This window comes from Lichenostomus cassidix, chromosome 17, assembly GCF_008360975.1.
Source record: "Lichenostomus cassidix isolate B80296 chromosome 17, HeHo_3.0, whole genome shotgun sequence".
NCBI lineage: Eukaryota > Metazoa > Chordata > Aves > Passeriformes > Meliphagidae > Lichenostomus > Lichenostomus cassidix.
This window is the reverse complement of record NC_139497.1, coordinates 6,868,708-8,022,140: the sequence shown is the minus strand read 5'-3', so window position 1 is coordinate 8,022,140 and position 1,153,433 is coordinate 6,868,708. Positions and strand designations below refer to the sequence as shown.

At 47.2% G+C, this 1,153,433-nt stretch overlaps 4 protein-coding genes and 2 long non-coding RNA genes across 15 annotated transcripts; 5 read left to right on the top strand and 1 right to left on the bottom strand.

Moving 5' to 3' along the window:
- The first annotated feature begins 80,747 nt into the window (after positions 1 to 80,747).
- On the top strand, positions 80,748 to 114,294 carry LOC146429973 (uncharacterized). The gene is made up of 3 exons (XR_014855426.1): positions 80,748 to 80,836; positions 112,379 to 112,451; positions 113,608 to 114,294. It is a non-coding gene; the product is annotated as an uncharacterized LOC146429973 (long non-coding RNA).
- Positions 114,295 to 261,116: 146,822 nt separating this feature from the next.
- PAPPA (pappalysin 1) lies at positions 261,117 to 440,149 on the top strand. Of its 2 annotated transcripts, none has more exons than XM_085077215.1 (22): positions 261,117 to 261,990; positions 287,617 to 288,685; positions 312,463 to 312,608; positions 317,049 to 317,342; positions 321,247 to 321,439; positions 327,521 to 327,642; positions 333,572 to 334,079; positions 350,482 to 350,610; positions 352,191 to 352,282; positions 364,655 to 364,851; positions 382,151 to 382,264; positions 382,666 to 382,801; positions 386,345 to 386,558; positions 395,727 to 395,898; positions 402,369 to 402,552; positions 405,188 to 405,398; positions 405,987 to 406,158; positions 409,494 to 409,641; positions 412,226 to 412,335; positions 418,717 to 418,788; positions 423,062 to 423,160; positions 433,757 to 440,149. In XM_085077215.1, exons 1-22 carry the CDS (start codon positions 261,594 to 261,596, stop codon positions 433,862 to 433,864), a joined length of 4,887 nt encoding a protein of 1,628 aa, XP_084933341.1. In that variant the 5' UTR covers positions 261,117 to 261,593; the 3' UTR covers positions 433,865 to 440,149. The 2 variants fall into 2 exon arrangements, with proteins under 2 accessions (XP_084933341.1, XP_084933343.1); XM_085077217.1 differs by lacking the exon at positions 261,117 to 261,990 and adding an exon at positions 262,020 to 262,367.
- Positions 440,150 to 447,311: 7,162 nt separating this feature from the next.
- ASTN2 (astrotactin 2) lies at positions 447,312 to 818,081 on the bottom strand. 5 transcript variants are annotated; one of them, XM_085077208.1, is made up of 24 exons: positions 761,926 to 761,942; positions 753,379 to 753,461; positions 702,414 to 702,601; positions 677,399 to 677,783; positions 661,271 to 661,420; positions 654,231 to 654,338; positions 640,446 to 640,592; positions 628,734 to 628,901; positions 619,667 to 619,751; positions 619,451 to 619,525; positions 618,882 to 619,019; positions 590,375 to 590,525; positions 577,897 to 578,063; positions 575,822 to 576,010; positions 560,078 to 560,202; positions 559,613 to 559,717; positions 557,613 to 557,792; positions 536,189 to 536,454; positions 525,770 to 525,903; positions 524,471 to 524,619; positions 476,428 to 476,569; positions 454,852 to 454,952; positions 453,957 to 454,140; positions 447,312 to 448,225 (listed from the first exon to the last, which is right to left on the bottom strand). In XM_085077208.1, exons 3-24 carry the CDS (start codon positions 702,597 to 702,599, stop codon positions 447,988 to 447,990), a joined length of 3,573 nt encoding a protein of 1,190 aa, XP_084933334.1. In that variant the 5' UTR covers positions 702,600 to 702,601; positions 753,379 to 753,461; positions 761,926 to 761,942; the 3' UTR covers positions 447,312 to 447,987. The 5 variants fall into 5 exon arrangements, with proteins under 5 accessions (XP_084933334.1, XP_084933335.1, XP_084933333.1 ...); XM_085077209.1 differs by lacking the exons at positions 753,379 to 753,461; positions 761,926 to 761,942 and adding an exon at positions 817,155 to 818,081; XM_085077207.1 differs by lacking the exon at positions 753,379 to 753,461 and having other exon boundaries at positions 761,926 to 762,052.
- On the top strand, positions 544,295 to 552,028 carry TRIM32 (tripartite motif containing 32). 4 transcript variants are annotated; one of them, XM_085077212.1, is made up of 3 exons: positions 544,313 to 544,331; positions 544,959 to 545,094; positions 547,123 to 552,028. In XM_085077212.1, the coding sequence occupies exon 3, from the start codon at positions 547,190 to 547,192 to the stop codon at positions 549,131 to 549,133; it is 1,944 nt and encodes a 647-aa protein (XP_084933338.1). In that variant the 5' UTR covers positions 544,313 to 544,331; positions 544,959 to 545,094; positions 547,123 to 547,189; the 3' UTR covers positions 549,134 to 552,028. The 4 variants fall into 4 exon arrangements, with proteins under 4 accessions (XP_084933339.1, XP_084933338.1, XP_084933337.1 ...); XM_085077213.1 differs by lacking the exon at positions 544,959 to 545,094 and having other exon boundaries at positions 544,295 to 544,331; XM_085077211.1 differs by lacking the exon at positions 544,313 to 544,331 and having other exon boundaries at positions 544,486 to 545,094.
- A 16,490-nt stretch (positions 818,082 to 834,571) lies between the features above and the next one.
- TLR4 (toll like receptor 4) lies at positions 834,572 to 840,718 on the top strand. The gene is made up of 3 exons (XM_085077204.1): positions 834,572 to 834,836; positions 835,624 to 835,790; positions 836,887 to 840,718. The coding sequence occupies exons 1-3, from the start codon at positions 834,732 to 834,734 to the stop codon at positions 839,144 to 839,146; spliced, it is 2,532 nt and encodes an 843-aa protein (XP_084933330.1). The 5' UTR covers positions 834,572 to 834,731; the 3' UTR covers positions 839,147 to 840,718.
- A 182,544-nt stretch (positions 840,719 to 1,023,262) lies between these two features.
- LOC146429968 (uncharacterized) lies at positions 1,023,263 to 1,153,220 on the top strand. 2 transcript variants are annotated; one of them, XR_014855425.1, is made up of 4 exons: positions 1,023,263 to 1,023,344; positions 1,088,989 to 1,089,123; positions 1,148,545 to 1,148,645; positions 1,152,132 to 1,153,220. It is a non-coding gene; the product is annotated as an uncharacterized LOC146429968 (long non-coding RNA). The 2 variants fall into 2 exon arrangements; XR_014855424.1 differs by lacking the exons at positions 1,023,263 to 1,023,344; positions 1,088,989 to 1,089,123 and adding an exon at positions 1,147,303 to 1,147,442.
- The last annotated feature ends 213 nt before the right edge of the window (positions 1,153,221 to 1,153,433 follow it).

Here is a 1,153,433-nt window from a genome sequence, read left to right as displayed (position 1 = left end):
TCCCATCACACCCACCACAAACAGCATTGCCCAGGGTGGCCACTGCACAGTTTTAACACTTGCACCCAATCATAAAATATCTGCAGAGTATTTTGTGTATATATATATTATATATATATATATATATATATATATATATATATATATATATATGTTACATATATATATAGGTATAAAATATGCCAGAAAAAAGGCATTTTCTTTCAAGACATTATTGCACTCTGCATCTGGTCAACACCCCATGGCCTGAAATAACTCACAAAGCTGGCTGACTCGAGAAATAAGTTTTCTAAAAAAGCCCTTTATAAAAGCACATGCCTTTGTCAGACTCTTCCTGGTTGCAGTGCACATCTCCCAGGACTGCTCTTTATGAAGACAAAAGCAAATCTAAGGCTGGCAGGAATCCCACCCAGCCTGGATCTGTCCAAATCATCAGCTATGTTTTTGATTTAGCTGCAGTGTAGACAGCCAACTCCAACATTCTGAACAAGGCAGAGTTGTTTTAAAGATGCTCTGCAAGCAGAGGGAGAGAAAGACAAAGCATTCAGAAGCAAGGGCAGCGTGGCCAGAAAAGCTCTCGGGATCTTGATGGAAAAAGAAAGTGTTTGGTGTCTTCAGCATTCACAGATCCAAAACTACTTGGGAAAGTGGGGAAATGAGCAGAGCTTTTCCTGTAAAGCTGGGGGATTTTTCTTCTCTTATTTTGGAACAAACCCCAGCATTTGTCTTTGTATTTGTCCTTGAAACTGTGCAAGACCTCTTTGATCAGTAGTTTCTCTTTGCTTTGTCTCCTTTAGTGTTGTCAAACGCTGTCTTTTATTCATAAAACTGCTTATTTCCACAAGAGCATGCAAGGGGCTCACAGGTCCCTAAGAGCACAGGAAAAGAGGTGGTGTGGAAGCCTAAAGGACGTGGAACAGGCAAGCAAAAGAAGAATGAGGAGGTGAGTGCTACATGTGGATGCTCTTGACTCACCAAAGCTCAGATCTCATCTTCTGTGGAAAGGTTTCAAATTCACATTATGACCAAAGATTAGTGAAATAACTTGCTTTAAAAGGAACTGGGAAAACATTGCTCTGAGCTTGTTTTCCTACTAGATAATATCATAATGTGTAAAGCACAGGAGGAGACTTACACTGCTTGCAAGGTGGGACATTAATGTTGGATGTGAAAGAAAGGCAGCATTGCAAAGTATAGGCGGAGAAAGAGCAATGGATAATGGAATAGTTTGGGTTGGAAGAAGCCTTAAAGACCATCGAGTTCCACCCTTGCCATGGGCAGGGACACCTTCCACTGTCCCAGGTTGCTCCAAGCCCTGTCCAGCCTGGCCTTGGACACTGCCAGGGATTCAGGGGCAGCCACAGCTTCTGGGCAACACCACTTTGCATTCACACAGGTGACCAATCAAATAGGATCCCAAAAGATGATAAGACCTCTCAATCAATTTTAGAAGGGACTGAAAATCAAAAGCAGACAACTGGATGAGTGAGGGAGGAAAATCATGCCTGAGAGAATGGCTGAAGGGCAGGTCAGGCTGGAGATCAGGAAAGGTTCTTCCCCCAGAGGGTGCTGGGCACTGCCCAGGCTGCCCAGGGAATGGGCACAGCCTGAGGCTGCCAGAGCTCCAGGAGTGTTTGGACAATGCTGCCAGGGATGCACAGGGTGGGATTGCTGGGTGTCTGTGCAGGGCCATCCCTGACCAAGTTACTGAGCTGCAAATCCCTAAAGCTCAAACCATCAGCCCAGAGCACCCTGCAATGGCAAGAGATGCACAGATGACAGCAATGATTTAACTGCCCAGGCCCTGCAGAGGAGTGACCAGCACTCATCACAAAGTGATGAATATTAAATACTCCTGTTTTTTCCAAAAGCATTAGGGACTGGCCATGTAATGAAACACAGACATTCCTAGATTTTATCTCATTGCTTTCTCTTCAGTGATCAGTTTCATTTTCCAGTATAGAAGCAACTTAAATGCACCAAAAACTGAAGTACATTTAGGACCTGGAGCAGAGTTTCAGCCACTCCAAAAATGCTTTTAACAAGGAAGATCTTCTTTTTAAGAAAAGCTTCTAAAGCTGGTCTTAATATTTATTGGTTTTAGTAACAGGAAAAGGAGCCAGATGTGTGATTTCCACCCAGAGAACTCAGAGTTTTGGGCCATTTCTGAAGAGGAGCAATGGTCCATCCAACACTATCTGATCTGTAATCAAACCAGGCATCCCCTCCTGGCCCCAGCACCTTTTTAAAGCAATGGGCTCTGTTTGGGCTCAACACAGAGCACAAATCAAGGCAAGTTTATAGATGGTGAAAGATCTGACATCTCCTCAGCCATGGTACCCTTTAATGAGCTGTTAGTTAGGCAAACATCACCCAAAATCTGTGTGTGCAGCCCTGCTGCCCCTCCTGAGCACCCTCTGCTCACAAACCTGCCTGCAACGCCACCTTCTGATCCCAGATTCCAAGGGAAAACAGGCTTTGCTGATAGGACAGACATCCATTCACCATTTCCACCTCGATTTCCTTACTCCCAAGCATCAGTCCTCTCGTACATTTGTCACAGCAGCAGCTGCTCAGCAGAAGCAGCAGCTTTTGGGAGTTCTCACATCTGAGTTTTACAAGCCAGTGTTGCCCAAAATTATCAGGAACAACTATTTGAGCATGGAGTTTGTTCCAAGATAACTCTACACAAGGTAAAAGTCTGACCTTCATTCCTGTCTTTAATCCCCTTGCTCTCCAAAACCCACAAAACCTCTCACACTGCTTCACACCAGAGGCTCATCCAGGCACAGGGAAAACAACACCACCCTGGAAGCATTCCATTCTTCACTGGAATGCAACATCTTATAAAGATATTCAGGGATTCTTTTGCCAGGATCCCATCTGAAGATTCCACACTTAAAAAGGAAATTAATTGACGGGACTGGGCAGGAGAAGGAAAATCTTATCGAATTTTTATGTCCCCAAGCCAGGTGCAAGCAGACCTGGAAGGTTAAAGGTGTCCAGGAGCTAATTTGGATCAATCCAGCAATTCCAGAATGCTCCAAGGCCTGACACAGGAGATACCAGTAAAGCCCCAGGGCTTTCCAGTAGTTTAGCCTTTCAGACTAACCTGGGTGTTGGCCTTTTGGAAAACTTCTCCACTGTTCTGGCACAAAGTTTTACAGGGTTTTCCAGAAATGACTTGCTTTGTTTGAAAAATCCACAGTCAGCCCAAACAAAGTCACTGGGAGCAACATCTTCTTTGTGCAAAGTGATGAGTCAGCCACTGGATTTCGATTGTCAAAAATATTGAGTTTGGTGAGCACTTCTTGAATTTAACACCTGGGTGTGTTCAGAAGAGAAGCATTTTTCTAGAAGAGTGAGTCTGCCAGCCATGACTGATTGGGTACTGCTGGAGCTGATGAAATATTGTTCATCAGGTCAGCTAAAGAGGCAGAAGAGTCACACAAAAGGGAGCCCATGGAAAATAAATGTAAAGAGGTGAGATAAAAAAATCCCCACCTCACTCACAAGTGAGGCCACAAGCACTTAAGGGGAAAAAAGGTAAATCCTTATAGCATTCCTCCCCAATATTCTCTGAAATCCAAACTGTTTCCCCCTCAGGAATTCCCCAGGTTTGCTTTTTGCTGTTCTGTGAGCCAGCTCATACCTCATACCTAACCTGAGCTCTCACTGCTGAGCTATCATGGCTTCTGGTCTGGAAAAAGCTGTTTACAAGGGCAATCGTGTCTGTGAGCCTTTGCATTTCCACAGAACTGTTTTTTATCTCATTCTGCAGCTCCCCTGAATCCAGTGAAGATGTATTTGTAAGCAGGTTATTCCCAGAAGTTGCACACTTTAGGATCTATTTTTTCTTGAAGGTTTCTACGTAAAACCGAGCTAAGATTAAACAGCTTGTTTCTCCCTTTAATTGCTGTTTACTTTCTGTTGGTTAACACATCAGTGTTTCCTTCAGCCTCTCAGGGCAGCATGAGGAATTACTAATTCTGCCATGAGGAGTCACGAGGCTCTTATTTACACTGAGGCACACACACGTCACTCATTTGCAGTTCTCTGGTAAAAAAAAGAGAAATCAAAAAAAGGCCCGTTGAGTAAACAAAGTGTCCAGTAGCATAAATATTTCGCCTCCAGGGCTTCAAAATGTTTGAGTGTGAGATAAGAAGCAGCTGTTCCTGCTTTCCACAGCCTTCACAGGGAGCAAGAGATGTGGATCTTCAGCTCTGGTGGTGTTTCTCTCACAGCCTGGAAATGTTCCACTTGCACAGAGGATGGTTCTCTACTCCTCCCCTGCTCAGGCATCACCAACCACAGTTTTCAGGCACAGAAATGCAGTTTTTAGGTGTACCCATACTGAGACACACCAGGTTTTTGACCTCTAAGGATCAGCGTTCTGAATGACTTCACCACAGGGATAAGTTACTCTTCCCTGTGCCAAACAAATCCGATTTAATGAAATACGTGAGTAACATGCAAGTTAAACAACTGGCACAAGATTTAAGGGCAGTAAGGAAATCCACGAGATAATGCAGCAATTCTTTGCTCAGCTCCCACCATTCCAAAAAAAGGTGCTCAGTTCAGGGAAGAGCAGGATAACACCCCTAAAAACTAGCAGTGTTCTCATAGCCAGTGCAAATCCATAAGGAGAAATAAATTACACTCCTCTCAAAATTAATTTCTCACCAGAAAAATATTCTTAAAAGAAGCCTTGCTCATTTTTATGCATCTCTTCTGCCCGATCCTGCTCTGCTGATGGGGAGCCACATCTGCCTTTCCTGAAGGCAGACAAGTTTTACTCAGTTCTGTTGGAAATAACTTCAGCTATCTCCTTCCTGCCACAGCCATGTCATTTAGTCTGGGGCTGTGACAGCCAACACCTTGGAGCTCTAGCTGGCAATTTGAACCAGACATTTTATGCCTAATTCCATTTGGTCTAATTCCATTTTGTCCCAAGACAAACACACACAGGCTGAATTTTTATTAAAGATTCATCTAGAAAGTGTGACCTAGCCTGGGGCATTTGGATCTCAGCAGCAGGGATGTAGTCTGGCAAATAAATGATAAAATAGTTCTGAAGCTCCAATTCTGCCTCTTCAGACAGCAGCCACTCAGCCAGTGTGCTCACCTCCTGCTCAGGAGAAGTGATCACTGTTTGCCTTGGCACTGAAGTTAGCCAGCAAACTCTCTTTTCTTATTTCTCTTACAGACTTCAAAGGCAAATTGTTCTAGAGCTCTCCAGTTTTCAAATCAGAGAAGCAAAACCAACAAGTATCTTCTCAGCTTCAGCTCGGAACAATTCACTCCCCTTTCCCCTGTTTTCATCCCCAATACACACCTCAAACACACACTGCCTGTTGTGTTCATACCATCCTAGGGGATTCCTGCTAGAGAGTTACAGATCAAACCCTTAATTCTTCACCAGTTGGGTAAAAACTGGTTGTATTGAGGTTTCCACATAGAGTACTTCATAACCATGAAGTAATCAGCAAATCTTGATCCATGTGGGAGGCAGAGGCTGACAGCACATGTAGAACTCAGAACAGAGATCCTTAATGCTTAGAACTGCAAATAATTCAAATTTAGAGCTTGCTTTGGACCACCACCTGGTGATTAGTGTAACAGTTTACATGACTTTTAAGTTTTCCTAAAATCAGCTTTTATGGAAATAGATTCCTTTGACCCATCTACTCACTTGGATTGTCTCAGGGCCAGATCCCAAACGATTTAGTGCCTTAAACCCATCAGGTATTTGCATTGCAGCACTTCCTGATGTGCAGCTGCAGATGGGAACAAGAGGGATGCAAACCTCCAGTTCTGCCAATGCCCACCTGAGCTGTGCCAGCTGTCCTCAGATCCAGATGCTGCTGCCAAGGTTCTTCTGTAGTGACAGATGGTCCAACTCCTAAAAACAAAACTGAATTAGCTGTGAGGAATCCAGGGATGATTTTCCAGCGGCGTGAGAGACACAGAAACACTTTAATCAGTTTGTGAGTTATTATAATATAATTACAGGCGTCCTGCTCCCATGTGACTGAGTCACCAGTGCTTGTGTCCTTGGGAAACTGAAATGGGACAGTGCTGAGGATGTCACCAGCTCCCAGCCAACCCCATTTACACAACCCCCTGCCTAAAATGCAGGAGGGAGGGAAACACAGAGCTCCAGACATCCTTTCATGCTGTTAGAGCTATTCCCACTTTCCCCTCAACAAGAGGAGGGGGATGAATTATTCTCTCCAGCAGAGGAACTCCAATTGCTGACGCTGTGTGCTCCAGGGTCAGAGCACTGGGATGTTTCAGCAGCCCTGCTAAGAGTTCCTGAAAGCTCTAACAGCAGCTAATGGATCTGCCAGACACAGATTCTTAAAAATATCATCAAGTTGGCTGATGGAAACTCCAGCCCTCCTCTCCCTGTTGTTTCATACATATATTGGAAGTATAATTTCACTCCTGTTCAGCTTAAAAACACTGTCCCTTCCCTCACTTCTGATTCACTGCCAGATCTCCAGTGCTACTGCTGGGGCAATAAATTAAGCATTGATCAAGTTGTGTTTTTGTTACTTCCTAAGGAAACATGGGTGAGGAAAACCAGTAACAAAATACAGAGTCTGGTGTCTAAAGCAGAATTATGCCTCCCCCTGGCTTGGAATAATATCTATAAAGCACTGCTTTGGGCATTATTTCACTGGCTGGAGGAGAAGCTTGTTGTTATTATGGCTGATTTTATTAAATACCCAACAGGAGCCTTCACCTGAAAATATCCAGGCAGTTCCTCTTGGCATTCCCTGCATCCATTTTAGGCTCAGACTGGAAACACCAAAAGCTCATTTCTCTGTGGAGATCACCTGAACCACAGCTGATGCAACACAAGGGAAAATGCCTGATAAAACCTGCCCTTCCAAACGCCTCACAACAAATCTCTGCTCTAAAAGGTGTTTCAATCCTACTTCTATAGATTCATATTTAAGTGTGCAAAATTATCAAAACAAATGAGAAAACCCCTGAGTTCACCAAGGAGCCAATAGTGGCACAGCCTGCTCCAGTTGCTGGTCTGCATCACATGGCAAGAAATCAATTTATTGGTACTTTTATTTAAGATTTTCCATTAAGGAGACCTAAGTTTCAAGTAGATGCACTTGCAGCTTGAGTTCCCAACATGATGTGTCAAACATAAAAACTTGAACCCAGCCTCCAAACTGTCAGGTATTCTCAAGGTCAGTTTTTAATTTAAAACTTGTTGCTTTAGATTTTGACTTGAAATCCTCAAGGACAGCCTTTCCCTGAGTTTCCTCTTCCTCCACAGTTGTCTTTATTATTTGACTGAAACATTACAGCTAAACTAAGAACCGTCAATCATGGAATGGTTTGGGTTTGGAAGGGAACTCAAAGCTCATCCAGTGCCACCCCTGCCATGGCAGGGACACCTTCTGCTATCCCAGGCTGCTCCAAGCCCTGTCCAGCCTGGCCTTGGACACTGCCAGGGATCCAGGGGTAGCCACAGCTTCTCTGGGCACCCTGTGCCAGGGCCTCACACCCTCTGAATAAATGATTTCTTCCCAATATCCCATCTAACTCTGCTCTCTTTCAGTTTAAAGCCATTCCCCTTGTTCTGTCACTATTTGTCCATAGCAAAAAGTCCTTCTCCCTCCTTTTTACAGCCCCCTCAAGGCACTGCAAGGTCACAGCAGCCTAGGGCAGGCACCACCTTCACTGAAGGACAGCTTCTCCATCTCAAGGAGGGAAAAAAGCCTCATCAGAAGAGAGAAAACAGAGATTAAGCCTTTCAAAAGTGCGACCTGCCTCACCACATCCAGGAACTCTCCCGTCTTGTGAATACTATCCATGTGCAAACCCTGACAGGTTAGATACATGGAAAAAACAAGTCTTTCAACACTCACTAATCCAGAGTTTATAGTTCAAACCTTTATTTTTTTTTCCACTAACCACCTCTGATTCCTTGCCATGGGTGGAGCCCAGTGAGTCCTTCCTGCTGAGCAGCCTTTGCCCTTGTCCTTTCCATGGCTGCCCTGGCTGGGCACAGAGAGGTGGCAGCAGCAGCCCTGGGCACATCAGGGCCAGAAGGAATCACCTCCTCCAGGCCAGCAAAAAAACAGGGAATACTGAATATCGCTGTGTTGGGGAAGATGAAATAGGAAAGCCTTATAAATATGATTACCTGGCAAAAGATGCTGAGAATATGGAAAATATAAGTGAGATTGAATTGAAGACAAGCTTTGAGTTACCAAACCCCAGTTACTGAACAACTAGAAAACAATGGTAAAGCTGACTGGTGGCAATCCCCCTCTTGATGGAACAATACCTTCTGCCTGCAGACAGGTCCAAGGGTCAGAGCAGACCCTGCCAACTTGGGTCCAAAAAGCAGTTTTTAGGGTTTAAAATATAACCCCGTATGGTAATGGGATGATTCTTATAGGTTGTATGTAAATGTTGTAGGATTTGTAGCTTGTTCTAGATTGGTTAATGAGAATTAGAATATTCAAAATATAACCCCGTATGGTAATGCGATGATTCTTATAGGTTGTGTGTAAATGTTGTAGGATTTGTAGCTTGTTCTAGATTGGTTAAGGAGAATTGGAATATTCAACAGAGAAGATGATTTATTGTATTGTAAACGGCAGCTCGCTCTCTTGGCATCTCTCTCTCTCTCTTTTGCTTCTCTGACTTGCTCTGAGCTGTGTCTGGCAGCCCCTGGCAGCTCTCCTACACCCACACCCTTTCACAACAAACCCCATGCTCTCAGACCTGACTGCAGAGATCTCTCATCTCTGTCCCAACCATCTGAAACCGACAAACAGACCCACAAATCCTACACCACTGCACTGGAATTTTCTTTGGGAAAGCAAGGAGAGCACATGAGAATGTTGTGGATTCAAAAACCGAGCCAAGGGGAGCCCCAGGTGTCTGTGATGTTCCACAATGGCTGTGGAGCTGCATCCTGTGGCTAGCACAGGTCTTTCCCATGAGAATTTTCTCCCGTGTTTTATAAACAAAGATAAAGTTTGGATGTTATTAAAAACAGTGTCTCGAGATTTGGACAGTTCAGGCCTGGCCAATCAGGCCTAGGGGGAGGTTTCTGATCTGACCAATCTGAGTGACCTCTGAAAATTCTATATAAGCTGGAATCAAATAATATAAGCTCTCTTTTTTATGCCACACTGAGAATCCGGGTCTTTTTCTCTGCTAGCGGCTCAACAGCGACAGCATCCCAGCTGGGAGCTGAAAGGGGATGTGAAACCTAAACCAAAATGATTTTGAATCACTCTGAAAACCCAAACTTATCAAAGAGAAGCAGATGGGTGCGCATCTCAGTGTGTTCCACTTTTGCACCTAGGATCCTATTAAACACCAAGGTAAAACCCTTTTACCCCCTTTTTAACTGTGTCTGCACACTTCTACCAGTTGAAGGCAATAATACATATTTGCATATATACATGAGGCAAGGAAAAGCCTAAATTGGTACTGCTCCAGGTGAATGTGGAGGTTTGAGGCTTTTTTATTAATTCAATGGCAGCTGAAAAGCTGATGCTGACAGCAAATCCACTCAGCTCTTCCACACTCACAACAAGCTGCTTCCCACTGAAACTGAAAGCCCAGCTTGCAGGAGGCAGCAGGGTGATGCCCTGGATTTACAAGAAGTCCTGAAAATGTTCTTGTTCATATGAGAGGAACTGCCCAGATCAGCTGTCTGCCTAGAGGAACTGCAGAAATTTCTCAGCTCAAGTTCAGAGAATCTTTTAAAGGTTATTCCAGAAAAAAAAAATGAAACAAAAAACCCCAAACCAAAGCAAATCAAAACAAAAACAACAACCCCCCTGAAAAAAAGTAAATTAAAAAAAAAATAAAATATAAAATACCAAAACCCTCTCCCTGAGCAGAGGGCACATCCTGACACTCATTTTCCTCAAGCTGCATTTCTCCTCTGCTCAATCTCCGCAGATATCCACAGCTCCCCCTGAAATCCATACAACTTTTCCTCACTGAATGCTCTGTCAGGAGCTGACTTGTGATGGGGTAACCTACAGCATGAAACAAAACATGAGCTCCTCACTTCAGAAGAAGAAACAAAGTCCTGTGAGGCCACTGAGGTCACTAGCACAGTTTTAACCTCACATGACAGCAAAACACTTGAGTTCTCTAAATATTCACTTAAGATGTTATTGGTTTCTGGACTACAAATAATTGTAGCCTGAAAACAAACAGAAATTGGACATCTTCAGGTCACAAAGGTTGCAGACTAGAGCAGGGCATTGTAGGGCAGACCCAGCTACTCAAGGAAGATCCCAATCAGTACTCAAGAGGGACAAAGTAAAACAAGGAATCCTCACAGACGACATGAAGGATGGAAAGGAAAATACTTGGAGTCGTTAAGTGGTAAATACATGGAGCTTCTGGAGTGTAGCACTGGCAGAAAAATTAACAAAACCAAAACAAACCTGAGAAAACAAAAAAATACATCTGCCCTTGGTTGCTTTTTTTGGGGTTTTTTTTGTTTTTTTTTTTTAATTTTTTGGGGGGCTTTGTTGTTTTTGTTTTGTTTTGTTTTGGGGTTTTTCGGTTGTGGGTTTGGGGTTTTTTGGGTTTTTTTTGTTAGGTTGGTTTTTTTGTTTGTTTGTTTGTTTCAGGTTTTTTTTCTGGAACAACCTTTAAAAGATTCTCTGATCTTGAGTTGAGAAATTTCTGCAGTTCCTCTGGGCAGACAGCTGATGGGAGTTCCTCTCACATGAACAAGAATATTTTCAGGACTTCTTGTAAATCCAGGGCATCTCCCTGCTGCCTCCTGCAAGTTTGGCTTTCAGTTTCAGTGGGAAGCAGCTTGTTGTGAGTGTGGAAGAGCTGAGTGGATTTGCTGCCATGAAATCAATAAAAAAGCCTCAAACCTCCACATTCACCTGGAGCATCAATTTAGGCTTTTCCTTGCCTCGTGTACATATGCAAATATATATTATTGTCTTTTGGTTGGTAAAAATATGGTGAAGACACAGTTAAAGGGGTAAAAGGGTTTTATCTCAGTATTTATAGGATCCTAGGTGCACAGCTCTGCAAAGGTGGAACACACCGAGATGCACACCCTGTATAATGCATGTACAACTTTATGGACCTTGCAAATTAGCCTATCTACCTAAAATCCCCCAATAAGAAACTTAATAAATGAAGTAATTGTCCCCCTATTCTAATCACCTCACCCCAAAATGAGGCTAGAGCCTATTTTACAAAATATGCTCCAGAGAAAAGGTTTCAACCAATGCTGAAGTCTCTTGTTTTGAGATTGTGTAGAGCTCTTTGGCCTCCTACTGTGGACGTTTGGTCTTTCTGCCTTGCAGAACCCCAAAATTAAGCTAAATATTAGACTACAAAATTATAAACATGCAAGGCTAAGGGCACATAGAGTGTATAAAGCGTCCAAAAAATAGGAAAAGGGTATAAAAATGTATAAAAGGGTATATAAAAGGCAACAAATCAGCAGGCATCAGTACTACCCTAGAGGAATCCCCAATTCTGTAGCAGCAGGAAGCTCTCAAAAGGCAGAGGTGGTAGCAAACCCATCCCCAGCCTTTTTCACACATGGCTGAACCCTCCTGCACTGCAGCCAGCAGCACTGAGGAGCCCAGAGTGTTCTTCCAAGGGCAAGCACTGTCCTTGGATGAGCACGAGAAACCACAACCTGAAAAACAATTGTTTCCACCTCCTCGTGTTTATATAGACGTTAAAACCTCCCGTTGCCTGTGGGTTTTGTTGTGCCAAAACTGCCACCGACGTAATGAAGGAAACCAAGGAAATATCATTAAAAGGAAGGGGCTTCCAACACACGGCCTCAGGTCCCAAAAGAACACTCTGTGCTCCTCCTGGAAAGTTGTAAAATACCACACATGCACCTCCTGAAATCCAAACTGGGGCTTTCCAAGGCACACAAGTGAGCTGTGCACAATATTTGATATAAGATCCTGCAGCCTGTCTAGCTTTTATCACATCTGTGGTTCTGCTCCATAGCATATTCTGCTTAATGAGTTGATTTTAAAGGAATGCATCCAAGCTGTGGTTTCTGCCATACTGCTGGCAGGTTGGAGTACCTTTGGTCTTGCTGTCACTGTCCCTTCACACCAGGCAGCAAGAGCAGTTCCTGCTCAAACCCAAGGAAAGCCTATCTTCTCACTGCAAAAATATAGTTGAATAAAAAACACCTTCAGCAGGATTATCATCTCTGATAGATTTGAATTATCTATCAAAATAAGCAAAAGCAGGCACACAAAGCCAGATTTCATTATCCAGCTCACAGTAATCTGAAGTGCAATGATAGTAAATAAAAAAGACTTGTAAATAGTGGGCATTGTGGAAATATCACAGTAGTAGAAACGACACAGTCAGGAAGTGTAGAGGTAAAAATGGCAGAATGCAGGTTTTTTTTTCCAGCTTTGTAAGAATCAGGCAGTGCTTGTTCCAGTCAGGAGTGTGTGAATGAAGAGCAGCTTCACAAACATCAGGGTTATCTCCTTTGAACCCTGACAGGGCAGCTCAAGCTCATCATGAGCTGCTTTAAAAACAAACCAAACAGAACCCCCAGACAGCCCAGACAGCAAGGCCTTTCCCCTGGTAATGTCTTTTTTGACACCACTGATTTGCTGACAGTAAAGTAGAAAGGCAGCTGTTCTCTTAAATTTTCAGAAGAAGACAATGATTTCTAGGAAAATTTTATAAAAATTATATATATATATATTATTTATAATTATATATATATTTCCTTATATACAGCTGATTCTATCAGCCTCATTAATATCTTTATTTCTCTACTCTTTCTCCAGTCTTCAGTTGCTCTAGTAGGAGGTCCAGCATGAGTTAAAAGAAAGATCCCAAGGCAGAGCTCTCTTTTGAAGACAGATTGGCCATTCCCTGGCCTCTATTGCTGTTCAGTGCCCAACCTAATGGAACCATTTCTTTTTTGGGTAGCTCTGTTTACACAGCTCTGCTCAGCCAGGAATATTAATGACACTCATTGTGGTCCAAGTGACTGTAATCATGCAGGAGAACATTGAAGTTCAGTGCATTTCCAGCACAGATGCTGCAGTCTGTCACCTTGAATCCGTGCTGCCATTTAACTCTCACACCCAATGCTACCAGGCAGAACATTTTGCATCTCCTTCATCCTCCCTTTATAGTGTTATAAAGTTGATGAGGATCCTGCTCTCCCCTGGAATGTCCCCATTACAGTTTTTAGTGCTGCACAATGCTCACAGCAGCGAACATCACTCTCTGCACTGAAAACAAACATCATTCAGAGCTAAAGAGTCATCACCACCTGAACGTGAAAGGCTGATTGGCAACTGCTGGGGCTCTGAAGGTTTAAGTCTAATAGAATATATTTTGGGGAGAAGCACAGGCTGTGTCCCCAGTGAGACTGGAGCAGAGCAGACAAACCCCCCTGGTTCTGCCAGATGAACAGAGCAGAAAAATGAGCCCAGGCAGGAGCACACAGCTCCTCTGTTCCTGTCTGAACTCACCCTGTGATAATAAATCACCCCAGGAGTCACTCAGGCCAGGGCTCAGGACACCAAGATTTTGCAAACAAAACACAAAGCTGCTTTAGGTGGAGCTGCCTGGTGAAATAGCAGCAGGCAGGGAACACGTGGCTCACAGATGCTCTGCAGGATATTAAAGGATTTTCCTGCAACACTTCAGGGTTTATCCTACTGCTCTCCAGTGAAAATGAAAGCTCTGAAAGCAGCAGAGTGAGCTCTGGAAGCTGCTGCTCAGCTCTGGTGTTGGGTGCCTCAAGCTAATTAACTCCATGAGAATGATCATTGGTCCTTATTTAATGTGTTTGTACCTTTAAGTGATGCTGAACACAGAATGAATTTTATACAGTCTGTAAAAATATGGAATCCTACATTTATTCTCCTCCTGCCATAGCTGGGAACACTTCCAGCAGCACAATGATTTCTTGGGGAAGTTCTGACTGAAGAAGTGACCTCAGGTGATAATTCCTGAGAACAAACACAACCTGAACATACTGGGTGATAGACTCCCAAGCAAAGCTGAGACCTGCTGTGCCTTCTGCCATCCCTCCACAGTGCTCCAAAAGGTGAAATGGAATCAAATACTTTGAAAGAGACTTTAGACACCAACCCAGAGGAGTGCTCAGCCCCTCAAAGTACTGCAGTTGAAAGTTAGTGAATCACTCCGAAACCAGCTGCAAATTCATGGTCACTTTGCCTGCTGGATTAATTAATTGGTGTTTAATGTCAGGAGAAAGAGAATCAAACAGCCTGGGGAAAGAAGTTCTTTGAAAGAAAATGTTCATGGATAGTTTCTTGGTTTATTTATTACTAACAATGCTATGGCTTTGGAGGACAAGATATTCATCCCTGAGCCACATTCAGATGCACTAATGCATAATATACTGAATTTCACACAGCAACACCAGAAGCTGAACCACAGACCTGATGGAATATGATTTAGCACAACCAATTCTGGTAAAACTAATTAGGAATAACCAGAATAGCTGTCATTTCAGCTTGGTTGCAAATAATACACTGATATACCCGGGAAAGCAACAGAATGAGAATTTTTCAATATTACAATTCTAGGTTTAACACCTAATTAATGCTCACAACTCATTTTACCCAAGACAAACATAGGAAATAGCAGGCAGAGAAAGCAAAAATAAGGAGAAGAAAAATTTCTACTGTATATCCCCAAAGCAGGAGGAAGAAGGATCACAACCTAAACAAAGGGGAGAAGGGACTTGCTTTGGGGAATGCACAATGCAGAAACTTACACCAATAATTAACATCTAAACAGTTAATTAATCCAGTCTTATCTCAGAAGAGAAAAATACTTCTCCATATGCCATCTTCCAGTATACTCTGCATGTATATTTGCAAGAAATGGAGACGTGGCATTGCCTTCCCCCAAAAAGGCTTCCCAGATCACCAAAGGCAAGGCAAGGACAGAAATGCTAAATTTATAGCCTGAGCTGGAAAGACTTTTGAGCAACTCTGACAGATCAGTAATAAATTACCATTATCTGGCTGCCTGTTCCCACCTACTGTCTCGTGTCATGTGGAAGGAATGGAAAAGAATACAGGCAGAAAGGAGCAGCACAGAAAAACAGCTCCCTGGAGTCCCCAGAGAGGAGAACCGAAATGCCTCCGGAGTTGTTTTGCATCGGCAGCTGCCACGTTCAATGCAGCATCACATCACCCTGATGGACACTGGAAATTTTATAAATATCACCTTCAGCAAGGCTCGAATCCACCTCCAGCATTTCCCTCTCTCTGTCAGGGATCTTTTAGGGTCAGTCAGCCCACAGAGCAGAGCCAGGAGCTAAAGGAAGAGGTCAGGGATGGGTCTGGAGATGAGGATCCAGCACAGGCAGAAAAGGCTTCCAGAGCATGGAGACAAAGCCAGCAGTGGGGACAAAGCATGGCACACTCAGATGAGTCCTTCCAGCAGGTGACCAGCTCTCCATGGGGCACCAAGGAGGCAGGGAGAGAGGAAAAGGGGAGAAAGATTTAAAAAATGCCTTTGGTGTTTTCCCATCAGCTCAAGAAAATTCACTTTGCATCAATCTACAACACTTCTCTCAAGACTTGCATCTGTTTCTTTTAGCTATTTCTTCTTTTGAATGCAAAAAAAAACCCCAACCCCAACAGTGACTTAAAACATTTCTTCTGAGTCAATATATATTTATTTTCAAACCAGAAAATACAGAAAATGCTATTTAGAAAACAAAGGAAAGCAAATCAGGGTGAAAACATCACGTTAGAGTATCTTCATCTTTTCAAAGGTTTTTCCCACATACTCTGGCCCAAACTATCTGTTAAATTCAAAGTGCATTGGCAAAGAGCTTCAGCATCCCCTGAAAATCCTTTTCTTTTTAATATTGGTCCCTTCACTTAACCACTTTCAAAGCCAGCTCCTTATTCCAGCTCAACCCCTGCAAATGGAAATTTTAAACCTTCCCAAAGCTTTTTCCTCCTAAATCACTGATTAGAAAGAAGGGAACACAGTGAAAAACAAAAACTATTGAATTTATGAGCAGCAAAAGATAAAAAGTTTTCTTGTTATCTGCAAAAGCGTTTATAGGAGAGATTATGAAAATGTCATTTGTCCTGGAAGGCTCTCCACACTGAAGCTGTGTCAACATCATTATTCCAGCATTTTCCCATTTGGGGGACCCTTGAAGGTGTTGCCAAGTGTCCTTGTCCCAGCCAGACAGAAACCCTGAGCTGTTTTCCTTGCAGGAGGAGTTGCTGTAACTCTTCCCTCTGTCCTTCACAGCTCTGAAGGATGGGCTGTGGGCAGAATGGGTGTGACAAGTTATTCCTCAAGCACTACAGACGCAGGCAAACTTCTGGAAGCGTGGCAAGGACAGCATTCTGAAGCTCAGAATTTAAGTTATTTTTCCTGAATTTATCTGAGTTCCCAGCTCCCATAATCTATCCCACATTGCCTGTTTGAGTTTCGCCTTCCAGCCCCAACTGTTGGAGCATCTGAACACGAACATCTTGATTTCTTCCCTGATTTTAGGCATTAAAGCTGTAGGAAAAAGTCTTGAACATGGGAATCCTGAAATTTCAGAAGCTAAAATAAAAAAAAAAAAAACAACAAAAAACGGGTGATTAAGGCTGTCTTGTGATGAAGTTGTTTTAACGCTTGGGCAAAGCAACACTGACTCACTGTAGCCATGTCAAATATCCCCAAACACCCCTGACAAGCCTGGCCAAGATCTGTGCTTAAAACTTCCAGCTGTTTACGAGGTATTTGTGTGGGGGAAGGATGTGGCAATAATTGTGTTGCTCCTGATTGAAAAATGGGTGAAAGGATTTTCCTACACATTCCCCAAAACAAGTGAGCGAAACCAACTGCGGGCGGGCAGAAAACCGAGAGCAATTCGCAGCAAAAATAAAATTTAGGAGTGGAATCTTTCAGCACCTTCAGCTGCGGCTGGAGCTCCTTGGGGTATTCCAGGGGTGTCAGATTTTCATCACAAAGCTGCCTCTGTGTGAAATTCACCGTTTTGGTGTTGGGGATTGGTAACACTTGGCTGAATTTGCAATATTAAGGGTAAAACACCAGTGATTGATCTCTGAAGGATGAAGCCTAAAATCGTTCCTGTCTCATCTTATTCCACCTCATCTCTCCTTGTTCTTCAATCCCAGCAGCCTGCAAGGGTGTCTTGGTACTCTGGGGAAAGTCAGGAGGAGAAGCTGTATAGTGAATTGTCCCAAAGTATTTCCATGGTCCAAATGCTCCTGTTTCCTTTTCTTCCAGGTCAGAATAAAATTTGAGCTCAATCCTTCCCCATACAGAAAAGCAGACAAAGAGAAGCACAGTCACTTTAATCATTAAAAATATTGTTTCATCCCCACAACATTTGAGTTCTCCAGAACATGCTCATGGACGTTTTTGCAAAACTCAGTGAGATATCTTTGGAATGTTTTCTAGCTTTGCTCATTTGTGCCTTTGCATGTTCACTTGGTTCACACTTGCTGTGCATCTTCACAAGCTGTGCATCCTCCCTCAGCCCAAAATAGGTTCTCTACAAATGTTTAAACCTTGAGCTGCAGATTTTTGGGGCACAAGAGAGGATTAACCTCAGTTTGTTGTCTAGCAGTCAGGTATTAAGTCCAAGTGGAAAGTCTGGCTTGTATTCCAGGCAGTAAAGAAACAAGTCCATTAAAAGAATGATTTGCTGCACTGAACTCACACTACTACATGAAATAGGAGTGAATAAAAAGCAGTTTTCTGCCACAGATTATCCAGCACTAAGAAATAATGTCACCGTGGTTTAATTTCCAAATGTACAGATAAATATAAACCCTTTTTTTAGGATCACTGTGATCCCACAGGGATCCAGAGCCCACCCTACTGCTGGATGTGCATTTTAAGGCTACATCTGGGTTTAAGAATCCCAGTGTGCAAATAAAGCAGCTTGGCTTGGGACCTGCAGGCAGAAATCCCACAGTATGTTCATGTTCGCAGCAGCAGCTTTTTGGCTCGAATTCCTCTGAAAGGTCTCACTTTTGGTTTAATTAAATTCTGTATAAATCGTGAGTAAAGCTATATTTAAAACTGGAGAGTTCTCCCAATGTAGAACACTTTCAAAGGAACTGCAGTTTGCAGAGAAGGAGCATCCACCAGGCAGGGCAGAGTGAGAAAAACAAAATCTGAGCAATAACTGAGACCTCTGTGCAGTCAAAACTCATTCCAGGTCCTGTTGGCTGCACTACAGGCCCAGAATCAAATACTTTGGAGCTCCCTAAGGAACTGTAAAAGATGATGAAGTCTGTATTTTCTGGAGGTGTATTTCTTGGCTGTAAGATGGGGAAACAAAGAGTCCTTGATTGTTGTATTGTGGAAGCAGAAAGGCAAAAAAGAGGAGTGGGAGAAAGTAGAGCAGGGAGACTTCACAAGGTTTGCTCCTTCTAGAGCTTCCACCTCAGCATTCACACAAAATCACCAAATCACAGAATCATCAAGGCTAGAGAAGACCTCTTTATTACTCTGATTGTTCAGCACCTCATCACTGACAAATTTTTTCTAATGTATTTTTTATAAATATGCACAGAAATAACACCTAATTGGCTTCATTAGTGTAGTACAATTTACTTTTTCCTATGCAATAGAAAGTGCAAATGGATGTGAGACTTTACCACATCAGTGTGTGAGTGTCTGAGATCTAATTTGAGGACCTAAATGCTAATGGTCTAATTGTTCCTTGCATAATACAGAGTGCCCAGAGAAGCTGTGGCTGCCCCTGGATCCCTGGCAGTGTCCAAGGCCAGGTTGGACAGGGCTTGGAGCAGCCTGGGACAGTGGAAGGTGTCTCTGACCATGGCAGGGGGTGGCACTGGATGAGTTTTAAGGTTCTTTCCAACCCCAAACTAATACAAAATATAAATCCCTCACATATCGGTCAGAAAAACCTGAAATGCAACATGTCACTTTGAGAAGCTGAAGGGATAAAAAACTCCCAGCCTGGTACTCAGATAGGCTGGACTTCTTCAGCAGCTCAATCAAACAGAGGCTCAGGAGAAAAGCAAAGCACTTGGAGTGACCTAGCCCTGGCTGGAGGTCATGAACAGGAGCTCAGCAGAACTGGCATGGAGATGGTTAGGAGAAAACCTTGGAAAGAACTGCTCTGGTCAGGGTGCAGGCATGGAAAAGGGATTAAAAAAAGGTGAATCAGTGAGTCAGCTTGAAGGCAAGCTTTGCTCTGCCTCAGAAAAAGAACTGAGTTCTTGAAGTTTAAAGCCAGTTCTTGAAGTTTAGTCAACATATCCATGTTTTGGAAAGAGGGAATGGAAAGTTAGAAATGAGGAGAAAGCAGAGGGAGCTCAGGAGACTCAGGCTGGTGGGGATGGATGAGTTGAGGCTGCCTGGGGAGCTGAGGTGATGGTTGGATTCCCAGAGCCTGCAGCACTGCTTGCATTGATCCCCCCTGCAGGAAACATCCCTGCAGGAGTGTGGATGCACATGGAACTCCACAGAACAGCCACAGGCAGGGTGAAAATTGTTATGTGAGAAAACAATCAAAATTGGTTCTGAGCCTGCGTGTGATGCTTTGAATGTCTCCAGCAGAAAGAAAGCTGAATTTGATGTGCAAAGTATATTTTTCTGTCCCTCTTTCTTCTCTTTCCTGGTTCAAGTTCAGTGTGATTGATTTGATGCTTCAATGTACCAGGGCTTGCTCTCCCTCATGCCCTCCAATTTGACCAATTTTTCTCATTTTCTAATAAGTCTCTGCTGAAAAATGATGCCCACAATTTCCTCACCCCTACACAAGGTCTCCTTTTCCATTGTCTGATCTTTGCCTGCCTCCTTGGCAGAGGAATGGTTTATTTTCAGAAGAGGAACAAATAGGAAATAGTGAGGACAAACCCATTCTGTGGTCAGTGGCCTCCACATGTTGTTTCTTCTCCGAAATCTTCTGATATTTGCTTTAAACATATATAGTGGGGTTTGACCTTGCAGGTTTTCTGCATTGCTTAAATCTCATGAGTAAAAACTGGATGATCATCTCTCTTGCCTTATGCTTGTTCCATGTTTATTGTTTATTTCTATTTTCTCATCTCTTTGTCACTCACTCTCATCCACCTTGCTCATAAATCCTGCTGCTGCTTTGTGCTTTATTTCCTGCCTCTCCTCACCCATTTCTCCCATTATAGCAAAGAAAATCAGTCAAACCTGGTCTTATGTTCTCCTTTCTTAAAGGAAGAGAGATCAGGAAAGATGAATTACATGGTTCAAGCAGCAAAAAGGGAGAGGAAGGGAAATGATAATAGGACAGACTTGCTTCCAAAAGTAAAAGATTGACTCAGCCAGACTGATCTACTGTTGCCTTTAAAGAATTCAAACTCACAGAGCTGAACTCTGCTTAAAGAAGCTTTGCCTCACTGCTGAAAATGTGCAAACATCCAGATAAGATAAGAAAACCCTGAGCTTTTCCTTCACAGTCCTGAGGGTTTGATGTTGAACCAGAAGGAGAAGTGCCGTGAGCAAACATCCTCCTGATGGCACCGTTGTGTTCCCAGGATTTATTTGTCCCATTTGTCCATTGCTCCCTGCCTTCAGATCTCCCACATCCTGGGCTCCTTCCTTCCTGCTGGGCAGCACTTCATGGATGCACTTGAGAGAGGATGAAGAGCAGTCAGAACAACCCTGGAAGAGAAAAACAAGGATGATCAAAGGTTTAAAAACAACCATGACCTTTGCTGGATGAATGGGGTTTCTGAAATGTGGAGAGGAGTAACGAGAGGCACATCATGCTCTGAAAACACTTAAAAGTTAGCGGCAAAAGATGAAAATGTTCTCCATGTGCAGGGTAAATAAGAATAGGAGTGAAAGTTTTACATCACAGCAGAGGAAATGTTGTTACAGAATGTTCTGCCATTGCCATGGGGTGAGTGGCATTGCTGTCACTGCAGAGTTTGAAGAACAGAAGACTCCAACACTCTTTGGAAATGAGGTTAATTAACTCCAGCATCAAATCTCATGGGGAGAAAATGTGACCCTTTGAAATCAGTGGGATATTATGAAGAACATCCTCGTGTGGTTTTCTTTTTCAGTCTTCCCGTCCTAAACAGAAGAATCTACTATAATAAAAACATTTGAATGGCAAAAAGCCCTTTAAAATATTGACATATACTATCCCATGTTTCACAAAGATGGTGTTTCGTGTGTTTCTTCAGCTTTTGGTGAAAATTGAATTGCTTTTTTTCTTTTTTTTCCTCCCTGAAATAGACAATGATCTTACATCCCAATGGGAAGCACATGAACACTTTCTTTCCAGCTCTCTTGGTGTTAAGAACAGCATTGGAATCTACACGAGTCCTGTGTGTTCTTTCGTGCATAAAAATCAATGTTTGACTGAAAAGACACAAAACAGAGATTTTTCTATGACGTTCTGGGCACCTTCTCACAGAAACTCCAGCCTCAGGCCTAAGGGGGCTCAGATTCTGGATGCTGCTCCAAAGGCTGAGGTCTTGATCCTGCAGGATGAGCTCCTGACAGAATTCCACCAGAGTATCCATTGGTTTGGGATGATCTGCAGCTGTCAAGGACCAAGAGAAAAGGAAAAAAAACCTCCTTTTCCTTCCTCCAAAGTTAACTGGCTGTTGGCCAAACCCACCAGCCCAAAGCTCCATCTTCCCTCAGGGTTTAGTGCTCACTCTGATGAAGATGCTGTGGCGAAATCCTTGTCTTCAAGACACCTTTGGGTGCACCTCATACTGGTTTTGGGATCAATGTGTTGTTTCTGCTTGCCCTGGGCAAAGGAGGGATCTTCACCCATCAACAGGAAGCTTGGTGAGCAGCTGGCAGGATCTGGGATGGCTCCTGTCTGCTCCCATAGATCTGGAAAAGCCCAGATGCATTTTATTTTATTTTATTTTATTTTATTTTATTTTATTTTATTTTATTTTATTTCATTTCATTTCATTTCATTTCATTTCATTTCATTTCATTTATGTTATATTTTATTTTATTTTATTTTATTTTATTTTATTTTATTTGCATGTCACTGCGTTGGAAAGTCTGGCTCCTGCCTTAGCCCCAATGTAAATAAATTATATATGTCTGACCAGTGTTTGTGGCACGAGGGATAAACTGCAAGGCACTGCTCAGAGCTGAAATCTGCTGCTCTTCATTAACCCTTTGATGGATTAGCAAAGAAAAAATATATCAACTCTAACTAAAATCTACCCAAGTAAGAGAAAAATTCTCTGCCTGACTGTGGTAAGGACACTCCAGAGAAGAAAGGGTTTTTTTTGTGCATGAGGTACTTAACTTCCACTGGAGTCCTTCTGGGAAATGCTGGAGCCCACAGGGGATGCACATCCAAATTTTACAAATCATCCTCACTTCTGGATGGGCAGGAGCAAGGCTATGAAACCACACAGTTGTGACCTTTGCAGTGGAAAAGGAGCTGTGGAAAGAGTGCAACATCTGCAACTCGGCCCTTGCTGGTGGGGAAACCTTTCCAAAGCATTGCTAAAGTTTGTTTTATGGGAGATTTCAGGCAAAGCTGCTCTGGCTGCTGGATGAGAGGCCTTTAGGTCTTGCATCCAAACATGAAAGAAGGGCTGGTGCATTGCCTGTCAGGATGATTTTGCTCTTTTTTGTTCAGCTGGTGGACATGGAATTGCTTCAGTGTGGGGAGCTGGGGAGAACACAGTGAGCACAGACAGGGACTGATGGGATGCTGTTGGAGGAACGAGGAAAAAGCTCTGGAAAGGTCTTTCAAAAGTCATGTCTAGCCTCTCTGTCAGGCATCCATAGCATAATGGCTCATAAATACCACAGAATTTTCAAATCCAGGCTGAGTTCCACTGCTCCTGGGAGGTTTTTGCTTTCAAATCTTATCTGTGTTGGTTAAAACCTTCCTTATCTCCAGCCTTGCCCTGCTGTTGCCCAGCTCATGGCCATTTATTGCCATTTATTAACGAGAGCTTTGAGCAAGGCTCCCAAACTCCATTTCATCGAGATTAAATTATTGTGCCAACAGCCTTTTTTTCTACCTGGCTCTCACCCTTCCTGACATTTATGCTCATAAATGCCACTCCAAATGTTATTGCCACCAAGTTTCCATTGCCAAACGACATCCCAAGCCAGAGAACTGGATTAACAGGACAACAACCCCCTTCCCTCTGCCTTCCCATCTACAGGAGCTTTTTAACCCTCTCCAAAAATACCTTGTTTCTTCTTCCTCGTTTATTTTATCCCTGTTTTCCTCATCTGTCTGTGGTCTGTTCCAGGCCATCCTTTCCGGGATATGAAGCATCCCCATCCCATTTCACATTCCTTGAGCTCTGCCTGTGCCAGACCCAACTCCCCCTGCTTCTGAGTCACTTGTTTGCCCCTTTTCCTCAGCTCATCTCCAGGACTCCTCTGGGATGAGGAAATTCCTTTCCAATGTAAAATGAGCTCCTGCTCAGTAATTTGTTTTGGTTTTTTTTAATTGGAAATTTTGCTAGAAGGGATGAATTTTTTCAAGGCATCTTTAACAAGTTCTAGCAGATCCTTCCAAACTGTGTGTTTCATTAACGGGAATATTCCTCTGGCACCAAAGGTAGGATTTTCTGATGTTTGCTGCCAGCATCTTGGGAAATTCTGGATTTTTCAGTGTCATGGATTTACTTCTAGAGTCCTTTGCCTCTGTTAAATCAAGCTGGAGGAGTTTACGTGCCTCTAGGCCAGAGTTTCAAATCTTATTTGTAATTCCAAGAATATCCTATGGATATTCTGTAGCTTCACTGGATAAAGTGTCTTCTTGGTTTTGCTGATTTTGTTTGTTTGGTTTGGTTTTGGTTTGGTTTGTTTTTTTGTTTGTTTGTTTGTTTGTTTGTTTTTGGTTTGGGGTTTTTTGGTGGTTTTGTCTATTTTGGTGGGGCTTTTTTGGTTTTTTGGTGGGTTTTTTGTGTGTTTTTATTTTTATTTTTGTTTTTGGTTGGTTGGTTGGGATTTTTTTTGTTTGTTTGTTTTTGAAAAATCCTTTTTTTAATGCACTTTCTCAGTTTTCCTCCAAAGCATTCCCTCCAATATTTGATCACTCACATTAAAGCAAGCAACGTGCTACTGATATCAACCTTTATTCCCAAAGATTTCCCATTAACAAGGACAAACTGCCAACACCAGATCACTTCTCTGCAGCAGAAAATCCCTTTGGATTTTTCCTACACTTTTCATTTTCAGAGAAAACATCCAGAAGCAGTTTGTCCTGCTGGAGTGGCAGAGCTGGGATGCTCCTGCTCTATTTTATTGTCCCACATTGTAGGAGAAGCTTCTCCATCCCACATCTGCCACCTCCTCGGGAAGCTGCAGAGGGAGAGTTCCTTGGGGAAGGAAAAAAAGAGATCTTGGGGAAGGAAAAAAGAGTTCCTTGGGAAAAGAAATGTGGGAGAACATTCCTTCTCTCCAGTGCTGTGGTAGAGAAGGAATGTCCATCAGGATCAGACCCCAAAGGGCCAGCAGGACGTGCTGGTGGAGCACCAGACATGTTTCTGATGCTGGAGTGCTCCTGGCACACAACTGTTGGATGTGGCATTAGCCAGGATCCAGCCTGCTGTGAATCCAGCCTGGAGCTGAGCAGATCCTTGTGCCACTGCTGGCAAACAGCCTGGGAACCAGGATCCCAGGGTTTGGGGCTCAAAATACCAGGATTTGGGGCTCAAAATACCAGGATTTGGGGCTCAAAATACCAGGATTTGGGGATCAAAATACCAGGATTTGGGGCTCAAAATACCAGAATTTTGGGTTCAAAATACCAGGATTTGGGGTTCAAAATACCAGAATTTGGGGATCAAAACACCAGGATTTGGGGATCAAAATACCAGAATTTGGGGTTCAAAATACCAGGATTTGGGGATCGAAATATCAGAATTTGGGGTTCACAATACCAGGATTTGGGGCTCAAAATACCAGGATTTGGGGTCCAAAATACCAGGATTTTGGGATCAAAATACAAGGATTTGGGGTTCAAAATACCAGAATTTTGGGATCAAAATACCAGGATTTGGGGTTCAACCTATCCCTGGCTGCTCCCCAGCCATGCTCCCCTGCACTGCTGGATGGTGCTGTGTGCTTGCTGTGCTCAGATGCAAGGACACACTGTCCCCTTGGCCTGCCTCTGGCCTGCCTTGCTCTGTGCAAATATTACCCTTGGCTTTCCCCTTTTCCAGCCTGGCTCCTTGCAGGGTGAAACACCCCTGGTGTGAGTCGTGTGACAAGAATTTCTTATGGTGGGGCTGGAAAACTTTCCTCCCTTTAGATCCAGAACTGGCTAGAGCCACTTGGGGTTTGGATTTGGCAAAAAGCTCTTCTCATGGGGGGCAGAGGGAAGGGAATCCATGGGCACCAGAGAGCTGCATTTGAGATGATTTCCTTCAAAAACACAATGCATGGGCACCAGAGAGCTGCATTTAAGATTATTTCCTTCAAAAACACAATCCAAGGGCACCGAAGAGCTGCATTTGAAATGATTTCCATCAAAAACAGAATCCGCAGGCACCAGAGAGCTGCATTTGAGATTATTTCCTTAAAAAATACAATCCACAGGCACCAGAGAGCTGCATTTGAAATTATTTCCTTCAAAAACACAATCCAGGGGCACCAGAGAGCTGCATTTGAAATTATTTCCTTCAAAAACACAATCCAGGGGCACCAGAGAAGCTGCATTTGAGATGATTTCCTTCAAAACCACGAGGCACTGGTGCTGCTGAATGAGGTTCTCTCAGTGGGAACTGCTCTGGAGCTCGGTGGGATTCAGGCAGACCCAGGGTGGCTCCTCAGAGATGTCCAAAGGACAGGTGGGAAGAGTCCCCTGCTAAATTGGGAGCCTAAAATTTGTCTGTGGATTTTATCCTGCCTAAAAGGGACTGCCTTGGCCACAGCAGTTAAAAACTTTGCTGGTGAAATGGAAATGAATAAGAACAAAGCTCAGAAAGCATACAAATATTGTATTCAGATACATAGAACAGATCTTGACATCTCATCCTAAATCTAATTGCAGCTCCCTTTTTATAGACTGCCTAGAACTCACTGAAAATGAAATTAAAACAGCTTCAATTTTGGCCCAACCATACAGCTGAAATACTGAAATAGCCTGAAAAGACATTTCTTTCTTATAGTAACTTCTGACCACATGAAAATAAGGAAGAGCTACAAATCTTTCAAGAAAGCCTGACTTTCTGAGGTTTCCAGCATCACTTCCAGATTAAACAGATTTGGCTCCATGTTGGAGTTCAGGCTCATCCCAAGCAGACACATTAGCTGAGATTTATGTCAGTTTGAGCTTCACCCCTTCTGTGAGCCTTACTGCGGTTTTTGGAAAGCTCTACTTATGGGTGTATTTTAGGGGAACTGCAGATGGATCAGCCTGGATCTCAAAAACCTGGAATCAACCTCCAGCAGCAAACCTGGGATCACTGACCAGAGTCTGACAATTTTGGACAAAGTTCCGTGGAGAGGTGGTCCAGGTTGGATTTTAGTTTTGATTTTCCTCTGTTGAGGGAAGAGGGAATATTGAGGAATGGGAATGCTGCTGTAAAGATTCCTTGCTGATTTTGATTTCCAGCTGGCTGTGTGACTTCCACAGGCTCTTTAGGTATCCAGGGGCTGTTGATTTTAATCACAGGTACGGAAAATCTGGGGATGAGGATAATCCTGAGCTGTTGTCAGTGATGATTCCAGGATAATTCCCGAGCCAAAGCTCAGATTTGCAGGGTGAGCCTGCTGGGACCATCCTGCAGAGGTGCTGCATTATCCTTGTCTGCACAGGGATGAGATTCCAGCTGCTCCAGAAGGCTCTGGGGTGGGATAAGGTGTAGGAATGAGGCTGAAAGAACTCCAACCCTAATAAATTCTCACCTTTCACCTTCAGCTCAGCTCCCAGTGGGATGGTGGATCCTACCAGAGCAGTGTTAAAGGCTGTGAGATGCTTCTTTACCACTGGGATTAGTAGGACATTTCAGGATTTTTAGATTGTTTGGAAGAAAAAGCGACTGAATTAAGACCAGCTGTTACAGGGAGATCTTTTTCTTTTATTTGAATATCAGTGATATGCACAATCCTGATGTTTCATCTAGGAAATCAAAATACTGCTTCTTTTGATGTCTGTTGAGGGGTTTTTTTTTTTTTGCTTCTGAGCTCTCTCCAGGTTCATCTGAATGTGAATGCACTGAGGTCACTCTATGGAAAGGCTGCATTTACCTTCCCTAGGCAGAGATCAGCAGCCTTTGGTTCTCAGAGCAACTTTCTGGGCTGCAACAAAGGAGAGGAAAACACTATTTTATTATGACTACTGAACTTTATCAACTTTCTTCCATGCTGCTTTTTACAAGACTCAGATGAAGCTGGACAGGACGTGTTTTTTTTCATTTGGTAGGGGAAAAGATAGAATAACCAAAAGTCTCCAGCAATTTAAAACAGCAAATTAAATTGCCCTAATTCTGGAAAAAGAGACTTTGACCATAGTGCCCACTTGTTAAAAGCAATAATAACATGTACCAGACTGGCATTTTGGGGATTTTGTTTATCATTAAGAGCTAAATAAAGTTTATAAAGGAGGCTCAGCAAAGAAGTTACCCATGACAAAATCAAATCACTTTGGGTATTTTTAGTATAATGAGATCCATGCTTCTTAGAAAAGGCTCCTTGGGCTCCCCATGGGGAGGATGTTTATAGCTCTGGACCTTCCCAACTTTAACTTGATTATTTGCAGGCAACCTCATCTGCCTACTTATATAAGAGCCCAGCAGTTGTGTAACCAGCAGTGTGAGGTGAAAAGTCCCATGATTTGGGGTTTGTTTCAGCTCAGCTGCTTCTGCTTTCTTACTGGGTTGCCACTCTCTTGTCCTCACCCTGGAGGAGAGGGAGTTGGATAATTTGAAGCAGCAATTAATCCTGGCTTTTTTTCCCTGCTTTATGACTTTGTTATGGCTTCCCAAACCTCCCAGCCTGCAGGGAAAGAGCTTCCAGGAGGAGTTCTCTGGGCTAATTGCACACTTGTGCACGGGGCTGCTCTGCTGGTCATGGATCACCAGGAGCTTTCTCAGGAGCTGCCTGCCCTCGTGCATGGACAGCTTCCCAGGGATCAGTTTGCAAAATTCAGCTCCTAACGAGCCCCAGGGGCTTGGAGAGCTCTCAGGAAAACGAGGATGGGAAGGATGGATGATCAGAGGCAGAATTCACCGGCAAACACATGGAGGTGTGAGAGGCAGAAAATGGATTTCCCGCAGAAAACAAATCTGAATGATGTTCCAGAGGGATTGGGAATACAACTCCCAGAGCAGCATCCAAGGATTTGAGCTGAGTGCATGGTGAAGCATTCAGAGCCTGCAGCATTTTAATGCCCATGCTTTGTGCCATGCTGGTTCCTACAAGCTGTTCTTCCAAACTGCAGCTCCTGGAAAGAAAAGAACAGGAGAAGAACATCTAATTTGTCCTGGATAAGAAATGGTTTATTTCCTGTAATGTTCCATCTGATGACTCTTTGTAGCTGTAGTAAAAGCCATTGTCTGAGAGACAAATTGAGAGTGGCAGTAAACACAAAAAGGTTAATGAAAGACATGATTTCTGGCTCACTTGTTGGAACGGGGAAAGCATGAGGGGTTTCAGTGTTTGGAATTCATAACTATTTCCATTATCTACCCTGTGCCTCGTTTTTCTTTCTCTCTTGGCTCTAAGATCTTCTTTTTTCTTTATTGTTTCTTCCTCATCCTCTTTTTTTTCAGTACTCCCACTGCACTCCCCATGGCCTGAGAGCTTCCTTGCCCATATCCCAACTCAAATCCCAGAAAGTCCACTTGGCTTGTTCCTTGTTGCTCAGTCTTGTGCTTCAGTGGCCTTTCTGGTTGATCTGTTAAAACATATTTCAGATTGGTTTCATCTTCAGAACTGTTCAAGGAGAGGTAAATAAGTATGGAAAACTGTCCTAGTCTGACTGTGGAACTGCATGAGTTTCCCTAGGATGTCTGCTGATGGAAAATGAGAGTAGAGGTGATGTCCCAGCACAGCCTTTGTCTCCTGGAAGATGTGGCTCCCCATCTGAAGGGCTGGAAGTTGCTGAGCTTGGCTCTGTTCCTGGAGAGGCTGTGACATGGCATCTCAGCAGGGTGGAAATGCCACCTCCCACAGACTCCTCCTGCCCTTCACTGCAGACTAAAACTACATATATTTTCCAAAGTTCCATTCTCCACATGGCTGCTCCATTCTGTTGGGTGATGCTGATGGCTGTGGCAATGAGCACAATGTCTACTCTTTAACCTCTGTTTTAAGCTGGTTTAGATTTCCCTCAACATAAAGCAAGCACAGAACAATGGGTTGTATTGTGCCTGATTAAATTCTCTGAGCAAAAGCCTCCAAGTCCCCTGTGCACTATCTGAGCCAGGGTTACCTCACTGTAACCACAAGAGAAAGCTGAATCAGCCATGGCTTGAGCCACAGGTAGTGTCTGAATCCAGCTGCTGGTGGGAAAGGCATTTTCCCCCTCTTCTCCAGGCTTTTCCTGTGGCTGTCCATGGGGATGGCTGTGGGGGCAGGATTGCACCACAAGGACATGTGTCTCGTTTTCTGACAGCTCATGACTTCATCACTTGCAGTGTAATAAAGTCAAAAATCACATGTTGCAGCCACTCTTGAAGTGGGCATGACAGCCCAGCCCCTGCCCTGGGCAGCAGGGCAGCACCTCTGACTTTAAAAACCATTTGGAAAAAAAAACCCAGATGATTATTAAGTATTGTTTATGTGGGAAGAAGCAGAGTCACTGTCAAAATGGGGAAAAGCAATCTATGAGTGCAGAAATGCTAAACACAAACTGCTATTTGTTGTATATGCTGGAGAGAGACTTTATCCTTTTATTCTCTGTCTCCAAAGTCTGAGGAATGGTATTTAATGGAACGGGGCAGACAGGGTCAAGCCGAGACATGGATTTAATTCCTTACATCTATAAACAAAACCACATTTCTTGCTGAACTCTGCACGATGAGAGGGAGGCGGTGGGGCCAGGAACTTCAGCATGACACTGTATTTACAGAAAAAGGGAAGGAAAATGCTCCCAAAGGTGATGCTGCTTGCAGGCACTGCTGCCTCTGCCTGGGCACTGTGGAGCTGATGATTATTGGCACTTCTGCACTTGGTTTGCAGCACCACAGAGGGGATTATCCGTGGATCTGCTTCCCCTTGGACACAGCCATGAGCTCTGCAGGCACAGGATAGGAGACAGAGTGGAAAGAGAAGCATGAGGTTGAAGGCAGAGGGGACAGGGAGAGGTGTTGGTGTCCCAGAGAAGCTGTGGCTGCCCCTGGATCCCTGGCAGTGTCCAGGGCCAGGTTGGACAGGGCTTGGAGCAGCCTGGGTCAGTGGAAGGTGTCCCTGCCCATCGCATGGGGTGGGACTGGATTATTTGAAGTCCCTCTCAACCTAAACCATTCTGTGATTCTGTGATTGGGTCAATTACAAAGCTGGGACTCATAAATCACTTCAGACTTGTCCAACCAGTTGCTCTTGACAGAGTGTGATAGCCCTGGGAATAAAAGAGCAAATAATCCACAACCTCACACTTGAGAGAAGGCAGAAATTTGGGGATTTGAATGTTTGTGGACCTGTTGAATCCTCCTATTCCATCAGCCTTGAATTTTGGGGTCCCTTATAGCCAGGGAGGACTGAAGATGCTGCAGAGATTTAGGGTACCTGGGGCTGCTCTCATTAACATACCTGGATTATACACCACAAATCTCAGTGTCTGACAGCATTGTCAGGCATCTTCATGAACAGATTTGGGCCAAACATTCCATGATATCCTAGACCTATACTGGAGAGCAAATGGGAGAGAATTCTGTTTATTATGGCATCTTAATACCAAATAGGGTGTTCAGCTTGGACTGTTGCAGGTTTATCCCCAATAACCCTAAGTGCATCCTTGAATTTTCTACCAGGCTTAGGGGCATGGAAAAGAGACACCATTTTAATGTAGAATAGTCTGTACTGATAGTTATTCCACACCTACCTCCATTTCATCTAACCCTCGACTAACCTCTGAATCCAGACCCATTTCATGCCACACTTTGGGAATTTTGAAGGGCTCCCTGAGAACTGTGGAGCTGATTCCCCTCAGGATTTCCTCAGTGCAGGGAGCTTTCCATCCCAGACCCTTGCTTGCTCTGCTCTGCTCTCTCCAGATAAATTTCAGCTGCTTCCCACTTCTTAGCTGATGCAGGCTCTTGATATTTTCAGAGTTAGCTAAAAGAAGCCAGAAACCCCTTATTCCTTCTGCCTCCCCTTTCCTCACACACACACACACAACTGACAGGAAAATAAGCACCAATATGTCATCTTTAAAATAAGAAGGGGACATGCTTTCCTTATGAAGCAGTGGAAACAGTGACATCATGCTTGGAACAGCTTTTTTCCCCTTTTCCCTTCTAATTGCGCCGAGCTTTTTAAAGCCAGGGAACCAAATCTTCCCCTCTGGAGTGGGGGAAGGTTCCCCATAGGCTGCTGGTTGTCTGGGTTTGGGATGAATCACTCTGCTCCTTTTGCACTTCATTGACAAATTACCAGAACCGGGAGCTGGGAACTGGGGCAGCAAAGGGAGAGAGCAAGGAGTGAATCAATCGGTGAAAGAACACGAGGAGGAAACATTTTTTATGGAAAAATCACCGGCTGGCTCCTTGTTTCTGTGTTATATTCTCCTTTTTTTCCACTTTAAAGGAAATGGCTCCTATAGCAGGAGTGACTCACTGGTGGAAGTGGCCAGTGAGGTGTGTTTGCCAGTTTTCTGATTTTATTAACCTTTTATCACAGCATGGTGCAAGTGCCCCTTCCAGATAAGGCCACAGATGCAACAGCAGGGAAAAGGAACAGCAGGGGGTGGAAAAAACATCATTTTTTTTAGTCAAGCATCAGCCCTGTGTGTCTGCAAGCAAAAGCTGTTCTTTGATGGCTGTTTGAGGTGACCTGAAATAGCACTGAGGGGTTTTTCCTGACTTCCATTTGGTTTGGAGTTCTGTACTCTGACAGAGCAAAGGAAAATCCCCCAGAGCAAAGGAAACTCCTCACACATCTCCAGAGGGTCCCCAGCCCTTCCCTGGGGAGAATTTAGCCTTGTGCTGAACACAAGGGAAGGAGAGAAGCAAGTGATGGAATGAAGTCATCTTTCTAGTTTCTTTTATTTATTTTTTCTCTCCTTCCACTTGATATAAAATGACACTGAAATAGAGGGGAAAACAAGGATCAAGGTCCGGTGTCTGATCATTCAGGCTTTGAGAGAAGCCCAAAAGTAGCAAAAGGAGTCTGATCTCAGCAGAGACAGGAAACAGGGAAAGACTTTAAATCCAGATGATTTTGCAAGTAATACTTGAATTTTCCCCATTCTGAAATACTTGCAGAGAACAGGTTTTAGAGTCAGCAGTAACAAGACTAAGGCTAGAGTTGGACTGCTCTGCATCCAAACAGAGGCATCCCAGGAAGAAGTGATTTGGGATTTATTTGGAGCAATTTGGGATTTATTTGGAGCGATTTGCTCTCTGAAGAAAACAGAGTTGCTCAGGACCCCCTGTGCTTGTTTTGATAACAACCTCAGACACACAGAGGTGGATCAACGCAAAACTGTGGAGTTCAAAGCTTGTCACCTCTCAGATGTGGGAGAAGCTCTCTGGAGTGGATCAGGGAAGTGCTGAGACTTCAAATAAAAGCTATTAAAAAGCTCTTAAACCCAGACAATTTCATTTATTTGCCTGACCTTGAACACGTCTGCAAAGGTCCAAAATGTTTCTTTTGGTGCTTTAGCCTTAATATGATTTACACCACAATCAGAAAGGAGTAGAGCATGTAAGGCCACGATTGCAGTTAAATATCCTACAGAAAAAAAAACCCCTTAATTAACTTTCTCAGCAGGCTCTAGCCCCATTAGCATTAGTTTACAGCTTGGATATTGCACACACGTCAGAACTCTGCACAATCCCCTCGCTTTAGACAAAACAACAGGAGACATGTAAGCAGTGCACAGCTCTAATCCCTGCATCCACTCCTTCCAAAGTTTGGGGCTGTTTTTCTTGCAGCTGATGAAATGGAAATTCAAATGTTACTCTGACGGTGCCATAGGAAAGTCTAAAGCAGGGGCTGTAAATAGAGCTCGAGCTGACATTTCAGCTTGGAAGTTAGGGGAAGGAATGAAGGGAAGCAGCCAGCATGAATACTCACTTGAATCTTGAGGGAAAACTTAACATTTAAGAGACTTTTTCTTTTTCCCTGCTGATATTGTAATTTGTAAAGCCACATCTGAAGGCCATTTCTTTTTGCACTCAAAGATATCAATTCAAAACACACTCTCATTTAACTGAGGGTGAATTGTCACACTCTTTTCACACTCCACCTCCTTCAAGAATTCTCCTGAATTCTTTGCAGTGATTCCTGAAACAGGTTGGAAATGAAGCTGTTTACCAGCCTGGAAAGATGAAAAGGTTTGGTAACAAAGCCGAGCTCGGTGTGTGCAGTTGGGAACTCTCCACATCCCTGCTTTGTGTGCTGGCCTGGAGTTTTTAATTAAATCTGATCTAGTAGCTGCTGCAGCCCTGCCAAGCCAGGCAGGATCCCTTATCCAGGGGCAGCTGCTCTGCTTTTCAGAGCAACATCCTCAACAGCCTCTGCAGGGATGTTTTTCACAGGAACCTGCAAAGCAAAGCTCTCTGAGGTGACTGAGACACAGGGTGAGTGTCAGAGAGCTCAGCAGGACTGGAAATGGGGAGAGCTGCCCCTGGATCTTTTCCTTTGCATCCCTTTCACTTTAGTATTACAAACAACCATTAATGCTTTCAATCTCCTGGTGGTTCTGGGAGATATTATCTTCATTTTGTGGATGATCCATCTGTCTAGAGAGGCACTGGTTTATGCTGGGAAACACTTGACCAAGCCAGGCCAGCAAAGAGGAGCCTTTGGGAAGTTTTCTCAAGCTGGCAGCCACAGCATAGGCAATGTTTCTCACCTGTCTTTAGGAAATCACCCTGTTTTTCTGCTCCTTGTGTTCCAGAGCCCCAGGGGTGATCCCAGCTCAGTGTCTGCTCCAGATTGCTCAGATTGCTGTGGCAAACCCTCTGGGTGCTCCTGCTTGCTTCCTCTGCTCCTGTTCAGCTCTTTTCCTCTTTCAGTTCCTGTTGTAATGAGTCCATTTCCCACAGAAAGAGAAATCTGCACCCAAAGCAGCCTGGGCGGCAGGGCAGGGGGGATTCTGCCCCTCTGCCCCCTCAGGTGAGACCCCAGAGACCTGCAGAGCTGCCCCAGCCCTGGGGAACAACACAGCAAGGAGCTGGAGCTGCTGGAGAGAGTCCAGAGGAGCTCCAGGATGAGCAGAGGATGGAGCAGCTCTGCTGGGAGGAAAGGCTGGGAGAGCTGGGATTGTTCACCTGGAGAGGAGAAGCTTTGGGGTGACTGAATTGTGGCCTTGCAGGGCCTGAAGGAGCTGCAGGAGAGCTGGAGAGAGACTTTGGACAAGGCCTGGAGTGCCAGGACAAGGGGAAATGGCTTCAGACTGACAGAGGGCAGGTTTAGATGGGATACTGGGAAGGAATTGTTCCCTGTGAGGGTGGATCTGCCCTGGCACAGGGTGCCCAGAGAAGCTGTGGCTGCCCCTGGATCCCTGGCAGTGTCCAAGGCCAGGCTGGACAGGGCTTGGAGCAGCCTGGGACAGTGGAAGGTGTCCCTGCCATGGCAGGGGTGGAATGAGATGAGTTTTAAGGTCTCTTCCCACCCAAACCATTCCAGGATTCTAAGAAGCTGTGACAGCAGCAGCCACAACATCCCACCCGTTTTTTCAGGTACATTTTCAGAACTGAAATCTCTTTCACTGTGAGTTTTATTTCCAGTCTGAGCTCTTTTCCCACTCCCAGCTGCCCCTCAGGACAGGCTGTGCTTCTTTTCCAAGCAGCACCTTGAGCAGCCTCTGCAGATTATGTTCATTGTGCTCTGGGTGGCAACATCCTCAAGTCCCAGAGGAATTGTTAACTTCCTAAACAGTGACTAAAGTCTTGTCCTCCTTAATTTAACTCTGTTCTATGTCCTCTCCATGGGAATGCACTTGTCTGTCAGAGCTGAAAAGGAAGTGCATGATTTACATCAGGCTGTAGGACACTGATCATTCACTCTGCTGCCAGTTCTCCCTTTCCATTGGTGATTGCAAACACATTTACCTTGCAAGTGAAATCCCATCTCCAAGGAAAAGACAATGTTCAGAATTCTATTGACATGGGGGGAGCAAGGATTTCAAGTACTTTCACCTCATTTTCATTTATCAAAGACAGGTAGAATCGCAGGAGCTCCCTAAAATCACAGCAGCTAGCCTCATTTAGGCTTGAGAACACCCAAGTCACATCCCTGCTGGTTAAAACCCTCTGTAAAGTTGATGTCAGATACTTCCTTACAGGTTTTTTCCCCCTCAGCTGCCTCCTTCTCATGCCATTTCTTATCCAACACTTTATCGACTATTTTTCTCTTTTGACTCTTTTCCCAGTGAGCTCAAAGCAGCCTTCATTCCCAAGCCTTCATTCCAGTTACCATGACTTTTGGCCTTGCAACTCGAGGCTTTTTAGCCTTCATCAGACACTTGACATTTTCACTCAATGGAAACAAGGACAATGAAAACATCAACACACATTGATGGAGCTTCAAAAGAATGCTGTGACACGATTCCATGTCTGACTGCTTTTTGGAACACACACCTTTATTCCAGGTGATTCTAGACTCTGGAACAAATAGCTCTCTCTCAGGATGTTGTTATTCCATGGATTGATACAACCCATGACTGCTTCCTCTTGAATTTTAATGATGTGCTGTTTGTGAGTCGTGCAGTATCAGAGTTCAGTGCTGTCCTGGCAGCTCATCCATCATAGATCTGTGGATTCTGTGAGGGGTTTGATCTTCCAGCTCATTTCAGCAAACAAATATGTCACTGCATCTTTCATGAGAGAGAAACACACTGAGCACTCTCAGCCCTGTGCAGAGTTGTTTCAATTCTGCCTTAAGCATTCCAGCTTAAAGTAAAACATGTCCAACTGGGATTTTATTTTTTTTTTTGGAGGAGAGTGGGATTACTTCCTTGCACTGCTAGGATGTGTTTCTGCCATCCTGGAAACAAGAAGTTGCTTTCCCAAAGTCCAGGGATTGTTTTGGTAAAGGAATAAGATGTCTTGGTTTTAACTTTTGCCGAATCAATGTGGATGTTGACGTAACGTGGGACTTTACACCCTGACAGAACCCCTCTGGTCACCCCAAATGTCCCTCAGCTCTCCAGGGTTCACCCCAGAGTGGATCTGTGTGAGCACCAGTAACAATTCACCCCCACAGGCCAGCCTGCAGCAGAAAATCCACAATGACCATCCTTTTGCCCTCATTAAAAAACCCCAACAAACATTCTGGTGTTAATTCCTGTGCCTGGGTCACATCCCCAGTCTGGGGAGACCCCGAGGGTTTCCACCTGCAGGGTTGGAGTGTGGGTTGCATCCATGGATTGCTGAGTGGGGATGCTGCAGGATCTGATTCACTGTCTGCAGGCACTCCAGGGGGAGGAAGGAGATCCTGCTGCCTCCTGCCTTTCTGGCTCAGACTCTTTGAAACACACTCAGATGTCCCCTAGGGAAGATCTTCTTTGCTATTAAAACAAACAGATGTCCTGGTGGTTTCTGATCTCATAAGCATCCTTTCCTGTGAACTCATTCCTCTATTAATTGTAGGTTTGTAGCTATTCAAAGAGCTCTTTTATTCCCCTCTCCTCCTTTCATCCCACATCCTTGCTGCTTTCTGGGATCTCTTACACATGTAAAGGACATTGTGGTTATGTCAGCACATGGAGCTGCTCCTAATGGGATTTCAGGGCATCATGTGAGTCTGGGATGTGCCTCCTCAGGGCTGTCATATGTCTCTGTTAGGAGCTCTGCTGACAGCCAGAGGCTGTTGAGGCTCCTGAGTGCAGCTCGAGGCATGAACACATCCAGCAATGGAAATAATAAGGTTAGATTCCAAAACAGAGGTATCAGAAATCATTCCTTGTAAAACCATGGGTGGGCAGAGCTTTTCCTTCTTTCTGTTCCTTTCCCTTTCCCTTCCCCTTTCCTCTTCCCCTTTTCCCTTTTCCCTTTTCCCTTTTCCCTTTCCCTTCCCCTTTCCCTTCCCCAGGGCTGACTTTCCCAGCTGTCCAACCAGCCAGTGTGTTTTGCTTGGGAAAGATGCATTGTGTTGTACAATAAAAAAACACTTGTTGGTCAGGGCTCTGTTAAATTCTTTCTCTCTTCTGTAGTTTCTGAAAACTTCTCTTGTGTATTTTGTCACGACCTTTCTCTACTGAGTCACCTTATTCCCATCTCTCTCCAGCCATATTTTTTCCCTGGGCTGTTCTGTTTTCCAGCTCATGCTCCCAGGCACCATTCCCTCAAGTTGCCCAGCCCTGCTCTCTGCTCCCAGCCCACCCACTGACAAATGAAGCTGCCTTTGGGAGTACCTGCTGCCCTCACCAAGCAGCTTCCTAGCAGACAGACAGTCCCCTGGGGAGCATCAGTGACCCTCTCAGAATGCTGGGAGGAATATCAAATCCTCATGTTCTCCGTCAGGAAATAGCCTCCTGCTAGAAGGAGAAATAAACACTTCCCTTACAGGCAATGTAGTCATTATTTGTGCCTTCTAGGGGTTCATTCTCCCAGCACCTGCCTTTGGGACACATAAATCATTAGTTTAACTTGATATGTGTATTTTCTTGTCTTCCATTTTCAGGGCAGTGAACATGCTGGCATTTATCCAGTCAGCCTCCCCACAGCAGTGCAGGTTTTTTTTTGGTTTCTGCTCTCTTGAATGCAGCATCTGTACATTTGGTCACATATTAGATTATGGCAATGGTGAAATAATTCATTTAACCTCTTTGGAGTCAGGACTCAGAAGAACAGTCCGATTTATCTGCTTCATGGGTGGTACTTCAGGCAGTTAATTAACCCAAGTATAAACTATGTTATTTACCTTGACTGTCTCTTTGTGTTTGCCAATAACATTTAATGATTCAAACTGAATTGGCCAGAGAAATGGAAGAATGTTCTCAGTGGTTTATTATCCTCTAATAGAACATTCTAGGTTTGTATCTTCACAGAAAATCATCTTCCAGTCCTAAACCTGACAATCCTGGCCATGGGATTGAGCCTACAGCTGATATGTTAGAATAAATAATAGAGATGTGGTGCTAAACAGGAGAACTGCTCTGCTCTGACCAGATGGAAACCACCAGAACTGGAGCATCCCTGAGTTTTAGCAGAAGGAATCAAAGCTGTTGAGATGTCAGGAGCATGCAGAGGTCACACTCCCTCCCAGGCTCCTAGAGGGAGGCAGCAGCAGCCTGAAAGATTAAGATGTAATTCCCTGTCTCAGTGAAAATCATGGAAGCAAATCAGACCTTCATTTAGCAAAATGGTGTGAATTTCTTTTCCCATTTTAGCTTGTATCAGCATTAGGGAAAGGAGCAGCTCTGTAAAAAAACAGTGGCTGTTCCTTACAGTGAAGTGCCAAATAAGTGTTTGGGAAGAGAGTCTTTCTTACATGGTAATAAAGTGGAGATCTACTGATGTAATGGGAACTGAACTGAACTGGAACTCTGATCTGCAAGTATCAAAGTTTCCTTTAAAATCCAACTTGTCACAGAGTAGTTCCCATGACTCTCATCCAGATTTAACCCTTCAGAGAAAAAGAAATGGATGCAGATTTCTTCCTGCTTGACTTGACACCAAATCCAAGCTGCAAGGTATCTGCTTCTGATTATTTGTCCTCAGGGTGGGGCTGAAAATATGCCTTCCTTTAAAAATATCCTTTGATCTTGTGCAGCTAAAGAGGCCTCATCCTTCTGACAAGTTTGCTTCACATCATTAGAAAAAGCAACTCTGCCAGCTTCACTCTCAGAAGTTCCAGTGGTCAGTCAGGCTGCCTTAGTGGGGATAATAAAAAGGTCAAACTCCATTTCTTTTAATCCCCAACACTGAACTTCTTAGAACTGAGTAGGAAATAGCCCATGTCATCAGAACAAGGAACAGCTGAAGTGGATGGGAGCTGCACTGCCACCCAGGAGCTCTGCTGGGTTCATGGTTCAGACAGAGACTTCTTGTGCAGCCCTGGCTGGGCAGCTTCACAACAACAGACTTTGTGATTATTATTATTATTATTATTATTATTATTAATTATTGAGAGCACTGGGATTGTTCAGCTGGAGCAGACTGAGGGCAGAGCTGCCCAGGGGCTGCAGCTCTGAGCTCTGCTCTGGGACAGGGACAGGAGCCAGGGAATGGCTGGAGCTGGGCCAGGGCAGGTCAGGCTGGAGATCAGGAAAGGTTCTTCCCCCAGAGGGTGCTGGGCACTGCCCAGGCTCCCCAGGGAATGGGCACAGCCTGAGGCTGCCAGAGCTCCAGGAGTGTTTGGACAATGCTGCCAGGGATGCCCAGGGTGGCATTGTTGGGTGTCTGTGCAGGGACAGGAGCTGGGCTGGGTGATCCTGTGGGTCCTTCCAGCTCAGGATATTCTGTGACTCTACAATTGTCTTCACCATTCAAATTTCTCCCTGACAAAAGTGCTTTGGGAAGAAAATTGTGGTGGTTTATTTGTAGGTGGACCATCTTTTGCTCCTGCAATCCTGAAGTAAAATAAATTTTTATTTATTCAAGACAACCACTAAAAGCAGTGAAGTTCATTATGGAGAGGAACAATTTTGCTGTAACAACGGCCACAGTCCCCTAAGTGACTGAGCCAAAGAGACAGAGCAGTGTTTGCCTGCAGACAGCACAACAACCACCACCCAGCCCCACTTTGGAGGAACCTTCCAAAAAACCTCCTGTTAGAGCTGATCTGTGGAGCAAAACCCCAAACCCAAGGCGTCTGTACAACACTGACTTCATGGTTTGGCAGCCCTGTGGTGTCTGACTGGAGAGAAATCTCCCAGGAGGAGCAAACTGGGTGCCTTGGCTCCAACTCCTTCACCCAGGACATACCATCTCCTCTTTGCTGTCACTTGCACTATCTCAGTCCCAGGAATTCAAAAGGAAGGGAGGAATAAAGGGACACAGAGCAGGGGGAGAGAGAGCCCTTTTCAATTTACAGACCAGCCAGGCACCATGAATTCTACCAGGAAAAGTTCCAAACAAGATCCAAGAGAAGGGAATCATCACCCCAGCATAAACAATTGAATATCCATTTGGAACGTGTCATTTTAACAGGAGAGGATTTGGGATTGCTCTGCACTCAGAGCTTGCCAAGGCCATGGGTGAAAGGACAGCCTGGGAAAAAGGATTGTTTGGGTTTCCTTGCTAGCAACACTTCAGAAATAATGGGCTGTGAGAGATGCAGAAGGTTTGACCAAGCCTGGGGATCATCCATCATCTCATGTGGAGTCTCTACGTGACAAGGTCAAATTAGCACAGAGCCAAATGTTGAAAAGAGCTGAATGTGCCTTGATATCCCCAAAAAATGGGTTAACTGGGTTAATTAAATCCTCTTTTGAAGGCACTTGAAGGTCTGCCTGGGACTTGAGTCGTAATAACACAACTGGCCTGTGGTAAAACTGCTTATAAACCATCATGTGCTATCAGGTACTGCAGAATGAATTTTGCTGGAGTTTGTGGACAGCAAAAGTCAATTTTGAAAATGCAGGAAACCACTCCACCCCCCAAATTTTCAAAGTTTAAGTAGAGTACTTCCCTATAGGTTTCATAATCCTCTTTTCTTGGTTTTGAAACACATTAAGGGAATCCAGCACAGAGCCTGACATCTTAACAAAACTGATTGACCTAACACAGTGGGGCTTTTCAGATGACAAGTTCCAAAAAAATTAATTAGGATTTGTACTTTTCTTTCTAATTTTCAGCGGGAAGAGCATGAAATTCATTTAAGGTTTTGAATGAACAGCAAGGAGAGATCAGGGCAGAAAGACTGAATTTCTCATTCATTTCTGGAACGAGAAAAATAATCACACAGGTCCTCTCCAGCAGCAAAGCTCATTGAGGAGAATTCAAATTCATAGTGCAGTTTGCCTGCTTTTAGTAACACTGAGAAAAGTGTGCACATGGTTTTGAAGGAGAACACAGAAGTGATCTGGCCTGAAAATAACTTCCAGCTTTTAGCCAGGTCAGTGTGTTTGCAAAGCCACATGGGGAATGGGAATGGGAATGGGAATGGGAATGGGAATGGAAAGTGAAATGGAAATGGAAATGGAAATGGAAATGGAAATGGAAATGGAAATGGAAATGGAATGGAAATGGAAATGGAAATGGGATCGGAGCAGCAGAAGGGAACAGCCCGGGTGAACACAAGACTTTCCTCAGCTGTCCAGAAAAAAACACATTTTCTGACAACCCTGGAAACTTCTCATTCTTATGCAACTCTGAGCAAGAGGTTTCTCAGAAACTCATCACAACACAGTGATTGTAGTGGTGATATCTTCATTTCCCTTCTCCTGGAAAGTCATTTCACTCCCCTTTAGTGGTGCTCCCCATCCCTTTGGGAGCAGCTGACACTTCAGAAGGACCACAGGAGCTCTGGGTACCTCTGCCAGCCATGCCCATGACCTTGTGGACACATGGAAAGGTTTCCTTGCAGTAGCAGGGAACAAACCCTGGTATCCCAGGTGATTCTTCCCATTTGGATGCTGCTAAAATTCACATGCAGAGAGGGCAGATGTACTGAAGGCAAATTCTGAATTACCTGGAACATCCTAAAGAAATGCCCAGTGAAATGAGGGCACTGACTACATTGAGACGTACCCCTTTAAAAGTGTGTTTGACAAATTCTTCCTGCTGAGATTATGGGGTTTTGGGGAATAATGGCAAATTCTTCCTGCTGAGATTACGGGGGTTTTTGGGAATAACTCCTCTAGCTTGCTTTGAAAGCAAAAACTCCAGCGAGGGGATTGGCAGGAGCTGCTTTTTCTGTTAGCCTCACTCAGGTTGCTAAGCTGATTAAAGGAGGCTTTGGATAACGTGTGTCACGTCTCAGCCTGGGGGATGAAGTGTTCCATGGCTTTTGGGAGCCAGAGCAGCCTTGCAGTGACATCATAGCAACTCCAATTTCCTTTGAAAGCAGCTCACCTCCTGCTCCTTGCTCTGCCAGCTCTGTCCTCCAGAGTCACTGCTGTGCTCCAAGCTCCAGGAGGGGCTGGGAGTGCAGAGTTAAGGGTTTCTGCTCTGTGGGTTCACTGCCTGGAAAAGCTTTGATGCTTCACAAGTGAGAAAGGGGGGGAAAAGCTCTGAGCAGGGAGTTCTCACCTCCAAAAAGCCAGGAAACCCTGGGGACAGGCTGTGCTTCACATCTCATTCCCTTCAGTATCTTGAAAGAAGGTCTTTTCCAGGGAAAATGAGCTGACATTCATTTTTTTAATCTTTTTTAAATTTTAATTTTTGTTTTTTTAATTCTCTTCTTAAATTATAATGTCAACTACAGAGCTCTGATTTCCTTCTCAGCCTCACCCCCTCATCTGTGTCATCAAAGCACTGCAAATGTCATCTGCAGAGTGAAACACCTTCAAGCGGAGGGAAAGTGAAAATTCCTGGCCTCTCCACTGTGGAGCAGCCTCGTGTTTCAGGCACTGCCCTAAGGAGGGAGAGCTCTGCTGCTCAGACTGCTAAAATGGAATGGAAAATGAAGATTAATGAAATTTGGGAGTAGAAGTGAAATTCAAGTCACTAAGTTTTCGCCTTTCACTGCAGAATACCTCAAGTCTTCATTATTTAGTGTGCAGGAAGGAAGGAGATAAACAATAGATTAGAAATAATAAAAAAAAAAAACCATGGTGGTGTCTTCCCCCAAAAAAGAATAATTATTTTAGATAAGGTGCTTGGCAGAAAGGCCATGCATGACCTAATCTAGGAAGCATGTAATCATTTAGCCACTGTTATCTCCCAAATACTATTTTAAAATATGAACCTCCTGGTAAATTAGGAATTAAGACCAGAGCTGAAGGTCACTGCTGGCCTGGGTGAGAGTCACAGGATTTTCTGTGCAAGAAATCCATCTCTGCTAAGCAGATTTTTACACAGAATGGCTTGTTTTTGCCAGACTGGACTGGCTTTCAGAATCATAACCAAAAACAAAAAGAAAAATCCTGGAATTACATGCCCACACCCCTTTCTGTGTGAGTATTTTGCACATAATCATTGTGCACATTTTATCCACAGAGAAAGCAGATTTCAAACAGGCCACCAAAGCATTGTTGGCTCATTTCGATGTTCATGTGTTGTTTGCCTGTAACAAATTCACTGAGAACGTGCCTCATTCTGTTAATCCTCCTCCTTTCATGTGTTTACAGAGCTCTGTAGTTGGACAGGAAGATTCATAGAAGGCCAAATCAAGATATTTCCCTTTCTTTTTCCAGTGAAAAAGTCAAGGTCTGGTTTTTCTGCTGGTTAATCACTTGTAATGAGCAGAGACTTTCCCTCTGATCCAGGAGTGTCTCACATGCTCTTTGTGCTTCTGACAGAAAAGGCGAATTCACAGCTCACTGCTGGGTTTTGAGAGCTGATTCTCTGCTTAGGCTGACTTCAGTCATTTCACAAGGATTATTCCCGACTTTCTGGGAGAAGAATCAAGATGGGTGATGTTTAGTTAAGCACAGACATGTGGAGGGGGAGAGGAAAAAAGCAGGAAAATAGGCTTAGAGAGGCAAAACTCCCTTAAATACTCGTGATGAGACCACAGAGCAATCACCTCACCTGCCACTGCATCAAACCTCCCGTCAGTCAGACCAAATCACCCCAAAACGAGATTATAATGCTCCCCTCGTCTATTTTTTTTTTTTTTTAAATATTTTTTTTAATACTCTTATCCAAGAAATGCAAAGCTGGAGGAATTCTTTGCTGGAAGAAAACTCCTAATCCCCGGAGCGATCCGCATTGTGTGTATTTCCCCACAATCACTCTCAGATGAGCATCGGAATGCTCCACCAAATCCCTCTGTTTGCCTGCGGGGGGATGTTCCAAAACTCTTCCAGAAAGGCTGAAGTTTCGGGGATTTTCTCGGGATTATTTTGACTTCAGCTGGAACGTGCCTGACTCGACTCCAGACAGAAGAGAAATAAAGTCAGCGCGCTCCTCCGGAAGCCAAACCCGCGTGGGTAAACACTGGGAATTCCACTGGGAATTCGGGGCTCCAGGAGCCTCTTGGTGGACTAGAGAGGCCCCTTTGTCACTCAGGGCAGAAAATCATTAGCATGAGATGGAAAAATTAATAAAAGATGAGGAAATGAGGTTATAGGGCAAGGAATGTCTTTGCCCCAAGGCTGCGTCGGTGGTTTTCCTGCGGATCAGGGTGTCCTTGTCAGAGCTGGGCTACAAAATGGGGAAAAAATGGGAAAGGGGGAAAGATGTGTGGGAGGAATAACCCACAACTGAAAATTTCAGTGCTGGTGAAGTCCAGGATGATGTGTGTGGCAGTTGAGGGACATTCCTGGCCTGCCGAGAGCTGGGAAAGAGATTTTCATGGAAGGTGATGTCAATCCAGTGGTTTGAAGCAATGTAACAAAGGCATCGCTTTATCAAAGTCTTCCCCTGTTAAAAAGGATGAGGCCCAGCCAATGAGCAGGAAAGGGGATGGATTTTCATTTTAGGCAAATTTTATTTAGGTAAATTTTATTTTAAATTAGGTGGATTTTCATTTTTAGGTAAAACTAAAGAGGTTTTTTTTTTCAGCTGCAACTTGCCTGAGTATTCATATATTTAGCCAGAAATTCTTTATAGCTCTCATTTTTTAAATGAATACTCCTCAAGATGAAAGCAGATGAAATTATTTTGAGAATTATCCTATTTCTCTACTGAACAACTGTTAGCCACCCTGCACAGTGAAATGGCATTTTTTCACTGCACCACCAACTGAAACTCATCAAGCAGAAGGTAACACTTAGTGAGTGATCAACAGAAGCAGAGAAATGTCCAAGTGAGCTGTTGGCTCCCCAGTGCAGATGTGTGGCTTTATCTAATTCCCTAAAGAGCTCTCTAAGGCTGTGCTGATTTCTTGAAGGGCAAAGTGGGAAGAATTTTAAAATCCTTCATCACAGAAACAGTCAGGACAAATTATAAAAGCTTAATAAAAAGGCTTTTCAGTCATATATTAAAAAATGACAATTGAAACTTTCTGGAGGAGATTAAAGTCTCTCTTTAAAGTCTCTCTCTTGCAGAATTCCCTGGTCTCAAGAAAAACAGGGAGAGGATATACAGATATGAAGAAAAACACCTCTTTGTTCAGCAGTGGATTATGTTACAAGCCACATTTTGGCAGCCTATTCATATTTCACCTGAATGGCTGCAGCTTTCCCCTCTTAGCCCAAAATATCAGAGCTTCAGTACTTCTAGCTGAGCCATACCTACTCTTTTATTTTTTCTTTTATCATAGACCAAACTACTGAATAAGCTTCTGTCTTTTACCTTTGGTGGTGCTGAATGGCACTGGAGTGATCTCAGTGCAGTTTTGTGGTGATCTGGAAATCTGAGCCTGTCGTGTTTCCAGGTGCTCATGGCAGTGGCAGCAAGTGAGCAAATCAAGTGTCTGTTCCCTGTCCCCCAGTATTCCACGGGCACTGCAGCTGCAGTGGGACTGAGAGGATTTGAGGATGACCTTTGTGCTTTTCTGCATCCTGGGGTTCACCTCTGGGGCTTTGAGCTCCCACAGGCTGTGCCAGAGAGTCCTGAAGGTTCTGTTTAATGCTTTGAAGAAGCTGTGATGTCACAAAGCTGCAAACTCAGACTGAACAGGCAGTGAAGAGCTACTCCCCAAGTGTAGTGGTTTGATTATTTATTTACTTCAAGAGGACTCAGAAAACTTTGGATCTTGGGCATTTTGAAGATTATTTGAAGATTATTTACCAAAGCCACTTGCTTGAAGCCCAGCTGAGACTGAGCTGTGTGTTCATCCCCAGAGCCTGAATGCAGGAAAATTCACTGCAAATTCTCCACACCAGAGGACAGGCAGCCATGGGGAAGGTGGCTCTGAAGGACAGCAGAAAACAGGATTAAGAAGGTCTCATCTGGAAATATTTCACTGCATTATGGGTCCCAACTGGTGTACCCCTTCATCCTGCTCTTGTAAGGATGATGTTTTCTTGTCTGGATAATTGGCATAAACCAGGAATAGCCCAGTCTGCAGGAAAGGGATTGGTATTTACCAGGAGCCAAACACTGATCTCTGTTGGCAGCAGCTTTCCCTGTGCCATCAATGGTGATGGAGAGAGTCTCCTTTATGGAGAAACCTTCAGCTGTAGCCTCTGAACATTTCCCAGCCCTGGAATTTTTCCTGGAATGAGGCAATTGGGGCATGGCTTGTTGCACTTCTCTGCTACACACACTGCTCTTCCTGACATGAGCTTGAAGGAAAACAAACCCAACCAACATTTGTTGGTCTTACTGAATCAACAGCATAACGTCTGCCACAATCCAGAGCTTCCTACAGGTTATTCTGCCAAGTTTAAAATCCTCCTCCTGGATGCACATTTCCAGTGCCTTTCAGAGGGCATTCCTTCCTCCCAACCATTTCACTAATATTGACCAGAGGAAGCAGTGTGTTTTCCACAGAGTGATCCCATGCCTTGCCTGCATAAACCCATGGAAGTCAATGAAATTATGTTGTCAGCAAAGAAAATGGTCTCTTTGTTATTCACAAGGCCGAGAGAAAATTGCCTGCAAGTAGGAGAGTGTGTGAGAAAGATCAGGATGTGACCACTATGGAGATAGTCCAGATCTGCCCAGTTGTTTACTCCCTGTTTCTTTGTTAGCACTTTCTGCCACGTTATTAATGATGTTGTCTTCATACATCTTCATTTCCTCCTTTTGAGTTAATATTTATCTTGTACTGCATTTCTCTGAAGGATGGGAGGATGCTTTTTTTTTTCAGAGTGGCCATCCTTATAATTGTTCTATTCCAAGTTCAGGATTTGGAGCAATTTAAGGCATGCAGGGATTTTGCAAGGATGTGTGAGTAGAGAAATGTGGAGGTTGAGCTAGACTTTCTTCAGGTGCTTCCAAAGCAGTGCTGGCTGTGGCTGAAAGCCTTTTTCTTCACTTTCTCAAGGGCAGCCTCTGGAACCAGTGAGGAAAAGAGTAGACTGGCAAGGAGTGCAAGAATAATCATTAAAATCCACACTCAACATATCATTTTCACTGACAACAACAAGAAACAAAAGAACAGCTAAACTAAACAGAAGGAAATGTTCCCTACACTAAATATTCCAACAGAACACTAAAGGACAAATGACACACAATCTACCCCTAGAACTTCCACTACAATTACAACAAAAGCATTTCACTATCATTTTACTTTAAAAACATAGCTTAATAGCTGTTTTGCCCATTATTTCTCCCAATTAGTATCCTTATCTCAAAGTACTCATGATTGCCACATTCTCCACCAAAAATGTGGTATTTTAGAGCACTGGCCAAATGCCAGCCACCCACAACATCTGGGTGTGTTGGCAACCTGTGAAGATCTGATTCCTGCTGGGGTGAAGCTGCAGCTCTTTTTAAAGATGTTTGTTTGGCTTTTTTTTAATTAACCATCCCAGATAATCAAGGAGGATGATCCATACTTGGTCCAAGTGGCTCTGCACTGTCCCCTGTCACTTGCCTTTGACCCTTGGCTTCTCAATCCCAGCTGCCCCCAGGTGACTCAGGTTCAGTCCCTCAGCCAAACCCCTCTTCCCAAGCCCTGCTGACATCCCAGTTGTCCCTCCTTCCACAGAGGCAAACAAAAGTAGGTCACTCAGCTGCCACCAGCATGAGAAAATCGTTCTGCCAGCATAGAAAATGTTTGCAGTTGGGGTTTTATACTTTGTTCGATTGCTGCGCACAAAACAACAAATCAAAAGTAATTTTAAAAAAACCCAAACAAAGCCCCTAACAAACTGGCAAGTGGTGTGACCAACAGACTTTTTGAGCTTCATTGAGTATTTGAATGAGCTTTCTTTACTCAGAGAGAGGGAAAGCAAAGACGTGTTTCCCCAAGATCTTTAGGGAAAATGCTTCCAGTGGAAAGCACCAACCTAGGAATTGTTCCCTGAGGTGCACTTAGGAAGACTTGCTTGGACTGACATCCTGGAAGTTGTCTGGGAATGCAGAGATCTGAGGTCAGAGGGGCTCCTTTGGGTAAGGAAGTGTTTTGAAATTCTGCTTTTGGGAAACACTAACCACAGCTGGCTGAGTATTAACATCTATTTCAAATGAGGGTGTTATCAGAAATAATTAGGATTAATATCCTTGTCTTCAGGCCATTGCCTTATCTGTTACTGGTGGTTATTCTGGATGCTGGAATTTAAGCCAAGTGATTTGTCAAGCAGAGTTTAGTAAACAGAAGATGGTTTATAACTGTGTTATGAAGGCAGGCCAGGAGCACAAGCACTGTGTGGGTGTGGGGATTGGATTGGTTCTCAGTTTTGCTACAGATTCGTTTTTCACACACTGAAAAGCTTAAAACTCCTCAATTTTGATCCAGGCCTTTATAGACTGTGGGGCAAGGTGTCAGTCTTGCTTCCAGATTCCCTAGAAAAGGAGGAGAGAAAGAAAACCTTATAAATGGGACTGTTTATTGAGCTGCTCCGTGATGGGAAATGGGGATGACACTCCCCAGGCACAGCACTGAGCTCTGGGACATCCTGCAGTTCTCTGACCATTGCCCAGGAGCTATCTGGGCTTCAAATCATCCATCCCAGGGCTCCTTGCCTTGGATTGCCCTGGATGGGGATGGATTGCCAAGGAAAGTCACCAGCCTGAGGCTTCAGGAGAGGAAACCATGGCACTGCTGCTCCATGGGCTGAGCTGAGCAGAGATGAGGAGGATTCTGAGCTTACAGAGCTCAAACCTTGTCACTTGAATCCTTTCTGCCTTTCACAAGGCTGCACATGACATCTGGGATAGAATAGGGAACCAAACCACCCTCCTGGCTTAAAATCCACACAGCTGCCCCCACTCCCCACTCAGCATCTTCTTCTGCCCACTGGGCCTGGAGAAATTTTTGTTTTAAAAAAAGAACTTCATTTCAACAGCTACAAAAGAGAGTTGACATGCATTTCCTCCTTTTCCTAAAATGTTAAAGCCTGAAGCTTTAAGAGTTATCAAGAGATTTAGCTACACTGCAGCTACTATAGCCATCAAAGCACTCTGCCAGCACATGTATTTTCTGAGCTATTTTTGTGTAAGTGCACTAAAAGTTGCAAGGCCAAGCTTTTGCAAGTTGGCAGAAGTGGGAATCAGTTCTTAAGTAACCTGAATTTGGTCTTTTTTATGTTTCTTATATCTTATCTTCCTTCATATCCTAGATAAATCATGTGCTTTATTTAGAACGTTCAAGTCCATTCTGAGTTTTCCTGATTGTTATTTCCCCACTGTGCCCATCACTCCAACCTTTTAGCAAATACAACCTCCTCTTACATTCCTTTCCCTTCCTGCTGGATAAAATGGGACACAGGATGGAATAACCCCTAACTTTTGGGTGCTTTTTGAGTGATCCCCAAGGGCTGTTTTTTTCCCAAGCACTCAGCAGTTCAGAGCATTTATTAATTCCCAGCTCCCACTGAGTTCAGCTGGGGCAGATCAGACTCCTGGGGCCAGGTCAGGCTAGGAACTCACCAAAAGTGACCACCTGGCTGGAATAACTGAGCTCAGCCTGGTGGTGATAAAAGCTGCTCCCAGCCTGAGTCTGTATCCAATTTCCAGAGCTATGAGATCATCTTTTCTTTTCCAGAAAATCCTTCCTCGTGGAACATGTGGGTCTTCCTAGAAATGAAGTAGGAGCCTAAGAGTTTCTATTGTTATGCAGCACTAATTCAGTGCAGGACACGTCTGAGGGTTTTTTAACCCAAATGGAATATTTTGGAATAGGGAGGGATGTGTTGAGCTCATGGCAGAGCGAGATGGAAGTGAGCAGCTTTGAGGAAGGGAAGCTGGTTAGGGACAGGAATTGGATTGATGCGTTTTTGGTAGGATTTGGTAAGAGGAGGGAAGGAAAAACATCTTTAACTCATCTCTTGTGGGTCCCTTCCAACCAAGGATATTCTATGATCTCTGCCTCTTTAATGTTGGGTTTCTTCTAGCATAACTTTGTTAGAAATATATTCCTTCTTCCTGATCTGTAGGGTTTTTTTGGGGATGCTCAGAGATGGAACATTCACTATGGAACATTCACAATGCTCTGGAACATTCCCTAGAACCACAATCACCTTCCCAGACAGAGAAAAGCCAAGGCAAACACAGACCAGCTCTTGCAATTCCCTATTTTCCTGGCTGTGTGGTTCCCACTACCAAAAACTGATGTGAAAGACCTGGAAATGCTTCACTGAGGACAGGGACAGTTGAAGTGACACTGAGAAAATTCACAATGACTCCTGACTTTTCAGGTCCAGAAACTTTCTCAGAGGAAGTGTTTCCCTCATTCCATCTGTAGGACTCTTCAAAACGATTTTGCTCTAGAAAGGATGGAGAGATCCATGGACAGACAGCCACAAGGTGTGGAAAACGAGGGGAGGCAAATTGCTTTCTATGCAAAGGATTTTGGATAGGAAAGGTCCCTACAAAATTTCTCCTCACTGCCTTTGCATGTGCCTGTTTTCTCATGGTTGAATCTTTTTAATTAAACCCAGGACATGGCAATGATACCCAGATGAGCTGAGAAGGCTCTTTTTTGTTTAAGATGACTTAAAAAGACTATTCCCAACCACCAGGCTGAGTTAGAGCTGTTGTAAGAAATCAGATCTGCAGGGTTTTGCTTCAGGTATTACCAGAGTATCCCAAATATTCCTCCTGCAAAGGTGCCAGGAGAACAAAATAAATCTGATGCTTCCTGAGGAAGGACTGGATGTCCTGAAGGGCTTGTGCTCATCACTTGTTTCGAGAACACTCTCAGAAGTTTGAATGAACACTCATTTAAGTGTCTGCTTTCAAGTGGCACATGAACAACCTGCTTTGAGCTTTCTGTCTTATTTTCAACCAGCAAGAGGCACTGTGAGTCATCCCAGTGCTCAGCTTGGACATGAAAACAACACAAACAGGGCAGAAAGGTGAAAATCCTGCCTGTGGTTCCTTGTCTGGGAATGTCTGGTTCCATATCTCCAGTACCAGTCCCACTGTTTATCTCTGATAACACTTTGCTGTCTGTCATTTGGATTTTTTTTATTCCTGAGCCCTTAAACCCATGACTAACCCACCTCTTCAGTGTTTGTCTCCTGCTTTGACTCCTGTCTGGGAAAGCACTGGTGAGTCAAAATGATTTGAAGAGATAGCAGTGGCCATGGCAACAGAGTGAAGTGAAGTGAAAACACGGGAAGGTGGGAGTGCAGAGCCTGAAGGGCTCTTCAGAAAACCTGTGCTTTGTCTGGTTTAAATCCACTGGTCAATAGGAGCCACAGTTAGACAGGACTGGATTAAATACATTGTGCAATGTTCTAGCAATGAAGCAATTAATCTGTTTCATAAATTACCACTGATTGTGGCTGATTTTTAGCACTGATAACCTTAAATCAAACCCAAGTTTGCGACTAACCTGCTTTAACTGAAACAGCAATGGAATTGTGGGCAGATGAGAGATGACAATGAGTGCTTTCAGCTGTGCTTCAGTATTTAGTAGCCTCAGACACTCCCTTAGGCAGTAACTCCAACTCCAGGCAGGGTTTTTGTTGGCTTTGCACTCAGGTAAGATCAAAGGTGTTGGATCAGCCCTGGAGACCCAAAGCTCTGCCTGTTTGCAGCAGGGGGAAATCACTGGATATTAATAAAATACTGCCCAACCCAAGGGGCTCATTCCACGCTGGCCTAGAGCTAACCTCTTCACTGATTAATAAAAAACATTCTGAGACTGTTCCTAAGGCCTTTGAGCTGCTCTGAGCATTTCTTCCCAAAGAGCACAAGAAGACCTTTGGCTCATTCCTGTTCAGCAAATCACTTGTTTTCTAATGCACACTCTGAGCAGTTAGGAGTGGAAGTTGTGTCTTACTGCCTGGCTCTCCTGCAATCTATTCCTTCCACAAACAACATGGATTTGTTGGGATAATCCTGCCATGGAGATCCTTGTCTCCAGAGAGTGCTTTAACCAGCACAGCCTGATTTCTGAATGGCAGCTGTGATGTTTGCAGAGCTGCTTTGTAACCAAGTATTCAACCACATTTCCAGGCAAAACCTTTCTATTTGCTTCAGTTTGTATCTTGATTTTCAAAATGTCCAACTTCACACGTGGTTTGACCTGTGGTGGAACTTCTAGATGCTGATTCAGAGTAGATGAGGGTGTGGTCTGGTAGAATAATTTCTGGTTTCAGTTTAGTGGGGTTGATAACACCCATGAATTAGACAAGGCTTTGTTTTAGCCTCATTTCCATCTTTCCATGCAAAATGGTACTCCTTGAGAATGGAGGGAGGGTGGAATCAGTGTGAAGAGCTGGCTAAAGCTCCTGCCCACTCAGCTGCAGAGTCTGCAAAGGCTGAGTCCATCAATCCTGAGCAATCTGACTGGGCAAACATAGCTAATTCCCCAGCAATTCCTGTCCCCAGGAACCTCAGGACACCTATTTGCAAGATTTCCAACCTATTCTATTTTCTCCACTACCCATGGATGTAAAGAGCTTGAAAAATCAGAATAAAATCCATTTCTAGTCCAAACCAAGTCCCTGGGAGATCTTACCCAACGTGTTCCTCTGCATAGGAGCTTGGATCCATTCCAGGCTTTTGTCAGCCAATATTTATGGTCTTCCAACCTCTTCCCCATGGCAGCTGGCTGAGGTTTGAAAGCAATTACAAGTCCAGGCTGATGTTTGTCGGTTTGTAGGAGGGAGGAACTAAGTGCTAACACTGAAAACAATTCCCTTGCTCTGCCTGAAAGGCTCTGGTGGGAGCAACCCTTTTCTCTGGGTTCAATCCTTCCTCCAGAAGTCCTTTGTGTGCAGCTCTGAGATGGAAAGAAGGTCTTTTGCCCAACTTCTGCCTCATGTTTTCTTCTCCCAGGGTCTTTCACAGAAGATCCATCTCTCCCCTGTAAATTTTTCCTAACCTTAGATTTGCCCTTTTCTGAAATAGTGACCATAACACTGCATTCTGTGATAAGTGTCCAGATAATGGCTTTGCCCAGGATGTCTCACAAATGACCTCCTCACCAGGCACACTGCAGTATTCCTGAGTTTAGAACTTGGTTTCAAAGGGGTTTTTTCTCACCCCTGCATTTTAGAAGCCATTTGGGTGATGTGTTTGACAGCCATAGCTGGGTTTGGAGGGTGAGACAGGTTGAAAATGTGCAGGAAAACAACTAATAACTTTTATTCTATTCACCTTCCCGTGTCACTTTTCAAAATCACCTTTTCTCTGTGTCAATATTTCTTCTCCATGAGCAGAATTTGCTCATAACAGGAAGGAGCTGTTACAGCTTCACTGTGCAAAGCCACATTGATCAATTCATGCCAGAAATGCCTCATTTCAGCAAGTCTTGAGACTGAAGCCCTCTCCTCTGCAAGGCACAGGTCTAGCTCTCATATGAGCAGCAAAACATCTTTTGTTTCTCTCTTATGGCTCTTCATTCAATCAATATCAAATCAATATCAAATCAATAACAGAACTATCCTCTCTCCTATCCTCATTCCCTATGACACCTCCTGCTTATTTCTCACAAGCTTTGGAGTGACTTCTGCAATGGAATCAGTTCCAAACTGTGCATCTGCATTCAGAATTTCATCTTGACTTAATTTTTAGTGTGGAATATGGCAGTGTGAGAGCTGGTGGGTACCACTGCCCTCCCTGGTGAATCAGAAATTGCTCCTTTCTCTGACATCACTGTGCCATGGTCCTGGGAAAGGAGCTCAGCATGATTGCAGGGTAGGAAAAAAAGCCCTGAAGAGAAAATAAAAAATTGCTTTGGTTTGAGGTTAAATCCATTTGTAGTCCAAAGATGCCCTGGGACTGACTGTCCTTTGCAGCAAGATGTGGAGGGGAACAGTCACGCACAAATCTGGCAGACAGAGGGACCTGGAGATGGTTTGTGATAACCAGACTGAGAAATGAGGGAGTGGAGCTGATGGAAGCTGGCCTGGAAACATGCAATCTAAAAATCCCATGTGATCCCAATGAGCTCCTTCTCCTGGCTGCATTCTTGGAATGCCTCTTGGTTCAGGGCTGCATACAGAGCTCCACATGCTCCACACAACTTATCCTGCAGCTGAAATCACCCTGCAAGGGAAAATGAGCCCCCAAAAAACACTTACAGATGTCAAACTGCAGCCTGGAGATTAAGGGCTTAGCACCAAGCTGCTGGGCTAGACCACCTTGCCTGGGAGCTGGGAAGCATTTTGTGATATTCCATGTTGCGTGCATTGCCCTTGTTACATCCCTTTAAGTCACATCTGGACCCCAGAGCACCTCTGGATGCCTCTGTGTGTCCCACTGAAAACCACATTCTTCACAGCTTTATCAAGAACTCCTTCAGTGCACTGGAAGTGAGGAGCTGGTATTTTATGGTGGAGCAGACAAGAACATCACACTTTTTCTGAGATGTTTTTTAGCCCAGGCAGTTTTTTCCTGGTGACTCCTGAATGCTGCAGGGTCTGTCCCAGACCCTGGGGATGGATGGACTGCATGGACTGCAGGTCTGGGAATCCTTGTTATCCCCAACCCTGCCCTCCTACCCAAGGGCTTGACCTGTTCCAGATAGGGAATGGCATGGATCAGGGATGATGTCATGTGTTTCAATCCTTCACAGAGCTTTGAAAGGGCTGGAGGACCAGATGAGTAATGAATTGTTAAAAATGGTTCATGTCAAGAGGTCACTGCTGCTGCTGCTGCTGCTGCAGGATGTGCCAGTGCCTCAAAGAAAAGGAGAAAAGGCTGATTTCTCTGAGTGAGCAGTGACTCACTGACATCTGCCTTTTTCTATTAATCCCTCATTGACTTGCAGATTTTCCTTTCCATTCTCTTTTACAGTAAGGCTCTTACTATGTCAGTCTAATTTGGGTCCTTCTATAGGCAATTTTTTCCATGTCTTCCCTGGGAAGGAGCTGCTGCTGGAACTCCCTCAGAAGGACTCTCTGCAGCCAGCCTGGCTGGGAGCAGTGCTGCTGTGAGATCCTTCAGCACCAAAGTGCAAAGCATTTCACAGAAAGCTTTCCTCAGAGGCTTTTGGGATGTGGGGCTTGTGGGAGAGGTGGATCTGAAGGAGCTTTCCAGCCAGGCTGATGCCTTGAGGGGCTGACCTAAACCAGAGGCTAGACAGAGTTAAGAGAATAAAAGCAGTTATAGTTATTGAAGGCATTCAGGTGCATTTAGGGCAATCACAGCTCACCCAGGGGCTACACCCAAAATGGACAACAGGTCACAGGTTTTCCATACTTTATAAGTTTTGTCCATTTGCATATTTGGAGTTAATCCTCCAATTACAGCTTCAGGTAATGAAGCCAATTACTCCAAGTTTGCTATCCCTAGTTCACTGTTGTTTACATATCCTGGGGGGCCAGAGACAGTAAGGTGTCCTTGAATTTTGGGCTTAGAGAGGAATTGTTTAGTCCACTATTAGTTAGTCCATAACTATTTTAGTTATTAACATATATTTAATTAATAATTTTAAATAAAACAATATTTAATGATTAACAATAACTTTAGTTAGTACACTAAAGAATTACAGGATTACAGATACATGGAAAATATAGAAGCTAAAATCCTCAGCCATCAAGGCTGTCCAACCCTGAGTGCTGCTGATGTTGTCAGTTTGGTCAGATCTATCTTTAGCTTCCTCCTGTGCAGAAATCAGTCGTTTTTTCTTGCTTTATCGAAACACCCTGACTCAAATTCAAGCCTGTGATTTTGGGTTTGTGTCCTTGGCTGCCAGCAGGGTGGATTTCTGTAATGACAGCCCTGGGTAGAGGCAGTTGTGCTGTGGTGTTTTCCCCTTCCAAGAAATGCTGTGTGTAAGTGCTGGCAGTGTCCCAGAGCTGACAGGGCAGTGTCTCTCCTTCCTCTGTGCCCCTGTGGCCCAAATTATGGTGGGCAGTTCTCAGAAATCAGACAATTCAAAGAATTCCAAGTCTGGGCACTGGTGGGGGTCACTCTCCTCAGGGCAGCTCCAAAATCTTTCATTTAGACCTCTTTGGTGCTGTTGTTTGTCGTGAAATGGGCAAAAGGGTTTAAAGGATTGAATTGAAGCTTTAACTCTCAATCTGTAATGTATAAACGATCCCAGTCTGCATCCCCAGCACTTTCTGGCCTCTCAGCTCCATGCAACTCAACTTTTCCAGACTCCTTTACATTCCTTCCTTTTACTCCCTCTTGTCTTGGTTGACTTTGGCCAGGACCTCTCTGTCCTTCCATCATTTCAGACCCAAACCTCAGCCAGAGCTTTAAATGTTTTCTTGGAGATGCTTACATTTGTGACCACAACAAGGAAATCGGGATCTCCATTTAAATCATAAGAATCTGAAAATTCATGTCTATATTTTTAGAGACCACAATGCAGCAAAGGTTTGTGTGGATGGTGGGAAGGAGAGATTGTGGAGAAATGGAAACACGAAAGTCATTGCAAGAGAGGAGTTTAAGCACATGCTATTTAGGTTTGTTTTTTTTTTGTTACTTTCCCAATAAAAAGATTTGTTCATTTTTGATCATGGTTTGGGAATCATTAATGAGTGCAGTTTACCCTCAAAACTGACGTTCTCCTTTTTTCAGGCTCCTCTTGCCTCCTGCTTTCATACACATCCAAATCTCTATAGGGACCACGCTGTGGTTTTGGGAAGAGCAGGACAGCACAATTTACATCAGCCTGGGAGACAGAATCTGACCCATCATTTCCAGGGAAAAGGAATCACTCAAACCGTGGCTCACACTGCCATGATGCCTTCTTTCCTTTCACTGAACGTTCTGGGCATGTTGTAAAATGGTTTCAGAGATGTCACTTGGTGACTCCACACACTTGCAGTGGAATCCAGAAAAGAGAAATGAGAGCACAGCAAAGCCTTGTGATCTACAGGACATATTTTTCACATGTCGTAGAGCCATAGAATTGTTTAGGTTGGAAAAGACCTCCAAGATCATCCAATCCAGCCATTCCCCCAGCGCTGCCAAGTCCACCACTAATCCCTGTCCCCAAGAGCAACAGCTCCATGGCTTTTAAGTACCTCCAGGGATGGTGACTCAAGCGCTTCCCTAGCAGCCTCTTCCGGAGCTGGACACTCCTTTTGGTGAAGGATTTTTTCCTACTCCACTCCTGGATGCAGAGCAGCGATTGGCTGTTGCTTAGTGAGATTTTAGGCTAAAGATGGCATTTGGTTTTATGTAAATGGCAGCACCCAGTGGCTGCAGGGTGGGGACCTCCAGGAAATGCCTCCTGTTGTCCCAGAAAAACATCCATGGCAATGCTGCTGGGCAGGGTAGCTCTTTTTACCAAATTCACCATGGTGCTGCTCGCCCACGTTAACCACACTGTGAAGATGTGTCCATACAGATGAAAATGTTGTCCTATTCCTGATTAAAAAATTATTCTGGAATATACTTAGAGGTCTTTGTCCTGCTCTTTTCATCCTCCTCAGCCTGAGATTTGAGAAGAGAGGATCTTCCCACTGCAAATCTCTGTGGTGGAAGGTGGAATGTGCTCCTTGAAACCTTCACCAGTGCACACAGAATGAAGCAAAGACCAAACAAATTATCCTATACAGCCAGGAATTCATAGAAGTTTAAAAGGGATAGAAAGACTTAACCAACATCCCCGATCTCCAGTGATATTCTGGAACTTAATTCCCACACACTCAAATAAATGTTTGGTCTTAGTGATCCAGGGAGGTCAAGAAATCAGCTCCTGACATTCTGCAGGCATCAGCTGCAGGCCTGTGGAGCACTTTTTTTGTTCCAGAGTGGGGCTGTTATTTACTTGAATGCTCCTGAAACGAGACCCACCTGGTTTTCCTGGACTCCTCCCACGGCCTTGGTACATATGGGAAAATACATCTTCCATCTGCTGACTTCTGCTTCGAGTTTGTCTCTGCTCTTTAAGGCCTCTCTCTCAAACTCACAGAACCCAAGACCTGCTTCACAACAGGATTTCCAGTAAGTGGTGCTGAGGAGGGGAAGATGAAGAAATCCCGAAGAAATCGCTTGGTTGTTCCCAGCAAGGAATGCTGGATGCAGCCACTTCATCCCTGGGCTCACACTGGTGAGCTGCTGCCTCCAAAAACCAGGACTTACATAAAGAGAATTAATTTATCCCCTGCTCTGAACGACTTGTTTTGCTCCAGGAAAGATGACGACATCACCCAGAAATGTTCTCCTCGTTGCCTGTCCCAGGGATGAGCTGCTGGAAGGGATCAAACATTTACAGCTCCAGAGGGACACAGAGGTCTGTGCAGGGTGAGAAGTGCAAACCCTGCAGGCACTGCACACCCCTGACCCCCAGGGCAGGTGGTTTTGAGGGATTAATGGTTTAAACAAGGAGTTGGTGCAGGAAGGATGTGCTGGGCTGAGGTTTTGCCTGGTGTAAGGCAGTGGGGTTGTGCTGGAATTCCTTCCTGATATTTGGGGGGTCCAAGGGGTGAGCAGACCATATCTGTATCTGGGATAGATAATCCAGCTCTCCTTTTACACAAATCATCTGCAAATGTTTCCAAACCTTTCTGAGGAGACAACATGACGCTGGAAAACCCCAATGTTATTCTCTTTTAAATCATTGTTATTTACTTTTTTAAATCTTGGATTTTTCCATGTGCCCAAACACGCTGATTGATTCTCAAAGGTAACATAAACTATTCTAACTGCAGCAGTGGGAAGCACCTGGAATGTCAGAGATACCCACAAGTGAACTAAAAAAAGCCATGATCAGTCAAGGAAGGCAGTTAAAGCAAATTAAACATGGAAAAAGCAACAGATTAATTTAAAAGTCGCTCTGGCTCTGATTTGGAGAATATTTTGTACTTCCCCAGTAAACACTCAAATAGACTTGGACCCAAAGTGTTCCTAGGCACTGGCCAAGCTGCCACAGTCTCTTTTAGTTTCCATGAGCCATCTCCTTTGCAGCTAATCCAGCATGTATTCCTTACTTTCCTGACAGCTCCATCACCTTTGGACTCCGAGTCTGTGGTTGCCATGTGTGCACATTTTCAACTTTCAGCAGAAGCACCAGGATTGGATAGAATGCAGGAGGAGACACTTTTAATGAGATCTTTAATTGAGGCCTGTCCTTGTCAAGGCAACGTGAAAACAGATGCTAAGATTCCTCTGCTCCATTCTAAAATCCTGAATCATGTCATTTCAACCACGAAACATTTTTGCCTCCAAAGGAAAGATAAAAAGAATAAATTAAAAGACAACTTTTTTAGCTGATTGACTGTGAAAACAGACATAGAACCAAGAAACGAAACTTGATGCAACCTTTCAAATATGCACCAAATGTGTAAAATAGGGGTTTATCTTTTCAGTAATCTAAATCCTACAGCTTCTCTGTGTTAATCTAGTCCAAGGTTAAAGGTAGCCAAGCTTGGCTTAGCTCATTATAGATATTTTCTAAAACTTGGCCACACTGCAAATGCCATGTGCAGGCAAATCAAAATCTGACAGCCAAGGCCATGCCAACTGCTTAAAATTAGTCTGATGAAACCTCTCTGCCCATGTCACTCATCTGTCACCCTGTCCCTGGTGTGAATGACATTAAATAACCTGCTTTTTGTTCTGGTGTTGCTGGAATGCTGCGAGTCACATTGTGTTTGCACACATTCCGAGTGGCCAGGGGATCTGAAAAACTCATTTCATGCTTTTCTGTTTGGAAGGCTTCAAAATTGATTTGGTTTTTCTGTTTGGAAGGGTTTTAAGTCACTGTGAACTGAGCAGAGGCTGAGGGACATCACTGCCCTGGGCCTCTCTGGCACTTCTCATGAAAGGTGTTCACCTCTGAGGTCAGGAGAGGTGCTGGACAGAGGTCCTGGGCTTTCTCTGAGACCTGCAGAGGAACCCCAAGTGCTCTTAGAGTAAATCAAATTACACTGATAATGAGGCCTCCTGCCCAGGAGTAACTTCCCAAACCTCTGTATTTAACCCGAGCTCCTTTCTAGCAAATTATCACTGAAAAGTCAGGGGAACTGTGAGGAAATGCATTTTGATGTAGAGTGGAACAGGAACTCAAGGCACAGTGTCCTTCTCTCTGCAGAGAGTGATTCAAAATCCACATTCTCCTCCACTGCTCACAGCTAATGCTGTATCACAGAACCATTTAGGCTGCAAAGGATCTTTAAAATCAACAAATCCAGCTGGTGAGGCTCATCTTAACTCTCAAAATTCTGCTCTCTCCTGGTAAGGCACAGGGCTGGCAAGGCCTGATGGAGCCTGTATAAACTGGAGTCCTGGAGTCTGGATAAACCACAAATTATCTCCCAAAGCCATATAAATCACATCCTTAAACACCAACAGTCATAACCAGACCATAGTTATGACTGTGGAGGAACTGAAATGTGAGGTTCATCCTGCACAGTGCAGCTGCTCACACACAGCTCTCACCTCCCTGGAATGACACAACTGACGCTGAGCTCACGCAGAAGTTGAGGCAGCGTTAAACTTCAGGTCTGGACCTCAAATCCCGCTCAGCCTTTGATGTGCTGTGAAATCCCTGCAGCACCAGGTGCTCTGGGGCTGGATTTAGGCAGCACTTGGAGGAACATGGCCCAGGTGCCTGGTTGTGGTCCCTGGGAGTCCCTGGGCACAGGGTGACAGTGACAATCCATCCTTCAGCCACCACTCCCCCAGCACAGTGCCTTCGATTCACGCCACTGGCGCTGCAGGAAACGCATTCAAACCTCGCCACAATGATTTGTTTTCCTTCATTCAGCTTTGTTTCTACCAGTTTTATCAGTGCCAAGCAGGACCAGCCCTATGAAGGCTTCCTTTAGAAACCCTTTTGGTTGTGAGCGTTGGGTGTCTCCTCCAGAGCTGCCCACGGAGCACCACGCGGGGCCAGCCTGCCAAAACCCTCTGAGAAACTGCTCTTCCCTTCCCTCACTGTCCACTCTGCCTTTTGTGGCTCACTATTTAGGGATCTGGAGGGAAGAACAGATGGAATAAATCGTCTGCTGGTAGCCAAGGGGCTGAAGCACTTCTGGGAAAGGCTGCCTCGCTCTCTGCTGGGTTTGTGTGTTGGATGCCCAGGAGTCGGTCTGGTGTCAGGAGCAATTTGCTTTGCAAGGCACTGTAAATCTCGGGGTCTGCTGGGCTTCCGGGAAGGCTCCCCAGCCTGAATCCTGCTCAGGGGGAGTTTCCAGCCAGCTCTCCTCCACCCCAGCCCCTGTTGGAGCAGCCAGGAACGAGGCCAAGCCCACCATCCATAGATCACCTCTGCGGATGTGGCAAACAAGCAGGGGGGAAAAGGGGGAGCCACACATTAAGTCTCACAAGTACCATTTTGTTTTCCCTTCCTCCTCCTTTTCCACCCTCCTCCCCTCTCCTCCTTCCACCCCCCTGCTTTTTTTTTTTTTTTTTTTTTTTTCGGTAGCTGATGGGGGTGGTAAAATTCCAGGGGGCCAAGACAAACTGTTAAACATTGTGATTTCTAATGGTTCCTCTTGAAAATTGCTGACAGATGCTGGTCCTGAGATCAGAGCAGTAGAGGCTGCCAGTGTGAGGCGTGGGGCCAGCGATTGATTCCTCCTTTAACAGGGAAATCTAAATCCATGCTAACTCTCCAGGCAGACACTCTGTGCCACTTCTCTCAAAGTTTCTCCTTGTCTTCCCTCTTTTTTACCTACTCCCTTTCCTCCTTCCCCAGACTTTACCCTTTGCTTTCCATTTTATAATTTTAGCTCATAACTATCCGTGTCCTCCCCTGGCCCCTCTCTTCCTTCCCTGTTCCTTTTCGCCGTGTCTCTCCCGGACTCTGTGGATGATTGCCCAGCTACGACTTAGAGAAAGAGCAGCGCAGGAATTTGACTGATGCAGCAAGTTTCCCCCTTCTTTTTGGAACCTCCAGCTCCCAAGACAGCTTATTTGTGTCTCAAAATAAGAGCTGGATAAAGCCAAGCAGGGAGATGGGACAGGGCTGGGGTCAGTTGGGGTCTTGCAGGAGGAGAAGGAGGGAAGCTGCCCGCCTAGGGCAGGAATGTGTTCTGATTCCAGCTGTGTTTGTGCACTCAGTGCCCGAACTGCTGCAGGCATGATGTGCCCCAGCACCTGGCACAGCACTCTGAGCTTTTTCCTCACTTCATACCAGCTCCTCCTGACAGAATACCCCCGAGTGGCACTTTAGCAAAGGAGGAGATTAGCCACTCGGTTTCGGTTTTAGATTAGGTTTCAGTTTTGCTGGTAAAGCTTGGAAAAGCACTGACACAGCCTCAGAGGTTGTCAGGAGTTTGAGGAACAACACCAGGCTGTGGAGGCGGGGAGGTATTTGTCCCTGGAAAGGTTCATGGCATTGGGATGGAATAGGAAACGGCTGTTCTGCAAGGCACACATTTCTGGCGTTGTGCAGGGCGAAGTCCCCAATTCACCTCTTCTTTGCTCTGGCTGCTGTGAGTGCAGAAGCTCCAGAGGAGCACCTGGGAAGTTCAAATAAATGTGCCCAGTCAGGGGACTAAATCTGCTTTCTTTGGTTGCCTCAGTGTAAGTTGTGCTGTGAGGTGTCTGTGTTGGGTATGGAGGGAAAAATCCTCCCTGGGAAGATGTTCAGCAGTGAGCAGGTGACAGAGGCTGTGCCACCGCTGTCCCCAGGGCTCTCTGAGCCTGAGTTGGCCCTGGCAATGGTCCCACAGCTGGATGGGATGTTGGATTAAGAACCTTCACAAATGCCTTCCAGCCAGCGCTGCTGTGATGCTCAGCTGCCAGCCAGGCCAGGGGAAACCCCAGAGCTCTTTCCCTGACAAGTGGATGTCACTACTGAGATACCCAGCTGGGGAATCCCTGCTCCAACAGCCTGCTCATAACAATGGCTATTCCTTATCTTAGATCTTCAACAGCACTGTAATAAACCTCCAGGGAGCTTTGGGCTGGAAAGCATCACCCCCTCAGATCTGTGCTGCTCATCCAACCTTTCTCTCCCAGCAATTAAAGCATGAAAAGCCATTTTATCCCTTTTCCTGCAGCATCTCCCCTCCTGAATATCCAACACACAGCTGCTGCAGCCCCAGCTCTGCCAGAGATGGGAATGCCCAGCTCCTCGGCTGGCAGCGTTAATGGTCAAGCCTGGAGTGTTTTCTGTCTCGTTAGCAGCTGTCAGCACCGCTGGGGGAATGCTGAGGGAATGCCTCTCCCTCTGCCCAGAGCCATAGCACATTAATGGGTGTGATCCGAAAGGAATTGTTTCTCCAGGCTGCTGATGGGCCACAATTAGCACCTCCATCTCCTATTAATGCAACGATTGCTGGGGATTTCCTCCCGGAGGGTTGGAGGGAGGCTGTGGTGATGGATGGGCTGAGCAGAGGCACAGCCTGCCAGCCCTGCAGATGTTGCATCCCTCATGTCAGCACTTGGCTCCTGGGCTTGGGCTTTGTGGCACCACAACCATTGGGCTGCAGACAGGGAGCTCTCGGCACCTCCCAGCATGGTGAGAGTTCAGCGCCTCCAGAGGATAGCAGCAAAGCAGCCAGGGAGGTGTTGGAGCAGAAACATCCATAGGATAGGCTCTGCATCCTCTGCCGAGGCTGGAGGATTAGAACCAAGATTGAAAAGAAAACCTCATCTCCAAAATGGAGATGTATGGCACTAATGACCTCTTGTCTCATGGCTCCAAAGCATGAGAGACACCAGATGCTGCCTGTGGAATACAGAATTATCTCATCTTCCTCTTACCCAGACTGGTTAGGGATGCCACATCCCCAAAAGTGTCCAAGGCCAGGCTGGATGGGTCCCTGAGCAGGAGTGACCTCCCTGCCATGGCAGGGGTTGTAAGGTGATTATCTTTATGGATCCTTCCAACCCCAACCCTCCTGTGATTCTGTGATTCACATCTGCACCATCAACAAAAGGAAAGTTCTTCTGCTTTTTTCAAAGAAGTCTGGGAGGAGAAGCAGCTCCCCAGGGGCATCCCCACGAGTGGCTGAACAAAGAAATTCAAGGAACTGCCTCACTGACTTGAGTTTGTTTTCTCTACAGGCTTCCAGCACTGGGCAGAAGGGGACATTCTGCTATTCTGCCATTTCTGGGCTGGGAGTGGAATATAATCCTCTCCCAGCTTGATGGTGTCAGGAAAATTAATCCACAAACACCAGAGGTTCATGTGCAAAAAGGAGACAGAGGAGTCCTGTGACTTTATTAGAATAAAGGGAGACGCCATAGGCATTTCCCATGGGGTCTCAAATTGCTAGAGGACTCAGCCTCTTTTTATCCTGATTTCCCACCCATATTTCCCTCTCTCCTTCCCCATTGGCTGAGGTACTTGAGAAGTACAGAATTCACGAATTTCCTAATACAGACCCCTTCTGATATACATCATCCCCTTCTTCTTTTCCTTGTGTCTCTGTTCTCTTAGCTAAATCCAGGGATTCAGTGCAGCCTTGGGTAAGTCAATTGGTGGAATTCCTAAGGAATTCCTTCCCATTTTTCTTCTATCTCTCAGTATCTGGCTTTATCTACCAGCAGACTCACAGTTTGTTTGCAAAGACACTCCCTTCTCATTCCTTTCAATGGGGACCATGTTCATCCTCTCACATAACACAAAAAAAGCAGGAAAACCACAATGTGTGCTCTGGGTGAGCCTCGTTTGTCCTTCAGTGCTGTGTTACCTGTGGCAGGTGTGGGAACAGTGCTGTTCTCTCCTTTCTGTAGAAAACACAACTTTTTGGGATCGCCCAGACTGTGGCAGTCACAGATATTTCCCTCAAAACCAGAAGGAATTCTGTTGCTTCAGCTCACAGGCTCCCAACCGCAGATGGACAGTTAATACCTAATGACAGAAACATGATTTGAGTCTTCCAGCTCTTAAAATCCAAGTGCTACTCAGAGACTGAAAGCACTTGCCTCGCCTGTTAGACATGATGAAAACATTGCAGTTGAGTAATTTACTTCAGTAGGAACAGCAGTGAAATAGCACAAATATACAAAGAAATTCATTGCACTTTGATATTTTTGGCAGAAGACAGGGCGTGTGTAATTGTGTTTTTCATTGCTGAGTTCACTGGCCGATCATAGCGAATAAATAATGTAAGATGTGAAGTATGCTTATATATTTCTCAAAACGTCTCTGTAGTTGCTATTTATTATTTATAGTGTGGTAACACCTAAAAAATTCCCTCAGAAATTGCAGTTCTGCCGTTTCAGGCACTGTAGCCACCCAAAGTGTGTAACAGAGGCTTTGTCTTAACCCCTTAAATAAGCCTTAAGAACTTGGATTGGGAGAATAATTATTCTCCCTTCACCTCAGGTATCAGGGCAGTGATCTGTCTGCTGGGAATGTTTCCTGTGAGATGCATGAGCTGTTCCTGAACAGTGGCCAGAAACTGCTTTATTTCCTGCATCAGCTGCAGGTGACACAACCACAGATCCTCTTCTGGGGCTGAATTCTCCAGGCACAAACAGGAGGATGAAAACATCAAGAGAAAATAGAACCCTGAAGAGCAACTCCCACAGATGGGGTAGATGTGGAGTCAGTTGGGTTTTTGCTTCCCTACTGCTCTGGTGCTTTGGAAAAAGCTGTGCAGAATTCCCAACGTCCACCTGGGGAGCTCCTGCAGGAGGAGGAACAACAACATCATGGTGTCTTTTCTTTGAAACATTTTGTTTTCTGCCTGGAGATGCTCCCATGCCAAACCAAGCTGTGATGGGAGAGATGGGGAACCAAGACAGGCCCAGAATACATGAGAAAAAAGCCAATAGCAGGGCCTCTAGAGAGCCAAATTACTTTGCACATGGGAAGAACTAAGTGGGGTTAATAAAATCCCTACAGGTTAAACTCCAGGAGATTGCCTGTGCTGAAAGATGGTTCATTATTAACAACACTTGTCAAAAAGAAGTGCTTTCTGCCTCATGCAGCATTGAAAACGCATTGGCTGCTAAAGGAGGTGGAAATGTAGAAAGAAAATGCAGGAGACCCTCGAGCAGGAGATTCCTGGAAAAGAAGAAAGGGAAGGTTCAGCTTTTTCTCGCCCAGCAATCAGGGAATTCTGCAGGTGGGAGGAACCAGACAAGAACTCCTCGCTGGCTTCTGTTGTCAGCCACAAAGGAGAGCCACCGATGTCCCCAGAGCTCACATTCCTGTCATTCACAGACATCTGGGATGGTTTGGGGGAGGAATTCCTTGAGCTGCCTGCCTTGGAGCCATTTCTGCACCTGTAGGAAAGAGCAGGCAGGTCCTTCCCCTGAGCCTGTGCTCATGTGTGTCTAGCCATCCTCCCTCCCTCCCTTGCCCCCCATTTCCCTGGCTAACCCCACTGCCTTTGTTCCCAGCTCCAGATGGAAGTGTGGAAAGGCACCCTGAGGAAGTGGTGTTAATGTCACTCACACCCAATGTGTCCCAGCATGGCAGCATCCCTTTGGTGGCCTGCAAAAAACTGCATTTCTTGTCCTCCTCAGGGGGCTGTAAGGCACAGCCCAGAGCATGCCCAGCCTCAGCTTTGGGTTTCTCCACTTTGAAAGTGAAGCTGGAAGGGCTGAGCAGGGTCGAGGATTGGTTCCATCACAGAGTGGGAGCTTTTCCAGGGTTCACCCTGAGCCAGGAGCACTGCTGGGTCCTGCAGCCTTGCCTGGCTGGTTAATCACAGCCCATCAGCCTGGCTGCATCAAACACCTTCTGAGTTCACACCTGCAGCACGGCCAGGGAATTTAAAATCCAGCTATGAGAAGGATTCCTCAGATTTCTGGGCTGCAGGACAGCTTGGATGAGGCTTGCAAGGATGCACTCTGTGTGGTCCAGCCTGGTCTTGGTGCTGATGAGATTTTTAAAATTCCAATGACATCCTGAAAAACACAACCCCCCCACATATTAAAGGTAAACAAATAACACCAGAAAAAAAAAAAGTTTTACATAAAAATTTAAATAAAATCTAAATTTAAATAAAAATAAATTTTAGCTAATTATTTTAGCAATCTCTTTTAATGGCTGTCTCACATAAGCACTGTGGCTCACGATCTCCACCTTATTTATCAGGTATTTTGATATTTTGCTCAGTAACCTCAGCTCACACAAACACCCTCAGAGTGTTTCCTTTCTTTCCCAGAGCTGGCAGGTGAAGGAGGCTGTTCCACTGGTGCTTGGAAAGAGCTTGTCCAGGTCTAGATTTACCTGGAAACTCAAGTGGCTTCAGGAAATGCTCGGACAGGATTTCAGTGCTGAGCTGTGGTGGATTTCCGTGGGAATGAGGCGCTTAAATTCCTTGCAAGGGAGCAAATTCCAGGATGCTGCCTGGTCTGTGTGCTGAAACATGAGAGTGGCTGAGGAAACCTTTGTGGGTCATCTTCCACTGAGAGCCACAAATCAGCCAACACAGCAATTCCTTGGTGTGTCTGTGCCCTCAGATTGGTTATTTCTCTGTTTCCTTCTGGCAAAACAAAGATTTCCTATTATTTCCTCAGAATTAAGATGAGTACATTTGTGTTCACAGGTTTGGCCTGCATTAAAGAAATCGAGAAATATATAACAAGTGCCACTAATGCAACACCAGAGGGGGTAGATGTGTGATTTATTTTGTGTGACTTGGTGCTAAAAGGTGGGCCCAGATGTTTATCTGGAGAGAAAAGCTTTTCTTGTTCATAATTAGTATTTTTCTAAAGCTTATCAGATTCCCCTGGCACCTTTTAGAGATAGATGGATAGTACGGTGAGAAGACAAGTCATTTATGTTTGCTGTTTCCCTCTTACATCTTGTTCTGTGCTCTGCTGGTAAAGGTTTAGAAAAGTGAGAGATGCCCTTGGGAATCAGCCACAACTCCAGGAAAGGTTCAGCTTTGGGTAGTTCAGCTTTTCCCAAATTCCTGCTCTCAAAGAGCCCCGTGGGGAGCCCCAGAGTTTTCAGGAGGGGCTCTGGGGGTTCCTTACTGCTGCAGCCAGGGAAGGTAAAGCCAAGGAATAACCAAATGCAGAGCTCAGAGGGGCAGAAGGGGAGTGTGGGGTGAAGCAGGCACTGGGGGAGGTTTTGCTTGACATTTTTGGGGCAGCACAGCTCAGACTGGAGAGAAGCCAGGGAGGTGCCTGAGGTGTAGTGGGCAATGATGAGATGCTGCAGGACAGAGGCATGGGGATGGATCAGGTGGGGAATAGAGAATTTCAGATTGACAGACAGTTTGGGTCTTTCTTGCATCACAGGCAGGGCTCAAATCTGCCTGAAACAGGCTTTGCTGAATCAGTGATGAAACCGTGCTAAAATCTTGTGATTGTCTGTGCCAGAGGCAGCCAGGAGCTGCCCCTGGATCCCTGCAAGTGTCCAAGGCCAGGTTGGACAGGGCTTGGAGCAGCCTGGGACAGTGGAAGGTGTCCCTGCCATGGCAGGGGTGGCACTGGGTGATCTTTGACATCAAACCATTCTGTGATTCCACACCTCAGAGCCTTTTAACAACAGCACCTCTGGCTCTTCTCTTCACACTCAATCCCCTCAATCCTCAGGATTCTCCCTTTTGTTGTCTTCCCTGAGAAATCTCCCTGGTTTCCCAGTGTGTCTGCGGCAGAGCTGGGGACCAGGACGCTGTGATGGCTGTGGGGACCACGCCGGCTAGTGCCTGCTCCACGAAATGCACTCCTTCCCTCTCAGCTCCATCCCTTCCCTTCCTCTTTTCCAATTCCCCGCGCTGCTATCCGTGTGCAGTCAGAGAGGAGAAAATTAATGAGTCAATCACGGGAATTAAGGATGTCTCCAGAGCAGATGGATCCTGTTAAGCTGCACTTTGGAGCCTGCAGGAGTTTTCCAGTGCTCAGGACAGAGTGTTGATGTGGCAATTGCACACAGCATGGCAAGTGTCAGGGAAGATCCAGAGCAAGTCCAGGAATGAGAGAAAATATTTTATTTCATTTTCACATTAGGAATAAATCAACCAGTTTAGACAGATCAAAAAATTACTCCCAGATTGAGAGCACAACAAAAAAAACTGATAAAATTCCCCACTCACCTTTTTTTTCTGGCCTCACAGCTTTTTACACTCTCTGTAAAAAAACCCCACATCCTGAGAACCTCTACAATCAGATGTTGCTAAAGTTCTGGATGCCTCTGGGATGATTCTTAGAAGATTCCTTAGTTTTTCAGCTGCCAATCATTTCTCTGAGTCTCCTCAGGGCTCACAGTTTGGGGTCAGTTTGACAGCTTGAACATCCACGCCTCAACGGCACAGTTATATCAGTTTATCTCAGTTTTATAGCAGTTCTATCCTCCTGATAATAATGGGATCCAAAATGTTAATCGAGTGGACAATTCCTTCATTTCATTCTGTGGTTCTTAGCTGGGGAAACCTCTCTTTGAACAAACACCCTGTGAGGGAATGGAAGGAACCCCACGGCTGGGGGTGGAACGAGATGAACTTCAAGGCCCCTTATAATCAAAATTACTCCAAGATTCTATGGAATATCTATTTTCCAACACAAGGCCACGGAGAAAATCACCCAGGGCTGGTGGATGGCCTGTCTGCTCCCAGATTCCCTGCTTGTTTGGATATTTCAGCCCAGCAATGGGATGTGCTCAGCCCTGCACACAGCTCGTCCCAGGCAAGGCACAACCATTTTTAGCCTCAGCTGGAAGACAAGTCCAAGAGCTGAATCAGAAGGAGAAAAGCAATGCTCAGAGAATGACTCCAGGGAATACTGGACATGCCAGAGATCAGAGGGAGCTCCAGGAGAGTTTCAGAAGCGCAGAAGACATGACAGCTCTGGATAGCAGAATTTCAAATAACCTCTCTGGCAAAAAGCAGCTGTCAAAACTCTTCAGCACACGTTTGAAAAGCTTTCACACAGATCTCACTTTTCTGCCAAGACAAACTTTCTCCCTTTGAGAAGCAGAGGGAGTTTTGAAGGATCCTTTCTCCCCTCGTTCAGTCACTGTGATTGATTTCCACCTCACCCAGGGCACAGTGCCCTTGGCTTTTGTTGTGCCAACAGTGCCAGGCAGGGCAGATAAAGGATAATTTTAGCCAGAGGATGTGTCAGTGTCTCCCAGAGTTCATCCTGTTGGTTGTGCACAAGTGGAGCCACAGCAGGGCTAACAGGATGAATCAATTTCTCTGTATGGCACTGGTGGGGAACTTGAGAACTTCAGAAAATCATGTTTATGAAACCTTTTCCTTCTAACTCCAGCTGAGCTGATTAATTACATGATTTCTTCCCACAAAAACTGCCTCGGTGATGTTTTGTGTCATCACATCTCTGAAGCTGTGCTACTGTGACATCATTCTGGCAATGTAGGGAGTACAAAAAGTTGTAAAGGAAAGTACAGAAATTACATGAGGGCTGAGAAAATGCTTCAGAACAAGAACACAGATTGGTTAAATACATTTAATTGGTACAAGAAAAGATTGAGGTGAGGTTAATATGTTATATAAGTACATTACTGGGGGAAAAATAAAATCCTGGTGCTCCTCAGTTCTCCAGCAAAGCAAGACAGAGCAGATAGACCTGAAGATGAATTAATCTGTGTGAGAAATTCTGTGCTGCTGGATGTTTTCATGCAAAACCTTTGCTGCAAGAGACATTTTAGGTGAGCACAAATGGTTTTATTCAGAATAATCAGGTGAAATGCAATGCCTGACCCACGTGGAGTGTGGGAGGAGTTGATCTGGTGATGGACCTTTCTGTAATACCTTCTAACTTCCTGACAGGAAATGTGGGACTTCCCCAGCAGAAAAGAAGGAATGGAGCTGAGAACAGAAGAGTCAGACTTTTACAAGACACTGTGATTGAGGTTTTGGGATTAGTTTGCAGCCAGTTTGTGGATGACTTCAGCCATTTCTATTTTCTCTGCAGCTCTTTCCCATATCTCACAAATGAAAGCTGCCAGATATGGCTGACAAATGAAGTGCCAGTGCCAAATACTATGGGGTAAATAATCACCTCAGCATTAATCCTTCTTTGTTCCCTTTGGCACAAAGGCACTTTCTTTGCCTTGTTTTAAAGTTAATTAATGCTCGAAGTTTTATGTGTTTCAACTTTGCGAAGGACCACTGTCTGTGAAGTCACAGCCCATGGATTTCTGGAATAGAATCATGGAATGGTTTGGATTGGAAGGGACCTTAGAGATCACCCAGCTCCAGGCAGGGACACTTCCCACTATCCCAGGTTGCTCCAAGATCCATCCAATCTGACTTTGGGTGTTTCCAGGGATCCCGGGGCAGCCAGAGCTTCTCTGGGAATCTCTGCCAGAGCCTCACCACCCTCACAGCCAAGATTTTTTCCTCAATATCCGATCTAAACCTATTATTGATATGGGTGTTGATCCCCTCAGGCACCCCCTGGTTTGCCCCACATTTCCACTCTCAATCTCTACAAACGCCCAAGCAAAGCTCAGGATTCCATTCTGGAAATGGGAAGCACTGATGGAGCTCAGCCCTGGTGAACTGGGCTGAAGATTCATCTTTTTGTGGGAGTTTTGCTGCCTGTGCTGGACCAGGGGCTGAGCACTGCCAGCCACATCCCAGCTCCACAGGGTTCTTCTCCTGAATTCCTTAAATCAGATTTTTAATAATGAACAGTTTTGACTCTGTGTCCTGTACAACAATATTCACCAAACAGCTTCTCAAAAGATGCTTCAAAGCCTGACAGGCATCACCAGAGCTGTTGTTTTCTTTCCATTTCTTTCTGTAAACTGACTTTAGGCCAATATCAATATTTATTCAGAGTGAGGGAAGTGTTTTGCTGCCAGGAATTCGAGCACACTGTTTTCTTCTAACTATAAACGAGGCAACTACTAATGAGGATATTTCTAAAATGAATGAGTGGAACATTAATTTCTCCTTAGCCCCAGCCTCGAGTCACCCCAAAAATAACCCTTTATATGTTTTGATCTGATGGCTATGTTGCAGACTCCATTAAAAAAAAAAAAAAAAAAAGATTTTATGAAGATATTTTGGATGTTGCTATCCTTCAGCCATAAGTATGTGGTTGTTTTGTCCATGTTAACTGCTGTTGCTGCATTTGTTTCTTCACTTGGAGCAACAGGAAAATAAATTTTTAATTAGAGATCATAGAAAAATCTGACAGGTACCTTAAGAGATGTTTTAACCAAGCCCAGGGCTTTAATGGCTCTGTGTGAACTGCTCTGTTCAGATAACCTGCCCAGAAACCGCAACCCTGGCAGATCTACAGCTTCCCTAAATTATTCAGGAAACGCTTTATTCCTTTCCTTTTTGCAATTGCCTTCCACATATTTGAGCCCTGTTATCACATCTTCCCCTTCGCCTTCTCCAGGCTCAAATGGACCGAGTCTCTTCAATCTTTCATCACAGGTCACATTCTCCAGAGCTCAGATCACTCCTCTCGCTTTGCTCTGGAGCTTTGCCAGCTGATTTTCCTGCCTTTTTTTGCTGCCTGGTGCTTCCAGCTGGGGAGTTGTGCCAGCTGGAGCGGTGTGAGCAGTCTGGCAGGTGATCCATCAGCTCCCAAAAAACAATCAGGAGATATCAAACAGAGCCTGGTGCCTGCATGTTCCCTCTGGTGGCACATGTCCCATCTGGGACTGTCCCTGTGCCCTCGTGGCCAGGTGACACCGACAGCCCCAGGGAGCCTGCTGTCCCTCTGTATCTCCATTTTGGCCACCTGGGCTGTGATTCATTTCCTACCCAGGGAGGGGAGATGGCTTCCAAACCTGCTCCTTGTAATTCATCCATCACTCTTCACCCACTGGCCAAATCCAAACGTTCTTTGATGATAGCTCACGGCCCCGGGGAGGGGAAGGTTGGAAGCAAAAATGGAGAGGATGAGGCATTTCATTAATTATCCCATAGCAACTTGGTGGGAGGCTGGATATTTTCCTAAACTCCCAAGCTGTTTTGTGCACACATCCTCCCCCACATTTTTGTCTGCTTGGTCCAGAATTTCCATCGTGTTGCCGAGGTAAGATCTTGCAAATTCTCCCTCCCTGTTGCAATCCTGGGTCATTGCTATGAATCACTCGGGCTCTGAGCAGTTATCCCATGCCAGCAGGCTGGAGATGGATCGATTTTAATGGAAGCTGTGACTTCACATATTTACATGTATAGATCAGCCTCCAGCTGGGGAAGGATTCCCTCTCCTCTATCAGCCTGGGCTGTGATCTCACCGCGCTCTGCTTTCTCAGGGAAAACCTCCAAGTCAATCCCAGATTTCTGTGGGAAGCTGTGCTGTAGGATTTGCTCTCCTCCATCCCAGCTCCCAAGCCAGTCTCCTCCTGTAAAGTTTGCATGAGGTCCCTATAAACCACCCTGCTGGTGGCAGGGAATTGGAGCCAAGTCACCAGAATCCCAGATCCTGTCACTTCTGCCCGTAAAGCAGCAACTTAACCCGCAGTTCCACTCTCCTTGTGGAACACCAACCTAAAGCTGCTAAATGAGTTCCTGATTTCCTATAAAAGTTGCTGCATTAAGAGCAAAGCTGGAGCAGCCAGAGCCCATGGAGGCAATGCCAGATTTCTAACATGCTTCACTAGAGCTCACAATAAATCCCTTTTTGAATAACACCCCGAAGGATGGGGATGATCCGGGCAAGAAGGAGTTTGAAGTTCTCTGTTCTCTGCCCTGTGTTGTCTCTGAGCTGCTGTTGGATATGATCTTCCTTCCTTTCCCTTCTCCTTGTGCAGTTTATCAGGCATTTAAAGCAGGGAAAAGGTGCTATTGTTGAGCATTGTTTTTCTTTAGGTCTTTAATATGATGTGGGGTAGGCATTGTGCCCTGGCCAGGTGAGAAACCACCTGCATTGTACCTGAAGGGGCTGACAGGAAACATGGAGAGAGACTATTTAGAAGGGCTTGGAGTGACAGGACGAGGGAAAATGGCTTCAAACTGCCAGAGCCAAATATCCAGAGCTGAAGAAATATTTGAAAACACATATAAATACATTTTTGCACTCTGGTAAAGTCAGCTGCAAGAGTTCCTCTGCCATCCACAGGAGCAGGACTGAACCCTGTCATGGATAAAAAAGGGCTGCCACCTCTTCAAGACTCCCTGGAAGAGCAACAATACAGAAAACAATGTGCATCATCATGGGATTGACCCTCTGAGCTCCCCAGGGTCTCAGGCCTGAATCACTGCATGTGCAAAGGCATTAAGGGGAAAGCGTTTATTGATAATTTAGGAATAGGCTGACCCTTGGCTATGTGCTCACCCCTGGCAGGTTTTTCACACCAGTGGCACATTCAGCCATCCAGCCAGGCCAGTTCCAACGTGTGGCATTACACAGAGGTACCCTGTCTGCTCCCAGAGTGGGAAATAATGCACAGAAATGCACCAGCCTGAGGGAACGGAAATGCAAATAATAATAAATAAACTCATACTGTCACTGCTCCTAAACCCTCACGTGGTGTTTGCTAGCACTGGAAAGTCTTGGAGCTTTCCTGGGGATCAAGCTGGAGCTGTTCCATGCTTTGGCTCCTCTGTGCCCATCACAAACCCTTTGGGAAGTGGGAATTGCTGCAAAAACAGGAGAGCACCCTCTGTGCTTTTTCTGTGGGAGACTGCACTCCACAGCATGACTGACTCCTTTGGAAACTGGGATAAACTGGGGCTGAGCATTGTGGATCAAGCTTACACTGCACTTGCAAGGGTATTTTTTCCCCCATATTAAAGTCTGGATGCATCTCATGGTGACCTGGAGATTTCCTGGAGCAGGTCAGAGCAGAGGTGAGGGCAGGATTCCTTCTTATGCTTTGCTGTTGGCAGAAGAATATTTAAACCACATCGACATTCTTTGGGCTTTCTGTCCTTATTGTATTTTGAATGGTCGAAGATAGGTGAAGGTGTGTATATATATATATATATATATATATGTATAATTGTTGCTGTTTCATTAAAACTTTAAAGAGGAAGGGGTTTACAGGGTGAGTAAAGCCCTGCTCAGAAGCTGTTTCAAAGCTTTAAAAAAATATTATCACTTCCTACTCCAAGTGATCAATGAAGAGTGAGATAAACCCTTCACTATCACACAACAATCACTCTCAAACTCTCTTTCCTTAATGATGTTTTGTTTCACTGGTGACTCTCCCATTTCCATCTCCTCCACTTGGCACCTCTCCTCTGCCTCCCCAGTGCCTCAGGGACTGTGTTATCATGATCAAGTGAGGAGGAAATTACGAAAATGGCATCCTGTAATATTTCATGCAGGAATCAAATGCTGCTTTACCATGAAGCCATGGGGTTTAGTCTATAAAATTCAGTGCACTTCAGCAGTTGATTTCAGCTCCTGGACACCACTTTTATGCTGGCAAATGGATGTGCATGAGCTGAAGTGGATCTGGTCCCACTTTGGAGAGAACTCAGTGGTTTTGTGTCACAGCTGTCAGGAATCCACATTCCTCCAGAGGCCTGGGGTGTGTTTTTCACTCCAAGCAGTGACAGATGTCAGGACTGGGCTCCTCATTCCCTGTTTCACTGTGGCTCTGGGCCCAGCAATGTGCAGGGAGATGCTGACAGCAATCCCTGCCTGTGGAAAGGTGTCCTTGGCACTTTAACTCCATCCTCTTGTTCATGGGACAGGGAAGTTCCCAGCTGAAGGATGGCCAGCAGATCTGGATCTGCACTGCCAAAGGAAAGAGGCAGTGAGGACACCAATGAATTCCCACTGGGATCTCCAGGTAGACTGACCTGAGGGAGTACAGTGAGCCTGGAGCAGACAAGGGTTTGTTTATCTGAGGGGAATCTGGAGCTATTTCCCAGGATTTCCAGGGACTCCCAGGCTGATCTCAGACTGACCTGAGGGAGTACAGTGAGCTGGAGCAGGGATCTCCCCCAGCACAAACACTGGGGTTCATCTGAGGGGAATCCAGGGGCATTTCCCAGGATTTCCAGGGACTCCCAGGCTGATCTCAGGCTGCCCTGCCTGAGCTGTGAGTTTTGGAGTCAGCCAGTGCTGCTGTGCCTGGGCAGATGCTGAGGCAGAGGCAGGTTTGTATCCAGGCTTTCCCAGACCCAGGGGAACCTTCCAGCTGCTGCATTTAAGCCACATATTCAAAGTTCCCCATCTGGCACTGTCCAAATTTTTAATTTGCTATAAATAGGCAGCACTGGCTTCTTCTGGGCAGTCTGGCTGGGCTGGTTTCTCACTGAGGACCTAATTCTGAGGGCAATCACATTTGCTGATATCCCTGATGAGTCTGTCAGTAGCTGATGCTGGTGCTTGGAGCTGTTCCATGTCTGTCAGAAAAGAGCTCAGAGTTCATTTCCCTCGGGCACAGAGCCAACCCTGATGGCACAGGGAAGTGCAGACCTCCCAAGGGATACCAGGGCAGAGTTTCCCCAGCCCCAGTCCCTCAGATCCATCCCAAATTCGGTTATTTGCAGGGAAAAGGCACATCCAGCACCCTGCCTTCTGTGCCAGCTTCCAGATGAACTCCAGCTCTGCTGCTGAGCTTCACCTTGGAATGCAGATGGAAAAGGACAGAGGATGTGTTTAATTCTCTGCTGAATAACATGGGAGAGAAGATTTTTAACAGAGGTTCAAGCCAGGCCAGGCATGCACTCCCCAGCAGTAAGGTTACACGGGCAGTATCTGAATTCAGCTGAAATCTGACTTTGAAACTAAGTGGCCAAAATGAGAAACCAACTTTGTGAAAATCTTTACTTTATTTGTAGCCAAAACTTGAAATGTGCAGCCTGGCAAATGCACATGCCAGGAGCACTGGCTTGGTTGGAGTCATGGCTCTTTCTCTTCTCGTTTCCAGTCCATCGGGGTGAGTGAATGTGAGCAGGGCTGGGAGCAGCCTGAGTTTGTGTCTTTCCTCTGATTCCTGTCAGAGTCACCTGAGGAGAGTTCAGTTTAAAGTTCTTTCAGGTCCACCCACGTATTTAGGCTGCATCTCTCCAGTTCTGGGCTAACTCCTCCTTCTATAGTTTATCTACATGAGAAAGTGAGGACCAACCCAGTGTCAGTGGTGGGACTGCCCAGGGGATGAGATTTTGCTTCCCATCTTCTGCTCTGGATATCCTGGAGCAGAGGAGGGTCTGTGGCACTCACACCCCTGTGTGTGGTAAAAGATGGGAGCACGGAGCCCTCCAGGCACAGGAGGAATGGGAGAGCTGCTGGGAGGCTGCCAGGGCAGCTCCCGAGTGCCTCAAACAATTAACACAACTCGTGTCTCGCTGCCACCAGTAATCCCAGCTCCCCCAGGCTGGGATTGTCAGTAATCCCAGCTCTCCCAGGCTGGGATTGTCAGTAATCCCAGCTCCCCCAGGCTGGGATTGTCAGTAATCCCAGCTCTCCCAAAATGGGATTGTCAGTAATCCCAGCTCCCCCAGGCTGGGATTGTCAGTAATCCCAGCTCTCCCAAAATGGGATTGTCAGTAATCCCAGCTCTCCCAGGCTGGGATTGTCGTTGCAGCTCCGCTGAAAGTTGCCCCACACTGGTTTCTTTCCCAGCAATCCAAAGGGTGATTCCCTGCCTGTTATCAGCTCTTTCTTTCAGTCTGCTCTGCTTATCTCTTCAAATAGTGCATTTAAATCCATTTTGCAGCTGGGAAAGATTTCATGAGGTGACGGGAAGATTTTCAGGGAAAGGATGAGGATCTAAGTGAAATAAATTCTGTGGCTGTGGGAAGGACTCTGCAAAGGGAAGAAGAGCAGCCTGGGCTGCAGGTTTTATAGACCAATTAATTTATGCAATTATACACCCCAGGTGCATACAAAGGTTGTATTAATATTTTCAAGTGTCTCCAGCTCCCCTCCTGTGTTTAGTGATGTCACCAGCAGCTTGCAGGGGGTTAGAGGCAGGAAAAGAAGGGAAATGGCATATTTTTCCCCCCTCATTTTGGATGATGTAGGGAGCAGGATTGTGTAAAAGTGTTTCTTGGCATGGTGTTTTTATTGAGTGTGTGTTTGAGGCAACCTGAGCCACACTCTGTGTGTTTCTTATCAGTCTCTTGAGGTTTAAAAAGACCAAAATAGAGGTGCTGCACCTGGGTCAGGGCAATCTCTGGGATCAATCCAGGCTGGGATGAGCAGCTGGAGCAGCTCTGGTAGAAGGAGCTGGGGGTGCTGGGGGTGAGAGCTGGAGCTGCTCAGCCCTGAACCCCCTGAAGCTGGGCTGAGCCCCAGCCTGGGCAGCAGGGAAGGGGGGATTCTGCTCCTCTGCCTCACTCACACACACCTGAACACAAGATTCCACCCCAGCAACAAGCAGGGCTCCAGAGTCCTTTGCTTCCCGCAAATTCTCGGCTTTGGGGAGAGGAGTGGAAGCAGAGAGCGATGTGAATTGAAAGCTTGCCACCTCCTGGACACTGCGAGCACCGTGCCTGCCTCGGAGAGGAGAGATCAAGCGAGGATGGAAGTGCCCACGTAGGAACTTAAGGGATAAAAAAAGGGGGGAAAAAAAGAAGCCAGGTGGTGATTTGAGCATCCCCTCCTTGCTGGGGTTCCCATTAACCCCCAGCATCATCCCTGCCCATGGCACAGGGACTGCAATTACACTATCCTTGGAGGTCCTTTCCACCCTGCAGGGCTCTGAGAGCAGCTGCAGGAAAGGTTTGTGCTGTGGTTATAACCCATCTAAGGCTCACAGGCATCCTGAATTGGGGAGGAGAATGCAGTTGGCTGTTACTGGACATTTTTACATCAGGTCTAGGTTGTTTTTCCCTTTGGAAGCAGCCAGGAATTGAATATCTGTCTCCCAGAGCTGTTCTCAGTGATAACCAAATTGCTGTCTGCTGTCAGCACAGGCAGCCCCTGTTATCCCTCACCTTTTAGCAGGTGTGTGAAGAAAGATGCAATCAATCCTGGGCAAAGGACTGGCAGCTTTTGGGGTTTATCCCCCAAAATAAGCTTCAGTCTCAGGATACAATCCATGCAAATGCAGCAGTGTAAGAACCTGGACCAACATTGAGGAGGTGTTAGGTCATAGGTTGAACTTTATGATCTCCAAAGTCTTTTTCAACCTAGTTCATTCTGTGAACATCAGCCTTGTGACTCATATTTTAAGTGTCTGCAGTGGCACCAAGGTGTCCCTTTGGCTTATCAGAGCACCACAACACAAACCTGAAGCCAACTTCACACCTCCCAAAACAAAGGTCACTCTAAGCCTGCTGGCACTGCTGCTGAAGCTCTGTGGGGTTGCCTCCATCCCACAGGTGACCCCATGGCCAAAGAACCACCTTGCTTACAACACTGCAGTGATTTCTGCAGCAAAACCCCAGGAGAGCCCTTGGAGCCCCTATGAGGCCATGGCAGAGCAACCTCGCCATTTGCAGTGTTCCCTAATTAGTTCATTGCCCCAGTGGGCAGCAGCTGTGTCCCAGCAGGAGCTGGGATTGCCTGGCATTGGGTGCTCTGGGCCAGGTGATGTCTGGGCTGTTCCAGGCCTTGATTTGCAGACATTAAACTCAACACAACTAAAAACCCCTTGAAATTTTCCACTTGCTGCAGAGGAGACTTCAGTCTAAATCCTTGCAGTTGCATTAATGTCTCTCTTCAGAAGACACCCTAAAATTACCAACGTTAACCCTGTTGGAAACACTTTGTCTCCTACCAACACCAGCTCTGAGTTTTGTGACTTGCAGCTAAAGCTCTGTACCTGGAACCAATCCTTTCCTTGTTCCCAGGATAAGAAAGTAATCTCCAAAGCTCTTGGGATAAGCTTGAGGTGTGGAGGTTTCAGGCTCACACAAGAGCCCTTGCTGATGTACTTGGTGCAAAACTGCAGAGCCAGGTTGTTGCCTGAAATAAAATGTGCTTTTGCAGCAGAAATAGCATATTTACACTGAATAATTCTTGCACATTTATCTTTTATCTTTGACATCCTCTCCACACAGCTCTCTCCAAAATCCTACTACCAAGCACAGTCTCTTAATTACATCCATTTTTCTCATGGCATCTTGCCTTTCTTTTAAAATTCCACAAGCAAGCTTGGCTCTTCCTTTTACACCCTGTTACTCCCCTTAGCCAGGACAACCAGACACATACCTGCAATCATTTGGGTTCCTCTGGTGACATCAGTCAGTTCTGGGGACAAAGATTCATAAAATGGCTTTGGGGGGAAACGACCTTAAAGCTTGTTGAGTCCCACCCCTTCCATGGCAGGGACAGCTTCCACCATCCCAGGCTGCTCCAAGCCCTGTCCAGCCTGGCCTTGGACACTGCCAGGGATCCAGGGGCAGCCACAGCTTCTCTGGGAATTCTATCCCAGGGCCTGCCCACCCTCCCAGGGAACAATTCCTTCCCAATATGCCATCTAGCCCTGCCCTCTGGCAGTGGGAAGCCATTCCCTCTGTCCTGTCACTCCAGGCCCTTCTAAATTGTCTCTCTCTATCTTTCCTGTCGCCTCCCTGAGGTCCTAGAAGGGATCCTTTGTTTTCCCACATTTTAGGAGCAGCACAGTTACCTCCCCTGGTTTTTTTCTTTTTTGTCTTTTTTTAAGTTGCAGCTTTTCCTCTTGCACCTTCTCCTCAGACAATCAGCCTGGGATCACACAGAAACAGAAAGTGAAACCAGAAACAGGGCACAGGAGCAGCGACCTCCATAGGAAATATCAGCCACTGTAGGAACTATTTCTCCACCATTTTCTCGCTATTACCATCAAACCCTGCTGTCTGAACCGCGCAGGTTCCTCACTCCAAGAAGTGTGCGATAAGGATCAGGTGTGGAGATGCCAGCCCAGCCCAGCCCAGCCCAGCTGCACCCAGTCAGGGGTTATTGGTGAGCATGGGGCTGTGATGGTCACACCTGTGGGGCTGGAGAGCTTAACAAACCCGGCGGGGTGAATCCCCCACTCAGTCTGTCCTTCTCCGCTGGAAAGAGAGGTTGGTCGGGATGAAGCTGGAGGGGAGCAGCGCCGGGACACACAGGTAGGACACGCGGTGGGTTTGGGGCCGGTTTGGGGTCTGTCAGACCCACTAGATGGCGGCAGCTCCTTAAACTTGTGCGTTCGGCGTGGAGAAGCGCAGGATGAAGCTTCTCAGGTGGAAGCTGCTGAAGGAGCCGAGCGCGGCGGCTCCGGGGGGAATAGATTCTCACTGATAGAAGGCAGCTTAGATGGGATAGTAGGCGGAAATTTCTCCCTGTGAGGATGGTGAGACCCTGCACAGTTTTTCCAGAGAAGCTGTGGCTGCCCCTGGATCCCTGGCAGTGTCCAAGGCCAGGCTGGACAGGACTTGGAGCAGCCTGGGACAGTGGAAAATGTCCCTGCCCGTGGCTGGGGTGGCACTGGATGAGATTTAAGGTTCCTTCTAACTTAACCATTGTATGCCTCGTGAGTTCTTTTGAAGTAAACATCCAGTGGCAAGAGAGGGGCTTTTGCAGGCGATTTGTAAAATCCTCTGCTGTGTACCAGGCTACTCCAAGGTTAGCTTTACCCTCATTATGCTGCTTGATTAATGGGAGCACTTAAACATGCAAATTTGTCAGAGCTGCCTCCTGCCCTTCCCAGGATTGGCACTTTGTGGCAGAGCATGTCCTGATACTGCTCCAGGGAAAAGCAGCTCCGGTGTGCCTGCTGTAGTGTGAACCCTGGCCGTGCTCACGGTGTGAAATCAGTGCTGCCTAAACCTCTGCAGAGACAGCAGAATTGTCCTGTTGTGCTATTTATAGACAGGGTAGAAATGATGGGATGAAGGTCAGGTGAGACAGTTGTGGCAAAGCTGAGAGCAAAATCAGTACTTGGCTCGTGGGTAGGGAGAAGGAGGATAGTTGTGTTGGCTTAGATATTTCAATTCCCTTCCCACAGCTGTTCCCATTAGATTTGGCTCTCCCTCTGCAGGCTGGTTGGCAGCTCAGGTGTTCTCGTTTGCTGCTGCAGCTGGGATCCATTTCAGGGGAGGGAGAGATTCCCAGAGCTGTGCTGCTCCACTCAGGTGTAACGCTGGGAAGAGAGCAGCATCCTTCATTGCTGATTGGCTCCAGGTTTGCTGGGAAACTCAGGAACTGGGCAGATTCCTCATGCCCTGTGTTCCAGACTGATCTGTGTAGCTTTGCAGCAGAGTGTGGAGTCCCCTGGGCATCTCCAGGAGCTGTAGTGGATTACAGGTACCACAATTCTTGTTTCTGCCATTCCTAAAGGGTGGAATGTGCTTCGTTGCAGCTCCATGACATGGAAACTGCTTTTGCTGTAGTGTTTCCCTGGTGTTGAAGGTGGCAGGTTGTGTCCTACTGAGAGCACAGACATGGCAGCACAGGCTGCAAGTCCCTTACAAGGTGTTCAGTGTGCTGTTTGCTCATCTTGCTGCTGCTTACCAGAGGAAATCTCTCCTGTGCTGCTCATCCCATGGCTGAAGTGCTCACCCAGCCGTGCTTGTTCATCCAGGTTCTGCTTTTCATGGAACACTCCTGCAGAATCAGGGACAACCATTCCCCAGAGTTCATTTGTGTCCAGACTCCTGTCCATCCATGCCCTGGTGCAGTTTAATTGGGGTGAGGATTTTAAACCTTTTTCAGAAATGCCATTTCCTTCCTGCTTCTGCACTCAGAAACGCTGCTGTCCTCTGGCTGCAGTTAGAGAGCCTTTCTGGAAGGCAAAAGGGAGCTTGTTAACAGTTACCTTTGAGCTTAATTAACGATCCAAGGTGCTGGGGGAGGACTGCTCCCTCCTGCCCACAGCAGCTCTGTTGCTGTCCCCAAATCTGTGCTTTCTGCCAGTGTTAAAGTGGTGACTCTGCCTGATTCCGACATAAATGGGACAAATATTGGTGGCTTACATGGAGCTCCTGATTCCCCTCGTGTGTCTGCTCTGTGAAATGTTTGGAGGGCTGAGCAAAGGGAGGGAATATGGGAATTTGAGGCTTTTATTTTTCCTTTCCCATTTGCTGAAGCTGAACGACTGGAATTAAATGTGACCTGTCTGAAAGCCAACCTTGTTTCCAAATAGTGCACGGGGAGCCGAGATCAGAAGACACATTACAAACATTGCAGTAGCATAACTTGAGGCAAGTGCAATCATTTACTTGACTAATGAATCCCCTGGGCTGCTAGCAAGAGAGCAAATCTCTCATTCATCTTCTTAATTTAATAAGCAGAGGGGTTGGCCTTAAGGGTAAATGAAATGAGTAGTGATCCCATGAATGTTTCAGCAAATTGATGTACAATAAGATAAGGGAGATCCAGCGAAGGGCTTGCTTTATTCTGAGAGATTGTCAATGGGCTTTAGGGGAAAGGCAGAGAAGCAGGAGCTGATGGCTCTGTGCAGCTCTCACCGCATTTCTCTCCCAAAATCTCAAGCTGTACAGGCTGGACCACGGGAATTTTGTTAGGATAGCATCAAGTGAGCTTAGCTCAGCAGTCAGGGCTGTTGTGCTTGGTGTTGCATGTAAGGCATCCATCAGAGAGAGCCGGAGAAAAGCTGTGCTCTCTGCTCAGCCTGTGGGAACTACAGCTGTGGCACCTTGGAAAGGTTCGTGGAGGAGCTGGAGGATGCCTGTGCTTGTGGGAGCTAATGAGGCTCATTCCTGTCTTTCATGCTCTTAATTACCCCGGAGAACAAACCGCTGGTGTGAAACAATGAGGTGTTTTAATGGCCAGAATGAGGATTGCTGCTTCTGCCACCACAGCAATTACTGAGGGATCACCTGAGTGCACTGGGGAAACTGAGGCAGAGATGAAATCATAACGTTGCTGTAGATAATAAAAACAGGGGAAGGAAGCTCCTGACACAGGCAATAAACTTGGTAATTTTTTTAAACAAAACCCCCAGAAGGGAACGCAGCTTAAACTCCTATTAAACCATGAACCATATAAAGTGACTTTTGGGAGGCTGACTGAAGTGTAAAGAAGTTGAAAATGGGAATGCTTGTTCTTGGCTTTTGTTGGAGAGCAGATTTTAGGATTAGCTGGTCCATTACTATTGAATGCACCTCGATAAGTACAATCTTCCAAGGCCCTTTATGATGAACACACGGTGGGGAGCAGCAAACTGAGCTCAGTTCTCAAAAAATGAGTGGCTTTTGGAATGTCATGGATCTCAGAGTTCTTGAGAGTAGACTTGGGAGGTCAGAGTTGCTGTTACTTGAAGGAAAACAGTTATAATGAAGTTCATGTATTGCGCTGGAATCTGAAATAATTACATTTGTCAACTCTGCCTAATTTGATGAGATGGAGGCAAAAGAATATGGATTTATGTCTTGAATCCTCATGTATATTCATTAGTGTAGGTCTGTTTTAAGAATGTTTATAACTGAGTGCTTTTGGATTCTGGCCAGTATTTGCCGGGCTGCTCTCCTGGAGCTTGGTGACTTTAAGAATAATGTGTAGAAAATTGCTCCTTTTAATCGAGGGAAATAGTTGTCATCTTGGCATAATGTGAGCAGTATTGTTCTATTTTGGGGTTCAAATTGCAGTTCTGAACATATCAAGGATTAAAAACCTTGGGAAGTCTCAGTATTGCAGCATTTCTAATAGCACAAAGCAGAATTCCTCAAAAACACCATGTTGGTGATTGGGTTTTCTGTGGACACATAGATTCTTGTTGCTCAGAAGCCAAGCCAAGAGCAGCTCTCATGACCTGAGTTCAATGCTGAAACAATGAAAATCTGACTGAACTGGGCTGCTAATGCCCTGTGCCCTTTGCAGTCTCGTGGCTGTGTGAGATGGATGTTGCAGGAAGCATTTTTAGTCCCAGGAGAGAAAACAATAACCAGGTGCTTGGGTTCCTGGGGCAGGGAGGAGCTCCCAAAGGGGAACAGCCTCATTTCCACTGTGATTAAATAAGAGGCTTGACATCAAAATGGTTTGTGCTGTCAGAGCTGTCAGGGAGCTGAAGGTTCAGACAGATATGGTGTGGTTTTGTTGACGGAGCAGATGGCACCAGGGCATGGAACAGCCCCTTGCAGGTGTGTGGTGTCACTCCTAAGGTGCTCCCTGACCTGAAAGGTGACCTTGAACCTGGCAGTGCAAACCAGTCCCACCCCCAGATCAGATTTTGGGAGTTGGCACTGCTGGCACAGGAAGAGGAAAGAGAAATGCCCTGGTGGGCAGGAGCAGAGGAGGATCTGTGCAGATCTGTGCTGCTGTCACTGAGGTGTTCCCACAGCCTGGAGCACTCCAGGGCCCCTTGGCTACTCACTCCTGTTCCAGTTTAGCTGTGTCTCTTCATCCCTTCTTGAGACAGAGAGAGTTTTATCCCAGGAACAGCTTGGGGTGAAGGAAGGGATGTGGCTGAACCTGAAGGAGGCATTGCAGGCAGAGAGGAGCTGAGTAACTCTGTTCTTGCTCCTGCTGCTAAAGTCTCCTCCTTCCCCTTCCTTGAAAGCTTACCAGGTGCATTGGGATGTGAATTTTAACCTTTTGAGGTTTTTTGTTTGTTGAACAAACAAAATTATCCCTCTTGGGGTAGACATACTGGTTCAGGGCATCCCTGGATAAGGGACTTCATTCCTTGAGCCCTTGGTTTTTCTCCTGGTGAGAATTTCACAGCTGCTTCTTGCTGCTGCCTCAGCCAGACTGCTTCATTTTCTTCTGGATTTTTGGTGACAATATCAACCCTTTGATGCCTGAGCCTGTTTTCACCTGAGAATGATTTCTGTGCTGTAGAATGATGAAGTTTTTTGGCTGTACTGGCAGCTGCCATTTCTTTCTGAAGAATGCAGCTTTTATTTAGCTGTGCTGGGAGGGGAGATCAGAGTGGGAACATGAAGCTGGATCAGCTCTGCTCACCATTCCCAGAGAATGGCACAGCTCCTGTGTGACCCTGGGAAGAGAGGCTTGGCTGAGACATGACATTTCCAGGGCAGTTTGGTGTGCACAGCTCAGTCCAGACTGAGAATCTCTTATCCAAACTGATGTCAGGCTCACCAGACACAAACCCTTCTGGCTGCCAGACCCCAAGCTTTGCTCCCCAAGTGTCCCATCTCCCCAACACCTCTGGCTGTGCTGCCTCTCTGCATTGGGAAGATCTGGATCTCTGTGAGCTCCAGAGAAGCTCCCTTGGAATGGAAGAGCTGAGATGGCACATGCAAGTGCTGTGGTACCAGCCAGGGCCTCATTTTGCCCATTCTGGTGTCTCTGAGGGTGGCCAGTGCCAGATGTGTCTGAGAAAGGTGCCAGAAACTCCTCAGTGTGCTCTTTTCAAATGTCAAGCTCTTCTGCCTGTTCCACAGGGCAATGAGATCTTTCATGTCCTCAGCCGAGCCCCTGCAATAAAAATGGCAGTTCTGTGCCTCATTCCAGAACTTTCTGGGTTTTCAGCTGGCCAGGAGTCCAAACCTCTCCTGCACTGCTGCCCCAGGAGATTCAGCATTAATGCCTTTATCTGTGTGTACAAGGAGAAGAGAACATTTCTGTTTTTACAGATGGCCTGGGTTCAGGAAATCCAGTCAGCTGGTGTGGGTCTGGAAACCATTCTGCCCTTATTAACACCCTCCAATGATATAAACAGAGAATCCCCTAAGCAAGGAACAGTCTAAATAAAACTCCAGGCCAAACCAGAACATCTAAGGTGTGCCAGATCTTGCTTCAGGGAAAGAGAGAGGTTGGGAAGTGCCAGGAAAGGGAAGATCTTAATTTCTGAGAGAACAGCCCCGTGATTAAGGGAATTTGGTATTCTTGTGTCTCCCAGAAGGGAGAGAGGAGAGCTGAGGAAGGGATATCCCGGGGAAAAGGCTTTTCTCTGTCACTGCCTTGTCTCTTCTCTTGGAAAAGCCTGGTGAGATCCAAGCCAGGGATTGTCTTAAGACAGAGGTTGGAGGCCAAAAAGCCTTTGTAGATCTGAGCCTATATTTTCTGTCTGCCTCAGTTTCCTGTCTGTAGGACAGGAAAACTAAAAATAGCCAGCAGCAGGGCAGGCTCTGTGCCTGTGGCCCTGAGGTCTCACTGTGTGGAGTGTCCTTCCTGGGTGCTGCAGGGAGGTTCCAGCAGGGCTTGGGGATGTGGCCCTTTCCCCTGGGGAGGATGCTCCAGCTCAGGATGGACATCTCTCCTGTGTCCTCCCATACTGACTGGAATTTGTCATGGGCAGGGGACTGTGGGGCAGAGTGGTATGGATGGGATGTTTAAAGGCTGTTCCTGTGTCATCCCAAATGCAGCAGGATGTTTCTTGCAGGGCTGACATCTCTGATCAAAACAGACATGGTGAAGGGGCTGGAAAAATGTCTTCTGATGTAACTTCAAGAGTGGAATTAAAAAAAAGGACCTTCCTCCCCCTGTTCTTTCACTCTTATCTCTTTCCACTTTCCTTTTATCTTTCCTCCCTTTTTGTTTGTGTATGTTCTTCCCCTGTAATTCCTAATGTAAGTAAGGAAGAGTTTAATATGCTGAGACAGGAGAGAAGTTGCTCCACGCGCTGCAGATGCACAACATGTCTTCATTAACTCCCCATGACATTCAAAATAGCTCGAGATAAAGACAAACTAAATCTGGGAAGACAAATATAAATACGGTTTCCCCCCTCCCTCTCGCCCTGCGCGGCTCTCCCCCCCAGGGCATGCATTCAATTACTGAAGATGAATGGAGCAGAGCGGAGCAGCTTTGGGCTGCAGAGCCTGGCGCTGCCTGCTCCTGCCGTCAGATGGCCCCACACTTCATGGAATGTGCTCCCGGCCCCGGGACAGCCTGGGACATGCTCCGTGGGGTCTGCAATCCCTCCTTGGAGGCTTTGATAGCCTGCGGGCACTCAGCAAAGGTGGCAAAGCCCAGCGTGGGGAGAGCTGCATCTCCCACATCTCTGGCTGCTCTTGTCCTCCAAAGGTGTGTGGATGGGAAGGTATTGGTGTTTAAGGCACCAGATGGGGAGGGAGGAATTGGGCTTGATCTTCACAGAATCAGAACATCCTGAGCTGGAAGGACCCACAGGATCACCCAGCCAGCTCCTGTCCCTGCACAGACACCCAAAAATGCCACCCTGGGCATCCCTGGCAGCATTGTCCAAACCCTCCTGGAGCTCTGGCAGCCTCAGGCTGTGCCCATTCCCTCGGGAGCCTGGGCAGTGCCCAGCACCCTCTGCCAAGCGCCTTTTCCCTGCTGTGGGGCTGTGAGCCAGTGATGGAGCCTCTGCCCCGCAGCAGGGACAGGGGCTGACAGCATTGGGGGGCAGAGGCTGCACCTGTAGTTGCTTCTCTCCAGCAAATCTAGATTCTGTGTGAGGCTTACAGAGCTTGAGGTTAGTTTCTGTTTTGCTGTGTGCAGGCTGGAGGAGCTCTGAGTGCTCAGGTCCAGCGTGGCTGGAGCAACCTGGTCGAGTGGAAGGTGTGTCTGCCCATGGCAGGGGGTGGAATGAGAGGACTTTTAAGGTCTCTTCCCACCCAAACCGGTCTGGGATTCCACAGGAGTGATGTGCAAAGCAGTGCAGGTGCAGAGGCTCTCATTGGGGAATCTGTTTGGCCCAGGTTCTCACCCTGTAAAATGACTGCTGGCACTTCATGGACTCTGTTCACCAGCAGGAAATGTGTCTCTACAGAGCTTCAGAACACCTGCATTCAAGCTCAAGGTGGCTTTTGGGGGAAAGTTTCTCTGCCCTGGTGTTTGCAGCTGGGTACCAGACCCTCTCCACGTTCTCTGATTCTGAGGTGCACAAAGAGCTGCTCGTTCATGGATCCTTTCCTGAACTCCCCAGACTCCAGCTCCATTCAAGCTTTACTCTTGTGGAAGTGTCTCTGTGATCTCACAGAGCTTTGCTGTAGCTGCAGGAGCTGGGGTGAGCAACTTCCCAAGGAAGGACTTGCCATCCCTCCCCATTAAAGTCTTTTCAGTTCCCTGCCTCTCTGTGCACAGCAGATGATTATCTTGCAAAAGCATTCTGTTTTTTTCTTTCCCTGTGTAGTTCAAATTATCCTTTCCTAAGTGCATTACCTGGCATTTGTCTGCGCTGAACTTCATCTGACTTCATGCTGTCCATCCACCTAGCTTTGTTAAATGTAATTGAAATTGAGTTTGGGCTGGGGGAGGCCTGGGGTTGATGGAGCAGAAAAGCAGTGGCCTGTGCTTGCAGGACTAAAGAAACACTGCGAGTTATTGCAGTTGTTGAGTCCTGTTAAATCCAGTTGTGTTCATGTTACAGTGAATTAAGTGAACATCACAAAGGAAAGGCAGGGCAGAACCTCTTCTGTGCCATGCCAGGCTTAAAACCCGAATAGCAGAATAGCCTTCCTTGTGTGGATTTGTGGTTTAGGTGAGGTCAGAATCTGTCCCTTGGAAATTGTCTGGAAATGACAACTCTTTTCTCCAGTAGGAGCAGGCTGGAGTGCAAAGTGGGGATTATCTCCTGTCAGAGGACACAAGCCCTGAGGGCTCAGGGCAGCCTGGGCAGGGATCTGGACACAGTTTTCTCATTAAGAACAGGATCTGCTTCAGAGGACTGCAGCAAGTTCATCTACACAGATGAGCTGGTTACAATTTGCTCTGGTTGTTTTTTGGTTAATTTACTCCAAGTAGTGGGCTGCTCTTAAGTTAACTTTTAATAGGAATAGTGGGGGGGAAAACCCACAAGCTACTGTTCAAATGAAGCTGCTCCTTGAGGATAGAATAACACAGCCCAGTTGAGTGTGGAACTGGGGTTCATTCAGCAGTCCAGGCAGCACCTCACCATCCCTTGCTATTTAAGGTTTTTGTGGTGTGAGGTGACCTGATGTTGAGAAAGGACCATTTGGAGAAGCGAACTCAGTGCTGTTATCTGTGGTTGTATATAGGGTGGATGAAATTATGTGTACACATTTTATTTTGGGGCTTTTTTGTGCAAGGATCCCAGCAGAAATAAATGCACACTTCAAATTCTCCCCACTGCAGTCAGTGGAAGGCGTTTCAAAGGGTGCCTCCTACCATCCCATCCTTTTCCTTATTGGATCAGCAGCCCTAAATCCCCTGCTCAAACGCTGTAATCAGCTTGGTGCTGGAGTTTGGGCAGTGGGATGTTGAACCCCCTTTAGTGTGGGATTTTTAAGCCTTGCAGCCCCAAGGAGGAAAGTGTTGTGCCATTGGACTGAATTTACAGAGTGGACACCTCAGCTGTGGTCAAGGATCAGAGATGAACCAGCAGGGAGATGTTTGCAGCAGTGACAGCCACGTTCTGCTGGACATCTCCCTGCTGTTCCCTGCCCTGTACCTCCCCTTGTGTTGGTGTTTTGAGGATCTGCTCCTCTCTCCCCTCCCTGTGTCCTTTTCATGGTTTATTATTGCCTTAGTGGGGTTTTTCCTTCCTTCAGTGCCTGTGGCTCTCACAAGGAGCAGCTCCAGCATCCCTGTACAGAACCAGCAGCTCCAGGTAATGTTTTAGTGGCAATTAAATGAGATTCTCCTCCCCCACCCTGCCCCTTTGTCAAATGAATCTAAAAAGGCTTTTATGGGGGTGAGATGCAGGGGGGAAATTAAAAGCGTTCATAAAAGTGGGTTTTAAGAAAAGCCTAATGAAGGAAATGAACCTCCTGAGAGATCAAAGCTGAACCTGCTGTGCCAGTGCAGAGAGCTTCAGCTTTTTCTTATGTTTCCACTGGCATGAAAGCAACATGCACAAACATTTCTTCCAACAGCTTTAACTTTTTAAATCCTGTGGGTTTGGCATTAATGGCCTATTTCTGTTTTGTCCAGTGCTGGGGTTCAACTGTTTTGTTAGAAATTGATGTGATGGCTCTTCACTTCTCCAGAAGAGCTGGGCATCCTCCTCAGGATCCATCAGATCCAACAGTACCAGGAGGAACCTCCTTCTCTGAGAGCTAAATCAGCTCTGCTTGGCTTTGTGGGTTGCTCCTGCCTCTTGCTAGGATTGTACTCTGAGAGAAATGATGGAATTTTTTAGGTTGAAAAAGCCCTAAATGCTGGCCCAGGTAGATGTGAAGGCAATACCCCTCTGTTCCCCTGCTCTGCCTCACGAGGAGGTGGTATTTGGAGGGGGAAATGGCCAATCACCTGCTCCCAGCAAGTTATGGAAATGTTACAAAGCCTTAAAATTCCATTTTCCTTAAATTGAAAAAAAAAAAATAGGGGTCTCCCAATAGGCTCTGAGGGGCATGGAAATGTTGACTGAGTTACATGTAGGGGAAGTTCCATTAATCATGGAAAGCAAAACTGAAGGCTCTTAATATTAACCAATTTTTGTAGGCCAGACTCCCCATACCTGTAATTTTTCCATTACACATATAATCTCCTCTCTGGAAAAGGCAAAGTTTGTTTAGCATCAATTTTTTCATTTTTTTTTTTTCGGGGTTTGTTGTGGATTAAAGCCTGGATGGTTCAAATTTGTCAGGGGCTGGCTCTGGTCTCCTCTCCTCATCTCGTCACTTGTCGCCCTCTCCCAGGTCCCAGGGCTCTTACTTTTAAAGTGTTTCCATGTGTCTGAGAGGAGAATGGGATCAGGGCTGCCCGGAGAGCCCTGAGCTCTCACAGCTTCCCCGAGTGCTAATGAGGAACAGATTGGCTCTAAGTGGCTGAGGGGAGCAGTTCAGCAGGAACAACAACTTGCACGCAGCCTTATTTATGGCAGGCCTGTTTCTCTGAGAGAGGGAATGTCAACCTGGATTTGGACTTTCACCTAATCTTGCCTGAAAGTACCCGGAGATATTAAGTGACCACCTACTTGGCTGCTGGACTTGGGTTTAGAAGCAGATCCTGCTCCTACCAAAGCAAATTGCTCTCAGGCGGGGTGGTGGCTGTAGGTCATGGCTGTGGGGTCTGGGTTTGGTATAAAAACCTCCAGACCTGAGCTTTTGGTGTGGAAATGGAGGTGATTTTGCCATGGTTAGAGTGCTGGGTATAAAACCTTCAGACCTGAGCTTTTTGTGTGGAAATGGAGGTGATTTTGGCGTGGTTAGAGTGCTGCTGGTGTTGGATTGACGGCAGGAGCAGGAGGAATTGTGTCACTGGGAGGTGATCCTAAAGCTGCTCCAAGAGAGCTGGCCCAGAGTATTATGGGCTTCCCAGAACCCAGTCCAGGAGGAAACAGAGCTTTCCTCATGTCTGCCTGTCAGGAAACAACCCTGCTGGCTTCCACGGGAGCCTGTCTGAGCTGGGAGGTGGGGAAGGAAACAATAGGGACCCAAGTCCAGGTTCAGTGATGAGTGCCCAGATTGGGGGAACATCATGGACTGGGACACACCCATCAGCAGAGCTGGATTGGAGCCTTGGAGGGCCAGAAGGGAGGGTTTGTCCGTGGCCCAGCACATCCTGCACTGCTCAGGCTCTGCCATGGCTTAGCCCCAGCTGGCAGCTCAGCCCCACAGTCAGTCCTTCTCCCACGGTGGGATGGGGAGAGATCAGAGCAGGGAGGATGAGAACTCATGGGTTGAGCTAGAGAGAGTCTGAGAGATCAAACAAAGCTAGGAATTCTGTCCCCACTTGCCATGGGCAGGTGCTCAGCCATCCCAGGAGAGTTTGGCTCTATCATGAGTGATGGTGACTTGGGAGGACAAACTCCATCCTTCTGCACATCTTTCCCTTCCTCCTTCTCAGCTTTTTTTACTCCTGTGGTGTGGGATATCCTTGGATCAGCTGTGTCCCCCCAGCTCTTTTATCCCTTCAGCCTCTACCCTGGTGGGGTGAGAGGCAGAAATGTCCTGCACTCTGTGTAAGTCCTTTTGAGGAATAAAAACATCCCTGAGTTACCAACACTGCTTCAGCACAAATCCAAACCCAGCCACTGGGAGGAAAACCAGCTGTCCCAGCCCAAACCAGCAGGTTCTCCTTCACCTCCCTGCACTTTTGAGGACAGAGTTCATATCCTGCTTTGGGCTCTCCAGGGTAGTGCTCTCCAGCAATAGTCCTTGCTAACTTCAGAAACCAGGGATAAGTTATTCCTGTCTGCTCTTAAGTATTTGTGGGAAAAGCTGGAGATGTCAGACCATCCCTCCTCTGCCACTGAGGTGCTTCCAGGAATTTACAGCAGTATTGGCTTTGTCCCAGTGAACTTTGTTACATTTTAAAAAGCCAGTTATTGAATCAGTTTTGTAGTTAGTTACCTGATGGGAGTCATGATTATCCATGTACCTCCTAATTGATTAAAATATCTTTGCACTGGGCTTTCTCTGCTTTTTTTCCACCTACCCAGGTTCAATCTCATCCATGATGGAAACACTTTGGCTGTTACAGCAGTGACCAGGTAACAATTAGCTGGCAGTTACTGCAACTTAAAAATAGTATAAGGCTTTAAAAGAGGTTTCTTCAAGGTGAACACAAGAAATTTTTAAGAAGAGTGAATTTTTTTTAAGGCTGACCCAGCTGCTTCAATAGTGCAAAATTGACATTGCTCTGATTTACCCTGGCTGAGAACTTCACCCTCTGCATTAAATTACACAAATTACTCTGAATATTGCAAACTACAGTCAATCCTTTCCTGCCAAGGGATGAGCTCATGATTCCTCACTTCTCTTATGAGGGTTATGATGACCTAACCAGGACTGAAGATGCAAGTTTTTGCAGCATCTTTTGACTGTTGTTCATAGCAGGAATGGTGAGTTCTCTGAAATTTACCACTTCATCAGCAATGATGTGGGAATGGCAATTCCTTTGTTCCTCCTGGAGCTGGAGGAATCTGTGTGAGAGCAGGATGGGCTCTAAAGGCCAAGCCAGTGAGTGTGTGGTGAGGTTATCTGGTTGGCAGAAGGTTATTTCTGATTCTGTGCTCAGCCTGGTAGCTGTTATTGGTTCCACTCTTCCCTGGGCAGGAGTTTGGTCCCTGCACAAACTCATTTATTTGCCTCTCAGACCTTTCCCTGCTCATGCAGGGAATGAGGCAGCCAAGGCAAAGCCATCACCTCACTCGTGCTGAAAAACCTGGGAGTGAGGGAGGAAACAGGCTCAAATTGAAGCAGATGCTATGGTGGGAACAATTACCTGAGAGAAACTCTGGGAGGGAGCGGAAGAGATAATGAAACACCCAGGGATTTGGGAGTCAGCTTTCCAAGGAGCAGAGGGGTTAGCAGCTTGGAGCTGGAGCTTGCAGCTGTGGTGAGAATCAGCTTCCCTTTCTCTCTGCTCCTCATTTTCCTCCACTTTTCTCCCCCTAGGCCTAAGGAATGGAGGAGAAAGTGGCATTTGGAGCACAAGTGGTGTTGGCAGTGCAGAGCCAGGGCTGCAGTGGTGCTGGAAATGCAATGTGCTGAGCTCAGCTGCTGCCTGCTGCACAGGGACATCCCTGGGTCCTTGATGCCTGGGATTTTAGCTTCTATATTTTTGGTGTATCTGTAGTTTTAGTGTGTGGCTCTGGACTCAATACAGAGCACTAAAGCTGCTGTTCCCAGCATCTTTAGACTAAACAATTCCTCTAAGTTGGAAATCCAAGGAGACTTTGCTGCCTCAGAGCCCCAAAAATATGTAAACAACAGTGAATTGAGGGGAGCAAACTTGGAGTAATTGACATCATCACCTGAAGGTGTGATTGGAAGATTAAGGCTCAATATGTTAATGGACAGAACTTATAAAATATGAAAAACTCATGACTTGTTATCTATTTTGGGTGTAGCCTCTGGACTAGTCTTTGTCTGCCCTAAATGCACCTTGAAGGCCTTTGGTGAATCTAACTGCTTTTTATTCTCCTAACTTTGTCTAGCCTCTGTTTTAAGCAAGCCTAGTCAGGTATCATCCTGACCCCAACTCCATCCTTGCCAGAGGGGAGTCACTGCCAGCAGCCCCACAGCAGCCTGAGCTCCCCAGGGATGTGAACTTGATGGCTCAGGGCTGCAGGAGAACCAGAGCAGGATAGGTGCCCAGAAATCATCCAGCTGTGGATTCCCTGAGACCTGGCTGGTTTTCCTCCCCTTCTCCTGCAGGCATTCCCATTCCATCAGCTCCTCAGCTCTGTTTCCAGTTTACCTGCATGGCTTCCAGGGCATAAAAAGGGAATTTAGCACATGTGTTAACAGCAGGCTGAGCTGGGAGCTCCAGGGGCTGGATAACCTTCCCTGGGTTTCTGTACCTGTCCTGCCAAAAGCTCTCTGTGCTGTTTCTGTTCAGCCCAACAACAGAACCAGAGTTTGGATAAATCTCCATCCCTGAAAAACACTCTGCACTGCTCTGCAGGAATGGCTGTGTGGGGTCAGGCACTACCCTTGCAATGCACCTGAAAGGAAAAGTGGACAACTTTTGGCAGCTGAAAGCCCTCAGTAATTCCACTTGCACCTTGGATCCTTCTTCCCAGTTTGGTTTAAGCTCATTTTTTTTTCTTCCACCTTTCTATTCTCTGATTCCTTTCTGTGTCTGAGGGTAGAAATGCCAATTGCCACTGCAGCCTCTCTCCTCTGTCACCTTGCTGTTGAATTTAGATCCTAGTTTGAACGTCTGCTGATATTGAAAAGCTCCTTCTCCCAGGGAAGCAGTGATAGGATGAGGGGAAATGGCCTCAAGTTGTGCCAGGGAGGTTTGGGTTGTGGATATTAGGGAAAAAGAGGGGTTAAACATGGGAAGGGGCTGCCCAGGGAGCTGGTGGAGTCACCATCCTGGAAATGTTCCGAAAATGAGTCGATGTGGTGCTTTGTGATATGGTTTTGTAGGAGTTTTTGGTCAAAGGTTGGATCAGAAATTGGATTTTAGAGATCTTTTCCAAGATTAATGATTCCATCATCCTGTGATGCTGCCTGCAGGTAACACTTTGTATTCCAAATTGTGGATCTTTGGAGCTGCTAAGGAAAAGCTGAAATGCTGAAGGTGGCTGGTGGGTGAGAGATGGGCTGTGGCCCAGAGGTTGGATGGATTAAGACAAAGAAAAGCAGACCAGGAAAGAGCTGAAACCTCTGGATTTCAACCTGTGGTTTGTGGTCACTTCTCAGGAGCTGCTAAGAGATTTTTAGAGGAGCTGTCACCATTGTGCAGAGATCTGCCTTGTGGGGGAGAAACCTGTGCTTGAGCAACTTGAATAATAATAATATTACAAAAAACCCACTTCAATAATTCAGGTCTGCAATATGAGTTTTTATGTAAATCTTGTCAAAGTGTCATGTCTTCAACGTAGAGAGCTTTATCTTGTGTACTGTAAACCCACGTGAAGCAAGGTATTTCTGGTTTGCTGCTGCCTAGGAGTGTTTTTAACCCCTGCCAAGGGTGTCAGAGGCTGCACTGCCTCTCAGCCAATGTGCAATTTGGCCCAAATCATACCTGTTTGCTGTTCTCCCATTTCAAATCCAAGCAGAGGCTATAAAAGCCATATTGGGTGTGTGCTGGAGGAGGTTTGAAATGCTGCTTTGCAGTCCAGGAGATTACAGCCTCATTTTCTCAGCTGTGATTAACTGGGGCTATCAGAGGCTCACCTTGGCTCTGGGTAAAATGTGTCCAGCAGGCACAGGGAGTGCATCAGCGAGGGCTTGAAACATCTCTTTGTTCCTTATTTGTTATTGTTTCACCTGCCTGGAAATGGGAATTGCCAATGCTTTGATTCATGGATCTCAATGTAATTTAGTTCCAGTCGTTCCAAGCCTGTCCTCCAGCCCTGAGCCAGGCTTTGGAAACTTCCCTATCAGCTCTTGGCAAATCCAGGCAGATCCCCTACTCCTGCTGCAGCCACGTCAGGGAGAGATACAGGGAAGGCTATCCTTGTTAAACCAAGGCATTGTGATGATTTTTTTAAAATTTTTTTTATTCCTATTTTTTTTTTTTTTAGCTTTGTTATTAAGTATATTTTCTTTAGATTTCATCCTCAGCAAGGATGGGGCTTTGAGGGAAGTTCTGGCCCTGTGCTGACAGCAGCAGCTGAGGATCCTGCTTGCTAGTTAATCTGTGGATTTAGATACTTCCCTGTACCTGAAATGTTTTTCCATGCTGTGGCAGAAGCAGCTTTAGCTCAGGCTAAAAATTTGCAGTTGAGGCACAGAAATGTTTAGAAATGTTTTGTTTTCCCAGCCATCGGGAGCTGCAAATCAGTGTTACCTCTGGTGTTCCCAGCAGGAGAGAGGCAGTGCTGGGACTGGGGATGTGATTGCCAGAGAACAACTTTGTGATTTAGCTGTTGAACAAGCTCATGCCTGATCCTCTGAAAAACAAACCTTGGTGTTAATCGGAGAGGAACAATTCCAGAGCTGAGCACAACAGCAACAAGCCTGGGAAGGACCTCAAAGTCGTGTAATTCACTCTGCTGCTTGGAGATCTGTTCTGCCCACGTTATCCCTGACAAACCTGCCTAATCTGCTTTTAATTTGCAGTGAGGGACTACTTTAAGAGGCTGATGGAGGAGGTTTTTTTTGTCGTGCTAATATTTCACCTTAATCTCCCACGGATCAAATCAGCCTTGTTATTCCTTGTCCTATCAACCAGGAGCAGGGTGAAAAAATGGGTTTTGTTCCCTCCTGCCTTGTTGAGGGCTGAGGGGAACTCTCTGATCTTTCCTAGGCAGGACAGTCCCTGATGGTTCTCCTTGACTCCCAGGCAGTGTTTTCTCTACATCTTATTCTTTTTCCTTCAAACTTGCTCCTGTTCTTTGCTTTGCTTAAAATGCAGCACAAACACTCAATGTGGCACCTGAGGCAAAGAAATATTCCTCTGCCTTGGCCTCACTGACCAGGAGATGAGATATTCATGTTTTACAGGGATCCTCTTTGTATGCAGGTTTTTAGCTCTTTCCTTTCCCAGAAAAGGGCCAGTTCAGCTGTGGCCAGGCATGTTTGTGGGATGCTGGAACTCCTGAGTGGTTCTACAAAGTTTCTGATGTCATGGAAAGTCCTGAGCTGAGAGAGACTCACCAGGATCGCCCAGCTCCTGTCCCTGCACAGACACCCAACAATGCCACCCTGGGCATCCCTGGCAGCATTGTCCAAACACTCCTGGAGCTCTGGCAGCCTCAGGCTGTGCCCATTCCCTGGGGAGCCTGGGCAGTGCCCAGCACCCTCTGGGGGAAGAACCTTTCCTGATCTCCAGCCTGACCTGCCCTGGCCCAGCTCCAGCCGTTCCCTGGCTCCTGTCCCTGTCCCAGAGCAGAGCTCAGAGCTGCAGCCCCTGGGCAGCTCTGCCCTCAGTCTGCTCCAGCTGAACAATCCCAGTGCCCTCAGCTGCTCCTCATGGGCTCTCCAGACCCTTCCCATCCTTTGGACACTCTGGGACAGCTTTAGGTCTTTCTGCTATTGAGGCACCCAAAACTGCCCCAGCACTGGAGCTGAGGCTGCCCCAGAGCACAGCAGGACAATCCCATCCCTCACCCAGAGGTGATGCTGTCCCTGGTGTCTCCAGGACAGCAACGTCCCTCCTGGCTCCAGGGCACTGCTGACTCAGCTCCAGCGTGCCATTGTCCAACAGAACCCTGAGGTGACACGCAAAATAGAGATCCAGAGGATCCCCAAAAGCCTGGGAGTTGGTAATACTCGTTCTTGCACACAAACCCAGTCCATCACAGCCCCCAACGTGTTGCTGTTACACCACTGCACGTTTTTTTTGAATTTCTGCTGCAGGAGAGCAGATTTGAAGGTCAAGTGCTGCAGAGCAATTCGTTTCCAGCTGAGCCAAAGTAATTCTGACACTGTGGCACAAGAGGGTGCAAGAGGTTTGTGATAAAACCCAGCCACGAGGTGGGTTTGTCCCTTCTGCTGCAACACTGCCAGCAGAGAAGTTTTTCCCTGCTAAGACTTGTCTCACAAACTTAACATCCTGTTAATTGGTGGAGAGTTGGGGCTATGCAAGTTTGCCTCATTATTTTCATGTCCTTTTCACTCTGAGTAGTCCCATAATTATGGTAATTAAACTCCGTGGGTTTTTAATTATTATTTAACAAAAATAATCAGAACTATAGTTGAATTATGAGAGTGCCAAAAAGAGCCTGGCAAATCATAATTTTAGTTTGCTGCGTTATAAATCAAAAGCAGACTTGATTTCCCAGCTTGCTGGATGTTTTGTTAACCAGATCACTGCAGCTCTCCTGAGGCCTCCTGTGCCAAGAGCTGTCCCTGAAGGAACAATCAGGCTTTATAAATAGCAGCCTCAACAAGAGCATCACTGCCAGATGCTGCTGGAATAACTCAGGGAGTTGTGTTTGAGGGAAACTCCCTCATCTGGGGGCAGCTGGGCTCCCAGCCAGCACCTGGGACATCCCCTGCTTGGGAGGTTGGGGAGAAACCACGTTGGGATGCCTGCAGATGGGGTGAGAAACTCATTCCCACACTGCTGGGCTCAGCAGCTCCTCCTGACAGCTCTGAGTTTGCTGCACGAGCTCCAGAGCTGGGCTGGATCCACTCGTGTCTGTGGAGGAGCAGCAGGGACTGCTCTGGGCTGAGCATCCCTTGGCCCCACGAGGGCTGAGCCTGCTTGGAAGGAGCTCTCAATGCTCAGCCACAATCCCAAGGGGTGGTCCAGGCTCCTGCCTCCCCTCAGGCATCAAGTTTCTGGCTCAGAATCCCTTCTTGTGCCTATTAGCAGTTCTTATGGCTGGTAACACTGGCCTTTCTAAGCCATTGAGGTGTGTGAGGGACAACATGCTCCAGTTTTTAGGTAAACACTGATTTTTTAAATTGTAGGACATTTCTGCAAGTCCCCAAAGCAGCATTATTTAGGAAGCACTGGGTACCAAGATCTGTATCAGAATAGAGTCAGAAATGTTGGGTTTTTGGGCATGTGGGTGAGGTGATGAGGACCCATTAATGGTTGAACTCTAGGGTTTCAGCAGTTGGCAGGTGTCTGTTTGACTTTAAAGGACTGAGCAGCTCCTGGATGGTTGGAGAGGGAATTGTCCTTGTCACTGATGTTCCCACACCAGTGTGGCTGACTGTGGCCTGCCCAAAAGTGTGCTCTGGCAGGAAAAGAGGACAGGGAAGAATGACTGAGATGGACTCTAGGGTCAGACAAGTCATTTGGGGTCAGTGTCAGTTTTATCTCAGAGCTGAAGTGTCAGTAGATATTCTGGGTAAGTGTTTTACTCAGGATCTGAGTATCTGCAGTTTCCTCTATCCAAAGATGGTCACTCCTTCCCTGAGGAAATACTCTGGTGCAGGGGATGGAAAGGAAGAGCACCTTATTGTGCAAAAAGTGACTCCATAGCACAAGTGTTCTTCCCAAAATTCCTTCTTAATATACTATAATCTGTACCAGCTGAATGCCTCTTGCTCTGTGTCACCAAAGACATAGAAATACAGGGGTTGGGATGGCAAAATCCATTTAAATTTATACACTTCCCTCTTTGAGCATCCCTGTGCATTGGAATGTATTGGTTGATCCCCATGCTGGGAAAAACAAGCCTATTTTCTTTTCAGAGAACTGAAAGGTTTGAAGTTATTTTGGTAGCTTTTTTTCCTGATTTATTTGAATGTATTCCATATTGTGCAAGCTGTATAATTCCTATTTCCTGACTGTGTGCCTCTGCTAACTTGAGTTTTCAGCTTTCTAGGTAGAGGGGAAAAAGGGACTCATGGGGGAAGTCATCTCTAAAAAGGGAAGATGATGCTCTTTCCCATCTGGAGCAGTTTTTGGCAGTGTTGGAGGCTACCTGATTCCCAGCATGTGAGGTTCCAAACACGAGAGGCACAGTGTGCCCCAAGCAACTGCTGGTCCTGTCCCACAGGGTGTGCAAACACATCACCTCACAGGTGGAAATATTTGGCTAAGGAACACTTCTTTGCATCCTTTAAATAAGTGCAATAAGCACACCTTGTGTTCAGCAGCAGCTTCTGTACAGCTCCTGTCTGCAGGAGGCTATCAAAAGGCTCAGCAAAACAAATCTCATTTGGGTTGAAAGCCTGAAATGAGATTTATAGATGTGTGTATAACATATTTTGGAATCTCTAAAGGCTTTGTTTGTGCTGGGGGTTCTGGGATCATTTCTGTCCCCAGCAGTTCTCCATCCTTGCTGACTCAGAACCACTGGAGCTGGGCTTGTTCTGCTGCTTGGACAAACATGAACAGGAATGCCCAGCTGGGGCTCTCAGAGCATCCTGAACTAACAATCCAAACATTCCCTGCCTTAACCTCACCCTGTGTTCATCATCAGTGCCTCTTGAACAGGCACTGCTTGGCTCTGCTCTGAAATGGGGCATTGAGGTTCTCGGGGTGCCATTTGTCATCCTGCAGGGTGAAAACAGAGATGTGACACTTCTGCCACTGGGCTTGAAGTATTTGCTTCCAATAAAACTTTGCAAACTGCAGGGCTGGGGGAGATCAGCTCAGGGGAATTTAAGTCCTTGCTTAAATTTTTTCCTGGTGTTTTTGCCTGCACAGTTTGCCCACTGTAATAACCTACTCAAACATGTGCCATGAAGTGAAATTCCTGAGTGTAGTGCACAGGGGAGAGGTATTCCATAGGAGGATCCAAGGAAACAGTGCAGGCTGTTGGGAGCTGTTGGAATTCTTAAAAAGAGTTGCACTGAAGAGAGGGAGAAAAGCAGACACTGAACTTGTAGCTGCCACAGGCTGAAGTGGGCACTGCTAAACCTGTGTGTCAGTGTTTCTGCTCCTGGAAAAATGAACAGAGCAATTCCTGGGTTTAGTAAAGAGCAAATGGCAGCCCAGATTGTCTCTCCAAACTCTGCAAGCTTTGTCTGTGTGAGTTTTGAAGGGAATGCACACACATGAATGAGAAATAGGAGAAATGTGTTGGCAGTCTTTAATTTCTCACCATTAAGAATTAAATATTCAAGGAATGATATCTAACTCCTTTTCTGTCTTTGCCTCAGTCCTCACGCTGCTGGGCTTGAGTGATATTAGCTGGAAAGTCGCTAATTGTGTCCCTTAGCTCTCCAGAATTGTTGTCACGGTCTGGGAGATGTGATCACTTTCACAATTTCCTTGTGTTCTACTTTGTCCTGCCCTCTCTTCCTTCAGGCTTGCCCTGCCCTGTCTCTGACTCAGGGGTGATGTTAAGCCTGTCCAGTTTAGTCTCAGCTGGCACTTTTGGGATGGGAGGTGAATGTGGGTGACTGCAGGTATGTGCTGGATGCAGGTCCTGCCTGTGTTTTCAGGGGAGTTCCAGGATGTTTTCACACCACTGTGTGGTACAAGATGCCCCTTTCACCTCTCTCCAACAGCTCAGGGGTGCTGTGACCCAGCTGAGGGACTGTGGAGCTTGGCTGGGCTGCACTTGCCCAGTGAACATCACACTCCACCAGGGACCCAGATGGAAAAGGTGTGCTCCAAGCACCCAGACTGAGCTGCAGTCCTTCTCTTCCCAATGAAATCAATCTCTGAGACAAACTGCCAAAGTCTCAGCAAATCCTGCTGTGTGTGGGGACAGCCTGTGCACCCTGTCCCTGCCCAAGCTCTCTCAGTTATCTCACCAGGCAGCAGCTGTGTTTTCCTTCCTTTCAGCATCCCCAGTTCCTGTCACTCTTGTTCTCCTGCCTCTCACCTTCCCTTTGGTTACAGAATTCACTTCACTGGAAAAAAAGGTTTTTTTTAATATATAAAAAGGCAACACTGAGCTCCTCCTAGCTTAGGGCTCTGATCCAAGTGCCCTCCCAATCCACCTGTGCAGCTGCAGCTCAGACTGTGCTCACCTGCCCTGGACTTTCTGTGCCTTAGGAGCAGAAAGGGTTGGGTAAAAGAAAAAATTTATTTACTAATGCAATCCCCAAGCCCTGCTTTTAAAGGATAAAATCATGGGGATAATAATAAAGGGGTTGTCCAGGTGATGCAAGTTTTGAGCAGCTCATGGTGGTTGTTTTCTGCTTTCTTCAAGCCATCCACCTACTGCTTCTACTGCTCTTTAACCTAAACTGGAGCTTTTCAAAGCTCCCAAAAATCCCTGAAGTGCTGCTGCATGCAGCATTCTTTTGTATACAAAATATTCTTAGCTAAAAATACACTGAGTACTAAAATTATACAGCTCTTTCCAGAGAATCTTCCTAATTTCTGGAGATTTAGTACATGTCAATAAGCAATTTAAAGGTCATCTTATTTCCTCATGTTTGTTTAAAAAGAAGTGCTGAGGGCTAACGTTTTGGCAAATGCTTGCTGTGAGTTGTACAATTTGTCCTTGTTTTTTTTAGATAATGGTGGGTTTCATCTTGTGGAAGGGAGCAAAATGCAGCTTGATTTGAAAAATAAGGGGTATTGCAAGTCTCGTGCAGATAAGTAAATATAATTCCTTGAAAGGCAAGATGTGTTTTGTCAAAGTCTTGAGCTAGTTGGAAAGGATTATGTCTACCAATTTTTGTCTTTCTGCCTTTTTTTTTTTTTTAGTAAATAGATTTTAAAAATCTGTCTAATGGCTTGAATTGCTGTTGCCCAACATCTGGCTGCACAGGTGTGGGAGCAGAGCAGTTGACTCCTGTGGAAGGAGATGTCCATGGGAGGGCATTCCCAAAGTGTGGAATCCTGCCTTGAACTCCTCTTTTCCCTCTGTGTTTGTGATGTACAGATGTTCCATCTGAGCAGCTGAGGTGAGATCTGCCTTGATTTTGAGTTGCAAGACAAATAATGAGGGAATTTGAGCTGATCAAAGCCTTTGCAGTGGGGATGGAGATATGAAGGATTTTTCTGCAAATTCCCTGTGCCAGACCTGGCAGTGGGACAGGACCATGAGCAGCAGGCTGGGGCAGTGATAAGATATTTTTCAACAAAATAATTTGGTGTATTTCAGGGGTGTTAAGCCAAATTCTCCTCTCACAGTTGATCTGGAGCATAATTCCACTTGTCTTAATGGAGATGGATTCCAGATTTACAGTGGTGCTGGAGAGAAGAGGGAAAAGATTATGCACAGAGTGGGTGGGTTGTGGGAAGAAACCCCTCCTTTTCTTTTCTACCTCAGTTTTCAATGAGAAATCATTGTAGACAGCAGCTTCCAGCCTGCCAATGCAAATTGAGGCAAATTAGAGGGCAGATTAACTAATTATTGTAATGTCATGGTAGCCATGCTGCAGTTCAGGTTGCAGAAGGCTTTCAATTACCAGCTTTATTTTTCACAGTTACCTTTTAATTGGGAATGTATTTGGGTGTAAATTAAGGCAGGAAAGCCTCTTGCCTTTTGTTTTATGGTCTTTAAAGAGATGCCTCAGTGGGTTTGGGACTGGGAGGGGAGAGGAACCCTTTCCAGTGATCAGAGCAGACGGCGATTCCCCACCAGGGGCACGTTTGTAAGGATGGAAATTCCTTTTTAGACCTCACAGAGGAATAGGAGTCAGCTCCACATCTGATAAACAGGCTCTTCTCAATCTCTGTTTGGGGAGATGAGAAAGTGAAATGTGCAGCTGGCAAGCTGCAGCTCCTCATGTTTCACTGCTCAGAAGTTCGACAGTCGCCAAACAAAGGGCCTTAGTGCAGTTATTTTAGCAATAACTAATATCCATACCTGGATGTGTATGGATGGCTCCCTTCAGAGCACAGCTGCAGGAAGAAGCTGTGCAACAAAAAAATAATAATAAAAAAAGACAGTTTTGTGTTTGCAGTGTTTGGGATGGAGCTGAAATTTTTCACATCCCAAAAAATTTTGATGTGAGCTATGGGTGTAAACTGAATTTTGACTCCTAATGGATAATCCCCTGTAAATAATTAATTTGTGTTGAATGTTCTGTTTGAGGGGTGCTACGGCCTCAAAGATAGATTTATTTTCTTTTATTTTACTTTTTTTAATGACACTAGAAAACCTGTGCTACAGTTTTGATTCTGTCCATATGTCTTACCTGTGCTCCTTCCTTGCCTTATATAAATGAGATTATTGAGGCAGGTAGGGCCTTTGGAACCTCCCCAGTGTTTGTGTGTATAAATATTCCTACATATCGATGTGTATGGGTGTGGTCATCTTGTGACCATCAGCTTTTCCTGGAAAATTGGTTAAATAACACCAGGATGGGAAAAACTTATGTGGAGAATGAAATTTCCCTTCCAAGTGGACCCTCAGTGTTCTGTTTGGGCTTTCCAAGAGGTTTGCAGTGGCCTTGCACACCCTGCTGGGTGCCTTGGCTGCCCTGGTGACACCTCTGGAGCATCCCTGTGGTGAGTTCCTTTGGGATGGATGGAGCACTGGGGTCTGTTCAAGGTGAAGCAGATTCTAGGAGATGAAACCTCCATTCTCCTCTGGGATTCCTTCACACTCTCAGCCCTTCACATTCCCCTGAGGGCATTGGGTGCTGCCCATGCCACCTCTCTGGGAGGTGGGAATTGTCTTGGCACAGCTCAGTGGACCAACAACTGATGGCCCAGGTGGCCTTGAGGCTGCTCTGAGCACACTTTTGTGCTGTGTGGTGATGAACCACTGATTTTCCCCCAAAAAAAAACAACAAAAAGCCTTTCAGCCCCATGCAGGCTGTGCTTGCACTCCAACTGAAAGCCCTGAGACCCTTTCCTGCTCCGGGGAGCTTTCCCTTTGCTGCAGTAGGAAGGGCTGTTAATTTAAGTATGCAATTGATATATGTCACCCAAATCAAAACATCTTGCACGAATGTGATTAAATGAAATTCCTCAAGTGTGTTCTTGCCATCTGGAACAACTTTCCCATATTTTGTTGTCTCATTGGCTTTTCAAAATTTAACTGGAAATGTATTTTCTTTTTTTTTTTTTTTTCCTTTGGTAATGCTTAGCTTTCCTCACCACTGCACTTCCAGAAAAATCTGCAAATCATTTTGGAATAAGCATTAAGGGGAGGGAGCCCTTCAAAGTCAGAGCACAATGCTGGTGGGTGTTGGAGGCTTCCACTGCACTGTGATCCCATAAGTGCTTTTGGGGGACCTGGAATCCCTCTGATTTTAATTTAGGAGTTCTATCCACCAGCTTATCCTCAGAATTAAATGAGAAGGATGTGGCTGATGTGGAGACCCCAGCCTGGCAGCTGATGCCACTTCAGCCTTGGTCAGGTCAATGTGACCCCAGAGAAGCAGATGAAGTTCTCATTTGGGATCCCAGTTGGATCAATCCTCATGCTGGATCATCCCGTTGGGAACAGAAGCTTTTCTAAATCTGCTGCTGTGGAAATGGGGCTCAAAACACTGTGTAGGAATTCAGAGCATAAAACACAAACGAATTCCTAAATCCATGGTCAACTCCAGGCTCATTAAGACTTTCTTCCAAAAGCTGCTGATGAGATAAAAGCTCAGCTGAGGGGAAATCCCCAAGCAGGATTTTGGGGTTCCAAAGTTACAGATCACAATATTCCTTGCTTTTTTTTTTTTTTAGTGATCTATTTAAGCATGGAAATATGGAGAAAATGTTCCAGACTGCTGAGTGTGAGATGTAAATGTGCTGAATGTGCTTCTTCTCAAGCACCCAGCCTGGGATTTTCAAATTTACCTGCATTGTTTACTTCTCACTTTTCTTTAATGAAATCATCTCATTATCTGACTGACTTGAGAAAATGCAAGATGACAGATTTTCAAGTTTGGAGGTTTCTTTTTGCTAAGTTTTGCTTTGCATTATTTTCAGTAAAAACCAATGTCCTTCCCATTTCCCAAACTTGGTTTCCCTGTGTGAATGCACTCTGGAAATAACAAATAGAGACCCAGCAATCAGTCATTTAACAGCCTTGAAAATATTGAGGGACTCTGGCCTGTAACACAAGCAGCTATTTAAGTACTTTTTTTTGTGACTCCCTCCTCCTGATGTGAATAATTTACAGAAAAAATAATGAGGGAAGACTAAATAAGGAGAAGTACAAGACATGAAAAGGAAGAAGCCAAAAGTTAGGGTCAGCTGGAAGTGGTTGCAGTTTGCAATGTCTATGGGTTTAGGCAACTAAACATTTAAACCACAAAGCAAAGAACTGGCTTGAGAGTACTTTGAACCTAATGTAGCCCAATTAACTCTTGTTTGAATTCTAGTCTTAGCCTAAATCTGATCCTATTGAAGGCAGCAGCAACATCCCCATTGCTTTATGTCTGCATGCTTAAAACTGGGCCAGTGCTGATGGTATAGATTAAAAAAATGTTTATTTTAGTGTGGCAGAGGGAAAAATTAGTCCCAAACCTGCATTAATTTAGTTTTTGGCATTTCACTGATGCTGGTGCCAGTGGCCTTGGGAGAGATCAGAGGCACAAGGGGAGATGTGCACATCCTGAGCCTGGAGAGGACCCTTTGGGAAGAGGTTTTGTCCCTGCAGTGACCCTGTTTGGGGTATAAGGTTTAAATAGGGAGAATGCAGCCCTGTGCTGAGGTGGTTAGAGGCTGAAGGATGGTCTGGAGCTCCTCACTGCCCTGGATGGGATTTCAGAGCTTCCCTTGCCTGCTGAGGAGACATCCTTTGATCATCCCCAGTTTCCTGAGTGCAGAAATTGATACAAACAAGGCAAACTTTTTTTTTTGCAAGTTTTGGCCTCTTCTCCTGCCTCTGACCCCAGTGGGTGTAGGGTGAGCACTTCTGACGTTCCCACTCTCAAAATTCAAGCAACTTCCTTTCTTTTCCCTGGAGCCCTCACCATGGATCTGCTGTGAAGAAAACGATGAGAAAATGTTGCTGCATCCAAATTCTTGGTGGTGGTAAAAGGGCTGGGACTCTGCTGGTTTCCTGGCAGGTCCCACCTTGCATCTGGGAAATCCACTGATGTCTCTTAAACAGAGATGCCCAAGAGTGGTTTAATTAATAGCTCATTTACTGCTTGAAGTCTCGTGGTTTTGGAAAGCTTTAAGCCAGGAGGAGGCTTAAGGAGGAGTAAGTTTTCCAGAAATACTCACCAGGAGGTTTTGTCAGGTTTGAGGCAGTTGTTGGCCTGGGAAGAGATGGATAAAAGGCAATTCCTTGTCTGATTAAAGCAGGTTGAAGCCTCTGTTCTCAGCCATGGCAGTCACTCTCACCTTAATCCCTTGCAGAACTTTTCTCCTGGTACTGCACCAGGGATGTGGAGTGAAGCTGAGTTTCTAAATGCTGGAGGATTTAGGGGAGCAGCATTGCTGTTCTCTAGCCAGTCAAGTGGCTGAATGCTGGGAGACAATCAATTTTCACACACCAATGTCCCTTTGCTCTCTCCTCAAGTCCCCTACTGAAGAACACCATGGAATAGGAAAGCACCATGGAGCATAAAATACTTATTTAAAGACTTTTAAAAAACAGGTTCCATATTACAGTTCCTAAATTTGGATTTAGGTGGCCCATATTAAGCTCTCATCTTTAAATCTCTGGCCTCAATGGACAAGCTGTAGGTTATTTTTGGCTTACTTTTCAAGCTGCAGACAGTTGAAGTGGAATTCTGTTTACCTGCCTGGCAACCTTGCAGAAATAGGATGGCAAAGGCACAAAAGGCAAGGAATGCTCCATCATTTGAAGGGTGACATCACCAATGAATGATTTTCCACCAGGAACTTGCACAAATGCCTGTTAGTGGTTGCTTGGCAGCCCCTGCCAAACAGGCTCTGGATTCATGTGGTCATTGTTCTAGATTTGTTATCCCCTTTGAAAAGGAATGTTCTTCTGTATTCAAGTGGCAATGTTTCTAGTTTTAGATACTTTAATTATTATTTTTTTCTCTAAGGCTCATGTACACTTTCACCTTGACCAAGCTGACCTCCTCTATCAAAATTCCCTGAAAAGTTGGGGAAGTTCTAGTCCAGAACTCGATCTCAGCTTTGCAGCTTCATCCCTTTGCCAGATAATGTTAAGCTTTCTAAGCAGCATAAGTAGCTTGAATTTCCCTGTCAGTTCCTATTATAAGAACCTGATTTTAGTTGATTATAACTTTGCCAGACTTGTTCTGTGGAGCTGACGTTTTCCATACTTGATTTTTCTTTTTTTTTTTTGGTAAGCTGTAGTTAACATGGCTCATCTGTCGGCCTGCAAGGGAGGGAGCTGGAAAATACCTTGTGTTGTGTTGTTCATGTGGTTGATTTTGAGCTGGCAATTTTAGAAGTAGGGATTTTCCTGGTAGGAGGAATTAATTCAGATGTCAAATTTCTCATTTTACGTGGCACTGATGACTTCAAGAGCTGGAAGCTGGGGCTCAGAGTATTTATATATTTCTGGTGTAGAGGCTTAGCCAGTTTCTGAGGTGGCCAAATTCTGGTGGTGTGGCTGCTGCTGTTGTAGAATATCAAATTTTTATCATCCCTAACTAAAGAACTTCAGCCTTATTTGAAGTTTTCACTTGAACGCTGCATTTTAAAGGTTTGGGTAGGAATCTTATCTCTTGATTATTGGGTGTAAAATATGAAAGCTGGATTTTTGGTTTTTTGTGTGTGTTGATGCAGCCAAGTAATAAAGAGTTTATGGCCATAATCAGGATTTTGCTTATAAAATGTGTGTGCGTTTAGATCCTATTTTGGTTTTGAGTACTTTTTGTCTTGTCTACGTGTTTTGGTGGTAGACAAATCCACTTTACATGTCTAGTAAAAACTTGAGAACAGCACCCTGCCTAGAACAATTCTGAAATGGATTTGAACCATATTGTGTTTACTTCTGTCTCTAGGTTTTATTGCTGAATGCAAACACTTGTGAAAAATGCAAAGCAGAAATAAAAAGGAAGTGAACTTACTTGAACTTTGAGGAAAGAACTTAAAGCCCATTTAACTTATGTAAAACGTGAGATGAGTGCCCAGGTCTGTTCTGATGCAGTTTGGATAAATGTTCTTCTCATTAATCACAGCAGAGATCAGCCACCAGTGCTTTGTGTGTAAACTCTGTGCACCAGGGTTTATTGGGGCTTACATTGAGGGTGGACTTGGGGGATGATCTTTGTGGTCATAAAGCAATTAAACTAATATGTCCTGGAAGGGGATGGGGATGTCCTTTGGCTGGCAGTTCCCATTCCAGCTCTGTACATTTTATGAAATGCTGCCTTTGCACCACACAGCTTTGCCCTTCCACTGTCATTCCCCTCTACAGTGCTCTGTAAAAGCTGAGAATAATTTATCTTAGCATATGTAAGTTTATTTTCTATGTAATTACATGTACCATCATGTTAACTTTGTGCAAAGGTTGTGCCTATTGTCCTTAGGAAACCAAAGTGATTATCATTGGTTTGTTTTGTTACACAATTGTTTAAATTATAATAAGTTACCATCATTGTTTCTTGAGTCCAGCTGTGTTTATGGATTAAGATCTACTGACTCAAATATTTACAGTGTTCCAAAAATTATGAGAACATGCAGTGCTGGGGGTTTTCCATATGCTGCTTTATGTGACTTAGAGAGCTCTCCATACAACTGGAAAAGGAGTCTTGGTCCAAAATAGTTTTGTAAGAATCGATACCTCTTGTCTCTGCCTGGGCAGTGCTGTTTGTCACTTTGCTGGTGTGGAGAGGCACTTCCAGGTTTCCAAGGGAGACCAGATTTCTGCTGGGGATGGGGATTGAATCCTATGGAAAACATGGCACAGCGGGGGGCACAGACTGAGCCCTCGAAATCTGGCTGAAGGCACTGATAACCACATCAAATTCTACCCCAGACCACTCCAGTTTAGCCATCTTTTCGTGGGTTACCTCCTCCTGTGAGGAGTGTACATGCAGGGGTGTCCAGTCCTGCACTGGGGCAGCTCCCAGGCACTCTGTGCATCTCTCCACAGCAGATTGGTGTGTCTGAGTCACACCAAGAGCTGCCTTTGCACTTGTGTTGTCATTCTGGCCAGGAATTGGTGTTCTTCACACAAGAGTGGTGTTTCTTGCAGGGAAGGACCAAACCCTCCTGCCCTGAGCTGTGGTTCAGGCTCCGTGCAGGGAAATTCTCTGTTCACTGAAGTCTCTCAGATTTGAGCCCATAAAACCCATGTTTAATGCTGTGTTTGTCTTCAAACACTTCCTCAGGCAGGCTCTGAGCCTGCTGCTCCTGGAGCCACAAACCAATCCCAAACGGCAAGAGAGGATTAGGGAGAACCTTTCCCTCTGGGCTGGCTGTCCTGGAGCTGCTGCAGAGCTGCTGTGCTTGGCCTCTGGAGCACTGAGCACCAGCTCCTGCTGGCAGCAGGGTGTTCAATATGTGTTGGGCCACCAGTCAGTCCCCATGGCAATCCTTTTGCTGACAGGAGGGGACAGAAAGGGATGTGAGAGGTCCTTGTGCTTCTGCTATGTTCCTGTTCTCTCTGTAAATAGAGCAGAGCGAGTTTGGTGGAAGAGTTGAATCATCAGATCTTGTCCTGCTCCTCAAAACCGCCCTGGCCAGGCTGTTCAGGCTGTGGGCTCTGCTCCTTCCATTGCACACAACACATCTCATGTTGGTTTTGGCACCTCCTTTGTATTTTTTCTGTCTGAGCAGTAACAAACTTCCCATCATTTCCTTGTCATTCATAAACACGAGCTGTTGAAGGGCAAAGCTGTTGTGGGAAGCAGATGAGACACTGCCCCAGCATCAGCGTGAGGACTCTGATGGGACCAGAGTCCTTTTTACAGGTGTTTTTTCTATGTCCTGGTTGCACATTAGTTTTCAAATGGCTCTCAGGTGAGCAGGGTGGTCGCTCTTGTGCAAACTTTGTGTGTTCCAAGTCTCTTGAACCAAGTCATACAAGTGTGTGGGGCTTTACCTTCAGGTCTGAAATCACAAATAGCTTCATTACTGTGCTAAATGGGCTTTTTTGGGGTTTTTTCCTTGTGACCCACTCATCTGGTAGCACCCCAGTCATGAGCAAAATGCTCATGAAGCAAAATGCTCTTGCTGTGTTGGTATCCAGAATGTTCTGTGCACAGCCTGGGGATCTCAGCAGATCAGCCCTGGATTGTGCTCTGTTTGCAGATCCATGTGTCCTTCCCAGAGCTGTTTTTCTGCTTTTCCAGGTGGGATTCCATTAGTCAGCCACAGGATCTCCTGCCATGAGTTCTGGGCTCTGTTCCACATGCCCAGCTCGTGCTTGAATTAGGGAAGAGTTAAGTCCTGTCTTCAAAGAAGACTTCTGTGGTATTTTGTTTCACTAATAACCCTGCAAACCCTGGGTTCTGCATGCCTGAGGGTTTTTAAAATCTCATCTCTGTTGCCTGTAGCAGAATAAAAGTTATTCCCCTGTGCATTGGGAATATCACTGATGGAGCTACAGGCACTTTCTGTCCCTGTGTACCTTGCTGAGAAGTCACCTCATTGTGTCTGCCTAATTATAGAGTGAAACACAATCCTCCGTCTGCCTCTATTGTTAATCACTGAGTTTGGATTAAAATATTAACCCAAAGCATCAAGTTGTAGAAGTATGAAAGCAGCATGAAGACAAAGCAAGAAAGCCATCTGTTCTCTCCTTTTCTTGGGCATATGGAGGCTTTTTTTTTTTTTTTTCTAATGCTAAAGTCCACATATTCCCCCTGAGATGTTTGTTTTTGTTTCAGTTACACTTAATTTTTTAATCAGCAGCGTTTGTGTGGCTGTGTAGGTGTGAATATCAATGTAGTGACACAATGGAAGGTGGCTGGTGGAGCTGATGTGCTCAACAGCTGTGCTCAGTCTTTTTTGAAGACCCCAGGCTGAAGTGTCCAAAACATTTTTCCCTTCCTCTGGGGCTTTGTTTTTGGTGAGTCTTTGAAAAACTGCAAGGTTAAACTGAGTAAAAAAAAATAACAACATCAGCTCCTTTAAAGGCTGTTCAATACTGTTGCTGATGATATCTGGTGTTTGGAGGCTAATAAATGTACTGAAGTGGTAGTCATTTAGAGGATATTTTTCAGCAATCTTGAGGCATCTGATCTGTTTGTCATATGGACAGAGAGAAGTGTTTTGCTCCCTATTTAAAATTACATTTTTAACTTTGTGGGTTGCAGTGATGGAAACAAGTAGAAGGCCCTGAAAACTGGTCCTGCAGATGTACAACAAACAAGCACAGCTTCAGTGCAGGTCAGAAACCAATCCCAGCCCTACACAATTTCTTCTTCCAATTTAATTAAATACTCCCAGTGATGGGTATGATTTTCTATCTTGTTGCCCTCTTTGAGTGGGCAGCAGGCCTTTTCCAGGGGTGCAGCAATGTGCAATTTGTGAGCTTTTGCTCACTCAAACGACAATTTCCAGCAGAAAAGGCTGTGATGAAATCAGAGGATGGAGGCTGGCGAGTGTGGAATAGATCAATGGAAGGGGAGAAGTGGAGTTCTGAAGGAGGGGGAGAGGAAGATGTGAATATTGTTAGCCCTGAGCCTGATCCTGGTGACAGCCACTGTGGTCATGTAAAGGAAGAATTTCACAGGGGTGAGCAGGGCTGGAGGTGTGAACAGCCCAGCGTTCATTAACATCAGTAGCTATAATGTCTATTTTTTGCATGTGGTATTAAAAATAAAGACTGTTCTTGTGAAATCTGCTCCTTTCATCTGGGGGATTACAGAGATAAATATCAGCTTAACACTCCAGTAATTATCTAGCACACTTTTATTTTGCTGATTAGAGCTGTGAAACTTTTGAAAGTTTGCATCAAATTGGACTTGTTCATTAAATCTCTGTTGGAACCACGGCACAAGTCAAACCTGAAGGTGACAGATACAGCAGCTCAGCTGTGCTTGCGTAAAACTTGTTTGGCTCACCTGGCTGATATCAAAGAGTATGTATTTGTTAAAAATATGGATATTTTTAACCCTGATGAATGCGTGAGAAACAAACAGCTTTTTTATTTTATTTTTTTAAAAAAAGCTATTTTGGATGATTCACTTAAACCTGAACACTAATGAGCGTTATCGTGCCAACAGTGCAGATGAGATAAAAGAGAGAAAAGAAAATAAGCTATAAATATCTGCGATAATTCTTTAAACCCCTGTTTTTATCAAGTTGTAGTGGATGAACATTTGACCAGCAGCTCTCTGTGAACATAAGACAGAAATAGCATTCACAGAAACCTCAGATGATAACACATCACTGGCTTCATTGTATATTTTCCGTTTCATGGTGACTACAGAGGACCAGAGTCCACAAAACAGTCTGTGCTCATACAAAAGGCACCCCTGTATAGCAAATGAACAAAATGTTCTTGGATCAAACTCCAGTTTTTATTTTATTTCTTTTTTAGGCCAGAAAAAGTTATTTGAATGCTCCCACAGCTTTCCTCTTCACCTCTTGTACTGTTACATCCTCTGACATCATACTGTGCTTCCAAGGAGAAGTTTATGGTGTCATGAAAAGGGGCTCAGGAGTTCAAGACGTTTGTGACACTGAGAGAAAGTGTCTGTATGTTTTCAAACATTATGGAAATTGTAAGCAATGCCTTCCAAAACTGTCAGGAATATATGCTTTGAAAAGATGAATGCCTGTGTGGGATTAACTCCTCACGTTACACGCGGGCTCTGGAGCGCGTTGTTTTCTCCCGCCGCTCTCTGGAGCGCAGTATCTCAGATGGAATCTGACACACCACACCAGATGCTGAACGAGGCCTTTCCAAAGCCAGAGGTGTGTGTGTTTTGTGGGCTGAATGGAATCTCTCCAGACCTGGTTTTGGGGGGAGTCTGAGGGGAGTTGTCCTGCTGTTTTGGAATGATTCACCTGGCTGGGCCACAGCCCATCCTGGTGTGTTGGTGGGGATTGGTCCTTCCTCCCCCTCCATCCCAGTCACCCCAGTTGAAATGTCTCACTGGTGGGGATTGGTCCTTCCTCCCCCTCCATCCCAGTCACCCCAGTTGAAATGTCTCACTGGTGGGAATGAGTCCTTCCTCCCCCTCCATCCCAGTCATCCCAGTTGAAATGTCTCGCTGGTGTGGAGAGCTGGGTGTGCACACAGAGAGTGTTTCTAGGAAATGTTACGTAAAGCAGTTCCAAAAAAGAGACAAGCGTAGGAAAATGATACTCATTTTATCCTGAAAGCAGATAAAATCAATTTCATATGTTATTACTCTTCTTTTTAAGAAAGGAGAAGCGAATAATTCTAGCAGCTGTTTGTGCTATAAAAAGCTGGCGCTGTGTGTTGCTGGTTAACACTGAACAGCAGAGCTGCTGCAGATCCCAGGGCCCTCCAGAAGATCATCCTCAAAGACAGGTTTGCCTGGATAGGAAACAAGAAATGCTTCACTAACATGCTGACTTGGAGGACAAATGGCAAGTCAAGATGAGCTTAACCAGCTCTGACAGACCTGGCCTGGGCAGATGACCCATCCTGGAGAGGAGCAGGAGCTGGAAGTCCCCAGATTTAGGCAAAGGACTGAGCTGGTGGATGGCACAGTGCTGGCAAACCTCCCTCCTTCATGTTTGACACAAAACCTTCTGTGGCTTCTCTGTGCTGAGGTTTTGGGATGAGAAAGGAGCAGGGTGGATGGAGGTGATTTTACTTTATTTTTCCATTATTTTTAGACTGGTGGCTAGGGCTCTCATCAGGCTGAGCTGTGACCCATATTCCATCCAGCCTCTGCCCCCCAGGAACTCCCAAACACTTCCAGTTCCCTGATATTTGAGCAGAGCTGTGTTTCTGCCATGTTTGGTGTGGCACTGCATGAATCTGTCACCTGGTGATGTCGAGCTGTCTGTTAGGCTGTCTTGTAGATAAAGTGCTGTTAACACATCATCTTTTAAAGCCTGAGACTCTCCCATGGCACTGACAGGTAATATATACTTCTTTCCCTGGAAAAAAGAAAGCTCCTTTTCCGTTAGCAATGACTTGCTGATTGCCTATTTATTTTCACAAATCTTCTCGTGTCAAAATATTTTGATAAAAGTCTGGCCCACATTAAATAATCAAGAAAATAATTACTACTTCCAATTTTATTTAATTTTTGACTGTCAAATAATCTAACAAGCTTATTTTTAGATCTCAGGAACGCATCTTGTAAGGTGCTGCAGTGAGTGAGCAAAGATGGTTTGTACTCAGATTGGGGAATGGAGGGAAGGGGATGATTTCCAAGCCAGGTATGGATGAGGAATGAAAGGGAGAGAAGGAAGGAATACTTTGTGTGCAATCTTGACCCAGCAACATTGGGTTAATGATCATAAAGTGGCAGCCAAATTGGTTAATTAGAGAATAAGTGCCTGCTGTTTGCATCTGTCTCATTAAGTCTGAAGAATAAAGCTGCTGAGGAGAGGGACTGAACAGAGCTGGTGGTGGATTTGGGGCCTGAGCTTCTGGAATTGGTCCTTGAGTTGTTGACTGACTTCTGGGGTTGTTGTGTGTCTTGTTGGGTACAGGGTCAAGCATTGACCTCTAAAAGTTATTTATTCTTAGTTTGATATGATGGTCTGAGCCATCACTGTGAAACATCTTCAGCTGAACACACAGCAGGAATTTCCTGGATTTGTGGCATTAATGTTGAAAATACAGGGAAATAGGATGAGGGGAGGGAATTAAGGCAGGGCAGGACAGTGAAATTGCAGGTTAAGGGTTTGATTTTTAAAGGAGAATGTGGGCTATTGAAATAAGGCTTCCCAGGCTGTCCCCAAATGTCTGCCAAGTGTGACATTCAACACCAGCCTGGCACATCTGAGATTGGTAGGACAGATTATGTGAAATGGCCAGGATGAGATTTATAGGGATAGGCCTGAGTGGATGGACTTGAGAAACCAAAGTGCTTCGGATTACTTGTTTTCTTATTTGTTGGGGGGTTTTTTTGTTTGGTTTTTTGTTTGGTTTTTTTCTTACTTGTTTGGGTTTTGTGGTTGGTTTTGGTGTTTTGTGGGTTTTTTTCTTGAAGGTGAAAGCCAGTGAAAGAAGAGTGGGGAATTTCTACCTCGGCAGGGAATTTCTGCCCAGGTAGAAATTCCCTGTAACCTTGCCAGGATGTGGGATGGGCAGGGGATGGAAAAAGGAAAGCAGAAATGGGATGCTGCAGGTAGAGCAGGGTGGGCCAAGAATAAAGTTTTGGGGAATGATTGTTGTGTTTTCCCTGCATACACAGGGGAGGATTCAGGCACTTATTAGATATCCAGAGTCTGGAAAGGTGATGTGGCACTGGGGAATCCAAAACTGGCATCAGGAATGGCAAACTGAGGAAAACTAGTCCAGAGAGCTGTAATGTGGCACTATTCCCCTGGCATCCTTTTCCTTCCAAAGGCTGAGCATTAAGGGTGTTTGGAGGCTTGATGTGGGCAGAATGATATCCTGCTTTAGGAGAAAATGATAATTCAGGGCATTTTCCAGAGCATTCCAAGGCCATCAGGGACCTAATCCAAAGGAGTGCCTCTCTCTGACTTTGAATCAGGTTGTTTCATCCTAGAGCTGAAATTTCCAGCCCCCTCACAAGGATTTTGGACACTTAGTCCCCCATGGAAAATTAAAATGAGATTAGAAGAGCTCAGCCTGCCATTCTAAGTGGATTGAATCAAAAGTAGGAACAGGCTCGGGGTTTTGTTAACAATCAATTGAAACTTAATACTGCAATCCCTTTCAGCATCCACAGGGAGGGAATGCAATATCTCTGGAAAAAGACTGTATTGTATATCACAGAACAGAATATTCTGTATGGAATATTTATTGGAAAATGATTTACATTGCCTTAATTTTCTCCCAACAAATGTCTTGCTCTTTTCTGCCTGGAATTGTCTTCATAGCCACATTCCTGTTTCTAAAGCTGCTAATAGAGCTGATTTAAATTGTTCACAGAAAATGCCTTTTGTGGAGAAAAAGAATTGTTCTTAAAGTGCACCTGACTGAAATATGCTGAGGTTATTAGCGCTTCACATTTTGCAAATGAATTCATATCTTATTTAAAATTTTAATAGAGCATACATGGCTTGCTTTTTTTTTAATAACTTCCCTGAAAAGATGATTCTTTTCCCAATAAAAACCAGACTGTTTTCAGTAAAGAAAAACCTAAGGAAAATTTGAGCTAAATTACCCTTTCCCTCAAAAAAAAAGATGTTTGAAGAAATAAAATAGAAAAATGGGTCTCTTTGGGCCCTTTCAAAATGCAAATATCTCTTAATGGGCAGGTTTTGCTTGGCTGTTAAATAGTTGTAGCTGTTCTTGCTTCATTGGGTTTGCATAAACATGGCCTAAAATTCAAAACTATTTATTCCTCATGTACCTCTTTGTTTCTGCTATCACAGAATGGTTTGGGTAGGAAGAGGACTTAGAGATCATCTTGTTCCAACCCCTCTCCTGTGGGCAGAGACATTTTCCACTGAACCAGGTTGCTCAGAGCTCCATCCAGCCTGTCCTCACTCCAGCTTGTCCCCCTTGCTGTCCCCTCCTCTGCCATGGAATGATTTAGGGTGGAAAAGGCCTTGGAGGTCATCAATCTAACCCTAAAGCTGACATTGCCAGTCAGCACTAAACCAGGTGCTGCACAGAGGTGTTGTCCCTGTAAGGACAAGGGACACAGGGCAGTGACAGGTGACAGAAAGGACACAGAAAGGTGACAGCTCTGTGTGGTGGAGGAGCACAGAGGTCTCAAGAAAAGGGACAGGCTGTGGGGTTTTGTGCTGAATCCTGGGGCACATGGGCACCATGACATGGGATGATGGCTTGGACCTTGCAACTTACCCAAAAAAAGCTCATTTTTGTGTCTGTCACCAGCACTGTGGGGACTGAGCCCACCTTGTGTCAGCTCTTCTGGCACAGCAGTGTTTGAGTCACCTTCACCAGAAAACCCAGCCCCTATTAAAAACCAGAGAGATTAAAGCAGGGAAAGCCCAAAAAAACATTGATGGCAAGAGTAAGTTTGGAGTTTCCAACTGAGAGTTGTTCTGGATTTACTTCTTCCCACACATAAACAAGGACTCCACCAGTTGTGCTTTGGTTTTGGAATGAGCTTGATTGGAAATCAACCAGAACACTTGTCCTGCCAATAGATCACTTTTATCTTTGCATGTGGTTCCATTAGGAAAGGTTTGATAACACTGTCAGGGTAAAATTGCTGATTTCAATCTTGTCTGGTTTTCTTCTTTGCACTTTGGCAAGTAAAGAAATATTTTGCTTTTTCTGTGTAGTTTTCCATTGAATAACTGGGGCATCTCAGTAGTATCCTAAAAAGAAACGACTGCCAGCTGCTGTCTTAATGTTCTCAGAGTGAAGCATCACAAAGGTTTGTTCTCCCTCTGCTGACTTGCAGCTGCTGTGTTCATTTATTAAGGTGGGAGTCTGTAGAATTCAGTTTTTAATTAAATTTGGAGAAATCTATAGCATGGGTGCTGGACACTTTACCAGGATGCACAAGACCTTGCCTTTCTGAGGCTGAACTCCAGCTCTTTGTTCCTGTAAAAATGATAATCTGATATTACAGAAAAGGGCAAACTTTCTGCCCAGGTTGGAGTGAAGAAGGAGCAGGAGGGGTATGAGAAGAGCTGGAGAAAGGTGGTGTGATGGCACTGAAATGTGGGCCCAGCTCAGCACCAGCCCCTCCTTCCTGTAGGACAACATCCCTCTCACACTGCTTTCTCTCCTCCCTCCCACTGAAAAAGGGATTTAATGAAGGCAAGACCCAATTCCTGTGGCATTTGACCACTGCACTGCAGTTGTTCTGCCTGTCCTGAATAACCAAAGCTGCACTTCCTGCCCCCCACAAAAATTATCTGTCCCAGATGAGACCTGAGCATGTTTTCCCCAACTCCCAGGCACAGGAGAACCTCTGGAAGAGCTGGAGAGGGGTCATGTCATGGGAGGCAGTGTCCTGAGTGAAATATTCCAGTGTTGATAATATCTCTGTTAAAATTCTTCAAGCAAATCTACGTGGAATTAGAGTTGGTTTGGATTTACATTTAAAACACAAAACGAAGTTGAACTCTGAATTTCTGATCATCTTCTAGGCAGGCCCTGATGCTTTCTGACTTGGACTTAGCTCTTAATAATGTCCCATTATTATCAGTAATATGTTAAAACTTTACAGCCAAGTACCATATTCCCTGTGATACTGAAATATAGAACATACTTGGAGTTCTTTGCCTTTCTTTCTAATCTTTCAGCAACCTAATACTTTCTGACTTCCCCCTCTCAAACCAGGGACAGCCTTTTTTTCTTTATCTGGGAATTCTGGTTTCAATCAGAAGGTGTCAGCAGCTCAGACTTCAGGGATACAGTCAAGTAGTGTGAGATTATTGATAATTTTGCAAGAATGACCACACCAAAACACTGTAAATGGTTGCAGATACTCTGTGGCAAGCACAGGAATAAGTTTTAACATGCCATGAGGTGCATATGGGAGATGCTTTTATTTAATAAAAAGAAAACTAGAAGCCACAAGACAAGTTATTTCTCTAAACTTTTTTTTTCTTAAAGCCAAGTGCAATATTATGAGGTTTGGATCTAACAGAGACCCTAAATCTTTGTAACTAGGGTGGAAGACTTTCTTGGAGCTGAACATCTTGGGATCCCATTTATTTTCAAGTATTTCAGTCAAGTGTCCATCTCCTGCAGCACTTCTGTGTTGTACAGAATGATTTTTGCAACTCCTCCTTTGAAAATACTGGAATTATTGCTCAGTGCAGGAGCTCCAGACCTGTTTTACACCTGTTCCTCTAAAACACCTGTGATTCCAAGGTCCTCATGGGATAGGCATGATTTACACTGACAGAAGCTGCTTTGCTGATATTCCTTAATAGCCATCCAGTGTATGAGAAGTGCTGATAAATGTGCTTTTCTGGAAAAGCTTTCCCTGACAAAACACCACAAAAGCTGCTCCTGTTCCTCACTGGAGCTGACAGTGATGGCCAGGCTGGCATATTCCCTGTGTGGGTTTAGGATCTGTGCTGGAGTCAGGCATTTCCCAGATTTCCACCAGGGTTTCAGCTCTTAATTATTCGGTGGTTTATTTTTTTCTCGAAAGCCAGAATTGGAGCCTGGTAGGTGCATGTGTGGCAATCCCTTTGCTCGTGCCAAGCAGGTTGGCTGCAGCTCTGCACCTCCCTGGAGGAGCTTTGGTGGGTTTGAATTCAGCTCTTGGAAAATGTTGTGCTGGGGAGTGGAAGAAAAGGAGGAGTTGAGCATTTACAGGGCCTGGAAAACAAAATGCTCCTTTTCACAGGAGGATTTTTTTTTTTTTTTTTAGGATTGGTTAGGGGAGGGTGGCGAAGAACTCGTTGAGAGGTAAAGGGAATATCTCATCAATGATTTACTAATGAGCTGTAAAAGTTCTGACTCTTTATAACTTCTGAGGATGGAAAATGTTTCTTGGAATGCTGCAAGCCCCACAAAGGCTGGGGCAGATCCTGGCTGCCTCTGTGTAGGGTCTTTGATAGAGTCTGACTTACCTCTTTCCTCCAGTCCCTTAGGCCTTAGAAAAGATTAATCACAGTGTGGTGGGAAGCACATGGAAATAGCAGAGAGATGAGAAATGAGAGAGGGAGAGAGGAGGAAAAAAGCCCCAACATGAAACACTGTTTTCTTTCTGGTAGGGCTCGGGCAGGAATAAATTGCCAATGATCTCACTTTGGAGCAATGTCAGTTTATTTGTACTGACTCTGTGCTGACCATTTCACAGGGTCCTCTCTGCTCTGCTGGGCAAGGGAAGAGCCTTGCAATGATGTGGATTTTATGGACAGCAGGCCTTTGGGCTGGGGAGGTTCAGCCCGGGGAAAGGGCTCTGGTTGAAGCCTCTTAGGTTTCCATTGTACATTTTAGATGTAAAAATGCAGTTTCCATGCAATGCAGAGGTGGGCACAGCACACCTTGCCTTGCCTTCTGCAGGAGAAATGGGGCAGAGCAGAGCCTAACTGAATAGAGATAATTAATTGAAACCTGACAGCTCTGAAATAAAACCCCTGGAGTGTTCAACAGCAAGGACTTGGAAAGAGCCCCGGAAGGGCCAGGCCATGTATAGATTTGCCTTTCCTGCAGTTCTAATGCTTCCCTTGGTGTTATGGCTCTAGCTAGGAAGAATGGCAGTGTTTCTCTGCAGCCAGTGGCCTTTATTGCTCCAGCAGTAGCTGAGGAGAGTGCTGGAGTTAGGAAATGAATCTTGAAATTGGTGTGCAGCAATTGAGACCCTGCTGCTGCTGCCTTTGACCTGGGCTGCCATCACTAAAGTCATTTATTCCCTCTGAGAAATGTGGTTAAAGAGCTTTTCTTTGCCTGTTGTCAGGACAGGGATGGGGCCTGAGTGACCTGAGTCCACATGGATCCCCTCTCAGAACCAAGCTGTTGCTTTGTCAAGGCCTGGGGGTGTTTTTCAATAAATATTCCCAATAACACAAGTGGAAACTCCCGCTGGAGTGAGCTGGGAAGCCTCTGTGGCTCCCTGGGAAGCCTCTGTCAAGCAAGAACAGCACACAGAGAGGCTGTGACCTCCCCAAAGCCCTCTGTGCACCTTTCCTTGCAACAGATTTTGCCTGGGGATGGCTCTGACCCCATAAATCCTCCTGCACGAGGCACAACTCCCACCCCTTGCCCGGTGAGGGGGAGAGCAGGGGCTGCACCAAGGTGCTCCACGTTCCCAACCTCGTCCTGCTAGGAGCTGGAAGGTTCCCAAACATCTCTCTGAGCAGTGTTAGCACTTTGTGTTTTCTTGGTCGTAAAGCTCAAGTGTTTAGTTAATGTCTGCACAGGTGGTTAAATACAATGGCTCCCTCTGCCAAGTCACAAATCTGAAATTTACTGGAAAGCGAAAAAAAAAAAAAAAAAGGCAAGTAAAAAAATATCATAAAGTCAGAGTTTATTCACGGTTTTTGCAGGTTGTAAATGTAAGGAAATGAGACCACTCATGCAGATGGACATAATGTATGCCTAGTGTGACACCTAAAAATGTCACTCAATGATTACAAGGCGTGAGGCTCAAAGCAGTGGGCAGGAGTCCCCTGTAACTGTGTGGTTTGACACACAGTTTGTGTTTTACAGACCATGTTCAGGCAGTGTGACTACTTTAAATAAAAATCTATTTTAAATTGAACCTAAATACCGTTCTGAAAACGAGCTGCCATGCAGGGCGGTGAGATTGGTAGGAGAGGATTCTGCATTTGCTGGTTACCTGAGAGGTGGCACCCCAAATCACAGTGCCAGGGACAAGCACCAAAGTAAATCCACTCCCAGTTCTGTGGTCCTGTTGTCTTCATGGTCCTGGGAAGATCTGAGTGACCAACACAAATGTGAATGTCCTTGGAGCAGCAGGCAAATTTTGATCTATTTCTGGATGCAAATATAATTTATTGTGAGTAACCTCAATATTTTTTTTCCATACTGATCACTCTAGGGGAGAGTTCCCTCCCTAGAAAAGAAGGACCTAGAAATTTGTGGGTAATGGAGTCCTGCCCAAAAACAGTTTGAGGAGCTGAGGCAGTCCTGGGACAGCAGAGTGTCACAGGCTGCTGCAGATGTCCCTCGTGCAGGTGGCAGAGAGAGACAGTCAGGCAGCCAGGTTGATGTTCCTCAGTTTAGCACCATGGAAAGAGGAACATGAAGCTGCTGAGGAGGTGTCCTCTCAGGGAATGGTCTGAAAATCCCTCCTCTGAGGCATGGCTGGTATTGCTGCTGGCAATAATCACTACCCTGGCTAGCTAGATAGAAAAAAAACACTGGTTAGGTTTGTTTCTTCATCCCAGTTTTCATGTCATCTGCAGGTTGCTAGGAAAGAGAATTTGAATTCTGTTTCTGCAAGAACCAGACAGAACAATTCTGTTGTGATGTGCATAACCTTCCTGCTACAGAAGTGCACTTGTGTATTCATGAATGCTACACGTGGCTGTCAGACCTTTGGAACTGAGGCTTAATTTGGAAATTCTTGAGGATGGGTGTGAACAGAACACCTTGGCTGCCTGAGCTGCTCGCGGGGATGAGGGCACCTATTGTTGTTGTTGTTACCAGCAGTACCACTGCTATATTTTCTGGAGATCAAGCACTCTGTGGTGACCCCTAAATGCCCAGGGGGGAGGAGTGTGGCCAAACCCCTGTGCTCAGACAACAGCCAGGAGCGTTTTAATGATCCACCTTCCCTCCAGAACTGAGCTGGGAGGCTGAGGTACCTCCTCCACCCTGCTGAACTTGTGTTGTTTGGATATCAGGATGTGTTTGAAACAACCCCGAGGAAAGGATGACTAAAGCAGCCCCCAAGTGACACATGTTCCTCTCTGCTGCTTCACAGCAAAAGGCTCTGTGGTCTGGTGGTGAGATGGAGCTTCCTGCTGAGAGGACAACTCAAGCTGGCTAGAGATTAAATAACACTTTTAACTGCCTGATACTGTGAAGCTTAAAAGAAGGGGAAAAAAGACATGCAGTGTCACCTGGGGAGTAAACCAAAGCTCGCTGAAGCCCATTGAAAGGTTTCCATTGAATTCAGCAGGTATTGGAGCGAGCTGCCAGTATCATGCTGATGTGACCTCAGGTTACAGCTGTGCCACTGCCACCAGAGCAGCTTGTTCAGGTTTGGAGCTCAGCATCCATCCCAGCAAAGGCAGAACAGAGAGGGAAGGGCTGGGATCGAATGTGGAGCTCATTGCTGTGGCGTTCAGTTTATAGAGTGGATTTATCACCGCGAGCTGCAGTGATTTCTCAGCATTAGACACCTGCCCTTCCCCACGGCCAGCTCGTAAACCACACCGCTCTGTAATATAATGGCTTGCAAGGTACAAAGGGTAAGTTGCAGCTGAAGCAATGTTTAATTTGGCTTTTGTGGCTCAGACGGCTCAGGAGCTGCGGGCATGTCAGTTTGAATTTCAGCACCCAGCCCCAGCATGGAGCATGGTGCCCCCAGCCAGGGCCTCGCCGTGCTTCGGGGAGCACTTAACATATGAAAGAATTCGTTCCTGGTTTGAATTTGAGCAGCACCACAGTGCATTGTGCTTTATTACAATGCTTCTGAATTGCTTTCATAATTTGCCCTGTGCCACCACCCCAGTGTGATTCTGGTCCCGTGCTCGGCTCGGCACAGGGCTGGCTGCAGCTTCTCGGGATGCTTTGCATTCTCCATCAGCATCTCTGCACCAGCCTGCAGGAATTTCAATTCACACCAGTCCTGGATGGGGAACTGAGTGTGATTATGTCCTGGAAGTGAGGAAAGATAAGAGGGAGAGGGATGAAGGCTGAGCATGAATTCTCCCCCATGACAAGGGGGAGATGCCATCTCAGCTGCCTACTGGATTTTGGGTTGGTTTGTGATTTAAGTGGATTTCAGGGGGAGAAAAATAATTTTGACTGACTAAAGCTCATGGCCATCCTGGACAGCTTTCAGCAATTACATATGTTCCAGTTTTAATTACACATTTTTTGAGTTTAAGGCTTTCCCTTGAGATGTACTTTTTCTTCTATTTGAACCTCTGGAAAGTGAGGTCAAATGAGAACATGAGTTGTGTTTAAAATAAATATCCTTCTTGCTGTCTTTTCTTGAGCTGCAGAGCCCTTCAAGATGTTAAAACAAAGCTATCAGTACGGTTTGCTCATATCTTGGTCCCATGAACAAGTTGGGATTATTGCATTAGGAAGGTGCTCAGCATCCAGGGAGTTCCATCCTGTGCTGTAACTTCAGAGGAGAAAACTGGATGCAAAGTTCCCTCTTAATAAATGAGTCCTCATTTATCATCACTTGCTGTCTTTGGAAAATGAGAGATTGTTTTTCCAAGTGATCCTGCAGCATTGGGAAGACTTCTGCAGCTTTGACTCATTGTGATTATTCCCAAGTGTTGTCATCAGTTCTTCCTGTATTTATGTGAAATTGCTCTAAGCCTGTGCTTAGTTCCCAAAGCTGATCCCAGTATTTTGAATAGGAAAAAAAACCTCCATCCCCAATCTCTGCTTCTGCTCTAAAACATGATTTGTCTCATTCAGTCTCCTACAGCTGGGAGGTGCCAAACTGAACCTTCTAGAGAGTCCAAATATTCTATTTTTTAATATTTTTGAGGGTATTTCTCATGGTATAGGCTACATCCATTGGTAATAAATAAAGAGGGGCAGAAAAGAAAGTAAGAGATCACTGTACAATTATCATTAAACCTGTACCAATCTGTTCTGTTCTCTGAATGTCTAAACATGCTCCAGCCATGGTTTTCTGCTGCACTGCATGCAGTAGTTGCATCCATCAAAGCAGAAGTGTTTCTAAATTTGCCTGTGGGTAATTAAACTCACTTTAATGCAAATGACTGTGCTGCAGCTCCCAGGGTAAAGATGTGTCACTTCTGCTCCCTATAAACATTAGGGAGAATTGGCCCCACAGAGCAGGTATTGATACAAACTCCTACAATCCCAGACTCAGGACAGTCAAGGATTATGAAGTAAAAGGGTAAATGCTTGTTAGTAAAATCCAGAAATTGTGCCTAATTTAGGCTATGCACACTGAGGAGTCAAAAGATGGAGATGATCAGAGGGATGGAGCAGCTCTGCTAGGAGGAAAGGCTGAGAGAATTGGAATTGTTCAGCCTGGAGAAGCTTTGAGATGACCTTTGTGGCCTCTCAGTATCTGGAGGAGCTAAAAGAACCATGGAGAGAGACCATTTACAAGGGCCTGGAGTAACGGGTCAAGGGGGAATGGCTTCAAACTGCCAGAGGAGATATTTAGATTGGCTATTGGGAAGAAATTCTTGGCTATGAGGGTGTGAGGCCCTGGCACAGGGTGCCCAGAGAAGCTGGGGCTGCCCCTGGATCCCTGGCAGTGTCCAAGGCCAGGTTGGACAGGGCTTGGAGCAGCCTGGGCTAGTGGAAGGTGTCCCTGCCATGGCAGAGGGTTTAGAACTAGATGAACTTTGAGGTCCCTTCCAACCCAAACCGTTCCATAGTTCCATGAAAACAGGAGCTTTTTAACCCCTAGCCTCCCCCATCCCTCCTGCTGCTGGGTGCTGCCATTCCAGGCTCAGGATGCAGCAGGAAGCACAGGCAGTGCTGAGCCAAGAGCTGAAGGTGTGCAAAGCCACACCTGAAAAGCCAAGTTGATTTCTGTCAGCTCAGTTTAGTTTGGAGCCTGAATGTATCTGCCTGGGGCAGCCATAAAGTGAGGATGGCAATAATGACTTTCTGCGTGAATGGGGCATAAAAACTCACTGTATTCTCTTCAGCAAGTAAACACTCTCATTTTATGCCAGGGTTTCCAATAAAGGCTCTTTTCTCTGCTTCCTTCCCCATCCAGATGTTTCTCTGTTACCAGCGAAGCATAGAAATATCTTCAGTTCTTATGGCCACCACCAAAATATTCCCTTACACCGCTGTCTTAATGTCATCTTTTCTGTTCTATTCATTCCATTCCAAGCATGTACTGTATTTTTCTTTTTAGAAAGAGTGCAACTTCTTCTAAGAAACTTTTTCTCCCACACTGAATATCTTTCCCAAAAGCATGAGAACATTCTACCCTTTCATTTTGCTCACCAGACGTCGCACGATTTGCAATGGAAACTGGCAAGAGCATTTAAAATAATAAAAATAAAAATTGTGCTCATCTCAGAACTGGGAGATGAGCGAGTTTGCTGAGAGATGTAGGGGTTTGGAGCCCTGTGATTGAAGTCTCCAGGAATGTTAACTGAATTTGAATTTGTGTTTCACAGAGTGATATGTATGGAGTGAGTGTAGGGGAGGTCAGGGGAGGGTGAGAGAGACTGAGCCACGCCGGGTAAATGCATCACTTAGTGCACATTGAGCAGGTTTTTGGTTACTGCAGTTTTCAGATTTGTGCTCTAATCTTTATTGATTTAACGAGGGCTCTCACACAGTAATTAATGCAGCATTAGTTGTGCCCAGTGCTCTTGGAAAAGCTGTGTATTAGCACTGCTGCTGTGGGCTCTGCTGGGGCTGCAATGGGCAAAAATGTGTGTGGATCCTTGGGCTGGATTACAAGTAGTGGAAGTGTGAGGTAAAGAGATTTTTGTCTCCCCAACTGCCTGCTTTTTTTGTGGGTAAAATCTTGGGCACATTTTGGCGTTTTTTTCCTTGGAATGGTTGTTGACTTGCCTCAGTTTTCCAGGATCCCATATCAGACCTCTGGCCCAGCTTGGTGGAGGAATTTATTTCCCTAAGATCTCATGAATTCTGGTCCAAAAGCAGCTCATAATTTTAGCTCCACTCACATGGAAATAAGGAATTCAAAGGAAGTGTTGGAGGCAGCCCCAAAATGGAGGATTCCTTTAAAAATAATAATAGAAAAGGCTTGATTCCTCTCTTCTTTCGGCCACAAGACTGAGCTGATAACTCCGAACCAATTTTTAAATTTTGAAAACTTTCCAGGGTGAACACATCCTGTGTGTTGTCTGGTGAAAGCAGCACTAATTGTGTGTGAGACACTCAAACCAGTACTGAACTGGTCTTTAGTGGAACTGCGTTTCCCCTAAGCCTGAAGCTGAGCTATATCTGTTCTGCTCTTGTTCTTTAGTAGTATTTCTAAAAAATAGCTATTCTATAAATATAGAAAAAATAGACATAAAAATGACTATTCTTATTAAAAAAAAAAAAAAAAAGAAAAAGATGTTCTTTAGCTGGTCTTGTAGTAGGTTTTTGGTTTATACCAGGATGAGGAGGATGGCAAGCAAGAAGAGTTCTACCTGAGGTCACCACACTGAATCAGGCAGTGGCACTCGAGTTTAGTGTGTTTATGTCATTATTTTGGAGAGGCTCTTTGCTGGGGCAGAACCAGTGGAGCTCTGGGTTGGCTGCTGCAGGTGGGTCAAGGTGAGTGCTCTCTGCAGCTCCTGTGCACAGCATCCTCTGAGATGACATCACTGCTGCTCTCATCTCTGAGAACACCAGGCTGTTTTGGCATTTCTCCTGCTGTTTGGTGCTCCTGGGTGTCTCCTGGCACAGATCTCCAGCTGATGGAGCAGGGAGGAGGAAGGCTCACGTGGCAAGTGTGGATCTGAGCTGATGCACAGAGACCAAGGGGAGCAAAGGTTTTGCTCCACCAGCACTGTCAGATCTTGTTGACATTTCTCACTCAGCCCTTAATTCATAAAGCCAGACTAAAAAAAAACTCCCTAAATGCTGGCAGAGGGTGATTTCAGCATCGTTTGTGAGGTATTCAAGTCCAGATCACTGAAGAATTCCAGCATCTTTTTCCTATTTTAAAATTGCTGAATGAAGCATCGAAATAAATCAATTGCATGGTCTGGGGCTGGCTTTATTTGTGAGAGATTTTTCAGCTTTTGGGTTTGGTAAAACCACAATAAACTCCTTTTGGATGAAGGCCAGCTGTCTCTTTGAAGTCCTGCAAAGCAGCACACGAAGTTATGCTCCTTTTTCCATGTTCCATGGCAATAAGGGAGCAGTGGACTGGGAGCTGTGAGCAGAGTCCAGCTGTTCCCACACAAATCCTTCATTTGGATGAAAGGAGACTGTGGCTGTTAAATTGATAGCAGTGAATGGCATCAGAAATACGAGAGACAGATGGATGTTACTGTAACAGCTGTAAAAGGCCCATATGAGAAAACTGGGATAAAAACTAATTTATTCCACTTCAGCTCTATTGCATTGGGGTTTTTTCTATTCCTGAATGAATGGGGTACTTGGTGATCCAATGGCTACATAATTCCAATTGTAAAATGATAATGCACAATTAGCAAACTGGCAGGTAGAGCCAGCTGGAGGCCTGGCTGCTGGGAATGCTGCATTTGCCCAAATTAAAATTGGGAAATTTGTTAGCGAGACACAGCTTCACAGAGTGGGGGCCTGGTGACGTGAAAGTGTTGTTTCCTTCCTCTTCAAGTTTTCCCTGTCCTTGAAACCAGGGAGCTGCTGTTCTCCACGTGTGAGGGAGAGGATCCAGAGCAAAGCCATCAGGATTATTGGAGACCAAAGGGTTGGGAGGGATGGAGATATCCCAACCAAGCCTGCAGCTACTTGGAGGGTGTTAGTGAGCTGGGGGAGATTTTGCAGTGCCAGGCAGTAAAACAAGGGTGCAGGGGCTGTAAAACAGCTGCTTGGAAACTCCTTAAATTGGATATTAAGAGAGTTTTCCCTAGAAAGGAAGGGCAGGCTGGGATGGGCTGTCTAGACAGGTTGGGAAGCACCATCCTTGGAGGATGTGGAGTCTGGGATGAAGCTGGGCCAGCCTTGGCCAGAGCCCGTGGGGAGCAGGAGAATGACAGAGCCCTCACAGCCAGCAATTCTGTGATAAGAGAGATTGGAAAGGAACAGCTGGAGCTGCAAAAACATTGATTTTAATCCTCGACATCGGACGGACTCAGCTGAGGGAGGGCAGTCCTGAGGAGAGCATTTCTTAGAAATGTGGGAAAAAGAACACTTTAAAAATGTAATAAAACATTGAGACACTCAGATGCTGTATTGTACTTCAGGCTTCTTAAAAAGCCAATTCTGCAGCATCTCAAGTGAAACCCATCCATCTCTGTGCATGTCAAACACCACTGGATCTGTCATGGCTTTTCTTCACTTTGGGACAATTAAGCATAGATTCCGTGGGCTCCTTATTTCCAGCACTGTATAAACAAATTTTGTTTTATTATGTTTACTCATTTGGAAAACAGCTAATACTTTGGGCGTGTATTCTAAGATTTTTTGAACTCACTTCAATATTTTTTCCTGTGTCATAATAGTTGGCTTGTAGCAGCAAAGTGGAGTAATCAGTGGGTTGTGGCTGAAATCAGAACCATATACCAGAGGCTGGTTTGATCTTGTATGTCAGTTGTTACTACAAAAGAAAAAAAAAAAAGACTTCTTGGTTGAATTTGAAGATAAGAGGAAAACTCTCCTGAGAAAAAAATAAAAGGGAATACTTAGAGCCAGTAGCAGTTATTTGGCTTTTAAAATGGTCAGGGTTTTTCAAGGATTTCTCTCTTCTCCCTGCAAGAAGTGTGAGCTGGCCCTGGTTTTGGGGAGTCATGGGAGAGGAAGGTGGGCACAGCCTGGTCACTTCCATGTCTGTGCAGTGTCACTGCAGTGATGTGACACCTTGAAAGGGCAAATCCACAGCACAAAAACCCCTGTCCATGCCGTGGAGGTGATATTTTTCCACACATAAGCCTCCTAAAATCCTCTATTGGATCTTCCCAACCTGCAGAACAGGGAGGAGGATTTCCATGTGGAATGGCAGAACTGCTGGGGCTTCGGTGGCTCAAGAATTTCAGGTATATTCAATAACTCCTGTCCTCCCTCTGAGTTTCCTCACACGAGATCACGTCTCTTGAGGGCATGCTTGTCACGCCTGCCACGGGGAAATTACCTTGAAGGTGCTCTGCCAGAAAGCTCATTCTGGGCTGTTCCACTTTGCTTCCTAATGGCTGAAGGGTTGAGTTATGGTGGGAGCTTAGTCACATCAAGATATTGCTCAGAGCAAGCCCTGATTCATTTAGCTGCATAGGAGGTTTTGGGAGATGATGGCTTCATCATGAGTCAGTTGTTGATTATCACATTCCTCTGACGTTACGCTGCAATATTGGAGCTGCCACGAGCAAAAGCAGATGAATGATCCGAGATTAGATGGACCTTGTCTCTGATAATGGTGAACGTGTCATGCCTCAGACGGTGCAGAGAGCCAAGTGCTGCATCAGGCTGCTCGTGCAAGGCAGGCAGAAGCCTTTCCCAGCCCTGCCTGCGCTCAGCTTAAATTTAGAAATGGGAAAAGTGACTTTGCAGCTTGATTTCAGCTATTCCTAAGCGTGCCTAATCATTCTTTTTGAAAAGCTTGTTAAGGTATTCTCGTCAATTAGCACTTGTTTCAGTGAGCTTCATGGATTAATTAGATGTTGCATTACAAAAATAATTATGCCTTTTAACCATTTTCGGTTATTTACTTCCTTAAATGTTGGGTTTGTGAGGCAGAGGCTGGCGTGGTGCCACAGTCATTTGGGTAGAATCTAACACAGATTAATGAGCGAACTTGAAAAGCAAGCAGTGAGTTCCCCAGTGTTTTGTAATTAAGCAGTTTGATTAAAAACAACTGGAACAACTCTGTGCACTGAGCAACAAAGTGGGAACAGCTCTCTGCACCGAGAGCTCTGTGATGATGAGTATCAAACCCAGGGCTGAAAGCAATTTTGGGAGCTTGGAAGTTTTCTTGGCTACCTACCTGATGGTTTCCTAGGAGAGGGTTTTGAAGAGTAGGCATTGAGGCAGTGCAGATGTTATTCCCCAGCTTTCTACTTCACAAACACGAGAACAGAGGGATGCACTGACTTTTTTTTGAGGCAGGAACTCAAATGCTGCTCCTGACATGCTTGTGCTGGCCTATGGACACAGCTCGTGTAATTCAGAGGGAGGTGGCTTTTGAACACGAGCTGAAAATTTGTCCACTTCAAATTTAATAGTTTTACCTCACTGTGATGCCAGTGAGACCTAAACCAAGCCCTTAAAAGTACCTGTGCACAAAGGGCCTGTGGGCAGAATGGGTTTTGTCACCTGTCTTGGACTAAAGGTTTAAAACTGCTGCTGGGCTAAAACTCCAGCCCTGTTTTAGGGGAAGCTTTGCTAATTTACATCACCTGCCAGGCTGGCTCAGAGTAAAACCAGGCATTAGAAGTGTCCAGACTGTCATTAGCCCATGGCTTCATCCTGCTGCTCCCTGAGCTGTAATTGATGTGAGCAAGGCTGGGCTGAAACAGCTGATACTGCAGCTGGAGGGGGAGGCAGAGCTAAATGTTGTTCACCTTGCATTAAGGGCAAGTCAGGTAGACAGAAAAATACACATGTTGTCTTGCTGGCCTAGCATTACCTGCCTGGCTTACATTTCTCTGGAAATATGGCTGTCTGAGGCCTCACACATCAATTTTCTCTTATTTTCTAGCCTATTTTAGCTCTCTTTCACAGGCAGATCTTGCTTAGAATCAATAGCTCCCCACTATCAGCCCCATTTAGTGTCTATTCATTTATTGGATTTTGAAAATGGAAAGTAAGAAGACTTAAAAAAGAAAATATGGGGTTTTCAGTGTTTGAAATGCAGACCTTTTCTTTCAGCTTTAAGTATTACTGCATTACAAAACACAGCTGAAATGATTCATGCCCCAGCCTGACTTATAAAATCCATAAGCAGATTACAAAGATCTTTTCTTCCAAACCTGAGGCATCAAAAGTTGCTTGGACCAAAATTTTAGTCATCTCCTCACTCAGATTTTTCCCTGAATTTGCAGCAGGCCATAAAATCTTTCCTATCTGACTTTTACCAAGCTGTGGCACAGAATGAATTCTGCTCTTCCTTTCCTTAAGGGTTGTCACCTCCCGTTGTGAAGGCAACTTTGATGGCATCTGTAGGGTTATCAAGGGCTGTCTGGGTTGTAGATTTGTCAGTCCTTCTTGCAGATAAATATTCTGTCTTTTAGAGAGCATGTTTACAATCTGGATGTTTGGAGGAAAAAAATAATTCAGGATTGTTTGTGCCTTCCTCATCCTCAGGACAGCAAGGGTAGGAAAAATACAATGATGAAAATTTGAAAAAAAACCCCTTTTCTCAAAATGAACTCTGTTCAGTTGGCAAAGTGCTTCAGGGAGTTGTGAGGGAATGGGGTAAGAAGGGTATATTTAACCTCCTCACCTGCCTGGGATGAGTCTGGCATGGGAGTGATTCCTTGTGTATGTGATATAGTTACATTCCATTGCACATACCTGCATGGAATATATGAATATTATACAGCAGTCTGAGTTTGGGACAGAGAAATTTGGACACAAAAATAGGTTAATTGAAGGTTAACTAAACCGAGCTTGCAAAATACGTTCAGTGCAGTTATCACAAGTCACTCTCTTTTCCATCTGTGGTGGAAGGGACCTGACTCTGGAATCAAACATAGTGTCTTCAGTCCAGCTAGCTCAAGGGCAGATAAATCTGTGCCTCAGTGGTCCTTAGTGCAGTGCAAGGTGCACAGAGGGAGTCTGAGAGGCTTTGTGCATCTGCAGGATTAATTTTGGCAGCTCCTGCTTTGCTGCTCCCAGTATTCCAGCAAACCAGCTTAAGGATACCTTGTGGATCTCTGCTCTGACACTTTCCCCTTCATTACAACAGATGCACTTCCACAGAGACTTACAGCACTGATTACTGAAGCAAACACTGCCACCTTTTCTTCCTCTTCTGTCTAACACATCCCTTTGTGCTGTTCAACTGTTCAGTTTCTTCGAGCAGGGTTTAATCTCCTTGAATTCTTGGAAAACATCTGGCAAATCATGGATGCAAGTGTGTACAAGCAGTGATAAACCCCACCTGGGCTACACTGCTCTCCTTTCAGCGCTTGCTGCTCGGGATGGCAATCCAAACTGGGCAACATCAAACTTCCCAAAACGTATTTTGCCTCCAAACTGCAGCACAGTGGCCCTGAATTCATAGCTTTCAAACCTCCTGTTCTTTGCAAAGCCCTGGGAGTGCTGGAATGCTGAGTTGCAGCATCTCTTGTGCTTCATTGCTGCTGCTGGTGGCCCCCATAGGTTAAGGGTCAGTGCCTGTGTGCAGAGTCTGAGGCTGCACTGAAGGTTTGCACTGAGGCTATAAACTCCTCTGGTTAGTGCATTATTTTATTTATTTTGTTCACAATCTGACTGTATTCTGCTTTATTTCTACCTTTCTAATGGGTAATATGAGCTATATATTGCTGTTTTTCTAGGGAATGCACTCATGTGCAGCAGAGGTGTGAAAAATGCTGCAGGAATGGCCATAACAAAATTTCTCCCAAAACAGTAGAGTCTGCACAGACCAGCAAAAAGTTCACCTTTTTGCCAAGCACATGAAGCTGCTAAATGTGCAAAGGCTCTGCTCTTAAGCATTCCCTCAAGAGTAAAAAGCCCTTCGTGGGGAGGTTAAAATAATGATACATCCAGGCTTATTCAGAGTTTAAATTTCACCTCCATCTCCCTGCCTAGGCTCTATCAAAATCCAGGCACTACCAAAATCCTCAGGAGACCCAAAGGAAGATCTGAAGACCTGAATCTGAAGCCAGCCAAGAGGCAAAGAGACTCGGGAGAAATCTCAGCAGCCTGGATGTGCTCTTTAGTGCCTATTCACCTCTCACATGTTCCTCAGCCAGCAGCTCACATCCAAGAATGTAATATCCTCCTCCACGCTTTCCCCTCTCGCTGTCCAGTCCTGCAGCCCTGATGTGAACTTTAAGTAATTCCCATCAAAGTCAGCTGGGTTGCTGAATGAAGTTCAAATCTCCTTTGGCTCTGGCTTTGCAGGTTATAAGTCGTGGTAATAAAAGAGGTCGGGGAATCTGCAGATAATTAACAAACCACAGGCCAACTCCATATCCTCCTCCCTGCCTCATCAGCCCTTTTCTGAAGGAAAGGTAACTCTGTCCAGTCTTCCCCAGTCCAGCAGAGAGACCTTAAAATCTGCTACCTTTCAGCTAAAGATCTGTCTGGAGATCTCCTTCCTTAAAGCCTCGGAATAAATTATATTGTTCTTGTCCTAGCAGGGCAGTTAACGAGATGTTCTCAAGATTGACAGTCTCTGACAGCCTTCATTGCCTCCCTTTGATGCTCTCCTGACAATAGTTTCCAAGGCAGTAAATTAGGACTGGACATAAAGCCTTCAGTGAGAAATGAAAGCTCTATTTTCTGCTTACCAACTCCAAATGCAGAATGAGGCAGTTTTAAGCAATACACTTACCAGGCTTAGCTTGAGCAATGATTCAGGCTTCCAAGAAAGATCCTGCTTAAGTGGTTTTATTGCTCTAAATGGGACTAAAATTCACTTTCTATCAGAGCATTGACATCTCTAAACATACCTTCAATGTATACTTCATCTAGAATATTATCCTGTAGCCTAAGTTGTTTTATTCCTAACTTCAGGACAGAGTTTAAGTGAACCTGCTGTGTGCTAAATCCAAAGGGCAAAAGCCTTGGAAACCCATGAGCTGTAGTAGCTGTTTTCCTGGGCCTTGAGTTGCTTTTGAATTGCAGCTGTGCTTTCTCTGCCTTGAATGTTGGTGCTTTTGGGTTTGAAAATACTGAGTTTTAGTGGTTTGACCTTGTGTTGATGGGGTGCATTAGAGATGAACCCACCAGGACTAGGTGAGAAAGCCTTTCTCCCAGAAATGCCAGCCAGGTTTAGAGCAAATCTCTGAATTTCAGTCCTCTTTTACTGATGTGCCTGAACTGCATCACTTCTCCTGACCAGCTTCAGGCTCAGGAGATTGATGGCAACATGAATTCATGTCTAGATCCAATATCTGGGGCTTAACACAAATACAGGCATTGCTGAGAGATGTCGTATCAGGGGCTGAGCACAGGAAATGCCAGCTCTAATGCAGCTTTCTCTTCTCCCTGCTAATTGTTTTAGATGATGAGGGAGAGGAAGCACTCATGATGTTTGAGCCTAGAGGGTTGAATCCCTGCAGAGTTGACTCAGCTGCTCATCGTTGGAAAGCAGATAAGCTCGATGGTCTGCGTAGTAGGAAATTAAAAAAAGCAAACTTTCCATGATGGAAAAAGCCTGAATTTGAACAGTAAATTTAAAAATATCCCTCCCCCAAGAGAAGAAGGGGGAGAATACTGTTAGCAATGATTGCATGCATTTGGAATTGCTATTTTAATGGTTTTGACCAAGCTAAAAAAAAGAAAAAATTATTCCCAGGGTGAGAGAATCCCCACCACAAGGAGAGGAGGCTGATTGGTGTTGTTGCCTCCACTGCAGAGTGAGTGATGCTCTGTGGGCACCGTTGTTGGCTCAGGAACAGCTCCCACTCCAGCTTTTTAATTTCCTAGAGCTGGAGCTGCTGCAGGGGATTACCTTGCATCTTTCAGACGTGCTGCTTCTATTTACTTTGCTAAAATGCTGATCTGCATGTAGCAGGCTCTTGTTTTCTGGGCCCCTGACTGATGTCCCTTTGGTGGTGTCCCCAGTGTCCCCTGTCTCGTGGGGCAGAGGAAGGAGCTGTGGGGTGTAGGGTGACAGGAGGGTGGGATAAAGGTGACATTCCTGTGGGATCTGTCCTGCCAAGAATGAGCTTTTTGAAGTTGCAGAGGAGTTGTAGCAGCACTGATATGAGCAAATAATTGGTGAAATCTGAGTTTTTGTGTGAAATGGGGAATAACTACCACCTACACCACAAGAGGAGGTGGTGCAGGGTGGGCACTGGCACCCTGAGGCTTTCCAGCCTTTATCTGGTTTTATAGTGGTGCAGAGCAGTGATTTTGGCATTTTAGCAAACTGGAGTGTGGAAATGTAGATTATACATAGCTGAACTGAAGGGTCACTGCTCAAGGAGTTGAACTGTGCTTGGCCACACTGTATCCAAGCTCTGGTGTTGAGCTTCTCCCTGATTTGGGAGGGCAGAGATGTGTTCTTTGCCCCTCCTTGCCACCAGGTATTAGTGTGGTTTGCAGCAGCTCTGTGCAGCCTGCAGGGCCTGGGCATCAGCAGCAGGATGGCACCTGGATGCACCAGAAAAATGAGTTTTCTGTTTATACTCAGTCATGCACCCCTCTGCAGAGAATGGGTCAAAGCCTGGAGCTTTCTCCAGGCACCTGGGGGTTATTTTGCTAACTTTTCCTCATGATTTTTCTTTTAAAGCTTTTATGTTTTTCTCTAATTTAATTGTATTTTATTTTGTAGTTGTAACTCCATCTTAGAAAGACTGGGGGACTCTTCCAGCAGGCATCTTTCTCCATGGGATACTGTAGGTCAGAGGGAAAGTCCTTTTCCCTATATATTTCTCTTTATAAATATCCCATTCTGGTTATGTTGCCTTTGCTCCTGAATGCTGACATCTCATGCCTGTTTATTTTTTCCCCCATTTTCTTTGGGGACTCCCAGGAATGTCAGATTTCAATGGGGAGAGGTGCCACTGTAGCACGTGTCATGTTTAGCCTGTGACTCTTGTTTCTGAAAATGGAAGCATTTCCAAAGAAGAGCAGGGATGTCATTTGGGGAATCCACTTGATTTGTCCCTACAGTTTTCATGGTTTTGTGTCCTCTGGGAGGAGGGTTCTCCTTCTAGTCAGTTGAGAAAGCTATTTGTTATTTTTAGCTGCTTTTGAGAAAAGCCAGAAATGGTTTCCATTACTCATTTCCCATGTTGGCCATGCAAAGGCCATGGCAGAGCATGAATCTGACCCTCAGATCTTGCCAGGATCCAGAAATGTGTGGGGGCTCTCCCTGCAGACTGTACATTAAGGGGAATTCCTCTTCTCGTGGGTGAGGGTTCACATTTTTCCTCTGGAGCTGAGGAATTATCCTGTTCCCTCATCCAGAAGTTAAACTATGCTGGGCATCTTCCTCAGGGCTGCTATGTCAGGGGCTCCCAGAATTTAACAGATTTCGTACAGAGCAAAAGAATCATCATGGATATAACAAATACAGAGTTGGGCTACTCCAGAATGGGGATCACTTCCTCTTCTTTTTTCTGTTCTGGTTACTTAATGTTCACAAAACTGTGGTTCATCTTTTCTCTGTTTTATTTTTCCGTGTTGCTTTTCAGCTTCCTGAGAATGGGGCACAGGCAATAAAAGATTAAAGGTTGTTTGTCAGAGTCCTTCTGGCCAAGTTGGCAGACAGGAACGGCTTAAGGTTTGGGTGAATATTCGAGGGTTTTAATTCTGAGAGCCTGATGATCAGTGCTGTGTCATGGAATCATAAACTGCATGGGACATGCACCTTAGCAGAGACTTTATTTGTTCTCTGAAATGCTTTGCATGTTCTGAAGCAATAATTGCATTCATAATGATAAAAAAAAGGTATGTTAAGTCATGGAGATGGTGTATTTAAAGCAGACAATACACTGACTGTGGTAGGGACAGCAGCATTGCCAAGTGGAAGTGTGGTATTGTTTGGTCTTGTGTTACTATCTGTACCTTACAGCTTTGGTTATATTTTTCTTAGTTATTTATTGCTGCCTTAACTTTGTCTAGAATGTGCCAGGACACCTTTTAGACAAGTCACATTATTCCTAGCTTGGCAGAATCCTCACAGTCACTTTCATTTCTTCACACCATCAAGGTTTGCTGGAGCTGAACAGGCAGAAGTGCTTGGCCAGCACTGCTCAGTGACACAGGGCAGATGTTGGAGTCATTTCTGTGTCACAACTGGCAGTGAAGCAGCTCCAGACACCCCTGAGCAGAGCAGCTCTACCTGTGCTGCTCCTTGGGGCTGCTGGCTGCCAGGAGAAAAAGGGAGTTTCTCCCTAAATCTCAGCACTACCAGCAAATCCCTGATTCTTTTGTGTTAAATTGTATATTCAGAGGTCTGGAGCATTTTTACTCTTTAACTGTGTTAAATGTGGGATGTTACAGTTTTTGGGTGGATATTGAGCTGTGGAATAACATAAAACTGAAAGCCATAAAGGGTGGCTTTTGTCCTGGTGCACAATTCTCTGCTAAAAGAAGCATCTTAGCACTGTGCAAAGAATATTTTTTCACTAATTCTAGATTCTACAGAAATTGTAAGGAAATTTCCAGAAAGATATGAAACAAAGGTTGCCAAAAAATCCCTGTACTCAGATAATTTTGAGTGCCTAACAAAGGGGGGGAAAAAATCAATTAAAAATTACCGTGAAGTCTCTGCAGTCAAATATGTGATTTCTACTGCCCATCCAGACCTTTCTTCCTATTAATTTCATTCTTGCTGTCTCTTTCTAATTCCTTTTAATAGCATTATTTACCTGGCCCTGTGGCTTGTTTAACAACTCAGAGCCACAGCAGCTCTTGGGTCTGCTGTTCTCCAGGCTTTTGCTGAAGCAGGGTGAAAACTTATATCCCTTGTTAGAAGTGAAAGCTCCATCACACTGTGAATCTCCTTCAGCCCCTGTAGTTCCAAGTCACCTCTGTGGTGAGCACAGCACATGTGACAACTCCACTGGGTTGTGAATAAGGATATCCAGGGAAAAAGAAAAAAAAAAAAGTGGGACGTGAGGTTTAGCTCAGTGAAAATGCTTCAAATTTTCTGGAAGTGCAGAAGAGAAGAAGTGATGAATATTTTACGTTTTAAAAAAGCCCAGCGTTGGTTCTCTTAATTTAAGTCATTTTTCATGTAGTTAACATTTATCACAGAGAGCAGAGGCTTCAGCTGGTAAAAATTAGTGTATTTCCATAGAAAAACGGATCTGGTCTGGCTTATTCCTGCTCAGCATTTGACTTACTACAAATAATGGAATTGGGAGGTAGGGATGTAAGGAAGAAATTAGCCGAGCTGCAGCTTGGCAGGGATCATGGAGCTGTTTGCAAGAGCCCTCAATGCTCGAGCCCAGAATGGGCCAAACCCCTCATTACAACCAGGATTAACGACTTAATGCCTTTCTGTCGTTATGAGGTCGCAAATCAGGGCTTCTTTGCTTTCAGAGCGTTTGTTGCTGAGCAGTTGCTGGAGGCACTCCTAGGGGTCCCTTTCCAGCTCCAGGCCCCAATGTGTTTCCCATTCCCCTCGCTGACGTGGAATCCTTTTTGCTACCCCATTGGGCAGCCAAAGCATTCCGAGCACAATAATTAGTACCCCACCGCCGCGTCGCGCTAATTGAAGCTGCAGGTGCTTGGCGTTGCTGAAACCTGGACTTCTCTGGGACTTTGAACTTCTGTTGATGTCCCTTGGAGGGACTTTGGCCACGGCTGAGACCCCCGTTGTACTTGGCACGGCGCAAATGCCAGAGAGATGCGCCTTGCTCCAGAGCGTTTACGATCCCAGTGATTTTTAATCCCATTGTTAAGAGTCACAATGCGTCGTGCCTCAGAACTGTAACACAATGTTCGTGGAGCAGAAACAAAGATGCGCCGAGAGAGACGCGGAGCCCGCTTGGAAATCAGGCATCTGTCAGAAAGATTTTGGTCTGCTTTATCCCAGTGACCTTCAGAGGTGCTGTCATGATGACAGCAGTAGGTTTTGGAGGGATTGGGAAAAAGGGATTTGCCTTTTTAGTTTGCTTGTTTGCTGCCTCTGGGATCAGTTTTACATCTGAGCTCTTTGCTTCCCACCCTCATGATGTCCATCAAAGCAAATTCTGAGCAGTGAACTTTGATTCGTGATGAATCTTTTTGAGCCTGATGTTGTGTAAACTGTGATTCCTGCTTGTGTGTCAAATTTGACTGTGTTTTTATAAGAATATGCAACTTTTAACTTCTAATTTATCGCTTTTTTCCTTATCACTCACATTATTTTCTATATGTTTAGGAATTGCTGTAACAAATAGTTCTGCATTGTTTTTTGGGTTGAGTAGACATGAGGATTTCAAATTTCCTCAAGGAAATGTCCTGTTTAGAAGCTTTGGAGAAGCTCCACGGATAAATCACTTTCCCATCCCTTTATTTCTTACAAGTCTGATATATCTAGTTACAGTTTGCACTAAGCTGCTGCTCAAGTGGTACAACCTCAATTTTCCCCTTCTGAGACAGAAACAAAGAACCCCAAATCGAAAAGAAAAAGGTAATTTCAGAAAGATTTCATCTTAGATATTTTTGATTAAAAGACAGACTTAAAGGAGTGTGTGTCAGAAAACTCATGTCTGGTCATCACAATCTTCTGTACTGAAGACACAGATATTCTACTTGTTCCATTTCAAAAAGGTTTTTGGCCTTTTGTATTTTTCACTGAGGCATAGATAATTTCTTCCTTTTTTTACTCCTGCCTTTTGTAAAAAGCTCTCTCTTCCAGAGCTGTGTGTTAGAGACCAGCAAACTGAAGATAGGGACTCTTGAGAGTAACCTGTGGTTGGGAAACTCAAAAGCTTCCTTTAAGAAATATAGTTGTGCTCCTTCATTTAATTAAATGCAGTACTTAAAATGAGGGAATCGGCTCTGTGAAGTATCATTTATCTGTCACGGGTTTGTAAAGAAATGAGACAACTTAAAGGTATGCTAATCTTTCCCATTATTCTGAAGCCAAGCTTTCAGCAAGAAAAACTGCCCTTCATAGGCAAGTGTCATAGTTAACACCTCTTTATAAAAGATAAATGATAATGGAAGAGGAAAACAATTACCATGGTGCTTTCAGCCTCAAGGAAAGCCCTGGTGGATGAAGTAGAGGTTCTTAGTGGAAGATCATAACAGACAATGCATCATAAAACAAACAACCAAGAATGAGGAAAAGCTAAACTTAACAGAAAATTATTTCCTTTTATTTTCATTTCACTTGACTTATTTTCCCGTGGCAGTCGGAATTGATGTCTCTGGTGGAATTAGCATGTTTGTGACTATCTTTTACTGTTGTAAATGTACTTTTAAAAAGAGATTTAAGGGCCCACCAGAGCTCTGAATCACCCCGTGGACAATCTTTTCTCTTTCTCTATTGACTGTAAGGCAGAAATTTCCTCTGGTCCAGGCTGGTTTGATGCCTCTGTTGTGCCCTGCTGTGCAATCTTTGAGCTCAAATTTTCAAGAGACCCAGTGGGGATTCCACATTTTTTTGGCAAAAGTTGGCCATAAAAATACCTTAGGGCCATTTGATGTTTCCAGCCTTTATGTGTTTCATTCTCTGTTATCTCAGCACGCTGCTGCCAATGGCAAGGGTCAGTCAGAAGACCCAGATCCAGCAAAGTGCTCTGGCATTTGATTGCATTTAAATAGTGAATAGCAGTGGTATCAAATCATAGGAATTAGGAAAAGGGATGATGTTGATCCAGGCAATGGATGCCAGTGTCTTGGAGATGGATGGTGGGTCTGCCACAGAATCCCTGACTGACCTTGCAAATGTCCCAACTTTGCTGTGCTCACCTGTTAAGCACTGCTTTCTCTGTATCTTTGTTTCTGAGGGATTCAAATCGAAGTATTCAGTCCCCTGTGAGCGGAAATTAAACCCTAAATTAGGGGTTTGTAACTGCAATAAAACACACAATGGTTGGAAAGTGTCTGCTGGCACAGAACCCTCCTGTTCCCTGGGCTGAGCCCCAGCCTGGGCAGCAGGGCAGGGGGGATTCTGCCCCTCTGCCCCCTCAGGTGAGACCCCAGAGACCTGCAGAGCTGCCCCAGCCCTGGGGAACAGCACAGCAAGGAGCTGGAGCTGGTGGAGAGAGTCCAGAGGAGCTCCAGGATGGGCAGAGGATGGAGCAGCTCTGCTGGGAGGAAAGGCTGGGAGAGCTGGGATTGTTCACCTGGAGAGGAGAAGCTTTGGGGTGACATAAATGTGGCCTTGCAGTGTCTGAAGGAGCTGCAGGAAACATGGAGATGAGCTGTCTACAAGGACATGGAATGACAGGACAAGAGGGAATGGGCAGAGGGCAGGGTTGGATGAGATATTGGGAAGGAATTGTTCCCTGTGAGGGTGGGCAGGGTGCCCAGAGAAGCTGTGGCTGCCCCTGGATCCCTGGCAGTGTCCAAGGCCAGGTCAGACAGGGCTTGGAGCAACCTGGGATAGTGGAAAGGTCTTTAATGTTCCTTTCAATACGAAACATTCTGTGATTCCTCAGTTCTGGACAGATGAGAGATGTATGGAAGTTGGTCTCTACCATAAAATTCATCCAGACAGTGGCAGCTGGAGTTCTACAGCTGTAACTCCCTCACTGTGAGCACCAGGGGTGTGGCAGGTTGAGCTGCAGGTAGAGATCTCACCCAGCAAACTCACCTGAGGTCAAGCCAGGTGTGCTCTTTTGAAAACCCTGCAGCACGTCTGCCTGGATACAGACACCTGCAGAGGGCTGTGCCAGAGGTGAGTGTGGCTCCCAGAGGAGCAGAGATTTACCCAGGAGGGAATCACAGCCCCTCCACTGCTCTGTCTGCCCACCAACCACAGCCACAGGAGGATCTTTCCCCCTCCTTAAGCTCCTGCACAAATCCTACCTTTAGTTTGTGCCAGCTGGGAGGTACAATACAAATAATGTAACAGGTTATGGAAATGCGTAAACACTTGTGATTTCCCCTGAGGTTTTCCTCAGTGCAATTCGATAGAGTGACTGAAATGAAGGAATATTACTTGGTGCCCTAAAGCATGTGAGATCTGACCAATAATACATTACCAAGATAATACTTCCTTATCTCATACGTATGCTGGGAAGATTGATTAGGCTTTGCCTGTAAAATGCTGGGAAACTGGGAAATGTTATTTGCCACAAATGCAAAGTACAGCTCTTACTGTGGCATCTGTGACTCAGTTCCTTAGTTTTAAATAAATAAAAGCCCATGTCATTAACAACAACAAAATAAATGCGTAAGGGCTTACTCAGCTACAGATCTGTAGCTGACAAATTTGAATTGACAAAGCTTAAGTAATTAAAAGCATGAGCTGGAAAAAAGATCCTAAACCTTCTGAATAGGTCTGAGACCTGGAGCTCTGCAATGCTGAGGACTTAACTTTCTACCTCAATGTATGTTTTTCCTCCCATTTCTTTGCAGCCAGGATTAATACCTTGGCTTTAATCTGGTCTCTTATCTAAACAAAGGGATATCCCAAACCATGTGAGCATTGAGGATTTCTAAGGATCCCAAAGCCAGAGATATCTGCAGGAGCCTGTTATCCCATACACAGAGTTTATATTCAGAGCAATGCTATGTTGAACCCTTTCCCAGCATGGCCATCCTGGAGGGGGAATGGGATGGGCTCAGGAAGGAGAAGATTTTATTTGATTTAGGAAGCTCTGGTGAACAGTGAGAGAAATGCCCCCAGGAGGGTTTCTTAGGTGGGGAAGGCTGATGAAGGTGCTCAGTGAAAAACCTGTCCATGGAGGTTTTCCCTCTCTCTAGGCTGAGATTGGCAGAGGGGAATTAGAGCTGGGTGATCAAACTTCATTGCAGATCCTGTGTCTGCTAGGAAATGAGTTCTTCCCAGCTGCTCTGAGTCTCTGAGAACAACTTCCATCCCTGCATTCATTCCACAGGCACCACTTACTGCTTTCTGTTGGCTGCATGGAGTTTTGTGCTCCTCTGCCTCCTGCTTTGTGTCCTTTACTACCACATCCAACTGTTAAGATCTAGTGAGTTGTTTTTCCATTTTAATTCCACAGATGAATCGACAAACAGATTCTCCACACTCTCTCACGAGTTTTTCAAGTGAGGAGATAAGTTCAGCATCTTAATGTGGTATTGATCTGAGCCCTGTGGAATTTGAATTTGCTTGACTTTGTAAAGTTTGCATAGGTAGGATATCTGAACATCAGATACCTGTCAAGCCTGAGACTGGCCTGTTTGATCTGGCTAACTCATAATTAATTGAGCTGTTAATGTGAGTATTTGATAAGAGCACCTGGGGGTGTTTGGCACAAAAGGTGCTGGCGATGTGGAGCTCGACAGATGGATGCTATCCAAATTTAAATCAGGTAGGTCTTAAACAATGATTTATGGCTGGGGAGAGTGGAATGTAAAGTGATGTGATATTTTCCAAGTGAAGCAGTCTGGTCTTTCTTGAAATCAGGATGGAAATGACCTGTGTATTAACAGCCTTCATTTCAGCTGCAACTGGCCTTGCTCTTGTGCCTTTTGTGCTGAGAGTCTCCCTAAATACCACCACAAAACACACAACAGTTCACATATGAGGGCAACAAACAGAGCAGTAATAATGCACAAAGCACCTCAGCACTGTCTATGGGGTACACTTTGACTTGCTGGCAAACATCACCCCCCAGGATATCTGACTGCAAGCCCACAAGGATTTCATGTCCAGTGACAGAGGGAGGGAATATGAAGAACTCTTATTCTACCCGAGTTGCATGCACAGAGATCATCCCTGAGGCACTGCCGGGATTTCTGTAGCAGCCACAGTGATGTGAGCAGCAGCACACTTGCATGTTAACCAGCCCAGCCAGCAGCACCTCTCTGCTGCAGCATAATAAGTGGGACTGGAGAAGAAGCACCACGTTTCATTTAAGAGGCATGGCTGGCTGTGTGAAACTACAGCACACAGGGCCTGGAAATGCAGGGCATGGTGTGTTTGGGTGCCTCCTGATTCCCTGCTGATGAAACAGCTTTGCAGCTCCAAGTGCTCACCTGGTTATTGCTTGCTGCTCCTGGTGTGAGCAGGCAGCCCAGGAGTGCACCCAGACACTGCTGTGGTATCGCAAAGTTCCTTCTTCCTTCCAAGTCTGGACTTGCTGCTGCTGCTTCCTCACCAGCCTTGGCTCTTCTGGCCTAATATGGCAAAATTCAGAGCTGATTCTGGCCCTTGGACCTGAGCTCAGGCTTTGGGAAACCAGAGACAACGACAACCTCCACCCAGACCTTCTCACGAGGTGGGTGGAGGGGAATATACAGTAACAACTTATTATCTTTACATTACATCATTCCCAAATATTTTTAACCTCGGTTGGGCTAAGATTGCACCCAGAGCTGATTGGAACACCTGTTTTAACACATTCTTGGCTTGTTTTGCTCCTTAGACTGGAAAATTCCTCTGGGGAACGAATGCCTTGCTGGAGGAGGAGGGTGCAGGGAGCAGGGGTTGTGCAATGCACCCCAAGAACCACATTCCTTTCTGCACAGGACTTTATATATAACATCAGAGCTCTCTGGGAAAGCTTGCTGTGGGCCAGCCTTGAGGATAGAAGCTTCACTGTTTGCTTTCTGATCAAACTCATCAGCTGCTGAGGCACCAGAAACGTTCATTTACTCAGTAAATGTCCTCCCTTTGTGCTGGTTGCTGTTGAAGTGGAGCCAGTGCCTGCCCATGCAGTTTTGGACTTTGTGCTCTCGCTGTTCAGAGAGGATCTGAACTAACCACTGAGCCATTGTGAGGGAGGCAGATGTGAAAGTTGAGTTTCTCTGCCCATCTCTCCTCAAATTGCTTTTGTTCACCCTGTCTCTATCACCAAACCAAAGGCATCAAATTGCACTAGAAAGAGAATCCTTATTTCACAGGAGGTTCTGTTCAGTGTACTCGCAGTCAGAGGCACTGAGTGACATCAAAGGGCTCGGGGGGGCTGGAGACTCAATTGTGTTGTATTCAAGTCAAGGCATTTTCAAAATTCATTTCTGTTGCTAAAAGACCGACTCCCTCTTCTTTTAGGAAAAGTACTGTCTCAATAGAAGATGAAATAGAGTATAACTAGGTTGGGTGGGAGGGAGGGGGTTTGGTGTTTCTGGTCCAGCCCTCCTGCTCCCAGCAGGACCCCTTGAAGCTCCATGGGGTTGCTTAGGGCTTTGTACAGCTGGGATTGGGTTATCTTTAAGGACAAAGGTTGCAGTCTCTCCAGGCAAATTTGTTCCAATACTTGTTCTTACAGTTGTTTTCCCCCCTTTTCCAGCTGAACTTTCTCTTGCTGCAACCTGTGTGTTTCCTCTTGCTCTTGGTGCATCTCTAGGAAGAGTTGGACTCTGTTTCTCGTTATTCCCCTGTTTAGTGCTTGCAGGGTGGCAAGATGAGCCTTTAGCCCCAGGCAGGGCAAACCCACTGCTCTTTATGCTTCATGTGCTCTCATATTTGGTCTGTAACCATCCTAGAACTTCTCAGAGCTTGGCCCAGCTCAGCCTCAGTTTACTGACCCTCGTTTTCTCTCTTTCTGTGGTTATGCCTTAGACCCATTTTCTAGTTAATATAACTTCAAGCTCTCTTCTTCTTTCCTTTTGCTAATGCTCAGCTCCACTCAGGTTGTTTGAAACCGGCTGTTGCTGGGAGTAGAAACAGGGAAAAGAGTCAAATATAGAGGAAAATGTGTTCAAACTGTTTGTTCTCATAACTCAGTGCAAGCAGCCCAGGGAAGTAGGCATGAGCTTGCAGAAATACTCTGGGGTTTTGCACGTATCCAAACACATCCACTGTTCTAGCTTGCTTGTCAAATTCTTATGTTCAATATCCGAAATATCTCTTAATCTGATCAGATCTCTCCTAAAATGTTGACAGTCTTATTTCCTCAGGCCCAAATGAGGTCAGTAGCCATGTATCCTTCTCGGAGACAATCGGGAAATAATTAAAATCTGGAAATGATCATTCAGACAAGGATGGAAAATATTTTCAATTTCCTAAGTAGCTGTGACACTTTTCACATGAGTGCTCGCTTTCTTCTGAAACCCCTTGCTTTTCTCTCTGGCCTCTCAGTGCTCTTTGTTTCCCCTCAAAAAAACCCTATATCCTGGTGGGAAGCAGAGGCAGGACTGGGGGAAGTGGATCAGTGAGGCAGGAGGCAGCTGCCTTCTGCCCTGAACGTGCTTATCTGTTCTCATCTTCTTTTTTTTTCTGTCTGTAATACCAATGCTGCAGAATCCTGAAGTTTTTCTCATTGTTCTCCATCCATCTCCCACCTTTTGGATGAGGTGGGTTTTTCCCTCAGGTTCTCTCAAGGGTTGGAGTCCAGAGGCTGAAGCCAAGCTTAAGAGCAGATCAGGGACTTGTATTGGGGCATAAATGTGGTAAAATCCAGATTTGTGGGTGTGCACTGCTGCCCCAGCCTCATATATCTGTTGGATAATTTGGCATGGGATTCCTGTGTGCAGCCATCAGCCTTTTCTGGGGTTTCTGCACCACCACGAGACCTGCTCAGGATCCCACCAAAATCATTAAACTCGATTTAGGGACCTGGACCAAATTTCTATCTGTATAACCTTTATTTCTGGCTCTGCTTGTCGAGAAGTGGTGGAAGGTGCTGTTATTTTTGGAAGTGACTTAGGCTGTGCAGAGCTGAAATACAGCTGTCCTTTATTCCAGCTGGAGGCATTTCCATAGAAAACTTCTTTAACTTGTCCCTGTATTGCAAATTTATTTTGGGGCTTTAATATCCCAGTCTGCCCAATGTGGAGTATTAAAGAGACTAAAATGACATGAATGTGAAATGGAGGAATTTAAACAGTCAGAGGGCACTAAATGAATTAACTTTCATTCTCTCACTGAAGGAGCTGTTCTCTGTGTTTCTCCCCAGCATTTTATGCCACACATACATTATAACTTCACACTCAGGCTACTTTAAGTGCATTCAGGCACTGTTTCCAGTTCCTCCTTTCCATCAGCCTGCTTGGCTAAAAATCAATTTGTTATTATATGAATTGCTGCAGGACATAAAACTGTCTATGTAATTAGCCCAATTAATTAATATTTTTGCACTCTACTTTAATCAAACATAATCGCCTGACTTTTAAATATGACCACTCATCAGTATTTTGCCGTGGAGCTTATTTTTTGTGATTAAATTATGATTGCAATCCATCCTTGTGCCATTCCCCTACCTTGATATTTGAAATTAAGTTTTCTCAGCAGCACCAGACAGACTGGGAAGGGATATTAGTGAGGAGATGGTGGAGAGTCTGCATAAATCTTTTGAATGAATGAACCAGTCCCTGGTAAATGTATCAGGTGTAGGTGTCATGTAATTTAATGGAATTCCAGAATGGTTTGGGTTGGAAGAGACTTTAAATCTCATCTCCTTCCCACCCCCTGCCATAGGCAGGGACACCTTCCACTATCCCAGGTTGCTCCAAGCCCTGTCCAACCTGGCCTTGGACACTTCAGGGATCCAGGGGCAGCCACAGCCTCTCTGGGCACCCTGTGCCAGGGCCTCCCCAGGGGCAAATTTCATCCCAGTATCCCATCTAACTCTCCTCTCTGTCAGTTTGAAGCCATTCCTCCTTGTCCTTTCACTCCAGGCCCTTGTAAATAGCTCCTCTCCACCCTTCTTTAAGCTCCCTTCAAGTTCTGGAAGGCTACAATGAGGTCACCCCAAAACCTTCTCTTCTCCAGGCTGCAGAATCCCAATCCCACTGAACTCAAAGGGGCACAATCCTGCTGGAGGCTGTGGCAAAACAACATCTCAACCCTCAGGTCTTTCCATTCCTCGTCTCCTCTCGCTCCTGAGATCAGGGCTGAGGTGGCACAGGCAGAAATGTTCTTGTTCTGTGCAAGCAGAGAAATAGAAAGGGTTTTTTGTGCCCATTTGGTTGTTTTCCTATCCCTGGTGGAGAAGATCTCAGACATAGTAACACGTTCTATAAAAATAACATTTATACCTCTTATTGTGCAAGACAAAGCACTGAGTTGGAAAATACAATCTTTGGGAAGTGAATCTCTTACATCTCAAGGTAAAGAGAAACAGAGCCAAGGCTTCTGCCTGGTGGTGGATGCTGGCAGCTGATTGAAACAAAGGCAAATAGGAGGTAGAAGCAAGTTGCTGGAGACTGTCACAGTGTGAAGTTTGCACTTCAGCCACAGCTCTTAATGACTGTCCCCAGTAACCTGAGTGCTTTTGGATGTGCTAAACCCATGGGCCAGGGAGCTGGAGAAAGTCAGGGCTAGAGAGGGCTTTGGTGGGCTTTGAGCTCAACAGTTCACCCACTATTTTAACTCAAGGACTCTCTGGACTACTTAAAAAAATAGTAAGGTCAATATTAACCAGCTTTGCATCAATTGTTTATTGCTTAAGTCAAGCAAATATTGGGCTAAACTACAAATATTTATGTATTGCTTTTTAATTGTGTGCAAACGTGCACGTACAAGAGGTTTTGACAATTGCTTTTACCTACAGCTTCCAGCACTCTTGAGACACTGACTAAGTTTGGACTTGAAGGATTTCTGTAGTGGTTTCTTATAGTTTTTCTGTTTTCTGTCTTTATTTCTGCCATTTTAGGGGTGGAAAAAGAAGGAAGAGATGTATTGACATAGAGAAAAAAAGGGAGAAAAGAGAAGGAACCTATGCCCAAACTAGTAAATGCCTAGAAGCAAAAAATCCAGTTCAACCAAATCCTCAGTGTGTCCAATGTCTCAATGTGTTCCTTTTGCAAACAAAAAGCAGTTCTGATTTTCAGGAAATTTGACATTGGTGTGTTGAAACTCTGCATAAAAAAAAATTGCTGGGAAATGGAACTTTTTCGGTCAAAAAGCTCCTCTTCTGGAAAGTTCCTGGATGAGAAGTAACTGACTGGTGAGGGATTCACCTGCTGCTTCTCCAGCATCAACTGGTGCAGGAGGCTCCCTGTCCATCCCAGGTTACTCAGTTGGTGGTTCAGCTCCTTGCTGCTCCTCACACCCTCCCCAAACCCAGCTCCAGCTCTCGCCATAATTAAAAAAGCGCCCTTTCTGCTTTCTCCAGAAGTCCCCTCAGTGTGCAAAAGCAGCCTGAGGGATATATTTTTTTTTTCCCCCTCTCCCAGCAAAGATTGCATAAGGATTGCTAGCACGTGGCTGCAGTGCGTGGTGTGCGGCAGCCAAATAATCCTGGATTTAAGAGTCCCTCAGCTCTCATTCACACGCCAGACCGTAACCGCTCTGATTTTCCCCTTTCAGCAGCTGCAATACCCAGGCACAATGGGGTGACTTAAGGTTAAGGATGTCGTTTCAGCTTTAACTTGGAATGTCCTAGCTTTGATGGCCCCCAGCCAAATCCTTAACATTATTTTAATGTCGTTTTTCTTCTTCGTTTTATGTTTGCATACATTTAAAAACAGAGCAGGGGTTACTTATGTCACAGCTGTGCATACTTTCTAAGGCCAGTGGATAAATACAGGCTTTATACTCCAAGAGGAATTTTTTTTTTTTTTTTTGGTAGGACCCAAAATGCAAGTTGGTGGAGAGTCTGGTTTGTGGATGAGATTGGCAGCTGGTGCAATGAGCTGTGTCTGCCTTGATTTTGATGGAACTGGGCTGGTTTATCTCTGCCGAGGATCTGGCCCTCTGCTCCTCTCTGAGCTCAGAACTTTTTTTCTGGCTACTTGACATATATTTTTGTTTGTATAGAAGTATCTATCTCTTTCCACCCACTTCCCTCTTCCTGTCTTTTCGAATTTAGGGTTTAATTTTGCACAGACTGTATCTATTTATCTGATTTTTTTCTTTCCTAAAGAAAAAGAATATTTATTTATTTTTCAGCCAAACAAGTGCTGCGTGTTCTGCATTGGTGCCCAAGTGGCTGGGTTGAAATCTCAGCTGAGTGAAGTTTTCCAGTTTGTTTACTGGAGTCTTCCCCAGCAACTTGTCTAATTTGTCCTTTTCTGATCAGGATTAATGATGTGCTAAAAGGTGTTTTAGTCCATTTTTCTGGTAACAAAGCACTGAGCCAATATCTATAGTATGAAGTGTCAAGGCACAAAAATGCTTCAGGAGAACCTTTGAAACTAATTCCTTAGCCACATACCAGAGAAAATAATTGGTTTATTTTCTTTGGGTTTGTTGGTTTGGAGTTTTTTCTCTGTTTTCTTTGTCACAGAATGGAGATTTTTAGGATTAATGTCTATTTCTTTTTTTTTCTTAGTTTTCTTGTTTTTTATCCTGGGTAAAAGTTTCAACTCTTTGTTTTCCCTGCAACCAGACTGTCTTTGAAGACCGGGAAGCCATTTTTTCCACCTAGACAATTTTGGTTGAGGAAAGTCACGAGAACCCAACAACTACAACTTGAGTTAAGTACACCATGTCTCAATGGCAAAAATAAATGATAGCGATGGTAGTTGAGATTTAGAACATTGTACACCTGGACCAAAACAGAGACATCAGCGGGAGGTTTTCCACTGACCTTAATAAGCTTCAGGTCAAGCCTTGGACTCGTAAGATGAAGCTTATTTCTTTGGCATCCCTCTCCTCACTCTGCAGCCATCTCCTAAGCTTAGGGGCTCAGCCCCAGCACATTTTGGGGCTCTCTCCAGTTTCCTTCAGGTCCCCTTGGAGCAGCAGAGGGGTTTGAAGGCGCTGCTCATTCGCGGAGCTGCCGCACGCGGTTCCTCCTCTCCGGGGCCGCAGGGAGATGAAACATTCATGGCTCTGTGGCTCAGGAGTGCAGCTCGCTGCAGAGCCGGAGGATTTTCTGCAGTCACGCCATCCCTGCCGTGCACAGACTGTTCAGGTGAGCACTAATGCTCAGCCCCAAGGCATAATTGCGGCGTTTCTGGTCAATGTAGTTGTGATTTGCCTCTCCCGGCAGATGGGTTTCCAAAGCGCTCTCCTCCGTGTCGGCGTTAGTGCAGCGGTTGCTGAGTTCCTGGGGGAAAAGGAAATGTTGCATACTCAGTTCTTTAGAAACCTGTATTATTAAAAATACATATTCTCTGTTTCTGAAAGTATGAAAGGGAGGAAGAGAGCACAAAGCATCAAGAGGGGGAAAAGTCTGAGCACCGGGAGGGTTTATTCCTTTTGGATATTTTGTGCACAGTGAATTCTCCCTGAGCCAAGAGTGTGGAGCTGAGGGAAGCTGCAGCCCTGCCTGTGAGCTGGCAGCCACATGCTGGGGGCTGTTAATCCCAATCCCTGCATTTCCTGGTAGTCTGTACATCAGGCAAAGCTTCGAGGGGCAGTTTCCTGCTTTGTTGGAAAGAGCAAGGCAGACTGTATCCTGTCAGGCTGTGTGCCTTTCCTGCTTGAGGTTTCTCCCTCCCCTGGTGCCTGAACTGCTTCTTGCCCACACAAGTGGTGGCCCAGGGGCTGGAGTGTCCCCAAGGTCAGGGCAGGGGTGGCCAGGCAGCCTGGCCTGAGCTGGTTAAACCCAGGCTGGTTTCAGAGCACTGCAGGGTGTTTTCAGTTTAAATATTCCCATTCCTCCCTTGTTTTCCCCAGCAACTGCCCTGTGGAAGGGCAGGGAGCCACCAGGCTGGGTGTGCTGCTTATCCAGAGATGTGCAAGAGCTCTTGGCTCCTGCCACCCTGTTCCTCCTGTGCCCCAGGGACTGTGACCCGAGCAGCAATTCTGACAGCAGCTTTCTCTTCACATGCTTTAGTAAAATGCACCCAAAATGTCGATTTCGAGTGCTGAGAGCTGCACAGTTTGTGTGTGATCTGAAACTGTTCTGGGGGATCATAACCTGAGGCTTATGCCCATTCAAGCAGCCAGACTGGAACATCATCACTTTTTAATGTGTGCATTGGTCATCTTTGAGGCTCCAGTAACTTCAGGAGAGTGACACCAAGGTGATCAGAGGAATGGAGGACCTTCTGTTATGAGGAAGGGCTGGGAGAATTGGGATTGCTCAGCTTGGAGCAGAGAAAGAAGGCTTTGGAAGGATCTAATTGTGGCCTTCCAGTAAATAAATGAGCTGAGAGGAAAAGACAGAAAGAAACTATTAACCAGGGCCTGGAGTGAAAGGACAAGAGGGAATGGCTTTTAACTGATAGAGAGGAAGAAATTCATTCCTAGGAGAGTGGTAAGGCCCTGGCACATCTGTCCTTAGATATTAGTTTTTCCCTCATGCACTTCTGTAGGTACTTCAGCATCTCCCAGCAGTGGTCATAGCTTGAGTGTGGATCTTGTGTCACACTTGCCACGAAACCCAGGGAGGAGTCCAAGCAGGTAAAAGCAAAACAATCCAAAATGAGCAGTGTGAAACCTTGACATAGTTTTGCACTTTGATTTCAAGAATTTGAAGTTGCAATTTTTCTTCCCAATGAAAACATTCGGCAGTGTCAACAATTTTCCGCAAAACAAAACATTTGTGTTTGGAAAAGCATTTTAGGATCACAGAATCATTAAACTTGGAAAAGACCTTTAAGATCATCAAGTCCAACCCAGCACCACCAGCCACAAGAAAACTGGTTAATCTGAGAAATAATTTCAGCCATCTCTGGTATGATACAAACTTCATTCTGCAATAACCTGACTATATTGGGATCTAAAAATACTTATTCTCTCGTCTCTGAGATTACTGCATGTTTGTTGAAAAATAAACAGCAATCTGTTATAGAGTGCAGACAACCAGGACAGAATCTTTGTACAACCCTGAAGCAGGGAGGGTTTTCAATCCTGAAACATTTTTTATCTATTTTAGAACCTTGCTGTTTATCCTGTATAAGCAAAGCCACTGGTGATGTGAGAATCAAACAGAAAAGCCATGGGTGATGTGCAAATGTTACTTGTGAATAGTGGGATTTGGGATCAAAATTGCTGTCATTGCATCCGAATTTAGGAGGTGACTTTAGCTGTTGTGACTGAGTTTTTCCACAGCACATGGTTTGTGGGGGTGGGAAAAGTATGCTGCAGATATTGAAGATATTGCTTCTCTTAGGCAAAAGAAATTAATCCTAATTTACTGAATTCCACAGCAATTCTCTTTCTGCAACAGCCACACTTGTGATGGACACAATTTGAGCTGTTAGTAGAAATTGTAACTCTGTCCAAAAGCTTGAGGCCATAACTGTGAAGGAGAAACTAAAACCGTGAATTACTTGGCTTAAACTAATATCCTTTAGCAGGGAACAGGAATGAAATTGCATTTTCTGGGGGATAGTTTCACTCAGGTAGCTCCTGGAGCAAAGGTGTTTGTGGTAGGAATAATCAGGTTTCAGGAGCAAATCCTGTCCTTAAGTGAACTAAAAAGCACCATCTAAACTCAATCTCCAGTGTCATCTTTAACTGGAGGAAGCAGGACCAAGGACACACTGCAGACATTTTAAACAGGGCAATTTCAAATGTAAATTGTTTTAGTTGCAGTTCTTTGAGGCTGTTGAACTGTATAATGAATTAAATCCAAGTCTGAACAAATGCTGGGAAGGAATAATATGAATATTTCTAAACATGGAGAAGAATTATTATCTCTCAAATAGTAGCACATAAATTGTATAATTACTGTGGCAATACATTTTTTTCCTTAAATTATTTCTTGTAGTGGTGAAAAGTGCCAATCATTCGCTAAACTAGTCAAGCTTTTTTCGCAGAATCTGTTCAGATTTATGGCTATGGAGGGAATATTTGACTTGATGATTGAATAAATAGCACCAGCAAACTTGCTGTCATTACAGTCCTCATCAAAACCTCAACATTTTCCAGGAAGGGAGGCAGATGGACTCACCCAGAGCTCCATTCCTTTGCATCAGAGTTTGAAATGGATCAGAGTCAGAAGTTCAGTGGACAGAGAAATAACTCAACTTCTTTTTTTGACCAACAATAAAGTCATTCAGCCGAAGTGGAGACAAGTCATATCTGATATCATATTTTTATATCCTTTTTGCTTATTATAATTTATTTTTTTTTTCAGATTGGTATTGCACAGAGAAATACGATGCATTCTTCCGAAATTAAATTTGAATCTGTATCAAGGCAATTTAATCCCACTCGGAGTTGGTGGATAAAGGAGCAAGCATAACCTTCAGTAATTCCCTTGCTCATAGTTGGCTTTTTCTCATGCACAACAATTTAAAACAAAATCACTTTCTCTAATGAGAGACTATAAATTACTTCTTTAACGAGACACATGAAGTTTGAAGAGTTGAATTCCCACGTTTCTCTTATCTGTAAGCCTGGGCACCTCCAGGGATGGGAAAAGCTCCATCATGCTGGGTTTCTGTGTTATAATATTGCTCAGTATTGAGATGATTATTACAATATCATTGAGTCCCAGATGGGGATCTGGCCTTTGGTATGCTGAGTATTGTTTTCATCTAATGTTGAGAGTCTTAAAATGCTTCGAATTGAAACAAAAATTGGGAGGGGAACTTGGAACTGCCCAAAACCAGAGAGCAATGTGGTGACATAGTTTCTCACAGTTCCTCCTACGCTGTTCCTGCAAGTGCACTGCTTTGTGTTTCAGTAACTTATTTTTTGTATAGATATTGACATCTGCATTCTCTCTTGCAAAAAAAAAAAAATCTGGAAAGGATTACTTACTTATTTCCTTACATAACTTGCAGGTTGTAATGTGGTATAAAGAAGCAAGGATCAAAACCCCAAAAGTCATAGAATCACAGAAGGTTTGGGTTGGAAGGAATCTTAAAGATCATCTCATCCCACCCCTGCCATGGCAGGGACACCTTCCACCATCCCAGGTTGCTCCAAGCCCTGTCCAGCCTGGCCTTGGACACTGCCAGGGATCCAGGGGCAGCCACAGCTCCTCTGGGCACCCTGTGCCAGGGCCTCACCACCCTCCCAGGGAACAATTCCTTCCCAATATCCCATCTATCCCTGCCCCCTGGCAGTGGGAATCCATTCTCCTTTGTCCTGTCACTTCAGGCCCTTTTAAACAGCCTCTCTCCATTTTTCTTTAGGCTCCCTTCAGGTACTGGAAGTCCACAATTCAGTCACTCCAAAGCCACCTCTTTTCCAGGCTGTTTTTTTTCCAAGAGTGCTCGTTGTGAAGTCAGTCCCATGGATGTTCTACAGCACAGACTGTCAGAGTTCCACAGATAGGATCCTTTCTGCTCAGCCCTTGGGGGAGCAGGAATCCTCTTTTGACTGACAAACTGGTGGAGTTTTGAATAGGCACCACACAGGCCCTGTGGCCAATCTATAAGAAACCAATATTTATGCACAATTATGTATTTATAGGTACATTTGTGTCTGAAAAATGTAGCACTCAATACATTGATTATGCAGATGCTGGGCTGGCTTAGCCCAATGCATCCTTTGCTGTCACTCCTCACTCCAAATGCAATTGGGTTGGGCGGTGATGGCTCAGCCATTCTTCTTTCTCAAGAAAAGGCAGTTTGTTCCATTTATTCTGTGTAATCTGTCCAGCCCCTGCTCTGATAGCAGCACAGTTTAAGATATTAGCATATTTATAAAGCAGCATGTGTTCTCCCACACCATTTCTGCTCGGAGTCACATTTCATACTGGTCCTTTGCCTCTGCCAAGCCCAGCCCAAGGCAGAGCTGGCTCAGCAGACGTCCTGTATTTGTGTTCTTTTCAGAAGATGTGCTCTTTGCGAGGTGGCCTTCCATTTGTTATGGATTTATACATCATGCAAATCCTGATCAGATTGATTTCTAGGACTGGGAGGTGAAGGAAATGTTGTGCAACAACCATCATTGTCTCTCGTTGCCTTTCAGCCACTTGAAATTTTAAGCAGGCTACATTTTTAAAGGAGGGCTAATTAAATCGAGTTGTTCTGCACAGAGAAACAGTGTTTCTCAAATGCTTTCAAAACTGTAAAACAATCTGTGAGTAGCCAACAAAAAGTATGTTAACAATGGCCAAATCAAACAGTGATTCAGAATTTGAATTAAAGGTCATAAAAACCCTGTATGCATTAATCACAGAGCTCTGGTATGAATATTAATAGCAGCTGAGAGCTGTTAAATAGCTGGTTTAGCTTAATTTTAAGCAGTATTTAAACATTTATTAGAACTTAAGTCCATAAATACTTTATAGATAAAAAGCCATAATAAAGGCTAAGCTGGATCAAAGTGTGGGCTATTAGTGTCACTTCTTTTGAGTTAGATGTAGCACCAGGAGCACTCAGATTGGTGTGAAAATATCATTTAGGAAACCAGATTTGAAATATCTCAACCCTATATCTTGCAGGAAGGTCCTTGCAATGCCAGACTTTCAGATACTTGTGAAAAAGTTAACTTTTCAAGCTACTCCTGCTGCAGTTATCTAAATTATTTCTGCACCAAGGTTATATCAGGACATTTTCTGTCTGCCCTAACTCAGCTCTCAAGAAGTATTTTGTGGCCAAGATCTGGTGGAAGAGATAAATGACATCTGCTTAGAATGGATGGTTTAATGGCTAATTTGCTTCTCACCTTTAACGCCATGAAAAATCTAAATGAAATGCCAAAAAATATGAGTCAAACATTGCCCGGTGTTGTTCAGGTTTATGAATCTCCTGAAAACAGAATTCTAACTGGTTTTGCAGACAGTGAATGTTTTTCAATCTGCAGGAACACAGGCCTGAACTCTTCTATAGGAACTCTTATAGTCAAGTGTTGATTATCATCTCTTTATTTCTGCTGTTCTTTGTTAGAGCAAACAATTTTGCTTGATTTTGATATTATGGTTTCATGTTGATATATCAGAAATGGGGACAATGGCAAGTTAGATCAGCTTGGGGAATAGATGGAAAGGACCCAGGAAGTTAAAGAAAATTAACCAGTGGAAACTTTTTTTAAGTGACTGATAGAAAATATTGCCAGAGAGGCTGGGAGCTCTGCAGCCCTTGCCAATGCACCTCTGAATTCAGGTAGCAAAGACCCTTTTCTGGGAGTTGCACTCATTGAGGTTAATGTTCAGATGAAAATCCTTTTTTCCCCTAAATTCCTGTATCAGTTCCTAGCACACTGTGGGGTTCTTTCAGCAGTGTTTCCTAGTGAGCTGGGAGAATGCAAAGGGTGCAAGTGATTCTGAGTTGGCCTCATTGGCCTGAATTCACATTTGCTGGAGACATTGGAGAGGTCAGGCCTCTGTTTCATTTCAGGAACTGCTCAATAACATTTTCAGTAATTCACTGCTGTGAGAAGATGATTTAGTGCTTCAGATAAAAACACCTTGTCCTTAAAATGCATTGGATGCCTCTTTTTTGGACACTGCGTGATTCCAGGGCTCAAAGGCTTGCTTTAGGAAGCAAGGGATTTGGAACATGAGGGATTACATACCCTAAAGTCCTCGTGCATCTTGAAAATCTCAGCTGAAACATCTGCTGGCATATGGCTGGAGCCAGCAGAAAATGTGTTTTGTTTTGCCTAGCTTGCACATGAGGCTGAACCACGGCCAGTGCAGGACTGGGAGAGGAGATGTTTGCAGCATGAGCTATGGATGGGATGAGGGGAGCACAAGTTACTGAGCAGCAAAACAATTTTCCTTCGTGGCTTGATGCTTCGTGGTTTGATCTGGTGGTAGGAGTTACCTTGGAGATCTGTAAAATCAAAATTGTCCCTCTAGGCTGCAGAGAGATCTTGCAAATGTTTTAAGGTTCAGTCCCAGAGTACCTGCTGAGTTCCAGAAGGTAAAAACTGTTTGTACCATGCTTCCCTGGGGCAGTTTGCAGTGGAGATGATGAACTTGATCCATCCTGCTGTACCTGAGAAGCTGCTGCACTTGACCTTTGTAGCAATTACATTTTGATGGAAAGATGCTAAATATGCTCCATGGGGGTCCTCAGAGATGAAAATACCATGGAAATTTATTCTTTGCATTAGATTTACATATATCCCAGCTGACACAATAGCAGAGAAGTGGCTCCTCAGGAGATGGAAATGAGTGAATGCCCATTTCTACCTGCCAAGGATCTGTCCAGGGTGGTTTGGTCACAGTGCTCAAGGTGTAGGCAGGCAGGGACATGGCTCTGGCTTCCTTGTCCAGCACTTGCTTCTTCAGTTAAACCTCTAAATCTGGAAGAGGTTTTTGTGGCTGGCCTAAGTGACAGTTACCTTTAAAATTGCTCATTCTTTCTTTGTTGTTGCTGTCCCCTGGGCTGTTGTAACAGGCAGAGTGGACTCTGTTTTGTGGAGGCTGCAGCATCCTATTGTCAGGAGGCAGCCTGGCAATGTCCTACACAAGGCTGGCTGTCATCCTCCCATGGCAGAAGCAGCAGAAATCAGAATCACAGACTCATTCAGGTTGGGAAAGACCTCCAGGGTGGAATCCAACCTTTGACTGATCCCCACTTTGCAACCAGACCAACCACAGCACCAAACCTGGCAGAGCTCTGGAAGTGTTTGGGCAATGCCCTAGGCACAGGGTGGGATTGTTGGGGTGTCTGTGCAGGGCCAGGAGCTGGACTTTGGATGATCCTCCAGCTCAGGATATTCTGTGATGGCACTCAGTGCCACATCCAGTTATTCCTTGGATACCTCCAGGGATGGGGAAACTCCTCCTGATGTCCAACCTGAATTTCCTCTTGCCCAGCCTGAGGCCATTCCCTCTCCTCCTGTTCCCTGGGAGCACAGCCTGACCCCCCTGGCTGCCTCCTTCTGTCAGGGAGTTGTAGAAATCAAAAAGGTCCCCCCTGATCCCCTTTTCTCCAGGCTGAGCCCCCCAGCTGCTCCTCACAGGGCTCACTCTCCAGAGCATTGTCCAGGGAAGTCCTGCTTGTCTGGAGTTCCCAAGTTCTCCAGATCTGCCTCCCAACCCCTCTGGAGAGGATTTTATTGACAGGCCACTGGTTTACACAGTTTGAATAACTTACTGCAAATAAAAGCCTGAGGAAGTGAAAGGCCATGTGGGCTGCAAAACCCAGCTTATGAAGAGCTCTCCCTCTGCCTAGACAGGCAGGACTGGTTTGGAAAATTTTCAGTAAAAATATTAATATCTCCATGGACAGGAATAATCTGGATTTTTCCAAATTTCTCATGAGAAGGGCTCTGTTTTTTTTATAGATATTCTTTTATCCAACAACAAAGAATTCTAAATTATATAATAGCTGAAATTAAGCTAAATATAGAGAAAGAGACATGAAGTAAAAGTGATCTAAAGCAAAACAGGATATCTTTAAACTTTAAAAGGAGAGCATTCCACTTTAGCCAAACTGCATTTTCTCCCTTTCCTCATCAGCTTTTTGCTCCACAGAAACTTTCTGCAATTTCAACTTTTTTGGGCATGGGGATGGGAGAATCTTCAAAATGCTGACACCCTTTTGTGTCCAGAGCTAAAAGCAAGAGAGAAATCACTCTGGTTTACAGACAGGAGGTAGGTAGGACATGTCCACTGCTGAAAATACTCCACAAAGTCTTGTCTACAGAATTGCAAAGAGAATTAACTTCCCTCTTGGCCCTGGTGCTGGTTCATGGACTGTGTTTGCACCACTGCTGTTTTATTTGCATTTTAGCTCGATGAAGTTCCATTACAACCAATTCTTCAGCTTTCCTGTGCGAGTTCCTTCATTCTGAGGTCAGAAAAGCTTCGCTCTGCTGCAAAGTTTCTGAGGAAAGGGGAGGCAGCAAAGCAGGGAGCTCGTTAGCAAGGCTGGTCTATGCTTTGGATTGATTTTGTTTTCTCTAATGGCTTGATCATAACAGTTGCACTCTAATTTTTGTACAGGGTTGTGCACATTTCAGGCAATGTAAATATATACATTGGCATGCTCATTAGCTCTGCTGTTTAAGTTGGGGATATTTGATAGGGTATAATAAAACCAAGTGGTCCTGTGTACCATTTGTCATGCTGAGCTTGGACTCATCTCTTTGTACTCCCACTCCACCCTCTCCAGCTTCATTATATTCCAAATGCTCCTCCTTGCTTGGAGCAAAATCAATCCTCGTTTTGCATTGGGTGGAAGAGGAGAAATGTGTGCTGGGATTTTCCTCAATGCACAGAGCTGTGTGCAGACTTAATTCTTGGTTAAAGGATAAGTGTGGGGCTTCCCCAGGGTGGGGAGAGCGTTGTAAGACAGCTGAGGTCATGGTCACAGCCTCAGCCCCCGTGTATTCAACTGCAGAAAGGAGGAGAAATATGAGAGGGCCCTTTGCACTTATCAGGAGAGAATACTACTGTGAATGCTGCTTCCCTGAGCCTCCAAAGCTACAGGCAAAATAGTAAATCCCTGTAGCTCTGAGAAGTGATTTTTTTATTTTGTTTCCTCATCCCTTCGTTTCAAAAGTCCAGTTTGTCCCCATTGGCCCAAGCTGTATTTCCCTTGCTGAGGGCTTGGCCTGTGTCACTTGCCAAATGCATCACCTCTGTGTTGGAGTGATGGCACTGGATGGATTTTTCTGAGTATGAAAGTCCCTTGGTGGGATTTAGGGGGTGGGATTTTATTCCACCCCTTTCCTGAATGGCACTGGAACAGGTTGCTCAGGGCAGCAGTGGAGTCACTGTCCCAGGAAGAATCCAAAAGCCATGTGGATGTGGCCCCTGGGGACACGATTTAGTGATGATTACAACAGTCCTGGGGTCACCACTGGACGTGATGATCTTGGAGATCTTTTCTGACCTAAATAATTCTATCATTTATATCCACAGGACCTCAGAGAGGTTAAAAACGTGGCTTTCCAGTTCCCCTGGGAGCTCCCTGCTGATTCACCTGTAGAACCTGCTGAGGGGAGATGCCAGCAGTGAAGTAGAGGTAGGAGAAGCTCTGTATAATTGTCAGAGGGCTTTTGTCCCCAGATGTCCTCTCTGGCAGCTGCCCAGGAGCAAAGATGCCCCAGAGACCATGTCCATGCCATTGTACTCCCAGTTTCGGGTGTTCTTGGGGTGTTTGTCCTCAGGGGTGTCCTTGGCCTTCTCCTCCAAAGACCAATGGCTCAGGCAAACCCTCAGAGTTTTCCTCTAAAGCTCTTGAAGTCATCCAGCATTGCCAAAAGAAAGGATTTGCTGACAGTCAGAATCCTATTGGCAAACCTAGGTGGATTTATGATCTTGGGTGGAAACCAATTTGAACTATAATTTTACGTGAATCTGATCCCTCTCCTGAGCCAGGCAAAACTTCATGATTCTGGCTGATTTTTCACGCTCAGCTTTTGAGCACTTCTGTTCTCTTTTGAGCTGAGGATGAAACTCTAGGCCCGTGATCCTGAACAACCCAAAACTTCCAGCCCATCCCAATGGATTGTTCCCTGTTTCCTGATGTCTCCAGCTGTAGGATGGATGTCTTGACGTGTCCTGCTTGGTTGCCTTTTCCCCCCAGGAGTCCACATCTACTCCCCAATATAACCTGACTTGTGTGTTTAAAGCACCATCTTATGTAATTTTGACAATTGTTACAGTTATTAAAAGCTTTGCAATGTTACCTCCCCTACTCCTCTTAGCTCCTTGCACCATTTGAGGTTTCTGGGTGCAGTTTGTGATGCTTTGAGGGTGTCAGGAGATGGACCAGGCTCTGCTCAGCAGGACAAGAGGCAATTACTGTTCCATTACTGTTGGTGTCATGGGAGCCCACTGGTACCTTGTGGGGTATTATCTCTGTCTGTATCTATTTCTGTCTCTGGAAACTGATGGAAGTTAAGCTCTGGATCACCTGGCTGGGTCCAGAGGATCTGCAGATCACCTGGGCAGGAACTGATGCCCAGGAAGTTCCACCTGAACACGAGGAAGAACTTCTCTGTTCACTGACCAAGCCCTGAGCAGGCTGCCCAAAGAAGCTGTGGAGTCTCCCTCACTGGAAACATTCCAGAACCATCTGGACTCAATCCTGTGCCATGTGCTCTGGGATGGCCCTGCCTGAGTGGGGAGGTTGGACCAGATAACCCATTATGGTCCCTCCAACCTGCCCCATCCTGGGACTCTGCTGCTTGGTGTGAGCATGGAAAATTACTTGAGGCTTGCCCTCATGCAGGAAGAGGAGTTAAGTGGGTGCAGTGCAGTTGCCTGCAGATTTTCTGCATGCTGCAGCCACTGTTTGTAAACAGGAATACACATAATAGGTTGAGAAATCAGCTCCAAAACAACAGGCATTGTTTGTGTGCTGAGTAACTCTAGTGATCTGTTAGGATCTGGAAAAGGCCCCACATGTTGTGTCCAGATGAATGTAAAACCAGAGTCTCCCCTGCCAAAAATTCCCAATTGATACCTTGAGAAGTTCTGTAAAGCTTAGTTGACTTTTTTCCCTATATTTGATTTGACTTTTGAGATTTGGTGTTGTTTTTTGGGTTTTATTGTTTAGGTTTTTTTTAATTTTAAATTTCAGCAAACTAACGAGAAAGGTTATAAAAACAATGGACTATCAAGTGAATGCTGGCTGGGCTCACCTCTCAGTGTCACGACAGGAGAGCACCAGGGTTGTGTTCACACTGCTCAGGGCTAAGCCTGGCGAGCTGCACTGGTTGGATTTTTGTTGGGCAAAGGTGGCTTTAGGCTTGCTGTGTGCTGTGAAAGTGGTGCTGTGACCATCAGAGGGGTTTTGACCATCCTGCCAGTGATGAGAGGGTGTAGAGGGCATTATATGTGCCCTTCTCAGCAGGTGATACCTGTGCTCTGATTTGGTAAGGTGTCAAGAGCCAGAGATAAGCAGTGGTGTCTGTTGGAGTAACGGGAGCCCACTGGTACCTTGTGGGGTATTATCTGTGTCTGTATTTATTTCTGTCTCTGTCTGGACACTGATGGAAATTCAGCTCTGGATCACCTGGCTGGGTCCAGAGGACCTGCAGATCACCTGGAGCAAAGATAGAGATTCATACTCAACTCTCATCTCTCTATTCTCTGCAATATGATGGAACATCTTAAAATTTCTTCCCTGAATACCTGGAGGTATTCAGGCTTTGCCCCCACCTTGCTGAACACCACAGTTGTTTCCTGCCTGAGCTGCAACTACAGCAGCTCCTTCCTCAGCTGCCTTGGTGCCTTCAGAGCCACTCAAGGTCAGTGACCACGCAAGGACAGCAGCAGCATTGTTTGTCAGCTGGGGAAAGCACTTCAGTTGCTAAATGGATTTGAGTTGAGTTTGTTTTTTATCATCCTGAAATAACCACTGCTCAAACAATTGTAATTCTTCTGATGTCTTTCTGGAAAACATTTGGCTTGTTTGGCAGTGCAGTGTTGTGTAAATAAGTATGTACCAAGCATCAAAGTCAAGGAGGGGAGGGTGAGTTCTCAAATAATTATGTAAATAAATCCACATAGCACACTCTGATATTGGCTGCCATGTGCATTTATATTAATCAGTATGGACATTACTGACAAGTGAATCTATCCTGCTTCATTCTGCTGAAGGTTTCAGAATTAATGCTTCATTTTGCTCCGTGTTTTGCTATAAGGGATGCAGCAGAATGCCAAGGCTGGCTTATCTCAGCATCCCCTTCAGGTGTCTCTGGGAGGCTGAGACCAATCAAACTTTGCATAAATAAGTGCACTCGGCATGAGAGAGTTTACAAGGCTGATCCAGCACTTAAAAAAAACCACATTGGGAAAAAGTAAATACGCTCATTTGCTGGACTGGCGTTTATTTGTCGATCTCATCTTGACCTCTTTGGGGAGGCTAAAGGACGTTCAGTGACTGTAAAGTGCAGAGACTTTTGTATATAGCCCCAGATGCACTTTTTCGATGCTTCATTGACAACAGCTGTAATTCAGCCAGTTTGAGTGGCTCTCGATTTTTCTTTATCCAAATAACTCATTTGTTTGTCTAGGATTTGGCATCTCTGCTTAATCACAGAATAAGTGAGAAAAAGCAGTTGCTCTTGCTGCTTCTGTGATCTTTTCCCTCTGAATGGTGAAGCTATTGAAGGAGGCTGTAGGGAGCTGGTAAATCTTTTGGTTTGGTGGTGGACAGGTCACCTGAATTGTGAAGCTGGATCCTCATTCAGAGTTCCACCAAACCTGGGGCTGAGCCCTGTCCTTGAGGAAAAGGAGGGCAAGAAAAACCTGGCAGGAGGTGAAGATAAGGAATCAGGTGTGAGGCTGCTCTTTTAGAAAGCAGGGAAATAATAAAAACAGCAGTTGGAAATGGTTTTCAGTTTGTTAAATTTAAATTATGTGGCAATCACAACCCACTTGTTAAAGCCATGAGGGTCAGAGTGAGGAGTAGGTGGAGGAAGAAAGGGCTGTTGCCATCTTCCCATTCAGAGTCCTGGAAAACAGGAGCTTTATTCACGTCTAGGGCATAAAATCACAGTAAATAAGTGAGCTGAGCTGAATACCTTACTGATTTTTAATTAGAGACAATATGTTGCTCTCTTTGAGAGGAAAATTGCTGCAGCACCAGTGAGGTGAATGCAGGGATGGCTGCAAAGAAAATCAGTGGGGCAGAGGGGCCACCTTGGGACCACAGGAGTCTCTTTAAAACATACTAGAATTTATGCAGCTTTCCTTTTTTTCTTCAGAGGCTCCTGGCAGGTTCCAGGTAACTGAGGGGATTGCTGGTTCCATTACAGACAATGAGATTATTTGCATCTGAGGAGGGCAAGCAGAATAAAGGCTTCAAACTGTAGTGTGGATCCTCATGTTTCAGTTTTGAATTGACGAAGAATAGCTTGAGAAAGACTACGTGTTCTTTTCAATTCTTGGTGTGAGAATATACAGATTTCTTTCACTCCTACTTCTTTTCTGTTTCTGTCTTTTCAGTTTCTGTGGATCTGTGTATACAGCGCACCCTAAATGTGAGCAAATTTCCTTTTAGTAACTGAAAGAGCACAGGAAAACCAGAGAGTGGCTCTACATCGGGAATGGGAGTGACAGGACATGGAGGAATGGCTTCAAACTGACAGAGGGGAAATTGAGGTTAGATATTAGCCAGAAATCCTTCCCTGTGAGGGTGGTCAGGCCCTGGCACAGAGTGCCCAGAGAAGCTGTGGCTGCCCCTGGATCCCTGGCAGTGTCCAAGGCCGGGCTGGACAGGGCTTGGGGCAGCCTGGGGTAGTGGAAGGTGTCCCTGCTATGTCAGGGATTGGAACTGGATAATCTTTAAGGTCCCTTCCAACCCAAACCATTCTGTGATTCTGTGATTTAAATAAGCACTGCGTGCATTGTTAAAATTCACTTCACCTCCAGTTGTTCAGATGCTCAGCAAGAATAACATTGGTAAATTGATTAATTACATCAATTACTCCAGTGGGGTTTTTCCCCCCTCTGTGCTTGCACAGTTTGCTGCAAATAGCAGTATGCAGAATGACACTGCCTGACTTAGAGGTACGACTGATTCCTTCTCTGGGGAGGTTTCTCCTCTGGCCAGAGCACTGCACGCTGTCAGTTTGAAGCTGTTCTGTGTGTGCTGCCTAAGAAATGGCTCTGGCAAACACTGCACTTTTATAATTCCATATATTGGTGAGCTGAAGTGCTCATGTGTTCACAGAATCACCTCTTACTGCTCCTCATCACCGTTCTTTCACTCCTCCTTGTTGAATTTTATTAAGCTTGTATTATATGTCAATAAATGTTTATTGATTCTGTGCCATTTATAGAGACAGTAAAGGCAAAACAGGTGTATTTATATGGTGAAAAATCACAGCAAAACTGAAAAAAATAGCTTTCAGCAACAAAGGGTAACTGGAACACACTGTAAGAATTGGGAGGAAATATCTCCCGAGAGGGTGAGCTAAAGGAAAAGTCAGATAAGAAAAGCTGGCAGAGCCTTAGGGAGCCTTAAGGCCCAAAGTTCCAGTTATCCCATTCAGAAAGTATTGCAGGTGACCAGAGAGGTTTAATCATGAGCTCATTGCTGACCTCAAATGAAAGAAAGAAATATGCAATAAGGAGAAACTAGGTCAGGCTCCCAGAACGAGAACAGAAGTGGAGCAGGAGCATAGACAGAAGCAGAAAGGCCAAAGAACTAAATAAAGACAAAACATTTAAGAGCCATTGGCAGTGAGGAGATCCAGCTCTGTATCAGTTACAGGAGGCTGCTCTGCTCTGCAGCTGGGAAAAGGAGCTATCAACACATCAGCACTGGAGATAATTGTTTAATGTCTTTTCTTCGTATGAGGTTCAACACTAATTAGCTGATTTCTGTAATTAGGACTAGTTAAAAAGCAGTAAGGTCCCAACCTAGGTGTGGGAAAATGGGTTAGGGCCAACCTGGATGATTTAGGTGTTTTCAAATGGGTTGGAATGGTGAATTTAATTTTAGAATACTTAAAAAAAAAAAAGGAGAAAAGATATTTCAGTCCTGCAAGTGGGGTTAACTTGCAAAGGAGAGAATCAGAAGCCTGTGAAAAGACCAGCACAGTGAGTGTTCCTAAAAAAGAAGAAAGAGGAGGAGTTGGGGAGCTAGAAAGCCACCAACTTAACATCAATTTCTGAAAAAGTACATGAACAAGTACTCCAGCAACCTTTTCAAAACCCCAAAAATCTCATCAAAGCCATCCAACATCCTTGCGCGGGGCAGCGCTCGGTCTTGTGCACAGAGGAGCAGCAGAAGATTTATGTATTGAGATTTCTGTGAGGGCTTTGGCAGTGTCTCAGTGACATCATAAGTTACAGAAACATTGTCTTAGTCTGCCTAAGATCTTAATTACTTTCAGGAGGGCTATTGTCTCTTTATTGATTAGAGCAGGGATCTAGGAGGGCTTAGCCCAGGCTTTGCCTCCTGGACCTTCCACTTAAAGGCTTCAGGAAGTGTATAAAGTGAGAAGGGATAAATCTGGGCCAGCATTTAGTGCTGTCACTTAAAAGAAGTCCATTGAATTCCCAGCAGAACCATGAGTGGAGATTTCCTCGTCCTCCATCCTGTGGATAATGTGCTGAATGCTCCCCAGGAGAGAGGAGCCTCCTCTCTGGGTGTTCTGTGCTTGCCCTGCTGACAGGGGGTGAAGGCACCTTGATTGAGTAGATATTGAATTGTCAGTGGAAATAATCTGCAGCAGATTTTCTGCAGGTGCCAACAGCTCCACAGGATACAGGGAGCAGGGAATGAAGGCACTTCTGAATTAGGGATCTGGAGTGACATGGAGGTGTGAGCTCTAATTTGTGCAAATGCCCTGATTTGCACTCTTGCTGAATTTAGCCTTGTGCTGCCTCTTGTGCCCCAGCAACCCCGGGCAATAGCCTGGTTATTCAGTCTTAAAATCAGCCTTAATTGAAAACCAGGCCCAGTGGTCAAAGGACAAGAGTATTCCAAATGCCAAATATTTGTGAGAAGCCAGCTTGTCCCAGGGAGGGACAGCTGCTCCTAATTTTCCTGAGAGAATCATATTTTAAAGCTTAAAAATACAATAATTTTTGTGCATAGCAGGGCAGCTACTCCCTACCCAGAAGGGTTTAGTATTTGTGTGCCTTGGCCTGCCAGGCCGTGAGAGGGGAAGAATACTTGTCTGCTCAAAAGGCAACTCAGAGACATGCTGAATTATTTCAAAATATGCCTCTGAGGCCTTCACAAGAAAAGTGCTGAACTGGAGTCAGTTTTTTAGATACTGGACCCTGCGACAGGTTAGCAGTGTCCAGCTGGGGCTGAGCCAGACCTCTCAGTCCAGAGGGACCCAGGGCTTGTCCCAGCACAGCACAACAAGGACTGGGGATGTTTCACTCAGTCTGGGATTGAAGGAGCCATTAAGGAAGGCACAAACTCCTGAAAAATGAGGTTGTTTTCAGAGAGGAGGAAGGAAGGAAGAGTCCAGCTGGGTTGATAGGACAGCCTGCACCCAGGAGGGCTGGGAATCACAGAATGAGCTAGGTTGGAAAAGACCTTTGAGATCATCAAGTCCAACCTATGAAGCTATGAAGGACTGGAGCTGGAGCTTTCTGTAGCACACAGCTAAAAGCTGTGTCTGGAATTGTTGCTTTTATGGGTGGGATGTCCTTGGGCAGCAGGGCAGGGGGGATTCTGCCCCTCTGCCCCCTCAGGTGAGACCCCAGAGACCTGCAGAGCTGCCCCAGCCCTGGGGAACAGCACAGCAAGGAGCTGGAGCTGCTGGAGAGAGTCCAGAGGAGCTCCAGGATGAGCAGAGGATGGAGCAGCTCTGCTGGGAGGAAAGGCTGGGAGAGCTGGGATTGTTCAGCCTGTAGAGGAGAAGCTTTGGGGTGACTGAATTGTGACCTTGCAGGGCCTGAAGAGGTTCTACATGAAAGCTGGAGAGGGACAACTGACAAGGGATGCAGTGCCAGAACAAGGAGGAATGGCTTCAGACTGACAGACAGCAGAATTAGATTGGATATTGGGGAGAAATTCCTGGCTGTGAGGGTGGGCAGGCCCTGGCACAGGGTGCCCAGAGAAGCTGTGGCTGCCCCTGGATCCCTGGCAGTGTCCAAGGCCAGGTTGGACAGGGCTTGGAGCAGCCTGGGACAGTGCAAGGTGTCCTTGGCCTGGGGGTTGGAATGAGATGATCCTTAAGGTCCTTTCCAATCCAGCTCATTCTGTGACCCTCAGATTCTATGCAAAGGAATCAGTGATCCCAGGATTTATGTTAGGAGCTGCTTTTCTATGTTCTTCTATGAATTTGGGTCACTGAAACCCACACAGAGCAAACAGCAGCATCGATAAAACAGCCATCTGTGGATGACTTTTGTCCCCCTGCATCAGGTGTTTCTCTTGCAGATGTGGTACTTGAGTCTGTGGTCAAAGTGACCTAGAATTTTGTTTCCAGTGTTGGCGTCTTCTCCGTGTTCTCGTTGTTTATAGCCACAAGGTGGCATTGCAGATTAAAGGGAAAACAGCTCTTGTTGTTCAAGAATGCAGGAGGGAGGTGGGAGACTTGGAAAAAAAAAAATCGTACAGCCAGGTTGAAATCCCTTCTAGGTCTTGGAGATGCAAGGAAGAGTTCTGCTCTCAGCTCCCAGTTTTGATGGCTGGAGGTGGGACGTTTGCTGTGTTATGATCATGAAGTGTTTCACTGATTCTGCAAATGCACTGGAGCTGTTCAGAGCTGCTGCTTCTCCCCTGCCTTGGGGAAGTGATGGAGATCTGGAACTGTGGGAAGGGTGATGGTGGCACCTCACAGACTCTGCTGTTTCAGTTTGTGTGTTCAAATCCCGAAGAAAACTCATTTCTTTCTTCCCCATCTTATTCCCGCTCCCCCCTCCTCCAGTCACATTCCCCTTGGTTTCCATGCATGCCCAATTTTGGCTGAAACTGGGGTTCTCTGGAATGATTGACCCATTGCAGCAAGTGAAGGTAAACCCTCTAACAAAGGTTTGGATCTAAACAAAGCTTTAAGGACTATTTATTTGTTTTCTTATGGAGAGAAAGATGAATTGAGCTTGCTCTGCACTTTCCAGGTTTTTCTGTGATCCAAAAAAATTGTGTTCAGATTAAGAAGACTCAAAGCAGGATATCTGAGTCAGGATGAAATAATAAGGCATTTAAGAGATCTGAGTGAATCCATAGGAAGCCTGTTCTGCACCAAAAAACTATACCAAGTTTCTCACTCTGAAATACTGATTTCTTACAATGAGAATGGGCTTCACTGTTTTATTTCCTTGTCTCTTTTTATTCCAAGTTCCTGTCCCAGGGAAAGGACCTGATTTTTCCTCAGTCCCCTCTATGTTGCTGTAATATAAATGCTGTATTGCTGATAGCTCCTTTCTGGTCCCAACTGTTCTTATCAGTGCTTGTTGCCTTTGTCTGTATATACTTTCCATGTAAACCAGGAAAAGTAGCTCTGCTGAAAGATGGATCTTCCCAGCAGTGGAAAAAAGTGCTAAATGGAGTGGGGGAGCACCCAGCCAGCAAAGGAAAATCTTACCTGTTTTGGAAAGACAGTGAAAATAATTTTATTTTTATCTCTGCTTTGGAGAAGGAGCGAAAGGCAGAGGAAATAAAAAAAAGCTTACTCAAAACCCACTAAAAGTGTTTGTTAGGAATTTTGCAGATAAATGGAGGATAATTGATGGTGTTTCACCAGGGAGGAGAAATACCCTGATCTAACTCTTTTCTGAGCAGGAGGAAAGCAGCAAAATTTTTTCATCAACATTAACATGCACACGACAGCAGAGAAAAACATCATGAAGTTTTGCTTGGACAGTTTTCACCTGGTTGAGAAAGCCAGGGCACATAAATACCTAAAAATTCAGATATACACATGTGTGTGCATAGGAGTTTCTTGATATATTTGACAAGTCTGATTCCATTTGCGACCACCTTTTCTCAGAACTGCTTCTGAAAAATACTCCTGGTGTCTTAAAATGTGTTTGCTTTGCCAATTGCCCATAATTTTATCCCAGTTTCCCCTGCCTGTCTGCCTCGAGGTTCCTGCACGGGGTGGGAAGGCTCTTGCCCACACCAGCTGTCCCCAGGCTGGGAAACTGGTCCCAAAGACTGGGCTGAGGTGGCCACAAAAAGTGTCCAAGAATGTAGTTGGTTTAGATGGCGTGGGAAATGCTGTTCTTGACCAGTTTAATGCTCTGTGAACAGCAAATTCTGCCCAGAATGTTCCTCTGCCTCCTTTCTCAGCTGTTCAGGCAGGACAGTTTATTCCTGCTCGAGCAGACACTGTCTCCCACTCTGTGGAAAGCATGGCCAGACTTGGACTGGGAGGCCTGATGCAATATAAACACTTGATGTTTATTAAATAATGTGAATATTCTGCCCTGACATGTAAATAAGTAGTTGGCATTTCGATTTCTAGGACGACTGACCGTGCTAGAAATACGTAAGGCTGATGAGAGAACATCCAATTACGTTAGGATCATTTAAAAAGGTGTATTTGCTCCTTCTGGATTCTGTGGTCTTCTGGGTGGAAGCCAACTCCTAAATGATAGGGGTTAGGATGAGGCTAGCGAGAAACCTCCTCTCACCAAGGTTATTTCATAACTGCCTACTGCAGGGTTTCACATTTACCGCTGGAGCAGCTGGTGCTGGCTCACCTCATCTGTCAGGCCAGGGAGCCGAAGGAGATGTATTGCTGGAATGACCCCAATAGTGAATCCGATGTTCTTGGCATTTTTTTACTCTCCCGACCTGAAGGGAGAAGTGAACCTTTTGAAAAAAAGAAAAGTTATGCATAAAAAATTCTGTGCAGTGCACATTTCCGGATGAATGTTCAGGCCAGCATTACTTAATGCTGAAATCAAAGCTTTGGGGATTCATGGACATTTCCAAGGCTGCTGTGATACTGCAACCCCTGTGTATAACCTCATGCTTAACACAGGGCTTTTATTCACCTTGAAGTTCTCTTTTGTTCTTCAATCAGCTCTGTTCTGGAAGGAGAGGGGGGAAGCAGTAATAAGATTTAGCAGGATCTCTGGAGATGAAGAGATGCAAGCCCAGCTCTCCTGGAACAGAGACCTTTAGCATAGTGTTTGTATTCCAGAGGAGGTGGTCAAAGAAAATTTGGGACAGGATGAAGATTTTCTGCGGAGAAGAGATGCTGTTTAAATACCCATCTGTGTGTAACTTATATTGGAGTAGGAAAACAAAATTTGCTATATATTGGAGGAGATTATGTGAACATGTTTGGTGGAAGTTGCCTAATAATGATGAGATCTCTTGTCTGCTGCCTGGGAGCACCTCAGGGCAGTCTCAGCCTTGCTGAATTCCCAGGGACTGCCCTCTTAATGGGAAAGTTGTGCCTCTGCTCCAGGGGATTGTTGGTCTAGCTGGGTGTTACAGAGGTTCAGAAGTGTTCTGCTGCAGAATGAGATCACAAAGCAGATTTCTTTCTTTTCCATTTTTTTATTTCCAAAGAGGATCTTTACTCTTTTCTCCCACTCCCCAGCCCAACGAGCTCTATGGTAGCTGTCAGGACATTGACATATCATGGTGAACACTTGAATTCAGGTGTTTTCTGCAAACCTGACACATTTCAACCTGCCAAAATTTGAATATTGTAATCACTTGGCTATTGTTGCTTAATTTGAATGAGGAGGCAGGAAGGACTATCTATCTCACTGCTTCTGCAGGACCTTGCGAAAATAGCTTTGTTTTTGACAAATTGGTATTTTCTGTCAGATATTTCTAGTGAATGTTGCAGAGTTCAAACGTTAAGGCCTTCCTCTGGAATGGAAGTTTGAAAGATTTATGTTGGTCTTCAAATCCATAACCTGCTGACACTCTACAAAGGCCTGAGATGGCTGCCAATACCTCAGCACATTTTCAAAGCACAAACAGTGGCTTTTAGTCATCATTAAGTTGCATGAATCAGACCGTTCTTCCTTGGACAGTCCTCCTGCAGAGGAAGTTTGTTTAAATTTCTATTGTGCATCTGCTGTTCATACTTTCATATGGGAACAATCTTTTCATGTGCATCAGAGAGGGGTGAGTAAGGGAACAGCGACACATTGACCTCAGAAGCTCTCAGGGAATTTTCTAGAGCTTTGGCCTGTCTGCATGAGGGGGTTTTGTGGGTTTGGTCTGGTCTGTGCTTGTTCCTCTGGTTCTTCTGTGTGCAGCTCCCACTGATCCACCATCCCTGTGGGGGTTTGGGAACACAGCAAGCCTTCCTTGCACAGTGAAATCCCACAGGTATTTTGAAGGTGAGTAATGAGGAGAAGAGAGTTGATGGGAAGAATTTCATAGTATTACTGGTTTTGTTCCACCTGCTGTGTAGGTGCAGGGGAACAGACTCTCATCAGCTCTTAAATTGGCAATTTCTGTTCTTGGTGGATTCACTTCAAGGTTAAAGGCAGAGAAAGCTTTGCTTCCTTAGCAAGAAACCAGAAGTCTCCAAGGCCCTGCTGATGCCCACTTGAGAAGAAAGTTTCATTTCCATGGCATGAAATGAGGCTCCTGTTGGTGTTTGAGATGTCTCTGCCCATGAACTCTCCTCTCTCTCTCAGGCACCTGTTCAGCTGCTGTTACTGAGCTCCAGCTCAGTCACTTTGGTGAGCAGAACTCATTGTTGTTCATAACTCATATCTCCTCCTTTCTGTGCAAGGTTCAGTTGACTAAAAAGGTTGTTTATTCCCACTTGTTCTTTTGGAAATCAGGGCAGAACCAGACCAGAGGAGATCTGTCTGTGCACAACCAGCTGGCTGGGACAGAATCTGGGACTGGTTTGGGAGGAGCATGGGGAAGCAGCATTCTTTGGGTAGGGGCAGGTGCAGTTCAGGAATCTCAGATGGACAAGAGTTACTTTGAGGTTAATATCTGTTAGGTAGGAGAGCCCTAGGGGAGAAAAATCTACATCTACTTTGGAGCAAAACTGTAGAAATTTGAAATTTTTCATGGAAAACAATTCCTCCCATCTTACTTCCTCCTCCCCATGCATTTAAATATTGGAGTGAAGTGGAAACAAGTTGGAAAGCTCCTGACTGATCCTTTAGAGGCTAAGTAGAAGCTGACAGTATGGAAATTGTGGGGTGATAGCTGAGCTGGAGACTAAATCATTTACTCCTGAGCTTAGAAATCTGAGCTGAGGCATGGGCTCAGCTGTGCAGGAGCATGAAATCTTTTCTTTGATTCTTCCCTTGGTTTTGACCATATAATTTTAGAATTACAATTAGGAAACACATTAACTGTTCGTGCACACTTTACTCAATAATTGCCATTAGTTCAATATCACCGAGTTCTTCTGTATTTTATTCTCCACTCATTTAGAGTGGAGACTTTGGGCTCTCTCCCTCTTTGCTTCCCTCACTCTTTGCAGTGTTCAGGGCTCATCTGGGACAGGCAGAATTGTTGTTGTTTGTAGTCCCAGAGCCCAGGAGGAGGATTTTTCTGGGAGCTAGTCATGACCGCAAACCTTGAGGCCTCTGAGTGACCCCATTTGTAATCCAGTGATGTTCTCAGAACTTCCCAGGCCACAAGACACCCGGACACATCACAGAGCTGATGACTGCCCAGCCAGTGGCTGCTGTTGGATAACTGAGTTCCCCCTCACAGCTCTGCCCCTAGGAATATGGGATTGTTCATACGGATGACTGCTCTTGTGGTGAGAATGCTCTTTTTGGAATGGCCAGTGCATTAGAAGGTCTCCTCTTCTCCCTCTCCCCTCCCACTGACCTTCCCCAATGTGTCCTTGACTAAATATGTAGTGCTTGCACACAAAAGGAAGGAATTTAGGAGTGTGTGAAGTACTTGCAATTAAATGTCACGCAAGCCACATGTGGTTTTGCTGCTCCAAATTCAGCTCAAGTAAGTGGAAAGGATTACAAAATGAGGGAAACAACTTGGGTCAACCTGGAGCATTGAACAAAATATGTTATTCTTCAGTAGCATCCCAGGAGTGTGTGGTGAATTTTGCCAAAGGGAGAAGACAGTGTGGAGTCTAAGTCAGGGGCTCAGGTGAGGTTTAACCTACACAGGCCTAAGTTGCTTCGTGAGCTTTACTACTTCTGGTGCTGGAAATAGTTTCTCCTTGCTTGCTTTGGCCTGTGCTGCTGCAGGGAAGGGAATGTTTTCCATGCCTGCTGTGACAGGACAGGGAGGAATGAAGGTAGGAGTTGGAAGTGAGGTCATGGCTCAGGCTCACGGAGGGGAAATCAGGCAGAGCATTCGTGTTCATGTCGAGCCTTCAGTAAGCCAGGCTTAGGGGGCTCTCAGGTCTTTAAGAATATTTAAGATCATTTTCCCATGCTGGACCATGAGATGTCCCCATATGTGAGGTTTTATTTCCCCCCTCTCCCAGGGAGATGAGTGTAGTTTCTCACTGAAGTTGCTCACATCTCTGACATTCCTGCGATCAAGAAATCAGTTTAATCTCCCGATTAGGAAATTTTCCACTGGTTTTAATTGAGGATTGCTGTGTCCTGGTAGAACTGCTCCACTCTTTTTGTGAGCCAAAAGGCTCCAGCAAACCTGACACAGCCCTGTTGTCTTCTCGCAGGGCTTTGGTGGCATTAACTGATGGAGGAGGGACGTGTGCCTTTTCCTGAAAAGCTAAAGAGAATTATTTTCACTCTGTATCAGCAATGCCATTGCCTTTCCCAGTCAACTACTGCCAGCTGAGGAAGGCACGTTCCCTCCTGCCAGCCACTCATTGTGCTTTTGCACTAGGAAGAGGGGGGATGGAAGAAGGGGGGATCTTAATTGAAAAAATAGGCCTGGGGCTTCAGGGACATAACAAAGTCAGTGGGAGTGTGTGAACAGCAATTTATTTTGTCAGTTCAAGTTACAGTCTTTCTGACATGTGAAAATTGCAGATGCCAGTTTCTCAATGTGTCACTGTGACACACAGCATCCCAAATAAATAATGAAACTCCGGGCTTGGTTTGCAGCGCTTCGGAAAGCCCGAAGAAATGGGATATAAAAATTGGCAGATAAATTGAGAGAGTTTTCTTTGACATAAGGGGCATGATCTTAGTTCAGCCTTTCACAAGATGGCCCTCATACCTTTCATTGCTTCAGCAGAGTGTTCCTTTCCTCAGCGTGGTCTTCATCGGGTTTATGGCCTTCACAGCCTCTTTGGGCTTTGAAAATGGAGCTGTTTTCAAACAAACCTTTCCCCTTGAAACTGCAGAGGGTTGGATAACGTGTGGCTGAAGTGTTGATCTGAGACTGAAGAGACCTCCAAAACAACTTGTTAAGGCTCAGGTCCAATTAGGAAATTATCCTGACTGCCTGCAAGCCTTTTAAATGTTCCTTTTCTATATTGTTCTTCACCTGCTAAATTGGAGTGATGATGATATTTGAATCTCCTGTGTTTTCTGGTTTAGTTTAAATCTTTAAGGAAGGAGCTCTCTCTCCTTTCCATGTATTTCTGCAGCACTTAATATAACTTGGTTCAGCTTTTATTAAGGTGTCCATATATAAAAGCAGTAAAATCTCATTTTGTACAAATCAAGTAGTTTCAATGAATGTTTGTTCATTGGGCTTACAGGAGTAGATAAATGGCCATTAATGATCAGGGGACCAAGTTGGAATCATGAAGAGTTTATTAAAAGTTCAGTTAGAAAGAAACTGCTCTGCAGAGACCTTTAGCAGGAGCCTGAGTGGCAGCAAAGACATTAGAAATCCTTAATAACATGGCAAAGCTATGAATGGTTTCCTATCCCATTTCCCCAGTTAATCTGGTTTAGTCAGCGGGGTGGTCAGACAGAACGTGTGATTTCTGAGGAAATCCTGAAAAATTAGACTCGTTTTATCTAAGGAAAAGAAAAAAAGAAGAAAGGATATGACAAGCCTTCAAATGCATAAAAGGCTTGTACATGCAAGAAAAAAGGTGTTATCTTTAGAGAAGAAGAATAGGTTAAGAAGCAAATTTAAATTGCAAGGAGGACTGTGTCCAGAAGCTGAAGGAAGCATCAGCAAGGCCAGTGAGGGTGAGAAATGCTGCACATGGTCCTGGCTGGCTGGGATGGAAGATACTGTCCAGCTAAGCCTTGCTCTAAACCAGCATCTAAAAGATAAATGTTAATAATTTGGCACAGTATTTCAAGAGGCTGAAAGTCAATGCAGGCAGGAAGGTTCATCTGGGTTCATGACTTTGGAGGAGCTGTTAGGCTGACATTTCTCACCAGCAGGTAGATTGTGCCCAGGAGTGTTGGACTGGTGAAAGAGGATACTCTGCTTGTGGAACAGGACATTACCTTTGGCTTCACTGCTCTCTCTTGTCACGTGAACTTAAAAATAGGGGATGGATCCTCAGGAAGTCAAAGCCAAACTGTCCTTCTTGTGCAGCAGCCAGGACCAAAAGCAGAAATGTGAAAAAAGCTGGAGAGGGATGAACTGGTGACAGATGAGGCAGCTTAGTCTGTACACTTCCCAGGACATAGTTAAATAGGAATTCTTTTCCATGGAAAAGCATCAGTTGCCTTTGCACCAGTGCTCCAAGGGGCAGTGCTGCACTGCCCTCCTCACACTTTGGAGATGACCCTCTCTGTTTCCTTGGGAACTACGCAAAGGAACTGGATTAGGCTGCAAAGACTTTGGATGTTCCTCATCCACAGCCGCCCTGGTCAGCCTCTCCTGAGAGCATCCCTGGCTGTAGAGACGTGGAGAGAGCTGATGCAGTTCCTTGAGAGCCCACTTAGCCTGATCTTAGCTCAGCTTGTCTGTCCTCTCAGAACATGCGTCACTGCACACGGTAATTACAAGGAGAGCTAACTGCCAGGGAAGGATGATTGCATCATTAAGACACTGGAACAGGAATAACTAATTCTGCTCTTAACTCCTCATGGAACCCTGGTTATGACACCAAAGATCAGTTTTGTCATCTAAAAGGAATTTTTTCCCTACCTTATTTATATTATTTTATTGTGTAATGTTTCTGCATCAGTTGTATTTTGAAGAGACTGAGCTGTGAGGAAGTTGTGTCTGTGGCACCACTGATGAGGATCACATTCAAACTGGAATTTGAGCTAAAACTAGAAGTGTCCTGCAGTAAGAATATTAATGTCAATAATGATGTTTGTAATAATAATATCTACAAAAGCCATTAGAAGATTAATCCCAACAGAAACAGCTAAAAGAAAATCTGTAGCATATAACAGAACCTGGTCCATTCTTTGTGTGGATTTGCAACCCTGACATCTCTCACTGAGTATTCTGGCAAACTCACAGCACTTTCAAGGAAAGATTTAACAGCCAAGTTAGAGCACACATCTCATGTTGCTTTTAGTTTATTATTATTGCAAAATGCACTACTGAACACTTACGAGTGCATCACAAAATAAAATGCTGTGGAATTACAAATGAATTTTGCTCTTAAGATGAATGAGTCTGTGATTTAGAAGGTTTGATATCAATATCACTGATGCATAGTAAAGATGATTGCAGATGTCAGGTTTTCCTTTGACTTTGGAAGTTTTGGCACAATTTTTAAAAAGTCTATTTTGGTGAGATTCTTGTTAATCTTTTTCCCAAAAGTTCAGCTAGCTGTGAAATAAGAGTGGCTTTGTACTTTTTCGCCCTGGTTTGCTTCTTTTTCCTCTTCTAGATAATATTTTTTATGAAGTAAACCTTTTTCCACCTCTGCTCTTCCCTCCCATCCCCCTGCTCTCATGAACAAAATTCCCCAGACCCCTGGGACTCTGTTAGCCATCAATTCTCTTGGCAAGAAGCTCCTTTGTCCATGGAATCTCCATTTTTGTGTGTCACACCATAAAAAAAAAAACTATTTGTATTATGCAAAACTGTCACAGCTGGAGAGCCAAGTCATCCCTTTCAAATTCACAGTGCAAAGCAATAGAGGGTGGGTTTTTTTCTTAAATATTTCAGACGATGCTTTTATCAAAATGGGTCATTCTTCTGTCTAATCAGCATGTGCTCCTGGCCATGACCAGTTCTAGGTGCAAGAACTACTGCTGTAGTGGGCAGTAATGGATTAAATATGTCCACTGTGAAAGATTCTTCCTTAATTGCATTAGTTTGAGGTTTATTTTATGCTCTGAAATGTGGCGCTTCGCCAGAGAGACCACAATCCACCTTCCTTTCCAAGGTCCAAGCACCGAAAAGTATCCCTTTACAAGAAGGGTGCTTAAGTGCTTTTCTGAATCAAAGCCTGAGTCAGTGCTTTAATGTACTCTGTTCATGCTTGGAAATGGCTTATATTCCTCTGAGCAAATTTCCTTTAAAGAAGCTAAGCCTGCTACAGTGTCTGAAGAATTCAATGTCACACTGAAAACTTATCCCCCAGATCTGTGTCCGAAGAGATCCTGCTTAATGGATGCTGCCTATTACTTACTGCCATGCAGCATTCCTCTTCCAGCACTGAAACAGCCTGTTCTCTCTTCAGGCAATGTGTCAGATTTTTCTCTGGTCACCTATGGTGTTTTCCATTTATATTCAAGTTTCTGGAGAAGGTCACCCCAGTGCAACACCGGTAGCACTTCCATACCCATCATCTCACACGTAGAGTTGAGGCTGGAGCATGGTAAGGCTAAGAGGATGCAAAGTTTAGGCAGCTGTTTTGTGTAGGAATCATGGAATATCTGGAGTTGGAGGGATTCATCAGGATCATTGAGTCCAATTATCTGCTTCTCCCAGGACTGCTTAAGTGAATAATTTTTGGTTTGGAATCAGTGAATCAGGTTTGGGTTGAAAGGAACCTTGAAGACCATCTGGTTCCACCCCCTGCCATGGCAGGGACACCTTCCACTATCCCAGGTTGCTCCAAGCCCTGTCCAGCCTGGTCTTGGACACTTCCAGGGATCCAGGGGCAGCCACAGCTTCTCTGGGCACCCTGTGCCGGGGCCTCCCCACCCTCACAGGGAGGAATTTCTTCCCAATCTCTGTGTAAATCTCCTTTCTGTCAGTTTGATGCCATTCCCCCTTGTCCCATCACTACATGCTCTCGTCAGTAGCGTTTCTCCATCTTTCTTGTTGGCTGCCTTCAGGTAAGATCATTGTCCCAATGCTCCTTGAACTCTGACAGGGTTAATGGTGTGGGGAGCCTGTTCCAGGCATCAGCCATGCAGTGAAGAGCCTTTCCCTAATGTCTAATCTGAACTTCCCCAAATGCAGCTCCTTTCCTTTTCTCATGTCCTGTTGGTGGTTCCCATCCTGCTCTGCCCTCAAGGGAGGTGTGTGCTGCCCTGAGGACATCCCTTGGCCTTTGTCACTGCTGCTTTCAGTGCCATGGGCCACGTTATCCTTTCACCAAGTCTGAAGCAGGTGCCTGACCTGCCTGGAAATGCTTTTTGTGGTTCATTTCCAGCCTTAACTGCTGACTGCTGCTTTCTTGTCAGCGCTCGAGGAAGATTCATCCCAACCTTGCTGGGCTATTTTAAGGCCAGGTTTCTATGTATCTGCACGAGCCCATGTGCTTCAATTAGCTTTTGTCTGGCCTGAGCTGTTTTTGTTATCACTCTCTTTTTGCTGATAAAGCAGGAACATTTTTAGAGGTGATTTTTTCCCCCTCTGCAGGAGCCCTGGGATGGATGGGAATGAACTTTGTCAGGTGCTCAGAGTAAAAGGAATTGTCAGGATACCTGGCTGCTCTGTCTGTCCTGACAAACCACTCGAGAGCTTTGTGCCTCGGGTTGCTCCCTCTGCAAAGCAAGGCTAATATTTATTTCCATTATATATATTAATAGCACTTAGTAACTTTGAACAAGGTCAGGCCTTCACTGCATCACACACTGTGCTAAGACATGCATATATTAGTGCCTCTCTCTTGCCTCCTGTGAAGAAGTGATGTCAGAATGCAGTGCCTGAGAGGCAAGAAATGATCCATAATGCCTGATGTATTCCAGGGTTCTGTCCTGTCACTCTGGCTCATCCCAAGCAGTGCATTATGGGCAGGAGATAACTTGGGCTGGCCTTTCATAACTTGATTATCCTATTTCAGTGTTAATACCCCAGATAAGGATCTGTGACTAAAAGGAGGCAGTGGCTGAGAAATCTCTGCAAAGTTTTGCTGCTGGAGTCATAAACCAGGGAGAATAAAGCAGCACTGCCAAAGCATGGGCACCTCCAGCACAGCTGACCCAGGTTTTCTCTAGATTTAAACCTCTCATTTTAACCACTGCCTTAGTCACAGGAGTCACTCCTCAGATGATCCCACACTCCTTCAAGTTCAGATCAACAGCTCTCTGAATTGATAGATTACTAGACAACAACTCTGTGAACCTCCAGTATGAATTCATAAATAGTCTGTCTCCAACCGCCATTAATGCATCCCAGATTTAGGGCTGCCTGACAAATAATGTTCTCCCATTGCCACCATGACTTTGTTCTACACTTCAGATTTGAAAACCATGAAAAATAAATAATAGTTTGGAACCTCTGGTTGTTAAATCATCGCAAGCTCCTACTGAGGACGCACAGTGATGCCATGATTGCCAATGTCTATAAAACTGCTTTACAGAGCTCAGTTATTCTGGTGGGACCCAGTTCTGTGTATGTTGGGGCAGCATTGCTGAGGTTTTGGAGACAGCAGTTTGGGTCTGTGATGGGAAATGATTTTTTGGGCTTCTGCAAATGGATGTTGTTGAGAAATGGTGCTTCCTGCTACTACCATGCTCACATGTTCTGGTTTCATACTTGGAGGCAGGAGTTAAGGGTCAGGGTGGGGACTGCTGGTGGTCACATAACTGTTGGTGACAACCAGAGTGCATTTTGTCCAGGGCTGACCTGAACTGGAGTGGGGTGGGCACTTGTCTCTGAAATATTAGAGCAAGAGTTGTTAGCACTTGAGGAAAAAAGTGAAGTCTGAGCAAAACCAGTAAATTCTCATCCTCTCTAAGGGGTAGAGATGGACCTGCAAAACCAGTGCAGCAGCAGAGCTGAAGCCTTGTGTCAGCAGGATTCAGGGAGACTGACACCAACACCAACAGGGTGTTTGTTGTGTGTGGAACTGAAGTGGTTGTCATGGGCAAGCTCTAAAACAAGGAATTGGAGATTAGCTGCACTGTGTGGAGAGTTACAGCTTAATCCTGTGTGAAAAGATATATAAAATCATTCATGAAACAAAGGCCAATTTGTGAGAGGGTAGCCAGTGGGTGAATGGTGACATTCTGAATGTTTGTTTAATGCAGAATTAGTCAGAAGTCTTTAAAATTTCTGGTGATTAAAATATCCTTTTGGCTTTCCATATCTCTTTGTATAATAGAATCCCACTTCATAAAGTTTGAAAGTGAGATATGAATTTATTGAAAGCACTCAGTACAGTTTGAGAGAAGCTGGCTCATCATGCAGGGCAGTACTTGGGAGAAAAAAAAAGGGAAAATCATCCACAGCCTTCATTCCAAGAAATAGTCTAGACATTAAGCCACTGCATGAAAAGCTATTGGAAATTCAAGGATTTCCTTACAAGTACTTGCATCTTTCTTTCCTGGCTTCTTCTGGAAGTTGCAAAGAGGTCCATTGACTTTTTGGAGATTCTTAGTGCCACATAAATTAGGTGGAGAGACTCCATGGGAAGTAGGCCAAAGGGAAAGATAGTTCTTAAATACATTATCTATTTCACTCGTCTCCTTTATACACTTCTCCCCACGGCAACTGTACTTAGTGAAATATGCTTTGAAGTCAGTTGGGTTGCCAAAAAAGTAGGATTAACTGCCAGAAAACAGTTAAGTTATATTTTCATTCTCCATTCTGTGTGAAAATACCACAGCAGAAATAGTAAATATGAGCGTCGTGTTATTTCCAGTGTTGTTGCAGTGGCTTCAAAAGTCACCTCAAATTGTTCAGCCCATCTCTGTAAGTGATGAGGTGATGACAACGCCGAAAGGCAGCGAAGCAGGCAGAAGGTCCTATGGAGGAGCTGGAATACTGGGTCTATTTTAGAGCTGGTGATTGTTTGGGTAAAGGAACTCATGGAAATAAACCCTGGCTGTACAGCTGGTACCTGCTGAAAGTCCTGTGCAACAGAAATAGAGTCACAAGTGAGGTGTCCATGGCTGGTGGCAAGCAGGGACTGTCCATGCCTGGCAGGAATGTCATTGCAAAGGTAATTTTCCCTGTCTCTTGTTTCAGGGTTTAGGGGTGTCGAGTGTGGCTCTGATTGTTCGTGTTGGCCAGCTCCCAGCTGCTTTTTGAAGATATTTATTTTTGTAACTGTTGCATTTATCAGGGTGGATTAGCCAAGTCTGTTGACTTCAGTACTTTGGCACACGCTGTCAGAAATTATTTTAGCAATGCTCTGCCCTGAACAAAGTGCATTTACTTTTCAACCTCTGCTCTTGCTTCCAAGCAATGAGCTACCCAGGGTTTCATTTACAGTCAAACATTCAGTGGAGTTCCTATCCACAGCTCTTTGTTGTACATTGGATTTCTGTTTGTGGAAACCAAAGGGAAGGAGAAAGGAACATCTCCACCTAATGGCTTCTGGCTACCAGTAAATGGTGGCTATTCCACAAGGAGGGATAAAGCACTGGAGGATGTTTTCAGAGAAGTAATAAATTGCTGGGATAGTCACGAGGAGTGCCAACATCACTTGAGAGAGAGGAACTTGTGGCATTTATTTTGTTCCATCTCGGGCATCATCTTCATGAATGCTTGAACACACAGGCCAAATCCTCTGCCCAGCAGATTTATCATTTTCCAGTACTAAAGGGCTGGGCCTTCCCTCTGAAAACTGTTTAGGGTGACACTGTACTTTATTTTCAGTGGTTTAAGGTACTAAAATATCGTCCCTCTTCTTGGGGAAGCTGGTTGACCTTTGAGAGTCCCTTCAGGGCTGTGAAGAAGTGTTAGTGGAACATATTCACCTCATGTTGGACAAGGTAAAGAAGAATTAATTCTGAATTAAAGGCTCATTGTTTAAGAGGCTTTCATTGGAAACTGAACATCCAGCAAAAAGTTCCCTAATTTTCTCTCTCACAACTAGGACCAACCTTTGCATCCATAGCTACCTTTAAAGTAAAGGCAACAACTGACTGCAGAGTGGTTTTACACTCACCTGAATTAGTTTGCTCATTCCCATAATACTCCACTTGAATGTCACTGCAACCTCTGTGCTGCCATCCCCAAAACCTGATCTCGTCACTCACTTCAAAGATGCAATTCCCTGCCAAACGCCTCACCTTCATCCATCTCAATCTAAACTCAGCAAAATGACCTCTCAAAAAGTACTCTACAGAGGCACTCTTTAATCAACATCTGTTTAGAGCTTTCCCCGTTAACTTCACATAGGCAGATTGTTTTCCATAATTAGGCACGGATAGGCTGTGATCTAACCAGCTGACATATAGAATACATATTCATTTCTCCCGCTGACTTCTTGAAGGATCTGAGTAATGCACAAGAAACACCTAGTGCATTTAATACTAGTCTCAAGAGCTTCAGACTTGTCTAAGAGAGTCGCTGAAGCACTTCAGGTAAGACTCATGTCTTGTGAAATGAGAGGCTTAGGACACTGTGATGCTCTTGATGAACTAAGAGGCTGTATTTAGAGAAGAAATGGAGAGCAACTGGGAGCTCATGTCCCCTTATTTTCCTTTGTTGAATGGGCTGTACGGGGCAGAAATGTTCTTTAGGGACAAGAAGATGATGACATTAATAGAGCTGTGCCTGCAAAGAATTTATGGGTTTGCAATTACAGCCCTCAACAGCTACTTGGGGCTCTCTGCTGTGGACTTTGCCTGGTCCGTGTTGTCTTAGGCACTTTGCAGAGACTCTGGTTCAGACAAGCACAGAACCAAGTTTTTCACATGTAAAATATCCATTAAGCTCTTTCTACTAAACATGACCTTGATCTCTTGGTGCTGCAGCTCCCCAGTGAAAAATAGAAATCCGATAACAGCTTTATCAGTCTGAAAACTCCCAGCAGTGCCATGCTACTATTTCTCATGTAACATAACAAAACATATCTATAAACGTGATAGTATTTACTGGCTTGGTTCTGCCCTTTTCTCTTCAGTGAAATTAAATAACAGCCAGCTCCAGGGGCAGCCTGATTGATTTCAGTGAAACTAATGCTACTACTCAACAAGAGCGAGGGCAGAAGGAGCCGAGTCAGGCACCGAGCAGGTTCTGTTATTCCCCTGTCACTGCCACAGAGCTCTGGTTATTTTGAGAGAGCCTGTTCATATTTTCTCTTTCGCTGTCTCCTCCTGATCTTTTCGCCTTTTCTCAGCTTCACACAATAGTCTCAAACCTTATCAATTGACTGTCAGCTTTAAAAATCTCCTGCTTCTGGAATTTTCAAGTTCCCCTCAAGTGAGCATTTAAAGCCACTGTGTCTCCAAACCATCTGCTATTACTGGGGAAAAAAACCACCACTAAACACTTAAAAAACTGACAGCTGACTTTCAGAAGTCTTTAGTAATTGCAGCCCCAGTTGAAATTATTGAGAATAAATAGCCTGAAATGTTTTGGAAAGTCAGGGCACAAGCTGCTTTCTGCTACCTCCAGCCCCATAATTTTCTACTCTTTTCAACGTGTTATTGTTGAAGGTATCAGAGTTTGAAGGTGATTAAAACTCAATAGTTCATTTGGCCCTTAGCATATTGTTTTCAAACATTTCCAACAGAAGTAAGTGCTTAAATCCCATTAAATTGGAGGCTAAATGCCTTAGGTTTCTTTACAAATCCTTCTGGTAGGCATCAGATATCAAACAGACAAAACAAAAAAATTAAGCTGAAGCCAGGGTATTTTTCTTTCCCTATGGGGAAAAGGGCATCTATTATGCAATGAATCTTTTGTAATGGTTTGGTGGCTTTGACAAAATCCATTTTACTTCATTGTCCTTTTACTTTACATAATATCCATAAAATGGCAAAGCAGAAGAAGTTATTGCTGATCAAAACAATTAGGATAAAGCTCTTGAGTTAGAATAATGTTACACAAAAAGTGACCTTCTTTGGCCAGAGCAACTTTCTCAGGGACTGTATTCTCCATGAAGGGGTAATACTTGTCTTGCAGCTCTTTAAAGCAGATTTTGTCTGTTGTCTTTGTATCAGAAAGAAAAAATAAGTAAGAGAAATAAAAAAAAAATGAGCTGGCTTAGTTCCCCTCACATTGTAATTAATGCCCAGCATGTTGCAAAATAGCAGAGTAAATGCTACAAGGCAGGTAAAGCTTAATCCTACCATGATCACAGGGGATGGTGGAAACTCTAGGAAAATAAGATTTCATGAAATTCCAACAATTGAGTAATCTTTTTTGACATCAGGCCAAGTAAGACCTGAAACAGGATCCATTTGGGAGACCCTATGGATTCCTCTGGACGTCAGAGAGGAGTTCCAGCCAGGTACAGGTGTGTACCCAAATGCACCAAGTCACAAGGAGGCTAAAAGATTTTCCAGAGTGCAGAAAAAGCAAATAAATCTGTAGGTCACATAACTGGGTTTCCCTTGCAGTGGACAAGCCTTCCACAAGTGAGTCCCTGTGCTGCAGAGGACACATTTTAGCACAACGAAGCCCATGCCTCAGTTCCCATTGATTTTTACTAGGATCCTGACTCCCCTTTGCCTTTGATTGTTGGCCCCTGGTTTGCAGTGACTGTAACTACCCCTCTTCCCTAAAAATCCGGTGGTTCCCTGCGAGCTGTCCTGTTCCCTGCTGTGTGAGCTGTGGGACAGCAGTGCCAGGAGGGAGCTTTGGCTGCCTGAGTGTGTAAAACTCCAGGAGCAGACAGGAGATGCTGCAATTGCTCTGGGAGGCCTTGCAGTTCTGTAGGTGGTGATTCCATTGGTGAGCAGTCCTTAATTCACCCAGAGCACACGTTCTCATCTCTCCCTTCCCATCCCTCTCCTCTCATAGGTGTCTCTTCTCGTTAATCAAATCACTTTTCTCTCCTGGCCATGCCTTGATCACAGCACTGGATTTTCTGCCAGTTTGTGCCGAGTGAAAGCCAAAGTATTTGGAGTGTGAGAACCACCGAGCTGCGGCACTGCAGCTCCTTCCTGCTCCCCATCCCTCAGCCCTGCTGCCTCTGATCTCATCACTCCCATTTAAACACAGGGGCCAGGCTGAAAGGGCAGAAATCTGTCTGGCTTTGGGCCCCAGTGAGCTCAGGCCTGTCCGGACATGTCCACTGACCACTCGAGAAGAGGGAGGTTCTCTCCCAATGCGGATTTTTCCTGCTCCCCTTCCCGGCACAAAACTCCTTGGCATGAGCTCACCCTCCAGAAGCCTCAGTATTTACACAGCTCCAGGGCTGTGATTTACTCAGGGCCCAGCTGCTGGTGCTTATCTGCAGCTTTCTGAAGCAAAAGGTTGAAATGGAGAATTACAGGAGAGCACTTCTGCTCGTTGTGCAATCCCCCAGCTTCGCTCCAAAGTGGGTCTCCCTAAATCACATCCGGCAGCTTGCGATGGGATAACGTCCTGGAGAGGGAGGGAAAGGTGTTTGGAAAGGTCATCCATGTGCAAACAGGACGTCTCTGTTCCTAGAAAATCTGGGCATGTTATAATTTAAATACTGATCTGAGATACTTTCCCTTAAGATCACACATTCTGCTTGGAGAATGAACGAGCAATAGAGATGTTTGTAAGGTACAGATGGCCCTGGAAAGCATCAAGTGAAGCTCTTTAGCACCAAAGAGCAGTGAGAAATTAACCAATAGCTTTCATTCATATTTCTGGTAGAAATAACAATATCTCTGCTCTAGGCCTGTGATTTTTTTAAGAAGTCGTTAGCTAACTATCACTTTAATCTTGGATATTAAAGGTTTTTTGTGTTTAAGCTTAGGAGAACAAGAAACCTCCTCATCAGAAGTATAATTTTTAGAAGATAGATTCTAGTAGTAGAGTGTTAACCAAAAATATTAGGGCTTTTGTTTAGGACCCTCTAATAACGCTAAAATTCCTGACAAATATGAATTCCTATTTTCTAGTGATACTCTGGAAAAACCCCACTGTATTTTAATTAAGTTAAATCACGATGAAATGCAGAAGACTTAAATAGATTGGCTGCTGGTGTAGCTGCTAATCTGGCCCACATTCAGTTCACCCTGCACAGTCATCATCTATTCTCTGTGTGTTGTTCCAGACCCACTACATCCCAAAATATTTTGTGGACTTAATCAAATAAAACATGAAATTCAAAGAAAAGGAGAACAGTTAAGATGTTCATACAGGAGATGAATGTACCGATTTCATGTACAGCTTGGAAACAGGGAAAAAGCCTCAGATCCATGAGGGAATTCTCTCAGAGCTGCTGCAGCACATCCAGTGCCTCCTGCGAGTGCTCCGAGCTGCAGCAATTCCAGAGGCTCCACTTTGGTTCCTGTATCTGGGGTCTGTGAGTTAATAAAGAGGAGACAGAAGATGTTCCATCATCCTGCTACAGGCCAGCAAAGCTCAGCTGCCAGATTTCTTTCGTGCCTAGGATACAGGCTGTCTGAAGGAATTAGCAGAGCTGCCTTGGAAATCAGCAGGGTCTCTCCTGCCTTCGCTCCAGCAGCGCTCGTCGGCACCACTTTGGAGGAGTTCAGGCTGAAGACCTCCAAAGTGAGGCACCTCGCTCGCTTGGAGAATCTGGGATTTTTTCCCAGATGCTTTTCAGAGCTTTTGTGATTGTCTGACTCTTTCCATTTCTCAAATTCCACGTTTCCCCCCCTGGCCTCCTCTGACCCAGCCTTATCCTTCTTTCCTTTCTCGGTGCCTCTAACCTGCTTCTTGAACCATTTACCTGTTTTTCTGATCAAAGAATGTCTTGGTCTGAGTTTGGGAAGAAATTATTTTTAGTCAGTCTGTATCAGAAACACGTGGCCCTGTGCTACCAGACCACTTCACCATCATCATTCTAAGCCAGGTTTATTCAAATTTGCGCACAAGCTGGTTTAAAGTAGGAAATCAGGCAGAAACAAACCTTCTGTTTCCAGCCAGACACAGTGTTCAGAAGTCCTCAGTTCAAATTTCAGCCATTTCTAATTAAGAGCTCATCAAACCTCATAAAACCCGCAGGGTTTCCAAGGATCTCTTGTTAATGGCTACACTTGGAAGAAAAGTACTTTAAGTTATTTTGCTTTCCAAGTGCACTGTGTACTTTTGTCGTCATCTTCCTTTGCTTTCTGTGACATCTGTGGACAAAATGTGTTTGGAGATGATTTGGTCAGTTAGATGAGAAATTATATATCGAGCACACTAGCGTGTAAATTTGGTTTTCCTAATGCTTTGGGTCATCAGCTCCTACAGAGATGCAAACACACAGGGATTGTGTACAGTGCTAACAGCAGCACGATAAACTTTCTTAAAGGACAGCAAAAACTTTTAATTTTGTATTTATGTTATTTAGATTTCTGTTAATTTCTAAGGAAATGTTATCCTTTTTTTTTTTTTAATTTAAATGACTGTGAGTTAATTTTGAAGCCAAAAATCAGGCATAAACTCATCTGCTCACAGTGTCTGAGTTTCGAGATAATACACATCCTGCTCTTGCATTACATTACCCCCCATAAATCAGTCCCTGAGTCAAAACCCCTTAAAAACATAAATGCAAATATAAAAACCAACAAGAGTTAACGAAGTTAGTCCATGTCTTAAAAAGGAAGGAGAGGAAATAACAAATGCTACAGAGAATGAAGGATTCAATGCCATTTTTGGTTGCTTCTCCAAATAACAAAGAAGGTTGATTGTGGCTGTGTACTAATGCAGTAAGTTTTAACAAGGGGGTCATCTGAAACAGCTAAAGACTATGCTGGCTAAAATTTGGATAATTTAGATGTTCTGCAATTCAGCAGGACCTGATGAAATCGACCCTAGAGTACTACAGGCTCTAGCTGCAACAATCCCAGAGTGATTAGAGATTATCTTTCAGAGTTCAGGATGACCAAGGTAGAGCCAGAGGCCCAGAGAAGGGTAATCACAAGGTCTATTTTTAAATAGGGGGAAAATGAGAACCAGGGGGATTATGGAACAGTAAAACTGACTTCAATACCCAAAAAAGTTTCTAGAATTAGCTGTTACAAGCACTCAGAGAATTAGAAGTTAATAAGAAACAGCAAATACAGATTTGTCAAGAGCAAATCACGTCAAACCAGTACAATTCCTGTGCAGGGGAGATGAACTGGTAAATAAAAACCAAGATGGATATGATGTTTGTATTTTAGTAAGGGTTTGAATTCATGGCATCCTCACAACCCAAGCTGAGGTACTTACTGTGTTTCAAAGTGCCACATTTTGGGGGCACAACCAGGTGTAAATTAAGGCTCAAAAAGGAGTAGTTGTTTCCTGTCAAGGTGGGAGGGCACAACAAAGGGTGTTTGCCCTGGGCTGGGAAGAATTCAGCACTTTAGTGGCATTACAAAGTGCATATTATTAAAATTATCTGAGCTCATGTTGGGTGGCATTTCAGCATTTTGGAAAAGAGAAGCAAAGCTGTGAATAATTTTTATACCTGGTTAAATGAAACTTGCAGCCTGAAATGGGATAAAACAAGATCATAGTTAGTGAAGTAAATAGTAGCTAATGAAATAAATGCGAGTGCAGAATAGGATGCAAACCAGAAAATGCTTTTCAAGAGAAGCAGCGTTTAACAGTGAAGGCAATACAGAATGATGGAACATGCTAAACTGAATATGACATGAAAAACTGCTTCAGAAATGACAATTAATGCAACAGATTTTGAGGGAGGCTTGAGGGTAAAAGATGAGGGGTAAATTTTACTTTTCAGGCAACCTTCATGCAGCCTTGGCTATGCTCCCCTTTGGTTGTGCAGCTCAAGAAAAATCTTGACAAATTGGAGAGGGACTAAAGGAGAGCCATAGGAATGATAAGAGGTTTGGAAAATGCAACCTATGAGGAAAGATTGAAGGAATTGGATTTGTTTAGTCTAGAGAAGGGAAGACTGACAGGACATGATAACATTCCTCCAATATGTAAAACATTGCTAGAAAGAGAATGGTGATGAATTGTTCTTCAGAGCAGCACTGAGGAAGAGACAAATAATTCACATAATTTTCAGCAGAAAGGATTTAGTTTAGATATTAGAAAAAGCTTCCTAGCTTCAAGGCTGTTTCAGCACTAAACTAAGCTGTGTGAGAAGGTTACTGGAGCTGCTTCCTTGGAGGTCTTTAAAAACAAGTTACTCATCTGTCAGGGATGGCCTGGGAGGATTTTGTGTTGCCCTCTCTAGGAGGGAACAGGCTGCAGCTTTGGCTATCTGCTGGCTCATATATCTTTGTTTGTAAATGCATTTAAAGATTAGGCTGAATAAAATATTAGTAACTGACAGGTAGCTGGAGGGTTGCTTGTTTGTGTACTCTGCTTTCCAGGGATCTGATGCTGTACTTGCAGCTGAGTTCATATAATCCTAAAAGGTTTTATTCAACCAACATGTGTGCAAGGGGAATTCTAGACTCCTTACAGCAGGTGAGGAACGAGGCAGAGTAAATGGTTTAATCAAGGTTATTCTGTATTATATCATTTCACTGGTCTGTGTAACTCAGCCAGGAACCTTTTGATTGAGACATCCTCATGTTTGGTGAGAAGCACTCTGCTCTTCATCTCTGTTTTTTTGGACAGTAGAAAATTGGGAAGAGTTGTTCCCTACATTCATAGTCTTCCTTGCCAGTTGTAGTTTTCATGTTTCTCTGCCTTTGTTTTACTTCTTCACATTGCTGTGATTAGTAATTAACATACTTACATTTTTCAATAGCTTAATTTGTTATTTAAAGTTGACTGGGAGATAACTGTGGAGAGTGGAAGTGGTGCAGTGATACAGAAACAGAGACCTACAGCTTCCTGAGATGGATGAACAGCTCATTGCTGAAACAAGAATAATTTAGGATGTAGTTGCATCTCAGAACTGTGCAACTGTGACTAGAAGACTATATGTGTTATTGGATGGGATTTGTTTTTCATGCCCCAGAAGTCTAAAAAGGGCACAAAGGTAATGTCAGCAGTTGTTGCACATGGGTTTGAGTCAATGGGAGCAGCCTCTGGAAAGGTCAAATACCTAAAGCCATCAGCATTTGAAATTCCACGATGCTGTTGAGAAAACAAACAAACAAGAAGACACAGTTGTGCCCTTTCAGCATGAAATGTTTCTGTGGTGTTTCCTCGGGTCTGTGTTCTGCCAGGTGAGGTGCAGCCCAGCAGAGCTGCCAGGCTGGCGCTGTTATCCTGCTCCAAACTGCCTTTCCCCAGGGAGCTCGTGGCCTCTGGGAAGCAGAACCAAAGCTTCCATCCCCACAAAATGCCTGTGGTCGTGCTGGCACAGCACTGGGAGGGTGCTGGATACCTGAATATTGGAATGAAGTTTTTTGTTGAGAGATCACCCTAAGGACAGTTAGGGAGGAGCAGCAGAGCTTGGCAGCTCCTCTTCCTTCACAGCACCCTGTCTTCCCTGCGTGGTGTTATTTGTGTGTCTGAGCAGCAGGGAACAATTGTCTGGGGAACAAGGGCTGAGTGCTCAGCCCTGATGTGTGTGTTTAGCCTTGGGATTGCTGGTTTTGGTGCCTTGGGAGTTTGGGATGCAGCACTAGGTAGGCTGAGGGAGGCTGTGCAGCATTTCTGGCTGGCCCAGTGCATGACCCTCACTGGGGCTGGACCAGCACAGTCCAGGCAGGACCTTTTCCAGCTGTGCTGACCAAATTCCAGTTCTAAACCTGGGACCAGTGATATCCAGAAGGCTCCTAGTGTGGAGGGGCTAGTGCTGTGTGTTCATGTGGGTTGTTTTGCTGCACAGCTGGATCATCCCAGAATAAACTACCCAAACTAGAGACAGACACTGTGCACCAAGGAGATCTCTGGGTTGATGCTCAAAACCTGCAAGACTCTCTGAAATAATCCCACCTCCAGGCTTTGCCTGGGGAACACAACAGGTTAAAAGACAAAGCCATGTGTGATTTTCCTGCAGTGATTTACTGCTTTTTAGATAAAGATAACAGGCGAGATGCTCCCCCTCCCCACATACACCTTTTTTTTTTCCCTCATTCCTCCTTGCTGCTCCCTCCTTCTCACCCTGCTGCTGCACACATCGCTTCTGCTGCACTCCACATTGCAAGTGGGGGAGATTTCTTGAACCAGGGGCCTCCTGCTTAATGCACTGAGGATTCATCCAGGCCAAAAACGCCCGTAGCATATGGGGAAGGGAAGGGCCAGCAGTGAGCAAGCTTGGACAGATGTGCTAGAGAGAGGGAGCGTGGTGTTGGTGGGGGTGGAGAGAGCTCTGCCCCCCTCCCAGCCGGTTCAGGGGGTGGCCAATCGGGAGAAATGGACCCTTTTTAGGACCCCAACAGTTAGGGAGAGCCCCTGAGGCATTTTTGGCCGGGAGGTTGTGTGCACACACACACTCACACACGGAACAGTTCAGCAGCAGTCCAATCCCCAGTGACATGGAGCTTTTTCTTAATTCAGAGCATATTTCAGGCTTCAGTTTAAAGGGAGGGGGGGGAGGGGGGGGGGGAGAAACACCAAAAACCAACCCATAAACCATAAAGAATCTATTGAAACAATTGTAAGGGGAAAAAATAGAATGTGGCTGCAGCCAAGGTTGTTAGGGAGGAGATGTATGGGAGAGATGAAAAATAAAAAGGAACAATTACCATGTTCCTCACCGGCCTCAGATCAGCCTGGCAAAATAGAGACATGGGAAGGCACTTCCCAAAAAATCAAGGTGGAGGTGTCTCTCCCAGCAACATCCCTGCTCTCAGGTGAGCTCCTGGTTGAATGGGGCTTTGTGGTGGAAGTGCCACTGCTCATTCACTCTTTCTCACGTGGCTGCATTTTTGAGCTCCTCAGGGTTGGTTTTCAAACAGACAGTTAAAGCTGGCGAGCAGTAATTTATTTTCTTGTTTGTTTGCTCACACTGAGCACCTTCATTTGGGGATCTCAAAGTACATTGGGAGCAAAAAGCTCCCAAGATTTCCAGTGAGGTGAGGCCACCTGATGAGACTCCACAGAAAAAGCTTCTTCAGGGTGTTCAAGTGATTTTTAAAGGGTGCCTGGCAGGACTGGGAGTGGCACCTCCAAAAGCTCAACCCTCCTGCACAGAATGTCCCCACAATGGGATTTTTTTTTTTTCTGACACCAATTTGTTTGTTTGTTTGCAATTAGGAATTAATGCCTGGACATCAGCATCCTTACACAAAGAGCAATTGAGTCAGTCCCTGCCCCAAATATCTTCCAGTCTTCACTCTCAGGGATAATTTTCCTCTAAAGGCAATTTAGATGCACAAGACTCTTAGCACAGCTTGTTCATTACTGCCAAGGACCTGCAGTGCAGGATGCTTCTCCTCAGTTAACATCTGTTTTTTTGACCAAATTGCCTTAGTTGCTGCATGGGCCCACAGCTGATATAAAATGCTGAGAAATTATGGCTATTTTTGTTGTTTGGGTGTTTGGATTTTATTTATTTATATATTTCCCTAAACCTGCAGTTCATTTTGGCATACCGAGCTGGATTTACTTGCAATTGTACCCAGGCAATTATGATGTTTAAAAAATTACTCCCAGCTTACCCCAGTGCAGGGAGGTGAAAAGCAGGGGAGGGGTTGTGTGTCTCTCTCCTGAGGGGGTTTCTGGCATCAGACCAACAGGAGCAATCGGCATTTGGAGGGAAAAGATGCATGTGCACATTAGGAGGCAACATCTGGTCCTAAGGCCACATGTTCCTGCCACAGCAGAGAAATGCTGCCTCTGCACTGTCCTCCTGCACGTGGGGTTGGGTCTGTGTGAGCACAGAGGGCTCTCTGGGGAGGTTTAGGTACCCTGGCCTGAGTTTGAATTGTTATTCTCTGTCAAATGAGGCAAGAAGAAAGAAGGCAGGCAAACAAACTGCGATTTGGACAGGGAGCTGGGCACCTCAGGTGTTTCTGTCCTCATGTTTTTGAATGTTCCTGATGCACTTGAAGCTTAAGGAACTCTTTGACTGCTGCCTGGGCTCTGATTCCAATTCAAATCAGTGAGAAATCAATAGGAGTGAGATGCCTGGAAATTGCTCTCCTGCTGAGGGCTTGAAGTGGTTTGTGTGCCGTTGACAATGCAGAAGCATTTTGTCACCCAGCATTAATTGTCCCATCGGCCCTACAGCTCTGTTCCAGGCAGCTCCTGGTATGGTTTTTCTGACCACATTTTACTGCTTTGCTCTTCTGGGTCTCTTTCTACTCCTCACCAGGCTTGTCCAAGGCAGACAGGAAGACTTTGAACTGAAAGCAGTAGCAGTAATTTCCTTGGCTTTAGTGGCAGCCTTTGGGGGATCTGACATGGGTTGTTTCATCTGCAGTTAAACTTTGGATCTGAGTGCCCTGGTTTAGGAATTTAGACTCAGCTTTGAGTCACCTAAGGCAATAAAAGGCCTGGAAGACTAACGGTTGAGATTAAAAGGAGACAATGTGGCTTGCTGCCTTTTCCAGGGGATGCAGGACATGCAGCCTCGAACCAAAACATCGTTTATAGTCAGAGTCTCTCCAGTGAATTTGGAAAGCTTGAAGGCAGGACAGGAAGAGAGCAAAGTGCAAGAACAGGGGATCTCTTTTCCTTGCCCCTTATTTGATACCATAGAATGAGCTGTTAATTTTTATACTCTGCATTTCCTCACACCTTTGGGCATATTATGCTGCTTTATGTAACTCCCTTCAGACAAAATCTGAATTACCTGCCAGACCTCCTCAGTTTAAATTTAACTCTCTGTTGTAGCATTAAGCTGAACTCTAACTTTTGTTTTCTTCAGCCCTATCCATTTTTTCACTGTTAAGCACTGAAGTAGGTTGTCCTGGGAGATGGTGGAGTTCCCATCCTTGAAAATGTTCAGGGAAGGCCTGGATGTGGCACTCAGTGCTCTGGGCTGGGTGACAAGGTGGTCTTGGAGGTCTTTTCCAACCTCAGTGATTCTGGGACTCTATGATTTCACCCATACACAGAGATCAGATCATAAAGTGAGCAGTGCTGGCTCCTCCTGGGCTGTGGTGCTGGATGGAAAATTTGGAAGTGCACTGCAGGTGGAGGGGAGGCAACAGAGTGGGGAAAAATAAATGGGAAGATGCCAACATCTTCTAATCCAATCCCATGTGCAATGCAGCCATCCTTGCACTAGCTGGCAGTGGTGAAGACCTGCTAGGAAGGAAATGGTGCTCCTCCTCTCCATAATCCATGGTTTGAGCTCCACACTCCCATCTCCATTGGCAGAAGTCTGCCAGCCTGGCACTGTGGTTATACTGCTCTTTACCAGAGTATCTCCATTTTCTTGGCAAAATATATATATGTGGCTAACTCCATGCTTCATTGCTAAATTCCTCTTGGAGCTTTGTTTTGATTTGTGTCTGTTCCTTGTGTAATATGAAGTTTTACCTTTTCTTGACTAGCACTTGCTGAAAATCCATTTTTCCCCCCCAATGTGGTAAAAGGCTGAGTTTGGAAAGTGAGAGGTTTTGGGAAGGTGTTGCAGAATGCTGCCTTGTTCCCAATGAATTTAATTTTCATCCACTGTCAGGGAAGGGGACGGAGAGCAGAATAAATGGGCCCAGAGGAATTTAGAAAATGCAAAAGAAGCAAAAAAGGCAATACTTGTCCAAGTTAAGGGGTGAATTTGGGTATCCACGTATCAGGATATGCTGGTGAAATCAAAGAGCTGTAAGTTCAAGTGAGTGTTTACAGCTCCCAAATTCGGTTAATTTATGACATGTTTAATATGTTTTCACAAATGTTTGTTGTACTCCAGTAGTGACGATGCTGTATTTGGTCAGTAAAATTCCATCCTGCCTGCAGTACGCAAAGACCTGAATGTCACAAGGATGTTCTGTGTCTCAGGAAAAACATTCACTTTCATTTTAAACAGTCCAAATTCTTCTGCTTCTCCTTTTTTTTTTTTTTTTTTTTTTTTTCCTAAGTAGTAACTTAAACCTGTCACTAAAACCACCAACAGGACTTTCCAATTCTCACTAACATTATGGGATATTTCTGGTTTGTCTGGTTTGCATTCTTACTCTTTGCCTTTTTTCCTTTTTTTTTTTTTTTCCCTTCACCCTCTTTCTTCAGCATAACAAGATTGGAAATTAGTGCTGGCTTGAGGCCATGGCTGCATCTATGAGGCCATTTAAAGTTATTGCTCTCTAGTTCCTCTGGGCCAGTAGGAAGTTCAGCTGTGATCACAGGGAAAGAAACCACCCCAAAATTCTAGAAATGATAATTTAAAAAGAATAAAAAAACCAGAAGAATATGGAATTGCTTTTCTGCATTTCAGTTTTGGGGAGAAAAGACTTGTGAAAACAAGTAGAAATATTGAAAAGAAGCTTTGGAGATTGCTCTGGAGAGATTTGTGGTCAGGGCCAGAAGGGAAAGCCTGTTTTACTCTGGTCTGAATTTAGATTTCTGGCCTTGGACTTTTACATATGCAAAATCAGGGATTGTCCCCTCTGAAGCTGGTGGAGTTCAGCTGCTGAGCAGTTGGAGGGAGGGAAAGCTCTGAGCATCCCAGCAGGTGGGGAAGGATTTGCAGCTTCATTCCCATTCCAGCTCTGAATTTTGCAAATCATCTTATGCAGGAACCTGGTCTGAAACAAACCTTTTAATGCAGCAGCATGGCCTGGGCTGGGATTAAGGAATGTGGATGGATGTGGGATAGGTTCACATGGGCTGGAATTTTAGTGAGAGCAGCTGCCTTCTTAGAAAACATCCTCTTGTACACAGAAGGCTTTTTGCCTGCAATCAGGGGCTGAGGGTGAAGAAATGGCCTGTGTGTGTTGTGTTCACACAAAAAACATTTCTCGTAGCTGTTTTTGTTCACACAAATAACATTTTTCATATACAAATTGCTGGCTTTTCAAACACTTGGTGCACATATCTGAGAGCATCTGACGTGGCCTGGTGGGTATGAAAAAAGCAGATCCTGGGGTACATGAGTGACAAACTCTCACCTTCCTTTTCGTTTTTTGCCTGAAGTTGAATGAGCTGGTCCTGTGAAATCTATCCACACAAACTTTCTTTTCACTTTTGTACAGCAGAAGCTGCTGAGAAATATTTGGATTAGCTCTTCTTGGGATACAAAAGAGAATTTTTTGTCTTTACAGGCAGAAGTTTTCTAGGTGAGAATGAAAGGAAACCTCAGGCAGGTTCACTTTTAGTGAAAGGGTGAAGAAATTTTCAGATTCTATATATGAATAGGGAGACATGTTTTTTAATGGATTTAAACCTTCTCCAAGCACCAAACTATGGCCCAGATCCATGAAACAAATTGTGTAGAAGGAACATGATGAAGGTTTTAAAGAAATGAGCCACTAGAGTACTTTGAATCCTCCTGATGCTTTCCTTTCATTAGCTTTGCATTTCTATTCCTTCTAAAAATTTCAGCTTTCCATTGGGTTCTGAACTGATTAAACCCAGTCATTGATGGAGCTATGGGCTGATGTGACATTGCCTGTCCAAAAGGCTCCACAGCTGAAAAGCAGATCAGGACAGTATTGATTTGGTATTATTTTGGTGTTATTTACCTCCCAGAACTCCCACAGACTTTACCCTGATGACAGTCTCATTCTTGACACTGTGCACATGAATTTGATGTTTCTCCTTGTTCCTCACCCAAATTTACAGTCAATACAGGTAAGGCAAATTTATTACCCATCCTTGGTTAATAGAAAATTCAAGCTGTTGTACTTAAAGACCATTTATCCTAAAGCTCAACTCATTGCCACATCCTACAGCTCGATTTGGTGCCATACCCATTTCTCAGAGTATTTAAAATGAATGCAGGCCCTTTCCTTCACTGAACATGGATATCAACATAATTATTAACATACAGGAGAATCCCTTGAATTTCTACCCTTGGGTTTCCCATTTCTCCTGTGGTCATCCCTTGGCAGACAAATGGGAACAAATGAACATAAGAAACTCTTCCCTGTTTTTCACGAAGGGTTAAAGCACAAACAGCAGCGTTATGTTCTGGGGTGCCAAACTTTTTCTTCTGCTCCGTCTCCTTTTGATTTAAAAGCTTTGTTTATCTCTCTGTAAAGTCACTGGCAGGCCATAAAGAGATATATTGCCTTGGTGCAGACAGCACAGACTCCGCTCCTGGGAAAGCAATGGGCTGTGAAGTTGAGTGTGTGTGTGTGTGTGTGTGTGGGCCCTCATAATTCTCATAATTCAGGAAGGTTCTCTTTTGGGAAGCTCCCAGTGGGCTCTGCCTGCAGCCGCCTGTGGCTCCTTGAAGGAGAACTCTGCATGTATCCAGGAGGCTTGGTCAGGCTCAGTGCTTTTGATGTCCTCATAAAGCCATCACTCCAGAGCTTTGGAATCACAAGGCTATTGAACTCAGTCATAATAGAGTGGGTGAAGTGCTCCCAGTGGTTTTGATTTTATTATATTTTTTATTTTTTTGATAGACAAATAATGTCATGTCGGAGCCCAGCTTGCTGGGGCACTCCCTGTCATTGTATAGTGAGATACAACATCAGAGTTACTGCTGGGTTTTGCAGTCCCTGCCAGGGGTTGAATCTCCAAGTGAACATTCCTTGGTGGAAGCTGTATTTTGTTGAGTGTTTGCAAACTCTGTATCCCCCTGCACATCCCATGGCTGCTCCCAGGAGTGCAGGAAGCAGCACTTCCAGCTGGGATGAAAGGTAGGGCGTTCTAGAGGAAGAAATGGAATAGGGGAATTATTTCTGGCTGGCATTTAGGCTGCAGAAACTGCTGATTTAGCTGAGCTGAGGGTGATTGGGTTGAATCTGCAATGGAATTGACTTGTAATGTCCTTTTTACTTATCACCAGAGGAGGAATCTACTGAAAAAGAGGGCAGAGCACCAAAGTGCTGAACTACTGCCAGCAGAAAGGTTATTGATTCCTGCAAGAGGAGAGAGGAAGCTGCCTCTTTCATAGAATCACAGAATGGTTTGGGTTGGAAGGACCTTAAAGCTCATTTCATCCCACCCCTGCCATGGGCAGGGACACCTTCCACTGTTCCAGGCTGCTCCAAGCCCTGTCCAACCTGGCCTTGGACACTTGCAGGGATCCAGGGGCAGCCACAGCTTCTCTGGGCACCCCTGTGAAGAGCAAATCATGCTTTATGGGAAGCCTTTACCTGGAATCACAGATTTCCAAAGATCTGGGTCTAAACCCTGAGAAATGGAGCTGGGAAGAAGCAGACCCTTCTCTTGGAGCATTTCCTCACAGGGAGGATTGGCATGAGAACCAGAGATAATTGCAATCCCACTGCTCCTCTCAGTGCATTAAGTGACACACAGCCTAGAGCAGGCCCCTGGAAATTAATGCTTTCCACTGATTTATCTTTGGAAGTCCTACCAAAGTGAATGTGTGCCCTCAGCCTGCCACCTCCTCACCCCTGGCAGTGCACCCACCCTGGTTTCCCTCGTGGCTGGCACTGAGTGGATCCAGCCCCCTGTGTCCTGGGCAGTGCTGGGTGGGTGCTCTGAACAGGCTGCTCATGGCAGCCTCTGGGAGAGCAAGAAGTCATTGGTACCTTTTTACAGCGAGGATAAATCTGAGAATGGCCTGAAAATCTGCAGGAAATTACTTTTCAAGTGACCGACGATATGACCTCTAATTTCCTAATGATCTAGGAAGAGTTCAAGCCCAAGTGCTTGTATATGCAGAATGCCAAATTTATATATACAAAGCATCATAATTACTGTCATGGAGATTTACAGCGCTTTACAAATCATTAATAATCATAATAATAATATTTACCATAACTCTTTCTGGCAGATTAATTGCAATTCTCTTTGACCATTCTCGAACTGCTCTTCTCACAACATCTTTCCCATTGGCATGAGAATGAAGTACACAAAACGTAATTTATTGGCATAAAGGGTGGCTTTATTTCCATGTGTTTATTTGAGACAAAAGGAGATATTTGCTATTGAAGGAAAGCATAAGCATTAATGAATCAGCAGATCTCTTAAGACAGTGCTGTGTATTGCTCCACTTCAATCTGGCATTAGCAGGTGATGTGCTGGTGACAGACAAGTGGGATTCTTCCTGCTCAGTTAAGGTACCATTTACAGAATTAAGTGAATAAAAGACAGACATTCCCATTTGCATGAGAATCTTTTAGGTCCTTCACATCTGTTTTAGGAGGGGGGGAATATCCACAGATGAAAAATATCAAGTTTAGGCTACACTGACTGTTGTTTAGCTGATGAGCTGAGGTGATAGAAATTTCTCATTCTTCTAAATACCATCAGAATGATGAGATCTGGAGAAAAGAAAAAGGAAGAAAATGTTTTCCCATTTTCTCTGCTTTCCTACTCAGTATACAAAATTTGTGAGCAGTGTCAGATGGGATAGAAAATGTTGACATGCAATGGCATTTTTTCATTTTAACTTTTGTATGCTGTTGTAATTTCTTATATTTCCTTGTATTTTTATAAGATAACAGTCTTTATAAGCTATATTATTGTAGCAGTTTTATGCATTTTCCTGCCCTTTTTCGACAGCTTGTACTATTCCTGCCAATGCCATGGGTTTCTCTTTCATTAATTGTTCTGTCTAGGTATGATTTTATCCTTTACTAGAAATTTGGGGTTAATAACCCTTTATTCCATGGCAGATTTATAGAATCATAGAATCCTAGAGCGGTTTGGGCTTGAGTGGACCCTAAAGATCATACAGTGCCACCCCTGCCATGGCAGGGACACCTTCCACTATCCCAGGCTGCTCCAAGCCCTGTCCAGCCTGGCCTTGGACACTGCCAGGGATCCAGGGGCAGCCACAGCTTCTCTGGACACCCTGGGTCAGGGCCACCCTCACAGGAAATATTTTTTCCTATTATTTAACCTAAACCTACTCTCTTTGGTTGCTTCATTAATTTGAAAGAATAGTTAAATAATTGTTTATGCTTTTTGACATTGTTCTGTTGTTTATTAAAAAAAAAAAGTCAGGCAATATTAATATTTTGTATCTTAGTTTCATGCTTCTCTTTGTTTATTCCTCCAAAGCACATTTTGGGTATAGAATGACCATTCTGTTTATTGTGTTGGCATGACTGGGGGGTAGAAGAAATGATCTGCTGAGTTGTTCATAAGAATGGCACCCATTGAGGGATGGCTAAAAAAAGTCTGGCTCCAAGACACACCAACCACTCACATCTCTGGTTGAACTCATCGTGAGCTGGGAGCACCATGTGTGAGTCAAAGTCACAAAAACACGTAACCTCATATTGAAATCCTTCCTCAAATGTATTATACAATAATTGAATCATTTGTCAGAACAACACAACCTTTAACTGCATCCAGTGTTGCGGCATCAAGACTCCCCACTGAGATACAACAACCTGGAGATTAAGAAAACTTCCCCAGGATGACAGGCAGAAACCTCAAACACCCCCAGCCTCAGCTCTGTCTCATCAGGCTTTCATCTCTGGGAGACAATTACGAAAACTCATGTGTTATAATATAAAACACTGAACTATTAGTGCTTGCTGACATGGAGAAAAATGGTAATAGTATTTCTCTCCCACCTGCTTGTCCTTCAATTTAGTTTTATAGCGGTTGTCTCATAATTTTTCGAAGTTTCCAAAAAAAAAAGGCTTTAATGAACCTTTTCTAAAAGAAAGTGCCAAGCAAGCTAAATGTAGAAGTTGCTGCCAATTCTGCCTTTTTAATACTTTTAAAACAAATACAGATTTAGAGGCACACTCATAGCAAAGCTGTGTGCCAAAGGCCATCGGAACTGAAGACATGTTTTAGAATATATACATATAAAGTGGGTCTGATGAGTCACATAATTTGTTGCCTGGAGACAGAATACATTTACACGATGTTCTTTAATCTATTTCTAATTTATATGATGTTCCTTGGTCTAATGGGTTGGTTCCCTGTGCCGAGTGTCCAGCAATAGACTCCTAACAAGGACCAGTCTATGTTTATTCATATATTCTCCGTTACGTTCTCCGTCATCCCAGAGAGATAATTACCCACGAACATGTTCTCCTTTCCCAAGTAAATTAAAGGGTTTCCCCTGCAGGGCATCCTCCAGGGACCACAAGGAGTTTTCTGAGGTTCTGTGACGGTTCAGGTACGAGGAGACTCCCAGCTTAGCTGTAACCTTTGAGGTCCTTCCTATTTTCATACCGACACCTATGTCATCATTCCCATTACTGAGAAATTCCTCTAATCTGAAAAACCCCGCTGGTGGAAAACCTGTCCTCATCCCATAAAAAGCAAGAGGTACCATGGGGATGTTTTTGTTGTCAGTGAATCATATCTGGTAGGAGTTGTTTCTTTTCCTTGTGCCACAGCTCCAGCCCCCTCCAGGCTGCCCAGCCAATTGCCTTGGCTGCAGAAGCTTTTGGAAGCTCAGAGTACAGTAATTGCTTCATTGTGTTGCTTTAAGAGGAAAGGAAAATAGTTATTACTGTGAGCAAGTGCTTCTGGTTTTTTTCCCCTATTGCTGTTGTATGTTTTGGTTACGAAACGTCCCCTGTTCTGAAATGGGTGTTTTGAGACTTTCTCCTGTCGAGGTGGAAGGGTGAGAATGGGCATCTGATTATGATGCAGTAGTGAGGGAAAACATTGGCTTGGAGAAATGCTCCTTGTTTATAAAATGGGAGAGAAACTATTGGTGATAAATTTTTGTCCTGTTCTCTTTATGGAAGGTAACAAAAAGCAGCACAGTTGTATTCCTGGAAAGCGTGCAGAGACTTGATACCAAAATACTTCCATCTCATCTTCAGTTACAGAAAACTTAATGGAGATTTGACTTTTCAAATTATTGTACTTGCTTGTTTACTCATTTGGCTATCGGTGTAAATATGGAATTTATGGTCAGTCAGTGGCTGAGATAAAGGTCCCCTAAATTCCTGGGGCTGCCTGTGAAGAAGTTGTTTTTCCATAAGGCCGTTCTGAGAAAAACTAACAGACAAAAGCCCAGCTCCAGTAAACTGAGATAACCCATTATTAGAGATAGCTAGAAATTTATGACTGGAAAAGGTATTAGGTTGTGACCCGATGGTCTCCTGCTTCTGAGGCTCCAGTGGTGATTAGGAAGAAGTGATTTCATCTCCATGGGAAGGCTGCTGCCCTTACCCCTGTTTTATTTCTCATTGAGAAGCTGAACATGGTATTAAGGACTAAGAGGAAAAAATGCCTCCCCACACATCCACACGGAGTGTTATCACTGCCAGCTCCTCTCTTCAAAGACCCCTGACTGAAGCTCTGGGTGACTAAGTCCACTTAATTCCCCCCCTAAGGGGAAAAAAGAGTAGAGTTCAGAAGTTCAAGGAACTCTCCTGCAAACCACACACTTGTGGTTGTCTGGGCTGCAGGGGGAAGAGCTCGGCTGAATGGCTCAGTGTTTGGGACGTGGTCACACTCATGAAACATCTTCATTCCAGGCAAGGAATGGCCAAAAAGGTGGGAAGTGTCACAAGCTACTGGTGGGACTCGAGCAGTCTTGGAAATGCTGCCTTAGATGTCACCTTGGGAGCTGTTTGAGATGAAGGATCTGGAAGCCTCATCCCAAGTTCTGGGAACGTTTAGCGTAAGATTGTACATTCAGGGCCTTGACAGGCTCGTATATAACCCTGAATAGCATCTCCCTTTCCTCCCAGCTTGTGGAGCTGTTAATAGTGGTAGTCTCCTATAAAGCTTAAAGTACAGAGAGCATTTAAAGCTTGTAACATTTATAGATTGCTACAGCAGCAGGAGAATCAAGCTAATGAAAGGATTGGGTGGATGCCCTGAATTAATATGACCATAATCTAATTCATTTTAACTTCTTTTTGCTGCGTATAAAACCTTCCCCTCTCCTCCAGCAGCACAATTAGGACCCGATTCACAGGATGGTGGCAGATAATGGGAGGGTTCCTTCACAGTGGGGCTGAGAGGGTTTGAGCAGCAGGCCCTGGGCAAGGGCAGAGGGATGGTGGTAGAGGTGGCAGAGTCCTCTGTGGAGGATAGCAGGACATTTAGGAAAGAGGGACTCAGAGTTTAAAGAGTCAGTAGGAGAATCAGAGCCAGGAGGGGTAGATAAAATGTTGGGTTTTGAAAGGGGTGCACTGCTGTAACTTAAATTAGAGCTGTTTGGTTTTTTTCCCTGAAAAATATCTGTAGTATTGAGCCTTCCTGCACCCTGATATTGTCTTATAGGCTGTTCCTTTCCATGTATGACCATATGGCATTTTACCCTTTTCTTTTACCCTTACCCTTGCCTTTTCCTGGAGAAACTGTTCGGAGAATACTTGTAGTTTTTAAGTACAGCGAAACACATTTGACTGCGCTGTCTCCTTTTGTTCTTCATTTAATCTCCGTCTCACATCACTTTTGTTTTGTTTCAGCCCAAAAGGAAGGGTTTTGCATGCTCTGCAGCTCATCCCTTGGAAGCTGAGAGGGTGGGGAGGGAGCTCAGGTCCTGCAAGCAGTCAGGTGGAGGAGCTGGAGGGAAAAGCAGGATTTGGAGAGCGAGCAAGGCATTGTGGATTGTTCTGACAGGGTTTGTTGAACTGTGTTACTGGATCACCGAGGCCAAGAAAATATTACAACACACGTCCATGTAACAGCCAGTTCATGCTTGTGACCTTTTCATTGGCTTCTCAGAGGAGAAGTGTGGCACTGGTTTCTATGTACGTGCTCTGACAGCCTTCCCTGTCTGCTAGAGAGTTATGGAAAATAATACAATAACATAATAAAGGACTATCAAATCCTTTTCCTCAAACCTGAACCCATGCTAGGCTTTCAGTAGCTTCTGAGTGCTCCTAAGTTAAGGGATGGGCCTGTTCTAGGATGTGGAAAATTCAGTGAAAAACAAGGCGTTAAAGAAAGCAATAGCTGGACACGATTGAATGGGGAGCACTGTTCTTCATGGACCTGTCCTGAACCCGTGCCCCAGCACAGTTTGAGGACTGGTGTTGTGCTTGGAGTAAACCTAAAACCAAAGCTGAAGCCACTTGCACTCATTAAAGAACTCGTGGCAGCTTTCACTGTGCTGGATGAGCAAACCTTGCCCTGGTCAGACACAAATTCGAGTGAGTGACTCCTACGTGTTGATTGCAGCTATTTATAAAACCTTATTTAGGAGGCTCTCTCCATCACTTTCTTTCTCCATTGAGTCAATGAAGGGAGAGTGCATCTAAATTAAGCTTCTTTTCTTACTTCCCTCCTGGAAGTTGGTGTTTTTTTCCAATCACTAAGTATAGAGTCTCACAATGGAGGCTAAGGTAGGCATCGAAATGTAAGTGGTGTTTACACCCAGGTCTCTAAGGGTGTCCTGCATCCTCATTCAGACAAGATACATCTTGTCCTTTCCTCCTCAATTGCTCTGTGGTGTTAAAGTGTTTCCAAGGTGGCTGCACATCCATCGTGATTCCCTGTGCTTCCATGAATGCCTGGATGTGTATGGGGGTGATAAAATCTGTTTTGTCCGAAGGACCAGGAAAATACTGCCTTAAAAAGAGAAATGCTTGCAGGGATTTGTGTATGTAAGTGGTAAAGAAATAGCTGCAGTTGAGAAAAAATGTGAATTACCCCCAGGTAATACAAGGAGCAGCCAATACCTGTAGATTTAGGGCTGAATTAAAGTTTCAGTGGATGAATGCAGCTGTGCTAGCCAGAGCTCCTGCTCCTATCAAGCCAAGATCTGGATAATGGGCTCTGCAGGGGCAGAGGTGTTTCCCTGCAAACCAGGACACTACAGAATACAGCTCACAGAATAATTTCAGTTGTAGAAGACTCCAAGATCGAGTTCAACCTCTCTGTGCAGCATTTCCAGGCTCCATCTGCTCTGTCCCAGATCCCACTGTGAGGTGCCCATGTCAGATTGTGCCAACATCTCCTGGAGGGTTCTGGGGCTGCTCCCATGCACACCTGCCTGCTCCACCTGCTTGCAAGGGATGTGGTTTAGGATGCAGAAGTGCATCCCACAATTAGCATTTGTCAATTGCTGGTGTAATCCTCCAGATAATGCAGAGACCTCTCTTAGTGCCTGCAGGGGAGGGGAAACCACAGTGCTGAAAAGGGCAGTGGCAGGATTCATGGAAGAGCCTCCATAAAAACTCAATGTGGTGTGGTGAAATACGCTCATACTGGGCTGAAACCTGCTCCCATTCCTTGGGGAAGAGCTGTAGTTCAGAGTCTTCCCTTAAACAAAATATGTGCAGGCAAAGCTGATGAGATCCCATCCCTGAGGAACACCTGCAGGGCCAGGCCTGCCTTCTCCAAGCCACTTCAGGATGCATGGCAGAGCAAAGCTGGGCAGCCTGTAAATACAATTATTTGTTTATTTGCACAGAAACTCCCTCCTGTTCCTTGCATAGCCCTGAAGCTAGAGGCCATCAGGGTCTGTGTGTGCTGGTTTGGGCAGGAAGCATGGCACAGGGGGCACCTGACCTGGTTGAAAGACAGCTCCTCTGACTCATCAGCTGAAAGCAGAATGAGCTGTATGTATTTAAAGCAAAGCTCTATTTTAAAAATTAATGATCTGCAAGGGAGAGAGGAGAAACTGCTTCTCTGTAATGCAGAAAAAGGCCCTGATGACCACAGCCTGGGTCCCTTTCCAGATGATGTCATCATCAGTCTAAATAATAAATTTTTAACGATGTGGGGGAAAAAAAAAAGGAGGAGGAAATAAAAAAAGAGGGGGACTCTGTTTCAATGAGGAGTAAAAGTAGCTGGTGGCAACAGGGTCTAAGGAAAATATATGGTTTAGTGAAGTTTCTGCCATGTGTAATTAGATTATCCCAAGTGTAGGAGTGTGCTGCAAAAGGCACATTGAAATGCCACTAATTGAGTGCTCTGCGTCTTCCTCTGCCACGTGCCCATGTGGAGTGGAAAACTGGGGTACTTGGGATATATATGGCAAAGGGGCATTCTGTAATTGGGTTTGCTAATAATAGGCAGTCAAGATGAGAAGGGAAGGCGCAGGCTCTCATCAGCCCAGAGACTGGGGGAGACTTTCCCCTCGTGTATAAGAGGCCACAAATTTTGGGATGGATTTGTTTTGGATTGACAGATGTGTGCAGTGTGTTACCCATGGAGTGCTCACACGGCCTGTTTAACCCAGTTTGCATTCCTAGCAACGCTTTCATTTGAAATATGCTGTGTTTTTGCCTTGGACCCCCCTGGAAAGGTGCTGCCCGTGGCTCTGGGAGTGCTGTGCAGGTGATTTGGCTCAGGGAGGCACCAGCACGGTGCCTTTGGAGGGGCTGTGGCACCAGTGTGGGCTCAGGGATGATGTTTTTTCACTTCCCGCTGACTCCTCATCGTGGGGAGCCCTCAGGCATTTTCCATGAGACTCCAGCCAGAAATTTCACCAAAAAAAACCCCTGATCCAAACCTTAGCTAACACTGGAATTCTGTGGGATATCAGAATGTGTCTGATGTCATTTCAAGCTGTATTTTAAGTGACCTGACTCCCAGCTCCTCCCCTTCAGGGCTTGGGCTCTGTTGCCTGTGTATTCCTGCAGGGATGACCCTCTCCATGAAAAACTTGGGAGCTGAGGAGACAAGACAGCAGATATTCCAACCTGGCAGACGAGGAGACTCGCTTGGCCAAAAGAAACACAAGTTTCATGCCAAAGCCATGGACCAAAACTGCATTTCTTGAATCTCAGTCTCGTATTTTCCAAATGTATTAACTCAAATTAAGTTTTGCGTGGACCTCAGCGATCCGAAAGTCAGGCCCTGAGAGGAGCAGATGTGTTTCATGAGGTTTGGGGGTCTCTAATGGGAGATTAAAATGCCTTTAATACCCAAATCCACACCTTCTCCTCAGACTGTAAGGGACAGATTTATGCCATGTTTTGTAGTGGGCTGATCCTAATACCCTTGTCGTGAGACAGATTTACTGGAGTTGTCAGGACTGATTTGCTGTAGAAGTCAATACCTCAGCCCGCCAGTGCCTGAAGGAAAAAAGGCCTGGGCGTTTAACGCTGTAAATATTTTATTCTTGCTCTGCCATACAAACCTTGCGTGGCCTTTCAAAAACAACTCACTTCTATTACGCCCCAGTTTCTCACGAGTTAAGTGGGGATAACAACATTTCTGAGAGCAGAGTGAGTAAGGCCGATGAAATCAGGAGACTACTGCCCAGGAAGATGGAAAAAATTGTATTTTCTCTCCTCGGCCCTGTTATTTTGTTTAAATGAATTTGTTCCTTTTTGCTGTTTTCATTGCTCCTGAAATAGTGACTGAATTTCCTTTCAGTTGTGTCCTGGTATGCAAGGGCACACACCTATGAGACACCCTCCAGCTTTGTGGGTTGTTCAGTGTCTCTCTGTGTTGCTGCTGCTATCCCCAAAGTGAGAGAAAAAGGCATCTTGGGTAGTATTTGATGGGGTTGAGGGTGACATTTCTAGGGCCAAGAGGAGGTGCTGAATTTAACAAGTATGATGTGGGTCTTTCTGCAGTTACCTGGTCGTGATGCAGAGGAAGACAACAAATATTCAGTCTTTACTGTCAAGGGGTTTTGTCTGCTCTGGGTCCCTGGTGAGAAGAGCACACACTGCTGGGTTTTCTTTTCTGCTGGCCAAGCAGGAGGTGACCAAGCAGGACTTGAATACTCAGGTCACTTATATGTCCTTTGTATTCCCATATTTCTTCCACTGCTGGGAAGGAGGCATCAAGCATTGCGTGTGTTACAATCTAAACAAAACTCACATTTTACTGGTCTAACACAAGCATTTAGGGGCTCTTTTTTGTTATTAGCTTGCCCATAGTTTGCCATGGATGGACAGCTTGTTAAACTTTGTCTCAGCTTGTGTGTGCTGTGCCTTTTGTCTGGTTTTGTCCCCATCACGGGTACACGTGTCTCTCTTTATACAGGGTGACAGAGTCGGCTGATGAAAAAGATGAGCAATTTGGACAAAAAAAAGGACACCAAGTTGGCACTGAAAGCTGACACTCCAAGCTGCCCCTGTTTGGAGGAAACAAACAATGCTGCTGGAAGGGCTGGAGTCACCTCGCCATTCCTCGTGCGTGTGGCACTGGCTGCAGTGGAGATTTTTTGGCATCACATTGAATGCAGAGCTGGGAGAAAAAAGGAAGGAGCTGCCAGGGGCTGTGTGGAAGGCCTGAGTGCTCAGAGGAAGCGTGAGCCATCACACCCGTCTGCAGGAACCAGACCTGCTCCAAAATGTGAGTTACACCATTTCTCAAAAGTGGATGTAGCAAGAAATGACTGGGAGGCCAGTGATTCATTCTGGGTTAATGTAAAGGTACCGCAGGGGCTAATATTGAGGAGGAAAATTGATACTGGCTTTGCAGTGTTTGTGGTGCAGAAACGTGTACAAATGCTTCCCAGGGAAAGAGTGAAACAATCTGATGCAATATTAAAGCCAAAAAATACCCACCCAACAACAAACAAACAGCCATTGGGACGCAGGGGCTGGTAACAGTGTTTGGATGGCTGTAAATCAGAGCAGACTGCACAGGTATTTGTGCTTAGTGCTGCATTTTGTTGCAGCTGAGAGGAAAGGGCCCTTGTGAGATGGTAGAAATTGTATGGGAAAAATTTTCTTGAATTGTAGCAACATGATTATTGTGTCAAATACACTTTGGTGTGCATCCATTGAGTCACAGGAGGGACGGATTTGACCCTTTGGGATGAATACTCTGGGGAAATTAAAACTGGCTATAAAAGCTATATATAGTTGAAAAGGTAATGGTAACATTTTATATACTATGAGCATGTTCTATTCTTTACAGAAACCCATATCTGTAAAAAAGCAATTAGAAGTGCTTCCCTGAAAAAAAGGGCAATTGAACACAGTGAATGAACTGCAGGAATTGTACAGTTTCCAGAAAATGGTGGTAGTGAAGCATTTGTGGGATCCATAAAGTCACCATAAATTCCTAACTGAATATGGATTCACTCTCCAACTCTAAAACCACAAGATTTATTTCCTGTTGGCAGGGGAGGTGAAGTTCTCAGAGCTGGATCTGCCTGGAGCATGCCAGCAGGTGGGGGAAGCACCAGTCTGCTCCCAAATGTGCAGTGTTCCCAACACCCCTTGATTGGCCACATCCCTTCAAGATGAGAAGGACAGGGCTGGGGTTTGGTTTTGTTTGAAGACCTGTCTGTCTGCAGGTCTTACATATGGGTAGGAAGGTTGCTAGTGCATAACATGTGTTATTGGGAAAGAAGAATGGGGTGATTGGACGCCACTGGTTTCCCTCTGGAAGATCAAGTTTTGGCACAAGCGCTGATTTTGAAGTCACACAAGCTGTGTCTGTGGCTGGGGATCCTCCAAGGTGCTTCCCATGTTTTGTGGCACCAACCCAAGCAGTGTCCTGTTCACAAGGGCGTGGAGGGACAGGACAAGGGGGAATGGCCTTCAGCTGAGGGAGGGCAGGGTTGGATGGCATATTAGGAAGATATTAGGCACAGTTGCCCAGAGCAACCTGGGACAGTGGAAGGTGTCCCTGTCCATGGCAGAGGGGTGGAAGGAGATGATCTTTAAAGTCCCTTCCAGCTCAAACCATTCTGTGATTCCATGAAGGTGGTTTGCTTTGTTTCCTTTCCATGTAATTCCCTTTGTTCTCAAGACTAGATGGTTAATGGATTTAAGCTCTCTGGAGGAGATAGTGGTGTGGATAGTGGAGGGTTTCCTTGGGTTTTTTTTTTTCCTTTCCCTCTCTGCACATTCCCCTGGACTTTAGTTCCAGTTCACTTCAGACTTCTCTTCTAACTGTGCTATGCTTCTACTACAGAAGGTAAGGACACCAGCTGTGACAGGCAGAGCTTTTAGTCACTGACTGCCTGCAATAGTGATGGAAATATGCATATTCCTGTGGATTTTGGGTGGGAAAACTGCAGAATAAGTCACTTCATCCACTTCAGGCTGGGTGAAGTAAAGCAGGGAGATACGGACTAAGAGTTGCTGGACTGCAGTGGAGAATTCTGGGGCTGCAGAAATGTGTAATTATTTGCTCCCTGTCAGAGATGAATGGCTGTGTCTCTCTCTGAAGTCATCTGCATAGTTGGGTGAATGAGATTGCACTGATCTAATGTGTCTTCATGAGTCTTTTTACAACCACGGGAGCCAGAAATGGCTTTTGTTGTTGTTGCTTTTTTTTAATGAAAGCTGACGTTCTGGAGCACAAGTCAGCAGGAAGTGAGGGTAAGTTTATTGGCTGTTTTGGTGGGGCCTGGAGAATAATTTTGCTTTTCTCCTGCCTTTTGTCTATTCAGACTGTAAATTCATTGAAGCAAGGACTGCTTTCTACTGTGTCTTTATAGCACTTGCTGCAATGGATCTGAGCTCTCAGCTAAATCCCCTAAGGCTTAACAAAATATAAATTAGGATAATGGTATAATAAGTTAAATGTTAAATGGTCATGAGGGGTGGTTTATTTACATGAATTATCACCTTAAAAAAACAAACAAATTCCTTCTGAGATCCTGGTGGGAGTTTTAGCTTTGTGGCAAAAAGTGTTCATTATTCTACAGTATTGAGAAGGCAGGGTAGTCTTATAGAGGTTGTGCCCTGTTTTAAGAAAGAGGTTATGGGCTGGTTTCTTATACCTTGGAGCATTTTTCAGTTTTAAAAAGGGCTATAGGAGAGCTGGAAGGGGATGTTTTACAAGGGCACAGAGTGATGGGACAAGGAGGAATGGCTTCAAACTGCCAGAGGGCAGGGTTGGATTGGATTTTGGGAAAGAATTATTCCCTGTGAGGGTGGGCAGGCCCTGGCACAGGGTGCCCAGAGAAGCTGTGGCTGCCCCTGGATCCCTGGCAGTGTCCAAGGCCAGGCTGGACAGGGCTTGGAGCAGCCTGGGACAGTGGAAGGTGTTCCTGCCCATAGCAGGGGGTGGAATAAGATGAATTTTAATGTCCCTTCCAGCCCAAAGCACTCTGTGATTCCATGATGATTTCAGACTTCCTGTACTCCAAATTTCTCTAACCTGAGTTTGCTGTTACTCCTTGCTGTGGGAAATTACTCCTTGCAATTCCTTTCCACAGGCTTGAGTGATTGTTTTGTGTTCAACAGTGCCTCGAGCACAGCTCTGACACTCAGGAATATATCCTGGAGAAATGAAATAATTTTTTCCTCCTTCAGGCTCCTATGCAGAGGAATCTTCCATCTGTTTTATTAAGAGAGAATGCAATGCTCAGCTGGGCAGATGTGACAGAGATGCACAGAGAGATGCAGGAAGTCCCAAAAATCTGGGGCAGATTTGTTCATCTAACTTGTGTGAAAAAATGATAATCCTAATCCTATTCTGCAATCTGCCAAATCTGAGCCCCCACCAGCAGCTTGTTCTCCTGCTGGCAAACCCCCAGTGTGTCACCTGCAGCCCCTCAGGTGCTTTGCTGAGGGCAGGGCTGACACCTGTGGGTCCATCAAGGATCAAGTTCAAGGAAAACTGATCTCCAACTCTTGTTTTTACTGTAGTTAAGGTCTTAAAGAAGATGATTGAGAAGAGATGACTGAGAGGGGACCTCATCAATGTCTGTCATTGATGCAGGGAGGTGTCAGAGCATGGACCAGGCTCTGCTCTGTGGTGCCCAGCAATGGGACAAGAGGGACAGGCAGGAACTGATGCCCAGGAAGTTCCACCTGAACACGAGGAAGAACAACTTCTCTGTTCACTGACCAAGCCCTGAGTAGGCTGCCCAAAGAAGCTATGGAGTCTCCCTCATTGGAGATACTCCAGAACCATCTGGACTCAATCCTGTGCCATGTGCTCTGGGATGGCCCTGCCTGAGTGGGCAGGTTGGACCAGATAACCCATTATGGTCCTCTCCAGACTGCCCCATCCTGGGATTCTGTGATCAATAGCAAACCTTTCTATATGCAGATATTTTATGTCTTTGTCCAAGTCAGTGGTGTGTCTGTCTGTCTGCCACTGCTGCTGGCACTGGCAGCACTGGCAGCTTCGAGGTGACCTCCTCTATTCTTTATAGTGTGAAACAGCCCTAATGCTGGTGAGTTTTCCTACCACAAAGCAGCCCTATTTGCAGCTTGCTCAGTGATGGGGCACACATCCCACATCCCTCCCCACTCCTTGATGGTTCCTGGAGGTCAGAATACCCCAGCTGCTTTCTAGCACTGCTTGATTCCAGTAGTTGTGTACCTGCCTCTCGATAGATCACCCTTGTTTTTCCATTTCCAGAGCAGACAGCACAGCTCAGACATGCCAGAGAGCCTCACTCCAAATATAGACCAGTGTAAGAGAGCCAGACTGAGGCCAGGGGTCTGTCAACAGATAGTCCAGCCTGGGAGAAGGCAGGAACAGGATTTGCTGTCAGCTCCATGCCAGTGACAGCACCACGACGTTCCTTGCTGCAGATTAATGTGGGAGAAGGTCTTTGTCGACAACCCCTGCAAAACAGCTCAGCTTCAAGTGGAATTACAGTGGTCCTTTTAGATCAGTGTACTTTTGCCAGCTGATCCCCAACAGCACTCCCAGCGGTGGGGAAAGCTGAGACTATTACTGTAAATACAAAAGGAAGACATACTTGGCATCCCTTTACATTAGAGCTGGCTCAGAAGAACGTCTGCGTAGCTGCTGCACTGCCAAGATGGATTGTAGTCAGATAGTACACATTGCAAAGGAACCAGAGCACACACTGAGATCTGTTGGGGTTTTTTAACAATAGTTTATTTGTGTTTCAAAGGGACAGTTACAGGAATCCAGATCAATATGCTTGTCCAGAACTGTGCCTTCCTATTTTAGGGCCTGGATGAATAGGAGGTTACTTGAGTTCACATGCATATTGAGGGACCTGTGCCTGCGCTAATGCAGCTTCCCAGGCTCCATACTTTTCCTTTTTGAAAGCAAACGTGAAAGAGCTGCAAGGCTGAAGTTGGCATTGTTCTGGTTCCTGAAGTTTTATTTTTTTTCCCAGCAAAGTCCATGTGGCATTGCATGTTTGAGGCTCTTTATGAACGTGAGGTCGTGTCTCAACAGGAGGTGGTAGGAGCTGAGCTGACTGATTTGGACCAGATCAAACACTGCTGAAAGGGAAGGAAGATGAGGGGTTTCAGTTTAAAGTTCTGATTATTTCTTTTTTTTTTTTTTTTTTTATTTCTTTTTTTTTTTTTAGGGGAAAATTATAAAAGTTCAACTGCTTTGATGAAAATAAGTTTGGCATTTCCCAACCCTAGGTTCTGAAACCATCTGTGTGTTTTCATGGTTTCAGCACTCTATACCATTTGCTGGGACAAGGAAAATGGTTGACTGATGGAGTTGGTTGCATTAGACCAAAAAACCAGAGCTCTGGCTGTTTCTGTTTCTGAAATCTTTTGAAATGCAAACAATGAGTTGTAAGTTCTTGAAATTAGACCTGTAAGAGCTTCAAAAATCTTGGTTTATGCCCTGCTTTTTCTCTTCTGATCTTGATATATTTTTAAGGGACACAGGCAAACCAGGAGTTTTAGTAGACAGAGGCTCTTAGATGCTCAGTGTAAAAGTAAGATATTTTTCTATCTAGAATTTCAAGCCCTGATTTATAGCAGGCAATACATTTCTGACAGTTCTAAGCAAGCGTGTGCTACTGCTGCACCTGGATTTGTGGGGGCAAAAATCACCTCCTTTCCTCGAGCATATGCTGATGATGGATTATTCTCCTTGTGCTTTGAATGGTGCCACTGCATATTTTGTGAAGTGTAGACTCAACAAAGGATATCAGCAGACGGAGCCAGTTTTCTTCTGAATTTCAACCCATGACAACTTTCTCAGCACACACTGAGCTGCGCTGATCCAAGGGACTCTGTCTTGAGGGGTGCTTGCCAGTGCTTCAGAGGTCAAATTCTGGTGTCATCTGGCACATTTGTGATGTCTCTGGCTTTGCTGATGACATCCTGTTACATGAAGAATTTTGGCTGGCGCTCGGTGTTCTCCTTTCAACTGTTTTGCATAGCTGAGGAAGACACCATTCTGACTAAGTGCAGTTGGCAGCAGCGTGTCTGGTCTTTGTGTGAGAAGGGTTTCTTGGCTCCTGACTCACTTTTCTGCATTTTTTCATCCTTCCCCCATGTGTTTGTGCATTGCTGATGGATGATGGGGCAGCCACTGGTGGTGATGCTGTTGGAGGAATAAGAAACACTGTGGCAGTCCCAGAGGAAGGCAAGAGAAAGAAATGAGTTGTAGTTCAACTGCCCTCACTGTTAGTAGCAGTAAAATGTGAATGACTGGGGAACTTAGGAAAAGGATGTGGATTTTCTTCTGCTGTTTGTCACTGATTTTATTGGTTTGTTTTTACCTGAGCTGACAGGATAGGGGGAGTGTGGAAGCCTTCTTAGCCACCCCAGCACTGTGAGGGGTAACAATAGAATTACAGGCTTTAAAAAAGCAAGGGAAGATTTCCAGAAATGCAGGAATTAGGAACCAGGTATAGTTGTGGGAGATTGTTTGAGAGCAGAGCTCTTCCCAGATCCATGTCCCTTTAAAAAGAAACTTGTAACATATTTCTGACCCCAAAGAAATAAGGGACTGGTGCATCAGTGCTGTGATGAGAGGGACAAAGTAAGCATGGTCCAGAGGACTCTTGCACAATCCTTCCTGGCCCTGGCTTAGGACTTGAAGTCCCTTGCTGTCCAGAGTACAGTAGAAAACTTTGTGCACTGACATTGCCTCGCAGATAACTGGCTGGGAAAGGATTTCTTTAGGGCTTATTCTCCACCTCCACCCACACTTGCAGTCCCGGAGTCACCAAAGAAAGTTTAAAAATATTCTGCCAAATGTTTTCTCAGTTAATGTCTTTAGGCCTTTTTGTATTTAACCCCTGTTTTGATTATTGATTTGCTTTGTCCCTTAAGAAAATTTCCATTCTGGGGGCTGATCCTTAGGCACTGGGTGTGTAGGACACTTGTACAGAGTTAGCAGTTAGCAGTTGTCACCTTGCAAGTACTCACAGGCAGTGCTTTTCTCTGTGCACATTTGTGATCTGGGAGTTCTATTTAGCTCTTCTCGATGGGAATCAAATCAGGTTGTATTTCAACACCTCTTTAAGAGAGAGAAGGCATGGCACAGACTGCATTGCAGGCAAAAAACCCAGCACATCATGTGCCTGCTCACTTCTTGTTCCTTACTTTGTTTTTAGTGTTCCTCGAGTCAAAGGACTAATTTCTATCTGCTTCTGTTCAGGAGCAACATCACTGAACCAGAGCAGTGACTAAAAATCAGAGGAGTTCTTGCTTTGGTGCAATAAAAAGCCTTTTGCTTCTACGTTCTTTTGCTTTGCACAACTTTTGGAATAAACTGTGGCTCGAGATCTGTGTGTTGAGTCCACCCGTGCTTTTGGTTAAAGAGTGAAAGAGAGGATGTTGCACCACTTCAGGCTCAGTCCAAGCCACTTAATCAGCCCCTCACCCTCAGAAAATCCTGTCTGGGACCTTCTTCCAGCCCCTCCTGGCTCTTGGATGTAGAGGATCATGTCCCAACCTCAGGGTGATGGAAGTACAATACCTTTGATGCACAGTCAGCAGTTCTCGTAGGAAGTTTACAACAACATGCTCATTTATCAAGATTTCCAAAGTGTGTGTGGCTATAGAGGGACAAACCCAGTGCATTTATTTCTTTAGGAGATGGGTTAATCCTGTTTCAGCAGTTCCTGGGCTGGGGGGGAGCAGGAGAGCTGCTCCTGCACATCCAGGGCAGCGCGCTGTGAGGTGCATTCCGATGAGCTTCACCTCGGCACTGCAAAGCCTTGGCTTCCTCAGCAGCTCTGCTCCTCAGCATCCCAGGAGAACCCCCAAGTAAATTACCAATTACATTTTGTGCCTTAATTAAACAGAAAGGTGGGCATACACTCCAGCTTCACTGGGAGCCACAGCATTAACTAATCTGAATGATGTCAGAGTCAGCAAACTGGGGCATTGCTCACTGCTGTTCTTCTCATAGCAGTGATTTACTTCACAGATCCCTCTGTGAGTGGGGAGTTCAGTGTCCTCCTAACCTGCCCAAGAGAAGTTTTGAGACTTGGGGATGGTTTGAAGAGCCCTGAGCACCTGGTGAAGTCACAAGGAACCCCATGGCTCAGAGATGCTCAGAATCCTACAGCATCTGAGCCCTGTGTCTAAAACCTGATATTAAAGCAAGGAGTAGATCCAAAATTTGCGCCACAGAGGGAAGCATTGGCAACATGACAGGAGCCCAAAGGTTGTGTTTCATTTGCATGTGTATTTGCATAATTGCAAATGCATGAGATGCACGTTAATAATCACTCTTGCATCTTTATCATTCTCAATAAGTACTGAGAAGATTTCTTGCTCCTGGAGTGCATCAGCAATGAAAACCTGCAGTGTCCTCATTCCGTAATCGCAGGGAATTAGGGACACCTTGGGAGGGACATGTTTTATCATTCTGTTGATGTGCTTGCCCTTAAACCTGTAGTCCATAAAATTTAACTCTGGATCCGTTCTGGGTAAGAGAAATTAACTGCGACGGGAAAAGTACACTAGCATTTTTATACTAGAGGGGGTATTTTGAGGAGCCTGAAGAAGCTGGCACCTGGATCTTATTGAATTTTAGTGGAAGTTCCACTATCTCTGTTCAAAGCCTCAGCCAAACCTCATGAGGCATGACCAAGGATGAGTGTATTTCTTTCTAGGTGTGTAATGACACTTTGAGGCTGACTTGGAGTGTCAGGTTGGATGGAGCTGTTTGCTCCAGATGTATGGTCTGACATTGCCCCTGCAACAAAAGCTTTATTTCTCAAGTAGGCAGAACCCAAAAAAGATTGGAGCAGGGAATGCAGAGTCAGAGGGTTTTGCATATTGGAAAAAGCTCTTCTTTACTAGCTTGTCTCTTTTTAACCTTATCAACTAAATTTCTTTCATTCTTGAGCTTGAATTTACTTTGCAATTGTTCCTTCTGGCACCTCTGCTCTGCATTACACTGTGATGGCATCACTCAGCTGCTGAAAATCACAGTGGTTGTTGTTTGGAGAGGGATAGATTTCTGCAGGTGAGTAAATGATGCAGATGATGCAGGAGGGACTGGACTCTGATGGTCTGGATTTGATGGACCAGTGCTGTGTTCCAGCCTGGAAAGTCTGGGCTTTGCTCATGTACTCCTACAATGTTTTTGTTACAGTTGGCCCGAAAATGAGAACTCTGTTCAACAGAAAACATTTTTTGACTTTCTAATGTTTGTTTTCATTTTTTCTCAGATTTAAATCTTTCAACATTTTTCAGGTTGGGGGAGATGGAAGGATCCAATTACATCCATCCAAAACCATCACTGTCCAGTGGCTTGGATTGAGATGACTCAAATTCAGAGTCTTCCTTTTCTTTATCTGGGCCTTGAGTCAAATCTAGGTGGGTACCCTAACCATGTTAGAGGGCATTCTGGAACAGATTTATGAATTCCATCTTGATCTTCTTTTAAAATAATAATGTAGCTGAAACTTATCACTACAGTGTTTGTTTCAAGAAAACAACATTTTCTTTAAAAACAAATAACTATCAACAGGAATCATTGATATTCTTCCTTTATCTTCTCTGCTGTAGATGTTGTAATTATGGAATATCAGCTTAATTGGTAGAGACAGGATAGGTTATGAATTTACTGCTGCAGCATCTCAGTCTAATTTCTCTCTTGGGATATTGGCTCCAGAGTTTTCTCTGTGAAAAAGGAAATCTTCATTAAATTGTCCAAGGAAGCAGCAGCCTGTGCAGAAGGAGACAAGCTGCTCTCAAGCCTTGTTCTGCCTGAGAGGAGTTCCATGATTTTTCAACAAGCAATGCCATGTTTCAAGCACCTGCTTTTCCTGGGGAATGTGAATTTGTTGCTGTCGATTGACTGTTCTACTGCACAGTCTCTCAGGGATCTGGGAAACTGCTGAGCTTTGGCAGAATTGTCTTTACACTTCCATTTCAGATGTCTTCAAATGTTTCTAAACTTAACACATAGGAGACTGAGAAGGCATTGATTGGTTTCACTAAGGCAGAGATCTCACGTTTTCCTTCAACAGGATTTCACTTTACCCTTCAAATAATGTTTGTGCCCTCAGAGTCATTGTGGCTTCTGTGCTTACTTTAAAACTGTATTGATCATGTAATTAAAGTGTCTTCTGCCCACCTCAGGAATCCAGCAAGATTGAGCCCTAGGCTTCCTTGTCTGGTTTCAGAAACCTCAATCTGTCCTTCGTTTTAATCTTAACTCCCAACATGATTCTTGCAGTTCCTTGCGGGTCTTGCAGCCTCCATGCAGAATTTAGTCAGATTTAGCTGGATCTCAGTCTTGCTCTGTGTTCATTCCAGTCTTGCATTGCAACTGCCTCATTTCAGTAGTGGCAGACTGCTGTCCAAGGGATATTTGAAGAATCACTGTGCCACATGCATGGAGATACATTCCCTTGGCCTTCATTCACTATCAGCAGTGCAATGGGAATGATTCTAGTACTTTTTATTTAAAATTATACATCTGATGGAAAGATGAATGCAATAATCATCATTCCCTGTTCCAAACCATCATTGGGTCACTTTATATTGTCTGTGGATGATGCCAAAGGTGTTTGGACAAAAATCCCTATGGAAAGTCTGGTTGATTGACTAAATTAAGTACAAAGTGGACCATTAAAAAAAAAAAAAGGCAAGACAGTCAATCATTCAATCTCTTTTCATCTCTGCAATATCTTTCACAGCTGCTACTTCAAAGCCCTTCACAAAGTTATCAATATTTCTAAAAGCTGTTAGGGATAGATAGCACAATTCCAGATGCAACTAAATTATTTTGGGAAAGAAAGGGTTTAAAAAAGATGTTTTAAGGAATAAATTACACACTAGTAACTAGAGGAGGCAAGTCAAGAGTGAATGTGAGTACACTCTGGCAGAGAGCTGAGGAATATAATGCAAAAACCCTATTGGCCAAAAGTTTTTTGTCCAAGACTTCCAAAGTCCAGCATTGCCTATAATCATGTCCAATCTCTTGCTGATCCAAAAGTCAATTTTTCAACTCAATTCCGAGAGAAATTAGAAACCCATGTAGAGATCTCAGATCGGTGAAAAAAGCCTGTTACCATGCATGCCAGAGATCATTCCTGCTGCCACATTCTGGACCAAGTGCAATTTCTTCTAATAAAAACATTTCTGGCAAAGCTGTGCATTAAGAGTTAGTGTAATCGAATCTGGATGTGAGGAAAGCATGCAAACTTGCTTCCAAGTCAGCAAGAGTTAGGCAGGATTTAATACTCCATGTATTTTTATTATGATATAAAAAGCTGTTATATTGGTATTTTTAATACATTTATCAAAAGGAAACTGCAAATCCAAAGTCACTTCCAAATTTCCCACTGATACAGGAATGAGTAGCTGAGACAATTCTGAAGTGAACTGAGGCAATGGGATTTTGTAATCCATGTTCAGCTGCCAGAAGAGCAGTACTTGGGTTTGACTTTTAACCAGTTCACATTAGACCTGTGCAAACATTTTCCCTGAGCATTTGCTGTAGCGTGAAGCTGATTTTTTTCCCCCGTCTGCTCCGTTCGTGCACATTTTTGTTGTTTTTTTTCTTTTCTCGTGAATGTTTTAGCAACCCAGGAGAACTCCTGGGATGACAAAGCCAGTCACCAGTCATGCACCAGCAGCTCCCACCACAGCCAGCACCACTTACTTAGGGGCCTAAGAATAGGAGGCGGCAGACATTTCTATTAAACCCTCTTTTTTAAAAAGAGCTTGGCTCTCATTTACTCCTCTAAATAAGGTCCAGATTTTCAGAAGAGCTCCGCAGATTGCGTGCTGAACACTTGTGAAAATAGAGTCTCCATTTCACGTCTGCTCTGGGGCTCAAGGCTCGCAGAGAGCTGGCCTCAAATTTCTTGCTCTTGGACAAACGGGAATGTTTGGGGATACCTCGGGGTTGGTTCTGCCTGCCCGTGGCATGGGGTTTCCACCGGTGTGACGCCATCCAGGGAGAGTGGCGGGGCTGGCGTGACGTCCCGCGGGATGCTGTGGGAGGAAGTGGTGAGAGGCCTCCGCCACGGGAGACGGGCATTTCCTTCCCTGCTCCACCACAATGGCCTTTGGGGGCTTTGGCTGGGAGTTTCAGGCTGCTTAATGGATGTTTGAGGGTCAAAAGGAAGAGATTCGGCTTGGAGTCCTAAAAATAAGATGCTCGGAAAGGACCTGGTTTTGAGATCTGCCTCTGCTCTTCGACGTATCTACCAACGAGGTGGGGAGAGTGGAGGCACTTGGGTATTTCTCAGTCACCTTCTCAGTTGGTTTGCTCTGACTTCTTGGTTAGGGGTTGTTTGTTTGCCTTCTAAAATTCTTGCCTCTGAGGAATCTGTGAAGGCAAATGCATTAATGCTATAAATGGTGTTTGGGAACTAAGCTAATAGAGAGTGTAAATCCCATGCACCCACTTTGGAGCAGCAGTGGGGTATCTCCAGTTTTTATTCCTCCTCAGTGCCAATTACTTTTGGGTGCTGAACTACCTGTCCTAAAGCCTGACTGTACTCCAGCAACCTTCATCCTGAAAACCCTAAAACTGCACAGCAAATATATTACATAAACCATAGAGGGATCGTTTTACCCATCTTTAGAAAGCAGCCTTTGTGGGTTTGGAAACTGTGAGCTGAGAACAGCAGCGTTATGCAGGAAGCATCATTTTTAATCAGGATGTTTCATCTACAAAGTGAAAGTCCCTTGCCAAAAGCACTCTCATCTCTGACCCCTTGTGCAGTGATATAATGTAGTTCCTCCTGGGGCATGAGAGATGCTGAGGTCAGCCTTGCCATGTACTCTGAATTACTGATATTAAAGAGGATTAAATGGTATTTCTACCACCTGGTACAGTTAATAAGACAGCATCCAGATCAACTGTCTTGAGCCCTGTAAAATAATCATAAGGAGTATACAGTTCTTTAATGGCAATAAAAGTATAATAAGGTCTTCTAAACAGAGCAACGAAAGTTGAACAAACACTGTATTAAAGCACTATATGTTATTAGATTTTTTTTTAGAAGTCCATAACAAGGAGATCCTTTGGCACACGAGTACAAAATCAAATTTAACAAGCAAGTTAAATAAGCAATTAGGAGTGGGGATTTAAACTCCTTTCCAGTCTCAGTTGCTGTAATTCAGCACGAGTGGAAATCTTGCCTTGTGTTTTTCAAATCCTCCCTGGTGGTGGCTGTATCCAAACTGTTACCAGAGATTGGTACTTTTAGAAAAATTGAAGATCTGATTCTCAGGGTGGGTCAGATTCCCTGAAGTGACCCTTCCTTCCATACCAGCCTAGTGTCTTAGTGCTCACTCATGATGTTGGAGACCTACATTCAGTTTTCTCTTCTGCCTAGAAGAAATAAGACCTAAATCTCCTCCTTTCCAGAAAGATCTGTGCCCAGAGAGCTGTTTCCTCTGTGCTGGGTGAGTTTTCCAGTATGGCAGTTTGTTTTAGTGGTCTCTGAATCAGAATGAAGGAGTCACTGGATAAGGAGGAGGGGAAAAAACCAAAACCTGAGGCCTTGTGAAAGAGTTTTTACCAATGATAGGAGACCTGAGTTCCAGCCGTAATTCCAAGGTTGTTTAAGCATTTTCCATGGCACAGCTGAGCAAGCAAAGAAGCAAAACCTAGAGGAGCTTGGGGAGTTCAAAGGAGCTGAGTGAGGTGCCTTTAGGGTTGGCAGAAACATTTTGAGCACAGGAATCCAAATTCACAATCTAAATTTGAAGATCCAAGTCCTATTTTGGCCTCATCCTGACACATTCCAAAAAAATTACCTTGGTCTTAAAAAATGTGTATACACCGAGACATATTTTCTGTTGGATGAACTCTCCCAGGAAACCATAGTATCTTCCTAGCTCAGCCACTGGGATTTTACTGGCAAATTGCAAGTCAATGTGTGAGGTCCTTAGATGCTGCTCGTTGGAGGAGATCCACGACTGATACTGCTGGTATTTGTATTTGCACCACTGCCATCTGAAGAATTTTGTCACTTGTAGCCATAAAGAAGACGAGCCGTCCTCTCAGCTTTTCTAGCTGATGAATCTGTGGTGGACGTCCTTAAAATAAGGTGGGATTTTTAAGCCATTCTCTTCGTGAGTTGTTACAAGAGGGATTTTAGAGGGATTTTGCAAAGCTGGACTGGTGTGCTGCCATCCCTGGCAATTCTGTGTTGATAATGGACTCCTCCACCTCCAAAGTCTCTGTTTCTGCAATTATTGGAAATGTCATGGATGGCAACTGACAGACAAAGTAAAGACGACCAACTGTTTTGGAGGAGTGTGGTGCTTCAGCCACATTTTGCTTTGCCATTTTCATACAGCATCTGTCTTCCTCAGGAGCAAGTCCTCTTTTAACTCTCTGCTCAACAGCAGCAGAGCAGCAGCTCTGGCCCTGCACTCAGCTCTAGATGTGTCCCTTTTCTCTCTCCTTTGTATGACCGAATATTTCCCTTTAGTTATTTTATTTTTCCCAAAGAAACTTTTATCTGTGGCCACATGTGCAAAACTCTCAAATGGACTGTTTTAAATCTACTCAAGGTCATTGAAAAAAAGATATTTTTAAAGTGGCTAGGGCTCTTAAAAGTCCTTTTGGATTCCCCAGAAGCAAAAAAGCAGCATTTACCCTGTAAGCCTTATAGATCAAGGACTTGAGTATCTTTCAACATCCTAAGGCCCGTGCAGACTTTAAACTGGTATTCCCAGCTCATTTGCCAAAAGAAGAAGAAGAAAATGAAATGAACTGAAAGCTTTTGCCTTGAGGTCTGCTGCAATGGGCCTTCTGAAGTCTGGAGTCGGAATTGTTTCAATCTATGTAAATATCGGGAAATTAAATTCCATATGTCCCATGCCAGATGCTCCCAGCTGCTGCTGCTGTGTGGGGAAGGGTAAGTAGACAGTTTAGCCTCATCAAGGAAGGGGGGAATGAAAAATAAAAGGGGGGGAATTGTTATTTTGGGGTCGGGAGGGTAATGTGCACAAGTGGCTATGCCAGTGAGCTGACAAGCCAAATCACTGGACAGTTGTAAATACCGTGTGAGGCTTAAAACTGGGAGATCCCAGTGAGAACGTTGCAGTTCTTGGCGTGAGAGCTTGGGCCTAATGTATGTTGTTTATTTCGAAGTGTACAGAAATCGTGTGCACGTGGGAAACAATCAGGTTTGGATTGTGAGCAGCTCGAGTGGGTAAATCTGACTTTTAAATCAAACTTACCCACTTAGCAGGGAAAGGTCGATAACTGAACCAACCAGCCATGGCTAGGAACTGCACAGGCCACTCGTCACTGTCACCCTGTCCTTGTGCCAAGCCTTACCCCACTGTTACCCTCATTCTTCACCCCAGCTTCAGCCTTTAGGCCAAGCCTCATCCCTGCCCTACGCTGGGCTCACACATTGATTTAATCGGTTTGTTATTTCTATTCCGAGCCTTGCGCCGTGGAAGGGAAAGAAGTCAAACGGCGCAACCACAACTTGAAACGACCTGTTCTTAAAAAAGCCCCACACACCTTAATGAAACTAGAGATTTAGGAATCCTCGTGGAAACTCCAGCTGCCTAAAAATAGGCAGTGCCCCTCTCGCGTCCACAGGGATCCTTCGCCGCGCTCCTGGCCGGCAGTGCCGCCGTGCCCCATCCCGGCTGGAGGCGTGTGGAAGGGCCGGGCTCCGGCTGGCTGCTCCTGCCTCCCTCCCCCTTTTTGTGTTTTTTCCAACGTGGTGACAAAGTGGAACGGGCTCCAAGAGCGAGCGGCTTTGAGGCTTTGCCCCGCCATGGCTGCAGACGTTCAGTAAACACGAGGGAAGCCGGAGCCCCGCGGCCGGGGCGCGGGAGGGAGCAGGCCAGGAGGGCTGAGCGGTTACTCAGCATTTGCTGTCTGAGGTGAGAGTTACTGTGGAAAAACCCGGCCGTTTTATTGTTCTAACCTTTATTTAAACATAGAATCTATAACCTGTTTTTCCACAGAATTTAAAATAGCGGGTTTTTTCTTTCTGCCTCGCAACCTCCCCGTCCAAATTCTGAGGTATCACATACTCATGTATTATTTTATGGAGGTGACAGAGAGGGAGTCTAGGGGGGAAAAATATCCAAAATAGCCAACAGCAGCATGTGGAATAAACCTGTGTGTGTGCATGGCTCAGGGGGAAGGTCGGCTGCCATGAGCCTGCCAAAGCCTGCGCTGGATTTGACTTCTCCCTCCATCCTTCTCCCAGCATGAGGGGCTCAGACCTTGGGGCTGCCAACAAAAACCAGTTTGCCCACACAGTGCCTGTGAGAAGGGCTTGGGGTGGTCGCTGTCCCACCTGAAAGAATTATTTCTAACCTTCTGCAGCAGAGGAATATCATTAGAAGGGATGGTTTGTAGTGGCATGCCTGGAAAAAGAAATGTGTGTGAACAATAAATGAGGGGGTTTCCTCAGTGCTTCTGGAGCTGATGTGGCTGGGCTGCTCTATGGTGGGATTTGCTGGGATGCAGAACCTCCCCACCACTGCCCTGTCCGAGACAGGCAGCAGAGCTTTGGCTTCTGGCATATCAATGGGAACTGATGTCTTGATGGATAAAGCTGAGGCAGAGGGTTGTTCATATTTTATTATTCATTGACCACTTCTGTTGCGTAGTAAGAAAACAAAATTTCTTCAATTCTCCCAGAGCAAACTTCCCAACTGTTTCAGATTGACCAAGGCAGCAGGTCAATCAATAAATTCTGGTACAGGTTGTTAGATCAACCATAATTTATGAGGGGAATATACAGAAGGGTTAAGAGAGTACTGTGTGCTTTCTGAGGGACAGCAATCAGGTAGTAAATCGAAGGAGATTGCTAAGGGTCTAAACTGAACACAAATAGAGAGATGGGAATGATTTTTGAAGATCCCTACCTCTGTGTTTCCTCTGCTGCTGTCCAGTATGGCATCTAAGGTAGTCACAGGAAAAAGTGACTTTTTTTTAGGTGTCCTTGTGTGAACATAAGTTGCTCCAAATGTGAGTGTCTTTCTGACCAATGTCTCTAAACATGTGGAATGTTAACTGAGCTTTTTTCAACCTCTGTAATCACATGGTATTTAGGTTTCCTTTGAAGTCCTCAGTGAAAGTTCACGTTGGTTTTTATTTACCATAATTTATTTACCTACTTTTAACTGTGAAAAAAGGGCACTACTACCATGATGTCAGGGGCCCAGCCTTCCTCTCTGCTCCCCTCCCACAATGTGACCATTATATCAACATATGGCAAACATTTCTCCTATTCTGTGTTTACTCCCAGCAGTAAAAATTCAGTAAAAAGCCAAGGGCCTTCCATAGAGAGAGGAAAACTCAGCTACAACCTTCAGGACAGGAAAGGCAAATACACTTTTAACAAGAAAGTTATTGGGACGTTGCTAAATATTTCCAAGAAATAAAATAACAAAGGAGCTTGTATCCAAGAGGAGTCACATATCTTCAGAAAGTATAAGCATCATGGAAAAAAAATCCTGAAGGATTATTATTGAAAGGTTAGCTGAAATTAAAAGCACGTTTATGCAGCCAAAGGAGTTTTTGGGCTTTAATTCATTAGCTCAGGTTTCATCTACCAGGATTCCGCCCCCGGCACGTGTAATAAGATTAGTTCATTAATCGTTGAGTCCTTGGGAATTAACATACTAGAGGTGCTTTTCTCCCCCTCTGAAAAGTCCCCCTGGATATATAAACACAGCAGAGATTTTGTTGAATGTGGGATCAGAGTTAGTCGTGCCAGGTTTGGCTCGATGAGAATGACTGAATCCTGTAAACAAGTGAACAGTGGGAGAAATGTATTAAGAAAAAAAAACCTCTTGTTTTGCCTTTTAGAGTTGTACTGTTTGGCTGACGGCAGACAGAAATCCAGTGAATTAACTCTTAAAAAAGGCATGAGGGGAAAGGATGGGGGAAAAAAAAAGGAAGGATAGAGGGCTTTATTTTACTGAATAATTACCCTGGGAACTCAGCTCCCTACCTGCCATCTCAGGAGAAAAGTGAGGATGGAAGGTGGGAAGGGAACCCAGCAGCAGTGGGACAAGTGTGTGGTGTGGGTGTGTTTGGATCCCTAGGGACAGGATGGGGCAGAGCAAACCAGAAGCATTTCTGCCTCCCAAACGAGTCATGGACACTGGTGGAAGGGACAGCAGCAGTCTCAGTGTCATGGGGCAACACTGGCCTCTCTCCAGAGGCAGGACAGAGCCATATCCTACAGCAAACCCCAGGGTAGGTGGCTGCAGCACATGGTCAACAACGTGAACAAAGAGTTTGGGGACTTTTCTTTCCTTCCCTCACTCAGACCCTAAACAAGGTGGAGGCAAGACGTGGTCCAATCCATCTCAGTGACCCAGAGGGAAAGAGCCACCTCTGTAATAAGGCCTTTAAAAAATCCCCTGGGCTGGGCGCCCATTCACACTGTGCCATGTTTTCATGCAATTTAAGCAGATTAAAAACACATTTAACAAAGTGCAAGGAAGGAAGTGCCCTGATCTCAAGTGGCAAGGGTCAGAAGTGACATGAATGATTAGGTGCCTTATTGGGTATTTTGAGACGCCGGGGCTTAGTTCTGAGGTTCTTTAAGGATTTTGAAGCAGAGAACATAAGGCATGAGGCTCTGGGCTCCTGGGAATTTTACCTGCCAGAGGATATTCGGCTTTCTTTTTCTTGTAATTTCTGAATTGATTTTTTTTCTTCTCCCTGCAATCAGATATAAGCTGTTTTGTAACAGGGGCATATTTCTCTTCTGGAACTGTAGGAAAACATTCCTGACATTGGCAAAGGAGACTGGGGAGGGATGATTTATGAGTAGAAGATTAAAAAGAGTTAAATGTTGTTAAATTTGGTTTAAAATGACTAAGTAGGTATATGATAACTATCTTCAAACACATAAATACTAGAGAGAAACAGAAATGTCTCATCTGAGCCAACAGAAGCAAATCTGTAGGCAGCGGAAGGAAAATAAGTAAAACTCAGGCCAAATATCAAGAGAAAATTCCTTGTAGTGAGACCTCTCTAAAAAAATCTCAAGGTACAACAATGCTCCAGTTGTAATAATGTCGTAAAAGTGTCCCAGTGCTACAAATATTGTAAAGAGAGCTGGGGATTTCCCATTTATTATGCCCAGGTGGGATTAAATAACCCAGGCAAAGGAAGGCTTGATTCAGTCATTAGCCCCCACGAGGATCTGGAAGCAGTGCAGGAGCAAACCGGGTAAAACCTCTCAGTGCCAATAAGTGGAGGGAGACGATGACCAAAGGAAAGGTGAATGTGAAATTATCCTATTTGGGCTCCAAGTGCGACGTGAATGGTGAATGCTCTTAATGAAAGCGTGGCTGCTTTAGTAACCCGATCCCTCCATTACTATTTTAGGCTGTAATTGTAGCTAATAGGAGGAAATGGATTTATATTTTGCTGGAATGCATTATTTATCAGTCAGAGTTTGAGGATTCATGCAGCCTTGTGGTGAGAACTGCTTGATGAAGTGCCTGAATTGACTGAGCAAGCTACATCGTGTGCGCTGGGCTTTTGGGTGTGAACTCAAAATCCAGAGCAAAATTTAAAAATTGGAATAGTTTGGGAATGACATGGCGAAAGGAGGCTTTGTAAAGTAAAGGCAGCAAGAAGTACGAGGTGAGGGTGTAATGTCCCTGTGGGATATTGATAAATAGGGAAGAGAGGGCAAAAGCTTCCAACCATTCCTAAAATCGAGGGGGCAAAATGTAGAGTAGGGCTGTAAAAAGCAATTGCAGCAACCTTTTCCAGACCTGTTGAGCTGATGGCCAAACCCTCCTAAGATCATAAAGGTTCAGGGAATGTCTGCATTCCTGGAGCAAAATTTGGTACATATTTCCTTAAAAGAGAAACTTTGTCGCCACGGGATAAAATGCTGCCATCCCAACCTGGTGACTCCTGAAGGATTTTCATTCTATGCCATACCCTTACCAAAGAGGGACAATCAATAAAGGAGTAAAGCAGGGCAGAAACACGATTTTGGTTATTGGGAAATGTTTCCAAGCGCAGGGCTCTGGGCTATGAAGCTGTGAAGCAGTCTCTGCAGCGGTGGTGGAATCCCATTGTTTAGGACTTCTTTCAAGCAGCTGGACAAAATCCTAGAAAACGTCTTGAAAGACAAACCTGCGCTGGCAGGGAAGCGAGCTGGATGCTGTAAGGGGCTTGTCCAGCTGCAGGAGGGGAGCTGAGGCCCTTCTTGCCACAGCCACTCCAGGCTGGGACAAACCCACAGCTCCCCACGTTCCCCTGTGTCTCCTGGCTCTGCCAAGGGGACACAGCTGTGCTGGGAATTCTTCCCTGGGTAAGGAATCGTTGCACAACCTGCCCTCCCATTAGGAAGTGAGCCACCCCCGTGAACAATCAGCCCTGCACACACTGGATGTGATTTCTACACCACCACGGCTGGTTTATCATCCCTACCTACGCGTTTGTGGCTGCTGCTTCTGTCAGAAAGCGAAGGAAACAAAGCGAGCTATTCTATATTTTGTTTTTCTTAGTAATTTATGATTAATGGGGTGAATCTTGGAATCCCTACTCAGGGGTTTTCACAGTGCATTACCCAGGCCTTATGTTTATACATGTTTTGTAACAGAAATAAAAAGTATTTCCTTTTAGCCCAAGGCACCTAATCAGGATTAGGCCTGGAGCAGAATATTTGGCATTCTTGCGTTCCAGGAGTACCTTGATGTGGAGTTATCTTTTGTCAGCTGTAGATTGAATATTCAATTACACTACTGCTTTTTTTTTAAAAGGTGTTTTAGGGCCTATCTGATCAACTGATACTGAATACAGTTATTCTCTGCGCCGCATTTTGTGGATGTGGGTCTTCTCTTGAGTTCTTTAGCTGAAAGTTGATAGTTGTAGAAGAATTCAGTTAGTGAAGCTGCCTCTCTGAGGGACTGAGGGATTTGGTTTGCATACAGCACAAGCTGTGCAGCATTCTGCTCATGTCTGGCACTCAGGTTCTGAGTCTTAATCTACACTGAGCTCAGACTAACAAGTTATGATTTTAGTCCCCAGTTTATACAATATCTGCAGCACAGCAGTGCCTGCATCCCCTCCTACCTGTTGGCACTGACCCCTTCTCTGCAGACCAAAGGGGGCACTAAAATGTTCACAAGAAGCTGTGATTTATGTCCAAAACCAAAGCTCTTTTACCAGCATCCAATTTGCAGTTGCTTGGAATAAGAGTCTTGTTCTTATTCTGAAGGGGCTACAAGGAAGTCAGAGAGGGACTCTAAATCAGGAATTGTAGTGGCAGGAAAAGGTGTAAGGGGCTCAGATTGAAAGAGGGGAAATTGAGGTTAGCTATTAGAAAGAAATTGTTCCCTGTGAGGGTGGGCAGGCCCTGGCACAGGGTGCCCAGAGAAGCTGTGGCTGCCCCTGGAGCCCTGGCAGTGTCCAAGGCCAGGCTGGACAGAGCTTGGAGCAACCTGGGACAGGGGGAGGTGTCCCTGCTCATGGCAGGGGTGGGGTGGGATGGGATGATTTTTACTTCCAACCAAAACCATTTTATGGTTGTATTCTCCAGTGAGTACAGACAAGTGACTGGGAGCAATTGATGTCAAATCAAGGCAGTGTGCCCTGGATGCTTCTCAGGCAGAGCCTCTTTATCAAAGCCAAGCTGAATGGTAGAGCTTTTCTGCAATTACAATAATAAGCAGCTTTATTTAAATCTAATTGCTTTAACTGAAAATATCTTAATGTGGGGTTCTTTGTTCCATCTGGTATTTGGAAAATTCTCCATAGCTTTGAGTCACCTATTTTGAATGTTTAAAAGGTTTATGTCTACTTACAGTACAGACATATTATTACACATCAGATTCTTAGTCATTTTGTTCTGCTCTTGAATCCTGGTGTGCTTATTCACTTTGGTTTATCTGAATAGGCAGGGAGGAAACCTGGAGGGAGTGGGAAGGGTACACAGATTGAAGGAAAGGACCTTATGTTTGGAAACAGTTGGGCTTTACTCTTTTAGGTTTTTATTTTATAGACTTATTTTAAATAGTGATACGACTGGGAAATGACGCAAAGTCCAGAAAAACCCTGTTTTTCCTAAGAAGCTTTCCGAGTTCTACACTGTGCTGGAGGATCACACTGAGTTGTAACATCAGATCTCACCTCTCCAAATAGCTTCTATATTTACAGTGCATTATTTGCTGTTACTTTTACATGAAGGGATTCCTTGTTTCTGTTATATTAATATTGGTTTCCCTTTTGCGTTACCGTGCCTGCAACATCCTCAGAAAGCAGCGTTGTTACAGCAGTGCTTGGCAGACCTCAGCAGGAGCCGAGCAAAACTTCCAATCCCTTGACCTTTGGGTTTCCAAAATTAAAATTTGCAGCAGAATGTGTACATTGGGCTTATCGCCTCAAAACCCAGGCTGGTGCTGCTGGGTCTGGGCTCCTTCTTCTCTGCTCCGTCTCTCCTGCTCCCCACCCTTCCTGTCTGAGCCGTGGGCTGGGCAGCCACGCAGGAGGTTTGGAATCAGGGCTCCTGACCCTCCCTTTGACCCTGCTTGGGACTCACTGTACACCATGAGTCACTTCACCATCAGCAAAGTTTGGCCTCATTTTGTCTGAATATCAGGCAAATGACATCAAATGACATCACCAGGCTCTTGATGGGATCGCTGCGGTCTGTGGGTCTTGCTGGCCTGGTGAGAGGACACAGAGGTGATGCTGGTCAGCACAGCAGTGGCCCTGAGGCAGCCTGTGCACCTCTGTGCTCTCTGCCATGCTGTCTGCAGGCAGTGGCAAAATTGCTAAATGCAAAAAAGATGATTATTAAACAAAGCTCATGTTGTCAGGAGAACAACTTAAGTGCACTGATTGGCCAGGTACAAGGATAGGGCACAGGAAAATGGGGAAGGACACATCTGTAAATTAATATGAAGAAAGGAAGCTGGAATTCCTTTTAGCCTGTCCTGGACAGAGCTCTCTGTTTACTTGTTGTTGCTTTTACCAACAGAGAAGTCAGCCTTTTAAATCTCTCTGCTGTGCAGGTGGCAGTGTAAGTAGAATAAAACAGAACTTGTCAAATCCAGGAATCTGCCTTGTGGAGAGCAGATCCCAGAAAGAGTAAAAAAACCCCAAACCCCTCAACCCCAAAACAAAACAAAAACACAATACCTAAACCAGACTTCCACTTCTGGGATCAGATCAAAACAACAAAAAGCCCAGAAAGATTACACTAAGCTCAACTCAAATTAGTTTATTGTGTTGCATGTTTCTCGAGGCAAAGGAGTTTACTTTGGAATTAAAGCACACCCAGAGAACGCAGCCCTCGACTGGACATTGAGAGCTAATAGCTTGCAGAGGAGTCCAGGCCAGTTGACTCTAAAAAACAGATGGGTGTCGAGAGGCACCGTCGAGGTCTCCGCATTCCTCGCCGCACATCGGCTTGGGGTTGTTGTGCTGAGATGGTCAGAAACTCTGCAGCTGTTTAGTTCCTCTGCCTGAACAGCTCTGACACCCCAAGGGCCCTACAGACCGTGCAGTGCAGCCTCTGCCAGGGCTCATCCCGCTGCAAACGGGGGGAAAGGAAAGGGAGGGCACTGCAGGGGCTGAGGAACTGCTCTGGAGGGGTGTCCACGAGGTGCTTGCTCTGGGTGGCTCTTTTGAACCTTATCTGTCTCCATTGCTCCTTGTGGATGTGGAGTTTTTATGTGAGAATTCCCCCAGAAGATTTCTCTCGTAGCATCGGTTGGTAGTGTTTTGTAACCTCTTGGCAGGCAGGATCCTGGCCACAAGTAATTAGTGGAGAGGTGGCATGAAATTGAAAAATGAATTCTGAAAATATTTGCATTTTAACTTTCAGTGGGAGCCTTGGTGTCATGTTTGGGAATGGTTCCTGGTTTATCCCAGCTGGGCTGAAGTTGCTGTGCTTTTCTGGCTCACTGCTCTTTCGAGGTGAGAGAAGGGCATTTCTTTATGCTGGGGGTGTCCCACAAATCCAGCCCCACATGTGCTTTGTGAACAGGGAATAGGATGCCATGATAAAAAGGATCACTGTGAACTCCCTGTGCACTGATCCTGGGGAGGTTGGTGTGGCACAATGGGGGCTCACAAAACTGGGACAAGTTCCCATGAAATGATGCTTCCAGGTGGATGTGAAGCCAGTGGTAAAACACCTGCAAACTGCTGCCCCAGTGATCCTCTTCTACTGTGTGGAGCCTTCTCTGTGACTCTGAGGACTGGCCAGGGAATGGAGGCATGGCCAGTCTCAGGTTTCCATTTTATTCACTTTTTTGCCAGGCTGCAGTCCTGGCTATAGGAAAATGCCAGTGGCTGTTTGTGCAGGAGCTGCTGAGCTCCCTTCCAGAGCATCTCTGGGCTCTCTGCCCTGGGAAGGGCATTTCTTTCAAGGCCATCTACCGAGGATTGCTGCTTTCAAACGAGGACAATTTCTTGTCTTTCCTCCTCCAAGGCTGCTTGGCCAGAGGCAGTACCCTGAGAGCTTCCCAGTCTGGCTCACTGGGAGCACTGGGACGTGATGGATGTGAACACAAGGACACTTTGTGGAGCTGGAAGAGTGACTGAGATGGAGAACCAGCTCTTCTTTCACACTGTTTCAACTCCAAGCTCCTCCTTTAGCCCCATAACATCACCCAGGACACTGTGTGATCCTTTGGAGAAGGCACAGCTAGGATTACAGGGCTCCCCGTAGTAATTAGAGGCAGCCATGAGGTCTCTGACACCCTTCCCAGTTGCCTACAGCAGCAAATCTCCTCACTGCTCCAGCGTCCCCAGGTCTGGGAGTGCCTTGGCAGCTGTCTGTGCTGGCTGGCAGCTGGAAGGAAGGTAAGAAGCAGGGGGTGAGCGGAGGGTTGCTTGGAGTTGAGTTGCTGAGAAAAGGAGCAGTTTAGAGTCCAAGGACAAGGTGTCAGGGCAGTGGGATGCTTGAGGAAAGGACAGCCTGGTTTTCCTTAGTTTATTTTCACATTTGACCTTTTGGTTAAGGAGTCCAGTCAGTCCAATTTGTTCCAGCATAAAGAAAAGACACTGCATTTAATTGACGACAGGCAGTGGAAAGTCGCATTTTTGGGCTGGGGTTGGAACCTATTCATTAGCTGTCCTAATATTCTGACTGTTAGCTGCTGCTGCTGCTGCTTTCTGATTCTGGTTTCGTGTGAGCAGTGTTTGTGTGAGCTCTGTGCTTTGATGGCACAGGATGTATTCCCCAGGAGCAGCCCCTGAGGTACAGTGAAACAAGGTGGAACAGGCACATGATAAACACCACCACCTGCCTCTGCCCTGGCCTCACATGCCCTCTCCTCTTTGCAGTCAGATGAGGTGTGATGTGGGGTTTCCCTTGCGCTCAATCTTTGTGTCTTTATGCAGAGTTTGAGGTAAGGAGGGGAAACTACTTGCTTGGGTTTGTTTGTGGTTTTTTGGGTTTTCTTTCTAAAGGTCTCTCTCAAAAAAACACGTAAGAGTCGATAGAGCTGTTAGTAGCTGCAGTGAGGATTATTAATCCCACTTTTGCAGAGAGGTGGTGACTGCTAAGGATGGATCCTCTCTAAACTGCAGCTGTGATAATAAAAAATTTCAATTCTCACCAGTGGTTTAGAGGTTTGGTGATTTCTCCATGGTTTTGTTCCTTGCTAGGACTTGGACACGGGAAGGGCTTATGTTCAGCCCCAATGGAAACAGAAAATCTTTAGCAATCACAAGGAATCTATCCAAATCTCATCCATTAAATGGGAATCAAGATAGTGAGGAACAAACCTCACTGATTCTTCCTAATACCACATGACTGCTGGAGAGGTAGTCCCTGAAATCAGCTAGAAGTTGATAGAAACTGGTGGAAATGGGCTTTAGTAGGGCTTCAGGGAATAAGGATGAAATGTTTCTTTCTCTTTTACATATCTGTTTGCTGTATTTTCAAAACATCTCCATGTGCCATAGTGTGGCATCAGGTTTTATTTTAATTCCTCATTGATTTGAGGGAGGATTTCTGTTTGCAAACCTCTGTTTCAGGGTGGTTTGCAAGTAACAGAGAAGGAAAACCCGTTTTGTGTTTGTGTAACATTTGCTAGAATTGGTTAAACAGACACACATCAAAATAAATGCTGTAACCTTTCAATAATGTTTAGTCTCCCAGAGAATGAACATACTGTGAGTATGTGTGTTAAGTACACACCATTAATAGTCTTGGTGACATTTGGGCTGGCTCCACAGGGGAGATGAAGGGCATGCACTGAAAATGGTATCAAAAGGGAAAAATAATCACCTCAAGTCACAGAAATAAAATTTACCAGAGGTTTGAGGAATAAAAATAGGGTTTTTTTGGGTTCCCTTGATTGAATTTGATCTCTGTGATGTCGCCATCAGAGGACATGACTTTGGTCCATTCATAGCTCAGGTTTCTTCTCTGAAGTTGTGAGAGGAATGGGTCCAGAATTTCCTGGAGGAGCATCACAGGTGATGGATAATTTTGGTTTAACTTACTGCCATTACTTAAAGGCACTGATTTATTTATTATTTTTCATTCTGGCTCTCTCTGTTGGTCTGTTCTGTCTCTGTTTGGAATGATATAACTGCAAACAGAAATACCTAAGGGCAAATTCCCACCAAGGTGGTCTTCAGCCCCAAGTCAAAGCAACCCCATGATCTGCCAGTGGAAGGAATCTTCTGTCCTAAAATGAACAACAGCAGGAGGTGAGGCTGGCCTGGGTGCCAATTAGGTAATTCCATGAAGGAAAAGCAGTTTTGATGGAAAGGATGATAAAGTCAGTGAAGGTTCTGTTAACATTGATGGCTCTGAATGCAGTCTTTGTGGAGCATTTTGTTGTGGTTGCTTTTAGTTTAAGAATCAGGCTTTACTGTTCTCTGCAAAACATCCTCAGCTCTGATGGTTTTGGTTTTTATGAACTCAGTGGCACTCAGGTTTATTTTCACTTAGACTGAAGCTAAAGAAAACCATGATTTAACTGAAACTCTGAGCTGTTCCAAGCTTTGCTTAGGCTCCAGAAACCCTGGTTATCCTCTTATTATCTTTTCTTGTCTCCCTTTATCTCCCAGTGATAAGAATGGTTATTATTCCTGGACCATTGAGCTAAGAATATTTCAGTTGTTTATTGGTGTATAAGGGCCGATGTGATTTTCGTGGTGAATCACATCATCCTACAATAAACAGTTAGATAGAGAGAGATGGGATGCCTCAACCTGGTGGGTTACTGGTGAGTTTTAACAGAACAAGAGTTCCATGTGATGTTTTTGGACGGTTTTTGGACAGTTTTTTAGACAGTGTCTAGAGATAAGACCACGAGGGTTTCTCCTCAGAGTGGACATATATTCAATTTGGAGAAAAACTGTTCTTATGGTGCACTGCCCAGCCCTGGGGTGTAGTTTGAATGAATGTAGTTGGTCATCACTTTATATAACTCTCTCATACCTACATCTTGCATCAGCCACAAGGTTCGATTTGCTGTTTTTTTTTTCCTGTGGCTCTTAACATAAACTGAACTGACAAGAGAGGTGCTGCAGGTGAAATCTTAGGGCCTTTCTGGAACACCCCTGGTGACAGCAGGACAGGGGAGTCCAATGCAGATCTATTAATTTTGTATCACCTCTGCATCATCTGTGGCCTTGGGGAATGTTCCAGGGTGGACTGGAATAGGCTGAGATGGGAGCAATCCGGGGCATGGCTCAGACAGACCTCATTTGGCTGTGGCTCTGCCGAGAGACAAAAGTGGTTTTCTAGAAGATTTTATCATTGGTGTGACTCAGCATCATTAAACTTGAAAGCAATAGCCAAACTGGTGATCAGAAAGAATTTGAGGACCATCTCTCAAAGGCTGATGGTCTATAATAAGTCAGAGTGACATCCAGGATGACTCATGTTCTTGCAAGTTTTCAAGCCAATGTTTTTCAAACACAGAAGGGGTTTGGATAAGCTTCTGAACTGGACCCAACCTTCCAATGGTTTGAGGTTCACCTCTTACTATTTTCTGTCTAACTTAGGCAAATGCTTAAATTTAGAAAAAAAAAAAAGAGCTTAGTGTGTAAACATTGAACACTTTGTTTAAATATTAAGCATTAAAGTTGGTTTTTTCACTTGAGCATAGAAATACGTAACTTAATTTGCAAAAGTGTGGAAGCCAAATCAATTTTGGGACTGGAGTGAGCTCAGCTCATTGCTCTTATGATGTGTGTGTTCTTTAGAGCTGTAACTCCAATGTTTGCAATTTCACTCCGTGCCTTGAAATAGTCAATATTTGGGATGAAAGAGAAATTATTTGCAATTGTAATGTTCCACTGGTAGGAAATGAAACTGATAATGTCTGATTGCATTTGAATAAGCACAGAAGAACACAAACCCCCAATCCTGTAAAGGCTTTTGTGTGTAAACAAAGCTCTGCGCCCTGGGACTAGCTGCAAGAATCGTAAGGTACATATTAACAATGTACATACACCTTTGCAAGGCTGGGGATGCAGAAATTCCCTCTGTGAGAGCCAAAAGAGTGTGAAATGAAAGTATAGAATTTGCCACGGCGATGTTTGTTTGGGGAGATTTTGGAAAACAAGGCACTATTGCGTAAACCCTTTCTCCTTGTTGAGGCTTGTGGTTTACCCTCCTCCCTCCTCCAACAATTACAGTTTCTCAAGAGCAACCTAAGAATTGTTGAGTAAAGGTCATTTATCTAGCGTGGCTTTCCCTGGGATTGCTTTTCACCCTGGCTGTCACAAGGATTTTATGCCGGAAACTGCCCTAATTCATTACAGAAATGACTTGCTAACACTGAGCCTGAATGTGGGTGCTTGGAGAGGGGAAAGGCCTTGTCCTCTGTGAAGAAGCAATAGCCTGGTTCAGTTCATCACCTCTTTGCCTGTCATGTTGGTATCCAAATAGGAAAAACATTTCTACAAATGAGAACAGGAACGACAGCAAAATGAAAAATCCCCCTCATTTAGCTGGAATAGCATCCAGATCTACCCAGTTTGCTTAGATGTGCTGCTTTTTTAGTCTGTTTGCTGCATGCTCTGCATGGATTCCGCCTAACTGATTGTATGATTGAGTAGGATTTGCCAAAGCATTTGCTTCCAGCTGCCAGCAGTGAGGGTGAAATTCGTAAAGAGGACTTTTCTGGCTCACTGTATTTTCCAGACATGCCTTTTCTACCTTTCCCCCTTAACCCAAGTACTTTCCCACAAGCTGTCATGTCTCCTGCAGGGTGATATTGTTCTCATGAACCATCCATCTTTCAGTATGTGGGGATGCCTGGGAATGAGAGCTGAATGGGGAGTGAGGTTGTGAGTCAGGGACTTGGACTGCTTTAGCAGCACAGACCATCAGGTTTCCTGTAACCAGTTTGTCATTCAAAGGCATCTTGGGTTGTTGGTGTCTGAAGGTTGTTGCCAGCAGAGGATTGTCCAGGCATCCAGGTGGTTTCAACTCTGGATGTGTCAGAAGCAAACAAATCCTCTGTCATTTGTCTGGCTGCGGTTGTTGCGCTTTTAGGCAGCTTTAACCAATGACTCTTTCCCAATTTGTAGGCAGTTTTGACCAAAAACTTTTCCATGTCTTTGCCCAGTTTCAGCTGCCGGTGTTTCTCAAGGCCTGGGCTTCAAGACTGGTTTGAGGTCATGGCTGTTTGCTTGTGAGCAGTGAAAGGCACCAGAGTTGTCAGTGAGCCACAGAGCCTCCCTGTGAGTCTGAGTGAGCCATGTGGACTGAGCTTTGTGAGCCTGAAGTCCCAAGGCTCCCTCGGTGCTCAAAAGGAGATGGATATGACAAAGCTAGGCTCCTGCTGGCCTTTCTGCAGGGTGAATCATTATATAAACATATACATTTATATATAACTGTCTGCAAAGGAAACCCAAGTAGGTTAACCTGACAAAACCATGGGTGACCTCTGTGAGCACCCGCCACCATCACCCATCAGCAGTGCCTTGCAGCCACCATCCAGTGTCCAAAATGACTCTGCAAGGTGCAGGAACCAGAGCCCCTGGCTGGGAGGGAGCCATGCATGCACTGCAGCTGTCTGGACCATACCTATTATGTGGATAAGCAATCAGCTCCTGTCTCCAGGGCTGTCAATCTGGAACCTTTCACCAGCACTAAATTCACTTTAGAAAAATAAAATAGAGAGACAGCAAGATTAGTCAGACTTCTAAAATGCTTCGAGAAACTTTAATGTTATTATCTAAGCAGAAAGATATCCAGCAATTCCTCAGCTATTTAACATAATAGGCAGTTGCTGACAAACGACGTTATCAAGAATACACTCCTGAGTGAGGAAGAACGATACGATCTTGCCTAAATTGTATTTTAACAAACATGCCTATCTAACAATTAAGCTGGAGCAATTTTACTCTAATAGATGCTTTTGCTGCTTAATATAGAAATTTACATGTTCATTTGTAGCCCCCAGAGATCACACAGCTGCCAGACTCCCAGCTGCCACCACCCCATTCCTCCCCCTCCGACTTCTCTCAGCTTTGGCTACGAGCACTTGATCTAACAAAGCACTTTAAAATACAAATCCCACTGTTTTCTTGGCCGTGGAGCTGAGCTCACTGGGCTGTATTGGAAATCGGCTGCCTGCCAGCCAGACACCCTTACTCACCTAAGCTAATTTTATTCCATCTGATGGCAAAATAGCCATTCCCCCTCCCTCCTTATCAAACCCTGGTGCGTCACACGCAAAGCGACGCAAGCCCAGAAAGGGCAATCCTCCTCCACAGAGCTGTCTCTTCACCCTGTCCCTCCTCCTGTGGGGCTGTGGGGACAGCACTGTCCTGCCTGGGGTCATCTCTGAGGCTGTGGGGGGCAGTTTGGGGCAGGATGGGCACAGAAGGGGCAGAGGCTCGTCAGTTGAAACTCTGCCATGCGATTCCCGAGGCATTTCCCAGATAAGGAGCTTACAGTGGGAGGTGGCAACAGGCAACTTGGGTGCTGGCAGCATTTTTCCATTCTCCAGTTACTCCGTAGTTCAGCCTGGGACAGGCGCGAGCCTGATGTAATACGCTGTGTGCTATTTCAAGGAAACGGAGCCCATGTCCTTCAGGCCAGGCCTCGGAATGTTTGGGAGATAAGAAATCCCTCTCTGAGCGTTTCTTACAGTCTCAGATGAGAGGAGTAGGTAGTGCTTTCTTTTAACTCTGCCTGTGTAATGGGGTTGTTTCATCTAAAGTCCCAGAAGCGAGGTGCCTGTACCATTTTGTGAGCACACACAATTTTTGGGCGTGAATCTAGAAGAAGGTGGCAGGTAGGATGGATGGATGCATGGCAGGTGATGGAGAGTGGGTAGGGAAGCATAGAATCCATTCCCTGTGAATGGTATTCCCATTTTGGCAATACCAAAAGCCACATCATGTGTCAGGTACTTGGGTAATTTTCCTTCTGGGATAAAAAGCTGAGGATTTTGGTTTACCTTTAGTCTCATCTGTTGTTTTGTCACATAGATGAACCTTCTGGTCCTTTTGCTGGAGGGAAGGATCCTGGGTGGACACTGGCTCTGATCATGAGGTTCTCCATATGCAGGAACCAGCAAAACAATCCCAAAGTTACTTGTCCAGCAAGATGAAAAAAACCCCAATTTTGTCTATGAAATGATTTGGCGTGAATAATTCTGTGAGCTACAGACAAAGGGGCATTTTCTGCAGTATAAATCGAGTTATGTTTTCTAGAGATTTGGCCTAGAGCTCTTCTCTGACTTGCATACCATTGTGGCACTTTTGTGAAACATTGTCAGAAATAATTCATTGTGGATTATCTTGTATCATGATCAGCTGTCCATAGCATAACAAGGGGCATCCAAAAATGCTATTTCTTCCCCCTCACCCTTGCTGAGTGATAAACCTCCAACCAAAAGTGCCTGCGAGGGTTGGAAGGCCAGGGAATCTATTCAGTTTGTTTTTCCATTTAAAACAAAACCACTTTTATTTCACTATAATCAAGGAGGGAGGCAACACCGCTCCACTTGGCAAACAAACTTATAGTAAGTGCACTTGCTGGAAAAATTTATAGTTTGTCCTGAAAAAGAGACTGAGTGCATTGATAGTGGAGCACAATCTGCTTCCTGCATGGCAAAGGGAAGGAGAATCCTCCCTCAGTCTGGAGCTGAGGTCTCTACTGCAAGGTGACAGATGCCTTCGTTAATAAATAGCTCAAATTAGAATCAGGATGATGGAGATATTCAAAGAATTTGGGAAATTTCTACCCTCCCAAGGAGGAAAAAATAAAATACCTTCTGATGTAGCTTTTGGAAGTCAAGAAGATACCCCTGAAAGAAAAGAATTCTGGGCTGCTCCAAGGACAGGCCAAACACCACACTGACATGTTTTCAATGAACATCTTTTCCACAGTGTCCTGGAAGCTTCCCAGGGATGAACCAAAATGCCCTTGCAGAGAACAGTCAGTGCTGCAAGTCATGGAATGGTTTGGGTTGGAAGGGACCTTAAAGATCATCTTATTTGGACACATATAATGTGCCATGGGCAGGGACACCTTCCACTGTGGAAGTCAGGAGTGGAAAACTAACTTCCAGAAAGTACCTTGGACCAGCAATTTCGCCAAATATGGAGGTGTTAATGCAGACAGCAGTGACTGCAGGGTTGAGGAGGATGCCTCTGGAAAGCATCTTCCAAACCACACCCAGAGAGGGAAAGCAGAGCCTCAGATAACCAGAGTCTTGGAAATATTTTCCTCTCCCTAACGTGAGTCCAAAAAACTCCTGGAAAGAGGCTCCTGCAGATCTTGAAAAAGATTTCAGCCTGCAGAAGAGTCCTGCTGATGTTAGATGCAATGGCCTCTTGTCCCTGTCACCTCATGAAGTGCCTTTTCCTCAAGATATGGAGGGTATCAAGTTAGACAAAAATTTTTGTGTAGCTCAAAATAAAGCATTGAGTGTAGGTGTTCACTGCTATAAACATAAATCGAGGTAAATTTGGTCTCCAAACTTCATATGGAGGGAAAAACTAATTCCCATCACTGTGAAAAGCTGGAACTGAGATATTGGGACTCTTTCAAAAGCTTTTGTTTCCTCTTAATTCTCATCTCCTTTGGCCAGAACTATTAGTTTAATATTATATAGCTTCAAGAGGAATTGTGAATGGTCCAGAATTCCGGTTATAGTTTAAAACTCCTAACAAAACCAAAGCAAAACCCCAAACTTACATTAAAACAAATGCCCTCAGGTGTAGCTGCTTCTGAGCACAGGCCAGGTGCAGGATAACAGCCAAGGTTATGATTTTCTAGTGCTGTCAATATAAAACTATGACTTTTTTTCAGTTACTCATGCAGGCTGAAATTTTTCCTTCTGCTTCATCTCTTTTAAACATTTGAGCCAAAGTCATCTTCTCTTTCCAGGAACAAATTGGGAGGAAATTATTTTGTATTACCCATTAAAAAAGAGCCCAAACAAACTCACAGCTGTTTGAATGTGAAACTCTCAAACATGCACACAGAAACACTTGACATTTGTTAATAGGATCTGGAGGCCTCACTCTTATGATGTGCATTTCTCTCATCCTAAATCTGCAGCTAATCCTCCAACTGTGCATCGTTGCCTGGTTTTAGAGCTCCTACTTCTGAATTATCAGTGCATGGCAGAGGAAGAGCCTCCTGTCTGTGCTCACGTGCCAAAACCAGCTTTATTTTCTCCCCAGTTCATTCCTGGAGCTGTGAGGGATCTGTGCAGGGAGTGGGACAGCCCTAAGGACTGTGTGATAACAGAGCACGTGATTGTAGCATTGCTGATGTTGCCCTAGTGTGGGGAACAAATTTTGGTCAAGCGTAATTCAGGGATTTCCTAATTGCTGAAATCTTGACTCTGCAGCCTTCTGAATTTTCTCCCATCTGTGGTGGTGTAATTCAGTGCTGTAATTGCAACAGATGGCTGGGCTTTTAAACAGTGATGAGGCAAAAAAATGAAATAGGGGATAAATGGAGAGTCTTGGGGACTGTGACGTTATGCACTGTGGGAAGTGTCAGGCTCTGATGCAAATAGACTTTTGGCATTACCTGGCTGTAAGACGCAGTTTTGCAAATCATTATTGTAAAAATCTCTGCTGATATTTGTTGATAGCTCACCATTCACTGCTTTTTCATGGGTAGTAGCCACTCATTGGTGCAGTAAGTCTTACAGCTCTTCCATGGCAGCTTCATGTGGATCATCATTGTCCTTAACACTGAGGTGACACTGAGCAAGTAGAAAGGTCTAAACTTGTTGATCTTGCAGGCTGCCAGCTGAGGATAAGTAGTACAATTTTGGAAAATGGAAATTTAACTTTTCCCCCAAATCTTTGCTTTCATTTACTTTGTGTTTCAGAGGAGATTCGCATTACCTTTGCAGAAAGCTTCAGTTTCCACAAACCAGTGCAATTCCTTGGCTTCACAGCATCAGGGATGTCAGAACATCAGGGGCTGTTCTGATGATGTCAGAGTTCAACCAGGTTCAAGACATAAATCCTAGGAAAGGTTTTCTGCCTTCCTTTGAATTTTTAAGAATTGTGGAGAGCCCATAGCAGAGAAAGCAAAACACCTGAATTTTGGGGACAGTCCTTTAAATAAAATCCTGGAATTCTGGGGGTTGTCAGTGAGCTAAGAAAAAATGTCATTATTTTCATATCAGGATACACAAACTGGAGAAAACTAAAGGATGAAGCTAGGGACCAACTCCTCATTCCCCAGTGTTAGGAAGAAATGTTCCTGCTCCAAATGATGTCTGCCCATCATAATTATCATTAAAATACACTTTGCAGAAAGGGGCTGCATTTTACCTTTGCAGAACAATTACTGGGAAGTAACAAATTGATTGAATATTGCACTTTTTACTTACCATTAATCAGTCTTCTCCCAGGAAACTAGTGATAGGACAAGGGGAAATGGCCTCAAGTTGCACCAGGGTTGCAGGTTGGATATTAGGGAAATTTTCTTCACTGAAGGAATGGTTAGGCACTGGAATGGACTGCTCAGGGAAGTGGTGGAGTTGCCATCCTTGGAAGTATTCAAAAACTGAGTGGTTGTGGCACTTTGGGATATGGTTTAGTGTGTGTTTGGTCAAAGGTTGGACTTGATATTGGGGTCTTTTCCAACCTTAATGATTCTGTGGTTCTGAGAGAAGCTTTGGGCTGATACACCTTCTGATGTGTGTGTAACACCCTCTTGCTCTCTGCCACAACTGCAGAGAATGATGTTATAAATCCAACCCCATTATATTAAAGAGAGGTTTTTTTCAGTTAATATAATCACTTGAATTTATCATGGAAGCTGCCTGTGACATCCTTTTAATCTAGTAATGGTGTAAGTCTCTAAAAGTCTATTTGGAACGTCAGCGTCAGGGAGGGAGAGAGAGCTGGAAATGTGCTCATCCCTAATGCAATTATTAATACTCCTAAATAACTCATTCAAAAAGAGGGAGAGTCAGTTGCTGAATGGAAGTTCAAAGGTTTTTTCCCGCCTTGGGATACATTTTCATCCCTGGTAGAGGTGTGGAAGAAAGGAAGGCAAAGCAATGACATAACTTGTGCCTTTAGCCCTTTTCTGGGAAAACATCCTGTTACACCTAATATCCCTCCCAGCAATCCCTTCTCTGGCCACAGCCCAGAAAGCTCCTGCTAAGGCCTTGTGCACAGCAGGCACAGAGGTTGGGGACAGCTCCTTGTGAGGTGTGGCTCTGACTCACCCTTGGTGTTTGTGTCACTTCCTCCTGCTCACCATCCCAAAACACGTCCATGCAGCGGTGCCTTTGGCCACCTGCTCCTCAAGCCAAGCCTGGGGGCTGCTCCAGCATTGTCCTCTGTGCTTTCTTGCCTTTTCAGTTTTTTCAGTCCCCTCCACTCCATGATCTCTGGCCAAAAACTGATTGGTGCCACTCCAAGGTGTCCTGGTTGGAGGCAGAGGTTTCACTGGACACCTCTGTGGTGCAGCACAAGGGAACTGGTTGTGTCTGCTCCCTGTTTTGGGCAAGGACTGCTGACCATAATGGATCCAGGAGCTGCCTGCAGGCTCTGGTCTCCCTTCCCCTGTCCTCTTTGGGCACTGCTCTGAAATTTGGGGACAGAGCGCTTCTAATATGTTGATTTTATTTTTTTTTTTTTTAAACCGGTTAAGAAGCACAGGAGGAAATCAGTAATGGGAGGCAGTTGGGATTATTTTTGAACCATGTTTTATTCCCTTAGTCAACTATAATGGGACTGCAGGAGGCTTTATGAGGAGCTGTAAAAACTCACTGCTGAGTGTGGTGGTTTAATGGTCACAGGGACTTTCAAAAAAGAAGATAGTTTATTTTTATGGAGCATCCTTTACAAAAAAAAAAAAAAAAAAAAAAAAGGAAGGGAAGGGAAGGGAAGTCAGGAAAAATTTTATAGGGAGAAGGTAAAATAGACAGGGAGTGCTTCCAGGGGCTGGATGTTGATTTGGAGGGAAAAAGGCAGAATGGTATCTAAAGAAGGACAGGTACCATTTACAGGTGGGAAGGATGAGTGGAGTAGAATGGAAAATGAGAGTAATGGAAGCAGGAAAATGAATGCGGAGGAGTTGGACAATATGAGAGTTGAAGGATGCAATTAGAGAGCGGGAAAGAAGAGGAGAGGTGGATGTTACATTTGGGGCTGGATGTGGAAGAACAGTTTTTGGCAGGCGTGGAGAAGGATGGGGTTAGTGGGAGGTGAATGCTGAGAGGAGAGGGAGAGGGGCTGTGAGAGAAGGGAAGGTGGCTGGGAGAGGTGTTTGCCTGATTGAACTAGTGGGTGTCTCTGCTTCTTCTGAGGTGATGGTTGTACCCTGGTGTGTGATTTATGGGAATTTATGAATACGCAATTCCAATATCAAGTTTATTGGTCATTAGCTTCTGTACCCAGAATGTTCTTTCCAAATATGATTTCTGTATGGGACTCACGTGGGGAGATTGATAAGCAGAAGAAACTCCAGGTAGACTAAGCATCCAGACTCTTCTCTCAGAGATAAGAACACCCATCGTTAGCACTGTCAAAGATAGTCCTTTGTGGGTTTAATTCTAGATGATGAAATGGCTTTTGCAATGTGTCTTGTGATGACAAACCTCAATGAAAGGCAAGAACGCTTTTGAGCAAAGAGATCTTCTTGTATTCAGAATAAACTGGGAAAGTGGCTCTTGTAATCCCATTGAGCACTCAGGCTGGGAATATTCAGACACAAAGACCTGACATGTAGCAGGATTAGAAGGACAGAGAGATGTGGCACCACCTGCTCTTTTTATTGGAAAAGGAATTTTCCCTTCCCTCTGAGGGTGGGGAGGCCCTGGCACAGGATGCCCAGAGAAGCCGTGGCTGCCCCTGGATCCCTGGCAGTGTCCAAGGCCAGGCTGGACAGGGCTTGGAGCAGCCTGGGATAGTGGAAGGTATCCATGGCAGGGCGTTGGAATTGGATTATCTTTAAGGATCCTTTCCAACCCAAACCATTGTAGGATTCCATGAATCTCCCATAATTTTAAAGTCAGCAACCAACGAGAAAGTCCAGCACCAGAGTATTTCAGTTGTAACCTGTATCCACTCCGGTTAGAAGTTGCTGTTGATCCTTGATAATGCAACGCCTGGAGACCCCATAAGCCCTTAAATGATGTAGAGATGGGGAGGTCTGGAGCCACTGGCAGATTGAGACAATAAATAATTTCCCTTCCCATGAAGAATGTGAGTGAATGAATTATATGCAGATTTTATATACTCAGTTTAAAAAAAAAAAAAAACAACACAACCCCCTCAACCAACCAACCAACCCAAATCCCCAAACATGCCCCAGAATGTCTCATGAGTGGGGAAGGAAATAGTGAGAGAAAATACCAAGGAGACTGAAGGCTGAAGAGCTTTTCTTCCTTGCTCTGAAGAAGAGCAGCGTAGGTTTAATGGTCTCAGGAGGAGGGATAAGGAAGCTCCAGGCAGCAGAAGTAATTATAGTAAACTGTTGTGGTTTAACCCCAGCTGGCAGCTCAGCCCCACACAGGCTCTCCCTCCCAGCCCTGTGCTGGGGTGGGGAGAGTGAGGAGAGGAAAAGTGAGAGATCTCGTGGGCTGAGATACAGTCAGTCAATAGGTAAAGCAGCACTGTGCAGACAAGCAAAGCAAACCAAGGAATCCATTCCTGTCCCAAGGACAGCAGAGCCCTGGTGTGTGTAAGGTGAAGGCAAATCTCATCACTGAGTGTTCCTCTCCCTCCTCCTGACCCAGCTTTGCATGCTGAGCATGATGCCATGTGCTCTGGGGTGTCCCTTAGGTCTCTTGGGATGTGTCCCCAACTCTGTGCACCCCCAGCCTTTCCACTGCTGGGGTGAGAGGCAGAAAAGGATGAGAAGGTAAAAGTGCAAAAATGCCTTGCTGTGTAATTGGTGCTCAGTGATAACAAATAACAAAGTTGTTCCTGAGTTATTGACACTGTTTTTAGCACAAATCCAAAACACAGCCCCACACCAGCTACCAGGAGGAAAACTAACCCCAGCCCAAACCAGCACAACTGTGCAGAAAATCAGCTGTCCTGAGAGGAGTTTGTTTGAACAAATCATCAGTGAATATTCTTAATTTTTCCTTTGGATCCTCCGAGCAGAGAGAGTTTCCTACAGAGTGAAACTCTTGACAGCCCAGAGCTGTCCTTGGGGTGCCACAGGTTCCCTGCCAGCTCAGTGCCTCCAGGGACACCCAGCAGGAGCCAGGGGGATGAGGGGATGCTCTTTGTGCAAGCCTTAGAGCTGAGCTGGGGTACAACCATGGAAATGTCTCTGTGGAGTGGCATTTTGCCCAAGATGAACCACTGGGAAAAAAAGAAAAAACAAAAACAAAAACAAAAATAAAAACAAACACCCCCCCAAAAAACGCCAAAACCAAAAAAAAACCCCAAAAAACAGCCCAAAACCCAAAAAAATCCCCCAATCTCCCCCACAAAAAAACCCAACCAAAAAACAAAACCAAAAAAACCCCACCAAAACCAACAAAATCCCCCAAACAAACCAAAACAACAACAACAAACAACAACAAAAAACCAAAACCAAAACAAACAAAAAACCAACAAAAAACACCCCAAAAAGACCCACCAAAAACCTCCCAAAAACCCCTTAAAAAACCCAAAAAACCCCAAAAAAGCAAAAAAAAAAAAAAACCCAACAAAACCCCAAAAAAACCCCAAAACCAAAAAAAACAAACAAACAAAAAAAGAAGAAAATATCCAGGAGAGCAGCAGTGTATCCCTCTGACCTGTTCCCACCCCAGAGTGTGTGTGGTGCTACCGTCGGCATTAAGGCTGTAAAAGCTTATTGTCAAATCAATTCTGCTCCCACTGAGCCCGGGGAGACCAGGAGCGCGCCTTGAAACGCTTCAAACCTCACCCCTCCCCGACGATTTGCAAAGTTTAATTTCTGTAATGGGCTCCGGTGACAGAGGCATTCACTGTTTTTCCAACAGGAATTGCTGAATGTATGAATGAGTCATTCTGGAGGCGGGAGATATAATGGCAGCCTTCGATATCCTGATCTAAGGGTGGGGAGCTGGTGTGGGAGGGGAGGGATGGGGGACTTGAAGTTAAATTATCCACCTTGCTTCCCCTTCATCAGGCAGCTCCTCCTTCCCTCCAAGTCCCTTCCTGGCCTGGGATCAGGATAATGCTGGAAGAAGGAAAGGGAAGGCTGAGGGATCTCCTGTGGGAGATGAAGTTTATAATATATGCATTTGCCTGGAAATGCCATAAGAAATTAATATTACAGAAACAGTGGGACTGCATTAATATTTTAATATTAAATGAATATTTAATTTGAAAGCTTTGATTCGAAAGTGAATGAGACAGCCATGACATGAACAGTCATGCTGTTCCTGTTAAGAAATGTTAATGATTTATTGACAATGTCGGTAGCAATAACTTTACACTGTTTCAGTTACATAATGCCTTTGAAATATTGGTAAAGTGATTACTGAGAACAAAAAGCAGGCTGGCTTCTGCAGCCCTTTTGGGAAGGGCTTGTCGTAGGGAAAAGTTGTATTTCCTGCGGAAAGAGGATCCCACCCTGTTCCTCAGAGCAGGGCTGGCTGGGGCTCTGACCCTTCCTCTCCTCACCACCACCATCCCACACCAGTTTAGGGCATCCCTCTTGCCAACACAGTGCCCTGGCAGTGCTTCCTGAAGATTAAAGCTCATCCTGGAGGAGCTGAGATCTTCCCAGCACCAGATTTCTCAGCCACCTTCCCACAGCCCCTCCTGCCATGGACCTTGGCGCCTCTTGTAGCCAAAAATGCTTTGCTCCAGGGTTTCTGATGGCTGTTCTGGCTGAGCATGACTCAGGGCTATCTGTTAACTTTCATGCACTCAGTGATATTCAGCATCAAAAAACATCTTAATTGCTCAAGCAGGTTTGTTTTGTGCATTTTAAAGGGCTGCTGAAGCTGTACCTGTAGTTTCTGGGAGCTCTCCTAGGGTTTTACTCTGGGAACAGGAATACAAACTGGTCTGGTGTCTCATGAGCATCCTGAATTTCATCTTAATTTTCATCTTAAATTCATTTTTGAGGTGAGAAGTCCTGGGCTGGATGGGGCTGCAGTGAACCTGCAGTAGGTGCCTGCAGGCATTGGTTCTGAGGAGTCTCTGCCTATATTTTTTAAACCCCATGAAAACTCTTAGAAAAGGCTCTCCTCTGCTGAATAAATAGGGATGTGGAATATTTTTGTGACATGGTCTGTTACCCATTAGCTCAGAACAAGGAAAATTCATCTAAAAAATAATTAAAGAGACACTTTGGCATGGTGTCTTGAAAGCTGTACCATGCTGTAGGTTCCCAATTCCAGAAATGTGTTTCTTCTTAAGGCCAATCTTTGCAAAAAATTAAGAGAAAAATGAAACCTAAATTCAGAATTTGACCCAATCTAAACAGACAGAGTGCTTTTTCTTCCTTTTTTTTTTTTCCTTTTTTCCCTCTCCCTCTCTTAATTTCATGCTGTTGTTACAATCAGCATTAGTAAAACTAAGCTGCTGGAATGAGGAAACAAAACCCCAATATAGGATGCGGTTTAAAGAACTGGTTCTTGAGCCTGCTAATCTTTCTCAGTTTTCAATTGCATTTCTCTGGTGGCAGTCTTGGTGAATTTAGTGTTGGCAGAAGATGCTGCACACGGGATGGAGGCTTGAAATTGTGTCATAAATGTCAGCACAGGGTTTTTTTTGTCTGCTGCATCTCTGCCCTGGTCCCTCTAAATCACAGAATGGTTTGGGTTGGAAGGGACCTTAAAGCTCATCCCATCCCACCATGTCCCACCATGGCAGGGACACCTTCCACTGTCCCAGGTTGCTCCAAGCCCTGTCCAGCCTGGCCTTGGACACTGCCAGGGGCAGCCACAGCTTCTCTGGGCACTCTCTGCCAGGGCCTCACTACTCTCTAAATAAATAATTTCTTCCTAATATCCAATTTAAACCTACTCTCGATCAGTTTGAAGCCATTCCCTCTTGTCCTGGCATTCCACCCCTTGTCAAAAGTCCCTCTCCATCTTTCCTGCAGCTCCTTCAGGCACTGCAAGGTCACAATTCAGTCACCCCAAAGCTTCTCCTCTCCAGGTGAACAATCCCAGCTCTCCCAGCCTTTCCTCCCAGCAGAGCTGCTCCATCCTCTGCTCATCCTGGAGCTCCTCTGGACTCTCTCCAGCAGCTCCAGCTCCTTCCCATGTGCAGGTGGATTCCAGGGGATGTTTTAGTAGTGAAGACTCCTGATGTTCTCCAACAAATGGTGTCACACAAGGCAATCAAAAAGGATCAGATCAGCTTGATCACCTTGCCAAGGATAGCCAAGGTTAGCAAAGATCAGCTCTCACAGAGACCTGGTAGAAAATTAGCATGGAATATGTAAATGTCACCTCCTATTTAAATTCTTCAGTTCCACTGACATAACTGGAAAAGTAGGCACCAGCATACCTTGATTTTGGTTGATTTGTCCCAACCTGTGCAGCAGGACTCATCACCTCACTCACCTTTAGCACTAAAGTTCCCCACATTCCCCATGAAGTCATTGCTGTAAATTCCACAGGCAGCTTTTCCTATTAAAAGCTGGCAGTGCACTCCTTGCCACAAAGCATGCACTGAATTGGAGCACATGACATTTTAAGGGCTGAAATAATGTGAATACTCCTAACAAAATTGATTTCATTTGTCAATAAAAAGCCTCCTTGTTTTTCACAGAAACCGCTCAGTAAACTATTCTGACAACAACTCCAGGCTGATCAAATTAAAATCAGCCCAAGCTTTTTTTAGAGATGAACTGATCTGAAAAGGTTTTGGTATCCTAGAAAGAGTCCCTAACCTTTCTGGGCAGGTCCTATAGCATTTAATAACAAAGGGTACCTTCTTGTATAAATATTATGAACTATGGAATTTAATGAGATTTGTACTGCACTATAGAAATGTACTTTGGAGAATTAATTTTGAAGTCTGTAGGTTTAAATGTTTTCTAAAAATAGTATTGAATATATACAGGGCTTTGTGCTTCTATGTCTATTTAGTTGGGGAGAATGTTTTCATGTATTATTTGGTGCACTTTTCATTTTCCTAGGCCTTTTTTAAAGCATTGGTGGCAAAGGAATGAAAGGAGGCTATTTTTTGCTCCGGGATAAATTTTGATATTTCAATTCCAGTTTTTTTGCCTCCTGAGGAATTTTCTATTTTCTTGAGATTCTTAACCAGGTCATTCACTTACTGATGGGTTTAATTACCTGCCTGAGCAGCGGAGCTGAGCTGCCTTTTCAGCAGTGTGTCCAATTCTGCACACAGATGTGCTCGTGCAATAACAAGCAGCTTTAAAAGAAGGATACAGGAGATCTCCTCCAACACAAACAAGGTTGTAGCTCTCTCAGATCCAATCCTCTGCAGCTTTTGTAGCTGTCCATATGATGTTTTCTGGTTTTCTATGCTCGTGGGCAAACAGGGCCTGACACTCACAGTGAGCTGTGCTGCATCAGAGGGATCTGCGACGTCTCACTGGAGACCTGGGTATCACCTCTGAGAGCAAAGGGAATTTTTGAAAATCCTGTTAAATGCATTAACAATGAGCTGGGGATAAAGTCAAAACCCTGCTTAGACATCTCGACTGAGAGTTGCCATACAACTGCAGCCAGTGGTGGGTCTTGGCTGAAAATGTATTTATACATTTAGACAGATAGAGATGGATTTCACTTGTTTAAACTCAGCTTTAGTGCAGACGAAAGCAATAGGGGGTGGCGGGGAAAGCACAGGCTGCCACCACCCTCACATATGGCAATTGTTTCCTATAAAGCTTGCTATATTGTATTTATTTCATCCCCTGACATGTCATAGGAGGCCACTGATGCCAAATTCTTAGCCAAAGAAAACCCCAACCGGCAGCTTTTAGTGAGGGCTGTCCTCCAATTTACTTGTGTTTTGTTGTTGGTTTTCTTTCCCCTTCTGCTTTTCATCTGTCAGGTATCTATTTCCACTCTTTCTGTTCTTCCCTCCCTTCCCCGTTTTGTTTTGTCTTGTTTTGTTTTTTTTGCCATATTTGAGGAATCTCAGTTGCACCGGGAAGCCCGGGAGGTATGAGTGGAATGCTCCGATTTAATACAACCTTTAAAGCCTGAAGTTTCTTTTGACAAATCAATTAATATCTGTGGGTTCTGGGTGAAGAACATTGTGGGGCACAGGAAGATGAAGGAGCTGGGGTGCAAGGATGGAATGAGGCTGGGGGAGCTGGAGAGCAGGGCTGGGATCAGGAGGGAGGACTGGGCAGGGGGTGCTTCAGGTGCGAGGGGATGACACACGGAGTTATGAGATTTTTCAAATTCTGGGGCTGAGCAGAGACTGGATATACCTTCCAGGCAGGCAGGCAGCCACGTCACCCTGCAGTGCTAGATCCTGCCTTGCTCTGATCTCCAGGCCCAAGGGGTGATCCCCAGCTGGCAGAGGTCTGTTCCAATGCCAGGAGTGCTGTTTGGACTGAGGGAGCTCCTGTGCCAGCTTGGGGCAGAAGCTGACCTTTGCTGATTTATGGGGATCTCAGGGTCCTCAGCAGAACACAGCATCAGCTGTGGAGGTTTGGGAGGGTTTGAGTGCAGGACTCCTGCTCTGGGTGCTGTGAATTGAGGACAAGCTGCAGTCAGATGTGCTGCTGAGGGTGGTGGTGGCTGGGCTGGGAGGGTTCCCCGCTTGGCTCCATCCCTGGTGTGCATGGGACTGTGCAGCTGTGTTTTTCAAATGCCATTCAAATGAAAGCAGAGAGGGGAAATCCCATTTTGCTGGGAATAGCTCTCAAATGCAGAGCAGCTTTTCCTCTGAATTCTGTCTTTTGGCTTCCTTGCTGCAGAGTGACACACGGTGTCTTCCTCTTGATCAATTTGTTTATCATTTGCTTGATTATCATCTCCAATAGCAAGACATGGCAAATCTCTTTTGTTAATCCTGTTAGTGTTGGCTTTGGAGAAGAAATCTGGTTTAGGGAAAACATTTGGGTATGTTAAACTTTCTTGAAGATGGTGCCTGTGAATGCCTGTGAATGCCTGTGAATGCATGGCCTGATGGATTTGAATTTTCTAGATTATTCCTGAGACTTGTATTTCCATCTGCTTGAGTCCTGCTCCTTGTCTCTCCCTGTTCATTTGCGCATTCCAGCACCCAACTTCCCTTCTGGCTTTCAGAGCAGCTTGTGTGGCTCTTCTGCCTGCACTTTGAGGGAGCTGGGAGAGCACAGGCAGAGCCCTCTTCTCCATCCCCATCTCCTGGACTCACATCCCCCAGTGATGCCACCCTGGCTTGGGGTGCTGCACAGCCACCCCATTGCCTCTCCTAGGTTCCCCCTCCAGCAGAGCTGCTGCTGACCTCACTCTCTGTAAGGTTTTTAAAGTGATGTATGGCTCGAGGAGGATGTCAGAGCGAAGCACTAGAAGAGTGATGACCCCCCATGCATCTTCTGAGCAGGTACCCAGCCAGCAGAGCCCCCTGTGCCTCTCCAAGGCAGCCCCCCTGCTCTGTCTGCACCCCTGCAAGCTATTTATCTTACGGGGAAAACATTAGGAGCTCTAGGAAGAGAGTTTAGGCTCCAGAGCTCACGCAGTCCTTGACCTCTGGGCTGAGACTTGCTGTGGGGAGGTGACTAATGAGCAGGGACTGCACTGGTGTGGGCTGTGTGGATACACGGGTGGGACATCTGCTAATGACCTCGTGTTTGCAAAGCCATGGGACCCTGGGTGAAAAGGAAACCCTCATTTTTTCAGCTGTAGAGTTATTTCACTGGCTGGTGCTGTCTGATACATCTTTGGTTTAGTGAAATAGTGTTTTCTCTGCCAAATCCTCATGATTTGGTCTTGGCTGCTGTGGGAGCCTCCTGTGCATTCCAGAGGTGGATTTGAGGTGACCCCAGCAGATGTCAGGGTGGGTTTGTGGGTCCTGTCATGGATTGAGCCCTCAAGAGAGCCCAAACACAGCAACAGAGCTCAGGGATGAATAAAGCAGTGGCTCTATCCCTCTCCTGCCAGCCATAAACCAGATACTGGTGCTTGCAAATCACCAGTTTTTTCCTTCTTGGTCTGTTGACTACTTGTATCATTCCCTATTCCTTCCCAACCAGGTCTTACTCTCTTCCAGCTTTTGATCCAACCCCAGAAACACTGGAGGGTTTCTGTGTTTGGGAACCACATTGCAGATCTGGGACAATGGAAAACCAGGGAAACTCCTTATGCACTCCTCCAGAGTTTTACCTGTTTCTTCATGGCCTGTGCAGAATTCCTCATGGGGCAAGCAGTGCAGAAGAGATAAAAACAGTGTTCTGCAGTTCTGGCTTTTACCATCCTGGTTTCATCTGAGAATCTTAAATCTCTAGGTGAACAGGCTGTTAAAACAGGCATCATTTTAGGCTTCTTACTGAGAGGGCAAAGTGAGGCAAAGAGGTTTTGTGCTCTTGTTGGGATTTTAAACCTGTGTGAGAGGGGCAGGTGGCTCTGAGCAGAGCTTTTGAGAGAGAGGCAATGCCAGGAGGGGCTGGGGACAGTGCTGGGAGCTTGTCCCTGCCAAGGGCACACAGGGAGGGATCCCCTGGGCTGGGAGGTCTGGGGCTGGCTGGGCAGCATGCTGTGGGCACTTGCTGAGACCCAGGAGGTCCTTCCTCCTCTCAGCATCTTCCGCTTTAGGCTGTGATTTTGCTGCCCCCAACAGTCTGCTGGTTTTGAACCTGCCTGGTGCTCTCCCACTGGAGAAGTGGGATGTGAAGGGCCTGGCCCCAAACTCACCCTGTGGGACACACTGGGGCTGCTCCCATAAACCTGGAGCATCTTCCTGTGCGTGTTTGGGGTCACAGGGATGTGGCCTTGGAGTGACACCATGTAGGTGAGGTCTGTGGTGGTTCTCTCTCCTCGCCTGAGCAAGGATTTCAGTCAGGGCAGGATTTCAGTGCCAGGATTTCACCTGGACAGCCCATCCTGAGCAGCTAGAATTTCAGTGCACGGTCCAAATCAAAATAGGTCTACTAATTTAATCAGCATTTACATGGTTTAATTGAAGAATGAGCCCCATTTCTTACATCATCCTACTGTGGCTTATCACTCTCACCACAATGTAGAACAGGGGTTGTTGCCCCACCCCCCCAGAATGTATTTCAAGAATGTGGTGAAAAAAATACAAAGAATATGTAACTTTTTTTGGAAATACGATATTTCATGAGGGAAATTTTGAAGGATAAAGTAACCGAATTCCAGGCAAACAGGCATCAGTATTGTTAGGAAATACAGCTCTCTGCAGGGCAAAAAGGAGTGGTATGCCAGGTTTAAATAGGAATTTATAGCCACTGACTGCAAATTACCTTATAAAATTACTGAAACCTTCATGAAGTCATCAATTATGCATTTGGTCTTGATTGTCATTTATTGCACTTCTTAATTGTTCAGTAAACTTTTCTGGATTAAAGGGTTTGTTTCAAACTGACACGGAGCTGTTTTATTGATGTAAATTAACAGAGTATTTTACATAAGGGACAACTGGGGGCTCAGCAGCAGAAGAGTCTCTTATCCACTAATAAAGGCAACCTGGTCTTGTGATTGCAAGTTAGTGGAATTGTATGGAATGATGAGTGTGCAGGCAATAGTTATAAATCCCTAAAATCAGGATTGTTATCAGTACAGAGTGCACAGTGCAGGCAGAACACAGACTTTTAATCATTCTTTTTAAAACAGGAGGAGGAACAGCAGAGAGAGAAAACATTAAAAAAATCTGGTGGGTTTACACCGAGTCTCCATTAGGTCTTTTGTTAAGTCTTTTCCAAGACAGAACGTGTTTCACATGTTTTCACTGTTGGTTTTTTTCAGTTATTAACATTTCATTTATTAGCATTTCCTTGGGCTCATGAGGAGCTCTACCCACATTCCACCCAATGCAACACCTGAACCACCACCATGACACCATGCAAGTGGCTCTATTTCTCCTAAAAGGTGCTGAACTTGATGGGATTCACATCCCAGAATGCCCAAACCCCCTTTTCTTTGAAGCTCCTCTCAGCTCTTTGGGTTTCACTCGGCGCTATTCTGTGCAGGCAGCGCGATTCCAATCATACCATTGCTGATTGCATGAAATATGCCCTGAATCCAGCACGTGGTGTTAAAATCTGGTGTCTGGGCCCTGTCTGATTCTGAGCAGAGTAGTTGTTGGATTGTGTTCCAGCCGTCCTCAAGCCAAGCCAAGTTGGGAGAGACTCGATTGGGATATCGGTGAGGGGTAAAGACCATGAAACCTCCGCTGTGATTGATGGAGTTGTGCACTGTGAGGAACAAATATGCACAAATGCTAACCCTGAATAGTAGGGCCTCAATTCAGCTGGATCTGGCAGACTTCTCAGCTCAACTTTCACGAAATATTGTTTTTAATTGACCTTCATGTGAGTAATTTGAAGAGCCAGCGCCGCTTTGCGCGAGGAGAGTTTCAAGCGTGGAAACTCCCATCGTATGTAAAATTAGTAATTTTACTGTATCATGAGTGATTAAACCTGACCCCCAGGGAGCCAAAAATAATGCTGTGTGACTTCCTTGCCCAATTAACACAGAACAAATGTGAAAATGTGTACATTACAGCAAATTGTGTGCTAATTGGCCTCAGAGAAATACTAACGACGAGGAAGAAATGGGCATGTAATTTCAAACATATTTGAGAGGTTTCGCAGTCTGCTTGCAAATAGGAGGGGAAAACGTCGAAATTTGACAAAACCATTATTTGTTATGATTTATTCACTCAGCTCTAGTCCTGAACCTGGGAGTTATTGGCAGCTTCACCTAAGATTCCTGCTGAGTATTTCTCCTTATAATGACTGCATACAGCATTTAGCTCAATGCTATTTTTTGGCATAGTGTCATAAATATCTATTTTAATTCTTATCTCTATATGTGCATCTGGGGTTAGGTGTTTTTTTTTTTTCCCCTTTTTTTCTCGTGAAAATACCTCTAGATGCAAGACAATCTCCAGCTCCCTTTCCTAAGGAGAATATTCCACTCGAGTGCAGCAGTGGGATTATTCTCCTTGGGCAGGAAGCTCTCTGCCAGGTCTGTACATCACTTCAGTGCTGGCTTAAGCAGCAAATAAATGTCCATCTGTGCAGGGGAGAATTTCATCTGGTATGGGAAGTCAGATCTGACACACAGACTTAAGGAATCCAAGATTGACTCACTATTCCTAAAATCAAATCCCTTCCACTTTGTTTTCTATCTAGTTTAGAGTTTATATATTACATTTTCTCCGCACTTTCACTATGTTTTAGGAATAAAACTGATTGAAGATGTAATTTGTGGGCTAGAGGTAAATCCCATCTTTTCATGCTTTCTTCTGTCTTCCATAAGTTCAGAAAGCAGAGCTCTGGGCTCTTCCTCCGCAGCAAGAATATCCCAGAATTTGTTGCTGAGCTGCAGGCTGATGCACTGAAGTGTCTTTTGGTCCCTTTTGTAAGAGAGGGAAGGTCAAATATGCCCAAAACAAAATGATGTGGTGCCATCAAATTGAGGTGTTTCAGTAGTTTTCTTTGATTATTTCAACCGAATCACAATGTCACTAAGAAACTCCACGATTTCACAGAATTTTTCAACTGCAAAAACTGGAACCAGATTATTTTAGGAGCTTGCCTTTTTCCAGGCTCTACAAGTACAAAGTTCCCAGGGACCTTGGAGGAGTTGTCAAGTGGAGAAAGCAGTGTCCTGGCAGCAGCATTCCTCCTGGTTCAGCTCTTGCTGAAGCTGAACAGGTTCACTTTAAACTTTTGGATTTTTCGGTTGATTTGCAGTGTCCTCTACGTGTTAAATTAGAACAGTGCAGTGCAGCACTTAGCCCTGCTCTTAAATTGTTCCTGCCAAGCAGGCAGAGAGGCAGAAGTGTCTTTTTCACATCCCTGCGAGTTCTTCAGGACATTTATAGGAGTTTGTACCTTTTATTTCCCAGTTAAAGATTTCCTCTTGGTTGTTGAGAGGCTTAATGGCTTGGAGGTCTGGTATTAAAAACTTTGTAGATGCTGCCAGTATTTTTCTGTCTTGCAAGAAGAGCTGTGGTGGAGGGAAGGGCTGGAGAATAGAGAGGGGCTTGGCTGTGGCTCTTGTTGACTTCTGGTGGGAATTTGTGGATAAACCCAGCATCACTGAAAATGCTGTTTTTGTGTTGTGGAGCGTTCAAATGAGTGAGAAACTTAGAAATAGAATCTTTCAGAAGACTTGTGAGTGTGCAACAACTCTTTCTCATTGGAAAAACTGATTTTCACTGATATTATAATGTACGTTTTAAGTGTTAGCTGTCAGAATTAAGTGGTGCTAACAGGGGAATCTGCAGGAGCAGAAAGATGCCAATGTCAGGAAAACTCCTGTGTGTGATTCCTGTTAAAAATGTATAGGAAAATACAACATGACAATCATCAATTTAGAGATGGAAGAAGAGGATGACGTGAGTGGTTGGGTTTGGGACTGAGTTTGCTGTGGTTTAACTTGTTTTTCCTGGATTTCTTCGGAGGGGAGCAGTGGCCCAGACACTCCGTGAGTGCCACTGCCAAGTCACTTCCACCGATTAAAGACTTAGAAAAATCCTTTTTGTTGCCATCAGGGGGAGCTTTTGAGATCTTTCAAGAGTGAAAAAAAAAATATTAAAAAAAAAAAAAAAGAAAGAAAGCAGGAAAAAAAAAGAAACGTCCCAGCTCAGAAACAGAGATCTACAAACCAGCAAGCAGCCAGGAGCTTACCTGTGGCTACAACTAAGCCAAGGAAACCAGAGGAGCTGAATTCCTTAGGCTGAAAAATTAGCAATATTGAGAGAGGATTTTTTTTTTTACTCAATCCACCAATAAAATTAATCATTGATTTTTTTTTTTTTTTAATTCTTATTTCCAAAAATTAACCCAGGAGTCTTTGGAGCACTCAAAAGCCAAATCCTACTCTGTTGCTACAGCTTCTGGAAGGCAAATGCTCTTCAAAAAGCTTCTCTCCTTTTAGCTCCTGATGATTCGATGGGGACCTTTGATGCAACATTTGGATTAGCTGCACACAACTGCACTGAGGGGGACCACAAAAGGGGGAGCCTGGCTGATTGCATAACTTTGAGAAAATAATAAGAGGAAAAGAAGGAATTAGAAAAAGAGAGAGAGAGAGAGTGGAAAAGAGAGAAAGAAAGAAAGCAATTAAAAAAAAAAATATCTGAGACTCAAGTTTCAAGACTCTTTATGTGCTGCAGAGGAGCATAAGGTTTACCAGCAAAGTGCAACGGGGAGTCTGAGAGGAGAAATAGCTTTCTCTTTTGCCAAGAAAAAAAAATAGGAATGTGTGTTTTGGACTGGACTGAGAAAGAAAGCTGGGGAGACTGCAAAAAGGGGGGTGCAGGATTTTTGTCACATTGATCCATTCATCTTGATTGTCTTCTTTAAAAAATAAATAAGAGGGGGGGGAAAGTGATAGGGGGAAAGAGGAAGAGAGGAAAAGAAAGGCGGAAAAGGAAAACAGCAAAAGTGTTTGAACCTCTGGAGCTATCTGCTCCTTCAAGCTGATTGATTAGTCATGATCCCTGCAGTTTTAATGGGAATCATTCAATTGGGAAGGTGGAGCACCCTAGAGTAGATTAGCATATTCTTGTTTACTCATCTTCTGAGGGGCTTTTTCTCTTTTCTTTCATTTTGTGGAGAAGAAGGGAGGGGGGAGGTTGGGGGGAAGGAGGGGGTTGTGGCTTATGTTATAAAGGAGGCCAAAAAAATAAATAGATTAGAGCATCTTTTGGGGGGAGGGAAATCAGTGGGTCTGAGTCTTGGAGAAAGCTGGGGGGTTGTTTTGGTTTTTTGTTTTGTTTTGTGTGTGTGTGAGTGTGTGTGTGTGTTTTTTTTAAGAAGAAAAAAATAAAGGGAAGAAAATCCAGCAGAGAAAAGAAGAGAGAGAGGAATTCCAGCTGTGGAGGAATAGAGGAGAAGAAGACAGAGGAGGAAGAACAGAGAAATACATTTCAACCAAGAAGGAGTTTTGATTTATTTGATTTTTATTTGTTTTAAGGAGAAAAAAAATCTATAAGCAGGAAAAAGAAAGAAAGAAAAAGAAAAAAAGAAAAGAAAAAGCAACTGAGAAGGGTTATAAAAAGAGCAAATACCAAGAAGGGTGAACAAGAGAAGAAAGTCAAGGCAAGGAGGAGCCCAAAGCTGGCAGATCGGGAGGATTTGCAGGGGAGAAGGGGGGGGAAGATTGGAAATGCAGCTCTGGAGTTTGCTGCTGCCTCTTGCGCTTCTCTGTACAGCCCTAGCCAGTGGACCCGAATGTGGGATGGACGAGCGCTCCCGCAGGGCACGAAGGGACACCAGGCACAGCCGCCAGCTCCTCCACACTGCCCCGGGCACCTGTGCCACCAGGTTAGCCCGAGGAAGGCGCTCCACTGCTGGGCTGGAGCCTGGGCATGTCCCCCGCAGGAGGCAACAGCGGGAGGTAAAGGACGAAGAGGAGTCCCTTACCCCGAGCAGGGCGCTCTATTTCAGTGGCCAAGGTGATCAGCTGCGGCTGAAGGCAGACATTGAGCTGCCCCGAGATGCCTTCACTTTGCAAGTGTGGCTGAAAGCCGAAGGAGGACAGAGATCTCCGGCTGTCATTGCAGGTAGGTGGCTGGCCGTGCCTGTGGCTGCGGCAGCATCCCCGCTCCGCTCCGGGAGCCGGCGGAGCAGCCCTGCCGGCGTGCGTGTGTCCGGGAGCGGGCTGAGCACACCCAGCCCCGCGGGATCGCCCCGCGGCTCGCAGCGCCTTCTGCCACCCCGCCGGGCTCGCCTTCGCCCCGCCGCACAGCCCGGCAGATCGCGGAGCTCTGCGCACCGGCTGGAAGTATAGGCTGGCAGGAAAAGTTATGTAAACTTTTGCATAGGGGAGACGGCAGCGCCCTGGGGTGGTTTCTGTCTCTCTGGGTGCGCGGGTTGAGGCGCAGGTAGGAGAGGCAGCTCTTTGCGGTGGGGTTTTGTCTAATTTTCGGGTTGGAAAACTGTAAGTAGAGCGTTCGAAAGTGGCTTGTTTGGATGTATGGGGAGAAATGTATGTGACTGGTGTGTGGCTGCAAAGAAACGCATATCTGAGGTCCCCCTACGCTTTCCTTGGTTTTATTGGCTTTTTAGTGTACTCCACTGTTAGCTCTCTAGATGCAGTGTTAGCATGTGGTTTCCAAACAGCTATAAAGGAACTTTTTGGCTATTGTGAAACCTCAAATGAATCAAATGAGTTTATAAAGTTCCCAACCCCTCGACTCTCAGCTACGGCTGGGACTCGCACTGCACAGCTAGAGGATGTGTGGAGTATTTTTGTCTCCCCTTAGAAACGGCAAGTGTAACATCAATGATTCTAAGGTCAAACAGCCCTATAAAATCATTTAGTACTCAAAGCAGCTACCAGTCTAAGCTGTCTGAGCTGGACAATAACAAGGAGTATTGCACTTTTCTTATTTAAATTTTATGAGCCCATCCTGAATTTGGGTCCCTCTCCCCGCGGTCGCTCCCTCTCCCCCTCCCGCCACCTCCCGCCCTTTCCCCGCTTTAGTGATAAAGTGCAGCGAAGTTGTCGTGAAATCGGATACTTTTCGGAGGGTTACAAACCCTTATAAATGTCGCCACATCCATCTTTGCTCTGAAGGAAGTCATAGAAAATGGAAATGCCCTTAAAAAAAAAAAAAAAAAAAGGAAACAAGTCAGAAAGAGAAACTGGTATTGGGGGGCGGGGGGAAGACATGTTTTACAGTTCTTTTGGCAAGGAGATTCCCTGAAAGTACAAAGTTTCCATGTCCTAGGATGCCTTAAAGAGACAGGGAGGATTTCCCCTTTCCCTTTAAGTGGAGTCATTTCCTAGCAGGAGGCAGCGCTGCCTGTGCCGGTGGCGCGGCTGCCCCGCCAGCCCCGCTCGCTGTCCCCTGCCACCCTCCCGGTGCCACATCTCTGACCGGCGCGGCTGCTGGCTCGCCGGAAAGTTGCTTTGTCTAAGGAAAACAAAAACTGCGATGTATCCAGCCGTGCTTTTCCTCAACTTTGGCCATTCCCGGCTGCTCCGCTGGCTGGACGCGGTTGGTGCGGGGCTGCCGGGGTGGGCAGGAGGAGCCGGGCTGGTCCCGTGTGCCTCTAGAGCGGTGATTTCATAGGTGAGCCGCATTATTCCTTGCTTTATTTCCCCTGCCTTTCTCAGACTCTGCTCTTCTGGTTCCCAATCCCAACTTAAACCCCAGGGCTCGAAGTGCTTCCCTTTGAAGTTAGGAAAGGCAGAATTTGGGTTTGCACAGATCTCGTCGGTACCCAAACAGGGTCAGTGTGTTTTTTAATGTGTTTAATCCAACACCTAGGACCCCGTGGCTGTCTTTGGTGCAAGTGTCTCTAATTCTCACAACAGGGAACCTAGACAAACACACACAAAGATCATTTGTAGTAAAATACTTTAATTGGATGGGGGAGGTTGGGTTGTTGCCTGTATAAAACACTTGACCCATTTTATGCATGGAAATAACATTCCACTGTGAAAAATGAAGAGAAATGCCCCAGTTTTGCACCGGAGAGCTTCAGCTCAGCTCGGGAGGACTTTGTGATTTTTATTTTATTTTTAAGCTCCCCCTGCCCCCCTCACACGCACTCTTGAAGAGGAGCCAGGTTTGGCTCTGTGTGTAAACACCTGGAAGAGGTCCAAGAGGAACTCACTTGGAGTATCCTCTGCACACCACAGCCTCCCAGACCTGCAGCAAGCTTAGGGAGAGATTACGCTTCCCTCAATGAGGAAATCAAGGGTTCTGGCTGCCAAAACTCTTGGCTTTCACATTTTCACTGTTTTGGGATGTGACAGACTGAGGAGCTCAGCTCTGCTGTTGAATTTGCATCTGTAGGACCCCACTGAAATCGAGAGCCCATCTGGGTGTTTGGGGGGGAAGGGTCTGGGGCACATTTGCTGGCAGTGCCAGAAGTGAGTTTCTCCCCAACTTTTGTCCCAGTTGTAAAGTGGGAAGCTGTGTGGTTGTACAGATCTGAGGGAAAGGGCGGGATTGACTGGAATACACCTCTTTTTCAGAGTTGCTCTCGTGTCTTCATCCACTTTCTGCCCCTCTTGACTGCTCCCCTCCCACCCCTCCCTGCTGGCATGTAAGAAATCACAGCAAGCGGTGCAGGAGGAGCCCCATGTGTGCCTACAGGGGAAACCTGTTGTGTCTGTTAAAAATCTCGTGTAGGACCCAAGTTGTTATCAGCTTCTGCGCCTGAGCCCTGACATAACGGAGTTCTTCTGCTAATCCAGGCTACAGGAGTTTCTGTCTGGAGCCAACTCTCCTTACGTCACCCTCTGCTGCAGTATTCAATTTGTTTTCATAAATGGCTAATTTTACAGCGCTGTTAAGTGGGTTCGTCATTGTGCCGGGCCATGCCCTGTCTCTGATGAGAGGCAGCCCTGGTGCCAGGCTCTGCCAATTTTCACGCTGCTTGGCAGCGACGTTATTGCCGCCCTGCTTGACTCCGCTGCTATCTGCTCTGGCATTTGTCAGAGGGAAAGCTGTTGGGAAACTGGAAGTCTGACCCGTTGATCTGCGTTACGCAAAAGCTCAGGAGCCCTGTCGGGGCCGGGCTGCGCTGCTCGGAGCGGCTCCCGGAGCGGCTCCCGGGTCCTGCGCACTTATCCTCCATCCCTCCATCCATCCTTCCCTCCATCCTTCTCTCCCCGGGCCGCAGAGTTGTCAGACAAACCCCGCTCGGATGTGCACACCTAGCCCGCAGCTCGGCACATCCCTCCTGTAAACACACACATGTGCACATGGAATCAATCAGGAGGCTCCGGGCACTTTCCCCCTGCCTGGGGAGCCTGAGGATGCTGGTGCAGGAAAGAGTTAAGGTGGGGCTGTGCTCCCTTAGGTAATGCACACACACCGCGAGGAAAAAGGGGCTTCAAAGCGCTGCTGACCTTGCTGCTGGTGTAATCAAAGATGTTTCGGTGCCACTGTGAAAACGCAACCCCATCCTGAGAAATAGGATCCTCCCGAGTCCCTCTCGGGGTGTTTTCTGGTGGATGGGGTGGCTCATGTTTTCACAGGAGTGAGATGTTGACTCTTTGCTGGCTGGGAGCTGAGAGGAGTGGGATGAATGATCGGAGTAAGAAGGCGTGCCTGCTCTGAAGAGTGAAAGTTATTTGTGTTTTGGTTTGTTTGTTTTCTTTTTTTCTTTTTTTCACTTCTTGGTTTCATTCTCCTCTGTCTCTCTATTCCTCAGCCTGCCAACAGGGAGCATGATCCCAACTTAATAAAGCTTCATATGTAAGGGAGTGCCTATGTTTTCCCAACTTCAGTCCTTGATGAACATAAAACTGCAGCAGAATCCAAAGGGAGGGAAAAGCCAAAATCAGCACGGTGGAGCTCACTTAAAGCCACAGCTTTTGCATGTAAGAGACTGAGAAACACCTGTGTCAGTCCAATAATTAGGTAACTATGAAGAGATGTAATTGACACTGCATAGATCTGGGTCCTCCATAGGGTTAAAAAATATGTTTGCTTTGGGGAGTTATTTTAGTTTCATTCTGAAGTTTTGGAGGTTTAATACACTTCAGGTAGAACTGGTGAGCTGGGTTCTGTCTCCAGAGCTGATCCTCGTGCTGGGTGTGCTGGGAACTTGAGGATGTTGTCAATAGAGAGTTTACTCTGAGTTTCACTGGCATTAAAACAACAGGCAGGTAGATAACGTGGCATTTTCTCATCTTCAACAGCCTGTTGCCTTTTAACTGTATGAATTTTCTAGTTGTGCTCTGTAACGAAGCACTACAGTGAAGGAGCAAGTCAAATATAAAACTCGTAGTTCTGTTGTTTAATTAGTGCTGGCACTGGCCCAGATGGGCAGAGTGAGGTGACAGGAGCTGGAACACCTGCACAGATGTTCCTTCAAGGTGATAAGTCTCTAAAACACCATTGCTGAAAGGTGGGGGAAGCTCTGGGTTTGGTTTCCCTGTGGATGGGTTCAAATGATTATCCACTTCATGACTATGGACCTGGATAGGGCTTGACTCATAGGTCACTGAAAATAATACCTCACAGCTTGTCATTTACTAAATATTTGCATTTGAACAGCACATTTCCTTCAGCCTGTGGAAGCTGGGACAAGAATCAGAAGCTGACTTTTCTTTCCATAACATTTCCAATTTAATCTGGTCTCATTCTTTTGACCAGCTACACTCTAGAGCTGGAACAGCACAGTTAGAAGAAAGCTGATTTTTTTTTATTCACCTTAAAGCACTCACATGTAGGCTGCTCTAATTAATGAAATGGTAACAAAACAGTGAGGGAAATTTGACTCTGTGTGTGAAGGATGGCAAATTTAGGCTCCTAAATGATGTACAGCTGTCTCCTGTAGGCACGGAGTTGTGTCCCAGGCTGAGTTTGCCTCTCCAAGCTTCATTTCAGCCTGATTTATTTCGAGCCAGCCTGCTTCAGTCAGGAAAACTCACGTGAGGCAGAAAGCAAGCGGAGAGGATGGTGTTTGGAGCGAGAGCAGGAGCAGGGCTGTCCTCAGGGACTGGTGGAGATGTCTGGAGGAGCGCAGAGCAGAGCTGGGAAGGGCAGGCTCGGTGCTGAGGGCGAGGGGAAGCCCTTGGAGAGCCTTCGCACGCAAAGCCATCGCCAAAGGCAGCCCTGGGTGGGGCTTGCAGCATCCTGGGGTCAGCTTGAAGCTGCTCTCCAGGTCCCCACTGCCACCCCACATGGTTGTAGGTCGCCAAAGGGTCTCGAGGTTGTGGCTGCACCAAGCAGAGGTATCCCTGTCAGCCCCAGCCCCATCCCAGTGTGGTGAGGGATGAGCTGAAATCCCAAATTCCAGAGGGTCTCACTGCTCCTGGCTCCCTGGGGACCTTAACCCAGACCCTCCACACAGCTAGGTGCCACTTTCCAGGGCAGAACAGGACAGGTCTCTGCTTTCAGAGCTGACCTGAGCTGAGGTGTTTGCTGGGGCAGCTCCATGAGCTTTGAGCCTTCTCACCTTTTCCAAGGATGGGAGAGATCCTTGGCTGGGCAAGCAAAGATCCACCTGCAGCAGGAACCTCCCTGCTCACTGGGGGCTTACCCTGCTCACAGGCAGCCAGCTGGGGGCAAACAGGGACTTTTGGTGGAGAAATTACTTCTTTGGACTGTGGGTCTGGCTCTGCCAGGACACAGGTCTGTCATGAGAGAGGTGAAGCCACAATGCCCCCATGAGCACCTTCAGCACAAAAGTGTTTTGTGCCCTGGCAGCCCAGAAAGCCAGTTGTGTCCTGGGGTGGGTCAGGAGCCCCAGCCTGGGCAGCAGGGCAGGGGGGATTCTGCCCCTCTGCCCCCTCAGGTGAGACCCCAGAGACCTGCAGAGCTGCCCCAGCCCTGGGGAACAGCACAGCAAGGAGCTGGAGCTGCTGGAGAGAGTCCAGAGGAGCTCCAGGATGAGCAGAGGATGGAGCAGCTCTGCTGGGAGGAAAGGCTGGGAGAGCTGGGATTGTTCAGCCTGGAGAGGAGAAGCTTTGGGGTGACTGAATTGTGGCCTTGCAGGGCCTGAAGGAGCTGCAGGAAACATGGAGAGAGACTTTTGAAGAAGTCCTGGAGTGCCAGGACAAGAGGGAATGGCTTGAAACGGACAGACAGCAGGCTTAGATTGGATATTGGGCAGGAATTGTTCCCTGTGAGGGTGGGGAGGCCCTGGCACAGGGTGCCCAGAGAAGCTGTGGCTGCCCCTGGATCCCTGGCACTGTCCAAGGCCAGGTTGGACAGGGCTTGGAGCAACCTGGGATAGTGGAAGGTGTCCTTGCCATGGCAGGGGTGGGATGGGATGACTTTTCAAGGTTCTTTCCAACCCAAACCGTTCTATGAAAAGCATTACATGACCAACAGGGTTTAGGTGCTCTCAAGGATACAGGATTAGCTGACTGCTTTCACCCTGGGTTTTCATGCTGGCCTGAACCAGGAAAAAAAAAAGAGCCAAAGTATAGTGGCTTTTTTCAAAAAGACATATTGAAAAAACAAAAATAAACCCTTCCATGACTGGGGTCAGCTGAAATGCTCCCATAGAATAGTTTTGTTTCTAATTTTATCTGTTGCTTTTTCAGCTCCTCTTTTCTTTTCTCCGATAGAAATTATAGGAGCAGAAGCAGAGAAGGGACCACCTGGGTTGCCAAATTCAGTCCCCTGCAGTGTCAGGGATATAACAGCAGATAATTAGTCCAAACATTCACAGAAAATCCACTTTGTAGGTTCTGATATAGCACAGGCCACAGAAAATTTCCCAGTGCTCTACTATAAACCAAAGCTCTTTAGCTAAGACTGAGAGTCACCACTTTAATGTAAGACAGGAAAAGAGAAGGACGGATCGACAACATCTTAAGTACCTAAAATCCAAAACATTGGTTTAGAAAACTGTTAAGTATGAGAAAGAAAAACATTGGCTGGTAAAAGGTATCAGCTTTCTTATTTTCAGAGAGTTAAAATGAATCAGGTGTTTTGACAGTTATGAAACTTCTATTGAAATTTTAAGTTGGACTATTTGCCAAAACTGATCCTTTCCCACAGATAGTCTGTTTTGATTAATTTCCCCTTTTCCTGAGAAAAATATTTTATCAAACATTTCCCACCCTTCTCTGGTCTTAGCCTGTGTGGCAGTTCCCGTTGTAGCAGGAATGAACGCCTTCACTTGATTGTGTTTTTGCTTCTCCACATCTTATATTCCAGATTATTCAGAAAATGCATCAGGAAAGACTTGTTTGATCACAACCCTCTATGTTTTTTTCTCTCAAGTGTATCAGCAAGTCTAATATAATCTTTTTCTTCATTTACCCTCCTCTCTTGATATTACCAAATTTTTCATCTAGTACTGTTTACATGGTCAGTACATATTAATCTTCCTATTTAATATATGCAGAACATATTGGGCTCTTCTATTTCCTGGGTTCTGGGCATTTGCTTAATGCATTATTCTGGGCACAGTTGCTGTGCTGTCCTTTTTTCCCCTTGTTTTCCCCAAAAAGAGCCTTCTAAAGATGAAGATGTACCTTTCCCCTGACCTCACCCTTCAACTGCTCTGTGCCCATTTCCCTACCTGGGGGTTGCCAACATCTGGATATGATTCCTAGCTTTATTTCACCTTTCTGTGGAGAAGGAATACTTGATTGTTGTGCTATTTTCTCTGTCTCTCCACATTTCTCTTCATTTTCTCTGCTGTGAGCATGCATGCACACACACACACCATTTCCAAAGCACCTTTGATTTTCTTCCCAGATCAATAGAGCATTTAAACTCCAATGATCAAGGAGGAGCAGCTTGTTTATTTCCCCACATATTCTGACACAAGTGGCACATCTTGTAAACTGCTTTGATTTGATGTTAGTGCCTATTATAAAGTTTACTCTCCCCAAAGCCATCCATGAAGTTAAAGTACTCTTACTCTGAGCAGGAGCAGAGCAGAACTCAAAAAGGAGAGTTAAAAAGAGAACAGGTGGGAATATCTTATCAGAGAATTTTCCTTTCTGCTCTCCTTGTTGACAGTGATCAGAACGATTTGAGGACTGTTGAGCATCCACAAGTTTGGCAGTGCCAAGTGAGGGTAAATTGTGTGTCATAGTTAAAAGTGAACAAATATAAATACAGGTCAATTGTCTCTTGGTGAGATTGGGGCTGGATTGTGGTTATGCAGGAAAATGGATTTGATCCCAAACCTGGTCAAGATAATGAAAAATCCCATTGAGCTTGGATGAATTTGGCAAAGGCTCTGATTACAGGGAGTTTTCTGCATCACTCCTCTACAGCCTGGACCTTTCTGTGGTCCTTGCTTCAGTTTCCTTTATTTTGCCGACCTTTTTTGCTTTGGATACAAGAGAAGAAAAGCTGTGAAGCTCTAACATCAGAAGAATTGGGAAGGGGATATGTTTATTTGGTTCTGCTATCCTCCAAATCTCAAATTTACCTCTGACTCTTTCAACCTTCCTCTTTTATTCCTCCCCTATTTTTCTCTGTATTTTTTCCCGTTAAAATTCCGCCTAATTCCTAACCCACTCTCTGCTCTGCAGGGTGATGTAAGTGTCCAACTTCCCTGTCCAATCCCTCCACCCTCTCTTATCACCATCACAGCCTCATTTCTTCCCCTGCTACCCGCTGTCCTCGATTCCCCTGCTTTCCCTCCTTCCTGCTCCGCGGTGTTGCTGCTTTCCTGCTCCTCTCGCGTCGCCTTTGCCGCGGGAGGGAGGGAAGGAGGGAGGGTGATGTCCCCTCCAGGGTGGCCACAGGTTGGTGGCTCCAGCCAGCTGGTGTTGGAAGCGCTGTGGGAACAGAGGGTAAGCAGGCGCTGTGTTTGTGTGCTCAGCCAGGCTCCTGGGCTTGCCTGTTTTCCGGGAATTATTGATATTGTTCTGTTTAATATCCATCCTCGCCGGGCACAAACAAGGAGTGAGAGAGAGGGGAGCGAGGGGGGAAGTGAAACTGAGAAGCATCTGGAATTGGCCTGGTGAAGCAGCAGCTGAGAGATATGATACCAGCTCATGAAAGCAAAAGAATCGCTGTGTTTGAGAAACAAACCACTCTGTTCTCTGCTGGGCACCTCCTGGGGCCTGGTGGGCTCTCCATTCTTCCTTTTGGGTGATATTTAGGGCTTTTTTATCTCTTCTCCTTCCTCCCCTCTGTCGTGTTTTTCCTCCTTTTCCTTATCTAATTTATTGTCTCTCTCTGTTTGCTTTAAATCACTTTCCCATATGGATTTCTCTCCTCTGACCCATCTTCCCCTCCCTCATCTGATTCCCAGGAGTCTTCTGTCGTCATGGAACTGGGAGAAGAGCAGCCCTGTTCCCGACACCGAGCATCAGCTGCAGGCTCCTTTTCCTCCTTCCTTTTCTTCCTTGTCTGTTCTCTGCTGTTAGTGTTGGAAGCAGATTCACAAAGATCATCCATTGGATTGAGGAAACAGATTTTATCACCATTATTTTGTTTGTTTTATTTAAGACAGGGAAAGAAATGGAAAGGAAAGGCCTTTGCTGTTACCAGTGTTACTTAGTTTTGAATGGAGTTTTTTTTTCTCCTGTACTAATGTATTCTAGTGCTGTTATTTTCCTTTATCATTACAGCAAGTTTACGGTTTTATAGTCTTGATATTGCCACAAAACTTCCTGCTGATGGTGATGATAAGTCTTGGGTGTGAGAGAACACATCCCTTAAAATCAGAGAAACTGAGGAACCGAGGGATGCTCTGATTTGTCCTGGATGTGTGGCAGTGTGTTGGTGACAAAGTCAGCAGAAGGCCTTTTGTTGGTTTTTATTATTGTTTTTTAGGGATGATGATGGTTATTCCTCAGCTGAAGTGGTTCTCCATGTGAAGCCACATGCCCCAATTCCTGTAGGATATTTCCTTAGCTGTTGGTGGTTCTTTAGTGGATAATTGCAGGTCTGAGCCAGGGGTGGTGATGGAGGCTGTCACCTGCCAGGTGACATGCTGCTGGTGACACCACAGGGGCTGGGGGAAGAAGGCACTTGGCATTTGTGGCATGAGCTCTGGAATTCGTATCTCTGAACCAGACACACTGATGATGGTTGAATCCACATGAATTATTGTATTTCTCACAGTGTAATGCAGCCCACAGTGTGAGAGAAAAGCAAATACCAGCAAAGCCCCTTGGTTCTGAGTACTCCTATTTAAATTGGAATACTTTCATATTTTCTACACGTGTGCACATTGATTATTGTATTGGCTTGCTGAAACAGCTTGTAAAACATGGAAGTTTTAACTGCTTGTATTCCTAGGAAATGCTGAAAATCTGTCTCTGGATATCTCAGGTTGTGAAATTAAGGACAAAAGCAGCTCATTTACCCCACAGTTAAATCCAGACCAGGTGAGAGGTTGCAGAAGGAGCCCCAGAGGGTTTTGGGGAAGGATCACCACCCAGTGCACACCCTCCTGGCTAAACAACCAGTGTTTCTGTCAGGAGCATCACCAGGGAGCCTGTACATCCTACAATCCACAGGAGTTCATTCTGAATTCAGCAGCATCTGTGCTTGTAAAGTCTGAGGTGCTAAAGTTGAAATCTGGAGCTTGCATTACTACTGTCTTACATGTCATCTGTCTTGTGGATAAACAGAGCAGCCTCTCGGAGGCCAAAACAGCACCTTTCACCAGTGATAATTTAATGAGAATTATTTTCAGCGTAAACTAGACAAGAATTGGAAGCCTCCTGCGCTGTAGCTTGTGAATGGAGATGTTCAGGGAGAAAAGGAGTACTGGGAGAAAAAGCAAATGTTAACTAAATGCATTACACACACGGTTTTGAAACATACTTGGCAGAGGGAAGGGCGAGCAATACAAGCCAGATTCTGCTGTTGAACACACCAATGTAAACCTAGAGTAACTCCTTTGGAGAGGAAATGGCAGGGGGGAGGCTGCTCCAGCCCTGTGAACGTGTAGAGTTTGGGGCAGAGGCAGAGGGCATGCAATGGGGAAAGTGATCAAGCCGTGAAGGGATGTTGTGGAGAACAACCTCCAACCACCGTCACCGCCGCCGGTGGTTTTATTTGGGTGTGTAATGGTTATGGTGATGCAGTGGGAAACATTTGTACAATGTGGGGTTGTTTTTTGCTTTTTGAAGTGTTTTCTGCATATACCTATATCGTAATCCCTGCAGGCTGTGGAATTGGGCCATGCAGCAGTGTTACAGTGAGCCCTTTGTGTTTCCGGCAACAAACACTCCTGAACTCTGCTCTCCAGGCTTGTGGCCTCAACTCCTTCACCCCCGCCTGTACTGTCCCATCTCCAGCAATAATATTCCCTCCTCTGTTTATAAACAAACACCCTCAGAGGAAGTTCACGGGAAGAAAAGTTAGTTAATGAAAATCAACCACGCACCCAGGCCTGGGCTTCGAGATGGAGCCAGCAGGGTTGCTGGATGTTTCCTACTCTGCATCTGCTTGTAGGAGTTTCTTTGATGAGATGTTTGCCTGTCTGTCTAACTCTGTGTCTTCCTCATCTTTTCCCATCATTGTGGAAAATATAAAAGAGGAGGGGAAAAATTGCGGTCTCAGTTTGCTTTGAAATCGGCGTGGATGGTATTTGGGAACCCCGAGCAGGGAGGTTGGCTTCAGTGACCCTGTAGAATTTCTTCTTGGTAAATCCACTGATTTTGCCTGTTTTGTTGTTGTTGTTGCTGTTGTCATTTTTTTAACATCAAAATCTAGATTTTGGCTCCTGGCAAAACTGTTGCTCTTGAGTTGCGCAAAGGCTGTAAAAGGACTAAAATAGCCCAAAGGATAATTGTCCACTATAGTCCGAGCACAGGGCTGATGATACGTCTGGTCTTGCACATCGTTCTCACAGAACCACCCCTCAAGGAGGTAGGAGTGAGCAGGACCCAGGGGAGTGGGTAACACGGGACTGTGGTCACCACAAAGCAGCTGGAAAACACAGAATGTTTTTGACTTGCTCCAGAGATCCCACAAACCTCTCACAGCACAGTGGCAACCAAATAAATAGTCCATTTTCTTGTGGCTGCTCCTGGGTTGTGCCTTTAGCACAGCGCCTTGGTCTCAGATGCAAGGTGAGTGAATTAGGTGTTTGTTTCCTTGCAGGGGACAGCTGGATCCTCTAATAAGTCTTTCTGGCCACTCAAAATGCACAGGAAAATCATCAGATGAAGGAAAGCTCTGAGAGTAAGGGAGGCAGCCTGATGAGGGCTGGGATTCCTCACTTGGGCAGAGGTGTGGTGTCAATGCTGTGCTCATGTCACTATTCCAGGCTCTCTTTCTTCCATAAGGAGTGTTTCTGGAAATTTGGGCTAAGGGAGCTTTTACAGACATAAAAGATGTGGAAGTTGTGGTCCCACTTTTAGTTCTAAGAGCCTTGAAATTTTAGAAGTGTGCCACAAAAGGTCTCCAGTGCTGGCAGAATCTCCATACCTTAAATTGGGATGGTTTAAAATAGTCTTATCTACTATTGCATTTTGTTGAAAGAGCAGCTTCTCTTACTGAACAAATATCTTCTGTCAGGTCTTATCTGTAAGGCTATTCCAGTGTGGTCTCTCCACCTCCCATCCCAGTGGGGGGAAGACAATCAGAAATGAGCATTTTGTATTGCAGCATGGACAGAGTTTATCAGCTGTTGCACAATCCCTTTGCCTGTGAGCAAATTAAATAAAGGAGCAGGGTGGAGTGGTGGTGGAAATGGACCTGCTTTATACTGGTGAGCTTCCTCTGAGAATTTCAGGGTAGCTATCAATAATTTGTCCTAGCAGGAAAGTCCAGCAATTCATTCTTACCCTTTGAGGAGTCCTGAATTAACGAAGAGCAGAGGATCTTCTGCTGGGAAAGGCTGGAATTCCCCGCAGTCCTCTCGCTAGAGATGGTTTAATCAAACACACTGTTTACATTCTGTGTCTCAGCAGAGGCACTTCTCAAACAGCAGTGGTCTTCAAGTGGATGCTGTAGCACTGGGGGTTTATTTTATTTTGTTTTAAACATCGGCATACCACCAGTTTACTGGGAAGTGGCCATGTGCAAACACCTGCAGGCTCTGTGGAGCAGGCCAGGGAGGGAAGCAGCAGCAGCTGCATCTCACAGAGGCAAAATGAGACAGCAAGGGGGCTGTGTTTTTTCTCCAGGGGTTTCTGCAGGGTTGGGATTTGGCAGCAAAGGTGGGCTGGGAGAACTTGCACTCCTGGAGGAAGAGACCTTGCAGCAGGAGGAGGCTGAATGTTGGTCCAAACTCTTCTCTGAGCTTCAAACACTGATGGCAGAGGCAGAGAAGCAAAAGCCTTTTTTGCCAAAACCTCGTGTTTTGCCTCATACTGTAAAGGCCAGACTGTTCCATGAACAGTTTCTGTGCTCTGAGACTTAAGAGGGCTCAGACTGGATGAAGTGGGAATTATGTATTCCATGAGGGAGAGGGAAGAAGGAAATGAGCTTAGGACAGTTCTTCCTACCACCGCCCATCTCTCCCCGCCCTCAGGAGGAACATCTTTTGCACCTATATCAACAAACCAATGCTTTACTGCACTTCTGCATGTCCAAAATTGGCCACAAACCTTGAGTCAAGATTTTAACTTGCGTTCAGACACTTTCTTTTTTTATTCTTCTTTGGTCTCTTCTGGAAGTGATGTATTTCCGCTCCCCATGCGCAGGATCTTCTGTGCATCACCGAGGAGGATGCACGTAAGTAGGCAACGTGGCCAACATTTTTCCAAACCCAAGCAGTCCAACCAGCTGTTCAGCAGAGCTGTTATTTATTGAGAACTGTCAATGTGTTCAACACATGGTGTCCTTTGCCCTGTCGAGCCAACAGCCTGGCTTTTATGGCTTTCTCTGACACTTGTCACACACTGGTGACAGGACAAGCTGGAGCAGGCACAGGGGTTTGTGTGAACATTATTCTAGAAGGGCATTGCAACAAGATGTTCTGTAATGAAAGGAGAGACAGAGACCAGTTGGCAGAGGAGAAAACAGAGGCTGTTGCAGAGGGTAGAGGTTTCTTTTTGGCTGGTGCTTTCGGAAAGAGAACAGAGATTTCCTTCAGCGATAAATTAGATGCTTGGGGAGAAAGAAAGGGTGTTTGTTTCAGCAGTGATGCAACTCCTGTGTGAGAGAAGCAGACTCCCTCTCCTGCTAATTCCAGCTGCTGCTTCTGTGGCAGAGTGGAAGTGCACAGGTTGCTTTGAGGTTTTAGTTGCTGCTCTGCAATTGCTGTAAGGTGCCTTCAGCTCTGTCCTTTCCGTCTCCAAAGGTGGGATGATGGCTCTCGGCAGCCTGCAGAGAGAGGCTGTTTGTAAGGATGAGGAAATGTCATTAGTGCAGCACTTCCTGAATGAAGCAAATGCCACTCTATTGCACCAAGTTGGGATGTTCAGCCAAGGAGCCCTGTTGGCCAGGGTCGTGCTGGGTTCCTGTGCTGCTGTAAAGGGAAGGCTGAGGTTGTGGAATGCCAAAGAGACACAAAGACATCTTGCCAATCTCCTACTTATCTATTTGTCCCATCTTTTTTCTCTTGACTTGTGTAAGCTCGTATTCATGAGTATCACAGGTATTTATTTTCCCCCACTGAAAAACAGAGCCTTTGCCTGAACAGTGTGACTCTGGCCACATTCCCTCCTATTCAGCACAATGCAATCTCGGTCCTTTACTAGTTAATATTTTCTGTCAACAACCTGCAAGAAAACAAAATCACTGCTGATAAAATTTGCAGATGTTGCAGAGTGCAGGGAGTGGTAAACAATGACCAAAACAGGACTCTCAGTTGGGTGTTTTCAAAAGCTGAGAACATGCAAACTATGCATTAGGGTAAAGCCAAATGTGAAGTCATTCACATAGAGAGAGGGGCGGCAGGTCACACACAAAGGATGGATGGGGGGAAGGATCTTTCACCTGGAAGCTGAATGTGGAGCAGCAACTGCTTGTTGGAATAGATAAAGCATGTAAATGTGAGCTGCCAATGTGAGGCTGTGGCCAAAGGGTTGGAGTCATCGTTGGCTGGGTAAACAAGGAGATATTGAGCAGGACTGAGGAGGTTGTGTTACCCCTGTAATGACACTGGAACAGCTGCTGCCAAAGCACCTTGTCCCATTCTGGTGCCTGCAGTTTAAAGGAGGATGTTGTATGGAAGAGGATTTACAGGGAAAACAATTGGTGGTGACAATAATTATATGATTTGTAACAAGTCTTTAAGTGCTGGACTCAAGAAGATTAGGAGGTGACTTGATCACTATGATCTTTAAATATAATTTTGGGGGATGTTAAACTGATAATTGGAGGTTGGAAATGAATAATAGAGGATATGAGTAAATCCAGTGGATGCAGATGGAGACTAAGCAACTTTAGAACAGAGTATTTTAGCAGTGTTTTAGCCTTGAGAGTAGTCAATAATTGAAAAACCTTTCTAGTGGAATATCTGATACCATAGCTTTTAATGTAGAATTAATTGTTCTTCCAAACTGCAAGGACTTTAAAGAGGACTTAATTCAGTGATCACCCATATTGTGTCTAAGAACTGCTAAAGTCAGAGTGTTCTGGGTTTTTCAGCTGTTACTGGAAAAAATGGTTGAAGCAAACAGTAAAGCACAGGAAGCACTAAGATGCTAATTTCAAATCTTTTAATTACTCTCTTTTTAATTTCTATGGGCTCTCCTTGATGCTGCTAGGATACTTCTGAGCACCACAATATTTCCAGCTCATTGCAGGGTTTCCTCACCATCACTGCAGCTGAATTGTGAGGCTCAGTTTCATACGATTTTGTTAACCCTGCTTAGATATTGTCACCTTTAACCAGAAGGATGTGTTGAGCAATGACTTGATTTCTCCCCCTCAAAACAGTCCAGTGCACTGTCTGAAAACCACCTGAATAATAAGATTGAAATATTTTCTCATTGAAGGCAGTAAGAGCTTTACTGTTGACCTCAATGATGCCATGAATTTACCTCCAGAATACAGACTCTGGGGAGCAAAAGCAAGGTTTCCCTCTGGAATCTGGACCATTGACAATGAAATTACTGTGAAGCCAACACTGCAGACAGCCCTCAAAAACAAAGAAGTGGATGAGAAAGCAGAGAATAAGCCTGGGGTGACTTTAGCTTGGCATCCCCTTGCTGGGTGGTCTGTCTCAGTCTCAGGGCAGAACAGCAGTCCAGGAGGGCATGCAGGATGCTGGAATGACCTATTCCTGTGACTCTAGCTGAGTTGCAAACAGAAAATACAGACCAAAACCCTGTCGAAGGTAATTAGTGCTCTGAGATGGGATTTCATTTCATTTGAGCCATCCCCAGCTGGAGACTGTTCCTGAAAACTCAGATTTAAGCCAAGTGCTCCAATGCCCCAGTCTGCTCCCTCCAAGCCATGTGCACATGTATATATAGGCTCCTGCACAGAGAGAATCGTGCATTACATGGTATTTTGTTAGTCTTCATTGCTCTGCTTCCAAATTTAACCAGAAGTAGAAGGGCTGAAATAACATAAGAAAGGTTGGATATATGATATTTCCTGCTGCTCAGCTAAATACAAGAATTGCCAAAAATCTTCCAAGGTAGCTTGTTTCTTTTACATTTTTCTCCCAGTTCTGCAGACTTGAGAAGGTCAATTACTTTCGAGAAGGATTTGGCTTTGGCAACACTTATGGAAAGCGAAGCAGAATTATGACCTTTTGGAGGTTTGCCCATCGCTGTCCCATCTTGTCCTTTAAGAACTAAAGGCTGAATTTTCACAGCTACAGTCTTCGGTTTAATAGGTGTGAATTTGTTTCTGTGCACTTCTAAGACATCATGAGTATCTCTGTGAGAATTTGCTTTTAGATGTCTATTTATTTGTGCTCACAGATCAAGTGATCACTGGTATTTGTAGAGCAGAAATACAGGCTCAGGTATTTCCAGGAGGAAAATCATACCAAAACAAATGAAATTGGATTCAAACCGAGCAGAATAATAAAGCTCTAAAATTATATACTTAGGTTAGTATGTGGTGACTCCAGCCTATCTGGAATGCACACTATAATAGTTATATCATGTTAGACAGGCAGGCTTTTTTTTCAGCAGGACGTTTCCTAGAAAGCAGAAACATCTCTGTGGTTTGTGTATGGGTTTGGAACTCGTGTGCGAGTATGGAGCAGAGAATTTGAGGCATGAAATAGTCAGGATTAGTGAAGGCCCAGATCCCTTTCATAAGCAACAGCAGAAAACAGGCACGATCAGCTCCCTTCTCCCCACTGCTATTGCAGCCTCCTCCTCTGTGGATTGTTTTGGAGTCAGTTCTTTGAAGGCTGATAAATGCCTCAGTTGTTTCTATTAGTACAGCAAAGATGCAGTCATATGGGAAAGCCAGATGCAATAAGATATTTGAGTCTGGATAAGATCTGAGATATTTTTACAATAAGATATTTAATTTTTGCACAGGCAGAGAGCCCTTGCAGGGTATAAATCAGTGTAAACGCACTGGAACTACTCGGTTTTGCACTCACAAAGTGTCTGCCCAAGAATGTTCTCAAAATCCAATTAAATAACTAGAACTGTTTCATGTGGAAATGCCCCTCAATTACAAAGACAAGTCTAAGCTATCATGATGTGATTTTTACAGTCTCCTCGCAGGGTGCCCTAGTTTGCATTCATGGAATTTTTTGTTTTTGTTTTGTTTCTGTAATAATGTGGATGTTGGCCATCTGTCTGATCCTGGAAAGGTTGTAAGGTTGTCCCTGCTCCCCAGGTTCTCTTCCCACTCCCTCATTGATCATAATGTTTGATTTAGGTGCCACTAGATTTGCTCCTTTGTTCTCCAGCCCTAACCTCCCCCCTGCAAACACACATGCATTGTGCAATGGTGTAAAAGCTCTCCTGGCTGCAGCTGGGAGTAGTAACTGCTCAGCTGGTTCCAGCGCTGCCCTAAAGCTGCTGTAAAGGTCAGAGACAAGGGAATTCTAAAAAGCAAAACAAGCTGTGTTGTTGTCCCCCCCTTTAATCCTGGCTGTGTGTTTTGATCAGCACCACAAGCCATCTCATGTGCAGAGCTCCACTTCTCCCAGCCCTGTGTTTGTGGCCATCCAGGGCAGCGTGTTGGGCATTTTTCCAGCCCCACTCCAGGCTCAGGCACTGCCACAGCTGATTGACTTGCACTGCTTGTCAGACACAAAGCACATTTTGAAAGGAAATGCCATATTGAACTCCCTGTGAGCTGATGGGTATTGTGCACGGTCATCTGATGGCACAGATGTGCCCCTAATAATCCTTCCAGAAGAATATTTCCTCCTGGGATGCTCTGGCCATCTGATCTGCTCTGAGGTATGCTGACCTGTCTTGACCCAGTTTATGATCAATTCTCTCTGCTGTTTTCTAAAAGGAGCTCAGAAATATCACTTTATCATTTAGATTGCCTGCAAGTTATGGTACTCCAGTGTGTGTTCTTTCCACAGAAGATATGCTGTGGTTGCTTTCAAGTGTTAACTCCTACAAAAGGTAGGAAAGCCACTCTGTGTAAGTGTGAACAAGAGTAAATTTCCCTGTAGAGCTCTGATACCTAATCAGACTTTGGCAAACAGTGCAGGGAGGAAAAGAAGATGTGGAAGAAGAGGTGACTTGTGTTCCACCAAAATTGCTGGGTAGCTTCATCTGAATGTGTTTAGTGACCCTTCTGGTGCTGTGACTTTATCTGAATGTCCTTGTTGTGAGGTTTCTGTGCAGTTCTGTGTGCTGTGCCTGTGTCTGTGAAAGATGGATGGTTTCCATGCATTCCTCCTGGTGTGTACCCATGTGTTTTGCAACACCTGCTTTTCAAGTGGGAATGGTGCTAATTCTGGCTTTCTCTGGAGGTGAATCAGCTGCCTCAGGTACAATGGGATGGTTAATTTGTAATCTGGTTCTGCTGGGCAGTGAGCAGAGATAAGCTTGGGAGTTCAGAGGTGTGTGAAGATCCCTTTCAGCCAAACCAACAAACTTACTGAGTTTGTTGGCTTTCCATTCCTGATATCTGAAGGACATCTGGGTTTCCACTCAACTCAACTTTTTAATAAATGGGCTACACTAGAGTGTCTAAAATTGGCATCCAAACCCCTGAATTCTTATCTGAATCAAACTGGATGCAAAGTCTCCCATATTTATGACATATAGGAGTGATTCCCTGATGGAACATCAGAGTTTGGCTTTAAGCAGGATCCAAGAGAGGCCTGTCTCTACTATCTTTACTGTCCCTATGCCTGTGTGTGTTACAATCATCTCTAATAACATGGACACATACTGGTTTTCCAAGCTTCATCCAGAATTATTCAGCTGTTTTTAAGAACAAGGCAGGAGAAATAACTGTCTTTGCAGATATTACAAGATCCTTACCCTTGTCTGGAACGTTGCTGTGATCCCAGACTTCACAGCAAAGACTGAAGTTTGACCCTTGTGAAGGATGTGCATTTTTCTATCTCATCAAGGCTGCCTAAATCTGGTTATTAGATCATGAACAGTTTATTCGCCCAGCACCAGTCTCCACTGGTCCTGCAGCTTTATTATGAAATGCTTAAGGAGATCTAGATAAGGAGCAAACCTTCCCACTACCCCTTGTTTGCGCTGAGGCTGTCGATGAAGGAGCCCTTGGAAAAGCCATCCCCAGCCCAAGGCTGGCCCTGTTATAACACTGCAAGGACTCAGCTCCTCCTCTGCCCTGTGGCCACAGTGTTGTGTGTTCACTTACACCTCAAAAGCCTCACAATCTGTAATTTCTCACTAAGCCCAGCCTACCAGATGTATTTGCAGTAAGCTCTTCTATACTGTTAGCGGGTGTATTCTCACAATAGGCTCAGCCAAGTGGCACTAATATGATTGTCCATGCCAGTGGCTGCTCTCTTGCAGCCCACATGATTTTGTTATCAAAAGGGAAGGATTTATGTAATGTTCATAACTAACCAGCCACTATAAATTCATGTCTTGCTGTTGTAGACATTCTCACCTCCCTGTTTTCAAGACTTTGAGGAAACTCATTGAGCAAATGAGTGACTGGGAATTTGAGAAACAGTAGAGAATATATGCTCAATTTGATGCTAAATTACACTGATATAAAGATTTTGATATTAAAGAGCCTTGGGCTAAATTCTCAATGTTAATTAGGCGTAGCTGTATTAAACTCTGTATTTCTACACGGTGAAGTTCTTGTCTTTCATGGCAGAACAAAAAGAACTCCATCCTTCTGTCTCAGATCTGAATCCTCTGGCATAGCTTGTAAATGATAATATCTGGTGTAAATTCAGCATGATTGATAGCAGCAGCAAACATCCCTTTTTTGCTCTTTAAGTAGTACATTGCCACCTGAGCAAGCCTCAGGTGGTTTTCTTGAACCTCTCCTTGTCTCAGGGGGTGACCTCAGGAGGCCTCTTAGCTGTGTTGGAAATGGTATAGACAGGGATGCTGCCTTAAGTACTCTGGACTTTGAATTATTTAAGTATTGTGGAAGGAAGTGGGGGCTGGGGGAAGCACGGCAAAGGAAAGGAGAGATTATTTCTCCCCTTTGTGAAACTGTATTGGGTTCAACGTCATACCATGAAATATCCAGTGCAGAACTCAAGAACTGCTCCAGTGGATCTTCACTGACTTATCCAATTGCATGGAACATGGGGATACTTAACCCAAATCTGTCGGTTTTAATTATTTTCCTCTGGACAGATAAAAGCTTTCTATAGGTTCCTGTAGAATATTTGCTCTTTCAAGCGTTCTTCTGTGCTTTGATACTAAACGATTAAAGCATGCTAAAGAAAAAAACAGCCCCAACCTTTAGCTCCCTGTTCTTGGGCCCCCTGACTGCAGCTTTGATTGTTGACCTAAATTCCCCTTTCATAACTGAGTCCTGTCACCTCTGGTTGGAGTCTCCCAGCAAAACAGGCACGGCCAAGTTTCAGAAGTGCAGGGCGCTGTTTTCCGTTCCGCCTCGCGCGGCTCTGACGGGCTCTGCGGCACCTGATGTGTTCAAAGTCAGACTGACCTCCCTCTTCCCCTTCCCCCACCTCTCTCTCCTGGAAATGAAACCATAACAAGGAGGTTTTTTTTTTTTTTTTTACTTTTACTTTTGCCTTCCCCCCTCTCTCTCACTGCCACTTCCCATTGCTCAGCAAAGCGAGGAAACTTTTCCTGCATGAAGAATGAAATTCTTAGTTCGTTCTATGGCTGGGTTGGTTGTTGGGAAGATTGCTGTTATCCAGACAGAAGAAATGGCCCTGGAGTGAGGGAAGGAGGCCTGGAGTGTGTTATTTGTAACATTACAGTGGGTTACAGCATCTTGAATGGGCCACTCCAACCTCTCTTCTGCCAAATTCTGCCCACAGAGGGCTACTTCTGGCTCCAGCAGCCTCCAGCTGCGATTTCCCATTCCTCTGCTCCCATCCCAGTTGCAGCAATGCCTCCTGTCCCAGGAGTTCTCCCACAAGTTCAGAGGCTCTTGTTCCACGCTGTGCTCATGCTGCCAAATCTTGCCCAATATTCAGGGCCCATGTGAGGATGTGGATCTATTGAAGTCCCCAGGAAAGTCCTGAAAACAAAGTGGGTCATAAATACTGGTGTTGGTTTGGACCTCCTGGAAGAGGTGAGGTGGACAGTGATGATGGAGCTGTTGTGGGTCACTAACCAGAGAACTGAGATTTTGCTTGTCAAAGAAAAGAGGGAGAGTGTGTTTCTCATTTTCCATGCTTGGCTCTTGGCTTTGGGATGTTGGAGTTGAATTTTCCAGCTTTCCCCACTCTTTTGATGCCTAGGAATTTACTTTTCCTATAAGGGACAAACACCATGGGACTGGAAGGAGAATCATGGGCCATTGAATCTGTCTCTGGCCAAACATTAAAGAATGTGGCATCTTCCTCTGTTCATGCACTTCTCCAGAGCCCTCAGAGAAGTGACTCACTCCTTTGTGGGGAAGGCAACTTCCCAGTGCCTCTTGCTGCAAAGCTGAACTAGCACCTCTTCTTCTTCTTTTTTTTTTTTTAATTAAATATAAAATTCCGTTTCAATCCCTTGGGCTTCAGGAACAAGAGCTTTACGAGGAAAAAATCATTCAGTCTAAGGAGTCAGAAGGGCTGTCAGTGTTCTCCTCAGCTGGAGCTCCATCCCTTTCTAGCAATCCAGGGCAAGCAGAAGTGAGGAAAACTGTTTGCTGCTGTATGAAACTTGTACATATTTTTTTAATCTAATTGCTGTGGGGAAAACAAACATCAGTTTTATTTCACACCATTTCTTGGCTCAGAAACTTCAGGCGTATTCGCCAAATTGTGGTTTTTCAGTCATTGGCTTGAATCTCATTTACCATGAGGCCTCTTTGGTTGGTAAAGAGATATTAAGTAGCTAAAAATGTCCTTTACCACATTATTGTAAAGAATTCTCTGTGTAAATGAGAATCTAAACTCTGTATATTTTTCATGTAAATGTTGGTTGTGGTCACAGCTGACTTGAAATTTGGAGTGTCAACCATTACGTGGGATAATTTTGCTCAAAACCAGCCTTGTTTGGGGTAAAAGAGGCCTCTTCTTGTTTAAAATGTTCTTAATTATGTCTGAGAAATAACTCATGGCTATGGAACCTTTTACTAAATTGAAATAAATTGTGAAAACATCAAATTATTCAGTTTTCAGAAGTTCTGGCAATTATTTCACATGTCCCTCTTCCAATGGCTTTGCCCTTATTAGTTGTCATAGAAGAAGTAATAAATTCTTTTTTTATGACATCCAGCATCCCAGCTGAAATTAGTTTCATTGTGCTGGGGACAAAACGGAAAAGTGACACTCCCTTAGCCGGAGGATCCTCAGTCCAAGGCCAAAAGTGAAGGATGGGGAAAATAGGTGAAGCATTCAAGCAAAAGAGGGTCATAAAGAACTGGTACATCTTGCAAGGGAGTTGGGTTTCTTATCCCAGTACAAGGGAGTGTGGGTTTCTTATCCCTTTTTTTACATTTTTTTTTCCTTTCTCTTAAGAATAAAACAACTCTTGCCACTGAAAGGCTTGTGCTCAATCCATCTTTTCATCAAGAGCTGGATGTCTGCAATAGTAAAAGTTTGAGAAAAGAATACTGTATGTGGCATAAGGATTCTGCAATGACCTTTGCCCTAAACTCCAAAATGCAAGGAACTGGAATAGTAGAGTGTTTTAGTTCAGCAGCTTTCATACTGGTGTGTTCAGTGGTGTCCCTATTGTCACTGGATTTTTTTCTTTCTCTGCCCTCCTTTGGCTCCCTGGAAATCTTGAATTGCTGGCAGCTGTTTGAGCCCAACTCAAGACACGTTGCATCACATCAGGGTTTAAAGGCTCAAAGGCAAGGGAGGATTGCTACTATTCTGTAGTATTCCTCCAGCAGCTCCTCATGCTCAGCTGAGGTCAATCACCAGCATCATGCAGCACTTCAGAGAGAGGAAGATGTTCTTTAAATGCTGGCTGGGAAAATGAATTTCCATCCTACAATAATTTATGGGGTCTTCAGGGGAATATTTCTAGCCCTGGTCAGTGCAAAGAGCAAAAAAACTTGATCCTTAAAGACTGCGTGGTGGACTTTCCTGGAACTGGAGACCTGTTCTGGGACTTCCAGCTGTCCATCCAACCATGGGGATCTTGGATGCCTGAAGAGCAGGTGGAGCAGCTTCTGTGTGTGGAGCTGCTTTGTGATCCACAGACGTGGAGGGTTTGCCCACTGTGTGGCAAAGGAGGCAGGAGATGGTGGGAACTGTGGGTTTTAGGGCTTCAAGGATGAGTTGTCCTTCTGTGCCTCAGTCAAAACAGCCCAGGGAGTCCCTGGGGTTCCCCTGGCCATGTTGAAGACATGCAGAATCTCAGAGGGATTTGTTGGGACAAACCCATTTCTGCATCACTTTTTCTTCTCTCACCATGTTGGCATTTCTTGGCAGGCAAAAACTCTCTTACAAAATGCCTGATCAGCTCTAATGGTCTTATTACAATAAGCTGAGATTTTTATGACTTATTTGGGAGAGGGACTTGTCTTGCCAGCTGTCTTCTTATTCATTGCAGTATTATCCGCCCACTATCGTTGGACAATACCTTCATTTGAGATGCATAAAAATACAGACTTTTATGGGCTCTCATCCATCTGAAAATGAATGCTTTGTAGAAGTATTTATTCCATAAAGAAAAACCTTAAAACGCTTCAAAAACAGACTCCAGAAGGTTATGGGTAACTTTGGCTCTCATATCACATGTTCCTTGGGTAAATATCCATCCCAGCAAATGTCTTTTTTTTTTTTTTTTTTTTTTTTTTTTTAGCACATTTGTTTTTTCCTTGCCTGGTTCTCCTCCTCTCCTTTCTCGTGATCAGAAGTAGCAGCATAAACCAGGAGCTCGTCTTGAAAAGGTTTTGAACTGAGTGCGCCCTACAGATGAATAAACACATTACCTTCCGAACCCTGGGATCTCTCTTCCAAAGGAAACAGGAAAAGGGGGAGCTCAGAGTCCCTAGCAAAATACCAGCGTGCAGAAAAAAGGCCCGTTTAAATGTTTTTAACTTTCCCATCAGAAGGGTTTTTTTACAGGGGGAGGAGGTGGAGAGGGGCAGGGTGTGAGGAGAAGGGGGGAAGGTGGGTGCTGGGAAAGGGGAGGAAAAATACAGTGAATGCTCCTGTAACCTTTGCTCTGTTGATACTAGACAAGACTGCACTGTTAATGAGTGATTGTTAACAGATGGCTCTTGAGCAACTTAGTCAGAAGCAGAAGATGTTATTTGGTTGTAGTGAGGGGAGGGTGAGGGTGCAGGGGTGAGGTAAGGGGATATTTAGTCTTTTCACGAGGACTGAACTGTCAGAGATTTATGATTTTCCTTTAGGCTTTTGGAAGTGGAGGCTCTGGGGAAGGATTGTTTTCTATGTGCTGATAGTAGAAAGGCCATTTGGTGCTGAAAGCTCCAATGATTGTGTTTTTGGTTGAGGGAGGTCCCTGCAGCCCTCGGCCTTTGAGGACTGAAGGATGGAAATGTCCATCTTTAGGTCTCTGAGCCCTGTGTCCCAAACTGGGAGGGAGAGGGCTTTGACCACTTCTTGGAGCTGTCTGCAGTTTGGTTGGGAGAGCTCTAAGTATGGATCCACACTTTGTCTAGGACAGAAATCCTTCCATGGTGCACTGAGTTGTTAGGAAGTGTGCGTGTGAGGCAGCAGGAATCTCTCCAAATGTCCATCTTTCTGTGGATCTGTTCATATTTCTTGCCCTCTCCCAGTATGGTGTGTACCAGTGTATGCCATGTCTCTTACTGGTTTCTATGACTTTAAATACTGGGTATGATTTTAAAGGCAGCCTGAACACGTCCCATTCACTCTCTGTAGGATTTGTGTGCTTGAACCTATCAGGATGATAGCTGCCCAGTGTTTCTCAAAGTGTGCAGAATTTAAATTTTCTATTTATTTCTCTTCTAGACCTTATTAGGTACAGGGTTCAGGGGTGTGAGGGATGAGTGACATCAACAGGGATTGCTTCTCAAGATTGTTTTTGTTTTCAACCACTGATGAATGGCTTGAGGGAAGGTAAGAACCAAATGTACAGCCCAATATTTTGCTGATAGGAATTTGCAGAACAGTTCTGGGCTTTGGTCAGGAAAGGGGAATCCCATTTGTACATGCCACCGGCAAACCTTGACCTTTAATAGGAAGTCTTAACATGACCTCCCACAACGGTGCACTAGATGATTTAAAGTCTTCCTTGTGCACTAACTGTCTAACAGATGTAGGTGAGTGTGTGTATATACATTTAGAGAGATATATTTACACAATTTAAAGACTAATGCCTTCGTTCTGTCATCCTTATTTATTCGTATTTCTCTTTTGGGGGCACATAGGACTGTATGACAAATGTTCTTACACCTCCCGTGACCGAGGCTGGGTCCTGGGGATTAACACCGTCAGCGACCAGGGGAACAGAGACCCCCGCTTTTTCTTCTCGCTGAAGACAGACCGTGCTCGCAAAGTCACCACCATTGCAGCACATCGCAGCTACCTCCCCAGCCAGTGGGTGCACCTGGCCGCCACCTACGACGGGCACCTGATGAGACTCTACGTGAACGGTGCCCAGGTGGCCACGAGCGGAGAGCAGGTGGGCAGCATCTTCAGTCTGCTGACCTTGAAGTGCAAGGTGCTCATGCTGGGAGGAAACGCCCTGAACCAGAACTATCGGGGTTACGTGGAGCACTTCAGCCTCTGGAGGACAGCCCGGTCTCAAAAGGAGATCTTGTTGGACATGGAGCAGGTGATTCACAGGCAAGACACGCCCCTACCTCAGCTCGTTCTTCAAGACAGTTTACTGAATGTGAAAAGCACCTGGTCTCCCATGAAGGATGGCAGCAGCCCTCAGACCAAGTTCAGCTACCACCACGGCTATTTGCTGGACACCAGCCTGGACCCTCCTCTCTGCGGCCAGACGGTGTGTGACAACACGGACGTCATCGCCAGCTACAACAAGCTGCCCAGGTTCCGCCGCAACAAAACCGTGCGCTACCGAGTGGTGAATCTGTACGACGACAAGCACCAGAACCCCACCGTCAGCCAGCAGCAGATCGAGTTCCAGCACCAGCACCTGAACGAGGCTTTCAGCCGCTACAACATCACCTGGGAGCTGGAGGTGCTGGAGGTGAAGAACTCCTCCCTTCGCCACCGGCTCATCCTGGCCAACTGCGACATCAGCAAGATTGGGGATGAGAATTGTGACCCCGAGTGCAACCACACGCTGACGGGGTACGACGGCGGGGACTGCCGGCACGTCCGCCACACGCTCTTCAACAAGAAGAAGCAGAACGGCGTGTGCGACATGGATTGTAATTACGAGAGGTACAACTTCGACGGGGGGGAGTGCTGCAACCCGGAGATAACTGAAGTCACCAAGACCTGCTTTGACCCATATTCGCCGTACAGGTAGGCGGTTTCTTTTTATGATCGTATTGATGAATATCTGTCTGGGTATTGATCAGCCTGCTGGCTGTTAGACCCTTTCATTGTTGCTATTATTTGCTTTGGAGTTTAATGTGGTTTTTTTTTTTTTTTTTAGTATTTGGCTCACGTTGTAGTTATCCAAATGCAATCTCAGTAATGGTCTCAGCAGTGTCTTACCCCTGAATTGGTATTCTCCAGCCAGGCTAAAGAAAACGTGTGCTAAAGACTGAAGCAGCCAGTTTTGAGAGACCCCATTAGCTGTTGGCTATGAGCAGCATATTGTAACAGTGCACAGTTTATTTTAACTCCAGACTCTGAGGAGTGGGGATTGGATGTCATAGAAAGCTCATGTGTATTTGGAGAGGGAAAAGGCCCTCAGGCATGAAACAGAACATGAATACTCTTAGGTAGACTTTAATTCTCTAGCACTTCTTTGAAGGTAGGCAGGTAATTCCATACTCTTTCTGCTGTGCACAGCTCTCTGTAGGCACTGCAGTGGAGTCTGGGGGTTGTGAGGAGGGAGGTGGGCGCCGGGTTCCTGTTGCACACACTGGGTGGGTAATGAAATCTTCTGTGCCCCTTTCTACACATAAATGAAAACAGGGGTAATGCCACTTCATTGCAGGGCAACTTTCTGTGGGTGAATGTGAGCTCATAAAATCCTCAGCTCCTCAGCTGGAGTGTCCTGGTGTTGCAGTTTGAGGAGAGGCATCCTTGAACAATGTACCTGCAATTACTCCAGCTTGCTTTTGGTCAACTTCAGATAAATTAGTATGTTTAAGTAACAAAGTGTTACTTGTGAATGAGTTAGAAATATAAGCACAGAAAAGATGGAGGTTAAAGCTGAAATTCTGTTGTCTGCATTCCATGTTACAGCTTTTTTAGGGCAATTCATGCCCTAGACATAGAGGGGGAAACTTCTAAATGGTCAGAACACCCAACACTAAAGTTCAGGTTAAGAAGGAAAGTATGAGCTGTTCAGGAGTCCCTTCCATTGCAGCAATTCAGGCTATATTTATAGCTTCCTTAATAGAGAGAAGTTTTTAAACAACATTATCAGCTCTACTGGAGCTTTAAATACACATAATTAAGTTGGAAAGAAAAGCTTCCTTTCCAATTTTTTTTTTACTCCAGTGAGGTTGTTTTAAAAAATCCTTCTAGCTCAGTTCGACTTCAGTCAGTTAGTAGTGAACAAAGCTCAAATGAGGAAATACTTTAAATGTTAATGCTTGAAAACGTTGAAAGGAAAAATACCAATTTTTAATACTGTTCAAGTGGAGAGGAACTCAACCAAGCAAATATCATCAAAGACATAATGCAAATTGGATTGTTCTAACACTGTAGTTCTGAGAATTTGAGGTGTTAGTTATAGCAACTAGTACAATTTTTAGGGAAAAAAAATACATTATTTTTAATCTGATAGTACCCTTTTATCACTTGTTCTGTGACTAGCATAATCCCCATATAAAATGAAGCAGGAAAAACCCTGTGAATTATAGTTGACAGATTTAAGTCTGTGTTTTAATGTTATTCTGATGTACAGAGATGTTTTTATTTCAAATGAAGCCGTTTTGCTGCACAGACTGTGCTTGCACAAGCCCAAGCAAGAAATTGAGTTCCAAAATTTGAAGTTACCTTAGCAGTGTGTAGCTGCTTCTCACACACAGTTTTATGTCCCTTTTGAAGACAACCACCTGGCTGAGCTTGTCTGGAGGATTCACATCTCATGGCCTTGAGCTCACAGATCTTCTGCAGGTTCATTTTGACTTGAGAAAAACCTTCTCCTGACTTGAAAGAGTGAGGGAGGCCTGAAGATCCTCTTCCACAATCTAGAGCATCAGAAAATCCATAGATGCTCCAAAGTTGGGGTTTTTTGCAACAGATTTCATTTCTTTGTCTCTGCACAGACATTGCAATTCAGCATTGATAATTAGCCACGAAAGCACCTAGGGCAGCAGCAGATATTCCAGCTCTCTGGAGCCTTTATTTGGTGGCTGATTTATTTTGGCTGAGCTCAAAGTCACCACGATGATGGGTGCTTGTACTCAGTAAGGCAAAATAGAGCTGTTGGGTCTGTGGACCTATCACTGAAGTTTGTAAGCCTGACTTACACTGCTTTGGGTATTTAGGTTAACAAATACAGATTTAGGGCAGTGATTGTGTCAGCAAAGCCTCGAATGACTACCAGGGTAAAGATTCAAACCCAATATTTGGCTTTGGTTTTGCTGTCAGCATCATCCCCTGAGAGAGAGATTTCCGTGTCAATTAATGACTAAGTCAAAATCTGGTTGGCACCATCTGGGCCCATTTTGCAACTCCAGCCCCTCTTTTCACCACTTTCCTTGGCCATGAGTCCCCAGTCTCCTCTAGCACAGGCCTTGAACCACATCAGTGAAGACATTGCAGCCATGGAGAGCTCACATCTCATTTCAGGTATTTCCTCTGCCAAAGTTCAGTCCAATGACAGCAGAAGAAAGGGAAAAGATCCTTCAGTCTGGTGAGGAAAGGGAGGGAAGAAAGAAAGGTGAAATGGTACCAATAAAAAGTTTTCTGAGCTTTATTTTGTAAAGACTTTTCAGAGCCTTCCTTGGGCTTTGTTCCTTCCTCAGTGTCAGCAGTTGCAGCCAGCTGTTCACCAGGCAGAGCTTATTCATGAAATACTTCTGTCCTCTGGAATCAACCAAAAAGTGCTAATGCTTGATTAATGCTGTAATAAACAGGAACCCTCCTCAGTGCCTCTTTATCCCCAAAAGATGATGTATCTGTTTCTAGCCTCTTTCCTTCTGACTGTGAGACTCAGTCCATGAATCGCCATCCTGGGACAGAGTTTTGATACAAAAAACCCTGTGGATGCTTCATGACTAAGTGATGTCACTGGAACAATTCCAAGACACCTCTGATCTGTGTTAGGTTTTTCTTGTGATCCTTTTGGGCACCTTGGACAAAGGGCTCAGGGACTTTGATGGTGTCATTCAGTCACTGTGGTGGTACAGCTCTGGTGACTTCAGAGCTGATCCCAGCAGCACAGCTGGTTGGTTTCTTTAATGTTTCCTGCCTGTCTTTGTGGCACCTCTCCAAAAATATTTAACCCCAAAAAGCTGATGTTCTGTGCCATAGTGAGCTAGCAGAGATTTAACCACATTTAAGTTTGTCAGGGGGACAAACTGTCTGTTTGACAGTGAGAAGGGGGACTCTGCTCTCAGAGCTGCTCAGCAGAAAAGCTGTAAACATTGTGGTACCAACTAGATCATCTCTCCTCTTTTTTAATAGCCTGCAGGGAAAAAACAAAGGACTGGTTATCATTAGCCACACAGCAGGCTTTATCCAAGAATATCTGCCTCACTTCTTTTTATTAATTTCATGAGAGTGGGACAAAATGTATTTTGTCCCAGCAGAAGGTTTACAAATATTGTTCTGCTTTTCTGCAATTCCGGGAAATTAGAACATGCTAAGATCATACAGCCTGGCCCAATACAAAAGGAAGGAGCAAGAATAAACACCCTTGCCAGAAAAGACTCATTCCTTGTGTTATTTGGTATATTGCTGGTTACAAAACAGGGAAGACTTTGAGCTCATGACACCTACCATGGCTGCTTTTCAAGAAACTTGAAAGAAGCAGCAAGGGACCATAGGAAATCATGCTCGGTAAATGCCATTTGATGTGGTGAGTTCTTGCACCATCCTATGGCTAACTGAGACGTTCCTTTTATGTAATATTGGGCTTGCACATCAGGCTTCACCACAGGATTTCATGGACAGATAAGGAAGCATTCCCCTCGATGCCTGCTTAGGAAAATGCTGATGAAATTCCTGAAGCAGTAAAAGTACTGGAGTCTCCTAAAATTCCCTCAATCCATATGGCCCACCGAATACTTGCTGGAAATGCCCCCAGAATAACTGACCTGGGGACAGACGTTGTCAACATCCACGTGTGTTCCCTGAAGGCTCCCAGAGCCCTTCAGTCCTGCCTGAATGAGGGGCAGGATGAGCTGTACAAGCTCTGAGCCATTTGCAGAGAACTCAGGGTGCCACCAAACTAAGGAATCAAAGAATCACAGAATGATTTGGGTTAGAAGAAACCTTAAAGATCACCCAGTTCCAGCCCTCCCTGAGAGTTGGATCCCAGTGCCCTGCTGGTCCCACCCACTTCTGTGTTGTTTTCCAACACTGTTATTGGACAGTTCAGCTCTGTTCATATCATGTCACATCGGCTTGCTCAGGGTTAAGGGCACTGGCACATTCCAGGCATACATAAATTAGACCCAAAATACATGTCTGACCCATTTGCAGGAATTTCCACAGTGGTTTTGAGCAGCAATGGGTGTGCCAGAGCTGTGTATGAACACACTGGGCTGTGGCATGTGGGTCACAGCAGTGGCATCAGAAGGAGGAGGTGGTGATTAATCCACAGCCCAGGGCAGCCTCGAGGCTGAGCTGCACTTCAGGGCTCTTCCGTGGACTATCAGATCAGCCTCTTACCTCTTTTCCTTCTCTTCTGCTGGAAATCTCTTCATGAGGTGTGCATGAAAAATATGGTCAGCTTACTCCGGAGGAGGGAGGCACACTGAATGGCCTTTTCCAGGGGCTAGAGTTGTAAGAAATACTCCTTGATTCCCAATAAAGGACTAATTTCCACTTAATCCTAAACACTAAAAAGAACAGAAGAAATTCATCAAAGCTCTTCAGTTCCGGGAGCTTGAGAACTTAATCCCCTGCTTCGAAGAGACCATTGTGCAGCTCTTGACATCAAGGATTCCTGCATTCACACAGGTATCAGACAGACATATAGCAAATACCTGAGTTTTTGTCTAGGGCTTCAGTGTTAAATGTCCAGTTCTTTAATTACCAGCTCCAGGGCTGTTTAGAAGGCAGAGTGACACTGTCAAGGACAGAGCTGCTGTATATTGGTAGTTGTCACCCAAAAGCCAAGTCCCAACAGGAAATCCTCTGTTCTCTCTGTTTATTCTGTCCTCTGTTCCAGATGTCAGGGATGTTAATCAGCTGGGAGGAGTTGCATCTGTTCCCATGCTAGCAACTGACATTTATAAGTCTAGTATTGAATTCTGATACAGACAGGACTGCAGGGCTAAAGAAACTATTTCTATACGATTGCACACCCTAGGAACAGTAGGAGTTTGCTCGAATTAGCTTGACCCACAGTCAACTTTTCCAATAGCTTTTTTCAAGAAACATTTTTTCCCCAAGACTCATAGAACTCATGGTTTCTTTCATGGATGTTATCCATTAAGGAAAAAGATCACTGTCTGGTCAAACTGCAGGATGCTTGGGATGAAGGGAGCCTATAAAATCTATGGAGTAAACTATCAGAGATCATTAAGAATCCTTATTGGAGACAACAGATTAAAGTGTTATTATACCCCCAGTGCTGATGCAGACCCATTTGTCTCTGAAACCTCACGTGGAAGATTTGCAAGTGCAGAGTCTGCAGACTTGACAGGGACTGAGTTTGCCCCTCACTGCTGGGCAGCACCACATCCTCCAGGACCTGCTGCCCCATGGATGCTTCCCAGCAACACCTTGGCAGCCTCTGGTTAAGCAAATGAGGTGGAGCTCATCCCCTCCCACACTGTGCAATGTGGCTGTATAAATGAGCTGGTTTATTCTCTTTGCTGATCAATTCAGATTTTACCATCTCACACGCACAGACCTACAGTCTGATCCTGTCCAACAGGCCTCCTTCAGGTGCTGTGGGGTCCTGCATTAATCCCCCTGCTTTTCTCCCACAGCCATTTGTGTGCAGCCTCTCTCCTGCTGTGGTTGTGGGGTGACCTTTTTGTTTTTAATTAACAGCAGATGAACCTCCTGTGTAAATTCAGGAGGATGCACCTTTCACACTGAAAAAGATGCAGAGTAGAGTTCTGTAGCAAACTAAACCAGATGCAACACTTACTCTTGCAATTCCCATCCTATCTCTCAGATTTCTTTTTTGATAGGGATTTAAGTCCAATTCTTGCAAGCAATAGCTGCCCCTTGGGGAAATACAGAGCAGCCACCTCCACTGTGCTCCATGTGCAGCATCCATGGACAGGAGGCATTTGGCTTTGTCTCTCTCATGGATTGCTGGGCTTGGGCAAACAGTACTTCAGCTGGGCTTTTTGGGGAGGCATGGGGGTGGGAAAACTGAATGGATGTCTCAGTTTATCTGCTCTTACCTGAAGTGAATTAATTGTCCCTCAAACACATCAGGATCAGGACAGCGTGGAGCTGTCCCACCACTTTTATACCTTTTATTATATACACTTTTATTACCACCACTAAGACATGTAGAGCAATAGGAGAGGACAATTTCACACATGGGATGACTTCTCCATTAAATGTATGTCAAGACACCCACTGGAATCATCATATACTCCTGAAACTTTGGGTGATTCGAGAAGGATGGAGGGGCTACAGAGAGATGCTGATTGTCATTTCTGCAGAGCTCTCAGGAGATGCAGTGAAGTAGAGCCTCAAACAGACTCATCAGGGCTCCTGAGATGTGCAGGAACCACTTCAACATTTGCAACACGTCTGTAAAAGCTGTGCTGTAAAAAAGTGTGATGCTGATAGCCACAGTTACGTCTCCTCCTTTCGATCCAGATTCCTTGAGAAGGAGGATGGATATATCCCCACAGCACGGCAGGGTGTTTAGAGCAGGAACACAAACCACTGCTGTCAGAAGCAATCCTGTGATTGCTCCATCGCAGCCCTGGCTGGTGCAGAATTCCAGGACCCACACACTGTGGAGGAAGATTAGGAGCATGTGCTCTGCTGGGGTCAATGAAATCCTGCCCTTCTGTTTGGTTCTGAGCAGATTTGCAATTTTGGAGTTTGTCAGGGTAACTCAACTGAAACTACCTAGTTTGCATGTAATTTCAGCACTCCAAATTAGCATAAATTTGCAAGAAGTTGTTTTCAGGTTCATTAATAATGGATGGGTGGCTACACCATCACAGTGCTTGCTCTCAGCTTTCAAAAGGATCAGGGTGAGTTGCACTGAGGAAACTTCTTGGCGTACTTAAATGTTTGGGGTATGAAACTCTAATAAACCTCCAAAAATCCAGGAAATTTGGACTGAAGGCTGAAACTCCATACCTAGTGCACCCTACTGGGTCTTTGTATTTCAGAACACGTTACGTTTGTTCATTGAAATATCTCCAGTATGGAACTCTTTAGGGTGGAGTTTCACCTTTAACTCTAAATTTCCTGGCATGTGTGAGTTTGAAGTACATGCTTAACTTTTCCCCAGTGCTGTTTTTAATTTTTAATTTCCTTTCTTTTTTAAAGGAGGGACCCTGCTAGAAGGACCCCTACTAAAAAGGGACCCCACTGAAGCCAAAATTAGAGGGTTTGGCCTAATTTGATCTTTCTGAAATTCTTCAGCAATTTTTTTCTACTGCTGTTTTAAAGACTCTGGTGGCCAATCCACCCTGGTGAAAAAAATCAATAAAATCCACACCCTGCAGACCAATTGCTTTAGAAGGTACCCAGATGTTTGAAGACTATATAAGAAAACTTGGAAACATAGAACATCTCCTGTAAATTGCAATTAAAGATCTGGCCATGGCCATTGATATGGGTGAGCTGCTTGTTGTGAAATGCACTATTTCCATTAATTCAGTCATTGCAGAAGCAGCCCCTGTTTGCTGTTGACACTTGTTGGGTTACATCAGTGATGGTAAAATAGTGGAAACAGCAGTGGTTTGGAATGAGAGCAGTGGCAATTACCTGCAATGCTTTTAAAAATAATTTTGGCCCTAGATGTTGAAAAGATGTGTCATCGCTGATTTGTGTGAGGGCAGCTTCAGCAGGCTTGAATTACAAGGCTTTGGAGAGTAAAATTCTTTCTGCTGCCTCAAAATGCATCTTTGGAGCTATGCTGCCAGTAGATAATACGGAATAAATTTGCTTCTCGTGCTATAACCTTGTTGCGTCAATAAATTGAGGACTTCAGTGAGAAGTTGTTGCAGTCGGTTTTCCCAGCTCAAGACTCTGTTGGTTTTTCAAATCACTCCCACTGGCTTTGTAAGGAGAATTTATCTTAGTGAGATGTCTACAGGGAAATTGGAAAACTGCTGAAATTATGTGGCATTGGGCTTGTGAGTTCCTTCTGCCTCAGACCAGTGCTGGGAGTGAGGAGTGAGGAGAGCCCCAGCCTAGCTTCCCTTCCTTTCCCTACTCAACCTTGTGATGGCTGTGGCATTGCCCATTTTGCATAGAAAACCCTGAAACTCAGCAATTCTTGAGGATTTTCAAGAATTTTAATTCATGCAAATGGAGATTCAAATTTAAATCCAGGGACGATTCCTGCCACAGGGAGTTAGGTCCTTTGTCACCCACCAGATACTCTGCGATGGGACTGTTACCCTGCAATTCCCTGCATCCTTTGCTAAGCTGAGTATTTCTCATTCCAACACATTAAAGCACTTTGTCACTTCACCAGGAGACAAAATTCCTCTCCTTTCACCCTCTCCAGTATGGCCCCATCAACATCCTTGTGTTGTATTTCCAACCTCGACTTTGTAACACAGATCACAGCTGGTTGGTTTGAATTTCCCGAGTTACCCAGGATGCTGCTGAAAGCACAGGAAGAGCAGAAATGCTTTAATCAGTTAAATCAATCAAACCAAAAAAGAGGTAGACTAGACCTTAAAATTTACCCTGCGACCTTTGCTACTCGCTGTGATGACGTCTTTGTCCTATTTCTTTAAGTGCAGGATTTTATTGGGACTTGGCAGAAGGGCGAAGCGAGGAAGACACGGGAGGGGGTTCGCCGAGTTAAAAAAGGAAAAAGAAAATGTCAGTGAGAAAATGGAAATACCCTGATGTTCTCCAGCCTAGTGCTGGAGTCAGCCTCCCTCTCTCCCTCTTGCAGGGAAAGGGGCTCCTTTTCCATTAGCTTTCCATGGCCATGTTTAATCGGTTTGCTCTGACACGGAGCCAAGAAAGGGCTTTGCTGTGTGGTGCTGGTCCTGCGTGTGTTCAGGCATCCACAGCTGCTCCCTAGCAAGGGCTGGCTTTTGACTACTGAGGTATTTTTTTATAGCCACAGAGGGCAACTATTAATAGACGAGATTTACCAAAACACAGAGCTACGCAGCGTGGTGTGGAGGGGAAGAGGGAAACCTGTGGGATTTATGTCAGGAAAATTCCATGTCGAAATTATGCTGGAAGACGCGGTAAAAATGAATATGCCAAGAAGGGGATTTAATCTGTTACTTTGGGCCATGCCAGCATTTCTCCTCCATTAAGGATCTTCCCCATCACATGAAACATGTTGCTGAATTATTTCTTGAGCATTAAACAGCACAAAGTGTACAAAGGATGAAGATAAGGCACATAGACACGAAATACCAGCTTTTCTGAGATGTGATTAAATACCAAAAGGAAGCGGAGGCATTCCTGACCCTGGAGACATTTCATTTTGATCAGACATGGGATTAGGGGTAAAATGTGAAGAATTCCATGTTGTGTGGATGGAAGGAGCCGATCAGGAGTTTGTCTCTCTGTTTATTGATTCATTTCTAGTTTCCATGATACCATGTAATGAGACTGGTGGCCTTGTCAGACTCACAAATTATATTCATGTATCGAAGACGACAGGTTTGGGAGCATTGAGCAGAAAGGAGTGAGGCAATTAAAGCTTCTCTTGAAGTCAGAACTCAGACATTGATTAAGTATCATAAAATCCAGATGATATCAATTAATAGACTCATCACTGCAATCATCTGCACATTTTTTGTGCACCTTCCAAAGGCACAACGGGGAGTTGTATTCCCAGGCCAAGAAAAGATACTCTGCTTATCAGGAGAGTGGATATCAAAATCTCCTTTATGCTTTGAAAGGCTTTGTATTAAGTTGTTTTGTGTTTCCTTAATTAATAAATTTGGGGTTTTTAATTGAAAAAGAGACAGGGAGAGATTAACTGGTGACAAATTTCAAGTAAACAAAGAAATGTGCTGCACTCATTTAAAGCATGTGGGTGGAAGTCAAAAATGCCAGAGCTTAGTTTGCTTCACGTGAGTGTCAGAGAAGAATGGAAATATTTGCAAACTATCTGAACTGCTTAGGTTTGCACAACTGGCTGAGAGCAATTACAAAACAACATTTTTCTGCGATCTCCTGTTTTCCACGAGCTTCATGATGCTCTATTCCTGATCTCCATCCCAGAAAAGGGATCTGGAGGCAAACACAGGCATGCCTGAGAAATAGTCATAATTGCATAAACTTATATTATTCAAAACACCTGAATATGTTTGGGCTTGGCATTTCAGGTTCAGGGGTTTTATTTTGCCTTCATGCTGATTCCTCCCAAAATGTGGGGTGTCCCTGTTCCTGCACTGAGGGCTGAGGAGGAGCAGTGGCTATTTGTAGTTGTTGCTCAGTTCCTTAGGGAACAGTTCCTGCCATCTGTTCACTGCAGGTATAGACATGATTGAGAGAATTAAACCTTAAAGTCTTTATAATTGCTGGGAAAAGGTAGGTCCTTCCACTAGGATTTAGAGCACCAAGTTTAGAGCCTGAAAACAGGAATCTAAATTCATTCACAGTTCACATCAGGCCTCCCCATCACACTGTGTTCCTTAACAATCAGTCAACATTTCCTATTTTTAAGGACATAATGTTGCTCCAAATGTATGTTATACTTTCTGCCTGGACTAGGCTGCATATCCCAAGCTCTTTGAAGTCCACAGAAAGATTAAACTCCCAAAGACTTTGGTCTTTGGCTTGGATCTCCCCATCCAGGGCACAAGTGGGGTTGGGAACCTTCCTGAGATGAAGGCTGAAAGCTCAGAGGAAAACTCCTGCAGAGCTGCCCTGCACTGGAGCAAGCAGGAGAAACGTTCTGGGTAAGCATTGATGGCAACAGTTCACAGCATTATGAAAATCACTTCCCTTTTCCCTCCAGCATTTTTACCACGACTGTGTCAGTGCCAAAACCCAGAGCACACTCACTAATTCCCCCAGAATTGATCGGTCATGATAAACTTCCAAACACAGAGTGAAACACTTCCATCAGACACATCAGAGTGTTTCTCCCAGTTTGCCTGGAGAAATCTGCGCTGTTTGATTTCTCTCCCTGCATCCAATTTGATTCAGAAAAGGGCTGGAAGTGCCTGGCTCCCTCCTCATACACTCAGAATTCTTTTGACAGATTTACTTCTGGGGATAGATTTATTCTCATGTTTGTGCTATAAAATGTGCTGTTTATAAAGGGTGATTAGACATTGGAATGGGCTGCCCAAGGAGGTGGTGGAGTCACCACCCCTGGAGGTGTTTAAGGAAAAACTGAAAGTGGCATTCAGGACCATGGTGTAGTTGTCAAAGTGGTGTTGGGTCATGGGTTGGACTTGATGATCTCAGAGGTCTTTTCCAACTCAATTGATTCTGTGATTTTGTCTTAAAAATTCAGTCTCAAACCTTTAACTGTTCTCATCTTGATCAGACATAAAGTTCCTATTTTATCTGCCTGGGAACAATACCTTAGGCATTTCCAGTTTTTGGTCTATAAAACCATCATGAAGAGATAGTCCAATTATGCTTCCAGGCTGCCTTCTCTTGCCCCACAGCTGAATGAGGTGGGATGTCAGGTTTTGCAAAGCTCTTGGCATGTGCTTGAGCTGGCACAGGGTCATGGGAGTGAGGGAATTCATAACAACCCCCTTCTGCCTTTGACAGGGAGCTGCTGCAAGACATGTCATGCTAACAAAGGCTTTGTAAGTGTGGCTTTGTGTAATTCAGGGTCTCTGTGTGGGGACAAAAATGACAACCTGCAGTTTTTGCTGGATCCTTTGCAGAGTTGGTTTTGTAGCAATCGGGATCTTAAGTCCTGTAGTAGTTAGTGACACTTTAATAAATTACAGGAGCAAACCAGAGCAAAAGCTGATGCATGGTTGAGATGAGCAAATACAGTGACAGAGTGCAAAAATTATTTGGTATTTTTGAGGAAATTATGGCCTATCCACAGCGGTCAGGGCAAGAAGTGGTCAAGAAATTTGCCATACAGGAAAATTAGAGTTTTCCCCCTCTTGTGTTTTCATTTGCCAATGGAGAACAGATCTTTGCATTCTCACAGCCCTCTGCAAGAGGTCTGGGTTTGATTCAAGTGGATCCACAGGCTTGTGGTGCCAAAACAGGCAATTTCTGCTCTCATGTCTGAAGGCCAAATATATGGGTATGATTTCCTATAGTTTACAGTTACATGCTGGATCAGAGCTGTGTGTTTCATAAGCTGCCAGTCCAATTTAGTAGGGTCTTGGGAAATGTGTCCCCTGGGGAATGCTTACAATCAGCCTTGTGTTTTGGGCTGATAGTGCCTGTTTTCTGGGATGCACGTTAGCAGATCCATATGTGAGGAAATCCAAATGTCCTTCCATTCAGCTCCTAACCTGGGCTGTGTCTGCTGCCCACTGCTCATTTTCTGCTGGATGCATCCTCCAGCTCAGGAACTGTCCACTCTGGGAAGCACAAATGTACAACAGGGTTCTACCTGTGTGGGAATTGTGGGTCCTGCACAGGTTTAAAAAACAGAAATTCTGGAAGTTCTTGAGTGTTTGGAAAAGGCACATTTGTGTCTTTCCTCCTCCTGCTTGTCTCAGGCTCAGCAGAGAGAAATGAGGGGCAGGAATTTGATGTCAAGGAGTTCATTTTGTTTGTGGTGTCTGTTGCAGACATTGTTGGCATGTTTTGCTTCCCAACAGTCTCCTTGACAAAGGTATGATCTACTACATCTCTCTTCCTGCTCTTTTGTTTCTTTCTGTTTTCCTAGAGAGCAAGAGTAGAAATTAAGGAAAAAAATGTTGGCGTGAGGAAATGCACTGTCCACAATATTTTCTTTTTCAACTCTGGACTGTTTTCACTGCAGGTGTGTTGTTGTTTCTGCCAGATCACCTGGCAATTGACTGTGGATTCTGGGAACTTCAAAGCTAAATGTTCTCATGTAAAATTTCTGTTTCAGGGACTGACATTTTCTATTTCCTTGTAATCTCGTCATGGCTGGGAAAGAACAAGAGCAACCAGCTTTTGTAAATCTCATATTATTTAGTAGTCCTTTGCACCTGACTATTCAATTTTTCTTTTCCCTTAAAAAGTGTGTTCAAGACTTCACAGCTGCAGATAAAGATTTGTTGTTTTGATCCATCAATATTCCCTGAAAAGAAAACCAAGAAACCAAATAGAGATAAATATCATTCTTTTGTTGTGACAGGGAGGGAAAAATATCTCATGAACTTGGAAAATATGAGGCTTCTACTGCCAGGACACTTGATTTCCTTGAACTAAAATCTCCATCACCAGGCTGTGCTCTTTGTGATCTCACTTGGGTGTCTTCTACACTTTTCTCCATAAGATGAAATAAGAGAAAATTTCAACCAATCTCATTTGAATCAGGTTTTCATTTCTTTCTCAGAAGAGAAGAAGATTGGGATTTTCCTGACCATTGATTTTCTGCCCACTGCAGCAGGACCAGCTTCATGCACAACCCTGCCAGGAGGTTAAGAAAGGAGATTTGGAAGTCCATGAGTTGTAAAAATAAAAACAGAAAAGCAGCGGCATCTCCAAAGCAAAAGTGATGTTTTGCAAGCTGCATATTTGGACTGGTTATTTTGGCCCATCAACTGCAGAAGGATCTGCAATAAACATGCTAGGTCCTTTGTGATTTTATGTGATTTGATTTTATTTTGTTGTTGATGTCGGCCTGGCTCCAAGCCACTCTTCATTCCAATCTCAATGTATATCTCCCTTTGTGGCACAGGGTTTATGTGCAGGGAGGATTAGTGTCAAAAAGTGAGATGAAAGCAGTGAAGAATTTGATCTGGTTCCTTTTTCACCCTGCATTTTTTGCGGTGTGTTAATTAGGGAAGATGCTGAAGGACCAGCCCCTTAAAGTGCCAGCAGCAGCCAGCAGGGACAGTGCCACATGTCCCCTTCTGCAGGAGCAGTAATTGCACCATGAGCACCCCATGGCTTCCTGAAAATCCCAAATATTCCCACATAAGTCACCCATCCAGGATGCTGACCCATCCCACCCACCAAAGGTTGGTTCTGCACAGGGCACAGGGAGCTTTAGCCCAGGACAAAGCTGTATCCATGGGGCAATCCCAAGCTTTCCTGGACTCCAAAGAGAAGACAAAAAGCATGTCCCAGTGCTCCAGAACTGCCAAACCAAAGTCACTCCAACTGTGACTCCCACAGGTCCCACCAGCAAGGCAGGTGTTTGGGCAGGTTGTAAGTGTGACATCAAGCTTGACCCAGGATGGAGATGAGGAAGACAGGCTGGAGTTGAGTGTTAGTATTAGAAATTTCTAGACAAATTTAATATAGAAGTTACTCTGAGTTAGTCCTATAATTAAAGAAAATTCTCCCTTAAAGCTGCAAGTTTCCTCTAGATCTCTAATTCCCAGTCTGACAAACAGAGGCTTTACCTAACTCTTGTCTCAGTTCAAGGGAGTTATGTCAGGCTGCATTCCTGGTCTCTGGTGTTTTCATAAAAAAAAATCAGGTTTGTCCTGGTGACTGAAACCAAAATGTCCCTTCCTTGAGTTATTTTGCAGGTTGTTGTGCCCATATCTGTCAGTTGTTCTTGAAAGCTTTGGGATGAGAGGAGTGGTAAATTAGATCAGTGAGGTGGTAAATTTGAGCAAATATTAGAACAGTGGCTGCTCCCTCATTGAAAGCAGAGCCTGGCTCCACAAGAAAATCTGTTTATGAAGTTAATGTGCTGCCTTGTCTTCAGAAATGGTGAAACTGAGGGATTCGGGAAGGACCAGCTTGTTGTAGGGAGTGCTGATGTTCCATCTGCAGAGCACCAGCCCTTCAGGACTGTTTTGGAAATTGTAAAATACAAGCCAAAGATTGTAAAATATGAGTGAAGGCTTGTAAAATATGATTAGTGGCCACCAGCAGAAAACTTCAAGGATCTGCAACACAGGACAGCACTTATTTAAAAGAAAGATGATCCATATTATCAGCAAATCCAGGCTCAAGGGATAGAGGAGCTAATCCTTGCTGTCAGTTTTCCCATTCAGAGGACAAGGAAAAATATTCTGTTCGCCTATTTCATGACTTCTTCACTCATGGTAAAATTTCTTGAGGGGAGGCCCAGCACAAGGGGTTTTGTCCTGCTTCAGCATCACTTCAGCGGGTGGATGGGGTTTGCAGCAGTGCAGGGTTGGTGTCAGGGCTTTGACCAGAATGGAATTTCTCTCTCCATGTTTAGGAAGCTTTCTGAGGCCCAGAGGGGAAGCAGCGTGCAAGTGCCAAGCAGTACAAGTGATAGTTAAAATAAAATTTATACACCTTCCTCTACGGGTTTAAATTCTCCCGTGGATGTGAGTGAGGTTGGCTGCAGCCAAGAGAGGTTTTCATGAAGTGGCAAAGGAAATCTCTTTTAACATAACAGGTTCCTGAAAATATCCTTACACCACTTCTTTCTTTATGGCTTGACTTTGCTCCTTGTTACAATGGTTCAGGCTGGAGAGTCTGGAAAAACATCAGGGTAACCAGGGCAGAGGGAATATCAGATGGAGATGAGGGATAGATAAGAGGCAAATTACAGTACATTTCTCATGGGTCATTTGGCTCTAGTCTTGAAAAGAAGAGAAAAAAAATCCCAGAGTTGTAAAAGAAAGAAAAAGACACAATCAAAACAAATAAACCTGCCAGTGTTGCTGATTTCAAAGGCCTGTGAAATGTGCATATATGCTTCATAATGCTTTGCTGTTTTAAATGAAATGTTCCGTCCTTTAATCCCACTCACTGTCTCAGAAGTTAATTGTACAGTAAGATCACAATTCTCTCTGCCAAGGCTTTCCCTTTGTTTTCTTTTTTTTTTCCCTCCCTGCAAGTTGGCCAGCCAGCATATCTTTTCCTAGTTCCCTGCCGTTGGTTATTTTCTGTAGTATATTATGGAGTTCTGTGTAGCTTAATAATTTTTTATGGTCATGCAAGGAAATGGGGCTTTTCAGTTCTTGCTGCTCGAGGGAGTTCAAACATTGCTCCATTCTTGGACCTTGCAAAGGCAGAAGGCTCAGTGATCAGATATTTATGGTCTGTGCCTCTGCAACTCTTTCTAAACCTATGGAAAGGTTATCTAAAGGTGGGGTGTAAGAAGTGGGTAGTAAAGCCTGGAAGGATGAAGAGAGAGAAGGAGCAAATAATGTTGTGTACATGTACAGCCACCCCAAAATTTTGCCCAGAGCTCAGACAGAACATGTTTGACATTTGAAAATTTTTGCATCATCTTTTTTTCCCCAAGCCTCTGCTCTTTCTTATCCTGGCCAGAACCAGCAGCTAAAGTGCCCGGGGAAAAAAAAATAAAAAAAATAAATCTGTTTTCACTGTATTTCTGAATCTGAGCCCAGGTTTGTGAAGGATTTGGCAAGGATTTACAAACCTTTGAGAGAATCCGTGTGGAGATCTGAGGATACCCGCCTCCCTCCTTTAAAAAGCAAGTTGCCTTGGCCAGAAATTGGGCAAAAATCGGTCACTTCGACTGAAGTTTCCTTTGAGATTTTGGATTTGAACCTGAAACTTCCCTTGGAGAATCAAATTTTGCTCTGACTAACTCAAGATTTACACTGGAGCGAATACATCACAGGCAGTGCTGATATTTGTGTGCAGCCCAGCGAGAGCAGAGGTTGGCTCAGAGTTCAGCCTCACATGAACAAACCAAGGGAGCACCCAGTCTGGAGTAGTCCAGGCATCAGATTTATTCCAACCTGTTGCTGTGGTTTAGCCTGTTGAGTAGATATTGCATTTACAAGCTCCAGAAGTTAAGTGATTGCATGAAATATATTCATCTCTTCTTCATTTATTGGAAGTCTTTTATGAGAAGGTCAGAGAGGGCTGGGCAGGGATGTGCCCTTAGTGTTCTAAGATGATCATACTGATTTTAGAACTTATTAGCAAATAATTTCCTTTATGTATAGGCTGGGTTTTTTCCTCTCAGTCCCATAGATTTATTGTTGCAGTAGAAATTTGTGTATTTCTAGGACTGTCCTGCTGAAAAGCCAGGGTTTCAAAGCAAATGGGATGGAGCTGATCACTTGACAATTGTAAAAATTCCCTACATTCAAGCAAGGAGGTGCTTTTAGTCTCTGTTGCAGGATAAAGAAAACCCAGACTGAGAGGATTCCCATGTTTTTAATAGTATAGCTCTTATTTTCTTTCTATATATTTTTTACATATTTTTTTAATTGGGTGAGTAAAGCCTGAGTCACTATCCTAGTGGTAGAATTAATTCAGTTTGGAAAAGGGCAGCCTGGGATCAATGAACACCCAGAGTTTTATAGCCATGTGGGATTTTATTTTGCAATATTTGTTGCTTAGGGTTGGTCTTAACTGTAAAACCTGTGAGTGATGTAAAAACCCCTGGTTCAGCTTTAACAGGCTCACCTGAACACATTAGCAGTGTCACAGAGAGACACACAGAGTTCAGCAGGGGCTGCAAACCTACCCAAGGAGCTGGATTTATATTTGAACAATTATCCTAAGTGGCTTTTCTTGGATCTTTATCGTTATTATTTTTTTTTTTTTTTGGCCAAAACATTTCTCCTCTCTTGTAACAGGAGATCAGATTCAGGGCCTGTAGAGGACATTTTTCTAAGGCAGATAAACCGAAATTCTTTCAAAGCTGCCAAGCCTGCATGTGCTGACAGTGCTTGCAATTTATGCTTGTGGACATGACCTAGAGACTGCCTGGTTTGGATGTGGCTGGAATTACAGTTCCACACTTGCATTTCAGTGTGAACACAGGCAGTGATCTGGATCTAAAGTGGGACCTGAAGCCTCTCACTTGGAGGATTCTGGTTCCGCTCTGTTTCAGGCTCTGTCCCAATCACTGAGAGATTTATACCTTTATTAATAAATTATCATGACTTTTACTGCACTTGCACCAATGTCTTAAATTAACACAGTGTAGATGAGGCACGCTTCCTGCTGCATGTGATTTATGGCAATCCTTCTGAAATGAGAAGCAAAATTGAATTTGCCAGCAAAAGCAAATCTTTAACATCAGGTCAGACGAAAATTTTATTGCACGTCCACTGCTAAAGAGGGTTTGTAGATTGTCTGTTATTTTAAATACAGGTTTTTTATAGACCTGTAACACTTTAGGCTTTGGAAAAAGAAAAAAAAAAAAAGGAAGCTAGAAATGTTTGGAGGTCTGAAATCTCTTCTGTGTCTTTGTGTCAGGTTGGAGGTGACAGACAGGACAAAGGCAGCAGTTACAGGGCACTGATAAACTCTCAGCTTGAGGGCTGTGTCCCCTTTTGATGACCTGCCTTTGGCAAAGATGTGGAGAGTGCAGATAAGAGCGCCAGAAACAAGCAGAGGTCTTAAAAGCAGTGAGAAAGGCTGAGGAAACAAGGTGGTTTTAGCCTAAAAATGAAATGGTGTACAGGAGCTATAACAGGCTTTCAAATAAGTAATAGGTTTGGTAAAACAGAAGGGAATCCAGTCTCCCTGTCTGGGGGGAATGGCACTAAGAGTCATCTAACAGAGCAAAAAAAGATTCAGGTACACCTTCAGAAAAAAACTTTCTGACCACAAAGGAATTGAAACAAGGGCTGCAGGTTACTGGGGCAGTGACAGAGTCCCTGTCATGTGTGGTTTTATGTGAGCTAAATAAAAATTTGCTTGGTGACATACAGAGATGCCCCAGCTTTGGGGTGAAGGGCTGGCAGCTGTGGGCTCTGGACTTCCTTTCCAGACTCATTTTTCTGTGACTCTACGACAGAGGGCAAAAAGCAGCTCACACACTGGCATCAACACTGCCTCTCCAAAGGGAGAGTTCCCTGTCTAACCACCCAGCACTGAGAAATCACAAGGGGGAAAGCTAAAGCTGTAATTTATCTGTGCACATCTGCCAAATGGCCCCATTTCAAGGTCAGCTTTCAGTGCTGCTGCAGTCATGGCTCTTGCCATTATCTTCCTGAAGAACATCCTTTATCTCAAAACTGTTCCTGCTGTTCAGATTTTGAAAATCTCTAGATGGACACAACACCCTGAAACCTTGGGCACTTTCTGTGGGTTGGACAAGCAGGACAGACACTTCAGTGGATTAGTGTCAATCCTGGGGCCAGGGTGAGAGCTGGAGGGATGCAGGAAGCACCACTGAGACCTTCCAGCCACACCATGTTGGGAATCACACCTGGATGTGTCACAGCCTGATGGAGAGTGTGCCAGGGCTGTCCAAAGAATAGCTTTCTCTTTGTCTAAACTGTGCACTGTGGTTTAGGCTGGGCTGACAGCTCTGAGAGTGGAAACAAGGAGCCTTGGGAAGAAGAGGGAAGCACTCTGTGATTCCAGCAGATTTACTTTGTCCTGCCCTGTGCTGAACCCAGTAGCTAAAGGATAGGACATTGTATGCCAGCATTGAAAATTTTGAGGCTGACTTCCCAATTCAGGAGATGCTGCTGGTTTTGGTTGTTGTTGGTTGGGTTTCTTTTGAGGATGAACTGTAGTGCCTTCCATTCCTCATAAACTCAGCAGGCAGTTGCAGACCATACTCCATAGCAAGCAGAGAGCAAAGTTCCTGCTCTGTGTTTGGGTGAAGTCTGGCAAAGAATCCCGTAAGTGCCCTGTTTGTTTTCTTGCTGTAAAGTGACACGTCTTTGAAGGGAAAAAAACCCCAAACAAAGTCAAATAGAGAATAACTGGGAGCAAACAGTAGGAAACATTTCCTAACAATAAGGGCTTGAAGTCTCTGTGTTTCTTGCAAAAACAACCACCAGCACAAGAGGCTGCAGCACATGGGAATCCACCCTCTGACCTGGAAGAAAACAAGGACGAAGAGTTTCCAACCCAGTTAAAAAACTGCTTGACTCTAGTCACCAAAGCCAGATTTAATATGATTAGACCTGATATCAGGTGAGCTTAAGAGCCATTGCCAAAGGTGTTTGTGTCTCAGTGCAGTTTGTGGTTGGGTTTGGCTGCAGAGCTGAGGTCCAGCAAAGGGAACTCCTCACAGTGGCTCCCACAGGCAGGTGGGGCTGGTGGCCAAGGGCTTCCCCTCATCACCTGGGGAATCACAGCCCAGATGGACAGGAAAGGGGTTTGACAGATGAGACAGGCACGGGGATAATGGCTGGGTGACTGATGGGGCTGTGTGATGGGCAGGCTGCTGAGAGACACTGCTGGGTGAGCTAAAAACCCCATTAGACTGAAACTGGAGCACTGCACGGGATCCATATCCCTGATGGGGCTCACTGGGTAAGGGTGAGCTGCTGCACAGAACAGTTTCAGAAGGAAAAAGCAAACCAAAACTGTGCACTGAACAAATAAGTCAATGAAAAGATCTGGGTGGGAATGTGAGCATCGCCTGATATGATTTGGTGTCCCAAATGGCCTTAAACAGCCCATAGAATTTCTATGTCTAAAACAGATTCCAGCAAAGGAGACCTTTTATGATGCACTAATAGGCTCATTAGGCTCTCTGGAGTGAGGCACACTCACAGCATCGTATGTTTTTTCCATTACAGGAATTACACGTGTTTTGTTTTGCTTTGGGTTTTGTTTTGTTTTCCACATAGACTTGCCCTGACAGTTCCCCCATTCAGGTTTATATTGGAGGTACCATCTCGAGCCAATGAATTTTATGAAATATGTTGCTGGCACTCACAGAGAGATGCATAAAGGAAATATTCTAATGACAGTTGGAAAGGCTTTGATCCCTTTCCAAGACTGCACTCATGTCTTTGAAATGCGAGTTTGGCAGTGCTGGAAAGGCTGGGCTCTTTGGCTCTCTTTGGCACGAGCCCATGTGACAGACATAATGTCCTCTATCAGGGGACCCACATAACCTTGAGAAGTGTAAGCAGCGCTGGCAGATTGCGTTGGGTCAGATAGTCTGGGCTGATAACGAAGCAGGGGGGAGTCAGCCCAGTCCAAAGCAATAACTGAGAGCTGTTTTGACCTGGTAACTGTTGGGTCTGCTGCCTGCGGCTACGGAGTTGGACATGAACTGCAAAAGTAGTTAATTTATGCCTCCTTGAGTGTAGGAATGTGGCGATGATGGATAGGGATGGGAGGTTATTAGAAACATGGGGAGGAAGGAGAGGATGGAATTCCAGCTCGTGTTTTTATCTCTTACACACGCACACGCCGGTTCCTCACATTCCCCTGGCTGCCTCACGTGGCTGCAGTGTCCAAGCCCTCCCTGCCACACTCACACCTCTGCTCCTGCACGCTCACACAGGCACACATTCACACACTTCCCAGGGCTCTGCCTGTGCTCAGGGCATGTTTACATGCTGGGGGTTGCTGGCTGCTTCCATGAAGGAGTTTGCATTCACTGCCTTCCAAGTACGATCTGCTTACACCTACACCTAGGCAGAGCCTTTGCTAAAAATCCTCTTGGCATTCTGTTCTTCCACCACTGAATATGTTCTGCTCGCTCACAGCCTCCCCCTGGCTAGCAGAGACAAGTGGTCAGAGAAATACCATAAACCCAAGTCCAAAGGACTTAGTAGGGTGGATTTACATGAGGCACGAGTCCAGTCTCAGTGAAGCACTGACATCACTGGCCAATTAGTTAAATGCTGTCTGCTCTGGATGTTTTCTGCTGTGATAATTCATGTACAAAACAGCCCTAGATGTTGAAGCACATAGAAGAGAAAGAGCGATTGTGGCCATGCACTGAGGAGATAAATGGGGATTGGATTGTGTAAATGATAAGCAAAGAGACAGCTGAGAATAAAGAAATATTAGTTTAGATTATTTGAAACCATAAGAGAAGAGGAAGGATAAAAATGGTAATCTCAGGAGGGGAGCTGGATTATAGTTACTCCTACAGGGATTTGCATGTGCATAAAGCATCTGAATCCAGAGTCAACAGCCACTGTCTCAGCTGAGGCAGCAGGATCTTCCTTCCCACTGTGCTACAAACACACAAATGTTGTTCTAATCCAACTCAGGGCTTCTGTTCCTGCCCCTCTCTCTTGCACAAAGCATCACATCACTCCCACATTCTCTCTTATGCTTTCTCTCACTGTCAGCCATGCTGCCACAGGTGCACACACTGTCCCCTCCCATGGTCACACTCCCTGTCACATGTTCCCCCGATGCTCTCTCACTGGCATTTGGAAATGCACATCAGTTTTCACGTGTGATTTCAAACAATTGCTCGTGGATGTGCCTAAGTAGGAGCCCATGCTTGGAAAAGATGTTCCCTAAGGCACAAAGAAGATCCTGGGAGTAGATTGTGCAGAAACTCAGAGCCTTGTGCAGATTCAGGCAGGACAAGCTCAAGGAGCTGAGGGGAAGCTCTGTCTATTTTCCATGGATGTGTTGGGAGCACTGGAGAGATGAGAAATGTGTAAAGGGTCACAGCGCTGACCTGTCCTTGAGGATGTCATCCCCATTCGATCGGAAGATAAACACTCCATGGAATGGAAACATCCCCTTCCACTGGTGTCCCCAAAGAGCACATCTTCCTCCATGAGTCAGCCAGGGCCTGGGGACACCCAGCCATGATCTATTTTGGAGGCAATGACTTCAGCAAGTGGCAGGGGAAGCTATTGTGGAAATATGAATGTGTTTTCCATTGGGGAGTCCTCCAGGGAAGGACAAAAAGATCTTGGTGCTGAGCCAACTCCCCTATTTTTTCTTCTCCCTTCTGGGAGCAAAAGCCTTGCAAAGTATGCAGGGAACCCTTCTCAGAGCCTGTGAGGGTGTGTGGTTTGGGAGGGCTACGTGAGCCTTGCACACACCCTACACACACACAAAGAGGGTTCCAGGAAGGAATCAACCTGCTCCAGACCATCGTGGTGTCCTTTCCTTACAGCCTTTGAACTGTGCTTGGCTCGGGGTGATCCTTCTCTTTGGGGTCTCCCCCTGTCACGTGAATATACTACATATTGCCTTTTCTAGTTTTCTCTTATCACAATGCTTCATATCAAAAGCCACTGTAAGCTGGTAACAGAGAAACAATGGGTTTAATCTCAGGTTTTGCTTTCTCCGACTTTACTGTGAGTTAGAGCAGTGTGGCACCCTGGTATCAGCAAGTAGCTCTGTTATTGCAGTATTGACAAAGTCTACTCTTTTAAAGGAGCAAAAAGTGCTTCCAACAGCCATCAAGCTGCAAAGTGATTACTTTGTAATTTCCAGGCATCCCAAAAGTTAAGGAAAAACACTGCTCACCCTGGGAGGACCTAAAGAGCCTTAGGAATTTATGTCATGGTACCACTCCTGAGGAGAGTTCTTGCAAGAAAATCTCTTGGCATAACATTTTTTGTTGGAAACAGCAATTCCCAATCAGCCATGGCACGTCAGGGTTAGGCCACGTGGCATAAATGACTGCCACTGGGGCTAAAGGAGTGACTCGGTGAGCTGGTGTTAGCTGTGGTGCCAGCCTGAGGATGTGAATCTCGTTATTGTGAAGGAAAAATTGAGGGAACAACAACAAACAGCTTAGAGGAAATGTGCAAGGTAACTGCTGGTGTGAAAAGATTTACTGACCGTAATACTTGGTTAATTACATTCATAATAAATAGATTCCTATACTTATCTTGAGAATGTGGACAGCTTTATGTATTTACTTTGGATTTTGTGGGCTTAGTTAATCAATGACCTGAAGTTTTAGATGAGATTCACTACGTGAATGCGAAGTAATCTAAGTTGGGGAGTGGGTTATTAAAACATTTCAGGTGATTGATATGCAGGATATTATAAGACCTTTGCCTGGATTGCAGTACTTCTTCAATATTTTGTTGCTTTTGTGTCACCTTTAGGAAAACAAAAATGCTTTTCTTTTTCTACAGGGCATACTTAGATGTCAATGAACTGAAGAACATACTCAAACTGGATGGATCCACACACCTCAACATCTTCTTTGCCAATTCCTCTGAGGAAGAGCTGGCTGGAGTGGCAACTTGGCCCTGGGACAAAGAAGCCTTGATGCATCTAGGTGAGTGATAAAGATGTCTCTTCTTTGCAAAGCATTCTTTTGAGGCACTAAGAAGGAAAGACAAATATGCGTTAAGCTCTGTTCTGATTTCTTATCATTCCTCTAATATATAGTCAGGGGAAAAAAAGTATTTCACGATTCCCAGATACTGGCTCACAACCAGGAAAATATTAGGTTATAAACCCAAAGCATATTATGGTATTTGTAGATGATGTCAAGCTGAAAGTATTTCACCTTTTCAGTGAAGCTACTTTACAGGGCATTCACTCCATGGGAGTACTTTGCAAAGAAGATTGGGGGATAGGTGTGGGGATGAGACAGAGGTGAATCTTTAACCTTATCCTGTTAGGTTCTGATCCTTAGTTCATTAGCAAGTATTCAATTAACTCACAGACTGTAGCTAAAATCTGCTGCTCTTTTTCTCTACCGATGTGCAAAAGAGCAAACTGCTGAGGGATTGTGTTTCCAATGTTCATTTGAGTGGAACTGGAAAGAGTTCACAGCCCAGCAGATTGCCCGGCGTGTTTCATAACCAGGTTTCTGCTGGAACCCAGGGATCCAGACCAAGCCCTGCAGCCTCCCAAATGACTCACTGCCACCTGCAGTGCCACTGGACCTGTGTTCCCTGCAAAATGCCAGATGAGCCTCAAAAGGTTCAGAAGGCACTGACTGAGTCAGTAGGAGCTTCTCTTAACTTCATAAACCTCCCTCGGGCTGCAAGCCTGGTCTGGCCATCTCCTCTGAGCAGGGGTTCTCCTTGGTTTTCCAGATATTTCTCCAGCTTATCCAGACCTTCCTAGGCCTGAAGTGAAGTCCAGTTTCAGCCAAGTTAAGTCTTTGTGAGAGACTGTTTCAGTCAGTTTTTACATTACCCAGCCCCATGCTGAGCTAAATAAAAAAGATATGGTGAATATAAACCTAAATGAGGAGAACAAGCAGTGTTTATTATCCTAAAAGATACAATGGGAGTTGAGCTGGAGCCATCAGTCATGGGGGCTTTTCCATGGCCAAAAGTACCCCAAAAATGAGATGTTACCATGTCTTTATGGTCACCTGTCTCCATAGCAGAGAGAGGCTCCGTGGTCAGACCAAGTTTAGTAAATGTTTCATTCCAACATCCAGCTCTGCAGCTGCTCTGGAAGGAGTGTGAGCAAACATCCCTTCCCAAGGACCAGCTCTGACACACATCCCATCCCCTGCTGAGCTCAGCTGGAACTGAAGCCACTTCCACTCTGAGTTGCCCGCAGCCCCATCTCTGTGAGCTCTAACTGGTTCTGTAAATGCCCACCAGTGACCACTCCCCAAGGCAACATCTGGCAAAAACAAAGATCCTAACCCCAGCCTTGACCAGCACCCACAGCAGTGGGATTTCCATCCCTTTGGGATGACAACCAGTGTGGATTGCTGGCTGTGGGTTTGGTCCCTGCATGGACCATTCACTGAGGAGTTGGACTTGATTCTTGTGTGTCCTTTCCAGCCCAGAATATTCTGTGATTCTGTGACACATCAGCCCCAGAGTCACTGCCCAAGTGGGCTGTGGCTGCAATATAGCTGCTCCTTCCCTAAATGAGGATTTTCACAGCTTCCCTTGGTGTTGCCATGGGAGGGAGCAGAGAACAAGGGGAGATCTCCAGAGTGCCAAGAAGAACCTTCTGCAAGAGGGCTGGGGCTTGCCCAGAGCCCTGATGAGTTCTTCTGTCACTTCATTAAGCTAATTGTCAGCATCATGTCTGAGCAAAACAATTTAAATTCAGCTCCTACGGAGCATTGACAGAGTTCATTGACCAAAAAAGATCTTGCAAGAAAAAAATAGACATGGGACAACAGATTAAATTTGACTTGCCGAGGAAAAAAAAGTAAAAAATAAATAAATAATGCTCATAATTTCCTGTCATAATAGCCCTCCCAGACCTGTGCTTGGTTTGTAAGAATTCATCTTTAATCTTTTTTACTCTCTTCTATAAATCCAATATGTACTTAATAAAAAATATGAAATATGTCCTGTGGTGCAGATCTAAAGGCTGGGATAGAGATTGTCTGGGTGAGGGAGTTTATCTTTTCTGTAAAACTGCAATTGATTTAGATTCTTGACAGCTATAAAAAATATAAATTTTCAACAAAGGCAAAAATAAAATCTCCCTCTCCAGCTGCCTCAGGGTTCTCCAATGCCAGAAAAATTTAACCAGCCTTTATTGAAGGCACATCCTGCTGAGGAATTTCACCAATATTCCTGCCACTGGGAAACAAACTGTCAATTATTTTTGGGATAGAGAACCCCAAAAAGTATGTCAGGGTACTCTCTGGGTATAAATGGCTCCAGCTGGGTAGAGACCAAGCAGCAGAGGAATCAGAGCTTGAATTTTACAGAGGGGGAGAGAGGAATCATGGGTTTACTGTGGTGCTGCATACTGGTAGGTCTGTGTATGATTAATTGGGAATGTGGAGAACTGGCGTAGGGAAGAGTTCAGTGCTGGGAAAAAGAGGTGCAGATGATACATGTGGCATAATGGACAAGGTTCTGCAGCGTGACAGATTTTAGTTGTGTACATATTCAAATTTCCTGCTATTTTTTTTTTAATACTCTGTAGTATTTCTACTTGTCCATGGGACTCCTCTCCACCCTGTGCATGTTTTCCCACATGCCCCTGCTCAGAGGGGAGTTCTTTTCTCTCCTGTTATTTTTATGTGTGTCCCTTCAGGACATCCAAAGTGCTCCTTCCTCTCTGCACTGACAGTTTCAACTGAAGTGCTGCATTTTGCGTTTTGGACACTTTCCTTGGAGGAAAACGTGAGGCAAGAGGGAAAATCAGAGCAGAACCACAGTCAGGGAGGTCTAGGAAAAGGGTTGAGCTCCAAGGAAAGGCTGAAGGGATTACAGTGATTCAGACTGAAGGGAAAGAGCCTGAAGTGGGGATGATGACAATCTCATAAAAGCTGATGAAAGGGGAGGAGAATCTTCTGTTCTTCACATCCATGTGGGGAAGGACTTGAAGTCATGAACTTAAATTGCCAAAGAATCAATTCAGATTAGATGTGAGTTAAATCCTTGCAGCCGTAGGGATGCTGAGTGCTGACACTGATTGCTGGGGCAGTCATGTCATCAGGGGTGGTGAAGAGGCAGCAGGCCAGAGTGTGTGAGGGATGCTATAGACCTAATTGGTTCTGTGTTGTTTGAGAGTGGAATTTAGATGACTTCTTAAGAACTTCATGGTCTTATTTTCCTCTAATTTCATGGTTGTTACAACCAAGTCTCCATGCAGATGAGGATGAAGAGTCTATGGTGCATCAGAACCCAATGATCTCATCTTCCCTGTGCTACAGCCACTGATAAAATTCCTCCTGCCAAAACCTTTTCTCTCCTCATTGTCACTAAATTATTAGAGGACCACGTCCAAGATTTATATTCCCACTCTAACTTTTATGAAGCAGTCTCCTTATGGTAGGCAGGGCACACGCAGAGAGTTTTAAATAAAAGACTTGGAAAAGTTGAGGTCAACAAGCTAAATAAAGAAAATATCAAGCATGTCTTAAATACAAAGGTGCATCTAAATTAGCTAAAAATATAGTTGATGTCATTAATTCAAGGTGCTGTAAATCCTCACTAATTTGCCATTTGGTTATTTACACATCCCTTAATTCATACAACAAAAAAAACACCATTAGCTTTCTTTGCAAACATTTAACAGTCATGCAGTCCTTTTGGAGTTTTCACATTCCAGGATTTCATATTTTTTGACACAGTAGACTTATGCATATTCATCAGTGGACTGTGCAGCTCAGATCAAGCCAGGCTGGTCTGTGTCCATGAGCATTGTGTTTCTGACAGTCACTTCAAAGCTGCCTCCACTGCACCCTACAAAAACTGCTCCAGCCTTGGCTGTGCTCACTTTGCTTCGTCCAGCTCTTAATTTGAAAATATTGGTGGAACCATCTGCAATTGTCAGGGTGTTTCAGAAGTTAATAGGCTTTTCTCACATCTTTACCCTGTGGAATAATATACACAGAGTGTTCCAGGTGTGTTTTGTTTGACTCTTGGTGTCAAGTATGTTGCTTACACCTATCTGGGCAGAGTCACACTCTTTAAGCACATGAAATAATCTGAAATTGCATAGTAGAAAGTAATTTCATGCAGGATTTTTCTCCAGGTTAACAAAAATAAACAAATTGAGCTTATTCAGTTGAAAAACCGATTGTTGCAGTGTTTTTGTTTTGGGATGTTGAGCTTTGTCCCACAGTTCCTCATCCTTAGAGCCCCAGATTCACGGTGAGATGAAACTTTGCTGTGCAGGCAATGTGTGGTTCTGCAAAAAACTCTCTGTGCTACAGAGGATCCAATGATCTGCCAGTGGATCTGCCCTCAGGAATGTGTTCTTTCCCCTTCTCCTGCTGTCCTGAGGAACACAAGGCAAACCTAGGAGCTGTTCTCTTCTCCCCTTGCAGGTGGCATTGTGCTGAACCCTTCCTTCTACGGCATCCCTGGCCACACACACACCATGATCCACGAGATCGGGCACAGCCTGGGGCTCTACCACGTCTTCCGCGGCATCTCCGAGATCCTCTCCTGCAGCGACCCCTGCATGGAAACAGAGCCCTCCTTCGAGACTGGGGACCTGTGCAGGGACACCAACCCTGCCCCCAAGCACAAGCTCTGTGGGGACCCCGGGCCTGGCAATGACACTTGTGGATTCCACCGTTTCCTGAACACGCCCTTCAGTAACTTCATGAGCTACGCAGGTACTGAGCTTTCCTCAGGTTGCTGATGAGGTTTGTGGTTGGGCAGGAACAAAGAATTGCAGTGCTACCCCTGACTTCTCAGTCCATTTCACCTGGGGCTTTATGCTGATAAAGGTCTAGGACCAGGGTTGATGAGGGATCAGACTTGATAGCCTCAGGAATCCCTTCCAGTTCTCCTTTCCTTTTTTCCCAGTTTCCCCCAGCTTCGTGGAGTTTCGTGTGAAGACCAGGCAGAAGGTTTGGGGGAGGGAAGAAATGAGATAAGCATTAAGAAAACAGCTTCTAAAGGCTCTACAGCAAACCTGACACCCTATTTCTCTGGGATCTGGATGCCTGATCTATGAGGTCTTTGAAAAACTCAAATCCAGATATTGTTTATGCTCTCCCAAGGAGATATAGAATGGCAGATGAATATTGATACCACCGAGGCTGTAGGATAAATTGTGATGAGTGGACAACTAATGAGGCATGGCTTGTGCCTCCAGGTGTCTGTTGAAATGCCATGTTTAGGTTTGATTTGGAATCACTCACATCCCAGATCCATGATTAGAGTGTGAATAGTGGGATTCTGCCTGGTCAAGGCCTCCCAGTGTGCTGTGCTGGTTTGTACTGGGAGTGCAACTACAGAGGCTCCATGGCAGTGTGGTAAAACCACTCCTCAAAGCAAAATCTGAATTTGTGGTTACAACTCTGCAGGCACAGCTTTGCTGCCCAGATGTGCCAGGCTCTGGCATTCCTATCAACAGAGCACATCCCAAAGAGGGCATTTGCTTCTGTGACCCTGTCCCATCAGATGAAGCTGGAGTGGGGTTGTTGATGCACCTCTGGAAGCTCAGGGGGAGTTGAAAGATCCTCTGTTATTTCTTAGAAAGAACAGGAGATACCTTGACTCTTATTTCCCCTTATTTTGGGCTGCAGGATCTCTCCACAGTGACAATCTATGACAGCGAGCTGACAGCATCAACAACATTTTAAAGGCAGCCAATATACTCACAGACACTGAAGGGCACCTTTATACTCCAGGCAAAAACACAGATTGCCCACTCAAAAGGTCACCAGAGTGCTTATTCTGTAATAAAACTGTAGAGAAGCAAAGTGTTTAATGTCATCTGGGGCATGGATTGAAATGATTTATAACAGAAATGCTTTTATGCCCTTTGTGGCACTAGCTAAAAGTGATGCTTTGCTTTCTCTCTATTTTTCTATTTGTTTAGAGGGTGTTTTCAGGGACAAACACAGCAAGTCAGCTCCTCGGTGTGCTCTGTGCTGTGGTGCCTGTGGCCAGGACAGAGCCTGAGCACCAGGTCCAACCTCATGGTAGCATCACCCAGATAAGGCAGGGCCACTTCAGGTGACAAAATCCCCCCACAAAACCTGCTGGTGTGGATGTGACAAGGGGTGGAGCATGCCTGATTCAAACTTCTGGGCTCTCTTCCTCCAGAGAGAACTTGCCTTGCCAGCTGAGTCAGGAGCTGAGGCAGAGGCAGACCACAGACATCCCCATCTGCTCCTGGGAGCTACATGTGTGCTGGAGCTCTGAGCTGAAACCCTTTTTCTTTTCTTTGAAAAACTGAGTGGAGTGATGTGATAGTATCTCTAGAGCTCATGCATGAATCTGTTTGCTTTTCTGTTGTTGCCAGTGGAGTAAAATATATCAGGATATCAAATTGCTGTCAAAATACCTTTGAAACGTGTAGGTTGAGGTCATGTAGTTCTAGGAATTGCCTTTCTTTCCTTTCTGTTTTCCTGCCCATGTACAGCTTGATCATATTGTAATTTTTTTGGTCTGTCCCTGTCACATTCATCTGTCCAGTTTCCCCCAGCCCTGAGCAAAGCACTGACTTTGACTGATAATTTTTATTTTTCCTGGAATAACAAGTTACAACGGCCAAAAGATTAGGTAGTGTGAGAAATAGGACTTGTAAATTAATTTTACAAGTCCAAATAGCTGCGGTGTTCCCAAATAAAAGATAAGTTAGTGTTTTAGATGACTTTTCATGAAATCATTAGGAATTCTGCCTCTGAATTCCGTTGGAATAATCATCCCAGTGAAGTATTGAATTTCTCTAATTATTACTTTATCTGAGGATCTTGAGCCTTTCTCGATATTGAGTGGAACACCTTCCTCCCTCGCCTCTCCACCCTCACCCTCCCCCAGGACACAGCCTGTGCTGATGTTTAAACAGATTGAGAATGCAGGTCATCTTTCTCCTGTGCCATTGTCTCACTGCTTTGTCCTATATATATTTTATTGTTCTTTTATGATGGCTATTAAGGGCCTTTGTCTCCTTCTGTGCTTCCGTGAAGAATATTTATGGCTTTTACAGCATGCTCAGGGGTAGACCATCGATAATTATTGAGGAAATCCAGAGATGTCACATTAAAGCAGCTTTTTGCATACCCACAGGGATTTGTAGATATTATCAAGCGGGTGGTGTGTGTCTATCTGGTGTGCATGTTTGATCAGAGGAGGGTCACTGCTCAGTGGAATGGGGAGAGACAGAGGAAAACACTGAGCTGGCGTGTCCCCACTGCGGGGTGGCTGCAGTCTGAGCAGGATCCCGACTGGAGCTGTCTCTTTTTGCCTGCATCTCCAGGTTTTTAATTAGCCAGCAAATACTCACTTCTCTTTAGAACAAATCCATATTTTTCTGTTCCTCCGGAGTGCCACAGGGCACGGACTTGCAAACATCAGAGCAGCTCCTAACGCTGTCACAATATTGAACTTACACGCGACTCCTGGAGCAGCCTCCCGTGCCCTGCATCTTCCCAGAGAAGTGCAGCACTTGACCTGTGCAGAACTGTCATTGTTGTTAGGATCCCAGCTGGGACCGAGCTCTGCTGGGCTGAGAACTCTGCAGGCACATGTGAAGAAACACTCTGTTTTCAAGAGCTTTTCATCTGATGGGAAGAACACCAGGAAAAATTATTGAAGTGCTCAGCGTCAAGTTCCTCAGCAGAGCTCTGCTGGGTGACTTTGCACAACATATTTATTCCCTCTGGGATCTGCACAATAGAGAAACAGCAATTTTCTGCTTCTCTGGGGCATTGTAGTTGTAAAGCTGTATGGTGTTCAGAGGGCACTGGATGTGTTCTTGTTGCCAAATCATGTTTGAGGAAAACAAGATGAAATGAGAAATGGGTATTTATGGGAAATCATCCAGCATTTCTCCATTTTGAATGAAAAAGAAATATGAAATATCAAGAAATGTTTGTGAAAAGTTCAGAAAGGGGTTAGAATCTAAGTGGAAATGGGTGAGATACTCTATAGAATTTAAGTTATATTTTGCATCAAAAATTTACATTTTTAATCAGTGTTTGTAATGATATTTTGAATTGATCTTTCAGAACATTTTTATTTGTTCATTAGGAAATTTAAGAACTTTTAAAATTATGTATTTTAAAAATTCTTTGGTAATTCAATCTAAGAAATCTGACAGAATCTGTTGCCCACAGTTTGCATGAATCCCAGTCAATGCTTTGTCCTTACACTAGTATCCTTTGCCCTTCCATCCTTTCTCAGAGATATTCTTTTCAAAGTGAAATTCTTTTAGTCACAGAGTCCCACTGGTGGCCCAAATCCTGACCAGATTTGGGTGCTGCACTGAAGCTTTCTGTTTCTTCCCCTCCATGTCTCTGCCTCACCCAGGGATGATCTCTGTGCGCTTCAGGTGTATCCCAGGTCAGGGGGAGGGAACATTTATTGATTTATTTCCTTCCTTTCTAACCATTGTTTCCTTTCACCTGCCTCCACAAGTGATGGCTGCGCTAATTCCTTCACAGACCATTAACTCTGGAGTGCTGTGGGATCCCAGCCCAGCCCTTCCAAGGAGCTGCCATTCACCAGGTCGTAATTCTTCCTCTTGATCCCACGTGGCTGACGTGGCTTCTGTTTGAATTCCAGATGATGACTGCACCAACTCCTTCACGCCCAACCAGGTGGCCAGGATGCACTGCTACCTGGACCTCGTGTACCAGAGCTGGCAGCCCACCAAGAAACCAGCTCCCGTGGCCATCGCCCCCCAGATTGTGGCTCGCACCTCCACCTCGGTCACCCTGGAGTGGTTCCCACCCATCGATGGCCACTTCTTTGAAAGGTGATCATGCTCTGCTCTGTACTCTCATGCTGGAAAAATGGGAAAGGGGAGAACCAGGGGCTGCTCTGGGAGTGCAGCTTGGTGTTGTGCTGTGCTCAGCCTGGGTTAAGGCTCTTTCCTAAATTGGTTCGTACTGAGGAGGTTATTGATCTGTTGTCTGCTCTTCCTTTCTCAGCCTGTAGCACTCAGTTGAAGGCCATTGATTTGCCATGTAAAGGGCAAATCTTTCTCCATATGCTACGGGAGGAATTTGCAATCAAATATTCTGGCCCTGTGATTCCTGCTGTTGTTGCTGCTCGCAAATACCTGTAGGCTTCGGCTCTGCCTGCACATTCTCCCCCCTTGCCTCGCACATTCTCTTTGCTAGGACAAAGTGGATCTTGTTTTTACAACACAGAGCTCACGGGCAAGGAGGTGGCTGGGCTGGGGACAAGGACAAATGGTCCCTCCTCCCCTGAGCTGTAGGTGTGAGATGGGAATTGAGCAAGGCAAAGACCCAAAGCCCTGAATGTGATGTGAATGTAATCCTGTAGGTCAGGGTAGGGGTGTGTGGTCCTGTCTGGCAGGCATGCAGCTGTGGGATATCAATACTGGAAAATGTAGGGCTCTAGGCAGGAGTTGCACCTCATTGCAGCCCATAACTGGAGCAACTCTGCCCCAGTATGACCTGAGCAACTGGGTAGTTCATCCAAATGCTCTTATGCAGCTCTTGGATGAGCTGCAGGAGCTATGGGAGTGCTGGCAGAGAACTTCCCCACGGATTGACCTTCTCGCATTACCATTAACTCACCTCCCCTGTTTGCATTTCTTCCCCACCTCTCGTTTTGTAGTTTTACAGAGAGCAAACTTGGAGTGTCCTTCAGGAGCGCAGCAGTTCAGAGCACAGGAGGCCAAATTTACAAGCGTATTAGCACCCAAAAAGCTGCCTCAGCACTGCTGCTTTGTGCTGGGAGAGCACCTTGAAACCATTGCTTCCATCAGAGATGAAACTCCTTCCAGCACTGCTAGGACACCGTGGCCATTTCAGTGGCCAGCTTGCACTTTATCCCACTAGGCAGAGAGCTGTTATTTTCTGCTCAGATGAGATTTTCCACCCTTATTACAGATTAATATGAGGAAGGTAATCAAATCCTATTAGGAATTGATAGAAGTCTTGTGCTCTGAAGAGTGTTTGCTTTAATTACGGTTTTGTAACCAAATCCTTTTATTCCCCACCTGTGAAAAGGACTTATGCACAGTTCTGAAAATTAATTCAGAATTTTTCAGCCCATAATCATTTTTAGGTAAATTAAGTTTCTCCAATTTAATTTAGATTTCAGAAGATGCTTATTGTGTGTTAAATAAATGCCATCTGCCTCTAAAAAACACATTGATGCAGAGTTAATTGTTATGTAACCAAATATGACTTTATTACATATTTCTCATAACTCAATCAATGTGTTCTTAATAACCTCTAGTTACTTGCTTCTTAAATAACACACAGTGGATAGCCTGCTAAATCTAAAATTTCATAACAGAGTTATCATATGTTAAATAAAGAGTGATTTTCCAGGCAAAAAAAAGTCCTTTGGGTTTTCAAATCTGTGTGCTCAGTATTACTGAAGAGATTTAAAGAGACAGCCTCAAATGCTCTGAGTCCAATTCCTTGTTAAAATGAGATTCCCTCTGCTAACGGATACAGAAATGTTGCCGTGACCATTTAAAAATGTCACGGAAACGTATAAATGATCCTGTCTAAAACATGCCCAAATTTTTGATCTGCTAATCAAAACAAGGATGATAGTATTATTCTAGTGACTAATCCTGGAAAAGCTCACGTGCTGAACTTCCAGAACCGCCGTGTCCAGCGCCACTCGGTCAGAGACTCACGCCTGTATCAATTTGTGAAATTGGGTCACTGTGCAAGACAAGTAGGAGGTAAAATTGGCCAAGTATAATCTTATCTGTGTGTGGGAATACTGTAAATCTTTGCAGATATTTTTACACAAAGTGCACACCATGGCCCAAATTTTACTTGCCTCACTTGAATGAATAAACTCATTCACTTCAATGGGACTATTCATGTAAAAAACAGAAGACTGATACTCAGCTGCTGAGTGCCTTGGGCCTGGTTTCTAATGCACGGAGGCCCCTTCCACGCTGTTTTGACAGTGTAAAAGGGCCTTCAAAGGATGAATGGCTCTGGCTACATTAGCAAGTATTGTGGCCCAATATAAGTAGATCTCCAGCGCAAAACAGTTGTTAATGAAGACCTGACGTCAACACCGCGGGGCTCGGGGGGCTCCCGGTGCCCCACGGCTCCAGAGCTGTGAGCACACCAGGTGTGGTCCTGCAGCACACCTCCACTGCGCTTCCTGATCAAAAACAGAGCGAAACTGGGTCCAGCTTCCCTGCTCCAGGGCTGTTCTGAGTGCTGGAGTGGGGAAGAGGAGGAGTTTCACTCCCAGAGCTCGCTCCTGATCCGAATTACAATGCTGCTGTGGGCCTGCTCGGCGTAACTCAAGTCCCTTTTATGTCTCTTTTATTCTCCAGAGCTGTGCACAGGCAGTGACCTCTGCTTAATGAAAGTCAGGGAGGGAAAATTTAGCCTTCTGTTTAAAAACGTAGCACTGGGCTGGCTGTATCTGTGTGGGAGGTCCTGGCAGGTTGAAGGGAGATGAGGCATGGAAGTACAGACCATGTGTCTTTTCCCTGCTTAGCTGCAGCTCTTACAGGTGCATTAGGGGCTTTCCTCATTAGGGTCTTCAAATTACATGATTAATTACAAAGATTATGGGGCAGGAGCAATGCTAACTCCTAGTTCCTTTTAATTTGGGGGTGGCTGTCCTGTGTTCTCACACTTTGGGAAAAGCAGACACATGAGCAGTAAAATCTTCTCCCTGACAGACCCTCTTTGCCTCTTCAGAGTGTTCGATTGATGTTTGCTAGTTCACTCCAGAGAGTCACTTACCTGCATGTAAATTTGCCAAGATGCTGTGACCCTAAGCTCCAGCAGCTGGTTGAGCTTCCAAACACCTCTAATAATCGAATATATTTCAGAACCAGCATTTCTTCTTGTAGCCACAGGATTAGAATCCTTACTGTTCTCCATTCTCCCTCTCAAAAAAGCATGAAAAAACATTGCATGCACATATAACAATATGTAATAATAAAATAATAATGGAGCCAAGGAAACAAGTGAAAACAAGTAAGAAAAAGAGAAGTCTCTTCATTTCCTGACTGCATCCACTGGACGTGTTCATCTGCTGTCTCTGAGTGTCCATTCATGCACCTCCTGTTTGATTATGCGTGGGAAGATGTAAACAGTTTATTGTCAGAGGGCTCTGCAGCAAATTTGGGCAGAAATCTTTGAATGCATCTACTTCTCCAAGTTTTCATTGAGGTGACAGCATTAATTTCCATGACTCTGATTCTATCTCAGACTTAGCAAGCAAATATTTTGGTAAGTGTAGTGTCCCAGAGATGGCTGGGCTTGATAATCACTCTGTTAAACCGTGCTGGAAAGTTTCAGTGCCTTAGAGGGGAGATCACCAATCCTGAATTTCAAGTACAGCAGCTCCAATTTATTCTGTAAACAGGCACTCTTTACCCAAAGGAATGACAGATTTTTAGTGGTTTTGAGTTGCCTTCTGAACTGGTGCTGGCCCTGAAGGAAATTGTCTGTTTTTCACTAGTAATCTTTAGATTTTGAACCCACTTCACTGAAATATCATGCTGTAGGAATGAATTCCTCCTGTGCTCTGAACTTCAAAAGCTGGAATTTCCCCAGTACTTGGCTTATTAGAAAACAGAGAAGTCCAGATTTTCCATTACCCTGCACTTTGGGGAGTCATGTGCCCCAGTGTATAAGGTGGCAGATATGGCTATCATTCCTAATTAATAGTGTTTTGAACAAATTTATGCTCTTTTTTCTTTTTCCTTGTTGTCCATGGCTTCATAAAGTACAAGGACCTGGCTTAGGTTTTCATAAGCCTGTAAATGCGATTCCATAATTAGGTTTGACATTCATGGCTCTTTATAGGATTTGTGTGCAAGAGCCTGCAGACCAAAAACTTCAACACAGGAGTCATCCCCTGTGTAAGTCCTTTCAGCCAGAGGAGTTACATCAGGGTTGAGTTTGGCTCCCAAACTGGAAAAGTAAAAAGAGAAAGTTTGCTCATAGCCTTTCCCACATGATGCTCCTTGTGATTTCTCTCTCACCTCCAAGTCCTCACTGCTAAAAGGAAATGTTTGTCCATAAGCCTACAGTTTTTTCCACCATGGCAGCCTGTGATGAAATTGTATAGCTGCTAATTTGAGTAAAAAGCAGCCCTAATTGTGGAAACTTGGCTTTCAAAGCCCTCTCCTCATCCAGAACCAAGTGCTAATGCAGGAGTCTCTTTGTAGAGAAACTGAAGGTTTGCTAATGCTGGGACTTCTGTCCTGACTGTTGGTGGAATTGTCTGAAGAACAACTGCACAACAGCAATTCTACATTTTGATTGCTCAGGACCATTTATTCAGGTTTCTTGATTTTTAAAATTTTTTTTGGCATATATTATTCAGGCAAGCTGAGTCAGACACCTAAACCTCTGCTAAATAGGCAGCTGAGAAGTGATATAGGGAGGCAGTGTCACACCAATAGTGCAGGTGGGTGAAGTGAGACACGGAGAGAAGTTACTCACCCCATGCCCAAATTTTTGCATTACCAGAGTTACAGACCATGAAAGGAAGAGGAGGCCACCTTTGCCTCCCTCTTCTTTATTCAATCCCTTTGCCATGTTTTATTTTTCAGGTGTTTTCAGCAGGTGCATCCCTTTCTGCACTGCACAAGCTCAGCCATTTACTGGCTCCTTGTCAGGGTGACTCAACCACTGAGGACCCCAAATAACCTCTGCCTGAGGGTCCCAGTCCTCTCTTCAAAACAGTGCTGAAATAAAACATGCAGTGGTGGTTATGATGGTTAAAATTTGCATAGCTGATTATAATAGTTGATATAAGTTGTTTTAATAATTGACTCAAACCATTCTTGCTAGGGTACCATAGAAAGCACACTGTGTTACAAACAATTGTTTACCTAAAACTTGTGTCCTTTCCTAGGTGCATTTGATCATTAGGATAATTAATTTTTAACTTTCCGTTTCAGCGGGAAGTGTTCCTTACAGCAGAACAATTAATTCTGAATAGTAAGCAGCTTAGTGTGGTGAATAACCACACATTCTGGGTCATACAAGGTTCCAAATTTTGTGACCCCAAGGAACATAGGGCTAAACTGTGTGAATTGCATCCTCAGGTGATATAAATCAGCTTAACCTTATGGAGGATGTTGGAGTTACTCCAGTCTACATCAGCTTAAACCCTGATCTTGTGAATGTATTAACAAAAATATTTAAACTGACAGAGGGTAATTTTGGATTAGATAATAGGAAGAAATCCTTCCCTGTGAGGGTGGGGACAGGGTGGCACAGGGTGCCCAGAGAAGCTGTGGCTGCCTCTGGATCCCTGGAAGTGTCCAAGGCCAGGCTGGACAGAGCTTGGAGTAGCCTGGGCTAGTGGAAGGTGTCCCTGCCATGGCAGGGGTTGGACTGGATGGGCTTTAAGGCCCCTTCCAGCCCAAACCAATCTGTGGTTGTGTGATTTGTGAATTGGTGTTTGACTGGGTTTCCCTGTTCAGCCAATCTTGCTCGAAGGACAAGTTTAAAGATAATACAAGTTCAATCAATAAATAAATCCATGGTGGGAGCAGAAATAGATCTGAAATCTCCTGCGGCCAATTTCTCTGCTCTAACCACTAAGCAACGTGCATTTTCTTTTGTCATGGCTTGGTCCAGTGCAGGGAAAAGAAAAGAAAAACATAGGTGAATGTGATTTCCCAGGTTGCTGTCATTTGGTGTTGGATGGAGAGCTCACAAATGCTTTCTACACAGGCTCTTGACTTAAATCTACAGAAGGTCAGCATCAGAAAACACTCTTGTCAGTGCCTTGAGAAAAGAGGGTTAAGTGGGCCTGAATTCTAAGTCATATTGCTTTTAACATAGTTGAATAAGCAGCTCATTCAGCTGTTACTAAGTTGGTGTGTTTTCCTGTTTTCCTGGCCTCCTAGAGAAGTGGGATCAGCATGTGAGCTGTGTGCGGAAGGAAGAGTCCTGGTGCAATATGCCTTCAGCGCCTCTTCCCCCATGCCCTGCGATCCCTCGGGGCACTGGAGCCCACGGGAGGCAGAAGGTGAGTCACAGCAATGGGGACAAACACAGGCATGGCGGGGGAGAAGGTGGAACAGAGTAAAGGGAGAGCCACAAAGATGGGAGGAAAATCTGGGAGAGAGTGACTGGTGATGATGCCCTGATGGGCTTACCTAAAAGAGAGGCTAGAAAAAGTTAAGAGAATAAAAAGCAGTTCCATTTATTGAGGGCCTTCAGGTGCATTTAGGGCAGGCAAAGCCCACCTGAGGGGCTACACCCAAAATGGACACCGAGTCACGAGTTTTTCATATTTTATAAGTTCTGTCCATTTGCATATTGAGGTTTAATCCTCCAATTACAGCTTCAGGTAATGATGTCAATTACTCCAAATTTGCTCCCCCCAATTCACTTTTGTTTACATATTTTGGGGCCTGAGACAGTAAGGTGTCCTTGGATTCCAAGCTTCAGAGGAATTGTTTTGTCTAAAAATGCTGAGAACAGAAGCTTTAGCACCCTGTGTGGAGTCCAGAGTTATACACTAAAATTACAGATGCACAAAAAATAGAGAAACTAAAATCCTAAGCCAGCAGGGATACCTGCATGTAACGTGAACAAAACTAGTGGGCAAAGAAACACTGTGCCCTGACAGAATACCACTGACCAAAACCTGTGTTTTGGCCCCTGAGTTCTGCCCCTGCCCATGAATTAAGTGAATTCCGGGAGCTGAACATGAATTTCACAAAGCAGCAGAGTGCCAAGAAATGCTGACCATTCACATCTGCCAGACGAACTCCTCAGGGGAGCTGTTTACTCCCTCTACTCCAACTCCAAAAGTGAGGAGTTGTTATTTATTTGGGCCTGATTTGTGCTGCCTTTGCTTGTGGTGAACAGCAGTGGGCTGGAAGGAGGTTGCCCTTTGGGCGAGTGCTCTGCTGCAGGAATGCAGGTGACCACGTCAAGCCCTCTCATTCAGGATGTTTTGCAAGTCATTCTCTGGGACTGTTGGAAGGAGAATGGTCTGCAGGGCTGCTTGTGCAGTGCCATTAGATCTCCATCATTAACTCTCCTCCACATGTCCCTTCCGTTCCGTCCCTGGGTGTTTGTGGTGGAGCATATTTCAGATTGTGCCAGGCAAAGGTCAGCCATCCCAAATCACGGTTTGGAAAGAGCAGAGTGTTATTTCAGCCTGTCCCTCACGAGCTGTTCCTTCCGGAGCAGCACGCCGCAGGTTCAGACCTCACTGTGAGCACACAGGTGAGTTCAGGGAGCCCCAAGGACAATACTGGATTCTGAAAACTCATTATACAAATACCTCCTCATGTTAAGGTTTATTTGTCCTGCAGCTAGAGCACCTGGGAGTTGTTCTGCAAGGAATATTATTTGGGCTGGCACCTTCCTTTATCCTAAGGTCAGCACTCACAATGAGCTGTGTCCCTGCTCCTTGATGGGACACTAGACAAGTGTCCTCTGTCCCACACACCCAGGTCCCAGGGTGGAGACCCAGCAGAAGCTGTTTCACTCCAACTCACCTCCTAAATTTAGGTTGCCCAGAGAAGCTGTGGCTGCTCCTGGATCCCTGGAAGTGTCCAAGGCCAGGCTGGACAGGGCTTGGAGCAGCCTGGGACAGTGGAAGGTGTCCCTGCCCATGGCAGGGGTGGAGCTTTAGGGTCACTTCAAACCCAAACCATTCCATGGTTCTGTGACATCCAAGGCTGCTGGGCACAGCCCAGAGCACACCTGCCCCTCGGGTGGATGCTTCACCCTGGGAAGCAGAACTCTCCCTCCAGGGGTGACTGAATTACCCAGCAAACAACATCAGCAAAGCTTGGATCACTTGCAGTAGTAGTTCTTGGTAGAATTTCCACTTAGCCAAGGATTACAAGACTTTGAAACCTGGTTTCATTTGGAACAAAACTTGAAGCTTTTGAAATTCTCCATGAAGGAAAATTTAAAACAAGAAGTGTTTGAGGCTGGCCAAAATGATTTGTTTAGCTCATGTAATTCCTCATGAACTTTGGTTAAATTAAGACACTTAAAAAAATACCCTTTTAGTATAGAATCTAGGGCAAAAGCAACTTTGAATATCAAAATGGAAAGTGTTTCAAGGTGCAATAGTGAAAAGGTTTCTTCCAAAAATGTCAAAACACAACATTCCCATAGTGTTAGAAATTTCTTGCCATTTTCTCTTCCAGAATAAATTTTTGGCCAAATAAGCCCAATTTTGCAAAGTGTTTTTATTTTGAAAGGACTGCATATTCCATTGAAATATGCAGTTCCATCAAATTTTCTCCACTGAGCTTTGATTTGAAAACTTCTAGATCCCACACATTTTGCCAGAGGCATCATTCCTAGAGAAACTAAGCTACTCTAGGATTTATTACTCAGCAGCATTTTGCATTTAATTTCCTCTTCTTGCTCTGTGTGCCTGCATGTTCTTAACTATGAAAGGTGCAGTCTGATCCTTATCTGTCTCATTCAGTCACTCTTGTGCCATTGCTATGGAACAGAAGTTTGGTAATCCTGTCCTCAGGATTAATGAGTTGTTGCCACTTTAGGATCGAAAATACACTGAAGGTATGGTGTTTCCTTCTCCATGGCTTTCTGTTGTCACTGCCACACTCTCTGACATTCAGGCTCTCTGAATATTTGCACTCAGTCTGAGTTGCAAATAGCGCAGTTAGATCATTGTCTGCCTTCTTTAATTGTCTATCTGTGAGTACTCGAGCATGCAGGCTTTAAATTCACTTTCTGCAGGCGTTCATGGGTGTAAATCTCCAGTGCTTGGATGTCCATGGAAAGTGAAGACAAAGGAGGCACAAGCATGGCCAAAATGAACTTGTTTTAAAATCTGAGATGACACTCGTGGAAAATGTTTTGTAGGACTCATCCAGCTTCTGAGCAGAAAACCACATTGCTCACATGTCTCTGAAGCAGCTCTGCTTGGTCTGATCTCATTTTCCTGAGCTCTCCTACCCCAGGTAGCTGCACCAGAAATGGTCTGGGCTCTGTGTGAGTCATGCCCGTTGCAAAACCCTGCTGTGGGCACTGTGTCCTTCCTAATTTCCTGCTTATTCCTAATTCCCTGAGCATGGTGGGATCCAAGCCCTAGGCTGAGGCATCTCGTGGTTCTTTCTCAGGCAGTTGTGGCCCCTGCACGAGGGGCTGTTTGCTCCTTGGCAGGAAAGGCTCTGCAGATCAGGCAGCTCTGATTTACTCTTTATCTTCACCGTAGAGCCAGAAAGCTCCAACCTACCTGGATTCTCACCAGCAACACCAGCTAGATCAACAAACCTTGCAGCACCTCCATAACTATGTCAAAGGGGTGTTTTATATAAGAAAGGTGATTTTGGCTCAAGCCCAGTGAGTACCTTTGCTTGCTGTGCAATATATGCATATATCAGTCAGTTCCTCCTGCCTGGCTCACTGCTGACTGAGAGAAGTGTGAGAATATTATAAGAAATATTGCTGCCTTGGGCCGTTCTAGAGCTCAGCCTTTTCCTCGGGCTAAAATTTCCCTCAAGAGCAATTCATTCTGTATTTTAATTGTCCTAGCAGGACACTGGGGTTCCACAGGGTGGTTCCTTTATCTTGACCACCTAAGAAATGTGGCAGGTGAGTTGCAGTTGTGACAGCAGTGATGACATCCTGAGTGACTGCTGGTGCCAGATGGCCTCTGAGGCTCTGTCCCTGTGCCAGGGAATTCATCCCAGGCACTGCACAATGAAGGATTCACACACCAGGCTGTGGTTGTGGACAATGTTTTGGGGAAAGACATCATCCTAACCTGCTCTCTAACCAGGACATGGGGTTTGGCTCATCCTCACAGACCTCACATTCCTGTTTTGTGTTAGGCAGGATGTGATGTTGCATGAGATGCTGTTCTGTGTCTGATCTGACTGCCTCAAAAGGCAAAGGATTTTCAGAACCTGAGTGCAGAGGGGAAGAATAACTTCTACACCATTTCTTTTAACATACAGTTATTTGTAATATTCAGAGTAGTTACCCATCTCTAGAAATCCAATTACACGAAACAAGGTTTTCATCCTCTTCCACAATTAAATTAATGTTTCTTACCCAGGTCAAAGTGTTGGATGACATTTAAGAAAAAGTCCCTTTATCTCAACTTCATTGAGGTTTTTAGTCTATGAATGACTACAGTCTGCCTCCCATTTTGGGGTAATGATCTGTATGCTAAAGCTCCCTGGAGGCTGAGTCCAGTTCATGCATCTCCAGGGATCACACCCTGATCTACCAAAACGTAGGTTTGTTTGGAATTTAAGTCTTTACCAAGGCCTTGAACTGACAGAGGTAAATTTTCAGGATCCCAGGTGGGGATGTACTGGGCTGTGAGCCATCAGCTCCATTTTCCTTTCTGCAAGGGGGCAGTGGTAAAATTCACAGACCTTTCCAAAGCCCTCTGAGATAATGGAGTTAAAAACCACCTTTGGGCTGCAGTGAGGAGTTTGCTGTGGGTCTGAGAAAGTCGTCAGAGGGCTCAGCCAAGCACACCCAGCCTGCTCTGAGGGTGAGATAACGTGAGCTGAATGGGGTATTGCTGCTCACAGCGATTATCCACAGGGCTTGCATGCTTGCCAGGGGGGAAACTCGAGCGTGTTAAATGGACCTCTGGCTTTCCTCAATATGTATCACTGCTGTGGTCTCTCCAGATGCTGAGCTTAGTGGCATTCCTGCTGCTCTGTGCCATGGGAGGAGGAGAGAAGGGCTCTGGGATATGGGAGGTGAGGGAGAAGCTCTAAAAGTTGGGCATCTGTAGGACAATAGCGTTGAATCGCAGGAAGGCTGCCAGGAAATCTATTCTGCATCTGGGTTCATTTGGTAGGAACAGGAGAATTCCCTGAGCTGTTTATCCTTGACAAAAGAGGCACATTTCTAACACTTCATTGGATCACAGACAATCAGAATAACCTTCGCACGTTGCCCTTTTCTCTTTAAATTAGTAGTGATGTCCTGTTTGTCCATGTTTGCCCAGTAGTTTATCTTGCTTTCTTCCTCAGTTGCAAACAGCTGTGCTCTCCTTTTTTCCCCCTCTGCCTTCTGCATTTCTCTCCTCTCATTACCTTTCTTTATCTTCTTTTTTCTGTACTTTGCCTTCTCCCTGTCATGCTTGCCTCCCTTTTTGTGTGATTATTTGGGAAGGGAAAGGGAATTTATAGCTCTCACTGGATTCTGTTACCAACTGTTCCACCCGTCTGACCCCTCTGGATCTTGCAGTCCATGACTCCACGCCAAATTGTAATGTTACCATAGTATTTGGGAACCCAGCAAGCATTGTGGCTTTCATTATTTTTTAGTGCTACCTCCCATGTAGTTGAACACAGCCAACGGTGAGAAATGTAAAAGCACAAGTGCCTGTTGTTTCATCACAAGGAGAGCAAGGAGGCAGCTCAGACCTGTGCACCATGTGCCTCCAAAAAAGGGGTCTTGCACAACGTGCTAGATCAGCCTGTAAATGCCACAGGAGTTGCCCCAAACAGTACAACAGCTTCTTGAAACAAACAAAGGCTCTTTTCTTGTCTTTGTTAAAAAGATTGTATTTTCTAGTGAGAGGCAAGGGAATAAGTAGGAGGTGAACTGAAGGCATAGTGACTCTGTTTATCAGGTAAATTACCAAGTGGAAGGGGTAGAAAATATCATTGTTTGGCACAGGCAAAGGCACTAGAAACAGGAAATGCAGGCCCAGTTGCACTGGCATAGTGTGTGTTGTGTGTTCTCCAGTCCAGATGGGCACTTAAACCAGGTTTGTGCCTCTCACCTGGCTGGAGACACTTGTTTATGCTCCTCCTCCCCATGTTGGCCATGTTTCTGTTGAAATAAATAATTAATTTCCTGAACAGATGTGTTCTCCTGCCACCAGTCTGCCTTTTAAACTGATGCCAATGAAAACTCATGCTCTCTAACTTCTTTTGTTAACTTCTTCTTTAACCTCTGTCTGTTTCCTTCTTCCTTCCCAGGGCACCCTGACGTTGAGCAGCCCTGTAAATCCAGCGTCAGGACGTGGAGCCCCAATTCTGCTGTCAACCAGCACACGGTGCCCCCAGCCTGTCCCGAGCCCCAGGGCTGCTACCTGCAGCTGGAATTTCGCTATCCCCTGACTCCAGAGTCCCTCACAGTGTGGGTGACGTTCGTCTCCCCGGACTGGGACTCCAGTGGGGCAGTGAATGACATCAAGCTGCTCACAGTCAGCGGGAAGAACATCTCCCTGGGGCCGCAGAACGTCTTCTGCGACATCCCCCTGACCATAAAGCTGGATGTGGGACAAGTGGGCGAGGAGGTGTATGGGATCCAGATCTACACCTTGGATGAGCACCTGGAAATCGATGCTGCCATGCTGAGCTCTGTCCCCCACAGCACGCTGTGCTCAGGCTGCAAGCCCATCCAGTACAAAGTGGTCCGGGAGCCTCCTTTCCAGTCTGGATCTCCTGTGGTCATCTCAAACCTCAGCAGGAGATTTGTTGACACGTAAGTAGCTGCTTGCCAGAGAGCTGGATAGGCTTGTCCAGATCATAACAGTGCCCTGTTCTTCTCATCCCTCTAATGTCCAAGCACTGCAAGTGATTGTTAAGATGTTGAGCTAGGCAGGCATGCCAAGACAGGATGTTCTCACTGTTTCTCTCTGAAACCAGGAGCATTAAACCCAAAGGAAATAGCCTGTGATTTAATAATTTTTGAGAAACTTCTGGGCTGGTTGTGCAGAGATGTGTAATTCAGGCTTTCTTTAACTACAAAGGATATTGCAATCTACCTAAGGTATGATAAATTAAATGTTTAAGCTAAGCTAAATGAGGACCTCTGGAGTAATATGGTCCTCATTTCCCTGGGAATCTTTTAAAAGTTATATTTTGATGGAGAAGGAGAGAGCAGGGCTCCCAGTGCTGCAGCACCAGTTAACTGCTAAAGAAAGTGTGCAAAGAAATACACTTGCATGTTCAGGTGTGTAAATGTGTTTCAGCCATTTCCATTTTCTGCTTTCATGGATCAGTAAGACAAGTTGTGTTGGTGTGAGATTGTTCTGAAAGGGGAAACATGCCAAGTGCTCTAGTTTGTTGTAGGAACTGAATTTCATTACCCTCATCTAGTGAAGGGATGCATTATTGTTGAGGAAAGTCCAATTTCAAAATATTTACTGATTTCAAGGAGATCCATGATCTACCCCTAAGCATTTGACAGCAAGAAGAACATCTTCTGCATAACGTGATTCACTGGAAATTATTCACTCATCTGTGGGAGCAACATGAAGCACTTTTGAAAAATGAGCACCAGATAAAAGGAAACCTGCTAAGAAAACTGCACTCTAATTTAGAAAATATGATCTAATTAGTACAGCTAATATCAAGGAAGCATACATCATTATGGTCTTCTAAAGCATATTTAAATAGAATAAAAATGATTAATTAACAATTCAGTAATCATGAGCTACCATCCCTTTTCAAGGCCCAATTATGCAGCTCAGAAGATGCAAATTGTCCCTACGGATTTAAAAATTCAAGGTAACTAACAATAGTGAATCTAAAAACAAAAACCCAGGACATCACTAAGATTACTCATGTGCTGAAAGTTAAGCATGTGCTTAAGTGCTTTCTTGGGTTCTAGCCTTGTTCAAACAATTGCTGGCGCTTAGCATGAGGTGAATATTGGCATATTGGAAATGTGGAAAGTGGTGAATTTTCCCAAGATTTTGCTGTGAAAGCATCTTTGCTTGAAACCTGGCCCACTCTCATTGGAAAGTGGGACTGGTTTGGTTTGAAATATTCGCATACCTTAGCACAAGTTCCCACAGAAACAGGTCCAGTTTTGACTTCATAACAATGTGAAAGAAAAAAGAAAAGCCCAAAACATAAGTTGTATCCTGAGTTCTGTTTCTTTGTCTTTTATTATGATTTTGTGGTCACTTCTAGCTCGCAGCTCAAGGGAAAGAGTGCTCTAAGAATTAAATCAGCAGCCAAGAATTAATGACAGTTTTCCTGAGAGTCATTGATTAAATCACATGGGGTAACAGCACTGTCCCTTTCTGTATGTCTCGGGTAGTTAGAAAACCAGCCAGCTGAAAATCAGACAGAACATTTAATTTAGTCTTTCTGGGCTCTACCTGTGATCAGTGTGCAGAAGTGGATGCTCCTGGAAGCTGGCACAGCCAACATCCCAACCAAATCCCATCCAAACCCTCCAGCCTAGCGGGGTTCAGTTCCTCTGTGTCTTACAGGGAAAATCCTGCCAGTCAGCTTTCACAGGATGCTTGGGAAGTGAAGTTTTAGCCACTGGGTGAGGAGGCAAATATACAGATTCTTAAGTACTTGTAGTTGTCTTTAAGACTGTTTTGGTTGATTTACAATGAGGGTGGGCAGGCCCTGGCACAGGGTGCCCAGAGAAGCTGTGGCTGCCCCTGGATCCCTGCAAGTGTCCAAGGCCAGGCTGGACAGGGCTTGGAGCAACCTGGGATGATGGAAGTTGTCCCTGCCCATGGCAGGGGGTTTGGAGATGGTCCTTAAGGTCCTTTCTGACCCAAATCATGCTGTGATTGTGTAACTCGAAACTTCTGCATGTGTTTGGAATTTTGAGACATGAGATGAATGTTTTATCATATCACATGGGCACAGCACTGATCTGTATCCCCTGGTGATGGGGGAGATTCAAAGACTGCTGCTGGGCCATACCTTGAGACACAGCAAACTCCTTGAAACTCTGCATGGGGTTGTGGTTTTCTGGGAGAGGCAAAAGCCATATGAATTTTCCATTGGAACCTTTTGCAAAGTGCAAAGAGCAGCCACAGCCTTTATACTGCCTAAGCATGAAGGAAGGGAAGATGCTCCAGAGCAGTCAGGGACAGAGGCAGTGCTGCCACTTAGAAATGTGTGCAGAGGTGAATGCAGTCTCTCCCCCTGTTCACATCTGCCTGTTTACCTCATTCTGCACCTCTGGAATTCAGCATATCTGTGCAGCCAGGCTTTGCAGCCCCTTTATCTCTCTGTGAGCCCCAAGCCAGTTGCCTCTCCTCAATGCCCTTGCATGTTTTCCATATTAAATAAAACGACACCCCCACATGTTCTATGGAAGGCTATTTTGAAGGCAGTCACATATCTTCACTCTTGCCTCCTCTGACCTTGATCTTCACTTTCTCTTTTTCTCCCAAAGAAAATATTTCCTTGCACTGTTATCTGTGAGCAAGATCCTCTCCCCAGGTATGGCGATGCTGAAAGAAAAATTAATTTCTCCTACCTTCTTCCCGTCAAAGAGAGGGAACTTCCCTTTAAGCTGAGAGGAGGGACAGCCTTTAATGGATAACCCTTGCCTAGTCAGCACTGGGTACTCCACAGAGGAGAGTAAATAACTAGAACAGTGGAAACATTTTATTAAGAAATGAAAAATAATGCCAGACCTTCTGTTCGCAAGCTGAATTTTAATCTCAGCTCTTGGCTCAAGCTGAGGCTTAAACATTCATTTCTGAGGGACAGGACCTTATCCTTGGACCTTACAGGAACCAGGAAAGATACACTCAATTCCACTGAGTGTGATCAGCCAGAATTGCTGGTATCTGTGATACAAAATGAGAGGCAGAGCCTAGGAAGAGAGCAGAAAGCTAAATAAATCAGTGGGGGGAAAAAAAGAGGTCAGGCCAGGTGCAGCAGAGAACTGCTGAGTCTTCACACCACAGCGAGTGATAAGGAAGGAGCCTCATCTGCAAGTCTCAAACTCTCAGCTCACAATTTAATCCACAGTGTGGGCTGTGCACATGCACAGAGGGCTGTGCTCTGGCTGTTCTCTAGAAATAGTGTGTGACATGGTCACAGTGGCAATTGAGGTAGTGGCTCTTTGCCCGTCCTGGAGCATTTTTACACTCATTGTTGTGTTGGAGAGTAATCATTGCTGGTTTTTAAGAGCTCAGTGAAGAGCCTGAGCTCTCTGGATGGTGTCACAGGCTCAGTTAGGTGTCAGACCCACCTGGGCAGTCTGGGGTGGGCAGCCCATATTCCCCATGGCACTCACAATATCCCAGTTTGTGAGCTGGGAGTGCTCACAAGACCTACATGCTCTCCTCTGGCAGACCAAGCCAAGAGACACTGAGGTTGGTTTTGGAAAGTTGTCAGAATAACTGAAAAAGTTTCGAAGAATTGGAAAATTTCCCAACTTTTCTTCCACAGACTTTGTAACAAGCCTCAAAGTGTGGTGGACAGCTCTGGATCAGGTTGTCTTTGTGGTGTTAACCAGTAGGGTTTTTTCAAGACAAAGGCATTGACTGAAATAACCCGAGAAAGAATCTCAGCACGAAGCCCTGGTACAAGGTTTGGGTTTGCAGAGTTGAGCTTTGCTGAGAAGCAAGTTTGCAGTCCTGTGATATGTTATTCTGAGCTATTCCTACCAGAGCTGACACACAAAGATTCTGCCTTCAGACTTCAAAAAAGAAACACTGAGAGAGAAGCTTGCATTTTCTTGTATAGGGAATAGATTTTTCTTCTCAATTTTGGCTATTTTGCACTGACATTCTATGGCTAAACATCTTCTGTTGCTTGATAATAGTTGGAGGGGACCTGTCATCATCTCTGTAAACTACAATTGTTTAAGCAAGTACAATACTTTTAAATACCTTGTTAGAATCAGGACTTCCATTCAGTGCTGAACTTGTAAACTTCATGTCATTTCTTGGGTTTTAACTCTGTTTTAACACCTAAGGTGATGGAGTAAGATCTCACTCAGGCTTGTTGGAGTGCTTGCAGAATGACTGAGAAATTGCCACCCTCAGGATGGCAGGTGGCTGAAGGGCTCCTGTGGCACTGTTTGTGGATCCTTAGCGTTTTATTCTTTGTGGGTCCTTAGCAGTTCATGCGCTTCAGCTCTGTACTTTACCCAACACAACCATTTGTTTCCAAATTTGCCCCATTGATGCTTTTGCTATCTGTATCTGGTCCCCAGCTGGAAGGGGAATATGGTCAGTGACTTGTCAGAAACTCCAGATGAGGAGAAGTTGAGTGAAATGGAAAGTAACTCTTTAGTCTGAAGGTTCCTACAAGCAAGAACAGGCAGGCTGGAGAGCCAGCAGTGGCTGTTCATAATGAGCAAGAACTCCTTACAGACAGCTATTGGTGTGTCTTTTAGCCCCTGAACTCACGAGGAAGAGTGCATTTCCCTGACACAGGCCCAGTGAGCACACTGGGAAATGATGAATATCCCAATGGTGACATCTAAACCCAAGTCTCTGCAGAACGCAACACTAAAATTTCACAGCGACATCTGTCCTTATTATGGCATTCCTTCCTTCACCTCAAAGATCTATTTCTCTGTTTTCTGGAGGTCTACCAGCCAGAGGAATGTATGATCTAAAGCAGCTGAAATGAATTGCCAAATCTATCTGTCATGAAGATAATTAACACCATATTTCCACCCAAACAAGATACAGATCACTGGGTGGTTTTTCTCCCGACACCAAAATCTGAAGCCCATATTATCACCAATCTTCTGCTCATCCCTCCTCCACAATTACTATGCCAAACATCTCTCGATATGCCAGGAAATACTGGGGAGTATCTAAGATAGGACTGAAATGTTAAGAAAACACGTTGCATGCCCAGATTTATCTGCAAGGTTGTCTGTGCAATATCGGTGTGCTGCACATCTGGATTCCCAACTGGCTTTGGAACTGCAGATGGCATTCCTGCTGTCCTTGTTCATGAACACTTACCCATCTGCCTTGGAAGGCCTTGCCTTGATGCATGCAAGGACCTCCTTTGCTTTTTTTGTGAGTATATTGCACTGATGGTTCGTAGTTGCCTTGCAATTGATAAATCACAGAATCATAGAAACACAGAAAACATTGAAAGGGACCTTGAAGAGGATCTCCTTCCAACCCCCTGCCATGGGCAGGGACACCTTCCACTAGACCAGGTTGCTCAGAGTTCCATGCAGCCTGACTTTCCAATTAACTGCTCTCTTCCCCTCTCACTTGCAATGAAGAGTTCCTATTTTATTCTGAGTTCCTTGGTCCTAACATGTAATATTGTCTTATACTAACATAAGAACCATTTCAAGACATCCAGACCTGTAAGTTATTAATTTCTACATTATAACTCCATCTTTCTCTGCATTGACTGAACTTATTTACCCATTCTGGATGTCTGTGGATAGTTGAACTTTTGGGGTTCTGATGTTTATTTCACAAAATGTTTGTTAGTCAGTCTCAAAGTGATAAATGGAAAAAAAATCCATTTTCATTCAAATTTCTCTTTCAATTCCACATAATACAGCTGTAAGATGTAAATGCAAAACATACTCTTGTTGAGCCCCTGAGTATTTAATGCCCACTCTCACACCATGCAGTACCAGGGAACTGCCATTATTAAAAGCATTTTTCACTAGTCCCCATCTATGAGAGTTCTTTCCCATAATTGCACAATTCCCCATATTATTTTTTCTTTAGTAAGATGTTAGAGATCCCAGGCTATCTCCATATGAAATGTTACAGCTCCTCTCCAGCAAAAATACTTTTACCAAGCTTCAGCAAGAACAGATTTACTCTTATTCACACTTTCTTGCTCATTTCTGAGAGCTTCCCTATCATTAGCGTTCCATGCTAGCTTTCCATGGACAAAGCTATTTTAAGCTTTCCCAAGAAACAAAAACCCTTCTGGCCCACTAGCTTTCTCCTACCCCTGTAATTTCCAGTTTCAGATTCAAGAACTTGCCTAGTTCTTCATCCATAGTTGTTTTGTTAAGAAGTGTTTGATTTGCTCCTTGCAGATCCTACTTTCCCAGCAGGAATAGTGACTGTGCTGTCACTGTATGAAAGCCTGGCGAGTTTTGAGTGTGTTGGAGCTGTCTGTGGTCAGTTTTGGCAAAGCTGTGATGTTGAGATGCAGCTGGTGTAGGACAGTGTAGCAACCCTGGTGCTCAGCAAGGTGCTGGTGCTGTCCCTGTGCTGCTCCAAGGCCATGCCTGGCCTTGGCTGTGTCATCAGCTCCTTCCTCATGCAGCCTGTGTGGACTGCCCTGTTCCTGCCTAATGAACCTGTAAATCCCCTATGATCAAGCAACTGAACAATGTGGGACAATTGTCTGTTCTACACCTTTCCCAGCAATGGGAAACTGGTCATAGGTTCACCTGACCCTAGCAGAGGTGACGTGTTGTGGGAAGGAGACTCCTCCACCCAGAAGCAACTCCACTTCCAGCACCCCCTGGAGAAATTCTTTCCTTTCCCAGCAGTGGGGCCTCACCTGTGGCTTGCACAGGTCTGGGCAGGGAGGCACAGGGGTGACTGATGCTGCTCCCTGTGCCAGATAGGAGCAGACAGCTCTCCTCTGCACTGAGGGCGCAGCGAGCCAGGAAGAGGAAAATGATGCAAACTGCTTCTATTCCATCTCCTGTTCCTGCCTCTCTCCCTCACGTGTGTTGTGCTGCTAAATCCTGAGGTGGTAGTTGTTATTATTTATAGCTGCTGGTAGCGTGCTGGGTGTTTCACAGAGGAAATACACCAAGTGCCTTCATCCAAAGAGCTCCCAATGAGGTGTTGTGGGGCAGCAGTGCTGGTGCTCTCAGGGATGATGCATCTCCACTTGGCTGATGTGATTTGACAGCTGGAAGCTACGTTCTGATGGCTTTCCTTCTTCCCTGCTTTCTTCATTAAAGGTGCCAGGTTATCTTTGCGAAAGGAGAAAAGCTGCTTCCTGACCCCACACGCAGAGCAGATAGAGCAATTTTTTCCCTTACCACCCTCTGCCAAATTGCCTTAACCCTGCCCTGGAGAGGAGAAAGAACAATTTGACGCTCTGTGCCCATTCAGGAGGCAGCTTTTCCGCTAAGCCTGTGCAGAGAGGCCGTTTGGTGCCAGCTGTAGTGATAGATTTGTGGTTCCTCGCTGTTGCGGTTTCTTATGTAACGCTGTAACTAAAGCTGGCACTTGACAGAATCCGTAGCTCCTGTTCTGGCTCGGCTGCACATGATGCAAGAATAAAGGTAGTGAGGGCGGGTAAATATCTTTATGGGTTTGTGATCCCAAGACAGGGCAGCACAGAGGAACTTTTCAGCCTGGGTCTATCTTTGAAGGATGGGATGGCTCTGAATGTCCCCCTGCTGGCACCCCTAAATAATTATTCCAAGAAAGAGCGACTGTCCCACGTGGGGAGTGAAACTTGGCTTTGGGATCAACTCTGCTCCAGCCAGAGACTCCCCAAGGACTGCTGCTGCATTGGATTCCCATCTCCAAAGTACCTCTTGGGAAATCCACAGAGGCTTTAGAGACTTCAGACCTGTAGACTACAACTTAGCCATTTGCAAATGTCCCTAAAAGAGTGAACATTAACAGCTGTCCTATTATTATCCAAATAGATACTATTAGAAATTGATATATTTAATCACTCCCAGCCAGGGTGGAATTTGAACTCATGACCTAGAAGTAGTAGCAGAGTTTTCAGCTGCAGGAGAAAAAAAAATATGGAAGGTCAAACAGGACTTTTCCTGCTGGGCAAAATAATTTATTGCAGGTGAAACAGTCTCAGATATGTGGTAAATTAGGCTGTGCATTATCTCATGGATAATAACTTCTCTCTGATGTTTGCCTTCTTGTGTGCATTTATTTTGGGCTCTAAATAAGATAAGAAGCACCAGAAATCTCCCAGGAATAACAAATGCATTTTCTTTGCTTGATTGGGGAAAGAAATATTGGACAGACATGTGTTATGCAACAATTTAAAAATAACTCTCTTGTAAAACTTGGAGTGAGCCTCAAATACCGCAGAAGTAGCAGAAATGTGTTACCTACCTTTTTATCAGTCAGCCAATACGGCTTTTCTCAGCTACTTTTGCTGAACTATTGGCCTGATCATTTCCTGGGCATTTTATTTTAATATATTTTCTTAGGAAATACGTTCCAAGTCTCTGTTAAATTTGAATCTATGCTCAAACAGGCAAGGATTTGGAAAGAACTATACAGTCAGACTGAAATACCTGTGCTATCCTTTGTATCTTGTGGGATCCAGCAACAGATAAGGCAAAAATGTTTGAGGCCAAGCTGGACAGTGCCTGAGCAACCTGGTCTGATGGAAGGGTTGAAATGAGAGGAGTTTTAAGGTGTCTTCCAACCCAAACAATTCTGGAATTCCATTATTTTAGATGTATCACTACATGGCCTAGAACCTGCTGATCCTGCTGCAGGCCCAAGGCACACTTGTGATTATTTCACCCAAACTTCTCTCAGTCCTTTTGGTCAGAATCTCCTTGAATGAATGAATGAATGGTGACACTGGGCATGTCCATGATGATACCCCAATTCCAGCATTTTCCTGGAGTTTTTTGTGACAGGAAAGGCAAAGTAGAAAGAAAGCTCCTTCTTCCCATCAAATTGTACCTCAGAGAGGGTTCCTGGAATTTGATACCCCAAATTATCAGTCCCTGAAAGCCCAGTGCAGTAAACCAGATCATTTATTCACAGTGGTACAGGTTTTTTTAAACTGTAAGACCAGTTGCAGATGTAATGACAATAGAGGAAATTAGCTCATGATGGGGTTTTAGGAAGAGGCTAGTGGAAGTATGTTCAGTAATGTTCAGTTATTAAACCATTAGAGATCCCACTGGAGACCAGCCAGTAGGATTTCTCATAATCTGAAGTGGTTTAAGGCGAAACACAGAGCCCCGAGGAGGGAAATGACAAAATGTTCCTCTGGAAGAGTCACCTCATCTGCTCACCCATCTCTGTGTGCTCTGCTCTGGGTGTGACAGCACATCCCTGTCTCTCAGCTCTCCCTCCTCCTGAGGAGCAGGAGGGCCACAGCCCCACATTTGGACCCTTCAGAACAGGTCTGGGTGAGGTGGGATGGTAGATGTGAAACCAGAGAACACTGCAAACATCTGTGTTCACTTGGGGCTCAATCTAAGCCCTACTGAAAATACACAAAATAACTTCCACTGGCTCCAGGAGTCTTCGGAGCAGCTGCTGAGGGTGTTTGCTCCCATGGCTCTGTTCACCATTCTGGTGGGGTTACAGGGAAACAGAAGGGTATTGAGGTCTGAAGATCAGGTCTTGGCTGAGGCTTGTTGAAAAGAAACCCAAGAGGTCAGGTCTGGATTCAGAGAAGGTGAAGATTATTCTGCCAAGCTGATCACCCTGAACTGGAAAGAGCCTTCTGCCCAAACCCATGGCTGGGCACAGGGCTGAGGGCAGCAGGTGAAATGCTTCCAAGTGCTCCCAGCCCCAGTGATGATCCAGAAGTTGAAGGGGTGGTTGTTGGCTCCCAGGCTGTGCAGGGCAGGGAGCCCAGGGTGTGGTGGGCAGGGTGTGCAGCAGGCACTTCTCCTTTGTGGTGCAAGCAGCGGGGCTGGCGCTGGCTGTCCTGCACGGAGACACGGCGTCACAGCCGGAGCATGGCTGGGGTGTCAGCAGTCAGTGCTCACTGCAGGCACGATGCAACAGGCAGGGCTTCGTCAGTGACAGTGATGGCCTTGACAGCAGCCATCCTGTCCCAGCCTGCCTGCTGGCTCTGGTGCTGTTTGCTCACTGGGACACCAGAGAGCTGTCCTCAGGTGGAGGATACTGGCAGCATTCCCTCGAAATCAGTGCAGAACTGCTGGCTTCCGCCTGGTGGAAATAGGACTTTCTTTCTGCATGTCATATCCCACATCTTTCCTTCCTCCTCTTTACTTTCCAGCCTCCCCTCTTGCAGTGGCCACATCTGAGCCTCACGTTGAGAAGTGCTCCTGTCTCGCTGAGGGTCTGAGCACAGCAGTGAAGAAGAAAACAGATTTTTTTTTCTTCCTTCCCTGCTTCTAATAGCAACCAGGTGCTCTGACACTTAACCTGTGTGCTGCCGTGAAATTGCCTGTCTACTGCAAACACCCATGTGAGGCCCAGGGCCTTGAGGATTTACTTTATCCCAGGATTTGTAACCTAATCGCAGTGAGATTGTCCATTTATATCGGCCATCTTAAAAATTCATATTTTTGTTGTTGTTTAAACATGAGAGGAGAAAATTATCTCTTGACATTGATTTTTTTTTTCATTTTTGAAGAATTATCTGTAAGGCCTTGGCTGCAAACTTTGTTTTTTATTAAACATGCTACTGTGTTTTAAATTGGTAGCAGGGCAAATACTTGGAGGATTATATCAAAGTCTGCTGGAGTTAATCAGTTGCATATATATCTATAGGTTTGCTACTTACAAAACGTAACAGTTCTTGCATGAAAGACAGAGCAGGGCAGTCTGTGTAAAAAAAAATGGTCAAAACCAAATGTGTTTAAGGTCCTAAACAGGACCTGGGTTTCAGAGCAGAGGTGCTAAGGACAGACATGTAATCCTGCCCCAGGGCATCTTGTGCAGGTATGGAGCTGGTGTGAGCAGCAAATTCATGTTTGCACCTCAGAGGAACAGCTGAGTTGCAGTGGGTTAAACCTGGAGTGTTTTGCTGAGTTACTTGAGATTTACACCAGCATAAGCAAGAGCAGAGATGCAGACTAATTGCCTGGTTTGGATTTGTGGTGATTATAAGAGTTGGTGATTGCTTCAATTCCTAGAAATATTCCCAGGATCAAAAGATATTTTCTTTTTCTAATACATTGGATCTTTGAACCTCTGACTTCAATTCCACGTCCGTGGGTTGTTGCATAAGTGGCTAAGGTGGCTGGTTTAGGTGTTAGTTCAACTTTCTGACATAGCCAGAAGCAAAAGTTGAGTCTGGGCTTCAGAGAGCACAGAGTCCTGCTGGTACAGAACATCCCCACTGAGTGTTCAGCTGAGATTATCTGTCCAGGTCATTGGCTGCTCCTCATTCTTCCTCAGAAACACCCAGTTCAGGTTTAGTTGGATTTGGGAGCAGAAATGCACCATCCCAATGATCCAAGAAGTCCTCAGTCTCCCATCCAACCCCTGAATGCTCATTTAGTACTCCAACTACCGTTTTGCTGTGCTTGTAAACAAATAAATCATAAAAAAAGCAAGAGGGCACAGAGCAAACCTGTGGCCCTGTTGGCACCTCTTGCCTCATGGATAGAGAGAAAAGCCTCTCCAAGGCTGTTTCCTTGGCGTTCATGTCTTCTGAATCAGTTCAGTATCTGAGAGAGAGGCAAGAGAGTTGTTTTGAGGCCTTTGCACCTGCCATGTTGCTGGGCTTATCCAAACAGGGAGAGCTCAGACCACAGCTGAAAAAACAGCCCAGCACAAGAGCTCGGGATTTTTGACGTCCTTCTTGTGTTTACAGCATCCCACCCCTCCTCTCTCCTGACTGCAGAGTCAGGCAGGAATTCTCTTCATTATCTTCTGCCGTGCTTCTCATGCCATTTTTATTAAAAAAAGGCAGAGAGAGGGGGAGCGTGTGTGAGAGGGGAGAGGAGGAAGAAAACAGGAGTATTTGTACAGTCAACAGCAACGAAGGGAAAAGGATGGAAGTTGGGGAGCAGATCTGTTTGGGATGTCCTAAAGTGACCTCATCTCCTGGCTTACTGTTTATCAGTTGCTTTTGGAGCACCTGAGGATAGGGAAACTTGTAAAAAACCATGGTGTTAGTGGGTCTTTGGGGTAATTCAGGACCTCTGGAATTGGCACTGGGTATTTTGGAGACTGTGAGCAGCATGTGGGGACAGACTGGACAGCTCCAGCCTGCGGCTGACAGGACAAGGGATGGTGTAGACCTTCCTCTTCTGTTTGTGGTTGTAAACCAGCCCAGCCTGGCAGCTGATCTAAAGCATTGCAGCGATGGAAGTTGCGGGGTTGCTGCTGTTTGCTGCCAGCAGATTTCCTGTTTTGCTCAGCAAGGCTTCCTTGCTAGAGAGGAAGAGCAGAGGTGACAGAGTTAGAGGGAAACAGGGGTGTCACTGGCAGACCAGGGCTTGTTCTGGGCTGCAGAGTGATGGCAAGGAAATGTCATATTTTGGCTCAACAATTTGGTGGCTGTTTAAGGTCAAAGACAGATGGGTCCTTCATGAGGACACTTCAGGTGTAGAATTTGCCTGTTTCACATGACACTGCCTGTGACAGCTGTAATTTAATTGGGGATGCTTAAGACAGTGTCATCTTGTCCTTAAATAGCAGGAACACTGTCTGCTTTCATTGCTGTCTGGCCATTTGTCTTTTCACAGGGCAAAAGCTGGGCTCAGCCTTAAGGATATTTTCAATTTTGTTGGAAACAAGTCTTTGCTGTATAAAAAGCCCTCCTGCTGTTATTTGTAGTAGGAAAAACACACATGCCGTGGTAGTAGGAAGAGAGACATGGGATGTTTGCTTTCCCTCGATGCTTTCCCTGCATCTCCAGTGTGTGTTGTGTCCTCAGATGCTGAAACCCTGCAGTGTGCACAGAGCAGATGTGGTTGGGGCAGCATCAGCCCTTGCAGGTCTGCTGGAACTCAACGGCATGAGTGTTTCTTCTGTAAATTCAATGATCCTTTAAACCTTGGTCTGAGTAGAAAACAACTTCCCACAGGTATAATTTTCCCCATTAAGTTTTCCAGGAACACCCAAACTGGGAGCTGAGGTCCTTCGCCCGGAGGGGAGAGAGCAAGGTTAACCCAACTGCCCACCCTCCCCAGTAAAAACAGGAGAAGAATTAGAGGGTTCTATATTCCTGACCCTGGATCTGTAACTTGCCACAATGGACAGGAAAGTTGCCCTCGTGGTATTTCACACAGCACGTCCTAATTCCCCCTCTAAGCAGAGGGCTTGAGTCATTGCTTTTTAATAAGGCTGCCTCCCCACAGGCGGAAGCTGCAGCGATCAATGCGGCTTACTCAGTTCTCGAAAAGGTCATTAAAAGACCATAGATATAAATTTAAAGAGTGTTTGTTCACATCCTTGATGTTAAAGATGTTCTTCTCTCTCACTTCCTTAAGCAGCATCACAGGGAGCTGCTGTGCACTGCTCCTGCCTGGCAGAAGAGTGGAAAGTGTCCCTTATTGCTGTCACTGTGCCATCAGCTCCCAGGGAAGGTGGGAGAGGAAATAACTGGTCAAAAATCACCCTTTTATCACCACTTGGAGCAGAGATTGTCTTGCTGACATCTCCAGATACAGTCTGTAATGTCGACCTCAGCATCCTATAACTAGAGAGGGAATAAACTCTTCCCCTCCCTGTTGTTGCATTCCTTCCTCCTTCCCTCACTATGGGACTGGATTACTGCCTGAAGTATTGCACATATCATCCCTTTAGTAGCTATATTTTTCCAAAATGTGGGCACTGTGAAGGAATGTTAATTGCTGCCAAGATGATACATTTAACAGTTCAGGGGGGTTGTAAGTATCTCACGTTCCAGTTGTTGAAACGTGAAATGCCACATCCAAGCTCAGTCAGCTTTTTGTCACCCGTTGTGTCAGGCCAGGGTGAGTTGAAAGCATGATGCCTTCAGTTTTGGGTTTCTAAAGTGGCTTTTTGGTGCTCCAGTCCAGCCACATCTCCAGCTCCGCCTGTGTGATGCTGGAGGGCACTTGCAGAGCATACAATTAAAGAAGCCACAGTTCTCCCCACCTAATGGCTTTAATTTCCAATTTTCTGTCTTATTCACCCATGTACACATACATCTCCAACCACCTCATAATTCTTAACCACCATATTCTCTCTCGTGCTTGATTTAGTTCTAGGTTTTCTTCCATTGTGTTCTGCCAACTTCCAAACAAACATGAAATTTTCCTGTTGTCCTTTTACCTACAAGTGCACACAAACACTTCCCCCCAGTAAAACCCATGTGCAGAACACACTCTCTGCTCTTAGCCTGCCCCATCACCTGGAAATGTTGCTGGAAACCACACCAAAAATCAGGATCTGAAAATTCCTATTTTGAACTCAGGACCGCAATCTCAGCGCATCAGAAAGCAGCGTGGCTTTATTTATTTTGTAGCTGCCCCAACTCTTCATTTGTTAACATTTTCAAAAAATTGAATCTTTTTTGTGGTTAGCAGATCCCCAGTGACAAAATCCACATTTCTGCAAGTGCACTTGTTAATCTTAATATTTTACAAATGGTTTTGAGATGGTTTTGAGACAGAACTTGAGAAATAACTGCTCTTCAATAATCAAAGCTTGGCTCTGCTTTGATTTCATCAGTATATATGAGAAACCTCCCATCTTAGTAAGTGGCTTTATCTGGGAGTGAAATCCAGAGGAAACCCCTCATTATTTTACTACAATGTGTATTTGGCAACTTTAGTTACTTCCTATATTTTTTTTCCCTCCACAAAAATAGTTGCTTTAAACAAATCCCAAGGGGCAGAAGTTTGGAAATTTTCCCTTTGATTGAATAAACACTCTTACCAATATCTAGGTAGACATCTCCGCAGCCTGACGGTGAATTAAGATGCTGTTTGTGCAACATGAACTCTCAAATTTAGCTAATAGGAGCCACAGCCTGTTGCTGACAGGAATCAGGTGCAGAAGGAATGAGAAAGCCAGTTCTGTTTTCATTCCACTGAGTTTCACTCCCATTCCACCGCTGTGTGCAGTAACAAAGAGTCAGATCCCAGTGCTGTTGGCAATTCATTCAATGCCAGTTATTTTGCAGGCACAGTATCCATGAGAAACAGCTTTGCTGTAAAATATTATGTGGGATATTGGAGTTTAAGTCATGCTTGTTAATTTAATGAATGTTGTAAGGAGATACTTATTTCGCGAACCTGAAGATTTCAGTAACTCATTGATATCCACTTGAGTGGCTTTGCTACTCTGCGTAGTAGATTTATCTCCTCGTAGTACACACTTCATTAGTAGATGCTTTTTGACCAAGTTCCTGTGACAAAAAACCATGTATATTGCTGTCAGTAACTGGGGCAATGTGAGCACAGTGAGCACAGGCCTGTGGGGTTAGGGAAGAGCTGGGTTGCCTTTCCTGCTCTTCAATTAACCTGATTGATGACTTCAAGCAAATCATTTTGCCTTGGCCACTCCATGGCTTTACAGATCGGCACAATGAGGACAACGGTAATGAGTTTCTTTTCAGAAGGTTTTGAGTTTTGGTAGTGTAAAAGACAGTGTGAAAGGGCTAAACATTTTTATTAGGCTTTTATTATTTCCATATTGCGTGTGAAAAATATTATTCCTCGTTTACAGATGCACAGGATTTAGGTAATTATAGCTTTGCATAAATATGTAACAGTTTGCTAATTCTTTCTGTGAATATTTCAGTTTTAATACCCTGATCCGGTGCTGTGGTGTGAATCCTATTTTTTGCTCTGGAAGAAACCACCTTTTTAACTCTACTGTTTTAATGCCCATATGTGAAGTGGATAACTTATTTGTCCATCACTGAAACATCCCCAGTCCCATTCTGTCTTAAACTAATCATCAAATTCCCACTGGTTGCAGGTGCAGCTGGATTGAGCTCAGAGCTGCTCAGGAAATAATGAGTATTTATAATAATAATGAATAACAGGGTATTTTCAGTTCCTTAAATGAACTGTGGCACAAACTTGCTGGTAACTCTGTCCCTGATGTGGAGCAGAAGTGTGCAACGCTGAACACAGCGAGGCACAGGGCAGATTCCTCAGGTGTTGAAGAACTGCTGAATTTTGGTGATGTTCTCAGTGTTTCCCACTGCTCAGGGTGAGGATTGGCACTGTCACAGTGTCAGTGCAATGCCATCTCTGTAGTGGGTGTAGATGTAAGCAGCAACTCACCAAACGGCATGATTTTCATAAAATGGTTTAGCTGTCAGAGGGTCAAGAGCTGCACCTATTTCAGAGCCATGCATAAACCAAGCATAGACAAAGGTAGCGCTGATTGTGCTCACAAGAAAATGACACCCAACCAAAAATTAATCCCATCAAAACAAGGTAAGAACACTGGGAGGAGCTGATTGAACTAAACCTTGCTTTTTTGGCAGCCAACCCCCTCTTCAGCACCTCCTTCTCTGCCCTTTGCTGCTGCCGCCTTTGTTGTAGGAATCGCTGACTCTTTCCTTTTGTCCGGCAGGGAGCTGAGCGATGGCACCACATACAGATACCAGGTGGTCATTGTGTCCGGGATGGAGGAGAGCGAGCCTTCCCCTGCCCTCGTCTATATCTCTGGGAGTGGCTACTGTGGAGATGGGATTATCCAAATGTAAGTCTTGAGCGAGCAAACAGAGAAATCTGGCCACATCTCAGCCAGAATCTGAGACTAGAGAGGAGCTGCTGACCTCTGATGTCTCCTTAGGTTAGACTGGCTCTCATCTGTAGATAATGACTCACGTGCTTGATGATTACCAGGATGATGACATTTAATTGTAACGTGGGCCCTGCTCTCCTGGCACCATGAGATACAGACAGAGATACAGATAATGGAGTCCAGACAGCAGGATCGATAGGCAAGGACGCTCTGTGCTGTTTATGCTGTTTTCCCCTGTATCCATATCTCTATACATGTATATGACATTTCCTACACGGAGCTGGTGCTGGAAGAATTCATACAACCTCTATTGGTGTTCCACATGTGTGGCAGCTGGGTAAAACCTGCAACGTGCTGGGGCCAGGTTTTTAGTGCAGCCTCTTGTCTGACTGACCACCAGAACTGGGATGTATTTGGAAATGAGAGGTTTGGCCTCTGAGGGAGGATGCTGGGAATTGCATGTTCTCAATCATCTCCCATCTCTCACCAGTCCCCAGGCCACTGGGAATGTAAAACAATACTTCACAACTATGTTAGGGTTTATTCTTTTACTATGTTGGCCCTTAAGGCTGCTGCTTCAAAGCTTCCTGGCATTAGGTAATTTAATTATTTAAACTATGGAAGTAACAACAAGCAAGTGCTTAATCCAGCCAGTATTATTTGCTTGAAATAATGCTGATCAGCAATCACACAGCACAACTCTGTCAGACGATATACCTGGCAGCAAATATTTGCAGGAAGAGGCCCAACAGGCAAGGAAATCAAAGAAAACAATCAAACAACATATGAATCCAGGGCAGTCCTGGAAAGAGACGTGGAGAAAGACAGATTAATTTTGCTTTACATAACTTTTCTGCTACTGTTGTGTTTGCACATTCCTCAAACATCACTTGTGGCTTTGCAGCAAGTGTCAAACAATAGCTGAGCTGCCTCAGGAGCGAGCAGGAACCAGACTGTGTCACAGCTTGGTTGGTTGTGGCCCCACTTGCAGCTGTGGCAGCCCCTTTCTCATCTGGTTGCCACTCTTCTCCCCACACACTCCCACAGCCGTGGGCGCTGGCACGAGGCAGGACTCTGTCCCCAACACCCCCTGCTCCCTGTTGACTGCTCTCCTCCAAGTATTTTCACCTGGAATAGCCCAGCTCCAGGCTTTATGCCTTGTTCTTCCCGTGCTGGGGTCACAGTCTGGCCCTTCCAGATTTAATACAAAGCGTTTCAGAGATTCCTGGTCTCTTTTTCCCCACCTGCTGAGCTGCAGCCACACCAGCTATGAAGGAAGTTGCTCATATCCTCATCAGAGAACAGCAAGTGGTATCCACATGTGCAGGAGGGAACTGGCCAGCCCAGCCTGTGAACCAGGAATGATGAAAGTCCTCCCTTAAGGAGGAAGGGAGAGGTATTTTAGGGGTTCGTACATAAAACTGCTGTACTGAATTTCAGGATTTTGGGGTTCCTCAGGAGGGGTTGCAGAGACCATGGGGTTGATGCTACTTTGCCAGCTGACTGCTTTTTGCATATGTGTGCCCTGCCCACAGAGAACTGGGGGAAGAATGTGATGACATGAACAAGATCAACGGCGATGGCTGTTCGCTCTTCTGCCTGCAGGAGTTGTCCTTTAATTGCATCGGTAAGTCCAGCTCAGAGCCCTTCGACCCACGGTTGGCAACAACCCTGTGCAGAGTGCAAGGGAAAAATCAGCAGCATTTCCAGCTGAAGAGTTGTCATGGAAGAGAGAAAAAAGGTGGAATTTGTAGGTTTGAAAGGCGAACATATCTTCCCAGCTTCTGGTCATTTTGATGGGAAATTGGTTCTGCTGGCTTTGAAACAGCCCAGGACTTAGGGCTAAGTCAGCCATTGTGGGACTGATCCAAAGCCCATTGAAGTCAGTGGGTGGTTTTCCACTGCCTTCAATAGGCTTTAGATCTGACTACGTGAGAAGACATGAACTGATTTTTTCTGGTAAACAGGAGGAGGAGTGAAAGGGGAAGGGACTGAGACCAGAAGCAAGTCCAGCTGAGGTCACACCTCCTTTGAGTTGCAAATCAATATCTAAGGATCAAAGGTCTGGCTAATCCCCTTTTTCAGAGGTGAAAACTACTTAATCAGATTTCATTTGCAAGCCTGGTTTGCTCTGATTAGCAAAACCTGTAAGCACAATGGCCGGAAGATGCTCGAGCTATCGGGGCTGCAGTTGCAAGCTTTACATATTTATTAAACTCTCTAGGAATGCTGGGGACAGAGAAGGGAAATGGAGGCCAATTTACACTGCACCTTCTGTGGGGTAGCCCCACGTTGTGGGGTTGCTTTTCCCACCCAGGGCTCTGGGAGGTCTGGGAAAAGACAAACCTTGCAGAGCTTCAGGAACCAAAGTTAATGTTTATAAAGGGTCGGCTTTTTCTCAAGACATTTTATGAGATTCCTTGTCTGGACTGACCAAGCACACACTCTGTCCCATTTAGTGATCCCATGCATTCAGCTCTTCAATCCTAAGCAGATAATATAATGTTGGCAAGTCTGAAATTTGCTCTTTTTGGCAATCTGATGATTATGTCTTGTGCCTGGAGCAACATAGAATGGACCTCACAGGCACGACGTTTCCCTTGGGTGGTAAACTGGGGACTGCTTGGCTCATCAGAACAGCTACATTTTTACTTTAGCATCCCACCCTGTGAGGCTTGATGCCTGACTGGGTGATGAACTTATTTACATATGTAAATAGTTCTGTTGAAATTGGGCATATTTATGGTCGAGGCTAATTGTGACTATTGGTGGTCCTGAAGTTACATTTGTGTTTCAAGTAACTTGCTGCTTTAGAGCCTCAAGCACTGAGAGATTTTTGTCATAATATTTTGAAAGTGGGATAAACACTTACGCAAATGCTTTGGGTTCTCCAGACGTGGTGTGAGGCTGGTTCCAGCAAGGTTTTGGGCTGGTGCTGGGTGGTTGGATCTGTATCACCCTGCTCAACAGCAGGGCTCAATTCTTTGTTCCAGGTCTGTACTTTGACCACATCCTAGCATTACATTAGGACATGACCCAGGTTCCCCCCTGTGTCCATTGGTTGTCCAGGAAGCCAAAAGGTGTTAGCTGGGTGGGAGCTGTAATATGCTCTAAATAAATCCAAGGACAGGAGTAAGAGTGGGGTGTCCCAAGCCTTGAGCCACACAGTGATATCCTTCCAGGAGTATGCAGGAGTCTGCTTTGTGCCTTTGTACATAAAACCATGGAATTGGTTACATTGGAAAAACCTCTAAGATCATCGAGTCCAATTGTGTCATTCATCCACCATCATCTATCCATCCCTCCATCCATCCATCCATCCATCCATCCATCCACCCATCCATCTTCAACCAACATATTCAGTTCCAGGAATAGCAAGAGGGCTGCTTGAGAGTGTGGGACAAAGCTGTCTGACAGCAGTCTGACTAGAAAATGAAGCAACTAAAACATACAGATTTTTCTACTCCATGACAGAGGAAGTGGGTTTACAGATTTGCTTGTGTTGGAAAGGAGAGGGGAATTCCAGGGGCAAAAAGTTGTTTGTTTGTCACGGGCTTTGGAAGGTTGTGGTTTGCACAGATCCTGGATTACAAAACAAATGATATCAAATTGCATGTGAAATATTGAATATAGGGGCTCGGATGAATCAAATTAGCTGAATCAAAGGGAAGGTGCAGGAACAGAGACCTTACAAACGTCTTGTTGTGTGAGTTTACAGCTGTGCTGGTGTGACTGCTGTGGCGGTGATGTCCCCAGTGTGTGTGCAGGGTCTGTAGGGCAGCCCCACTGCTGTTTTCAGGCAAACAATGCCTGCAGGTCTCTAGGACAGGTTCAGAGGAGGTGATACCTGTGAAACACATCTTTTTGGCTCTTGTAGTAGCTGGACCACCGTGAATTATGACACTAAGAGCTAAAGAGACACTGCCAGTTTGTCTTTCCGACAAATGCACAGTGCTGATTTATATTCTGCTTAGCATATTAAGCATTAAAATCTCACCAGAAAACATAAAGATGTTGGGGAAGTGAGTGGCTGTACATATTACATAATAAATAATAAAGAAAAAGAGCAGAACTTCAGCATTCTCCACAATCTAACAATATTAGACCTGATCCTCTGCCTTAGGCAGAACAAAAGTCTTCTTTGATATTGGTGGGGTGTTTTCCTGGAAAATACAGAATTCTTGGGTCCCTGTTTGGGGAGCATGGAAAAATAAATGTTATTTTATTTTCATGTTTACAAGGCTAACACATGTTATAATCCTGTAGAACAACAAGTAATTATTTCAGAGAGTGTTATTTTTTCAGTGATGTTCTTGTTGTATTATGTAGCTCTTTAGAGCCCCGGGAATCACTCCCCTTCACCAAAGAATTCAGCGAGCCTCAAACACATGTTCAGAGGCTTTGCTGAATCGGGGGCCTCCGGGTTTGATCTTGCAAATGCTTTCTTCCAGGCATGTTTCTGAACTACCACAAGGCATTCTTTAGACTTCAGCAAATCTAACCACAACAGTGAATGCAATGCTTGTCACAAATTGTCTGCAGGATTGGGTCCCACGTGGCTGGAAAGAACCGCTAAACATTTTTGTTTGCTAAAATGGGGCTGAGGAGGCGTTGTGGGGGGGTTCCAGAGGAGGAGGTTTGATAGCAAAGCCCAAGTGGGCTCCTGCCTTCTAAAGCAGAGACCACGCAAGTCACCTCGCTTGGTAGGAGAGAAATACGACAGAGCCCGCAAGCAGCATCAGGCTTTAGATTCAGAGCCATGAATCACAGAATAATTTAGGTTCAGAGGAGTCTCTGGAGGTCTCTGGTCCAAGGAGGGCCAACTTCAAAGTTAGATCCGGCTTCAAAGTTGGAGCATGTTGCTCAGGGTCATGTTCAGCTGCGTTCTGGATATTTCCAGGGATGGAGGCAGCCTGTTTGCAGGTGCCCCTCTGCCTCTCTTGCTCCCTTTGCCTTTTAGGATCATGGGGTTTACGGGCTTTTTTAATTGGTCCAACTTTCCTTTGACTAAATGGCACAAGGCTCTCAAGACAGTTTGCGCTAGTGCCTGTAATAAAATTAAACTCCTTTTTATTTTTTGTCTTGCTTTTGTTTTTCCTCCTTCTTTCCTCTCTAATCAGATAACAGTGGATCAATCTGCTCTGCCAGGGAGGAGGGGTGCGGGGGAAGGAAGGAGGGAGGCAGGGAGAAAACTGTGTGGTCTCACTGTCAGGCTGTCCTGGTCTTCTCTGAGCACAAAGCCGAGTAACAGAAAACAGAAAAGATTAATAGCATTTTCTTCCTGCAACATGCTGAAGAGCGACAGTGAGATTAATTAATTAATTAATGGAAGCATCTGGCAGTGCTCCGTTTTTTAAGTTCTGCAGCACTCTTGCCCTTCCCCATCCTGAAATTTATCATCTCTACCTTTTCCCCCCCTCTGCTTCATATAGCAGATTTTGCATATTTTTATCTTTTCCATACAGAATTCGGTCCCACGGGGAAAGTTTCACTTTGTCTTTTGATTTGTAGGAGACAGGTGATTCAAAGCCATGCCCGTGTGACTGATGCACCCCTCTCCTACCTCTGGGCTGCTTTCCTTTCACCTTGCCCCTGATTACTCCCGGGATAACTGATTTTTGCGGTTACCGCGGATCTCAGCCAAGTCCAACCCGACGTGTCCTGTCTGAAACAGACCCCATTTGTAAGAGTTATGATTCGCAGTGGTGGGAACCTGGGGCTTAGCACTTGATCCATTCCCAGCGGAGTGTTGAGAAATGGGTGTCTGAGGCACAGCTGAGCACCTTGTCCTTGGCGTGCACTCTCCCACACACCAGCACTGCACACCCAGATATATGTGGGACATTGAGAAAGAGAGCCCGGCTTTCATTTGCATTCCTTTTGTGGAGTGGGATGTGCATTATGCATTGATTTAGCTCACCAGTGCTGAAGAAAGAGAAGGATATAATAAAAAAGATGCAGAGATCAATAAAAAGGGAGGGAGGGGGAGAGAAAGTAATATGAAAAGAGATGAGTAAAGACTGATAGACACATTGAAACACAGCTGGGAAGTAGCTCCAGAACTTCTATGTCCCCTTAAGTTTGCCAGGTAATTTATGGGGTTTTCAGTCACATCTTATTGGTGTTATTATTGCTACACTTTATCTCCTTGGCTTATAAGGGACTCCTGGCCAAAGCCTTTTTACAGCAAAACAGGGCAGCCCTTATGCTGACTTCCACATGTGAGTGGTCACCCTGAAGAACAGGAATGTTTCAGGTTAGACACACGTCTCGGTGGTGCGTTGGATCGGGGCCTCAGGGATGTAAAATACAAAGAAAAGGCACAGAGCAGAGGCAAAGAGAAAATAAATACATCTAGCTCTTGAATTTACCACCAATTTCTGGCATGCTTGAAACATTAGTCACCAGTGGTTATTCAGGGAGAAGTATGATTTTAATTTGACAATGATCCTTAAACACCTTTTCTTTTGCTCCTGCTTGGCCCCAAATGTTTTTCTGCTACCTTACAAATCTGGATCTGTCCTCCTCCTCCTCAGAGGCCTCTCCCTCCAGCTGTGAGCCTTACCTTTGTGGGAGCTCTATCCTTTACCTCTCCCATTATCCATAAATTAAGCATAGCACTTTCCCCTAATCTTATTGTTTGGCGGGCTGCATTGCATTCAGGGAAATGATTAATATTCATGAGCTTGCTATCTCTGTTTGGTGCATAATCCTCTGGGGAAATTGCAGTGTTAAATGAGTGACACAAACCTAATTTTATATGTCTTTTCTTTCCTTTCTTTCTTTTCCCTTTTTTCCCTTTCTGACAGAGAAGTAATGTGCTTAAAATAAATTGATGGATGACCATCCATATTCATTGTGGGCATGCTTTGAGAGCGCTCCCATCCTCTCCCCCCTCCCTTCCTCATACTACTGCACAGGAACACAGCTTTGGCTGCCCAAACCGTGGCCCCACGCAGCAGCTAATGGTGATTTTGCCTTCTTTCACCAGAATTAAATAGGCCTTGGCTGACCCTGCCGAGGGCTTTCACTAGAACAACAGCATGGGAGAAACGGAGCCACCTTGCAAGAGAAACTCAGCATCTCCCAGGGCATCAATGAGGTGAAAGCATTGACCAAGGAGCTTGGGAAAGAGTGTTGCTGTTGTTAAAACAGCTGAACTTCTATAGCAGAATTTCATGGCAAATAGTCATGAATTTACTGGCCGGAGTTATTCAGATGATATTTGTGTGACTCCTTCAGCTTAAGGCAAATACTTTGAAGCTGACTGTTTCCTGCAGCTCGCGGGAGTGTGGCTACATGTTCTGAAATGTCTGAGCACTCATTTGGCAAGTTAGTAATCACAGCATCCTCGTAAAGTCTCTTAAAGTGATTTCCAGACTGTCATCATTAATAGTGCAATCCTAGGAGGGCCAGCTGAGCCACAGAGCAGAGAGAGCAGACATCTCGGGCAGAAAAATACAAAGGACAGATGCTTTTTTGTGGGGGAGAATGTGGGCTGGAGTGGTATTTGCCTGCATTTTTCTCTAGGCCAGTGACTCCAGCCCAGCTCAATCCAGCTTCAGTTTTTAGGACACAGCTACAATGAGAGTCCAGCAGGAGAATTACTCCTCTGCTTGTTGCATCCCTCATATTAGTCTCCGTGGATCTGAGAGGCTTCCATGGCTGATCATCCTCCCCTCCTCTGTGACTCAAAAGCAACAGTGCTCAGAGGATGATGCTGAGCACAAAACCTTCCTTTGCAGTAACATCCAACCACATGAACAAAGAAGCACTTTGTCTTCCTTGGGGAATGGCACCTCTGGGTTTTTGCTCTTGGGCACCTTCTCCCAAACAAGTGTGCCAGGTGTCACAAAGGGCCATGCTGGCCACCCTTCTCATGGTCATAATGGTTGCTTCCTTGTGTGACAGAAACCTCAAGACTTTCAGTAGAACAGTTTCCAAGTTAAGCTGATAAATCTGTGTAATATCAAAATCTGTTTGGCATTCCTTTATCCAGCCATCCAGGGAGGGAAACAAAGTGAGGTGGGAAGTGAACATGAGTCATAGTGCTCTTACAACATGCCTGGTTTCCAGGGGTTGGAGGTAGCTGTGTTGGGTCCTGTTGGCCATTCCTGGTTGCCAGGGGTTGGAGGTGGCTGTGTTGGCTCCTGTTGGCCATTCCTGGTTGTCAAGGGTTGGGGATGGCTGTGTTGGCTCCTGTTGGCAATGCCTGGTTGTCAGGGCTTGAAGGTGGCTGTGCTGGGTCCTATTGGCCATTCCTGATTGTCAGGGGTTGGGCATGGCCACCTTGGCAGTGACAAAGCAGACAAAATCTTGCTACCACTGCCAGCCATGGGAAACATCCTTTCTCTTAAGTGACAAAGACCCATGTTCTTGGAGGTGAAATATCAAATTTCAGTGCCGGGCTCTGCGAGGGAATTGTAATTGTATCTGTCTGCAGCAGGCAGATCAATTGCATAATTCTGGTGCTCCGACTGCTATATCATAGCGAGGAGCCGAGTCCCGCCACACAAAGAAAGCCAGTCACGCCCAGGAATGCATTTCCACGAAGCAGCTGAATTACCAGGGAGCCGCACTCCGCAGAGGCATTATCCCTGCCCGCTCTGCTCAGGAGATGCTCAGACATGATTGTCATATTCCACGGAAAAAAAAGCCTCCTGCGAGGCCCCTGGATGTTCCGCAGTCGATTGCGACACCCGCGCCGCCTTCATTTCCAAGGTGTCTGTTTTATTTCATTGGAGGAAGACGTCACCATTTATTGATATGCGACTTTCTTCGGAAAGGTCTGCCCAAGCTCCGTGTAATGGTTTTCCTCCTTTCAAATCAGAACATCCAGGAAGGAAAGTAACTCTTGAATATTTTACTGTAGCAGGAAATATCTCTGTCTCTGCCTCCTTCAATATTAAAGAAGAGATTAGCAGATATCCTGGAAGCAGGCCATGTTATTCACTCTCTTCCCACTGAAGCCAAAGGTGAAACTCCCATAGAAATAAATGGAGCAGGTTCTGCGGTCACTCAGCCGCCAAGTTCATGTGATCTGCAGTGGAATTATTTCCCCTTTTGTGATAGAAACCTCTGGATACATTTCTTCTCCTCTGTGTGAACATAAACACCAGTGCTGGAGATGCCGATTAAGTGACGTGGTGGTAAAACCCTGCTTCTGCAGAAGTTGCTGACTTTGGTGAGCCTGGGGTTTGGCCTTCACTATGTCTGAAGGCCTGCACACCTCTGGACAGACCCTTCAGGGGTTAAAATGCAAATCTTCTTCTGTTACAAGAATTTGTTACTCTAAGACAATGCTTCTACATTTTTGTCCCCCTTTTTTTTCTCCTTTTTTTTTTTTTCCGGACAAATAGTTATATGGCATGAGGCTTGTTATAGTTGGAAACATCCCTAAGTAAACAGCTGAGCTTAAAAATACTCCTTTTTTTTTTTTTTTTTTTTTGTCTGGCCTTTAAAAAAAAAAAGGTAGTTACTGCACAAAAGAAGACTATGCCGATGCCAATCACTGTGTCCTGGCTGAAAACAGGAAGCTGTCCCCTGTGTCTGTCCCCAGCACTTTGCCGACCCTGCTCGGACATTCAAAGCCTCATTTGAGGATGTGCCCTGTGCTATGAATTGGATCTCTTTATCCCTCTTTTCCTTTTTTTCATGGGGTGGAAGGCTGCCTATCACAGATAAGTGTATATCCTGCATGCTTGCAGACTTCATTAATTTTGCTGATGATTTTCTAGCTTCTCTTCAAGCAGGTAGTGGTGATGGGGAGTTACCTGTTCATCCAGACCTGCTCTGCTAGGTGCTTCCCAGTGCTGACTAAATCATCTGTGTTATCTCACACATCCCTTCCTTTCTGAGCCCCAGAGGTGGGGTCTGTATTCCAGTACAAAAAGCTGCCTCTTGCACTGTTTTCAGGCAGCTTAGGAAGCAAGGAGAGATGGAGTTGGCATAATTTTCTGGTGCAACACACAGGAGCCCCAAGATCATTATGGATCTTAAAGCCTGACTTGGAGTGTAAGCAAACCAGGTCTTGCCAATCTGTTTCCTCAAGTCACACCTCTCCAGGTTGATGCTGCCACAGAGCCTCCTTCAGGGATTCCCAGATGTCACAGAAATCTTCACTGAACTGGAGACTGCCTTTTCCCAAAACAGGGGCAAGATAGAAAATTTGGTTTGTCCCCAGTGTTTCTGTGCCTTCAGTAAGATCTTTCTAGGGGAAAAGGAGCTTGGGCTGCCTGAATGAAAATGTGTTCCCTGAGTTCAGCTCAGCATCCTCCAGCATCTGTTGTCAATCCCCCAGAGGTGCTCTCTCCTGCTGCCAGGTGCTATGCCTGCAGACATTTTACTGTTCTAGATTTAAACTGGATTTCCAGGCAACTGCTTTTTAATTTTTTGAAGCAATTTTTTTCCCTTGAAGACAAATCATATTTCCTTTCTGTTCCTTTTCTCCATATCTCCTTCAAATCAAATTCATATTTGAAGTGAGAAGTACGTGGCATTGATGAACACAGTCTGTGGTGCAGGTCATGCATGACCCATACCTCACTGTGACCACCACCAGGTCTGGGGAGCCTCTAGACCTCTGTGGAGACAAAAATTAGTTCATGTTGCCAAGGCCACGGATGCATTTAATGTCACTGTAGTTCAGAAGAGAACAGGAAAAGTATTTTGAATCATTATAGGAGTAAAACCATTAGCTACTTATTCCTAGAAATACACCACTCCTGACACTGTCCTCTCTGGCTCTGAGTCTGTAGGACTCTACGAATATAACTGAGCTGTGTTCACCACTGAGGAAAGGGAAGAAGCCTATTAGTTTTTATTTTGTGAGGGCAGCAGTAGGAAGGAAAAACCTGAATGTTCTTTGCTTCGCTCATGAAAATGTAAAGCTCGACATGTGACCTCCCAGTCATCCAAGACCACCAGGAGAATCTGGAGTCAGAGCTGGTGCTCAACACTTGTGGAGGGAAGAGCCTCTGCTAATTTTTGGCAGTGATGCACCACATTGGGCTGTCAGACATTGGTGCCCTTGTCAGTGTCTGGAAAGGATTCAGCAAGATTCCCCTCTTTGCCATCACTCAGAAATGGGAAGCTCACAGGCAGGAAAGTTCTTCCCCTCTTCTCACCAGCAGTTCCCTCAACGCACAGCTCTGCTCTCTGTATGATGAGCCATTAGTGAGACTTATGGACCTTCCTTAAAGGTGAACCAGGGCTGTAAAGCCACTTTCCCTCACCATTTTTCAAAGCACACAAACGCCAGTGGGTCTGGCCAGGCCTCATCTCTCAGCTTGTGTGCATGGTGTTGTCCCAAGGACGTGGGATGCGGCAGCTCTTGAGTTAGCACAGCTCCAGGGCTCACAACAGTGCAGTTCAGCAGGACTTGGTTAATCACTTAGGCAGCCCCTATTTAATTCAGACATCTCAGGCTCTCCGTTCGGTTCCTCCCTCGGGTTTTGCAGGCTCTGAACAGACAGATTTATTGGGGTCTTAGGCATAATCAGGAACAAATTAGCCTCTGTTAGGATCACACACTGGCCTGGATCACAGCTATTCAAAGGCTGCTTTCCCCTCCATGTGAGTATGAATTAAGTCATCGGGCTGGAGTAGACCTTGAGTATTCTTTTATCCCAAACACATGATCTTATCAGAAGCCCATTACGTTTATCATCGCATTAGGAGGGAACATTTGGAGCCAGCGCAGGAGTATGTTGCTCTATAAATGTTGTGCTTACTTCAGTGCCTGTCGTGAAAAGAAGTCAGTGCTTTGGGAAGGCCGGGAAACACTGTCTAAATGCAAGTGCCTAAAATTAGGCTGTGAGTTTGTGGGTATGTGTTTGCAGCAGGGGTGGCTGAGTCGGGGATGTGTAAATGGAGTGCCCCTGCATTTGTGTGTCAGTGTTTGTGTCGGTGTGGGTGTGCAGCAGGGTGGTGATGTTTCACTGTACGTGTGCATATCTGACTGTGCATCTGTTTATAGGCTGCAGGTCAGGTCTTTTTAATATGGTAGGTATTTTTCTTTCTCCCCCCCCCCCTTTTTTTACAGAAATAAGTCACTTTTCATTAAATGAAAAAGAAACTCTTTTTTCCAAAAATGTGTATTTTCATCTGTTTGGCATTTCGTTTTGAGGGTTATTTGATTGCTGACCACAGTCTTTATAGGGCTGAATATTTCTCAAAGATTTTTTTGGGGCTCTCACTCAAACCAGGACATAGTGGGCAAGCCACTTAATTTTATCCTACTGTCCTGAGACCTGGCCTATGCCTTGATACAAAGGAGGAGCAGAGCAAGAGATGTAGAAGGATAAGATGAGGGAACCAAGAGTTGGTCTCTGTGGCCATCACAGTGAGATTCTCATTCCACCAGTTCCTTGAGCTGGTCAGACACAGGGCATGGCTCTCCCAGGGATGAATGAGCCCTGTGGGGGTAGCACTGCTGGGCTGCCTTAGGGCACATCAGCACATCCACCCGGACACCCCAGGAGCCATTGTCATCTCTTGTCTGGGAAACACTCCCCCAAGCCCTCCTCCTCCAGGCTCTCCGAGGGGTGGGGTGTATGTTTGGTGGCTCCCAGACAAATGAAGATTTTAAGATGTGACATGTAAGGGCAAGAAATTTGGCCACCCTGGGAATATTCGTTCAGGGCTGCACTCATGTAGCTGAAATGTTTCCAGACTTGTGCTCCTTTTCACCAGCTCAGAGCGCTGGCCAAGCAAATCCACAGTTCCCTACGCTTATCCATGTACACAAGCTGTCCACAGAGGTTGTGATGAAATCAAACCATAATGACATTTTTCCCTGATAGGCTTCTCCATTCTTTTGAAGCCGCACTCTCTTAAAGACCTGGAATATTGCACAGGAGGAAAAGGAGTGAAAGTCATTAAATAATTGAATAGCAATAAACTGATTTTTTCTGGCTCGTGATGGTATTTCACTGTGTAAACCAGGAGAAAAAATAAACAGGGGATTTAGTAGTTTGGAAGTAGCTCAAAACTGAGCAGCCATTGGATTTTCTGACACCTAGCTCATGATAGTCCAGTGCTACCGACAGGATTCTCCCTAGGGATCCTTTCCATCAGTCCAGCTAGCAGCTCTGGCTAATTTCCTACCGTTTTTTCAACAGGCTTATTTGCCAGACAAAAATACAACAGGCTGTCAGAACTGGATACCTCTGGGGACTGGCAATGATAATACAATACAAAATAGGATACCAACAGGTCAAAGGTTTCCATTTCACAGAGTACTCTAATGACTGAAAGTCATTATTGCTATGCAGTCAGTTTGAAAAGAGTAGATGGATCTCAGTTCAGTTTTTAATGGGCCAGTGTTACAGAAACAACCTCAAAAATTTGGCATCTTTGTTGGCAGTCTCATTAGAGAAGCCACAGAATAAATGGGCAAGGATAATAAAGTCTCCTGCTGCTTTTGATCCTTTCAGGTCAAATCTGAGTCATGTTGGTTGAAGCCGTGTGTGTATGTGGCAAACTCACCCTCGCACTGTGTGTGCTGTATCTGCCTTGGATAAACAGGTCTGCTTGGCCCTTTGGTCACTACAACTGTGAACTTGGCAGTTTTCACCATCTCTACAGCCACAGTTGCTGTTGTTGTTGTTGATTTGCAGATATGTTTTAAAAACAAAAAGGGAAACATTTTAGGCCAAACCCACCGCTGGCGTTTTTCCATCCCAGCTGGTGGAATTATGCCAACACCCACATTTGCCTCTCTCTGTATTTTCTATCACTGCTTTCTTCTATCTGCAAAAAGGAGATAGATGAAAATAAGCAGAAACCCCCTAACATTAGGAAATATCTTCAGGGAATTGCCCAATACAAAAGTTGGCTATTGTTGCTTGGCTTTTTTTATGTCACCTTGGTATGACCTAGAAGTGACCGATGCTTCCAGCTCCCAGTGACCTGACACAGCAGATAAATGACCACTGATGGTATCAAGTCCTAGGAACTGCAGACACATGTGATTTCTCTTCTCTGTTTCCCCTGGCAGACGAACCCAGCAGGTGCTATTTCCACGATGGTGATGGAGTCTGTGAGGAGTTTGAGCAAATGACCAGCATCAAAGACTGTGGTGTTTACACTCCCAAAGGCTTCCTGGATCAGTGGGCTTCCAACGTCTCTGTCTCACACCACAGTGACCAGCAGTGCCCAGGGTGGGTGGTCATCGGTCAGCCAGCAGCAACCCAGGTAAGGAGAGCACATTCCTTTTCCTCTCCTGGAAGGTGAAGTCCAGCAAGGAGCAATGTTCTCAATGGTCAACGTTCAGGGGTGTTCTCACCCCTGCCTGTTCACTTGCTGCTTCACCAAGGAAGGCTCCTGGCAGCAGTTTCTCTCTTTCTGAGTCTGATTAGCAGTGATGAGTTGAAATTCAGTCCCAGTCACCCAACTCAAACCGGCTGAAGTTGTGGCTGGATTGATTCAATGAGCTGTGCAGGAGTCACCTCTCCCAACCATCATCACCTCAAAGATAGACGGGCTCTTCACAGCAAGCACAGGGGACAAGCTTGTGGCAATGAGTTCTGAAGGCTAATGCCGAATAATACAAAAGAGTGTTCTTTCTTTTTTAATAGTTTTGTGTTTTCTGCCTCCCAGTTCCATAAAAGCGCCCTATTGTTCTATTCTGAGAAAGGTCCTGTCCATTCCCAAAGCCATTCATTAGCTTTAACCCCCTTCTCCCATGTCTCCTTTGTAACATAAATAGCTCCAGTTACCATAACTTTACCTTTTGTCTCTTTGAGAGAATTAGATCCAAATGAGTTCAAAAAAACATTAGATAAATGCCTGGAAAACAGAGCTGTACACGGTGCAGATGCAACAGTTCAGATGCAACCTGATTTGGGAAAGCTCGCATTGCTTGTTGATGATTTTTAGAGGGAGAGGATCTTCATCTGTGAGAGCTGCTTTGTATATTCCTCCTTCAGCCCCCACTGTTGTCCCTTACTAGAGTACTTATAAGCAACTTTGGCTGACTCCTGGTTGGATGCAGAAAAGTTTTTCTAAGAATCTAATTATCCAGGAGGTGTCTTGAGTGGGCAGTGCAGAGAGGAGTGCCGTGTCATAGATATGACAAGAAGATCTCTCTGTGAATTGTAAATGTTAAGCATTTCCAGTTGGCTTGCAAGAGAAAACATCTTTATGCAAGAGACTTGGCCTTGCTCACATTGCTCAAGTCTGTAACAAATTAATGACCAGGTCAGTTCTAAATGCACAAAGCGTGGTTAGCTGGCAGAGTATCAACACAGAATCCCGAGCCCAGTATTGACTTTTTGTCATGGTCTCATTTACTATTTCACACTGTAAAAGGAGCTTTCCTCTGGACCCTTGCTTGTGCTTTCACAGCTTCTTTCTCATTTGATCTCCCTGCACAGACCAAAGGCCAGTGTGTCCAGTTCAGGTGCTGCTTTTTAGCCAAGTCCCCAGGCACTCTGTCCCCCTGCAGCTGCTCCAGAGAGCTGCCCTGGTTTTCTCTGGAGCACTGGTAGGAGCTCAGCCACACCACACAGTAGGTAACATATGGTCCTGTGGTGGAAAAACCACCACCACGCACACACACAACAGAAAACCCTGCTGTGTAGCCACAGCCCAGGCGTGTTTGTTGTACCCAGATGAGATGAAGTTGTCACAGCCTTGTTAAAAAAAAAAAGGCAAAAAAAGCAGTTGTATTTATAGGCAGAGCAGTAGCGTATCACACACTGGCAGAGTGAATGGGAACATGCCTCCTGTTATTGCCTGGCCCCTGGGGAGATAACAGTGTGCTATTTACTTCCAGCAAAAAGAATTTTTGCTTTAGCTCAGCCGGTCCTATTACACCAGTTCATTGACCTTTTTAATCATATAGATGTTGGGAAAGTCTTTGTTTTCCCCGGGAAAAAGACAGTTGGCTTGGGAAAGCACCTGACTTGTCACTCTGGAGAGCTTAGGTGGGGCAGCAGGTCATCAGTCTGTTAGCTCGTGGAGATGAAAATTAACCTGAGATCTCCTCTAATCACTGCATGTAATGATCACCGGTGTGTAAACATGTTTGGCTTCATTATCTGCACAAGCACTGAGCCTTAGGGGTTTTCTGTATCGATGAAAGGAGCACCTTTCCTCACCCAGATACCTTTCAGAGTCAGTTGTGTGCTTGTAGGTCTTGTGCAAACTTTTCGTGTTGTTGCTGGGTAGCTTCCTGACTAATCAGGGTGGTATTTGTGTTGGCTTCTCATCACGAATGCCATGAAAGGTATGTTTGAGTGCAGTGCCCAGCAATATACAGAATACATAAGCTGCCTGTTTGTCAGCCATCCCCGTCCTTCATCGTTGCCCCAGCGTTCTCAAGGTGCTTTAAAACATTTTAAGCATGTCCTGACTTAAAATATTTCTCATCCTTAGATATCTCAACACCAGGTTCTCTGCATGACTGTCATAGTTTTGTTAAGGCTTTTTCTGAGTTTTCTTCCCAGGTTGGTTGGTTGTTTTGGTATCTCTCAGCAATGTCTGCCCATGTGCTCCTGTTTACTGCTGGGGGATTGTTGATAAGCACAAGCTGGAGAGCACTTTCTTGTTATTGCAGGGCTGCTTCTGTGACCTCTTTGCTCAATTCTCTGAAGGTATTGCCAGTGTCTGCAGCTGGCTTTTCCTTAGATACCCACACTCAATTATTAGTTTGAGATGGCTCTTACATCACTTGTCAGTGTGAGGCTGCCGAATGGCAACATAGTAAGTGAGATAAAAAAGAAAGTTCGCAGTATAAGATTTGTTTTGAACAATGAAATGCTTACAAAGAATGACACAGTCTTGGCAAAGAGATACAGATTTGAAAAATGGAAAGGTCAAACAGCCCCCCCCCTTTTAAACAATCGCCCTTTCTGCAGAAGCAAGGCTGAGAGACAGCCACTTCTACTTTCCTGGCAGCCACCCTTCAGTGCTGATTAAGAAATATTCTCAGTACTGACAGCATCATATTCAGAGCCAAAGAAGGCCAGTCAGCAACATTGCACCAGCACAGAAATGCGAACACCAGTGTAGCATAGCTTTGCAGTTTGATTTCTAATCTGTTGTCTTCCAAAGACCTGGGAGCAGATGCTGCTCAGTACTTGTTGTCAGCTGCAGGTGGAATTCAGCAATGGGGGCTTTGTACACTCTGGAGCTGTTTTTCTTTCTCCTGCTTCTGCTGTGAGTTTGCAAACAGCCTCTCCTTACACATCAGTTTTGTTTTGCCACAGCTCACGCTGGGTGAGTGCATTAGCGCATGTTAGTCTCCCTTGATGGAGTAGGTTGTACTGAGCAGGGAGGATTTGGATATTTTGCTGAGGTGGCTGTGCAGATGTGCTCTGGAGGAAGCCTCTGGCAGGCCTATTCCAGGAGGGATGCTCCAGCTGGGGTGAGCAGGGCACAGGCAGGTGAGTGCAGGCTGATCACAAGACACTGGAGATGCCATTTCCCTTTCCTCTTGCTGGTGGCACTTCTGCTTTTGGAAAACTGATTCATCTGCAGTTTTCTTTTTGGCATTTACAATAGAGAATTATAGGAAGGGTCTAATGGATCTTTAGGTGGCTGATTCCTGGCCTTGTTTCTCCTGTCACAGCAATGTGTGCTCAAGACTTGGCTGTTGGTGTGGGTTGGTGATTTAGAGGAACAGTCCCCCAGGAAATGTCTTTTGTTGCATTTCCTCCCAGCTGTGCAGAAGTTGTTTAGACCAAGTAACCATATAGATATAATTTATATAAATATATTATACATATATATTAAAAAGCAACTTATTTTCTCCTTATGTCATTGTTTGAGCTTGGTTTTCTGCTGTATGGAAAAAGCCACACAGCTCAGGCACAGTTAACAGAATGGGGACTCTTTCCCAAGGCTGCTGGACACAGACAGATCCTGGGATTCGTTTTCATTCCCGGACTAAAGAACACACCCTGTTCTCCTCTGGGTACCCCACAGGGGCTTCTGTGGAGTAAGAAGTTGTGGAAGAGGATTCTTATTACATCTTTCCCACAAACAGAGGCCCCCTCCTGCCCCTATTACAGTTCCCACAATTGCACTCATCCAGACTTGCTGCAGCAAACCTTCCACCAGCAGCAAAGATGTCTAGAATTGCAGTATGTCTGGAATAGCCCACAAAGGGGGAAGACAGGAGCACAAAAATATCCTGAATACTAAAAGAAATAACATGGTAGAGCAAGGGCTCCAAGAGTGGTAAGAAAACACCATAAGAAAATTGAAGAGAAAGATGATGAAGTTCTCTGCCATGCAGTTTTATTCTGTCTAATAAATATAATGCTGAAGATAATTCCCCAAAGATCTAGCAGTGCCAGCAAACAGGGTAATCTTGAACAGGAGTGGAAAGAGAGGAAACCTGCAACTTTTAATGGAGAAGCCATTCCTTTCCTTTGGGGTGATCTTGCTGAGAAGAGGGAGGGTGTCTGTCTGTCAGCTCTGCAAGTGGCCCTTTTTGAACTTCCCAATTCACAGCCAAGTCCTGTTGCTCTTCAACGGTAAGAGTTTTGTTGTGGTTGGAGGGATAAAAAAATCCCCATTTTTAATAAGATGATTTGCTTTGCAAATGTCTTTGTTATTTATAGCTGAGCCAGACTTTGAACCACTAAGCTCTGGAGGATGAGGGCAGAATCCCACTAAGAAAAACCATTAATGGAGGAACCATGAGTGATCAGAGACCAGTTCTGGAAAAAGATGAACTGGACATTGTGCACTGGCTGTCACAGGAGGAATGTAGGTTTGCTGTACTCAGCTGAGCTCATTTCCAGTACTGGCTGATCCACCAAAGGGCTTCAGCTTAGGTTACACAGTCTCCAAGTCTAAAGTTAGTTCCAGGGGTCCAAAACTTTGTCTTCATTTCCCCTGGAAACTTCAGACCAGCCAATTTGGTCTTTTGCCTGAAGGCTGGAGAGTTGCGTCACGAGCCTGGCCCTGACTGTCAGGCAAATTCAGGCTGGAATGCTCCTTCCTTGGATTAAGTGATGATATTTTTTGTATTTTTTTTCAATGTACAGTGATTAATTAAGCCTTATCACTGCCACACTGCTTGGTTTCTGGTCCATTTAATAGAGGTGGAAATGGGAGCATGGAAAGGTAAAGCTAGTGTTTGAGGATTAGACCTCAAAATCCTTCAGAGACATTGCAGGCATTGGGCATTACTGAGCCTGAACCTCCCAAGGACTAGGAAGTTCAGGATGTCTTGAAAGGGAAATGTTCCTATCTTGGATAAAAAGAAAACTGTTCAGGGCCTGCTGAGAGTTGCTGCCTGGGAGCAGAGCCCTGGAGGGGTTTGAGGTCATTAAATCTGCATTTTAGCTCTGTCAGCCCCCTCACATCATCCAGTTTGTGAATTAATCAGTCCTGATCCTAGCACAGTTTGGCTGTTCATTCCCAGTACAAAAGGACTGGAAAACTGTCCCACCAACTCCTTCCTTTAGTGGCTGCAAAGCTTGCTTCCCACCTGTCTTGCTGGGACAGCTGGATTTTGCAAACTTTCTGCCAAAGGGTCATCTCTGGTCCTTATTTTCATGTCTGCTTTGCTGCTCTGCCTCGTTGGAGGAGGAGCTCCATGAGAAGGGTCTGAGGTGAGGGATGCTCCAAACATGTGTCTTATGCCATCAGTGCCATGACTGGGGAATGATTTCAGTGTTCTGGGGAGCTAAATAAGAGAAGAAATGGGATTTCTAGGTGGGCTGGCTTGAAAAAGGCTCATTTGCAGAGAGATGGCTGAGGAAGAGCATTACCCTTGAAGTGAGTTCAGAGATGGCTTGAGGATGCTGCCCCTCACCTGCTCCCAGCCAGGATGGACAGGGATCCCCTGCCTCCCAGCCCTCCATCCCCACAGCTTCCAGTGCTCCTCTGCTCCTGGCTGGAGTAAATCTCAGACCCCACGGCTGAAGTTGTAGCCTCTGGCTGATTTGTGTAAGGGGAGGACAGAGAAAACACAATGAGATGTCAGAGGAGATTCCAAGCAATTTTGCCAAACACTCAAGGGATTTTTTTTTTGCCTTTCCACTCCCCTCCCCCCCCGCCCTTGGTTTTTAGAATAATTTTTCAAGAGCACATATGCAAGTCATCTAAGGGAAACAGAACTGTGAGTACCAGGGGCTGGTACACTGTGTTCCCTTTGTGTACTGTAGAGAAAATAGATAAAAGAAACAAAGAATGATGCAGAGAGCAAAGCAGCCAACCGTACTCTCAGAGAGGTTCAATCCGACTTTTCCAGAGATGAAGGTCAAACCAAAAATCCTCAGGTGCCGGAAATTGGTCCCGTCTTCCTAGAACCAGGAGACATTTCCCACTAATGAAACGAGAGCAGAATTCCATGCCATTTGTTGTTTCTAGAAGCAAGAAGAAAGGAGAGAAAGGAATATTGTCATGGGCAGCAATACGGATTATGTGCTCCTTTAGGAAGTAAATTACCATTTTATGATCATATCTGCTGTACACCCAGCCACCCACCCAGATTAGAGGCATCAAGAGAGAACAGCTCAGACCCCCCTGGCATCAGCAAGACCCCCCGACAGCTCATTAACATGCACTCCTCTGAAAGGAGACCCCCCTGCTCGGCCCTTGCCCCTCAACCTGCCACTCTCCCCATCTGCTGCTGCTGCTCACAAGCCTTGGGATGCAGAGCATGTCCAGCCATGAGCGTGGGATTGCTCCCCTGCATCCCATCCGGGCTGTTTGTCTTGGGTGCCTCTCCATTCAGAGCAGAATGATTTTGCATAAATGCATCTTTGCCGCGTCTGCTTTGTTCGTGCATGAAAAGTTCTCGGCGTTTCTCATCCCACCCCCGCCCTCTCCCTGCTCCCTGGCATGTGGCTTCACCAGCTTTTCCATGATTTCCCCGTGCAGCAGCAAACAAACCTGCCTGAAGCACTGCCAGGCAATCCAGCACGGCTGAAAATGCCCAGATAGATCTAAACCAAGCGATGGGAGAAAGGCATGGAAAAGGGTGCAAGAGCAAAGCCATAATGGCTTTTACTCTGTAATTTGGTTTCATGTTCTGCACAAGGAAACATGTCAAATATGTAAACAGAGCTCTCCAGGGTTGTAATGGAGCTACAAAGCCACGGATGCACAGGCAGGCAGGGTGCTGCTCTCCGGCAGAAAGGAATGCCATCCCCAAAACCACACGGTCATTTCTTTAAGCTGAAAGTAAACTTTCTCATGCCAGGAGCAAAGAATTTTTTTTTTTTTCTTGTAAATGAAGGATTGTCTGCACCACTTGTTTGGAGCACTGTAGGCATTTTAGCCCACATTGTCATAAGACACCTCGTATTTTGAATGCCAGTGAATTTCAGGATGTTCTTCTTGAGATGTCTCTAAAAGGCATGGTTTTGGAGAATGGTTTTTACCCAGAACTGTCCTGGAGGTGTCTTGAGTCAATCCCTCTGTCACCACCTGGAAATAAGAATCTGCAATAATAATAATAATAATAATAATAATAATAATAATAACAACAGTAACAACCATAATAATAATAATGATAATAATAGTAATAAATGAGAAAAACCCAAACCAAACAACAAACTGGGGACCCTTTGGATATACAGTTGGGCTTCTCAAGTCTCTCCTGAGCTGTGCTGCCTTTGCTGGAGCTGTAGCTGAGGAGGAACCCCACATCTGTGCTCACTTTTGGAAGTGCTGCCTGCAAAGCTGGAGGATCTCTGTTTCCTCTGAGGTCATTTCAGTAGGGAATCTGATAAGAAGACATGATTCACCCTGGTAATTCAAGCTCACATCTGGTAAGTGGCCCAGCTCTCCTGTGCTATCAGCAGGGTCTCCTGGGGACTGGGTTTCCACCATCACCTCGGGGTCTGGCTCAGAGCTCTAACACGTGCCAGGAAATGGTTATTTGCAGGATCAGTGCTATTATCTGTCCCCACATGTACCTCCTCTCTGGGAGAAGTCCTCAGTTCAGGAGAACATCAAGTTCTGCTTTAGCCATTTTGGTCACTGGGCCAAAATCCTTCCACTTAGCCCTTCTGGGAGTAGATGTCATTTTTCCATTTTTTTTGTAGTTAACCCTTACATCATCACTCTTGGAGAAGACAAGTCATTCTTCGGAGAGGGGAGGGTGAAGCACAGTGTAGAGATGACCTTCTTCCCATCCCAACATCTTTGAAACATCCTCCCTTCCAGCAGAGCTGCTCTGTCCCTGTGCCCAGCACAGCACGCACACTGTGAGCTGGACCAGCTGGAGAGGGAGAGCCTCACTCTGTGGAAATTTACCTCTTTCCCAGTGGTTGTACCTGGTGAAAAAGGCTCAGCTGGGTGTCTCTCCATCCCTTCTTCTCCCAGTCCATCCTCCCAGAGCCTGCTCCTGGAAGGCAGTGAGGCTGAAGGAGCTGTGAGTTTCCTATTTCACACAACACTTTAATTTCCCCAGCAACTTCTTCTGGGAGCAGCTGGCAGTTCTTCTGAACTCCCCTACTAACCTGGGACATCAAGGATTAAATGCTCCAAGTATTTTGTCTTAATTTGTTGGAGCTTTAGGTTTATCAGAGCAACCAGGGTTGTTCCAAAGTTAGAGGGGACTGACAGGCTTCCCCAGAAAAGCCTTATCTTGGGTGGAGATGTGCATGGCTGGAGACAGCAGCTGGTGCTGCTCTGTGGACTCTCCCTGCATGGTCCAGCTCATCCAGAGGAATTTGTTTGCACCATGGTGCTTTCATTGCTCCCCAGTTTTGGTGGGAAAAGCCCAGCAAGGCAAGGACAAACATTTTGATTTGCATACCACAATCCATGCCTTCAGGTATTGAAAAACAAGCCAGAGGGTTTAATCTTGATTAATACCCACTGATGAAGGGCTGATAGTTGGATGAGAACCGAAAGGCTTTGCCAGCTGAGGTGTGACTGCTCCCTGGAGCACAGGGCAGCTCCTCCAAACCCCCCTCCACATTCCCCTGGAGCCTCTCTGCAGCCTTCCCTTTTCCTATTAAATTCAGGGCCTCTTCCCAATGCATCATCTCCCTGGATGTATCCAATTAAGGCCTGTTGACAGCCCAGAGCAGACTTACACCCTTAGGATTAGAGGCATGTGTACGTCTTCATACAGGCAAGGACAGCAACAGGGTGTCTGGCTGGCTCACTGGGAGCACAGCAGGGAAAGCTGAGAGCCTGGAGAGGGAAAAGGAGCCAGGGAGAGAGAGATTTGCACCCCCAATTATCCTTGCATGTGGAAAGGCTGTGTGCTGAGTGTTGTGTGTGGTTTGCACAGCGTGTTTACATGGGCCATAACCCTAAACAAAGCTGAAAAGCATGGCTGTAACTCTGGAAAGAAAAGTCCTGGAAACCCCTGGTTTTCTGCACATGAGAAAGTTTTGTTCTTTAAACACACAGATGTTTTTAAATGAAAAATCACTCTTTTGACCTTTTCTGAGTGTGATCATGTGGTCGGGGCTGACATTAACCACTGCACGGCTGTTTGCCTCCGCCGCAGGCGAAGCTTAGCGAGGGTCTGCAGGGCTCCTGGTGGCACCTGCCTTGTCCCACAGCTCTGGGAAGTGCCTCCTGTGCCCTGGGTGGTTCAGGGAGCTGGGGTGAGGTGTGGCAATATTTAAGGTTTTCTCCTGCTCTACTGGAAACAAAAGCACTGGGTTTTTTTCCTGCTCAACAGCTGAAAAAGTTGTGGCTTAATTTTTTTTTTCTTATCTATCTCCCTTTTAATCAGTAATGTTGCCCAAGAGCTTCTAAGCATCTCTGTCCACCTCAGCCACTGTGGTCTCCTGATGGTGAACTCAAGTTCTTATGGGATTTGTTGTTGTTAATTTTGGGGTTTTTCTACCTAGCTGTATGTTTTCTTCATCCAAACAAATATATGGGACCAGCTCTGGGAAGGAAGGAGAGGATGTTACCAAGTGGATTATACCAAGCCCACTTTGCCTTACAGGAGTATCAAAAGCACAATGAATCTAGTGAGCCAGAACCATGAATATAGCAACAAAAATATATTTAAAATCATCCTAAATTGTGGCACACAATCTGCCTTTGACAGTTTGATTTTCTGGTGCCAGCTGCTCCCGAATGAAACGCTCCAGTCAAACGAAAAACAAAAAAAGAAATTTTGCTTTTTCTCTGCTCCTCAGTGATGAAAGCTGATGGGATGGGATTGTTTTGCTTCGCTGCAGCACCCCACGGCCAGCCTTGGCCAGCAGCTCCACGAAGCTGTGCTGCAGTGGGCCTGGCTGGTTCAACTTAGAGACGGGCAGCTCGGGAACCCGAGTGCTCAGCCAACAATAATGTTCTGGCTCCTGTGTTTGTTTAACCTCACTCTCCAGTGGATGGATATACAGTCTGCTAAAGCACTTATCAGTCTATAATGCCTTCACACTTCTGTGAGCAGTAATGTGGAAGTTGTAGACAGGAGCTTGTGCTGCGGCTTGAAAATGTCTTTTAGCTCTAATGAGGCTGATACTCGCAGAACTGAAGGCATAAGTCCTTGTTTGGGTGCTGCTGCTTGATCCTGTCTGTCTGGGCTGTTCCGTGGGGTGCTGCTGCTGCTGGTGGATGTATTTGTGAATTTGAACATAGGAACAGAATGCAATTCAGGGCTAATTCTAAGAATTATTGCTCTGAGGTGATATCTCAGCAGTGGTGGAGTGGAAAACGCTGTTGTTTGAGAGCAGCATCTTTATGTCCTACTGCTGAGCTGAAGAAATAGCAGAAATCTGACAGGAATAAACAGGAGCACATGGCAAATTGCTGGATTGCACTTCCATGTGCTGCACAGGAGACTGTGCTGTGCACTCAGAGCTATCTCTTGATTCCTCATCCCTTCAGTTTGCATCTCTGACTGGCAAAAGAAGCAGGGGCAAGTGCAAATTGCACCCAGGAGCTCAGAATGCTGGGGTTTATTGTGGGCTGGCAGAAAAGACGAGTTGATTTTTAAATCCCATTAGTGCAATTATTTCTTCTTTTTCTCACTCTATTTTTCCATAGTTTCTGGCCCTGGCTTAACCGATATCCTCGGGGTGATCCTTTGAACCATGCAAAAATCATCTGGTTAGGGTTTTGTTGGAAAATCAAAACTCCATATTGTTTTTTTCCACGGGTCCAGCAAGCATCCTAGATATTTGATTACACCTGGCTGGCTGTCAAAGCCCATGTGAGTTTGGGATAGGGCCAGTCAGAACTGATTTACAATTTTTTCAGGTATGCCATGTGAAGTTTATGGTTTGATGTGATTTTGATTTGAACTCACTGGCTTTAAATGAAGTTTGCTTTGAATCTGGAGATAACAGAAATTCAAAGGAAAGCTCAAAGACTGAAGGTCTGCATGATTTAAAAATGGAAATATATTGTTCAGACCAGCTCTTTGGAAGTGAAATAACTGCATTTTTGAGAAAGCTAAAGTTAATAACACACCTTGAATACACATGCAATCTGGGCCATCATCTAATGGAAATCCCTGTAGCTCCTTTTCGCTTGCCTCAAACTAAACCAACTTATATGACAAAATGAAATAGCCCTTGCATCTCCTGCTCATTTCTGAATTGCAGCCCTGTGTTACATCCAAAATTCTGAGGAAATTTCCCTTTGGAGATGAACACTATCACTGTAAAGCAGAGGAATTTATCATCATGTCACACTGCAGGCGAACTATTGGTGCCCTGTCCGTGGTGTTTTCATACACAGAAAGGTCACTTTCCAATTGCTGAAAAATCCAGCCAAATCTTCAGCTGAAAACTGTGTCTCTGTGCTAAGGAAGCTGTAATAACATGCTAATTGAATACTAAGTCTGCAAGGTCCAGACACTTCAGCTGCTCCGGGTTCAAAGTGGACGTGGCTGTGCTGACACTGGACACAGGGACTGGCAGCAGGGCTTTATTTCATCCTGCAGGAGATGTAAGCTGCTTCCCAATCCCACAGCCAAATCCTGTTCTTCATTACACGGGGAGAATTGACAGATGAGATTTCCTCTGACTTCTGAGCCAACTGAATCTGGGAGTAATATAGCATCAGTGTGTTACCCCAGGAGTTTCATCAGCTTCCAGTTGATAAAGCTTTGCTGTGGATCACCTGCCTTTGTCCTGGAGCAGGACACGCTGCAAGTTTTTCATCTTTTGCCATCAGACCTTTAGGCACCCCAATGAAAACAGGCAAAAGCAGACAAAGAGCATGAAACAGTAAAATTGTGTTATCAGATACAGAGGACAAGGGGAGTTTAGGGGGAGAAGCTGCAGTTGATGAGCATCAGAGATGAGGGGAAGTTGCTGCTGTGGAAGTAGCAATAGACTGTAAGGTAAGGTGGCTGTTGAAAGAGACAGAGGACACAGCTTTCTTCCCTTATTTTATGCTTAGAATCTATGCTGCTGAATATCAGATTTGGTTTCGTTCTTTATTTTATTTTCTACAACAGAAACCCGTTGTTAGTGCACATAAAAATAAGTATGTGTACCAGTTTGGGAAAAGTAGCTGTGAATGTTTTCCTTAAGTTATAGGGGCCAACCTGGAATGACCCAGTGCTGACTTTCATAGTTGGGCAGACAGCTCTGGACTCAGATTTCTGATGAGATAAATCCACATCCCTGATAAAGACACTTGTCCTAAAGCATTTCTGACCAGAATCTAGAAGAAAAACCCAGAGCAAAATTCCTTGTATGCTTTTTGTACAATTTCCATCAGAGCTCTGTGGGCTCCTGAGGTTTGAAATGGCCAGAGAAATTGGCTGGGCTTGGAGGTGTTTGTTGGATCCCAAATGGTGGCCTTTTTAATGGTTCGGTGCTCACTAATGTGGGCAACTTCATTTTTCCCTAACTCCAACCCAATTCCCAGCCTAAATGAGAAAAGCAGTGCAACAGCTTTCAGAACAGATTGGAGTTCTGTGCTGCAGTCGGCAAACTGGGTGGTGTCCATGTGGCAGTCAAGCTGCCTTACAATATTGGGCAATAAACAAGCAGGAACCTTTCTGATATTTAGCAATGGCACCATAGTTTCTCATCCTTGGGTAAGATTAACCTTAGGTCGGCAAGAACAATAACATATTTTAGAATAAAAGGGCTGGGTGACTGCCAGCTCCCTGGTCTGGCCAGGGAGGGAGAAAGTTTTCATCTGTAAGGGATGTGTTAAAATACTGCTTATGTCATGGTTCGGATCCTCTGGCATGTGCTGAGTTAAATACAAATAACATTCTGCAGAGCTGTCAGCTAAATATTGTAGATTAATTAGGTTTCAGTATTACGGTTGAAATCTGTTCTTTAGCTGGATCTTCAAACAACAGAAGATGTTCTGTTTGTGCCTCCATGGGTTTTACATCATCATGGGATTTTCTGTGCACTTGTGCAGCCTCACTCAGGATGTTTTGTGCTCCATAAATAGCTGGTTCTGTGGTTTTACCGAGAGATCCTGTTCCTGCCTGCTCCATGGTTGCTGTTTTGCCAGAAGGACAGGGAATAACCCATTTCACCCCAAAAACACACTGTGCTGTCTGCCTGGGTGCAGAAGTGTCAGCAGCACAGTCCCAGCAGAAAGGAGAAGGGAGAGGCAGCATTTGGAGCTCAATCTCCCCTTCACCCTCCTCTCCAGAAGGATGATGCTCCCCATGGCCTGACCAAGTGCCCACGATGGCTCTTCTCAGCCAGACGGAGCTCAGAGACGCAGTCTGGAGGAAGCCCCGCCATGGGACACCAGATGGGATTTTGGGAGCAGACAGATCTGTGCACTGGAGGTTTGCTCTGCTTCCAGCCGCCCCTGGGCATGCAGACAGGCACGTCTGCGCCAACCACAGTGCCAGAGCTGAGCAGGGCAGCATCCGAGCTTAAATAGCAGCTTTTCTGTCTGCATTTAGGATTATTTTGATGTTACAATGCTGAGAACCACCAGCGTGTGTAAAGCCTGTGGTGTCTGACCGTGCTGGTTCAGTGGGAAGGTCGCAGTGGGATGGGATCTGTGTTCACCCCTCTCCTGTGGGGAGCTGTATCCTCACACCTGCTCTCAGAAACATCTGAGCACCTTTTTGTGGCTCATGGCTTTTATCCTCAGTGGCGTGGGGAAACATCATCCTCATCTTGCAGCCAGGGAGCTCAGGGCTGGAGAAGCCAAGTGCTGCCCAGAGGGTTGTACTGGGTCCATGCACTGGGCACAGCTGGGCTGGGACATCGTGCACAGGATTTGTGATCCTTAACCTGTGGTTCAGCTGCAACAGGAACCCATCAACGAAAATTCACATTGCCTGAAGTCACGGGATGGCTGGGAATCATTCACAAGGGCGCCTTCCAAAATTTGCTCTTCAGCAAATTTTCCCATATTACTTTGAAGGAAATGGAGTTGATTGCAATAGTAAATGTGTTTTTGATGTGGCAGAAAGCTAAGTGCTCCCAATATATCACTTTTCCCTTTCTGCTGACACATTCCTCGGTCCCCCTGAGTAAGAGAAGGAAAACAGGAGAGGCGGTTTGAAGAACATGTTGTGCCTTTGATTGACAAGAGGTTGTATAAATCAGTCAAAGGGAATCCTCCAGGCATTCCCTCTTGTGGGAAGATCCCACAGTGCTCTCTGGCCTTGATCGTTCTGTCTGTCGATGTTTGTGTACAAAATGTGTGGGTGGGAGACGAGCTGGATTTGAACCTCCGAGAGGAACAGACATCAGCTCTTTTAATTGAAAGCAGCTTCCTCGGGCGGGGGATGACATGGGCTTCCAGTAACTAGACACAAATAGTCGCCGCATACTTTGGAGCACACACTAAGCTCCTGTGGATATCCCAGTTGCTGTGTGGGTCTGAGAATCTGGATAAGCCCCAGTGAGTGAAGTTTGGAGCACTGTGTGATGCTGTCATTCTTCAAAGCAAATACTTGAGTGTTTGGTAACACCCTGAAATGAGAAGTCTATCTATGCGTTTTTCCCTCTGCAGCTGTCAGGTGCTTTAGCTGCTGGTTTGCATCACTGTAGGAACTGGAGGACGTTAGGATATAATCTGTTTCTCATAAGTGTGAATTCCTGTGCATAGCCATGGGGAGAGATGATATTCTGTCTTCCAGGCCATTGGAACTTGTAGCTTAAAAACGTTGGTGCAGCAGTAATTGCAGAATCATTTAGGTTAGAAAAGACCTCTTAGTTCATTGAGTCCAACCATTAACCTAAATAATAGGGCCCTTAGGGCTCCTGCCAAGTTCTAGGGATGCCTTAAAAGCAGAGGTGTAAAAGAGTCTCCCAGCAGATGATTGTCAGGTTTGGCAGGTGTGATGTGACACTCAGTGCCTGGGCAGAATTGAAACGGGGATGGGTTTACCATGTGTGTTAGAGCCTGGTGAGATGGTGGGGTCTGTAGGTGACAGGGGCTGTTTATCCAATCCAATCCAGTTGTCTTTAGAGAAACTTAGAGAACTTTTTCTGCCATTAGCTAAGTTTACTGACCAGCAGCTAGTGGAGAGGAGGCTCCTGTCACTCATCTCTGTTGGACTTTTCCCCACACTTCTCGATTAGACTCTCCTAAAAGAACCTTTTAGCCCAGGACCACTTTGAAACACTTGTCTGGGTAGCGATGGATCAGCCTCAGCAGGGGGAAGCTTATCTAACCTGTTCAAACCAGGCCAGTCTGACAGCCCACGTGGCCTGAACACAGGCTCTTTATGCAATGCTCAGATTTTTGCTAATATTCTCAGGCAGAAGCAGAAAGTGCTAGGGTTCACACACGCACACAAATCAAACAAGGCATTTAAAAGTTATCAGAGATTTCCAGCCCACCTCAGCAGGGGTTTATTTTGGGTTGGATTCAAACTTTTGGTGAAGGTCTGGGTGATTTCTTAATACAGGTTTTCACTCATCCATTAAGTGGCACTCAAAAAGCACCGACCGTCAGTACTTGTGTTTCTTTCAGCCACCTTTTTGGACCAGTGGAGCAGGAGGAGAAATAAGAATAAGAGCAAAATCATACAAAAGTAATGAGACCTTTGTTCATGTCAGAGAGCTCTCTGACCATATAAATTGCAGATGTGGGTAAGATAAATTCCCTGGCTGGAGAGGTATTAAAATAAAAACCATGCTCCCAACAAGAGACAGGCTGCTGAAAACGCAAGAAGGGAGAGTTGCGAAACGGTACATGTCGAATTGCTGGCCTGGATTTCAAATGCCAAAGATAGTTTATGTAAAGCCTTGCTCTGCTGTAAAATGTAACACTATCCACTGGCTAGCCTCAATGAAGCTTGGTCCCAGTTGTTTCAAAAAATAAATAAACTAAAAATCTTCTTCCAGCCCATTAAAGCTGATTTATGTTTTGCCCATAGATTCCTCTGTGCTGGATCTTGAGGGACTCGGATTTTGAAGGGGATTACCTCACTTTTAGCCAATCTGGTTTCTCATTTCCAGGCATCCCAGGCTCTCTTTGCAGTGCCCAGACTTTGCCTGCCGCGACCAAGAGGGCATTTCCATGCAGAATTATTGAGTGGGCATAGGATTTTGAATGGCCAAAAGCATCTCTGTTAATTCCCTTGTTTCACTCCAGGGTTTTCTTTTTGGTTTAATAATCAGATTGCTGATGGGAACAGCTTTACTGACAGCACATCAGCACAAGGAATGCCCTCTGTTTCTGTGGTAATGACAGAGAGTTCATCAAAGGGGTGTGAATCCAACAGGTACCTTTCAGATGCTCCAGGAGCCTCAGCTATAAGTATCCTTCTAATGCAGTAGTTACTTTTTCCTTGGTGGACATTTCCTTTCTCCTGTTTGCTGGGAAGGTGAAGGCTGTGGTCCTGCATGTTTCTATTTTCTGTTTTGTTTCTATTTGCAGCTTCACTGGGCAGTGTAAATTCTGGGTAAATTTCAGGGTAAATCCTACCATTTCTTGCAGCTTCATTTTCACATCTGACATCCTGATGGCACTCCAAGGCTCTCTGGTACTTACATTTTGGCATTTTTTTGAGCTTTTCATCCATGACAGCACTTGGGATTCATCTACTTCTTTACTGAAGGGAGCAGTTTGCCTCCAATCTCACTGCTGCCTGCCAGGGAAAGGCATCAGGAGTAGGGAGAAGGTGATTCCACCTGCAGAACTGGCTGGTGAAAGAGGAAACCAGTTTGCCTAAACTGGGTTGGAGAGGCAGGACTTTCCTGGCCGCAGGTGGTTCCAAGTTTCCAGGGCCACCTGTGGCTCCCCTGGGGTCACAGTGACATCAGGTTTAAATAGGGCACTGCTGGAGGTGCCTCCAGACTGTCTGAGCTGGGATGTTCAGATGTGATCCTCACTTGGACTCCAGTGGGAAGAGTCCTGGTCTGCTTGGGTGGGAGCAAAGTTATTCTAAATGCTGTCCAAGACCTGGTACCAAATCCAGAGGAGATTGTTGGCTGCCACCCAGCTGCTGTGAGCCTTCAGCTCCTCTTCATGTTTCAGTATTTCTTACTGAGCTGGAAGACCTGACTTTTGAACAATCTCAGGGTACTTACAAGCATTGTTATTGTGCATTACTTTATCCTAGCAGCACACCTGGACTCTGTTTCCCCACTTTAGGCAGTCACAGTCCTTCCTTGCTGTTGTCTACATCAATTTTGGTGTTTCTTTTTTCCAGATGTGCCGAACCAAGGTGATTGACCTGAACGATGGTGTCTCCCAGTATGCCTGGTACCCCTGCACAGCCAACTTCCAGTATTCCCACATGACACAGACCATTTTCTGGCTGAAGGTAGGAAGTGCACACATCCTTCAGAAGTTTCCTTCTTGCTGTCTCTACAAAGTTTCTCCAGCAGGCAAAATATTGTGGGAAAGCCTTCCCAGGCCCAAGCTGCTCCTTTCTGAAGTGTGTTTAGAGCAAAAGAGCAAAACAATGCCTTTGAGCACTGTCTAAAGAGTCAGTAATGAAGTCCCCTCGTGTGTGACAAGGCTATTGAATTTCTGAGAGGGTTCAGCTTCAGGGCTTTTTGACTTGAGCTTATCTAGTTTGTGTAGGAGAGATTGGAAGAGAAGATTTCTGTGTGACCTGGGATGGGAATTCTTCTTTTAAAAGTCCTGGACTGACTCCTGGGGATTTTTTAAAGCCCACCACAGCTCTCCACCTCAGGCTTTGTGGGGTTTTTGTTTTCCCAGGCTTATTTTTCCCAGCCTATGGTGGCTGCAGCAGTCCTAGTTCACTTGGTCACTGATGGGACCTATTACCTGGACCAGAAGCAGGAGACCATCGGTGTGCAGCTGTTTGACACCAAAGAGCAAAGCCACGACCTTGGTAAGACTGGATTTTATTAAACTCCCTCTTTATTGCTTGCTTAATCTGGTGATGCCCCCATTCAGCAGTACTCCTGCTCAGTTTTTTTCAGAATTACACAAAAATAAGGAGCTTTCTCAATGCTCCAAGCCCTGAGTCTCACTAGAGTTTGTTGAAAATGATGCATTATTTTGTACAGACATTATTTCATAGCTGTTCGCTACGTGATCAGAAGTGATTAGCTCCTCCTCAGTCTCTAAAATCAGCACTATCTCAACACTTCACTCCCAGCACTGCCCTGGAGAGACACTGATGGTGCTACAGATGAACCCCTAGCAGCAGGGAGTGAGGGAACTGCACTAGCAAAGGCTTCTGTTTCACAGGGTGTGCTGGCTGATCTCTAGTCCCGCTCACAGGGAGGTCTCCAGAGCTATTCAGTGGCCAGCATTCCTCAGGTGAAGTATTTCATGTGGTGAAGATGCCACCCCAGGGCCCTGCCAGGCTCCTGGCATGGCCCCAAGGTGTTCCTGACAGAGGCAGGACCTGCACTCGTGCTGGAGTGCCAGGATAGACCAGTTTTGTTCTCCCCTTGGCTCTGGGCCCTGAACTGGGGAAGTTGTGTCTGGTGAATTGATCCAGGCTGTGTTTTAGCTCCAGGACCAAGGAGCTCTCCCTAGCTCCCAACTCTGTGTCAGGGTAGGACTTGCATAATCCCTTTCCAGATGTTCTCAGCCTTTTTCTCACTGGGAAGAAAGCTGGCCAGGTCACCTCAAGAGCAGCTGGTAAGGAAACATAACTCCCATCCCCCAAATTTCTATTTTACCATAACTTTTTGATTTTAACAAGCTGAAACTCAAATGACCTTCTTACTAGTGACAAGAATAAGGGACACACACAGGGACAGGTGTTGGATGAGCATGCAGGATAAAACAGAATTTGGTGGAGTGTGGAGGAAAAAAAAAAGGAAATATGTGTGGTGTCTGTAGTCCAAGAACAAACTGAAATTGGTAGCAAGTTGTGCAGGTTGAGTCAGCATGGCTCCCAGTTTGCCAGAGCCCTTGGATTAATCTTACCCTCCTTTTGCAAAACAGTGGCACATAGCTCTATCCCCCTGAGAAATAAATGCTGGAGACACAAGCATGCCAGCAATACTTAATGTGACATTTTATAGGGACAGGCAGACAGACTGGGAGAGCAACAGAACAAGAAAGAGGAGCAAAGAGGAAACTGAGGGTTAGGTTTTGAAATCTTCAATGAAGTTGCAACACGGGTTTGGCATGGCTCAGCCTGATGTTTGGACTTCCTCCCAGCTGAAATGCTGCTTTCATCATGGAAAAGCCCCTTTGACCTTTCAGAAGAGGCTGCCTGGAGCAGAGCAGAGGTGTAGGTAGGCTCCCCAGCACTTCTCACTCAGGCAGGGCTCCCCATTGCTGTTCTGTCTGAGTTCTGACAGTGACATGAAGTCCTTTTCCTGGATATTGTATTTCATGTGTTTGAACCATCACCATGGCAAGCTGGAAGCTGCAGCTGAGATGGAAATGTTGGCATGCACTGGGTGCAGGACTGACTGAGACACTCAGGGAGCCTTAAGCAAAAATCAGTGGCAAACTACAAGTGCATCCAAAACAAAGCAGCAATAACTTAAAGCTTGATCAGTCCTCCATGTGCTAAAGACACTGCACTGAGCAAAACATAATCCAGACATGCAGTTTTCCACCTTGATCAGAGCAAGTGGACTCCCAGAAAATAATGTGAAGCTTCTTCTAAGTCCTGGTAGGGGATGAAGAGGTTGGGATGCCAAACACCTCAGTGCTGTTGGTTCAGAGCTATAGACAGCAGGGTTCAGCTGCTGAGCATCAAATTGAAGGGTGCAGAGCTACAGAAACAGAGCTGGTCCTGAGACAGCTCTGACTGACCCCAGGGGCACCTGTACCTTCTGCATGAGTTAAGGCAGGGGAATTCAATAACCCTGACTTGTCCAGACCCCACTTACCTGGTCAGGATCAGAAACAGCCAAGCTCTGAAGGTCTGTTCTGTTGTGGACACCACCTGAGTGCAAGGAATGAAATGGAAGTGAATAAACAGCCTCATACCATAAGGTCTTTCTTGGCTTTCCATCAGAGAAGGCAGAAACTTCCAAGGAATTTGGGAACCCGGGATTTTGAGTATTAACTGCACCTGTTTGTAAGTGAGAAACGTGCACCGTTCCACAAGAAGCTGATATCAAAAGACCTGTGGGAGGCAAGTAGACAGGGAGGTTATTTCAGGGTCAGGTGAAGACCAAAACAAAAAGAGGTTTGCTTTTTTATTTTTTTATTTTTTTTTATTACAGGAAGATTTTTTTTTAAGTAGAGGGTGGGAGATAGATGTTTAAAGAGCATGTCTTAATTCACAGGAAATCACTTTCTAAGGAGAAAAATGAAAGCCTTTTTATTCCTTCCCTTTTGAGTCAAGAAATCCGAACTGGGGGAAAAAAATAATAGCAGAAATCCCTGAGCCAGTTAAACATGCAAATAGAATTTATTTTATTCTCAAATTTGTAAGTGTATCAGAGTAGCCAAGGGGCCTGGGCCAAAGCCATTGCTGGGGGAGCTCCAGTGGAGCAAATGGATCTGGAGCCAAGCTGATCCTCGGAGTGATGCCATGGAGCTGTGGAGGCAGAGCCTTGCAGGCAGCCAGCAGGCCATGAATCCCAATTAATGAATTTTGAGGGCAGCCGACAGCTGTCTGTCCTCTGCCTTACCCCTGAGATAGGTTTGGACCATTTGAATTCGGGTTGCTTCTACCTGAAGGTGGGAATCTCTCCCCAGCTGTCACTGAGTGCCTTCTCCGCTGGAGAAAAGGGATTAAGAAATCTCCTTGCCACCTCTCTGGTGTTTCTGTGCACCTCAACCTTGAGATGCTTTTATTTCCCCAAGACACAATTCTATTCTTCTCGAGTGAGATCACCTGTAAAATCCTCAGCAGCTACATTGCCCTTATTTCCATCTCCAGGACCAAACTTGCCCTTTTTAGCAAAAAACAACATACCCTAAGGCCTAAAACTATCAGGAAAAATTCAAATCTGGGCACATTTAGCGGAGAATTGATGCAAACAAGTTTTGCACTGAGTGCTAATGACATGCACAGCTCCAAACGAGCCTGTTTTGCCCTGGCCCCAGTGCACAAAGCCCCCCAGCCTGCCGGCCCCGTTTGATGCTGCCTATAAAGGCTCCAACTGTCCTCCAGGACCCGTTTTACAATAGTGTGACTCCGCTTCCCCCGTGCTGCTTGCTCCTGATTTACCAGAGCACAATAGAAACGTAGCTGTGGTCTAAAGAAGCAGCTCCCAGGGCCTGCCGTGCTCACAGAGAGAATGGCAGCCTTTCTTCAGCTGTCTGGAGGGATCTGCTTCTCTGCTAAGCTCTCCGGAGCGATTTGGGAAGCCCCTCCAGGCAGCTTACCATAACTTTTCAGCTCTATAGGGCCATTCCTCCGGGTGAAATGCCTCTGAAGTGCCCACGGCTTCGGGAAGCAATTGTGTTAAGCCTGACCCTTCCTCTGATCTTGTCTCTCCTCTGGCAGGTGTCCACGTCCTGAGCTGCAGGAACAATCCCCTGATTATCCCCGTCATCCATGACCTCAGTCACCCTTTTTATCACACCCAGGCTGTCCTCATTAGCTTCAGCTCCCAGTTTGTGGCCATCTCCGGGGTGGCCCTGCGTTCCTTCCACAACTTCGACCCCATCACCATCAGCAGCTGCCAGCGAGGACAGACCTACAGCCCCGCGGAGCAGAGGTGAGCGTGTCAGCCCCGCTTCCCTCTGCCTCTCAGCCACCACCCCCAGCGCCAGCCGGGCTGGGGAGGAGGCAGGAGGGGCACAGCAGCTGAACCCTGCTGACCCCTTTGTGTCACGGGGAAAAAACCGGCAGTGTTCTCATTGATCAGGATGGATGGGACATTTAACCCGCATGGGATGCTGTTAGTGAATTATTTCCTCTTCCTTTCTCCTCCCTCCTTAATGCCCAGCCTGGAATTGGGGCCAGTTTGCTGCACACACATTCCCCAGCCCGGCTCTGCTTTCGCCACTCTCACACCAGTTCAACCCGAGCTGCTTTGTGCCACCAAAGTGCCACAGGGACCTCCCAGGGAAGGCACTGCATGGACACAAAGTGATGTCTGTGCCCTGGAGGGGCTGAATCCTGCCAGATGCTCAGCTCTGGGCTGCAGGGCCATGGCCATCAGCATCTGCAGTGCTTTTATGGCTGGACAGGGCTCCTCAGCACCTCTCTGGATTCAGCCCCCGGTCTGAAAAGCTCTGTGGGACCCCCCAGGATGAAAGGTTTATGGCTACCGTTTTATTCTTGTTGTTATTACAGACACATCAATAGATCACCACCAACCCCTCTCAGTCTCTGCTTTACAGCATCCCACTGAGATTGTGACCTTTCATGGCCTCTGGTGCGGCAGCTTCATGGATCCTTTCAGCGAGGCAGTGAAAAGAAGAGGGGAGAATTTAGCAAAACCCCTGAAAGAATAATTTTTTTTTTTCTTCCTTTGTGAATTCAAAGTTGTGAGCAGTTGTTATACCATAGCGGCAGCAATAGTAAAACAAGTTGCATATCCCAGCAAACCTCTGCTCAGCCTCCTAAGCAAGCTGTCAGGTTTTTTGATAATGTTCTGGCTTGTTTTTAGGACCTGCTTTTATTCCAGGAAAGGCGGGAGGGTGAGAAGGGGGAGAGGGGAGGGAAAATAAAATAAAATTTAAAAAAAGGAGCATATCTACAGCTAAATCAATCCAGTCAGTGTGTTCTGACCTAGATTCAAGGCGTCTGATCATTCTGTGCAATAGGTTGTATAAATTCAGAGGCCCAAAGACAGCAGGATCAAGTTTCAGATGAGAAGTCTGGTGGTGGAAGTGTGGCCAAATCCCAGCGCAGGAGCAGGACAGAAAAAAAGTGAGAAAGCCCCAGTGGAAGGAGATGGTGAGAAGCAACAGGGAGCTCAGGAGCTCAGAGACACAGGGCCACATTCCGCTGCCCTCTCAAGTTTTCAGTAGGAATTGAACCATTTGTTCACTTATGGAATTAGAAGTGCTCTGCGATTAGAAAGTTATTTCCTTAATAAAAAATGCATTCCCCTTAGGCAAAGCTTCTGTGAGCCTCTGCAGCCCAGCAATCCAACCTGTAGCAATCTCATGGGGGAAGAATCACCCGCCTTTTGCCTCTTATTTTTCTTCTCATTTTTTTGGCATTGTTTTGGTTTTGGGATGCACTGAACCCTCTCAGCCCTTTGCTCTCAAAAACTTCCATCCAAGCCTCACTCGTTCAAAGTAACATTTTAGGTCCTGCAGGTTCCAGCACTGGATTTGATCATAAAGTCTCTCACGTCTGTCAGGGAACCAGAAACTCTCTGAAGTGAAGCCCTGATCCAAAGGCAGTTGAAATCAGTGGAATTTTTTTCCATTGATGACAATGCTGCAGAGGAGAGTCCCCAGTTTGCCTCGGGATGGGATCATTCGGGGTGACCAGATCTGTTTTCTTCTGTGCAAAATACCCAAGCAATTCAGGTATTGCTGTAGAGAAGATGTGCATTAAGTTGCTCAGCCAGGAAATAGGTGACACCTTTGCTGTCACCTGCTGACTTTTCCATTGGTTATTTTACCCAGTCCAGGAAGAACATAGAAAGATAGATTTTAAAAATGACTTCTGGATGTGGATTTCTGCTTCCCCTGCTCACAGTTTGCCCATTAGACTCCCTTGGAGTGTCAGTTCCACACTGCCCATCTTTCCAGTCTCCTACTTCCCCACATTTGCCTAATATGATTTTTAAAGTATTTATTTAAATTTTAAAGGGACTTGCCTTCCTGTGTGTAAGCACCAATTTTACCACTTTCATTTTCCTTACGTCCACATGGATATTTTTGCCTGCTTTTTGGCTTCTCTCAACAAGGGGTATTATTTTTCTCTTTCAAGGAGAATTATTTTGCTTGGACAGGATTTATAGCCAGATACAGATATTTCTAGGCAAGGGTGCAGATTTTAAAATTGTGAGGGAAAAGAAATGTATTGTCCCTTAAAAGTTAACACAGTTTTTATTTTGAGGGCAAATGGATCCCTCCCATGGGCTAGTGACAACTTAATGACTGAAAATAAAACATGCACTCACTCTTCTTTCTTAAAATATGTATTAAAGTTAATATTTTAGAGAAAAATGAGTTTAAATCTAAAAGTCCCATTGAACTTTATAGGTAGCTGTCCTCAGTCATCATAAGTTGTTTTGAAAATCCATTCCATCCTCCTGAAGACATTTATAAAGAGCTTGAAAATTCCTTCTCTGTACTTTTCCAGTTGTATTCTTCCAGCTGTTTTTTTTTGCTGCCAGTGACTACAGGCTCTTTTTTTTTTTTTTTTGTTTGTTTTCAGCAGAAGTTTACCTCACTGCTGGAGATGTGCTGTAAAAATGACACTCTTTATTTTCACACTCCATCCTTAGACCAGATATAATGTCCCGGTTAGTTCTTCTCTTGCTCTTTATGGCTCAAATTATTATACTTTTACTATTTCCTGTGTCGGTGAAATTGGGTGTGCAGAAGCAGAGGTGTAATTTCCACCCTGCAGTCACTCGAGCAGCAAGAAGACCTGGTGTGCTGGAGCTGCCTTTGTCAGTGGTTCCTCAAAAATCAGGTTTTTGTCTTTTTCACTGTGTAGGGAACATCAGCTGGGGGTCACTCATCCCTGGCAAGGCAGTTTGTGGGAGGTTCTGCTTTTCCTTGGTGGCATTTCCCTGCTGTGGTCACCAGACCTGTCCCCTCCTCCATCCCTCCTGGTGCCACTGCTCCTCTCCTAGAAACTGCAGGCAGGAAAGCCCAGGACACCTCAATTCAGCTGTCAGCATTGTGAATTTCAGAAGTTTCCATCTTTCTAATCCACCATCAACTGTGATTGTACTGAGGACAAGTCCCCCCTGGCTGCTCACAGCTCTCCAGTCTTCTTGCCCCACATTGTCACCACCTTGTGCTTTCTATATGTAGCAAAAAGATTTTCCTTTGCTTTGTTTGGTTAGACCTTGGCACAGCCTCACTGCTACGGCTTCAAAATTGCTTCTGCAGGGGAGATTTCGGGTTTCTTTCCCTTCATAAGGTGCACATCTGGGTGTTTGACACTGTAGGCCAAGAATGACCCCTGGCCACCACACCATCACCTGCTTTGGCCTCCTGGAGAAGTTCCTTTTGAGCCTTTGCTGCCCCAAACAAGCCCCAGGGATTCGTAGCCCACTGCAGCTCTTCTCTTTGTCTTGTTCTCTCCTGCTGTCAGCTTCCCCAACAAGAAATGATGAAGATAAATCTTCAGCAGCAGAACAAATGCAACCGCTCTTTATAACTCTGGTTATTTTTTTCCTTTCTGTAAGGGGGAAAAAAGGGTTTCCTCGTCTCTTTTTGATGTGAATTAATGCAGCTTTCTCTTTCCCAGTTCGGCTGCCTTTCCCCTGCCCTGCATTCTGTCATTAAGCACAATCTCTGTCAGCTTGCTTCGGGTGAAATTAATGAATTTCTCACAGAACTGTTAATCATAGAAGCTTTGGTCCGTGACACGTGTTATAATTCAATGGGTTTTTAACCTTCGCCCCGTTTTGGTAATTGGCAAACAGCATCATTTGGCTTTTATTAAAGTGGAAGGCGATGGGTTTTCTTTGTTTGCCTGGACAGGCTCTGGCAGGGGGACCTGTGGGGCTGCTGGAGCACAGTCCCAGAGACACAGTCCCACTTCCAAGCTGGCAGGGTGATGGGGCTTTGAGAGCTTTATGGGTTCAATATGGACCCCACTGGCAGGAACAGCTCACACCACGAGGTGCAGGCAGGCTGGAGGCAGAGCCTGTCCCCAGGGACAGCTTGCCCTGCCAGTGGTGGGGACAGTGAGGGGGACATGCTGGCTCCTTTCCCCATGGCTTACCTTGGGTTGGAGCAAGGGTTTTCTGTAAAGCTCTGGTTGAGCTGCATTTTGGCCCTTTCAGTTTGAAGCAGGGGTTTGCTGTGATCGCTGTCAGGGTGAAACCCGGCGGTCCTGAGGTGACACCACTGAAGGGACCATAGGTGACACCCCTCGTGTGGTTGCTCTCATGGACCAGATTTGAAGACAAACACCTTTTAAAGAAAGGGCTTGGTCCTTCTTCCTGTGGCACAGTCAGCACAGGTTCACCAGTCCCCATCCAGCCCCATGGATCTGGGTAGATGTTCCAGATTTTGTGTTCACACAAGGAGGCAATGGGATTTAGCTGAAGACTGGAGAAGACAAATTCATTGCCACCTTTTCAGTTATTTATTTATTTATTTATTTATTTATTTATTTATTTATTTCTGCAGCAAGGAATGTGGCTCTGCTTTTCCAAATGCTGCATATATGTTTGGATTACAGAGGGAGAACCTGTTCTTGCCTTTAGAGGAACCTGTAAAGAGGAGAACACAAACCCATTGCATGGATAAATTTGTTGGAAAAAAACCCCAGAAAGCTAACATCTGTGAGTTTTGTGTGTGGTAGCATAGGACAAAACCAAATTGCTTTTTAGATCTGCAGCCCAGGCTGTCCCAGACTGTGGAAAAGGGAGGTTTTTCTATGCCCTTGTCCTAAAAAGTGCCCACCATGAGCTTTTAGGCTCACCTGAGCTTTTAGATACATATCAGAGCCATCAAGAAGGAAACAAATAATTAAGGCACCATGTTAAGATGAGTTCTTGGAAAAGTGCTTGACCTCAGGGTTAGGAAAAGAAAGTTTGGCTGCTGTAAGCTTTTCAAAAGAGGAAGTCCTGGATTGTTTTTATGTGAGGAAGGAAGAGCTCCACTTAATTGTTATAATTTTCTATAAACATGTTAAAATACAAATGTTACTAGGATTGTGTCACTAAGGCCCCAGTTTAGCAAAGCCCTGAGCTATTTGCTTACATCCCCCCGTAGTCAAATCTATCAGTGGGACTTAACTGTGCTTTTGAAGTTAAGCACATATTTAAGTGCCTTGCTGAATTGGGGCCAATATTGGCACAGAGAAATACAGATTTAGAGCCTAATGACTGAGCTCATTTAGATTAGGGATGGGCAGAATGGATTTGAATAAAGTAAGAACTGGCTCAGAACTTCAGCCTACATGTGAAGCTAACTCAGCTTAGGGCTTTCTACATCATTGGAACAGTCTGCCTTGATCTGTTTTGAACATGCAATGGAATGTGTGCAAGAAATCCACTGCTCCTTGCACTCACCTCGGCGTGAAGATGTTGTTTTAGGAAATTGTACACTGCCAGGGCAAGAAAAGGAACAAGTCAGTCCTGAAGGGGACCTAGTAAAATAAACACTTGTCAGGGAATATCCCAGGCACCGACACTTGTTCAAGTAAATTGTTAAAGTGGTCCTTGGGTCCCTTGGGTAGCTTTGCTCCAGATCACTTCATACTTCGGTGAGGAATTTGGCGAGTTAGGATAGACCAGGGATAGTTTGAAATAGGCGCTTTTGATGAAATCACCCGATTTTGACTGCAAGAAAATGGGATAAACTGTCCCATGCCAGGAATCAACATGAGTTAAAGCTGAAGTGATTTCACACTCAGATACTCTTATATTGTTTCTTTCCTGAGGAATGCACATTTTCTGGAACATGTGATGATTGACCACTGCTAAATGGCAGTACCCATGCAAGAGCTTCTGTAATCCACAAATGGATGTGATGTGTTCTTTGTCTAAACTTCCTACTTGGAGATATTAATTTCTTCTTCTTAATTCTGCGTTTGCAGAGCTCAATTCAGGATCGTGACTTCAAAATTCATTGGGATTTATGGCTGACAGTAGCTGATACCAAATTGGAACCAGTAGCTAGAGAACCAGAAATATTTAAATTAGAAACATTTGGTGGCAGTGGTTGTTTTTTTACAAAAAGTGAATGGTTGTATTGTTTGTCACTGAAGTCATTCATATAGAGTTACAGACAGAGAGAGCTGCCCAGATGATCTGCTAACCGAGGCATAATCTGGAGCCTGGAGGGGGTGGCTAAAAATGTTCCCTGGCCATTTCAGAAGACCACAAGGGGACTTGTAAACAGAAAGAAGAACATCACAATAAGTGTTTCTTAATGCCTTTGTCTGTGGCGTTTCAGTTCTGTAGGACTTCTAAGCCCAGCTTGCTCATCTGGTGTCCTGATCTGAACTCCAGAAACCAGATTCTTTTTCTCCTTTACATTGCTGGAAATGAAAAGCGATGCCACTGGCTGCGGTGACGTTGCTTCAGATTTCCCTCTGTGCAAATTGCAGGGGTTTTCTTGGGCTCATCCTTCTCTCTGAAGCTATTCAAGGCTGAATTCAGTGTTATATTAACTCACAGAAGTATTCAATTAAATCAGCCTGCTATTATTTTATTTTTCCAACTTTAGTGGAAGAAGGTTTTTCAGATTTTGAGGGAGTTTTGCAACGGGCAGTCGAGGTTTGCAATCTGTGCTTCTGAGAGTGGCTTGGCAATAGGGCTCCCTTTTTTCCCCAGTGAGTCAACTTCCTCAGCACTGCAGCCCTGGCACAGGAGACACTCGTGCTGCAGAAATGAAGGGGGGAAAAGTGAGAGTTGACCCTCGTGGCCCTCATGGGCCAGAGTGATTGGGCCAGATAACAGAGGGTTCAACAAAACCTTCATCATTTGCACTCTCACTCCACATCCAGCTTCAGATATTCTGGCTGATGGCAACTGAGGATTTGCTCAGCCAGCAGGGCATTGAGGTTAGTAGGGTAAGGAGGAGGTTGGTAAGGTTCTGCTCTGCTGGGGGAGCTGCATGGTGTGAGGCTCATGGTGTGTGAAGGAGTGTGTAAAGCCTGTGGTTCACACCCCTGGCTGATTCCTGTTGGGCATTTGTCTCCTCACCTCGTTTCTCTTCAGTCATGACCACCTGGGCACATGCATGTGCTGCCCACTTGTTCTGCTGTTGCTTCACCCACAGCCTTATCCATCATTACAGAGAGAAACCCATGGCAGTTTAAATCTCTATCTCAGGCTGTGAGATGCAGCAACTGGAAAACATGTGAAATCCTTGGTTGAGTGGGTGGGGATCCTCCTGAAGGCAGAATCACCCTGGATGGGCCAGATCTGGCAAAGGATCACCCATTATGCAGAAGTGATGAACATCAGAGTTGTGATGATGAACAGGGGTATGGAGTTGGCCAACACAGAGGTGGAATTCACCTTCCTCAGCCCTGTCAGCAGCAATGCTTTGTGCACCATGAGGAAATAAGATATCTCTGAATGTAGAAATTGTTTATGGCTCATCACACTCCAGGGAAGGGCCAGCACTGAACAAGAAACCCTAAATTACAAGCAGTGGGCACTTCCCATATAGCACTAGTCTGGGACAGTGAAATGAGTTGTGCAGGTACATAAATACTGTCATTTAATCTGATCTAGAGCTCAGTAGAGACATGTGCAGATGTGCTTCTCTATCAGTAACATGGGGATAACAATTCCAGCCCAGGTGTCTCGCAGGGGTGTCATGAAAATTAATTAGATAATGTCTGCACAGTGCTTTGAACACAGCAAAACACCACCTACATGCTAAGTCAGGGCTTACTAAGCTGAACAGGGCTTTGGTGGTTGTTAACCCTTTTTTCGAGGAGGCAGGAATAGCTAGCTTGTAACCCATTTCAAAATATGTGTATTGGTGCATTGCTTTCCCTTCTTTCTGTAATTTTCTGTTTCAGGTTCCTCCCTACCCAAGCAGATGGTGAAATAAGTCAATGTTTTCCCTCCTCAGAACTAATTTAACTGTATGACAATGAAATTAATTTTCAATTTCAACAGAGACACATCACCTTGTAGGGGTCCTTAACCCAGAAATTTCATATTTAATCCAGGAAAAGTCTTTGCACATAGAATCATGGAATGGTTTGGGTTGGAGAGGTCATCTGCAGTAAACAGGGACATCTTTAATGAGGTCTGGTTGCTCAGAGCTTCTTCCAACCTGGCCTTGAATGTTTCCAGGGATGGAGCATCCACAGCTTCTCTGGGCAACCTCTGCCAGTGTTTTACCAGCCTCACTGTAAAAATATTTCTTCATTCTCTCTAGTCTAAATCTCCCCTTATGCTTTAAGACCCTCAACATTTTCATTTCTGTTTTGTTGAGGGACTACCCCATACTCACATTTGAACATGTGCTGTAATGTTTGACTCAGGTCATCAGAGATGGTGCAAGATTTTGTGTCAACCAGACTCCTCTGTGTGTATAAAAATTAAACAAAAATCTCTTTTTGCAACTTGTGCTACATGTTACAATAATTTTCCAGAGGAAGAACAGGCAGTTTCCATCCGGGGAAAGATTTCATGGATGGCAGGACAGCAACTGGAGAGATCTGAAACGCCAGCATGCTGCTGAGCTTGATAAGAGCTTATCAACACAGCTACACAGCTGATGTTTGGTGCTCCTTGTGAAGTGGAATAAAATGAATGTGATGATTTCAATCGAGCTTCTTGAAGATAAGAGTGTCTATCGCAGAAACCCCTCCTCAAACTTATCACTGCCAATATCAGCACTCCTGGATTCAGCACATTTAAAATTGGATGGGGCATGAGGACTGCTCTTGGAGGGAGAGTGCTTTCACAGGAGGCATGGATGGGTGGGTGGGTGGATGATGGATGGATGGATGGATGGATGGATGATAAAGGGACATTGGTCAGCAGCAGGAAGATCATAGTGTAGCTAAATATTGCAGAACAAAAGGTAGTTCTGCAGAATTGGCAGGCTCTTCCCTTTTGCTGCAAGCCCTGTAATTTGCTGCCATTTTCATCGCTGTGCCCACTGCCCCTGTCCTTCAGGACACACATGTGGAGCCTTTCCCTAGCTGAGCTCAGTACTCTCTGAGCAAAGAGTCTGTCAGTCAGACACTGCTCTTGTGGAACGGATTGAAATAATCAAATAACAAACAACACCACCTCTCCTTGTCTCCCTCCCAGCTGTGTCCACTACTCGTGTGAAGCCACCGACTGCCAGCGGCTGGAGATCGAGAATGCAGTGCTGAACTGCACTGGTGGCACTGGCTGGGACAACGGGGCTCAGTGCAACGTGAGCTGCAGGACTGGCTACATCCTGCAAATCCACAGAGATGATGACCTCGTCAAGAGCCAGGTTTGTCCTGCTGGGGGTGGTTTTTGTGATGCACAATGAGCAAGCAGATGTGGAGAAGTTGAGAAATAACTCAGGCTAAACCCTCAAATCTCAGCTCAGCCTTGGGACAAGGTTTTATCCAAATGCTTGTCATCAGAACAGGAGCCCTTTGACACTGTAGGAAGAGTTACTGGCAATGAGCAAAGCTCAGATGTTCCCCGAATTTAGAAGTTTTCAAACCAAAAAGTTTGTGTTCAGTCCTTCTTTGATCTCACCAGCTCTTCTCAGCCAAACAGTGGGGTTGGTGTTTTGGGAGTAGGGTGTTTGTGTTTTTGCACAACCAATTTCTGGGCAAAATACCTCATTTTCAGTCCTCAGATTGAGGCTAACAATGCCTTAACTCCTTTGCAGTGTTTCAGTCCATCTGCTTCCAACCACACCCTGACATGGAGGGGATGGAGGGGATGGAAAAAGCACCCAAACCTTTTTGCTTCCAGACAAAACACCAAAAACCTCCCTCAGCAGGGCAGGAAGTGCTCCCCATCCTCTCTAATCCACACATTAATAATCCAGTCGTACAAAAGCAGCATGTCTTCATGCAGTGAAGGAAAATTATTGAGGAAAAATGTGTTTAAACATCAAAAAAATGCAGGTCCTTTGTTCTGGGGAAGGTGGGTGAGGTGCATGGCTCTGGGAGCAGGGTGCTGGGGAATGGGGGATGCAGGGCTGACACCCCACTTTGTGCCCTCATCTCCAACGCTGCCAGACCCTGTGGGTGCAATGTGGGGGTGGCTGCCCCCATCAGCACCTCCTCAGTGGCTGTGGGGTCAACACTCACATCTGGGGCAGCCCTCACATCTGGGGCAGCCCTCACATCTGGGCCAGGGGCTGGGGCAGCCGCACTCAGCAGCCTGTCTGTACTTGTGAAATACTGTGTTCTTCATGAGCTCGCAGAGGGGGGGGACAGAGTGGAGGGGAATGAGTCAGCCCTTTCAACTCAATTACAAAACAAATACAGGACCCCGCGAGCTGGGCCTCTTCCATCCTAATTGGCATCAGCACCAGAACCCCAGCTCCAGCTGAGCATTTTTACAGAACAGAAAACAAGTTCTCGAAACGAGCCTGAATGGCTGAACCAGGAAATTGTTGGAAGGGATCTGTACATGGGGTACATGGAGCACGCAGGGATCCCAAACCAAATAAAACAGCCTGAGCATGTTTCACCAGCCCTGTGTTATTTAAATGCAAGAATTACCTTTGGGGAGGCTCAGCCAGCTGGGTATGGTTTTGCTGGAAGAAGTTTGGTTTCAGAGCCTTGATCAGACTCATATGACAGGAGAAGAGGATTTTAGCACCCCTTGCTAACGTGATTCACTGCCTATTACAACACGCTTCCTCTCACCCTGCTCTGCTATTGCACTTCGTTGTCTTTTTCCACCAATAAAACCCCCTGAGGCCAATGGCTTTGTTTTGCTCAGTGCTGTGCATTCACTGTTCAAATCAGGGAAGGAGTGGACCATCTTAAAGATACCCATGACCAGCTAAGCAACATTAAACACGTGCTTTAAACATTTTATTAGAGTGATTCAGAGATCTGCTGAAAAGGAACAGACAGTTTCTTTCACTATCATCTTGTTTTATTTCTTTGTGTCAGGTGCTTCAAACTAGAACTTGTGGAACATGTAGGCAAGGAATGAATTACCTGAGAAAGTTCAGAACACGTGGTCTGGATTTCTCATATCAAATTGCTTTGTTCTCCTTCCACAATTGCTTTCCAGCTCCTCTTCCAGTCACAAGCATTTGGGGGTGAGGAAAGGCATGTTGTTGTCTGTGGTCAGAGGGAATTTCTGCCATGGCTGGAGAACCTTGCCATGAACAGTTCCTTGTTTCACTGTTGTCATTCAGTTATTTCACTTGTTCAATTGATTTGAGGGCCTAGAGATATTTATTTTTTCCTCATTTAACTGTCAGTGTGTGAGGCTGCCTGAGGAAGAGGAGGAAGGAAGTATTATTGACCATACTGGTGTTTCACACACTTGGTTAGGAAGGAGGCTGAGCTGAGGTGTGATGTCTCAAAGAGCAGACTGACCATCACTGGCCCATGGTGAAGGTGATCCACAGACCAGTGGAAACACCTTGGTTTGAGCATCTGAACCACATTTGTCTTCCCTATTTCATTGGAAGGCAGGGCAAAAAAGGGCAAAGAGAGAATTAAAAGCGAAATTTTCAAAAGCACCTCAGTGATGTAGGGGCACAAGTCACATTTCAAATCAATCTTTTACATCTAAAGGGTCTTTGAAAATCTTCTTAACAGTTTCTGCACTTTCTGGTCTCTGTGTCTTCTGAAGCCTCCATTTTAATCAGTCTTCAGGCAAAAACATTCATTCATTCCCTCTCTGAGAAGCTCCCATTCCCAAATTCTGCTAAAACTCCGTAAAATCACCAAACCCTACAACCCGTCAGCACTGTGCAGCAGAAACTGTTTGCTACTTGAAAAGAGAAAGAAAGCTGAGCTGTTTACTGACTATTGGGCTCTCTCTCATCCTCATTTAGGGACTTCAGCAACAACAACAACAACAACAAAGGGGTTTGCATAGTGATGGAGCAAAGTCCTTCATGTATCTTTCTCACAAAGAAGATCTCAGAGATGTTTTCATTCTCCCTCCCCAGTTTCTTCCCACCCCCCTGACAACTCCATCACTCTTTCTTCTTTTCTCTTCTCCCTCTTTCCCCCTTTGTCTTTCACTGCTTTCCTCCCCCTTGTCCTTCACTGAAAGCCCTGCTCATTCAGTTACTTGTTGTCATCTCTCCTTGAAGCTACCACCACTGCTGCTCTGGTCAAGAGGTGTTATTTAAAACCCAGCAGCTCCCTAATGTTGTGCAAAGGCATCATCAATCATGCCAGGAAAAGAAAGCGAGGCTCATGTGGGTTCAATTAGAGGCACAGTAGTGGGCAGAAGTGGAAGAATACTTAGAGGGGAGGGCACAGCTGTTCATTTTTAAGGAGAGGAAACTTCACACGTGAAGCATCGCTTGAAGAAGGAGCCGGCTGGGATCTTGGGCAGCAGGAAGGAGACATGAATTCTCCCAGGCTGTTAAAAGTCCCGAGAAACAAATCTCTCTGGCACCAGATTTGTTTAAGTTTGCATCCTCCTCACTGCACTGCACGCTGTATCTTTGGAAGCCCCTTTTCTCTCCCCCCTCTTTCCTCCTTGCCCACCCTCCCTCCTTGCGTAAGCCTCTTTTGGAAGGCAGGACATGAAGGGAAGCAGTTGCTGTGATGCCAGTCAAAGCAGCACAAAGTGCCCAAAGTGACAGCTAATAAACCAGATGAGAAAGCCAAGTGCTTCGTGTGGGCTGCTGTGAGCCGGGTGACCTTGTCAGATCAGACAGGCGAAACAGGCACGTGCCTGCTCAGCTCCGGGTGGGAGAGCTGCAGAGGCACAGGCAGATGCTGCCACTAAGACCCAGCGCCAGATCCAGGGCCTGAATCCATCAGAAATACCCCCAGGGTGTGGCATGGAGCTGGAGAGAGACAGGATTGTGGTCAGGTGTCCCTGAGCGCTGTGAAGCTCCACCTTCAGGTGTGGCACTGCAAGAGGGGGAAGCCAAAAGCTGCTGGGTGATATCAGCAATAATTCCTGTGGCAGGTTTGTCCTCTGTGCTTCCAATCAAAGCATTTGTCCCCATTGCAGGGAATGCTCTCTGCTATGCCCTGCTCCAGAATTACATGTGATCCTGTTGCTTGAAGTGATGACATGATAGACATGCTTTAAAATGTGCCATTATTACGTCTGACCTTGAAAACCTCAGCTTCCATCATGCCAAACGTGGAACAAATTACTGGGAAAAGCTGAGAAGCCAGGGTCTTACCCCTATGGGCACAGCTTCCCTGCATGGGAATGGCCTTCCCAGTGTGCCAGGAAGAGGAAAAGCCACACAGGGCTGAGGGGATTAGGGTAGGGTTTTGTGGGGAAAGTAGCACAGGGAAGAACCCAGAGGTGAAAATGTGGAGACACTAATTATTATCTTTCTTACATCAAGATCTAGAATAGGGGCACGGATAAAGGGTAGTGGGAGAATGGCTGTGGAGTGGCATCCCTTCCAAAGTGAGGAGATCCCTGGCATGTGGCATTTCCAGCAGGCTCTGGTGTCCTGCAGCTTCCTGCTAACAAAGGCCATGGCTGCAGCTGAAATATCCTCACAAGTAGTAGTTTGGGCAAAACACTCTTTGTAAGGTGTGACTGTCACGCACAGCTATTGCTCCTGTTTAAATTCTTGTGTTATATTCTGGTTTCTGAGTTTGCAGTGTCTATTTGGTGCTCTGCAGAGGTACATCTGATGTGTAACATTGTCGGCAGAGAAACTTCCTCGTGCACCACACTGTGTCTCAGCAGCCAGTATCAGCTAGTAGGAACACTCATTTACTCCTAAACCAGATCACAGCAACACTAATAACTTTATTCCTGGAATTGAATCTCTTATCATTGATAGAGCTTCCTTGCATTCAGCATGGATCCAGTATCCAGCAGGAAGCTATGCAAGACCCAAGTCTTTTCCATAACATTTGGATAGCCCCTGACATCATTAGCTTGAGTTTATTGACATCAATACCTTGGGTTTATGTTTTATGTTCCAGCAGCCACAGTGCTGCTGTGTTATTTGATGATAGCATCTATTAAAGGGAAATGGAAGCTTTGCTGGATGCTGGGGCAGCTCATCCTGGAGTGCTGATAGTTTGTAAAAGATGGGAATACTCTGTATTATCCCTTCTCCTGTGGCCATCACACTGCAACCCCCCTGGAAGCACAGGCATCTTCAGGACAACAACTGCCTACAGTTTATAGACACTTTTTAATGGTACAGATATTCTGATAAGCAACAAAGGCAGAATTTAGCAGCCACTGGGGAGTGAAATGATTGGGAATGAGAACGCACAGTGTCACTTCACCTGGTCACTCTGAGTTTCCCAGAATGTGCTGCTCTGAGTTTGTAGAAAAGACATTTTTTTTCCATCAGCAGTGCTCCCTGTTTAAATAAACTCCACGGTCTAGAAAAGGGGTTTTGTGCCCACTTGGGAAGTGTCCAGTTTCTCAGCTCTGGGACTGCTTTTTCCATTCTGAATGCAGCCATATATCAAAGGGAGACAGGTCTGAACTTCTGTTGAAACCATTAGGGTGTTTTTGCAAAAAGGGAATCCAGGTCCCTTTGATGTGTGCTAGAAAAATTCCCCTTCCTTTTATAAACCCAGATCAATGGTCGGCGGTGCAAATCTCCTGTGAGCATACCAGCCCTGAATAAAATATTCCCTGGAGGCAGAGGAGTGCTGCTGTATGGCTTGGTCAGATTCCTCGCCAGCATCTTCCCCTTCTCATGTTTGGGTTTCTCACATTTCTTAACCTCTGTCCCTCTCTTTATTCTGGTGTGGAGGAAGAGTTAGATTCTTCACTTCTAGCTTGTAATAATTTTCCATTTCTAATTAGAAAGTGGATATGTTGTTTACTCAGCTCTCTTTGCCAACATCTGTTTGTCCTTCGGTCACCCAGTAAATTTGTCTTAGCTTTAGATGGGTGGCTCCTTTACCCCTCCCCTTTTTTCTTCTTTGCCCCTTTGTCCAGGATTCCAGTGTGCTGTGCAGTTTGGATTATTCCTCAGACCCACAGAAGTGTAGTTTCTGTGTAGCTGTGATGGTAGAGTGACTTTGGGGAAGTCAGAGCACAGGCACTGACTCTCTGTACAACCTCTCAAGTTCCAGGTGCCAGTTATGGGCAGGATTCTCTTGGGCCTGTCCATGGCAAATTCCTCCTGGAAAAGCTCTGTCTCTCAGGCATTCAGGGCCAGGGTGTCAGGACAGCAGGGCCCTGATCTTGTGTGGAGCTTTGGGGCATTCTGACAGAGAAGCCACAGCAGCAGCTGTCAGTATTTGCACACAATGCTGATGTGGCCCAAGGCACTTCCCCTGGGATCCCCATCCAAGGGTGACTGACACCTCTCAGGAGAGCCTCAGAAGAGAGTCCTGAAGGGGCTCATGTCAGCTTGGATTTTACTTCAAACCCAAGAGTGAGTCTGACTACTTGGAAGCACAGGGGGATCCCCTTGGAGTGGCTGTGTCACCGTGAAGGTGACAGCGATGGGGGACAGCTGTCAGCTCCAAGCAGCTCAGGCTTGTGCTCCTTTCCAACTGCAGGGCAGAACAGCAGGTTCCCTGCTTGTCTCAGGAGGCCAGACAGGAGTTTGGATTATTTGCAGAGCTCCACTCTTTATATGGAAGCACTTTGGTATCTCACCTGAGGTGACAGAAACACATCCTGCTTTGACACTTTCCTATGAGCCTTGCTTGGTTTGGTAGCTGCTGTCCGAATGATGATGGTAGGGACCAGGCATGGTTTTGCTTAACTTGTGAGGCAAAATAATGGCTGTTATTAGGCTTGAGATGGTTTTGATCTCTCCCTTGCTGGCTGTGGTGGCTGTAGCCGTGTGTGTTTTTCCAGATGGAGTCCAGCGTGACCATGACCTGCATGGATGGGAAGTGGAACAAGCAGGTGACATGTGAGCCTGTGGACTGTGGTGTCCCAGACCAGTACCACGTCTACCCAGCCACCTTCAACTGCAGCGAGGGGACCACCTTTGGCAAGAAATGCTCCTTCACCTGCCGACCTCCTGCTCTTCTGAAAGGTATCAGGGGTGTCTGTGCAGTGACCTGGGCAGAGGCACAGCTAACACAGTCTGCTCCTAGGAATACATGTTGCTGTTGCTGTTGGTTTAGAATTATTCATGATATTTTAAGTATGAAGAATTATGGGACTCTGTGGAAGGTTTATTTATTTTAGAAGTTAAGTTCCTTTGCATCTCTCTATTACCTTCCTTTGACCTTTCCTTGATCATGGCTGGCCAGGCAGTAATGACAGGGAATATTGCTTCCATACAACCAAAACATGGAAAAGTCATGGGGATAAATCAGATTGAACTCTCTCATCTTCTTTCCCATGCTTTGTCTGTTTCCACTGTCTGTCTCCCTCCTATACCTCTTCCATTTATTTGTAAGGGCTGAAGACTGAAAAGCCCTGTGTCCCAATGGCACAAATCCCCATCACTGTTTTTCCTAATCAACCATCACCCTTTTTCTTTTCCACACTCATCTTGCTCTACCTCAGACCTTCCTCTCCTCTTGTTTGAGACTCTTTACTTTTTCCTTTTTTTTTTTTTTTCTTAGAAATAACAAGCTTGCTGCCTCCTTTCGTGTCCTCCTCCATCTTCTTCCCTGCTACTTTTCTGGTAACATCCTCATCCTCTTCTCTGCACCATCAACTCTTCTTCTTGCTGGCACATTTCCCTTTGTGATCTGGTCCTCAGGAAGCAAGAAAAGATACCATTGTTAATTTGAAGGAACATTAGACCCAAATTAACTTGTCCATCTTGCAGTGGAGTAAATTTAACTATTGTTGTCAGCTCAGGTACAAACACTGTGTAAGCTTATTTTATAATCTGTGGTATCTCCTTTTCTGCTGGGATTCATTGCAAACCCTAGAAAAGGAAGGCATGGGAAGTATTCTTCATTTCAGGGAAAGGCTATGTTGATTTCTTCATCAATAAGCAAATTGCTTAATTCTTCTTAATTCTGGTGTGAGATAGCCATAAGCATCCAACACACAGGGAAAGTTAAGACTACTCAAAGGGTAGTTAAAGAAGGTTAAGACTACTTTTTTACAAAAAACTCCCTTTTTCTGTTTATGCACTCAGACAGCCATCTCCAACAAAAGCTGTTTTTTCATTTAAAGTGCTTTAATTTTTTTTTGAGTGGGCAGTGAAAATAATTATACTCATCATGCCCAACAAGAGTCGATGACTCAGGCAGGGGTAGCTGCAGGGATGACAACCAACCCCAGGTCAGGAGTGCAGCTCTGGTGAGCAGCATCACTTCACTTCTGTCCAGAAACTCTGTGAACTGTGAGGTAAAGGCACCGTTTGGTGTAGAGCCATCACTGATGACTAATAAATGTTGCCACTAAGCTTCTGGAGAACAGCATTGGAGTGACTCATGCCTAATTCAATCACTGACGTCATGACAGCCACTGTTGGTAATGCCACAGCTTATCGCTTTGCAGTGGCGAGTATGATATCACCAGGGCTGGCCTGGGAGCTGCTGCATGAGTCAGAGCAGAGGAACATGCTGGTGCTCCAGAAAAGAGCTCCCTTCTGCACAAAATACCTCTGCAATCATCTGCAGTTGGGGAGGGGAGGGAGAAATCCGGGCCTGATTTAATGCGGCTTCTCTTATCTTAGAGGGCAGGGCAGGAGGGCTCCTCCACATACCTTCCTGAGCCCTCCAGAGCCTTTTGTTTTCTTCTTCTTTGAATTCCAGCCTCATGCCCCAGCTCTCTTCCTCCCCTGACAGAGAGATGGCATTGCTCCGGGGTTAGCAGTTTGTCAGTATTATTTCGGATAACTCCGAAGTTGGCTCACTGTTGAAAATATGCCTTGTGGGTTGAGAAGAGTTCCTGCAGCAATGCTTGGGGATTTCAATGGAGTATTAGGGATTTTTGAAGGGTTAGTGGCTCATAGCTGTGCTTTGTTTCTTAGGAAAAGCTTATTCCTTTTCAACATATGGTATAAAATAACAAAGAATGTAAAATACACTGAGACTGGGCTACTTTTAGCTTAACCTTCTGAAGTCAAGTAGGTCATAGCAGAGGCAAATAGATCTATTGTACCTTTTACCTTTGAGGTGTTGGCCAAGAAAGCTTCCTGAGCAAAATGAGTCTCTAATGAGTATTATGAATCGTATTTATCACAGTAGTCCCCAAGGACTGAGAGTCTCCAGCTGAGAATGGCTCCTCATTGTGTTGGAGTAGTGACTCTAATACTAACAGATGCTGCTCCAAAAGGCTCCAAATTGAAATAAAAGGGACAGATTCAGGGAAGAGATATAACACAGAAGCAGAATGAAGAATGTGATGGCACCAAACCCTCTGTTAAAGCCATGGCTTTGGAGGGGAGGGGGTAGGTGTATGAAACAAGTTTCCTTTCAGAGAGGAACAAAATAAGGAAGAGAAATACAAAAGATGACAAAGCTCGTGTGGCTTCCCCTATGCTATAGCATTTCCTGAAATAAGCACTGCCTGCCTGTCACCTGAAAGCAGAGTCCTTAATGATTTAATGACATCATCTAGAGCGAGAAAACGCATAGGACATACACGGCTGAATTTGTCAAACCGGCCGGGGTGACTTTTGATATATTATGGGTGTAACAACATTTCAAAAGAAAATAGTCCTGCTGAATGTTCTCACCTTTGCTGGCTGTTCTTCTCAGGAAACAACAGCAACTTGACCTGCATGGAGGACGGGCTGTGGTCCTTTCCTGAGGCCCTGTGTGAGCTGATGTGTCGAGCACCCTCCATCGTCCCCAACGCGGATCTGCAGACCTCTCGCTGCCGAGAAGACAAGCACAAAGTGGGCTCGTTCTGCAAGTACAAATGCAAACCAGGTTACCACGTCCCTGGATCCTCCAGAAAATCAAGAAAGTAGGTGAAAGACTAAAGCCATGCCATCAGCCTCGTTCAGAAAGACATGAGTTAAAATTATTTTGGGAAGGGGGTGTTTGGCACAGTGCTCTAGGGAATAGCATGGAGCAATTCCTCTATGCAGATAGCTGTGCAGTGTCAGTTTAGGCACCCAGCTCACTTAGGCTTCTTTGAAAATCCTGACCAGTGCTCAAAAAACAGACTTTACCTTAGAAATACCCCTTTGAAATGCAGCCTGGGGAATCCCCTTTGAAACCCTGCAGAAAAGGGTTAGTGCTGTCGTATACTTCTGACTCTGCACAAACCCACTTCAAACCAACCACAGCCCACAAGCCTGGGAAACTGAGTTCTTGAGAGATGTGTCCAAGGCCAAAAGAGGAGTTTAGGCTGGGCAGCTCAATGTTGGTTTTGCAAATAATCGTTATTTTTGCTCAGAGACCTCATGACGCAGATTCACAACTTGTTCCCCAAGTGTTAAAAGCTCGAGCACACCCATCCCCTGCAACCTGCTAGCAGAGCTCAGAGCCTTTAGAGGCTCCCAGCTGACTCAGCCACTCACTAAATGCTGCTTTTTTTCTGCACAAAAAGGCGAGCCTTTAAGATCCAGTGCACACAAGACGGCACGTGGCTGCCAGGCGCCTGTGTCCCTGTCACCTGTGACCCTCCACCTTCCAAGTTCCACGGGCTCTACCAGTGCTCCAACGGCTTCCAGTTCAACAGCGAGTGCCGCATCAAGTGTGAGGATGATGACAGTCAGTCGGTGAGTCTCCCTTACCCAAATTATCTCAGCCAAACGAGTGTGGATTTATCGTATGTTCCATAAGGATGCTGATCTTGGAGAGGCCGAGGGACAGTGAGCTCTTGCAAGACCAGAGAAATGGGGAAGGGAAAAATATAATTAAAGCAGAGGGAGAGCCTGGAAATACTGTTTTTATGACCGTTGTGACAGTATTAACAATTAGAGGACTAGAAGTGACTGGTTTACTGTTTCTGGGCAGTAAGTGGCAGAAAGATCCACCTCAGGGGCTCTATGATCTGGCTGGAAAATAAGGAGAAACAAACGACAGCAAGAAAAATATGAATTATCTGCACTTACCCCATTTGCTCATTCTGTTTTACCTTGCTTTTCTCTCCAATTCTTACCACTCTATGTCTGTGTGCTCTGTGATAATTTAATGCCATGGGGATTACAACTATTCAGGTGAACTCTCTCCAAACTTCCGTGTTTTCCTGGCTGTAAAGGTGTCATTTGGCATCAGAGGTCAGATCCTCATCTGGCACAGATCAGCATGTTGCCTTTGGCTTCCTGGGAGCTGTGCTCACTGATAGGAGAAGGTCTGGCCTCTACTATCTTGTTTGAAATGCCTAGTTTTCCTCACCAGAGGTAATTATAGTATGTGAGATAAGTAACTCCTCCCAGAAGTGCTGCTGCTGCTCCCTATGCTTGGGAAGAGAAAGTGGGAATGTGGGAGCTACAGCTACTGCAGGCACTGCAGGGAGCAGAGAGTGCTCTGACAAGAGCTGTTCAATGTCATTCCAGAATCCCAGGACATTTAAAAAGGTACCAACCCTGCCCTAAGGCCAGTTATGTGAAACACACCTCTGATACCTGCTCCAAATGTTAAAAGTCCCTGTTTCCTGCCCTCTGGCCTGCCCTCTCCATGGGGACCACAGGCAGAGCCCTGGAATTTCACATCAGGGCACCTGAAAAAGTTTTCCTTGTATAAGACTTGGAGTGAGGGTGTGAGCAGCATGAAATGAGAAGTTGCATGTGTGGGTGCAGAGTGGGTGGGAGCTCTGGGGTACAGCAGCTGAGGCTTTGTGCATCCACCCCTTGCTCAGAGTGGTCAGCGTGGCTGGTGCCGCGTTCCAGCAGTGCCAGGGCGGGGAAACTGGGATTTCCAGGGCAATGACAACTGGTGGAACGGGCTTGAGTTTGCTTTTAAACAAGGTGAACATGAAGAGGAGCAAGCAGTGCAGCCAGGGTTGCAACAGTAATGAAGTGAGCTCTGGAAAGGGAGAGATAGAGCTCTGTCTGCTCACTGAGAGAGAGAGGAGTGACTGCTCAGCTGCGAGAGCACCTTGGGCAGAGGAGCAGATAACATCTTGAGAAAGGGATTTACAGTGAAAAGTATTTTCAGATATCCCAGAAAATGGGCTACAGAAGAAGAGCGAGGACCCCTGGCATAAGTCAAAACCACTTGAGAGGTGTTAATTATTTAAGGATTAAACCCCACTAAGTCTCTCTCAGCTATATAAGGTGATAATACACGTTGCATCCAAGCAAGAAACCCAGCAGGGATTTTCACAAGAGATTTTGCAGGTCAGGGAATGATGGACAGTATGTTACTATAGCAATGGATATCCTGGGATCTCTGAGGATGTTGCTGAAACTATACAAGTGTACCCTCAAGCACAGCCAGCTCCAGGAACATAAATCAGGTTTCATGGCTCACCTTTGAGAATCATGTTTGAACCCTGGCATGGAAATTGCAAGGGAAGTGCACCACACTTGCTAAAACAGCAAACTGTGCTCAATTATCATTTAGCAATTTATTCCTGACATTGTCACCACGCTGAAAGATCATTACTTGGCTGCACATCCAGCATCTCTTAATCACCAGGAATATAATGGTCATTTAAGCAGGTACCTCCCCTGGCACCAGGGCAAGGGTCTTCCATTTCTGCATATTGTACACAAATCATATGAACAGTCAGATCTAAATTAATCAATCTCTGCCAAACTGGCCCTTGGGTGAGAGTCACCAAGCTGGATCACACCCTGAGTCCATCTGCTCCATTATCCTTTCATATGATTTCCTTATTACTTCTGGCAATGGCCAGATGTCTGGAGAAGGGGAAGCAAGTCCCACACCGTAGTCTGCTGCTAAGACCACTTTGCATCTCACTAAACATTGTGCTCATCAACGAAGCTGAGCAAAAAAAGGGAAGCATTAGTGCAATAAAGACAAGACTAACACTGAAGGCTGTGCCACCTTCCACGCCAGTACCAGGGGCTTGTGCAGGTCCCTGTGCAAAAATGGGTGTGGGTCATGGGGCAGAGCTCCTCCAAAAAGTTCAGCAGCCCTGCAGGGATCCCAGCACAGACAGCACATTAAAGGATCCCCAAAGATACCCAGCAGGGTGGGTAGATTGCAGGCAACGTGCCTGCCATGGAAAATGGGTGAGGAGAAGCAGAAATCCTGCATGGTTCTCCCACCCAGCAAGGCCCTCACAGGAGGTTTGGAGCCCAACCACACCAGACAACCTCCTGTTGAATGTCCCACATTGCCCCATGGCAGTCGGGCTCGCAGATCCCACAGAACAGCTTGCTTGCACAGAAATCCCCAATGCCGTGAGGATAGATCTGACAAAGATTGCCTGTGCTCTCCTTTGTTGTTTTTAAAGGGCATGATATTTCCCCTTGGACTTTGGTATTCATTCTTCAGTATCATACAGAGAATCTTTACTATAAGAGAAATGTCATATTCTACTCCTCGCCCATTCCCACACCAGAGGATTTTTGCCTCCTTCCCACCTGCCTCTGTGCTTGCCCATCTCAGCCCCTTTGCCTGCTGTCACTCAAGGCAGCCAAGCTCTAAGAGCACGTTCTGCCCTGCTAACCTCGTGTCCTGCTCTCCTTCCTCCTTCAGATGGCCATTGGGGATTCTTTCTTTCTCAAGACAAAGATGATGTAACTGGTTAGAAAATGCAAAGAGGGAAAAGGTTGTCTGCATTCAACACCAACCTGTCTGTAACTAGAAAGAAGGCAAATGGGGTGAAGGCACCTTTATTGCAACTGGAGTGGGGCTGTTGTAAGGTGGAGAACTTGCAAGGGGCTTGTAAAGACCTTGCTTGCACAGAAGAGATGTGTGTGTTTCTCGGTGTGTTTCTGTGTGTCTGCAGTACAGATTTCCTTTTCTTTATTCTTTGGAAGAAAACTCCTTCTTGCCCCTCCAGGCTGGCAGTCCCAACCAGGGCCTTTTCCAGCTCCAGCAGTACTTTGCTCCCACTCAGCTCTCCCCAGTTCTCACCTCTCAGCCTCTCCCTGCTATTTCTGTGTCAATCCTCCTTATCTCCTCCTCTCATTCCCAGGGCCGTGGCAGCAACGTGATCCACTGCCGGAAGGATGGCACCTGGAGCGGCTCTTTCCACCTGTGCAGGGAGATGCAGGGACAGTGTGCTCTGCCCACCCAGCTCAACAGCCACCTGAAGCTGCAGTGCGCCGGCGGCTATGGCATAGGTGGGTCAGCACCCCTGGCACTTGTCCCCAGGTGGGAGAGGGCAGCAGGACACCAGGAAGAGGATGGGAATGGCAGGGAGGAGGCAAGGAGCCTGCAGTCCTTCAAATCACCTTCTGTGGACCTGTTTGCCCGAGTGAGAAGCTGCCACAGGAGAATTTTCGGGGAAATGCTTTTGGGAAATGTGAAGCTCTGAGAGGCCAGGCGTCATGTAACATGCTCTGATTGCAGGCTCCTTGCAGGGCTTCCAGTTTTGTGGTGTCCCTTCTTGGCCAGCTGGTTTTCAGGGGAAGCAGCATGCCAGGCTGAATCAGAGACACATCCAGTCTGCAAAACACAGGGAGATTTTTTGCTGCTTTGCTGTTGTGCTTTTATAATGTCCCACTCCTTCGGCCACATGCACAAATCTGCACTCAAGAGGCGGAAAGGCCAGATGGTGATGGGAATGCAGCACCAGGATAATTCAGGTCTCCCCAGAAAGAGACCAGCTGAACATCCTCTTTAGTATGACAGTTGTTTAGGAGCTGTTGTAAAGGGTCTGTTTTCCTCCTTGTTTCTGGGGTACCTGCTCACTCTGCAAGGGCTGGTGACTCCTGTGCTCAGCTTGGCTTTGTGTCACCCAGGCACAGGGAGGGACAGACACACTGACCTGCACACCTTTTCAGCTCCAGTTTTGGGGCTCTGCCTGCTCTAAGGGCTGCAACAGGAGCTGCACAGGCTGCAGCCCACACAGGTTTGCGAGGCCCCTTCCTGCAGCCCCCCTCCCAGCCCCTGCCATCCCCCTCCTCCCTCCGCCTGTCCCTTTGAACTTGGAGAAATTTCCTCCTTGCGCGGCTCCCTCATTATATCGCAGCCATGCGGAGGACCACGAGCCTCCTTGTGTTCCCTCCCCGGGGAGGAGAACACGACCTGGATGAGATCACCGCTCTGTAATGATGCCAATTACAGATCATATATCAAAACAATCCCAACCCGCTCCTCTCCGTGAGCGTGGTGGAGCGCGGGAGAGCGAGCGGCGAGGAGGCTGCGGCGACTCTTAATGTGGAGAGGCATTTTACCCTTGAGACGAGGTTACCTCCAGGGCCAGACAGGTTTTTGCAAGGAGAGAAACCCCAATTCCTGGTTTGGAGGGGAGCATCTTGGTCCTGGGCTCCTGCCAGCTCTGGCTCCTCTCACAGTGACTATTGGCAGGTGCCAATCCCAGGTGCAGGGACTGGTGAGCCTGACCCCAGGATGGGACCACACAGCATCACAGAGGTGAGGGATGCATGGGGCAGATCCCCCACAAGAGTGTGGCTCTCTCTGGAGAGGAATTCAGAGCTCAGGGAGGGCACAGCGGCAGCTGGCTCTCATCCTCAGCAGATGGAGACATACCACACACTTTGTAGGCTCACAGCACCAACTTTTGGGATCAGATGTTGGGGTTCGCCTCTCTTCTTTGTGTTTTTGAAAGCCTGGTTGATGTCCTTTTGAAAAGGTTCTCTCCTGCCACTCATTCACCATGGGGGTGGTGTCAATGGGCCTCAATGGAGTCCTTGGAGCCACTACCACATGTCCTGGGAAAGCAAAACAATCCCCAAACACTCCCTGCCTTTCCAGCCCAGGTCTGGCTGCTCCCACTGACTCCTCCAAGTGGAGAATGTGGGAAGGCAAGAAGCAGGTGGGAAAAATAATAGCAACCAGTCATGGTCACTATGAATCCCACACACCTTCCGTAATTCCTCAGACACCTAATCTGCCCTTCCAGGCTGAGGCGTGTGTTGAGCCAAAGGTTCAGCTCTCCAAACCAGTGCAGAGATTAATTCCTCCCCCAGCGCTGATTGGAGTGCAGAAATCCTAATGACATGTTTGCAGCAGCTGTGCCATTCAAGAGTGATTTTCCAGGGGGGAAATGGTAATGGTCCAACACACAAGGGCTTACGGTTGTGTCACCACAGGGCTCTGGGATATTGCTGCAGAGTATCGCAGCATGTTTTAATAAAGAAAGGACAGGATTCCCACTGGGCATGACAGTTAATCAGAGAAAAAGCAGGTTTATGTGTGAACAAAGCCATCATTACCTTTCTGCGTACTTCTTATCGACTGTGGGACTTGGGTGATAGCTTGTCTCCAATGTCATCAGGCTTGGTCACCCTCTGGAAGATCGTTATTGGTTGTTTGTAAATTTGACAGATCAAACAATAGGTTTTTGCCATGTCACAGGTGAGATGAGTTCGACAGCCTCTACCTAATCAGCCCCACTTCTTGAAAGAGCAGTTGAAGTGGAAAAACCTTTGCATTTTCTTGATGATCTGAAAGCGCAAAACCTGACCCCCTTCTTGGAGTTAATAGCCGGAGAAATACTTAGATTTGCAGCTCATACAAAAAGGCCCTGGAGTATCTGCCACCCCCACGCTCTCCTGCTGAGCACAGGGTTGTACTCAGCACTTCATGTGTGCCTAGGAGATATGTGATAGTTATGGTTGACTGCTAATTGCAATTTAGGAAAAACGAGCCGTAATCCTGTCCTTCAGCTGGAAGGATGCTGGAAGGGTCAGAAGCTGCCTGCTTTATGTGTTTGCTTTATCCCCTTTGTGTTTTGAGCAGGCACAGAGTGTACCACCTCCTGTCTGGACCACAGTCACGAGCCCATCCTCCTGCGCGTGAACGAGACCGTGCAAGACATCCAGCACTGGATGAACCCTCAGAGAGTGAAGGTCAGTGCCTGGCAACTGCACAACCACGTCCCTTTTTGTATGTTTATGAGCAGTGAGCAATCAGTGTTACCTGTGCTTCATTCCATGAGGGGAAGATGGGGAATTTGGACCTCTGAGAATGAATTCCTGATTTTCCTTGTGTCTGTTCTGGTGGCTTTCTCTCCAAGTTGCTTTCTCTCTGTGTTTTCCAAGTGAAAGTCAGTTCAAGGTAAAGGCCTCACATCAATGGGGTCTGATCTGGAAATGGGATTCATGCCACAGGAAGACGTGACAGACAGCGAGAGAAAGGGCACTGGCCAGGTTTTATTTTCTTCCTCCTGTTCCGTATTTTGCATTCTTTGGGTGGCAGGGCTGGATTTTTGTGCGCCGCTTCTGGATGACAAAAGAAGCTGATACAGAGGGTATTTCATTTCCCGACCCCGCGGAGCTGGCTGAGTGCTCCCCCCGCCCCTCCGCCCGCATGCGAGAGCTGCCTGCTCAGCACAGCCCCTTCCAGAGGTCACCACTCTCCCTCCTGCCTGCTGCAAACGCACAGCCAGCATTAACTGCTCACAGCTCCGCGTCCTGAGCGTCCTCCAGCTCAGGAGGTGATATGTGCCTTGCACACCCACGTGCAGTGCTTTGCACACACACACACTCAGCCCTGCTGGCAGCAAACAGCTCCTGGGTGTTGTGCCCACCCACCTCCTCCTGAAAACCCTCACGTTCCTACAAACAGACCAGGTGTTTGTGGCTGCATGGTGCTTCTGCAGGTGTGGAAGTCTTAACTGGACACGATGGAGCACGTGGTAGAAGAAGGTGGAATATCAGGTGTCACCAGGGTGCAAGTTGCTGGTGATGCTTGAGCAAACAGCTCTGGCTTTTACATACTTGGCCCTGGCTTTTCAGGAGTCCATTTGGCACACCTGAACTCCATTAAGAGGGAGAACGAGCAGCCAACACAGCCCCAGCATGTCCTGAGCAGCTTTGACAGTCTATTTGCTTCTCTACATGCCTAAATGTGCACCCAGGGTTTGGGATTTTTGAAATCTGGCCTTGGCTGTGGGTAGAGAGCGGCTCCAGAACTCTCCACCACTTTAAGCTTCCCTGTTTCACACAAAGCAAGAGAATAAATTCAGGAAAGGAGAAGGAAATCTAAGTCCAGAGAGTATGACAAGCTCATAATGTCCTTCACAGCTTCCCATTCGCTCCAGACGCTGAGGTTCTGTGACTGCCTTAAGCCAAGGCTTTGCCAAGTTTCTGGCATGAAACATAAAGAAAACCCCTATCTCTGTATGAGGGGCGATTTCTCACTGGCCCTTTCCTGAGTGCCAGACTTTAAAGTGGTTTGTAATTCATGGGGAAATAAAGTGACAGCTTCCCTCCCGTTCTCTCTGCACTCCTTCACTTATTGATGCGGGTACGTGGAGGGAGCTGTAACGAGTTTTATACCTGCAGGTCTCTGGAGGGCTCATTAGGCAGCAGGGAAAACACAGAGTAGTAAAGGGGGAGCCGAGGGGAGTGAGGGATGGAGGAGAAATCATGGTTTCCAAGAGCACAGCAGTAAATAAGACCTTTTTTTTTCCCCTGATGGTGAGGATCATCCAAGAGCTTTAGGCACTGAGCAGAGACAAGTTCCACCCCACAAACACTTTTGTAACTAGATGGTGAGATTTGGGCTGGAAAACTTGTGCTGGGAGAGGAAACATGCCGGAGGGTTGTTTTTTTGGTAGCTGTAAAACATCCATCTTCTCCAGCTCTGCAGATAAGGGGATGTCACCTCATGGGGTGCCACCGGGAAAAACACTGCTTCTGGTGGGAGCATGGAGACCCTGGAGAGGTGGGACTGGGATGCCTTGGGGGAAGGTCCCCATGGCAATGTGTTATATATCATTAATAACCTGTGTGTGTGTTTATGGCCAGTGACAGCTTTGCTGCTGTGCCATACGAGCGCAGGGAGCAGCTGGTTGCGTTTACACGGCGAGTCTTTGTGCATCTCAGAGTACTCGAATGACGCAAAGGAAACACTTTCTGTTGCTTAATTTCAGGCACAAGTAAAGTACAAATGAGAGCAGGATGGGAAGAAGATAAAGGCAAGGCTGGTCTGTGGTGCTTACCTTTGAGGGGACAGGGATAGAGAAAACACAGGGAGAGAGGACAAGAAAAAGTAAATTATTTGTCTGTAGCAGCTCAAGCAACATCTGTTATGGAAGCAAAATGGGAAGAAGGAACTATCCTTTCTCTGGGGGTTGTTTAGAGCAGAGCTGTGCAAATCACTTGATTTTTCGGTTCACTCAAAGTTCTGTTAAATGAAAAAAAAATATGTTTTTTCCCTAATCAAACTGACTCTTTTGTTATTGTGATTTTTGGTGAACCAAAAAATTGGAAGAAAAAACATGTTGGTTTGAACATAATGTAGCATTTCATTTCCAAGGAGATTTTGTAAACTTTCTGTTTAGTGAAAATGAAAAAAAAAAACCCCGACAGAAACTTAGAAATTAAATGTCCTCTCAAACGATAAACAACAACAGATATTTCATTTCATAAAATGTCTAAATATTTCTATGTTTTTCAGAATTGGTTTAGGTTGAGTTGCTTTGTTGGGTCTGAAACAGTTTGCTGAAATCAGTATAAGCTGGCAGTGTCTTCCAAATCAGTATTTTCAGCAAGAAAAAAAAAATTGCCTGAAGTCTTCTGTGCCTCTGTTCTGCTGTGGGATATGTTCAGAGCAGCCAGTGCTGTCCCCATGATTTCCCCTTCCCTGTGTGTGACACATGGAGCTGCTGAAGACACCGATGGATAGAGCTGCCAGGACTGACTGTGCAGGCAGTGGGGAGAAAAAAGAGAAATATCTCCAAGAGACAGCTTGAGAGCTCTTTCCCATTGACTGCACAGAAACAGGGCAGACACCTCATTTCTTAGGTTGTCTGAGCTTGGGTTCTTGCCTTTGTGCTGAGTTGGGACAGGCTAAACGGTGTGCAGGTGTGTGCATGCCTGGGAGAGCCTTCTAAGGGTCTGCATGTCCCAGCTCTGCTGGGCTGAGGGTGGCCATGGTCATTCCCATGTGGACTGCAAGCTCTGGGATTATAAATGTCCTGAAGTTGTTGGTGAGAATGCCCCTTAAACACTCCCCTAATCATTTAAGCTTTGCTGTTTCCCTCCTTCCTTTTTTTTTTTTTTTTTTTTTTTTTTGGTGAGTTTGGGGCTCATTTTGCACCAGGGAAACTGAGTCATGGAGTAGTAATGTGACCTACTGTGTGGCAGAAGTTCAGCTCCTGGGAAAGTAGGACATCCCAATCCATCTGTAGCTCCAGGAGGAAGCAGCCCCAAAGCCCCTCTCCTGACAGCAGTGGCTGATCCCCTCACACATTAAGCCCATGGTTAATTGTCGTGTTCATTTAGAGCCCAAAGAGTGAGTTAGCTGAGACCAGGAGATGCCAATCCCTGGGCTCCAGCCTGGGGGGACACTTGACCCATCTAAGGTGGAGGAAAGCTCTCCATTGGCCTCTCTGGGGGAAACCTAATCCCCTCTGCAGCCACAAAGGGTTGACATCATTGTGTTAGTCCCACCACGGGAGGGAAGCGCCGTGACCGGAGGCGCTGGGTCTTCCCTCACAAGGAGAAAATGACAGCTTGATTTGCTTCCTTGGCTCTTTGTTACCTACTGTGGGAGAGCAGCCCAGCTCCCTCTCCCTCTGCAGCAGATGGAGGCCAAGCCACCCACGGCAGATGTGGCAGGGTGGCGTTTGTGGGGTGGGGACAGCGCTGAAGTCACCCTGCGGGGCTGCACAGCTGTGCTGCAGGAGCTGATGCACGAGGGGAGCCACAGCCAGGAGGGCAGCAGATGTCACCATCAGGGTCTGGAGCACGTGGCAGCATGGGGAAGGGATGGGGCTGGCAGGGACAGTGCCAGACAGGCTTTATTCCCTGGAGTGTGGTGGATGTAGTGCTTCCATACACCTCTTCCCACATCCTTTGTTGGCATTCAGAGCCCTGGAGAGGGCACTTTCTGGGCACTGATTCCATCAGATTGTGCTCATGTGCAACCTTTACCCATGCTTGCTTGCTTGCTTTTTACACATTTGTTTGTCTCAGTTGCCCATGCAGCACTCTCTGGCACCTGTATGCCTGCTTGCACTGCAGGAGACAGGAAACACTGCCCAGCAACCCAAATCACCCCAAATTTCTTGGTTTTCTGATCCAGTCTGTCCCTGCACCCACATCCTCTCTCCCAGTGCACTGCACACCACAGCAGCAGCAGCCTGAGGGTACAAACAGGCTGGGTGGGGGGAATTGAGGGCTTGGAAAACCAGCAAAGGGAGCCAGGACTATGGCCTAGGCTCCTTCCCTCTGCTACCAGCTCCAGCAATGTTATCGGGGTGAATTCAGCTCTAATAGTCTCCACTAACAAAGGATCATCCAAGGGGAGGACAAAGTAACTGGTATGAAGCCACTGGCAGGTTCCACTCCAGAGGGATGGGAATGTCCCACTGACCCAGTGGTTAACCTGGCACAAGGTCACCTGGCTTTCCTATGCTGTGCAGAGCAACCTGGGGCTGCATTCCCATTCCCTGGAGGATGCTCAGCCCACGGCTGTGTTTTGGATTGAGGATGACCTTGAGTGAGCATTCAGAGAGCACTGCCTCAGCAGAGACTTCACCTCCCATCCATTCCTCCAAGGGGAGGTGCTGGCGTTTTGATACTTGCAGGGTCAGGAAAGCAGTCAGTGCATCCTCTGTGAGGGATTGCTCTCACTTGGGAAGCTCCTTTCTGAAGAGCCTGGTTCAGGGCTGTTTGGTTTCTTTTGTTCGCCCTGCATGCTCACACACACAGAGCGAGAGGTTTTGTAAATATTGATGCTTCTTACCAGGGGAATGTGAGGTGCTCTTTGGAAGTGCACTTCTTCCACTTATTGTCTGCTGGCCTTGGATACAGGAGACAAATGCCTGAGTTTTTCCACTTTGTTCTAATTCTTGGGTTCAAATGCTCTTGAACTGCTTCCTTTACTCTCCCCGCTCCCGCTCTGTTGACTGGCCTTGTTTATTTTCAAACCTAGAAAAGTTTCCTTTCTTTTCCCTCTGAAGTGCAATAAACAGAAGGGGTGGTGGGGGAAATCCTCACCATTTGTGGCAGGCAGCAGCCTGGAAATCTCCAGCTGTCTGTCAAGAGCGTGCCGGGGGAATGTGTGACACTGCAGGGCCCCCGCACCTTGCAGCCTCCCCCCTCCCAGGGGACAAACAACATCCTCCCCTCCCCAGCCACTTCTCTGCTCACACAGACAGGCCCTGTTGCGAGGCAGGTGGGGCAAGCCAGGCTTGACTAATAGTGGAAAATCCAAGAGCATCGGAAAGATAAACAGCCCGAGTCAGATAGTATAAAAGTCCTTTTCTCTAGCACGCGCCAGGTAAGCCTCAAATGACAGAAACTGTAAAAACAAGCTGAGGTTCCCCTGCAGATGGATTAAATTAGCCCTCAGATGAACAGGGAAAGGATGGCTTGTGTGTTGGGTCTTCCCAAATGTTAATCCCTTCCTTCCCCAGGCCTCCATCCGACCCCAACCCCACACTTTAGGTGAGAGCCTATGGACACTGTAGTGCTTCATCCATGGGCAATAACCCAAAATGAACATTGTGCCTGATGTCCTGCTGGATGGATGGGAGTCCTATCTCCAGAACCTCCTTGGTGTGGAACCACCAATGACCAGCCAAAGTTTTCATCCACTCCAAAAATCTAAGTGTCCATGTCTCTGGCTGCCCTGGCTGTGTCACCACTGAGGAGGGTGGTCATAATTTTTGCCCAAAACCAAGTGTCTACCTTTTTTCTATAGGCAGAGTTGGTACAGAAATTATTACAAAGCTCATAAAATGTAGCATGAAATGATGCTGTGCTGTCTGGGGGTTATTCTGAAGGTGTGTGGTGGGAGGTGCTTTTATTTAAGATGGTGCTAAAATGTATTTGAAAATACACCTTTAGCCACTTCCATCTTCAAGAAGCACAGGTATGATGGGCAGTGAAAGAGAGCAATGCTTTGCATCACCAAAACACTCCCTAAATGAATTCCTAGAATGCCTCCCCCCTACCCAAGAGCAAGAGTGGACCTGTGCCTTTGCTTTTCCCTTCCATGTTCCCCCACCATGAGTGAAATATTGGACATGACATTTTAGGAGAACCTCAAATATTATTTTAATCTCAAATGCTCTGCTATTGCAAGTGTCAAGTCCAACACTTCTTGAAAATACCTGGAGGACAGCCAGGTCCTGAGAACACAAGAGGTGTTAGGAACTGAACTTCATTGGTTAAGTACTGGAGAGCCATAGGAGCCAGCACACTGACTTGCTGTACACTGATTTCTTTGTCTTAACCTGTTGCTTTTTTAAAATTATTTTTATTTCTTCCCTCCAGAGTGTTGTCTGCACGGCAGGACTCAAGTGGTACCCTCACCCTTCCCTGATTCATTGTGTCAAAGGCTGTGAGGTGAGTTTGGCTTTAGCTCAGGTGGTCCATGGTGAGTCTCCTAAATCTTACAGGAACAATCGCTGCAGGCACGTTGGCTGTAAATTCTGGTTTTCAAGTGGGGCAAGCAGGATTTTGCTCTGACCACCCTATCACACAGACTGTAATTGCCTGCATCGGTTCTGACACTCAGTAGGGAAATTGGTGGTTTTCCCAGAGACGATGGTTGGGTGACTCTCATAGGAGTTAAATGATCAAGCAGCTCGAAAACATTGGTAGACCAAAAGAATTTCCCAGAATCTGGGAGCTTCTGGGAAGTTGCAAAAGCCTTCGGTTGTTTTTTCCTTGATCTTGACTTCTTATTAGAGGGACAATTCTTTCCAAGGCCAGCTGAGCTTTGGGCATTGGTGTGGGCAGAGAAAGTTTAGGAAAGCCAGAGATACCACTGGGTGGACAGCACAGCTGGTCAGTGAGCAAATCACACATTCCTCCGCTGGCCACCAGAAAAGAATAAGCAGAAAACCAGAAAAGAAATAATAACCAGATAACCAGAAAAGAATAATCAGAAACATGCAGTTACATTTCAGCTGTGATACACTTTTACAGTCTCACAAGTTACTTGAAAAAAAGCAATTATTTTGAAGTCGTTTCGCTGGTAGCAGTCATTGAAATGTCTGAGAAGACTGAAGATGCTTCCAGTGGTTAAGCAGGGCTGGAGAACCTTTGTCTGGATAATGGCACTCATGTGGTTTCCATCATGCCAGCCCTTGAGTATCTCAACCACATCAAGAAGTCAATCCTTGTGGTACCTCTGGAAGTTTGGAAGCTCCATGCCCATCTTGGAAATGAGATGGCTCACAGACAGATGGACAAATGGTGATGGGCAGTGGCAGAGCTGTCCATCTCCTGACTGTCTGCCACACTGACCAGGCTCTCAGCACCCAGTAACCCAAGAACACTGAAGTTATTTGCCCAAAGTGGCAGAACATGGGACTGAATTCCTAAATGTGACACAAAGCTCCAGACCACACTGCTGGGATGTGATTTGTCTTGAAGTGAAAGACAGGTTTCCTTCGCATACAAATGTTGGGCCCAAGAGGGTAATAACTCTCCAACAATGTAATAGTTTCTGTCTAGCTGTTCCCTAAATGAAAAGCATTCTGCTGTCAGAGCTTTGAATGTCATAAGCTGTCTCACGCATCGCATTCATGCAGGCTGGCTGGGTGCCCCCATTCTCCAAAGAGAGCTGAAATAACATCCAGCCACCATTAAAAACTGCCATTCAGGTGCTGATGCACCACTGGGTATCCATTCTCCTGCTGTTTAAGGATAGTTGTTACTGAGACAAACTTTGCAGTGATGTAATAATTTACCAGAAGCCATTATTACTGACATGCTTCTTCTCAGCATTTTCTTCCCTTCCATCACTGCTAATTGCCAGAGCCCTCTGCATCAATAGGAACTTTCTTCTTTTCAACATTCATTCAGCGGTGTCACTGCATCGCAATCCATCATCTTGGAAGGCTTTGCCCAGACAATTGATAATGGCCTCTAGCATAATTTTCAGAGCACGACGCTTCCAGGATCCACGGATGGGCCAGAGCTTGGCATTAAGATTTCAGAAGAAATGCCATCTTCACCAAGCCTTTTTTTTTTCCCCCATGACTATGGAAAGAGAGACTAATAAGCCAGTAGGTCAATAAAGCTGGGCCATTAAGCTGAAACAATCCCTAATGTATGGACATCCTTAGCATTAGGGAGGCTTCCCTAAACGGGAGGCTGTAAGTGGGGCATTATTTGGCTCTTGGTGATCGCAGTGGGAGCCCCGGCAGCTGCTGCAATGTGATTTTTTGTCGCTCCCTAGTGGCAGGAACAGAGGTTTATGAGTCAGCCCCGGACTTGTCAGCACCTAACTTGGGTGTTTCAGTAGAAAATGAGTCCCTCTGGACTACCTGTAGAGTCCTCCAAAAATACTGGAAGACTAAGACATGCATGAAGAGCTACAGAGACTTCACCCTCCACAATCAGGCTTCCCAAGCGAGGATTTTGGTCCCAAATCATAATAGATGCTTTTTATCTCATTCTTCTCCTCCAAAGGACTGACTTGTCTACTCTATGCCAGAGAAAATTCTGCCACAAGTTTCTGTGTGGATTTTCCAGCATCCATAGGTGTAGGGTACAGGCATAGGCATGGAAATTTAAAGTCAAGCCTTTCTCGTTAAGCAGGCACAGCCAGGCAACACAAGAGAAACACGGAGAAGCTTACAGAATTTCCTGGGGGGTTGAGCAAAGTTCATGGTTTTGAATATGACCAGGTTGGCCTCAAAATATCTCTCTCTCTCTATTTATAAATCATTCCCTTTTAACTTTTAGCATATTAATTAAACTGGATGGGGGTTTGCAAGTCAAAGCCTTTGCCTGCATAAATAAATCAATGTTTGTGGAAATCAGTGGAGTTAAGGCAGTGTGGAGGGACAGGAGCCTCACGCTGTAACTCTGATTTCCTTGTCAACATTTGCAGTATCTGCACGTAATTAAACAAGTGACACTCAACGAGTCTGTCACCTCCTGGTAGTCCTGCTGTGGCCTGATATTGCCATCATTGCCTGGGCTTCCTGTACCTGATAGAAATATTTAAATTTGCAGCACATCAGCAGTAAAACTGTGCATTTGCCCCGCTCCATTGAGTCCATTTCAATTCTGATGAGCGTGGCCATGGCGAGCTCTGGGGAGAGCACGGCGAGCTCTCATGGCTGCTTCTTCAGGTATCCATCATCAGGGACACTCTGGATCAGCAATTGCTGCAAAATCCTCCCAGGGAACCTCCCCAAGCCACCCTGCCTGCTCTGCAATGATGCCTCCTTGCAGGAGACTCCCTGGTGTGTTTTTCTCAGGGCAGAATAAATGAATTTTCCAAAGAGCAGATAAAATGGGAATGGCCTCATGAGCCTGTGTGTGCGAGGAGAGTTACAGAGATATGACTGTGCTCTCTGCTGATCATCCATTTTTCTGAGCTTTCATTGCTGCCTGGGATTCTCATATGTGGCATGGGCTTTTTTTACCCTCAGGCACAGCTTTTACTTTCAAGGAAGACTTCTGTGCTTGCTGATCAAGAGTGCTCCAATGTGTAATGAAAGACTTCTAGCCTTTCCTTTGGAATTGTGGTCATTATTCAGGTCCTGTGCAGCACATGGACTAGTGATCACATTGCCCAGCCTAGTGACCACATTTTCATTTTCAAGGTGATTTATGAATTTCGCTTAACAGCTCTCCCTCTGAATAATTGCCATTATCCCAGCTCTGAGCTGTGGAGTGGAGGAAGATTTTGTGTCATGGCCAAGGTCCCACGCAGTCACTGCTGTTCAGAGAATGGTAGAACATGGTCTCAGTTCTGAGCTCAGACCTCTGCCATCCCCCTTGGTGATTTGTTTTGTGCCCTCGTTGCTGACACGTGTTGCATAGCTGGGAGAACTGTGGTGAAAAGCACAGCTATTAAAAGCAAGCCTGTTTTGCTGCAGTACATAACCTTCTTCTTATCCCACACAGTTTGGGAAGGTTAGCTTAAAATTATCAAAGGTGCCACAATTTTAGATGCCTGGATGCTGTCTCTGGGCCTAGTCAAATTAATATTCCTGAAGCATCCTCTTATGTGGGATGTGAAAAGCCAACAAGGGCTCATTTCCCTTCCATCTACTGTCCCTTTTTTCTGTCTGCTCTGAAGAGAAAGGGGAATAATTATCTCTTGTTTTTTAGGGCAGTTGGTGTGTTACAAACTGTATGGCTCCTTCAAGTCTTTGCATTTTTCTTCTGAAATACTGTTACAGGCTTTAGAATTACAGAATCATAGAATTATTTGGGTTGGAAGGGACCTTAAAGCTCATCCACTTCCAACCCCCTGCCATGGGCAGGACACCTTCCACTGTCCCAGGTTGCTCCAAGCCCTGTCCAACCTGGCCTTGGACACTGCCAGGGATCCAGGGGCAGCCACAACTTCTTCGTGCCAGGGTCTCACCACCCTCACAGGGAAGGATTTCTTCTGGATATCTAACCTAAATTTCCCTACTTTCGGTTTGAAGCCATTGCCCCTTGTCCTGTCACTACAGTTCCTGGTGAAGAGTCCCTCTGCACCTTCCCTCTAGCTCCCCCAGACACTGGAAGGTGCTGTGAGGTCTCCACACAACCTTTTCTTTTCCAGGCTGAACAGCCAAAACTTTCTCAGCCTGTCTCTGTAGGGAAGGTGCTCATTTCATCCATGTCCACACTCTCAGCATTTTCCTCCTTTTTCCTTTTCCAGCCTTTCATGGGGGACAACTACTGTGACTCCATCAACAACAGAGCCTTCTGCAACTATGATGGTGGGGACTGCTGCGCCTCTACAGTCAAGACCAAAAAGGTAGGGATTCCCCTTCCTTTTTTCATGGGAATTCCTTGTTGAGTTCTGCTTTCTGCCTGGAAAAAAATCCTTTTTTCTCAAATAAGGGAGATCACATCCCAGAGTGGGACAGAGAAGGAAGTGGAGCAGGGCAGCAGGGCTGGGTGGAGATGTGAAATATCTTCTGCACAGAGACTACATAGACCAGAGCCTTGCAAAAAGAGACAAGTTAGTGACACAGATCTATAAAATCATTATTTAAGGTAGGAAGGATGCTTAGGAAAGTAAAATCCATTGGTTTTTATCACATAGCAATGAGGGGCTGAAGTGGTAATTTCCTGGAAGCAGGATCCAAACAGATGAAAGAACATCCTTATTGGCACAGTGTGTGTTTGAGTAATAGGATGCATTGCCACAGAGCAGTATTAAGAACAAAAAATATATTTGAAGTCAAAAAAAGAACAGGCCTATTTGTGGAACTTTGCTCCATCAGTTGCTATTAAACACTGTGGTCTGGATGCAGTTTCTGGCTGAGAAATATTTGAACCCTTGACTGCTTGAGCCTGGGGAAGGGTCCCTCCACACACATCCCCCTTTTTTATGCTTCTTTAACACACATTTCTGAGCACTGTTAGAGACAGTGACTGGGGTGATAGAGCTTGTGGCTTGGAGCAGAACAATTGTTTATGGCTTTCTAACCAGGAGAGATTTTGGACCCTTTTCCTCCCAAAAAATAAAGCAAATTTCAGCCTCTGCCAGGTGAATATTCTACCTTATCTTCAGACTTGAGTGTAGAGCAGAATGAAAAATCTAACTACATTAAGTATTTGATATATATTAATAAATAATAAAACCTGAGGGAGTTTGGGTTCAGCATATGACACCATCCATGTCACCCAGCTCAGGAAGAAGGTCCTCTCTGCAGGGCAGCCAGCTTTGGCTGGAGGCTTCTTTTCCTTAGTTCAACATTGTGGGCTGTCTCTGCTCCATCTGGGAACACTGGAGAAGGGGGATGGACATACCCTGGCAAGTGCAAGGAGTTAATTTCTCCGTGGGGGAAAATGCAGGAGAAGAGGTAGTTTCCTTAGCTGTGCTCTATTTGGAAAAACATTCCCCTGTATCATGTTGTTTCTTTTGTCAAAGTACGTGGAGCCACGTGCAGGGAAGTCCAGGCAGGTGAGCTCCTCAGCTCCCCACAGATGAAGTAGGGCACAGAGAGCCCATGAGTGGCTTCCTGCTGAAAAAACACAGCAGAGATGAGCAGGGTGACAGAGAGTGGCTCATTCTGAGCTGTCTCCAAGAAGAGATTCCTATCTCTGGCTGATTTTCCAAGTTCTTGGGAGGAGCAGCCCAACAGCAGCACAGTTTGCTCGCTGACCTCCCACCAGCCGGGAGGGCAGAGCTGGAAGTGCCCGGTAGCTCAGCATGGTGTAGGTCTTCTCCTCCCAAAACAGCCTGCCTGGGAAACTTTATCTCACTGCCTGCAGGCTGGAGAGCAGGCGATGAAAAATCCCAAGCGGTGTCAGAGGAACGAAAGCGAGGTGCCTGCAAGGGGACCAACCCAAACCAGCCCCAGCAAGACAGGAGCTAAGGGCACAACTGAAACACAAGGGATGTGAGAGCTGAACTGGGGGGGGAGGGATGGGATTAAGGTTTGGGAGCAGAATTTATTGCTGGGCAGGGAGTTGAGACAGAGTGGGATCTGCACAGAGTTTTGAACGCTTACCAGCCAGGCGACTCACACTCAAAATATCTGCTGCTGCCCTGCCACCCGGAAACCAAGTGACCTCCCAAGGAGGGGAAGCACTTTGTAGCCCAGTGGGTTACTGTTTTCTGTGCTAAAACTGCTCGATGCAAAGGGCAAATGGTCAGAGATGGGCAGCTGGTCACATGTCTGATGGATTTTCCCCATGGAGCGGGAGGTTTTGTAGCTGTTTGAGATACGTCTGCTTTCACAGACTTCACTGGGAGCTGGATCATTGTGACTGGGGGGATTAGGTTTGCCCTAGTTGGCAATTTAGAAACCCCCATCCTATAGAGATCACACACTGTGAGGGCTGAGCCACAGAGCCCATCACATCCCTGGCATGCATTCAGCTCCCAAACTCTCCTCATCTCTCCCAAAACACCAACAACATCCCAGGAGCTGAACGAGACTCTGGAGAGAAGTGAGAAAAACCACCTTCTCCTTGGACCTTCCACACTAAAAGCAAGATGCTAAGTCCCAGTTTATTACATTTATAGGGTAAAGGGGGGAATAATAACCCAGCTAGGGGGCCTGTGGGGTCAGAGCCGAGGAGGCAGCAGGAGCACCTCGCTCCTGCAAAGTGGCTGCCGACACCTGCGGCAGCAGCCGTGGGGCTGTGGGGCTTGGCTCTCCCAGTTATTTTCCCGTCTGAGGCCTTTGACTGAGACCAGATTTCAGGCCAGGCTGTTCAAATACAGCCCTCCCTTTGAAGAGGTTTATGAGTGGAGCGTTACAGGAGATGTTCCAAAGGGAAAAACAATGAAAGGTGAGAGAAAATGGAGCTGAATAAAAATACTCCGCATACCAAATCCTTCCAGCACAGTTTGCCACCTACTTAAAAAGGCACAGTTTTAAAATACACATTGGGTGTAAAAGCCAAAAACCTGGAGGAGACATAAGGAGGGGCGAGTCCAGCTCTCCTAATTCCAATACCAGATGAGGATGTGTTTTCATACAGTTGTAGAGAGAGCGAGACACATGAAAGAGACTGCTTTGCTCTTTTTCTTTCAGGGTTACATACTATGTGGCAGATGTGTCAGTCTTTTAAAGCCCCTGCAAGTTTGCCCATAAATGTCCAACATTTATGCAACACCTGTTTTTCTCCCAAAACGTCACAGGACATTTTAAAAGCTTTAGATTTATCATCCTTTCCCCGCAGCAGCCATTGCTGAGGTGACACATGGTTCACATTTAACAGAACATAGCAACTCCACACATTATTTTGGGAAAGGGCTGAAGATTAACATTGCACCATGTGAAGATTCAGGAGTTAACAGTCGAGTAAGAGCTGGCCTCAGATCTTTAGTGTCCGCAAACTGTCAAGACTTAAGTTTCACTGCAGTCCCACTACCCTCCCAAACACACTTTGGGCTGCACACAGTGCTGTGAACAGGCTGCCTGAAAGCAAAATGCTTCAACCCAAATTCACTTTAATTCCAAGCCTTCTTACTTAATGTGAGATTTTGCACACTCCCGTTTTGTTGCCCTGAAAATGCACAAGGGACTTCCATGCTTATCCCATGTTTTCCCTCTGCATTTGAGCATTAGCAAGGAATGACCTTGTGGATTCCATCAGCGAGCAGGGAATGGAGCAGTGTGACTTATCTGACCAAGAACCAACTAATCAGCACCGCTGCTTAGATAGGAAATAATGAGTATTTGCCCTGCGCTGTTCACAATCAGGCTGGAGAGCTTAAAAGAAATCATTAAAGGCCTCTTTTGAATGCTACAAGCGGCGACGAATAAATTCAGTCATAATCTGGGCATAAATTCGAGGCAAGTGCAGCCAGCAAGCAGGAAAAAGAGACATTCATCAGCTTAATTATTTGTTGTGTGCTAATTGATGAGCGTCACCCTGCAGCGGGCGAGAAGCCAGGGCTGGCACAGGGATGAGTGCCACCCAAGGAAGCAGGGACACAGGCAGGCTGTGCAGGGGGCTGATGGCATATCTGCTGCTGGGGCAGGGGACAGAGCAGTGCTGCTCACAGCTTGCCCTGTGCGTGACCCAGGAGCTTTGAGAGACAGGAAGGCCATTGCCGGCCAACCTCCAAGGGAGAGAAAGCTTCTGTTGTGTATCTGGAGGGGATAAAGTCTTCCGTGAAGGACAAAGCAAAATCCCATCTCCTTTTAATCTTCCTCCCCTCCTGACCCAGCACAGGTTGCCAGCTCCCTTCTGCCTGGCTGCTCTAGGAAGCCGCTTCTTGCTTTGTATCCTGCCACAGATAAAAGAAGACACTATTTTCTAAAACATTACCTACGTGACACTGCCAAAGTGAGGGAAATAAATAACCTGGGCATAGCTGGCTGTCTCTGGGCTCTTGGCCGCCTGCGAGGAGCTCATGGGGTGTGCAGCACTGCTGGGAGAGGCTCTGGCTGCTTCCTCTGATTCATTTCAGGAAATCTTCTCTCCAGTAACTGTCTCCTCCACTTCTTTTCTTCCCCTTCCTCCCTTTTATAAGTTTTCCCTAGACAAGGCTGTCTAGAAAGGCCTCGCAGAAATCAGAAAAGTCTTTCTTCAGGCTCTGCTTACGTACTTTGTTCCAGACTCAGATGGCAGATTTGCCTAGTTGAAGGTCCTGCAGTCTGGTCCCTGTAGATTTGAATACACTGAATTTGCTGTTTTAAAATTCCCTCAACTTCAACCATTTGCAAGGATGAACTTTCATCTCTTTCCTCTCTGCCTTTCCTTATTGTTGCAGAAGGGGCAAACCTACGACTCCCATGAGAAAAACCTGCCTCACTCAGTTATCACTCAGGTTTTCCTTCAACTGCTTTGCCCCATAGCACTTGGAAAAGAAAGAGAAAAATTGTTCTGTCCCTTCAGCCTCTTGACATTTCTGTCCAACACCTTGGAGAGGAAAACCAGCAAGTGCCTCAGCGGAAAACAAATGAGGACTTGTGGTAGATAGAGGGCCGTGTGGGATTCATCCCAAGCTTTGCTTATCTGAAAGATAGGCGAGTTATCAAAACCTCTTCAGAGACTTTATGGCCAAGAATTCAAGGCCTAAAGAAAGGAGCTTTGAACTGAGAGGCTGCTGCTGGCTCCATCAGGGATTTCCAAAGGCTGCCCCTGTCTCCCCAGGAAGGTGGAAATGTGTCTGTTACACTCCTACCCCTAAGCCCACAGAAATAACCACTTCTTGGTATTTTGGAGAAATAAGCACCTTCTCCCAGCTCTCTGACTGCAACACAGACCTGTCTCAGGGAATCTCAGGTCTTGCTCTGTTGTCACAACACAGTTTTGAGGCAGTTGGTGCTAATAGAAGCTAAAGTGACCACCCCGGCTGAGGAAATGCTGTTTATCCAGAAGAACCGATGCTCCTGCCACCATGCTGCTCCCAACAAGTTGCCTGACCCCAGCTGGGTGTGTTTGTCAGCTCTATAATTAGCCAGGGAGATACAATGAATGGTGGGTGAGCAGGGAGGAAGGCAGGATACAATGCTGAGTGTTGCTTCATGCCTCTGGAAGCGGCTGAGCGCTCCAAGCACGCGGGTTCACCCCAACGTGTGGGTGAACTCACTTCCCCACCAGCCCTTGGTCACAGGCTCAGTGGCTGGAGCTGTTTGCCATGTGAGAGGAGCGTTTCCAGTCAGGCTTGCTGGGATGGGAGCTTATTTTGGGGCTCAGAGCTCGGTTTCATAATCCTTCAGGGAGGCTTTCCAGGCGGCGATAAATTAAAAGCAGTGATGGTAGTAGCACATGTTGCCTATCCTGAGAGAACTGTTCTTGGCTTCAAGGGACATGGGGCTTCCCACAACATACGGCATTCCCAGGGGATGTGCTAGTGGAGGGTGTTTGCTTTGCTATCCGACCTCACTTCATTAGCAAGTGTTACAAAAAACAGCGAACAAACCTTCCCTGCTCCACCGCCAGCTATTTGGCCTCTGGGTGGTCTGGCTCCTATTAAATCTTTGGTGATTATTTAGACTAATTACATTCATGTTTGCACAATCAGTAGCACGAGAGTAGGAAGCACAGCTGATTGCTGAGCAACTGAGCTCCGTGTGGTTTGGCAAACGGGCTCCTCGCTCCGCTCCGCGGGCAGGCGGGGATGCGGGATCCGTGCGGGCTGGGCTTTCCCAGGAATCCCTGCTGGCTTGGGGCCATCCTGCTCCCACTGGTTCTGGTGAGGCTGCTCCCGATTTGCACACGATGGAGAGAGCAGAGCATCTGTTGGGTTCAGCTGTGTCTCAATGCACCACGGTTGCTGGTTTTGCTGGGGGAAAGCTCGGTTTATGACAGGGCAGTTAACAAAAATTCCAGCTTTTGGAACTGCATGTGCTGCATTGGAGAGGTTTCCCACCAGCTCTGTCTTCCCAGGCCCTCTGGAGCAGTGCCCTGGGTGTGAACCCACATACCAGCACCCAGAGTTAAAAGGGGGCTCACTCTTGCTCCGTTATCTCAAACTGGTGACCTCTATGCTGAAAACCACTGGGAAGACCCTCACAAGATGCATTTTTGTACCACAAGGGCCTTGTCAGGGAACAGAATACTCCCTGGTGTTTGAGCTGGGAGGCTCTGGGGAGGCACAGGGCTGTGACACTCAACACAGGCTGCCACACTTATCTCCCAGGCCACACTGCCCACCGAGGCTCTGCCTGTGAGCCCCAGTGAGGCCTGTCTGGGAGATTTCGCAAACACTTCAGGGCTGAAATCTAACAACAGCCTGTTTCCCAACACTTTGCAGCCCTCCTCCCCTGTTTCTCCCTCCCTGGGCCTGATCCTGCCTGTCCTGGTGCTGCTGCAAGCCAGCCCCAGGCACGGGCAGAAGGCACAGCCAGGTCAGCCTGATACCAGACTCCATGAGGGACAAGCTCACAGCCTTTACAGAGCTGTTTTCCATCCCTCCCTGTACCTGTCTGGGATTTCTCTTGTCAACATTCCCACCAGTTCCCTATAGACTGGCCTTTCTCAGCAGGGATCTGCCTTGGGATGTCACCAGCCTCTTCAGATAGGTGCAAGTAGCGAGGAGTTATGACCTCTCACTTGTTCCATGACCTGCATCCTAGTTCTGCACTGCTGTGTTGCATCATTTTCTTTGTTCCCACAGTTGGGAGCACGGCATCCAGGACAAATCCAGCCCTATTTCTAAGAGGCAGCTTGAGTTTTATCCAAAATCTCATCACTTAGTGTGGGAGAGGATGCCTAGCCTGGGTTCATGCACTGTGCAGTGATGGTGCTGAGTTGGTCGAGGCGTTTTGGATCTCATGTGAGTTACAGCTGGGTATCTGTGCCATCCTCCTGCCCAGCCCACACCTGCTGCCCTTGCCTGCTCTAGGTTCAGAGCAGGATGTGCCCTGTCCTGCACACTCCACGTGATGGGAATGATGGAAGTTGTGTCCCTTTTCTCTTGATGGTGGATAGTCTGTGGTCCAGAGTGGTTCTGGTGTGACTCACGTTCCCCTAAACACTGTTGGTCCAGTGCCATGACTGTTCTGGACCATGTCCAAGAGCTCTGTGTGTAGATGTGGGGAGCTGTGTTCTTCAGTTGTGCCTTTTTCCACCTGTTTTAGTTGGTCTGAAGATACAATATCTTGCATTACTTCATCAAAGGTCCAAGACAGGCCCTAAGCTTAATTTTTAGCGTTTTCTTCTCATTCTCCTAGACTTTTTCCAGGCTTTCTACATGGGGAGATGGATGTAGGTGAAAAAAAGGGCTTGATGTTTTGAAGGAAGGGGAGCTGACTCCTTACTCCTGGCTCTACAATGGGTCTCTCTGGAAATTTCAATGCAGGTCGTGTATTCTGGTAATGAGTTGGGCTTTCACAGACCTATTTAAAAAGAAAAGAGGCAGTTAATCTGGGAGTATGTATATCTGAGCTCCACACCTAAATGGGCTATCATTCAGTGAAAGGTTCAGCATTTATTATTTCTAGCACATCCAGCAGCTCTATTTCATGGCTGTGTACTCCAGAGGCTGTCACTGTGTGTGCCCAAGGCAACAGACAGTCCTTCTTCTAAGGGGTTTTGCAGTTTCTCTGAGCTGGGTACTTCAGACAGTCCCAGTAGATTCTGTGTGTGGGTTAGATTCCCTAAATACCTATGGAAATCACGTCCTCAGGGAACTCAAATGTGTATTTGTTGTAAATGTTGCCTAAAGTGGAAAACCCTGTATTACTGCTAAGTTTTTGGAGAATTTTGTCATGTCTAATACGACTGTGGCTGTGCTCATTACCCATGGAAATCTCTGCCTTTTCACATAATAGAAAACTGATCTCTGGAGCTCACTGCCATAAGACAAAACAATTCATCTATCTGGACAATAGCACTGTAAAAATCGAATTGCATAAAAAGCCTCCATAAGGGACATAAAGTGAATAAGACTGATCTGATCAGGAAGAAACCCTCCTCCATCAGGCTACCCACTGCTGGGAACTGCTGCTGAGCCACGAAGCTGTCTGCTCTGGGGGCCACAGCTCTGGCTCAGAGAGAAAACTTCTGCTCTTCTGTCCATGACCACTGTTGGGGTTTCTAGAGGACAATACACAGCCAGACATTTCTTTTCTAGTGGCTCCATCTCCCCAGGAATTGGCTGTAATGCTGCAGCAATCCAGTCTCCTACGTGCACCTTTTCAGGTCGCTCCAGGGCTGAGCACAGCCTGTGAGCAAGCAGAGAGGAAAACACAGGATTCACAAGGAGAAATGGGAGGAGAGGGAATGGAGGAGTAGAGCACTTAAGGCAACATCAAACTCGTGCCAGGTTGGGTGTCTAAGGCTGCTGTTTCAACACAGAGTAGGTGAGGGCAATGTGAGCTGGTGGTTTGGAGACAGAGCCATGCAGGGCTTTCTCTCCTGGCTCTGATGTTCCTGCAGGTGAAATGGGATCATGTTTGGGATCTCTGTGCCTGCAGCACATCCCACTTAAGCCTGGACAGCAGCAGAGACGAAGTGCAGTAGTCTGTCACCACTAATTTCAACCACTTTACTGAAATGCCTGAATTGGTTGTGTGGTTGACCTGTGTTCAATGCAAAGTGTGGATCCATCTTCCCTGTCTCTCCTCTGAACGAAGGGGCCACTTAATCGCCGTTGTCAGGTTGTTACAGGAAAACACAGGGAATTCAGGCCAGGGAGAGGAAAAAGCTTGATCAAGACAAATGAAAGGATCAGGTTCCCAGGTCTCGCCTCCAACCAGTAGCTTCATTGTACAACAGGGAGGATTTTTTAAGTCAAAATCATTGCCAAATCCAGATTGGACTGAATGATTCAGGAAAAAAAAAAAATAGGGGAAAACTCCAGGCATACTTGAATGTTTTGTTTGAGCATTTTCTAAGTGAAGCAAGTTTTTATTTCAAGACATAACTTTTTGCTGTGAAATAGTCTTTTTTATTTGTTTGCCTTGAAGGGAAAGGTCAAACCTGAAATGTAGCAGATAGTCTAAACCAAAATGTTTCCTTCTACACTGAACAGAAAAACTCAGTTTTTATTTTGCATGTATCTTTTATTTTTCCTTTCCAGTATTTTAATTCGGTCATTAAACAATCCCTCCTCAGCCTCCTCCTCAAACCCCATTGTTTGCAGACTTCTCTGTTTTCCTATCTAAGAATATTCATAACACAGTGATACGAGACAGTCCTGCTTGGGCTGGCTTCTGTTGCATCAAGTGACCCTTAAGCTCCTATTGTTTTCTGCAGTTTATAAACTTATTTAGTTGCCAGTTATTTGGATTCATTTGCTTTTAACCTTCTGGACTCTTTCTTCTCTTTGCAATCTCCACATTTGCGCAATTGGAGATTAAGATTATTCACTGGTTATTGAGTTCATAAGCCACCAAGGCCACGGCTGGATGAAGAATCATCACCCTATTCCACCTGGAGGGTCGGAGCTCCTGTGAATGGAGTCAAAAACAAGGGGAGGAGGCTCTCTAAGCCCTGATTTGGTGATGATCGTTGGCTATTTAGTGTCTCTGTCAGCATGTCCCTGCCTCAGGCTCCCCAGTTGTGAAATCAAGCTCCACACCCCTCCTTCCCGAATTGTGTTTGCGTCAGGAGAAAGGCATCCTGCAGAGGGACAGGCAGGGACTCGTGTGGAAGGTCTAGGTGGAGATGACAGCACAGTGCTGGGGCCGCATTCCTAGATGTGCTGTGGGTGATGCACGGGGAACAGACCGACCAGGGCATCTAGCCTGGAGGAAAGTGTTTGTGAAAGGGAGAGTGAGCGTGTGGCAGCAGAGCCAGGGAAGCAGACAGTGTGTGTGCAGCCCTCACTGGGCTGGGAACACTGGGACAGGTTGTGGCACTGCCTTGGAAGGAGTGTTAAGGAAGGGAATGAGGTCATTTGTTCAGTCTGTGCAGATGGGAGAAAATCTCGGGAATTCACTTCAGGGCAAGTGAGACACTTGTCCCACAGCCACCCCCTTTTCTGCAGGTAAATACTGTGATGCAATAGGCCCAAATCAAGTTTCACTAGCCAAGCATTGTTTCAGCTCCTTCCCACGCTTCTCCAGAGCAGTCACGGAGAGATGACAGATGGTGCATGCAGCAGTCCCTCACTGCATTCCTTTGCTGCTCCTCAGTGCCTGCTAGCTGCATCTCCAGACCTCAAACACAAGAGGTGCTCAGAGAAGTCTCTGCTGGACTCCACTGATCTCTGAGACAGTGCTTGGTTCTGCTTCTGAGGAACTGAACCCAAGAACATTCATAATCAAATGCACAAATGTACTTAAGTAGGACAGCAGCACCCAAACCATAGGGCTTTAGGAGCCTCAGTGCAGCACCAGCTCAGCACTAACAGAAATCACTGCAAAAATTAATGTAGCTAATGATTGCAGCTGATCTCTGAAGATGTCACCCTCTGGTTTTTTTTGTTCTCCAGGCTGCTGTAGGTGTGTTCCCTCCTTCATGCCTTTGTGGTTTTGGCTTCCTTCCCCAGGTTACACCGTTTCCCATGTCCTGTGACCTACAAGGAGACTGTGCTTGCCGGGACCCCAACGCCCAAGAGCACAACCAGAAAGACCTCCGTGGCTTCAGTCTCGGGTAACGCCAAGCGACGTGGAAAGGAGGACCACACTGCTCAAGGCAGGCTAGGAGAGACACCACATCCCTTTTGGTATCGTTTTTAACATTTAGCTGCTCAACTGGATGGCATTTCTGCACCAGAGACCCTTAGAATTCAACCAGTCTGCCTTTAATTTTTGTCCGAGGAGAACTCAAAGTAGGGGTTTATGTATTAATTATATCTTAAATAGTGATGACGAGAAACAAACAACCAAGAGTCAAGTCAAGAAGACTTTCATGTATCAAAACAGCATGTTATGCCCAACTAATTTGAACAGTTCTTATCTAGATTCAAGGCGAGAAACAAACTATTTATGTACACATATTTATAGAAATAAGTAGAGTAAGAGAGAGAGAAAGAGTGAGAGATTATGATCAACGCAAAAACACTTTCCCCTCCCCAGCACTCACAACTCAGACCGTTCGTGGAAGAGGCTGAGCTCTTGGAGGACTCCAAGCTGAGCCTTTTCTGATGCTGAATGCCAAGGTATCGCATGCTCTGGGCACTGTGGTTGGGGTGGGATCTCCACAGGGCTGGGGCCTCTTGGCAAGTGGCTTGCCAGGCACCCAGCCAGCTCGAGATGTGGGATGCATCTGCTCCTCACAGGAATGCTACTTCCAGCCAGGGAGCTCAGCAGACTGCAGTGGCCTTTCTGTACAGCTCCTCCTTCTCCCCTCACCCTCAAGGAGCCAACATGAAGCCCCCTTGTAGCCTGCAGAGCTTCTGGGACATTTCTGTGTGGAGCTGGGCAGGTGGTCCTGTGGTGGAGCCAGGGAGTGGGGAGTCTAAGGACTGGCATTGAGGAACATGGATGATTGCTTCTGAGGAGCAGAGAGAGGAACTCACACCCACACTTGTCATTTGAGCATGTCTGCTGCTGCTACTCCTGCTGCTATGTCCCATACAAATAGTTTCCTTACTGTGTCAGGACAGGGTGAAAAACAACCCCATGCAACCAAACAGTCTGCCTTAAAGCTTACCTACAACCTGCCTTTCAAACCCTCTGGTCTCTTCCTCAGCACTGGGGCAAGAAAACAGGACACCAGCCAGCCAAAGGAATCTGCTTTCTGGTCTCCACCCTGCCAAGTGGTTCTCTAGGCCTCCTCACTCTGCTCTTATGATGGTCTGTATCTGATAACAGCTTCATGCTCCTGTTTTCTTGGGAGAGGAGAAGAGGAGGAGGAGACACCTGCCATGGGGAAAGGCCTGCAGGAGACAGTATTAGAATTTTGGCCATATTTGTCAGTATTAAGCTACCAGGCCAGTGGGTTGGACCCTTTGGATAGAGCAGGAGCTTAGCTGTTTGTTATCTTCCAGAAAGAAGGGCATTAGCTGCAGCAGACCTCACACTTCCCTGCCATCCTTCTGCTCCAGCCCAGAGGGAAACATGTTGTGCCAGAGCCTTGGCGATTCCCTTGATCACAGGGTTCATTCTATTTAGTCACTGAGATACCCAGGGCATCCAATGCTGCCCCTGCTGCTGCTACAGCCCATCCCATGGAAATCCCAGAGATCTTTCCAGTGTGGCTTGGGCATGTGTCTGCTGCTTCAAGCTCCTGCTAGGAAGAACACACATCCAAAGGAGCATCCTTCCCAGTGTTAGGTCTGTCTGTTCCTTGGGATTGTCTTGACTTGTACAATGTACTAGGTAAAGACAGAAGGATTTTTTTCTTACTCCTGCTTGGTTGAACATTTAGGCAACTGGAGCAAGGCAGAAGAGTAAGGAGAGGGGTCATTTTGCTCATGGAGATGGATGTAAAAATGATCTGGAGAACTAGAAATGGAAAACTGATAAAATGGTAGGTGCAAGGAGCCAGGTTCTTATCACCCACTGTTGGGGTTGTTTCTATTGGAATAAACCAGAGATGAATCTCAAGAACTAAAATAGAGATGCCTGAGGAGGTGATTGTGGTTATGAAGGTGAGGAGCTCTCTGTTGTGAAGCTACAGCTATTCCTGGAGCAGGCCTGGCCATGGGAGCTGTGTGGATGGCTCTGCCCCCTCTGTGCAGGGGTGTACTGGAAAGGGAGCTGCAGTGGAATCAGGGTTCCTTCCATGGAGTTAGACTGAACCTCCTCCAGCTTAGAGAGCAGTGGCATTAGCTTCCACTTTTGCCCCTTGCCTTCTAACTAGTATGGGAAGTAAATAACTGTGGAAAAGTTGCTGCTTCCTTCTGGTCCCTTTGCCCTGCCCTGTTTGGTTGGCAGTTTGTTCATGTGCCACCCAGCCTGTCAGAAGAGCTCACAACCTCAAAAACCTTTCAGACTGATGACACATCATGTCCTCAATGCCTGAGGCATCTTGGCATGAATTCCCCTCTCCATCCCTCCTGGGTTTCATCCCAGCAGGGAGCCTCAGTTCAGCTCCTGAGTGCATCATGAAAATGCCCTCCCCAGTGCAGAGCTCAGCACGGAGTTGATTCCCCCCTCTTTTTCCCACTTGGGCAGTGCCCAGGAGAGACAGGTCTGTACAAACATTATTGCCACTTGCTGGTGTGGGCTTGCAGGAGCTCAGGGCCAGCTGAGCCCCTCTGGCCAGGTAGGGCCAGACTCTGCTTGCTGAGCTGCAGACCTTCTCAGCTCAGGGGAGATGGTGGCTTCTCACCAGCACAGCCTCACACCTCAGCTTCCCTCCTGCAGTCCTGGAGTGCCCCAAACCCCTTTCCCACGGGCAGGCTTTCCATGCTGCTATTTGATTTTTTTTTTTCTAACTACCGTGTTGGCACTGTCCATCTCCTCCAACAGGGCTGACAGGATCAGGAGTGGAAAAAGGTTCTGGTCTGAGTCACGTTAAATCCAATGGCTATTTTTTCCATTGAGGTAAATCCCCTCTGCATTTCAGGTGCTGTACCAAGCACTCAGAGAGATGCCAAGAGGGGAGCCATGGGGAACAGACACCTCAGCTCTTGTCCCCTGTGCTCCCAACCTTGGGCAAGGTGCTTGCATCTACTGCTCTCTATGGCCTCAAATGCCCAGTAGAGTCCTAGGAAAGACCCTCCCTGGCTGTGGTGGCCATTGGGTGGGAGGTGAGAGGGATATCAGCCACCACCTCCACCCACTGAGTCAGTGGTGTAGAGTAACATCAAGCCAGAAGTTTGGGGGATGAGAAGGAGGGTGCTCATGCTGGTGAAATTTAGCTGCTCATAAAGTCCAGGTCACATTAGTGCCAAGATCTTCTCCATCACACATAGTGAGCCAGGGCTGTACCTTACCTGGGGGCACCAGGCTGTGGGGGATGTCCATGGCCAGCAGGAGGGAAAGCTGGAGCAGAAAGCGGTGAATGGTGCACGGTGGGGTGGGAAACTCCAATCAGCTGCTACCCCTCTCCCTCCCCACCCTCTGGCAGATAGGCTGAGCTGGTGTCCTCCTGCTTTTCTTGCATCTTCTGCTGTCCCCCCCAGGCTGAGAAAGGAGGATGGCACCAGAGGACTCTTGGAATCGGGTTCCAGCTACCTCCCTTCCGGTTTCGGTTTCACTTGGTTGTAACTGTCGGTTTGTTCTAGGTTTTACCTGTGTCTAAGAAAAAAAAAAGGGAAAAAAAAAGAGAGAGAGAGAGAGAGAAAAGAAAGCCCCATAACCAACAAAAGTTTCTTGCTGCAAGTGATTCAAGTGGGGAAAAAAATAATATGTGAGGCTTTACGGAGAGAAAAAAAAAGAAAAACAAAAACCCATAAAAAAGGAGAAAAGTAAAAGAAAACCCGCGTAATCCAAATCCGAGACGAGCAAAGCCTATTTTTGTGCGTTTGAAAAGGAAAACACCGATTCTGCCAGCTGAGTAGAGAGCTAGATACTAAGTGTAGATTTCCCTAGAAGTACCGTGAGGTTTTATAACATTGTCTGGTTTTGTTTTCCTCGTGCGTTGTGATAAGTCCAGGAACTAAGGCTAAGGGGTTTTTCCCCTGATATATTGTTGTTTGTGGGGGGAGGGGGGGAGGAGTTTGTTATTTTTTTTTTTCCAGATTATTTTTTTAAGTGTGTATTTGTGCTTATTTTTACGTTATCCAACTGTACATACGCATTTAACCAGTATTTCACTGTGCTCGAATTACTGCACTCAGAAGAACTGCACAGTCTGAATCCCAGAGAGCTGCGAGAAACTGGGAGTGAAGGGGGAAAGAGAAAGCTGCTACCTGAGCAGACAGGTGATTCCCATTTTGGGGAAGAGGGGTGCTGACCACCCCCTTCCCACACTCCAGCCCGTTGGGTCCATTCAAGGCCGAGCTAGAAGACAGGAGGGGATGGGGTGAAGTCAGCCAAGGCTGGGATGCTCAGAGGGGTTTCAGAGCTGGCAGTTTGAACTGTTTTGGGTGCCATGGAAATTCCCAGCCTTTTGGCAGCATCTTGCCCTCCCCTGCCCAATCCCTGGAGGCCCCAGTGAGAGCTGATGGGCATGTTCACATCACTGGGAGAGAACCACATGCCAGGCAGAGATACGCCCCAGATATCTCTAGATATCCTCATGGTTGTGGGCCCCATTTTGGTCTCAGTGGTGCAGCTGAACTGATTTCTTTTACATTTTTTCCACGTTATCCCATCCTCTGGGGAAAGCCATCTGCTGCCTCCAGGTGACCTTGTCTGCTGGGCACACTGAAGCCCCAAGAACAGTCCCATTTCCCTGGAGGACCTTGACCACTGAGTTCAGTGGGAACATGACCACAATACCAGCAGGAGCAGGTCCAGGTGGCCCAAGATGAATTTGCTTGGAGCTACAGTCAATTTGGGCAATAGGGATTTGGTGTTGGGCTGTTCCTGCCACCTGGGGGGTTCAAACCTCCCCATTTGTTTTAGCAGGAACAAAGTGAGGTTTAATATTCTGTTTCTGTCTTCGTTTGGCAAATTGAGTTTTCCCCTTTTCACCGGATCTACACACCCAAGATTCATTAAGAATGAGAATCACTTCCTCTGAGGCCACACTCAAGAGCTTGGGTTGGCTTCAGGTGTTCAATGAGGAGTCTTGGTGCTACTTGTTGGTGGTTTTAGTCCTGTTGGGTCGAGATGCGGAGCTAACGAGTCCAAGCTGTCTTTGGTTCCCATTCTGGCTTAGTTTTTAGTCTTTTGGTTTTCCCTTCTTTTGGTGAGGCCACATTCAGCCACCAGTTTCCATCTTCTGAGTGCAAAGAACCAGGGCTTTAACGAAACATTTCACCAGCAATTCAAGAGGGAATTGGAACCATTGCGGAGTTTGCATTGTACGGCCTCTGTAATTACGTACCTGTCTGCAGATGAGAGGCTGAATTTTGCTCCCATCAAGTCAACACAGGTTTTTGTTGCTGTTGACTTCACTGGGAGCAGGATTGAGCCGTTCTATATATATAAATATATATATAAATATATATATGATATATATATAATATTATGTGGGTAATATTATATATATATCAGTGTAATATTTACAAATAAAACTGTGATCTCGTCTAGAGAAAAATGTATTCATATTACCAACTGCTCTTCCATATTTATGTATCATATTGTATCTTTTTATTATAATTATGATTATTATGGTTATTATTATTATTGTTATTATTATTATGGAATCTTTCTTGGCACCTTTTGGAAGCCACGTCAACCAATACTCCAATGAAGTGCTGAGGATCTATTTTCACAAGAATTCTACTGGTCTACTGTATAAAAGAGAAAAGAAAAAAAAAAAAAAAAAGAAACAAGCAAAATACAGTTCAACCCTTAATTCTGTACCTCACGCCTGTACGTTTGCTGCTCCAATTTTGGGTTTTATTTTGCGTTCGTTTGTTTTTAACGGATCTAATTTAAGTCTCCAAGCAATATATAAAGATGTAAATAGTAAAGCTTATTTATTAAGATTGTCATCATTTTTAATTTATATTTACACAATTGTTCATCTAATTTATTTTTTTTTTCAATACAGTTTTTAACAGTTGTCCTTTTTTTGGTTCATGATGTTTTTTAAATCATTTTCACAGAATTTCTTTATACAGCTTTTTCTCTTTCTTTTAATAAGCAACAACTTCCTCTGGTCTTTCAACAACAGGTCATGTTTCACTCCAAAAAAAAAAAAAAGTTATGTCAGATTCATCAGAAATATTTTGCCATTGTTGATTCCTATACCCTAAAGTTCTATATTATATAAATATATAATACCTTGTATGCTTAAATATTTAACTGTGTGATTTTGTATATATCTTCATACACATGCTCACACACATATGAGGGTTAATGTCCCCAGATGCTGGGAGAACAGAGAATCAGAAACACAAACAATATAAGCTTGTATTAAAGAGTTCTGAACTGGACCCCTCGCTCTTGCCACGTCTCCTTTGCTTTCGGTCGAGCTGATCCCAATCAGCGCCCATGGGAGCACCCGGCGGGGTCAGTCAGCCTGTGGGGTCCCACATCTGGCTGCACAGCTGCACAGCACCCTGTCCATGTGCTCCAGCTCTTTGCTTTGGGGCAGGGGGGTTGAAAACTGCCGTGTTTTGCCAGAGGGCTGCAGTGGGTGGAGAGGGCAGTGCTGGCCAGGGCTCTGCAATCCCAGTTTGCCTCCTGTGGGTTTGGCTCTGACAAGGTGGTTCAGGTTCTGCTTCTCTCTGGGCTGGCTGGTGGAGACTTTGGTGTGAGAGAGGCTTGAAAATCAAGTTGTCCATACTCTGCTTACCTTCTTCATCACATGCAGAACGTGTTCATCCAGAAAACCATTCCCAGGGGAAACGTGCCTTGGCTCATGGGTATTACCTGGGAGGGAAGAAAGGCTGAAAGCAAACTATGTGTAGCCACAGAGCTGAGCATCCCTATGCACAGAGCCTTTGGGCACATGAGAAAACAGACAGATAAAGATAAATCAGTCTCCAGTGGTCTAGAGAGAGCTGGGCTTGCAGTCTCCCCACCAGACCAAGGCCTTGTGAGGTGTGCACCAATAATTTATGTGTGGTGAGGGCAACAGACTGAGGGATGAGAATAAATACCTTTATTTTCTTTTCCTCTGGCATAAATAAGTGAGAAAAAATATGTTTTGCATTTTACCTCTGAAAAATCAGCATATTGAGCAGGGAGAGACAGAGATCTCATGGGCAAGAATACATCATGTTTTCTATACCATCCTTGTCCATGGTCAATGCATTATTAATGCAGTATAAGTGCATCACACACAGTCCTATCAATAGCACATACTGTAGATAAAAAGGCCCAGGAACGAGGCATTAAATGGGTTGTGTCTACAGCAATACACAAATCAATTGGCTGTGTGTTGAACTATCTATTAGGCATTAATAAAGACCTGAAGATGAGGCAGGAAACAGCGGGCAGCTCTCTCCTGCTGGGCTCTGCTCAGCTCCACTCCTCCTGCACATGCACAGCCACCCCAGGATCAATTGGAATGCACAGTCAGAACAACAGTTTCTATGTCCAGGTTACGTGTCTTGTCTGGAGATCAATCACTACAGAAAGCTGGGGAAATTGCTCTCAATTCATAGGGCAAAATCCTCTCCTGGCTCAAAGCCACAGCTCCTCAGGCAGGCATGGCATTGGTGACTGTGGCAATCACAGAATCACAAAATGGTTTGGGTTGGAAGGGACCTTAAAGATCATCCTGTAATGGGAAAATGAAGCTGTCAGCAGTGGAAAAATTTCATTTTTCTGGACATGGAGGCTTAAAAAACTTCCATAGAAGGGCTGGAATAAAAAGAAAACTCCTCACAGGTATAAAAGAAAACTTTTCACGTAAGCAAGGACATCTGAAAATCAAAGGAATGCTCAGGCTGGTAGATGTGTGCCCATGGGCTCACTTGCTTGCACTCATGCAGACACACAAACCCAGCACACCCTTTCTGGTCCAGCACTACCTTTTCCTGGACTTGTGCATTCCACCTTCTCAGTTTTTCAGTTTCTAAGGAACACACACCTGGAAGGTGAAGAAAAGTGAGCAGTACTGAAGCCAGAATTCTCCTTTGCTGCTCATTAACTACCACAACACTGCGAGGGCTCCAGATTTTTCCCTCTGCCCTGAATTGGAATAACAGCTGCCTACATCATTCAAGTCAACAACTGGCCTAAGTTCTCCAATAAAATGCAGCCAAAGGGCCAGGGTCTTCATTTTTTTTAAGCACAAGTGAGGCAATACTGTGTCAAAATAGTTCTAAAGGTCTTGACAATCTTTTGTCTGATTTCTCTCAGGCCTGGGGAGGATTGTCAGTGGTTAAAAACAGCTTCCATGAAATTACTATTTTTTTTCAGTTAAAAGGTTATTCACAACTTTTTGAGCGTTTTGCTTATGATGAATGAAGAACTAATCCAAACAGCAACATCATCCCTTCTAGCCACCCTCCCTCCTCTGCTTTTAAGTTGTTACATTTTATTTATTTATTTATGAATTTTATAATAGTTTATTTATTTATGAATCACTTCCCCAGTCATATAGCTTTTTTAAGAAGACTAAGAGCCCCAAACCTAAGCTCAGTGCTGCTCCCCTTTATCCTCATCCAGCCCACAGGGATGAACCAACTTATGCTTCAGGTCCATTGGCATTTTTGATGGAAGAGTTGAGACATGGGGATGGTTCTGGCTCAATGTCAAAACCCACTTCTGTCTTAGTGCACTCACCTTGTAACTTGTAATACAGACATATTCTTTTCCAAATGTCACCCTAATAACATGGGCTTTCCCAAGCCCTGGTGCTGCTGTGTTTCCATAAAGCTCCACACCACAGTGTCTTGGAGAGATGGCAGGGTGGACAGGTGCAGGGAAGGGAAAGGGAATTCCATTTATTGCACATTTAATTAATACTGCAATATTCAAACTTTCCACCCAAGTGCTTAAAGCCTCCCAACCCTCATAGCACCATAGGAAATGCCCGAGCTGAAGCACATCATAGTGATTCAAACCATTCCTTGAAGCTTTGGCAGCTCCTGGTGCCCAGGATCAAGAGCCCATGGCAGGTTTTTGTGCCTCCAGCCCCAGCCCAGAGCTGTGAGGGTCAGAGCTACCCAGGGCATGCCCCCTCAACACAGTGGCACTGTGAGCCATGCTCCTGGTTTAACATCACGACCACCAACACTCAGGAAGGCAGTCAGGCCATGTGTTCTCAGGAAACAAAACCAGAAACCTTTTCCTTTGTGCCTCACGGTGCACAGATCAATTCATGTCATGATGCTCAGCTTCTGGACAACTAATCCAGCTTTTGGACAGCTAATCCTGCCTCTGGCCCAGCAGGTACAACATGTGGTTTACATCCTCCCAGGGCAACAAGCCTACAGGCTATTGTGTCATCTGTGGCACCATGAGCACTGCCATGGATAAGCATTAGTGCCACTGCAAGGCTTTGGTACCCCCAGGAACCCCTGGGATGGTGAGGACCTGGGCTGCCCACACAGCACAGCCACTGGCACTCCCTTGGATTCTTCCCCAGCCTCAGCAGAGTCCCATCCAACCGAGGAAAAATTAAAATTAAAAAAAAAACAAAAGGAAAGAAAGAAAAGAGGAAAAGCAGAAACCAAACAAATAAATAAAGGAGCAAACGCAGCACTTGACTCCAGAGGCCTCTGCCGTGGGAAGAAGCTGTCCCAAAGTGGTGTGTCATCAGCAGCACAAAACCCAAACAATCGGCCCCTCTGTGCGCCGTGCCAGCTGCAGCCTGGCCGGGACCAGGGCAGGGGGAACAATGGCCGTGGGGACAATGGGGATTGTTCAGGCTCCTCCGGAGGGAACTGCCTCACACAGCCCTGGGAGGGGACCTGCAGCTGTCACCAGCTCGGAGCTGCCAGACAAGTGGCAGATTTGGGGTGCCCTCAGGAAGGGTGTGTGCCCAGTGGGACACTCATAGGATGCTGGAAGTGGCAGTGAATATGCTTGTTGAAAGCAGAGAAACCTTCTCCTGGTGCTGAGCTGGAGTTTATGGGGTGCTGGGGTGCATGGATGGGGGAAATAGGGCCAGGCTGTGCAGGATGCCGTGGCTGCTCTATCCATGCTGTTACCTGCACACATGCAGTGCAAAGACACATGGAGAAGGATTCTCCTTTTGACCTTAACTCATCCTGATGATGATGACTCCATGCAGGAGCCATTGAAACTGAGTTACCCTTCCCAGCCATGCCATCAGGAAAATTATTTCAGCTTTTCAAATGGATGTAGGTAGTTTATCTATTAAACCTGAATGATGGCATCTTTTTGCCCCTCTCCCCACTCGCTTTTAATGTTTCATCCACCCCTGGGTGCTCTCCCACCCAGGACTGCACCAGCCCTGGTCTGCCAAAGCCCAGGCAGTGGCACAGCAAAGTCAGAGGTTGGGCTGGCAAAAGGAACCAGCTCTTGGGGCTGCAGCAATTTGCTTTGGAGCAGGGATCCCTTTTCCCTGAGGGAGCCAGGGGAATGGCAGGGGTCTGTGTGTGCGTGTGTGTACACTATGGGGCACAGGTCCATCTGCCAGCATTGCTGGGCTATGACTACAACTGTTTATCTTGAAAGCCAGAGGGTTACATTCTCCAAAGTTTCCAGGGAGAAAATACAGACCCTTCCTTTCAGCTGTGTGCTGGAGGATGTGTAACCTCGACGAATTCCTCGGTTTTGTTTGGCTTGGGTGCACTATGCCGGGCAGCATCACCGGCCAAAGGCTCTCCTGGCTTTGATCTGGAAGCTAGGTGTGCTTCACGACAGGTTAATGGCCATCAAACCCCACAGCCCAGAGTCTAGACTCTTCCACCTGCTCTGTACATATTAGCACAGGCTCACACACAACTCACTCTGTCCGTGTACCCAAACGAACAGCCAGTCTCACCATGGATGCAAAGCAAAGCTCCTCAGCAGCCTTCCAAAGTAAGCAAACTAAGCCTCTGCAATGGACACAGCTGCAGTGTGGATACAGGGGACAACCAGCCTGTCCCTGTGCTGCTCCTGCTGTGTTCCCAGTCAGGGCTACCAGAGGTGAAGGTCTCCTTTCCATCACCATCTGCAATAAAACATCACTGTGCTGCAGCTCTGTCCCTTCCCCGGAGCTTTTTGCATCCCAGGTGCGAAAAACACCACTGTGGGGGAGCTCTCAGTGTCAGAGTGAGGAAAACCATGCTGAGGGGCAGCCAGCCAGCTGCCTTGTATTTTGGCTGGCATCTCCTGTCCCTAACACCTAGCACCACACTCACAATGGATATTCCTAATCCCAGGGGCAGCATTATCCCTGTCACACCTCTAGTCCAGTCAGTGACAGAGAACACAGGCAGTTTGTCCCTCAGGTTGGTCAACACTGGTTCTCTCCTGCAGCGAGACCACAGAGCTGCTCCCCATCGCCGTGTGCTGCATGGGGCTTCCAAGAGAAATGAATCATCCCCGAGCCAAGCAAACAAAAACAAAATAAAACTCTGTGTTTATAAAGTACAGGGAAAGGCACAGCTGCAAGCCAGAGCTTTGAGAAAACAAGACAGCTTCAAAGCACCTGGAGCTGCACCCGGTGAGCAGCAGGGACAGCATGGACCAGCCAAGCTCCCTGAGGCTGCTGCTGGTCCTGGCAGCCTTGGCCTGTGCTTTGTCCTGCTGAGTGTCCAGGGGAATCTGTCCTACAGGCAATGGGGCCACTGTGTGCTCTGCAGGTGCCAGGAAGGGATGATCATGGAGGAATAGAGTCATGGAACATCCTGAGATGGAGGGAATCACCAGGATCACCCAGCCCAGCTCCTGTCCCTGCACAGACACCCCAGCAATCCCACCCTGTGCACCCCTGGCAGCATTGTCCAAATGCTCCTGGAGCTCTGGCAGCCTCAGGCTGTGCCCATTCCCTGGGGAGCCTGGGCAGTGCCCAGCAGCCTCTGGGGGAAGAACCTTTCCTGATCTCCAGCCTGACCCTGCTCTGACACATATTCATGCCATTCCCTCAGGAATTGTCACTGGTCACCAGAGCGCAGAGGTCAGTGCCTGCACCTCCACTGGCCCTTGTGAGGAAGCTGCAAAATATCATATCATGTCCTCTCACTCTCCTCTTCTCCAGGTTAAACAAACCAAGTGACCTCAGCTGCTCCTCATATGGCTTCTGCCCTTCTTCACCATCTTCATGTCCCTCTGTTGGACATTCTCCAGTGGCTTTCGATCCTTCTTACATAGTGGCACTCAAAACTGCACATCAGTCCCAGTCACTGCATCTCCAAAGAGACATTTGGGGGTTTTTCACCCCCCTGAAGTGCTCACACTGTGTCCTGGCAGCACATGATATGGGCAGCTCAATCTGACACCAGTCTGGGCACTGGCTGGGCATCACCATGGTGGCATTCCAAGGCTTTCGCTATTTTGTGGCAGCTCCAGCCAGGCAAATGCAAAGTCTTCATTTGAATGCAACAAATCCTGGTCATCTCCTTCATCCTCACCACCAAACTCCATGGCCACCACTCACCCCCAAAGGGCAAAGGGATGGTGAAGATGCAGCAGCAGGGCTGGGCACTCAGATTTTCATACATGGTGGTGTCATAGTCCCTCCTTGCTCTTCGTGTCCAGTGTGGTACGAGACACAGTGACACAGAGGCCATAGCCCAGAGCCCTCAGCATCACTCTCCTCTCTCTCTTCATCACAAAAAGGGATTTAGCTTAAAAATTAAGACCTCAGGCAACCTGCAGTGTTTGGATCGTATCTCACAGGCTGCAATGTCACAGCAAAATTTTTTTGTGAACTCCAGCAGGATTCTGACCAGGTACTGGAGTCCTTCCCAATGAACATCAATGTGGCTCAAATGAAAATCATAACCAAAGAGGTGGGAAAAAAGAGCAACTTGGAAAGAACAATCAGAATTATCTGAGTGGGTGCAAATCAGGCAAATCGGTTTAGCTCAAGAGGAAAAAGGTCTCTGGCTGAACTTCCTCCACATCAAATCCTGCACCTTTGTTTGGTTTCAAAACATTTTTGTTTTGCAACTCACCTCCTGTTTGTTTCCTTTAATGTTAAAGGGTTAACTAACCTGAAAAACTAAACAAAACTATTTGCTTTGGGATGACTAAACCGATTCATTCAACCCACACTCTTGCCTCTCCAGGTTCGTTGTTTTGCTTTAAAAAGGAAAAAGCAACAGCTTTGAGCTGATCTGATTCTTGTATTTTTTCCCCTCTCACCCTCCCTCACTTTTTGGTTTGGCTACCAGGCTGAGAAATCCATTACCCACAGGGAGCCCGAGCCAGCCTAACCCACATCTGACAGTAAAAGAAACCAGATTCTCCATGTCTTTTTGGCCCCTGGCTTTCTTCTTGGGCTTTCCCACACACTTCCAGCTCCCAGTGGGACCAGTGGCTATGCTGGGTGTTGAGGAGGGAGAGGAGCCTGTGCAAAAGGCTGCACTTTTCCCTCCATTCCATTCATCCAGCTCTTGGGATGCCTCATCCCAGCCACATCCCAGGACTGCCATGAGCAATATCCTCCCCAGAAACTAAAACCCCACGAACGCCCAAGCAGAGGTGAGGCTGCGTCAGGAAGAAACACCACAGAGGCAGCGAAGATGGACTTAATATGAACCTTTAATGCACAGAACAAGCTGCCGGGAGCCTTGCGAACGAAGGCTGCGCACGGAGCCACCCCGTCCACCCGGAGTGGTACAAAACCCAGCTTGCCTGCAGCATCCCAGACACCCGCCTGGCTTCCCCCTCCGGGACCCTCGCTGGCAGCGCGGTGTCACCGGCCACCCGCGCCACCTCTCCTGGCATCCTCGGCCACCACGGCCCCTCGGCCCACAGCTCCTGCCCCGTGGCAGGGCAGGCAGGGAGGGGGTCACCCTGTGCCCAGCAGCTCCCCTCTGCCTGGCCCTGGCCTCGAGTGGGTATCTCCTCCTCCCAGGGTTTTGGAGCGTGTAGTCCAGGAAACTCAGTAAGAAAAGATTAAAAAGGAGAGGCTTTTATGCTGAGTCAAATTAGGTAATTTCTTTTTTGTTTTTTTTTCTTCTTCACTCTTGAAAAATTAAAAAAAAAAAAAAAGAAAAGGAAAAGAAATTAAAATCCAACTTGCTCATTTCCTGTTTCTCTGCCATCTGTGTGAGAAAGTCCTGTTTGGCCTCGCTGTCCCATTCCACCCCCTCTGAACATCACCCGACCCCAAACCCCACCAGCCACTCAGCACATCACGAGTCCTCGACTCCTCGGGGTCCCTTTGCCTCCCACAGCTCCAGGCCCGCTCCTTCCCTCACCGCCCCTTGGACTCCCCGTAGGTGTTGCGCAGCATGGAGACCATCTTCTCCTCGCAGGTGACTTTGGTGTCCTTTAGGATGCTGTACCAGACCATGCCGGGCGGCCGGACCTCCTCGCTGCGGCAGAACAGGTAGGGCATGGTCTCGGTGCGGCTCTGGATGTAGGCACTGCGCAGCAGCGTGGAGCAGTGGCTGCTGACCTTCTCCAGCCTCCTCAGGATCAGGTGAGCCTTCCTGGAGTGGACACAGATGGGAACAGGGCAAGGCAGAACACAGAGCAGGAGTCAGGGCTTCTGCATTCTGCCACCAGCTCTGTCTCGTGACAAGACTGGATGAGACCCATTGCCTAAGACATTGTCTTTCCTGTTTCAAGCGGAGAGAAGCTCTCTTCTTCCCAAAGTTCTGGTTCTATCTACCATTTTGCAGCAGCAGGAACTCAGGTCTGACCCACTGGACCAGCTTGTGTGCACCTGGCTAGATTGTCACCACCACCACCACATGATCCTGGTCAGCTCCAGCACCTGTGCTGCCCCTAACTGGCACCCTGGTGAGACCCCCAGCACCTTCCTGCTCCTGACTGATGAGCCCAGCCCTCCCTTTCCCAATTTCCCAAGTCTGCAGGAGGCAGACGGTCCAAAAGGACTGACACTAGCAGAGTGAGAAAAAAAAGCACAACATATTAAGACAAAACAAAATAAACCCGTAAGAAACCAAGAATCCCCTTGTGGGAGTCTGCAAAGTGCTAAATCAAACAAAGGGAGGGAAGAGGGTTTACTTCAGTGGTCTGAAAGTCTCAAGATCACAGATTATTTCCTCTCCCTCTGGTGCCACAGGAAAGCTCTGGATTCGGGAGTTGGGGATTTCACAGCTCCTGCAGGAATGTAAATTCCCGATAATGATATGTCAGGGGCAGCACTGTCAGTCAGCAAGGCATAAACATGGGGATTATTTGATTATGAAAGCTGAGTGGTGTTGCAGCTCAGGCTGTGAGCTCCCAGCCCAGGGGGAGCGTCGGGAGCCTGATGTCCGGGGATGGGACGCCAGGAAGGGCTGGTCAGGGTCACCTCAGCGCCAGAGCAGAGGGCAGAGACAGCAGCAGGGGGTGAGAGGGCATTCTGGCATCCCCAGCCAGCTCAGACCTCTCCCTCTGGAGCGGAAGAGTGGATGAAAGGCTGTAGGAAACCACTGCTCCTCCAGGGCTGCACGTGGAAAACTGTCCCACACCTCCCAGGGGTGATGTGCTCTGGGTCAGCTTTGAGGGCAAAGGAAGAGCAAAGGAAGTTGGCCCTTCTTGGACAACACTCCATGATAGCCATTTTTGGATTTAATCCACGAAGACAAGCCAGACTGGGCAATCTGAGCCTCTCTGGCAATCTAAGCCTCATTAGCTACACACACATCTATAATAATGATGTCACGGGCTGAGCTGTGCCCAGCTCTGACACAACACCTCTGCTCTCCGCAGCAGCCACCTGACCTTCTACAGCATCTGGTGCTCCCACCACACACCAAGGGCTGACACACTGCCAGGAACAGGTCCTGTGCTGCTGGATGTGTGCTCTTGGAGTTACAAATTCCATGATGGCATTAGGTGCTTTCGGTGAAGACTGATTGATTAAAGCTCAGCACAGCAGCAAGCCAAAGTCTGTAGCGACTGTCACTACTGTTGCCAAACTCCAACAAATCATAGTCACTGTAGCTGGAAGGGACCAAAAGTCATCACCTGTGCCACTTCCTGCTGGGATCGACCTGCCTGGATGAATTTCTGTCTGATGTGTTCCTAGAGCCAGGAGCTGGTGATTCTTCCAGTGCTGTCCCATCCCAATGCTGGGAGTTTGTTTCTTAACATCTGCACTGATTCTCCCCTTCAGGGAAGGCTGAACAAGAACAGTGCCCACATCAGCTCATGGGATGGACTTTTATGTGAGCTGGCCATGCTCAGAAGGAGATCACTCTGCCAGAACACCCTTACAAAGGACAACTCTCATCTCTCTAAGGCCACAGCTCCATGATTTATTGTAAAGCAGCTCCAAAAGGGGGTATTGGCCCTTTCCCAGCCCTTTACCACGTGCTTGTGCTGGTGTCTACCTGAACTCTGTGCCAACATGGGGAAGTTGTTATTCAAAGGCCAAACAAGCAACCATTGGATTTTTCCCCCCAAATTGGTTACTATTCCAGCTCACCACAAGGCCTCTCCCAGCCACAGCCAGAGGGGAGCAATGAGGAGTGGCCACGACCACTGGAGGCAAAGCCCCGTGGTGGGCAACCAACATTACAAGGAATGGATGTCTCAGCTGGCCAGTGGCTGTCTGCTGGCCTTCCTCTGCCATTCCTCTGTTCCCTTCTCACCACTTCCCCTGTCCTACCCTCCACAGCTTTCCTCACCCATCTCTCACTCTTCTCCCACACAACCTTTGCCTCCAGCTCCCCGGTCATCTCTACCCTCCTGTTTTCATTACTTGCTCCACCACGCTTTAATGATCTCCTGGATATTGCTAGAACTCACCCTGACATCCTTGCCTCCTGATACATAGTCAGGTCTCTGGCCCAGGCAAATATTCCTATGTGTGAGAAGCAGCCCAAGGATGGCATAAAGGGGTCAAACCACCCCAACCTGCTGATGTCTGCTCTGCCAGAGGCTGTGCTGTTCCTGGAGCTGTCTCCACACACCTGCTGCATCCACAGCTCTCCTGGTGCAGCCAGCCCCAGGGCAACCCCATGTTTAAGGATAGGATGTGGCACATGATGGGTTGGCCCCATGAGAATACTGAAAACACACTGAAGTTTGGTCACAGAGGAGACAGGGTGACGAGGGAGAGGGAATCAGGCCCCTCACTTTTGATGTCCAGTGCCAAAGCTCCAGTTTTGATGGGTTTCACCGCTTTGAGTCATTTATTTTAGCAGGGTAATGAAGTCATGTGTAAATGTTACATTTAGCTTTCGGCTGACAGCTGTTCCCTCTTAAAAAAAAATAAGGAGGAAGAGAGACAGAGAGGGTGAGGGGAGGGGTGAGAAAGAGAGAGAGGCTTTCTGGTGGAGACTGGGTAATAAATTACAGGAGCAGTTCTTGGGCTGCCAATTTAACACCATAAATCAAGCCCTGGGTATTACCCAAGTGCTCCCTATGGAGGGCTGTCGGGTCAGAACGACCACCTTTTCAAATACTGGAAATGAAATCTTCCTAAATGCTGACCAACCTCATCCCCGCCAGAAATGGCAATTTATTGCCTTATTTAAGGGCAGGAATTGGGAGGGGATGGCAGGAGAGTGAGAGGGGAGTCACTCTCCTGGATGCCTGTGGCCAGACCCCAAGCTCTCAGTCCCCAAAGGGATGAAGTGACCCCCTTCCCCCTCACCCCACAGCCCAGATGGGGTGTGCCCATATTGGTGTGGGCCAGCAGTGCCACATGCCCACCACAGGAGCCAGAGACTGGTTCTGGACTCCACTTAGGTGGTGGATTTAGAGGTCACAGCACAGTCACAAATGATGAAGAGGGGGATTTAAAAATAGTGACAGCTCTAAGCAGCCACTTCCCTCTGCGGTGCCTCGTGGGGGTGAGGAAAGGGAGGGGATGGGTGTTTGCTGCCAGGGCACTTTCCAAGGGCTCCTGCATGAAGCAGGAGGGGAGTGCAGTGTGGTGACAGCACAGGGGACAGGGCACTGAGGTCCCTGCTGCCAGACTTAGCTCTGCAAGGAAATGTCCAAGAGTAGGAGCCTCCTGTTGTGCCCAGTGCCAGGGGTGCTCCTGTGGATATTTGTCCCCCAGCTGCACAGGGGACAGCGATCACTCACCTTGAGGGCTGATGTGGGATGAAAACACATCCAGAGCCTGCCAAACCCTGCCCTGCCTCACCTCGGAGGGAGGGACTGAAAGAGAGCAAAGCAGCTTGAAGGAGCCAATAAAAAGTGATACCTGGGCTGGAAGGAAGGATGAGATTCCTGGGACTGGAGGGAGAGGGTGTCTGCCTGGCTGCTCTGTTCCCATATGAGACGATTTTGTCATCAATTCAGATTTTTCCACTCTACCGAGAACTGACCTGGGTCTTTCAGACCCTCGTGTGGGAGGACAATGAGTCCAGGACTTGATGGCCTCTTATCACAGCCTCCCATCAGAACATTACATTCCCCCTTGCACTAGAAGTCAGCTGCTCTGGAGATGCACTTCTTGTCCCTTGGCCAGCCCGGCTGCCTGCCTGGGTGACTGGCTGGAGCAGGGGACAGGTTGTGAGCCCTGGGTTGATGCCACCTACTGACCCCAGTGCTGCTGGTAGTCACAAGTAAGGGCACGGAAAGATTTTAACTTAATTATTTGTTCCTGCCTCCTCCTAAAAGCCAGACCCTGCTTGCAGTGGTCATAAGAATCATCCTGAAAACACTGTAAGGGAAAATAATAGTGAAATCTCCCCATGGCTGTGTCAGGAATAACACTGGCTGCAGGGATCCAGAGGTCTGGATGCACAGTAGCATTAAACCTTCACTGGTTTAGACAGACTCTTCTGTCTTGTTGGAACAAATTAACTGTGTGAGATTCACTCAATGTCTGTGAGAGGAATGGGGGGAGCAGGAAAGGGGCTGTGGTTGCTAGAGGAGACGAGCAGGATGAGGCAAGCCAGGTGCTGAGATGCTGCTGACCACGGAAAGTCCTGGTTTAGGGCCACCTATGAGCTAAGTTTTTAATGTCTCCTTAATGTAAACGGTCTGGTTGGGACATCTGGCTGTCAGTGTGTCTTCTTGCCAGCAGCTGTTTGCAGTAACCTGTGGCTTTCATGGAAACTGGGCTCACGAGGACCTCAGTGTGATGTATTTATTACACAGAGGCAATCGACTCCCCTCTTGTCGCTCCGTTTTATGAGCGAACATTTACTGTGAAGCCGAGGCTCATCTGATAAACATTTCAAGGTACAAAAAATGAATGTCCCCCTGGGAAGGAGAACAGTCTGTCAATTAAAATCCTCTTACGAGATGGCCTCCCTTGGCAAAAAAAGAATCCTTGCTGCCTCCTGCTATGTCAGTGCCTCTGCTGCTGTCCAAGCTCGCTGAGAAGCCAGGCTGGATGGCAAGTCTTTGCTCTTGTCACGAGCCTGGCACTGGCTGCCTTGGCTTTTAGACATTCATCCCCTTGGCTGCAAGTCACACATTTCTCAAGTACAGAATGGGGCAGAGGAGGGCTAAGGAGCTCCCCTGGCTCGGTGAGGACAACAGACAGCAGCCAAATCCACCACGAGCTCCAGATGTAGCTGGGTCCTGAGTATGGCAGTTTGAATGTCACCCTGCTGTCCCATGGCTTGCTGCAGGTATCAGGTTATAAAGCATCCTTCAGTGGGTTGGATCTCAAGTAACAGGGAAATAAGGATGTGTAAGGAGAGGCTGATGGTTCCCAGGGATTCAGAGAAAAAGGAACAATTGCAAAGGACAAACAAGCCTGCAGTGTCATCAAAGGAGAAGGAAGGCAGTGGGAAGGATGAGAATGGCTCTGTGCCAGAGGCCAATGAACTACCAAAGAAACTATGACCAAGGGCATCTCTGGAGGAGGACAAGCCCCAGGCCAGCTTGGATTTATGTCCAGGAGAGATGTAAACGGTGGTAAACTGTCATCCTGGTACTACAGAGAGATCCTCAGCCAAGCAAGTAGGAGCAGGGGGAGAAGGAAAAGCTTTTCCAGGCTGAAATTACACTTTGTCTCCCTCCCCTCAGTGCTTCCAAGCTCCCAGTTCATTCAAAGCATCACCCACTTGGTCCAGGCTGGGTGATACCAACATTCATCCAAAGACCACCCAGCTGCCAGGTGTCCCACCAGCATCATCCCAGGACCAAGCAGGACCTGGTGGTCTAGGGGATGCAGGACAACTTGGGAACACCAAAAGGGGACTTCTCTTAGCTACAAAGAGAAGATGGGTATCACATCCACAGCAGAGGGGTGCTCTGGGCACAGGGCAGGGCAGCACCCAGGGAAGGGACAGATACCTGGGCCCCAGCTCGTCCTCACTGCGCCAGACGAAGTCTCCAAACTTCTCGTAGTGGGAGTTGTAGTGGTGCTGGACTCGGAAAAGCATGGAAGCAGAGACCTCCATGAGGGTGTTGTAGGCTGTCTGCTGCTCCTTCCCGCTCGTGTAGCCATTGTAGAGGTTGTAGATTTTGTCAGCTATCTCTGGAAAGGATCAGGGCATGGGATTAATGCACAAAACTGCATCTCTTTCCTTCCCCTTATTCCCCTGTTTGCTGTTTTTACCTGGGAATGCTTATCTTACTGAACGTGGAACTAAGCACTACCCAAAACTTTCTTCTGTGTGATTTTTGCAATGGAAAGCAAGCAAGAAAGAGAACAGGTAACATGATGGTCACTTAGAGGAATCCTTTTAAACTTGAAGGCAGCCAAGAGCTCTGGGCTGGGTGTAGGAACAAGTGGGATCAGTTTCAAAACTGGACAATGCAAATGTGCAAAAGTAGCTGGGCTTTTATCAACATTTCTATTTCTAAACTGATCCAGCTGCCCCCAGCTGCCTTTCAAACACCCAGAGCCAGTGGTGCCCTGCATGGCCCAGCCAGGGCCAGGTTGGTGAGAAGGGATTGCTCTTTTTCCAGGGGACTTGGGTCAGACACACAGCACAGCTCCCACAGCTGGGCACAGGAAGGATGTCTGTGTGGCATCACAGAGCCACCAACTGCCCAGCCAAGGAGACTCCTTCAATTTGTCACCCCTCCCAGCTGGACATCCCTGTGCCCGTGGGTGAATTTACAGGAGCCTTCCCACTGGGAGAGAAGGGCCTGGGCAGGTTTATGGGAGCACAGTGAAGAGAGGAAAATCAAAATTAGCAGGAAATGTCTCCTGGCATGGAACACGAGGCGCCTGAACACTGACCTTCTGCCTTGCTGTCATCTACCAGCGGGCAGGCTGTCCTCAGGGTGACTGTGCTCAGCTCTGAGTGCCTCCCTCGTGTATCCACTGCATACAGGGTAAATCTGGAAGGCAAGAAGCAAAAGGAAAACAGTGTCTTGATCCCTCAGTCCCATACCACCGGGTTGTTATGGGAACCAGCCTTCAGAAGAGAAAGGGAAAATGTGGTCCAGGCACTATCAGTAAGTTCTGGCATCTCAAGGAGAGGTGAGATGTTCTCTTGGAACAGAGGAGAACCTGGGGACAGGAGTCAGGACTGAGGGGACAGGCCACTTCAACCCTTTGTGGAATATCCAGGGCTCCATTTCCTCTCCTCCATCCCAGGGACCCCCCTGGGGCTGCACCCTGGATCCTCCCAGCTGCAGAGGGACGCAAACACCTCAGGGTTGCTCTGCCATGCACTGGTGTGCCCATTACAACACGGTGGTGTTTGTGAGCTGGGCTCCCCTCTGGCCCTTCTGGGAGCAGAGCAGTAATTCTTGCTGTAAGTGGGCTCTGTGCTGACAAGTGACAGCTCGTACTCATCCTGTGAACGGCCCTTGAGTTGTTTGCTCCCTCATTTCCTCACAAGGGTGGGGTTGGTAAAAGGGTGGGAATGATAATTTCACACTTGAAGCTAATGGAGAGCATCTGACAGTAAAATATGGCTTTTGTGCTGGACTGAGCATTGAATAAACAGCCTGTGGCTGCATGGAATGTCCTGGGATGCTGAGCTCGGAGTCCTGGTCAGAGCATCAAAGCTCCAAAATGAGAATGCTTCTTCGCAGCAGGGGTGACAATCTTCTGTCCACTCTCCCAAAGGCCACCAGTTCATATTTATTCACCCCGAGCCGGGCATGGCAACTCAAGCTGGCTTTGACAAAGTGCAGGGGCTGGTTTGAACCCCTCGGAGGTCTGAGATGCCTGGTGGTGTGGTGGTGGGTTACCCTGCCTGAGAAATAACACACCACCCCTCCTTAGCCTGAGGTAAAACCGAGCAGCTCTTGCAAGTGAGTGCAAGGAGTACCATAAAAGCAGCTGAAGCTTAAATGGGATTGAGACCCTGAGGTATGTTTATTTAAGGAATGGTCCTAAGTCCTTAGCATCCTTGGGGAGGGGACAGAAGCAATGCCTCCCTTTTCCTCACCCCACACACGAGCACTGCCAGCCTCTCTCTCCTCCCTGCAGGCCCTGCACATCCCACATGTGGCTGATAAGAGCTGACATTTGCACGGTAGCAATTCCCAGCACAGGACAGATTCCCTCCGAGCAATTAGCATTAGCTCCCTAACAATGCTGGCTGTCTGAAAGGATGCCAGCAGCCTGCCAAGGAGCCCACTTGTATGCAGGGACAACTCCCATTTCCACAGAGCTGGGGCACACAGGGGATGCACACACTCTGCTCGCCCAAGGAGATGCTATTTAATCCTTTTGGCATGACATCATTTTCCTGAATTTACCAGGAGCGTTGCTCAGTGTGAGAGCATCTCGGGAAGGACACCCACCCTGTGCCACTTCACAAGCACCACACACAGGCTGCTCTCACCGAGGAACAGACAGGGCAATAGGGCAGCACTGCATTCCGTGCAGGAGTCTGACTGCAGGGCTTTGCATCCCATCCCAAAGGTGCCACCGTCCCTCTGCCTCCCTCCAGCAGGGGCACCCAGTGTTGGGCAGGGGGACTCCAGCCCCAGGAGATGAGGAGCTGCAGAGGGAGAACTGGGCAGAGACCCCAGGGGTCCTGCTGCCCACCCAGTGCAGGGCTCTTCTGGCTCATCAGCAGAAGCACAACAAGCAGTGAGAGGGCTTAACACCAGCAACTGCTGGGAGCTGCTCTCCATCCCCATCCTGGGGTCACCTGCCGAGCCACGGTGGCTGTGCTGTTGTGTTTTCTTTTGTAAAAGGGTGAGCAGAGCTAATGTGTAACCTCTGCTCTGCCTGCAGCAGCTCAGGCTGGCTCCATTAGCTCTGAGGCAATCAGTGCCAGAGCACTTTCCTTGAAAAACAGAAGACTTTTATCAAAACACAATTGTAATATTCAGCAATTAGTGCCCATTTCACCTATTCCATCGCCAGTGGGGTCAGAGGATTGGTTGGGTGTTGAAGCACATCCACCCCTTTGGGTGATGCTGAAGACCTGTGTGAGCCTTTTGACTGCACTTCTCTCCAGCTCACACAGGAACAAAGTCACTCAGCTGCCGAGAGCAAGAGCATCTCTCCTGGTCAGGCCTGGGTTAAAAAATAGATGTCAAAAAACAAGCCCTCATTTCATCATTTTTTTCAGATGATGTAAGGAAAAAAAAACCAAACAATGTAAATGGAAAAGCATAGGAATCAAAGTTGTTTTGATCTTGTCAAAAATTTTTTTGAGAACAAACCCAATTGCTTTACCTCACCTGGAGCCAGTCCTCTTTCAAGAACCTAAGAGGAAACTCTTTCATCTCCATTCCCTGTGAATGAAATGTTTCGGACTCAGCACCGATCACCCCAGCTGTGCTGGAGGCTGGCACACAGCCTCTGCACCTCTCCAGCTCCTTGCAGCCAGTGACCTCAGAAGGTTTTAACATTAATTACAGTCCAAAAGATCACCCTGAAGCACTGCAGTATTAATAGCTCTGTTTTATCGACAGTAAACAGAGACATATGGGGTGAAGCATCGTGCCCCGGAGAGGCTCAGTGACATGAACAGTTTGGAAACTCGGGAGATGATGCTTTCCAATCTTGTTCTCAAACCACTTGACCACCCAGCCTCTGCAGCAAAACACATTTATGGCCAGTTAATGGCACTGTGCAGAGTGCTGGGGTTTAGGTTTTTTTCTTTTATTTCCGGAAACAGACAATTAAGAGAAGGGAGTAAAAGACTTGTGTCTCTATATCTCAGTGCAAATCCAGCACTCACACCTTGCTGGAAACTTGCAGCAGATGCAGATGAGGAGCAGCCTGGGACCCAAAGGGACATCAAGGGGGTGGCCAGTGGGAGGAGAGACCCACAGGAGGGATGGAGATGTGGCTTTAAGCTGAAGTGGGGTAGGTTTGGATTGGGTATTAGGAAGAATTTCATTACAGTAAAGGGTGGTGAGGTTACCAGAAGAGGTTGTGGATACCCCATCCCTGGAAGTGCCCAAGGGCAGGCTGGACAGGGCTTGGAGCAGCCTGGGACAGTGGAAGGTGTCCCTGCCCATGGTAGAGGGTTGGAATAGGATGAGCTTTAAGGTCCCTTCCAACCCAAATCATTCCACGATTATGCATCTACATGACAAACCAGAGGAAACCAAAGTGATCCCACTGAGGGAGGAAGCTAAGCCAAGGACAGGATAGGATTTTGCAGCTCCGTGGAGATCCTCCTGCCCCACTTAAATATATTACAGCGTCGTGGGGCAAGGACCAAGCCAGGCACCATCCCTACTGATGAGCATGGAGCTGCACTTGCACAGACCAGCCCTGATAATTTGTAAAAAAATGAGGCCAAAGAGTTGTTCAGAGTGCTTTGCCCAAGGCAGAGATTCTCTGGGGTGAAGTCAAAGCCAGAAACACAAAGGTCCCAGACCTACAGTCAGTGCACAAAACCACACCAGACAACCTGGAATGCCATATGGTCTCTACTATCTGGCAGAGGCTCCTTCATAACCTGGAGGTGTTTTGTTTAATGACAAACTTCCCTCACGACATTTCCTCATCTTCTCCCTGCACTTTCCAAAGCAGCTCCTGGCTTCCTGCTACTGCCTCACAGCTGATCCTCTTTTTCACCCATGCCTTCAATAAAATCCACGAAGATTTGCATTTATTTCACCTGAAGAGGTTCCAAAGGGGACCAAACACAGATGCTCTTGGCAGGGATCAGCCCTCCATGCCTGGAAATGCTGCCACCTCTGCAGCAAATCACACCATACAAAGTCCTAAAAAGTAGTGCTGGTTAAATGTTTACTGCTAAATCAAAACCTATTGGGACCTCAAGGAACTTTCAGGGAGAGATAGAAAGCAGTTAACATTTGGCCTCATGAACTGTCAGTACCTTCCTTGTAGATTCCCCACCCAATGTTGGCTGAAAACTCAATTTTATCACTAGGTTCAAGATGCTTCTTGGGGGAGGAAGAGAGAGCAAGAGGGGCATGTAAAAGCCTCAGTAACTGGAACATAATGATTGTGGGGATTGTCCATTGGGTTTCAAGAGATTTAAAAACCAGAAAAATATGTTTCTATCCTTTCTCAATGCAGAGAAAACAACCCAAAATACAAATTTATAAAAGCACAAAATGCTTAGGACTGAGAATGAACGCTCAAAACATGTTATTTATTTATAGACAACATTTTTTTAACTCCCTCTCACGATGCTCATGATGTTTGAGTGCTTTACTCATGATCCTCATTTGCAGGAAGCGAGATAAGGACTTCCAGTCTGACCTTCCTTTGCTCAGCTGCTGATTTCTTTCTATCCTACAGAGATACCACAGGCATTTCTGCTCTGCCTTGTCTTCCTGAGGCCTTTGGGCTGGTGCAGCTGCTCAGTGAGATGCTGTACCCCAAACGGTCTGCCCAGGCTGCAGAGAAAGGCTCTGATAAGGAACTCAATTAGCACTCCTGGAGATACCAAACCCCCATGCTAATTAAGCATGTGCCAACTGGGAGCTCTGCAGGGACTGTGTGTGGCCAACCCAGGCTCTGAGAGGACCCCCTGGCCCATGTGAGTGGGGGACAGGGCAGAGATGCTGCTCCAGAGCCCCGTGTCACGCAAAAACACGGCATCAAGCTTTCCAAAGTGGTGCAAGCACAAGATGCTCCTGCCAGTAGGGCTTGGCTTGAGCTTGGCTGATGTGCCTGGGCTTGGTGCCGTGTTCCTGCAGCCACGAGGCTCTCGCTGTTAACTCCAGCAGCTCGGCAAGGGCAACCCTGGCCAGTGTCCCATGCAGAGCACAGTGGATTCTCCCTCCCCTGGCAGCATGGCTACCACCACCCGTCATACTGAGCCTGAAAACACAACCCCTGCCTCGGCCGAGGTGTTCCCTGCACGTCCTGCCATCCCTCCCTGGCTGGTCACAGCGTGTCCGTGCCTCCTGCACAGCCCAGGCTGCCCAGACTCGCACGCACCCAGCCCCACGCTCCAGCCTGCTGACACACACACATCACACCCTGCCTTGCCAGCCCGGCTCGCTTCCTGTTCCAGCTGAAAAACAATGCCGAGGCCTCCCTTTAAAAGCCCTCCGTGGAGCAGCTCTTGGCATTCCGTGCTTCCCTGCTGCCCAGTGATCTCAGCACGGAGCCTGGGCACGAGGGAAGGGGGCTGAGCTCGGGCTGTGCCAGCAGTCAGGCGTGTGCGGAGCGGAGCTGCCAGGAGCGATGCCCCAGACACACGTGGCTGTGAGCACAGCCATCAGACCCAGCACTGCGCACGTCCCTGTGCTCATGGGACCCAAACAAACTGCTCTCTGCCATTCTTTTAGTCTGGGAGTGCCCTGAGCTCCCAGGCACCAAGGTGAGGGGCTTGCTGGAGGTTGAGGGTGGCAGTGTATGTTTCCTCGTCCTGATACCCAGAGGTGAGCAGCATCAGATCTTCATCCCAGCATCTCCTGGAGCTAAAAACATCTGTAAATTACGCACACTTTCCCCAAAAGACCCTTCTTGAGCAGTGTGGGAACCTAGGGGTGCTGCAGGGTGGGGCAGAGCCGTGGGTGTTTCACCCCAGCCATTTGCCATGGGCTGTGAGTGATCCAGGAGTCACCCACCCATCTCTGTGCCCCACGGTGGGCTTGTAAATCCCCTGCAGAGCCTCCCAGACACTTCCATTGAGGGCCATGGAGCAGGAGTGCGGCTCTCCTGCCAGCAGCTGCCTGGGCAGCGTGGAAAGGGGTGTGTGTGTTCAGTGCAAGCATTCCCAATTCAGAAACCATTACAATTTAAAAAGAAATCAAATCAAATAAAAAGCAGCCGGTCCACGCAAGCCACAGGAATGCAGCTGAGCTTATTGGCGACTGTGTGATTTACAATAATTAAGAGAGGTAAATGAGAGCAATCCCCCCCAGTCTCTGCAGCAAATGCTGAGCAGACAATTAGCAGGGGGTGGTTTTGGGAAGGAGAGGATTCCTCTGTCTCTCACTCATGCCATGCCCGTGTCCATGGTGTCCTGGCAGGGAGCTGACCAAGCTGCAGCCCTACCAAAGGCCCTGCTGGAGCCTTGGGATTTAGGCAAAGCTTACAGGGCAGTTGTCACTCTCATGCCACCTCCCCAGGGCTGGCACTGCCACAAGCATTGCTGCAATCAGATGCTCCTGTTGGGGCACTGGAAACCTGCAGGAATGCGGGCAGGGCTGGGGACAAGGGACTGTGCTGTGACCTCCAGCTGTGCCAGGGCAGACTGGGCAGCTCCTGGGGGAAGGGACACTTCTGAGCAGCTCAGTGCCTGCTGCATGCTGGGGAGAGGCTCTGAGGGAGGTGACACCAACCTGCCACCACCACCCAGCGAATTGCTGCTTAATTATCCTGCAAGAGGACTGGTGTCTTCTGTTGTGCATTGCCTTTGGTTTTGGCTCTGCCTTTCCAGAGTAGGGAAACAGTGGACAGTGCTTGAAAAAAGAAATCTTTTAAAAAGCTCTTCTCACAGTTTTACCGTCCAAGAAAAGCACCTTTTATAACTGAGCTTCTTTTAACCATCTGTGACAACTGACCTGCTGCCACCAGCGTGATGGAGGAACAGGTTAGCAGCAACTGGTGCCATGCTGAAGCCTTGCCATTACACCAATCCATGGGGCTGTCAGTAAACTGTTCTCACAATTCACACCTTTTTTTTTCTTCCCAGGACAGCAAATGCTGTGAGACTAATCGTTATCCTTCAACAGATGCCTCCCAACAAAAGCAGACCACAGTTGTCAGATGTAGCTGCCACGACATGCCTCAGGTGTCTGATGCCTTTTGGAAGTGGATGAAACAGTGCCCATCAAATGCTGGAGGAAGGAGGCAGGAGGAAGGCACAGGCTGCTCTGCACAGTAAAAAGCTGTTTGGTCAGGGAGATCTGGGAAAAAGGGCAGAAGACTTGGTTTCTGAGACAGTGAGGGCAGGTGGAGACGCTGTGGGGCTGGGGACAGACTTGCACAGCCATGAGTCCATCTTTTCTTGGTCACTCAGGGTTATCCACATTGCAAAGTTACCTGAATTGCAGCTGATACCATGGCCATGCTCGAAAACACTCACTGGAGAGCGCGGTGCTTCTCACAGGGAGGAGGGCAGGGCCACTTATTGCTGCTGAATTAACAGGCTGCAGTGTGGGACAGTGTCACTTGGGTGTCACAGCATCCCTCACTGTGCTGCCCCAGGTCTCCAGGGCTGTGAGACCACAGAGAGCCAAAACCTGGAGCGGGCAGGTTTGAGTTCTTGTCCCCCCAACCCCTCAGCAGCATCTGCTGTGCCTGAGTCAGGCTACAATGCAGATTCACTCAGCTCTGCCTCCTTAGAGCACTTCATCAATCTCTTTTTGTTTCAGATCCCTGTTGAACAAGACCCAAACAAAAGATGAAGGGGAAAGAAAGAAAGAAATTAATTAAAAATCCTGACCACTTCTTGCTACTGCCTGGATCTATTGTCTCCCTGACAAAGAAACGCCCAGCAGGACATTCACCTTCCCAGCTTCAACTGCAGCATCTCAATTTCCCAAGATTTTCCCTCGAAACGCTGTCAATAACCCATCAGAGTAGTGATTCCCATTACTGCCATGGCTGTGAAAGAAGGCCTTGATACACAGGCCACCTTCTGTTCCCTAGAACCCTGCTCCTGAATGATAGCTGTGTTGGACAGCCAAGATTCCACCGGGAGCCCCTCTGCCAGCCGGACACCTTGCGAGCAGCAGTGCCAAGACTGCCTTAGGTGAAAATGTGTTTCACTGGCAATGAGGGGAAAATGCCAGCCAGGCCATGGCTTCATCCAGAAGGTGCAGGAAGGTCACTGCCACCCTCCTGGCTGCTGCAGCCCCAGGGTGTCTTTATCATCAGTCCAGGGCTAAGAGCACCAGCAGTGTCCCTGTCCCCCCTTGCCCTTTTCTCTGCTTTATGATTTCCTCCTTTGTTCCCCCTGATCCTTGCCAGTGGTTGCAAGGAGCAGATAGTGACTCCCTCATCCCTGCCCCTCAGAGTACATCCTTTCAGGAGCAGTTTTACCCCACTGATAAAGGAAGAGCAAAGCAATCTTCTCTGGATCTTCTCTGGTATCTTCTCTTGGAGCTTCTGCTGGAGATGGGATGTGGATGAGAGAGCAGCTCCTTGGCATGGCAGCAGGACAGCACACCCAAAACAGCCACCCTGACACGAGATAGCACAGCTGATGTTGCAACACTGGGGCTTTAGCTCCCAGGCACACTCCAGGGAGCAAGGAGGATTTCATTAGCTTGGAGATGCCCCAGCAGAACTCTATGATGTCCCATAGGGATTGTTCCCAGCTGTGAATGCAGAACCGTGGCAGAAAAATCAGGATCACCATGGAATTACCAGCTTTGGAGAGGATGGATAGAGGGTGCTTGAGGTCCGTATTTCTTGGCAGTCATGTCCCTGCTTTCGTCCTGCTGGCTGTGAGGATGAAGATTTGCAGATGTGCTTCTAGAGGCAATGCAGTGAGAACTGGCCCAGCTATTCACAATCTTCCCTGTCTCAGGGCTTGAGGCAAGGTGTTCCCCCTGCTGCCTGGAAAGGCCACAGAAGGTCCCATGTTACCCAGAATGGGAATTGTAACATCCCTTGATGGAGTGAAGAACCAGAAGGAGGTGATAATGAGGCACTGCAGGCTGGTGCTTTTGTCTCCAGTGAAGCAACAGCAGCTCATTACAGTCTGTGAAGTGCCAGAGTCCCTGTTCTGCTGGGATACCCAACAAAGCCCTTGGACAGAGGTCAGAGGAGTTGCCTCTGCCTCCCTGTGCTGCTGGAACAATTCCCACTGTGCCACAGCTCGGGTTGATGCCCGAGGCTGCCAACTGAGAGGGCTGGTCCTGCTCGGGCTGCAGAGCATCAGAGAGAGCTGCTGATGGATGGAGCTGTCCTGGGCACAGCAAAGGAGGGCTTTCCTCAGGCTCTGCATCCCACACGTCCCCCAAACCCTGCCACAGCCTTCACAAGGGCACTGCAATGCCCATCAATCCCTCCAGCTCCCCAGGGCAGGACATCCCCTGGCAGCACCTGCATCCTCTCTCCTTCCTGTGCAGTACCTGCTGCTGTCCCCATCAGTCTGGGAGACCCCAACCCTGTTCCCTCAGCCACAGACACACCACAGCCTCCAGCCCCAGCTCTGCTCAGGAATTACTCTGAGGAATTACTCTGAGGTTTTGCTTGTCCTTGCACTGATCTGTGGGTGGGAGGACTTCAGCCTCAGCTGACAGCATTAGTCCCCTGTGCCAGGTGGGTGTCCCAAGGGTGACACATGCCTTGAGGACCTTCCTCAGGGGATGGCTGTCATCCTTCTCCATGAAGAGACAGCAGTGCTCAGGGTGGCTGCAGCTGCAGGGGATGAGCAGGAGAGAGGCAATAAATACTCAAAAGGACTGAGAGAATAAATACTCTTCCTCCAGATGTGCCAAGGAGAAAGGAGAGACAAGCAAAGCCCTGGACCCCTGCAGGGAGCTCCACAATGGGAATGTTCACAGCTAACCATCCCCACTGCTCAACCTACCAACACTCTGCAGAGCTTGGCCATCGCCCTCCCGGGGGACATGGGTGAGAGGAAGGTTGTGACCCGTGGCAAATTGGGAAATCTTTGTCCCTCCCAACCTCACAGCCCCTCTAAACAAGAACCAGACACGGCACAGCTTGCTACCCCTGGAGATCCCCTTGGTAGGGCTTGTTCTCATTCTCCTGGGGGCTTGGCTTCCATCTGGGCTGCTGGTTGAAATCCAGCCCAGGCTGGTAGTGACTTCAAAAAGCAGTGTCATCTGAGGAGCAGTGGGTGGTCCATGGCAAGTCGATGGCTGACTGTTCTTATAAAAGCCACCACAGTAGGGCCTCCTGCTTTCAGAAGAAAGGCAAGTAGCTGCTGTGACTGCAGGGAGCAGAGCCTGTCCTCAGCCCGAGGGACAGTCACCTCAGTGAGCTGGCACAGGGAGGTGTGTGTGCAGAGCTTTGATCTGTCCCCATCAGGTTTGTCCCCAGCACTGCTGACCAGCCCCTCCCCAGGCAATCAAAGCTCAGCAATAATGGACATGGGAACAGCTAGGAGAAGGGGACCTTCTGAGCATCCCAGGCTCAGAATCCCAATAAACCAACCTCCAGCTAGGCTCTGGGAGCTCAAGGACAGGCAATAAGGCCCTGCAATGGCCTCAGTGGGGATGGTGGCAGGCAGGGCTGCTCTGTGCCAGCCAGAAGGATGCCAGCCAGGTCTGCAGTGCCCACTGCCCTCGTGCCCCAAGGCCACTGAATTGAGGGGCACAGGGCAAGGGACTGGCAGTGGGCAGGAGATTCTCACAGCTCCAGCAGGCAGACAGGGAGGGTGGAGGGTAGGATGAGGGGGGAGCCCCGAAACAACTAATAAAAACAAAATCCCAGTAAGCACGTTAGAATTCGTTTGAAGTGCAGAGGAGCTTTCAGGCAGGGTTATGCACATCTCCCAGCCCAGCGTGATTTACACATTCCTTGCAAGCAAAGGAATCTTCCCTGATTTGAAGTAAAACAGATGTTTTGGGGTTTTCTTCCCCACCCCCACCCTCTTTTAATCATTTCTTTATTGAAATGATGGCTATACAGCCAACCAGCCTAGAGCCAGAGCCCTGCTACCCCAGAAGCCAGCACTGCAGACCTGCTGTCCTGTGCCATGGGAGAACCCTTTGTCATTGAAGTGCTTGTGAGCTTCCAGAGGTATGGAGCCAGCCCTGCTCTCCTGCAAATGCTGCTCCAGAGGCATTTGTCTTCAGGTTTCTTCCCTTGTTTTTCCCTCTGCAGGGAAGGACTTCAACTCCCTCCAGCTTTTCTTCCTCTGCAATTGCAGCTGATCCTCCATCCCTGCTCCACCAGCCCAGGTCTGGGAGACCTTCTAACCTCCACCACCAGCCCTAAAGATGTGTTTGATGATGGGACTTTCCCTTACTCCCACACCTTATGTCACATCTCACCCACATCACACCCCACTGTGCTCTGTCCCAGCAGTGTGGGTTGGGAAGGGCAGCCTGGCCCATGCCCAGGGATTGGCAGCATCAGCACTGCTCACACCCACCAGGTGAAACAATCCAGCACAAGGAATAGTGTTGGGCAGGCTGGAGCTGGGATATCTCTTGTTTTGAGCACTACATGATCCCAGTCAAGTTACTTTGCCTCTATTTTTGTCCTGTGCTTTTCACCTAGGAAAATCATTTGGGGAAGGAGCAACAGTTTCCCAGAGGGATGCAGAGCACCAAATGCAGTGGGGCTTCTGAGTGCTGGTTGATGCTGCAAACTGCCAGCACAGCCATGCCCTTGAGTTTACACTCAGAACAATAAGTCATGGCCAGTAGCAAATCCATCCAGCTGCCCCATCTTTCTTTTCTTTCTCTTTTATTTTTTTTTTTTCCCTTTTAAACCCTGTTGTTATTTCTCAGTACTTCGTTGGTGGCAGGGTGGGAAGGTTTTTTGTAACACATTCACGTACCAGTGGGACTCACTCCCATTCCCGTCTGGTACAAGAGATTGCACAAGAGAGAGAAACAAACGGGGATGAGGAAATGCGTGTTTATGAGAGGCAGCGCTGTCATCGTGAGCAAGGGACCCCCCGCAGGAGAGCCGGCCTGGGAGCCAATGGATTTCCATTCTCTCCTAACACTCCATTCATGCCTCGTTTCATACCTCCCTGGAGGCCCCGAGACTGGCTGGGGTCCCACGGCCCCGTGCGGGACTCACACGCCCCGTGCGCCGCCTTCCGCGGTGCTTGTCGTTGGGTGGAAAGAGGGAGATGTTGTTGTCTCATAAAAATAATGAGTTGAGAAAGAGCTTTTGCCATTGCATGAGCTCCTTGTTTTCCTCCTGCAGCGGAGGAAGGTCTTCCCTCCTGCATCACCTCTGCTTTGCCACCCTCCTGGTGCTCCCATCCTGGCAGGGCTCCTCACTAACACCACCACGGAGTCTCTCATGGGCCTTCCTGCTCATGCTGTGGCTGCTGCCATGAGCCTTCTCCTGACCTGATCAGGAACCCTCCGTATAATCCAAACCACATTGCTGCCTGATCCGACACAGTCACCAGTAAATAACCTTGACTGCAGCGCTCTGGAAGAGCCAGGGATCTTATATCACTGCTATTAATGATTTAGGATCGTGCATCATTTGCAGATGACAGAGAGTGTCTCATCCCTTGCTACTCCCCACCTCCTCCAGGACACTGCCTACCCCTCTCACTTCAGGTGGCTCTAAGTGAAAGCCACCTTGGGTGACAGTTCTTCCTGCCTGACACTGTGTGCACAAGGAATGGGATGGCTGATCCCTTCACTCCCTCATGCACTGCAGAGCTCCCAGTGATGGGGCTGAGGTCCCCCCGCAAACAGGTGGGGTATTAATAAAACCAAAAGTAATCGCCCAGGCACACATACTACAACCCACTAGGGTCCCTCTCCCGCCTGCTCCTGCAAGCCCCCTGCCTCCCCCTGCTTTCTCCACACACCTCAATTTCATTATCTCTAATCTGGAGCTGCCTATTGCGTGCTTTTTGCCAACATAAATATTTAATCCCGGTGCATTGCACGGAAAGGCCCTTGTGGAGTTAATCTTTCAACTCATGTTTTCACTTGGAAAACAATTCAGCTTGTGGCAGGGCAGCAGGTACGAGGCAGGGACAGAGCTGAGAGCTGGAGGTGGCCTGGAGGAGCTCGGGAGCCATGTGTGGGGTGATGCAGGTGGGCTTCATTCCATGGGGTGGGCTTCATGCTATAGGGTGGGCTTCATTCCATGGGGTGGGCTTCTTACCATGGGGTGGGCTTCATTCCATGGGCTTCATTCCATGGGTTTCATTCCATGGGGTGAGCTTCATGCTATAGGGTGGGTTTCACTGGGTTAGCTGTGCTGGAGGACTGATCAGGTGGGTTTGGATAGGCAATAGGAAAGCCACAGGGGTGTCACTGCAAGCTGCTGCCTGGGGAGCAAGGCATGGGGGGCACTGCCAAAGGGGGCTGGAGGGGCAGCACTTTGCTGGGCTTCAGCAGTGTTTGGGACATCCTGTTCTCTGCAGTGCTCTTGGTTGCAAAAAAAGCCCAGAGAAAAGGTTTTGCTTCACCTGCCAGTGTGGGACTAAGTAGCCACATGATCCCACACTGCTCCACCAAACATCTCCAAATACAGCTGCACACTCACAGGCTACTTACACCAGGATCTGGCCATGGTTTTACCTGTGGGCTATGGAATTAGGGTTATGGGATGGTTGGTTTATGGGGCTAACAGGTAGCACCTGCTGTGTTATGGGACAGACCCTCAGCAAAGTAAGATGTCCCAGTCCCAGGTGCAAAGCCATAAACAGCATGGACAGAAATGCACCCTGGTCCTCATCCATCCATCCATCCATCCATCCATCCATCCATCCATCCATCCATCCACCTCCACACCCTCAGAGGGCAGCACCCATGGAGATGCAACTCCACAAAACACACAGCCACCTAACAAAGCCCCCAAACCCAGAAGGGAGGAGCACAAGAGGCAAAGACTACCCTGCAATGTAGGGCCAAGAGTACAACTTTTTACAGCTGAAACGGCTTGAAATCCTTCCTCTTACATCAGTGCTGACGTGTCAAAACACTGAAGAAGTGCTTTGGTTTTGGTTGCTTTGTCTGAGGTGTGTCCCAGAGACCTACCAGCACTCCCCAGCATCCCCTGCCCCATGTGAGGAACTGGGCTGTGCAAAGCCTCCTGTGTGCAGTGCACATCCCCATAGCCCTGTCCAGAAAGGCTGGAAGACTGGGATGTTGCAATGACACAAACCAGAGAGAAAGAAAACATGAAAGGCCTTTGGTTTGGGGTTGTGCAATGAGATTAGGAGGGGAGGCCACTCCTGTAGCTGCAGGGTGGTGGGAGATGCTCAGAAAGGAGAAAACTGTCATGATCCAGACCTAGCTCAGGTTGCTGCCATGAGCTGCCCTACAGTTTCCCTGGCAGAAATCAAGAGGAGAAAAGATGGAAGACAAGCACCAGACCCTGATGCAGGGGTATGACAGCCCAGAGCTGTGGCAAGGTGCATCCAAGCCCAGCTCTCTGTGCAGGTGTTTGGACAAGCATTCCCAGGGACCCACCCTGAGCTCTCTTCACACCCATGCTGCCGGGCCAGCATCTCCACACCCAACCCCATCAGCACCTCAGTGAAAACAGGACCCCACAGACCCCTTGAACAATCAGCATTCCTCAGACCCTGCTTCTGTTTTTTTAGAAACCTTTACATCATGACATAAGCTTTGGCTTTAAGGTTCCTCAGTGAGAGCCAGGGCATTTTTTTCCCCTACTCGTGACAGAAACCATATTGCTGTATAATCAAATCTCATTCCCAATGAGGGAAGGGAGTGTGTGTGTGAGGTGACCAGGAGCAATGAGGGCACATGTCCCAGGAAATATCCTTGGCAGTCTGAAGTGGCATCAAATGGGGGTGACCAAGCAGAGACCAATGAGCCATAGCTCAGCACAGAGCATCACCCACAGCATGTCCCACCTAACCACACAGATGCATCTCTGCAATCCAGCAGCTGCTCCTCAGCTTTTTCTCCCATTTTATTATGGAACTCCTCAGTGTATGGGAAACCCAGCAAAGGGTGTGGCTCGGTTTTAATACATCTGTTTTACAGGTGGGAAAACTCAGGAAGATGCAGCTACTTTGAGGTTACCTTTTTCATGTCTGTTTTACTCCGTCACAAATTCAGCTGAAGCCAACAGGAGTTGTGGCTCTGCTGGTGAAACCTTGAAGATGATGCTCCCAAAATGGAGATATCTCAATTCACTGACTTCCTTTGCAAACACAGGCAGGGGGGAAACAACCACAAACCCCAAAACTCAAATGGCCAAGGAATAAAGGCCATTTGAGATCTACATCTGAATTCAGCAACCACCCTGGCAGGAGCTCCATTGCCTGCATAGCTTCCAGTGACAAACTCCCTGCAGAAACTCCCTGTTTCTCTGGGAAAGAGCCACAGCCCTGAGGGGGAGAAGGGGTGGCAGAGCTGGAGAGGTCACTGTGTGCTGATAAACTCCAGTTTGGCATGACCACGAGGTGGGTGTTTGCTGATGTAACATTCTGCTCAAGTCAGAGATTAAAAGAGATTGTTGTTTTTTAAATACACACACAAATACAAAAGGACAATGAAGACAACAAAGTGTTCTCCAGGAGACAAGGCTGGTGAAGGACTCTGTGTGCTCTTGTTGTTACAAGAAAAGGATGGGCTAGGATGTGCTGCAGGTGTCCTTATGAAAAATGAAACAAAGAATAGTTTAACTAGTTTTATGGACTTGCAGCCATATGTGAGATAAAAGCACATTTCTGGGCTGAGCTGGGACAGATCTTGTAGCTCATGGCACCCAAACTTTGCTCTAGAGTGTGAAAAAGAGGGGCAGGTAGGACTAGCTTGGTACTTTTCCTTTTATTTGGAAAAGCATCATTGCCAAATACCTCCAGATTTGGGGAGCTGGAGTCCCATCCAGAGTCTGTCTGAGCTGGGCTGTGGAGATGGCTCCAAGTTCAGACAAGACCTGTGGGTGCAGCAGTGACTGAACACCTGGGCACCACAGGTGCTGGTCCTGTCCTTCCTAGGCCATGTCTATAGATAGAGCTGTGCTGCTTTTGGCCACTCCTTAAAACCTGAATAAGTCAAAATCCAGTTTCCCTAGCTAGGACACAGCCAACAAGGACATTTGCCCTTCTTTCCTACAAGATAAAAAAGCAGGGAGTTCTTTGTGTCCTGGAAGGGGAGTGGGCTCAAACCATGCTTTAAAAATCAAACCAACATGGCCCTCAGCTCTGCAGCCTTGAGGACAAGGATGCTCTGTCCCATGGAGATCTGATGAACACAACAAATGGCTCCAAGGCAGTAGCATGATGCAGGTTTGGCTGCTTAGAGCAAATCAAAGCCAGCAATGCCTGTGTTGATATTTATATCACAGCTCTTGTACTCCCTCTCCCCTTAGGTCATGAGATAAGACTTGGATGTGTGGTGGGTTTAGTTTTCTACACGGTCAGGAATAAGAATATTCTCCAAGTCTGTGACTAAAAGGGGTTGGTGATATGGGATTACTGATGGGAAAAAGGTGGAATTGCAAAGGTCCATTTGTCTACCAATAGGCAGAGAGGCCAAAATTTCCCTCTCCACCCCATTACCATTCCCAGAAAGAATCCTATATTGGCACACTCCCCCAGCTTCCATGTCCCACACAACATGACTCTTCCTCCTCCTCTTCCTCACTACCTCACTGCCAGCCTTCCTCCAGCCACCTCCAGAGGGGCAATGTGAATGGGCCCTGACCCAGACAGGCATGGGATTTGGATGCTAGGGGTTTTTAGGAAAAAAACATGAATGTTGATTCAGTCTGGTTGTCCTAAGGAAGGGGTGAGGAGGAGACAGCTGTGGGAGGCAACAGCTCTTCTGTTGCTCTCTGTGCCATGAGGTGTAAGCAGAAGCAGAGAATTTGGGGAGGAAACCCCAAAGTGATCTCCTTTAAATCACTCAGCAGAGCAAATGGTGAGCTTGGAAGAGCCTCCAGCTTTGACCAGCCTTGAAAAGAGCACAAATGTCTTCTCTGTGGTTTTCAGATGTGCATCCTCCTGATGCCGGGACTTCAGCAGGAGCCCGACCTGCCCCATAAACGAGACTTTACTAAAATCAGTGCAGAGAGAGATGACACCCCTCTGCTGAGCCCCTGACCTCCCTGATCAGACCATCTTCCATGGGGCCAAACCCTGTGCAAGGCAGTGATCCCCACACAGCCCAGGTGAGCCCAGAGAGCTCCACACTGGACTCACTTCAGCACAAACAACCATACACCTGAGGCAGCACTTGGGCAGCCTGCCTCTGCCACAGCCCTGCAGTGCTGAGAAAGGACAAGCCTGCCTTTGGAGCACAGGATTTAGCAAATGCTTGTTCAGCTCCTGCCTTGCCTTGTTTGAGCTTCCGCGAGCCAGGAATGCCTGAGGAGAAACTACAGCCATGCACTGCTCGGCCTGGGGAAGCTGGAGAGCACATGGAATGGGAGAGGTGGGTTCAGTGAAGCAGCACAGCTCCTGTGCACACAGGGGACTCAGCCAAGGGCTGTAACAGATGTGTTTTAACCCATGCCATGGAGCTGTTTGGGATCTGTCTCCAATTGCTTCAGCCCTCATTCACGTGTCTTCCTGACGGAAGACCAACAATAACAATTAGCATCATATAAGGAGCAGGGGACTGCTGCCAGCATTAACACACTCTTGAGCACCAAGGGTTTTCCATTCCACTTTTTATCCCAGCTATGCACAAGGCAGAGGTCACTCAGCATTAATCAGCCTTGCTCTGGGCCAGCTCCTTCAGCACATTCAGCCTGTGGGATTGCAGCCTCTGCCTCCCCTGCTCTGATGGGTTCTCCCTGCTACACACCTTTGCCTCTTTCCTTGAGCTCACCAAAAAAAGGATGTTCCATGTGATCCCAGACTGAGCCTGGCCAAGCTATCGATGGCCTGCAGGCCCTACAGAGGGTGACACTGGCTGGGCAGGACTTGGTGGGTCCTGGGTGCTGACAGGAGCTTCATGTTGTCATTCTGAGCTCTGACTGAATCCCTTTCCATCCAACAGCAGTCCTGAATCTTCACCCCCTAGGAAGGGATTTCCACCTTTCCATCACCCCTAAACATGCTCTCCCAGAGCCTTTGGGCTGCTTCATGATCACCCTGGGGAAACCCCAGCTGAGCCAGCAAAGGGAATGTAAAGTCAGGGCTCCTTCACAGCACATGAACACACTCCAAGGAAAGGCTCTGGAAGGAATCCTGATGACTTCCATATTATTTCCAGTAAATTTTGTGCTGATTCTTGGCACAAACACTGGAAATGAATAGGCTAGGTCAGGAATGTAAATAAAGTGAAACACTGGGATTTAATCTAATCTATAATTATAGTATCTGTGGCGCAGGAAAGAGGTTGGTGTGTTTGCACTGCAGCTCCATTGAGGAGCTGGAGGGGGTTTTCATTCCCCTTTCCAGAATTTCCCGTTTTGGCTGAGGGATACTTGGTGTCTCCCCAGGGATCTGGAAAGAACGTGCTGGGCTGGCAAAGCTGCTTTCTGGTAGCCCAGCAGGTACAGCTCAGCCACGAGGCATCCCCAGGCACTCCCTGAGTGATGGGGGGAGAGCTGAGATGGATGAGCTGGGCTGGAGGCTCAGGGAGGCTGTGGGATGCACAAGGGAAGCTCCTGCCTCCTCAGTGAAGAGATTGGGTGGGTTTGTGGGGTGCTCAGTCCTCCAGGCTGAGTTTGATCTCTGAGACAAGGCAGAGCCCTTTCTCCTCACTGCTGTTTGGTGTCTGTCACAGCTCCCAAGGCTCCCAAACCATCCGGCTGAGTGGCACTGGCTGCTGTCCAGGCTGGCTGGTCCATGCAAGGTGAGCACTTCACAGGCACATCAACATCTCTCTCTCTCTGCCCTCCTCACCCCATCCTCTTCCAGACCCACCTGGGAAGGAGCTTGACAGACTGCTCTGGTCTAGCTGACCTCGGGGGAGAGAAATCTCTTCTCCATTTTACAAGAATATAATATTTTTGCTTTTTAAGAACTTAAACCAACCTCGACAGCCTTCAAGAACCATCCTCAGTATCCCTGTGTGGGTCTGCAGGAGTGCATTCCCATGAAAGGGCACCCATGTGTGGCAGAGTGGCAGGAGTGTCCACACGTGTACATGACCCTTTGGAGCACATGTGTCTTGTTGACATGAGCTATTTTCCCTGAAAAACCCGCTATGCAGGGACTGGCATTTCAACCCCAATGTGCTAACAGGCAAGGGGAATAAAAGGGCTGACAGACAACATATTTTCGTCAGACTGAAACTGCAAAGGACAAAGAAATTAGTTCTCCTTTTGTTCACTTATGTTTTGGAATTACAGAAGTCTCAAAAGTAGACGAATCAGTCAGACTTTGTTTATTTGTTTGCTTGTAGAACATTTCTTGGGTTTGTTTTCATACTCCAGCCCAGCTTTGATCTCAGGCTGGTACAACTCCAAATGAATGGTCCACAGCACAGTGTAATTGCTGTAGGTACTGCAGAAGAAAAGGGACAGGATGTTCGACACATTTACAGGGCAAAAGAGACTCCCACGATCTCACAGTCCCCTTGCTGGGGTTATGTGATACCCTCAGACTACTGCAGAAGCAAGTAATTTGTTTTTGAAGAGCTCTGATGCTGCAGACAGTGTGCTCACCTCCCAGCCTGGAGAACAGCACAGGGCCCTGCAAGTGGCTATAATCAGGATTATACCCAGCCCAGAGCTATTACAGATAGCTATTTTTCCACAGAAACAAATGAAACAAGCAGAAGAAATTCAATTTAAGAAATGACCCCGTGCCCGTGTTTGTGTTGTTGTTCTGTCTGTGCGGGCACAGAGCAGCCTTAGCCTCACATTTCACTGCTCTGGCTTTCTTCACGCTGTGTTGCAACCATGTGGACATCTGAGCAGAGGAATATTTCATGGGGGTGCCTGTGCATCTGAGAATGCTCAGTAAACACGCTGGGCAGAGCCCAGGTTGGAGCAAACGTGTTGGGCAGTCAGCAGCCAGGGCAGCTCATGCCAGCGTGGGGCAGGGGTTTGTCAGTCAGTGCCACCTGCTGGGGCAGGCAGCAGCAGCCAGCGAGGAGGAGGTGCTGTGCTGTGCCCATGTGCATTTTTTGGGATGCCCAGGAGCGTGGATCCATGCCCCCTGGGTGCTCAGACCAACATGTGTCCATCCATGTGTGCACCACCCTGCCAGTGGTGAGCCAAGCCTTGTTGAGTGCTAGCTGTGGGACAGAGCCAGCACTGTGCGTCACCCCCGGCCTGTCCCCACACAGGATGAGCTCCAGAGCTCCCTGGTGCCAGGGGACTGCTGCCTGCTGGCTGCCTGCAGCCATGGCTCCCCACAAAAGCTGCTGTCCCTCACCCAGGGGCACCCACAGAGCAGGAGCCACCCCCAGGCACAGGGCACGGCCACCTCCATGGCAGTGTGCCTCAGGGCTGGGAAGCAGCAGCCTGGCTTTGACCACAAAACCCTGGACAAAGCCCTCTGCCTTCCACCCAAGGCTCTCCCAGCCCTCTGCAGACACCAGGAATTAGATCACAGAGCCCCTAGAGCAATGGGCGAGTGCAATTACCCCAGCCTGGCAGATGGGGAAGATGACTTGGCAGCCCAGGCTGCCCAAGAGCCAGACCTGCTGGCTTCCAGCTCTGTGTGCTCACCACGGCAGCAGCCTCCATCAAACCCAGTGGCTCTTCCCTCTCCCAGTGCCCCTGGCAGCCAGGAGCTGAGAGCTCACACCAGGCCAGTTTTATGGGTGTTGGGTTGTTAGCAAGCTCTGCAGTTGCTCCAGCCTCTCCCTGGCACCTTTTCAGAGCAGCCCAGTTCCCTGAGATATTAATAATTATAGTTCTGCATTATAGGTATTTAAGAAGAAAATGTCTGATATTATTAAATGGCAATAGGGATCTCTTGGAGCCCAGTCCTGGAGACAGCCCTGCTCCAGGGATGTGCAATAAAGGCTTTGGAGGCTGTCAACATACTTAACTGGGGGGCGGTGGAGGGAAAGTATTAATCAAGGTCTTAAAAAGTTCTCGCTGACAGACTATTTGCCAGCTCTCGCTTTAAATGCTTTTGTGGTCCCATAAAAAGTTTCATTACTCACTACAAAATGTGTTTTAATTATTGCAGTCGCTCTGACATTAAGCCCTGGGTGTTTCTCTCTTGCTTACTCTGTCTCTCCTATGTCTCCTTGCCTCTTTGCTCTATTTTTCCTCTCTTACTGATCTGACTCCTGATATCCCTCTCAAGACAGAGGATGCCCTGGGTAATGAGCCAGGTTGAAAAGCCCAGACCCTGTCCAAATGATACTAAAGGAGAAGTTAAAATTCAGATCTAGACATTATCCTTTTGCTCTGGAAAGTAATTACTCCCCAGGATTCAAATAGAAAATCCAACCCCCAAAAAGTATCTCAGCAGAGTCAAGTGTCCACAATATCTGGGTGGTGGGCAGAGGGATTTGGTGTCTCTCTGATTTGCTCTTTGTCCTACTAAGAGAGCAGCAACTTACAAAAACACCTGTCACACTCTTGACATCTATTTCATCCCACCAGGCACTTGGCGACTTTCTCCAAGCTGACCACATCAGCTCAGTTCATCAGTGAGAGACAGCCCTGTCCACCAGGTGTGGACCTGGGAATCCACAATACTGAAAATGGGAGCTATCTTGGAGTCCCCCACTGGCTCCCAGTGCCTCCAGCACTGCACTGGCAGACACTGGTTTTCCATTCCACCAGCTGAGTGCCACACCCAAAGCAACAGGAAGAGTCTGACCATTTGCCCTGGGTCTGGTGTAACAGTGCTGACCAAAAGGGCCAACAACAATTAAATAACAGCACTGGAGATCCCTCCTTGCCCCCAGCAGCTCCCCACACGTCTCTCCTTACTTGTACAGACCATCTGGTTCCAGGCACTTGAAAATGACCGAATAGAGGCTGGTTTCAGGGGCATCTCCGTGGCTCCGACCTGCTGCCACACAGGAGGTTGCGAGGCCAGAGAGCAAATCATCCGCAAAGCTCAAGGATTCTCCTGCAGAGCAAAGAGAGGAGCGAGAGCAGGGCATCAATACAGGTGCAAAATTACTGCTGACCATTTAGAAATCACTGTAGGGACGTCTCCACACAGGGCCTTTTGCAAAAATTACCTGCCACAGCAAAATGTGTTTCTGCTATGTTGGATTAACAGAAAAAGAGACATTTTTGGTGCTTGGATGGAATTGCTCTCAATGTGATGGATTTATTTTTTTTTTAATTCAATGACAGTCAGTAGAGCTTTGCATTCCCTTTCATCTGCACTCTGCCAGCTCCTGGAGCTCTGACTGGAGCTCCTTCAGTTGTGCTGAAGAACACTTGCCTCTTTATAAGCATTCGAAGAAGAAAAACACTAATTAAAAATACTGAAAAACCTTTCTTTTTGGTCTTCTGGTTTATAAAGCCTATTAAACACTTAGATCATGACCCAGTTGAAACTGAAAACGCTCCATTTGTTAAGGTTTTTGGGCATGACTATCCACTACTGTGCAGCCTGTCTCCTCGCAGTGGGCAGCCTGTCTATTGGTTAGAGCTCATTGCATTTAATTCCCATTTCACACTGGTGGAACTGAAAGCCCAAGGTACCACAGAGGAAAATAAGACAGAGCAGCTGCCCGGGCTGTGCCCCATTCCCAGTGATGGGAATCGGAGCAAGGGCTGCTGTAGATGATAGAATTATGCTGGTGTAAGCCAAGCTGAGCCCAGATTGCTGTGCCAAGCACCTTGTGCATGTGGAAATGTCAGAACATCACAGCAGAGGGAGGAGGAGAATTCCCTTCTCAACACTCGATCTTTCTAAAAGCAAAAGTGACTGAGGACTACTGAAACGAAGCACCAGCCCAGGTTCTTGGTTCAGACCCTAAGGAACAACCCAGTGGTATAACCAGCCCAGAACATCCCACTGTGAAGCTGGATTATCCAGGTAGAAGGAAAAAAACCCCTTGTCCCCAGCCCCCTAAACCGCATTTGCGTCTTGTCTCAAAATACACAACTCAGTAACAAATGTCCCCCCTGGCTACAGAAAAGAGCAGCAATAAATTCCTTTCCTCCCTGAAGGAATCCAAGCCTTAATTATTCATTTTAATGCTCCCAGCACGACTTGTTCTTTCCAAACTTTTTTCAGGCAGCTCTGTCACTGGCCTCTATAGCTCAACCCAGCTCCCAGCCCCGTGTCCATCCCAAATCCCAAGACAACTCCACAGGCAGGTTGGGTTGGCAGCAGGAAAATCCCTGCCTGGAAGTCACGAGAGCTGCCCAGCCTTGAGCAAGTCCCTCAGCTCTGGGTTTATGGTTTAAGCAAACAAACAAACCCCTATTGCTCATTTCCAACTTTCATTTCCATCCCTTTTCCTACAATGTTGGGCTGGATCGGGGAACTCCCTGTCACCAGGAGTCATTGAGAACAGACTCTGCCGTGACTTACAAACCTGATGAATCACCAGCAAAGAAGCAGGAGCAGAATGTGCTGTTGAAGTAGAACAAGGGGCTTTCAGGCTCGTAAACCCTCAAGCAACCTCCCTTCTGACCAGGAAGAAGCTTCACCAGGGGACAGATCATCCCAAGGATGAATGCTGTGGGATTTCACACCTTCCTGTAAGCAGCTGATGAGGGCTAGGAAAGAAAACAGCTGGGCAGAGAGCTGTGATGGGAGCTGGGCAAGGCCAAGGGGAGATTTGGACTGGGCAGTGCCTGGGTAGGAGCATCAGCCAGGACATCTGTGCCAGGGAGCACAAGAGATGGGATGGGCTGAGACAGGGAGAGGGTGGAACCAGACATGCAGGAGACTGGAAATGAGATGGAAAATGTCATGTACAATCACTGAATCAAAGAGGGTATTAAGGCCAGGTTGGATGGGGCTTGGAGCAACCTGGTCTAGTGGAAGGTGTCCCTGCCCATGGCAGGGTGGTTGGAATGAGATGAGTTTTCAGGTCCTTTCCAACACAGACCATTCTATGATTAAAACTGAACAGCTAACTCTCTCAAAGTCACCCACTAACTTTTGAAAGTTCATCTTCCATGGTCTTTCCAGGGAGTTTTGAGTGAACAGGCTGGCAGAGAGCACTGCTTGGACACTCAGGAGGAGCTGCCTTCCACAGTGGTCTGGTCTGCCATGGCTCAGACCTGTCCAGGCAGTGAAGTGCATTTCTGTCCCCCTGCACAGGAGGAAACAAAGCTCTCAGGGTCTGCCAACAGTGCCTCCACTTGTGTTGAGCCAAAACTCTTGCAATTAAAATCCACAAAGCAAGAGGGTGCTTTTTGCTCAATCTTGAACCTCTGGGGAATTCTCCCCTCTCATCGGCTCTGCTATACCAAAACCAAAGCAAAGAGGTTATGAAAACAGCAAAATAGATGCTAACAAAGATGCTGTAACCTCAGGGCCAAGGCTGGGAGTTTTTCTGTACCTGTATAAGCAGCAGTGAGATCACTGGTGCTGCCAGACTGCACGGACCATGGAGCAAAGACAGGGAAGGGACACCCTGGGGACAAGGCAACTACCCAGAGCTGTCAATCTGCAGCCAGCACAGGGAGCTGCTGTTCTGTGCTCTCCCCTGGGCAAAGCAGAGCACATGGAGGCTGTATTTGTTCATCTCACACAAGAGAAGGCAGAGACTGTTCGGTCCACAGTGCTCTGAGAGCAGCTGGAATGAAATTTCCTTAACGTTCTTTAGGAGCAGAAAACAAGTTATTCCTTAGATTTAGACTGGGACCTTGTCAGTGGAACAGAGCTAAGGCAAGAGCTGCTTTTGCTGGAATGGTGAGAGAATTATCATAAAATCACAGAATGGTTTGGGTTGGAAGGGACATTAAAGGTCATCTCCTTTCACCCCCTCCCAACCACAGGCAGGGACCATCCACTAGACCAGGTTTCTCCAAGCCCTGTCCAACCTGGCTGTGGACACTTGGGCCACTTGATTGACCAGTAATGTTGACCTGCCAAGGAAAAGTGATCCTGGGATCATGTAGCAGCAGGGAAACACTGACCCAGCTGCATGAGGCTATGTGAGAGCTCAGTGCACAGCATCACTCAGCTGTGCTCAAGACCAAGGCACAGGGAAAGCAGGAGAGAAGACTTCACAGGGAAAGAACAAAAAGCCAAATTTGCCAATAAAAACAGGGGAAAAAAAGGCCAAACAGAGACACACGACTGTGAACACATCAGCAGGGCAAGCACTCAGATGGAAAAGAAATAGTTGGGCTAATGGACAGTAATGGCAAGAGGAAATAAATTTGACATGGATAAATGGTTGGTCTCCCCCTGTGAAGGGCAAATAACCCAACCATCTTTTAAGAAGGAGTTTGATCACTTTATAAAAGGGATTACATGGATAAGTAGCTTGTGATGGAAAGCAAAGGGGCTTCTTTTTCCCGTCTGGACTTGTGTTCTCACACACCCCGCCAGCAAATATAAAGAAGGATTTCAGCCTCCCAAAGCAGCCCTGAAGCACAAACCTCCTAGATTGCCTGAGTATCTTTGCTCGCGTTATTAAATTTCAGAAACAATCCAAAGGTTCTCTGCAGAGTAAATGATAGCTAAGTAGATCATCTCTGTGGAGTAGGAGATATTTTATTGACCAGACAGACATCTGTGTCCTTCATTAATAGTAATAAATAATTGATGTCACACTAAATAAAGCAATAAGCTGTTACAGATATCAAGGACAAATAACTGGCTCCTCTGAGGATGCCTCACCTGTGTTCACTTCTCAGTAGTAAAAAACCCAGAGCAGAGCTCAATATCACTATGGGAAATGCTGTGCACAGAGCAAAAAATGTCACTTGCTGCTCACTTGCTGATCACAGATTATGGGGCAATTGTGCTCAGCAATGGGATGCTGACACTCCTAGGTATAAGGAATTAATATCCCTGCAGGGCTTTCTTCCCCCTCATTTCCATGTCTTCCCAGGACTGATCTGCTCCAAACCATCCTCTTCCCCAGGCAGCTTTTCAAAATCCATTTCTGCTCTACTAATAACTGTCAGGAAGATGGAGCTCCCTCCAGGTGGCATTTCCCTTCTCTCTCCAATGCAACCCCTTGCTACTGCCTCGTTCCCATCCACAGGAATGGCTGTGGGGTTTGGAAAATCTCCTCTTTTTGGTTTTCCAAGCATCTTGTACACTGGCTCTGGTGGTGTGGCTCTCCTGGAAACAGAAGGAAACAACAGCACACTTGGAGCTTGCAGAGGGGTCAGCCCCATTCTGGGAAGCTTTGCAAACTTCTCCTGGCCACAGCAGGCATGGCCAGGGGTCAACCCACTGGTGACACCCTGGGATAGCCCCTGAGAACTCAACCCCATGTCTGCAGGAGGAGGAGGAGCAGGAGGAGGAGACCCCCAGCTCAGCTGCCTGTCTGCAAGGCTGAGCTGGCAGAGTGCTCTCCAGCGAGCACATTCCCCGTGGCAGGAGGCTCAGACGGGCAGGAATGGGGGCTGAGGAATGAAAATGGCTGGCAGCAGAGGCTCAGACCGCTCACACAGCATCCAACAGCCTCAGCCTGCCTCAGTCCTTCCACTGCGGCCGTGCCAGCGCCCAGCAGTTGCGGACAGCAGGCTGGATGAATCACCTATCAACCATCCCAGCGAGGACAACGCGAGCTACGGCGCTGAGTTCCACCAGACTAAACAAGAGAGCGAGGCCAAGGAGCCTCCAGGAGGCTCGAGGAGCAAAAGGAAGCTCTGGGACCCTCGCGGGCGTTCCCACACCTTCAGCCCACATCCCCGTGCCAAGAGCAGCACGGAGAAAACCCAGGCGCTGCAGAGCAAAGTGGAAATTAAGACGAGAGGAGACCTCCCTGCTGCCATTCACCTTCAAGATTCCTAGAAAGAGCACAAAGGGGAAAGTAGGAAGGCACCAATGTCTCTGCCTTGACAGCTTCTTTACTGGGCTGGATGAAACCAACCCTGCAACGTTACCAGGCGCTTTCTCCTGATTGTGGTTTTCTCTCCCTGTCTTTCTCCCTTTTGCTTTTTTTCAACCTGTTTTCAATTTACTCTTGTGGCATCTCTGACTGTGACCTCATTCTGGTACTTAAGGAGCGGGGGGGGGGGAAGAGAGAGAGAGTGTCCTTTAAAAAAGAAATGAAAGAAATCATATTTTATTTAGTTTGGTTGGTTTTGAAGCTTTAGCAGAAGAAAGATTAACCTTTTCTGCCTAACTTAATGAAAACAAGGAGAAAGGCTGTATGGATAAATAAATATCTGTGTGGGTATGGAGCAGGCACGATCGTGTTACAGCCCCGGTGGAGCTGTAATGGGGAACAGGCGCGTTCCTGCGCAGCGGCTCCCAATTCCCGATCCATTTTCAAGGAAAGAAAAACAGAGTAGAATGTCAGAGGCCCAAGTGGGCATAAATGAGGGAGCCCAGAGAAGGCAGATGGGGCCCAGCGAGGACCTCCGTCCCCAGCAGTGACCTCCAGAGCAATGCCAGCGCAGCAGATGGAAAAAGAGACCTTACTCCACTTCCCCTTGCCAGGTTTTGGTTCCTGAAATGAGGAAACAAATGGCATGCCTGGCCCTCCAAGTCTGTCACCTTTTGGGGGTCCTTGCCTCACCCTCCTCTTCCCCTGGGGCTTTGCCTCCAAGGAGGGGAGGTTCAGAGTGAGGGCTGTGAGCAGAAGGCTTGGACTGGGTTTTTGGATGAGTGGATGGGGAGCACAGCTTTGTAGGGGGGTTCCTCCACCATGAGGTTGTACCTGGGTTTAATGTGCTTTGGATCTGGCACTCGGTGGGGAAAGGCAGCGAAAGGTGGTTGGTTTGTCTTGGAAATGATGGGCTGATTTAAATTAGTGTAACATAACTTCAGGCGACGGAGCTGTTCCGATTTACATCAGCAGATGGTCTGTCTCGCTGCCTAGATCATTAAAAGCAAACCATCCCTACTGATCCTGGTGGAATGATGTCAAAACCTCCTTCCCTACATGGCTTGCCAGATTATAAAATAACTAAAAATGCCCAGTTATTACTAAAAATTTTCTGCCCACATTCTGGGAGCATCCATGCACATCAGCCTCTCATGTTAGAGGGGAGCCTAAGTCCCATGCCCTAAAACCTCGTGGCCTCAGAAATAATTCCTTTGTCATGGTTTTTCTCAAAGACACATCCATCAGGAATCCCTCTGGCTGGGCCCAGGTTGTCTAGGTGGAGGCAGAAAAGCCAGTGATTATGCTGCAACTTCGGGCACAGCTTGTGCTTCACTTCCCAACTTGTACAAAGGTGCAAATTGCAGTTCCCTGAACAGCTTCACCTTCTTTAAGTTATGAATTTTGGGAAGATTTGCTTCCTATGTGTGCATGTTACCATATATTAATAATGATGAAGAGCTCTCCTCTGGGTCTCCATCTCCTCTAGGTTCCCATCACCAAGTCCCCTGCTGATGGAAGGCAGCTTTTGCAGATGGCTAAATTTAAGAAGCAAGGCTTTAGTTGAGCTAAGAGCAAAAGTTGCATTCCAGTGTCACAGAAGTCCCTTAAATGTCTTCACTGGTGCCCATCAGGGCTGAAACTTGCATGGAGTGACCATGTGGAACTGAGGGATGAGCTGTTCTTATCAAGAGAGGCCAGGAAGTGTTCTTAATTTGGATGAGCTGCAATGTTCTATGATGCACAAGGTTAATCATGAGTGTATTCTTCTCTCAGGGTCATCAACAGGACTCACTGCTCCTTCATCTGAGCTCTCCACAGACTACTTATCACAGGTCTTTCACAGTCAATATCGAAGACCTCAGAAAACAAGCTTCAACTCATGTAAAAACGCATCCCCAAGGCAGTGTGCTGCTGGAGGAGAGGGGAAATTAAAGCATTTCATTCTGTGCTGTGAGCCCTCCAGGATTCCTCAAGGTTCACTGGGTTGCTAAGGGTCAACCCCAGCCAGACACGAGCTGACTCTGCTACGCTCAGAGACATCCAGGCATGAGCCAGTTCCAATCTCAAAGCCACGTATTCACATTAGCACGGTGGAGAGTCCAAGTGAATGTCTCTATTCCCTGGGAGTTTGTCTCGGGCTCTGAAGCATGTTAAAATAATTACTTGATTTCAAGGCAAAGTGGGAACCCATTTGTGCTGGGAGTTGTGCAGGCACGAAGCAAAGCTTTGTCCTCAGATCCTTCTTGTCTGGCAGAAGATTTTGTCCATCACCACGGAGCGAGTTCTCACTCTCATCACCACAGATCTCGTTCCCACCCTCATTCTTGCTTTCCTTTCATATTTAGCTTCTTTAAAAGCAGAGATTTCTAACAATGGTCCTCTTGATGGTCCCCAAGGCCCATAGCTGGCAGCCTGTAGCAGATCCAGGGACTGCATGGAGCCTTACATTCACCAGGAGTCCCACCAGCCCTGCTCCAGCCCCAGAGCCACTCTTCTCCAGCATAAACTGATGTGTCAGACACTGCAGAGATGGCAGCAAAACCTGCATCATAACCTGGATCTCCTTGGATGCACCAGGGCACTCTTGCAGTTCCCGTGGGAATGAGTTACTATCTGAAAATCACTCCCAAATTTTGGATGCAAACACTGTGCCAAGGACCCGAGCTCCACCAGTCCAGAGGGCTGGGATGTTCCATCTTCTGCTGGGATTAGGATGGCTACATTTGAAGGGGAGCAGCTTCACCATGAGCCATGTCTGAGGACAAATGCTGGGAAGCTTCCTAATATACAAATATTGAAATACCAGCAGGAAGGGAAAGGAACAATTCCTGGAATGAAACTCAGTGTGCAATTAATTGCTAAAACCATAATTATCTTGGGTAATTTGTCAAATCAACTTCATGTAAGCCTATGGTGAAAAGCCATCAACTGGTCTGTGCTTCGTATTTCCTTGCACTTACTGGGAAAATAGAATTTTGGGGCTTCTATATTTCCCCTGTTGCCTGACCCTGTTCCCAGTCCCTTCTTACAATTCACAACCCAGTCCTGGAAAGTGGACCAAACCACTGCCTGTAATGGCAACAAATTTAAGGAAAATCTTTAAATATTTTAAATATTTAAATATTTTTGGCCCCATTTATTCTAAATAGAGGTCGTGTGCAGAGATGCTGATGAATTAGTGATAAGACTTTGGACCAGTACATTCTGAAGTGTTCAGCAAACCCAACTGCAGCCAAACCTACAGGCTGTTATCCAACAAAGACTTAAAAAATTGGTCCTTATGGAGGAACCTGCATGGAAGCAGACCTCTTATTTGGCCCTGCTCTGCAGTTTTGGACATTTGAGAATGGAGGGGCAGATCCTCAGCTCATAAAATCTCCTGTAGCTCCCTTGAAGTCAATGGAACAATAACAATTTACACTTGTTGAGTTTCTGCATCCTGGCTGTGAGCTCTTTGGAACAACGACACCATAATGAATATTACAGATATTCCTGATCACTTGTCTGAGGCAGACTGGAGAACAGCACTGTGTAAGAAAATAGAGGCTTGGTTTGCTATGATTTCCAAAGAATTATTGACCCGTATCTTGCAAACATTTACACATGTTTAGCTTTACTCATGTGAGTTGTTCCATTACACTCATGTGCCAGATAAACTAATGTACATGCTTGCAGGACCGAGGTTAAAACTTGAGCAAACACAGCGAGCTCTAAATATTTTTGTAGATACGTTGTTACCTCAGACTCAGAGGAGAAAGCCTTTCACTTGGCTGTGCCTCGTCCCATAATTCTCCATTTATCCAAGCAGGCATCACAAGAAAAGCCAAAGGCAATACCAAGATAAAACTGAAACTATAAGCAATTGTCTGACCCAACTCAGAAGCTAGAAAAGACTCACTTGGTCAGGACTAACATATGCAAGAGTTGACATCAGTTCCTGAACAAGGGATTACCTGAATTATTGGAGTACAACCCATTGTGACCCAAGTCACAACAGCTTTTCTTAACACAGCTCATGAATCATTCACTTACTGATTTTCCAGCAATGAAGTTAACGTTTTTCTTCACAGTTTTGATCCATTAGAAGGCACAAGAAAAGAGGAAAGAGTTGGGAATCTCTTGTTTGTGAGGAGTCTGCTTCAGCACCCATCATCATCTCAGCAATCCCTCCACCTTTTCCACTATGACTGCAAGGTGAGCCAGGATCTCCCACCCCACTGCAGTTCACAGGGACAAAACACAATCTCTGATTTCTTAAATCGAGGTGATTTCGTTTCCTTGGGGACCAAACTCATATCTGACATGCAGAGACTTTGGAGCACCCCATGTTAATAGCTCTGACAGTGTTGTTTACACCCCTCAGTGGAGATGTGAGCTCTGTTGTGGCACACCTGTGTCACAGAGGCTGCAGGGCAGGGACAGACAGCAGGCAAAGGAGCAGGGGTGCAGAGAAAGGGACTTAATTTTCCAAGGTAGCAGGGAAAAGGCAAATCTGAAGCTATAACCCAGAGGCCCAGTCCAGCTCTCTGACCACTAATAGCTGATTTTCATCTCTAAAAGACTATTAACCCTTTCTCACAAGGGTGCAAGCTCCAGGCACTGAGGGCACCTGCCATTGGCACACAGCAGGATGCTGGCATGGCCTGAATGCCTTCTGCCCCCAATTTTAAGCCATCCCAGAAAGAATGGCAAATCAGTCCTGTCATCCACAGCAGAAGGGAGATGTTAGTAGCCAGATCTGATGGATGATGTGCCCTGGGAACCCATGTCACCAAAGGCACTCTGGTGGGAGCAGCCCTTTGACTCCCAGATGTCCTTGGCAAAGTGAGGTATCTGGGCACACTTCCCACCCCAGGATCACTGATCCCTCCAGGATGCCTCATTGGGGACGTGTCATCACCAGCAACTGCGCAACATCTGACCACTCTGATGACAAAAGACAGATTCCCAGAATGAGCAGAGCAGGATTAAGCCAAGTGGTAAATGGATTCCAGGGCTGCTCCAGGATCTGTGCTGACGAGGGAAGCCAGGGCCAGGTACCCAACCCAGAGCTCATACAGTGAGGTTATCACTTCCCTCTTTTCTTCAAATCCCTAAATAGAACCCAAACATCACTTGGGCCATGTTAGAGAGATAAGATGAGTCTCTCCCATCCCTTGCAAAGCCTGAAATAGAAGCCCTGCTACTCCATATCCGAAGCATCAGGAGTAGGATGTTGACATTTAGCAGTAGGGAAAATTACCCAAACAATGAGCCCTCTCAGGTCTCTCTTCTCCCCTCCCTTTCCCCAGTCCCCTGGAAAATGTTCATAAAGTTAAGTGGAAAAAAAAAAACCTAACCAAAACCCCAACAACCCAAATCTAACCTTCTGTGGAAATAACATGTAGAGGGGAGTGAGTCAGGCTCTGTTAACTATGCAAGGATCACCAGTCCTGGAGACAGGGATGATTCACTAAGGCAGCAAGAACTAGAAGGTAGAAGAGACCAAACAGAGGGTGCAGAACCAAAGTTGTATCAAAGAAGAGAAGGAAATAAGAAATCAAATGGTTCCATGTTGTAAGACACCTTGCTCTTTATCAAACATCACTCAACTGACCTAGGATGACTCACTTGATAATGGTGAGATTATTCCCTGTGTGCTTTGTCCAGACTTTCTTTATGAGAAGGAGGGCAAACAGGCTGTAAGACTTCAATCCACCTCCATTTCCTGCTCCTCTCTCTCTTCTCCCCCTTTCTGAGATGCTCACTCACTGAGAGCCTCATCTCCCTGTTGCTTCTTCTTCCACTGCTCCTTTCCCACACCCATTCCCTTTAAATTCGCAGCATTATGAGACTCTGTTTTCCCTATAAAAGATGCCTTCAAGGAGATGAGAAAAGCAGGGCCTGTTCAGGAGCACAGCATGTCATGGGGAGGCCCTCCTGGATGCCACTGGCACAGAAAGTACATTGTCACAAGAGATGGAGAGGAGAATATGGGGCTCAGGTGCCTGGGGCGAATTCTACCACTACAATGATCTCCTGCTATTCCTCCATTCCTCCTTCCTCTTCAGCTGCCCCCCTCACCCTCCTTTTATCTAATAACCATAAAAATTCAAACAGAAAATACTTGCCCTGAAAAAATCCTGAACACCAAAAAAAAAAAAAAAAGAAAAAAAAAAGTCCTCCTTCTGCACTTCACAATGAGAGCTGTAAAACTTTTTCTGCTTGGAAAATTCTCCCGGTCAGTTTTTCCTACTGTTTAATCCCTGCTTTGAGTTACACAGAATGAGTAAACACATTTTATAAGGTTCTAATTCATACCTAACCCATACAGTTTATAGCTTAACATAGTAAAATACACACACACACAGAAACACATGCACTTTTTATACACATACACACACACATATATATATATATATATATATATATATATATATATATACACACAACCACTGACACACAGGGATAAACCAGCCTTGCTCCCACTCCTTGAGCCTTCCAGCAGCAGGTCTGATCTCTGCAGCATGTGCTGTGCCTTGAAAGCAGCCTGAGGTGCTGAGGTGTGAGTTAGCTGGCTTGGGGAGTGATTTCCACCCCAGATTCCTGCAACCTCCTTTGTAACAAATAATTAGTCTTGGTAAGAGAATGGTGGGAAGCACTGCTCCATCCTTGGAGGACTGAGAAATGCCACCACATGATATCCCAGACACAATTTTGCCCACTTTCTGCCCAGCAAGCACCTGGAGTGAAAGCCATAGAGGGGAGCAGCCAAGGCTGGACAGGAGGAGCTGCAGGGGCTGGGATGCCATGTGGCCACAGCCAGGTGCCCAGCCAGGATCATGGAATAAGGGTTAAAAGAGACCTCCAAGATCATTCAACCCAAGCTTTGACCAATCACCACCTAGCCAGCTGGACCAGAGAACTGAGTGCCCCTGAGCAGGCACTGTCACATTCTTGTTTTCCTTCTCTTCATTCCTTCCACCCATCGCCGCTGTTTCAATTTTTCAAGCGCACTGATCAGCTTGAAGACTCAGCCTCTTAATTCTGGGAGCTTTTTAGATGCACAGTTCCTCCCCTGGTGTGGAAAAGCACTGCAGGTCATCCATGGCATCCCATGGGCACCATTCAAGGCCATCCTGGCCACCCTGTGATAAGGCACAGATAAAAGCCATGACTCATGAGAGCGGCTGTTTCCAGCCATCCAAAATGGGAGAGGTGGGCTTCAGACCCCATAATGCCATTTTCATTTTCCTCCTCCTCCCAAGAAAATAAACCAAATGTTTATTTCCTGAATGCACTGGTCTGAGAAAGGGCAAAACTTCCCTGTGAGAGCCAGGTGGCTGGAAAGGGAAGGCAGAGGCAAATATTTGCCGAATTTGTCAATGAGCTCTTATTCCATTTTTGTTATTAATATTTATTTAGATATAATAAGAGAGAAACCTTCACAGACCACAGCAATGTGGGTGATTCCACTGTTATTCTCCTCGTGCCAGCTATTGGGAGGGAAGGAGGAGGGAAGGAAAAGCAGAAGAGTGAAAGAGTGTCAGGGAGTTTGCAGACAATGTGGAGAAAGTCACAAGCTTTCATCTTGGCTTAGCAGGAGATGGGATGCATGGAGAAAGCCAAAGCATCCATGAATGTGTGATGGGCAAAGAGGTTGTATAGCTCAGCCTTCCTTGCTGATATTCAAGGCACAGGTGTGGCTTTGAGACAGAAATTTATCTCATTATAGAGCCCTTTTTTACCCCCTTCTTGTGATGAGATGGAGGCAAGGAGAATAAACTGCAACCCCAGGTTCAGTAAATTGTGTGAGATGAACATGATGCATTTCTTCAGTGAGACAGTTCATTCCCTAGGCAGGAGAACTGTGGTACAATCTAATTTATCTGGGTATCCAGAGGCACCATGATGCGACACAGGTAATTATTAGGTAAGCTTGAAAAGATGGGAATTAGCAGAATTATACAGCAGGTAAGGGACTGAGTATGGACGGATGAAAACAGACAGTGCTGAGAAAAGAGTGATGGGAACTGAGTTATCCCTACCAGAGCTCCTCAATGATCAGCCTTGTAATCAATCTTATTTCTCACTGGAAATACAGCAGTGATTTTAGCACCGATGAACTGGTGCATTATTAGGGCACCAGAGGATCAGTCAAAAGAAATTAAAATAACTCGAGGGCTATAGCAATGAAATTGAATGGATTTTAATATTTAAAAATGCAAATTAAGTTAAAGATGGACATAAAATAGTTCTTTTGTCAGCGGGAACTTCTCCAGACAGAAACAAAGGAGGAGAAGGATGAATTCCTGGATGCACTGGCTGGTCTTAGCAAAACCACAGGAGAACTGGAGGAAAGGAAAGGAAGCTCTTGGATCTTTTAAAAAGGATCTTCCAGGTGAAATTAGGAAGAATCAAATCCTTTGACAGCAAAAGGCTCAGAGTGGTGGCCTATTATCTGCCTCACCAGAAAATCACAGACTCTCCACTCCAACCTCTTCAAAGTGGGACCAAGTGTGGGGACAGAGCATGGCTGATCAGGGTTGAATTTTGGAAAGCTCCAGGGACTCCTCCCTGAGCCACACAGGTGCTGATTAAATCACCACTGCCCAGAAGCTGAAATCCCACTGGACTGTGGCGTCCAGGAGGAAAGTCCAGGGCACTACTGGGTCCCCAAAAGGGCTGGAGGAGACAGCTGGGATCATGTCCCCTGTTGCCCTCCACTGGATAGCAGCAGAATGTCACACTGCTGTGTCACGCCTGGGGACAGCACATCCCCCAAGCATCTCCTCTTTCAGCTGGGGCAATGGGCTGTGCTCTGGGAACACAGCAGCTGAACTCGAGCTCTGTTTTTGCTCTGGCTGTGTGTCTCGTGTAGCAACAGCTGGGGGACATAGGTTTGCTCAAACCACAGCCAGACGATTGGAAATAAAAACGATATTCATATATTAATTAACATCTGGTCGCTCGTCTAATTACACGATACAATGTGCATGAGCTTTTTGTTCCCTCCATATTTTATGCATTGAATGAAAACTAAACAAATGTTGCAAAAGCAGCACTGCAGAAGCAAAAAAACAAACAGTATCCAAGTCTGTACTTGTAACACTTACTGACCCATCAGTTTAATTAACATGCAAAGGAGGACATGACTAAATCATAACCATGAAGCTGGTGGTGACACTGAACTGCAATTAACATCCAGCCTGCTCCAACCTGGCCATTTTCCATTCCCTTTGCATCTATTCTTCATAAAAAAGTAAATAATAATTTGTTAAACTGAGCAGCTCAGGGCCTGATTTAGCAAATTATTACTTAACCATTTTCAAAAGCTACTTTTAATGAAAACAGGCCCTAAAAAATGGCTCTAAAGCACCATCCCAAAGTAAAGGAGCTGATGTCACCCTGCCTGTGCTAACCATCCAACAGTGGCTGATGCTTTCTGCCATGCTTTGGGGATGGAAATAGAAAAGAAGGAGGGGGGAGCAAAGCCAGGTTAATGAAAAAAGTCATCACTCAGCTCATCACATGGCAGCATGTGCATGTGGCTGTCCCCTTGCAGGTGGCAGGTGTGGGTGACCAGACAGCTGGTGGCCCTCAGGGAGGTGATGGGGACCGAGTGCATCTGCACAAGGATGTGGTGGGCAGGGAAGAGAAAAGCTGTGGCTGCCCCTGGATCCCTGGCAGTGTCCAAGGCCAGGTTGGACACTGGGGCTTGGAGCAGCCTGGGATAGTGGAAGGTGTCCCTGCCATGGCAGGGGGTGGAGGACCATGAGATGCCATCTCAAAGGTCCAGTTGCCACCAACTTAGTCTCAGCTACCATGACCAAAATCACAGCCAGCACAAACCAGCAGCACATCTCCTGCAGAGCCACCATGAGAGCTGGAGCCTACAGGCTCAGAGCCCACCACCCCAACCCCTGGGCACCAACCAGGCTGGAAAGCACAGGCAAAGAGCAAGACTCAAGCCAACTTTTCTCTCCAGGGATGTGTGCTTCAACTCTCCCTTCCCTAAATGGCAATCACAAGAGTTCCCTGTCCCAGAGATGGCTGCTCAGAAAAAAAACCAAAACACAACAGATGAAATACAGATGGAATAACACCTCAGAGCAAGAAGTCAGATATTAATCTGCAGGAGTATTCCACTTCCCTCACTCAAATTCTTGATGCCACCTGGAACCAAGAGGGGTTTGCACCTCACTCCCTAAATTGGGACACTTGGTAAGCAAGAGCTTGTTCTCTGTTTGTGTCTGCTCTGTGGTCTTCAAGACAGCTTCAGTCTTCAGGGCTCCTACCCTCTGCTCCTTCACCAGCCTCAGGAAACGTGCCAGGAGGAAGGAACAGGGAGAAATCCGGAGGAGACAACTGTCATGTGAAACCCTGGCACGAATGGCGCAACCGGTTGCATGTCAGGGGGCTTGGGAAGGGGTGGTGGGAGCTGGCAGGGTGGGCAGTTGCTCAAAGGAAACCACAAGGACTGACCAAGCACTTGAAGGATTCCATGCATACCTCCCAGATACGCCGGCAGTTACAAAATCCCTGCCCGAGCAGGGTGGCGGCATGCCCTTGGGGAGGAAAAAAAAAGGAGAAAAGGAAAAAACAAAACCCCAACCAACCATTCATGGGGCAGACAGAGGGCTGCAAGTCCTCTGCTTTCATGAGACGCCGCAGGCATCAAGACATCGCTGGCCTGGAATTTGGGCTATGCTTGCGGTCCGTGAGGCGACTCTGAAGCCTTCGTCCCATTAAGCAACATTACATGATAATGCTGCAGCACTCTCAGGCTGAGGGAGAAGGAAAACAAAACAGATGACTCTGGGTGGAAAGGCATTGCTGTAAACCTGGGAGGGAGAAGAACATTCCTTCGGATACTCTTTTTGGCTGGTCGTGTCCTTCCCTCCCAGCTCCCACCTCTCTCTCCCTTTCCCCCCTCCTCCTCTTGGAGAATTGGTGACAGCAAGGGTTTGTTGGTTTTTTTTTTTTTTTTTTACTAATATTTCCATATTAACTAGAAAAGGAAGAGTGTGAAAGGCCATGCGCAGCGGTGGCAGCTAGACAGTGGAATCTGCAACTGAAGGGTGGAGTTGGAGCACTGGAGAGGTGCCGGTTATTTATAGGGTATGAGAGAACACAAAAAATGTCTGGCCCCTTTAAGGCCCCTTAATCCAAACAACCAATGGAAAGGAAAAAAAAAAAAAAGGGGAAAAAAAGGGAAAAATAAAGGAAAAAAAGGGAAAGAAAAAAAATTAGGAGAAAAGGCACCTCTGTACCAGACTGTTAAGCATGAAGGACAACCAGGGGATGGCCTGGCATGGTCCTGTCCCATCCCTCTGGCCAGACATGCACCCCTGACAGGGCAGCATCCTGCTGGAACAGCAGAACCAGCACTGGGGCACAGAGCCCTGTGCTCCTGAGCAGCCCCGAGGCACAGCTGCCTCAAGGGTGGGACGTGGCAGCTGTTTAATCCACGAGACAGCAGTGCTGGGCTGGACACGAGATGAATGGCGAGTTCAAGAGATAGCAAAAGGGACAAGCAGAGAATGTCGGAAATACGGCCTGGAAATTCCTTCTTCAGTCTCCATTCATGGAGCAACCAGGGAGCTTTGCACTCTGATTTGAGAATAAGTGCTATGAGATGTGGCCAATCACTGCCCTCTCTCATTTTGGGATCCATCAAAGGGAGGATCACCTGTAAGGCCTCCTCATGTCCAGGTATTTCAGTGCAGATGTGAATGCTCTGGGAAAGCTGCAGGCTGGACCCTTGTCATGTCTGGTCTAAGCAGGGTTATTTGGCTCCAGGCCTGGAAGATCAAAACTTCCAGCTCTTTCCTAGGATTTCTGACAGATTTTAGGCCATCTTTCCTCTATAAGATGTCTTTCTTGGAGAGGAGTGAGAGAGACCTCAATGCAAAGAGGTGCCACACAAACCATGGTAGTTTTATGCTCTTAGTAAAACTCCTTTTTTGCTTCTTTCCAAAGAAAATGCATGAGGTTATGCCTATTTTTTCTAAGCAGGCATAAGGGAACTGTGAAGAGGTCCTGGAGGACACTCAGCACTTGGGTGATTTAGTGTCCAACAAAGTGGGTAAGTCATCAGCTTCAATGAATATACACCTGGAACCAGGGAAACTGAAGACAGACCTTTCTGTGGATAGAAAGGGGTCAGCAAAGAGATTCAAAAGCTCGAGCAGATGACAGTGACACTAAATCCTCAGGTCTTTTCACAAGCCCTGCTCTCATTCCCTAGGATCCTGTTGAACCCATGAGCCTCCACTAATAGGTTTCATTCTCCTCTGCTAGTATCAAATAACAAATGTCAGATCTCATATGGGAATCACTAACAACATAAAAATGAGATTTATATGGAAAGATGAAGTTCAAAAGAATAGTTACAAACCCCAGAAAGGTTTTGTTTTGTACCCAAGCACACACAAATAAAGTCAAAGCCAAAACAATGCTGCTCAGGATTGCGATCACCATCACCCATGACCTTTTCCCACCATCACTGTGATTTTGAATGCTGGACATTGGCTTCAAATTAATTTGCTGAAACTGAGGAAAATGCTTCCCTGATGTGTAAATAAGAAAAGGCTGAATATGCATGAGGTAATTTCAAACTTCCTTTGACTCCCTTTAGCTCCAGGAGCTCCAGAGCTCTAGATCTGCTCCCAGCCATCCAACCTTGTGAGAAGAATGACATAAAAGTCCTCAACTGCCAGTGGATGACGCTGGTTGAGCTTTTCTGGTGACCACAGAAATGCCTAAAGCATCACAGATCTGGAACACATGGAGGCACGGGGAGGTGAAAAGACTTGGTCACGGTGGGGCCTGGACAGGAGGGGTCTCAACACAGCTCCTCAGATGTCAGTGCCCCAGGGAGGCTGGACTGACATCAAGGAGAGCAGTGAGGAAGAGGAGGGCTGAGCCTCTTCCTGCTTGTCACAAGGCGAGTCCAGGAAACTCGGCCCTCGGCTCTCCTCCTGCTCTGGACTTCAGCCACTGGCTCCTCCAGCTTGGAGAATCTGTCAGCACACCTCAACCCTCGAAAACTGGGGCTTGAGCCAAGGCCCTCAAAGGGGAGCAAAGGAAGGATGGGAGACAGAGTCCAAAAGTGTCTTTCCGCCCTAAAGGTGAGCCCTTTGGAAGAGGCTGCAGTCCCACATGCTCTGCCTGGGGATGACCTGCCAGTGGCTGTTTGATATGTGGAGTGAATGAAAAAGTTACCCCCACGCACGATGTTCCAGCACCTTTCAGCACCAACTTGTCTTTTCCTTTATCTTTTTTTGTTTTAAACACAGACTCTTGGGAAAGCAACTCAGCAGAGCAGAGACAGAATAGAATTGTCTTTTTTTTTTGGCTTCCAACGCAAGAATGCAAAGCATTGTCTCTCTGGGAGGAGAATTAAGTATGGGCAAGTGTTTTGGCAAGAGAGCCACAAAGGAGAATGGAAGGCGAGGATGAGGCGGGGGAAGAGGAAGGGAGGGAGAGCTGGGGGTCAGATGGATGGTTTTGTCTTTTATAAATCTTGGATGGGGAAGAGGCACACAGATGGCTTTGTGTTTTAAAATGATTCTAATAAATCAACTCCATCATCATAATCAAAATGCCCTTGTCTCTCTCTTTTCCCCCCTCTTCCATGGATCACAGCTGAGCAGCAAGGCTGGAGCAGGAGTCTGGTGAGAGGGAATGGCAAGCACTGGAGGTGAAACCTGACTGTGGCGAGGGAGTGTGCAAACCCCTGCACATGTGTGAGCCACCACAGCACTGGCCATGTCTGAGAAAACAAATGACACAAGCAGGGCAAGGAATGAGCACAGGAGTCTACAGATGGCAAGGGTGGGCATTTCCCAGCAGGAGCCTGGATATTTCTAAGAAAAGTGCCCATACATGCAGCAAGAAGGTCTGAGTGTGAGAGTGAGTCTGAAGCTATCTGCAAAGAGATGAGCTGCCCTGATGGTGGGGAAGGAGTGGGAAAAGGCAGGGTCTTGTCTCTCCCAGGCGGGAGCAGACATGCTGGGGAGGAATGCTGCGTCTCCATTCCAGCACTCCGACTTGGCTGTGAGGAAGGTGCAGCCTCTCCTCCTCCAGCCACAGCCACCAGGCCTGGTCCATGGGGGAGGCTCCTGCAGTTTGGGTTTTCCATTTGGAGCTCCACGTGGCACCAACTCCCATCGGTTTCCTTGCCAGAGGGAGCCAGGTGGAGAGAACAATAAAAAGCAGAAGGCGCGGGGCGGGGCGGCATGGTCCAGAGCGGATGCAGAGGATGGAATTAATCAGCTGTCCGGGAGGAATATTAGAGCTCTTCGGCTTGTCGTCAACGCCTTCTCCTCCTTCCCAAAGACAGACACAATGAGAGACCAAGGAACATTTCCTATTGTTACAGGGGATTTGTCCACAAGGTCCAGCCCCATGTGGAAGTCATTACCGGCTGGGAGTGGTAGGTATCTGCACAGAACATGCAGCGGGATGGGACGGGACGGGATGGGATGGGGGAGGGCAACTGGGAAAAAGTTGAGAGACCAGAGAAGATGTGTCGCTGCCTCACTGATTTAAGCATCTCGAGGGAGGTGGTCACCACAGCAGCCTGGCTCCAAGGCCAGAGATCACTGTGGGCTGAGGTACAAAGTGTTTTGCTTTGTGTCACCCCTTGGGCTGAGCCAAAGTCCTGAGTGCTCCTGTGAGAAGCCATGAAGAGTAGCTCAGCGCCAGTGGGAAGGGATCATGAATTTCACTGCTGCTACTGAACGGGGAAAAGAGGGACAGTTACATCAAGGCTTTCTTTTCCCCTCCTCTGGCCGTCCCTGGACAGAAAATCAGAGTGGCTGCAGCAGCAGCAGCTGGACAAAGCACGAGGTGAAGAGCTGACCACTTCCCACCTGCATGTCCTCTTGCTCCAGCAGAACTTGGCCTTCAGGATCATGCATGGAAGAACGTAATTATCCGTGGGTGAGAGCCCAGGACTGAGTGATCAGAGAGAGTCAACCCCTCCGTGCTCCCAGGGGAAGGCAGATCCTTTTAGGCATGTTAACATCTAAGCTCAGTTTTTTCACATTAAATCATATTTACGACAGCAGCATCTCCAGAAGTGGTGATGTCAACATCCCCAGGACAGCTGGAGGGAAGGGACAGCTCAGAAATCCATGGGAAATTCACATCCCAACTCATTTGCTGCCCTGTCTCAGTCTCCCTGCTCCTGAGCTGTTGGATACTGAACGGGATTGAGTTGAACAGATGTTGCTGTAGGTAAAACAGTCCTGTGTACAACAAAGCTGACCTCCCCAAGTTCTCTCATGTCCTCCCCAGCCATGAGGGAGCAGATAGAAACAAAGTCAGTCATGCAGATTGGGGTAAAAAGTGATTGTATGAAGCCCAGTTGGGCCATTAGGTCTGACAGGAACCTCATGATGCACGGGCAAGAGAAGTGAGAGAAAAAAGGGCAGGAACACAGTCCAGGGCTCTACAGGGACACAGCCTGTGGAACAACCAGTGTCTGGTGGGGTTTTCAGAAGGCTCCAGACACAACTACCACACTTAGGGATGGGTACAGCAACCTGTCCCAAACCACACCTCCCCAAAAGCACGGGGGAAGCAGGAGAGCACAGATGTGGGGAAAGAGGAGGAACTCAGCCACCCCAACATGGTGTAGGACATCCTGGACAGCTGTCCCAGCAACAGTTTCTTGTGCACCACAGATTAGGCAGATTTCTCCAATTTTCTGCCCTCCTGCTCCAGCCCAGCCCCACCACACCACATTTCTCCATCAAACTCACTGCCCACAGGAGCTCTCACCAAGCCATGGGGACACCATGCTGCGCTGCTCCTCTTTAAAAAGTAAAACAAAATAAAACAAGAAAGCTTGTTCTACTTCCATGGAAATTATCAGCGGGAAGCTCGGGATGCTCAGCTCGTTTATCTCCAATGAATTTCACCTCAATTGAGCAGGATGTCCTCCCCACAGGACAGCGTTCAGTTGGGTACTTCTACCAGCATGAGCAGCGCTGCTTTTCCTTGTAAACACTGTGAACATTCTCCTTAATTTATGTCCTACAAGAACTCATTTTTACCAACGTTTATGCATCATAACACATTGCCCTCATCCTGCAAATTCTCAACATGGGCACAGCTTTGTGTATGCCTGAGATCTCCCAGGTTCCAGTGAGCTTTTCAGCAGCAGCTTGCTGAAGAGGCTGGAGCTGTGCTTATGTTTTATGGATCTGGAAAAATTATTACATAGCAATAGGGTTCAAACAGGAGTCCCCAGATCCATCAGATGTTTGACTCGCTTGGTACATGCAGTCTAAAATGGAAACGGGATGGGAAACATAATAAAATGTAATAAAAATGTCTATAAGCATTTCAGGTTATTGAAAATAATCTCTCTTTGTAAGTTCCCTAACTTTTGAAAGCGTGAACATGTATTGTCACAAAGCTAGACTGAGAAGTAGCTCATATTTAATTTAAATTTGCATTGTTCCAATTACACCTACAAAATACACACGACATTTACATGTAAAAATACATTATTACACTGTAAAATATATTTTTATATACTTTAAATTAAATTTGAAATTGAAATCATACTGAAACTAAAAGTATTTGTTTGCCATATGTATTCAGGGGACATGCCATCCTCATCCTGTACTACCAAAGAATATAAAAATAAAGCTAAATATTGAAGCCATGGAGGATTATTTTCTCTTTTAACTGTTTTTTTTCTCTTTTTTTTCAGCATCAGCTGAATTTTTGGACCATCTTTTTAACACAATATCTCCACTGTGGTACTGGAGATGACACCAGCATGGTGTGGATCTGCCCTGTTCAAGGGGGAAACCCATCACCCCTCCAGGAAAACGGCTGTGATGGCTCAGCTGGACAAAGCCACCCCCTGTGACAGCGAAGAGGCCACTGCCACCGTGGGGAAGGCAAACACAGAGTCCCCACTGTCACCAGCCCACAGCATGGTGACCTCCCAGAGCTCCTCTCAGCACCTCTCCCACCTCCTTTCCCTCTCTCCCCCCACTCCCAGCTCTCCTTCCCCTCCCCTCTCACTCTCTTTCACTCTCCCACCACAGCTGGTTAAAATTACGCTGGAATTTTGTTTTTCTGTCAAGTGAATTTGGACCTGGTAAATCCCTCCCAGCCATTCCAGTGGCCTCCCAGCGAACATCCAGGCTGGATGTAATGCACATGATTTAAGGAAGGTGCTGCTGGAGCTATTTCCCAGCACGTTCACAGCACGGGGCTGGGGGCAGCCAAGAGGGGTTCCTGGGCTTCACAGACACCCAGGGAGGGATGTTGGGGTGTCCACATGAGGATGGAGCAGGAGAAGGAGGAAAGGTCTGAAGGCATGGCCTGTCAGCTGGAGCAGCTCACCTTGAGAAGATGATGCAAAACAACCCTAAAAATGACAGCAAAGGAAAACAAAAACATCCCAGGCTTGGAGAAATCTCAGCCCTTTGGTCTGGAGAGACCACAGGAGCAAACACGAAAACCCTCAGGTGAGGGAAGCAAACAGGGAGCTGTGGCACAGGAGAAGAACGTGTTTTTTGCTAACCCAAGGGAGGTGATTACAACATTTTATAACAAACCAAGGCTCCAGGCTCCCAGTTACACCTGGGGGCCACCAGTTCTCAGTGTGTTAGAGTCACCTCTGCCTCGAGCTGGCACAGCTCAGCCCAGGACAGCTCTGAGTGCCAGGGCTGGTGGGTGGTGGCACCTGGGATGGGACATGGCCATGGCCAAGCCTGAGAGCCTCCCCTGCTCTGCAGCTTCACTGGGGAACTCAAACAATCCCAAAATTGGTGTCCCACCTCCAGCGTGATCCCCAAGGAACTCCAGGATCTCCCAAGAGAACAGGCTGAAGTTACAGGCAGGACTAGTTAGGAATGTGAGATCACAACCAGTTTTACAGTAAAAAAGTCCTTCTATTAAAAGTAACAGGTTTAGAAACAGACATACAGGTCAAAGAAATTTTGGGTTGGGGGAAGCAAAGTGAGGCAATCCCTCTGGTAGCATTGAAACTGCCCTGTTGTGACATTTTTGGAATGGAACAATGCTATTCTAGCCTTCAAAATTACTTTTTAAAAGACAATCACCAATGGTTAAAAATACTAAGTTTTTAAAAGGTCAGGAAGAGAAAAAACTTTTCACTTTTGCACAACAAAACCTCTAAATTAGCCCTAAGTGGGTTTTATGAGTGGGCAAGGATGGGAGGTAGGGGCTGTAAAGGGCAGATTTTATTTAATGGAATATTTTGAGTTATTTTAGAAGGCAAGAAGGGGAACTGTTCCTTTTGGCCATAATTAAATACATGCATGTTGTGCATACATACACATGCATATATCCATACACACCTCTTTCCAGACTCAACCTCCAGGCCCTCTCCAGGTTTAATTAACACCTGGTTGTGCTGGGCATGTAGACATGATCCCTGTCCTGGACAGTTCCTGATCCCAAAAGAACAACCAAAGGATGAATTCGGATCCAAGGGGCAAAGCAATATCTTAAACCCCCCCTCCAAAAAGCTCAGCAGCAAACCTGCAAGCACAATCCAAGGAGTTCTGGGTATCACTCAGTGCATTATACACTTGGCCAAGTGCGTGGAGGAAAATCTATTTATAAGGTGATGAGTGAACAGCTGAGCATGGGGTGGGTTGGACGTGAGCATGGAAGAGAGCAGAGAGATGGGCTGTGCACGTGTTTGTGCCCACAGGCACGTCTGCCCACCTCCTGCACAGGGCCAGCAACCACCTCTGAAATCACCCAGAGGAGGTGTAAAGAAAAAGAACAAAATCAAAAGCTGAACTTGGGACCAGTCCATATTCCTCCTCCCCTCACCCCAAACACGGCAATAAAAATGGTAAATTAACTTCGAGGCATTTTTTTTTCCTCTTAGTCTTTTCTGAGATGATATGAGAATGTTTTATATGTAATCTAGATTTATGGCTTTTTTGTTTTCAGTTAAATGCAGGGTTATGAAAGAAAAAGAAGTCATGTTTTGGTCATAAACAGAAAACACACAAACAGAAAATCATTTAGATATTAATATTGCAAACCTGACGCCTGCATTTTTATGTGTATATAAATATATATTCACACACACAAAAAAGATATAGAACCAAACCCCATGCTTACACATCATGTTTATATACTACATCTAAGTGTACTTATAGAGAATTCCCTTACTGGCTCTTTTTTGGTGCTTGAAAACATGCCAGTAAAAAGCCAAAATGTCAGTAAACACAGTGGATGTCGTCACTGTTTTCCCTCTTCAGGTTGGTTTCCCTGGTGTACAAAGGTCAGCCCCAGCTCCAGCATAAATTATTGCTGCCTATTTGACTCATAATAACATATCCAAATAATAACCAACACATGCTGGATGCTTTATGGATGAATAATTCCTACCCCAAAGAACTGGCAATTTAAACAGTTTCGATGTAGCAAAACTGGGAGAAAAGTCACATTGCCCAGGTTGTGTGGTCAGGAGCAGAGTAAATCCTGTGCTCAAGGAAAACCTCCAGCACTGAACCATCACTGCCAGCACCTCCACTGCTGGACCCAAGGCAGGAGAAGCACCTGGGGAACATTCATGGTGGGCAAACCTCTGCTAAAACCCAGGGAACCTTTGGGTGCTTTGACTTGGAGAGGAGCTGTCGCGCTTTGGGACACCCAGGAGGGTGTAGAGGCGCAGAGTGGCTGCCAGTGGATGTGACACTGCCTTTCCCCTGTGGGATGTGACCAGGCTGTCACCTCTGCTGCCCTGCAGGACCTGCTCTGGCTGAACACAAGGCTGACACCCCTCCAGCCTCCAGGGCTCCCCGCACGTGAGGAGCACGAGCACAACGCCGGGCCATCCCCGCAGCACATCCTCAGCCTCCGCTGCTGGCTCCCTCCCTGACATGTAAATAATGACATACCATTTCCAGGGCTTTCCAGCCTATTACGCTGCTCTTTGGACCTTGCCTCCCATCCGAACAGAAAACCTGCGTCCCTGTGTGACCCTCCTGGCGCAGCCAAAGCAAACCAACGTGCTATATTTGTTTTTCAAGCCCTGGCCAGGAACGATTCCCGTAAGGCTCAGCCTGGCTTAATGGAGCTGTGTCTGTGCTCTGCCTCTAAGCCTGCACTTGGCCACGGGGATGGAGCTGCTTTCTTGCTGGCTCAGGTAGGATGCAGAGGGGTTTGCTGAAGGTAAAAGTGAGAAGGAGAGGCGGCAGAAAGTGATGGTGGGGCAGGGGAGGAGGGAAAAAAACAAGAGAGACGAGGGAAAACAAGGAGGAGGGGCAGACAGAGCGTGCTCCCAGCCTTCCCAATGCATTGGGTCTGTTCAAGACAAACTTGGCTGGGCAGCAGGAAGCAGGGAGCATGGTGGAAGGACAGTGGGGCTGCCTGAGCCATCACCAGGACCTCATCACCACCTGTGTCACACCACCACACTCATCCCCTGCCCTCTGTTGCTCCACCACAGCAGCCAGGATGTTTTTCTTGACGCAGATGCTGCTCCCCACTTGTTTCATTCACCCCAAAGAGTGATGTTCTGACACAAGCATGATGAGATAAATCTTTCCCTAAAATAGACACGTAGGATCCTAAGCTTTTCTCCATCATGGTAAAACCCTGTCCTGTGTGTCTTGTGAAGCCTCTTTCCACCCACATGGGTACCTGCTTTATTGTACAAGTATCTACAGTACAAAGAGTCCTGGATGCCACCAGACCACATGCAGAGCCCCACATTCAGACTGCCCTGGCAGCAGGGCACAGTGGGACTTATTTTTCCAGGAGACACCTCTTCCCAGCAGGATTTCCTCACTGGGGGCACTGAGCAGAGGAACAAGAAGGTTTGTCCAACCAAGGATGTTGCAGCCAGACAAGTGCATGGCCACAGCCTGCACTCAGAAAGGAATAAGATGTTATTTAGAGAGGTTCATAGCAAGTCCTGTTAATTGCATTAATGAGGTGAATGTGTCCCATACATTGGTGCTTGTGCAGACACCAGGACACTAGTCCTTTCCACTTTTTTGAGGGGAGGATGAGGGAAGCATGGCTGTTGGACACAGATCTCCTGCTTAGTGTTGAAATCTGTCCAGAGCAAAGCAGGAGAAAGGAGAGACTGGATCTGCAAAGCTTGGCTTAAAAGCCAGAGCAGGAGCTGAGCTCACTCAAAGTTTGGATGTACTCAACTGGGAAAAGATTCAGCTCCTTAGGAAGAGAATGGCCACAAAGTTTGGACCCAGAACTAAACTTCTACTCAGTTTGTGCTGCTGGAGCTTCAGGGTTTTTGTTGGGACCTGTCCTGTGAGGAAGCTCATTGCCACTGGGAGGTTGGACCTCCATACCCACACTGCACCCAAACTGCACCCAAATCAGGACATGGAGAGTCAAAAAATGCTCTCATCCCATGGCCAGCATGGCTTTGCACTCTGTGAACAAGGAACCTCTGAGCCCACCAAACCTCACTAAGGTCAGATATAATCAGGATGAGACACATCTTCCCCTGAACATCCTCAAAACCAGCAAACCAGCTACCCAGAAAGCCACCAAAGGAGCACATCTGGGATGCCTGAGTGTGCCTGCACATCCGAGGCTCCCACACTCAGGCAGGAGGGCAGCTGAGCACTCCAAGGCCATCTCTCCACAGCAGGAATCCTCCATCCCTGGGCAGCACAGGCAGTGGGGGAAGAGGCAGCTGAATGTTTCATGGTAAGTGTAAAGTACTTCTACAAAGCAGAACCTCTGCCCAAAGGGTGTCAAACAATTCAGCTGTGCAAAGGAGCCCCTCAACCCCAGGGATCCTGGGCACATGGGATCACAAGTCACCATTTGGGCCAGGTGTAATTGAGTCACATTCCTGACCATGGTAACAGCAGCCTGTGGGCTGTAGCTATGAGAGAGCCACAGCAGCATCTCAGAAATGCCACCTCAGGCCAGGAGCTCCCCCTGACCCCCCATCAGTGTGGACATCTCCCACAGCCTCACCACAAACACAGGACATCAGTCTCCAGCTGAGATGTTCTGGCATCTTTTCCCAGAGCTAAAATTCCATCCCTGCCCCTAACACCCTCACCAGTCCTGCTCCAAGGAGGTGGGGTTGGCCTGGAAATGATGCTGGAGATGCCAGTCTTGCTTGGAAAGCCTGGATGGGCAGAAACACAGGCAGAGCTGCAGCTCCACCTTGGCCCTGCCTGCTCCTGCCTACCTGCCTTGGGAAGGAGGGAGAGAAGGAGGAAGCGATGATCCTACATGTCCCTTGGGATGCCAGGACAGGGAAAGGCAAGGCAGGACAGGGAAAGGCAAGGCAGGACAGGGAAAGGCAAGGCAGGACAGGGAAAGGCAAGGCAGGACAGGGAAAGGCAAGGCAGGACAGGGAAAGGAAAGGCAAGGCAAGGCAAGGCAAGGCAAGGAGGACATGGTGAATGGCAGTGCTGGGGCTGCCTGAGTGCAGAGCGACCCAGACGGGGCCCCCTCGGCTTCCCGGCCAAGGCAGGATGGAGCAGCCCAGCTGCTCAGGCTTGGCTTCTCCTTGCATGGCAGCTGGGGGGGAGAGCCAAGCTCAGGGAGTGTTTGCAAGCACGGGGGGCTGCAAACACCCTCCCCTCCCACTTTGCCTCGGCTTGGGGGGAAAATGAAAAAGGGGATAAGGCATTAGTAATTAGAAGGTGAAATCAGGACATAAAAGAAGCAGAAAATCGTCTCAAAGGGTGCTTTTTCTTTTTAAAGGTTTCACCAAGATTTTTGCTTTTCCCCAGGGTGTCCTTTGCAAATCAGGCCTCACTGCAAAGGCTATTGGATATGACTCTGACGTCAGCAGGGAAAAGGTCCCCAGACTCTCATTAGAAAGGGGAAGAAAAAAAATCCATCCTTTTTTTTTTTTTCCCCTGACCAATTTAACCTTTTCAGAACAATAAACAGACTGGTTACAGGATGAAACCAAACAAGCAAAAGGGCCCTGGGCTCTGCTGCCCAGGGATGAGGGAAGGTGTGTGGTGGGCAAATGCCAAGGGCTGGAGCTGGCACAGCAGCTGGGCAGCTCTGTGCTCCCCATCCTGCTGGCTCAGCACCCAGGGGCCCCTGGGCAGCAGCACTGTGCCCACAAACAGGGTTTTAACCCTCTGCTAGTCTGGGAACTGAGCATTTCACCACCTGAGTCAGTGTGTTGGCATCAGAAAGGGGTGTTGTGATGTTCCAGGGTACAGGTATGGCTGCTTTGGATGGGGAGTGGGAGCAGCCAGTGGTACCCAAAGGCAGGGATCGGTTTTGCTCCTGGCCCTGCTGCCAACACAGCCACAGTGCCACAGAAACCAGCAAGCAGTGTGAAATGATGCTCTGCCTTGCCCCAACACACAGCCAAACTGATTTATTGTAACCCTGTCCTGCTGAAGCTGCTCCATGGGTGAAGTCCTGCAGCAGCTCTCCAAATAGCCCTTGTAGGCTTCCCACCCTTTTTTGGAGAATGATTGGATGTCAGGGCTTGCATGATCCTCACACATGGGCTCTGCACAGGAGTAGTGTAGGGTTATCAGCAGCTTCACGTGATGCAAAGGGAGCAACTTCTCATTGGAAAAATAAAGTGTTAGTGCTCAGAGCCCTTGGTTGCCATTTCAGGGGAAGACAGAGGTGTGAACAAGGCCCTAAGGGGTCATGCTCAGTCAGGAACTGCCCCAGCCATAAAGATTGTGCCCAAGTCTCTGGAAAATAAGATATTTAAGTTTTCAGATGGTGAAGGGTCACAGCTAAATGAAACAGCCTTTTCCAAATGATAAAGACGAGGCTTGTTGGTGTGCAGCACATGGGACTGTGCTGATGGAGCCTGGGACGCCCAGGCAGTGGCCCAGGGGGGAAATCTGCTCATCCCATGTTATTTTGGGCCTGATTTTCCCAGCTTGGGATGGGCATATCCTGCTGAGCAGATCTGGCAGGGCTGCTCATGAGAGCTGGGCTGCTGCCCTTCTGCAGGAAGTGGAGGAAACATCACTCTGAGGTGGGAAAAAGACTGTGAGTGGCAGATCCAAGTGATGGAGAGGGGAGGACCAAAGGGCTGGGCAGCTATTCCAGCCTTCCTGTTCCACCTGGAGCCATGCTGAACACCCTCACTCCCCACCCCCTGTATGGGTTTGTTGTCCTGGACAATTCTGCATGGTTTCCCTCTCCTACTTCTGGGTGCCTTTGTGCCCTGAGCAGCCCCTTCCCTTGGCCCTGCACCTTTTCCCAGGCTGTCCATAGAGTAAGGAGACAACTCCCCACCTGGCACGGTGGGACTGTGCTTTAAACCCTGCCCTGCACACCCTAAACCCACAGCACCCCATCCTACACGCTCTCCCACCCCACTCAAGGACTTTTCCTTGGCCCCCATCTCACTGTAAGGATGCACAGCTCTCCTCCCTGCTGCCAGGGGCTGGATACCAGTTGCCCCAGTTCAGCTGTGCTGGCGAGAGAGAGGACAGGAGCTTTGGCCAGATCTCCACCCAGCCACGTCCCTGCAGGGCGGGGAGGGAGGAAGCACAGAGGCTCCTCGCTCCCGGCTGGCTGGCCCCAGGCTTGGCTTGCCTGTGCTGGGGTGGGTGTGCACACAGGGCTCTTCCCTCTCCCTCTTCCTTTCCATTCTGCCTTTGCTGACCAGGGCAGGGAATGTGAAGCCCATCAGCCCAGAAAGCTGGGATTGCTTTCCCACTGCTCCCCAGTCGTTCACACTGTCACATCCATCCTGTGGCACTGCCACCAGTGCTCAGGGTGAAGCCTCAGCCCTTCCCTGAGGTTTGATGGGCATGTGCTGGGCTGGACAAGCCCAGGATGGGCAGCAGGGACCTTTCCAGGACAGACAGATGATAAACCCACCTCTACAGGTTGGGTCCAGGACATTTTCTTGACTGCCACCAAATGCAGGAGGGCATGGAGCTCATCAGAAGTGGATAGGGAAAGCAGTTCTGTTATTTTTGGGATCAGGATGCAATCTCCTTAATTGCCTGTCCCTGACACAGTCCCTCCTGCCCTGGCCATGGCTCAAGACTCCCTCAGACCCCACAGAGCATCAAAGGGTGCTGAACCTTGTCAAGGGAGAGGGGGCAGAAAACAACTGGGGATTCCCAGCTCCTTTTGCTCACCCAATCTCAGGCCTTCACCTTTGCAGACATTCATCCCAGCTTCCCCTGAGCTCCATTTTCTCCCCTTTCACTTCCCCACCCTGGCTAAGCCCCCAGCCCAGACCAGCCTGACTCAGACATCACCTTAATTTTACCCCAAGGAGGCTCACAGGGGGAATGCCCACCCGCCAGTGCTGAAATCAGCTTTGTGCTGCACGGGATAATCCTGGGGGGGTGGTGATAAAAATCTCCTCATCCCCATGGAAATTGAGCCATGTTCCTCACATACCTCCACTAATTCAATTTTACACTGTGTGAATAGACCTGCCAAACCTTTATTTTTCTTTCTTCTTGAGAAGTTCGCAGCAGAGGGGTACAGTGGGCAGAGGGGAGGGTGGAGGGCAGAAAGGAGGGGTGGACTCTCTCCTGCCTCTCCTGAACCTGATCTCTGCAATAAATGGTCATGCTTGGTCCTCTTCAGGCATGGTTCATTACTCTCCTCTAAAAAAATGTGTCTGGGAATGAAGGGGAAGAGAAGTCTGGGGTAAATATGTAATTGCTTGCAAATACCTGGGGCAGGAAGCAGTGGATTTTGGATTTAGGTGAGTGTAAGGGATAAAACCCCATGAAGAGCATCCACTACAGCTCTGCTATCATATCAGCCTGGTGTGGACCACAGCTTGTCCCACCTCTGGTCTTCACTTCTAAGATGCTTCAGCTGGGGCTCCCAACCCCACCACACTCCTGATGCCCTCTCCCATGCCAGCACTGCCCCAGCAAACCTTGCAGGCATTGCCAGTGTTTATCCAGGGTTGCACATCAGCATCAGATCAAAGAATCATGGAATGGTTTGGGTTGGAAGGGACCTTAAAGCTCCACTTGTTCCCACCCTCTTCTTGGGACATTTTCCACCATCCCAGGCTGCTCCAAGCCCTGTCCAGCCTGGCCTTGGACACTTCAGGGATCCAGGGACAGCCACAGCTTCTCTGGGCACCCTGTGCCAGGGCCTGCCCACCCTCACAGGGAAGGACTTTTCCAAAGATCTAATCTAAAGCCTCTCCTCAGTGGGGACACTTGTGGCTTTGGAACACACCAGTGCTGTGAGTGCTCACTGTGACAGGAACCTGGATAAGGGCAATGCTTGAGAGCAAAAATATGCTGCAAAAAAAAGCCCTTATGATGTTCTGTATCTCCTTGAAAGCTCCTTGGGTTTGCATCTGCAACAGCAGATGTTTTTGCACCTGCAGCAGCATCTGCAGCTAAATGGCTCTGCAAAACCCTGATGGATCGTGTGACATCTGACACAGCCCAGGGCCTGGGTGCAAGACATCCAAAAAAGGTGCCTTTACATAGGGATCATCTTTCCAAATCCATGCAAGACCCATTCAGACAATATACACAGGGCATTCCTGAGTCTGCCAGGAGATTTCCTGGGTGGGCAAGTAACTGTACAAATCCAAATTTCCTCCTCTTCCTGCCTCTCATCTCTGATGACTGGGATCTCCTCCAGAGGCTTTGCACACCCTCATTAGTAATTTCATCAAAGTGTCTTGAAATTTGTGTTCCTTGCTTCACATCTTTCCAGGTTCAATTGAACAGCTGCATTTGGCACCAGCAGAACTGATCAATCCACATTCCCTTTGGGATAAACCTCTGAAAGGGCTCCAAATCAGACTTCCTTTGGAAACTGAGCACCTGATCTTGGCTCTCCACAATGAGCTGCCCTCTTGTGCTTTTGCCATGCAGGAAATCACACCTGATTGATGGTGATGAATCAGAGAATCATGGAAAGGTTTGGGATGGAAGAGACCTTAGAGATCATCTTGTTCCAACCTCCTTGACATGGGCAGGGACATCTTCCACTACAAAAGTTTACTCACAGTCCCAACTAGCATGGTCCTGAGCACTTCCAGGAACCTGAAGTCTACAGTTTATTAGATAGAAACACATAGAAAGTATGGAATTCAGTAACGCTTGCAGGATTAAAAGAAAAAACTGATATGAAAAACCTGGTAAGATCCAACAGGCACAAAAAGGCTGAACCTGAGGGCATTTTACATTTTATTATTTTACATATTACGGAAGCTTTGATGTATTTCATACTTCCAAACAGCCTACACTAAGTAGTTGTAATATCTACAGCCTCTCATGGCTACTTGAAATGCAAATTAACAACATATTCCAGTCTGATTTAACTTTCACATTCAATAACTCAAGTTTTTTTTTCCCTTCTCTTTGCCTTTTTTTTTTTTTTTTAATTTTGCTGCAAGATTACCCACTACTTTTCTTTTAAACCTTAAATTACTCTTATGCATTCTCTACATTAGTTCCACACTGAAGCTATTTGTTTGGGATTAGTTATACTTACCTAACTGAAGGGGTGCAGGGTGGATTATTGGGAGTTTGCAGAGGGCTCTGGCAGTGGAAAGCACTGTCTAAATGCTAAGTGTTATGAAGTCAGATAAGCTATTTACTGACCCCCATCGGTAATATCCCCCCCTCCAAACTGGAGGCAGAAATTGAAAGAGCAGAATCCTTTCTTTGGAGAGACAAATAGTGACAGAAGGCCAAGGCAAGGTCCACAAATAAAAGAAATCCTAAAACATCACTTAAGGATGTCAAAAAAGGGCTGGGTTTATTGCTGATATGAATAAGCATCGAGGACCCAGAGCAGAGCAGGGAGGCTGCAGAGGGGCAGGAGGCAAACCCACACACTGTGGGATGTTCCTCTAGCCTCTCCCCATCATCCATCACACAAACCAAGCACCCAAACAGCTCCTCTGGCAACAACCTGCAGCCTGGCTCTAAAACAGAGAGGCAGACTGAGCTCCTGTTCTGTCCAAAGAGGAGTTTTACTGATGGAGCGTGACCTTCTTCTGGGCAATGGTATTGATTCTTCCATCCTGCAGGTCCCAAGAGAGATCAGGGTCTTGTTGGGAGAGGTTTTATATGCTTACATATGAGCAGGCAACTCCTGCTTTAGGGAACTGGACTCTGATCCTTACAGGCCCCTTCCAGCTTGAAATACCCTGTGAAATACTGTTGCCATCACAGTTCCACATCAGACACAGAGGGCAAAAAAACCCCACCCAAATCAACCCATGTCTTCAACAAATTCACCACAGCTGTATTTACTGAGGTGGGAGGGTTAAGGGGAGCATTGCCCCTTTCCCCAGCACAGGCCATGCACCTCGAGCTGAATGTCTCCCAGACATAGCCTGGAGAATCCAGAGAGATGGAAGAATGAGGGATAAGGGCAACAGGATGAAGAGAAAGCTGTCAGTGTACACATGGAAGCTTTGGGAGAAAGCTTTGAGAGAACATGATGAGGGCATGAGGAGAGTGAGAGGATCCTTGTTGAGCCTGCTGTGTGGGTGACTGAATTGAAAGTGTTGAGAAGAAACCCAGGGATATTAAAGAGGTCAATGTCAAAGAGGAAAAGGGATGGATCAAAACTTCAGGGCTGAATGGTGGAGCTCTGATCAACCTGGTCTAGCTGAAGACATCCCTGCTCAGTGCAGGAAAACTGGGCTGCATGGTCTGTGAAGGTCGCCTCTAAAATATTCCGTGGTCCTAATACAGGCTCTGGGGTGGGATTCTTCCCCCAGAAAAGAGCCAGTGCAAAGCCCCAAGCTCTCCTGTTCCCAATTCCTCAGCTCCTGCCATGGGCAGAAGGTGGACAGGCAGCAGAGCTCTGACAATGAGAGCCTCCATGGGGAGACAGCACATGGTTGTGTGGGCAGCCAGAGGGCTCTGATCATGTGTGAGACGACAGGCAAAGTGGGCAGAGGTCTCACACCTCCCAAATGAGCCACTGGAGCATGAGGAGAGTAGGGGAATGGTGTTTGGGATCAGCAAATCACTATGTGTCCAAAAGCTGGTCCTTTTTTTCCTGTTTCCTCCTCCAGGTAGATCAGTTGGCTAAGCACGAGCTATTATCTGCCCTAACAAACCACATCTCACTGAGTATTTCTCACTAAGCATTTCTCCAAAATGGAACTCAGCAGGAAAAAGCGAGCACAGGCACCACAAGTGCATCTTCACAGATGCAGCTTCCACCCCATGGCTGGACAGGACAGGAAACCATTATCCACAAGCAGAGGGAAAACAGGAGACAACATCCTCCAGCCCCCACGCTTTGCCCACCAGGGAGCAACACATCTATATTGTCCTTTTCCCCAGCCACAATTATACCATGAATTTGACCTTAAGTTTTGTAACAGTCTGGGGTGACGAACATGCCATTCTTGACATAGCTGCTGTTTGTGAAAGAAACAAATGAGAAAAGGAATAAATAAGCAAAGGGCCGGCCGCAGACTGCGCCGGGTTCCGCTGTGGTTGACATTTGCAGCCTACGGTGGCTGTGGTGAGGATGACAAACTGGGGTGGCCACTGGAGCTGCCAGGCAGGGCACCGTGGGCAGGGCTGTGGGGTCAGAGAGGGGCTGGTGGGCACCACCCTGTGGGGACCCTTCCAGCCCTCAGCATGGCTGCAAACACTCCCAGGCTCTGCACTGGGTACCTTGGCTCTCCAGGTCATCACCGTGCTGGGATGTGCCTGCCCAGAAATCCTTCTGGAAAGGCATGGGGTGAATTTGGGAGGGTAGTGGCTCAGTTCAGCCTTTAATTGCCTCTGGCAGTGGAAAAGTCCTGTTTGCCTGACCTGCCTGACCTCCTGCCTGACCTCAAGCAGGTCCCTCCATCCACTCAGGCCATGGGCAATGAGCTGCCCCACCAACCACCATGCTTGGTCCCAGCAGGGACCATCAGACCCACGACACTGCATGGAGGACTCTTGGGAAGCTCTTTCAATTATCCAGGAATCCAGACAAGCTTCCTAATTGAGAAAAGGAAATCTCTTGCTGATTGCTTCTACGAGAAGAGAGAAGGGGTATGGCTCCTCATTCTCCCTGCAAGCTTTAAGAGCACGCAAAAACCAGCGTTTGCAAGATAATTTGGTGGTCACAGGGGACTGGGTTTTATTCCTCAATCGAAAACTGGCTATTAAACATCATTTAAAGAACAAAATAAAAATAAAACAGCAATTTCTTCTTTTATTCTCTCCCTATCATCATCATTAACCTTCTATCTGCATAATATCCCTTTGCCAAGGATCTTCAACGGAGCAATAAAATTTTAGTACTTAAACCTTATCAGTGCTTTGGAAGGGAGTATTCTCCTCATTTCAGAGAGAGGGAAACCAAGGCACAAAGAACTGAAATGACCTGCTCAAAGTCACACTGAAAATTATTAGCCGAGCCAGGAATAGATTCCCCAAGCCCTGAACCCCGGGAGGCAGCGGCCCACAGGTATGCTGCTCTTACAGGCCAATTAGCTTTTATGGAAACGTTTAAGGAAACATTTCCTTTCACAGACTCTGCCTGCTAATTTACTCCCGAGCTTTGTCATCCGCCAGGGAAAGTGTCTCAGTTTTAGGCTGTCGCGGAGCAACTCGGCCCCTTCCCTCGCCTGAGACAAATGTGCTTTCAGGCAGATCTGACAGCACAGAGCACCCCGCTACACGCTGCTCAGAAAGGGCTGGGAGAGGTTTTTCTGTGGGTCCCTGCCTACTAATTAAGGCTGATTGCAGAGAGCTCGTCAAAGCAGAGGGCTCTGCGCACAGACACGACGCTGGGGATGCAGGGGCTCGGGGTGCCGAGGTGGAATTTGCTTCCCAGCATGCTGCTCTGGGCTGGAGCTGATTTTCCACCCAAATCCTCACTATCCCAGGCCCTGCCTTTACAAAAGGAAGGGAAAGGGAGGCAGAAGAGAGGAGGGCAGAAAGGATGGGAGAGGGCGAGCTGGTGCAGGAGAAAAGCAGCCCCTTGTTTGCTTTCCATGGCTCTCCGCGGAGAAACAGTTAATGGGCTGGGAGGTTTCCACCCTTCCAGGACGGAGCCTTTTCCTCCCCTTTCGAGTGCCCCCTGCCTTCCTCCTCCAGCGACTGGGAAGCTGTGACTGCTCTACACCGCTGACACCTCGGCTGCTCTGGAAACCCATGAACTGTTTGAGAAAGGTCAGCTGGCAGCCGCTGCATCCCTTCTCCTGCCTTCCCGGCCCGGATGGCCTTGGGCAGTGCAGGAGCCCCCTCTGTAGGCAAAGTCCCTCAGTTACCAGCTTCTTCTGCTCCCTGACACGTTTTTTCAGCCCCTTTGTCCACCCCGACCCCTCTTCATCCACCCCAACCCAAGCCCCACCACGGGGCCAGAGGGAGAGTGGGGTTGCAGAGCTTGGTGCCAGCTGGGCATCAGGGCTCTGTAGCCAGTGCCATCACATGTGACATGGACTGGGGCTGGACATCACACAGGACACCAGATTTGCCACCCAAAGAGCTGATATCTTGCCAGCTTGCTGTGGCAGAATAAAATAAGCATGTCCCCTGGACAGCTCTAGGCTTTGGTGTGTCTCCTAGGTCCTCTCTCCACCCTCTCCAAAGCCATCATCTACTTTTCTCTGGTCTCTTGCCAAACCCAGCTCCCCAGCAGTGCACAAGCAATTTCCCAGCCCCTTGGTGCACTTCTTCCCAGTACAACAGAGGGAAGCCAGCCACTCCTGGAGCTTCCCTCTCCTGCACCTCCTCATCCTAGCACGGCACATCACCCAGGTGAGGCTCCCCAGCCCTGCCACACCTACCCCAAACCAATCTTAAACTCAGCTTTGATTCAAAATTACCCCATTTGGTCCATAAACTATGCTGCAAAATCCACCCCCATGGGCCAGCAGTGAGTCAAGGGCAGATGAACACCAGACTGGAAGTAGCAGAAGCAAAATTCCTGCCTGGATGCAAACAAGCTTCCCAAAAGAAGAGCCTTTGTGGGGGTGGGAGGTCAGCTGCTGAGTCAAGGTCTCCAGGCAGTTGTTATCAGCCACTACTCCCACAAAAACCTGACCACAGCCTTTAAGAAAAGTGTGAATTTGCCTGTATTTACTGCTCTCAGTCCCCACCAGTTACAGATCCTCCTCCCTGCAGATGCTCAGCCTGTGTTCACTGCTTCCTTTTCCATCCTGCCAGCCCTGCCACACCCCTACACTCAGCCACACATACCCAAAGTGTTTCCTGCAGCCTCCTAAGGATTTGCTAACCTATAGAATTATAGAATCATGGAATGATATGTGTTGGAGGGACCTTAAAAACCATCTTGTTTCAATTCCCTGCCATGGCAGGGACACCTTCCACTAGCCCAGGTTGCTCCAAGCCCTGTCCAACCTGGCCTTGGACACTGCCAGGGATCCAGCGACAGCCACACCTTCTCTGGGCACCCTGTGCCAGGGCCTCCCCACCCTCATCATAAAGAATTTCTTCCCATTATCCCATCTAACCCTGCCCTCTGGCAGTTTGAAGCCATTCCCCTTTATCCTGTCATTCCCAGCCCATGCCCAAAGTCCCTCTCCAGCTCTCTTGGAGACCCTTTAGGGCTCTCTGGAACTGCCTCTTCTCCAGGCTGAACAACCCCAGCTCTCTGAGCCTGTTTCCACAGCACAGCAAGAACCCTTCATTTTGGATGGTCCCTGTTTGGGAGAAACATCCTCTCACCCACCCCTGGCTCCCTCTGTGTGAAGCCCAAGACATGCTATCACTCACACAGATGTACCCCATGACAAACGGGGGGGCAAAATTAGAAAGGAGGATGATGAAGATCCAAAGCCAATTTGTAGGCACCCTGAAATAACTTGATTTCTCTGGTGTTCTGGGAGCACTTCTCTCCGAGACGTAACATTACTCATTTTCATTTGGAGAAGTTTCAGCATGTAGCAAAAATATCCGAGGCTCAGTAATGAGGCAAGAAATCGTGCTTACGTAGCTGAGCAAGTAACATCACTCAACTTTCCTGTCCTTGTGGTGGATGAAAAATGATTGGAGAATAAATTAATCCTAATAAATGCAGGATTCTGATCAGGCATACAAAACCAGCAATGTGTCTGCAGGATGAGCAATTGATGAAGTCATTGCTTCAAAGGTGCCTTGATGCAATTAGTCACCTGTAAAACATGCAGCAGAGGTGAAAATCCCACTCCTTTTGTTAGGGAGCAGGAAAATGCTCGGCATGTCCGAGTGATTTATGGGATACAGTGCAGCAAAATTAGAGTGTGCAGCAATTAGGGTCTTTCTCTCGGAGATGAAAGGCCAGGGGGAGATGAGTGAAGGGATGGACAGGAAGCAGAAGGGCCAGATGGAGGCACAACGCCAACACTGCATTTCTGTGCTGGTGGTTTTTAACAGGGATTATTTACCCCCCCTCACACAAATTTTTGTGGGGGGGGAAATTGAGCTGCACATGTAAAACTGGTGCCACTGAGGATGAACCAAGTCATTAATCAGCTGCATGAGTATCTGTAATTAGAGCTGCCGGGAGTCACAGGAGCAAGAGTCAAAGGCTCTAACAGGATTATGGACAGATCTGGATTGTTTTATGACTATGTTAGCAGATAAAGGAACCTATCACGTGCTCGAGGATGAGCACAGGGGCAGGGAAGAAGGCATTTCCCATTCCCAACCCCACTGCCCAGCTCTCATGCCCACTGCAGTGTGCCCACCACTGGCCATGCAGAGAGGCAGAATTAATAAATCTCACCACCTCCATTGCTCAGACTGGGACATTGAGGTGCTCAGCAGTAGCAGCCAAAAATCACGTGTGGACTCTAAATCCAGAAGAGCCAGTTAAGAGCGAGGGCTCTAAATTCGTGCACAGTTAACAGTTACTGTGCTGGCTGCTCTCAAGCCCCACAAGTTCACACCTTGGCTGCAGATTATTTCAGATCTCAGTTGTGTGGGGAAGCCCAGGGCAGAGCACCCTCCCTGCAGCAGGCAGGGTGCAGGATGAGCCCAGAGCCAGGAGCTGAGGGGAGCTGGCTGACCCGGAGCAGGGCCAGTCCCAGTGCAGTGTTCCCATGGCCATTCCAGCTGTTTGCAGCTGGAGGATGTGGCAGATGCCGAGCAGCCAACCCTTGCACAGCTGGAGTGCTGGTCCAGCCACCCACCCCGGGCACTATCCCAGCAAACTGGTGGCTTTCCAGTGTCCCCCCCATCACAGGCCATCTCTCTGGCTCACACACTCCTCTCTCCAGTTCCCAACAAACCCTGATGTGCCTCACCCACTCTGGGAACAGAAGGCAGCAGGGAGGCTGGGAGCTGGGGCCAGGCAGAGCAGGCGCCAAAAATCCTCCCAGCTTCCCTGGGAAGGGAATGCACAGCCACTCCTGAGGTCTGAGAGCTGCAGCACCCAATTTTAAGCATCTAATGCTGCTTTGCTGAGCTCATCCTTGAGGACTAGAAAAAGTCTGGGAGATTTTAAAGAAAGCTCCTTAGCTTAAATAAGGAGACAATGGTCTCATGCCTTTATCCCCAGAAAGGAGGATACTGAGATGGGGCTGTGCTTCCAGACACCATCCTGGAGGTGTCCAGCAGAGGAAGCTCCATCAGCTACAAGGCTGTGGGAACCCCCACAGTGCATGCTGAGGAGGAACAGTCCCTGCAGCACTGCACGTTGTCCCCAGAGGGTCTGGCACACCCCAGGGCAGGCAGATGGGGTGGCCACATCCCATCCATGAGAGCTCAGCACCAGGATGGGGCAGACACAATGGTTTCTTTGGTGACTGGGGGTAGGTATGGCTGCTGCTCACTGTGTCCCAGCAGGATGGGCTCATCCACCTGCGTTTGAAACTCTCCATCCACCACAACAACCCCAAGGTTTTTTAAAGAAACTGGCAACTGAGATCTGAAAAGATCTGCAGCCAAGTGTGAACTTGTGGGGCTTGAGAGCAGCCAGCACAGTAACTGTTAACTGTGCACGAATTTAGAGCCCTTGCTCTTAACTGGCTCTTCTGGATTTAGAGTCCACACGTGATTTTTGGCTGCTACTGCTGAGCACCTCAATGTCCCAGTCTGAACAATGGAGGTGGTGAGATTTATTGATTTCCACAGATGACAGAACAGGATAAAGGAAAGCCAGGTATTATCTGTTACAGTGTGCAAGCTCTCCTCTCACAGCACAGCCTGTGCTGCCCTCCTGAGTGTGTCACAAAGTGGGTGATGGGGAATGGGGTCCCTCAGCCACACCTCAACTTTCCCTGACTGCTTCATCACCCCCAGGCAGGTGTTCAGGGCTGGCATGAGGGAAAGAGGGAGTGAGGCTCACCCAGCTACACTGGGTCCATGGGTATCTCTGGAGTTGAAATCCAGCTCTTCCCAGTGGGGGTAATCATCATATTGGGAAGGCCAGCCCTAAGGACAGCCCAGCCAAGGATGGCAGAATGACAATAGGAGCCTGGCTGCTCTGTGAGAAGAGCCATTGCCATACTCCAAGATCCAGTGAGGTACTTCCCATCCCAGCTTCATTCTATTTCATCAGGGTGAGTCATCAGACCACCATGGAAAACCTCAGGATCTTGCTTCTGTAGTCATGATCAGAAATATCCTTTATTAAATTAATGACCATCCCCTATCTGTCATCTCACTGTTAATAAAAAGAAACGAGGGCTGGAAGGAGTGTTGCAGACTGGTGCCTGGAGCCTGGCTTGTCTCAGCAGAACTTGTGTCCAGCAACTTTGCAGAGCTGCTCCCAAACACAGCAGGAGAACATGACAGGATTTTAACCCACATGACAAATGGCTCTGAGCACAAACAGGGTGGGTTTCCCTTCTCCAGGGTACCTCGGGGTGCTGCTTCAGGGTCCCTCACGACTACAGCTCCAAAACACCTATTTGGCCACAGGGACAAGCTCATCTCACTGGCTCTGACTGGGTCAACATCCTTCCTCCAACACACCTCTCACACAGGACACAGGAGCACATGCACTTGAATGCACACTAAATGATCCCCTCTGAGATGCATCAATCCCCTTCCCCACGATTGGCACCACATGGGTGAGCAATTAGGAAGGTCCAAACAATACCAGTTCGGAATATGAAGGTTTTTCTATCCCAAGGATCTTGGGGACACAACACCCATTGCAAAACAGACACCCTCCCCCTGCAAACAAGCCCTAGCAGCAGCAGATCAGCACCACCCACCCCTCCCTTTGCCAAAGGAGGGATCATGGTCCTGTCCTCTGGAAGAGCAGGATTACAGGGGTGGACAGAGTTCAGAGAGAGTCACTCCCAGCAAAGCCCAAGTCAACCTGATGCTGAGATAAGACCATTCCTTGACCCCACCATGCAGGCCCCATCAGTGGGAACCTAGCAGGGGAATGCTGCAGAATATCCACCCTATCCCCCATAACCCAAACTAGTCAGAGCAGTATTTCCTATTATGTCTCCATAACCTAATCTGACCCCCTCTAGGGTCTCCAGATTAATATCTGGGAAACCTCACAAGTCCAATCACCCAATTACAGGGAGGAAAGGTTTATCCTATCTAAACAGCATGAAATGTAACCTAGACCCAGCTGCCCCCTCACTTCTAAGAACCAGATCTCAATCCCTGGCAAGCTGAACAAACTGGGAAGGGGTCACAGGGGAGATGGGGAGGGTCTCCCTTGTATCATATGAAACCTGCAGGAGGAGCAGATATTTTAATTGGCAAATCCCCTGACTCAGGTTTAATCCCTCTCCATTCTGAATTTCCCTCACACTGGAGCAAGATGGGGAATAGAGGGCAGGCCACACCTTGAGCCACTGTCCAACAAGAGGAGGCCCCATCATTTTGGTGAGCAGGAGATGTTGGTTCTCAGGACACCCTGTGTGCCCAGCCCAGCCTGGGAGAGGCAGGGGTGAAGGGCTGGTGCCACCATGTGCCATGGAACAGGGATGTGCCTGAGGAATGGTGAGGGTAGGAGCAGAGTTGATGCTGGCAGGACAGAGCAGGCAGTGACACCATCACAGCCCAGGACAACTGCAATGTCCCCACAGCACCTCCTGGCTGGGGCTGAGAGGTTTCAAACAGGACAGAATAGGCTGTCCCAAGGCAGTCTTTGTGCCTCTTTGGACCTCTTTTCCCTCCCTGTTTCCCTCCAGAGAAGTGTGGAGGGACATTGGCTAACTTTTTGGATTGTATTTCAGCCACCTGACAATGCTGAACGCATGGGAAACCTCAACTGCAGCCAGAGGAGTGGAAAGCAGATTCCCCATCCCATTCAGGATATCAACACAGGCTTTGGCTAGAATGAGAAGAACATGCAAATCTCCAGGAAGATCCTACCCTGGCAGAGGATCCCAGTCTGGGCGTCATTCAGAGCCCATCCAAAGGGAAGACCCAGATTCTTTGCTCAGTGAGATTGCCCAAGTTTCCTCCCAGAGCAGGTTGTGTTGCATCCACAGATGCCCCAGAGCCTGTATTTTCCACACAGCTCAGGGCTGTATTGCCAAGCACCAGCTTTGCAAACACAGACTGAGCTTCCCTCCAAATTCCAGCCACAATTTATTGATTAAAAAAGCCTGTCTAGTCAATAAAGGCTCCCATGAAAACGTTCCACTGCTCTGCACTCACATGCCGTGATCCGTCTGGCTGTGTTAGCAGCCTTGGCTTTTGATGCTTTCTGACAAGATGGATTTGTGGCCTTGACTTTTCCAGATCAGGAGAAACTTAATCCTACAGGATAAAATTACAGACTAGTAAAAAAACTCCACAACCGGCCTCATTAACTGCCATGTAAGAAGTTCAGAGCCTTCTTAGCTAGAAGGCAGCATCTACAGCTGTCCTTGAGGGAGAGGCAGCTCTGAGCAGACAGCACAAAGCCCTTGGCAAACATGATGCTCCTGAAGTGCATGACACACTCGTGGCACCAGCCAGGCTGCTCCATCCTCTGCAGACAGCAGGAAAAGGGCAGACAGTCCCAGGTCTCCACCTATAAAGTGATTTGGGATCACTTTAAGATAATGCCCAGTTCTGGACAAAAGGTGTCTGGGCAGATAAAAATAAAAAACCCTGGAACACCCATATGGAAATGTGAATTAATGAAATTTTTCAGCCACTGACTCAACCCTAACTGAGAGTTGAGAACCCTCCACCCCCCTTCTGCTTTCCAGGATACAAAAATGACACTGGTAGGTGGAAATAACTACAACTGTCCCAGGGAGAGAGAAATCGGAGCTTCACAGCGAGGGCAATGGCCAAAATTAAGCACTTGCTTGGTGCTATTACACAACACATCCCAGGAAGCAGCTTCCAAAAACTTGACCTTCACTTCAAAGGTTTCTTTTTGAATCATCTTTCCTTCTGCTCACAAGTGAAGTGGATTCAGCACTCAAGAAGGGCACTCTGGGTGTTAAAAACATCTTTACCCATGGTTTAGCTGCAGAAGAGGCAGAGGCAATGCTCATGTGTTCACCCAGCTCCTGGCTGGACCTCAAGCTTCTACAGCTTCCTAAGGGCAGTGTCAACTCCCCCTGCTGCTCTCTGTGGTGCCCAGTTTGGCAGCCAGGACTCTTAAAAGATAATTTTAAGCCATGCAATAGAAGTCCAGCGGGGTTGCATAGAGACTGCACTGACTCCTTTCTGACAGGAACAGTATTTGCTCTGGCCAGACAGCTTTTTCTCCTCTCCTCCCAGCCTAGCCCTGGTTTTCACACAGCAGTAGCAGCACAGCTTGCACACAAGAGGGTGTCTGGAAGAGCTGGTTGCCATAGCTATATCCATACATCCCCAGCCACCCAGACACGTCACAGCCACGCTCCACATTGCAGAGTGAAGTTATAAATAAGACACTCCCCAGCCTCAACTCAGAGCACAACTTGCAAGTGTACAAAACACTCAGCCTTCTGGGTTGACCTCTCTCACTTTCTTTCACAGACAGGATGATGTGCAAAGGCTCCTCTGCAGAGCAGAGCAGTCTGCAATGGTGATGTGCACAGGTTTTATATAACCACACCCTCCACTCCTGCACATCTCTCTGCCCAGTCTGTTGTCCAGACAGACTCCCAGGTCACCTGCTGCTTCTCCTCCACACCACAGTGCTCTCTGTCGAGGGTCCCAGCACAGCAGAGGACTCTGAGCAAGCTTCCAGGCTCTGCATTCTCCTGCCCTGAGCTCTCCAACAGGCTCACTCAGCAGGCTGTGTTCCTGTTCTCCTTTCTTTGAGGGTTGCAAGCTGTTCTGGATGAGGGCTACCTCTTTGTATGAAGGAAACAGACCCCAAGGCAGCCAGGATCCCTTGGTGTCATCAGAGGTGATAAAATCTGGGAGTCTTTGCTGAGACCTCACCTGTCCTGCTGGGCTGTGGCATCCCAAACCTGCTAGATAGAAGCAGGTGAGCTGTGTACCTGTTTGTTGTACACTTTGTACAGCCAACACCCCACTGTGTCCCCAGCTGCACTGGCTCAGCTGTCAGCACACACTGAGCTGTGAGGTACCACAGAAAAGGGGGGAGACACCCTGTGAGAGTCTACAGAGAGCAGGACAGAAAGGCTGGGAGAGGGGCAGAGCCTCCCAATCCTGTGACCTGCCACCAGCAGCACAGAGCCAGCAGTGCATTGGGACAACACCTCTTTGACACTCACTGTCACCCTCAGCCACAAGGACAGCAAGAGATGTTCTGTTTCTCTGCATCATTAAGGGAGAGTCCACTCCTGCCTCAGAGTGTGCAATGAGTGTTATCACCAGCAAGGTCCTTTGAGATACCTTCAAACCACCCCCTCCCCAGCCTCCTCACCACACCCTGTGCAGGCACATGGCAGCCTCCCCAAGCCCCCCAAAGATGTGTGTTCAGAGAGCCAGCAGCAACAGAGATGTGGGCAGGAGGGGAAGAAAACTGCATCAGGGAGAGAACTTTGAGAAAGAAACTGAGGAGCTCTCAGAGACACAAAACATCTCAGCAGCAACAAGGCCACCCCACCAGGAATGACACAGCTCAGCCCACAGACCCCAGTCCATCACACAGCCAAACCCAGCACCTCATCCTCCCCCAGACATCCCCCAAAATGTTCTAAAAACACATTCAAAGTACTTTTTCACTTCTAAACCTTGCATTACGCAAGCTCACAGCAGCCTCCCCAAATCCAGGTGGGTCTGACCTCCCAGGTGGGCCCCAGAGGTGGTTCAGGTGGTGTTAAACCAGGTCTGCCTGTTCCCTCCTGAGGATTTCACCCTTCTGCTTTCAGACAAGGCCTCCCAGCTCAGCTCCCAACCCTAAAACCAGGGCAAGGATCCTTCTGTGTTCCAGCATGGGCTGGAAGATGCTGCACTCCCCAAGCAGGGCTGGCTCAAGGGAACCTCAGCTGTTCCAGGGGACCTCCTAAGCCAGGGCCACAACAACAAGAAGTGACACCCCAGGTGCCACATCTGGCACACGCAGGGACACAGCCCGGCTTAGAGAACGGAGACATGAAAAGCACTTTGCGCCACAGCCCCGCTATCCCCTCATCCCTCCCCCTCATCCCCTTCGGAGCTTCTTAACTTCACAAACCTTCCTCCAGAGGAGTGTTGGAGTGACAGAAAACATTTTCCAAGCCTAATATCAGTTCCAGATGTTCACAGCCATTTCAGTTTGTACCTCACCCTGTAAAACACATTTCTCCCTCTCCCTCTCTCAAGTGCAGCGCCTGCTTGGTCCATGACATAATGCGCTGGCTGTGCACACACACACACACACACACGCACGCTCGCGCCCTCTCCGAGAGCCCCACGCTCAAACAAAGAGCATCACTCAACTACAAAGCCGTCGCACACATGGAGTTATGAGTAATTTCCACAAGTTTTAATAAACAGCTCGGGATGTAATTGCTCTCCGTCTTCCCGGCTGGCTCCCGAGCCGCTCGCTCCCCGCGCGCTGGTGTTGAAAGCGTGGTTTGTTTCACACACGAGTTCACCTCCTCTCCGCCTCGGATGGGCCAAGGGCTGTGTTTTTCTAAGCACCAGGAACAAGCCTCTTAAAAAGCCTCGTACAGCCCAGGGCAGCTGAGCCATGCAGGCTGCTGGCTCTCTCCACCCTGTCCCACAGCATCCCTGTCGCTGTCCCAGGGAGCACAGGGGACCCACGTTGGACCAAACTCAAAACTCCCTCCTGACTCTGCTCCAAGAGGAAGAGGAACAAATGTTTTCTGGCTCAAGGGAAAGGTTACATCTTCCAGTTGCAGAGCAAGGGGGAGGCCAAGGAGTTTTGCAAGGGTGAGAGACTGGAGGCTGTCGAGGGGCAGGAGGAAGGCAGAAGGCAGGTGAGGCTGGGGCCAGGTACCATCTAGTGTGCCATGGGGATGAAGAACAGGTTGGCAGAGCTCTAGACCCTGCCAGTGCCAGGAATCCCAATCAGAAATGGCTACAACTGTGACAAATCAAACAAAACCACTGTCCAAGCACAAAGAACCCACTCATTTAAACTCAAGAGTTCCAAGGGATGAGTGGCAGCAGCCTTAAGAGCCCTACAGCCTTGCCAGATCCTCCCAGCACAGAGCCCTGCTCTGGGCTCTGATGCACCTCCCAGAAATGGGAACAACCTTCTCCTCCCTGCCAGCAGCCAGGAGACTGATGGGGAAGGAAGATCTACCCATATTCACCAAAAGCCATCCAAATGCCATACCCCAAACCCCCTCTCCCAAAGATTTCCCCTCTGGGGCTGAGTTATTGTTTTGTGGATGCTGCTCAGATGGGAGGAGCTGTGGTGCAGCAGGATGGGTGGGTGCTGGTGGTCAGGGGATACCCAGGGCAGGATTTTTGGCTGTAGAGAGCTGTAGCAGTCAGCACCTCTGCAAACCTACAAAAGGTATTTGCAGGAATCAAGTCATCTGGCATTAGAGACCTGTAGGGTAAGAAAGGAATGAAGGCAGGAATGTTGTTTGGTTGTAAACAACACAGAAAAAAAAGGAGAGGTTTAGGATTGGATTTTCTCTTTAATTGTTAATAGGGTCATTCTGTCCCAAACAGTCCCCCAGAGCAGGGAGAAGGGAGGGAAGCTCCCCACAATGAATTCAATTGCCTGTCAAACACATGGCAGTCATAAAAGGAAAATAATAATAATAATAATAATAATAATAATAATAATAATAATAATAATAATCTGTATTTCCTACTCAGGCTGCCAGGCAAAGATCCAGCCACTTCAAAGGACAAACCCCACATTTGCCTGGTCTGGCCTCACCTGACTGATGTGTGAGCAATCTGGAATCCCCATCCAAAACAAAGCCCCTCCTTTGGTGGCTTGTTTTCTTTCTCCATTACTGCAAGGTGCCCCTCCAAGATAAAGAACAAACCTCCTTCCACGCTGTGAAACCAGAAACATAACCCAGGGGCCATGGCCACATTGGGCAGCTTTGGGAGTGGATGCTGGCAAGTTTTAGGAGAAAGGTCCTGTGGGATGGGGCTGTGTAACAAACTACACTCAAAACCCTCGAGCAAAAAGCAGTAGGTTCTGCTTGGCTTTCCCTGCAGCACTGCCATCACTCAAGGTCTCAAGTCCTATTTTCTGAAATCCATCATTAACTCACCCAAATCAAGTCCCATCCTTCATGCCCTCCACCTTGTCCAGCAGCTCTTGGAGCATGGATTGAATTGCTGACAAAGCCTTTGCAAGGTACAGAGCACTCAGTACAAGCCTGGGAATTAAAGTCCAACCCAGGAAAGTTTCAGATTCCCCTGGAGAAGTTTTGTGCTCTTTAAATGATCACACCAAACATTGCAGGTTTTGAATCCCTTCGATAGGTGTGCAAGACAACTGAAGATGTCCTTTCAAAGGCAGATCACTGCTCACTCGCTGGGACAGACCAGTAAAATTCTTGAGGGATGACCTTCCCCCTGCACCCACCATCCTGTGGCATTTCAGACTGATCAGAACAACAACCCTTCAGAAACCCCATCTCACAGCTCTTCTGCCCAAAATACGGCAAATAATTTCTTTCTGCCTCACTGCCTTTTTGTAATTCCCCTTTTCCTCAAATACCCTTGTCTGCAGAAGACTCCAGAAACCTCTCCTAAATGGAGTGGGTTTGATACCTGATTTAATACCTTGACTCCATGCACAATTCTCCACCAAAGCAGCAGTTCCCAGCCAGGCAGGGCACAGGAGGCATTGCCAGGAACCCTCTGCAGCACGAGGAGGTTGCCCTCCCTCTCACTCACCTGTGTAGAGGTCTGTGTCAGTGTACTCATCCACCTTCTTGTGCTGCAGGACATAGTCAGACACCTTGGTCCCGATGGCAGGCTGCACATCCAGCCACTCCAGAGACACCACAGTGCTGGAGGGCTCCACGTTGGGGGAGAGCCGCAGGCTGGACAGGAAATAGGAAAGAAAACAAGACATCAGCTCCCTTTCTGGGGAGGAATCCACATCTCCAAGCAGCACAACCCTCAAAAGGGTGCACAGTCACACACGTGGATGTGCCCACAGACCCCCAAGGACAGAGGCACAAGGGCAGAGCAGGCTGGTGAGTACCAAAGAACCTCCAGCTGAAGGTCAGTTGAGTCCAGCCTACTGCAGAGCCTCCCCCTGCTGTGCCCTTGGAGCCTCCCCCTGCTCCTGGAAAAGGCAAGGTCATGCAACCCCAAATATCTCATCTAAAGGGGCCTTAATTGTCTGGGAGAGCTGCTGAACTTCAGCAAGGGAAGCAGGGACCAACACCCCACGAGGAAAACATGAGAGGATTCAGTTTCTTGAAGCCCAGCAGGGCTGAGTCCACAGGAGGGGAGGGTCAGGTCTGCATCTCCAGAGAGCAAAGGCAAGGAAGGGTGGGAGGGGGAGAAGGAAGGGGCAGATGTGGTGTGAATTCACCCAGCTGCAAACCTCTGAGGGGTGTGGGCTAGAGGCAGAGCAGGGCAGCTGTGCAGGAGCTCCTGCCCAGAGCAGGAACAACGTGGGCTGGGATGGAGGCAGAGCAGCTCTGTGCTCCTGGCTGGGCTAGTGCAGAGGCGTCCTCTCCCTCTGCACTGGGGTAGATGACAACACCAAGCACAGGGCTATGGAGAGTCTGGCTCCAAACACACAGCATGTTTGCTGGACTCAGGATGGGAAATGAATCCCCTCCGAGGATATTGGCTCACTAAGAAGGTGTTCTGCTCCTTGTGGCTCGCTGGAGCCAGTCTTCCTGCTTTCTCAGCTAATTCCCCATCAGTTTGCTCCTGATTTGCTCTCGCTCTGACAAGCCACAATGAATTGCACTGTAATTCCATTTCTTTCAGCATTTGAAATCCCATTCTACAAGCCCTGCTAATCAGGTGATGAAAATCTATAAGGAAACCTTCCAGGGCCACAGCCGGAGCCAGGATATCCTAAAGGCATCAGCCACACTTTGAGGAGGGCTGGGCTGCAGCCCCCTGGCCCAAGGGTGCAGAAGGAGGTACCATGGGAAGGGGGCTGGTGCTGGGGGGCTGTGACCCATGGGAAGGGCTGGGGACCCGTGGAGGGCTGGCAGGGATACGTACACAGGAGGAGGGAGAGGGCTGCAGTTCGGGAGTCCGTTCTCGTCGAAGGCGTTGAGGTCACACCTGCACCAGTCCTCGATAACATCACCTTTCCCAGAGCACCAGTATGAGCTCATCAGGGCTCCCTTGAAGGCCTGACGTGAGAACAAAAAGTGTGAACACGTGTGCTAGACTCAGTGAAACCTGGCCAGCGGTGCTGAGCATTGGGGGGAGCGTGCAGAGCCCTGGGATCAGGAAATATGGGATAGGATGGGATAGGATGGGATAGGATGGGGGAATGTGTCCTCCCCAGCTTTGCCACGGCCTCTCTGCATGGCCCTGGGCATGGCTCTTCACCTTGCTGGGTTTAACTCCCATGTTTTGAGGGATGCTGGTTCAACCCTGAATGCTTTTGGAGTAGGGATGGGGAGCATCTGCACAATCCTACAGAGGGGACCTCCTGTGGGGTAGGACTGAGCTGCCTGAAGGAGCACAAACCTAAGTCCCTTGGTGACAGTGGACAGAATATACACAGTGCCTGCACACTGCTGCTGTGTACAATGAAACTTTCACTCTTCCCCATGTCCTTCTGCCCAGCTGTTCCTGTCCTCCTGAGAATACAGTAATTCCTACATTCCCAACAACACAGACCATTTCAATCCTTCTCACAGGTTTGCTATTCATACAAAGTGCCCTCCTGCAAGCAAACTGCTGCATTATTCACTTGCCCAAGGAAGACACGCAAGCAAAACAGCAGTATCTGGAAGGACAAAAGAAAACCTGGAAAATACTTGTAGGATGTCCCCAGGAGCCACCCTGACTGGTCCTAATAATACCAATGAATCCCTGGAATAACAGCTGGGCTCAGAATTCCCAAAGCCCTCCAGGTCTGACCCCTCAGTGCTCATCCCACACCTCGTGGGGGTCAGTGTGAGACCCCAAACTGCAGATGGGGCACCTCTCACTCCACACCCTGCTGTAGTTCAGACCACATGGATTTATGGTGGTTTGTCCCATTGCCCTTTGCCTGTAATTAAACTTCCAGCTTCAAAAAACATCTCTCCTGCACCCACACAGAGCCAACATCCAACCCAACCCCGTGAAGCCGCAACGCCCAGCTAGAATAATCAGAACACCAAAATATCAGCCACTAAAACAAAGCTCTGTAATGCTTTTGACCTTTCAAGAGGCACATTTTGGAGCTGAAACACCTTCACAGGTCCTCATCCACATGGAGCAGCCTTGATTTGTGGCAACACTGTTCCTCCCACGACAAGTTGCCTGCGGAAGCCTGGCCCTGGTGATATGGCCTGGGCTGCCAGGGTACACCTAGAGATAAAACTGTGCCCTTTGGGGAGGATAGGGACAGCTCAGGCTGCAGCATTTAGCAGAAAACTCTAGGAAAAGCGCCATCCTAGGGAGGTTTCTGAAAGGAGGAGGTATAAATAGAGCCTGACGTCAGGGCTCCCATTGTCCAGGGTTTTGTTGCTCTCCCCAAACACCCCCAGCACCTTTAACGAGGCGCCTCGAGGCTCTTGCATCTGCAAAATTTTCTGCTTCCAGGCATTTACAAAATGGGACTGTTCCAGGTGGAAAAAATTGGAAAAAAAAAAAACCCGAAGAAAAACCTAAGGAAGGAACGAACATGTGAAAAGAGAGAAAATGTGACGTTATTTTACTCTGTTGCTTAGAATGTAATTGAAGTGCTGGGCTGGAAAGGGCATCCAAAGTAATTGGAGAGAGGGATGAAGAGAGGAGTTTATCTGACACCTGGATAAATGGATGCAGACACACATCTGCAGGGAGCAGCAGGTCCGTGCAGGAGAGGAACAGCCAAGGATGTGTGCAGATGGATGGGAAAGCTTGTGCTCTCCCTGGGAAGCAAGATAAATACCCTGTGCTGAGGGTACCTGTGCGCACAGACAGGCGCCAGGGGAGAAGACAGATGTGGGTGATCCTGGGAAGAGCTGCCCTGTCACACTCATGCCACTGTTCCACTGTCCCCCAGCCCCAAGCCCTGTCCCTCTGCACACTCCCTCCCTGTCCCTAACCCTGGGAAGAAACCCCACTCACCCCATCCACGCCCTTTAGTAAATCCAGTAGTCAATTCCTTGTTTTCCTTTTTCCTGCTGCTAAGCACGAGCTGGATGAGCAATCCCCTCTGCTCCTCCTGCCCAGCCTCGCAGAGGTTTTAATTAGATCCTGCAGGTACCCAGCTGTCATCTGCCTTGTGTCACCCTTCACACAAATGAGGTTAGGGGATGGATGCTGCGCTCATTAGGGCGAGCACACCTCCACCCCCTAACAGGGTTACCGGGAGCACGGCTGCCCCTGCCAGCTCCTGCCTCCCTCCTGACTCATGCTAGGGCCAGCCTTGGGGGAGACAGGCAGCTAGGACTTGTGCCTGGCTTGTCCCTCTCTGCTGGGCACTGGTGAGGTTACACCTCAGGTGCTGTGTCCAGTTCTAGGCCTGTTCTAGACATTGAGGGGTTGGAGTGTGTCCATGGAAGGGAATGGAGATGGGGAAGGGGCTGGAGAGTGAATCAGTTGAGAAGTGGCTGAGGGAGCTGGGAAAGGAGCTCAGCCTGGAGAAAAGGAGGCTCAGGGGGACCTTGTGGCTCTGCACAACTCCCTGACAGGGAGAGACAGCCAGGGGGGTCAGGCTGTGCTCCTAGGGAACAAGGGACAAGACACCTGTAAACAGAGTCAAGCTGTATCAGGGGAGTTTCAGGCTGGAATTTCTTCACCAAAAGGGTGGTCAGACTTTGGAAGGGGTTGCCCAGGTAGGTGGTAGAGCCCCCATCCCTGGAGGTGTCCAAAGAACAACTGGACGTGGCACTCAGTGCTCTGGGCTGAGTGACAAAGTGGGGACTGGTCACAGGTTGGACTTGATCTTAGAGGTGTTTTCCAACCTAAATGATTCTGTGATTCTATGATTTCCCTTACTTTCCAGTGGGAGTCTGAACTGCTGGCTCTCAGCTGCCATCCAAACAAGAAGCCCAATGGCACAGGAAGACCAAGAGTGATGGACAAGGATGAAGTGAAGGTGCTGAGATCCATCCCAGGTGGAAAGCAGAACCTGTTTCCACCAGCTTCAGGTGGAAACAAATGCACAGGGACCTCCCTGGTCTGTGGTGGCTGAGGACCACCTTCCCCTCCTGCTTGGGTTGTGCTCTCCACATCTCCTGTCCTGCTCAGAAACGTGCAGCAAACACTCTCCTCCCTGCCAGGGACAGCACCTACACAAATCCACCTCCAACATGACCACTTCCATCCTGGATGCTTCATCATGGTGCTCATGTTTTCACAGGTCCAAGAGGGTCTGGAATCATGGAGGGCTTCCCAGGAGCAGATGGATCTGCTGGGAATGGCAGTGGCCCCCAGTGCACTGTCCTGTGCTTGCCAACCACTCCCCGGGACCCCAACACCCCTCTGTGCCCTAAGGCAATTTTATCTTTCATTTAAAAGTATCCAAATTGTATTGTTTCCCTGTGAGTCAGCCTATTTAGTTTATGTCCTTCGGTGCCAGAGGGGAAATTTATGAGATGAGAAACTGGCTCGAAACGTTTATTTTCTAGATGACGAGTCATGCCATTAGATATATAGCTTTATGAATCATAGGAACAGCATCTAATTTGCTCTTAAAGGTATAATAGGTCTGATTCCCCACACCCATGCACACACATATATTGGATTGATAGTTCCCCCCTAGGATGGCTAGTTCATTTGTTTTGACACAAGCAAGACTTACAGGACCATAAAGTCCCATCTTACCATAAGCTAAGCCTATTCATAAAAAAAATATTAGGGAAACGAACGATCAGCTAAGCACATTTATCCCACACTCGATTGCATATGGATCTTTCTCCTGTTGTTATTTGTGCTCAGGGGGAGGCCATTTGGCCCCATTTTATAGCTGAGACTCTCTGCAACAGAATAGAGAAGAACACTTCCTTTGTCCTCTGTTAGACCTCGCTGATGGAGGGGAGAAGCACTAAGTTATTTCTGACCGTAGGTTTTCTGTTGACATCCCAGGAGAGGAAAGTGATAGGACATGAAGGAACCTTCCAGATCAGCATTTGCAGGACCCAGCACACACCACGGGGCTGGTGTTTGCAGACAGGATACTGGAAAGAGCATGTGTTGGGTGCTTATCTGTGAATATCTGGTCTTCTCCATGGCTGACAGAGATATGAAAATCTGGCTCATTGAGTCTAGGATGCACATCTGTTTCTCAAAAAAGTTAAAAAGGAAATACAGGGACATAAAACAACAACCACAGGTGAACATGTAGGCTGGACACAGACGTGCTGCAGATAAAAGAGATGATCTGGCAGCTGGAACTTTGGTTCATTTTTGGTTTTGCACTGATTTCCCCAGTCTTTGTTTTTTCTGTTCTTCTCAATGCAGAAAGAGGAGGAAGAGTGGAAGCAGGCTGGCTCCATCCCATGTCCAGGGATGTGGCAGCAGGGACATCCTGACCCTTCCCATTTGTAGGATGGAGATGGGACCTGCATGCCACCACCACCGTCCCTCAGGCACAGACTGGGGCCACTGGAGGAGTATGTTGGCTCAAGAAGGGATTTCACAGCCTGAACAGGATGCTACCATGATGGCAGGGTGGCTGGATTTTCCATGCCCTTCCAGCTGTTCAGTGCTGTTCATAGGAGACAAATGCTACTCTTTAGTCTAGACATCTCGGGAAGGAGGAAAAAAAAAAAAGAGGAGGAAAGTTAAAGATTTCCCAGGCCAGAGACTCTTTGCAGGGTCATGCAGTTCATGTCTGAAAGGCTGCTCCAGGTTCACAGCAAAGGAGGATGAAGTTTCCCTCCTGCTGCTGGCAGGTGATCTCATCCTGTGTTGTTCACACCCTCCCTGCCTCTGGCTGCCTCTCCCCCAGGAGCAGCATCACCAGCATCTCATCCTGGAAAGGGACAGCAGTGGTCTGCTGGAAAGGTCAGGCTGCTGGAAGAGCCCCAGGGTGGGCAGCATCCTGGATTCTGTTATTTACAGGATCCGAGGGAGAGGACACTGGAGAACCTGGCAGCAGGGGAAATCAAAGCTCTCTGTGCTGCAGTGAGCCCCATCCTGGGGAGCTCCAGTCTCACACCTCAGCACAAAGCTCCCCATTATAGCCCAACCTGGGCACCACAATGTGGCCATTCTTCCCCTGGAAACACGAGCTGGATGTGGGCTGGAGCTGCAGTATGGTGCTCCAGGGCCAGAGGAGGAGGAGGACAGGGGCAAATTGGCAGGTATTAAAACAAAGCAACAACAAATAAAAAGAAACACACCCCAGAGCAAACCAAAAAAGTCACCTCAACCACAAAAACTCTGTCCCCATTCCCCCCCCGGGCTCCCTGTCAGCTTTGGCAGTGGAGACAGAAATCCCTGGCACTGGCTCCCCAGCCCTTCAGGGGCTGCTTCGGGGAAGCTGTGAGTGCAGGAGGGCTACTGCCTTCCAGCAGCTCTGCCACAAGTGCTGGATGGAAGTCAAACTGATGTCCTGGGGCCTTGGGGACACCTTCCACCCTGGCCAAGAACACCCTGCCAGCCTGGGGACACCAAAGTGGACAGCGGTGGCCACGCTCTGCTTGGCAGGAGACATCTCCTTGGCAAAGGGTGTGGAGAAAAGATGGGGCATTTTGCTCCAAGCTCAGCTGCCATCCAAGCTGGTGGCCCCTGGCATGTGAAGAAGGGCTCCTGCTGAGGCCAGTGGGAGCAGCAGCACAGGGCTGTGCCCCCCAGCAAGCCCCCACACCATGGGCTGGGCCACGTGTGCCGCCAGGAGGCCATGGCTGCAGCAAATGCTGAGATTACTCAATTTTCGAATTAAAGCAAGGTCCTAGGGGTCTTCTAAAAATCCAGGCTCCACATCCATTTGTCTCCTTAAATACACACAGCAGGAGTTTGAGTCCATTTCCCAGTAGGAGAGAGATTGATCTCTCCTGCCTCCCTTCTCCACACCCCCCTCAGCACACCACCCTCTAAGCACTTCTGCAGCTGGCTGAGCTGCTCCACAGAAGCTTGTTTCAGGGTTTTTTGGGGGAAAAATGAACAGACCATGAACAGGAGGGACCACACTGCCCAATGTGCTTTCCCTTTCCTCCCCTCCACTGGCCATGGCTGCCCTGTGGCTCTGGACATGTCCAGCTGTATCTCTGTCAAAGATGCTCCTGGGAGGGGATGAGGGAAGCAGGGCATCCCCTGCCTTCCTGCAAGGGACAGGGAGGTTTGCAGATCCTGCAGATCATCCAGATCATGCAGATCCTGCAGACTTGGGCTCTCACTCTCAGTTCCTCTAGGTGCACTCCAGGGCTGTAAGAAAGATGTTGCCCACCTCGTGGGGTGAGGGCTGGCAGGAGGATGTTGCAGGTGGAGGAGGAAGGTCACCACAACCTGGGGGGACTCTAATTGGGGTGATGTGTCCTCTTCTTTGATTCCAGCGTGTTCCCATGAGGGAAAGCACCTGGGGACATCACATCTCTCTTCTCTCCACCACATGCACCCAACAGCATCCAGCCCTCAAGGTGTTGGGACTGTTGCCACAGTCCCCAGCTAGGCTGCAGTGACCAGTGACAGTGCAAGTTCTCTGACCAACATGGTTAAACCACAGAGGGAAACAAAGAAAATCCAAGCAGGAACTCAATCCATAGTTTTCATTGCATACAAGAAGGATAAGAGGGGCCTGATGCTGTTCCTGATACTGAGATTGTTTCCCCTCACTGGTGTGAGCAGGAGCTGTGCTGGTGCTGGGTTGGGAGGACAAATCACACACAGCTGAGAGTTTCCTTGAGGACATTTCCTCTGGACAAATGATCCCTGGGCAGAAAAAGGCAAAATTGAAGCCCTTTAAATTTCAGGCCCTTGCTTCAAAGCAAGAAGAAAACAGCAATTCCCAGTGACATGGAAATAAAGAGTTTTCTAACTCATTTTGCGTGGGCAAAGTAATATATTTTCACCTCATCTCCTGCTTGGAAATGGTCAGTTTTAGCTGAAATCAAACATGCACACAAAGAAAAATCACAAATCAGCCCACAGCAGACACCCAGCATGGAAACTGAAACCCCAGCACTTAAGAGTCTGGCAAGGTCATCAGCAACAGAGAACACGGCCTTGGACCGGGCGGTGGCTGTAAATTTTAAGAAGTGCATAACTCACTGCACTGAGGCAGATGAAAAGACAAACCTATTAAAAAAAATACACATCCTGAAGAGAGCAAAATGTCTTTACCTGTGCTTTGCTCCATCTTTGCTGCTCAGCTTATACAGGAAAACTTTCAGCAAGTTTATAGAAGTCAATGTCCACTTTGTTAATGACCTTGCTCTCTGTCTGTATTTACAGCATTATCTTTGTGGACACATATATAAAGAGAACAGGGTTTACAATTATTATTTTCTTAATTATTTTCTTTCCACTACAGTGGAATTGGGATGAGCCAGCAGCTCCTCTAACATCAGCACTTGTAGTGATTGAGGATCATCCACACGAAGTGAGAAGGGCTCTCAGGCTTGGAGACACTGGACTTGGTTAAGCCCAGGCATGTGAAAATCCTGTTTATGGCACAGGTGAACACAACTCTGCAGTGCTTGGGACACTCCTGGCCTCCTGCTTGGTGCTGAAAATGGGTATTTCATCATCCAGATGGCACATGAGACGCTTCTGGTGGCAGACACCTCTCTCAGTGCACAGAGCATGGTCACAGTTTAAACTGGTGGCATTCTGGCTTTCTGCTGGGTCTTGGTGACAGGCTGATGTCCCCATGGTGGTGGCAGCTCTTTACCACCCCTAAATCCCTTTCCCTTTCATGGTAACCCTCCCTGCTCACAGGGGAAGGCGAGAGCAAGACCATGCCCCTGTCTGCATGAGCGTCCCTCGTGCTCGAGCTCAGGATGCCACAAGAACATGGGGACACCTTCTCACACAGGCAGCTCTAACCCCACACCAAACCATCCTCTCCAGGGCAGGGACATGGCCCCCAGGAGCTCCACTTCCTCCAGAGAGGCAGGTACAGCTCTGCCCAGCCCAGCCTGCCCAGAAAAACCTCCCATGCTGAGAGGCAAGGTTTATGCTGTGGTGGATTTCTGCCCTCAAGCACCAGAACTTGTTCCTTGTAGTGCCAAGGACAGCAAGAGGAGAGGAGAGGAGAGGAGAGAATAAAAATCCTGCAGGACAGAGGCTGGTGGAGAGAAGGGGGAGAAACAAGCTGGGGTGAAGGGATGGAGGGAGCAGGACAGCCCATCAGAAGTGAGCAAGAAGGGGAAAGGAAAGTGCTGGAGTTGATGAAACACAAGGGATTCATGCTGAGGGAATGGGAAAGGCCAGAGAAGAGAAGTAGGGGCAGGAAAGGGAGAAAGCACTCCCTGTGTCCTCCTGCAGCAAGGATGGGGATGGTCTTGGGTGGGTTGTAGAGAGGAAGGGGATAAGAGGACCTGCTGTCAATAGAAGCCCACAGCCAAAAGCACCATCCCCAGCTAGTAGGGGGTGGTCAGAGAAACCAGCATGACCTCACCTGCTACCCACCCCATGACCTGCCTTTGTGGATGGCACCAACTGACCTGTCCTGGCACGTGCTGTCAGTGCCTGCTCCGGCAGCATCCTGCACCCTGCAGCTACCCAAACCCCTCACCCTGTCCCCAACCCCAGCCCTGCCCATGGACAGCTCCCTGGGGTGAGGGGGGAGCAGACTCACACATGGACAGGCTCCCAGGGATGCCTCTCCACCCCTGGGTGAGCAGGTGGAAGGTGGAGGTGGAGGTGGAGGTGGAGGAAGAGGAAGAGGAGGAGGGATGCAGGGAGCACAGCCCCCTGGAAGATTACTGGGGTGTCTCTGGTTTGGTTGCTTTGTTGGGGTTTTGTTTGTTTGCCGGTTTTCCCGGCGCCTCAGCAGAAAGCACAATGCGGGCTGAGCTCCAGCTGCAGCTGACGGGGCCAGCCCTTGGAGCCAGGGGAGCAGGGAAGGGAGGGAAGGGAGGGAAGGAGGGAGGGAGGGAGGCTGCTGGTGGAACAGACTCCAGCTCCCCGGGACAAGGAGGCGCCCCAAGTGAGCCTAGCAATGCTGGCAGGACTGGGGGCACAGGTGAGGAGGAGGATGAGAAGGAGGAGGAAGAAGGGGGGAGCTAGCAGCCAGGACCAGAGAGGCAGGGTGGCATTGCCACCTGAGCACAGGGCACAGGAGAGCTGCTGGTGAGCAGGGTTCATGGAGATCCTTCAGATCCTGCTGGGCTCTTCACTGTTACCCCTCCTCACATCCCCAAAGGAAAGTCTCCTTGCAGATTGCTGCTGGGAAGTGCATCTTTGCTGCTTGAAGGAAACCAGCTTTGCCACTGCTCTCCCTGTGCCTGTAATGCCTCAGCGCAGCACTGCCCTGGACATGCTGAGAACAGCAGGTCAACCTCTGCACAGGAATTGCCTAGGGGGAAGAGCAGGGAGGGGTGGGGAAAGAGTGCAGGAAGAAAACATAGTTGGAGAAAGGGAGGTTGGGGAAAAGACCCAGAAAGAGAGGGGAATTGAAGTATAGAAGTCAGGCATGGCTTCATGCAAGAACCAAGAGGGTTGACAGATGGGAAAGCAGAACCAGATCAATGGGTAGGCAAGGAGGGACAGTCCCCAAAAGAGACTTGGGTTCCAGGAGAAGCATGAGGGCTCTTCTCCCCAGGGATGTGGGAAGGGGACGAAGCATCACTCCTGGTAGTCACACCTCCACGTGCCAGGATTGTTTCCTGACCTGCAGCCCTCTGCATCCCACCCACAGCTGCTGCATGCTGGCTCACTCCAGACATCCTAATCAAGTGCAGGCTCAGTGCTAATAAGTGACTTTAAGCAGGTCTGTCATTTCTGGACTTGAGATTGGGGTCAGAGGGCTGCGGAGGGGGGTGGGAGTGGCAGCAAACCGAGAAAGTGGGAAATCAATCTCCATAGGATTAACACTGAAGCTCTTGCAGGAGCCCAGCCCCAGGGACTGGTGACCTCCAGCCTGGCTGGTCCCTCCTGGAGTAACAGTGACCTCCTGTGGCTGTGGGACTGTCCCAAGGGGATGGTTCTTCCCTCCCTTTGTACCTTTGCAAAGCCACACTGGAGTCCTGGAGGCTCTGGCCATCCCTCACAGGTATGTCTGAGATCCTGGAGCCAGGAGGGAAGGACTGAGCTGACTCATGGCACCTGAGACCTCTCTGGAGGACACATCCTGCACCCCAGCAGGGACACTGGGAATGGCTGTGGCCTCGGCTGCTTATGGCATTGCCTTGACTGATTGAAGGCAGGGAGATGCAGGTCTGGGAGAGCTGTGGGTGGTGGGCAGCAGGACCTGCCAGCTCCATCACTGACACATCCCCCAGCACTCCCCTCAACACCACCTCACCCCAGCGACCTGCAGGGCATCTGAGAGGGGACAGGCTGATGTCACAGAGGTGGGGCTGGCCCCTTCCCAGGCTCACTCACCTCCCTGGTGTCGTTGTCCTGGATCAGAGCGTACAGAGGCACCACCCTGTTGATCTCCAGCAGAACGGGGGTCGGGCTGAGCTGCTCCTTGCCAGGGCGGCGGCACAGGTGGCAGGTGGACGGGCAGCGTCCCTTCTCCTCGCAGCGAATCTCCACCCCCGAGATGAGGTGGTCATCAGACAGCATCTGTGCTGTCAGCAGGCCTGACAGGTACGTGATGAAGGGCATGGATTTCAGCTCCTTCTTGTTCCCAAGCTCGGTTGTTTCTGGGTTAGGGAGAGGGAAGAAACCAAACAGCATTAAACAAATCTCAGCGCAGTCCTCTTGCCAAAGCCTAACTGTGCTGCAGCCAGGATAAATGCAGCTGCTGAAGGTGTAGGCCAGGTGGGAGCAGGAAAACAGAAAGGTCAGGGAGAGAAGGAGAAAAACAGGACTTGCAGGTCACTGCTTGGGAGTGTGAGCATTTCCAGACAAGCACTTCTAAACTGACAGAGCTGATTGCTCTTCTTCCCTTTTCTAACTAATGTTTTTCTTCTTTCTAACTTGCATATCCATTTTCTATGTTCCAAACTGAGACAAAATCATCCCAGTATACCTTCCCTACCAAACAGAAATATTCCCAAAGGGAATAGGCCAAGTGCCCTTATCCCCACCCCAACCCTAGCCCCCTCTAATACCTGTAGTCCTTGAGTGACACATTGTCCAGGGCACTGAAATGGACCCAAAGAGGCTGCAAAAAGACTACACGGAGGGATGGAGCCCTTTGGCAGGTGGGATAAGCAGGTATGAAAACAAAGACACTGCATGGAGAATAGATGGAGGCATTACCAAAGCCAAACTGCCAACACTGTGCTTTCAGGAAGCATTCAGGCCTTTGAAACCCACTGTGAAAGCTCCTGGTGGTCTTAACCACAAGGCAATAAACCTGAAGAGCCTTTAATTTCTTCCATGTTCATCCAAACTCTTGCTAAGGCCATGGGAAGTATCACACCTGAGCAGAGGTGACACAACTCCAATGTCTGTCCCATACACTTTCATTTAAATTCTTTGTCTACAGATTGGCTGATCCAAGAAAACCCAACTTTTATAACCTGGTGACAGACCTACAGAACAAAAGGCTTTCTCCATCTTATGGCTGTTGCCTCCAGCAACAAATTCCCAGTCCCAAGAAGGAGCTGAAGAGGAACGAGGGTTGTCTCAACACGCTTGGCTTGCAGTGACATGCAGCTGGCAAGGCACAAGTCATTTGGAAATACAAGTAAACAGTATTCATTCATGATTCCCGGAGCCCTGGAGGGTAGGGACAGCCCTTCCCTGCTGTCTGGCTGTCAGGGAACACTTCTGTGCACAGGATCAGAACTGTCACGGGAAGAATGAGCAAATTCCAGCCAGCCCATGTTTTAGTGGAATGGAAGGGGGGCAGTTGCTAAGATAAATTAAAACAAGGCTGTAGGGAGATGTTTCAACATCTAGGGAGACACTGGTGTACACAGACATGGGAAACAGGACTTGGAGCTGCTTCTTGGAGAGATTATTTTCTAGAAGATCAGCTCCAGGCAACTTCAAGTCTCATAAGGGAAAGCCATGAAGCCTTGAAAAACAGGGTGGCTCAGAAAGAAGGAATTTCTAGGGGGATACTATGAGCCTCTTCTCACTTGTGAATAAAAGTAATATTTTTTTAACATCCCTACTAAAGTGCACGTAGAAGACAAAGGAGATAATCATACTTCTGGGCTGCAATGCTTCTTCAGCCGAGCTGGAGCAGCTTTAGAGATGCTCCATGGGGAAGGAAGTTTTGGAGCCATGCTTTAAGGGAGGACATGAACATAGAGCTGAAGAGATGGTGGAATCAGTTATCTCATGACTAGCAACAGGATACCAAACCTTCCTTCTGAATTATTGGCTTTATAGCTAAGAATTACAGACCACTATAATCCAAGCAGGGGGAGCAAAGCCATTTCAGGAGCTGCAGCACTCAGGTGAAGCTGCACAAAGTTCTGAAAATGAGGTAAAGTAGAAAAGTGTGAGCAGCACAGCTCTCCATTCCCAGCAGCTCAGTGACAGATTAACCATGGATCTGGGTGACTCAGGGCAGAGCTGTGAGTAGAGCAGACTTCATGGCAAAGTGGAATTGGCTGTATGCAGTTAATCCTCTTTAGAACAGATCCCCACTGCACTGGGGAAAAGGATTCCTTCACAGACTGGCAAAGGATCCATGGTATTCCCTTGTATGATGGCTCTGGGTACAACTCCAGAGGAGGAAAATGAAAGAGGATGTGGCTCAGCAAGGGAAAACTGGCTTCATTGTCAAAGTGCCAACTCTCATGTAGACAAACACTTGGAAGTCATCAGCACTGCATAGCAATTCATGGTAGCTTTTGTGGAATGAGTTTGGGGTGCTTAAGTACAGTCCTGACAAAGTAATCCCCCTGATCCTGCTGTTGGAACACATCTGGGAGCACCAGCCACACACCCTGCCTGTGAGCCAACTCCTCCAGAGCTGGGGAGATGCAGAGAGGAGGAGATGCTGCTGCTCATCTGCTAGCTCAGGTGCCTCATCCCTAGAAAGCAGGAGAATTCCTTGCTGGACACAGTGCTTCCTTCTCATCCCACTCACATCCCCCACCCACCACTCAGGGCATCTCACAGAGGAGCTTTTCAGATCTGAGAGGTATTTTCCCTCCAAAACATATCCCTCTACCTGCCATTGCAACTGCAGCCTGGGAAGATGGGATTGGGGTCCCTCAATCTCCCCCTGCCCTACATTTGAGATGAGTTTTGGTTATCTTTTCAGCTCCTTGCATGCAAGGAGAGGGCTCAACAGTGAACTGGAGAAACCCCACGTATTCTCGTAGGCTCAGCCTGGCTTTTATTACTTATATAGAACAGGATAACCTCCCAGGGCACCCCTGCAAAGCCTCTGCTTCACTCCTGGGGAAGGGCTTTGCAGGTGACCACTGCAGGACTTTGGGAAGAGGAGGAGACTCAGCTGCATCATCGAGGATACAGGGATTCCTTATCAGCCCCTGAATCAGAACATGTTGTCACTAACACTGCTGGCAACTCAGCCGAACCCTGGCAACATCTATTTGGGAGCAGAGAGGCTCTGATGCAGTTGGATGCATCACGGCAACTTGTGGGAGTTACTAGTTTGTTTGTCTGAAACATGGATTTGAACAAAAAAAACAACAAAAAACACCACCACAAAACAAATAACATCCTTGTGCCAGGCAATCAGGCCTTGCACAAACGGGAGGATGAGCAGCACAGCATGTGCAGAGGTACCATTTGCCTGTTGGGGTGCCTGGCTCTGTTTCTGGGCTCCACCAGGATTTTACAATCCCACAGCACGAGGTGAGTGCCTGCACAAAGGGGTTGCTGGTGTGGGAAAATGTTTTCAGCATTACCAGCAGCACCTCCTGGTGCCTGGACAGGGAGGGAGCAGGGTAACACCACTACTATAATAAAAACAAGAGCATAATGCCTAAAGGCTTTGTGCTGGAGTGCTGTCCTGTCTTGAGAGCTCCCAGGAGAAGGTGGGTTTGATAGTGGTCCAGCATTTTATACAAAACCTCTTCCAAAAGATTCCCAAGTCATCCCAAAACTGGGAATCACTCCACTTGCCACAAGAATGCAGCCACATCAGGGATAGGATGTGACATCTCTTCAAGAGCAGAAATGCTTGAAGCAAGGAGAAGGGTCCCCAGCTGGAGCTGTAGAGGGAACAACAGGAACAGACCCAGGTGGGGATTCCTCTAGGTTCAGCAGGTTAACCCCACAAGCTCAGATGGCCTGATTTAGGACCTGGGATTTGCATTTTATGCAAGGAAGAGGGAATTCTGGTCCACCTTCCCTGTACACTACCCTTCACTGGATAGACCTAGTGCCACCACAGGCAGGACAGTGGGGGACTCATGGCCAGGACACATCCACTGACACAGGCTGTCTGTTTATCACCTGGTGGAATAATACCCTTTTGCTGGCAAATCCATCCAAAGGGAGTGAGAAAGGAAATCAATAGTTGTGTTTGCCTGGGAATTTCTCTTGCACTGAGGTATTGTCACTGCAGTGGCCACCAGGTCTGTGAAAAGCTTGGACAGATTGAATGCTGCCTGCTGTTTGTGATGGGCAAACACTGCTGAGGAAGGCTTGGGCTCAGTGTCCAGGGCAGTCAGACTGTCATATCCATCCATGTGTGTGGGAAGGATAGGACAGGACAAGGGGAATGGCTGACTGAGGGCAGATGTAGAATAGATATTGGGATGAAATTCCTCCCTGTGAGGGTGGTGAGGTTCTGGCACAGGTTTCCCAGAGAAGCTGTGGCTGCCCCTGGATCCCTGGAAGTGTCCAAGGTCAGGCTGGATAGGGCTTGGAGCAACCTGGGACAGTAGAAGGTGTCCCTGCCATGGCAGGGGTGGAACAAGATGTGCTTTAAGGTTTCTTCCAACCCAAACCATTCCATGGCTCCAGCCTGGCTGTAGGGAAAACATCACCCCAGCGAAACCACCAACCAACCAACACCCCAATCCCGGAGCTCAGCGTCGGCTGGGCAAGGGAGCACTCCCCAGGAACCACTCCGTGACTTTTGGGACACGCAGCCATCCCGCGTGGGAATGCCATCCCTGGGCGAATGCATGAGCTCGGTGTGAGCAGGGATGCAGGATGGCAGGATGCGAGCGCGGAGTGAGGGATGTGCGCGGCGGGGTTTGCGCGGAGCTGCCCGCCGGACCCTCCGCCCGGCGCGATCCCGGCTCGGAGCGGTCCCGGCCCGGCGGGGCAGTTGCGGCCGCGTCGGTCCGTGGGGCCCTGCTGCCCTCTCGTGGCACCGCGGCAGGACGGCGCTGGGATCCCGGCATGCGGCACAGCCCGGGATCGGCACAGCCCGGGATCGGCACAGCCCGGGATCGGCACAGCTCGGGATCGGCACAGCCCGGGATGCAGCACAGCCCGGGCACAGTCCGGGATGCAGCACAGCCCGGGATACAGCACAGCCCGGGATACAGCACAGCCCGGGATACAGCACAGCCCGGGACACAGCACAGCCCGGGATCGGCACAGCCCGGGATACAGCACAGCCCGGGATACAGCACAGCCCGGGATACAGCACAGCCCGGGACACAGCACAGCCCGGGATCGGCACAGCCCGGGATACAGCACAGCCCGGGATACAGCACAGCCCGGGGTACAGCACAGCCCGGGATACAGCACAGCCCGGGATGCAGCACAGCCCGGGATACAGCACAGCCCGGGATGCAGCCCTCCCCTCCGTGCCACCCGCGGATGTGTGGCATCTCCTGGGTCTCAGGGCTTGATAAACACCCGAGCGTTCGGCTCTGTGAGCCCTTGTAATCTCCTGTTTATTGAACGTTTCAAGGGGTTGGAATGCACCTTAAAGATCATCCGCTGCCATGGGCAGGGATGCTTCCTGCTAGACCAGGTTGCTCCAAGCCCTGTCCAACCCTGCTTTGAACACATCCAGGGATGGATCAGCCACAACCTCCCTGAGCAATCTGTGCCAGCGTCTCACATGCTCACAGTAAAAAAAGTCTTCCTAATATCCAACCTCAATTTCCCCTGTTTCAATTTGTACCCATTACTCCCTGTCCTGTCACCACAGCTCCCAGCAGAGTCCCTTTATGTCCACACTACCTCTGTCCCCTGGACACTGCCATCTCCCTATGCAGTGCCTGTTGCTCCCAGCTGATTAACCAAACTCAATTAAACACAGAACCCTGCACCTTGACATCCAACATCAATGTGTGACCAGAGAGCTGCACCACGGTGCTTGTGACTGGTAGCACGTAAGACCCTCTGCCTGCCACTGACCCTGTGCCCTGGGGATGATCCCAAAGGTACCAGCAGGGACAATCTGGAGGCAGATCACCTCTGCTGCCTGCAGGCTGGACAGACAGCATCTCACCTCAGCTTCAGATGAGACATTTACACACTTGCAAGCCTGAGGTACTAAGATAAAAAAAAGAAAAGGTGACTCTGCGGGTATCCCCTGTGACATTGCTTGTCAAAGGAACTGCCTCTGCAGACCCTGCAGAGACCCCAGTGTCCCCCCCAGTGCCTGCATAGGCTCCCAGGAAGAGCAAACAGAGCCCTGCCCTGCTCATCCCACCCCTGGCAGCATCTCAGTGTTTGCCCCTCTGCCTCCAAAACACTTTGGCCCCACAAGAATGGCCCCATGACCCCCCAAACCACCCCCCACAGCAGCTGGATCCCTCCCTAATCCAACACACCCACAGACCCCTTTCCCATGGGATGGCTGAGACCTTCCCAACCCTCCAGCTGGATGCCTTGCTATCAGCATGGGACAGCCCCTGGGGACATGCCATCCTGTCAGGATCAGGGTGACTGGGGTCCCAAGCTGGACAGCCTTCCCATCCTTCCTTGTCATGTAGGATCCCCATGCTCATACAGGATGGGTAACGTCATCAGCTCATCATTATCACCTCTAATTAAATCCAGACAGCCCTTTGTTTTCTCCCCAGGATGCATTGAAAGATTATTTCCTATTTCTACCATTGTTTTTTCCTCACACTGCTCATTTTCAGGTGTGGGTGGCCTCACAAGATCTGCCAGACCACCCTGGTTTCAATGTTTACATCCATTTTTATTCCCCATATATCAGGGACTGAAAGAGCATTTCCCTGGTGAGGCCAGGAACTGGGAGTGAACCCTGTGTGCCCTCCTTGGGCACAGCAACACCCCCAGGGATTCAGTGGTGCTTGAAACAGGGGACTGTAAATCTCGTTTTCTTTTGCAGTCCTGGGCAGGCTTTGCATCTGCTCTCGCTGCCTCTGAGTGCATCCACTGCCCACACTGCTGATCCCTGCTGCTCCTGGGATGAAGATCCCTCCCAAATGAACTATTCTTTTCTAAATGAAGTGGGGAAACCACCAGGAGCAGAAGGTGGCAAGACTTGCTGCATTATGCAGGCGTTCTCTCCAGCGCAGGTCGGCGGCGGCTGGAGCAGGGAGCAATGGAAAAGCGCTGCAGGCAGAGAGGCCACATGGAGAGATTTTGGGAAATGGTTAAACAGAGGTCTTGCCTCCTCCCCAGGCAGGGAATTCCTTCGAGCCTGAGTCTCCAAACCCCCACCTGCACATCAGCCCTGGGCTGCCCACGAGATGCTGCCTGGATGCTGCTGGTGGCACAGGCGCCATGGCACCGCTGGTGTGTGAAGGACATGTTCCCCTGCACCTGCCCTGGCTTCTCCCTGCTCCCAGAGACAGCCCCAAGCCCTGGCATTGCCCAGTGTGCTGTGCAGCCCCACAGGGTCACAGTATGAGGGTCTCTCTGCCACCTCTGAAGTGGATTCATGACACCTGAGCAAAAACGGGGCTAGAATGTGTGTTCCTGATGGTGTTACTGGCTTCAGAAACACTGGGCACAGCCCAGCCATGGTCCAGTGGCCAAATCCCTGCCTCTGGCTACCACTGCCAGCCTGCAGCTTCTGCTCACAGCTGCAGCTGTACCCCAGAATAGTCCTTTTTGTCCTGGAGTCCATGGGCTGCTCCAACGCAGGGTGTGAAATGAGAAACACACGTTTTCAATAGGTGATGCAAAACCCATCAAATGCTCAGGAACTGCTGGGGGAAGGGAAGGGGAAAGAAAAAGAGGAAAGGGGAGGAGGAAAGGGGAAGGGAAACGAATAGGGTAGGGAAATGAAAAGGGAAGGAAAGCAAGGCAAGGGGAAGGAAAAAGAGTAGAAAAAGGAAAAGAGAAGGGAAAGGGGAAAGGGAAGGTGAAAGAGAAGGGGAAGGAGCTGCTCCCACAGCAGCACTGCCAGATCAGGGAAAGGGCAACGAACAACCCGCGCGAGCCGAAATGACACACCCAATAAAAAACAAACAAAAAAACCACCAAAAAAACCCGTAAAGACCTTCCTGCTTCCCCTTTGTATCTTTTAACCTTTCCCTTCCCAAGGAGCCGCAGCAGCAGCCCGGCAGGGCAGGCTCCATCCCGCGGCCCCTCCCCTCCGCCAGCTCCCCCCGGTCCGGTGTCGCGGTCCCCCCGCTGTCCCCCCGCCGCCAGCCCGCCCGGACTACATCTCCCGGCAGGCCCCGCGGGCGCGCTCACGTGACGCGCGGCGCGCGGCGCACGCCGGGAGCGGCGCGGCCCGGAGCGGCGGCAGGTGAGGAGCGCGCGCGCGGGGCCGCGGCGGCGGCGCCCCCTGCAGGGCGGGGCGGGCACGGCGGGCGGGATGAGGGGATGAGGGGATGAGGGGCTGAGGGGATGCGGTGCGGGGAGTGGGACGGGACGGGATGGGATGAGGAGGGATGGAGGCGATGCGGTGCGATGGGCAGGGGGCGGCCGGGCCGCGCCCCGCGGGGTGGGCGCTCCCCGGCGCGCTGAGCGCTAGCAGCGAGGGTCCGCCTCGCCTCGCTCCCCCCGGCAGCAGCGCGGCGGCCGAGGCTGAGCGGGTCGCACCGGGTGGCACCGGGCCCCGCCCGCCCCGCTGCCGTTGAGCCGCGGTGTGGAGCCCGGGCGGGAGCGGACACGGTGCTCGGACAGCAGCCTGGTCACGCCGTGGCTGCCCCATCCCTGCGATGGTCAAGGCCAGGCCGGACGGGGCTGGGAGCCACCGGGCTGGTGGCAGGAAGGTGTCCCCCTGTCCGTGGCACGGGGTGGAATTAGGTCATCGCTAAGGTCCCTCCAACCCAAACCCTTGGATTTTTCTCTGAAAAACCCCCAAACCCCAGAGGCCGTCCAGCCGGTTTTGTTGTTGTGACAACTCCTGTCAGCGGCGCTTATTTTGCAGCATTACCCCATTATTTTCCCTCGTTAACGACACGAGCTCTGCATTACAAGCGAAGCAAGCCGGCTGTCTCACCGCAGACACTCACTAAAAACTACCGGGTGACAAGAGAAACCACGGCAGGAAATTTCTTTTGAATGTAAGGAAACCAAACTCGCATAATTCACGGTTTTATGGCTTGATCCGCAGCTGAGGCTTTCTGTAATACCCTGCTCTGCGTCAGAGGAACTGCCCCGGGAGGGACAGACACGCAAGAACAACTCGCTGTTAAGGAAACTTCCATGGAGGCACAGCCGAGAGTGAGAGGGAGATAAAAGGGAAAAATAATGTCCCATTACTGAGGGCATGCTGACATTCTGATAAAGGGGGTTATGTATGAAAAGAATGTCATACAAATCAGCTCTCTAAAAGCCCAGCCTGACTTAAAATCCCATCTGCTGTTGTTCTTTAATGAAAATACTTGTTTTAAAGGTAGCTTTTAATGTAACTCTCAGTACCTGGTGCCTGTGCTGCTCCCTCCTCCTTTCCTAAGCGAGTCTTTTGACGTGTTTCCAAGGAAAGTAAGAATAATGAACCTGGCTGGCATCTGTGTTTCATTTTTAAAAATTTTAAATCACAGATCTTTCCTTCCTCAGAGGAAGGTTTCTGTTCTCCATGGCAGTGCCCAGGTTTCTGCTTCCCCAGGGCCAGGGATACTCAACCTGCCACCATCAAGCTGAGGATCAGAGCCCAGCATGATGCCTGGAGATTGTGCCACACCACTGAATCCCATCCTGAAATACGGGCTTTAAAGGACTCTGAACTATAGCTGACAAATTAAAATTAACTTCTTTTTTTTTTCCCATATGAGCGTAAAGAACTTTCCTTCCTTGCAGTTGTTTTTCTGCCCAGAAATACACGGCAAACTGAAATACACAGAATCTTTTCCAAAGAGGAAGGAGGCAAACCCAGCAGGGAAGTGAGAATGCTGTGTGCATGCAGCCATTTCTCAGAGAGAGCTGTCTGTTCACATCCCTCTGCCACCCTCTCTTCATTTCAAAGACTAACTACTTCCTTCTCCTCCTCCTCTTCCCTAGAAGAAAGGTTTTCTTCCCTATTTTTTAGTGGCTAAGCAGTACAATAGCAAAGGATTTGAAACCCAGTCTAGTGAATAATAACTTAATGATGTGAGCCCTGTTCTGTTCCTTTTGAATGGATGGCTGCTTTGGTAGGAGAGCTGCTGGGATCTGCTCCCTGCTGGGAGGGATGTGAGGGTGGAGAAACCTGGATTGAAGCTGAACAGCAACCAGAGTGGTGTAAAACTGAACCAGGAGACGAGAACAAGGTCAACGCTGCGAGATTGTGAAACGAGGAGAAATTAAATGTAGTTAAGCTGAGTTCAGGAGCTAATAGTGAACACTGGGAGTATGTTTGGAGCTTGGATATTTGGAGTTCTCTGTTAACTCCATTATTGCTAATACCTGCCTGAGCTGTGTTTAATTGGCCTGAAGCATGGTGCAGCATGGCAGAGGTTAGTGAGACGCATTGGCACCAAACCTTCTCTGTGTGTTTTCAGTGTGCACAGTCACCCCCAGAACGAGTAGAAGCTGACAGAGCATTCCTGGTACTTTCACTTCCCAGCAAATGTATGAAACCTTGAAAATGTGTTTTGGCTCTCTAGCAAAGCAGAGTGAACCAAGCACATTTATTCGGTTGGTATCTGATGTCACATCTGAATGCAGGTCTCCAGAGGTGATCTATTAATGTCCTAAAGCATCACACCATCTGGTTCTTCCTTTGATGCACAACATTTCGAATGCCTGGTTTAATCTCCCCGGGTTTCAGTAAATTATGTAAACTCTGTGGCTTGGCAGCAGGAGATGGGCACCATGAGGAGATGATTCAGTCATCAATATCTACTGGGCTTCCTTATTGGTGCCATTACACTTCATTCAGTGCTACTTTACAAATTTTGCAAGTGAATAATTCATCGCACTGGGAGCTGCAAGTTAGTTTTCAAATTTGCCCACCCCGAGATTAGCTATGACTAATCCATCCTTCCCAACACGGAAAAGCTAACTGGGTTTCTTTTTCTGCAGGGTTAGGCGATAAGTCAGAAATAAATTGCATGTATACATAACTGCTGGTGGTGACATAAATCACATTTCCCTTTTTTCTTCCTGGACAGAATCGGAGCACCTTGGAATAGATGTGAGCACAAGGCACTGCGCCGGATAAAGCCGCCTCGCAACACCATGGCTGCCGCCCCTCATCTCAACTCGGATGCGCTCCGAGAGGTCCTGGAGTGCCCCATCTGCATGGAGTCCTTCACTGAGGAGCACCTGAGGCCGAAGCTCCTGCACTGTGGGCACACCATCTGCAAGCAGTGCCTGGAGAAGCTCCTGGCCAACACCATCAACGGGATCAGGTGCCCCTTCTGCAGCAAGATCACTCGGATCACCAGCTTGGCTCAGCTCACCGACAACCTCACCGTGCTGAAGATCATCGACACGGCCGGGCTGGGGGAAGTGGTGGGACTCCTCATGTGCAAGGTCTGCGGGAGGAGGCTGCCAAGACACTTTTGCAAGAGCTGTAGCTTGGTTCTCTGTGAGCCATGCAAGGAGGCTTCGCACATGCCCCAAGGACACAGAGTCATTGCTATCAAAGAGGCTGCCGAGGAGCGTAGGAGGGAATTTGGGACTAGGCTTGCCAGGCTTCGGGAGCTCATGGGTGATCTTCAGAAAAGGAAAGCTGCTCTGGAGGATGTTTCCAGAGACCTGCAGTCCAGATACAAAGCAGTTCTGCAGGAGTACAGCAAAGAGGAGCGCAAGATCCAGGAAGAATTAGCGAGGTCACGCAAGTTCTTCACCACGTCTTTGTCTGAAGTGGAGAAGATAAATAACCAGGTGATGGAGGAGCAAGCTTACCTGCTGAACTTAGCGGAAGTGCAAATAATGTCTCGCTGTGACTATTTCCTTGCCAAAATAAAGCAGGGGGATATAGCTCTCCTGGAGGAGGCAGCAGATGAGGAAGAACCAGAACTGACCAACAGTCTCCCGAGGGAGCTGACTCTCCAAGAGGTGGAACTCCTCAAGGTGAGCCATGTGGGACCACTGCAGATCGGGCAGGTGGTGAAGAAACCCCGGACCGTTAACGTGGAGGAGTCGCTCATGGAAACTGCAGCATCCTCTTCAATACCATTTAGGGAGCCTGACCTGGTGCAAGAGGAGCCCAGCTGCACCCCCAATTCCTCACCAGCCAAGCCAAGGATGCCTGAAGCAGCCGCGAGCATCCAGCAGTGTTCCTTCATCAAGAAGATGGGTTCCAAGGGCAGCCTGCCCGGGATGTTCAACCTCCCTGTCAGCCTGCACGTCACCAGCCAAGGCGAGGTGCTCGTGGCAGACCGGGGCAACTTCCGAATCCAGGTTTTTACCCGCAAGGGCTTCCTGAAGGAGATCCGCCGCAGCCCCAGCGGCATCGACAGCTTCGTGCTGAGTTTCCTCGGAGCAGACTTGCCCAACTTGACCCCCCTTTCCGTCACCATGAACTGCCACGGCCTGATCGGTGTGACAGACAGCTACGACAACTCTGTCAAGGTGTACACCATGGATGGTCACTGTGTGGCGTGTCACCGGAGCCAGCTGAGCAAGCCCTGGGGCATCGCCGCGCTGCCCTCGGGCCAGTTTGTCGTCACCGACGTGGAAGGGGGGAAGCTCTGGTGCTTCACCGTGGACCGTGGCGTGGGGGTGGTGAAGTACAGCTGCCTGTGCAGCGCCGTGCGCCCCAAGTTTGTCACCTGCGACGCCGAAGGGACCATTTACTTCACTCAGGGGCTGGGGCTCAACCTGGAGAACAGGCAGTACGAGCACCACTTGGAAGGAGGCTTCTCCATCGGCTCCGTCGGCCCAGATGGGCAGCTGGGACGTCAGATCAGCCACTTCTTCTCCGAGAATGAGGATTTCAGGTGCATTGCTGGGATGTGTGTTGATGCCAGGGGAGACCTGATTGTTGCTGACAGCAGCCGTAAGGAAATCCTGCATTTTCCTAAAGGAGGTGGCTACAACATCTTAATCCGGGAGGGACTCACCTGCCCAGTGGGTATTGCCATTACTCCCAAAGGGCAGCTGCTGGTGCTGGACTGTTGGGATCACTGCATTAAGATCTACAGTTACCACCTGAGAAGATACTCCACCCCTTAAAGGCTTGGCTGCAAGCAAAGCCTGTCTTGGCAGTGGAGATTCTTCCAGCCTCCTTGCAATCCAATGGGAACCAGTGTCAAGCCTTCAGGAAGATTGTGCCATAACTGAAGGGGATTTGGCATAGAGGCCATCATGTTCTGTGTTTAGAAACAAAATAGCTTTTGTGGTAGTGGTGGTGGTGGTCTGCTTTTTCTTCTTTTTTATAAATAAAAATCCATACCAATAAGAACAAGCACGAGGGAGAGGATCCATCCTTTGCCGTCTTGGTTCTTTGCTAAGTGACTGGTCACTCCATAAACCTCCTCACCTCCTTATGCCACATCTCCTACACTTCCAGCTTCAACCATTGTGTCTTTCTTTGTGCCATAAACGCTGACTGACTGCTCTAAATCACCTTCCCTTAGAGAACTAGCAGAGGCAATCCTGTGGTACTTGCAAGGAACTCGGTAGCAGTTGTCTGGGCAACTCCTAGAGAGAGCAATTTGTGCTTGCAGCACTGCATAAAACGAAATGGCCTCTTCAGCCGTGCAGAGATGGAGCTTTGCTTCCACCCTGACGAGGCAGGGTTGTCTCTCCCATTTTTCTGGTGTTCAGGAGATTGCCCCGTTGTGCCATTTGTGAATCGTGTCTGTTCCATGTGAAGTGAGTACTGTGCAATCGTGAGAGACTGGGCTGAGCCAGAAAATTGCCCTCTTTATTCCTGACTTGTAAGAAGACAGGGGTTTTATTACTAATCAAGAGTTCTGCTAGGTAGAAGGGGGTAAAGAGGGAGGGGGCTGGAGGAAAAAAAAAAGAGGGGAAACCTAGGGTTGCTAATTACTGTTGTTTTATTATTAAATGTATCCTGGAAACTGTCTTTGGAAAGTGTTTCTGGTATCTAAAATTCACTGGGGAGGGGGGAAGAGCTGGGGGAATAAGACTGGGAGATAGCAGGAAATGAGATTGAATGCAACGTATTGTATGTTCACCTGCACTTCACTACTCTGCATTCCAGACCATTGCATTTAGCACTCGCTTTCCACTCATCTGCACCTCCTCTGTGCAAGTTACTCACTGCTGAGGTAGCAATGGGGAGGGGGGGACTATTTCACTTTTATTTTTTGAAGACTTGGAAGCACATCCATTTGTGCACTGCCTTTTTGTTCCCTTGCACAGCAAAACACTACATTCCTCCGATCTTATTTTTTTTTTTAAATATAATTCTTTTTTCCACGACACCAGCAGGCACCAGAGTTGCTGCTCATCACGGCTTTGGGCCAAATGAAGCACAAAACTGCAGCTGTGTGAACCAAGGCCCCCACAGTGCTGCTCTCCTGGCTGATAAATGTGTACCTCAGTGTGGTGCTGCTCGCCCAGAATAGTTTATTGAAGGAAAGATGCATTTAAATAGGGCACAGTGGTAGCATGTTAATCTGCCACAGATAATAGTTACACTGCAGTGCATTTATTTGTTGCCATCAACAACGTAGTTGCAAATTTGGGGCCACGACAGACAATATAAAAGCTGATTTTATGGTGGCTGCCGTGCTCCAGCAAATTGTTTGCTACTTGTCCTACAACATGTTTGCAACAGGTGATTTTTTTTTTTTTTAAGCCCATATACTTTTCCCTACTGAAACAGCAAAGTAAAACAGGTTTCTGAGCTGCTTCTGCTGCTCCAGCTGGATGTTTGGCAGTTAAAGGGATTGCAGAAAAAGCGCTGGGAGCAGATTTTGGTGGGTTTGGGGTTTTTTTCCCTCTCTTTGTTGTGCTCAGCCAGAGCTGAAGGAGTGAGCACACAAACACTGTGTGATGGAGCTTCCATAAGGGCAAATTCCAGTTTCTCCCTCTATAATGTGCTGGAAAAAGCTTGTGGAGAAGGGAGTTATGCCATGAGGTGGTTGATGGTACTGAAGGAGCCCAGGGGACTGAATTCCCCTTCCCTCCTGAGCTGCTCTGTGTGTTTGCCAAGGCTACCAACTTCTACATCACTGTTCACATCCTCTGATTCTATTTTTGGGTGAGAGGGGGCAATCGCCCAAGGCATGTGACAGCAACTTGAGGAGTCTTTCTCATCTTGGATGTGTGTTTTGGGGAAGTGATGGTGGTTTTTGGGCTGTGCTGCAATTCATGACATTGTAACTGAAGGCATTTTTCAAGTTTTATGGCAATGGCAGTTCCTCTCCTGATCTCTTTTGAACATTTCTCCTGCTTCCAAGAACTACTCCACACAGGAGGCTACTGTGGACCTGAATAATCAAAGCAATATTATCTGTGATAATATGTACCTCTGTAATTTTCTGTTCCCGTGGACTTTTTTTTTTTGTTTTGCAATAAACAGCACAACTACTAGCAATAACATTTCCTGGAGTGCTTGAAAAAATTTTAAAAATAATTTTAAAAATGTAAAAAAATCTTTAAAAAATGAAAAAAAAAAAAGCTGGTCCAGTAAACTGAGCAGTTGGTTACTCCAGCCTGTTCTTGGTTACAGAGTTCATACCAAGCGTCTGTCATCTGTTTCTCACTCAGAGAATTAAGAACAAATAACACCACCCTATGAGGCACTGGTGGGCCAGGACACTGTGATCAGTGCCTGGGGCTCTGTCTTGCCTGCAGCTCTTCCAGTCAGGGCTTTCAGGGAGAAAAGGGAAAAAGAAAACCTGCTGTCCCTCACCCAGGGTTTGCACATCCCCTGACAAAACTCGACTGTGAGATGATTTTACAGAGCTCTTCTTGCTGTGGTGCTCCCACACAGTGTCATGATCGTCTGCCAAACGAGGTGAAATGGAGTAATTAAGGATTATGTTGAAATAGTTTGGCTCCTGCTCTGTACCTGGGGAAAGAGCTTGTCTGGTCATACGTATGTGTTTGGTTTTTAAAGATTGTGTAATAAAGGAAAAATTGATCCAATTAAAAGTGCATTGCAAACGGCTCATTTTCTTATTAAAACACTTCATCTTCTCCCCTCGGTGGCAGATTGGATTTTACAGCCAGTGGGGATTAGATTGGGAACACATTGGCTACAAGACCCCTTTTATGTGTCAGCTTCTGAGGATAAATCTGATCTTGGCAGGCTCGTGGAACTTCACCTGGCACTTCCCTACCCACCTTATAAACAAATGCTGTGGTTCTGTACCTTAACTCACACTGCCACAAGGGCAGTATCTTCCTTGTCACCTGATTTCAAAGGCCTGGTTAGAGTTCACTGGCTCGGGGTGCTCAGTGGGATGTGGGAGCCTGGCTGAAAGCTCATCCCCTGCATCCCTGGCTCATCCATGGTCTGCCAAAGGGGACCTGTGGTGCAGAGAGGACATCCAGAGACACTTCAGGAGCTGAGGGCTCACCTGGAAGACCTCAGACTTTGGTGCATGTAGACTGTGAGGGTGTAAAACCCCTGGGTTTCCTTTGTTTACAGTCCCCCTCCTTGGAGGCACCAGCTTGGGCTGTTATTCTGCAGTAGCACCATGATTAAATTATTTTAAGGATCAAGATTCTACCCTGGGAAACCTGGGGCTAAGCTGGTGAGGAAACCTGGTGTGACTGAGTGAGGGGGTGTAGCTGTGAAGGTGTTTCAACCCCAGCTCAGCTGGTGACAGTGTGGCTGCCAGAGGGGCTCCTGGATGGCCAGCAGGGACATTCCCTTCACAGGTACATCCACAGCACATGCAGATTCTCCCCCAGCCCAGCCACCTGAAGGGTTTCATCACTTGGGCTCATCTCAGCTCTTTAAACAGGTGTGAATTTATCAAACATTATTCATCCCTTGCAGAACAGCTGCTGTGCAGTGCTCTTAGACCTTCCCTGGTGCTTTATCACAAGTTTTGATTTCTTCGGGCAGAACAGCTAAGCTCTGGGCAATACCAGGGAATGAAGGGATGAGGAGGAGAGCCTATTCCTTAATCAAAGGGGGCAGAGCTACAAAAGTAAAAATAAAGCCAGATGCTTTGAGTCGTTTCTATTGTATAGCTTAAGTGATTTTTCTGGGTCATTACTCAATGCGAGGATTTAAAGTTATTTCATTTTGCACAACTAATTACTCGACTTGCCTGGCAATTCTGGATTACAATGAGCAGTGCATAAGGTCATTTAGCAGACTGAGTCACAGCACATATTTTAGTCTAAACTAAATTTCATGGCAACCAGCTAGATTGTTTTTACCTCCTCCGAACAAAACGTTGAAATCTGAGGGTTTGAAATAATTATAATGACAGAAACCAACCAAGTAAGAGTGTTAAAAAGGTAATAGAGTGCTTGTTTATAGGGACAGATCTCAAAACCAGGGAAATTCTGTGTGTTCTATTTCTGACCTAGCAGATACAAGGCAAACCCATTATCTCCTTTAATAGATGCAAACCTCACTTTACAGCTATCTTAATGCACCTGATTGTATCTAGGAAAGGAAAACTAAAGGTTCCTGTGGACTAGTTCAATCTTAATTGTGTTAATGGCAGTATCAGACCTGAAGGGAGATAAATAAAGCCTTGAAAGGACAGGAGGGAGCCACAGGCCCTACTCAGAGGGATATGGACTGCTATTTTAGCAGAACTCCAGGCTCTAGCCTTAAATTTATGAAGTATATTTATGAAGATAAATGTAATTTATGAAGATCTTTTGTCAAAACTGCTGAATGCACAACAAATCATGAAAACTCACCTCTTACAGGTAAATGAAATCAGTGGAGTGTGGTGCAGAGAACAGAAGCAATACAGGGGAGGGAAGAGGGCAGAAAGGCTTAGGGAATGTGACAGGATCTGCCAGAACACAGCCCCTCCACAGAATATTCCCATAAAGGATCAATTACTGAGAAGGAACATGAACATCTTTCCCATCTGCAGCAGCCACAGGCTGAGCTTGCTGAGCACCCAACGCGGCCAGGGAACCTCAGCCAAGGAAACTCTATCTAGAGATCATAGGAAGTTCAAGAAAAACAAACATTTCCCTCACTGCAGACCTCAGGTAACCTCCCAGCTGGGCAGTGAAACCCTCTGGATCTCCCCCACCCATGCACACATATCCTGAGCCCATCAGCATCCCTTCCTGCTTCCCAGCTGGGCTTCTCCAGTGGGAATAAGCAAGCTGGAACAGCTCTTGCAGAAATCTCACCAGGGCTGTCAGATTTTGCAATCAGAGCAGCTCTTTCCCTTCCCTAACCAAGCTCTCCTCCTCACCAGCCAGAATAAGGAACCACAGAGCAACCAGCTCTCTGATAAACTTTTATCAGTGAAGGAAGCAGCTCCCAGCAGGTGGATTTGCTGGATTTGCTGGGGATCATTCTCTTTCCTCCTGTACATTTTCTGAGTCTCTGAGGTGGGGTTGACTCGCAGACTCCACCTCCAGTTTTATTATCATGGCACTGTGCTGTGTGGAATAACACAATTTGGGTCAGCTGTCCTGGCTGTGTCATCTCCCAACACTTTGTCCACCCCAACCTAGGGACTGTGGGGACAGAAGGGGAAAAAGAGGAAGCCTGGATGCCATGGAGGCACTGCTCAGCAGCAGCCAGCACTCTGAGGCGTTATCCACACTGGTTTTTCCAGAAATCCAAAGCCCAGCAGCACGGGGCCTGTGACAAAGCCAGTTCCCTCCATCCTGCCAGGCCCAGCACATTCTTATACACAGCAGGAGCTGGCTGGGGACATCATGTTTGTCCCAGCTGCCAAACGAAGGTGCTCACACAACCGCTACCAACTTAATGAGGTGCCATCAGCGTTAAAGGCTGGCTCCAGTGGGGAAGAAAACCAGTGTGGGCTCCTGTGGCACAGATCAATGGCTGGGTCGATAGCAAGGGCCCTGCTTGGAGGCCACTCGATGTGTTAAAGCATTGCTTGGCTGCACGGAGCCAGAGGAAGCAGCCCAAAAAATGGGCTCTTAATCACTCTGCATGAAGTAAAATTGGCGTTTGCTGTGGTGTGCTGACGGACTGAGGCTGCTCCTGGGAGGGAGCCTGGGGGATGCTCCCATGCCTGCCCTGAAGAGCACAGTGCTCAGTGTGCCACAGCTGTGCCACCATGCCTGTCTGGCTGTCCCTTTGCAGGATTCACTCTGGCAAATCCTGAGGAACAAGCACAGGCTGCTCTGTCACCTCATTATCCCCCACATACACCTCATCCACCTGCAGGAGGAAGGGGAACACTTGTCACTGCTCCAGGCAGAGCAGGCTGCCCACTTGGTGCTGTCCCTGGCCAGAGCCAGATCCCTTTCCATGCCCTTGGCTGAGGGAAGAGCTCTGCAGTCACTGACCCACATCACAGCTCTGTCAGCATTCGGGTGGCTCCAGCCCCGGCACAGAGCCAAAATCTGCCCTGGCACCAGCGGCGGGAGCTTCTCTTCAAAACCATGTTTTCAATTAGTGCTCGATGCGCAGATTGAGCCTTTATTGTTGGAGGCCTCCTCCTGAGGCCTGCCGATTGATTTATGAAGTTGATTAAAATATTAAAATAATTTCGCGCGATGCTGCGAACACCCCGTAATGTGCATTTTTCTCGGAGTTGGTGTCGTTCCAATTAGCTCGAGACTCTCTTCCCTCCCTCCTCCTGCAACCTGCTTTGTCCACTAACAAATTACAGTTATTCTGGCCCTGCTTTTATATTTATTAGAGCTGATGCATATGTGTGCTCGCTGAGCAGTTCGGAACGGGCTGGTGAGCAGCGGGGAGCCCGGCAGGCCAGAGCTGTTCTGAATGGAGAAGGCATCCAGAGTTGTCTAGCTGGAGCTATTTATTCTGTCTGCCTTATGTCATTGGAAAAATGAGGGTAAATCAGTAGAAAAGCTGGGAATAAAATCCATCTACCATGGACAGCAAGCTCTTTCTCTTGGCTAAATGGGATTTCTCCAAGAGAGCACCCTGGGTTTCCCATGACACTTTCTCTGTCCACAAGCTGATCTCCCCAAGAGCTCTGAACATCCTCAGTGTCCTTCCAAGAGCATTTTCTGGCCATCAAAGAGGTAAAATACAACACTAGCACCTCTGCACTGCTCACAGCCCCAAAGTTCAACCTCCCCGACCCCCCCAGCTACTGAAGCCACTGATGGAGCCACACAAAGCACAAGGTCAGGGACAGTGCCCAGTGCCCAAATGCTGCACAGTCAGGAGTCAAAGGTTTGTGTCCAGGCATTCCATGCAACCCCCCAGGGCATCCCTGGAGTCCCATGAGTGCTTTGGTGCTCCACAGGCAGTGGGGAAGAATGCTCTGGGCGCCCCACAAATGCCAGGGCAGCCTGGCGCAGCTCCAGCAGCATGGGCAGGAGCTGGGTGGGAAGCAAGGGATCCACCTCAGCCAGCTGCATACCATGGACTAAAAAGGAAACTTCTCTGTCAGTGAGACACTGCTTTGCCGTCAGGCCCTTTGTAGCTGAGACACCACTGCCCCTGGCCATGGGGAAGGTGGCACTGAGGGAACAAGAGATACTTCACCAGCAGATCAAGCACTGTTCATGTCCCCTCTGGCCCCAGCACTGTGGAACAGCAGTGATGCTCATGCCAGCCTTGGTCTGCAGCAGCTGCCTCTCATTCCCACCTCTCATTCTCCTGAAAATCCCTTGTCTGAGGGGTGGTGCTGGGACCATGGGGCACTCGGGCTCTGCTCCCCACCAACACATTTGCCCCTGGACTGCAGGGAGTGCTCCTGAATGATTAATAACATCATGAATACATAAACAACCCACCTCCACGTGCCTTCTCCTGCTAAACAGGGGCATTGCTATGGCAAACTTCATTTATCACTATTTAAAACCCAAACAAACGAGTACAGGGTGTTATAAATACGCTTACAAGACGGGCTGCTCTGGGAAAACAAAGAAAATGAGCCAAGAGCAAGGGAGGCAGCGTGTGGGAGGACACCTTTCTCCTCCGGGTTCTAGGGAGTGAGGCTGCTCTTGGCAGTGCCACCAGAGCAGTATGCAAGTGCCCTAAAGATCTCTGGCACCATCAGCCCTAAGATAGGCTCTATGATACACCACAGATGTTTTTCAAATAGGAAAGTATCAGACCTGGGGAATATCCCCAAGTCCCCAGAGGAGAGAGATGAATTGGCAAATGGAAGGCTACAGCGATAAGGGAGTTTTTATAAACATAACCTAATTGTATTACTTCAAAGTCCTGAAGTTTATTGCCCTGTTTAATGATGTGTCTCGTTATTTATGGTGTAGCACAATGAGTCTGCTATTGATTTAATGCACTTCCTTAAAGACCGTCATTGTCACAAGCAATAAAACAAAGCCATTCTGAGACAGCTCATTTGTGTCACATCTCCATCAGCCGACCCCTGGTGTGCAGGGGCCACCCTGGGGAAGGATGAAGGGCAGGAGCAGGCAGGGTGGCTCAGGGATGCTGCCAGTGACATGTGCCACCTGACACTGGGCACTCAGTTTGGGACAAGCCTCCTGCCTGAGCCCTCTGGCCAGCGTGGTGATGGTTGTGCATAGGAAAGGGGGTGATGATGAAAACCAGCACATGACACCTGGTGTTTGTGGCCCTGCCCGCTCCCATCACCCTCCTCACCTTTCTGGTACTGGAGCCAGAGCTGCTGCTGGACCTTCTTGCTGGGGAAGTGGATGGTGCAGCTGAACTCGGAGCCGTACAGAGCCTCTGCGATGTAGTGGGAGCCAAACTGCTGGATGAAGGAGAGCAGCTCCTCCCGGCTGCTGTCCTTGTTCAGGATCTTCAGGATGTTTGAGAAGCCTGTGGGAGGGAGGAGGGGATGGGCAGGCTGGCCAGGCAGGGCTGGCAGCCACTAGCCCAGGGAGGGACCCCAGAGGATCCCTGCTCAGGTCATACAAGGCCCCACATGGGTGAAGTGCCTCCTCTCCTGCCTCCACCTCATCCTTTGGAATCCACAACCTTTTATCACCCTAGGCTGTGGCTCTGACTTCTGTTACTGATAGGTAAGGCTTTGTAAAGGAAAGGGTTTTGTAACATGGCTTCGGCATGTCATTTAAGCTAAGTAGAGGGGAATTATGAGAGAATGATTCAGTTGGAACAGAGGGATGTAAGAACCTAAGAAATTGCTACACACGACTGTGTCCACCTAAAAAACTACTGCGTAACATTTGTGTGTCCACCTCATGGTGTCTGGTAGTTGATTAACTTAGGCTTATCGTGCCTTAAAACTATGTAAACTGATAACCAATTAACTACTTTAAAACCCCAAGCTTTTTCCAATAAAACTCTCCTTTGCACCTGCCTGAAGTCTCTACATCACTCATTAACACCACAAGCAGCAAACAAATGCAACAGACTTCCATCTGTGGTTCCTCTCCCTAAGAGATCCCTCAGATGATTTTACAGGGATGTGCATGTGAACACATGTGAACACACACACACACACACACACACACACACACCCTTGCCAGCTCCAGTCTGTTTATCAGGCTGCTGGCACATCATTAACACTCTCCCCAGAGGACGTGCTTGGCCTTTGCTTGGCTGTACCCACAACCAGAGATGTTCCATCCCTAGTGCAAACACCCAGCACAACTAGGAACTATTTTTAGGAAAGCTGGAGACAGCCCAGAGGGACACACAGGGCAGGGCTGGTGGCAGCTCTGTGGGTGTGCAAAGGTCAGGGCATCACTTGAGCAGCATCCATACAGACAGCAGGGACCTCTGGCATGGGACAAGGACAGGGACCCTTGCTGCTCTGGGGAGGTGAAATATCCTGGAGACATTGGTGACTTCACAGCACCTCAGCATCACTTAGAGCTGGCTGAAAGCACCGTTTTGGTTCAGTGGCGGAACGGAAAACATACTGCAAGAAAATACGTCATAACTGTCACCAAAATGAGATTATTTGGCTGGTTGGTTGGTTGGTTTATTGAAAGAGAAGGCTGGTTTAATAAAAAAAGCCAGAAGAATTCATTTTGAGATGAACCCACGTATTTTTTCAGCTCCGAGCAGGTTATTTCATTTTGGGGCTGTGTAGCCTGTTAGCGCTAAATCTTTTTTTTCTTTCTCGCTCCATTTAAAAACTCGTTGATTTTTAAATAAAAAAATGCTATTTTGAAATGAAAAGGCAAAACATTTCAGGTCGCAACAAAATGTTTCAGCATTTCTGAAGCAAAATGTGTAGCTATAAAAACGTGGCAGTGAAATGTTTTGACATTTGCAGGATCCTCCCACCCACCCCTTCTTCATCTGTGACTCCCTGCTTTATATGACCTGCTTTTCCAAGTGCTTTGGTTGCTTTTGAAACAACCTCTTTTTAAAGAATTTACTGGGTTTTGCACACACACAAATACACAGCCACCCCCCCAAAAAAAAAAAAAATCCTCCCTGCCAGTGTTGCTTATTGGCTTCATTCTGGCTTTGACCTCACCTCCTGCTGCACAAACTCCCTGCCTCAGTTTCCCCCCCAGTAAAAAAGGAGAAGAATCTCCCTGCCTGCCTCTGCAGCAGTGCTGGGAACAGAGCATGGAGGTGGAAAACACCAGTGAGATGCTTGGGGCAGAAAATCCCCACCCACCCATGCAGACACACATCTCCCTGCCCCTGGAGTCACTCACCTGCAGAGAGGATGATGGAGCTGAGCTTCACCCTGTACAGGTTGCTCCTGACCCGCCAGTGCTGCACCATGGGGTAACCCATGGCCTCGTCGTACTTGATGTCCCCTGCAAAGGAAGAGCTGTGAGTGACCAGTGGTGACCACACTGGGGAATGCTTAAAGCTCCCATCCTGCTGTGTGCCCCAGGGGTGAGGAATGGGATGGTGGGAGGGATGCAAACCCCAGTGCTGATGCTGTGGCATCCCCAGATTGCTGCAGGAGCAGCACTGGGATGGCTGTGGCTGCCAGGAGCTCCCAGAGATGGACTCACACATCCCTCAGGTGATTTCTGCCCCAGGCACATGGGAGGGATGGCACAAAGGGGGTGATGATGCCCCTCAGGAGCCACACTGGGATGCAGGGTGGGAGAAGGGGTTGTTACTGCTGCACTCTCCCCAGGGACACTGAATCCAGGGGCAGCTCGTACCAGTGAGGAGCTGGAGGTCAGGAAGGGGCTCCGAGAGGACACCACGGCACTGCTCCTCCACGGGCAGTGGGATCACCAGGAGCCCGTCAGCCAGCTGGGGGAAGTCCTTGATGAAGTTATTCTCCCTGCAGAGAGAAAAAGACAACTGCAAAGCAACGATGCAGGGCACGGCCAGGCAGAGGCGCTGAGCCGCCCTGGTGGCATGGGGACAGGCGGCTTGGGAGGGTAGGGGACATCTCCTCGAGCAGGAGCCCTACCAGGGGATGGGGTTTGCAGCCTCCCCACCAGCCAGCCCTGGCTGTGCAGCCCTCTGAGGTGATGCTTAATGAGCTCCCCAGGGACAGCAGCTCCATTAGCACTCTGGAAATATGAAAACTGCTCTCAGCCTGGGGACCTGGCCACTGGGTTTGGCCCAGATTTTTCAAGTGGGCCACTGGAGAGAGGGTAAGGAGAGAGGAATGGCTGCTACACCCTAAAACTGCCCCTTTCCACATCTGCAGCATCTCTGTCTGGACTGTGACCAAGCCCTGCTGGGGCTCCTCACCCAGACAGCATCATCACCCCCCAGTTTCACCCCCAGTGACTCGCTCTCCGAAAGGCAGAAAAAGTATATTTTACAGACAGGCACAAAAAACCCGACTCTCGTGTACAGCTCACAGTGCAATTTTACCACACATGCAGGATCTTTTCTAACCTTGGCAGGTAGAACATTGTATAATAGGCCCCTAATGAATTGTTTCTAGAACAACGGTACCAGGGAAATTATTTGAAATGGTGAACAGACAGGTCTCTGGGAGACGAGCCTCCCCCGGTAAGCGAAATGCGTCGCGCCTGCGCCGAGGAAACAGGAGGGGGGATTTTAAATATTGATCTTAGAGCCAAAATATAGGCCAGGAGGCTTCGCATCCTCCGGGTGTGGAGACAAAAGGGCAGCAGAGCAGAAGAAAGGGAGGTTCCTGCAAAATCAGGTCAGCCCCAGGGGCTGGGGGGAGGTTCAGACTGGCACTGCCTGCCCCAGCTGCATTTTTTGGAATAGATTTTCCTTTAAACAGCTGCTGATTTTGCTCACCTTCCCTGGTTTTACCCCTCCACAGCCTGTTCCTGGGGGAATGCTCCATCATCCCATGGTCATCCTGCAAGTGGGGACACCCTGGCCACTCCCATGGGTCCCAGTGCAGAGAGATGCTGATTTTGGGGAACACCTCCCTGGGGTCCTCCTGTTGTCTGGGGCCAGGATGTGGCCACTGCAACCTGCACCAGAGGTGAGCAGGAAGCCACAGCCCTCTGCAACCAGCCTGGGGATGTTCCCAGCCCCGAGGCAGGTGAGGAGCACAGAGATGAGCATCTGCAGGTCGGGACACACTAGTGGGGCATGGAAAGTGTTAAAGGCCATGCTGGATGGGTGTTTGAGCAACCTGGTCTAGTGGAAGGTGTCCCTGCCCATGGCAGAAAGGTTGAAACAAGATGATCTTCAAGGTCCCTTCCAACCCAAACCATTCCATGAGTCCCTGGCTGCACAGGCAACCTGCCTCATGCTACACCCCCATTTCAGAGCCACCAGCATCTGATTGTGTCTCAGAAGCTTCACTTTCTGCACTGCCTCAGTGCAAGAAAGTGCTTTATTTGTCTGAGGGGAAAAGCCTCTCACTCACAGCGTACTCACAAATCTTCGATTGATCCCGCTGGGCATGGGATCCCCATGGTGGAGCATTCTGCTGCCCTGAGCCCTTTGCTGTCACAGCAATTCCAAATGGGGAGCTGCAATTACTGCTGGAGCTGGGAGCCGTGTGGGTGGTGGGAAACAGGGCTGCAAAATTAGGCAAGTTGGTAGGGAACAGGGGAAGAAGCATGTTGGTGTCTCTGCTGCTCTGTCTCAGCAGAAAAGGGGAAACAACAGCACTGCCAAATCCCAAAGCCATGGAGAGTGGGATGCTGCCCTGGGAAAGTGAGATGCAGCTGCAAGGAGCCCACCTGACACCGTGGAGCTTGGGGACTGTCCCCTCTCTGCAGATCAGCCCCATACCCTGCACTGGGGTGTGCACAGGGACCAGGAGGGTCCCTGCCTGTCCAGCCCCAAATCCCACCTGTGAGAGGATCAGGAGGGCATGCCCAGGAGGACAATGTCACTGGCTGTCCCACATAACAGGAAAGCCCTGTGGCTGGTGGTCCTTGTGTGGGCAGCTCAGGAGGGAGAAGCTAAGGTATGAGGAGACCCACACATAGCAGCTGCTGCTCAGAGGTGCTGCCTCTGTGACAAGGTATTTACTGAACAGCCACGCTCTGCAGGATCACTCTTGTAATCCATTTGTTCAACTGCTCCACACTTGAAAGGCCAAGGAAAAACCATGGGCAAGTGGAAGCCAAGGAGTGGCCACAGGCATCAGCAGGTGCCCACAATGTGCTTCCATCATGGGAAGGAGCAGCAGTGCAAGGCAGGGCAATTTAGCTCTTCCATGATGCATTTCTGCTACCAAACCCTTCCTGCATCTCTTCCAGCTGTTCCCATCTCCAGCCCCCTGCTCCCTGCCACCCCAAGGCACAGAGGAGCCAAAGCTGTGCAGGGGAACACCTGCTGGGCAGAGGGTCCAGGCATGGCCCAGTCCCTCTGCAGAGTCCTCCATGGTGATGGGGACAGTCAGGCAGGGGACACTGCTGCCGGGATGTGCCCAGGGCACAGCATTCCATGGATCCACAGCCGGCAGAGGGCTGCAGCTCCTCTTCCACGGGGCCTCTTTAACAACCCTGTGGCTTGCATGCTGCTCGCTGTGGAGGCACAAAAAACAGTCCCTGCCAGACTTTTTGCTCTCTGGAAGCTCTGATCAAAGCCACTGGGCTCTGTGCAAGGGACAGGGACACGGAGGAGGGGAGGGATGTGACACATCCCTGTGCACGTGCTGCCACACGTGCCTCCAACTGGGGCACGGCCGAGCCACCGGCACCTCTGCACGGGTGCAGGGCCAGCTGTGGGGTTTTATTCCAGTGGGAAGCCAGGCAAACCTGCTAGCCCCACAACATCCTCCTGGGTCTCCTGTTGTGCCTCCAGCATCTCCCCAGTGGAGCAGCTGCCCAGGACTCAGTGGAGCAGCAAGCACGCTGCTCTCTCCAGCGAGATGCACACGGAATGCACTCCTGGGCACAGCGCTCTCCTGCTGGGGATCTGAGCATCTCCCGAGGCATTGTGCACACACTGAGTCATTACATGAGGAAATGCAGCTTCCCCCAGCAGCATCTGACCCAGAGCACGTGCCTGCCGTGGAGGGAACTGATTCCATATAAATGAGCCTGATGCTGGGAAAGGTCAACTGGCCAAAGGCTTTAGCGAGCTCAGATAGTGGCAGGGTGGGCTGAGGAGGAAAGCAGTCACCTGGATTAAACTGAGTTCAAAAGCCTGGCTTTGATGGACACTTGGTGTATCCTTGGCCGAGTCCTACAAGGCACCCATTGCCTGGGGTGACACAGAGCTGACAGCAGCTCCCACATCTCGGGGTGCTGCTGGGGTGACAGCAATTTGCTGCTCAGGTACCAGGAGCAGGGCTCAGGCAGTGAAAGCCTGCTGTGCCACTGTTCTCCTGTCCTCCTGAAGGCACACAGACAACCCAGCCCTGTTTTCGGGGACTGTGCCCTTTACTAACACACCCAAGGTCACACAGCAGAGCTGTGGTGCAGTGCTGGGCTGCATCGCTGCGCTCTGCAGTGCTGGCAGCAGCTCACACAGCCACCAAAAAGGAGCAGTGTCCCAGAGCAAAATTGGGTTTTGGGGGAGCACAAGAGCCCAGTGCAGGCACTGGGGAGCAGCTGGAGTGCTGTGGTCTTCCAAGATTGGGCCATGGCTTCCAGATCCTGCTCCACAGCACGATTCTGCTGACCCTGGGGCATTGTGTCTCCTTGCTGAGATGCTGAAATCCAGAGCCAAGCTGGCAGTGGGATTTCGGCCTCCAGCAGGGAAAGATCAGCTGGTGGCTGACATACATTTCATTTTCCTGTTAGCATCACCGCTGGGTGAAGGAGCAGCTTCTCCTCCTTAGCTCAACCAGCTGTGGCTTCCTCCCTTGGCACTCTGCTCCCACAGGAATGGCCTTGAGGATGGACTCTGCCCACCAACCCTTTTGGAGACCTTCCTTGCAGCTGTACAACTCCCACTGCACATTCCAAGCACCAGCTGACATGGATCTTCCTGCCTGCACCCATCACTGGCAGTGGATGCACATCTTGCATCACAGCAACTGGGCAAGTATGTTCATTAAGGGGCAAATACATATATATAATATATAAAATGACCCCACAAGTGATTAGCTTATGCCCTGAAGCGTGAGATTTAATTACCCTTATCTGAGCCAGCACAGCTACAAATGTTAATCACATTATCATCCAGCAAGCTTATGTTCAGCAAAGTGCCTATGCCAGGGCTGCCCTTTCTGCTATGCAAGTCTGAGAGGACGCCTGCTCTAGCAAAGAATTAGTTATTAATCTTACTTCTTTCTGTCCCACAATGGCTCGGGGAGAACACGATGGATTTGAGGTTATTTAGTGCCAGCTTTTCACCCAAATTTCCCTTGGAGAAGCTGCCTGCTGGGGTGGCTGCAAGATCAGCAGAGCCCAGCCTGACACGGAGATGTTGAGAAATAGCTTCCTTTTAGCTTGTCATCACCAAAAAAAAAATTGATCTGGAGTCACTGGGAAACAGAAAAGAGGGTGTCCTGTTGCCACAGCCACTTAGGAGAAGGTAAGCACATTGTAAATCTCCCCCTGCATGTCTCCATGACCTCAGGCACTGGTGAATTATAAAGGTTTAATGCAAACCCTCCAAAGCAGCAGTTACTTACTCCAAATTTACTGAGCATTAATTTCAGCAAGGCCCCACTGCTGTAGAAGGAGGCAGGATAAAAGAGAAGAGACCAGTCAGGTTTTGCCAGGTTCTGGAGCCCCTTCAGCTCCCCAGCTCTCAGCCTAAAGCACTGTTTGCAATGATGTGTGTCAGAGCAGGCTGCAGGGAGAGAGGAGAGCACCACCAGCATCCCTCGATGCTGAGGCAGGACCTGTCCCTGTGCTGCTCATCCCTCCGTGTCCCCAGCGAGTCCCACTTCAGTGCCAGCAATAAACAGCCTGACGATAGCCAATAACCACCTTACCCCCTGGTTCAGGGAGAATTAGCATTTAAATTGAGGTGTTTCAGGAGGTAAATCATGCCAGCGCTGGGGCTGCAGTGCCTGCGGGAAGCCCTGGTGCTCCTGGGCTGGTGTGAGGTGTCTGCAGAGCGCTGCTCAGCACCATCCCCTCCTCACACCCTCAGACTGAGCCCCAAAATCCAGTGTGGGGCTGGGAGCTCCCATGCTCACTCCCAGCATTGTGCTCCACCAACACTGAACCATTTCAACCTGATTTTCCCACAGACCATCTCCAAACGTCCCCCAAACACTGAAGCCCTTCTCTGGGCCACACAGTCCCAGCAGTGCCACCAAGCACTGAAGGAATCTCAGCCAGAGGTGTCCACCACTGCAGCACTGAGAGTGAACACGAGGTTTGTGATGTTCACCATCATGGAGAAAAACTGCATCTTTTCCTGAAGCCATTTCTAAAGGAAACACAAAGGAATTTGCTCTGAGAGGAGAGATGGAGAAGCTGTGAGCAAAAATGAGAAACACCCATGGCTGGAGAAAAGGGAAATAATCAGGATCACAGATTTGTGATTCCAACAGGGTTGGAATGGACTTAGAAGTTCATCTCATCCCACCCCCTGCCATGGGCAGGGACACCTTCCACTATCCCAGGTTGCTCCAAGCCCTGTCCAATCTGGCCTTGGACACTGCCAGGGATCCAGGGGCAGCCACAGCTTCTCTAGGTACTCTGTGCCAGGGCCTCACCACCCTCAGCAGCCTTTTCCTGAGCCTAGAACCTGGTGGCAAGGCCACCATGACACCTCTGAGCCATGTGCCATCCCTCCTTGACTGGGGAATGCCCAACACCTGTGGATGGAGAGAAATGTGCCCATCTGCAAAGGGCTGGAGTCTGCCAGGAGGATCCCCGTCTTGCTCCATGTCTCTGCTCTTCAAGGTGTCTCCCTCTATCAGCTTTGCCATCACTGACAGCCAAAGGCTCTGACCTTGTCAGCTTCCATAAGTTCAGCAACTCTTTTACGATTTGATGGAGAAGACGACAGGCAGACCTCCTGGAGCAGCTCACAGAGCTCCTGCCCACCAGGCTGTGGCCACTGCGAGATGACCTGGGCACAGAATGATTTGTCCATGCCTGAGAGAGCCAGAGCCAAGCTGGACAAGTCCTGTGGGTGGTGATTCCAGTGCTGAGCTGAGCCAAGGCTGTGGATCCTCTCCTGTGGGCTATTTGGGTGCTGTTTGCAATTCCTCCTCCAGCAATTCCGTGCTTGGCGCTTTCCTTGGCATTGTTTTGTAATGAGGCAACAAATGCAAAACTCTCACTGACTCCAGAGGAGCCAGGACTGCCTGCTGGAGCTTCCCAAGGAGGCTGGTGCCTGACTTGCACCCATTTCCTCTGGGATTTGGGCACAGCATCCTGCAGATGGTAGCTTCTCCATGCACCAGCAGCTTTTCCAGGGAAACCCACACCCCAGCTGCGGTGCCCTGGGAAGCACAAGCACAGCCCTTTAATATTAATATTTGCCTTTCCAATGTAAATGCAGACCCAGCTCTCCACTCAGCACACACATCCATTCTCTTTAACAATTTGAGATCTTAAACAATTCTTTTTTTTTTTCCCCCTCTCCTAAGCTTCATCGTTAACCTTTAAGATGAAGATAAGGCGTAAGAGTTTGGAAAGGAATCAGGAGGGACCTTGGAAATGAGCCAGGAGCAGTGTTAATACTGGGCTGCACATCATATCTCTTCGGTTCTTCTCTCCCCCCAGGGTGACTCGGACTGCTCTTGACTACCACCATGGTATTACAAACTCTAATGAGGTTTGGAAAATAAGAAACCCACTGCGGCGTGGGAGAAACTAATAGAAATTGTTTTGTCTTCTCTCTATTAGTCATTAGGAGCAGAAGAAAAACAGCCACAGGCAATGGCAGGGCTGCAATCCCACCAAACATTTCATATGCTGGCACTCCGACAATGTCATTTCAGCGCAGTTAATGCTCCCACTTCCCCTCCACACCAGACCTCCCGCATGCCAGCGTGGGCTCCAGCTGTGCCAGCATCCCTGTGCCAGGATCCTGAGCCCAGGGTGACCCCAGTGCCCACCCGAGGTGCCCATGCAGGGTGTTTGGCCAGCCCGTGGCTCTACCAGCATGGACCATGGCCAGCCTGGTGTCCCCGAGGGACAGGGACAGGCAGTGCCCAGGCAGGGGACGTTTCCATAAGCAGCAGCACTGTCAGACAGCCAGAGCATATGGAGAATTAGCTGGGATTTGCGACTGCATCTGCGGAGTTGTGTTTCTGTGTGTGAAGTTAATTACAGAACCACAAAACCATGCACGGGGTGGGGTGACAGCACCTGCAGCGACCTCACCCCTGCCCAAATCCTTGGGAACCGTGGTGCCAGGAGCCAAGCCCCAATCCTGGGCTCAGCGAGGTGCCTCACAGCACTTCCCATGTCCCTTCCCTCCTCCCAGCTCCACGGCCATCGCACCCGCGTTGCCTTATGACAAGTGGCAGAGCTGCCACACCTTCCAGATGTTTGCCTGCTGCCCGTGGGCACAGGCACAGATGGCAAATGGCAGCATTCCCTGGAAAGCCAGGGCCAGGCACGCAGGCTGTTCTGCCTGTGCTGGGCTCCTTCAGCCCGTGCTGGGGGAGAAATGAACCGGCACAAATGCCCCCAGCTTTCATCTCCAGGAAATTGTTATTGAAGGCAGCAGCCCATGGGAAACTCCTGCAGCCCAGGCAGGGGGAGAGCACGGCAGCAAAGAGCATCACTGAGGCACAGGGAGGGGGGTGAGGGATGCTGGGTCTGTCCCCACCACCTGCTCCTGCTTCCCTCTGCACAGAGCCACCAGCATCCAAACCAGGTCACACTGCCCAGGAACATGGTGCAGTGGTAGATTTAGGAGGTCTGGTTTATGCCACAGGGTCAGGAGGGCTCCCAGCACAGCTCGTCCACCACTTTTGGGACACTGGGTTCAACTGATGGTGCCCAAGCCCAAACCCAGCACTTACGTTCATGTTTATGCAGTCACGAGTTACACTGCAACAGGCAGAACAGCAAATCCTCCACCCCTGGAGAGAGCACTTGGGATGGGAAGGAGGAAGACAAGATTTTCTGCTACACTGAGGACTGCATCCAAGCCCTGCTGCTATCTCAGAAGCAGGTATGGCTTGACAGCTGGCATAGCAGTGGAGCTCTCAGATATCCCCACGCTGGTGACTGTTCCTGACTGCATTGCCTGGAGCAAGGATTCGCATTGCTAAGTCAATGTCAAGCTGATTTAGTCCTTGGATGGGGAATCTCCATCAACCAGTGCTGGCACTAGCAAGGAAGAGCAGTGACGGGCTGCTAAATGTCAGCCTTGTCCCTGGAGGTGACACTGAAGCGGCCCCATGGTGTGAGCAGCACAAAGCCACAGCCCAGCTAGTGGTGGCCAGCACAGTGCCCATACCACCGTGGAAAAATGCTGCTATCACATCTGAAAGTTGTGTGATCACAGTTTACTGCCTCAAATCCTCCTGTCTCGCTCTCTTTTCAGCTGAACATAACCCTTATTTTCATGTGTCTCAAGTGGGTGCAGAGCTCCCCTGGCCCAGGAGCAGCTGCAGCCCATGTGAGATGAGGAGGGAAGAAGCAGCAATTCCTCTCTGCAAGGCTGTACACCACTGCAAGGCTATAAAGCCTATAAGGACCCCCTGGGATGAAAGGTACTCCATAAATCTGAGCTGTTATTATAAATCCAATCTCCACCGCATCTCTTAATAACGCAGATTAACTGAGCACTAACACCAGCTATAATTGATATCATAAAAGCCAGAGATGGGAAGGGCCAGCAGGTCAGTGAGGCCATCCTGTGGACTGCTCCCCACAGCACAGGGAAGGGGGAAAACTCCCAGGTGCCATGGGAGCTTGGGAAAATGAAGGTAGGCTTGGCAGCGAAGGGAGCAGTGACAAGGAGCAGGTGGCACATGGATCACACATCTCTGCCAAACCCAGGAGGGGAGCACAGCCCCACTCGCATTCTGCAAGTGTCCAGTGCCAACCCCTCAAACTTCCCCTCCTGTACATTGAATCATTTAGGCTGGGGAAGACCTTTAAGATCACTGAGTTAAACCATTAGCCCAGCACTGCCAAGGCCACCACTAAACCATGTCCCCAGGTGCCACATCCACATGCCTTTTGAATCCCTCCAAGGATGGTATAACTCTACCACAGACTGACAGTAGCAGGGCAGGCTCTTTGCAGGAAGAGCCCATGTCCTGGCCCAAGGGATGAGCAGCCCCCAGATCCTGCACCTCCCATCCCACATGAAGCTCCCAGAGCTGGGAGACACAATCCTCCCATACACACACACCTCAGCAGCATTCCCACACTGGGACCCACCCTGCCCAGGGCCCAGCACTGCCCCTCACTGCTTCCCACCCCAGCCCCAATGCCTGCTGCCTTCCTCCACATCCCTCTCTCATCTTCCTCCTGGCCTCCATGCCATACCTGCACGGCCCTGGCACTGCTCCCTGCCGTCCTCGTGGGCTGGCAGTGTGGCAGTGGGCAGGAGGGACAGCTCCCTGCCTGGGCACAGCCCTGCACTGCCCAATCTGCACTAACAGCTCCATGTGCGCTGCGGGATCAGCTGTGGGAATGCAAATCTGCGCTTCCCCCGCCGCAGCAGCGCTAACAGGATAATGAATATTTTCATCAGCTGCAGAGAATACAAACATCTGTGCAGGCACGGGTGCTGCCGGGGCTGGGGGAGCAGGGGTGTGCAGGGAGGAACAGCTCCATGGCATCCCTCACTGCGGGGGCAGCAGCTCCACTGCCAGGGAAAGGAAAGCTGTGCTCCCTGAGCCCAGCAAAAGCCTGTGGGTGACATTCAGCTCCAGTGGGTGCTGGTGCCATGTCTGACAGCAGTGCCTTGGCTCTGGACTGCACTGCTGTCTGCAAGGACATTCCAACACCCCTGCCATGGGCAGGGACATTTTCCACTATCCCAGGCTGCTCCAAGCCCTGTCCAACCTGGCCTTGGACACTGCCAGGGATCCAGGGGCAGCCACAGCTTCTCTGGGAAACCTGTGCCAGGGCCTGCCCACTCTCTGAGGAACTTCTTCCTAATCTAAATCCCACAATCAAGGATGTACAAGTGGTTTTGGGCTCTGGCAACGGTGGCAGCTTCAACTGTGGCCATCTCTCTTCCTCCTTCTCCTTCTCACTAGGGCTGAGGCATAAGCTGGGAGCACTGAGGCTCTCAGAGGCAATGACCAAACACCAGAGACTGACCCTGTGTGAGGTTATCCTGCTACCTGCACAGACAGGAATGAAATGGAGCAGCTCAGAGGCACATCTGGAGCTGGGATGGGGCAGCAGCAGCAGGAGGTGGCTGTGATGTCCATGTCCACACTCACCACGGATGCAATGGCCCATTCCCTAAATCCTACTTGCACCTGGTGCAGAGCCACTCTGAGAACCTCTAGGATGTAAACAACCTCTATTACAAAGCATCTCTTCCACCCTGGACCCCTGCCTTGTCCTTAGTGTATCACCGACACTATTCTTGCTTTTGTCTTTCTAGAAGAATAAAAAATGCTTGCAACCTGCTGCAGAAGCATGTGTCTGCAGACTGGGCAGCACCAGCTCAAAGCCACACAACCTGTTGTCATTTTTGGTGGGATGAGAACTTTGAAGTTAAATGGGATGTGACAGTGACCTAACTGATGGAATGCTGTGCTAATTGCATTAGTCATTTCTACACTGGATTGGTAAAATCTCACTGCTGAGCTTGGCCAGTGAAGAGGTGCTCAAAAGGGCTCTGAAACATCCCACACATCCCACAACAGATCCCACCTCCACAGGGCTGCTAAACTCCTAACAACCCCTTAGCTGCTACTCAGGACCATGGTGTGAGGCCTTAGCCTGGCTTGGAAAGGCATCATTGCTTCCAACCAGCGTGTCTGAGGCTTCAAAGTTGTGAACAGGTAATAGAAGTGCAGCAACAAACAATAAAAAGATGAATGAAATGGAAGGCAGCCACTGGAAAAGAGATCCATCCATTATCCCGGCCTGAAGGGTAATAGGTAAACAAGGCACTGCTGCGCTGGCTCGCCGGCATGGGAATAATAAACAGCACAATTATAACTCCTGTGCTTGGAGGTTTCCAAGGGAGGGAGAAAAATAGGGGGAAAAAACTGATGGTGTTAATTTAACCAGTTACAGACGTTATATTTGTGTTGCTGGGGGGGAAGCAGGATGTACCTGCCAGGGCTGAGCTCCAAGCAGAGGCACCAACAAAGCACCCCCAGGTGCACATCCAGATGTGATGCTGCACCCAGCTGAGCCCCCCAGCCCAGTCCCAGGCAGCACCCACGGCTGGGAGAGCACCAGGGGCAGCTCACACGAGGTGCAGAGGGGATGATAGGGTGGAAATGTTTCCCAAAACAGCCCTGACAGGGATGGCACTGAGCTGCCAGCTCACCCCGCTGCCACCCTGGTTTGTTAAGGGGTGAGAAGCGTTGAGGGGATGGAGTGACAGGTTTAAAATTAACTTGCCAAACTCCCCATCAATATTATGACAATTCCACACATCAGGGCAGTGGCCTGACAGCAGGAATGGAGCTGTGTGTAGGCAGAGCCTGCTGGAAGCAGTCAGGGCAGCACCCATCCCTCCCTGCAGCACCCCTGACACCTCAGGCTGTGCTCAGCACCACCTCCAGCCTGCCCTTTCCCTTCCCCAAGGCTGGAAAGATGCTGCAGCCCTGTTTTATAGGTGGGAATGGGGGAAACAGCATCCTCCAAGGACTTATTTAAAGAGGGAAGGGTGATTCCAGCTTGCAAGAAGGTTCTCAGCATGGCACAGCACAGCAGCCCTGGATCCTCCAGAGCCATCCTCTCTGGATATAGAGAAGAAAAACCACTTGGTGCTGAGCAGGGAGGGAGCACCAACATGAATCCTCTCCCTCCCTCCAGCCACCAAACCATTCTGGCTCCTTATCTGCCCTCAGCACCTCAAAACCCCCTGGACTCACTGCATCTCTGCAGGGAGGAATCAAACAGGAGCTGTGTGGGTGTTCCTGTGTCCCAAGGCTTTGCCAAGCTGGAGCAAGAGCCAGGATGAGAGCAGAGCCAGAGCTGGGATGACAAGGGACCCAGAGAGCTGCTCCCAGGGAGTGCTCTGCCATGCATTGCTCTGACATCCTGTTTGCCATGCTGCAATAATCCAGCAAGCAAAGCTGGCTCCACGGGCAGTATTTTGGGATTTCTCCATATTAATGGCATAAAAGCAACAGTCTGAGACTGCAAACAGCTTTTAAACAAAAATATCTATTCCCTCATGGCAAAGAGAAGGCACAAAAACAGATAAAGAACGAACAAACAACCCATTTGGAAAATAATTCCTCAGTGATTTGGGAACAGCGCAGAGTTCAGGCTCTGCCCCACCGTGAGGCAACGGGGGGAAAATCACTCTAATCTAGTCTTTAGTGAGCTGCATCCATTGCTGAGCCTCCCAGCTAGACCAGGAGGTGTGACTGGAATAGATCAGCTGCAATCCCATCTACTTATTAACCCCACAGAGCATTTTGCCAACGGGAAGAACTCTTTTTAAAGAAAGGAGAGGGGTGTCCAGAACAAGACAGATCTGAATGTGCTTTTGGCTCAGCAGTGGAAGGAGCAAGGGAGAATTCTGGTGATTGATGGAAGATGCCTCTTCAGTCCCTCCCAAAGTGCCCACGAGGAGCACAGGAGAAGCATCACTGGAGGATAAAATAGCATCTTGGATAAAATTACATCTCTTAAAGGGGAAACCCAAAATGTGAAGCAGCACTGACCAGAACCACACTTTGGACTGAGGTCTGGGAGCTCTCAAGCTGTGCAGCTGTGCTGCATCCTCGCATCCATCTGTGCTCTGCATCCTGAAGGTCCTCACTGCACATCCCCAGCCTCTCCAGCTGGTCAGACACAAAAAAGCCATCAGTGCTACACCCAATACATCCCAGTGATGAGCTGAGCATGGCCAGGAGAGTGCCAAGAGCATGGACCAGGTTCTGCTCGGTGGTGCCCAGCAGTGGGACAAGAGGAACAGGCAGAAACTGATGCCCAGGAAGCTCCATCTGAACACAAGGCAGAACTTCTTCCCTGTTCAGTCACCACACACTGAACAGATTGCTCACAGAGGGTGCAGAGTCTCCCTCACTGGATTATTCAAGAAGTGCCTGGATGCAATCCTGTGCCATGTGCTCCAACTGGACCAGATGACTCAATGTGGTTCCCTCCAAGCTGATCCATCCTGTGATTCTGCAGCCACCAGAACGGCAGAAACTCTGATTAATCAGTGCTGCAGCCCCTTAGGTGGCAAAGACACCTCTCTGACCCCCAGGGGATAGAAATTCTGCAGTAACTGATAAGTGTTGCCCAGGCCAGGGTGTGTGAAGCAGTTTTTCCCAGCACAAAGGCTCCCTCCCAACCCCATGCTGACATGCTTGGCAGATTGAGAATATCCTATTTATTAAAGACACTGAAGATTTGGCGACATGGGAAGCAGACACCATTCAAAAGATTGTCACATCTGCATAGCTAAAGGATCCCAGCAGTCATAAATCCCTCTAAAATACTCAGCCCCTTGTTCTGATAGCAGGTTCTTGCTCCTACTTCGCAGAAACAGGCTTTTAATCCCTAGTATTAGGCAGCTTCCTGCTATGTTTCAAATGCACCAAATTAAGGGCTTCTCTAACAGCTGGTGTCTTAATGCTCAGAGAGGTTCTTGAATATCTATGAAAATCAGAGGCAAATTACATCTTTTAGTTAATAATTTCTTCTCCATTAACCTCCTTCTCTCCCCTTGTTAAGAGATGATGTAATGGTGTTTCTGCACCGTAACCCGCGGGCACCCCTGGCAGCCTGGCCACGGGGGAGGACACCACACTGGGCACTGAGCCCTTCTCATCACTGCCTGGTGCTTCTGGAGCCGACAGCCCACGCTCAGATGGGAAAGGGCAGCTGTGCTGACCTTCCAGCCGGCTGGAAGCGTTTCTGGAGCAAGATGTGCTGCCTCCCTCCAGGCTGAGAGCTCCGCGGAGCCACTTCATCGCACGCTACAGCCACGTGGGCAGCGCTGTGGGCTGCTCTGGTGTCAGACCTGCTTTCTCCTGCCCCTCACAGCTCTTACACCTGGGACCAAAGAGACTGAAAACCCTTTTTGTGGCAGCAGGTTGTGCAAAGAACTTGGCTGTCACTGCACAGCCCCTCACTGGGAAAAGCTTCTCCCCACTGTGTACTCAGCCCTGGGAAGGAGGGTGGATGATTAACAACCCTTTTAACCACAAAACCTGTCAGGCAGAGCCCCAGAGAGAGTGCTTTTTGGTGCCTGGAAGATGCCATCCCAACACCTCCGATATTTTATTCATAACCCAAAGGCAGCCCCCACAGGAGTTGCTCCTAGTCCAGCTCTGGGCTGCCCAAACCTGTCATCCTCAGGATGGCCTCAGAGGGGAAGATTTGGAGAAACCACATGTCCCAGGATAAACCAGCCCCACAGACATCCTTGTGTGCTTCCCAGCTGGAATTTAGCCCTGAGGACATTTGCTACCTGTAAGCAACAAAGCACCCCTAAGACCCACCAGCTCATGGAAAACTTCATCTCTGCAGCCCCAGCTCTGCTCTGATGATGGAACATGAGAGGGAGAGAAAACAAAGAGAAGTCTACTGGGAAAACTGCCTTTGTGTCCTGTCAATTCTCACTTCCAGCAAAAGCTGTAGCTCTGCTGGCTGTGGCTTTCCCAGCACCTCTGTTCTGATGGAGCTTGTAATGCCAATGACATTGAGAAAGCAAAAGGCCAGAGCTCAGCTTGAAGCCAGGGAAGTTTGCACCCAGCTGGGCAAAAACACCTGGAAAAACTCTGTGGGCAGCAGGGATGAGCACCCACAGCTCCAGCTCAAATCAGAGGCAGCAATGAGGTGTTGGTGCCTGATCAGGAATGAAACACTCAGGTGCTGGGCAGGGAAGAGCCAGGTGTGGGCTGATCTGCTCCTGACTGTGCTTAGTGCTGCTTCGAAACTCACAGACCCACCCCGGCTTACACCTGATCAAAACACAGCTGCACTGAGAAGACCTGAAGAAAAATAACTAAATAACTCATTTGCCAGCCCTGAATTCAGCAAGCTCTCCTCTGTGAGCCCTGCAAGGTGAAGGCATTTACCTTCAGCTCGTTTGCATTATTTATCGTGCTACATCCACAGCTCCTCCCAGTGCTGCAATGGGGGCACTGAATAAAACCAGCTGGCACAGGCTGAAAACACAGCAGAGGAAATGCTCTTTCACACTACACACAATCAAAGACAGAAGTCATTGTTGCAGGGTATCGTGGAGATGAAAGACATCAGTGTGCAGAAAGAGATGAGGCAACACTGCAGAGAAAGGCCCATGGAGCACAGTTTGATATGTCCCATCTGACAGGACACACTGGTCCTGTGCTGCTGCCAGAGGGAAAGGTGAGCAGGTAGGAAAGCCATGGGTGTTTGTTTTCCTCTTGCTCTCTTCCCCTCATGAGCAAACCAGAGATGCTGGCTCTGTACCAGTACACCTTGGTCCCATCTCCCCACCCTGATATTCCCAAAACTAGGAGCAGAACCAGGACATACCTGAAGGTCATCTGGAACACCTGCCCTTGGTTGACATGCTGGCTCCTGTTGTTGTAGCCGTGCAGCATCTCCCCAAAAAGGGTGTCATTGAACTTGGCATCTGACTTCAGGCACTTGGGGCCCTCGCAGATGTCAGACAGCATCAGGCAGGACTTCCCATCTGGGGCCAGCTTGTACTCCTCCACACACCTGTGGGGCACCAGAGCCATGTGAGATGGGCCAGGCATGGAGCAACCAACCCCATGATGCTCTGTCCAGCCCAGCCAGGCACCACCAATGCCTGCAGGAGCTGCTTGGGCAGGTGAGGAGCCACAGAGCCCAAATCCTCTGCTCTGGCTGGGTTGGGTGAGCAGTGAAAGGGTGCTTGGCTCCCAACCCCCCTGCAGCAGCACAGCCCACCTGCCTGCAGTGAGGTTGGACAAAGCTTGGAGCACCCTGGTTTGGTGGAAGGTGGCCCAGGGGGTGGAACTTTAAGGTCCCTTCCAACCTAAACCATTCCATGATTCCATGCTCTCCTGCCTGGAGCTGCCCCCATGCTGGAGAGCACAGCTGAGCCCACTGTGCATCTGCTGCTCAGGAACAACCATTCCCCAGGCCACAGCAAAGCAAAATCAGGCTCCTGCCCCTCTTTCCACCCAGCAATACCCTCCTGCAAGGAAGTAGCTCCAGCAGGGCTGTTCCTCTGCTCTCTGATGCCACTTTCAAGCCTTTTCTGGGTAAGACTCACATGCTCATGTTCAACAGCCAAGAAGGGAAACTGAGGCAGGCAGCAGGGACGGGATTAAACTACAAACACTGGAATCCTTGGTGGAATCTTTTGTAAATGTGCTCATCCTGCCTCTCCTCCTTTTCCAACAGCCTTTTCCTCAGCTCCCACCTCACAGGGAAGCCTCTGTTCCTTGCCTGCTCCTTCCTCCCCACAGCCCCAGTGCTCTGCTAACACCAACCCTACCTCCCTGCAGCCTTGCTTCCCTCTCCCCTTCCTCTACTGCATTTCACTGCAAGTAAAACTCCCACCCGTCTGTCACACTTTTTCTTGCCTCTTCCCAAAGCACAGCTCAGCCTTGAAAAGGGATTATGAAAAAAAAAAAGGAAGGAAAAAAAAGAAAAAAGGGAAACAGTCTCTGTCCTTGGGGATGCAAGGCTGAAATGCAGATTCGTGTGGCTGTGGGTGGAGACCATGGAATGTCCCAAGGTTTTCTAGACCCTCCCTACAAAGGATGCTGGTGCCTGTATGAATTTCCAGCCCCTTCTGCAGGCACAGAGCAGAAAATGTGCTCTGTCTTGGTGACTCAGTCAGTGTTGCTAAACAATAATAAAAAAGAAGGTTGTGGGGGAAAAAACAGCAAAAAAGGGATAAATAAAGAAGTTGGCAATGGCAGAGCTCCCTGGGCTGCGTGAGGTCTTTGCTGCACCTGCAGCATTGGGACTTGATGGATGCTGCTCAGAGTTACTGCTAGGAATTCACTCCCCTTCTTGCTTGTGGGCATTTCCTTCCCAAAAGGGATTTTTTTTCCCCTTCTTCCTCCAAATCTGTCACACTGGGACAGGGAGTAGGTTCCTGAGTGTGCCTGAGAGTGTGATGCAGCCGTGGAGCTGGGGCAGGCGATGGATGGCTGCAGCTGTGCAGCATAAAGCCAGATAATCACTGAGCTCCTTTTAGAGCACACTGCAGCCAGGGAGATTTTCCTGGGAGAAAATGCTAAATTGTGTAGGATTATAAGATCCTGGCCAAAATCAGGGATGAATCTCTATTTTTAAGAGAGGCACAGGGGAGGGGAAAAAAAATTTAAAAGTAGTATTTTTTAAACAAATCCTACACCTTCCCCCTCCAACACATAATGTACAATTTTTGGGTCCCTTCACGGTGAGTCACAGATGAAAATGTGGGGGAAAGAAGGAAGGTACATCTGCTCACACTGCTCCTCATACTTCTGCTGGGCAAACCAGGTGCTTCTATTCCCTGCTGGAAGTCAGCTTCATAAACAGCCTTTTTCTTGGACACCCAGGAGGCTCGGCAGGGATGGAAAAGAGGTTGTTTTCCTGCTGGTTGAGGAGCACAGGACAGGACTCACCCACAGAACATGAAGATGGTGCTGGAGGAAGGGTCGTGGGGCAGAGGGAGGGTCTGCTGCAGGCACAGCTGCTCACAGCCACCGTTGAAGCCATCGGAGCAGTCGATCCCTTTGGAGTAGTCGTAGCAGCCAGTGCCATCCTTCATGGGCCTGAGGTCCTCGGGGCACTGCAGAGAGAGAGGACACAGGGCAAGGTCACTGTGGGTTCTCCTCCATCCTGTCCCTCCCAGGACACAGCCCATCCAGCAGCCAGTGCTGCTGATCTCCTTTTCCTGAAGGAGATGAGCTTGTCCTGGGTGATGGATGGGGTAGCCCTGCATGTGGGTGTGGGTGGAGACCATGGAATGTCCCAAGGATTTCTCCCTACAAAGGATGTTGGTGCCTGTATGAATTTCCAGCCCCTTCTGCAGGCACGGAGCAGAAAAATGGGCTCTCTCTTGCTGACTCAGTCACTCTGTGTTGCTAAACAATAATAAAAAAAGAAGGTAATGGGGGGAAAACAATAAACCAGCAAAAAAGGGATAAATAAAGGAGAATCTGGCAAAGGGAGAGTTCCCTGCGCTGCTCTTCCCAGGGACCAGCCAGCAGCCAGAGCTGCATGAGGTCTTTGCTGCACCAGCCCTTGGGGAAGGGGCAAGGGCCATGGATTTGGTCTGCTGCCAAAGGCTCCCTCCTCATCCTCCCCCCAGAGGAGAGTGAAATCCTTAAGGCAGCAAAATTCCACAGCAATGGAGCCTCGAGCCAGTATGGGGCAAAACGTGACAACCCTCTGTGTTTGTTACCTGTTCCTCCAAAATGCAGAGAAATCCAGTGCAAACCAGGAATAAACACCTCAGCACCCTGAGAAACATCTCAGTGCCCAGGAATGACCCAGAAATCCAGCTCAACCCACGCCAGGCAGGGCAGCAAGCATGGCTTTGGCATGGTGTCCTAAAGGATCTTGATACCTGCTGTGGGCAGCACTGGGGGCAGCCAGGATGGCAGCCCAGGCTCATCAGTTTTCTACAGCCAAGGAAACCACGGTTCTACTTTCCAATTCCAGTTCCCCAGCTTGTTTTCCCTGCCCCAAAAGATAAAACCCAGCAGGCGGCAAATGCCACTGATAAATTGTCATCCAGGTTAAAGCACATTTCCACTTGCATTATTTATCCCTTTTCACCAAACACACACACACACCAACAACAACAAAAAGGCCAGTCCTTGAAAAAATAAATAAATCTTGTCTAGGAGCAGCTCCCAATTAAAAATGCATTATGGAATTTCTTGAAGATGAGTTAGACTGGAGATGGCACAGGTAGTGATGGAGGCAAGTTATAAATGGCCTTTGTCAAGCCGAAGAAAAGGTTATAAAACCACTATACTTCGTGCTTAAAAAAGAAAATCAATTTTCCATGTGAGCAAAATGCTGTACATATTAATAAAAGTTCAGGAGACCCTGGACCCTGCACTTGCTAACACCAGCAGGGTCCTGATGGAAGATGGGCTGCAGAGCCTCACTCAATCTTGGCTATGTAAGAAGCAAACAAGGACAGCAGAAAGGGGCTTTAGGGAGTCCTGAGCAATCACAGAACCCCAGAATGTTTGGGTTGGAGGAGAATTTTCAAGACCATTCAGTTCCAACCTCACTGCTATGGGCAGGGATACCTTCCACTACCCCAGGTTGCTCCAAGCCCTGTCCAACCTGGCCTTGGACACTGCCAGGGATCCAGGGGCAGCCACAGCTTCTCTGGGCAACTGTGCCAGGGCCTCCCCACCCTCAGAGGGAAGAATTTCATCCTAATATCTAATCTAAACCTCCCTTCCTTCAGTTTAAAACAATCACACTTATCCTACCCTGCTACAAGGTTTGTCCCCATCTTTCTCTCCATCTCCTAGAAACCCTGTGCCACTTCCATACAGCAGCAGCATCAAAACTGCTTCTGCCCTCTCTGCAGCAACTGGGATGTGCTGATCTCTGTTGTCCCTCAGATCCCTCACTGCCTCCCATGCCCTCAGCTCTGAAGTTTGAAAATCTCAGTACCATCCTTGGGGACACTGGGTAAGGTGAGCAGGGAAGGCACAAGGCTTTTCCATCCAAAGATTTCTGGCAGCAAAGAGCTCTGGAAGAGGATGCTGCCCATCTTTTCAGAGCAGGCAGGATCCCAGAGACACAGCTCTGGAATCACTAGCAGGAAGCAGCAGAAGACATGGGAGCTTTCTAGATGCATATACAGAATAATGAAGGAGGAGAGGACACTGAGAACAATCCATGCTCCTTGCTGCCTGGGAGCTGCCTGGGAAACAGCACCAGGATGAGAGAGTTTGTCAATCTGCAGATCCAGCTCGTATCTGCCGTGGTCTCCTCCTGTCTGCCAGCCCTGCTGTAAGAGCAGAGCTGTGCAAATTGGCAGAGAGGATCTCCCTGGAGGACACAGGGCTGGCTGCAAACAGCATCTCTACTCCGCAGCACTGCATTGCCTCTGCTGCTCTCCCCACATCCACAGGGACATGGGCACCAGGGCTCTGCTCAGGTTCTCTCTAGAGCTCCTGAGGGATCTTCCAGGGTGCTGGAGGCAGCTGGATGGGCCTGTGAGGCAGCAGGAGCTACAGGACCACAGCCGGAGGATCAGTCACGGATTTCTGCGCTGTCACTTGGAATTCTTGCCCTGGCACAGCTCCATGTGCTGAGCTCAGCACCTTCTCCAGCCCACAGAGGAAGAAGATAGCTCTTTCCCCGTGACTGGGTTAGTGGGTCACCAAAGCCCTCCCTCCCTTAGTCCTGCTCTGCTTGAGGCCACCCTTGGGATATTCCTCCAGTTTTGGCTCTTAACCACCACGAAATGTGTTTCCTTTCAGCTCCTAATTATGCATCCTAATACTCATTAATTACAGCAGGCAAATAGCTCAGCACAGCACTTGCAAAAGAAAGCACACCCTCTCCTCACATCCATCCCTGCCCAGAGCAGAGCCAGCTCTCCACTCAGCTGCTGGGCTGCAGCACGGAGCTCTCCAGGGACAGAAAGCTTTGGGAACCAACGTGAAAACACAGGATATGTCCCTGCTCAGGTGAGCCAGGGGAACCAGCAAACTTGGCAATTAGTATTGGCCCACAAAACCACCAGGAGAGGCAATGCCAGCCCCTGCACAGAGGGTTTTGCCGGGATAAATAACTGGATGGAGCAATTAGCAGGCACAATAAATCACAGAATGGTTTGGGTTAGAAGGGACCTCAAAAATCATCTCAGCTCCTCTTCATTGGGCAGGGACACCTCCCACTATCTCAGGCTGCTCCAAGCCACATCCAACCTGGCTCTGGACACTTGGAGCAGCCACAGCTTCTCTGGGCTCATAAATCTTTGTAACACCTCCCTGCCCCTGGAGCAGAGATTTCCCATCAGGATGTCCCACCAATAGATCAGAGTAGGGGAAAACTGAAGTCCATTTGGGTGCAACTATGTTCTTGCCCCCAGCAGTCAGAAATGACCCTGGAAAAAGCCAGTTTGTGCTAATCCTGACTCCCTGATGGGTCACTCTGGGCTTCTGGATGGGTGTGGAAAGCCAGCAGTTGCCCTGTGTTCACTGGGCTCTCACAAAGGAGCACATCTGTTCTTGCTGACATTGATTTGCCTGGCTCGGGCAGCACAGAACCAATAATGATGGTGAGTTTTAATCAATGCCCCATCAATTTAGCTGCAGTTCAATTTGCGATCTGCCTTGGCAGTGACACAGGACGGGGGGCTCTGTTGGAAAATGATTACAAAATCAATGAGCAGCTCGGTCAATAACTCTGTCTGGGCGAGCATGGGTGGCACATCCCACCCTGGTGGGAGGAAAGCTGCTGAGAATTGGTGCCCCAGCAGGTCCTGGTCAAACACCTCTGCACATCCCTCATCCACCCACAGCATGGATTTATTCAGCCAGGGAAGCAAAGGGATCCCACACAATGTTATCCAGCAATTTATAAGGAAAAAGTGTTGGGGTTTACCACGTTAGATTTGCACTGCATGGGTTCACTTCCAGCTCCCAGCTCATCCTTTATCCATGGATCTGACCAGGAAATATAGCTCAGAGCTTGAGAAAAGGGTCTGGTACTTAATCCATGCTATGGAGAGGAAAAGGAGATGTAGAGGGAGACTCCAGCTCATGGTCTGCTCAAAATCCAAGGAGAAGCTCTTACCATACAACATAATTCCATGGCCTTGCACATCCACCCCATCTATGCAGAAGTGAACTCATTGCTCTGTGCCGACAGACAGCCCTGAAAATTGCCCTTGGCATTGGAAAAGAAAACTTCCTTGTCTTGTTGTGTGTTAGCACTGATAACACAGGTCCTGAAGGCTAAATGTGACCTTCAGCTCCAATGCTCTGACCCTGCTGCTGAGGGGTTTGAGGAGAAGGAAGCACCAGCAGCTCCACAGTTGGACACCAGCCCATCCCTCCCATCCCAGAGCACCCAGGTCCTTATTCCTGTGATTGCAGTCAGCAAATGAATTTTGAGTACACACAAGGAATGGATGTGCTGAATAGGAAGTGCTATTTTTATCTGGCTTTTTTTGCAAAACAGGCTTTTTTCCCTTTTAAATGACATCTCCAAAGTGACACGGAGTGGCAGATTTGGCAGGACCTGCTGCCACATGCCCACAGCCACCCCTGGGAATACACCAGGTCCAGCCTTGCTGATGCAGAGAGGCTGTGGTTTGGAACAAAACGGGATGCCTGTGCCCACTGCTGTCACCCTGCACAGCATGTGGCACCCTGTGGCCTCCTGCCACCACCAGGGCTGGGCACAGCTCCTCTGCCAACCACCACCACCCCCAGCATGGCCAGAGCAAACAGAACAGGAGGATCATCAGTGGGGGAAGCAACACAAGCAACACAGCAACACAAACACAAGCAGAACTCGTGCGAGATCATGCCTGAGGAAAATAAATACCTGGACAAGTCCCTGCTAATGTAAGGTAAAAAAGGGGCCTTGCTTTCTCATTTACAAAGCTCATTAGCAGTGAGACGAGCGAGGGGTCACTGGAAGGAAAATCATTCCTGACACAGATCCCCCAGATGGGAGCAAACCCACTCTCCTCCATCTGAGCTGCCTGCCTGAGCTGCTCAGCTCAGCTCCTCTCTTCCATTATTAAGTTTAAAAAACCAGAATACCTAATAAAGTGTTTCTGTGGAGAGTAAACTGCCTTTTTTGTTATTCCACTCTGTTTTCTCAACAACAGCAGCCTTCTAGTCACAGATTTCTGTGTCAGAGTGCTGGAGGTGATGCTCTGGGTACAGACGAGTCTGAATCCTCCTGGCTCTTAAAATATATAAAAAATAGAATGAAGCTGCCGCCCAACCCTGCTCCCAGTGCTGCTCCAGGTGCCATTCCCATGCCTGGGTGCCTCCAGAGGTGAGATCCCAAGCTGCATCCCCAGCACTGCTGGCCTGAGGCTGCACAACCTGGTGGCTCAGTGCCACAGAGCATTTCCAAAGGCCCTAATGACCCCCCTTTGTGCTGAGGCATCCTCACCTCTCACCGAGGAACCTCTTCAGCATGAGACAAAAACATTAATCCCAGGCACTGCTGAGGTACAAGCAAGTGCCAGCATTTTAATGAGCTCCTGACGATGCACTGGCATGTATTTATTTGCTTGTTGGAGCTCAGAAATGATACAAATGCAGTAAACCCCTCTGTGTCCATATATATATATATTTGGACAATTCCAGCTTATTCTGCCTTCATTTTCTTGACCCAGAATGCCCCTGGTGAGCAAAGCTCCTGCAGCAGCAGGACAGAATCTGGCTGTGCACAGCTCAGTCTCTGTGTGTGAGATTTATCCTTCCTCTCCCAATATTTTGATAAAAGAAGGCCAAAATGCTTGTTGCTGAAGTGCTCTCCAGAGCCACCCCTGCTTCACCTCCTCGGGGCAGGGATGTCCTCACCAAGCCCAGCTGTGGCAGAGCCCTTCCTGACACCCCACTGTGGGGGAACATCCTTCCCAGAGGGGAACATTACAACTGTTTTCTGAAATAACAGTCATTATCTTCCCACTCTTCCCCTCCACCTCCTTTTCCCCGACTTCCTTTTCCCTTTAAAGATCATCAATCATTATTTTAGCCTTAGAAAAATCAAACCCATCTGTCTTGCAGGCTCCTGAGAAGATGCTGCTTGTGCTTCTCAGCCTGGTCCCTCTGTGACAGTGGGGTGGAGGAGAGGGAAGTGCCAGGAGATGAGGCAGCATCTCCTCACCTCTGGCCACCTCTCCAGTGAACCTCCTCAGGCAAGTCACTCTGTGCATGTCTGCATCTCAATTCTGAGTGGGAGGGATTTGTTTCTGAATGCTTCTTTCTGCCATGCACACGGAAAGAAGCATTCAGAGCTCCTGGAACAAGGAAATCTGCTTCCCTTCCAGAAGTCACCGACAGCACATTTGGGGTGTGCTGGTATCTCCTGCCTGCCAGGGCATTTCCAGTCACACCAGAGGCTGACACCCCCAAAAACCTTCAGGAAAACAGGAATTCAACCCCTGCCCCATCCTGACACAACACTACACACCAAATCCTATATCCCAAACCAGTCCCAAAGCCCCAGCCCAGCTGTGACCACAACACTAGAAGCATCTCAGTCTGCTGAGGAGCAGAGGGGCATCAGCCAAGCCCTCAAGGAATGATGTTCAAAATGCCAACACTGGAGAAAACAGGCTTTTATCACCCAAACCACTCCTTCCCTGTGCAGCAGAGAGACCTCCAGCTCACCTTGGTGCTTCCTGAGCTGCTCCACTTGCTTTGAAATCAGCCACCCCTTGCCCACGAGGTGCAAACCCGCTTTGAAAGGGGTTTTGAAAGGGGTTTGAAAGGCAGGTGGGTGGTTTGCTCCCACCCACCACCAACACCAACCTCAACAGCCTTTGCCACCCTTTCCTCCTCAAATCCCATTTTTCAGCACAGGTATTTACCTGGATTAATGAGATAAAATCCAAAACCTCAGGCTCCCTGGAGGAGGGCTTGCTGTTGAGCTCAGGGGGCTCCTGCTTCCAGCCACAACGGGCAAAAGGAGTCAGCTCCTGCTCCAGGGAGCCAGCCAGACTTTAAAGGGATTAGGAGAGACTGGTTTCCTCACCTCCCTCCCTGGTGTGTGCATCTCTCCCATAATTAGCTAGGTGCCTCTCAAGGCAGGGACGGGGAAGTTTTTATTTTTCAATGAACAATTGTCTGTCAGAAAAATGCAGATTTGATGAAGCTTAAGTGCTTTGTGGGATTCCATCAATTACATCTCAAAACTCATTGGGAAATTAGGAGAGCATTTAATTTTGACAAGGTTGAAATGTTTTGGTTTCCACCACCTAATTTTGTTTTTATTTCAGGCTGTACGCTGGGATAAAGCAATATAAAACAAAGCTCCAGATGATAACGGTGGAATTAAACATTTCCCTCTCCTTTATAGAAAGGAAATGTCTCGAACCAAAGTATTTTGGAATTGTCACGTGTGTGAGGCATTTCTGTGCAGCATTTTGGTTTGGGCTGAAACTCCCAAACACCCCATTTCTCCCCCAGGAAAATAAGTTCTCAGCATAATCTATGTAATTTCAAAGCATCTCCCCATGGTCCCTAAGCCACCCCTGGGTGACTTGTGCTGGAAGGAGGAGACCAAACCAGTAGCCACTGCCCTGCTCCTGCATTTCTAATCCCATTTCCCCCAGAAATGGTTAGACTCCTAAATTAAGCCATTTCTCTGCCACACTCTGCAGCAGTGAGGAACAGCCTCACTGAGGTGGGAGAGAGCAAAGCAAGGATTAGCCCCACACAAGCTGTGCTAAGGCTTATATGCCTGTGAGGACCATGCCAAATTTCTCTTCCTTCTGTGTCTAAAAAAGCTGGGACCAACACCACACCGGTGTCACCGCAGGCCACAGCTTCATTAAGTGACTCTCTGGTGGATGCTCTCCTTCCTGCATCCTGCTGAGCCAGGCAAATTCCCTCCTCCCTCATGGGCTGACCTCACCAGGGCAGGGAGGAACAGCTCAGATCATCCTTGTAGGCAAACTGTACTTTTTTCTTGCTCCAATTAGAAATTAAATCTCTGCCAGAGGGACCTGAGCCTGAGAGAGGGGAGCCAGTGAGGATCAGCAGGATTTCACAACTGTGCAGAACAGCAGCACCCTCTGCCCAGGCTGGGAAGGCTCTCCAGGCTCTTGCCAACACCTCTCCCAAGGTGGGATGGATCCTAGAGCATGTTTTATCCCTTCCACATCCACCTGCAACATCCTTGGCCCCTGTGGCACTCTAATTTGATTTAAAGAACCAACTCATCAACATCTGCAGGCACACAGATGTTGCAGAACCATCAGATCACACCACCTGCCCTCTCCCATTGCATTAAGGCCACTCACACCTTAAACAAACAAGGAGCTAATTCTGATAACTCTTGGCCCAGGACCCCAAGTTGCCTTCCTCACCCCCAACAGGGCAGCTCAAGCCCTTCTGCTTCTCCAGGTGGTCCTCCCAGTGAGGAGACCCCATCCTGGGAGGCACCAGGGGGCTCAGACACCTTCACTGCACACCTGGACCTGCTGCTGCCTCCTCCTAGAGCAATGCCCAACGTACTCTGGGAGAGAACAGAGCACCTCCTTGCCCAACTCATGTGCTAAGACCAAATCTCCCTTTCCTTTGGGGAAAAAACCTCACCCCTCTGATTTTCCTGGGGCTGTAATCCTGCTTTTCTATGCTCAAAAGTGCTCATGGCATGAGGCAGTAAAGGCAAGCAACCCCCATTCTCCTCAGGTGGAAGACAGGACTGGCATCAGTGAGCAAAGCCAATCTGAGAGACAGCTGGGAAAACCTGAATTTAAGCCACGATGCAGGTGTCTCCTTCGGTCTCTCAGGGCCAATTCACAGGTTTTCATCTCAGATTATAAATCACCAACACAGGAGGGTTAAGCATTTTCCCTCCTTCAGCATCCTCCCTCCAGGCTGTGCAGCTATCACTGTGCCAGTGGAAAGGATCAGAGATATTTCCTTTATAGGATATAGCATGAATTATTCCTCCAGCACACTTTCTCCTGGTTTGCTGTGATCCCTGCAAGATGGTGAGAAACACACACTGGACTCAATGTGCAGAGCCACTGGATTCAGAGAAACTCTCTGGGATTTTATTTTCTTGGGAATTGCCCACAGCTTGACCAGATCCACCAGCAGTTCTAGGATGCAACAATTAAAAACAGCACAGAAGGAGGTTTTCTAGAGCTTGAGGGTGGTTTGGTTATGTTAGGGCTAAAACTCAAGGCTCCAGCTAGTGATGCCAAGGTCTTAGTGAGGTTACAGCTGATAATTCTTAAAATTACCTGAATAAAAAAAGGCCTCCGATAAGAAAAGGACTGCAGAAACCCTTTATGCACTCATGCCATCTACTGGGTACACATAAAACTAACAGAAAACCACGAGGTGAGGGGGAAAAAGGGACCCCATGAGAAGTGGGGGATGGCAGGTGGGGAGCTGCCACTCCTGGGGGTGGTGATGCCGCTGGAGAGGTTTTAGCACCTCCAGGTGATGCCTAAAAAGCAGGATTTTAACCGAGCAAAGGAATATCCTCTTTCCTCTCCATCATCAGCCCAAGGAGACTCAGCCAGACTCCAGCACGAGCTGCAAGCAATCCGCCCTCGACTTTTAACTGAGACCTTTTAAGGCCAAACAGTTAGGTAATGGCAGAGCCCACGCCGCTAAAAACCCGGAGATAAATGCATCCCAGTCCTGCAGAATTACTGGAAGCCGTATTAAGGGCACGAAGGAACTGGTAACAGATGATGATTATATACAAAAGGAATAAGAAATCTTTGAGATTTGTGCTGCTCCCTGGTTGAGCCACTCGGCTCCAGCTCTGTGGTGTATTAATTGCTTACAAGGCTGCATGTATATTTTATGCTCAGTACCTGCCTGGAACATTTGTTGGATTTAGCCTTGATTGATGAACCACTGATTATATACTTCTGTGGTCCTCAGCAAATTAATAAACTGTTGACTGGTAGAGATTAACAACGTCGTGATTTGTGAATCTGTGTCCAGAGTAAAGCTGGAGCAAACCTAGTGCTAAAATTAGTAGGCAAATGCTCCCTGAACTCTATAAAAAGGGGATAGCTTAATTAAATTACATCCCGATATTGCCCATAGCACTTACCAAATTGGCAAATTGAGTTCACGGCAGTTCAGCTTCAAAACTAACTGACATCCCTGAAAATTTGCAGCACATGACCCCATCCCTGCTTGCACTGGAAGCCCAACTCACACCCAGGAGGCTCCAGGACCAGGACTGGGATGGGGAGGGCAGTGCAGGGATGGGCAAAGAAAGCACCAGAATGTCCCAAATCGGGGCTGTGTGAGTGCTGAGACTCCACTCCATCCCCTGTGATCCTTCTCAGCATCACCAGCATGACCCAGCCCACCCATTTGGGTTTTCACCTATGGCTCTCAGGGAGAGGATGCACTCCAGAATGCTTCTGCTGCTCCTCCCTTCTCCCTCCACTCTACATGGTCCATTCTCTTTGCACACAGCCTGTCAGGCATTATAGAAGCTGGGGGATATTTTCCCTAAGTGACACAGTTTTCTGCCTCTCCACATGCCAGCACTAGGCCTGTAATTTATTGACAATTTCTATTTTAATATATCCTGACTTTAAAAAGAGGCATCGCTTCCCAGCGGCGTGGGGCGATCAGAGCCCTGATTGCTTCTGACAGTGCCTGGGGAAGCACGTTGGTATTCAGAGCAAAATAACACCCAAAAAAGGGGGGAAAACACCCCAAAAGACTAGCAAGGCAGCTGCTCCCTGGCAAAGGGAACAAAGGAAAAGAATGACAATGGGAAAAGAAAGGAGGAAGGGGAGAGGAGCGGCAAGGGGGAGATGGCACCAGGCATTGCTGGTGACACGTCAGACTGTCGTGCTAAATGGCCTTAACAAGCAACCTGAGAAGGGGATAATGAAAACGCCTCCCCCCCGGGACAGCACGGCTGCAGCCTGACCTTTCCCAGCTGCCGTGTACAAACATCTTCAATAAATAAAGAGACACTTATCTCCTGCCTCTGCTGAGATGGGAGGGACGGGCAGAAGGGGCTCTGCCTGCAGTGAGATGAGGGGTTTTAGGGGTTTAGGAGCAACGAGGGTGTGGTTGAGGGGCTGGTGGAGCAGGTGATGGCTCTGAACCCCCATGGGGATCACCATGACTTGCTGGCAGGCAGGGGCTTCAACAACAGATAGACAAAAAAGGATGCTCCAGGTTTTCCCCGCTCCCCAGGGCTCTGCCCTGTGTCTCTGCATGTCACACTGGATCCCCACGAGTTCCTCAGCAGGGAAGGGATGGCTTTGCTGTCAAGGTGGGATGGGTCAGAGCTGGGCGAGGTGCTGCTCCCACCGGGAAGTACAGGAAAACCTCTCTGTGCATCAGTGGCTGGGAACAACTCCCTGGAAGTGTTCAAGGCCAGGGTGGAGCAGGCTCTGAGTAACCTGGGCTAGTGGAAGCTGTCCCTGCCCATGGTAAGGGCTTAGAACAAGATGACCTTTAAGGTCCTTTCAAATCCAAACTCTTCTAAGATTCTACAATTCAGAGCCTCTGCCCAAAACTAATGGTTTAGGGTCTAGAAGGTCTTCTGGACTCTGCTAAACCTGGGAGTCAGTAGATTGTCTGGCAAGACATGAACATGCTCAGGAACAAATCAAAACCTGAGGGTGTCAGAGATGCCCAGAGGTGGATAGGATGGGAGATGCTGCATCTTCCACGCTGGGAGGCCCAAAGCAGGAGAAAAATCGAGGCAGCTTTCCACCCCTGCTTCTTGACAAGCAGGAAAATGACTGCCAGCCTCAAGCAGTTTTTCTTTTGCTCATCTGAGCACCTGAGCTGCTTCCCTGCAGTCCTTAGGGCATTTGTGATTTGCCATGAAGGCCCCAGGAGTGTGGGAAGTCCTCCAGCACACACATCCCCTGGGCCAGAAGAAGCAGTTTACAACTCCCTCTGGCTTGTCCCCAAACCACAGACCAGCCTGGGGGACCCCAAAGTCTCAATAGCCACCTCACATGCTCAGAGCCTACTCCAGAGTCCCAATACCTATACCACAGCCCTAATACCTATCCCACAGTCCCAGCACCTATCCCACAGCCCCAATACTTACCCTACCGCCCCAGCACCCACCTCACAGCCCCAATATCTATGCCACAGTCCCAGGACCCACCCCAGAGCCCCAATACCTATACCACAGTCCCAATACCTACCCTACTGGCACAGCACCCACCCTACAGCCCCAAAACTTACCCCACATCACCAGCACCTACCCCACAGCCCAAATACCCACCCCACAGCCCCAGCACCTACCACACAGCCCCAGCACCTACCACACAGCCCCAGCACCTACCCCACAGCCCCAATACTCATCCCACATGCTCAGAACCTACCCCAGAGCCCCAGTTCCTACCCTACTGTCACAGCACGCACCCCCCAGCCCCAGCAGCCACCCCCCAGCCCCAGCACCTACCACACAGCCCGTGGAGTCCACCTTGCGGTCCGACACACACTTGAAGTTGCGGGTGCAGCCGCCGTTGTTGCGGGAGCAATCCCGGACAGGCCCGAAGGAGGAGAGCAAGTCATTGATGGTTTCGAAGTAGGTGGACAGCATCGCTTCTTCCCTTGGAGAGAAAAGGCACAGTTAGGGCTGGCAGGGAGCTGGAGAGCATGGCACGGGCAGGGCAATCCACAGAGAGCTGCTCTGGCAAAATCCCTGCATCCTGATGAGCGACACCGAGCCAAAGGAAGCTGCCCAAGAAAATGAGGGCTTTGTGATTATGCAATGTAATAAATTTGCTGTATAATTCTGGCATCCTTTATAGAATCAACCAGTCATGGGGTTTCAAAGACACCATCCACCAGTTTTATGCAAACCAGCAACTAGGAGATGCTTTATTGGTAGCCTGGAGCTGGGTGCGAATCCAACCCTGCACTAGAGAACAGCAAATCCAAAGCCATAAAACTCTTCCTGAATGTTTCACAGCTGGGTCAAGCCTCCCTGAGCAGCCACACCCTGTCCATCACCAGGGGACACTGCCAAAGCTGGGAAGACGCATGGAACTTGGCTTCCTGCTTGCTGGGATGGGGATGTGGAGCCAATCATGCAGGGATGGGTGCAGGCACAGCTCTGCTGCTCTGCTCCAGCCCATGATGTGCAAAACCCCAGGCACTGCCCATGCTGTGACACCTCTCTCCTATTCATGAACACCCAGGAATAATTCCAGGGCCATGTGAAGCCTTGGGAAGCTCCCAGCCCTGCCTCTCGGAGCTGCACACGCAGCAGATTTCGCCTGTGACAAAGCGTTCAGGCACTTTGCCTTCTGCTGGGTTCCTGCAAAAGGAACACAGATGCTTGTCAAGAGCTTTAAGCATCTCCCAAGATATTTTTTCATCTTCAAAGCACAGTTTATACATTAACCAATACCCACAACCCATCGTGGGCAACAGAACCCATCACCCTCTCACTGACAGGAGAGAGACAAAGTGATCAGAGAGAGAGAAAGGTCACAGAACAAGCCACTGATGGTGACAGGTTTGACCTGCACAGGCTGTTTATTAGATCTTTACACACAGGAGGCTGTGAATTAACCCTGACCCCTCTGACCTCCATACCCCCGAGGCAATGCTGGGAGCCACAGTGTGGTTTATTCTCCTTGAGCATCTCCCCTGCTCAGCCATCAGCACAATGACTCAATGCCCAGCACCAGTGCCCCTTTCTGGGGGGGTTTAATTTGAAAACACCCTGCTCGGCAATGAAACAGCACTAAAGGAATATTCATCAGCCCTGGAGGGCCATGGCAGCGCTGTGTGGAAGCAGCCCTGCGTTCTCCATCAGCAGAGGGCCCCTGAGCTCACACGCTGTCACACTCCTGCACACAGCCAAACCGAGCGCTCAAAAAAGCCATGAGTCAGGCATTCAAAGAGAATATAGTGAAACTGGCACCAAAATGATGAGATTTTAAAAATAAATCAATTGCTGCGCTGTTTTGGGGTTTTGTTTTTGGGGTTTTTTTTTATATTTTCCTCCCTTAAATTTGCCTTCTGCTTTCTGAGCCTTTAGGGTATAACCGAGCTTTTCTCTGCGACTCAAGGGCTTGAAACTCCTCAGAGACCAAACCCAAATAAAGCCCTACGCAGTACTGACATCATGATTCTTTCAGGTTCTGAGTTTCAAGGGAATCACAGGATTGCAGAACTTGGGATTTTCAACAAGGAAAACGCCATTAAAAGCAGCAAGAAATAGTAAATTGGCACGTCCCCATGGGCTGGGGTGGGTGAGTTATCCCAGCACCAGGGCAGCTCTGTGTCCAACGTGGTGCCCCACATAGCAAACTGATGTCTGTGCTGCCTGCTCTCACCCCAATTAATGCTTCCTAATTAACTTTTTACTCCTAGCAATCAAGCTCCTGATATTCTCCCTTTCTTGGCCCACCTCCTAGATTTTCCAGCATATTTGGAGATGAATCTCCCTCTGTCCTTTCTTGGTCATGTTTCAAATATCTTTAGAGGCAGTTTTCTATTAGCACTCTGTTCCCACCAGGATCTGCAGCTCCTCTGAAATGAGGGAATGAGGAAGGCAGGATATATTAGATCAGGGCACACATTTCTGCTGGAGAGATGGGGGGGAGGAAGGGGATATTATTTACTAACCAAACCCACTGTTTATTAATGTAGGGAGAATTATTTTTAAAAAGCCCAAACCAGCAAACCGTGACAGCTCCTCCACCACCCACCCCAACAGCTCAGCCCCATCTGGTCCTCCCAGGGGGTTTCTCATCGTGGGTGGACTGCAAGGAGAACTGTGCTCCCATCCTCCCTCCTGCCTCTTCCATTGGGCCACCAAACAACCCACGTCCCTGGAAGGAGATGTTGAGGAGCTACAGCTCCTTGGGTGGTGGAAAGAAGGTCCTGGGGCTGGGTCCTTGCACAGGATTGCTCCAGAGAGACAGAACTCTGTCAGGAGACACCAGCTCATCCCACATGGCACCAGGCTGGGGCTGGCAAGGGCAACTCATCATGCTTTAATTAAAACTTGGAAGCACAAACTCACCTCTTGCCCTCAGGAGGGCTGAGGATGGGAATGGGAAACTCGCTCTGCAGAGCCTGGCATAATGGATGACCCCTGCCAGAGCCCAGGCAGGGCTGGCGAGCTGCAGTGAGCCATTAAAGGTATTAAAATATTAACCTCGCTAGAAGGTTGGGCAGCAGAGCTGCAGGGAAGTGTTTGAGTGTCACCTGGGAGAGGAGCAGGGTGAGGGCAGACAGGGGAGGCTGCTCAGACAGGTTGGTTCCATGGCAGCCGTTGTTACTTTAGAGCAGCATCACTTCAACACTACCCTGATGGGATGGCAGCTCATGAGAGGTTCATGTGATGCTCAGAGTGAGCTGGGAGCAAACTTCACTTTCATCTGGAGGAGCCTGGCTCAGCACAGGCAGGTGCTGCCCAGCCCCTGGCACTGCCAGCCTTTTAATTTTGGGAGCAAAGAGCAGTCATTAATTACCTGCCTTCTGCAGCCACACGTGGCACAGAGCAGATGACTTTCCACCCACACAGCTCTGGCAGTGACTCCTGCCTGTCCTTCCCTGCCCACTGCATGGGGCTCCTGTTCCCAAACTCCAGTGCCAGCCCTGGAGAGAACACAGTGCTGACAAGGCAGGGGACACTTGAGGAGCGATGGCAGCATTTGGCCACCACTGCAGGGAGCCCAGCAGGGACAGCCATCCCCACCATCGCCCGGGTGCCACACTAGACCAGCCCTGATGGATGAATCACTTCCCCTGCAGTAACAAGCTGCCTGCAAAAGAACAGCTCGTGTTCTCCCTCTCTCTGTGCTGGATTTCAGTGACTCAGCCCCGGATCTGTTGTGACAGGGTGGGGTGGACAAGGACAGGCTCTCAGGTTGTGCCGTGCCCTGGGCACATCAAAGAGAAGGGGAAGCTGCCGTGGCCCTGGCTGGACTCAGGTGCCAAAAGCCCAGGGAGCAGGCAGGGCTCAGCACCTGGTGCTCTGGGATGATGTGGCAATCCATCACTGACCCAAAGCAGATGCCAGGTCCCATTAAAAAGGGCATTTTGGAGCAAGCGACCTAATTTCTAATGTCAGATCCTCTCCCCAAGCACCTGCAGGTCTATGAACACAGGCACATGCTCTTTCTTTGACTCTCCAGCCCTCCCAAAGACACCTGCAGACACCCAAATGATAGAGTTATAAATGAAACACACTCCTCTCTCTACCAGGACCCACTGAACACACACCCAACATCAGTAAAATCCAATTTTCTACCAACTCCTCATGCCACAAATGTCCAGAACAGCAGGGCTCCCCTCCTGACTCTGCTCCCGTGGTGCAGATCATCCTCACACAGCCCCATCCCACCTCCCACCACCTGCACTCGCCTGGCTTCCCTCAAAACCACTTTTCTCCACCCTCCCCCTTTGTTCCAGGTCTCATTAATAAAGCAGATTCACTGACAAATACCGCTGGGGGTTATTTATTCATGAAATACCAACACCATGCAATTCTCAAAGCTTCCAAAGCACTCATCCCAGAATAAGCTCTGGAGCTTTGCAGTGGCTCTTCTCTCCAGCTCATCTTGAAGGGGATTAGTGGGTGTTATCCAACTCTGCTGCCCCTTTTTATTGCCTGCTAATGGGTAAAGACTTCAGTGCCTTACAAAGTTCACCATCGCTGAGAAAAATAAAGAAAAGAATGCAAGCTGGGGACTAAGCCAGTGCCATCTGCTCCCTAAGCTGGGCTTGGAGAGAGATCAGGGTGGGAACTTGAGGTTCAGGAGTTTCTAGAGACAGGGCCCACTAGCAGCACAGGGTGTGATGCTGTGTCACCTGCAGCTTCACCCAAAACCACCCTATCTCTCATGCCCAGCACCTTGCTCTGCTTGCTACTTCCACTGAACAGAGAACTTCAGAGCAGCTGCACTTACAAACCAGGGCAGAGCAATTTACACCCAGATTCTGCATTTTTCAGCCCAGCTGCTGCTTGCCTGAGCAGTTCTGATCAGCTCCCACATGATGCCCAGCAAAACTCATCACAAAATGAAGGCACCAAGGATGATCAAAACATGATCCCAGCTGAGGGTGCACTGCAAAACTCATAATCACATTTTTTATAAATACAAATAAACAGTAAAACCCCCAAGCTGGAGCTGCAAAGCCCAGATTCAGAAGCAAAGCACGTGGGGCTGGGAGCTTGGCTGCAAGCAGAGCCCTGGGGATCCCTCAGTGCCACCACCCCCAGCCCCAGCACCACTCTCAGCATGTGACATCTCTGCCCTCAGCAAAGGCACAGCCACGCCTTTCCCCTCCCAGGACCCCCTGTGTGTCACAAACATTCATTTTTACTCCCAGCTTCTGTGCACTGGATGTGATTTTCCTCACATTTAAGACAGGCAGCCAAGGCAACAGGAAAAAAGGATGGAAAGCTCTCACCGCTGCTGGATGGCCAACTGAAGATGTTTTTCCAAGTTATTTTTAGTACTTTTAGCACTTCCCACACTCACACTACAATTCCAGCTGGGTCTGCTGCACCACAGGCTCGGCTGTTCTGTTCTGAGGGCCATCCAGTTAAATACCCAAATTATAAAGAGCACGCAATAAATGATCACCTGAGAAAAGTGGTCTCCAATTTGAATGCAACACAATATGTTTTTTCTGCGATTTCAACCCTTTTAATTTTTATTCTGCCTGCAGCAAGAGACAGTTCTCTCTACAGCCCCTTCCTGCATCCACTACAACATTTAATCACGGAATCACAGAATGGTTTGGGTTGGAAGGGAACTTAAAGCTCACCTCATTCCACCCCTGCCATGGGCAGTGACACCTCCCACTATCTCAGGCTGCTCCAGCCTGGCCTTGGACACTTCAGGGATCCAGGGGCAGCCACAGCTTCTCTGGGCACCCTGTGCCAGGGCCTCAGCAGCCTTACAGGGAACAATTTTTTCCTAATATCCACATCTGTGGGGAATGAAGCAATTATATCCTACAGCACTGAACCATGAGCCAACGAGGTCTGTCTGCATGCTGACCAAGCTGGGATGCTCTGGAAAAGTTAATCTCCATCCCCAGCACTGAAGGAGCTCATGAGGTGGTGGCAGCTTCTTACTCAGGCACTTCACAGCCTGAAACTTTGGCAAGCTGAAGCTCCCATCTTTAACCAGGTTTCCCAGCACTGTGCCTGCATCAGATTTATTACTTTATGCAGGAAAAAAGTGATTTTCTGCCCAGTACACCGAAAGCCACTTCTCAGCCACTGTAATAGTGCTGGAAGGTTTGAAGAAAAACCACAATCCAGGTCCTCAACTGGGAGAAATCATCCTCACTTGAGTGGTGCTGGAGAAGGCATTTCAACGCTGCTGTGCTGACATTCCACAGCTGATGAGCTGCTTGCTATAAATTTTCCGGCTAGTCTCGCTTCTTGTGGCAATACTATAATAAACACTTGCAAAAACGCTCTCCAAAAAACCTTGAGGTTGAAAGTGTGAAAAATTCCCCACCAAGCTTCAATAATTTGCTGGAGATTCAATAAAACCACCCCTCTGCCGGAGAGTTTTGAAGCTCACTTCTGCAAGCAGAAGGGCCGGGAATTTAATTACAGCAAAGCAAAGCGAAAACAAACACACCGGGATAAAAGGGAAACACATCCCAAGGGATGTTGGGGCTCACAAGGACCCTCCACCCCACTGCAGCCCACTCAGAGCCAGCACAGCTCTGCCAGATGAAGGAGCAGGGCAGCATGGATGAATTAAACAAGGTAGTTTTAATTCTGAGCGTTTTCCCTGTTTCAGGGAAGATCGTGGCTGCAGTTTCAGCCCTGCACGAGCCAACGGAAATGCAGGAGGTGCTGGCTCAGTCTCCCAGGCAACATCAGTGCTGGGAGGGTTAAGAAAAGGCACATGAGCCTTAGGAGGGATGGCAAAGCACGGTCAGGAGGTGTGCTGGGAATTACATGTGTTGATCCCTGCTTCAGTGTGTCTGTAATCCAGCCCAAATCCAGCAGGATGCATTTCCAGTGTGCTGGATGCTCCTGGGTGTCAGGAACCTCGGCAGCAAAACGTGGGATGGGATGGGATGGAATGGGATGGGATGGGATGGGATGGGATGGGATGGTACAGGGGCTTGGAGCACAGCAGGTGCTCTCAGTGGGACAGAAATCCAAGCACCTGGGGACACCATCCAGGAGGAAAAGCAGCACTGCCAAGCACTGTGTCCCCCCTGACCACCTGGCAGATGTGATGGGCACTGCCAGGGAGACACCAAAGTCCATAAGGATTCCCAAGAATGAAGCCATGGTCATGCAATGTGGGTACACACTGGCCTGGGCACACAGAAAAAGTGCAATGCATGGAATTAAAAGGGTTGTGATACCACATACCCAAAACTTACAGAAATGTGAGAATTCAGGTTACCAGGACAACCTTAATGCAGTCTCCAGTAATTCTGCCTGTGATGAGGGTGTTGACTCCAAGACCCCATACAGCAGGGCTATCCCAAGGACCTATCTCTCCCCAAATGCCAAAGGTGATGATGCCAAGCTGCTCCAGGAGCCCCTGGGTGCCTAAAACAGCCTAGAGCTCAGTTTAGGCATCCCAAACCCACCCCTGGGTACCTACAAACATCCACAGCTTCTCAGTGCCCTGCAAATGACTTCATCTGCAGCTTCTCAGTATCCTGTTTTCTCTTCCTTGGAGGACACATAGCTCCTACTTTATGCTACTCTATCCAGGCACTGTTCTGCATGCACAATTACTTAGCTCCTCATGGCTTGCTTATGCTTTACTCAACACCAAGAAGCAGCAGTATTTCACAACAAATAAAGTGATTAAGTTCCCAATCTCCCTGTTATCATCCCCATTTTACAGACAGGGAGCTAAGGCACAGGCACAGTGATGCAAAAAACATCCACTCCGTTACGTGCACCAAATCTGAGACATTTAGATGTGATTTTTCAGAGTGCTTAGCATTAAATGACACTTTCCCTGCTCAAAGTACAGCTCTCATTGACTTCAGCTGAAGTTTTTACGGCTTCACATTAATGCAGATCATTCCCAGAGCAGGTTCATCACTTGTGCTGAGCGAGGCAAAGGTGAAAAACTCGGATATGATCATGCCATTAAAGACGATTCCATAATGCATATGCACAGAGGGGCTGCCTGAAGGCTGCACAGCAAACCGACCCTGGCACCTCCCTGCTCTGGAGTTCTGCAAACTTGATAACATTTGCTGAAGAGGAGCCTGCTGGGGGTTTTATTCTGGGCAGGCAGGAGGAGGTTCAGCCTGGAAAAAGAGGACATTTTCCAGCAGCAGCTGCAGGACGCAGCATCACTCATCCTTTGGTGGGCAGAGGTCTCCTTGGGGCAAAATCACCTGGGTGGGCTTTTCCCTGCCCTCTCACTGCTTGTCCCAGTATAGCTCACTCCTCCCTCCCATTCTCCATTCCCTTTCCCCACCAGCCCCAAATTCAGTGTTTTTAGCCAGCTGCTGTCTCCATGTACAGACGATTGATGCTTCCTCTCACTGCTAAAATCAAACAAGGCTTCACGCTGTGTGCAACAATTCAGGTTTTTCAAAAGCACTACTGAGCTGGACAAATTAAGGCAGTTCTTCGCCTCCAAAAGAAGGACCCTCCTCAAAACGCCTGCCTCAATCCTCTGCAACAGTGTTGCCTGGGGGGAGAAACAGAAATCTCAGAAAAACAAGCAATCAAGCAAAAGCTGAGACAGAAGGCCTGAGATCTCTCACCCTAAATTATTAAAGGCTGAAAGCATCATAAGATGGGTCAGGCCACCCCAATACCAGGCAGTGATTGCAGCCCTGACTAGGCCGGTTGAAATACAGCACAGATTCATGTGGATTCTACGTGGTTTGGCAAAAAAATGTCATTAATAGCAAAACTGCTATTAATTAACTGTTAAGCTCAGTGCTGTGATGAGCTCTGGGCATCTCCTCACCTGTATCCACTCCAACATGGGAGGTCAAATGCCAGACAAAAAAGGGAGCATTCAGCCACCTCCCCTCTGTCTTTGTCTTTCCAAGCCACCAGCAAACCAAGATTTTGGGTCCTGGCTCATTCAGTATTCCCAAGGCATGAGCTGAACGATTTTCCCATTTAAACCAGACATATATTCTAGCCCAAACAAGAACTTGGCTGTGCCAGTTTCCATCTCTCCACCTGGCCTAGAAATTGGGAATTTGCTTGCTGGCAGGGCCAGAAAGACAAGAGAGGAGGTGGAAGGACCCCAGTTCACATGCAGGCTCCATCTCCTGCTCCTGGGGCTGCACAGTGCCCCAGCCCCACACAGATGTCCTACAGTGTCCCATGGGACAGATCCAGTACAGGACCTTTGGTCAACCCAAGCATTTTGCCATGGCAAGCTGGAAAATGCCAGCTTGGGGCTCAGACTTCAGCTTCTGCTTAGGCATAAACGACTCACTGGGGTTTTCTTTCCCTTTCACAGCCTTCAGGGGTATTTTGGACAAGTTTTTTGTCCTAGTGGGCTCTTCGGGATCTGATTTTGGAGCAATTCATGACGGTCACTGGGAAAAGTTGGATTTTGCAGGGAGACAGAGAGGGAGGAGCCACAGCCCAGACTGAACCCCTCCTACTGCCCAGCAACTGGTGGGGTTTCCAATACACACCTAAAGTGCCAAGATGTAGTGCTGATAAACACTTAGAAATGCTGATAGGATTAGATCAGATAAATAGGAAACAGCCAGGGCTGCTGGATCGGATATCCATGTCCTGATTTTTCACAGATGTTCCTATCGATCTGCTGGGAACAGACAGCACTGAGCTCCACAAAAACTGGGTGCCAGAAGCCAGCCATGTCCATACAGGCAGAGCTGAGTGTTGGGAACGCAGATCCCTACGGAATGCTGGCAGGACAGCCCTGGAGCAGAGAGCTCTGAGTGCCACAGCAGCTCCAGGAGCAACACCAATAAACCACGAAGCTCCATCCAGGTGAGCCCCCCTGAGAGTCACACACCTGGGTGACCTTCACCAACCCCTCTGCATCCCAGGGATCTCCAGATCCCAACCTGTGTGGCTCCCAGCCATGGCACAGGGTGAGCAAGGAGCTCACAGCACAGGAGGCTGCACAGAGAGAGGGGTGAGAGCCTATGGGAAGCAAAACTGGAGCTTTTTTTTGGGAAACAAACCTGTCAGCTGAACTACAGAAAACATCACACACCTGGGTCAGTTACTAGGGATACATTTATGCATATATATCCATATATGCATAGCTTTGCTGCTATATATAGCACCTTCCATCAGCAACACTCACTGGCTCAAAAAAAGCCAGATGAATGTCCGCAGACAGAGGAACTGAGGCACAACCAGATTATTTACAGCTCATTTCCAGAAGTACTCTTTGAAGTTAGAATCCAATTAATTTTATACCTGGGGAGAGATTTGCATAGGGTTTTCCATCCGTCTGGGCAGGTTTTTCAAAAGGGCTTGGCTCTTATCTAGGCACCTGAAGCAGAATGTGTTTGCCAAGGTGCCCAGCATCCAGGAGCAGCTCTGTGGAGCACAAGTGGGTTTGTCACAAGGGCAGCACTCTGCTCTGGAAGCCACTTGTCACTGAGCCCTTCTGGGGACACCACCTTCATAGGTATGGTCTCCAGAGGTGAGGAGCATCCTGATCTGCCGCTGGTAGACATCCATCTCACCCTTGCCTGGAGATGTGGGCATCTCAGAGCAAAGAATTTCCTGCCTTGGAGAAAAAGGGGGTTTTGCTGGTTTAAAGCCTTGAATCAGAGAGGCACCACTGCTGGCTCAATGGAGGTGATGGGTGGCTGGGGAAGATCTAGATCACCACCTCTCATAAAATCACATTTTTATGACCTAAAACTGCACCCACAGTGCCAGGAGGGTTCCTCTTCCACATTCCCTGCAAAGCTGTGCCACTGTGGCGCTGCCTGGACAGACCTCAGAGCAGCCACACCTGACCCAACCTCACAAACTCCTTGGGGCAGAGGCTGTGCTCAGTCCTGCACTTGGGGCACTTCTCCAGCTCTCTTTAGTGAGCCTGTCTTGATTTGTAGTGTCACAAATATCCTATCAGAGACACATCACACATCCCACCCCCAGCACAAACAAAGCCCCCGAGCCCACAGCCTGGAAAGCTCTGATCCAGGCAATAGCTGCAAAGCATCACCTTTGGACTTCTGAGGAAGACACAGAGCTCCAAACACACACAAAAGCCCCAGAGGCCAACATTTCCCAAACAAACAGCTCCCACCAGGACGCCAAGGGCAGCCCTGGCTGCAGCATCGCCTGCCTGTAACGAGATGACCCTCAGGCTCCCTCCTGGCTCTGCAGCTCGTGGGGTAATTGCTGCTCATTTTTAGCCTTGCCTGCAGCCATATCGCACAGCAAGCTGTGTCCAGGGCCAGGTGTGTTCAGGAAAAAGAGAATAATCAGCATCTAAAAAAATAAAAAAGAAAAAGAAGGGCAAAAAAAAAAAAAAAAAGGAGAAAAATCTCACACTAAACTCTGCTGCATCCAGGTTTTTTTTTCCGGATGAACCAAATTGGCTGCCATCAAAGCAAATGGCAGATGAAGAAAACATTGACTTTCTGCTTGGGTCAATAAACAAGATAAATTGAGTGGGGAGTTGGACGTGGAACAGGGAACATCATCATTTGCCTGAGGAGGAGAGAGGGTTAAAGGCAGAGAGGCTGAAGCAGGGCATGGTTGTATCTCCTCTAAGGGTATTTCAGCCTGGGAGCTCAACACTGGGAGGCAGGAATTGTGCTGGCTCTGCCAAGCCTTGGGACTATGCTGTAGGATGGGGTCTGATGAGCTTAAAACAGATGACCCCAGACCCAAATCTTGAGATAAGACAACAGGGGATTGCTTTCGTGCTACTGATCATCTAGTGGTGTGTTTGTCCAGTGTGGGTGCACAGCCTGTGCAGAGCTGAGACCTCACTGCTACTGCTCCTGGAGTGGCCAGACCAGCCCTGCCCCAGCTCTGAGGCCAAGGATGGGATTCACCTCACCCATCCCAAAAGTAACCCAAGATATGCATAGGACTGGTCACTTTGGGTTCCTCCAAACTCATCACGAGAAATTGGCTCATTTATGGATGATCTCCCTGCCCTAAGGCAGCGAAAAAGAGCTGCTTCATGCCGTGTGCCCCACAGACAGATCTCCCATGGTTAGAGAAAGCAGCCTTGGGGATTAACTTAGATACAGACCTAGGGATGCTCTAGGCTACTCCAAGTACAGTCCAGACAGTCCAAGACCCTGGAACCACCTGCAGCAGATGCCAGGGAGATGATCCTCCTGAGGAAGAGCAATGTCTTAACATCACCCACAGCATTAGACAGGTAAAACACCACTGGGGAGAGACACCAGAAGAGCTGAATTATGGCAGAGGTGGCAAAGGATGCATCAGGGACCCAATCCCACAGGCAATGATGGGAGCAGGTGTGCATGTGATGGGAACATTCCTCCCCTCAGGCCAACCAGATCTCAGCCATCAGGTTCGTTTCAGTTGCCACAGCATGTCATGGTGAAGCATATTAGGTTTGAACCAGAATTCACAGCAGTGCAGGACGTGGTCGTCACCATTCCTGCCTGATTAGACCTGTCAGAATGCATCAGCGGGAACTTTGCCTAGGAACCCTCTCTCCAGCTGCACATTTAGCAACAGGAGATTGATGACAGGAGATTAAAAAAAGGGTAAAACAGAAAGACAAGAGCAGTGTTTGCACACTGCAGGACCACCCCCCTTCTCCTGCTCATCGTACTTCATTCACAGCCTTTATTTCAGTGTCTGTCTTAATTAAGAAGACTAAACGGAGAAGCTTCTGTGCTAATCCAAGGTCTGCCTCGAGGGGCTGAGGAGGATGCCTAAGATGAAATTTGATTCCTCTGAAAGATATTAGAAACAGCCACGCAGACACAGGGCCTTCCATAGTCCCACCACAGACCATCAGGGAGCAGCAGATGAAGATCTGATGGGTGTCAGGAGCATCCTGCAGAGCTTGGGAAAGCCTCTGGGTAGAGAGGGGAGCTGGGAGCATCAGGAGGGCTCTCAGAGTGGGCAGGGGGGCAAGGGAGGGCTGATTTCCCCCAATATCTGTGGTAGGGTGCACCCCACTCCTCTTCCAGGGGGAATCCCTCAGTCCTTCACACTGCAGTGGCAAGAGAGCAATGCCAGCCCAGCGCTGTGTGTGAGGAGAGGTGAGAATCACCCAAAGCCTCTCCCAAAATACAAGCCAAGACTCCCCTTTGATTATACACAAAAGGGCCAAAACATTGATTTCTCAGCTGCAAGCGGCAGCAGAAGCAAACCACTGCAATTGTGACCCCTGGAAGAAAAGTCAAGCTGGAGGTTTTTGGAGGCAGAGCTCACTGGAGAGGCAAACTTGCGGATTTCTAAGAAGGAAAAGAGTCAGTGGTTATATTTTTAGCGTTTTATCCGAACAGGCTTCTCCAGGCATATTAGCAAAAAGTGGGGATCACAGCAAAGACTGAGCTTTCCATGTTTCTCCAAGTTTTTCTCCCGATGGAAGGAGCACTGCAGAGCTGGAATGCTGCCTGGTCGCTGGCCTGAGGGCAAGGAACTTGCTTTTGGCATTTGGACTAATTCCTATTAGAAGATTCTCATTTGACTTCAGCAATATTCACCTCCATCTATCCAAAACCAAACTGGGTGTAAAGAAATGCAAATGACATCCAAACTCCTGAGGGTCTGCCCTGCCACAGGAGAGCATTCCCAGGAATAAAGCCCTGAGCAGGAGCTGGCATTTTGGGATCATCTGTGTGCTCAGAGGGTGAAATACTGCCTGACTGTGGGCAGACTGCAGGATGTGCCAGCATTCCAGCCTCCTCATCTGTAAAACAGGGACAGCAGCAGCTACCTGCCTCCCACCGTGCCACACAGTTAATTAATGTTCCTTTGAGTTGCGAAGATTAAAAGCGGCGTAAAACCGCAAAATAGCGGTTTGTTATTATTATGAATGAAGCCTCCGCTTGTTCCATCAGTGCCCCTTAAAGCAGGGCTGCTGCAGACACTGTGAATTGCTCCCAGCAGTTCTACTACGGCTGGCATTTGCAGGGGTTTGACTGCAGACTTCCAAGTAAGAGCTTTGAACATATTGGGGAAGAAGAAAGAGAAGGAGAACAAACAGAAATTTCCACCACATTTTGTGCTTCGCACTTGGTGATGATGCTCCCAACAATGCTCCCAGCCCTCCTGGGGGCTGGAGTAAAACAAATCACAGACAACAGCATCTCTTCACCTCCTGTTCTCAGCTGTGCTTCACCTTCACAGGCTGCCATTCCCTGGCATGGGGAATGTCAGGACAGGTCATACTGCAAGGGCACGGAAACACCAAATTGGGGTCACACAGCTGCTTTAGGAAGAGTTTAAGGTATTGTCTGCAACAGGTGGGAGAGGTTTGGCATAAGAAGCAAACCAGGGGCAGAACAATGTGGCCTAACTCTGCAGGGGCATGGACAGACCTCTTGTTCCAGCTGTCGCCAGCTGTTGGCACCACCCAAACCATGTCCTGTCCTGGCAGGAGGGGCCACAGGAGCCCTCATCACTCATCCCCCCACCCTGGGGGCTCTCTGGCCCTACAAACCCTCCTTTACCCCCATCCAATGCCATGAGCATCAAACCTGGAGAAGCAGCTGCCCAGTGCCCATATCAACCCCTGAGCCAAACCCCAGTCCCTGTCCCAGTGCCATTCTCAGCCCCTGTCCTGCTACAGGTGGTTCTGAGTTGGTGACACCAGCTTAACACACAGAAAAAGGAAGTTCAGATCCTGCCTCAAATACGCCAAGCAGGTATTTTCCTACCTACATTTCCTGCATTATTTAACAGAGCACCAGCATTATTATTTCCTTGGCTGCCCCTTGCCCATCTTCAGCCTGCATCTCCCTGAGGCAGAACCTCCTCCTTTGCTGCCTCTGCAGCACCTGGCCCCCTGCTTTCCTGGCCCTGCAGCCAGCCTCTCCCTGCCCTGGCACTGCAATCCCGACCTGCTGGAGCAGCCTGTGGCTCTCCATCCCCAGCACTGCCATTCCCCCTCTCCAGACCCCTCCAGCATGCCTGGTTGAAGGACTCAGATGCCTGCAGCACACGGTGGCCGTGCCGCTCCCGACAGGCACCTTTCATGTTTAATTCAGCGGCTGGTTTAGTTAATCTATTTTTTAATAATTCATCCCTTCCATCTTAATTTTGGTAGTTGTTGAAAATCCCTAATAAAACATTTAGGGGCTCTTTTACTGGAGCAATGGCATGATTTACTTGATGGAATCCAGTCTTTGATGTCCTATCTTAATTCCCTGCCTCCCACCGTGCCTCAATCCTGTTTATCACTGTGCTGGAGGTAAGAGGTTCTTGTTGAGTTTTGTAGCACTTGAGACGCTTGGTCAGCGTTAATAATTCAGCTGCCCCGCACAGCTTAGACAAATCTTGTAGCAAAACAGCCTCTTCCTTTTATTAACAGCTCCCTCTGCCACCATGGACCTGGGCATGGACCAGGATGTGGAGCAGAGGGACCAGGCTGAGCATCCTGACCGAGCAGAAGAGCCAGGAAAACTTCACAGGTGCCAACTGCATTGTTGGGAGAATATACACCCTTTTACAACGCCTGTATTTCATCCTCTACAGCCCGAATGGGGAAACATGCTGGGTTTTTGCATCTGTAATTGGGGAAGAACAGATGGTGGAGGCACAGTTGGAAGTAATACGGCCATTAAAATAATCTATATGGCTTGTAATTCCCCCTCATGTGGAGAAAGAGGAGGGCCTGTCTCTGCCCGAGTGCCCACCTAGGCTGCTGGGAGGGTGGGCACAGGTTTGGGGTGGTTTTCAGTTGTTGGGATGTTTTGGTGGGTTTTGATGGGTTTTACTATTTCCCTTTCCCTGGGATGCTCCTTGTGCTCCTCTTGAGGAGGCAACAGCTAAATCAGAGCCACTTCCAGTGGGTTATTTGACTCCCACGTGCCATGTGGAGAACATTTTCTCCCCATATCACCTAGTTAAAGCCACTTCTAGCTTTATAAATATATTAATGATAGAAAAAGAGCAGCAGAAAGCCCCAAGCGCTTCAGAGAGATCGGGGTGTCTCTGCAGTTAAATTTCAAATGGGGAAGATGTGAGAAAGAATTATGGAAAAAACCTCCTGCTGATTCATGAAAATTGAAACCTCTCAGGGGAACGCACAGGCTTTGCCATCCCCTTTGTCACCTACAGATCCTGAGAGTGAGAAAATGTAAAATCAGAGCAGGAAAGTTGCCCAGAAAAGCCCAAATATTCAGCAAATAAATGGAAATTTATGTCCTTGTTCTGCACAATGTAGGTCATGGTTTCAGAGACCTCTTTGCCCTCCAAACACCCCAACCACCACTTTGCTTGCTACCTCTTGTTGAGTGAGGGTTTTCCAATAGGATTTCATTATTGCTTTGTGGCCAATTGTTTTTCCACACAGCCATACTGTGGAAAAGGTCTTACTTCAACACAAAATTGAGAAAACGGATGAAATCTCAAAAAAACCCCACACTTGAAGGTGAAATTCCTTCCCACTCAGACTCAAAGGCATCCCCATCTTGACTGATGGAGGAGAGAAGGAAAGGGAATCGCAGCAGCCTCCCCTGGTCCTGAACCCAAGCACTCCAGGTCCCTTGGGCACCCTGCCTTCCTCCAGCACCTCCCAAGGCTGGACACAGGGATTTTTTCAGGTAGAAACATCTCAGTTGGGCTCAAAATCTTCCCTGTGTGCAGAAGCAAGTACCTCTCCAAATCCTTACTCTGCACCCGGAACACGAGGGAGCCAGCAGGACGTTACCTTGGCAGCTGGCTTTGCTTTATGGAACTGTAAATATATATTTTTTAATGGGCTGGCGGCAAGAAAGATGTGTTTGCAGGCTCAACAACATCCAAAATTAACTGCAATTCATTCCAGAAGGGGCGAAGGGGTGGAGGAAGGGGGAACGCAAGCCTGAAACCCGCAGAATATAAAAGCCTTGAAAGGAATTGCCAAAAATCCCCTGCATCGCTGCCTTCTGGCTCTGGGAAAGAGATTAAAAACCTGAGCAGCATCAGGCTGAAGCAGACGTCACAGAGGCCACCCCGGGCCATGCTCATGCTCAGATAAGACTCTTTCTCCTTATTATTTTCCCAGAGACAACACAGCCTTTGCCAAGGCAAAGCTCTGTCCCACTCCTCGCATCTCCCAGCACAACTAAAGCAAGGAGAGGAGCTGGGAGATGCCAGTGCCTCGTGTGATATGGGATTCCCACCTTTGTAGGGATTTCTAAGGGACCCTGACCTCAACAGCAGCATCTCCCCCTCCTCCTTGTGCCACAGCATTTCTCCTGACACGCCTTCCTTAGCCCCAATGCTGCTCTCTGACACCTAATTTGAGTGACCCTTTAGTGACTAATTTAATTACCCCAGCCCACAAACTGACAGACAGCTGTTAAAAATGGTTATTGCATTATTAATACGCTCCAGTAATTTCCCATTAAAACTATACTGTTAATAATTTTTTCCCCTGTATTTCTTCCCTCTTAATTAGTCTATTTAAAACTTTGAAGGAATATTCTCTTTATGGTAAATGGGAGCGTCGAGCAAATTACATTTTTGATTGAATACTTCTGTGATAGGCCAGCAAATAAGACCGTTGAGTTGTTAATTATTGTCAGAGTTTCACACGATGCCTGCTAATGAGGCAGTCAATCTTCTCTGCCATTCCTAGAATATTAATGGAAGCTGTTGGTATTGATTTTGTCACCAGGGAAAGGTAGGAACCCCTCCTTCCTGGGGGGCTTCAGGAAGGGCAGGGGGGGCTCTGCACTGGGAGGGGACACTGAGGGGACCAGAGATTTTGGGATGGGGTGAGGCAGGAGGGCTTGGAGCTGGTGGAAGCTTGGGAAACTCTTGGCCAGTGGACCTAGTGAGGGGGTTGGCACATTCCCACAGGGATCAATCCCATCAACAGGCACACCCAGGCAGGACAAGGTGACAAAGGGGTGACATTCCTGCCAGACACGCTGGTCTCTGTCCCCTCCCTCCATGTCTACCTGTTGACTCTGAAGAGTATCAGAGTCACCCCTTATCTTTCTGTGATAAGACAACTTCTATCTTTTTTCCTTTTTTAAGGCAAGGGAAATACCTGATCTGTCTGGACTTCAGCTGATAACTTGATAGAGCAATGCACGGAAATTATGAGCAAAGCAACCATGGATAAGGATCGATATGAAACCACGAGATGGCCCAGAGACTGCACAAAACCAGCCTTTGAGCTGTGCTGGGAGATGTGACAGGGAGCTTTTGGTATCGTTTCTGAAGCCCTTTGGGCACTGATCCTGTTTGATTTTCACACTAATGCTCTCACTGGAGACTGGAGGAGTTTGGCAGCAAAGTCTGTCTGGGTGAAGTCACAGGAATTCTTTTCCCACCCAGGCTCAGGGAGCAAGAGGAGTGTGGGGCCATGCCTGGTGCCACCACCCATGCCAAAGCCATCTCCCTGCAACCAGAGATTGATGTGTCTGTGACTGATGTCCTGGCTGTCCCACTAATTCCATCCCCCTGCGTGGGCAGGGAGCTAGAATTCCCTGAGTTCCCTGGCACATATGTGCCATTGAAGATGTCACTTGTATCCTGCTCCAGCATTCAAAGCCCAATGAGCAGCAAAGGCCCTGCTGCCCTTGAGCCATGCAGGCTGTTGATGTGGCAGAGACAACACAGAGGTTCTGCCTTCTGCAGCCACATCAGCCTGAGAAACCTGGGACTGACTTTGCCAGGATTCTGTGACACCAAGTCTGAGCAGAGCCCTGGATTTCCTAAATAGGTCACCCAGCACTCAGCTCTGGGTTTTATTTCTGTAGCTTTGCTCTGAGGAAGTGCCTGTGGGAATGCTTGACCCAGAGACCTGCAGGACTGATGCTGACTGCACACACCATGCTGGCCCTGCAAACCATCTCAGCTCCCTCTGAACTGCTCCAACCTTCCCAGCCTTAACCTCTCCAAGCCCTGCTCCCCCTGGGAAAGCCAGGACAGATTGGATGAACCCTGAAAAACTCAGAAACCATTATAGCAGGTGACACGCTGACATTCTGTCATTCTGTCTGACATTCTGTCATTCTGTCTGACAGGTCATTCTGTCACAGCTGCTGCAGAGAAGGCAGAGCTCAGGGACTTCAGTTACTCCAGCTGGGCTTTGCACAGTCAAACCCACATCCTCCCCAAAAATGAGATCATTTGGAGTTATTTGGGGAATACTCTGCCTGCCCAGGTGATTCAGGGAAAGATGTATGTGTAGGAGAGGTGGCATCTGTGGGGATGCTCCCAACTGTCTGCATGCCCTGTCACCCACAGCTGCACAGCTGGAATGACACCAAGAGACAGGGACAGATGGAGGACAACGTCCAGCCTCCACAGGAGCAGCCTCCCATCCCTCCCATTCCACAGCAGGAATTTCTGTGGTTTCTTATCCATGCTGGAAAGCAGCAGATTTGCATGGCTGCTCCCCAAATACAGGTGGTGTCCCCCCACCCAGCCACCCCTGCTGCTTCCAAGTCCATCTGCTGCCCACTTGTGCTTTTTAAGCAAGCCAGGTGCTATTTTTACTGCAGTGAAGTTTTCCATAGTAAAAGCTCCTTTTCTTTTCCCTTTGTATAAAGCAGGCTTCAATAAATCCTCGGGGTCCCCTTCCAACCTGGTATTCTATGATTCTGTAAAAAGAGGAGGTTTCCATTTATAATGAATTGCCTGTGATGCAGCATATCCCGATTTTACCAGGAAAAAGGGATTCTGTCACCCTCCCTGAGCTCCCAGTGAGATGCCATGAAAAACCTTCAGGTCAATAGCACTGTCAATGCTATTCCTTTATCAGTATCACTTATCAGCTGTGTTCAGGCACAAATTATGGTTTTTACCCTCCCAAAAAAAGCCATGTCAGCCCCCTGGTCTGGTACTGAGGCAAATCAACACAAACTCAGGAGCACTCCTTCCCCTTGGACCCACCAGCCAGGCAGGAGGGTGGGAGAGGTTGGCTTGGATTTGCCCATGGTCACCTCAGGTGAGGATGATCTGCTACTCGCTGAAGTCCTTGAGATGTTCCTGTGAGGAAAGGAAGCAGCCAGGTCTCCCAACACACCCAGTGCTTTATGGTTCATTCCAACCCAAACCATTCTGAGATTCTATGATTCCATCAGTCAAGAAGCCGTTTATTAAACCAACCACAACTTTATCACAGCCCTTTTAAAACTCCTCAGCTGTGGCCCCAAACTGGCTCCAAACACAGAGCACCCACAGTCCTGAACCAACACCTCCAGCTCTGGCCTGTCTGTGTTTGATACACACTGATTAAAAAAAATAAAAGGAAGGAAATGTGGACTGAAGTGAATGAAGAGACTTCTCCCTGCAAAAGCTCAGTGCATATTTACACAGCATCCTGCCTTAATGCTCAGCTGCTTCATTTGTGTCACTTTAAGCCCTCGGCAGAAGCAGGGAAGTATTAGCTGGGGTTTAATTGTGTGCTGCTGGTTCAGCACAGCTCCCCACGAGCTGCTGCTGGGAGAGAGCCCTGTGGCAGGGCTGGGATGGATGTGGCAAGGCAGTGACAGGGGAAAGCCACCAGCCAGGAGGGAGAGCAGCAGCAGGGGACACTCCCCAGCCTGAGACAGATGGGAAACAGCTCTGCCTTACAGATTAGGTGAAACAACAGCAGTTTGCACAGAGCAACCCAGCCCTGTGGCATTTGGGAGAAACTCTGGTGTGTACCACCCAGACCTTGGGTTTGCAGGAGACAGGAGTAGCTTCTCCCACAAAATCCATGGAGCTGCTGAGCCAGCACTCCTGACAGTGTCCTAGTGCAACTTCATCCACTGAGTGCCTCCCCTACAGTCTGCTCCACACCAGCCACTTGTGTTTCCTCTGCTGGAGGTGAAAGGCACTGGATAGCTAACACATGGGCTGTGTGGTCCATTCCCACCCCTCCTCCCCAGCACTGCCACCCCAGCCTGCATCCAGGTCACCACTGCTGGGCTCCAGCCCCCAGTGTGGCACAGCCTGTGGCACTGGGTCCCCAACTGCACCCAACCAACTTTTGATAAAAGGCACTTGGTAGCAGTCAATAGCATCTCATAATATCAAAAACACCGCAGGAAACATCAAGAGCTGAATTGATTATGGCACAGTAATTCTTCAGGCAGTGAAAGCAGGGCAATTCCCAAGATGGGATTATTTTTTTGCAAGGCTTCACCTAATTTTCTTGATGTTATTTTCCCCCCGCTCACTCCCCAGCCCTCCTTCCAAACCTCTCCAGCTTTGCTCTGCTCTTTGATTTAGTCCCTGAAAACAATATTTTTACTTAACTGTGTTAAGTTTCCCAGCACAGTGCCCGGGAAAGCATCACCACCACCCGGATCACTGGGACTGAAATATGTGCAGCTGGAAAAAGTAAAGGAAGATTTTGCTTTTGGCTCTGGAGTCTGCAACCCACTTTGGGGAGACCAGAAAAAGCCCTGACAAGAACTTGAAATATCTAAATCAGAAAAGGAGACCAAAAGGAGAATAATACAAAACCTGGGAACAGTGGAGGCAAGGGGCAGTGGATTTTCACAGTCTGATGCAGCCTTGACAAAGCACAGAAAGGTTTTCTGAGCCAGTGGGCAAAGCCAGACTGGACAGACCATCCCTGCTCTGTGCAATGTGGACATTGCCTGTAAACCATGCACTGGGCTTCTTGCTGCTTCTAAACTCATTCTGAGCTGATTTTGCTCCTTTGCCTGGAGGTGAAGGGGTGGGGGAGAGTCTGCAGAGAACCTCTCCTGCATCTGGAAACTGTGGAATGAGAGGGAGCAAAGTTACTCTGAGCTGCCTGGAAAGTGCAGCACTAAAGGCACAAAGGGCATTTTTTCCTAATAAATCACCCCAAGAGCTGGGGTGACATCCTAGAATGGATGAAAATCTCTAGAGGGCAGCAGCCAGAGCAGCAGGGCACTGCATGGAGGAGTGGAAACATCATCCTGGCCCTGCTGCCGAGGAGCAGGAGCTGAAACTAATTAACTTCACTTGTCTTCATGCAGCACAGCTGTCCTGGGTCAGTGGTTGTGTCCAGCCCTGGCTGCCCTGGGGTGAAAACCCAACGGGAGCTTTGCCCCTTGGCCTGAGCTGCCATCCCTCATCCCTCCACAGTGAGACCATGCTCCTCTGCAGCAACAGTGCATCTCTCCTTTCCCTTTAGCAATTAATAAAACCCCATAAAAATCAACCTAGAGGTCTCTCTTCCATGGTGTACCATATCCTGGCTTTACCAGAAAAAAGGGAGGCTGGAACATCTCCCTGAGATGTCCTTTCCAAGATGCCTTCCCAAGCCTGCAAGGGACAGTATTTTCTCACAGTGCTCTAAAAGCAGAAGGACAAAGCTGCCCTGTTTGTGTCCATCTCCACTCCTGTTGTCTCCACCAAGGTGGTTTCTCCTCCTGGCTGTGGAGCCTGTCGCAGGTCCCTGGCACAGTCCCAGAAACATTTTGTCTCTGCTGAATTTTATTAGTTTTGTCCTTTGGCTGAAATGATCCAGCAGTAGTTACAGGGGATAAAAATGGGAAAGGAGAAGTGGATCTCCATCCACATCAGGGAAGTTTTAGGCAACTGAAATCTCACCAGAACTGGGTTTTTTGATAGTGCTAGTTCTTTCCACTGAGTTGTTAAGAAATAACTGAAGAAAAGGCATTTCCCAATGTCACTGCCCCACCTGGGCATCATCCCAGCACCCTGTCTGGGCCAAGGGGTGAACCACCTGTCCTTTCTCCTGCAAACCTTCTAGTCCCTTTCCCAGGCAAGAGATGCAGACAAAAGCAAAGGTAATAGAACTCAAATAGGGCTAAAAAAATTGTAATTCAGGAAAAACAGTACAAAGAGGCTGTATAAACAGAGAGGCCAAGGGGCTGTGCTTTGAACAGGCAGCTACAAAGCACACTCCAGCCGCTGGTTAACAGAAAGCAAAGGCAGCGACATAAAAACAAATAACAACATCAAACAGGGAGGGAAAAACACCTTTCAACACAGGAACCCAAGGTCTGGTTTTGCTACCTTGCATCACCCTTTCTGCTAAGCATACAAAGTGAGTTAGAGCCCTGCCTTCCCCTCCAAACCCTGCTTGTGTCAGCCTGGCAGGATCCTGCTCCACACAGATCCCACATGGATGGGTGGATGGACAGCAGATTCAGAATATGGAGAAGCTACAGGGTCCAGTGCCAAACCCCACTCTGTGACAGGAGATCCCAGAGACATCAAAGGGAATCGTTCTGGGTGTGAGACAGAGTTTGCATATTTGGCAAGTGTTGGGTATTTTTAATTGTCTCAATAAACATATAAACAAAATCTGTTCACTCACTAGGGTTTTTTTCCCTCCTGGGCTCTGCAGCACTACGGACGAGAGGAACTGCAATCACTTAGCTGCCAAACTTGTAGCTGGTGCTGGAGCTCCCTGCGATGGATTTGCCTACAAGCCAGACCCAAATTTACATCCCCTGTCCCTAAGAGATCTGATCATTTTCTGTGCAGTTTTACAGCACAGCATTAAGACCTCAAAAATGCCGTGGGTTCACACAGCAGAGCACAGAGAGCGAAGCTCAGCATTACTGCAGCAGGAGTTATTAAAAGCCCAGGATGAGGGAAGGCTGAAATGTTCCCTGGATTCTGGGCAGGAAAGATGACATAGCTGCTGATGGACCAGGAAGAGACAAGTTGAGGGCAGTGAGGTCCCTGCTCCCTCTCAGAGGTGCTGGGTGATGCACATTTCGATTCTGACCCACCCCAGATGCTTTCTGGGTGATTTCACCTCCAGTTTTTGGGGGTTTTCCCCTTTTTCCCCATCACACTGCTCCCCTAATCTCTTATTTCGCTGCTCACACCCTTCGGTGGCTGCTGCAAGATCACATCTCCATTTAGTCACCCCGTGGCGAAGTGAGACGTACCTGACTCTTCTAACCTGCTCTCATAAATCACAGCGGGAGGCAGGGAGGAGGGAAAATCCTGGTAAGCAGCCAGGACAAAGCTCAGTTGACAGCTACAGGGCAGGGGCTGGTGGCTGCCTCTCTGTAAAGCATCTGTCCCTTCTCTCCAGAGGATGAGGCCAAAGGCTGCCTCTATCCTGGTGTTAAGCACTAGAAGCTGCTTCTCCACCACTTTCTGAGAGACAACAGCATCTCGGGGTGATAAGAAGCCCAGGCCAGAGCTTGGGGACGTTATCTGTGGGGATGGCAGTGTCTCTGTGACGTGCACAGTAATGAATTGCCCTCTCTGCAGAAATGAGTAACTTGTGCCTGCTGATGCAATGATCAATTTGCTCCGTCGTGCAGAGCTGTCCATTCATCACAGCATTGACTGCAGCCACTCACACCTTTTTATTGGCCCCAGTGGAGCAGGAGGCTCTGCAGGAGCTCCACAGGCCCTGCTAGGGAACATCCTGGAAAAGTGGCTTCCCCTCTACCCCAGCCTCCTGGCCAAGGGTCCCTGTGGCACTAAGCACCCCGAAATCACAGCCTGCTCTGCTCCAGGAGGGCAGCAGAAAGAAAAGAGGGGTAAAAAGGCCAGGTTCCCATGGCACCTCCTTCACAAACGGCAGGAAGAGCTGGCAGGGTGCTCTGCCTGTATGCCATACCCCATCCCACAGGGACCAGCCCAGCTCACCTCCTGACTTTGAGGGATGCTCCCCTGCAGCTCCACCCATTCATCTGCGCTCCTGCACATCAGGCAAGAGGTTAAGGCATACACAGATGAGTTTTGCTCCTGCAACAGCAGCAGCAAAGCTATTTCCACTCAGCTGGCCCAGATTCCCTTTGCCTTTTCTCATCCACTTCACTTTTCATCCTCCTCCGCTCGCAGGGAGCCTCACGCCACTGACTTGCAAAATCACAAGAGTCCAAATCACTACAAAAACCCTGCAAAATATCACTGCAAAACCCCTGTAAGGCTGGGGCAGCAGTGAGGTTGCAAGAGCACAGCAGGGCTGAGCTGCTGAATGCCATGAGCAGGGAGCAAAAGCCTTGTTCCCATCCTTGACAGAAGACGGGACTCATGAGGGCACAGAGCTGGGGGGCAGCGTGTTCTGCCTCTGAGAGAATTGAAAATAAAAATAACAAACAAATAAAGAAAAAAAACAGAAATAAAAAAAATCCAGTTGATTGTACTTCGGCAAAGAATTCAGAGAGCAAAGGGGCTCACTTGGGAGCAAAACGAAGATGAATCAACAGCGAGTTCAAGAGAATTCATTCTGCTGCCGAACACTTGTGTCTCCATCAGGACATCTCAAAGGCTTGTCAAGCAAAGGCAAGGCTTTTATTTGTTTCTATGGTTGCCATAACGATAGAGCTATATGTCATGTCAGGCAGCAGCTGAGGCTCGTGCCTCTGATTTATAGCTGCTCAACAGAAATTATCAACTTTTCTGCAGAGCGGGTGGCACAGTGAACCGTGGCCACCGGGCGTCTGCCAGAGCCGTGCTCTGCCCCCAGGGTTAGGTCTGCTCTTGGTCCCCCACAGATGACTGTGCCCCAGGGGATGCCTTTATTATCCCCTGCAGGGATATTTTTATTATGCCTTGCAGGGATGTTTTTATTATCCCCTGCAGGAACACTTTTATTATCCCTGCAGGGATGCTCGGTGCTGGGGCAGTGGGACTTGGAGGTCGTGGCTATGGGTTCTCACTATACACTGCCACAATTAGAGCAATTCCTGGTCCCACAGGACCAGCTGTACCTTGCAAAGGGCCACACAGAGATGGCAAGGCGTCCAGGGAAGGCCAGCAGAAGGACTGAACACCTTGCAGTAATTTGTTTAATAAAATTGTGTCGACTACTGTGTTTAACACCAGATTATGGGAGAAATACAGGTAATAGAGAGGGACAGCAAGAGGGAAACAAAGAGAGGGGTTGAAAACAAGCAAGATAAGGTTGGACTGAGATGTATTTCTTGTCCTGGCAGGGGATGTGCTGCACAGACAGTCTGCCCAGCCTGGGACCCAAGGCAGAGGCTGCCCAGCGTGGGGAGAGCCCTGCAGCACTGCTGGCCAACCTCCCCTCAACAAAGAGGTCACTGTGAGCGTGGCTGTTATAGTCCCAGAAGTGTGACTGATACGATCATTGTGCAGAGGATCTGACTCCGGGGTCGGGGCAACGATGCTCAATATGGTCACTGATAAATTATATATGCAAGTTTCATTAATTCTAAGCAATCTCATTCTTAATTTATGATGCACGGCCCTAAAACCTCCAGCACCATGTTTTGCATACTCCTGTGTCCTGTCCCCTGAAGCCCCTGGAGCATCCCCAGTGGGATTTTTGCCTGAAGCCTGTTGGCCCCTGTCTGCAGGGGATTTCTCTAATGCCTTGGCTGCAGAAGTGGAAGGAGGTTTGGGTCCTTCACCCCCACCCACCAAAGTACAGCTCATTGCACTGCCCAGCAGTGAAACACACAAAGAACAGCACTGCAGTCAGCATTTCCCCAGAGAGCTGCTGGAAGGCTGAGCCCCACCTGCCCCTCTGCATCTCAAACATCTTCATAACAACGCACAACCACATTTAAACCTTTAACCCTCTGAGTTGTAAAGACTTCATCACTTGTTTTCTCCAAACCAGGCTTTCTGCAATTTCCCTCCATTAAACCCTTCAAGACAAGCGACCCCAGAGCCAAAGGTGTCAGGCTAATGAAAGGTCTGCAGGAATGCAGCACGCTCTTTATTACAGACACAGAAGAAACAGCACGGAGCCACCATCACAGTGATACAGGACAGCAAACAGGGCATGCTGGCTGCTGAGACAGCCTGGGGCTGGTGTGACACAGCTCAGGGTCTGCCCCGTGGCATGGAGATGTGACTATATCAAAGCCCAAGCACTGCAGCTTCAGCAAGAGTTTCTTCACTGAAAAAGGGTTGTCAAGTGTTGGAAGGGGCTGCCCAGGGGGGTGGTGGAGTCCCCATCCCTGGTAATATTCAAGGAATAACTGGACATGGCACTCAGTGCACTGGTCTGGGTGACAAGGTGGGGACTGGTCACAGGTGGGACTCAACCCTCGAGGTCTTTTCCAACCTAAATGATTCTGTGATTCCCTGCAGGAGGTTCCAGCACAGAGGGGCAGCAGTGCTACCAAGGTCCCAAAGCAGGAAACAGGACCCCTCCAGGCAGAGGGATGGCTGTGCTTGAACCTCACCATGGACAGCAGGTGCTCACCTCTGATGGTTTGTCTGGCATGCTGGGCCACCACCTGAACATCTGAACCACCAAACTGCTCCCTTGAGATGCTGCCAATGCTTGTGCCAGTCCAGAGGGACAAAGCAAAGAGGCTGCAAGATAAGCAGCTCTGAAAGTACCTTTCTCATTGCATGAAAGCACCCAAGAACCTCAGAAGAGGGTTCCACCCACCCCAGGGTGCTGAGGATCCCAAGCTTGCAGCTCCTCCTCATTGGAGAAGTGTTTCAGTTCTAATGCAGAAACAATAGATTGCTTTCCGCTTCTCACTGTATCTGTGAAACCTTCCATAATTCAACATCAAATATTTATTATTGCGTTTATTAAAGTTTTAATAATTTAGCAACTCCTGTGTGTAAGTTACAAGTGCCGTGAACTCGCCCCTCCTTCATTCTACCTGAGCCACTCCAATATTTATACCTGGAATTCTCAGCTCAGGTTCCATTTATGAGGGGAGCAGGCAACAGACTCTGTGCCAGAACCTCCCCTCCTCCTGCCTGGCACTCATCCATCCTGACAGAGACTTTTCCTCAAGGAGCAGTGCCCAGAGACAATTACTGCACTGGAGCAGAAAACAAGCTTCTGAGCCTCTACCTTCACTGAGGTACTTCTAATGAAGATGTGAGGAGGAAAGAAAGAAATAATGTTCTCTTGGCACTTTGGCTTGGAAAACGTTAGCATAAACCAAGGCAACCCTTCCCTTTCTCAAACGAAAAGCAGAAGTTGTTGCAGACAAGGAAAACAACGCTCCTAAAAGAGCCAAACTGTGATAGATATGTACCATCGGTCTCTTTTCACAGGAAAGGAAACAAGCTCTAATTAGCAACAAAAACACAGACTTGGAAGTGAGGACATCTTGGATGGCAGTTCTGGCTCTGCCATAGCTTTTGTTTGCTTCAACCACGGCCCTGCCAAGATGATGGGACAGGAGAATGGAAATCCACCACCTCATCACTCTGGGAAAAGACAAGACAGAGGGGGCTGGGGGACACAAGGATCCTGCTGGTGCCCAGGGAGATGATTCATAACACAACCAAGGATTCTGAAGTCAGGAAATTGTGTCTGGAGTCAACAGGAGAAAGCAGCAAGAAGGGAAGGAGGGAGGGAAGGAGGGACCACAGAGTCTCCCTGGCACCCAACAGTCATATGCTCAATCTTAATTTAATGGGACAGAGTGGAATACACACTAAATACCTTCAGAATTAAACCCTTATAATTTAAAGTTAAACCCTTGTAAAGCAGACCGAGAAGGACAACCACCTCCTCATGGTGATCAGTGAATTATCCAGGCATTTACTAAATACCAAGAAGGTAAAAACCCTCTCTAATTGTATAAAAATTGGATGAAAAGCACAGCCTTTCACCCTTCATGAGCATCCCAGCAGACATCAGTGGCCAGGTGGATGTGATGCAGGTATGAGTTTCAGAAAGATGACTGCACCTCCAACCCAGTAAATGCATCCATTTAAGCACTGCAATCCAATATTACATTTAAGCCACTTCCAAATTGCCTTGCCACAGGTTCCTACCAATTCACCTGTCTGTACTGGCAGACTTCAGCTATACACTCAGGCCTGGCCCAGACCCATCATCCCAAAGAGCCTGGAGAGCAATCACATCAGATTTCTTATTGGAAAGAAATTAATCAAACCTATCATCATAGAAATTACTGCATCCTCAATAACAATTTAAAGAGCGGTGTAGGCACTCAAGCATGAAGAAAACGAGAAATCTGCTTCCTACCTGACATCTGCTGGATCTTCCGTCACCAGAACATCTGTCTTGCAGCTGGCAAGGGGATTGATGGAAAGCTCCACAGGGGGCACCACAAAGCTCTTACTGACTGGCAGCCACAGCCCTTGACCCAAACTGTAGGTGGACCTGGAACAAGGACAAACGTGTCACACAGGAACAGTGTCTGCAGGGAATGGTGGCCCTCCACTTGGAAGTCAGAGTAGTGGTGGCACCATGACATAAATCAGTGACTTGGTCTTGTCCTGAAAGCCAAATGGGAGAGGAATGACTTGAAATGTGAAAGGAGAACACAGGGATAGAAAAACCCCTTCTTTTTATTCTAGGAGGAGTTTCTGTGCCTGCTGTCCTCACGTTTGCTGAGGGGAAAAGAGGGTAACCTTTCCCTTCCTGCTGAATATGGACAAATCTTTCAGGTCTGTCACAGGCAAATAACACTTGGTGGCAAATCCCACCACCAACACAGATGGAACTGGGAATGACCAAGAGGTTGTATCCACTGGGATGTCCTCATGGCTCTCCCTTCCCAAATGTCCCAGCTGAACCCTCCTCAGACTCACCTGAGGATCTTCTCTGGCGCCTGCTCTCCTGTGACCAAGTCATATCCCCTCTCCAGTGTCGTGTAGGGCCAGGGCCTGGGTGGAGAGAGGGGAAAAGCAGCTGAGCACATCACTGGGCAGGGCAAGGGGACACTGAGCACCATATTGGAGGAGAACTGGGCTCCTCATCAATGTGGGAGGCAGGGCAGACCAACCCCAGCCTCGTGTCCCACTCACCCTTCGCTGTGTCCCCAGTCGCTGCGCACACACAGGTGCCGATGGACAGGGTCTGGGGCGTATCCCTCATGGCAGCTGCACTCTCCTGGAAGAAAACAGGAAAAGATGAGATGTCTCTGGCCCAGAGGTACATCAGAGTCAGGCTCCCCTCCCCTGCTGCCCATCTCTGCTTGTTTACAGCCACTTCTGGTCCCTGCAGTGGATCTGGAGCACTTTGGGCCCCAGAAACCTACAGGAGGTATGGAGAAGCAGATGTGGAAAGCTGTAAGAAACCTGTAGTTATTCTCAGGGAGGGGATTCCATGATGCAGCACCCACAGTAGCTGGGGATGGGGTTTCATAGTGCAGAAGGTGTGTCCTTAACCTGTGCAGTCCTACAGCAGGATCCTGACCTCGCGTGAGCAGAGCAGTGGCCACCCTGTGCAATCCCCAAGGTGGACACCACAAACCCATCCCACATCCCTTTCCCACATCCCCTTCCCACCTCTGCTCTGCCATGTGGCACCAGGACAAGAGAGCAGAGTCTCCTGCAGCCCAAACTCCCACTGAAAGATGCAGAATCCCCCAAATTCCACCCTCCACAGGCAGTTCCCATGCTGTGCCCCCATCCCACAGTGAAGGGGCTCTCAGTCCCACCCCCTCCACTCTCCGAGTGCAGCCTCACCCTGCTCCTCTCTTTTGACAGCAGCAGAAGACTTTTCCCACACCAGAAACCTGACCGTGCTTGGCCCAAATTGATTCAGTGTTTGGTAGAAATACATAACCCGGAGCAAGAAACAGCAAAATCAAAAGATTAATTGGATTTGCACGTGGAGTTTCTGCTACAAGCTGCTGCCAATGTTTCCCCCCCATTCCCCTCCTCTCCCCATCGTGCCTGACAGTGCAGGAAAGCTGAGCTGTAAACACTGGTGAGGTGGGGACCTGGGGAGGATGCTGGGGAGCTGGGTACCCCTCACAGTGGCAAGGCAGACTGGCAGCTACCTGCCTGCTCCTCGGGATCCTAAGCAAGTTCTTAAAATGCCTCACAAGGATTACAGTAAAGAGCTTTATTGTCAGGAGGGAGCGAGATGGGGATTCAGCCGCTGAGATTTTTGAGGAAGAGACGCCTGGGAAGGGAAAGGCAGCAAGAAAAGGGAAGAGTGGGGAGGAAAAAAGAGACGGCTAATGATGTGCTAAAATGCAACAGCACCTTCATGAAATATTCACTGCCTCAAACGCGTCTAATATTAAAGATTAAATGTCCTGGGATTTGTCCTAGCGACTTCGAAGCACTGATTTATGATCTGTCAAAAGCTGCTAACCTCATGATTCATAACAGGAGCGGCAGGAACATTGCTGCTCCAAAGGGAAAGAGTTGGGAGAGAGATGGCAGCGCTCGGCCCTGCTCGGGCTCTGCCTTGCCTGGGGGCTGGGGCGGTCTCGGTGCAAGAAAACACAGGTCCTAATGGCTCCATCAGTGATTTTAAAAAAAGAAAAGTTATTTTTTCCTTGGGTGCTTAGTACGCAAGTTTCCCCAGCCGTGCTGTGGATCATTAATTCCTGGCGCTTATTACATAACAAATATATGCTCTGCAAATGAGAGACATCTCAAAGTGCTTGCGAAGCAGAGCTGGGAGTCTTGGGGCACCGGCTTGTGCTCGGCTCCTGCCACAGAAATTAGAGCAAGTAAGGGAAAAACACCTACAGATGGCATCCCATGGCCCAAAGGCCTCCCCCTGTATGGATGGCTGGGGGTGCTGGGTGGTGAACACCCTTCCCATGGTGTAGGAGGGTTTATTTTGTCTGCTGGCTTGTTTACTGCTCTGTCACTTTGGCGTCGGAAGGAGGAACTCTATCAACCTGCAGAAATATTGATTTTATCGACTCCAATCCCGGAGTTTCAGCAGCTACAGCTGGTGCTCAAGGCTTTATTGGGAGGTTTATTGGGAGGTTTATTTCAGTAAGTGAGAGGGCAAGTGGTGGCACCAGCTGGGGAGGAGGAGAGCCAGGGCAGGGTAGAGTGGGGATCAGCTTTCCACAGGTCTCCCCGAGTGATCCATACCCCCTTGGCAGGATTTTGGAAATTGGCTAGGAAGGCTCCTAGCATGGGGTCAGCTGAGTGCTGCAGTCTGCTGGAAGAGTGAGGACTCCATCAACTCAGGACAGATGGTTTAGGGTCTATTCCTCTATCTAGAACCACCAACAGATAAATAGTGGGGCTTCCAAAAACCTCATCAGAACCTGCTGTGCTCTGACAGGTTTTCAAGACCTTTTGCCCTCTCCCCAACAGCATCCACATTCCTTCTTTGGCCCCTCGAACTACTCTGTTATTTTCAGTCTGTCCCCATCCTTCCCAGGCAGGATGCTTAGCCAGGGAGGATGCTGAGCCTGGCCTACCTCTATGGAATGAGAAACACCTCATAAAGTGCCTGGAGTGGTGGGAACAGGGGTCCCCATAACTCCAAGCCCTCTTTGAGGTGTGTTTTTTAACATGATGCCAAAATAAATCAAACCATCAAAAGGCCAAACAAAAGTGTCCTTGTTCAAAGCAACTACATCCGAGATGGGCACAGTTATCCACTCAACCCTGCTGCAGCTAAGTTAGGATTCAAGCTGAGCTCGAAGCCAAAGTCAACCAAAGTAACCAAGTTTGACAAATAACTGCACCTGGAGCTGGATGCAATTTCCACAGGTCCTACACTCTCCTCTGTGCAGCGTTCAGCTGCTGCAGGAGCACAAATGAATCAGAATCTACCAACCCCTGGGACAAGAAGCCTGCTCCCATAGCCATCACCCCACACCCTGTCCTGCAGGGCCATGCAGGTCCTTCCTCTGCCTTCGGGTTCAGAAGGCACAAGCCAGGTTGGATAATCCATGGCAATTTTTCAGCTGTTACAGCCAAAGGAAGGATCATTGCTCACTCAGTATAAATGAGGGCAGGTCTCAGTGCTCAGCTCTGGAGGTCCAGCACTCTATTTCCAGAGTGTTATTAAACACGGGGAGGCTTTAGCTCTCTTTTTTTATAGAAAAGCTGGAAGTTGCTGAGCTATTCCTTCATTATCCTCTCCATACTGTGCTGCTGCTTCTGCTGGAATGGAGAATGGGGGTTTCACACTGCACCCACACCCTCCCTGCCCATCCCCACTCTGTGCCTGGGCGCAGCAGAGCAGGGCTGTGGGATGAACCACCACCATGCCAGGATAATCCCGTTAGTCTCATTATGGAGAGAGCCGATCCGTGGTGATAATGCTGCAAGAATCCCCCTAATCCACCCGCCCAGTGCACAGCATGGAGGCTCCCAGAGTCCCTGTGCTCCCAGGGAAGCTGCTCTGTGCTGTCACTGGCACTTTTATTTAAGGAGCTGGAGGAGCTTTGGCAGTGGTGGAGCAAAGCTGTTGGTCGTCAGCCTTCTCTTGGCACTGCTGGTGTCTGTGATTCACTCCTCCATGGCAGCACCTCCAATGCTGGCACTCACCCTTGTCCTGGAGAGATGCCCTGCTGTGCCTGGGTTGTATCCCAGCTGCACAGGGACATCCTGGGGACACATCCAGACCCCAGAGGGCAGCCTGCTCCCAAAGGCTGTGGGGCTATGAACACCCGTATATATAAAAACCTTTCCACCTTCGTGAGCATTGCACAAACACTCCTGTTTCAGGGCTGCCTCTCCCACCCAAAGGGATACAGAGTCCACAGAGTCCAGCCACAGTTTTTTGTGTCCCCTCTTCTCCTGAACACACATACCCTGCAGGGAACACACCAGTAGAGCATCCTCAGTGCCCCTGAGTCACAAAGCTGCAGCACCACATTCCCAACCTCCCAGTAAAGCTCTCTGAAAAGCTCCTCTTCTACCCCTAGCGCCTGCTGTTCCTGCTCTTCAGGGATAGCACTTTCCAAACCTGAGCCTCTGCTTCATCCTGATGAGAAATGCAACTTCCCTAGAAGCAGTTCAGCACTTGAGGAACAAGACCAAAAAAAGTGCCTCCTGCCCAGCTGACCTGGCCCGGAGCATGGAGGGAAAACCTGGACTCAATTTGACAGTTATCCTTCCTCTCCCACTGCTGCAAGACACCCTCCTCACCCTCATCCATCACAGCACTTAAGTGCAAGCTTAACCTCCAAGGATTGTGCCTGAGTTTAAGCTCTGCACAGATTTAATTCTCATTATCATCTCCTGTACATTCTCATCAGCTCCTGTACTGCACCTCCAAGGAACACATGAGCTGATGCAAGGAAGTAGGGAGAGGTCCCAAGGGTGGCCTGTGTGCCATGGCTGTCACCTCCTGGGCTGGGCACTGACCCAGAGCTGGCCATGGTGGGGTGAGAAGCCCTGGTGGGATTGGCCCAGTCAGGGGGATCGGTTCAGGAGTAGCTCCATACAGCAAAATCCATCCCTCTTCCCTCCTCCCTGTGCTCTTTAGACAAGCACAGAAATGCCATTACAAGAACATTAGCAGCTGCAGGATTAAACACTCTAATGGCAGAAAATGAGAGTGCAAAGACAGCACAGATAACCTTAACTTGGCCCCTTACAGGCACGAGTTTTGATTGCTGTTTATGTATAACACTTCAGCCTGGAGCTAAATTAGCTTGGGAGTTAACTGCCTCCTGCCCTGCTTGGTGCACGAGGCAAGCTGTGCCGCCACAGGAAAAGGAATGGGATATTACATGGGTTTTGACCAAGTTATTAAACTCCATACCTTAGAGAGACAGAACCTCATCCTATAAAAGTCTAAGTCAATAAAGGCACCGGGATCCTCCAGCAGCGAAAATAGCAGAAGTGCACAAGAACAAACAAATATTACTTGATGTGCACAGAACCTGCATGATATTAAACTGAACTATAGGAAGGCATGGCTGTTTTCATAAACACAAATACACCCTTGCCAAGGCTGGTCATTTCCTGATTTACATGCTCGGCTCTGCAACCTCCAAATCCCCTTAACAGGTTGCCTTTAAAAAAATAGCTCTGTGTAAAAACGACTTTCATCTGCCTCCTGCCCACAACACACCCCTGTCCTACCCAGACAGCAGCACCATCTGTGGCTCTGGTGACAAACTGGCCCATTTGGACGATGATGGAAACCCTTTTTTTTTTTTTTAATCTCCTCCTGCCAATTTCCAGAATAGAACCTTTGCTACTACATTTCATCTGGTTCTTTCAAGCTCGTGCCTACTGCTTTGGGGGGGGGCACCAATTGTGGATGCAATGAGAGAATTTTGATGAAGAAACTGATTTATAGATGGAGGAAAAAAAAATTTCCACACATTTGCACCTGCTAATCAAGGTAGCTATCCATCTCATTTATGCCACTGCTCCGGCAAGCCTGACAGCACAAAATCAGAGGCTGTTTCTTCCAGCATTTGGCCCTGAGGGACTGATTCTCCAGCAGGTCTCTTCAGCAATGCCCACAGAATGTGCAAGTGAATCAGTTTTGTGCATACAAAGCAGGTAATTGTGCTCACAAATCAGGATTTGCATATGCTGCTGGAAAGGGATGCTCTCATCAAGGCTGGGAAGGGAGGCCAGCGAGGCAGCAAGCACTCCTGGATTTTACCCAAGAGTATCCCAGTGCGTGGCACGAGCAGCGTCACCGGCAGCGCTCCCCACATCTCTTCAAAATATGGAGAGCGAGGAGAGCTGACAGCAAGTCCCACAAGACAGCAAACCTTCCCTCTTCTCGGCTCAAGCAGCACAGGCAGCACTGCCAAGAGGATGGGGTGTTTTGGCTGAACATCTCCAGCCAAGGAGAACATCCTGCCCCAGAGAGGTGACTGTCCCATCCGGCGTGGCAGCTGGGCATGGTCACCGTGTCACCTCTGCAGGGAGGAGCCCCCAGCAGCATCCATTTGTTCCTGGATTTGCAGTCAGACCGACCAGCTTGGCCGTTTCCAAGGCAGAAGGGATGAGGGAGATGACATTTTGCTCGTGTGCAGATGTCAGTGCTCCCTCTGAAAGGCTTTGATGAGCTGGGGCTTTGCAACACAGGTTTCAAATTTGTCAGGGGGGCAGCAATCATTTAATTAAAGAGTGAGTCACACGACAGAGACGCAAGGGAAGGCAAATTAAGGTCAGGCAACAAAGTGGATTTTGGCATTTCCTAGTGTTTCAGAGCCTCTGTTTTCACTGGGAATTATTCTTCACACTGAAGGAGTACTCGGTGTCTGGAGTCACAAGTCAATATATCGTACAGACAAATCCCATCCAAAACTCCAACCCAAAGAAGTGTTCAGTGCTGAGAAAAGTAAGAGTTCAAGTCTCACCATACAGAGCACATGTGACTCTGGGGCTCTCTGTCCAAAAGTGTGCCAGGTGCCACCAAGGACACATCCTGCCCACAGAGGTCTGTCTACATCTTGGAGCAAGGAAGCTTTGGGACCAAGATGGATTTGCACTGCCATGGAGAGCGGCTCCAAGGGTAAGGCTGAAGTCACATTAGCCATGAATGCACTGCAGGACCTCCATGCTGGCTCTGCTGCTCTTCACAGGGACAACTTTGCAGGCTTTCAACCTCCAGAGAGGACAAACTTCAGTCCATCGTCCTCATGGATGCTCTGCCCAGCCTGAGAAGGCAGAGGACAGGGGAATCCCTGGCACCCAGCACTTGAGATGCTCACAGGGAGGATAAAATCCCTGACCCGAAAAGGTTGAAATCCAGACAGGATTTATGTCCTGCAGTAAAACCACAGGCCTTCCTCTCTCACGGTGATAAAAATAAATCACCCTTAAAAATAGAATGGCATTAATAAATATAAATCTAGAAGTACATGCAGTGTATCATAGGGTTATATGACCATGGCTGGTCAGTGGTGATGAGCAGATGTGGTGCCTGGGGCAATGTCCTGGAATAGAGGGTCAAGAAGGTACTTCCAAAGGCCTAATTACAGTTCTTGTGAAGTTTGAACCTCTTCAGGGAGTCTTAGATTTAAGCTATGAAGATCAGCAGCCCCATCAACCAGTCCTGCTCAATCCATGTGCACCCAACTGGTAGAGACACGAGAAAAATTGTTTTATCCACGTGCACACTCCCAGGCTGGAGAGAGGGGGAAGAAGCCCACAGACAGATTTCAGGTAAGGGACTGAAGGCTGAGATGCAGGCTGCTCTGCCCTCACCACAGGCAAGCAGGGATGAGAGCACCAGGGCTGGGAGTTGCAGAGCAGCTGCCGAGGTTCAGCTCCAGCCCAGTGCCAGGGAAGAGCAACTCCCGGGATAACGAGCATCGCTGCCTTCCCTGCAAACAAGATCTGACACATCCTGCTCAAGCGTGGGGCGTCCAGCAAGAGCGACAAGCTGCTCTGGGAGCTGGGGACGCAGCGGGAGTGGCAGCTGGGCTGGCATGGGAGAGCAGCTGCTCCTCACAGCAGAGGCCATGCCAGGATCCAACCGGCCCTGCTTGCTGCCAAGGATGGGGCTGGCCAGGGGAGCCACGGGGCTCTTCCAGCAGGGAGGTTGTGGTCTGGCTCCATCCGGTCTCCCTGTGGTTTCTGCTGGAGGCAGAGTTGTTTCTCTCCTCCTCTGAGCCAGGGGAAAGCTGAATGCATCTTCCCTTTCCCGCTGACGTGGCTGTGTTTTGCCAGTGCCTGAAACAAAAATCCTTCTGCTGTGCGACATCTGGATGAGAAGAGCCTCCTCCTGTACCATCTCCATCTGTCAGCATGGCTGTTGTCACCTCCCAGCCCTCCTTGGGACTTCAGGTGATGCCCAGGGCTGTCTACACAGGGAATTCATCCAGCATCACCGTTCTGCTGCAGCCATGCCTGCCAGTGCCTCCGTGCAGACAAGCCTTGAGGAACAGGAACACTAAGAAGAGAAGATTGTCTTGACCAGGAAAATGAGTTTGTAAGACCAAGTTCAGTATTTGCATCTCAGCTGAGCGGGGAGGGATGAGAACAGGGTCACCCCCACCATCCCATGGGGTGTTCATGACTCTGAAGGATTTCTTATTCTAATCCGTGTATGAACGACAGTTGGGGGCTTTGGGAGGCTTAGGAGAAGCCTTCTCTGCAGTGAGGCAACCTTTAAACCCTCTGGCAGAGCCAGACACCAACATCCTTACCTGCAGCCATGAATCTCATACACACACATGAGGAGAAGCAGCTCACTGCTGAGAGGGAAGCAGCTCACATGGAGAGCCAGGACCAACCTGGGATGGCACCTCTGCCAGGACACAGGGTTTGGGTGCTCTTCAGATGCTCAGCAGGCCAGGACCACCAGGGACACTTGTCTCCACAGCACCAGGAAGGCATCCCACCCGAGGCTGGTGAGCGACTGAGAGTCACAGCACACCCCAGCACAAAATCCCAGCACAGCCCCCAAGCCACCTTCCTATGCAAGGTCCTGTCACCCACATCAGCTGAGGAAATGTCCCCTCCTGAGGGCCAGCTGTTGGCTGGAGTCTCATTCGCATCTCCCACCCACACAGACCCCCCTGCCCTAATTCACCAGTTGCCTGTTTGCTGTTTTCTGTGTTCTCAGCTCACTGCAGACTCCAGGACCCCCACGTGTCACCCAGTAAGTACAGAAGGGAAGGTGATATTTCCCCTTTGCCCAGCCTCACACATGAGTCCCAGCAGGGCTGGCTGTTCTCTCTTACACTCAACCACAACACGCTCAGCAGAACACTCATTTAGAGATGAGGAAGGATGGCAGTGTTCATAACTGGAAGGGCTGGAGGACAGATCCAACCTAGGTGACCACCAGGCAGGAGCACTAGTGGGAATTGTGGTGCTCTGCAGTGGAATGGCCAGAAAAGAAAAGGGATGGAGATGGGTTAAACACAAGTATGTTTTCCAGACTGGAAATAGCAAAATAGCTCAACTTAGAAGCAGATAGACTCCACGTACCTGCAGCTGCCACACCAAAGAACTGCTAGATTCACCCTTTCAAATCCCCATCTTGTGCTCATCTTCTTTACAATTTGCTGATGGGGGTCACCACTGTGTAGCCCTGCTTGTACCTCTCAGTCCCCCATGCCTACCACCAGGCTAGAGCAGAGGTGAGCCAAGAGGGCATCAAAATATCCAGTGACAAACTTTCTTCATCACATCTCCAAGCTTTCCAAGGTTCCCACTCTCCCCCAGCCTCCCTTACCTGTGTCTTGGTCACACAGCTGCTCACAGGCGTCAGTGGTCCTCTGTCCACAGAGGTCTCTCACCCAGGGGGATGTGGCATTGATCTGATAGTACAGGGACAGCTTGGCTGGGTTAAGCCAGTCAGAGATGTCCAAGTAGCTCCCCTCGCTCACAACGAAGCTGCTGCCTGGGGGGAGTGGGGAAAAAGTGTGTTAGGTGAGTGTGGAAATTGAAAAGAAAAACCCCAAACGTGCATTTTGGACCAATATCAGAACACTGCACTCTTCAGGAGCTGTTGTGATGACAATATCTGCAAAATAATAATGAGTTCACCAACACCTGGACACCAAGAACTTCACTGGATCATTTCTCTCCAGAGGAATGTGTCCCAGCAAATGGTCCACCAGCTCCTCTGCCCAGACACCTCCCTGTCTTTACACTCCTAGGATTTGATTCCCAGGTCTCTGCAGAAACATGTACCAGTGCAATTATTCTGGTCTGTAATCAGAGCATCACTGCCCCAGCTCATGGAGGTGTCCAGGAGGCACCTGGAGCTCAGGGCATGCATGGGCAGTGGCAGCACAGGCTGTTCCCACTTCACCTCTTCAGCTGAAGGTGAGTGAATTGGCCCAACACACAACTTATTGTTTGGGTTGTCTAATACCAGACATTCCCCCACCCTCTCCCTCCTGCGAGTTAGAATTCCTGCCAAAAATATTTTCTTACAAAATCTTATGCTTCTTTATTTTGCGAAATGTATTTTTCCCCACTGGCATCTGGGAATATGCATCATCTAATTAGCCAAATAGATTTTCAGTTCAGCCCAATCATTTCCTTATCTAACATCTGAGGCCCAGCATCGCTTGGGGGATTTTGCAGGCGCAGAGGTCCTCATTAACTCTGATCTTCAATTACATTGATTATAAGACTGCCTCCATAACAGTGCTGCACAGATCAGAGGGGAGCCAAAAAACCTCTGCCTTTAAGTGGTGTTTTGCAAAACTTACCAGGGTAAAAGCCTCTAAAAAGAGGGGAGAAGAAACCTGCAAGGAGCAGGGTGGGCAGAGGGAACTGCCAGGTAAGCCCAGGAACCCACAGCCACCTTTCCACTTAGGGTGAGGACTTGCAACATGGGCAAAATTTGCAACCACTGTCTGCAGATTGGAATTCTTCTCAGAGATTACACCCAAGCATAGCAAATCTATAAATCCAGGGTCTATAGCCATGAAACTTTAAGGCTTATGACCTTTAGTAAAGGACTGGGACATCATTTTTTTAAGCACCAACTTACTTTGATGAAATCCAAGAGATTAAAACAGCAAGACAATAAACCTCCAGCAGCAGCAACCCCACATGAACCTGCCTGAAGACAAACTCTGATTTCCTTTTGAGGAAGATCCCTGATGCTGAGCAAGAGGCAGCCCTCCTCACCCTCACCCTGCAGCACATTATCCATGCAAAGGATAAAACCAGCAAAGCCTCAAGTCAAGCGTCCCATTGAGTGACCTCATTTTCAGGCATCTCAAGAACTCAGCACCATCCAAACCCAAGCCCTAATTTTACATAAACGCAAGTCTTTGACACTCAGAGTGTTTGTATACCATAAACATATTCAGAGGAGCATCTCTGCACTCAAAGCCAACGGAGGCTGCCAAGGCACTGACTGCTCAAGCAAATGAGGATTAGACTCAGGCTCCAGCAGCTCTGGAGACACAGCAAGGCAGGAGCTGCCCCACCAAGGCTGCAGGATACATCTCAATCAGACACGTGGCAGCACTAAATCACTGGGTAAACCCTCCAGCACCACTGGAAAGAGCAAAAACAAAGAAGTTTCTTAGAGCCATGTGGTTTTATCTCTAATTACTCTTTTTGATGAATTTTTAAAGATAGCTTTAAACAACAATAACAACAGTTGCTGGTTTCTTTTACCAAACAGAAATGCACCAAGAACCCTTTGGGAGTGTTTACTATTTACATGTAGGTGTCTATGTAGTAACCTGTCAATTTTGTTTTCCTCCTGATTTTCCCAGCTCCCTAATAAAGAGCAAGGCTTGGGAAGCACGTAAAGTTGTTTTGAGACTCGGCTACAGACAACTCCCTCTGCACCCAAGGACTGAAGAGTGAAACCAGCAGCTCTCGATTAAATCCCTACTTAATGAACCCCACTTCTGGTTAAAATACAGCCTGGAAGTCACAGAAGCAAAGCTGACACAAACCAGACACATTATTGGAATTCAGAAAGATGAATGTGGCTGGAGCTGGCAGAGCATCTTGGCCCAGGAGCTGATGCACCCAGGGGAAGAGCCCATGGTCAGATGGGTGATAAAGGGGTGACCTCTGGAGTATAAAATAATCTAGGTCGGAAAAAACCTCTCAGACCAACAAATCCAACTGTTCTCCCAAGATGGCCAAGATGACCAGACCATGTCCTCATGTGCCACATCCACATGCCTTTTAAATCCACTCCATCTGTGCCAGGGCTGGACAACCCTTTCTGTGAAGAAATTTTTCTTTATATCTGACCTAAACCTCCCCTGGTGGAACTTGAGGCCATTTCCTCCTCTCCTATTTCTTCTTATTTGGGAGGAGAGGCCAAACCCCACCTGGTTCCACCCTCCTGTCAGGGAGTTCTAGAGAGTGAAAAGGTCTCCCTGAGCTTCCTTTTCTCCAGCTCCCTCAGCTGCTCCTCATCAGACTTGTGCTCCAGCCCCTTCCCCAGCTCCAGGTATTTTAAAGATTAATTACTTAATTTGATTTTAGTAAATCTGATGGATAAATCATCCTCATTAGCAAGTTTTCCAGGGGGTTGGTGTGTTTGAAAAGCAGAAGTGAAAACGTTTGAATCCAAAATTCCTGAATTCAGGCTCAGTGTAAAATGGAGGTTTTCCTATGTCAGACTGAAAAAACCCCAAACCTGGGGAAATTAAAGGTTTTAGTTTCCTTCCTTTCCTTTTCCTTTTCCTTTTCCTTTTCCTTTTCCTTTTCCTTTTCCTTTTCCCTTTCCTTTCCTTTCCTTTCCTTTCCTTTCCTTTCCTTTCCTTTCCTTTCCTTTCCTTTCCTTTCCTTTCCTTTCCTTTCCTTTCCTTTCCTTTCCTTTCCTTTCCTTTCCTTTCCTTTCCTTTCCTTTTCTTCTTTCTTCCCTTTCTTTTCTTCCATTTCCTTCCTCCCTTCCTCAGAGGAGGGAGGAGACAACTTCCAGCAAGGGAACTTCTCTCATCTCTGCAGCTGAGTGTGTGGTAAGATTTTGAGAGATGTTCACAGACACTCTCATCACCTTCGCTCCCACTGAAAACACAATCAAACAAACACCACAATCTCGGTCCCTTTATAGCTTACCTGGGAAATAAACAACAGGAAAAGGCATTCTACAAATATTTTGAAAGCTAAAATTGTGATGATTTCAAAGCCTTTTCACAAATTTCTTCTCTTCACTTTCAAAGAATCCACAGGCACAAAACAGTTTTCAAGAGTCTCCATCGCGCACGTATCAAAACCACCTTGAAAAGCTCTGAAAGGGCAGGTCGAGGAACAAATCCTTTCAGAAACTACCGAGAACAAACATTTTCTAAGCAAGAGCTGTTTCAAACACCTTCAGCTTGCTGGGAACATCAGCTGGGTTTGTTTTCCCTAACATGTACCTCTCGATGGAGGGAAGGGGAGTGATGGGGGAGTTCAGGGGGGTAAAACCCACTGCAAACCACCCTCCTAAAACCTTCCTCGAGGACCTCAGACCCTACAAAATCACCCCCACACCCACTTTGAAGCACACCTTCAGCTGCTACCTGCAGTTCCCAGAGCAGATCCCAGCACAGACACTCTCTGAAGACACCTGGAGGGACTGTCCACCCTGCTGTCCTCCACTGCCAACCTCCCAGGTGTCCTCCTAGACACAATTTTTGAGCTTCCCCCTCAAAAGTTTGCTGAAATCCCCCTTCAACACAGACATTTAGGTCTCATGGTAAAGCAATCATCAACCAAAGAGAAAAAACACAACTAAACAACAACTCCCTACCCACAATCACCTCCCATTGCAGGACATGTCTCTCAAATGCTGTTGGCTTTACAAGCCAGGCAATGCCATGGAGCAGCGTGGAGAACACCAGGACACAGCTACAACTCCCTCCCAGCACCACGAGGTCCAGCAGCCCCTCAGGGGATTGATTTGTTTGGGTTTCTCTGTGTGTGTGTTTTCCACTCCCCCTGTTCCTTCCCCAGCGCTGATCAAAGCCAGATGAGTTAAGGCAGCATCAGAAGTTCATGTCTCTCATGCTGGGGTCTCCTTCAAAGTTCAGTGGATTGCTTAAGCCCTGACAAAAGAGGCTTGAAGTTTTGACATTTCAAAAATCATTTTTCAAGAACACAACAGGATAAAACAGCTCAGAAGAGATATCTAACAAGGGAAAAGAACAAAGCACCCAAAAGGCAGCCAAAAGGGTTTGGCTTTTCCATTCTCTTTCTTTTCAAGGGAAAAGATCAAAACATAATTTTTTTTTGAAGAACATCTATTTCTTCCTCCCTCTGCGCTCTTTGTCATCTTTGGTCCATTCAGTGTTTCTTGGCCAACAAAATTCCTTTTCATCTAAAATTAGTATTTTGTGTTGGGAAGCAATGGGAGGTCATACTATAGGTTGCTATTAATGTATCCATCCCTATACTATCATACAATTCTAATCCTGTTACAGATATTTTTTATGATTACTAGAGGAAAGATGATCCCTCTTGCTTCATTCTATAGGCACAAAGAATAACCCTATTTGATTTCTTTAGAGACCCTTTCTTATCCTTGATAAACTTGAAAGGACATTGCCCAAAGAGACAACTCCTCCCCTATCAGCTCTTCCCCTTGATCAGCTCTCCCTCTCCTGTCCTGCTTCCAGGGCATGAAAACTTCTGCTTCCTAAATTTCTCCCAGAAAATTCTGAAGAATCAGACAGACTTTGGATGCCCAGGACACACATGCACTGACCTAAGCAAGGAAATGGGGCTTGGGGCAGGATTGCACCCACAGACTAACACAGTGCTCAGCTTTACCATCCCTGCTCAGCACAAAACCAGGTGATTTGGGAATAATTTAAATGGTTTTCAGTCAAACTCTAAGTTCTATAGTCTAGTTTGAATCCAGGGATAGCATCACACCAGGTTAAAATCCAAGCCAAGCCACTTTGTTTTTCCCCCAGTTATTTCTCTCTTGGAACAAGGGAAAATGCTTAACCAGAAAGTTATGATAAAAAGATTTGAAAACACCACAAGCCTACAGACACACTTTTCATTCAGTCCTCCCTCAGATAAAGTTCACACAGTTTATATCTCACAGTGCTTGACCCCAGGGTGTATTTTCAGCACATGAACTGTACCCATGGGCTCTCACATCACCAACCCAACGATGATCAAACCTGGAGACCTTCATCCCTTCAAAACACCACCAATCCTGCCAGAGTTTTTCCTCCCTGGCAAAGCATAAGTCAATTAGTGATACAACCCCGTGTGTAATTACAGCTCAGACTGGAACCACCTTTCCTGTGGGAGGAGCAGGGTTACAATTTAAGTGTTAAATTGCACTTTCCCGATCATTCTGACAGACTCTTTCTTTGGGTTTTCTTGTCAGTCAGTCTTGATTTCTCCAGGGCTGAGTTTCTGACAAACACCACAACTATTTAACTTTATAAGGCAGGTGATGGCTCAGCCAGCTTTTCCCAAACCCAAACGAGAAGCAATCTGCCCTTCCTGCCTTGTGGTCAAGCTCAGGCTGCAACGAGATCTCCCATGGCAGCATCAGACAAGATAATTGAGGAGTTCTTGGTAAGATCACATCTCTGTCCTCAGAAGGCATCTGGGCCAGCAGCGGCTGAGACAGAAATGAGCCTCCTGAAAAAAAACCTTCTCCTTAATGCTCTGTATCTCCCAACTCCCACGCTGCAGCCTGGGGCTCTTTAGCAGTGATGCTCTCCAGATATCAGAAAAGGGTTCAGGGAAATCCAGCCTGAATCTAATCACATCACAAAGCACAGAGGAGCTATGATAAGCTTGTTGTATGAACACAGAAGTCAGTGTTTGCATCTCTCCATCTCTGGGAGGGAGCAGGTTAGCTGGTCAGAGATGAGCCATCCCTCCAAAAAAAAAAAAAGATAATAAAAGGTGTTGGTAAAGCTCAGCAGGTGCCAGGAGATGCTCTCTCCCCGGGGTGGGCACATCCTGCCTCTGTCAGCATGCAACACCTCCCAGCTCTGAACAAGCTCCTGCTGACACCCTCCAAACACCAACACCAATCCCACTGGCTCTGCTCCAGTCAATCCTGCAAAGGAGAAGGAAGAAGCATTTGGCTTCCCTTGCAAATGGAGCTGCCCCAGGTGCTGGGAATGCCTGTGGCAGGCACAGGGCTGGGGGAGCCGGCCAGCAGCCGAGCAGGTTCACAAGCCTGTCAAAGCCGCGATAAAAACATGATGTACTTCAGCCTCCAGAATCTTATTAGTTCTTCATGCAAAGAGCGTTCACGCCGTAAAACCGCCTTGGAATCCCTTTGATCCACGCTGATACAGTTCATAAATTGATGTTAATATTTAGAGTTCATGTCTGGTAACGCTGCAGCCATTTGCTCACATTTTCTTGCCAGGCAAGCAGACACGGGAGCAGGAGTGAGCTGTAACACAGGCACGGAGGTGACCCTGGTGATTGCGAGCTGATGAAATAAAATGCAATTTGCAAAGCTGCCCCCAAACATGGCCACCTTACACGAAACACTCAGGGTTTGGGGCATCCAGACGTGACACCGAGTGCAACAGGAAAGTGTTGCTTCTGTCAAAGCCCTGACCCAGGTCTCCACACAGCAAAAACCCCGAGGGGAGAAAACAGCGCAAGAAAAGGCTTATTTTAAGCCAGTCAATTCCTTCTGCAGATTTCAGAAGGGAACTTGTGGGGCTGGGAGCAGCTACAGAATGTGGGGGACCGCAGCAGCAGAATCCTCTGAAAGCCTGGAGAGATCATAGAATTGCAGAATCCTTTGGGCTGGAAGAGACCTTAAAGGTCATGTTCCACTGCTCTCCCATGAGCAGGGACACCTTCCACTATCCCAGGCTGCTCAGAGCTCCATCCAGTCTGACCTGAGACAGCTTTGAGATCACATCTTCTCCATCCTTCTGACACAAACCTGGGGAGCTTCACCTGTAAATCAGAGAGTGTCTCCAGCTTCTCCTTGCTGCCAAACAGGATGGGGACACAGCCAGCCCCCACCTCCCATGGCTCATTTCTGTGTGGCCACGCTTGCAGCACATCCTGAGTGCCCTGAGGGCATGAGGTAATGCCTGATCACATCCACGGGCTGAAGAAGACTGAGCAGGAAACGTCAAAAACAAACAATTTAAAGCAACACATTTAATTAAAACCAAAATGAGAAGTTGTTGCGAGTCCCAACAATTGCAGTCTGCAGAGCAATCTTCAGGGAAAATTAACACAGGCTGCTAATAGCAGCATCCAATTCACAGCGTCTTGGAGGAAAGAGGGATGGGGGAAGGTAGGAAATAATCTGCAGATGAAACAATTACTGATCAGCTGCGTGGCAAGGACAGCACGGCATCGCTCAGGCAGGCAGACGCAGATGCATGGAGATTAAAAGAATAAACAAAAAAGAAGCTCCCTCCACCTCTGCCATCTTGTCAGATGCTCCAACACAAAACACGGTTTCAAGCGGAAATTCCACTTCTGCTGCTCTCTTGGCTTTGCAAGGGCGAACCTGGGTTTGCTCTCAGGGCAGTGTTCATCCTGGGAGAGTTCATCCTCACTTGCAGGAGGGACAGAGACAACACATGGCCGGCTCAGCAGGGTGGGGACATCCCACACCAAGCTCTGATCCCACAGCTGAACACTGCCTGCCCACTTTGAGGTCCAAACCCACAGTGAGACCCTGCCTGCCCACACCAAGCTCTGTGCACCACTCTGTACATCCAGCCCACAGCCCAGTGAGGCGCAGAAGGATCACCACATCTCCCTTGGCACACATCTCTGAAGAGGAGGGAAGAAGGTTGTAAATGCCCCAAGATGTCTTTGACAGAAACCTGCTTTATGCCCTTTGCTTTATTTCCACTTATAAAACAAAGCCCTACAAGCCCCTTGCTAAACCCAGCTCTTGCTTCCCCCTCTGCACCACTGGAGGATCTCACCCACCTCTCCCACTAAAGTACAAACATCCACCCACACCGTATATAACCTCTCACAGGCTGTAAAACTGGGAAGCTTTAATTGATACTATATTTCATACTGTTGTGCAGCAAGGACATACTCCAGGCTGAGCCCTCCAGAGTATCTTTCTCCAGCCCTGCCTTCCCCTGCAAGCCGTTCCCATTGCTCCATCTCTACTTTTTGAATTATTACTTACAAGAAAAAAATAAAACCAAAAACCAACTATTGAATGTAGAGCTGAGTGGCTCACATATTCATAAGAGGTTTTATTACCCAGATGGAGGGGCTCTCTTTCCTTTCTTTCCCCCTTTGACACGGCTAAAGGGTCCTCTAAATAATGCCTTGCATTTCCATATCCTCATAAAAGCCACTACGGTTCTTTCCATAAATCTGAGCCACCTCTGAAATCAGAACAATTCCTTCTGCTCAGCACGGGCAGGGGCTGCCTCAAAGCGCAAATCCCTGGAGCAGCAGAAGGGAGGAGAGGATGCTCCAACCACTGCATTCGAAGAGAGGATTTAGAGGCACCAACTTATTTGTGGAAGCAGGAGGTCCCAACCCTCTCTGCCAACCCCAGCAGCTCCTGCCAGGCTCTCCTTGATCCAGCTGCTCCATGAAGTGAAGGCACAGCAGCTGTACAAACCAGGCAATAACTGCTCAGCGGGGAGCGAGGCAGGGGTACCCCATCAAATGAACAAAAGGAAGAAAACAAACCGAGGGAGAAATAAGGGCAATAGAGACAGGCTGGTTATTATAGAACTGCTGCTTGGAATATATCCTCCTAGCTTAGCTGCCAGTTGGCTTCTGGTCCCAGTCCTTCCCCTCCCCTTTCCCACCCTGCCACTCCAGCAGGCTCTGGAGCTGCTTTCTCTAATGCCATTCTTGCTGCAGCAGGAAAAGCTGCTCTCCTCCAAGGCTGGAGACATTTGGGGAGGCTTCCCCCCTCTTCCTTTTCTTGGCTCTGGCTGCTGGCACAGCAGAACTGCCTGGCATCTATTTAAAGTTTCCTTCAAAGCCGAGTTCTCATCGTCTAGGAGAGGGATTTCTTTCAGCCTCTGCCTTTGTTTGGCTTCTCCTGCAGAGGTGCCGGTAGCGGCTCCGCTTTCAGATTTTCCTTGGCTCCTGGCGCCTATTGAAATCCCACATTTGAAAAGGGAATGAGAGGGCACCGCTCCCTCGCAAGGAAACATTTCCCGTGAATGCAGCATCCCTGCCTCCTCGCAGAGCCTGCCTTATCATCCTGTACAACACCAAAGGGAACAGCTTCAGGAACCAGACGATTTCAGCACACGGCGACACTTGCAAGACATGGTGCCACCGACGGGTGCCACGCCAGAAGCTGCTTCAAGACTGATCAAAGCTCCCAGACTCTGCCAGGCCAAACACGTCGGCTCTGTTGTCACCTCGGTGCCACAGGGATGCTCATGCCAACCCCCTGTAAAAAGCAGATTTAAACCCCCACAGGAGATCTCCAGGGAGGAGCAGTTCTTCTCTTCTCCATCAGCATCAGACTCCAGGTGCCGAGCCTTGGCGAGCACATCCAGCCACATTTTTCCTGCATATCATTGAAATGTCTCAACCCAGCTCAGCTCTGCGATGTCTTTAAATGCTTTGTAATATTTTGCTGCCAGTTGGGTGGCGCCTTGGGATTTGTTGTTATTCAGAAAGAAGGGACAACTTTAAGAGCTTTTTCTCTTCCCAGGCAAGGGACTGTCATTGCATAAAATGATGAGATTTCAGGGAAAGTGATAGCCACTGCAAAATGTCTTGGCTGCTTCTATGGGAAGAATTTGACTGTTTCTCATAAAAAATATTAAAAAAGTTTTCGCAGTTTGTAATTATATTTTACAGTTTCATTACAAAGCTCATTTTAATTCTTCTCCAAACCGTTGTTACCAGTCTTCTTGCCACTTTCTCTTCAGAAAAGTCATTAAGTCAGGACTGGAGATCATCCCATTTCCCCCAGTTTCAAGGATATTAATCTGTTTTATTGGTATTTCATTGTCATTTTCATTTGAATGTTCCCTGCATTTGCATAATTTGCATTGCCACCCCTTTCCTGGTGACAAGCACAGGCTCAGCTTTTCACTTTCATTTTACAGAATCTCATTGCATTTTGTTTATTTTCTTTTTCAGGGCACGCTGCCTTCCCAGAGCCAGAACCACAAGCGGGGAGCAGGATGTTTCCATCACTGCCTTCCTGGCTGACCATCAGCAAGCACCAGAACCAGGGTGAACTCCCAGTCCAAGTGCTGAACTGGCCAGTGCCCATCCCAAAGGGACACAAGTTAGCACTGAAGCAACCTCATTCCCCAAATGCAAGAGTTTCTTTCTCCAGCAGCATGGAATGATGACCTGTGAAGATTTCAAATATTCATCTGCAGCTTGGACAATCCTTAAAGCCTTTTAGAAGCAGGTCAAGGTATAGACAAGTCTCTTGTTTCAAATCATCTAATCACACAATGGTTCGGCTTGGAAGGGACCTTAAACATGCTCTCATTCCACCCCCCGCCATGGGCAGGGACACCTTCCACCAGACCAGGTTGCTCAGAGCTCCATCCAAACTGGCCTTGAACACTTTCAGGGATTTGGCATCCACAATTTGATGTTATCTTCATGTCTCCACCACTGATGTTCAGTTCCTCCAATGTGTGAACATAAAGCAAACATTCTCCTCTTTCTCATAAGGGCCAAGTCATGACCATTGGGATAACCCAAATACCCAGAGGTCACTCTTAGCAGGGCTAATCCCTCTTCAAACACACTGCTGACTCCCACTCACCCATGGGGTGCTGATTTCAGCCCCTCTCCATCATCCCCTGCAGCTCTTGTCCGTCTGTGTCTCTTTAACCATCTCCCCCTCCCCAAAAGATTAAACCCCAAGGAGCTGCCCTCCACCCCAAAGCCCCCAAAGCAGGGAGCTGTCCCAGAGCTGGCTTCACCAGGACACCCCAGCAGCTGCTGATGCACTGGCTGCATGCAGCACATTTCTGGCAGAAAGCAAGTGCCCCTCTGCATGCCCCAAGCAGTGAGACGACTGCAGGAGCTGAGGAATTGGAACCGACTGAATAATGGGTCCTGTCTGCTGGAAGAAAATGAAATTTGCCCTCATGTTACTGAAAACTTGCACTTGACGCTCACTGCACATTATAAAGAAAAGGTCAGTGAAACACAACAAATGCAAGGAGCCCAGTTGGAGAAAGCAATAAATAGTGACAGCAGCACTCGTCTAATTTTTCAAAGCATCTCTGCCTTTGCTCAAACCTCAGCAATTTCCCTCTCTGCCGCTGTAAGGGCTGGGATGAGCAGCAGGAGTCCTGTCTGTGCAGCTCCCAGGGCTCCTCAACGAGTTTGGAGGAGAACAGGAATATCCACCAGACACAATTAGCATCAATGATAACAACGATAATATTAATTGACGTGACTGAGATTTTGGTCTCAGGCTCGCAGATGTGCTTCTGAAAAGGGAGATCCCTGCAGTCAAACACAGCTGGGGCATTCCCAAAGAGAGGCACCTCCACGTCCCAAACACACCCGGGGGGCAGCAGGAGGGTCTTACCATCAGCAATGAAGTGCTCGGGGACGTGGAGTGTCACCTTGACGGTCAGCGGGCAGGAGAGCTGGGAGCCACACACCACAGCCAGCACGCAGGAGCTGACCGCGATCAGGGTCAGCGCCGTCTTGTTCACAGGGCTCTTCATGGAACCTGCAAGGCACACAGAGGGTGGACAAAAGGTAAAGCTGGACCCAGGGCTTCGTCAGCAGAGGCAGGAGAGCCCCAGCCTGGGGAAGAAAGGCATTGAAAAGGAGGATGGCAACGCAGCAGGAGTTTGCACATCCTGTGACTCCCATCACACCTCGTTTAGCATGGGGCTTTGTTTTGCCAGAGGAAGGAGAAAACCTGCTCAAAGCTCTGCACAGACCTCTCCCTGGGAACTTCTCCTCCCTGGAATCACTCGGCACACCTGCTGTGCTGCCCTGCTGAAACCAGCATCACTTCTTGTCAACACTGGTTGGCTTGGCAACCCACTGTGAAACCCTCGTGGGGCAGGACAACATTAGGATGGCTGAATCCCTATCAGCTACAGCTGGGTGGGACAGAATGCCCATGTTTCATAGGGAATGGGGTGAACCTGTGCAACACAGAGTCATCCAGAGAGACCTGGCTGCCTGTGAAGATTCGGGTCCTCTTACAGGATGCAGACTGGGAATGTCAGGTGACATTCCCAAATGAAACCCCCTCTGCTGATGGAGATGACAAAGAACTGTCCCATGCCACCACAACCCCCATCACCAGGTATCCACTGCCCAAGCAAGGAGCAGCCCAGCAGCCTGCATCCTTGAGGCACTGATCCCACTTGACCTGGGGGCTGCTCTGGCTGCACTGCATCCCCCACATCATCCAACACCTTGTGACAGTGCCCTGCTTTGCTGCAAGATGACAACAGACACCTTGCAGGACAGCCAGCTCCTTCTCCAAGGCCTGGGATGCCACTTGCAGGGTGAGTCCATGACAAGGAGAGGGCACAGCCCAGCCATGAACCCAGAGGCTGCACAGCCCATTCTGGTGCAGCTGACATGACCAGAGCTGACCACAGCCCTGCTCAAGATTCAGGTGAGGACACCTCTTTATTTTCAGTAGCCCATGCAGCCTCTCCCTGCTTGCCCCCTAGCCCTCAACATCTCATCAGCAAAGCGAGATTTAAAAATGGATTCAACTTAGCATTTGCACACCCTGCAATTTGCCTAAAGCTGCTGCTGGAGGTGCTGGTTCTGGGGCAGGGACCTCATGCTCAGCACAACCTGTCCCTTCCAGGCAGGGCTCTAAGCCCCACCTCAGCACCACCAGGTAGGAGTCTGCCCAGGGGATGCTCCAACCAGGATTTGCAGGACAGGAGAAGTGGCTTATCTGCTGAAAAATACCCCCATCACTGAGGCCTGCAAACTGATTATTTATGAAGCATCTTCTGCTTTCCTTATGCATGGATCATCTGAACAGCCTTCCCACTCTTATTTCACAGCTTTATTGCCAATCCCCTGTGCCCCTCACCTTGCAATCCCCTTTTTTCCTTCCCAATCTTTATTCATATCATCAGCATAAGTTAGCACCTCCATGGGAGGCAAAATCCTCCTCTTGCTGGGCATACTGTGCCTGCCACAACCCCTGCTTGGTTTGAAGTTACATCAGGAATGCAAAAAGAAAAAAGAGGGGGAAAAAAGGAAAAAAGGCAAGAGAAAAAAGCCTCCATCATGATAAGTGGACGAAATCAAATATACAATGGACCAGACAATGTTGGATTTCACCATTATAAATCACCTTTCAATCCAGGGTCTTAAAGTGCTTTGCAAACATTAAATCATAAATCCCTTATGAGTGAGACAAGTATTATCCCCTTTTCACAAAGAGCCTGAATCCCAGGTATGATGGCAGCTTTCACCAACCTGCAGCCGGAGTGGATCTGAAGGAATTAGGATTTCACATCCCCACTGGTCCATGCGGCTTCTTCTCTCCCCATGACTCAGAGGAGAGCTGCACAGGAGCTTGAAACAGCAAAAAGCCTTTCACAGTTCCATGAGTTTGAGCTTGGCTGCCCAAGGAAAGGGACAATTGCTCCAAGTCTCCCGTAACTCCCTTCCCTCCTGCACTCACTCATTTCCAGCACTGCTAATCACTGACCTCTAGAAGTGCCTGACGTTGGTTTTGACCAACTGAACCAAAACAAGGGGGCTTCTGCTTGAGCAGAAATTGGATTTCCAGCTCAGCTCTTTATTGCTCATGACCAGTTTGCTGCCAGGTTTGAAGGGAGACTGCTGGAAAAGTATTTAAAGAGAGGGAGAGGGTGTTTTTTTCTGTCCCCTTCCCTGCTCTTCAGACCACTGACACTCCAGCACTGCTGTGCTGCATTTCAACACCTATCTGGAGATAGTCAGCTTCTCTCCAAGCCTCTAAAACCACAAGCAAATATATTTTCAGCAAGTTCCTGCTAACCAGACCCACCTCAACAGGTTCATCAAGACTTCACCCCAGTCCAGAGGTGAGACAAACTTATCCCTTCCTTTTTCAGCCCTGGGAGGGAATCCAAACCCAGTCTAGTAGCTCAGGCAGCCCCATATAAACCCAATGCCACAAATCAGAGCTTGGCCTGGCTAAGCCTGTGCTTTCCCTCCTCTCCTTGTCACCTCCAGGCTTCCAGGGAAGTGTCTGAAGAGCAGATTTGAAAATCCAGGTGCTCCAAACGAGCTGGTATTAACATCCTTTACCAAGAGGAGTAAGCTGGGTGGGGAATACAAGACCTTCATGGATGGCTGAGAGCCCCAGCACCCAACACAAATCCTGGATTGGGTCTTGTGGGGTCCAAAAAGCCCAGGAGGAAGATGGAGAGCAGGCATGGCTGAGACCAAACTTGCTCCCCAGATCTCTCTGCCCTAATAAATGCTTCATACATTAAGATGAGCTCTCTGTATTTTTAATTGAAGATGTTTGTGTAGTTTTTGAGTGGTTGCAACAAAGTAAGTGGATGTCCAAGTGCTCATCCAGGCAGTTTTAGAGGGAAAAACATGGATTTTTTAGAGGGAGGCAGACCCGGGGAGTTGGCACCCAAGAAGTGGGCTGGGCACACCACCAGGATGGAAAATAACAATAAACTATTTCTATCCAAACAGGGAGAAGTCACCTCTCCCCACAGCCCACAAAATCCAAGGTGAGAGAAGCAGAAAGGAAAGGCAAACTGTTCCATTTCAGGGCAGAATTGTACCTGAGATGCTCCCTGCTAGTGATCCAGGGGAAGCTTAATTAGACTGGAAAACAAGGAGTGGCCAGCACTGTGGTCAGAAGGGCTCTGGCCACCACCACCTTCCCCACCCAGGACTTTTTTGTCTCCCCTCACACCCCAGAGCAAATTATCCTGCTGAGGATGTGGGTCCCTGTGCAGACAGCTCAGGAAATGCTTGCAAAGCACCACAATCCCCCGAAGATTTTGCACCTGCTGCAAGATGAAGATAAATGCAAAGCCAGTGGTGTAAACACTCAGCAAACAGCCCCTCCAAACGCACCGTGTCTCCTTTGAAATATCATTTCCTTGTGCATTTAATTACTCACTGCTTTGTACACTTTCCCTTGCCCGCCCAAAAGACAAGGGGGGGAAAAAAACCCCAACAAAACTCTGGGCTCAATTCTTTTTAATATTGGCAGCGCTGCCTAAATTTAGTGGGGGAAAAGAAAAGAGAAGGTGTGTTCAGAACACGTATGGATTTATGAGCACCACAAATATCCCGTGTTCTCGGTAATATGCTGTTTCTAAATCAAGCTCATAAATACATGCTTGGGAGATTAGTCTATAAAAAAAAATAAACTTTAATTACCCCCTCTTTATCAGCACACAGCCCGTGGTGTTAACCATATGTGGGTGTTAAACGCCAAGTGCTTTGCAATCTTCCCCGCCCCCCCGGGAGATAATAGCATCACACAGAACAGTTCCGTGGCCACTCGGATATGGAAATGTATTCCCAACACCGAGGAAGACAGGGCTGGGGAAGGCGAGCGGGAGAACAGCGAGTGCTGGAAGTGCTTAGCAACCCCCGTGCTGCATGCAGAGCGCCCAGCATGGGGACAGCAGCACCCCCGGGGACACAGCAGCACCCCTGGGGACAGCCAGCCCACCCCTAGCCCAGCTCACAGAGCTCCCAGCCCCGGGATGCTCCCGGAGCACGCCGGAGCTGCTGCCGTGTCGGAGGAATTGGGCTCCTAATGATCTTTCGATATGTTCCAGCAGAGGCTCATTAATAGGATAGAGCAGCGTTTCCAGGACAGCCTCACACACAGACACATCTCGAGGTGTTTTACAAGGGGCAGATCATGTCCAATCAAATCAAATGCCAATTAAGACAAGCAGCGGTGTTGGCAGGCAGCTCTGGACATGGAGCACCCCTGCACGGGGAGAAGCACAGCCTGTCTGCCCTCCTGCCCTGCAGCCTGCCCTTCTACGGCACGATGGTCCCTCTTTCCAGCACTCCAGACACCTGGGATGGCATGGGTTGGGATGGGATGGGATGGGATGGGATGGGATGGGATGGGATGGGATGGGATGGGATGAGAAATCCTCCTTCCAGCCAGACACAGCTCTTCCGCACTCTGACCCTACCAAGCCTCCATGGATTTCTCACAGCCACTTCCTTCTAAAGAGGATGGATGTGGATGCAGTGAACCCCCCAGGCAGGGAGAGCACAGGCAGTGTTTCATCACACACCCTCTACACCACACCTGGCCCCAGCCTCTTCCTGAGGAGCCTTCTCCATGGCAGTCCTGGAGGAATCCCAAATGAAGGTGCCCACAGCTACAGCCTGGATCTGGGTCAGGGCTTGGGCACAGGGCAGTCTCCAGCCTCATCCCAGAGTCAGCAGGACATGGATCAGCTCTGAAGTGTCACCTTTGCTTCCCCTGTGTTGGGGGAGACCCCCAGAGAGACCCTCCAAGGAGGCAGAGGGTGCACAGAGGAAGGGATCGGGGGAAGAGAAGAGGAAAGGCAGCCACATTGTGCAGCAGAAGGGTGAGATCAGTTGCTTCTGGATTTATAGGGGATTTGATCTTGCTAAGCACATGCTGAATCAGATTAATACTATTAACATTTATGAATTATCCTCTAGCAATTAGCTGAGACATCCTCCAGTACAGCACAGAGAACTGCAGAAAAGACAGTCCTGGGGTGTGGGATGAGGAGGAGGATGCCAAGGGGTGGCTGGGCACTGTGGGGAGGTTGGGATTTGGCCACTGGACCCGTGGCAAGGTCAAGGGCTCGTTGGCTGAGCTCCTGTGTGTCCCACTGAGCTCTTGTGTTCCTCCAGCAGCCCGAGCCTCGGCGCTTAAGGTGCTCCTGGAGCTATAAAGCCTTATGTACTGAATAAATGTATTTGCTTCCTAATTATACAGCTGTTGGTGGTGCTCCCCCTTTGCTCTGAGGCATTGTGCCTGCAGCTGGCAGGGAGGCGCCGACAGCAAATTCCAACCAAGAGGAGGGAGGGGGGAGAGATAAAGCCTTGAAGGCTGGGCAAGGAATGGAGTAAGGAAATAGAGATAACCAAAGTGGCACAGGTTGAGATGCTGATCCACCAGCCCCATCACCACCAGGGTCACCCTGGGCAGATTTTCCTGCCCACATCTCTTAGACCTCCCCTGGCACAGCTAAGGGGGGAAGAATTTGTGCAAACACAATCTGCTCTCCTGGCACTGTTACATTTTTTTGCATTTCTCTGGGCATGGACAATTAAAATCAATGAAGTCAGTTTTGCTTTCATGTTCTCGGTGCTGAATTGGTTGAGATAAAATCACATTAAAGAAACAGTTACATATTTAAAGGCAGATATTGCCTGCACTGGAATTTTCTTTCATGAAAATCAATGAAAGCACTTCTCCTGGAATTAAGGCCTGATCTTTTTTTGTTTTACACTCCAAATGAGTCCCAATTTTACAATATACAAGCACAAAGGCAAATCTGAGAGGAAGGCTTCATTTTAAGAAGAAGGGAAAGCAATTTTCAATACAGTGTAGCAAAAACATTATTCCTACAGGAAAAAGGGAAAAAAAAGTAATCATTATCTATGAAATAGTTTGTGTTGAGTCACAGCCCATGGAGGATTGTGCTCAGCAAGCGAAGGGCTGGTCAGACAGACGAATTGATTTTAGAAACCAGGAGAGAGCAGTGATGGAGGCCAGGCTGCCAGAGAGGGCTCAGGACCTGGCAGGAGATGTCCCAGAGGCTGGTGGCAAGAAATGCCCACAGACTCAGCAAACTGTTCATCCTGGCTGGACCTTCACCACACTGCCCATTGTCCCACTGCCATCCTGCAGGCAGAGCTGGGAGCTGGGAATTGGACTGCAATCTCAAAACAGAAAAAAGAGTCCCCAGCCATCTTTTCCCTCCATTCATTATTTTTGGAATAGATGCAAACTGACAGAACAGGATGAGAATACAAATCTCTGCTCTGCAACAGCTCCCTAGGGTTATGCCACATCCCTCCGTGCCTCAGTTTCCCCCAAGAGCCAAGAAACACACAAAACCACGCATGTGACATCCACCACCCTCTGCTTCCCTTCCTGCTCCAGCCAGGAGACAAATCCATCCTGCCACAGGAATCCACAACGAAACGCATCTTCATTTTCCAAGCGGCACCAACCCTCGCCCTCCTCCCGCCTGCATCCAGCTCCGTGTTTATGTTCTGCTTCCTGGGAAACAAGAGGCTCGTTACCATGCGGAGGGCGACAGCAGAGCGATTAGTGAAATTTGTTACCCACATGCTCTGAACAAAATTAAATTAAAAGTGCTGCTTTGCTGTCAAGATAAGGGCCAAGCCGGAGAGATAATTTTTCACTCTCAAACACTCAATTACTCGCTGAGGCTGTATCAGATACAATCGGAAAATAAATAAATAAATAGGAAGACCCGCACTGCCTCCAGGAACAGATGTAAAAGCCTTTATCTCCAGTGCAGTCCGGGGAAGTTAAAGAGCCTGCGGCCACCGCAGCTCCACCACACTTTACCTGCAGACCCTTGTGCTGCCCAGCTCCAGCTTCCAGCAGCAGCTCCTCTCCCAGCAGCTCAGCGCCCCTGGCATGGGCAGGAGCATGTGTGCACTCCCAAATCTACAGCCACCAGCGATTTAGGGAGCAAAGAGGCAGCTGGAGCTACCCCAGCCCAGCTTCCCTGCACAGCCAGAGTCCAGCAGGGATGGCAAGGGACTCAGAGTGGGTTTTATGTGCTGTTGCAGTGCCTCATTGCTCTGCAGGCAAAATAAGCCATCATGCAAAAGCAGCACGTTTGTTTGCTCGCTGGAAAAGCAGCATCCATGACGGAGAGAAGAGAATGGTTGGGAATTAGCAGCATCCCCCACTGTCACACTGCCCTGGGCATCACAGTGGGAGCATGGCTGTGCTGCTAGGGTGAAGCCTGGAGGGAGAGACCTTGGTGCTCTGGGGTGTAAAGACAAGATTTGTATCATGCAGACACCTCATCCCTGAGATTTTTGGATGTGCAGGTCGCACAGGAGCTGGGGTGTCCCCTCTGGGATGCTCTTTCCTGGCCTCACAAAGAGCAGCACAGCTCCACGTGCCTCAAACCAGGTGGGTGTGCACCCAGACTGACCTGTCCATCCATCCCTGCAGGCTCTGTGTCCCTTCCTTAAGAGTAGTAATAGCTCTCTGTCCCCTCCTAAGGAATCCTAACCTGTCCGTGCTGTGGGCTGACCACACGAGGAGGGGATGGACACAGGGCTGCCAGGAAGAGAGAAGCTCCCCAAGCACAGGCAGAACCAGACACAGACAAACGCATCCTTCCCTCATGCCACTGGAAGCAGCCCAAATTGCCATGTTTGCTTTGTCACCTTTTGTCTCCCAGCTGATTCCCAGCAGCATCTCCCCCAGTTTGAAGGTGAGTCAAGCCCGAGGCAGAGCAGGGGGTAATTCCTTGAGGAGAATGGCAGAGTTGGGGTGATGTGCTGCCTGCGGCATTCACTGAGCTCCAGCAAGGCTGGAGGCACCAGCAAAGCATGGAGAGCAGTACCCAAATTTCATTCTGCCCTTCGTTTAGTTCCCCATGAAATAATAAGTGCCTGCTGCCTCTGGAGATGGGAGAGGATCAAAGCGAAGCTTCCTCATATGTAGCAGACTCCGAATACCTAATATTCCCTTATAAAAGGCCTTGTTTTAAACACCAAATACAGAGGGAGATCAAAGCTCAGCTTCTCATTTCTCTAACAGCCCTCAGAAGGCTCCGCCAGCCAGCCCAGCACACACATACACGGGGCTGACACCAATCCAAGGTACATAATTGAACTCTGCTAATTTGTCAAAACCATCACCGCGTGCTACGGAAACAGCCAGGTACCTTGTTCACAGAAACCTCAGCTGAGGAGCATCCCAAAGCCATGCCCTCCCTTCCCTGGGGTGCTGGGGAGATTGAACAACAGCTGTGCATGGAAACAGAGTGGGATATTTTTCCCCCCTTTCTCTTTTCACAGGTGATGTTAATAGAGGTGATGCTGGGAGGGGTGAAACAATCCCAGACCTGAGAGAGGGGGAGCAGGCTCAGGGGGGTCCAGCTCGAGCAGATACCAGAGACAGCTGGAGGAGAAGTAGCTGGCTGAGGACACTCCATGAGACACCCCAGATTGGGTGGACACAGCGTCAGGCACCCTCCAGCACATCTCAACCATCACAGGAACAAAAGAATCCCTTTGCCTTTCCACACCATGCTCTGCTTTATGCCCAGATTTCCAGCAACCCTCTGTACCTGACCCCTGCTTGATGGTAAAGTGACATCAGGCCAAGACTCAGGGGTTTGCCAGCAGTTATGGGGACCTCCCAGCAGGTCCCAGAGGCTCAGACAATCGCTAGGCTGCAAGGGAGGGCAGACAGTCTGTGGGCCTCCAAGACAGAGGGGCTTGGGATGCCTAGGGCTACGCCTAGAGTTAGGATTGAGACATCTAAAGAGCCCGAAGCTCCAGGCACAGTGGGCTGGAAAGGGCCTGCAGGAGCCATGGTGGCAGGGCCCTAACATAGCTGCTCCTGCATCTTTCTGAGCTGGAAAACCCAGGTAGTGTGCTGGGGTAATTAACTAGGGTTAGGGTTAGGGTAACACCTAGGGTTAGGGTTGAGAGATCTAAAGGGCCTGGAGCTGCAGGCACAGTGGGGCTGCAAAGGGCCTGCCAAGGCAAACACGGCAAGGCCCCAACCTTGCTGCTGCCACACCTTTCTGATATGGACCCACCACAGGGGTGAGCACCTCAGCCCCAGCCACAAGCTGAACTGTGGGCTGGGCTGGGGCCCCAGAGAGCTGCGGCGCCTACAGCTGCGGGGACACTGGCAAGGGACAATGTAGAAGCCATTGCAAGGGCCTCCATCATGGCAGGCTGCTGCCAGAGACTGGAGGTTGCCTGTCTCAGAGCATCGTGGAACAGCAGTGCCTGGCTCTGCTGGGAGGACCTGGCCAGGTTTTGCAGAAGTGAGGCCTTTAGCACCTGCTGTGCCCCAGAGCCGCCCCAAGGCCTGGCTGAGCTGTCCGCCTGGCTCCTGACTACAGCCCCTCTCAGGGCATCTGTCTGGTATCATCGCTTTCCCTGCCTCAGTTTCCCCCAACCCAGGAAGCTGAACAGCATCTGCTGCACATTACTCTGTTAGAGAGCAGCTGCTCTTTGGCCTGAGAAAGCAGAGAGAGGTGCGGGAGCCTCACTCGTGCCTCCCCTCCAGCAAGGAGTGGCTTATTAGACTCACAGAATCCTTAATGAGGTGGGCAGGGAGCCTGAAGTGGCCTTGGAGTTTCAATGCTGATTTTTCCCTCACCTTTCACTATTTTGTTTTACCATCAGGTGGGCGCTGCCTGTGACCACAGGAACTCGGTGCTGCACAGTCAGACCTGGAGCTGAATATATTTTGCTGGGCAGAAGGCAAACCCCACCCCAGAGCAAGAAGGATGGAGTAGGAATGGGGTTTGTGCACAGGGCTCTGCCTCCTTGGTTTAGGAGCATTTTTGTTATTAATATTTTCCTCTCAAACTCAGTGGGACCTGACTGAACACCTCCCACCCTGCTCCAGAGAGAGGAACTAAGCATCAAAGCTTTGATACCGCCCTGATGGCCAGCGGGGGATGTGGATTCACATCTTTACAGCACTGTCAGGCTCTCTGTCGCAGAGACTTCAGAGCTGGTGGAAGGTGTGATGACCCACAGCCCTGGAGATGAGAGCCATCTGTGCACCACAGCCAGCATATAAAGAGGTTCCCACATTTCCTGATACTCCCAGAGGAGCGGGAAAGGGGAGAGCCAGCTCCCATGGCAAGCAGAGCCTTGCACTGCACAAAATCTGTCTCAAGCAGGTTGCAAGAAAATATGATTTCTGGAAATCCTTGAGGAGTTAGTATTGAGGGTCAGCCGGAAGGAGCCAAGCTGCCATCCCTGGCCCCAGCTGAGGGTCATGCCAGTCCCTGAGCACAGAGCTGTGTATGGCCTGACAGCCTCCCTCAGGACTTGTTTCATGTGGAAAAGCAGTCCAAATTCCAGCTCCCTTGAGACTGCATGCCACTAGAGCAGAGCTCACACAGATCCATCAAAGAGAGGGAGAGGATGGAGATCTGGTGTGGGCACAGGCAGGGGACTGTGGTGAAGAGAAGGGATGTCTCACTGAAGATTTGGGTATGAATAGAGCACTTCTTGGCATGAGGCAGCTGCCTGGAGACACTGGGGACCAGCAGTGCCTCTCCCTGCTCTAGTCCCACACATGGGGCTTAGCCTAACAGAAGACAAAGACCAAGACTCCACAGGAAGGTCTCCTCTGCTTTATTCCTTACACTCTCCTCCCTTATAATTTCTCTGGAGACTTTCTGAAGACACAGTAACGTCAGTGTAAGGGCATCCCACAGACCTACAAGTTGGGAATGTGAGTGGTGCAGTGTTCTGGGACCACGAAAGGTGCTAGCTCTTACTTCTCCAGGTATTCCTGCACTGAAATCCAGGTTTTCAGGGGATCTGCTACTCCTGAGCTACCAGAACAAGCTCTCCCTTGCTCAGTGTTGTCCTATGGGAATGTCTCTCTAACAGACCTTGCCAAAGTACTACAGAACCTGTTGTCCTCTCCTGCTCCAGGAGACACAGGAGGCCACTTAACCAAGCTCAAATAAAAGCAAACCTGCGTACCTCCTAAGTGGAAACTTCCCATCACATCGTCTGGGATCAATGCCTTGACAGTACAAATAATTAGGCTCAATCCTGCAAAATCTTATCCAAGGAGAGAAACCCCAAGGAATCCCTCTCCTCGGACCTGATAACTATCTGAAGGCACCTGCAACGACACACAAGCCTGGTGAAATCGATAGGGGAACATCATTGTAAGAATTAACTGTATCTGACGACGCATCCTTCTCTATTAGAGTTACGATCCCGTCCAATTATGGATCTTGGCTGAACTTGTAATTATGAGTTTGGTACTCCGACTTCCCACTACGCTATTGCTTTGCTTCCATGAGGGAGAGCAGAGTCAATGAAAGGATAATGGAAAATTCCTTTCAAGGATGCAGTGATGGCCAAATTTATCTAGACAGGAGGGGAAGTACAATGGGGACTTTATGCAAGACAATTCCCTCAGTTAGCCCCCAGTGAACATGAACAAACCAGGTTCTCACAGCATTGCTCAAACACTAAGGCAGATCTAACAGCCAGCCCTGTGCGACGGTGCGAGGCAGCTCTGCCTCCTGAATTCCCTTCAAACCCAGCCATCAAAGCTGCCCAGGTGAACAACAGCTTATTCACAGCGAAAGAAAGGCATTCTTCCCATTCATCTGTTCCTTTATATTTGCCCTACAAGGAAGCTTAAACCAACAACCAAAAACCAACATAGACGTCAATAAAAATATCTTTGTACCCGGCATCCAGTAAGAGCCTTTTTCAAGAGACTGACAGAGCACTTGACCTCAAGGGGAATGGCATCAAGGCAGCCTTGCAAAGATTTATCTGCCTTTCATTAAAATGCAGTTTTCCATACCTTCCCTGTGTGCTATCACCCCTTTCCCTGATGGAAGCTGAAAAAAACCCAAACTTCAGTGACTTTTCCAAAGTACCCAAGGGCTGTAACACCCAGCTCAGTATTTTAGAATAAATTGCTGAAAAAGCTACTCCAGCGCTTGGGCAATTTGATCCCTGCAGCAGCAGTTTTTTGGGGCAGTTTCTTTAGTCCCTGTTTGCAACACAACCAATCTCTCCCTTCTGTCACACAGGCACAAAGATGATCAGAGGGATGGAACACCTTTCCTATGAAGAAAAGCTCAGAGAGTTGGGATTGCTCAGCGTGAAGAGAAGGCTTAGGGGTGCCCTAATTGCAGCCTTCCAGTACCTGAAGGGAGCTGGAGAGGCATGGAATGACATGACAGGACAAGGGGGAATGGCTTCACACTGTCAGAGGGTAGAGGGGGATGGGATATTGGGAATAAATTTTTCTCTGTGAGGGTGGGCAGGCCCTGGCACAGAGTGCCCAGAGAAGCTGTGGCTGCACCTGGATCCCTGGAAGTATCCAAGGCCAGGTTGGACAGGGCTTGGAGCAACCTAGGATGGTGGAAGGTGTCCCTGCTATGGCAGGGGGTGGGACAAGATAATCTTTAAGGTTCCTTCCAACTCAAACCATTCTGTGATTCTGACTATGATTTTCCCCTGAACACAGCTGTGTTTGTACTGCAACAGGTAAGTAACTCACGAATCCTCTCATCCTTTTCATCAAAAGATCATTTTAAACACAGCGATGATTTCTTTTGGTTCTAAAACACACGGAAAAGAAAAAAAAAAACAACCCAAACATATAAAATTGAAGTCCCAGCCTTTGAGCAGGAACAACTGCAGCACACCCCTGTGCATGCGTGAGCTTATTCCCGAGTGCCACCATCGAGTTGATCAGAGCTGTTGAGGCAATTTCACATTCAAATAAACACATAGGAAGCATTTATGGGAATGGCTCATCATGGAAACAAATGGGGCCGTGTGCTGCTGCGGTGGGCACCGGCATCTATCTGGCTGCTGCGCTCTGCCGAGGCCTGGCTTCCTGCACAAAACAAATGGAGGGAGCAGACCCACTGTGCAATTTTTAAATTGCTTCCCAACGGAGTTATTTCCCGACAGTGATTTTTCAAACCCAGCAGCAGCAGCAGCAGCAGCAAAACTCGTCCTCTCCTCCACCAAACAGCTTGGGCTGAGAGTCCCGAACAAAAACCGATCCGGCGTGATGTGACCAGAGGAAATGCGGGCACTAATTTCAAACTGCAGATGATATTTCAGTTTCTCAGCTTCTCTAAGTCACAAAAGAGCCTAAAGGGACTCGGGTCTACAAATCCCTGCCCCAACCCTCATTTTGAATTTGTTCCTTTTAATTGCCTTTGTGCCAAGAGGAAGGCTGGGAAATTTTCATCCAACGGATGCTTTGCATAGGAAACAAAGGGCAGAAAACAGGAGTTTGGAGCAAGGAATTGCCAAGGTAACCATCCCTGACAGCTGCACTGGTGCCAGGATGATGACAGACACAGTCATTCCCCACTGCTGCAGCTTTGGGGAAGTGCCAGGGCATGTGGAGGGTAACTGATATTAGAAACCAGCAAAGAAACCCCAAACCTCAGCAACATCACCGGGAAATGGGATTTATGGTCCTGCAGGGTGCTGCATCACACAAACAGCACATCTTGGGATGTCCTTACCACCACAGACCGGTGTGGCTGTCCTTTAGACTCGGGCAGTATCAAACACCATCACCCACAGGGACAGCCAAGGTGCTCCACCATTTGTTTTCCCCTGAGAAGTGAGGAATCACAGTGTCCTTTTGTACCTTTGCTTCGCCTCCGGCTGCGGTACTGCTCCGTGTAGAAGGTGAGCTGGGTTTCATCGTCCGCCTCTGAGCCAGAGTTGCCTTTGGCACGTCCAAACCCGATCCCACCTGCAGGCAACAGAGAGGAAAAGATCAGCCCTGGCAGCTGGGATACTCAGGAGCAGGTGGAGCCAGGAGCTCCTCAGCAGAGCTGAGGATTTGGCCAGCAGCCACCACTCCTGGCTCAGGGCTCTTTGCTTGAGGTCACCAGTAGTGACCAGGAACTTTTGCCATTCATGATTTCATCAAAAATCAAGACCCCACGGTGCCTATAGTGATGTGAATGCAAGAAGATGATATCTACCCTCAGAAGTATAAAATACAAATGTATTTCAAGGGACTGACAAAGAAAACCCCTGAGCATGGCAGCTGCTCTCCCCAAGGACACCTGCATGGTGCAGTTTGGTGAATTTTAAGTGTTCACTTCAAAGCAAAATCAGCAGGGAATACCAGTACAGAGTGAACACAGCACTCAGAGGGCACCCAGGACCCCCCTGAGGGTCCTTCCTGCCTTGCTCAGGGCCCACTTTGGCCCATCTGCTCTCTCAGCTCGCTGTGACAGCCAGCAGCACATCCCTGCAGGGGTCAGGACCAACAGGAGCAGGGCTGGCCCTTGGATCACCCAGCTTTCTCATCTCTGGAAATGGTGTGGGATGCAGCAGGAGCCCAGCTGGCTTCATCCCCAGACCCACCAAGGAGCGATGGATGCTTAAAAAGCACCACAGGCTCTAATTGGCAGAAGTCCTTCAATCTTTGCAGAGCTTAAAGCAAAGAGGCCTCTGGGGGTTGACAGTGGCCCTTTAAACTGCCATTAAAATATTTTACTGTTTTTAAAAAATCTTTTATTCTAGGCAGCAGCACAATTTCTCCATTTCTTGGCAGGAGAGCAGAAAATGAGCTGTACCTTCTGCCCTCTAAAATCCTTAATCACAGCGATGAGAGGTGGCTGGCAGGAGCCAGCGGGACACCAGGAGTTCAGCACGTGGCTCCTGCCCTGGCCATGCCCTGACCTGGCCAGGCAGTGCCCTCTAGGGCAGTCCCCACAGCACGGTAGGGAGAGGCTCTGCTGGCTCCTTTCCTCCTGGAAGCAGCAGGAAGGGTCAGTGCTTGCCCACAGCAGCGTTTGGTACTTGGGCAGGGGGGCTGGGGGTTTATAGACTCCAAACCATAACCCACCATCAGCCCCTCTTCAGCACAAACACCACAACAAACACCCAGTGCTACGACATACCTGCACCAAGGGGTTTGAAAGGCACAGCAAAGTGGTAAAAAATCTTAATTAACCTGGGCTTCTAACGCAGGCCCTTCGGCAACCAGCCAGGGCTGCAGCCCTGCTGCACATCCCCTCCTCACTGAGCAGGGACTGCCGCAGTGGCCAGGGCTGGGGGACAGCTCTGGGAAGGTCCCCCCTTTCCTCAGAGCTCAGCACAGCCATTGCCCCTGCCTGGGAGAGGGACCTGGATGCTGCCTGCATGGGTAGGACATCCCTGTGTCACCTTCCTGTGCACCAGAGCTGGCCCCTTTCGCACAGGCAGATGGCTGGGTGGACAGAGGCAGCGATGTGGTGCTCTCTGTGCTGTCACACCCCACTGAGGTGACCAGGCAGCTGGCACAGGCAGCAGCTGCTCCGCCAGCCACCGGCCCAGCCCCCTCCGGCCGCTCCGCGTTTGTGTGCCGCCTGCGTCTCCGTGATGGATGGAGCTGACATGTTAAATTACTCAGGCTGGATGTCTTCAGAGAGCTGGTGACAGCGATATTGCATTTTCTGATTACCCAGCACTGAGCAGGATGTATAAATACAGGAGTTGTGAGACCCGGCACAGGTCCCCAGCCCGCAGCGGAAACGTCTCCTCTGACCCAACATGCAGTGCCAGAGGTCAGCCTGGAAACACGAGCCTGGGGCACACACGGCTGCCAGGGATGTGCTTTCACACCTCTGTGCCATCAGTGATGCTGGAACACACCTTGGCTGTGGGTTTGAGGATCTTAGAATCCAGCTGAGGCAACGTGGAGGATGCAGGGATGCTAATCCTCAAGTAATCCTGCCATGAACCTGATTTCATGTTTAACTGGCCCCAAAATCTGGCCAAATCAGCCCTATGAGACATTAACAATTGGTGCAATGCCTCCTGCCCCAGCTCCACAACCAGCCTTGTTGTGGAGCACAACCAGCCTTGTTGTGGAGCACCACAGCCTTGTTGTGGAGCACCAGGCTGCTCTCCAGGGCACAGAGCTGAGGATAATCACGATGGGGCCAAGGATGCTCATGACAGAGAGCACCCACGTGCAGTCGCTGATGAGCAAGGACAGCACCCAGTTAAATCTAAGCAGTCCTGCCCTGTCAGCATTCCCTTTCCTATAAAAGCAGGGAGAAAACCACCAACTGTCACAAGACAAAAAGATCCTAATCACTGCAATCGGTTACAAATTGGAATTAGATGCTTAGGAGACAGAGAACAGAGAAACTGAGACTTCTCAGGGTGGTGTATCTGTAACGCACTGACAACTCTGTCCAGCAGCTCCCACGGGGAGATACACTCTCTTTACACCCAGTTTGCTCCTGGCTTTTTAACTGGGGAACAAACAAAGCTCCCCTTTCTCACCTGGACCCTCATTCCTGCCTGGTTCATTCCCAATGCAGTGGGGCAGGAGGCAGGCAGGGATGGGGAGCTCAAGGAAGATGCTCGTGTTTCAAATCCTGTTTGCAGATTTACAAGCTCGTTAATCCCTTCAAATAGATCTCAGCTCAGCCAGGCGCCAGGGCAGGGCGCTTGTTCTGAGTGCAGCATTAATTTAGCGGGGAGCAAGGCGGGGTGCCAAGGCAAACACCTCGTTAGGGTGTAATTAAAGATGGTCCCGTTAATGCGGAGTGGGGATAATGAAATAAAATTCTGGAATCAGAGGCTCCATTATCCCCAAAGAGTTTTTGACAGCTGAAGCCACGTGTATGTTTTTAAAAGTGAGGTTTTTGTCATTGAAGAGGAAATAAAAAGCAAACATGACATTTTTAATCCTTTCCCTGAAGCCAGGAGGTCACAGAATATCTCAGGGAAAGAACTACAGATGTAAAAGGAATCAAAACGGAGTTAAAATAAAGACAGAGGTAACAGCAACTATTTGGATAACTTCTATCTGAGGCCAAGCTGACCTCAGATACTTAATCCTGCCAAGTTGGATGTTATAATAGAAGTGGAAGCTCGGTTTTTCCCACAGCAGTGCCACCTTGGGTGACATCTTTGTGCATCCCTCTGCCCTGCAGCCGCTATCAAAGGAAAAATGATCTTCTGCATCCTTTTCCTCCACAAAAAGGGCCAAACCCTGTACATAGAATTCAGCACCACAACTCCTCTCATTAACCATGTTGGGTTCACCCCACTCCACACTCATACAATCCTGTCTCCTGGGTGTTCAACAAGGTTCTCTGTTCCCAGACTTCCCAGTAAAAGCTGGATGAGGAACACCCTGCCCAGCATAACAGCAAGGTCCATGCACTAAGAGCTGGCAGGGCAATGCAATTAGCTAAGTGGAGATTTTCAGTTTAATTAATTTAACCCTGAAAAGAGCACCAGCCAACTGAAAGAAAAACCAAACCCAAATTGTGGTCAGAAAAAGGTAAATTAGATGCAGATTTAAGGAGTTAAAAAAAATATATATAATAAATGTATATAAATAAATTAAAAAAACAAACATTTTCTTTTGAAACTTACCCAGTCAACAGAAAGAAAAGGATAAAGAAAACAAACCCTTTAAAATGAAGTGCCCTGTGGCAGGGGTATGTTCACACACACTGGCTTCACTCACAGCTGAGGAAAAGTCTTCCTCATCATTGATCTTTCCTCTTCTGTCTCTACTCAAAACACCCTGCAACAACCAGGTGACAGCCCCATGGCTTGCACTATGAAAAATTGGGATCATGCTGATCCCAGACAGCAGCCCTTGCTCAGCCTGAAGGGTTTTATTTTCATCAAGGGCCAACTCAAAGAGCTGGACATGATGCTTTGAGTCAGATGAGGTGAAAGGTCCCAGCTGAACCCCAGAACAGCCTTACCAGCAAAATGTGATGCTCCACAGGGATCACAGGATGGACAGACAGGGCAAGGAGGCAGCAGAGGTGTCCTGGCAAAAGCACGGACCATGGATGAGCCCAGCTGAGCCTCAGCTCTCCTCCCTCAGGGAGCTTTGGGTAACTCAAGGCACAGCCAAGACCTCCAAACCACAAGTGCAACCCCAATAACAGCACATCGCGATGAACAGCACATCCTGTCTCAGGAGAAGGACCATTATTATGGATTATTTCTTCCCAAATCCAGAGTGTTTTTAAAGCCCTGCCCCAGGAGAGGGCACCAGACCCCCTCTCTGTGCACAGCGGCCACCCCCAGGGCCACCTCCCAGCCCGGGGCTGGGCACACAGCATGGTCCATCAGCCAAACCCACACCCTCAGTCCCTGCCCTGCTGCCTCTCCCCAGGGCATTGCTTCTCAGCCCTAGGGCAGCCAGGCTGGGATGCTCCAGGGCTGCATTTCAGGATCAACAAACCCTCTGGAAAACAGCATCCTTCCCTCCAGTGCTGCCAGCCCTCAGCACAGACCTCTTCCTTCCAGCCCTCCCCTCCCACCCCTCAGCTCTCTCCATCCTCGCTCTCCCTCAATTATTTATAAGCTCTGAATGTGCTTCACTCCATAGAAGTGTTTAGGGAGAAAGGTTGTATGAAAGAGGCATTAGACAAAATAAAGTTATATGGCACTGTAAATAGAGAGGGTGGTGTGGTTTGGTGGTTTTTTTTTTTAAAGTCAATCTACTTGGGAAAACGGCACCTTTCCCAGAGCTGCTGAAACACTCAGGGCACAATAATGAGGAGCAATGGGCAGCAGCTTAAGCACTCTCAGTGCAGGGAAGTGAAGCAAGGCGAAGTTTATCCCAGATTTGTTTCCCTTGGGCTGGGGGTCAGGTTGTTTTTTGGTTTGGATGGTTTATCCCATCATTTTGAAGAAGTAGCACTTGGAAACTCTTTCTGAACCTTTCCATAGAGAGGAGGAAATCCTTCTGCTGTGTGCAGCAGGGAGAACTCTCCAGCTGTAGGGCTTTGATGAGGTTAAACATTAATTAAATCAAACCACAAGAAAATAATTACACACATGCATCCATCAGGCTGACTTGTCACTACCCAGAACCAAAGTTGGATGCAAACTCCATCAGCGGAACTGTCATGCGGCCGTTAGGAGGAAATGAATGTATCCCAAATGGACAATTTCATTTAGGGGGAGGAAAAAAAAACTCTCATGGATTGCAATGGATTAATGAGGCAAAGAGTTTATGTTTGCAATTGGATGGAAAATGTAAACATCCCGAGTTTGGTATCATCTACCCTGAAGGGTGGTTCACACTCCAGCCACTCACCCATCAGAGGGAAAGGTAACCACAGGCTGTAAAAACAAAACCTCTGGCACAGGAGAGACCAAGGAATGAGCAGGGAAAGGCATGGATCAGCTCAGCAAATAGTGCCTGGCCACCACTTCCACCAGTAGAAAAATATTTAAATTAAGAGGGAAAGAGGATGGATGGGATGGGGCTGTGCAGAGTGGGATCTCCACTGGGGATACTGGGACTGGCTGGCTTTTTGGGGCTGCCTGCTGGTTTCTGATGCTTGAGACCTTAAAATCTGTGCTAGTGAGGGATCCCCGTGGCTGGGGACACTGGAATTTAGAGTCCCCGACTGAAGCCCCTGGGGTACATTCTGCCTCAGGCTCCTCATCCCTCACAGACCAACCTCATATTCTCATATTGAGGAGACAAGTGGGGAGAAATGGAGAGAGACCAAAGGCGCTCTTGTCCTGATATCCACTGACTGTTCCTGTGGCCACTAACAGGCAATCCTGGGGAGGTGGGAAATGGGGTGGGGGTGTCCCCAGGGGCACCAGGGGGTGTCCCCAGGGACAAGCCAGGCTGGCTCAGGGTCACCCTCTGCTCCCACACAGCCAGCAGCTCTGCCTGCAGCTGGGCATTGTGTCTCCTGCTAAGCTCAGCTGCAAGGATTAACTGACTTGCTCCATTAGTGACCAAAAAGCCTCTTACCTTTGGGCAGTTCAAAAGTGAAATAAAAACACACACACACAGAAAAAAAAATGAGGCTGGAGCAGGGAATCAGGGAAACTTCCCCTGACAGTCCGTGTGGACCCCAGAGCACCCACACCCACACTAAAATCCAGAGACACGTATTTGAATAACTGCTAGAAAACAAACCAAATAATTTAAACCAGTTAAAGAGTCAGAACATTTTCTTCACACTAAGTAAATAATTTATGGGCAGAGCTATAATAAAAAAAAAGCCCTCTCCAGGCCTGTATCGCAGGAAAATGTATCAGGAATAAAAGATCACATTTCAGACTCATAAATAAATGAAAAACAAAACCAACAGTAAACAGAAAGAGAAGTATTTCCTTCCCTGCTCCCAGTGCTGCCACAAAGACCTTCAGTGCACTGGGCAGACTGTGGCCAAGAGACCTTCATCCCCATCATCCCTGAAGGGATCTGATGTCTCCCTCTCCTCCTCCACAGATGGAAACCTGGACCCAAACCCTTGGCACAGCCTTTTGTGTTGTACAGCTTTACATCCATGAATGCTGCTCCCACCTTCTGCGTACCTCCTCAAAGTAGAGTTCAAAAACCCCTAAGCACTGGGAAAGCAGAAAGAAGAGAGGTCCCAGTGATGTGAATTACAGCCAGAATGAATTTCACCCCTTTGTGAAACAAAAATTTGACAAGAAAGTGTTTCACTCCCATCTCAGTTAGCTGGGGCAGCTGACAGGCACTCTGGGCTTGCAGCAGAACCCCTGGGAGGGGACACGATGTGACACAACTCAAACACCTCCAGAGCCTGCTGCATGGGATTTGCCCCTCTCTCACCCCACCACAGAGAAGCCCTGGCATCCCACACTCACCAGTGAGGATGAGGAAGCTCCCACCTTCCTCCCCAGCCAAGCTCCTTGGCCGTGGGCACCTACCTCGCGGCCGGCTGCGGCGTTTCCGTCTGCCCACCGAGGTGCTGCGCAGCGCGGGCTGCAGCTGCCCGATCTCGATGGGCGTGTTGGTGCGGAAGCTCTCCTTGAACTTCTGCATCAGGGACTCCACTGTCTCCTGCGTCACCTCGGCAGCTGCAACACCAGCAAAGAGGCTGTGGTTAGAAGGGGACAGGGCCATGGGGTCTCCCCTTCCTGTACATACTCTGCCTTGCTTCAAATCCTGGGGCAGGAGCTCTGCCAAGACCCTCTGACATCACCCACAGGGACCTATCCAGCACTTTTCAGATCTTACCAAAGCCGCAGAAATTAGAAAATTGTAAATTTCCAGAAATGACATTTTCTATGCTGCTTTTCAGCCTTTTGGTTTATTCCTTGCCTCTCCCCCAGGTGCACTTGGAAGCGTCATGCCCTCACCACCCAAGTCACACCTGAAAGGTTCAAGTCACACAGGGAATTAAGCTAGCTTTGAGGCTTTAACTCTACACCAGAAGCTCACAATTGAACTGCAACCTTGGCAGTCTTTTAGGCCAGCAGGAACACCCCAGTAGCCAAGTTTGGGATTATGGAGGGATGGGGAAGGCTGAGATGGAGGTGAGGGGAACAATGTGTAGCTGGCCCAGCAATGCTCTGAGCTGCAGCAGGATTCCTTGGAGTCTCTCAGAGGCTGCACTGACGTGCTGGGATGAAGCACCCCAAGGTCAGGAAACAGCTTCCTGCAATGCCCCACAGCACATGTCACACCATGAGGATATTTAGGCAACTCCCCTCCTTGCTCTCGAAAACTCTCAATTCAGAAATGCCAAAAAATCCCCCCAGAACTTTTAATGAAGCTCCCTACCCACCTGCACAATGGGCAGTAACAGGAAATCATGAAACCACTCACAAAAAGCAAAGATGAAATTTGGGATCAAAAGGTTTGTCCTGCAGAACATGGAGGTCTCCTGGGTTCAACACTGGTTTGGCCTCTATCAGCTCCTTGAATAAACTCATTAGCAGGACATAAACTCAATCCTATCTCCATTTCCAGAGTCACAAAGTCCCCTCGATGAGCTCTGGAAGCTCTCCCTGACTGCAGCATGCCTGTATGGAGATGGCAGGGATCCCACATCCTACAGCCACCCCACATCCCACTTGTATAAAGGATAGGTGAGCACCCTGGAGCTCCCAGCCTGCCTGGAGTTATGGGCTGATGCATCATCCCATCACATCTCCTGGATCCAGACAAATCAGATGTCCATGATGCTTCTCAGGCACCTGGCAGGCTCAGGATGCAGAACTGCTCTGCACCAGGGACACCAATTCCCTTCCCAGTGGGGTGCAGGGAATTGAGAGTTCATTTGGAACAGAAGCTGGCCATGCAGGATGAGGCATTTGTAATTCTGGACAGGGATTTCACCTAAACACGGAGTCTGCAGCAGACTTTCCAACATGCAGCCATGCTGCAGGGAGCAGAGAGCTCTCAGCACCCAGTGCCACACCAGCCCATGGAGCAGCTCCCCTTCCTTCTCCCTAAATCCCACAGGTGATGCCCTCAGCCCATCCAGGGTGCTTTCCTGTACCTCTGGGCTGCAGAGATGGCTCTGAAATCTGCAGGGGCCTTTGGGAGAGGTAGAACCAGAGAGCAGAGCAGGAGAGTACAGCAGAGATTCCTCCACCCAGAGCTGCCATACAGAGAGACAGAGTATATATCCAGCCACACCAGGCAACAGAGAAACGAGGATCCAACCCACTGCTTAAGTGCCAATAATGGGAACCATTTCAGGAAAGCTCCAGAAAGACAGGGAGCTAAGGGACCAGCTGTGTTATGTCTCTAAATTTTCCAGTACCAGGCTCCCCCAGGAACCACAGATCAAAGACAGAGCTCCCCAAGGGCCCCAGCATGTAGGGCAGGCACAGCCGATTCCTGCAGTGTGGGATGCCCCAGCAGGCAGCATCACAAGGGAAAAAGTATATCCAGAGCAGGGAAAGGTCTCCAAAGAGCATCCAGTGCCATCCCCACAGCACACATCCCAGCCGAGGTGCCAGGGAAGGATGCTGTGGCAGCACGGGGGTGGCTCAGCCTCCTGCCACTGTGTTCACAGGGGGAAACCTGACCCTGCAGGAGCACACGTGGCAGGGCCTCCCCTGAACAGATGGAGAGTGCTCCAGAGCTTGGGGCTCTGTGATACAGGACATGTGGAGGTGGAACAGGGAGATCTGGAGTGCCTTACACGGCTGAGGCTCACTTACTGAAAGGAGGGCATGAGGAGAGCATGGCAGAGAGGAGGAGGAGGGAGCCATGCCTTCAGTGAGCAACGAGGTCACAGCAGCCTCATGGCTCCTGCCTGGCTGATGGGAGCGTGGTGATTGTGCCCATCTGGCCACCACACTGGCACAGCCAGCCCAAGGCAGCTGCTCCTGTGCCTGGCAGTGGAGAAAACACCAAGGTGGGTGAGTGGGGAGAGGAGGAGGTCCCTCAGATGTCGGCTGTTTGAGATGATGCTACAAATACTGTGGGAATGGGAGCAAAGAGCTGGTGTGTCTCACTGCTCTGCACAGCTCAGGAGTGACAGCACTGTGCCACACACAGTGCACTGGCTTCTCTGTGCCCCTGAGCTCAGGGGTTTGGAGAAATGAAATGGGAAAAGGAAGCAGGAGGGAAGAGAGAAAAGTAAAGCAGGGGAAGAAAGGAAAGGGAAAAAAGGGAGAGGGAAAGGGAAGTCAAAAAAAAAGGGAAAGGGGGGAAAGTAAGAAATGAGAAATTACTCTTGTTGACATGATCTCAGCAAGTGGAGTTTGGCGTGAGTGGGCAGCATGGAGAAAACCATCGGTGACAAATGAAAGATGGCAGAGCTTCAACTGTGTGAGCATGAGGGGTGAAGGATGAAGGGAGAGCCCTTCATGCACTGCCAGCAGTGCCAAAAGGGAGGGAGAAGGGACCACTGCACCATAACGGAATGAGACAGCACTGGCTGGAGCTGCTCATCACATCCATGAGAGAGACAGTCCACTGCAAACCAAACTGCCACCTGAGCCACCCCACAGCAGCCCTCAGAGGTTTTAGCTGGTCAGAAAAGTGGGAAGAAGTGCTGCTGTGGGGGAAAACAGCAACCTTCATAATTTGCTTTAACTACTGGCCAGCCCTGGATGGGTCAGGCAGTTGGATGAGATGATCCCTGCAGATGGATTCCAACTGAACTATTCTCTTCTACACATCCCTGCAAGCCCCCCCTGGACTGCCTGTGCCAAGCACGGGCTCAGCCAGCAGCTCCTGGCACCTCCACAGCACCCACACGCTGTGGAGGCACGTTCTTCTCCCCAGCACGACACAGCCACGTCAGCAGTGCCCAGGCACCAGCGCTGGCCCAACACAACACGTTTCAGAGGCGACAGGACCGTCCTCCCCTCGAGCTGAGCTTGCCAAACGCCTTCTCTCCCCTCCCCGGTTTCCAGGAGATAAATCCACCCGGGCTACTGAGCTCACATCTCCGTCAGCGCGTTAAGAGATTCTCCAGGCTGGCAGAGGGGGTGAGATTAAGATCCACCCCGAGGTTTGGCACAGTGCTATGATCTCCATCTCCCCCCATTCCCCAGCCAAGCCTTCAGCAGCACAACCACCCCAGCAGCAGGCTGGAGCGGGACAATCACGAGGCTCTCCGTCCTCCGCAAAATCAGCTTCCCTCTCTGGCAGCGCTTTAAGGACACAGCTGAAGGTCACCCTACCTTTGCAAAGCACAGCACACATTCCTGACGAACACCTCCCTCCTGTCCACCCCCATATTCTATTTGAAAAGCGGTTTGCTCTCCTTATGGCTCCCCTATTCGTTTGCACGTCTCCCACAAAACAATTCCTACCCAGAGCCGTTCTTCTCCTCCTTCCTTTCTGCTGGCACAAATTGCAGTGGGAAAATATGTTGTTTGGCTTAAAAATTACAACAACAACAACAACAAAAAGTAGTCATCAAACTGAACAATATGAGCAATGTTTGGGTAAAAATACATTGCAATGGAGATGGGAAGCGGCAGCATTCGTTCCAGCCTTTGCAGGACTCCCAGCACAGCCAGGAGAGCTGCACCCTTCCCAGACACACAGGCTGGCTGTGAAGGGCTGTTTTGGGGAGATGCCACAAGTAGGATCTCACCATGCCAGGAGGGATTCTCCAGATCAGAGTCCCAGGCTTGGATCAGTGCAACAAACCCTGTTTGACAGATGAACCAGTTGTGAGCCTCCACCAGTTGCACCTGGATGGCATCTCCATTATTCCAGGGCAGTTCCAAGGGAAAAGGCACTACAAAAACCCCTTTGACTTCCAGCAAAGCCAGACAATTATGGAAATATCTCACAGCTCTTGGAAAATGAGCTCTCAGCTTTGCTGAGGTGTTTTAGTCTTCAGACATGTCCTTGAGGACCCCAGTGGAGCAGCTTCTCCCCAAACCAGGCTCAAACCTTGTGCTGCCATTGGGTGGTGGGAGAGCTGGATGGTCCTACAGCTTGGGTTTTTCATCTTATTAAAACAAAACAGTGATGTTTCCGGTCTGCAAAGGTGCCAGCTTCCCTGAGCCTCCCAAGCTTTGCTGTCTGGATTAAAAGTTCTTTTCCTGGAGCCACAACCAAGACAACACCTGCACTCCCACAGCTGCAGGGAGACAACCAGCAAGGCAACAGCAGCTTCCATCAGATCTTCCCACGCTAGGTATGGACAGAAACATATTTCTATAAAATACAGTTTTTTAAGCATCTGGTTTTCCCATCCCTCTCTTTGATTTCTGGCTGTCAGAAGGCAAGTTATCGATCCCTCAATATTAACAGTGGCTACAGTGCTCCCAGAGTTTTAGGGAGAGGAATAACTCCAGGGCATCTCAAGAGCTGCTTGACTGAGCATTTTGCAACAAGAGAAACTCAACAGGGATTGAATTAAAAAGTCTGGCTGCAATTAGAACCCAGGGTCAGTGGGCCTGACCTGCATGGCCACATGTAGGATGCAGTCTGCTTATCTCACAAACGCTCTTCTCAAATACTCTCCTGCCCTTTCACTGACTGCTTCCAGTATTTTTCAAATAATCTGCTTTTTCTAGGCACAGGGCAGGGCACTCTCCTGGGAACCACTGACGTGAGCTCTAAAGGTCTAATACATCATCGCATCTCTAACACGCCACAGGAACACCAGGCACGTGCAGCACAGTTTAATAATGTTGTAATTGTTTCCTCCAAATCAACCCCCTGATACTCAGCAAGCTCATTTTGATGTTTCTGGATCAATATTTCAGAAATTTCTGTTCTACAAAGAATTTCAAGAAATTGACTTTCCGATCCTATTTGGAACGAGCATAAATTTCACAATACTGGGAGTTTTCCACATGGTGGAAACCCTGATTTCTCACCAGCTCTAAATAATGGGTGTTTGTTGCTTTTCGAAGCATGAAATAACTAATGGTGTTTGTTCTGAGACTGGGATGTGGACTGATTTTCAACAGTGCCACCCTGAAGGTACCGAGCTCCACAAAGCACAGAGTTTTACTAGCATAAAATTAGATAATTACACTGATGCTGATGTGATGACAGTGGGAGAGATTTGTACAACAGCTTCGCATGCACTCGGAGGAAAATACATCTGGAGAGCAACATCCTGCCACAGAGCACAGGAATGTGGCAGAGGCATGGGAAACACTGGGAATTCACCTCTCCACGTGTTTCTCCAGCCACCAAACCTCTCTTGAGCAGGAGAGCCTGTCCCCTTTGGTCCCCTGATCTCCAGCAGTCCATGACAAATGCCACATACAGCCACCGTGTCCAAGAGAAACAGGGAAGCTGCTGGTTGTATTAAACAACCAACTCAGGAGATATATATACTTTTTATTTAAATGCATATATATATCTCCATATATGTTTTTTATTTAAATACATATATATATCTCCATATATATACTTTTATTTAAATGTGTATATCTATATCTCTCTCTATATATGGATATATGTAAAAACATCAGAAGGAAGCAAAAATTACCACACATAACAATACAATGGGGGACCAAGCACCTCCTGCAATGCCTCCATTTCCAAACCATACTCACATGAACCCATCAGGGGAAATGCCACCCATGGCACCGCGTGCTTTGTCACAGCTGATCCCCAGCCCAGCCCTGTCATCGCAGCATGAGGGAGGATCAATCCATCTCCAAAAAGCTCTTTTACAAAGTGGGGCTCTCACACACAGCAACAGAAGGAGAGAGCAACCCAGGAGCATTTTGAAAACAGTCTTGTATTCCACGTCGACTTTTTCTTTCTTCTCTCTCCTGGCCCTTTTTGTTGAGTTTTAAAATAGAGACTGTATACATTTTTTTAGCACAGCTATTAATACATAGCTATTAATACACAGCTATTAATACATTAATAGATTATTATATACATTAATAAATCTCTCGCTGTAAAAATAGATCTTTATACGCAAAAGTCTGATTTCAATTGCAAATTGGAGGGGGAGGGAAGCAGAAGAAGAGATAAAGTTTTATTCAAGATGTCTCCTTTGAAGGAAACTGAACAAATGTACTTTCCTCCTTCATATATTCATGAGATGACGGCTTCCCTACCCCGTTCTCCGCCACCCTCAGCTCTGGGCTCAGAGCCAGCACAGCCCTTATCTGGTACGAGGCAGGGAAAAAAAAGTCCTGATAGGATCAGAAGTTTTCAGTAGTTTAACAAATCTGGGGAAAAGTCTCCATTGGGTTCTAATAAAGCTTTAGGAGCGTGACAGGAAACGGGATGCCGGGAAAGGCTGGTGTGCAGTGGGGAGGGGGATGGAGAGCAGCATCCTGCAGTGGGGGACAGGGATTCCAGGGCACCCTAAAACCCTTCTGGACATCATCCCACTCTTTGCTTTTATTGCAAAGCCTTGCCATTTCATCTAGAGAGAGCAGGAGAGAACATCTGCAGCTCCCATCCTCTCTGCAGCTGGGTGGGCAGGAACTGGCAGGACCCAATGCCACTGGAGAGGGATGGGCAGAGCCAGAGCCCACGGGCAGCACCACCCAGCCCTGGCCCCCCTGACCCTTCTTCATCCTCTCCCCAGTCACGGCGCTCAGTTGCTTCCCAGCTAATTGCCTCCACTCATGTGTGCAAACCAACCGTTTACCGGAAAATGTCACGGAATGTTAATTTCATTCGGAATGCGCTTCCATTTTTTTACGATGGGAAATGAATAAGCATTGTATTAATGGCATAATTTCCAACTCCAGCCGCAGCCGTGGCCCCGCGGATGGAGGTTTGGAGTTGCTCATCACTCTGCACCTCCCCTGCCTCTCTGCCTTCCTCCTTTCCCTCCCCCTGTTCCCCCCACTTCTCCTGTTGGTAATTAAGATAATGCCATGTAATTATAAACATATTAGGAAAGATCAAATGCTGAAGAGCTGCGGTCCGATGGTCCCGCCTCTGCCTCACACCTCTGCCTGGAGAGAACCTCCCAACAGCTGAGGGGTCCCTGCACTCCTGGGGCTGCTCCAGCTTCCCAGGTGCTGGTTCTGGCCAGGAAAACCTCAGCTCTTCCACGGGGCAAAGACCTTTCTAGCACATCCCTCCCCTACCATGTACAGGGTGTTTATTTCTTCATCCCATTTCCCCTGCAAGGAAAAACCTCTGGCCATGGGGTCGTGCCCCATCTCCACCTGCCCCAGCACTGAGGAGATCCAGTCCGACAGACACTCCATTTCCCATTTTCTCAGCTCTAATAAAACCCTTAACTTAGGTCTTTCTATGAGACATCATAACTTTTTTTTGCTTAGGCAGCGAGCAGAGAGGATGAGGGAAGATGGGCAGACCCTTGGTATCAGCTAATGCTCCTCAAGTTATCAAATAATTGAAAAGTTAAATAAGAACACTCTGGAGGAAGCTTCTCGATTTGGTGCTAATGGGCACACGGAACAGTCTAGGCTAATGTTGCGTGGAGAAGAGACACTGGCTGGAGAGCACAGTGCTGACCTCCAGCTCCCTCTCTCCACCACACAGCTCCTGCAGCTCCACAGAGCCAGAGGAGACACTGCCCCACAGAGCCAGAGGGGTCAGAGACACTCTGAGGGCAGGAGAAAGCTCCATCCCACCTGGCTGAGGATCCACTGCTGGAGGAAGAACCTGGAGGCAGCAGCACCTAGGCATCTGTCAAGTGAGTGTGAGCAAGTGTCAGCACCCCAAAGGATGGGCATGGGCAGGGCAGGGCTCCAGGAACAGCCAAAGCTGGCCAATATGGGTAAAAAACGTGGCACAATGGTCCCTTCTGCAGTCTCAACCACTACCCAACTCCTCGCTCAGTGGCACATTGCTGAATGAACTTTTTAGTTGGGAAATACATTTCCTCTGCCCAGCCGACAAGGTGACATTTTTCACAGTAATGACAATGCTGTGCCACGTGCCAGGATGGATGAGGGAGCTATGCCAACTCAGAGGAGAAGGACAAACGACCAAAATCTCTCAGTGTGGCCAGGAGCTGCAGCTCCAAAAAGCAGCACCAAAAGGACCAAACACCTCCCACTCCGGGCAGCACATGGATGGAGGCAGCAGGCAGCACAGAACGAGCTGAGAGCTGGTTTGTTGGCTCAGGAGAAGACCTGGAGTACAGGGAACACCCAGAAAGCCCAGGATATCAAATCCAAACCAATTCCAAGCCATGAAGGTAAAGAAGTGAGGCTGAGAACTGCCAGGCTCTCAGGACCCACTGGGAGAGTCGCAGCAAACGCCGTAACTCAGCGGGGCCGTCAGAAAGGATTGATTTGAAGCACCTTGTTAATAAGTTTCCTCTCCCACTGGTCCTTCAGGGAGGTCAGTGCCTAATGATAAATGGGGCTGGAAGGTGCCTGCAGACCCAGTATCAGCACAGGTGCCCAGCCTCAATCCATCTTCCTTAGGAGCCAGCTGACAAAACCGTCTCGGTGCCGTAGCCAGGTAAAACACGACCGATGGGAAGAGGACACACAAACAGAGTGAAGAGTTGGTGCTGCAGCTGCCCTCCCTGCTCCCTTCTGCATAAAACCCACAAGTCTGGGATGGACCGATGGGGAAAAATCTCCATATGCCGACTGGTGGAGCCACAATGCCACTAAAAACCGAGAAGAAGGGCTGAGTATCATGGATTGAGACAAACCCATCACTCCTGTGCAGGTGACAGGATCCAGGGCAGCCTCAGCTCTGAGCCCCACATCCCAAGGCCTGAGTCCTAACCAGCATCTATACACTTCCAGCAAATGGGGAACATTGTAGGATTGTTCTCCTTCATCCCACATCCTTTTTTTCCTGATCAGTCTGATTGCAGAAACCAGTGGCAGGTTTTTACTCCATGCTGATACCATGAAAGCACCATCCCTGGAAGTGTTCAAGGCCATGTTGGACAGGACTTGGAGCAATCTGGTTTAGTGGAAGATGTCCCTGTCCCTGGTAGGGGGTTGGAAATGGATGGTCTTTTAGGTTCCTTTCAAGCCAAACCATTCCAGGATTCTGTGACAGCTCTGGGCAGAGCTGAAGCTCTCCCAGGTCCTCTGCGTTGCACGCAAGGTGGTTGCAAGATGCAACCCAGCAGAGAAATTCAGGAGAGGCAAGGACACTTGAGATCCCCCAAGGCAAGTAAACAGCCATCATATTATTTTTTTTAGATTTTCCATCAGGGGAAAAGAAAAAAAAAGGAAAAAAAAGTCATCTTGAAGCTAATCTTGGTCAACAACTGTCCCACAGCCCAGCTACGCCTTTAAATAATGCAGTGCTTTATCAAACATTCATAGTGATGCACAAAGTGATGAACAATGTGCGCCTGGCATTTATATAAATATAGTTCCTGATGGCTTATTTTCCTCGGACAGCCAACACTTCACAGCTTATTGTCTGTGAGCTTGTGATTTTGCCTGGATGGAAAACACTTTGGACACCTGGGGAATCAGGACTACTGCACATGAAACTGCCACAACATCCCCACCGGGCATCTGCAGCCCCACAAAACCCAACAGAAATCCTTGCTCAAGAGCTGCTGCTGGCTTGAGGAGCTGTAAGTCACTTGGCTGTGGCTAGGAGAGGAAGCAACCAAGGGTATTTCTTCAAGGTGGGATGCTGTGGAGTGTCAGGGGGGGATCAGCCCACGCCTTGCAAAGCAGCAGGGCTCCACAAATCCAGCATCCCTTCAGGATGCTCAGCAAAATGCTGGCATAATAAACCACCCTGTTTCTGTTCCATTCCCTATGGCACCATTCAAAGCTGTTTTTCCAACTGTTTCTTCCCTCCTCTGTCTCATGAAATTAATGAGTGTGTTATAGCAAAGAGAAGGGAGAAAAACAATAAAACACATCAGGAGCCCACCCCATCAGCCTCTTCTCCACAGCAACACTTGTCATGGGCCAGGAAGAGCCCTGACTGATCAAGGTGTTTAAGCCTTAATTAGTCATTAGGCATTTCAGAAATTTCTTCTCTACAAAGTATTTCAAGAGTTTCAAGTATTTTGGACTTTCCGATCCTATTTGGAACGAGCATAAATTTCACAATACTGGGAGTTTTCCACATGGTGGAAACCCTGATTTCTCACCAGCTCTAAATAATGGGTGTTTGTTGCTTTTCAAAGCATGAAATAACTAACAGTGTTAATTCACAAAACCCATCAGCCAGGGGGCTGCAGGACCAGAGGAAGCCCCCAAACCCCAAGAGCTTCCCTGTCCCTTCTGAGCCACTCCTGGAGGCAGGAGTATGTTGGATATGGCTCTTGTGGGAGAGATGACCTGAGAATATTCCCACACATCCATGATGCTGCTTTGATCCACTTTCTTGGGCGTGTAAGGGACAAGGACAGTGTCCCACAGCACCATCATTTCCTCCCCTCATGTTGAGGAGGACAGCCCAAATTTGGGATGGAGGTAACCAATTCAATGGGATGATCGAAACAAAACCTCCTGCCTGGCAGCTCTCCATTGAGATCTCAAAAGGCAGTTAATATTTTAATATAGTAATTATGGCTGTGTTTATCTCTGCAAAGCACAGCTTTTCCCTGGCAGGTCAGGACATTTTCAAATCAGCACTGAAGCCTGAGCTGGCATCACCACAGAACCAAAGACCCAGTGGCACGTCTGGTGTAACCTCTGTAACTGGGGCCCTTATTCCCTTCCTTAATGCATTCAAATCAGCTACAAATGAACATGCTGGACTTGAAAACATCTTAAACCTCTCTATTAACTAAAGACACCCCCTAAGCCCGTCTGGAAGTGCTTCCTTGAATTAGGAGCCAATTCCTACCCTGCCGAGATTTTTTTGATTTCTTTAAAGCTGAAATTTGAAGCTGGCTTTTTCAGACAGGACCAGAGAACTGAAAAAAAAAAAAAAAATTTCACTGGCAGGCTATGAGAATATACATTTTCCAAGGTCCCTGTAAATTACGGAAGGAGTTGGCGGGGATTAGAGCTGGGAAAAGCTGATCACGTACAAAGAGGGTCATGATCCCATCAGGTCACTGGAAAGAAGAGCCCCAAGACACATCAGATGCCAGCCTGACGCACTGTCCCATTTTAGCCTCCAGCCCCAGCAAACGCTAAGCCATCGTTTTATTTATTAAAGGCTCAGAAAGCCTCTGGTTAATGCTGGGAATCAGGGTGGAACTGCATCTGACTCCCGAGACAGTGGCAGCAGCAGACAGTGGCTCCCAGCCCTGGCATGGGCACCAGGGATGGCACACCCTGGCACAGCCACGAGCCCAGCCAGGCACCAATGTCCCCTCAGGGACACCAGGCTGTCAGCTCAGGGACATCATTACCAGGCCAGACATCTCATTCTTGTGTGCTCTCTCTTCTCCAACATGCAGGGCAACACCATCACCTGCCCATTGCACACCTTGTCTCCAAATCTCACCCCCAACACACTGCAGAGCTCACGGATTTGCAATGAATGGCAACTCCAGGGAACAGCTTAACTGCCTGCCCTCCTCGTGCACAGCTCAGCCCCCAAAATGTCCCTTTCCCCAGCCCAAATGGCTTGCTCTCCAGCCAGAGCACTGCCTTAACTCCCTGGAGGAGTCTCCACAGGAAGGCAAAAATGATACTGAGATGTGGCCACCAGAACAGCTACTCCAGTTCTGGTGGGGGACATTGGAAGCTCCCTCTTGCCATCATGAAGATCCTTCCCCTGCTTTTTGCTGTTATCTCAGAGCTATTTGTCTCCCCTGCCTAAATCCCTTCTCCTGCAGTTCTCCTGGACTGCATTGCCCAGAGCAGTAGGGCTGGGAGGCTGGGGACACCACAAGCCGTGACACCAGCAGTTCTCAGTGTTTCCTGGTGCTGCCCTGCCTGCTGTCTCACTCTGCTCCCTCTCCAACCCACAGACGAGGACGACTGGACCATTAAATGACATAACCAGGGTTACCAGAGACAGTGGAGCTGGATCTCCATCTCCAGGTGCACTCGAGGAGCCAGACCATCTTTCAGGAATGCTCAAAAGCATCTCACTACCACTACAGAGAAAAGCATCCATGGATTAAGTCAGAGAAACTTCAGAGGTTCACCTGAGCCAGCACAGCAGGGGAGAAGAAGGTCCAGGAGAGAGGAATTCAAGATGAGTGCACAACCACACCTTTGATATGCCCATGGTATTAATCATTGGAACCATCAGTAATAAGTCCTGTCTCCTGTCTAGACTTGGAGGCCAAACCCAGACTGCAGAGCCTGTGAAGCCAGCACAAAGGCCTGCTTGAAAAGTTCTCTTTTCAAACATGAAAGAAACTGAGAAATAAAGATGGGTCCTTTGTTGAAGGAGTGGAATTGCAGATAGTCGATTTTCAAGTCTGATTTCTCCTCAGTTTTCACCAGGCAGAAGTTCTGTTTCTCACCGATCCTTAGGAGAATTGGTTTGGCAAAATCTTCTTTCCCAGGAACTAGTGGGTAATCCCATATTGAGGTTTGCTGGATTTTGCCTTCATTTACCAACTCCATCTCTGTGTATCCAGTGCATCCCAGCTGGGGATGCAGCAGTGCCACTGCAATGGACTGGGGGCCAAAGCCCCTGAAACAGGACTTGATGGACAGAAGGCAGGGGCTCCTGCTGCTGTAGGATGAAGCCATGTCAGAGCCAGGTATGTTAAAAGAGAAGAGCAAGTGAGGAGTTCCCAAAGGGATGGAGCTTGAGGCCATCTGCTTGGGAAAAGCAGGAGAGCAGAACTCATCAGGAGTATGGACTGGAAACTCCACAGTGGAGTGAGGACAGAGGTGGTGAGGAAGTGACAACACTTGCACAAGTTTAGCCAAATCCCCATAATCACTGAACCCTGTGTACACACAGGGGCTGAGCTCAGACAGGGAGGGTCTCCCTAGAAAACACCAAGACCCCAGAAACTGCACCCCACACCAGCAGACCCCACTTGGGACCATGCAAACCACAGAGCACAAAACCCTAGAAGCCTTTTAATTGCCAGAGAGAACCCAAACCTGTGAGGAGACAGCATAGCCCCCTCTCCAGCCCAGCTCAAGGGATCTTTCTGGATAATTAGGACAGCCTGGCTATTGCCTCCTGCCTCGCTCCATTTCATTTTATTAATAATAAAAAAAAAAGACTACTTTCCTACTTTTTTCCTAAACTGCCTTGGATTTTTCTTCTGTCTAAATTCATCTGGGCTCTGTGCAATGTCACCAGGTCAGCTTGTGCTCCTGCTGCAATTCTAATTTTGTCAGCTTTACATTTTCTAGGCAGTTGGGAGATTTTTCTTTCTTTCCCTCTTTTTTTTTTTTTTCCCCCAAGTCAAAAATGATTTTGCATAACAGTAATAACGTTAATAGCCCTGCACAGCGCATCCAGATTACAACTGCAGCTAGGGAGAAATAAACATCTCATCTTTGCCCTGCTGTTTATCTCCCCACAGCAGAGCCTGGTATCAGGTCAGAACCTGTAATTTCATTAACTTTATCACCCAGACATGCTTCTTGCTAGATGTCATTATTCAGCACATCACTCCTGTGTTTTGTTTGTGCTGGGATTCACTTCAGATGCTCCGGCACCACACGGGACCATCCCTCCCATCCACATCGCTGCCTGAGCTGGGGAGGAAAGTTTGGCTCGCTGAGCTGTGATCTGCAAAACATTTGTGCTGCTCAGGCCTCCTGGGCAGGGACTGGATGGAGCAGAGCCATCCAGTGCAATTCCCTGCCTGATTCCCTGACCGGATACATCCAGAAGTGGTGAATTAAAAAACCCCAGTCTTCCTCGTGGACAGGATAATTGACCCAACACCCAAGTGTGAGGTGTGCAAACCCCAGTGATGGAAAGCACCTGACTGGCACCACCCAGCACCTGCAGATCAACCAGTGCCCAGCACAGGGGGAAGCTGCACCTCAGGCAGGTGGAGGGTGAGCAGAACAGCTCCATCTCCCCTGGATTTACCATCCCTCGTAATTAATGCTGGGAAGTGACACTTGAAAGAGCCTCTGCTGACAGCCCTGGTGATGATACTGTTTGGAGCCCACTGACAAGTCCCAGTTGATGTCTTATCGCAAGGAAGCACAGCAAGAGCAGCGAGGAGAGCTTTTCCCATGGGAGCTGATGGATTCCTGGGATACATGCACAGCTCACACCCATCCCCAGTGACCAGACTGAAACCTGGCAGTGCCAGCCAGGCACCAGGGAAAGGCTGATCCTATTGTTGCACCACAGCCATGTTCCAGCTGGGTGTCCCTTAATGCATCCACCTTCAATCCAGCTGAAAAGCCATGCCTGAGCAGAACTGACTTCCAGCCCTGGGGATCTGCAGATGTCTGCTCACCCCAGCTGCAGTTTCTCCACCCCACCTGCCCCATCCCCACAGGAATCTGGCTGTGACACCTCCCAAATCACATTTCCCCTGTCTGTGCCACCGGGTACAGAGTGGAAAGCCCACAGCACACGTATTTATATCTCCAGTCTAGAAATCCCAGATCTGAACCACAGCTACCTCGCCCTGGGTGATCCAAGCTCTAAGCAGCTTCAGCAGAGAGGAGTAACTAGCACATTCCATAGCTTGGCTCCTTGAGCAGAGCCTCATGGAAGAGGGAAAGGTGCCCATCTGGGAGGAGACATATGGTGAACTAGCACAGTTTGGAAGGATCAGACTAGGCAAGGCACAAACCTGCCTCGATCCAAGGTGCAAAACCTGGCAGCATCACAAGCAGAGCTGGTGGGAGCATTTGGGAACATCTCTCCCAGCCCAGGTATCCTACAGGCAACCCCAGCTTGGGGCAGGGGGTTCAGCCTGTGTAAGATCTTTGTTACCAATTCCTGAAGCCCTTGGATAGTTTAATATTCTGCTCTAGATCTTGTTTGTTATTTTGTTTTGAAGAGCACTGAAATGCAGTTACTGCTGTCTTCCCCACTCACACAACTCTAAATAATTTATAGAAAAGTGAAACAAAGAAGAGAATATGAAAGAAGAAAGAAGGTAGCTCGGTTACGATGTATGAAGGCTTTCATTTGTTCATTCTCACTGAGCAGAGAGGGCTGAGGAAATATCTCTTAATCCATGGGCTGGAAACAGCCAGACACACACCAAGGGATGCCAACAGGGTGCTCAGAGCAGCACTCGAGGATGGCACATTGACCCCTGGGCACTTCTGAATCTGTTTGAGCAACAATAGCTATCACCATCATCACAGCCTTGTTTGAAAGGGGAAAGAGTAAAGAGCATTTTAAAGGTGGAAGAAACACAACCTCAACCACCACTTACGCCCATCACAAGGGCAGGCAGCTGCTTTCCACACACACTGCATCACCTAAGCTAGCCCTGGCTCCTTCAGGGAGACGAAAAGAGTGCCTGTCCCCATCCCTGACACTGTGGCTGCTCAGTCTTTCTGGGAAGCACACACAGAAAGGGAAGGATGGTTCACCATCACCCCGGGATCCCTTCCTTGCTCCTGCTGGAGTCACTCGCAGCACTCACAATCGGCACTAACGTGCTTTGCTTTTGTTTATTCAAATGCATTTTGCTGTGCATTGCAGGTGAACAATATTAAATGGCTCATAATAACATTTCAATAAGCAGAGGTGGGTGTAGCAGCTTCTGAGAGACAGACTTTAGAAATTCAAGCAATCAAGTGTGCATTAGCCGAAATACCCTGGGGAACACCACCGCTCCCCAGCAGAGGAGAGAGAGAAAAGCCACAAACCTTTCTTCTCATAGTCAGGTTTCTCCTCCCCACCACGTCCCAGGCTCTCCAGCGTCCTCGTCACCTGGCTGCCAAACTCATCCTCCCTGGTGCTGGGCTCTGCCCGCCGCGGCGTCTCCTCCTCCTCCTCGTCCTCGTAGTCATCCAGGATGGGTGTCTCGCGGATGGGCACCCCGATCACCGAGTTGTGCGCCTGCAGGCGCGAGTTGCGGAAGCTCTCGCGGGCCTGGGGGCCCAGCAGCACCGAGGGGATGTAGTGGATCTCGTGGGTGGCCTCGGTGCTGGCGCTCTTCTGCGGGATGCGGCGGCGCTTGTGCCAGCGGCGCTGGGCGTACAGAGCCACCATGAACACCAGCAGCAGCAGCAGCAGCGCGATCAGCCCGCCCTGCGGAGAGCAAAGGGCACGGTCAGCAGGGGCACAGAGTGCAGGGAGGGGTGATGGATGCTGCAGACAGTGTCCACAGAATCCTGGAATAGTTTGGGTTGGAAGGGAACTCAAAAGTTCATCTCATTCCATCCCCCTACCTCGGTGGTGGCTCCCTTTCACCTTCCACTATCACACCTTGCTCAAAGCCTCATCCAACCTGGCCCTGGACACTTCCAGGGGCACCTAAAACTTCCCTGAACAATCTGTTCCAGTGCTTCACCACCCCAGAGCACCCTTCCATCAACACCCCCTGAACCACACACAGGTGGGGTCACAGAGCAGCCAGCTGGGGGCTGGGAGGTCATGGACAGGGAGATCAGGATGCCAGAGGTGGCCTTTAGCTGGGAATAGCACAGTGACCGCAACGGCTCAGCTCTGCCCATTCCACCAGGGACTTTGTTCTTTCTAACCTACACCTTGGGACCCCCAGCCCCCCAGCACATGGGGAAATGGGGAAGGATATAATCACATCCCACCACTCAGGATGAAAAACCTCATTAAAACAACACAGCTGTCACCCAGGAGCAGTAAAGACTTAGCAGAGACACACATTTCCAAAAAATGATGGTGCAACAAACAGCTCCTAACAGGCAATGCTCTCCAGGGCATGGTTACTCCAGCTCCAACAGTTTGGGTCTGATTTCCCTGTGGTTTCAAGACTTCAGCTGCAGACCAGCACAACGTATTCCAGATCAAGACCTTTTCTATTTAAGCTCTCCTATATCCCTTCCTGCAAATTTTATTCAGTACAGCTCTCAACTACGTTAACATTAAAAATAAAAACCTTTTAACAAAAAATTAAACTTCTCAATATCTGTATGCGCATGGAAGCAGCATGTCCTCTCAAGGGAGCCAGGCTAGTACCAAAGGGAGCCAGCCCTGCCTCTGCCTGCTCTGGAAGTTAAATTCATCCCCACACACACAAGAGCTTTGCCTGTGCCTCTTAATCTCTGCAGCATCAGAGCAATTTTATCCTGTGGCAGACAAGCAAAGCAGGGCATGTAAATCAGGAGCAGCACGACAGGAACAGCCAGGGCAGGGCAGGCGTTCCTTGGGCACCTGGGATGCCACGGCCCAGAGCTGCTCCGAGCTCTACAGCAAAGCAGAGGCGTGAAAATATTCCCTGTGCATTCCATACAAGGCGCCAGGCTGCACCCGGAGCACAGCTCTGACTCCTAAACAGGAGCAGCTGTAAGGAGGTGGCATTGAAAAGTGCATTTCACAGGATGAGTTACCTCGGGAGCAGTGCAGAGATGTTTCCCTGCACCACAACCTGCCACAGAGAGGGGCCCAGCCCAGCATCCCCCACATCAGGATCCCCTCCTCTCTCACAAAATGTCCCAAACAGATGCAGGGCTTGGGGATTCAGGACACTGCTCTGCTTGAATTCCCCAGTTTGTGTGAAAGGCACCATCAGGAAAGGTGTTTTACTGCCCAGGAGATGCTCAGGGATCTCTGCCCAGAAGGGCAGGGCTTGGTGAGCAGTCTGGGTTTATGCCCTGCAGTACCAGGGCACTTCATTCAGTGGGATGAGGACTCACCATGGCCTTCCATGCTCAGAAACAGTAACCAGCATGGACACTTCAGCCTGGGAGAGCAGACATGAGTTTCCTTGGATTTGCCTGATGCATGGAGACCTCAGAGCATCACAGGAGCTCCCTGGCATGAGCCACCCACACCCACGGGCATTTCCTTGGAACTCTCATTTGCAGGAGAGAAATCATGGCACACCAAGGGTGACAAGGACACAGCAGGGCCACAAACTTGGAACACAACAAACCCCTCTGCAAATCCAGGTCTGGCTCATGTGCCAGCATTCTTACAGCAAACAGAGGGCTCACGAGGTCCAGGAGGGCTTCAGAAAAACAGTCAGGGATGTGACTGTTTGGAAAAGCCTTCTCCAAGGCCTCACCACCAAATCCCCAAGCTAGACATCACTCACACCTTGGTGCACTGGAAAGTGGGTGCAGGGCAGAGCACTTTGCACCCATGGGCACACAGAAACTCACTCTCCATGAAAAAGCAGACCCAGAGCCATCCCAGATGCTCAGCAAAGGTCAGGATGACAGAGAAAGCCTTGCAGGAGGAGCAGCTGTGCCAGCTGGACCCAAGGAAGGGGGTCAGGCACCTGTGGCAGGTCTGGGAGTGTGGATCTTCCTGGCTGGGCTCACCTTATATCTACCCCTGGAGAAAATAAACCTGTTAGCATATTAAATAAAGATCTCTCTGCTTGGGAGAACCTACAAAGAGGCATAAAGGCTCAGAGGTTACTGGTGTGCCATTCCCCCTCTGACTCAAGAATGACAGGGCTGGCTCAAGGAAGCCAAGGGCTCCCAGCCCAGCCCACATCCTTTGGGGCTGAGCCAGAGGTCTCTGCTCTGCCAGTCACTGAGACAAAGCCCCTCTCTGCCTGGGAAAGGCTGGGGGTGCCCATGCCAGCCCCTGGGTGAGCACTGTGGGCTCATCACAGGCAGCTCAGTTCCAACACACTCCTTTCGTCCCTCACCCTGCGCCGGCAGCTGCTTGTTTAACCACACCACACACGCCGGGAGAGCTTCCTGGGAAAAAGGGAAAAATCAAAAAAAAAAAAAGAGTCAAACTTAGGAGGCATTCAAGCTAGCCTCATTTTAATCTATTTTTCATGTTAAATTATCCAACTGAGGGAGCGGGAGAGAGAAAGGGGAAAGAAGGGATAATATGAGAAATGTTTTATTTGACAACGTGTCATTCGGAAACTGATTATTTCTGTCTCCGAGCTTTTTAATATTCCCAAACAATGGCCGAGCCGCGTGGGGATTTGGTATTCTAAGGCTGGATTTATAATACTCTGTTCTGCAGTGATAAGAACACAGGCCTTTAATCCTCTGAGCTGTGAACATGCATATTCTCCCACGTAATGTCCTTCCCACCATGCTCCTGCTGCCCTGGGCCAGCAGAGAAGGAGCCAAAGGCACCAGAGCGTTGCCAGGACCCACAGGAGAGGAGAAGGAATGGGAGAAAGAAGGTGGGGAAGAAGAGGGATGGTGGGAACAACCCACAGGTGGAAAGGACTGCAGGGTTTGTGGCACCAGAGAGAAGCTGAAGCTGGGGAGCAGCAAGGCTGGGACTTGCTTCAAGCCCAGAAGGAAAATCAGTGGGAGAGGTGACCCTGAAGCCCAAGAGACTGGACCCTCACAGAAATGATGAAGCTCTTGGATTGTAGGGCCATCACTCTTTGGGAATCTTTTAGATGCTGAACGATTTCTGGGCAGCAAGAGGAGGCATTGCTGCTTTGAACCCAACCACCACCCTGCCCTGCCCACCCACTGAAAGACAAGGGAGCCCCACTGCTCCTCTGGGGTCTGGAAAAACTTTCTTGCAACAGCCTCAGGCTGTTCCAGCTCTGCTCCCCACCGTGGGGGGACGTGGTGTGATCCCCTGCAGGAATCCTCCATCCCTGCAGCCTTGCAGTCACAGTGACACAGCCCAGCTGCTCTGAAATCAAACCCTGATGTTCTTCCAGCCACCTCACCAAAAGGGCTGAAGGCACTGAAGAAAGGCCCAGGCTGGAGGGGACAATTTGGGCTGGGCAGACCTCTCACACAACAGCATCCCTTCTGTGGGTCAGAGCAAACCCAGCACAGCACTCAGCCTGTGCTGACCTGGGCTCTTTCCTCCCAACACCAATGCAAGGTTTTGTCCTGAGGCAAAAATATCCTTTTTCTTTCCTAACTTGAAGCTATTCATTGTCCCACATTGTGCTGGCAACCAGCCCATGGCTGCTGGGTGAAGCAGGGCTCTCCCAGCCTGGGACATCACTCCAAGGACAGTCCCCCAGGGTGGCACAAGGACCCCCAAATGTCCCCCAAGGTGGCACAAGGATCCCAAATCCCTTCCTGGGCTCAATAAGCCCCCAGTGCTGGAGCATCACAGCCCCTGCATGGTCCCAGCAGGTGAATTAAGGTGAGCAATCAGGTATCAGCAGTAACCACACAACCCTGGGGGCTCTTCACACTGTGTACTCTTCCTTTCTTTCCTTCTTGGCCGTGAAGGTAATTAAACACTAGGACAATTTACCAAGGGGTGTAGTGGATTATCCATCACTGTCAATTTTTTTTTAATTTTTAAATCAAGCCTGGATGCTTTTTGAAAAGTTATACTTTACTTTAAATGAGAAATAGAGGCTCCAGGGGATTCTTGCACCCTGTGCAGCTCTGAGGACAGAGCAGATGATCCTGTGGTCCCTTCTTGAATTCCAGTCAGCTCAATTTCAGCTTTCCCACATTTCAGCATCTCTTATCTCTCATCTTGGGCACTTCAAACCCTCCCAGGCACCTCAGACACACAAGGCACCACCAGAGCCTGGATGCAAGGAGAGGCCAGGCACAGCCCACCCCCCTCCAAAAATCACAGTCCAAACCCCACACGCTGTGGGGTCAGTGATGAGCCCATGGATGAGTGAGCACTGGGCAGGGAAACTGAGGCATAGCATGGCAAAGGGACCAAGGACAGACAGCAAGCCAGCATGAAGGCTAGAGAGGAAGAGACAAACACCAGGATCAAAATATATCCATTTATGTACCCCAAAGAGACCTGGATCCTGTCCTGATCTCCAGCCCACTCAACCCCACTTCTCTCCATTAGAGACAAGGATGGCACAGGGCAAATCTCCTAAAAATCCAGCATTTTCTCCCTGTACACTTCAAATCCCCATTCAAGCACAGCTTCACCAAGGTGCTTAACCACACACACTCAACTTCAAATATGTGTTTAATTCCCATTACAGTCCATGAGCCAACAGCACACGCCTCAGCGCTTTGCTGAGCAGGGACAGCTCCTTGAATTGCAGCCCAAAGAAAACTGTCTTACATCTCTTTCTTCCCCTCTTTCCACAGCTCACCACCCTGCTGAGCTCCAGAAATGACTGGGGCACTGTCTCCTGGTGGTGTTGTCACCACAACAGTGTCACCTGAGCCTGCCCAGAGGTGACAGCACCCCTGAACCTCCCTGAATGGGTGCAAGGAGCACAGAATGTCCTCCAGGGGTTTAAGAGGAAAGGTTCCCACAGGATGGCTCCGTGCAGACTGTGCAGATCCTCTTGCCATGCTGTACATCCATAAATTTAATAGTATATACAGTCCTCACACACACAAGCAATGAGAGTTACAGTTGCTGTGGGAACCATAACTTTAAAATCTCTGACTCTTCCACGTTAAAAAAAAACAAAAAAAACCAAGTCAGACAACAAGTCACATTTTCGTTGTTTTTTTTTTTTCAACCACACTCAGTTTTGTTTTGCTGTTTCATCCAAGAAGGGAAACAAAAGAAGGAGTGAACCTGCCAATCAGCCTTTCTGTGCTGCTCAGACATGCGATGTGATGTTCCAGAAAATGTTTATTTGAAAGGTCTCCCAGGCACTGGCTGTGTGCAAGCACCAAAACACACAACCCTCAATCACAGCCAACATGCCTGCGTGTCCCGAACAGCACATCTCGCTAGGATAACAATTCAAAATGACTCCTAATCCATTTTTATTATGTAAAAAAAAGGCATTTATTTGCAGCGAGCTGAAAGAGGAGGGCTGGAGGTGATTTTATTAAGCACCTGATTGCTGGCTCTTTTTAAAGCCGGGGCGCAGATTGCATAAATTGTGATTTTAATGCACGCTAAACTGCTCACCTAAATGGGCTGACCTGCTAACCCAGAACCTGCCCTCAGAGAGAGAAGATTTTAAAATTCATAAGGTCTCCTGTGCTTGAGCTTGTGTTTTCCTAATGTAGGCAACGTGGGAGCACAAAGCTGAGACAAAAACAAAAGCTTTTCTTTTCCCCCAAGGAGTTTCAGCTACAGAGCCCCATCCCTGCTCCATGCTAAGCCAACAAGAGAGCTCTGAACATGTTCATCCCACTCCCCTCATTTACACCCTGTGCCTGAATTTTGTGTTATCCATATTCCAAAGGGGAGGAAGAATTCACTCAAATTAAGAAAAAACAACCTGGATTTTAAATAAAAGAAGCCACCTCGTCCACAGTGAGTCTCACCCAGTGCAGGTGAGGTTTCACCAGCCAGGATCACCATGTGCTGCAGGCTGGGAGAGCCAAGGCTGTGCCAGCACAGAAAGCAGCTCCCAGTGACACACAGGACTAAAGGATGATCCCTCAGAGCCACTCTGGCACAATGTCCCTCCCTGCACCATCCTCAGCACACAGCCCAAACCCTGACCTTCCACAGAACCCAGCTCAGGTGAGGATCATCCCCACGCCAGCCACATCCCAGCAGAGGCAGCTCCTGCCAGGGAAAGGGGAATGGCAATCCACCCAAACTGACTGCGTGTGGCCCTAATACCTTCCCAGCTGAGACAGAAAAGCAATGAACTCCCCCAAGGCCTAGTTTCAGCTTTGTTTCACATAAATCACCAGTAACACTTCCAAGGATGGAAGGGACCTCCCAAAATCACAGCCACTGCAGCATCCCTGACCTACCCAGCTGCCCATCACCCCTTCCAAAACAAGGTTGAACAAATGTTAAAGCAAGGTCTCAAATTAGGAGGATTATTACAATATCCGCCAGCACAGCATTTGCTAGCAAGTAATGAAATATAATTAAAAGTAAAGAACACTTGTCAGATAAATGACAAACATGAACTGCTGTTGCAAAAGTACCTTTGCTTGTTGTTTTTTTTTTTAAATAATTGTGTTTATCCGCTTCCTCACTAATTTGCAAAAAATGCAGTTAATTCTCAGTGGATCTCACAACCATTAGTGCGAATTAATGCTGCTCCCACTGTATATTCTGCATATATTAGGGAAAAGATTAATCTAATAAGAGATGCACATCTCCGGGTGAGGGAACACGAACACAATTCACATCGTGCCTGCAGCTCCCAAGCCCCAGAGAGGGACCTGGTACAACACCCATTCTGCTCAATTAACCAGCCCACTTCTGGGGGCTGCCAGGCCTTGGCCACTTGAGCAGAAAATGTGGCAGAGGTGGAGAAATTCACTGCAAGAACAGGGACTTCTTGGAGAGTCAAACACCTCCGAGATCTGTGGATGGACCAGGTCTCCTCTGCACTGCTTGTGCTGCTGCTCCACCCACGGTGAAGATGAGAGAGAGACTGGAAAAGTGGTTTAGCATTTATTCATGGACTTGTCAAACAATTTCTGGAGTGAGATGATGGGAAGGTGCTATTGTGCATGCAGAAATAAAGGAAAAGAGCTTATTTTGTTGGCAGTGGGGTTTTTTTTTTGGGAACAATCCAGCCTATTGTATTTAAAAAAAAAACCAACAAAAAATCACCAAAACAACAACCTATAAAAAACAAGCCCTGCCTTACCATATTTAAAGTGCAAACATTTCAGCATAATGAACATCAACAGCTGAATGAACACAAACCACAGCTTTCCAGAAGGAGAGGGAAGATATTCAAGCACAATATCAGGGATAAAGCCTCTGTGCAGTGTCCACATGGCATCTGAAGGTACTCTAGAATTCTGGCATCATAACTCACACTACAGGAGTTACCCATCCTGAGAGAAGTACCCCCTGGTACCTGGGCATCACGCACCAAAGGGAAAAAACAACCCAAATCTAAAGTTTTATCAATTTTCATTTATAATGTAATGAGAAATTTGAAATCTCTGCTGCTCCCCATGTGTCACAGAGCAGGGAGATCCAAGATTTTGATTTAAAGAAAAGATCCAAGACCTCTGCAACCCCACAAGCCTCCTCTCCCAAAACACCATAGCTATTCCCAGCAGGCTATTAAGAGCCCAGTTAAATACAGCACTTAACCACACACTTAACTCCCATTAACTTCACTGGAACCTCACACGCAGATAAATTTTATCCGATGTTTCAGGGCTTTTTCATCTCCCAGGGCTTTTTCATCTCCCTGACAAGAATGGAGAGTTCCCTCACCCAGCTCTCCATGTGATGCCTCCACACCACCTCAGGGCTCAGCACAGAGGAAAAACAAACCCACAGGGAGATGTTTTCCTGCTGTGCAGCTCTCACACTCACTGCTCACACACAAGTCCACAGAAACCTTTTTGTTGCGCAGCAACATCTTGACAAAACTGCTCCTTTTTCACCCAAGCCCTCTTGCTTGGGAATATAAAAGTATGGGAACGTACCAGATTTTTTTTTTTTCTTGTTCTTTGAAGGGCTCAAGATCAACAAGCCTGAGAGGAGGGAGGACAGGACAGAACAGGACATCCTGGTGCCAGACTGGGAGGGGAAAAGCCAAATCTGCATCTGCCAAAGAGCCCTTTGCACCACCAGCTCTGGGACACTCCACACCCTCAGGGGACAGTTCCCATCCCCAAGCTCCTGCAATTCAAGTACCCTTTTTTTTTCCTCCCTGTATGGATGCAGGACATCAAAGCCAGCAGGAGGAAAGCTGAGGTGGCAGTAAGCATGGCAATGATGCCACCTGGGTGCCACCAGGATGAGCTGCCAAGCTCCCTGGTACACTCCAAGGGGCTGCGACAATCCAGGACTCACAGTCTCCATCCCAGCTGGAAGCACAGGGTTTGGAGTGCATCCAAGGGATGTGTGGATGGAGAAACAAGAATCCCTTCCCAGACAGAGCAAGGATTGCAGTGATGCCTTGATAGACTTACCTAAAACAGAGACTAGACAAAGTTAGGAGAATAAAAGCAGTTATAGTTACTGAAGAGCCTTCAGGTACATTTAGGGCAGATAGAGCCTACCCAGGAGCTACCCCCAAAATGGGCACCAAGTCACAGGTTTTTCATACTTTATAAGTTCTGTCCATTTGCATATCGAGCTTTAATCCTCCAATTACAGCTTCAGGCAATGATGCCAATTATTCCAAATTTGCTCCCCCCAATTCACTGCTGTTTACATATCTTGGGGCCTGAGACAATAAGGTGTCCTTGGATTCTGAACTTAGAGGACTATTTTTGTCTAAAAATGCTGAGAACAGAAGCTTTAGCACCCTGTATGGAGCCCGGAGTTATACACTAAAATTACAGATTCACGAAATATAAAGAAGCTAAAATCCTAAGGCATCAGCAGGGCATGGCTGTTACAGCAGGCTCACCCAGCTCAACTGCACCACACCAAGAGGGTCATGCTGGAAAAGCTGCAGCACCCCTGCCCAGCCAGCAGCAGCTGAGAAAATACCCGTTTGGAAGTGGGAAAGGATTCATTTCAATTAAACATGCCTGGTGCTCCAATCGAAACCAATTAATTCTTCCCATCTGAAAGCTGATTAGCCAGGCTATGTGGGTAAATGGATAATAACAGGCTAATAACCCCCTCCCCGTGCACACGCCGGGGCTGCTGTCAGGTTTTTGACACAGGTTTTTGACACGCTGTCTCCAGCCTCACTGCAGCACCTGTGGAGTTATCCAGCTCCATCCCTGGCAGCAGGCAGAGAGAACAGGGAAGGATGGCACTTCAGAGCTAGCCTGACACCCCAGTACTGCTCTCCCAGGCTTCAGACAGGGCTGTGAGCAGGAAAAGCTGCTCTTCCAACCCCAAAAGCTCCCTCATCCCACTGGAAGCTCTGTGGCTCACTGGGATGGCAGTTCCCAGCTCTCCAGCCCTCTCCCCTCCCCTGTTACTTAACTCCATTGCTTAACTCTCCAGGTTCCACACAAGAGGAAGCAACTGGGCAGGAGTTTTCCATCTCTGTTCTCTAATTTTTTTTCCCCCCATAATTGGGAAGTGTTGATTAGCTAAAACCCACTTTTCCAGTGGTGTATTTTTGGTTAAGAGCAAACACCGAGCCAAATTGCGAACGGAGAAAAACAAAGACCTCAATCCTGATGCCATTTTCTAATCAAATTTCCTTTTGCTAATTTGACAGGCCTGTTTGGGAAATCTAAATTTAAAGCTAAAATGAAGTTAGATTCCACATCTAAATGGGAAGCGAGACAAAATGTTTCAAATGGAGCTAATAAAGCCCTTCTGCCCACACCTTTGGGCTCTCAAAGCTCCTCTCCATTCCTTTTTTATTGAGTGCTAAGCTTTGGTTTACTCACTCCCCCAATCATGCAGAGGCATCCCCCAGCACGTTTTTTTTTTTTTTTAACTGATAAAAACAAGCAGTTTGTAGCTTGTAGGAGGCAGGGAAACAACTTCCACCCAGCTCCATCTCCTAGGTGTGGTGCCTGTCCTGCCAGCTGGCCTGAGCTCACATCTAGTCTAAATTAAACCCAGTTTATGCAATGCTCCCAATCTTCAGAGGAGCCCTGAAGAACAAACAGCTTGGCCTGAGAGGAAAGAATGAATGGGAGATAAGAGTCTCACCTGGGTGGCAAGGAGAGGAGAGAGCTCCTGGGTGGAGAGAAGCATCCTTGGAGAGGCAGCACTGACCTGCATGATATCCTCCACCTTCCCAACCCTCCCCTTGCTCCAAACAAAAAGCTCCCCAGGGGCTCAGCTGTTGTCCTCAGCATCTGACCTTCTTTCAGGCTTTCATGGCACAAGAGGAATTCCCCACAGAACAAAGGAAGCCAAAAAAAGAATGGAATCCCCACTTTGTGCTACAGAAAGAGCCCTGGAAATTTGGTGGTTCAGCCTTTCTGGTCCATGGCTGTGTGATCCTTGGATAAGCCCCTGGAAAAGCTCCTTCAGGGAGCAGCCCTGCCCCTATTTCATGGGATTGGGACTAGAATAAATTCATAAATCTGAGGATAAGGGCAATAGAATGTGCTGGGAAGCGCAGAAGAGCGGCACAGTTACTGATTTAAGACCAGGTGGCCTCACACAAGCTGGACAGGGGGTGGGTTTTAAAACCAGAGGCTGAATGTGTCTTGCACAGACCAAATAGGAGCTGCAGGGACAGAAATCCCAGAACCAAGAGCCTCAGCAATCCATGTCCCTGCAGGGATGAGCTGCTGGACAGAGAGGAACAGACCTGGAATCATTGAGCATGGGTTCACTGGGCAGCTTGAAAAGAAAAATAAAAGTGCTTAGACCCCTCCTTTTCAAAAGCAGCAGCTCTGGTAGCCCTCCAGCCCTGGTGGGATGCCAGCCTGCACCCCTGTGTGCTGCCAGGAGCCAGGGACTTGCAGCAAAACCCTCAGAGCAAAACATTTACAGGAAAAGGGCTGCCATCCATCACCTCAAACTGTCTGCTTATTTAAATCAGTCCAAACATTGCAAGAGTTATCTGAAATCCTTGGCTGTCACAAAGCTGGGCTGGAGGCAGAGCTCTGATGGGGCTGCTTGTCCCTGATCCCTGTCAGACAGGACAGGCTGGAACAGCAGCCCACAAGGACCAGGAATTCTTGCAGAACAGGACAGAGAAACATCCATCAGCAGTGACAAAGGGTTATTGATCCTGCCCGAGGGCAGAGAGGTGGATTCAATGACTGCTCCAAATCCCTTCCACTCCACAGATCCTACAGAAAAGCAAATCTTCCTCCTGCAAAAGCCTTGAGAATGAAGTGCTCCTTTGAGTGTCCCAAAGGATGGGCAATGCCATGTCTGGAAGGGTTGGGGCACTGAACAAACAACCCACCCAATTAAAAAAATAATAGACCAAAACCAATCAATCAAAAAAAGGCAAAACTAAAGCAAAAGAAACAAAACCCACTCTGCAGTCACACCTTCCATGGCCTTCAGCTTTAACCTGAAAAACTTGTTTAAGGGAACAACAAGGAAAAGCTATCAAATACACAGCCTGGGGCATGCAGGTGAACCTTCCATCCTCACCCACAGCCCTGTCTCAGCCACCTCCCAGCCCCAGGGACCGAGGGCAGCATTCCTGGAGGTGCAGTGCAATGAAAGACAAGGAGAGGTGCAAGGAGAGCTGGGGTCATTGGCTCATCCACTCCATGTTCCAGTTTTCAGTATTTGCACTGTCAGGATGTTTTCCAAACACAGATAATCGTTTAAATCCGAAACTTCTTAGGAAAAAAAACTGCACAATTAGCAATTCCACCACTAATTGGGAAAGGAAAAAAGAAGTCCAAAGCAGAATTTGTCTACATTAAACAGAAAAGAGCAATAAACTAACTACATATGAATGTAGTTAAGATGAAAATTAAAATCATGGCTCTTATTTCTGTGCATGAAACCCTTCAGATCCCAGCTCAGTAAAAATATACACATATATAGATAGAGTTTATATTTCATGGATATACATGAACAGAGACATGGAATATCATGGAGGGCTTTGTTCACAGCTGCTGAAGGGTCCTGGTGGGATGCTCAGAGGGGCTGATTGGACTCCACAAGCTGAGATGTTGAACAGGGGAACTCCCATCAGCTGTGCCACAGAGAAGGTCAGGGATGCACATGGCCACACAGGGTGCTGGAAGAGGATAACCTCACCCTCCTCAGCAATTTTTAGGGCTGGTGCATCCTGATCCACGTCTCCAGCTGCCCTTGCTGGAGGGGACAAGAGGCACAAGGGTGTTGTGCTCTGCTATCACACAAGACACAAGGTCATGCACGTCCTCTAATGTGACACAGCTTCAAGGCTACAGGGTCAAGCCTCCAGGGCTTGTCTCAGCTCCCAGAGCTCTTCTCCAAGGTTGCCACACTGCTGTCACCTCACTCAGGCTTTTTCGGTGGCAAGAGATCCACTGAGACATGCAACAATTGGGGAGACAACCCACCTTTCACACTGAGTTAATCCTCCAGAGAGGGTCAAGCTGTTCCCAAAATCAGGAGGGATTTCACTCCCAGCCCTCCAGCTCCTCCATATATCACCTCCTCCTGATGCTCTACTCTTCCCCTGCACCCAGCCTCGTTTCTCTCCTACCTTTACACAAAGCCTGAAATCTTTTCCAAAGCAAGCTCTTGTTTTACTTCAGTATTACCATGATCCATGAGGGGGATCACGAGACTCCCTTCACCTCCCTTCCCTCCAGAAACCCCCTTTGCCTCCACCTCTCCCTTTTCCATCCTCATCCCTCCCCATGTCAAACAAGGATGTTCCACAGCCTTCCCAGTGCATTGGGAAGAGCCTGAAGGACACAAGAACAGCTCCTGAAGAACAGCTCAGTACTGGCTGCTGCATCAGCTGCTCTCCTGACCAGCATCCCAGCCCTGCTGCCTATCAGCTACATGTGGGAAGCCACAAACCCAGAAAAAAAAAAGACAGGAGAAGAAATTATCTATCTATCTATCTATTCATCCATCCATCCATCCATCCATCCATCCATCTCCATCTTTCCAGCCCCAGGAACCAGCAGAATTTGAGGACAGCCACAGCTCCAGCCCTGCACAATCATTTCACAAAAGGGGGAGCAGGGGGTGAGCAGAAGCACCCCAACAGCACAGGAGCTCTCCCAGCTTTTTGAAGACATATGGCTCCTCTCCATACTTCGAGCAGTGACTCCTCCACGCTTCCAAATTACAGCTGCCTAAGCTGTTTCTGCAGATATTTCCTCTTTCTATGCAATCATTTGGCTAATAAGATGAGCAGGTTGGGCTCATTTATTTTGGACACTGTTCGTGGGTCATTAGCAGAAAGGGTAATCATTGCATTGGCAGAAAATATCACTTCTGCTTCAGAGCCAGCTGCGCAGCACAGGGAGAGGGGGAAGAGCAGGAGCCTGACAGAGCCTTTAAAAAAAAAAAAATAATACAAAACCCAAGTTACAGTGCTGTAGAAGTGGAATTTTCCTCTGCTGTTTCCCAAGGTAGCTGCTGTTAGGATGAAGCGGACAGACTTCAGTGCCTGAGGCAGCTCTGCGGAGCTCACACTCCCTTCTCCCACACCCGTGCCACCTCCAAGGGCCATCAGGAGCAGTGCTGGTGGCAGCAGCCTGGCCTCCCCGAGCCACAGGAACACAGAAACATGTCCTGGTGATGCTCAGCCCTCTGGGGGAACACCAGCATCCTCACCCATGGGCAGAGCCAGGCGGGATGCAAGGAGCCCCACGGCACAGGAGCCCTTTCGGGGATGGTTTGGGGTTAGCAGAGCAGATCAGTTGTGATGCCTGCGCTCTGCCCGCAGCACCTGAGCGCTAAAATCCACCCACAGAGACATTTAAAGAGCAATTTGCATTCAGTGTGAAGGCTGGAGTGCCAGGGGGGATGCAGAACCGCAGGGCATTTGAAGCCTGAATTTTCAGGAGACACAGCACAGATGAGCCCTTCCCGTTTCTCTCTTGAGAGGTGACAACAGAAGCAAAGACAAAGTTCTGAGACACAGCCATGCCAAAACAGCAGCACTGAGAGCAGAGCTGCTCCAAAAGACCTCTCTCCAAAGGCCCTGGGAGGAGCTCTGCCCTGCAGAAATTGCACCCAGGCAGAGCACAGGGACACAGAGCTGCTCCTGCTCCCATCTCACTGCAGCTGCTGCCTTCACCCACTGACCTGGCAAGGGCAGAAATGAAGGGCTTGGGGGGAACAGCTGGCCGGGGCACAGGTTGTCCCCTTCCCCAGCAGACACACAGCCAGCACGCCTCCTGCTCCCCTCCTGCAGCTTCAGCTGCCCCAGATGTCCCCATGCAGCCATGTGCTGCCAACGGTGCCGTGACCTCGGCTGCTCTCAGCAGCATCCTTGGGGCAAGCACAGGATGGGCTCCCACCTCCCCTCGAGGCTTTCAGCAGATGTCCATCAGCTCTGTGCTGCCCCTCCTGCCCTCCAGCACCACAGCCAGGAGCCCCAACACACTTCCCAATCTGTTACGGCAGGAGGGAGCTGGGCAGGGGCAATGTTGGGAGGAGGGACAGCAGGAATTCGTCCCTGGAGTGCTCCAGCTTGCCTTGCCATGCCGTGCTGAGGATCTTCCTGCTATCCCCGTGGAGCATCGTGCTGTGCTCTCCAGCCAAGCCTCTCCAGCCCCAGGGCAGAGCCGGCTGCTCCCCAGGGAGCCCCGGACAGCCAAGGCTGGCTCTGCAGGCTCTCCAGCCGGAGAAAGGGAAGAGGATGATTTGGGAGCTAATTTAGAGCTTGGATTTCCTAAGTCTTTTCAGACACCGAGGCTGTTGGCAGGCAGTGTTACAGCCCCTGCCAGTCTCAGCGGCTCTACAATGTCCTTCCCTTGGCAAGGGCAGCAGTGGGGAAAAAATAACACACAAAAAACAAGGGACATGTGATGGAGAGCTTGGCTGAAGGCTCCCTCCCGCCGCTGACCGGCGTGCCAAGGAGGAAGAGCATGGGGAAAAATAAAAAACTTTTAAAAGGAAAGAAAAAAACCCCCACAGTGCTTGTTTTGCTATGTCTGAGCTGTGGGGATGGAGCTGTGGCAGGAGGTGAGGGGACACAACCTGGGGCCATCACTTTGCTCAGGGTCAGGACAAAGCCATCACCCTCCCCACATCCCCCAGCCAGCACAGGCACAGCTCACAGGCTGGAGTGCATGGGGGTGAAACAGGGATTTTGCCTCAAAATTTCATGACTCAAAAAGGATGCTGGGAAACCTCCTCTCTCCAGCACATGCAGCAGACCCCAAGGAGATTACCCCTCTGCTGTGCAGGAAGGAGCTCACCTGCACTCAGAGGGGACTGAGGGTGACAAACCTGCCGCTGGAGTCACAGCATCTCAGGGAAGGACAGGATGAGTGCAGTATTTAATTAACCTTTTTTCCAAAGCAAAAGGGAAGAAAGGAGACAGACTGGGAGAGCATGGGGACAACCTCAGCCATCCAACCCAGCAACAACCTGACTGCAGCACTCACAAACAGAGCCCTTGCCAGGGTGACAGCTGAGCAAGGGGGGATATAAAACCCCCAGCCCACCACTGCAGCAGAACAGGTGATGGGGAAACACTCCAGCATGGAAAGGAAGGAGGCTGGACACCAACAGAGACACACAGACATCAGCAAAGGCATGATCAGGTGAAATGTGATCACTCTGGCAGAAACACACAGCACATGACTGTCATTGACCTGCTCATTGTGCATCCCATCAGCAAGGTGGGCACCAGGCACCTCTGCAGGCTCAGCTGTCCCTGCAGCACCTGGGATGATGGACAGAGCCCTGGGGGCACAGCCTGCTCACCAGTGCTACCCCACGAGGATCTGCTCAGCCTGCAGAGCCAGGATCTGTGCCCAGCCCAGATGATCTGTGCCCAGGTCATCTCCAGCCAGGACATCCTCCTGCCACATGGCACCAGCCAGGCTGGGCACAGGCAGGGACACAGAGCCCTCCAGGGTGCCAAGGTCAGTGTTTTAACCCAGCACACCCGGGCTGGCAAAGGACACTTCCCCACCAGTGAGAATAGCCCCCATCAGGGACAGCCCTGCCCAGCAGTGCCACAGGGTGCTGGGAGTGGTCCCAGATCCAGGGTGGGGTATACAGGGATAGAGGCAGCCAAATCCAAAGCAGTCAGGATCCTAAGGCAGGAGCAGCTTGGTTGAAAAATCTCTCAGTGTCTCTAAGCCCTCCCTGCTGAGCACACCGAGGCTGCCAGGATGCTCACGTGAATTCCCCTCTCCCTGGCACGGTGGGACAGGAGGAACACAAGCCCTGCTCATCCCTCCCTTCCCAGGCACACAGGGCAGAGGGGAGAGAAGAATGAGGTCACCTCACTGCTGTGGTTTGATAAGGCTATTCCCCAGTCCCCAGGACTGAGCAGCAGATCAACAACCACTAGAACAACACCTCGGGCTCCTCCTCCTCCCCTCAGCCCCCAGACAGCCAGAGGAGGAGCTGGGCTGTGTGGCAGAGGCAGTTCAAGTACATGCAGAGGGAGAGGAAACTCACAGCATTCATCCCAGCACAAGCCACGAGTGTCCCAGGCAGATCTGACCAAACCAGCCCTGAGGATGCCTCAAGACAAGGTCAAAGAAGCCCTCAAAGGGGAAGCTAAAATCGAGTCCCACCAGCATGGCCAGTCTCAACATGCCGAGGCAATTGACTCTCAAGATGTTTGGTGCAAACATCAGCAAAAGCTGAAACAGAGCTTGCTCCTCCTCATCCATGGGGATGGAGGAGGTGGAGTGGGAGCAGTGACAGGTAAAAATAACCATTCTTGGCCTGATGTTGCTCCCAATTAAGCCAGTGGGAATTTTGCCCAACTTCCAAAGCAGCAAGACCCAGACACGTACAAAAAGCGTTCTGCTGAATTAGCAGCATTTCCAGAAAAAGTCATGGACAAATCTCCCTTTTTCCTGCTGGTGGGTGTGTGAGCATCTCCTGCCCCAGGCCAGGCACTGCAGAGGCTGCAGACACTCAGGGGGTGATGATCAGACCCACAGCACCACATCTGCTCTGCTTCAGGCACACTTACTCCACAAAGAGCTTGGAAAGGTTTTTTTTTCCAGGAATGGTTTATCTGCTCAGACAGTTTCACATCAGCTGAAACTAAAGTGTAAGTGGTTTTGGGGAGGATATGGAAAGTGTTGAAGAGTAGAAACATTTCATTCTGACACTTCCCTGAACAAAAAGCGCTCTGCCTTTTCACGGCATCGCAGTGTCTTGTGAAACCAAGTCCAATTTATTTTTAAATGGAAAAAAAAAAAGGAAAGCCCAAACTGAGAGCAAATATATTTCTGGGGACAAATATAATATTGCTTTTCATCCTGTCGTTAACACTTACTCCCATCTTCGGGATTCGCCAGTCTAATGAGAATTCAGCCTTTTGTGGAGCTGTAATGTAACATCTTTCAGGAGCACCTTGGAGCTGTTCTGCATGAGGCTGAGCACAGTTCACCTTCACACGAGCCAGCGCCTGACACCAACAACACTTGAACGGCTGCAAACCTTTCCAACTCACATCCAAACACCAGTAACAACTGAGAGGAGCAAGAACTACAGATAACACAAGGTTTGAAGGAGGGGAAAGGCATTTTGCTGCTTGTCTGAAAACCAGTCCAGCTTTCAAACCTGCAGGCATCCTCCTGGGGATGTGAGAGCTGGGTGAGGCTCCTCACCCTGGGTCAGAGCCCATGCTGTACCAACAGAAAGATGGAGATTATAATATTCCTGCTGGGAATAAAGAGTGTCAGGCATCCCCCAGCACAGCACAGGCTCACCAGTAAGGAGACAACACCCTGCCAGCATTCCCAGCAAGGTCTGCATCCCAGAAAAATGCTCTCCACCTTGGAGTCAGGGTCCACCCACACCCAGCCATCGCTGCTGGAGAAGGCAGCATCCACAGGAGTTCTCCTGGAATAACATTTCCTGACAATTTTAATGCCATATGTACTTTGGAGCCTGGCAGTTTGAAGCAATTAGATCCAGGCTGGGAGCTGCAAAGCATTTCTGTGTTTACGTCAATGTTTCAAAGGTACTGATCCAGCGCTCCCAGCATTTTACACACAGGATTAGCACGGGGCTCCCACATGGGATTGCTCTCTCCAGGAGCCCAGCAGCTCAGGGAGAACCAGCCTGTGGAGGAGAGGGATGGAAACCTGCAGCTGAGGCAGTCACCCCACCAAAGCCTGGATTTCCATCTGTTTGTCCCACACTGGGGAAAAAAAAAAAACCACCATCAAAAGGTCAGGCCACCAGCTACACCCCGCAGCACTGTGGATGCATTTTTCCCAGACAGATGGTGTGAAGGGGAAGAGTGAGGAGGAGGAAGGAAGGGAACAAGTTCAAGACAAGCCTCTGAGATCAGCAAACTGATAAAAATACCCTCTCACAGCCGCTGGCAGCTCGGAGGGACCCAGCCTGGGGGCGAAGGCAGGCACGGAGCATGTCCCACCCTGTGCCACAGCTCACACTGCTCAGATGCTCCTCATCCCCTCCCAAAACCTTCCCTCTGGCATTTTTTCCTTCATCTCCTCACGACTTCAGCATTCCCCTTTCCAGCTCTCACACCCCCTGACAGCACTGGCCACTTTTCCAACGGGAGTTTTTACTTTTTCCCTTCAATTCCCAGCACGTCGAGGATGGGGAATTTTCTCAGGCTGCAGATTCCTCCCACTCCTTCGATGCCATCTGCAAAAACCAAACCCCTCCCCAGTGCTTCCCATGTCTGCTTTTCCCCCAGTACCAACTTTGATTGCTCTGGGGATGACATGAGAAAGTTAAGTTTGCTGCTCAGTTTGGATGAACTGAGAGCATTTATTCAGCCTTCAGTTATCAGAGATGCAAATCAAACACTCCAGTTACATATTTTAACACAGTGGGGTGGAAAAAGTCTGATGGAGAGAAAGCCATAAAGGGTCTAATGTATTCACTGGAGTTCAGGTGGAAAACTGAGAGAGATTAGTGAAAAATTAACAGGTGCCATTGTCACAAAAGTGACAATCTAAAGACAAATCCCCCCAAAATTAATTCCCTAAATACCAGAACACATTATTAACTGCATTTAGCCCCTGTTTTATATCATCTCTGCAAAGGAGAGTGGAGAGGAGGGGGAAGGTGAATCAAAGAGGCACTTGCTGTCTGAGACTCCCAGACAGCAAGAAGCTGGTTCATGGCACATCATGGAAATGGAACTTGAAGCCAAAGGATGTCCCATCCTGGGACAGAGCAGATGCCATGACAGCACCAGGGTGAGAGCACTGGGAATTTCTGCCAGCATGGACCAGCAGCAGCTCCTCTGTGTAGCAGTTCCAGTGCTCCTGCATGACTGGTGGCTTCAGCTTCCAGCTGGGCTGAGCTCCAGTCCCAAACCCATGGAGGCACTCAGAGCCTCTGGCCATCCCAGAGCAGCTCAAGAAAGAGCTGAGGGCCACCTTCAGAGTCACTACCAGACTGGTGGCAGTCTGAGGATTGCTTGGTCTGCCACCAGCACAGAGCCTGCAGCTCCCATCCCCATCCCTGGGATTTGGGGATGCTCAGTCCACCTCCACATCAGCTTGGGCAGCTCCTTCTCCTCTCCCCACACACGATTCTCACACACGGATACTCTGAACCCAGGGGTTTTAGAGCTTTTCTTTTTGGGTTTGTTTTCTCATAAAAACAGCTCATTGGAGATCAATTTAGCTTTTTAATACCTTTCAGATAAGAAAATCTGCTGCAGCAGCAATTCTCTCCCTATCTTAATTAATTTCTAAACACATCACAAGCTGGAAGTGCATGTTTGATGAATCTGGTTGACCTCCTGGAGCAGAAATGATGACACAGATGTTGTGCCTTCTTCACTACCTCATTACTCATGTCACACCAGGGCTTTTTGGGTTTTTTTTTTTTCTCCAACTGAGCTGGCTGACAGGAGCTCCAGTGCTGCCATCAGCAAGACAAGCTGCAAGGAGCCAGAGGAAGGCTCAAGCAAGGTTTTGCATCCACTGGAGCAAAGTTCCACTGGTGCTGCCAGCAATCCCACAGGACAGCACCATGTAAGCACAAGGCAGGGAGGGAACTAAACCCACTGGGAAGTTTTGCAACGAGGAGAAAATAGTGTTGGGGAGGGAAAAAGGGCAGCACATGAAGAATAGGCAATTTGAGGGAATGCTTGGGCTGGAGGAGCTGAGTGTGGATGTGTTCAAAGCCCACAGGATCTATGGTGATCCTTCCCAGAGCTGTTTGCTGGGGACAGTGGGAGTCATCCCAGCTCTGAAAAGGGCTTCAGTCTCCTCTCCCCTCCCATACAAGCTGGGATTAGCCCAGTTGCACTGGTGTGATGCCATATCCACCTTTGGGAAGGAGGGCAATCACAGATTGGATGGTTTGGGTTGGAAAGGACTTTAAATTTCTCATTCCACCCCAGCCATGGGCAGGAACATCTTCCACTATCCCAGGCTGCTCTAAGCCCAGTCCAGCTGGCTTTGGGCACTTCCAGGGATCCAGGGGCAGCCACAGCTTCTCTGGGCACCCTGTGCCAGGGCCTGCCCACCCTCACAGGGAAAAAATCCTTCCTAATAGGTGACACCAGCAGCTCCTAAAAACTTGCTTGCTCTTGGAGACTCCTTAAGGAACCAGAGAGCTGCCCCAGCCTGAGGCAGCCCCAGGGATGGGATCTCTCCCCAGTGCCACTTCTGAGCAGGATGTGAGAGCAGAGGAAGAGTTCAACACCACACTTTACACCCAGCTCAGGGGCTGATGGAGCACAGCACCAAGGCTGATCATTAGCGAAACATCAGGATGTATGGGAATGAGAAGAAAAAAGGAAACTCTACAAATATGAGCTAAAAAAAAATCCTCTGGGAGACCTAGAAACCAGCAGATAATTTGTCTGCTGCCAGCACAGCCAGCAGAAAGGAGGCATTAAAATTAAAAAATAGTAATATTTTTTACAAAAGCAGCCTGATGAGGTCTGCTCAGCCTTTTAGTCCAGATGCTTTAATGGTCCCTTGCAAGGTGATGGCATGAGATGCAACAAAGCTTGTCCTTGTGACCACTCTCCAGAAAACCCAGCTGATTTCTGCTGGAGCTGGAGCAGAGGCAGTGCAGAGGGTATTTACAACCCTCCCACCATGGTCCTGCTCTGCTATTCCACAGCCAGGACTTTTCCTGGCATCACTCACAAGATAGGAAAACCCATCCCTCCACCAGCAGGATGGTATGGGCTTTGCATCCTCTTCCCAAAACTGCATCTCAGCACCCACAGGGTGCAGTGGTGATGCCTGATAAAGGGGAAAATGCAAAGACAGAACCTGTCTGTCCCACCCAGACCCCTCTCCACCCCCTCAGAGCCTTACAAGCATCCCCCCTGTATGGCCAAAGCCACTGGACACAGCCCTGGGCGTGGCTTTAGCACCACACAAAGTAATTAAACCAGAACACAAGGCGGTGGGGAACAACAGAAAAATAAATTTCTCTTATGTTTTGTTAAATTCAGCAATTTACAAGGCTGGAATAATTAGTGGTTTAAAATGTTTTGACACAAGCAGCCCCAATAATCATGATAAATCATATCAGGCATATGCCCAGATCCTTGAAGTGACAGATGACAAACAGAGCAGTGACAAGACGCTCCATCACGCGGGGAATCATTGAGTTAATGGAAGAATTATTGCTTCTGAAATCCACTCCAGTCCCATTGTGGGGAACATTCCAATTTATCAAAGCCAAATGAACATTAATTGCTGCAGCCTGGTAAGTTTTCGAGCTGCTGTGACCTTCATTGAATTTTAATCCAAAACAGATAAGATTTACTTCCACACAACAGGAAACAACACAATTAAACCCAAATGACAGCTGAGATTATGGTGAAAAAACACAACAGCCGTAATGACAAAAATATTGATTCCTTTCTACTTGACACTGTGCTAAAAAAAAAAAAAAAGGTAAATAAATAAAATCTTGCATTTGCATATTTGTTTTTCTTTTCCCTTTATCCCTTCTTTTCATTTGGGAGACAAATTTCAGATACTCAAGCCAAGAGGAAATGGGTGGCAGAGAGTAATGGAGACTGAATTCTCTTTAACTGCAGTAATTAATGTTATGTCTCATTGGGGAGAGATTAAGAAAAAACAGTTAGGAAAGGAAAAAAAATAAAAATTAAGTATTATCTTGCTGTCAAAGACGCCCTTGAGCTTGGGAAGGGAGGTGTGAAGAGGATCACAGCCAGTCAGAGCTTTGCAGGGGCAGCTGGTGGCCACAGGGACATGAGCCACACACTGGAAGCAAACCCACCCCAAACCAAAAAGCCATGGACTGACAGCCAGGATCTCTGGAAAGAGGAGCAAAGCCAGGATTTACAGCTCCCTGGAGCCCCCACACAGGACAGAGGGGGTCTCAGCTTTAGAGGCAGAGCAGGAGCTCCCAGCCAAGCCATAAACTGCTGCAGAAATCCAAACTAACATTCCTGGCCTGGAGATGTCTCAGTGCCCAACAAAGCTGTGCCAAGTGCTCCCTAGCAGAGGGATTAACCACATCCCCCAGGCAATCCTTCCCCAGATCCTACAGCTCAGCTGGACAATGAGGAGAGGGAAAAGCAAGTGTTACAGCACTTAAAGGAGAGGAAGGAAGCACTTTGCTCTGTCCCCTCCTGTCCCCTGGGGTGGCATGCTGGGCTGAGGATGGACAGAGTATGCAGAACCTGAATGCCCAAGCAGCACTGGCGTGGGCTGGAATTCTTTCTCCATAGCAGTGATATTGGTTTAGTTTAGAGAACAAGCACAAAGGAGGCACTGGATTTCAGGGTAGCAAGAGGAAGGAAAAGTATTTGGGAAGCTGGAAAGGAAGACACAGGTTGTCCAGTTGTATCCTGAGGCAAAAGGGACAAGGACATAGAGGGTGTAGGGACAGGAGGGGATGCCCAGAGGGAACCCCACTGCTGGGGTAGCTCAGGTGATGAGAGCACTCTGGGATGAGCTCCAGCTGGGGTCAAAAAGGAAAATACAGCAGTGGGAAAGCAGCCCAGGGACCTGGGTGAAATATTCCACCCAAGAAACAAATAGCTGTGCCCATTTTATTTCAGCTACAGAACTCCATGAGGTCTCAAGGAGAGGAAAAATAAAAAAACAACAAACCAACAAAACAGAATCATCTTTGCTGGTAACTCAAAACTTGGCTTGGGTTCACTCAAACCTTCTGAAAAATCTGGGCAAAGTTTCAAGCCTGTGCTGCAATCCTGACCCAGGAAAAGGATCTGCAAAGCTCCTGCCTCCCCAGGGACACATGTGCAGCCCTGACCCCATCCCAGAGCCACAGCCATGGCCAGGACCTTGGCTCCTGCTGCAGGGAATGTCAGGATTTATAAAGACGCTGGAATTACAGCTCATTTTGTGTGGAAGGAACAAATCCTTCCCTCCTGTCCTCTTGCTCTTTTGCAGAAGGGAGGAGAGGCTCAAGGTTCAGAGCAGGAATTCACTCTCACAACAAAGGCATGGATGCTCCCATGCCACTGGCAAAGCAGCTCTTCCTCCATGCAGAGCCTCTCCCCATTCTCACATGCACTCAGGGACCAATCTAAAGCCATGTGACACTGATGACACTCAAAAAACCAGATTTAAGTTGTAAAAGCCAAATAGCTGCTTGTTCAAATGAAGAAAATAAAGGCTTTGTGCAGCCACTGTCTCTGTTCCTCCTTCCAAAACTAAGGACAGAAGTTGTGGAGATGACACAGATTCCAAGAGATGAACAAATTCACCTTTTGCAGAGAGCTGCTATGACAGGATCCCCAATCCCATAACAGGCTTGCTTTGAGCAACCAACCTAACTCATTTTATTCTTTCTCCTAGTCCAATGGGACAATACACTGAGTCCCATTTTACAGATGGAGCTCTAAAGCACAGAGGAACCATGGACCACATCCAAATATGTAGGCAACAACCTCATATGATAGTGAAACTTTAAAAGGCAGCACAGCACTCAGACAGTGCATTAATAAAAGGTCACAAACACCCCAGATGGAGACATTCAAAGCACTGGATCATATTTTTACTTTTAGGTCAGACTTGTCCTTTACAAGACATGCTGCAGCCCTTACTCACTTCAAAGACAAACTTCAGCTTCAGGATGAAGCAGCCAAGCCCAAAATCTTGCCTTTGCACATGCTCATGCCCAAAAGCAAAGCCCAAGCAGAAATGCTCCACAGGCACCTCACCACTTTCCAGCAGAGACAGGAGGAACCCCAAGGATCCTTGTTACCCTTCCAATAGCTTTTCCCCCATACTCTGTTGCTTTATTTTATTTTCTCAGAAGACCAAGCCCTTTTTTCTGTTTGGGTTGTTTTTTTCTTTTCCTGGCCCATTCAAACACATCTCTCCCTTTCTGAGGGAGACCGAGACACAACACAAACGTTTGCAAACCAGGCTCACCACCCTGCTCCTCATCCCCTCCTCCCAGGGGATCCCTCCATCCCCTCCAACACCATGGGCAGCTGGGACTCACCATGACTGAGATGTGCAGGATGTGCATCTGCTCCTCCACGATCTCTGATGGCTCCTGCAGGCTGGGAGGGGTGGCTCTGGAGAGCTGCTCAGCGCTGCTCATGGACACGTGGAAGTACAGGGTGCCATTCTCCAGCCACTGCTGCTTCCAGTGCACCAGCGAGATGTCCGACACTGTCCCCGACATCTCTGCAGGGACACAACACCACACAGCCCGGGGTCAGTTTGCTCATGGACATCTCTGCAGGGACACAACACCACACAGCCCGGGGTCAGTTTGCTCATGGACATCTCTGCAGGGACACAACACCACACAGCCTGGGGTCAGTTTGCTCCCCAACATCTCTGCAGGGACACAACACCACACAGCCTGGGGTCAGTTTGCTCCGTGATGCCCAAAGATGTTCTTCTAAGTGACCCAGGAAATTGGGAGTGTTGAGTCTTGGTGCCAGAACTGCTTTTATCTACTGTTAGCCTCGACCTGTTGCTTCCCCTCTATGTGAACAGTGATGTTTGTCTTCCTTAATAAAAAGCAAGGGGCTGCAGAGTGCCTTGGGATTTCTAGACTAGGATGGCAACAAGAGTAAATCACATTTTACACAGGTTGCCTTGAACCTCCTCTGGCTCTCCCAGGAAGGAGGCTGGAAAGAGCTCCCAGGGAGTGCAGCCAAACCCAGGGGAGTTTAGTGGCTCAGCACAGGAGGACAGTCAGTGCCAGGCAAGCCAGGATGCAGACACCAGTACACACTGCTGGCATTTACACTGGAAACCTTCCAGCTGTGAGGCAGCAGCACAGCTGTATTTAGCAGGGCACCTCTCAGCACAGACTGAGCACCAGCAACAAGAGATGGCCACCAGGCTTGAAAAATACCTATTGACCTTGGGGCTGCATCTGTCAGTCACCTTCTGCTGGTTTTACATCCCACCAGATCCTGATTTACAGCACCCTAGGATCCAGGATTACAGCATCCCAGCACACATATCCACACCACCAGCTTTCCCTGGCTGGAAAGGAATTCTCACACTGAATTAGGGGTTTGGACAACACAAAGGGCATCCCCAGACCTGCAGACCAGAGAAGGCAGCAGCTCCCAGCCTCAGCCTCAGCTCTGAGTGGGCCAGGAGCACTGGCAGCTCCACAGCTGCCCAGCTCATTGCACACAGATCTCTGCAGAGAACGAGTTTGGCAGTTTGGCAGCTGAATCAAAACTGAAAAAAAAATTAAAACTACTAGTACAAAATGAGCCAAAATATTTCTCCTTCCACCACATCTTTTTTTGTGTTTGTTTTTCCATTTGCAATGCAAGCAATGGGAAGCAAGACACATCTTTTTAGTCACTGAGCCCACAGCTTCAGCAGTCACCTGCTTAGAGGGAGACTCAAACTCAATTCCCTGCAGCTGTGCCTGCCCCAGAACAGGCAAAAGCACAAGCTCAGGTACTCCTGGAATCACAGTGGGATCAGGGACAAGGTTCTCCCCTTCTCCACAGAGGGTCAATGGGGAGGACAGCCCTTGTTCCCCTGCAGGCACAGCAGCCAGAAAATGCTGGTGGCATTTTGCATTTCACTATCCTGAGCCCAGGTGGGCAAAAGCACATCCAGTTCCAGCTCCCAGTGGAGAGGAGGAAGGAACAAGCCCAGCTGAGGCTGTCCTGAGGAGCCACCAACACCTTCAGGACAAGATGCTTCAACGAGACACCTGGGTGGTGAGCAGCCACTCCAGCTACACAACCAGGCTCTTCCACTTCTACAAACCCGTGTTCCAACCCAACAAAAAAACTCTCAATCCTTCAGGAACTGTTTTTTTTACCCTTGAAATCAATATTCCAGCAGCAAGCCCCTGGCTTCCCATCATGGATGGAAACAGAGCCAATCAAACTGCCCATGGAGAAGCCTCATCACACCACAGGTCCTGCAGGGCTGAAGGAAGGGAAAAGGTGACCCCATTGCTGCCAGATCCCTGATTCAGCACCTCACTGCTGACGCTCCTGAGCCACCACAGTGTCACCTCACCAGAGGGGTTTGCTCATTGCCTCTGCACCTTCCTCATCCCCAACCCCAGAGCCCATCTGAGCACTCAGAGAAAAACCAAACAGCTCCTGGCCACACAAGGATCCATCAGGAGCTCACACTTGTGCTGGGGAGGGGATGCAGGAGCTCCCTGTCACATCCCTGTCACTGCTGTGACATCCTGCTAACGACCCTTTCCTCCTGTGACATAAAAAGCAGTTTGCTGGAGCAAACCAGCAGCAAGAGGTGCTGCTTGCACTCAGGAACCTGTAAATCAGGTGCAGCCCTGCAGCTCCTTCAAGAAGCTCATGGAATGAATCCTGTGTCTTCCCCCTCCAAACAAGGCTAAAGCAGGAGGCTTCTTATAGCAGGAAAAATGAGAACAAAATGAGAAGGAGTATCAAGGCTGCTTAATTGCAGTCGTCTTCCCAGCAATACTTCAAAGGTCTGTACTGAAAAGCATCTCCTTGTCTAATTAAAATCAAAACAAATGCTACTTTTAGGAGCAAAAGCACTCACTCAGCTTTGCAGCAGAAATCCAAGATCATCCACAGAGGCAAACAGGCCATGGGAGAGCAGAGGAGCAGCAAGGGAGAGACTCTGTCATGCAAAGCCATAATCCTAATTCTGTCCAGAGGGACAGTGACCCACAGGAGGGGATGATTTACAGCATTACACACTCATCACACACATATCCTGCAGCAGACTTTTCCCAAAGAGCTCAGCAAGGAGGTTGTATCACCCAGAAAACAGCAGTGACACCGTGAGTGCCACCAGGACATCACTGCTACAGTTCCAAGGGCTACATCACATTAGGGAAGCAGGGAAAAAACCTCCAGGATCAACCTTTCTCCAAATTTTTTTCCCTTACACACACGTTTTTCGCTTGGGATGTTTAAAAGGATCAGGGAGAACATTCCTCAGGAGTTCTGAAATATAGGCAATTTTTTTGGATTTTAGCCTAGACTGAAGATAAGCCTGTTTCATTTTCAAAAGGTCTCTTCCAAAAGTAGAAACTTCAATTTAACATTCATTTCACAATTTTCAGCAAACCCAGCAGCCAGGCAGTTTGTGACAAACATGGACTTGCCAAGCCTGGGTACTCATTCCCCCACACTTATAAACACTTGTGTGTGTGAGCTTTCATTTTAGGGCACCTGGTTACAACCCCCAGCCTTCCATCAGATTCACTACTCACCACAAAAATAATAAAAAAGTGCTTTTTCAAGCCGTGGAGCTGCTGAATCCCTCAATACCCCAACACAGGGAAGTTTCTTGGCCTCATATACTTGACATAAATATTACACTGCCTGTGTTTCAATGGACACACATTGTCACTCCACTGTCTGCTGTAGTTACAGCAGTGATAGCCCGTCCATCAGACAGAATGGAATAGTGTGCAGCAAGATTGCCTGTTATCAGAGCCCTCAAATGCTTTTTGGAACAAATTAAGGGTATTCCAGCACCAAAACTGAACGAGATACGCTTAAGGTTTTAAATGGGCAGCAATGGAAAAGCACTTGTGGTCTATGGCTGTTTAAAATCTCAGTATCTAGCAGATGGGGAGCTCTCAGCTGGGGTTCAAACAGCCCTTTGTGGGTAAAACACCGAGTAAAACAGCCAAACAGATCATCAAACATCTGCCATGCCATCTTCCTACCTGCTCACTGCGCTCAGCAGAGAGGAGATGAAACAAGGAGGATGCTCATTGCCCACAGCAGCCAGCCAGGCTTCTCCCCTTCTCCCTGTCCAAAGACCCCAGGCCAACACCATCTCCATCCCAGAGCAGAGGATCTCAGCAATCTGCTCTCCCTCCCACCAGCAGCTGTGGCTGGTTTAGTTTTCATGGCTGTGGCTCCTTTCAGCCTCCCCAGGTGTCCCAAACCCATCACACCTGTCCCTCATGTCCCACCACACAGCTCAGCTGAGCCACAGGCAGCCCCACTATCACCTGATGATGGTTTGAAATTAAGGAAAAGGCACAAAGAGTATTTTGTGGCTTTTCTGCTCTGCCTCGAGCTCTGTGCCATGTAAAACTTCTACAGTCTTCAACGTTTTCCTTGGAAATCAAACAAGCAATCCAAACAAAACCCTTCCCAGGGCTCAGCCCCTGGCCTGGGCTTGTGCCATCAGCATGTCACCCATCCAGGATAAGGCAGGGAACAGCAGTGACCACAGCAAATCCCTTTCCAACCAACGCCCTAATTCCATTTTTCCCTTTGCTGTCGCTACAACCCTCACATATAAACATTTCATTGAAGTCTTCAACTTGTATTACAATCAAACCTAAAAGCAAAGGGGCCTAAATGCATTTGGTTGGGAACCAAGACGATTCCCATAAAAGCAGATTATGCTGACATGATGAATACAAAATGAAACAGCAGATATTAAAGTTGGAGGATTGTTACTCCATGCCTTCAGGCTCCTGGCCACCCTACCCACCTCCTCCCTCCTTTCTCCCTTCCCTTCAGTCTCACTGAAGGCAGGGATACCCTTTTTACCTCTGCCTTCTCCAAGGGAGCCTGCCAGGCTGGAAATATTCACCAGCTCTCCCCAGCCCCTCTCTAACCTCATGCAATGCCTCAACATTCATCACTTTCTCGGGAGCTTGCAGCCCTGCCTTATCTGTCATGGCGTTTTACAAAGCCTGTGTTGTATTTAATTGGCTTGTTCTCGCTAATCTGCCATGATTATTGTATTTTTATTTCATTCTTGAAGGTCATTATTAAAATAAGCCGTTTTGCTCTGAGTGGTTCATCCCCACAAGGTTCTCCACCCCCGGATAACCAAACCTTCCCTGCGCTTCCTCCCCTCTCCCCAGACCTGCTGGGCACCTTTCCTGTCAGCACCAAGCCGGCTCTTGGGGTGATGGGTGAGGAGGCAGTGAGTAATTCCCAGTGCATGGATCCAGCTTTTCCAGCCTTTTTCCTCCCCACCTGCTCCATCCCAGCAGGACCTACACCCTGCAGCCAGGCTCACCTGCACAGCTCAGCGGCTTCATCTGGCACAGGAAAACCTGGAGATCTGCTTAGTGATGGAATTTCCTTTTCCAGAGACACAATCCCAGCTTGTGTCCCCTTCCTCCACACCCCTCATCCTGCAGCCCCCTTCCTCCTGCTGCTGTTCCAGGGGCTCTCCTCACTTAACACTCTCCAGAGGCTCCAACCTCCAATAAAGTGTTAGTTTAGAGATTCTTCGGTGCTAGCTACCACTTATGCTAATAAAGCAAATTTATGCAGAAAGTCATAAACAGAGAGCTCTCCCCAGTGCCCTTGCCAGCGCAGGATTGCTCCCTGCGGAATAGATTATCGCGCTCTGTGCAGACTAGCTCCAAAATGACTCCAGTAATGGGGCTTCCCCCATGCTCCCCGGGGGGCTATTCTGCAGTCAAACAGGCCCTGAGAGTTCTAAGAGTTTGGGTCTTTTGGTGGCGATGTGGTGGAGTTTGTTATCCGAATCATTAGCCTGGGTTTTTTTCTTCCCTTCCCCTCCGCTCGTTTTTTAACATGTTCCTTCCCTTACACACCTCCTCCCCTGCTCTCCCCTCACACTACTCCCTGGGGCAGCACACAAATGCAGCTGCAGATCATAAAAAGTAATAGAGAAGCTCAGAAATTTAAGAAAGGGGAAAAAAAGAAAAAAAATATATGATAAGCTCCCTCTGATCATCTCCTTTCAAAGCCCCTGTCTGTGAGAACACAGTGCTGCACCTGCAGGGCATTTCAGGGGTGGCTCTGGTGCTGAGAGTGTCTGCAGGGACACAGAATTATGGAATGGTTTGGGTTAGAAAAATCTCTCCGAGGTCAGAGTCTGTGGGAGTTCAGGCTGGAGCTGCAGGGTTGGAGGGATGCACAAGTCTTTTGTTATCAGTTGATGTGAAACGTTAACAGAGATAAGCTGAATCGCCCCTAGCAGGGGCTGAGACAAAGAGCAAGACAAGTTTGTGTTTACCTTATGAATAAGTAGCTCATACAATAAATTGGACTTTGCATGAACCAGGCTCAGTAGCCTTATCAAGAGTCCATTTGTTAACCCAGCAGTGCCAAATCCAAGGTGTGGTTCCTGTCCAGCCTGGTGCTGGATGGAGGCTCCGGGCAGCCTGGCCTTGGGGTGGTGCAAGGGAGATCCCTCTGGCACTGTGTGCACTCTCTGCATCTCACATCTGACCTTGGACAGGCAAAAGGGGACTGGCAGTGAGGAGGGTTTGGCTGTTTTCAGGCTCTGCTGGAAGGAGAAGAGCGAGCAGCCAGGTTCAGGTGTGCTCCTGGGACAAAGAACCTCCAAGACACAAAGATGTGGCAGGAGCTGAGCCACCACCAAAAAGCTCCTGACAGTCAGAACAGCACAACTGGAGGGCAGATCCCAAGCTCAACAGGAACCCAAAAAGCAAGAAAACCTCCTCAGGGTGGATGGAGAGCTTGCACACTGCATCTCCAGAGGTGTTCCAGGAGATGGGCTGGGGTGAGCAGGGAGGACAGAGTCCTGGCTTCAGCCCCTGGAAGCACTTCCAGACAGCCAGAGGGCTGAGCTGCTCCAACACAGCTCTCCTGCTCTTGCCTCTGGGGCCCTCTGTGCCATCCCCACACCCCTCCAGCCTTTCCAATGCCAGGCTTTAGGGTCCCTGTATGCATCAGGGAGCAGATATTGATTTACCTGTGCTGCCCACAGCTCTCAGTCTGACTCCACACCCCCCAGAGAAGCTCAGTGCGCTCCTGCAGCTGCTTTGATTGCAATCCAGGCTCCAGCACATTACCCTTATTTATAATGCCAGGGCTCCATGTGGCGCCTCAGGCACTCTGAAATTATTACAGGGCCCTCTGACTTTCAATTCCCTTCCATCCAATTCTGTTTCTACCTGTCGGCAGAGGCTCCCCCTGGCCAGAGGTGGGAGCCACAGGCATAGGTTCTGCCAGTCCTGCAGGAATTGCTGGCACATGGATGAGTCACCCCAGTTGGAATGGGAAGCACCAGGTGTGGGAGAGAGGAGACACCCAGGCTCAGAGCAGCACTGGGGATGCTCAGCCACAGCCATGGTGGTGCCATCCTGATGCTGCCATGAGCAGAAATAAGGTGAAGGAATGTGACTTCTAAGCATTAGAGCCCCTCTTTTGTGCATGCTGCAGAGGTGAAGGGCAAGGTGCAGAGGGATAGGTGTGAGGGACGTGCCTTGATGCACAGATTTTGCTCTCTGTTACAAAAGAAGTCATGGAGTTTGCTTTCGTAAAGGGTTAGGAGGTGTTTGTTATGGTTATTTGTTAATGGTTGTGTACATGTTATGGCTACCTCTATAGATTTGTTGGGGCTAACTGTAAATGTTATGGCTACCTCTATAGATTTGTTGGGGCTAACTGTAAATGTTATGGCTACCTCTATAGGTTTGTTATGTCTAATTGTTAATTTGTTGTGGCTAACTCACGTGTTATGGTTAAGAAAGGGGAGAGCTGGGCAAGCAGCTAAGCTATCAGAAGCCCCTAGAAAGGATGAGCCAAGGAGGACTGAAGTAGTGAGAGCCCATTTCTCACACTCTCCACCCCCAATCCCCCCCATTAAGGCATGGGAGTTTCCTGTGGTTTCCTTTAGGGTTTCAGTAAAATACTCAAGCTTTGCCACTTCTCTGGAGCCTTCTGGCTGACCTAAAAGAAGCACAGGGTGAACACGGGTAAACAAAGGGTTTACTTTTGAAAGAGCACCTGAAAGCATGAGGAAGAGGGAAGAGGCAACTCCTTCCTCATGTCTCAGGAGAGAGAGCTGCTGGGCCATGAAAGCTGTTGTTGTGGCAAGCTGGAAAGCATGAGGAAAGCTGGGATAGTCTTCCATTCCCACTTACCCCAAATCCTCAAAACCAACAGAGAGATTTGATAAATGGGGAAAAAAAAGTCTACTTGAAAGGCACGAGCATCATCATTCTTTGATGGTCCAACTATCAATCTCTGTTAAAGAAATCTGTGTCTTTGTTTTTGGGCTGGGGTGGGGATGCCTCTTCTCAGGACAGCCTCAAACACTGCAGAGCAGCCCTGGGAGTCAGGATGGCACAAGATAAGGCTTGTGCAAAGGAAAAACATTTGGAAAACCACCCCTACAGCTTCCTCCTCGTGCAGGTAACAGCAGCAACTGCACCTTTCCCTTTGTCTGTGAGTTGTTGCAGGAGCTGAGAGCTGGGAGCAGGGCAAGGCACAGCAGGGTGGGCATCAGGGCAGTGCAGGATTGTCACAAAGGGACAGAGAGGGGATGTGCTTGTCCTCCCTGCAAGCTGTGACAGGAGCAGAAGGGCAACATGACCTGTTCAGGTGATTTGAAGAGTGTGGCAAAGCCAGGCAGGCTGCAGGACAAAGCAGAGAGGTGCATTTGCTTCACAGCTGCTGAGGAACCAGCGCCAGCCTCGAGGGGTGAGCACAGCTCTGAGCTCCATTAGAACCAGCCAAGAGCTTTTTAAGTCCTCTGCATTTTTAAACCTCTCTTTGGGAAACACAGCTCTTAAAATGATAAGGCAGTTTGATAGCTCAGGGCTCTGCTCAGGCTGTGAAGTGAAGCAATTTTTCTGCAGTGGTTCCCCCACGGAGCTGCCCTCCCCAAGGGGAGGTGGAACAGGCAGAGGAGGAGAAGAAAACAGGGCAGGAGAGAGGAGGTCTGGTCACCTTCTGCAGAGACAAACACTAGGACAGTTCCACCTCCTGAGAGAGGGATGTCCTTTTCCAAGGACAAGGAGCTGGCTGGGCATTTCCAGCAAAAAAACCTTGGGATCTTCTGCCTGTGTGTCACCTGGAGCACCAGGTGGGTGCATCAAAAGGCAAATAGCCTGAGAATTCTGGACATGCCTTGTCCAAAAGGGAAAAAATATCAGTTAGCAGGAATGACCAGTTGGTGGGTGGTGATCAGGGCTCCTACACTGACAGGGTCCCTTCCTTGCTGCCAAGCCAGAAATCCACAGTGGCTACAAAGGATTAATGACGTTGTCTGTCTCTTCTCCAGGAGGGGCTTTTGAGTGCTCACTCCCTGGGAAGCCCCTAGAGCCTGCCAGGTATCCGAGGTACCACCCAAGTACCCAGGGTTTATCTGGGCTTCTCAACAAACACCAAATTCAGCTCTTACTTACAAAATTGAGTTCTTGCAACCTCACAGAAAATTCACTTCTCTCTTAGCCTATTACAGCTTAACCCAGGAGCGACCTTGCACGTTTATCTATCCCAGCATCCAGAGAGATTCCAAAAGTTCAAGACACACAGACAGCCAAGCACCACCAGAGTTCTGCAGGGAAGGAGAGAAACCCAATAAGGACTATGAAGGATGCTATCCCAGACCCCTCCCCGAGCAGGACAAACCTGCCCTCGGAGGCTGCAAACCAGGCTGCCAGAAGCAAAAAGGTTTATTGAGATTAGGTGTGAAAATCCTCACCTCTCCCTGGACTGACTCCCACTGCAGTGAACTGGACTCAAAGCAGCTGATCTAAGAGCACAGTGAAGTTGCTGCAGGGCTCAGAAAGTGGCATCGTGAGACGAGGAGACGTCGAAATCCAAAATAATAAAAGCAACCGAATTTATTATGGCTTCTCGGAGCCTGGGGACAAAATAATTTTTCCCCATTTAAAAGTGGGTAAGGCATAAGAGAAGCTGAGCAATTTGTCAGAGATTGGAAGCAACAAAGTGGCAGAGACCAAAGCCTGGAGCAGACACCACACACAGACACCACCCGACCAGCCCATTCCAGCCCTTCCCCTGCAGCTTCCCATCTCCTTCCCCACTAGGAAAGGCTAATCCCTGTCATTATCTGGTGCTCCCATCATTACCACACCATTAGATCCAACAGCAGCATGGGCTCGTTTGCTATCCTAACAAGAGTCTCAGGGAAAGCTGTGCAGCAGCTGCCCAAAAAGGAACATCTACACCAAGACAGAAGAGACACAGAGCACTTCTCCCCTTGATCTGCATACACAAAGGTCATGGGAAAGTGGCAGAGGGGGATGGATCCTTGCAGCCTCATTAGAGGGAAAGAAACTGTTTCTGCAAATAATTGATTTCTAAATTTATCCCCTAATTAAATAGGTTCCCTGGACGAATCTGCATGCAAGATGCAAGGTGATGATTTAGTGCCTGGCTTCCTCCGGGAACGCATCAACACATGTTTGCAAATTGTCTCTGTGCCAAACTCAAAGGAAGGGTGATCATCTCCCCATGCCAGCGCTCCTGGGCACCTCCTGACCCCAGAGCCTCAGCACACCCAGCAGAGCTCCCTCTGCTCCAGGTCAGAGCCACACTCAGGGAGAGGGCTGTTTGTCACCTGTCACTGCTCCCCGTGCTCCTGTCCACTCTCCAGCCAGCTCACACCAACCCAGCTCACACCCTGCCCTGCTGGGAGGCCAGCCAGAGGGATTTTTGGCAGGCAGCAGCTGTAAAACCGTGGCAGGAGTGGAAATGCACTGCCCAAACTCGGCACGTAGCGCGGCAAGAATGAGAAACATTATCTCCCAAACACGCTCTTGCTTCCTACATCAATTCCACGGCTGTTCCTGTCTAGTCGCTTTGACTTTTTCCTACAGACACCATCAGCTAATAAAACCTCCAGAGACGGATCCTGGGATAAAACCAGGCTACAAGCTCTGCAAAAATTAAGCACATTTATCACTCTTCGGTGGAGAGCTCCTTGTGGAAAGCAGAGAGCCCTGATGCTCTCAGACAAGCATCAAAGGGCTCGGGACGTGGAAACTCCATGTTAGCTTGAAAAGAGGGCGGTGGCAAACGTCCCTGCTGTGATAGAGCCCTGGTAATTAACTCCTGCTGCCCGGGAGGGTGAGCACAGAGCCCACAGCCTGTCCATCCACAGTGCTGGATCAAAGCTCTCCCTTCCCAAAAAGAGAGGCACTCGCCTGCATTACACGCTGTCCTCTCTCTGGCAGCAGCAGCAGCAGCAACACTTTTCATCTCCTCCTCTCTCCTCCAACCCCAAGATCATCTGTGCACTGGGGATCCATGTTCACCCTCCTTCAGCCCTCTGGTGTTGAGGCTCCAGGATGTACAGCTGTAGATTGTTCCCCCTGATGTCCCACATGTTGGGGTTCCTGCTCCTGGCACGTGAGGCTTGCAAGGATGAGCTACAGGTTTAGATTTAGACTAAATATTAGGAATTCTTTGCTGTGAGGGTGGTGAGGTACAGGTAGCCCAGACAAGCTGTGGCTGTCCCTGGATCCCTGGAAGTGTCCATGGGCAGGCTGGACAGGGCTTGGCTCACCCTGGGATAATGGAAGGTGTCCCTGCCCATGACAAGGTGATAAATCAGATGATCTTTAAGGTCCTTTCCAAGCCAATCCATTCTGTGATTCTGTAAGTGCAGCCTAGAGATGCTTTACAGTGCCCAACCCTATCACAGTGAGCAGATGTGGCTTTTTCCCCCCACTTCCCCTGAAAATGTGTTCAAAACTGGAGCATCTCATAGCAGTTTGGATTTCTCAACACTTCTGGATGAAAACTGCCTTATTAAGTGAGCTCTCCATCAAAAAATCACTACCACAGACGGAACCCGGGCCCTAACCTACTTCTGCACTCAAAAATAAAAAGCCATTAGATGGCTAAATACTTTAGGAGCTGTGTCCCTTCATCTCCCTGCTGTGGTTTTCTGTCTGTAGCAGAGCATCCTCCTTTATAAATTGCCTCTGAGAGCCTCTGATCTCTTCTAGAAGAAAACAGTGTTATTCACAGGATGGGAAAGAGATGGAAGAGAGCTAATTAGTCCTTGTACTGAGGAGTTTGCAAGATACAGCGTTTAAATGAAGCCTGATTTTCAGATGGTGGTGCTAAAATCTTCGTGTAAAGTCACTGCCTTTTTCTTCCAGAGGTGCTTTTTCTGCTCACCTTGAGCAGTTTTAAAGGCAAAAAAATTTCCTTTAGGTACCAAAGCAAATTTGTAATCCAGCTCTCCAGCACTTTCCAACTTGAGCAAGTTAAAACCCCACTAAAAGCAGAGTCCTTGAGGCCCTGTTCCCTGAGGATGTGTGCACATAAAGCAAGGAAAATGTGTGGTTATTAGAGTTTAGTTTTATTGTTTCCAAAAAACACACTGAAGATTGTGTTTATGATTCTGAAGAAAATAAAAGCCTCTCTCCAATTGTTAAAATAGCGAACATGAGATACTCCAGTGACTTCTAAACAATCAAACAGCGCAGCACCCTCTACTTGGATTCCAGAAAAGTCTGTACAAGAGTGAAAATGAGCCTGGGTAGGGATAGGAGATAAACCCATACCTCACCTTAGAGCCAAAGGAAGCAGAATTAGTTTATCCAGTCATTTCATGAGGATAAAGTTACAGGGATGAAACAAAAACTCTTCCAAACTCATTGCAAAATTGCTTAAGAGCCAGTTTTGCTGGTTTTCAGAAACATCCCGGCTTCTGAATTATCAAATCCCCTTTGAAAGCCAGATTTGAGCAAGAGGATCATTTAGACACACTCAAAACCAAACAAAAAAGTGAAATCTTAGCTGGAGCTTTCTGTCTGGCCCTCTTGCAAAGCCTTCCCCACCCAGCACGACATTCACACCTTCAGAGGGCTTTTCCTACCTCCCATCCCTGCCATACTGAAGGTCTGAAGGGAAGGATTTGTATCATTGCATCCATCAAACAGCATTGCCCAAAAAACCCAACAGCCTTCAACACCTCTGCCCCTCCACCTTCAGCTTGGAGGAAGGACAATCCAGGATTTTTTGGCTTCCTTCTGAAAAAGGTCATAACCAAAACCAACATGCTAACCCAAAGATATGTGAGTTTTGTCAAATCAATTCTGCTTGGAAAAAGCTGAGAATCAACTTGTCCTGCAAGAGGTTTGCCCCTATGGCCAACATTGACCATCATATCACACACTAGACTGGCTCAGGGTTAAGATCCTCATTTAAACACCAGAAACTGAAATCATTGTGTCTCCAGAGGTTCACACCAGAGCCCTGCTAGGTCCAGTCCTGCCCTTCACCTCCACAAGATCCCCAGCTCATCCCCTGGCTGTGCTGGTGATCGATCTGCTCCCTGCTTGGCTCATCCTGCCCGCTCGCTCTTCTTTTTTCCACTCTGGATATTAAGGGAAGGAAATCTCTGGATCTATTTGAAATGAATTATACTCCAGTAATTGCAGCTGCTATAGGGCAGTATTAGGTCAAACTGCCCTTTTTGTGCTGTGTCTGGAGCCCTGCAGATGATGAATGGGCTCATTTTCCGCAGAGCTGGATGCTCGCGGCTCCAGGTGAAGCCCACGCAAACCACAGATGCTCATTGCTCCAACACCACGGCTCCTGCCAAGCACTTCCTTTAATAAAACACCCAAACTCACACTGGACAAACACAGCTCTGGCTCACATTCCCTGCCACTCGTTGTCATTGTCCCGTGGGTCCTCAGCACACGGTGCTGTCCTCACTGCTGTCCTCTCCAGGCTGCACTTGACTGCTTAAGAAATCTGTGCCACTCTCCCCCCAGAAGGACCTTTGCAGCCCAGAACAGATTCTCCCCTCCCATTCTAACTCAGTGCTAATAATTAAGATAGGGTGGGATTGCAGAGACTAATTACCACTGTAAAGTTACTCTCCTGAAGGCTGATAAGGGAAATAATTAGGATGGACAAGCATGGATTACAGAGCTCTAAATCTCTCTCTCTTGTCAAGATAATGCTGCTGCCCGAGCTCACGGATGACAAGCGAGTCCATAGGTAAACACAAAGCAGTGGTGGACACCAAACAATGGGCTGGACCTCCACAGACCCCACAGTGCACAGACCCTTCATGCTGCAGCACAAAGGGAACCTTCTCCAGCAGCTTCAGACTGGGACCAGCCTCCACCAGGCAACCACAGTGACCTCAGCACAGACACCATGGGAAAAAGGCACAGAGCCTGGCAAATCCCAAGAGGATCAGCCCTGTGCATATCTCCAGTCACCTTCCATCCCACATCCATCAGGTCTGCCCACAGGGAAGATGCCTCACAGGTATAGCTGTGTCAGCTCAGGAGACCTTGGACTGCAGTGTGGACATCCCTGCCCATGGCAGGGGGGTTGGAATGAGATGATCTTTCAGGTCCCTTCCAAACCATTGTGATTCCATGACCTCCACGAGGCTCCATGCTACAGGACCTTGCATGAGCCACTGTGTGCCTCAGCAGAGCACAGACAGCCGCAGGACACATCCCTCTGCTCTGTCCAGACCCTGCAGCTCTCAGCATTTGTGCAAAACACAGCAAAAGCGAGGGTCGAGCTCGGGCAGAGCTGCCAGCTCCATGGAATAAATCTCCATCCAGACAGCAGGGCTGAGCACGAGCTAACTCAGCCCAGCTCCCAGCCCTGCTGTCTCCCAGCTCCCAGGGTCACATTCCCAGCACATCTCACATGCATTCCTCATGCATACACACAGATTATTTCCCTCTAACAATTTCAGGCACCCTGCGCTAGAGCATTTATAACTAATACATATTCTAATGTTCCCGTTCACCTGAGACACTCAAAACTTTCCTGGCTCATTTGTCAGATTTTTTTTTTTTTTTTAAATACCTTCTTCCCCTCAGGCCACTCAAATGAGTCCAGTTAATTTTCATTTCCACGGACACGGAAAGTCATCTCAAGGTCATTTTTGGGTTATTTTACAGTTTCAAGTCTGGAGGGTTTTGCAGGATTCGCAATTGAGGCTTCTGATTATCTGCTGCATATTGAAACAAAAAGGAACCAGCTGAGGAGAGACAGTGATGAAGCACCCCATTGACACCCAGGTAATTAAGGAGAAACAAACATGTTTGTTGGCTGAAACAAGAGGAAAAAATGATGCAAACCACTTTATTCTAGCAAAGGAAGAGAGGAGGGAGGAAAGAAAAAGCAGCAGCTAATGGGTTTCCATCAGAAGGGCACTGCTTTGCTCAAGCCAAAACCTTCCCAGCGTGTTTGCATTTCAGTGGGAAGGTTGTCGGGTGCCACCGGGAGGCTTTTGTCACTTCTGATCAGAAAGGTAGCGGGAAAAAAGAAACCCAGTAAACGGCAAAACACAACCTTTGTGATGCAGGCAGATCAACACAGCCCTGTTCTGAAAGCAAAAAACAAAATATATCCATATGTGTCCCAAGGGCTCAGAAGCATCGAAGCCTGGAGGTTTCCCTTAGTACAGCCCTATTGCCTCCTGGCTGGCTTTAGAATGAAAAGAAATTATTCCCTTGGGAAAGGGGTGACTTCCAGTGTGAGCCCACCTCATGGTCAGGTCCAGATGACGTTGGAACCAAAGGAAGGAACAATTTTCCTAGTAAACTTCAGCCCTGGGCTCCCAAAGCTCGCCCGGCGCAGGCGCACCAGGCTGCCACCAGAAGTGGTTATGTTTTTAATATTGCGGTGGCAGACGGAGAAATGCAATCATGACTGAGCCACACATCTCCCCAGGTCCTCAGGGAGCTCGGGTACAAGCCTGGCTTTGTTTCTTTCCCGAGGAACAATCGAGATATCAGGCTTGCAGCTCTGCTCACACTGCACTCTCCCCGCGGGGGAAGGACATGGTAATTGGTTTGTGTGCACTGGAGGCATTTTGGGCTTCAGGGAACCAGGAATACTCGAGCTCTGAGTGCCCTGGAGAGACCTCGAGCTGGTGGTGGGTGCTGAGCAGGTACAAGATGGCCTCAAGTTCCCCAAAACTACCTTTGTTCCACTAATTGCGATCCAAAAATCACTGGCTTTTTTCCCCATGAACAAGCAACTTCCAGAGAGGAGCAGCTATGAGATATAGGTTATTTCAGTCTCTTTAAAAAAGAACAAATCCTATTATTGTGCAAGTGATTCACCCTGCTCCCCCAGTCCCAGGAGATGATGTTCCCCTTTCCAGGCAGAGCTCAGGTGGTCTGAGGTACCACAACCACCTCCCCAGGCTCACCATAGCCTGGGGGCACTGGGGAAAGGGCAAAGCCACAGCCCCCAGTGGCACCAGGGCTCAGGGGAGGATGAGGAACATCAGTGAGGGCAGTGCTGGAGTGCCAGATCACAGAATCACAGACTGGTTTGGGTGGTGAGGACCTTAAAGATCATCTTGTTCCACCCCTGCCATGGCAGGGACACCTTCCACTGTCCCAGGCTGCTCCCAGCCCTGTCCAGCCTGGCCTTGGACACTGCCAGGGATCCAGGGGCAGCCACAGCTTCTCTGGGCATCCTGTGCCAGGGCCTCAGCACCCTCATGGGAAACAATTTCTTCCTGTAATATCTCATCTCTGTCAGTGTGAAACCATTCCCTGTGTCCTGTCCCTCCATCCCTTGTCCCAAGTCCCTCTCCAGCTCTCCTGGAGCCCCATTAGGCCCTGGCAGGGGCTCTGAGGTCTCCCTGGAGCTTCTCCAGATGAACATCCCCAGCTCTCCCAGCCTGGCTCCAGAGGAGCTCCAGCCCCTGGAGATCTCCATGGCCTCCTCTGAACTCTCTCTAGCAGCTCCATGTCCCTCCTATGCTGAGCCCAGAGCTGGGGCAGCTCTGCAGGTGAGATTCCCCCAGAGCAGAGTGGGACAATATCCTCTCTCAACACTCTAACCAGGCTGCTAAACCCCCAGTTTTAGCTCTGCTCCCACCTAGACTCAGTTCACCTTGAAGAGCTTTAAGGCTGCAGAGCCTTTTTCCCCCAGCTGCTGCTTTCCCTGGAGTGGCAGGGAACCTGGAAGCACAGGCAGCAACAGCCTGCAGCAGTGACCTGACACCTCCAGCTGCTCGGGTCAGGTCCTTGCAAGATGCTAATGCTGTAAGAGTACAGCTGAAGTCAGGACTATTTTCCTGCTGACTGTGAAATTGGTGTAAAAAAAATTAAAAAATGAGAAATGTATTGCCGTGTACACTTGTCCAGCTACAGCAGTACCAAAGGCAAAGTGCACAGCCTTGAGTTTTAGTCGTTTTTCTGGTTGTTGAAAGCACTGAAGAAAACATAAAACATTCAATGTTTTGCCGTGAACTCAGTGTTTGATTTGACAATTAGTTCTGAAATACTGAATGCCCGAAACCAAGCAAAAAAAAAAAAAACCCCCTAAATTTAAAAAAAAAAAATCATTAAATCAATGTTGGGCCAAACCTATTAAAAAAATGCTTTGGTCAGAAAAATCCAAGCTCTGCAGTGGGATCAGCCCAGTGGGAATGACCCATGGGCACCAGAAGGGAAAGAAGCATGGAAACCCATCTGAGTTCAGCCAGTGGGAGGAATGGCACTGCCCTTGCCCTTCCCAGAGCACAACTCCCATCCTGCCAGCACTCCTCTCTCCATATGTCAGCACGGATTTGGCAGCAGCATCCTGCCTGGGAAGGATTTTCCAAGTTCACACATCCAGGGGTTGGGTTGTTTAACTCAGGTCCAAAGCTGCTGTCCCTGTGGGTCAGGGGGATTAGGTGTGCACAGGCACAGAGGGCTCCACAGAGATGCAGTGATTAGCAACCCAAATTAACCACAATCCAAATTAAAACCTGCTGCTGCCAGCCCCTGCCAAACTCCCTGCTCTGAGCCACAAGGAGCCCCTTCTCCACACCTCAGTGCCCACAGGAAAAAGCTGCTGCTTCAGCACCCTGCCCAGGGAGCAGGGAACACTCCAGAGGTTCACCTCACTGCTCCTTCTGAGCTGCCCTTTTGCTCCCAGCCCCTGGGCACCCTCTGCTGTCCCTTTTTAAGGCAAAACTACGAAATAACCCTGAATGAAGAGATGTGGCTTCCCCTTGCAGCAACTCCTGGGCTGCACATCCCTCCACTGCCCAGCTGGGAGCTGCAGGGATGTACCAAGGAGCTGGAGAGGCTCCTGGTTTGGAGAGAGCTGTGCTGCTGGAGGGAAGAGGGAGCAGCCAGGAGATAAGGACTCACTCCTGCACATGGTGCAGGGAAGGATTAGATACTTACAAATATTTTATCCTAGCTAAAGTAATTGCACCACTTGTTCTTATGAGTCAGAGCTATTTATTTTCATGCTTCAGGGCATCGGTTGATCACACCAGCTGAGGTCAGGCAGAAATTCCCACTGCTCCTGTAAGCGTTTTGCATATTGCAGGGATGTGCATTAGCACCAGTGCCTGCAGCCTGGCACTCCCCCATCCTTGTCACCCTCTTCAGTCCCCACCCAGGGCAGAGGACACAGCAGAACCTGAAGGGAGACAGGAAAGATGGGGAGAGGCTTTTTGCAAGGGCATGGAGTGATAGGACAAGGGGGCATGGCTTCACACTGACAGAGAGTAGGGTTAGATTGGATATCAGGAAAAAATTGTTCCCTGTGAGGGTGGATCTGCCCTGGCACAGGGTGCCCAGAGAAGCTGTGGCTGCCCCTGGGTCCCTAGAAGCATCCAAGGCCAGGTTGGACAGGGCTTGGAGCAGCCTGGGACAGTGGAAGGTGTCCCTGCCATGGCAGGGGTGTGATGAGATGAGATTTAAAGTCCATTCCCACCCAAACCACTCCATGATTCTGTGATTCCGTGAAGGTCAACACAACAGTCACTGCTCTCTCCACTTTGATGCCTGTCCGTGGAACAGCACATCCCACACTCCTGCCCTAGGCAGGAACCTCCAGGTACCTCTGGACACCACAGCCACATCCAGCTTCACTCCAGGCAGGAACCAGGCAGAGAGACAGCAGGAAGAGCATCTGAATGAGAAGGGATAGTATTGGTTGTGCAGGAGGCAAAAACTAAAATAACTCCTTTTGACCCTGGAGCACAAGAGCCAAACTAGGGTCACTGAAGCTCATTTTGGTGGCCAGCAATGCCATGGCCTCTGCTGGGAGTAGACATGGATAACTGCTCATTCCTGAGTGCTCATGGACACACAGCTCTAGTTGTGTCACCTCCAAGAACCTTCCCCAAAACAACATTTGGCCAACGTTAATAAATAAAAACTAGGCAGCATGTGCTGGAAGGGGCAGAGGAAGGCAAGAAAACAGCCACAAGCATTGGACTGGGGAAAAAACACCTCCCTGGGCTAACCAACCAGCTCCTGTAGCCCAGAAGCATTTAATAAAGGTCTAGGAAAGAAACAGCTCTTGATCTCCGAGCACTGAGCATGAAATGAAGCAGCAGAGGCCAATGCTCACCAAATAAAAAGTTCCTTCTACACAAACAACAGGCTGGCTGCTCTTGGAGCAAAACACGTGCACATGCTGAGTGGCAGCAGGGACTGCAAGGTGCCTCAGTGTACCTGAGTGCACACACAGAACAGGTCACAGAGTGTCCCCTGCCCTGCATCCAGCCCCAAACACCTCCAGGAGCTGCAGCAGCACAGCACTGCTCCCCTGTCCCCTTCCTGTCATCACAGTCTCAAGGTGCTCCAAGGGAAATTGAAGTTGGATGTTAGGAAAAAGTTTTTTACTGAAAGAATGATAAAGTTCTGGAATCATCTGCCCGGGGAGGTGGTGGAGTTGCCATCCCTGGATGTGTTTAAAAAGAGACTGGATGTGGCACTCAGTGCCAGGGATTAGCTGAGGTGCTGTTAGGGCAAGGGTTGGACTCGGTGATCTTGGAGATCTCTTCCAACCCTGTGATTCTGTGTGATTCTGTGTGATTCTGTGATCCTGCTCGTCCCCTAAATGCACTCCCAGCTGTCCTCCCCAACAGCACAGTGCTGCCTGCTCAGCCCTGCTGCCAGGCTCACCCCAGCCAGGTATCTCCACGTTAGCTCATCTGCGCCTCACTGATCCCCATTAGTAATTACACTGCAGCGGCAGCAGCTCCGTAACTTTAATTATAAGACAATTTCTGTTCTAATCCCTGGTTTTGACTCACTGCTGCAGACCCCCCCTCTCCTCTCCCCCCATCCTCTCATTCGGTCGTTTCAGGAGTGAAATCATGCAGCCAAGGAGGAGTTTGAACAATTAGGGATAATGATCATTCCGACATGGCTTTCATACAGATGCCTGACACTGCTTCAAGGGCAGGACCGCAAAGCCACTTGTGCTCAGAAGCTTTGCCATTCCTCGTGGCATCAGCAACAGCACCAGGATCCTTCCTGGGAGCTTGAAATCGTTTGCTTTTCAAACAGAAAAATGTGTTCATCGTTTCCAAAGCCTTGGGACAGCTTTCAGAGATGGTATCTCACCTTCAGCAGAGCCCACCGTGGAGATGTGCTGCAAACTCAACAATCCCCCCACCCCCAGAGCACCCCACCAGCATCCTCTGGTGACATTCAGCATCAGGAATGTAAAACTCTCCAAATCACAACTCAGAAATCCCAGGTTTCACTTCCAGATCTTCAGCTCAACTCCTTCGACTTCACCTCTCATCCCCCCACCTGTCAGGAGGGATAACATTTTTTTCCCTGACACGCTTTGTTATTCAGAGATAGAAGATTCTGTAAATGCTGAATTATTATCATCAAATTATAATACTCAGAACATTGCCTCCCTTTGGGATTGGTGCTGCAGGAGGAGAGAGCACAGCACAGGCACCCAGAGCTGCAATGTGCCACGTTTAGCTCCCTTAGAGATAGCAGGGAGGGATGCTGCTTTAGTACTTTCTCTCTTCCTCAGCTGTCCTGGAAGAGCTCCTCTGACAGGTCTGCTGGAGAGAACTGAACTATATTTGAAAGGTAATTTTTGAGCAAATGGAAACAGAACTGTCAAGAGTTGTCACGGTGAGACTTTTTGGAATTTCCCTCCCTTTTCAGGGAAGGGAAGTGAGAGAAATCATTGTTTCCAAAATGGGATGGCTCCTGATGCTGCTGGAAGCTTCCCCAGGCTCCCTGCAGGCTGGAGAACTCCACGAAAACCCCCAAAATGGAATCATTCAGCCCCACACGCTTTGTTCTCTCTCATTTTCACTTTCAGAAGTAAAAATAAGGCAGATTCCAGATGGAAACACCTAAGCCCAGCACAAGGAGGGAACCTGCTGAGGTTCCTACAGGGGAATACATCCTCCTGCCTCTCTTCCTGGACCCAGCACTGAGCCTTGGGACACATAAGGAAAAGAAAAGCCAGTCCACATCACTGGGATTTCTCCAAATGACAGCACAGGAGCAGAGCCAGCAGCATCCAATCCCACAGGGTACCCTGCAGATACCCCTGGGCTGGGGAAGCACCTGCAGGAAGAGCCTGGAGAAGGACAAGCACCAAACCACTCATTCCTGCCCGTTTTAAGCCTTCACATTGCCATCTTCAAGCCCCTCAAATGGCACATTTTCAGGAGAAAGAGGGAAAGGCAGCCAAACCTCTGGAGATGGGTGTAGGCTACTGAACTAAGCACTGAGAACTGGGAGAGGGAGACTGCCCAGGAAGAGCCCCAGTCTCGTCACCAACAGCCCCAAAAATATTCCAGACAAGGAATTTCACAGGGAAAACACAAATGCTGCAGGCAGCAGCAGCACTGTGGCATGAAGCCATCAGGCTGGTGAGCTGGAGAGAGGAGAGGCAGGGCTGCAGCTGAGGATGGGAGGTCCTGCTCCTTCTCTGCTGCAGAGCTTGTCAGCAGATTTTCCCTAAATGTTGGGGTTTTTTTCCAGTGAAACTCGCCCTGTTCCCCCTCCCACAAAGAGTTCTGTGCAGCAAAACCCCAGCTCGTGTGGGCACTGGAAATGTCAGCCCCACCAGTTCTGCTGGGGAACTGGGCTTGCTGTTTCCACCCCTGCTCCCTGTGTGTCATCCCAGCTCAGGCACAACATCCCAGCTCATCCCAGAGCCCCCAAAAGAGCCTTCCCACCTCGGAGGGGGGCAGGCACAGCACCCAGCACAGCCTGTCCCCATCTCAAGGAGCAGCCTGGCCCCCTCCTCCCAACACACTCCTGCTGTCACATCCACAGCTTTTCCCCAGCAATGATGACAGCAGATGATACAAGACCTTGAATTTAATTGCAGCAGAGGAAAAAAAATTAAATTATAAAAAAATGTTCAAAGTGATAAAGAACCCCTTTCGTAAACCACATTATTCGTGTCTCTTTTCTTGGTAATTTTAGAGTTTGCTTGGGGGATTGGTTTTTGTTTTGCAATTCAGGACCACGGCTTGCACAGAGAGGGGTGGATGGTTGGGCAGGCTAGGGTTTTCCCAGGAATTTTGGGGCTGTTTCTTCCACAGACCTCATGCTGCCAGAGAAGAATGGGAATGGTCATGCAGTGGTCATTAATAAATGGATTATTTGGGCATTGCAGGGAAGGGTCTTAACAGTGGAGGGGGGAGCTGAGAGGGGAAGAGGCACCATGCCAGCCTCACTGGAGGGCAAACAGTGATTAAATATTTATAGATTTTAATGCATTGATTTGTTAAGTCGGGAAACAGTCCTTTAAGAGTTTCAAGATGCCTTTCAAGGCAATTCTCTAATCAGCAACCCAGGTGCAGCAAAGAGGAGCTCAACAAGAGGCACAAAGCACTCCAGGGGAAAGTGTGGAAAGAGGAGCTCTGCCCTCCTTGCTTTCAGGGATCTCTGTGGCCAGGGTGGGATTTGGGGGCACAAAGAGATTTATGTCCAAGGCTTTCTAATTAAGTTTTGCCTGTAAAGGATTTGTTTTTGGACAGCATTTCCTCAAGAGAAAATTAAATGACATGCTGCTTGAGGGGAAGCAAACTGCAGTGTTTCATGCTGCCTTTCCAAAACGTGCATGATCTGATGGAGGAGAGCTGCTGCTCACACCAGCCTCTGCATCTCCAGACCTACACCACCTCTTCACCTTGCTTTGGGGAAAAAACTCCACTTGAAAAGCATAAAAAGCCCAAAATTGGGGGTGTCAGCAAGTGCTGACCCAGGTAACGCAGCTGATTGCCCCTGGCAGCACTGCTGGGTCTGGCAAAAGGTCCCTGGCATCTACCCCTGCCTGAGCTGGGACAGATCTGGGTGGCACCATTTGTGCTCTGGAAACCGTTCAGTGCCATGATAGCAGAGGGTTCAGGCAGTCATTGCTCCTGAACAAGTGCTGCTTACCCTCCCTGGGCCTCTGCTGGTGGCTAAGCTGCCTCCCCATCCCTGTTTGATGATGGAGCAGAGCTGGCAGCAGGACACCTGCCCAGCAGAACCCTGAACCTCCTGCAATTCAGCCACGAAAAACAGTATGTCAAAATAAAATGCAGTTTTAATTCTAATTCAGCCAACTGGAGGATGCAAATTAAGTGTTTCCCCCCACCCCATGCTCCCTCCCTCTTTTCATTGAAATTATATTTTCTGATGGGAAAGCTGTGAGAAAAGTTTTGGATGCCCCTTTCTGGCTGGGAAACATCAAGAAGCCCCAGGGCTGCAAATGCAACATCCCACAGCCCATTGAATCCATTAGCTTACTTATCAATACGAGATTAATTCTCCCAGTTCACAGGATGTTTGGGCATTTTTTAATGCCCCAACTACGACATCCAGAAGAGCAGAGATGCTCTGCCTTTTATCAGCTGCTCCTCATGGTCACAGCTTTTAAGACACCAAGTGATGCCTCCTCTGGGCTCACAAACAAAATGACAACTAAAACCTCATTTCAGGAGCATCAGCTGATGCCTGGGCTGGTAATATCCTGTAGCCCCATCCCTGGAGGAGAGTGCTACAATCTCACTTGCACTGATGACTCAACAAGTGCAGCAAGTGTGCCTCGAGTTTGGGTTTGTGCTGCCGAATTCTAACAGCAAAAGGGAGGAGTGGGACCGAAGAGGGAGGGAGCACACAAACAGGGGAATACAAGAAACCGCACACATTTTGTTCCCGAATCCTCCAAACGTGACTCACTTTGCTCTATTGTGACAAACTGAAACGCCTCTGAGGAGTTCATTTCACGTCTCATCCATTCTCTGAATAATGGGAAAATCCCTCTTTGTTTCTCTAAGATATCAGCAGGCACCACGTGCACCCTCTGCCATTAGACATAATGGAACCAGATTGTCCCAGAAGTTGTTTTCGATTGCTTGAGTGCATCCTTCATTTAGGGAAACGAGAATATATGAGCTGCTGTGGCCCAGCCGATGTGAGGACGAAATCTTTAAGCTGATGCCAGGGCCATTTGTTTCCCCAGTGTTGGCATGGGAAGAAAGTTGATCATTTCAGGACAGGGTTAACCAAGGTCTTGGCCATCCTGCTGGGAAAAGCCAGGCTGCTGCCAGCACGAGGGTAAAACTTGGAGTCCTGTGCCAAAGGGTGCCCAGGGTTCTCCCATGGAGATGCCATGGTGCTGTGGATGCACCAGGGATGCTGTGGGATGCACCAGGGATGCTGTGGATGCACCAGGGATGCCTCTGCTTCCCTGGCCCTTTCCCAGTCCATCCCATCACACCTAATGGTGACAGCTGCACAATCAGAGCGCTCAGGAATGCTGGAGACCTCAATAAGGAACAAAACCCCTGCTTATCTCCCCCAGGGACACGTGTTCTAGCTGGCTGCCTACAATTTACTTTGACTTCTTGGGACAAAAGAAAGTTTGAAAGCCTTGGAGACAAACCAGGCTGCCTTAGAGCCTCTGCCTGTGATAAAGATGTTGTTAACATTGCTAACATCACTTCTGCATTCAGAGGGAACCGGTGGGGCTTCGTGGGGAGGAGAGTGGTGGATCACAGCAGCCAGGCTTTGAGTTTTGTTATTTTTAATTGACTGCCACCTTGAGAGAGTTCCTCTTCCCAACATGAAAAAAAATATATAAAAAAAAGAAATCCAAACAAAGCAAACGAGTCTGTTGGATCTGTTTCAGCAGAGCATCAGCCTGAAGCCTCAGCAGCAGTGGTGCTGAACACTGAGCACCTGCCCGGGCTGTGCTGCTGAATTAGGACAAGGAAATTCACACCAACTCCTGTCCTGCACCTACAGGACAGCACAGTCATTCCCCCAGCCATGCTGCACTCTGGGGACCTCACACCTTTCAAGTTTAACAAATTTCAGGTTTTCCTCTTGGGTAAAGTATGAGATGCAAGAACAAGCAGAAGGACAAAGTCTATCCCCCTCCCTCACTCAAAGCACCTTCAAGCTCTTCTTTCCCACTAAATACTTATTTTCCTTTCAGATTTACCTCCCCAGCCCTTCAGGGAAGGAACAGAGCAACACCTGACAGCAGCCAGATCAAACCCAGACCAGCAAGCACCACCAGTGAGCACTGGAGACTGTGGGGAGAGGAGTGAGGGTCTCAAAGGGAGGGGATCCCAGGGCTGTGCCACAGCCACTGCCACCTCCCTGCTGTCCCCATGCCCAACAGCTTATCCCAGCCCAATCCTAATTTCCAGACAGATGAGCTCTGGGTCACACTGCATCATATCTTTTCCCCTAGAGCTGGCACCCAGCCCTCCCTTTATAGCTTCTCCTGGCGCGATTTCAACAGCAATAGGTTTTATTATTCTGCCTTGCTGCCCTAATTCTCTCTGCACTCAATTTTCCATTGACCCTCTGCTGCGTTTGCTCGCTCTGGGCAGGCAGCAGGCAGCATTCCCTCACCTGCCCACGTGGAATGGGAATGGAGGGGCAGGAAAAGCACCTCCTGGTCCTGCTGGCATCTGCACAGACACAGCCCTGTGCGACAGAAACACCTGGGAAGCTCCTGAAGGGAGCAGAAAGACACTGAGGGGGAGATGGGGAACAAAAGGAAAGCCGGGGGAATAAAAAATGATGCAGCACAAAGAAAGCGAAGGGTCAGGGGAAGAGAAAGAAGAGCAAGAGCAGCAGAAATCCAGCTGGTGACGTAGGAAGCGCAATGCTTGATAAATGGGTGATAAAAGAGCTGCATGGCACTAGGAGGGAGGCACAGGCAGCACTGCCATGGCCTCGCCTCAGGGCAGCTCTCCTGGCCCCAGGAGACACCAGCTCAGCTCTGCACAGCTCCTGGTCACCTTTTCCCTGGGACATCAGCAGAGCAGCAGGGAAGGACGCAGATGGATTTGCTCCCAGGACAGCAGAGGTTCGTTTCTGCTTTCCCTTCTGGCTTCTGCTCAGTCCCACAGGCTGGGCAGAGGGATGTGGTTGCCTCCTGCTCGTGGCTGGAGTTTCCCCCAAAAATGTGGATTGCTCCTAGGAGAGGGCAATGAAAGCCAGGATTCCAGCTCTGAGTGCATTCCCCTTGGGCTGCACAGGAAGCCGGACAGGAGCCTGGCAGCAACCTCATTTTATCTCTTGCTGGGACTTTCCCCCTTCCACATCAGAGAAGGATGCAGACACACAAGCACAGCATCCCTAACCCACAGCCTCTGTCCCACTGAGCCTGGCTGTCCCCACGAGTCACCCCACCTGCTCCCACTGCCTTTTCCATGCCATCCCAGCCCACTCCATCCCAAGTCTGATTTGCAGAGGTCACACAAACACCCTGCCCTGCCAGGGGTGAGAGCCAGGCGATCGCTGCCAGAGCAGCCCAGGGGGGCTCAGGGGAAGAGGAGAAGGAGGAGAAGGAGGAGGAGGAGAGGCTGGCTCGCAGCTGGCTGCCGAACACAATGCAGAGATGCAGAATGGCCCCTGATTACAATCTGAAGGGCTTCTATGCACTGAAAGGGAACTGATTCAATTGTGCCGCAACTCCTGAGAAGCTGTCGGCAATCAAGGCATTCTCCAGGCTACAATCACCGGAGGCAGCGTGGAGAAAGCAGGAAAGTACAGCTTAGGTGATGGCTTAGGTACAGCCCAGAGGGTCATTCGCAGCTGTGACTTCCCTCCCCATCAGCTCCGTGGCAGGGAGCAGCAGGGACACCGTGGGGACAGAAGAGATGCTGGCTTATGGAATGCCGTGCTGGATAGCCAGGGAGTCACCAGAGCACGACTGGAGGAGTAGGGGATGAATTTGGGGTGAATCTTTTGTGACCTCTGGTTCCTGTGAGCTCCCCTGTGTGCAGCACATCCCCCTGGGCAGAGTGAAGAAAGGCAATCATCCTGCTCACAGCAGCACCTCCAACCCAGGCACATTCTGCATCCCAGCTCCCTTCCCTGGATGCAGGTAATGGGGCAAAATTCCAGCCCAGCCTCTCCTCCCCATGCAGACCACTTGAAATAGCTCCTGCAGCCAAGCCCAGCAGCCATCCTTTCACTCAGAAATCAGAAGGAATGGCCTCGGAGCTGCCAGCTTTCCCTCCACCAACTCCAGATCCAAGTGCCAAAAACCATTTCTAACACCTTGCTGCAAACCTCAGACCAGTACAACACAACTTTTACACAGACAAGAGAGAAACAAACCTCCCCCTGGCCCCTGACCTTCCCAGTACACCTGCTGCTCCCAGAGAGAGTGAATATTCACAGATAGAGTGAATATTCCCAGGGAGAGTGAATATTCCCAGGGAGCACGCCAGGGCAAGGTGACAAAGCAGAAGCTGCAGAGCTGATGGGCACCAAAGCCAATGACAATGACATTGACATGACAATGACAACCTGTGCCCCTGCCCAGAACCAGCTGCCCACAGCCCCCAGAAGCACCAGCAGCTGGAGCTGAGCACTGCTGTTCATGCCCAAAACTCAACATGCAGAGCTGGGAAGCCACTCGGAGAATGTTTCAGGTTTTGGGGCTGCAGGAGCTCAGAGTTCCCTTTAAAAAGGCAGCACCATGCCAGAAACTCTTGCTCTGCCACAAGCTCCACTCAGCCACTAATCCCAAAGCCGAGCCACCACTGGACACATTATTTCAGAGTTTATCCCCTGGCCATGGACAAACTCTTCCCACACAAAAGCAAGCCCTATTACCTTCAGCACCTGGACGTGTGTCCAGCTCTGTTGGGCACTGCCTAGGCTTCCCAGGGAATAATCACAGCCCCAAGGCTGCCAGAGCTCCAGGAGCATTAGGACAACACTCCCAAAGATGCACAGGGTGGGATTGCTGGGGTGTCCCAGGAGTTGGACTCTCTGAACCTGGTGGGTCCCTTCCTACACAGGATATTTTATGGTTCTAGGATTCTCCCTATTCACCCAGCTGAAGGGATTTTCCAGCTTTGCAAAACTACCACTAAAGATAATGCATCTCTCCCAATCTCCCTAAAATCAGCAGAATGCATTACATGCATGTTGGTAGGTAGGAGCTATCCTATTATCCAAGGAGATTATAATTACCTCATTTGCCTATTAAAGGGATACTGTGACAATATTTAAGTTAGAATGCTTTGGTTATTTGCTTAAAAATTATGTGGTGGCAATCAAGTGAAAATTGAGGCTGTAATGCAGCCACAGCAATATTGCCAGTAATTTGTGGAACCAATAACGATTATTTTTAATGTATCAGCTAACATGCCTAAATATGCTTTTTTATATACACACACATATATATGTGCACATATACACACACTGATGGGCAGCATGGGCTCCATTTCCCTCCACTTTCTAAACTGAGACCCATGAAACATCTTTCCTTGAAGCATCACTTTCTGCCAAATGGATGCAGGAGATGAAGTCCCCCAGCAGCTGATGGCAACCTGTATGAGCAGAGCAGAATAATTCCCTGAGTCCCACAGGAATGAAGGTTGGGGGTGGGAGGATGTGGGACAACACAATTTTCCCTTTTCTACAAGCCCATCATGGGATCAGTAGCTCTTCCACCCTGGGATTCCCAGGAAAAATGTCCTGGATTCTTCCTCACAAGGATTCTGTAGCTCTGCTGCAGGTCTTTAACCTCTATTTTTAATGTAGAGCCCACCCTGTGTGCAGGGCACAAGGATTTGTTATTTCTAAACAATAATAAAAAAAAAGGAAATAGACTCATACATTTTCACTTGGCATTGCCCTCGGAAAATGGAAATCTGATTACTTATTCCTTACAATCCCAAATTGGCCCTGCCAGGCCAGACACAGTGAATAAATCCTTGCTTTTAGAGATATCCTCTCCATTACAAGTGCATAATGGGACCAGTATCCCATTGACCCGAGGACACCAGGAGCACCAGCTGCAGCCCCCTGGGTCTGTCATTGCCTCCCAGGCACCAAGCAATCCCAGGAGGGATTAGCAGCAGAGCCCAGAGGGATGATGCATTTCCCCAGCTGAGAGCAGCCTTTGGGAGCACAGACACTGAAACTCAATTTCCTTCTCTGCTGTGGCATTTAACCTTGCAGAGAGGATGGGGGAGAAGGAGGAGGGATGCAGGGCAGGATGGATATTTCCATTCAAAAACATCCCTCCTGTGTCCTGCCTGGGAAGAGTCTTGTTTAATTTGTAGAAAGCATTAAAAAAGAGCAATACTCCAGTCTGTTGAAGCCTCCCAGCAGTCAGAGTCCAGGAGGGAGCTGCACCTGAGCAGCACTTCCAGAATCCAGCTGTTCCCAAGGACAGGATGGATCACAGCAATCCCACAGCACAACTTCCCACCCCACAGCAACCACCTAACTTCATCTGGGGATTTGAGCTTCATTTGCCACCTGAATTTATCCAACTGCAGCTTCCAGGAGCTGGACAGAGCCTGCAAAGTGAGGGCTTTGCTCTGAACAGTCTGATTTTCCTAAATACAGAAAGCTGCTCAATTTGGGTTATTTTCCCCCAAATTTTCACACCAGGAGATGGCTACAGCCGTGTGCCTCGAGAATGGGCTGGTTTTACCCATAAAATAATAATTCCCTACAGCAGTGCTGTGCTATGCTGCAGCCTCCCTGGGCACAGGAGGGCTGACCTGAGGCTGCTGTCTGTGGGCAAACAGCTCACCCACAGCTCTCCCTGTCTTCAGGGGTCAGCATCTCCAGGAGAAAAAGCCCCTCCATGTCAAACAAGGCATAAATTATCAAAAAAAGCTACATCAGAGTCATTGGGCACTCCAAGCAAGGCTGGATGGGGCTTGGAGCAACCTGGAATAGTAGAAGATGTCCCTGCCCATGGCACAGGGTTGAAATGAGATGAGCTTTAAAGTCCCTTCCATCTCAAACCATTCTAGGATTATATCTACTCAGCCAAATTTGTGCATCCTGGCTGCCAAGCTAATTTCACTCCTACACATCTGAAAAGGCTTCTTAGCTCAGGTGCAGAGTTGTATCAAACTCTAATACAATTCCTGCAATAGCCACCAAGCCCTGGATGCTTTTCCTAAAAGCTGTGCAAACAGTGAAACAGCTGCAGCGTTATTTTTAAAAATATTTTTGTTATTTTGTTTTTAAAAAGCAGCAGGCTGTGGCTCCAGGACCAAAGAACGAAACACCAAACTGCAGGAGCCCAAGAACTTCACTCAGAGTCTAATTAGGGGTCAGCCAGTGTAGAAAGCAGCAAAGTGGAATCTGAGCAAGGTCAAGACAACTTCCTCAAGGAACGGTGGAAAAAGAGGTGTGCTAAGCAACCTGGCAGTGTTATCAGCAAAAGCAAGCCTTTAAAATAAATGAAGGTGATTTAGAGGGTCTCATTTCGGCGGATTTTCAGAGAGCTTATGATAAAAGTACTTCATAAAAGATTAAGGAAAATCAACAGCTACCCAGGAAGGGGCACTGCCAGGCAGGGATTACAGCTGGCGAGGCAAAGGGAAACAAAGGCAGAGCTCCCCAGATTGGAAAGAGGTTTGTAGGGGCCAGCTGGGTTATGGGGACACTAAAAGATGCAGAGACCAAGGCACAGTTTGTGGGGAATCTCGAGGATCCTGGGTTTGCTGTGGCCAAAGGGGTTGAGCATCTCCAGCTGGATTCATTACACACCATGGGAGGTGGATGATGAAAATTTCGTTTAGGTGAGTAAATGAACATGTTCTGCCTGCAGAACCACACACCAGGGGCAGGGGGATGTACTGAATAACCACGCTGAGCCTGTGTTTTATTTGATTTACCTCCCATACTGCCAATAAAGGAGGCTCCAGAGGTGGATGATGAAGCTGCATCCCTGTGGTGGGATGTATCAAGAGCCCTGGATGAGAGGGAACGGCTGCAAACTGCCAGAGGGCAAGGTTAGATTGGATATTAGGAAGAAATTCTTCCCTGTGAGGCTGGTGAGGCATTGACACAGAGAAGCTGTGGCTGCCCCTGGATCCCTGGAAGTGTCCAAGGCCAGGCTGGACAGGGCTTGGAGCAACCTGGGACAGTGGAATGGGATGGGCTTTAAGGTTCCTTCCAACCCAAACCATTTTAGGATTCCATGACACATTTTGGGAGGTGTTTGGAAGGGGCTACCAGCTCAGACAAATTAAACTGAAGACAAGCTGGTTCAGTGGTTTCATTAACAACCCTCCGAGGGAGATGGGGAATGTAATTCCCAAGTCTCAGGTAAAACTGATAAAGAAATAACCAACAGTTTTGCTCACGAGATGCTAACACCGAGTGAATCAATCAAACCCTGCACCCCTTGACAGGGGAGGATGCACCACTGAGCCACACTCATCACTCCCCAGTGGTGAGAGACTTCCTGAGAGGTCTCTTCCTGAGAGGTGGCTCCAGGGCCATGCAGGAAATGCAGCTCCCTGTCCCATCCCACAGGCTCCCAGGCATTGCAAAATACTGCGATTTTGCAAAATACCCTGAGTGAGGCACTTCACTGACAGCACCACCAGTCACAAATCAGTCCTCGGGCAATTTCAGACCTTGCCATTTTTCCAGACACCCAGGAGGGTGCCCCATTAGCAGCCTCTGCTCACCTACAGAGAAGCTGTTCAGCTACAACTTGCAGAGAAATCCAGAGACAGAAAGTGTCCAGCTTCCCAGGGGTTTTTCAGTAGGGAGCACTAATGACATCAATCAGGAAGTCAGTTGAGCTTCATCCGTCCATTACCCTGTGGCACTCCTTCATCAGCATCTCGAGCAGCACTTGACAGCAGGAACAGGCTTCCAGCAAATCCCCAGCAAGGCACTTCAATCCTACAGGAAACCACGGGTGCTGAGATGTTTGATGCCCAAGCAGTGACCAAACACATGCCAAGGGCCACCTGCACAACCCCCTGGTGACCTCTATGGTCTGTGCAGCACCAGGGATGTCCTGCTCAAACACCCAGAGCCAGAAAGTTCAGGATTTTGACTGTCCTGCTCAAACACCCAGAGCCAGAAAGTTCAGGATTTTGACTGTCCTGCTCAAACACCCAGAGCCAGAAAATTCAGGATTTTGACAGTCCTGCTCAAACACCCAGAGCCAGAAAGTTTGGGTTTTTAACTGCACACTGGAGACTGAGCAGGTAAAGCCAGCACTGCCTCACCTCTATGTATAAAATCTCTTTGCAAGCAGTTGCAAATAAAGGCAAATCAATTCCTAAGTAACCCCCTCAAATGGGACAAATTGGTGCAGAGACAAGGAAATTTCCCCCCCTGCACTCTCCTTGAGCAGGTGCATCCCCAAGGCTCTGCAACAGAGATGCTTCTAAAAAAAGCACAGAGGTTATAAGGGACAAAAGCATTTGTATTTAGGCTGAGCAGGGACTCGAGGCTCTGCTTTGCACCCCAGGGGTACTGCTGGGTACCAAGCATGGAGCTCTGGGGTGGAGATTGGGAAGAGACACTCACTGGATATAATGGGAAGAGGGAGAAAAAGTCACTGCCACAGGGGCCTCACCCCCAGGAGCATCCCAGGAGTGAGTGTCACTCCCTGATGGCAGCACATCCCAACAGAAACACAACCAAAAGGGAATGTGCCTGACATCTCCCCAAATCCCCCTCTCAGCCAGAGCCTCCAAACTATGGATTGGTCAAATTTACGCCTCCCTGTCTGTGGAAACTCTTCTAGGGAAAACCCCTTCAAATGGGATTTCTCCCCACTGGGGCTTTTTCCTCTGGTACAAATCTATTTGAAAAGAAGATAAAGCATCTACAGTCCGACTGAGGTTTTATTCAGAGAAAGCTCTGGCTCAGAAATAATTGCCGTTTGCTATAATTGGTGAGATGCAGGAAGGGACTAGATACAAGTGGAGTCTGGTGCAATTTTGGGAGATTTGTTACGCTTAGCTCGCTTCTATCAATTTCAGTGGCTCAGACGCTTATGACCTGTTGCTCAGCTTATTGTGAAAATGGCTTTTATTTACTGCACTTCCATTAAAAGATGAAATCCATGCATAGGGCTCACAGGGCAGAAAATCACAGTTTACGTCTCAGCTTATCTCCCTTCAGCGGCCTCAGCTCATTTTTGCCCTGGCTTGCTCCCAGCTGCTATAAAAAACTATTTCCAGGCAGTGTTGGGAGTAGCCAAGACCCCTTCCAGAGCCCATGGGGCAAGAGAAATGTTCAGGCTTCGAGGGAGGGTTGGGTGCTGCAACTGCTGGGTCAGCTGGAATGGGGAGGATGAGGGATGGGGAGAAGGATGAGGGATGGGGAGGAAGATGAGGATGCTGCAGCAGATCCAGGCTCTCAGCTCCCAGGGCACAGGACACTCACAACCACCCTCCAAACCCCATCCAGCACTGCCCTGCTGCCAAGCCATCAGCTCCCTGCACCTGCAAATTAAGGAGGAGGACCATCCACGTGCACACCCCACAGGTTCCTGCTCTCCTGCACGTCCAGAGCTCCTCCTGATGCAGCTCCAATGCCCTGCTCCCTGCAGCACAGGGATCAGCAGCCTCAGCACCTCCTTCTGCACCAGTTCCCTCCCAGTACTGCACCAGCACTTCTCCCCAGAGCTGGCAGGTGGAGTGTCCAGTCTGTGCATCACCAAGAACAGAGCAAGCAGCAAAGGGACATCAGTGCCACCACCTGTGCCACTTGTTCTCCATGGCAGGCACCACCAGCCATGGGAAGGCTCCTGGGCAGGGATGGATGCAGGCATCCCAAGCTCTCCTGTCCTTTGGGAGCCCATCTGAACACCAGACACCATCTCCAGGGGTATCTGGAGCTGGTCCCCAGCACCAGCATGGAGTTGCTAGGGTTACCTCCTCGGCTGCCTAATTAGAGGAGCTGTCAGTGTCTCGCAGAGATCAGGAGACACGAGTGCACGTGGGGGAGCTGTCAATGGCACAGATCATTTTTAGCACATCAAAGCAGTGAGAAAACCCCATCTCCTCATGGGACAGAGTGTCACAGCCATGGGCAGACAGCCACATGCTGCTGTCCTGCTGGCCAGCAGCTTGCTGAGCTGTTGGATGGAGAAGTGCACAGGCAAGCAGCTTCCCCAGGTCGGAGAAGCAGCAGATCTGGGTCTGTTGAGTCCACTCACCCATTCCTTTCACTTCTGGCTTTGCACTTCCCCTGGTCTCCTCTCCTCAGCCCTCTCTGCACCACCTGTCTGCAGGCAGTGTGGCAGGAAGGGAGCTGGGATGGTCTGTCCCTCCCTCCCACCTCCCCGTGGGAATTTTGCACCACCTCAGTAATGTAAAACAGGAGCCCCTCCAGGCTTCTGCAAACAGTGGGAGGGAAAAGGTCCAGGAGCTGTGCTCACTCGGTCAAAGTCATTTCATGAGTAAATAGCAAAGCCAAGAGGAGAATCCCACAACAACTCACAAGTGCTGGAGTTTCCACCAGATGAATCCCGGATGTTTCCTTTAACTGCACCACAAGAAAGATCACAGAGGGAAGCTCTTTCCCCAAACCTCCACCACAGTTAAGTGATTGCTTTCACCTCCTGAAAACTGGAGGGATTTGGAAAACTGTGGGATTTGGATCCCAAATACCACAGAAAAGACCAGGAACCAAGCTGGGAGCACAGAGCAAGACACGACAAGAAATACATCACCTAAAAGAGTGATTCTCCTATTGGTGATTGTCCTTTTGGGAATCACCAAAACATGACACACAAATCCAGTGCACAGCAGCCAGCTCCAAGCACCTTTCTGCCCACCTCCAAGAGCAGGAGGTAAAATCATGCAAAATCATGTAAAATCACTTCCCTCCACAATGCAGAAGAGGTAAAATCATGCCCATCCACAGATCTGGGAGTGCTGGGGGATCAGGGGAAATCCAGGATTGCTCCATCCAGCAACACCCAGTGGCTAGCACCCTTGGGAGAACCCCAGGCCAGGCAGTCCCTGTGACCTGACCTTCGAGGAACGGGAGCAGAGGTATTCCTGGATGGCAGCGCTGCTGGGGCTGACTCTGCTGGTTCAGAAAAGTTGAAGAGCAGCAGGATAAAAAAGGAGATGCAGCCAAAAATGCAAAGAGATCCTGGAACTGAAGCACTTGCCAAGTTTCTCCCTTACACTTCAAGACACCCACTCATCCTCCCCAAGGGCTTGTCAGACTCACATGGCAAAAAATACATGCTCTGCACCTACCCAAGCCCAAAAGAAAAGACCCTGAAATAAACCTGGAATCCAGGGCTGGCAGGGAGACAAAGCTGGGGGCGGAAGAGGAATTTTTGGTGTGTATTTTCTGAGGAAGGAACTGCCTGACAGCTCTGCTGCAGGAGACCAGGGCTCACAGCCCTGCAGCTCACACAGCCCCCTCAGACATGGCAATAGATTGCTTTTAATTACAGGGTACCCACTCAGAGGCCTCTGGGTGCCTAAGGGAGTGCAATGGAAACTGGAGGTTTCTGGGAATCAGAAAAAAAACAACACCATCACAACAAGCTGGTGCATTCAGGTGCTCACAGAAAGGAAAATCCCAAGAAAAGGTGGTTGGTGTGTGACCAGTGCTGCTAATCCTGACATGAGGAACCACAGCAGCTGGCAAAGGGGAGGTGAGGCCAGAACAGCTGCCTCAGACACCTTCTGGTGTGCCACCTCCATGGGCAGGGGGTTGGAAAGAGATGATCTTTAAGGTCCTTTCCAACCCAGGCCATTCTAGGTTTCCAAGAGGTTGCTCAGCTCAGGCAGCATGCTGTGAGAGGCAGCCTGGGTTAGGCTGGGACTGCAGCTGCAGCTGGCAAGAGGCAACACTGGGATGGGGAGAAGTTACTGGATGGAGCCCAAGCTACTGCACATCCCCAGAGCCCTCAGGCCATTCCCTGTCCTGCCAGCAGTGTGCCATGCCAGCCTCCACCCTCAGCTTCTCCAGTGCCACTGGGTGAGCTGGAATAGCATCAACTGTGGCACAGCCAAGGGGCAGGAGCAGCCCAGAGCCCACGGGCAGCTCCAGCCTCCCCTTCACTCTGCACTGATACAGTGATGTTTGGCTGAGCCATTAACAGATTCTTGCTAAACATGGGGAAAATTTGTTTTCACAGATCCAGCTCGAAGTGCAGTGAGTGCTGTGGGGTCAGAAGTGGTGAGGGCATGGCTGGGGCAGCAGGGATGGGATTGGCACTGTCCATACTTCATCCACATCTCATCTCTGTGCCTTCCCCCTGCTGCTCCACTGATCCATCAGCTGCCTGGAGGGAAGCAATCTTAACAGGGTGGGATGTGCTCACTGCTTCCTCATCAGGGCTGTGCAGAGCCCATCCTGCCCAGCACACACCAGTGACACCAATAAAAACCACCCCACCATGCTGGACACAGGGTCACCAATGTGACAGCCACAGCCAGCACCACCTCAAAGTGCCTTCAGGGACAGTCAGATTTGATTCTGGCATGGGAAAGTCTCGTTGAGAGCTGTCTTTCACAAAAACTCTTTCTTTTTCTTTTCTTTTTCTTTTAAAAATGTGTCAGTTTAAGATTGTAAAAATACTTTCATCTTCAAAACAGTGTCACAACTCCCCTTCAGCATTTTCATAACAATGCTGCCATTCTGCCTTCAAAACATCTTCCCAAACTTATTGTTCACACATTCACCGAACTTTAAAGCTCAGAACTGAGGGACTGCGATGAAACTGGAACAAGCTGCTCTTTGAATAAAGACAAGTTTCCCTTTCATCTCGTGCTAATTAACAGAAGCATCCTTCCCTCTGCGCCGGCCCCTGGTCAGCACTCGGCACATCCCTGAGACCTCAAAGAAAAACCTCCCTCTTCCTGCCTCTGCAGGCACAGTGCAGCATCCACGGCATCACAGGGATTTCCCAGAGAGGCCAACGCTGAGGAGATGCAGGAATGAGACGCAGGAGCCCCTCAGGAGCTGCTGTGGGACCCTTTTAACTTAGTCAGGACACACATTATTGCAGCAGGAATGGAGGAACAACCAAAGGGCAGCAGCATCCTTGATGCTGGCAGTACCTCCAGCTCGTGGAGCCTCCATGCAGCCCAAATCCCAGCTCTTGGGGCCACAGGATTTACAGGAACAGCTCCAGGGATGCTCCAGAGACCTGTGCCCCTTTCCTCCCCTTCTGCCACCACAGCAGAGGCTGCTGCACCAGGCAGATCTTGCTGCCCACTGCCAGACCACTCTCCCAGCCCCACCTTTTCCTCTAATTCACCTCATGCCAGCAATAAAAACGTCCCTGGGCAGTCCCCTAACTGCTGCAAATATTTGCAGAGAGTTGGAAGAGCGAGAGACAGAGGAGAGTGGGGAAGCTGCAGGGCCATGAGCAGCCAATTTAAGGCTGCAGTCTGTTCCCAGCCAGGTCCAGCCCTGCTCTCCTCTTGCCAGGTCTCACCTGCCCTCCAGCTGCCACGGCTGAGAGAAGCACCATTCCAGCTTTCCTACCACTGGAATTCTTTCCCCCACCCAACAACAGGCAAAAGGAATAGAATATCAACACCTGCTTCTTTGCCCTTAGGCACTTCCAGAGCAGTTTAGTAAAGAGATGATCAAAACAAGCAGCAATTAAAACCCACGGCCCCGAATCCACAGAAATCCCTTTGCCTTTTGAGCCACAGCAAAAATATCACCTTCCTTCCCAGCCCAGACCCCTCTGCTTCCAGGGGCATGGAGCTGCTGTCCCTCAACATGGCCAGGAGGTGACCACAGACCTGCTGCAGCCTTGGGAAAGCTATCCATGGATAAATCTGCACCCTTTCTGCTGCAGAGAGGCTTTGGAGACCACGGTCTACTCAAAATTTGGGTTTACATGACTTAAAGCACACCTTAAACCGGAGAAGCCTTTGAGCAGCGGGAAACACGGTTTTGGGGAGGGAATGCAGCTGGGAGATGCCACAGGAGAAGCACCAATGGATTGTTGGGCAAATAAGAGGCTCTCAGGAGGCTCAACATTCCTGCAGCATCCCCTACAAACACCCCATATCTCACACCACGGCAGCTCAGCTGGGAGGAGCGTTGCAAACAGGATTTTTTCCTCCTGTTTTGCCTTTAAGTGGCTCATTGCAACACACTGTAAAACCCTCCATCAACCAAGGAGGGAAACGGTTTTACAACAGCCTTTAAAGCAAGCCCGGGCAGCAGAGAAAACTCTCCTCAGCACAAACAGTTTTGGGCAGCACACAGGATTTTGGACAGCAATCTTGGGGAGCAGAATCCAATCCTGGCAGCATCCCTGAGGCTGGCAGCATCCCCCTACCTCCTCACAGAGCCTGCATCCTGCCCAAATCCCAGCTCCTGTCCCTGTCCCCACACCCCACAGGGCCACGGCACGTTCAGGAACAGCTTGTCAGCCACACAGCAAAGGCAGCTGCTATTAAAGCAGAATAAAATCGAGTCCAGCGCGGAGCAGCAGCGTGTCTGCCGCGCAAGCTGCTGCTCCGGCGAGACCCCAAGCTGGCTGCGAGCAGCCCCTACAGGCAGAGCCCCTGACCTCCCTCCCAGCTGCCATTCCCTGGATAATGGATTTTCATCCCCCGACGCAGCAGAAGGCAGGAACACAGTGAGGACAACTGCGCTGCTCGTCTGGGAGAGCGGCGAACACGAGAGGAGACGGAGAGGGCTGCGAGATGTAAAGCAGTGTAATGGAGTTTGTGTCTTCAAGCAGCTCTGGCTTCTTGAATTGCGTTAAAAGGCAAGGCTGTTGCTGTTTAATTAAATGCACTTCCAGCCCTTCTGATCACGCTCAGGAAAATGAAAGCAAGGAACACACAGGGCTGTTGATCCATACAAGGCATGCGACTGCAATGGCTACAGTAAGAACAGCCACGAACTTCTAATGCCTGTTTGAAATTCGACCAATTTTGAGGGTTCTTAACTTCCAGAATCTGTGAATGATGCTGGCAACAGCCCATCCTATTCCTGGTGGCCTCAGGAACCACCTCAACAGGGCTCAGGGAAGGAGGCAAAGCTAATGGAGCAGCAGGAGGCAACACCTGCACTCCTCAGGGATGAGCTTGGGAAGGTTTGGAGCAAGAGCAAGCGGACGAAAGGGCTGGAGTGTCTCTGAGATATCCCTGCTCCATCCCACAGCAATTCCCATCCTCAAACCTGACAAAACAACCTCTCTGTCTGGTGTGTTGCCTCCTCCTGAAGCAGGGACCTGGCAGGCACCACGCACCCTGCCTCTCCCGTGATGCGTTTGATGGGAACACGTAGAGGCTGCTTTTGATTTTACAGTTTGTTTACAGCACACATTTGGGGAGCTACACGGAATGGGAAAATACATCCCATAAACGAACTGCTAAACAAAACAGGCTAAATGTGTACCACTCCAAACCAAAATAGATTCCAGCTACCCGCCGTGCTTCAAGCATATGCCTCTGACAACAGCCTTGCTTGGTGCCCCGGATCCCGTGTTCAATTTTGATTTTTAGGCTCTGTCGCCTTTGGCAGCACTTTCAGATGTCTCCCACAGCTCCAGGTAAGTCAGGAGCAGGTGAAAATACACCCAGCTGAAGGTGGAGACCAGCAAGGGTGATGGAGGCATCAATCTCTCCTGCTCCCACCCCACTGCCAGCGACTGCCCAGATGTTACCCAAGCAGCTGGCTCAGGGACTGTCTCTGCAGGGACAGAAGGGGACATCAGGTGACAGAACACTTGCACACCAAGTATTTCAAGCAGGCATTTAGAGTCTCCCTCCCAAGAACTGCCCTGCCAGCTGAACTCTACCACCCTGCTAATGCCCAGAAGCAATTCCTCAAGCGTTTAAACTCTATCATCCCCTCTGTGGGGCTGCACGGAGGGCACATTCCCCTGCGAATGCCTCTTCTGTCAAGATGCAAAGCTGTTGAAGCTGTGTGAAAGTAATTCCCACCCACTCCTACTGCCCCAGGAAAAATATTTCTTTGGTGGTTTTGCATAACAAACAGCTACACGGTTTGCCTGTTTCTCCTGAGAAACTCGGGCTTAGAGGAAAACACCATTGCAGCGATACTCTGAGACCAGACTTCATAAAGTTCCCCCTGCAAGGGGGGGAAACACTACCACAGAGATTAGACTGCCGCTGCTCCTGATAACATTCAGTCACCCTGGCAGGCTGCAGCACACCGAGTTTGTAAAGCTCCTTGGGAATCCTTCAAGATGAAAGGTACAGTATGATACGGATGTATTATATCCATGGGCTTTGTTACAGCACACATTTCCTAGCATGGTTTTATTGCTGGAACACAAGGTTCAGCCCAAGCCCGGGGGCTCATCAGGTGACAAATGCACCCCTGCAGCCCTGCCTTCCCTCTGTGGGGAGGAAAAATGCCAAAGCCCCTGCTGGGAACACGGCAGCCACCGCCCTGCCAGCAGCAGTGGGTGAGAACCTGCCTGCGCAGATAAGGCCAACGCCACCGCTGCAGGATGTGCTTTCAGCCTGCAGCATGTCTGACTCCCAAATACACCTGCCAGCTTCCCAAAATGCCACTGCTGTGGTTGACAGCACCCCTCCTCTTCTGCTGGACCTACTTCACAGCCTCGTGTCCCAAGGCTGCTCCCAGGAAGGGACAGGAGGCTCCATGAGCTGAGCCGACCTTAAATATGTGGTACCCAGCACTGGTGTCCCCTTGAAGACCCCGAGCTGCCCACCCTGAGCATCTGCTCCAGGCACAAGGTGACAGGAGATGTTTGCCATGGACACAGCTCGACCATGGGCTGCCCAATCTGGATGGCATGGGAGGGAGGGTGGGGAGTATGGATCCCATTTTGGATCACCTTCCCAACACATTGCTCTGCCTGGGCACCTCTCTCTGGCCATATTTCCCAAGATACTACAGGCAGACAAGGAGAATGATGCCAACAAGGAGGCTAGAAGAAATTCCCTTGGCATATTACAGGGCAGGAGAAAAGAGTCTAAACCCCTTTAATTTAAACAGATGTGAGGTTCAAAGGATACAAAAGAAGTGTGATGGGGGTAGAAGGAAAAGGGACATATCAGGATGTCCCAATAAGCCCCAAAGCTCTCCAGGGCCACCACCCAAGCTGAACCCACCACACAGGTGATTGCTCAGGCCCAGCAAGCCAAGGTGAAAGGTTTCCATCACCCTCCACCCCATGGAGCAGCCTGAGTACCAGACTGAGGTGGGAACAACTGACAGCACCTGCTTGAGGGAACCCCATCATCCTGGGAAGCCCATGTGAGTGGGAAACTGTCTGGAAGTGCAGATCTCACTATGGGTGCACCTGCACGAGGAATTCATCACAACTTTCACCCCACCAGGTCCCCTGGTGGCAAAAGCAACTTGCACAGCAAGAGAGAGCTCAGGGAGAGGCTTTCCTGGCCAGGCTGGATGAGCAGCAGATCCTGGCCCAGGGCTGCAGGGAACACACTCTGCTCCAGCCCCCCTTCCCTGCTCACACACACAGACCACCCCAGGCTCCCCATCCCAGCACGGGAGCACTGCATCAGGGAGCTGATGTTACTGAGCAGTTGGCTGGAGGCAACAAAAAAATTCCTATGCTGTTGCCAACTCCTATTTTCTGTCACTTGATCCCATAGTTTAGGGATGTGCTGAGCTCCCTGGAACGCCTGGAGAAGAGCAGCAAGGGAAGGATCCAGGCTGTGAACAGCCTGGGGACAGAAACTCGGGAATGCCAGCTCATGTTAGGCAATGCCTCTGCAGCCAGGAGCCCTGGGGCTGGCCAGGGAGCCCAGCTCTCACAGCACAGCCAGGGCAGGCATCCAGCCACAAATGAGGCCACCCTGCTGCCCTAGAGAGAGAAAAGGAAGGGAAAAAAGGAAAAAGAAGCAAAATCCCAAAGGCACAAACATGGCTGAGGTCTTGTGAGCATGGTCAGGGCTGGGAGCAAAGTCCCCAGACTGCACCCCAGTTATACAGACCTGGGCTGTGGGCTTTTGGGAGGGTGGGTTGGTTCACCTCTGTAGAGAGCCCACAGCAGAGCCAGGGCAGTGTCCCTCTGCAGGCACATCCCATCCCACAGGAAGAAAGGCATCATGCACCAAAACACCCAGCCTGGCCCCAAATCAGGCGTTCCCTCCTCCACTCGAGGATGTGCAAGCACCCAGCCCCGGGGAGCCCCTGAGTGCAGCTGGCAGTGCCATTTCTGTGCCATTCCCCCGCTCTGGGGGAGCAGATAATGGAGCACAGGAAGTGCCCAGCCCCACGGGTCCCCTGTCCCTGCACAGCTGACCTTTACCAGCCCATCTCCCTGCATGTGGCCACCCACAGCATCCCTGGCCTCCCTCTCCTAACAGGATCACTCCCATGCATATGGCTGGGAGCAGCACCATCAGCTCAGTAATCTTCCTAAATACAGCAGTTACCAGGTGACTGGGAAAAAATCTCTTATACTGCTGATGCTGCTAATGGAAAATTTCTCCCCTTTTGCTGCTGCTTTCAAAGCCAGTCGAGGTTTCCTACGGACTTTGTCTTGCACTAAGACAGGAGAGGTGGAAGCACAGAGAAAGGAGTGCAGGACTGGTGAGGGACAGATAATGTGAATTAGAGGGAACTGGTGCTTCCCACTCCCCACCAGCCATCTCCACGCACAGGCAGAGCCCTGGCTCCAAATCTTATCCTCCCCATCTCCTCCCAGGCAGTCACAGCCCAACTTCCCCCTGCAAGGAATCCCTTCTTGCCCCCTGATACTGGAAGAATTCAGGAGCACTGCCCACAGGGAACAATGGGCCAACACGTTTACTCTGCGATTCTTTTCCCCACTTTCCTCCTTCCCAGGAGACAAGCAGCAAGCCTCACCCAGCCGGTGCAGATGCAGGCAGCCAAGATCACTGCTCGTCCCCTCTGCATGCCATTCTGCTTCTTCAATACCATTAAGTGTCTCCAAACTGTCTGGACACTGGAAACCTTAACTGCATTAGCTGAGACCCGAGCAGCAGCAGCACAAGCATTCAATTCTTTTAAGTGGCCCCATTTCTTAAGCTGGTTATGCACAAGAACCATCTCTGCTCGATGCCATCACGCACCCCACAGGCAGTGATGGGGCAGGGCTGGGGAGCAGCATGGGAACACTGGCTGAGTTTCAGCATTCCCCATCTCAAATGGCTGCTACAGGAGGAGGACACTCGGGCACAGGCTGTTCTGTGGGCATTAAAGATGATGAAAAGCATCGATCGAGGCATCTTCTTTTCCTTCAGCTCCAACCCCAGCCTGCCCCACACCCTACGAGGCATTTCAGTGTGATGACAGGTGTTTCTCAAGCCACCTGCACCTGCAAACACATGTCAAAGAAGCATAAGATCAATACCTCATCGTTCCCACACATGGCATCAATCTGTCCTCCCCCTGTCCCAGCCAGTCCTGTGTCTGAGTTCCTGTCACAGCAGCAAAGCCCAAAGGCTCAGCCCTGCTTCACAGCCAGCCAACACCACACATCAGCACCGTGTCACCCAGGCTGCACAAAGGCTCGTCCATCACACAGCTGAGGTTCACACTTTTAGGGCTTAGAAGGGAACAGGCAGCAAGTTTTGGAGAGAACATCCATCTGTGCGGTGGCATTCAGAGGTCACTCACCACCCCATTCCCCACAGAGGAATGCAAGCTCTTTGCATAATTCTGAATAAAAGCTCGTTATTTCTCCCTGGAAAAGAGCAACAAGAGCCTCTGGCATGCAGGCATCATGGAAAATCAGCTGGGAGGAAGGGGAGCAGGGGGCATCCCCAGCCACCAGCCTCCTCCCGCCCGGCAGCTCAGCTGCAGCAACCAGCTCCTCTCTCCCTCCATAGTTAATCTTCTGTTGCCACTAGCTGGTCAACACGGGTACTCTTGGAAAGCAGCCTGCACTCAGCTACACATTCCCAGCTTTAACTGGGATATTCAGCCCAGAAAACAGCCAAGATGAAGGAAAAATCTATGCCAAGTCCACACCGTGCTGTGCTGGACAAGCCATGTTTAACCTCGCCTTTGGGGAGGGAAGTGATGGCCTGAGGAGTGACCCATTTTCATGGGCATTTTGTGCCTTTTCCAGGGCATTTTGTGCCTACAGCCTTTCTGGGGGCTAGAGTGCTTGCAGGCCTGGAGCTCAGCATCCACATCACCAGTACAATCCCACCCTGAGCTGGGTTCTCCCTCCTTCTCTTCCCAACTGTAAAATCTAACCTCTTGGAAAGCTGAAGTAATCACATAGTAATACAAGGAGGGGAAGAAATTGCTACCAGAAGATTTTCCTCTGTTCTACACCTTCCACAGGCAGCCTCCATCAGCAGGGACCTGGCCCAGACCCCACACCACACACAGCTGTGCATGGGAATGGAGGGGAAGGGAAGCAGCCCCACTGCCAGCTGTCCCCACATCTGTCCCTCACCAACCTGTCCCATCCTCACCACACCATCTCACCAATTCCTTCAGGCTCCCTCCACTTGCCTGGTGGAAGATATGACTCTTTACCCACTGGATTAGCTTGGGAACAGAAACAATATAAATACAAAAAAAAACCCAAAAAACCAACACTTGATTAATCAAACCTCTGGGCTGATACTCTGAGCATCTCAAGCCTAGCAGGGCACAGTTACTGCAAAGAGAGGTGCATAAACCAGACTTTGCTCACCAGCTGTTCTGCAGAGACACCCCATTTTTAATTGCCATGCCCTGATCATGGAGTTTCATGCTGGGCACACTCTCTGCCACCCACCCAATGCTGCTCCAAACCCCACAGGCTAACTCAGAGCAGGGAATGGCACTTCTGAGCAGCAGCAGCAGTGAGTTCCAGTCACACTCATGCTCCCCAGGTGACCCCTCAGCCTCTCCACCTGCTCTGCACAAACAGGAGTTGATGACCAAAATGAGGGTGGCAAAACCCTGCCCTAGCATTTCCAGGAACAGCAATAAATACAATCAACCCATAGGGAACTGAGAGCTTTCCCTTATTTCAGTGTACTCGTAGAAACACAGAATGATTAAGGTTGGAAAAGGCCACCAAGCTCATGGGGTCCAGCCTGTGACCAATGCCCACCTTGTCACCAGCCCAGAGCACTGAGTGCCACATCCAGACCTTCCTTGAAGACTCAACACTCTCACCCTAGAGAGGAGAAGTCCAAGTTACAAGATGACTTCAGGAAAAGTTAAGAAAGGAGATACAAGAAGTGGCACTGAAGTGCTGAGGAGCTGGAAGAGCAGGGGACAGTCATCAATCAGCCACAAGCAGGGGCCACAGGGGGACACCAGGAATGCAGACACACGAGCCTGCTGTGTGACAAGCACCAAAACAAAGCACCTTGAAGCACTGCAGACGCCATCAAACAGCATCCATTAAAGCCATTTATGAGAAGTGTGTAGTAAACTGTTCTTATGTAAGCCACTACAGGGTAAGAGCAGTGGTGAAAATTTGTCTGCCTCTTCCCCTCTCTCTCCTCTATATAAATCTGCTCACACTCAGACAGAGCTCATCTAAATTAGCTCGGAAGCAAACTGCCTCATTCCCTGAATTGCACTCGGAGCAGTGGTGGAGCAGCTTTTGTAGGGAACACATGGCTGCTGACTGAATCAAGATCCATACCTTAGAGAGACCTCATTGTGCAAGGATAAAGTCAATGATCGGCTGCACCGTTTGCCACAGTAACTCTAGGAGAATTAGAGGGGGGGAAAAAAAAAGCCACAAAGCATCAGTTGTATCCAAAGTTAAGGAAAGGGCAGGATGCTTTTTCAGGAAAGGGAAGGCACAGCAATTCATAATGCACTGGTGGCAGTTACATTTGTCATTTCCTGCCACCACTGGGCTTTGCTGAGTAATTTTATAGTAACGTAACTGGGGGGTAGTGGGAGAAGCATCCTTCTTTTCTCCAACGCAAGAGGGAAAAAATAAACTGAGGCGTAGGAAATACAGAAGCTGTGACACCCCACTGGAGGAGGGACACCGAGCACAGGGAGCTGCCAGTGGGTGTTTCAGCAGCAGGTTCCTGCTGCAGTCCAGCAGGGATGCACAAGAAATCAAAGTTTTCTATATTTGTTGCGAGAGGATGAAGCCATCGCCACCCTGGGCTCTCCACCTTCCTGCAGGGTGCCCATCGAGGCACAAAGAGCTTCAGCATCCTCTGGCACCCACATGGACATGAAGAGAGGGTGCAGAGCATCCTCTGGCACTCAGCTGGAGCTGCTGTGGAGCATCCCTGGCTACCCTCCTGGGCACACAGAGCAGGAGCTGCTGCGGAGCATCCCCGGGTACCCACCACCCCCTAGTGGGCTCCTGCCTTCCACGAGTGGCTGCTGCTGCTGCTGCTGCTGCTCCTGTTGCTGCTGCTCCTGATGTTGTCAGCGTGCCACGGGCTCAGGGCTGGCTGTGTGGATGTTTCCCAGTGCTGCTCTCTCCTCTATCTCACCCATGCCGTGGCTCCTGCAGACCAGGCAGCCCCGCAGGCAGGGATGCTACACTGGAAGCTCTCGCTTTATGCACTTAAGAAAATAAAATCTCATATTGTCAGGGAACAGATAAAGTTGTTTCCTCCCTAGGAGGAGGAATCCTTTAAAGAAAAGGGACACGGAGCACAAAGCATGTGCTTTGTAGCAGCCACCAACTCAGAGCATCTGTCTGGAGGATGTGGCACCTCGGGACATGGTTTAGAGGTGGACTTGGCAGTGTTAGGTTTACAGTTGGACTTGATGAGCTTAAAGATCTTTTCCAGCCTACATGATTCCATGACTTTAGGTTTCACACTGCTGCAGACATGGCTCTGGCACCTGCCAGCCTTTAGCTACAGATCGCCCACCCTCCCTTAAATGCCAGGGAGTGAGGAGAGGCACAGGAACCACTGCAGCATTGGGAGACTTACTGAGCTGGGAGCTGCTGAGCAGACCCAGGAGTACAGCCCTGCCTGCCTGAACTCATTGCTACTAAGCAAGGCAATGTTTTCTTTCCTGTCTCTGGCCTGGAGAAACTTTTGAGCCCTGCAGAATGGAGTGGCCTCAATTTTTTCTCAACTTATTTCACTTCAGAGTCAGTAGCATCAGCACCAGGACTCAGCTTTGCCAGCTTTATGCTTCCTTTTCTATTTTTTAATCTTTTTTTTTCTTTCAAAAACCCCTCCAGCATGCCAGTCAGGGTGGCTGTCCTGAGCTGTGTGCTTCAGGAGGTCATCCTGCCCCATCCTTACCCTGCTGAGGCCAGAAAGTGATCTCTGCTCGCAGCAAGCTCCTGCACTCAAGACATTCAGGAGTCCTCAACACATTTGCAGCCGGCAGGACGTCAGCTCTTACGTGTCCTCCTGAGCTCATGCCCAGACAGCCACTAAACATGTCCAGCAACACCCATAAAGAGATACAATCATCAGAAATCAGTTGAAGATAAGGACTAGCAAAGGTCCTGCTAAAGAGAAATCTCTGCCCCCACGTCACTGCCAAGCCCTCCCGTGTGTAACGTGATTTTCACCTCCAAGAGTCCATTACAAGGCAGCAGATGCTCTCCGGTTCCCAACCATCAGTGAAGTTAGAAAAGGATGGAGAGGGGAAAAAAACCACCCCAGAAAACTACAGCCTTAATTCCTGCACTGGGAAAACCAGACAGCAGAAATCCTCCACAGCCCTCACCCAGAGAAGAGTTAACTGAGAGTGAGACTCAGTTGCCACACCAGGAGATGGGGAGAAATGCAACAGATTTGAAATATCAGAACATCCACAGCAATTCATGAGCTAGACCTTGGGGAAGGACAAGTGTTTTACCTTCTCTGGAGGCAACAGACTGATTAATTCCAGGACCATGATGAAGCCATCCCACCATGGGCACAGCCTCCATTTATCTTCCCATCTGCCTGATGCCTGTGAGTCCAGGGAAACAGGAGGGGATGGTTTGGGGTCTTCTGTTGATGAAGGGGCAGGAAAACCCCCACAGATTTGCACAAGACATGCTTCATATTCATGAGCACACACATAACCAATATGCCAGGCAAGTAAAAGAAAATTTTAGATGAAGACATGGTCTCTTTGCTGGCAGGCACTCACAGAAATAGGATTTGCTATACGAGATCGTGTCTCTGATCTATCAAGACAAATTTCTCTCCTCCAACTTGAGCTATTATCTAAGCTCACACAGAGGGGTTTCTTTGCTATCTGATATATTTAGATCAGTGCGCAATTCACACCCAGTCCCTGAAGAAACTGCACTCTAATCTGAAAATTAACTCAGCGAACCATGAAACTTCTTGTTACTTTTAACCACCGTACGCTAAACGTCATTCCTACTGCACCAAACCTTTGATTTGTCACTTTTGCTAGGGGAAACAGAGTATCTGGTTTGGTTCGGATTTTTGCAATTGGCCAAACATGTCTAAGGAATCTGCAAAGCTGGAGCCCGAGAGCTTCAGGAAGTACCACCAACTTATTTATTAGGGGTGTTTGCTACACCAAAGCTGCACACAAGGTAAAATGACAGGACTGGGGGACACAGACAGGCATTTCCCTGCTCACTGCACCCAGTGAAAGGCAGGGGAAAGGACTTGGGGTCAGCTGCTCCTGGAGAGCCTGGACATGGGCACACCACGACACACCTGAGGCACACACAAAGATGTGCTGGAAGTCACAACCCAGCCTGTCAGGAGATACCTGAGCCCCGAGTTAAGCAGGCACTCAAATTATCCTAGGTTTGGATGCCGAAAAACAGGAAAGCTGATGGATAACGCAAAGATCAACAAAAATCCCTTCGGTGACCTGGCAGAGTAAACACTGCACTGCCCAGGTGACATTCGGAACAGTTCTCTCGGAGGACCGGCTGATTACGGCACAGAAATGGATAAAAGTGACAAGAGGCAGCTCGGGCACCCCATCCGGGAGCAGCAGGATCCGGCACCAAGATCGAAGTACGACCACAGAATTATTTCCAATCCCATCCCCCTCCCCACGAAGCAGAGAGCGGAGGAAAGTCTGCAGCGTTCGCACAGACCCGGGGCGCCGGAGTTGTGCGTGAAGCGAGAGCGAGCTTCGAGAATTAACACGAAGCCTTGATAAAATCGGGCTCTGGCTAGAAAAACAGCCCCTCCCGCTCCGCCAGGCTCGGCGGCACCTCCTCGGGGCTCGGAGCTCAACTTGGAGCACACGAGGCAGCCCCCATCACTTCCAGCCTGCGCGGGGATGCTCTGCTCTCCTCCTCCCGGGGAATGCTCTCCTCCTCCCGGGGCTGGCAGCGGCGGCAGCCTCAGGCCCTGCTAAAAAATCCCTCCCCGGCAGGAAAGACGAGAAAAATCAACCCAAAACCCAGGATGCAGCACGGGCAGGGTTCGAAAGCCCCCAAAACACATCCAGCTGCCCGCGGAGCGGGGAGGGCGGGCACGGAGCCGGCACGGCGGGTGGCAGATGCTTCGGGGATGCTCCGGGATGGCGGGGCGGGATGCGGGACGGGACGGGACGGGGCGGGAAGCGGCGCGGGCGCCTACCGAGGGTGAAGAAGGGCAGCTCGGTGTTGTCCAGATCGTCCTGCACGGCGACGCGGCCGGGCAGCTCGCTGCGGACGAAGAGCAGCAGGCGGGACTCGGCGGCGGCGGCGGGCGGCGGGGCGCCGCTCCAGCTGATGTCGTTCTCCCGGAGCACCGGCAGCGTGGACACCGTCACCGTCTTCACCCGGCAGGGGCCGGGGGGCTCCCGCGACGCCGCCGCGCCGGGCCCGCCGCCGAGCAGCACGGCGGGCGGCGGCAGCAGCAGCAGCAGCAGCAGCACCGGCGGCAGCACCGGCGGCAGCGGGGGTGGAGCGGCGGCCCGGCGGCGCGGCGGAGCGGCCATGCCGGCCGGAGCCAGGCGCAGGAGCGGGAGGCGAGCGGAGCCGGGCGCTCTGAGCCGCCCCAGCCCCGCCGCCGCCGCCGCCGCCCGGGCCCGCCCCCCGCCCCCCGCCCCGCCCCGGCCCGGCCGACCCTCCGCCCGCCCCGCGCCCGGCACGCCGCTCCCCGCTCCGAGCGAGGCGATGCGCTGCGCTGCGCCCGCCACCGGCCCCGGCCCCGCATCGCCTGCCGCTCCTGACCTCCTGGACAGGGGCTTTGGCAAGGGCGGGGAGTGACAGGGCGAGGGGATGGTTTGGGACTGGGAAGGGAAGGGTTGGATGGGGCATTGAGGAGACATTGCTGCCTGGCAGGGGGCTGAGGCGCTGGCACAGGTGCCCCAGGGGAGCTGCGGATGCCCCTGGATCCCTGGCAGTGTCCAAGGCCAGGTTGGATGGGGCTTGAGGCAACCTGGGATAGCAGAAGCTGTCCCTGCCCATGGAACTGCATGGTTTTTAAGGTCCCTCCAACTCTAACCAGTCTAGAATTCTATGATTTTATGAAAATCCCGCTGTCCCTCCCACCTTTCCCCCATCCAGCTCATTGCTACTCTTTCCTGCAGGCTGTTCCATTCTTTCAGGCAACTGCTGGGGTGCAACAGCACAGGAATGGACTTCCTGAGAGCTTTCACTGATTGTTACCCTCTCCTAAGTGAATAGGCACCTCCAGCATCCAGGGCACGCAGGAACGGCTTACAGAGACAAACCTGGAGACAAATTGATGACCTAGAGCAAAGATTTGAGATTTGGTCTTTACTAGCCAGCATTTCAATGGGAGCCAGCAGGACAAATGACCGTGAGGTCTGATCTCAGATCGCTGCATCCCTCCACGACATGGATGCCTCGGTGCCCCCTGAAGGTTTGTGCTCGAAGACAAAACCAGGTTGAGCTCCACTGGTTCTGCTCACACTCTGCCTTGAGCTGCACTGGAGCCAACTGGTTCTTCCAGCCGGAAGGCTGGGGGTGAATTTGGAGGCAAACCCTGTCCCTGCAGGCAGAATAGACATGTTTGACCGCAGCCCCTGAGCCCCCTGAACTCCTGCCCACGGTCGGGCATGACTAACAAAGGCAAGGAGAGACAGCCTGCAGTAGCTGTGAGTCAGTGACTCACAACAACAATTTCCTAGTGACTGCTAATCTACCTGATTTTATTTGTAGATGTACATATAAAAGAAGATGTCAAAACCCTAACAAAGCACGCTTAATGCTCAGGCTTATATTATTTCCACAAGCTAATTAAGAGCAATTCATCACATGCCTATTGAGGCAAAACAGCCTTCTGAGATACCTAGGTCATCAAATGTTAAAACCACAACAAGGGCAGAATGGCAATGAATATGAAATCCAGCAAACAAACAGCTCAAGCCCCATTCCCAGGGGCCATTCCAGCTCCAGCTTCCAGCCTTAACAAGCTGCAGCCCCGCGGTAGAGTGAGTACAGTGACTGTTTGCAGCTACAGGAAGAGAGAGAAAGCAAAAAAGTGCTCACCAGCAAACGGGCAACTTGTTGCAAAGTGTTAAATGTGGGACCTCAGCTCTGTCTTACTTGGAAGGGTGAAGTTTCTAGGCATGCTGGGAAAAAAAAATCAAAGAAATATGAAGCCCTGTCAGGTGTTTGTCGAGAAAAGTGTAACAGTAAAAAAAAAATCCCTTCCTTCCCTTTTTCTTTCCTTTTTCCCCTTATTTTATTTTTTTTCTCTTTTCATTTTTTTTTCTTTTTTTCTAAGGAGGAAAGGGTGGATTACAGACTGGCTCAGGTTGTTATTGATACATGTGCCCCTTTCTTTTTCCTGTTTTTGAAAATTCGTCTAGTCAAAGCGTGCAAAGAACCAATGCAGCATCAATACACAAAGTGACATGCTAGCAGCCAATATGTATACAAAAGAAGTAAATTTTTGATAGATTTTTAGAACTGAAAATCCTGAAAAAGAAAAGCATCTTTTTCTCTTTAAGGCCCCATCCTTGCTACTTCCATCTCCTTGCAGCCACTTGCTGCACAACTGTATTTGTGTGCCAGAAATGGAGACTTTTTTTTGCTGTCAGGTACCCGCAGATTTTTGGCATTTTGTCCTATTCTATCCTATTTTGCCTTGCTTTTTAGATCCATAAAGTTCTGCTAACAGCTCTCTGCTGAGGAGCACACTGAGATTTTCTCAAGCCCTCCTGGACATGGTGATCAAGGGGAAGGTTCTGCACACCACTGCCTACAAATGGGCACATTCAGCTTCCAGTTACTCTGGATCCCTCCCTGCATAAATGCAAATCTCTGCTCATTTTTTTAGCAGAAAAGGATTCCACCTGCTTTTTCCCTCCCGAAGAATTGAGCTAAAGGCAGAGCTTCACTGTTTGAAAGCCATCAATAATATTTGCAAAGGGGAATGCGTTAATCCTGCTTTACAACCGAGGTGACAGGTTTCTATTATCCCTCCTTCTGCAACACAAAAGTAAATGGCATGAACAGGGTTCTGAGAGTTTCACTTGCTGAAAAAATATTCTAGCAACACTTACAAAAGTTTGCCTGACTTGCTGATTCGGGGATACTTCAAGTCTGCACAAAACTGGATTTTCAAGCCAATTGCATAGCCCATAACCCAGATTGCTATTCCTAAATGAGTCCTATTTTTAATATCTTTTTCTTATGCTTCATGGATCCAGCCTTTCCTCGGGGACTCTGGCTCCTGCCTGACCGTTGATTTCGATAGCACTGGGGCCAAGAACCAGCAAAAACTGCCATTCCCAGCAAAAACACCGGATGAAAATGGAAATCGTCTTACAAGTGAAAACGCATCGCACTGACAAGACCCATCTGGGCAGGGTGAGATTGGGGATCTGACGGGTTGTCAGGAAGCACCAGCTCCATTCTCACCTCGGCTGCTGAGTGTGCAGCTTGGGGGCAAAACCCTTCTTTTTTCCCTAGTCTGGGTTTTTTTTTAATTCTCTCTCACATACTGGAACACAAGGAAAATAATTAGTCGTTGCCATAATGGATAAAAAGAGATACCGAGGGCTGTGGAAATTATATCTGTACCGGTCCCGAGCGTGGGGGTTTCTGCACAGAAAGCAGAAATGTTCTCAGTAAGAGCTGGGAGCTTCTCCACTACTGAGAGGCAATAATGGGCTGTCCCCGGGTGGAGCAGCCTCTAGGAGAAGACAGAGCATATGCTGTGTGTCATGCAAACCAGGAACCTCGGCTGCGCCTAACTGATGCCTCTATCTGCCCACATTCATGCCTGACTTTCACCTGAGTGGATTTTTTTAGCAGCAGCTTTGAGACATTCAATCTATTTTTCAGTCCCAAGCAGAGCAGTTCGGCCCCAGGGCTATTTTCTCCTGTCTGACAATACCCCAAGTGGGACTGAGGCAAACCTGGGATTTTGTGCTTCTGTGGAAAGCTTTGTGGAGACAGTATTGCTGGAAAGTGCTTAAAGTATCTGTATTATCTAAGTTTAAAATGGATGCTGAAAGGGGGGGAAAAAAAAAGTAATTCTCATTTAAAGGGTCACAGATGAAGCATTCTTCGACTTTCAATCCCGTGAGCTGTATTTCTGGACACCCAGAACTAATGCATCTTTTATTGGCTGGCATAGATGAGGAGGTTATTGCAAAGATACCAATAGCAGCTTTCTGAAGTGGTTTTCAATTGGCCCTATTACTAAAGGCATGTACGTACAGCAGGGGTCATTAAAATGCACTATGTATTTACAATACAGAGAGCAATTTATGCCTGTAATGCCTGTATGTCGCAAATCCTGCTGCTTGCAATCAGAGGGGAAAGTCACTGGTAGAGCTCTGATGTAATCAGTGGTTTATGTTTCACCCTGCCAGGGTCACATCAGCATCAATAACTCCGCCGAAGGAGTGAAAAAGATTTTTATTTTTTTATATTGTGAAGTAAATGCCACAAAATTAATTTCATTTTCAAGCTGCAGTGCACAAATGCTGGTCCACAGCCACACCACACCTGACCGTGGTCAGTGACCACAGGGCTCAAGCTGTGCTTTTGCCAGCTCTCACAAGCAGCACAGGAGACAGGCTGGGTCAGCAATTCCAAGAAATACCTCCTGAGAGAGGAGGGGGTGCACAAAGTGCCCTCTGCAACTCAGCTTTTGCTTCTGCGTTAACGGTGAGCCAACAGCCCCCTCGCTGTGCTCAAAGCTGCAGGAGATGCTGCTTTCTGACACGGCATCAAACCGGGAGCTTCCTGACCACTTCCAGAGAAGTGCCCTGAGGGGACACTCTGCCAGCTTCAGCTGCTCTGCTTTTGCAGCCGGGAGAGGCTGAATTTTCTCCTCCCTCCTCACACACAAGTAGTTGGTTCCTACCTTTTACCGGAGAGCTGTGAAACACCAGCTGTGCGCTGAGAAACTGCCCCTGGACTTGGTTCAGAGCAGAGTGGGAGCAGGAGCTCCATCATTTGTACAGCAAGGAAAGGCTGTTCAGCGTTTTGGGTTGAGACTAAACAATTCTGGTATAACCAGCAGCCTCACTGAAGGTTGGGGTCAGCTGCCTGTGGCCATAGCATTTTCTGGATGCCCTCCTCTGCCATCCTGCACTACGTCCCTCTTTATAACCCCCCTGGGGCTCTCTGGGGTTTCAGCCAGACATTTCTGGTGTGTGGTAGCAGCAAGAACCTAGGCATATCCAGGACCAAAGGCACACTGGAAAAGGCCTTTGCACACCCTAAGGCTGGAGCCAGGCAGGTACCAGCTACAATCCCCTCCCAAACACCCCCACCGCCAGGCACAAGCCAGCCTGGCTGACCAGGACACTTCCAGAAGAAGGGAAAACCCGAGGAAAAGTGGAAAGCAGCCTGTTGCTTGAGCCCAAGCCCAAGGAATGAGGCTGGCTGTCCCATCCCCTCCTTCAGAGCCCCACAAGCACTCCATCACTGCCTGCCCTCCGCCACACCTTCCTGAGCAGCACAGCCTCCAGCGTGGCTCCTCTCCTTGCCAAGATGACAGAAACCTTCAATGCATGTAACTCTTGCACTCTACTTAATTAATCAGTTTTTGCATTACAAGTGAAACTTCTTTGATGCATGAAATATTAAGGAGCAGCAAAGGGAGGGGAAGGAGGGGTGGGTATTGGCTTTCAGTGCCTGAGAGATGGATGGGCTGAGGGACCCAGAGGCTGAACTGCAGACAGCACATCTGCAGCAGGACAGCCTGCCCAGAGAGAGAGATGCCAGCCAGGAAAGGCTTTCCCCTGCACTTCTTGCCTCTCCAGCAGATGGTTTTTACTCCATGCTCAAGCCCTACATGCTCATCAAGGTTTGCTCACAGAGTCATAGGAAGGGGACAGTGCCTGATTAAACTTTCATGAAAAATAATCTCTGGTTGATTCATTGTTTTTTACCTCGTGATGGCTGCAAGAAAGTGAAGTGAAATGAGTCTTGGGTGAAGAGAAACAGCTCCATTCTGGAAAAGCCAGACAGGCTTTTAGTCAGATGAGGCTCTCCCCAAGGATGTGTGAGTAGTTATCTGTGTTATGGGTTTGGAAGTGCCATTTCCACGCTGAGCTCTGAAGGAGGGGAGGCAGAAATCCACACATGGCAGTGTGGATGTTCCTGCAGCCCTCCCCAGAGCACAGCAGGGATTCAGTGCCACAGCACCAGGCGTGTTTGACACCAGAGAGCCACCATGCTCTTAAAAAAAAAAAAAAGAACCCAAACCTCCTTTTTCTCCCAAACCATCACGTTTGAGCAAAGTCCCCTGGCAGCTCTGCAAAAGAGCCCAAAGCAGAGCCCTGAGTCTTTGCTTTCCACCCTGCTCCTTCCCAGCTGACTCATTCAGGAGCTGCACTGGCTTTGAAAAAGAATCCATCACTTCAGACCTGCTTGTGCTGAACCATCAGCCCCTCCAGAGCACCACCAAGCAGGCAGGTAACAGTTTCCCCATAAACAAATGGCAATGGTTGGGCCTGCACGAGCTGCATAAAGGGTAATAAATGAATAAATGGGTTAATTATACCCGCCACAGAATTTAATTAGACTGTCTCTGTTCACTCTGCTTCAGCCAGAATCTCAATTATAAATCTTTACTTTCAAGGTTTCACAGCTTGGACATAAAAATTTGCTCTGGGCTTAAACATGACACACAAGGTCTTCTGTTCAGGGACCGCTCCAGTTTTTTTAACCAATCTTTCTTAAAAAGGTCAGGTTGGGAGACCAGATGGCTGGAGGGGAAGGTAATGAAGATGCAGGGCTTTTCTGAAAGAGGTGGCTGGATGAGATTGTGGGCAGCTTAACAGAGCTGAGACATTAATAAGGGCTGCTGGGTGAAACCACGCTCGGCTCTCCCCGATCCCTGACAAACAGGAGTTGCAAAATGCAACTGGGGCTCCTGCTGAGTGGCATCCCCACTCCCAGAGCAGCAGGGGCTGGGGAGAGTGGGGAGAGGGACCCCCAGCCCCCCGGGGCAGGGCCAGGCAGGAGGAGCTCACACACCTGGCTCCTGCACAGGGAATGTGCTCCAGGGCTCTCAGGTGTGTGTGCTGCTCCCCCCAGTGCAGCAAGCACCCCTCTGCCTCCTCCTTCTCCAGGGTGACCTGGAGTAGCTGGAAAAATACAAGGCAAATGAGAAATGATTCCACTTTTTACATTGTTATGATTTTGAAGGTAATTTAGGACCCACCTTTTGCTTTCTGGAGTTGATGGTATTGAAATCCAGTACTTCTGTCTGGTTAAATGTGCTCTGAAATATTCTGATCATTTTAAAATGTCAATAGTGTTACAGGAAAGAGCAGAAAACTTGTTTACCAGCAGCAGAAGCATCTCCAGTCTCAGGTCACATCCTCATCCAATCCAAGGTCTGCTATTCCATATTCCCTCATTGAGTTAATTAGTTGATTTGCTTTTTATGCCCTATTCCAACCCCCACCTCCCTCTGAGGGAAAACAGGGATTGTCAGCTCTACAGCCAGCCCTGCTGAGAGAGGATTTCTCCAAGCACTCCTACTGGTCATCCCATCTATGAGCTCAACATGAATTTTTAGGAGCACTGCCTGTTAATTTACTGCCATGATCACCCTGGCACATTAGGATTTTGACAATATTTTCTCCACATCCCTGACCCTGATTCTCCCAGTGATGCTGTTCTGCACCTCCTACCTGTCCTAAATATTCACCTGCTAAACCAGAACAAATCTATTGAGCAAGCCATACCCCAGAGCTGCTGATTCCATCTTTAACAAGATCACAATGGTTTATATTGTCTGGTGGGTTCACCATAGAAATTAACCCTTTAGGAACACTGGCTGCCTGATCCATACCAAATTCCTGCTCAGGAGGCTTTGATGTATGGCAGGCATTACCGGTAATAAGGAAAAAGATATATGGGACTGATTAATCAAATCATAAATTTCTTAAATCTCTATGGCACTCCATAAATCAAAATTGGCTGGATGTTACAATGTAAAATAGGAAGCAGAAATGACCTGTACATACAGAGAAAGGTATTTTTTGGTGGCCAGTTGGGAAACTCTGGTTAAATGATTAAAGCAAGTGAACACCTTGTCTACAAGGAGCACATTTATGTGTTTCAAGCATCACTATTGAAAATGTATGTAGTTTTTGGAAGGTAAAATGTGTCTACTCCCAGGCCAAGAGTTAAACCAGATCCAGAACAGCTACTGGATGAGGCTGGACAAAGCACAGCTTGGACCAGCTTGAGTTCCATGAGACAGAGGGAGGTCTTTCCCAAGCACTGATGACTATCCTAGGCAAACCTTCCAGCCATCCTGATTCTTTTAGGGTTTTGCCCCATTTTGTGTGCAAAGCAGCTGAAAACCCTGGAACAGAACATGGTTCTGTGAGCCCAATAATCAGCAGTGCCTTAATGAGGTTCAGCTGGATCTCAAAAAGGTCCTGCTCCATCTGGGCTGATTCACAAGAAATACACAACTAAGGACAGCAGAATATCAATCTTATCCTTATTTCCAGTAAGAACTATCACTTGGAATCATCTCTTGGAATCAAGCCCTCACCCAGCTCAGTCTGACCCTTGTTTCTAGCCCACTTGGAGGCAAAGTTCCCAGCTCCTGCAGCCATCATCCCTCTGTTGGTTTTAGGTGTGGCTCCCTCCAACCCTTGCCCAACACTAGTCCTCCTCTCAGAACCTTTGCTGGCCCAGTCAAAACTGGATTCACAGTCTTTTCCCAAAGCCAGGGAGCCCGTCTGGTGACATCTCAGATGTTTTGGTGTGAGGTCTTCACAAAATAAGAGTGAACGTGTCCAGAGTGAGCTACCCCACAGCCCAAACATCAATATGTGTTTACCAGAGGGAGCAGCAGGCATTAGAAGTTCAATTTCTTTTTGGCTGTCCACAAGAGACACGAAACAAGGAGATTAAACACCAGGAATAAGCACCTATAAATAAAACCGGCTATTCAAATCCACCAAAGCCAGGACATTCATTATGAAACATCTCGCTCTCCTCCAACACCAGCACAGCAGTACTTCTGATTTTGTTTACAGCTGCCCAGGACAACAGAGCATCAACCTTCTCATTGAACCTGGCTGCTGCTCTGCCAGGCTGTGAGGAACCCTTAGTCGCTAATTATCAAAGCCCTGCCTTGACCAAGGGACTGCAGCTGTGGATTATTGTTGTTTCCCTTCTCCAATGGAAAAATGAAATCACTCACCGAACAAGCCCATCTACTTAAAAACCTCTGAGTTTTTAAGCAGACAGAGCTGAACCTGAGCCTAAGTGGCAGAGGGTTAAAAAACAGAACAAAAAAAAAAAAAAGGGAAAAAAAAGAAAAAAGAGAGAAACAAAAACCTGAGATGCTCTTTATGTGGAGCCAGGAACGGGGGATGCAGCAGGAATTTTCAGGCTGCGCCTGGCAGCGGATGCCCTCTGTTGGCACCTTTCAGAAACACGATCCGGAGCGCAGGCTGGCAGCTCTCACCCGCGGATTCACCCGCTCGCTCATCCCGCTCCGCACCGAGCAGCCCTCGGGGCTAACCTGCTGTGAGCGCAGCGCAAACAGCATCCCTGCCCTGCTCACCCAGCCCCCGGGGGGAGTATTTGCACACCCTGCAAGGCAAACATGGAGCTCCGAGCCTTCCCCGAGCTGCGGAGATGCTCCGGCTCGCTCGGCACGGCACGGCACGGCACGGCACAGCCAGCAGGATTCCCGCGGGGAGCGGCGCTGGCAGCAGCTCCGGGAAGAGCAGCCGAGCTGCCGAGGAGCACAAGGGTGGGAGGAAGGCGGTGAGGCACGAGCAGGGCTCGCAGCACGCAGAAATACGGAGTTTGCAGCCGGTCATTTCTCCTCTAAAGCCCTTGAATCACAAAAGCCCCAAACATGCATCATCGCCTCTCCCGGCTCTTGCTGGTGCCATGCAGGACAGCAGGTTGGGAAATTGCTGTGCTGTGCTGGAGCTTCTCTCTGCCCCACACAGCCCCCGGAGGAACAAAACCTGCTCATCCCCTCCTGGCAGAGGATCAGCACAGCCAGAGGAGACTGGAGAAATAAACAGTTTTCAGGGAGGACTTGTGGCCCCAGGATGGCCCCATGGGATGTCCTGAGGTGGAAGGGACCCACAAAAGTCATCAAATACAAATCGTGACCCTGCACAGGACACCCCAACAACCCCACCCTGTGCCCAAGCACTGTCCCAATGCTCTGTGAGCTCTGCCAGGCTCAGGGCTGGCATCATTCCCTGGGATAAACCAGCTCAGTGCTTCTAGAGGTCACCATGACACAACCTGAAGGACACATCCCTCCCTGGAGAAAGGCTGGGCATGAAAAAGTGTCCTGGAAGGCTCAGTTCCCCTGTGCAGCATCAAACTGTGACCAAGAGCTCACCTGGGGCCTCCTGCCCTGGCTCAGCCCCACCTCATGGTTTGCAGAACTGCTGGTTTTGCTTTACCTGCTACCCCCCTGCCCACCCAGTCCCCTCTGAGGTGCCCTGGTCACCCATCAGGGATGCAAATAGCACTTCTGGCCCCAATATCCAGGTGCCACAAGGGCTGGTGCTCCCTCAAGACCAGGAGCTGAGGAGCTGCTGAGGCTCCCAGCCCATCCCACCATACCTGAGCAGGTCCTGCTGCTAAGAACCCACAGCACTGGAGAGGTTTGGAGAGACAGGCAGGTCCAACAGCCATCCAGGACGCCACAGCGGAGCAGCACAGCCACAAAAAACATGGAGACAGCTCCAGGGAGGGCCAAGCACTCAGTCTGGGCTTGAATGCAGGCTGTGCTGGTTGGCTCAGGTGGGGCTGGTTAAGCCCTTGAGAGCCCATCAGCTCCCCCAGCTCCACCCGTGCATCGTTGGCAGGGGATGGCTGTAATTCAGCCTGCACTGAGCAAGGAGAACAATCCTTGGGAATAATTGCTCTCCTAACACAGCCTGGTCAGGCTTTGGAAGGGTCAGCTGTGGCTCTGAAAGCCCTGGGGCTCTGGGCACCACTGGATTTGGGGGTCCCACCAATGTGGTGAGATCACTCATTGACATTCACGCCACCAGCAGGGAAAGGTTTTTAAGATGTAGGTGTTGAAACTCTCCCAGGAGCAGGGATTGTCTCCTGAGATGATGTCTCCAGTTGCTGGGCGTTGCCTTAAAACCTGCTAAAAGCAAGAGGCACAGGGAGGGCACCATCTTTAAAATTGCCTTTCCAGGCAGCACAAAGTTGTGATGCCGCTATTCACCCCAGCCTTAACAGTTGTCTTTAAAATAAAGACAATAAAGAACAAGCACAACCATTTTAGTGAATCATTCGTGGCTATTTTATTGCCAAAGAAAGCAAAAGCAAACTCTGGACCAGAGGAAATCATAAACAATAAATGATCATTATTCCAGTTACAGTCTCCTCTGTACTTCTCTCTGAGGACACTTTGAAACAGAGATTATATATGGTAAGAGTGGATTTACCCTTGGAGGGGATCTAAGTACCTCTTTCCTAAAATGAGTTGTAATCTTGTTTTAATGGTAGATAAAAAACAAGGCACAGACATGGCTTGTCTATTTGTAAGCAGGGAGAAACTTGTAAATCCTATTTTGGTATTTTAAGGATAACCTAAATAGCTGATAATGAGAAACACGAATAATCTTAAGTAAACCCTGTGAATCCAGTGCAAATACTTAAGTCACTTATTCAGAAGAAACCATAGAAAGATGCACCTTAAGAAAGGCACATCAAAGAATAAAACAACAGTTATATCTGAATGAAACCACGCCGTCCTGCCCTGTGACAGAAGTTTAGGCAGTGTCTCAATTGCAAGAAAAAATTCTAACCAATTCAGTGTTTACTGGATAAATTCTCTGTACTGTGAATTATAAAAGCATCTGATGTTGCCTTAAAACAGAATAAATGAATGGTTTGGGTTGGAAAGGACCTTAAAGATCTTTTCATTCCAACCCCCTGCCATGGCAGGGACACCTTCCACTATCCCAGGCTGCTCCAGGCCCTGTCCAGCCTGGCCTTGGACACTTCCAGGGATCCAGGGACAGCCACAGCTTCTCTGGGAAATTCTCAGAGCATTTTAAGAATTTTTCATTTAGTCAGTCAATTTGCTGAGTAATTCTTCCAGTTTCACCAGAGGTTAATAGTGACTGAAATTCAGTTTCAAATGAGCCCACACAACCTCACTTTTATGTATAGAAACCTTCCAGCTCTCCAAATAGATTTTAATTTAGTTAATTCTTAAAGAGCGCCTTGAAACTTGAGCAGCCATTAAAGAAGTTATTGTCCTTTTATTTTTTTTTCTTCTTAACAACATTTACCAAGGTGCCTCTTGACAGAGGACTAATTCCCCAATTAATATAAATATTCTTTTCTACATATCAGTAGCAGCAGCACCTGACCTTGCTGTGCTGTGCCTGGAGCTTCTCCCCAGCCATAAATCCAGTGCAGGGTAGAGCTGGTGCTGGGAATGTCTCTCACAGATGCTCAGCACTTGTCATTTCAAGCATTTAAGGAATCACCCAAGCTTTACAGCAACAAGAGAGAACACGAGCTGAACAGGAGTAACAAACACCTTCCACAGCCTGATTTCCTGTCCTCGGTTTGGTTGCCTTTGAAGTCTTGAATTTGTTTACAGGGAAAATTACTTTCAGTGAGAATAATATATATATATATATATCTCACTTTTTTGACTGAATTAAAGTATATATTTTTCCCACACTGAAAAAAGAAAGCAGCCTGATTTTTTATCATATGGATCTGGTAACACATTCCTACACTTTTCCCTAAATTTTCTGGAAGGTTTATTTTTTTTGCAATAAAACTCACGTCTCATCTAAATTACTGTCCTATATGCTGGTTTGTTGGTTTTTTTTCCCCCCTCTTGTTAGTTGTTGTGCATTGACCAAATGGTTTCTGGCTTTACAATCTGTCACCAGTGCTACATTTACAGCTTGCAATTAAGAGCTTCAATTAAATATTTTGCAGAAAGATGCATGTTCCAATAACCAACCCTTATATATTTTCCGAAATACAACCGAAAAAAAATAAGAGTATTGAAAAGCAAACCAAGATTGAAGTTAGAAAAAGGTCCTTTAGGGCCTGGATAAATATTCAGAGTGTTTTCTAGCCATGGATGTTATCTCTTTTGATACTGAGGTTGCCCTTGGGTGACAGAAGGCAGAATCTTTCCTGGATTTCCATAAATGAGACTGAAAGTCTTCTTTGGCAGAGCTGGGCTGATATTCGCGGCAAGCATCCCGGATATTTTTAAAAATGGCATGTTTTTGATGACTTAGCATATGTTAGCATGGCACACATTAACAGTGCTCCGAGGCATTTCCTTCGTCAGCGCAGATCTCATCCCCTTAATTACTGCAGGAACCCCCATGCTCTTCTCTCGTTCCCTCACGGGGGTTCTGAGGCATGCCAGAGATTCCTGCTGCTCCCCAGGTGAGATCAAACTCACCTGGTGCTGGGAGAGGAGCAGGTCCCACTGCCACAAAGCCTTGGTGCCTGTGTCACCACCCCACCCACGGTGGCTTTGGCGGCCGAGTGCCAGCAGCTGGGACAAGGATTGCAGGGCAGAGCAATCTGCTGGGTGGCTGGAGGTGGCCAAGTGCCACCAGGAGGGACTAGCAGAGCTGGCATCTCCGGCACAACCCCGGATGGGAGGGAAGGAGGACACCACGCTGTCCTGGAGCCTCCTGTGACCTGAGCGGAGCAGATGTCACCCAAGCTGGGCTCCTTCCCGTGCCCTGGCCGTGGCAGCAGGGCCTGGCAGCCTCCCAAGGACACAGACAAAGGGAGCTGCCTGTCTGCACACCATTTCCCACTGGCTTGGCGTGCAGCATCCTCCTCTGCCTGGCTCTTGGAAGCAGCAGGGCTGCCTGGCACTGCTCCTGACTGAGGGCTCAGAGCAGGGCAAGGCTGGGCTCTCTCTCTGCTCCCCTCCTTGGCTCCTGCCCATCTCCCAGGAATTGCTGTGAGCTCCTGTTTCTTCATTAACAGTGTTTCACACAGGAAAAAACCGGTTATTTCCTGCAGGCACTCCACAGAGAGTGGCTCCAGGCTGGACTAGCTCTGTGCAGGTCACTTGCAGCCAGAGGGTTCTCTGGTCAGACTTTGGGCTCCATTTGGGATGTCCAACAGGACTTTTCCCTGCTGTCTGCTGCTCTCTGGTGGAGATGCTGCTTTCAGGCTCACTGCCAGACTGTTGAATGCCTTCTCTTGTACCTCTTCACCTCCTGACCCACAAAACCAGGTGCTGGAGGATGTGTTTCCTTCAGAATGAAAAATAAGACCCCTTAAACCAGCAGATGAACCCAAAGGCAGAGGTTCCTCCTTCTGTGCCCAAGTGTCCCTCTGGTGCAGCAGAGCCAGCTGGGATGCTGGCAGGGCTGAGGACTCACATCCCACCCCATAGGGTTGTCACTCTGTCACCTCCCAGGTGACCATGGCTCTGGCACTGCCCCCTCCTGCCAGGCCTGCACAGGCAGCAGGAGCCATTTAACCAAAGGAAAATCATGAAATTAAACATTTTCCCCGTCTGTCTGCAGTGCAGCAGTGGATGCTGGGGCCATGTAGGGCAGTTTCCAGTGATGCAGAGCCTGGCTACATCCTGAGCTTTATCCACACCCACCTATCCTCAGGTCTGTCAGTCTCTTCTCCCAGGTCTCCTCTGAGCTGCCCTTCCCAGACCCTGCCTTTGGCTAAAACATTCAGTCCAATCCAAACCCCAGGCATAAAAGAAATTGCCATGAACTTCTCCCACCAAAACTGGCTCTATAAACAAGCCTTGCATTACCCAAAAGATTTTCCACTTTCTTTCTTTTCCAGACTGCTTTTTTTCCTTGTGAGTAATTTCTTCCAGCTCTCATTCCTGTTGCTTCCCCCAGATTTCTGTGCCATTCTCCACATCTTCCTTCCCATGTGGTAATTCCTCCAGCCTCAGAGCTCTGCTGTGGCATCCCCTGTCCCTGGGGTTAATGAAGTCTCCTGCATCATCTGCCTCCTAACAGAACCTGGGATGATGTTTGTCATTTTTGTACCAGCTTGATATCACTGACTCAGGTTCACTTAGTGGAACAAAATAAACCTTAGATCTTTTTCTGCTCAACTGCAGCCTGAGCTCACCTGTGCACTCCATCAGCCCAGGGCATATTACTTGCTGTCTGTCCCAGCTGAATCCCAACCTCTTATTTTTTCAGTCCATTTCTTCAGTTTATCACAGAGGTGGTTAAGAAGGATGTCCTTGGCAAATCCGTGGTCACCAAGGTTCCTGTCCTTGGCACCTTGCAGATAACTGTAAATAATGCATTCATATCTTTCCATCAGAATTTTTTTTCATGAACTGAAGATAAACTGGTGAGGCTATAAATCCTCATATGCCCAATACTTTATAAAAGTTAGGCATTTTTTGGTCCCTTTTCAATCTTCTGGTGCATGCAGTGATAACCACTAATGACTCTGAGACTGCCATAACCAGTTCTGCAAATATCCACTAGGTTTGGAATATTCTTCCCAGGAAGGTTTTCCTCCCTGCCTCTGTCTGTCAGCAGCTGGCTTATCACCAGGAACAGAAGGGATTATGTCCCTTGTAAACATTTTATCCTCTTATCTGTGGATGTCCATTATCTGTCCATCACTCTGGAGCTCTTGCCCTCCATGGGTTTTTTGTAGTGCCAACTTCTACAAGTCAGACTGTTCCTCACACCCAAATTTCTGTGTAATCAGAGCCAGCAGAGCAGGATGAGTGGCACCAGTAGCAAGTAGCAATAAGGGCATTTCAAATGGATGGGAAGAAAAGCTTTCCCAAGGACAGTTGAATGGAGCTTGAATGAAGTTCCAATACTGGAAGTGTTCAGGACCAGGATGGATGGGGCTTGGAGCATCCTGGGATAGTGGAAGGTGTCCCTGCCCATGGCAAGGGATGGGATGAGATGATCTTTAAGGTCCTTTAAGGTCCCTTCCAACTCCAACCATTCTAGGATGCTACAACCAGGGTGGTTGAACAGAGCTTGGATGAAGCTCCAGCTCTGGAAGAGTTCATGGCTCAACTATTAGATCTGCTTTGGGCAGGACTGGGATCCTTCAGAGGTTCCTTCATTCTGTGATTTTGCAATTCAGTGTTTTCCATCCAGTTTCGTTCTTCCAGCAATGGCTGAGGTTTCTTCTACATCCCTTTTTTTTTTAAATTTATTTTTGGTTTAACCACATATCCCTCCTGGCCAGGCTAAACCATCTTATCAGGGCAGAGGTGTGCTTCAGGAAGGTTTAGGAATTGAGAAATTGGCTTTATTCTAATAAAAAGGGGAGGTGAGTGGGAGAAAGTAAGAGAGAAATGAACCTGTTTTGTTGAAAATTCCAGTCTGGCTGTCACTGCTGGAAAGAAGATCTTAGACAACAGAGCTACTTCAAGCCTGAAGTGAAGGCTTTCAGCTTTTTCAACAATAGGAGATCAAAACCCAAATATAATGCAATTTTTAAGTATTTGAATATCAATTTTTAAGTATCTGAATGGGAAATTCTCTAGAAATTGCTCGTCTACTTTTATCTGCAATTACACATTAACATTGCAGACCAGAATATTTCCTATGTGCAAACAGTACAAGGTCTTGTCACCTAGTTTTGCTATCACAGCTCCCCATTTTACTTTTTTTTCTTTCCTTCCTTATCAGCATCATCCGGGACCTGATGAGGAACACAAGGGGGAGAAATGCCCAGGAAGGGCTGCAAAGGGAGATAATAGGAAGATCTCTGCACTCCTGTGTGCTTGCCTGGCCTCTTATTGACAGAGCCTCCAAGATGCTCACAGATAGCCTTGCTGCAGGTCACAGTTCCCGGAGATTTATTCCAGTGCCATGGAAAAGTGAGGAGGCTGAGGGCAGAGCAGGGGAGGACTGAAAATGTTGCTGTGGGTAAAGTGATTATAAAAAGAATTTCCTTTTTAATGCAAAAAAACCTCGAGCCTGACAAAGGCTCCATCTCTGGGAGAGGCTTTTCACCATCCAGCCCTCCACCCCTTTGCATCAGAGCGCTGCAAAATGTACTTGGAAGAGCAGCGAGTTCGTTTTAACCGATAGCATTCAGTGCTTTTTACTGTGCTATTCATCCACATGACAAAGCTGAGAGGGGAGCCCATACTTCTTCCTGACTTTTTATTGCTTTTCAGCCCAGTGGGAACCAGCAGACATGAAAAAAAAGTGGTTTAACCGCAAAATATGTTTAAGCTCTTTTCTTTTTCTTTTTTTCTATTTTTTTTTTTCTTTTTTGGCATGTCAGGGAAAAGGAGGAGGGGGAGCGAATAGCAGTGGCAGAACAGCCAGGAATGAGCAGTCATGAAATGAAACCAAAACCCAGCCAAAATCCTACTGCTTGTGAGGTTGATCCTACAGATAAATGGTGAGGTTTGCATCTGTGGATTGGTGACATCCTTCAAATGCTGGGATCACCATATTAGCATAGAATCTCAGACTGGTTTGGCTTGGAAAGGACCTTAAAGATCTCTCATTCCACCCCCTGCCATGGCAGGGACACCTTCCACTATCCCAGGTTGCTCCAAGCTCTGTCCAGCCTGGCCTTAGACACTGCCAGGGATCCAGGGGCAGCCACAGCTTCTCTGAGCACCCTGTGCCACGGCCTGCCCACCCTCACAGGGAAGGATTTTTTAATGTATATTTAAAAAATTAATTTTTTTACAAATTAGAGAAAGAGCCCTCTGCTTAGCAGAACTGTTCCTCATGCATATAATACCAGAAAAGTCTAAGAAATAAAACAGCATTTACATGATCCCAGATGTCTCCTTTTGTTTGGTTGATTTGAAACTAAACCCACAGATTGACCCGTAACATCAGCATTTCATTAACCCTTTGAAAAAAATACCTTTACTTTATCAAATAACAGGGGAAAAAAAAAAAAAAAGAGAGAGAAAGAAAAAAAAAAGGCCTTTGATTTGGGAAAGAGTTTTGTGAAGAACAAGATGGTTTTCAGAGGTTCCCCATCAGAACAACATCAAAAGTTGTGCATGGCTGCACAGTGTCCCCTCCATGTCCCCTCCTGCCACCACCCCCAGTCCCCAGCTTTCATGGGGAGCAGGGAGCACCAAAACCTGCCCCTCCAAGAGATCAACAGAGGCTTTCCCAGCACGAGGTCACTCCTGGATCCGAGCAGCACAACTCCCCGCCAGCTCCACGCTCTGCTCCAGACTCTTTTAAGAGTTTCTTTTTCTCATAACCTCTCCTGATAAAGTGATTCTCTCCAGCTGAGCCCAGCCTGGCTTCAATCGGGTTTGTTCCAGGCAAACATATTAACTCCTTCCCTGCCGAGAGCCTGCACAGGGCACCCTGGGGTGCCGGGTAGGGTTTGGAGAGTGCTGTGCTCAGTGCTGTGTGTGCTGGGGTGGAAAGAGCCTTGGCACTGAAGGCACTTTGAATAATTGACAGGGATGTTTTGGGGAAAGATGGGTTATTTCTGAGAGATCAGTTTTTAATGGTAAAGTGTGCTTTGGACAGGAGAGTTGGGAGAACTCATCCAGCGTCTGCGGCTGAGAGGGAATTATTGATTTGCTTATTTTGTACAGACAGTCGTCAGAAGCATTTGTTTCTTGTTAAAGCCCTGTTGTGTTTGTGGGGAGGGGGCTGTGGGCAGTGCCAGGCACGGGCAGGACTGTTCTGTTTTCCATTCCAGAGCTGCATCAGCCCAATTACATGCATTACTCTTGACCCCCGTGTGCAGGGAAGGGCTGCTCTGTTTTAAGTGATGTTGAGTGTCTGGGTCTCTTGCCAACAGCCACAAACATTGTCCTCACCCAACAGGCCATTTGGGATGGAAGGTGTCCCTGCCCCTGGCACTGAGGTTGGAACTGGATGGTCTTTAAGGTTCTTTCCAACTCAAACCATTCCATGAATCTATAATTCTCTGATTGCTGAAAGCCTGGCTTGGTACACAGGAGACAAAATCATCCTGGGGTAGTTTTCTTTGTGGGAAAAAAAAATAGAAATACAAACCCTCCCTTCCCCAAGTTGGACAACAGGAACAAATGAAGAGTAAACTGTTCAGAGATGATCTATTTTGGCTCAGAAATCCGCTCAGGAACTTTCTTCCTAATGTCTTTTTCCCGATCAGGCAGCTCTCTCCCAGCCTCCTTCCTAATGACCAGCATTAGTTTGCATTAGATGGATTTGTGATGATTTCTTTCTGCCTGGCTGCTAAGCCTGCGAGCAATTCAAATGAATTCCTGCTCCCTGTGCCCCATCTGGCAGGAGCAGCTCCCCGTTTGGGTTTGCTGCCTCCTCAGCTGCTCTCCCTCTCTCTCCCATCCCATGGTGGTTGGATCTGCCTGGATTTTGGAGTCCCTGGGTGCTCAGACACCTGCCAGGGCTCAGTGCATCCCAGCCCCAGACATTTCAAACAGCTTTCTCTTGGGTGCAGGATGGTGAGAGAGGGAGAGGGCTGGGGAGAAGGAGGTTGGTGTTCAAGTGCTGCTTTGCAGGAGCAGAGCAGAGCAGGTGCTGTGGTTCCCCACAGATGTTCTACAAGGAAGTGGCACCCATGACACAGAACCACAGAATTATTTCAATTGAAAAAGCCCTCGAGGATCATCAAGTCCAACCATTAACCCAGCACTGCCAAAGCCACCATTAACCACGTCCCCAAGTGCCACATCTGCACAGCTTTTAAATCCCTCCAAGGGACGGTGACTCCACCACTGCCCTGGGCAGCTGTGCCAGTGCTTGGCAACACTGTTTTCTAAAATCCAATCTAAACCTTCCCTGGTGCAACCCGAGGCTATTTCATCTTCTGTTGTTCGTGACTTGGGAGAAGGGACCAACCCCTGCCTGGCTCCTGTCAGGTCCTTGCAGAGAGCATCAGCCCAGGAGAGCAGGGCTGGTCACCTCTTGGGGGTAAGGAGGAAGGTGTAGGAGTGGCACCAGAGAGTGACCCTGAGGTGAAGCCCAAACCTTGCCCCCCACCCTCACTGTCTCCTCTCACACTCTGTTGATGTTATCACCTGGATTAAGAAAGAAGGAAAGGAGGTTTTTGGGAATGTGGCAAGTCATGGTATGGTCTATCCTATCCATTCTCCCAGCCAGCAAAGGGTCACAGTGCCCTCACAGGGTGATGAGAAGTGGAGCCTTTTCTTTACTTACTGAAAAATATCAGAAATAAGGTGAATCAGAACCTACTTCCCCTCTCTCTGGCCTCAGTTCCCACCTGGGGAGGAAGGTATTGGGGAGGAGGGGGAGAGATCCTTTTGTGATGCCAAAACCAGAAGGAACTACACTGGGGGGCAGAAAATGCAGTTTATCCTATTTTCCCACTGGCTGACTCACAGGTTTCAACCCTAATTTAGGCACTGCCTGCTCTCTCCTGAACACATGTGCTAACAGGAGACAACATCAAGGTTCATCCTGACCATCCACCCTGTCACCACAGGGATCTGAAAACATGTCAGGTTATGCATATTTCAAACCACCCTGTATTTTCTGGCAGCAGAGACAAGGCTGGAGGGCCTGGGAGAGAAATGGCATCGGGTTTGTGTCCTTCTCAGTGCTCCTTTGAAAACATTTGGTTTCTGCACCCTTGAGGTGACACTTGGCGGCTGTCAGATATGTCTGATGGCCGAGGACAGCGTGGATGGCTGTAAAGAGGTGTCACATCAGAGCAGCAGTGATCCTTCTCTCTTCCCTTTGCCCCTCCTCGTCCCTGGCACTGGGCTGATGACACCGCCAGGTACCCAGCCACAGGGAATTGAGCCTCTTGTTTTTTCTGTGAAAATGAATGAAAAGTGCCTGCTGGGTCACATAAAACTGTCAAAAGGACAGTCGGGGCTTCCTGCGAGAGGGATAATAGCTAAGAAACCTGAAATTCTGAGAAAAAAGGGATTATGAATCACCAGCAATATTTACAGTGCAAGTCCCTGTTCCCTACATTTCCACTTTATTCTTTCTCCTTTCCAGGGCAGTTATTTCCAGGAATACAGGAGCAGAGCCCCATGGCAGGTAAATAAACCAAAGTGTCTGGCAGAGCTCATGGACACCTTGTCACCTCCTCCACACAAGCAGGGTGAGAACAAACATGGTGTCCCTTGGGGGCTGGCAGGGTGTCCCCTCAGCTGCGCAGGGAAGCTTGCTCATGGCTTGGCAAGGCATCCTACACCAGATCATGTGGGGGTGTGAAGCTGGCAGAACATCTGGGCAGCTGTGCTCAAGCAGTGCACTTCCCAGTGATATTTAGGGTTTATATTCTGGATTTATATAATATATATATATTATGAGTCCTCAGGTGGTGCACAGACCTCCCTGGGCTGTCCCAGCTGGGGTTAAAGGCTGGCTGAGCACTTGCAGCCCAAAGCAAAGCACTGCCCTTCAGGATGCTCATCAGCACTTCTCCCTTGGAGGTGGCCAAAGACAGGGATGGGCAGCTGCCATGGGACAGCAACACATCCCTGGATGAGAGGGGACTGTGAAGTGGGAAATACGCAAAGAGGGCAAAAAAGCAAACGGGAGTTTGCGCTGGGCAGGTGCCAGTTGAAAATGTACGAGCAGATCAAACACAGGCGGGTTAATGAGAGCACCATTCCCAGGCCTCCCCAAGTGGGGAGAGCAGGGCCAGGCTGGACGGCAGGCACGGAGTGATATTCTGTAATTAGCTGGCAAATAGAATCTGAGCTTCGGTGTAATTGCTCGGAATAATGTCTCGCAGCCCCGATCCTGCAAGAGCACTGCATCCCAGCTGCCACAGCAACTTTTCTTCCCTTTGTTTCCCCTCGCCTGTCATTTCTAATCACATCCTTCCCAAATTTGATTGCATCATCTCCGAGCGTTCGTTGCCAGGGTAACCCCACAAAATCATTCCAGGCATGAGATGAATACCTTACCCCCTTTGAGGACAGGTTATCTGGCCATCCCGTTGTGACCCCCAACTCGGGTTCTTTTGTTCCTTTCAAACCAGATGTAAGACCAGGTGAGACGCTCATCCCTGATTTCCACGGGAGCAGGAGCGATGCAGGAATTGTCACTCAAAGTTTGGACAAAAAGGCCTGAAAAAATGGAGCAACTCAACATTAGAAGTGGGGCCACCAGCCAAGCCATGCTCCTTCTCAAAGCACAGGGCTGGAGAGATGGTGGCTGGACAAACTCCTATCCCAGACCTCACCCTGGCCATTCCCTTCCACAAACACAGGGAAAGCTGTGGTCTGTGTGGGATTTGTGCAGCCAAGGTTAATATGTGTGCATCTGGGCATGGGATGGCACACATGGCCTGTCACACACGGCCTGGCACAGCTCTCCTGGCCAGAAAAGCAGCAGAGATTCAAAGCCAGGTTGGATGTGGCTCTGACCAGCCTGGTCTGGTTGAAGATGTTGAAAGGGGTTGGACCAGATAGCGTTTAGAGGTTCCTTCTAACCCAAACCAGTGCAGATGCTGTGACTCTGTGTCATGGCAGAGGCTTCAATGTGGCCACCAGAGCATGCAGGCAGAGCTGGGCAGCAGAGCCACCTCCAGCCCCATCTGTCCTCTCCTCTTTGCCATCAATCCCTGTCTGGGGAACATCCCAGTGCACATTGACATCTGTGCATGCAACATTCAAACTTTGCTCTGGGTGCACAGGGGAGCCTCTGGGCAGGGAAATCCATGGGTGGGAGTTCTGCAAGAGCCCCAGTGACCGAGCTGGGTGGCCTCATGAGTCCTGGACGTGGCAGGGTTTGGCATCACCCTCAGCCCCAACATTTCAAACACTTTGTCTCCCAGCAGACCTTGAGGTACTCCTCATCAGCACTCCCACTCTCCATCCCAGCCCTCAGGTTCTCCAGCACCATCCTTGCAGCAGAGCCAGCTTGTCCCTTTTCCACACCAGCACCTCCCTAAACCTGGATCCAGGACTGGTGTGCTCCCAGCCCCCAACAGAGCAAGGCAGAGAGATGGAAGATATTGTTTTTCAGGTGGAATAGCTTCCAAAACGGTACATTTGCAGTCAAAGTGCTGCTCGGAATGCATATGAACCACTGCCTGCAGCACTGAGAAACAAAGCCATTAAAGTTTAGATAGCAGTGTTTTTATTTTTAACCAAATGAGTCAGTCTCCCCTCCAGCTCTGAGCAGGAGAGGGGAAGAAAGTTGGGCAGGGAGAGTTCAGCAAGCCTTAACCCCAGTGGGACCCTGCTGCAGGGAAGGTTTGAGCAGTCTGCTCTGTTTAATTGTGCCCAGAAAAGGTATTTAAACCAAGGCTGTTTTTGTTTTGATGGTGCCTTGGCACGGTGGAAATTTTATTTGTTTCCCTGAATTATAATTTGAAAAAAAAAAAAAAATTGAGGATACTTAATGGATCTCTCTTCCCTCCCCGCCTCCAGAAGGCTTCATGTTGCCTTTCCTTCTCCTGCATCCTGGACTGAGGGAGGTGAGAACCAACTTGCTCTGGAAGGGAACCCAGGGAACCCACTCTGGAAGGTGGGTTTGGGATACTGCAGGCTTTCCTTCAAGCTTCCTTGTTGACAAAAACCCTCTGAGGGAAGAGGAGGCAGCCTGGTGTGCTGCTGGGTGTCTGTGTGAGGTGGGTGCACTCCCTGCCACAGCAAGGCCAGGCTGCAGCTCCTTGCTGAGCACATCCAGCACCAGGCACCAACTGCATTGCAACAACACCATGGCCCTGGCAGCTCCTCCAGCAGTTTCCCTCTCCATCCCAGCCTGTTTCCAAGGTTCCTATCCCTGTAGCATCTCTAAGAAGATGTATCCAGCTGTTAAAAAAAAGCCTGTGCTCGTGCTGTCATCCTGAGCTGCTGCAGGAGGCTCAGCCCAGCAACCCCAGACACCTCAGCACATCCTTAATTTAAACCTCAGGCCCTTGTGCTCGGCCACTTGCAGGAAAGAAAAACCCAAATCCATGGAAAATTACAAAATTACATTCCTGCCTCTATTTATTGGTTTTCCATGCCATATGGAAATTTATGTAAATACACAAATGAGAAAGAGGCCCTGGAGCTCTGGTGAGTTTGCCAATGAGACACCAGTGCTCCAAACGTTGGCCATTGTTGATGCTCTAGGAGATCAGAGGGAGAGAAATGAATTCTGGCTCCAAGAGTTGTCCAGAGACATGGCTTCTCTTCTTTTTTTCCAACACAATACCTGCTGTTCTCCTGAAAAGCCATCCCAGCCTCCCCCAGCTGCTCCAGTGAGCAATGGCAGTTCAGCCCCATCCCAGTCAGGCTCAGATAATCAGACTCATCATGTGCCTCTGAATGTGGAGCAGATTTTTGGGCAGGCAAAGTCTCTTTTCCAAATTCTGTATGTGGAGGATGTGGATTGGTAGAGGAGCAGCGCATAGGGATGTTAAACTCAAGGAATGTGCCCATCCTAACCCACTGATGGGGATTTGGGGCTGTTCCACTCCCCACAGCAATAAGAATTGATCCCACAGAGGCTTCTCAAATGACTCCAGTGCTTTTCTGGAAGTAGAGATGGCAGCAGGAGGCAGGAGAAGCTTAACAACCCTTATATATTATGACTTTCTCCATGTTTTTTTAATTTATGGGGTGATGAAAGCTGTTCCTTCCTTGATCCCACACCTTGGGAAACAGGAAAAACCACCATGAGCTAAGTACCATTATCTGAGTTTGGCTGGACCAAAGGTTCATACCCAAAGTGTGAGTTTTGAGTAGCTTTTTATACATAAACATGTATATTAAAAATATATGTCTGGCTATGTATGTGACTAATTTGTGTATATCAGTTTTAAAAAGTGGTTCAGTTATAGAATCACATCTTCCCTTCATTTTCCTAATTTTTTTCTAAGACTCAGCTGTCTTTTTTACAGGATGAGGGTTTGTTTTTATTCTTCTTTCTTGACTCAGCTTGGGAGGAAAGCTGGGATCTGCAGAAGACAGGGAGAAGTCTGAGCAAAATCTTCCCAGAAAAAAAACCCAAACAACTGCTTCTGTAAATTAAAGCTGACAAAACACCCCTAACTATGCTATTTCCCTGCTTGTTATTAATTAAGTTCAAGTTCAAATATTTTTGGCATAAACATTACCATTTGTGCTTTGAACATGTATATAATGCCTCATGTGTGCTAGATGCTGTCACCATTTCAAAAGATTTATGTCGTGAGGAAATTATGATTTGGATAATTGCATTCTGTCCACCCCAATCCATCGTGCAGCTTCACTGGAGTGTGGAATCCACCTTCCCTCCCCAGCCTGTGCTGCTCTGTGGTGCTGCCATGTGTGATTAAACATCTGCTGCCCGTTCCCTGGGGGAGCAGGGGTGCCTTTCAGTGGAAGGGTCAGGGTTGGGTAGGTGACACCACTCGACAGAGGTCTGACCACAGCAGGGAGAGGCAGGGGTGTTGAGGCCATCGTTGGTGGAGCAGGTGGAAATGGATTTGCTTGTCCATCATGCTCACAGTTCTGTGTTGGGCTGGGCAAGGAGTTTCTAAGAAGCTCTGGATTTTGTGTGACCAATGTTTGGCTCCTCATCAGGCTTTTCCCTGCCTGGGCTGGAGAACAAACAGGCTGGTGGATGCTCTCTGGGAAGATAAGGGGAGCCCCACCATGGTGGTGGCTTCCCATGATGTGTTGAACAGATGCTGATGTTAGCAGGGGACTCAGACCCTCATGGCATTTCTCTCCAAGCTCCCCATCTCTCCCCATTAAACTCTGCAGTTTTGTGTGGATATATCTGAGCTGGTCACGTTGTGCTGGCCCCAGATTTTGGCTGTGCCCTGGCCAAGCCTCCCCTGTGTTCCACTGGTGAGCTCTGTGCCTCTGCATGTGGATGGAAATCCAGGGGGACATCAGCCCTGCAGGTGCACAGGGAAATAAGCCCAGGGGTTTGTGGTAGGGCACTGAAATGGTTCTGAAATCTGGTTCATATCAAGCTCTGGAGCTCAACTGTTCGGTGGAAACAGAGCCCTTAACCCTTTAAACATTTTGAGCTGAGTCTGTAAAGTCACTTTTCAGCTCCTTTAGGCTTCCCTCAGCTCTGCAGTGGGCACTGGCTCTGACACAGACAGAGCAATGAACGCCCACAGCTCTGTCTGAAGGGTCCCCTGAAGTGCCTCAAAAACTGGTGCATTCGGTGTAAAAAAAGACAGAAAAGCTTCCATCAAGACAGATTTCCTTCCCTGGCGTTATTTCACTTGTGGTATGAGAGGAAACAGCAAGTTCCCACTTCAGTCAACAGCTCTTGGGAGGGGTCTGGTGTTCAGAAATGCTGAGGCTCCTTCAGCTCCTCCAGGGTCTCAGCAGAAACATCAAGTGTTGCTTGGTGCTGTGCTGTGAGCCCCAAGCTCTCCCAAACAGGGAGGGGAAAGGAAGGAGCACAGGGATGTGTTTGTCCTTCAGCTCTGAGTAGGTTGGGAGCAGGAGCAGGTAAATGGAATTTTTTTTTTCCCATTTTTACCACAGTCACTTGGGCCCAGAGCTGCAGCTGTAAGAGGAGAGACATGATTCTACTGATAAAAGCAGGAGAATCAGCCTTCAAGGGCTCTCCAGTGGGATGGGACTAACATGAGTCATCAGTCATGGTGGTGACTGGGGGTATTAACATACTTTTGAGTAAGATTTGCCAGCATGAATGCAAAGTAGAATGAATCTGCAAATCCAGAGTCATCCAGCCTCCCGTGCTCTGGGGAGTTACCAGAATGTAGAACCCAGAATTTCTGCTGGGACACATTTTGAGTTCATCCTCAGAGTATGTGCAGCCCAGAATGTCCTGTACACAGCTGGTTCCCCAGGCAGGATATTTTGCAGAGACAGTTGCTTCACAACTACATGTGTTTTTGGAGGTTCCATCTTTTCCAGCTTGGTGTGGCTGTTACTTCCAACAGGTCTGTGGACACATGCATGCAGCTGGGCAGCACAGATGTGAAAGGGCTGAGGCATCCAGATGTGCAGCACTCACTGACCTGTGCTATGGAGGTCATCTGTGCATTTGGGATTCTGCTGTTGCTCCTCCAAGCAAGTGACCAGACAAAAATAAGTCATCAGAGTCACCCCAGAACAAGCTCTCAGATGGAGAAAGAAGACACTTCTTACCATTCCCAAATATATGGTACAGGTTGCCTAGAGAAGTTGTGGATATTCCATTCCTGGAAGTGTTCAAGGCCAGATGGAGCTCTGAGCAACCTGGTCTAGAAGACAGTATCCCTGCTCATGGTGGAGGGGTTGCAATGAGCTGATCTTTAAAATCCCTTCCAACCCAAACCATTTTAGGATTCCTGGCAGCCCTAAAATCAGCCTGTCTTGGGGTGCAGATTATCTGGCACACCACTGTATCGGGGGATGCTGTTAAAAACCTCTGGAACCAGGAATAACAAAAATAAATGTGGGCAACAGAATGACTCAGAAGCTTCCTCTGCTGAGAGCTGGCTTGTCAGTCCTTGGGATTTGCTGCTTTTCCTGGTAAGTTCAGCAGTTTTTGAGGGTAGGAAACGTGACCTCGCTGTACTCACAGAAATTTGCTATTTTATACGTTACTGCCAGCATGGATCTTAATCAACCAGAAAAACTCAAAATGACAAACAAACAAGAGACAGCTTTGCTATCTGAGGTTCATTAGCTCCTAGCGACCTTTCAAATCCTCAAGAATCTGAAGAGAAATGTTCAGAAAACGGGAGGGCTTTCAAGGCATTTTGCCAGTAATTTCCACCTATTCCCCAGTCCCCCCTCAATAATGAATGGCATTTCTTGATTGTTTTCCCAAGATTTGCTTTTATCTGAGCAAATGTGGACTGGAACTTTGACCCACACCATACGAGCACGGGAGGCAGAGTCTCCCTGGAGGAACGGCACACGTTGCATCTCGCAAAGTTATTGGGAGCTGACTTTCAAGGGCATCGTTGTCTCCATCTGGGAGGCTGCAAATGTGAGCAAAGGGCAGCCTGGCTCATGCTTGGCACAAGCACACACCAGGGAGCCATCAGCACTCTGCGCTGCAGAGGTTACGTGTGGGTTCATGAGGAGCCAGAGCCAGCCTGGGATCTGGAATGCATCCAGCACTGGGAAAGGAAAGAGAAACAGGAGCTGAATGTGGATGATGCATTGTTTGGGGTGCCTCAAGGCCATGGGAGCCAGTGAACAGAAAGCAGAGCCTGAGAGCATTTAGTGGGTACAGACAGGCCAGTTTCAGGGAGCTTCTCCCTGGCAGGGTCCCAGGGCCAGCTCCTCAGCAGGGGTGAACAGACCCCATTGCACCTTTACTGGGAGTTTTCCTTCCTGGGGGACTTTGAATTGTTGAGCTTTCTTGCCCAGCAGAGGCAGCTGATGGATTCCTTCATGGAATCATAGACTCATAAAATAGTTTGGGTGGGAACTGATATGGGCAGGGACACCTTCCACTATCCCAGGCTGCTCCAAGCCCTGTCTAACCTGGCCTTGAACACTTCCAGGGATCCAGGGGCAGCCACAGCTTCTCTGGGCACTCTGTACCAAAGCCTCACCTCCCTCACAGGGAAGATTTTTTCCCTAATATCCAATCTAAACCTGCTCTCTGTCAGTTAGAAGCCATTCCCCCTTGTCCTGTCACTCCAGACCCTTGTAAATAGTCTCTCTCCCTCTTTCTTGCAGGCTCTCTTCAGGTCCTGGAGTGCCACAATTAGGTCACTCCAAAACTTCTTTTCTCCAGGCTGATCAATCCCAATTCTCTCAGCCTTTCTTGAGGCACAGAATCTGTCCTCTCACCAGTCCTTCATCCTGAGACCTTGTCACCTTGTCCAAGCAGAATGATGACAAGAGGATCATCGCTGGGGTGGAAAGAGGAGGAATGATTTAACTATAAGTAAAATCACTTGAGGCCATCTTGTATCTTCTCAGAAAATGCTGCTCTGCTGGGACCACAGCTGAGGAACGAGTGACTGTAGATGGAGAACAGAGAAAGGCAGACAAAGCGTCAGCAGGAGATGAAATGTTCAGAGTAGGCAGAATAAGGGGGCCCTGAGGGCATCTCTGGAAGATGTTTTCTGTGTTTTACTGACTTGTTTTGATGGGGGAAAAAAAGGATTTTTCAAAGAAGAGACATAAGATGTCACACATGTATTTACAAGACTGTAGTCCACCCCGACAACCCCTATGAACTCCTTGCACCCAAGAAAGAAGTTGAAGAACTTCTGAAAAGAGATGAAAAACTAAGGGATGAAAACATAGGCTGGAGGATGGAAACTCCCTTTCCTCCTGCCAAAAGAGAGCTTGTGGTGGAGCCTGTCCTTCCAGCCTGAATGCAGCCCCCACCAAGATCACTGGGAGTTACTGGGATCCAGCAGGACTGGAATCCAGTTCCATCCAGACCACGGCAGCGAGGAGGAACAGGAGCCCATGGCTGAAGAGCGATGAAGCCAGAGAAGGTCTGCGTCACCCAGGAGCAGCTGGGCAGGATAATTTGCCATCTGTGCTGAGTGGTTTCACCCCAGTGCTGCCGGTCACACCAGAGCGCGAATCGCAGAGACACCTCCTATTTATTGTGGGGAGGGGAGGCAGGGCAGGGGGAGAACCCATCTGTGGAAGGGAATCGGGCCAGGATGTGGCCTTGGAGGGTCACATCCAGAGAGGGCTGAGCTAGAAAGCACCTGGCATTTATCTGGCAGTGATCTGGCACCTGTGAGAGCGTGCAGCAGGGATCTGAGAGCAGCTGTGGGGAACACATGGCTGCTGTGAGGGGACAGCAGGGACAGGCTGGTGGTGTCTGGGATGGGGGAAGAGGGAGTGCTGTGCTTTGCTTCTACAGCCAGAGCATCAGGGTTCTCAGCCTGGGGGTCTCCCACCCCACCTGCCCTGCTGCTGCATGGATTGGGACACCACTGTGGGAAGCAGGAGAGAAGGCACTGGGTCTAGGAAAGGAGGGTAAAGGTTGGCTGAAAGGTGTGTAGTGGCTGGGAAGGAGAAGGGACACACTTTAAAGCTGCCTGTAAATTCATATGGAAGCCCTGATGGTCTTTAATTTGCAGGTCCAGCATTCAGCCTGTCTTCATTACCCTCCCAGGCTGGAAGAGCAGAGGATCTGAGCACTGAGGTTAATGCACTGCAGTGCTGAGGGCAGCATCCTTGACAGGATGAGCCACCTTTTGTCTCCCAGGTTTCTGACAGCACTGCAGCCCAATAAGAAACCAAGGAAAAAACAAAGCGTTGATGGGCTTCTCTTCTCCTGGACTGTTAATTCAAATCTGGCTGTAGGCCATTAGTGTTTTCACACTATTACCTTCTAATGGCTTCTTGCTCTTGGCTCAGCTCTTCCTTGGCAAGTCGCAGCTGCGAGCTTTGTTAGCTGTAGGCTCCCAGTTAGCCTCTTGCTGGGAATCTCACTCAAGATTATGACTTGTGTCCGTGTTAGGAAAATAGCCGGTGTGCAGCAGCTGCTGTCAGAGCCTGCTCCTTCCAGCACTCCCTCAACAGGTGTGAGGAGCTGTTTTCCTGCCTCCACGGGTGGATCAGCTGTTCTGACAGAAGGTGCACTTGTAATCCATCCCCCCTCGCTGAGCTGCTGGGGTCACACGGAGCTGCTGCTGAACCCGAGGCAGGTTTTGCTGAGGGAGATGCAGCTTTTACCTCGGGTGCTGAGGACTTGCAGTGCAATGCATTGGTGCTCCATCCAGAGCTGCAGTTTTGCCTCTGGATTTCATCCCTGAGCCCCTGCTCTCTGCTCAGGAGCTGCTGAGGGAGTTGTCATGGCACAGCTACGTGAGATATCTGCTGCAAAGTGTGACTCTTCCCATGCTGCAGGAGACTTCACACTCTCCAGTCCTTGATTTTTCCTTCCTCATCCATCAAGACTGGATTTTCCCCCCCCCCCAAAGTTTATACTCCAGGAAAAATCCCATGGACTCTTACAACAGAGGTCAAACCAGGTTATCCCCTTGGCCTGCAGATCTATGTTTCCATGAGAAGATCACATCAAAGAGCTGTGTAGGGCAGTGTGACCTAACCCTTCCAGATCCCTGAGAATCAATAATCTCCAGTGTTTACATGGCTTCTCCTCTGGGATTCAGGCATAGCTGCTGGACAGGTGGATTAAGAATCAGCCCTGCTATCTCTTCTCCATGCTTATTCTGAGGGTGATACAGGAGACTTCAATGTGCAGGTCCAGCTGACTGGTGTGAAATTAATTTAATACTCAAAAAGTAAATTGAGAAAAAAAAAAAGCCTCTAAGAGTTCCATGGAAAATCAATTATCCATCACACGAAGGTGACAATGAGAACACTGCTCCGCAAAAAGAGCAAAATTCCCTGCAATTCTAATCTCTTCTTCCTGCAATTTCCCTCCCATCCCTTGTGATGCTTTAAGAGACGGATGGCTTTCTTTCTCTAGTTTTAGATATGCTTATTGGGGCTGGAGGGTGGAGAGACCAAGAGAGAAAAGACTGTTCCAAAAAATGTAATTAAGGTGATATTACGATGTGAATTACATATTACATTTTGTTTAGAGCTATTATTGGCTGGAATGGCTCTGAAATTGAATTGTGCTGCAGATTCCTCGCTGATTTTACCCACACTCACTCACGGGCAGGGATTGTATTAAACCTGGGGAAGAGGGAAGTGTGGATGGAGGAGGGGATCCAGCTGGGAAGGAGGGCTCTGTAAGTAATTTCTTCCCATGCAGAAGCTTTCATCAGACACACAAAGAACCGCATTAAAAATTGCTCTTCACCCCATCGCGCCAAACTGAGTCAATGTGTTCACACAAACTGGTATCTAGGGACAGTGAGGACACCTTACTGTCCTTTATCAGATCTTCTCTGCCACAGTGGAGGGGTTCAAGGAGTGTTTGCTCACCACAGACTGTCTGAAGAAGGCAGAGGTGCTGTACAGCCACTAAAAGCTCTGACTTGCCCCTGCTTTCACTCAGGGCTGCTCTGAGATGGGTTTAATGGAGCAAACAGCTCATCAGGCTCATCTCTGCTCACCCCAAGCCCTGATGTCCTTCTGGAGCCAGTGCTGGCCCAAGGAGTGACAGCATCCCCACCCAAGGGGTGCATGAGAAGGGGAGCAGGACAGAAGATCCCAGGTTTCCTGTGGTGCTGTTGATTGTGGTGTTTCCAACGCCTGATAAAGCTCCTATCTCTTTCCTCCACTTGGCCACCTATTTCTTATGCAACCTGTAGGAATGTGATAGCTTTGCATTAGCTCCTCTTAAATTGCTTGACACTGGCATTCAGGTTCAGAAATTATGAGGAAGGGAGGGATGAGAGAGAGAGAGAGAGGGAGAAACACCCTGCCAGCACAGCCACAGTAATTCAGAAAATGAAAAAATTATGAGATGCTGCTGTGCAAGAGAGATCTGCAGCTGAGGGGTGGGGAAAGGCAGATAAGGCGACATAGAGCTGTTGTCAGTTAACATTTGTGTCCTCGTTCCACAATTCTTTGTTCCAGCATTCAGGTTTTTGTGTCTTTGTTCCCTTTGGCACCAAGGCATTGCCCTCTCCCAAGCTGCCCTCTCCGTTGCTGTGCTTTGGTCTCTCTGTTTGGAGACATGAGGATGCTGCTCATGGGGGGTAGAAGTTTTCTGGGTGATCTGAGGTGGTGCTGTGGTTCTGGCAGCTGACAGATGTGTCCTGGGAGGGCTGTGCCAGGCAGAGGCTTTGGACGAGCTGCAGAGGGGGAGAGGGAAACTATTTCTTACCTGCTCCTTCCTTAAACCAGCTCCCATCTGAATAAAGTGGGGGAATTAGAAGGGGATTATCTACCAGCAGGAGAGGTGTAATTCATTTCTGCCACTGTCCGTGTGTCAGGTTTGATTTTAATTTCAGATAATGTCAAAGCCAGATTAAAGCCCTATCATCTAGGTAGGAAAAGAGCCCCATCCTTCCCCCTCACCTCATGGAGCTGCCAGGACAGGGACTGCCATCCCTCCCTCCTCTCCCTCCACTCTTGGGTCAAAGCACAGCATGAAGGGTCCTGCATGGAGGTTGGGTTCTCCTCACGGGTGCTCTCCCTGGACACCAGAGCCCCCTACACTCCATAAATGATGCCTGTGTGGTGTCAGGATGCTTTATCTAGGAATAAGGAAAAGAACCTGGGAGGCAGAGATGTAGTGTCAGCCATGGACACTGGGAAAATGAGGTTCCAGTGCAGAAGAGTGTGAGGAAAGCAGAGAGCTGAGGAATGACTGGGTCAGACAGTAAAGAACAAGGTGAAAACAGCATTTGTGGAGCTCCCCGTTGTGCCTGGCTGCTCCCCAGTGCCCTTCCAGGGGTGCCTGCAGAATAAGAAAGGTTTTTGGTTTGGGAGGTTTACTCCTGGCTCTGCCAGAGACAAACAGAAATTAGGAACACTTAGAATGGCATCATCAAATGAAAAAGACCCCTAAATGAGACACCTCTCTCTGCGCTTGACAGCTAATGAGAAGCAGTGTGCATGGAGGGTGTTTTACCTTTCTGGGAAGTCATTCTTTGGTGGTTTAATGTTATTCCTCCCTCAGCTTCTCCCTTGTGCTGGGTCAGAGTCAGCTCTGCCGAGCTCCAGGAGCCTGCAGGTTTGCACTCCACGTTTGCAGGTTTGGGACTTGCAGAAATGGAGCCTTCTGGCTCAAGGTGAGGATGTTTTTAACTGCCTTGAGATCTCTGTTTGTGGAAGGAGTGGAAGTGCCTGCTTATATCTTCTTCCCTGAGTGAATGCAGACACGTAATTCCTGCTTCTGCTCATACAACATTTAAAGCCAAGTGCTTCTGACAAACAAGAGGGAAGATGGACTTTATTAAAAATAAAAATAAAATCTCTTGAGATCTGATCAGGCACTGATAACTCCTTCTGGGCTTTGCTAGCATTTTGTTCTGTTTCTCAGCTATCACAGGTGGCAGCAGTGAAGAAATGCTGCTCTGATATTGATATAACAATCCTGCTGTGGAGCTGAGCGCGTGCAGGTGGAGGGGTGATTTTGATGTTTATCATGACAATTAATGTGCTCCTGCACTCTTTTCATTACAACTGTATTGAATCCCAGACAGAGTCATTCCAAACAACCAGCTGGGTCTTTCCATTACAAAAAATATATTAAAAATATGATTATTTTGAAATATGATTAAAGAAACCCGGAATACAAAGGAATGGTCAAGATGCTCAACATGCTTTTTCATCCTTTTTTTGTTCTCTCCATCCTTCCCCAGCTGAAATTTCACAGTTGTTCCCAGCTGTGCCTCGTGTATCAGGACACCCCCAGCCTGGAGCAGGACACTGCCCTGGGGGGAAGGTGATCAGGACCTCATCACTTCAGTTTGACAAAATTCAGGTTTTAGAAAAGGCAAATAATTTGTATTTTGGTGCATTCTACCATGCCTGCAGTAAGCTGTGATCCTCAAAGTGCGTCCTTGGGAAAAGGGCACTTTGCTTTTCCAAAGGACCAATTTGCACAGTGGCTTCCATGTCACCTTTTGGCAACACCAACAACATCCAGTGAACAACTCCCATGTCCCACAGAGTATGGAGGGTCAGAAAGCAAAGAGAGTGATGTGAATAAGGTCAGATTTGGTCCATCTTGCCCAGCACATATGAGATTTGCATATCTCACTGCAGGATCCAAATGAAACCTGGAATCCAGCTCAAGTTTTTCTAAAAATTCATCATATTTTGCCCACCAACACCAGCAAAATCATGTGTGTCTGCCCAACTCTGCCTTCCCTGGCTGCTGCATACCCCAGAGCAATGGGAGAAGTTAACACCATGGATGGAGGATGTATCTTGGTGGATTGTTCCTGCAGAAGATAAATTCTATGGCTCAGAGCTCTGCAGAAAACCCAGATTTTGGGGGTTAGCAGGGGCTGGTGAAAGCCTAGGTTTGGGAACAGCTGGTGGTGGCTGTTTGGATGTTTCTCTGAGCTGGTGAGAAGCTGGGTGTGTTTCAGGCTGGCACTTCCTATGTTTTTAGGGATGAAGGGTCTAGGATTCTCCTCAGTCTTTACAGGGTCTTTGGTATCATGCTGAGAGTGCAGGCAGGAAATAAATGAACACCACCACACATGCAGGGTTGCATTTTGGGGCACATCCCTCCAAACTGGGGCCTGGCACTGCTGGGTGTCCTAAAAATGCCTCAGTCACTGCTGGTCAGATGCACAGCTGGGTCAAGGGGAAGAGCCTGATGCTAACTGAGTTAGTCCAGGGATGAGCAAAAACCTGTCATGAGCCAATAGATCTGATTTGTTTGATAAAATCCCCCGTGTGCCATAAATCTGGCAGATCTCAGCGAGACAAAACAAAACTAAATAATCCCCCTGGTCTGATTTAAACCCAGGCTTGTTTCTCAAACAAAACCCTCCTGTCTGGCAGCCACGAGGGACGGGGGAAACCGAGGCACAGCCAATCCCCAGCCTCCACCCCTGGCCTCCAGTGTCATTATCTTGCACGGCTGCGAGAGCAGAGATACACAGAGGAGCGCTGGGAAATGTTCCTATTGATCGGAAATGAATAATTATCACCCGCTCCCTGTTCCAGGGCCTCGCGGTGAGCGGAAGAGCGGAAGCACTAAGCGGGATTAATAACTACTTTTCATTACTTTTAATGCAAACTATTGATTTTAAAGTGTTGTAGGGTATGACAGTTTATTACAATAAGACAATAAAACAGACTATATGAAATAATTGAGAATAATCTCTTCCCTTTTCCTGCACGACACAAGGACATTATGTTCTGTGCATGTGGAGACATTTATGGCAAACTCTATCCAGCAATGGCAGCTTAAGCACTCTATAAAACAGCACTTTGGAGCTGGAGTATTATAAATAATAGGCAATAAAACTGGTAAATGGGGCTTTAATTTGATTCCATTATGTCACCGAATGACAGGAAGGAGGGGGCAGAGCAGGGAGGGGAGACGACGCCGAGCTCTGTTTGGGAGCTCTGGATGCTCCGTGGTGGAACAGACCACAGCAGTGCCAGAGGGCCAGGGTGTGCCAAACCCCAGCCCAGCCATGGGCTCGATCCTGCCAGGTGGCATCCAGGGAGTCCCTGCAGGGCTCCTGGCTGCAGCCAGTGTGGGAGTGGCAGCAGGGACACTGCTGTCACAGGGCTGGAGGCTCCCGGAGCGTGGTTGGGTCCCCACTGAGCCAGGGACCAAATGTTTGGGGTGCTATCCCAAAACCCCCATGCTGCTGCCAGGTCTGTGATTGCAGGGCTCCCTTTTTCCATGCTTCCTGCCTCAAACTGGTCAGTGCTGCCCTTCCCACCCCAGCTCTGGTGAGCACAGTGACCCCGGGGAGGTCCTGAACACCTTTGACTGTTCTCAGCAGAAACTCTCCTCACGAAGATCTGCTGCCTGCCAAGGACTGGGGTTCACTTGACTATCAGGCTCAAATCTAGTACACCCCAAAGAGTGCTCAGTCAAAATGACTGCCAGGAAGAGATGGATTTTATTCCTCAGCACACTGGAAAATCAGTGACTCCTGTGAGAACGGGGTCTCTGCAAGGGCCCTGGAGAGACCACTGTGCACCATCACGAATGCCCCTGGCACACAGGGTGGTATTTGGGGTGGGCTGGGGGTGCAGGGGACCATGACAGACCACACAGCCTCTGGCTCAGGGCTGCTGGCTCCCTCCGGAGTGCTCAGACAGAGCCATTACTACTGATGGCTTTGCAGGGCCAGTGATTTGTGAAACGAGCTGGGAGTCTCAGCCCAGTGCTTTCCACTGGAAAGCTGTTCCTGCTAATTGGGCCCCTCCTCGTCAAGGTTTGGAAGTGAATTTACCAAAGGGATCCAGGGGAGAAGGGGCTGAGGAAGCCCTGGATGTGTTTCAGTGCCCTGTTCATGGTTCCCTCCAGCCCATCAGGTCATGTATGGAGCTCTTGTGCTGCCCATATACCTTCTGCTCATCCTCAGCCCTCACACTCTGCATACAAACACCTCAGAAAAGGGACTGGAAGGCTCTGGGACAAAAAAGTACCTGGGCAGGGCTGGTCTTGATGCACAGTTGAGTCTTTTCTACTCCCTCAGGTCTTTAAGGACCCAGTAGGACCTGAAAGGTGAGAGAGGAGGCAGTTCATCATATCCCTGTGCCTGGAGTGTGAAATGAGGCTGGGCAGGACCTACGTGGACCTTCCATGGCCCAGTGGGATTGTGCTAAATTGCTGTGCGCTGGCCCAGTTAATGTGAAATTGGAGAGGGCTGGGGAGGAGTGAACAGCCTGGAGACCACCGCTGGGATGGGCACATCTGGCCTGAGCTCAGCCGTGCAGATGTGGCACTGGGGGGCTGCCAGCTGCATTGCACAGCCCTGAGGATGTGCTGTAGCAGCTCCTCTCCTTCCCAGCCCTCCTGTCCCCCTCCCAGACACACCTGCAGTGCCCCAGCTCCCCGAGCACATCATTATTGCCGCGAGGATTTCTGCAAAGGGAGGGAGAAGCAAGGCAGAGAGACTTCTTCACTTTGTTTTCAGTTCCAAAACCCCAGCTCTTCCCAGATTCTTCTGTAGAGAATCTTGGTGTCCTTTGGGATTTTCCAGCCTCTTCCCTAAGCATATAATCAGGGCTGTTTTAAGAGAGGGGATTACACACACAGCAGAGCACAGCAGCCCCATCGAAGCCATTCAGAGCTGCTCTCTACCCAAAATAAGCAGCACAAGGGGAAGCACTGAGCTAACTTTGCTGCATGAGCTGTGCAGGCAAGAAAGAGGTTTGGGCTCTGATTTTAATGAGCTTTTCTCTTGGTGCCTGAATTCAGATTGCTTCAGGATGTGCACATCCCATCCTGCGGCCCTGAACACTGATGATATTATGGAATTATGGAATATTGGCTTGTTGCACACCAGGGAACAAATCTGATTTTTGTGGACAACGGGATCATTAAGGTTGGCAAAGATGTTTAAGATCATTGAGTCCAACTGTAGATGAGTCCAACCCAGATGGGCAGCCTGGCACTGAGGAGAAAGAGGGCAGGGAGCAAAAGTACCAGGAGAGAAGGAGCTGCTGGTTGGGACTTGTCATGGGAAAGACTTTGCAGGGAGTGAGGGGAGGTTGGAGATGGGAAAGAGATCTGCCAACACAGGGCAGAGACACATCCAGCCCCACCTGCAGAGTACAGGAGGGCACAGTCAATTCCTTGTGCAGGTCCAGGGAAATGACATCCAGGATTCATTGGGGTGTGCAGGAAAGGGGAGAAGACAGGGACAGTCAGAAGGGGTGGAGGGGAGCAGGCTGGCTTTGGGGAGAGGTGGAAGGGGTGCAGTGGGACAGGCACATCATGGTGCCTGCAGGAGCTGTGGTGAGGATGGGCAGCTGCTCCTGGGGGGCATGAGGCTGTCATGGCAACCAGCAGCATCCCAGGAGGAGGAGGAAGAGCAGGAAGGGGAGGAAGAGCAGGCCAGCATGTCCCATTGGGTTCAGGCAGGGAAAGTTTTGCACCAGTAGAGAGAAGAGCAGCATAAACCCCACGGGACTGTGGGGATTGGGTGTGTGGTGTCCACTGTCCCTTGGCCATGCAGGAGGCCCAGTCCAGCTCCCCTCCCTCACCAGCAACCCCAATTCAGTTTCCATTAGACCTCAACATCTTAATATAACTCCAAACAATGCACTTTCTTGCTCCATGGAAAGTGCATTTTCCTCCACCCATGGAAAAACTACCATTTGGAGACATTTGAGCACTGGGAGGGCTGCTGAGGAAAAAACACCCTGCTTTGGATTATTTCATCTTACTTTCCTTCTTCAGGTAACCCAAGGCAAGGTTACAGTGGGGATAGAGATTTCTTCACACCCTTTTGTCTGAGCAGTAAATCTGCCAGCTAAAGTGTTTCAGGAAATAAAGGGTGATATGCTCTGAATGCACAAACTCCTGCACACATGCACACACAGATGCAACGACTCATTTCAGTGCTTGGGGAAATTGGTTTCATTTCTTAATGGAATGTCTGTACTTAGGCCCAGAACTGGCGTTCCACACCTTTTTCTAGCACAACCCTGTCATACACCTGGAGGAATTATGCAGAATTAGCCTGGAATTGCATGGCTAATGAGGGGAATTGATCAGTGAGATGGGGTCAGGTAGGTGCTGTGTGGGGCAGGAGGGGCTGAGCATGACCCCAGCATGGGGCACAGCCCCGGGTGGGCAAGAGGAGTTATGCAAAACGGGAGGTGAGACAAGGAGAGAGGACTTTGCCAGGAGGCTCAGCCAGACTCTCAAGCTGAGAAATCAAGCTGTGAAAGCAGTGAGAAGCAGGTGTGAACGTTTTTCTGCCTGCCTCGGGATGGAGTTGGGATGGAAAGCTGGGATGATGTGGAGGAAGAGATATTTCTGCATCTAATGTCTCTCCCTGCGCTCTGGCTCCAGGCCACCCAGGCTGAACACTCACAGTTTGTGCTGAAGTGCTGGAGAACTGAAAGGGCCTGAGGCTGTGCTGGCTGGTCCCTGGCATCTTGCATTTCAAATGCCTTCAAAATGATGGATTTGATGCTTCCCCTTTTATTTATTACATTTAAAGCAGTTTTGCCAGGGGCGTAGCTCAAGAGAACAGGCAACTTATTTTCCTGAGGATCCCTGGGGTTGGACTGTGGGAGCTGCAGGCATGGCAAAGGCAGGACACTGCCAGCAGCCAGCTGTCCCGAAATTTGGGAGCAGAGAGGGGCTGGGGAGGGATGGGAGGAAGGGTCTGCCTGCCTGGGGCATATCTGAGGAGCAGGAGGAAGCAGGGAATGGCAGGCTGGCTGTGCTCCCCTCCTGCCAGCCGGGCAGTTTTTATCAACACGAGGCAGCTGGAAATGTTCTCTCAGCAGCAGGGACCTGGGAGCTGAGAGTGCAGCTCAGCTGAGTGTGTTATTGGATTATCAGCTGATTAGAGCTGTTAAGAGCCCACTCTTGAATAATCAACATGGTGCTTTTTGGCTGCTGGGTACCAGTGGGAGGGGAAGGGAGGCAGTGCAGAGCCTGCCTGGTGTTGATTCATGAGCAAACCCTGGAGTTGCCAGCAGCAGGCCCTGCTCTCTGGGGAGCTGGGATGCCCAACCTGCCCCAGATCCCAGCTGGGCAAGCTCCACAGGGGTTCTTTCTCCTTCCCTGGCACAGGTTGCAGTCCATAGGATCTGGCGAGTGTTGGCCTTTTGGGAAGATGCCCCTGCAGCCTGTCGTGTGCTGGTGTTTGTGGTGGGCTTGATCAGCCCACAACAAGGACCCAGAGTGCTGGAGATTCAGGCTGTGTGCTTGTGGCCTTGGAGAAGGGGGTCCAGGTCTTGTATGTGGTGATGGAAGAGAGAAATCCCTGCACTGCCCAGAGAATGGGTGGGGATGTGGTTGTCCCATTGCAAAAGGGGCTCACTAGCCAGGATGAGGGGCAGGCAGACTTTTCCAGTGCTGTAAGAGAGGTCAAAAGCTTAAAGGGAGCTTGCAGTGATGCACCAGAGTGGATTCCTGTTGAGAAAAGGTAACACAGAGGCCCAGGGATGGAGCTGAGTTAGCAAAGATGAGCATTTTAAAAGAACACAATGTTCCCTTTCCTCTGCCTCTCCTTTGTACTGACAACAGCAGCGTTTGGATGATAGACAGAACAACAGCAATGTGCCTGCTGGCCCTTCTTTCTCTTTCTTTTCCCCTTCTTTCTACTTCTCAAGGTCGGTCTGGCCTGCTGCTGAGTCACAGTTTCCCCTGGAGAACCTTCCTACAGCCCCCTTGCAGCAGAAGTCATCTTGCTCTCCTTTGATGAGGATTTTTGCTCCCTGGAGTTGAGTCCTCTGGCTTGGACACCACAATTCCACAGTAACTTCATGAGCCACGTTTTTCCCTTCAGTCACAATGTTCCTGTCCCCAGTAAAATCAATGGCCTGACAGCGGTGTGAGGGGAGAATTTGATATTACAAGGAATAATAAATCACAAGCATATTGACTGTACCCTGATATTCATGGGTCCTGAGTGATAAAGACAGAGAATATTCCTCTCTCCAGACCCTCCTCTGTTCTCTGTGCCTCTAAGCTCCAGGAGATGTTTCCCATGGGATTTATTTCTTGAGTTTACAGAGCAGTGAAAACAAACACATTCCAGGCTGGAAGGAACTGGTCTCAAGTTCGTGCACAAAAGGGTGTGGAGAAGAAAGATTTTGACAAGAGTGTGGGATAAGGGAGAAGAAAAGAAGCCACATGATAACATGATTTATACATGTTCAGTGCAATTCAGGGAAGGGAGCGTGTCCTAATTGGAACTTGCAACCTGTCAAAGAAGGCTCAGGCTGAAGACTTCTGCCTCCGGGTATCTTAGAATCACAGAATGGTTTGGGGTTGGACCTGAAAGATCATCTCATTCCACCCCCTGCCCTGGGCAGGGACACCCTCCTGTAGATTAGATTTCTCCAGTCTCTGTCCTATTTAGACACTTCCAGGGATGGGGTTATTGCTCCAAACAGCCTGATCCTTTTACCTTCTTTCCAGCACTGCCCAGTGACAGGACAAGGAGTAATGGACATTAACTACAATGCAAGAGCTTCCACCTCAATCTGAGAAAGAATTTCCTTCCATGGAGGGTGGCAGAGCACTGAGCAGCTGCCCAGGGAGGGTGTGGAGTCTTCCTCTCTGGAGACATTCCAAACTCACCCAGACTGCTGTGTCACCTGCTCTGGGTGACCCTGCCTCAGGCCTTCTATCCTGAACAGTTCTGGGATTCTACACAGAAGGACAACTGAAAGTCTCGATCAGCTGAGCCTCATCCAGTCTCCAGCATCTTCCTTCTCCAAGGTCCTTGTGCAGCCACTCCTCCACGGGAACACTCGGTCACAGTCAGACCCCCTCTCCATGTTCACTGCACAGAGCCCAGGGAGCTAAAGGAGGATCTGGCTGTGCTGCTCAGAAGATGGACCCTTTCCATTATACGATAATTAAATTGCCTGTAATTATGTTCTTGACAGTGAAATGCAGGCGGTAAATGATCCTAACATTCCGCGCTCCCTCCCCCTTCCCAGGACCCCCCCAGCCGCCCCTCCCCTCTAAATGCTGAATTATTTTACAGTTGATAGTTCCTTAGATTTGCCGACCTTTAAAAGCTGAACACTACATGCCTGTTGAATTTTAATCAATTTATTTTTTTCAACTGGAAATGTCAGACTTCTGTACGGAATTACTCGGTGCCGGCTGATGTGACAAAGACTCAAAGTTCAGCATCTGAAGCCGCGGAGGAGCAGCGCCTTGCGTGCATTAGCACAGATAATTTGCAGGATGTGAAAATGAGAGCAGGAGTGAGGGAGCATATATTTTTCATTAGCTTTGGTTTAGAGGGTTCGGGAACCTGCATTTATTCCATCCCGCGAACTCTGGCCTCATTAAATCCAGACGGTGGCTGGTAATGACTGGAAGTAAGAAGCCGCAAAGGCCACGGAAGGGCAGGAGGTAAAGTGAGTTCAGCAGTGGAGTGTGAGGGGACTTTGGTGGGACAGCAGCAGGCTGTGCTTTGCCAGCTCTGCGGTCCCCAGCAGGGCACAGGAGCTGCCCAAACCATCTCCCAGCCTCCACTGGCCCAGTTCATTAGAAGACATCCCACCACGTGCTTTATTCTGGCCCTGAAGAGCCCAGGCTGTGACCTGAAAAGCCCAGCAAAGGCTCCACGTGCTGTGCCAGCCTTTCCCTGCCCAAGGAGGTTATTAACCCTCTCATTAGCACCAAGCCTGGCTGGCTGTACCTGCAAGGATTGCACATTCCCTAGCTGGAGCAGAGTCCACTTGCACAGGAGGGAAGAAACTGAATTATAAACATAGTCCTGCAGGCTGAGTGATGCTGCAGGGGAACCTGTGGCACCAGTGAGTGTGCCCCAGTGAGGAGCCTTCTGGACTGGGGTTTGCTGGTTATCATCCTAACTTTGGCATCACATTTGTGAGCTACAGCTATGCTGGGGGTTCTGTGCCTCCTTTCTGAACAGAATTTCTCTCCTGTCAGTGGCCAGGACACTCCACATCAGTCCTGTCCTGCGTCACCTACTTCCCCACTATCATTCATTCAGGCATAACATATCAGCTTCTGGTTTCCTTCTGTCAGCAGTCTCTGGTGTTTCCCTTCGGTGCTATAGTCTACTCCAATGCCAGGCCATGACAGCCCCAGGAACGTGTTTCTTTCCTATTAAAATTTAATTCCTCCTTTGGAATAGAGACTTCTCATCACACACAACCGGATGGATAAATGTTTGCTAAGGTGACAAGGATTGAGTATATTTAATCTTCCTTCCTTCTCTTTAAAAAACTGTGCCCGTCGTTGCCTCTTGGCACAGGTACATTAAAATCAATAATGAACCTTACAAACGGATCTGTGATAAAATATGGTCTATCCTTCTCCACTGAACTGTAATAAGCAGCTTTTTCAAAGCCATGCACGTACCTGTGTGCAGCAGAAATGATGTGGTGGCTGCATGTTGGTTCAAGGAAAGTTCCAGGATATTCTGTGGATTGAGAGGCCTCAAACCCAAGCACCCTTCCAGTGTGGCACAAACCACCTGTAGATGGAGATGTACTTGGAATTTGCTTGATATAAGGGGTCATTCTTTATTTATCCTGATCTTAGACCCTCTCTGAAGTTTTGCTTTGTGAGGTAGAGGCCAAGGAGCCTTTGGCCTGGCACAGCACCACAGATCCTTTATGATGACTTCATTTGCCTGAAATGGATTTTAATTGGAAAATGCTCATGGGTGACATCCATTTGTTCTTGTGGGAGATGAATTCATCACTGGGGCAGGACAAGTCTAATGAGCAAAGATGCAGAACTGAGTCCAGGTGGGGCACAGGACTGTCACCCACAGAGTGACTGAGGTGTGATTGACACCAGCCTTGCTCAGAGCGAGGTGGAGGCAGACCTGAACCTGCATTTATCTTGTCTTAGATGACTCTGCTGATCACAAATGCATTGACTCATCTGAGAGAACCTGCTCTTTGTGCTTCCCCTCTCGGTTCAGCCCATAAAATTTTGAGATCTCATTTTTGCCATGAAAGAGACAAAAAAATTCCTTTGAATTCTGAGTTTTGCAAGAAAGGGAACCATCCCTGCTGCATGGCTTTTTGAATTTCGCTTAGAGGTCCTTCTTCTCAAATCCTCCTGCATGAAAAGCCCTCAGAGAAGACAGAGCCCGTGGAAAGCAGCCCAGCCCAGGCTCACTATTCATCAGCCTTCCCTTTAGAGGAGGCAAATGTTATTATTCCTTTTGCCAAAACGGAGTGTGAACACATCTGCTCCTCCACCCACCCTCTTGGCACCCCCTCCCCGTGCAAACTCCCACAGCTCACCCTCTGTCACAGCTCCTCAGCCCACCACTAAAGGCTGTTTCAGCGAGGTCTTGCTCTCCATCTCCAGCCTTCTCAGTCGCTGCCATGGGTTCCTTCCCTGGCCTTTGTTTCAGGTTAAGCAAATGTCAGGCTCATTTGGAGGTTCCTCGCCCCGCCCCGGCTGTGCTGCAGATATTCGTGGTCCTCTCCCAGCCGCAGGACTCTGACATTTACATCCCAGCCAGGCAGGAGATAATTGTGGTTCTGTCGGATTTTGCTAATCACCGGTTGTGTCCAGCTTCAGAAATAAGCTCAGGTGGCCAAAGCTTATTTTCCTCATTTCCTCTCTCTCACATTCTCACATCCCCATCTACCTCTGCCTGGTCCTCCACCCTCCCACCCCACCACTTATCTGCCTGTGCTCATTTGATGAAATACAAGTTAAAATAAAAAAATCGTTGATTTTGTAGAGTAGATGAGAACAGCCTGAATTTCCTTCTCCTCCATGCATGATCATCCCTCCCAGCTCTCCCCACCCATTCCAAACCCAGTGGGGAAGATGCTAAAACCCACCGGGCAGAGCTGGTGATGAGGAAAATCTGATTTTGGAATCTGCCCTGCTCACCGGGGAGATCCTGGGACACACTGCCTTGCAGGGTAAACTCAGTGAAGAAAGGTTCTGCCCATTGCATTTTTCTAGTCCAAAACACAACACCAAACCATAAAAAGGACCTGGCATTTCTGCCAGCTGGAGAATCTCCTGTAAATGGGGCTGGATATTTGACAAGGGGATGGAGTAGGTGACATCTGGACGTCCTGCTCACCCCCAGTTTTCTGAGATTCTGCAAGGCTGACATTTAAGGATCAGATCAACACTGAAACAGTGGCGGCTGCAGGGCTCTGCTGATCACAAACTTCATTCAGATTTGAAAATGAGTTTTGACCAGGGCTATTGATTTCCCTCTTTGCTTTGCTTTGCCGGTGCATATGTGTGTGTTTGCAATTTTAACCTGAAAGGCTGAAAGGCGCCACTCCCTCCTCTTCCTGACTCCTGTGCACCTCCCCTTTGAAGCCCCAGTAAGGGACTTCATTAAAAAAAAGCAAACTGCAGCAGTCAGGAAGTGCAAGGGGAGGAGAAATCAGAAGAACTGATGAGGACAGCAAGTGTTTGAAAGCTGAAGAAGAGGAGGAGCTGCGGCAGATGTTGCCAGCTGTGGCTCAGTGCGTGGGTGTCACATCAGCCCACCCTACAGAGCAGAACAAGCCCACAGATTAGGGCTTTGTGCTGTGGCCCTGCTGCTGCCCTGTTCTATTTTGGTTGACACCTCTCCCCAGGCCCTTGTCTGCCCTGTTCTCATCCACAATCCTCCTCCACCAGGTCCTGGCTGCTCTGCTTTGTGCTCTGACCCTTGATGCTCTGTCCAGTGGCTGCCAGCCAGCTGTGAACAACTGGGGAAAGACATCTTTATTCATAGGACTGAAGCCCTCTAAAATCATGAAATCAATCCAGACTCTATTTTGTGTATAAAAAGGAAAAAAAAATCTACTTGTTTTATAGCCTCTCTCTTTTCTCTCTTTCGAATTTGCTTGTTTTCCTGGAATGACACTTCATTCTATCATCAGAAAGGGAGTGCTGATGTAGATTTTTCCTTCTCCACGTTACGCTGTTCCCTGGGTAAGTTGTCTCCTACCAGCCTCCAGAAGGTTTTCTCTGAGCTGTCACGATATTCTGAAGCTCCTCCATGAGGAGCAACTTTCACCTCACACCCCAGCCTTGCCTACCATGCAAAAAACCCATATGAGTCCTTCTGATGCCTTCCTTCCTCTTTTTCTCCCATTTGACTGAAGAATAGTAGTAAAATAGTAAAATATTACTATGTTAGGAAAATATAGAATATTATTATATTAGGAAAATATAGAATATTAGTTTAAAAAGGAAGGTTTTATGTGGGCAGAAGTGAAAAGCCAGCTGTCCATTTAGCCTTAAATCTACCCCGTATTTAAATCCATTATTCCATCTTTATTCTTTCAGTCACTGAGTATTTTCCCCCTAGGACTTCCACCTTGTCCTGTACCTAACACTGGCACTTTTTGAGAGGGGGCTGGTGAAATACAGCAGAGGAGGCTGTATTGCAGGACAGTTGTTTCATTTTGTGCAGACACTGATCTTTTCTCTTTTAATCCATGCTGTCTCCTCCGTGACCCCTTTGCTCCAACTTTTATTCCTGCTCCTGCTTCCAAAAGTCAGCAGAAGAAAGTGAAAACCCCACAGCCCCTGTCGTTCCAAAGGTGAGATCCTCCCTCCCCAAACTCCCTGCCAGCCCTTCCACCTCATGCAAATTTTTCCAGCCTATCAATAAAAGGATCTCGAGGCCAAATGGAAATTGAGCAGCTGCTTAAATTGCTTGAGGGGAAAGAAAGCCATTCAAAGAGAGTTATTATTATTATTTTAAACATTCAAATGAATGACCCAATCGATTTCAGGCCTCTTTGTTCTGTGAGCCCTTGCCAGGAATTCCTGAGCACTCCAGCTGCAGGACTGGCAGCTCTGCCTTGGAGAAGGCAAAGCACGGCTGAAAGCCTCAATTCTCACCACCTCCATGTCCTTCCAGCCCCTCTGGGGTTGTCATTTCCCCAGTCTCCTGTCCCTCACAGGCCACAGGATTCAGAGGATTTTAGCAGACAAATGTATTTCCCTAAAAATCCCTTGGTTACAAGGGGAAGAGTCCTGGGAAATTTTCCCTCTCGTCAGAGCAGAGTAGAGGATGAGCCTTTATCACACTCATGGGGCTGCAAAAAAACCTTTTGAGGGAAGAGGCAGAAACAAGTAGGTCACCAGAGGGGCTTCTCCTCAGCCCATGACAGCAGAGTAATCTGAGTGTTGCTGTCTCTAATATTGGCTTTGCACAATGTGATTAATTGATGGATTTTCAGAGCGTGTGACTAGCACCTCACTGGACTTCAGTGCATTTCCACTCTGAAGACTCTAGTTAGAGACCCTCAGCTTAATTTTAGTAATCAATACTCTGACTGGAGTGAGGCTAAGCTGGCCACAGGCTCCTTTCAAAGCCACGCTTGCCATTCCTCATCTTTATTCTCCTTCTCAGTTCCTTGACCGCTGACCTCTCCAGCAGCAATCAGCCTCTCTGGCCCTGTCATTATCCTTGCTGTAATGATGAAATAATAGCTGGCTGCCTCCAGCCTGCCATCAGGATGGTCCCAAGTGCAGATGGCCTGGTGTGCTCTCCAAGCCAGGGTATGCATCAGTGCCTGCAGGAGCATCAGCAGCTCCACTGCTCCAAAATCCTTCCTCGATGGCTCTTCTGTACAGCCCTAGGGGGCAGAGCTGCCAGATGCCATGTGAGAGTGCAGGTCCATTCCCTCCCTCGGTATCCCACAGAAAAGCCACTCTGAATGTGTTTATTGAATGTGTTTGTTGGGTTTATTTATTGCTTTTTTCGGTGAGGCGCTGGATCCTCATTAGGAGGTTCCCTGGATTCACACACTGCCCTTGGAAAAAGTACTTTTTGTCTCTGTACATCTGTTTACCTGTTATCTCCTTTGTGTGTGTGTGTGTCTTATTAGTGCTGACTGCAAACTTCGTTAAGACTGAGGCTGTCTCCTGGAAATATTTGCATAACACTCAGCAGGAGGAACCACCCTGAGCTGTGTGAGTGTGACTGCACAGGCTGCAAGGACAGGGCATCACACACTGCCCTCCCTTCTGCATGGGGCCTTTCTGCAGAGTTCAGCACCTGCAAGAGCTTCATTTCTACCTGAAATGACCTCTTTTTCACCTGGAAGAGCCTCACTTCCACCTGTTTCCAGACTCCGGAGAGCTGGCAGCCCCTGCCAAATTCAGCCGAACTTCCCTGCCCATCCGCCTCTTGTTTGTTTGTTATTTTAATCTTCCTCCCAGTCCGCAGTGTGAAGAGAAAGGGCTGATTGACAGCTTAACTGTTTCAAATCAATAGAAAGAGCACTCGGAGATTAAAGCAATTTAAACAAGGTGTTTATGTGGAGCTAAAACTGCACTTGAAGGCAACAAGCGCAGGAGCTGAAGGAAGTGGGTCAGGCACAGGCAGGGGGAACCTGCCTGAGAGAGGTAAGATTACAGCAATAGGCTGGGACGGCTTTTCATCACAAAGAGATCACTGCTTTCCATAAAGGCGGCCTAATCTCGAAATTGCTTTAGCTTTCGACTGATTGTTCCATCGATTCAGACACGCGGGCCCTGCCCCTCCTGCTACCCGGGTGCTCTAATCTCTGGCACATCTCTCTCTCTCAGTTTGGGATGCGCTGTGTTTGTATCCCGGCTATGGAGACATCCCTGCTGCACCTCGCAGAGCTGCCCTGGTGCTCTGGGTAGCCGGGCTGGGGAGCACAGGTAAAGCCCAGCAGTGCTGTGACTGCTGCCTCTGCCTCATCCCCTACCTCAGGGGCAGCTTTGAAACCATCGCAAAGCTCCCATTACATTTTTTAATCAATGCTAAGGCCCTGTCCCCTTGCTAAATGGCTTGATCTCCTCCCCTTCCCAGGCTTTTAGGTAATTGCTGTAGATGAGCACTACTGCGTAGCAAGGAGAGCTGAGCCAGGGCTATTGATCAATCCAAATGTGCTGTTGGCATGGTTTAGAGGAGCTTTACTAACTCACCCCAGGGGCAGATCGGGTTTTTCAGGCAAACCAAGCGAGTTTCATGTTCTTCCAGCTTTGCATAGCCCTAATGAGGTGGTAATTGAACCCTTCCCTCCCTGACACCCACTGGATGATGGCAATAATTTGTGCTGGGAAATGCCAACCTTTCTCCAGTGACCACAGAGAAAGTCCAGACAATTAGTTTGTATTATGTGTTTGATTTCTGGGCAGGTGAAGTTGGAGGGGAGGAATCCCACTGAGCATCCCATGAGGGAGCAGCACCAGGGGAGGCAGGTGGGTCAGATCTCCCTACACCCACCGAGGATCAGACCCTGTGTGGAAACAATCCTGCAGAAGATGCACAACCTGCTCCAAAGGGCTGGAACTGGAGAGAGAGCAGGTGCTTGGGGAAGCTCAGAGTAAAGGACAAGAAAACCTGTAATTACAATGTTAACATCTTTACTAAATCTGCAGGTGTAGGTCAGAAAACCCCTTGGCCTCCAGTCAGACACAAAGGCTGACAGCTTTCGTGGCCACCACAGAAGATAGGAAGTCCTCAGGCCAGTTTTAACCAGGCTGCCACGGAGCAATTCCCTATTTCTGTCAGTCTCAGGGAGGGGATGTCAGGTCCTGAGTCCCAAGCAAGGAGCTGAAAGCAGCATGGGTGGTAAATTACTGTTTCCTTTCTGTGTCACCAGCAACATGCAGGAGGTTCTGCCTCTGTGGCTTCACAAGAGCATAAAGCAGAAACTCCTGCTGGTTTGGTGGGGTGACTGAGCGTGTTTTGAAGGCCACCACAGCCCTGCTGTACCCTCCTTCTAGGTGTTCATTATTTCCTCGGTGACATGTCCAGCTGACAGAGTACCTCAGCTGGTGCCACAAGAGCTGTCAGAGCTCTGTGCAGGGGCTGTGCCTGACAAGGGGATCAGGAGCTGCATCTTCCTGGGGGATGTGGTGCTTGCTGTGTCTCTTGGCTCATGAGCTCCATGTCAAACCTTCCAGCTTCCCTGTCCTGTGCTGTGCTCCAGGCAGTGCTTGTGCTGAGGCATAGCCAGCAAAGCTCCTGGATCTTCCAGGAGCCTGGGTGAGTCAATTTATCTTGGTGTGGGACCTGACCAGGGTCGGGTTTGATCAGCCTGGTGTCCCTGCTCACAGCAGGGACTGGAATGAGATGATTTTTAAGGTCTCTTCCAATCCAAACCAGTCTGTGATTCTCTGACTCAGGTAGCTGGACAGGTTTGCAAGAGTTCAGATTCCTCCTGCCACAGACACAAAGAATTTGCTGCACTGTGAGTGCAGTGGCTGATCTCTGAGTCAGGGATCACCATAATTACTTGCCACAGCATCACTTGGAATATGTTTTGCTGCAAGTCCTGCGTGGTGTCTGACCTGTGCCTTTGAAAGGCTCAGCTTGCTCTGCAGAGAGGGGACAGTGGCCTGTGTGAGCAGGGGCAGCACTCTTGGAGATGATTAATTATTAGGAGCTTTATTTAACCAGAGGCTGAAGGTCTGAGCAGGGCATTGGTTGCCATGTCGAGTCCAGAGTCACCCAGGCAGTGACAGGAGCTCACAAGCTGTGAAACACAGCCCCAGCACAGGCTGGCACTGGTGGAAGTTCTCCAGCTGAACCAGGGCCAGCTTGGGCTCCTGCCACACAGGGTGCAGCCTTGCAGCTCCTCTCTGCTGCACAGATGGAGCTGGGGGCTCTGGGGTGCACATGAGCATCCCAGAGGGATGGGGACTCTGGGTTCCCAACACCCCATCAGTCTGACCCTGTGGCTGCAGATCCTCCCACCAGCAGCAGCAAGCTGGGATCAAACACCATCCAAACCCACCCAGGAGAGGGGGAGAGACACTCCTGGAAAGCTGGCTCTGCCCCAAACACCCTGCTTTTTATTTTCTGGCAGGTGTTGGCCGTGAGGGTTGCTCAGAGGGCAGGGGAATTTTGCATGGAGACAGCGAAAATTTGGGATTAATTCAGCATCAGCAAATCTTCAACAAAACCACCAGCCTCCCGCGGCCTACTCTCTTTGAACTGGGCTTGGAGCCTGCTGGAAATGGGGAGGGAAAAGTGTCACATTTGCAGCTTTTACCCCCTTTCCCTGAGGCATGCATTGTAAATCCTGGGTCTGTGCCATCCCTGCCTGCCCACCCCGAGCCGGAGCACATCCATTATCTGCCAGCTGACGGATTCGGCAGTGACAGATTAGCTGAGCTGGAGAAAGGCCATTTGGACCCCGGGATGCTGGCAGAAAAGCCCAACATCCGGCGGCAGGAGCACACGGAGCAGAGAGGTGTTGCTCTTCTGGGAGCCTCAGTGGAGCCATGGATGCAAGAAGGGACACTCGAGCCATGGGGATGGATAAAGGATATTTTATTCCAGGTCCTGAGCTGGCTGCTGCTGCCTAAAGCCTTTTGGTTAAGCTTGAAGGTTAATCTCCCACCCGGGAAATGCTGTGCATTTTCACTACCTGGCATCCAGCCGTGTTTCCCCATGAGCACAGGCAGTGGCACAGCAAGTTTTCAGCTGCAGAGCAGGAGGGATCTCACCCTGGGAGCTCCTTCCTCACACCCAACATGCTGGAAAAGGCTTCCACATGGAATGGGTGAACCGTAGGGGGATGCAGGTGTGATTGCACAGGTCGGGAGCAATGTTAGGGAGATGTGAGAGCAAAGCAAGGGCAGCTCTGACTCCTCTTTGTGCAGCATCAGAGGATGCTCTTGCATTGCCAGCCACTCATCTGTGCCAGGTTGCACCAGCTGAACACTTGGGCCATGAGTTTTGTGTGCTCATGGCATACAAAATGCTTTACATTTTGCTGTGCTGCTTGTGAGAGAGGAAAAAGATTGTATTGGAGCTGCAGGACGGATGTCTTCAACAACATGCTGAATAAATACTGTGCCTTATTTATGAGAGTTTAATTCTCCACCAGATTAGAACCTGACTAAAACATGAATCTATTCCCCAGTTCCTCACACGACACAGAAAACAATGCCTGTTTAAATGCAGATTAATTCCATTTTTGAGTGTAAAGGCAGGTGGAAAAGGCCCTGAATTCCCACGTGTGTCTAATTCTTACGACTGTGACATTCTTAGGAATGTGACATTCTTCAGAATGTCTCCATTTAGCTGCTGGGGAGAAGGTGCAGCTTTAAAGGTGCAGATGAACCATAAACCAAGGGAATTGGAGATACCCAGTAAAGTGTCCCATTTGCTCACTGTGCATGCCACATCCATGCCACCCTTCCTGGACCCAATATGCCCTCCTGTCATCGCCTTCCTCACCTAAACACGAGGAGTTTTTGTGCAGACAGCAGGGGCACGACACTGGGAATGAAACACCATGGCTCTCCCTGGGAAAAAGCAAACTGTGACAGGAGCTCCAGATTTCCCAGCTCATCTCTCTCGTGGATCTGTGAAAATCTAGAGGGTGAAACGACTTGCACAAGAGGCGTCAGGCTGCTCCTGGTGCTCTTTGCCTCTATGGGAATAGAGTTCCCTCCTTGCTTTTAGGGAAGCCTAGGAAGTGTTTCCTTCTGTGGAGCCGATGCCCTGTGGGGAGAGTGCCAAACAAATTCAAACCATGAGGCCCAGGCTGTGAGATGTCAGCTGCAAAAATCCTCTGTAGGAAGAGGGATTTTTGGCTGAAGGCCCCAAAAAGGGCACTGCCTTTCTCCTGGTCTGCTGCTGGCCAGTCCTGCTGGAGAGGAAGGAGGGGGGAATTCTGTGGCTGATTTTTTTTCTGGGGTGCAGGCAGTGAGGATTTCCTTAACCCAGCCAAACAGGAGGTGCTGGAAGCCAGCAAGGAAAGGCAGTGCTGTTCAGCAAAGTGAAGGAGTGGAACTGTGGCCTCACTGAGCACCTGCACACCTGGTGGGGCTGCCAGCAGGCTATTCGGGGGTAATGGCAATAACCCAGCCCCACACAGCTCCCAGGCATGTGAAAGGTGATGCGAGAAGATGGGGAAATTTCTTTCCTAAGGCTATTCTTTCTGTGCATTCTCAGGTTTGAGATTTCCATTCCCCCATTCACAGGTATAATGACATGCTCTTAATGGCTGTAAAATTACAGAGCTCTTTCTTAACTCCAGCTCCAGCACATCACTCTCTGACCTCCTGCAGCAGTGAATTACATGGACTGACTACACAGTACATCAGCTCTTGGTGTTTTTTTTTTTTCTTTTGACCTGTATTAAATTTGCCTAACCATTAATCTAATCGAATAAGATCACAGTTTCCATATTATGATTCCAAGGCAAGAAGAGCAATAAATTCCTTTTCACCAAGGCTCTCATAATTCTAAAATACTCCTGCCATTAACATTCCTCCCCAGGCTAAATACTATCTGCGAATTCCTGCCACATGGGGTGGCCATAGGCAAACCCCATTTAGACCTTCAGTTACTTTTGTTTCCCTTCAATTTTTCAATCTCAATTAAACATTGATGTCTTCCCCAGTGTGAAGTGACCCAGAACACTCTGTGCTGTAGTCTAAGTACATCCAGGATAGATTTAGCCAAATATTTCCTTCAACATCTGGGAAACATGGGCACAGGCTCTTTACCCCACACAGAAAATTCATATCCAATTTCCCAAAGACCAAATTTCTTTCTGCTTCCTGGCGCAGTAGAGCTGTCCTGTGACTGTCCACTGATATCCTCATGCCTGGAGAAATACTTGAAAGCCCCTTTGCCATATGAATTTTGATGATCTAATATGATCCAATCAGTAAAAACTTCGAATATGTTGCTGGACTAAGTTTACAAGTACTACCCCTGATGTTTCACCAGTTTGGAGTCACAAAACCAGAGCCCCCAAAATATTTCAAAAAGCAGGAAGTGACCCCATCCCCTTGTTGGGGAAAAACACAGTGGAGAGATTATCCCTGACATAATGTTAAACAAGAAAAGGATCTCCAAGGTTAATCCTTGGACTTACCAAGGCAGAGCTCTCCTTTTGCTCATCCTCCTCCTCCTGGATGCTCTGATCTTTGCTGATCTCAGAGCTCTGCTATCCTGTCTGTTGATCTTTTACCCTCTGGCCACTCTGCCTCAGTCAGCAAACCCCACTGTCACCACAATCAGGTCTCCTAAAAGCTTTTTTGAGCTGGGCAATCCAGCCCTGTCTCGACAATAATGCTGCCCTGTGACTGCAGGGGACCTCAGAGCAATGTGAAGAGGCAGGAGAGTCCTTAGCCACGATTCACAGATGGCAGGCACGGGGAGGGAAATGATTTATTGGAAGTCAGACCTGAAGGCAAAGATGGAGGCAGGGAAAGAACCCAGCAGCTTGGACTTGCAGCTCCTTTATGGAGTGTGAGTGGAACCTGCAGAGTGCTTACAGCTCTCTCCAGGTACAGGGAGCACCAGGGCTGCTCTGGCTGCTGGCCAGCTGCAGAAACAGAACACATATGGGGCCAAGCTGAAAGAAATGAAATCCTCCACTGGGAGTTCCAGGCTTAATTGGTTGCTTTATGACCAAGGCAGCTGACAAAAATCTTGGGCTACATCCCTTTGCTTCAGCTGAGCAGGCTGTGAAGTCCAAACCAAATCCTTTAAACATTGCTTCAGCCTCCAGAGTATAGGAGGTCTTAGAAAAGTGGATCTTTATTGGAGCTCCGGGGGCAGTTCTGGAAGAATATCCACAAAAGCCCAACCGCACAGGGGTGAATACAGTTTGATTTTAGGTTTTAGGAAATTAGCATCGTTGATCAAAAGCACCAATTCAGAGGACAAGTGGTGATGTGATTTGATGTCAATGTCTCTTGAAGATTTTGTTCTCAGCCTTGGTTCCCAGGAAGAACCAGGATAGGAGAGGTGGCCCCCAGGGGTGCCCCCCAGGGCTTGGAGCTCTGCGGTGGCTTTGGTTTTTCTAGCTGGGGAAAAGGGTAGGCAAAAGTACTGGGAAGGCTACATATATACAAAAGGGAAAAATCATGTGGCATCAATAGAAGAGGCAGGAGAGAGGCAGGAGAATGTGGCTGTAGCAGGAGCTGCATGGCACAGGGAGGATCCACAGGAATGAGTAAGGAAAGCAGATATCCACCATGCAGCACCCTTGGGATCAGCCTGCACTCCCTGCATGGTGATCCTTGCAAGATAACCCTGTGCCACCCTCCCTGCTCAGTGCCTCAGCTCCTGCTCTCCTGCTGCTGGAGACACCTCTGCTGCTGGAATCTCCCCCTCTGAACCCCCCGGATGCAGATCTCTGCCTGCCAATGAACACACGTGCTTTTTTTTTTTCCCCTTTTTCAGGGCTGCTAGGAGCAGACCAAGCCTCTTCCCAAGTGCGGAAATCCAACCGGCAGGGTTTGGGTAGAAAGGGCAGAGCAGAGCCCTGCCTCCCACAGTTTGTTTTGAGTTTGTTTGTCTGAAAATGCCTTGAGTGCTTTAGACTTTCACTGTTGTCAAGGGTGGCAGACAGGGCAGTGCTGTTATTCTGCCGAGGGAGAGAAATAAAAACAAAAATAAAATAAAAATAATAACCGTGTGCCTTCAGTGTGACTCAGAGTCACGGGAGACAGTGCAGGATAAAGAAGGACCTGAGACCTCATCTGCTGCCACCCCATGTGAATCCAGAGGGCTTTGTAACATTTTAAATATCAAATACAGCCCCAGGTAGTCTGATGAAGTCTGATACTTCCTTGTCTAGCACTCAGATACCATGAGGCCAAGTCCTCCCTCTGCACAGGTTTGGGCTACATTTTGGAGATGGTTAATCACTCGGTTTTACTTTTTTTTTTTTATTTTTTGTTTTCCAAGGCCTCTAATCCAAATGCTTTGGCACCTTCAAAAATGATACTCTGAGAATTTGCTTCATCAGGCAACACAGACACCCACAGCAGTGAGTTATCTGCTCTTCTCTTGCAGACAGGGCAGAGAAACTGATACCTCTGGGGTGCAATCCATCCTGGCCTGGTGTCCAGAGCAGGTGAAATGAATGATGCCCTCGATGTGCCTCCTGGCCTGGAAAAGGCAGCCTGGTGCAGTGGAGCCAGACAAACAGCACTGTGGATATCAGAGTGAAGAGAGGAGAGACTCTGAGGACACTTTGGGGGGGACATTCCAAAAAGGAGCAGCCAGGAAGGATTATTTGGGAACGTTTCCACACCTTTGCATGGACAGCCTGCCACTCGTGGTGCTGGCACAGAGCACCAGCTCACCTTTTTGGGGGAACAGTGCTGCCTCAAAGGGTGCCACGTTTGGGCTCCAGCTCTCCTCCACCCCACCCTCATGGGGACATCATCAGGGACACTTGGCTGCTCTTCCAGTGGCCTCATGATGGAGCCAGAGCCATGCCCAGCCCCGAGAGCCAGGGGATGCCACCTGCCAGGGACGGGGTGGGAGCAGCCATGCAGCTCTCTGTAATTTCTCTAATGGCTTTCTCTGGCTTGATAGATATTGAAGGAAGCTTGTTGCCGGGGCAATTTCCATGGAGAGATAATAAGAGATCATTTTCAAGTGAGCAAAACTTTAATGGCACATTCTGGTAATGAGGCAGCAAGGAGAGTAATGACCGGAGACCTCAGAGTGAGAGCACATTGAGAGAGGGGGGAGAACTCTCAGTTCACTGCTCAAGGCTGACTTTGGAGGTCTGAGCTGTGTCCCCTTCAGTTCAGCCTGGGGTGCTGCTGACTGCAGGGAGAGGAAAATTAGGATCCAAGTGCTGGTAATGGGGCTGGATGGTTCTGTAGAGATGCCCCAGGGAATTCACTGGGGGAGCAGGGAGGCTCTGGTAGGGCTCTGGCACCAAATGCTCCAACCTTTTCCTTCAGCAGGAGAAAAAAGGTCAAAGGAGAGCTGGATACTCCTGAGCACAATCATGTGCTTTCCCTCTGAAAACAATAGGAAATATTTTAGCCTAATATTTTAGCCAGACAGTGTGTTCCTGGAGATGGGAGGGAAAGGGTTGTAACAGAGCATGAAGGTTCTGTCTGGTTTAAACACTGTGTTCTGTAGTGGGCATCTCCAGAAACCCTTAGGAAGCAGCCATGAAATTCAGGGATGGTGGTGGAAGCAGAGGGTTTGAGGACAGAGATCAAGGGTCCATGGATAGGGAAAGATAATAATAAAGGAAGATGAAAAAAACCCACTTATTCCCTTCAGCTTTGGGATCCAAGGAGGAGCTATACCTATTCCTCTGGCCACTTGTGTGAGAGTAAATATGGAACTCAGCAGGCAGTATAAACAGAAAAACCACTTCTGAATTAGGAGAGCAAAATATCCCATATTATATCATTGCAGAGTCAGAGTGCAAAAGACTATGGAGAACCTGTGTGTGCCCAGAGTCACCTAAGGTCCAGCACTGTGCTTTCTAGTCAGTTCTGAATGTCTAAACTGAGGAAAACTTGCCCAGAAATTAAAGTACAGAAGAGGCTGTGGATTTCCTGCCTCCTCCTGGAGGTCTGAAGCACTTTCATGCCTCTTCATTCCTTGAATTCATGTCTGCAGCTTGGTTTTGGCATTGCTTTTAAGGAGGCCTCTCAGTCAGCTGCTTCTTAAGGGCAGCCAAAGCCCGTTGCTGTTTACCTCCTCTCAAAAGAAGGAAGGTGAAAGGTTTGCTTTGCTCCAGCCTCGTTAACAGTTGTTTCATTAATCACAGCTTTCCCTTCAAAACCAGAGACAATCTGTCCAATTAACATTAAAGCTCTGGCAGTCGCTTGTGACTGTGGGGAACTTTGCAAGCAGCACTTTGACAACCATCGCTATAAGTTTCACCTTTTTAAAGCTGCTCACAAACAAACCAGCCCAGTCTCACCTCGTTAATCCCTTCTGCTCCCTGCTTGCAGAGCCAGCCTCCTTTCTATTCATTTTTACAGTGAATCCCAGCGGAGCTCTGGTCCCACAGTGCTTCTCTCACAGACCTCTGGGATTATGTGGAACTCATTTCCTCTGTATTGCACCCTAACACTGGGCTGCACTTCAACTGAGGTCAGAAAGAATCATCATATTAAAGTGCAGGTCCAGCAGAAAAGGACATTAATAACGTCTTGTCTCCAAATGCTACATGATCAGAGAACGGCAGAAGTAGTAACACGCAGGGAAAAGTTATCCTGTTAACTCCAAGCCTCTCAGTCTAACCTTGACTGGAGATTTCAAAGTGAATTTTGAAGGGAAGAACAATTAAATACGCAGAGATAAAGGGGAAATGAGATAAGATGCAACATGGATTTACGAAATGTAGATTGTGTCAGACGAACATGATAGCTTTGTTTTGATAAGATACCTGATTTTCTAGACAAAGGAAATGCTGCTGATCTCCTTTATCTAGGCTTCAGTCAGGTATCTGATAGGTGCCACGTGGGAAATTATTAGTGAAGCTGAAGGAAAGGAGGATTAGTAAACTGTAAGGTGAGGTGCAACTCTCTGGAGGGAATTTACCAAAAGAGTTTCTCACAGAACAGTTTGGGAACTGATCTTTTCTTCTCGTGGATGATCTTGGCAATGAAAGCAGAATCCTGAGGCTAAAATCGCCCAGCGACACAGAACTGGGTTTTGACAATGCAGAGACGAATGAGAGTACAAGTCTGAAAGAACTAAGTGACCTTGAGAATCAGAATAATTGAACTGAGAGGGAAAACAGAAAGTTTGAGATGACAGGTCAGGAATGTGAGGACTTGTGATGGTCTCAGGTATAATACAGGAGATGATGAGCAGCAAATGGTCAAGGACTGTGGAGGCTAAACGACTGCAGATTGACTGAGATGTCAAGGAAAGAAAGGCAAATACTATCCTTGGATGTATCAGGATGGGTATTTCAGCAAATAGAGACAAAAAATGGTGTCACTGACCATGTCTGGCTTCTTCAGGTCAGGGTGGATAAGCTTAACCTTGCTTGAATGGAGAGGATGGCTAGGAGATGGAAAACAGAACACTTAGAGGAGAGCAGAAGATCAGGAACAGCATTTTTAGTTTGGCAAAAACCAGGTTGACATGGGAGAAGTTCCAGGGAGGTAAAATAGCTCCATAAGCTGTGGAGATACAGCTCCTGAAGCATGAACACAGTCAGGAGAAAAGATTCCCTGCCTGCTGGTGGAAGATACAGGGACAAAAAGAAGTCTGAACTCTTCCTTTCACACCAGCAATGCCAAGGACTTCCCTTTCTAGCCTGGAGGTCCCTGACATTCCCTTGCTCCCAGGCAGGACCCTTTCCAATTAATTTTTCCTAGTACTCTGAGCAGCTTCCCCATTCCTGATGCTCCCAAGAATCCATCCAGGCTCCTGACAGAGAGAACATCTGCGTGGGAAACTGAAGTGATGATTGCAGCGTGCATAAGAAAACCTCAAGTCTAATGTAGCCCAGAACAGGTGAGAAAACCAGGAAAAACAGGTCAGGAGAGGAGTTAGCAGGTGTGAGAACACAAACTGTCCATCCAGCCTGGTGCTGATCTGCCTGCTATCCTGTGCCATCCCACTTTCACTGCTCCCTGCTAGCATTTCCTGCCACTCTCTTCCTACTTTACATCAACACAGGACAATCCCCTCTGTATTTTGCTGTCTAAAGCTGCCTAAAGCTGTAAACTGGCATTTGGAACCCAGCGTGCTGATAACAGTTGAGCAGAGCGTGTTTTCCCCTCCTGTCTGTTGCTCCTGTATTAGAGTCATTTTAACTCCAATAAGCTCTTTTCTTTGCCTTTCTATTTGCCTCATTTTCAGGCCTTTTGTGAAACTGGGACAAGTGCTTCCTGATGAACTGACTATGGATTTGAGGAGCTCGCTGGGAAGGCTATTTACCGGGTGGGTATGAACTGGGCTTAAATCTAAAGGAACTGCTAATGCCTCGTCTGGCACAGGGCTATCACACGTGTCACAGCTTTGATTATTGCTTCCTGCCACGCTGGGAGGTCAGTGTGAGACGAAAGAAGATTGGGAAACAGTCAGATTGGAGCAATCAAGGTGATACATCCCCGGAAGGGGCTGGAGGGAGAGCGGGGAAGGCTTTGGTGAGCCTGCAGGTTTTTCTTCTCGGCTCTGGGCTGGCAGCACACATGCTGTAATTACATGTAGATGCTGGTATCGTGGGGAGAAAGCTGTTTAAGGGAAATTCTTGCAAAGTTTTTCCCCCTGCTGGGATGATTACATTAACAGGTGCCAGGCACTGGGGAGCCTGGTGGGCCCTGAGGAAGGAAGAGGCAGGAGCTGAGCTTTAGAGGCTCTCAGTGAGTGACTTGTTGCCTATTAAAAAATGCAACCCACGAGCTGCATCGTGCCCTGGGTATAGATCTGTCTGTCTGTCTGTCTGCCCCACCTCTTTGACATGATGTCCTGCAGCTTTGTCCTTTTGGTGTAATTGCTCCCCAGTGTGCTGTGAGCTCTGCTAAATCCTGATTTTCATTTTTCTGTTCCCTGTCTGCAGCTCCAAGCTTCTGTAATCCAAGTTCTGCTCATGAAAGCACAGGAGAGAGGCTGGTGGGCAGGGCTGGGATTGGGATTAGCTTCAGAGGGGATGGGGACAGGCAGTGAGGGCAGCAAGTGGCACTTTCACTCTCATACTTCGTTCTCATGCCTGGCCAGTTGTCCCAGCTGGGATAATTCTGTGCCCACAGTGTGGCTCACACACTCTCCTGGATCCACCCTTGCCATACCTCCTAAAAACCATCATAATCTGTATTTTTCAGAGCAGGAAACTGAGGCACAGGCAGTGAAAGTGGTCCAAAGGCAGTGTTTACAGACATAAAAAGTGCTCAGGTGTTTTTAGCAGTGAGTGCTTGAATCAATATTAAATGAATCCAATCCCTGTGTGACAGGAGCATCCTTCCCCCACTCCATCAGAGGTGTCTTGGCCCCACCACAGGTGTGTGCCTGGTGGCTTTTGTGTCACCTACTTCTGCCTCTGAGCTTGTCCTCACCCCCAGCAGCTCAGGAGCTGTCCCTAGAGCAGGTCTGGATGGGGAGCACAGCTCTGCTACTGCCCAAATCCTCTTTCAGATGCTCATGGGGAATGCCAGGCTCTCTCTCCCCGCCTGTGGAGCTCCCAAAGCAGTTCCCCTCCTCCCTTTGTTGTGGGATCTCCGTGCTGGCAGGCAGGTGGTGAAACTCTGAGTGTCAAGATTTGTCCCCTCCAGAAAAGGTCAGTGCCCAGCACTTGAGGGCTGTGGCACCACGACCTTTTCAAAGCTCGGACAGATGGCAGTGGCTCTGCAGAGAAAGGCCAGGGCAGGAGGGCAGCTGGCAGCCTCTCCAGGAGTCTGGTGCTGTGGCAGGATGGACAAGGCTCCCAGACATGTTCATGGACAGCTCCTCAGCTGCTCAGAGCTGTTGTACAGCCAGGGGCTGCAGTGGGGCTGAGTGTTTGGACAACCATTCCATCCACGGTGCTTCTCTGACTCTGAACAGGGGACAGCAGTGCCCTGCAGCCCAAAGGGCCACCTGTGTCCTCGGGGGCATCAGGGACATCACCAGCTGGTCCAGGGAGGGGATTGTCCTGCTCTGCTCTGCTCTGCCCTGCTCTGCTCTGGGCTAGCCTCACCTCAAGTGCTGGGGGCAGTTTTGGGCACCACAAAGTTTAAAGCTGTGGGACAGTGTCCAAAGGAGGGACACAGGGATGGGAAGGGTCTGGAGAGCCCATGAGGAGCAGCTGAGGGCACTGGGATTGTTAAGCTGCAGCAGACTGAGGGCAGAGCTGCCCAGGGGCTGCAGCTCTGAGCTCTGCTCTGGGACAGGGACAGGAGCCAGGGAATGGCTGGAGCTGGGCCAGGGCAGGTCAGGCTGGAGATCAGGAAAGGTTCTTCCCCCAGAGGGTGCTGGGCACTGCCCAGGCTCCCCAGGGAATGGGCACAGCCTGAGGCTGCCAGAGCTCCAGGAGTGTTTGGACAAAGCTGCCAGGGATGCCCAGGGTGGCATTGTTGGGTGTCTGTGCAGGGACAGGAGCTGGGCTGGGTGATCCTGTGGGTCCTTCCAGCTCAGCATATTCTGTGACTCCTCCACTCTCCATGAGACCACCTGACTCATTATCTAACCACACTCCAAAGGTTTGACTCTCCTCTCCCTGGTGCTTAGAGAGTTCTTCCCCCACACAGGAGGGCTGAGAAATGGAGCCATTTCTGACCTCTCCATCTGGGCCATCCAGTCTTATTGTCCATCCTGACCTGGATACAGAGCAGAGGGACTGGTTTACTGCCTGCTGCTAGTGCCCTGCATGAGACACTGCTGGGGAGCATGGAAAGAGGTCAGAACTGAACTTGCAGGTGATGCACAGAGCTGCCCCTCTCAAAAAGATGCCCTGCAAAGATATTTCCTTGATATGAAGGCAAAATCTAAATTATATTTGCTTTTCAGAGCCCATCTCACTCTGTGTCAGGAAAAGAATTATTTTCCCCTGTATCAGTATTGCTAAAACAGGCTGCAGGTGTATGGCTCAGAAAAAAAAAACCCCAAAATTATCTAGCTCAGGGTCCTAGCAGCCAATTTTCCATGTGATTTTTGGATGTCTTGGTTTCAGTGTGAGACATGAAGGTCTTTGCTATCTGTGTGAAATCAGTGAAATGCTGGTCTCCACCCCCCAGATTTAGAGATGCTCAGGTGCACAGCAGAATTGGGACCAAGATCCAGAGCTATTCCAGAGGCAAGGAGAAAAGACAAAGCAGATCTCCTGCTCTCCAGAGAACCCACTTGGGTAAAATTACCTCCCTGGCCAAATGAGATGAAGCATAGAGTAGGTTTAATTTGTGTGTTACATTCTTGTTAATAACAATATCTAATTAAAGCATCTGGCGACAACTTAATGGGCAGAACAGCAAAAAAATCAAGGAGGTTTTATTGAATTTTTCTTTCAACTCCTGCTCTCCAGGTTTGAATGAATCCATCACTGGAGACAAAACCTTGTTTGTCTGATTTCTGTCTTCAGTGTAGCCTTGTAAGTTGTAGCTTTATTGTCTAGAAACTATCCTTAAATTAAACTCGTCATTCTCATGAAGATGATTGCTTGAAGGGGAGATTAACCTTTACGATGTGATGGTGGAAGTTGTTGTTCATTTCAAGAGCCCCTGAAGACTGCTGGGAGCTGGAAGTGATGGAAACTGGACTGGGATTTGGCACTGGAGATGAGAAGTGAGAATGAAGTTTGTCTTTGATGTGGCTCCTCACACTGATTTTACTGCAGGGTTATTTAGGTATTAAAATAATAAATATATATATATTTAGAAGAGCCTAGGTCCTATTTGTATGTGTGTGCAGCACACACAATAAGATCCCTATCCCTGCCTGGGAGCTTTATGGTCCTGAATAAGAGCTGGGTGATTTATCAGCAGCAGAGTGGTGAGTTCAGTTTGTTACATGCTGAGCATTCCCTCTCCTCCTGCTGCTGCCTGGTGGAAGAGACAACCTCGTTGTCCACAGCCTCTTGCAGATAAAAACCTCTGGGGTTATTCCTCCTATTATCTTTTAGTGAGGAGGACATGAAGGCTGTGCCCATCCATATCACAAACCCAGATTGTGTCACCACTCAGCCCCAAAGGATGACCTGGCTGGTGCAGGGGGAGCAGAGCTGGCTGTGCCCTCAGGAAGGGAAGCAAAGCTCCCAGGACAGCTCAACCACAGCAAATCCAAACCCTCCCAGAGGTTATACAAGTCCAGCAAGGACAGGAGTGCAGCCCTGACTAAACAGTTCTGTGTGAAATGACACGAAGTTGTTTTGAAGCTCTTCTGTGAGTGATTGATCTCCTGTAACAGGACATGTGCAATTAGCCAGCAGCTCTGCTATTAATAACTATCCCCGAGCGTGTGGATGAAATGAATTGGTGTCTCTGTGGATTATTGCCTTTCTCCATCTGACACGTCTCTAGATGAGTGATACAGAACAAAAAGGGAATTTTAAGAGTATATAATTGAGTGTGTATTAGGGTTTATGAAGAGATTCCTACAATAACTGTCATGTTCCACCTGATGGAGTAGCTGTTATGTGAACATGCCAAAGAACCACTTTCCTTGCTGTGATCTTTGTTCTCACTTGCTTTGCCTGCATTATCTGAAAATCTCCTTTAGCTGATGCCACTGAATGCAGCCTGAGTAATGACTTGAGTGCAAAATAAGGACAGAAATAAAGAATGAGGTGCACACTTACTGTCAGAGGCCTCAAACTGGGCACCAAAGTGAAAGCAGGCCCAGGGTTTCAGAGACAGAAAGCTTCTGCTGCTTCCACCAGTGACAGATCCTCTGGAAAGCAGGACACCTGGATTTATATCCTGGTGGAAAGTGAAGGTCCAGGCACCACAGCACTGCCAAACCTCTGCTCCATCAGCAGGGGAGGCACTGGGAAGAGAATGAAGGCATGGAGGGATGCAGGGACTTGCTTTGTGTGGCACAGCAGGAGTGGCACCACCAGGAAAGGAACTCTGGGTGTCCCAGAGCCTCAGCTGGACAGTCCTGGCAGGGCTGTCCTGTTGCCAGGGTGAGGAAAAGGGATTCCTCAGAAATGAAAACTTACCTCTGCTCTAAAAAGCAGTTTTGTGGAGGATCCAGCAAGGTGGAAACTGAACCTTTATGTGGCAGTTAGTGGCCTTTGCTGAGGGTGTGCTGGAGCCTCGTGACCCCAGGACAGCACTGTCATCCTGCCATGACAATTTTGTCATTGTTTTGTCACTGTCCCACTGACAACAAAAGCTGTGGGGTCACCCCATGCCAGGGGAGAAGGGAGAGGTTTGCTTTCCCACTCTCTTTGAGGCCTTGCTCTGTCACTGGCCTTCTCAACAGAGATATCTGCTGCTCTCACCTAGGTGCCAACAAAATGTCTTGGCTCTGGGAGTGACAATCCTGTTGGGATTCGGTGGTGTTGGGGTGCTGTCATCACATTTACATCCAACAGCACTGAGAAAGCTCTCTTTGCATCCCAGCTCTCCCATCACCAGCCCAGACCTTTTTCCATGGTTGCCCTGGATTTTTCCATTCTATTTTCTTTCTCCAGCCTTACTTCTCTTTCCCCCTCCATTTTTCAGTTTGGCTTGTCACACACACATGGAATCACACCCTCAATCCTCCCAGAGCCACAGGCCTGCCAGCACATCTCCAATGCAGTGGGGCTGAGGGATGTCCTGTCACCTCCTGCCCTTCCCCATCCCCTCTGCCCTATTCCCCCCTGATCTATTGCAAAGGACAGGTAACCTCAGCCAGAAAGATGGATGCCACAATTACATTCCCCTTTCCAGCAGCTCTTTCCCCTCGCCTCTCCCTGATGGAAATCGTGGGCAAGAAAAATCTATTATTACTCTCCAAATCATATCAAATATTTATCAGGGTAATTCTCTAGTTATCACCACCGATTGCAAGCCTCAGTCACGTACTAAATCTTGTTAGTGTCATCCCTGGGAACGTGGCTCGTCTGTCTCTGAGTGCTGCACAAACCAGGCTGCCCCGGGGGAGCTGGGCTGGTGGGAAAGCTGTGGAGGAGGAGGGGAGGTGATCAGAGAGGGGAATGAGCTCCCCAAATGCTCCCAGGGCATGAGGTGAGCTCCACTCAGGAGGCAAGGGCAGGGCAGGCAGGTTGGCTGTGGGGAGGGGAGGTCAGCTGGGCTGACTGATCTGATGGTGAGGCTCAGATAAACTCATTCCTAGGGAGGAACTGTCTGAAACAGACCCAGAAAGAGGTGTATTCACTTGCCCAAGGCTGTGTGGGAAGTCAGAGCAGAGGCCAGAGCAGAGCTCAAGGTTTCTGGCTATAATGATTGTTCTTCTTGGGGCTCTGTGGCTGGCTGGGAGCAGCTCAGTCCTGGGGGTTCTGTAAGTCAGGGCAACCTTGACATCCTGCAAAGCCTCCCCTTCCACCCACCCTGTGCAGGACTAGCAAATGCAGCCACTCGAGCTGGGCTTTTGTTGTCACAGCTCTTGGCACCAATATGTTTCCAGATTGTACCTATTTTTAAACCCTTTATTGGGTCAGATCTGGACAGCTTGGAGACTTCAGCTCTTCCCTCTCTCTACCCCTGTGCACACAACTTCGTGCTGCAAAGGGAAGAAATGAGCAGCAAATTTCCTCTGCCAGAACCAATCAAGCTGGCACCTGTCATCAGCATCACAGCAGCTATAAAATATTTAATTTCTTAATGATGAATTGGCAGATTGTTTAAAAAAGACAACAAGGAAACAAAGAAAAGGAAACAGACACTCACAATCTGCAGTCACACTCTTTGCCAGGCTGAGCCTTTGGAGCTGATAGCAGGAATGTGTTTTTCCATCCCAGTTACCTGACAGGGTTGTCTGTTCATAAAGCCCTGCTGGTTGTTGTGGGGATTTTCCTGCTCAGTCACTGGACCCTCGATTTACCATCCTACTGTTCCACCACTGATTCCTGATCACACTCAGCCTTCAGAGGGGCATTTTTTTTCAGAAAACAGCCAAACAGCTTCTCAGTGGCACAGATTTTACCTCCTGCAGTGCTGCACACTGACATAAGTAAGAAAAAATAATGATCAGGCTAGGTCAGAGCACAGGTGCATCCATCCAGGTATTCCAGTTCCAGCAGTGACCCACAGTTCATGTTTTGGGAAATGTCTAGGAGCAATTCAATCATAAAGTGCTTTTCTCTTACAGCCTCCAGCAATCTGCAGCTCAGGGAGATCTTTGTGGTTTCTAGCTCCAACTGGAATTTTCTTCCATGAGCTTGCCTAGTCATTTTTTTAAAGTTTTGCAAACTTTGGGCATCCACAAAAATCTTCACTCAAATAGTCCCATGGTTATTGTGTGAAGCTGAATATCTTATTTTGTTTTCAGCATATCTCCTGCTAATTTAACTCGATGTTCCCAGCTCCTGCATTAAAAAGACAGTGAAAAATCATTCTCTCTTCACCTCCCATCCCCTGTACATGTTTGGCTCACAAAGCAGGGAGAGGCAGAGAGATGCCTGGGTTAATGGAGAGCAGGATGGGGAATTTGCAGTGGCCAGTGTGATTCCAGAGGATGTCAGCTTGTGTGTGCCCACAGATTCCTTCTGCCTCTGGTTCCTACAGCTGTGAGCTTGGAGGGGAGCCAGAGTCCTCACCTGTGCCGTGCTTTGTCTGGAAATTCATAAGGTGATGCTGGTGGGAGCTACCTAGAGAAATCCTGTAAATACAAGCAAGAAAACTGCCTGACCAAACTGTATCCTGTTTTGCAAATATTGTGATATTTAGTGGTGTTTGGGTGGTTTTTTTTTTTTTTGTTTTATTAACTCCTAAGCCCTGTTATTGGGACCTTTTAATTACAAGAGAGCCATAAGGTCTCACTAAAGCAAACACAAACTTCCATCCATCACAGGAAAAAAAAAAAACCCCAAACTGGAAATAAGCTCTAACAGCTTATGAAAGCCTCCTGAACCCCGGGGGAAATGAAGAGGAAGGGAACATTTTTCACTTAGCACCATTTATTATTTTTAAGCCGGTCTCATGACGGGGAGCAGTGACGCTGCTCAGCGGTGTGACCAAACCTACACTGTTCCTCTGGACTGGGGAGATGGGCAGCCGTGGGTGGCTGGCTGGCAGCTCTCAGGCAAAGCCTTCCTGCTTCCTCCTCTGCCTCTCCCGGCAGCAGGTGGGGATCCAGGGCTCCAGCAGAGCTCCTGGTGGGATGGCAGCATCGATGGATATCCAGGGTTGTGCAGCATCTCAGCTCGACCCACCAGGAGATACCAGCAGAGCCTCAGGCTCTGTCTGCTTTGGTGAGTTGGTTTAGCCCTCCTGTGTAAATACACAAAACAAAAGCTCCCTCCTTCCCACTTTCACAGGAGCTTTCCCACTCATACAGGACCTGCTTTCCAGGGAAATTCAGGGGATTTAGGAGCACTGCCCATCACAGGGAGCAGGTGACAAAGTGATCCGTCCCTCCTGTTGTGGTTCTGCTCCAGGGCAAGGCAAGTCTCCTGAAGCCTCCTGCAAGTTCTCTGAACCACAGAGGATGTTTCCATTGTGCTTTGGCACAGGGATAAGATGAAATCAAAGCTCTTTCCCCTGCTAACTTTTGGTCTCTGTCTTCTCTGTCTTCTGCCGCTGGTGTTTAAAGAGAAGTTTGCTCCACTGATCCTGCCAAATGTCTCTTTGGAAGCTCTGCATGGAAAACATCCTGCTTATCTCTAATCAAAGCTGGGTTTTCTCTGCCTCTGGGCCAAAACATTGCAAGAGGCTTGGCCCTAGTGGGAGTAGTGGATGCTGAGCAGTCGAGCTGCCTTTCCAGGCATGGGAAGAACCCAAAAAACCACCTGATCCCACCGTGCCCCCAGCTGCAGGTTTTTGGGGTGTGGAAGGGGTGGTTAAGAGCAGCCCAACAGCTCTGAGCTGTTTGCTATCTGACGCAGCACAGGCAGCCTGGAGAGGCATCACTTTCCCAGCTATTAAAATAGATCCCACTGCCAGCAAAAAAACCTGGGAAGTGTGACTCAAAAGTGGGGGAAGGAGAAGGGATCGGGCTGATCAGCAGCTAGACACCCACATCAGGACAGCAAAGCAGCAGAACCAGTTGCATCCCACCCTTGTCAGCGTGGCTCAACACGTGCTGGAGAGGGAAGGGACTGGGGGAAGAGTTGGCTGTGGGAAGTTTTTGGCTGTGGGAAGTTTTTGGCTCACATGGGAGAGATGTCTGTGGGATGGGCAGTGCCAGAGTCCCCTGAACTACAGGGCTTTGCCATGAAACTTTAATAAAGAGCTTGAGCTTGAAGAGATTCTCTCTCAGTACCCAAAATCAGCCCTGGACACTGCTCTGAGAGTACCTCTCTGCCCTTGACTCCTTGCCAGCCATGCCTGGCTGGAAACCTTCCTCCAGATGGAGCAGGCTAGGAAAGGTGTGGAGATGCAAGGAGGAAGGAAATATAAATGTATGAGCTCCTCTAATTGTATGTTTTTGTTGTCATTTAGACGGCTGTAAGATGAATAAAATATTGAGTAAAAAATGAGTAAAATGTTGTGATTGCACTCTAATAATTTTTTTCATCCACTTACGCTGGCACATATTTCCTCTGAGCAGGAATTTTTGTCAGAATCTGGTTGGAGCAGATCCTTTAGTTTATTATTTGATTGCAAAGAACATACTTTCTCCCAAATATCTTTTTTTTTTTTTTTCATTAAAAAGTGACAACTGAAGGTGGTCAGCCAAAGCCATGTATTGCAGTGAAGGCAGAGCTGTGGTATGAGAGGGAAAACAGGAATATTTTGGGTGCTGAGGTGGGAGCATCACCAAAACTAATTATAACACTTCCAGCCTAAATACTTTGGCTCCTTGTTAGTTGACAGGATGGGGACCTGCCATGGCTGGAGCAGCTTTTTTATTAAGCAGCAAGAAGGGCCTTCTAGGAAATCCCCAGGATAAGGAATATTCCCAGTGAAACAGAGGGCAAAACCCCCATTTTCCTCTGCATGGCTCCTTTGCTGAGGGATCCTTATTGATTCCTCTCTGAGATGTCCATAGCCCTCAAAGCCCTGCTGGGTCTGGGGCTGATTTCAGTCCTGTGCTGAAGGACATTGATTGCTGAAACATTTGGTCACTCAGAGCTGCTCAGCCACCTGCACATGTGGTTTTCACCAGAAAACTGTTGTTTTTCGGCTGGTTTTAGAATTATGAGGCAGACATGGTTAAAGGGGTAAAAGGGTTTTAATTCGGTATTTTAATAGGATTTAGGTGCACAGTTTTTCAAAGGTGGAAGACGTCCAGATGCACATTTCATATAATGTGTATACAACTTCTAGCAATATTGCAAATTAGCATATTTGTTTAGAGTTTTTCTAAACAAAAAAGCTTAATAAATGAAGTAATGCTTCTTTATTTTAAGAATTTTCACCCTAAATGAGGCTAGAGCCCTGTTCATAAAATCTATTTCATAGAGAAAGTTTCAACCAAGGTTGAACATCGAGTTTTGAGATAGCATAGAGCTCTCTGACTTCTTACTGTGAATGTCTGGCCTTTCTTCCTTGCAGAATTCCAAAACTAAGCTAGATGGTCAGGCTACAAAAATTACAAGGATAAGGCTGCAGAGAATATATAAAGGGTACAGAAAATATAAAAAAAGGTTGTATAAAATATATAAAAGGGTGTATCAAAAAGAAAAGGCAAAACCATCAGGCATCATTGTGGTGAGAGCAGGGACAGCAGGGACAGCAGGGACAGCAGGGACAGCAGGGACAGCAGGGACAGGGAGGTTTAGCTGTCCTGCAGGCTGTGGCACAGAGTGTCTGTGCAATGTGCACCTGCAGCACATGATGGCACTGCAGGAGCGCAGAACTGAACTCTCCTCTCCTCTCCTCTCAGCTCCTTAACCCCTCCACGCAGCCCGAGCTGCTGCAGGTGCAGCTCCAAGGTGTACGCGGAGCTCGGGGGATGCTGCACCCGGAGTTCTGCTCTTCCCAAGCAAGGAAAAGCTTTCTGGAGCGGGGATCCCCCCTGTCCTCGGGCCCAGAGGGGACACACCGCGGCCCGAGGGTGTCACCGGGCTGGCATCTCCCAAAATGCGCGTTTGCTGCTTCCCCCCAGCTCAGCACACCTGAGCTCTTCCCTCCTTCCCCAAAGGGATGAGCTGCTCCCAGCCAGGCACGCAGGGCTAATTCGGGCAGCGTGTCCCAAATTCCTCCAGCACCGAGGGAAGCTGGGCTGGCTCAGCCAAATCTCTGCGTTCACCTCCTGAGCTCCCCCAGGCACTGAGTTGGGCTCCAAAAACGCGCTCTGGTCGCAGTGAAACCCCGGGACAGGTCTTGCATGATAATGTTCTGCTGGGCTGCCAGCTGGGTTTTGGAAGAGAGAGAGATAGAGAGAGAGAGAGGAAATTCGTTACTTTGCCTGTTCCTGAAGTTGCAGATCCTCCAGCCAAAAACCAGGGAGCACCGTAGGGATGAGCAGAAAAGCTGCTGCAGCGTTTCCATATAGAACAGGCTTTTTCCTGAAATAAGCCCTGCAGGAGAGAAACTCTGGGAAAATATCGGGAAGTGACAATCCCGGTGTTTATCTGTTCTTATCTACAAAGGTTTGGAGAGGTGTAAATGCAGCAAGTTCTGCTCAAATTATTGTCAGATCGAAAACAGTGTGATCAGCCTTTGCTAGAGATTGTCTGGAATTATCTGGTGGGCACAAGGTGGATGGCTTGGCTTTTCCTCCTCCTGTTGTCCCCACAGGAAAAAAGTTCTCAATAAGACTTTTCCACAAGCAGGAAGAAATATATGCAGGAGAAAAAAAGCCACTCAGAATGTATAAAAGAGGTAGGGGAAAAAGCCCCAATTCCAAGAGGGGGTTTGATTCCTGCAGCTCTTGTCCCTCTCTGTGGATGGAGCACTCTTTATTTGCTATCTCCCTGCTGTAAATGCAGCTGATTGATTTTCTTTCTGTTCCTTCTTTTGCACTTGTTTATTTTAATAAAGATAGATTTATTTTATTTGGAAGCCTGAAGCAAAATGTTCCTGTGTCTCCACCCACCCTTCTGGCACTAAGCGCTGATGGTTATTTCAGTGGTTATAATTTGATTTCTGCCTCTCCTGCTGGGCTGATGTGAGAGAAACAATATTTAGAGAAGCTGATTTTTAATTTTATTTTTTTTTTTTGGAGTAAGGGATACAGAGGCTGGGAGTGGTGTGGGAAGGGGGAAAGAGAATCAGCAAGAATGCACTCACTTTTTCTAAGCATTTTATTTCCAAGTTTGCAATCTCTGATGGGCAAAAAGGACAGGGTAGCTCAACTCATCCATTGCTCTCTGAAGGATGCAGAGTGATGCATTTTATGGGTGTTTTTGTGTTATTCTTGGTCTTTTGCAGGGACTTCTCGTAGCTGCTCTTTACCAATGATTTCAGGTTTGTAGCCTGATAATCTCTTTTGCAAGGGGAGAAACTGAGGCACAGAGTAGTAAATCAGTAGTAAAACAGTAGTAAATCAGTAGTAAAACAGTAGTAAATCAGTCCTTTTCCCTTCAGATCACCAGTCACCAAGAACAGTGTCAGGAGCAGGCACAAAGGGCTGATTTCCAAATCCAGGGTGTCATCAACACACACAAACCACCCACTTCAGCACTGCCAGATCTCAATTAAACTCAGACAAAATGAGATTTTCACTCCTGCTTAGCAGCCAGACCTTGAGCAGCAGATATTCCAAATAGTTCAGCTACTCCCCAGCTCTTGGGGCTTCTCAGAGAAAAGCTCCTGTATTTCGAGAAGAGAAATATTTTTTTTTTTTTGGCAGAGAAAAAAAATCTGACCCTTCATTTCGAGACACAGAATAAAAACTTGTCTATCACTTTTTTTCTACTTTTTTAAAGAATCAGCGTCCCTCTTTTTCCTTTTGTCTTTGATTTTTCTGGCTTCCAGAAAAAGGGCTAGAGAGTGCCTCTGTGCATAGCTGAAGATAATAACTTAGCTAAATTTTTTTTCCCTCTTTTAAAGTATATATCAAGATTGCCTGCTGCACAGTTTACATTTCCTGCTGTGGAGACAAATACTTTAATTAAAATGGGAGGAAAAAAAAAGCCATGCAGAAAAAGAAAAAGCCTCTGTGAAAAGAATCCTAAGAGGTTTGAAATGGGCAAATGAAGCCCTTTGGCAGCCAGGCTGCATTTTGCATACACACAAATATAAATATTTGGGACTATTTTGCTCAAGGCAAGGAGGGAGGTGTTGGTGAAAGCCATGCTTTGAGAAAGACCTTTTTTGAGGAAAGGTCTCAAACTGCTTGACCTTCACCTCCTCCAGGACAGATGGAATGGCTTGGGTTTAGGTAATTATGTTTTGAGAATAAGAAGAAAACAGATTTTCTAAATATTTTGGCCATTTCTCTTCACTTCAGTGCAAAGCATTAAATGAATTCCCTGTGCTTGCTGTATTGGATTATGGGACTCCTTGTACCTGTTCTCCCTCCCTGGGCTTCAGCTTATCCTCAGGGAAATCCCAGCAGCAGCAAAGAGCCAGAAACTCCTCAATGCACCAGGCTGATCCTGACTCCAGGGGCAGATGAGAAAGATGGGAAGCTGAAAACACAAAATTACTGCTCAGACCTGAAGTTCTTCCCCCAGTGTGGAGTTAGGGGCTGAAATAATCACATCTGAGTTTGGCAGAGCAGGAAAGGAGGGAAGCCCTGGTTAAAAGGGAGAGTGCAATGTAAGTCTGCAAGGTTTGTCTGCAGGAAGGGTGCCAAGAGAACTCTTTCCTGGCATTTTTAAGCCTGTGAAGGGTTCTCCTCTCCCACGCCTGCTGTAGGTCTACAGCCAGCAGAGATCAGCTTGTTCTCTCCGAGATATTTCTGGGAAACACTCCCAATATCTTTTCCCTGCAGTAAATCCATTCACTCAGGGAAACACCCTGCCTTCCCAAAGCACACCAAGCTCCCAGGGCTTCCCCTTTAAAGCCAGCCACTGGGGGATCTCTGGAGCTCCTTGGCATGACCAGGGGAGCAGCAGCTGCCAGCCCTGAGCTCCAGAGGGTGGCACTGAGCAGTAGGATTTGCTTGGATGGATTAATCAGACTTCCCAGGATCTTTTTCCAGGCCGGGGTATAGGTGGATTGAGAGCATCACAGTGTGCTTGGCCCTGCTAAGCTGGGATTTGCCTCGAGCTCATTGAGATAATGAGGTGATCACCATCAGATGGGGAAGCTGAACTCTCCCTTTCTGCACCATCCCTGGAAGAGAGCAGAACATTGTCCCTGCTTTCCACCAGCCTGAACCAGCGATTGTCTCTCTGAGCTGTGATGCTGTCCCTGTATAATTAAGGCTGTCAGTCAAACTCAGGCACCTAAACACCATCAACTCCACAGCTTAGCAGGGCTGATCACAGGACTTCAGGGCTTGGCAGTCAAAGCAGAAACTGCAGGCTCTTCTCCCGTGTTGGTGGGACAAACTGTGGGGCTGGGAGGAGGAAACATCCCTGGGAAATATTTGGGTGCCTCCAGTGCTGCTGGATGGCTGGGACTGAAGGTCCTATGCAGGTGGTGGGATGAGCTGCACTGATCCTGAGCACCTTTTCTGGCCCAGAGCCTGATTGTTGGGCTCAGGGTGTTGGTGGGACCTGCCAGGCAGGGAGTTTTGGAGCTTATCTACTGCCTTGACAGGGCAAAGCACCCAGAAGAGCAGGGAGAGAAGGGCTTGACCCACCCAGCTCCTCTCTTCTTCCATGGTTTCACCTGGCAGTGGCTGCAGGGCTGGGCAGGGCAGATGGTGAGCAGCAGGATGGAGCAGAGTCTGTGCCAGGGAGATGCCTCAGCTGGACTGCAGTACATTCCCTGGGGCTAGTGGTCACTTCCAGAGTGCCTGCTGGCCATCCCACAGCCTGCTCACTGCCTGGCTCTGTCTGGAGCAGCAAATGAGGCTCACCTGAGGCCAAGGATTTCTAAAACTCAAGCTGTCCAAGGTCCTGAACAGCTGGACATAACTGTCAGTAGCTCTCCATCTGTTTCCACCTAAATTCCTCTGAAAATAAGCCCTTTATGTGTTTGGGAAGGGGGAACAGGGCTGGCTGTTCATGGAACTGAAGTGTCCAGGAGCTGGGAGATGGGAAAATATGTTCATGAGCTCAAAATCCTGCACTTCTAGACCTCTTTAAGAGACCTCCTGTGCTATCACTGATTCCCAGGGCACAATCTGAAAGCCTTTAGGAAGAGGAAGTAGGAAATGAACTTGGTTTCTTTCAGAGAAATGTTTGTTAGCCATTCCTGGTGTGTCTGGGGAATTTTGCTGAGAGATGAATCAGTGTCTCAGTGGCTGCTGATGGGTGGCAGCCTGGGGTTTGTGTGCAGATAAACAGGGAAGGAAATTGGGTTAAATTCAGATAAGTGTTGCCCAATGGCATCTGGATACCATTCCAAGGGAGCCAACAGGCCAGCAGAACGTGGGATGCAGACAGTGAGGGAAATGTCCCCTGAAGGACAATCAGGAGAAGATGCACTGTCGAACTGATGAGCACACAGTGAGGCTTTGTCATGGCTGTCAGGAGCTCTGTCTTGACATGAATGAATAAATGAAATTAGAAATGGAACTGGAATCCAGCCCCCCTCTCCTCTTGTGAGGAGAAGAAGTGGAGGATGAATAAGTGGGGGATGAATACGTGTTCCCCAAATGTGCACTGAGAGAGGAATGACCAGATATAAAACACTGCCTTAGGTTTGGAGCCCTGCTCCTACCAGGGAAAAAAAAACTTTTCTCCCCCATCCCAGCATGCAGTGTCATTCTCATTCCAGCCTGCCCCAGCACCATTCTGCAATTAAGTCCCTTGTCAGAGCTGTATTCCTGTCCCTGGTTCCAGACCTCAGCTACCCTGGTTCTCTGCTGATGAGCAGCTGTGCTGTATGAACCTCTCACATGTGTTCCACTGCTCTCCCTGCCTGAAGACCATTACTGATAATTAGTTAGTGTAAAATGAGAGGAATTTTGTTTGGCATTCCTCAAAACACTCACAGCTCTCTGGCCTGGGGCTGGCTGTTACACCCACTGCTTCTGGAGCACAGCTTTCCCCATCACTGCATGATGGAGGATTATTTCATTAATGAATCTAATGATACTTTGTCTTTGTTGCTGACGATCTTTGTGGCGGTGCTGTGCAATCTTTAATTAACTTTGAGCCTGCCAGGCACTAGGAGGATGTTGATAACCTGCAACAAATGCAGGAGAAGCTGGAAGGCCTGGCTTGGTAAAATAACTTTGTCCAAGGTCATATGCTGACTCCAGGTTTGATGCCAAGTCTCCTGGTGAGGCAACGCTGTAAAAAAAGGACATTTTGCACTAAAAAGTGTAAAGTGGGGTAATCCAGGAGGGGAATGTGAAGTGCTTGGGGGAGCAGGGAGCGTGCTGAGGAGCCTGGTGGCTGCACTGCTCAGTCCCACGGCTCTTAGGGCAGTGTTTGAGTTGGCATTTGGCCGTGTTGGCTTTGCGTGAGCAGGAGCTGCTTGTGCAGCACTCGGGGCAGGGACAGGCATTTGATGTGTGGATTAAACTGAGGTGTCACACAGGGCTGCCAGCAGGGAATACACACACAGAGGCACGTGGAAAGGGGGGAGATGCAGAGACTTTGTACAGGCCCTGTCGTGGATGTGGATTTGTTAAAAATCTGTGATTTCTTCCATTCAAAGCTTTTTGATTTCCATGGAGCTCTGTGTTTTAGCAACTCTTCACCTTCTGCAGCACCTTTTCATAAAATGCTGCTTGTTTGCATTTTGGGGGTGCTGTCCATACATCTGTCCAGTTTTATTTGTATATATTTTTAAATATTAAGTGTGGTAGAAGCTGCTGGTCCCAGCAGCAAAGGTGTTGCTGGTGTCAGTGTTGTAAAAGCACGAGTTTGAAATCCTGAACAGATGCTTGTTCTTTCCCCTTCCCAGAGATCTGCCACCACGGGAATCATTGCTTTGGACTGAAACCTTCCATATGTGCCCAGAGGTCAGTGCTGAAGCTTTGGTTACCCTGGAAACCAGGACAAAACTGCGCCAAGCCATTATTGCAATATGGGTCACTAGTGGAAAAAAAAGAGGTAGAAAATGCCTCCCCTTCCAACTAAGGTGTTTTCCATAGGGGAACCTATAGGTTTGAGCAGCTCACAGTTTGTCCTGTCACGTGTGGGGTGGGAGATGAAGCCCTGAGATTCAGAGCACTTTGTTGGCCTCTGGTGATGCCTTAAGAATTTTTAGCTTCTATTCTTCATGTATCTGTAGCTTTGGTGTGTAGTTCTAGACTTCATATAAAATGCTTAAAACCTCTTTTCCCAGCATTTTAGACAAAACAATACCTCTCAGTCTCTCAAGGACTCTTTGCTGCCTCAGAGCCACAAAATATGTAAACAACAGTGAACTGTGGGGAGCAAGCTTGGGGTGATTGACATCATCAGCTGAAGGTGTAATTGGAGAACTGAGGCTCAATATGTTAATAGACAGAACTTTTAAAATGTGAAGAACTCATGGCTCACTGTCCATTTTGGGTGTAGCCTCTCAAGTAGGCTCTGTCTGCCCTAAATGTACCTAAAGGCCTTTAAAGAATTCATCTGCCTTTTATTCCCCTAACTCTGTCTGGCCTCTGTTTTAGGAAGCTCAGTTTTGGGCATCACTGTCATGTGTGGGGTGGCAGATGAAGCCCTGAGGTTCAGAGCACTTTGTTGATCCCTGGTTTCCCCTGCTGGCTGCAGTGCTGGAGGCTGGGATGTTGCACAGTCCTTGGGCAATCCCCTCCTGTTTTGTGAGCCTTCAGTTCTTTGGGAAAAGCACCAGAATGAGATGCTAAACCCATCCTGAGTCCCTGAGAAAGGGAGGGGCTGTGGGTGTCATACCTGCCATGGGATTTCAGATTGTTTCCTAAACAAATTGGAGTGAGGGAAAGTCATACTCATCCCTTTGGAAAAGGGCCAGGTTGAACAGTCAGAGTTTTCAGTGATTTGCTAATTGTTGGGAAACATTACTGTCTGCAGGAAGCCAGAAACATTTCTTTCATTGTTCTGGTTGAGCATAAATGCACTTTTGGCTTCAAAGAGTTGACACTGTCTTGTGGGAGGGAGATTTCGGATGAGGACAGGTGAAAATTACCTTCATATCTCCTCTGAGGTCTTCCCATGGCTTCATGACCCTTCTTTCTTTTTTTTTTTTTTTTTTTAAATTGTTTTCCTTAGCATGCTGTCAGAACTCCCCATGTCTCTTCCAGCTTGTTTTAAGCACAGAGCCACCCTGCCAAGTCTTGGTGTGCTGGACATCTTCCACATTTAAGAAGCCACCTTAAACCAACACTTGTGCTTGGCTGGCTCTTGTCCTTATTCCACCTCTGGAGCCACATCATCCCATCCTCTTCTGCTTTCTTCCAGGATTCTACCATGCCATATTTCCTCTTTTCTTCCCTCATATTTCCCCTTTTCTTCTTCCATTGCTGCTTTCTTCCTGGCCTGTCACCTTTGTGGGTTCACCTCAGTTGCTGCCTCTCCAAATTGCTACCCCTACCAGCAGAAAGGACCTCCAGTGATGGATTTCACTCCTCCCAGGTGTTCATTGGGAAGAAGTCTCCTCCTGCACAGCTATTAGAGGGCAAACCCTAAAAGTGGGGTTGGTTTGGCTCAGCTCAGGCTGCACCTCTGCCAGCAGCTTCATTTGGGGTGTGGGAACATCACTACAGCACCCCTACAACTGCTGTGTCCATGGGAGGTGAAACTTCTGCTTTTCCTCACATTTCCTCCTCCCCTTTGCTGCAGTCAGGATGTCAGGGCACTTCCTGTGCCCTTTGTGTCACTCCTTTTCCTGGGTAACTTCCCTTCTGGTATCTCAGCCCTGTTCCTGGCAGCTCTTGCAGAGGAGAAAAGCCTTGCAAAGTGAGGGCCTTGCTGCCCTCCTAAAATCCCTGCTCATTTCTGTTCCTTTGGCTAACTAGAAAAGCATTCTGGGAATGACTCAGCTGAACTAGAGGTGAAAAACAAGTTGTACTTTGTGAAACTATGATTAGAATCAATCAGTGCTCACACTGTGGGGCTGTGGTTGGTCACACCTGATGCTGTTCCTATCCTGATCTATAGTGGTTAGTTAAGCACATTTATTGTGCGTCACAAGTATGTAAACTGATAACAAACTAGCAATTTAAAAAACCCTGGATTTTACAATAAAGTGTTTTCACCATCCCATCGTGGAGATCGTGTGTTTAACGCCACAGACAGCTTTCCCTGCCTTGTGACCTGCAAAGGGTTAATGCCCTCACTGCTATTCCCTCCTGGCTGCCTGGTTCCTCCTCTGCTGGAAATGAGCTGGTTTTGTCCTGGCTGGTGCAGGCAACTCAAGGCCAAAGAAATGCTGACAAAAATCCCCCAAAACGTGCAAATGTGAACTGAGATTGAGAGAAAAGGGGTGTTGTTTGAATAAATTCCTCTTCAACAGGAACACTGCTTTGGCTTTTTCTCTGTGCACAAATAATTCTTTGTTCTCCAAAAAAGCACATAACAGCCACACAGGTTTTGTGGATTCCCATATACAGTGTTCCAAATACAGGCAAACCTGCATCTGCATCTGGCTCAACCACTCTGTCAGAATTTATTGCTTTGCAAGTAATGGAAGTGGGCTCTCAGCAGTGTGGACAATTAATATTCCATGTTCTTCTCCTGATAAATGGCATAAAAATCTTAATGTCTGGGAGCTGATGTCTAAAGCGTGCTGTGAACTGACCCCGGGGAGGGTTTGCATTTTCTCTCTGGGTAATATGTGCACAAGAACTTTGCCATGGCTTGCAGGAGCTGGCTCTGCACTTTCTGCTGCAGCCATTGCAACATTTTCCTGTGGTGCAGTGTCAGGTCATGGCAGTGAAACCACAAACATGAGGCTCAGGAGTCTCAGCACTGGTCAGTGCCTGTGGCAGTGCTCTCAGAACTCACAGCAAGCAGCTCTGCTACAGCTTTTCACCCTTATGTGATGGTTTTCCTTCAAAACAGGGAGCTGTAATCTCTCATTAGAGCTACCCCTCGTTTCAAACTTTCCCAGAGTGTCACAACAGTGCTGGAGGGACTTGATATTTAACCATGCTTCAGTCCCCAAATCAGCCTTTCTTGTGTCCAGTTTAAAAAGTCTGAGCTCTGCAGTGCTCCATGCCCTACACACCTTTCATGTGTGATACTCTGAATAAATCCCTGTCCTACAGAGCACTCGTTGTTATTAAGAAAGTGGAGGAAAGGAGGTAGAATAAGTAGGATAAGGCAAAGCCACAGTAATTCAAAACATATGTAAATCAGGCTATGAGACACCATAATAAGGATGTAATGGAAGGGAAAAGAAAAGGAGAATAAGTCCTATTGTTGCTTCAGTAGCAAATCGGTGTGAGGTGGCCAATCCACCTTTCTCAGGTCTGTGGGAGGAATTTACACTCCATCTGAGCACAGTTTGTTCCATGCCATGGCACTGTGACACCCTCACATCCATGGTGACAGTGACTCCCTGGATCTGGCCAGCCCAGAGGTGACCATGGGTCATCCCAGGCAGAAGGACAAGGTGCTGCTGGGCTGTTTGGTGCCAGCCTGCCTCTTTCCAGGGGTCTGGGGAGCTCCACTGTCACTCACTGCCTGTCCATGAACGCTTGGCAGGCGAGGCTGGATGCCTCCACCATCTGTGTGAAATCCTTCCAGCCTTTTAGATGAAACATTGACTTCAGTCAAATGCAGGGCTCCTAATGACCTGACATCGTCCATATGGAGTAGCTGCCACAGATAGTGACTATCTTGACACTGATTAATCACTTCTTCTAGCAGTGTATTTGTCCCTGGTTTCTTGACACAGTTCTTCCCTAATAGCTTTGCAATAGTTCTGGGGTATTCATATGACCTTGGCTTTGGGGAATAACCCATCTGATGGCACACACTGCCTGCTTTCCTGTAGGCTTGGCTGATTTTCATGGAGCTAACCTGGACTCTGGCTTTTGGGTTGTTTTCTCCTGTCCCCTGTGTGCAGCAGTGTCAGCCCTTCTCTGGGATGGGGAACACCTCAGCCGTGCTGAGATCTGCCTGGGGCCACCACTGGCCATGGGCTGGGCTTGGTCTGTGCTGTGCAGCATGAAGAGACTCTGATTGCATCTCCATGTCCTTCCTTGACAGCCAGAGGCCTGACAAGCAACCTGCATTACTGATGCTCCTTGCTCTGGAGCTGTCACTGGAGTCAGTCACTGCTCAGAGAGGAGAAGTGACACTGTCTGACACCCCAAACTGAGTGTGGAGTTCCTCAGTCTGAGTGTTGTCTTCTTCAAAGCCAGGAGATCCAGAAGCAGAGGCAGGAGGCCTTCCAGGCTGATCTTCCATCAGGAGTGAGTTGTGGTTTCCCCATCCCTGGAAGTGTCCAAGGCCAGGTTAGATGGAGCTCTGAGCAAGGCAGGGGGTAGGAATGAAATGATCTTTAAGGTGTCTTCCAACCCAAACCATTCTGTGTTTCTGCTATTCTATTATTAGATCCACATCACATGGGGAAGCATCATAAGTGAGAGTTACAAACACGAAGCCTCTCTAGGACCTGTTGTGATGAAATCAGTGTCTCATCTCCCTCCCCAGCCTTGCTGCTGGGTTTGTGTGCTCCAGCTCTGGCTCTGTGCTGTGGCTGTCAGGTCAGGAAGGGGTTACTATGCAAGGCAGTGACTCACCAGTTCCAGGAAGCAATGTATTCGTGGAACGTGCAGCAAAAAAGATCTTAAAGATGTTTTCAGGTTATTTTTTCCCCCATTTTTTTTTCCTTGTAATTTGTATAAATTGTTTTTTTCCCAGCAGAATGGCAGGGAAAATTCAACATGCTGTTAAATTTGTGCCACATTTCCTGTCACTCTGCCTTTCCACCCAGACAATGTTTCAGACCTAAACTGGTGAGTGACTTGCTGAGTGTAAGGACTGGTGAGGTGTCAGGTGAATCCCAAGGATTGGGAACTGCCTGGACCCCCTGAGCCTGAACCCCTGCTGCAAAGTGACTGATTTCAGCCTAACCCACCACAGGTGAGTGCAAAGCCAAGTTGACACCATGATATTTACATAATATCACAGGAAATACATGGAAAATATAAGGAAAGGACATGAGGGCAGTGCTGCAGCCCATCTGAGAGCAATTCTGGGTCTGATGATCACAGAAGCTGCATATACACTGCCTGCTGTTGTGTTCCTTGTATTATAATAATGTTCAGGAGGAGAAAGATTACCTGTGTGTGTGTTTTTGGAAACACAGATTCTCTGTAACACCTCTTTGCTAAGAGATCTTCGATGATCCCACCAGTAAATTGCCAGAGCAGTGAATCATGTTTGATTTTAGCTGTTATTCTTGTCCCTTGAAGTCATTCCAAGCAATACTTTTGGTTTTTGTGAGCAATTACACAGACATTATGGCTTTCTCTACATTGCTGGGTGCTGGCTGAGCAATATGAAGTTAACCAGCACTGATTTTCTAAACTGGTGAATGGGTTTGATCTGCTAACTTGCATGTTTTCTGCTTGTGCCCCATGCTTTGCAGTGTCTGTGGGATGTGTCCTTGAACAAATTACTGTGTGTTGTCACACTGTCCCTGTGACAGCAGCAGCTCCTGCTCCGAACGCCCTTCAAGCTGCACTTCCCACTTGACCTCTGAGCGTGGCTCTGGGAGGGATTTTGTGATGCTCCCAAACTCTTCAGCATCTCCAGTAAGTCTCCATTGAAATGGTAATTTCTGGAGCATACTTCAGGCTCATCTCAGCTTTAGATAAAAATTAAATGTGGATTGCCTCATTCCGCATATTGAATGCTAAGGGATGCTCTCATTTGTTCTCCCTGCAGACACATGATGCTCTGCCAATTTCCTTAATCCAGGCACAGAAGCAGTCAGCAATTGTTTCCATTCACTTTTGATTCCATCTATAAAAGGAAATACCTGCAATCACCAGAGGCTTTTCAGAGCAGGGATTTTGTAGAACTTGTCCAATTTCAACAAACTTTTTGTCTGCTGGCTTAATGGGCACTATCTGGCTGCACATCAGGGTGTCGGTTTTAGCTCCCATTGTGCTGCCATGTGGTTTTTTATCCCAGAGATCATCAGTTATTTTAGGATTTCCCCATCTCTCCCTGGTCCTCTACTAACCTGCCAAAAAGTCCAACCCCCATCCCTTGAAATGTTCTAAACTTTTCTTTGTAAGTGGATTGCTCACCGAACTGATATCGCAGCTTGTATTTAATATTAATTTTCACAGACTTTCATGAGTTGTCACACTTCATTCCATCTTCCTCTAGACCCATATTCCACCCTTGTCTCATTTTTTTGCCACTTCTCTGTCTCTGAGGTGTTGATAACACCCAGCAAACCTATGGCTGGATCCCCAGTAACATTTCTTAGTTATCTCCACGAAGACAGGAGGAGATACATGAATGCACGACCATTTATCAGAGTAAATGAAGGCAGGGAGCTTTATTCGAAGGCTCACAGCTGACTTAAATTAATATTGCCCACTGTGATGTTTTACAAAGCTTTTCCCTGAAACAAGAGCCTGTACTGGGAATTCAGCATGGCATTTTGTAGGCAGGCATTAGACACAACTTCAGGGCTGAGCAGGGCAGGGAGCAGCTCTGAGCCCAGCTCAGGGTGTTTGTGCCTCTCCTTTCTGCTGCTCCCAGCAACTTCCCCCATAGGAAGGGTGGGGAAGGGTGGAATGTCTGTGACCACAACTCTGACCACTCTGAATTCCCTTGTGCCTGGCCATGGTCCTGCAATCATTGTGATCAAGGTCCAACCTGATGGATAAAACCTGGATGTTTGCTCACAAGAGCTCAGCCACAGACCAACCTCTGCTCACCTGGCTCAGGAAAACCTCTGCTACAGCTGAGCTCTTCTCCAGTTCCTGCCGGGGCAGGGAAGTTGGGGACATGGCAGGAGTGCAGGCAGAGTCACTCTAACCTGTGCTTTTGAATTAAGGGATGTGGAGCATGAAACTGGGCTCAGAATTGCACAAAATATTCCTCTTTTTTTTTTTTTTTTTTTTGGCCAATTTGATGTGAGCTAATCAGAGGCAATCAAGTCAAGTGACACTGTTGCAACCCATATTCCTCTTTAATTTCTAGCCCAAACTGTATCTGTCATTACTTCTTTTTTTCTTGTTTTTTTTTTTTAATTTTTTTTTTACATCTTTAAAAATGAGCAGTTCACCCAGAGAATGTCTAAAGGCAAGGCAGTGACCAAGTTTCACTTCCCCTCTTGCTCTCTGCAACTCTCAGAGATGTGCAATGATAAGCAGGACTGAGGAAACGCAGTTCCTGGCACCGCAAGAGGATTCTCTCTCCAGGTTTTTCTCTCCATGCTCTTTTCTCCTGCACTCCTGACCTCCTGAAGATGCCCAGGAGAGGAGCTCTTCCTGAGGGGACACTCGTAGTGCTGCTGCAGTTGGTGTTTGTCCCATCCCTGCTGGCAGGCTGCCTCCTCAGCCCCTGTTTGGAGGTACGTGAGCTCCGAGTGAGCACAAAACCCTTCTGTTTCCCTGGTGCAACTTTTCCCTTTGCCTGAGAGATTTGTGCCTCAAGCCTGGAAGTTGTCTTAGGAAAGCCCAGCTTTTTTTTCCCCATGGTTGTTACTAAGGTGATTGAAGTATTTGAAGTAAAATCTGGTCTCAAAAACATCTGAGAACCAGAAACAGCAAGAATCTTTTCTTCTCGTGGGCTTTCTGTACCTCTGAGGGTGCTGCAGTGATTGGAATAGATTATGTTTCCCTTGGAGAAGATCCAAACCTTGTCTGTAATTCCTACAAAACACAGATTTTCGCCTGATTCGTGCAGTAGAGTCAATTCACCAAGTAGCTGACCCTGACCAGGTACCTTTTATAAAGTTTTGCTGACAATGATTTGCTTGCAGAATAACTTTGGTTTGAGCTGCAGGGGAAAGAGCTGAGAGCTGGTGCTGGACATGCAGGGCATCCATGAGTTCTTGTCCTGCTGGCTCTCTCTAAGGCTGCTGCTGGTTCATCTGTAGCCTCAAGGAATATTTTCCTGTAGTTCTGTCATTGCTTCAATCAGCAAGAAATGCAGCTCTTCCCAGGGAGTAGGACTGGTTCTATCAGAACTAGGAAAGGTGCTCAGGAAATAAAGGATTATTTACAAAAAAACAGGGCAGATAATTTAGAAATGAACTGCAAGGGGAGTCATTCTGCTCCTGCTTTCCTGGCAGTGTCATTTTCTGGCATTTCATGAAGAGCAGATGCTGCCTGTGATTGGATCTGCCTCTGTTACAGGTCACCCCGAACACGACTTTCAGATGCACTGGACTGAACATCTCTGGAGTTCCTGAGGGAATCCCAAACACCACCCAGAACCTGGACCTCAGTTTCAGCACTCTGAATTCTCTGGGGTCAAATTATTTTGCATCAGTCCCTGAGCTGCAGCTTCTGGATCTTTCAAGGTAATGGGATCTATTATGTGGACACTGGTTCATTTTGCTTCACCAGCTGGGCTATCATCATAGTGGCTGATTTTGGGGTCTGTTGGTCTTGGCTGTTTATTTTTTTTTCTTTTTTCTTGTGGTTTTATCCCCGTGTCTGTCATTTTGCACATCCCCATGGTGAAGTGATGTGCAGCTTTTAGTCCAGTCACACCCTCCACACAGAGCTGGGTCTGTCAGTCTGATCTTGTAGGTTGGGATGTGAGAAGGAGGAGGAAGATGTTTTACTTGTCTCTGAACAAGAAAAATGTCAGCCTTTTCACTGTTACAAAAACTCTGAAGTGGAACATCTTGGGTGAGCTGTTTCTCTAATCACAGTTAAAAAAAAAAATAACACGAAGGTACATTCATTTTCTAAAATGCTGCTTTAAAATATCAACATATTCTCTTTTCCCTTCTCCTCACATATCTGGGGGAGGAGATGGGGGAGGCTTATTAGCAAATTTGAATTGATGTATAATTTCCATTGACTTCAGACAACAGTTTCTCTGGGTAAATTGTTTCACTGAGAAATGTCACTCAGTCCCGTCACAGCTCCAAAGTGGCTGAGTGGCAGAGTGTGCCTGGATTAATAAACTAATTCTGCTGGGATTCGCTGCAGAATGGATTTGGGTCTCAAATTCTGGATCTTCCCACATGAAGCAAACCTGAGGTGGCCACCCTCGTTTTTCCCTCTTCCTTTTCTCCTTCAGAGCCAGCATGGTCTGGGATCTGCTCCCTCTCAGACATCACCAGATATCAACTGAGATTGTGGCAGAGTTGTGAGCTTTGCCACAGCTGCACCACTCTGGTGCCCAGATGTGGCTGAGGTGACACTCTGAGGGCTGTGGGGGTGTAGGATGGGAGGGAATGCTGTATTTGGTTGTTTTCTCCATCAGTGATGGTCTTCAAAATGCCACTTTGGCCTAAACAGAAAGCTAGAATTCTTCTTTCCACAGCAAAGCCAAAGCAACCCCCAGCATGAGGCTGAGCTGAGGATGTCACATGAGATTTTTTCTCCATGAACAAGGAAGGGACAGTGTTTCATGCACTTTTATTTTCTTTCCCTGCCCAACAGGTGCCACCTCCGCTCAATAGAAGATAACTCCTTTATGGATCTCCACAGACTTTCCACCTTAATTTTAACAGGCAATTCCCTCCAGCACCTGGGCAAAGCAGCTTTCTATGGCTTAACATCTCTGAAAAAACTGGTGCTGGTGGAAACCAACAGAACCTCTCTGTCTGAGCTGCCCATTGGCCACTTGCACACTCTGCAGGAGCTCAATTTGGGCCACAACAGCATCACTTCACTGAAGCTCCCTGAGTATTTCACCAACATGACCTCCCTCAGGCACCTGAGCTTTTTCTCCAACAAGATCACATCCATCTCCAGAGGAGACCTTGATGCCCTGAGGGAAGGGAACAGGCTCAACCTCACACTGGTGCTTTCCTTGAACAACATAAAATCCATCGAGCTGGGGGCCTTTGCAGGGATTCACCTCGCTGAGTTGGCTCTCAGGTCCACTTTTGAGAACTTTGGAATGATGCAAACTTCTCTGCAGGGCCTGGCTGGTCTGCAGGTCAGCAGACTCATAGTTGGGGAGTTCAGTGACACTGAGAGGGTGGATGACTTCGAGGGAGGGCTCTTGAGGGGACTGTGCCAGGTACAGATGGAAGAGTTTGTGTTAATCTGCCTTGGGAGGTTTGAGGATAACACAGACACTCTCTTTAACTGCATAGGCAACGTCTCCACCGTTCGCTTGGTGGACCTTGGACTTAAGAAGATATCAGAGGTTCCCGTGTTGTCCAAAGTGAAGCACCTGGAGTGCAAGAAATGCAGTTTTGATGACGTGCCTGCCGAGAAGCTGTCGCTTTTCAAGGAGCTCAGAGTGCTTCGTATCACCAAGAACAGAAGCCTCAAAGACTTCAAGCGGGAATTTAATGGTCTCACTAACCTGGAGGTTGTGGATTTGAGTGAGAATAGGCTCAACTTTGGTCGCTGCTGTTCCAGTAAGTTTCAAAATTGTCCAAATTTGAAACACTTGAACTTAAGCTTCAATACAAATATCAGACTCAATGGAGATTTCACTAATGTGAAGAATTTGTTATATTTGGACTTTCGGCACACAACTTTAGTTGGTCCTGGCTCCTACCCTGTCTTTTTGTCCCTTCAGAAACTGATTTACCTTGACATTTCCCACACCAAAATTGAAGTTAAATCCCAGTGTACATTTTGTGGCTTGAACTCTTTGCGAGTGCTGAAGATGGCAGGGAATTCCTTTGAGGACAATAAGCTGGCAAACCACTTCAAAAACCTGACTCACCTCCACACCTTGGATATCTCGAATTGCAAGTTAGTACAGGTGGATCCAAGCACTTTTGATGCCCTCTCTGAGCTAAAAGAGCTGAACATCAGCAACAATAAGCTCCTAACCTTCGATCCTGGAGTCTACCAGCCTCTCCAAGCCCTCAGAGTCCTGGATTTCAGCAGAAACCAGCTGACTGTCCTGTTGGGCTCAGCCCGGGAAATCCTGCCTGACAGCCTGATCCTGCTGGACATCTCTCAAAACCTGTTTGACTGCTCCTGTGTGTACCTGGACTTCCTGAAGTGGGTCAGGGAGGAGCAGGAGCTGCTGCAGAACCAGGAGCTGATGCTGTGCCACACACCCTCTTACGTGGCCAACGTGAGCCTGCCAAGCTTTGACCTGTCCTCCTGCTATGTCAGTGCAGGCACAATTGTCCTCTCCATGGTCATGTCACTCTCTGTAGTGGTGCTTCTCCTCCTGATTTACAAGTACTACTTCCAGCTCTACTACTCCCTGGTGCTGCTCAGTGGGTGCAAACACTATGCAGAAAGAGGTAACACCTACGATGCCTTTGTCATCCACTCCAGCAAAGACCAGGAATGGGTGATCAAAGAGCTGGTGGAACCCTTGGAAGGAGGAAAACCTCCCTTCCACCTCTGTCTGTACTACAGGGACTTCCTGCCAGGGGTGCCCATTGTCACCAACATCATCCAGGAGGGTTTCCTCAGCAGCAGGAACGTCATCGCCGTCATCTCCAGTGACTTCCTGGAGAGCAAGTGGTGCAGCTTTGAGTTTGACATCGCCCAGTCGTGGCAGCTGGTGGAGGGCAAGGCTGGCATCATCATGGTGGTGCTGGAAGATGTGAATAAGGCCCTGCTGAGGCAGAGGCTGGGGCTGTCCCGCTACCTGAGGAGGAACACCTACCTGGAGTGGAAAGACAAGGAAATCAGCAAGCACATCTTCTGGAGGCAGCTGACAGGAGTCCTGCTGGAAGGCAAAAGGTGGAATCACGAGGAGGCAAAACTCATGTGAAGAGAAAGAGGGGATCCTTCTCTCCTCTCTCCCATCCTGGTCTGCACTGATGGATGCACTCAGAAGTTGCTGCTCAGTCAGAGGGAGTGGATGGAGGCACTGCCAAAGCACTACGGAAATTCCTGCCTTGCTCATCACCTCTCCTCGAGGGAATTTGCAAGTTGAGGAGTGACAAGAGCCAGAAGAGCTTCCTGAGCTCCGTGTTTGTCCATTGCTGTCCCCCACAGGAATCCACCCAGGTCTGGTGGGTCAGGAACAGAGTGACTGCTGTTACTGTCATCTGACTGCTTCTGAAAGTGGATTTGGGTCCTGAGGCCATTTACCCAGAGGAACTTCACTGTCTGTTGCTTTGGGTGGACCTCAGAATCTCATGGGGAGAGTAAAGAAATATGATTCTTGGCTCTGAAAATGGTGGGAAACAAAGATTGGATTCTGAAAGTCCTGTGTCTGCCTCTGTGGACACCTTGGCTCAGGGACAAACCCTCCAGAGAGCAATGGGGTGTCCTGGCAGCTGCTCAGGGAACCTCAGTAGTTTTGCCATCAGGGAGGGAAGGAAGTTTCTGTTGGTGGGAAATTTCCCCAATATGTTTCTTTCGGTTTTGTTTAGACCAAGACTAAATACTGAAACCATCACCTGAAACTCTTATTTATATCCAGATTATACAGCATTTGAGAGAGCAGTTTGGGAATTTCTTGGGGAGACAAGAAATGTTTAACACCTTTAAAGTCAAATATTTCTTTGCTCCAAGTGCTTTTCCTCACCCAGTGTTTCTGGATGTACTCTGGGACTGCCCTAAGAGAGGCAAAATTGAGCCTGAACAAAATGTTTTGATGTTTACAGCCAGCCAGCTCTAGGTTAAGCTTTTCCACTCTCTGGACCAGCCTTAATTCAGTGTTGGAAGGTGCTGCAGGAGCCTCCAGGGTTTCAAATGGAGTTCAGATCTGTCTGCTCAGCCTTCCCCAGGGATCAGCTGCCACCTGGAACAGGACTGGGTGGAGGAGTTTTGCTTTTGTTTTTGCAGGGAGAAGAGAGAGAGAAGAAAAGTGTGGGTTAGCTAAACTAAATGTATCCCAGCACTGTCCTGAACCATGGGATGGGAAGTCTAAATGCCATGGAATCATATCACAGAGCACTCCATCGATGTGTGGGATTTTGGATGGGGTGGGAGTATTACTCTCTGTTTACCAAAGGCTTTGGTCAGGATTAATCACTGAATTACTCCAGTTTTAAACTTGCAAATCCTTCTATAATCAATGATGTTCTGCAGAGGTAAAACAGAAGCAATTGGGCGGCAAATCAGATGTGATGTTTATCCAGAAGGAAGGGCTGATCCGGCTCACTTTCCTAAGCACCAGAAAGCAGCATTTCCACAGAAGTAGGATCAGGGATCAACATCAGACACTACTGGAAAGAGAGGGAGAGCCAATTCCAGCCCTTGTGCTGGCAGAAGTTGAATCACAGCTCCCTCCCCATGAGCTGTGTCAGACAACACTACAAAAACCCCACAGCCCTCCCTAAGCTTTCCTGTGACCCGTGAGATGAAGCTTTAATAAAACCAAGCTCAGCCCTGAGTTCCCTTGCCCCGAGAGTTTGTTTTGCATCTGCTGCTGTTCCAGCAACTCCCACAATGAAGTTCTCCTTACTTGTGCTGGTTTTGATGGGTCCTGCAGACCTTCCTGCTCACCTTTCCACCTTCCACCTCCTCCAGGGACGGAGGCTGCTGGAGCTGGTGGGGGACAGTAAACCAGGGCAGAGATCCCTGGATGGAGGCCAGAGGAGAGCCCAGAGGACAAAGCAAGCATTAGCCTGAGTTTCAGCAGCTCCAAGTTAAATTGGAAAACAAAAAGAGGAGAAATTAAATAGAGTGGGAGTTCCTGCTCCTGAACTGAGCAGCGCTGAAGCTGCATTTCTCCTTCACTCTTTCCCTCCGTGGCTCCTCTGCAAACAATTCAGTGGATGTGTATTTCTGGCACAAAGCACAGAGTCCTATGATTCCTGATTGTAATTATAACAATGAGTTTCAGAAAGCCTGCGAGTGGTTCTGGGCATTCATAAAAGGGATTTAGGACAGTATTGTTTAAAAAGTCAGTGGTTTTTTTTTGAATATCAAAGCCACTTTAGGAGAGCTGGAGAGGTGCTGAGACAAGGCTCCCACTAGTGCTATTTAAAAAGAAACTGGTCACTTGTTTTTCTCTTCCTATTCAGAGTCTCCACAGCAGAGGTGGAGACATGAGTTGCTCCAGGCTTCCTTATTGTCCAGGAAAAAAGCCACAAAAACCATCTCATCACTTCAGATGACCCACTGTGGTCCCTTGCAGCCTGATCCACTCTGTGATTCTGTGCCTGTCTGCTCCACGCTGAGGTTTATGAATCTGAGATGGACAACACTGTGTGAACAACTGTATTTTCACCATTTACCCAGCAGAGAAACAGTAGGTTTGTTTTTGGAAGGCTCAAAACAACTTTCCCCAATACTATGAATGGGTGAATATTGTGCTTCCCACAGAAACCCACGTGGCCATTTGCCTTCATCGTAGGAAGCAAATTTCCAAAGGAAAACTCAACGTTCTCACGTTTCCAAAGCTGCTGGTGTGCACTGTTTGAGGCTGCCTTCTCTGCAGCAAGTGGCTTTGATAGGATTTACTCACTGGGTGAAAAAATGAGCAGCCAGGCAAACACCCATGCAGGCCTGCATTCATCTCTGACATGAATACCTGAACATATTCCAGTTATTAAAGCACCTCTTTTACTCAGGTCACAGAAGCAGATGGAGACAAAGCTCCAAAGGGCTGTTGCCATTCCATTTGTAATGGGGCTGTGGCTGATTTCACTCTGAGCTTCGTGCAAAATGCCAGGACAGATGAGGCTCTGGAGTTCCTTGCCTTGTGGAGGGTGATGTCCCCAGGGGGAGGACATCCTGATATGCTGGCACTGCCACCAAGCTGTGCTCTGCAGCCCTCATTGGTGTGATTGCAGTTGTGGTCCCACAGTGCAGCAGAGACTCGATGCTGCAAACCAGAGCCATGTGCATTCCTTCCCACCTGGACCTGGCTGGCTGCAGAAAAAGGCTGTGAGAATGCTCCCCTGGCCCTCCTGAGCAGCACAGGCTTCCAGTGTCACTTCAAAAAATCAGCAAAACCATGAAAAGCAGCTGGTTTCCCTGGCCCGACTGACTCTTGACAGGAACAGGTTGAAACTTCTCAGGGAGAGGGTTTGTCCTTTGGGAAATGCTAGTTTGTAGGTGGTTTATGGAATTTAATGAGGTAGCACGGTGAATCTGTGGAATGGGAATTGTCACAGCAGAGTTTGTGGTTGTATGGGAATCTTGGAGCAGATACTCTGCAAGGAAACTGATTTTTTAAAATGCTTCGGAGGGGTTGAAAAAAGGGATTTCTAATAAAAGTTAAATTGTTCCACACTGTCATTTAAAAAGAAAAAAAAAATTCTGTTTAGGCTTGTACTGTTGTTTTTCAGAGTACATTTTAATTTCGAAATTTGTTTCCATTTATACAGTCTGACTAGCCTCCCAAAACAACACCAAAATATAAAAATGTTTCCCACACACCCAAATTAAAAGCCCTGGATTTCATTTTGTGGGAAAACTCACAATTTTAAAATTTTTATAACATGCTAAAAAGCATATTTGGCAAAGTGGAAATTCCTCTACCATGACAGCTCTTACCATGACCCTCTCAGAGTCAAACCTTCACCTGCCTGTGTCCCACGTGCAGTTCAGGCAGCAAAAACCACTGCCGAACCCCTGGAATGAATTCCACAAAGTGCTTTTTGCAAAACATCTTGAGTAGGTGCAGTGGATCGATAGGAACTGCCTGAGCCTGAGAGCAGCTGAACAGGGGAGGAAAGCAGCAATCCCTTAATAAGTTGCTCTTTGCCGTGGCCAGCTCAGGCTGGGAATTGGGACAAATGACAGCAGAGCACGATTTGCAGAGAGAAGCCCATCTGCCAGGAGCTCTCACCTTCCTCCAGCCTCAAGGTCACCCGGAGGGCACAGTCAATAATGCACCAGCCTGGACCTCGCTGTGCTGCTCTCAACGCAGACAGAAACATTGCAGCATTGAGGATGGCTCTGTTCAAACGCTTGAAAAGCAAGAAAAAAATAAGAAAAGGAAAAGAAAATAGATTAGTGCGGGATCTTACAGTTTATCTGGGTGGATCCCAGATGCTGGAGGTGGCTTGGTCCCAGAGCAACCAAAGCTACACGGCAGGAGGTTCATGGTGACTCTGTGAGGGCTGTTTTTTGCATAATGGTAATGAGGAGGTTGGAAATGACCACAAAACACCAGCCGTGTTTGGAAGGTGACAGGATGGAGAGGACAGCTGACTGGGATGAAAGAACTTCAGCATCTCTGCAGAGCAGAAGCAGCCCAGCCCAGATCTGCCTTTGTGCCTGCCAGGCTACCCAAAAAATAGAGGGAATAATGACTTTTGAGCACAAACTTTTGTGTGACCAAACTCTTCACCATGTCTACAAATCAAACGAACAGCAGGGAGAGGATATTCAGCCCCCATGCTTCCAAAATCGTCCCACCAGAGCTGTTCAAAATCCATTTATTATTGGTGATGGAGCAAAGGATCACCCCATAGGGCTGATCATCCCACAGCCCTCCAGCCAGAGGATTTCCAAGGATAACAACTACATTCCTGCAGCTCCTTCCTCCCTTATCGCCACATCTCGAGTACTACTCAAATAACAATAGGGTATTGTTAGGCAAAAGAGATTTAATTGCAGCCTACACTCCCTGAGAGGGTAAGATCGGCTTTTCTCCAGATCTAATCTCCAGTCTTTATCTTTCCTTCTCCCCTTGCAATCCTTTCCCTCTCCTCGAAGTTTCTCTTTCCTCTCCCAGCCAGCAGCAAGTGACCAACGCAAAACGTAAGAAAGAAGGGAGAGGTGTCCTTGTCGCTTCTTCTTTTCCTACATTTCTGAATAGCCTTTAAATCCTTTGGAGTGTTGTGTCCCACAAGAAGGGATTAGCAGTAATTCCCCTGCCATCTCTTGCTTCCGACGCTCTGACAATTCATTCTCCCGAGATCCCCTAAACTCACCGCTGAATACATTAACCAGAGGACACCGAGCTTGGGGACAGTGATATTCCCTTGTCCCCACTCCCTACAGCCTGCTGGCCCAGCTGAACACACCCACCATCCACATCGGGCTCTTGGATCAGCACTTCTACTCCTTAGTGACCCAAAACGACCCCAAACAACCCCAAACTTGCCCGATGTGGGATGCTCTGGGTGGTTCAACCCCCATCCTGTGAGATTCACATGGAATTCACTCTCCTTTCCATGTCTCAGCGATGGATCTGGTGGGATCCTGTGTCCCCTGCTCCTGTTCTGCAATCCCTCTGTTCTCTTTTCCAAGCAGTGCAGGGAAGGGCTGCAGGGAAGGGCTCTCCACCACCTCTGCCTGGCTCTGGATGCTGCCAAGCCCCCTGAGATGATGAATGCTGCCTGTTATCTCTGCCCTGCTCTGCTTTCTCTGTAGGTAAAATGGGGTTCACCACCTGCACACTGTGGTTTACTGGAGTGGAGCACTGAGAGACAGACAGAGTCTAGATCGGAGCTCGTGAAAATGGCACTTTCTGTTCCTCAGCTCCATTTCCCTCATCTTGGGATTTTGAAATCCTCCTCTACAGCCCTCCCCAGGCCAGTAAATGTCTGTCTGAAGTCAGATCCTGCCATCCCCTTTCCTGTCACTGGACCTGCTTGTGGTTCACTTAAGTTTTGCTTTCTTTAAGGGAAATAAGTGCACTGAGAGTAGCACCAAAAGGACAGTATTGGCCCCCAGGACCCTCTTTGCAATTCTGCTTAGCAGTAAAGCCTTCCCTGCCCAGGTATTTCCTTCTGCTAGCATTAAAATTATCTGTTAACAAGAAAACCCACAGGCTTCCCCCTCTCAGCCCCTCCTCAGACTGTGGCCCACATCCTTCTGCCCTGCACTGAGTCAGCAGCTTTCAGTTCCCCACCTCTTGCCCCCTTCAGCAGCCTGGATTTTGCCTGGTGCTGAGCTGGACCAGCCCCACTCTATGCCCTGCTAATTCCCCACCACTCAGTGCCCACCTAGGGCAGGATTCACAGAACCTGCCTGAGCTGTGGTACTCAGGGCCCTGGTGGAAATTAAAGGATGTCTGCCTGCTGAAAGGGGCCCTGCTGTGGCAGGGGTGATGCCCCAGTCTGTGCTGGGGAGGTGTCCTGGGCTCTGGAGGTGCCCTCCTGTCACCCCTGGGGCAGTGACATGGGGAAAAGGATGACAAAATGCTGGGACTGAAGCATGAGCCAAATGTGTGAAGTTTCTCGCCCTCCTTGATAGACATTTCTCCTGGAAAAAAGGGAATGTTTTATAAAGAGCATCATGAAAGCAAAGTATATCATGATTTCAGTGTGGGCAGACAGCAAGAGAGATAGGAGCATCCCCTTGGATTTGCCTGCCCGAGGTTATTTACCTCAGGAAGCTGCTGAATAAAAGATATAAAAATACAGCAGAAAGTAGTATTATTTGCTCTTTTCAAAGCATGATGGGAGGCAGGAAAACATTATAGGGGGTATCTTTGAGTCTTGCCAGGCTGGATTTGTCAGGGCAGAGTTTTCACAGAGCACTCTCTGGGTGACCCAGTTTCTGAGACAGACACACACACGTTCACACACACAGCCCAGCCACAATCCACATCTTTAATAGCTCTGTGACATACAAAGGAGATTTTGATGCAAAGTGGTGCTGACAGAGAAGTGGAAGAAGTATCTGGGTTTGTTTTTTTTTTTTTGCTTTTTTTTTTCCCCATCCAGTGCCACATCAGGATTACAGTCAAGGTGGTTTCAACCTTCAGCAAGGGCTGATGTTACCGTGGGTTCTGCTTTTAATGACATTTATCAAGAAGCAGCAGCTTGGGGAGGGGGAACAAGGGCTTCCTTTTCAGGAGGAATTTACTTGGGCTGTCAGGATTAAAGGCATGAAGCAAATGCATATGGGGCTGCAGAGGGGGCTTAATGGCTTTGCTGCTGGTAAGGAGCAAAGGGGGTTTGCCAGCCCTGCCAGGCACCTGATAAAACATCTGGGGACATGGAAAGGTGCAGGGAAAGGATGTCATGGCAGTGTGGTCACGCTGGGGTGACTCTGTCATCGATGGTTTCCTGGCTGTGGGTGACATGAAGGTGTCCTTATGTGGCAATAATCTCTGTTTCAGAAAACATCCCCCTGAGGGTGAGGTGGCTGCTCCAGCCCAGCTGATGGATGTCGCTTGTCTCATCAGGAGTCCATCAGAGTCTTCTGGAGGTCCTGCAGGGAGCAGCCATGAGCCTGGGTGGCCTTGAGAGGACCCCAGGGCAGGGGCAGGCTGGATTGATGCAGGCTGGATTGATGCAGGCTGGGTTGAGGCTCCAGGTTGGGTACCCAGCTATCCAGCTCAGGGCTGGCCTGGGATGGGTCCAGGCATCCCAAAAAGCTCCTAAATCATGCCAGGTTCTTGGGTTGAGTGCCCCCAGGCTGATTCCATGCCCTCAAACCAACACATAGAGGCTGGTTACTTTATTAGTGCAGTACCAGGCTAAAAATAAAAGAGATTTTTAAAACCTGGGGCTTAGCAAGGAGCTGTCCATTGGAGAGGAAGGAACAGCAGGCAAAATATCCAGAGGAGATGAATGCTGGGCCCAAGTGCATCCCTTCTTGAGCTGTCTCAGGATTTCTTCATGAGGTGAGAATCCTTGAAATGCAGTTTTGGCTTGCCCTCCATATAGAAAACACTCTTTACCTATAACTAAGCTGGTGATGCCTCCAGAAAGGTGTAAGTGCCTGGATTGAAACAGCAAAGGGTCAGTGGGGAAAGCAGCACTGCCACAGAGCTACTGCAGCCCTGGTGGTGAGAGCTGGCAGTGGGCAGAGCTCAGATAAAGTGGAAAATGAAAGGAGAAGGTGCTGCTGTCTGTGCTGGTGCTGCAATTCCCACCTGCAGCCCCCTGAGCTTCAGCAGAGGGTGGCTCCTGTTTGCTGGACCTCTTCCCAAATCCCCTGGTGTGGGGAGGCATCCTGCTTGCTCTCTGGGGAGATCCAGATGTGGAGGATCTGGCAGGGACCTTCTGCTCCTGGGGATTGCCAGCTCAGAGTGAAGGGAGCTGGCAGGAAGTGCTCAGGTTCAGCAGGAGAGTCTGGTGAGAGAGAAAATGAGCCAAGCAGGTCCTGCACCCTGAGCAGGGTGGTGGCAACCTGCTGTAAGAGGAATGTGGTGGGTTTGACTCATTTGTGGAAAAATAATTTGTTTTATGACTTGGGGAATTTTTAATGGGGTGGGATGGGGGCTGTGGTGGGGAAGAGCCACAGAGGTGAGTGCAGAGACACAAGCAGTGGGATGTCTGTGTTGAGGAAAAGAAGCCTTGAGCTCCAATTTCTCTGCTCAGCCCCTGCTTGGGTGGCAAGCTCTCTCTCCCAACTCCTCGAGCTGAGAACCCACCAGCCCAGATTATGCCTTAGGATTTTAGCTTCTATATTTTTCATGAATCTGTAATTTTAGTGTAGAACTCTGGACTCCATATAGGGTGCTAAGCTGCTGTTCTCTCATTTTTGGAATTCAAAAACAATTCCTCTCTAAGCTTGAAACTCAAGGACACCTTACTGTCTCAGGGCCCAAGATATGTAAAGAGCAGTGAATTGGGGGAAGCAATTGGAATAATTGGCATCATTACCTGAAGCTGTAGTTGGAGGATTAAACCTCAATGTGCAAATGGACAGAATTTATAAAGTATGAAAAACCTGTGTCCTGTTGTCCATTTTGGGTGGACCCCCTGGGTGGGCTGTGATTGCCCTAAATGCACCTGAAGGCCTTCAATAAATAGAACTGCTTTTTATTCTCTTAGCTTTGTCCAGCCTGTATTTTAGGTAAGCACCTCAAGGCATCGCAGGGACTCTCTCCCTGTTGGGATGAGCTCTCTGGGGGCTCAGAGCAGAAGCACCAGACCCCAACCAGGCTGCTCCCCCTGCCTTGGTGTGCTGGAGCAGCGATATCTCCCTGTTTTGTGGCTGCTCTTTGCATCCGTTATCCAAACACAGCGCAGGGAAATGACAGCAATATGTGTCCCCCTGACACCCGGAGAATAAAGTGATATTGCTGTGAAAATGAGGCTGCTGCTGCACGGCTCAACTCTGAACCTTCCCTCTGCCAAGGAGCTATGATTAGAATCTCATCTCGCTCTCTCTTGCACAGCACCTGCAGAAGAAAATCCCACCCAGCAGCACGGAACTATTTTTAAAGGCCTTTCTCTGACAGGCTGGGAGATGGGGATGGTGAGAATCCTGCTGGGGCTGTGGAATCCTTTCAAACCCCCTTGCAGGAGAGGATGGAGCTGAGGATGGAGCTAGACTTGGGGAGCTTTCTTTTTCTTTCTTTCTCTTCAGAGAGAAAGGAAGTGGCAGAATCCCTTTGCCAAGTCTGAAGCTTGTGCCAGCTCTTCACCTTGGGAAGCTGAATTTCAGCATCTTCTGGGTTTGTTGAGGGTTTTTTTTAGGTTTGCTCTACCTGAGACAGCCAGACACCTTCAGCTGTCAGAAATGTGCTGTGAGAGACTCTTGCTTTGAACAGAGGGGCACAGGGGGCTATGGCATGGGAAATGTGGGCAGGAGTGTGTCCCAGAGCTGCTCTGCTCTCACCCAGGGCAGTGGGAAGGAGCTGCCTGAAGCTTCTGGGCAGCACAGAGTAAGAGGTGGGGGAAGCAAACAGGCAGAGAAAACCAAGGGGCTGAAAGAATCGAGTTTTTGGGCTGTGGGACATGATGAGCTGTGAATTCTGGGCTGCCAGTGCCAAAAGGGTTTGTTCACCTGCATTTTGGAGGTGAAGAAATGCACTAAGAAGCACCCAGGAGTGTCTGGGGATGGGGAGGAGGAGTGAAGTGTGGGCTGCTGGAAGCAAAGCCCCACTTTCCTCTTGATATGCTGCTCATGGAGGGGGTTTGAGGCTGTTCAAACATAATTTGCTCTCCCTCTCTGAATGGAACCAGGGAAGTGTATTACATTTATCTTAATAAAACAAGGAGCTCTGCAAGCAGGGAACAGAGGAAGCTGGTTTGCCACGGTCATGTCCTGTGTGGATTCTCTGGCTGAGCTCACATCCCACCCTGGGAGTGGGATGGAGAATGGAAGGGCAATGGGAGAAAGTGCTCATTGGAGAATATCCTCTCTTATAAAGCTTGTTAGGACTTAATTCCTCTGAGGTGCCTCTTCTTCCATCACATCTGACTGCAGGCCAGCAGGTTTGAAAAGCTACTGTGTGTTTCCCACGGGGAAACAAGCCCAGTTTGGTAAACCTTCTTTCCATATATATAAAATATATATATGGAATTATATGAAAAAAAATTAAAAAATAAGCAGAGCTGACCTGAAATCCCTACAAATCATTTGTCATTGCACCCCACAGAGTCTGACCCACACACCTGTGCTTTTCATGCTGACATTGCTCACCAGGGCTCTGGAGCTGGGATGGAGATTGGCACAAACCTGAGGCAAAGTCCCCCTTTGGATGTACCATGGGCCATGCAGGCTGCAGGTGGAACGTGCAGCATTAAATCGATGTACCCAGCCACAAAACCACTTCCCATTTCGTATAATACAGGCCAACAGAGGTTTGAAAAATGTTCCCTTTCTGTATAGAAAGACTATTTTTAAAATTGAACGGTAAGTTAGTCCTCTATTGACATTCAATTTCCATCCTCTCCCATTTCCATAGCAACTCTGGCCATTTATGCATTTATCTTCATATTTAACTTTCCTCTCTCATGTAATTTCAAGTGGACTCAAGTGCTGCAAAAGGGTTAAATCAGCCTTTCAAATACCTCCCTGTCTTTAAGCAATTACTTGAGAGTACATATATATATGTATATATATTTATACACACACACCAGGCTCAATTGACAAGTTTGTGGTTTAATGAAAGGTGTCGCTCCAATATTTGCCCTGAAAATGCCTTCAGGGCAATAACAAGAACGAGTCCCAGCCTCTCTCCTCTCCCCTCTCCTTGTGTTCAAAATTCTCCTCTGGAATCTCAACTTGCAGCTGGGAGAGCTGTGGCAGTCACAGGCTGGGGATTGGCTGAGCTCAGGCTTTGGCAATTGGGGTTGATTTTAATCTTTTTTTGGGTTTTTTTTTCCCCTTTTTTTGAAGTATTTATATGTGTATTTGGGAGCAGCCAGAAGGCAGCAGTGCCTCACAAATTTTGGGCTTTGGGCTTGGGGCAGATGTGTGAGTTCACCATGACCATTTACAGTGCACTGATAGAAATCCCTCAAGGATCTGGAGGGTTTTGGTGGGAATGTTGTGATTATATATATTTCCCCTCCTCTGGGACTTTACCATCCAGGAGAGCAGCCAGACAAGTGGCAGCCTTGGGGAATGTCCATGCATGACACTGAGAGCCTCTCCAAGCAGGCATTGCTGGCTGAACTCCTTGGAGAGCAGGTTGGTCTGGAAGTTTTGGGTACAGGGAAGAAAGCTTTGGGGTCAGCAAAGCTTTTCTAAGTCCCCACTTGGCATTCCCTCCCTCTATTTTCACAATGTTTTTAGCTGCAAACTCCCGTGGGATTTTCATCCTGGGACTCTCCTGACTTTCAGTTTACTTTGTCATCCTGCTTCTCCTTTAGTGCCTTCCCACCTCTCCTCCATCCAGTTTATTATCTGTACAGAGGAAAATGTCCCCCTGTCCCCAAGGAAACAATGGATGACCGAATTGCAGCACAGAAACAAAGGGACATGTGTCCCTGTCCCCTGGTGACACTTTCCAGGGGAGCACAAGGTGACCACACTGCTTAGGGACAGCTCTGTCACCAATCACCTGCACGAGGAGCTGCCCAACTGGCCAAGGTGCCGAAGCGCCAAAGGCAGTTTTAAATTTTTATTTTAATGGGCCTGAGAGTCTAAATCTCATTGACTTTCAAATCGACCCTGCAGATCAATGCACAATGCCCTGACGAGGCAGGATGGTTTCCTACAGAACATCCACCCTCACCCTGCTCCAGCAGCTTGGCATTCAGGACTGATCTTCTCCTACTGGGGGATTTCTGATGAGTCCTACAGCCAGACCTTCAGGTTGTTTTGTGCAAGGATATGAGTAAGCAACTGGTGGGACTGTTGAAGTTATTTAAATGCCTAATTCCCGTTGAAACCTGCTTAGATGCACTTGAAAATCCTATTAGAGCACTTGCCTGCACCTTTAAGCACCTAAACACCTTTGAAAATGCATTCTTTGATCACTTAGGGATGGAAGGGCAGAGTGGTTCCAGAGGATTTGTGCTCCTAACTCACTTGCTGCTCCCAAGAGAAATCTCTGGGTTTGTCTGCATTGTGCTGCTGTCCCATGTCACCTCCCCCTTTCACTCCATCACTTGTGTTGTTCCCTGGTGAAGGACTCTAAATAATTCCTCCCCCTGCCTTGCTGTTGACACCTTCCTGAGTATTTGCAGGCCATTATTAAATCACCTCTTTACTCATCCTTTATCTGAGCTGTACATAATTAGTTCCTTTAATCTTTCTTCATAGGTCAATCCTTCTAAACCCTTAATCATCTTTATCTCCTCTTCTTGGAGCCCCTCCAATTTGCTGACAATTTTTTTTCTCCTCACTTTATTTTGCATCAAGAAACAGCAAAACCCCAAAGTTCCAAGAGCTCTCCAGGCTCACTGATGGCAGTGTGGGGCTGTGGGTTTTCCTGTGTTTTTTTGCTGCTGGCCCATCTGGAGAACAAAGCTGTTGCTGGAAGCGAGAAAACCATCCCTGCCCCATCCCTGGAAGTGTCCAAGGACAGGCTGGACAGGGTTTGGAGCAACCTGGGATAGTGGAAGGTGTCCCTGCCATGGCCTGTTTTGCTTGGCTCGTAAAAATCCTATTTCTCTGCTTTACATTCTTAAAAAGTTTCTTAATTTAGGTTATATTTATCCTCAATCCTTCCCTCCAAGGGTCTGTGAACCCTTCTCAGCTGACACCACCCTCACCTTCACAAATTCCTTGGTTGGTACTGATGCCTAAAACACAAGGCTAGACAAAGTTAAGAGAACAAAAAGCAGATTAATTTATTAAAGCCCTTCAGGTACATTTAAGGCAGATAGAGCCTACTTGAGAGGCTACACCCAAAATGGACAGTGAGTCACGAGTTCTTCACATTTTATAACTTCTCTCTATTAACATATTGAGCCTCAATTCTTCAATTACACCTTCAGCTGATGATGTCAATCACCCCAAACCTGCTCCCCCCAGTTCACTGTTGTTTACATATTTTGGGGCTCTAAGGCAGCAAAGTGTCCTTGGATTTTCCAACTGAGAGCAATGTTTTGTCTAGAGTGCTGGGAACAGAGGTTACTAGCATTGTATATGAAGACTAGAACTACACACCAAAGCCACAGATACATGAAAAATAGAAGCCTGTTCTGCAGAACTGGGAGCTGTGAGTGACCATGACCAGCCCTGGGGGACAATCCCAAAGTTTCTGTGTCCCTCGGTGCCAGGGAGCAACCACAGCCACAACTGTGATGGTAAAACCTGCACCTTGAGGGATCTGTCATTCTGCCACGAGTTTGCTTTCCCTATCCAGGAAATGCTTACCCATCCCAGCAAAACCTTGCAAATGGGGTGTGATAACCATCCTGACTCCTCGGAGGGTGGCTGGGAGTCAGACCTGGGCTGGCTGTGCCCAGTGACTTCCAGATGTGCTCCAGGTGTGGAGTGAAGGATGGGGCAGGAAGTGGGCAGGTGGAGAGACAATGTGCTGAGAGGGGAGCACTCCAGCAGAATGGGGATGGGAAGCTGCATGTTTATGCAAGTGCTCCAGGAGATCGTGGGGGAGCTGCTGACAGGGAACTTTTCCCTGTCGGGGATGTGAAAAACTCAATCAATGCAGCTAAAGTCACCCTGAGCCTGAGGAGCTCAGGCTGGGAGCAATGTGACCCCAGAGAGGAGATGAGGAGGAACTGTGGTGTTGCCATTCCTTCTTGTGCTCTTCCCAAAGCCCAGCAGCACAGTCAGAGCCCTCAGGGACCCCATTCCTCACTGTCCCCTGGTTTAACTCTCCATCCAGCCCAGCCTTGATCACCTCCAGGGCTGTGTCTCTCTCCTCTCCCCTCTCCTCTCCTCTCCTCTCCTCTCCTCTCCTCTCCTCTCCTCTCCTCTCCTCTCCTCTCCTCTCCTCTCCTCTCCTCTCCTCTCCTCTCCTCTCCTCTCCTCTCCTCTCCCCTCCTCTCCTCTCCTCTCCTCTCCTCTCCTCTCCTCTCCTCTCCTCTCCTCTCCTCTCCTCTCCTCTCCTCTCCTCTCTCTCCTCTCCTCTCCTCTCCTCTCCTCTCCTCTCCTCTCCTCTCCTCTCCTCTCCTCTCCTCTCCTCTCTCCTCTCCTCTCCCTCTCCTCTCCTCTCCCTCTCCTCTCCTCTCCCTCTCCCTCCTCCTCTCCTCTCCTCTCCTCTCTCTCCTCTCCCTCTCCTCTCCTCCTCCTCTCCTCTCCCTCTCCCTCTCCTCTCCTCTCTCCCTCTCCTCCTCCTCTCCTCTCCTCTCCTCTCCTCTCCTCTCTCCTCTCCTCTCCTCTCCTCTCCTCTCCTCTCCTCTCTCTCTCTCTCTCTCTCTCTCTCTCTCCCTTTTTCCTGTTATTGTCATTTATTTTTTTCCTATTCTTTAGCTCCAAAATATATTCCCATCCCTCCTGGAGCTGCATTATATATCAAATGGATGGATAGCAGCGCGAATGACAAAAATTTAATACTAATTAAAAAAGTATAAAAGGTTAAAATCCTTGGAAAAGCCTAACTGAAGGACAAAGGGATGGATCAGCTTTTTCTGGGAGCACTGATTCATCTACCCACAAAAACCTGAGACCCAAATGGAGCCTCCTCAGCATCCAAACTTCTCAAAATAGCCATTTTTCCAAACCAGCTCCCATCCAGCAGCACAGAGCTGCCAGTCCTATCCCCGTGCTGTCAGTAATAACATCAGCAGCAGCTCCGGCTTTAGAAAAGCAAAAGTCACCGGTGAGCTCCTCAAATCCCTGATCCCTTCAGCGAGGGGCAGCAGGATGACTCTGGGATTTGCCCTCTCCCTGCAACAACTCCCCCTGGGAAATACTTCCCGCTAAATAACCGAGCAGCAAGGACTGAAACCTGGGCGATGCGATAAGCGAGGCTTTGTCCCCTCCTTCTGGGGATTGGTGTGCAAATAGTGGCTGAGATTTCCTGAGCTCTTTTCCCTCGCTCTCTCGCACAATCCGGAGCAGAGGAGCTGCGGGATGTCTGCGGGAGAATTCCCACCCACCCCGGTGAGCTGCCCCCTCTTCAAAAACTGCATTCCAGACGGCTTTAAAAGCCACCCAGCCCTTTCAAAAGGCGACTTTTGAAAGCTCAGACTCCCTTGGCTCTGCAGGGCTGAAGTGAGACACTTTCACGCCTTGGAGAAAATGGTTTATAATATATTTACGACAGAAAAATAAAAGATAAAGACTATTCTCTTGTCTGTCTTTTTTTTTTTCCCCTTCTTCTTTTTTCTTTTCCCCTTTTCTTTATTTACCAAAAGTACCTCCAGGGCTAATGGCATTTTCTTTGGCCACTGGGAGCAGAGGAAGATAGAAGTCTGAAATATGAAAGCTTTTCTCTTGGTTTTTAACAACTTTGGATCAGTCTAGTTAACTCTCAGTCTCAGTTCAAAGCAGAGCTAGAAACTGAAAGGCTGGTTCTGTTCTTCTCTGAGAAAAACTACATTACTATAAATGATTTCTTATCCCAGAAAGAAACGTAGAGGCTTAAAATTCCTTGTCCTGGTATGAAAAAGTCAAAATCACTGAGACTTTTGTGAGCTGTGACAAAAAAAAAAAAAAAAATAGAAAGAAGGTCTGCAATACTTCATTTTGATGATATCAAAGTGTTTCATGCATGACCTGTTTTTCGTTTTTAAAATATATTTTTATTGTAATCAGCTTAAGATTCAAAACAAAATGACTTTGAATAAAAAGTTAAAACCAGTTGTCTTAGTTTCAATTTTTTTTTTCCAGCAGAAGGAATTCATCAAACTGGGTCTCCTTCTTCCAAGCATTTCAACTAAGAGGAATCTGTCTTTTCTAAACTATAAGAGATGTCTTAACAAAGATATTCCTGCCTATTCCTGTTCCTGTTCCTGTTCCTATTCCTATTCCTATTCCTATTCCTATTCCTGGCTTTTGCTGTTCCAGAAAGAGTGAATTTTTTTGGGTACTGGTGCCTGATAATGGCAGTGCAGAGGACAGAAATTTTGAGGCAAATAGGGTTCAAAATGCAGAATGGAAGCCTTAAGGAGCCAGGGGTGACAAGGATTTCCACCTTTCCCAAACTCTAAGAACCTGCAGGTCTTAGCCAATCCTAAAACTGATTGTATTACTGATTGTATTACCAATTTATTTTTTAAAAAAAGCACAGGGCAGCTTTGCTAGGAGCCACTCCAAGGTTCAGTGATAGACAGAGAGATGACTTGATGCCCTGAACTTTGCTCTTCTGGCCATAATTTGCTCCACAATCATGAGCTGCTAGTTTTTTATCTAATTATTATTTATTAATCCCAGCTAATAAATAAATTCCAGGAGTGGAATGAGTGTTCAAAATATCCCTGGAGTTAACCTGTCCAGCCAAATGGTGACCAGAGATGAATGAATTTTATCACTCCTGAACCAAGTGGATGTACAGCTATAGTAGGAACAGACTAATTTCTGTATTACCCTCTTCTTCCAAGTTTCAGATGTCTCATGATTTCTGGTGCATCTTTAGCTTTCTAAAGCTTTTCCTAAAGCTTTAGCTTTTCATGAAGCCTTGGCAAAGTGGACAAGTAAGGTGAAAGACTCTTTCCCCAGACAGGTGCTCTTGTACCCAGCATCTGCAAAAGGGAAATTTATCCAGAGGAAACACATTCCTTTTCAGTTATAGTTGAATTTTTGGATAATCTAGATGAAGTGATTAAAAAAAAAAAAAAAAAAAAAAGGGAGGAAAGAACCCCAAAAGGTTTGACAGGGAATTAGTTTGCATGTCAGAGAAGAGCAGTGCTAGGAATAGGAGGGAGGGTGAGTAAGAAAATAGAAAGGAGAGGGAAAAGGCAGATTCTTAAGGAGATGAGGCCTTGGCCTCAGCTCTGGAAACAGGTGATTTCCCAGTACAGACAGATGATAGGGATGAGGATCCAGGGGATGTGGCATCTGGGTCTGGTGAGACTCAGCCTGGCAAGCTGACACCACTGAGGAGATCACAAATGCTTTCCCTCCCCTCCTCGCCTTCGCCTTCACCAAAGTTTAAAGTTTACCTGCTAATTCCCTTATCAGAAGTTTGTGCTGAGAACTCTTATCTGGATTTTACAGGCAGCTCCTGGCACCAGACCAAACACTGGAGGAAAGCATTTCATTCTTCTCCAGTTGTTCAATGAAAGCAACATTTTAAGCCAACAACATTATTGTCATTAACGGGATGGGAGCGTTAATGATGGGAATGTGTGTGTTTGGCTTTCAAATGAGACTTGCCATCTATCCCTGCTCCTGACCCGGTGCAGCTTAGTGGGGCTAAATTGCTTTTTAAAGCTGATCAGAATGAACCTTAATTGAGGCATTAAACTCATGTTTCAGTTGATTTTCCTGTCCCCACAGCCCTGCCACTGCTGGTGGCTGCCCTGGGCTCCCTGGCAGGTGAGAGGAGCATCCCCAAGGCAAGGCCAGAGCTCCAGAGTGTCTGGGTTTGGAGGAGTTTTTTCTGTCATTCCCCTCAGCTCTCCCCATTTCTCTCTTTCAAATGTAATTAAAAGTCATTCTTTTAACTTTATTTATTTATCAGCTTGATACATTTGAAATTGCAGGCGCCTTCATCTCAGCATTCATTTCCTTGCCCTTTCATGTGAACCTGACTCAATTCCCCATCCCCTTCAAAGCCCTTTATTAGTGCTGCAGCACTTCCCCCCCTCCCCTCTTTCTCTAATTTCACCTTCTCTTCAGCTGCCACGCAGAAAAACAGCCCAGGGCTCTGGGCCAGGCTTGGCTGGAGATGTGACTTGGGCTGTGAAGGTGGTGACATCCCCCTGACTCCTTTGGGATGCAGCTGAGGGAAAAGGCAACCCTAAAACTGCTGTGCCCAGGGCGTGTTGCTGATGGAACCCCTGCACTTCATGGTGCAGGAGCCCACCTATCCCTCCCCTCCCATGGTTTGGGGGGCTGTGTCCCACAGGTTTTGGGGGAAGCTGAGTCCCTCTTCCCCTCCTGCCAGCTGTGGTGTGCCTTACTCCAAAAGGAGTTGGGTTTGTGCTCTTTTTTCCCTCTTTTCCAGCAGCCCCTCAGTGCCTGAGCTCTGCCGGGCATCCAGGGGAGGGTCAGCAGAGGAGCCAAACACACAGAATGAAACAACACCCAAGAAGTCCTTGATCTCCATCTTCCTTCACATGAGAGCCCAAAGTTGATTTTCTCTCCCAGCTGAGGACACTGATGCTTGGAGCAAGGAGATGCTCTGCTCTGTGGAGCTGGGATTCCATCCCAGGCTTATTTTCCTTTCAATACCTCTGCCTCCCCCTGGAGCTGAGGTCCAGCCCCACCGAGGGGTTATTCCTGCAAATTCCCAAGCTCTGGCCCTGCTTGGCTCTTGCCAGGCAGAGACTCAAAGCTGCCTGTGGGGAAAATAAGCAACCTGCTTGGGATTTGTCTTGCTGGGAACTGAGTTGCTTCACTGCCTTGTCACTGAGACGTGGTGATTAAAGAGATCAGCTGTGGAGCTTGGGGCGCAGTGAGGGGACCCAGACACTTTGTAAGCTGTCATCTCCCACTGCCAGGGTGAGTCTGGTGCAGAGGAGAGCTGTGATAAGGCAGCTGTGAGATGGGACATCAGTGCCTAAGGCACTGTGAAAGAGCCCATGAACCTCTTCTTACTGATGAAAATGAGTCCTTTGCTTTGTTCCATTTTATTTATTTGATTCGATTTGATTACTTTACTTTATTTTGGTTTATTTTATTATTTTTTTCCTCCCCACCAAGCCTCTTTTCATCCCCTTATCTCCACCGGTAGTTAGTAGATTAATGCATGTCTCGGGAAGATAAATGCACTTTCAGATCTTCAAAAGGCAAGGCAGCCTCTGAAACCAGTGTTTACAACCTCCTTGGCTGGTGACAAGGCAGGAAGGGTGACATGACCTTCAGTTTGGCCTTCAAGGTCAAACTGAAATGCAGCTCCTGGGGGCACAGTGGGGATCAGTGCTCCCAGCAGCCATGTGGTTTTGGGGTTCAACTCCATTCCCTGCCAGGGAAAACTCCCTTCCTCTGCTTATTCTCTTACCCCAGGCATTGAATGTGAGTTTGGGGATGGAGGAGGAAAGAGAGAGGGAAGATGGAGTTGTGGAGAGGGAGCAAGGCAGTCCTGGCTGGGATTCAGCACTGCACAGATATCAGGACATTAACTGAGCTCTGAATCCTCAGGACACAGCAGCTGAGGTGTGCAGCTCCAAAGGGCAGCACTGCTGTTCTCCAGGGGCCAGGGGACATCAGCTCTTGCCCTTCTGGAAGGTCCAAAGTCCAGTCCAGGCCTGTCTTGGCTGTCCTTGAATATCCCATTGCACATTAGGATTGTCACCCACAGGCCCTTATCCTGACTGTTCCAGGCATGCTACAGCCCTGTGGCAGAGCCTCGTTCAAAGCTCTGAATTTTATAGATTATCTGAGTGCCAGGATGGCTTGGAAATACCCATTTTTCCACTCTGGCTCTATCCCTCACCATCAGGAGTTGGGGTTTGGCACCCCTGGCTGTGGTTTGCCTGGTGGCACAGGGAGGAGGAGGAGCAGGGCTGGGGACAGCAGGTCCTGCAGGGTCAGAGGAGTGGGGCTCGTGGGTACAGAGCTAAAGTGGTGGCTCTGAGGTGGGAGAAAATGTAATTCCGTTTGAGCTGCTCTCAGACATTTCCGAGCTCATCCCTGTGAATTAGGGGCCGAGTGAAGTCATTAAACCCTAATCAAAAGCAGCTAATCAGGAATCAGTGGGAGATGTTCCAATTAATCACGGCTGGAGCCAGTGGAGCCAGAACTGGGGAACAGGGCTGGGTAAGGAATGGACAGCAGGGTCCTGTCTTCTGTCCCTGAGACACTCCAAGGGAGCTGGGCCAGCTCACAGGGTCAGTCTCAGGGTCTCAAAAAGTATTCAGAAGTTCTCTATGATTTCCAAAGTGCACTTTGCAGCAGCTGTGGATGTTCTGCTGTCCCACAGAGAAGGGGATCCTACAGGGCTTCTGTGCCTGCAGGAGGGTCAGAGCTCTCACTCAGAGCTCCTAGCAGAGATCCATCCCCCCACATCTCTTTACAGCTGAGACTCTCCAAGTGCTTTACGGATTTCATAGGTAAATATCAGCATCTTGACTTTACAGGAGACTGAGTGACGTGCAAGAAGTGCTCTGACATTCCAGACTTTGCTCAGGCTTTGTCTGCAGCCCAGTGAAGATTTCACTGCAGTTAAAACAGAGATTTAGGAGCTGGATGCACACCCAGCATGGGCTGTGTCAGGATGCTCTGCAAGGGAGGACACTCTCAGCTGACATTTCCCTCTTTTGCTAACTCGTGTTCAGAGCTGAGATGAGAAGCAGGCTCTGTGGAGGGGCACTGAGAGTTAATAATTCCCCACAATGCCAAGGCACTGCTCTTCTGATGGAGTCATTCACGGGAGCAGAGTTTGCATTGCATGTTCTAAACTCAGCCAGGGGCTTTGTCATCATGTCCTTCTAGACCTGAAGTCTTTCCCCTCTCCATCTCTGAAGTCAGCAAACAATTGTGCCCCGTGGAAGCAGGCAGTGTGTAGTGTGGAGAATTGGGGCATTGAAGGTGCCTGGATCCCATTGAGCCACTGGAGCACAATTCCACTTTGTGTTCCTTTCTATTTGATGATAAAAACCCTCAAGGACACAGCCAACTCCTCTCACCATTAAAGGCACCTGGAGAAGAGCAGAGGTATTCCTCTCCTTTTGGAAATTCCCTTGCTTCTTGCTCCAGAGAAACGTCTTTCTTCATAGATCTTACTGAACCTATAAAACCCCTTCCTGTTCCTCAGCCTCTGCTCCCCACAACATTCCTGTTCCACCACTGCATCCAGGCTGCTCTATAAAAAGAATAAAGTGCGTTGTGCTGGATGGAGCTTGGCTGTAAATCCCTGCCAGCCTGGAGTCGACACAAATTGAATTCCATCATGGCTCTTCTTGGGAGGGTTTGCCGGCTGCCTTCTCAATTTGCCAGGGATGAGACACAATTTTCTTTAAGTAACTAAAGTGGAAAGGTGCATAGGGCTGTTGTAGGGCCTCAGCTGAGAGGTCTGCAGGAGAAGGGGCTCTTCTCTGCCCAAAGAACCACTGCTCAGAAATACAGATGAATGCAATCAGCAAATCATACATTTGTAGGTATGATCCAAGGATTTCAACCCCAAAAGTCAGGTTTCCTTGAAAATTATTTCCTCAGACAGCAGAGAGACAGCAAAGTCTGATAGAACCCCCAGTGTCTGCAATCTGCTCTCAGGTGTGTTGTAGGGTGCTCATGAAGGTTTTCCATCTGGCTTGAGATAAAGATTTCAAGCCCAGATCATGATCTAAACCAATTCCTGCTTTATTGCACAGCCCCACGTTGGCCTCATTGAGGAGAGTCCTGGATCAGGGATGAGGAATGTCTGAGAGTCTCTGGCACTGACTGTGCAACCAGCTCTCAGCTCACCTCCCTGCTGGTGCAAACTCTTCTTCAGTGCTCAGAGTAATTAACACCTGCAAGGAGAGGGCAAAAAGGATCTCCACTGCACAGGCAGTTTGGGAACAATAAGTATCATCCTACAAATATTTTTGCAGAAGGACATGTGGTGACCCTGATTTCTATCTTCTTCCTCTTGTATGAAGTCAGGATTTTCTTTCACTATAAAGCAAAAAAGCCCTAAAGGTTTCACTGAAGGAGCATGAGACACATTTTCATCCAATCCTTCCCTATTAACTCAGTTTCTGATATGGCAGATGCCTCAAATGTTTTTTGGGTTTTTTTTTCACACATCCCACTGTCTGGAAATGCATCTTGAAGCAGACTGAAGTTCATCCTCTGTGGCTCAGACCCTGAACAGTCACCCACCAGTGACAACCTGCAGGTAGAACACCGTTTGGGCAAGTAACTGCACAGGGCTGAATTCAACACCTCCCTTTCCCTGGCAGAATTTCTTTATTAGGGTCTGAGAGTTATGAAGAGGAGGAGCAGATTTTTCATGTCTGGACCTCTCAGAGCCGGAGGAATGGATGGTGCTGGTGGAACATTTGGTTCCTCTGAGGCGCTGACATCTCCTGAGTGGTGATATGAGGCAACAGCAATGGAAATGCATTTCTCTGGGAGAGGGAAAAGCCTGTGAGCTCAGACTTGACAATAATTCACCTGGCTGTGTGTCTGGCCCTGCTCCCCAGGATCCCTTCCCAGCTCTGCTTTGCATTTTGCAAATTGTTTCAAAGAAATGCCCGCTTTCCACGGGGCTGTCGCGGGCTGATGGATGGCTGGGGACGCCCAGCCAGGATATCTGTCTCCACCGAGGCTCAGTGAGTCAGCTACCCCGTGTCTAGCTGCTACTTTTCTGCCTTAAAAGCCTCAATATTCCCCACTCAGCTCACCTTCCTGCTCTTTGCTGGTCTCCAGATCCATTAGTCTGTCTGGGCTGGTTCCCATTAAACTGCTGAACATGGGCTACTCGGAGCAATCTTATCAGAGCTGCTGCTATTAGAGGCAGAAATAGTCAGAGTCACCAGTGCAGGCAGTCTGGCACTTGGATTGAGACAGAAGTTTTGTCCTTGTTTGTGGAGAACCACAGAAGCTGCTGTGGACAATATTTGATTGCTGTGACAGCGGTGATTAATAAATAGTTTGCTAATGTGAATCGGCACTGCCAGGGATCTGAAAGTCTGAGTTTTGTAAGGTTTTGGGTACCAGTGGGCTCTGAGCCACCTCCCAAATGCAGAGAGGCTTCTGTGAGGGGAATATTGCTGCCTTACAGCCCCAAGGGAGGAAACTGAGGCACAGGGATTCAAACCATGTGCTGCCAGGTCACTCAGACAGTGCCTAGGGCAGGTCAATCTGCAGAAGTTCCAGGTGGCTCATCTCTGACTGAGACACCTTGTAAACTACCATGTGTAGCTTTTTCTCATAATTTCCAGAACGTTTTTTCTGCTGCTAATGGTGCTGAGAAAAAGATCCCCAAAAAAACCCCAAACCCTTTGGAGCACATTTGTCAGTGCCTGGCTGGGATGGGTTCAGTGTTTTGGGGTTGGTGTGGGATGCAGGTGCTCACAGCCAGGTGCTGGCTGGCCCTGGAGCTGTCCTACTTTGCCCCATCAGCAAGCTCCTGTCAAGTGTAAATGAGGCTGCAGGCAGGGGTGAGGGCAGCACTCGGCTCCCTGTGCCTTAAAAAAGCCCTGCTGAGCCAGGCATGATTAAAAACATCCTTGTTCAGCTCAGCACATGCAGAGCCCAGCCAGGTTCCCCAGGCTGAGGGCAATAATTTGATAGTTACCAGATTTAATGGGAAGGAGGGTTGAAATCTGCCTTTTATTCTGAATTTTCACCCATGTTCAGAAGTTTGCACTGAAGACACAGCTGGATAGTTTCAGCTCTGAACCTCCTGGTTGTTCTGTGTCACTGTTTGGACACAGATTTATCTTATATTAGACCCCACCTTTTCTTGAATATATTTCTGCGCTTATATGTTTGCATCATCTGTTAAATTCCTCTGAATGGGACTTCAAAAATTAATGTCTTTCCCTTCACACTGTGAAAGGGAAAATCTTAGCTGATGGCTCTCTGAAAGCAAGAAAAGCAGTTTTACAAATCCCAGCTCTTCCTCTGGGTGAAGTTTAAGAGTTTGCCTGGATTGCCATCCTAGAAAGCAGCTCTTCCACCCCTGAGGAAAAAATTGCTTTGTCAGTTTAATTCGCTCTCAGTTCAGCAAAGCTGTGGAAAACTGGCCAAGAGTTTTATTGGCACATCTGAGTCATAAAAAAATGAAATAATTAAAAAAGCCATTTACCCTTTTAACTGATACAGCTCACGCTGGCCAAACATTTACGTGTCCACTTGGCCTTTATATGGGAATGCTTTAAAACTGCAATAATGGAGTGTAGAAGTGAAGATGTTGGACCAGAGGTGTGCCCCAGGCTTTGAGAGCTCCCAGGTGAGAATTTGCTCACTGGTGACATCCCATCCATCAGCGATGCTGAGGTTCTGTCGCAGTTCCCAGGAGAAAATTGTCACATAAATCAGAAAAGGTGGGGCCAGTCAAGAGGTGGATCTGTCTGTATTTCTTGTAAAACGAGGAGCTGCACACTGGGGAATGCTGGGGTTTGTGTCCTCATTTGTTGGTTTAAAGAGAAAATAAGGCAGTTCATTCCCATTTTGGATGGGAAGGAGTGACTGCAGACCCTGCTCGCCCTCCCTCCTCCTCCCCATTTGGCATGTGCACCTCATTTAGTTATTTCACACTTGGCCTTTGGGAATTAGCAGTACAAATCCCTTTGCACTGGGTGGAAATCCATACTCACTGATGCCTGAAGATGGGTTTTTCTGCCCTCCCAGATGGTGGGGATGGACCCTGCTGGCTGGGCTGGCTTCCTGCACAGCACAAGCCACAGCCTGGGGACACTCTGACTGCGAAGGATGCTCATTGCTTTCACTGTTTGTTTTTTATTTTTCTCAGTGCAAGGTTCTTTCGGTATTCAGTGTTTTCCTCAAATCCCTGCAAAGCTGCTGCTTTCAGCTGCTAAAAGCCCTCACCTCCAGCCAGAAAAGCAGTTTTGAAAGATCTGCTGAGGGCTGTGGGATCAGATGTGCCCAGAGAACTTGGGACTGGATTTTCAGGTGCTTAAAAAAACCCACTAAAACTTGTTCTCAGATGTGACCAGTCTGAATCCAGCATGAAAATTAGCTGTGAGTTTAGAAGTCTTAATGAATGCTGGAAATCTGCCTAAAAGGGCTACGGTGTGGTGAGTGGTCCTGGACTTTTAATTGGTGTTCATGCAAGACCTTTTCACTCTTTGGGGAGTTTGCTTTGAATGCGGATGAGATGTGGAAATTTGGAACTTTCCTACGGAACAGAAGTTGTCACATTTTTCAGATTCAGAACAGCCAAGAGTTTCATCCAGCCCATTTGTAATCCCTTCATTTAGATGGAATGAAACGTTTCGTTCTGATAAGGTCAAAGCATGAAAATATGAATATATTAAAATACCTGTCAAAATGAAGGTAATCAAAATGAGAACTGGAGCAAACACTGTTGAAATAATTCACTCGGTTTTTTCCCCCCCTCCACACTATAAATTTCAGTGCTGTGGACATATCCTTATGAAATGTTTTCATGGGAAAACTCTATTTTGCCAGTAGATAGCTACCCTGACCAATGTAATAAGATTTTGATCAACTCCTGGAAAAATACAGGCTTTGGGAGAGTGATGCCTGAGGTTCCCAAGTGCTGCCATCGATCACATCCCTGCCTCCAGGCCCACTGGTGGAGGGAGCTCTGGCCCTGCTGGTGTTGCTGGTGTGACCTCTGTGTCACTCTGAGCTCCCTGGTGTCCCTGAAGCTTGGGGTTTGTGACAGAGGCTGCACAGTGGCTGCTTGAGGTCATTGAGTCCCAGAATGGTTTGGGTTGGAAGGGATCTTAAAACCCATCCTGTTACACACCTCCCACTAGACCAAAATGCTCCAAGCCCTGTCCAGCCTGGCCTGGGACACTTATAAGCCTTGTTTAGTTACTGGGAGGTGCAAGAAAGTTTCCCTGGCTGAACAACCCCAAATCTCTCAGCCTTTCCTCACAGCAGAGCTGCTCCATCCCTCTGACCATTTTTGTGGCCCCCTCTGGGTTCTCTCCAACAGGTTGATGTCCTTCCTGTGCTGGGATCTCAGAGATGCTCCAGGCAGGGTTTCCACAAAGCACCATTGATCCAGGCTATAATAATTGATTATAAAATTCAGTATTTTAATTGTGGGCCTCTCCTCCTCCTTCCATGGCAGTCAGTTCTTCTCCATCCACCTCTTCTCCTCTCCCCACTTTGTCCCTCTGGGTTTGAACCCAATCTCAGTGCATTTCCCAGAAAAACACAAACACTCTGTCCCCTTCCAGGGCTGCTCCCTGGCTGCCCTTTCCCAGCCACCAGCATGGAAAGAGGATCTATAAAACATGACTCGTAAAGGGAAGAGCTGACATTTGACTCCTGAAGGGAAAGAGATGGTGGATGGGTGAGAAAAAGATGGATTCCCCCCTCCCCGAAATATAAAGAAATATGTGCAGAAAATGGAAGAGATTTAAAGCAGCCATCAATCGGCCGCTGTTCCAGCTTTAAGAGCTGTTGAAACAACATAATAAAAGGCAATAAACAAGAGATTTATGGCCTACCTGCTGCAAATAGCTCTCTGCATCTCTGGAGTGGGGTGAGCACAGAGCGCCAGGCTGGGGGGATCATGCCCCAATTTTGGGGCTCTGCACATTCCCAGGGCTCTTCCATTCATTTCCCTCTCCCTCTCCATCCCCTCCTCTGTCCCTCTGAGCCCTCGTATTTATGGCTTTGGCATTTGGTGTGTTAAAGACTCGGTTTTGTTCAGTTTGAGCAGTAAGCCCAAGACGATTTGTTGCGATCGATGGCAGCAGGATGGAATTTGAAGGGCTGGGTGTTTTACCACGGGGGTTGGACCCTCCAGCTAAATCTTGAAGGCAGGGAAGGTGAAAACACACAGTTCTGCCTAGGGCAGCGTCGGGAAAGGCTTGTAAACTGCTGGCACATATTTAAATTCCAGGAAAATCACCAGGGGGGGAATAAATCTACAAAAAACAAAACCAAACCGAGAAGAAAGTGAGAGGCTAAACATGGCGATTCCTAATGCCTTCTTCAAGGCTGAGACTGTCCTTTTAGAGAAAATACAACTTTCACTGCTGTCCCAACCCGCAGAGGGCTGAAACTGCAGACATTTGCACAAAACCGTGGTGAGGCAGTGAGTGTCTGGCAGGATCTGGGCCGTGTGGTTTAAGGACCATGGACACAACCCTGGCAGCCTGAGGAGACAAAACAGCTGGAGAATGGGATGGGGAATGGACATTTACCCTCGAAACACACTCGCAGGAAAGAAATGTCCCATATTTCCCAGTCCTGAGTGTGAGAGTGGGGATTGCTGGGTGTTGCTCTGCTTCTTTCCAAGCCCTGCCACAAAGCCTTCCCTTGTAAATCGTTTTTTCCTCTTTCCTCAGAGTTTTACCCTCCCGCCTGTCACTCCAACTTTCCGGCCGGGGGTTCCAGGCTTTTGTTCTGCAAAGCACAGGCACTGGGAGAGGTGACATGAGGAGCTCTGGCATACGTGATGCTGTTTGTTCTTCAGGAGGAAAGCGGGCTGAGAGGGGAAAATCTATGCATTTTCTGGAAGGAGGGATGGGGAATGGCACAATTCCATAATCCAGCGGAGCTGGGAAGTGCTGGGGAGACAGATCTGGGACGGAGAGAGGAGGGGCTGCCCTAATCCTGGCTCCCTCTGAAATCCCCAGCACGGAACAAAGCTCTTGTTAGCAAATAAAGACAGGGGAGTGGTAGCAATAAGCGAAATAAATGCCCTGAAATTCAGCTGTAATGAAAACCTGGGAGGCAGCACTGGAGTCCTTTCATAAACACCGGGGAACAAGATTGTTCTAATTATAAAAGCCCAATCAGGGGGACCAGCAGGCATGAAACCACGGATTAATTCAGCTGCTTGAGTGCCAATTGTGGCAGAGAGGCAGCAAGAGCCTTCCCCTCCCTCCCCTGCCCTGGAAGAGTTTGAAAGCTCTTAATTTGGCCTTGCTCTGGAAAAGGCTAACAAAGGAGCACAAAAACCAAGAGAAGAAATGGCTTTGGTCCCAGGGTTTTCCCCCATGAGCTCTGAAACCTCTTCTTGGTGGTTCAGGCTGTAGGGATATGCAGGACCTCATCTATCCTCTGTTTTCTTCCCTGTCTGTCCATCTCAGCAGGGTCATGGACTGTTCTCACCCATTCCCCTCCCTTTGCCTCTTTCTCCCTCAAAATAGCTCCTGTCTCCATAACTGCAGTGAAGAAAAGAAAAAGGAGAGCTAAATTTTTGAGAGGTGCAGGTTTGAAAACTGTCAGGAGAGGATCTGGATGCCTCAGAAGAAAAAAAAATGATGATTTCCCTTCATTTCCAATTCAAGGGTCGTGTCCTCCCTAAGCTGTGTCTCCCCTGGAAAATATTTAAGATCGATTAAATCATAACCCATGGTTTCTGTCAAAGAGTTGTAGTGTTAGGGTTGACTTTCTAAAACTTCTTTTGGAGACTCCAAAGGTTATCAAGTTCCTGCTCCACAAGAACCATAGGGAAATGGCATGGTGTGAGTGGTCAGTGTGAGTGGTCAGAAACTGCAAGATAATCCCTTTTTTCTCCCCTAATAACGAGAGGATTTCTCCCCTAAGATCAGAAGTTCATCAGAGCTGGCAATGATCTTCGAAGAGATGTCTTGGAAATTTGAGTGGGAGGTTATTCCAGACCTGGGGATGTTGGAGAAATACTTGTTGATGGGTGAGGAAAAGAATCCTCCAAAGGAGGAGATTCCCACCTCAGGTCATTATTTCTACTTCCAGTGCTTCCTCCTCTGCTGCCACCTCAGGGGATTTTCCCCATTTCAATTTTAAAGATAAAAATAAAAATAAAATAAAAATAAAAATAAAAATAAAAATAAAAATAAACCAAATCCCTACTCCTGCCCCAGCCACTTCTGCTCCACCTGCAGCAGCCCACTTTTGAGGCAAGAAGCACGGAATTAATGGGAATTCTGCAGATTTACAAACAAGCACTCAGAGAAGAGACTGTGCCTATTTATCTCCTGATACAGTGGTTTTTTTTTAAAAAGTCCTTTTTTAATTGCATTTGGGATCTATTCTAACGATTTGCCCAGGAGAGTATTAAGATGTCAAGGCTTTTTCATTAGTAATATATCCCCAAACAAAATCTTTGTTAAGATAGGTTAAGGCAGTAAATAGCCCATTAATTTACAGAACATAATTAGTACCTCGCAGTTATTCATGGCAATAGTTGGATTCCTTTTGTTGTTATTCAATGGCAAGATTTAAAACAAATACAGCCGCAGCAGGTCAAAAACCACAGAGGCAAAAAGCATCAAAGGTATTGATTAAAGTTTCAACAATAACCTTAACTCTGCAGCAGTACCCAAAACAACATCATTTACACCACCCAAATACATTCTCCCAGTGGTAAATAATGAACACAGAAAACAGCAGCAAGTTTTGAGCAAATATCAATACGGAGCTGTAAAATAACTCGTTTTAAGGGCTAGGGACTATAGCCCACGTGTAAAATTGGAAACAATATTGAGGATCTTCTTTTCCATGAGGTTGTTGATGATGTTAGCGTTTCCAATGAAAATATTTTATGCGTTATTATTTATTTAATTGGCGCTATTATCTTTGCAACTGTGGCTTCATTTTGGCTGGAGAAACTGAAATAATTTATTTTGTAGTGTCCTCTACTTTACAGTCTCAGAATTTAAAATAAATTGAAAACTTCTGTAAAATCATTCCTAATTGCAGATTATTAAAATGAAGGCATTTTTAGTTGACTTCAGACAGATTTAAAAACTGATTTTATGAAGATTTTTATATCTCCTTATGAACAAATTTGATTTTACATGGTCCAGAAATCAAGCCTGAGCCAATATTAATGTTTTATGTGTATTACTGCAACTTGCAAAGCAAAATGGAATTTTCAGGGGTCAGGAGCTGTACTCACAGGACAGTAAGGCCATAAATCATGGCCAGTGGTCAACAGGTAAAATATCAAAGTGTGTTAGACAGCAGTTAGTGCTGTAGTTAAAAAAGAGTGAATTATCAAACTGTAAAAAAGAAACAGCAATAAGGTTTTCATGTGCTGGAGCAAGAAGTTCAAAGTTCAGCTGCATCATGACATGAATGAGTTATTGCATCCCACACTAGACCTCTTGGTAGCAGCTGAAGTGAAAACAGAACTAAGAAAGTCTCACTGAAAAAAACAAAACTGAAAAACCCTCAAATAAATAAATAAATAAAATTTAATTTCTTAAATTAACTTCCATTACTTGGTTGTTACTGCTAATAATGTTGAGGTGCTGTGCAGGTGGGTGGAAAATTGAGTTTTCTTTATGGGAGTTTGTCCAATAGTTTCTTTTTTAAAAATATAAAAATGATGACTTTTTAAAAAATTAAAACAATGCCTGCCAGAACAATCTCTGGAAAAAGGTCTCGGGAAACAAAATATTTAAAGAAATAGAATAATCTCCCCATTATTTACTGGCATTGCTCTTCCAATGGCATTTAAAGGAGCCCAAATTTAGTTTTGGAGCTGCTTGATTTTGAGGGAGAGACCAAAGCACCACACTGGGTTGGGGAAACTGAGGCACGGACTGGTTTGGGACTGAAATCTGCAGGACGAGGCAGCAGTGTCACCACTGAGCATCCCCAGGCTAGCTCCCCGATGGCACCAGGGGTGACATTTCCAGGGGACACCCTTTCCCTGCCATGGAGCTGACGAGGGATGTGCTCAGAGCCCTCCTGGAAACGCTGGAGGATGCCAATGTTCCCTGCAGCCCAGGCACGGTGACAGCAGGACAGATCCCCGCTGGGACAGGGCACAGCCTGACCCCACAGATGGTGCCAGCTCCGCCAAGGCTCCGTCTCGCAGAGCTCTGCTGCAGGGTGGAGAATTTTAATAAGGACAGGAAAAAAAAAAAAAACTAGCAGGAGACAGGGAGAAAGGGATACATGGCAGAGAACCTGACCTTATTTCCTCAGAGTGTGTGACTAAATCACACGGCTAAAAATAGGTAAGTGATTTGCTTTGATGCTGGAGGATTTTGCTGATACCACTTTTGTTACACGTATAAGTATAGAGATTTAATATAATATTTCCCTGACTGCGGTGTCTGCTATTAAGACAGTGCTGGAGTCTCGAGAGCTGCTGTCTCTGCCTGCTCTTTAAAGCTCTGAGCTACAGCAGCAACTTCTTGCCTCTGAAACTAATATGCTGCTGGCCTTTGGGAAAGTGCAGAAATCTCTGCCAGCAGGGATATTTAGTGTCAAGCCTTGTCCAGTGCTGCTTCTCTGAGACAGCCACTCCAAACCCAGTGGGAACTCCCCTGCTTATTTGTTGGAGTGACTTCTTGGGGAAGGTTTGGTCCCAGTCTGCCCTATCTTTGTAATGGCGGGGAGAAAAATTTATCTCTGGAGAGTGTCCAGTAAATTGGCCAGGTGGGGATGGCTGTGAGGGGATGGGGTGGGAGCTGTGAGCTCACCAAGGTGATGGAGAGGAGCCAGGGAGTGGTGGGAGCACAGAGAATCAATCCCGGGGGCAAGGTTGTTTCACATGCTCATGACAGAGCAGGAGGATGGCACAGAGAGCCCTCTGAGGACACAGGAGATGTGAAACTGTGAGGAGGGGGTGGTTGTGGCACCATTCCCAGGGACCTGGAGAAATGGGGCCAGCAGGGATCCCAGAAAGCTAAACAGGAGAGGAATAAACCTTTCCCTGGGCAGGAATCGCACAAGGGTCCTGCTGGGCACCAGGGTGACCATCAGCCACCAATGTGACCCTGTGGCAAAGCCAAAGGGGGACAAGGGGCAAGAGGGGTAGAGGGAGGGGGTCCTGCTGCTCCCCCCAGCTCTCCCCAAACCTGAAAGCCTTTTTTCCTTTTCTGACTGTTGGCTCTGCTGAGCGTCTGAGGCTTGAAGGGTACAAATGGAGAGAATTATTCAACACCAAACAATTATTCCATTGCATAAAACTCTGGTATTTGTCACTGAGGCGCCTGTGCTGAATGCAAACCTCCAGACAGAGCTGTCAGGGCGCAGAAGAGATGGGGCTTTATGTGAATGCAGAGCATCTCACCAGCGCCCATCTTTTCCTCTTTCCTTTTCTCAGTGCTTTTCCTCATTTCCTCTCTCTTTTCCTCTTCTTTGGTAAACTTTGCTTGCACTCAGAAATACCAGACTGACCCTCCACATTGTTAGGTGGGGAATCTGAGGAAATGACCACATTCTGAGGCTTTCCCAGGCTTCAGGCACTCTCCACTCCTCCTGGCCGTCTGGGAAAGCCCAAGAGGATGCTGCTGCTCTCCCACATCTCCTCCAAACGCCGTGCCTCTGGGAAAGAGCAACGCTGAGCTGAGCTCCTTGCAGAGGGCTGTGTAAATAAAGGCCGCAGCTGGGGGATGCCAGGAGCTGGCAAGGCAGGGACTGCCACTCTGTCAACATAACCCTGCTCCTGACAGGCCCTGCTTTGTTGAAACAATTCCTCGCGATGGACGGAGTTTATCTCTAAGTGCCTGGATTTACACCGGAGATGCAAACAGCCTGGTAAATCTGCCACCGAGGCGCAGGGGTGGCATTTATCTGAGTGTCCCCGTGCGCTGCTCAGCCCGGACGTGACTCTCTGCCCGTGCAGCAGGCAGCTCTGCGGCTCGGGGAGACTCTTAGCAGCCATAAAATGTGCAATTAACCCCCCCTCTCCTACTCCAAACTGGCTCATCAGGCTGCCGGGCCGGGCGAAGGCTGCAGCTGGGAAGAGATGAGCATGCTGTGTTCAGCCTGCAGCTGCAAGGCAGCTACCCAGTGTTTAAAAACCAGAGCTCTTCCCTCCTCTCTGAGGCCAGCCCATGTCCTCTGGCCACCGTGTGCCCTCAGCAAAGCCACCTGTTGAGTCCCCAGCCCAGCCATCCCCTCTCTGTGCCCATTTTGGGGGCACAGAGCATCTCATTGCAGTGCCAGTGCTGAGCAGATACAAAAGCACTAAATTAATTTTCATAGAGCCTTTCGGTCAAGCAGCTCAAAGCCTTTTAGAGACTTTAATTGAGCTTTGGAGTTAATGAAGCCTCACTAACATGCCTGTAGGATAAAGAAGTGTTTATGATCCTGTTCTGCAGAGGTTGTGCAGGAAGCTGGGCAGGTTGCTGTGTGGGTTGGGTTAAAGTTGTTTTCCCCTTCAAAACTAATCATGAAGCATGGAATGGCTTGACTTACCAAAAGAAATACTTCCAGCATGCTGTTCTGAGTACAGTGGGATTTTTTGTCCCTCCTTGCTCCCTAAGGAAATTGCCAGCAAACTTTGGGATTGAAATCACTTTTTTCATGCAAACTAAGTCAACTCTGTCCAACTCCCTAGGCAGCAGCAACACCCCAAGAGCAGAGGCTCTCTGTGCTCAGAGGTTTCAGCCTCTCAGAGCTGTCAGTGCTGCACCAGACGGGAGAACTCAATGACTTCCAGACATAATGCAGTGGAAAAGTCCCCACATCCCAGGCTTTTCCTTCTCCAGCACTGTCAGAGCACCCAGGATTTCTGTGTGGAAGTGAAGATCTCACCCTGCAGAGTGTGTCCTGCTGATGGTGGTGAAGATCCCTCATTCCTTGACCATCTCCATGTAATTCCTTGGTGCCCATGGCCATAACCATGCTGTAGCTGCCCAGCACAAGCCCTGGTCTGATGCAAACTCTCTGTTTTGCTGGAGCAGAGCAGCAAGTCCTCCCCAAACACATACTGACCCCAAACCATTTCAATCAGTGCCTTTCCAAGGGACCCTTGCTCCTCGAGGTGGTGAAATCTCAGGAAGCTTGTTTAGCACTTGCCCTCCCTGTATTTTTAGCTCTGACCTTGCACACCAGGCTGAGCAGCTTCCTGTGCCCTCCCTGCCTGGTTCCTGCCTCCAGCCATGCTCTCCCTGGGTCTTTGCCTAAAAATCAATTCTCTCTGTCACTCTGCAGCCCTGCTGCCCACATCTGCTGTGAGAGGGGAATCAGGGTGCCTGGCATTTCCCAGGTGGGCACCTGTGGTGTCCTATATAACAATAAAATGGATGAAGTGGGCAAGACATATCCTGCTGCCTGGTTTTCCCTTGCCAGGCTCCTGGTGTTTCCTTTTTCAGTGTGGGCATGAGCAGGACAGCACTGGGATGCTGTGGGCTTGGCCAAGCAATGAAGTTTAGAGAAGAGTGTGAGCCACCCTGGCCTAGAAAACACACAGAAATCACAGGGAAAGACCCCTCCATTAAAAAAAAAAAAAAAACAAAACAAAACAAAAAACCAAAACAACAAAAATCCTTGTTTTTCCATGCAAAGTAAAACATCTGCATGGACAACCCCACAAAGAGCAGGGAGCATTGTCACTGTGTGGGGACAGCAGGCTGGCAGGGACAGAGAGCTACACTGAGGGAGTTTTCCCACACCTCAGTGATGGCTCAATGTTGTTTCTGGTCAGGACACATTGAATTAGGATCAGCCCTCTCTCCTATTCCCATCTGCTCTTCCTGGGGTGGATTTCCTGGAGGATTTGAAGGAAATCCTTCAGATTCATGGAAAAAGTTCAATATATATAGACAGGTACATAGAATATATATATATATATACACATCTACATATATAAGTACATATAAAATACTTATATATATATATAGGCACATATACACATATACACACACATATATGCATATATACATATACATACACACATATATATAAAATCATATATATATATATAAAACCATAAATATATATATATATATATACACACACACATATATACATATATATACATATCTATATATACAGGCATATGTGTGTGTGTATATATTTATGTACATATATATATATATACATATACATATACATATACATATACATATACATATATGTATGTATATGTATATATGTATAGGTATATATGTATACATATATATATATATATATATATATATATGTATACATATATATATATATATATATACACACACAATCATGCTTTCTTGTTGTCCCAGGAGCAGGCTGACTGCATCCCACCCCTGCAGCTTCACAAATCCCCTCCAGCACTGGTTGAAATGGGCCTCGGGGAGGGGCTGGGGGGCTCTGGCCGGACTTTGGTGGCCTTGGCAGCAGCGTTCCTGCTAGCCCCGTGCGCGGCAGGTGGCGTCGCAACTCCACGGGAGACGGGCGGCCGCGGGTGGGTGGCGCGGGGATGCGGGGATGCGGTTTGGAGATGCGGGGATGCGGTTTAGGGATGTGGGGATGCAGGGATGAGGCTCAGAGACGCGGGGATGGGGTTTAGGAATGCGAGGACGCAGTTTAGAGATGCGGGCATGCGGTTTAGGGATGCAGGGATTAGGCTCAGGGATGCGGTTCAGGGATGCGGGGATGCGGTTTAGGGATGCAGAGATGAGGGGATGAGGCTCAGGGGTGTGGGTATGATGCTCAGTGATACAAGAATGCAGCTCAGGGATGCGGAGATGAGGTTTAGGATGCGGGAATGGGGTCTGGGAATGTGCAGAGCCTCTGGCCAGGGTGGGGACAAGGGGGACAGGCTCGGTCTCTGCAAGCAAGGGGAGTTTCTTGTGCTTCCCCAAGTTTCTCCCCGCAGCAGTGCTGGGCTTTGTTGGCCTCTTCCCCTGTGCAATCCTCATGGCTTATCCCAGACAAAGCTGTTTGGGGTTTTTCAGCCAAATCACAGGATGGTTTGGGTTGGAAAGGATGTTGAAGATGATCTAAATCCAACACCCTTGTCACGGGCAGGGACACCTCCCACTGTCCCAGGGTGCTCCAGCCTGGTCCTGAGCACTTGCAGGGATCCAAGGGCAGCCAGAGCTCCTCTGAACAACCTCTGCCAGGGCCTCCCCACCCTCTAAATAAGGAATTTTGCCCTAATAGCCAATCTAACACTGACCTACAGCAGTTTAAATCCATTCCCCATTGTCCTATCCCTACATGCTCTTGGAAATCTGTCTGTATTCAAGAAAATCATCACTCCTCCCGTGAGCAAACATCCCACTTCTAAAATCTGGAAACCTCCTAAAAGGAGTGTCAAATTCTCTGACAGTGTCACCCATTTCATCCAGACACAAACCCCACTGTAACTGTCTGTGTTTCCATCCTGACTGTGCAGGATTTGCAGGCAGAGGGTCTGGAGCATCCAAACCACATTGTGCCTTCATCCTTTTTTTATTTATTTTTAAAATTTTTCTGCTGCTGTTAAACACTGTTCAATTTCCAACTTCAGAAAAGCTGTGGGGACATTGCCAGAACCACTGTAGTAGGAATTGCACTAAAACTAAATATAGAAATGAAATTCTGGATGAAATACAGGCTTGGGTGCATTTTGGCAGGAGTCTCAGTGTTTTCCTCACAGTGCTGGCTCTGTGTGGAGTAGAATATTCCCAGGAATAGAAGTGGATGGCACTTGGGGCTGGTGTTTGGAAATGTGGAGGGAAAGTTTGCATCAGCATGAGAGGAGCTAGCAAGTAGAATAAAGCTGAACACAGATTTTTATGTCCTGTGAAATTCCCAGGGCTTATTTAATTTCTAAGTAGAATAAAACTTTTTTTTTTTTTTATTTTGGTCTCTGTAGAAACAGAATAACCTGGAGAGAAATACTTTTATTTGGAACAATTAGCATCAGTGTTGAACTGTTTAGTTCATAGCTCACTCTGACACTTCCATTTTGACTTGTGATGAGAGTCCAAAAAAAAAAAAAAGCAAAAACAAATGTCAAAGTAGAACTGTACCAAAACAATAAAATGTGAGTGAAATTGTCCTACTCCTGCCAGCCACTTTGCATTCATGGGATAGCAGCCACTGCCTGAAAAAACCTTTGGTGGAGCAACTTTCGACCCAGCTCTGTTTAGATTTTCATTTACCATGGCAAGAGCAGTGGGCGTATGTAATTTTCAGGTCCAGGTGAATTGTAATTTATAATATTGCTTATAAATGGAGGCATACTTAGATATAAATATTTGCATATAAATACGTGTGCGTTTATAGATTAATTTCTAATTTAATTTTTTTTTTCCCTGAGCTGCTGAATTATGGTCTAAGAGGTGTAATGTCTGTTGGGGTATCCTGTAGTTATTCCATGGGTTCATTGCCTTCAGCCCTTCGCAAGGAGCAGAGCTTTGAAGGAGCTTTGAGGCACTGATGCTGCTGGTGAAAGATAGGAAGGACCTTGAAAATCAACCAAATGAAGGTCTGTAACCCTTCATACCTGCAAGCTGAATTTTATTGAGGGTGTTTCTTGTGCCTGAGGACAGCAATACCCTCTCCCTGCAGGGTGGGAATGCCCAGGGAAGGTGGCTGCCTGTGCTGGGCTCCTCTCTTGCTGCCAGCTCTGTCCCCATCTCACTGTGTCCTTCCCAGGACACCCCAAAACCAGAGAGGCACCAACTCTCCCCATCAGGGTGTGCTGATGAGGTGATTCCCATGGGGGCTGTGAGTGCATGTGTGTGAAAATGAGGATTTATCTCCGTGGTGCTGCTTGTGCAGCTCTTTTAGGGTTTGGCTGGCACCTCCCTGTCCCCTGGAATGGGGGGACACCATTTCCTGTGATCAGGTTTAATCATACAGGGTTTGTGTTCATTTCTTGATTTATCTGTTTCAAACCCCTGGCTGGGTGTGCAGAGCTGCCAGTGAGGGAACTTCAGGATGGGCTTGTGATTCCAGGGCTTCTCCCCACAAACACCTCAACATGTGTGAGCAGCAGAGCTCCTTTTTTCACCAAATGCTCTGCTTTTCTCCTTACAGTGCTGTGGATTCCCTGGGGATCTCAGTGCCACCTTGCCAGCAACCCCTGGGAACTCCCCTGGGACTGAAACTCCTTCAGTCCTTCCTTAGACCCATCTGAACTCTGCAGGGCTTTGATTTGAGAAAATCCTGGAAAACTGAGGAATCGAGCACCTCACCCATCCCTGAACCCCCAGTGCGTGGGGAAACCAAACTCAGAGTGACTAAAACTGCCAAGGACTCATTCTGAGGCAAGCTGGGAACGAGGAGGCAGGATGGGGAGGGAGGAGATGGAATCTGGTTGGGGTTTGCTGAGCCTCCGTGGTGACTCAGCCTGCTGAGAACTTTTTGGCTTGCATGCCTTGGTTTCATAGTGCTGTGCTTTTTCTCAGCTCCTTCACAGCCAACAGGACCCGCGAAATCGGAGGTTTCTGCTGGTTTTAGGCTTCCTGTGAATTAATGGAGCACTCTCTTGTAGGTGTATTTCCAGCTCCTCCAGGATGAGGAACACAGGGCCTGATTAGGAGGAATGGCTGAGAAAAGCTCAGTGTTTGTGAAATGTGAAATTCTGAGTGTTTGTGAAATGCATGCTCTGGGGTCCAACACTCACGGGCACTCTGCCTGATTCAGAGACACTTTATTGGGAAAGGTTTCTCACATTTTGGGTCAAATTTCTGTTGAAGAATAAAATGAGAGCAGAACATCTGAGAAGCTCTGGAGGGAGATGTTCACTCTGGCACACCAGAGAACCTGCTTTGAATCCTTGGTCTTAATTAGAAGAAGAAATGAATGTGAATCTTCCCCAACTCAGTCATCCCTCTTTCTCACCAGCACATGGATCAGGACAACTCTCCCTTATGTGTTACGAGAAAATTAAAAAGGTCTGATTACATTCCACACTGGAAGCAAATAAATAATAATATTATTATTAACATCATTACTTTATTAATCCCTCACAAGAGAAACAATTCACTTCCAACTATAGCCAAGGCTCATTTCGCTGGAGCAGAATTGGGAATCTCAGGGTCATCCCAACATCATCTCGAGGTGCTTTGCTGCTCCCCTGAGCCCCTTGTGGTCTCTGCTCAGTGCCAGGTCTTTAGTCCCAGCCTGTGCTGGAGCTGCTCACACATTCCCTTTGCTTCCCTGGGAGGTGGAAACAGCCCCTAACTGTCCTTGACCTACTCAAGAGAGGGTTATAAAGCATAATTAATTTCACTTTCAGAAGAGCTCCGAGTTCCCAAGAAGAAAAACGCTCGAAAAGAGCAAATCATGATTAATCATCATTATTATTCCTATAAATTCCCACTGCAGCTTGGTTGGAAAACAGGGTATTTAGGAGGTAGAAAGGAGAGAGTGGCCTGACTGTGCCCTTGGCCCATGGGGCTGCAAACTGTGGAGTTAAACCCGATTAACATCAGCGCAGGTGGGAAGAGAATCAGAGCCCACAGTCTCCTCTGTACTAATGGTTAGTGCTGAATTGCTGCCAGTCTCTCCCTGAAGCCTCCAGGAGACACTTCAGTACTCGCTGTTCCTCTCTTTCTCCCTCGTGGAGGGGTTGGAAGGTTTAATTCAATCAGATTCCTAAATGGAATAGAACAGTGCGATGACAAAGACCTGCCAGGGATGGCTGTGAAAAGGGTTTTGTCTTGGGCGAGTTTTGATCTGGATGCTGAAAGAGCAAGACAAAAACCCTGTGATTGACACCCTTGTTCTGCAAAAGGTGCCTTGGAGGAAGCTTTCAGAGCCAGAGGTTTCCTTTGCTGGAGGGGGTGTGGAGAAAGTCCAAGTTTCACAGCTTTTTGTTGGTTTTTGTTTTTTTTTTTTATTCTTCCCTATTTGCTGTGTAAAGATGTGAGACCTTCTGAAATTTTATTTTTCCGGAGACAGCAGCTCGCCTCAGCAGGAAAAACAAGGATTTACAAATCACTGCTGGTCTCCCTCCTGACCACAGATTCCCTGGAATGATGCTCTCACCCCAGCCAGGCCTCTCCCCCCTGATGTCTCAAAGCACCTAAGGCTCTCTCAGCCCTTCAAAGGCTGAAAAATGATGGCAGGAAGGGTCCAGGTGAGCCTCCCAAGGTTTGCCAGGAATCCATCCTGCCTGCCTCCTGGGATGCTCCTCCAAGCGTCATCCTCGTGCAGACACTGGGAGATTTTTATTTTTATTCCCCTGCTAGGCTGAATTCAGGGTTTTTTTTGACTTTTGCTGTAAATAAGAGATGTCTCCTTTCAGTGATGATGACACTTTCTAAGTGATCAGGTGGCTCAGGGCTGGGGGTGCTGGGTCAGCAGTGGTGCATTCTGCAAAATTCCCTCATTTTCCACCTTTAGCGGGGTTTGTTCAGCCCCATTCTCTGGGAGATCCACAGAAATCTCACAACCTCCCCTCTCCCTTGATGCTTTAACCAGACTTACCTGAAACAGAGGCTAAACAGAGAGAATGGAAAGCAGATAAATTTATTGAAGGCCTTTAGGTACATTTAGGGCAGACAGAGCCTACTCAAGAGGCTACACCCAAAATGGACAGTGAGTCATGAGTTTCTCACATTTTATAAGTTCTGTCTATTAACATATAGGGCCTCAATTCTTCAATTACACCTTCAGGTGATGATGTCAGTCACCCCAACCTTGCTCCCCACAATTCACTGCTGTTTACATATTTTGGGGCTCTGAGGCAGCGAAGTGTCCTTGGATTTCCCCTCAGATTTCCCCTAAAATGCTGGGAACAGAGGGTTTAGCATTTTATATGAAGCCCAGAACTACACCAAAGCTACAGATACATGAAGAATAGAAGCCAAAAATTCTTAAAGCACCACCCTCTCCACCAAGCCCTGGCTGAGAGGGGGAGAAGAGATCTTTCCAGGACTCCCCCTGCCCATCCATCCCCAGCAAAGCATCACGACAAGCAGCCCGACTCACCCTGGTGCCAGCCAGCCAGCAATTGATTTGCTAGTTAATGCAGCTTCTCCCAGTCCATGTTTTCCCTAATGAGGAGCATCAAAATGCCAACCTGTCCTCAGGGGTGCATCAGCCTCCTGAGCTGCAGGCACTAACCAGATTAGAGGCCATGCTGCTCACAAGTGCCTCATGTGCTCTCTCAGTCACTTGTGCTTATTTTTTTATTATCTGGGTGGTTTTTTCCCCACTGATGTGTTTTTTTCCCTTCCTCTTGATGGCTTCCTCCCTCAGTTCTCAATGAAACAAATGTGATCTGACAAACACACACACACAGGGTGTCACCTCCCCTGTCCCTGTTTGTCACCTCTCCCCTGGCTCTTCCCCAGGCTGCCCAGACAGACAGCCCTGCACCCAGCTCCTGCTCCCCAAGCAAAATCTCTGACCTTCCCCTGATGAACTCTTTCTGTATGAATGGGAAATAAGATGGTGAGCTGCTTAAAATGGAATAAATATGCAAACGTGGTAACTGGGAGGAGAGGCAGGGAGAGTCACAGAATCCTGGAGTGGTTTGGGTTGGAAGGGATCTTTAAGATCATCTCATTCCACCCCTGCCATGGCAGGGACACCTTCCGCTGTCCCAGGCTGCTCCAAGCTCTGTCCAACCTGGCCTTGGACACTGCCAGGGATCCAGGGGCAGCCACAGCTTCTCTGGGAATCTGTGCCAGGGCCTCACCACCCTCACAGGGAGGAATTCCTTCCCACTATCTCATCCAACCCTCCACTCTGTCCTTTTGAAGCCTTTTCCCCTCATCCTGCCACTCCAAGCCCTTGTGAAAGAAGAGAAGAGGACATCCCACCCAGCTGGATGCAGTCTGTGTGGCCTGAGGAAAGGAGAACTCGTGGATGGAGAGGAACATAAACCAGATCCTTGGTGATGTGAAACACCTCCAAGGCCAGGAGAGACAGCCTCAGTGCTGGGAGATGTTTCCTTGGGGTGCAAGCAGGTTTGGGAGCAGAGCCAGGAGCTCAAGGTGCTCAGGGAACAGTGACAGCCCTGCCCAGCTCGGCAGGAGGGGACAGAGCTGGGATGCTTTGGTGGTCAGAAGGGCACAGCCTCGAGGAACAAAACTCCCTATCCTGCCCCAAAAAACCTGAGCTAACAGAACTGCTCAGCTCCTGCCATCCAAGGAGGAAGAAGAGAGTTTGCTTCCCATCACACTTTACTTTCAGGTTAGATTTCCAGCTCCTCTCTATTAACCTGCAGTCACCTGCTGCAGCAGTGAGCTGTGGGTGATTAATGGCCCCAGAAATGTTCTCAGGTTTGAAAGGCTGCTTGTTTGGGATTTACACTGACTGTAGGTAGCTGGATTTTATTTTATTTTATTTTATTTTTGGCGGCTTGGCAGCCACTTCACACCACAATTGCCACAGCTGGGAAGGCTGGAGGTGGAGGGGAGTGACAAGAAGGATTCTTACACTGAGAAAAAGAACTTGCAACTCTCTGTACCTCAATCTTTGCAACGTTCACTTTTCCTAAACTTCAAGGCCCCCTTGGAGATATCTGTGGGTCTGACTCACTGAGCAAACAGCAAACCCAGACCCTTTGGAGGGATTGTCCTCCTGGGAACACACAGATTTCAGCCCCTGAACAGGAGATTCAGAGAGGCAGTGGAAGAATGTGGCTAAAAAGTTATTAAAGTTCTTGAGAAGTAGGAACATGAAAACTTTCATTCCCTAAGAATTTATTTTCCTGACTTTTTAATAAAATTTTTGACCTTCCAGGATGAAGTTTCTTTTGTCTCCAGAATTCTAAAAATAACTTGACATTTTTCATGGAGGAGAGTGTCTTCCATCCAGATTTCATTTGGTCTTATAACCGCAAAGCACACTCATACCACTAATTCTTTGCCTTTCTACGCATGAAATTCACCCATGAAATGAGGGAATTATGAAATTAACTGTCTTGAGAACTCAGCCTGACTTGGCTCAGTCTAATAAGATGAAGGTACATGGTAGGCACCTATAGATATATATATTTTAAAACTATCTGCAAGGTGCAGCTGGGCTCAAACTTGGAGAACACTTCTGTTGTACCTCTGACTTCTCCAACTCCTCCCTGAGCAGCAGTTCTGATGGAAGAGGATGTGCAGCACAAAAACTCCTTTTCCCCAACCCCAAATTTCTGGTTTGGACAAGCAGCAGGATCCAGCATTCCCCACTGGCTGTTCTCTCCAGATTTTGGTATCTGGTTCCCTGGCAATCCTGGGATTTCCAGCCCCTCACCACGAAATATCCATTGGGAGCTGCAGCTGCTGCTGCATTGGGATTTCTGGGCCATTTTTCAGTGATGTGCATCCTCTTGGAGCAGCTTTTGGGATGTCCTTGAGCCTTTGTTTCCTCTGGCTCCTCCCAGCCTGTGGGAGCTGCAATCCCCCCAGGACAGATATGATCTCTGCCCAACACCTGGCAAAATTCCTGGCCTTAATCAGCCCTTAATTCCTGATCTTGTCCCACCAGGACACTTTCTTTCCTCTTTCCTGCATCTCCAAAACACCCTGACCCCACTAGCTCCCTCTCCCACTCCATCCTGCCTTCCTTAAACCCAGCTGGTGCCTCTGATCCTCACACCATCCCTTTCCCAATCTTTTCCCAGGTCTGACAGCTCTAAAGACACAATATATGAAGAGATGGCATTAAAATGACCTTGGCAATGGGAGTCTTGTGAGTTCATTGTGGATTTTAGCTCCCATAGTGACCTCAGGAGCATCATCTGCCTTTCTTCCAACTTGTAACTGGGTATGGAATCATCATGGTCTGCACTGGGGTTTGGAGGGAGGAGGAAAAAGAAAACAGATGCTACAACTAAGCTGGGATTTCCCTGAGTAAATAAATTATAAAATTACATTAAAGCATCATTTGAGTTGCACATAAAAGCTAGAAAATGAACGTCTCCTCCGTAATTGCTGCAAAGGGCCCAAAACAGCCATTTCTATTTGCAGTTTCATATTTCAATAAACTTTTTTTTTATTTCTCTTTGAGTGAATGTTCCTGTTCATGAATATTCTGAGGGATTCAGAGCACTGTCCAAAACAAATGCTGATTTTCACTGGGGTAAATCTACATGCCCCCTCAGTGTGTGCTGATATTCCTCCCTCCATGCCCATGAAAAAGCAGTGAGAGGATGATGATAAACATCTCCAGATATAATTGCTTTAGCTCAGACACAAAATCAACTTTCGGAGAGGTTTTAAGAAAACAAGTGAGCAAGCAAAGAAATTCCCTGACTCTTTCCTTAGGATACTCCCCGAGTTGTACTTTTCTCCATCTTTCCTAGTGGAAATTATTTAATTTGTGGATGTAGCCTTTCCTTTGGTGCTTAAATTGAACCCAGCAACTCACTTAACTAAATTAGGGAATAGAGGAAATCACTTGTTCACCTTGTCCTTAAAGCTCAAAGCCAGGAAATGAGAAGGCTACACTGCTCTTTTTTTTTTTTTTCTTTTCTCTTTTTTTTTTTTTTTTTTTTTTTTAATCCAGGGCTGAAATAAGAATTTGTTCTTTCAGATTTTTTTCAGAGGGAAAGAGTTTGGTCTAGCAAGAAATCATCTCAGTCGGGGGTGTGCAAGAGACCCAGTTTAGGTCCCTGCTGTGAATCATGCAATGGGTATTACCTGGCTTCCCTTATCCTAAAAGGTTTCTGGCCCTGAGTTTTGAGCAGCAATTCCCCTTTGAGAACATTTCCTCTTGAACCTGGCGCATGTCTGCAGAGAAATTTCACTTTCAATCATGTCTCAATAAATAGAATTAATTACAGGCTGACCTATTTGATGATGGAGGCTGTGCTGTGAAATGCTGGACTCAGGAACTTCACTTTTCCTTCAGACTTGTTACACAAGGACCTTCGAATGGATTTCACTTGCAAGAACTTCCCTCTCCCCATGCAAGGATCTCCCTCTCCCTTTTTGTATAATACAGACTTCTAAACTCTATTTTGCTGAATTGCCCTGTCCCATGGGAGGCACTTTAGCACGGAGAGGATAAATATGGGATTCAATTCCCATCAGACATCCCAGTATCAGCCTGGTGCTGCTGTGGAGCAGCTCTGCTTCACTCCAATCCCCTTCCCAGGGCTTTGCCCAGCTTCCCTTGCCAATTAAACTGATCCACTGCACTTTGCAGGAGAGCAGGATTTCCATGGAGTCTCCATACCTGATTGCCTCAGGGAATATGCCCTGTGTTGCTTTCATGTCCCCGGAAAAGGACTGCATGGCTTTTTCTTTCAAATGGCAAGTGAGATGTGGTCACAGGCAGAATAAAACCAAGAGAAACAGCTTGACAAATAGCCTAGTGGCTGATGGGAGAGATTCTGATTTTACAGAAGCTGCTCTTCTGCCTCATGCAGTTGGGCAAGACCTACCATAAGAGAAGCCCCAATGCCTTTCTTCCTGAATTTTTTTTTAATGTGTGAGACCTGTTTTTTGGGAATCTGGAGCTCAGCTGGCTCAGGACCACTGGGATGGGAACAATGGGGCTCCGAGGGGAGCAAATCTCAGTATTTTTAATTTTTGAGGAGACAGCACAGGACTGCCTGATGGTGTGTCCTGCTCTGCTCCGAGCTGGCTGTGGGGAGGCTGAGGCTCAGCTGAGGCTCTGCTGCTGCTGCCAGGAGTGGAGGGAGCAGGGGGAGAGGGGCTGCTGGAGCGAGCTGGGTCCATATGTCCGCAGGCATCCCTGGGACGGGTGCAATATGGAGCGGCTCAGGCTTTGATGAATGTTGTCATTAGTGTTCGTGGCACTTACGGGCTCCCATTTATCCTCAGCTACAGTGATTTATGTCCAGAGCACACATCCAGGCACAAAGTACTCTCAAAACTCAGGGAGGGCCTCTCTGAGAGCTTTAGCCTCTTCCCCTCCTCTCCTTCCCCACAAAATAATCCTGGTTAAAAATGTGCTGCTGGGAAATGGATCCTTCCCTCCTCCCCACGGTTGTCCTCGCTGCCCACAGCTCCTACATTGAGAAGACCCTAAAAAATTGACTTTTAAAGGTTCCTGACGTTTCTCCTTTTCCTCACACAGCCTCGAGTGCATCTTTCAAAGCTTCCTGCTTGTGCCAGGGTGGGAATGCAGGGCTGGGATTGCACCTGGCTGGTGTGGGAATGGAATGAGCTTGGAGATCTCACTCACAAAGTGGGACAGTTGAAAATGCAAGAGAGGAAAAGCTGGAGGACAGGTTTAATTGTTTGGGAAAACTCCCCCAGATTTCTGTCCTCCCTAGTCCCAGTTAATTTTTAGTAGGGATAAAGGAAAACTCAAAGCCAGGAGTTGCATTATGACACCAGGAAAAGTTGCCTTCCCTACTTTTGTTAGATATGAATAACTTTTTAAAGAGTCAAACTGACAAATGCCAGGCATTCAAACCCAAAGTTTTTATTGAACCCAAGTGAGGTTTTTTCCCCCACTCTTTCTGTTCCATTTTAAGAAAAATAGACCATTTTTGTCCTGATTTGGATGGGGAAGCTGATCTCAATCTTTTACAGAATGGGAACTCGGCTTTCTGATGAGCTCTGCCTGAGTGTGGACTCCCCAGTCAGCAGTTTAATGCCATTCTATTCATTTACACCCGTGTAAATCAGGAGTAATTGTCCTGAATCAATGTCACCGTGATTGACCAGATTTTCAGAAGAGCTGAGCTCCCAGCTAAGCCCCTGCCGTACGTGGCCAGATGTATTTATTTATTTCATTTAAAGAGCTCCGTGGATACCTATCCCCCCTGAAATTGGGCACTGAGTGACAATATTGAATGCTGATTGCAGCTTGTCAGAAAATGAGGGAGGGGAAGAAAAGCAATATTTGCAAAATGCTTTGAAAGAGAGTTGGGTTTTTGTTGTTTTTTTTTTTTTTTCACTTTTCCTTTTCAAAGAGCGTTGTGTTTTTCTCGGTTAACTTCCATCCTCCTCCCCCTTCCAAGATTTTGTGCGTACTTCCTGCTTTCTATTCCTGATTCTCTCTCCCTACCTCTGCCTGGGAGATGCATCCCAGCACAAAATGTGCATGAGACATCCCACGGAGTGAGGGGCTGCAGAAAAAGGACTCCCCAAAGGTGATGTGCTCCCCAAAACTCTGCTGGGGTACCAGCTGTCCTCGTTGGGTGTGAGCCTTTGCCCCTAGCCAAAGGTTCCAGCAAGTCTTGGGGCAAATTTTAAAGATTTTGGGTTTGTTTTCCTCAAGGGTAGGCCTGTGCTAGAGGGGAAGGTTGGGGATGGACACTGGAAAGAACAGGGCCCATCTGAGGGACATTTAAACAACATTGGATAGTGGAAGGAGGTGGACTGGATGGTTTTGAAGGTCCCTTCCAACCCAAACCATGGCATGGTTCTGTGGCTCTGAGTGCTTTGCCCAGGTGTGCCATGGTTGGATTCCCCTCTGCAGCTCTGCCATCACCCCTAAATGCTGCCTTTGGAGCTTTTTCCAGCCGCAGTGGGAAGGGGAGATGAGTGCCCTGGGGCAGCACCAAAGGGAGGTGTGGGACACTCTTTGTGGGGCTCTCTGGCTCTGCCCAAAGTCAGAACCCATCAGTTTGTCCCCCTGCACACACCTTGAGCTTTGGGGTGGCCTTGCTGCCACCTCCCCTGCCCGTGGCTGAAGGAATTCTCACAGAAGGGTTGGCTGCAGGCCTGAGGCTCTGCCCTGGTGAGGAGCTCATTAATTGCTTCTCCTCTAATCTCCCTGGTGTTTCCCTGCTCTCCCTTTTGTTCCCTTTTTGGTGAAAGGATGGCAAACCCCTCGGGGCTCCAGGGTGTCTGGGTGAGGGGACAGGGCAGGGAGCAGGGTGGCACCTGGGGAAGGAGGATGTGTGAGAGTGTTCAACCACATGTTCTCATTTGGATCCACGTGGAATAGGAAAGGTGAGCAGAAACCCAATTAGTGACCTCTGAACTCATCCTGTATTATCGCTGGGAACACTCTGGGAACACTCTGCCATCTGCCAGCTCCTCTGCCACCCACAGCCCCTTCCCTGCTCCCAGAGAGATGAAACAGGTGCTGGAGCTGCTGGCTGGGCTGGAGATACCACACAGGGGCTAATATTGAATAAAACATAGCACAGTCACCTCCCACCCCCAAAACACCCCCAGCCTGTGGTTGTGTGCAGCCTCCTCTCTTCTCCTCAGCTGTCACACTTTGCTCGCTCACCCTGCAGATTGACTCGGCTTGGGATTGGGAAATTCTGCCCCTGCAAGGGTTGTGAGCATCTCAGAGCACTGATGAGGAGATCTTTTGACTGCTGATAGCTGGGCTGACAGGGCTCAGCTCATGCCACAGGCTGCTGTCAGCGTTTTGCTGTCTGCTGTGGTCAGACAGAGCTGCCCCCAGCCAGAAAGAGGGAGATTTCCAGGGAGAAGGCAGAAAAAACCCCCTTGCAGTTGTGGCATCTGAGCTTGCTGGATCTGGGCATTGCTGCCACAAAACCCAGAGCTGGGAGACAGGCAGAGTTGGTCTGAGAGCTGCTGCTGACATGAACTGGCAAGGGAAGGCTGTTCCTGGTTCTGACCTTGCTCTGGGGTGTCCCTTGGATGTTTGCAGGGCAGGGGTGACCATGTGCAGGCTGTCCTTATGGCAGGAGGGGACAAAATGGGAACAGCATGGCCTGGGTGCTGGCAATGGATGGAGTTCCCCAGCACCCTGGATGAACTCAGTTTGCCCCCTGTTCTGAGAGGCCCAGGGCATGGGCAGAGGGATCAGCATCCACAGCTCTGTGCCAAGGAGGAGGAAAAGCATGGACACCTCCATGGTGGGACAGCGAGAGGGACACTCCTCCCAACTTGTCCCTCGCCACGAGTGGCCGAGATTTGGCTGTGCCACTTTCCCCCCCCAGCAGCCTGGATAATTGTGTGTTTACAGTCAAATTGACAGATGGGAGTTGCAGTGTTTCACGGAGGCAGATGGCATCAGAGGAGGGTGGGAAAAGTCTGGCAAGGAAATGCCAAGCGACTCTCCTCGTGCCAAAGCTGCAGCATATGCCTGCCTTATGCAAAGCAGCCCTGTTTTCCTCCAGGAAAGTTCAGGGAGGTAGAGCTGTGAATCAATAACCTGGGTCTCCTGTCAAATGCTGCACGTGCCCATGGCCTCTGTCTTTCCCAGCTAGAGGGAAGTGTCTGTGAACATGGGAAGTGGGAAGGAATTTCAAAATTGTCCCCTGGCTCCAGCTGTGTGTGGGCCCAGGTGGAGTTGGTCCTTTTAAATTCAAATAACTGGGCTCTCCTTGCCACCAAATAAGTAGTAAAGAAACTTAGAAACTTTACTGGGGCACAGACATCAGGATCAGCTTCTCAAAAACTCCAAAGGGAGATTTATTAGCCAGGAATGACCAGGACTGTGTTTTAATCCTCCTCTGAAAGCAGTTTTCTCCACTGAGGCTGCCAGCACAGTGTACAGCTTGCTGTGAGAATCCAGGTTTTCAGGATCTTTCCAGGTTTTCAATATCTTCTTCAGAGCCCCTAATATTAAGTTGTCAACATGGAGGCTGCTAAGTGAGGAGGACTCCACGTTTGTGAGAAGGAATAGCAGATTTGGGAATTATCAGCCTGCTCAAACAGGAGATCAATCACAGGAGGAGGTGGATATTTCTCTTTTAGGGACAGACCACACTCCCCAGCAGTGTGCAGGGGGAATGCTGAGGGTAAATGCAGTGCCAGGGCTCAGCCTGCTCCTGCACCAAGCAGGGGAAGCAGCACTGAAGTTTTTCCACCCAGGCACCAACAGTTTAAGCTCACTGCTGAATCCTTCAATGGGGATTTAAAGGAAAGCTGTTGCAGAACAACAATTCTCAAAAATTCTCAAAGATTCTCAAAAATTCTCAAAAATTCTCAAAAATTCACAAAAATTAAGTGGTAACTGCCAAGGAAGAGGAGGCAGCAGTCAGGAGAATGGAGGAGTTGTCTCCCCATAGGGTTATTCCCTTTGCTGGGCTGAAGGCCTGGGCTTTATTACCTTTGCAGGATGCAGCTGATTTCCTGCATCTCATTGAGGTGGCAGGGATTTGAAACAGAGAGAAAAACAACCTGAACATGGCCCTTTCCCCCTGAAGAATTATTAATTGCAGCAAATGAGTGGCCTGAGCTGATGTATCCCATTCAGTGAGGGGCTCAGAGCCCATTTCTCACAGACCTGGGCCTCCTCTAGTACAGAATTCCTGCAGTATTCCATGGCATTGGCAGCTCAGCAAAGCTCTGGAGGAGGGAGGGAGCAGAAAGAATGATGCTGCAGGTTTGTTCTTCCTTTCTTTCCCACTCTCCATTTTCATTGCAAGGAGTTCACGTGGGGATTCTTGTCCTCAGGCAGGTGGGTGGCTGGGATGAGTGTTCTTGGATGCTGCAAACATCCAAGTTTTTATATATATAAAAAATATATATATTTTTGATATATACATATGTATAAAAATTTCAAACTCTTTACCAGTATTTCTCCAAGAGTGGTACCAAGATACAGCAGAAAAACACAACCTCCAGCACGAAACTGGCATTTGCAGCAGCAGATTTTGGAACATAAAATCCCAGGCTGTGTGAAGTGGTAAGAAAGTGAAATGAGGTAATCCCTTGGGAGCAGCCAAGTGTCCCTGTCCTTTCCTGGCGTGGGGAGGCAGGGCTGGCACAGCAATGACAGGATGACACCCCTTTTCCAAGGCTCTGGATGTAATTATGGGATTTTACCCAAGTAAGAGCATGAGGGATGCTGTGCAGAGGAAAGCAAAGTTCAGCCCATTCCTGCAGAGCCCCCTTGGTGCAGGATGGATGGTGGAGAATCCATCACCTCAGAGAGCCTGGGGAACAGGGTGATAGATCAAATATTCCATCATGGCTTTCCAGGGACAATCCCACACTAAGGGATGAGGTCTCTCCGAGGGACAGCGACCCTGCAGCTCCACCACTGCCCAAATTCCTGCCCTACAGTGAATTCCCTGAGGCATTCCAGCTGCCCTCGGGCACTAATCACAGCTGCTGAGGCTCCAGGCTGTTCTCTCTGCACAGAATGGAAGAGCAGGAGGGGATGAAGGAGAGCAGGACACTCTTTAAATCATGCTCGACTTCTAAAGCCAGAGTCATCCCTGATGGAAGTGCTGCAGTCAGGGCTCAGGAACACTGACTGATGGCTGTTCCTTCCCGGTGAGCAGAGGAATTTCCCATGCCCAGGCCTCCCTGGATGCTTTTGGCATTTGCTCACAGTGCTTCCAGCATGAACTCGTGCTGGGCTGCTGGGAAAGGTGACCAGAGCCAGTGATTGCTGTTCCCATTCCTGGCCAGGACAGCAGCAATCCTGACTCTGCTGGGTGCATCCTGGTGCTGTGGGCACCAGGACATGTCCCAAGGATCTCTGCACAACCCCAGCCACGGATCTGCCAGGCTGATCTGCTGCTGCCCCTTCTGCTGCCCCTTCTGCTGCCTGGCCTTTCATCCCTGCCTTTTCCTCCCCTTCTCTTTATCCTGCTTTTATTGTCCTTTTCTGGTCACGCCCTGTTACCTGCCTGTATCTGCAAAAGCATCGAATCTCTGACAGCACCTGGGGTTTGGCTGGATGTGGACAGAACACACCAGCTCTATTTTTTGTATTTTTAATGGTATTTTGTATGTGTGAGACTTTAAACTGCCTGTTGGCTCTTGGGATCTCTCTTGCTCCTTTTTTAGCTTTGCAGGGATGCTTTCCCAGCTCCTTTCTCCCAGGAAGAGGGCCCTGTGTGGGGGATGAAGGAGCAGGACTATGAATTTGTCACTCTCCCTGTCTGAATAATGTCATCCCCTGGGTCAGGACTGGGTAACCCAGGGGCTCAGAGCCTGGCTAAGCACATTTCTTCTGAAGAAGGAAGTGGAGAGGAGCAGGGAGTGAATCTTTCCCTGTGCTGTCTGCAACCAGGATGCCATCGCTGTGACCTTGGGGAAGGTGCTGGCATTTCTCCCTCAGGCTGTCAGTGCTTTGGGAACAGGAACAGTCTCTCGTTCCGTGGTACATATAAATATATCATTTAGCACAGTGGTGGGCGTCTCTACTGCTATTATAGTAACAACCTGTCTGCTCCCCTCCCATCTCCTGAGAAGAGAGAAGTGCTTCTCTGTCTCTGAAGAGCAGGATGGGGTTTGCTGCTGGGTTTTGAGCTGAGAAAGGACTCAGGCTTCTCCTTTTTTCTTTAAAAATGAATTTGGTGGCTCCTGCTCGTGCCCCTGTGGGTGCATCCACCTCCAAAATGTTCCTCAGTTTCCCTGGGTATAAAATGACAATATTGATCTGTTATCGAGGTGGCTCTGCAGTGAGCTTGCTGCTCTTAAATCGACCCTGGGCCTTCAGAGCAGACCCAAAGCTCTACCCTCCCTGTTTCTGATCCCCCTGGGAATGCAGCCCTGTGAGAATGGGACAGCAAAATGCCAAATTCCCCATTCAGGGCTGCAGCTGCTGCAGCTGCCAGGAAGCCAAGCAGGAGTAAATCTGCCACTGGCAGAGGTGAAGGGGCCACGAGAGAAGGACACGATTGTTCCTTCCCCAGAGAGCGAGAAGAAAGGGAAGAGATGGAAAATTCATTTAGTGACACCCAACAGCTGGAAGAGGAGCTCTGTGTAGGGTACAGCATGGGAGCTGTAAGGAAGTGGAGCAAGGAGGAGGTAAAAAGAACCTTAAATCAGTGAGGTGGCTGAGTCTGTGAGCTGACTGACCAGGAAAACCTTCTCTGGACCTTCCCTGCTCTGGCAAGGCAGAAATGCTGCCCTGCTGCAGGTAGGACCAAGATGTCCACACACCAGAAGTGCTGGAAACCCTGGAATGCAGGAAGGGTGAGCAAAGAGGGAAAGAGGGACAAATACCTGAGCTAAGGAGGTGGGCAGGCAGGCCCTGCTGTGGGGGAAGGTTAAACTCCTATTGATCTGTACAAGGAAAACATATTCTCACTGCTTCTCATCCTCCTTTCAGATGATCCTGCATCAAATAAAAAAAGGGCTGTTTTCCAAGCCTGGCTTTGGAGATCTTTTCAATGATATAGCAGATAAACAGCCGCTTGCTGACAGGGAAGGTGCCAAAGTGATTTTTTTGATGATGTAAGCTGGGCTGGGAGGGAGGAGGGACAGGGCAGGCTGCTGAACGTGATGGAATGAAGAGGAAGGTGACAGGCAGGGCTGGAGCCAAGGACACCAGGCTGGTGGGAGACAGCTCAGTGCAGGGTGAGGGGATGTGTGGCAGGGCAGGGAATGAATTCCTGCCCAGGAAATGGATCTGGATTCCTCTCCCAGGAAATCCCAACAGTGTTCAGAGCTCTGTCCCACAGAGACAACAGGGTCTTCACTCAGCTCTGCTCCCATCCAGGATCCCTGGCAGAGCATAAACATCCTCATTTCAGGAACAGACACAAAGCATATCAAATCTTCCACCACTGCAGTTTTGGAGGTTTTTATCCTTTGCATAACCCACGTGGTGGGTGTAGGATAAATGGGGCAAGCACAGACCATATCCATCCCATGGCCACAGCACAGGGATGTATTTCCTCTCCACAGCATGGCTGGTTCCCAACACTGGTGAGCAGTGAGAACTTTAGGGGCTTCCTGGTGTCCTGAACTCCAGACAAACCCTACATTCCTAATTCCATGTCCCTAATTCCCTGGCCAATTCTGCCCCACATCCCTGGCCTGGGTGCTCCCAGCTTCCCTGCACACAGCCCTGAGATATTCCCATGAAAGGCTGTGTCTCACTGTGAAGTATTATTATTGCACACCTTTTGGAAAGTGCCTTGAGACGTCTCAGAATGATAAGGTGCTATAAGGCGGGGAAGTTGTGCAGAGATAAATTCACTGTGAAATGTGTTTTGCTAGAGACATTTATGTAGCATATCATCTTATCAAGGAACTTTGCCCAAGAAACAAATTCTCATGCCTGTATAAAGAGACTATAATTGAACTGTTGACTCACAGTTATGGGAAAAGACAGAGTGGGGGAAAATTTCCAGGGCCTCTAGGACCCCAAGGAGGAATATAATTAAGAAAGACATAATTGGAAACCTAAAGCAAGCCCATTCACTGGGAGTGAGTGCTGAAACAGCAAGGCAGGAGAGCTGGGTGGAGGCTGAATTTGCAAAGCAGATGGCTGAGGATTTGTAGGTCACCAGCTCTTGGATCTGCTGGGCCAAGATGGGGTCAGGGGACCATATGGATGAAGGGCAAAAAAGACAACACATCCCAGCAAGCCATGCTCCTGCTTCCCCAGAAAGGCTCTGCTCGCTCAGAAACACCCCAAACTCTCACACCAGTTTTTTTTCACATATTCTCAAGAACACAGTGAGTCCCAGGCTTCTTCACTGACACCAAGGCCAGCATAAGCTTCAGTTATTTGAGATCCAAAGAAGGATCTCGCAGCCAAGAAGGAAACATGAAGAGGTTTCAATGCTAAATGGACTTGAACTCTGTCCCTGCCCCTGCTTTGGGTTAGCCCAGGCTTGGTCCTGCCAGCTTCTGCAACAGATCTGCTTAATAAACTGATTTTCCTCCTTGATAAGGATTTTTATAAGCTGCAATTTAGTGGGTTTTTTTCTATCTGTGATTGGGAATGTATGTAAGAAATGTGAGAATGCAAGAAATGATAGGGAAGTGGGAGAGAAAAGTTTCTCTGCACCTGTAACCCCCAACTTACAGCTCACTGGGTAAGACAGGATGGGGCAGTGCCACACTGAGGACTCTGTTGGGAATTACCTAGGCTGGGTTTCTTCTCATTGGTACCCAAACTCACCAGATTATCCAAAACATCAGCAAACCCTTGAGATGACTGCAACTCTCTCCCCTAAGCCAGAAGAGGGGGCAGAGCAGGTCCAAGTCTCCTGCTCAGAAGTTGAGCTCCTGATCTCACGTTGCTGCAGCTGATCTCTATTTTCCTTAAACTCTACAGACAGCGTCTTCAGAACTTAATTTGATTTTGATTGATTTTTTGAAACTTGAAACACTTCTAAACTAATTTTCAGTGTATTACTCTTGTCAACTCTTAAAGATTTTGTCAGTAAGAATTTGCTGAACAGACACAGTAATTTTGTTTCTCATTTTGGCAGATCACCCCTAAAGAGGAAAGTGGGGAGGAGGGGGTGTTATTAGAGCTGCAGTTATTAGAATATACATTGCAATTACTCTGCTCCTATTTCTGAGGCATCTCAGAGCCACTTCTGAGAGCATCCTCAACGAGCTCAAGGTGTGTGTATCTATATAAAACATCACCATTTGCTTCCTCACCCACTCTCAGGTGACTTTTAGCTCTGAGTTTGGGTTCTAAGATCTTTCCTACCTCATGTTCACCTCACAGTGGCCTCACCACCCAGAGCAGGAGAGCAGCACCTTCCAGGACTAAGCCCTGCAGCAGGGATTCAGGAGAAGAGCTGCTGACACTGCCTGCAGTACCTGGGACTTCTCCAAATGTCACCCTTGTCCCTCCCAGCTGAGGTTGAAATGCTCCCAAGTGCTCCCAGGTTGTTTCCCTCAAAAAAAGAAGTAATGTGCAGGGTTTCTTAGGATGGGGATTTTAAAAGTCCATCCTGAGCAGCTGGAGAGGAAGAGCATCAGGAATATAAACCAACCTGTCCGTGGTGGTTGGGATATTAAAACAGACTGTGGCTGTGTTGCTGCAGTCTCTGTTTCATGGAGCACTTAATGAAGGTGGCTTTTCAGGGAAGTTTATCCCTCCTGGATGTCTCAGTGCAACCTTTGGATCATCTACCCTGCTGCTTTTTGAGCTGGGCAGTTTAACTCTTAACCTGTTGTCTCTCTGTGCTTTCCAGATTGCCCTCACCAGCAGGGTGTCTGCAGGAGAGATTTGGATTTAAGAAATGGGCAAAATCCCTTCAAGCTTGAAGCTCAGCTGTTCAGGTTTTGAATCATCAATGGCATGTTCATCCCACCTTGTTCCCTCTGCCCTTCCTTGTTTTGCTGTATTCTCTCTCAGGGAAAGGCTTTTCAACTCAAACACTCAAAATACGCTGAATGCAAACTGGAATCTTGAGAACTGCAGTGGCCTTTTCCTAGGGAAAAAAAAATTAAAGGAATGATTTTTTTCTTTTTCTTTTTCTTTTTTTTTTTTTTCTTTTTTTGGTTCTGAAACAGCAAATGGGATGGGGATGAGGCACAGCAAGGGGCTTCCTGCCATCTGGGCTGGAAGATCTGCTCAGCACTGCTCTCTTCATTCTTCCATCACTTGCACCTCTCATCAATTATCATCCCGGAGCTGGTCGATATTGAAATGAAACTGCCAGGGATTGATAGCAGAGTCACTGGAGTGTCCTGAACAAATGACATTCTCCTCATTTCAGGGGCAGGGAGGATGGGGGGAGGCTGGGAAGAGAGGCATGGTAAGATATTTGCCTTCTCAGAAAACCTGACAAAATGTCCAAACTTAATGCTCTGCCCCGTGGATCACTAATGTGTTTCTGGGGACATTTTTTGCTGCTAATGGAGTCTTTCTCAGAGCACTTTTCAAGCCCTCTGGTGGGACTTGCTGCTTTCTGTGCCTCTTGAAAGCTGTCACAACCAGCCAGAGCAGGAAAATCTATGTAGATAAGTTGGGATTTGGGAGCTGAGTTAGTAAACACAGATATTTAAGGTGCATCTGTGCTCATTCAGGTGCCTTGTTGTTTTATTGCACGAAGGGTGAGGACACCCAGCCCTCCTGCAGCAGCAGTTTGCACATCCTGCAGTTGTTTGGCTCCCTGATTTTTCCCCCAAGGGAGGCACAGACCCTGCAGATGTGAGCTCTGGCACAACAGACTTGATCCCTGTAGTTCCCACTCATGGATCCAGCAGCAAAATAATGGAGGCTCTCCAAGGATTCACAAATTCCAGGTGGAAAACCACAGGGTGACAGATTTATAGGCACATGTCTTTTCTGTGCAGTATGTTCATGGGGAGGTGGCAAGAGGAACTTTTGGGGATGAGGGCAGCTCTGATTGTGCAAAATCCTGCTTTTCATGGGCATGTCCTAGGGGCTTTACAGTGCTGGTCCCACAGCTTAGCAGAATTTGGACCCTAAAGCTATGAATCTATAGTTAATTCCTGTATATAATCCCCTCCACAAAGGAAACTGAAATGTAAGTGGAACATTTCAGGACAGAAGATGGAATTTCTCAAAAAACATGCTCAGGTATCTTTATAGAGCAAGGTGAAGATGTCTCCATTAAAAAGCCAAAATATCTGGAAATTGTGTTTTGAATAAAAAAAAAAGAAGTATAAAATGTACAGAGTTGTCAGAAACAGAGGCACCAAAGCATTTGCCAGGCTGTTCCAAACAGCAACACAAACCACAGAGCATTAGCCTGGCCCAGCCCTGCTCCCCAAACTGAGCCCACAGCCCCAGTTTCTGACCCAATAAACTGTTTCAGCTCTCCCACAGAGGACTGGCAAACTTTCCACCTATTTCCTCGGAAAGTCACAGCTCAAACACCACGCAGAGCTGAGCTCTCCCTGCTCCCCACAGGGCACCGAGTGATGCACACCCACCTCGCCCATGACCCAAATATCTGGTTTAATATTAGCCCCTCGCCTGCTGCTTCTTCCCAGGTGCTGCTGGCAGTGGCAGGAAGGGATTTTGTTTCAAGCACGAGGATATTTCCATCCCTGGCATGGTTGTGCTGAGCTCACCGGAGCTGGAGCTGCTCTGAGCTCAGCCTGGCGAGTGGAAGGGGCAGGTTTTCCTGGCCACCCTCCTGCCTGCTCATCCTGTGGCCCCAGCGAGGGCTCCTCCAGCATATGCTGCTCCCCAGCGTGGTGCTTGCACAATGTAATTATCTGGAGCTGTTTCCTCCAGTGCTCACTTTGCCATTGTTCTGTCTTTATTTGGTTTCCTAGGCTCTGCTTCCTCCCCGCTTTGGTTTGGGTTGTTTTCTCTTCCAGAGAAATCGGTGCAGGCAGTGATTCGATCCCATCCCTAGGCTGCATTTGAAGGATATTGTCTATTTTCAGAATTCTCAGCTGTGTTTATGCTCCAGGCTCCAAACCTCTTTCTCCTTTTGAAAAGAGGGAGCGAGTCTTCCCTTTGCCTCCTGCCCTGCAGAGCCGCTGGCTCAGGGATGTATTGTTGGAAATAACCATTAACCTCCCCAAAATGTGGGCCACTTTCTATTGCAATGACAGATTTTTCTCTCCATCTTTTCTGCACCCTTTTCTTCTGGCTGCAAACACACCAGCACATGAGTCCTTGTGAATGTTCCTGACTTGCTGTGGGGCAAAAAAAGTTCCCCAGAGAGCAGAGGTGCTTTGTGGGCCACAGAAAAGAAAAGAAAAGCAGGAAATCTCCAGGTGTGATGCTGCTGTGACCCCAAGGGTGAGAGAAATTGTTTAAGGGCATCAGACACGGTTTGTTTGTTTTTTTCAGGGATGAGGTTCTGTGGAAAAAGCTCTGCTGTTGGATCAGCAGCTCCTACATGTGAAGCCAGTTGATGTTATCCAGGGCTGGGAAGTTTAGTTGCTGTTCTTCCTGGAGAAATGTGTTCTGTCCCTGTCTGCACAGAGAGTCAGGGATTAGGGGCCCACTGGGTTCAGCTACTTTATCCAAAGACATTTTAAGTTGGTCCCAGAGGATCTGAGGGTACCTTGCTCCATGTCTGAGTGGTTAATTGTAGATCTGGGGCACTGCCATGGTTTTCCACAAGATCTCCCTTTTGCTTCAATCCCCTGTGAGAAGTGTGAATTCCTCAGGATAATATCAGAGCAAGAAGATCCTGTTCCAACTGCTTGTTTATTTGAGGTTAAACCAACCCTCAGCCACCTGCACTGGGGGATTTGGGATCAGAGATGTCACCAGTGCCCTGTGACCTTGCTCAGTGACCCTCCCTCTCTGGGATACCTGCTAGCTCTGGAGCAAAGCCATCCCTGTGCTCACTCCAGCCCAGGTCCCACAGCTCCCCGAGGAAGTCAGGCAGCACACAGAGAAAGAATCCCATCCCCTCACATTAATTCCCTCTCACATCTTGAGAGGAGGATGACAGCAGCAAACCCTCCAAGTGAATCCTAGCCCTACATTAATTCGCTCCTAGGTCCAGCTCTCTGATCTGCTGTCATCTGAAAGTGATACTAATGCCAGGTTTCCATATCCAGCATCCCGCTGTGCCTCCCGCTGCAGTCAGAGTCATGCTGGGAGAGATCAGCTCCGCTCGAGAAGGGGAAACCAAGTGCTTGATTTCCAACAGCATCCAGTGAGGCAAGAGGGGAAGCAGGGAGGGGGAGAGGGAGGGAGGGAGGGAGGGAGGGAGGGAATGAATGGCTGGGAACACATTGCCTTGAAAGGGGTGAGTGGAGAAGAGTGCAGATGGGCTTCTTCCCGTCTCTGATCTCTGTCCATCTCTGCTGCCCACACCCCTGGCTTTGCTCCTCCAGTTGTCCAAGTCCTCTCTTGCAGGACTGATTTCCTTGCCCCACTTGAACCTAACGAGGCTCTTTTCACTGCAAATAAAGTCTGAGCTCCCCAAAGAACGAGGCTGCCCCAGCTCTGAGGAATAAGCATGAGGCTGCTGGCTGCAAGTCTTCCTTTGCCTTCAGCTGCCCAGCCAGTTTCGTGCTCAACTGCCCGATGTCTAGATTGGCTTACCTGAAACAGAGGCTAGAGAAAGTTAAGAGAATAAAAAGCAGTTCTATTTATTGAAGAGCCTTCAGGTGCATTTAGGGCAGTCACAGCCCACCCAGGGGCTACACCCAAAATGACCAACAGGTCACAGGTTTTTCATATTTTATAAGTTTTGTCCATTTGTATATCGGGGATTAATCCTCCAATTACAGCTTCAGGTAATGAAGTCAATTACTTCAACTTTGCTCCCCCAATTTACTGCCCTTTACATATCTTGGGGCCTGAGAGAGTAAGGTGCCCTTGAGTTTCAGGCTTAGAGAGGAATTGTTTTGTCTAAAAATGAGAGAACAGCAGCTTAGCGCCCTATATAGAGTCCAGAGTTCTACCCTAAAGAAGCACAGGATTGCAGATACATGGAAAATATAGAAGCTAAAGTCCTAAGGCATCACCCCGAGCACTGCCAGGGAGATGTAAGGTCCAGTTCACCATCAAAGTAACAGGCACTGGACAGGCTGGGCTGGACTGTCCAGCTCTCCTGCCAGCTGCCAGCTTCTGACAGCCAAACCCTCTTCCTCTTCTTCATGTACTGCCCATCCTGGCAAGGGGAAGGTGAATGCTGATTTAATTTGACACTTCAAGAAAAGAATAAAGGTACTTCAATACAGACATCACCTTTCCTTCAGAAAGTTCCCTGAATATTTTACTGGCCAGCAATGCTGTAATATTTTTGTGAAGGTCAGTAAATGTTACTTAAGAAAGCCAAAGAGAAAAACATTTGTAACTGGCAACAGTCACTCCTAAAAGGAGCAGGAAAGAGCTTTCAACAGATCCAAAGTGATTTGTAGTAATGCCTGCTTTGGGTTGTTTTTTGATTGTTTTTTTTCCCCAAAGTGTTTTATTTACTCACTTTCTGAGATACCTTCTGAAATGCAATTCTCAGAGATTTTTTGTTTCCAGCAGTTTTATGGAGTCAGCCTCTTGAAGAGGTCTCAGATCGGGAAATCTTCAGATAATATCCTCCAAACCTCATTCTTCCTGGCAGGGCTGGCTGCAAACATCCAACACACCCCAGTGCAAAGGTGAAGCACAGGAGCAGGGCTGGTGGGCCCAAAGGTTTTGTCAAAAACACACTGGAGGTCTCTGTCAGGTGGGCCTGGAGTGTCCCCCTCCCCTGACCATGTCTTGGCAGTGACAGCCATGGCTGGGTGGGGTCTGGGCAGAGAGAGGGACTGTGGAGAAGTCTCCAGTGCCTCACTGAAGCTGTCACAGCACATGGATCCTTCACATTCCTCCATCTTTCAGGAGTAAGTGGGAACCAGCAGGGCAGGGGCAATAAAAACCAGTTTATGGGAGATCAAATCTCACATCTCCAAGGCTGCTTCTGCTGTCTGCCTTGCCTGAGAGCTCAGTTCTGAAGGGTTCAGGGTCTGACTCTGACAAAATATCCCCTTGGAGTATCCCTGCTGCTGGGAAAGCCTCCCCCAGCCCTGCCAGGTTATTCTGTGCCTGGGGAGGGTGTTGGCCCCACTCAGCTCCGTGTTTATGGCAGCCTAGCTCTCTCCACTGCTGCTACCTTATGCTGTGCCACTTCATTTGATGTTCCTTTTTCTAAATGGTAGGAAATCAGTACTTACCAAGTGCTGGCCCAGAATTTATTTGACTTTAATTTCCCTTTATGACCCCGTCTGCTAATCTCTATTGCACAGATAAAGAGAGGTAACCCAGGCATCATTACCCGTGATGTGGAGAATTTTCTGCAGTTCAATTATAATCTCTTTTTTTTTTCCCCTTGAGCAATAAAATCTCTCTGTCTCTCTCTCTCTCCCTTTCTCTTCCTTTAAACTTGTTCCCATAACTCTTCCTCTCCCGCTCTCAAGATGAGGTTAGGTACTTTTGTGATGTCTTCCTGGCCGGCTGTTTGTGGAAGTCAGAGCAGTTTTCATGCCAGAGCAGAAGGTTCTGAGACGTGCACGTGCTGTTTAATGCCAGCCTGGGAGGTGCAGCAGGCACAGGTGAGGCACGAGGAGGGAATGGAATAGATCAGCACAGGGGAAGAGCTCTGAGCTCTGCACAGACAGCTCGTTATGGATTGTTTTCAACCTTCCTTCCTTCCTCCACAAATGCCAGCATGATGGGTGGCAAAGATGCTGCCAAGCTGCTGGTTTAATTTGCCTTTTAGAGGCGTTTTAGGGAAGGCGTCCTGTTCCAGTCGTGCTGCCCCTTTGAAAGGCCGTGCTCATTTGTCTGCAATTTCTCTGAAAGGTGAGTAATCCTCAATGTATTTTTCTTGGGCACTGCTGGCCCTGGCAAGGAGATCTTTCATGTGTGCTTGTGACCTTTAGGACAGCAGAGCCATCGATACATCTTCAGTGCATGTGTTGTCCTTGTCATGGGGTAATTATTTGAAAGCTTTGATTTCAAAGTTTGGGCCCCAGAAAAAAGATTTTATGTATTTTCTATTTCTCTCTCTCTAAACTTTTTTTTAAATTAGGAAGTCTCTATTTTTTTTTCTTTTTTTTTACATTTTGTAGTTTAATTTGACTTAAATTTATAACAAACAAGATTAAAAAAAAAAGGAAAATGTAGATCTCTAAGTTGGTGGGGCTGGCCTTAGAAAGGATGTCAAAATCACATAGTCCTGACTTGTGTATTTTATTAATAACAGTAGTCACTATTAGTAATAATAGTCATAATAACAATAGACTAATATTTTTAATAAAATATATCAATAAAATTAATAAAACCCAGCTCATCATGACTTGGAGATCCCAACCAGACCTCCCCAGAGTGCAGTCTTCTGTCTGAATAATGCAAGATAACCTGCCCATTAGCAAAGATTGGCTGCACCTGAATCCAATTAGGAACTTAACAGCTGATGGGATCTGGGGCTAAACCCTTCTCTAGGTTCAGGTGAAGTCTACCAGGAGCCAATCTGAGCAGCTCAGTTGCACGAATCAAAAGCCAGTGTATCTACAGGACTCCAGACTTGTGGAAAAACAGTGTGAATCCGAAAGGTCCTGTTGCATATGTAGGAAGACAGATGGTGGTGGAGCTTGCTGCCTTCTGGCAAGATGGAATGATTTATCCCTAAACTATCTCTAATGGAAACACATCCGAGGGCAGCCTGCAACACAGGCACTCTGGGAGGGAGGGAGGCACCTCTTGTAGAGACCAGGCTGGGCAAGGCTGGAAATAAAATGCATCTGCAGCTGTCCTGTATGAGGCAGCAACTTTTTAGCATAGACAGCACAAGTCACCCACGTCTTGATTCCTTTCCTCAGGCATTTCATCCAATTTCATTGTAGGATTAACTTCCTCGCCATAAGAGTGGCCAAGAGCATTTATTTCTTCAGTGCTACTGCGAGGTTTTCCTCAGCACAAGCAGAGAAACAATGACTTGCTGTGTATTCTCAGGGTATTTTAATGATCCTATCTCCATATCTGTTTAAATTTACAGTACAGCAGAGCTCTGACTGGCATATGGTTGTCAGCCAAGAGAAAACTGTGCGTCTAGGAAGCAGATCAATGTTGACATTGTGAAGGCACCTCTGGAAAGAATTAATCAAGTCTGATCTTTGCATACCCTCTCAGTATGGATTTTCATTAGGCGTGGTGCTGTCTCCACACGGAGAGTCCAAGGTGCTCTGCTCAAGGTCAGCCACGGCAGGGGATGAAGGCTGGGGAAGCTGTGGGGTCTGTGGGCACAGAGCTCAGCTGTGCCTGTGGAACTGGGACATGGAGGAAGGCTCTGCAGGAGCCTGGGTGTGGGAGTTTAAAAGAGCTTTTAAATGTGTGGGAAATGGCTGTGTGGAGGGAGAAGAATTGGGATTTCATAGAAGGGATGCACAGGATCACCCAGCCCAGCTCCCAGCCCTGCCCAGACACCCCAAAATCCCACCCTGTGCATCCCTGGCAGCATTGTCCAAACACTCCTGGAGCTCTGGCAGCCTCAGGCTGTGCTCATTCCCTGGGGAGCCTGGGCAGTGCCAGCACCCTCTGGGGGAGGAACCCTTCCTGCTCTCCAGCCTGAGCTGCCCTGACCCAGCTCCAGCCGTTCCCTGGCTCCTGTCCCTGTCCCAGAGCAGAGAGCAGAGATCAGAGCTGCCTCTCCACTTCCCCTTGTGATTAGCACTTGTGAATAAATTCCCAGGGAAAAAATATTCTTCTTTTATTCAGGGGATCAAGGGAACCATCAGGCCCCTGCTTTAACCTTCCTTCAGGTCCAGCAGATGCCTGAGCTGAGCTCCAGGCTGCCTCCTCTCCCCAGCTGGGTGGCTCAGGCCATGGCCAGGCTGTGTCACCACTTGTCACCGCTGATTTGGGTTGGTAGCACCGATCAGTGCCGGGGCAGAGCGAGCCTACAGCTCCATTGCTCCTCAAGGTAAAATCAAGCCCCTCATTAGTGTTTGTCATTAGGAGCTGTTAGTTGTAATGGGGTTTAATGATATGTCCACAGTGAGGCACAGAACACTCATATTCCTTAGGCAGGACTGAAATCACCCGAAAAGGAGAATGCACAACACACCACGTCTCAGAAATGTTGTGTTTCATGACAGGGTCAGCCTAGACATCAGGAATTTAGGATCTAAGAGGTAATCTGATTAATTAGCAACACCGAAGCTGTCTAGTAAACAGATTCTGAATTTGTAATAAATAATTAGCCATCACAAATGTTTCTTAATGAACTATTAAGTGACTTAGGGTGGCATTCTCAGCTTACATGAAAATATCTGACACAGAAAACCTCCTTTCCAAATAAATAATGGCCTCATTAATATTGAAAAGAACAGCATGCTTTCACTATTTCTTGTGTCTTTAAGAACTGAACAGGTTTATAAAATAGAAATCTATCCAGTATGTGCTGACTGCTGCCAGAAACCAATTTTTTTAAAGAACCTTTATTGAGAGTCATTAATTATCTGCAGGTCCCATTTGCTCTGAATCAGTGACAAACTTTGTGAGATTCTGGACGGTTTTAATTAATGCAGGAATATGAGATGTAATATGCTTCTTGTTTGAACAATTATTGTCCTAACACAACCCTTGAATTAAAGGATTATGGGGAAAATAAAAGTAAATGAGATGCTACAGATCTGTGAGCAGAACTTGCCTGGGAAGGAACATGTGAGGCTCACACAGTGCTGCCCTGATCCCACAGGCTGGATCTCGTGCTGGAAAAGTGCTGGGGCTGCACACACCTCATCCCAGCACAAAGATCTTCTGAGGACACCACACAAGCTGATACTGAGACGCAATGCACATTTTTTAAAGTAATGAGACAAACAGCTTATGTTTCGATTTCAAATCTAATCAAGCTGCTTGGAGGGTTTTTTTTTTCTCTTTTTGATTCAACACAAGCTGCTTCTTCCCTCTTATCTTGTCCTGGCCTCTCCCTTTTCTTTTTTCCTCTCTTCCTCTTCTCCTTTTCTCCTCTTCCTTTCCTTCCTCACTGACTCAATTACAAATACATTGGAAGAGTGAGCAGAACAACCAGAAAATCCTGGTGTCATTGCCCAGGCTGCTTTCCCCGTGCAGCTGATCCATCTGTGCAGGGCCATGTGCCTTTGAACAGATCCCTCCACGGAGATTTTGTGTTTACAGCTGCCCTAATACAACTACCTGGCTCCCAGATGGGAGATAGCTCATTCCTGGCCAGCTCAAGCAGACACAAAGGACTTTGGATCTTCCATGTCACTGGTTTTAACGGGTGGGGTTTCTTATCTCTCCCAAACAAGGCAGGCACTGCTGCTCCAGGCAGAATTTGTGCTGTATTTAACAGGCACAGTGGAACAGACAGCAAACACTGAGCAGCGCTTCAGCATTCAGAGAGACACCTCAGGAGGGTGTTGAGCCCATCAGAGCTGTGCTTTGACACTGCCACAGCTCTGCTGGCCGGGGAAGCAGTTGGCTTTTAATTCACACAGTTCCTTTGCCTTCACAGCGGTGTAAAAAAAAATGTGTTTGGGTGTTTGCCTTTGATTTCTCAAGGACCACACTTTCACTCATAATTTCACTCAAAAGACTAATATTATTCTGCTCCAGTAGGATGCTGGATCCTATTTAACTTTCAGACCTTGTCTTAAGCTGCCACATTTTCATGAATATACTGGCACCATCTGAATGCTCACGAATAAGGGATAACATGACTGTGCATAGCAGATGAGTCAGAAACCTGGAGCTTTGGCTTATGATGATTTTTTTTTTGTTATTATTTTTGCACCCTGCCAGCTGTTGATCTTGCTAATGTGCCGCTTAGCAGCCAAGTTTTGTTCCCTCTTGGTTAATGGACTATGGCTAGAAATCGCTGGCCAGTGGCTGCTTTTAAAGTTAATAGTGAATGATCTGTGAAGCAGAAATGCCCCAGACCAGTGGATCTGGAGACCAAGCAGTGCTGTTGTCAAAGATGATGGAGAGAGAAAGGTACAACAGTTTTGTATCACCCTTGGTGTACCTACACTGCTTGGACACGTGTGGAAGTTAAAAATGGAATCACTGGAGTGGTGGTATTGCTTTGGGATGGACAAAGATTTGTGGCCTGGTAAAATACACCACTCTTCACCCAAAAAACCTTGTGTCTCATGAGAGATCCCCTGCTTCACGTGGCAGAGCACAGCCATGGACACTCTCCACACCCTCGTGGTGACAATCCTCAGCCACAGAGCTTGGTGAGCACAGCCTCAAGTCCAGCAAAGCTGTGAAACATTTGGGCATCACCTTAATTATGAATATCTCGGTGCACAGGCAGTGTGAGTCCTTCAAATGTGTCCATCAGAGACTGAGGGATGATCCCAGGAGTGCAGGCAGAGAAGGGCTGCTGGCTCTGTGCTGGACAGTCTTTTGCTCTGGAAGGGCGCTGGGCTCTGCAGCAGCTACGATTCCCTGCCAGCAGCTGCCCTCATTCACATTCCAGAGCTGAAGCCAAGCCTGCTGCCAGCTCACCCCTCTTGCAGGGGCTGCAGGAAGAGCTGTGCTTCCCTGCAGCCCCTTCTCAAACACGTTGGCCCTCTGCTCTGTGGAGCCAGCTCTCTCTCCTCTGCCTCTTGCTTCTTCTTTTGTTGACGCTGGGATTTCTTGTGGACCCTCTGCTCCCCCTTCCAAGCACCTCTTGGTTATTAAAATGCAGCTCAGGATAGTTCACTTTGCCTGGTACATTATCATTCCTCGTTAGAGACCCCTCCAGGGCCTGTGATATGCCTGCACCGACTTTATAATTACAAAGTCAATTTCTAAACAGACATTTGCAAATAAGTCAATTTAAATACCGAGATTTGCAAACAATAATTAAGCAGTAGCTTCTTTTTTAATATCTATATATATAATTAATGCCCATGGGCTTTCCATTTTACCTTGCCACTGTGTAGCTTGCAATTGTTTGTTGAGCTAAACCATTCTCAGGAAGCGAATCAAATCACTGATGGGTTTTAAAGCTGCTTAAGAAAATGCCCTACCTAATTTCATCCCAAATCCATATGCTCTGTCCTATACAGTCCTCAGTCTACCCCACAGCTATGGGGAAGTAGCAGCAGGTGCATCATGTGAGCTGAGCTGGGGAGGTTTCCCTTCAGCATAAGGATGGTGACCTGGTCTGCCAAAAACTACCCAAACCCTCAACAAATTGCGGAAGACTGTGTGGATAAAGCTGAGCAATAAAATAATCAGTGAGTTCAACAGCAAATGCACTCTGAAGGAGATGAGTGTGTCTATCTCAGGTTTCCTGCAAGGGTGTGCAGTGTTGAGAGGAACAAATGGGTTTTATCCCAGAATGGGTGCAGGAGAAGGAGGAATGTCTCTCCTTTTCTTTCAGGCAGGTCCTTGTGTTATTCCCTGCCATCACACCATGGTTTCTGTCCATGATCCCAGCTCTGTTTTGCCACAGATATTTTCTCACACTCTAGCTTTCCTGCCTTTTCTCCAGTCCCTTCAACATGAGATTTTTCTTGTGGACTCCTATCAGCTGCAGAATCTGTGAGGACAGACCACAGGCCAGTGGTTTTCTGCCCTGCCCTGTCTGAGTTGTCTCAGCAGGTCATGGATGTGTGGTCAGAACCCTGAGCCTGGTGAAGAATGAATCTCAACAGGGCCTTGAGTAGAAAACTGTAAGAAAAGGCTGAGTGCAAACTCTTTGCATGTGTCTCATGGTGCATTAAAGATGGATTGTTCCCTGGTTCGTGCTTCTGCTCAGTGATTTCAAAGGGCTTACTCATTATTTTTGTGTTGGTTCCACATTTTCGAGCGTGCTCATATCTTAGCTCATCAAACTTTAGCCAGCTGGGGCCAAAAATATCCCTGGCATGATCAGCTCGTTCATCCAAGCCCAAAACTTTCATTTCCCAATTCAAATAGACCTCCACCATCAGCGTATTTGTAGGGAATGTGGTCCTCAGGATCATCTTGGGTGACTTTGCTGGGAGAAGCTTCCTTGCACTCTGGCACTCTGCATCCAATCGCTATAAATACGAGCAACAATTATCCATCCCTCCTTCTCCCTTTTTATGGATGTGCAAGGACAATAACTTAAAGCTCTTGCTGCTATTCAGCACAAAAAACAAATAACAGAACCACTCTGGCCGTGATGCATTTCAGCGGAATAACTTAGACATGCCACTGTTATATGAAGGTATAAATACCTATCACTTGACAATGCCAGTGCTTTTCGGCAGGGGAAGGAGGATTAAAAAAATAGGAAAAGAGCCCAAACCTTGAGTCGTGGTTGCTATAGCAATTAACAATGCGTCCTTCTCCAGGAGCCAGGGATGCTGATGCAGCTAAAACAAATGTTTGTGTTTGGCCGTGGCGAGGACGGTGACGGATTAGGGAGTGCTGGCCTTGAGCCTTGGTGTAATCCAATTCTAAATAAATCATAAATCTAAGTGCAGACTGGCAAGCTGGAGGGAATACCAATGTGAGGAGGGTGGCAGCAGGGTGGTTCTGGTTTGTGTGAGGGGCAGGGGTGAGGAGGGGGTGGTGGTGGGATGGGCGGAAAAATCCAGATGTAGAGGTTTGGGATTGGGATTTTTTGGCCAAAGGACATGACCAGCCTAAAGCCACCACCTCTCACTGGTCCCCAATAGGATTCCCCCCTGCAGGAGCCTCTAAGCACCATGGTTCTCTTCATTTCAGGGCTGAACCACAGAATTCACCACCTTCCACCTGAGCCCAGACCATTCTGTGACCTGAGGTTTTGGGTCCAGGCCATAGTGAGAAAATGCCAACAGCCCCATGGGAGCCCTTGGTGTTAGTGCACGGCTGTATAACCTGGGGTTCCTGCTGGGAGACAGAGAAACCTCTGCCCTGTGGAAGATAACAGTGATCTGGTGTCTCACTGCCTCTCTGACACACGAATTCAGCCTTGATATAGAGTGAAAAATGAAAATGAGGACAGCTCAGTCAACAGCATGTCTCAGAAATTAATGAGCCCCTTTGCCTCCAACACCTGATAATTACATCTTTCAATTAAATGAACTCTCTCCCTGTCCAAGTTCTTATAAATTAACTCAAAGTGATGCATCTTTGAGGGCTGCCAAAGCTTCCTTCTGCCAAAATCTGTGCATGCTCCCAGGCCCTCGCAGTGCTGGAGAGTCTGAGACACAGATACCTCAGGAGGGTGCAGTCCTGGTGTCACAGCAGCCCAGCTCTGGGTCACTGCCACATGCTGAGACTCTGCAGCTCCTCTCCCTGTGAAATGAGGGACAACAAAAGACCTTGGAAGATGCCAGGCCATCAGCTGCAACTATGGAAATGCCATGTACAGGGAGGTTTGTTAACCTTGCCCTTTGCTTGGACTTCTCATTACAAAATTTGGGACTTCTTTGCTTCAGGTCACAGCTTTCATGTGACTGCTTAGAGATGAGAGCCTTCACTAGGTGGTGGAGAGATGTATTGTGCTTTCTGAGGGGATTCACACCATTATGGGTGGTTGGTTCCAGTGAAGGCACTTACTGGGGAGAAGGGACACCCATCAGGACACCTGTCACTGTGCTGGGGCCAATTACCATATTTCCCAATTAGTTTGGCTGCAGAGGTGCACTGAGATGTGTGTTCAATGTCCTGATGAGATCCCATCAGGCAGAGAGGGCAGATGAGTTGCTGTCTCCTCCTGCACTCAAGTGTGTCTCATGATGCTTTGAAGGCTCACAGTTCTACCTCATTTCATCTCTTTCAGCCTGGAGAAAATCCACCCATAAAAATGGGGATCTAATCCAGTTTGGTACACACACAGACCTCAGCTGGAGAAGGCAGGCTGAGTGTAAGGAGAGATCCCACCTCAGCAGGGTGGGTGTGACAAAACCAAACTGCTTCATTCTCTTTCTGTTCTCCCCTTCCCTTCAGTAACCAAGTGCCACCAGTGCAGGCTAAAGCTGGGTCTTTCTGAGCTTGCAATAAATCCACCCAGCTTTTCTAAAGCACAGCAGGCAGCTGATGCAATCACATAATTCAGCCCCAGTCACTGGACAGTGGCTGGGAAGGCTGAGGATGGATTTTCCTCTGAAACCCACATGGCCACATGCACACTCTCACGCCATCTCAATTAAGGCAATTAGCAGTGACCAAGGGCCACTGCAAAGCTCCAATTAAAGCAGCACAAAGGCTAACATGATCTATAGTGTCAAGGAGCAGGTTTGGAGCGTGCTTTCCCCACAGCCACTGCCTGGCAGATGAAAGGGGTTGTGCACTCTCTGTTATCCTTCCCAGACCTCCTACCATCTCCTTCACTAAGCCCAAACCTTAATCTCCAGCCTTTGTATCTCCCTGTTAATTTGCCCCCTGTCAGGGGTCTCAGGGGGAGATTGTGGCTTTTCTCCTGTCTTGCTGTCCCATTTCAACAGTGCCCTATTCCCCTTCACCCCCTCAGGGACAGCCAGGATGTGATTTAGGCTTCAGTGACATTTTCCTAGCTGGGACTGGTGCTCTAGGCTGGGCTTCTGCTCTTTGCGCTGCCAGGCTGTGAGAGGAAGGGATGGAAACAAGAGCATTGCACCCAAAAAAGGGCTGAGAATGGCACAGATTGTGTCTTTCAGACAGTCTGGGGACATGAGTGCACCAGGGTGACCCAGCAGTGGTTCAGATCCAGCAGAGCTGCTAACAGGTGACAATGACCAGGTCACAATGATCAGCATCTGGCATCTCCAGTGGTCTGAGTTAAATGTTCAGATCAGATCCTAAAGGCAGGCTCTCTCTGGTCCCTGCTGGACCCTTACTTATCTGGCAAAAGCCACGAGTACATTTAGTGCTAATTGGTGTTCTTGTTAGCAGTTGCTGCTGAAAAGTCACTTGTGGAATAGCCCCAAACAGTGAACTCTTTTCCTTAAAGGTGAGTGCTCCAATTAAGGGTTGACAGTCAGGATAAGATGTTTACTATCCTGCTTGGAAGAGATGTAGGAATTTCAGAACTAGAGCTCAGAAACCTTCCACACATTCTCTGAAAAAGAACATCCTTTGGTTTGGGTATGGTTGTGAGGGAGAAAATCAGATGGTGTATTTGATACAGAAAAACATCTTTTTTGTGGCTCTTTCACCTTTTGGCTGTGCTTAGCTTTTCCTTTCTGTTTTAGGTTTCCTTGTGTGTGAGCACTGAGAATAAAACCCGTGAAATCCCTTTCTTAATGTTTTTGCTTTGTCCCAAGTAACACAGACAAAGGGGCTGTCATGAGCTGCTAGAATGGAAATTAATTTTAAAAGCATCACCATTTATCACTTTTATAGGAAAAAAATGAGAAGCCACTGAGATTAGAGCAATTGCAGCAGAAATTTCCTGCACAAGAATAATCACAGGTTATTTGCAAAAGGGTAATGACGTGAAAGTAGTCAAAGAAATGCTGGGGAAAAAAACCAAGGCTTTGCTTGGGTTTGAAGATTTGCCTCTCTCCATTTGGAGAGCCAAAAGCCAGGCACTTGCAGTGGGATGGTTATTTGTAGGCAGCTGAGAGACAAAGGTGTGCTTAGAGGGTGTCTGTGGATCAACATGTGGTGTCTGAGCCAGATGGGACAGACAGTTCCTGCCATGAGAGCTGGAAGGAGCTCCCCCAGCAAAGCTTGGATTTTCAACAGCATCACTAATGGCAGTGATGACACAGTTGGCAAATGCAGCCATGCGTGATTGAAATGGGGATCAAAGCAGGAGCAAGGAGTCACAGAATCACGGAACCATCTGGGCTGGGGATCCAGCTGGGATGGCTCAAACAAGACCAAACTCCCACCAACCCTCGTGCTCTGGCTGCAGGGACCACAAGCAGCCCCTGGGCCACTTGTTTGTGCTAAGTGGCCACCTGGAGAGGCGATGCTGTGAGCTGGGGGTGGTTTATTTCTGACTGAGCAGGAGCCTCATTTCACACCTCTGATGGAGACTGACACTGCAGAGGAGCTCATTAAACAGAGCTGCTGCTTCCTTTACTTACTTCCTCACTTTTTCCCCCTTCGTGGAATGAGTTAAAGGCCCCACATTCCCCATCCCTTCTTTCTGTTAGAATTTTATCTCATTCCAGTCGTCCCTCTCCTCTCACTCTCTCCTGCTTTCCTCACTTGCTCCCTCCAGGAAGTCAGCTAATTATTTCCCGAATGCCCCCAGTGTTATTTTGCCTTGAGAACCTCTCCTGCTGGGACTTCTCACACACTTATGATTCTCTGTGTGACAAAAGGTTTCTCAGTTTAGCTTTGAATGGGTGTTTATTTTCTACATTTAGTCCTTTTGCCTCATCATCTGCACTTGGGCTGAGAATAGAAACTTCACTTGACATTATCTAAACTATTATCAATTAAATCCCTTCTTAACTGCCCTTTTTTTTTCTCCCTAAGCTGTGTAAGTTTGAGGTTTTTGCTCTGCTCTTTCCCTCCTGCACACCTTGCATTTGTAGATAAAGCCCTTTGCCCTTCTACACTAACTTTGCAAACAACACACTTTTTTTTTTCTGTTGTTTTTTTGTGTACTTGTTTAATGCCACTGCAGCTAGCAGACAGAAATATGGGATTCCAGTTTATTTCACACCAGAAAGTCAGTGCACCCTGTTTGACCTTGTGCAGACATTGGTTTATCTGCCCTGTGCCATGGGGGATCCCCAGTTGGGGATGGAGGATGTGCTGTTGCTGGGTCAGCAGGTGAGTGATCCCATGGCTTGAAGTGACCACTGGGCTGGAGCACTTCTGGACCCAGCCTGATGAGGGGTAACTCATGAGTTTACCCAAGTATCTTCAGAATGTCTTTCATATATTCCTTGAGATGCAGTGGTTTCATCCACAGTGTGTGTGGAGACAACAAGGAAAAGCAAAGATGTCTCAGAATCCCAGGATAGGTCAGGTTGGAAGTGACCACAGTGGGTCATCTGGTCCAAAATCACTGCTCCAGCAGGGCTATCCCAGAGCACAGAGCACAGGATTGTGTCCAGATGGTTCTGGAATATCTCCAGTGAGGAGACTCCACACCCTCTCTGGGCAATCTCATCCAGATTGGTCACTGCACAGGAAACAAATTGTTCCTCATGTTCAGGTGGAAAAAAATGCCACCCCAGCTTCCACTGAAAGCAGGAAAGAGCTGCTGTGGGTGGAGGAAATCACCAGAGCTAAAGCAATGATGGTGATTAAGATCATAAATGCCTCTGGCAAGGTGTCTCCAGGGGGGAAATTTGGGGAGTGAAACAGTGACATAAATACATGGATTTATTAGTTCTTATGGAATGATTTGTGTCTTCTTTTGACTTAGTTATTTCTTCCCCCCCTGGAATAGAGCCCATGCAGAATTATAGTCGTGTGAGCAGAAGACAAACAGGTCACATCCTTTCAACCCTCATGTCCTTGTCACAGCTGGAGACATGCCAAGCTTAAAACAAGCTGCAGACACTTAACCTAATCGGAATAATTCTGCAACAGTTCATAAAGTAGCAAACAAACACAGAGAGTTTTACAAGCACCAGGACTTTATGACTTGGCATGTTTTTTTAATATGAGCCTTCCCCAGATTTGCAGATCCAAAGGAAACAACACAGGTTAGCAGCTGAACTCCAAACCTGCAGCTCCCTGGGAATTTGTCTTTAGGAGGTGACACAAGAAAAAGCATTAATTGTTTGCTGTTTCACCTCTTTTCTTTGTTGGATCAGCTGTTAATTCAAGGCCTGTGGCCATGTCATAACTGCTTTTATTGAGCTGTTTCAAACCCAAGTCCCAGCGAACCTGTTTGTCATTCAGGCAGTGAAGGAGACTGCTCCCAGCTCTGCAGAGGCTGCTCAGCCAGCTCAGAGCACCCTGAAATCTATCAGTGCTAATTAGGGCTCACTTAAATGCTCCCAGGCTGCCGTGGCTGGTTTGAAATGCAGAGTGGCATGTGAAAGCCCTTATGCTTGGCTCCTGACAGGAGCAAAAGCAAACATCAGGCCCTGCTGTGACCTCCATTTACGAGACTCATTTACTGCACTGAAGGCATCAACTTCTGGGAAATCAAATGGACAAATTAGTTTGGAACCCCTACTGGTTAAGATGGACTTCTCACTGGGACAGTGCTGCTCCTGGCTGGCTAAATGCTCCCTTAATCCTGGAAACTCCTGTGGAGTTTCCTCAGGGATGTTGGGTGGATGAGTTTGCTGTCAGGAGGAGGTCTGGGAGCAGGGAGGTGGCAGCTCTCCAAGCTCCCCTGCTCCCTGACACTGGGTGGCTACCAGCTGTCATGTAACTAAAATCCCATGGCTGTTTTTAACTGGTATTAATCATTTTATTTAAGCAAAGGCAGAATCCTGTGCCCTGCTGCACTGCCTTTTGCAGGATGACAAGAGATCTCCATGCAGTGATGTGCTCCATGCCTCATCCCGTGATTCATGTTCATCTCCATAAACCCAAATTTATCTTTGGGGTTTCTAACTAATCCCTGCTCTCAGCTCTGTGAGACTCCAGGACCATCTGTCTATTTTCAGTCAAGTCTACCCAAATCCCCTCCCCAGTGGGCACAAAGCCACCTGAGGATCTCTTCCTTCCGAGGTTCAGCCCAGCCATAGCTGCTCCCCATGTGGACCAGCTCTCAGAAAATGTGTGTAGAAAATTGGGAGCCTTCACTCACAAAAACACCCTGCTCAGGAATAACAACACATTTAATTTGCCACCCATGGGATCCTTTAGTCCTTATGGTGGAAATATTTCCTGTTCCACGTCTGCCCCACTGCAGATTGTGCTCCTTTCCCTTCATTTCTCTCTTAATCTCCCTGAGACTCCAGTGCCTATCTCATTATGAGATATTTATATTTTTCACTCCTCTGGCATATGGTTCTGGGAGCTTTCTCCAGTCTTTTGAGGGGAATCTGAATTTATTGAACACTTCTACTGTTGTTTTGTGTCTGAGTTGCAGCATTGGAGGCTGGAAGGTACTGACTGTGCTCTGGGACCTCTCTGCTGCCTCTTGGGGACCCACAGCTCACTCAGGGGACAGCAGAGAGGACAGTGAGCCATTCAGTGCAGCTCAGCCTGGCTCTCAGTGTGGCACAAACCAGGCAACACTGCTGTAGGATGCTTTGAAGCAACTCTTCCAGTGAATCCCCATCCTCAGGGCTGGAGAGAATTTTCCTTCCCAGACTGCACAGTCCACAGCCAGTGGTGTGGATAATTCATCTGGGGAATGCTCCCAAACCTTAGTAACCTTTAAGATCTCAGAAGGACCTTCTCCTCCATGGGGCACAGTGCTCTCCACCAGGTGAGGAAAAGTCCCTGATGGAGCTTTACTCCAACTTGCTGGCTGGGGATGCTCTGAGGAGGAAAAGGTTTGCACTAACAGGAGGCCTCACAGCCAAGCCACATCTGGGCCTGTCAGCGTGCTCCAGATGGGTGATGTGAAGAACACAAGGTCAAACTGAGTCCAGACCCCTCCCAGGAGCACTCCCAAGTCCTGTTTTTCAGCTGTTGGCAGAAGCCACCCGGAGGGTGGCAATGTGGTTTCTAAGGTTGTGCACAGGACAGAGAGAGCTCAGGTTTTGGAGAACACTATTGCCACTGAGAATCACAGCAAGAAAGCTGATGAGATGAATTGACTTCGTACCTGTGAATAACATCTCAGTAAATATTGCCAGATGTTTTCCATGAGCCCTGCTGACACGGCAGTGAGGTTAGGGGAGCCAGCTCCCCCCAGCACTGCGGCTACCAGATTAAACCCAGAGGCCAGACCAAACCTTGGGATCCCCTGTGCTCTCCCAGACCCCCTCTAATTGCCCAGGAAGGGTCACTGGGGTTGCTGGGGTGTGGTGGGGTCCATGGCCCCAAACAGTGAATGATGACACAGACCCCAAAGTGCTCTCACCAGCTCTCCTTCCCTGCATGGAGACCTGGCCTGAGCCAGGATGGAGCATGAGGGAAGCAGATGGCAGCCTGGCAGAGTGATTAAAGCCCTAGATATCTGTTTTAATAAATTGCCCACCCTGCAGATTAAACATTGCCACAGTCAGTCCTAGCCTGGGCTGTCAGCAAGAGCAGCTTTATTTACAGCCCTGGGCAAATGCCACGCTCCTCCCTGGGCTGCACATTGTCAGGACAGGCTGAGTTACAAGCTGGGATGGAGAAGAGACCTGTGGATTTTGTCTGTCACCCCGAGAAGGTGTCACTGGGTACCAAAGCACCTTGCAGGAGGATTCTGTGAAGGAAATGGGCAATTCTGACCCATGAAGATAAATGTGTGTCCTGTGCAGATTTAAACCTGAAGACAGGTGCAATTTCTATTCACTTTGTTACATCTCCTGCTCCCCTCTTCCCTTCACCCTGTTCCAATAACTCCAAACTGAGTGAGGGCTGATTTGGCAGTGCAAAATCAAAGCCTTCCTGTGGTGTCCCACATCCCTCTCACTCCTTTGCTCTTTCCTGGGATATTGGCAGAGGAGCTGATTTGGATTTGCTCAGCTAACAGGACTCCTGTCAGTATCTCTGATATACTTAGGCAGCCTTAACAAGCCCAAGAGGAGCTGTGTGAGTGCTGATGCCAAACCCTACTGCATTCATCACCCATATGGAGGAGGCTATGCTGGAGTTCTGGTGCTTTTCTGCCTCACTTTTATTTCCCAGATGCAGGCCTGGAAATAATCTTTTCCCAGTCCTTTACCAGAAGAGGCACTACTCAGATTGGTGCTGGTAGAGCAGGACATGTTCCTATACAGAAAAGGGGTGTTTTTTCCTGAACAAGATCCTGGTGTTTGTGGGATAAGGAGTCCTGAAGATACAAGAACCACTGGATTCTGGTTTCTTGGACACTGACTGGCTTTGGTTTCTAATAAGCTCCAGCTGGAGCTTTTGGGACTTTTAACACAGTGCTGCTGACAAGGAATCTCTGAGCCAGGCTTGACAGAGGAGCAATGGCTTTGAAAGTATTGCTGAGCCTGAAATCCAGGGAGAAGCCTCACCTTAGGGCATCTTGCTGGCAGAACTCAGTGTCTAAAAGCAGAAGCCTCTGCGACTGGAGAGAAAAACAGAGCCAGGATTTTCATCCAGTGCTTCCTAGAGAGAAATCTGTGCTGTGCTGGGTGAGGTTGATAGAGAGGGGATGCAGCCTGTCCAGAGTGCCTCAGATTTACAGCCCATGTGGAGGGATGAGCACATCAAGCCAGGTCCTGTCCACCTGCACTGCCCACTGGGGGTTCTGGCTGACCCCAGACCCATCAGGGCTGCAGCATCTCTTCCCCTGAGCAGAATATTAGAGAATGGGCCGTGCAGGCAGATCCTTCCCTGAGGAGTATTTTTAGAACAGATCAACCTTCCCAACTAAACGCTTGTCAAATCCGATGCCTTTCTTCAAAAACTCCAGGTGCAAACAAAAGCATTGGGAATTTTTTGGCTGGGAACGAGCACAGAAAGCTTAGATGATTGTTTTGAGGCCAGCTGTGATATATTTTCCCCCATTCATTCATAACTGCTCTGAACAGTGAGAACCATTGGAGAATACGGGAGCAACCAACGCCTGGGTCCATGCCCTGCACCTCAGCTCTGTGTCCAGGGAAATCTTGGGAAAGTTTCCAAGCTGTGGTTATTTATATTCCCCACCCCTGGCCCTGAACTTTTTGCATGTGCTGGTAATAACATCCCAGTACTAAACTGTACTTTCTGTGGGCATCATTTGCATGGTTGAACAGCTGTGAGCCTCTCTCCACCGCCTGCCTGCCATATTGCATAGATAATAACAGCTAATCCATATTAATTATAAATACACAAATCGGCTCCTAAATAAGGCAAAGTTTTGTGCGCGATTCAAACCAGTGGGTGCCAAGAAACGTTAGTGTTACGCCTGACACCTCATCCTCTGGCTGTCATGGCATGAATAAAGAAGAGCCCCCAGCACAAGTTAAGGATGGCATCTGAGCTTTAATAGCCTGAGGCCACTGCCATCAGCCCTGCGGCGCTGATTTCATCACTTCTCACAAGCTAAACTGCGCTGGGTCAATAGCAAACCTCCGCGGAGGAAGAGCCGCGGGAAGTGGGACTGAAATTATTATTATTCACTACCTGGCGCTTGGCGGCGGCGAATCCACGCTGGACTAACCCCACCTTGTGGTGCTGGTGGGTCTGGCTGACCCGGTGGGGAAGAAAACACTCATTTCCATCCTGTTTGGGTTTGAAGCGCCCTAAGGCTTTGCCTGCTGGAGGTGGAAGTCTAAAATAAGCCCTTGCAGTTGGCTCGCTTTCCTCTGTTGGCTTTCTCTGATCTCCCAGAAAAAGCCTGTGGATGCCCCAGCATCTGCCATCCAGGCTGAAAATTCCTGATATAAACACAAGATTCACTGTCATGTGTTGTCCACTCATTCTGTTCCACCTCCTCACTGAGGAATTTGATGTCCCTCCTTTTATTGTCCATTTTGACCATTTAATATCTTCACCCCAGTCTGCCCTTCACAATTCCAGATGGACAAATCTTTTCTTTCCTCCACTCTGAGCTGTGTGATTTCTCCATGGAAAGGGTGGTCAGGCTTCAGAAGGAGCTGCACAGAGAGGTTTGGAATCTCCATTCCTGGAGGTGTCCAAGGAATGCCTGGATGTGGCACTCAGTGCTCTGGGCTGGTGACAAGGTGAGGATTGGGCACAGGTTGGTGACCATGAGCTTGGAGGTCTTTTCCAATCTTAATAATTCTATATTCTATGATAAAGTAGCTATCCAAAAGGTCTCATGTTTCTTTCTCACGTTTCTTCCTTATTTTGCATTTCCATATAATGGCTGAAAACTTTCTAGGGTAGTTTCAGTGCCTTTTGGATGGTGTATGGACAGGACAACATCTGAAAAGCAAAAACAACATAAATGGCAAAATTCTCAACTATTTTTCTTCAGAATTACACTGTCCTGCTTCCCCTCCAGGCACATTAGTAAAAATGCCAATGAGCTCTTACCTGCAGGCAAACCAGGATCTTTGTAAAGTGTCCAGCACAAATGGGGCTTTGATTGGAAAAACAACTTCATCACAATATTACTGAAGCTGGGGATAGCAATTTTTGTTTTCTTGATGGCTAAAAATGACCATGTTTGCCCTTCCCCCTGCAAATTGTGATGTCTTTTTCTTAACAGCATTGATTTCCTTTAACATTTCAACCAAGAGAAAGAGATAGGAAGAGTAATTTTTGGAGAGTCAAGGCACTGAAAGGACCTAATTGTTTGCAATACAGATGATCACAGGACTCAGGGAACATTCTTAGAGATTTCATTTCATTATAGATGCCCTTTCTCACAGATTTCAAGAGGCAGATTATCAAGCAGAAAGAAACTTAGAAAATGTGGAAGAGCCAGACAGTTCAGTCAAGTTTTGTACCAAAGAACCCCAAACTTGTGGTTGCTCTGTACACATAAATATTAGCAGTATAATTCAACCTCAGTTAGCCTCTCCAACAGGTTCCCTGGTCCTTTTTTTCTTTTCTTTTTATTCCTTCTGCATGATTATTATATGGACTGAAATATTGTTTTTACAAACAAACAAGCAAACAAACAAAATCATGAGGGCAGGGATAATAGTTGCAGCTTGTCTCAGACTCTGATGCAAACTGTGGCTAAGTCCAGAGTTTTAAACTCCTCTCATGAAAATTTTTAGTTAACAGATCTTGATTCTTCCCTCACCCCTTCCCACATATTCAAGGTACAAGGCAGAGAATTCATGTGGGAATGATAAATTACACGGAGAGGTGGTGCCAATGCCTCCAAGGCTCCATCCTGAAATCAGATCCACACTTGTGGCTGCTCTTTGCCTCTCCTTCCTTCCCTCCCTCCTACACCAAAAGTCCTACAGGAAAGCTTGGCACAGCTCTCCTGGAGTTCCTGGGCAGGAAAATCCCTTTCCCTGTGAGGGATTTGGAGTGCAGCACAGCAGTGATGCTGGAGTAGATCTGCAGCAAAGCTGTGGGGCAAGGGCAGATTAATTACATCAGAGGGAAATCTAGAGCTGCAGCTTTGCAAATGAGATCAGGGGGATTACTAGGAAAATACTTGGCAGGAAGCAATCTTACCTTGGGAAAAAAGAGCAGGAGAACACAGGTAGGAGTATTCCAGTGCTGGTTCCTACCTCGTAATAATGGACTGGAGACACGTTTTGTAAAACCTCCTCAGATTGTCCTTGTTTCTCCGAGGTGTGTGCATGAATAAAGTGCAAAAAAAGGATGGTGTGACAGTGTGTTTAGTGCTGCTTTTCTCCTTAAAAAGGAGTTTGAGTCCTGTCTGCCTTGTCTGGGAGCCAGTAGAGGGAGACAAGTCTCTGAGCTTCATCCAGGCCTCTTTTCTCCTCTCCAACAACTTCTCTGGCTCTTTATTTATTTTTTTCCCTTATGCATTATTATTATTTGGACTGAGAAATTGTTTTTATGAAAAAGAGCTCGAAATGACCCTCACCTTGCCGTTACAGAGAGGATTAGATTAAAAATGCTGCAGGGTGATTTGGATGAGGGAACACATGGCAACAATCCTCCCGTGGCAATAATACAGGAGAAAATTGGCCCAGGTAGGGGCTGGGAATGCTGCAGAGTGTGTGTTTTTCTGGGTGGGAAAGCTTTGAATCCATACTTGGGTTGAGGATTATCCCAAGTCCTGGTTTGATGGCAGAAGTGCAGGCATGAAGTTTCTCAGGATCTGATGTGAAATTGCAAATGGGATCCATCAAACCCCCTTTTTCCTGCCTCAGAGCATCAACAGCACAGTCAGAGCAAGAACGGAGTGCTGTGGAAATTGCCAGGAGCTGGCAACGTGCACAGAGCTGGGGATAACCCTGGAGAGGGATGGGATGTCCTGGGCCTGATTTATCCCAAAGATATGTAGGGTTTTTTTTCCTTTTTAAACTTTTTACTGTGCTCCTGAAGAAGTGGAGGGTGTGGGTGTGGGAGGGAGGTGCCCAGTAGTGTGAGCATGGGTGTGATGTGGCCTCTGCAAGGACAGGCAGTGCCAAATTCCACAATTCCCATGCAGGCAGGCTGGAATTGGACAGCATTTCCCATCTGGAATTGTGAATGGCAAACTGGAGAGAAGACATTAAATAGTCAAAATGGAAAACAAAAGGAGGGACACCAAACACCTCAGTGAGGAGGTAGAACAGAATGAATGGACAACACATGATAGACAGTGAATCTTGTGTTTATATCAGGAATTTTCAGCCTGGATGCTGGGGCATCCACAGGCTTTTTCTGGGAGATCAGAGAAAGCCAAAAAGTGTGCAAAGGAGCCTGCATGTGGTGGGAGGGGTGCAGAGCCAAATGTTAGTGCTCAGTATGGCCAAAAAATCCTTCTCTGAGGGTTGGTCAGCGTGGCCACAAGCAGCTGGAAGCTTGGAGTAGGTAGAATCTCACTTCAAGAGAGGGTGGTGATGGCATCCCCAGGCTCTGTGTGTCTCTGTGTCTCTCTCTGTGTGTCACATGAAGTCCCTGTTTTCCTTTGTGGCAGCTGGGGAGAGGCAGTTTTCAGCTTGGGCATCACATGTGGGTTTTGGCTGCTCTGCCTCTGAGCCCCCTCAGCAGAAATCTGAGCAGCTAAGGCTGGGGAGCAGCTGGGAGCCCAACACAAGCAGGGACAGCAAAGGATGAAAGGGACCAAGCAAATGAAACAAGCTTTTTGAAGTTGTCTTGGTTTGAAAACAAACCAGTGGGAGATCACAAGTCAAGATTGAAATTAAAAATAAGTGAAATAATACAAGGAAAAGCACTGACAAAGTCAGATACAACCTAACACCCTGTTAGGGTGGTAGTAGCAGTCCAACTGAAGTAGTCCAGTTGAAGTGGTGATCCTGTGAAGGTCTAGTCTCCAGCTGAGGATCCAGTGGTAGCTCTGGTCCTCTGGGAACCCAGTAGACAGGGCTAGCTCAGGCAGTTCCAAGGCCAGGTTATATCCAGGTGGGAACACCTGGCTCCTCCCTCCTCGGCAGAGCATCTCACAATGGGATGAGATAAGTCCATGAGTCACACGGTGGGTCCCTGATGGCCCATTGCCTGTCATGCAGGGTGGGTCGTTAGCAAGTGATAATAGCTAAGGATGGCCCATTGCCTGTCATCCGGAGTGGGTGATAGCAGCTAATGGCCCACAGCTGGTGGTAATAGAATACTTAACTACATCAATATTGCAACCTAGGACATTATCCACCCCTTATTCTATTACCATCTACAGAGTTCTCACTCAAGATAAGGTCTCCTTGTGGTACACAACAGGTTTCCCCATCTGCCTTCATCACCCACCAAGTATAACCAGGTCCTTGGGCAAAAACCACTCCACGGATGGGTTTGCCTTTGCCTGAGGTGGGACTAATCCAAACAGTCTTTCCTAAAAAGCCTTTTACGTGTACCACAGGGACTTTATCTCCATCCACTGTGTGCAAAGGTTTGGACTCAGCAGGACCGGCTCGATTGATAGAACCCCTTGTGTTAACCATCCAGGTGGCCTTTGCTAAGTTCAGTTCCCAATTTTTGAAGGTTCCCCCGCCAAGTGCCTTCAAAGTTGTCTTAAGTAGTCCGTTGCACCGTTCAACTTTCCCGGCAGCTGGTGCATGATAGGGGATGTGGTATATTCATTCAATTCCGTGTTCTCTAGCCCAGGTGCTTATGAGGCCATTCTTGAAATGGGTTCCATTGTCAGACTCGATTCTCTCAGGGGTACCATGTCTCTATAGGACTTGCTTTTCCAGACCCAAGATGGTGTTTCGGGCAGTAGCATGAGGCACAGGGTAGGTCTCTAACCATCCTGTGGTTGCTTCTACCATGGTCAACACGTAGCGCTTTCCTTGGCAGGTTTGGGGAAGTGTGATGTAGTCAACTTGCCATACTTCCCCATACCTGTACTTTGACCATCGTTCACCATACCACAGAGGCTTCACCCGCTTGGCCTGTTTGATTGCAGCGCAAGTCTCACAGCTGTGGATGACCTGTGAGATGTTGTCCATGGTCAAGTCCACCCCTCGGTCACGAGCCCACCTGTATGTCGCATCTCTCCCTTGATGACCAGAGGCATCATGGGCCCAACAAGCTAGAAATAATTCTCCTTTGTGCTGCCAGTCCAGATCCACCTGTGACACTTCCACCTTGGCAGCTCGGTCCACCTGCTCGTTGTTACGATGCTCTTCATTAGCCCGACTCTTGGGTACATGTGCATCCACGTGTCGAACTTTCACGGTCAGCTTTTCTGCCCGGGCGGCGATGTCCTGCCAAATCTCAGTGGCCCAGATGGGTTTTCCTCTGCGCTGCCAGTTAGCCTTTCTCCAGCGATCTAACCATCCCCATAGCGCATTGGCTACCATCCAGGAGTCGGTGTAGAGATAGAGCCTTGGCCATTTCTCTCGTTCGGCAATATCCAAAGCCAGTTGGATGGCTTTAAGCTCTGCGACCTGACTCGATCCACCTTGTCCCTCAGTAGCCTGTACAGCTTGTCGTGTGGGGCTCCATACTGCAGCTTTCCATTTCCGATCTGCGCCGACAATTCGGCAGGAACCATCGGTGAAGAGGGCATAGCGTCTTTCACTCTCTGGCAGTTCATTATACGGGGGTGCTTCCTCGGCACGTGCTACTTGCTCCTCTGCATCTTCTGAAGATAATTTAAAAGTCTCACCTTCAGGCCAGTTTGTTATAATTTCCAGAATCCCAGGGCGATTTGGGTTTCCAATACGGGCGCGCTGTGTGATGAGGGCAATCCATTTGCTCCACGTGGCATCAGTGGCATGGTGGGTAGAGGGAACCCTTCCCTTGAACATCCACCCCAGCACTGGCAGTCGAGGTGCAAGGAGAAGTTGTGTTTCTGTGCCGATCACCTCTGAGGCGGCTTGGACTCCTTCGTAAGCTGCCAAGATTTCTTTCTCGGTGGGAGTGTAGTTGGCTTCAGACCCTCTGTAACTTCGACTCCAGAATCCTAGTGGTCGACCTCGGGTCTCACCAGGCACCTTCTGCCAAAGGCTCCAGGACAGACCATGGCTCCCGGCTGCAGAGTAAAGCACATTCTTTACCTCTGGTCCTGTCCTGACTGGTCCAAGGGCTACCGCATGAGCGATCTCCTGTTTGATCTGGGTGAAGGCTTGCTGCTCTTCAGGGCCCCAGTGGAAATCATTCTTCTTGCGGGTTATGAGGTAGAGAGGACTCACGATCTGGCTGTACTCAGGGATGTGCATTCTCCAAAAGCCTATGGCGCCTAGGAAAGCTTGCGTCTCCTGCTTGTTGGTTGGTGGAGACATCGCGATGATCTTATTGATGACCTCAGAAGGAATCTGACGCCGTCCGTCTTGCCACTTTACTCCCAGGAACTGGATCTCTCGGGCAGGTCCCTTGACTTTGCTCTTCTTGATGGCGAAACCGGCTTCCAGGAGAATTCTGATGATTTTCTCTCCTTTCCCAAATACTTCCGTTGCTGTGTCTCCCCACACAATGATGTCATCAATATACTGCAGATGTTCTGGAGCCTCACCCTTTTCCAGTGCAGCCTGGATCAGTCCATGGCAGATGGTGGGACTGTGCTTCCACCCCTGGGGCAGTCGGTTCCATGTGTACTGCACACCCCTCCAGGTGAAAGCAAACTGAGGCCTGCACTCTGCTGCCAGAGGAATGGAGAAAAAGGCATTGGCAATATCAATGGTCACATACCACTTTGCTGCCTTGGATTCCAGCTCATACTGAAGTTCCAACATGTCCGGTACAGCAGCACTCAGTGGTGGTGTGACTTCATTCAGGCCACGGTAATCCACCGTCAGTCTCCATTCTTCACTGGACTTACGCACCGGCCATATAGGGCTGTTAAAGGGTGAGTGAGCCTTGCTGACCACCCCTTGGCTCTCAAGATCCCGAATCATCTTATGGATGGGGGCCACAGAGTCTCTGTCAGTGCGGTATTGCCGGCGATGCACTGTTGCTGTAGCAATTGGTACCCGCTGTTCTTCAATTCTCAGTAGTCCTACAGCAGACGGGTTATCTGAGAGACCGGGCAGGGTATTCAGTTGTCTTATGTCTTCTGTCTCTACAGCTGCTATCCCAAAAGCCCAGCGATGTCCTTTTGGGTCTTTGAAATATCCACTCCTGAGATAATCTATGCCGAGGATGCATGGGGCGTCTGGACCAGTCACAATGGGGTGTTTCTGCCACTCATTCCCAGTTAAACTCACTTCAGCTTCCAGTACAGTCAGCTGCTGGGATCCTCCTGTCACCCCAGAAATAGAAATGGATTCGGTCCCCACATACCTGGATGGCATCAGGGTGCACTGAGCGCCGGTGTCAACCAAGGCCGTGTATCTTTGTGGGTCAGACGTGCCAGGCCATCGGATCCACACAGTCCAATAGATCCGATTGTCCCTTTCCTCTACCTGGCTAGAGGCAGGGCTCCTCTAATCCTGTTTTTGGTGCACGATGTTCTTCTCCTGTAAATGTGTTCCTGAGGTCCCTTCAAGAGGATCAGTCATATTATCACTTCCATTCTGTCGGGGGTTCTGTCCACAAGAGACTGGGGCAGTGTTGTACCTAGATGAGCCTCCTGACGTGGATGTTTCTGTTTTCAATTCACGTACCCGGGCTGCTAAGGAGGAGGTGGGTTTCCTATCCCACTTTCTCATGTCTTCCCCATGCTCTTGAAGGAAAAACCAGAGGTCACGTCGCGGGGTTTGTCTTCTTTCCCTGGCTGGGGGACGTCTGCTCCTGATGGCAGAGACTCGGGTTGGTTTTGGTGTGGCATGGAAAAATCTTTCTGTGAGCTCTTTCCTTAGTTTCTGATGGCTCTCTTCAATCAATCTCCGGACTTGCTCAGCCAGGTTTGTTTCTACCGATGAGACCTGGGTGCGTAGTGGGGCGGTGACAGTGTCCTCATAAATTCTCAGTTTGTTTGTTAACACGCCCACCTGGTCTTCGCCTTCCCTCCACTGCAATGTTGCCAGGTAACGAGAGTATATCTCTGGTCCGAGCCGCGCAAATCTTAGCCACATTTGGGAAGTGCACCGGACATTATCTGGGCTCTTGGGGAATCTCTCGTTGTCCGAGAAAATGATCTCTAGCACAGCCAATTCCCTCAGGCATCGGATACCTTGTTCTATTGTGTTCCATTTTCTTTGGTGCATCTGGAGGTCTTCTTTGCACAGGTATCTGTCCCGTACACTCGCCAGCAATCGCCGCCAGAGGCTGAGAGTTTCCTGGGTTTTCCCAATCCCCTGGTCAATAACCACATCCTGGGACAGGGATCCCAGTTGCCTGGCCTCACTTCCGTCCAGAATGGTGTCATTAGCGGCGGCATCCCAGATGCGGAGCAGCCAGGTTAAGATGGACTCGTTTGCCTGCCGGGTGAATTCCCTCCGTAGATCCCGCAGCTCCCCCAGGGATAGAGAGCGAGTGATGATCTCCGGCTCTGTCTCTTCTGCTGGGTGAGATGGTCCTGCCGCATCATCATCAGTCGCTGTGCGGACTGACTTGCTCTTGGATTTCTTTTTCTGGACGGGGGCAACTGCTACCGGCTTCAACTGTGCTGATTTGCTTCGTTTCTCCTCCTCAAGAAGACAAAGTATTGTTCTGTTCTTCAGCATGAGGTACACAGTGCTGGTCGCAGAGAAAAAAGAAAACAGAACTGACAGGAAGATTATGCCATCCTTAGCATCCAGGGAGAACTCAATATTGTCAAGGACGGCTGTGCCTGACCTGAAATGTTGGAAAAAACCGCTCTCTCTTCCTAGCCCCAGAGGCTGGGTGCGATTGCTGAGGAGGTCCCAGACGAAGCAGCTCAGGTTAGGCCAGGCAGACAAAGTCGAGTATATATAACGAATGGTGTTCATTGCCTCACAGGTAACCATGCCATAGGCATAATAAACCAATAGAGCAATTCTCATGCCATTCCCTGGTCGCAACAGGAGCAATATGACGGGCAGATAGTATCCCATTTGAGGAAAAATATAGAGAGCGAGATACAGTACCCATATAGATAAGCTGAGCATCATGGTGATGGGATTTCTGAGTTTCCCCAGGTCGTGCCCCACGTTGGGCGCCAAAATATGTCTTGGTTTGAAAACAAACCAGTGGGAGATCACAAGTCAAGATTGAAATTAAAAATAAGTGAAATAATACAAGGAAAAGCACTGACAAAGTCAGATACAACCTAACACCCTGTTGGGGTGGTAGTAGCAGTCCAACTGAAGTAGTCCAGTTGAAGCGGTGATCCTGTGAAGGTCTAGTCTCCAGCTGAAGATCCAGTGGTAGCTCTGGTCCTCTGGGAACCCAGTAGACCAGGCTAGCTCAGGCAGTTCCAAGGCCAGGTTATATCCAGGTGGGAACACCTGGCTCCTCCCTCCTCGGCAGAGCATCTCACAATGGGATGAGATAAGTCCATGAGTCACACGGTGGGTCCCTGATGGCCCATTGCCTGTCATGGGGGGTGGGTCATTAGCAAGTGATAATAGCTAAGGATGGCCCATTGCCTGTCATCCGGAGTGGGTGATAGCAGCTAATGGCCCACAGCTGGTGGTAATAGAATACTTAACTACATCAATATTGCAACCTAGGACAGAAGTCCTTGCAGAAACAGCCCTTCACTGTATTTAGTGAACCTCACGACTCCAGCAGAACAAAACTGGCGTCACTGGAGGGAAAAGAGGAGAAGTTGCCCTGAATGAAAATAATCTGGAGAGCAGTGCAGAGGGAGAGTGAGTGGGAATGCAGGATGGAGAGGACAGCATGTCAGAGGATCTCCCTGCCTGCCACCCACTAAAATCAGCCCACGTTTTCTCATCTCTGGGCTGGTTTTTACTGGACTGGCAGTGACCAGATGCTGCCATAGGGAGCTGCAGGGCCAGGAGATCCTACAGCCCTGAGAGGTTTCACATTTGTGTAGCTTTGCTCTCTGAGGATGCTGCCCTCACCTTCCCTAGCTCTGGAGTGAGAGCAGCAGTGGGTGCCTGGAGGATCCTGCCAGGAGCTCACCTCAGCTGGAGCAGGAGGATCAAATCCAGCCTTGGCTGCTTTGAAGGGTGCAAATTTGCTGAAATGAACCTGGACAACTGCCTGCTTCATCTTTATCTGCTCCTCAGGGGTGTTTGCATGGCAGCCTGAGGGCTTCTGCTACCTCTGAACATTGTATTATCAATTACCCTAATTAGAGCTTGGCACCTGCCTGACACCAAGAATTTGTCATTAATTTTTAACCCTTTTTATGCCAGAGAAGCCAATACTCAGAGAAGCTTTCCCCCTAAAACACAGCAAAACAGGAGAAAAAAAAAAAATCAAAAGCAAGGCAAAAGCAAGCAAGGTTAATGCCAGTTTGATTGGTGGCTGGCTGAGGAGGCTGAAGGTTGCTCTCCATCAGCACCTGCACAGCGAGGAGCTGTGTTTGCATGGCTGGTGTTAAGCACAAGGGAGGTGGTCAGGCCCTCACCTTGTGGATTTAATCACTTCTGAGCCTCAGTGCCACGCAGGGCCTTGGCAGCCACATCCCCTTCCCTCACACAGCATCTCCCCAGCTCAATATCACTGCGAGAAGGAGAGAGAAGCAGCACAGATAAGCAGGTTGAGCATGAATTTGTTTTCCAGGAGCCTGTAGACAGCCAGCTTCAATCACAGAAGTGCTGGTGTGTTTTTAAAACAAAAGGGGCAGCAACGTTGTCAGAGGAAGCTCATTTTGAGGTGGCTAATTATGTCAGTGAGACCAATTTTTTATGCCTAATCATCTCAGGAGCAGTTATTGTGGTATTGTGCCACCTCCCCCTCGTTAATGGGTTTTTCTGTCCAAGCCCACCATGGCTGGGAGGGATTATCATCCCTGCTGGCAGGTGGGGAGGGAAGGCAGAGTCACACATGGCAGGCAGGAAGGGAACACCCAGGAGCCCTGCCTGGACAGCAGGAATCCCTCAGTGCTTTCCAGCTCAAAGACCACTTATTCCAGGCACAGCAGCTTTGCTGCCTCTCCTCAGCTGCAAACAGGAGTCAAAAATATATCTGGGATGAGCTCACACCCAGTGACAGGGAGGTGTTTGTGTCTGGGAGGGTGCTTGCCTGTGTGTGTGAGTTTGGAGAGGCTGATGATGGAGATCACCTTGCAGCATTGGGCTCTTCTCCCTGCTCTGGATTGTAATCGGATTTTCTGCACTTTTGGAGGCCCCTGGCTGTTTATGGTGACCCCCCTGGGGCTTCTGGCTGAGAAAACTGGTCCAGTCAGTGCTGGGAAGCTCAGTGTGGCTGATCCTAAAGCCCATGGATGGATGAACTCTTCAGAGCAGAAATCAGGAGGAGTTTTTAACACTTTCTTGAGGTGTTTGATGCCTAAAGATGTTCAGCTTTTTATATATTTTTCCTGTATTTGTAGCTTTGCAGACTGCTAATACATGGTTGTAGCTTTAGTACTTTTCCTACACTTTTAGAACAATAAGCTAAAACCTTCTAATACATTCCTGAAATACTGTTTAGTCATATTTTCAAGAAGAGAACCTACAGCAAGGAGGTTTTATTTTTCAACCAGAATCTGAGAAGACACAACAAGAAATGGGGCAAAGAAGCCCCTGGACCAATTCCAGTCGGGCTGTACCCAGGGGAAAATTACCTTACCAACAGCTCTTCTAATTGGACAATATACTAATTGATAGGTATACTAATCAACTAACCTTATAAAAAATGTAGAATCACTGTATTACATGTTTATATTGCCATATTGTGCACCTTGAAGGACTTTATTAATTTAAGATTTGCTTTTCTATTTTCATTTCAACGCTCTTTGGAAAAGATCTGTGTTTTATTCCAGGCAATACATTGGCCAAGCATGCTGCAGAGCAAAGTCTAAACTTAATCCCTGGCACCTTGGGAAGCTGTTGTTGTGCTGCTGCAGCCCTGGAAAGACACACAGACATCTGAAAATGTCTGCTCAGGAAGAGGTTTTCCACAGAAGCCATAAAACATTCATGACACCTCCATTGTGCTGTAAATCCTTAGCAGGAGTTGATAACAGTGCATGAATTTTTAATGTAACATTTATAAATGGTTATTAAAACTATCCTTAAAGTAAAGTGTCAGTTTATTTTTAATTAACTGTTGGCTATTTAAGCTCCTGATGGCCCCAGGGCAGATCAACAATCTAACAAGTTAATATTGCAGATTAACCCTGCAGCTGCTGCCTCTTTGCACGAGGAGGATGAAGGTGAGGAACAACAAGTGGTTATTTCTCACTCACTGAACTGAAATATCATCATTTGCTGGAATAGGCTTCCTTAGTGCTCCGTTTAAGAAGTTTTACAAGCTGTGGAGGGATTTATTTCCTGAATATTGAACAAACACAGACAGAGAGCAGAGCTGGGTGATTCTTCTTGGGGAAAAAATCAAATTTACAAAAGGTACTGGTTAGAAAAAATTTCCATTGAAATCAATGAGTTTGGATCAAACACTTCCAATTGCACCAATTGCAATTTCAGGTCACCAACATACAAAGAGCAGCAGCACTGTGTGATTTGTGAGTACAGGCTCAGCTGCAAATGTTGCAATTGACTGAGAAATTAAAAGTTTGGCACCATGAAACCTGTGCCTAAACATTATTTAGCAAAGCATTTCTGGTATATTTTATCCTCACTGACCAGTGTGGAAAGTATGAGGAAGAAACTGGTATTGATTATTAATTAATTCATATTGCATATATTTGTTAACTGACCATTTTTTAAGGTTTCTAATTAAATTATTCTCCAGCATGCAACATAGGTTCTGCATTTATCACTGTAATTGAAATTAGTCACAGGGGTGACAGATTTTACAGATATTATCTTTTTTTCTGCAATTGTTGACATTACCCATGAGAATCTCCTGTGGTTATACTTTGAAAATGAAAGTCAAGCCAATACATCCCCACAAAGCAGTTTGGTTTCTTACTGACATCCTAAAAAGGGTCAGTTCATAACATTTGCCACTTAAATGACAATTTTTAGCCCAAATCTGCCATACAGAGTCATTTTTGGTGGCAACAAGAGCTGGCACTGGAGGGGTTTGGGTTATTATTGGGTTATTATTATGCTCCAGAGTGGTGAAGTCTTGGGACATTTCTTTGCTTCTTTTTTTTTTACCCAGCTCAGTTAACTCAGGGCTCGTTGTGCAAAAGAGCCAAAGTCTTGGGCGAGGTGGGAGCTGAGGAAGCTGAACTTTGCTTTGCTGTGTCCCCTGAGGAGCAGAGAAAGGTCGGAGATTCCAGGCAGCTCTTCAGAGCTTGTTCTGCTTGGATTTTTCAGGAGCTGGGTGACACCAGGGGCAGTTCCCAAACCCTGGAGAGCCTGGACACCCCAAGCTTTGGCTGCTTGCAGTGAAATTGGACTCTCCCTTCATCCCCAGCTCATTTTTGCTGCCTCTGCCATCACCATCTCTCTCCCCACAGCTCTCCCACCCTGTGCCCCTTCCCGCCTGTTGATTGTCTCAAGACAAGCCAAGTCTCTCTGGGCCAATATTTATTATTTAAAGTTACATATATATCCAGATGGGTTTTTTCCCCCCTCCTCCTTTCCCAGGTGATCAGCCTGTGCATTGGGAAAACTTAAATTCGAGGTCTTTGGAGCATGAAAAGCAACAGGAGCGCCACAAGCAGCAACATCCTTCGGTAAATGCCGCTCCACGCAGCAGAGCTTCCTGGAGATTAAAGGAATCTTGGAAATGTCATTGCCCTGACCAAATGAGATAATTTGTATCTCCTGTCACTGGAATCAAATCCTCAAATCCTCTCTCTGCTTTTTTTTTTTTGCTTTTTTTTTCCCCCCCCGTAATTAACTTGCGACTGTGGGAAGGTGGGAGCAGGGCTGGGGGTTGGGAAGGGAATTTGGTGGCTAATCCAGCTGCAGAATGGAAATGATGGTTGGGTAATTGTGCTCTCTAAATGAACTTGACTCGATGGTTGGTGTCAGGTTTTGTTAAGTGCCCTGGGCCAATGGAGACTAATTAGGAATGCATTAAATATTAAAGCTCTCTGACATTGGGGCATTGACGGTGACAGAAGAAAAGAAATCCCATAACCTAATCTGCACCCAACAGGAGTAATTTATGTTCCCTTCTTTTAGCAAAGAAAAATCCAATTATTTGGCCTGCTGGAAAAATATATTTAAAGGAAAAGATAATTTTTTGTGGGGGGAATATATATTAAAAATAATACAGATGCTGTCAACACAGCCTGTGAGTGTCACTTCCCTTGCAGTTTTGGATTTATTAACCAGGAAAATATTTCCCTTTGGGTGACTGGATTACTGGGTTTGCCATCCCAGCAGTGGAGGGCAGGAGAGGAATATTGTGTATTCCTTTTTCCATGATCAGGAAAATACTGGATACCAGTTGGATACCAGAAGGGATGACCCTCAGGGGATCATGGCTGTGCAGGGAGGGTGGGACTTGTGGTGATCCCATGGTGTCCCCAGGTGGAAGGGGAGCACTGCAGTGTGGGTGAGTTTCTGTAGGGCACCTCTGAGGTGAGGCTTGAACAAAGCTCTCAGAAATTCCAGTAATTAAACTCTGTTCCTGTGTCTCTACCAGCCCTCGCAGCTCCACCTCCATCTCCACACTTCTCTCTACCTACCAGTTTCCAGGGCAATTTTGTCTGACCTTTAGCTAAATGTCCTGCTCTCCCAGGCAGCTCATTTCTGCTGGTCTGTCTACTTATGCAATCTAATCAAATCCAGAATGGAATATAATCAGCCTCATCCTCTAACAGGGACTTGCACAAACACCCAGCTGGCTGTGTGCTGCCCTGTCTGTGCCTCTGCCTGAGCTCATCCATCCTTCTCAGCCTGGGGTGGAGAGATTTGGGAGAAACTGCTGGTGGGATATCCAAACCCCCCAGATCCCAGCTGGGGCTGGAAAGAGAAATGTGCTCACAGGTGAGCAAAGTCTGACCCTGCAGCAGGCAGGGTCCTGTGGCACCTGTCCTCACCTACACACCTGGTGCCTTTCTCCATCCTCCCATCCTCTTTCTCCCCCAATCTCCAACCAGCCAAAAAAGGCCTGTTCATTTAGGAAATCACCAGAAGACCATTTTCTTAAGGAACTTGGTTGCCATGGGTTACCAGATGCTTGTCTGCCACTGGTGAGCTCTTGCAGCCCTACCAGGGAGAGGCTAAAGAGGGAAAGGTGGGACACCTAGGGACATCAGAGCACTGCTGGGACACCTGGGGACATCAGAGCACTCCTGGGCTCACAGGGAGTGTGTTCTCCACACACCAACCTTCCCAGGGCCTGGAGTTTCTTGTGCCATTGGCTCCAGAGTCCCTCAGCAGCCAGGGTTTGCAGCACTGCACAGAAAGTTGGTTTGAAACTTCCTTTGCAGCAGGATCAGGGGAGACTCAGCTGGAGATGAGAAGGTTGGTGAAGTATTGGAAATTCCCAGAGAAAGAATGTGGGTATTTTTTGTTTGGATAGTCAGGGAATGTGGGAAGGAAGATCCTGCTGTACAGAGGAATGCAGATCTGTGTCTGTGCTGTGCTTTGCATTCATGGGATGTTTCTGAGCAGGAGTGGTGCAGAGAGGGGAAAGTTCACCCAGCAGTTTTCTGGGAAGAGAATTCCTGTTTAACACAGGGAGAGCACTAAAGGAGCCCAGGTTTGGGGGAGGAGGCACAGGGGGAGCTCTGGGGCTCTGTGATACACAAATAATCAGCATTGCCCTTCATTTGAGCAACTCCTGGTGCTGGGCTCTGTCCCTTCCCTGCAGTCCTTCGTGAGCTGATCAGCATTACAGAACCACCCAAAATACCCTTTTCCCCTAATTCTTGGTACAAAGCTAGCCCTTTGCCCCATATCTTCAACCCTGTGGGTCCCCAAATCCTTTATTTTCCATGGTCTATCCCAACCCTGGGAATTTCTGAGCCCCTCTTGGTCCTGCAACCCTCCTTCCCTGCTGCAATCTCAGCCTCTCCATCAACACGGAGAGAACACTTTGCTACTACAATAAAGAGCAGGAAAGAAGCTAAAAACAATACTTTCCATTTCAAATAACTCCTGACACATCCCTTGTCTTTCCCTAACGGAATGACAAGTGACTTTATCCTGAAAGAGAAGGCAGCCTCCCGGAGCTGTCGACATTGTCAGAGAAAATAATTTGTAAATTCTCTGACTACCTCTGTCACCATTCGACTTTTCCATCCTTTTCATTTCTCCCTCCCGCTAAAGTCCCTTTATGTGCCATTTCCCAAAGTGCTGCACTCACTTTGAATGTTTTCAGCCAAAAGCAAACTCCTTCTCATCTAAAGGTAGGAAGAAAAAAAATCCCTGCCCGGAATGAATTAACAACGCTGCTGCTTCTCCCTCTCTGGTCCTTGCATCTGCATCGTGCATGAGAGGTGAACTTTAAAAATAACAGGGTCTTTATGACTTATTTAAAAAAAAAAAAAAGAAGAATGCTAATGAGAGAGAAAGACACAGAGAAGCACTGAAAGGAGGATTTGTTCAGGGCAAGAATAACTAAAATATTTACTAATGAGAGGGAGAAGAGAAAGTAATTTAAAAGATTTAAAATAGTTGTGTGGGTTTTTTTATTTTTTTATTCATGCTTCCTTTTGTTTTCATTACATATTTCAATATTTGCCTACCTTTCCAGCAAAAGATTTACCTCAAGTGCGTACAAATTATCTGGCATTTGGCTAAGGACAATATGTCTAATTATGGCTCTAAAGACCTGAAATATTTTCGACTTAAGCTAAAAGTCAAACTGGAAAAAAAAAAAAAAAAAAAGAGTAAAATTAATAATCCTTTTAAAATTCATTCCCATGATCATAGTTGTACAGAACACCTCAATGCCAAAGATTAAACCAGGGGAAATATGAGAGCAGGGAGGAAACAGAGAGAGAAAATAGAATTTCCCACGTTTTGCCCTGATTTAACCTCTACTGAAGACTTGGGAAACCTCATGTTCAGTTGTGTGGATTTGGTGATGTCTACACCACCCCTCCTGACTCTGCCCTGCTTGGGAGGATTCATCTGGGGGAGCTGAACCCCCAAAGCTCTGCACTGATAATGAGCTTCAAACCCTGGTGACAAATATCTATTTACCACTGCACCTCCCCATCCCTGCTTCCCCTCAGCCCAAAAAACGAATGGAACTCAATTTGGCAGATGAATGACTTCCCCCTGGGGGTTGAGGAGAAGGAGGATGAGCAGCACCATCTCCAGAGGGTCACCTGTGCTCCAGCAATCCGTCTGTGGTTTGGAGGGCAGAGTGACCCAACCTCAGGAAGACACAGAGGTTGCAGGTGTGCTGATTTCCTGAAGAAGAAAGGCACTGCCAAATAAAGAACAGATGGCTCCAGTCACTAGTTATTTATTTCTATAATTAGTGGCAAGCTGTGGCCTCAGAACTTTAAGAAATAGTGGATTTCTACGAAATTCCTTCCTGCATTGGCAGGGTGGAAGCTGGGCTGGCCTCTGGCAGTGGCAGTTGCTGGGCACACAGTGCTTTGGGCTCCTTAAAAAACTGCAGCATGGTAAAAAATCTCTCTGGCTGGTGGAGCCTATAAGAGATCAAGGACAGGTTGGTCTTGTAGGAAAGCAACTAAGTTTGAGTTAAACTCATTTCTGTTATCACCTTATGATGCTTTTTCCCCCTCAACTTAATTCTCCTTTAGTTATTTCCCCATCTCTTCTCTTTTCTCTTTTCTCTTTTCTCTTTTTTCTCTTTTCTCTTTTCTCTTTTCTCTTTTCTCTTTTCTCTTTTCTCTTTTCTCTTTTCTCTTTTCTCTTTTCTCTTTTCTCTTTTTTTCTCTTTTCTCTTTTCTCTTTTCTCTTTTCTCTCCTCTCTCCCCTCTCCCCTCTCCTCTCTTCTTTTTTTTCTCTTCCCACCATTTCTTTGCCCTTAGTTTTTCTTTTTCTCATGTTCCATCTCACCAGGATCACACCCAGTCTCCCTCTAAGTGCTCAGGAGCAGTGAGGGTTCACTCTGGAGGCAGGTTTTAGTGCAGGCTGTGCTCAGGCTCAGCTCTGATAACCTGCTGCTGTCACAGCCCCTGTTATCTCTCCTCCCAGAGCCTGGCCTTGCCAACCCCAGCCATATCCTTAAGCCAATCTCTTCTCAAAGGTGGCATCAACAGATCAGGGGGGAATATTTTATTTCCTTCTGGAAGCATCAGGTAGGAAAAGTATTTGCCAGCCCATCTAGGCATGTCTAGGCTATTTTTATTTATTTTTTCTTAGATGAAAGCTGCTAAGCTGGGATTGTTAGAAAATGCAGGTTGGCAGGACTGGGGGTGAGTAAATAATTTGCTGGGTCTCTTATAAATATACCAAAAGCAGCTTGTGAAAACATCTTTTAATGACAGAGGACAGTCAATTAATAGCAAAAGAAAAGAATCATTGAACAGCTTTACCTATATAAAACTTTTGTGCTTTTGACTTTAAAAGGTGTGTTATTTATTTTTGTTTGAATGGCTTCATACAGACAAATATCAGAATTTATTTCTCAGCTATTAAACAACAATAACAAAACAACCCCAAGCTCCAGACAAACCCAGAAACACTCCAACTTCAACCTGATGAAAATTATCTGCCTCTATGGGAAAGAAACTAATGAAATCCAATCAAATCTCAGCTGGAAGAAGAAAGAATGGTGGCTTTGGGCATAAATCAGACATGGAATTAATTTTGTTCTTTATTACATGCCTTAAAAATAAAAAGAGGGCACCCTACGCCTGGGAGTGCTGAACAGATTGAAATGATGTCCAGAGTCTGCCAGCTCCAGAGTTCAAGCAAACAAGACAGGTTCAAAATCAATATGAATCTTTCTGGTGATAAAAATGCCCCAAAAGCATGGGGGGTCCAGGAGATTTTTGCATTTCTCAGTTCCCGGGGTGGGAAGAGCACTGTGTGTGATCAGGGGAGGATGGTCAGGGTGGCCAGGCTTGCCCTGGGGCCAGGAGGTGCAGTTTGCCAGGCACAGCTTCAAAATGCTGCTGTCCCATGGGAATCACTGCCTTGGGCAAGGTTTTTATCCCCTGGAGAACCACGGAGTGGTGATGGAAATGCCAAAACCTCAGGGATGATGGAGACAGCCTGAGCACTGCTGACATTCCATGCTCTAGGACCTGTCCTTGTGATGCTTCTGTTCTCAGACTGAACAGTGATGATCCCTGCTTTGCACCTGCCCAAAATTCCTCTTCAATTCATTATCCGTGATCAACAGGTGGGAAAAGACTCTCACTCTGATTCTTCCTTTTGCTGGGTCTTCATTTTCTGTCGTCATAGAAAGCAGCACAGAGCTCCATTTGGAATTTCTAGCCCGGGTTTTTTTCTTTCCCAGCTTGCTATAAAAGCTTTAATTAGACATTTATTATAGATGAGGAAATCTAAAAAACAAGCAACAAAGTGAAAAAAGAAAACACTGGAATTTTAATATTTCCATTGCAACCACTTCTACTTTTGTAAAATTAAAAGGGGAAAAAAAAAAACAAACAACCAAACCAAAACAGCAGTTAAAGAAATTAAATATTTTGGTTTGATTTACTGAATTCCCCTGACGTTTTTCAGAACAGTTCAGTATTGGACATCTCTTTGCCTTTAGTGATGCATTCCTTGCTGGAGTTTTGGCTTGCTGCAAAAATAGGGCTGACAGAATTCCAAAGAATATCCAAAAAATATCCTGGTGTGCTGCAATGAGCCTGACACAATGGGAATCACAAGAGGAATTCCTCTCCAGAGATCTTAGCTGGAGGAGAGGTGTCCAACTCCTGATGTTTTATCAGGCAGTGTTTAGTGTGTCATGACCAAAATAAGTTCATTATTTTGTTTGGCTGCTTTCAAGCAAAGCATTTAGAAAACTGAAAGATTCGAGCCATAGTTCTATTTTTAATCAGTCTCTTTTTTCTGGCTGAAAGTTTATATTGCATGTTGATTTTCTCAAATAAACAAACCAACTCCAGCGAATGTAAATTTTTCCTTTGAGAAACTGCACTTCCCATTGTGTATTTCCAATCCATCCCAACGGAAAGTGCCTGAATAATTCAATAATACATAAAGAACCGAAGGTAAAGAGATGGAAGTGAAGCCTGAATGCTATTTGGCCAAAGCCCAGAATTAGGCTAGGAGGAGAAAGATGAGCGTGGAGTGATGTAAACCCCCTTAAGTGAGGCCTAATGATTCACAAATGCCATGAAATGCATAGGTGGAGTCATTTGTATCCCACACAGGCAGCGAGGGATTTGAAAAGTGCAGCAAAAGAATTATTGGCCTAATCAGGAAAAAAAAACCCCAAACTCAGCTCTGTTTTATTTCCCATGAATCTGGGGGAACGTGGCAGGAGCTGGGCAAAGGTGTCACCCTGGGGTGACCCTGATTCCTGCAGGAACTGTGGGGTTGGAGGCTGCTGGGTGCCTTCCTGGGCAGGGCATCAGGACAGGAGGTGATTTAAAGGTAAAACCACTGGTGAGGCTGTCACCAGCTTTGGGGGCTTTAAACTGGGCTTTAAAGCATGAAACATAAGTTTTTCTCCTGCAAAAAACATCTGTACTTCATCCCCACTGGGTACAGCGACATGAGGGGCACAGACCTGGCACAACTCACAGGCACTGCTTGAGCTTTTCCTTCCTTCCTTCCTTCCTTCCTTCCTTCCTTCCTTCCTTCCTTCCTTCCTTCCTTCCTTCCTTCCTTCCTTCCTTCCTTCCTTCCTTCCTTCCTTCCTTCCTTCCTTCCTTCCTTCCTTCCTTCCTTCCTTCCTTCCTTCCTTCCTTCCTTCCTTCCTTCCTTCCTTCCTTCCTTCCTTCCTTCCTTCCTTCCTTCCTTCCTTCCTTCCTTCCTTCCTTCCTTCCTTCCTTCCTTCCTTCCTTCCTTCCTTCCTTCCTTCCTTCCTTCCTTCCTTCCTTCCTTCCTTCCTTCCTTCCTCCCTCCCTCCCTCCCTCCCTCCCTCCCTCCCTCCCTCCCTCTCTCCCTCTCTCTTTCCCTCTCTCTTTCCCTCCCTCCCTCCTTCCCTCCTTCCCTCCTTCCCTCCTTCTCTTCAATTCTCCACACTTTTTCTTCTAAATTAATTCTCTGAGACAAGGAGAAGACACTGCCTTAGCTTTGTCCTTGCGAGTCGCAGATCTTGCCCTGATTGAAGGAATATTTTTACACCTAAATGTGCAGATAACAGTCAGTTTTTAACAGGCGTGTCACTTCCCAGGGCCCCCAGTCAATCTCTCCCCCTCTCTGCTTTGCCCTCTGATTGTGCCCTGCTAAATATCTCAGTGCTTTTGCCTCCCCAGGAGGTCAGAGCTGCTCTGTAACCACCTCACCTGCCAGCAGCCAGCTCTGCTGTGGGTCGTGAAGTCACAAAATCCTGAGCAGGTAGAGGAGAACTTGGGGAAACTTCTTTAAATCTGCTCCAGGAGAGACACAGCAAGGACAGAGCAACAACACTGGTTGCTCCTGGACATCCTCTCCTGCCAAGGTTCCCAAAAAAAACCTTTGCTGTGGTGATCTCTCTGAGCCCCATCCCAAAACATCCTCCAAAACACAAAGGGAAACTGGAAAAAGAAACTGCTGTGATTGTAAACAAGGCAGAGAAGCATAAATATATTATTCACTGTGAATAAAACTTCTCCCCCTGACTAATTCTTGAGGAGGTGAGAGAGACCCTGGGCAGAAGTGGCTCCCTGAGAGAATCTTGTGGGAGTAAATGCAAAGGACAAGACCAATGTGTCACCATTATCACATAACTGCCGTGAAGTGGAACCATCCACATTACTTCAGGCACAACCTGGAGATGTGACATCAGCTTTGTCACCTGCCTAATCTGAGCCAGAGCAGGTGGAGGTGAGCCCAAGGTCACCATTTATCTTAGCGAGGGAACTCTGAGCTGCACAAACACATAACCTCCCCTCTGTCTCTCTGGCAGCTCTGGAGAGGCAGAGCTGCCAGCTCGGAGGCTCTTGTGGCAGTGCAGGAACACTGTTATCTTCTTATCAGCAGATGACAACCACAAATACTTTGGTCTGAAAAACTGCTCTGCTATCGCCAGGGGTGAGCATCAACCTGCCTCACAAATAATCTAATTTAGGTGGGAAACACAGGGCTTGGATGTGGGAGGTGAATTCAGAGCTCTGCGAGCAGGACAGGAGTTTCTCACGTGAATGCAAACCTGGTGCAGCAAAAACACACAAACTTTTTTCTCTACTTGTGGTTGAGGCAGGGAGGGAATAGGTCATCAAGCTGGTTCGTATGCAAGAGGTACATTAATCATTAATGGAGTATTAGTATTTAAAGTCCCCAGATCTCCCTCTAACATGCAAAATAATCCCTCCTGCCATGGATGGTTTGTTTCAGCGAGTAATCCACTCATCCTCTGCTATAATCACAGCAGGCACAACTTCCGCAGGGACTTTTCAGTGTCAACAGACTTTGGACTGTGATATCTTTGAGACAGAGAATTTTCTTTTTTGCTGTGTTTGTGCATCTCCAGGTAGGCTGGGGAGGGGCAGCTTTTAGAAATCCCATGCACTGAGTAACTGCAGTTAGTCACTGCTCCATCCTCCTCTCTCCCTGGAGCATTCCATGTCCTTGTGTCTCTCCCAGACACATTTAAAAGAACAATTTTTCTTGTGACAAGTAAGGCAAGAAGTGTGAGCTGGTGTCTGACAGGTTCAGGGAGAAGCTCACAATGAGGCAATTAGACATGGAAAGTGCTGATTAGAAGCACCATCACCCATAGCAAGGGAAGGGAAAAAAATTCCTAAGTAGCGGGAGGAAAAGAGAAGCAGGGATGAGAAAAAGACAAAATGAAGCATTTGATTAAAGAGGTTGTTATAAAAAGTTTGTGATTGATAAGGTCTGATACCAGGCTCTGGGATTGCTCAGATCTTTTGGGGAAGCTGGGCTTGGTTACCTCTGGAGACAGGAGGCTGCCCTTGATGGGAAAAAAGGGTTTAACAACTTTTCCTTGCCATGCTGGGGTTGCCAGTCAGCAGCTCCTCTGAGAGCTCCCCTCTAGCCCAGCCCAGAGCTGTTCCTGCAGCTTTTCCATCCCTCCCTCTGGCAGGAGCATGGCTGTGCTGTTCTCCAGATGGCTCCAGCCAGCCCAGGGTGCCTGGTGCTCCTACAGGGGAGGTGCTCCTTGGAGGATTGTGGAAAGTCGAGAAAGAAAAACACTTTATGCAAACCCACTCTGCGTTTATTTGACTGCCTGAGGCTGGGCAGAGTGAACCTGTGGCCATCCTGTCACCTGGCTGTGCTGCAGGAGGTCAGCAAAGAGCACAGATGAGGCCTGGGCAAGGGGCAGAGGGCTGGGGAGTGAAAGCAGGGCTGCTCCAGGCATCCTCATTTCAAGGAGGGTTTTTAAAAAGGGTTCTTGCACACCTTGTAATCCTCCCTGAGGAGGAAATAACACAGCCCAAACCTTCACTGAACCATTTTTTTGACATATGTGTTCCCCATTTTTGTCTCTCTGGTAATTTTTAGCAAAGAGCTGTAGCACGAGCCTGGTGTAACCATCCCAGAGAAGGCACAAAGGGCTGTGGAATGCCCAGATCAGATATATGTGCAGCTGGATCTGCCTCGCAGAGTGGTGACAACAAGCAGTGAAATATTAACACCAACGCAGTAATAATATCATTATAAAATGCATTAATCTCCAGGGCTGTCACTGCACTGGAGGGCCTGGCTCCAGCAGATTCCAGCCAAGCTTGGCTCCAGGGACAGGGAACCTCTGATCTCCAGCTCCAGGAGGTGCTCCAGGGGGGGTTTGGTGACTCCTGACAGGGCATGAGACAAAAGGCACCTGCTCTGAGTGAGCTGCATGTAAAATAAATACAGCAGCGCCTTCCAGGAACTGATGGGAACTCTCAATAAACATGGAGAGGGGAATTGGCTTCACACTGACAGAGAGTGGGTTTGGATTGGGTATTGGGAAGAAATTCTCCCCTGTGAGGGTGGGCAGGCCCTGGCACAGGGTGCCCAGAGAAGCTGTGGCTGCCCCTGGATCCCTGGAAGTGTCCAAGGCCAGGCTGGACAGGGCTTGGAGCAGCCTGGGATGGTGGAAGGTGTCCCTGCCCATGGCCTAGGGATGAGATGAGCTTTAAGATCCTTTCCAACCCAACCCAGCTGTGATTCCATGATCTAACTGGTTATTCATTACCCAACTTCTCACCCTTTTGCTATGCAATGTTCCCAAAATTTGCTGACCGATTGGGAAGAAACCATTGGAGGTGACTATTCGGGGGAATCAGGTGCTCTTGGCAAGCCAGAACCATGGACAGCAACACACGGCAGCCGTTTAAGGACCCAGCGAGAAAAGAGCTCTGCCTCTCGTGGAATTTAGGTGAACGGACTGTAATTACCCAAATATTTATGGGTTCTCTTTATTGTATGAGTCACTGAGGGCTTGTGAGGGGGCAGACAATTTCCATTTTGTTTAGGGCAGAAATATCCCCGGAGACCAAGCTGATCTATGGAGCTGCCATATCAAGCCCTCCTAGGAAAGGGAAAAAAAAAAAGATAATGCATTTATTAGTCAGCTCACATTGGACTGCTGTGTGTAGAAAAGGGGAGAAGTGAACTGAAAAATGCTTTTAAAACCACAATTCCATAAGCATCTGTCTCATTTCGAGTACGGCTGGGGCCTTTCTGTCTCCTGAAAGGGAAGGAGAGGGTGAATTCAAATGATCTGTAGCTCTGGAGTGCTGAAGGGGAAAAAAAGTAATTTCCAAATAGAACTGCATCCCTGCAGACAATGACCAGGCACAGATAACCTCTTCCAGGGAGCCACACTCCCCCCAAATGACTCCCTCTGCTCTCCCTGAGGCTGAGATCAGAACTGGAGGAAGTAACCACAAAGGAAACAATCATCCCTGGCCATCAGACAAGTGGAGAAAGGGGAAAGGAGAAGGTGGGTGAGTGATGTGTATCTCCATCCATATCCTCTTTGCTGCATTTTAGCCACCAGTCACCTTCTCCACGAGTGCCATGGTCTCTGCAGGACACCCTGACCCACACAGCACATCTGGGCAGCTGTGGTGGATCCCAGCACCAGCAGGGCATGGAGCAGCTGTGGCACAGGGAGTGGAAATGCTCCTTTCCATGCTGGAAGCCCTGGTAGGCTGGGCTTTGGGGAGAGGTGCAGAAATCCTGTGTGACTGGGGCTGGGTTTGCTCCAGCCCTCACAGCTCCTGTGTCTGTGCATCTGGGGAAAGGAAGGGAATGAGGGAAAAGAGAAGGCAGGAGCAGAAACTGCTCTGAAAATTCCTCTTTGTCCTTTGGATCACCACAGCATCTTGTAGTCTTTGTCCATATGGGGCTCTCCAGCAGCACCAGGAGAGGAGCAGTCACTCTCCTGCTGCGTTGGCAGTGATGGTGGAGGACAGTTCAGTGTCACAGAAAAGCTCTCGGGGTTTTGCTGGGGTTGTCCCTGAGTTTGGCCAGGGAGCAGGAGCAGTCCAGCCTTGGGTGAGGCCACAGCCCAGGACAGGCTCATTCTCCTGCCCAGGAGCATCCCCAGACCAGGGCTGTCACCACTGAGCTCTGCTGTCCCCAGCCTGGGTGGCCCTGGGAGTTCAGGGGAGGACAAGGAGCACCCAGGGCACACCCTGGTGCCAGCAGGACCCTGCGTGGGCGAGGCACAGCGAGTCTGGCACTGCTGCATCTGAGGATCAACATGAGAGGGAAATGGAGAATAAAGAGCAGTAAACGAGCTGGATTAGAGGAGCTGTTTTACACAGCCCTTCATTTAATCCTTTGCTTTCCTTTCATTGTTTAATTGGTTTAGCTCTTGTACTTTTAATGCTGCAGGCAGAGAGAGCCAACCTCCTCTTTTCCTTCTCTTTCCTGCCTTTCCTTTCCCCTCTTTACATCTCACTATCTAATCCCATTTCTCTCTTTCTCCCTCCATTCCTGTCCCCATCCCTTGTTCTCATTCCTCCAGCTTCTTTCTCTCTCTCTTCAGGCCCCATATTACTCAAGCAGCTTTTGTTAGCGCTGTCAACTGCATCAGCGTGTAAGTGAAATGGTACTGTAAGTGAAGTTAAAAGTATTTCTATGGTGGGATATTTAATCATTTGAATCCTTGATAGGAGCAGCTCTTTTTATTTTCACTAGCTATAAATCCAGGCTCTATCTAATCTCTGATCTCGACGAGGAGAGAATTAACCAACGGAGTGTGTGACTAGAAAGGAGAAGGCTGGAGAGAAGGGACCACTTTATCTGAGTGTGGAGTGGAGCAGCATAGGAATAAGGCAAGGAGCCATTCCCAGCTCCCTGCCATTCTTCTCACTGCCTTTCCCAGAGTCTACCTTTGTTCCCCTCCCCAGACACTCCAGCATATTGAAAATGCCATTTTCCATTTGCAGTTCTTTTCTTTCCCCCTTCAGCAAGTCACTCAGGCCGGGATGGTGGGGAGGAGTTGTGTCTCTGACCACAGAGCCCTGGGTTTCAGTCCAGCTAGCACTGGGCTGGGTTGGAGTGACTCCAGGTGTGGGTGGCAGCTGTGGAGTTAACCCTGCCTCGAGGGGACCTAAGCCAGGTTTGGGATGTTGAGGTAATCCTTCTCTGAGCTGCCTGTGCAAATGGAATCAGGGATAAGTCATCTCCTCCTCTTCACCTGGGTCTATGTAGAGCAGGTAAGAGCTTCTCATGGTGTCACCTCTCCAATTCTTCCAACACGCCCTCAGGACTCCTCTGTGAAACAAAACCATCCATCCTACTGCTCTGAGTTCAGCCTTTTTAGGCAAAATGCTGCAGGAAGGTCATATCTCAACATAATCCCTTCATATCTCAACATATTTCCTTCATATCTCAACATTTTCCCTCATTTAGTTCTCGTTTCACCTGCAGGCATGTGGGGTGAGCCCTACAGCTCCTTCCCTTTTCCATAATTCTGCTGCTGGTGCACAGCACACCTCCTTCAACTGAGGAAGAGAGTGTGGAGATGATCAGAAATGTTCTGACTGGTTTGGGACTCTGCTATTTTCCCTCTCAGGATATGGTGTTTTGGTGAAAGCAAAGCATCCTGCTGTGCTGTGGTAATTGCAATGGAGCCTGTGACAAAGCAGGATCATCTCTGGGAACTTCCCTACTGGTTTACAGGGATACAGGTTGTGAGGAAAAGGGGTTGATCCATAACTGTGGGAGTCTGCTAGGAAAGAGAGAACTTCAGTGGCTGGATTGCATCCAGATCTGCTGGCAGAACTAAATATTTCTGTCTCCTTAGGGCTGAGATTGGACCACCAAGTGAAGGTAGCAGCTGTGAACATCAAGGCAGGCATGAAACACAGAATCCCAGAATCTCAGCATTCTAGAATCCCAGAATGCTTGGGGTTGGAAGGAACCTTAAAGCCCATCCCATCCCAGCCCTGCCATGGGCAGGGACACCTTCCACCATTCCAGGTTGCTCCAAGCCCTGTCCAATCTGGCCTTGGACACTCCAGGGATTCAGGGGCAGCCACAGCTTCTCTGGGCAGAAACAGCAGGAAGAGATGTAGGGAGCCTGTATGGGTTGTCCATAGATTGCCTTAGCCATGCTAACAATTTAAGCTCTTCTTTAACCCCCAGTCCAAGAGCTCTATGCAGAGAACTGCAGTCTGATTACACAGAACATCAGGGCATCAATATTTACCTTGAGAATTTGTCTGAAGGATGGAAAGCGCTACAGGTGCTCAACATCTTGGCTGCATTTCCTCGCAGGAAAAAGCCAGACTATCCCTTCTCCTCCTGCCTCTCACTTCCAATTCTCCAGCATTTCTCTCTTATTTCTGTGGCCTTATTCTGTGGCCTCTTATTTCTGTGCTGCTGCTGGTTTGCAGAGTCATCCCAGGAATTACGGCTCGCTGAGGAAATGCAGGATGTCTGATGACTTCAGGGTTATGTTCCCTCCCTTCCTCCCTTTCAGGAGGTGCTGGGAGCCATGGCTGGTGCTGGGCAGTGCTCTGCAAAAGTGGACAATCAGTCACTGTCACCAGGAGGGGAGGAAGCAGGGGGGATGCCGAGTTTGCACAGAGTCCTGGTTGCACAGTGAGATCCCCACAGCTGTGCTGCTCCCAGTGTAAATACGGACAGCCCCATTCATCATTGGCCTCCCTTCCTCAGCACACGTCCAGGGGAGAGGGATGATTTAGTGCCTGCAGCTGGAACAAGCACTAAGTTTCTCTAAAACAGCAACATTTAAAAACCGGGGATGTTTTGCATGTGTGTTTTGTGGTTCTGGGGAGGAAGGAGGAGGCAGTGCCGGGAGCTGGGAGCTGCAGGAGAGGGGAGGCCTTGCAGGGAATCATCAGTTTTCTCTGTTCTGCTCCTCTCACATTGTCCACTCACAGGGATCTGCATGACAGTGGCCCCAGGGATCTTTGTTTGTGGAGCAGAGTCACCCCAGGATGCCTGAAATCCATGGGAGAGGTGTATCAGGAGGGGCAAGAGATGAAGTGGGTGGAAGAGCAGGAGCCAGCATGGATGGGATTGATCAACAGGCAAGGAAGGATCTGCTGAGACTGAGGAGTGAGGTGAAATGATCAGTGTGAGCAGGGCTGGACACCTCCCCAGGGATCCATCCCTGCTGATCTGCCCCAGGCAGGACACCTTCCCACTCTCCTCCTCATTCTTCCCTGCCCAAGGAGTTAATTCTCCTCACAGCAGAGATGTTCTTATCCCTAGGGATGGGAATATGGAGCTCAGGTCACCAGGGGTGATGGGGTGCTGGCTTGGATGGGAATAAGGAGCTCAGGTCACCGGGGGGTGATGGGATTTTGGCTGCAGGGGTGTTGGGAGCTCAGGGCTGGGCTGCAGAGGGGCAGGGAGTGTGGAGACTTTCTCCTGTGAGATGGAGAAGCGTTCCCTGAGGATCTGCATGAGGGAGGAAGGTTGAGCACTCTGGGCACCCAGTTGCTGGAAATACTGAAGGTCTGAGATGAATAGAAATTGAGGAAGCCTTTCCTCCATCACCAAGGTGTTCCTACCCCTTGCCATCGCCCCAGAGAGAGAATCTGCCCTCCTCCGGTGGCTGCATCCTCCCAGCAGACAGCAGATGAAGGAAACGCAGCCAGGGCATCCCTTATCTTTCCCTCCAGCAGCTCAGCTTTCCTCCTGCCATCCCTGATCCCTGTGCCGAGGCTCGCTGTCCCTGCCCATGCCTGGCTGTCACTTGTGTCCGTCTTGCAGGCACGTTTCCATCCCGTGTGTGGTTTGCTCAGCCCGCGCTAATTATGCCCTTGACATATGCAGCAGAAGTGCGAGTGTCTATAACAGCTCGGAGGTGAGCGAGGTTAATTAACTCGGAGGAAGGAAGCTGAGTGTCCCCACATCACACCCCCTTCCATATGCATTCGTTTTGAAGCCTGAAGACACTGTTTAACCAAACACAGCCCACGACTCGCTAACTTCCCTGATTCCTGCCTTCCTTGCCTGTGTCACTAACGCTGCCTGGGATGGATGGCAGCCCAGCTAATGAAAAGCCTCACGGAAACAATGGCCTTGCCAGTGAAAATCGTGCCTCGTTCACAGGTGATTTTCCCTGGGAGTGCGGCTAGGATGCTGCTGTGGACAAGGCTCTGGATGCTTTCTGCCTGCCTTGGCTGGGATTGACCCACACTGCTCTCTCTGCAATGGGATTTGCTGTAGGAGATGCACATCACCACCCTCAGCCTGGGGGTTCCTCCTCTCCAGCACTTCCAGCTCTGTTTGCACATCCTCTGGTGCTGCCAGCCACAGGCACAGAGCTCCCAGATCTTCCTGCCTTGCAGGACCTCCATGCCATGCAGCTGCTGCCCTGCCCCTTCCCCAGCTCAGGGGGTTCCTCCTTGCAGCCCTGCTTGGGGCATGGCTGTTTTCACTGGCAGTTTCACTATTCTAAACATGCTCCACGTAGGGGATTCCTGCACTCAGACAGCACCTGAGTGGCACCAAAACCCTCTAGCTGCAGCTCAGAGGCATCACTGCTGCCCTGCGGTGTGATCACAGGCATAAATATAGCATGGATGTGCCTGGGTCAAGCCACACGTGTGTTTCTTGGAGATTAAATCTGAGAGGCTGAGTGGCAGCTGCTTGGCCCCTGACTTATTTTTTTTCCTGTTAACACACAACCTTGAAGGACTCGCTGTCCTTCTTCTTCCTCCACCCTCCTCCTGCACACTTTATCTCTCAGGGCTGTAAATCCTTCGCAGCGAGCCTGCTGCCTCTCTGTTTGCACAGCACCTTTTGCACTGGGCCTTTCAGGTGCTGCTGGAATATAAACAGCAATGCAGCTTTAATTACAAACCCTGCCAGGAGATGGACAGATGAGCTACAGGTTTGTGTCTCAATCAGGACACTCCACAGAGGGCAAAGTTCTCAGTGCAGCCCTGTTTTGGTGTCCACTGGGCAGCTGCTAAGAGAGGCCAGTTATGCCTCTTTATTTCCACTCTCAATAATTACAGGTCTCGCAGGAAAACTGGCCTGGGAGTAGAAATTTTAGAAAGGTTTTAAAAGATGTTATTAGAAAGGGTTTGGCTCCTGTGCAATTATTAGTTTAACAAGGCACTTTGCTCCCCTCCCTGCACTAGAAATGTTATTGATCACTCTGCATTCATAGAGAGAGCAGGAGGCTGGCTCTGGATTTACGTGTAACAGGTACAGTTTTGGACATCTCTGCCAGGAAATGCTCAAGGAACACAGTCTGGGGTTAGATCTGGAGTCTTCCACAGGGAAAGTGTGTGGCCAGAGGGAGTTATCAGCCCCAAAGCAGCGAGAGCAGACCTGCAAGGTCCTTGAAATTTTCCAGTGACAAGTGTCATGTGCAACAATTAGTGTTATTTCCTTTCATCTGCAAATTTTGCTGCTGCTCATGATCTGATCAGAAAGGATTCTGGAATAAGTGTTTGCTTCAAGCCAGCAGGATCTTGAAAATGACTTTAAACATCTGAGCCCTCTCAAAAGCCATCCTTGCCCCAGCTGGAAAGCCTGAATCTGATTTCCTGAGCAGAGCTGTTCCTTCAGTGCCTTATCCAGCGATTGCCTGGTGCTCCCAGCACCCTGTCTTTCCCCTCTGGATGGCAGCCTGGTACCAGGAGCCCATCTCAAAGGCTGCTCCAGGCACCTGCATGGCAGAGACAGGAGGCATAAAAGCAACTTAGGATAAAATTCTCAGCTGCTGGCTGATGCCAAACCAGGTCCTTTTGCAAAACAGCAGGACTGGTCAAGGCAGAGTATTTTAGCACTGTGTGCCTTGTCATATCAAACCTGGAGTAATGGGGAGATGGAAGGGGTAAATCCTATTAATCCTGTTGTACTCTGGAAACCTCTGGGGTGTGCTGGTACACGGTGGGGAAGGGAAAGCTGCAGCACCCTCCTCTCCCCAGTTTAATCTCCCTTTCCACATAGCCCAGAAGTTTTCCCACTCTCAGATCAGGCAGGTTTCAATCTGCCCCTCCCTAGCCCTGCTGCTGTCCAAATGCTGGACTAAGAAATCTGAAATACAGAGTGATCTCAGCAAATACAGAAGAAAATGGAGTGGAGAACAACAGATGGAAGTTTCTGGTGCTCTGATACACAGCCATATTCTTGAGATATGTTTAATTTTGAGGTTTGCTGCCTCATCTTCAACATGTACTGATATTGTTGCCTGAGTCCAGTGGCTTCCCCAAGTCAGGATCATAAAACCAGAGACAGTTCCTGCCTCTCGCTGTTTGTAGCTTAGAGATTTCATGGGGTTCACATGGCTCACAAGCTCCATTGTGCCCATCACACCCCAATAACCTCACTATCTTTCCCCAGGTTTGGTGGGAACCAGCTGGGGATGAGCAGTGCAAAGATATTTTCCTCCACATTTTCACCAATATAAGATTCCCCTTGGGTGGCTCTGAGGCTCTGATTAGCCCTATGGCTGGTCAGTGTGTACAGACACCCTTCATTTTTTTTTTTTTTTAGCAGTGCAGGACACCTTTCAAATCTGTGCTGTTGTTGGGCTCAAACTGTTGCCTTTTTCAGCCTAGAAATGAAACCTGAGATAATTTCAGTATTGGAGGTCATAGAAAAGTGGATCTTTATTGGAGCTCCAGGGCAGTTATGGAAGAATATCCACCAAAAAACAACATCCAGAGGGCTGAATACAGTTTGATTTTAGGTTTTAGAAAAGTAGTATAAATGATAATAAGCACCAGTTAGGAAGAAAAGTGGTAATGCAATTCCCCCCAGGTTAAGCCCCTTCTCTTCTCTGGAGCCCCCCACCCCTGTTACTAGTTGGACTTGTTGATGACAAGTGTCTCTTGCATATTTTGTTCTCCACCTTGGTTCCCAGGAAGAGACAAGATAGGAGAGAAGCCTCATGCCCCCCCAGGGCTTGGAGCTCTGCAATGGTTTCGGTCTTTCTAGCTGGGGGAAAGCCTAGGGAAAACTGCTGGGAAGGCTACAAATACATAGAAGAAAAAAAGGCAAAAATCATCCAGCATCAAAACCTGCAGCTCAGGTTGGCTGTGCAGAGCCAGGGCTGAGGCTGGAGGCTGCACTTTGCACAGCCAATCCATTTCTCTGCCTTTGCATGGCAGTGGGGATTTTTCTTCACACCCCTGTGCCTTTCCCTGGCGGAGCTCACACACCTCTCCTGCAGCAAATGGCTCAGTGTGTTTACAGAGAAGGAGAGTTAATAGAAACCAGGCAGAATTCGAGCCTCTCTGGGACTGCTTTACACACTGACAAAATCATTCTTTCCTCCCACGTTAAATATTCATGACACTCAGATTTTCAGATACAAAGGTACATTTTGTTACTAAACGTGTTGATCCACAATAGGCTCCTTGGCTCGGGGAGTTTTCCACCCCTTTTCAGAAAGGAAAAAAAACCCAAAAAACAACCAAGCAGGGTGTATGCCCCGAAAGCAATGCAGTCTGACTTCATTTCCATCATGTCTCTTTTGGGGGTTGTTTTGATTTGGGAGCAATTTTGCCGAGATATTTATGGCCTGAAGTGCTATTTGTACAACGCTGGGCTTTTGCGTACACGTGAGTGTGTGTCCCTTGTCCAAATAACACGTCAACATCTCCGTGCTTCGCAGCCTCTGGTTAAGCCCATAAAACAAGATGCTTTAGCAAAAGCCCCATATATTACTGCCATCCGGAATATTTGTAATTTTGAGACAATATTTACATAGCCTGTTCAGACTAAGCTCCTGGGCCTGCTGACAGATCACAGGCAGCTGAAAGCACAATGCGTGTGCTGCAGTTTACTGCTAAGCAGGGAAAGGGGAAGGGAAAAAAAAAAAAGCCAAAAATACAAGCAAGATAAAAAAGAACAGACTTGTGTATTAACAGACACATAAAGCAAGCAGCAGAACTGGGTGGAAAATCGAATTGTACGAAGCAGTGCTGGAAGGAAACTGGATTTGCAGTGGAACTTGCAGTGTTTGGAAGTGGGGCATCAGCTGTGCCCACCTCTCCACCATTTTATTGCAAGCTAAAAGCAAGGTTTTTCCAAGAACTCAACTCCAGAGTTGAAGTAAGATCAATTTTCCCCTTATGAAAATGTCACTAAAGGTAAAAAACCCCAAACAACCAAAAAAACCATAGCAGAAATTCAGTCTTCTGCTATTTTCTGTTGAATTTGTTCTTGTTTACAAGCACAGCGATGCTGCAAGCTCGCTTTGGTTTCATTCTGTGGAATTGATCTTTGAGTGCACAGGGAACAAATTGAGATATTGCAAAAACCTGGAAAAAGATGTCCATGGTTCCATTTTTCTTTTGAAAGGAGAGAGCTGTGTGGAGATGCAGCTGTGGCTCAGGGAAGCTGGCAGTGCTAGATCCTGTCCCCAAACTGTGCAGGGGAGCTGGGAAGGCAGTGCCAGGATCCATCTTCCTCCTGAGATACTAAAATAAGCCTCCACTAATTGCCCTTTCCCTTGAGCCTGTTTAGTATCTGATTATTGAGCCATTTATGCAATGAGTTGGACCAGAGGTGCCTCCTCAGCCACCCAGAGCTCTTCATTAAATACCCCTTGCTGTTTCATGGGATCTGTCCTTTCTTTTTGTGCCAATTTATAGCTTTGTGGCATTATTTTGGTGGTTTCTGACACACACAGTGCACATTCAGTATTTAGAATTAGGACGTGACTTTGGGGTCTGCAAAGAGAAATGCTGAGTGAATGGATGTGAGCCTGATGACCTTCAGATCCAGCCCAGCTAGGATCTGGGGCTGAGCAAAATGTTTAAATAGGGTTTGGGGCAGAGTCTCAAATGATCTGCTGCCCATTGGGGAAGATCCACCAATCTGCAGTGGCAGATCAGCTGAGTAGGAAAGGTCCTCGTGATCCACACCACAGAAACCACAATCAAATTAGCACTAATTGGAAATTGCAGCTGAGAGACCAAAGACTGAATGGGCCATGAAGACTGAACTCCACATTCTCCTCAGGGTTCTCAAATCAGCACTAAAATCACTTGCATTAAAACGAGAATAACTCTTCTTTTGCGAGTTCTTCCATATTTTAAAATCCGTGATTCACTCACATCACAGTCCCATGCAGGAATGGTGTTTCCTCAATGCTGTACATTTGCAGAGTGGTGGAAAGCCCTGGTTTGAGGTCTTGCTGTGGCAGATGCTGCACAAAGTCAGGATTTCTTTCCAAATCAGCTCACAGGCACCGCTGGCTGTACCTCACATTAACAATGGGTGTTTTATGGCTTCCATCAAATGTGGTTTAAAGGAAAATATCCCCAAAGTGAGGCCACAAAAAGAGTTCCCCATTAGCTGCCTGGCCTCTTCTTCATAGTCCCCAAGCTTATAAAAGCTTGGGTGACCCCTGTGAAAGAAAGACAAAAGACTCCTGAGGACACAGGGGTTTGATTAGAGTTGAATTCCTGCTCAATACAGTCCACACCAGTTTACTGGGTTGTTTATTGGCTGTAAACCTTCCCCCTGTGTTTGAGACACACCTTTTAGGAGGCTTTGAGACCTGCTGTGATTTCCACCTCCACACATCCTCGCTGAGAGCCTCGCTGAGCATTTTCTTTCATTTCCATTGTTGGGGGAAAAAAAAAGTCCTATACCTGCTTTGATTTCCTCTGGCTTTCTCCTCCAACCCTGCATTCTCTCTTTCTGAGGCACCAAGGGGGTTGGGCATGTGCCAGTGTGGATTTGTCCCTGTGACTGTGTTTCCATACCAAAACCTACAATGCCCCTTCCTTCCCATTTCAGATCTGCCCCCCAGGAGGCTGTATCTCCTCTAAGGTGCACATCTTCCATGGCCTTCATCCCAGACTGTGCTGACAACCCTCTCCCTAATGCCAGCTCCTCTCAAACCTTGGGAAAGATCTCCAGTCCTGTTTCCTTTCTTCCTTGCCGTGATAAAAGGTTGGTTCTGCAGTAGCACCACACTCATGATGCTCCTGAGCACTCTGCTGGCATTCCCTTGTCCTGGGAGCTGCCTGATATACTCAAACCAGAGGTGCTGAGCTGCAAGTCACTCCCATGAACATCACTGCTGGGTCCATCTCCACAGGGAAAGGCAGTGGGTCTATCCTAACCTACAGAAAGCCAGCAATGGCTGGCTCCTGGATAAGGGAAGTTACACCATCAGTGGGAGCAGAGACAGAATGAACTCATTACTGCTTTCACCCAGTGCCAGGCATTAAAAGAATTTAACTGGTTTAGTGCAATTGGCCTTTTTTTGTTATGTATTTGGGCTTCATGATGGACGAGTCGTTAAAAAATAAATACAGAAGTAATGATGGTAGCAATCACAGAAAGCAATTCTCAGATATAATAAAGAGTCTCCTGGATGTGTACAGCCTGTGCTCCACTATTGATTTCTTCCTTTCTTTATTGCACTTCGCTCCTCTCTGCTCACCCAAACCCCAACCCTCGTGCTGCACAGCCTGCCAGCCAACCACAGCCATGAATTATTAACACGCAGGAGCCCTTTAATTGGATGAGCTGCAATTAATAATTCATCGGAGGTGCTTGCAGACAGAGGGAGGGAGGGAGGGCGAGGTGCTGGTGCTGAGAGTTGGGCGCACAGTATGGGAGCAATGGGAAGTTGAGATGCTCCAGCTGGAGCCCTGCAGGATTGCTGTGTGCCTGGCTGCAGGAGGAGCGAGGCACAGCTTGGAGAGAGCTGCCCAGAGGGTGAGAGATGCTTTTGGAAGTGTGACCTGCCCTTGCAGACGTGTTCCCAGCACGACAAATCCGTGGCGCCGCGCCTGGAGCTGGCAGCACGAGGAGCACACAGAGCCCATCTCCCACCTGTGCCTCCAGTGCAGCAGCCCCAAAATCCCATCTCAGTTGTGATTTCCCTCCCTGCAAATGACCCAGAGCAGGGTGGGCATGTGGGAGTGAAGCTGCTCTGCTCACTGTACCGACAGTCCCTCTGCTTTCAGGGCTCCAACAACAAATTAATATCCTCAGCCACACGCAGCCTTGCTGGCTTCCAGCTGACAGGCAAGGCCACAGACCATTAATGTTAATTAATATTTACATTACAGTTGTGCCTGGAGGGCTGCATTTGGGTCTCTGTGGTGTGATGCATCCTACAAACATATTGAGGATGGGGTCCCCTCTTGTGCTGCTCAGTCCACAGACACATCCAGAGGCACATTTCTCTGCCTGGAAACAGCCTTTCCCTTTTGCTTTTCATAACCTGTGTTTTTTACTGCTTTAGTAAAGGAGCCTGGATAGCTATTAAAAAAAAGAAAAAAAAAAAAAAGAAGAAAAGAAAATAGGGAAAACAAAAGCAAGATTTAGGGCTTGTAGAAGTGGCAGGAACGACAATTTCATACCAATTTCTTTGCTGAGCCTCAAACGTGTGGATAAAAGAGGCAAAGCAATCCTGGCATGCAAAGACCACTAAAGTGTGTAAGACCTGGGCAAGATATTGGGTCATTCAGCCTGACTCCTTCCTCTCCATCCACTGCCAAATTTCCAGTGATTGCCCCTGTTCTGACCCAGGGAGCAGCAGGTGTGGACTGCAGCCTGACTTCCAGAAGCTCCTGCCATGCCTTCATGACTTCACTCTGTCAGAAGGGTGGCAAACCTGCTCCACCATTCGTGCAGAGTGAGACTCTCTGCCCTCTGGGACTCATGAAGAGGCTGAACAGGGACACATGGAGTCACAGATCCATGGGATATCTCAAGCTGGAATGGCTCACACCACACACAGGGATTTATCCCATTTTTCCCGTGTTGCTGAGGTCATGGGGATAACTATAATCAATACTGACCATTCCACTTCTGCACCAGCTCTGCTCAGTGTATGATGCTGTGCTTTTCCTCACAGCAAAAAAAAGGAAAAGCTGGTTTGTGGTGTCGATTTTCTCTCCAGGAATCAACTTGGGACTTCTTGCTCAGCTTTAGCCACTCCACCATTGCTTGGTCCAATCTGTGCATCTTCCCCACACTCTCCCGTGTCTTTAATTAACCTATATTGTACCTCCAAGCTCAGGCTAGGAGCCAGAGTAATAAATGATTTGCATAGACTTGTGCGAACAGAAATGCTCTAAATCTCAAAGCTCCTTCCACTGCTGGCTCCCTCTGAAACTGAGGCAACATCTGTATTCCAGCCCAGCTGCTCCATTAGCAGGCTGGGAAGGTGGGGCCAGGCTTTCACCTCGTCCATCTGCCGTGGGGATGGAGCAAGGCTGGGATTCACTGAGGGGCTCATTCTTCAATGAAAAATACCTGGCAGCTCATGCATCTGCCAGGAGCCTGAAAGATAAACAGGGGCTTAAATCCTCTCCTGAACCCAAATGTAAACAAATCCATGACCCTGCCAGGCTCTAAGGATCAAGGCTGGCACAGAGTTCTTATCTGTCTCAGAGGGGCTAAGTAATAACACAGCTTTTGGGTTGTAAGCTGCCCCCAAGGGTAGAGCAGCCTGGATTCCGTGAATAGGAGCGTGACAAACACCTTGCTCCTCATCTCCTCTGATTTTCCTGCTCCTTCAAGAATTAAAGCTATTTTCATTTTAATTCTTTTAGAATTACTGACCATACAGCTGAACAGTTTAGTCAGATGAGACCCATGATCTACAGAGTTTCCCAGTTTCATGAATTTTTGAATATTTAATACAACGAACTCCACTGTGTAGAAAGCTGAAGACTGGAACGAGAGGCTGAGAATTAGGAATTTGAGAATGATTTTTCTTTTTTTTCTTTTTTTTTCAATTTAATCTCCTTGTGTCTCAGTTTCCCCAGCTGTCCAAGTGCCATCAGAAAGCCAAGACTCATCCTCAGAGTGGGAGTTGAGTCTTAATGAAGGGGTTCCGTGCAGTGCAAATGAGAGCTGCTGCATGGCCACTCGGAGCATTAATGTTATTACAGGAGTTCCGTGGGGACTCGTTCAGGATGGAGAATCATCTTTAAGAGAGATGTGGAGCCTCTCTGCTTCTGCAGGTTAACAGCTGACCTTTCAATGCTCCATCCATACGGTCTGATTCAGTGCAAATGTTTTGATCACTTAATATGGTAAACATAGAAAGAGTTTGGGAGAAATTTATGTTTTTTTAGCTGCAACCCAGTGTTTATTTGCTCTGTTTGGCCTAACTCGTATTTTCTTTTTTGTGGTAAGCAGGCTCAGGCTATGCAAGGCTGGGTTAAGGATTCCCCTGAGCTAAAATGTGGCCACACAAAATCCTTTTTCCAGTGTAAAAACTAATTAAAATTCCTTGCCTCTGGCTGCCCCTGCGTTGCAGCTTTTCACCCCCTCACCTGTGCCTCTGTCAGGGGGCTGTGCTGCAAACCACATCACAGAAATAATCCGTGTTTAAAACCCACAAACGCCTGCCTCTCCCATCCTGCTGGATCATTTCAGGGGAGATATCCTCTGAAAAATGCCACTGCCAGTGCACAGCATGGACCTAAACCCCATCACAGCCTGCACTGCCCTGGAGCCCTGCTGGCCCCTCGTTCTGCTCCTGATGGGGAATTTCCTCAGCCAAAGCAGATCTGGATGTGTTTGTGTGCAGGAAAGGAGCATTTCTCCAGGAGTGAGAGGAAAAAGAAGATCCTGGGGGCACTGCAGAGGAGCAGCAGGAGGTGAGTGCCCCAGGAACACCTCAGCTCTCTGGGGTGATTGTTACAAATCACACAGGCTGATTCCATGGACATTAACCCATCCCTAGGAAATGTTCATGTTACTCAATAGCTTATGGCTATGAGGGAGGCATAGGGAGATAACAGTTGGAGGTTTGCTCTGGGTGACAGCAGGGAAGAGCTGTTCCTGATATCCAGAGATAAGAGCTGAACAGGTCCAGCAGGGCTGATCCAGCCCTGCACAGAGCGTGGGGCTCTGGGGCACTGCCCAGCCACTGCAGCAGCTCCAGGCTGCAGGACAGACCTCAGCAGTCATGTTCAGCTTCAGGATGGAGCTCCTGGTGCCAGCCAAAGGTCTGGCAAATTGTCCTGGAGACAAATCTGTCATCCCTGAATTGCAGGTTTAAGGAGACAGACCTGAAGCACAGCCTTGTACAAGATCATGTTTTTGGTGAGCAGACCAAACTCTGAGCTCATGGTGCCCTTAAATCCCATCAGTTCCTGCAGCAGATGATTGTAGGAACCTTCTGGACTCTCTCCTCTCTGGGAGGATGTCACCATTGTCACCATTCCCTGGAGCCAGATGCTGTTGAGGTGAGTTGATGGACAATCACCTTGTCCTCAGAGCTGCTGATCTTTGTCCTCCACAAATCCTTGAGGTGAATATGCTGTACCAAAGGGGATGATGCTCCATCCTCTCACTGGTGATGTCCACAGCCCATCTGGAATCCATTTGTTCAAGATCTAAGCAGGGCACGGAGAAAGCTGCAGCAATGAGCAGAGAGAGAGGAAAAGAGAGGAAAACCTTCCAGAAAGATCCCTTTCCCTCTCTGAAACTGAGGGCACCAGCAGAGAAATGGGACCAAGGGAAAGGTCTCCCACCTTCTTGTAAAGCACAGCAGGGAACAGAGCCTGCAGGTGACACAGTGAGCTTGAACTGAGCTGTGACAAGAGGAACAAATCCTCCAGGAAAAGCATTTGTGTCAATTTTGGTCTAGCTGTCCCATTATCTGAGGTCCAGCTAGCTGGGTTCTCATCCTGGGAGACCATTTGCAAAGGGAAGTGATGTAGTCCCAAAACACTCCCTGGAAAAGGGGCGTGAATTGCACATACTCATGCAAATGAGCAAGAAGTTTCAGCAGCTCATCGTAATTCTGAGAAGAGAAAAGAAAGAAAAAAAAAAAAAAGAAAAAAGGAAAAGAATTCTATCCAGTGAGGCTTCTGCAGCAGGAACAGAGTTCATTTCTCTCCAGCTCTGGGGAGTGAAATGTATTCAGCTCACACAGGCCACTTCAGCATCTTTTTTTGTTTTTTATCTTTCCGACGTAGGAGAACAAATTTAACAATGAGATTCCGTTTCTGTTTCCTACATGTGGAATAATTAAATTTGCATCTCACTCTGTAGTTGGATCTGCTGTTTGAAGAGGAATGTATCAATTGGACATGAGCCCAATGTGTTCTGCTCTGCAAATAAGGCAGTTTGCAAAAAAACAAGGCATAATCTCTCACCCAGGCAATAATCACAGGGAAATCATCCCTCACTGACAGCTCTCTTCAGGGCTTGATTCATACTCTTGCTGGAGGAAGAGCAGGAGGGAGGGGGTGGGAGGGGAGCAGACTTTTGGCATCTCCTTGTGACAACCTTCAGTTGTGGTGAGGGCTGGGATGTTGCTGTGCCCTCGCCGGTGGCAGAGCTCTCTGATCTTCTGCAGGAGGTTTCACAAGCAGGAATTGTGCATCTGCTGACTGCAGAGCTTTCCAAAGCCCACTGAAGCCACGGGGAGCATTCCTGATGGTTTCCACTGGTTCTGTGTGAGGCTGGCTGAGAATGATTTTCAGTGGAAGCTCAGATCTTGTTCTCAGGGGTTTTGTTACCTGGAGCAGAGCTGGGTGCTCAGCACTCCACATGAGAAATCCCTCAGAAAAATCCATCCTTCCCAGCTCTGCTTGGCTGGATGCAAATCCCTCACTTCCCTGACCACAGAATTCGTTCATAGAACTTTCAACAAACAAACAAACAGCCTCTCCCTCTCCCTGCCTTCCTTGCCCACAAACAGTGAAATTCATTTGCTTTCTCCACATCAGACATCTCCACTCTGGTATTCCCTGCCTGTGCCATTTCCTTCCACCATTCTCAGGAATTCCTGCCCCTTTGGAATCCCAACCACCATCCTTGTGTCCAGAAGGATGGAAAGCAAACATGCCAGGCAGAGGGAGCAGAAGAGACAAACTGTTGAAAACTTTTTGGATCTGGCAGGGCAGGAAATGAATAGATATTTAATTCAATCAATCAGAGAGTCCAACTGCACCTGGCCCAGTTAATCTAAAACTCTTCAGATTAAATGCCTTGTTCTAAGTGGAAATTAATTGAGTTTGTCGAATGGTTCCTCCTGCATTAAACACACTCTAGGTCACAAAACCAGCGGAAATAAAGACAATACAATTTATTTTTACAGTTGAAAGGCTGTTAGTGGAGCTGGCTGGAGCTTTTGATTTTTTCCTTTCCAATGCACCTTTCACAGAAGCCTCTTGCCTCACTGGTTTGATTTGGCTGTCCCAGGTGGTCTCAAACACACACCGTGGTCTCCTCTGTTGGTGAACATGAACTCTGCAGAGGCTCTGGACACACAAAGTCAGTGAAAAGCTGATTTTTTCACCTTCAAGTTGGAGTTCTCCGCCTTGTGCTCCCTCCTTCATGAGCTCTTGGACACTTATTCTTCCTTCTCCCACCCTCCTCCCTTGTTCTCTCCCTTTTTCTTTCCATACCTGAGCTGAATCTAATGAAGATGCATAAAAAATGTTTCCATCCTGTGAAATGCAATCCATCAACACACACTTCATATATATTGTGCAGAAATGAATCCGTTTCAGCCAGGAAGGCTGATAAATCAATTTAAGTGGAAGACTTTTGACAGTTTAATTCAAATTAAGTCCACTTTGTTCAATTAGAAGGTAGCTGGAGGGGTGGTGGCAGGAAACAAACAGGATTGCCAGAACAAAAGCTGCATTTTTTTCCCAGGCTGAAGCCACCTGTGGATCATTTTTCTTAGAGGAGGGACGCAAGAATACCAATTAACACACAATCAGTGACCAGCAAATTGCTTGCTTTTAAAACCTAATCCTCATTTTGCACAACATTCCTGCCTGCCTTCCAGTGAGCTGCACCAGCTCTGGGAATATTTTAAGATGATGATGGGGAGGAGAAGGTGGAAGAGGTGGTAAAGGTCTTTTATTCTGCATTCAGGGGTGATGTTTGCTGCAATGTCCTGCTGTGGGTGTGGAGCACCTTGGAATAATCACAGAACTTTGGGAAAGCCTCATTCCCAGTGTCAGATCATCTTTTGTGTGTGGGAGACACTTCCCATGGGTCAGACCTCACCCAGCTTTGGTATGGCTCCCAGGCAGAGCTGGCACAGACAACTGGCAGTGCCAAGCTGGTTGCCCACACATTTTACATTTTCACTCCTGTAGTGACCCAGATTGTGGAATCACAGTTTGTTTGATCACTGATTTCCCCTCCCCACACACAGAGATGAGAAAAGTAAAAAATAATTCCAGTGAAAACAGGGTCTACTTTGCAAACAACCTAATTTGAAGTGGGGAGAAGTGGGTAAAAATGCTTAATCGTAAATATTTCAGACATCCTCTTGTTTTCTCCTGCCACAGAACTTTGGAAAAGCCTCATTCCCAGTGTCAGAACCCATTTTGTGTGTGGGAGACACTTCCCATGGGTCAGACCTCACCCAGCTTTGGTTTGCCTCCCAGGCAGAGCTGGCACAGACAGCTGACAGTGCCAAGCTGGTTGCCCACCCATTCCCCCCCTGTGGTGTCCCAGAGGGTGGAAGCACAGTTTGTTTGGATATTCCGGCTGTTCCACAGCATTTTCCTGCAAAACACTGACTTGCTGCATGCACACAGAGGAGATGATTGCTGACAGCTCAGATCTAGGAGCTTGGAGCTGCTGCAATGTGGACATCCAGCTAATGGGATTAAACTCAGCCCAGGTAGCTGCTCCGTTCTGTGGAACTTGGTGAATCAATTCGGAATTCCCAGTGATCTGGGTTAACAGAGATGTCGACTCCCAGATGTTTTAACACCTGAGAAAGCTGTTTTAGTGAATATTGAGCAATACATTGAAAAAGTGAATGACAGACCTGGAAAGCAGCATCTGCTTTTTCACTTTCTAACATATTTTCTCAGCCAAACTGAGGTTTTCAAGTTCACAGTGCAAAATGTAACTGAATTTCATCCAAGTCTGCAGGCTCACTAATGCTTTCTACACTTAGATTGGCAAAGAACTCCCAATTCTTCTTTTTTTTTTCCCCTACAGTTTTGCAAAACTGAGTCCTTGTCACTGACAGATGGAAAAACAAAGACTTTTGCAATTAGCAGGATAATATAATTCATGGGATTTGGGTGAAGTTTTTCTTCTACTTTCTTTCTCAGAGCAGCACAGAAAAAGATACTTTTTTATTTTCATTCTGAAAAAGGTCTTAAAAAAATGGGAATCCTTTGAGTAGGTTTAAAAAGTCAAGTCCAGAAAGAACAGCCAGTACTGGGAAAAAATGACCAGATTGTTTTACTGAGCAATTCAATGGATCCATCAGCTGTAATAGATATGGTGGAAATTTGTTTCCTGTTACCTCTGACTCTTACCTGACTAATCCAGGCCTCAGAAAAGCAAAGTTTTTTACTTTAGGCTTGTATAAAGAACAACAGAAAAGATTTGTGGAGGCAAATATTTTAGTTCAAAATCACTACCCCAGCAAGATGTTTTCCCTGGACAGTGCCTGCCTGGTGAAACTCAGGAGTCTAACGAAGCCCATTGGTGCCTCTGAGTGCTGGATGGCAATTTGCTGAAATCTGCTTCTGCCAGCTGCCAGGGGAACAGGAGCAGCAGAAAACAAGAGGATATCCAAAATATTTACAATTAAGCATTTTTCCTCACTCCCCCCCCCCACCCCATCCCAAATTAGGTTGTTTGCAAAGTAGACCCTGTTTACACTGGAATTATTTTTTTATTTTTCTTGTCTCCAAGTGTGGGGAGGGGAAATCAGTGATCAGATCATGGTAATTTAAACCATTGCACAGAAAGGAAAGCAGCTAAACAAATGAATCCTTGGTGAAGAGTTGTTTTAAGACAAGAAAATGTATTGTCAGATGGAAAATTGTTTTGGTGGAAGATGTTCAGGTGATGCCTTGATGGGCTAACTTGAAACAGAGGCCAGCCAAAGTTAGGAGAATAAAAAGCAGATAAATTTATTGAAGGCCTTCAAGGTGCATTTAGAACAGACATAGCCTACTCGAGGGGCTATACCCAAAATGGACACCTAGTCATGAATTTTTCATACTTTATAAGTTCTGTCCATTAACATATTGAGCCTTCATCCTCCAATTACAGCTTCAGGTAATGATGCCAATTACGCCAAGTTTGCTCCCCTCAATTCACTGCTATTTACCTATCCTGGGGCCCTGAAATGTCCTTGGATTCCCAGCTTAGAGGAATTGTTTGTCTAAAAATGCTGGGAACAGGAGCTTTAGCACCCAAAATTATACACTAAAAGTTATACACCAGAGTTATACACTAAAATTACAGATACACAAAAAATACAGCAGCTAAAATCCTCAGGCATCACAGGGCAGATGGCTGAGAGAGTGGATAAGGGAGCAACGTGAAAAAGAACAGAGAGGCTTCTGGCAGAGGGGCAAAGCATTTCTTTCACTGTCCAGGTGGTTTTGATGCCCTTTCAGCCCTGCTCTGGCAGCCCAGGGTGGCTGGGGAGGTGCTGAGGCCCTGCTGGAGCAGCTCCACATCAGAGGGCTCCACGTCTTGCCCCCTTGGAGAGCAGCCAGCCTGGAGGCTCCAGCTCCACTCCCAAAGCTCTGCAGCACATCCCAGCCTGGGTTTGCTGCACCTCCTCCCGATGGATTTATGGCCCTATAAATGGTGAATCACTGTGTACAATAAAGAGCAGAACAGATTTGAGTGGTATCCAATTTAATAATTACTCGAGTAACTCAATCATTTTCAGATATGTGGTTTCGGTGTCTGCAGACCTTGAAGACCTGCTTGGATCATTCAACAGCACTTTTTACTGCTCTGTTACCAACCCAGCTCTTCACAGACCTTCACACACCTCCTCCACGTCCCAAAGCCTCAGAAAGATTATGGAGCACTTGGAGAAAGATGTGCAGAGGACTTGGACATGCCTTTCCCCTAATTTGAGGACTGCTCCTCAGGCCAATTATGAGAAATGTCTGCCTCTGTGCTCTGATAAATGATTGATTTAAACTCTCCAGCTGGTGCTGTTTAAAACCAAGCAGGCAGAATCGTTGAGGGCTGCAGTGTCTCTTGGTGGGCACTGAAAACAGAGCCCCTCCAGCTCGTATTTCTGTGTTAGATTTTAACAAGGCTGAGCTGAGCTGTGGATCCACAGCACTGGAAAATGCAGAGTGAGAGTCCAGGGTTATTCTGCCCCATCTGCAGAGTTATCCTGCCCCATCTCCAGGGTTATTCTGCCCCATCTCCAGGATTTTTCTGCTCCATCTCCAGGATGAAGAGCAGTCACATCCCAGCCCAGCACCCTCACTGCTGCACTCCTTGCACTCACCAGCAAAGCCTTAGCTCTGCAGCACAGCTGAATTTAGGCTGTGAGAAGTGAAAGAGAATCACAGAATCACACAGAGTCACTGGGCTGGAAGAGACCAAGATCACCAAGTCCAACCCATGCCCTAACAGCACCTCAACTAATCCATGGCCCTGAGTGCCACATCCAATCTGTTTTTAAACACATCCAGGGATGGCAACTCCACTACCTCCCTGAGCAGAAGATTCTAGAACTTTATCATTCTTTCAGTAAAAAAACTTTTTCCTAACATTCAACTTCAATTTTCCTTGGTGCAGCCTGAGACTGTGTCCTCTTGTTCTGTCAGTTGTTGCTTGGAAAAAGAGACCAACCTGATAACAACCACCCCTCAGGTAGTTGTAAAGAGTCATAAGGTCATCTCTGAGCCATCTTTTCTCCAGGCTAAACATTTCCAGCTCTCTCAGTAGAAGATGAGACCCTTAACACAGCATTTTGGAGACTCTAAACACAGCCTTTGGTGAAGCTTTCCTGCCTCAGAATAAAACAGAGGATTGTGAGAGCTCTGTAAATCAAATTGTTTCCATGACACCGAGGGAACAGCGTCCTGCTTGTGGCTGTGGGCTTTAGGGAACACAACTGTCACATCTCCAACCTGAGGACAGCCAAGGCTGCTGAGAAGTCACTGCAAAAGCCACCTCTGCTCTCAGTGCCTGGGACAAGTCACAGCTCCCCCGTGAGCCAGCCCCACCAGCTGCCTGACAAACCCCTCACACCTGCACCAGGACGTGCAAATTCCAGTTCCTCATCGTGGGACTGCCGAAATTTGCTCTGCCTTGAAATTCATCATGCAAGGTATTAGCTGTAGGATGAGGCTGGGGACTTGGCTGCTGGCAGCAGTTTGCAGCCTGCCCAGGGGCATCACCTGAGAAGGGCAATTTCCCCTTTGAAGGCTCCCTTTGGTGGTGCACAACTCACACCTGCACTAGGGACTCTGCAGCTGAATGATGGTTATTTAAATACTCATTTTTTTCCTTAATAAACTGACAGAGGTTAAAAGTGTGTTGCTGGAAACAAATGGGCCTCTGGTTTTTTTCTAGCAGCAAGCTAAACCACAGATTTTGGTGGAATAAATACTGAATTCCAGGGGGCTAGAAGACCATGAGTTCCTGGGCTGATTTGACACATTTCTGAGACTCAAGGAAGCAATTATCACCCTTCCCTAAATTTAGCCTTGGGTATCAAACCCTCCTGTTCCTAGTGCTTCCTCCTACAGGGAGAGAATGCTGGCAGTGTTCCTTCAACTCAACACCTTAATTTTTTTTTCAGTGTATATGTTACCACTGTGTATTATATAGTGCACACTAATATTTTAGGTGATTAAATTTCAAAGGAGCATTTTTTCCTTCTGGAAAATGCTGTTTTCTGTATTTATCCATGTGGTTTGATGAGTTTCACAGTGTGATAAATGACCAAGTGGTTCTTATCTGTGCACAGATCTTTTTGTTGGGAGAGTGAACTGTGTGATAGTAGGATCTGGTATCCCTTGTGAATTCAATCAGAGAATGCTGGTTTATATATTTGTGTTAAATCTCTGATCTTTAGTAACCATAAATTTTAATAAAAATGAAATCAAAAGGAAAATAACCAGAGTGTACTATGAGCACATGATTTGTTTAAGTAAGCATCAAGAAATTCTTTTTTTCCACACATAAACTTCGATTCTCTGCTAGATTTTGGAAAAGCACAAGCATAACTTGAAATATTTGAGCCATCACATTGCAAGGCCTGACTGAGTCCTTCTGCTATGAAACCCAAGGGCATCGGAAGTTGCCTGTTTATTTTGCACAATCACACGGAATTCAGGACAGATTATGTGCCCATTAGGAGGGTATTAGCAAACAAGAGAATTTTGGGTGGTCAGAGCTTGTGCAGCTAGTAGTTAACAGTGGCTGAGGGAGCTGGGGGTGCTCAGGCTCAGGGGAGACCTTCTGGCTCTCTCCAGCTCCCTGGCAGGAGGTTGTGGCAGGGTGGGGTTGGGTTCTTCTCCCAAGTAAAAGTGATAAGACAAGAGGAAATGGCCCCCAGTCGCACCAGGGGAGGTGTAGACTGGATATTAGGAAAAATTTCTGCACAGAAGTGGTGGTCAGACACTGTCCCAGCTGCCCAGGGAAGCAGTGAAGTCTCCATCCCTGGAGGGATTTCAAAGACCTGTGGATGTGGCACTTGGGGACATGGGGCAGTAGTGAACATTGAGTTCCATGGTCTCAGAGGGTTTTCCCAGCCTTTATGGTTCCATGGTTCGTGTGTCTGTGGTGTTTGGGGTGGCTGAGGATGGGCTCAGGACCATTTTTAGGATGCTCTGCCCAGTAAAATATTGAAGTCAGCTTTGCTTCACGTTAGGAATCAACTGGTTGGCAAAGAGACACTTCCTGAGCATGCAGGATAAATCAGAATAGCCATGAGGGTTATCAGAGCTTGCTCTGAGCTGTTTCACCTTGTCAAACACACACTGGACACCTGCAGGGCAAGGCTTGGTGGGAGGTGGCGATGGTGGAGGTGGGGAGAGGGCTTTCCATGGGGAATATTTTTCACAGTGCAAAGGCTTTGGGGAAAATTAATGCGAAACATTAAAAATGTTCCTTTTTAAAAGGGAATCCATTTTTTAGGCACAATGAGACACTTCAGGTGGTGTGGCAGTGGTGAGTAATGCACACTGGAGTTATTTAACTTCATCTCATGCCTCACTATTCCCCAGGGGCACCCATTAATCAGCGTTACCAGGCAGTTTGTCATGTCCTTTTGCTTAAATAATATCCACAGCAAACTACAAGTAATGTGTGCACCTGGAAACCAGCGGGGGATCTGCCTGTGGCAGGACAGGAGGATCTGTTCTGGAGGACACAGGGAAGCTGAAGGACTCCAGTTGTCTTCCCTGGGCTTTGAATGGTGCTGCAGCAGACTGTTGGAGTTGGGATTTGTGCAACAGTGGGAAAATGCAGCAGCCACCGCTGCTGAACCAGGAGTGGATAAATAAAGCTAGGAATAATTCACAGAGAGATGTGGCCTGCAGACACCACACTGGCCCAGGGTACAAACCTCCACTTTTCTGCCACATCAGGAGGGATTTCATGTGTGTTTGGGAGGGTGATTACACTTCGTGTGGGGCAACAGCAATGTGTTCTCCCTTCCTGCCAAAACTGCCATCGGGACCTGCTTGCAAGAGCATTGACTTATGCTCAAGGGAGGGAGCAGTTTGGGAGTGAGATCTGTGCCTCCTGAGAGCCTCAATCCTGGAGAAAAAGCCTTTTTTTGGAGGGATTTAAAGGATGTGTGGATGTGGTGCTTAGGGACAGGGCTTGGCAGAGCTGGGATAAAAGATTTGATGATCTTAGAGGTCTTTTCCATGAGTCTCTGATCCACCAGAAACTGAAAAACCACCTCTGATTTTATGAATGAACCCATACACTACGAGAACAAACAGGTTTTACCCACATTCTGCTAATAAAGATTGACTCCCATCACCCCTTGAGGAGTTTCTGTGCCTCAGGATCTGTGGGGGAATCTCTCCTCTCTGTACACAGCCCCACAGCCTGGCTGCTCCAGAGAACACAGCTTTTCAAAGCAAACCCTGGCAGATCTTTACCCAGCTTCCTCTCTTGTTTGTCAGGTACGTGTTTAAACTGGATACCTGAAGGTTAAATCACTGCAAGCCCTCATCAAACCAGTAAATCACCTAATTCCCCACCTCCCCCAGCCAAACGTTTTCTCTCACTTGTTAAGCAAAATACAGACAGCATGGCCTGCCATTCCTGCAGAACACACAGCCTTCCAACACCTGAAATTACTGGCAGGCCTGTCAAAAATGACCTTCTTTCAACAACATCTCTCTCTTTTTTTATTCCCCCCACCTCCAGGTAGGAGGTGGGGGAGGTTGGAAAACTGTAAAGATCAAGACACAGCTGCATGTGGTACCTAATTAAACAAGTGTAAGAAAGCAGAGAAAGGTCAGGTTGTCAAAAATCATTGCTGTATCTTTACTGGATTGTATTTAGAGACTGATAGCAGCAACGAAAATAACTCAATAAAGCGAATGAGACTGGAATAATAAACTGACTCCAGGGACAAGCGGGTTTGGAAACGCAAAAGGCTAAAGCTGCAAGATTTATGTATATATATAAATGTATGTGTTTGTATGTGTGTATATGCACACCCAGAGACACAAATCGAAGGGAAAAATGGGCTGGGGATGAAAGGAAAAGAGTAAACAGATGACATCAATGTGGTCAAGGAGGTGGGACAGGGGAAGTTCAAACAGGAAATGTGGCAAGAATTAGAGCTTGAAAATACACAGGCACAGGGAGATAATTTAGGAAGATATCTTTCCCTGGGAGGGTGGTGAGGCCCTGGCACAGGGTGCCCAGAGAAGCTGTGGCTGCCCCTGGATCCCTGGCAGTGTCCAAGGCCAGGCTGGACAGGGCTTGGAGCAGCCTGGGATGGTGGAAGGTGTCCCTGCCATGGCAAATTGTGGGATGGGATGGGCTTTAAAGTCCCTTCCAACCACAACTATTCCATGATTCTATGATGATTCTATTATAAAAGAAGAAGAAAATAAGTAAATAAATTCAGGAGTGGATAGGAAAGGGAACTATATAAGAAAACAGAAAATGCATTCACAAATTCAGAGGAGGCCAACATCACAAGGGCAGGGAGGGAATTCACACTGGGAGTGTCAGTGCTCCAAGGACTGCCTGTGCTTTGGGAGTGCTGGGGAAGTGCTGGGGTCACCAGCCCATGCAGACAAAACCTATTTCCACCAGCTTTCCCTTTCCTTCAGTCTCCCCACTCTCCCTTTCTTGTCCAAACACCCAGGATGAGCTGTGCTGGTGTGGGCAGGACCCTGGTGAACCCTGTGCTGGTGTCTCACTGACCACCCTGCTGGTCAGTCTGTGCCACGATCTGGGCACTGCTCAGGGAGGAGAATCTCACTCAGAGAAAAGGGAAAAAGAGGAGAAATCATCTCCATGTGGAGGAGGAAAACGAAGCAAAGCAAACCTCCCCCTACTGTGTTAGTTGATGATGTGATTTCATAGGAGCCTGAATGAGGTAAGGAGATCAGAAAGGTCTGAGTGCTTTCTGTTATTAAACATCTCTTCATTTGTTCTGTCTGGGATGGGCTCCAAACATTTGCTCCTGCTGCTTATGTCTGCCTTCTTCTGACACCATTAAATGTTTTATAAAGCCTGCTCTGCCAGTATCTGTAGGCTGGAAGAAGCTGCACAGAGTATAAGAGGAGGAGAAGATTTTTTTTCCCCTTCTGACAGAAAAGAATTTTTCCTCTTCTATTCCCCCACAAACAACGTGGAAAAAGACACACTTGGTGCATTGCATTTAACAAACTGACAATGCATTTAAATAGTGTACCACTGCAAGTATAATTGCAATTTGTTGTAATTTCTCCTCCAAATTCCACCCTGACACAGTTGATTTATTTTGCAAATCAGTGCATCTGGAGCGTGTGCCGTGTCACATTATGGGCCTTTGATACAGAACCTTTGTTTTATAACAGGGAAAATAATTAGCTTTCGGACAAGCTTGAGCTGTGATGTCAGAAGCTATCCATGGCTGCTGAAAGAAGTTATTAGTGCTGAGCTGATGAAGGCTCCCTGGAAAAGCTCTGCCTCTTTACTAATTTGTCTCACTGGGATTTAAAAAAAAAAAAATTAAGAAAAAAAAGAAGAGGTAAGTGTAAAAAAAAAGCATTTATTTATGTATTAAAAAGATCTATATTTGTATAGCATAAATGCCAGTAACATCACTGCTGCTGAGATCTACAGACAGCTGAGAAATAAACAAAACAAAAGGCATTACTTTGTTCCAGTAGCAGCAACACTTTCCCTCCGAGCAGGGAAACATTTGGGCATTTTTTTTAATTAACTTTTTTCTCCCTCCTCCTGCCCCACTCCTCGGAATTCATAGCATTCACTGGCAAGTCTGGCAATTATCAATCATTAACAGTGTCAGCTTTCCTCCAAGTGCCAATGTCACATATGCCAGGGGACAGATCCTTCCCTTGCTGTCCCTGGAGGAATTTCACCCAGGTTGGATGTGTTTCTGAAGTGAAAACACACCCAGGGAGGAGCTGCTCCTGGCCCTGCCCTGGAACAGAGAGTCCCCAATGCCATGGTGCTGCACAAGGGTAAATATTATGGGAAGAGATGGAGTGGGAGGAATTAAAAACGCCTGCCTGGATCTGAGGAGGGTTTGATTTCACCCAGGAGGAATGAATGAACGCGGATCACTCCGAGCCTGGAATGTCCGAGGCGTAATCTAATTTCTCAATGTAGTCAACCAGTTGAAATGTGCAAAATATGGACTCTACTGGGAATCTGGCTGAGCTGTGTCTGATTAGCATGTGCAACTGTTCACTGGCAGGTTTTTGTGAGCATTTAGTCTCTGCTTTAAACAGAATCATCACCAGCTGGTTATTTTTTACTGTTATTAGGTTAGAAAATAGCACTGAGGTATACAACAGTAATCACAAAGCTGTGATGCCAGGGAAAAAATAATCACGTTAAATTGACCTTCATGAATAAAGAGTGAGGTTCCATTTCGCCTCATTTCTGTTCATTTTAAAACCAGCATTAGCTTTTCTGGCACATAGTTTTTCATTGTTTGCTGAGCATGGCTCGATTAGAATGATTCACTGTCTTTAATATTAGTGATTATGGTCCATTTCAATTACACAATGTGTTGTAGTTTGTTGTATTACTCTCCTGCCATCTCTCTGTTGACTTCCTCTGAGGGAAGAGAAAGAAGAGAAAGGAAATAGATGCTGAAAGCAGGAGCTGGGGAAGTGATCCCCCTTTTCCTTAATGGAATCTCAGTGGATAAGCAGCAATGTCTGCAACATTTAAATATGGGGTTTCAGGCCCAGGTGAAGTTAAACATTCCAACCCACAACTTGAGGTTCTGCCTGGTAGCCACTGATCTGCCTGTTCCATGGATTCAAACAGAGAAAAACCAGCAAGGCAAGGAATGCTGCCTGTTCCAAGCTTACTGTTGGGGCTGAGGTAGGATTTAGGAGATTTGTATGAGTGACAGATTATGGGTCTTTTCAATAATGCTCTGAGGGACTGAGTGGGATTGTTGGGGTGTCCTGGGCAGGGCCAGGAGTTGGACATGATGGTCTTTGGCATCACATCCAACCCAGGATATTCTTATTCTTATTCTTATTCTTATTCTTATTCTTCTCATTCTCATGCTTATGCTTATGCTTATGCTTATTCTTATTCTATTCTATCCGATCTTATTCTTATTCTTATTCTTATTCTTATTCTTATTCTTATTCTTATTCTACTCTTATTCTATTCTATTCTATTCTATTCTATTCTATTCTATTCTATTCTATTCTTATTCTATTCTATTCTATTCTATTCTATTCTATTCTATTCTGTTCTATCCCATTCTATGCTATCCCATGATTCTAAAGGCATCATACAAGGATGAAAGATCAGCTGGGCTTTCTGTGGTGCCCCAAGGCATTGAGGGAGGGCAGTCCCAAGCTGCTCAGTGAACCCCAAGTGGCCCATGGACTGTTCCAGCTCACCCCTGCCTGGCTGACCCTGCTGGCCAAACCCAGAGTTTTTGAGTTGGAATGCACAGGGAATACAGCTTGGCCTTTCAAAGCTGCTTTAACTTGAGTTTCACCACTGAGCTTCCAGAAATGCAGAGTGATCTGTGAACAGAGGGTTTGGCAGAGTCACCATTCATGAGTTTGAATAGAGAGAGATGGTGCAGCAGGGAAATACAGCTGCTGGAGAAGCTGCAAGAGCTCAGAAGAGAAAAGTAAATAACTGACCTGTACTTTCAGGTGTTTCTCCAGGCTCTAGGACTCACCAATCATCTAAACCCTGAAGCATGAGGTGTAGATCAAATTCAGAACCGCTTTCATTAAAAAGATCCAATTAACCTTCAACTATTTCACCATTATTTACCTATAGAGGTATTTCCAGTAAAGTCAGAACTGGGACCTCCATGAGAATAAATCACTAGTGTTCCACTGAAACCAGTAACCACAAAAAAGGGGATTTTGCTTCCTTTTTTTTCCTCAGAGTGGAATCTGTTGCGTTTAAAATGTCATTACAAAGCACTTTTTACTCATTCAAGCATGAGAATGTGAGTGACAGTGGAAAACATGCCCTCTTCATATTGCATCCTTCTTTTCACCTTTTGGGTTGGTTGTGCTCTCTCACTTGCCAAGGAAATTGCGTGTGTGTGGAAGAAAGGAGGAAGGAATTTGACACATTTAATGGACATTTATAAGGGCTGCAAAGCATTTATTATAGTGGCAAATGAATTAACTAATTATAGGTGACCATTAAATTGTGGCTGCACTCCGAGAAGAAATCCTGTAAAATTAGCTCAGTTTTATTCCACCGATCTGCTCTCTTGACCAAACCATGTTCCCAACCCTGTTGATGTAAATCCAGAGTAATTACTCTGACTTGCTGAAATTAGTCTTCTTGTTCTTTGGGGTAATCAAGAGCCCAATCTGGCTACTTCCACATGTTCACATCCCAAATGCTGACTTCCCCAGGGAAAACAAGGGGTTGTTCTCTTAATACCACCCAGCCAATGAAGCTGTGGGCAAGGAGCTGGAGAGAGCCTGTCCTGCTAATCAGCAATAAAGTTATCAATTATGTTCTAGCTGTAAAAACTTAATTACTGAGGATTATGAAAAAGGCAGGAGAGCCCCAGTCCAATGAGCACATTCCAGATGGAGAATGCCTCTCTGGACCTAAGGGGAAAAACAATGATGGTTTTAGTTTGGAAACTGCATCCAAAGATTATGCAGGAAGAGCTCATGGCATCAGGTGTCTTTGGTGTCTTTGCCCAGTTATCACAGTTATTTTTACTGCAAGTGGTGATGCATTATTCAGGCTGCAGCTCTAAACCAGCTACAGATCAGAAAGTGGAAAGCGAAGATGCTTGGGATTTTAGCAAGGTTTGGATCTGGAACTTTTACAGGTAAAGCAGTGAATTTCTCTGTTATTGAAGCCAAAGAACGAGCTCCACACAGTGACAGCCAGAGTAAGTCCAGGAGCCTTTGATGCAGAGGAGTTGTAGTAAGAACCACAGACTCCTGCTTTGCTCTCGTGGGTTGCAGGTGATATGAAAATCTATTGCTGAGTAAGAATCACACAGTGTGGTGGCTGGAAACAAAGCAAGGGGGTTGGCACGGAGGGGAGAGATCCTTTTTCAGGAGCATTTTCTCTTTGGAGCTTTGCTCCTGCTTGGAACAAGCCTGGCAGGGCCTTGCTCAGCCCTCACCATGGGGGTGTAGTTACACCACTCCTTCTCCACTGAATACAAAACAAAATGAGGTGATAAAAATCCTTATAAAAGCTCATTCAAAAATAAAAACTAAAAATAACAAAATCTGGAAAGAACAACATGGGCAAATCACAAAGGAGAAGAGCGTGGTTTTGTCTGAGAGAGAGGATGTGAACAGCAGGGAGGAGTGGAAAGAGAAAGTGAAACTTTGAATGGGAATTAATAGATGTTGGCTTCACACAAGTTCTTAATTCAACAGGAGAGAAAACAAAGCCATGGTTCTGAGCAGAAACACTTTGCTGTGTCCCATGGCCAAATCCCAGCAAAGCCTGTGAGGTCACTTCAGTGGGCATTATGCAAATGCTATTGATGGAAAGCATTGGGAATGATCAGGAAAAGGACCTCTGAAGTCAGCACATCTCAGACTTGGAGAGGAATAATTCTCTGCCATATCACCAAGAAGTCATTTCCTTGGAGCAGGGTTGTCTTTTCAGAAACAGAACCAAAGAGGGGATCAGTTAGGGGAGGGAAATGCCCACCATCTCCGATGGAAATCTATTTTTATCTCGTGAAAAATATCTTAATTTTCACTTATATTCCATGCCTGTAGCTAAGGGCCATTAAAACTAATAAAAGTAAATCATTTGTGACAGATCTTAGAAAACAGTTTCTGCAATGCACCACACTCTCAACTGCTCATTAGAAATAGTGGTTTTCTTCTCGGAAGAATGCTTGCTGAATGCTTAAAACGTGTTGCCTCCAACTTTTGACAACTAGCACAGGCTATGAGAAGCTTTGAAGCAAATGTTTGACATAAAAAAGATGGTCTGATGCTATATCAAATAAGACTGGGGAGGAAGCATCAAAGAAGAAACATTAGGATGAAATGCAGTTGGAGGAAAGAAAATCAACATACTCATTTCTGATTGTACATTTTCTGGCATCAGTATAAACAACTGATTTGCATTTTCTGAGGACACGACATTCAATTCTTAACAAATTAGCATTGAATGGAGTCTCCTCCCCAAAATCCTTGCTAGTTACATAGGGCAAGGCCAGAAAAAGATTCTTGGTTACCCAGTGATGGTTCTCAGGAAGAAAAATGATTGTCTCTGATAATGGGAAGACACCTGTTGTCCTCCTCCAGCCTCTAGCTTTAATGAAAACCAAGGATATCCATGTATAACATGATCTCATGGTCCATTCTGAGCAAAATCCTTGCTGGAAACCAACAAGGTTGAAAAAACCCCACCACACTGTAAAATAACAAGCATGTCAAGCATCTTGGCTTAACTCCTTAGAGGGTTAGCGAAATAAATGTTTCATTTGTTTTACATGGTATTTTTGTTAAATACACTTTGAAGCTTCTTGTACATTGATCTGACCTGAGCAGTGTGGTGTTAACCTCCAGAACAGGGCTGGGCCACTGACAACAAACACTGGATTACCTGAAATACCCCTCAGTTGTGCCAGAGAGTCTCCACCTCCCAGTTCTGCTGAAAGAACAATTGGAATAGAAAGCATAGAGAGATCTTCAGACAGGAAGGTGAAGCCCAGGATTCACAGATGTTCAGGAAGGTGTTTCCTGGAGAGTTGCTCCTCAGTTGCCCATTCCTGGCTCTGATTTACTCAGACCCTGCAGCTCTTGGGGATGGCTCAGGAGAACTCCAGCTGGATTTGTTTGGCCACTGTTGTAGTGTTTTAAAAGAGGGGTGTGAGTTTGTTCCTTAAGTTTGGATCGTGAGAAATGGGCAGTGGGGTTTTCAGTGCCAAAGTCACAAGAACAAGAAGAATAGTTGTGTGTAAATGCAGGGAAGAGGCTTCCCCACGCCAGCCTGGCCAGACACCAGGTTTGCAGCTCTGTGCAGCTGCAAACAAATCCATTTACCATGCACTTTGAGTTCCAGGTATTCCATTCCAGTTATACTCTGCACAGACCCCACTAACGCAGTCAAGCATCTCAGAAAGCCCTGCAATTTACGTTTCCCATCCATATTTTATTCCTCTCTTCCCTTTGGCCCGCAGTCTCTCTCCATCGCTCGATCAGTTTTCATGGTCATTCAAGTCATGGGGGTGATTTGTTCAGGTAAAATGGAAAATTGAAATGGAACGGGTGCTGGATACAACCTCATCCGCTTTTTCTATTTTGTCAAAGTGCCGTGGCTGCTCATTTTTTCATGGCCATGAGTTGAAATAAATTAAACTTCCCAGAGGCGAAACTTCTCCAGGATCAAATTGGAATATATTGATTAGGCTCTTTGAGGGCTGATGGATTGGACTCTCATGCTTTATAAACACATTTACCAACACGCTCTCAAGAAAGAGTTGCTTAGCACTCGGCAAACTGATCGTGTTTATTTAAAACTGTGACAGTGGCCTACACCTGTAGCCCTCATTCTGGCCCATAAAGTCTCACTCGCTGATTGATGGAGACAAGTGGAGCTGTCTGGCTGCCTGACTCTTCAGGACTGGTCCCAAAGGTTGCCTGGCTGATGGAGTCCAGCATAATGCATCACTGTCAGGAAAACAACTTAGCATGTCATTGAGAAGATCTGATCAGCACGAGCCCAGGAGGGAGGATGAAAGCAGCAAAGTGGAAGAATTTTTGAGTGCTGATGATGGTAAAGGGGACAGGGAGTCCCAGAGCAATGGAGTTTAGAAAGAGCATGAGTGTTAATAGCTTTAGATGCATGACACTGGAGATGAATGGATGCAGTTACTGGCCAAAATGTCCAGGTACAAGAGTCCAGGAAAGCAAAGCTTGGAGGTAATTCAGTCATATGAATAGCTGGGAATAAAATCACGGATTTCACACAATTAGAGAGAAATGTAGAATTGAGAGTTACATCCCATCAACCAGCTCTGAGCCATGAGCTGTGCACGATCCCAAACGACCCCAGCCTGCCTTGCATTTCCCAGCCCCAATCTGCAGCTGTGATTTAGGAATTGTCTTCAGAATGAGAAACCTAAGAGAAACATAAGGTGAGGCTGGCAACGAAGGACAAAGATGCGGAGGTAAGAACTGTGAACTGGAACTTCACCAGCTGGAGATGAGGATTTGTGGAGATCGTGTCAGGAAGTCTAATAGTCCAAGGAGAAAAATCACTTTTCTTATTTCTTATGAGGAAAAAAAAAAATACAGGCATTGTAACATAAAAAAACATGATCTATCGCTGTATCAAAAAGCAGCAGCAAGAAGAAACAAAGCAGAAGCCTTTAAATGAAAGAAGGCATCTTGCTCCCATCACTCTCTCAAGGTATCTGTGGCGTTTCCAGCCTCGGTTGCTAGTCAGCATCAGAGAGCGTGGGTGGCACTCGAGTGCTTTTCTCCCAGTCTCTCGTTGGATCTGCGTGGATCAGACCATGTGGGATGCCAACCTGCTCAGGCACATCTCGGTGACATCCAACAGGCTGTTTAGTGCCACAGCCCTGAGCAGCGTGGGAGAGAGCGCTGAAGGAACGCAAGTCAAGGAGCAGAAATTTGCCTTCAGGTTTCTGCCTGAAACAAACAACTTGACAGGGGGTGTTGCTTTCCAAGAGGGAATAAGCAGCCACTCCAGGGAGATGGTGATGTATCTCGTTCCCCCCATTTCACCTGGTGTTACAGCCAGGATTTGTGGTCTGCTTTGGAATTCTTGGGCTGCAGCCAGCATGCAGAGACACTGCTCTGGATATGAGGAGAAATTGCTTTTCTGTGAGGGTGGTGAGGCACAGAGAGCTGTGGATGTTCCTGGAAGTGTTCAAGGCCAGGCTGGATGGAACACTGAGCAATCTGGTCTGCTGGAAGGTGTCCCTGCCCGTGGCAAGGGGTTGGAACAAGATGATCTTTAAGGTCCCTGCCAACCCAAAGCATTCCATGATAAGTGCACATGGAGCAAGTCCCTGAGGGATCAAGGCACAAGGAGTCAGAATAGCAGAGTTTCTGCAGGTCAGCATCTCCCACACAGCCTAACAAAGCATTCTTTGCTGCCTTATGTTCTGGAGTGCTTCATTTCACTCCAGCTTGGAATGACTCAAAGCCATACATTTTTCACCAACTGCCTTTACAGACTGTCTCCCTAAATCATACATTTTGCTCTTTAAAGTTTGCACCATCTTCCTTTGAGACTATTCCCCAGGCTAACAGCTTCAGAGACAACTCCTCAGCCTAACAGACTCTGCTCTTTTATTCCCGTTAGCTGGCCTAAATTTTCCCTTCGCTTAATTCAAGCCAATTATTTCCAGTGATACCCACTGGAGCACCCTTAACATCTTCTTTTTGCTTTATGGTGTTTTAGCTCTTCAAAGGCTTGCAGACATTTGTCCTAATGGAGAGTGGATAGAGAGTTATCTGACATGTCGGGGAGGAGAGGTTGCTCTGTTCCGATTCCATTACAGCAGGAAACATGCTGGATATCAAAGGAAAATTTATGTAATGTATTCCTGCATTGTTCACAATACAGCATCATGTTTTATGCAAGCAAAAGGAGCGTGAGGAGAGAGTGGAAGAAAACTCCGTTTAACTGGCAGTGAAATGACAATAAAACAACGAAAGGGGAAGCAGCAGGAGCTAAACCACAGCTTTTATGGGCAGATCCCTCAGTCACCATCATGAGTGGAAGGTTTGGGGACATCTGAGGGTGGCAAGGTGACGCTGGGAGGGAGCAAAGGCTCTGGGGTGGATTTGGGGGTTGGTTACACAGCATTCAGAGCTCTGCCAGGACCTGCCCCAAGCAGCAAGGCAGGCACAGGGACAGAGGACAGAAGTATCTCTGGCATGACAGAGAGGCTCAGCCCTGATCCCAACATCACTCCTGGGCAAGGTTTGGAATGGGCCAAATGAGGTGCAGCAGTGCATAACATGCTGTGCCAGATGTGGCATTTGGTGCTGACATTTCTGGTCCCAGGCAGAAACTGGAAGCAGAGGAATGCCTGCAACTCTGGGAACTGCAGCCACTTTATCCTCCAGCCTGGACTTGTCACCTTCCCCCAGCTCTCCTCTTGCCCTGTCCAAAAAACAATGTGGTCAGCAGAAAGAGAAAATTCAGATATTTCCCCCTGAGGTTTAAAGTCCATTTTCAGTGTTCCCAAACAGCCATCACCATATCTGATGAAGGCAGAAGTGTTTCCTCTCCAGGAAAGTGGTGCAGTTTTGGGGGAGCCTGGGGTTCTGATTGCATCATTGATTTTCAGGTGAACTCTGATCAGTGGTGGCAAAGTAAAAGGATGAAGTTACAGATGCAAAGATATCAAGCACAGTGGGATGAAAAGGTGATAGGAACAGTCAGAGGGAGAAACTTGATTTGTTCTTTCAGGTCAACAAATCACCTTCTGTTCATTACATTCCCAGTCCTCTGGGATAACAAGATGTTAGTACCCTCTGCTAAAATGCTGTTAATCTGATGGCCTAAATACTAATATTCACTTAAATCAAACCTTTTATGAAGTTTTCCTTTGATGCAAGAGTTTAAAGAATTAACAAAAACCTCACAGGGTGAGAAGGTGACTCAGTTTAGGAGACCTGCCATGAGATATAATTCCTTTTCTTTATTTTTTTGTTGCTGAAAGAAACACACACGCACACACACATATATAAATAAGTGAACAGACTTTCAGAGACAAAAGAACATTTCCATTTTGCAGCAATGATCACAATGTAAAAAGGCTGCATCGCTATGGAAACGGCCCTAAGCCTCATCATATCTAATGGTGATTTTCCAAAGAAGTCCTTGAAACATCTTTTGTTTCTTGCTTTGAAGTCAAAAGGAATGGTTGAGTGCCAAGAAGAGGACTATCAGCTCCAGATCTCCAATCAGGCTCGCTTGGAATAATTGCCATACGCAAGTTAGCAAGGGGAGGAGAGCCAGAGGAAAACAGCACCAAACAGACACAGGCACATCTAAACACAGGTGGCTCATGGAGAAAAATTCCCTCAACAAGTGGCAAACAGACAATTTCCCTTCCCCAGGTGGGATCTTCACCAGAGGCTATTCCATCAACACTCAGAGCAGCTGGGCAGGGAGAAGGGCATGGCTCTCCATGCTCAGCCCAATTTCCCTCATGGCAGGGACACATTGCTGTGACAGCAGCTCTGGTGTGCCTGATTGAGGAATTAATGACCTAATTAGGGAAAGGGAGGAGGGAGGGAAGAGGGGACACCACAAGTATGTTGATGAGCTCTGCTAACGGGATTTCTCTCAGTTTGAGGGACTCACTCTGGGCTTTGAGTAAAGGTTCACAGCCTGTTTGAGGAGCTGATGGGGTTTGCAGGGTTTGCAATTGCAGCTTGCAAGGGAAGCAGGAAATGCTTCTAGAAATGTGGACATTGAACTGCCCCCAACTCTTGGTGATGTCCCAGTGTCATGGATGGCAGTGCCAGAGAGGGGGAAGAAGAGCCAAGAGCAGCAGGATAGCAAGGACAGGAGACAGTGTCTGGATCTTTTCGACATTGGTGGCCTGAGGCAAGGACTCTCAGTCTTGGAAAAAATCAGAGTAACAGACATGATACTGAAAAGGGGAGCAGTGACCCCAGAAATCTTGCTTGTTCTGGGGGACAAAGATAAAATGACACTCAGCCCCAGCCTACTCCCATGGTTTGGCCTATCTGTCCCCTTTCTCCTCTGTTCCCTTCTTCTGGTGTATTCCCTTGCAGAAATTAATTTTCTTTCAGACATTCAAGTGCAAAGGATCCTGACCTGAGACAAGTGTCAATGATAACTGCTTCTAAACCAACTATCAGTAAAATGAGATGGCTATTTTCTTTTATTTGCTTCCTCCTCTCTTTTAAAAAAAAAATTATTCTCTAAAAAAAAGAGTATTCTCCGCAGCCACATGAAAATAGGTAAGATAAACCCTTTAATATACATTAAAGTGGTGCATATACCTATAGAATATAAGTATGCATGTGATTTGCTCTTAACACGTATATATATCCACAAATCCAAATATTCAACGTCCCTGTGCTGCTTAGAAAAGTGCAAAACAACTTCATCCATTAGACAAATCCCTCTTGCCAGCTCTTGGCTCAGATCCACGAAGGCTTTGCCATTCAAGAAACAAGAGCTCCAAATCTCAGAGCCATCCCTTCAGCGGCAACTTCGCACGGAAAGAATAATAATAATAATAAAAATAGCAATGAAGACATAAAAGATGGCAAGGTGCAAAGCAGCAGGGATGCTCCAGACAGTTGCCAGGTTGCTTTTCTTTCAAGGAAGGAACAGATGCAAGATGCAGCCACATGAAAGTGTTGCCTGATACCATCGCTGTGCATCGGTTGAACATGAGCGTTGCTCACCTGTGGCTCGGGATGCAGGAATGGGCTGCTGCCTCCATCCATCCTGCTGATACAATCTCCCATGTGCTGCTCTGAAGCCTTCAAACACTTGGCAGGCAGTCCCAGCCCTTTCACTTCACAGGGAAGCCAGACTGTTTGCCAAGGAAAGGATTCAGAACTGGATAAACATGAAACAAATGCTTCAGGGAGCTTTATTTTGTTTGTGATACACCTTTAGGTTTTGCATTTGAACTTTTTTTTGCAGGGGATTAAACTTTTGATATTCCTGCCTCTTCTTCTCCCTCACCCTCCTCCTCTCCCAGTGTCTCAGGCAATGGTTGTGACGCAGGAAAACAGGCAAGTTTCAGGCAATTTCATCCCTCCTGGACTTCCCTTGGGGCAGTTGGGTTGTCAGGGGTAGTTGAGTGACATTCATTCCCAGCAGGAAGGTAGGAGTATCCTCCATCCTCCAGAAACAGCCCAGACCTGTGATTTCACTTTGCCACAGGTGAGAGTTGAAGGGTCAATAGTAAACAGCCTTCCCCTGACACATGGACAAGGCTGGAGCCTTTTCCCAGACCTTCCCATATGTAAATTGGATATTATCAGAACCACTTTTCATCCATGTCTTGCCCTACAACAGTGCTGTGGGATAGAAGCAGACTCAGGTGAGGTACCTCCTTTAAAATGTAAGATTAATTAATCATCTCTACTTTTCCCATTTCTCTGTTTCTTTGCCTCAGCACCGTATTTCACCCACTTGGATAGAAGGGTAGAGCAAGCAAACATTTATTCCCAGCTGTTGTGTGACAAAGCAGCAGCTGGAGAGAGGAGGAACTGGAAAAGGTTTGGTTGCTGAGGGATTGGAGTAATTGCTGCTCTTGGCAGGCACCAGAGGCTCCCCACTGGCTGTCCTACCCAAGATGCAAGTCCATAGGAAGACCAGTATTTAAATCTTTATTATTCAGTTCCCAAGATTTCCCTGGTTTCTAACACAGCACCTGAATTTCTGACATGGAGGTGGTTTCTCCTGCTTGAGGAGGATATTCTGGGGCCTCTTACCAGTTGTATCCAAAACAGCAGAGCTGCCCGTGGGGCTGTTTGCTATTCACATCACATTTGCAGAAGGCCCAGACAGCGGTAGGGGGAAGATGGGAATGAATAGAGAGTGTGGGAAAGGAGGGAAAATAGAGGTACTAATGTGTTTTCAGCTGGTGGGATTTTTTTTTTTTTTTTTTTTTGGTAGATGTTCTGTTCTCTCTCACCTTGATGCCTCATTTCACCTGCTCGCTGCCACAGGCGATTGGGCAGCGTGGTTGTGCTCCACGGGAAACAATGAACAAGAAATTACAATAACAAAGTGCGTCAGCAGCTCCCAGGCTCTGATCAGCTGTAGGATCTTTGGCAGCTGTGAGCAGCTCCCATTTACACAGGGGGAAGGAGCTGCACAATGCTGGAATGGAACAAAAATGTTCCTCTTCCTGCCCTTGGCTGGGAAAAGAGTTAGAAACCAGTGACAGCAGGCTGGTTCACCTTGGGATGTGCCCAGCCTGGCTCAGTTTTGAAGCTCCCTGTGCTCCCTGGCTGAGCAGGAAGCTGGAGGATTGTGCAGAGTGTGCTGCTCTGCAGGGATTTGAGCAATCAGGGAATTGCAGCACCTGGAGTGTGTGTGGTGAGTGTGGAGCTCATTTCCCTGAAGACAGCACATCCTGACATCCCACTCAGGAATAAAGGCCACCAGCCTCGTGCAGACAGAGCTGGGACATCAACCAAGCACCAGGACACTGCTCCGAGCCAGGATGGAGCAGTGGAGCTCCAGGGAGTGCTCAGGTCCTGTCTGTTAATATCTGCCTCTCGCCTGGCTCCTTCATCTGCAGCTGTTTCCTACTCTGGGAAACGGCAGGTGAGCAAGCTGGGATCTATCCTGGCCCCTCTTCTTCTCCCTTGTCATTACAGTGATTAAATATTTTCTGCATCAGCCATGCTAAGCTGCAGTGATGGAGCAATGGTTCCTCCCTGCATGGGAAAGCAGCATTTTGCTCCATTATTTTCACCTTCCCTCCCTCACCGTGGTGTTAACTGAGGCACATCCCTTCCTCCTCTGCTTTGCCTTCCTGCCACAGCCCCTCTTCTCTTGGTAATCACTATAAAGGAGGGATAAGTCACTCTGGAGACCATGGATTTCTGGCTGGTGAGAAGTCAGGCTCACCAGATCAGGTTGATTCTGAGATATCTGATAGGCTTCTTTTCCACAATCTAGAAATCCTTGTTTTTTTCCTAAAGGGGGTTGACTTCCAGGCAGCAAACACATCATGATCCCAAGAGATATTTGAATGCTGTTGGGCAACACAGCATCCTTGGCTGCTGCTCAAAAGGGGTCACCACAAATATTCAGACCTTCAGCATCTCCTGGCACCAATTCCTTCCCTGGGCCTGCAGCTAGGACACCATGCTTGCCTGCAATTTGCCTGTCCCAGGAAGAAAAATGAAAATAAAATCAAAGAGAGACCAAGGTGTCAATGCTCCTGTTAATTCCTGCTACCTCCCAGAGGGATTTGGAGCCTGCCCACCCCTGAGGCACCAAGGGTCTGTGTTAGGGGATTGGAACCTGGGACTCAATGCTGATGGTGCAAGTGACAGCAGGAACACCTCTAATCACTCATTTGAGCTCCTTTTAGGGATGGGCTGGGAGAAGGACCCCTGTAATGAACAGGAAGCTGCATCCCACTGGGGCTCAGTGACATGGTGTCATGCAGAGGACACATTTCAGACTCGTTGGTTTTGATCTCTGTGGGAAGTTGGTACAATCAAACCCACAGGAGCCATGATTCATCTGCAAAGGGAAAATGAACACCTCTGTTGCCTAACAGAAAATCTGAGCTACCTCCCATTGGGAATCTTTCTGTGACTTTTGATGGGGTTCAGAGCAAGCTGTCATTTAACCTTGTGTTAATTTAGAAATGGGGCTCTTTGGGCTCAGTCCTGCTGCTCTTCCTCAAACAAGTCTCCCACTCTGGTTATTTGGTCTGTTTGTCATCACTCCAAAGGCAATGGACAAACAGGTATTAGAGAAGAAAAACATCTTGGCACCCTCCTCTGGAGGGAGAAAAGGTTCTGGATTTACATATTTTCATGGCATCAAAACCTGGCCAAGGGCTCACCTGGGTCAACAGAAAATTTCCTGTTTATTCCAACAGGCTCTGAGTCAAGCTCTAAGGATGAATTTAATCATATTTGACATTAGCTGTCTAAAACCTGGTCAGCTCAACGCCAGGCTGAGCAGCTGCAAAGATGGGCACTTGTGGGACAATCCCTCTGATCCATCTTAAACACCACTGTGGAGTGGGATGAAACACAGCCCTCTCCACCAGCTACAGAGAGAATGGAACTGCCTCAGAATAAGTCCCTAACTTTTAAGGGGACCAAATCTGGTGAGATCAATACCACCTAAATGGTTCCATGCAGCCCTTGACAGAAAGCCCTGCCGACATCCAAAGAGATCTTTGACAGGAGAAGGACTAATAAATGCAGAATTCGATCCTTTATTGTTTCTTTTTCTTTAGACAGAGCGTTGCTATTCCTGCAGCTCCAACCTGAGCCTGGGTTTAATAAGACATGCTAATGTGTGTGGCTTCTGGGAGCTCTGCAGTGAACCCATGTTGATAACAGGCTTAGCCTCAGAAATGATAAATCACAAGGGGGAGAAGAGATATGAAAATTCTTTTCAGCCCTTGCAAATGAAAAGAAGATGTGATTGTAGAATATGTTTGGGATGTATGAGTGAGGTTCCTATAATCAATCATCCTAAATAAACCATTTTACTTAGCATCTGTTTGAAGGCAGACAATCAGGCTAGGAATAGGTTTTCTCCATGTAAAAATGCTTACAGGGTTTTATATCTGAATTTCTGTATCTTTCTCTTTATGTGAACCCTCATTTTATAGCATGTGAGTCCCTGGCAGTGTTCAGAGAGGTTTGAGGCATTAAATCCAAACCAGAAAGCAATGCTGGTTACATTTTACTCATAGTGCAAGCAGGCTTGTTCAAAAGCAAACAAGACATGTAGCAGAACAACACAAATAAAATCCTGCACTCTCCCAGCCCAGCTGGCATCAGCCCCAGGAGCAGCTTCCCTGCCCTGCCTCCCTGGGTGGCTTTTCTTATCCTCATAAACTGCATGGAGTGTCCTACTTTAGGATGTTTTTTGAAAGGAAATCGCTCAGTTTGGTAAATTTCTAATGCTGAAGAGGGATTGTTGGTGTTTTACTGTGAGTTGACATCAGAAAATTACCAGTCAAGTAAAACAACTCCAAAAGCCAAGAAAATCCAATAACATTTCTTCTACAGTCCCAGTGTCACAGGGTAGGGACAAGCTGTTGGAGTTTGTCCTGTCCCTGTCCTTTGGGACAAATCACACTGGTGTCACTTCTGATGTTTGACAAACCCACTCATGGCTCCCCTGCAAGACACATCCCATGCTCACCCCAGACAGCTCATTCCAGCCTCTTCATCCTTCCCATGAGAAAGAAGAAATTCCCTTATGGGAATGTTGAGGATTTAGGCAGCACCTGAGACTTTTTTCCCCTATATGCAGTGGTCAAAATGTGATTTCAGCTTATTTCATCTTCCAGTTGGAAGATGATGCCCAAAAGATCTGAATCAGGCCCAGGATGCCAGGGATGGGAAGAGCTGCCTTCATGTTTTGTGAAAATCTGAGCCTCATACATTTCTCCCTTATTGCTCTGCACAACTTAGTCCTCCTTTCTTCTTTTTTTCTTCTTTTTTCTCCTCTTCTTGCTCAGTACTGGTGCAAGCACTTGCTCTAAATATGTGCAATATGAGGACTATATAGGTGTATATCTCTCCTAATTCCTGCCATGCACAGCAATGCCATAAAGACTCACCAGAGTCACCTTTGTTTTGTTCCAAGGAGCCTTTGTTCCCCTACAGGATTTTGCCTGGAAAGCTCTCACGGTCATTTTGTAGTGTGCCTGTGGTTTTCCTCATCAATTTCTGGCAACTTGCAGCCTTTTTTATTTATTTTTACACCCCAGGCAGGCTCTGTGAGAGGCTGGGAAGCTCAGCCTTGGGAAGGGCTGGTGTAGGGTCACTGTGAGAACTTTCACCCTCTGACAGGAGCTCCCCAGCTCGATGTGATTCCATCTGTGCCGATGCTCCCCAAATTTCAGATCCCCTCTGTTGATCCCAGTCGCTCAATGAAGCTGTGTTTGTGTTTTGTTGTGTTTTGTTCCCAATTCATTCCCTGCCCTTGCTGCAGCCTCACACCTACAACCCCACAGTTCATACCTCACACCTACAACCCCACAGTTCATACCTCACACCCTACAACCCCACAGTTCACATCTCACACCCTACAACCCCTCAGTTCACAGCTCCCCAAATTTCGGAGCCCCTCAACAAAGCTGTGTTTGTGTTTTGCTGTGTTTTGTCCCCTGTCCCAATTCATCCCCTGCCCTCTCTGCCACCTCACACCCTACAACCCCACAGTTCACAGCCCCGCCCCAGGCGGGTTTATTTGCTGTGTTTGCTCACATTTAACGCAATCCCTACACGGCAGGAGTGTGAAGACATCCAGGAGGATGCTTTTTATCGACAGACACCCCGGTGTGCCTCTGCTGAGCTCAGAGCCAGCCGCAGCCATCCCAGCAGTGGGAAGGAGCTGCCAGGAAGCTCCACAAGATGCTGCTGCTGAGTCCAAGTTTCTCCCACAGGCAGCTTTGAAGGTGACTTTTTGCTCCCCATGTTGCACTCGGTATCTCTCTCCCCTTTCCCCATCCACACCGAGACCCCCCTGGCCTCACCCCTGCCCTGCTGGCAGGCAGCACATCTCCAGTGCTGCTTTGCAAGTACAAGCATTTGACATTTTCTCTTTGCAAAGCATGTGTAAAAGCAGCCCTGTGAATTACACCGAACAGGCCAGAATTTGATAACAAAACCTGATTAAAGGAGCTGCATGAAAGAGCAGCATATATTGTATGCAAACAGGGGAAGTAGCTTCCCTTTCAGCCTTCGTGCTGAAGGGAGATTATTGTCTGACATCTCTGCAGCCTCCTCTTTTCTTTTGTGCAATGAAAAGGCCAATATAAACACATCCTGGAAATATTTATTATTTTGAAAGGGAATCAAAGTTTTCTTAGGTTTCAACTCCAACCAGAAGTGTCTTTGAATGAGTAGTGAACAGAAGAGGATAATCAATGAAACAGAAGAGAGGTAGATTTAAAACTTTTACAATTTGCATTCATACAAAAGCATGTGGAACTGGGTGCTGGAGATGTGAGCGAGCAAAATTCAGATAAGAAATGAAGATTTGAGAGAACAGAAGCTCTTCAGCAGCCAACCCTCCTCACAATGTTCAAAGGGATCCATTCAAGGACACAAAGCAGTTCCTCACTATTAGGGAGCTGTGAGACTCCCTCCCCTGTGGTGCCTTATTCCATAATCACCACTGAGGGTTTGCAGCCCTGCTCCTGCTGGTGAAGTCCTTCCCTGGGCCCACCAGAGCCCCTGGTCCTGCTGTGGGGTCCAGAGGGAGGACACTGTGACATTACAGGGCTCTCCTTTGCCACACATGCCCTGTGTGCCTCTTCCTCCCCAGCCCCAGCAGCTTGAAGTGTGGAGTTAGCCCAGGCAAACCCCACTGAGCAAGCTCCAGAGTGGATGGGTGCTCTGACACAGAGCTCAGATTTTCTGTGTTGGCATCTTTCTGACACTTTCCCTGGGTGGCATCATGGCAAACCACCCTCTGCAGAGCGGGGTCACCCCAGCAGTGGGTGGCAGGTTCAGCATCCTCCCCCTGCTCAGCCTCACTGGTGCTGCTCAGACAAAGCTGAAAAGCACTGCAGGGAGCCCAGCACTGCTCACTTCACACAGCAAAGCTGCTGCACGGAGCCAGATCCTCCCCACAGCTTCCCACCAGGGCCAGGCTGACTTCACATCTCCTTCTCCTTCACTCTGTGGTTGCTTGAGCTGAGAGATTTTTCTCACTGCCCTTTCTATTGTCTGCTGTGCTCCTGTGTGGGTGATAGCTCTGGGGATGGGATGATCTTATATCAGGTGGGATCAGACACAGCCAGTCCAGGAATGGCAAAAGGTGGGGAAATAATGGACTGCCTTCCTTCCTTTACATCATATAGTTAATCTAAAGGTTTCTTGGGCTCATTTATAAGCCTGGACATTGGTTTTAAGGAGGTTGCTGAGCATTCCCAGACATCCTCCAGGAGGGGTAAAGCTTCAGTGCCTTCCCCAGCTGTGAAAGTTTTTCACTGTTACGCTAATAACTTAATCTACCTGCTGGATTTCCAAGGCATCTATCACCTCAGTACCCAAGTGCTGCTACTGAATTACCCATCATACAGGGGAAGGACACAGACAAATCGAGTGCTGTATCCCCACAAACAGCCTGGGACCAGTGCTGAGCTCTTTCAGGCTTTATTTCACCGTGCACCTCACTGGATAGCATTAAATGCTGGAATGAGGGGAGAGGAAAGCAGGACCTTGATGGGAAAGTTGATGGAGTGGGAAGGAACTGGGTCACAGTTCCCATGAGTTCCCATGAGTTTCCATGAGTTTCCCATGAGTTCCTCCAGCAGCCCCAATCCTGGCTCTCCACAAGGCTCTTCAGCACTCTGGCTGGTGGCTGCCACTGTGTTCAGCAGGTTTGGGTGGGGAGCAAAAGATCTCACTGTTTAAAGTCACTTCTTTCCCAAAAATGTAAATCTCGAGGTTGTATTTGTTTATATATAAATGAATTAATTTTGTTTATATATATACAAATTGAACTTGCAAGTTGTGCCAGAGCAGGAAGTGTTTTGTTCCATGTGAAACCATCACTGGAGCTTGGACGCAGCCCCATTTTTCCAAATACTAAGATAACACATAGGTGGAAAATAAGAAAAGATTCCCCAAAGTAATGCCAAATGCATCTCCTGGGGAGGAAAACTGAGCCTTAGAGACAGTCTCTAGAGCTTCTTCATAAGCTCTTGTCCCACTGGAGTGCGAGTGCTGCAGATTCCCTCGGGCACAAGGTTTCAGCTGAAGTGGGATTTTCTTTGTGACTTAAGTAATCTTGGCTGACAGATGTGAGTTTTTTCAAGAAGTCATTTCCAGGTGACTAAGCCCAGTCCTGGGTCTGCTCCTGAGCTTTGCTTCAAGACTTCTTACAGGCAGAGTATAATGGAAAAAAATTCTCTCCTGGTTCTCAGAACCCCCACTCATTTTTGGTCAGAGTTTCTGGGACTAGGTCAGGTCTGCAGCCTGTCAAAAGGGTGATGGAATTGCTGCTCACAGGAGCTGTGCAGCTGCAGCCAGGCCAGATTCAATGCCCCTCCCAGCCAAAGGGCCTTACTCGTGTTCAGTGGCCACTTGTGTGGGATTTCTGGACACCACCTGCAGCTGGAATGATGAGAAATCCTGAATTTTGATGGAAGCGTGCAGGGGTTTTGTGGGCAGAGGGAATACATCACAGTTAAAGCAACAGGCCACTGCCCTGCTCGGAATACCCAGCAGAACAAAGCAGAAGGACTGCTTGGATTTTTATATCCTGAATAAATAAACCTTTCTGATCCTTCAGGCAGAGCCTGCGATTCTGCAATGCATCCTTGTGAGCTGTTGTTTTACTGTAAATATCCTTTGCTATATTAAATCATACATCACTTCCCAGTGCAGCTAATTTTCCATTCACACTGATGCTCGTGGGCAATATCCTCACGCCCTGATGTCCCATAAAGCACCCAAGCAGCATCCCTCAGCCACATCTCATTTACATACTCCCAGAAGCTCTGGGTGAGCATCTCAGCGAAAGGAAGGGAAATGAAATATTTACTTTTTGTTTCCACATGCCAGGAGTGAAAAGATATTGATGGGGTGAGGATGGGACATTAAAATCAAAATTATGTTGGGAATAAAAAGCAAGGCATAAATTAGCACTGTTTGCTTCGTCTCTGTTTTAGGAGAGTTTGCATTGCCCTGGTGCCATATAACATGCCAGGGATATTTGGGGAAATCTGCAGCACTGTATTTCAGGAAGGGTTTGGAGCCAAGATGACATTACAAAAGGCCACAGCAAAATTAATGAGTGGCCACCAAAAAGTCTTTGTCAAGGGCTGACGGTGAAGGTGCCATGTGAGGAAGTGGAGAGGAAAGGAGAGCAAAGCAGCTCCTGACAGTCTGTCGAGACAAAAGGGGGAAGATCAGCAAGAGGGGAAATGCTTTCCATGCTTCTCTGCTGGTGCCATCCTTCAGCTGCTCATTTTCTCCCTTCTCACTGTCTGTCTTTGTGTTGTTTCCAGGGACTTTCTGCCACCACCTTGCGGACCTTGCACCTGGCTTGACACAAAGGTTCTGGGCTGCATCCACCCAGATTTGTGAAGTGGAGGGGATTATCCCTGTCCCTGGTTAATCAGTCAGTCCTGCTGAACACTTCATGGCCCAGAAGGTGAGCTCTCACATCAGAGGTGTTCATGGCATTGTCTGCCAGCTGTGCTTCTTTAACCATGGTCCAAATCAGCTGCCACTGAGGACATCATCTTTCCCGAACTCCCAGAAAAACTGGGACAAAAGGGTGGAAGAAATCTGTTGTGTCATCAAATCCAGGTCTTTGTCATCTCAGGCAGTCACATGCAGGACCTTGATCTGAAACACATCAAACACCAACTTACAGACAGCAGGATTCCCCTTCCCTTTCCATTATCCCAAGAGTTACTCCACTTATTCTCATAGTATTTCTCGTAGTGTTTAGTTCACCTGTGATATTTTATATCCAGGAACTACTGTGCTACTAATGCTGCTTAACCTAAACAGCTTTTCACTCTCCTGTATTTTTATACCTTTCCCATTTTACTCCAAAGATGCAATCACATTTGCTTTCTGGTTCACTGAATTCCCTCCATCCTCAATCCCTGGGAGGAAACATAATAGGCGTAACTGAAAAAGTAGTTTGTTTGTTTTTGAGATTAAAAACATACATATCTCCATAGGGAAGAGGGAAAATCTCCATTTCATAGTCTTCCTTGCAAGATGGTGAAGGGTAAGGATGTGTGCTGGAAGTGTGTGGTTCATGCAAGGACTGGCTCACCTACTCTGGTACAGACAAGGAGGAAAAAAAAAAAGAAAAGAAAAAAAGAAAAAAAATTGAAAAAAGTCCACATCAACACAGAATAGCAAGGGAAGTGAGAAAAACTGGGAAAAAAAACCCACCCAACAATTCATGGAGCATAAGATGGCATGGAAACAGTCGTGCTCAGTGTGACAGATGGAGGGAGCAGCCCTGCTCAGAGGCTCATCCTGCAGCTGGGCTCTCTGAAGCTGGAGGGGGCTGAGGAAGTTAATGGAGCTCCTCGCACATGGAAAGACTCCTGGATGAGACCATCAATTTTCTATAGGTCACTGGCACCAGACACAGCTTCAGAAGGAATGAGAGAGCAGGGAAGTAGAGCTATTAGCACAAAACCTGTCACTTTTTTCATTAAAATCAGAACTCACGCCGGAGGGCTGAAATGTGGCCAGCGTTGTATCCATCCTTAAATAAAGGTGGGAAAGGGGATGGAGGAATTACAGGCTGGCAAACCTTGCTTCAATTGAAGAAAAGATAAGAGAAAAACCATTGAAGACAGAGTTAAAATGTCCCCAGATGCTTGGGACAAACCAGCATGGAGGCTGCCACGGTAAATCATGATGCTTATTCTAGTGCATTTCAAATTGTTAGCAAAAATAATGGATATCTCTGAACAAGCTGAGGTGAATTCTTTAGGTATCCAAAAGATTTTTTTTTTTTGAGATGAGCCCTCACAAGGAGCTATTAAGGAAAGCTTAGTGGGTTACCTTGAAGTAAGAGGTAAAAGTTCTTTCATGGATTGAAAACAAACTAAGACATAAAAATCAAAGGGCTGTAATAAAAAGTGCAATTCTCAGCATGGAAAGAGGTTAATAGTGGGAGGTGCTCCCGGGACTGCTCCCAGGACAAGCATTGTTAAAGAGATGTTTTAAGAGCCTGAGGATGGGGCAGGAGACTCAGAAAGGGCAACATTTGTTCAAAGAACAAAATTTCCCCTCTTCCCCATCTTCCTCTTAGGTCACTCAGGTCTGGGCAAGATGACAAGAAATTAATTTAAGAAAGACCTCAGAGAAGGATGCAAGTGGGGCACACTGTGGCAAAAAACCCCCTAAGGATTGCACACACAACACCAGGCTTTGGGAAGAGCTACTGGAATTGTTCACATCCAAATGAGTTGTATTCTCTCCGAGATGAAAGGAGATGTTGGCTGCTGTGGGGAGCCCAGCAAAAGGTACGTGTTCAATGCACAGCGATCATCAAAGGGCTGGATGAAATGTAAAGCTGTTGGGAGAGATATTGTATTTGCTGCCTTGTTTTCTAACATCAGCTGCATGTTTTTGCCCTGGGAAACATCATCACGTGGGAGCAGCAGTGTAAGGAAAACATTGTAGGAATAGAGAGGGGCCAGAGGAGGGAAGGAAACTAAAGAATTTCTGCAGATAAGGAGGAGGGAGGCTCAGTCAGCCATAGGAAAAATGTCAATAGCAGCATGTCACCCTCTTGCAGGGGTATCCAGGTGGTGAAAGTGCAAAAGAAAGAAAAAGTAAAGAACTGAAAGGTGCTCTTGTTGTTGGTTTTGGTTTTGATTTTGTTTCTGCGAAAGTAAATAGCCTGGAATCGCAGAGAAGTCAGTTGAACTGTGTGTGAGTGAAAACCTGGGTACAACAGCTCGAGACTAAAGGATATTCAGGTCAATCAGCTGCTCTGTTTGTCCTTTTCAACATTAAATGGAGAAAAGGTCACTTGAGCAAATTAAGAAAACAGGGTAAATAGAAGAAAACAACTTCCCTTTTTAAACATAACTTACCTGTGCCATTTCCAGCTGCCTTAGCTTTGAGGCAAAGAACAACCAGAGTTTCCTGAATTTCACTGAAAGAACAGGCAGCAATGACAACCTGAAAGCTCAGAACAGTGGGCATGTAAAGTCACTTCTCATTTTGGTAGTCCTGGACCTACAGCATGGAGATGGGACAATTCCTTGGAGGGGACACATCTAAGTCTGGAGATTTAGAACAGCAGGGAAATTGGGAAGGAGATTGCCCAGGGGATTCAAAGAACTGCACTTCAGAACAGAGTCAAAATTGACCTGTAGTTTGTGCAGGGGGCAGAGACCCATATAATCCATATAACCCAAATAACCCCTATATAACCCTTATAACACAAATAACCTGCATTACCCATGTAACACAAATAATCCATATTACCCATAAAATTCCTATAACCCATATAACCCCTATAGCCCATATAACCCCTATTATCCATATAACCCTTATAACACAAATAACCTGTATAACCTATATCACACAAATAATCCATATAACCCAAATAATCTTTATAACCCAAATAACTTCACCACCTTCTGACTCTGCTCCAAACTTCCCCTGTTTGCTCTAGAGCACCATGTTAAACACATGATGTTGTCCTGAGGGATTTGTGTCCATGAAGGAGCACTTGTGACGAGAGCTTTTGGAATTAACTCATCAGCAATGTGATTTAAGGTCTTTCAAAGCCTATCAGAGACCCCCAGTGTTCCAGGTGCAGAAATCAGGTCTCAGAGGTGTTGCACAGCCCTTCTCCACAGGCTTCCAAATTCCACCACCTCCCTGCCCCTCCTCCTCCTCCTCCAGAATTTTAGACTGCTGTGGGAAAAGTCTTAAAAACTCCTTTGAGCAAGGGCAGAGTGCAGGAGAGTCAGCAACAAAAAGAGTGACTCTCACCTGCCTTTCTGACACTAATGGGGGATGAATTCCTGCATATTTGCAGCCTGGATCACAGAGATTTTCTCTTTCTCCAGCTTCTTCCACAAAAATCCTCAAGCTTTTCACAAATATTAAAGGTTGGCTCCTCGGCCCCTTCCTCCTGATGAGTAATTCTTTGTTCAGTGGGAATGCACTCAAGTCGATTGGATTACTCATGGAAGAAACGCTCCTGACTGTAAGTGTAGATATCCCAATACAATTTATTAATTTTGCTTTACAGCGCATTTGCGAGGCTTAACAGATGGGAATATTGACATTAGAAGTTCATGTGATTGGCTCAAGGTCAGAAAGTGACAGGGCTGGGAACTTCGCCAGAGCCTTGATTTTCTTTTCTCTCGTTTCAGTCACGAGATTTAAAAATATAGAAAGGAGCAGAACCAGCAAGTCCGGAACTCTTCAGTTTGCAGAGAGGAGCTGCCAGATTGAAGGAACAGCCCCTCACGTGGCAGGCAAGGCAATCAGGGTGAGCACGTGGAGGATGTGGAGCAAAGATGAATATATTGAGGAGTTGGGAAGAGGGAGGGGAGAAAGTCAGGTGCTGATTTTTTCCTTATTTCACCCCCAACACAGGAAGAAAAGGCTGAGAACGTGCTTGGGATGATTGTCAGGGTACTGAATTCTTCTGTTTGCTTGCTTAAAAACTGTATTTTAGGGTAAAAGTTGTTTTTAAAGCCTCTGAAGGGATGGGAGAATCCTCTTTGCTCTTATCAGGAGACATCACACTATCATGTTTGACCCTTTTAGGCTGAAAAGAAGCTCCCCTGAAGGGACAAATCCCTCTTTGAATCTGGGAAATCATCCCACTCCATGTGGGAGTTTGCACAAGCCTGAGACTTCCCTAGGATCCCACAAAAGCTTCCTGTGATATCCTTTGGTTCAAGAAGGCATCACTTTCTCATGCTCACTCCTCCTTCACCTCTCACCTTTCCCTCTCCATTTCTCTCTTCTACCAGGATAAAAATCCAACCTCTCAAAGAGCAATTCTCTCCTCACCCCTCAAAGGCTTTCTTGCACCCTCCTTGATGCTCCAGCCACCACTTTTATCCTGCAGCATCTCCATCCTGAATGGTTTGGGAACTCTGTGGCACCTGCACAAACACCTGCTATGGGGGACGAGGACAGATAATTAGCACCATTTTTCTAGTGACCAATTTGTAGCTGACGAGGCAAAGCAAACAGAGTAGGGGTGCTGTCCACAAGCTATCCATGGCTGCAGGAATTTCCCCAGCTAGACCAGCCATTTATCTCCAACTCACCAGGCTCCTGCTAGGACCTTCATCCTCCCCTCATCACTCCTGGAAGGTCCCTGCTTCCACCACTTGCCAGGCTTTCCTCTTGTCTCCAGTGGCGCGAGGGCCAGGTTGTCATTTCACCAAGCAGCAGTGAACAGAAGGACCAGAAAGCAGCTGAGAAAAATCCTCAATCTGGCATTAATCACCTGCTCGGAGCTGGCGGCAGGCAGTGACATTTTCTCAGTGGCACACAACCAGACATCTGCTGGAGGAGCCAGCAGCTCGATCCAAGGGGAAGCTGCTGCCTTTTTGTCTCCTCCCTGTAGGAAAGGAAAGGTCGTGGCAGTCCCAGGGAAGCAGGGAAGGAAAGGTTATCCGTGGAGTCCTGGGCAGCCAGGGGTCACTTGGTACATCTGTGCACGCCTGGCACCACGTGGGGAGGGAAATCAATGTCACCTCGGAAGTTGTTGGGAGAATTGGGTTTAAATAGAGGAGTTGAGGAATGTGAATGGCTCTCTGAAGGAAGCAAACGTGGGAAATCACTCAGAGCAGGATCACTGTGACCACGAGGCTGCTCAGGAAGTTTCAGCTGCATCACAGCTGTCAAGAACAGGCTGGGGAGAAAATTCACTCAGAGCAGGAAACTCCATCCTGTGCTTCTGGTGATGGATTCTGAAATGACCTCTCTGCTGCACTGGCAGATGCAAAATATGAATCGAATCGAAGCGTGGATCTGAGCCAGCTCAGTAATTCACCTGTTTCTGGGGCTGCACTGCAAAATACATTTCTCTGAAATATAACACTGATCAAAAATAAAATAAGAATAGGCAGACAGATTTTCTATTGGAAAATGCTGATTTATTGGAACCAAGGTGTTTAATAGGGATACATTGATTTCTTTGAAAATTTTGAGGACTTTCATTAAAAGTTACAAGATGCAGTGTGGGACAAAGCAAGAAACGAAATTTAACTCCTTAGTGTCGTTTAGCTGAGCCTGAAGAATAACATCTAAATGAGAGTTTAGAAAGGGGCTGGAAAAATGCTGATTTTTGATTTCCCAATCCAGATCACTGCATCTCCCTTGCACACTGGCAATCTTGTGATTACATTTAGCACTTCTGTGGTAACTTCAGCTGAAAAGATGTAGAAGGCTTCTTCATCTGGAGGGATACAAAGATTCCAAAACTTTGCCCTGTGCTCTGGGATCATCCTGCTTGAGCAGGGAGGTTGGACCTGATGACCCCACTGTAATCCCTTCCAACCTGACCCATCATGTGATTCTTACCTGGATGAAAACCCTGCCAAAGAGCGCTATAAATGTTATTAATCCTGTTTGCCATGGCTGGTTGAAAGGCCCCTGTTGTTTTAGTGCTGTGCAGGTTCCCCACCACAAGAATGGGGGTGGATTTAATGACACAAAGCTTTTCCATCCTCAGGTTATTCCCAAAATCAGTATGGAATGTCAGGTACCCTGACACCCCCTGCTAAAGAACTGTTCCATGTCAACTCTTGTTTTTATATCATCCAATCTTAGTTTTGATTTCCAAGGGATGTTCCTGTTGATTATTTTTTTTAATCACGGATGCATATCATGCCAAATGTCAGCCCCAGCCAAAGAAAACCCTTTTCCTGGCAGGCTTTGTGGATTTCTATCACTCTTGCTCTGCTGAACTGATCAGATTAGATAGGATGGGGCCAAGATTTCTCTTGGCTCTGGTACTTTCACATCATTCAGTGCACCGCTGGGAAGGGAGCGTGAGGGACAGGATGCAGAGTGTGCCAGAGGAAAGCTGCTACCTCCAGGATGGCCTGAGAGGGTTTTAATGAAAATCACAGGCTGGGTGCAACCCTAACAGCCTCTAGAGAAGGATTCTGTGCTTACAGCATTCCTCCCTTCCTTCAGGAGCTGCATAAAATAAATAATATGGACAGGGAAGTGAAGGAGTTTCTTTTTGAGTAACCATCTTCAAGGGGCAGGAGAGGGATGATGATCCAGTAGCTGGGAGCAGCACTTTGTTGGGCAGCTGGGCACAAAAGAGTGACAAATGTCATTATCCATTTCGATTGCATGAGGGATCTGGGGACTTGGGAAGTTAAAAATTGGCTGGCACTAATTAAAATTTGGCTGCCACAACAGCATTGCCAGAGCCTGTTCTCGGGAGCAGTGGAAGCATTTCCTTGGCAGGTGCAGTTGGTCAAGACTTTGATGTTCTCTCTCAATTCAGAAAGGGTAAAATGGAGAGTCAGGTGCCATTTAAAGCAAGATGAACCACAAACTCATGAGAGTGAGGCCTCATATTCCCACCCATGAACAACATATGAATAAGTAAGTGTGTATATATAACTATATATATATAGTTACATATATAAATATATATATATAGGAATCAGAGAGGTGAAAACCTTGGATAGATTTCAGACTTCTGGCTGCTTTCCAACAGCACTTTAGAAATACAGTACTAAATTTACATTGGTTTCAGTAATGCAAGCCTAGAATTTCCCCCTGGAGATCCCATCTGCTCCTCACTTACATGAATCCCCCAAACTGGAGAACAGCAGGGCAGACATCCTATTAAATCACTGGTTTTATCACACCCATTCAGTTTTTTCCCTGGATCTGATGATCTGCCAGGGCAGAATGCTGCATCATTTGCTTCATCAAAATGTACAACGTGGTGTGCAGCAATCCAGGCAGCACTGAGGTGTCAGGCACAATGGCCGCTTCCTGGAGGATGCCACCCCTGGAAAGCTTTAACTGCTGAGTTCCTGGGAGCTGAAACACACTGGGGTCTCTCCCTGATGTCCAGGCTTTAGCAAATTAACTATTCAGACTGTTTGGGGATAGGGGGGGAAGTAGTTCAGAAGTTTTCTTGGGAGTTAGTGGAGGGAGAATAAATTAAAGAAAAAAAAAGGGAGCCAGGGATGAGACATGGCCAGGTTTTAAGAGAAACTGGAAAAACAGAGGAGACCAAGGTGAGCTGAGCTTCCAGTAACTAAAGGGCTGGAGAGAGACTTTTTAAAATGGCATGGAGTGACAGGACAAGGGGGAATGGCTTTAAGCTGAAGAAGGGCAGATTTAGAATAAATATTGGAAAGAAATGTTTCCCAGTGAGGGTGGGCAGGCCCTGGCACAGGGTGCCCCGAGAAGCTGTGGCTGCCCCTGGATGCCTGGAAGTGTCCAAGGCCAGGTTGGACAGGGCTTGGAGCAACCTGGGATAGTGGCAGGTGTCCCTGCCCATGGCAGGGGTGGGACTGAATGATCTTTAAGGTCCTTTCCAACCCAAATGATTCAATAATTCTGTGATCAATAGATCAATATGAGGCTCAGGTGACAGGAGCTCATTCATGGACCACACAGACTCTGCCTACATAATTACTCATTTTATCCCATGACTATTACAAGGCATCCCCAAACATTTTCCAAACACAAGCTTAATTTAAACTGTTATTAAAACACTGTGTGCTTGGCACCGTGCACAGCCCAGAGCAGTGCAGAAAGAATCTAAAAATGGAAGATTATTGTCTTGGCACACCCTGGTGAGGACACCACAGCAGGGCAGGAATGGAAACCTCTGAGCCAAACAGCGCTGCACCCAGAGCTGGCCATCAAAACAGCGGGGAGGGAAAGAAAAGGAGAATCCTTTACAATCCTGCCCCAAAGGGCTCTTTTCCATGGAGCAGAAGGCTGAGGAAGGCGGGAGCTGCCGGGCTGGGCGATGCCGTGCCTGGGCTCACGGGGGCAGGTGCGATCCGCGGCTGCCGCTCCGCTCCCCATGCTCCGCTCCCGATGCTCCGCTCCCGATGCTCAGCTCCTTCCCGGAGCACGGGAGGGGAATTCAGCCTCCAGGCAAGGCTCTGCCCGAGGGGGAAAGGCCACAGACCCCCTTTGATGGATGCTCGGATCTGTAGAAGTCACACAGCTCCATAGCCCAGCGCTCCGACAGCTCCGCGGGGCTCAGGAGCAGCAGCTGCCCAGAGAGGGTTAAATTTCCTTCCAGCATCTCCCTGACAGTATGAATCCTCAGCTTAAACCCACCCACTCAGCTGAGAACCCACCTGGGCCATCTGGGGGAAGCAGAGGAGATGGTGTCCATGGCAGCTCAGGGCTGACACACCGCCGGTGCCCCGAGGTCACATTTCCCTTGTCATATCTGCCGGCAAAATCCATAACGTTGCCCGAACTAATCCAAAGTCACAATAATTAGAAATACAATGTGTGAAGAGCTCAGAGTGTCTCCACCTAAGCCTGGCTCTGTTTCCTGTCCTACCCCAGTCTGATGTCTGACCTTGACCAAGTTTGGGTACCTTTTCCTTGTCTTCAATAAAATCTGCCTCGTAAAATCTGGGTAATAGCATTAAACTTATCTACATCAGATGAAGGTTTTGATGCTTAATCAATAAAGATTTGTAAAAAGCTCTGAGATGCTCTTAAAAAAGGAAATGGCCACGAAAGCTTTCAGCATTAGCCAAGCCTAATGAGTGATTGAGAAGAGGTACAAGCTGCCCCATGGACAGGTCAGGGTAAGAAGCACATCAGGGAACAGCAGCCTTGGCCACCCAATTTTGGGTTCCAAAGGACTCAGCTGGAAGTTGCTACCAAGCTGGAAGAAGTGCCAGCCTGGCATCAAGCACAGGCTTCTACTTTTGGCAGGATTTGGATCGGCTGCTTTTAATTTCTGAGACATCAAAGAATATTTATTTCCAAATTCACATTTCACCCCAGCTTTCCTTCCCTCTGCCCCCTCAGCCTCTGGCAGTTTGCTGTAGAGTCGAGTGAATTATTTCTTTGGCACGATAAGAGAACCCCCAAAGCTTGATGCAGACCACCAGGATATGATGTATATAAGAATCTATAAATATTATATTTACCCAAGCACAGTTTGAGAGCTATCCCCTAACTTTTTAACTTTGAAAATAAGAAGAAACTGAAGAAAAGGAAAGGCTTTCAGATCTCAAATCCAAGCAGAAAAAAGGTCTGCAGAGCAGAGAAAAAGTCTATTCTTATGGTGTCTCTCTTCTGAGCAGAATTAGGAGATCTCAAGGCAGATACCATCCTGCTGAGAGCGATTTCAGCTCATTCTGAGATACTCTGCTGAATTTATACTACAGAGAGCTTCTGATAAAATAATCTGAGTTAAACCTCATCTTCCAAACCCTTGCTTTGAGATGCCCATGTCTCCTGTAGCTGGCTGCCATCCGTGGAATGGCCATGGTCAGTGGCCAGTGGTCAGTGGTCAGCCTTGGATGACCATCAGTCAAGAACAAATGACTTTCCTCTGCAATATTTCCCTCTGATGTTTCCTTGGAGGTGTAGGAAACAGTCAGGTGATGTCCTGCTCCTCAGATAAATGAGTCCTGGCTCTGCCCAACCTTCCTGCCAGCAGCCAGGGAAGCTCTGCACTCTCTAATTCCCAAAGATGAGCTGAGGATTCGCATGTTACTTACTGAGGTATTACATGGAATTTTAATAGGCCTTTAACAGGACTCCTGTGAGTTCCACAGCTGATCCAAACAAGATCTCTGCTCCAAGGCCTAATCCCCTCATAGCCTGAAAGGATCTCCTTCAGAGAAATTGTTTTGTCTTCAGGCAGTGCTGCAAAGAAGGAGGAAGAAAGGGGTGGACAGAAAGAGGAGAAAGAGAGGCAGGTTTAAAGAGAAAGTTATCTGAAAAGGGAAAAGTGATGTTAATGCCAGTAGAAAATGCTAGAAAGATATTAAAAAAAAGGTATACAGCTTTTTTTTTTTTTTAATCTCACTAGTTAGCACTTTATGTCAAAATCCCCTCATCTTAACAATCACTAGAACTGAGTGAATAATTTAAAAGGAATAATTTATTCAAAGAACGTGGCATACTGATGCATATCCACATATTGTCTGAAGAGATCACAAAGTTCTCCAAGTTTCATATGTTATTCAGATCTATTTGCCAGTTCCTGCAGCTGACAACTCTTTGCTTCCAGATACTTTGTGACTTAACCCCTGAAAGGAAATAATTTATTCTAAGCACAGACTTCATTTGTTTATATACAAACCCTCCAAAATAAATGGTTGTTTCAGCAACCACTCAAGTTATGTTGCTGCACGGTCAGGAGTGTCTCATAAGGACTTTACTCTTTTTTTTTTTTCCTCATTCAGAGGTTAAATATCTGAATTTTGTGTGAAGAAATGCACGACCTTGCTTGCCCATACAAAATTGAATGGAGCAACTGCATTTCTCACTCACAGAGCTCCCAAATCCAGCCAAGAATTTGGACAAAAATTTGTCACCGGTGCTTAAAGATGGCACAAATGTCAGGGAGCTTCAGGAGGTGACAGTGAAGAGGCAGCAGAGATCCCTTGGGGATCATTTACAGATTGAAATAAAATGGGATATCTTAGCTTATGGGATTAACCCACTCACAAATCTGTGGCTGAAGGTTTGGTCTGAGGGGAGAAATAACCAAACTGAGTGCATTTGTCCAGAATTCTTTGTACAGCAAGAAACCTGCAGATGACTCCACCTGAAATGAACCCACTATGGCAATTCAGGTCAAAAACAAGCAGAGAAGTTCCCTGGTGTCAGGAGACCCATGATTTTTATTTGGCAGGGGGCAGAGGAAGAGAAGGTGAGGGATTCAGGAGGCTGTGAATTGAGCAGCAGATGGGCTTTTCATTAATGGGAGCTCCCAAGAATAATGAAATCAGTCAGGGTTTTTTTTCCTGGCTCTGGTGGCCTTTGGAGGAGCCCTGACTGAGCACCCCGAGCTGCAGGGGTAAATCACACCCTTGATCTCAGGCTGGATGTTAACCAGCACTTCTGTCACACTCACCAGGGCTGACAGGAATTTGGGCATCATTTCTGAGCTGATTTTTGTTCTGAGACTGGCTTGAGCTTTGAACTCCAGCCTGAGGGCAATGCATGGAGATAATGGATTTCCCTTCATCTGATAGATAGAGATTGCTGCTCATTTTCTGGCTGCTGTGGTATTTGGTTGCTGCAGTGTCCAACCATAATGTTTACAGATTGCAGCTCTACTGTACTCGCCCAAAAAGATTCTGTCTAAAGCTGGTTTGCAGTGTTACTATGATTCCTGGGCTTGGTTTTGTTTTGCTGGAGATAAAACCAGTTGGAAAAGTAGCCCAGCTTCCTAAAAAGCCTCATTTAAATATAACTGAACTTAAGAAAGGGCAGAAAAATCTCTATCATTGTCATTCCCACTGGCATTTCTGAACAAAAATGGATTTACACTTTCTGTTTGGAAATTCTAGTTTATAGCACAAAAACCCAAGCTGGGACAAAGGTCAGTGTTGGTGTGGAATGCAAAATATCATCTGTCTTGATCATCCATAACCTGTGACACCACCCAATGCAGATTTTTCTGTTCATGATAGTGGTTAAAATGTTGAATTTTCAATTTACAATTTTTTTCATTGGAAGAATTTCCTAGAAACACACAAATGATTTCTCTGCTATCCTAATTTAGATGCCACTTGATCTTTTCCCTACTCCACGTTCTGTTGCCTCCAAGTAAACTTCGGTTAGAACAAGAACAGCCAGTCTGGAGGTGATCTTGGCCGTTGGAGTGGATGGGGAAGGAAGGGAGAAGAAGAGAGAGGCTGAAAATAGACTGAGATGTCTTTGCTGCTGCAAGAGAACAATGTGCTTTGTCAGAAACATGGAGCTGTGTTCTATTTTCATAAGATCCACGACCATCATAGACATTAGGCTTGATTTTTTCTGACTGGCAGGAAGGCTGGGAAATAAAGGAAACCCAAAAACCTCCCTCACCACAACACCACACTAATTGGTTGGTGTAAAAGAGTGTTTGAAAAGAAAATTAGCAACAGCAGCAGAGTTGGCCCATAGACCCTCCTGTTCATCCACTGACTAAAAAGAGAAAAAAAGGAGAAAGAAAACCCTAACCAAAAGCCAATAAAACATCCCCAAGCTGCCAACACATTCCACTAAGCATAATTTCTTGCCTGAAGTGAGCACAAGATGGATATTCAGTACATGTCATCACCTTCCCATCAGCCCTTCCTCCGTCTGGCAGGATGTCTCAGGGCCCAGGGACCACGAGTGACATGTCCCAACAGCTGTTGTATCGATTTTAATTCCGAGCCAAGCTCTCCCTTCCATACCTGCTCCTACTGTAATATTAATTACAGAGCCTCCCCGCGCTCCAGCCCCGCTCTGCCATCCGCTATCAAAACGCAGCCACGCGAGGGGCTGTCGCCTCCAATCCATTTTTCATTAACACGAGTGACCAGCCCCGTGCTCAGCAGCTCAGGGCTCTGGGTGACATTGGTTAAACGCTGCCTGGTAGATCGTAAATCACCGCGGCGTTAAAGGAATTCCTGCGCGGAGCAGCGGGGAGCTAATCTGTGTCTGCAGGTTTTTAATTGAGTCAAACAAACGGCGATGAAACCCTCGTTAGGTGCACTCGAGGCCTTTCCTTTGGATTAAAGAGAGATGAAACCTTTCCCTCTGGGACCACGTGCTGGCTTGCTGAGGGAGGGTGGGATCAGGTGCAATAATCCTCTTTTTTCTTTCCGACGCCTCTGTTCAAAGGAGCAGCAGATGGTTTGGGATCGAGCAGGGATGGTACCAAGAAACTTCCTGGATATTTCTGAGGACAGTCCCCACCACACTGAGCTCCCTGGATCCCTCTCATGATCGTTCTGAGTCCTTGTCCTCACAGCCCTGGCTGCCCCAAGGACATGTGGTCATTATTCTTTCTGAGTGTGAAAGCATCACACAGGGAGTTTAATGTTAGGAGCTAAAAAACTGGGCCAGCAGCACTGTCCAGAAAATAGAGAACTAAAGGGGTTTTGTAAGTGTCCCAAAAGTGGGAGAACAGGGCCACCCAGCTCCTCTTGTTCCTGTAAGTGGTCACCCTGAGTCCCTGAACACATCCAAAACACCACCTGTGGGTTTCTGTCTGGGTTCAAGTCTGAACTTCCATGCCTGTGCTGAAAAAGATATTTCTGAAGTGGAATAGGTTGGAGGAGACAAGGTTTAGATGCAGAGAAATAGGCAGAGCTTGGCTCAAGGAAGGATAGGGATAAAGCCCTTATTTAGGAAAAAAAAAAGACCAAATTTCTCTATTGTACACTTTCAAATTGATATTTAGACCAGGAATTAAAACTGCATTCCTCACCTGTCATCCTGCATTCGCAGAGCCACCATTTCACTAACAGGGCCTGACAGATCCAGACTCTCAGAGAACAGCAGGAGGTGATTTCCAAGAACTTAGAACCAATGCAGTTGGGAAAACCCCTTTTCCTCCACTCTGGAAGGAGATTCTCAGAGCAGTGAAGTCACACACAAGACAAGTTTGTTGGATTTTCCTTCAGCCATGTTGTCTCTGCATAATATAGAGCAAAAGGTGCTACAAGAAATAAATATGTTTGGCTTTCTAGACACCTTTTTGATGGTAATGTGGACCAGAATGATGCCATGTGGGGAACCCTGGGTTTATTTCCCCAGTGGGTAAGACACAGTTTTAAGGCAGGAAGTTACAGGAGTAGTTTGCTTTAAGCCTCAAATTCCATGTTCAGAGCTGCGTGGCACAGCTCCTTTTTATGATATAATTAATCATCATTCCATTCAATGGAGTAAGAGGATCTAATGGGATATATTGTCCCATTTTAACGATAAGCACGTCAGATAACATAAATAGGTCAATTGACGTAATTGCAGTAAATACAGAAAAAAAAAATAACCCTCAATGTTTCGAGATGAATTATGCAATTTACATAATTAGGGCTAAAAACGGCATGTCACCACTACGAGTGCTCATCCAGCCCTACCCTCTGCCTCCCTCCTTCCTGTTTGGCACTGATGTCAGAAGTGACTGCAGCTCTCTCCAGGTTCCCCAGCTCTGTCAGAGCAGTTTAACATTGTTTGGGAAAGAGCACTGCCCTGACTCACCGAGTGCAGGAGCATCTCAGCCTCCTCATTCCAGCTCCCTCTCCATCAGGGTTGAGCAGGCAGCAGCTGTCCAGAGCATGCAGGAGGCACCAGGGAGGATGGTAATGAGGGAAGGCACGGGGCTCGGCCAAGAATTGGCTCTCCTGGAACGGCAGAGCACTTGTAATGTTTTATTTTCCCCGTTTTGTACTGATGGGGAATGAAGGAAGGTGATGCCACAGAAGCACTGGGCAGCCTGTTGGATTTGCTGTCTTCACTGGGCAAAGGTTTCTGCCAGGAAAGAAGTGATGCAGTCAGGTTAAAACGTTAATTTGTTGTAAATTAAAAAAAATGAATATTTAAATGGTTGATCCCAAGGTGCCCAGCAGGAAAGATTTCACTGAGTCCAAAATTCAGGCAAACTTGGGGTGATGCCAGCCTGGCCCCCCCCAGCCCTGTTTGTTCCTTGATGGTTTTAATGATCCTAAGGTTTTTCCCAATCTAAATGATTTGCAGTACATTACAGAGCCAAGATCTCCCAGAAGAAACAGGAAAAATCTGTCCCAGAGTTCAGTGTCTCTGCTCAGGTGAAACTGCCTTGCACAGAAGAGGGAAAAAGGCCTGGTGAGCCTCTCTGTGTTGATTTTTGGTAGGACAAATATTTCATTATGGTAACTTCCCCCAAGTCATTCCCACATCAGCTGAACAGTTGATGCAACACCTCCAGTACCCCAATAATCCTGGATTTGCCTCTTTCTCTTGCCAGGGTCACACGAAGAGGATTGACCCCTGAGGATGTATTTCAGCTCAAATACATCCTTACACCCAGAAATGCAGGTTCTGCTCTGATGGGAAACTCTAATGGGGGAAAGGGGAAATTCATTACACGTGTGAGAATGGGGATAATGCAATCCAGATCTCAGCCTATTTAGAGAATTAATCATTTGGGGGAAAAGATAATCTAAATCACCTTTGGGCCGACAGGTTGACACAGGTCTGCTCCTGCAGCACATCCTGCTGGGTCTCCTTGCTGGGGGAGCAGAGGGGGTGAGAGGGGTTAGGATTATCCCCCCTCCTGCCTGCTGCTCCTTTTGACATCCCCCTACTCTCTGGCCATGTCCTCGGTGGGTTAGCTGTGCACAGAAAGCCATTTCCATCGCCCCCGAACATTTCACCAGCCACGGCTGAGAAGCAGGAGAGAGAACTCCAGCTGCTGAAGTGCACAATTTGCTCTTAGCTACAGCCCAGTAATTGAAAACTGTCATTCTGCGGGAAAATGGCAAGGGGAGCGGGAGAGGGAGCAGGCTGGAGTTTGTCACACCGCATCTGGAGATTTTGTAACGAGTTTCGGCTGAACTTTTCCCCCTCCGGGCTCTGATAGCTTGGCTGCTATTTACCAGCCCCTCGGAGAATTGCTTTAGTTATTTTGTTATTGAAATACTTTGGAGGTTGTTGTGTTTGTTTACACTTTCTCTTGTTCCAGGGGCAAGGCAGGGCAGGGAGGGGAGGTGGAGCTGGGTTTGGAGACAGGGAATATTGGGCTAGTGCAGGATTGCCATGAAATATTTACAGGCACGAGGGGACAGGACAAGGGGGAATGGCTTCAAACAGAGCAGGTTTAGATTGGGTGTTGATAGTAGGAAAAATCCTTCCCTGTAGGGTGGGCAGGCCCTGGTACAGGTGCCCAGAGAAGCTGTGGCTGCCCCTGGATCCCTGGAATTGTCCAAGGCCAGGTTGGACAGGGCTTGGAGCAGCCTGGGATAGTGGAAGGGGTTGAATATGAGATGATCTTTAAGGTCTCTTCCCACCCAATCCATTCAGGATTCTACAATTCAATGGTTCATAATTTGTTTCTAAATACAAAGACAGAGGGACACTGGAGGGAGCAACAGCAGCTTGTTAAAACCCAGTATAAACAGCATCCACAAACTAAAATTTACTAATTCCAAGCTGAGATGGAGCAGAATTTTTTCTATTGTTTTAAAAAATAAGCTGGAGATTTCAGTTGCTTTTTTCATTTTTTAAGATTTTCTCAGGAATTTTGCTTCACAGCAAAGTTTGCTTTTGGTATTTTCTTTTTTTTTTTTTTCAAAGGGGAAAGAAAAATGGCAAAACTTTAAAACTGAAACATCTTTCCTACCTTTAAAGCTAAGTAGCAACCTGTCTGGAGAGCTGCCAAGCCCTGATGGCAAATGCCAGGTGATGTCTGTTCAATTCCATACAACACTCGTGATAATGTCATTTCTCCACGTTGAAGTGTTAATCATAATTGACATTTCTTACAACTTTTTTTTCCATTTTTCATTAAAAAGCAGAAATTTATTGTCTAATCCAGATTTTTTACACAGACACGTATTTAAAAAGGAGAAAAAAAACCCAAAGAAGAGTGATGACAGAGCTACAGACCTATTAGTTGCTCTCAGTAAGGGATCCCAGAGCCTGCTGGTGATGCAATAAAAGACTTTGGGTTGAAACTCTTACCTTCAATCCCTCCAGCACCATCTGGGATGGGGGAGGAAGGAGGGAACTGGAGTTTTGTTCCCATTTAAGACACCAGGGTCCAGTCCAAGGAAGGAAGAAAGCAAGGAGCAAAACCCATGTTCAAAAACTGCTCAAACCCTGCAATTTTCAAACCACGAGAGTGAAAGCTTCTGGCCCAGCAAGGGAACAAACTGAGTTTGTTTCCAAGGTGCTGTGAGCTGTGGAGGCTTGGGAGCCTGGGACAGCTGTGCAGAATTTGAATTATCACAAATATCCCTTCTAGGCCAGATGTGTCAAAACCCAGGCTGCTGCAGCTCCTTAGGTGTTGTTTTTTTCCTATCCCTCAGCAACTGTTTTCTCCTTGCTGTAGTCAAAATAAGCTTCTCAGAGCCCACTTGTGGCAGATAGGCCTGGGATCAACAGGTTTCCTTCTGAAGTGTCATTCAGTGTGAAGCAGAGATGTGGCTGCTGACGTGTGATAGCTCTTCTCCTCTGATGGGAGAGAAAGGCCTCCCCAGCGTGCTGAGCAAGGAGCAGGGAGAAGAGCTCTGTACAGCCTTTAAAGTCCCCTATTTGGAGAGCTGAAGGGCCCTGCTGTCTGCCACACTGCTCTGCCATGCCCAGATCCTGCTGCCAGGAGGAAGGATTGATTTTACTGCTGCACTTACTGTCCCCAGGCAGGTGAGTTTTTTCCCTCTGTAAACACCTCCCCCTCTCCAAACCTGAAGTGGCTCTTTTGCCCTCCAGTTGCTCAGTCAGTAAATTGTACAATTAGGGGCTAGAGGCTGTGGCAGGATCCTGGGAGGAGCAGAAGGTGATGCACTGTGACAGATGCCCTTTTTGGTGCTGTTTGTTAACCTTTTTTGATGCTGTTTGTTAAACATGCTGCCATTTCCTTTTGCCCAATTCCCCAACTTGCCTGCATGCTCCCGACATCTGCACATCGTGGGGAGGAGAACTTTTCCAGAGGTGGAGAGGAGAGAGGGGCTCCTGCAGTCACCTCTGACCATCCCATCCCATCCCATCCCATCCCATCCCATCCCATCCCATCCCATCCCATCCATCCCGTCCCATCCCATCCCATCCCATCCCATCCCATCCCATCCCATCCCATGAGCTGAGAAAATGCAAGCTTCCAACACCCATCCCTTCCTCGTCATCACCTTGTGTGTCTGCAGTGGGATAGATCCCTTCAAAATCTGAGTGCTGTGTCCAGTTCTGGGCTCCTCACTGCAAGAAGGACATGGAGGGGCTGGAGTGGGTCAGGGAATGGAACTGAGCTGGGGAAGGGGCTGGAGGGAGATTGGGGGGCCTCAGTCTGGAGAAAAGGGGATCAGGAGGAACCCTCTGGCTCTGCACAACTGACAGGAGGGCACAGGATGAGAGGGAACAGCCTCAAGTTGTTGGGAATGGCTCAAGCATATTGAGGGAATGGCTCAGTGTGCCAAGGGAGGCTCAGGTGGGACATCAGGAGGAATTTCCCCATGGAAAGAGTGGCCAGGATTTGGAAGGAGCTGTCCAGGGAGGTTTGGCGTCCTTATCCCTACGGGTGTCCAGGGGATGCCTGGACATGGCACTGAGTACTCTGAGCTGGTGATGAGGTGGGGATTGGTCACAGGTTGGACTCAAGGGTCTGGGAGGTCTTTTTAACCTCAATGATCCTGGAATTCTGTGAAAACACACTACAGACCTCCCTGCCTTCAAAGCATTTCCTCATGTTGGGCTGTTTCCCTCTGTCCATTCAGGAGGGATTATATGTCTGTATGAGGGTTTCTTTCCATGCATGGCTGTCCTTGAGCTCCACCCTTTCCTCTGAGGATGTTCAGTGCCCCTTGCTGTCTCCAGAAGACCAGACAACCCCCTTTTCTCCCTTCTCCCATCAGGAGAATCCCTGCCAGCTGAAACAGAGGTGCTGGGAAAAGCCCAAGCAGCTGCCTGAGTCTTTGCTTTCCTCCTCCTTGCCTCTTTGGGGAATCCAGAGGGAGAAAAGCCATTGTGGCTGGCACCAAGGCAGATGGCAGCACTAAAACTAAGAGCATTAATTACTACTATTAATTTTAGAAGAAACATATTGGAAGCAGTGTGATTCAGAGCTGTCCAAGCTCCTGCAAGAGGCTGAGCACTCCAAGCCGAGCAGGAGGCAGCTGGCAGGAGTGGGGAGAAGGGACTGGATGCTCCTCCAAAACTTTGGGACACCAGCATTTATTTCAGCTGCATGATTCCCAGGAGCAGATGTGCACTGGAGCTGAATTCAGAATGGGAAAGCTCTCGTGGTTGGGAATCAGGGCTGGGAGGGATGGTGCTGTTGCTTTCACTGGCACGTTTCCGTGGGCAGCAGCGACGCACAGCTTTGGTGCTGCAAGTGGGAGACAAATCAGTCCATGTATTTTAATTTCTAGCATTTTATTGGCTTCATAAAGCATGGAATGAGGTGCTGTGTGAACAAGAAGTGAGCAACAGTCCTGGCTTAAAGAATTTACGAGCAGAAAGATCTGACAATGGTTGGAAAGAAAGAGAATAATTTTAGAGCTTGTGAGCTGGGGGTGGTTCAGAGACACTTGTGGAGCTCCTGATCCCAGGAAATATGGAAATCACTTGCAACTTGTGCTTCTAATATACATGGAAAGGTCATAAAGAGCCAACAGCAGAGCTGGTAACTGCAAAAAACCATCACTGAAATGATTTAAGCACAAGGCCCACCTCACTGCTAAAGCCCATGGTCCAGCACAGTATCTGAGGTAAGATCTAAAGCTGGCCTTAAAGCAAACCCTCATTCAAGAGGCTTTCTGAAAAGACATTAGTGTGGAGCTCTTGTCAAAGTTCAGTGTGTTCTTCATGAGTCAGTTAAACTGAGCCCCTGCCTCCTTGTTGGCGTCAAATAAAGGAGTGAAAGCAAATACTTGTCAAATATATTATTATGAGAATTCTGTGTTCACTCATTAAATCATTTATTAATGACTCCTGGAGAGAAAAAAAAAAAAAAAAAGAAAGAAAAATATCACCAGATGAGTTATTTAACAAAACCCCACAAATTCAGCATGTAACACATTCATCAGAATCTATTCAAGCAGCTTCAATGCTTGGATAAACCACTGTTTTTTAATCTAATTTCCCAGGCAGGAAGACTGCCAAAAAGTGCAAATGATGCTGTAAGAACGAAGAGAAGCTTTCTGTGGCCAAATACCTCAATGATGTTTACACAGACACTCAGCATCTCACTCCCCAAAAGACACATTCCTGTGTGTTATTTGGACACAGGATTTATTTTTTTTAAATGCTCATTTCAGAGTAGGGGGGATTTAGGGGTGTATTTGTCCACAGGACTGAACATATCACTCTGGATTCATTACAGAGGGATGGGTTGGAGGCAGCAATTCCTCTGTGCTGAGCTATTGAAAGTGAAATGGGATAATTGCCACAGTCACAACGAGACTGATCAAGCTGAGAGAAACAAGTTTCAAATTGTACCAATCAGCCCTAATCCGAAGGAGTTATTAACAGAGCTCTACCCTGGTGAGCCCGCATCTGCTAACTTGAGATAATGATTTATATCACCCTTTATGAAAGTTCCAATTTATTCTAATTCAATAAGTGAAAGGCGGTGAGCTCGGAGGGAGTTGGGGACAAGGATTCAGTGGGAGCCCCTTGGCCATTCTGCTCCTCCAGGCAGGGCCAGCAGCTCCTGGTGACATCCATGGAGGACAAAAGGAGACAGAAATCCAGTTTGGATTTATTTTGCTTTAATATATTTAAGTGACATCAAACTGTGAGGTGTTTACAAAGATCAGGGTGATGATGTAGCCTTCAAACCTCTTGGATAGGATCAGCAGTGAGGCTGTGGCACAGAAAGGACAAGGGGGAACGGATTCAGACTGAAAAGGGATAAGTTTGGGTAGATATTAGGAAGACTTTCTTCCCTGTAAGGTGGTGAGGTGCCCAGAGAAGCTGTGGCTGCTACTGGATCCCTGGCAGTGTCCCAGGCCAGGTTGGACAGGGCTTGGAGCAGCCTGGGACAGTGGAAGGTTTCCCTGCCATGGCAGGGGTGAATCTAGATGGGCTTTAAAGTCCCTTCCAGCCCAAACCATCCTGATTCTGTGATGATGCCTCTTTCAGAGCAATAGAAGCAATCCAGAATGCCCAAGGGATATCTTCCTGGGATCTCAGACACAGCAGCCTGTTGCTTCCATAGCTGTGGTCTCACCTTACAGCAACACCCACATTTTTGGGGCTGGTTTGACCATTGTGGGAGAGGGTCATAGGGGATGGGATGTGGGACAGGAGCCAGGCATTCATGAGAAGTCATTCCCTTGAAATAATAGCTGGGATTCCCCAGGTTTTTCATGGATAGCAGCACCATAGCACCACCCATCACAAAACACACTTCAATAATCCGTGGCTTTCTGCTGGAATTCTCACCACAGCCCAATCCAGAGCTGCCATGAGGCTGCTCCACCTCATCCAAGCCAAATGTCCCCACTGCCTCCCCCATGTCCCTCCCAGGTGCACACACAGCCACAGGACCTGATTCCCCCAGGAATTCAAAGGTGTTTTGCAGCAGGACACAGCCATTCCCAGGCTCTGCTTGCTGCTGCACTAAGGGAACAAAAGCATCAACATTTCTGCATATTGTTCTTCTCCTGAGGGGAAGCTGTATGTTATTTGCTGTGTTTGCACAGTTCCACTACCTGAGATGTTTGCTTGGCTTTCTTTTATTCAAACACATTTGTTCCAGTTGCGTTTCTGACCTATTTTACTGTTACTCTGTGAACACTCCCTGGTAGTTTTTGCCTTTGTCTCAAGCAGGTGCCAAGGAAGTAAAAGTACCACAAGTACCTCAGTGACTGCTTTTGCTGAGTTTCATGGGCAAAAGTGCTTTTCCCTTCTTTCTTTCCTTTTAATTATACCTTCATATTTGACAGACTTCTAATAGTAAAATTTTTGATTAACTGCTCAGAGCAGAAACACCACCTGAGAACTGTTTAGAGGGGAAATATTGCTGATCCCCATTTGTAGGCCCAAATCCCAAAGAATTCCTGTTCCTTTCCCTTTCACAAAACACAATATTAGTCATCATTTCACATGTAAGCTCCAGATTTCCTAGGTTTTACTACTTTACACTATTTTATGGCTACAGCATCTGCCTTGCACCTCCCTGAGGTGACAGCCTTGGCACCATGGGAGTTCATTAGCTGCTGAGCAGGGAATGTGCTGCCTGTCTGGAGTAATGTGAGTTTTCACTGTGTCTTCTTAGCAGCCTGTTGAAATATTGACAGAAGACTATTTCCCATTGAAGTTAAAACCATCAGTCTTCCCCTTTTTTTTTTTCTTTTCCTTGTTGAGGACTTTAAACAATATTTGAGTGAGTCCTCAACTGCCACTGAGGCTGTTTGGGAGCATGATCTGCTACCCCAAAGCTGGCATCTCCTAAATTCACACACAGAGTCAGCTCTGAATTCCAGCTGAGCCTGGTTTGCTGCCAGCTTCCACATTGTGGAGCCTGAAGAAAAGGGTAGCAAAATTTCAATAAAAGAAAAAAAAATAAAAAAGAATGTAGCAACGGAGAGGGAAAAGAGTCACTGTCAAATGTTAATGGCATGTTCCTGGCAGTGGGAATGAGACAAAGATTGGATGGGGTCAGGGGGAGGAGGGAGGCACTCACAGCTCTGGGTGTAGCTGAGTGTTTAGAGGCACAGGCTGAAAGGGAAAAACATCCAAGAAATTCATGTTTCAGGTGAAAGAATACAGGAAAGTTATTTGTTTTAAGACCAGCTTCTACTCAGGACAAAACCAGCATCATGGAGGGTCTTTAGGCTGCTGAAAGAGGGATATAAATCCCGACCCAGAGCAGCAGGGATTGCTCCAGCACTGAAGTGGGTGATGGATTGCCAGGCACTGCCTTGGCACTTCTCATCTGCTGCAGAGTTGGGCCATGCAGAGCAGGCAGCGTGGAGCTGGATTCCCTCCTTTTGTCACATTGATTCATTCCTTCTCCAGGGTCATTAGTTCTTCCACATGGAGATCCATTACTGCCATTTCCAGAGCCCTGTGAAATCCTTCTTCCAGGTTTTCCATGAAGTGAGATTGGTGTTGAGAACTTGTGCTGCACTTTCAGAGTTGGAAATACCTATGAAAATGTCTAAACCATGCTCCTCTTTCTCAGAGCACCCTGAGTTTTCACTGATTCCAATCAATCACTGCATGGAAAACTGGAAAACCTCCTACAATATTTTAAGTATTCATCTGCTGAGGGAAGACAGATGATTTCTTACCAGCTACTAGGAGGAAATGTCCAGCTCACTTAATTGCCAGCAATCCTTTAAAAGCACAGCTTGCATTTGCTCTGCCATAACCACCTGGCTGAGAGGATTCTGAGGTCAACAGTAACATCACCACAAGTCTTATTTAATCTCCCCAAGTGTTGCTGCAGCCTGGAACTAGCCCAGGGTAGAAATCCATCTCCGGCCCTGTGAGAAACCCTCTGAGCCAAATATTCTCTGCACCTCTGGAGAATGAAGGCCCACAGTGACCCCAAAGCCACCAGCCCTGGCCATGGTGCACCAGATGGCTCTGGATGAATTTCCTGGCAGAGGGATGAGGGCACCCAGAGCCCTGAGGGTGATTTACTGGAGCTCTTGTGAGGCCTCTCTGAGTCAGAGCAGATGGATCTGGGCTGGGAGCAGCTGTTCCCATGGAAAACCCCAGCCAGGCTCTGCAGGGGGATGGAGGTGGCTGAGCTGGTGGCATCAGGCTCTAAGGGACTGTCCCCACCGTGCCCTGGTGCCTGCTGCCCCTGCTCCCTGCACCAGGTGTCACCAGGGTTAGACATTCAATCTGGAGCAAAAAGGGAGATGTAAAACCAGAAACTGTTAAATATTTATCGAGATGATCAGTTTGACCTTTATTTTTAGCACTGTTTGCATGCCAGTGAGGAGCTGTGGGGCTGTGAATGCAGCTGTGCCATGGCCCAGATCTTGCCTCTACCTCCTCATCTTCCTCCTCCTCCTCTCTCCCTGTGCTGTGCTGGGAATGAGCCCAAGGGCTGACAAAAGCCCGCTGTGGTTGGCAGCAGCAAAGCTGAGGGAGTTTTCAATTTTACTGTCCAATTTAGCCCAAGCACATCACAAGGCATCCAAAAAGGCACCACTACATCCTATGGAGGCAGCACAGGAGCTGAGCAGGACTGAGGAAAGGCACACCTCAATCCCTGCTGTGGATTCCCCTTATTTTCTCCTGTTTTCCTCACTGTAGTGAGAATATCCTCTGTAAACACCCTCCTTTTCCCATCCTCACCCCACAAAACCTCCCCAAACCGGGGCTGGACTCCTGCATCTCCAGCTTTCAACATGAAAATAAAGAGGAGGTGGGCAGGAGGAGGAAAAAAAGAGATTTCAATTGACCCTGGGTTTCTGTTTGACCGTCACAGCTAATTGAATTGCCTTCAGTCAGTGCCAGGATTTGATGGCTGCCTTAAGAATAGGGCTGGCAGAGTAACAGGGGATGACAGCTGCTTTCTGCAGCTGGTTCCAAACCAAGGAGCAGGTCAATGAGCATGGATGAACTGGGGCTTGAAAGCAAGGAAGTACATGTGCATTCTCCTCCCAACACGGGCCAAGAGATGGGAGGAATTGCCATTTCTCTCCGATTTCCCAATTCAGCACAAAATATCTGGGCAAATGTCACTGCGTTGTGGAAGCTGTTGAGCTTTTGAGCGTTTTTTTTTCCCCCTCTTTCCTGTCTATAATTTTCCTAAGCCCATTTTTCTGCCCAGTGGCTGGGATGGAATCAGTAATGGAAAAGCAGCACTGCTGAAATCAATTGAAAAAGTCATTAAGCAGCTGTGGTGTAAAAAAGCCTCCCCTGGCCTGAACTCTGGAGCTGATCTCATTCCCCCACTTCTCCTCCCCAGTATGGCCCAGCATGTCCTGCAGCCAGGAATGGGGGAGCAAATCTCCTGGTGAATTTAGATTTCTGGGATCTGCCACCAGGCTGGCACCTTGATAAACAGCCACCATTTCAGCCAAGGTTTGGAACTCTCACTGCTCGCTGTGGATTGCTCTGTGGTGCTGAACCAGAAAGCTGTGGTGACCCAACCTGAGCCACAGTGACCAGCCATGGGGACATCTCTCCATCCCTCTTCAGCCCCGGGGCCACTTGGTGGCTCTCAGAACAGAACCCACTCTGATTTGTGGCTGACAAAGCTGGGGCCACCAGGATGTCACCAACAGCTGCCAGTGGCCACCAAGCCACAGTGATTCAGTGCCACAGGGCAGAAATGGCTGAGCCTGGGGAGTGCTCAGGTGATGGAGAAGGAGAGCAGAGCACTGGAGCTGTGCTCTGCATACCAAGAATTCCTCCCTTAGGCATCTCAAAATGCTCCTGTGAAATGAAGTGGCGCTGGTGGTTGGATTTCTAAAAAGGAATATTAAAAAAAAAAGTCTTGTCCTTGTCCAGCTCTGACCTCTGGCCCTGAATGCTGAGAAGTCAGGCTATTTTTTTTTTTAATCTGGCCACAGCTATTTTGATGTGAGGACTATAAAACATCTCGGTGTGACAGGCCGTTCCTCTCCAAGCTGATACTCAAATACTTTATGGAAAACAAAGGCATAAAATACAGGCAACTGCTATCTAAAGAAGGAGAATGACCTAACTTGTCAGTGAAAGTTATCATTGCTCTTTTCACCAATGAGTATTTTTTTTCCTAGCTTTCATTAAAATAGGGAACAAGAGCAAACCCACTCTTAAAGGAGACAGCTTCTTTTTTTGCCTTTTTGCTTTTTTCTTAAATGCAACGTACCACACATTTCTTCTGATGGAGCCAATCTAATTCTCAAATGGAAGAAATTAGCATGACAATCAGCGACTTCTCTATAAATAGAGCAATTATCAGGAGAAAAATAAGGTCAAAATGTATTTACTACTAATTCAAAATCTTAGTGAGCCACTGAACAAGCGATTTGCTATAACATGGAAATGTCCTGAGGGGATGAGTTGAGAAGCAGAGCTGTACATGCGGCTGCCTGCAATTTTATGAAGTGAAAGTATTTGAAAATGCTGTTTTTCAAGGCTGTGGGCACAGGGCCAGCTGTCTTTCTGGCATGTAAATCGTATCTATCACTTTAAGCTTTACAACTCAAAGGTACCCCTTTTCATCAGGGGTAATTAATTAATGAGAGGACAGAGACTGGGCAGCAGAAGACACTGATATAAACTGAGGAAGCTCTCAGCCTCCTGTTTAAGCACTCATTACTTTTATTGTCACAAGGAGTGTAACAGGCTGGCTGGAGTTTTGGACAGCTCAAACATATCTCTCACTAAAACATTTCCACCTGGTCCAATGGGGTAAAAGGACAAATCCAAAGAACCACATTTCACTCATTCTCCTCATAACCTATTCCTGTATTTCTGGATTCAAGCACTAACTGTGGTTAGTCATTCTTTTGGGATTTGCAAATAGTGGAGATTGATCCAAATACAGATTTCTTTCCTGACAGTCGCTGGGAAGGGTTAGGCTGTACCTGGGTTTATGTCCATGCAAGCACAGGCTAAAAGTTAAGGAGATGAGCAAGAATAGTCTGGAGTCAGCCAAAATATTGGCTCTGCTTCCTTCTGAGAGTGAAAAGTGCTTCTTTACCAGACAACGATTTTTTGGAGGTGCCCTGAAATCTTTTAGAGAGTTTTTAGCAGTGAATGGTGCCTGGGAAAGATTTAAGATGTGGCTGGTGGGAATAGAATGTCCCTTCTGCTGAATAAAAGGAAGAATTGTCCTTTTTATACGCACTGGCAACAATGGGTTCCTTGTGGGGAGAGAAAGCCAATCTTGAGAAACTCCTGGAGCTCAGCAAAGGCTCTCCCTTGTCCACAGCATGAGCATCCATGAATCCTTGGGATCAGAGGGTCCCCAAACCCTCAGGAACACTGCCCAGACCCTGTTTTGTGCTCAGGAGGAGGAGGCTGCAGTTCCACCACGATGTTCTCGAGGGGAATGGCATTTTTGCCTCTCTCTGTCCTCCCTGTCACCGTGCCAGGTCAGAGACTGTGCATAGCCCCAGTAATTAAGCCAGATAAATAAAATCACATTGCTCATAATTGCTGTGGACAATTTTGTGTAATTAGATGTTAAGTGTGGTGGCCACTCTCCTTTATGGCCCCAGATAAGTAGCTGCACCTTGACTTAGAAGAAGCCTGGTAGGAAATATAACTGCTTTGTTGCTCTCTGTGTAATTAACTACCATTAAAGCCACTAATTAGATCATAAGTTTTAAATAAGATGCCCTAATTATCTTTGGTACACAGTGAACTGATTTGCCAGGGCAAAGCCTTCCAAAAGTGGAGGAAAAAAAAATCTTTTGGCAGCTCTCGGGGTTATTCTTCTATATCTCTGAGTCTGCATGTTCCAAGTGCAGAAGGTAAATGTGGTGGTTCCCATTGCACTGGAAAACCCAGCCATGGGGAAGAAGGGAAAAGCAGTGAGTAAATGCCCCAAAACACACAGCAGGTGATCTACAAATAGGTGCACAAGCAGGGGAAGTTCTTCCTTCCAGAAAGGAATACAATTTTGTGGTGGTAATGATGCTCTTCATCTGTCTAATTTATTTTCGTTGGCTACTCTGAGCTACAGAGGAAGTTTGGAGGATTTTTGTAAAGCAATATGTCTCTTAATTCTGCTGTGTTTTAGTCAGCTCCCTGAATTGCTCAGCCAGCAAACTTTGTGATCTGCCTGCCCTAGGAGCAGAGAACAGTGTGCACAGCAAAGAGCGCATAATCTAGCAAACACCTGCATCTGAACCCTGATTATATAAAAGTTTTGCCTGGTTGAAGAACAAATATTCCGTGTGGCTTAGCATTCAAAGCTCTCTGACTTTGCATTTCATGAGTTTCTGCTGTTTGAGCAGAGGTGAGGCAAAGCCAAGGCAATTCGTGGGGTGAGGACCTGCACGGAGATTTCGTGGTGTGAATTCCAGCCAGCCAGACCCTCTGAATATTCTCCCTGAGCTTTTCATCCATTCTAATTGGGAGAGAAATGTATGCCGGCCTGGCACTCCACTGTTAGCTCAAGGTTTTAGTTCAATCCTGTCTTGGATTTTGAGGAATGACATCTGTGAAAGGCAGAGGAAGCTAAAGCAGGAGGCTGAGAAGGCAAGGAGGGCAGAGCAGAGCAGCAGGAACCAGGGAAGGCTCAGACAGAGCAACCACATCAAGCCTGCAGCCCATTTTCTGTTTGCCAGGGTCAGGTGAAGCTGGAAAATGCTCAGGGTGGGACTGAGGCAGGGCAGGGTTGGACTGCTCTGAAAAATCAAAACCTTCTGTGGCAGGAGAGCCTTTGGTAGAAACTGAGATACAGAGACAACTCTAAATAGTTTCATAATTTAGTGCTGCTAAGACCAACCTGCTTGGACAGAGGTGAGGAGAAGAGCTGTGGTTTGACACCAGCAGTTTCTCCAGGGCAGACGCAGAGAGCTGCTCAGCCTTTGTCCCACTCACTCACAAGCTGGGCTTTCCCAAAATCCTGTACTGAGGCACAGTTTTGCAGAGCTCAGAGCAGTGACCCTTTCCCCAGGCAAGAGCTCTCTCCTACCCTCCCTCTGCATGTGCCAAAGGAGAAGAGCTCCTCTGTTCTCAGAAAATCATGGAAATCCCTTTCCCTTCCCATGGAGAAATGAAGTCCATTCTTCACACAGCCTGTGCTACAGGAGATTCCCCTCCTGCCCCAACCTGAGTTTTCCCTGAATAAGGAAAATATGAGTATATTTTCCATCGTCTGATCTACCATTGGATCCATTTGCAGATATAACTCTGTCAATGCACAAACCTTCAGGTTTTGAAAGATGCAAACAACTGAAGACAAATCACTCTTCCTTCCAGGTTTGCACACAGTTCTGGGCTTGCCTGGATCTCATCTGTTTACATTGAATTAAAAGAAGTATTTTAGGTTTCAGAAAAGTCTGAAGATCCAGGGGCATTTCTAATAGTCTTGGGTATTATTTGTCTTTGCTTCCCACAACTGCCAGACTCCTTTAGAGGTCTCAGACGTGGCTGTAATTTAATGGGTTTTTTTCCCATGAACGCCTTTGGCTCTCAGGAACACTTTGAAAGGTCAAAGGGAATTTTAAGCAGTGTCTCACCTCTGTGGCTGCACCCAAAAATAAAACTATGTACAGAAATACAGAAAATAGTCCCTAAATAACAATACCTGGTCACATGCCACCAAGGACACAACACAGGATGGCATTTCCTCTGGGGAATTTGTGGCTTCCCTTGTTCCCTTGATTTGCTGGGAACAGATGTCCCAGATGGTGTTGTTCTTGTATTCTTAAGACAGCTCAAATAAAAGTGAAACAAAAACAAATCTCACCCACTCCAGAGCGGAAAACTCTTCCTCACCACTCCTAATTTCACTTAAAAATGTTGAAGTGTCAGAAGAAAATGAAAGAACCCAAACTTATGTGGTTGTTTTGTTTTTCTTCTCACTTGCCCTGCTCCTTTTCTCTCCTGATCTTCCTCCCACAATTGTAGCCTGCCAGCATCTGTGCCTCTCCTTTACCTGTTGTGCACATAGGTAGCAAAAAAAAAAAACCCAAAGAAGGAAAAAAAATAAAACCAAAAAAAAAAAAACCCAAAGCAAATCACTTTTGGTACAATTCAAACTCTCACAGGTTATTTGTTACACTTTTAATTCCCTAAACGAATCAAGAGAAAAATTAGTCCTGAGATGATTTTATGTTTGTGAAAAACCAACAGGAGCAGCAGCAGCAATTCCAGCCCCTTCTGCAGGACCCTGAACTGCTGCTAAGCAAAGCTTTTGCCACCCTCTCCCCGGGCTGTTGCCTCCCAGAATTTCAATTTTAGATTAAATTTGAAATGTGTAATTAATTGGCTTTAAAAAAAAAAAAAATTCCCTTTCTCTGCAATCAACACCAGGCAGTTGGGCTTTTTTTTCTGAAGTGCTGCAGCTCCTCTTTGTTTGGGAATAGGTTTAGGACCTTTTGAATAGATCCTTTTCCAATATCCCCATGTGCTAATAATAGGCATCGCATTATTAGCGCAGTGTATGGATGGGATATTCAATGAAAGGAGCTTTGACAGGGGTAGAAGTCAGGAAGAAGCCTCGGAAATAATATTAACTTTTTGGAAAACTACCTAATAAAGCATTTTCTTAGAATAGATAGGGCAGAGCTTTTCTGCAAACTTGACTCGTGGCACAGAAGCTGAGCCTCTGCCTCTCTTTTAAATAAAGCTTGGTATTTAACAAAAAATGTGCCACTTTGCAAAAATTCCTATAGAAAACCTACCATTTCATTTTGGGTGGTGAATGAGATGAAAATCAGAGTGAAAAAAGTCGAAGTATTGGGTTTTTTCTTGGTGGGGTTTTTGTGGATTTTTTTTTTTTTTTTTTTTGGTTTGGGGTTTTTTGGGTTTTTTTGTTTGGTTGGTTTTGGTCTTGAGGTTTTTTGGTGGGGTTTTTGGTGTTTTTTTCTGGGGGTTTTTTTGTTGGTTTTTTTGTTAGGTTTTTTTTGGTGGTTATTTTTTGGTTGTTTTGTTTTGTTTTTTTCTGGGTTTTTTTAGGTTTTTTTTTGTTTGTTTGGGTTGTTTGTTATTGTTTGTGGGGGGTTGTTTGTTTTCTGTTTTTTGGGGTATTTTGGGGTTTTTTTATGTATTTCCTTGTTTAATTTTTTTTTCTAGAAACCACCTAAACCAAAACCCCGAATTGGCAGCAGATTCCTCCCTGGTCCCACAGCAGCCCAGCCAGACCATCACTCTCTGCCCCAACCTTCCCTTCCTTTCCTCCCCACACCAGAGCTGCTTCCACCTTTTGGGGGCTAAACTAAACCCTTGAAATTCCCCTAAAACACTGCAGGGAGCTCAGCTAGGGTGGGATGAGGATCCTGCTGCCCCAGAGATAATCCCTCAGTGGGAACAACAGGAGCTGATCCTTGTCCATCAGCTTTATAACTCTCCCAGAGCAATCCCACAGTTCAGATCGGTGAAAAGCTGTGCAGTGAACCCTCTGGAGCCTGAATATCCTCCAACAATTCCTCCTGTGCTGTTAAACACCCCTTTTCCCCCTGAGAGAGATAAGGATGGAGATTCCAAGGCAGCCTGCCCCGTTTTTGGATGGGCTGTCAGCTCCCCGAGCTCCTGCTCGCTGGAGCAGCCCATGTAATTAGAGAGGAAGGGTAATTGAAATGAGGGGAAAGCAACACTTGAAAGGGAAGCAAATGATTCAGAACATGCAGAGCCATCCACCCACATCAGCAGGGTCAGCAGGGCCAGCGAGCTTGGAAGCAAAAATGCTTTTGTCTGGAAGGAAAGGAAAAGAAACCCTGATGGGATGCATTTATAATCTGGAACTTCTTGGTTTATATTTTTTTTTAAGCCTTAAAGCAATCCCTGTCACTATGTAGAATGAGAAATAAGGAGTGTATCTGAGAGAGAAACAAACTCAACTAGTGCTGGACAGTGCTGGACAACAGGGAAGGGACAGGAGAGCAGTTTGGGACTGCCCAGCCCTCCTGGCTTTTAAACAGACACTCAATCCTACTCTTTCTCCCTCCAACCTTATACAACTCAAGAAAATATCTTTCACTCTCCTCCTGCTTCCTCTGAAACCTCTTCCTCCGGGATTTGCAGTCCAGGGGTTCCAGCTGCCATGCCCCAATTTCTGGTCCAGGTCTGCAGCCCAAGCAGAGCCTCAGAAGCTGTAAATTGATGTTGCTCCACTGATCTCAACAGAGCCAAACCCATTTGCACTTGCAGATGATCTGGACCACTGTTTTATGGACCCATTTTCCCCTCTGCTGCTTTATAATCACACCCATGCCAGAAGTGTTTTCGTCTCCTTGTCTCAATCGGAAAGATTTGAGCACCAAGAGCTCTCCATTCATGTGGCACTGAAAACAGGGAGAGAAACTGGAGAGGTTCAGGTTACCCAGATGAATTTGGCAATGCCAGGAAGGGGCACAGACCTCCCAGTCCTACTGTGGCATGTGCTTCATAAACATTGGAATATTCTCAAATTTATTTGAAATAATTTAAATATTGTGTTTACATTTGCTGAACCTTCAAGTGTTGATCTGTTATTAGATACAGAATTAAGCAGAAAATCAGCTATCAATTTGATTTCCTTCATTTTGGCATTTTGAATCCAGTCTGCCCATCCATCCCATCAGAACACAGAAAGAAAGCTCCCAGAAAGAAAGTTCAAATGTTAAAACCCCTGAAATAGAAAACTCTTGTGAGACAAATCCAGAACATGTAAAGCATGAATTGGAAATCTGCTTCTCCATGATTTTGAGCAGCTCAGTTCAGGTATTTCCTCCTGAACTTGGGTTTCCCAGGCAACATGGGATGGATGAGATCAGTGTCCATGCTCACCTGGACAGGATTATCTCCCTCTGCTCAGAGACTCCACATTCAGGACAATTTCCGACCACAGACAAACACAGAACCTGGGAGAAAATTTCCATCTCAGGCAAAAAAAGCACAGATCCAAGGTCAGCTTTGCCAACACTTTTAGTGCTTTGTGAAGTATTTTATGTACATCAGGAAACTTGCAGCTTCCTAATCACACCTTTTTCATAGCCTGATAGGTTTTGTTTTTACAAAGAACAGACATTCTGGTAATATTTTTTTTTTTCTTTTTCTCACTTCAGCAGTTTTAAATACATCTTTTCACAGGCCAAATATTTTCCCCACCACTCCACTTTAATCATTTGACAGATCTGTGGGGAACGTTGCCCTCAAGTTAGATGATTTATCCTAGGAGTAAGGAAGAAAACTAGAAAATACCTTCAAATAGTTGATTTTTTTCTGCCTGATTGTTTTCCCAGGTGGCACCAGTTAGGCTCATCAGCCCTTTAAATCCAGGTGGGATGGGCAGTAACTCCTCTGGAGAGGTAGGGAGTAGTTGGTTCCTTTACCCTGTCTTTTTGTTTCAATGTTTTTAGCTTTTATTCTCTTTAGGTTCTAATTTTCTATAAGCAAGGAATTCTAAGACTTTCCTGAAGGCTTTTCTGGGTCTTTTAAGGAGAGTTAGGCTGCCTATTATTCCGTTTATTTCTCTTATTTTGTTTTTGGTTTTTTCTAAGTGGTTTTAAACTAGGAAGTGTTTTATAAAAGTTTTGTTCTGTAAAGGCCTGAAAAATCCAGGATTTTCTGGAAGAGGGTGCTAGGGAGCAGGAAGTTGGGAAAAGCTGCTCATGGTTGCTCATATTTGGTTCATTCTAGGGGATAAAGTTTAGGGGGAAAAATAAGATGAACAGGGAGGTTTGTTAGTGCCTGAACAGCTCATTTCTATTAATGACTGCCAGACTAGAGACTTCTAGTCCATATTCTGAGCCCATCACCAGCACAGGCTGCTGCTTTCCCTGATATTTAGGATATTTTAAGTAGCTGTTGCATGGTTTTGGGGTCTTTTTTACATGTTTATTTACATATTTTAAGTAGCTGTTATATGTGGTTTTTTTTTAAGTTGAGGACTAGAGGCAGCTCCTCCTCCTCCTTCTTGGGAGGCATCTTTTATTCTGCTTCCAGAAGTGAGGGCAGCTGAAGGATTTATTTCCTTTTTTGGGCTCTTCCAGGGAGGTCAGGGCTGTCCTGACACGGGTGTCACCAAGACCTGCTGCCTAAGGAAACTCTCTCCAAGCTGTAAATGAAGAGAGGAGGCGGCTGTGGCACAATCCAGCCAAATTATATTGATAATACATAGTAATTATGTAGCACTTCACACGATCAGAGCACTTTACAAACATTAACTAATTTACAGCATTTACTGCAAACAGATGTGCTTTTTCTGGGAAAACAAGAGGGGAGCACGGGCTGTGCTGGCAGAGGGGAGAGGCGGCCAGGCTGAAGGTTTTTGGAGGAGCTGGGTGATGCCACAGGGCTCCATGGAGCATCTTTGCAACTGCCTAGAGCAGGAAAGGGAAAACATCTTCCTCTTCTGGAGTTACTGAGGATGAAGGGTGATTTCATCCTGCTAAATGAGGTTTTAATGACCAAGAAGAACACGAGCTGCTGTTGAAGACAAGCAAACTGCTCTGCGGTGGTGACAACAGCCCCTGGGGATCTACAGACAGGTAGGATTGCTTTGGTACGACTCATGCTGTGCTCTGATTTTGGTGTCTTGGTTTTTGTCTTCGTTCTTGGCTTTGCTTAACATCCCGTGTGTATCTGCCCAGCCTTCTGTGCTTGGAACAGAATGGTGTCCTCTCAAATGGTGCCTTGGGTGGAACCATGATTGCTGCAGCTGGAAATGACACGATGCCAGGTGTCCTAGAGAGCCACAGTGAGGATGTGGCTTTGCCCCTTCACCTGTTTGGCCACCAAAATGAGAGGCTTCTACAGGGAATCACCTTAGAAGGTGCTGGAGGAAAAATCCTAGTGCCCATGGGTGTGAGAGCACAAATACCCAAAGTTCCTGTGATTTCCTTTTCCCTTTCTTGTGATCAGCCACTGTTTGCTTTGCCTCCGACTTTCTTTGCAGAGTAATTAAAAGAAAGATGTTTACATGGATAAGTGTTTTGCTATCAATACCATCCATATTAACCTTATAAATTAGCCTTTTATGTGGTACTGTATCAAAAGGCTCTTGAAGTCTGATTGAATTATGCTCTGCTTCCTCACCCAGTCCCTTGTCATTGTCACCTCCTCAAAGAAATTAATCAAGTTTGTTAGGCATGACCTCCCTTTAGTAAATCCAGGATGACTCTCTAAACAGTCTGTACTTGCCAAGCGTGCTCTGATGTTGTCCCTGAGCAGGGAATGTGGACTTCTGCACAAACATAGAGATTTCAAAGCTGTGCTCAGGGGTGGAAGGAGGGGTAAAGCCTGTGGGACTGGGGGGCAGCATCTGGCTAAAGGATGTGTTGAGGCAGGAGGGGAATCCTTGTAGCTCCACAGGTGTCAACTAAAGAGCATAAAGATGGTTAGAAAGAGCCATGGGATGCTCCAGCTGTGGTTCCTAATGGGGAGAGCAGAGAAGGAAACAGGAGGTGTGATGCTCCAGGGCTGAGCTGGGCCCAGAGGAAGGGAGGGAGGTGGCAGAGCTGTGGGATTTGGAGATGCTGTGGTGGAAAAGCTGAGCCCTGGAGCAGGGCTGAGGGAGCTGAGAGGATGGGCAGCACAGCAGTGAGGGCTGGAAGGCTCCAGGGCAGGACAGAGCCGCGAATGGGCTGGCATTGCTGGCTCCTGGCAGTGCTGCAGTGCAGAGGAGCTGAGCGGAGCCGGGGGAGGGAATGCAGGCAGGGAGCCTCTTGGAGTGATGCAGTGCAGAGCAAGGAAGAGGGAAAGCTGTGCTGCAGCTCCCAGAGCTCAGGTAGGAGCTGGGGAAAGAGCATGGACTGTGTGGATGCTGAAAGGATGGAGCAGAACAGCTCTGGGCATTCACTTGCCTCTACCCAGCACAGCAGGAGGGAGACAGTGGTTTTTAGGGAGGCTCAAAAATAATTTATTTCATAAACTAGTCGTTATTTTTGATTAAAAAAAAAAAAAAAGGGTTTTTTCAAGCTTTTTCCCCTTCCCTGTGATGGTGAAATTTGATTTGACGTGTGACTCTTGTGTCATCAGAGGACTCCAGGATCTGGGGCTTTGGGAAAAGATGAATGATGGGATCTGCAGATGTGAGCTTAGGAAGCAGAGAGTCACAGTGACAGCAGGAGCAGAACTGTGCTCCTTTGATACTTGAGTGACTGCTTGCTTTTAATTTCAGTTTTCACTTTCATGGTGTGTTTTGCTGGAGAAAATACTTTTTTTTGCTGAAAACCCCTTTCACCCAGTCTTGCACAAGATTCTTCCATCTTAGTGTGGTGCTATGATGGATTTACTAGGCAAGGAAATGTTCAGTTTTGCTGAAGAAATACATGAGGTCTTAATCAAGCAGATTCTTTTCCAATTAAATATGTATTTATTTTGCTTGTTGTGTGTTCTGTTGGTGTTAATCCTTGGGTGGAATTCCAGCAGAAATTGAAGTCAACCGACTTGAAGTCAGGAGAATGGGATTATCCTTTTCTTACTTGATTTCTGTTTCCTTTCAACTATCTACAGGGGATTTCCAGCATTTAAGACTGAGGGGTTACAAATTCCAGTTTAGGAGAAAGGCTCTGCTTGAGGGACAGGAACAGGTTTTGAAGCACAAGTGTGTTGCTTCCTCCTATAGCACTTGTCACAAATCAAGAACAAAAAATGCTGAGGCTTGGAAGTTACTAAGGTTTTAAACTTAGAAGAGAAATGTGAAATGTGTTTAAAAATATCCCACGAGAGCTCCGTGTGAGGATATCTGGTTGTGTGGTGGGCAGGAGCTCTGCTGAGGGTGCAGAAAGACAAGAGCTGCTGATGGAGCTGGCACTGTGGCCATTAATTCCAGACTGGCACCAAAACACCAAAAGCACTGTTAGCTTTCCCAGGTGTCCCTTTAGATGTCAACCCACCCCAGAAATCCTATCTTGCACCTGGAATGCTCCACTCAATTTTTCATGGATGTGCCTAGCCTCCCTTAGTAGGTTTTTAGGTATGAAATGGCATTTCCCCTAATTAATCCCTGTGTTTTTATGTTCTAATCACTCATGGCTGAGGCAGTTCCACCAGCAATCAGGTTTAGCTCTATTCAACAACACCCTTAGAAGCAAACCCGGTGTTGCCTGGTCTGCACAACCAGCTGGGAAAAGTGCTGTGATTTGCTGTCCCCTCCCAGAAATTGCCGCTGGAACTGTCATTACTGCCACCACAATGTCCTAAATTGTCAGGGGGATCACTCCCCTGGAGCTCTGAGCTGTTCTTGAAGGAATTACCTCAGACTCTTCCAACAGGTTGGAGTGTGAATCACTGTCATCTCACCAAACCCCTCCTGAAAGGGGAGCAGGAAATGCTCAGCTGATTATCTGGTTGGACCTGGGAAAAAAGCAGAGAGGTTGATCCCTCCGTTGATTATTCCCTGGTTTAAACATTACCCAGGTCTTTCCTCTATTCAGCTGCCTGCCTTCCTTATTCTCTCCTCACTGGGATTAACAGATAAGAAGATGGAGTGTTCAGTGAAAACCGAGAGGTTTTGTTGGTAGATCTGTTCATCTATCAAAGTCCAGGCTGCAGCCTTTTTTTAAATTGACTCTGCTGCTTTTCTCCTTTCATAAATTACTCTAAAAAATAGAGACAAAAGGCTGCCAACTGTGTTAGTTCCTGGAAAAATCCTCCTTCTGTTTAATATACAACTCTTGAGAGACATTTAAAAGTGAGATGCAGCCATGTGTGAATGCCTGTGTATACAGAGCCATACCACACTGAAGAATTTCAGCAGCTCCCATGCTGACTTTGCCACAGTTTCCAGGGTTTTTTTTCTCCCAAAAGATGCCTTTTTCAGGTTGGGAAGGTCTTTGTGGTCAGCCAGAGACAAGGCTCTTCACTCACCCACGCTGCCTGCGTCATCCAGGGGGATGTTGGTACCCAAATCAACCATCTCTTCCCAGTTATTTCAGCTTGCTTGGGCACAGGAGGTTTGCAGAAATGTTGTTGCCATGTTTGCAGCCCTGTGGTTTGTGGGCTTTGCTATAAAGACCAAAATTCTGAATGTCTTTCTACATTAATCTGTTGCCATTTCCTTGGAGCCTTTCCTTGGTCTTAGGAACTCTGCGGAAGGATGAGTTTTTCTCCTGTTTGTACCCAATGCCCACCTCTGCAAAGTCCTGCTGCAGGGCAAATGTCATGAAATACTCATGGTTATGGCACTGGGGGTGTGGGATTGTTGCTGTACTTCAGATCCTGCTCCAAGCATGGTGGCAGGAATTCAGCTGGTAACTCCTAAAAAACACCCAGAGGCAGCTGCTGGCCAGAGGTTCATTGATAAAAAAAATCTTACACCTTCTGGATGTTTATGAACTGCTCTACCCTCCAAAATATGACCCAATCTGGCAATGCCATTCCCCAGAATTGTGTTTTCCTGCTGTTTCCTCTCTGCCTTTCCCCATTATTAAGTCGCTGCTGCTGTCAAACATCCACAGGGAGATGGGAGCACTGAATAGCTCATCTCTTTGCTGGAACAGGTGGTGATTCACAAGTTCTTTGAGACTTGAAGTCACTATTTCTGTTTTGCCTTTCTCTGTCAGAGCAGTTCTTTCATAGCTGCTGTGTTCCCATTAGGAATCCTCATTCACTGTCATGGCACCACCTCTCAATCCTTTGCTTTAATGCATTCAGTGTCTTCACCTGCTCTGAAAACAGACTTTTAAGTGAGTAATTTGACTTCCCTGTGCCTCCATTTGTGCTGGGCTCTAATATGATGCAGAATCTCAGTGGCAAAGCACCTGTGATATGAGGCTGGGAACCTCCAAAGAGGGCACAGCTGAACAGAAAATAAAGGCCAAGCCAAAGTATTTTAAATTCTTGATTTCTAATGTCACACAGAGTATATAGGAAACTGGTAATGAGAGGGAAGCAGAAACAAGAATTCTTGGTGCAAAAAAACCCTTAAAGTATTTGCAGGACTCATCCTAGGGCTCCAGTTTGGTTGATTGTTACTGTCAGCTGAGATACATTAATTAGAAATTTCTGAAAAGCTGAGGGATGGGAGCAGAGCCTGAACCAAAATTTCCCAGCTGGAGCAGTGGGTGATGCTCCCATGGGCACCAGCTTTGTCTCAGAACTTCAACCCTTCCCTTTTCAAGCAGCAGTGAAAACATTGCCAAGTTTGCTCTGTTTTGTCACCTGGGGGAGGCACAGCCCTGCTCAGCTCCCCCAGTGCTGTGGAAAGGAGCAGAATTTGGGCCCACAATTGACTGTGTTCTGATTGGGGATGGCAGAGCAAAAGGAGTAAAACAGGTAAAAGGACATCAGATATCCAAGGTGTCAGAAGGAGAGGGGATTGGTCAATACAGAGCAATAGATGGGAGAAGAAAATTCATTCACTTTTTGCCTTTAAGGGACAAATGAGGGAGTTGAGTGTTTGTTCCCTCAGATTTGCTTTCATTAAGCCCCTCAGCTTGAGAGAACAAACACATACAAAGACCAAGTTGTTTTCTGTTACCTGGAAGGCAAGAAGATTTTTTTTTTTTATTATTTTTCTTGCCCAATCCAAGGTGACAGACCAGCAGAACTGTGAAACTATTTGTCAGACAGTTTTTTCAGAATATTTCCTTTCACTAAATATTGAAAAAAATTATAAAAGGTGAGCATCAGAATGGGAAACTCATCTGTGTTACTGAGGAAGATTCATCCTTTTCAGCTGTCACGAAGTTTGCAAAGTTGCTTATGTCGGCTTTGGTTTCATTGTCAGATGACTTAGTTCCAGTTGAGCTCTCCCATTTAAGCTGTTAAACAAATGAAAAGCAAAATTGTCACTTTTAAATAGAGTCCGCGCATAATCACATTTTGAAACGGTCCTCCGCGGTAGGAGCAGGAGTTGTGTGCATTATGATATTGAATTTTAAATAATATATTACACAAAATAGCTTCCAATTTGATTTGGGAGGGATATATTTTCATGAATTATTGAGTATTTGATTATTGTAGAAAGCCTTTGCTGTTCTGCACTGAAACTGTCACTCTCCCTGGCCTATGATAGATGAGTTTGGTTATCAATATTTAAAGTTCCGGTCAGCCCGTGTGCCTGGCTGCTGATACTGGTGACATGGACTAATCAGTAGTAATGTATATGTGCCTCCTGTCTCTTGTTTGCCAGGCAGAGCTGCAGCAAATTGAGTGGAGAAGATTCCCAAGTGATTTGTGGGCTGGTTTGTCATTCTGAGCAGAAGCCCCTTTGACACTGCTGCATAGAAATGAGGTGGAGAGAAGTTTGCTGGGCTCGGGGAGTGGAGGTGTGCAGAGCCCAGCAGGCAGCAGATAGGAGCTTTTCTCCTCTGGGGTGATAAGGGCTGAGCAGCTTTTACAGATAGGAGTGTTTAATGTGGAAACGAGAAACTGGCAAGCATCAGGGGAGTAAAATTTTATTGGCATCTATCAAAATATTCTGAGTTGTTGCATATGAGCCCAAACCTCTCGGATGGCTGTCAACCCCAGAGACACCTTGGAGACTTGTGCAAATAGGACTGGGACTTTTTAAGGTCTTTGGAAGCCCCATATCCTTCTGTGGAGAAGCAGCCTGCCTGCACAGGACCTTTATTTTAATTGCTGTGTCCACTTAGAGCTGTGTGAGGCTGCTGCTGGCAGAAATATTCCTGATGCACCTCCAAAGTGCACAGCAAATATTACACAGCGATGAAAAAGTTCATCCTCTGCTGCTTGAAAAGTAAAGCCTGGTGCTGAGTGACCTCTGTCCCTAGCTCTAGATGGCGTGGAGGTGACAATCACTGCAAACAGGTTCATTAAACCAACCCAAATTGCCTGGCTCCGGTGGGAACAGGGGAAATCTGCACCCAGAAGTTTGCATTGCTGGGCTGTGACTGCAGGCAGGAGAGCAGCAGAAGAAAAGAAGCGCTGTTGCAGTTAATGTGCTGACTTGTACTTGTCTAATTAAGGCTGGATGTGCCAGTGGGTAACAACAAAGCAGACAACAAATATTGTGGTAGCTGTCACTCCGTGGAATCCCTGGAAGAATGGAGGAGCACTGTGGTTTGGCTTTGCAGAAAGGGTATTTAGCTTTAATTCAGTGATTTAGGTGAGATCAGAGGCCAGAGAAGGACCCAATTATTTATTTTCTGTAGCTCTTGTATGAGAATGGCTCACAGTTTTATTTTCAAAAGCAGTAGGAGGAAGGAGAACTTGCTGCTACACAAGTGTTTAAAAAGGTGAAAAGGGCAACACAACTTCTGCTTAAATCAGGATGCAACTCATATTATAGGACAGAGGAAGCCAAAAAGACCCCTGGCTTGTCCTTGTGTTACTCTTGTATTTAGGAGGTGTGTATTAATCACAATCAGCTGTAAACTGCAGCACACAAACCCACCCAGGCTGAGCCCTTGGTGTCCTTGGGAAGCTGATAAATATAACCTAATCAAAGAGGTTCTCTGGTAATCACTGCACCTTGGCAGCTGCTGAAAGGTAGCAGAGATGTCACAAACCACACCAAAATCACCACGGACACTTTAGTTCCCTGGACTCTTTTCAAACAACCTCTTTCATCCTCCAATTCTGTGCAGAGGCAGGAGGGAGGGAAGATCTCAGGGCAGGTTGTGCTCCTCCAGTTGTGGGTGAGCAGGGAGCTGGGGCAGCAGGGCAGAAGGAGGATGGTCTAGAGGATAAGTATGGCTTGGGAGGGTCAAGATTCATTTTATGGCTCCATTTCCCACTTCTTTCTTCTCACTTCCCTTTCAAGAATCTCATCTCTCCTGGAGAAGGGACTATCGTTGGGTAGAGCTACAAAACTGTTATCCTTTCTGCTGTCTCACTCCAGAGATGTTTTCCCTCTTTCCAGTGATTGCAGTGAAGTTTACAAAAGTTCAACATGATGCAGGCTAGGAAATGGAATGAATCAGAAAAGCTTGGTGTGGTCAGAGAGAGGATTCTTGGGACAAGCTATACTACAGATATTTCTCCATAACTGCACACCTCGCTAGTCCAGATCCTTCCCTCACCTCCCCCTCCTTCCTGGTTATTATTAGATGGATTTATTCTGTGTCTGGGGTCAGTTCTGGCTGTATTTGAACCATTTACATAAGGCTGCAGTAGGGGAAGGAGCTGACAGGGAGGTGTTCCTTTGGTTGCTCTTACTCTCATAACTCAGCTCCGAGCTGTGCCTGGCCTTTGGGGATGGCAGGTTTCCAGCTGATGTGCTCTAATAACATGCACACAGGTTTCGTATTTAAAAATTCCCAAAGGCTGAATAATTGCAGTGTCCTGGCCAGCAGTGGGGTTGGTGACATGTCCTGAAGAGCCTCACTGACCTGAGATGTTTTAGAGACCAGGGAAGGGCAAAGATGCCACGAGCTTCTGTTTCCTATTAACTTTGTGGACTCAGAAGAGGCCAGGTTGTGCCCCCAGGTGACTAGCAGGGTCACAATAAAATCTAGACTTTCCAGTTTCCTTGCTCATATCCTTTATCTTCAGGAAGGTTTTAAATAAGACCACCTGCATTTATAACCTGCTGCAGTTCCTGCCTGGCTTCATCAATAATGTATTTCCTCCCTGTTCTCGTGACTTTGGGGAAATGTGAGATTTGCCTCTTGAATACTTGAGATTGGACTCATCTCTGGTTCCTAGACAAGTTCTGGGACAGCTTTTATCTTCCCTTCATTACAAGGGTTGTCATTCATGCCTGAGAAGTGACAAAGCCATCCCTTTCCCTTCAGCAGCGCCTGGCCTCTGCTGTCAGACTTTGCCCTGAGCAAATCAGCAGCTTCTGTGAGGGGATACTTTTCTCCTCTGTCACTCTAAATATTTTTAAGGAAATTCTTCCTCCCCTGCTGCAGTTTCCTGGATGTACTGGGACTACTGGGGTTAGTAAAGTGTCAAGAGCATCTGAACAGAATCTTAGGCCTGAAGTACAAGGACAACTTAGAGCTCCTAGGGCAGCTGGGGACTCTTGGCTCTCCTAATTATCAACAGCCAGGTTAAAAGGGCATCTCTTGATGTACTTTGGAAGAAGACTTCCTAAAGTCCTATCAGGAACATAAATCCATTAAGAATTTGAATCCATACCCCTGCTGCCCAGCAATGTGCTGAGGCTGCTAGATATTATGCTTTGTCTTGGAGTGCAGGAGGACTTGGGCAGTAACTGTGCAAATAATGCTGTCTGGTATTGTTCTAATCGCTCATGTGCACTCAGCTCAGTGCTGTAGCTATAAATATTTCAGCCCTGTTCCTCTTACCTGGCTTCATTAAGCACTTAAAGGCTCATAAGTGAGGCAGCAGGGAGGGAAGCAGACCCCAATCATGCTCTGCAGAGCACCAGAACTTCTGTGCTGCACCACGGCGTTTATCAAACCCTCTGCCTCGCTTAGCAGTGCTTCAGGGGTGTTTAGGACACCTTAACTCCACTTCTGTGCTTTCACAGGTCTTGCTTTAGTGAAGAATTTCTGCTGTTCCTTTTCTCTTCACTCACCTGACAAATCCACAACTTTAGCCACACCTTAACTGGGCTTTTGGGCTGCCAGGGCACCCAGCTCTCTTTCCCCACACCATAACTCTGTAGAGACTCAAACACAGGAGCACCAGCCATGTTTTAATGCTCAAGGGCCATTTCCTAGCAATTAAGGGAGAGAACGAAGGCATGAGGCTTTTCCTACAGGCTGTTAACCACAGCTGCCCTTTGGCTATTTGGGAAGCAGGCTGAGGGGGATATTATTTTAACACAGCTGCCAAGGACAGGTGTGGCAAAATGATTAGAATAAATACTTATATCTCCTAAAAAGTGGGTTTTTTCCTTCATTTGTGGATGTGTGGAGTGATGTTTCCTCATGTAGGTTTAAGCCTAGATGTTGTCATGGATCCATTCTGGAAGGTGAGGCTGCTGCTGGATAAGTCATCCTGGTTAGGATGGTGATGGTTGTAATGAGTGAAAATCCTCTCTGTGGATAAATCACAGCCATAAACTCTGTCTGTGCTGCAGGCATCACATGGGATCTTCTCCAGGGAGGATTCTCCTGGGGAATCTCCTTTGGGGGATCAGGAGCAGCCCTGATGTTTTCCCTTGGAGAAGGGACAGTCACAGAGTGAGGAGAGCTTTATTTGCTGGGGAAGTGCTGACTGGGCCATCAATCAGCCCTCATACAAGCCTGGAGTTATTAATAAAAAGCCTGGTAATCTAACACCTGCTCTCAATCTTCCTTTCGGAGGGCATAAAAAGCCACAAGATCAGCCTCAGCAGTTTTGTGCATCTCCTGGACTTGTTAAATCTCTCTCACTTCCTTTAACTCACTTCCTGAAATCTTAAGCATCGATGCTTTATGCTCTGCCTTGTAAATGAAGCCTGTTATTATCATTGAGATAGTGTTTTTATGGCATAAATAATGAGCTGAAACAGGGGAAGAGGCGTTGTGTGGAATTACTGCCTGAACTGAGATGGAAATAATCAATATGTCCTCACTTACAAATCTCATCTGCATGTCGGCTCCATCTCCCTGCCTGTCTCACTCCCAATTCATTGTACAGGAGGCCAAATAAAACATGCTGCTGTCATTGATCTGCTTTATTCATAGCTGGAGACAGAAATGCATCACTCAAAGTTAATGGAAGGCCTTCTCCTTGCTGCCCCATCCTGGTGGGAATATCTTCACCCCAGCCTGGCTGGAGGGCAGAGGTAGATCCCAGGATTCAGGGTTAAGCTGTGGGGTTTGGAATTACCATGTTTGGTCCCTTCACATCTGGTAGAGCAAAAGCAAAAAGGTTTTTTTTTTTTAGGTCGCTTCATCATATGCATCACTTCATATTAGTGAGAGGTTTGCAGTGGGACCTGGGTGTGAAGTTTCTGTAGTTTGTTTGGTCTGGAGACATTTAAGAATTAACATAGGGCAGGACAGCAATGGAAAATTGGAAGTAACAAGGAAAAATTGACATGATGCAGTGAATATATTAAAAAAAAACATGGATATGATAATGGTGTTAGAGGAAGAGTTACCAAATATTAGGTTTGGATGTGAACAAATGGAGGGAAAGGCAGCACTGAAAACCTTCCCTTGGCAGGGAGAAACTCTTGTGTCTCTCCTGCCTGATAGAAGCTTCTGGTTCTATTTGTATACAAACACCCAGAGAAAGTCAGGAATCTGTCTTCACCTATTAATGATAAAAGAATGTGGAAATGACCCTAACTGCCCCAAAAATGCTGCCGAAACCCCTGCCTGTGGGCCTCAGAGGAACACTTTTATTGTTTGTTTCTCTTGAAGAAATGAGTCTGACTAGAAGTCCAGCTGGATGAAAAGAATTATTTGGGATTTAGGGAAAAGTGTAATTAAAAGGTGAAAAACCTGAGCTGGTCTTCCACTTCTTCAGCAGTCAAAATGACTGATCCACCTGCGGCACTGCTCCTTGTCTCTTTAGGCTACTTTGGCAAAGAAATTGCCAATTATTTGCTGAGGAGAAAATATTCCTTAGAAAGCAGTTTTCCTTTTTTGGGTATCTCATCTGTGACCTAGTTAAAGCCTTGCCTATTGATCTTGGAGGTGCAAAGCAAAGAAAATCATCTGTCGGATCTTTTGCCTCCGAGGGGAAGGAAATTTGGTTAGTAAGCACAGCTCTGGAAGAGTTTCCACTCTTGTTTGCTTTGTCATCCCTTTTTCCTGTCCTCAGCTCTAGTCACTACAACTGCTGAATCCCAGGCAGTCTTTTTATTCTGATAATCCAATATTTATACAGCGGAAAACATGGTCTTGCAGTGTATAAGATCTTCACTCACTATTTCGTCCTTTGCAGCCATTTTTGAGATGCTGCAACCCCAAATCTGTCCTGCCAAAAGGGTTTTACAAATGGAGTAAAGGGAAAAGGAGATCAAGGGAGAACAGCTGAGGAAAAGCCAGATATCTCTTCATGATAGAGGGGCTAGAAATGGTTTGAGTTGCTCTTCCCTCTGAGAGGGAACAAGACCTGAAAATAGCACAGGGAGCTAAAGACTTGAGTCAGATTTACAGGAGCAAGCTGGCTGCCAACAGCCTGGCACAAAAAAACCAATCCTGGTTGCCCTGGCAAACAGCACCACCAGGACCTGGGCTCTTCCCTGCCACCCCAAAGCCCACCCTGAGCTGCTCCCAGCTCGGATTTCCTGCATCACTGCAGAGAATCAAGCCAGGCCCTCCAGCGTATTGGCAAAACAGCTCTCAGACACAAATAGAGTCCAATAATTGCTCAGCCAATTGTTCTTTTCTTTAATTTACTGCGCCCAGGACATACAGAGAGTATTTTAAGGGTTTCTCTCTAAATATCTGTCTTATTGGGAGCCAAACCCTCAGTCTCTATGGTAGATCTTAAGCTGGAATAAAGCAAGTGATGCAGTTCAGCTGTTTTCATGGAGAGCTTGGCATGGGAAGCTGATAAAACACTTTGGTAGCCAGACAAGCTCTTGTTTCTTGGATTTCAAAATATTTTCTCAGCTTAATCTCATCTCCTTCAAGCTCCACCGACTTTGATTTCTGCTGAACTTTAAGTGGAAAACTAAGGGTAAGCAGTGAGAATTTCCCCATCTCCATAGTGTGAGAACTCCAACGCAGCAAGACAAGAGGAAGATGAGGGGAGAAGGGAAGGGAATAACTGTGAATCTCCAAGTTTGTTCTTCCCCTGTTTTTGTTAGTGCTTGTCAGAGCAAATCAGTGCCTTTGCTAGGTCTTCTGGAAGGCAGCCCCCTTGGCTGGAGCCTGTTCCTGCTCCCTGCAGAGTGCTCAGGATCCATTAAGGAGCTGAAGGACATGTTTGGAGGGAGGTTTCATCCTTTAACATGTCTAATATTGCTGTGAGTCTTAGAGGAAAGCTAAGTTGGGAATCTTGCTGCTTTGTGCTGCTTTCTGAGCAATTTTCTCCCTTATTCCCTAATTCAGATTAAATTAACCTGTCATCCTGAAGTGGCCTGCTGCCAGTTGGGACTGCACCATGTTTCAGGTGTGTGTGAGTTGGCTTTTTGAGGAGTTTTAGCAGAGGTGAACTGTGCTGAGGCTCTAGCTTTAGCCTACCTAAGACTGCTAAGACTGGCTTTGTATCCTGGCCTGCTCTGTGCCATTAACCTGGCAGTATGTGCTTCAATCCAAGACTGTCCCATAGGAATGATGAAACAGTTAATTTTCCCTTAAAAAAAAAAAATGGATTTTTTTAATGATTAACAAAACAATCCTGTATTGAGGTTTTTCACTTTTTTTTTTTTTTTTTTAATATTTAGTACCACAGAATCCTGGAATGGCTTGGTTTAGAAGGGACAATTTTGTTCCAAACCCCTGCCATGAGCAGGGACACCTTCCACTATCCCAGGTTGCTCCAAGCCCTGTCCAGCCTGGCCTTGGACACTCCCAGGGATCCAGGGGCAGCCACAGCTTCTCTGGGCACCCTGTGCCAGGGCCTCACCACTCTCACAGGAAAGAATTTTCCCCTGTATATTTGGAGAAATGAATGCTGGCAGGGACACTGTCAGATACCAGAGTGAATAGGACAATTAATCCTGTGAATTTTAGCCTTTCTTTTATGAAGCAGTCTGAAGAAATAACTTTGCAAACAAATCTTTTTGAGTCATTCCCCTATTTCCCCTGAGTTCATTTTTAGTATTAAGAAAACTGCCTCTTATAAGTGTTCAAGCACTAGAAAACATCAGGTGGGTTTGTAGAGATATTTTAAGGATAATCCTTTGGGTTATATTTTGCTTTCATGAAGCTATCATAACCCCTGTAAATGTCAGTGGAAATTAGGTATTTATATTAATGGAAGCTCTCCCCTCCCTTCCTCCTTCTTAAAGGTGGGATTTTTGCATCAGTGATTCAAAAGCAAGACAGAATTTCATCAACATTTCCTCTGAAGGAGCTTGTGCTTGTCTGAGATCTGCTGGCAAGCAGCAATTGTTTAGAGGGGCTCTTTAGAATCTAATTTACAACGGAACAAACTCAAATAATATGCAAAAATAAAATTAAAAAGTGCATCAATTAACATACAAAAGTAGAACTACAACACGTTCAGCCTTAACAGCTCCTCAGAGGGTACAGCAGCCCATGGAAGGGAAACAACACTGAGCATGCAAAGTGGGCAGGGGAAGGGAATGGGAAAGTAAACCCAGGGCTCCTCTTAGAGCCAAAAACAAGCAAGATTTTAGAGTGAACTTTGCAGGTGAGGAGCAAAACCAGACGAACTCTTTGCTTTTCCCAGGCAAAGCCGATTTTCCAGGTTGGCTTTGGGCTGGCTGGGCAGAATGTTGTGTGGAATGTCTGGGGCTGTTCCTGGGATCAGCCTTGTGTTGGCAGCTGAGGTCACAGCTGAGTGTAGATCCCACTGTGCTGGTGTTTTATAGCTTCAAAGGCATCCTTGTTGCACTGAGCAACCCAGGGACTGGAATTTTTATCTATTTCCTGAAAGACAGACATTGCTGTTGCCCCACTGCCCAGAGCACAGGCTACACCTCAGAATGGCAGGATAGGGCAGCTTGGAAGGGACCACAGTGGGGTCATCTGGTGCCACCTCCCTGCTTCAGCAGGGCCATCCCAGAGCACAGAGCACAGGAGTGTGTCCAGGTGGTTCTGGAATATCTCCAGTGAGGAGACTCCACACCCTGTCTGGTGCAGAGCTCAGTCACTGCACAGAGAAGAAGTTCTGCCTCATCTCCAGGTGGAATTTCCTGGGCATCAGCTCCTGCCTGCTCCTCTGGTGCTGTTACTGGTCCTTGATTTAAGACATGGATGAAATCCCCTCTCAGCCATTTCCTCTCGAGGCTGAACAAGCCCAACTCCCAGCCTCACCTCTCCCCAGTCCTGCATTAGAAGCTGTCACTCATCTTAGCCTATGCCTAACCATGGTGCACAAAGCAGGGACATTGTGTTCTTCTGCAACCTTAAAAAAGCAAGAAATCTCTGGTTTGGGGTGTATTCCCTCAGAAAATCTGGAGATAAGTGGTGTTGGCTGTGATTGTATCTATAAAGCACAGGGTAATATTGATTTGATTGACCCCAGGGCTATAGAGAGCCCTCTGGAGAGAAGGGAGAACTTTGGACACTCTGTAAATGTGGGATACCCGAGAAAGTTCCATCCTCCTGATGGGAATTCAGCTGGCAGCACCACCCTGCTCCAAAACAAACTGAATCCACCTCTGGGTGGATCAGCCAATTAGTTAAAAATCCTCTGCTGGGTTCAGGAGGATTACAAGCATGGGAGCACAGGAGGGTTGGCTTTGCAAAGTCTGGGGGGAAGGCAAGGGGAAGGATTTCTCCAATATGTAGCCAAGCCCCAGAGGAAGTGCATTGGTGCTTGTCTGAATGTTAAGTGCTTGATTAAGCACTTTGCTGAATCAAAGCTTAGATCATTCCTGTGGGCAAGGATTGTGTCTGTATTTTTATCTCCTGCACGATGCATTAATGCATTTGTGTGTTTTTTCAAATTGCAGCAGTTTTTTTTTTTCTTGGGTGTTTTGGTATTGGAGCACAGTTGCTAGGGATCCTGGAAAGTCTTGGGTGGCAGTAATAATGCCACTGTGCAATATATACAACTTATAAGCAAGTGCTAATTAAAGCTTCTGCCACGTTTATATTTCCTGCAGACCCCACTGACCACTTTAGACTATTAATGACCCAATACACCTTTTTTAAAGCTCTGGGAGCATCTTACTCAATGTCAGGTTTCATCTTGGGGCATTTGTTTTATTCATTTCTCCTCTTCCTTTTAGTATTTCAACCCAAATTCCACTTCCTTTTTTGCTTTTGCTGTATGGTATGTGCAGAAATGGGGTTCCTGCTTTACTCCCAGGTGCCTGTAATTCACTGAATGACTGAATGATCTTTATAGAAAAGGTTTGCAGTGGGCTTTAGGATCTGTCTGCTTGAGAAGCACTGTGTATAATGTGTTGTTATTAATATTGCTCATCATGCTGAAATAGTTACCTTTTCCAGATGAATCACCACTGGCATAGCATTATTCAGTATATTGAAACTACCAGAAAATAGTGTTTTTCCAGGAGTAATATTCCCTCAGCACATTAGTTAGTAAATGTCACACACAAATTGCTCATGATTTCCCTTAGATCAAAGGAATATTTCATAACAGGTGCAATATGCTTTTTTGCCTTCAAAAGAGAATGTGAGAGTCAGCATGAGATACATCCTATGGAAAAAGCTGTCTGGGATAAATCAGATTATTATGAGGGATGTGTAAAAGGAAGGACAGTTTCCATTTGAGATCAGGCGTGTTGTCCATGGTATTGAAAGATGAAATATCCTGCTCTGCTGAAGGGCAGCTGAATGCAGTGACTGCAGATGTTCTTGCTGGCAAGTCAGGAAAATGACTTTCCATCCTCTTCACACCCAGTCACACACCAGCACAGAACTGATGATGCTGTTGTGGTGTTCATTCCCCCTTTTTTCCTTTCCACCCCATCAGCAGGCAATGCTAAATTGCTCACCACTCTGCATGGTGGGGTGCAACTGAAATGGGAGAATAAATAAGGATTTTGTGAGTTTAATAGTGGGGCTGGAGGTGGGTACTGCTGTGGAAAGGATCCTTAAAGCTGAGGATTTATGGGATGGCTCTAGTGTCCATGTTTCCATGTAAAACCCTGGAATGCTTCAACACAAGGGTAGGAAAGGAAGGAGATGGTATTTGGTCTTGGAGCAAGGCTGGATATTCCTGTGAATAAAGGGCAGGTTCAGCAGTGCATTTCACCACCTGGAAAATGAGATGTGCAGTTTCTACATGTGGTACAGCCTGGCCTGGGAGCCAGCAGGACACATCCTCCTCCAGCACAAATTGGCTCTGGCTGAAATCCTTGGCATTTCAGAAGTTTGGGGTTATTGCTGCCAAAAAGTGTGAATCCAGGTCAGAGTGTCTGCAATCCAGAGTGGCAGTTTGTGTCCTGATGAGCAAAGGGCAGTGAAAAATCAGCAGATCTGATCATCCTCTGGGCTTCACAGAGGTGGGGAAACCTCAGTGCTCAAACTGAGATGGGCTCAAGGTTGCACAGTAAAGGAACCCAGGGTGGAATGGAGCCAGCAGCTTCTGAGACCCAGATCAGCTCCTTCCTCCCACAGCAAAAATCTCCTTCCCACCCCAGTCCTGGAGTTATTAACAGCTGTTTCCCAACTGAAAGCAGCTTTCTGAAATTGGAGCATAAAAATAATCTTTCTCCTTCTACTCAAGCTGAACGCAAACCTCTGCGGATAGAGGGGAACGGAGAATTAGGGAGAGCAGAATAGTCCTCTTTATTTAATCCTAGCAAAAATACATCCTGCTTAAAAGCAGGCAACAAACAGAAAACCTGTGCTGCCATAGATCTTGTTGCTAAGAAGGAGTCTATCCCAGCAATCTGTCCGCCTGCCTTTCTTGCTGTGCTGGTACTTTTCTGAAACTGTTGAGTCTGCATTTTTAGTCCTCCTCACACTCCCTACCCAGAGTAAATGATGCCAGACTCTATCAGCTCTCTGGACATCTTTCCCGTAGCATTTTCAATTTTGGCTGAGGGGAGAGGGGTGGGTAGTTATCTGCTTCAGTTTAAACACTATGAAACAAAACAATTCTCTCCAAGAAAGCAGCAGAGATCATCTGAATTTACATAGCTTGGATGGGGAAAGAATAACTCCACTGTCATTGAGATTGCCTATTCTCCCTTCATACATAGATTTGTTGTCAAAGGATCATTTACCAGCCTAAAATGCAGGTAAAGCAGAGAAACTTCATCTGAAAGCCTGGCAGGGAGGAAATGAGCATCACTGCTTGTGTCTTAGTGTGTTCCCCATCCCTCTTCTTTCTATCTTAGCTTTGATTGTGAGATCCTGACAATGGGGCTGTTTACAGGGACTGGTTTGGTATTTAAAAAAGTCTCAATCATGAGCAGGATCTGGGAGATGGAACTGGTATAAGTTTTAGAGAAGTAACAATTAGACAGGCCATAGATAGCAAAATTTGTCTTTTCTCTTCAGGGTGTTCTCCAGCAGTGATAGAGACCAAATGGAAGATCTTAAAAACTAAAGTTTAAGCTGATTTCTCAGCAGACAGAAGCAGAAGGTGAAGTGCTGTGCACCATGAGAAGCATTCCTGAGCGTTTTGCTGTAAATTAGCATTTATGTTCCCCCAGCACCATGGCACCACTGAAACTGGGCTAGCAGAAATCCTGTGTTGCCTCATTCTAAATCCAAATATAAGACCCTACTATTTTACTGAAAGGAGGAAAGATACTGTGCTCTCCTTTGAGAGTAACTTTGGAAAAAGTTGCTTTCCTTGAAGAGAAAAGGTTCTTGAGCACATCACTGTCAGAGCACAGTGTGCTTTTATAGCAGCACAGCCTGTTTGTCCTTCACATTTAGCTCTTCCTTGGCTGGTATCAATTAAGGAGGAAATTCATAAAGGTCACTTCAGAGAATCCCAGGCTGGGTTGGAAAAGACCTTGAAAATCACTTTATTCCAACACCCTGCCATGGGCAGACACCTTCCACTAGACCAGGCTGCTCAGAGCTCCATCCAACCTGGCCAGCAGGAGAGGTAGTGGCTTATTATTTACACAGCCTCAAAATTATGAAACTATGATTTGAAATTATGAATTATTGTGAGTCAAAATTACGAAATTATGTTCCAGAGATGACAGCTCTTGTGTCTTAGCTTACTGTAATTGTTTTTGGGGCTTTGAAGTGTGTTGCTTTTCTTTTAGCCAAGGGTATTCTGTCTCATCTTCATCTGCAAGACCTACACAACCTCCTCCTGGAAATTAGGCCATATTCCCATTCCCTTTCATGCTGGGAAAAGTTCCTCATGCAGCCTTGGGTCTTTTATCAACTTATGTGTAAATCCAAATAAAATAGAAATATCCAAATAATATTTTCCTGCCTGCTAGTGGGCAGGTGGCACAATCTTAAAGCGATTAAAGGCTTTCCCTCCTCTTCAGAAATAGCAATTTCCTTCTATTTTTAGAGGTGGAGACTATCTCTGTGTGCATCTACCCAGAGAGTTGTCCTTTACCCAACGTACGCAAATAACAGGCGGAATTAACGGGAAAATACAACCAAACCTCTTAAGTCCTGCCCAGCTGGGACACTTCCACAGCAGTGACCAAGCCCTGTGGTGAAATGTTGTCCCCTCCTGGCAGAAGGGTGGCTTGGGGACATGCAGGGTGTGCCAAATCTTCCAGCTCAGTCCCAGGAACCGGGCAGCTCTCGTAGGCATTCGGCTCACGCCACATCCCTGTCTGGGAGTCCCTCATTTAGCGATTTATGGGCCATGTCAGCGTAATTTAGTGTCTTAATACTGCTGGTCAAGGACCATCAGCGTCTTCCAAACCTCCGTTGTCCTTGGTGGGGAATGGAAGCAGAACTCGCCCAGAGTCAGCTGAGGGACAGCTGAAGGCAGAGCTGATATACATCCTCAGAGGGAAAATGATTTCCCTGCTGGAAAAAAATGGCTTTAAAGGCAGCATTAAAACAAGTAGCGAGAGAGAATGGGCTCTGGAAGATCCACTTGATAGGGCTGTGCTCTGCCCTGGAGGCAGCAGGGCTGGGGGTGTTGCAGGACAGGCACAGGAGGAGGTGGCTGCTCTCCAGCTGGGTTGTGGCTGATGTCTTAACCAGGCTTACCTGGAACAGGCCAGACAGAGTTAGGAGAATAAAAAGTGGATGAATTTATTAAGGCCTTAGGTACATTCAGGGCAAAGAAAGTCCCCTCATGAGGCTACAGCCAAAATGGACACCAAGTCATGAGGTCTTCACATTTTATAAGTTCTGTCTTATTAGCATATTGAGCTCCAATTCTCCAATTACACCTCCAGGTGATGATGTCAATTACCCCAACCCTGCTCCCCCCAGTTCACTGTTGTTTACCTATTTTGGGGCTCTGAGGCAGCAAAGTGTCCTTGGATTTCCACTCAGAGGAACTGATTTGGCCAGAAGTGCTGGGAGCAGAGGTTTTAGCATTTTATATGAAGCCCAGAACTACACTAAAGCTACAGATACATGAAGAATAGAACCTAAAAATTCTTAAGGCATCATCCCCTGCTCCCTGGCCAGCCAGCCCTGCTGGACAAGCACTGCCACACTCAAGGACAGGCAGATGAATGCTGAAGTGTTTCACACCTGCAATTTGGGGTAAAGAATTCATGATTTTGTACTTTGGATGAACCCTCATTTCAAGGCAAAAAAGTGATGCCAGATTTCTCATCATCTGCGTTCAAGCCTTTCACAACTTGCTCTAAGTTTAGCAAAGATATTCTCTGTAATTCAGAGGTTGACTCATCAGGAAGAATGCTAGAGGTGGCTTTCTACTGGTGCAAGGGGATAATATAAGAAGGAACTGTCTAAAAATCTGCATTAAGAAAGAAGAGTAGCTTAAATAGGAGATTTATAAGCCAGGACAGTGGACTGGGGATTGCCTGAGTGGATGGCTTCTGTGTGGTACTGCAGGGAAAAGGACATCTGATTCCATTTCTGCAGGTTTTGGGGGAAGGTTTCCATCCATTTTGTCTCACACAGAGTGTGCACACCCTGGTGTTGGAGGTCTGTGCTGGTGGAGTTGAGTCCTCCACTCCTTTCTGTTCCCAAGGGGAAGCTCTTCCTTCCCAGTGGGAATTTCCTTGTTTATTTTTCTCAGAAGGCTTTTTTCTGCTTAAATGCTGAGTAAGTTCTGCACAGGATGAAGCAGAGTGGAGATTCACATGTGATCGCTCCCACTGACTTCTAATAAAGATAATATAATTATTGCCATTATTTACAGCAATAACATCCTGTGATGAAACTTTTCTCTGTCTAGTCCCACTCCTCTGCTCCTGTCCCCTGCTGCTGTTCACAGAAGGCCCCAGAGGGAATCACTTTGCAGGTTTTCAGAGATGTTTTTCTCCTGTTGAGCCTTTCTGCTCTTCTGTTAGCTTTTTGCAGGGAGTCTAGGCCAAGGACATGTAGTGAAACAGTTTGTTTTCCAACCAGGCTTCTCAAGTTGGGGGACAGGGAGAAAATAAACAACTCAGGCTTTGAAATTCTCCATGCAGTGAGAGTGAGGTGGTTTTTTTTTTTCCCTTAGTTTTCTTCCAATAAGAAATTTTCAAGGAAAGGAGTGAGGAGCATTTTATCTTGCTGATAGGAGAATATTAAAAACACAGGAGGATGCCGTGAGAATGTGAAACCTTCATTGCTCTGAACCCAAAGAGAGGCAAGAGATAAAGTGCCAGTGCCTTTGTCCTATTAGCTGCTCCTGTTTACTCCTCTGTGCCAGTCTGTTGAGGTGTTTAATGACTTTTCACATCACCATGGGGGCACTGAGACAAGAGAAGCATTCATTTCCAGTCCTCTCTCTTTCTCCTCCTTTTTTTTTCACTCCTCTGCCTCAGCCTTTGATGTGACACATCTTTCCAGGGTGTCCTGGCTGTCCTCATCCATGTGTCACCCTTCTATTTGCTGTGTATTTCTTGTAGGCAGCACCTCTGGGGCAATGGTGTAGGTAAGTGATGCCTGAACAGGGCTGACCTAAAACAGAGGCCAGACAAATTTAGGAGAATAAAAAGCAGCTAGATTTATTAAAGGCCTTTAGGTACATTTAAGGCAGACAGAGCCTACTCCAAAGGCTACACCTGAAATGGACAGTGAGTCACGAATTCTTCACAATTTATAAGTTCTCTCTATTAATATACTGAGCCTCAATTCTCCAATTACACCTTCAGGTGATGATGTCAATCACCCCAAGCTTGCTCCCCTCAATTCACTGTTGTTTACATATTTTGGGGCTCTGAGGCAGCAAAGAGTCCTTGGATTTTCCAGCTGAGAGGAATTGTTTTGGATAAAGATGCTGAGAAGTTTTGTAGCACTTTATATGGAGTCCAGAGCCACACACTAAAACTACAGATCCACAAATGAAGCTAAAAATATTAAGGCATCATAAGGAATAAGCAAGACAAGGAATTGGCTTTGGAAGCCAATCAGGAAGCAAAGGAAGAGGTGTAAGCAAAGGGAAGATTTCATGGAAAGAGAAAGGAAAGCATCAGGTGGTGTTACTGCAGCAGAGACACCCTGGCAGTGCATCCCCAGTCCCTGAGGGTTTCTCCAGTCCTTCTCCAGTGCTGCCCTGCCCCTGCTGAGCCTGGCAGTGCTGCTGAGAGCCCCAGGCAGGCTGAGCTAGCTGCTCTGCAGTTTACAAACAGCTCTGCATCCCAAAGTTCAGCAGGATTTACAACGTGCTGGCGCCGCCTGAGTCACCAGCGCTGGGGACTGAACTCACTCACCTCTCAGTCTAAATCCAAGAGCTGCCACAGCCCGAGGGAAAAGGCCACGTCTGGGAGATGAAGGTTGCAGGAGAGCCATAAAACACCCCGTGGCCCCTCTCTTTGGTGAGGAGGACAGTGCTGGCTGTCCCTTTGGAGGTGCGGGAGCTCAGTGTCCTGCAGAGTGACAGCAGCCACATTGCTCATGGTCAGTTCCCTGTGCAGGGAACAACAGTGACCAGGAGGGAGGAGAAGGGGAGTAAAGCATTGCAGAGGGAAGCTGGAGGTGAGGTGCAGAGGTGGCACTGAGGGAAGCTCTGTGATGGATGATGGTGGTGCTGGCTGGAGCTAAGAGCTCCAGGGCTGGTTGTTGGCTCAGTCTGTGAGCTCACTCCTTACCCCATGGCTGGGGCAGAACCTAGGAGATCCAGAGCAGGTGAAAAGTGGCTTTAGGGTCCTTGTCACTCCTGGCTCTTCAGTGGGTCCAGGCAAAGCAGCTGGGTGCTCTCACTGCTGTTCCCCCCTTGCTTTGGGGTTGCACATGAGGCTTTGGCAGCAAATGCTGAAGAGGTTTTACTACAAAGGATTTTTTCCAGATCACTCCTTCCCTCATCCTGCCCCAAACAAACAATGCTGGGGGCAAGGAGACACTGCTTGGCAGTGAAGCAAGCAGCAGCAGGCTGTAGCCCTGAAGGTGTGTGGATGCTCCTTAATTTTGTCCTTTTGGACTCTGTCAGTGTCTCTTTGCTCAATGGAGAGACTGAGGATGGGAAGTGAATAACCTCTCTGGTTTTTCCCTCTGTGAAAAGATAGAGCTTTCTGTTGTCTCTCTCCACACCCAAAACATGAAGGTTTGTTTTCATTCTTACACAGTGGGAAGATGGAGAATTGGTTTGTGGCTGAGCTTTGCCTGTTTATTGCCCAGGGATGAAGCATCTTTGCATTTCTGATGGCATCTCACAGGTTGTGGATAATTGCTCAGTCTGGCAGGTTTAGGATTGTAGAAATGTCATCCTTAATCTGATGGAAGGGAATTTTCCAATGGGAAAATCAATAAGGTCAGCAAGAATGAAGTCATGGGGAATTCCTCAAGGATTCCCATCCCATGGTGCAGAATCTCACAGAGGTGTGGATATTCCCAGCCTGCATTAGAGCAGTCTCACTGTAACTAAAGCTAACAAAATTATGGATTTGACCCCATTTTCTTTAAATCAGAGCTCAGATCATGGCCAATATCAGAGAGATATTTGGTGTCTTCCACTCTGTGTCTTGAGAAAATAGTATGTGATCCAAAGATTGTTGTTTTGTCAAAACCAAAATATTTTGCTGGAAGGAGTCTGTTTCAATGATAGTTCCAGCTGGGAATAGTAGAAACAAATCATTTAGATTTTGTTTTGATACCACTCCACTATTTTGATAAAATAAGAAGTGTCAACTGCATTTATTATGACAGTTCACACTGTAATAAATATAAATGTCTACGGCCAGTGTAGTGTAATATATTATGCTACATCAATGTAACCAAAACGGACCATTTACCTATTAAAATTTAATGCTGCAGCACAATTGAAATAAAGTGTTTTAAGCAACAAATCATCTCTAAAATTTTAATTCAATGAGAAACATAAACATTTCAACTTTTTTTTCCCCGAGTCAGATATAAAAAGACAGAAAATTTTCTGTAAAATTCATTCTCCCACCCAAGTAATTTTGATTCTAAGAAAGAGGTGAGAAATAACCTACTTGACTATTCTGAAATAATTTATTCAACAGATTAGAAACTGATGGAACTCGTGCTTCTGTAAAGTTAAGTGGTAGGGTAAGGCCACAAATGTGCATGTGAATATGGGAGTGGATGTGTATGTGATCACTTATAGCAGCTGACATCATGCTCTGTGCTAAATGTTCTGTGTTTCCACAGTTTAAAATCCCAGGAGATGAGGCAAAGGAAAGCTGGAGCTGCCCAGAGAGGTGCAGGTGTGTTTGTGGCTTTAGGACACCTTTGCTGTCACAGGGAGCAACAGGACAGATTTGGCTTTAGACAATCTATTGCCATTGAAAAATGAATTTATTGCAGGTGCTAGGGATGAATTTCTTGGGCCCTTCTAGGTGACAGCGATGTGTGGAGCACTGGTGGCCTGAAGTCTCATCAGCTTTGCAGCAGAACAAAAGTTGTCCTCATGCCATCCAGGTTCTTGTGGTGTACCTTGGTTGTGACCTCCCTCCTGTGTGAGTGGTTAGAGGTTAGAAGTTTAACTCTGTTAAACGGAACTGGGCTTGTGGCTTGATTTCAAAAGCTGCTTTTAAATATTCTGGATTTTTATGGCAGGATGGCCACCAAGTTGTGAGTCCTTTTCAAAGAATAACCTCAACACATGGTGGAATACAGAGGTTTCTAAGAATTATAGAGTGGTTTGGGTTGGAAGGAATCTTAAAACTCATCTTGTCCTAACCCCACTGCCATGGCAGGGACACCTTCCACTATCCCAGGCTGCTCCAAGCTCTGTCCAGCCTGGCCTTGGACACTCCAAGGGTGTGTTCCACAGCAGCTTTAGGTGAGAGAGGAATAAAAAGGCCATTAATCCTCCCATGGCTGTGTAAAAGCACAGGCTCTGTGTATGTGTTCAAACACAAGTGTGTTTTGTCAAGCACATTGCTCAAAAGGCCCTGAGTCAAAACAGGAGTTATTTATGCATACAGAAAATTAATCCTCAAATGATTAGCTTGGGAATGCATGTCCTGCAAGTAAACGTTGGTAGTATTTTAATAATGAGAAGCTAAGTCAGGAGAAATCCTGCTCTTAGTTATTCTGCTAGAGGATGTGGCTGCTGGTAATGAAATAATTCAGTGAGTTATACATTTGCTTTATTTATGGATGTACTCTTTACTTATACATATTTTTATTACTTAATATTTAAAATGCACTGAGGGTATGTAAGATGCAGCAGCAGAACCCTTGTGCTGCTCCAATCCTGTGTCAGTTCTGTGGAGAAACAGCAGCAGGAGGGATCATGTTCCCCAGATTATTGTAGCTGCCCAGTGGTCACCTCAGGGATGTCTGAGTGGGAAAGATGGTGAATTTTTGGATCCCAGGAGTCAGGAAAGTGAGGTAACATGGTTCAAAACAAAGCTGCTTGTCTGGGCTGACAGTGACACATCCCTGCTGCAACACTGCCAGCCCTGAGCACACAAAACTCGTGGTGTAAAACATCAAAATCATGAAATGTACCGAAAAAAAAATATAACATATGGAAGATTGCTTTTATTTGGCACAACTCGCCTGGGTAAATGTAGGAGCTGCATTTTTAAACCTTTCCCCTTCCTCTTACTGAAGCGAGGAGGGCTAGAATTATGCTCTTATTTTTGCAAAAGAGACAGTCAGAAAATCCTTTAATGCTTTGGTTTAAAAATACCAGGTTGTTACCCAACACATGGCACAAGAAGAAATTTGTGTTGTCATTTGCTCCTCGATGTCCCCAAGTCTGTTTGTACAAGCCAAGGGTTTGCCCAAGCAGATTTTTTTTTTTTTGGTGAGACACAAGGAAGTAATCTATCTGAAAATTCAGAGGAAAACAGATGACTTCTCTTTTTCCTTTTTTCATTCCCCCAAGAGGTTTACAGTCTGGTCTCTGTGTGAAAATAAATGGGTGAGGCCAGTAGTCTGAAAGCACCACTGAATGATGCAATGATGTGTCTTAAAGTAGTAATATTTCATGGCAAATCATCTTGCTCTAAAAGAGAGACAAGAGGCTTCTCTTTTTCTCCAAACTGCATCTGTTTTCTCCTCTTTTTTTTTTTTTTTTTTTTACCCTTCTCTTCCAGAAACCTGGTTTAAATCCAACCCAGGGCTTGGAGGCTGTGCTGAGCTCATTTTGGAACATGATCTTAGTTTTGGTAGTGTGAGTTAGGTTGTTGCAGCTCACTTGGTTGGTGGGATGTCATTTAGGGTAGAGAAGAGCAAAAACTTGGGGTTTTGGATCCCAAACATCCTCTTGCTGGTAGATTCAGCCTCGAGCTCAGGTTGGAAGGCAAAACTGAGCTCTGAGGCACAGGATGTCAGGCCTGGCTGCTGTAAGAGGAGCCAAGCAATTGGGATAAAAACATCCCAATATTTTCAAACTAAGAATATCCCAAAAATTTCTAATATAGGCAGGGAAACCACAAATATCATAACTGCTTCTCCTTCCTTTCCTTCTTTTTTTTTTTTTCAAATATGAAATACAAAAGAATTTTTTTCAGCAGCGTCTGAAAACATCTGTAGGCTTTTTTAATTTCCCTCCAGTAATCCATTTGAGTTTGAAATACTTCCATCAGGAAATTATTGAACTCAGAAGAACTGGAAGGATAAAAATCAGTAGCAATGACATTTTTCTTGTGTAATTTTTTTTCAATGAAAAGACTAAAAAATCAGAAAATAATTTTGGAAAAAAATTGTCTACATAATTTTTAGTGGTCGAGGGAAAAGAAGGTCAAACTCTGCCAAGTTCTGCTGGTGGGTTCTTGTGACTTGTGCAGGTGGAAGATGCAGTTTGATGTGTGGACTCAGCAGGGTGGCAGAGGGTGACACAGCCCTTCCCAGAGGTGTTTGCTGGGGAGGATTCAGCCCCAGCAGTGCAGTGAATATGAAAAGTTAGGGTGCAATAATAAGTAAATATGACTGGCAAGCTCCTCACTCAGAAATATTGGTGCTCTTTTGATTGTCCTTTTCCTCGCCATCCCAGGAGTTTGCTCTGTGGATTGGGCTGATCCAGGGGCTCTTCACCACCCTGCCCATCCCAAGGGAATTGCCATGGCACCTTCAGTGCCCCTGCATGGCTCCTTGCTCCTCATCATCCAATTCTGATGGGAATGAGAATGAGAAAAGCCAGCCCAGCCCAGCCCTGCTCTGCACGAACACTGAGAGTTTATTGCCTCCTCCTTCATCTAAAGCTGCTCGTTAGCCTGAATTTTTGCAGCGTCTTTGGTAGCCTGGGCAGAGTGCATTGATCTTTGTGCTGCCAGGCAGTGAAAAGGGGGAGAAGCAGGAGAGGGAGAGGCATGGCCCAACCTGCAAGAGTGACTCAGCTGGAACTGCCTGGCAGGGCTGTTTATGAGCTTGGAGAGGTGACTGCAAGGAATATTTTCCAAAGAAATTTGCAGGAGGGCTTCCTTTCAGCCTGGGAGAACTGTGGCTTTGCTGATTGTTGTGGGTTTTGTGTAGGAGCTTTTGCAAATCTGTCTTGCCTTGAAAGAGTCCAAAGGGTTTATTTTGCCTCCTGCTTCAGCCAGAAGGGGTCTGGATATTTGTGTGTGCACGTGAGGGGTTTTATCTCCAGCCCTGCAGTGGTTTTAAAAGCTGAGCGAATGGTAAACACAAGTGCTTAAAAGGTGTTGGGATTTTTAATGCCCCTCTGGTTAAAAAAGAAAGAGGGAAATGGGAACAAAAACAGAAGAAAATGTTCCGTGTACAAGGGAAAGAGAAAACGTAAAGAAAATAGATGTTGAAAATGAAATGTCCCAAAAGAGTTCCTCTGCAGACAGGAAAGTGTCTGCACAAGCCTGTTTTCTTCCTTTCCTTTTGTTTTTGCAGAGATGTTTCATTTGTAGCTGATGGACTGATGGTCCATTATCCTTATTTACACTCTGGCAGAAGCAAATCAGGTTTTCAAATCCCAAAGTTACCCCCACCAAGGGCTCTTTTTTGTACACTCTTCTCTGGGCTCTTCTCTGTACACCAGAGCAGTACAGAGAGGATGTGGAGGTGAAGAAGAAGGTTTGAGCAGTGGCATTTCTGCCATAACACACCCCTGAAGTGGCTGGCAGGCCTCTTTGATGGCTCTTTCCTGGCCTCCAACAGCCATTGGGATTCAAGGATTTGAACAAGGTTTGTATCCCCATGCCCTGGAGTGTGGATGGGAGAAGGGCTGTCCTCCTCTGGCTCCACAGATCCTGGCTCTGTCCCCCAACCCCAAGGCTCTGTTTGGTTTTTTCTCCCCCACCAAACAGGCTCAAAGGCAGGGATTTGGCTGCTGTCTCACCCCATCCTCCCCTTGCTTTGGCCTCATCTGGGGAGAGCCAGGGCTTGGGGAGAGGGAAGCACCTCCAGCAATGCTGTCTTTTCTCCCCACTTTAGCGCCTCCTACAAGCACTGCAGAAGCCCTTTGCCATCAAAGGACTTTTCACCACAGGGAAATCCCTCCGAGACCACTTTGGATAGGGTTGAGTCTCCTCTGCATCGCCAAGAGCACTGCCAAGTGACCAGATGGCACTGGAGAGCCAGGCCTCCAAATATTAGTCAAAAAGCCCATCTCCTCCTCCCCTCCTATTCCTTATTTGGCTCTTGGCAAAGGGACGATTCCGTGTTCCCAGAGCTGGACGCTTGTCAGCATCCTCCCTGCTCACCCACCCACCCAGCCACATCCACCCCCCAGCCCTGAGCAAGCTGCTCTCACTGCAGATGTGCTGTGTCTTCAGCCACGGATTCCCCATCTCTGAGGGATTTGTATTCAAGAGGGTTTATTCATTTGTGTCGCTTTTTTTCCCCCCTTTTCTTCAGCACACCTTGTATTTAATTTGGCAGAAAGCTCTGTTGAAGCTGCTTTACCTTTCCTGCATTATTATTCAATTGTATTTCCCTTGATGAAAAGGCTGGCAGTCTGCTGCTTGGTGACAGATGTGCTAGCTTTGGTTGAATCACCACCACTAGGCTTATTATGGGTTTTACTAATGTTTGCTGTTTTACACTGTAACAGGTAGGGTGATTCACTCAGGCAAGGCAAACACACAGACACACATATGCACACACAGATTTAGAGACACCCCCACGCAGGCAGAGAGGTGAATCAGCCTAAAATGATCCTTCCTTTGTGCATCTCCCTGACAAAATGTTCCTGCATCCCCTGCCTGTGTGTTGGTTCCTCGCTGAGCAGCCACCCACGAGGAGTTATCACTGCCCAGAGGGGCTCTGAATTTCAGTCACCAGCTCAAAAAATATCCTGGCTAACCACAAGCACTGACTGGGGGTTAGGTCACCTATGTGTAAAATTAATGGAATCGTTCCTCAGTTAACACAGGTGGCAGGAATTTGTATTATTCAATCCAAAAGTCCTGAGGTTGGTTTTGGTTTTAGCAAAGGACTGACCCAGAAGCCCTGCTGCATGTGGGGAGATGCCCCTGCCTGGCATGGGCAGCAGGGATTTGTAACTGCTGAGGTAGATGGTGTGGGTTAGAGAAGTGTGAGCCTGGGCCTGTTTGGACAGAGCAGATCTGTCCTCTGCAGTGGAAACCCAAATGTCTCTGCAAATGGAAGTGTGTTAGCAGCCCAGAGCCCCCTGTGCCCTGGGGTGGGTGGGCAGCAGGGCAGGGGGGATTCTGCCCCTCTGCCCCCTCAGGTGAGACCCCAGAGACCTGCAGAGCTGCCCCAGCCCTGGGGAACAGCACAGCAAGGAGCTGGAGCTGCTGGAGAGAGTCCAGAGGAGCTCCAGGATGAGCAGAGGATGGAGCAGCTCTGCTGGGAGGAAAGGCTGGGAGAGCTGGGATTGTTCAGCCTGGAGAGGAGAAGCTTTGGGGTGACTGAATTGTGGCCTTGCAGGGCCTGAAGGAGATACAGGAAACATGGAGAGAGACAGTTTACAAAGGTGAAAAGGATAGGATGAGGAGGAACGGCTTCAAACTGACAGAGGGCAGGGATGGATGGGATATTGGGAAGGAATTGTTCCCTGTGAGGGTGCTGAGGCCCTGGCACAGGGTGCCCAGAGAAGCTGTGGCTGCCCCTGGATCCCTGGCAGTGTCCAAGGCCAGGTTGGACAGGGCTTGGAGCAGCCTGGGATAGTGGAAGGTGTCCCTGCCATGGCAGAGGAAGATTGAGATAAGTTTTCAGGTCCTTCAAACCCAAATCACTCTGGGATATGCCAAGGCCTCTGGGGGAAGCAATGCTGCCTGGATATGGAGCCTCAGCATCAGCCCAAGCTCTTCCATTCAGCCATGAGATGAGTGTGCAGCTTGCAATCCAATTCAGTGCTCCAGAGAGCTGCCCTCTTTATAGGGATTTTCTCAGCTTGCAGTGCCAGGGAGCCTGAAGTGTTTGCAGATTTAATTCTACACATCCATACACTGAAATCTCCAGTGTTGTCCTGAATTATGTAAATCTCCAGAGGCTGTAAAACTGGGCCAGGAGTCTCCCAAGAGCAGTTTTTCTTGAGGGCCTGCACCCTCCAGACTGCTTTGTCTCCCAGTTTTCAGGGTGGAATTGGCCAGCAATACAAAAAAAAGTTTAAACTAGGAAAACTTTGGATTCATATTTAATGTGATATTAAGACACCATATTAGGCAGTTTATATACAAGCTGCCTGGTCTCTTTAATTAAAACTCACAGGGACTAGTTGTAAAATAATGAATGTCTCAGCGCAGTACTGAAACTTTCTCTAATGAATTCTTTGCCTTGTGTGCCTCTGTTTCCACCTGACATCCTGTATTCATTCACAAGGTGTTCCTCTTAATGAAAACAAGGTCACCCTTTCAGCATTTGATGGCCAAGAAAGGAAAAGGTGATGGAGCTGCAGCCTTACAGAGTGTGTTATGTTTTTTCCCTCCTTCCATAATTGCAAAAAGCTTTCATTGATGTCGACAGGACCTGGGCTTGAATAGGAAGAGGAGAATAGGTGCCAGATTGGACCCTAGGACAAATTGGAGTTCAGTCCAGATATTCAGTTTCTTACATCGATTTTCCACTTTTGTCTGTCAGTGCCTTATGGGACAATAATCCCAGTTTGTGTGAAGGAAGCATTTGTTCTTCTCTGCTTACAGGCTGATGTCTAATGCTTATTAGGTAGTAATATTGATGTCACATTCAGGGACTAAATGCAAGTCCTGAACCTTGCAGGGCTGCTCTCTGTACAGAAACTTCAGCAGGAGGTGTGGGACCTGACAAACAGAGCAGCCAAAGTGTGAGGGAAGGAAAGTTTTATGAACTTCCCTCAGAGACAGCGAGCTGGGAAGGAAGAAAAAGTACTTTTTCACGCTATTCACAGGTCATGGGGCAGCAACAGAGCCTAAGTCCCTATCCTCTGTGCCTGAGGGGACAGCCAGCACCGACTGGAGGGAGAGGGGTGTGATTGACCCAGCAGTTTCCTGACACCTTCTTCTGCAGGGTCATTTCTGTCACCACTTCTCGGAGCAGCAACGCAAACTTCCCACTCTGGGCTTTCCTGGTCTCCTGCCTGTCTCTCTTGTCTCCTGTGAAGCTCCTGAGCATCCCCCAGACTGCTCTGCTGGGGTTGTGTCCCCTTTCCCAGCTTCTCTTACTGTACAAGGCTACTCTCCCCCTCCCAGCACAAGGCACTACCCCAGAGTGGTTCTCCACTCAGACAGGGGAGGATGGTATCTGAAAGGAGCCCAGAAGAAAGATAGAGACTATTGACAGGGGCTTGGGGTGACAGGACAAGGGGCAGTGGCTTCAAACTGACACAGGATGGGTTTAGATTGGAAATGAGTAAAAATATCTTCCCTGTGAGGGTGGGGAGGCCCTGGCACAGGGTGCCCAGAGAAGCTGTGGCTGCCCCTGGATCCCTGGCAGTGTCCAAGGCCAGGTTGGACAGGGCTTGGAGCAGCCTGGGGTAGTGGAAGGTGTCCCTGCCATGGCAGGGGTGGAACTGAATAATCTCTATGGTCTGTTCCAACCCAAATTATTTTCTGATTCTCGGATGGCATTGAAAGAGCCCCATAATTCTTTCTTACAGATCCCACCTCCCCAGGTGTGTGTGTGAGGCTGTGGCAAAGAACCCCCATTCTGGAATACCACCTTGTGCACTTAGCACTGTTTAAATACATGGAGTTTCCTTTCTCTCTCTCTTGGTCTGTTTGTGAAACCTGAGGTTTCCTCCTGCTTCCCTGGGAACCTGTACTTGGAGCAGATTATTATTTAGCATAAATCCACAGAGTTCCCTGGTCTGTTTCTAAGAAAAGTAAACGTCCCAGCACATGTGGTAGCTGGCAATAAAAGCTGAGCTGCACAGTTTGCCCCAGAAATACCCTGGAAATTAACTTTGATATTGAAGATGGGAGGGGGAAGAGGGAAACCACAATCTACTCACTGACAGCTGGCAGAAAAAAAGGGGGGAAATTTAAAAAAAATCATGATGAATTATTTCTTGACCTCTGTAGAATGAATACAAACACTCTGGCACCTCTGGGATGCCCCAACACGTAGCCCCTGCCAACTGTAATGAATCTGGGAGCTAATCTGTCCAGGAGGGACACATCACACCTCAGCCCTTAGTGACATCCACCTTCCGGGGACCCTAAGCCAATTTACCTCATTCCAAAGAAATTTCGGTAATAAATGTAAAGGTGGCGAGCGGAGCAGAGGCTGGGGAAGGATTAAAGGCATTTGCATTAATAAATAGAGATGTTATCATGGTGAATTAATGTTCTTTGATCTAGATCTTGGCAGCATTAGGAGATGCCAGGTACAGTGCCTCATTATCTCACAGAGGTCACGGGGTCAGCCTGGGACAAGGGGAAGTGATTTATGCAGTAGCTCTGTCAGAGGGATGAGAATATCTGTTAAATAATCAGATTTGCAGAGACCATTAGGAAAAATCTGCCTGCATCCCAAGGTCTCACGTTGCACCAGGTTCCCTCTGTGCATCATTCCAGCACTTTCTTCCTCAGCTGTGCCCCCTGTCTCTCTCAGCATTTTGATATCTCAAATCAGGAGTGCTCCTTCCCCTTCCAGTCTCTGACAGGCAAATATTTTAAATGGGTGGTTCATCCAGGAGAAAAATCCCATTCAATTCCTCAGTTTGAAAATCTTCCCCTTTCACTCCTTAGGAGAGACTGGTTTGGGAGGTGACATTTAAATGAAAAGGACAAGTGAAGAGGTGAGTGTTGAATGATTCTGGTACTAATTAAACCATCAAGGGCAAATGAATGGGTGTGTGGATCTCTCCTGCATGTGTGGGGATGGAGAATCCTGCAGGTGGAGTTCAAACCTGCCACACTTTGGGGTTTACCAACAGAGTAATTAACCTAAGCTCCTCACTGAAAACAGCTTTTGGCCAGGATGAGCCAAATCTACTATTTTAATTCCCACGATGCAGAAAAAAAATAATAAAATATGACTTTTAAAAGCTTGTTTCTCAAAAAAAATGAAGCTTACTTGAGAGCATTGTCTGGTCATGTGCATCTCCTGGTCATTGTTTGAAAGACCCCCCCCTTTAAAACAAAAAAATGGCAGGAAGATGGAATCTAGAAAATGCATAAAGAGATCAATAGCTTTTAGGAAAGAAACAAGTGAGAAGAAGACAGAGGGAAATAAATAAATAAATGTTTGAGGGAATAAAATAAATGAGGGAATCTATTCCAGGAGTGGCTGCGACTGAGCTCAGATGCAGAGAAGCCACAGGAAAGAGAGGAAAAAACCTCTTTACAAGGGAATTCTGGTGTGCCATGGGTTTCCCTGAAGTTCTCAGAGCTCAGGATGCTCATTAAAAGAACATTCCAATAATCTCCACTCCTGGACTCATCACAATCATCTCTCCACTGCCTTGTAGCAAGAACCACCATGGACTTCAAGCTCCACCAGCAGGAATTAAGCATTTAATTCTCATTTATATTCTAAGGGCCCTGGACTGCTCCAGAGCTTCTCATCCTGCCTCTGCTCACCTCTACAACATGAGACTTGTCAATAATTTTTCCTATTCAGCATCAGGGGAACAGGTAAAGTCAAAAATAAATTGGAGTGTGAGGGAAATGGACTGAAGAATCTGGATCAAATCAGATGAAATCTTCTCTCTCCACCTTTTCATATTTTGTTCTATTTTCTCTCTCTGCCTTCTCCCTGCATTTCAGGAGAAATCCAATGCTTTGGACCAAAACCACCTGAACTTTTCATTTTTAGAAATACCCTTCTCTGTGCTCCATTCAGTGACATTTGCCTATCAAAACCTGTTATTGAAAAGTTGCTGTTCAGCCTTGTAAAAGTTACCATTTCTGTTAGCAACTATATTTGGGTCTGTCTTGAGTCTTATTTATGGGCTCCTTGATTTTCCAAATGGAATGCTGTCAAATTGAGTGCCTTTTACAGCCAGCAAAGAAAAAGATCATAAAGGAAAATAAGAATGGAGACTATTATAAAGTGAAAAAAGGCAGAAGCCAAGCATGGGACTGCATAGGAGGCAGGGGGAAATACAGCAGAAGATTTTGTTATAATAAATGTAAAGGATATTTAGGATTGTTATAATAAATGTAAAGGATAATTCTAACTCTCTTTGGCCAACCCATTTTGTGTGTGGAGCTTGGGATTGCTTTGGTTTGCCTGGTTCAGAGGAGATAGGAAATGCAGTGCCACAGTGAAGGAAATGACACTTTATATCCATTTTCAGCATAACTTTGTGCAGGAATGCACGAAGATCAGTAAAAATGTGTGTAATGAGCAGCCTCCATCACCTGAGGGGAACAACTGTTACCCCAAAAGAGATAAACTGGGTGACTTTTAATCCTGCTGAGGGTGAAGGGGAGGAAGATTCCCAGCTGGTTCATCCACCAGTGAGTCCTGTCTCCAAACTGGTTTGCTGTTGGATGGAGCACAGCTTCCCTTGTAGGGGAAACACCACCTTGGCCATTTCCCTCTTGTCTGCAGAGCTCTGGGAAATCAATCAGAGAGCTGCAAGTCTGCTTTCAGACGTGCTTTGGACACTTGGCATCTTCAAGACTTGAGAACTTCTTTTAACACTCAGGATTTTTTGTCTGCCAAGTTCATGCACGATGAGCTTGTTCCAAGGACCCAATTATGGTTTTCTTATCTCTCTCCCCTCTTTCTTCTCCACTCCTTCCTTCACCCATAATCAAGGACACCTGGAAACAACACAGAGTTGTTTGTTTGGTTCCTCCTGCTCCCCCTTATTTTCTGGTGTATTTGATGTTGTGAAAGCAGGCTGTTAGAGATCCATTAAGCAGTGTTTGTAACGGAAGGGAGGACTTCTCTCTGGTTTGAGGAAGATAAGGCACATAAATCGAACTCCCCCTACATCTAAATATTTCTGTAAGCAGCTGAGAAGGACACAAACATGGAGCAGCTTTTCCTGCCTGCTGCATGTCCCATCTTGTCACGACTGGAAGCCAGAAGAATTGGGATCAGAAGCTTCATACAAGGCTCATGAACAATTTTCCAGGAAAATTGCAAATACCTGCTACCTTCCAGGAAGCAGGTATTTACCATGAGTTAATTAATTTGTTTGCCAAGGTATTGTTCATGCAAGGAGCAACCAGCATGTCCAGCCAGCCAGTGAGGCCATTCTGCTGTAATGATCCATTTGGGAATTGCCTCCTCTGGGTTTAGGGAAGACCTGTGAGTGCCAACTGCCCTCAATCATGGCAGCACAGTCCTGTCTTTACTCAGTCAGGTTCTGCAGTGGAGGACCAGAATCTCCTGCTTAGTTTCCTCCTTAGAGTCTCCTGCTCTAAGGAATCCTCTACTTGGAGTCTATATCTGTCCTGCAGCAAACTCAGATCACATGCATCCCTGCGGGATGTCCATGCCATTTCCTCACTTCCCCATATTCAGGATTTTTCTCCCAGGAGATACTCCAGAGCTGTTGTTAATAATGCAGCTCACAGCTCATAGAGGAAGGAACACACAGAATCTTTTTTTAGAGCTGTTTCATCCCGGATCCCTTGGCTTAAATGATACTCTCTCCTTTCAGCAAACTTAATACGGATTGGAAAGACTCCCAGACATAAAATGTGTAAATTAAAACCCTCCTGGAATGATCAGGAAGGAGAATATTTATTCTCACTCTTGTCCCAGTGTCTCAAAAACCCAGGTCAAGAAGATTATCCCCTGCTTCTGAAGGGATGAAGAAATGTGGGCAATAGCCCTGGACATGCAAACCCTTCATGATTTGAGCTGAGGTCCCAGGTGGATAAATGAGTCCCCTGCCAAAGGATAAAGAGTCCCTGGATTTAATCTGGACTGGAAGGGTTTTGTGGGCAGTTAACAGGTCAAAGCCTCTCACTGAGAACTCCAGAAATCTTTTTCTTTGGAATTCTGGTGAAATAGTTTAAGGAACATGTTGCTGTCGGGTGTGCCATCAGCTTTAACCCTGATTAATTAGGGATTCCACACCTAATCATTATGGAAGCACAGAAAAGCTGGAAGGGAAGGGGACAGAGCAGAATGAAACCATGCTAACAGCACTCCTGGATTTTGAGGATTATGGTTTCGGATTTCCTCTCCATGGCATCGAGGATTATGGTTTTGGATTTCCTTCTACAAATTATTCTGTGTTTTTCTCCTCAAATGCAGGCCCCAGGGGCATTCTGTGGCCCTCACTGCTCCCCTGAGTGAAAGGCAAAGGCCACAACATCAGAGTTGCCAACTGCTCTGATTCATTAATAGGTGGGGAAAGATTTTGGAAGGGCAGAGGGAATTTGAATTATTTAAAAGAAATATTTCAGCGAAAGAAGGAAGAGCTTGAAAAGCCAAACCAGTTCATTGATCCCTTGCCAAAGACAGTTTAATACCCATTAGGAAGCAGACACAGGGTGTGTTTCCCTCCATGGACACACAGATTTGGCTCTGGATTCAGAGACACCAACTCAGTGTTTCAGGGACTGGCACAGAACTGAGGAGTCCATTCCCCCTTTGGGATGTAATTTCTTAATATATTAAAAACAAAAGACACATAATGTTAAAGATGACTTTAAAAACGTTACTAATAACTCTCTGGGGTCAAGAGATCTCGAAGCACTCAGTTATTTCTGACTTTGAGCCAGAACTAGCAGGGTTTTTCACTTTAATATCTCCGGTCTCTGTGGCTGTGATGTGCTGCCTCTATTTTAACCAGAGATTTGGACAATTTTGCCCTCTGAGTCTTACAGAAATCTTCTGTCCCCGGGGAGTGCGGCCTTGCAGACAGTTTATACTTAATTTGTTTTTCTCCTTAAACAGAAACACTTTCTCAGAGACATTTGCTAGGCAACCACAGCGTAACTGTACTTTCCTACAGAACATTTCATCTAGGCCTGCTAGAAAAGCTTTCAAAGCTCGTGAAGAGCCACGTTATGCTGCTGTTCCAAAGTTTACACGGTGTAGGTATGTGAAAAAATCGAAATTAAATCTTATGTAACATTTTGCGAAGGGAACTGAGGGAAGTTCCAAGCATCGTGTTCCTGGGATATTTTCCCAAGTTTTGAGATCATTGAATTGGTCTTGTGCTTTTATTTTTAAGAGCTACACGAATTACTCATTTTTTAAGGTTTCTACCAAAATTGGGGCTGCAATTTTTGCGTTTCTTCCGCGCTGCCCTCCAGCTTTTGATATCAGCTCCACGTTCTCACTCTGTTTGCTTCCAAATCCATATCACACAGAGATGATCCGTTTTCATTTCACAAGAATTTTGCCTGCTGCTTTAGCATCCACCTCGCTAAACATCATCTCCACTTGTCCGAGGCTGCTGAGCTCAAGCCTGGGTGGAAAAGCACAATTTTAAACCAGATCTGTCATTTCAGTGCAGCTGGGTCCGTTTTAATGATCACATTAAAATGATGTTCTTTATAATTAAAGATTAGTCACATCCACCAAAAAAAAAAAAAAAAAATTCCCAACGGATTATGGGTTGGAGAGAAAAATTGCAATAAAAAATGTAGGGATTTTACACTTCTTGGTTAATTTATATGTCAAGAAAAGATTATTTTTAGACAACTCCGTGGACTTTTTCCTCTTAAAATCTTGTTGTGGACATTCTGTATCCTGAAAAACACGGATGCATGCACCTAGATGTGGAAATGATAAAAGTTACAGCAGACTCCAGGATCAAGGACTTGGTTTCAGGTGTTTTTCAGGGGGATGGTCCAGCTCTGAGCATTCCCATGGCACTCCTTGGTCAGTAAGACCAAGTCCCTACTTTTTTTCTATTATTTCTGCCTCTAACAGGGACTGAGCAGAGCAGATTCAGCTCCTCAGCCCCTCTGCTTCAGTTCTGCATTTTCCAGAGTGCCCTTGCTGAGGGGTCAGGGTTACACCATCCAACAAGGTCCCCTGAATCCCAGCAGCTGCTCTTCCAACCTGAAGGGTATTAATGGGCATAATCCATCAAGCAGGAGACTTGAGGAAATGAGACTGCAGAAATGCACCTTTATGACTTGTGGAAGCTCAGTTGGCTGTTGACAGGGCTGAGGAGCCTTAATAAGAGGGGTAGGGGAAAAAAAAAGCCCTTTCTATGAGGAATTAATTTCCTGTCTCCATTATGAAGCGCTGGGATGTTCATTTAGCATGCAGGAGGTGGGTGTTCAGATTAGAGCTGGGAAGGAAATGGATAGCAGAACGTGCTAAATCTTCCTCAGTGCAACAGCAAGAAGCTCTGAGAACATGCTGATGATCCTTCTTCATCTGAGCTAACCCCGACAATGTCTTCCTGGAAGCAGGAGGACAGGGTTTCCCATTAAATCTGTTCTTCCTGTGTTTCAGGCCCTCAAAAACAATGTGAAATATGTCAAGACCCAGAAAAAGAGGCATGCAAATGTTACTGAGGAGGAAACTTTCAAGAAGTCTTTATAAATCCACCCTTGGCACTTTGGGATTCACTCGGTGAGGTTAAACCTCTGTTTATAACTTCTCTCTTTATTATATTTATGCATTTGGTCTTAAGTAAAAAAATGGAGGGGCTGTTAGTGAGGTAGAGAACTTCACATCTGCAGCCCTCAGAGACTCAGAGCTCTGCTAATCTGGTCAACAGACCAAAACTGATCTGATCTAACAACCTTGGTCCCAAAGTGCTTCAAGAAATCTTACTCTAGATCTGAGTTCAAATAGAAACACTGCCCTTGTTTTCCTCAGGCAAAAAAAAAACCCCAACTTTGGGGTCATCTCATGGAAAGCCACAGGATGCTTAGCACTTTAGTTGCTTTTTGGGTGCTGGAAGAAAGACTCGTCCAGGTGAGATGTAGAAGCAGGAAAAACACAACATAGTTTGCCATGAAGTCGATCTTTACACAGTTTTCCAGCACCCAGCCTTTCCCACCACTTCAGTCCCACTCTCTTTTTTGATTACAACAGTACTCAGGGCTCACCCCTTGTGAAGACAAATCTCACCTTCTGTGGGTGTGGAGAGAGCATTTTCAGGCACTTTGAGAGCACTCTCAGTTCTCAACGCATTGAGTGCTTTGTTCTTTGTGAAACACAAAGAAGCACAGCCCTCCGCAGGCTGGGCTGGTTCCTGCTTTGACTTTTCCAGGAGGAATAGGTTATCCAACAACTTTAGCATCATCACACTGCTGCCTTGGTCTGTCTTGGCTGTTGATATTCACCCACTGGGAGGTGTTAGATATTTAGGGTGAAAGCTCTTAGGAGAAGACCATGTTTATTGCAGAGTACCCTTCTTCAGTACCTGGCACAGTCCCAGGTCTGAGCCACCACCCTGCCAGAGATGACAACCAAGGACATCCCCACTGCAGCTGCTGTAACATCTTGTCACCATCAAAGCCCCATCCTTCACATCCCATGCAGTACATTTGCTCTGCCTTGTTCTCCCCTTGCAACGACAGACATTGTTTGGTGTGATAATGGAATTTAAGGTCACATTTTGCCTTCAGCCATCAGCATGTGCAAACTCTGTATGACTAATGAGGCAGTCCCTGATGACTTCCCTGTGCTGTTTGCCTACAAGATGCTTTGTTGTGTTTGCAGTCCCTCCTGACCACTGGGGAAGAGCTGTCTTTTCCCTGGGCTTCTGACTTGAGCTGCAAATCCAATGGCAGTGCAGGTTTCTGCCCATGAGGGACTTCCTTCCCTTCCTCTTCCAAAAATGTGCTGAAAGGAAAATCTGCCTTTTGGTTTGTCTGTCTTGCTTTCAATTTGTTTTCAGTCCCTTTTCTTTTCCTTGGGGGACTCTCTGGCTGCCTTGGGGAGGCTTTGTTCTCTCACGGATGTCAGATGCTGGCCCGGCCATGCACGTGCTGGGGATGAGTGGGACAGATATGGAAAGAATGGGGCAGCAGCAGGATTGGTGCATGGCCACAGTGCTGGGAGATGAAATCAGGCTCTCCTCCCTCCCTCCATCCCTGTTTCATGGGCAGAAATGACTCAGCTTGACACCACAGAAAGCTCTTGGGCAAGCGAGGGTTGGAAGTGATGGATTATAGGATGCAACTCATCGGTGACTCAGCTTGTCAGTGTTCATCACTGGAACTCTGACCCTGCTTCTTCTCCCCTGGGCTTTTGTAGCCCTGGATCATTGCTAGGGATTAAAGGGGAAAATGGACAATGTTTTCAGGCACTGTGACTGCTTTTGGAGAGTGAGCTCCCAGTGTGTACTTGAACAATGGTGTTTTTAGAAAACACCTGCTTTCCAGGAAGCACTGAGTGTCTTCTGCTCAGAAAAGTCAGGTCTCACTGAGGACGCCCACACTGGACATCCTTGAAATATGAAAACTAAGGAAAAAAAAAAGTGGTGAGGTCCTGGCACAGAGAGCCCAGAGAAACTGTGGCTGACCCATTCCTGGAAGTGTCCAGGGCCAGGTTGGACAGGGCTTGGAGCAGCCTGGGATAGTGCAAGGTGTCCCTGTCCATGGCAGGGGTGGGAATGAGATAAGCTTTAAGGTCCCTTCCAGCCCAAATCAATTTATTATTCTATGATTCTTGAAAACTAACTCCTGACTCCATTTGGAAAAATACCCTAAGGAGCTGCAAGGGACTTTCCAGGATTCTTGGAGAAGTCCCTGCTGGGTCAGACTGATGCTTGTGGTACACACTGACCCAAACAGGCAGGCAAAATTTCCCTTTCTCCTTGCAAGTGTAGTTTGCAAACTTTCTTTCTCATTCCCCCCTACATTTCCACAATGTGTTCTCTCCCTGACATCTAAATCCACAGTCCTGCTTTGCTCTGAACTAGAGTAAAAAAGCACAGATATGATTTTGTTTTGATCAGACACCTGACCCTCTCTCCTCATCTCTTTTTTTTTACCCATCGAAGGGGATCCATCAAGATAATTTCCTGTTATTAGGTCTGAAGTGTTTTGAATTTGGAATGGCTTCTCACTTAGAAAGAATTGATGCCTATAACTTGTAACGTGCTCGCAGTTGCGTGCAGTGCCTGACAGCCCAAACTCCATTCCAGGGAGCTAATCCCAGTGGCTGAACTCCATTAAAGCCTAGATGGTATCTGTTAATACAGCCCTGCAGTTTGGGTCATTGTGCTGATGTAAGGAGCACAGCTGCCTGGAGACAGATTATGATGTGAGGGGACATCTTTATTCTATTTTAAACTGAAAAAAAACCGAATGGGAGACACACTAGTCATGATTGATTAAAGATATGAGAAGGATTTTATGAGCTTTCTTGAGCACCCTGTGTTTCTCATTCTGTTTGTCATTCCTCTGAGTTTGGTAAATAAATAAATACATAAACCCAAACCTTGAGGATAATAGCAAAAAGAGACACTCCTCGTGTTCAGTGGGTTTTGTTATAATGGGCTGAGGACTGAGAGTCTCAGGAATCAATTCCCAGCCCTGGCACTGATCTATTATGTAGTCCTGGGACACCTTTTCCCCTTATATCTTCTCCCACTATTATTTCATTCTTTCTGTATAAAATCCTAAATACAACATGGCAGTGCCTTTGCTCTCCTGGGTGTGAGTGCAGAGCCAATCACAGGGGCAATCCACTCCCTGCTGCTTTCTCTGGGCCCCATCCAAGCAATCTCTCCTTCCCCATCTACTGAGTATCAGAGACATGTGCCATTTTGCCAAATAAATATTGATTGCTCACTTCCCAGCACTGGTTATTAGAGGCACATTCTCTCACCTGAACCCTTCAACCTCCTTATCGTCCTTCTCGCTGCATTATCAGTAACAGCCAGGGCTGGAGATCCTCTGCACATGGAATAACACTTCTGTTCTTCATCTCTCTGCGTGTGGAGTGGTTTCTGTGTGTTGTGACTCACCTGAGTCCCTTATCTAGGAGAGGCACAAACTGGGCCTGGCTCTACCCCTGGATCCATTTCACCCCTCCTGCCACGGTTGCTCCTGTCTGAGGTTGTGCTCTGACAGCTCCATGTACTCCTTGGCAAGCTTGGAAAGGAAACGGTCTTATAAAAAAAAATAAAAAAATCACATTAAGCATAGCATGTGTTTCATGCTCCTTTAGCATCTTATCCTGCTCCAGAGTGTTGTAATTCCCCTGGCTGCTTTTGAATTTCATGTCACACTTTGAAATGTGGTTTGGTACATTCTCTACATGCTCTGTCAGTAGAGTTCTGCCAATAACCTCAGCACACTGAGAAAGCAGCTCCTGGCTCTGCTTGCCTGTGTGCTGAAGTGTGGGGATGTCACAAATGGGGATATTTGTCACATGGGAAGAAACTCTTCCTACTTCTGGAGCCATACAGGAGCCTCTTTCAACCAGGCAGGGTTTTATTAACTGGATCACTCATTTGCAATTCTGTCCTGAGCCAGAAGCAGCCGCAGGACATGGCTACAAAGCCTGAGCGTGTTAGTTTGAATTAACTTTTAAAGCAAACAAGTCAAAACTTCTTGTAATGGTCTTAAACATCCTCACCATGAATTATATAAACTCATCTTAAACTTGAACGAGGTTTGACAAATCCACTTTGAAAGTTCATCAGAAGGAATGTTCAGGAGTGTCTTCCATGGAGACACAAAGCTGTCCTTAAACTAAGCCAAATCAACAACTGCATCTTGGCTGGGAAACAAGAGAATGCAGGACTGTGGAAAGCAACTTTTGAAAACCTAAATTACTGATGAGGTTGGAGTTGTCCGCTGAGAGGTAATGGCAAGGCACAGAGACAATCAGGATCTTTGGGAAAAAGTGGGAAGGAAAAGGCTAAAATCTGCTTATTCTCAGTGAAAAGTGAAGGTGACACAGATCTTGTGTAAAGAGTAATAATGTCTATTGACTTCAGTTCCTCTTGAATAAAGGGTGGTATTTCTACTTGTCTCACCACAGCCTCATTTATTCTGTTTTTTCCCTACTCCCCTTGAAATTTATTCATAGTCTATAGATGTGCCCAGTGTGCCAACACCTTGCCTTTAAATTGGTCACATAGGTTTAAAGGAGCCAAATTCAACTCCTTCCTGGTAATTTAGTTTATCTTTGATTTGAGGGCAAGGTAAAGGTGAGATTTCAGACCAGACTTTCAGATGTGCATTGGTTCTTTAAGCCAAGAAACAGCAATTTCAGGAAATTTCAGGTTTCCAAGAAAGGCAGCAGACACTCTTCCAAAGAGGGAGTGGATGGATTTTTAAACTGAGACATTTTAGTTTAGCCACAGCCATTCTTCAGGGCAACATCACAGCTGCAGATGCAGCTTGGATACTTTGAGGTGTTTGCAAAGATTAATTAGCTGCCTAAATGGGAACTGAGCTCTGATGAAAGTCTGGCCCTTGTGGGCACTGAGCCTCGGGCTTGGTGTGCTTTTGAAAAATCTCACCCCAGAGGACTCGGTGGATGCACTTTCCTGACCTGAGCTCATGCATTAGAGAAGAACCTCAGAGTTATTTCAGTGCTTCCAGGAGTTCAGGCTCATTCTTTAAAGAGAGCAACCTAATGCTTCCCGAGTTCCCTGGGAAGTGGTGAAAATCCCCAGAGGGTTCCCTTTTCGGAGGGAGTTCATCTGAGGTAACACCTCTGGATAGGCAGCAGACGGTGTGGGTGGAAATGTGGATTTTAATAACTACAGGGTGGGAATCCAAGCTTCAACACCTCCCTTTTACTGCCACCCTCCCTCTCCTGCCCACCTTGTCCCTCACAGCCACCCAGCCCTCTCTCCTGTCCTCAGGTATTGGTGAGATCCAGGTCCCCTCCCTGCCCATCTCCCACCTTGTTCCTTCTCCCTTCCCTTTCCCTCTGCTGCTGACTGAGTGTGTTTTGCAAACTCACAATTTCACACTGCATTTGTTGCCACGGCAACATAAGGGGGAGTTCAAAGTAGGGGAAAAGAGTAAAAAAAAACCCAAAAAACTCTTGGATTAGCCCCTTATTTTGTGCCTTGCACAAAGTTGACCAAGTAGCTACATCAGCACTGAGGTCTGCCAGGAGCCTTTTTACCCCCAGGGACTTGAGAGACCTCACTGGAAATCCAAATTACTTTTTGTCCCGTAGAAATTCTCTTCCTCCCTTAGACCTGCCTTCTCCCATCTCTCTCATCCTGGCTAGCCAGGAGCCTGGAGCTTCCAGCAGTAACTCTGGACATTCCTGGTCTTGGTGCCTAAAGCAGGCTGGTTACCTAAAACAGAGGCTGGACAAAGTTAAGAGAATAAAAGCAGTTATATTTATTGAAGACCTTCAAGTGCATTTAGGGCAGTCACAGCCCACCCAGAGGCTACACCCAAAATGGACAGTGGGTCACGAGTTTTCCTTACTTTATAAGTTCTGTCCATTTGCATATCAAGGTTTAATCCTCCAATTACAGCTTCAGGTAATGATGTCAATTACTCCAAGTTTACTCCCCTAATTCACTGTTGTTTATATATCTTGGGCCCTGAGACACTAAGGTGTCACTAAGGTGTCACTAATGTCCTTGAATTTTGAGCTTAGAGAAATTGTTTTGTCTAAAAATGAGAAAACAGCAGCTTAGCACCCTATATGGAGTGTAGAGTTATGCATTAAAGAATTCCAAGATTACAGATACATGAAAAATATAGAAGCTAAACTCCTAAGCATCAGTCGCAGTGGCAGCTTTTCCAGCAAAGCCTGCTGTCCTTGCAGGGAATGGTCAGGAATTTGGGAAACTCCAAGAGCACAATGGCCATGCTCAGTGGCAACACAGTTTTACTTTTATCTTCCATCCCAGCAGCAGATCCGTCAGCAGGGATGATGGAGAATTGCCTTCATCTCTCTTTCTCCCATCCCTCCACCCCCTCCCCTTCCCAATCACCACAGCTAAAGGAGCCCTTAAATGAAAACTTTATGGCAAAGAGCTGCTGACACTTCTTCATGGAGAAGATACATGGGGTGGCTGGTGGCTAATGAGTGTCAGTACTCCAAAGGATAATCTCTGCTTCTCTCTGATACAATTTAACATCGTATTTCCCTAATTTGAGGCTGATTTAGTCGCTGGGGTATTTGGATGCCTCTTCTATGGTGCCGATAGTTAATTAAACAGATGTTGCAGAGGGAATCATTAATTTTAGTGCTGCAGATGGGAGCGGAATGACTTTGTGAAGTTAATGTTTCAGCAAAACAATAGGCTTCTGTCATCAGTTGCTATAAACCGAGTAAATTAAGAGAACAAGTAGAGTAAAGGAGATAGCTTTGAAAGAATATCAATTATTCATTTTAGAATTGTACTTTCCCCCCATAAATCATCGCAGGAAGAGAGGAGGGGGAAAATCTGCAAAAGCTGGGAAGAGGGAAAGAGAGGAATCCCCAAGTCAGCAGTCAGGAGAGTTTAACCCTCTTCCCTCCCATCGGAGCAGGGCAGCGGCTCTGAGAGTCCAGGGCTGGGGCTGCAGCACCCTGGACAGCGCCTGGTTCTTCACCCTCTCCCTCAGCACCCGAAGTCATGGCAGTAAAGAGAAATGTCCATTTCCGTGCTTAAAAAGCAGGAGGGCACAAACATCTTTCTGTTTTGAAGGCTGTGAGACTTCTTCTGCTCCAGGCTGGGTGTTCCATACCTGTGGGTGAGGTTTCCTGGAACTGCTGACTGGATTTTTTGGGTGTGGTGAGAGTTTCTGATCACAAGTTGATTCGTTTTATATCTTTCAGAAACCACAGGGCCAGCGTGAAAAGCCACTAAACACTCCTAAAAAAATTGTAGGGCTGTAATCTGTGTATCAAGTGGAGCTGTTCTATAGCGGAAAAAGATTAAAAACTCAAGATCTTTACCAGTTTCTTGCTGGCATTAAATATCAGTAATTTCTGTTGAAGAGAAGTTCCTGGTTTTGAATTAAAAGCAACAGAGGCAAACCTCAGCCACCTCTGCACCACACAAAAGCAGTGGCAGAAGAGGATCAGGGAAACAAATGAAGTTCATCCATCCTGCTAGAGTGAAAGCACTACTGACTGCTTGAGTGCCTCATAATATGAAAATTATGTTTCTTTTTTTCAGAGAGATGAGTCATTTGACCACTCAAACTTCTCCATGAACACATCTCTGACCATTTATACTATCTTTCTTTTTCTCATACGTGCATGTTTTTTTCCTTATTACCAGCTACTCCTTTCTCCAAAAACAATAATCAGTGGTTATTCTCATTTATTTGATAAGGCCAAACAATTTCAGTGCCTGGAAAGTAATTATGAACTTGGCAGTTCTGATTAATAAATCTTTCAAGGAGCATGCTGCATTTTGTCCATAAACAGCATCTTGCAGAGACTCATTGAGAAAATATGAAGAAATAAAAAGACACAAAGTGAGAAAAAATTCCATTCCTCTTGGCAATATAGACCTGAGCTCAATCTTACATGTGTAAGGTGAATTTCACCATTGGATCTATTTCTTCAGCACTCACTCTATCTTCACCATTTTACTTTAAGGGATACTGTTTGTGTTTTATTCTTTCTAGCTTTACAGTGCCATACACTAATGTAGCTCCAACATCAAAATCAAAATGTCCCAAAATAATTTTAGGAGATGATTTCTGTCCTCAGACTGCAGCATTGCACAGCACTCGTCCTGCACAAAAACTGAAAAAGTTTTTTGTATCAAACACCCACAAAACTGACCAGGAAGAGGTGTCCAGTAAATTTTGGGAAACCATCAAGTACTCCAGAGAGCTGTAGGGATACCATGTAGATATCAGGGTCTTGTAGAGCTCCTCAGATGGTGCTCCTGATCTTATTTTCAGCCAACTGAACTGTTTCCCTTAGGCCTTGCAGAGAAATCTCTTTGGTGTGGATATCAATAGGCCCTGAAGTCACTCAGAACCAGGGAGAACAAACCCAACCCTTCCCAAACCCTGCTGCAGGACATGGAGGGGCTCTGATTTCTGCATGGCAACACTGAGTCTGAGGGTTCTGAGGATGCAGATCCTGAGACTCACATGCTGTAGCAATATCTGACACTGAATTGAAGGACTTTGGCTGCTTCCTTTAGGAAATATAATTCTCATTAAAGGCATGAAATTGAGCTCCTCGGAGACCTCAGCTTCGCTCTGCTGAACAATCCGAACAGAAGTTTTCAGCAATAGCAGCTCCTCGCTCTGTGTGCTTCTCTCAACACTGTGCCATGGGGATTTGCTTCTCAGAGAGTCCTTGGGATTGCTGTGTTTGTTCACTGGCAACCCTTCAATCCCAACTCCCTGGCATGGATGTAGATCCACCAGCATGGAATCCTCCAGAGATCTGCATCCCACCTGTGAAAGTGCCTTGGTTTCCCTCTCCCCCAGGACTGGTCACCAAGCACCTACCATGCAACAGTTTATGGGTGACCCCAATCCCGCTGAAATAAGGAATAGGGTGTCTTGAAGGAAAATAATAGGGCTACCCCAATCCTGCTGAAATAGGGAATAAGGAATCTAGTCTTGAAGGAGACTAGATCCCACCAGAATCATGGGAAAGGATGTCCATAGAGCTCTCTGTCAGGTGTCTTCGTCTCCTGCTTGAGAGCAGATGATCCCTAGGGGTTATAAACCACCCCCAGGCACAAGGGCACGCCCAAGGCAGGGTGGCTCAGTAGCATGTCCCCCTGCTCCTGTCCCCCTGGGTGGTGTCACAGTGCCACTTGGTGGCAAGCTTCCTTGGAGCCACCAGGAGCACCTGGCACACAGGACTCCCCGAGGAGCACCCCAGCCTGTCCCCATCAGGGATCCCAGCACCCTGCCCCAATTCCTTTTCTCCACACAGCATCACCTGCCAGCCGTGTCTGCCTCTGTGAGAGGTAATTGATTCCCTTCCCCTTTCCAGCCCTAATTAAAAATGCACCATATTAAACCTGAACGCACTGGAAACAATTAGCTCCCTCTTTTGTCTCCTCGTTGGAGCCGGCAGCGCGAGGCAGCCAGGTGTCACGTTCAACAAATCTCCATCAAGTGATTTCTCGGGAAGGAAATGGAGTTTGAAGAACTCCTCTGCTGCTCCCGACGCTTTGGCTCTGACCTTCTCGCGCTCCCGGCTTATCTCCATGGAGATGCTCATTTTGCAGATTGGCTCCATCTTCTGCCAGCAGCAGCTCGTGGAGGCAGGAGGCAGGGCCTGGGCAGGGGAGCGAGGCTGTTCCAAGGATTCAATCCTGCTCTTTTCAGAGCTCCAGCACTTTAAAATGGAGGGTGGTGCTGATCATCCTGTGGGAAAGGTGTGTCCTGGCTGCTCTGACCCTGTGTGGTTATCCAAACCCCAAAAGGGAGAATTTGAGTTTGAGCTAGAAGCTCCCATGGCAGCTACCATGTGGTAGAGAGACCCTGATAGCCTCAAAGACAGCTCTGCAATTGGTTTTGGAAAAGTCTAACCATTCCAGGATCTTGTCAGAGCTGGGAGAAAGAGGATGGTGTCTGTTCCATCCTACACCCACCAGGATAACCCATGTCTACAGGAGAAATGCACTGCAGAAGCACAGCATCCCTGCTGGGATTTGGGACTCAGGGCTGGCTCCACCAGTGGAGCTGGTTTTGATGTGTAGATATAAAACAATGTTTGGGAAATGGGGAGAAATGAAAAAAATCATAATAATAGGTTTACATCCTGCAGAAGCCTCTGGCAAATGGGAAGCCCAAGATAAAAATCCTGCTCCAAATGACGTGTAGCCTTTATCTGACCTGATATCCACAGACAGCTCCTGTGAGGGCTGAGGGAGATCCACACCCTCCACACAGAAAGGAAGCATTAGCAGGACTGTGCTCAGAGCTCCCAGTAAAAGCACTTGTTGGGAAATTTCAACAAACCATTTTTCATTGGAAAATGCTGATTCTTTGAAACAGGCTTTCTGTGAGAATAAAAGGGCAATTTTTCCTCATTTTAGCAACTCTAAATATTGCAGCAGCTTTAAGTGAGAAAAGAAACCAAGAGAAAGCCTTGCTTGAAAGTTGGTTTTTTTATCCCCTTGTTTCAGGTTGTAACTTTATTATGATGAAAACCAAAAGAAAATCAAAACAAATGCTGTTAAAGAGAAAGGAAACTTTTAAGACTGCTGTAAAAATGAAATCCATTGATCTGACTAGAGGTATTTTTCCCCAGTGTTTGTTCCTACCATTTTTATTTTAACTTCAGGTACTAGAGAGAGAGGGAAGGGATGGTGAAATCCCAGGAGAAGGGGAGAAGGCTCAGCTGAGCTGTCTGCAGCAGCTGCTGTGGTGAATGACAAATTACAGCTTCTCAGGAGTTTGGGAACAACAGGCAGAATTCATTTAGGGGCCAAAGCACTTGCTGGTGTTCCTGGGAGCTGCAGGTAGGGAATGGGGTCAGCAGTGCCCAGGGTTTGTCCCCCAGGCTCAGCTCTGGGGTGTCACTAAACGTGGCAGCAGGGACAAGGTGGTGCCTGAGACTCTGCTCAAGTTTCCCCTGGATTTCAGTGCCAGCTCAAGTGGCAGAGCCTTTGCCAGGCAGATGGCACCTCCTGAAGCTCCTCCACCTTCACCAGGCTCTGAGGGGTGTATGAAGCTGTTTGCAGGCAGAGTCTCTGCCTTCTGTCCTCAGGGATTTCACAGCCCTGCCTGCAGTTTTGCTCTGGTGTGAGCTGAGAGCTCCAGGGCTCTTGCATCTCCTGTTCTCTTGGCAAGGGCAAGTCTGAACATCAGCACGAGGTCCCTCCTGTCTGCACAAACCTCTCTCTTTTTTCTCAGCACCACTTGTGCTTCCTTCTGCCTTGCTTGTGCTGTCACATCAGCCATCCCTCAGGGATTTACAGCACTGTCTCCTCTCTCCATCAGTCCTGTGCAGTGGAAGAAACTAGGACTCTCCTTGTTTATTTGTTCTGAAAAGTTTGTTTGGAGATGGATTTGTTGTTGTTGGCTTTTTTTTAAAGACTTATTGAGGAAAGTAAGTTAGGGTTGGAAGTATGCACAGCGAGGGGGAAACTTCATTTCCCACGTGTGTAGCTTTTGGTGGAACTGAGACAATGAGCAGTAAGAGAAAAAGCAGGATGGGCCTGAATCTTTAGGATACCACATCCTCCACATCCTCTGAGAAGTAAAGGGGCTGTAAGGTGAAGTGAGGCACAAGTTCAGCCCTTTTTTTTTCCACACTCATATCTCAGCCCATCTCCCAGACTGGCTCTCAGTACCCAGTTTGATCAGTGTCTAGAGGGATCAGTGAGAAGGAAGGGCTCTCATTCAGCACAATCCAAATTCTTTTTTTTTGCTGTTGTGCCAGGAACTGTAAGCTCTGCCTGCTGCAAATCAGCTCTAATTCTTATGATTTATGTTTTTCTGGCAATTTCTGATCCCACATAAAGCTGAGAACATGGCTGCAGCCTTCAATCCCCTCTGAAGAGAAGTTGTCTCCCTTTTTAATTAGCTTTTCATGTCAGGACAACATGGGCTGGCAATAAAAACCACTGGAGAGATCCTCCTCAGTGAAACTGTGCTGGTGATGGAGTGAGTTGAAAGAGAGGAGAGGAAGGAGTCAGTAAGAAGCAGAAAGATCCTGTGTGAGGAGGCAGAAAAATGCAGAATTCCAGCTCTGACACTGAAGAAATGCTGGCTGCAGACCCAGCAGAGGGGACAAGCCAGCCCTCGTTAAAGGTCTCCTTGTAGGGTGATAATTTGGAAGATCAGAGCCTGGCAATGGAGCCTGGATGAGAGCAAGAACATGTCTTCCTTCCCCTCTGAAGAGCAGAGGGAGCCACACAGCAGCCATATGGAGCTGCAGCAGGGTTTGCCAGCACCTTCTGGTTCCGAGGGTCAGAACTGGGATAAAGGACAGAGTTAGGCACGGATTTATTTTCATTTTAAGCACCTGAAGTGAACTGGACTGTGTGTTTTGGAGCTTGGGTCTAAAATACCAGTGCTAAAACGGGAAACCTGTGAGCAGTACCAAGAAATGGGAATTTCTGGGCAAGTTTAGAGTCCAAAGGCCTCTTGGCAATCCCACATGGGAGTGCTGGCCAGAGCTTTGTGCAAGGCTCCCTGCTTTTGTCTGAAAAAGCTACTGAGACCTCTTCCCTGGTGGAAATGATCCCCTGGGGAAAGGAAAACCTTCAATGCCATTCCCCATACTGGGTGGGGAGATGTGTCCCAGCAGGAAATTCTCCCTTCCAGGCAGGATCCTGAGCAGTGTGCACAAACTGGAGACTCTCCATCCTTCCTGCTGAAGCCAGGAAGTGCAAAGTATGTGGGAGTGACTTCAGTGAGCCTTCCCAGGACTGAATTACTGCAACTCAGGCAGGAAAAGGAGTGGTGGGTTCTGGGCTGTGCCCCATGAGGTATTTATTCACTTTGTTAGGTAATTATTGAGTTAAACATCAGTGCTGGTGAGGAAAGGACTCCCAGATCCCTGGAACACCCAAATCCCTGCCCACCTTTACCTGCTGCAGTGCTGCTGGGGCTGTGGGGAGGAATTTGCATTTATTTCACAGGAGCTGCACTGAAACAAAGAGCACTGTGTAATCCATTTATCACAAACTACTCCAATCCCTATCTTAAGTGAGAGAGGAGTCAATTAATAAATGAAAACAGAGTGCCAAAACACTCTCTCCATTTAGATCACAAAATGCTCTGTAGCAGCACAGCAGGAACATTGTTTTCCTGCATGTGAATTTGGAGATCACAAGGGAAAGTAACTCATTCTGGGATTCAAGCTTTGGAAATGGATTGTTATCTTTCCCATGATCTCCCTGCTTTTGTGACTCCATCATCAACATTTTCTGGCTTCGTGGATTTGTCTGCCCAACAGATGTGACAGAGAGAAATATTAGCTTTACAAATGGGGATAAAAATGACATATACTGAAAGCTAAAGCCAGTTAATGAGAAAGGATTTTCAAAATGTCACTCATCCTGCTTCCCACATTCAGTTTGTATTTCCAAGAACTGGTATCTCTTTTCATTCCATGAAAAGTCCATTTTCAACTTAAACTTCCTCCCATTGACTTCTAACCAAATAATTATTAGCTTCCAAATTAATTTAATTTGTTAGTCAAATTACAGCCCAGCAAAAAGGAAACCACAAAAGTATTTATGGCTTTATTTAATCTTTATTAAGACTAACAAGGTTTGAGCAGAAATGATCTCTTGACAAAGCCATTAAGAGCACAGACAAGATCACAAGTCTGTAACGCATCTGAAAGGGCACAGCAGAAAAGTCAAACGTTTGTCTTCTGGGAGACAGTCAGAGCCAGCTTATGCTGGAATTAAAGAAAAATAGAGCAACCGAAGGACCAATCCTGCAATGGTTTGATAATTATTCATTGCTTTTTAAAGAAAGGCAACAGATCTTAAAGGGTTTTTCAGTGCTATGATTGATGGCCACAACCAGTGCAAGGCAGAGAAAAATTGTGCAAATCAGAGTCCCAGAATGGTTTGGGTTGGAAGGGACCTTAAAGATTATCCCATCCCACCCCTGCCATGGCAGGGACACCTTCCACTCTCCCAGGCTGCTCCAAGCCCTGTCTAACCTGGCCTTGGACACTGCCAGGGATCCAGGGGCAGCCACAGCTTCTCTGGTCACCCTGGGCCAGGGCCTCCTTACCCTCACAGGGAGGAATTCCTTCCAATAGCCCATCTAACCTGCCCCCTGGCAGTTTCAAACCATTCCCCCCTGTCCTGTCCCTCCACACTCAGGGTTAAAGTTGCTACCAGAGTGCAGCCTGTGGCTGTCAAACCCCAGCAGTTCAGGGTCCCTGGAGGATTTGGGCAAAGCCAGAGGAGCCAGCAGGGCTTGGTGGCACAAAGGGAGTCACATCTCCTTGTGTGGCAGATGGAGAAGCCATCAATTCCCAGCAAATTCCCAGATGCATGTTGGAATGCATTTCTGGAGCCACTCGCACAGAGGTGTCTGGGAAACAGGGTGCTCCACTCAAGCAGGGTGCTCCACTCCTGATCCTGGCTGGCTCCCTGGCTCTGGGGGCATAGCCTGGGCTTTGAAGTTCTGAGTGAACAACATTGAAGTTGTTCCTGCACTGCAGGGAGCTCCCAGCCCTGTTCCTGTCCCCTGTCCCCTCTGTCAGTCTGGGAGGTGACTGGTGTGATGTCACCAGCTGAAGGGTCACCAAAGCTGCTGCTGTGAGCACATTGCTGGGCTCTGAGGTGCCATCTGCTCACTGCCTGTCTGCAGGGAGACATTACCACAGCCCCAGGGCTTCCCTGGCTCTGACCTCCCTTCTGCTCCTCACACAAACACGGCCCTTGGGCCTCTCTGCTGCCCAAGTGTGAAATGGAGCAAAATCCAGGATGGAATTGGGATGGAAATCAAGCAAAAGCACGCAAGCCTCCCTTTCAAGTGAATCTAAATCTCTACAGATCTCCCAGAGCTTTGGCTCCTCTGCCTGACAAAACAACCAGCAGGTTATTGCCTTTATCATCACAGGATCCCATTGTCTGTGCCAGCTCTGGTGCAGGCCAGTGAGGATGGAAGCTCCACGGGAGCATGTAAGGGCTCTGCAGGCCCACAGGGAGGGCTGGAGATCAGAAGGGATTTGGGAAAAGGCCAGGCATGAGCAGCATTGGTGGCTCAGGCAGAGGGAGTTAGCACAGCCAGAGCAGCCCCTTGTGTGTCTGGCTCCTTTTTCTCCCTTGCTCTCTCTGCTGATTTTCACTCTGAAAGCTCCAGCTCTGCCAGCTCTTCGGCAGCCTAATCTTTTTTCCACTCTCAGCTCGTGCCTACTAATGTGTTTCAGGCACAGAAATTTCATTAAGGCTGCCCTGATGTCCACAGGCTTTAGCCATGGGCTTCATCATTAACTGGGTTTCATTCCAGCCAGTAAACAAATCTCCCTCTGCTCCTGGGTGGGAGAAGAGGTACAAAGAAGGAAAGGGAGCAAAGAAAAGTCCTTTCCATCCATGCAGGGTTGGGATGAAATAGCTACCCCTGTTCTCAGCTGAACAGATGCACTGAGGTGAAGATGAAGCTCTAAGGACCACATTTCACCATGCTGAGCCTGTGTTTGACACAAGCAGAGGAGAGGCAGAAATGCAGCCTTGGAAGTTCTTGTCCCAGCTGCCCTCAGAGCCCCCCAGCCCTCTGTCCCCTCCCTGTCACCCCAGGCGCTGCCCTGACTCTTTCATTTAATTGGAAATGTTTGGAAGCTCAGTTCTCCCATTCAGCTCTTATGTGGGGATTATTTAGCCACTAGCTCTGCCTCTCAATTTTTTTTTTTTTTTGGTGGATTAAGATTCCAACAAACTCCTTGTCTGATTACCCTCAGTGCCATGGATGGACCTGAGCAGCAGAGTTTGGAGCTGGAGCCAAACTTATTTCTCACTGGGGGATGTGGCTGAGTTCTTCCATTCTGGCCTTTGTTCAGCCCTTCTGGCACCAAAAACCAATCTGTAATTCCCATCAGTTGGATCATCTGCCTAGAAAAGGGAGCTCAGACAGGAAGTCTCACTGCCTGCAAATGTCTAGGAGAGGATTTTATGTTCTCCCAGTGACAGAAAAATTCTTCCAAATGCATAGTAAGGATCCCAAAGGTGCAGGGGAATCTGCAGTTCCTATCACACAACACCATCAAAGGTGTGTGAAGGTTTATTCTTAGAGAAATCCTTTTTCTCTCTCCCAGAGCCTGCCCTGCATCATTAATTCAGGTGAGGACACTGCTGGCTTTGGTGGTTGTGCCTCTCTGCTGTGACAGAGCTTTTATTCTGAATTTAAGTCCAACTGTGGTTTTCCAGACAGTCCTAGGCAAAAAGAAATCTTTTCCTGCCAGCAGAAGGAGATCTGCTCCCACATGGGGTGTGAGCAGAGCCTGCAGAGCTCTGTGCATTCCCTGTCTGGAGGGCCAGGGGTGACAGGAGAATCTTATTTGAGGCTAATCAGAACAGCAGGCAACAAAAGGAGCAGCTGTCATCTTTTCCTTTTCCTCAGACACTGCTTGATGGATCAATCAGATCAAAACATTTTCAGGATCACTTTCTCGGGAAGGATTTTTGGAGCATTTTCTTCTCGTCTAAAATGCTCCCGTTTAGAAAGGAAATATGTAAAACTGAAACAAGTCCTGTAGGTTTGTAACAGAAATAAATCTCATTTTTCCCTCTGAGAGGACATACATTTGGCAACCCATGGAGCTCATCTGCAAGAAACAGAAGCTTCCTAAACATCCAGAATGAAATTCTCTCAAAATTCAAACAGCATCAAGCCAGTGAATTCATTTTGCTCTTTGTTAGGATAATCCTGGTTGCATTTCCTCGAGGGCTGGAGCTGCAGAGCCTTGTTCAAGACCAGACAGTCCCCAGATGGATTTTGGATGATTGTTGGGAGCAGCACACACCACTGTAGCTGTGGTCCTTCTTGCAGGCAGGAGGTCCTGAGGTTTTTGTCTCTCTGTCCCACTGGAGAGCCTGAGAGCTGCTGGCTCTGGGATCACTCTGTCCTATTGCTCTAAGCCTTTAAACACCATTTCTGTGACCCTCTGTTGTCAGGAATGCCATGGGAATGCTGGATGCAGGGATGGACTGGGGCTTCACCATGCTACAGCCTGGCAGGGAGAGGAGATTGGGTTTATTGCCTGAGCTCTGCAGAGTACCCAATGGAGAGCAAAAAAAAATCTCCTGTTGCTTTTTTCTGACCAATTATAACTCCGTGCCTGGGTCAGCTTCCTCTGTGATGTTCAGATTTTATCATTTAATCACACAAACTCTGCTTTATCTGCCCATCCTGTGGGCTGTGGGGAGCCGGCTGCTGATTTCTAAACTGAAATAATTAGCTGTATTTAACTGCCACTCATTCTGGAGTAGCTTTTGGGGTGCAACATCCCTGCAGCATTACAGCCTTGGGCTGCCTGGAGGTGCCACTGGATCACTCCCAAGTGGGGGAAAACAAATAGGGAGTCAAATTGTGGGTTAGTCATCCTATTAGCTGGCAGTGGGAGGGAGAAGGGGCAGAGAGCAGATTCTGGAGCTGGGAGAGCCCTCAGGGAGGAGATAGGACCACTCTTCCAGCCTGGGGAAAGTCAGCAGCCCAGCTGGGATGTCCCTGGGTGCCCCCAGGACCCTTTGTGTCTGTCCAGTAGCTCTAGAGAACAGCAAATAAAATCCCTCCAGTGCCTGATGCCTGTCACTTAAATAATGTTTGACCTTATTCTACAGTCCTTATACCACAGTCCTGCTCCCTGGGGGCCACAGGGCTCCATCCTTGCCCAGCTCTGCCTTGCTCTGCTCAAGGCCAGCAGGATTTTGCCTGGCTGATGATGGTGTGCCACTGCAAGTCGCTGTCTGCAGTCAGTGCTAGCATTGATTCTTCCAGCTGCCAAAGCAGAGCACGGATTTTCCTTGAGATGTTTCCCCTTCACAGAGTCCCCTTTTTTCATGGAGTTAGAGGGATGGGGGAGAGAGGGAGAAAAGGGAAAGAAACGAGCAGAGCAGTGCTTGCTGCTGATGGGGAAGTGTCAGACAGGCTCTCCAGAGCACTGCCTAATGTGACCTACTTCAGTCGTCTGCAGAGAGGTATTTGTCTTGCAACAGTTCTTTTTGGAGGAAAACAAACTATGATCTCAAGTAGCTCCAGAGTAGGAACCTGATTTCCAGAGGAGACTCTGGCTGTTGCTCAGTGTTCAGCAGGGAAGGGAGAAATCAAAGTTTATCCTGGTTTGTGACCCTCCTTCAGCACTGCTCAGCACCTCAGTGACACCCACAGGGGTGCAGGGAGTCCCTGGCCGTGGGATAATCCCAGAACAGTGACATTTTTGAGAGGCTGGAGTTTTCTAATCCACAGGCTGTGTGTGCAGAAAGGTCTGCTCTGTAGAGAGTCTGCCCAGTCACCTCAGGTCTCTTTCCAGACTAAGATAAGGTACAGAATCTGGGGTTGACTGGATTAGTGGAATGTTATTCTGTGTTTCCAGCCCTCTGGAGACCTGGGCTGAACTGGGATTTCAGCAACAGCACTGTCTTTCTATCCTCTCTCCAAAAAATCAGGGATAGTGAAGTGGGTTTTCCCTGACCCACGATTTTAGGGAGATGTGAAGAGCACGCAGAACTAGAGGGTTTGTGTATCAGCATGGGGAGCTCTGTGAGAATCTCCATCCTCCTCAGTCAGCCAAAGCCTCATAGCAGATGTCCTGGATCCAGCAGGATACCAATCCCTCCAGCTGCCAAGAGATTTTGTCAGTGCCCCTGGCCAGAGATTTATTTTAGCCTTTCTGCATAATATTTTGTTACCCTTCTTCCTCTCTTCCTCTCTCTGTCTCCTTTTTTTTTTTTTATACTCCCATTTCCTGGAGCACTTTGATGTGCTCTCAGAACAGAGCTCCACGCAGCAAATGGCAACAGCAGACTGATAAATTAGCGATGGATTGGAGCCTGGGATTAGCTCAGGCCAGTAATTTAACCTGATGCAGGAGATGTTTGCATTTGTTCTGTTCATGCACCGCTAGCTAGCGGCTATCCCAGAAACCTGACACTTGTGGGCTCTGCCCTCCCCACAGAGCACCCCTGTGGCAGCCCACAGTCGCTTCCCATTTGTGTCACCCCGGGCCATGCCGGGTGAGCCAGCTCTGGCAAAACCTTTTAGGAGGGGAGAGGATGGGAAATGAAATATTTACTTTTTGTTTTCGCTCGCTGGCGGTCAAAGGATATTGATGTGGTGGAGATGGAGCATTAAAGTCAGAATTATGCCAGGGAAAAAAAAAAAAACAAACCAAAAAACAAAAACAACCAAACAGAAAAAACCAGGCATAAATTAGCAGTGTTTGCCTCCTCTGTGGCAGAGGGGAGTGTGCATTACGCCAGTGCCATATAACACAGCTGGGATGTGCTGGGAGCTGCTGGGCCATAAATCACAGGCGGCATTTAAATGGACAGGAGGAAAGGCCACGTGGAGATGGATGAGTGTCCGAGGAGGGGACTGGCCGAGCTGTAAACACATCAGGAATGGGGCAGGAGGGGAGAGGGCAGTGAGGACTGAAGGCTGAGCACAGAGGGCAGAGGTGACTGACTGCTCGTGGGTGAGGCAGGGGAGAAGCTGAGCTCCAATCCCACAGCTTTGCAGAACTACAGGCTGAGGGGTGACAATCCTGCTTTGCCACACTTCAAGATTTCTAAATTACTTCTACGTTTTTCCCCCTGCGAAACGGCGGGATGCTGTAGTATTCATTTTTCACTAAAAAGGTCAAGTTTTCGATTCTGCTCTCTCCTGCTTGACAAGAGCTGACCAGAAAAACCCAAGGCTCACCCACTTTTACAGGATATCTTCATCCTATCCGAGGTGTCGATACTAAATCCTTTCCCTAAAACACTCTGCCAGAAACTCTCAGTGATGAAGTTCATGCCTCGTGCCAGAGCAGAATGACAGCCTGGGATCTGAGAGGTGCCAAATTCACCCCAAAGGGGAGAAAGGGCCTTTTCTTCACCTCAACCTCTGTGTGGGACACGGAGCTCTTGCCGTGACTCCGAGCTCTGCAGGGCTCCAGGGGCTCTGCTCAAGGAGCCCTCTTGACTTTAGCAGGATTATTTCAGGAACGATGTTGTGAAATCACTCAGCTTTCCACCCCCTGGAAATCACAGTTCAAATGTGCCTGCAGCCAGGGGAGAAAGTCCTTGTGTGACGGCAGCTTTTTGCAATGTTTCACTGTGCTGTACAAACCGCCACGGAAAGGTTAGTGATTTTTTTGGCATGGTCACCACGCGCTTTCTCACACTTCCAATAACAAGAGAACAACAAGGGCATTTGCTCTTTAGTGAAGTGCTGCAGTGGTGCTCTTTAGAAAAAAAAGGAGTGTGATTCAAGTCAGGCTTGGGATCAATACACACTCTTGGGGTCAGGGCTGGAGTAAAACTGGGGGATGGAGAAGGCAGGAAAAGTCTCAAGGAGAAGGGATTCAAGGACAAGGACAGATGGTTCTTCAGAAGATGAAAAGTGAGGCCTTTTGGCAGAGCTGGTGGTGATGAAACAGGCTCAGGGCAGGGACAGCCAAGGTGCTCCAAGTCAGAGCTGGAAGTGTTAATTCTGTTTGGGGAAAAAAGCTTAATCCTAGCAGCTGGCAGCCTGGAGTGTCTCAAACTCTTGGCTGGGAGGTTTCCCTCCCGCAGGAACACAAATCCCCTGCTGCAGAGGCAGATGCACGGGAGCTGCTCCAAGAGCAGGGCTGTCAGGACAAGGCAGCCACCTCTGCAAGGGAGGTGTCACCTCTCCAGAGGGCTCTGCCTCTGCACAGAAACTGCTTCAGAGAGTGACTCATTCATCAGGAAAACGTTAATTATCCTAACGACTCCATTCATTAACCTCTGAAGTGAGAAGAACTGGTCCCTCTCCCGCTCCAGAGAATTTTATCCCCTTCCAGCTTCAGCGCTGGAGTCCCATTTCAGAAAAATAGGTACAGGAATCTATTAAAAATGGGGCAATCTGGGGAGCAAATATCCCACAGGCAAGAGGGCTGAAATCCCCCACAGGCATTAGTGCAACACCATTAATGTCAGCAGAACTTCTTCCATCCCCACACATCCCTGACTCCAGGTGTGAACATCAAGTTTGCTCTCCAGAAATTGTGGTTGTGATTCCCCAATTTTGCACGAAGAAAAAGAAAATCCCATCTTTTGGCCAGCAGAATATATAGCTCAGTCCCACTGGGACTGCAAATAATATTCTGTTTAGGAGTTGGTTTGGAGAAAGGCTTAATTGTGGGCACAGATATTGCTTTGGCAAGGAGCTCATGCTATGGAGGTGGTTTGTGTGTATGAGCTGATCCTGCAGTTCCCTTTTGCTTGTAATCTGCATCTCTCAGATAAATTAGCTGTGAAAAGGATGGAAACTCCTTCAAAGAGGCTCTGCTCTTGCTCCTGTCACTGGCTCCCAGCTCATCCTGTCTCCTCTCTGCCTGGGTTTGCTCCCATGCAAACTGCTTTACTATCTGTTAATTAGAAGTGCTGCATGAGAGCTGAAAACCAACATTATTTCTGGGATGGAGCCCACCGTGCCCTTGGGAGACACCATGGCTGCTTCTGAAGCCACATGCTGATTAAGTTCAACTCCACGGTGTGCTCAAGGCATCAACAAACGCAGCCTGTGGCTCCAGGGGTCTCTGCAATGCATTTCCAGGTGGGGCTGACACTTCATTCTGCACTCTGAGCTCCTCACACCTGCACAGGAGTCTTTCCTAGGCTCTGCCAGAGCAGCAGAGTCTGTGTGATCCTTCCTTGTGCTTCAGCCCCGACAGAGCAAACAGTGGAAGTCACCTTGCTGTGTCACCCGCATCCCTTCCTGGCACTGATGTCCCAGTGGTGTCTCCTGCACATTCTGTGTCCTCACTGGGATCTCCTGGGCTGGATTCTGTCTCTGCTGAGTGCCAGCATCCCCTGCTATCCCTTGCTGGATTGCTGTCAACTCACTGGAGCTATGACAGATCTCTCCTAAGTGCTGGATCTGAACTGGATCCATCCTGGATTTAAGATGCTTTCCAGAAGCCTTAGCAGAGCCATTCCAGAGTCCAATGATTTTATTTTTAAAAAGCTTTCAATTTCTTTTGACAGGGCTGGAGTGTTTAAAGATGGCAAAGTGAAGGAGATAAATAGATTATTGATCGGACAGGCTTGTAATTCCTTAGTGAATTGGATTTAGCTCCTTCACTGAGATCAGGTCTCTGCCATAAATCTCCTGAGGAATCAATAGGATGGAGAGTGCCCAGTGAACAGGACTTCTCTTTGTTACCATGGCCACAGGAAGGGGCTGGGAGTGGATCTCCCATGGGAGTGGAGGGCAGGAATTGGATCCAAATATTCTGCTGAGGCAGCCTTGGCACAGGGTGATCCTGCTTGAACCAAAACATGCACGCATCCTGTCTCTGCCACGTGGGGCAATTCAGGTGCAATCAGTGCTGCCCCTGATGCTTTAGAATTTTAGCTTCTATATTTTTCGTGTATCTGTAGTTTTAGTGTGTGACTCTGGACTCCACTTAGGGGGTTAAAACTTCTGTTCCCAGGATATTTAGACAAAATAATTCCTCTAAAACTCAAGATCCAAGGACACTTTGCTGCCTCAGAGCCCCAAAATATGTAAACAACAGTGAACTGAGGCAGCAAACTTGGAGTAATTGACATCATCACCTGAAGGTGTAATTGGAGGATTAAGGTTCAATATGTTAATAGACAGAACTTATACACTGTGAAGGTCTTGTGACTCACTGCCCATTTTGGGTGTAGCCTTTCAAGTAGGCTCTGCCTGCCCTAAACATACCTAAAGGCCTTTAATGAATCTTATTGCTTTTTATACTCTTAACTTTGTCTAGCCTCTGTTTTAGGTAAGCCTGTCCAGGAATCACCACGAGTTATCCTGGCATGAAAGGCCAGTTCAGCTGTGGGGCTGGAGGTGGGAGTGGGACCCAAATTCCTGGGGGCAGGACAGCAACAGGATGGAAAAGTCCCATCAGGTGCACATGCCATCCATCCCTTGCCACCTCCAGGCTCCCCTGTGCTCAAGTCCTGTCTGGCTGCTCACTGGGTGAAGCTCCAGAGCCTTCCTGGCTGGGCTGGGCAAGGATTCAAACCATGATTAGAAAGACAGTGGGAGCTGTCAGCAGCTAAAACCACCAAAACCCTGAACTTCTGTTAAATCCCCATTGCAGCTGACAGTGCCAAGGAATAAAAACTGGCTGCTGGGGGAATAAAAACTCCCTGCAGTTCTTCAGGCCATCTGAAGGGTCTGTGTGTGCTCTGTGCCTGCACATGGCACCAGCACAGCCTCCCTGGCTGCTCAGAGCTCTGGGACACAAAGAACTGTGCTGTTTGGAATGGCAGGAATACACTTGGAGATCTGGAAAAGCCTTCATGGTCTCAGGTCTGGAGCTAATTGGAGATCTGTGTGTGAGGATTTGTGGATATCCAGATTGTGGATGCATTAATGTGCAGTGCCCTGTGCTGGTGTGTAGGTCAGTCTGTCAGTGCTCCTGCTCTCTGCTCCTCCTCATCCTCACCAGCAAATTCAGAGCAGAGACACAACCATGGCTTTCCTAAATTCATTCATAATCGAGTTGATGTAATCAAGTTTAGCAGCATTCACACAAATGAACTTGAGCCTGAGAGTAGGAGAATATATAAATCCAGACCTTCCGGACTAATTTTTTTTTTCCAGTCAGGTGTACACTCTTCCAGTTCCCATCAGCTCTGCTTCGCTCACACAGCTGAAATCTTTGGGTTGTGTGTTGCATTTCCCAGAAGTTCCACTCTGCAGAACCCCTGGAGCCTCAGGCCCTGACAAAATGGGCTGGAGGCCTTCCAGAGCTGGACTCAGTTGGGAGACTTCCAGTGCTTCCTGATTCCAACTGAGCTGGCAAGAGGCAAAAAAAGCTTTTTTCACTCCGTTTCATTCTCCTTCTGGTGCTGGCTGTGCCCCAAAAGGCAGAGACAATGAAAGGGAAAGGAGGAAGGAATCAGCTGCATCTTTTCAGTGTTGAGAAAAGAATCTGTGAGCCCTCAAGTTGGGATCCAGGATAGGGAATGTGGGAAGGGGATGATACCTACACACCTTGGTCACCTGTGGGAATTGGGGAGAATTTTATTTAGAGCCAGTGAGGAAAACTCCTTGGTTTCCTATCTTCCATAGAAAACCAACATAGAAAATGGTTGTGGCTTTTTTAAAAGAAAAAAATAATCTGCAGATATGTCACCAAGAGCCCTTGACTACCTATGTCACCAAGAACCCTCTACCTCCTTGATGGGAGGGGGCAGGAGGAGTTGTGCTGAAAAAGTGCCTTGAAGTTTGAGTTGAACATTTCATAGATTTATTTCATCTTAGAACAACCACAATCCAGGAAGAGGTTTCAAGCCACACAGATCTGTTTGCAAACTTTTTATCCAGTCAGAAAAACCCACAATTCATGAATTGCATTTTCCATCATGAAAACTTTCCCAACACACGAGCTGCTCAACCAAAACTCATCTGGTTTGACCATTCCCAGCAGCAAGCAATGCAGAAGAAGCTGAGCTACCTAGAGCTGCAGATCCAAAGGCAGTCCTGGTTTGTCATTGTGTATTTGCTGTGTGGTGTAATCCAAGCAGGCATTGCTCCCAGCCCGTTCAGCTCTGTTTGCATCCACCCTGCTCAGGCCTTGCTGGGGGGCAGAGTGAGGATCAGTCAGGTTGCAAACTCTTTCTGATGGATCAGGTGATGGATCCAGAGCTGGATGGTTCCTTCCTGGAGTTAGTCAGGGCTTACGTGGTTGTTTTTCGGTCTTAGAATTATGAGGCAGATATGGTTAAAGGGATAAAAGGGTTTTACTTCAGTATTTAAAAGAGGTGCACAGTTTTTTATAGGTGGAACACACCGAGATGCACCCCTGTATAATGTGTATAGACCTTGCAAATTAGCATATCTGTCTAGAATCCCCCAATAAGAAACTTTATAAATGAGGCAATGATTCTTATTCTAAAGAATCCCACCCCAGATGAGGAGAGAGCCCAGTTTACAAAATATGTTCCAGAGAGAAGCTTTGAGATAGCATCTCTGGCCTCCTACTGTAAATGTTTGGTCATTCTGCCTTGCAGAACCCCAAAACTAAGCCAGAATATCGGACTACAAAAATTAAGAGCATGTAGGCTAAGGGTACTAAGAGTGTGTAAAGGGTACAGAAAACATATAAAAGAGTATAGAAAATATATAAAAGAGTATGTAAAAAGAAAAGGCTGGCCTTTCCCAGCTGGGACAAACCATTCCCAGGGCTCCAGCCAGCCCCACGGTGAGCCCTGCTACCCCTCCTCAGCATGGCAGCCAAAGCCAACATTTCCCTTGTTAATGAGAATTCTGGAGCATTGCTGACTCCCCAGAGCTGCCATCCCTCCCCTCATTACCAATGTCATTTGTCAGGCACCACCCCCAGGCTGCCTCTCCCTGGAGCTCCAGAGCTCTGAAAAGGTCACCTGTTGAACAGGGAGAGGTGCTGGAAGTAAACTCAGGTGTTTTTCCTCTATCCCAACCTCCAGTGTGACGTGGGAAGATGAGCCAGGAAGCCTCTTGGCTCTGCAGTGGCTTGTCCAGGCTCTGCCTGCTGCTCCTGTTCCCAAGCTGTGCCTCTCCATGCCTCATTTCTCCTTAGAAACAACAACCTGTGGCTGCATTTTAGACCCAAAGAACCCAACCCATGCATTACCTGGGAGATCTGACCCATCCAGCACCACAGGAAGGACAAGAAAGCTCCCAAAATCTGTTCCTGCTGTGCAAACAGAGGATGCTGAGCCGGGAGAGATCCCAGTGACAGGGAGGAGCAGCTCCCTGCCTGCACAGAGGGCAGCAATCCCAGCCTGAGCTGTTATCTCCATGTGCTGTCAGAGCTCCAGGGACTATGACCTTGCTTTGAAAGGTATTTAATGTCTACAAGGAAGATACAGTCAAAACAATTCTCTTCCTGCAAAGTGAAACACGGCAGAAAAAGAAGTGAGGAGAAGGAGTGAGAGGAGCCTGGGCAGTTTTTCAGGGAGGCTGAGGAGCAGCTCTTTGCTATTTTGAGCTGATGTCTGCTCGGGGCAGCTCTGGGGGCTGAGCTGGGCTTGGCTGCTCTGCTCTGCATGCTGAATCTGAGCCTCACTGGGGGTGGCACAGCTGGAAAAGGATCAGGAGGAAGCAAACAGAATGGATGTGGGTAGGCTGTGGGTAATTCTGGCATTTCCCCTCCCTCCTTCACCAGTGTTGCCTTTCGGTTGGCTTTAGAATTGTGAGGCAGACATGGTTAAAGGGATAAAAGGCTTTTACCTCGGTATTTAATAGGATTTTAGGTGCACAGCTCTTCAAGGTGGAGCACACCGAGATGCACACACTGTATAATGTGTATACAGTCTTATGGACCTTGCAAATGAGCATATCTGTCTAAGATTCTCCAATAAGAAGTTTAATAAATGAAGTAATGTCTTCTTATTTTAAGAATTCTCCTCCCAAATGAGGCTAGAGTCCAGTTTACAAAATATGTTCCAGAGAGGAGGTTTCAACCAAGGTTGAAGCCTCAAGTTTTGAGATAATATAGAACTCTCTGGCCTCCTGCTGTGACTGTTTGGTTTTTCTGCCTTGCAGAACCCCAAAACTAAGCCAGAATATCAAACTACAAAAATTACAAGTGTATAGGCTAAGGGTACAAAGAGTGTATAAAGGGTACAGAGAATATACAAAGGGTATTAAAATGTATAGAAGGGTATACAAAAAAAAAGGCAAAAAATCATCAGACATCACCAGGACATCCCATTAGTGTTTTCCCAGCTCCCATGTGACACTGGGACAAAGCCTGTCCTCCACAGCAGCTCTGGTGACAGGCCCTCCAATGTCCAGCTGGCTCAGGAAAGCAACAGGATAAGGGAAAAACAGGAGTGAAGACAGGCCTGAGACATGAAAAACAGCTGTGCAAAGGTATCTGAAGCTTCTTTACAAAGTTCTCCCTAAGATTCTTCTGTAGTCCCTTAGCAAAGGAGTTTGGACTTGATTCTTCTTCTGTGTCCAGAACTGAGAAGAGATAATTTCACTTCTGTGAAATGTCTGTGTCCACTTGACAAAGTCAGGAAACTCAGTACTTTTGTTTAAGTATTGAATTTAAGTATTGAATTTTAAAACTTTAACTTTAAAATCTTCAATTTTTGCTAGAGGTAGAACAACAGCATTTTGAACATTCAAATGGTCCCTTGAAAAATGAATTAAAAATATTCCATATATCAAGATAGATGCATGGTTAGGACATCAAACTTTCCAGACCCACTTTCCAGCTGTAGCAAAACCCCTGAGGGTGGCTGAAAGGTGGAGTTCCCATCCCTCTGTCCAAGCTCACTGTGGGGTTTGATGACCCATCTGGCTGCCATCCAGAACCAAGGTTTTGGGATTCCCATCTTGAGCCCTGAAGCTTTTTCATAAAATTTAAATAGAACAGGGCTTTGAGGGAAACTGGAACTGGAACAAAGCTCCTTCCCCACTGTGGGGCCAGCAGGGTCGATGAAGAAGCAGCTGAGGGTGAAATCAATTAATTCATTCATTACAGAGCTGCTGCAGTCACAAAGATATTTCAGTTGTGCTTGCTGAGAGGTCCTCGTGAGAGATCCATCTCATTTTCAGAGAGGTCCCCGAGGGGAGGGCATCGTCAGACAATTTCATTCCTGCTGACTAGAGGGTAACACAGACGTTCTAAGGAAAACCTACCCTCTTGTCAGCTCAAATTTCACTCCACAACAGGCAAGAGTTTGAGTGAAATCAGACCCCACTGCAACCCAGGGAGATTTGAAACAAAAAAAACCCCAAAAACCTGAGGAGAGAGGAGGTGGTGAATGTTATTTTCAAGGTTTAGAGAAGGAGCAAGTGAGGCTGGAAGTACCTTTCCCATGGGCAGAGAAGTTTGCTGTCAGGCTTCTGTTGCTGGGCAGGATTTCTGAGATGGCTCAGCACTCACAGGGAAACCTCCCAAGCCCCTTGGTTGTCATCCCACCACAAACCACATGCTCTGGGCTGTAGATTTGTGCCCCAAATCCCTCCTGGTGGCCTGATGGGCACAACCTGCAGCTGTATTTGAGCCCATGCCCATCACAGCCCTCCCTGTGCTGCACACACCCTGTGCTGGCTCATCTTGTAAGGGAAATTTAATGATTTTAAATATAAATTTAGGTCATCTAAAAAAACCTGTGCAGGTCTGATCACTGAACAGCTCTTATAACAAGGTATGGCACTTTTTCCCTGCACTTCTGTGCCCCAAACCAGAGAACAGGATGTCAATTGCTTAATCACAGTCGTGATTTCAAACCCTTTGCTCCTTGCAGAGAGATTTTTCAAGAGTCCTACAATCAGTATCTCAAAGTCTTCTGAAGATACAGCTATTTATTGCAGGATTTGGCTGGGTAATGTTTCAGAGAAAAAAAAAATGTCACCCTGTCTGGATATTCCATGTTAGCAAGAGAGAAAATGCACCTATTGACAGATGAATAGACAAAAAGAGCCTGCAATTCTGGGGGAAAACCAGAGCTTTTCAATCATTTCTATGTACCTGCCAGCCAAGTTCACCTGCAAAGCAAGGGCAGAGTCTAAACATCTACAGCATAATCCAAAAAACACTGAAGTGAGCAGGCTGTGAGGTAAAAGCATAAAGAGCTGATGAATTCAGTCTATTCCTTTAATATATTGAGGATAAAGATGGCACAAGCAGTCCTTTTCCAGGCTGGGCTGAAACCACGAGAGGAGCAATGGATCACAGGAGGGAAACACTGAAATCCACAGAAGGTTCAGTGACAGCAAAGGAGCAAAGCAATAACTGCTTTTCCTTTCCTGTCTGTCTAAACAGAGATCATTCATAAAGTGGAATCAGCTCTCTGTTTGGAGGAATGAAGGATGTATGGAAACACTGGGTTTGCAATGCTCTGTAAAGAAAGTTCCTAAACCTGATCCAACACAATGTGGAACTTCATCAGGAGTTTGGGTAAGAGCTGAGGGCTGTGGTGTGAGCCATACCTGCAAAAATACTCCTGAAGGGGTAAAGACTTAGCAGAATCTGGAAGTTTCATGTTTCCATGTCCCACATTCATGGCTTTTTTGATTTTTCTTTATTTTTTCCCCCCAAAGCTCTGATGCATATATAGAGATATTTTCTTGCTTCCATCCCTGTTTTCAGTAGTCAGCCAAGAAGCAGAAGTGCTAGAAACACTTCTAAGGGCTGTCTGCATAGCCAATTGTCCAATTTCACAGGCATTAATGGCTTGGAGTGGAGCTCACACGTCCCTCTCTGTCTGCCCTGCTCCAACCCAGACACAGCTAATGAGAGTGACAGAAAGGCAAGCTAAGTGGCCAAAACAAACCCTTTGATATACAGGAGGCTGAAAGGGATCATTTTTTACTATTTATATTACCTTTTATTTTTTTTCTTTTTTTTTTTTTCCCTTCTTTTTTTTTTTTTTTACATTTTCAAGATATTTTGTTCTTAATAACACTACTTTTTGGTGATAGAAGAAAAGCCATCAGAAGTGTGACACAGCCAGCTTTGGGGCTGATTTGAATAGCTCTTCACTGATGTATATCTTTACATGAAAATCCCAGATGGTCACTTGCCCAGTTCACCAAATTTGCCATATTCAGCAAGATATATATATTTTTAAAAAGCTTTCTCCCTAAGCTCCCATCATTTGTAGCTCTCTCTGGACTGATTTTTTCAGCTGCTCAGACCAGGTGTCCCCACAGCCAAGGGCTGCTTCACTGCCTCACTTCCCAGTTTGACTTCTAATTTTCCAAAAATACACTGAAAAAACCCCAAAGAGCAGATTAACAGGAGAACCTGAGAAAGCAGGGGGATGATTCTCCTGTTCCAAGCCTGTCCTACTCTGCCTGTGTCCTGCTGTGTCCTGCTTGGGAACACAAGTGGGAATTGCCCCTGAAAGCCTCAATCTCTGTTTATTTAAACAAAGCTTCAGCTGGCTGATGGGGATCAGTGGGAAACCAGTGATTCCACATGGCAGCACAGACATATCCCCCTGCTTCCTGGGTTTTTTCCTTTTCTGCAAGGAGAGTGAAATCCCCAAAGTCTGCTGCTGCTTTCAGGGGTTGGGTGGTTGCTCTGCTGAGTTCGACTCTGATGTTCTCAAACTCCAGAATAAAAATATAATTGAATTAACCTGGAAAGGCCCTCGGATTCCAGCGGGTGGATGCATTTTCTGAAGAGAGAGGGTTACAAAAGGACTTCTTTTCTGTGTTGCTGCTGCAAGATTTAAAGCCCACTCTCCTGGTGGGATTCTGCTGTGTCCTAAAATCCAGACTAATGGTCATGACATATTCACTAACTCTGTGCAGAAGTGTAAACTACAGGAATAGGAAATCTTCCTCCTCATTTTCTTTATTCCCATTTTTAGCTGCTCTGATCCTTTCTCAGTTCTGCTCTCTGCTCCTTTCTGGTTAGTGTTTGATTGCAGAGATGGGAGAGCAGGGGTAGGAAAGGTCCCTTTGGAACCCCAGGGCACTGTGGCTGCTCCCTCTGGCAGGTTGTCCCTGGGCTGCAGTTTTTGGGGCTGCAGCCCCCAAAAAACACCTCCTGGGAGCTAGGAGTGTGTCCAGGAATGGTGTGTCCAAGGTAAAGATGCAGGGAAATCAGTGGGCCACAGGAATAAATTCAGGCAAGAGAAGGATGGGGAAATAACCAGAAAGGCAGAGTTTTCCTAAGCTTTATGACAGATAATCCTACTTGTTTAGAACCATAGAAAAGTTTGGGTTGGAAGGGACTTTTAAAGATCCTGCCCCAGTATTTAGGACTGCCCTGGGCAGGGCAGGACAGTGGCAGTGCAATGGTTTGGGATGGGTTTTCCCTGTTGAAATGCTCAGCTTTTAAGTGCTTTTAATGATCTGGGCTCTGGTGTGTGGTGCTGAACAGCTGCTGCAAGTTAGATTCTGCATGAAGAGTTTGAGATAAAGTGAAGCAGGGCTCTGCTCCCCCCACCTCACCTTGGAGATCATGCTCATCTTCTACCCATTAAAAGGAAAAACTGTGGTAAAAATAGTGTGAGATGATGTCATTAAAAATTATCATAATGCATCTGGAAAGAAAAACCATTGGGGATACCTGGGCGATCTTAAATCTGACACTTTTATTATTTTATTTTTTTATTTTAAATCCCTGATTTATTAATTCTAACCTGCTTCTAGCAGGAATGAGGACGTGATTTGTATTTGCAGAGGTCTGGCTCTAACCTGAATCGTGTGGGAGAGTGGGAGAGGAGAGGAAAGTGTGATTTTAAGTGATCATTTCTTGTCCCCTTTCCCATGCAGCTTTCTCACAGGTCAGTGCAGTGTCAGGGGTGCTCTGTGCCCTCCTCAAGATGGAAAGCAGAAGCAAAAAAAGATCACCCAAACCTCCAGGCTCTGTTCCATCCCCTTAATCCTCCCCAAACGCAATGCAAGGAGCGGCAGAAATGAGGACAGGATGTCCAGGCAATTTATATCCATCCTCTCCCTGCTAACATCTCAGCTTCCTCAGGAAGGCCCCATTTCTGGGTAAGAAATAGCCTGAGCTGGTGGCTGGGCAGCATCTTTCCCTCCTGACGAGCTGGGGACATTCCAAATGAGGATAATAAACGAGGGAAGGAACAATATAAGCGCCGCTATAAATAAGAATGCTGCAATTCCTCTGATGACTTATGGCGGCATTATAAATGATCAGAGCAAAGTCAGGAGGTCTCCTCACACCACCAGAGCCTGGTGGTAGAGTTATGGATCTAATTTAAGTGCATTTTGGGGGTAAATTATTTATTAAAGTGCGGAGCTTATGGAGACAAATGTTCAAGTAGTCAGACTGCTGGACTAGGTGAGCATTCCTGGTTCTCATAATTACAGGTGGAATTTGCTCCTGGGCAGAAGGACTAGATTAAGATTTTAGCAACATTGCAGGTATCCAAATGTGCAGGGCACTTTTTGGCACAGGGCTGCAATCTCTGAACTCACAGTGAAATGGGCTCCTTGTACAGGTGATCAATCCAGAGCACCTACTGCTCATAGATCCATTCTAATGATTGAACTGGAGTTAGGAGATGAGAGCAAGAAGAAACTTTTCTCAGGCTCATGAAAAAACCCACAGAATATTGTCCTACAACTTTTGTTTTCCTGCATTTCAGCCCTGAAGAGGAATTCTGCTGCTGGTGTTTTCACCTCTCCTTGCGTATTTAATTCTAATTTCAGCCAGGATTTGTCACTGTTGCTAAACTAGGAAAGCACTCACAGGACCATGGTGAAATTTCATCGCAGGAGGGGTTGTGAAATCCTGGAAGGGACTGCCCAGAGAGGTGGTGGAGTCCCCAACCCCAGAGGTGACACTCTGGGCTGGTGACAAGGTGGGGATTTGGCACAGGCTGGACTCAGCACTGGAGGTCTTTCCCATCCTTAATGATTCCAAATGAAATTCTCTCTGCCACAAACTTCTCGAGTGGAATCAAGCAGCTCACTTAAGCCTCTCAAAAACACAAATAGACACTTTGAAATACCTGATCTGCACGTTGCAGCCTGGCTGATCTCTGGGTGCTCAGAGCCTGCAGATCCCACAAGTCTGAGCCCCTGGAATAACCTGAACTCTGCTTTTGCCATGGGCTCAGGAAGGCTCAGCCTATAAATCCCTCTAAAAACTGAATTTTCTGGAGTCTTCTGCAGCACAAATGAGCCCATGGAGCAGGAGGCTCAGAGCTCTTGCACCACTGGGCTGCAGCAAGGATAAACACATTAAGGAGAGGCATTAAGATCCTGTGGTAATTAGGAGCCATATAAGTAACTTAGATATAGAATGAACCTGCTAATAATGCATGAATGCAAAGCCTTAAGAAGTTTGCTTCATATAAAGCACCCAGCTTAGCTCAATTCTCCAAAGCTGCAATTTCAGGCTGAAAATCTTAGGAAGATGTGCTCGTCCAGGGAGGGTTTTTTGGTTTTTTTTTCTTTTTCCTTGTCATACTTAAAATATTGCTGAGCCCAACTTTTTGCTTGTAGGCAGTGTTTCTCCCATAGCTCCCAGCCAGACTAGAAAATGCAGAAAGGCAGGGCAAAATGTATTAAAAAAAAAAAAAATTAAAAAAAGCACATAAAATTAGGCAGAGGGCTTGGGGGAAGATTCTGATTAAGGGAGTGTATCTAATGGTCAGGCCAGGGAGATGGAATCAGTATTGCTGCCACTAATTCACTGCGTAACCTTGTGCTGTCGCTAAGCTTTGCCGTGCTCTATTTTCCTCGTCAGGAAAATGAGTATTATAATAGTTACCTCCCTGATAAGGGTTTCAGTTAATCAATTTCTAAAGCCCTTAAGTACAGAGAGACACAAGATATCATATCAACAAAGTCCAGCATTTATCTGTGCCTGGATACTCCCTGAACTGCACCAGCTGGGAAGGGATAGAACCTGAGCTGTCTAAACCAGAAAAATTCCCATCGACTTTGATGAATAAACACTATTTCTTGCAAATAATACCTGTGTGTTTTTATCACAGGCAGGATTTGCTGCTTAAAAAATGTGTTTGAGAAGCAAATTGAAAAGGTTTCAGGTGGGCTGGCAGAATTAAACTCCCCTGATGGCTGAATTGCTTGCAGAGTTTACCTGTGCTGCTCCTTACAGTAACTTGAGTCAGTCTTTGGGCTGCTGCTGGTAGCAGGAGACAGAAAAAGAAAAAAAAAAAAGTGCTACAGTGGGTTTTGCTCAGAATTCTGAATTTTTGCCAAGGAAATAGGAGGAGGAAATAATGAACGTTTGACGGGTGTTTTTCAAACAATAGAATACCAAATTATGGTCTGGGAAGGAAGATCTTTTCTTCTAAGAGCTGCCTAAGGAGCTTAGCAAAACTGAAGGGTGAAAGAGAGGAGGGATTGTTGCATATAAGTAGATCAGGGTGTAGCAGCAGGGGAGGAAAAGAGCTATTAAATCAAAAGGACAATGCTGAAAGAACAAATGTAAAATAACAGGCCATTAATAAATTCAAGTATTAATTAGAGGAATGCATTTAAATATCAGAAGAGCTGGATTAGAGCCAGCAGGCAGGTGAGGAGCTCACCCAGCTCTGAGCTCAGCACAGGAGTGAACCTGAATCCAACCCCATCCCCTTCTGATGCTCGAGCAAGTAAATTGATTGAAGTTTCTCCTTCAGTTTGCTCCATTTCCAGGAAAATGTAGAGGATAATCTCCTTTCTTCAAAGTGCCTTCCTACACATATCATGGCAGATTTTAAATTGAGGAGGTAGCTCCCACCTCACCACCGTGTCACACAAATCTTCCTTCTATCCCTCTCTGCTCTGCACTCAGGGTTTGCTGCAGAGCTTCCCTCACTTCTCCTTTTACTGCCCAATCCTTATATCCTCCTCTTCCTTCACCTTTCAGCCCAAACCCTTTCAGTCCTGTCCTTCATAAGTAAACACAAACAACTGATGGTTTCAACCTTCAGCACAAGTGGAGCAGCTTGAATTTCGAATATGTTTGTTTCTTTCCTTGCCCTCCTCTCTCTGGGCTGCTGTGGCTTTCAGAGCACCAGCTCTCAACCTGCCCGAGTCCCAGCAGCTCGACACTTCAATAATTTAAGTGATTTACATTCCCCAAAGTGCATCCAAACTGATTTATTATGAGTGTTTGCGACCTGTTCTTCTAAAGCACTTCTCTGACGTCTGCTCTTCAGCACAGTTCACCACCCAAGTTTGTTCACAGTGGTAATAGGAAGGTAAGTGATGTTCCTTGAGGTTTGTCATGGGAGCCAAGCCATCCAGGTGGGCTGAAATGAAGGCTTTCTATGTTTATTTTCAGAATGTGCAGGTATGATAAAAACAAAATACATTGGAAAAATAAAGTCATTCTAATATCTCCATGTGGAATTCGACCTTGCCGCCTCATGAGCTTTAGCCCTCTTGTATGTTAGTAGTGTTATTTATTCCTTTTTTAATTTGCTCTCTATCAGTTTGTCATATGCCAGCACATCCTTCAGGCTACGCAAATCATCCTCTTTTTCCTTGGACCACTTGGCAAAGCTCCTCCTGCTCTGTTTATCTTCATTCCCCACATCTCTCCTCTGCTCTCCTCCACACCAAGGTGGAGCCTCCTGCAGCTGCCTGCCAATTCCAACTGGCTTTAGACACACAAATCTGGAAAATCTTCTCTCTTCCATTGCTGACTTGTCTTCAGGAGGCATCAAGTCCTCCCTCTGGACATGCCTCAGGGACTGTGGTGTCCCAGCAGGCAAGGAAAGCATTTTTATAGCTGTTGTGGAACTAAGTCTTTATCCAAGGCCAAATGGAAGTTGGTAGACGAATTTGTACAGAATTGGTGCACCAGGCTCTCTGCCCTGTGGATCAACCCTAAGTTTGTCCTTCCTTTGGAGTTTCTACAAGTTCCTGCCTTGGTTTGAGTTGCTTCCATTCGCTTTGTCACCTCAGTACTGTGCAGTCAAAATTCCTCTCTGTGCTTTCTTCCATCCTGTTCTTCACCATTTTCCTGCCTGCCTCACTGCTCTGCTGGGCACTCAGCTCTCCTGCTCTGCTTTTCCCATCACTCTGAAACTCCTCTCCTCCCTGTCAGAGGAGTCTGTCTGCTGCCATTTGAACACACACCACTCATGTTAAGCAGCGAATCAATCCTGCATTCCCTGTCCTGATGTGTCCTGTGGGAATCTCTCTGGAGCCCACAGTGAGAACCACAGCTTCCCCCCTGACCTGTGAATTCACTCCTGCTGTGGGGACTGAGCAATGCTCCCTCAATCCACTAAAAGAAGATTTCAGCCTCATTTTTCACCAGCAGTGCCCAGAATGACCAATCTGCTGCCTGCTGAGGAGCAAAAGGTCAGGCCAAGTCCACTTTGTGGCTACTTGTTTTTCTCCACAGTGACCAATTTCAGGCAGTAATAGAAGCATCAATAATGTCTCTGTCTTCCCTGACTGCTTGGTTTCTTCTCTTTCTTTTCCCCTATTGATTGAAATATTGCAGCCTCCATTTGTTAGCTGGGCCCCTGCGAGGCAGGCTGAGGCACTCACAGCTCGTGTCCTCCTCAGGAGCAAGAGGTGAGGAGCTGAACTCAGTTGGGATTGTGGGAATGGGAGTGCTACTTGTGATCTCCTTGGTGTGCTCCCTTTTGGGGCTGAGATTTTGGTGCTTTTGGGAGTCACCTGGCAGCTGAAATTGTGGTTTTGTGTTTGCATGCTGAGAAGTAGAAAGGAAATGCTCCATCAGGCTTTCCTCAGAGCAGAGGGAAAACCCTCACCAAGGGCTGGTCACTGTCCCAGTTCCTGCTGCCACAGCTGTGGGTGAAGCTGAGAGAGAGACAGGACAGGAGCTGTGTGGCACTTGTGTCCCCAGAGCCACCCCAGCTGTGTCCCTGCTCAGCTCCATACAGAGCATGATCCATACAATAGGAATTCCATGGAAAGCAAGACTTCCTTCCCTCTTGGTTTGGTGGGGAAAGAGCCCCAAACCGGCAGAGAGCTTCACCAGATGTCATGCTTCTTCCCTGGGTTGGGTCAGACCTCCCAAGATCCCTCAGCCAGGAGTTTTGTTGAATTTCACAGCTCCCTTTTCTCAGGATAAGTCAAAGTTCAGCTGCATTCCTGCACCCCCAGCCTGGGACTCATGATTTTTGAGCTGTCACCCCTGAGCCACCATTTCACCTTGCACAGGGACAGGGAAGGGGAAGATGATTCTCTCAGGCTGGTTTCCACCAGACAGAGCCTGTGTTGTGCAGAGTCACACCCTATTTCTTGCTGTTTTCCTGTAATTCCACTTCCAATTTCTGATCGGAAATTAGAATTAATTCCAATTTCTAATTCCAGTTTCTCATCCCCCCATCTTTTAACTGTCCCCACAGCCAGTGCCACCTCACCACAGACCCTGATGGCATCTAATTGTCCTTGGGGTCACATTTGGAGTGGGTGTAAGACAAGTTTTCTGCTTCTGTACTGCCCTACTGCTCTGCAGACTCTATTTCCCATCAGAATCCTCCTCTGGAATACAACTACTGCTCCTTGCAAATGCTGATCGCTGCTGACAGCTGAAAACTTGATGGAATTTGGTGGTTTTAAACATATCTGTTTCTGAGAGCACAGGCTTTTGACTGCGAGGGCTTTGTAGTTTAAAACTGCTAAAGTTAATTGATATTCAAGAGTGATTATTCAATGGTAATGCATTCATAAACAATGTCACCACTGGTTTGAAAAATTAAAACATTAATTTAAATTAAACTGTAAACAAGGGGAAGCTGTGTGGGGAAGGACTGAGAAGGCCCTGCAGACCATTTGAGTGGAGTTATGTTGTACCCATATGTGCATTTTAAAGTGAGGAGGATCAAAACCATTTCAGGCCTTATTTTCTAGCTCTTCTCCAAATCTTTCCTCTTAACTAGGAGGAGAAGATACTCAGTGGTCACTGAGACTTCAGAAACCTCTGTCAACAATCTCCTCCATCAGAGATCTCTTGGGCTGTGTCTGACATTTGACCACCCGAGCTGGGATGTGATGACACTTCCACCCCATGGAATTCTTGCTGCTATAAAAATCAACCCATTTTGGCTGGGGAAAAAAAAAAAAATACAGCTGCCCATTTTCACAATATTACCTTCTCTCACTTCCAGCAGGAAAGGTTTCTTGGGTACAGTGTGGCATTTGCTGAGACATTTCCCCGTCCTAATAAATCCCTGCTTTATAGATAGATGAGAGAGGTTATAAGCCTGGGTCAATAAAGGAGGCTGCAGAAGTACACAGAGCAGTGAGTTAAACTGGGGTGACCTGGGTTCAGGAGTCTGCTCTGCCACAGATCTCTCTCATCTTGAATAAGTCACCTCTCCTCTCCTGTTGTTTTTTTTTTCCCTGTAACTTGGGTCTGTCAACACTTCCTCGCTTCATGGGATTTTCAGAGTATAAATACTCCAAAAGTGTGGAGGCACTCCGTGCAGGGGTAATGAGGGTCATCTAAATACCATACTTAGATAAGTAAGGATGATTATTTTCCATCTCCTTTATCCCTGCATGATAAAAATGTCTCCAGATACCATTATATACAACACATGAGCAAGAAGCAGCGGGAGTGTAATTCCCTGTCCCCAGCTATTTTCTACATGTGGATGAGGTGTATTTTTGGAGGGTGATGGTTATTTTATCCCTGAGCCTTTTCTCTGCACGTTGGTAAATAGGGTATATTTTGCATGAGTTTGTTCATCACACCACCCCAGCAATATTAGCAAGTAAAATGTATAAAGTTATTTACGGCGAGTGAGAATCAAATCTCCTCTCAGGGATTATTGGCAATAGAAGAGGCAGAATGACTTTAATCCTGTCCAGCACAGAGAATTCCCAGGAGCTCCTACATGTTAGTCTTTTGTTTTCCAGAAGTTTACCTTGAGTTCCCAGTGGACCACAGCAAACTTGATTTGGTGGAATCTGACCCCTGGCATTTCTTCTAACACAGTCTCTCTATCAGGAATCCCTTTTTTTTTTTCCCTTATGAGTGCAAAGCAATGGGATTTTGCCTTAAAACGAAGGAGAAAACCTGACATGTCTAATTCAGCTTTCTTTATATGGGAAAACATATGATGTATTTGTATTATGCATTTTTATTACATATTTGTAGAAGGAATATAAGAAGCAGAACTCCTAGGCTCTATCTTCAGCAGCGAAAGACCAATTTTAAGTTGTGTCCTTTAATGCCTCAGTTTCCCAGTGTTCCAAAAAGCATAATTAATTTTTAAGGCAAGATATGCCCTATCTATGCAATTCTACATTCCATTATGCTCGGTATAACCATTAAATTATTTTTTTAAAGGGAATGATTTAAAGCTGATAGTAAGAAATACTTTTCCTACGCAGCACATAATTAACACGTGGCACTCAATGCCACAGACGTTATTGAAGCCAAGAGCCTTGGAGGATTCACAAAAGGATTAGAGATTCAGATGAATAATGGGAAATTCTATTAGAGAAAATAAAAAATGTATGAGGGATGGAGGACGTCATGCTTTGGGGTTATGAAGCAGCTGCTAATTGAGGACAGAGACGTGCTGGGTGCACAGGACATCCTGGGATGCTTTGCTCCAGGGTGTGTTGGGCAGGAGAACAAAGCTGGGATGCTGGAGGAGTTGCTGGGCTGTCTGAGCCTCTGCCCTGTGCCAGTCAGGGAGCTCCTTTAAAGGCAACCGTGGAAATTAACCCCAGAGCCAGCTGGGGATGAGCCAGCCTGGTCTGGTTGCCCATGGCACAGCAGAACTGCCATTCTTGGCGGTGCTTCCAGCTGTTCCTGACTGTCCAGCTGTGTGGGGAGGTCTCACCATGAGCAGGGGGAGATCCCAGACACCTTGGGGCAAGTTCCAGTGTGGTGTTAAACACACGATCTGAATGGTGGTATGGTGAAGACACGTCATTGTAAAAGTCTGGGGTTCTTAAACTGTTAGTTTGTTCTGAGTTTGCATACTTGTGAGGCACAGCAAATGTGCTTAACCAACCACCACAGACCATGATGGGAACATCAGGTGTGACCAACCACAGCCTCACAGTGTGGCACTGATTGGTTCTAATAATTTTTTTACATCAGTTTTACAATTCTGTAACTTGTTTTCCACCCCTACTTTAGCTGAGTCATTCCCAGAATGCTTTTCTAGTTAGCCAAAGGAGCAGAAGTGAGCAAGGATTTTACAAGGGCAGCAAAGTCCTCACTTTGCAAGGCTTTTCTGCTCTGCTACATTCCAGCAGCACATCCCACCTTCCCCCAGCTAACCCCACAAAAACCTCACAACTCAAACCCTCAAAGGTGCATCACCCCTGGCTGCTCTGTTGATTCGAGGTCATTCCTGTCCAGTCTTCTTATCCAGAACCTTCCACAGGACTCCTGGAGCCCTTTAACAAACCCTTCAGGTAGCTGACCATGTTTGCAGCTCCTGAGCAAGCAATTACAGCTCACCCAACCAAAGGCTTTCATTTGATGCAGCCCCAATTAACAGGGAAGGCGTTGCCACATCTGCCCATGAGTTCAGAAGAGTCCACAATTCCACTTAGATTATTGCTGTATTTCTGCAGCCTTTGATGGACTAAGATTGATTACAAGAAAGAAGAAAAAAAGAGTGACCTTCCTCGGACTTTTCCAGTGGTATTTCCGTTAGTATTTTATAATCACTGTTTAAGGGAGAAATTGCTCTCTGGTTATTAATGCAAAAATTATCACCTTCTTTGACTAATAAAATCAATAAAGGCTCCTATCCTTTGAAAAGGCCAGAAACCTTCTCTCTGTTCATAATTAAACATTTCAACCTAATCTGGAGCAATAATAACCTTCAAAGTTTTAGAAAAATTCCTAATAATAATATCTTGCGGAACACCTTTCTGCTCAGCAGGTTTCACAAATTGCAGCCCAGATCTGGAAAGCATCTTTATTCATGGCTGGGCTGGGATATGCATGTCAGGTTTTAAGGAGTTTTCTGTGCAGTTTCATCATCAGTGGTAAACAAATCCCTGTAGGATGTCTGAGTGTTGCATTAGTGGCACAATTAACGGGCTGCTGTTTCTGGGTTTGCCATGCAGCAGCCAGAGGATGGGATTTTTAATTGCTGGTGCCTGTAGTGAGGCATTTGCACTCACTCAGAGACCTCTGAGGGGATCAGGGAATGGGTTGGGTGTGAAGGAACCTTACAACTGCTCTAGCTCCAACCCCTGCCATGGGCAGGGACACCTTCTACCATGCCAGGCTGCTCCAAGTCCTGTCCAACCTGGCCTTGGACACTGCCAGGGATCCAGGGGCAGCCACAGCTTCTCTGGGCACCCTGTGCCAGGGCCCAACCACCCTCACAGGGAGGGATATTTTTACTCATTTCCAATCTAAACCTGCTCTCTGTCCTTTTGAAGCCATTTCCCCTTGTCCTGTCACTCCCAGCTCTTGTCAATAGTCTCTCTCCATCTTTCTTTAGGCTCCTTTCAGGCACTGGAAGGCTGCAATTAGGTCACCCTTAAGTGTTCTCTTCTGCAGGCTGGACAAACCCAATTGTCTCAGCCTTGCCTCACAGCAGAGCTGCTGCATCCCTCTGATCAACTTTATGTCCTCTGGACTCACTCCAGCAGGTCCATGCCCTTCCTGTGCTGGGAATCCAGAATCTGGATCCATCCAGAGAGGATCAGCCTGTTGCAGATAACCAACCATTAATATCTAACTTCTATTAAAAACCATAATTTTTCAATTTTTTTTTATTTTATATAGATTTTGGAACATAGTGGGCAGAAGCACTTTCTGCTGTCCCTTGTTCCAGCAGGGTTAACTCTGGATGCTGAGGGTCAGTGCTGGATATGAGCACCAAATATCTCTCCAGCCCAGCTGGAGTGTCAGTGCTCACTTACACAGTGCTAGGAGTGAGATCAAAATTCCTAATCTCACACAGAGAGATGCTGCTCCTGCCTCTCTAATTCCTCCTGCCCTTTGCTGGAGTTCCATTTATCAGGATTACTCTCTCCTCAGACAAGTTATCTCTGTCAGCCTTGAATGGCTGCTCTCCTGGGCACCCAGAGACATCCCAGCTAATTAACTCTCATCCTGCATTTGCTGATGACGAACATCCATGGAGAACCTTCCATCCCAGTGGATCTCTTGGAGCTGCACATATTAAACAACCCTGCCTGTGCCAAGCCCGGGGATTTCCTCCCCACAAATGAGTGGCATCCAGTTTGGAGGCAGTTTAGGAGCTGATGGAGAGGGGAAGGAGTGTCCTTATGGAATGATTAACTTGTCTAGGAAAATGATGTCCCTGCAGAGCTTTCATTTCATGTGTAGCTGCCACCAGGAGCCCTGGAACAGAGCTGGAAATACAGTTTAGGGATCTCCTCTCAGCAGTGCCATGTCTAGAATTCCTGCAGGTATCACAGGTGAGTGTGTCAACTTAGAGTTAGGCAATCAGAACTCAAAATTCACCATTTTATTCTAACCCTTTCCTAGGCATCAATATTTCCAAACATGGGTGTTTTCTAATGAAAAAAGTCCTTTCAGTGCCTGTCCTTGAAGCCTCTTGGCATTCCCAAAGGGATGACTGAACTAAAGCTAGATTTTTGATCCATGTTTAAGCAATTCCAGTGAGGAATCTTGACTGGTGTTCTGAACCCTGAGCTGTGCTGCATGGACAAGTCCCCTGAAATCCTGAAGCACTTGGGAAACACCTGTTTTGGGGTAAATGTCATCTTCAGAAGTTCCAGGCATTCAGTTTTATTTGGAGATGCCTTGGCTCTGGCTTTCAGCAACACCCTGAAATCCTGTAACAACCAAAACGCACACCTACAATCAGAAGAAAAAGTGAAAAAGTGAAAACCTCCAAAGCCTTTGTAGCCTTTCCCTTGCTCCCTCTGTGGGTGAAGACAATAATTTGGGCACAACATCAGCAGATGAAAGAGCTGCCTAAACACAGAGTGCAGTTGTGAGCAGGACTCAGTGCAGCCCCACTGAAGAGGATGAAACTCTGCTGATTTTTACCTCTTTGGACTCGGGTCCTTCTGTATTTATTACTGTTCTCATCTGAACCTGAGCTGCAGCTTTCCCCATGTTTACTCATCACTGACCTTCTCACATCCCCTTTCATTTGCTTCCTATCTGAGCAATTTACATTTCACCCCCTTGGAGCTTTTTTTTTTTTTGGACGAGGCTCCTTTCATCTCTCATCATAATGTTCAATAATGACATTTCCATTTGCTTTCCTTTTTCATGAGGCTTCTTTTTGAAAACAGGATCTGACCTCCCTCTTTGTGTTCTCCCATCAGCCAAAAATCACATTGTGCACGAATTTAATTGACTTATTACATCTTTACAGAATGTGGGTCCTTTAGGTTTGTGTGTGTTCTGTATGTTTGTTTGTTAATTTCTGGGTCTTCGAGAAGTAGATTATGCAATTTCCAGAGCTTATTTTCAATTACTATTGAGTCTTTCAATTGAACCGAATTTCATTGTGAGATGGAAAATAGAACGGACTGAAAATTCCACTGAAAACATGTCAGTATTGTTGATACATGTGTTGGTGCTATTATAGAATTTATCAGCTTATTTTCTCTTCTGGGGCTGTGTTGGGAAGGGAAACATCAAATAAACAAAAGCAAGTACAGGCTTTTCCTCTCACTGACAGAAATGTCTATATTACACTGGATAAAACCTTATTTGTCCTCTTTTCATGAACATGAAACCCACCTGATCCTGCTCTTCAGTCTTCAGACACAATGCAAAACTCCTATTTATCTCAAGAAATCTCCAGCATCACTTTTTATTTAACGACCTCCTGATCTGGTGCAAACTGGCCCCTGGCTATTGATCCAGAGGGAATGAGATTGATTTTGCCTGCAGAGCTCTGGCCCATTAGGAAAAAGTGACATTGGTGCTGGTGGCACCTTGTGGCTCGTGCCAGCAGGGAGCTGCTGTGACACACAACAGCACAGGGAAAGAGGGGACAAAACCCATTTGGAATGGTTAGGTTGCATAAACAAATGTCGATTTATTGCTGGGATCATGGCGAGGTGCAATATTTCCTGGGAAGTAGAGCACAGTGGGGAGCTGTGGTCCTTTTTTCCTGGTACTCCTTGTGCTGTTCCCCCCTCCTGGAGAGGGGAGACCTGAAATCACTGTGCTTTGTGCCTTTTTCTCTGATATCCCAGCAGTTTCTGCATTTTATTTGTCTTTTTGAGCATTTCTGAGCACTAAGCTAGCATCTTATGGAACCAATCACAATGATTCCAAGATTCCATTCCTGGCTGGAAATGTGGAGTTTGGCTTATTTTCCCTGTGTACATTACTTAGCACTTATCAAACACTGAATTTCATCTGTCATCACTGAATCCTTATCTCAGGAGTGCTCTGCGATTCTCTACAGTCAGGCTCACATTTGGCTATGCTCAGTTATTTCGTGTCTCCCACAAACTTCATGTTCTGAACCCTTTTCCAGCCCATTTATGAATATTGTTGCATATATTTATTCCTGGCTTTTTAAGCGGTTTAGCAAGAAAACTTCTCTCATCCCATCAGCTTAGAGCTGCTTGAAGAGCTTTGGGATGTCACCATGAGAGGTTTGTTTTGTGTTTTAATTTCTGAGCAGCGCATTGACTAAATCATCCCTATTGATATATTCCTTAATCACTTAGAAGAGCCCAGAATGATTTGTGAGAGATGACTTCACCCCACAACTGCTGTATTGACTCTTCCCAAAGAATGATGTGCTGCCCCTGAGTTCACTAATTCTGGTTGGCTTCATTTCTAATAATTTGACCTGCTGCTGCAATCAGAGCTGGTGGTTGGTGCTCCAGAGAGTGTTTTTGTCTTGTTGGTTTTTTTTAAGGCTAGTTTTTTGCAGGTTTTTTTATATTTGCCAGTTTTCCTTCTGGTGTGGAGATTTCTTTCCACTGGGGTCGGGAGATGGCCAGCATGATGCCAACCTAATGCTAACCCAACAGGGAGACAAATCTTCTCATTTTAGGCTTTGAAATCCCCCATTTGTCACGATTTCCCTTCTGTTCAGCCCCATTTGTAGGTTTTGGGCACAACCCTTTCAATCCCTATAAGGGGTTTGTCACTGCCCCAGGTAAAATTGCATTTATGGAGTCTGAGCACTCTGGGATGGTGTGAGGCTTTTCAAGGATAAGGTTTTGCCTGACAGCCTGGAGTCTGAATAAGCAACACTTGTGCTCGAGGCTTCCCTGTGATGGGAAGGGAAGCAGAGCTGTGAGCAGCAGGAGCTTTAAGGGTTCTTCACATCACACACTTGCTTCACTCCCTCTTCTTCCTGAACCGTTTGTCCAGCAAACTCAAGAACCAAACAAATGTGGATTATCCTCCAGCTGAAGAGGATTTTAGCTGGTATAAATCAGAACAACTCCAAGGAAGAGGTTGTTTGTTTTTTTTCCTGAGCTAAGGATCTGGCCACTTTCACACAGCCCAGTTCTATCTGGGGATCAATAAAAAAAAAATGAAATAGTATTTTTTTTAAGTGACACAAATCCCATAGCTCTGTCAAAAAGCTTTGTATCATTCCAGCAATCCCAGCCAGCCTTAAACTGGTGCTGTCCATCTGTCTTCAGGAGAGGTTTGTGTATTTATGACTGCTGGGTTTGTTTTAAGAGTGTTTTTTCCCCTCAATAAAATGTCCAGGTGGGTCAAGGTATGGTAAAAACCCAAGCCAAAGTATGGCCAGTTCAAATGGCAACGAGGATTTTCATGCCAGTAAAATTCTCACTTCTGACATTAATTGAGGAACAAGGCAGAGCAAAAGGTTGAAAATTAGCCCCACTCTTGTCAATCTCCCACTGTTATGGTGGATAAATTAGGGGCTGCTGCCTGCAGAGCTCTCCTGCCCCTTTCCACCAGCCTGTTTTTCATTTCCAGCATTATATGAGCTTTTATTTTCTTAATATATTCTACAGCCCTTCAATGAGAAGCCAAACCCCGCAAAATTGCTTTTCCCTATGGACCAGGATTGGCCTCCTCAGTCCTTCCTCCCCAGTTCTGCTTCTCTCCCAGCTGCTTTAAAGTCTCATCATTCCTGAGTGGGGAGCCTTTTAAATATTTCCAGTGACATTTCCTTGGCCTCTGGTGATTTAATATTATTAACCTGGTGTGTTATTAAAGTGACAGGAGATGTCTCCCCTCCGCAGGTATATGTTCCTGAAAACTCATTTGAATTTTTATTACTTTATTGTGAGGGGCAGCTGGTGAAGCACAGAAGGGGCAGGGAGGGCACAGGAGGGAAATTCACCTGCTTCTGGGGATGGAGATCTCTGTAGGTATATTACAGGATCTGGTAGAGCTTATTCCACCAGAGTTTACTTCAGATTTAAGTGTATTCCTCAGCTGGAGCAGTCAAACTAGAGTATTTCCAAGAAAAATGTCTCTTTTCAGAGACTGCAGCCCATTTCAAAGGCATATCCTGGGGGTAAATGGGCTTTTATGTCCTTTGAAAACCCCACAAATTTTATGCTTTGCCCACATCTCAGTCTGAGTCTGCTTAAGTTTCATCTTACAGTTGTTACCGTAGGAAAAACCTAATGTGCAGAGTGAAAAATCCATAAACTTAGGGCAGTGGAGAAATAAAGCCAGATTTTTAGCCAGCATAAATCAGTGGCACTAAAACCATTGGAATGGAGCTGTATTAGTTCCCTCTTGCTGCACACAGAGTCTGCAGGGCTTGGTTTGCACAAATATGAGGGGAACTGATTTCAACCACTGGGAAAAAAAAACAAAACCAAACCAAAAAACTGAAACTCCATAATGAGATCTCTGTTCAAAGAAGGTCCATAAATTTTCAAGTATGTTTTGAAAACTGTCAGTCCTAAAGTGTTCTTTCTGGTTCTAGAAGTGAAGGAAAGACGAGGTCCTTTCCAGCCACTCATCCAGAAAAGCCAGGTTATTAGATCTCCATCAGCTCCTGACACTGTGAAAACTTAATTTTGTCATGCTTTTTTCATCTTTTCCCATACCCTGTCCAATCTGTCATGGATAATTTTTAAGGGAATTTGAGCAAATTCCAAAATCTCCAAATTGTTCGTCAAGCAGCCTCTTTGTGTTCTCCAACAGGAATTTGCTTCAGCACTTTGCTCCAAGCCCATCTCTTTGCTTTGTTCATTAAATGATGTCTCTCTGAAAGGTTATTTGAAGATATTTCCTTTGTCTCTGGCTTATCAGCTCCTCTCCATCTGCCTGTCTCGGCAGCAGCACATTGGTATTTTAGATAGTTCACTGAAAACTTTGCAGCCTAAGAAACGATACCCAATCCTGCCAGGCCTTCATTCTTAACCAAGGCATTCATGACTTTTCTGTCAGGCTGCAAAACTGGTTTTGCAACAAAACCCTCCCATTCAGGCTTATTTTTACCTTTTCCCTCTATATAATCTTCAAAATCACTTTAGAAAAATACTGTATCAAAAGCTGATATTAAACTCTGGAGTGCCTGGCAAACGATTCAAAGCAATGGCTCACACTGGGGTAAACCCCAGAGATTTCTTTTGTAAAGTTCCACCTACATAATCTCTTAGAGGTAGATTTTTAGAGCTTACTATTTACTTTAGTCTGGAGACATTTCCTTGCTTTTATGGCTTATCTACTTGCTGTCCACCAGTCCTTTTAGATAGGAACATTGCTGTTTTCCTACTGTTTAATCTTTTTCTCTTGCTTAGCAGTTGCCTTTGCTGTTACCTACCCTGTGCCCAGGCAAAGCACGAGCAGCCCACCTGCTCTGGAGCTGGTGGCTGGAGGAAATCCTGGGATGTAACCTGAGAGGGAAGGAAAACTGGGCTGGGAAAGGCAGGCTGGGCAAGGCTTGCTTCAGACTGAGAGTAATTTAGGATTAGGGAGTAGAAAAAATTCTTCCCTGTGAGGGTGGGAAGGCACAGGGTGCCCAGAGAAGCTGTGGCTGCCCCTGGATCCCTGGCAGTGTCCAAGGCCAGGCTGGACAGGGCTTGGAGCAGCCTGGGATAGTGGAAGTTGTCCCTGCCATGGCAGGGGTGGGATGGATGATCTTTAAGGTCCCTTCCAGCCCAGGCTACTCTGTGATTCCTGCAGGATTATAGAATAGCAGGATGACCATAGCAGACTTCTGCTGAACCCTGTCTGGTAAAGTGCCACTGGATAGCTGAGATCTCCTTTAACTGAGTGTTGTGACATTCTGGCTTTGAAAGGGTGTCTGGCAGGACTCTGTCATCCTCCCTGTCTGTCCTCTCTCTGTCTCAGGGACTGAGTTGTTCCTCTCCCAAGCCTCCGTGGGAGGCCAGAGCTCCAGCAGAATTACATCACTTGTCCTCTCTGGCCTGCAGCAAAGGCTTCTCTATAATTCATGGGATATCTGCGAGAGAAGCAAACGCCATGTGGAGCTCCATGGAGGAGCTGCAGCTGAACATCTGGATGGTTTCACATGCAGGAACAAGCACAGGTTTTGCAAACCTCATAAACCCAAATTGCTGCTGCAGAGTTCTGCTCAAAATCAAATCCTGTTGGGGGTTTAGGGAGGGAACACCACCAGGATGGGTTGTGGAAGTGTGGTGTAATATTTTGCACAGCATGTGTGTAATAGGCATTGCTGATCTCTGGATCCACATGGGGAAGTTTTACCACCCATCTCAGTTATAATGAGATAAATATAAAGCCCCCCTGTCCTTCCATCTGAAATAAGGTTTTTATCCCCCCATGAAAAGCCATGAAGGTGTCTCTGCCTCCTGCACCAGTTTCTCCTGCCTTATGCCCAAACACCTCTATCAATACAGGGTGTTACAATTTATTATCTCCGACTCAAGACTTCTCACCAGCTCATAGCATGATTTGGTCTGCAGCTCTTCAGAAAAGAGACAGAAGAGGGAGGGTTCAGAATTTATTCTTTTGTTTTGTTTGTGTTTAAGGTGAGGTTACAAAGTGCTTTGTGGTCTGCTTGGCTTTTTCCCAATTTGATTTAAACTCCTTTTCTAGTGAAAAACCTGATGTTAAGACAGAGGTCCATTTCTATCAGAATACGTAATTTCCATTAGATGTTTACCTCTTTAAAAATATTCTACATTTAAATGAATACCTTGTGATGCACTGAAAAAAAAGTCTTTAGCGGGAAATTCTCATTTATTTTTAATGCCGAGTCCCTAAAAAGCCAGACTTTGAAAGGAACACAAGACTGAGTGGAAGCAAAATGATATGTGTTCTTTCTGAATCAGTCTGATGCAAACATCAAGAAATCCCACAGCCAGTTCCAAACAGACCTGGACAACTCCATTTCATGTGCTCTCCGGGAATGAGTTTTGCTTGGTTTATATTTTCTGATATTTCCTGTGCTGTGAGTATTGGGTGGCCAGCAGCCTGACCTGGAGGCACACAGGACCTGCTGGAAGCCCTTTTTTCCCTCTCTGATTTTCCTCAGAGCAGCACTGGGACAGATCCCACGGAGATTCCCCAGGAATGGGATTCCTCACACCCCCAGGCGAGGGATTATTGCTCTGCTGGGTAGAAAATTTTTCTCCTGTTTTTCCCTGAGTCACCCTTTGGGTAAAGAGCTGTGACCTTGTGGGTGAGAGGCTTCTCCTGTGTGGGTGGGTGAAGTTTTGGGACATGGTTCTTGTCCCTCTAGTGACAACATCCCCACCATGTCCACCAGACCTGTAACCCTTCCCTGTCACTGTCTGTCACTGTGGTCACCCAGCTGTTTGCTAGCTGTGGCCATGGGTTTGGTTGGGAATTACTTTAGGAATTAGTTTATCTGTGAGAAGTTATTTCCATGTACCTCACTGACAGTGAGTATCTGCACAGAAATCCTTTCCCTGCCGTGCAGAGGGAATTCTTTCTCACCCCATCTGCTCAGAGACACAAATAACCTGCACACAATTCAGCCACAGGGGATGTGCATCCCTTCCTGCTGATTTTATCCCCCAACTCCTTCCCCAGGCACACCCTAAATGCAGGATCTCCACCTGATTGTGGCTCTCCCACCCCTTATTCCCAGCCCTGACCACAGACAAGCTGTTCCCACCCTCACCACTCCACCCTGGACACACATCCAGCAAGGATCCATCCCAGAAAACCTCCCAAATCCCGATTTCTCCCACTTGCAGCCTCCCCAAGCACACCAGTGCCACTGACTGCTTCAAACACAACACCTGCATCCCCCCAGCCACACTCTCGTGCTTCACTCCACCTCCTCCTGCAGCCTCCCAGCCATCCCTGTGGCACATTCAAGGGATTTTGGTGTCCAAGGGATGCTCCTCTCCCTTTCCCAACCCTCTCCTGTTACATAAAGCTGGATTCTGGGTGCCTGAGCCACCCCTGAGCACATAATGGATGCTGCATTTGCCTACACTCACTGTACTCCCAGGCTCTACCTCAGTGCTTTGTAAAGCCCTTTGGGATAGTGGGAATGTGAAAGAGGCTATAAAAAACCCAAAGCCTATTCTATTCTAGAACAGTGCTTTTAAGTCCTTTTATCACAGAATGAGGCAAGGGTTGAATTGAGCCCAGAAATAGCAATTTAAAGTTTTCATGAAAGACTAGAACAGTGTATGTTTGGTATATTTTAACATAATCTGAGAACACTAAGTGCACTAAAAGCATTCCACTTATTTGTGGGTGGGGAGCTGGAGAGGAGGGGGAGAAATATAAGTACTTGTTTTTCTTTGGGATTTCGTTTAGTGCAGAAACTGACAGAGATCTACCAGGAGGACAAAAGGGAGGGGTGGAAAAACACCCTCAAAATATCTGCTTTTACAAATTCTAGAAAATAGTGACCTCCCTCTGTTGTTTGAGTGTGGAGAGTCATTTGGGGTGTGATCTGGAAGAACATAATATGCCAATTCCTCAAATTCTGCTGCATTGACACATTTTGGCAAGAGTGAGTGTTTATTGTGTGTTAATTTGGGGATTTTTGCTGCAGGTATTGCATCATACCCACTGCAAATATGTATATATACCGAAATTTCCCAAGGAGAAAATGCCTGTGCTAAAGCCCCATTAATTAGTTCTTGCTGAACTCACCAAGTTGAGTCAGTTTTTAATCTGTTTAGTCTATTTTCTATTAGTGTAGCTCTAACTTTTAGAATCAAAACATTTTATGATACTGAGTCAGAGGCTTTGCTGAAGCCAAGCCCATCAATGTGATTATCAGTCCAACCTGGAATCTCCCCAAATAATTAAATCAGGCTTATTTGATAAAACCTATTTTCCATAAAATCATGTTGACAGTCATTAATTCTATTCCTATCCCTTAATTCTTTATTAATTGGTTCCTCTATTAGCTCTGCCATTATTTTCACTGCACTTATGTCAGGATAAATTAGCAATCCAGAGTAACCAGTAATCCCATACAGTGGGGTTTATTTTTAATGTCACACTGTTATCAGAGCATCCTGTTACCTGTAACTCTCATGTTATTTAGGATTTTTATTTGTATTTATGGGTTAGATATCTTTCAAACTGTCTCTTGATTTTGATTTAAAGCACCCAAACTGGTCTATAATAGTTCTTGTTCATCTATTGCTGAACTTAAATGACTTCCTCACCTTCCTTGCCACCAGCAGTTTGCAGTTCAGAGGTAGTGTCCCAGTAAAATCAACTTCTCAGCTGTTGTTTAGCAAAATCTTCCAGCTAATTTATCTCTGTGGAGATCTCCATGCCTTGTAAGCCTGGTCTGCTCTTCCTTCTCCTCTTTTTTTCATTCTGCACTTCCTTAAAAGAACTCCTTCCTCAGTTATTGCACTTTTTTTTTAGAACTTCTCTTTGTCAACCCTTTTTATCAGTGCCTAGCCAGGGGAGGGAGGCTGTGACCATCCATTTTACATTTTCCTGTTTTACACTCCTGGAGAACTGGATGGGGTAGGGAGGAACAACAGCTCACATCTCCACAGGACTGTGAATTGGGGATTCTCCTTTCTGGAAGAAGTCCTAGCCCTGCAGTCAGAGGGGATGCTAATACTCAGAGCTGCTGGAGAGCAGCTTTTCACTGGAATTTTGATGCCTCTTATCTTCTAGATCTCCATTGTGATGAACAAGGCTGCTCTCGTGCCTCACTTCCTCCTCATGCTCTGTGCACATCAGCTGTCTTGATTTATTTCTAAGCCTGGACACAAAACACTCTGAAACCTGCTCAGGTCCTCTCACTTTTCCAAAATCATCAGCTTTTTTTATTTTTTCTGCTAGAGATGTTATTTTTATCATCTAGAGACGAAAGAGAAGGGGTGATGGTTCTCCCCTCCTACAGCAAACAACCTATTGGGAAGTTTTGGGATTCCAGAGGGCTACACCAGCTTGTAAGTGCTGTGAGGAGCAGCTGGGATTGTTTGGGAGAAAAGGAGGCTCAGGGGGGATCTTCTCACTGTCTGCAACTCCCTGGCAGGAGAGGCAGCCAGGTGGGCACCAGCCTCTTCTCCCAGGTGACAAGTGACAGGAGAAGAGGACAATATGGGCTCAAGCTGTGCCAGGGGAGGGTCAGGTTGAACATCAGGAGGAATTTTGTCAGTGGAAGGGTTGTCCAGCATTGGAAGAGGCTGCCCAGGGAGGTGGTGAGGTCCCCATCCCTGGAACATCTGGAGGTGGCACTCAGTGCTCTGGGCTGGTGACCAGGTGGGGATTGGGCACAGCTTGGACTCGATGGTTTTGAGGGTCTTTTCCACCCTTGGTTTTTCTGTGATTCTGTGATTCATTCTTCAAATTACAAATCAACCTGATGCTCACTTCAGGCATCCTCTAAACCTTTCCTCAGAGCCATCCCTTTACACTGCAGCTTACAAACTGATATTGAATAGAATTCCCTTTTTTCCATCGTTATTAACAATTTGTCATCTCTGCTTTACCATCCCTGCCTGATGATATTGGAACAGGCTGATACTTCTGTGAGGGTTTGCTTTATCCATTACATACTTTAAAAACCCTCTTTATTTTATTTGGCTCTGCCAAAGATGGATTTTCCCCTGATGTATTTTGTCTATATTAAAACATGTTCTGTCTAAAAGGGCCAATAGGCAGTTAATTTCAGATGTGGATTCCTGCTTTCATATAACAGTAATCATCATCATAATAAAAATATGGGGAAATAGCACTTATGTATTTTTATTTCCCTTGTCACTGCAGGTCTCTGTACAATATTGTTCAATACTATTATCTTGGTTAATTTTTAATGCCATAAGCACCAGAGTTTCTACTGTTTCTCCACAGAGATATGTCCAGAGTCTAATAATATTCCTTTTCCATTTTTTTCCCTAATCATGACCTTACATTTTTACTCCAGTGAAGTTTTGCCACTTTACACTCTTGTAATTGAGGGCAAAACTTGGCCCTTTGACATCAATGGAATTATAGTAGAGATGAATCTATTCCACTTAAAGCATAAAATCTTTCCTTGTAAATCAATCCCTCCAGTCCCTAAATCATCTCTGAAGATGTTCTTTGAGTTCCCTCCAAGTTGTCAATACATTGTTGATGCTGAGATACTCAGAACTGACTGAATGTTTGTCTCATTGAGCCCAGAGGGAGTAAAAAAAATGACCTCACTTGACAGGAATTTATGTATATCCTAAATAACCCTGTTCTCCTGTTATTTGCTGCCATATTAACCTGATGTGCTAATGTGTGATTTATTCTTATCCTCTCTGAATAATTCACTTCCTGAATGGCTGCAATTCAGGTGGTTTGTGTGGTTCATGTTGTTGTGCAGCTCAGATGTTGCTGTCTCTCCTCATTCCAGCCTCACCAGCTGCTCTACTATTTTTGCACTTGGTGCTTTTTGCTGATTTTTCACCTTAGACAAATAACCTTCCCTTTTTGGTTTCACCTCCAAAAGGAAGCTAATAATGTGGCCAGGCTGCACTTTCCAATTATGGCTTAGAATGTTTGCATTTTTGAAGGATGTTTGGGGCTCCCTGTGGGAAGTATTACGGCTCTAGTTACTTCCCAGTGCTCTCAGAGCCAATCCAAAGTTTATTTAAGTATATAATGACAGTTTAATTGATCTGCTCTTTCAGTGCCTTTGTCACCGTGGCCTTCTCCCCTTGTGGGCACATTGGTTGGGACAGAGTTAATTTTCTTCTTAGTAGCTGGTCCAGCTCTGTGTTTTGGGTACAATATGAGAAGAATATTGATAGCAAACTGAGGTTTTGGTTGCTGTTTAATCCCTAAATCCAGGACTTTTCAGTATCTCATGCTCTGCCAGTGAGGAGGTGTACAAGAAGTTGAGAGAGGGAATGGCCAGGCCAGATGACCCAAACATCAAAAGGGACATTCCACACCACAGAACTTCTTGTCCAGTAGAGAAACTGAGGGGGTTTGGCTGGAAGGGGCTGATCACTGCTGAGGGATGGGCTGGGCATTGGTGGTGAGCAGTTGCGTGGTGCAGCACTTGTTTTTCTTGGGTTTTAATCCTCCCTTTCTCATTATTATTAGTAGTAGTATTAGTATTGGTATTAGTATTAATATAATCTCTACTTCATTTCAATTATTAAACTGTTCTAGTCTTAACCCACAAGTTATTATTTTTTTCCAGTTCTCCCCATCCCACTGTGGTAGGAGGGGATGCACTGAGCAGCTCCAGCTGGTGTTAACCCAGACCAAGGGCCAAATCCTTGGGGTGTAAATCAGCACCCACCTTTTAACACTCATTAGCTCAAGTCTGGTTTAAAGGGCGAGATTATTTATTTTCTTTTTTCTTTCCTATTATTTCAACAATTCCATGATTTTTTCCACATTTTCCATCCTACTTGAGAGCCTTGCTTGGATGAGCCCAGCCCCAGACTGTCTCTCCTTGGCTGGCTAAGTCAGACAGTTTTATTTCTGCTGCTCGTGGTCTTTTTTTAAGCTGAGTGCCAGAAAGCACTGAGGTGAGCAGGGTGAATGGGCTGGGAAGAGGGAGTGGTGAAACAGAGGAAAATTCTGGGACTTCTCTTTGAAAGAGCAGTGCTGAAGGTTAAGCTGGAGCCAGCTGGCCCCGCTGGCTGGCAGTGCTGATAGACAGAACCTTTATCAAGTGTCAGCACAGACATGTGACATTTATCACCGTGCAGAGCCGGATGCTGCTGCTCTGACAGAGTTATTCAGCACACGCCATCCCCGCTGCACTGAGCTCCCTTAATGACACCATTTCTCCCCCAGAGTGGGACAGCTCTTCCTCCTCCTCATCTCTGCTTCTCTTCCTCCTCCTCATCTCTGCCTCTCCCTCAGCTCCTTTTTCATGCCTTTCTCTCTGTACGTTTTCTTCCCATTTTTTTTCTTTGCCATTCCCTGTCATTCCATCCATTTTCCTTTCATGCCTGTTTTTCCTGCTCCTTTCCAGCACTTCATCCCTTTCCTCTCCCTTTCCTCCCACTCTGCCCAGGACAGCCCCACCAAATTCTGCATCCTCAGGCAGGGCATGGTGTGACTGCAAAACAGCTGCCAGCTTTGGTTTGTGAAATATCTCAGATCACTTCAGGTCACAGGGAAGTTACCTGGCAGCTGCTGCTGCTGAAATTCGGGCTAAAAGGCTGGAATTGCTTCATCAACGGAGCTAAACTCTTTTTTTTTCCAGGTACATTAGGGCTGGGAGTGGAGCGTGCAGACCCAGCGAGCTGCTCAAAGGGAACAAAAGAGACGGGAGGCACTGCAATTAAGTGATTATGCAAATCCGAACAGGGATTTTGTTTTAAAGCATTTTCCAGCGTGGACATGATGTGATTGCAGGAGACATGTGAGCCATCCGCCCAGCCGAGGAGCAGGACCAGGCTGCCCCTGCGGAATGCACACCTGGGAATAAGTGAGCCAGTCACTGGATGTCACCATTGAGCTGCAGAAATGTGGCTCCGAGTTCATTATTCATCTGCTTTTAAAAGTAGCGGGTTTTTAAGGAAAGCCTATGTCCCTCGGGTGAGTCAGCACCTTGCTGGGGAATGGACTTTTTGCTGGGTTTCAGCACTGGTGTGTTGACCCTGAGTAGGTGGAGTCAGAATGGTCATCCTGGAAGGGAACAGAGTGACCACTGTGAATGCTGGGAGCTGAGTTTGGAGGTGGTTGGGTGAATGTCCTGAGAGCACAATGACTCAGAGCCAGGTGAAACTCCTCCCAACCCCACAGCATTTTCAGGGGTGCTGAGGGAAGGCGAGTTCTCCACTAATGAAATACTCATGAAAATCAGATTCTAGGGAGATCCCCAAATGCAGGGCTGCATCCAGCTCTGGGCTCCCAGCATAGCAAGGACATGGAGCTGCTGGAGCAAGTCCACAGGAGGTCACTGAGTTGATCAAAGAGATGGAGTAGCTCTGCTGTGAGGAAAGGCTGAGAGTTTGGGATTGTTCAGCCTGGAGAAGAGAAGGCTCCAGGGTGACCTAATTGTGACCTTCCAGTGCCTGAAGGGGCTACAAGGACCATGGAGAGAGACAATTTCCAAGGGGCTGGAGTGACAGGACAAGGAGGAATGGCTTCACACTGATAGAGAGAAGGTTTAGATTAGAGATTAGGAAGAAATTGCTCCTTCTGAGGGTGGGGAGGCCCTGGCACAGAGAAGCTGTGTCTGTCCCATCCCTGGAGATGTTCAAGGCCAGGTTGGAGCAACCTGGGACAGTGGAAGGTGGCCCTGCCCTTGGCTGGAGGATTGGATCTGGATGAATTTAAGGTCTTTTCCTACCCAAACTCTTCTAGGATTCTATGATATCAGTATTGCTCAAATCCTTTGAGCTTCACAGAAAAACTTGAGACCAGAATTGCCCAATTGGACACTCAGAAATCACCAGCACCAGAAGGATTTGGTGACCTAATGCATAACTACTGTCCTGAGAGTGAGAGCTCCAAACAGAAGGAAAACAGAATAATTTTCACTTAACTGGAAATGTTCAGTTGTTTCGAGTCTCTTAGGCTGTTATGTAGGAAATTATCTCTGATGATCCAATTAGTAGAATGGAATGGGGATCTGCATGGGACTGAGAATGTACTCAGAGCATAGATTAAAAGAAAATTGTGTATATCTATTAAAAAAAAAAAAAAAAAAAGGAAGGGGTGGAGGGAGATGAAAAAAAAACCAAAGAAAAGAGAGATCCTTTCTCAGATTCTCCCTCAAGAAATCAAAGAATCTCCTGAGTTGGAAGGGACTCACAAGGATCATTGAGTCCTGCTCCTGGCCCTGCACAGGACACCCCACCAATCCCACCCTGAGAGAAAGACCATCCAAGAACTGAGATGCTGATTTGATCATTCTCAAAAAACCCCCAAAATTAGCAAGATCCATTGCTGAACCCACTTGGCAAGTGTTTGGTGAGTCTTAGGGTAAGTAACTCCCTTGTAAGTAACTCCCAAGTCTGGGGAAACACTTGGGTCAAAAATTCTGGATGTGAAATTCCAGTGGAACTGAGTTAAATAGCTGTGATTTCTGTGGGGTATTGGTGGTTCTCTGTGAGAGCAGGGCTGTGCTGCTTGGAGAAAATCCATTCTGGTGAGAGGAAGGGCTGAGCAGAGCAGGGTGCAGGAGAGCAGAACGCTGATAGCAAAGGGGAGGAGGAAGAGAAGGGACAGGGAGCACTAATTTAGCACCAAATCAAGACGTTGAGAACCCGATTAATTGAAGTACCAAGAGAGTTGGAGGAATAGAAAATCTTTAATTGCCTCTAAGCCAATGTGAAGATTCTGGGTAGGAAAGGAGGAATAGGAATTGCTCACATATGAGCAGAAATTCGACCTACTTTGGTGCCACTGAAGGCTGATGGGAAGATCTGCATGAGTGGAATGTTAAAAGCACTGGTTATTGTGTCTTTAGGAAGCAAAATCAGGCAAATAAAAGTAGGAGGGCAATATTCTTATGTCAAAAATGGCATTGCATATTTCTGAGCCTCTGAGAACTTGGAAGCAAGTGATCTCAGTTAATGTTCTCACAAATAAAAACCAAATAAGGTCCTTTCTGCTGCACCCTGCAGACCAGAGAGAGACTTGATTTCTTGTCTGGCTCTTTGCACGCCTCTCAATTACAGGTAGGGAGGAAAAGACTTTCATCTGCATGGCCTATAAAGGAGATCTCACACTGCTAGGACTAAAATATGCTGGAGGGTTTTTTTTCAAAAATGAAGATGAAAATTTCCCAAAATATTGGATAAAAGTGTTTTATCCAACAGGAGGATAGTGCTAGACCTCATCATCTTGACAGATAAAGAGAATTCAGTCCCAGAATTAAAAATCAGAGAGCTGTTTGGATGCAAGTGGCATCGACTTGATTCCTCTTGCCACATGCAAACGGAATAACATCCAAACCACACAGATACTCATACCCAGAGCTGATTTCACAAAGATGAAAGCTATTATGAACCCAATCATTTGGGTAAAAGGATTTAAAGGGGGGGAAAAAGGTAAATAACTGGGAACTCTCTGGCAGCTTTTTCTATGCTTCAAAAATACCATTAACATCCGCAAGGGAAAAAGAATTTTTAAAAGCCAAATCAAACAAAAGACATACTTGAAGAAGGGCTGGCCTGATGTGTAGAGAACAACTGAGAATGTAAAATGGGGCCTAGAAAACCAGTGCAGGTACTGGATTCAAGACTATTCAGGTTTGCTCAAGGTGTTAGCACAGAAAATGCAGCTCCCTCTCATCTCTCAGCTCTGCACTGCTTGTGAGAGTTTTGATATCTCCAGACCAGTGGCTGAAGTGTGTCTGTGGAGGAGCCCTCAGTCATTTAGCTGCTCACTGACATTGAAATTCAACTTTGCATGCCCTGCCAGCCCAAGAGCAATGCACCATCTGCTGCCCACATCCTCTCTGCTGAAGGGACACCAATAATTTGTCACTTGCCTCGTGCCAGTCAGGAGTGAACCTCGGGATGAATGGGGAGGGAAAGATCAGCAAACACAAACATGTCCTGAAGCACACCAGGAATTCGTAAGAAGAGAGAACAGGCCTTAAAGCAAAACCTTTTTTTTTGTCCTCAAAAATGACCTTTGTGTAGCTTCTGATTTCCTCCAGCCCTGATCCTCACTGACACCACTTCAGAGGGGATTGAGAGCCTCAACACATCCAATGTCTCAGCCCAAATCTCTCTGTGTCTCTTCTTTCCCATAGGATTGGCAAGGGTTCAGTGGAGACTGTATAATCGAGACTAGAAATAGCATATAATGGTATTTTTCTGCCTGTGCTTTAAAACACCCTAGGCTTTAATTAGGATAGCAGCTGTGCTAGAAATGTTAGCTAGACTTTGTGATAGGGAAAATTGGAGGGGGACTTTTGTCTCTTACAATTTCTGTCTCTTTTTGGGGTTTTTTTTGGGGTTTTTTTTTGGTGAATGGGTTGATCTGAAATACAGTTCTCAGAGTCCTTGTGTACACTAACATGTCTTTAAAAAGAATCTGCCATCCATCTTCTGTACGCCAGGTTGATGGATTTAGGAACCTCTGAGCAATCTCTCTTGACTGAATGAGCCATCTTTGTACCTCCATGGGGAAAAGAGACATCAGTGGGTGAAGCACAGTGAATTGATACATTTTTTTGCCAGCAGCAGAACGGAGATGTTTTCCAGAATTTTCAGATGTCGCATAATTGCAGAATCTGGATGATATTCAGTGAGGAAATGGACAATTAAAAAAAAAAAACAACACTTTTTGGCTATATCCTCTGCTAAAACCCATCTCTAGATTTCCAGAACAGTCTCGTTATGAGCAAGACAGAACTCTTTGCCATCGATGTGCATCCCTTTAATTTCAGAGCTGTCCCACCCCAAGCTGTGGGTGAGGAAAGGCATCACTGGGTCCTGCTGAAGCTCATGAAATGAAAGCCCCTTTCCCCAGTGCTGTTTAAATGTTCTGCCTGAGTTGTGCAACCAGAATTTTCACAGTGGTAACTTGGCCTGAGCCCAAGTTTGAATGTGGATTATTCAGCTCTGCTGCTCCTATCTGCAGGTCCATGCTCCAGCAGTCACAAGAGCTATTTAAAATAAGGACACAGATGCCTAAAACCCTCTTCCAAACTCCAAGATGCAGAACTGTGAGTCTGAGCTTGCAAAAGTGGTTCCTGCTTAGGAGAGGGGGAGATTTACAACAGCTGAAGTTTGGACAACTTGTCTTTGAGGTGTTCCTTGAATTCAGAGAAAGAGAGGTTGGTGCAAGGGGAGCTTCAGGACTGCTCTGGAAAGGTGTCCTGGAAAAGGATTTTTTTTCACTGACCACATGTAAAGGCTGAACAACCAACTTAACCACTCCAGGTTAGAGAAATAAAGTCGTGAAGGACTATGGATGTCATTCCTGCTTCTTAAAACCTCACTCATTGACTAAGTGTCCAAAAGGCTCTGCATTATCAAAGTACCACTCACCCCATGGAGCAGTGTCGCTGTTGAGCTGCTAGCAGAGTAAGAAGACCCAGGTTCAAAGTGGCATCAAGAAGAAGATTTTATTATTTAATTCCATCTTATATAGACTTTTCAGAGGTCACCCAGATTGGTCAGTTCGAAGCCTCCCCCTAGGCCTGATTGGCCAGGCCTGAACTGTCCACATCCCGAGAAAGTGTTTTTAATAACATCCAAACTTTATCTTTATTTATAAAACACAGGAAGAAGAGAGAGAAGGATTCTCACGGGAAAGGTCTGTGCTAGCCACAGAGCAGAACCTCCATCAGAGCACAGCTCACCAGCACAGCTCCAGTGGCACCCTCAGCCCCAGGCAGCTTCTGTCACAGTGCCACTGCCACTGTCAGAACCCACATTGGCCAGAACCCTTCCCAGAGCAGCATCTGGCCCACCTGGAATGGCCTTTTGGTTTGGGGCACCCCAAGATTTAAACCTCTGTGTTGTTTTTCCCCTTGGTGGGAATGAGATAAGCAAAACAACATCGAAATTATAAAAAAAAAAAAATAAAGCTAAGGAGGGGGAGGGGAAAAAAAAAAAAGAAAAACAAGCCTAAAACAAAACCCTGGAAAGAGAGAAACAAATATGGTTTAATAACTGGGACGCAATCTCCAGTTTGTGGAATTAAAGCCCTGTTTTCTGCTGGCTGGCTGCCAAAGTGAGGCACAAACACATCCAGAGAAAAGCAGGTTAATGAGAGACATCCCGAACAAAAAAATAGCAAAAAAAAGTGAAAGCAACAAACTCGCAGAGCTCCGACTGATGAGATAAATAAGATTTGAACTGACATTATCTGTTCCGCTTGCTGTGCATATTTTATTTGCTGCAGCCAGGCTTCAAGTCTCCTAGACACAGTTTTCAGCCTCATCCTCTCAGCAGCCATCACTGCATCCATCCTTCAACTTGTCCAGCCCTGATCACAGTGGGATTTGGTTGCATCCTGAGCCTGTTGCTAGGACAGAGGCAGCTGCATTGGGAAGGCATTTGCTGCACGCTGCATCTGTCAGGAGGCTGCAGAGCCAGAAGAATTCTTGGTATGATAGACCAGGTGTCAAAGGCAATAAATAAAAATGATAGCAAGAATCCCTGATGAGAAAGGAATTCAGCTTTCCAGAAGCACCGGCCAGTAGTTGTCTTTGCAGAAGGTATTTTTAACTTATTTTGATTGTTTTTCCAATCTCCATCTGATGTTCCAGCTCAGTTCTTCTGCAATTATTTCTCCCCCTGGCGCAGGCTTGTTTGAACTTTCAAGACTAATGGGAGGGTTTAAGGGACCAAATCACAGAATCTGTAATTCCCACCAGGTTTTCTGAAACTGCAGGTTTGAGTCGCATGGCCTGGGAATCAACTGAATAGAATTCAGGTTACACCGAGGTTACAGCTCAACTGCTGCAAAAATCCTTCTCTTCTGGAGCTGTTGACCTCCAAAAAGGTGGAGAAGGAAAAGACTGCAAGACCCATCTTCCTCACAAAACCACTCTGGACAGGTTTTTTTCTCTTTCCCAGTTCAACAGGAATCTGTCTGGGGAAAGGTCTATGATCCTACCCAGAATAAAATCCCAGAGTCTCCGAAAATCTTCTCTGACTTCACAGGCAGAACCTCAGTATTTTGGTTTCCACGTTCACAAGTCCCATCCTCTGTTTCCCAAAGAATTGCACCTACCAGCTTTTTCCATATGTCCACTGGGCTGGTGGCCAAAGGCATGGAATAAAATGTACATTCAGCAGGGTTTGAGCTCATGGTTTACAGGAGTCTTCCCAGAAAACAACCTGGAGCTTTGTTCTTTCAGCTGGACACGTTCAACAGAATTTATCTGTTTCATTCCAGAAGCACAAACATCCTTGTCTTGGGCTTGATTATGGACACAGCTTCAGCAATGCATTCATTTGCTGTGCTTAAAAGCCACTTAGGGCCTGATAAATTAAAGTCCTGCCCAGAAATATTGCTAGAGAAGGGATTTTTTCCCATGATTTAGGACTGTATTTCCCTCCCCTTCCCAACCCTTGGATAATCAAGGTTGTCAGAGGTGTCCAGCCTCTGTTCATATACAGTCTGGTCTGCTTTTATATATATTAAACACACAGAAAAATTCTAAGAGGACACTTTATCCCACCCCTTTTAATAACTGTTTAGTCAGGGATGACTGAATTTGGGTTGGTAGGTTAGACAGAATGCCTGACCTTTTGGCTGATAAATTTAGGGGAAGTAAGTCTTATTTTCTTAGACAAATCCCTTTGAGAACTCTCTGTATTTCAGAATATCCAGCTCCAGCTCTCAGCCCAACAGAACAGTGAAGCATCTCAGCCCTACACAATCAGAAGAACCATTAATTAATTCATTACCCAGTCATCTCCTTGGATCTAACCCCACAGAGCTTGTCCACTTTCCCTGCTAATGAATCATAAAAACCCCATATGCAATAATAAATAGACACATATTTTCTTCCCCTTCCTTTTCTTCAAGTTGCACACATTGGGAGCGAAGAGGTTTCTCCAAGCAATGTAATTCTATGTTATTTAAAACAGACACACAGGAAAATATGCCACTGTAAAGCTAGAGGGGGTTTTGAACATCTTCCTGCTGACAGGACAGATAGGTGGCCACTGATGTGCTATTAATTAGCAGAAAGAAGAGTCATGGATTGAAAAATCCTGGGGACCACAATCTCTTTTCCTTTGATGTCTTTCAGGCCTCAGTCTAGGCTTTCACCACAAGAACATCAGCATCCTTTAGGATGTTGCCAAAGCCTAAAAGGGACAAACACCTTTGATAAGTACAAGGTGTCTACAAGACACACCACACCCTCACAATTACAGTGTGAAATCCCACCGGGAAAGCCAAGAAAAGCAAGGGAAAAGAATAAACAAATGAGGAAAATCAGGAAAAGGAGGAAAATCAGTCAGCAGCTGTGTGAGATCCTCCCCAGTCAGAGGAAATCATTGCAAGTCCTCACATGTTCCATTGCAGTGAGAGCGCCGAGAGGCGATGGAGGAAGTGTGATGTGAAGGGAGGCAAACACAGTGGTGGGCGATAAGAAACTACCTGAGCACAGAACAGAGAAATAAAATCATTAAAGAGATGACATTAGGTTATTTAATTTTGGGGGATAAGGATGTCTTTTCCAGGAGGAATAAAAAAAATTGCTATGCTGAGCGCTGGACTCTGATGTTTTCCACTCTGTGCACTTTGGTTCCCTTGAACCGCGAGACACAGAGATGCAGTGATTAGCTGAGAACTCCAGTGCGTAGATTTGTACATAATTCATATTTTGACTTCTCTAAGTTTGCATAATAAATAGTTTAAACACTGCAGAAAATGTCTGAGAGAGGAAATTAGGATTCTGAATGAAAAAGTTAATTATACCTCGAAGGATTTTTTTTTTCAGATATATACAGGCTAGAAAAAAAAAAAAGCCTAGAAGTGGATAATTTAGGAGATGGAAATGCAGAAAATTATGGGAGTGGCAGCAACAGGAGAGTTATCGCCTTAAATAGGCTAATTAGACTAATTTAATTTTTTAAACTGTGGCATTGCATTATAGACAAACAATTCAATAAATAGCAGCCTGAACACTGCTGCTGCAGCTCCTGATGCTTCTTGGGGCTGTGGAGGATTTGGCTTTTCATTTGCAGCAGAGTTGTCTGCAGTAGGAATACTGAATTATCATAATGGTTTGCTTCCTAGAGTAAGTCATAAAGGGCAGGGACAGGAAATTATGGAGGAGTGGAAAGGAATATTGACATCATTAAATCAATCACTGCTGATTGGATCCAGGGGCTGATGAAGCAGTGATTGGATCTGGAGCTGGAAGGCACTGGGGACCAGCTCTTTAAAGATATTTAAGGACTTAACTTTTGCTGATTAAAATAGGAGTTAGTCACCTAAATAGGGGTTAGATGGCTGATATCATGAGGGACCCAAAATATCTTAGGCCTGAATACTGATCTTGAAGGAAAGCACGTTCCTTCTAATTCTCAGCAGTTTCACGGAGTGATTACAGCAAAGTGTGTTTTAGCATCTGCATGAGAGTGCACCTACACCCCTTGTGGGTGAGAGGGGGAAAAGGAGAACAGAAAGAGGAAAATATCAGATATATGAACCAAAGCAGACATTAGCCCAAGAGGAGATTAGAGACCATATCCCAGAAGTTTCTTTCTGGTGCATGCAGTGGAAATCCTCCATACACCCTTTTCCTTCCAGCCCCTGCCACGACAAACTGGCAGTCTCTGATGTTTGCTAACCACCTTGCTGCCCATCTGAGGAGCCTCAGCTGTCACCCCCACGCTGCTCTGCAGGGAGATAAACTCCTGCATCTCCTGTTCCTCTCCCCTGTGCCATTTTAAGTCACACTTCAGGCCTGCATCGATTCCCCACACACTGAGGAGACGAGGGGCAGGGATGTGGCAGAGCAAGCTGCCTTCAATTACACAGCCATGAAGTGACACCTGCCAGGCCTCTCACACAGCATCTGATCACCAATTAAAGGGATGATTTATGGTTTAAAGAGAGGAGGCCCTTCCTGCCTGGCAGCTTGGCTGTTTGGGGAAGACACCAATTCCCAGGCAGCAATAAGAACCTGGGTTCTCTTGGCAAACGCAGCTTTGGCTGCAAACTTCACTCATTAACGCCAAATGTGGGGTGAGGAAGCTTCAGAATGTTTTATTTGAGTGTCCAGGCAGAAGAGGCTGTGGATCAGCGTGAGCTGATGGGATGGGGAAAGGCCTTTCTGCCAGCTCTGGGCGAGGTGGCTCAAAGTGGCCCTGGATTTTTGTGTCCAGAGGGTCAAAGGGTGTTCCCTGTTCTCCCAAACCTGCAGTGTGAGGGGAACAAACCCCTTGAGTCCAGCAGGCTCTTTCTGTGGTACTTATAATTCTCCTCTTTGTGGAACTTATAATTCTCTTTTATTATTTCTATTATTTTCCTGCACGTGTTAATTGTGGTATCATAGCAAAAAGTTTTAGACACTCCAGAATGGGAAGCCAGATGACTGTGAGGTGTTTTTTTTGCAAAGGTTTTTTTTTTTCCTTGATGCAATTTATGTGATTCTTAAGAAACTTAACATAAAGGAATGGCAACCTACAGCAAACAGATCCAGATTGGTGAAAACATGGAAGAGTTGAGTTATGCACCTGCCAGACTTGAAGAAACTAATTATGCAAGTCTTAATTTTTATGGCATATCCAATTAAAGTTGGTTCCTAGATGTCTGATAGGGAATAATGGTTGGTGGGGATTGTATGAGGACCAGAGAAGGACAAACATAGTTCCTACATTTGGAAAGGGGAAAGGTGGCCCCAGGGAACTATAGACCAGTCATTTCAACCCAGAAAAATAATATATTAAATTATTAATTAATTTATAAGCACCTGGAGGATAATAAAAATAAAAGGTGCAGTCAACATGGACTTGCAAAGAACAATTTCTGTCATATCAGACTAATTTTCTTTATTAGAGCCACCTGCCATAGTGGCTTAGGAAGATGCAGCAACTGTGATGGATCTTGATTTTAATATCATCCCACTGCATTTTCTCAGAAGCAAACAAGGAAAATATGATCTAAAGGAAGTCCTGGATCAGGATGGGTCCTCAATTGGCTGAGGAGTCACACATGAATAGTTCTCCTCTAAACTGGAAGGACATTAGGATTGGAGTCCCACACTACTTCAATATTTTCATTATCCATGTGGATGATGTACTGAGGTGCACATCTATAAAATTTACAAATGACACTTTGCTGGAAGGGGCTGCGAGCAGTTTGGGAGACAGGATTGGAATTTAAAATGCTGCTGATACATCGGAGGAGCAGCAGGAAATCAACAGGAGGAAATTCAATAGGACAATGGTGCAAATGACTCCTGAGAATCTGTGGCTGTGTGCACGAAAGGGAGAAAAATTGCTGGGATGGGAGTGCTGTGGAAAAGGCTCTGGGGTGCTGAAACTTCCCAGGAGGAATATGAATTAGCAGTGAGGAGAGGAAATTTGCCCCTGGAAGGCAACACCAGCAGGTCCTACATCCTCCTAGCTGGGATTGGGGAGGGGAGGGCTTGGGACATCCATCCTGTGATGTGCAGGAATTGCAGAGACTCAAACAGATGTCAGCAAGAAGGGGAGAAGTTCCAGCAAACAGGACCTGTGAGAAAAGCTGAAGGAGTTAAACCTTAATAAGAAAAGACTGAAAGAGGCCACAGTGCAGTTTGCTGGTGCTGCAGGACATCTCAGTGGGTTCTGAGGGTGGAAGACAATGAGTCTGAGGTTGAATTCCCAACAGGAAGGAGATCTGTGTTAGAACAAGAAATTTGAGCTCTGAAATCAAGCAGAAAGGACAGCCATGAATTATCCTTCACTGGGTGCTTTTAAGAATACTTTAATAAGCTTTCTGTTGATGGACATCTAGATCAGGGATGTTACATTTCTTTAAGCTGAGAAGTGACTTCCATTTCAATTGGGATCACAGTCTCTATCTTTGGAAGTGATCTGAAAGCCATCCTGGAGATAAATCTCTCTGCCAGAAGCTCCATCAAAATTGATGCAGCTCCATACAATACTGAAATAGATTTAAAAAAAAACCAACTGTGCTCAGAGGAGTTGTGAGTACATATATTAACAACCAGTGTATGCTAATCCATTCCTATCAATCCAGTGATAAAATAATAGCATCCAAAAGCACATTTTTGCTGCTCCTATTTCAATTTTGGAAAGAATTCAGTGCCTGAAATCTTTCCTGACTCTTTCTTTTTTTCTTTTTTTTTCTTCTCCTCAATTACACAAATTGGGATAACAAGAAGTAATACTTCTCACACGCCTTTCCTCACTTAAACCATAGTAGCTACAATATTCTTCCTACTCTTCCTACCCACAGCAGACTTCTTCATAAATAAAGTCTGTGGGAGTCTGGTACTTCACACGTGAATATCCTGTCTTTCCCCATGCTCCTCACAATGGTAGTCCCTGCCATGGTTATTATTTATTCAAAAAGTAATGAATAATAATAAATAATGTAGATGATTACTGAGGTGTGATTAATGAATAATGATAAATAATGGGGGAGGAGTATTGTTGCTTGTCAGATAATATCTATTTATTAAAACCCTGAAGTAGGGCAGGAAAGCCTCATGCAGTGAGGAAATAGCCACGTTCTGTCACCATTTTCAGAAGGATTGAAGGGTCTCAGAGTCAAATTTTCTCCAAAATGCTCCATTTTCTATGCATCGATTTCCCTCAACGATCTGCATGGCAGAGAAAGGTCAAAAATTTACCCCTTCTTTTGGGTGCCTAAATAAGAAAGAAACCCCTCTGAAAATCGAATCAGCATTTCAGGTGCTGAGGTCTTGGGAATTTGGTTCTGAGGAATTTGGTTTGAGTGTATTATTTTCCTTAAGACTGGCCTCACATGGCCAATTACACACATCCCACAACCCACTGGAGTGATAGAAAGATCACGATCTGAAAGGAAGAAGAAAGAGAAATGAGGCAGCGAATCCTGCTTTTGATTCTCATCTTAATGGTAATGAGAAAAATTGTGGCTAATTACAAGGGTTAATTGGCATTTGCACAGGTGCAGATGTGACATGTAAGCACACACTCTGTTTGCTACAGATGTTGAAACCTAGTTTTCATTTCCCAAGGAATTATTTTGATTTAACAAAACACAGGCACCTGAACTGCATGTAAACTGCCTCAGTGGCTTAGAACAGCCACGGATCTGCCCAGTGCAGAAATCGCATTCCTGGGGAAGAGGCTGAATTGGTTTCACTCTTGCAGGTGAAAATCTGGAAGAATAGTGAGGGAACTGGAAGTGCACTAGCACAGGGTGCCCAGAGAAGCTGTGGCTGCCCCTGGATCCCTGGCAGTGTCCAAGGAGGTTGGACAGGGTTTGGAGCAGCCTGGGATGGTGGAAGGTGTCCCTGCCATGGCAGGGGTGGGATGAGATCCTTCAGGCCTTTTCCACCCCAAACCAGTATGTCATTCTGGAACCATTGGGGTTTCTCAAGCCTCACCCCTGGCCCAAGCAGAGCTTCACTTTGAGGCGTTGTTGGCAAGGCTGCAGAGCCATGGGCAGGCTGTGTCTGCAGGTGTTTGTGTCTCACAACACATGAGACTCTAATAAAAGAACACTTAAAATTTTATTGAGGTGCAGACAAGACTTAAATGGTACCACTTTGGAGGAAGGGCAGGGAAAGCATTCATGCTGCAAGGAGTGAGCAGCTCAGTGACTGCACAGGGCTTTTCATCCATGCAGGAATTACAGCTGGAATAATCTCTGCATGTGAGCCTTAGCTCCCAGAAGAGTGGGATTTGATTTCCTGGAGCTGCCTGGCTCTCAGGCATGGTGATCCCTGACTGTAGCTCAGCCACAGAGAATGTCCTGTGGTGAGCTGGGAACACTCTGGAGAGGGGATGTGGATCTCAGAAAGCTGCTGCCAGATGGATTATGCAAATTACTTCCCTGTGTTCTTCCTAGAGGAAGAGCAGCACTCTTGGGCTCCTGCTGGTCAGAGCCATGGAAAGGACCAGCAAGCTTGTTTTGTTCCTATCAACTGCTTGACATCAGCAGTGAAAAATTAATGGCAGAAGGAAGGGTCACTCTAGAGATGTGTCTGGATGCTGTCAGCATCCACAGCTCCTCTCCTAAGGGGTGCAGCAGAATCCTCTGGTGTGTAAACAGCCTGGCAAGAAACTGAGGAGAGAGAGGGTGGGAAAAAGGTGGAAAATTACTTCAGATGATACCAGCAAACCCTGCCAAGATCAGTCTTCCTCCTTTGGGATTATTTGATGCATCACCCTGCAAACTGCAGCAGAAAAGACACAAGAAAAAACAGGGAAAGGAGAGGCTGGGGGGTACCAGGCTCTCCTGGTGCTCTACCAGGGATCAGGTGATTAATAACAGAAAACTCTCTGAGCTTCTAGTGGGATTTGCCACCTCTCAGGCTTTGTATTATTAATCCATTTGATAGCCTTTAGGACACCATTTCCGCTTTCAAGTGGAGAATTAGTAATTTTTTTTTTACAAAACAAAAGTATGGAAGTTCAATCACAATTTTCATTGTGTACAGCTGCACAGAAATAACACCATACCTCTGAGCCTCATTAATTTGTTTCCTCCCCATTTTGCTTGTCTCTAGCACATGGAAGTGCATTTTCATTTCTCAGTTCAATTGCTGGTTCATGCAATGTGTCCAGGTGTTGTGCAGACCACAGGCTGAGAAACAGCTCTTTAGAGATGATGCCATGGGAGAGCAAATGTGAGAAACAGAAGTGGGAAAGCTCCTGAATGACCTCTAGCCAACCCTTTTGCTTTCCAGTAGGGTCAGGAAGATCAATGCTTTCCAAGACATGAACTTGTCTGGTGTGTTTTTAAAAGCCTCCAGTGATGGAGATTTCACATTCTCCCCAGGCACAGCAGAAAGAGCTCTGAGAGCTCAGCTACCTCACAAATCGAGGCAGAGCAAGGCAAAGTTTTCCTTCCATCCACGAAGACCTTGCAAAAGCAGAAAAGCAAGCAGGAAAAGCCCAGAGAGAGCTATTAATGACCCCTTGGGGAAGGCAGCAGCTGGCAGCCACCTCAGCCTCAGTGCAGTCTGAGCAGATGAATTGCAGGTGCTTCCATCCCATAAGTCTATGAAGTTTCCTTTCACTTTAATATTTATGGGAAGCCACTCTAACATATCAAAGGTGTGCTCATCTTTACTCCATTACTCATGAGAGAGATAACTCAATATGTCAAAGATGCCCTGATCAAGGGGCAATTTCTCTTCTCCCCATGCCAAATGCAGACCAGGTGTAAATGGATGCATCTCCACGAAAATTGTCTCTTTTCATGCTGGCACCGAGCAGAGCCCTCTTGCTCAGCCTACTGGAACATTTCCCAGATTCCAATGTCAGCCCCTCAGCTCAATCCAATGCACATCACATGGCCCTTTTCTTTAAGCAGCCCTACAGAAAGAACAGACTGGAACTGTGCTTTCATGCCTTAGTACTTTGTTTAAGAGCATGAAATTGTCTCTTGGTGAGAGAGATGGAAGCTTTCAAGCTGGCAGAGAGGAGAGACATTTCTAAGCACCCTAACCCAGAGGGATGGAATAGCTGCTGAGGCTGGGATTCATCTCCCTTCCCCTCAGAAGTGCAGCAGGGAGAGATAATCACCCCAATCTCTCTTCAGGCTGTGCTGTGGGTGCCTCCCGAGAGGATTGAGCTGACCCAGATTAGAGGTTGGTTTTGGGAGGGAAATGAGGCATCTGCCAGGGGAGGCTCTTGCTGCAGATGCCCCATCAGCCTCAGATGTTGAACACATCGATGTTTAAATGAAGGAAATGAGTCTCCTTCTGCCTGGTGTACAGAATCCCAGCAGTTTAAATCCCTGGGTGTTAAGGATAGTTTATAATTTTGCTTCAACCTCGCGTCAGGTTCAAGGTTTGAGAACCAATAATGGGGGAAATATCGTTGTGCAGCCATTCTGTTTCAACACTTTTTTTAAAAATGGGGAGATTCTGGGGTGCTCTCAACTCCCACACTTTCCTTTGGAAATCCCAGGGAAATGCCATGTTCAAACCAGGCTTAGGGAAGATACACAGAAAAAAATAAAAATCTTGGGAAATATTATTGTATCAGGTGCAGAAAATAAACAATGAAGCTTTAAAAAGTCTTTTTTCTTTCCTTCTCTTTTTGGATCTCAGAGATCTCAGAATTGCTCTAGCTTCATCATTATCTGTTGTGCTTAGGGAGGCTTAGTATGAGTTTTCATTGACCTTTTGGGGTGCTTTTTAGTTTGTCCTTTTTTTGTTTCCTTGCCTTATTACACTCCCCTCTTCCTGTATTTCTGCATCTCCAAGTAAATCCAAGAGAGCTTTATTATCTGTAGAGCAGCATAAATATCCCTGGTGCCTCACATACCAGTACAAGTGCATTCCCTGCCCTCAAAGCCTTTCCATCACAGAAGTGTCCAGAAGATACCAAAGGCTGTAGTACAAGGGGAGGAATGGGAACATCACCATGGCTTTGGGGTGCTGAAGTCACCACTGGGAAGAGTTTTGTGGGACAGGGGGATTGGTGTGATTCCCATGGCAGGAATGAGATGGGCTTTAAGGTCCCTTCAGCCCAAACCAATCTGGGATTCTGTGATCTTGTCTAAAGGGAGGAATACACATTTTAGAGCCTTAAAGTTGGAAAGTGAGCAGAGAAAAGAGAAACTAAGGACCAGTGGTCATTTTATCACAGAATCCTAAAATCCTGGAATGGTTTGGGTTGGAAGGACCTTAAACTCATCTCATTCCATCCCCCTGCCATGGGCATGGACATCTTCCACTATCCCAGGTTACTCCAAGCCCTGTCCAGCCTGGCCTTGGACACTGCCAGGGATCCAGGGGCAGCCTCTGGGCAACATTTTATTTATGTTTCACGAAGGGTGACTTCAGACAAGCTCAGTTTTGTTCTGGGGACTGGGTGGCATTTTGCACCTACATTAATTTAATCAGGAGAAACAGAGCCCATCCTCCTCTTACAATGTGACCCCAAGTTCAATGGCAGCTTGAATGTTCTGTGAGGACAAGAGGAGACTGGAACACTCCAGCAGAGCTCATTTGGATGCCACCTGGGTCTGTGCAATCCTGATGCAGCACTGTCAGTAGGAATGTTCTCCCTCTTCTCTGAAGGGAACATTTTGAGTGTTGCCTGTGTGGAAGGTAAAGAGGCCCAGACAATCGATGTGTTCAAGTACACGGCTTTGAATGGGGTGAGGAAATGTAAAGTCATTGAGGAATGAAAAAAAAAATGTTCCTGGGTACTGATGAAGTACATCCTGTGCTGTGGAGACTTGGAGAAAGCGTGATCTATTTTGGCTAAAATGACTATGAGATGTTTTCACAATGCAGGAGAGAAAAAAAGCTGGAATTGCTGCTTTTAAATCAGAAAGTGGAAAAAGGCAAATGTTGTGCACCAGGGGGACAGATAGCATCTCAAACAGATCTTTGGTGCCTCTGTGTTGTTAGAATCAGCACTACACCACCTGTGGACACAAAATGCATGGGTCTGCACACATCCATGGCCTTTGCATGCACCACACAAGCTCACTCTTCCCTCATCCTACATGAGCACTGCTGTATTCACAGTTTTCCAGCTCCAAATCTGCTAGGAGGCTCTCCTGACTACCCACAGACAAAATACACAGAGGCACAAACTGTGCATTCTGCTTGACGAGGCAACACTTTGCCATTTGAATCATTATGACAATCAGCACTGTGGTTTGCTCTTTGCTGGGATGGATTTCACCAGCTTCTGCGAGCAGGAATGTTCTCAGAACTCTTGCATATGCAGCCATCACACCAAAACTCATCTGGATACATATCCTAAATTCCCATTCCCTCTTTACCCAGGAACACCTAAATTTAGGAAACTCTACCCAGACCTCAGCTGCCACCTATTTACTCCCACACACTCCCTTCCATAGACACAATGTAAAAAGAAAATTCCCATCACTGCATTCCTGCTTTCCCTGCAGTCAGAAATAAGTCCCAGAAAGCTGCCAGAGGTTTAGGAGCTAAGCCAGCCATGCACAGCTCCTGCGCTGCTGACATTACCAGACGGCATTAATTTAATTCCACTCAGTTATGCTTTTAAATTTGATTTGAAAAATGTGTCATAAAATACCATTAAGTACAGTGCAGCATTTTGAAGCAGGCTGTGATGTTCCCTGCACTGACAAAGTCATGGGGAAGGGAATGTAATTTTCATAGCTAAGTACTGGGGGGCATGTTGGGAGAGATCCCTTTGGAGAGTGGGTTGAGTGAATCAAGGATCTTGAATAAACATTAGATTTGCTAAATAATTCCATGGTGTAGCAGATCCAGAGACCTCTGATTTAATGCTTTAAGGCCAAGGGTTGATGGAGAAAGAGAAGATACATACCAATGCTTCCAGTAAGGGGCAATGGGAAGTAGGAGACTGTGAAGTAGATTTCATAAAATCATAGAGTGGTTTGGGTTGGGAGGACCTTAAAGATCACCTCATTCCACCACTGCCATGGGCAGGGACACCTTCCACTATCCCAGGTTGCTCCAAGCCCTGTCCAGCCTGGCCTTGGACACTTCCAGGGATCCAGGGGCAGCCACAGCTTCTCTGGGAATCTGTGCCAGGGCCTGCCCACCCTCACAGGGAGGAATTCCTTCCTAATATCTCATATAAATTTACCTTCTTACAGTTTAAAGCCATTGCTCCCTGTCCTGTCACTCCATGTCCATGTAAACAGAAAGAACACCTTTCCAAGGCAGGGTGAGTTTAACTGATTCTTTATCTCCATTTTATCTCCAGGCCACTTCCACTCTCTGGGAAGTCAACATCCCTTCCAGCAGGTGTTAGAGTCCAGTCTCATTTTTGGTTTTCCAGAACACAACTTTTCCTCCAATTTCCATGGGCAGCCCATTTGTTCAGCCCTGTGTTAGCCATCCTCAGAAGTACGTGCACACAGAGCTGGCTTGTCTTCTGTACTAGCTGGCACATGACTCCTTCAAAACCATACCTGGGAATGAAGGAGCAGATGGCCTCATGAAAAGGACTGTGCTGGAAATATTTTCTCTTGTCCAAAACCTCAGATTATTTTTTCTCTGTCCACAATCTGAGTGTTGTTCTGAAGAGGCAAAATTGGTAGTGGCTGATTTGTAAGAAAAAATTATTTGAGTGAACAATAAAAAAAAATAAAAATCTGTTAATTGTCATTATCGTGTTTCAATATTGTTCTGAAATTGTCATAACTTCAGACAAAAAGAAACACTAATGGGAGAGTTGTGCTTTCCTCATGCACAACATGTCAGAATTTCTACCAATTTATGTAAGAAAGATTTTGAGGAAGTTTTGTGCAATCCTAAAATGCTCTTGCCTGGTTCTGGCAGTGAGTCCCACAGCCCTGCTGACAGCAAACCTTCTCAGTGTGGGGAGGGGGCTGAACAGCCTCTCCCATGGACTCACCTTGGTGTTTTTCCCCCCAAGGGATGGGGCTGATGGCTGTGACAGCCTGTGAGGAGCCAGCTTGGGGGGCTGAATTTCTCCAGGTTGGTCCTTGGCTTTCCCCAGCTCCTGTTGTGATGCTGAGTGTTTGTGGGATGAACCTTTCAGCACAGAGCCAAACACTGACCAACAGCAGAAAAAATGTGCTACTGAGTGCACCATACAGCTCTGCTCTGGGTCCTTCAGCCAGCCTCAGAAAGATGGAATGCATTGCCTTCACCCTTTTAATTTAAACCTAAATGTGGCTCCTGCAAAGTACCCAGTGAGAGCTCTGAGGTCTCATTTTCTGAAGTGCTGCCCTTTCATCTCTCTCCCTTCTCCTCTTCCCCACTTCTCCCTCCCTCTCCTCTCCATTATAATTTTCCCTTTGACCATGGCTTTCATTGCTATTGTCCCAGCAGAGAATGGCATGGCTGCCTGTCCCCAGCCCTTCCTGGGGACAGAGCTGATTGAATCTCACCCTGGCCAGTGCCCAAGTGCTCCCTGGCAGCCTTGAAGCACCTGGAGAACACCTTAGGAATGCTGAGCCATCCCCAGCTGCACAGCTCTGCCAGCACACAGCTGGAATACTGAGCAACCCTCTCCTCACGCTGGAATATCGAATGACCCTCAGCCTCCAGCGCTCCCTGAATACCAAACAGCTCTGCACCTTCTCGGCTTCTGAAGGGAAACGTGGAGATGTGGCTCAAAACCAATCCTCCTGCAGCGCAGGGGAAAAATAAAAAGGTTTGAAAAGAGACAGAGAGTCAGCCTGAAGCTGTGGAGTTGGATCCTGAGCTGGGATTTTCCGAAGATGGTACGGAATGTAAAGTGCCCAAACGTTGCTGGAGGATGTGTTGGGAGCTGAGCACCCAATGCAGCTCTTTCAGGTATTTTTTAAAAATCCAGTTTCAAACTGAACATGTTTCCTGGTGAACAGAGGAGGGCATTGCTATTCCTGGCAGCTCCTGGTGTCAGCAGCACAAGGACAAGGAGCATCTCTGCACTGGCAGGTCAGAAAGGCTGCAGACCTTGACTGTGAACTTTAAATGACCTCCCCGTGAAACCAAAACACTTCCTGATTTTTCCTTTCCTGGGGTACCTCAGACAGGAGATGCACAACAAAGGCTATTTGGAAACTCATTTTTCCCCTCCAGGGTATTAACACAAGCTTTACAAAGGCTTATAATCCCTTTAGACAACAGCAGCAAGAGCAGCAGCAACTACAAAGCCCTGAGCTTGGAACTCAATCCCCTGGTGATGGGCTGAACCCTCTGCTGATGTTGCAAAGGAAAAGAGAGAGGTGTGAAGATATTTACATCAAACACACGGAACAAGAGGGGATTTTAATCAAACTTTTCTTTTTCATCTCTTCTTTCTTCTCTCGGAATCTGCTTTTTCTTTATCCTGATGAAACTCAGCGCTTGCTTTTTTGCCTTTATTCCCCCCTCCCTGTAAAAAGGGGAGGATTTAAAAAAAAAAAAAAAAAAAATAATCACAATCCCGCCTGAAAACTCCGAGTATTAAAACTACAGGGCAATGCATCTCCAAAATCTATAAGACTGTAAGAAGATAAGAGACAAAACCCCACAGAAATGTTTCCTCTCAGTGTCTTTGGAAGTTGCAGACGCGTGTATAATACCCCTAAGCCAGGGTAATCTGCTTGCCTCCTCCTGCCTTTCCTGGTGCACGCCGATGTTCTTAGCATTAATATTCCTCACACTCCAGCAAATGAACACCCAGGAGGCAGCTGACTCAATCAGTGCTTGTTTTACTTACTGTGTGTCGCTGGGAACGAACCATAAAGCACGGCAGATCTGTAATGCTCATCTCAATATGCTTCCCCTGCTTGTTCCAGCCCTGATGAACCTTCCCATCCAGCCAGAGTCGAAGGAAAAATAGAATTAAGAAACATATTATAACAAACACATTAGCAACGTGTGGTAAATTACCACTGGAGATTCCAGTTCCTCACAGTAGGAGGATTTATGCATAAATATGTTTGTTTACTTCTTTTTTTTCCTGCTGCCTCCTCCAGCGTGTGATTTTTCCTCAGTGATGTCACATCTCCCAGGTCTGACGTCATGGTTGTTCCCACAGCAACCAAATTGAATGGAGGACCCATTTGAAACCTGGAGTAAAGATAATTTGGGAAAAATATTTGTCCATTCTCGTCCATAAAATTGATGGGCTCCCACCACTGCTGTTTGGAGGCTGGAATTTGTTTTAATTAGGATGGCACAATCACAAAATGCAGAGGAGCTAGCTGTTATTTTTGGAACAGATGCAGCTGCAGGGGAATTGAGAGAAGAGCCTGTACAGACCATACAGATGAGCTCATTTCACAGGCAGACACCATGCCCAGGTGGATGGGGTGGGATTTATGGCCCCAGGATCTCCCTGGTCAGATCCTGATGGAGATCTCCAGCGTACTCAGCAATTGGAGGGTGTTGGCTGAGATGCCTGAACAGGGTTTACCTAAAACAGAGGCTAGACAAAGTGAGGAGAATAAAAAGCAGTTACATTTATTGAAGGCCTTTAGGTACATTTAGGGTAGACAGAGCCTACTCCAGAGGCTACACCCAAACTGGACCACGAGTCATGAGTTTTTCATATTTTATAAGTTCTGTCTATTAACATATTGAGCCTTAACTATCCAATTACATTTTCAAGTGATCATATCAATTACTCCAAGTTTGCTCCCCCAGTTCACTGCTGTTTGCATATTTTAGGGCTCTGAGGCAGCGAAGTTTCCTTGGATTTCCAACTTAGAGGAATTGTTTTGTCTAACAAATGCCAGGAACAGGAGTTTTAGCAGAGCCACACACTAAAACTACAGATACACAAAAAATAGAGAAGCTAAAATCCTAGGCATCCTCTGGATCTGTAAGGACTGCAGTGGGAACAGTGGCACCTTAAATGTAGGATCCCAAGTGAGGAGTGATGGATTGTGCCTCTCCAGCTTCCCAACACCAAAGCCTGCCTTCCTATCAATTCCTCATGGATCTACTCACCCTAAACCTCACTCTAACCCATCCTGCCATTGGTCACTCCATTGACTTGCTCCTGAGTCTCCCAGAGAGGCTTTAATTGAGTTAGCAGCAGAAGATATAGATCTAAAGAGACAGAAAGGGACATGATTCTGGGGCAGTAAAAAAACCTTCAGGAGACAAGTTGCCTCTTGGGAAGGTGAAGCCATGGAAGTTCCTTTGGTTCATGGAAATTGGAGAGGGGCTGAGGGTGTGGGCTGTGGGCACAAACATGGCTGTAAAGTCATGCAGAAAACTCTGTTAATTCAGACAGGAGTTTGAACAAAGACTTGAATCTGAGACACAAGATTTAAATAGTGGGACATTCCCAGTGAATTTCCTAACAGATACATGGAAGCATTTTGGAGGGAAGGTGGCATGTGAAGGTCAACTCTTAAATGCAAGACTGGGTGTGTGAGAGGATGAATAGGATGGATGGTGACTGATGGTGTACAAATTTTGGTTAAAAGTTCAGTCAGTTTGACAACAATGGCAAGAATTTTGCTGACAGTGAAGTTCCTCTTTGCTTGGGCTCCTGATACTCAGAAAAGAGATGCAGGTGGTCATGGCCAACAAAAGTTTGCTCAACCCAAACTCCATCCAACAGCCTCACAGGCAGGAGGTGGAAAGTCAATGCAGCTGCAGTCCAAGGGGTGCATTTCATGCTCCAGTGACTCTATTCACTGCCTTCCTCAGCTCCAAAGCCAAGAGCAGCCCGTGGGATGCCTGCCTCCTGCCCTGGGAGCTGGATGAGTGTTTGCCCACCCGCCCTGTGGCATTGTTTCCCAGCAGTGTGTTCTTGGAGCAGCCTGCAGTACAGCAGAGCCTGGGCAGCAGAAGGCCTGGCAGTGCCAAGCTCTAATCCAAGGACTGTGCATGTTCTGATAAACAAGCAGGGAGTTTGCCTCCTGATTTTACCTGTTTTGTGTTTTAACTGAGTCAGACTCAGCAAAACTCAGGTGTCTCAGCACTATGGGATATGTCTGATTCCCAGGAATTTGAGTCTCGGTTTGTGGCTCATCATTCCAAAGCTTTCTGCCTCACACTGGGGGACATTTGGTTCACGTTGATCTCCTACCCGTAAGAAAACTAATCACACATTCTGGGGGCCTTGAAACAAGCTCTGTTGTGATAATTCTGTTTTTCCCTCCTTCAGGTTTTGTTTACTCCCCACAGTCTCCTTGTCCAGAGCATGGAAATAATGACAATGCATCCCTAGGTTGCTTCCTATCCCATCCTTCCTGCAAGGACATCCCCTTTTGTTCTTTCTAGGAATTAGAAGAGGTTGTCAAAGACCTGGAGGGACACGTAATAGCTGGTGACACAATACCTGAGTGCTGTAAAGCAGTTTGCCCTCCAGCAGCACCAGTTCCAGCACGACTGGGGCCAGGTCTGAGCTACCTCCACTCTGAAGAGTTTCTTCTGTGCATTGTTTGGAAGGTCAAACCTTGTTATGCTTTTTGAATTCTGAATAAAAGAGGCAAAAAAACTGGTGGCTCTGTAGGATTAGGTGCTCTGAAGATCAAGGAAAAGACTAACAGGTCACAGGGAGCTTCTCTGCCAGTCTGGGCTCCTGTTTTGATGGAATCTCTGGGCACACGAAATGGTGGAAACATTACCCAACTGTAGATATGTTTAAAATGCAAATATCTGGCTTCCTTCCTATAGAGGAAGTTTTAATCACTTGCTGTCTTCTCCAAAATATGAAGCACACACTTCTCCAGCTGAGCCATGGCAGGAGAAGGGAAGGAGTGGCCCCAGTGCCAGCCCTGTCCCAGCTCTCCTTGGCCCCACAGTGGTGCTTTAGAATCACAGGATCATTAAGGTCAGACAAGACCTCTAAGATTATCAAGTCCAGCCATGGACCTTATACTGCCAGATCCACTCAGCACCACATCTACATGGCTTTTGACCACTTCCAGGGTAATTCCACCACTTCCCTGGGCAGCTTTTCTCACAGGTCAAAGCCTTGGTGATGGAGAGTGCCCAAATTATTAACAGGAAATGTCTGGAGGATGTGAGAGCTCTCAGCCAGCTACTGTCACCTCAGTGACATCTTCAAGAGATTCATGAGGTGCCCTCGACTTGCCAGACAGATCCATTCTGTTGTCACAGCCTCGGTGATGCTGAGATCCATTTCTTGCTCCAGCCAGACCCTTCCAGCCCCTCCAGCTGCCCCAACTCCCACTGCAGAAATCCTTGAGCATTTCCTGCATGCCCTGGATGCTGTTACATCCAGGGAAGGAAGTCCAATTCCCCCAGCCAGACTGGGATGATTCATGGCTCCAGAGCAGGCAGCCCTGCTGATTTGAGGACCGGGAGTAGGCATGCACTTGGTTAGCTTAAAATAGAATGGTTTGTCTTGTGTCAGCATCTCCTGCTCCTCCATCCCCCACGACATTTTCTGATTACATCCTTGAAGTGTCACCTGCACATCGTGTTTTGGGGAATGGCAGCTGAGTCCTGGGTTTGGAGGGAGACTGGGAATACTGAGGAGGAAAAGGGAAGCTGCATCAGCAGAGTCTGAGAGGGAGGGGGAAAAAAAGAGGAAGAGAAAGGAAAATATCTGTCCCAGCCTCTTCCCTTCTGGGCCCCCAGCTCTGTTTGCACCCTGATATTCTCTTTCAAGGTGAGAAGTGCATGTTGGATCAACCAACTCCAATCACAGACCCCTTGGAACAGAGATTCTCCCTTGTGAATATACAGCACTCATATTTTAGATCATGGCTTCCTAAAATAATACTAAGTAATACTTAAAGAAATCTCCCACCTCCTTTGAATACCAAAATTCATCTGCTTTCGGGACCAGATAACATTTTTTCCCCCTGAACACACGTTGTTTACCACACAATCCATAATGGATTGTACAAAAATACACTGTTTTATTTCTCTTACAGGCCTCCAGCTAATGGATGAAGTAATTTAGGGAGGCTATTGTATTTCATTCAATAGGCTGTATGTAGATTTGTTGTGAAGGATAAAATGTTCCCTCTTCAGACACTAACAATGGGAGCACAGTCTCCCACTGACCTTGTACTCTGCTGCAGTGCTGTGTGCAGGGAACAAAGGGAGCCCTGGCAATGGGCAGTGCAAACACAGAGATGTTTATTTGCAATAGCAGGGACCCATCCTCTTCCACAGAGCACGTGTTGGTGTTCACCTGCTCCTAAGGTACAAATATTCACAGTTCTTTAGGGTTTAAATGAATGCCTCTGATTCCGAACTGTCCTGAATAAAAGAGTTGTTTGTAAATCCCCATTGCATAGGTGTGAACATTGGAAACCTGTGAGTTTTCACTGCTCTTTGTGTGTGGGTATGTGTGCTTTCAGCAACTCTATCGTGAGGGACCTGGACTGCCTTCTGTCCCCTCAGAAAGAGTATTTCTAAAGAGTAACAATCACCATTCACTCAGGCTTTTAAAGCAAATATATTTCCTAATTATGGGTGCAGTAAGTTCTGTTGATAACCTGTAAAACATTTTCGTATCTTTTGAGGTGCAGAAAGATTAGCTGAACTTCTGATGGTATTATTTTACTCTGTGAATTAATAGAGAGCACTAAAGGAAGTGTTCTCCAGTGTCAGTGGGATGAGATCCATCACCTTTCATTCTCCACCTGGGAGTTATAGATCTTGTCTGGTTGTTCAGGATCTTTCCAAAAGCTGTGCACAGCATTATGCACCTCACAGTGGTTGCTCTCACACCAACTCTGATATCCAGAGATATCAGGGAGCAATAATCTGTTTGCTAGAGATGCCAGTCACCCTCGGGATTCACCTTCTGAGGTTACTGGGACTAAACCCCTAAATTTTAGTTGGCTACATGTTGCTCAGAAGCTCTCCTCCAATTAATTGACAAATTAATGAACGTGGCAGTGACCTGAGGGTAAATGTGGCATATCCTTAGTACTCAGCAGAACCTGAGTGTTTCCTGAGCAGACATCAGTTCTTCCTGTCCTTGCACCACCATATCCCATATCCCATATCCCATATCCCATATCCCATATCCCAAAAGCCACATCCCTGGGAAAGAAACTGCCTGACGGGTTCCCTCTTCCTGCTTTGGCTTCAACACACACCAGAGGAAGTTCCACCCAATACAAACACGGTTGGAAAGCACTAGGGATGACACTGTGACCACATTCCTGCAGATTTTCATACAACCAGAGCTTCATTTCCATTCTGATGTTCCCCAACGTGCCCCTTCCATGGGATTCCTGCCAGGCCAGCTGAGGGTGCCAGCTCAGGTGAGAACATCCAGGTGCAATGGTGATTCCAAGCCCTGTGGCTCTCCCTGGCCCTCAGATAAAGCCTAACCCCAAGCCATTAATTGCAGCAGGGCAGCCCTGCTGCTTTTCAAACACTTGGATTTGCAGATAGGAATAAACCCAGAGCCCTGTGAAGCTGTTTGCTGTCTAAGCTCAGACATCTGACTTGGGTGTCTGAGATGACTGGCTGGAACCCCTAAAGCTCCTTGTTAAACCAGCAGAGAAAGACTTGAAATAAAAGGAAATCATGCCAGGATCCTGACTTATCTGTTCCAAATCTGGACGAGCTAATCCTTCTTTGCTGGCTGCAGAAGGAGCCGAGGAACCTGACCCACTAAACTTGGACGCCCAGGACGTCTCACATGAGTCAGTGTGAATGAGAGATGATGCATTAAGACTTTATTAGTATCTGACAGCCTTTTGATCACGGCACAGCGCAGTTACAAGTAAAGACATGAGGGTGGGATGGGTGCCAGCCTGTCTGACTCTGGGTTTGTTCCAGCACGGCTCAGCTCATGGCTGTCCTACAGCCTCCTCTCCACAGACCTCTTCCTCTGTTAATTAACAGACAGAACCCCAGAAGTATTAAAATTGTGCCTCCCTCTCCTGGAATATGATTTCTCTAACTTTTCTCAAAATAAGCAGTTTCTTTCTTGCTGTTGCTAAGATAAAGCTCTTTCATCCACAAGCTCCATCCTCCTTTTGTCTTCATTTCTGCCTCAGCAGCAAAAGTCTACCAAGTCTCAGAGGAGAGATTCTCCTCCAAATCTGCTCCTGTCTGCACTCTCCACACTCAGAATCTTCCTCTCCAGAGCATGTTTTCTTAGTCCCATGCTGGAAACACTCAAGCCTCTGCCAACATTGTCCAACCAAGGCTCCCACCAGGCTTTCCCCACCTCAAATGCAATTTTTTTGTGGAGCTCGGGGTATTTAATTTCTCTTCTGAGCAGATGGGGCTTGTGGCTTCCACTTCAGGCCCCAGAGGTCTAAAAATCTTCCCAAATAATTCTCTCTGAAGAGGCTGCCCTCTCCTCATGCAGGCACTGCTGGTTGCTGCTGAACTGTATCGTCCTGATGGGATAATCATGGAATCATTAAGGTTGGAAAAAACCTCCAAGATCCTCGAGTCCAACCTTTGACTGAATTCCACCTTCTCAACACAACCATATCATCTCAACCTCATCTACTCATTTTCTGAACAATTCCACTGATGGTGACTCCACCACTTCCCTGGGGAGTCTTTTCCAAGCCTCCTTTCTGACTGACAAGGATCAGGATTTTTTCCTTTGTGCCAAGCAGGAAAGACACCTGGAGAGGAGGGAAAGCATCTGGAAAACCTCGGTAAGTGTGTTTAGGGGGAAAGTATTCCCAAAAGGAGCTCTATTTGACTGGTGGAAAATGTCTTCTTCATTGATAGCAGGTAATGCAAAGCACACTGCCTGCAGCTTTTTCTTTTAATGTAGACATCTGAAAGTGACTGTATGATGGAGGGAGAGAGGGAAAGGTTATGTGTCTTTGCAGGCCCAAAATGGCAGTATAATGAATATAAAAGCCATCCTCTCCTCCTCTAATATATTCACTCGCCATTCCACCCTCTTTTCCAGTGACTGTAAACAACATTTGTCATCAGCAATGGGCTACTTTTCATTATAAAACTGATCTGGAAACTACATTTTTATTTCACGTACATCAGCGGTGACGGGAGGAGAAACAGGCAAGGGGAAAATATATGTCCCTAGCAGGAGAGGGACCTGGGACAAGTGTTGCCTGCACAATTCTGGGATCATTCACACGTCTGGCCTCCAAGACAGAGGATGGTCTAATGCCTCATTAAATCCTACTGAGCCAACGATGATGTATGGGACCCTTTCAATCTTCAGCGAAGTAATGCAGTAAAAAAAACCCTAATTTGCACGTTTAATGCATTCATTAAGCTATTAGTCTTTCAACAAGAGATTTAATAGCAAATTAACAGTTTTTATGAAAGAAAAAAAAAACAACAACAAAACTCCCCACTTAGTAGAATTACTTTTGTGTCAGAGCACAATGCAGGGTAATGGGCAATTAGGGGTTTCGGAGGGGAGGATGGGAAGATGGGTTTAATTTGTGTTTGGTTTATAATTAGCTGGTGCTTGGTGCTTGGAATGAAATGAACTGGATCCCCTGGATGGGGAAGCCACTGACTTGGGCAGGAAGCACAGGGGGTGAGGAAAATGACAGAGATGGGAGGAGCTGGAGGAAGTCGGAGGTTCATCCCTGAAAATTTATCCTCGTGTGGCACATCTTTCCATGCCCAAGGAGCACTTTCTGTGGTCACACACTGGAGGCTGAGTTTCTGGTGCCTTGGGATTAATGCAGGTCTTCCTGGACACCAGCAGGCAGGACAAACTCCTTCCAAACACAAGCAGGTACTGTCAGAACATTTAAAGCTCAGCAAAACTGCTGTCTTTCTTCGGAAACCTGCGCTCAAAGTTGAGCAAACTCTCGAGTGCTTTGCCTAATAAAGACGGATTGTTTATTTAGGTCCAAAGCCTGAATTTCAGGCTGCATTCAGCTTGGCAGATATGTGCCAGTGCAGATGGCTGGCACAGGGGCTGTTTTGTAACTTTTAGTTTGTGTAAGTCTCTTGGAAGAAAAAAAATGTCTTAATGAGAACACTGAATTTCAGGGAAGAGTTTGGTGAGAGAGAAAGAGAATTGCAAAATCAAGTAGTTGTCTGAACTTACTGAAAATAAATATGGTACTTTACTTGAAAAGGAAGGAAAGAAGAGGAGCTGTGTTTGTTTCCTTGTTTGTTTTTAAATGTCATTTCGAAGTTTTCTGTTTCTTTGAAAAGTCAGTTGACAGAATATTGAACACCAAATCCACAGGATTTTTAGGCCTTTTTTTTTTTCTTTCCAAACAAACTTTAGGAAAAAAAAATCTTTTTTTCTCTTTCTTTTCCTGTATCAGAAAAAAAATTCTTTAAGGTATCCTACTCTGTGCTTTGATTTTCAGCTGGAGTGAGACAGAAAAAGGGAGAATAGTCCAAAATCAATTTCTTAAAGGTCTGAGGAATCATAAATAGAGTTTGAATCAATATCTCATGTGTGAGAGTTTGTGTGTGTGTCTGTGTGTTTTCCCTCACACACATTTATTCAAACAACTGCTTTTCCATAACAGAATATTCAGTTCCTCAGGGATAATAAATTGGCTTTCCAAAGTGGAATATTAGCGTCAGGCAGTGGATCCTTTACATCTGCTTTTCCAAAACTTTTCTCCCCACAGAGGATTCTCTTCTCTCCCTGACACTGATTTTATGTAGCTGTTCATGCATTGACATTCAGCCCAGGAAAGCACCTCTTATGAAAGGGCTCTTGTGCAAATTCTGAGAATCAGCCTAAAATTAAGCAGCTGTTTAAACGAGTAGGTAATGCAGCCACACCTCAATGTCCTTGAATTTCTGCAGGTGAGGCCGTTCTCACCATGGACTCAAAGAGAAGTTTTCTTGCCTAACAATTCAGAATGATCCTTAAGATACCAGGCTGACCATGTTTCCATCCTGGAGCATGTTGTTCTGCCTGCTGTTCTTCCAATATTTATCCAAGGTGATGGATAGGAGAAATAGGACTTTGCACTTGAGGGAGGTGCAGGTAGAATTAACCAGCAGCTTGGCTGGGGAGCTCCTGGCAGGAGATATCAGAGGTTATCCCAGATGTTTCAAAGTCTGAGGTTCTGGACTGCTGTTTGGTAATAAAGCAGAGGCACAGAGCACAAGGCTCAGCCACGGATGTTCCTCCCTGGAATGCAGCTGGGCTGTTATAGAATCACAGAATCCCAGAACAGTTTCGAAGGGACTTTAAAGATCATCTCATCCCACCCCTGCCATGGCAGGAACACCTTCCACTGTCCCAGATTGCTCCAAGCCCTGTCCAGCCTGGCCTTCGACACTGCCAGGGATCCAGGGGCAGCCACAGCTTCTCTGGGCATTCTGTGCCAGGGCCTGCCCACCCTCACAGGGAAAAATTCTTTCCCAGTGTCCCATCTACAGCCACCCTCTCTCAGTGTGAAGCCATCTCTCCTGTCCTGTCTACACATGTCCTTGTCACAAGCCCCTCTCCAGCTCTTGGAGCCTCTTTTGGTCCTGGAAGGTTCTGTAAAGTCTCCCCAGAGCCTTCTCTTCCCCAGGCTAAACACTCACAACTGTCCCAGCCTCTCTTCACAGGAGAGCTGCTCCAGCCCTCTAATAACCTTCACAGCCCCTCTGTACCTCTCAACAGCTCTTCCTTCCTCTTTGTATCAGTGCCAAAGGGTCCACTGCTCTAATTAAGAAGAAGTTTCAGCACCAACTTCTAGGATGTGCTGCATAAACCCCACTTTGGCCATGGATCCCCAAACCAGAGGCTCCTGACTGCCTGGTCCCACAGCAGCAGAAGCAGGGGATGCTCCCAGCGTCACCCTGAGCCTCTGCAGCAAAGCCTGTCAGCTCCTTGTTTTCACACACTGGAAGCCAAATGCTATTTTCCCACCAGTCCCTTTCCCTGTCTAACCCCACAGAGCCATTCCAGCGAGGTGGGGATGGACTTAGCCATGGCCAGAGCTGTCCCAACAGGTCTGGAATCAGTGACACAGGACACAGAGCCTCATTGCTCCCAGCTCCACCCCGACTCCAGCTCTCCGTAGGGAAGATGCATCTCAGCCTCACCCTGCCAGCTTTTTCTCTCCAAGCAGCTTGGTGTGTGGGCTGCTGCCTGCTCTCTAAAAGCTTCTGAGATATTTGTAGCTGCTCTGCTTGTTCTGATTTTGCTGGAACAAAAATAATTACTCAAAGGACAGGGGGGGAAAAATGTATCTATGCGTACATATGTATTCTGAATTAAAAAAAACAGTTTGAAGTGTGCCACAGGACTGCACTGGGGTGTAAAGGAATGTCATGGGAGAGACAGCTTTGCTGCACATTGAAGGTCCTGAGTTAGGAAAATACCACAAGAGGGACTTTGCAGGTTTTGGAAACTCCACCAGGATCACAGCTCTGCCCTGGAATTTCATGACAGTCCCTTACACACCTGCAGTGGTAAGGAAGTGAGAGTCCTGCCAATTTGTGAGGGTTATGGTTGAGTGTATGGCTGCAGGGCTGATCAGATCCAGCTAATGCATATTGCTGATATAATACTGAATACTTCTCTCTACTCTTCAACTTTCTGGGATTAATTTCACATATGCAGAGAGAACTTGTGACTTTCACAACTTTTACTTACCTGGGTGCAATGACAGATAAGGCAGATGTGCCCATTTCCCTACTTGCCCTGGTGCTACGACTGAAGATATTTTAAACCCTTCCAACCTCAAATCAAAGAACTGTTTTAAATTTAATCTCTGAACACTTTGAGCTGAGTTTAAGGGTGAAATTTGCCTAATGGGAGTCCTCAAAAGTGAGCTCAGGTGGGACTGAAATGAGGTTTCAGCTTTTGCAATGGGTCATATTCCAGGAGTTAAATTCTCTCCGTCTTGGGCAAACTTGGAAATCACTTTGCCTCTGAGAGATCAGCAGCAGAAATTACTGCACACTCGTGCCTCCAAAATCTGTCTCCCTGTTATCCCTCCACTTTGAAGCCCAGCAAAAAGCTGGGACTGGCACAGCCAGCCTGATGTAATTGAATTTCCCTGCCTCGTGCATTATGTTTTCTCAGGTGATGACTTGGAGGGATTTGCATTGCACAGAGCTGCTGAGGAGAGTGGCTGAAAAATAGTGTGAAAACACTGATAAATGGTTCTAAATGAAAGCAATTTTAGCAAGAGCACCTGTAGGCAGCCTTGGTGTCCTTTTTGGTGGCTATCACTCCAAAATGGGAGCTCCCAGCAGCAAGAGGCACACAGAGTGGTGCCACACAGCACCTGAGGCTGCAGCAGCCTTGGGTTTCTTTCCTTTGCCTTGCTATTGAGCTGGATGGAATTGGTGGCCAAATTAAAGTCCCAAAGCTCTGCTGCTGACCCATTCATGGCTTTCTTTTTCCTTGGTAATGGGAAGAAGGTGAAGGACTTTGGGGTGACAGCCCTGGGTGACACAGCTTTTCCTCTTTATGCTGGTTGGAATAAAGATGGGGACAAGGGCAGCTCCTCCCAGGTGCATCTGAGAAAAACACCTAAAGGACCAGGGGACCTCTAGAGAAACTCAGATTCGTGTCTCCTCCATTGTGCTTTAATTTTCATGCAGCTCATTCTGAGAGCAGAGCAAGGAACCCATAAGAGGTGCAGCTAAAGCACCACCACATCCACTGGTGGGTGAAAAAAAGCTCCTTTCCGGGTTATTATTTTTTTACTATTAGGATTAAGACCAGTTTTAAAGCTCTTTTGAGATGTACTTAGTGCAAGAAAAAAGGGCTGGGAGGGTTTCTGGGCTCGCACTAATGGAAGTGACATATGGAAACATGAAGCTAAAAGGACTTTTTTTGTTCCTTTTTGTTTGTTTGGGTTTTTTCCTTTGTTGTGTTTACCTCCAAGTATGTATGGAAATAGCTTTCTCCAGCTCCTTGTACTTAACGATCCATTTGTGCTGCTGCCTCAGCTCCTCCCGTGGAAGGCAGTGAGTTGAAAGAGTGATTTAGACACTGTTAACACAAACGAGAGGAGACAGGCCAGTACTTAGCACGACAGACTCCTCAGAAAGTTTAGACAGGGAAAAGCTGTTTCTTTTCTCTCTGTCGTTTCCCCTTTGCAGCCTGCAGATGAGAATTTCATAGCAGAAGGATTCAGGGAGGAGGAACCCCCAGGTAATTCAGCTGCCAGTCCTTGCAGGATGTGCCCTTCGTGGCATGAGCAGATGCTGTGGATCTGTACATCAAATAGTACTGATTTTATCGTTATGAAGGATGAATGACAAGGCATATTCTAAATATCCACTGAAAGAATTCAACAGGAAAACCCAGAAAACACGAAAATGAGAGGGGCTGAGTGGGGAGGCTGCTGCTCTGTGTCCTAAAATAAAGGAGGTAGTGGAGGGTGAGGTAAAAAGGGTTATGGGGCAGTGGGCTGGCTGTAAACCATGTCTAAAGAGTAAAAAATGAATGGAAATTCAGATCCATAAGGTCTGAATTAAAATCTAGTGTGGATCTCAGGTTTTTCCCAGCTGATAACACATTTAAATCTAGTTCATAGATGTGTATTTTGGTTTAAGACCAAGAGGCCAGAAATGGCTTTATCTACTAAAGTGAGATTCATCTCTGTACATAACACTGGCAAAAAAATCCTTTGCTCCACATGCTGTAAAATTTATTTTGGGTAAACTTATGTAATTCATGAGTGAATGAATGAATGTATTTCAGTTTGCTCTCACTTCACAGGAGCAAATCTGACCTCGATATTCAAAATCATGTTTTTCAGATCAAGCTGACCAATGTCAGAGTGTCCACCCTTTGGGTACACAGGAGAAATCCCTCCAGCCTCACTCAGTACCCTGGGCAGCACCTGAATTTCTGATTAGAGTGAGTAGCTCTATTATTATTATTATTATTATTGTTGTTATCGCTATTATTTTCCCTCCCCTAGAATTTCTGAGGAATAATGTTATTCTCCTAACTCTAGAAGTAATTCTATTAATATTTCTGAATGTAACTGGTTACATTGACACAAGGGAAATGGCTGGAGATTCTGAGATAAAACAGACTCTCCTGTGCAATTCTCAAGATTAAAACCGTCAGACAACAAGGCGGATTCAGAAAGTCAAAAGGAGAAATGTCCTGTGACAACAGAAAAATCAAAGTTTTCCAGATACCCGCTTGGGTGATGAGTAAATCTATAAAGAAAGGGACTGATCAGCAATGAGAACAACATCTCAGATGAGCTGGGGAGATAAAGTGAGACTTGTAAAATGTCAAGGTTTTAATTTCCTCGCGAAGGAGATTCTTTGTAGAGGAAATTAAAACAAACAGTGGAAATTCCTTACCCATAGTAATAAGGAGTTTATAATGAGACAAGAAGCACTGACACCATGCAGGCAGAATGGGACCAAGTTTGAAAGTGATCTGCATTTGTCCTCAAAACAAAATGAATAATTTTCTTTCCGTTTCAGTAAGGATGTTGATAATGACCACGGCATAAAGGCAGGGTGTGAATGGGAAGGAGTTTATGGGCATTTAAATTACTCTAGCTGAGGTAAAAGTAAAATTCAAACTTCTTGATGTGATGATAATGAGAGGAACAAGCTGCTTCTGCTTCTGATTTCTGGAAGAGCACTCTTACAGAGTGGTGGTGCAGTAGCAGGTTGATATTATTTGACACAAGAATTGTAAGCACACATGTAGTTTAGAAAAACAATTCTCAAGGCATTTGCAAGTCCATTAGTGTGACCTCTGTCATTTGCAAAACCAACTTGGAATGGCAGTCATTAAAAAATGTGTCAGATGGATCACAACATCTTTTCTGGGAAAAGATCAGGAGAGAACAGTGTGGTATGTTGCTTTGAGGAGTTAACAAATTTCTATCCATTTGGTGTAATTTAGATCTGTGTCCAGATAAGCCACAAACATTTCAGACATGCAGTATGAGAACTTCTCATTAGGGCAGAGGTAGGTGAAGTTAAATCTGATCAAAAGAGTTTACAGAGAGAATTTCTCCAAGAAGGGAAGTATTTCTGTGGGGATAGTTAATAATGAAATTCTTCAAGCATCACTCTTGTCTGATCCAACATCACATTGTCATTAATAGAATATTAATAGAAATTACCAGGGATGGATGTTGTTACAAAAAATGGTATAAACTGGGTGGAATTTGCTTGTGCTAAAGTCCTGATGAACATTGGACAAGAGAACTGAGAAATCTGTATAGGAAAAACAAAGTTTATGAGCCTGAGGAGTACCTGGAGACATTAGACAAGCTTAGAAGGATCTGCTGAGCTCTCAGGAAGTGATGGAACTGCAGAAAAGACAAATTTTAAAATGCCTCAGGCAACGTGTGTCTAATAAAGCAAGAGAAATGGAAATATTTTTGTATCAGAGCCTGGTGCAGATTCATCTGTAATGCCAGGTACAGTTCCAGACATCCTGCCTAATGGAGACTAATCCAGAGGAGGGTGGGAACAGAGAAGGACTGATGGGATAATCAAGTGGATGGAGAGGCAAAGACTGGAATTTTTAAGACAAGTAAACAACTGCTGTTGCTAAACAGAGAGTGTTGAGGGGTATGTGAAAAAGATGAACAGAAGGACTCAAAATGCCAGAGAAGGAGATGATTTGTTAAACTCAAGGGTAACATTGACACAAGAAGAAATGAACGTCAACAAGCCAGGATTAAATTCAAGCTGAAAAATATAAGCAGGAGATTCAAAGTCTGAAGAGAGAGCAAAGCCTTTCCAGGGGAGAGAAAACCTGAGATTCTTCCCACCAAAACAGACACTAAATGAAGGTATTTAGCCCTGGGATTTAAAGGACACCCTTTAATTAATGTGAAGAGCCTCCTCCAGGGTGTGACTCAGATCTTGGGTGTGTTGAATCAGCTCCGAGGTGTCTCTCCTCAGGCTCACCTGAGGTCTGAGGTGGTTCAAATCCACTCCTGCTTCCTCAGATCTTTAAAATACGACAGCTGACCCTGCAAATGGAAAGGCCCAATTAATTCTGAGATGAAGGATGATTATTTTAAGGATATTATATGGAGTGCCTGAACAATATCACAGATTACCTGCGAGAGCAAATGCACAATCCTGCAGGCTCAGTTCTGGTTTAGATCAGGAATTGCTGATATTTTGTGAGGTAACCTCACAGCCAGCCTTGTTTTGCATTTAAAGCCCAAAAAACATTTCAAAAGGAGGGTTCAGCTGCCACAGATACTTTGCCCTAACTGTGTGCAGTCTCTGGATTCTGCACTGAATTATACCATGGGCTCAGGTGTCACAGGAAATCACGGGAGGTTTAATTTTGGGAAGAAGGATGGCTTGTGCAGAGTGCCCGTGGGAGGGAGGTTGTGTCTCTGTTGGAGAAAGAGCAGAATTATTGACTTCCAGTTTCTAGAAATGGAGTCTGGATTTATTACAGCAAATTGTCTTGAATTTACCTGGATTGCTCAGCTGTTTATAGCAGGGGTGAAGTGGTACCAATCTTTTGGCCAGAGGTGATTCTATCACCCTTCTATTTCACAATGGACAGTGGCCTCTTTTTTGGGATATAATAGTCTGGCTGTCTCCTGATGGTAAAGAAATTGCATTTCATTCTCCCCAGCCTAACCTGATCAAGCCTCTGTGACCATGTTTTTCCACAGCAAAACATTTAAATGCTCCTTTCCAGGCCTCTCACTGATCTCTTTCTCCATTTTATAAAGTGGTGCTAATTTAAAGGGGTTTTAAAGCATGCAAGGAAGAAAACTGCAAGTGGAGCTTTGAGGGTGATGGGGCTTCCAGTGAGGGTGAGGAGGAGGAAAGGGCATCTTGATAATGCTGCCCTTCCAGGGATTCTGCCATTAGCTGATGCATTATTTTTCTAAGCTCATTAAATAACCCTTAGAACTGTGAAAAGGTCAAGAGAGAGGGGAAGGAGCTGAAGCTGCCTGTGGATTTTGGTTGTACAGCAATTTTCCCACCAAGCTGAGGAAGGGAGAGGGGGATGGAAGAGTCAGGAGAGGAGGGGAGTGGAAAAGAACTACTGGTTTTTCTGTTGTTCTTTTTATGGAAATAAATGTTTACCCTCAGACTTTTCCCTACAGCAGTTATCTACCCAAATCCCATTGGAACTCACCTGGAGCTCTCTGGTGAAGCCACCAGCTGTTGTTTACAGCAAACAACAAATTGTAATCATCAGTTCAGACATGGGGTTGATGTCTTTGGCCATCACGGAATGTCTGGGGCAGGAATTATAAGTGGGTTTTTTATTCTTGCTTTAGAAAGCCCAAAATCTCATTAGAAACACCACATGCAGGAAGGTCTGAGGTTTGAGGATCATTTGTCACTTTTTAATGGGTTTGTATTTTAAATCCCATTCCAGGACACACAGATAGCTCTTTGGAAGTCATAAACTTTTCAAAGATACCGTGAGGAAGAAGTACAGAGGAGAAAGGTCTTCAAATCCACGGATGCTGTGGGACCTTGGGACAGGAGGAACACTTTTGGCTGTTCACAGCTCTCTCCCTTAGGTACTGCAGTCAAATTCACCTGAACAAAGAAAATGTTTCCTTTTAATGGATTGTTGGTTCTTAACTTATGAAAGAGAAGATGCTTGTTTGTTTGCTTCCTTTTTTTTTGTCTTCCTCTCCTTTTGCTTTGAATTGCAAGGTGAATTTTCAAACTGAACTAATAGAAAAAAAAATCAAGGTTAATGCTGCCTGATCAAATAAGAATAATGAAGTTCACACCTTTGCAGAGCAATGGATGATATTTTTGGTACATTTTATGATGTTAATATGACACCAAGGTGAAATGAGAACTTGGTGCATTGGGTAGTGAAGAGTCTATGATCAATCAGTGAGCAAAAAACATTATTTGGGTCCATTATTCAAAGAAGCTCCCAAAAAAAAACCCAAATCCCTTCACCTTTTTGTGCAATTCACTGAGGCTCATCCAGTGAATTGATGCCCCAAACACAGAACCTGCCACAGGATTTGATGCAATGTTGCTCCTCTTCTTCAAAAAGAAATTACTCAAAAATTCTGCACAAATAAGAATCAAAGAAATTTGATTATATATGAATAAATACATAGTGTCGTGACATTTAAAAATTTTGCTTTTTCCCAGAATGAATGAATATAAAGCACAAATTTCTGCCCTTTGCCTTTAGAAAGCTGGGAAAATGCATGTTTATTTATCTCAATGCAGAAATTGTGTGAAAGCCTCATTTGTATGGGTCAGAAAGAGAACAAGATTGTTTTCTAAATTCAAGGCCATTCCCATCTAGGACTGGATTTTAGTAACTGGAGTTCTAGTGCATTAAAGTGAATCCACAGTGCTGCTGATGGGGTCTGTGTGCAATCACTTCTCCTATCTGGATGTCACAGCACTCTATTTTGCCTTTCTTCAGGCTTGTTAATCTTGTTACTCTGCTGAGTGTGCATCAGTGTAGCATTTGGACTCTAAAAAACCCAAATCCCACGAGGAATTTCACTCAGCTCCATGAAACACATTTGTCTTGGGCAGCCCATGAGTAGGAGATGGTTTGATGCTGTCAGTGTCCAGCACAGATTTGGTCTTTGCCGTGTTTTAGTCCTGGGCTGGGGAAAAACAGGCAAAAATTCCATGTTTCTGCTGGTCTTTGGGCACATCCTGGCCCAGAGGATGGGGAACAAGACATTCC

What these genes read in the sequence shown, in the direction of transcription:
- PAPPA (XM_085077215.1), top strand. Translation starts at nt 261,594, where the DNA reads ATGCAGCTCTGGAGTTTGCTGCTGCCTCTTGCGCTTCTCTGTACAGCC. An exon ending in AGAAGCCTTGATGCATCTAG is followed by an intron (nt 312,609 to 317,048) that starts GTGAGTGATAAA and finishes CTCCCCTTGCAG; the next exon opens with GTGGCATTGTGCTGAACCCT. An exon ending in AGGATGATGACAGTCAGTCG is followed by an intron (nt 406,159 to 409,493) that starts GTGAGTCTCCCT and finishes TCTCATTCCCAG; the next exon opens with GGCCGTGGCAGCAACGTGAT.
- TRIM32 (XM_085077214.1), top strand. Translation starts at nt 546,151, where the DNA reads ATGGCTGCTTTGGTAGGAGAGCTGCTGGGATCTGCTCCCTGCTGGGAG. An exon ending in AAGGTCAACGCTGCGAGATT is followed by an intron (nt 546,297 to 547,122) that starts GTGAAACGAGGA and finishes CTTCCTGGACAG; the next exon opens with AATCGGAGCACCTTGGAATA.
- ASTN2 (XM_085077205.1), bottom strand. Translation starts at nt 751,859, where the DNA reads ATGGCCGCTCCGCCGCGCCGCCGGGCCGCCGCTCCACCCCCGCTGCCG. An exon ending in CAGCCGGAGGCGAAGCAAAG is followed by an intron (nt 640,593 to 654,230) that starts GTACAAAAGGAC and finishes TGTGCCTTGCAG; the next exon opens with GTTCCATGAAGAGCCCTGTG. An exon ending in TGACCTCCAGCTCCTCACTG is followed by an intron (nt 559,718 to 560,077) that starts GTACGAGCTGCC and finishes CTTCCTTTGCAG; the next exon opens with GGGACATCAAGTACGACGAG.
- TLR4 (XM_085077204.1), top strand. Translation starts at nt 834,732, where the DNA reads ATGCCCAGGAGAGGAGCTCTTCCTGAGGGGACACTCGTAGTGCTGCTG. An exon ending in TCCTCAGCCCCTGTTTGGAG is followed by an intron (nt 834,837 to 835,623) that starts GTACGTGAGCTC and finishes CCTCTGTTACAG; the next exon opens with GTCACCCCGAACACGACTTT. An exon ending in CAGCTTCTGGATCTTTCAAG is followed by an intron (nt 835,791 to 836,886) that starts GTAATGGGATCT and finishes CCTGCCCAACAG; the next exon opens with GTGCCACCTCCGCTCAATAG.